The sequence below is a fragment of the Cydia amplana genome, chromosome 23 (assembly GCF_948474715.1).
Source record: "Cydia amplana chromosome 23, ilCydAmpl1.1, whole genome shotgun sequence".
Lineage (NCBI taxonomy): Eukaryota > Metazoa > Arthropoda > Insecta > Lepidoptera > Tortricidae > Cydia > Cydia amplana.
The window spans coordinates 1,232,933-2,250,109 of NC_086091.1; the positions used below are offsets into that span (position 1 = coordinate 1,232,933).

Below are 1,017,177 nucleotides of genomic sequence, written 5' to 3' on the forward strand. Positions count from 1 at the left end.
AAACGAGCCATATTACGAGACTATTAAAGTACGAAATGCTTTAGCGTAGTAAAATATTGTAAGTGATGTGATAATACAGAAGGAATCAGCGCCAGTCATATGTTATCGAGCTTTAGTTATTACAAATATGTATATAGCTTTTAGTTTTTGTTCTCTTTCTAACAAAATCCATAATTATATTGTCATACATATAATTTTGTTCTTCTATAACGTGTGTAGGTTGCCGTAACGTAAGTAAAGGAATTGGGTAAATGATTTGAGAGAATGGGATACCAACGACATATTATGTAGGTACCTATATACCTGATATACCTCTCGTTTTAATCTTATGTATGTACCTAACATGTATAACCAAAATTGTTTCTTATTGTTAACTAGAGACCCGCCCCGGCTTCGCACGGGTAAACAAATTATACATAAACTTTCCTCTTGAATAACCCTATCTATTAAAAAAAAGCGCATCAAAATCCGTTGCGTAGTATTAAAGATCTAAGCATACATACAGACAGACAGACAAGGAAGCGACTTTGTTTTATACTATGTCGTGATGTACTTTCCTTATTTGACGTTTTTTAATTGCTTATTGTTATTTATAGTATATTCCCTTTACTTAATCGCTAATTATCTACGATTTATTTAGTCTGTAAAATATTGTAATCAAATACTCAATGTAAATAAACAGATTTTATACGAATTTTGTTTTTTTTTTTCATTTACTGTTTTCATAACAACTTTGCTAATGGTAGAGTCTGGCTAATGAAAGTTGAGCCTGAGATAACACGGGAATTTCAATAAAAACCGCACCTGGCAATAAAATTACTATGAAATTAAATGGCAGCTTGAAACTGACAGCTTATTTGATAGGAAAAAAAGTTGCTATATAAAATTTTTTAAATAAATCTCAGGCTCAACTTTCATTAGCCAGACTTCTAGTTATGGTAAAGTGGGAAATAATTTCCCAGGCAGCAAGTAAGGGTTAACAGTTCTCTAGGTGAAATGCCGCCAACTTAGCCAATGCAATGTAAAATATACGTGATTTATCTTTTTAATGTATTTCTGTCAGGGAAAAGCAGGGAAAAAGTTGAAATTGAAAATGTGTATGCCAAGATTTTTATTTGTTTACAGGTTTTGACACATGATAGGTAGTAAAAAAAATCCTTACCTAATCTAAACAGTTTAAGCCCCCTCCACACTCGTGCGCGAATCGTGGCGCGAAGTCGCGATTCACGCATATAGTCTGTAGGGAGCTTTACATAATTGGCAAGACTTGTAGCTATAATACACTGCCGTACCGCACCGCAACCTTGGTGCGGTGCAGTAGTGATTACGGCTATTATAGTGACGCAACTTTTATGCTTTAATTTAATGTATTATTACATTTTAATACAGCTATCCAATATTTATAAATAATGTAAAAATACTGGATTAAATACCATAAAGTTATTAAAATATTATTTCAAACAAGCAGTATGCTGTATGGTCCTAGCCTAATCATAAGTATCGAATAGAAAAAAAAACTAAATTGACAATGACAATCTTGTGATTCATGTCAGCTCAGCTGAATTGTGTATTTTTATTTATTATCAGCATTTATGTGTTAGCTTTTCTAAAATTTCCGCGTTCTTTATATTACAATAAAGGCAACGCCTTATTTAATCTGTACAAAGTGTCATTTTTGATGTGGATACGAATGAGTATCTTTGTGTTGTTGTCGTGAAATCGTTCAACAATGTTTGGAAGACCCAGATGTAGGGAATATACGCCTCTAGCCACCCAGCAGTTACGACTTCGGAGTCTTATACAGGTATTTAAGTAGTTCATATTTACTTTTGAGGTTAAAAACTACTGAAAACACAAAATTTATCAACAAACTTCTACACAATTTGTCATCTTACGCATCGTTATTTTGAGCCTGCTAATTAAGGAAATTAGTTGAATTTTGTTCATAAAATGGATTAACTGTTTATCAAAAACGGTTTTAAATGTAATTTGGCTTAGTAACTACTCTTTTTTATAAACAGTAACCAAAAAATTCACTCAATAAATGATGAAACACTAGATTAGATAATAACAGATAATGCATATGAAATGCATTGTTATCATTGCCTTATTCTCTTTTAAGATGAGGTTAATATTATTATTCAAGTAAGTTTGAATGTAAGTGATATTGATATCATATTGCTGGGTTTAAATTCCGTTGATAAGTGCTAAAATTGTATCAAAACATGGCTTTCGCATTGTTTAAATTCAAAACACTTTAGCAGTATTGGTAGTTAATATACAATTAATGAAACCGTTGAGAAAATTATACAAGAATGTTTTAGAAATGCAACATGTAGAGAAAACAGATACACTCGACTCGGGGGTCCGCTCGCTTGGTCAATATGGTCATTAAAATTAATTAAATTGTTGCATTCCAGATTGTAGGCTACAACATCCGACCACCTGAAGGCTGTTTATATCAGTGCAGTTTCTACCTGACGCTTCATCATACTACCATGTCTGCACCATTCTACACCAGCGAGAGAATCTGCTCTCCGCATCCCAAGTGGAAAGAGATTGATTCAGGTAATAGATTCTTGGTGACAAACGCCACACTGCAGGCTAGCATGCACTGGGCCCAGGACAGAGCGGCCTCGAGAGCACTGGTGACGAGTGCCCAGAATCGTCCCTCAGCCATGAGGTTACGATAAGGAAGAGAGAATAAATTCTTGAAGGCTTTCTCTTCTGACTCCCATTGTCCTGGCTTCTTGCCACAGCTCATGAGAGCCTGGGGTCCGCTTAGCAACTAATCCCAAGAATAGTAAACTAACTATTACGGCTCAGCGACCCAAAGAGGATCTTGGCCTCCGAAACGAGAGCACACCACTTTGCCCGATCCTGCGCCGTTTCCTGCCAATTTTCGGCTTGAAGCTGACGCAGATCCGCTTCCACACTGTCTCCCCAGCAGTATCTGGGCCGACCTACTGGGCGGCCACCAGTCGGTCAAGAATAGTAAAAACAATTATAGTTATTTACGAAGAGAGTCTTTGTAATTGTTAACCTGACTACAGCTTTTTCGTAAAACGACTCTTCTTTCAATGTCAAACCAGATGCAGTCTATGTTATTCACGTTATCGTCATAAAAACAGAGTGATTGACACCTCATTCACCACACAACACAAACATACTGATATACACTCAGCAGCAGAAGTTGCTAAGCAGGCGAGGTGTTCAAAATGATCTTGACGCGACTTTATTATTAACCCTTTAACCGCCAGAGTTTGATATATAAGACATTACATATCCAGCTCATTTCGCCACAGTCTGATAAATAAGACAAAGATCTGATTTGGTTTTTACATCACATTTATAACTCCCGTAACTATGCCAACCTTACTCTGCGTGGTACAATTACTGTCGGTGGCGACACGAGCACGCTCGATCAAAAATTGCTGGCGGTTAAAAGGTTAAGAGGATAAGAGCGTGTTAGGGTTATTTTGAACACCTCGCCCGCTTAGCAACTTCTGCTGCTCACTGTACATGCATAGACAGTCTGGTAAACAAGTTTTTGCTTGTTTGCCGCCTTTGGTTGTCACACGCGCGTTGCCGACCACGAGTAACAATTAACAAACTAATACATGAGTCACCAATGTTGATAAACCCCATTCTATGAATATGGGTCAACTGATATACAAGTATGCAAATTATTTAACAGTTTTAGCTAATAATCAACTTTAATACTGTGGAATACAGTTCATTTTTGTATAAACGTTGGTATTGTTGTTTTATACGACAGTTAATAGGAGATTAAGTATTAATGAGGTCTTGTTTGGTGTCAATGTGTTAGAGATGTCTCTTTATATAATTATAGTCATTGACGGTTTTTTAGGGTTTCATAGCCAAATGGCAAAAAACGGAACCCTTATGGATTCGTCATGTCCGTCTGTCTGTCTGTCTGTCCGTCCGTATGTCACAGCCACTTTTTTCCGAAACTATAAGAACTATACTGTTGAAACTTGGTAAGTAGTGTATTCTGTGAACCGCATTAAGATTTTCACACAAAAATAGAAAAAAAAAACAATAAATTTTGGGGGTCCCCCATACTTAGATAGAACTGAAACTCAAAAAAATTTTTTTCATCAAACCCATACGTGTGCGGTGTCCATGGATAGGTCTTCAAAAATGATATTGAGGTTTCTAATATAATTTTTTTTCTAAACTGAATAGTTTGCGCGAGAGACACTTCCAAAGTGGTAAAATGTGTCTGTAACTTCTAAAATAAGAGAATGATAAAACTAAAAAAAATATATGATGTACATTACCATGCAAACTTCCACCGAAAATTGGTTTGAACGAGACCTAGTAAGTAGTTTTTTTTAATACGTCATAAATCGTAAACCGCAATTTACCTTTCTGTACAAATCTACGGAACCCTTCATGGGCGAGTCCGACTCGCACTTGGCCGCTTTTTTATCAGACATGAATAATGTTTGGTTGTTTGTCTGGAATTCTGGAATACAATGTTTTACCTGCACTGGCGGTATTTTAATCACACATATTGTAACTTGTAGGTTGTAAGGCAAGTTAATTAATATGAGCTCTTTTTTAACCGACGAAAAACACGGAGGAGGTTATCAAGTCGACGCTTATATATATATATTTTTTTTTATGTAAGATCACGCATAACTTTTTTTTCAATAAGGTGTATTGGGGTAATTTTCAAAATTACCCCAATACACCTTATTCAAGCCTTACGAGAGTTACGTGGCCCATGCCTTAGGAGGATAGACGTCAGATCCTCATTATTATCGGCGTCTGCGTCACCAACCACAATCGAAATATAAATTATACATTGCACGATAATAACAATGACATCATTTTATTTTGACTACTTATCTTCCCCCCGCGAATTCGTTTGAGAGAATGCCATTAAGTCCGTCTTAAAATAAAGTTTAAAACAGTTCTGTTAACTAAGTAACGAATCGGTATTTTTATTTCAGAAATTACTCATCACATGACGTCAACCAATGTAGTCATACGTATCTGGTGTCATATGCTCCCACCGAACAAAGATTACGAGGAAACAGACCGGCAAGACACCGTCATTCAGACCTGGGGCGTATACTTCACGGGTCTAAGGTATTTAGGGGCCAATCTAGCCTTAAACTTCACTTCAGATTGTTTCAAGAGCAATACCCTAGTCTTTCAAATGCATGGCGGGTACTTTTGCTCGTACAAAAGTCTCAAACTAGATATAATACCACCGGAGAACGAGATGGAACATAGTTCGCTATCATCAGATTCGTCCGGTAAGACTAAAACACTGGAATCTAGATTTATACAGAATCATAACGCGAAATCTAGATCGATATCACCGAGTAAATATTCTAGACGGACGGATAAAGAGTATTCGAAAAGCCACAGTCCGGTGGAAAGGGGATTTAAACAGAATTTTCCTACTATAAAAAACTCGGCGAGTTTAAATATAGGACAGAGTAGTAGAGATTTCAAAGAGAGAAGCGAGGAAAAGAAATTAGATCCGAGTTTAATATATGAGCATTCTCCGGAGACTCAAGATGTGAAAGAGTTTAGTAGTGATGTGAACTGTGATAATTTATCTAAGAACGTTTCGAAAGAAGATATATCAGAGAATAAAATAGATTTGAGTGAAACCGCTGAGAATTATGATCTAAGGAACGAATCGGATGTACCAAAGTATCGGTATCACGCTTTAAGCTTTTTGAAATCTGAAATCAGACCGAGTTATAATTCGGATAAGTTGCAGAAGTTGCATATATTGCAGTATTCGATTAAGAAAAAACAGGAAGCGGTGCAAGATATTAAAGAAAAAATATATAAAAATTCAGCGTTGACTAGTAGTTTAACCGATGAGTTTGGTGATGAAGTGAGGTTAAAAAGCAAGTCGCAGAGGAATTTGTTTTCTCCGGATGAGGATTTGGAGAAGATTGTGAAGAATGGTAAAGTTAAGGATGAGAAGCCGGTTTCTAATGGACCGAGGCTGGCTTTGAAGTTGAATGATCTCCTATCTTTTAAGGTTGGTATTTAATTTTTTGTGACATTAATTCTGGTGACCGAAGAGCTGGCGGCTACCTCGCACAACGTATCAGCATTGCGATACAGCGAGGAAATGTCGCCAGCATCCTTGGTACAATGCCTCAAGGGCCTATTTTAGATTTAAGCTAGTTTTTAATTTTTTTTAGTAATACACTGTATATATCTTGTTTTGTAAATAAAAAACCTTCTTTTAAAGTTATTTTTTGTTCCTGAGTTATGGGTGTTTTCTATGTATATAAGTATGTATTTATCTATATAAGTATATATATCGTCGCCTAGCAGCCATAGTACAAGCTTTGCTTAGTTTGGGGCTAGGTGGCTAGGCTTGAGCTTACAGTGGGACTTAGGGCCCGATTCGGATTTTGGACTAGATATATTACTATTAGATAATTATCTATTAGACATCGTCAAGATACGATAACGATATTTTTAAGATCTAGCCTGTCAAATTTGACATTTCCGCGATTATGGAGATACTCTTTAACGATAACAATGTCCAAAGCGTCTCGTTACATATTTTTAGATCTCAAAACGATTTTGAAACGATCTTAAAACGATAATTTTGACATAAAAGTGACATTGGTTGCCCGAATTGAGCCGCAAAAGATATCTAGTTGAAATCTAAACTAGTTGGTATCTAGTACATATCGAATCGTTCTCTTCTCTAGAACGGATCTTGTTTTCCGAATACCGCGGTTAGTCAATTTGTGTAAGATTGCCCCTATAATATTTATTATTTTATATATTTTTATTATATATTTCAGTCAAAACCATCGCCCTTCCAAAGGGCAGAGCATATAAGGCTAACCAAACAGATAGAAATATTGCGGTTCAAGCGGATATTACTGGCGGATGAGAGAGATAGCAAGCTGGCTAATATACGGAGGCTGAAAGAGACGCATGCTAAGTTATGCGAGGAAAATCAGGATTTAGGTGAGTAATTGAAGTAAAAATGGAAAAATAAATGTTTTCAGTCGATAGTCAATTGTTTGAGATGTTAATGCTGTTTAGGTAGAAGCGCTTTTAAACTTTCTTATCGACATTTTTGACTGAATTTTTTGTTACATTTGTGTCAAAAGTTTAACTTAAGGGGCTGCCCGAGGTTTTCATCGATTTTTGACAAGTTTTGAATCGTATCTCCTACTTTTGCACTACAGATAGAATTATAAGACAAACGGCTATCGGTTCTTAAATCTTTTATCTCCATTTTTGTCGACCGTATTTTGAAAGAAATGAATACTGATTTTTTTAATGATTTTTTTGAACATTGTCTAAGAATACTTTTTTCGTAACTAGATTGCTGTAAAGTAAAGGATCTTATATATACGAAATCTAAATATTTGTGTTCGTCTTTGACGTCTCGAAAAACGTGTGAAGGATTTTAATTATAAACTAATTAACACAAAAGCTATGGCCAGAAAACCTGTTTTGTGGCCTAAAATTATTCAACTTTGATGCCAAATATCTCGAAGACAATGAACTTAAAAGTAAAAATGGGATACTATACTGTTAATATGGTAAGCTACAAAAAACATTAGAAAACTAAGAGCTTCCAATCTAAGGTAATTTTCGTGGGGGAGCCCCTTAAAACTGAATGAGATAAGACATCTCGACCATCTCGTTCATTTTTTCATTCTTCTAAACAATTACTATACAAAAATCATATTTGAATTTTAATTTTTTCTTGTTCCAGGTCTAGAACTGATGCAGGGTTACCATAGCCTCTCCAGACGGACAGACAGACTGAAGGAGCAGAGACAATCAGCAGCGGCGCTGAGGGAGCTGGCCGCGCGCGCCCATAGAGAGTTGGCTGCGCATAGCGACTCGCTGTTGCTACAGTTGGCGCAGATATTCTACATAGAACAGGTAATGTTCCAGGTCTAGAACTGATGCAGGGTTACCACAGCCTCTCCCGACGGACGGACAGACTGAAAGAGCAGAGACAATCAGCAGCGGCGCTGAGGGAGCTGGCCGCGCGCGCCCATAGAGAGTTGGCTGCGCATAGCGACTCGCTGTTGCTACAGTTGGCGCAGATATTCTACATAGAACAGGTAATGTTCCAGGTCTAGAACTGATGCAGGGTTACCACAGCCTCTCCCGACGGACGGACAGACTGAAAGAGCAGAGACAATCAGCAGCGGCGCTGAGGGAGCTGGCCGCGCGCGCCCATAGAGAGTTGGCTGCGCATAGCGACTCGCTGTTGCTACAGTTGGCGCAGATATTCTACATAGAACAGGTAATGTTCCAGGTCTAGAACTGATGCAGGGTTACCACAGCCTCTCCCGACGGACGGACAGACTGAAAGAGCAGAGACAATCAGCAGCGGCGCTGAGGGAGCTGGCCGCGCGCGCCCATAGAGAGTTGGCTGCGCATAGCGACTCGCTGTTGCTACAGTTGGCGCAGATATTCTACATAGAACAGGTAATGTTCCAGGTCTAGAACTGATGCAGGGTTACCACAGCCTCTCCCGACGGACGGACAGACTGAAAGAGCAGAGACAATCAGCAGCGGCGCTGAGGGAGCTGGCCGCGCGCGCCCATAGAGAGTTGGCTGCGCATAGCGACTCGCTGTTGCTACAGTTGGCGCAGATATTCTACATAGAACAGGTAATGTTCCAGGTCTAGAACTGATGCAGGGTTACCACAGCCTCTCCCGACGGACGGACAGACTGAAAGAGCAGAGACAATCAGCAGCGGCGCTGAGGGAGCTGGCCGCGCGCGCCCATAGAGAGTTGGCTGCGCATAGCGACTCGCTGTTGCTACAGTTGGCGCAGATATTCTACATAGAACAGGTAATGTTCCAGGTCTAGAACTGATGCAGGGTTACCACAGCCTCTCCCGACGGACGGACAGACTGAAAGAGCAGAGACAATCAGCAGCGGCGCTGAGGGAGCTGGCCGCGCGCGCCCATAGAGAGTTGGCTGCGCATAGCGACTCGCTGTTGCTACAGTTGGCGCAGATATTCTACATAGAACAGGTAATGTTCCAGGTCTAGAACTGATGCAGGGTTACCACAGCCTCTCCCGACGGACGGACAGACTGAAAGAGCAGAGACAATCAGCAGCGGCGCTGAGGGAGCTGGCCGCGCGCGCCCATAGAGAGTTGGCTGCGCATAGCGACTCGCTGTTGCTACAGTTGGCGCAGATATTCTACATAGAACAGGTAATGTTCCAGGTCTAGAACTGATGCAGGGTTACCACAGCCTCTCCCGACAGACAGACAGACTGAAGGAGCAGAGACAATCAGCAGCGGCGCTGAGGGAGCTGGCCGCGCGCGCCCATAGAGAGTTGGCTGCGCATAGCGACTCGCTGTTGCTACAGTTGGCGCAGATATTCTACATAGAACAGGTAATGTTCCAGGTCTAGAACTGACGCAGGGTTACCACAGCCTCTCCCGATGGAAAGACAGACTGAAAGAGCAGCGACAATGCTACAGTTGGCGCAGATATTCTACATTGAGCAGGTAACTTATGGCTATATAAATGCATTGGGATAAAGCACAGACAATATAAAAAAAAAATAAACTAATGACTGGTGACGTAGAGCAGCGGTCGGCAACCTTTTAGCAGCCAAGGGCCACATAGTAGTTAACGAAGTTGACGCGGGCCGCACTTTGTTAATATTTATGACTTTATCAGACATTATCGTTTGTCAATATCACATACAAAGTAGCCAGGGAGGCTCGCGGGCCGCAAGTGACAGGTTCACGGGCCGCATGCGGCCCGCGGGCCGCAGGTTGCCGACCGCCGTAGAGAATGCCAATTGGCATTAAGTCCGCCATTTGTACATTGCTGTATATATTTTGTGCAATAAAGTTTAAATAAATATATAAATAAAATCACACAACATTTTGAGTTGTTTTCTTATGTTGGTTGGTAGAATGGACTTTTGTACTTTTGTGTTACATGATGATTAAAAATGATATATAATATTTAATATCGTTCTTTTGGATTTTATTTTATTTGATGTTTTACAGTTAGTGTAAAACCTCGCGTGGGCTTGGTGAAAATTTTTGCGTTTCACTCGGTGGGTAAATTTGAAACTGCAATGCACTTTTCGAACCACTCGCTACGCTCGTGATTTAATTTTGGGATCTTTCGTTTCCTCTAGTATTAATATTAGCACGAGCGATTAAACAACAACTTAGCACCTTTGTAAAACAAATAACTATTATTGTGTTACGCCAGGCGTGGCTCACTCCGCGATTTCGTCGCGTCGCTACAAGTACATGCGGCCCACACCAATTGTGGTGTCTAGCCATAGTGGTTGCCGCGCACCGCTACGGAACGGACGCGGTTATATCTGTCGTAACAGACGCGTTTTGTTAGAAAGTGAATCTTCTGTACCTAGTACTATGGGGCTGTTCATAAATTACGTCATCCATTTTTGACCCCTAAAATCATCCAAAAATCATGCTTCGAATGGCCCCGTTTCCTCCTACATCATGCTACCATCATCCGATGTCCAGACACCCCCCCCCCCCCCTAATTTGACATGACGTAATTGACCGAAGCGTAGCGAAGGTCTACGTTTTTGACTCGGGCATTTTGCTTTTGTATGTCCGGATGTTCTCCTCTACGGGTCGCAATTCTTAACCGATTTTCGTGAAATTTTGTGACCGACTTCTATGACTAAATGATTTTTTTTTGTCGATCCGGTTTTTGGAAATTTTTCAAAATGGCGGAGTCGTGATAGCTCCCGCCTAAACGAATAGTCGTATCGGTATCATAAGAGTTTTTTCTTTTTGAGATATGTTTATAGATTAAATGGCCAAAAATTCAGAAAATTTGTATCGCTGGTTTTGGCGGTATTTAGATATTTAGTTTTTACTTGAGAATGAGTAGCTAAATTTCGTCAGCTTTAGTAAGAACTATAATGGCGTATTTTGCAATCGTTCGCTTTTTTTGTTTGCATCGGGATGAAAAATTTCGTATTTTTTATTTATCAAGCGCGGCTTAAGCGTATTCGTTGAATTTTTGTTTGTAGCTTTATGTAGTTTTTAATTTTTTGTTTATATTACATGTACTATACCTATATTATAATAAATATTTTTGCCATACATTTATTCAGTTTTAAGCTCTGCTCGCGATGTCTACACTGTAGACACTACACTGTAGACTCTACAGCTCACAGAGCCACTAGTTTATGAATACTAAAGTTCTTTGCTTTATTTTCACTCTTTTCTTGATGTGAATTATTATGTTTTGTGTCAAAAATTGCTTTACTGTGTAATTAAGTTAGTTAGCTGTAGCCTTAGCATAGTTGTAGTTTTCGCTCCAATATGTTTTCATGATGTGCATACATGCTTTGGATGGCATTCCCAACCAGGGACCGATCAACCCTTTCCGCGAGAAAAGCCTTTCAATGGGCGTCCCTTACACACGGCTAACACATTATAAGACTCTCCATTTTGAAATGCAAGCCCATTCATTTGACTTACCCTTACCGAAAAGCTCAGCCAAAAATAAGGCTAGCCCTTTGCTATTGCTTACCGCTAGCCTATACGCCTTGCAATCCCTTAATAAGGGTTACCCTTATCATTAAGCGCTTTTTATAAAGCGCCCTTTAGTATTGTCGTAGTTTAGCCTTGCGTGAAAGAGACAGGATTAGTATATATCTACGCTAGTGTATGAAAAGGAAAGAAAATGGAATGGAATGATTGTATAGGTTATCGACGTGGTTTAAGGTTTAAGAAACAATTAATGCGAGAGTGAGTGATGTTAACTTGTAAAAGAATAAAAATACAACATCCTTACCTTTAGCTTGTTGCCGCATAATTTACATTGGCTTTTGTTCGTTTCCACATCTATCTGTATATATATAAACTAGCTGTTGCCCGCGACTTCGTACGCGTGGATTTGTATATTGGTGGTTATTTATATTCTACAGAGTAGCTTAGAACATTATGCAGCAAAAGGTAGCAGTAGGGACGGTTAATCATTTGTTAATTTAATTATTATACAACGCATTGAGATTTGTCTTTCACAACCTGGCTACGCAGTTTCAAGCCCCTAACCCAGCGGTCGGCAATATGCGGCTCGCGGGCCGCATGCGGCCCGTGAACCCGTCACTTGCGGCCCTCGAGCCTCCCTGGCTATTTTTAACCGACTTAAAAAAAAGGAGGTTCTCAGTTTGACCCGTATGTATGTATATGTATTTGTTCGCGATTATCTCGCGTTTGGCTGAACCGATTTTGATGCGGTTTTCAGAAAAGTTTTTCTTACGTTCTGGAGAAGGTTTTAGTATACCTAGATCCGAGCTGATGCTGAACCCTGGCTGTACCTAGTGGATCTCAGGTTTGGTGCAACATAGGCACACTCTGATTTGGTCATCCGACTCGTCTTGATGAGTACTTGGGAGAGCAGTACCCAAGATAGAGCTGTTGCTGTACCCTTGCTGTACCTAGTGAAACTCAGGTTTGTTGCAACATAGGCCCACGCTATGTTGGTCATCCGTCATATCTTGATGAGCACTTGGGAGAGCAGTACCCAAGATAGAGCTGGTGCTGAACCCTGGCTGTACCTAGTGGAACTGAGGTTTGGTGCAACATAGGCACACTCTGTTTTGGTCATCCGAATCGTCTTGATGAGTAGGTACTTGGGAGAGCAGTACCCAAGATAGAACTGATGCTTAACCCTGGATGTACCTAGTGGAACTCAGATTTGGTAAAACCTACTATTTTGGTATTAATTACTTTTTGGCAGAAATTTGGTTTACGACAGGATAGGGACTGGACACGTATAGGGGTGCCATATAAAAATTATTTTGTGCTTTTCAGTGGGTTGGTTTTTTGGTGGCTTTTTTTTAAGAAATTATATTACGTAATTTTGTTTTGGTTTTCTTTTTGTTTATTTTATTTACTTATTTTATTTTTTACTTTATAGTGACAAGTTTTTTTTTTTTTTTTTTTTATTGAAAATTTTACATAAAAATACAGCATTTTAGTACCTTAATCTAATGTTTCGCCAAACTGTGAGACAGTTTGTTGGCGGTGCGCTCTAGAGTAATCTTAAGCTAAATTAGGTACACTAATTATTAATAGTAACAAGTACTTCAGTTATTTTAGGTTTTGGGCTAAAATACTGGTTTGTTAGGCTCTCCTCTTAGTTTTAGTGTAATTCAGTAGGTATCTATTAAGTTCTTTTGTTTTAGTTTTCTTTTTGTTTATTTTTAATTTTTTATTCTTTTTTATTTATTTTATTTTTTACTTTTTAGTGATAGCTACTTCATTTACTTCAGGTTTTGGGCTAAAATAATAGTTTGTTAAGCTCTCCATTTAGTTTTGGGCTAGTAAGTAACTACCTACTAATGTTGGTGATGGCCTAACTCGATGATAATCGCGACAAAACACAATATGACATTTCTGTGCTAAACGATTTGTATGTACATATATTGCTCCCACTCCCACTGCCACTCCCACTTCCAGTCCCAGTCCCACTCCCATTCCCAGTCCCAGTCCGAGTCCGACTCCCACTCCCACTATTTTATCTAAATCGGTTTCAGCAACTTAAATTTGTTAGTAGGTATACAGATAGCATCGCCACCTACCGGGTCCGATTGGTTTATCAAACCTTCTCTAGACTGTAACAAACACTTTTCTGGAAACCGCAGGCGGTTTGAAAAAAGTTGATCGACCCACCTAGTGGAACTCTGCAACATAGGCACACGACGACAAGTCGGTTAACCAAAACAAAGTGTGCCTATGTTGCACCAAACCTGAGTTACACTAGGTATAGCCAGGGTTCAGCATCAGCTCTATCTTAGGTACTGCTCTCTCAAGTGCTCATCAAGATGTGACAGATGACCAAAATAGCGTGGGCCTATGTTGCACCAAACCTGAGTTCCACTAGGTACAGCTAGGGTTCAGCATCAGCTTTATCTTGGGTACTGCTCTCCCAAGTACTCATCAAGATGTGATGGATGACCAAAATAACGTGGGCCTATGTTGCATCAAACCTGAGTTCCACTAGGTACAGCCAGGGTTCAGCATCAGCTCTATCTTGGGTACTGCTCTCTCAAGTGCTCATCAAGATGTGACGGATGCCCAAAATAGCGTGGGCCTATGTTGCAACAAACCTGAGCTCCACTAGGTACAGCCAGGGTTCAGCATCAGCTTTATTTCGGGTACTGCTCTCCCAAGTGCTCATCAAGATGTGACGGATGACCAAAATAGCGTGGGCCTATGTTGCAACAAACCTGAGTTCCACTAGGTACAGCCAGGGTTCAGCATCAGCTTTATTTCGGGTACTGCTCTCCCAAGTGCTCATCAAGATATGACGGATGATCAAAATAGCGTTGGCCTATGTTGCACCAAACCTGAGTTCCACTAGGTACAGCCAGGGTTCAGCATCAGCTCTATCTTGGGTACTACTCTCCCAAGTGCTCATCAATATGTGACGAATGCCCAAAATAGCATGGGCCTACGTTGTACCAAACCTGAGTTCCACTAGGTACAGCCAGGGTTCAGCATCAGCTTTATTTTGGGTACTGCTCTCCCAAGTGCTCATCAAGATGTGACGGATGACCAAAATAGCTTGGGCCTATGTTGCACCAAACCTGAGTTCCACTAGGTACAGCCAGGGTTCAGCATCAGCTCTTTTTCGGGTACTGCTCTCCCAAGTGCTCATCAAGATGTGACGGATGACCAAAATAGCGTGGGCCTATGTTGCACCAAACCTGAGTTCCACTAGGTACAGCTAGGGTTCAGCATCAGCTTTATCTTGGGTACTGCTCTCCCAAGTACTCATCAAGATGTGACGGAAGACCAAAATAACGTGGGCCTATGTTGCATCAAACCTGAGTTCCACTAGGTACAGCCAGGGTTCAGCATCAGCTCTATCTCGGGTACTGCTCTCTCAAGTGCTCATCAAGATGTGACGGATGACCAAAATAGCGTGGGCCTATGTTGCAACAAACCTGAGTTCCACTAGGTACAGCCAGGGTTCAGCATCAGCTTTATTTCGGGTACTGCCCTCCCAAGTGCTCATCAAGATGTGACGGATGACTAAAATAGCGTGGGCCTATGTTGCAACAAACCTGAGTTCCACTAGGTACAGCCAGGGTTCAGCATCAGCTTTATTTCGGGTACTGCTCTCCCAAGTGCTCATCAAGATATGACGGATGATCAAAATAGCGTTGGCCTATGTTGCACCAAACGTGAGTTCCACTAGGTACAGCCAGGGTTCAGCATCAGCTCTATCTTGGGTACTGCTCTCCCAAGTGCTCATCAAGATGTGACGAATGCCCAAAATAGCGTGGGCCTACGTTGTACCAAACCTGAGTTCCACTAGGTACAGCCAGGGTTCAGCATCAGCTTTATCTTGGGTACTGCTCTCCCAAGTGCTCATCAAGATGTGACGGATGACCAAAATAGCTTGGGCCTATGTTGCACCAAACCTGAGTTCCACTAGGTACAGCCAGGGTACAGGATCAGCTCTATCTTGGGTACTGCTCTCCCAAGTGTTCATCAAGAGGTGACGGATGACCAAAATAGCGTGGGCCTATGTTGCGCCAAACCTGAGTTCCACTAGGTACATCCTGAGTTCCATTAGGTACATCCTGAGTTCCACTAGGTACATCCAGGGTTCAGCATCAGCTCTATCTTGGGTAGGTACTGCTCTCCCAAGTTCTCATCAAGGCGTGTCGGATGACCAAAACAGCCTGCCTATGTTGCACCAAACTTGAGTTCCACTAGGAACAGCCAGGGTTCAGCATCAGCTCAGATCTATGTATACTAAAACCTTCTCCAGAATGTAACGAACACTTTTCTGGAAACCGCATCAAAATCGGTTCAGCCAAACGCGAGATAATCGCGAACAAATAAATATACATACATACGGGTCAAACTGAGAACTTCCTTTTTTTTGAAAGCGGTTAATGAGTAGTTAGTAGGATTTATTAAATAGTGGTCTTGAAAATCTTCTGGGGGTTGAGAGGGATTATATCGAGAACAATTTTATTCAGTTTGTGGCTTGAAACATCGTAGCCAGGTTGTGAAAGACAAATCTCATGCGTTGAAGAATACCTAATTTACAAATGATTAACCGTCCTATCTTTTGTTTGCTGCATAATGTTCTTAGCTAATGTAGAATATATAACCACCAATATACAAATCCACGCGTAAGAAGTCGCCGGCAACAGCTAGTCATATATAAAATACCGGTGAACGGCGTCAACTTGCGGTTTTTTTTATTCTAAGTTTGATTCGTAATCAGTAGCAATAGGTATATTATTTGCAACGGAAGTTATTGATAATATCGGCACGTGTCTAAGACTAAAGCGCCGTGACGATGCGCTCGACCCGAGAAAAGCAACAACCAATCACAACTCTTTGCCATTGAAAATTGAACCGTATTTCAACAAGAGCGGCTTCGATCATTTATTTGGAACTCACATCAAACCGCCGTCGCCGACGATCGCTCGGATTCGAAGTAATGTGTGTTTTATGAACAAGGTAGACGGTTTAAATTAGCACGCTTATATGCTGAAAGGGCTTCCCTTATATAAGGGTATAAGGGTAGCCCTTATAAGCCATATGCGGAGCGGATGATAAGGGTTTTGTAAGGGTATTGGGCTACCGATTACTCAAATGGGCTAGCTTTATATAAGGGTTTTAAAGGCTTAATGAAAGGGTATCGTCTGGCAAAGGGTATGGTGAGTTAAGCCTTATGCAATACCCTTACAAAACCCTCTATAAGGGATAGCGGGCGGGTCCCTGTTCCCAACCAAAACCTGTACTGAAAATAATTATTTCATGTAACAAATGTTATCTGTTTTGTGTGCCTAATAAATAAAATAAAAAAATAAAATAAAATAGAATAGCCCCTATTATTATTCTGTGGTTACAGGTGGACCAGACAACGTGGAAAATCTGCGACGTTCCCCTCCCGGTCTGTTCCGACGGAGCCCGTCCCTCCGTCGCGGCGGACGCTGTGGCTGCCGGCTTCGCGGCACAGGCTGTTGTGCTGACGGCCGCCATCTTGAATTTACCGTTACGATATAAAATAACGCTGCTAGGCTCAGCTACTAAAATACTGGATATTACGCCTGATTTACCTGATCCTAAGTAAGTTATCTGTAGATTTAAGAAACTTTTTTAAATTTCGGCGATTTCACGGCTCAGGATATTGTGCTGACGGCCGCCATCTTGAATTTACTGTTACGATATAAAATAACGCTTCTGGGTTCAGCGACAAAGATATTGGACATTACTCCGGATTTACCTGATCCAAAATAAGTAAGCGTGGCTGGGTGAGTGACTGGGTGAGCGTCCACGTAAGTGACCGACCGCCCGAACGAGTGAGTGACCGCGTAAGTGACAGCACGAGTGAGTGACCAAGTCAGTGAGTGGTCGCTCGCCATTTAAGTGACCGAACGACCAAGAGAGTGAGTGACTGACTGAGTGACTCCCTGTTGTACCTCGACGTTCCTCGTGTGTTCCGACGGAGTTCGTCCCTCCGTCGCGGCGGACGCTGTGGCTGCCGGCTTCGCGGCACAGGCTGTTGTGCTGACGGCCGCCATCTTGAATTTACCGTTACGATATAAAATAACGCTGCTAGGCTCAGCTACTAAAATACTGGATATTACGCCTGATTTACCGGATCCTAAGTAAGTTATCTGTAGATTTAAGAAACTTTTTTAAATGTCGGCGATTTCACGGCTCAGGATATTGTGCTGACGGCCGCCATCTTGAATCTACCGTTACGACATGAGATTGTGTTGTTAGGATCGGTGACGAAGATATTGCATAATACGCCTGATTATGCCTCTTATCCGAAATTAAAGTGACTCAAAGATTACTCGAAGGTTAGCTGGAAGAGATCCCTTATAAGGATAAGTTTGCCTTTGTACCTCTATTTCTGTAAATTGTATGTACAAACCTGTGTTGTGTATGTGTACAATAAAGTGATTACTACTCCTACTAAAATGTTGCCAAATACCCCGATTCATAAACGTTTACTAAAGTTGACAAGCCGATAATAATCGTTCGTCCCTTTCCGACGTATTAGTATGATGGAAAGGGACAAACGATTATTATCGGCTTGCTAACTTTAGTAAACGTTTATGAGTAAGGGGGATAATGTATAATTGCTTTATTTCATTTCAGCATACCCTTATTCGCACGTGGCGGCGACGCGACGCTATTCCGCTACGGCATGTTTTTGCTAAACAAGTGCATAGCGCAATTATTATGGGCAAGAGGCCTCCCCGTCACCGACATGAGGCCTACGCTCGCTAATCTACAGAGACTGATGATTACACCTCATAATTCGTAAGTTTTCACACATTTTTTGTTCTTTTTAGGCCTCCCCATCACCAATATGAGGCCTACTCTCGCTAATCGACAGGCTGATGATTACACCAAATAATTCGTAAGTATGTTAGAGATATTTTCACATAATAAGCCATGTTTTTGCTAAACAAGTGCATAGCTCAACTATTATGGGCAAGAGGCCTCCCCGTCACCGACATGAGGCCTACGCTCGCTAATCTACAGAGACTGATGATTACACCTCATAATTCGTAAGTTTTCACACATTTTTTTGGTTTTTTAGGCCTCTCTATCACCAATATGAGGCCTACGCTCGCTAATCTACAGAGACTGATGATTGCACCAAATAATTCGTAAGTATTTTAGAGACATTTCACATTATACGCCATGTTTTTGCTAAAAAAGTGTACAGCGCAGCTATTATGGGCAAGAGGCCTCCCTGTCACCGACATGAGGCCTACGCTCGCTAATCTACAGAGACTGATGATTACACCACATAATTCGTAAGTATTTTAGAGACATTTCACATTATACGCCATGTTTTTGCTAAAAAAGTGTACAGCGCAGCTATTATGGGTGAGAGGCCTCCCCGTAACAGACATGAGGCCGACGCTCGCTAATCTACAGAGACTGATGATTACACCTCATAATTCGTAAGTTTTCACTCATGTTTTGGTTTTTTTGGCCTCCCTATCACCAATATGAGGCCTAAACTAGCTAATCTACAGAGACTGATAATTCGTAAGTATTTTAGACATATTTCACATTATACGCCATGTCTTTGCTAAAAAGTAACATATGTATGGACAAGAGGCCTCCCCGTCACCGATATGAGTCCTACGCTCACTAATCTACAGAGACTGATGATTACACCACATAATTCGTAAGTATTTGTTAGTCTTGTGGACTCATGAGGCCTCACAGTTACTAATACGAGTACAGTCAGCAGCAGAAGTTGCTAAGCGGGCGCGGTGTTCAAAATCACCTTGACGCGCTCTTATTCTCTTAACAATAAAGTCGCGTCAAGATCATTTTGAACACCTCGCCCGCTTAGCAACTATTGCTGCTGACTGTACATGATAACTCGACAAATGTCGTGTTTATCTGAATCTTGTGACGTCATAAGGCTTTAGCGTAGATAATTACGTTTAGAAACCATTTTTGGCGTATCATCATAAATTCTTTACAGTACATATGGTCCTATTTTCACGCACTAGTGAGTAAAATAGCACATTTCGTGCGAATGTCAAATTTTAAAGGGCCATATCTACTGTAAAACGTTGTACGATACACGTGCGAATAAGTAATTCGCAACTCGTGTCGATTTAAAACACTCCCTTCGGTCGTGTTTTAACTTATCGCTCGTTTCGAATTTCCTCTTTTTCGCACTTGTATCGTAATTCGTAAATAACTATTGTGTCCTACTCTTTTCGAGCACATAAATTCCGCTATAATATTACTATAACCTGTCTCTTTCCTTTCATAAGGTCTCTTTTCAACTACCTACTCTTTACACTCCCGTCATAGAGAAATATAGTAAGACAAGAGTGCTCACTCCATACATCAGTTTTGATACCAAAAAGACTATTAATTTCAGTAGACATTGCACCGGAAAGTCTTATGTTGTTGAGCATAAGACTTTCCGGTCGGCGCTACATCTATTGTCAAGTAGCAGTACTTATAGTTCCGCTACTCGATGCTAGATGTAGACTATGAAAATAATAGTCTTTTTGGTACTAAAACTGATGTATGGAGTGAGCAATCTATGTATTTTTTTCTCTATGCTCCCGTAGAACCATAGCTAAGCTAAAATAGCTAAGCTAGTTTCAACCTTATGTTATAGGAACGACACTGCAAAACTGTTTGGCACGTATCGCTGGTTGCCGGATAACCGGTGCTCGCACACGCAGAGTTTGAGAAGCCTTGTCGCGTCTGATAGAGGGAAATATAGACAGTTCAACAGGTTTAAGGTAAGTTGTGTTTATCTTGTTGTTCCAGGGATCGTCAAACTTTTCAGCAAAATATCTAACTGCAATGAAATCAACATCATTTTCAGGAATGACAGAAAATTTTCAGGTCGGAATATAGTTCGTCTAAGCTAACAAAGATGGTAGTAGCACTTTAATTAATCGTCATATATTCATAATAAAGGAGGATGGGCAGATTTGTATGGACACTGGGCCTATGAACCAATAAGAATAAGCGACATACCATTGGAAAGGTTTTTAACTTGTCAAATCTTTGTTTAAAAAAAAACAACGGGTTGCACTCCGGGAGTGCCGATAGAAGTGAAAACTGACTAGTCCAAAATGTCTGCAGCACTGTGTATAATTGACCCATCCTCCTTTCTATTGACAAACTTTAGTTCCGAAATTGCTGGTCAATGAGCTTGTTTAAAATTTGAATAGAAATTGTAAAGTTACCTTGCAGAGCTCGCATCTAAATATATTTGGTCATGATATTTTCCGAGATCCCCGAAATATATATACAAGAATTGCTCGTTTAAAGGTATAAAATATATTATCGTTTCTGATACATAACTGTGGTAACAGGATTCTGTCGACGGTCAGTCCCCACAGGCCGTGATGACGCTGAGTCGACACCGGCACTCCAGAAGTGTAGGAAGCTATAACGACGATCAGGTATTTATGAAACTAATCCATAATTACCTTATGCATTTTGTAAGGAATTTTCATTGTTAACCTTTTGACCGCTAACGGTAAAGACCTCAGAGCGAGCAGCTACAGCCCAATATAAACCTTCGTGCATTCCGATAAGGTTCAAGATGACGCGCACGATGTTCACTCTTGAATAGTCTTGATGTTTGAGCAAGGGATGCATTCTTGAATAGAATGACTTTAAATTTGAGTTTTTCTGAATATTTTTACTTTTAATATCCGATAAGAGCACACAACTATATTTTTAACACTTAAAATATGTACATATTTAAAATTAAAATTTAAAATAATGAAATAAATTTAAAATAATTAAAATTTGGTATTGTATGAAAAACTCAATTGTTTCAAAACGTGTTTACTGTTTACAACCGCCATGATTATGTACAGTCAGCAATACTATTAGCTTAGCACCTCTACATACAAACTTCTATGGCAGGGCAATGATTTATAACTCAAGATAGGTTATAGGCGTTCCAAAATTGAAGCGCTTAACTTGTGACAAATTGGACAAGTTGCCTTTAGACGCGGTTGGACAAGCGATAAATGTGCATGTGTTAACGAGCTCCCGCACACCGAAAGAGAAAGAGACGACCTTATGTTTAACAACGAGTGTGACAAAGATGGATGGAATGAGAAAATTAATCAAAAATAACAGATTTCTTCGTAGGCACAGATAAATATGGAAGTATTTTTTGTGCTCCTCAAGTATGAGTATAACCTATCTATGGTACCTATGTATGGTATGGTATGGTTATATAATATCATCATATGTACATCTACTACTACGCTTACGTACTAGACATATTCTTTTCATATATTTCTTCATATCGCACAGCCGCCGCCGTGAAAATGAAAAATTCACTTATTTATTTACATCAAAAACGCCCATAAAGTGCATGTTTTTAACTGCAGTGAACATTCATTGTAAAGCAAAACATTAATAATTATTATTTTCATTATACGATTTATTTATTTTTCACTTTCATAAATATAAATTAACATTATTTACTCACAAAATACTAATTTCATTCATAATTATTAACAAAGTTACATACGTGATTTGTAAGTGTTCATTTATTTTCTTGCACGTAAGTTTATTTTTATATTTCGTAGTTAGAAAAACATCGAATGCATGTTATTTTTCGTCTCGTTTTTTGATTGTAGAAAAAAAGAAAAACTAAATCTTAAACTGAATTGAAAATATGTGACGTTTTGAACCGAAAGGTACCACATTGTCGGTTGTCGATAAGGTTGGTTTCAAATTGAAGCTATATGGAAACAGCTCCTTGTTGACAATCGACAATAGGTACCCTTTTGGTTGAAAATAGCACACATTACGTAAGCTTAGAAAAGCTTTATAAACAATGATCGGAATAGGTAGTGCCATTTGGGGTGAACGACCTCAAACATTGTACTTAACATGGATAAGACTCGGGATTCCAAGACTCTTATTTTTAGGGTTCCGTACCTCAAAAGGAAAAAACGGAACCCTAATAGGATCACTCGTGCGTCTGTCTGTCCGTCCGTCTGTCACAGCCTATTTTCTCCGAAAATATTGGAGCAATTAAGTTGAAATTTGGCACACATATGTAAGTTTGTGACCCAAAGATGGACGTGTAACGTAAATAAATGAATTTTAAATATGGAGGCCATTTTTGGGGGCTAAATGAGAAAATTTAAAAATAAAAAATTCTAACTATATCGTGTTACATATCAAATGAAAGACCTCATTGTAAGGATTTCAAATATATTTATTTTATAATTTTAGAATTAATAGTTTAGTAGTTATTCAAGAAAATAGGCAAAAAATGACCATAACCCCCCTTATCTCCGATACTACTGGGTCTAAAATTTTGAAAAAAATACACAAAATAGTTCTTTACCTATAGATGACAGGACAACCTATTAGAAATGTGCAGTCCAGCGTGAGTCGGACTTAATGTACGGAACCCTTGGAACGCGAGTCCGACTCGCACTAGGCCGGTTTTTTTCACAAAAATATTTCTTGGCATGTCTTTAATTGAGGTAGGTAATATGATATCCCGGGGTGAAAAGGTATATCCATACTAAGCTTACGCACCGAAGTCCCGTGAAATGGCACTACCAATTCCGATCACTGTTTATAAAGCATGATTTTACTGAGAACATTTTTTAGCGTAAAAATCGAAAAAACATTGAACGTTATTAAGTTCAAAGGTATTTCATACCTCAGTTATCAGAGTTAAACATTTAAATAAGTAAAAAAAAAATCATTTCAATTTATTAAAATTATTTTTCACAAAAAAATTAATATCAAATTGTTTTTTTTTTTCTTATAGGAAGCACCCGCTTTAGACCAATCAACAACGTCCATAATGGGAAGCGAACCAAACATCTACAACACAAAACTATCCCACGTTGCCTCGGAACCACCAAAACTGATGAAAACCCACAACTCCGACTCCGAAATACAACGTCATACAACAGAAACCGAAAAAGTAATATTCACTTTAGGCGACGACTGTATCAATGACATTAAAACTGACAGACTTGTCAAACTATCAAGCAATAACGATGACAGTGACAATGTCAAAAAAATATGCTCAGAAATCAAAGATTACTGCGACAAAGATGAAGAAGGCCTAGATATAGTTAAACATCTTGAAGGTAATGTGAATATAGATATAGCTAAATATATGGAGGAGAAAAGAGTGAGTGTGGTGAGTGACAATTGTGACGTTTGTGACGTATCGTGTGCGAAAGTGACTGACGTCATTGTGATACCTAGTGCGGAAGCCATTTTGGATACGGGACAGGAAGCGGATGTAGAGTTGAAGGAGTGATTTGTTTTATAGATGGATTGTAATTGTGGTGGATATGGTGTAAATATAATTGAACATTTGTGACGTTCTTCGGGTAAAGGTACCTTATGTGGTGGTTGGCACTTACGCTATTAATTAATGACGCTCCAATACTAATTCGGTGCTACGTGACATAAGCTACCTTTTTCCGTGGAACGTCACATTTAATTACAAGGTGTTTTCTCATATGTGGTTCAAGCGGAGGCATGAACACAATAATATAATAATTATTTACGATGCAAGTGCGAAAAATAGGATATTCGCAACGAGTGGCGGAGTGTTTTAAATCGACAGTTGCAAATTACCTATTCGCACGTGTATCGTACAGTCAGCAGCAGAAGTTGCTAAGCGGGCGAGGTGTTTAAAATTACCCTGATGCGCTCTTATTCTCTTAACAATAAAGTCGCGTCAAGATCATTTTGAACACCTCGCCCGCTTAGCAACTTCTGCTGCTGACTGTACTACGTTTTACAGTACATATGGCCCTTTGAGTTTACGGCGTAGTTACGTAATGTGCTTATTATAGCACCTGGTGTCGTTATGTAGCTCCAGATGTACTGTAATAGTACATTATTGTCGAGGTTCGGAAGTAGCTACTTGCAGGCTGAGGATTCGTTTTAAACGGACGACCTTGGGAGTCCGTTTAATTGAATCCGAAGCCAGCAAGTAGCCTTCCAGCCGAGTCATATATAGTGCTTTTCTCAAAAATGGTGCAAGAAATAGAAATATTTTACAGAACTTACAGAAGCAACGTTCTAATTTTCCATTAATTTTCACAGAAAAAAGTACAACCATTAAAAAAATTAGCTTGCCGCCTTTAAAAAAAAAAGAAGTGTATTTTTCTGCTGAAAATACGCCAAACTATTTGAGACACCTAAATAGTCGCGGTACCAACATTAAGCCTGTAACAGAAACAGATATCTCTTTCTCGCTCTCACTTATGGGTGCGACGCTCCAAGGTCGCGGTGCGGTGCGATAGTCTGTTATAGGCTTTATAATAATAAGTACTGATCATCTGTTTGGCTGTTTAAGGGACCTATGCCTTCATTTGATATGGCCATTTGAAGTTTTAAAAAGTTTGGAACTCGTTAAATAATGGAATTTGTATGCGACATTGCAGTCCCGAAATCGAGACTGCAATGTTTTTAACTTTTTAATTTTTTGAATGACCATAAACTACGCACTTCGCGACCTATTTTTTAACCGGCAACGTCGACTTTGCCGTCCATTTTTGAGAAAAATATATTATAATTGTCTTTTGTTGAAACTGTAAATTTCGGCTAATAATTAAGCTGAAAATATCTCCACAGTTCAGTCAATGACAATACTATATTTTGATGTCGTGAAACTTACCTTAAAGTATGGTGATTATAGGAATTCTGTAAAATAAATACATAGAGTCTTATACGTCGTTAAAATCGTCTTACAATAAATAGAAAGAAACGTACAGAAAAGCTGGTTTATTTCCACACCGGTTATGATCGTAATAATAAAGTAAGAGATATATCGGGTACCTACTTGATACAGCAATACAAAATAAAACCAGTTTTGAACGATTGACGGTTAGTTTCACTAGTCTTATGTCATGATTAAGGTGCATGGAACTGTTTCGAAATATCGGGAGCTCGAAAACAATACAAAAGTTAATCACGGCTCATATCCCGGTCGATATAAGTCGAGTGAAAATAAAACCATGTTTTTTTTTCAAACGAAGCATTTCGGCATACGTTTTTTGGGTTAATGCCATCTTATTATGATAGTTACTATCTGTATCTATATCTATATACAGATAGTACAGTAGTCTATATCTATATCTGTATATAGACTACTGTAGTCTGTTTTATTTTTATCACACTCGCACGTTAAAACCAGTGTGCTATTGTGGACAAAATTTATGTTTTTTCTTTAGAAATAACACTGTAAATTAAATAATTGTTAACCTACCTGCAGTACCTAATATTTACTTTCATTTTCACAATATGTACTTACTTTTAAAATATCATATTTTCATATTTTGTGATCAAGTCTGTATGCAATATTGAAATAGAAAATATACCTATTGTTGATAAAAATAGCATAGGTAACATAATTATTTATTTGTTATAATAACTGCTTATCATATTATTACATAGCAAGGTTATTTTTAAAATTGTTACTTTCAACTGTGATTTTACGGTGATATTTGGATGGTCTTTATTATTTGTTCCTTTCTCGTGCTGTACATATAATAGTAGTTTATGTGACTGCTACATAATTTTGTATGAAAACGAGGAAGTCTAAAGGATTCATAATTTTTAAAAGTTGCTGAACAAATGTTGGTCGGTTTGAGGAGTACAGCCTACAGTTTAATTTATTGCTCCTGTTATAGGAAGCACCCTGTATAACATGGAAATTATCATTATAATAAAAATTAGCTTCAACTGTATGATAGTTGTAAAATATATTATTATGTATAGATTCCCCTCTTGCGTTAAACTATAATCTGCCATTTTGTTACATAAAATAAAGTATTTATTTATACCCTGTTTGAGTTATTTTATTTTATACATTTGCCTTTGAGCTTGAGGCTTAAAATATTAACTTTAATGTAGGCATATTGTAAATTAAAAATGTTAAAAATAATTTAAAATTGACATAGCCTACCATCTAATGAATGTTATTTATTATTAATGTTTGTTTATTACTAATTATATTTAAAGAATACTACAGAATATTTGGATATTCAGTATAAGAAGAAATATATTTACTTCCAAGTGTTTGGTTTTTTTTTAATATGTGTAAGATGTAGATTAAATATCACTTAAAAGCCTAAAAAGAGGTCAATAAAAAATCATAGAACATGACCCCTTTTCATTTGGTTTGCTGTGTAAAATTCGTTTGATTTAACTTTTACAATTTTAAATTACTATGAAGAAATGGTATCCTGAAGATGTTGATGTTAAAATAATATAGGCTACACAAAGTATATTCTGTAGGACGAAAATTGAATTAAGTATTCTTGTAATATCGACGAACATATGACGTATGGTGGTATGAATATTTTAATACTTACTTCTAGTATGTCCTTGACCGTCTGTTAGTGCCGTTAATTTCAGTTCAGAAATAGTTTGTAACGATTTATTCAAAGAAAAACTAGAGAACTCCCTGTACATTCTTATATACTAGCACCTTGTAGAACCTCAACTAGTCAAAGGCAACAACTTATCACATTAGTCTAAAATAGCGGTTCTCGAACTTTTTTGGCGACGGAACCCTTTTGGAAAGCAAAATTTTTGGCGGAGCCTCAAATTAAAAATGTTCGTTCGTCAAATTAACTGTGGACTGTGGACCAGAGATATAAGAGAGCTGGTTGTTGATTTGTTTTCCCTTATTCTCGCGTAGCCCCTGCCTGCAGATGCTTTGCGGGGCCCTACGGGTCCGCAGAGCATACTTTGAGAATGGCTGGTCAAAAAAATAATGATTTTGACGAGTATCGAAATTTTGTTTGAGTTTATATTTGAAATTAAAGGAACTTTAGTTTATACAGAAGACAAATTGTGCCTAACAATAAAAACTCAAGCTTTGATTGATGGCTCTAAATAGTCTCTCTCTAAAACGGACTTGCCTACCGAGGGTTCCGTACTTTTAAGTATTTTTTGTTATAGCGGCTACAGAAATACATCATCTTAGAAAATTTCAACTGTCTAGCTATCACGGTTCATGAGATACAGCCTGGTGACAGACAGACGGACAGTGGAGTCTTAGTAATAGGATCCCGTGATGATGAAGATGAGTTGGGCTCAGGTCACTTCAAAAATTAAACTATTGATATTGCTAAATGGTCACATGGTTACATCAATTCGGTACATAGAAATGACAGAAAGTCTCCCGGGATTATCTGAAGCCGATTGCGAAAACCTAATTAATTTAAACAGATTAATCCCCGGGAACTCTTTGCATTTGTTCAGTCAAAATAATAGTACCGGCCAACCACAGTCATTAGAGCTTTTACCAAGCACCCGCCCAAGCCAAACGTAACGTTAACAAATACTAAATACTGTTTTCAAGTAGCTCTATAGATACTGGTTGTCGAGCGCCCAGCGAATTTAAATTTAGAAACAGCCGTGCGTGTTTCTGTTCTAATTTCAAACGGTCCGGCGGCCGAGCAGGCCGGACTTTCGAAAATCGAATTCTTTTTTTATTTTTTCGATTGGAAAGGCCACTAGAACTTTAAAAAGTTGTGTTTGTATTGTGGACTGGTGAAGTGAAAATGTGTGACCATTGTGTACAACGCTAGAGGATAATAAGGATTTTTATGCGTGATTCACGCATGTGGTAAGTGTTTTAATCTTTTTCATATATTTTGTAATATTCCTCATAGTTTAATAGATGCATCAAAGACTACTCTGATTTTGGTTGTAACCTTGTTAAAATTATGATAGAGTTGATGCGGAATATAACTGTCCCGTTGACAATTAGTAGGTGTATGACAAATGTATGAATTTGCATCTTATTTGAGTCAAAGTATCGAAAGTGTTAAAGAAAAAAACACGGTTCGAATAAGTCTTTCTAGAATATACAAGGAATTTTTTTGTTTACGTACATTCAGTTATTGAATGACGGAAATAGAATAATGCTTTATTTGTTAGGTATATTTATTACGATTATATAACGTTCTAAACCCATTTGTTTCCAAGGTAATAATATAAATTCGCAATTGATACATGGTGCGTTTTGTGCCAAGTACAAATACTGGCTAGCTATAAAAAGGTCGGCTATATTCGTCAAACAGGGCTTTAGGCGCCAATTTCGAACATTCTTAGTATATTCACCCTATATGCATGCAATTGTATACCTTGTTCTTATGCTATAAGGTTCAAAGTAGAATGTATTTTCAAATCTACTTATGGCGGAATGCCTGTGGAATGTTCTAGTGTAAGTACTTATTTAAGAGCCATTAAAAGTGAAGTTACACTTAAGTGTGGGTCGTATTAATAGAAAGTCCTAAAGATTGATGGGATGAAGTTTCAGTCACAGCGTTAATCGAAGTTCGCAAATTGCGGGCATTTTTCTCTGTCACTCTAATTACGCCTTCTTTCGAGTAAAAGAAAGAGAAAGATCCCCGCAATTTGCGAAGTTCGGTTTTTGCAGTAGCCCCTCTGGCCACTGATATTCGTACGAATATTCGGAAATCGTGCTAATGTTTGACACAACGATTAGCAAATACGGAGCGCGAATGTTCAATTTAAAAATATTTATTTGCATAAATACTGGTACAAAACAGGTGGCATACAAAGTTTTCATTATCATTCCTTCATTATTATTTGTTTTGACAATTATATAGGAGGCATCGTGAAGTTTCGATGTTCGCGTCTTTTTATGTGTGTCAAATTGACAGAACATGGAAAACAAAAACATTCTGATCATCATTCGCGAGTTTAGTCAATCCTACACCTGTCTGGTTCGCGCATTTGCAGTAATCTCAATTACGGGCAATACAGTGTTTCTAATTATTTGGTTAGACTGTGTTAAATTTTAAAACAAGCCATAGAATATAGCAGAAGATCAAAAATCGTCTGTCTATCATATTCAGAAATGTAAAGAACACCGCTCGTAAGCGAAACTTTGGTGTCCAAAACGTTTGCGGCATTTCCGAGATAGACCTTTGCATCTATGGATGCTAGTCTCACATACCTTGCGAAAACGTATTCTCACTCCTTAAAAAAAGGGGGGGGGGGATACGGAACGGAACGGATTTGAGGTACGGAACCCTTCTTCTTCAACCTAGCGTTTTCCCGGCCTAGCGCCAGGGTCCGCTTTCCTGCTCAGTCTTCTCCACTTTGCCCGGTTTTCGGAATCCTCAGGTGTGAGATTGTTCTCTTGCATGTCCGCTGTCACGACGTCCAGCCAGCGCTTCTTAGGCGTACCGCGGATCTAGGACCTTGGACAGTGGACGGAATCCTAAAAACCCTAAGAAAAAAAAGGGTTTCCCCTGACATTTCAGGATTTTTGGTGATTTGTCAGGATTTCTGGGGGACTTAGCGATTGTAGGGTTTTGTAAAAAGCTCAACTAGCCACAAGAAACTAGCTAAAAATTTCGGATTTTAAAATCTTGGAAGTCTCAGTATTTTTAGGGTGTTGTGCAGACTTTTGTCGATGTTTTTTAAAACCCCCTTTTAAGCATTCCAAAATAAACAAGGTACATAAATAAAGCGCTTAGTATCGAAAGTAATCATAACAAAATAAAATCGTCGTCGCCTCATGGTCGTTAGTGTCATGCATGAATAACACAGGTCTAATATTAGACAAGTTACCGCAGGTGGCTCCAATACATATCTGCCGGGCTAGCTCATGATTGGTGCGACAGTATACCCATCTTTTTCTAACTATGTTAATAAAAGACGGACGGGTAGTCTATCTCGCCTTGCCGCGAGATACTGTCGCGCCAATCATGTGCTAGAGGACGAGCCTGCAGATAAATTTTAAACACCAAGAGCCATATAAAAACCGGCCAAGTGCGAGACGGACTCGCGTTCCAAGGGTTCCGTGCATTAAGTCCGACTCACGCTTGACTGCACATTTCTAATAAGTTTTCCTGTCATCTATAGTTAAATAACTATTTTTTGTATTTTTTTCAAAATTTTAGACCCAGTAGTTTCGGAAATAAATTTTACACCGAGTAGTTTCGAAGATAAATTTTAGACCCAGTAGTTTCGGAGATAAAGGGGGGGGGGGGGGGGCGGACAGACAGACAGGCAGACGCACGAGTGATCCTATAAGGGTTCCGTTTTTTCCTTTTGAGGTACGGAACCCTAAAAAGCGGTAAAATGTAAGAAAAACATCCACGTAACTAATTATAATGAAAATGAACATTACATGTTCATTAATACCACTTTGTATGCAGACTGTACTCGCAGTAACTTTCACACAATCGTATCTGGTACAAGTGTTAAAATATAAATATCGACTTTACTTTAAGCGCGTTAAGGTTGAAATTCAGACTGAACATTAAACAGGATGCGTTTTATAATGAATAAAGGCAAGCAATGGTAATGCAATTGTAGTAAGCTCGTATCTTATATGGTGGTGCTATTGGAAATATAATTTTAGTGCGTGTACTTTAAGTTCAAATTTGAATGCGATATTAATTCTTGTTTCTTTGCTTTTAGAATTACTTGTTTATGAGCTTTTTATTACTTTTAACCCTTTCGCTTTACATTTAAATTAGAAAGAAATTAAACATTATCAGCGTAAGTGGAGACTAGCAATGCGAGTAAAAGCCCTAACCCGGGATTAACCGGTTAAACCGTTAACCCAGTGTCAAATTGAACTGGTAACCATGGTAACTCCAGGTTTAACCGGTTAACCCCGGGTTAGTGAATGGTGCAAGTGGCCCTTAATCGTGTTACATATTCTTGTACCTACTTCAAGACGAGGTCTTTCGTTTAGTTCCTTCTATTTTGGTAGTCGATTGAATATGTAGGTTGTACAAAAATAATCGTCAAAAACCTAATTAGCATTACTAAAAAGAAAAACGTTTGAAAAACGATTAACTTGACTACGTTTTTTTTCCCTTACAAAATCTTTTAAAAGAATAGGCAATGTTACTCGCACCATAAAACAAATCGATTGACTCCACATTTGCCAAAATTGGCTTAGCAATTTTGATGCTACTACAGTAAACACACTATACGACAACGACATACGAAGCAATCAAACACACATACAGGATGGCCCAAAAACACGTTGACAAAAAACTACTTATAATTATTTTACTTAAACAAAACGTATTATTTTCCTTTAAACACCCTTCTCTTTGTAGATGGTTAAATACTAATATATTTTATGAAATCTAAAACGTTAAACTAAATTTACCTACAAAAAAAATATCTAGCGCAAAATTGGTCCCAAATCTCCTTTCAGTTGCTCCATATTAGAAACCACGACCTTATTTTATAAATATTTCAAGCTTTTAGAGTTATTTAATAAAACTCCCGGCCCTTTTGGGAATCCCTGGAATTCCGGGTATTTTTTACCCACTAGCAACCCTAAAGCACAAGATCATAGAAAACAAATAGATATGCCACTTTAGAATAAACAATTTGTCTCAAGTTGAAGCTACATGACAGCTATAAAGCCATTGAGTTTTACGTTTGGTACTAGTAGCTTATAATTATATTTTACAAATATATAAATAAATAAAAATACAACTGTACCTATATTTCTTAGGATATGGTACAAAGATGGTCAAATTACAATAAGTGCGTCATATTCTGTCTCTATCGGTGTAAGTTTACCTAAAAATAATAAAGTTTCTATACCTTCTTAATTATTGCTAACATATACATACTTACCTACTTTCTGGGAACAATTTTTTCTTAAGGGGCCCACTGATTAACAGACCGCCGGACGGTATCGGCCTGTCAGTTAGAACAAAAATTTGACAGTTCCGAACAACTGACAGGCCGATACCGTCCGGCGGACTGTTAATCAGTGGGCCCCTTAAATTAAACGCTAAAATAATCTCGATCTATATTTTAATGTGAATGACAAATGTAACTCCATCTGTCTCTGTTTCTCGGAACGGCGTTTTAATGTTAAGCCCTTCCTACACGGTCGCCGACAAGCCTTCTAACCGTCTGACCTTGGTCTGACCTTGGTCAGTTTTGGTCAAATTTTGTTGGAAACAACTGTCTACACGGTCCGTCCAGACCAAGGCCACGCGGTCTGAGGGGCTTGTCGGCGACCGTGTAGCAAGGGCTTTATTATTTCATTTAGTAAGGATTAATTTTGTATGAGAACTTCCTATGTTTGATATGTTTTGGTATTTTAGAGAAAGGTATTTAAAAAACGCTTACTTCTGCTGCCTCAAATTTTAAAAACATGCTTTAAAAATTTTTTTATTTATTTATTCATAACAAAGAAACATGTAGTAGTTAAAGTGTCATTCTATGGAACTTGCTAACTATGTAAACCAAGGTCACTAGTAGATTCATCATTTAGAGACAATTTCAATATGGCGGTTTGTTTACATAGTAAGATCCATAGAATGACACTTTAAGTAGCAATACTCATATAACTTTTCCTGGAAATAGGTATTAAGTATTGGTTTAAAAATCAATATTGTACACCACACCATAATTACATTTCAGAATACTTATATGACTTAAATACATTCCGATTTTGAGTCATCCCGTACTTGAGCTTTTTTATAAGAGAGCGTCATATCTGCTGCTTCACGTAATCCGTGCCTTTATAGCCTTGCAGTAGTTCCCCTTCAGTAGCCTGCGGCATTTCGAACCCTCATGACGTTCGCGCGTTCCATTTTCAAAAAACGTTCGAATTTTAAAATTAAACGAAATAATAACTGTATTTTCACCAATTGGGGAATTATTTAAGTGATTTTGTGAAGTGAAGTGATTTTTGGTTGTTGTGTGTGTTTTTTGTATATGGAATGTCAGAAAGGTTAGTTTTTGCGTGTTTGTTGTCAATTTATCATGTCATTTGGAAGTTTTTGTCTCATAAATTTTATGTGGGTGAATGTGTGCAGTTGGGTGGTACTAGATTTATTTGAGGTTAATATTTCTATGCATGTAAATGCATAGGTACAGTTAAATATTTTATTGTGCTTACTTAAATCTAAACACAGAACAAAGAAGATTTGCGAAGGCGAGCTTATATCTATAAGGGATTTCTTCTAGTTAACCCTTGAGCAATTTCGATGTTTCTTTATTGTTCGTAGCTTATTTGTGTTTCTAATTATTAAACGAAATAAATATAGTAACAATAAATATCTTGGATAAAACATTACGGTCCTTTTCGTGTGTTGTAAATAGAATGATTTATTCATATTGCTTGCTATTAAATTTTCCAGATACATAGCTTATTAAAATAATTAAAGTAAAGTAATTATTACTTAGGTTGTAACGTGTGGTACAAGAAACTATACAGGGTAAATATTTAATAGGTTCTAATTACCGTCATTATTGTAGGTGCCTGAATATTTTACACAAAAAGACGAAGCATTTTCTTTGTCAACAAATTGTGTTATTGTAATATTTAATATGAGAAAAATTAATACCTACATCACTTACCTACTTATAAAATAAACTCCGTTACATTCTTAAATCAAATAATAACAACGAAAAGAAGTTTGATCTTATTATGTGTTAACCATTTTTTTACTTGGTATAGTTTGTCAAAGGACTGTCTCATTTCAAACATAGACAGTGATAATCATACTATCTTTGTCTTACACTAGTACTAGCACCTAAAAGAAAAGGATGAGTATAGTTTTTTTGGTTCTTATTTACTGACAAATTGGTTTGACCAACTATATAACATTTATCACAATTTCTTTCCCCCGTAACCCGTAATGGTCTGAAACACAATCGCTTAATTGCATTGAAGTGTGTTCGTGTTACTAATAACAGTAATAACTTAGTGAAATAATTGCAATTACGTTGAACATGAGTTTTCCAAAGCTCACATTTGGTCACTATTACATATTCAGCTGTTTAAGTAGCCAAAAAATGCTTTCTTTGTCTTCAAAGAAAGCATTTTTTTGGTTCTTGCCTGCTAGTACAAAGAAAACATCGAAATCTGAGTTTTTTAGGGTTCCGTAGCCAAATGGCAAAAAACGGAACCCTTATAGATTCGTCATGTCTGTCTGTCCGTCTGTCCGTCTGTCCGTCTGTCCGTCTGTCTGTCCGTCCGTATGTCACAGCCACTTTTCTCCGAAACTATAAGAACTATACTGTTGAAACTTGGTAAGTAGATGTATTCTGTGAACCGCATTAAGATTTTCACACAAAAATAGAAAAAAAACAATAAATTTTTGGGGTTCCCCATACTTCGAACTGAAACTCAAAAAATTTTTTTTCATCAAACCCATACGTGTGGGGTATCTATGGATAGGTCTTCAAAAATGATATTGAGGTTCCTAATATCATTTTTTTCTAAACTGAATAGTTTGCGCGAGAGACGCTTCCAAAGTGGTAAAATATGTGTCCCCCCCCCTGTAACTTCTAAAATAAGAGAATGATAAAACTAAAAAAAATATATGATGTACATTACCATGTAAACTTCCACCGAAAATTGGTTTGAACGAGATCTAGTAAGTAGTTTTTTTTATACGTCATAAATCGCCTAAATACGGAACCCTTCATGGGCGAGTCCGACTCGCACTTGGCCGCTTTTTTATTTGTTCCTTATTTTCCTTAATTTTTCCATTACTGACCCCATTTTACTCACCCTGTATACTTAAATCGTTCACTATACATATTCAGCTGTTATAGACATGTAGGCATATAAACTAGTTAATATCTACAAAACTGAATGAAATACACAGGCAAACTTATCCCTAAAAGGGATCTCAATTAGTTAACGTTCTGCTTCTACTGTTTTCTCTCTTTATTCAAAAATAAACGGTAATCTATATTCAAATCAATATTAAAAGTAGAACTGCATTTTAAAATTTAAATTACAGTTTCATCTTAGTTTGTAAAATTCAATAAAAAAACCACTTTCTTATGGTGATGAAGTAAAGATAGACAGAATACATTCGATTATCCGAACAAAATGTAAGACTTATTTATTATACAACGATAAATTATATGTAAGGTTTAATTTGCCTTGCAAAAGTTACATACAAATAAATGCTTTCATTAAATAGCCTACTGCTACAGTGAAAAACATCACAATATGAGTTTTCAAATTTTTTGTACCTAATTTTTATAAAATTTTCCATTACTGATCCCATTTTACTCACCCTGTATACTTTGCTTTACTAACATCGACTTAAAATGCAAATGCAAGCGCAGGTGTCCACCAATCTCCTAAATCTCACTATATCGTTCGACCGATCTTTTTGGGCCATTCGGCTGGAGAGATACTCGCTATCCGTTGCTATAGCTAGCGCGCTCTATGGGGTATAGAGTGACCTACTTGTCGGGTTAAAAATAAAAAAAAGTTAAAAGCTATTAAAGAGTTTAGTGCCAGTTTTGCTGCGTGGAGTTTTTTTTTGTTGCAGTTTGCAATTTAAAATTGCAAATACTTCTGATTTTAAGTCGATTTATTTAATCTTTATTGTACAAAATACAACCATGTACAAATGACGGACTTAAGGGGATCCCCCACGCCAATGACCTTCAATCTGAATCCCTTAGTTTTCTAATGTTTTTTGTAGCTTATCAATCTTATCATATTAACAGCAACGGCTTTAAGCAGTATAGTATCCCATATTTACTTCAAAGTTCAGTCTTCGAGATATTTGGCATCAAAGTTGAAAAAATGTAGGCCAAAAAACTGGTTTTCTGGCCATACCTTTTGTGTTAATTAGTTTAAAATTATAAAATCCTCGATAAATTTAGAGACGCCATAGACGAACCCAAGCGCGAAGCGCTGGTGGCCTAGCGGTAAGAGCGTGCGACTTGCAATCCAGAGGTCGCGGGTTCGAACCCCGGCTCGTACCAATGAGTTTTTCGGAACTTATGTACGAAATATCATTTGATATTTACCAGTCGCTTTTCGGTGAAGGAAAACATCGTGAGGAAACCGGACTAGTCCCAATACGGGCCTAGTTTACCCTCTGGGTTGGAAGGTCAGATGGCAGTCGCTTTCGTAAAAACTAGTGCCCACGCCAATTACTGGGATTAGTTGCCAAGCGGACCCCAGGCTCCCATGAGCCGTGGCAAGATGCCGGGACAACGCGAGGAAGATGATGAGACGAACCCTAATATGTAGATTTAAGATCAACTAGATACGCAAAAACTGTTTTTTTAGACAATGTTTAAAAAAATCCCAAAAAATAAGCATTTATTTCATTCAAAACCCGGTCGACAAAAATGGAGATAAAAGACTGTAGAACTGATAGCCGTTTGCCTTATAATTCTATCTGTGGTGCAAAAGTAGGAGATACGATTCAAAACTTGTCAAAAATCGCTGATTAATGTTAAATGGCAGAACGTAGCCAACATTTTCTAATTTATCGAAAATGAGTCTATAAATCACTTTTCATGACAATACATACAATACAACATTGTTCAGATGTTTGTGAATACCCCGGCCGCCCTAATATATCTGATGGAGACTGTTCCAATTTGTTTTATCTATCAATCAATATTAACGAAAGCATGAATCCCAAAATAAACAAATTACTAACGTCGGGAACTTATCTACACTTAAGGGCATTGAAAACTGGCCCTTCCTTTGAACATTTTCTTACAAATTGTCCCGTTTTTCCTGGTGTTGGGTGTACATCCTTGAGTCAATATTTCGTCTAGACGACAGTGTGTTGGTGTTTATTGGAAGAAATGTAAATACATATATATAGTGTGTCAAAAGACTGTCTTATTTCAAACTTAGACAGTGAGAATCATACTATCTTTGTCTTACACTAGTACTAGCACCCAAAAGAAAAGGATGAGTATAATTTTTTTTGTTCCTAATTTACTGACAAATTGGTTTAACCATCTATAGGTAAGTATGTACTAGAAATTAGTAGAATTGTGTGAATTACCATACCTACGGAATAAGAGTTAAAAAAGCGGCCAAGTGCGAGTCGGACTCGCCCATGAAGGGTTCCGTATTTAGGCGATTTATGACGTATTAAAAAAAAACTACTTGCTAGATCTCGTTCAAACCAATTTTCGGTGGAAGTTTACATGGTAATGTACATCATATATTTTTTTTTAGTTTTATCATTCTCTTATTTTAGAAGTTACACACATTTTACCACTTTGGAAGTGTCTCTCGCGCAAACTATTCAGTTTAGAAAAAAATGATATTAGAAACCTCAATATCATTTTTGAAGACCTATCCATAGATACCCCACACGTATGGGTTTGATGAAAAAAAAATTTTGAGTTTCAGTTCGAAGTATGGGGAACCCCAAAAATTTATTGTTTTTTTTTCTATTTTTAACCGCCTTCAAAAAAAAGGAGGTTCTCAGTTTGACCCGTATGTATGTATGTATGTATATTTGTTCGCGATTATCTCGCGTTTGGCTGAACCGATTTTGATGCGGTTTTCAGAAAAGTGTTTCTTATATTCTGGAGAAGGTTTTAGTATACATGGATCTGAGCTGATGCTGAACCCTGGCTGTACCTAGTGGAACTCGGGTTTGGTGCAACATAGGCTCACGCTGTTTTGGTCATCCGACACGCCTTGATGAGCACTTGGGAGAGCAGTACCCAAGATAGAGCTGATGCTGAACCCTAGATGTACCTAGTGGAACACGGGATGTACCTAGTGGAACTCAGGTTTGGTGCAACATAGGCCCACGCTATTTTGGTCATGCGTCACATCTTGATGAGCCTTTGGGAGAGCAGTACCCAAGATAGAGCTGATGCTGAACCCTGGCTGTACCTAGTGGAACTCAGGTTTGGTGCAACATAGGCCAACGCTATTTTGGCCTTCCGTCACACCTTGATGAGCATTTGGGAGAGCAGTACCCAAGATAGAGCTGATGCTGAACCCTGGCTGTACCTAGTGGAACTCAGGTTTGGTGCAACATAGGCCCATGCTATTTTGGTCATCCTCCACATCTTGATGAGCACTTGGGAGAGCAGTACCCAAGATAGAGCTGATGCTGAACCCTGGCTGTACTTAGTGGAACTCAGGTTTGGTGCAACATAGGCCCACGCTATTTTGGTCATCTATCACATCATGATCAGCACTTGGGAGAGCAGTACCCAAGATAAAGCTGATGCTGAACCCTGGCTCTACCTAGTGGAACTCAGGTTTGGTGCAACATAGGCCAACGCTATTTTGGCCATCTGTCACATCTTGATGAGCACTTGGGAGAGCAGTACCCAAGATAGAGCTGATACTGAACCCTGGCTCTACCTAGTGGAACTCAGGTTTGGTGCAACATAGGCCAACGCTATTTTGGCCATCCGTCACATCTTGATGAGCACTTGGGAGAGCAGTACCCAAGATAGAGCTGATGCTGAACCCTGGCTGTAGGTACCTAATGGAACTCAGGGTTGGTGCAACATAGGCCCACGCTATTTAGGTCATCCGTCACATCTTGATGAGCACTCGGGAGAACAGTACCCGAAATAGAGCTGATGCTGAACCTTGGCTGTACCTAGTGGAACTCAGGTTTGGTGCAACATAGGCCCACGCAATTTTGGTCATCCGTCACATCTTGATGAGCACTTGGGAGAGCAGTACACAAGATAGAGCTAATGCTGAACCCTTGCTGTGCCTAGTGGAACTCAGGTTTGGTGCAACATAGGCCCACGCTATTTTGGTCATCTGTCACATCTTGATGAGTTTGATGTTTGTTCGTGATTATCACGCGTTTGGCTGAACCGATTTTGATGCGGTTTTCAGAAAAGTGTTTGTTACATTCCGGAGAAGGTTTTAGTGTACAGTACATGGATGGTTTGAAAAATCAATTGGACCCGGTAGGTGGCCATGCTATCGGTATACCTACCAACAAATTTATGTAGCTGAAACCGATTTAGATAAAATAGTGGGAGTGGGACTGGGAGTCGGACTCGGACTGGGACTGGGAATGGGAGTGGGCGTGGGAGCAATATACATACAAATCGTTTAGCACCAAAACGTCATATTATGTTGTGTCGCGATTATCATCGAGTTAGGCCATAACCAACATTAGTAGGTAGTTACTAGCCCAAAACTAAATGGAGAGCCTAACAAACTAGTATTTTAGCCCAAAACCTAACATAAATGAAGTACCTACCTATAGTACCTATCACTAAAAAGTAAAAAATAAAATAAAATAAATAAAAAATAATTAAAAAATTAAAATTAAACAAAAATAAAACCAAAATAAAATAACCTAATAATAATATCTTTTTTAAAAAAAGGGAACCGCCTTCAAAAAACCAACCCACTGAAAAGTACAAAATAATTTTTATATGGCACCCCTTTACGTGTCCAGTCCCTATCCCGTCGTAAAGCAAATTTTTGCCAAAAAGTAACGAATACCTAATAATAAGAAAATTAATAATCATCCGGGTAATTACTTAGTTTTTGAAGGCGGTGCCAAACCAACAAAAACAGTCTTTACTACCAATCAGAAATAAAATACGTGTACGTAGTACCTACAAGAACTAAATTAATGAGTAAACTAAGTATGTCTTCAAAAATTTTGGTTTGGCACCGACTTCAAAAACTAAGTAATTACCCGGATGATTATTAATTTTCTTATTATTAGGTATTCGTTACTTTTTGGCAAAAATTTGCTTTACGACGGGATAGGGACTGGACACGTAAAGGGGTGCCATATAAAAATTATTTTGTACTTTTCAGTGGGTTGGTTTTTTGAAGGCGGTTCCCTTTTTTTAAAAAAGATATTATTATTAAGTTATTTTATTTTGGTTTTATTTTTGTTTTTGTGTGAAAATCTTAATGCGGTTCACAGAATACATCTACTTACCAAGTTTCAACAGTATAGTTCTTATAGTTTCGGAGAAAAGTGGCTGTGACATACGGACGGACAGACAGACGGACAGACGGACAGACAGACAGACATGACGAATCTATAAGGGTTCCGTTTTTTGCCATTTGGCTACGGAACCCTAAAAATAACCGAAAATTTCCATTTAACGCATACACTGCCAAAGTTTTCGTAACGCTACGCTCGTAGCCGATCTCATCGTTTTCCCGCTTTGAAGAGAAAATTTACGAACAGACAACCCGCCCGGCACTCAATTATGTCATTCGGAATATTCAGATATCGTGCATTTCATTCGTTCTTGTCCGAAAATGTATTGGCGTGAACGAGAGGCACAAATATCATTCTGATGTCAGTGTATCTTACTTCATCATCATCATTAGCTGCCCACTGCTATGGGTCTCTATTGTTTCCCAAATAGTTTTAATCCATAATGTATTGTTTGCCCGCATTTTCGTCAGTCATAATTCATTTGGTTCAGAAACGCGTCCCTTTTCAGGATTGCCATAAAACAAACCTAACCTAACCTATCTATAGGATAACCTAACGAAAATCCTGAAATGTTAACGGTTTCAGTTTTATGACTAATGATAATATGACAAACAATACATTATGACTTAAAACTTGATGGGAAACAAAGGGACCCCGTATTAAACGTTACTTCATTTAAATGTATCGTTGTATACTGAAACCAAATAAATCACTTGTATACAAATTTCCAATAAATACCCATTTTTATTGCACCGTAGTGTACAATAAATTCAATTTCTCAACTGTTCTATTCCAGTACATAAATGCATGCAAAGTAACTATGGGCCCGATTCGGATTTTGTTAGACATCTGTTAGATATCTATTAGACATAACCAATATACGACAACGATATTTCTAAGATCTAGCCTGTCATATTTGACATTTCCGCGATTCTGGAGATAGTCTTGAACGATTTTCACAATACAAATACAAATACAAATAATTTATTGAGAAAAGTATAGTACAGTGGTTGCTCTTAAAGACTAATCATTTATAAAGACAAGTGATTTACAAATGCCTGAACTAGGATTCCCTGTGTTTCAGGCAGCAAAGGACAATATTAATTATTTATTACTTATTCACTTAATTATAAACTATAGGTATGGTACACAATATAAGTCTTATTACCTAAACAAAAAGTGGATTCTTAAGTTCCATTAAATATCAGAGTACAGTAGGTAATCATTTTACGACTATTAGTAGGTTATCTGTATCATCGTACGTCATCTTTTGAAGGGCGTTGCTATTAAGACGTGTCTTATTGGTGTTAAGTAAAATTGCTTGCTGGACATTTTTGGTCAGGTACAGCATACTATTTTCTGCATCAGCAGAATTATAAACGGGGCCAAAGTCAATATTGCGTAAATCATCTCCAAGTTTGTTTATATTTAAACAGCGACGAACATGATGTTTGCAGGTTTCCACATCGCATGCTTTAGACTCTGATACAGAGAAACTATCTAGGTCAGAAAATATGCTATTGTTCATAGGGAGTTAAACTAATGAAAGTGAATGAAGTGCTATAGAAATATGTGAAAAGTTAGCGCTCCTAGGCGCCTTCATAATCTATAGAGTTTAAATACCTTTTTTCGGCCATTTTTCTAGCTGGGCAGTCGGCTTCGCCTGTTTGGTGGTTGCATGGTTTCTTGTAGTACGAGCATGTTGCACATTTTGGTGCTTCGTCCTTTTTTGTGCATTCCTTAAATGAGTGACCCGCTTCGCCGCAGTGGCCGCAGATGTGAGTCTCCATTTTGCAGGTCTTCGCTGCATGATTGTAAAGCTGACATTTGAAACAGCGCGTCACAAAGGTGAAATCCCTAACAGGGCACGATGACCAAAATGTCTGAAACGTCTCGTTATGTATTTTTAGATCTCAAAACGATTTTAAAACGATCTTAATACGATAATTTAACGTAAAAGTGACATTGGTTGCCCGAATTAAGCTGCAAAAGATATCTAGTTGAAATCTAAACTACAAGGTATCTAGAACGGATCTTGTTTTCCGAATACCGCGGTGAAACTTGTATACAGATTTCCATGAAAATTACCCGCTTTTAATTGCACCGTAGTGTACAATAAATTCAATTTCCCAACTGTTCTATTCCAATTTCCAATACATAAATGCATTGCAGAGTAACTATATTTGACTTTCCACTCGATTCTCCCCGTAGCGCCGCGACGTGCTACGCTGTACACCGCTCGTAGCTCGTAGCACTTGAAGCCTTGGCTAAATCAAATGTAGAGGATTGAAAATATATCGCGGTATACAGTCACCATCAGATATATCGGAGCGCCCGAGGTGCTCAAAAATATCTGAACACGCACTCTAGCGCGTTGACAATAGAGGCGTGTTCAGATATTTGTGAGCGCGTTGGCCGCTCCGATATATCTGATGGCGACTGTACAATGTATTTTATACAACTGACAAATTTACAATCGGGCGGTGACTAAATTTATTTTCTTTACTAAGGGACCCTATTACTAAGACTCCGCCTCCGCTGTCCGTCTGTCCGTCCGTCTGTCTGTCACCAGGCTGTTTGTCATGGACCGTGATAGCTAGGCAGTTGAAATTTTCACAGATGATGTATTTTAGTTGCCGCTATAACAACAAATACTAAAAAGTACGGAACCCTCGACGGGCGAGTCCGACTCGCACTTGTCCGGTTTATTTATTTATGGTGTTGTTGTCCTCTCTCCATACTGCCAACAACTACCTACATTTTAAGGGGCCCACTGATTACCAGTCCGCCGGACGATATCGGCCTGTCAGTTAGAACAAAAAGTTGACAGTTCCGAACAACTGACAGGCCGATATCGTCCGGCGGACTGGTAATCAGTGGGCCCCTTTAAAACTCAAAAATGCGCATTTCCCCAGAGATAAGACCTAGCTAGATCGATTTTTCGCCCCGAAACCCCCCATATACCAAATTTCATCGAAATCGTTAGAGCCGTTTCCGAGATCCCCGAAATATATATATAAATAAATAAATATACAAGAATTGCTCGTTTAAAGGTATTAGATAGATTACCCTTATATATTCATTAGAACACCTACGTACACAAACATTACAAATATAACACAATATTCTCTTCAAAACGCCAGCTAACCTAAACATAATCGCAATGGCGACTGTACAATGTATTTTATACAACTGACAAATTTACAATCGGGCGGTGACTAAATTTATTTTCTTTACTAAGGGACCCTATTACTAAGACTCCGCCTCCGCTGTCCGTCTGTCCGTCCGTCTGTCTGTCACCAGGCTGTTTGTCATGGACCGTGATAGCTAGGCAGTTGAAATTTTCACAGATGATGTATTTTAGTTGCCGCTATAACAACAAATACTAAAAAGTACGGAACCCTCGACGGGCGAGTCCGACTCGCACTTGTCCGGTTTATTTATTTATGGTGTTGTTGTCCTCTCTCCATACTGCCAACAACTACCTACATTTTAAGGGGCCCACTGATTACCAGTCCGCCGGACGATATCGGCCTGTCAGTTAGAACAAAAAGTTGACAGTTCCGAACAACTGACAGGCCGATATCGTCCGGCGGACTGGTAATCAGTGGGCCCCTTTAAAACTCAAAAATGCGCATTTCCCCAGAGATAAGACCTAGCTAGATCGATTTTTCGCCCCGAAACCCCCCATATACCAAATTTCATCGAAATCGTTAGAGCCGTTTCCGAGATCCCCGAAATATATATATAAATAAATAAATATACAAGAATTGCTCGTTTAAAGGTATTAGATAGATTACCCTTATATATTCATTAGAACACCTACGTACACAAACATTACAAATATAACACAATATTCTCTTCAAAACGCCAGCTAACCTAAACATAATCGCAATTTTTAACTTTAAACTCTAGTAAATAAAGTACAAATTAGATTGTTACAGTACGTGCTATAGTTTATTAAACACCGAGGTAGATTTATAGGATCAACTGTAGTGCGTTGTCTGTAATATTAATAAACAGCAACATTCTTAACTGATCTGTAATGTACCTTAAGTCTTTGAAATAAGGCTTACCTACATAATGTCTGTGTAAAACTGTGTGGATGGTTGAACTTGCGCGTTAGTGAAAACTTGAAATTACACTATAATACGGCATACTGGATAAATACAGTAAGTAGGTTAAACTTTTATTATTATTATTATATTTTTTTGTACTGCAGACAATTGAAGTAGATATTTCTAAATTTTTACATGTGTCATCCCTATCAAGATTTGTAAAAAACGATATTATCTACCGCGAAATTATTTACGAAATTTACAATAAATAGCTACAACATATACCGTACAAGCTTTATTTAGGTCGATCTGTGTAAAAGAGCCCACTGATTACCAGTCCGCCGGACGATATTGGCCTGTCAGTTAGAACAAAAAGTTGACAGTTCCGAACAACTGACAGGCCGATACCGTCCGGCGGATTGTTAATCAGTGGGCCCCTTAAGATTGCCCCCAAATATTTATTATTCTTTTATTTCGCATTTCCGTAAGTGGGTGAAAAAGTTCAATTTTATCTAGCTGGCCTCAGTTCCCACGAGAAATATCTAATGAAACTGCTCGCTTAAAACTTATAACAGTTTAGGGGTTGTGTCTAGTTTTGTTTATTCGTAACTTAACGTCCGGTCCCAAGTCGAAATACTCGTATAAAATAGATAAAGCAACTTTATTGCCAGGTTTAAAATGTACTTTTTTGTAAGAATATGGAGCAATGGAGATTTATTTATATGACTAGAAATATGATTAATACCTATTATAAAGCGTATGCAGGGGATTAATTATATCGTATACCTTTAAACGAGCAATTCTTGTTTATTTATTTATATCTATATCGGTGATCTCGGAAACGGCTCTATTTCGATGAAATTTGGTATATGGGGGTTTTCGGGGGCGAAAAATCGATCTAGCAAGGTCTTATCTCTGGGAAAACGCACATTTTTGAGTTTTTATATGTTTTCCGAACAAAGCTTGGTCTCCCAGATATTAAAATTTAATGCAATGATTCGATTATGATCATTTTGTGAAATGCGCTGGCAATCGATATCTTTGTAACATTACCGACCGCGACGTGTTAAAAACGTTTAGTTTCGCAGCATATTAAAACAATCCTTACTTATACATATCTCGGCCGGAATAGGAATATTAGAAATTGCCAGCCTCGTATTTTAAAACGCCCTCGCTTTACTTGCCTGTTGTATCACACTCGGGGTACTAATTCCCTAGTACGTAATGAAGAAATCATTTTGGATGAAGATTTTCCTTTTAGGTACATGTATTTTCTACGTACACCTAACCAAGTAGCAAAGTAACTATCAACAACACTCGGCCATACCTTTCTGAAATTTTAATACCTCCTAGAGGCGTGTAGTTTAGGTACGCAATTAAATATCAATTATTAATGTGTTGTTCTAGAAATAGCGGCCATTATTCTTTTAAGGCCTGGCCAAACACACGGCGCGACGCAGCTAACAGGTTACCGACGTCAAACAGACTGCGTCCCGCCGGTATCACGCCCCGCGCCGCATCACCTGGGTCACATCAGTCGCATCGGACGTTAGGCAGCGAGCGGTGCGTAGTGCGAGCGCATGGCGCCGCGCCCCGCACCCGCGCGGCCGCGCCGCGTTCGCGCGCGCAATGAGGGCGTGTTGAGAGCGCGATCCGCGCGCGCCCTGTTTGAACAGGCATCACGCGGCGCTGTGTCACGCCGTGTGTTTGGCCAGGCCTTTACTGTGACGTGTTAATAGTTTGATCCGCGGTTTAATTGAATAACACGTGCGGTAACGTCTGTGTATTGCATTGCACTTGACTTCTTGCAGACTGAATCTTTGATTGGTTTAAAAACCTAATGAACAACTTCCAAAATATAACTTCCTACGCATACTTTTATTTTGCCGAATGACACTAACGGTAGTAACGGTTACCAACTTTGAGACAAAATGTTGTAACCGTGTGTTGTAAATGTACTAACAAGCGAATTTTAATTTTAATTATGTGATATGATATATGATGTCTATCCATATCTAATCCAGATCAAATGCATATCCTTTAATTAAAATTAGAATACGCCTGCAATTCACATGACAACCAGGAGGCTCCTGTAACTTTCGACATAGAGAAATATAGTAAGAGAGTGCTCCAGTTCAGTTTTGGTACCAAAAAGACTATTATTTTCATAGTCTACATCTAGCATCGAGTAGCGGAACTATCAGTACTGCTATTTGACAATAGATGTAGCGCCGACCGGAAAGTCTTATGCTCAACAACATACTCGTAGTCTTTTTGGTACCAAAACTGATACATGGAGTGAGCAATTATGTATTTTTTTTTCTATGCTTTCGATAAAAGACAGTTTTATTTTTCTGCGTGTGTAACACAAAGAGAAACTTACAGTTAAGTCTTATTTTACTGACTTAAGAATCTTAAAAGATTATAAACGAGCATTATAATCTTATCGCACCCAATTTTCCTCATCCAATTTACTTTTAATTTAATTCAAAAAAGAACTCTACCCTTCTACACTTAAGTGACCAAATCGCCTGTGCCACATTTCCTCAATTTGTAAACACTACCTGCTGTTGCAATTTAAGTCCTAAAAACATACGGTTAGAGTTGATTATTGCTTGTCGAGTAGAAAGTGATTCCCAAAGCTGTAAAGTTTCCGAGTTAATTTTCATAATATTAGAGAGACAATATTTAGGCTGTTTAGTGTTTGTATGGTGCCTTTGTGCTTTGAACAAAGACTTGTAGTTTCTGTTTTGTCTGTTGGGGCATAGAGAAAAAAATACATAGAGTGCTCACTCCATACATCAGTTTTAGTACCAAAAAGACTATTAGCATCTAGCATCGAGTAGCGGAACTATCAGTACTGCTACTTGACAATAGATGTAGCACCGACCGGAAAGTCTTATGCTGTTGAGATAAGACTTTCCGGTCGGTGCTACATCTATTGTCAAGTAGCAGTACTGATAGTTCCGCTACTCGATGCTAGATGTAGACACTGAAATTAATAGTCTGAACTGATGTATGGAGTGAGCACTCTTGTCTTACTATATTTCTCTATGGTTGGGGCCCTAGATTTGGAATCTACATATTAGGGCGCCTTACCATTGAGGCAGAGAAGAGGAGAAATGAGAGAAGACGTGCGGAAAATAAACAACTGACAGGCTGATATCGTCCGGCCACAGAATAAATAATATGGAGTACTAGGTACAGAAGACTCGCTCTCTAACAAAACGCGTCTGTTACGATCAGCACAGATATGGCCGCTACAGCGCCACGCCCGGCTTATGGCTTTCCCCAAAATTGGCGCCGAACGGATGTACTTTTAGCTACCTGTAGCAAAGCGACGAAATCGCGGAGTGAGCCACGCCTGGTCCGGCGAACTGGTAATCTGTAGGCCCCTTAACTAAACTAGGTAGATTATACTTATTTCCAAGTAAACATTTTTCGAAGTACCATCTTTGAAATTACTCGCTTTGTTGACTATAACTCGGGATGTATGAGATAGCTGCAAAGTATCGATAAACGATAAACGAGGGATACCTATAGTCGTAAACTTGATAGTTGAGCGGGATAGCGAATAACGATAGTTTGTCGGTAAGATAAAGATAAAATATAGTTTATTCAAGTAGGCATAATTGCAATGCGCTTATGAACGTCAAATAAAGCTACACCGGCTCCAACCCTACACCTCTGCCCCGAGAAGATTTAATTTATTTGTGGTCTTGCCAGCTAGGTAAAAACATACATATACAAGAGTTCAAAATGTATTTACTTATTAATAAGGCAGATACTCGTATTTTTAAATAATCGCAAAAGAATAGGGAGTATTACTGCAATGTTTTGCCGCCAGAGTGCAGTACTAGCGACTTAAGTATACCATAGTGTAACTTATATATACTGTGCCTTAAACTGTTTGTTGACAAGTTTTCACAGACAATCAAATATGACATTGATACATCAAGGCGGTTTGTTTACAAAACGCCTACCGGAAAACGCGAAATCGAAACTCGGCTATCTGCCTCTATCGCTCGAATGGGCAATAGTGATAGAGAGGTTAGATAACAAAATGTCGACTCTCTCGTTTGCGGTAGACCCTTAGATTGTGACTTATTGTGGGAGAGGTGCCAGAGTTTCGCGTAATATTTTCTTTTGTCTCTGAATGATGAATTTACTAGTGACTTTTGTTTACATAGTAAAAGGCGGTATCTTAATTTAGCGGTCTTCACATCACTACAATAACCGGGAATGCGACAATACTAGTAACATCAGCCATCTTAGATCGGTTTTGCGCCTAGACAGCGTCGCGTATTGCCTAAGATCTAAACTCTCATATTTTGTGATTCCCTAATAAATATTGTTTAAAATGGTGCCCTGGTGTTTTTACTCTTGCAATAGGTTAGCAAGTTTCATAGAATGACACTTTACCAAATCCCGTGCTGCTAACGCCAATAACTTCGTTTTTTGAAGTCGGTTAAAAATGGTCACAGGAAACGGAAAGGCTATATCGGAGCGGCGAAGGTGCATTTTAACGTCTTGATAATAATGAGTTTGTTCAGATATTTGCGAACACTTTGACCGCTCCGCTATAATTGATGGCGACTGTACTATAGGTAACACTGAAGATGATCTGAACTTGGCATTGAATGAAGTAAGCTCATAATTTGAATCCTATTCCACTATAATAAGGTTTACTTTCGGGCACATATCTAGGGTTACAAATCTAGGCGGGCGGGTGTGTAGGGTCCCTTGGGAAATTAAACATTTAGTTCGCAATTGTGATAGAGTGGATACTAAGAATTGAGAATAGGGTATAAATGGTTATTTGTTAGTTTACGAAATTGCTTCCTCTCTCTCATCTTAGCTTTTTTGAGAGAGAGAGATAGAAAAAGAAGCTTGCAAAGCATACAAAATTGTTTACAAGTAAAAGTGTCTGTAAGTAAAAAAAAAATTTCCCACTACACTACTACAATATATTATGTTCTTCAAAACTAATATTTTATGCATGCCACTGGATATTTTATCCTTTCACCCCTTTAGGAGTTCCAGAAAATCCGGAATTACCACAACACAAACTGTAAGGTCTGTGCGGAAAGAGAAGAGTCGTGGAATGTATGGGGCCCAATACATTCCACGACTCTTCTCTTTCCGAACACACTCTACTGTAAATCACTTAAGCCCTCGCTAAGTCGCTATTACACGGTCGCCGACAAGCCTTCTAACCGTCTGACCTTGGTCTGTCCTTGGTCAGTTTTGGTCAAATTTTGTTGGAAACAACTGTCTACACGGTCCGTCCAGACCAAGGCCACGCGGTCTGAGGGGCTTGTCGGCGACCGTGTAGCAAGGGCTTTACTTTTACGAACTCTTTTCTCGCTCCAACATTTGATTTTGAACTTTAAGGTTAACATTGCAGTGTCGCTTTTTCTTTAACAGTTTAGCCAGTCGACTAATTACTTTCACGAATTCCTATCTCGTTTACATGTTTCTTGAAAAGTGAACTTAAAGTTCTACTCAACACGGTTGATTTTACAATGAAACACATGTTCGGGCTACGGGGTTTAGGTAATCTGGTGTGATTGTCCCCTGTTTGGACGACTGCCAAATGACTACATACCATCGTCACTGTGAACTGCGATAACGGAATTTAAACCTTATTTAAAACACAATAAGATCTATTATCCATTCCAGATTGCTGTTATGTACCCATAACGTGTTCATGTACCTGATTCAAGTAAGAAAAGCTATAGTAGGAGATTATCGTTGTCAGATATATCGGAGCGGTCAAGCTATTCAAAAATACCTGAAAAAACAAAATTTATTTTTTGCCTGCCTTTCACATTGGTTCGTAAAGTCGGAATCACATAAATGTTGGGTTATTCCCACTAGTTACCACCAAGCACCAAGTTGTTACCAGTGGTAACTACTGGGAATTTTTTTCCCACCTTTTACCACTGGTAACTGCTGGGAAAAATAATTCCCAGTAGTTACCACCAACTCGGTTAGGTACTAGTTACCACTGGTAACAATTAACTTGGTGGTAATCTAGTGGGAATAACCCAAAAGGTTTTACTCGACCAATTCCGATTTCGACACATTGTATAAGTATTATAAAGGGGCCCACTGATTAACAGTCCGCCGGACGGTATCGGCCTGTCAGTTAGAACAAAAACTTGACAGCACCGAACAAATGACAGGCCGATATCGTCCGGCGAACTGATAATCAGTGGGCCCCTTTAGAATTTCGAGTTAGTAATCCCTCAGGGAACGGAGTGCTGCAACTGAGAGCTGCATGTGTAAGTACATGCCTTTACCCGGAAGCAATAGTGCATGCATAATGCATGCTACGTCGGAAACAAGGACTTAATGCGGAGGTGTACCAATTCAAACGCTCTTGGCGACTTGTAAATTCTGACGGACCATTATAAGAGCACTTGCTCTATTTGTTATAGGGCATTTGACTACTAGTCAAATCAGTTTCTGTTTTTGAACTGTCAAAACGATTTTGCTACTATGGAATTTATATAAAACACTAGCGTGTGACGTCACAATCAAATCGCCTACTCTTTATAGTTTTATATAAATTTTAAAATATAAATTGTGTCTAATAAATAGGGTAACGGCACCAGTGGCCAGCCAGGTCCCAGTAGTCAGCCTTTTGAGTCGTTTATTGGTCATAAATATCTGGTATATTCGTTTAAACGAATCGCGAGTACTCAAATAGAAGCTTTGATTCCTTATTGGTTAATACGTCACACGATAGGTGCGGTGAGGGAACGGGGGGAAGAAATATACTCGTTCATACAGGTGCTGTTTGTCGACGAGTGCAATAGTGTCATGTCCGCCATATTTTTTACTGCACGTGGTGTTCTCTTAACAGGCAAGAAAAACTATGTTTTAATGTTAAAAGTTATTGTTTTCGTTAATGATTGGTTTATTTATTAGTTTATCTATTAAATTGCATTATATTTGAATGAAAATATCAATATTTCACTTATAAATTGGGGGGGGGGGGAACACTTTTTTCCAAAGAATCCAGTGCCCAGCCCCCCACGACTGACCTTAGGGTTATTCGTTTATTTTATTATTTTCGAGCCAATGCGACCGTTAGAACCGTTAAATTTACATTTTCAAATTTAGTTAGGCATGCCCTAGTCAATTTAAAGTAAAACCCAGTAGTCAGCCGCATTTGAAATAACGTTTTAATGCGGCTGAGCACTGGGTTTCGCGGATCCAGTACTCAGCCATTGACCTTGCTTGGTACGTCGCCGCCAAAATGATGTCCACATTTTTAAACCCTATCTCATTCAAATAAGGTTCAAAAGTGTATACATATTTTTGACTTTAACTATACATAACTATCATTTTGCTTTTTCCTGGTCGGTATAACTATGACTTTGTTTATTAATGATAATTAGATCTGCATAGACTCGATTAATTATTTTTTACCGAATACCTACTAGGAACATAATTATATATTACTTGATTTACCTCGTTAATTTTTGACGGATTAATTATTAGAAAATAAATATTGTAATTCTTAGTTTGCAAGAATAGTGTTAGTTAATGACCTAAGGCCAACAAATTTCGTGTCATAAGAATTGTAGGTACCTATAAGATTTTTTTTATTAAATAAGTAAACAAGTAGGTAAGTAATGCATATATGCAAAAAAATATAAACTAAAATTAAAAACTACAACTAACTACAATAACGATAACAAAAATTATAAAAAAATATAGTTAAAATGGGACTGGGCTGGTCATGTCTGCCGAATGCCGGATGACTTGTGGGCCAAGTTAACCACAGAGTGGGAGCCCCACGAGTCTAACCGGGGAGCCGGCAGGCCTCGTCGGCGATGGCGGGATGGCCTGGACTCCTTCTTGAGAGGCTGGCCAGATGTAGCACTGAACAGGGACGACTGGAAGGAGAGGGGGGAGGCCTTTGCCCAGCAGTGGGACACAGTGGGCTCTGTATAATAATAATATAGTAAAAAAATATAACAAAAATTATAAAAAAATATTATTATAAGTAGTTCTCGAGATAATTAGAGACGTAACAGACAGACAGACCAAAAGGAAATCCTTTTCGGTACAGATACGGAAGCCTAAAAAAGACGTGCATAAAACTGCAGCTGGATGAGCACAGTAAATAAAATAAACCTAGGTCCTATTCCTAGTTTAATCCCAGTGTAGATTTAGCATAGATTTAGTCGTAAATAATTTAAAGAAAGTGTGCGAAGCGAGCGTGCCGTGCAAGCATTTTGTTGAAATTATACTTTATATGACTTGACGTATACAAAGAAATTTTGACCATATTAAATCCGTGCGTGCCATTGCAATTCCAATTTTATTTATTGATCTTAAGGTTCAAAATAAATATCAACGCTCTGTGACTTTTTATTTTTTCAGAACATCGCATCGCAATTCAGCTGTTAAATAGGGTTGGACATGATTAAAATTATGAGATACCCACCACATTGTAAATGCATTCTGTACAGTCTTTATGCCATAGTCATAAAGTCGTCTTTCGTTTGATTAGTGCTTAGATTTCTTGGTGCAACTGCCGCATTAACAATGCTTTCTACATATTCTTTTTTACATGGAGATAAAGTCGAAAATCGCTTGATTATTGACTAGTTTCCTTGGTTTTTATACGAGCTGCCTTGACCCGTGAAGTCGGTCAACAGGGTTGCCAAAAATCACTTTCAAAGCCATTTTTCGTTGGCACTAAACGGATTTTTTAATAGTTCCTGTCACTTTATTTCTTGGCTGGCTGAGCTATTATCACAATGTATGTTTGACTATACAGAGTGTTTAATAAAAAAAAATAAAAGTATTGTCTAGTGGTCTGGGGAGGATAATATATTTATTTTACATATGTGAATGAGAGGCTGACAGGAGGCGGGAACGGTTTGATTGATGAAGTCTTAATCGTGATGAATGAATGTCAAGAACTGAACGCTAAGCGATATCGGATGACTCGATGGAATTTCGACACGTTACGGAAAACAAAAGGCCTTATTGATTTAGCCTTTATACGGCCCACTGATGGGTACAGGCCTCCACTTATGATAAATAGATTTTATAGGTATGTTTTTTGAGTGATGGCAGGTGGACCGAAATGTTGACGGATTGGTGGCCGCTTACGGATGAAAGTGTGTCATAACCGCTACTAGGTGATAGATTAAGTTATTGCTGTCAGTGTATGTTGTAAATCGCTTTCTGTTTTTGTTCCACTAACACTTAGTTTTTAATCTTAATTGTTACTAACCATTATGGGTCATGCATTGTTGTCTTTTAAATAAATAAATTGAATTGGATTGAAAGAAGCGCCTGGCGTCCGTTGGCTCGTTGGATGACGTTTGATAAATCGCGGGGCACTTTTGGATGAGACTAGCCCAGGACCGGGACAAAAGGCGTACACGAAGAGAGGCCTATGCTCAGCAGTGGGCGACTGAAGGCTAAATGATGATGATGGTGATGATATGTATTTTATTTATTTAAACTTTATTGCACAATATGTATAACAAATAAAGTACAAATGGCTAACTTAATGCCTAGAGGCATTCTCTACCAGTTAACCATCAGGCTAAACAGTAACAGTAGTAGGTGCAGGTAACTTTAAACAAAAAATATACCTATACCGATAAATAATAATCTACCTATCTTTGCAGGTACATCTTTGTATTTTCAGGTCATTAATCTCATGTGAATAATAAGTGTTTTGGCCTGAAAAGCTGGGTTCTCAAAGTTCGCATATAAGGGATAAGGGTCGTTAATATTCAGTAGGATGAGTAAACGGTCTGTAGGTGTGAAATATTCCGTATGTATGTATCGTTATTATCATCAATAGCTTTTACCCAAGGATATTTAGAAGGTTAGCTGGAAGATATCCCTTATACAAGTTCACCTCTATTTTCGCAAATTTTATAAACCTGTGTTGTGTACAGTCGCCATCACATATATCGGAGCGGCCAAGGTGTTCACAATATCTGAACGCGCACTCTAACTAATTAACGGCGCGATTGGGAAAATGAATAAGAGATTCACTAGATATGAAATAGTAAAGATATGTGACGTTCCACGGCAAAAGGTACCATTGCCCCGGCTGAATATTGGAGCGGCGTTAATAATAGCGTAAGCCCCAGCCGCCATAAGGTACTTTTTGCCGTGGATCATCACATATCTTTACTATTTCATATCTAGGGAATCACTAATTCATTTCCCGAACCGCGCCGTAAGCCTCTAACGCCCTGACAATAGAGGCGTGTTCAGATATTTGTGAGCGCCTTATCCGCTCCGATATGTCTGATGGCGACTGTACAATAAGGTGATTACTACTAGTACCTACTCCTATTTATTTATTTTAACTTTATTGGACAATAGAAATAAATGTACAGAAGGCGAACTCAATGCATATATAAGGCAAAGCTGAATAGATTGAAGTCAGTGTTAATCATAATCAGTGTTATTCAGTCTTATTTCGATGTAAAGAAAATGAATCCAAGCAGCCAACACCTAGTTTTTACACGCAAGCCACACGGCATGTGTTCTGCTATAAGTACCTACTGCTAAAGGACTATGCGTCAAAATGGTCCCAATACCAACCGAGTTGAAAGTTAGGTCATTAGATAGGTATTTCTCTGTACTTCATTTCGTTCTATGGGCACCAAGCGGAATTCCATTGCAGAACTGAGATATTGGTATTTTAGTCAAAATATCATCACCCTTATTACCTAGGCAATATGAAGTACATAGAAATACCTATCTAATGACGTTACTTCTCATTTCTGTTGGCGTTGGGTCCAGGCTCCGTACAAAGTTGCCCATGGTCCTTTAAGACAGGGACCTACATAATGTATTAGGTGCGCATGCACTTGACAACTTGAAAAGATTAGATGTTAACATTCCGTACAGTCGACATCAAAAATATATTTTCAATTTTCGCACGCATATCTTGGACGTCTTTTACAATTACACGTATGTAAAACTTAGTTTTTAACGTAACGTAACTTTATAACGTCAAAAGCCCAGCTAAAGAGGGTGAACGGTGAAAGTATGGGAGAACTGTGAGAGGTACCCATTTCACAGGCAGAATCTAATTTATATACGAGCTGTGTACCACTTGATTGATCCCTGGCCAAACAATAATAGGCCCAGCCCTAGCGGAAGCCTGCTAGTATTATTTATGATCTAGGGCGTCTATACACGTCCTAAGCTCACAGTAGTTGCGCGCGCGCCGCCGTCACCGCACGGCGGCGCTCTGAAACCGTGTATTGTGAAAGAAAGAAGTATTCAAAATGTTAGGTGAGAATGCATGGCCTAATAATATCTTCTTCTTCCTCCTGCCCTTATCCCACGTTATGTGGGGTCGGCACAACATGTTTTTCTCTTCCATTCTCATATCCTCTTTCACACAATCCATCCATCGTTTTTTGGGTCTACCATCCGCTCTCTGTCCATCAACATTCATCCCTAACCTTTTGCCTATATGGCATTCATCCCTCCTCATTACATGCCCATACCATGCTAACCTACTACTCCTCATCTTCTCAGTTACCGGTGCTACTTACAAACTTCCCCTTATATACTCATTCTTAATCCGATCTTCTCGTCACTCCACACATCCATCTCAACATTCTCATTTCCACTGCGTACAATCTTCTTTCATCCGCATGGCCTAATAATATACCTTTGTGTAAGTGTTTACACACAATTTTGGGAACAAATCAAATTATTTTTATCAAAGATTTGGCGTGGCCTAGGAGTTCATGGGGTTAGACTCATCATCATTATCATATCAGCATTTTGTCGCCCACTGCTGAGCATAGGCCTCTCTTCTAGTACGCCACTTGTCCCGGTCCTGAGCTAATCTCATCCAGAAGTGACCCGCAATCTTCCGGTTGTCGTCCACCCAACGACCCAACGGACGGCAGGCGCTTCTTTCATCTGAAAGCGGCCACCATTCTGTTAACATTTTAGTCCATCTGCCATCACTCTTAGGCTGCGTTAGCTAAAAATGACGCGCCGGTTCGAATCCGGCCTGACCGCTCGAGGGCTCCGTCAGTTTTTCTTTAGTTATACTTATTTATTTAGTTAGGTATACTTTATTGCACAATATTATCGTTTTTCATTCCACGAAGCAGTTTGTTTGCGTTTGTCGCGATACAAACACGCGTTGACGGCGAGTTTCCAAAACTCGCGTCGACGACGGCGCGTTAAAAAGACGCGATGTGCATGTATGTGCAAGAGCCCAGAGCCCGTACCATGAGTCACTGACAGTGTCAAAACTGACATTTACGCTACCGAGAACGTAATTTACTTTCTATACATCTCGTTTGCACTAATATGCGAGTACGAGCGAGATGTATAGAAAGTAAATTACATTCTCGACGGCGTTTATGTCAGTGCCAAACTGATGGTAGCGTACAGGGGCCCGTTTCTCAAAAGCTTTTAACTTGTAATACAAGCGGATGTCACTTTTTGACAGCTTTTGTTAAAAAGGCACTTCCACTTGTATTACAAGTTACAAGCTTTTGAGAAACGGGCCCCATGACTCAAAAACATAGTCGAGTCTCAAAACTCAACGGACTCGAGTCTTAACCAACACTATCGAATGGCAACCATTCATATTTATTTATTTCAGGGGGCAATGAAGTGTGTCATTCAAACCAAGGGCATTTTCATAATTAAATCATGTCTTTTACAAGGCTCGCGTGACGACAAAGGAATTTGGGCTTAGCCTGTATTTGTACTCGTAGTGCAAATGGTTTTGTAATGCTAATAAGCTAAATAGTAGGCAGAAAACCAAACAATGGAATATTTTTTGAAAAAATAAAAAACAACGGGTTGCACTCAGGGAGTGCCGGCAGAAGTGAAAACTCAATGACTAGTGCAAAATGTATAATTGAGGTTCCATCTAGCGTTAGCGTTAATTACTCGAAACCCCTAAGCACATCACTACTCGAATTATATTAATACCGGTTAGAGCGAAACTCACTAGATGGCATTTAAATCAATAAAGAAAAACTCAATGGCATTACATGTAACAGTTTTTCATGTAATGTCATTGAGTTTTTCTTTATTGATTTAAATGCCATCTAAATGAGTGGCCATCTAAATCTTACGGTCACGTGATCGTCTTACGCTGTCTCGAGTTTAACATGTTTTCCCCACCTCAAAAAGTGCACAGCGCCGCTAAAGAAGTTTTCACTTCAAAAATCATAAGTGTTATTTTTAATTACGGTCAGTAATATTCTGAAAAAAGGTTTGTAGAAAAAAGATAACAAAATGGGGAAAAGTAATATAATTACAAACTATTCACAGTTCTTGCAAATGAAATTAAAATTATTGTTCTATCATGTGATTCGATTAGGTAAAAGCAAAACGCAAAATCGGTCATAGTGGAGTGTTTAGTAATTCTAAAATGCTACGTTTTTTCGAAGTACTTAACGAATTTTCGCGTAGAAATTATTCATCGTCATATTTCGTACTCACTTTTCTTTAGGTAGCAGCTTTTCATGTAGCATTTTTCACCGATAGCATTTTTTATGTAGGTAGCATTGACGTATATCTCAGGACTGGCCTTACGGGCAATAAGAATGGCGCATGAATGGGGCCAGTACAGCGGTGTGACACAACGCGATTGGTTAATGAGCTTGCATCACGCGCGCGATTGGTCGCAACTAGTTGCGTTAGACTGCACGATTTGCTAGAATTCGTGAGTGACACCGCTGATCTACTTAGTACCAATTTTAGTGCACGTAAGGCCCGTCCTGAGATATACGTCAATGGTAGGTAGCATTTTCTCCCAATCGAAAGCAACAACAACTCATACATGTTTGTATCTTTCCAGATATGGTGTGCGGGCGATGCTGCAGCATTTCTGACAGTTGAACGTGAATAAACAAAATGGCGGAGGCGGAGGGGGGAGCGAGTGAGCAGGATGATGTTTCATTCTTGCGTACGGTAAGTTTACAATTTTAATTTTTGGGGCAACCCAAAGTATGTCACCCTTTTCGTACCAAGTATGTCACTTTCGGTAGTAGCTACACAATTGCGGCGTTTGGGGTTGAAACGCTGGGGTCGTGGAGGCCTAGTACGCGTCGCCTCTATAAGCACCTTTTTGGACCCGGGTATGTCCCTAAACTACGTCCAAAAGAGAGGTATGGGCTGTGAATGTCATCTCGCGTTGTGTGATAGGGCATAGTACAGCCGGATGTTATTCCAGATCTATAGAGCAGTGCCCAACTGGGGAATTACATCCACATTACAGATTACACAAAACTGCAGCCAAGTAGGTAACACTGTTAGACATTGATATAGAATTTCTTTTATATTAAGTCAGTGCTGTTAGACCCTACTCATTGGCTACCCACTATTTCGCTCAACGGATCAGCATTGCTATCCAGCGGCGATATCATGGTCGCATTTTTATCACTTGTCATGTCATGCGTCACTTTCGCACTTACATACTTGTTAGAACGTGACAGGCATGATGACATTGATGACAGATGATAAAAAACCCACCATCCTATTAGCCCTACAGGAGGCAATGCGGCTAGCTTTCTGGACATCTTAATGAGCGACCACGACTTATGTCACGACTGTGTTTGCTTCTATAGAATGTTTACGTACGTAGACAAGATTATAATTATAAAGAACAATGAACTGTTGACAACGGATCTGTTGTCAGCTACTATATATAACCGGCTGGGGCTTGGCAGCCACACTGACATTTAGTTAAGAATGCTGCCACATATCCTCAGAAAATGTCAACTAACTATAGACGAACGACTTATACGAGCCTGAGCTCTGATTCCCTGATACTAAAGCCCCATTTAAGGGGCCCACTGATTAACAGTCCGCCGGACGGTATCGGCCTGTCAGTTAGAACAAAAACTTGACAGGTCCGAACAACTGACAGGCCGATACCGTCCGGCGGACTGTTAATCAGTGGGCCCCTTTAGACGGTTCGAGTACTTGTATGCATGGAGTACGATACATTGATAATTACAGAGTACAGTCAGCAGCAGAAGTTGCTAAGCGGGCGAGGTGTTCATAATTACCTTGACGCGCTCTTATTCTCTTAACAATAAAGTCGCGTCAAGGTTATTTTGAACACCTCGCCCGCTTAGCAACTATTGCTGCTGACTGTACCTACCTACAATGAATTCGGTCGACCGAATACCGCAATTTAACGAAAATCGCATGCAAGTTCTCGATCCGTCAAAATGGGGCTTAAAAATTGCAAACCGAGACCCTAAATCTACAACGAGGTATGATTTTCCTTAACAATACTGAAAAATTATGATAATACAATTTAAATACAAATGAGGTAGGAAGGGGAATCTGGAAAGGGCGGGGCAGCACGACATAGGGACATTAGGGACCTGATGAAATACCCAGATATTATATTCTCAGCTTTATTAAATAAAATAAATAAAATATTCAATGTTAAGCCTCGTGCTTTAAAGAAAAGTAGTCATAAAACCTTACTTGAATAAAAAAGAGTATCTAGGAAGAACCCATCAAAATAAGTTTTTTTTTATTGAACTGAATTTATGACCTGTAAATGGCATTTCACGGTACCTATATTTACGTACGTATCAACGTAAATCACTATAAAAAATTATAATTAACTGATAGAAAAAAACTTTCAAACAAGTACTCCCTTTGAAAATAACCACTATTCAATCAATTGATTCTAAACCTTACTCCGCTCTAAATAAGGTTTATTTTCAAAGGGATGCAAAGTTCAAGGCACCTCTTATTTGCAAGGCACACAAAAAGGAACTTGAGATTGAGCGCAATTCTATTTCACTTCAAAAGATGATTTTCTTCTATTCATAGGGTTGGCACCGTTATAGTTTTTTTTATTTACACAGATTTAAATCGTCATCTTTTTTTATATTCTCTAAAATTAGTAACAAAGCAAAAAACTAAGCCGAGATCACTGACAGGCGATTAAAGTCTTGTGACTTTAGGCCGAATAGGGATGATGACATTGATGACACATGTTGAATTTTACAACGAAATCTAGTAAAATAGATAGCAAACGAGCAATTTATCACAATTATGTGGATATTAAAATAAAATATTGAAAAATTACAAAAATACAGGACCTGAAAGTTTCAAAATTTAAGTTTTTTTTTAACTTCCAAAAACTATTGTATTGCAACTACTTATACCTACACATAAACGCAATATTTCACCGACAACTTTAATGCAATGGGTCCCATATAGACATTTGATCCTAAAAACAAACCCGATCGATTGATACCATAAATGAAAATTAGTCATGTAGCCTATTGTTCTTAAACTCAACTAGAGTTCAGTTTAAGAACAATTCGGACAATAAGGCAAAAAGGCCAATAAAAAGGCCTCGCATTCCATTCCATTTTGAATCTTTCTTTTGAAAAAAAAAAAATTGCATTTGTCTTGGCAAGTTTAGATATCTGGGCGGCTAGCGGCAAACTTTCAGGAATTGAAGAATATACTTTTTTTCTGAGTGTGACTTATAACCTATCCTGTGTACATATAAATAAATATAAAACAAGTAATTTTTTTATAGACATTTTTATAATGATATTATCGAAAACTTAATAAATTATCTACAGCTAAAACCTCCCTTTTGTCAATGTTATTCAATTTTAGCAATATTGACAAGGCCCAGAGTAAATTTTAAAGCCCGGGCTTACCTTAAAATTGATATAAAAAGTCGTCAGTGTCAACCCTGCCGGTATCCAATTACCGGTCCCATTCAGTTACTGGCCTCTTTCATTTTGCCGTTTAAACACAATAGCTCGGGCTAACCCTATTAAAACGATAGTTATAAACGAGTATTTCATTAGGTTAACGTTTTTTCACGTCACCAGCTCGTAAAGGCTCTCTTTATTCATCAAAAACTGATTAGAAAGTTGCATTTTATCCACAAGGGTGGCAAAGTAATTAGATGCTTTTGGGTTGTTACCCCATGTACGTTGGAAGTAGGTACATATTAAACTTTAAGTGATTATAATACTTAATAAAGTTAATTTGGATTTGTTTTGGAATGTTTTTAAAATTAGGTTTTTCTTAGCATTGGTATGGTGTAAAAATTTGTCTTCACTAGGTAGCAAAGTTAAACAAACTTCACAAGCACTCAAGGTTTCACTTTTCGTACCACTTGCTACGTTGGTGGTTCAAATTTGAAATCCTTCGCTTGCTCGAGGGGTTAAACAACAACTTTGCCCCCTTGTATAACAAGTAACTATTTCTCAACTAATAACCCTTTTCTTTGCAGGAAGACATGGTGTGCCTGTCGTGCACGGCTACAGGCGAGCGAGTGTGTCTGGCTGCCGAGGGTTTCGGCAACCGACACTGTTTCCTCGAGAACATCGCTGACAAGAACATACCGCCTGACTTGTCACAGTGTGTGTTCGTCATTGAACAGGTTTGTTAAACTAAAATGACAACCTGCGCTTAAAATGCCAGTAGTATGGATCCGCAAGACGTACGAGTAAGCTCTCCCATGGGCGTCGCTATCAAGAGGGACAGGGAACCCCCCTAGAAAACAAAATTTCTAACTAAATTGTATGAACTAGAAAATTATACTCATAAAAATTTTTGGGCGACGTATTTTTGGGCCATGCTGTATTTGTCTCAATGCATATTCAAGCAAACTAGAAAGTTACTGCTGAAGTATTCTTTGAAACTAAACGAAACTTTAGCAATTGCAACCTGCAACTTAAATTAATGTAAATGAAATGTTTAAGTCATAGAAGAAGTCGAGCTAAGTATGCAAGACTCCGACTTAGAACTTTAATTGTGCATTGCCAAAACAGTGGAAATTTTTGAAAGTCTGAAGTAATTTATTTAGTCGCCACAGTAGACTGAATGTTTTTTCATAGTTAGACAACAGACAGACACAATTGAGAAAGTTTCGCTCAGGACGACTTCGACATTTTCCTAAACTTGGCACTTTCCTATCTTGTCTCTTTTTTAACTTGCCATTTTCTTACCTGGTCTCTTTCCCAAACTTGTCTCTATCTTAACTGGTCTACCCTCTGGACGACACGCCATTTTCAAAGATTGACGCTTTCCTAACTCGTCTCTTTTTTAACTCGCCATTTTCTGATTTTATCTAAGGTATCGCATTGGAGCGAAAAAACTAGCAACTAAACAAAAAATACCTATAAAAACCTATACTTAATGCACCTGTGACTGAACACGAATGCATAAAGTTTGCTGTGCCTAAACTACATGCACCTGAGGACCAAACCTACTTTTTTTATTTTTTCAAGTTGGTCCAAGTGCGCCGAGATTTGGCATGGCGGGAGATAGAGGCCTCTAGGTACCTATGAAAAAAAAATTTTTTTTTTGGAAAAAAGCCAAGATGGCGGAAATAATGGCCATTAATTTTTATTTTGTATGGCAACTTTTAAACGGTGCGAGATGGGTGGGGGGATGCTCGGCCAAATGTCATAGAGGGCCTCGAGAGAAATGGGACTGCATTAAAAAAAAATCAAAATGGCCGACTTTTTTTTTTTCAAGTTAGGCCGAGCGCGCTGAGATTTAGCATGCGGCGAGCCTGGGGGCCCAAGATTACTATGTAAAAAAATTTTTTTGGTAAAGTTCAACATGGCGGCGGACACGGGCAAAAGTAAAATTTCCAAGTAGGTTAAGCGAGCCCGAAGGGCGAGCTTCAGGCTGGGAGGCCGAAGGTCGACCTCGGCGGAGGGCCGAAGGCCCGGAGCTTCACCCCGACTCCCAAGCGTGCAACCCCAAGTAATTTAAAGCGAGGCCGAAGGCCGAGCTGCGTGAATGCAGTTCTCCCAAGCGTTCTACCGAGACAACTGTCTTGATAACGAGCCGGTGGGCCGAAGGCCCGGCGGTGAAGCGTCGAGGCACGCGAAGGCCGAAAGCCGAGCTCCGCGTAGGGCCGAAGGCCCGAAGCGTCACCCGAGAGGGGGAAGTTGGAGCTTAAACACGACCCAATAGTAAAAGTGTCATAGACAAGCGAAATAGCGGGCCGTACGCCGAAGGCTGTAGGCCCGACGTGAGCTTGTCAAGACACTTTTACTATTGGGTCGTGTTTAAGCTCCAACTTCCCGCTCCCAAGCAAAACCAACCCTCCCCAAGTGTATTAATAAGCGAAGCGGTGGGCAAAGTGGCCAAGTTTGTTTAACCGCTCGTGCTAATATTGATACCCGAGCAAGCGAAAGATTCTAAAATTGAACCACGAGCGTAGCGATTGGTTCAAGAAGTGGAATCTTGAGCGTTGCGAGGGTGTCAAGGCACGAGGGTTAAATAAACTTGGCAACTGAAGTGCCAACTTTGCTGTTGGTGTGGTGAAAAGATTATTGTAGGGCTAAAACAGCCAAGTTATAAATGAGGCGAGTTAGGAAGGGGACATGTTTAAGAAAGAGACCAAGTAAGAAAATGGCAAATCAAAAAAGAGACGAGTTAGGAAAGAGACAAGTTTGGGAAAGAGACCAGGTAAGAAAATGGCAAGTTAAAAAGAGACGAGTTAGGAAAAAGACAAGTTTGGGAAAGAGACAAGGTAAGAAAATGGCAAGTTAAAAAAGAGACAAGATAGGAAAGTGCCAAGTTTAGGAAAATGTCGAAGTCGTCCTGAGCGGAAAGTTTGAATGGAGAAATGAACCTCTATTGTTGAATGTGACAGTCCCTAAGATGACAGTTCATTTCACTGTCTTAAACTAAAACTACAGTACTATGACATTCTCCATAACTTCCAAAAAATATGATTACTTTTTGTTTTTTTTTTCGTAATAATTATTATCATTCTACTTTTTTTTTTCATTCTAGGCGTTATCAGTACGAGCCCTACAGGAGTTGGTAACCGCTGCCGGCTCAGAAACCGTAAGTGTACCCTCTCTTTACCACCCTGTATGTACATTCGTCACAATTATATAAAAACCTGTGAAATAACTTGTTCCCCTCAAGTACTGTCCTTTAAATAATCTTCAAATAAACTAATTTGTCTTATGTTAAATTGTTTAACCTTAAAAAAAGATTTTAAATAGCAAATCTGTTGTATTGTTTAGCACATTTATAATATACAGGATGACATTTTATACAGTGCATAATTTTTAATTATTTTGGTCAACATTAAGAAAAGCTTCTTACACAAATCGACGCATACAATCTCCCAGTTTTACTGGTAAATATGGATTCTTAGACGACAATATAAATTAAATTCATAAATACAAAACTTTAATGACCTGTAAATATTTGTGTGCAGCGGAAAATTTAATAATGTATTTAGAACTTAGAACAATGCCACCCGAAGCTCAAAATTTATAAGATTTCTGCTTTTAGATAAGCTTTTTATTGACACTGAATATTTTAAATTTTATTCAAACCTCTCAAGTCTCTCAACACATGACACTCGTAGTATGTTTCTAACTAAGATAAAATATTTGATCATAATCATAATCAATTATTGCAACCATGGTATTACAAGATGTTCTTGTATTTTAGTCAGTACAAATATATTTTATTTTTTATAAAACATATTTGATTCTACGATCCTGACATACTTCTTTCGTTTCCGTTACTTTCATAACATTCCTCATACACGCTCGCCTATTTCCTCATGTCCTTTTTATGGAAATCCGTGGTCTCTGCCTACCCCTCCGGGAAATAGGCGTGATTACCTATATGTATGTATGTATATTTGATTCTCTTTTTTTCATAAATGTATGCACCGTAGAACATGTCACCCTGTATATTATTGTGTTTAACCTCCTGTGAATAATAATATTTTACGTATCGCCACCGTTTCGGTTGCAGGGCAAAGAAAACTTAGTGAGTACACCATTCGGTAAACTGCATGCCAAAAATTCAAAATTTCCAATTGGAATCTTGTAGAATTCTACTTTTCACCAATATGAAATTCTACATAACACTTCAAACTCTCGCCGTTTTGTACAGTCGCCATCAGATATATCGGAGCAGCCGAGCCGCTCACTAATATCTGAACACGCCTCTATTGTCAAGGCGATAGAGTGCGCGTTCAGATATTGCAAGCACTATGGCCGCGCCGATATATCTGATGCCGACTGTACACCAGGGATGTTGCGGATGCCGATTTTTTGACATCCGCGGATGCGGATGCGGATGCGGATTTTTAAAGGCTCACATCCGCGGATGCGGATGCGGATGTCAAGATAGTACCATAAAAAACGTCAGTTATTACATTTTAGTAAATTTTATTTCAAAAAACCGGCCAAGTGCGAGTCTGAGTCGCGTCCCAAGGGTTCCGTACATTAAGTCCCACTCACGCTTGACTGCTCATTTCTAATAGGTTTTTTTTTGGTTAACGACTAAATTACCTAGCAGTCTAGCACTTACGCCGATGCTAAGACGTTCCTGTACCGACCTGTTCCACATCCGCATCCGCATTAAATCCGCATCGATTTTATGCGGATGCGGATGCGGATGTTGAAAATAATGCGGAAGTTCCGCGGTTGCGGATGCGGATGCGGATATTCGCAACATCCCTGCTGTACACATATTTAATTACACAAACGGGTCTACCGCGATATAGTATCATTGTTTTTACCTTAATTTCCTTAAAGCAATTAAACTATCGCGGTAGACCCGTTTGTGTAATTAAATATGTATTCAATTATACTACATTCTATTAATATTCAAAACATTTTTTAAATTAATCTTTAAACGATTTGGATGAATCTTCTTTTTAAAATTTGCTTATGTCATTGCTAGTAGAACTCACTTCTTCATAACTAAGGCTGCTTTAACTGTCATTGGATACACCCACGCTAGTTTTATAGCAGTGTTATTTTTATTTTATAACTTTGTCTTCTAAAACTACCATAAAATGATACAAATCAAACTTATTCCCTCTATAGATTACTTTTTCTACAATTTCCATCTTCGAAATCCCATTTGTCCAACTTTTCTGTCCAAATTTCCATGTCTAATGATTCATTCTTATTAAAACTATAACATATCTGCTGTTTATTCAATTCTAACCTCATTCAAACAATCATCAATGTCCCTTTTAATCATTTATGTAGTGTTCACTTTTTAAACCTACTTATTTTAGTATTATTTAACTCTCACGTAACAATCGTTTATACATTTATAACCACGATTGTCACTTCTTATTATGTAGGTACAATCAAAAAATCAATTTCCGCTCCATTTCGTACCTTGTCACATTAATAACCAACATGCAAGTCGCTAGAGACCTCATACTATTGTCACTGGGACAAAGAACAAAATCGGTAGGAAATTAAATTCTTTGACTGTATTACTTGAATAAACTGTTGTAAGGTGGGGATTAAGACAAACAACTGCTTGCTATGATATTGGTATAATGCGCGTCAAATGATACATGTGTAGCCTTATATACTCTAACACTGTATAGGTATGTGTGGGTAAGGTATAGCGCACACTACACTGTTCCTTTTGTGTTGTTTATTGGTTTACATTTCCAACTAATATTTTTAATAATATTTTGTTTCATTTACGTATTCCGCCAACTTTCTACCTTACTTACTTTTCATTTGTAGTTTACATTTTTATTCTATTTACATCCTTAAATTTCACACAAACACACTTTTTTACCCGCTGTTTTAAATTATAATTTTATTCTTGTACTGATAAAAATTACATTCCTAACATGAATTTAACACCCTAAATAAAAGTAAAATAAATTTTAAATAAATATTGCTATTCGAAACAACATTTCTACAGAAAAGGACTTGTAATTAAAATTCAACTAACAATCTGAATATAATTAATACCTATTTTCGTGTATCCTTCGTTTCAGGGTAAAGGTACGGGTTCTGGACACAGAACGTTGCTTTACGGCAATGCTATTCTACTGAGGCATCTTAACAGTGACATGGTGAGCTTATTCCGTACAACTGTATCAATTTATACATATTTATGTTGTGTTCGTCTTTCGTGTGAGTGGTGATTTACTTTCTCAATCTTGCAAGATGTTTATAATTAACAATTAGTATTGAAAACAATAATTTTAACTGTCTACTTGTTTATTGCCAAATTTTGTATTTTTGCTATAAGCGTTAATAGTATGGATAATGGAAAACAATACGCTAAGAGAATTTGGCATCCAAAATAATATTCATAACGGAACCATTGTTGAAGATCATTTAGGTAATATATACTAGCGACCCGCCCCGGCTTCGCACGGGTTAACAAATTATACATAAACCTTCCTCTTGAATCACTCTATCTGTTAAAAAAACCGCATCAAAATCCGTTGCGAAGTTTTAAAGATCTAAGCATACATAGGGACAGAAAGCGGGAAGCGACTTTGTTTTATACTATGTAGTGAAGTGACGAAAGGTAAAACGCGATTTGATATCAATTTTGTTTAGGTATACAGAATTTTGACTCTTGGAGACCCTGTACATCTCTAAGGATAATTTGATTAACTATATTATTGTAATCTTTTAGTTATGACACTTAGAGACATTTACACCTCTAAATAATTTTAGATTATAGTTATTGTATCTTTGTTTTTTTTTTTCAATACTATTATTATATTTTTTATTTGTAATTCGACATTTAGAGACTTTATACATCTCTATGTAATACTTTAGTTTGATTTGATATTTGCGGCTTAGTTGTATTTTATGATTGTTGATGTGTTTTTTTGCTGTATGTAAATTCCATGTTGACGTGTAAAAGTGCCCTTGTGGCCTATTTGCTGAATAAATGTTGATGTTTGATGATGTTTGATGTTTACAGTACCTGGCATGTCTGTCAACATCGTCATCCCAAGACAAGCTGGCGTTTGATGTCGGTCTCCAAGAACACTCACAAGGCGAGGCCTGCTGGTGGACTTTACACCCGGCCAGCAAACAAAGGTAACATATAATAAATTGGTTGTAAAATATAGGTACCTACTCTGTTGCACTGAATAAAAAAAAAGTTTCGCGAGATTTTTATGTCAGCGAGTTAAATAAGTACTGACCTAAGGCAAGGTTAGAACAGCCGTCTTTCGGGTATTTTACCTTTTATTTTGCTTATTTTTATTTATTTTTGATAATGCTCTGGCAAATATACTGGCAAACAAACTAAAATAAACCCATTATGTATTATTAGGTAACATCAAAACGCGAGTTTTAGTGACCGCGCACATAATCTCATACTAGAGATTTTGCACACAAATGTATGTAGATTTAAGTACTTTTTTAGCGAAATAAATAGATTTAATTTTTTTTTTTGTAAAGTCTTCATTTTTCCCATTGTAAGTTCATGTTTGATGATGATCATGTCAAATACCGGATGAGCTCCTAATTATATACTAAATAGATCAGCCATAGTGTACCTACATACCTTTTAGTGTCGAATATTGCAAATTACAAAACCTAAATTACTAGAATCTCATCAGTCATCATCATCAACAGTCCCTTCCTTATGTCAACAAATATGCCTCATAATATCTTGAAAACTTTATCAAACTTTTATGCTAATACGCTCTTCTCGAAATTAAATGCGTTACCTACTTTAAGAGTCTGAGTCTTATTTCTCAAGAAATAAAGTTGATATTCCAAGTGAAGCTGTATGTCTCTTGTTTCCTTTTGTTTTTCTTGACATTCACTTATTTAAATACAGATCTGAAGGTGAGAAGGTGCGAGTGGGTGACGACCTTATACTCGTGTCCGTTGCTACGGAGAGATATTTGGTGAGTTTACAAACATGTTTAGACTAGTTATATACGGCGCGATTCGGGAAATGAATTAGTGATTCACTAGATATGAAATAGTAAAGATATGTGGCGTTCCACGGCAAAAGGTACCTTATGGCGGTTGGGGCTTACGCTATTATTACCGCCGCTCCAATATTCAGCATGGGGCAATGGTAACTTTTGCCGTGGAACGTCACATATCTTTACTATTTAATATCTAGTGAATCTCTTGTACATTTTCCGAATCGCGACAATAGTCACTTGGATCTTAGTCACCCTGTAGTATAGTTTGTAGCTTTCTAATAGACCCCGAAGGCTAATCCTATTGTCTATTGTTAAGAAAAACCGCTCGTGCCACGTGCCACAACCACCTGCATAAAAAATCGGTACTTCGGTTACTGAGTGCCGGCGAGTCGAACGCTACAGAACCAGTCTAAAATGTGTCATCGAGATGCGTAACAAAGGCGCGTTATCGGAGAGCGCACCTACACTGGTTTTTGAGCGTTGGACTAGCCCGCGCTCAGGTGCCAAATAGAATAATTAGGACCCTTTTTTGCAGGTAAGTAGCACGTGCGGTTTTACTGAACAATAGACAATAGGATTAGCCTTCGGGGTCTATTAGAAAGCTACAAACTATACTACATGCCGCGTAGCCAACGTACCAATCGCTTACGCTCCGTAGCGATCGAAACGCAACTGTCACTGTCGCACTAATATGTAAGAGTGATAGAGAGACACGAAGCGTTTCGTTGTCGAAGCGATAGCGATTGTCAGCTTGGCTAGGCCGGGTGTAGACCAAATGAAATCAATCTGATTTACACCATAAATCTATAATAATGTTTAGTAAATATAAAGCATTTTCTTGAGACCCGATATAAAAATGAATTCATGAATAGTAGCATACCTACTTTATTATATTTTGTTTTCAATTAAAGATTGGCCACATGTTTCATGAAAAATCGATCTAGTAGTTTGAAAATTATCAGCTCTTTTCCAAAATGATATAAGGCATTATTGGCATAAAATTGACGATGATATAGCGTAGGGGGTTTTTAATTTTTTTAATTCCATAATATCCATATAATATTATTGGCTCAGCTCAGCAATAATGAGATTCTCAGGACCGGGATAAGTGGCGTACTCGAGAGGCCTATGCTCAGCAGTGGGCGATAAAATACTGATATGATGATGATGATATTATTGTATTTATTTTCAGCACACTACAAAAGAGAACGAAGTAACCATCGTGAACGCTGATTTACACCATAAATTTATAATAATGTTTAGTAAAATATAGAGTATTTTCTTGAGAAACAATATAAAAATGAATTCATGAATAGTAGCATACCTACTTTATTATATTTTGTTTTCAATTAAAGATTGGCCACATGTTTCATGAAAAATCGATCTAGTAGTTTGAAAATTATCAGCTCTTTTCCAAAATGATATAAGGCATTATTTGCATAAAATAGATTTTCTTGGAATAAATATAGCGTAGGGGGTTTTTAATTTTTTTAATTCCATAATATCCATATATTATTATTATTGGCTCAGCTCAGCATTAATGAGATTCTCAGGACCGGGATAAGTGGCGTACTCGAGAGGCCTATGCTCAGCAGTGGGCGATAAAATACTGATATGATGATGATGATATTATTGTATTTATTTTCAGCACACTGGGCGATAAAATACTGATATGATGATGATGATATTATTGTATTTATTTTCAGCACACTACAAAAGAGAACGAAGTATCTATCGTAAACGCGTCATTTCACGTAACGCACTGGTCTGTACAGCCTTACGGCACCGGTATTTCGCGTATGAAATACGTGGGATACGTATTCGGGGGAGATGTACTGAGATTTTTCCATGGGGGTGACGAGTGCCTTACTATACCGAGTACTTGGAGTACGGATGGTGGACAAAAGTGAGTATTACATTCAGATGAGTCAGATATTTTCCTTTTAAATTAAGTCCGCTACTTATTCAGTGAGAAAGTAATAAAGTGAGAGAGATTTTGTTTCGATAAATAATAATATACGCAGGGCTTTAATAGTAGTTTATGCAACAGTGATATAATAAGGGTTCTTAAAATTCAAGGGTCGAAGTTACAAAACGAGACGTAGTCGAGTTTTGTAAAAAAAGACCCGAGAATTTTAAGAACCAATTATGAGCTGTTGCATACATTACTTTTTCTATGACAGCTGCAGCAAAAAAAAAAAAAAAAGAGTTATTATTAAAAAAAAAGAGTTATTATTAAAAAAAAAGAGTTATTATTTAAAAAAAATTGAGTTATTATTTAAAAAAAAAGAGTTATTATTGTAAATGAAAACATACCTCTTTCAATCAAGATGATCGGAACTTGTATCTTTAAAAAAAATAAAGCAGTTGTATTATACTCATAAGATGACTGCTAGCAGTCATCTTATGAGCCTATAGACAAAGCATTCAAATGACATTGCTTTAGATATCACTGTCAGTCATTTAATTGACACATTTAAGTCCTGGAGTAGAAAAATACCGTTAAAAGGTTGGTATCGTTATCACAAGGTGACAGATTTAACGTTAAGTTCTAACTAACGTTAAACCAGGTACCGTTAGTTATACTACTCTTTACCGGTAACAAAATGGTACGAGTAACGTTAGCAGCTGTCAATTTGAGCTAACGTTAAGTCAAAGGTATCGATACACCATTTTTAACGTTAGTAGGTAACGTTAACAGCAGCGTATTTACCGTTTGATTCACTGATAGATGCCATCATCGTTGACAATCGAGCGAATGTTCATTCACTCTCAATATACGTGCATGTTAACTAAAGACTATTTATTTTGTAACAGGATGACAGAAGCATAACTTGATTTATTTTTTCATGAGTTATTCAAATAAGTTACACATCATAACAGTATACACCACTACGGAACTACAAGTAAAATATGTAAAACAATATATGTAACAAAAACCTACATTTCAAACTGTCGAAGGTTATCAAGAAATTTTGATCATTCAGTTCCAGATTTATTTATATATTTTTATAAAAACGCTATAGATGAGACTGCTATAAGTAGTATATACGATATGGGGTTCTTCAAAAAAGGAGTGTACAGGTTTTTAAAAAAAAGGTCGGCAACGCGCATGTAACACCTCTGGAGTTGCAGGCGTCCATAGGCTACGGTGAATGCTTACCATCAGGCGGCCCGTATGCTTGTTTGCCACCTATGTGGTATAAAAAAAAAAATTAAAACAATTTAACAAGTATCATTATGGGCAGTTATTCCTAACAGACCATTAGTAGCTGGGATAGTTACAGCAATTTATTAATTATTACGTACATTATCCGTGTTCAAAATCTTTCAATTATAATTTTTTTCACTTCTAAAATATATATATATATCTTTGTTTACAGTATTGTGGTATACGAAGGTGGTTCAGTGATGTCTCAAGCCCGTTCGCTCTGGCGTCTCGAGCTAGCTCGAACCAAGTGGGCTGGTGGTTTCATTAACTGGCTCCATCCTATGCGCATACGACACATAACTACTGGCAGATACCTTGGAGTCAACGATCAGAACGAACTGTATCTTATACAAAGGTAATGTAAAAAAACCGGCCAAGTGCGAGTCGGGAGCGAGGGTTCCGCACCATCAACAAAAAATAGAGCAAAACCCCGCCCGACGTTGCTTAACTTTGGTCAAAAATCACGTTTGTTGTATGGGAGCCCCACTTAAATCTTTATTTTATTCTGTTTTTTGTATTTGTTGTTATAGCGGCAACAGAAATACATCATCTGTGAAAATTTCAACTGTCTAGCTATCACGTTTCGTGAGATACAGCCTGGTGACAGACGGACGGACGGATAGCGGAGTCTTAGTAATAGGGTCCCGTTTTTACCCTTTGGGTACGGAACCCTAAAAAACTTATATATTTACGCTGCACATCGCTGGTAGTAACTAACTTTACTGACGTAAGTGAGTGTTCGCCATTAGGACTAGGAATGGCAATGACCATGACACATAAATAAGGCCGTGAATTTTATAATTTACAATTAATATGAAGACGAAATATCTTGCCTTACCATGGACTTCTGCCACTGAATTTTAAATACGGAATTATATTGTGGGGAAATTTTCAGCTTTTCAAATAGATATTTTTAGTCCCTTAATAGTTCTATTTAAAAATATGGTAAACTAATTTTATTATAATATCAGTAGCATACTAACGTAAGAACAGTATAGTGCAGTGATTGACCTTTGCCAAACTATAATCTATAGTATAGTAGTAATTAGTGAATCTCTTCTTAATATTAATGTGATCGTTTCTTTCAATTTTGTAATTATTATTCGTTGTATTTATATTTATTTTGTATTTTGTATTTATTTTGTATCGTTTCTTTCAAATAGAGAATTTTATTATAATATCAGTAGCATACTAACGTAAGAACAGTGTAGTATGTATAGTGCAGTGATTGACCTTTGCCAAACTATAATCTATAGTATAGTAGTAATTAGTGAATCTCTTCTTAATATTAATGTGATCGTTTCTTTCAATTTTGTATTTATTATTCGTTGTATTTATATTTATTTTGTATCGTTTCTTTCAAACAGAGATGAAGCCACAACAGCCTCCTGTGCGTTCTACCTTCGGCAAGAGAAAGATGACCAGAAGGTTGTACTTGAAGACAAGGACCTGGAAGTCATTGGGTCGCCCATCATCAAGTATGGTGACTCTACTGTCATTGTACAGCACTCGGAGACCGGTCTATGGCTGTCTTATAAGGTAACATATTAATAGTTATTTGTACAACAAGAGATCAAAGTTTGATATTTCTTCGAGTGCTTATTTTGAGTCCCGTGCAAGCGAAAGATTCTATACTATCTAATTTAGAATCTTGAGCGTAGTAAGGGACTCAAAAGCGCACGAGATGTAAGTAACTTTGTTCTCGTGTAGTTCACAAAACTTTTCACCTCAGCAGTGAGAACATATTAGAGAACCCGAAAAATGTGTTCCTTCTTCATCACTTACCTATTCACTCATGTTTTCTTAAGATATACCAACAATTAAGTTTTCACCTCAGCAGCTCGAACAAGGGTACTTTGCTACTTAAAAACAGTGAGCAAAATCGCATTTAGCTCACTGAGTGAGCAAAATCGCATTTTGCACATTTTGTCTCACTCAGTGAGCAAAATGCGATTTTGCTCACTGTATTTAAGTAGCAAAGTACCCTTGTTCGAGCTGCTGAATATTTTTTTCAACCGAGACACGGCAAAGGGTGATTGGAAAGTAATAATAGAAAAGGTGGATCTGAACACATAAACATATGAAGTCTACGTTAAATTGTGAGTCAAACAAACTTATTTAAAAAATCGGTGAAAGTTGGACTTAAACTCCTTCATAAGACATTCCGAGTACCTACTTATATCCTAATGATCCTTTTATTACGGACTTTGGGTTATCAGTGGTAACTGGGAATTTTTTCCCACCTTTTACCACTGGTAACTACTGGGAATTTTTATTCCCAGTAGTTACCACCAAAATTTTGTTAGAGTTAAATACTAATAAAAACAGTATAAATAGTATAGTAATATAGTAGTAGTATAGTAATAGTGTAGTATAGTAGTAGTAGTAGTAGTAGTAGTAGTAGTAGTATAACTACATTAAAATCCAATATTTATTTTGCTATCTGACTTCACTCTTCCATTATCCATAATTTAAATACGACAATTCATAATAATCATTTCGTTTCAGTCCTATGAGACGAAGAAGAAAGGCGTCGGTAAAGTCGAAGAGAAACAAGCGATACTTCACGAAGAAGGAAAAATGGACGACGGTCTAGACTTCTCCAGGTCTCAAGAAGAAGAGTCGCGTACTGCTAGAGTTATTAGGAAGTGTTCCTCGCTCTTTACTAAGTTTATCACGTGAGTTTCGATCTTATTTCTATAGTGTTAAGGTGTAAAATGGAAAGATTTGATGAACAATGTATAAAGCAGGGAATCTTTCAATTTACCACGTGAATTTTGACCTTATTTCTATATTAATAAGACTGAGAATGAGTGGGCAAGATGGACGACGGTTTAGACTTCTCTAGATCTCAAGAAGAAGAGTCGCGTACTGCTAGGGTTATTAGGAAGTGTTCCTCGCTCTTTACTAAGTTTATCACGTGAGTTTCGATCTTATTTCTATAGTGTTAAGGTGTGGAATGGAAAGGTTTGATGAACTATCTATATAGCAGACAATCGTTCAATTTACCACGTGAATTTTGACCTTATTTCTATATTAATAAGACTGAGAATGAGTGGACAAGATGGACGATGGGTTAGACTTCTCTAGATCTCAAGAAGAAGAGTCGCGTACTGCTAGGGTTATTAGGAAGTGTTCCTCGCTCTTTACTAAGTTTATCACGTGAGTTTCGATCTTATTTCTATAGTGTTAAGGTGTGGAATGGAAAGGTTTGATGAACTATCTATATAGCAGACAATCGTTCAATTTACCACGTGAATTTTGACCTTATTTCTATATTAATAAGACTGAGAATGAGTGGACAAGATGGACGATGGGTTAGACTTCTCCAGGTCTCAAGAAGAAGAGTCGCGTACTGCTAGAGTTATTAGGAAGTGTTCCTCGCTCTTTACTAAGTTTATCACGTGAGTTTCGATCTTATTTCTATAGTGTTAAGGTGTAAAATGGAAAGATTTGATGAACAATGTATAAAGCAGGGAATCTTTCAATTTACCACGTGAATTTTGACCTTATTTCTATAATGATAGGACTGAGAATAGGTAGGAAAGATGGACGACGGTCTAGACTTTTCCAGGTCTCAAGAAGAAGAGTCGCGTACTGCTAGAGTTATTAGGAAGTGTTCCTCGCTCTTTACTAAGTTTATCACGTGAGTTTCGATCTTATTTCTATAGTGTTATGGTATAGGATGGAAAGGTTTGATGAACGACGTATAAAGCCGAGAATCGATCAATTTACCACGTGAATTTTGACCTTATTTCTATAATGATAGGACTGAGAATAGGTAGGAAAGATGGACGACGGTCTAGACTTCTCCAGGTCTCAAGAAGAAGAGTCGCGTACTGCTAGAGTTATTAGGAAGTGTTCCTCGCTCTTTACTAAGTTTATCACGTGAGTTTCAACCTTATTTCTATAGTGTTATGGTATAGGATAGAAAGGTTTGATGAACGACGTATAAAACAGAGAATCGTTCAATTTACCACGTGAATTTTGACCTTATTTCTATATTAATAAGACTGAGAATAAGTGGGCAAGATGGACGATGGTTTAGACTTCTCCAGATCTCAAGAAGAAGAGTCGCGTACTGCTAGAGTTATTAGGAAGTGTTCCTCGCTCTTTACTAAGTTTATCACGTGAGTTTCGATCTTATTTCTATAGTGTTATGGTATAGGATGGAAAGGTTTGACGAACGACGTATAAAGCCGAGAATCGATCAATTTACCACGTGAATTTTGACCTTATTTCTATAATGATAGGACTGAGAATAGGTAGGAAAAATGGACGACGGTCTAGACTACTCCAGGTCTCAAGAAGAAGAGTCGCGTACTGCTAGAGTTATTAGGAAGTGTTCCTCGCTCTTTACTAAGTTTATCACGTGAGTTTCGATCTTATTTCTATAGTGTTAAGGTGTAAAATGGAAAGATTTGATGAACAATGTATAAAGCAGGGAATCGTTCAATTTACCACGTGAATTTTGACCTTATTCCTATATTAATAAAACAGAGAATAGGTAGGCAATATCAAAAATAAAAAAACCGGTTTCCAGTGGGCTTGAAACTCTGCAAGAGAACCGGCGGCATTCGATGTTCTTCGCTTCGGTTAACCTCGGCGAGATGGTCATGTGTCTCGAGGATCTGATCAACTACTTCGCACAACCTGATGAGGAAATGGGTAAGTCACCATCCTGGTTTATTACTTTTAAAATTAAAATTGAAGTTTTAAAAATAGAAGTTGAGCGTCACAAGTTAGGGGTAACTTCTATTTTTAAACTTCACATTCACACATTCAAGATCTTTTGATTTGTCTTACTGTTCGCGAAATTTAAGAACGGAGATTATCAGTATCACAAATAAAATACAGCAAAAAAAAAAACTTGAACCAACCACTGATGTGATTTAGATATGAGCGCCGCGCCGGCGCGCCGCCGCCGCCGACAAAATTTTCGCGCCGCCGCCGCCGACACTGCGCTATCGGCGTGGCATCGGCGTGACCTTGGTAGTTACTACTACTTTCAGAATCAGATAATATATTTTTAATCGAGTTTAGATCATTAACGGCGCCACTTCGAATAGTTTGTAGGCATTCAAAGGGTATTTTAGGCCCATATAATTCAAAAATATCGAAGGCAAATGCAAACTTATCTGTGTATAGTTCGTTTTTTTAACATTAGAAATAAGGTAAACAATCTTGATGTGTCTTTTAATTGAAAAACACATTTTAAAAATAAGTTACGGCAAATATGTAACAATTATGAATCTAATACGATCATTTATATTCTTCTGCTTTCATAAGTAATAGTTTTTGATTTTTAAAAAGCGTTTTTCAATGAGCCAGAACGCTTATGGTGACGTCATATCGCGGGATTCGACAGGTTAAAAGACATGTCAAGATCGCTTACCTTCTTGCAAGTTCTTTCTAGTGCTAAAAAAAACGAACTATAGTAACCGCGCTACTAGTCTTGGGGAAACGAAATTATTTTATATACTTGCTTGTAATAAACATACTGATTTCCTTCCATTTTTATTGTGGAACGTTCCACATTACAATTTATAGATTGTATATATACACTAGACATGTCAATCACAATGAAAAAATTTACTGTGATCAACTCTGGCTAACGTGAGACTCGAAGCCACATCTTTGGATTACCGATCCAATGCATAATTAATTTTGCCAGCTAACCATCCGTCATTTACCGCGAATTTAACCATTGCAAGCATGGTTAAACGTCTTTAAAAGGTATAAAATGGGGTTCATTTTAAGATATTAAGCGTTTCCACGTCCAAATGTCCGGCCGTTGCCTTCGCACGGAAGGGCGTCGGAATCGGGTCTCAATTAAACTTGGCCACTGTTGAAATGTCAAGCTTTGGCCTTGCATCGCTCGCATGGAATTAAGCCGCTATCTGAACCTGCAAGTTTTGAACTCAACTTTCGGCCTGTTTTAAAACGCTTGAGCATTGGTCCTTATCCGATCTTAGCTCCATTTCAGCTCGGCCTTTGGCGTCGCCCGCAGGAAAGCTCCAGATCTTTAACACTATGGCTTCAGTCTTTATCGGCCTGCACACTCGCTCTGCTCTCTTGCAGCTCGGCCTCGCACAGAAGCGCGCTGCAATCGGCGCTCCAGGCGTTCAGCCGTCAGCCAAGCTTACACTTGTCGTTCGATTCTTAGCTGTATGCTTACCTACAGCTCATCCTTTGGCCTCGCATTGGGAGGCGTCGAAATCAAGTCTTCGGTGTTACATGGAGCTCGGCGTTGGGCCTTACTTTTTGACATAAATCGGTTTTGTTAGGTCGATATTGGTTAGACGGAGCTCGTTTTTTTTGGACTGTCGACAAGACGTTTCCCTGATACAGTCAATCCGCAATTTTTAACATAGCACAAAAGATAAGGGAGATGATTAAGACCGCCTCTGATGCCGCGCGATACCGCTTATCCACAGTTTATACGATATCAAATTTTTTCGTACCATTATTCAATAAATTATCCTTGAAAATAAAAAATGCATTTATTTCATAACTTTCTTACAGCAAAAACATGTTTTTTCGGTAAAATTTTTGTTTGAACTCTTTTTTCATTAATCGAAGGGGTTTCAAGGCCACGCCGCCGATTCGCCGCCGCCGCCGACCAATTTTGACCGGCGCGCCGCCGCCGGCTATATGCCTATCGGCGCTCATATCTAATGTGATTACAATGAAACGTTATGAAAAATTTCCATTACTGCCCCCGTAGACAACATCCAATCGCTAACGATACGTAGCGAACGAAAAGCAACTGTCACTGTCACACTCATATGGAAGAGTGGTAGAGAGACACAAAGCGATTCGATGGCGAAGCGATAGCGATTGTCACCTTGGCTAGGCCGCCTGCGGGCTCAGCACGGTTCCATTTTTATCGACTATCACTATTCAATTCAATTCAATTTTATTTATTCAGTAAAGATAACACGATCTTATATTTGTTAGTACATTCTTAAAAATAATGTTAGTACTTAAAAACTAAATTAGATTTTACATTTAAAATTATTTCATTAATTACACGACAACACACATGATCAGCTATCATCTTTAGGATGCTGTTCGGGCTGTCCCTCGTTCTGCTCAACAGAGACGCTGCTTTCTTGCGCAAAATTGCTGCAAATCCATCCGTCCGTGACTCCGCGAACATGTTTGCTGCAGAACTTGGGCAGGCCAATCAGCATCCTAAAGGCATTGTTGTACTGCACCCTAATAGCATTGTATGACTTTTGGGTATATCGGACCCAGCTGCCAGTGTAAAAAGACGAGCAGTATGTCTTGAATATAGTTATTTGTACAACAAGAGATCAAAGTTTGATATTTCTTCGAGTGCTTATTTTGAGTCCCGTGCAAGCGAAAGATCCTATACTAGATTCACGAGCGTAGCGAGAGAGGACTCAAAAGCGCACGAGATGTAAATAACTTTGATCTCGTGTAGTTCACAAAACTTTTCACCTCAGCAGTGAGAACATATTAGAGAACCCGAAAAATGTATTCCTTCTTCATCACTTACCTATTCACTCATGTTTTCTTAAGATATACCAACAATTAAGTTTTCACCTCAGCAGCTCGAACAAGGGTACTTTGCTACTTAAAAACAGTGAGCAAAATCGCATTTTGCTCACTGGATGAGCAAAATCGCATTTTGCTCATTTTGTCTCACTCAGTGAGCAAAATGCGATTTTGCTCACTGTTTTTAAGTAGCAAAGTACCCTTGTTCGAGCTGCTGAGGTGAAAAAGTAATTTTCACTGCATTTGAGCACTTAGCAAACCTGCGGGCGAGCATGTTCGCCCTCACACACAATGCTCTTCGCTCTCTTTCCATATCGGCATCGTCCTTCAGATCGTCAGTAACAACGTGCCCGAGATATTTGAAGCGAGTGACTCTCGCAAGGGCGATGCCGTTTAGTTGGACGGGAGGTATAATAGTGGGATACTTGTTTCCACTATGCCCGTCACTTTCGCACTTGTTAGAACGTGACAGGAATGGTGACAAACGATAAAAATGCGACCGTGCTACTAGGGCTGGTCTTATGATGAAGCGCTGAGGCTGACCTAGGATGGTTTTAAAACAACGTAACTTCATTTTATGATAATTTGATAAATGATAAAGATATTCTAACAATTAATTCACTATTTCCAGAACATGAAGAGAAGCAGAACAAGTTCCGTGCCCTCCGCAACCGTCAGGACCTGTTCCAAGAGGAGGGCATCCTCAACCTAATCCTCGAAGCCATCGACAAGATCAACGTCATCACGTCCCAAGGGTTCCTGGCCGGGTTCCTGGCTGGAGACGAGTCCGGGCAGAGCTGGGAGATGATCTCTGGATACCTGTACCAGTTGCTTGGTAAGTCTTAGCCATAGAACGTCATCACAAGGGTTCTTAACCGGGTTCCTGGCTGGAGACGAGTCCGGGCAGAGCTGGGAGATGATCTCTGGATACCTGTACCAGTTGCTTGGTAAGTCTTAGCCTTAGACAACGTCATCGCGTCACAAGGGTTCCTGGCCGGGTTCCTGGCTGGAGACTAGTCCGGGCAGAGCTGGGAGATGATCTCTGGATACCTGTACCAGTTGCTTGGTAAGTCTTAGCCTTAGACAACGTCATCGCGTCACAAGGGTTCCTGGCCGGGTTCCTGGCTGGAGACTAGTCCGGGCAGAGCTGGGAGATGATCTCTGGATACTTGTATCAGTTGCTTGGTAAGTCTCAGCCATAGACAACGTCATCACAAGGGTTCCTGGCTGGAGACGAGTCCGGGCAGAGCTGGGAGATGATCTCTGGATACCTGTACCAGTTGCTTGGTAAATCTTAGCCATAAACGTCATCACGTCACAAGGGTTCTTGGCCGGGTTCCTGGCTGGAGACGAGTCCGGGCAGAGCTGGGAGATGATCTCTGGATACCTGTACCAGTTGCTTGGTAAGTCTTAGCCTTAGACAACGTCATCACAGGGGTTCCTGGCCGGAGACGAGTTCGGACAGAGCTGGGAGATGATCTCTGGATACCTGTATCAGTTGCTTGGTAAGTCTTAGCCTTAGACAACGTCATCACAAGGGTTCTTGACCGGGTTCCTGGCTGGAGACGAGTCCGGGCAGAGCTGGGAGATGATCTCTGGATACCTGTATCAGTTGCTTGGTAAGTCTTAGCCATAGAACGTCATCACAAGGGTTCTTGTCCGGGTTCCTGGCTGGAGACGAGTCCGGGCAGAGCTGGGAGATGATCTCTGGATACCTGTACCAGTTGCTCGGTAAGTCTTAGCCATAGTATGCCAAAAAATGTATATATTCCAATTTGTTCAAAGAAAATTAATTTAAAATCAGTTTCTGTTTTTATTATTATTGTAATTTTACATTTAATTTCAGTACTGGTAGTAATTGCTCCTTAAATAAAAAAGTAAATACATCTTAGTAAATACATCTTATTAGAATATCTCTTTACATCATAACTTTTTCTAGCTATGTGCTCCTGGGTGCCAGGGTAATGCAATTAGTTGTAAGTTATAGGTAGGTACCTTTCTAAATTCTAACTCCTAATAATTCTAACTTACAATAAAACTTCAGTTTGAGTACTACATTATGGTGTTTATCTTGATATTTTTTGTGAATGTCTGCTGGTGTCTGATTTACAACTGAAGCAAAGTCATGGTTTTGTTTTGTATCAGAAGTAGGTATTTTTAACTACATTACTTAAACTTTGTACAACCGGTTTATAGTATTTCTAGCGTAACGAGCATTTGTGTGTATTGTACATTCTCGCTGTTTTCTTATCTTTGCTATTTTTAATCGTTATATAATGTAATTCAATGGATGACTGTTATTGGCCTTATTTTATGTAAGCATATGTCTTAGTTATATTTACGGCTGTTGTTGTCCTGAATACCAATAAAATAAAAAATAAATAAAATAAAAAAAGTCTCAGCCATAGACAATGTCATCATAAGGGTTCCTGGCTGTGAAGGAACGTTTTAACGGTGACAAACAGTTTGGTGCAACCCGCCTTAAGTTATTGATCTAATAAGCTTAAAAACAATTGAATTGATAGGAGTTTAAGCTGGGAAAGATGTTATTGTTTAAGGAAATGGAAGTGTCCTAATAATAAGAATTTCACAAATATAACCTCACTTTTTCTTTCACAGCCGCCATAATAAAGGGCAACCACACCAACTGCGCGCAGTTCGCCAACTCCAACCGCCTCAACTGGCTGTTCTCGCGGCTCGGCTCGCAAGCCTCGGGGGAGGGCACGGGCATGCTGGACGTGTTGCATTGCGTGCTGATCGACTCGCCTGAGGCGCTGAATATGATGAGAGTGAGTAATGGATGACGAATATTTTGATACAATTGTAGGATGTTGTTGATCTCAGTAGGGAAGCTTTGGGGGAAGGCACGGGCATGTTGGACGTGTTGCATTGCGTGCTGATCGACTCGCCTGAGGCGCTGAATATGATGAGAGTGAGTAATGGATGACGATCATTTTGATAAAGTCACTAAGGAGGAGTGATCGGAGTAGGTGGTGACTATGGCAAGCTTTATTAGGAGGAGGCCACCGAATGTTGAACGTATTACATTGCGTGCTGTTTGACTGACTTGAGGCACTGAATATTATGAGAGTAAGTAATGGACGAGAAACTTTTAATGTGTCATTTAAGAACAGAGCATCGGTGATATTGTTCACAAGCTTCGGGGGATGGCACGGGAATGATGGACGCATTACATTGCGTGCTGACTGAGTCGCCTGAGGCGCTCAATATGATGAGAGTGAGTAATGGATGACGAATATTTTGATACAATTGTAGGATGTTGTTGATCTCAGTAGGGAAGCTTTGGGGGAAGGCACGGGCATGTTGGACGTGTTGCATTGCGTGCTGATCGACTCGCCTGAGGCGCTGAATATGATGAGAGTGAGTAATGGATGACGATCATTTTGATAAAGTCACTAAGGAGGAGTGATCGGAGTAGGTGGTGACTATGGCAAGCTTTATTAGGAGGAGGCCACCGAATGTTGAACGTATTACATTGCGTGCTGTTTGACTGGCTTGAGGCACTGAATATTATGAGAGTAAGTAATGGACGAGAAACTTTTAATGTGTCATTTAAGAACAGAGCATCGGTGATATTGTTCACAAGCTTCGGGGGATGGCACGGGAATGATGGACGCATTACATTGCGTGCTGACTGAGTCGCCTGAGGCGCTCAATATGATGAGAGTGAGTAATGGATGACGAATATTTTGATACAATTGTAGGATGTTGTTGATCTCAGTAGGGAAGCTTTGGGGGAAGGCACGGGCATGTTGGACGTGTTGCATTGCGTGCTGATCGACTCGCCTGAGGCGCTGAATATGATGAGAGTGAGTAATGGATGACGATCATTTTGATAAAGTCACTAAGGAGGAGTGATCGGAGTAGGTGGTGACTATGGCAAGCTTTATTAGGAGGAGGCCACCGAATGTTGAACGTATTACATTGCGTGCTGTTTGACTGGCTTGAGGCACTGAATATTATGAGAGTAAGTAATGGACGAGAAACTTTTAATGTGTCATTTAAGAAGAGCATCGGTGATATTGTTCACAAGCTTCGGGGGATGGCACGGGAATGATGGACGCATTACATTGCGTGCTGACTGAGTCGCCTGAGGCGCTCAATATGATGAGAGTAGGGCTTGCAATTCGAATATTCGAATATTCGAATTTGTCGAATATTCGACCTGTTTTGATAATCGAATATTCGGCCGCTCAGGTTTCGAATATTCGAATATTTTTTATTACTATAAAAAATCTATGTCATCCGCTGTAGTTACAGTTTCAGTGTGTTTTACGGGTATTTACAGTGAATGAGGAACGGTAGGTACCCAAATACGAAGGAAATAATATTTTTACTGTATTCCTCTCAATAGACTTCGTGAATACAGTGAAACCTAACTCAATTTAAATGAAAACGAAATCAAAAAGTATGTTATTTTTACGGTGCGTAAGTTTTAAGTTAAAGGGTCATTCTGTTTATTCAGTACAAGCGTACGTTATGCGCGTTAAGCGAATTTTTGAAGTCTAAACCTTGCCACTTATCGCAATTCTCAAATTTAATCATACCAAACCTGCCCAACTTGGTAATCTAACAATGCACCTTTAGCTGACGAATAATCCACCCAGTACTCAACTAACTTTTTCCCTTAAATATTCCAATATTATATAATTAGCCGACCATTAGGAATAATAACTTGCCAAAACAAATAAAGTCAATAAAGATTCAAAATACAATGAAATTAAAGGCCTTTTTACAGGCCTCTGAGTGATTAAATCGGAAAATAATTACCTACTAAAAAAAATTCTTACATACCTAGGTGTTTGGATGGTTAAAGTTATATTATTTCACGCAACGACGCATTTATAATAAGTTTTATCTAGAAATATTAAATACGTCTAATTTTGGCGTTTTACTAGTTTTTATAAATGTGGGCATCTTATAAATAGTAGGATGATAAAATCTAGTCAATTAAGTGGATTTCTGCCAAATATCCTTAGTTTTAACAATATGTGAAAAAAGCTTTTGAATAAAACGATAATAAACCGATTTCTCGTTCCTTTTCTTATTTTTTATAATATTCGAATAATTATTCGAATATTCGAATACGTCGTCAGAAAAAGTCGAATATTCGAATATCTGAAAGTTTCGAATATTTGCAAGCCCTAGATGAGAGTGAGTAATGGATGACGAATATTTTGATACAATTGTAGGATGTTGTTGATCTCAGTAGGGAGGCTTCGGGGGAGGGAACTGGAATGTTGGACACGTTACATTGCGTGCTGATCGACTCGCCTGAGGCGCTGAATATGATGAGAGTGAGTAATGGACTTGAATATTTTCATTTGTCGTTTAATAACAGAGTATCGGAGTAGGAGGTATGGTTCGCAAGCTTCAAAAGAGGGTATAGGAATGTTGGACACATTACATTGCGTGCTGATCGACTCGCCTGAGGCGCTGAATATGATGAGAGTGAGTAATGGATGACGAATATTTTCATTTGTCGTTTAATAACAGTATCGGAGTAGGTGGTATGGTTCACAAGCTTCAAAAGAGGGTATAGGAATGTTGGACACGTTACATTGCGTGCTGATCGACTTGCCTGAGGCGCTGAATATGATGAGAGTGAGTATCGGAGTAGGTGATATGGTTCACAAGCTTTAGGAATAGGAATGAAGGACGTAATACATTACGTGCTTGTCGACTGTCCTGAGGTGCTCAATGTAATGAGAGTGAGTAATGGAACAAGAACTTTTAGAAATGTTTAATATGTACAGAATATCAGGGTACATTGTATAGCTCTCAAGTTTTAAGAGGGAGTACAGAAATTCTGAACGTACCAACAGCAACACTCTTATGTCCAGATGACATCACACATGATGATGTCACATTATTGATGATGGGAAGTTAACAGTGTGGGCGATGGTACTATACTCCAACTCCAGAATTAGAGAGCAAACTAGCGTTTGCGGATATTTATCCGTGAGATTACCAGATTACTAATTGATTATATGAAACGTATACTTTTTATTAATTGAAGTTTCAATTTTATGGCTCCATGATGCTTTGATTACGATATCATATTTTATATCTATCCATCTAATTCTGTATATTAGTTTACTATTATTTACCATAATTATTTACTCACCACATACTTTCTTATCCACAGGACGAACATATTAAAGTAATCATCTCCCTCCTCGAGAAACACGGTCGTGACCCAAAAGTCCTCGACGTACTGTGTTCCCTATGCGTCGGTAATGGCGTAGCCGTGCGTTCCTCGCAGAACAATATCTGCGATTATTTGCTGCCTGGGAAGAATTTACTGCTGCAAACTGCTCTAGTAGACCATGTGTCAAGGTTAGTAGACTTTATTTTAAGGGTATAAGGTTCAATTTTAATAGACTAGACGCAAGAAAGCAGTTAACTTAGACAAGGAAGCACGGTCGCGACCCAAAAGTCCTCGACGTACTGTGTTCCCTATGCGTCGGTAATGGCGTAGCCGTGCGTTCCTCACAGAACAATATCTGCGATTATCTGCTGCCCGGGAAGAATTTACTGCTGCAAACTGCTCTAGTAGACCATGTGTCAAGGTTAGTAGATTTTATTTTAAGGGTATAAGGTTCAATTTTAATAGATTAGACGCAAGAAAGCAGTTAACTTAAACGAGTTAGCACGGTCGTGACCCAAAAGTCCTCGACGTACTGTGTTCCCTATGCGTCGGTAATGGCGTAGCCGTACGTTCCTCGCAGAACAATATCTGCGATTATCTGCTGCCTGGGAAGAATTTACTGCTGCAAACTGCTCTAGTAGACCATGTGTCAAGGTTAGTGAACTTATTTTAAGGCAATAAGGTTCAATTTTTAATGATGTTAATAGATTAGACGCAAGAAAGCAGATAACTTAGACAAGTAAGCACGGTCGCGACCCAAAGTCCTCGACGTACTGTGTTCCCTATGCGTCGGCAATGGCGTAGCCGTACGTTCCTCGCAGAACAATATCTGCGATTATCTGCTGCCGGGGAAGAATTTACTGCTGCAAACTGCTCTAGTAGACCATGTGTCAAGGTTAGTAGACTTTATTTTAAGGGTATACGGTTCAATTTTAATAGATTAGACGCAAGAAAGTAGTTAATTTAAACGAGTTAGCACGGTCGTGACCCAAAACATCGCAGAACAATATCTGCGATTATCTGCTGCCGGGGAATAATTTACTGCTGCAAACTGCTCTAGTAGACCATGTGTCGAAGTGAGGACTTTATTATAAGGCAATAAGGTTCAGTTTTGAATAAGAAAAGGCTATAGAAGTCAGTTTTCTTTGCTACAGACAGCGTGGGTGGATCATGTGCCGATGTAAGGACTTTATGATAAAGTCATAAAGTTCAAAGTTGAATAACAGAGGGAGTGAATCGTCAAGGTCAGATTTATGAGTAAACTTTATGGTAATGAAGGTACAGTCAGCAGCAAAAGTTGCTAAGCGGGCGAGGTGTTCAAAATTACCTTGACACGCTCTTATTCTCTTAACAATAAAGTCGCGTCAAGATCATTTTGAGCACCTGGCCCGCTTAGCAACTTCTGCTGCTGACTGTACGTCAGGCTATCAAACTCGGGGGCACAATTATACTTATAGAGTTAATTTTACTTTGATGTTATAAGGCAGGTAATTGGTGCAAACGAGCTGATCTGATGATGGAGCCAAGATGTGACCAGTGCAATTTTTGAAGTGAAAACTTCTTTAGCGGCGCTGTGCACTTTTTGAGGTGGGGAAAAAATGTTAAACTCGAGACAGCGTAAGACGATCACGTGACCGTAAGATTTAGATGGCCACTCATTTAGATGGCATTTAAATCAATCAAGAAAAACTCAATGACATTACATGAAAAACTGTTACATGTATGTCATTGAGTTTTTCTTTATTGATTTAAATGCCATCTAGTGAGTTTCGCTCTAACTGGTATTAATATAACTCGAGTACTAACAGTGATGTGCTTAGGCGTTTCAAGTAATTAACGCTAACGCTAGATGGCGTTAACCTCAATTATACATAGTGCATTTTGCACTAGTCATTGAGCTTTCACTTCTGCCGGCACTCCCTGAGTGCAACCCGTTGTTTTTTTGATAGCTGTTAGTAAATCCGTAAAGTTTGAGCTTATATTACTTATTTGTTTTGACATTTCCATTATTAAATTTATTTTACGGTAGATGTCGCTATGAGCCTCCCTAGGGCTTATATATGGTGGAAATATTCGCTCAATTGGGTACGGTCTTGGTAGCTCAGATGGCAGAGCACTGTACTAGTGATCCAGTGGTCGTGGGTTCAAGTCCCACCCAAGACAGTGAATTTTTCCACTTTTAATTTATTTCGAAGCTTAATTTCCATTATTGTTTACAGTGTCCGTCCAAACATCTTCGTGGGCCGCGTGGAAGGTTCAGCCGTGTACCAGAAATGGTATTTCGAGGTCACCATGGACCACATTGAGAAGACTACGCATATGATGCCGCATTTGAGGATAGGATGGGCTAATACTGCTGGGTAAATAACTCTTAAATAGTTAGTGCCAGTTGCATCCGCACTTGACAAAGTGATCAAGGTCAGCCGGCGCGCCGCGGCGGTTTACTATGAAACTTTCCATACAATAAAGTTTTGCGAACTCTTTAACGATGACAAAAACCGGCCACGTGCGAGTCGGACTCGCGCACGGAGGGTTCCGCACCATCAACAAAAAATAGAGCAAAACAAGCAAAAAAACGGTCACCCATCCAAGTACTGACCCCGCCCGACGTTGCTTAACTTCGGTCAAAAATCACGTTTGTTGTATGGTAGCCCCACTTAAATCTTTATTTTATTCTGTTTTTAGTATTTGTTGTTATAGCGGCAGCAGAAATACATCATCTGTGAAAATTTCAACTGTCTAGCTATCACGGTTCGTGAGATACAGCCTGGTGACAGACGGACGGACGGACGGATGGACGGACGGACGGACAGCGGAGTCTTAGTTATTACTCTATTGAGTCCCGTTTTTACCCTTTGGGTACGGAACCCTAAAAAGCATGGTGTAACCGACCCTTAGACCAAGAAAAGACTGTAACGATTTCGATAGCACACGCAGTCAAACTTCTATGAAGTCATGACGCATAAATAACACTTGCACTGCGTGCGCTATCAAAATCGTTGTAGACTTTTCTTGGTCTAACTCTATTTCACTTAAGATAGCATTTTTTGACGACCGGTCTAGTCTAGTCGGTAGTGACCCTGCCTATGAAGCCGATGGTCCTGGGTTCGAATCCCTATGTGTGTGTTAAGCACAGATATTTGTTCCTGAGTCATGTTTGTGGGTGTTTTCTATGTATTTGTATATTTTATATCGTTCTCTGAGATTACAGATTATTTTCTCGGTAACGTTCGTCTTTATCATGCTACATATTTCTTGTACCGCGGTTGACTGAAGGAGTATGACAAATACGACCGTTTCCGAGAAAATACGATGGAAAACAATTATGCACTACATCTGTATTTCGTTGTACAGTCGCCGTCAGATATATCGGAGCGGCCGAGGTGCTCAAAATATCTGAACACGCACTCTAACGCCCTGACAATAGAGGCGTGTTCATATATTTGTGAGCGCCTTAGCCGCTCCGATATATCTGATGGCGACTGTACAGAAGTCTTCTTGAGCTTATTGTGTCAGTCAATTTGTAATTTTGTATGAGGGTGTCCTATAATATTTATATTATTTATTGACCGAAGACGTTTTGACTCGGGCATTTTGCTTTTGTATGTCCGGATGTTCTCCTCTACAGGTCACAATTCTCAACCGATTCTTGTGAAATTTTGTGACCAGATTCTATGAGTAAATAAAAATTTTTTGGCGATCCCGTTTTTGGAAATTTTCAAAAATGGAGGAGTTGTGATACCTCGCGCTTAAACAAATAGTCGTATCGATATCATGAAAGTATTTTCTTTTTGAGACATATTTACATAGTAAATGGCAAAAAATGCAGAAAAATTGTATTGCTGGTTTAGGCGGTATTTAGATATTTAGTTTGTACTCGAGAATGAGTAGCCGAATTTCGTCAGCTCAGCTAAGAACTATCACGGCGCATTTTGTAAACAATCGCTTTTTTTGTTTGCACACAGAAAGTCTGGGTTCGATCTCCAGTAAGACATAACTTTTTGTATTTTTTTTTTCACTTAAACTTCGTATTTTTTTTTTTAATAAATTAAAATCTTTGTATTGTTGATTGATCAAACCGCTATGTGGCGCTGTCGTCGTGCACGGTCCCAATAAGCTATGCTCGCGAGGTCTACAGCTCACAGAGCCACCTAAATTATATATTTAAACAACTATGTATTTTTCCAGCTACGTCCCCTACCCCGGTGGTGGGGAGAAATGGGGTTGCAACGGTGTCGGAGACGACCTGTATTCCTTCGGCTTCGATGGTGCCAACCTCTGGTCAGGAGGCCGCAAGACTCCAGTCAATAGGAACTATGCAGACGAGCCGTTTATTAGAAAAGGTACCTTATTGTCCTTGTCGCAAGGTTCAGTTTCCAATGGCGCTCATAATGAGTTGTGCTCATATGGTTGCGACGGAGCGCAAGATGTCTTTAAGAAAATGCTGCTGGGTCCGTCTAAAAAGGTACTTTATTGACTTTCCAAAAGGCTCACTTTCCAATACAGCTGGCGCGGCGCTCTGTAACACTTCGGTTTCACTAGAAAATGAAGCTTGTCTCCATTATTATAAGGTTTAGTTTCCAACATGAATGACCTAGAGGAAATAGGGTGGCAACGGTGTCGGAGACGACCTGTATTCCTTCGGCTTCGATGGTGCCAACCTCTGGTCAGGAGGCCGCAAGACTCCAGTCAATAGGAACTATGCAGACGAGCCGTTTATTAGAAAAGGTACCTTATTGTCCTTGTCGCAAGGTTCAGTTTCCAATGGCGTTCATAATGAGTTGTACTCATATGGTTGCGACGGAGCGCAAGATGTCTTTAAGAAAATGCTGCTGGGTCCGTCTAAAAAGGTACTTTATTGACTTTCCAAAAGGCTCACTTTCCAATACAGCTGTCGCGGCGCTCTGTAACAGTTCGGTTTCACTAGAAAATTAAGCTTGTCTCCATTATTATAAGGTTTAGTTTCCAAAATTACCTAGAGGAAATAGGGTGGCAACGGTGTCGGAGACGACCTGTATTCCTTCGGCTTCGATGGTGCCAACCTTAAGGCATTAAGTCCGCCATTTGTACAAATTTTATCGTGCAATAAAGTTTAAATAAATAAAACCTCTGGTCGAGAGGCCGCAAGACTCCAGTCAATAGGAACTATGCAGACGAGCCGTTTATTAGAAAAGGTACCTAATTGTACTTGTCACAAGGTTCAGTTTCCAATGGCGCTCATAATGACTTGTACTCATATGGTTGCGACGGAGCGCAAGATGTCTTTAAGAAAATGCTGCTGGGTCCGTCTAAAAAGGTACTTTATTGACTTTCCAAAAGGCTCACTTTCCAATAGAGCTGACGCGGCGCTCTGTAATAGTTCGGTTTCGCTAGAAAATGAAGCTTGTCTCCATTATTATAAGGTTTAGTTTCCAAAATTACCTAGAGGAAATAGGGTGGCAACGGTGTCGGAGACGACCTGTATTCCTTCGGCTTCGATGGTGCCAACCTTAAGGCATTAAGTCCGCCATTTGTACAAATTTTATCGTGCAATAAAGTTTAAATAAATAAAACCTCTGGTCGAGAGGCCGCAAGACTCCAGTCAATAGAAACTATGTAGACGAGCCGTTTATTAGAAAAGGTACCTTATTGTCCTTGTCGCAAGGTTCAGTTTCCAATGGCGCTCATAATGAGTTGTGCTTATATGGTTGCAACGGAGCGCAAAACGTCTAAGAAAGTGCTGCTTGGCACTTCAATATAAAAGGTACCTTATTTTCCTTGTCACAAGGTTCAGTTTCCAGTGACGTTGATAATGGCTTGTGCTCATATGGTTGCTACGGAGCGCGAAACGTCTTTCTGAAAATGCTGCTTGATTAATTATTTACAATAGGTACTATATTTACTTTCCTTCCAAAAAGGTACATTATCTCCACTATTTTTACTTACTTACTCCTCTGGGGCAGCGACCCAAAATGTGTCTTATTGTGCATTACTTTTAGGTTTAATTTTAACGCCAACGTTTTCAATCACTTAAGCTCGAAAGAGTTCATGTATGACTTACACGTATACTTCATTTTCTTTCATCTTAGCCTTACATAGTGCCGGGCCATGTTTCTATGACAAATGTTAACAAAAAAGTTTGTCGCCAAATCAGGCGTGTCTTACTCCGCGATTTCGTCGCTTTGCTACAGGTAGCTAAAAGTACATCCGTTCGGCCCCAATTTTGGGGAAAGCCATAAGCCGCACGTGGCGCTGTCGCCACCTAGCGGCCATATCTGTGCTGATCGTAAGAGACGCGTTTTGTTAGAGAGTGAGTCTTCTGTACTTAGTACTATTATTTATTCTGTGGCCAAATGCCTAACCACATGTCTGTTTCAGGTGACGTTATCGGCTGCGCGCTAGACCTGACCGTACCGATTATCAACTTTATGTTCAACGGCGTAAGGGTCACCGGGTCTTTCACTAACTTCAATCTGGAGGGCATGTTCTTCCCGGTTATCAGCTGTTCTAGTAAACTGAGGTAAGTTCGATTATCAACCTTATGTTCAACGGCGTAAGGGTCACCGGGTCCTTCACTAACTTCAATCTGGAGGGCATGTTCTTCCCGGTTATCAGCTGTTCTAGTAAACTGAGGTAAGTTCGATTATCAACTTTATGTTGAATGGCGTAAGGGTCACTGGCTAACGAACTTTGATCTGGAGGGCATGTTCTTCCCGGTTATCAGCTGTTCTAGTAAACTGAGGTAAGTTCTATTATCAACCTTATGTTCAACGGCGTAAGGGTCACCGGGTCCTTCACCAACTTCAATCTGGAGTGCATGTTCTTCCCGGTTATCAGCTGTTCTAGTAATCTGAGGTAAGTTCGATTATCAACTTTATGTTGAATGGCGTAAGGGTCACTGGCTAACGAACTTTGATCTGGAGGGCATGTTCTTCCCGGTTATCAGCTGTTCTAGTAAACTGAGGTAAGTTCTATTATCAACCTTATGTTCAACGGCGTAAGGGTCACCGGGTCTTTCACTAACTTCAATCTGGAGGGAATGTTCTTCCCGGTTATCAGCTGTTCTAGTAAACTGAGGTAAGTTCGATTATCGACCTTATGTTCAACGGCGTAAGGGTCACCGGGTCTTTCACTAACTTCAATCTGGAGGGCATGTTCTTCCCGGTTATCAGCTGTTCTAGTAAACTGAGGTAAGTTCGATTATCGACTTTATGTTGAATGGCGTAAGGGTCACTAGCTATCGAACTGTTATCTTATCTTTTTGGGGAGACACAGAGTCTAAAATAAAATAAAATAAATAAACAAAATAGTTCTTTACCTATAGATGACAGGCAAACCTATTCGAAATGTGCAGTCAAGCGTGAGTCGGACTTAATGTACGGAACCCTTGGAACGCGAGTCTCACTCGCACATAACCTGTTTTTAACCTTTTAACCGCCATAGAATACGTCATCGAGCGTGCTCGTGGCGCCGGGAGGTACGAAGTTACATGAAATTTTGTCTTATTTATCAGACAGCAGCGAAATGAGCCCGATTTTGTATGTCTTATATGCAGGGGTCGGACAAAAAGTGCGGATGACGTAAAAATGACGTAATCTTGCACACAGGATGATGTTTGAGTTTGTATTTAAACTTCCGTGTGACATGTAGTAACCAAGTAGTATTAATGAAGTAACAAAATAATCGTAAATAAATCCATGGAATTAATAGTACAGGTGGTAGGGTGATGTAGTGAATAAAATAAATTTCACGAAACTTGCCACAATATTCGAGTAAAGATGACATTTTAGAGCGTTTTCTTATACATTAGTAAATATAAATTTTAGCTAAATATAATCGTGAAGATACAATAGCTAAACAATAACGAAGTCAATTTATTGTTCATCTGATTGACAATGTGTCAGTCAAAAACGTACTTACTTATTTCAAGTGGCGATATCGTTTAATAAAGAGGTTGATAAATGATAAGTGATAATTGTTTATGAAAATCAAAAATACTATTTGAAATCATCCTATAAGTGGTTTGACGTCATCCGCACTTTTTGTCCGACCCCTGCTTATATGTATATCAGTCTGCGGCGATTAAAAGGTTAAGGATTGTATATATCATATCAATCAACTAAAGTTTGTTGTAATAAAATGGCGTGTATCTTTCCAGTTGCCGATTTCTCCTAGGAGGTGAGCACGGTCGTCTCCGCTACGCAGCACCCGAGGGTTACTCACCTCTAGTAGAATCCCTCAACCCTCAGCAAGTGTTGAGCCTCGAGCCATGCTTCTACTTCGGAAACTTGGCTAAACGTGCTTTGGCTGGACCACCGTTGTTACAAGATGATACGGCTTTCGTGCCTACACCAGTTGATACAACTCTGGTAAGTTACGCCATCTATTGACTGATGCATAAACTAATCTCACCTCTAGTAGAATCCCTCAACCCTCAGCAAGTGTTGAGCCTGGAGCCATGCTTCTACTTCGGAAACTTGGCTAAACGTGCTTTGGCTGGACCACCGTTGTTACAAGATGATACGGCTTTCGTGCCTACACCGGTTGATACAACTCTGGTAAGTTACGACATCTATTGACTGATGCATAAACTAATCTCACCTCTAGTAGAATCCCTCAACCCTCAGCAAGTGTTGAGCCTCGAGCCATGCTTCTACTTCGGAAACTTGGCTAAACGTGCTTTGGCTGGACCACCGTTGTTACAAGATGATACGGCTTTCGTGCCTACACCGGTTGATACAACTCTGGTAAGTTACGACATCTATTGACTGATGCATAAACTAATCTCACCTCTAGTATAATCCCTCAACCCTCAGCAAGTGTTGAGCCTGGAGCCATGCTTCTACTTCGGAAACTTGGCTAAACGTGCTTTGGCTGGACCACCGTTGTTACAAGATGATACGGCTTTCGTGCCTACTCCAGTTGATACAACTCTGGTAAGTTTTAACGCCATCTATTGACTGATGCATAAACTAATCTCACCTCTAGTAGAATCCCTCAACCCTCAGCAAGTGTTGAGCCTGGAGCCATGCTTCTACTTCGGAAACTTGGCTAAACGTGCTTTGGCTGGACCACCGTTGTTACAAGATGATACGGCTTTCGTACCTACACCGGTTGATACAACTCTGGTAAGTTACGACATCTATTGACTGACGCATAAACTAATCTCACCTCTAGTAGAATCCCTCAACCCTCAGCAAGTGTTGAGCCTGGAGCCATGCTTCTACTTCGGAAACTTGGCTAAACGTGCATTGGCAGGCCCACCTTTGTTACAAGATGATACGGCTTTCGTACCTACACCGGTTGATACAACTCTGGTAAGTTACGACATCTATTGACTGATGCATAAACTAATCTCAGCTCTAGTAGAATCCCTCAACCCTCAGCAAGTGTTGAGCCTGGAGGCTTGCTTCTACTTCGGAAACTTGGCCAAGCGTGCATTGGCAGGCCCACCTTTGTTACAAGATGATACGGCTTTTGTTCCTACTCCAGTTGATACAACTCTGGTAAGTTACGCCATCTATTGACTGATGCATAAACTAATCTCACCTCTAGTAGAATCCCTCAACCCTCAGTAAGTGTTGAGCCTGGAGCCATGCTTCTACTTCGGAAACTTGGCTAAACGTGCTTTGGCAGGCCCACCTTTGTTACAAGATGATACGGCTTTCGTACCTACACCGGTTGATACATCTCTGGTAAGTTACGCCATCTGTTGGCTGATGCATAAACTAATCTCACCTTTAGTAGAATCCCTCAACCCTCAGCAAGTGTTGAGCCTGGAGCCATGCTTCTACTTCGGAAACTTGGCTAAAAGTGCTTTGGCAGGCCCACCTTTGTTACAAGACGATGCGGCTTTTGTTCCTACTCCAGTTGATACAACTCTGGTAAGTTACGCCATCTATTGACTGATGCATAAACTAATCTCACCTCTAGTAGAATCCCTCAACCCTCAGTAAGTGTTGAGCCTGGAGCCATGCTTCTACTTCGGAAACTTGGCTAAAAGTGCTTTGGCAGGCCCACCTTTGTTACAAGATGATACGGCTTTCGTACCTACACCGGTTGATACATCTCTGGTAAGTTACGCCATCTGTTGGCTGATGCATAAACTAATCTCACCTTTAGTAGAATCCCTCAACCCTCAGCAAGTGTTGAGCCTGGAGCCATGCTTCTACTTCGGAAACTTGGCTAAAAGTGCTTTGGCAGGCCCACCTTTGTTACAAGATGATACGGCTTTCGTACCTACACCGGTTGATACATCTCTGGTAAGTTACGCCATCTGTTGGCTGATGCATAAACTAATCTCACCTCTAGTAGAATCCCTCAACCCTCAGCAAGTGTTGAGCCTCGAGCCATACTTCTACTTCGGAAACTTGGCTAAACGTGCTTTGGCTGGACCACCGTTGTTACAAGACGATACGGCTTTCGTGCCTACACCGGTTGATACAACTCTGGTAAGTTACGACATCTATTGACTGATGCATAAACTAATCTCACCTCTAGTACAAGTTTATGACAAAAAGTTTACTAGAGTAGTTACTAAGACATCTATTGTGTAGAAAGTTGGTCAGAATTCAATGTTTCTTTTGCAGATTACGCTGCCTTCGTACGTCGAGCAAATCAGGGATAAATTGGCTGAAAACATTCACGAAATGTGGGCCATGAATAAGGTAAGCTCTAATATGATTTGTCTACAATAGGGAATATTACGCGAAACTCTGCGTAGGGGGCGCCACTCCCACAATAAGTTACAATCTAAGGGACTACCGCAAACAAGAGAGTCGAAATTTTGTTATATATCCTATCTATCACTCTTGCATATTCGAGCGATAAAGAGGCAGTTAGTCGAGTTTCGATTTCGCTTTTCCCGGTAGGCCCTTTGTAAACAAACCGCCTTGGTGTATCAATGTCATATTTGATTGTCTGTGAAAACTTGTCAAAAAACAGTTTAAGGCACAGTATGTATAAGTTACTCTATGGTTTACGAAAGGGACTAGTGCTGCACTCTGGCGGCAGAACACTGCAGTAATACTCCCTATTGGAATGTATTTGGATGATTTGGATTTTTTGGGAAAACCTTGTAGATTAGGGCGGTCTGAAAAAGGGTTATGAGTGAATATTCATAAGTGATTTCTATGTGTGTAAGTCAAATACGGGCAATAAATTAAACCAGATATAGAATTTACCCGTCTTATCATTAATTAAGATGTTTTTTTAAGTTACACTTAATTATGACCCCGTGATTAATTTTTTCCACATGTACCGAGCAGCAATGTACTGTAAACATTAAGAAACAGAAGATGATAATGACATTACGAGATACGAGCTTTTCATAATAACTGCCAACAAGCGTTGACAGTTACTTTAAAAAGCTCGTATCCCGTAACGTGTGTGTGGTGTATTACATTGCGGGCCGAATTATTTTGTAGGGTTAAATTTTCAATGCATTTCTAAGTAAAATCTATCTCAATATACTTTTTAGGTCCTATGCTAACCACCGTTTAAATATTCGCCCGTATTGGATTTACACACTGTATTATAATGTATTCAGATCGAAGCCGGCTGGATGTATGGCGACCAACGCGAAGATCTTCACAAGATACATCCCTGCTTGGTTCCTTTTGAACGGCTACCGGCCGCTGAGAAGCGATACGACATACAACTCGCTGTACAGACGCTCAAGTGAGTTTCAACCTTAATTGTACTTACATAAAGTTTAAATTAAATTAATGTTTTAATGTTTATTTGGGCACAAACGGTACAATAATACCTGTAAGTATTATTGTACCGTATACAAGGTGTAATCTAAAACGTGATACAAGATAATCAAACCTGAATCTTTTCATGATTTTGAACAACTTTTACTATGGGCTCAACTTTGTAAATTAACAATAAAAAAAATCTTTGCCATACATTTTTGTCTACCTCTCCTTGACCATTTCTATGGAACAGCTCAATTTTTTTTTTATATTACAAAATTGACCCCATAGTAAAAGTTGTTCAAAATCATGAAAAGATTCAGGTTTGATTATCTTGTATCACGTTTTAGATTACACCCTGTATTAATATTATTCAATACATGAACCAATGAAGTTAAGATACCAGTATTACCAGTAAACAGTAATACGCAAAAGTGCGGGCTTAACCATCGACTACCCTGTAAGTATACTTGTTTTAGTGAGAGGCTGGGTCGCCATGTGATGTGACATACAATAGTTATTAGTACAACAAGAGATCAAAGTTTGATATTTCTTCGAGTGCTTATTTTGAGTCCCGCGCAAGCGAAAGATTCTATACTCGCTACGCTCGTGAATCTAATTTAGAATCTTGAGCGTAGTAAGGGATTCAAAAGCGCACGAGATGTAAATAACTTTGATCTCGTGTAGTTCACAAAACTTTTCACCTCAGCAGTGAGAACATATTAGAGAACCCGAAAAATGTATTCCTTCTTCATCGCTTACCTCTATTCACTCATGTTTTCTTAAGATATACCAACAATTAAATTTTCACCTCAGCAGCTCGCACAAGGGTACTTTGCTACTTAAAAACAGTGAGCAAAATCGTATTTTGCTCATTTTGTCTCACTCGTGTTTTTAAGTAGCAAAGTACCCTTGTTCGAGCTGCTGAGGTGAAAATGCTTTTGCCATTTTTGTTCTACTAGTTTTAATATAGTTATTAATCGTTTGTCGAAACAAGTGGCACTAAATTAAAACACGACCGAAGGGAGTGTTTTAAATCGACACGAGTTGCGAATTATCTATTCGCACGTGTATCGTACAACGTTTTACATTACATATGGCACTTTAAACTTTCGACATACGCACGGAAAGTGCTCTTTCCCGCACTAGTCCAGGAAAGTAGCACCATATGTACTGTAAATTCTTTTACTGACCTGGTGTCCTTTATACAGGACAATTTTGGCGCTGGGCTACTACATCAGCTTAGATAAGCCCCCAGCGCGCATCCGAAACGTCAGGCTGCCTAATGAACCTTTCATGCAGGTAATATTATTTTTTCATATTTTTTCCTAATGAAATGACCCATTCGGAAAATTGTCCTCATTATTAAGAGTTTATCTTTCATTTCGAGAACGAAAGATCTCATGTTTCTCAATAGAAAAAACATAAAATAAATCTATCACTCAGGGAGTGCCGGCAGAAGTGAAAACTCAATGACTAGTGCAAAATGCACTATGTATAATTGAGGTTAACGCCATCTAGCGTTAGCGTTAATTACTTGAGACCCCTAAGCACATCACTGTTAGTACTCGAGTTATATTAATACCAGTTAGAGCGAAACTCACTAGATGGCATTTAAACAATAAAGAATAACTCAATGACATTACATGTAACAGTTTTTCATGTAATGTCATTGAGTCTTTCTTTATTGATTTAAATGCCATCTAAATGAGTGGCCATCTAAATCTTACGGTCACGTGATCGTCTTACGCTGTCTCGAGTTTAACATTTTCTCCCCACCTCAAAAAGTGCACAGCGCCGCTAAAGAAGTTTTCACTTCAACAAGTAGCTTGGATATTTGGACAACTTTGATAATAGGCCTCAAAACTTGGCCTTTTAAGGGGCCTACTGATAAAGTTAAACGCAAAAGGTGACAGTTCCGAACAACTGACAGGCCGATATCATCCGGCGGACTGATAATCAGTGGGCCCCTTTAGCTACTTAAAGATTTTTAAAGGCCTGAATAATATTGTATTTTACTATTATATATGTATGAGTGTATGTTTGTCCATATGAATGACTGGTAGTTGCATCCATTGCATCGTTAATTAAGTTTAAATCTGAATAACTGACGCTTAAGCTTTGGTTTCCTCCGATAGCGGTGCCGTCATATAGCGGCCGTCTCCTTACAAATACTACGACATCCATATTTAGCCGTATTATTTAGTATGGAGACGGCCCCTATATGACGGCACCGCTATCCTAGGAAAACCGATCTTTAGGATAACATTTTAATGAATATGTAACAAACTACTCAAGTACATTTTTAAATAAGTAAATTTCCATAAAATGTAAATCCTTATCTTAGCTAAAGATAAAGAAATAATTTGAATTCAAATTTTATTTCCACAGTCAAACGGCTATAAACCAGCACCTCTAGACCTGAGCGCTGTCACCCTGACACCGAAGATGGACGAACTAGTCGACCAACTGGCCGAAAACACCCACAATCTTTGGGCCAGGGAGCGCATTCAGCAGGGGTGGACTTATGGTCTCAATGAGGTTGGTATCAGTCACCTTACGAAGATCGACGAACTGGTCGACCAACTGGCCGAAAACACCCACAATCTTTGGGCCAGGGAGCGCATTCAGCAGGGATGGACTTATGGTCTCAATGAGGTTAGTATCAGTCACACTTAGACTGAAGATCACTGGTCTGGTCGATCAAAGTTGGTCGACCAACTGGCCGAAAACACCCACAATCTTTGGGCCAGGGAGCGCATTCAGCAGGGGTGGACTTATGGTCTCAATGAGGTTAGTATCAGTCACCTTACGAAGATGGACGAACTGGTCGACCAACTGGCCGAGAACACCCACAATCTTTGGGCCAGGGAGCGCATTCAGCAGGGGTGGACTTATGGTCTCAATGAGGTTAGTATCAGTCACCTTACGAAGATGGACAAACTGGTCGACCAACTGGCCGAAAACACCCACAATCTTTGGGCCAGGGAGCGCATTCAGCAGGGGTGGACTTATGGTCTCAATGAGGTTAGTATCAGTCACCTTACGAAGATGGACGAACTGGTCGACCAACTGGCCGAAAACACCCACAATCTTTGGGCCAGGGAGCGCATTCAGCAGGGATGGACTTATGGTCTCAATGAGGTTAGTATCAGTCACACTTAGACTGAAGATCACTGGTCTGGTCGATCAAAGTTGGTCGACCAACTGGCCGAAAACACCCACAATCTTTGGGCCAGGGAGCGCATTCAGCAGGGGTGGACTTATGGTCTCAATGAGGTTAGTATCAGTCACCTTACGAAGATGGACGAACTGGTCGACCAACTGGCCGAGAACACCCACAATCTTTGGGCCAGGGAGCGCATTCAGCAGGGGTGGACTTATGGTCTCAATGAGGTTAGTATCAGTCACCTTACGAAGATGGACGAACTGGTCGACCAACTGGCCGAAAACACCCACAATCTTTGGGCCAGGGAGCGCATTCAGCAGGGGTGGACTTATGGTCTCAATGAGGTTAGTATCAGTCACCTTACGAAGATGGACGAACTGGTCGACCAACTGGCCGAGAACACCCACAATCTTTGGGCCAGGGAGCGCATCCAGCAGGGGTGGACTTATGGTCTCAATGAGGTTAGTATCAGTCACAATTAGACTGAAGATCACTGGTCTGGTCGATCAAAGTTGGTCGACCAACTGGCCGAGAACACCCACAATCTTTGGGCCAGGGAGCGCATCCAGCAGGGGTGGACTTATGGTCTCAATGAGGTTAGTATCAGTCACCTTACGAAGATGGACGAACTGGTCGACCAACTGGCCGAAAACACCCACAATCTTTGGGCCAGGGAGCGCACTCAGCAAGGGTGGACTTATGGTCTCAATGAGGTTAGTATCAGTCACACTTAGACTGAAGATCACTGGTCTGGTCGATCAAAGTTGGTCGATCAGCTGACCGAAAATATCCACAATCTTTGGGCCAGGGAGCGCATTCAGCAGGGGTGGACTTATGGTCTCAATGAGGTTAGTATCAGTCACCTTACGAAGATGGACGAACTGGTCGACCAACTGGCCGAAAACACCCACAATCTTTGGGCCAGGGAGCGCACTCAGCAAGGGTGGACTTATGGTCTCAACTTAAAACCTGATGTCGTTTATGAACAACATCTTTATGACAGAGATGTTTAATCATCATATTCTTCGCGTTGTCCCGGCATTTTGCAGCAACTTAAGCAGATGTTTAATAATTTTTACTTAATAATTTTGAACTATGTTTCTTTTATGTGTCTTTTCCAGTATTGTGAGTTAATCATACTCGACAAACAAGACTCGACCTTTTATAGTTTAAGTAAGCCTTTTTCATTAGAAAGTTTTTTTGATGTTAAAAAACATCTCTTTTTCAGTGAACGTATTAGTATTAGGCCTTAGGTTTTTCAAAACTCGAAAAAAATGAAATCGTTCAGATATAATTACACTCCTGCAAGAAGACTGAGGACTCTGAAGAGGCCGAAACGATCTTAAATTCGATGGCTGGGACAGTCACACTTAGTATCGACTGAGTACTACTAGGTGTGAGGGTCACAGCACATTGGGTTTGTAGATGTCAACTGTGGAAGAAAGAAGATTTTCCGAAGATTCATTTGTGTTATTTATTTTCTTTACATTTTTGTGAAAGTCTACATTTACATTGAAAATACTGACGTTTATAAATTATTTTTTATGTGTATGTTTAAAAATATTTAATTTGATTAATTTAATAGCCGTTTAAATTATTTTTACACTGTTTTCGATTATGGCTGAATCCGGGTGGGTCTGTGCCTTCGAATCCTAACCTGCGGGCTCAGCACGGTTCCATTTTTATCGACTATCACTATGCCCGTCACTTTCGCATTTACATACTTGTTAGAACGTGACAGTCATGGTGATAAACGATAAAAATGCGACCGTGCTACTAGGGCTGCCAAAACAAGACAATATGGCGGACGAATGTTTAAAATGTCATCGTATTTAAGAATGATTTCGCTTAATATTTAGTTTTTTCTTCGCAAGTGCGATGAAAAACATTGTGTGTAACTCCGGGGGTAAAAATATTGTTACTCGAGTCTTTAATTCACTCCAGCCTGCGGCTGTCGTGAATATATATAGACTCTAGTACAATATTTCACTTACCCCCCACGTTGCACAATGTACTATTACTTATTTAAGCCCTCGAGTAGCGGATGGGTTCTTTATAAAGCGCATCATAATTGGGTATTTGACTAATTACTAGTCAAATTAGTTTCTTTTTTCGAACTGTCAAAACGTTTTTGCTACCTTGGAATTTATATGAAACATTACATCGTAACGTCACGGTCAACTCACCAACTTTTTATAAAATAAAAATAAAATGCATTTATTTCAGACAAACATGGTCCATATTTTGTTAGTACATCTTATCAATTTAAAAACTTATAACTAAGGTTAACTTAAAAATAATCTATATTTCTATCCGATTTATTAAATAGAACTTGTCTTTAAAAATAACTGCTAACTATGTTTTTCTAATAATTATCTGGTGCTTTATTTCATGCATGATGTGAAATAATTTACTTTAAATGCAGTAAAATACCCTATTATATGCTCCGCAGGATCCCGACATGCACCGGTCTCCTCACTTGGTGCCGTATCCCAAAGTAGACGACGCCATCAAGAAGGCCAATCGTGACACCGCGTCAGAAACCGTCCGTACCCTGCTCGTGTATGGATACATGTTAGATCCGCCGACTGGTGAACAACACGAAGGTAACTAACAGTAATTTACATAAATACTATAAATAGAAAGACGGACATGGCGAAACTATGTGGGCTTAGAAGGCTGAATGCTACTTTGGGAAGTGGCAAAGAGAATAATTGAATTCTGATGTCCTTTATTACGGACATGACAAAAATTAACTGGTGCTTGGGTCAAAGAAGCATATTCTATGAATCAACATGAAGGTAAGACAAACTAACAGTAATTTACATAAATACTATAAATAGAAAGACAGACATGGCGAAACTATGTGGGCTTAGAAGGCTGAATGCTACTTTGGGAAGTGGCGAAGTGAATAATTGAATTCTGATGTCCTTTATAACGGACATGACAAAAATTAACTGGTACTTGCCGTCAAAGAAGCATATTCTATGAATCAACATGATGAAGGTAAGACAAACTAACAGTAATTTACATAAATACTATAAATAGAAAGACAGACATGGCGAAACTATGTGGGCTTAGAAGGCTGAATGCTACTTTGGGAAGTGGCGAAGTGAATAATTGAATTCTGATGTCCTTTATAACGGACATGACAAAAATTAACTGGTGCTTGCCGTCAAAGAAGCATATTCTATGAATCAACATGAAGGTAAGACAAACTAACAGTAATTTACATAAATACTATAAATAGAAAGACAGACATGGCGAAACTATGTGGGCTTAGAAGGCTGAATGCTACTTTGGGAAGTGGCGAAGAGAATAATAAAATTCTGATGTCCTTTATAACGGACATGACAAAAATTAACAGGTGCTTAGACAATTAATCAATGTGTTATTTGTGGTAACATTACTTGTTAATAAAATGTTGTTTGACGACCGGTCTGACCTAGTGGGTAGTGACCCTGCCTATGAAGCCGATGGTCCCGGGTTCGAATCCTGGTAAGGGCATTTATTTGTATGATGATACAGATATTTGTTCCTGAGTCATGGTTGTTTTCTATGTATTTAAGTATTTATATATATTATATATATCGATGTCTGAGTACCCACAACACAAGCCTTCTTGAGCTTACCGTGGGGCTTAGTCAATTTGTGTAAGAATGCCCCTATAATATTTATTTATTTATTTATTTAAAATAATAGTACTAGTTGAATTTAAACTGTTGTGAGACATACTAACGAACTTGAATGCTGAACGCTGCTCGCACTGTTAGTGCTTGAGAAAGGAGACCTAGGCTCTCCGAAACATGTCGCACGAGTGACTTAAAATAACGTTAAATAAGTGAGTCTAAACCATAAAATGATTCAGTACTAGTTGACTACATGACTACGGATCTCTAAGAATCTGCTCTTTGTACCGTATCCCAATGTTGACGACTGCATAAGAAAGGCCAATCGTGACACCGCGTCAGAAACCGTCCGTACCCTGCTCGTGTATGGATTCATGTTGAATCCACCGACTGGTGAACAACATGAAGGTATAGTTGGTTTTCTGGGCTCCTGATAAATACTAAAAAAACCGGACAAGTGCAAGTCGGACTCGCCCACCGAGGGTTCCGTACTTTTTAGTATTTGTTGTTATAGCGGCGACAGAAATACATCGTATGTCAAAATTTCAACTAGCTAGCTATCACGGTTCATGAGATACAGACCTCCACCCTGGTAACAGACAGACAGACAGACAGACAGAGGAGTCTTAGTAATAGGGTCCCGTTTTTACCCTTTGGGTACGGAACCCTAAAAACACGTTATGCTATTAAATTTTGGGCCAATAAGAGCATACTTTTCTTGTAGATATTATTTTCATATGTCCCATACAATGGACATATGAAAGATGAGTCAATAGTTTTTTTTATATTTTTATAATTTAATTTAATAGCTTTGCTGCTGGAGGCTTCGAAGCAGAAGCAAGCCGACTTCCGAACATACAGAGCCGAGAAAAACTACGCTGTCAGTTCCGGCAAGTGGTACTTCGAGTTCGAGATACTCACAGCTGGGCCCATGAGGGTGAGTGATTATAAAGCCCTTGTACCTATATTTAATCTCCTGAGACTAAATGTACATTATAATGTACATATTGGTGCAAGCTAATTTGAAGCTTTCATGAAACAAATAAAGTTGCATTTCTTTTGTTTCATTGCTTTTTAAAACAAACGAAATTCGCTCTTAGAATAAGGTTCAAATTAAAAATTAGTAAACTTTATATGGTGGGTCTTACGATAAATGACAATAAATAAACAAGCATTTATTATAACAATCATCATAGGATAAATGACAATGTATGACTATATTGAATCTCTCTCGTAGAATGATGGTCCCTATTACAGTACCTTGAATTCTCTTTTGGTTGGGCATAACTTAAAAAATAATTGAATAATTATATTTTTAATGTCTAAAAATACATTTTACGTGAAATCTACTCCACATTAAAATTAACTGTCATAAAGAGCATCATTCGACGACGATTTTTTTACATTTCTGTTGTGATGTTATTTGTAACCAACAATACTTTCAACTGTTAAATAGCGTTTTATTTTACAAGAACCTGTCTTACTCGTAACTATTTTTAAACAGGTTGGTTGGGCACACGCTGACATGGCTCCCGGTATGATGTTGGGTCAAGATGAGAACTCCTGGGCTTTCGACGGATACAATGTAAGTTTCAGATGTCCTTTATATGGTACATATCGATACGTTTACAAAATGGTGTAATGTTCGATATGTTAAATTTAGTAAGTCTTTGAAATATGCAAATTATTACTTAGAATATTTCGACAGGTACAGTGTACCGTATACATCCTTTATTTTCATTATGGTTTTAATTTGTTTTCAGAAATTTCCTTGGTATACATAAAAGTAAATTTTAGAGTATCCGTTTTTTTTCTCGAGAAATAAACAAATCAACAATAATTTTAATTAGGTATAGGTATTGCCATTTTAAAAAATGCCGTTATAATATGTCGACAGTAGTCCGTAATACCCAATGCCGATATTCCCAGTATACCTACGTCATCAATAATGTTTTAATTAAAAATCAATAGTCATGTAATGGTCAAAAACAGACACATAAAAATCACACATACCTTTCAAATGTAACAATGTTGATTGTCTAACGCAGTGCGTTAAAGTGCACGGCGGATCGAACGACAGTTTTGGACAGCAGTTCAAAGTTGGCGACATCGTTGGCTGCTTTCTTGATGTTCTCGACCAAACTATTAGTGAGTGGCTTATAGACGCCAGCGATGTTTCTCTGATATCATTTAATTTAAAACCATTTAAAAAAGAACATGGTAGTAGAATCAACATAAATCGTTTTTGGCAGGCCGAAGTTTATTGTCAAGAATAAAGTGCATTGAATTCAGATGTCCTTTATAAATGACATCGTAATCAAAATTAGTAGGGTTTGCCATCAGAGAAACATCTTTAATGAATAAATGTGTAACTTGTGGTAACAATACTTGTTAATAAAACCAAAATGTTACATCCCTCTTGTTTTATATGTATTTTGTGTTGTTTTCTATCCTATATGAATATTATTTATTTATCCGTATATACGTTAGTTGCTAAAATGGCAGTGTTGGTAATTATTTTGGTAAAACCTTTTAGAATAGATTGTATGTCAGTGGAATGAGAATTAAAGTTTATGTCCCTGGCTTAATAATTACCTTTTCCAATGTATCTGCAACAATTATCTGGGTGCAAAATCCACAGTCAAGGTCGCTATCATTAAATTAGAAATTTAGTCATAAAAATGTTAACACGTTTACAAATCGTTAGTTTAAATCATACATTTCGTTCATAAATTTGTTTTAATATAGACGAAGCGATAGGTTGATTTAGGTCCTCCCGTTCCCTATTTAGAAGTATAGCTGAAATATTGTTATAATGTTATTATTTTCTAAACCTACTTTTTTTGGTTAGGGCGACAAAAAACAAATTATAAACACCTTCCAACTTATACATACATGTTTAACTTGTGTCATATTTTGCCTGTGTATCAGAATGTAGGTGTTGTCAGATCTTAAGGGGCCCACTGATTACCAGTCCGCTGGACGATATGGGCCTGTCAGTTGTTCGGAACTGTCAAATATTTGTTCTAAAGCTTTGGTTTCCTCCGAATGCGGTGCCGTCATATAGCGGTCGTCTCCATACAAATACTACGACATCCATATTTACCCGTATTATTTAGTATGGAGACGGCCGCTATATGACGGCACCGCTATCCTAGGAAAACCGATCTTAACTGACAGGCGGATATCGTCCGGCGGACTGTTAATCAGTGGGTCTCTTTATGTGATGTTATTTGTTATTTCAAGGAGGAAAAAGTATACAGCGGTAGTACGGAATCGTTTGGCAAGCAATGGGCGGTGGGTGATGTGGTCGGCGTGTTCCTAGACCTGATCGATAAGACGATAAGTACGTTAAAGCCGTTAAAGTTGCGTTTCTGCGAAGTTGCTGCGAAAATTTTCTAGATGTTATTTCTAAACAACATTTTTTTTAAATATTATATTTATACGGTGATACGCAGTAATGTCTGTATATTTATGTCTTTAAACGATTTTATCCTATTTATAGGTAATAATTTCAGACTTCGTATTTTTTTTGGTATATTCATAAGTAAATGTATGCTAAATAACATTGTTTACCATACAAAGTTCTTTTATTTGCCTTGTCATAAAATCAATACAAATTGCCTAAATATTTTTCGTTCATTACATTTATTTTTATATTATTTCACATTTTTATATTATTAGAAAATTTTCACATCACCTTCGTAAACGCACTAGCTTGACACTCGCTTCCAAATTTAATTTCTAAATTCGCTTTTCTCGAATTAAAACCACCGCATTGCTTTGCTTACAATAACAGGATTTTTCACAAAATTACCAGTTGAGACCAAATGTATCCGTTTTGAATGACAAATCGCCAATGTTACGGTGTATTGTCAGGGGCCTATTCTCGAACGGTATTAGTCTAATATTATTAGTGTGTTGCCATGGTAACCCATACGACTTGACAGTTCGTGGACTAATCATATTAGGCCCCATTTAGACGGCGTGCGAACTCGTATACGATTTTACTTCCATTGCGGACCATGGAGGTTACGTCAATGCAGCCGACCTTGGAGGATATAATCAAACGGAGACGCCATGTCTGTAATTTTCTGTACAAAACAGTCTGCCGATTTTTGCGGGGGAGGGGAACGTCAAATGTATGCGTAACGTAAAAATAGCCATGTCAGATAAACGTCAGTCCATACATTGTGTATGACCGTTGGCCGCCTATTTTCGACAGAGGGGAAAGCCTGTTAATGGCTACTCCGTTTAGTTGTATCCTCCAAGCAGCCGACCGATCAAATGACGCCATGTAATGAAACTCGCATGCGAGTTCTCGCACCGTCTAAATGAGCCCTTAGTCTAATACCGTTCGAGAAATGAGCCCCTATGCATAGTCATGTAGAAATCACAGCACGAGTAGAGGTCATCACCAAAGCTCTTTTAAAACAGTGCTCAGTAGAAATAGAGTAGAAAAGAAATGTATATATTCATTACACCATTAGTAGTAGAAGTTGGAAACAGTCCTTTTAGGTAATTAACAGTATTTGGTAGTTTTAATATTAATTCGTTTCTCATGATCTGTTAAAATCGTCATCGGTTTGATAAATTTTACATTACTGTCCTGCGTAACGGCCCTTAACCAGTTAACATTGTAACTAATCATCTAATATCATAGTGTGCTAATCTAGTAATATTATTAATTCTATATCGCCCTGCTTGAGATTGTCACTAATTTATTAATTTTATTATTTAACTCGACACAGTGATGAAAATGCTCTTAGACTTTTTAAACAATTTTTGTTATGTTAACAGTTTAGTGTTTAGTAGGTAGTCAATTTAAACAGATTTCCATTTTAAAAATCATGTTGTATATTGATTCTGTAATTGGATATCGTATTTATTTTTGAATTATTCAACGAATAACTACAAAATAAATTCGCATTTATGAGATAATTGCAATGACATAGAATCCGTTGTGAATTATTGAATGATAAAAACTCAAAGAGTTAAAGCATTATTTCAACCTATCAATTCAAGATATCAAACTGCATATTTTTAAAAGTATTTTTTTTATATATTAGAAATAGGTAAGCATTTGACCACAATCTCACCTGATAAGTGCCGATGCAGTCTAGGATGGAACATGCTTCCCTAAAACATGTCTATTCACTCTCGATTTAAAAAAGATCCCAGTTATAGTGGATTGGGAATAGATTTCCAGGAAGTGAATTCCACTCCTTTCCTTCTGTGACTTGACTTAATTAATTAAACCAGGTTTTTCCCTCAATGGCGAGCTTTTAATGGACGCCCTGGGTGGTGAAACTACGTTCGCCGACGTGCAAGGCGACAACTTCGTGCCTGCTTGCACGCTCGGAGTGGGACAGAAAGCCAGGTATGCCTCGTAAAGATTAAATTATGAGACGTTTGCAGGCAAAAAGTACCACACTGCCAATTTTAATTAAAATGGAGATCCCGTGACACCAAGAAACTAAAAGAAAAAAACAACGGGTGGCACTCAGGGAGTGCCGGCAGAAGTGAAAACTCAATGACTAGTACAAAATGCACTATGTATAATTGAGGTTAACGCCATCTAGCGTTAGCGTTAATTACTTGAAACCCCTAAGCACATCACTGTTAGTGCTCGAGTTATATTAATACCAGTTAGAGCGAAACTCACTAGATGGCATTTAAATCTTACGGTCACGTTATCGTCTTACGCTGTCTCGAGTTTAACATTTTTTCCCCACCTCAAAAAGTGCACAGCGCCGCTAGAAGTTTTCACTTCAACAATTCAGTTTGAACCTCGTGCCGCCCAATGTACTTTAGGATGTACACTCAGTTTCGATGGAATGTCAACCTTAATTAAATACAAAGTAGGTAATAGCACTTCATTTGTCTCGTAAAAATTTCGAACAAATGAAATTCAACCTAATTGAAAATACAACAAGATTGTAAATTCCTTGGCTATAATTTTGTATGGTCGGCGGCATGAGGATAAAGGACATCAAGAAAAAACGATGTTTATTATTAACCAACAATTAATAAAATGAATTTAATTTTAATTCTATTAAAATCGAAAAATTTAGTTAATTTTCAACTTTGCAAATATGTATTCTGATAAGACATTGTATTAATTGATCTGCGTATTTAAGTGCGATGTTACTTAATAGTTACATGCTTTCAGGTTAACATACGGACAGGACGTAAACACTCTGAAGTTTTTCACCATGTGCGGTCTGCAAGAAGGCTACGAACCTTTCTGCGTGTAAGTAGATATATAAAAATATACAAAGAATAAATAAACAAACGTACAAAACTTACTATTTAAGTACAAAAAACATATAGATAAAAAATTTGGCCCAGTTCGCCGTAAAGACTTTCCGTAGGCTGTATTTCTTCGCTGTATGGCGATATGGAAATAAAATGAAAAATTTACACATCCAATGTGTTTGGGATATGCTTGTTCAGATCTATTCCAAATTCGATAGCTTAAGTAGTTCTCGAGATATTTAGCAATGTGACAGACAGACGGACGGACGGACGGACAGAGTCGCACCATAAGGGTTCCTTTTGTACCTTTTTGGTACGGAACCCTAATAATACACTGCGAAATAGTGGCCAGCCCTCTGGTCACCAGAAGCCTCTATTACACGCGCTGACAAGTCTTGATAGTTGTGTAGTAGACATGGGTAGTTCGCGAATGAAAGATTCAATTGAAGTACTTCACTTGATGTCACTCATTCATTCACTAGTTCAGTTCGGATTCATTTAGTTCTTTACTTCAGCAATTCAGCTTAGAGAGTAACAAGGACGCCATGTTAAACCTAAGATTCATAAATGAATTTTTTTGAGTGATTCATATTGAATGAAATTATCTATCAAATTCTTCACTCAGCTCAATATATCCGCAAATGAGAGAAATGAAACCAGTACTGTTGATATAGATGGATCTGTTGAGCTACTGAACTAAACTGAACTAGTGAACTAAAGGAGTGAAGTACTTCAGAGCGTACGAAAGATGCATATCAATCTTTTCTTTTTAGTGACACATTTTGCGCATGACTATTGTGTAGTTTTAATATCTAGTAGCATAGCCGAAGGTGGTTAAGAAAACAGCTTTTTATTCAGATGTTTTCGAGTACTCCTCAAATGTATTACTATTTGGTCTATTTGCTACTGTCTTAACCTCCTGAGTTCTAGAAACAATAGGTTCTTTTCAGAATTATGATGACCAAAAGTAAATCTTGAATTTGTACATAAGGGCTTATTTAGTCGGTGCGGGAACTGGCATGCGAGTTTCATTACGTTGCTGTATTGGATCGGTCGACCGAATTGGTTGTAACCTCAATAGTCCGCAATGTAACTAAAATCGCATGCGAGTTCGCGTGCCGTCTAAGGGCTCGAACTCGTATACGATTTAAGAGCCAACAGGAGTGGTCATTTCTCCATACAAACGTACTCGACTGTTTCCTCCGTGGGTTTTGAAGCTAGAGCAATGATTTTTTCAACACAGATTAATATTGTCAATATCTGTGTCGGACCGTTTTGCTTTTTTTGATATTTTTGTTTTTTAAGGCGCTAGAGCCCCTCAAAAATGGCCAAAATGGCCTAATTAACTATGCCGCAATGAGAGGCGTGGTATTCAAAACTGATATCAATTAGCCAAAAAAGCAAAACGGTCCGACACAGATAATTTCGTAGTCATTTAGATTTCCAAATTTGGTTACGATTGGTTAAGTTTTGGAGGAGGAAACAGTCGAGTACGAAACCTCGATTTTTGAGATTTTTACGCAGGATTTTTCGCCTTGCCCTTATCGCACTAGTTTTAGGAGCCGCTTCCGTTAGCGAGACGGGTATATTTACCTAAAATATTTAAATCTCAGCTCCTGTTTCGTCTTAAGTTACATTGCGGACCATTGAGGTTACATCAATTCAGCGCACCGATCAAATGACGCAAGGTAATGAAACTCGCATGCGAGTTTTCGCACCGTCTAAATGAGCCCTAAATCAGCCCTAATGTATAAAGCCTGAAGGTGAGGTTAAAATTATAACCGTCTATCTGTCTAACTAAAAACTATATCTGTCTAACTACAATTTTTATGCGTTTTACAGCAATATGAAGCGAGACGTGACCCACTGGTACACGAAGGACCAGCCCATTTTCGAAAATACCGACGAGATGATCGACACTAGAATCGACGTCACCAGAATACCCGCCGGCTCAGGTATATCCACCTAAGGACCAGCCATACAAACGAAACATCGAAAAATTGCCACTGAAATTTGAACCTAAACTGTAGGAAATAGAGTTGATTTTACTTTGTTTGAAAATTTAAAGAAACAAAGCAAAAGCTACTCTGTTCCAATTGAACATGGTTTAAATTACATCGAACTGAATAGGTACTATAGGTAGGACCTTGGGCCTTAGGAGGCTATTATTTTTATTCCAGTCTGTATCTCGATATATAGTTTGTCAAAGGACTGTGTCGTTTCAAAAATTACGTCATCTATTTTTGACGATTTTTGACCCCCCCCCCGCCTTAAAATCATCCAAAAATCATGCTTCGAATGACCCCGTTTCCTCCTACGTCATGCTACCATCACCCGATGTCCAGACCCCTCCCCCCCCAATTTGAAAGGACGTAATTTATGAATAGCCCCTTAAGCTTTGGATTCCTCCGAAAACGGTACCGTCATATTACGGCCGCTGTATAGCGTGGACTGACGTCACTAGAACGTTGTCTATGTAAACAAGATGGCGCGGTTTCCTAGACGGCGTTACGTTACGTTGATTGTCAACGTAACGTAAGATGACGGCCGTCATGACGGTGTCGATAGTTTCGTGAACGTTTTATTAGATAGCGGTGACGCCATTTTGAATAAATGACACGAGATTTGAATAAATGATTCCGTACTACGATTATTTTCCTCTTTAGAGTCGTAGCCATCTCCCCTGTTTCCAAATATTAGCAGTTGAATTTGAATAAAAATCTAGAATAATGTTGAAGAATTTTTTGTGTTTATAAAATAGAAACAAAAATAACTTTATTACAATCAAAAACTCATCATCATCATCTTCCTCGCGTTGTCCCGGCATTTTGCCACGGCTCATGGGAGCCTGGGGTCCGCTTGGCAACTAATCCCAGTAATTGGCGTGGGCACTAGTTTTTACGAAAGCGACTGCCATCTGACCTTCCAACCCAGAGGGTAAACTAGGCCCGTATTGGGATTAGTCCGGTTTCCTCACGATGTTTTCCTTCACCGAAAAGCGACTGGTAAATATCAAATGATATTTCGTACATAAGTTCCGAAAAACTCATTGGTACGAGCCGGGGTTCGAACCCGCGACCTCCGGATTGCAAGTCGCACGCTCTTACCGCTAGGCCACCAGCGCTTTTTTTGAATATTAAAGTAATTACTAGATACATACATACATACATATAATCACGACTTTTTCCCGGAGGGGTAGGCAGAGACCACGGATTTCCACTTGCTACGATCCTGATAGTAATTAGTAGGTAGTGGTAGCATAACATAAACAAGCAACAACGGTTGCACTCCGGGAGTGCCGATAGAAGTGAAAACTCACCTCACTATGTTACCGACGCCCGGTAACACGAGACCTACATACGTTTAGCGGAGGTATTCTATTTATTTATTATATATTATTATCATTCTCAAATAAGATCACACTTTTTCACTGACATGTTTATTTACATACTGCCATGACAACGTCAAATTATTTGAACATAAAGTCTATTTTTTTATTCGGTAGACTGAAATGACAGTTAATAGTATGAAATGACATTTCATGTTCATACTATTAACTGTCATTTCAGTCTATCGAATAAAAAAATAGACTTTAGGTAAAGAATCTTGAAAAGGAGTCCGCAACATAAATGTCAAATAACATTGAGTTTTTCTTTATTGATTTAAATGCCATTTAAATTATGAGTGGCCACCTTACGGGGCTTACGGTCACGTGATCGCCTTACGCTGTCTCGAGTTTATCATTTTTTCCCCACCTCAAAAAGTGCCCAGCGCCGCTAAAGAAGTTTTCACTTCAAAAATCATAATCATTGTTTCTTAAATTGAAAATGAAACTGTTAGTCTAAGTATATAATTAGTTAAATAGGTTAAGTGTATAAAACTGAGCGCATCTCGCCATCAAACGTAACAGTTTGGCGAGAATATAAATGTTTAGTAATTAAGATGTAAATTTAAATATATAAATAAATTAAATAAAAAATAAAAAATTCAATAAAATATTATGTCGCTTTTGTTTCCAGATACGCCGCCATGTTTGAAAATATCGCACAACACGTTTGAAACTATGGAGAAGGCTAACTGGGAGTTCTTGAGAATGTCGCTGCCTGTCATCTGTCATGCGCAATTTATCGAGTAGGTTCTGGTTCGATGTTATTTATAAACAACATGTCGCGACACGAGTAAATAATGTGTTGTGGCACTTGTGGTGTGAAATAATGGTTATTTGTTTTACCAGGGGGCAAAGTTGTTGTTTAACCGCTCGTTCTAATATTGATACCCGCGAGCGAAAGATTCCAAAATTAGCGAGTGGATCGAAAAATTGAATTTTGAGCGTTGCGATGGTTTCAAAGCACGAGGGTTAAACAAAATTTGCCCCCGAAGTGAAACACGAAAAATTTCACCACACCAACTCGAAGAAAATATTAACTGTAAGATATCAAACAAAATGAAACCAAACCAAATCCAAATTAATTTGATTAAATATTTATCATTCAAAAATCATCACTTAAAAATCAATTCTACCAGCAAACATAAGAAAACAACTCAAAATTTGCATTTGATTACTTCATGTGAATAAAATGCAACTTTGCTATCAGTTTTAGGGTTCCGTACCCAAAGGGCACACAGGTACTTACGGCACACAGGGACCCTATTACTAAGACTCCGCTGTCCGTCCGTCCGTCCGTCCGTCTGTCACCGCTGTATTTCACGAACCGTGATAGCTAGACAGTTGAAATTTTCACAGATGATGTATTTCTGTTGCCGCTATAACAACAAATACTAAAAACAGAATAAAATAAAGATTTAAGTGGGGCTCCCATACAACAAACGTGATTTTTGACCGAAGTTAAGCAACGTCGGGCGGGGTCAGTACTTGGATGGGTGACCGTTTTTTTGCTTGTTTTGCTCTATTTTTTGTTGATGGTGCGGAACCCTCCGTGCGCGAGTCCGACTCGCACGTGGCCGGTTTTTGAACAATCAAGAGAGTCTTTACCAGTTGGTGTGGTGAAAAATTTTTTTTTCTTTTATTTTACTGATGACAAAAATTATTGCAGCGAGCGCGAGAAAGCACGCCGCTGGATAGAGATCAAGGAGCGTCAGCAGATGCTGATGAAGGAAGCTGCCGAGGCGCAGATGCCGGCGCACATCGACCAGATCATGCGCAGCGGGTTCACTATGAACGACATCAAAGGTATGTTTAGTTACAAAAGTAACAATACAGCTCGTTTACAGTTACAAATGTTACAATACAGTTTGTTTACAGTTACAAATGTTACAATACAGCTCGTTTACAGTTACAAATGTTACAATACAGCTTGTTTCGAGTTACAAATGTTATAATACAGCTCGTTTTCAGTTACAAATGTTACAATACAGCTCGTTTACAGGTACAAATGTTATAATACAACTCGTTTACAGTTACAAATGTTACAATACAGCTCGTTTACAGTTACAAATGTTACAATACAGTTCGTTTACAGTTACAAATGAAACAATACAACTCGTTTACAGTTAATATGTTACAATACAGCTTGTTTCCAGTTACAAATGTTATAATACAGCTCGTTTACAGTTACAAATGTTACAATACAGCTCGTTTACAGTTACAAATGAAACAATACAACTCGTTTACAGTTCCAAATGTTACAATACAGCTCGTTTACAGTTACAAATGTTACAAAGGTATTATTACTATAATTAAAGTCGTAATACAACGAAAATTTTGAATTATAAACTGAAATAACTGATTAGAATTCCATTAATGCAGAAATAATCTAAGTGAATTGCCAGAAACAATCCAAAATTTGATGGAACTACTTTAGCAAATAAGGAAGTTACGTTCCGGTCAACCTTTGAACCGCTCTCTTGCAAAATTCTGATCTTGCATTTGCCTCAATATACTTAGGAGGTATCGTTATGTTCATAGGTATATTACGTATATGGTGGCACCTATACACTATATGTCACTGTAAAGTCTCTGCAAAGTTAGCTTGATCTTACTCTTTTTTGCAGTCTGAATACGATTCACAAATTCATATTAGAACAAATTAAATTATTTAAAGATTATTTATTTTTTTTATTTCAGTTTATTTCAGTTTATGATTCACAAATTATTCAATTTATTTATACTCTGGCACAGCTACTCTGTCAGTAGAAAAAGGCGAATTTAAAAGAAATAAACTCGAAGGGAAGACCTCCCATATAAAATTTGACTTTCGCGTCTTTTTCTACTGAAAAAGTGGGTGTGTTTGAGTATAGTAAACCTATCGATTAGTGCGAACTTTATAAAAAAAATGTAGCATATTCTTATTCAGTTGTCCTTAATCCTTTGTTTTTTATTTGCCAACACAAAATAATACCAGCGTTTTACCTACCAATAAAACGCTTATTAAACAACTTACTCATTCGAAGCCTAATAAATGAGAGTAGCAACACTGTTATCCGTGACTATATTGGTTGAAGTGCCGTTTTTCAGTACTGGTCACCCTACTTTCCCGCCATTTGTTTCCGTTTAAAACCCCACCATGGTAGCCATGATGGATTCTCGAGTTCAGATCGAGTTTCATTGCGTCTTATTTACGCCAGGCAGAGATAGAAATAGGCTTCGAATGAGTAAGTTGTTTAATAGGCGTTTTATTGGTAGGTAAAACGCTGGTATTAACCAACTGTACGTCATTCGAAGCCTAATAAATGAGACGTGTCTGTTATCGCCTGGTGGGGTTTGTTTATGATTTCTAGCCAATGTGATGAAAATGATTCTGAAGGTAACATCCCAAGTTATTCCTTGGGCCTATTGGTATCAATTGCATGAATGAAAAGCAAGATTGTATGAAATATGCAGTCTTCAGAATCATTGTTTCACTAAGTAAATAACTGGAAGTAAGTATCACTGACTGATATTGAACTGAAGAAACAAGTGTATAGTTATATACATAACTATACACTTACTCCCTATTATGATTTGTACAAAAGAAACCAAGCTAGGGAAAATCATGAGCTCTGAAGCTTAGCAAAAACGGCTTCTTAGCTTGGCTTCTAATTAGGGAAAGCTGGGAAAAGCACAACTTGTGAGAAATTAAATGCAGACATCAAGTACAATAATGGTATTTATTGTCATACATAACACCATAAAGTGCAGTTTTGCAAAAATTAAATAAAACATCAAGTTTTAGCTAGCACATCACATAATATCACATCCTTTTTATCATTATGAGAAAAACTTAACTGAAATAAATAAATCACTGCCAATAGTGCTAATATTAGACATACATATTTTAAACCAATCTATATATATAAATGCAAGTGTCCTGACTGACTGACTGACTGACTGACTGACTGACTGATTCATCAACGCAGAGCCGAAACTACAAAAGCTAGAAAGTTGAAATTTGCACACTAGGTTGCATTTGTAAAGTGTACAAGAGATAAGAAGCGATTTTGAAAAATTCAACCCCTAAGGGGGTTAAAAAGGGGATGAAAGGTTGTATGGGGTTCAAGTTTTAGTTTAAGCTAGGAATTTGAAACTTTGTGAAAATGTATTATATTGAAAAACAAGAAAACTAATTTCAGCGTTTTTGAAAATTCATCCCCCAAGGTGGTGAAAAAGGGGTTGAAAGTTTGTATGGAGATCAAATATTTTTGTGAGTGTGGGACTTGAAACTCTGTATATGGGTATATTATTATAAGACAGGAAAAGTAATTTCAGCGTTTTTGAAAATTCATCCCCTAACAGGGTTAAAAAGGGGTTGAAAGTTTGAATCCATTACAAATGCTTTGAAACTTCTTAGAAAGGCATAATAGCCGATTACAAAAAAAAGTAATTACGACGTTTTAGGAAATTCAACCCCTAAGGGGGTAAAAAAGGGGATGAAACTTTGTCTTGGGGTGCAAAATTTATTTTAAGCTAGGACCTTGAAACTTTGCAAAAAGGTATTAAATTAAAAAACAAGAAAACTAATTTCAGCGTTTTTAAAAATTCATCCCCCGAGGTGGTGAAAAAGGGGTTGAAAGTTTGTACGGAGATCAAATATTATTGAGAGTGCGGGACTTGAGTCTTTGTATAAAGCCATATTATTAAAACTCAAGAAAAGTAATTTCAGCGTTTTTAAAAATTCATCCCTTAAAAGGGTTAAAAAGGGGATGAAAGGTTGTATGGGGTTCAAGATTTATTTTAAGCTAGGAATTTGAAACTTTGTAAAAATGTATTATATTAAAAAATAAGAAAACTAATTTCAGAGTTTTCGAAAATTCATCCCCCAAGGTGGTGAAAAAGGGGTTGAAAGTTTGTATGGAGATCAAATATTTTTGTGAGTGTGTGGCTTTAAACTTTGTATATGGGTATATTATTATAAGACAGGAAAAGTAATTTCAGCGTTTTTAAAAATTCATCCCCTAACAGGGTTAAAAAGGGGTTGAAAGTTTGAATCCATTACAAATGCTTTGAAACTTTTTAGAAATGCATAATAGCCGATTGCAAAAAAAGGAATTGCGATGTTTTAGGAAATTCAACCCCTAAGAGGGTAAAAAAGGGGATGAAACATTGTCTTGGGGTGCAAAATTTATTTTAAGCTAGGACCTTGAAACTTCGCAAAAAGGTATTAAATTAAAAAACAACAAAACAAATTTCAGTGTTTTTAAAAATTCATCCCCCGAGGTGGTGAAAAAGGGGTTGAAAGTTTGTACGGAGATCAAATATTATTGAGAGTGCGGGACTTGAGTCTTTGTATAAAGCCATATTATTAAAACTCAAGAAAAGTAATTTCAGCGTTTTTAAAAATTCATCCCTTAAAAGGGTTAAAAAGGGGATGAAAGGTTGTATGGGGTTCAAGATTTATTTTAAGCTAGGAATTTGAAACTTTGTAAAAATGTATTATATTAAAAAATAAGAAAACTAATTTCAGAGTTTTCGAAAATTCATCCCCCAAGGTGGTGAAAAAGGGGTTGAAAGTTTGTATGGAGATCAAATATTTTTGTGAGTGTGTGGCTTTAAACTTTGTATATGGGTATATTATTATAAGACAGGAAAAGTAATTTCAGCGTTTTTAAAAATTCATCCCCTAACAGGGTTAAAAAGGGGTTGAAAGTTTGAATCCATTACAAATGCTTTGAAACTTTTTAGAAATGCATAATAGCCGATTGCAAAAAAAGGAATTGCGATGTTTTAGGAAATTCAACCCCTAAGAGGGTAAAAAAGGGGATGACACATTGTCTTGGGGTGCAAAATTTATTTTAAGCTAGGACCTTGAAACTTCGCAAAAAGGTATTAAATTAAAAAACAACAAAACAAATTTCAGTGTTTTTAAAAATTCATCCCCCGAGGTGGTGAAAAAGGGGTTGAAAGTTTGTACGGAGATCAAATATTTTTTAGAGTGCGGGTCTTGAATCTTTGTATAAAGCCATATTATTAATTCTCAAGAAAAGTAATTTCAGCGTGTTCAAAAATTCATCCCTTAAAAGGGTTAAAAAGGGGTTGAAAGATTGTATAGGGCTTAAATTTTATTTTAAGCTACGAATTTGTAACTTCGTAAAAAGATATTTCATTATAAGAGAAGAAAACTAATGTTAGCGTTTTTCAAAATTCAATATTTAAGGTGGTGAAAAAGGGGTTGAAAATTTGTATGGAGGTCAATATTTTTTGTAAGTACGGGACTTGAATCTTTGTATAATGACATATTATTAGAATACGAGAAAAGTAATTTCAGCGTTTTTAAAAATTCATACCCTATAAGGGTCGAAAAGGGGTTGAAAGTTTGTATAGGGTTCAAATTTTATTTAAAGCTAGGAACTTAAAACTTCGTAAAAAGGTATTTTATTAAAAAACAAAAAACTTATTCAGCGTTTTTAAAAATTCATCCCCCGAGGAGGTGAAAAAGGGGTTGAAAGTTTGTATGGAGATCAAATATTTTTAAGAGTGCGAGATTTAAATCTTTGTATAAAGCCATAGTATTAGAACAGAAGAAAACTTATTTCAGAGTTTTTCAAAATTCATCCCATAACAGGGTTAAAAAGGGGTTGAAAGATTGCATAGGTTATAATTTTATTTAAAGCTAGGAACTTGAAGCTTCGTAAAAAGGTATTTTATTAAGAGAAAAGAAAACTAATTTCAGAGTCTGATAATTCATCCCCCAAGGTGGTGAAGGGGGTCGAAAATTTGTATGGAACCCAAATATTTATTGGAGTGCGGGACTTGAATCGTTGTATAAAGGCATATTATTACAATACCAGAAAAGTAATTTCAGCGTTTTTAAAAATTCATCCCCTAAAAGTTTAAACAGGGGTTGAGAGTTGGTAGAGAGTTCAAATTTTATTTAAAGCTAGGAACTTCAAACTTCGTAAATAGGTAGTTAGGTAGTAGGTTTTATTAAATAGTGGACTTGAAAATCTTCTGGGGGTTGAGAGAGATTATATCGAGATTATCGAGAACAATTTTATTCAGTTAGGGGCTTGAAACTTCGTAGCCAGGTTGTGAAAGACAAATCTCATGCGTTGTATAATAATTAACAAATGATTAACCGTTCCTACTGCTATCTTTTGCTGCGTAATGTTCTAAGCTAATGTAGAATTTATAACCACCAATATACAAATCCACGCGTACGAAGTCGCGGGCAACAGCTAGTCTCCTTATATGTATAACAGTAATCATCAGCTATCTGTAAGGATAATCACATTATCCCTTTGTCCGGCCAACTCCTGCAGGTGTCCCGGCGGGAATATGAAAGTTTAATTAATCAATCAAAACCATAAATTGATAAACTCTAGCATCTCAAAATGGTAGTATGCTAGCTGAAGGATTATAAATAATATAGTAATAATGTACTTTATTTATTATTCGGCTCATTTTGATCAATTTATTATCACATTCTAGTTTCCTACAGTTATTTATAATCACTATTTGTTAGGGGTTAAATCTTTTGTCATTTAATAAGTTTGCTACAATAATAATACAGCAATCTAGAGATCATCTTAAGCTACAACACATTTCAGACTTGGTCGCTGTCTGTTTACACAAATGAAAAATGAACAGAAACATACAAGAACATCATTTTAAAAGTTTTCAAAACACTAAATGGTATTATAATCAAATACATCTACACAATGCTTAATTGTTTATTGTTGAGAAAAACTTAATGATATTTTCATTATAGGTAGGTATGTAAATGAGGTTATCTAGATTTCTAATCAGACATTTTAGCATAAAATTTATACTATTATATAGGCACAAACGAGGGCACCGCAGGTGTTTGGGGCAAATTTATGGGTTGGATTTCACGGCGGTAAAAGCGAGTAAATGTGTCCCGGCTACGCCAGTTACCTTGCGCCAAGATGTCGTCTACAGGTAGTTGCAGCACCCAGTTTTTGGATGCCACCGCAGGGCGAAGGCTCCCTGGGCTAGCTTTAATGCCCGCCTCGTTTAACGTCCGTTTCACCCACCCAGCAATTACTGTACGTGATGCGGGTTTTGGTGGTCCACAGCAAGTAAGAAATAAATTGTCTTTATTGCACACACTTCGCCGGTCTGCCGACAATGTAATGACCCGTTTCACCCAGTGAACTGGGTCAATAGTGATGTTGTTTTTATTGCGCAGTAGGCGCCAACCAGATTGCCTTTGCCTCTCATTGTCTGTCTTGGACCCAAACATTGGAAACAAGGACACAGAATCTTCTTCTATTACACACCGGTTTTGATTTATTGACAGCAATGTCAGGTCGTGAACCCTACGCCCTGAACATAGCAACAAGAGTGTTGCCGTTCTTTTGGAGCACTGAAATAAGTTATTCTCATCGCATTTATTATTTATGAGATAATTAGTCAAAATATCTGTATCCCAAATTGGTGGTTTACATGTTTCGCGTGGTTTTTGAATAGCTATTGATTTTAGAATTTTCTTTACCAAAATATTTGAGCTTAGTCTGTCTGATACATCGGGATTACATAAAGTAGCAATTGCCGATTTATAAACTAAAATAGTGCGATACGATAGCTTATCTTTTTGGTACAAATCAGAAAGAAATCTAGCTAATTGTGACCCACTAGGATCATAAGGAGACGATATATTATTAAATGAGCACCATTTTAACCATTTATTCCATGCATTTTTATAGGTTTTCAGAGATGATTCGCGCCAACCTGATTGTAACAGTAATTTCTGTTCTGGAGTCCAGTCTGTTAATTTACAAGTCCACCCCCACATCTCCAGACTTGAAGAGTCATTTCGTGGACTTTCTTGGGAGGTAGACCCGTAAGCGTATCCACTAGGACCCGGTGCAGGCGGTGTATTGTGAAAGGAGGGCTCAGGGATCTGTTCCGTATGTCTGGCTTCCAAAATACTTTCTCCCATTTGGGAGCTACAATCAGATAGGTCCCTTTGGCAGAATTCAGGTGAGAAAGTACTTTCGGAATTAGGAACGGCGGAGGAAAGACCCATGCTAGAGGGAAGTCCCAATTTCTGCTGAAGGCATCGTGAAAGAGTGCCTTCTGATCCAACATGTCCAGACTGACATACTGGGGTACTACATGAGCTGATTTCGATGCCATCAGATCGACAAGGGGCACTCCCCATTTTTGAAATATGACTTGGGTTACCTCGGGAAGAAGGTGCCATTCTGGATCGGCCCTGAGTCGAGATATATGGTCCGCTTCCCCATTGAATCTCCCTGGTATGTGGTGAGCCGTCAGGTGAATGTTGTACTGGTCCAACAGTTTGAACACTTTCCTGGTTATGCCCATCAAGCTGCTGGACTTCGTCCCGCCTTCCTTCCTCAAGTACGCTATTGTAGTCTTGTTGTCGCATTGTAACATCACAGACGAATCCTTTAGGTAAGGACCGCGTTCTCGCAAGACGTGGAGCACAGCGAGCATTTCCTTTTGGTTGGAGTGTAGGAGAGTCTCTTGCGGTGACCATCTGCCCGATAGTTGCCATTTGTCTAGCCGCGCTCCCCACGCCAAGCCTGATGCATCGGTCGCCAGAAAGTGTTCGATTGGCGGCTTGTGGAGGGCAGACGGCCAGTTGTGATGTCTCAGCCACCACTTTAACTCTTTTAGACTCTGCTTGGGGACCCAATAGCGGCGAGAGAAATTGTTGGCCGGCAAGCTCAAGGAGAATTGGATTAGCTCGCGATGGTTCAAGCGACCTCGTGGTACTACAAAACTTGCGAAGTTTATGCGACCTATGAGGCTTTGAATTTCTTTTAGTCGAACAGACTGTCGACATAGAACTTGAAGTATTTTCTCTTTCAATACCGTGCATTTCGCATCTGGGAGGCTTTTTATCCCGTGCCACGGGTCCCATGTGATCCCTAAAAATTCCAGACTTTTTTGTGGCGTCAGTATGGACTTCGCATAATTGATCTGCCATCCTAAGGTTTCTAGGAGGTGTACAGCCTCGATTGCTTGTACCGATAACGTCTGCTTGTCTTGGTGGGCTAACAAAAAATCGTCTAGGTATACTATTACCCTGAGACCTCTTTCCCTTAATTTTTGGGTGACCCAATTCGACAGGCTGGCGAATACCTTCGGTGCCGTGGCCAAGCCGAACGGTAATGACGTCATCTGATATACTTTGCCCTTGAACATTACTCGTAAGAACCTTCGATGTGACTCCGCGACAGGGAGATGAAAGTACGCGTTGGATAGGTCGATCTTTACTAACCAATCGTGCGGTTGAATAAAATCCGGTATTCGTTGGATATTTATTAGACGAAACTTGGACACAATCAGGTATTTGTTTAAATTGCGCAGATTGAAAATCGGACGCATTGTCCCGTCTGATTTGGGAGCCAAAAACATTGGAGATATATAACTTGGGGATGGCAACACCGGTTCCAGTGCCCCGATTTTTATTAATGATTTTACGGCTAACTTCATTTCGCATGAGAATTTTGTTTGATGTTTGTGATTGTTCTTTGGCCAACAAAGGGGAACTTTTTGTTTCAGAGGCAATCGATACCCTCGGATCATTTTTATTAAAGAGTCTGGCGCCTTCATTTGCTCCCAAACATGAATGAATTTTAGAAGGCGGCCCGCTATGAATGTCTGCGCGACAGAGTCAGAATCTTCGCTTGCCTCGAAACTTTTTGCTGTCTCGGCGGCCTCTATAGTTAGAATTTGGCACTTGTTCGTCATTTTTCGGGGTGTTACGATTCTTATTGAATTTTCTATTTTGTTTGCCATCTCGATTTTGCGAAAATCGTTGTGGCATATAGTAAGGCGCCTGTTGAGAAAGCGGATTCATCAAGTATCCTTGCGTAGGATATTGGTAGTATGGGAAACCATGCGCTGGTGGAGTTGGTAAGGGTTTGCCAAAATAGCCCGTATTAGGACCATTGTTTGAGCCCTGCGCGGGCTGTCTAGCACGAGATGGTCCGGCTTGCGCAGCCGGCCAGTTAGACTTTGATGTAGTTTGAGTTGGTAACGGCCAAAGGGTTTTCGCAACCCCGCCGTTCTTTTCTAGCTCAGCTGATAACAGCTGTTTATCAAACAACCCCTCGCAAGTTGGCGGAATCTTACGAAGACCCGCGCGAACGAATTTATCTTTAACGTATTTCAGAATACCGTCACGCCTCTGTTGGATTAAATCTGCTCTATGCCCACATGCCATTTGAAGAAGATCAACGGAAATTTTGTTAAAAGAACCATTGATAAAAATTTCATTAAGCTTTTCTCTTAAAACAGCTACAGTAACATCTTCATCTGATGCGGAAATCCACGTGAGTAAAGACTCTAACCCAGATTGCAACGATTCTTTTTGTTTGATTAAAGCCTGAGTAATGGCGGCAAAGCCCTTCTCAGTGACACTAAGCGAGATATTTCTGTCGTACGGTTTCAATTCATCGTTACATTCGGTATCGATGAAACCTGGGGTAGAGGAATAATTCTTCTGAACCTCCGCATATCGCACGTCAGCCCAATCGGATGCGCCAAAGTGCTGTACAGTATTTAAAAAATCTATATGACCTTGACATGACTTTGGAACAGCCGGTTCTTTTACAGTAGTATTAAACGGTAAATTAATGCTTAAATCTGCCGTTTCAGTTTTATCCGCGCCACGTGGTCCATTGTCAGGGCAAAGTTCACCGCTGACATTCAGACTGATATTGTCGTCGTCATCGTCCGAGCTAAGATTCGACGAGGGCACGGGCATGGGCGGTGGAGCATGTGGGTACACCATTGAGGATAAAAAGCGTTTTACATCACTCACCTCCTTCACAAGGTTATGAACCATGGTATTGCTATTTTCGTGACGTTTCCTTTTTACTTTTGAGGATTTGTGGGGCGCTCTCCGTTTCCTTTTTGAGGGCCCTGGTATTGGCGGATCCACAGGACCCACCGATTCCATGCTCGCTTCCGAGCTATCCGAAAATGAGGAGTTACTTTTGTCGTCACCCATAGTTCGTACTGAAAAACAAAACTAATTAAAATCTATCATACGAACGGTTACACCGTTTAAAATTTTTTCAATATATACCATAAATAGATATGAATAATTAAAAATTAGGCACTTATTTTTACCAGATCGCAGAAATATCGAGCGTGCTTTCTGGTAACAACCTTCTAGTCGGAAAACAAAATTGCCAATGAAACTCGATCTGAACTCGAGAATCCATCATGGCTACCATGGTGGGGTTTTAAACGGAAACAAATGGCGGGAAAGTAGGGTGACCAGTACTGAAAAACGGCACTTCAACCAATATAGTCACGGATAACAGTGTTGCTACTCTCATTTATTAGGCTTCGAATGACGTACAGTTGGTTAATATACAAAATCTCTTAATATATCTGAGCGTGTGTTTTACCCTGCCCTGCCGAACAACTGCACGCCTTTATTATTTGTCTGATAATTTGTTTATTTCACCCTACCCTATAATTTACCCTATTTTACCCCACCCAAGGTCTCCACTACGACGAAGCTGAAGAGCCCAAACTGAACCTGAAGCGGCTGCCTTCACGCCCTCCCCGCAAAGGCTCTGTCGGGAGAAACGTCACTATACAGAATTACAATTTACAGCCAGGTCTATAAAGAAAATAAAATCATTTCTGTCGTATAATCTTTCAAAGGTCTCATAGAACTGTAATGCCATACTTATTAATGTTACACAGACACTAACAGAACTGAAATATTCATTATGCAACTCCGCAGAGAACTATAATATTCATTACGTCACCCTAGGCTCGTAAGTGGGATTTTCTTTCCGCTACGCGAGAAGAAAATCTCACTTCCTGGCCAAGGCAAGACGTAAAACTTTAGACAAACCACGGGCGGTAATTCGTAAAGCCCCAGATCGCATATTTATGGCCCTCACCTTCGGTTCGGGCCACAAAGACTTGCGATCTGGAGCATTTATGAATTCACCTCCTCATACAGTCAGCAGCAATAGTTGCTAAGCGGGCGAGGTGTTCAAAATGATCTTGACGCGACTTTATTGTTAAGAGAATAAGAGCGCGTCAAGGTAATTTTGAACACTTCGCCCGCTTAGCAACTATTGCTGCTGACTGTACCTAGTATGTAATGTACTATTACACAACCGCCGAATGTTCTATAATATTGAAGTTACTGACACTGACCTGTAATCGCCATTCCATCGGCTTCAGTTGCTATCGATGGGAAAAAAATCTATGGCAAAATAATACTTGACTCGTCTAATTTTGCATCGGAAAAAAAACACATTTCATTTGCTATCAACAGAGGGCGGAATTGCTCATGGCAAAAATCAAACGTCAATAGAGTTGGAACGTTAAATTTATCGACTTTTTCAGCTATCGATAAGTTCAGTCACCTTTTACATTTCTGACTTTAACATAAACTTTTGATTAGCCAGTTGACTAGCTAGTTTTAATAATGGAGTACTAAGTTAAGTAGTTTTTAAAATTATCGTTTTATATTGTCTTTTATTTAAATATTATTCCGTAATGTTCATATGACGTCTATTATTGTTTGCTTATGGATTTGAGGTTTAGTTTTGTTAATCAATAAATAAAGATACGGTAAATATAATTTCAGTTTACTCGATAGTCGATAAAATTCCACGTTCCAACTCTATTGACGTTTGATTTTTGCCATGAGCAATTCCGCCCTCTGGGCCTATCAATCACGTTTAATGTAGCATTTTACGTATTGATTTTCAGACATTATACGAGTATGTGATTTAACCTAAAACATTTTTTTGATTTCTTCTCTTGTTTATTCATATCATAATTTTAATTTCTTTATTCAGTTCTTTAACATCATACATAAATTAAAAATCATACTATTTTTATTTGTTAAATACCACTAAATCGTTATTTATAACTGACATCTGGCGATTCATTCTTAAAAACTCTGCCTTAACTACCTTATCTTCTACCTTAACTTTCCACATATGTGACGTTCCACGGATAAAAGTACCCCTTGAGTGTCGGCGCTTACGCTATAATGACGCTCCAATACTAATCCGTACGCGACGTCAGAGCCAGTCACAATAAGGTACCTTCAACCGTGGAACGTCATATCCACGTAACTCCATTGCAATTTGCACCTTATACCCTGTTACTCAAGTCTCAGCAATTTGCACCTTATACCTTAGCACTCAAGTCTCATTCTTGTAGGTCAAGTGAACGGCATGCACCGTACCACGAGTGAAGCAGAAATGTCCAAGTACGAGTTGGGAGTACAAAGTGCGGCGGATGAGAAGAAAGATAAGAGGGGGCGGTCGCCTTTCAAGTTAGTATAGCTGTCTCATTTTTAGGGTTCCGTACCCAAAGGGTAAAAATTGGCCAAGAGCTGGTCGGGCCATGCTTAGTGTAGGGTTCTGCAGTTACCATTCTGTCCGAATATGCTAAACGGGGGCTATTAGTAAGTATCATTTATATTATAGACCAGGATCTCTAGAACTGTGCTGGAAGAGATCCCTTAACGGGATAAGTTCGCCTTTGTACACATTTACTGGATTATCTCTGTGTTATGTACTTGTTTTGTACAATAAAGTGTTTACTACTACTACTACTGTGTCGTACCTAAGCATAATTATTAGACCGCAATTTCACTTCTGATCCCTGTAAACTGCAACTTTCTAGCACTAACGATCACGGAGCAGTCTCGGACAGACAGACAGGCAGACGGACGGACATGGCGAAACTATAAGGGTTCCTAGTTGACTACGGAACCCTAATAAGAACCCTAATAACGTATATACACTACGACTCCGCTGTCCGTCCGTCTGTCCGTCTGTCTGTCACCAGGCTGTAACTCATGAACCGTGATAGCTAGACAATTGAAAATTTCACAGATGATTTATTTCTGTCGCCGCTATAACAACAAATACTAAAAACAAAATAAAATAAATATTTAAGCGGGGCTCTCATACAACAAACGTGATTTTTTTAACTGTTTTTTGCGTAATGGTACGGAACCCTTCGAGCGCGAGCCTGACTCGCGAGTTGAGTCACAAGCAAGAGAAAAAATGAAAACTATTTTTTCCAATTTAGAGATAAACTAAGGTGCTAATTGTAAGTGAAAAAAACTTTAGTCTGGTTTGACAAATACAACATTTTACCTCATTTTACCTCAATCCCCCAACCCCTGAACTAATACTACTCTACCACCTCACACACGACCCCCATCCCTCAACCCCTGGCACCTCAACCCTCTGACCCCTCAATCCCAACTTTTTTTTCAAGGTCAAGGTTACTCCAAGATAATATTTATTTTTGAACACCAAAGTATACACACAAATATTTCTGTACAACCAGGCGTGGCTCACTCCGCGATTTCGTCGCGTCGCTGCAAGTACCTACAAGTACATGCGGCCCACACCAATTTTGGTGTCTAGCCATAGTAGTTGCCGCGCACCGCTACGGAACGGACGCCTGCTCCCGCTTGCGCCACCTATCGGTCATATCTGTCCTAAAAACTCGTTTTGTTAGAGAGTGGATCTTCTGTACCTAGTACTATTATTTATTCTGTGGTACAACATAATGTGCTATTCATCATCATCATCATCATCATAACTTAAAAGCTTTGCTCTTGTCGGTGGAGTAATCGCCAATCATTCCTTTCTTGTGCCAGTCTTTTAATTTCCTCATACGATGTATCATTTTTTATTTGGCTAAGATAAGTTATTCTAGGTTTCCCTTCACAATGCTATTATGCAATGTGCTATTGTGAACTCTATTTCTTACATCTTAAGGTTCTTCAAAAGCAAGCGCGGCGAGAGCAGCGACCGCTCCAAATCCCGCAAGTCCAAGACACCAGACCCGTTCAGTGATGGCGAACTGTCGCCAGAACGCTCTGCTATGAGGCGACCTAACCCGCAGATCCGAGTGTCGCAGGTATGGACCTTAACTTGTGAGGGATAAGGTTGAGTTTTGAGTGGATAAGTTTGAACCCCTTGCAAGTTGGTAAAAACCTTGGTTGGTTGGTAAACCTGTAAAATATAGTTGAGTTTGGTTTGAATGGCAATTGTCTACTTTCCTACTAGTCAAATCAGCTTCTTTTTTAGAACTGTCAAAACGATTTGCTAATATGGAATTTATATGAAATCATGTGTAGTGACGTCACGGTCAACTCGCCTACTTTTTATATTTCAATCCGATTTATTAAATAGAAATTGTGTTTAAAAACAACTGTTATCTATGTTTTTCTCATAATTATCTGGTGTTTTATTTCGTGCTCAGTGAGAAATAATTTATTATAAGAAGAGGAAAGTACCCAATTGTTAGTTTAATACAGTTAAGACAGTTTTTTCGCCCATTGAACATTTTAACTTTGCTCATAAATAATTTCTGACGAATAAATAATTGTCTGACGAAAACATAATATATACATATACAACGTAAACCATGTTAACTGTTTTTTTAAACCTTGAAACCTATGAGTTTTTTTGTTGAGGTGGTGATTAAACTTTTGACACGAAGATTTTTAAATCGGCAGTGATTGATTTGTGCCTAATTAAATTTCACACTGGAAAAAAAAGGTGTCAGTTCAGGTACTACTTAATGAGGAAAGGAAATGCTATAATCTGGCAAACCATTGTGTCAGTAAAAAAAAGTGCTGAAAAACCTGAATTTTAAAAAGTTCCGGCGTCTTTTCACGACAAAAATATGATGTCAGCATATATTGTTTGTGTTTTCATATCTAATACCTTTAACGGATTTTTTTTTGTATATTTATACATTTCTGGGATCTCGGAAACGGCTCTAACGATTTCGGTGAAATTGGCTATATGTGGGTTTTCGGGGAAAAAATCGATCTAGTTAGGTCTCATCTCTGGGAAAACGCGCATTTTTGAGTTTTTATATGTTTTCCGAGCAAATCTCGGTCTCCCAGATATTAGATTTAAACGACAATGTGATTCAAGAGTTTAAGTGCCACCCTTTGACCCTGAGTTGTGTGTGTTTTTATTTAATTTTCTTTTATCCCCAAGGCGAATACAAGGTATGACGCTACCCTGGGCCGGCCAAGCAAGGCGAACTTGTTTGACAATGTGAGTTCCCTACGTGTGTTAACTGTACATACATACATACATATAATCAACCCTATTTCCCGGAGGGCTAGGCAGAGACCACGGATTTCCATTTGCTACGATCCTGACATACCTCTTTCGCTTTCATACATAGACTAGGAATCCTCTAGACGGAGTTTAGACCAATTATTTCATGAAACCGATGCTGCCAAAAATACTGGGGGGCGGGGGACGAGGCGAGCGAGTCCCGTGCCGTGATTGGTCCGTTCAAAGACACGGACGTCACACAAAGACACTTTGACTCGAAAATGGAGGAAAACTACCGTATATTTGTGGCAGAGGGGGTAGCGCTACTATGATCAGTCTGGGGATGTCTTGTCTGTGCTTTCATAACATTCATCATACACGCTCGCCGGTTTAGGGTGCTCTTGACCTGGCTTTTCTTCAGGATTTCCCCGATCTGACCAAAGAAAGTCCGCCGAAGTCAGCCCGTTCTAACTCCCTCTTCTACTAACACTGTGTCAACTGTGTGTGTTGTTAGGCTTAGCACGCACTGCGGTTTTTAGGGTTCCGTAGCCAAATGGCAAAAAACGGAACCCTTATAGATTCGTCATGTCTGTCTGTCTGTCCGTCTGTCCGTCTGTCCGTCTGTCCGTCTGTCCGTCCGTATGTCACAGCCACTTTTCTCCGAAACTATAAGAACTATACTGTTGAAACTTGGTAAGTAGATGTATTCTGTGAACCGCATTAAGATTTTCACACAAAAATAGAAAAAAAACAATAAATTTTTGGGGTTCCCCATACTTTGAACTGAAACTCAAAAATTTTTTTTTCATCAAACCCATACGTGTGGGGTATCTATGGATAGGTCTTCAAAAATGATATTGAGGTTTCTAATATCATTTTTTTCTAAACTGAATAGTTTGCGCGAGAGACACTTCCAAAGTGGTAAAATGTGTGTCCCCCCCCCTGTAACTTCTAAAATAAGAGAATGATAAAACTAAAAAAAATATATGATGTACATTACCATGTAAACTTCCACCGAAAATTGGTTTGAACGAGATCTAGTAAGTAGTTTTTTTTTTATACGTCATAAATCGCCTAAATACGGAACCCTTCATGGGCGAGTCCGACTCGCACTTGGCCGCTTTTTTAAACAGCGGTTCCGCTACCGCAAAAAATGTAACGTACGGCATTCTTTATAAGCGCACGCACGCAACTTGCTACATTTTGACCGCAACCGCAAGAAAAAAACCGCAGTGCGTGCTAAGCCTTAACTGTGTGAGGACTGACATTGGTGTCTCTCTTTTAATTAACAGCCTTTTTCACTTTCTTTACCTACAGTCAGCAGCAGAAGTTGCTAAGCGGGCCAGGTGTTCAGAATGACCTTGACGCGACTTTATTGTTAAGTGAATAAGAGCGTGTCAAGGTAATTTTGAACACCTCGCCCGCTTAGCAACTTCTGCTGCTGACTGTATATAAAGGGAATAGTTTCTTTAATCTGTGGAGCCTTTTCTTCACTTTTAAGTTCCGAAAAACTCATTGGTACGAGCCGGGGTTTGAACCCGCGACCTCCGGATTGCAAGTCGCACGCTCTTACTTCTTCAGCCCTAGTAGCACGGTCGCATTTTTATCGTTTATCACCATGCCTATCACGTTCTAACAAGTATGTAAGTGCTAAAGTGACGGGCATAGTGATAGTCGATAAAAATAGAACCGTGCTGAGCCCGCTGCTTACAAATCCTATATCATAAGAAAAGTTATTGATCGTAAAAGACATCTAAAAATTAAGAAACAGTAGTATCCCTCTCTATGAGAAAGATAGGTAGTCCTATCTCGCGGGCGAGATACTGTCGCGCCACTTCTGCGCTAGGCCTACTGATTGTCTAATGTTTTGGTAACCAGTGTTACCGCGTTTTGTCTAGACTAAAACAAGACATATCGACCGGGATATGAACCGTGATTACCTTTTGTATATAAGTCTAGTGAAACTAGGTTACCGTATAGATGGGCCAAAATAGCGACCGAATGGGCACCACAGATCACCCGAGGCAGAGGCAGACCAAAAATGAGATGGCGGAACGACCTGGCCTCATTCTGTGGCGACTGGCGGGAGCATGCACAAAGCCGTGACGAGTGACGATAGACAGGGGAGGCCTTTGCCCAGCAGTGGGACACAATATAGGCTATTTAAAAAAAAAAAAAAAAACATACAACCGAATTGATAACCTCCTCCTTTTAGATTTGGAAGTCGGTTAAAAAACAAGCAACAACGGTTGCACTCCGGGAGTGCCGATAGAAGTGAAAACTCACCTCACTATCTTACCGACGCCCGGTAACACGGTACATACGTTTAGCGGAGGTATTCTATTTATTTATTATTTATTATATATTATTATCATTCTCAAATAAGATCACACTTTTTCATTGACATGTTTATTTACATACTGCCATGACAACGTCAAATTATTTGAACATAGGTAAGGAGTCTTGAAAAGGAGTCCGCAACATAAATATGTCAAATAACATTGAGTTTTTCTTTATTGATTTAAATGGCATCTAAATTATGAGTGGTCATCTAAACCTTACGCCCCTTACGGTCACGTGATCGCCTTACGCTGTCTCGAGTTTATCATTTTTTCCCCACCTCAAAAAGTGCCCAGCGGGCTAAAGAAGTTTTCACTTCAAAAATCTAACCGTGAAACATTCAAAACTGTTGACTAAAACAACATGTTTTCCACAGACAAACCTCAACAATCTCCAATTGCCAACGCCCCAGCAAGGCCGAAAGGAAATGACCACCAGTACCCTTGCCGCAGCTCAGACGGAGATGGTTGGAAATGAAATCTTCGACGCAGAGTGTCTCAAGCTTATCAACGAGTACTTCTACGGAGTCAGGTAAAATATGATTTTATAGACAGGCCAATTTTTGAGTATACTGGTACTAGTGTGTAATAATATCTACCGCAAAAAGGAAGCAGAGATTGCTTCGGCCTTTGGGTCAAAAATGTTGGAGACTTTTGTGTTAGAGCGCGTCGTAATTCTCTTTCTTGACTTTATTAAGTATATATGTTGCAGTCAAAAACGTGAACTGGTCAAAAGAACTTTTAACCGACAAAAACAGGCAAAACTGCTTTTGACTGAGCATGTTGGTCAAAAGTAGTTTTACCTGAAAGTCATACCTATTTCTGGCAGCAGTTGCGTTTTTAGGGCGTAGCAAAAAAAAATAACCCTAACCTACCTATCTCTGGGAACAGTTTCGTTTTTAGGGCGTAGCAAAAAAAATAACCCTAACCTACCTATTTCTGGGAGCAGAGAATTTTACCCCAATGTACCAAATATTACCATACAAATCCTAAAAACTAGCCCAAAATTACATAAAAACAAATTTCTATGTAAAAATTGTCAAGTGCGAGTACTTTTGACTGATAGTAACAGTCACAATTACTACTAACCAATGATTTTCAGGTAAAACTACTTGCACCAAACTGTTTGTCATCGTTAAAGAGTTTGCTAAATTTTATTGTATGGAAAGTTTCATAGTAAACCGCCGCGGCGCGCCGGGTGACGTTGAACAGTCTGTCAAGTGTGGATGGTGCAACTGGCATTATGGCGTGTAAAAATTTACCTAATGTAAAAACTGCAATTTTACGCTCCTCCCCCTCTTAATAAACTACTTACTTTTTAGGGTTCCGTACCCAAAGGGTAAAAACGGGACCCTATTACTAAGACTCCGCTGTCCGTCCGTCCGTCCGTCCGTCCGTCTGTCACCAGGCTGTATCTCACGAACCGTGATAGCTAGACAGTTGAAATTTTCACAGATGATGTATTTCTGTTGCCGCTATAACAACAAATACTAAAAACAGAATAAAATAAAGATTTAAGTGGGGCTCCCATACAACAAACGCGATTTTTGACCGAAGACAACGTCGGGCGGGGTCAGTACTTGGATGGGTGACCGTTTTTTTGCTTGTTTCGCTTTTTTCTTTGTTGATGGTGCGGAACCCTCCGTGCGCGAGTCCGACTCGCACTTGGCCGGTTTTTTTTTTATCCTCTTGATATGTATTATGTTATTGTTATATGTTACAATAAAAACAATTTTTTTTCAGGGTATATCCAGGTCAGGATCCGACACATCTGTACGTCGGCTGGGTGACCACGCAATACCACCTCCATTCCCGGGACTTTAATCAGGGCAAGGTCATGAAGTCATCCGTCATCATCACTGATGACTACGACCGCGTTATTGAGAGGTACCTAAACCATTAGTTTTATTGTTAAGGGCCTACCTGCGGTTTTCATCGATTTTTGACAAGTTTTGAATCGTATCTCCTACTTTTGCACCACAGATAGAATTATAAGACAAACGGCTACCAGTTCTTCAATCTTTTATCTCCATTTTTAACCGCCTTCAACAAAAAAAGGAGGTTCTCAGTTTGACCCGTATGTATGTATGTATGTATGTATGTATATTTGTTCGCGATTATCTTGCGTTTGGCTGAACCGATTTTGATGCGGTTTTCAGAAAATTGTCACATTCTGCAGAAGGTTTTAGTGTACAGTACATGGATGGTTTGAAAAACCAATTGGACCCCGTAGGTGGCCATGCTATCCGTATACCTACCAACAAATTTAAGTTGCTGATACCGATTTAGATAAAATAGTGGGAGTGGGAGTGGGAGGCGGACTCGAACTGGGACTGGGAATGGGAGTGGGAGTGGGAGGAATATATGTACATACAAATCGTTTAGCACCAAAACGTCATATTATGTTGTGTCGCGATTATCGTCGAGTTAGGCCATCACCAACATTAGTAGGTAGTTACTAGCCCAATATTAAATGGAGAGCCTAACAAACTAGTATTTTAGCCCAAAACCTAAAATAAATGAAGTACCTACCTATCACTAAAAAGTAAAAAATAAAATAAAATAAATAAAAAAGAATTAAAAAATTAAAAATAAACCAAAATAAAATAACTTAATATAATATCTTTTAAAAAAAATCGAACCGCCTTCAAAAAACCAACCCACTGAAAAGTACAAAATAATTTTTATATGGCACCCCTTTACGTGTCCAGTCCCTATCCCGTCGTAAAGCAAATTTTTGCCAAAAAGTAATTAATACCTAATAATAAGAAAATTAATAATCATCCGGGTAATTACTTAGTTTTTGAAGGCGGTGCCAAACCAACAAAAACATTCTTTACTACCAATCAGAAAAAAAATACGAGTACGTAGTACCTACAAGAACTAAATTAATGACTTAATGAGTAAACTAAGTATGTCTTTAAGTATAATGCAAGTAAGTGCAGCGTTCTTCGTTGTCTAAAATATCGGTTCTCAATTTGGTTTGGCACCGACTTCAAAAACTAAGTAATTACCCGGATGATTATTAATTTTCTTATTATTAGGTATTAATTACTTTTTGGCCAAAATTTGCTTTACGACGGGATAGGTACTGGACACGTAAAGGGGTGCCATATAAAAATTATTTTGTACTTTTCAGTGGGTTGGTTTTTTGAAGGCGGTTCCCTTTTTTTTAAAAAGATATTATAAGTTATTTTATTTTGGTTTATTTTTAATTTTTTAATTCTTTTTTATTGTCAACCGGATTTTGAAAGAAATGAATGCTTATTTTTATCCATATTTTTCGTGGACCACCCTACTCCTTAGCCTTGTATGGCTGGGCCTCGTAAAAAATATATTGTGGAGCAGTTTGTTTAAAAACTTTGACGGAAACATTGTACAAATTAGAAACATAATGTCTTGCATTAAATTAATTGTGATCGACTTTCGGTAATATTATTAACTACTAACTTCATGTTTTTAGGGTTCCGTACCCAAAGGGTAAAAACGGGACCCTATTACTAAGACTCTGCTGTCCATCCGTCCGTCCGTCTGTCACCAGGCTGTATCTCACGAACCGTGATAGCTAGACAGTTGAAATTTTCACAGATGATGTATTTCTGTTGCCGCTATAACAACAAATACTAAAAACAGCATAAAATAAAGATTTAAGTGGGGCTCCCATACAACAAACGTGATTTTTGACCGAAGTTAAGCAACGTCGGGCGGGGTCAGTACTTGGATGGGTGACCGTTTATTTGCTTGTTTTAGTCTATTTTTTGTTGATGGTGCACTGGTCCGACTCGCACTTGGCCGGTTTTTTAATAAAACTCAATTGCCTTGGTAATAACTTGGTAATAAATACTGGTACCAAAAGCAACTTCATTTTATTTTCAGCGTGGAACGTCAGTCCTGCTACATGGTACGCGCAGATGAGCTCTACAACGAAGTGATGGCCGAGGCAGCCGGCGCGAAAGGTGCCTCGCAAGGCATGTTCATCGGTTGCTCCGTGGACACTTCAACTGGCATCGTGTCGTGGACTTGCGAAGGGAAAGATACTAGCTTCAAGTATAAGGTAATTAATACTCTTTAATGGCTTTTTGAATCTAGTTTATTAAGTCTGTAACAAAGTTATGGTCGAGGCAACATGAGCCAAAGGCGCCTCGCAAGGCATGTTCATCGGTTGCTCTGTGGACACTTCAACTGGCATCGTGTCGTGGATCTGTGAGGGGAAAGACACCAGCTTTAAATATAAGGCATTAGAAATAGAAATTGTTTATTCGTGGCAAAAAACAGATAAAAAGAGAAACAAAAAACAAACTTACACATAACATTACAACGCATAACACTCTTAATACTCTTTAGCTCTCTCTATCTGGTCTAACTCTATTAGTCTATAACAAAGTTATTATGGTCGAGGCAACATGAGCCAAAGTTGCCTCGCAAGGCACTTTCATCGGTTGCTCAGTAGACACTTCAACTGACATCGTGTCATGGACCTGTGAGAGGAAGGATACTAGCTTCAAGTATAAGGTAATTAATACTCTTTGACGGCTATTTCAATCTAGTCTAACTCTATAAGTCTATAACAAACTTATGGCCGAGGCAATATGAGCCAAAAGTGCCTCGCAAGGCATGTTCTTCAACTGGCATGGACCTGTGAGGGGAAAGATACTAGCTTCAAGTATAAGGTATTAATACTCTTTGACGGCTATTTTAATCTAGTCTAACTCTGAAACAATGTTATGGTCGAGGCAATATGAGCCAAAGGTGCCTCGCAAGGCATGTTCATCGGTTGCTCTGTGGACACTTCAACTGGCATCGTGTCGTGGACTTGCGAAGGAAAGGATACCAGCTTTAACCTTTTAACCGCCGCTATCTGATAAATAAGACAAAACTTCGTGTGACTTCGTACCCCCCGGCGACACGAGCACGCTCGATGACGTATTCTATGGCGGTTAAAAGGTTAAATATCAGAAGATTTATCGAACAGCGATAACTATCATATTACGAAAAATATGAGACATTGCCAAAATAACTTACCACCAATTGCCGAGTTCTCTGTTAACAATTTTACGGATTTTGTTGCTTGGATTGGTGCGGGAAGAAATGAATATTTACGACGAGATTATGGCCCAGGCGGCCATAGCAAAATATTGGCTATATTAAATATGTCAAAGTCAAAATATACTTTAATCATGTAGGCCTAGCAACAAGCACTTATGAATAGTCACTAGTTATTACATGTATATTATCGCGATCAGAGCAATTTATTCATATTCATATTTATTATTAATAATGTACCCATACATTACACGTCAAATATACAATCGGTGAAATAATAACTAAGCAAATTTACATAAAAATAATAATGATATGAAAATTATACACAAATGTGTTCAATAAAATTAATTATTGTAAGTACGCGAATTTCGTATGTAATAAAATTACTCGTGAAAATTATTCTATTTTACTGTGTTTTGTGATATTTCATTAATGTCGTAAAAGGCATTGTCAATTAGCCATTTTTTTAACTTATTATAAAATGAATTATCATTTGAAATACTGACTATTTCTTCAGGAATAGCATTATAGATTTTTGGGCCTATATAACATACGTCGTTTTGGTAGATTTGGTTAGTCTGAATCTGGATGTTTCAAGTATTGATGTTAATATTATTCCATATGTTCATTTATCATTGGTAAATACATATTATCATTGTCAACAGATGGAGCCAGAAATTAAGCTTTTCCCGGCCATCTTCGTAGAGGCTACTTCTAAAGAGATCCTCCAAATCGAGCTCGGTCGATCCTTGACCAGTTTGCCGCTCAGCGCCGCCGTGTTACCGACGAGCGACAAGCATGTGACACCCCAGTTCCCTCCGAGGCTGAAGATACAGTGCTTGAAGCCGCACCAGTGGGCGAGGGTAAGAAAGACTATTTACCATTGTTAGGGTTCCGTAGCCAAATGGCAAAAAACGGAACCCTTATAGATTCGTCATGTCTGTCTGTCTGTCTGTCTGTCTGTCCGTCTGTCGGTGTATGTCACAGTCACTTTTCTCCGAAACTATAAGAACTATACTGTTGAAACTTGGTAAGTAGATGTATTCTGTGAACCGCATTAAGATTTTCACACAAAAATAGAAAAAAAAACAATAAATTTTTGGGGTTCCCTATACTTAGAACTGAAACTCAAAAATTTTTTTTTCATCAAACCTATACGTGTGGGGTATCTATGGATAGGTCTTCAAAAATGATATTGAGGTTTCTAATATCATTTTTTTCTAAACTGAATAGTTTGCTCGAGAGACACTTCCAAAGTGGTAAAATGTGTGTCCCCCCCCCCCCTGTAACTTCTAAAATAACAAAATGATAAAACTAAAAAAAATATATGATGTACATTACCGTGTAAACTTCCACCGAAAATTGGTTTGAACGAGATCTAGTAAGTAGTTTTTTTTAATACGTCATAAATCGCCTAAATACGGAACCCTTCATGGGCGAGTCCGACTCGCACTTGGCCGCTTTTTTTAGATGGAGCCAGAAATCAACCTTTTCCGGTCTACTTAAAAACGATATTTCAAAAGGCTTTTTCTCTCCCATAAGAACTTTTATTGATGCCAATGATCAATTAAGTAATCTTGCAATCCGGAGGTCGCGGGTTCAAACCCCGGCTCGTACCAATGAGTTTTTCGGAACTTATGTACGAAATATCATTTGATATTTACCTGTCGCTTTTCGGTGAAGGAAAACATCGTGAGGAAACCGGACTAATCCCAATACGGGCCTAGTTTACCCTCTGGGTTAGAAGGTCAGATGGCAGTCGCTTTCGTAAAAACTAGTGCCCACGCCAATTACTGGGATTAGTTGCCAAGCGGACCCCAGGCTCCCATGAGTCGTGGCAAAATGCCGGGACAACGCGAGGAAGATGATGATCAATTAAGTAATGAGTCATATCAATCATCATCATCATCCTACTTGCATCAGTTTATCTCATTCTTTGAAAATGTTCTGTTTTAACCACATGCTGGTGGTAAAGAGACAGTTCACCCAAAAAGCTATAATGAATCTTGTTTAATGTACTTTTAAGTACTATCAGGCGTGGCTCACTCCGCGATTTCGTCGCTTTGCTACAGGTAGCTAAAAGTACATCCGTTCCACACCAATTTTGGTGGCTAGCCATAAGCCGCGCGTGGCGCTGTCGCCACCTAGCGGCCATATCTGTGCTGATCGTAACAGACGCGTTTTGTTAGAGAGTGAGTCTTCTGTACCTAGTACTATTATTTATTCTGTGTTACTATCTTTAATAATAGTATATCCCCAAGCCTAACAAAAGACCGGTATTTATAGGCCCATTTAATCCAAGGACTTATAATCATACCTCGCAACCGAGCTAGCAAATCTGTAGCAGTTGTACGTCAGGGTTATCACTACTACGCATAAACTAAAGTACAAAAAATATTTTTTCTTTGTTTTCAAACACACCAATATTTTCAAGCAATGAATATTCCATGTTAATATTTGAAAGAAATGCAAAAAACCGTAATTTTATAAATAAAATAACAGATACATTGAAACGCATCTAATATTGACATTGACCTGTTAATTTATATTATTTGACAGTAAATTAAACCGGGTTATATCGGAACTATCGGAAGAGGGTCAACAAGGTTCTCGATCAATTTTATTAATCTTACATACAATAAAGTTAAAGCAAAATGGTTCATCATAATCGCCAACCCTGACACAAAACTGTCATATGCTACGGTTTTGCTAGCTCCTTTGCGGGGTATGCTTATAATATAACATTTGTGTTTCGTTTTTCAGGTGCCCAACCAGTCATTACAAGTCCACGCACTTAAATTATCAGATATTCGTGGTTGGTCCATGCTATGCGAAGACGCTATATCTATGCTGGCATTACATATACCTGGTATGTATATTGATATAGTTATAATAACATGAAATCGGTCTAATTTTAAGTGGACAGAAGTATATTCGACCATGTCAATAAGACGTTTTTGTACTATATAATCATGTCAAATGATAATCGCCTAAAATTGAACTGAGTATAGTAGTTTATGTGACTGCTACATAATGAGAGGCATTAAAATACGAGTGTGGGTATAAGAAACGAACGTTAGTGAGTTTCTTAATAGGATCACACGAGTGTTTTAATGCTTAATTATGTACAGTTACATACACTACTTTATCTAAACACATACTTAAAACTAATTAAAAGATAAATTGTACGTCAAATGGCGGTGAATGAAAACTTTTTTCACGCATGCCACGCATCCATAGTTTTTTTTAAATTCCTAGACAAAAGAATGAAGTCCCTATTCTCATGTCACTCGAGATCAAATATCGTGCGGTTTATATTAAAAAAACATACTAAATTGACGTTTCGTATCGATAACTGTTTTAATATCTATGGATACTAGAATAGAGACCCACTTGAGTTTTGACTGCTGTTCCAAATTGAAACTCATAACGATACAAAAAAAATTATAACGTTATAACATTACAGTACAGATTTTCCTACTACCACAGATAAAAAAGTTCTCATAGTAAAATTGATTGTAATAAAGCTGGTCATTTCCTACGGTTTCTGAACGCATTATAGAACACTAATGACATGTGTGTAGATAAACTTGTTTTAAAATAATTTAAAAAATTACTTATTTTGTTTTCAGAGGAGGACCGCTGCATAGACATTCTGGAGTTGATTGAAATGGACAAACTCCTCAGTTTCCACTCGCACACCCTAACGTTGTATGCTGCCTTGTGCTATCAGAGCAATTACAGGTAAAGATAAGATAAGATAAAAGATAGTTTATTGTTTAGTTTACAATGCGCTTATGAACGTCAAATAAAGCTACACCGGCTCCAACCCTACACCTCTCCCCCGAGAGGATTTACATCCCCCCCTCCCCTCAATTGGAGGAGGGTATCCCAATATGGGACCGGCAACAAACTTGCGGGACACATCTTTTCAAATAATTACATCTTATAATTAACATGCATTACGAGTAAATAAGGAAACAATACAATTTAAATTACTATAGAATTCATGCAATTATACACATAAGGTGTAATAGAAATTTTATATGTACACTGTTTAAACCCCATCTGATAACTACTTTATTCTCCTGACGATTGAATATAAAAAACTGCTAGTGTAGTGAGTGTACTACTCCTTACCCACACACGTGTCTAGCTTAGGTATACTAAGTGTCCCAAAATTCAACGATAAGCTGGTACCAGAAGATGGACCTGCTCATGACTACTTGAGGAAAAAAAAAAGAAAAAAAAAATCTGAATTTATTATGGAATTACAAAAAAAAAAAACATCGACACCCCTAGTGGTATTTTTAACAACCATGTCTACAATTTTTAAATTTTTATTTTTTTCAATTTTTTTTTATTTTTCCTCGAGTAGTCATGAACAGGTCCATCTTCTGGCGCCAGCTTATCGTTGAATTTTGGGACACGTTGTATAATGGCTTGTTATTTAAGACAGAATAAACCGACATTCAGATAAACCAGTTCTCCTTTACGTCCCACCTCACATGGCGACCCCGCCAGTGCGGCCTTGTGCTGCACTGACAGCGCGCCAGACTGGCTGGTGTAAATTGAGCTCTGTTAAGTAGATAATAAGATTAATCTGTCAGCTCCCACGGCTCATATATGAACCAGAACGCTTATGGTGACGTCATATCGTGGGATTCAACAGGTTAATGTCAAAACTTGGTTGGGGTCTGTTTGCTACCTACATGTCACAGTTAAAGCGAATAAGCCTATAAATAATTAGGGGGATTCACACAAAATCATCTCCTCGAGGCAACTTCCGCGCGAGGCAGCTTAACTTGTGTAGATATGCCTCGCCGAGCCGCATGTTGCATTATTGATATTTTTTTTAGTGACGTCACAGTTGCAATGGCTAAATTCGCGTTGATTGACGGATGGTGAGCTGGCGCAATTGGTAACGCATTGGACCGGCAATCCAAGGTTGTGGGTTCGAGTCCCACGTTGGCCAGAGTTGACCATCGTTTATTTTTCACTGACATCTGACTGACATTTACAATTTATAGATTGTTGATGTATGTAATATTCAGTTATTTTATTCTGTTTATTTCAGGGCTGCCCATGCTCTTTGCCAGCACGTCGACCAGAAACAACTGCTGTACGCGATCCAGTCGCAATATATGTCTGGTCCGCTTCGGCAAGGGTTCTACGATCTACTCATAGCTTTGCATCTGGAATCACACGCCACCACCATGTGAGTGTCAGCCATTTCTAGAATCTCGTAGGCAAACTTGCAACAACTTTGCCCCCCTCCCCCTCCCCACCCCTCGGGGGGAGATAAATACCTAAACTGTTCCAGAAACGACATATCCTCCCTACTAACTTGCCACAGTCTAACAGTTTTTACCTACAAGATTTTATTTAACTTGCCCTGTTAGTATATTAGTGTGTCAATGTCAAATCTTGGAAGCTAAATTTGACCCACTTCCCGATTTCTGATTGAGCTGAAAATTTGCATAGGTAATACTTACATATGTAAATCGGATCACAATGCTGGTCGGATCTAATGATAGAGACAAGAGTTAAATAAAAGCTTGTAAAATATTAATCGAATTTAAACTGTTGTGAGACATACTAACATTGAATAACTTTACGGTTTAGACTCACTTGTTTTTAGTATAGTACGCGATACACGGCCGTCGTGAACGCCGCTCGCACTGTTAGCACTTGAGAAAGGAGACCTAGGCTCTCCGAAACATGTCGCGCGAGTGACTATAAACAAAACTAAACCGAAAAGTTATTCAATCTTGTAAAATATTTTTTTCACCTCAGCAGCTCGAACAAGGGTACTTTGCTACTTAAAAACAGTGAGCAAAATCGCATTTTGCTCACTGAGTGAGACAAAATGAGCAAAATGCGATTTTGCTCACTGTTTTTAAGTAGCAAAGTACCCTTGTTCGAGCTGCTGATGTGAAAACTTAATTGTTGGTATATCTTAAGAAAACATGAGTGAATAGGTAAGTGATGAAGAAGGAATACATTTTTCGGGTTCTCTAATATGTTCTCACTGCTGAGGTGAAAAGTTGTGTGAACTACACGAGATCATAGTTATTTGTACAACAAGAGATCAAAGTTTGATATTTCTTCGAGTGCTTATTTTGAGTCCCGTGCAAGCGAAAGATTCTATACTAGATTCAAGAGCGTAGCGAGTGAATCTAATTTAGAATCTTGAGCGTAGTAAGGGACTCAAAAGCGCACGAGATGTAAATAACTTTGATCTCGTGTAGTACACAACATTTTTCACCTCAGCAGTGAGAACATATTAGAGAACCCGAAAAATGTATTCCTTCTTCATCACTTACCTATTCACTCATGTTTTCTTAAGATATACCAACAATTAAATTTTCACCTCAGCAGCTCGAACAAGGGTACTTTGCTACTTAAAAACAGTGAGCAAAATCACATTTTGCGCACTGAGTGAGCAAAATCGCATTTTGCTCATTTTGTCTCACTCAGTGAGCAAAATGCGATTTTGCTCACTGTTTTTAAGTAGCAAAGTACCCTTGTTCGAGCTGCTGAGGTGAAAAAGTTATTTACATCTCGTGCGCTTTTGAGTCCCTTACTACGCTCAAGATTCTAAATTAGATTAGTGAATCTAATACGAGTGTAGCGAGTGCGCTACACTCGTGAATCTAGTATAGAATCTTTCGCTTGCACGGGACTCAAAATAAGCACTCGAAGAAATATCAAACTTTGATCTCTTGTTATGTTTGATGAGTTATTTAATACTGATTTAGTCTAGTTATAGTGTATAAGTTGTTCATAAATGCCATATTTGATCTCATTATGTATAACGTGAATATTGTCCTAAAATGTGTTATTAGTAAGTAAGTAATTTTGTCTAAAAACTAATATGATAATTGTTAGGTATATTATTTCCAAAATGTTACCTATTTTATTTTACTTCAAACACAATCTTGTATTGTTGATGAATAAATATGATATGATATGATATGATTGTTGTACAAATAACTATTTTGCAGGGAGACAATGAAGAATGAATTCGTGATCCCCCTCGGTCCAGAACTTAAGTCGTTATACGAAGACCCCGACATGCAGCACAGCCTCCGCTCTCTGCAGTGCGAGAGTGTGCGCCCGCAGATGAAGATGACTGACATTGCGTAAGTACCGATTATATGTGCCTTTCCATCACAGAAAAAAAAAAAAAAAAAAAAAAAAAAAAAAAAAAAAAGGCTATATTATTATATTATATATTATTATTTCCATGAGAGAAGGGTTCGTGCTTCATGTGCGATAAGGGATCAAGGTATGCATGAAGGTACTATCAGAATTTATGTAGGAATTTCAGACAAAAAGGACCTTTACGTCACCCTAGGCCCGTAAGTGGGATTTTCTCCCCGCTACGCGCCAAAAACTTCCAGGCCAAGGCAAGACGTAAAACTTTAGACAAACCACGGGCGATAATCAAATCAAATCAAATCAAATATCATTTATTATCAGGCAACTAAGGCCCATAGATACATACCTTACAAACTAACATACATACAATAATAAAAATCTTACAAGCTAAAAAATATTTTATTTCGGCGACGCGGTGGCGGTGGCGGATTGCATATTAATAAAACACAAACACCTGCGATCTACTACTACTGAAACATTAAAGCTAAATATCAGTTACGAAAGTCCATTACATAGCCAATTAGCCAGTAATATAACACTTGTAATATAACACTTTAACATAACATTTGTAATATATAACATTATATAACATATAACATTTGTAATATAACACTTTAACCTCCCGCATTTTGTACACATATTTAATTACACAAACGGGTCTACCGCGATATAGTTTCATTGTTTTTTACCTTATAAACTAATATAAACTAATTTCGGGTAGTTCAGTGTTGTTTTATTTATATCTCCGTTGACATTTGCTGGCACGTCAGTCTTTCCGTGACCACAGCTGGTGCAACTCAACTGAAACGTCGGAATTTAAGGTAAAAACAATAAAGCTACATCGCGGTAGACCCGTTTGTGTAATTAAATATGTAAGTAGGTATTTGTAGCCGAGTTGGATCTAAATTCAGTTTCCATAAAGGTGAGCCAAAGTTGCTTCTGAATGGGTAGACGTTGGCTACCGGGGAAAAATCAGACCAAAAATGATTTGGCTTGGACGCTTTATGCAATGTTCGAGGGGGAAAAGCGATAGTGCTCTTTTCTGGCAGTGGGGCACTAAGTGGAAATATCTTTGCCGTTTTGTTTAAATAATTGTAGCATCGTAGTAACACATATAACGTTTCATTTTTAGGGTTCCGTAGCCAAATGGCAAAAAACGGAACCCTTATAGATTCGTCATGTCTGTCTGTCTGTCTGTCCGTCTGTCCATCTGTCCGTCTGTCTGTCCGTCCGTATGTCACAGCCACTTTTCTCTGAAACTATAAGAACTATACTGTTGAAACTTGGTAAGTAGATGTATTCTGTGAACCGCATTAAGATTTTCACACAAAAATAGAAAAAAACAATACATTTTTGGGGTTCCCCATACTTCGAACTGAAACTCAAAAATTTTTTTTTTCATCAAACCCATACGTGTGGGGTATCTATGGATAGGTCTTCAAAAATGATATTGAGGTTTCTAATATTATTTTTTTCTAAACTGAATAGTTTTAGGCAAAGGCCTCTCCCCTTGATTTCCACGACTCCCGATTTGGTGTTTCCTCTGGCCAGTGGTTCAGGAAGCTGTCAAGGTCATTCCGCCATCTCCGTTTGGGCCTGCCCCGTCCACGTTTTACGAAACGTACACGTTTTATTTTACAGGGAAAACATCTCGGACATCAGCAACCTATACTCTCCGAACTTCCCCCTTGAAGTGGTTCGGGAATTTGTGATGCAAGCGCTCGCGGAGGCAGTGGAGACGAACCAAGTGCACAACCGGGACCCCGTCGGTGGTAGCAACGAGAATCTATTCCTGTAAGTATAGATTAGATCTTACAGTCACATAGTTAAGGCTCAAAATGCCTAAACAGAGGCAGTGGCGACGAACCAGGTGCACAACCGAGACCCCTGTTAGTATATATTAATTCTTACAGTCACATATTTAAGGCTCAAAATGCCTAAACAGAGGCAGTGGAGATGAACCAGGTGCACAACCGAGACCCCTGTTAGTATATATTAGTTCTTACAGTCACATATTTAAGGCTCAAAATGCCTAAACAGAGGCAGTGGCGACGAACCGGGTGCACAACCGAGACCCCTGTTAGTATATATTAGTTCTTACAGTCACATATTTAAGACTCAAAATGCCTAAACAGAGGCAGTGGCGACGAACCGGGTGCACAACCGAGACCCCTGTTAGTATATATTAGTTCTTACAGTCACATATTTAAGACTCAAAATGCCTAAACAGAGGCAGTGGCGACGAACCGGGTGCACAACCGAGACCCCTGTTAGTATATATTAGTTCTTACAGTCACATATTTAAGGCTCAAAATGCCTAAACAGAGGCAGTGGCGACGAACCGGGTGCACAACCGAGACCCCTGTTAGTATATATTAGTTCTTACAGTCACATATTTAAGACTCAAAATGCCTAAACAGAGGCAGTGGCGACGAACCGGGTGCACAACCGAGACCCCTGTTAGTATATATTAGTTCTTACAGTCACATATTTAAGACTCAAAATGCCTAAACAGAGGCAGTGGCGACGAACCGGGTGCACAACCGAGACCCCTGTTAGTATATATTAGTTCTTACAGTCACATATTTAAGACTCAAAATGCCTAAACAGAGGCAGTGGCGACGAACCGGGTGCACAACCGAGACCCCTGTTAGTATATATTAGTTCTTACAGTCACATATTTAAGACTCAAAATGCCTAAACAGAGGCAGTGGCGACGAACCGGGTGCACAACCGAGACCCCTGTTAGTATATATTAGTTCTTACAGTCACATATTTAAGACTCAAAATGCCTAAACAGAGGCAGTGGCGACGAACCGGGTGCACAACCGAGACCCCTGTTATCTTATCTTATCTTATTATTTTCGGGGGCCCTTACGGATACACTTCGACCCATAGGGATCTTTTGTGCAATTACCCCCTGGAGAAGATCCGTCAGCTACTCAAGAGCTTTTCCCACCATATCCATGTGTCGGATGATGGAGCTCATGGGTAGCGTTTTAAAGTCCTTTGGTTCCAGATATCCTGCTCCAAAGTCCTTCATTCTTTGTCTGGCTAGGGCGTGACATTCACACATTAAGTGTTTCACTGTCTCTTCCTCTTCGCCACACATACGACAATCGGTGTTGTCAGAATGTCCCATCTTGGTCAGAATTCCCTTGACCCCGTAATGACCAGTGAACACCCCCGTTATGATTTGGAGTTGTCTTTTGCTAAGTTTCCAAAGCTTTTTGCTCCAGCCGGAGTCTACTCCTTGCATGAAGAGCTTTGCATGCTTTAGACCCGTCAGACTGTTCCATTCTTCCTGATGTTTGGTCTTGGCATGGTCTTTAATAGCCGATGTGATGGTTCCCTGTGAGAGCCCCACGAATGGTTCCGGACCTATAAAGTTACTTTCAGATCCGGTTCTGGCAAGTTCATCTGCATTTTCATTGCCTATGAATCCCTCGTGCCCTGGGATCCATACCAGTTGCACTCTGTTTTGCCTTCCAAGCTGGTTCAGAGCTTGGACGCCATTATATACCAGTCTAGAGTCCACTCTGTGCGATTCAAGCGCTTTGAGTGCCGCCTGACTGTCGCTGAGTATATAGATATTCTTCCCTTGGGTTTGCCTAACTATATTCTCATGCACGCAGGCAATTATAGCGAAAGTCTCAGCTTGGAAGACAGTGGCGTAATTGCCCATGCTTATACTACTACTAAAGTCATTTGCATAAATGCCTGCTCCCGTACCAGATTCTGTCTTAGACCCATCTGTGTACCATATGATGTCGTTTTCATCAGGGATTGGTGGTTCAAGACCTTCGGTCCATTCTGCCCTTGTTGGAATTTTAACGTTAAAATTCTTATGGAATACAAACTTGGGTTGCATTTTATCGCAGCCCATGTTCGTAATCCTTTTCACGAAATTGTCGCATTCCATGTTTGTGTGCTTGGTCTTTGTCTTGCTATCGCTCCAGAGGCCTGTTAGGGCCAACCTGTGTAACGATTTCCGCGCCTCAGATTGTATCACTAGGTGTAACGGTGGAAGGTCTAGCAGTACCTCCATCGCCGCGGTTGGCGTCGTTCTAAACGCACCAGTAATAGCCATGCATGCCGTTCTTTGTATTTTCATAAGGGCATCCCTGCATGTTCTCTTTAGTGTCCTTGGCCACCATGCCAGGCATCCGTACAAGATGATTGGTCTTACCATCATGGTATAGATCCATCTTAGTACCTTGGGGTTTAGACCCCACGTTTTGCCATAAGCCGATCTACACATTCCAAACACTCTAAGTGCCTTGGTGATTGTGAGTTCGACATGCTTTCTCCAGTTCAGTTCTTTATCAAGTGGTACGCCTAGATATTTCACTTCATTGGACATTTCCAGGACCCTTCCATAAAGCTTCAGCTGCTTCATGCCATTAAGGGTCTTTTTCCTGGTAAACGGTATTACCACTGTTTTGCCTGGGTTTATGGAGAGTTGATGACAGTTGCACCATCTCTCCACTTGCTTCAGTGCTTTATTCATGATTTCCGATACTGTTCCCGGGAATTTTCCGTTTACAAGAATCACTAAATCATCTGCATACCCTACCGTATGTATTGGGCCTTTGTTTAGTTCTTCCAACAGTGAGTTAACTACCAGACTCCAGAGAGTTGGTGAGAGAACCCCACCCTGTGGGCAACCTTTCGTAGCCGTAGCTAGTATTTCGTCTCCCATAAGGGAGGATGTTATTAGTCGGCTATTTAGCATAGTACCAATCCATCTACAGATTGTCGGCTCTATGCCATGTTTAGATGCTGCAATACTGATTGCCTGATACGTGGTGCGGTCGAATGCCCCCTCCACGTCTAGAAAAGTAGCCAGACATAGTTCTTTGTTTTCTATCGCCTGTTCCGCTCTGGTTGTCACCAGGTGTAGTGCCGTTTCAGTCGATTTACCCGGCTGGTACGCACACTGCAATTGGTGCAGTGGATGCCTCTTAAGAGGACCATCCCTTATGTGTCTGTCTACCAGTTTCTCCAGTGTTTTGAGGAAAAACGATGACAGACTTATCGGCCTGTATGATTTGGCTTCTGTGTAATCTGCTTTGCCTGGTTTAGGCAAATACGTTACTTTTACCATCCTCCATACACGCGGCACGTGTCCGAAGGCTATACACGCTCTGTACAATCTACCTAAGTGCGGTATTAGTACATTGGCGCCCTCTTGTAGTAGTATGGGGTAGATTCCATCTGGCCCCGGGGCTTTGTATGGTTGAAATGTGGATAGTGCCCATTGTATCTTATCGTGATCTACTACCTTTTTAGACGTGTCCCAGTTGTACCTGGTTGTGCTAATGGATTGTTCCATTGCACTGTTTACTACATCGTCCGTTACGCTCTGATGTATTATCGAGCCTGGGAAGTGTGTGTTACACATAACTTTAAGGGTTTCGAGCCCCGTTTCAGTCATTCCTCCGTCACTTCTTCTAATGGAAGTAAGTGGGACTGACTTCGTTGTGGCTAGTGCCTTTGTGAGTCTCATGCCTTCCGGTATGGACCTGATTTGATCGCAATGGTTCATCCATGCTTTCCTTTTTGCTTTCCTCACGGCTTTGCTGTATTCCGTGAGTTTCTGCGCGTAATGCTCAAAGTCATTGGTCCTTTTAGCATCATTGAAGACAGCCCTGGTTTCCCTCCGGAGTTTAGCAATCTCCGGGTTTCACCAAGGCGCCTTCTTCGCCAGGATTTTCTTTTCCGGGCAGTTGTTTGACCAAGCTGTGCAGACAGCTTGTACTATTCTGTCTGTTTCAAGTTCTATGTCAATAATAGAGTTTAACTTGCCTTTAGGGTCTCCCAGTTCCACCTTCAGGTCGCTTTTGAACGCTAACCAGTTGGTGTTTCTGGGATTCCGTTTGCGTATAGTTCCTAATTCGATTTTAGTCTTATACCTGAAGCATATATATCTGTGGTCCGATAAAGAAATCTCCCCAGAGACATGCCATGAGCTGATCTTATTACTCGCGTTGTTGGACGCTAGCGTTATATCAATAACCTCACCCCGCCTCGCATTGACGAATGTCGGTTCATTGCCTTTATTTAATATTTGTAAAGAGGAGCTTACCAGAAAATCCAGTACCTTCTCCCCTCTTCTGTTGACACCTGAGCTCCCCCAGATGACGTGGTGTGCATTTGCGTCGCAGCCGATGACCAGGTCGGTGTTCACCTGGCTGCCGTAGATAGCAAGATCCCTCAGTTGCCCAGTGATTGGATCCGCTGCCTCGTAGGGAAGGTAGGCTGATGAGATGATTAGCGCCTTGCCCCCCCCCCCCTTGTTTTGGATCTTGACCGTGGTCAGATCCCTGGAACAGAAAGCATGTAGAAGCATAGCGTTAATGCCATTTTTAACATAGATACATGTCCTCATAGTACTCTCAGGACAAACATATAACAATGTCCCGCCAGTACCGTTTAAGCCTCTTATCTCGCCTTTGTAAATATATGGTTCTTGAATAAGAGCAATATCGAATTTATCGCTTTTTAGCTGCCTAGCCAGAAGGGCAGTGGCTGCTTTATTGTGCTGAAGATTTATCTGTACGCACCTTAAGCCCTCCATTGCGGCGTTTATTGTTTGGTGGTGCTGAGATCAGCAGCCACCTCCTGGACCGTGTCGTCGAAGGACATGGGTGACATGGTACTCTCCAGGTAGAGTTCCGCCAGACCACGCAGATCCTCTGAGCCCGCCATCGATGAAATCGGTGACGATGCTCGAGTCATGCACAGTCCGGCATGGTCCTCTCCCAGCTGCACCATGTCCCCCGCCTCCTCCGGCTGGTCCTCAGCCACCTCCACAGGTGCGTCACCGGCTGGTGGCGCCTCCCATCCCGGGGCCCCCCCTGTCGCCACAGCGACCGTAGCCTTCTGGGCTACCTCACCCCCCTCTCCCCCCACCCCACACGGCTCGACCTCAGCCCCCCCAGGCCCCTGCTCCCGCGCTTCCTCCAGAAGCTTGAAGTGGCTGGTGTCGAGCCCCGAGTGCAGAACGTAGCCGGCCTCCTTGATGACGGCGGCCGACACCCGGTCCATCAGTACGATTCGCCTAGTGCTCGGCCCCGACCCCATGGTGTCGACTACCTTCCACTCGCATGTGCGCAGCCTAGGGTTCCTCCTCTGCAGCACCCTGAGGGCCCTCGCGATGTCCTGACTGCCATCGACCACCGTTTTCCAGGCCATCTTGACCGGTTTCGGCAGATCTTTGGCACTCACGACCTTTAGGCGCAGCCCGGCAATCTCCCCACCTCCGATTACCGTGCTGAGCCATGCCGCGGATTCCCTCCCCTTGCAGGTGACGTTGAGCGCGCCCCCCACGAGGTTGCCGAGTGTGATGTCGGGCATAGGCTCTGCGGCCTCATCCAGAAATAGGAGCAGAGCTCCTACGATGGCCGGCATATGCTCCTGCATCACTTTCTCGGCAGGGAAGGCCACTGGGACGATGGCCATCTTCTCGCTCGCCGTGACTTCCGCGAACGATCCCCCCACCCTCGTTCTCTTGCAGTCACCAGCGAGCAGAGATGAGTCGCCACTGGCCCCCAGTGACCTCTTGTTCTGTGGCCTTCCCGCTCCACTTGTGGAGGGTCCAGCCACCGATTCCGCGTCCGTCTTTCCTCGCGCCTTCGCACGCCTCTTCTGCCTCCTGGACATAGCGGCTCCTCCACCCGACTGCACGTCCACGCCCGTAGGCATGGCCGTGCTGTCAGGGGCGCCCGGAGCAACGCCAGCAGGATTTGGAAGCGGTGCTCCCGTTCGCCTCTCGCAGTAGGCCATCGTTCCGCTGCCTACTCCTCCGGCACCTACGCTAGTCGGTCCCCCTAGGGAGACTTGCTGGGCGCATTCGCTTTTCGACCCTTGGGGAAAAGTTCGAGTGGTACCTTTGGAGTGGCCTGCACCACCATGGCCTCTGCCTTTCGCGCCGTGCGCGTCCTCCGTCCTCGCGGACCTCCACACCTTGCCACTACCTGCTCTCGCGTTCCTGTCAGGGACAGGCCCACGAACCGCTGGAGCAGCAACCTTTGCGCTATGCGCCTTTGCCTCATCCCGTACGGGTCCGGCTTTTCCTCCTTCCGTCGTTTTTGGTAATATGTCATCCATAAAACCACCAGTGAAAATTTCAGCAGCTTGGCTCCCCACCCTCCACGGAGCCTCACATTTGGGATGCTTTGACACATCAGGGATACCAAGCTGATATAGCGTCCCAAAGTGCGTTGCCCATGAATCCGCACGGTGCCAAAACCCTAGTCAGCTCCACAGCCGACATGGGAATCGTGCTCCGCCGATTACAGACCCCTACACCCCAGGACACTCGCCATGCGGCCATCTGACTGGACACAACAGCCGATTGATCTTGACTGGCTAAGTCTAGACCTCCCGTGTGAGATGAATCCAGAGCCAAAGGAACTTCTTCTAACGGGGATAACGACAGCAGACCCCCGCTTCGCGCCCGCTCCCAGGATCTCCTTCTCCACCCGTACGGGTCCCCGCGCACGGCACAAACACGCGGGTGGCATTCTACCGCTAATCATCCTTCTTTGTGGATGAGAAGCCCGCTGCGACATGCCACATCATCGCTTACGGCTGATTATACGGGATATGGATCGTTATTTGGGGCCACCAATCTTCCCGCCTCTGTATGCTCGCCTCCGTTAAAAGAAGACGGACCTACAGTGGCTTCTCGGTGTTGGCACACAAATACAGATCCATCTGAGGGATAGGGATAGGTTGGGATTGCGTAAAGGGTGTTCTTTGCACTGGTTCACTTACCTGGCCCGGTTGTAGATGTAGTCCTACGGATGACATCATCTACTTCCGAGCCTGGCGTTCGATCCGTTGCAAAACTCACCCTGAGATAGTTCAACTGGTTGTTTCCGTTCTGCCTGTTTCTACGGTAGAACCAGGCAGTTAACAGGCAGTAACCTCGGGAAGGAGCACAACCAGTTTTGCCTCGAGGTTCTCCGCAACTTGTGCTCCCCCCGAGACCGTTCACCATGCCAACTACCGGACAGGTAGCTACCATAGAGACAGACCCATCGCAAGCAGCGACCGGTCGCAAATTATTCCTTGCATATGGACCCGCCTCCGCCCAGACCCCTGTTAGTATATATTAGTTCTTACAGTCACATATTTAAGGCTCAAAATGCCTAAACAGCGGCAGTGGCGACGAACCAGGTGCACAAGCGAGACCCCGTCGGTGGGAGCAACGACAATCTCTTCTTGTAAGCCTAGGCAGTGTTTAGGCGTTTTTGTCCCCTGATTTCTTTAGACATGTTGTTTCCACATAGTGATGATATTTTTAGTTGTCCTTGTCTTCTATCACACGCCAGAAATATGAGGCACCGCAGGCCGAAATATAATTCTATTATAATATAATTCTCTGGCGAAAATGTACGGGAAGACCCGACCCCAGATAAACTGGGATTAGGGTAGGACATAAAAAAGGTATTATTAGCCTGATGAACATTTGTATTTCCGTGGCTTGACGTCCATGACGGTTCATAATACATAGCCGATCAACACTATACGAGTTATCACCCGGGACGCGTTTGGTCATGGAAGTCTGTCCGTGGCTAGCGGTCTATAACTTACGTATTATTTCCAGGCCTCTCATAAAGCTGGTGGACCGTCTGCTGCTGGTCGGCATGATGCGTGATGAGGACGTGGAGAAACTGCTCATCATGATCAACCCTGAGACTTGGGATCCCACTTTTGACAAAGGTAGGTTTATTAACTCACATTTATAGACGGTTCTAACGCGAAATTTATTTAATTACCTTTAGTTACCGACGCGTCGCGACGTTTCGACACAGGTTTCACTCTTTCGTCGTGTTAGAGCCGTCTATAAATGTTAGTTAATATGTGTTCAAAACGCGAAAGTTTTAAATATTATAATGGTAGGTTTGTCTTAAAGGTCTGAGGAGGAGGAAGGCCATACCTTCCATATTGGACTGTATTTAAAATAAATTATTTTACACCATGCAAGAAATCAAGCACTGGAAGATTAATAGAGAAACGTAGACAGCAGTTATTTTAAGACACAATTTTTATCTTAAAACCCGTATAAAACTATAAAAAGTTTATTTGATCGTGACGTCACATGCTAGTGTTTCATGTAAATTCCATAGTAGCAAATTGTTTTGACAGTTCGAAAAAAAAAACCGGTTTTACTAGTAGTCAAATACCCTGTCATGGGAAGAGAGTTTACAGTTTTTTTTTTTGAGTGACGTCACTATAGCAGAAACAAGTTACTGTTGGCACTGCACATTTGACGTTTCTCTGTCACTGCACTGCTATTATGACGTCATCGTCCCGTGCCTTTTGACGCGAACATTAACACACATCGTTGATTCAAATTATTGATTCAAGGATCGAGACTAGCCTAAGAAACAACGTGCCACCTTGTTTGACCGCAAAAATAGTTTTGTGGTCACTGAATTTCCAAACGTCTCTTTTTCATAACCTGTTACAGTATACAGTATAATGAACAACTGGTCTAGAATGACGTTTAAATTCAAAGCGAATAGGGAATATTACGCAAAACTCTGCAAAAAAATCGATCGACGCAAATTTTTGAGTTTTTTAGGGTTCGAGTGCGAGTCGGACTCGCGCACGGAGGGTTCCGCACCATCAACAAAAAATAGAGCAAAACAAGCAAAAAAACGGTCACCCATCCAAGTACTGACCCCGCCCGACGTTGCTTAACTTCGGTCAAAAATCACGTTTGTTGTATGGGAGCCCCACTTAAATCTTTATTTTATTCTGTTTTAGTAGGTATTTGTTGTTATAGCGGCAACAGAAATACATTATCTGTGAAAATTTCAACTGTCTAGCTATCACGGTTCGTGAGATACAGCCTGGTGACAGACGGACGGACGGACGGACGGACGGACGGACGGACGGACGGACGGACAGACGGACGGACGGACAGCGGAGTCTTAGTAATAGGGTCCCGTTTTTACCCTTTGGGTACGGAACCCTAAATAGGAAGCTAAATATTGAATATTTCACAGAAGGTAAAGATGAGCACCGCAAGGGCCTGCTCCACATGAAAATGGCCGAGGGGGCGAAGTTACAGATGTGCTATCTGCTCCAGCATTTGAACGATGTGCAACTGCGGCACAGGGTCGAAGCCATCATAGCGTTCGCGCATGATTTCGTTGGAGACTTGCAGACTGATCAGCTTAGGTATGTACTATGTCTTTTCACTTTCTCCTCTCATCTACTCAAAGGTTAACTGGAAGAGATCCCTCAAAGGGATAAGTTCGCCTTTGTACTTCTTACTAATTGTATGTTATTTTTAATATGTCTTTTTGTACAATAAAGAGTTTACTACTACTACTACTAATTCACGAAGGATCATCAACCTAGCTTTATTTGACGTTCATAAGCGCATTGTAATCATGCCTACTTGAATAAACTATATTTTATCTTTATCTTTAACAGTATCTTATCTATACTTGGTCAACCAGATCGTGACAGTAGAAAAAGGCGGCAAATTTGAAAAATGTAGGCGCGAAGGGATATCGTCCAATAGAAAATTTGAATTTCGCGCCTTTTTCTACTGACAAGTTTTGGTTGACCATCTATATCTATCTATGTATCTAATACCTTTAAACGAGCAATTCTTGTATATATATTTATTTATTTATATATATATTTCGCATATCTCAGAAACGGCTCTAACGATTTCGATGAAATTTGGTATATGGGGGTTTTCGGGGGCGAAAAATCGATCTAGCTAGGTCTTATCTCTGAGTAAACGCTAATTTTTGAGATTTTTTTATGTTTTCCGAGCAAAGCTCGGTCTCCCAGATATTTTAGTTATTATTCTTTCTCATTAAGAAATAACTTACACTGTCACTGTAAATACCCCCAGGTATTTATGTTTCACTAGCTTTTGCCCGCAGCTTCGCACGCGCAGGAGAGTTTTTTTTAATTGGACCCCCATTTCACCCCTTTAGGGGATGAATTTTGAAAAATCCTTTCTTAGTGGACCCCTAGACCTTATAAGGAACCTACTTGCCAAATTTGGACTTTCTAGTCCCAGCGGTTTGGGCTGTGCGTTGATTTAAGTCAGTCAGTCAGTCAGGTCTTTCACGTTTATATATAAGAGGGTTCAGTTTAAGGCATAATTATTTAGCAAAATAAACATACAGATAATACACCTAACAAGGCGGATGAGTCAAATTTGCATCCCTTGGATCTGTTGTACAGCCATTGTCCAGAACTGGGTATCCTTGGCTGATAACATAATGATGATAATGCATATTTGAACACCGATTAATCCTAATTATCTATAACAGTTTAAAGACCCATAACGCTAGTGGTCACCTAATAAATTATTCGTATTGTTAAATTTTAGGCGATACATCGAGATCAAGCAGTCAGACCTGCCGAGCGCTGTGGCAGCCAAGAAGACCAGGGAATTCCGGTGCCCACCTCGGGAACAGATGAACGCCATACTCAGTGAGTATAGTCACAAAACAGATACAGTACAGAAGTCAATCACATGTATGTACTTCACTTTTCATACCTACGCTCGGCGGTCGCTCTAGGGTTGTCAACTATGATTTATGCACAAAAAACTATCGTGGTAGTGGCACTCGTATCTAGTAGTGGCCGGGGCGGGGTGCTTACCTATACCTACCTACCTAACTTTTCTTTTTAACGTTAAAAGGAACCATCGAAATACAAGCAGATACCTACTTACCTTTCTGAAACCACTGGTAGCTTAAAAAACGACAATTCACTGTTTAATGTTGAATTTAAACAACCGTCCACTGAACAGTTATAATAACTTTTTTTTAGTTTCTCCATTATTGCACAAAAAAGTTCACAGACGCGTGTCTCAAGCGGATGGCACTCGCGCTCGGACTGGTCCCAACCGGTCCGAGATATCGTGTCCGTGAGCAGTGTCTATGTGTGCGTTGCTCGAGCGCACTTTGTATGTAGATTGATTTCTGTACTGTATCTGTTTTGTGGTATAGTTATTACAACAGTGAAAACGCATGGAGCTCTGTGCTTCTTGACGCGAAGTTTGAGTGGAAAGTATTTTCCGACTTAGGCTATAAGGTTTTAGTTCATTCACCATCATTAACTTAAGACTCTTAAGAGTTATTCTCTTGTCGGTGGAGTATCTTCCAGCTTTCCCTATCTTGCGCCAGCTCTTTGACTTTTTGATACGACACGACCCCTACTTTTTCTTTCACTTGTTCCAAAAAGCTGCGTCTGGGTTTTCCTCTACCCCGCTTGCGTCCTATCCGCCTCTCCATGATAGTTTTAAAAAAGTGGTCGTGTCGTATTAAGTGTCCACTCACTTTTCCGCGTCTCATCATCTTCCTCGCGTTGTCCCGGCATTTTGCCACGGCTCATGGGAGCCTGGGGTCCGCTTGGCAACTAATCCCAGTAATTGGCGTGGGCACTAGTTTTACGAAAGCGACTGCCATCTGACCTTCCAACCCAGAGGGTAAACTAGGCCCGTATTGGGATTAGTCCGGTTTCCTCACGATGTTTTCCTTCACCGAAAAGCGACTGGTAAATATCAAATGATATTTCGTACATAAGTTCCGAAAAACTCATTGGTACGAGCCGGGGTTCGAACCCGCGACCTCCGGATTGCAAGTCGCACGCTCTTACCGCTAGGCCACCAGCGCTTCTAACTAGCGCTTCTAGCGCTTTCACTTTTCCGCGTCTATTTGCAATAATGTTCCGAAGTATGAGTGAGAATCGTGTTAGTTTAAATCAATATAATGTTCAGGAAAACTCTCCTTTCATTCACTCTTCTTAGCATATCCTCATTCGTTATCCTGTCTCTACTTCCTTTCCTTCCATTCGATTCTTTAGTTTTTCAATAAACAAATGTAATTTTATTTCAACGTCAAGATTAAGTTTTCAGTGTCGGTAAACTGGCATATCCCCTATGCGCATTATCCTTATATTAGATACATTTAATATAATGCTGAATGCATAGATTAGATAGCGCAGAAAAGACATACATTACGTCAGAACGGCCGAGTGTTAGTCCTACATTCGGTCATCCTGCTTTAAGCGTGTCCTCAGTTCCACTTAATTACGTCCTTTCTTACATTTCTCAATCTAAACGAAGTATTTTTTTGCAGGTTTCAAGCACATGGATCTAGTAGAAGAAGCCGAGAAGGACAATATTCCTTGCGGCGAGGATCTGATCGCTCGTATGTCCGAGTTTCATGAAGGACTCATGTCGCATGTGTCTCTTTCTGCGTTGCAAGAACCTGAAGTGCCGGTGAGTTGCATAGATCTATATGTTTCTCTTTCTCCAGTCGTTTTCTAACGTCTGAGGATTGTAGTCATCACTAGCCAATCGTTGTCGATTTTTTTTTTAATTTGTGATAAACTTCAATTGCATAAAAAATATAATACGACAAAAGAAGATTTAAAACATATAGTTCACCACAAAATGAGCCCGCCTCATCGAATCATGTTTTATTTTAAACCTTGTCTACTTAAATCACTTTCTTTCTTCGTTCATAGGAATCAACTGAACCGGAGGTGAAACCCGGAACCATTGGGAAGATATACAACATTATTAACACAGTCAAAGAATTAGATGAAGAGCCAAAGGTAAGACACCATTTATTTTCTTAAGATTTTCATATTTTGTTATTTACTTTAGTCTATCCTCCTAAGGTCCGACGTCCTATGAAATTTAAACCATACTCAATTGGAATGGAGTTTTAATTGTTGTGTTTCGTGAAATTTTTAAACAAAACAAAATCAACTCTAGTCCCTGCATTATACGTTCAAATTTCAGTGGCAAATTTTGGATTTTTTATTTGTATGGCTGGGCCTTAGGAAGTTATTATAGCACGGGCAGGTTTCCGCAACTAGACGACTAGCGCCTATTTCGTGTGACGTTATTTACTTTAAACGGACTTCATCGTGTATACCTCTTGCGTTTCCACCAGAGATGTACAGTCAACTGCAGAGAGATGTGACCCCCCTACATAGAAATTTGTTTACAGGGGAGGAGGGATGTGTTTGTCACGAACCAATAGAAACACACTATACCTATCCCTACTCAGCGTACCTCAAGTGGAAACAGCGCAGCAGAGCGGGTTTTACATAGATATTTTTAGTGATTTTTTTTTGCAGCCCATAGAGGAACCTCCGCGAAAAACGCCCGAAGAGAAATTCCGCAAAGTGCTGATTCAAACCATCGTGTCGTGGGCCGAAGAGGCTCAGATCGAAACCCCCAAGCTGGTTCGAGAGATGTTCAGGTAAGAACTAAGAAAATTCTCATGTGTTTTATTAGTTTAACCTCATACTATCATGCCTATACAAAATCCTTACTAAGGAAATTTGAATCTAGCTGAGCCGTTTTTTATTTTGTTATCGAATTTTTTTCTAGTCATTCCGATAAAATTTCGACGACAAAATAAAAATTGGTTCAGCTATATTAAAAATAAAAATCAAAACCTTACTTCAAATAGCGTTAACAGATGAAATTGATCGAGAATTATACGGTTACAAAATGCATTATATTTTAAAAAGTTTGAAATGCCATTGAATAAGGTAATTTTACAAAAAAAAACGGCAATGGCATGAGTCCAGGGTAGTAAAAGAAAGGATGATATTATATCTTACTCTATTTTATCACCAGGTTTTAACTAGTTATCTAAATAATCCTTCGATCAACACGGGCTTCCAACACGTCGGAAGGGATAGGCCCAAGCGATATCTTGACATTCAAATCATTCTGCCATTTTTCGCGGGGGGGGGGACGTGCACACAGTCGCACTTCTCACATACTTACATACAAAATCCAATCTGTAATGACGACACAAATACATAGAAAATGACACCCTACACAGACAAATCTTGCACACCTCGATCTGTTTTTGTGTACGGACGAGTCACAAGTGTCACAACACGCACACTAACTTTTTAAAAAAGAATTTTATTGTTTTCTGAGAGATGAGAAGTCGGATTTGTCGCTCGACCGATCCGCAATTTGTACTGGGCGAGCAAAATCGATAAATCCAGCAATTACATGAGACTAAAATATAATAATTGTGTTTAAATGTAATTAAACGTATGACATGTAAAAAAAATATTACATGTGAAATGTAACACCTTCTTTTTGTAAATTTGATGTCCCCGACCTCTTTTTACAACAAGAAACCGAGCAATTAGGCATTTTTTCTGCTGCTGTTTTCACTCGCGCGTCTGGACTCGGTCTAGTTAAAAATCCGAGCGCAACTAGTTTTATTACCCGCGCTAGATCAGTTGATCTTGTACCTAGGCAGAGGGGAAATAGTGCGAATGCCGCATCCCTTCCGTGTTGATCGAAGAAATAATCATTTAAATTTATTTCAATTCATTTATAATTCATTCATTTAATATTTCAGTCTCTTGGTCCGTCAATACGACTCAGTCGGCGAGCTAATCCGTGCCCTAGAAAAGACGTACGTCATCAACGCGAAGACCAAACTAGACGTCGCTGAGATGTGGGTGGGGCTCAGCCAGATACGAGCTCTGCTGCCTGTGCAGATGAGTCAGGAGGAAGAGGAACTAATGAGGAAGCGATTGTGGTAAGTGCGAGGGACAATGGGGAATGCCGGTCGAAGTAGCAGATGGCGACAGTATAGCTTGCCCTGTCAATCCCTAGAATCGTGTAAAAATTTTGTTTTTTAATGGAAATTATGCCCTGGATGCCAGCCCTTTAAGCCAAATCTCATAGAAAAAGGGGCAAGGTACTTATTTATCAGAATCAGAATCATTTATTTTGCTAGAACATTACACAGATGGTACAATTTGTCATGTCAGTAGATGGGTTACATGAATGCATGTTCTGTCTCACTTGGCATGCAAAACTTATGATGGCGCCATTTATGCAAACCTTTGATAGTTACCAACCCCATTGAATTGAGAATGCGACATCTATTGTCAGAATGGGTAACTACTTATGGTTATAACCTTGAGCGCGCGTGTACACGGTGCCGCCTCCGCGCCGCCGCCGCACCTTCGCGCTATGTACACGAGACTCGTATAGCCCGTCAGACTGTTTCTATTTATGTAATTATAATTTTTTTTTTGATATACAGGAAATTGGTGAACAACCACACGTTCTTCCAGCATCCCGATTTAATTCGGTAAGTATATTCATAGCTTTTTTATGTTTAACAAGCCCGCCCCGGCATCGCACGGGTTAACAAATTATACACTTAATGCTTCCTCAAGAATCACTCTATTGATAGGTGAAAACCGCACGAAAATCCGTTCAGTAGTTTTTGAGTTTATCGCGAACATATAAACACAAACAGACAGACGGGGCGAGGGACTTTGTTTTATAAGGTGTAGTGATAAGTTATTCAATATTATTCTAGTAGATATTATGAATAAAGCATATTATCACGTCACGGTACCTTTTTAAAGACAGTATACATAACCCTTTTGATGTTTAGGGTGCTACGTGTCCACGAAAACGTGATGGCCGTCATGATGAACACACTCGGACGTCGCGCGCAAGCTCAATCCGATGCCGCGCCAGCTAACCCCCCTGCTGCTGAAGACAAGGAAAAGGTAGGTTATGTGGATCGCTAACCTCCTGAGACAACATTGCGTCGATGGTTATTGGTTATCTGCCATTGTTAAGATAATATTTCTAAACAAGTGTGAGTTCAAGTCTCACCCGAGACAGTAATTTTTCCACGTTTAAATTTATTCTAAGCTTAATATTTGTAAACACTGCTGCTGGGAAAACTACCACTTTCGCCTATAATTTCTACGCTCATTCCATACTCCGCTATGGCATACTACTTTGGGGTAATACTAGCACTGCCAATAACTTGTCTTTTTTACAAAAAAGTGCATGTTAGCAAATAGTAAACCGAAAAACAGTTGTCGGAAATATTTTAAAGAACTCTAGTTACCACGTCCTTTTACATTAAAATAGTTATTTGTACAACAAGAGATCAAAGTTAGATATTTCTTCGAGTGCTTATTTTGAGTCCCGTGCAAGCGAAAGATTCTATACTAGATAGAATCTAATTTAGAATCTTGAGCGTAGTAAGGGACTCAAAAGCGCACGAGATGTAAATAACTTTGATCTCGTGTAGTTCACAAAACTTTTCACCTCAGCAGTGAGAACATATTAGAGAACCCGAAAAATGTATTCCTTCTTCATCACTTACCTCTATTCACTCATGTTTTCTTAAGATATACCAACAATTAAATTTTCACCTCAGCAGCTCGAACAAGGGTACTTTGCTACTTAAAAACAGTGAGCAAAATCGCATTTTGCTCATTTTGTCTCACTCAGTGAGCAAAATGCGATTTTGCTCACTGTTTTTAAGTAGCAAAGTACCCTTGTTCGAGCTGCTGAGGTGAAAAAGCTTATTAGCTTTTTGCAATATTTTTACTGGTCTTGTAAAAAACATGGTGTTCCCCAGGACACATCACACGAGATGGTAGTAGCCTGCTGCCGTTTCCTCTGCTACTTCTGCCGCACCGGTCGCCAGAACCAGAAAGCTATGTTCGACCACTTCGACTTCCTACTAGAGAATTCCAACATTCTGCTCTCGAGACCTTCGCTACGAGGATCTACGCCGCTAGATGTCGCTTATTCAAGTTTAATGGAAAACACTGAACTTGCTTTGGCTTTGAGGTGAGACACGATATTTTACGTTTCTTTTTCTAATATCGACAGAGTAACATGGCAATGTTCGACCACTTCGAGAAGATGAGGAGTAGTAGGTTAGCGTGGTATGGGCATGTAATGAGGAGGATGAAACGGAACCCTTATAGGACCACTCGTGCGTTTGTCTGTCTGTCCGACCATTCCCCCACCCCCGTTCATCTCCAAAACTACTTACATCTTCCATTCATCTCCACAACATCCAAATTAAAATTTTGACAAAAATACACAAAATATTTCTTTACCTATATGTGACAGGAAAACCTATTAGAAATGCAGTCAAGCGTGAGTCGGACTTAATGTAGAGTCACCTGCAGTAATATGTTGCACAACGAAGGCCGCAAAAATATCTGACACGATCTTATTTGTAGGGCCATAAGAGCGTGTCACATATTTTTGCGGCCTTCGAAGAGTAACATATTATTGCAGGTGACTGTACGGGACCCTTGGAACACGAGTCCGATTCGCACTTGGCCGGTTTTCTTTAATTCTTCGTCCTAATAAAATAAAAAATAATAATTTGAGCCTATATGCGTCCCACTGCTGGGCACAGGCCTCCTAATCCAGGCTTCGTCCTAATTTTTTAAAAAGTATTTTTTTTTCCTTATTTTCTCGTAATGCATGTTAATTATAAGATGTAATTATTTTTGAAAAGATGTGTCCCGCCGAGTTTGTTGCCGGTCCCATAATGGGATACCCTCCTCCAATTGAGGGGGGATTTAAATCTCCTCGGGGCAGAGGTGTAGGGTTGGAGCCGGTGTAGCTTTATTTGACGTTCATAAGCGCATTGTAATTATGCCTACTTGAATAAACTATCTTTTATCTTTATCTTATCTTTATCTTTATCTAATAATTTATTTATTTTACCTCAGAGAGCACTATCTCGAGAAGATCGCCATCTACCTGTCCCGCTGCGGTCTTCAGAGCAACTCTGAGCTGGTCGAGAAAGGTTACCCAGACTTGGGTTGGGACCCGGTCGAGGGGGAACGGTACTTGGACTTCTTGAGGTTCTGTGTTTGGGTGAGTATGTTTCAACCATAGACTAGGAATCCTCTAGACGGAGTTTAGAGCAATAGGCTACATTCCTACTAGTCAAATCAGCTTCTTTTTTAGAACTGTCAAAACGATTTGCCAATATGGAATTTATATGAAAACGAATGTAGTGACGTCACGGTAAACTCGCCTACTTTTTATATTTCAATCCGATTTATTAAATACGAATTGTGTTTAAAAATAGCTGCTATGTTTTTCTAATAATTATCTGGTGCTTTATTTCGTGCACGGTTTGAAATAATTTATTTTAAGTACAGGAAACATCCCTATTACTTCATGAAACCGATGCTGCCAAAAATACGGGGGTGCGGGGGACGAGGTGAGCGAGTCCCGTGCCGTGATTGGTCCGTTCAAACACACGGACGTCACACAAAGACACTTTGACTCGAAAATGGAATAAAACTACCGTATATTTGTGGCAGAGGGGGTAGCGCTACTATGCTCAGTCTGGAGGATGTCTTGTCTGTGGTTTCAATACCCCGTATTACCAGACGAGATATAGCATAGATATATATGCACACGACAGTTCAGGTTATTTATATAGACTCGCATTGGGACTAAGTGGAAGATGAACGACACTTGAAGTTTCTGTACATTCTGAACTGAAACCTGAGTGAGCACCGTTACAACAAAAATACTGCCCGTTGAAGTCCACTATTTTCGCCAGAGCTCAGCAAAAATCTCCGTCAGTATGGCCCACAGAATAAATAATAGTACTAGGTACAGAAGGTTCACTCTGTAACAAAACGCGTCTATTACGACAGATATGACCGCTAGGTGGCGCAAGCGCGAGCAGGCGTCCGTTCCGTAGCGCGGCAACTACTATGGCTACACACCAAAATTGGTGTGGGCCACCTGTACTTGTAGCGACGCGACGAAATCGCGGAGTGAGCCACGCCTGCCCACATTAGCACTTTTCGATCGCCAGCCAGGGATAGAAATTACCATATGTTACGAATTATTTTATACTCGAAATGTAGGACTCAGTTGTGTTTTTAGGTTCCGACTTCGTATTATTAGATGGCCCAATTAGAAATGAAGTAATTAGCAAAGAACGAAAAAATACCGTTTCCGTTCCCATACAAAAAATACCGGTATCCGATCCCTATCGCCAGCATCTAGTCAACTCTATGACTGCTGCTTGACGTGACGTTGGCGTAACTGCGCAGCGATACCAGTTTCCATAGCGCTGACTAGACGCCGACGCTCAAAAGACTCTAGTAGTAGTAGTAAAATCACAAATCAAAAGACTCTAGTGTGTCGTGGCTAGGCTGTGGTGTAACTCGGCTTGTAACGGATGAAAACTTATTGATTTATTCAAGCAAAATTTTACCCGTTTTATATCAGTCAGTCTTTTAGAAAGTTTCTCAAGGTCAAATTGTAGAAGTTGGATATGAATTCCGGTCACAGGTAAACCATTACCATTTACTATTCTATAATAGCATTCTACCTAAATTATTACCTTTTACTGTTCTTACAGTCGATAAAAGGTTATCTCAAACCTAAATAGGAAATTCATAACAGCAACTTAAGGCCGTGCATCGAAAAATAACAGGATCTTAGAAAGGTGGCAGCGGCTAGCCCCGGAAACAAACACATCTGATTTTCGGATATTATGTTTATTGACTGTATTATGATAAGAGATTTCGTACTATAGTTTGTTTTTTTAGCATTAGAAAGAACTTGCAAGAAGGTAAGCGATCTTGACATGTCTTTTAATTGAAAAACGCTTTTTAAAAATCAAAAACTATTACTTATGAAAGCAGAAGGAATGATCGTATTAGATTCATAATTGTTACATATTTGCCGTAACTTATTTTTAAAATGTTTTTTTTTTCAATTAAAAGACACATCAAGATTGTTTACCTTATTTCTAATGCTAAAAAAACGAACTATAGTCGAAACACGAACTAACTTCTGTAACGTTAGATGGAGCTAAAAGGTCACACAAATTTCACGTGCGGCGCGAAGCGTTTCCATGTGCGTGTGTTAGCGGGGAGGGAAGAACTAGCGGGCGTGGTTTACGAAGCGCCAGACGCGGCTGCAGTAGGCCCTTAAGAGATTTCGTACTAGTCGAAACACGAACGTTACTTCTTTAACGTTAGATGGAGCTAAAAGGTCACACAAATTTCACGTGCGGCGCGAAGCGTTTCCATGTGTGCGTGTTAGCGGGGAGGGAAGAACTAGCGGGCGTGGTTTACGAAGCGCCAGACGCGGCTGCAGTAGGCCCTTAAGAGATTTCGTACTAGTCGAAACACGAACGTTACTTCTTTAACGTTAGATGGAGCTAAAAGGTCACACAAATTTCACGTGCGGCGCGAAGCGTTTCCATGTGTGCGTGTTAGCGGGGAGGGAAGAACTAGCGGGCGTGGTTTACGAAGCGCCAGACGCGGCTGCAGTAGGCCCTTAAGAGATTTCGTACTAGTCGAAACACGAACGTTACTTCTTTAACGTTAGATGGTGCTAAAAGGTCACACAAATTTCACGTGCGGCGCGAAGCGTTTCCATGTGCGTGTGTTAGCGGGGAGGGAAGAACTAGCGGGCGTGGTTTACGAAGCGCCAGACGCGGCTGCAGTAGGCCCTTAAGAGATTTCGTACTAGTCGAAACACGAACGTTACTTCTTTAACGTTAGATGGTGCTAAAAGGTCACACAAATTTCACGTGCGGCGCGAAGCGTTTCCATGTGTGCGTGTTAGCGGGGAGGGAAGAACTAGCGGGCGTGGTTTACGAAGCGCCAGACGCGGCTGCAGTAGGCCCTTAAGAGATTTCGTACTAGTCGAAACACGAACGTTACTTCTTTAACGTTAGATGGAGCTAAAAGGTCACACAAATTTCACGTGCGGCGCGAAGCGTTTCCATGTGTGCGTGTTAGCGGGGAGGGAAGAACTAGCGGGCGTGGTTTACGAAGCGCCAGACGCGGCTGCAGTAGGCCCTTAAGAGATTTCGTACTAGTCGAAACACGAACGTTACTTCTTTAACGTTAGATGGTGCTAAAAGGTCACACAAATTTCACGTGCGGCGCGAAGCGTTTCCATGTGCGTGTGTTAGCGGGGAGGGAAGAACTAGCGGGCGTGGTTTACGAAGCGCCAGACGCGGCTGCAGTTGGCCCACCTTTTAACCTTTTAACCGCCAGCAATTTTTGATCGAGCGTGCTCGTGTCGCCACCGACAGTAATTGTACCACGCAGTAAAGTTGGCATAGTTACGGGAGTTATAAATGTGCTGTAAAAACCAAATCAGCCAGCCTATTATGGATAGCTTTATCCATCTTTATCCACGTGATAAAATAATTGTCACTGTTTAACACCGTGGGAAAGAAAGTGACGGACACCGTTTTATCACGCTGTCACGTAGACAAGAACGACCATCATATCCGTACAGATCTTTGTCTTATTTATCAGACTGTGGCGAAATGAGCTGGATATGTAATGTCTTATATATCAGACTCTGGCGGTTAAAGGGTCAATGATAATCTTTCCTTTCAGGTGAACGGTGAAAGCGTAGAAGAAAACGCCAACCTAGTAATCCGTCTCCTCATTCGTCGGCCAGAATGCCTCGGCCCCGCGTTGCGAGGCGAAGGCGAAGGCTTACTGAAGGCGATCGTGGACGCTAATAAGATGAGCGAGAGGATAGCAGACAGACGGAAGCTGAGAGAGATGGAGCAGGAGGGAGATACTTCGGTAAGTGCTAGATTATACTCTAAGCACCACTTACACCATCCCGCTAACCCACGTTTAACCGGTTAAACCGTTAACCCTGTGTCTAATTGTACTGGTAACGATGGTAACTCCAGGTTTAACCGGATAACCCTGGGTTATTGGGATGGTGCAAGTGGCGCCAAGGGGAAAAGTGCAAAGAGTAGAATAGAACTATAAATCGTGAACTGTTGTTCATCACGGAAGGATTACCAACCAGAAGGCCTACCGCGAACCACGTTCGACGTGTTGCCTCTCTGTCGCACTTGTAAATTCGTACGTAAGTGTGACAGGGAGGCAACACGTCGAACGCGGTAGGCCCTCAGTTTTTGATGCGATTAACTCAGGACCGGGACAAGTGGCATACAGATGTAGTGCATTATTATTTTCCATCGTATTATCACGAAAACGTACAAACGTCTCGCTATTTCAGTCACGGTACAAAAACTACTGAGGTTGACTGGAGTAGCATGACAAATACGAACGTTTCCGATAAAATACGATGGCAAACAATTATGCACTACATCTGTACTCGAAGAGCCTAACGTCAGTGGGAGATAAAAGGGTGATTATGACGATGAAATATATATATATATATATATATTTCATTTTATACGGTATTAATCCTGTTGTATGTGTCCACAGTTTAGCCATCCGCTCCCAGAATCTGATGAAGACGAAGACTACATAGATACAGGCGCCGCCATCTTGAATTTCTACTGCACACTCGTAGATCTGCTGGGACGGTGTGCGCCGGATGCTGGAGTCATCGCCTTGGTAATTACCCTCAAAGATGATTAAAGTAACTTTCAACCGAAACCAAGGTCCAGCGAAGACTACTTAGATACCGGCGCCGCCATCTTGAATTTCTACTGCACGCTGGTCATAGAAGGTAGGATCCTATAGAAGTGGTATACGCGTGCCTCCGTGAGGGACAAAACATAGGCAATGCGACACTATGATTGGTCGAATTTATTTGTTGCCCACCATAATCCATACTAATTTATGGTGGGGAATAAAAAAAAGTGAGACTGTGACAAGGACAAACAATAATAGCGCTTTCGCTGCTACTCCTACTGGAAAATACATAAGACTATCTCGTTCGGTCATTTCCCCCACCCCCCATGCCAGATCCAGTTAAAATACTAGATTCATGACGCTGGTAGATCTTCTGGGAAGTTGTGCGTGATTTGAAAAATCACGGGTTAACAACACTACCTTTGAATTGTTCTAAAATCGCGTGTCATTTATATCTTATCTGTGGAACTGTTTTGTTTACATTTCATCGCTGTTGTACTGCTTTTGGTTCGTTTCCTAGGGATACCATACTTTAGTTTGCTTTACATTGCTACTGACATATCCTGCTTGACAGACTATTTGACGACCGGTCTGGCCTAGTGGGTAGTGACCCTGCCTGCTAAGCCGATGGTCCTGGGTTCGAATCCCGGTAAGGGCATTTATTTGTGTGATGAACACTAATATTTGTTCCTGAGTCATGGGTGTTTTCTATGTATATAAGTATGTATTTATCTATATAAGTATGTATATCGTCGCCTAGCACCCATAGTACAAGCTTTGCTTAGTTTGGGGCTAGGTTGATCTGTGTAACATGTCCCTCAATTTTTTTTTATTTTATTTTTTTTTATTATTATTATTTATTATAGATGATGATGATGTTCGCAGGGCAAAAACGAATCCCTTCGAGCTCGCGCCATTCTGCGGTCCCTGGTGCCTTTAGAAGACCTTCAGGGTGTGCTCAGTCTACGATTTACTTTGCACAACCCTGCTGCCGGCGAGGAGCGACCCAAGTCTGGTAAGGATAATTTAAATTTTGTTACAAGGGTGAATCAACTTTTTCTTGTCACTCGTTGCCATGGTTACGTTCTCCTGGGTCACTCTTTAAAACCCGATTTTTAGGCATTTAAATTCTTTATAGTATATATTTTTTTTCCTTATTTTCTCGTAATGCATGTTAATTATAAGATGTAATTATTTTTGAAAAGATGTGTCCCGCCGAGTTTGTTGCCGGTCCCATAATGGGATACCCTCCTCCAATTGAGGGGGGATTTAAATCTTCTCGGGGCAGAGGTGTAGGGTTGGAGCCGGTCTACCTAGCTTTATTTGACGTTCATAAGCGCATTGTAATTATGCCTACTTGAATAAACTATCTTTTATCTTTTATCTTTATCTTATCTTTAAACACGCTTTATTGTGATACTTATAAACCCTTTCCATTGAGGGTCATCTACTAAATGTGTCAGAAGAAGGTGGTGTACAATGTCTTCTAACAAACTATGCTACTATTGTCTCTTGGCTGACCGGACAGAATAACAACAAGAAATAGTTGATCCACCCACAAGCAGAAACGTCTGCAAACGATGATATTTAGCTTAGAATAAAAATGGAAAAATACTGTCTTGGGTGAGACTTGGCCTCTGGATCGATACTCCAGCGCTCTGCCATCCAAGCCACCAACACCTCATCCATAGCCAGCAAATCTTTCCACTATATGGGGCAAAGATACTTTGGATAGGATGGGTCTGGTAAGGATACTTTGTATTCTCGTCAGTTATCAATTTTGTCAATCATAATATGTGACGTTATCTATGAAAAGGGACCTTATTGTCGATGGCGCTTACGCCATTAATAACGATGCTCCAATATAAATACAATGCCGCGCGACGCTGTGCGGCGTAAGCGCCATCGACAATAAGGTCCCTTTTCATAGATAATGCCCCATATATCCTTATTTTAGGCAGTGGGGAGACGGAGACACTTCTTTCGGGCTTTCTCGGCTCCGTTCGGCTCAGCATTGCTCCGAGCAATTATTTGGGTTGACACAACTTGACTTCCCTTTGCGTGCACGACCACAGATAAGATAATGTCTTGAATTTTGACAACCCTAAATAGCCGAAAGGGATAGTGCCATACATTAGAAAGGGGCAGTATGATTCGTCTTTGAATCGTTGTCAAACTTCGGTTTTGTAGGAAGTGTCCTTTCTGTACGGTAGTACTATTATTTATTCTGTGTTTTAGGTATTGTGGCGCCACCTATTTAGGGTTTTTTGCCGGACACTTTTCATACACATCTTAGAGAACCTCACCTCTACTCTCCAAAACTAAAAGAGTCTTAACCAAACATAGAAATTATTGTCGAAAAATAAAGTGATTGACAAAATGAAATATCGACATGTCTGTTATCGATATTACCTTGACGTTATAGATATTTATTTACATTTTATAAGAAGATACAACACGCTCGATATCTTCTTCTTTTTTCATATATTGGTAGTTTTCTTTTCTTTTGGCACTGTATTACATTTGGCACAGTTTACGTTTTGATTTTTAAGTACTAAATATATCTAGTTAAAGAAATGATAATATGTACCGCTTTGTAATTGATTTGCATTTTTGAAATTTCTCGGCAACATACCTACAGCAAGTAGAAGTTATATCTTTTAAATATTAATAATCTATAACTTATCGATAACAGATTTATCGATGTTCAATTTTTTCAAACACTCGTTTTTGCCACAAAATCTTCTATGTCTGATCTTAAGAGCCAACAGGAGCTAAGATTTAAATATTTTAGGTAAATATACCCGTCTCGCTAACGGAAGCGGCTCCTAAAACTAGTGCGATAAGGACAAGGCGGAAAATCCTGCGTAAATTTATCAAAAATCCAGGTTTCGTACTCGACTGCTTCCTCCTCCAAAACTTAACCAATCGTAACCAAATTTTGAAATCTAAATGATTATGACATTATCTGTGTCGGACCGTTTTGCTTTTTTGACTAATTGATGTCAGTTTTGAATAGCACGCCTCTCATTGCGGCATAGTCAATAAGGCCATTTTGGCCATTTTTGAAGGGCCTTAAAAAACAAAAATATCAAAAAAAGCAAAACGGTCCGACACAGATATTGACAATATTAAACTGTGTTGAAAAAAATCATTGCTCTAGCTTCAAAACCCACGGAGGAAACAGTCGAGTACGTTTGTATGGAGAAATGACCACTCCTGTTGGCTCTTAACTTATCTTTCTTTCAGATATGCCATCGGGATTGATCCCCGGGCACAAGCAGAGCGTGGTGCTATTCCTCGAGCGAGTATACGGCATCGAGACGCAAGAACTGTTCTACCGGCTTCTGGAGGAGGCATTCCTTCCAGACTTGCGCGCGGCCACTATGCTGGATAGGGTAAATATACTTTCGTGGTTAAATGTGACGTTCCTAGCATAAAAGGTTCAGCTGAGCATGTAAAGAGTCCTTGCAGGGGTCTATATTGGGTCGCATAATAATTGATTGTCTGTAATGTTACGCATAAAACTCATTTCGCATAATTGTTATTGTGCTGAAACTATTAACATTTCTGAAAAATTATAAAATAAACCTAACCTAACCTACCCTGCTCTACGACGACTAGACCAAAGGTATGGTGCAATCTTTTCGAGCGATAGCGCCATACCTTTGGCCTACTGTCGAGTAGATGGCGTTAATTTTTGTCATTTAACAAATTGACACATAATCAGTGGAAGATAAGGATCAAAGTCAAATGGTAGGCCGGTTTTTCAGGCTTTAGGTTAGTTTTCGTTCATGTCGTCTCGGATATGGGTGAATATGGTATCGATGCATTCAGAGAAATGCCCTGAATACAAATATATGAGATGACAAGCGCAAAAGTGGTGGGGGTAGTTGCTGTGACGTCATAAAGTCGGCAGTACAAACTTTTTTTTAATTTTCGTTTAAACATACCATGTGGGGTACCAAATGAAAGGGCTTTGTGAGTAGATCACAAATATAATATATAACATATTGCAACATATTCAATACTTGGTCTAACAAACTATTAGAAAACGTTCAAAAATTTCACTATCCACAGACTTCGAACTGCTCTAAATTGAAAATGGCTGAATGGATTAGTCCAAAATACAAAAAAAGTGACTGTGTTTATCCTCTTTATAATGTTAAATAATTAACCAGATATATCGAAAAATAAGAAAAGTACATCAAGTTGAAAAAGTATAATTTTCTGTTACATTAAACTGCAAATATTTTTTTATATTTTTTTTATTACAAATTACAAACTATTATTAAAACAAACAAAAAAATCCGACGGTTTACATATATTTTTGAAATGGTCTTTTCACTAGCTTTCATTTGGTACCCATATTGCTAGAGTAAGAAAAAAAAACAATCCCCCAATGTGTGTAATGACCAACCTATCACACTTGTATCACAATGTACTATTATTACAGAACGACGGCTGCGAGTCAGACATGGCGCTGTCTATGAACCGTTACATCGGCAACTCGATATTGCCCCTACTCATCAAGCATGCTAACTTCTACAACGAGGCTGAGAACTACGCCAGCTTGCTTGATGCTACGCTACACACTGTATACAGGTATGTTCATCATAATGTCATTACCTGTGAGTTCCTATAATTGGCTTCCTGTATCTACTATAATCTTTATGTTAACCCTTAAATGCATGGTGTACGGTGCAGTGGACACAAAAAACATCTAATTTTATACATAATTAGAAAACCTATATATGTCTATTTATATATTATTTCAATAGTAAAACTAATCCGTTTTCCGATTTTTTATATAAATTGACGCAATATTTTAATTTATAAAAATTACATTCGTTTTAAGACGTAATCTCAGAAAATTTGAAAAAATCCAGAATTTGATGATTTTTAGTATGTGATTTTGGATGTTTTTTTTGGGGTTTGTAATTATTTTATATTTAAAAACTCTATCATAGGTGTATCACAAATAGTGTACCTTTCTGATGATAGTAGGATTTATCATATATATCTTACTGAAAATTATATATTTACATAAATATGATTTAGCCTATGCAACTTCTAACACTGATTTCGTAGTGAAAATCGATGTTATAATTTTTTTACCATTTTTCCCATAATCAGCAAACAATTACGTAACACATATATTAATTTCGGGCAAAAAGAAAAAAAACATGCATTTAAGGGTTAATATCACAGCTGTTGGATCTCCAAATAAAATTAATAAATAATCTACCTGGCACTGTCACGGGATTTTGCCACCGTCCCCTGGGGAGCCTATAGGGTCCGCTCAGCACAGGGTTCGAAGTTATCGAGATAATTATTATTATTATTATAATTATCCCAGGTATGGATGGTGCTGTATGTAGGTAATGTACTGTATTTACCTCAGGAAATCATACGATATAGTGTATTTCCAACGGTTCGCCTACACAAACATCACGCGGCACGACCGGCTCTGCTCGCAGTCTGACATCGACTGCCCCTAACTGTCAGTGACGTCATCATGACGTAAGCTCTCGAGACGTCTATACACTACAGGTGCTATATTTATTTTCTTTGAATTTTTTGATAGTAAAAAATAATTATTTTATATTTTAGGTTTTAAATAGGTTATTATCAAATCGATAATTATCAGTCATAAAAATCACGATAATTATCGCGATAATTACCATTGTTAATTATCCTTTCGAACCCTGGCTCAGCAACATAATTATAAGAATTGGCACATTCCTAACTTATACGAAAACGACGATCTGACCCAGAGGAGAAACTAGGCCTTATTGGAATAGTAAAATTTCCTTCATTTAAAAGTAATTGGTTAATATTAAATGTTCAAACATTTACGCTTAACTGGTAGAAATTATCAAGCGGTCTTATTATCTGTCTTAGCACAGAGAAATATAAGTTAGGAAGAGTGGTAACTCAACATATCAGTTTTCTTACCTTACGCCTGTTATTTCGTAGTCGACATCTAGCGTCAAGTAGCGGACATTATCAGTTCTGCTAGCTGACAATAGATGTCGCGGCAAACTAAAACTCTAAACAATTCTTAGCTAATATTATAACCGTTTATAATATTTGTTGTAAATTGTTTTAGCAGTACATTTTTCGTCAGTAGCGACATTTGTGACATCTGGTGTGAAGTAGCGGTACTGATAATTTCACTACTTGACATTAGATGTTGACTACGAAATAACTCGCGTTTTGGTAAGAAAACTGATGTAGGGTGTTACCACTCTTCCTAACTTATATTTATCTATGGTATTAGGATTAGGTACACTTGATTTTTAGGGTCTGTACCCAAAGGGTAAAAAACGGGAACCTATTACTAAGACTTCGCTGTCCGTCCGTCCGGCCGTCCGTCTGTCACCAGGCTGTATCTCATGAACCGCGAGAGCTAGACAGTTGAAATTTTCACAAATGATGTATCTCTGTTGCCGCTATAACAACAAATACTAAAAACAGAATAAAATAAAGATTTAAGACGATTGGAAGGCCCAATGCCCTTGAGCGTCAGGGCGGAGCTAAGCGCTCTGTACCCGCACCACCCGCTTACCCCGCTCGCTGCGATCGTACGTGAATTTTGTATCGCTGCACCGCCACGAGGTTCAAAGAATAAGATACAGCCCAGAGGCGTGCAGTTGGCGCTATACTCGTATACCTTTTGTTTGCAGCCGTGCGATTGCCAAGTCATTATATGTATTACAAATTAAAGATATATATTTGATACAGTTTTAACACCCCCTGGCACTGATTAAAATAACCGACATGGTTTCACATTACATCTCAAAACTTTTTTGTAGTAGAAGCGTTGCGAGACTTGCACCTTTTTACATGTAATTTTTTTGATGGGATCTCATCTCTTTTTGTAGACAGTCCTTCTTTTCGGGTACTCATACTATGTATACACATATCATAAAGAAACACATCTTCATTCATACTCACATCGTACATCGTAGTGTACCTTTACTTTACTACCTACTATTTGTAGGAACTGCAACAGTAACTTTGTAATAGCAAATATTTATATGGGATTACAAACTTACTTATGCAGTTCTTAGATCTTTAAAACGTGACTGATATTGCAATATTTTTAGGTTTTAAAATTAAATTTAAAAACTACTTATATTTAAAATTTGAAGCTTGTGGATATACTAGAAGTACCTTAGAATTATGATGATCGTAGGTGAGTGAGTGAGTGAGTGAGTGTGTCAGTGTCGAAAATAAGGAACTTTGACGTACAATAATTCTTAAACTACTAGTTCAAATTGAATGTTTTTTAAGAATATATCTTAAGCATGTTTAGCCCTATATATTACTGAAAATTCAGGGTTTTAGCTTCAGCCAGCACAAAATTACAGGACGTCGAAAATGGCCTGAATCGCTTCGAGAAAAGGATGGTACGGCCTCTTTTTTTGCTCGACTTGGCGGGATTTACTTAATTTACTTAATATACTAACATCATTTTAATGGGTAACAATCCTAAAAATGTAATGGTTTCTGAATCAAACTATATAGTATATACCTACAACATAAATAGCCAATGTTGATCAATTTTTTTTAGAAATTGAACTTTATTAATAACGTTAAATTTTAATGGCAATATGTCGGCGCATGTTCGAAAACATTTTTTATATATTTCAAATGAAGCTTTCTCAAACATAAGTGGAAATATTATCATTACGTTCGTAATAATAGGCTGCGAAACACCGTGTTGCGCGCGCTAAAGCGCGTCACAACCAAATCAACATTCTGCAGTTATTTAATCTTTGGTCACAATAACTCCAATTTTATTGCACCTCGGCTCAGAACAAGCATGCAGAATACAAGGAAGGCACGGAGCGACGAGCGACACAGCCTCCTCGTCTCAAAGCTAGCACACGACTGCCGGCCACGCCTTTTTCGAGCTACATACGCACAAAATGTTGAAAAATATTCGATTTCTTAAAAAAAAAATATTTATTAACATTATTCTACGTTGCATTTGTAGTATCTGTTAAAACAATTATTTTAGTTTAAAAAAAACTTTAATCGAATAAACCGTTTACTAGAAATAGGCAAAGTTAGTCGCAAAACGGCCTGTCGTAATGTTCCTTTTTTGGAAAAACTATAAGTCATAGGGAACAAGTCAAACGTTGGAAATGTTGTACATAAAACGTAAAATCATATATATTTTTTTCATATTTTTTTGTTGAATCGTTAAGAAGATATAGACTGTAGAATGTTAGAGTTATTGGCCAAAAACGGCGTCTAGCGCCTTAAGTGGGGCTCCCATACAACAAACGTGATTTTTGACCGAAGTTAAGCAACGTCGGGCGGGGTCAGTACTTGGATGGGTGACCGTTTTTTTGGTTGTTTTTTTTTTGCTTGTTTGCTCTATTTTTTGTTGATGGTGCGGAACCCTCCGTGCGCGAGTCCGACTCGCACTTGGCCGGTTTTTAATATAATCATACGTATTTTTCACAGGCTATCCAAGAACCGTATGCTGACTAAAGGTCAGCGTGAAGCGGTGTCTGACTTCTTAGTAGCATTAACTTCTGCCATGCAACCTTCTATGCTGCTCAAGCTACTGAGGAAACTCACAGTAGATGTGTCCCGTCTATCGGAGTATACTACTGTTGCTCTCAGGGTACGTATTATTATAATAAAGCTTTATTTGTCCATGCGAAAAATAAATACATTGCAATATACATTATAATGATTGTGTACATACATTTACTAAGTAGTTAATTTAACATAATTAGATGAATTAATTTAACAAAATAATTAGAACTGATTAAAATTTAAATCTAGATTCATTTTTGAATCCTCGAAAGGACCCTTTGGGTAAAAGCCTCCTCCAAGGTATGAAATGAAATGAAATGAAATGTTTATTTGCCAGAATACGTTACAATTAGGTCTTAATACAGTTTTAGCATCAGTATTCAGTCGACATAAAGCCAACATGCAAAATGCCACTTGTTTCTGTCTTTGGCTTTGTGAAGTCAACCTCGGCCTGCTATTTCCGGTATTTCGTCTGCCCATCTAGCGTGCGGGTGGCCTCTCGATCTTTTCCTGTCGGCCCAGGCCAGTCTACTGCTCTCTGAGTCCGTATTACGTTACTTCATAACTTATCTTGTGGAACTTATATCGACCGGGATATGAACCGGGATGACCTTTTGTATTGTTTTCGAGCTCCCGATATTTCGACGCAGTTACATGAATCTTGTTCACGGGTAACTGAAACTAACCGTGCATCTAAGGCAAGCGCCTGAAAAAATGTTTTGAATGCAGACCTACGTTAGTGACGCCATCTAGTAATAAATTTGCCAGTTTGGTGGAACACGATTTAGCATAGACTTAGTTGATCCTAGATGAATTAATCCCATCAAAAACATAAATGTGAAATGAGAGCCAAGTTCAATATTATGAATATTCGTCGTTGTTGACTTCGTCGGAAAAAGAATTGAGATCTGTATGGGTGCCAAGTTGTAGTTTGCTTGGGCTATAATTAAAGTTCAGGCTTTGTCTAATGTTTAATAGATTCTGAGTTACGCAGGGGTTAAAAGTGGCTCCCAATGGTTCGTGTAGTGTAATATAACACACGGCCGGTGCGTCGCCAGTTCTTTTTTCTTATGAACTTGGCTTGACACGCTGCCACGTGTCTAGATTATAATATTTCCTATCCACAGTTGCTGACACTCCACTACGAGCGCTGTGCCAAGTACTACGGCAGCTCTGGCTCCGGCGGCTCCTCAGACGAGGAGAAGCGGCTCACCATGATGCTGTTCAGCAACATCTTCGATTCCCTCAGCAAGATGGACTACGACCCTGAGCTGTTTGGGAAGGCGCTGCCTTGCCTCATCGCTATTGGTTAGTTTAGCGATAGATGGCGCTGTACCGCTGGCGGCGAATCCTACATCTCGCTAACGAAGTGTCGTCGTAGAATCCCTCAGCAAGATGGACTATGACCCTGAGCTGTTTGGGAAGGCGCTGCCTTGCGTCATCGCTATTGGTAACTTTCACGCTTTTAGTCGCTCAATTTGGCGCTAGATGGCGCTGTACCGCTGGCGACGAATCCTGCATCGCGCTAGCGAAGTGTCGTCGTAGAATCTATAAGTAAGTTAATGGGTATTTTGAGTAAGATGAGTCCCTAAGTGAATTCTGTTGCTTAATTCCTTTGTAATAAGGGTTTGAGTATAAAGTATGGTTCCTTGAGAGGCAAAGAAGCATATCAAGAGACAGGCTTTAGGGAGAAGTTCCTCACCATGATGCTGTTCAGCAACATCTTCGACTCCCTCAGCAAGATGGACTATGACCCTGAGCTGTTTGGGAAGGCGCTGCCATGCCTCATCGCTATTGGTAAGTTAACCGCATTTGGCGATAGATGGCGCTGTACCGCTGCCGACGAATCCTACATCGCGCTAACGAAGTGTCGTCGTAGAATCTATAAGAGACATGGCTCTGAGAAGTTCCTCACCATGATGTTGTTCAGCAACATCTTCGACTCCCTCAGCAAGATGGACTATGACCCTGAGCTGTTTGGGAAGGCGCTGCCTTGTCTCATCGCTATTGGTAAGTTAACCGCATTTGGCGATAGATGGCGCTGTACCGCTGCCGACGAATCCTACATCGCGCTAACGAAGTGTCGTCGTAGAATCTATGAGACATGGCTCTGAGAAGTTCCTCACCATGATGTTGTTCAGCAACATCTTCGACTCCCTCAGCAAGATGGACTATGACCCTGAGCTGTTTGGGAAGGCGCTGCCTTGTCTCATCGCTATTGGTAAGGCTTTTAGTCGCTCAATTTGACGCTAGATGGCGCTGTAAGACTGATACGCTTTTAGTCGCTCAATTTGACGCTAGATGGCGCTGTACCGCTGGCGACGAATCCTGCATCGCGCTAGCGAAGTGTCGTCGTAGAATCTATAAGTAAGTTAATGGGTATTTTGAGTAAGATGAGTCCCTAAGTGAATTCTGTTGCTTAATTCCTTTGTAATAAGGGTTTGAGTATAATGTATGGTTCCTTGAGAGGCAAAGAAGCATATCAAGAGACAGGCTTTAGGGAGAAGTTCCTCACCATGATGCTGTTCAGCAACATCTTCGACTCCCTCAGCAAGATGGACTATGACCCTGAGCTGTTTGGGAAGGCGCTGCCATGCCTCATCTCTATTGGTAAGTTAACCGCATTTGGCGATAGATGGCGCTGTACCGCTGGCGGCGAATCGTACAACACGCTAACGAAGTGTCGTCGTAGAATCTATAAGAGACATGGCTCTGAGAAGTTCCTCACCATGATGCTGTTCAGCAACATCTTCGATTCCCTCAGCAAGATGGACTATGACCCTGAGCTGTTTGGGAAGGCGCTGCCTTGCCTCATCGCTATTGGTAAGTTAACCGCATTTGGCGATAGATGGCGCTGTACCGCTGCCGACGAATCGTACATCGCGCTAGCGAAGTGTCGTCGTAGAATCTATAAGAGACATGGCTCTGAGAAGTTCCTCACCATGATGTTGTTCAGCAACATCTTCGACTCGCTCAGCAAGATGGACTATGACCCTGAGCTGTTTGGGAAGGCGCTGCCTTGCCTCATCGCTATTGGTAAGGCTTTTAGTCGCTCAATTTGACGCTAGATGGCGCTGTAAGACTGATACGCTTTTAGTCGCTCAATTTGACGCTAGATGGCGCTGTACCGCTGGCGGCGAATCGTACAACACGCTAACGAAGTGTCGTCGTAGAATCTATAAGAGAGATGGCTCTGAGAAGTTCATTAGCATGATGCTGTTCAGCAACATCTTCGACTCCCTCAGCAAGATGGACTACGACCCTGAGCTGTTTGGGAAGGCGCTGCCTTGCCTCATCGCTATTGGTAAGTTAACCGAATTTGTCGATAGATGGCGTTGTACCGCTGGCGACGAATCCTACATCGCGATAACGAAGTGTCGTCATAGAATAGAATAGAATGGTGCCTCTAAGTGAATTCTGTTGCTTAATGCCTTTGTAACAAGGGTTTGATTGAGTATAATGTATATGGCTCTGAGGAGAAGTTCCTTACCATGATGCTGTTCAACATTCCCTCAGCAAGGTGGACTACGACCCTGAGCTCTTTGGAAAGGCAGTGCCTTGCCTCATCGCTATAGGTGTGTTTACTGAATTTGACGCTAGATGGCGCTCTACCGTTCGTGGCAGATCTTGCATCGCGTTATATAGTATCGCGTAGAATCTACAAGTTGATTGGTTTTCGTACGTGATTAATAAGTCTCTGAAAGATTTGAAACGGAGAAAAGCGCCTTGCCGTGGTGCTGTTTAGCTACATTTTTGATTCCCTCAGCAAGATGGACTAGTGTAATACAAAATATTGGGAACGCGTTGCAACGTTTAATCGATACTGGCAAGCTTTCTGAATTAACCGCTAGATGGCGCTGTAAGTTGCTGTAAAATTCAGGTTTCAAATAAACAACGCCGCAAAATAACCAGAAAAAATCAACGGGAATTTAAAATAAACGTATATTTTGTACACATTTTTCAAGGTCAAGGTCACCTTACCTAAGCATATAGCTGGTCAACCAAATCTTGTCAGTAAAAAAAGGCGCGAAATTCAAATTTATGGGACGATATCCCTTCGCTCGTACATTTTTCAAATTTGCCGCCTTTTTCTACTGTCAAGATCTGGTTGACCAAGTATATATTTGGTTGCAGGTTGCGCTCTCCCGCCGGACTACTCTCTGGTCAAAAACTACGACGATGAGTTTTATGGCAAAGAACAGCAATCTACCGGTATGTATAATTTAAAAATCAACTTGATTGAAAAACTAATTACCAGTTCCTTGTATTTGCTTTAAAAACGGTCTTTTTAGGGTTCCGTTTGGGTACAAAGGGTAAAAAAAACCATACACTCCTTTTTTTGGGCAGTCGTCTAAAAACGGGACCCTATTACTAAGACTCCACTGTTCGTCTGTCTGTCTGTCACCAGGCTGTATCTCATCGTGATAGTCATCTGTACCCAACAAGCAAAATATAGTTTTATAATTATCCCAAGACCATCCTTTTATCAGAACTATAAGGGAATTATAAGCGGTTACAAGTCCGGAAAAGGGCCCACTTTATAAGTCTATTCGCACTTATAAGATATTTATAATGGTCCGTTGAAGTACCAATTACGCCAGTAGTACTCCTATAATAGAATTACGTTAATCCAAATAGTCCTGTAAAATCTACTTTAAGTTTTTTATAGTAGAAAGTGAGATTAATACGTTCTCAACAATGCTTTTATAACTCCAAGTATATTTGGCACTTATAAGATATTTATAATGGCCCGTTGAAATTCCAATTACGCCAATAGTACTCCTATAATAGAACTACCTTAATCTAAATACTCCTGTTAAACCTACTCTAAGTATGTTATAGTAAAAAGTGAGATTAATACGCTCTCAACAATGTTTTTATAATTCCATATCTGAATAGTCGTGGAACGGAATCGCTTGTTGCCAAACACTTGTTCACATATTGTGTTTTTTTTTTTGTAATTCAAGCAAATTATAAGGTAAGTAATGAATGTGAATTCTATTAATGTCTTGGTGAATTACTATTTCTAGCGTACTACATACGTAGGGGAACATGGATTTTCTGTGAAATCTATCACGTTTATGGTTAAAATTTTAACGCGCCTCTTGTATTTGGAATATTTACATATTAATATTTATCAATTTGTTTAGAAAATTGTACAGGTAGCTGCCATTTTCGCAGTAGGCATTTTGAATTGCGTTATAGGACTATAATAGGTGCACATGGTTTTATAACGGCATGTGGCAAAACCAAAGAACTCGCCATGTTCTTACCAAAGTAGGGTTAAGCAATGCAAAATTAAAATAAAAAACCCTCGACACAAAAACCTAACTATAAAAAGTAATAAAATAAAATTTCCCGGACTGATCCTTAATTAGTAGGTACCTAATATTTTGTGATTCTAAGCGTCGCCGCAAGGGTTCCGCTCGATTTTTAACCGACTTCCAAATCTCAAAAGGAGGAGGTTAATTGATAATTGTATGTTTTTTTATGTTTATTACTCGATATCTCCGTCATTACTGGACCGATTTTGAAAATTCTTTCTTTGTATGTATGCATACAGATTGGTCCCGTTTTTTTTCAAACCCAGTTATGATGATGGGCTACATGAGGAATCGAGGGAACCCCTCAAATCTTAAAGGCATATATATAGTGATTTTTGTGTTTTTGTCAACAAATCAAGCATATACCTCCAAAAAAGTGACCTATGATGAAGTGGAACTGCTGATGAAGATCAGAACGGAACTCTTCAACGACGCATAGTTCACGTTTGGCGATTTGTCCTCTTCGTTATGTTTGTTAAGCAAGTTAAATTTTTAAGACACATTTTTGTCAAGCTCGAGTTCTGATGATGGGATCCATAAGGAATCGAGGGAACTCCTCAAATCTTCCCGTCTTCCCTCAAAAGTCCCGTTGTGCAATTTAATAATGTTTAAAAATCGTGAAAGTTAAATACCAGACAGTAACCAGACATTAATTTATATGGCATTTCAAGCTACTTTGAGAAGTCGGTTTTCTTCTGTAAAAGATTATTTGTTTATATTTCGTGATTAGACTTAAATTTTATACTTATTTATTCAGGTATCAACGATCAAGATAAAGTATGGTTACGTTTATGGATAACGACCGATTCTTGACCAAAAATGATTATCGGTCTCTAAAGAACTTAAAATGGCCTTGGAAAAATACACACTTCTTGTTATCTAAAAGATGCCCCGGTTGTCGCATTGAAGTTTCTATCAACAACAGAGAGTTACATTTTATAACGAATCAAGACGACATCAGGTCACTGCTATGCCAAGATAAGATGTGGTGTGAAAACTGTTATATCTACGCGGTTTATGATCACTATCCAAGCGACGAATGTGAGATTTGTAACTTGTAACTCGATAATGTACCATGCACATTCTGAAAAATCATCTTGAAAAATTATTTTGAAAAATTCCCGTTCACGATGAGAGAGTAACAAAAGGATGTCTACTTCAAAACGTAGGATTAAAGGCAAAAAAACAAATAAGGATACCATTGCAGCATCAGCGGCTACAACGATTCAGCCACCTCCACCAGATAATGCACTTCCAGTAGTTCAACCCCAACCAGAAACTACATCCTCTGGCGCATTTGAAACTTCAGTTTAAATAATTCAGTCAATTATTAACTTATTTGAAAACTACGTCGATTTAACACATCGCATATTAAAAATTTATTTAGTTTTTAACGGTGTTACAGAACTGATACAGTTACTTTTATCTACTCACATAATCGTTAGTGAAATGTTCAGCATTATTATTTATTACAACCAATTTTACTATGAGAACTTTCTTATCTGTAATAAAAAAAATCTGTAGGTACTGTAATAACATTCAAGTACAGAAATCGATACTGTAATAACATTACTGTACAGGTTTTACCTACTACCACAGACAAGAAAGTTCTCATAGTAAAATTGGTTGTAAACTTCATCTTCATCATCATCATATCAGCCATAAGAAGTCAACTGCTGCCTCCCCCTTGGTTGTAATAATGCTGGCCATTTCCTACGGCTTCTGAACCCATCTATTAGAGTAGGTACTTATGATATGTTTCTAGATAAAGTAGTTTATGCAACTGTATATAATTAGGCCTTAAAACACTCGTGTGACCTGAAACACACTTGTGTTTTAAGACCCCTCATTACATAACAGTTGCATAAACGACTATTACTGAATATATTTAAATATGATAAGTAAATTAAAGTTCCTGTTATGATAATTATAAGGTAATAAAACTACCTCTTTTACTAAATTTGATTTGAGTACGTCTCCATTTTAATTATTTATATTAGTATGCTTACTATATTATTGAATTCAACTCTGTTATTGATTTGATTAATAAATAAAAAACTCAAAAGTAAATTTCCTTTATTTGTTTCCTTTATCCTATTTATAAAGTATGTAGTAATGGCACAAAATATAAATTTGTGTCTAACAAAACGCTGACGAGCTTACACTTAATGTTTGAAACTTTATACATATTTTTAGACTTATTAGGTTCCCTGCAATCACATTTACAAATATTTAAAAAAGATGAGCTTATGGGTTCCGCAAAGGCAATTTGAGTGTTTCCAATACGATAATCGTGTATTTCTACGTCTTGCTCTTGTCTCTCATTGTTTTTGAAATCTGCTGATATAAACTCCACCACATGATTTTCGTTGGTTAAAAATCATTTACCTTGCTCCTTTGCTAGAAGTCTAAAATTCAACCAGATTTGCCGCGCTTACTTTTCTTTATTGTCAAACATTTCTTGTTTTCTCTGAGCCTGTCAATATCCACTAAAGCCATTTCATTTATTCTTCTAGCTACTTGTTGAAGTGCTTTGTTTCCTTGTCTGACCATTTTTTTTATGCAGAAAAGTTTATTTTCAAAGGGGTACGCGTTAAAGCTTTGAAGGATTCCATATTTTTTCACCTCGTCAACCAAGAGCGAGAGATTGTGCACATTATTAGATAGTCTTTTCCATAAATACTTTTAAATCGTTCAATAAAATGTTGTAACATTCCTTCAATTCATTATCGTTTTCAACCTCGCTCAATGATTTTTCACTAGCACAACTTTCGGAGTCTGATTCCTTTTCGTCTAAATTAAATCTACTACTATTTTGTACAGAACCCTCGCCCATTTCGACGACTCGGACTTGGCCAGGTGCATTTATAAAATCTGTATTCAATGTTGTAAACATTGCCTGGTATATTTTTTTAACTTTTCTTTTATATGAACCACTTTTTTTAAACCGCTTCCACTTATTTAAATCCATTTTAAACGTGAATTACCTAATTGAAAAGAATAAACAACATGTCTCAAATAGCCATTATAATATCTCATAAAAGAATATGCAAAACCCTATTAAACACATTTTTGCCTATACTGGTTAAGGTCAAGCAAAAGTGGCCTTAAAAAAGTTTCGGCAGGGATCGTTTGGAATTAGTTGGACTATAATACTACTATAGCAAGCCACTATAAATGAGTTTGAGCTTATAAAGGCACATGACAAATATATATATAGAGGAAAAGTTAACATAATAAATGCAGTTAATAGACTAAAATGGTCATTATATCAAGTACTTAATTTTTGCATAATTCCAATGTGAGAGACACGTATCCACTTTTAGGCTAATGCAAAACCAAACAAAAACTGTAAATGACTTCAAGTAATTTAACTTTATATTTGCTTATAACGGACCGCAGATGTTCTCTTATAAGCGCTTATAAGTCTAAGTAACCGGAGTGATTACTCCTCAGTATATATACTCTTGATATTGGCTCTTACAGGAGTCATAAGATTATAACGGCCCGCAGATGTTCTCTTATAAGCGCTTATAAGTCTAAGTAACCGGAGTGATTACTCCTCAGTATATATACTCTTGATATTGGCTCTTACAGGAGTCATAAGATTATATCAGCCCGCAGATGTTCTCTTATAAGCGCTTATAAGTCTAAGTAACCGGAGAGATTACTCCTCAGTATATATACTCTTGATATTGGCTCTTACAGGAGTCATAAGATTATAACGGCCCGCAGATGTTCTCTTATAAGCGCTTATAAGTCTAAGTAACCGGAGTGATTACTCCTCAGTATATATACTCTTGATATTGGCTCTTACAGGAGTCATAATATTATATCAGCCCGCAGATGTTCTCTTATAAGCGCTTATAAGTCTAAGTAACCGGAGAGATTACTCCTCAGTATATATACTCTTGATATTGGCTCTTACAGGAGTCATAAGATTATAACAGCCCGCAGATGTTCTCTTATAAGCGCTTATAAGTCTAAGTAACCGGAGTGATTACTCCTCAGTATATATACTCTTGATATTGGCTCTTACAGGAGTCATAAGATTATAACAGCCCGTAGATGTTCTCTTATAAGCGCTTATAAGTCTAAGTAACCGGAGTGATTACTCCTCAGTATATATACTCTTGATATTGGCTCTTACAGGAGTCATAAGATTATAACAGTCCGCAGATGTTCTCTTATAAGCGCTTATAAGTCTAAGTAACCGGAGTGATTACTCCTCAGTATATATACTCTTGATATTGGCTCTTACAGGAGTCATAAGATTATAACGGCCCGCAGATGTTCTCTTATAAGCGCTTATAAGTCTAAGTAACCGGAGTGATTACTCCTAAGTGTAATCACTCTTAGTGTATGCTTTTATAAGATAAATTATGCCTATAATGGCCAGGAAATCTGTTCTTGTAAACGGTTACAAGGTGAAGTTATAGTAGTAAATGTGCTCAAGTTAAAACGGCATTTAATTATGCTCTAAAAAGCGCACTAGCCAATTTTGATGCTATAATTGGAGTTTTATAAATCCAAATAGCCTTATAAAGTATGCGTTCTGGGATCATTTTGCTTGTTGGGTATCTCAACTGTCTAGTTGACATTTTCACAGATGATGTATATCTAGCTGTTGCCGCTATAACAACAAAAATACTAAACACAAAATAAAATAAATATTTATATGTAAGTGAGGCTTCCATACAACAAACGTGATTTTTTGCCGTTTTTTGCGTTATGGTACGGAACATTTCGTGCGTGACTCGCACATGGCTGTTTTTTTTTTTAATTCCCAACGCTTTCTAAATCCTCCTCAATTCTAGATTCTGAAGTTTCTTAGCCTTGTAAGACCCAGGGCAATTTAAGCGCTTTTGGATTTGAACCCTTCTTTTATTTCTCTAAGAGTTCAAAAGTCTAATTTAATTTGTACTTGTACAAGTACGCGGGGCTTTATTCATATTCATATATTTATTCATAATAATTAGTATTACGGGTCACAATATTATTTAAAAGAAATTATTTACCAAATATGATTTGTAACATTTTACATAGTTAGTTAAATGAAATTAAAATAACATTAAATCTAAAGTTTAGGTACTATACTTTACGAGGATAGAAAGGCAAATTGGGGCATTATCTATGGAAAGTCGATGGCGCTTACGCCGCACAGCGTCGCGCGTCAAAATACAATGGTATTTATATCGGAGCATCGTTAATAATGGCGTAACCGCCATCGACAATAAGGTCCCTTTTCATAGATAACGTCACAATTTGAAATTCACGTTTTCTCCAGGCGGTCCAGACAACCCGCAGTACGACCCTCAGCCGATCAACACGTCGTCAGTCGCGCTCAACAACGATCTCAACACCATCGTCCAGAAATTCTCAGAGCATTATCACGATGCCTGGGCTTCCAGGTAATCTTTTATATTTTCTTATCTTATGGCATAGAGAAAAAAATACATAGATTGCTCACTCCATACATCAGTTTTGGTACCAAAAAGACTATTATTTTCAGTGTATGACTTCTACAAAATTAGTCTAAATCCCATTAACAATTATATGTCGGGAATCGTGGCCGTATCATACTATCAGGAGCGCATCAGGACCTTCAATCATGGATGACGAGCCCTCGTCAATGAAATACGTTATTCAACTCACAGTCTTTACTGGATAAGACTGATTACAAATCATAGCACACGTTACACTTCTTAATCAAAGCAAACCAGTGGATTAGACCCAGGAACCGCCACAGACGTCATCTTCTCCCGATCTTTCTCATCATGTTCTCCTCTGAAGATCGATTGACAGCATCACTTCAATTGTTCTGGCTTTCATTTGTTTTTGACAGCGCACTCTATGACGCCTTGGCGGAACTGCGCCAAACGACACTCAGGTGTACACCCTGGTTTGCTCTATTTGTCAAAGATTTCGTGATGAAACGCCTCTCAAAGGCGACAGATGGCACAATTCAGTCATTCTCCGACATATATATAAAAGCAGTGATAGAAAATTGAAGAACTACATTATTTTCACTTTGATTTAGATTGGAAACCACCAGCAAACGTCCACGCATATTTAATCAGGGTTCATGTTTGTTTACGGTGTGCGTTTTGTACAAATACAATCATCTTACTTAACAGGAAAATCGAAAACGGTTGGGTGTATGGAGAATCGTGGTCGGATAGCCAAAAGTCTCATCCTCGCCTCAAGCCATACAACATGCTAAATGACTACGTAAGTATTCTCTCTATATTCTAGATTTCTAGACTTACATAATTTGGTATTTGGGCATTTTCACTTAACTGTGCACTTTAAAGCGCGACTTAAGTCGTGTTTCAGTAACGTCTAACCGTTACATTCCTGACAAAATGTATGGGATCTGACGTTGACCGTCAGTTTTGTAACGATTGCTAACTGGCCGTTAAAGGTGCACAGTTAAAGTGGAGATGCCCATTTAACTAAAAGCGGCCAAGTGCGAGTCGGACTCGCCCATGAAGGGTTCCGTATTTAGGCGATTTAAGACGTATAAAAAAAAACTACTTACTAGATCTCGTTCAAACCAATTTTCGGTGGAAATTTACATGGTAATGTACATCATATATTTTTTTTTGTTTTATCATTCTCTTATTTTAGAAGTTACAGGGGGGGGGGGGGGGGACACACATTTTACCACTTTGGAAGTGTCTCTCGCGCAAACTATTCAGTTTAGAAAAAAATGATATTAGAAACCTCAATATCATTTTTGAAGACCTATCCATAGATACCCCACACGTATGGGTTTGATGAAAAAAAAATTTTTGAGTTTCAGTTCGAAGTATGGGGAACCCCAAAAATTTATTGTTTTTTTTCTATTTTTGTGTGAAAATCTTAATGCGGTTCACAGAATACATCTACTTACCAAGTTTCAACAGTATAGTTCTTATAGTTTCGGAGAAAAGTGGCTGTGACATACGGACGGACAGACAGACGGACAGACAGACAGACATGACGAATCTATAAGGGTTCCGTTTTTTGCCATTTGGCTACGGAACCCTAATAAAAACACCCTTTGAATCTCGAACGACCCCTTTAATTTTAAGGACATAACGAAATGATGACCCGATGTCCTAAAGGTAGAATATTATTGAATCGTGAATACTAATAAGAGACCTTTTTATAAAGGCAAAACATTTCAGGATCGAGAATGTCTGATTTTGCTTAAACAACTCGAACTTAATTTTGTCATCCTAGAAATAGGACATTAGGCATATGGGACTTGAACTGTACCACAGAATAAATAATAGTACTAGGTACAGAAGATTCACTCTCTAACAAAACGCGTCAATTATGACAAATATGACCGCTCCGTTCCATAGCGGTGCGCGGCAACTACTATGACTAGACACCAAAATTGGTGTGGGCCGCATGTACTTGTAGGTGTACTTAATAGCGACGCGACGAAACCGCGGAGTGAGCCACGCCTGTACAAAGTGTAGGGTGTCATTATAAACGAAAGAATTACATTTGTGTTGATTGAAATTTGATATGAATGATGACACACTTTGTCAAGCGCTGGTGGCCTAGCGGTAAGAGCGTGCGACTTGCAATCCGGAGGTCGCTGGTTCGAACCCCGGCTCGTACCAATGAGCTTTTCGGAACTTATGTACGAAATATCATTTGATATTTACCAGTCGCTTTTCGGTGAAGGAAAACATCGTGAGGAAACCGGACTAATCCCAATACGGGCCTATTTTACCCTCTGGGTTGGAAGGTCAGATGGCAGTCGATTTCGTAAAAACTAGTGCCCACGCCAATTACTGGGACTAGTTGCCAAGCGGACCCCAGGCCGTGAGCCGTGGCAAAATGCCGGGACAACGCGAGGAAGATGTTGATGATGACACACTTTGCAGAGTTAACTTAGTCCTAGTTCACCTTACCTAAACCTTTTGTTACAGGAGAAAGAGCGGTACAAGGAACCAGTCCGCGAGTCCCTAAAAGCGCTGCTAGCGATCGGCTGGTCAGTGGAACACTCCGAAGTGGACCTGCCCAGTACCAACCGGAGCTCTATGCGGCGACAGTCCAAGTCTGGTGGCGTAAGTATTTACCAAGGTCGCGTTACCACAGAAATACTGAAGATTCACTCTTGTTGCCGGCCCCACATTGGGATACCCTCCTCCAATAGGGAATATTAGGTACGCTGGTCTAACTTCTAAATACCTACTTGCGAGTAAATATAGCTGATCCATTTTACATAATCGTACTTGTTGTGCACCACGGTCTCGGTGCGAAAGAAAAATGTACATACCTACTTATTTGTATAATTCTAGAATATTTACTATTCAACCACCCTGCAATTGATGAAATTATGCTCGAAACGACTAGTATTGTTTACATATCTACCTGATTGCTGAGCCCATCAGGGTTTCATGTGTCATTTGTGTACCTACCTATACTCTTAAGTACTTGGAAAACCTGTAATGTACATGTGAATTGCAATAAATAAATACAAATACAAATATTACGCGAAAGTCTGCGTAAGGGGCGCCACTCCCTCAATAAGTGACAATCTAAAGGTCTACCGCAAAAGAGAGAGTCGAAATTTTGGTATCTAACCTCTCTGTCTCTTTTGCATATTCGAGCGGTAAAGATGCAGATAGCTGAGTTTCGATTTCGCGTTTCCCGGTAGGCCCTTTGTAAACAAACCGCCTTGATGTATCAATGTCATATTCGATTGTCTGTGAAATCTTGTCAAAAGACAGTTTAAGGTACAGTATGTATAAGTTACTCTATGGTATATGTACGTCGCTAGTACTGCACTCTGGCGGTAAAACATTGCAGTAATACTCCCTATTGAGGGGGGATTTAAATCTTCTCGAGGCAAAGGTGTACGGTTGGAGCCGGTGTAGCTTTATTTGACGTTCATAAGCGCATTGCAATATGCCTACTTGAATAAACTATCTTTTATCTCTAACAAAACGCGTCTACTACGACAGAAATGACCGCTAGGTGGCGCAAGCGCGAGCAGGCGTCCGTTCCGTAGCGCGGCAACTACTATGGCTAGACACCAAAATTGGTGTGGGCCGCATGTACTTGTAGCGACGCGACGAAATCGCAGAGTGGACCACGCCTGGCGTAACCACAAAATATATGTACCTACCATAAGCTATGTACGTAACTTTGTCGCGAATTACGATAAATCGCTCTATCATATCGTTATTAAGTCGCTAATCTCGTCTTTAATACGCATACCGAATACTATAAGGTTCCCAAATTATTATAAGTATGTACCATTGCCCACACTGTTAACTGTACATGTGTAATAATAAGGTCCACCGATGTCCAGTTAACCTATAGCCGCCCAGAGACCTATAAAAAGGTCTCCTGTTCCATTCTAATTTGAACTTTGTGTTGACAAAATAAAATTTCATTTTGCTTGGCAAGGTTTGACGTATAGGCTAGAGGTTATGAGTGTTGCCGTTTGTACTGTAATGAATAAATCTGCTTTATTTTGTTTAATTTTATTCACGCTGTCAGGAGGAGATGGATAAAAGCAAAGGAACGGTAATTCCACGTTATTTTTACTTTTAATCCAATAAGAAACTTCATCCCACTGCCCAATGTATTAAATTGAGAACATTTTTTTACCGGTTTTGGGATAACAGAAAGCAAAAAAAAAAGTTTTTTGTGGAGAATATTTTGCAAGACGACCATGAAATTTACGTAGCATTACAACTAAGTATCAATTTCATTTTATAAAACAGTTTTTTATAGCAGCAACATAATCGAACGAGCGAGCGAAGCGAAGCGAAGTTCTTACATACAACTTTGAACACGCGGCTGGCTAGCGGCACGTCCCGGCATTTCAATGTTTTTAAGCTGAACTGTCAGAAGATAGTTTGATACACAATAACTTAAGTAAATTTGTTCTAATTTAAATAAAATTGGGTAAACGTGTAGTCGAGGGCATTATATTTTAGTCATTAAATTATGAGCAGGCTCGATCAAGGGGTTATTGAGCTAGAAGAGCTTAGAAGGCCAAAAAGCTGTTTGTGAGGTGTCTTGCTATTCTGGTCATTTTATTTGCAAGAAAGTATGGTCGAGTTTGGTATCAAATGAAAGTGCTCGGCTTACACTTGTATAATATCGTTTTTAATTTTACCATTTTGAAATAATTAGCAAGAAGAAAATAAAATAAAATAAACATAATATAGGTATTTGACATTTGACAGGAAATATTTCGGCTTACCACAGATACAGTATCAGTCTTGCAATAAATCATACGCGGTTTTCGATCCTTTGACGACTGATATTTTTGCCGAACCGCGAGTTCTCAGTTCGGGGCGAACTACTAGTAAATTAATAATCGTGAAATTTATTCATGCTACCAAAAGGAGACTGATAAAGAAAAAATAACGGTACTATAGTTCGTTTTTTTAGCATTAGAAAGAAGGTAAGCGATCTTGACATGTCTTTTAATTGAAAAATGCTTTCTAAAAATCAGTAACTTATACTTATGAAAGCAGAAGAATATAAATGATCGTATTAGATTCATAATTGTTACATATTTGCCGTGACTTATTTTTAAAACATGTTTTTCAATTAAAAGACACATCAAGATTGTTTACCTTATTTCTAATGCTAAAAAAAACGAACTACTTATAGTCTTTTTCTTTTTATACTTAGTATAAGTACATAGTTGTTATAAATGTACCTATCGAAAAAGATATAATATGAATATTTATAATATTGTCTATTTCATGAATGCTGCTACTCGTAGGAAGAGACTAATAAAGAAAAAGAAACGGTATTTTTAATTTATGTTATTCTAAGAAGTATTATAAGTATATGTACCTATATTAAATGTAGTTTGCATGTTTGTTTACCCTTTATTGTACAATTAACTGTACATATTCCCTTTGTTTATAAATTACTATGTACCCTGTTTTATAAAAGTACAAATTATATTATACAAGTCATATTTTTTCAATTTAAAAAGGTGTCAAATTTGAAAATGTAAGCGCGATGGTCAGATGGTCACATCCATCACATATTTTTTAATTTCTCGCTTTTTTATTTTTGTATATCGTGAAGTCAATCGTGCTTGTCCTATCCAAGCTACCGTTATTACGCCACTTTCACAAATAAATAAATAATTAAAGAATAGTTTGCCAGACTATAAAAGTTTACAAATGTAAATTGGCAATCTTATTTGACACTTTTTTTGTTCAATTACGAGTGGGTTTTGACCAGTATCTCCGGTTTAGACTTACAAAATTGTAATTTTATAAAATTGGGCCCTGTTGTTGTAAATAAAACAAATTTGTTAAAATAAGTCACTACAGAGTACAGTCAGCAGCAGAAGTTGCTAAGCGGGCGAGGTGTCCAAAATTACCTTGACGCACTCTTATTCTCTTAACAATAAAGTCGCGTCAAGATCATTTTGAACACCTCGCCCGCTTAGCAACTATTGCTGCTGACTGTACTAAGTTTCATTGCGATTTTTAATATTCATACATACTCGTACCATCGCCCACACTGTTACAAGTAATTGACACTTCGTAAACCTTATTACAACCTTACTATAGTGGAATTATTCTTATTTGCGTCATTTGATACATCATGACTGACCTATATAGATATGTAACTAACCCAAATCGATTGTCACAGCAAGCGATTACGATTGGATGGCACCTAGACTGAGGTATCGAATTGTGACGTTTAATGAATTTTTATTTGAGATTTAAATAAAGCTAGAATTATATGGTTTATAAATAATAATAAGAAAATATAATAAGCTTAATAATGCTTTGTTATAAATATTTAATAACTATTGTAATATGAATGATATATAACAAAATTTACCTAAATTTAATAATGTTTAAAAATTTGACGTATAAAATGTATATTTTATGAATAAAACATTGAATTGAATTGAATTGTTGCGACCCAAAAAGGAAAAAATTATATCGATTTACTTAGATGACTACCGATTTAATACGGTGGTGTCCGGCCAACCCTAAATTTAAAAAAAAAGTCGTAGAACGTAAACGTTCGCAGTGCAATTGTCTTCCTTTGTAATTTCGATGTGCAAGATATTTTACGTTCTGTAGCTGTTGTCAGTGTCATACATATGTCAAATGACGCAAATACGAGTGCACAAAGTTTGAGAGTCAGAGTCAGAGTCATTTTCAATCCCATTTGGCGAACCATTAGTTAAGTGGCTATTGAAACCTGAGCTTTATTGCAAGGGTATAAGGTCCATAAACGGTCAATGAATTACTTTTGTGTCCTTGTAAGATATTATACCCTAAGCTTGGTGTGTCCCTGTGTTAACCCTAAATGTTGTTTTCATATCCCAGCCGCAGCGGCCGGCAGACATTGTGGTGAGTATACCCTCTTAACACTTTCACTGCCAGCGACTAAGCGGCTTCCCTGTTCGTAGGCACTTTTCGCTACAAAGCGGAAAAGACGTGTTATCGGCTACGAACATAGCGCGTAGCTCGCTCGGACAGAGAATGCTTTAACTGTTTATGTATAGTAACTAACTTGGCATGGATATATAAATATTGTATATTTCATCCCTTTTTTTCGACACGTGTAGATGATTAAATATCAAATATTTTGGTTGTTGTTTTTCTACAGCAAATATCATTATATATGTTGCCTAACAAATTATTTCAGTTTATAAATTGTGCAAAATATAAGGAGACTTTGTGTAGGCAAAATATGTATCTACTGACGCTACCACGGAGATGAAACCAGTCAAATTTAAGTGCCCAACTCTCGAAAATAGACGTAGGTACTAGAAGTATTTTGGCGATATAAAATTACATTGTCGTTACGACCTTTCAAAACTTCGCTACAAACCGAAAAAACTATGCTTTGGCTACGCCATAGCGGTACGAGCCTAGCTTAGCAGTAAGTTAACGATTACAATATATTTCAGACGGACTCGGCGACCCCATTCAACTACAACCCCCACCCCGTCGACATGACCAATTTGACTCTGTCGAGAGAAATGCAGAACATGGCTGAGAGGTTAGCTGACAACGCTCACGACATCTGGGCTAAGAAGAAGAAAGAAGAACTTACTACTAACGGAGGTAATACAATCAATCAATCAAAATATTTATTGTTGGTCATGAGTTACAGAGATGTTATTCTAATGTACAGCGGTCTTCATGTCCTGCCTCAGAGAGGCGTACAATACGAGTACATTTTAACCCGTTGATATAACTGCTGATGCTTTAGACGGAATGTTAGGAGCTGTTTTACAACAGCGTGTATGAACACGCTGTTGTAAAACAGCTCATGCAGCATGTACACACTCTATTATTACGTGAAATCGATCTTTAAATACACATTAATATTTATTGTGACGTAAAAAAATATGATTTATTTACATATATCCTTTAAAGATCGCCTGTCGATCGCTCTATCTGAAGGTTGTCTGGAAGAGATCGCAGTTTAGCGATAAGTCCGCCTGTTTTTACCTACCAATTTATATATTTTCTCAATTTCTGTATTTTTTTAGGCTTCTGTACCCAAAGGGTAAAAACGGGACTCTATTACTAAGACTTCGCTGTCCGTCTGTTTGTCTGTCTGTCCGTCTGTCTGTCTGTCCGTCTGTCTGTCTGTCCGTCTGTCTGTCTGTCACCAGGCCGTATCTCATGAACCGTGATGGCTAGGCAGTTGAAATTTTCACAGATGATGCATTTCTGTTGCCGTTATAACAACAAATACGAAAAATAGAATAAAATAAATATTTAAGTAGGGCTCGCATACAACAAACGTGATTTTTTTGCCGTTTTTTGCGTAATGGCACGGAACCATTCGTGCGCGAGTCCGACTCGCACTTGGCCGTTTTTTTATGCAGTGTACGCAATAAAGCATGTTTTTATTATTATCGCCAATCTAACAATACTTTTACTACCCACAGGCGGCATCCACCCTCAACTCGTCCCATACGATCTCCTCACCGACAAAGAAAAGAAGAAAGACCGAGAACGTTCCCAAGAATTCCTCAAATACCTCCAATACCAGGGCTACAAGCTACACCGACCCAGCAAGGCGCAGCAGAGCGACACGGAACAGACCACTACGGGCGTAGCAATAGAGCTCAGATTCGCTTACTCGCTGTTGGAGAAACTTATACAGTATATCGATAGGGCGACGATTAATATGAAGCTTTTGAAACCGTCGACCACGTTTAGTAGAAGGACCAGTTTTAAGACGAGTACGAGGGATATTAAGTTCTTTTCTAAGGTGAGTTTAAAATAGTATTTTATGCAACCGTTGTTTAAGAGAGGTCAAAAAAGGCGAGTGGCGTGAGTAACAATTTGAGGCGAAGCCGAAAATTGTTAATAAAGACGCCACGAGTATTTTTTGACTCAGTTAAACAACGTTGCATACAATACTTTTTCTACGACCAAGCACTTACTTTGAACTAAAATTGTAAATTTAACAAATATTTTTAATTCAAGAAGTAGCAAAAATTGAGGGTACGGGCGGGAAAAGAATGAATGAATGAATGAAATTAAAAAAAAACATGTCTATGGTTCACTTATTTGTCAGAGATGACATTTAAAATAAGGTTGGCAACACTGTATTTCATTCAATATTTTTTAAGTGTTCATTACATGAAGTATCGTAAAATCGCCAAAAAGATACTGCGTGTATGCACAAATTCTTTTTTGGGGAATAGACTAAAGACTTGTCTTGACAACTATAAGGTAGGGGGTTAAAGGTGTGTGCACGACCCTTTAAATGACAAATAAAAGTACGGGAGTAGAAAAAAGTAGAAAGAGTAGAATTGTCACATTGGCGTTTTATAATAATATGTTTACCCTTAAATCGACACAAACAGAACGTTGAGATTTTCAATCCCGGCTTAATGAATACCTAGTTGTAATTAAAACTGACAAGATTTATGATAGTAGTCTAATTATGGGTAAAATCATATTTAATTTACTAAGCCAGTAACTAAAGTGTCATGCAATAGAACTTGCTAACTATGTAAACAAACCGCCATACTAAAATTGACACTGAATGTCAATTTACTAGTAACTTTTGTTTGCATAGTTAGCAAGTTCTATTGAATGACACTTTAGATTTAAGTGTGTCATTAAAAAGGAGTTTACGAATATCGTTTTAGGTTTTGGTATGCTTTGTCTAGAATGCAATTAATGTTCTATGTAACACTGAAATTTTACACAATTCTTATGGAGTTATGGCACACTGTTCTAGTGTAGTTTTCTGTGCCTATCTTTACTAACTCTACTAATACAACTTTTAAAATAATTTTAATAAGAAGTTTAGAACTATATCTAGATAATTTTCAGTATGTATGATTGTGCACTTGTAGATTGTGATGTTTATATGTTTTCAATTCCTTCCAAGCATAACAAAACGGAGCATAAGTATTTCAAGAAGGTACAGTTGTGCCTTTAATCGTTTGGCATGATTCACACACTATCTTTACATACTTATCTGTTTACAGCATGTTTCTATCACTGTTACACTACGTTCCTACTCTACACGAACTTGTATGGTAATATTATTCAGATTTTTACTCAACAATCCAATCTCATTAAGATACGCACTTTTACCCCCAAATTAATAGCAAAAATCCTTTATCTTAACGCTTTCTCGGCTGTATCAATTTAAGTCAAGATATTCTTTCAAAAATAATATTATGTATTAAGCCATAATAGAAGCCATGTAGAAGCCATATATGGGAGTTATAAAATGCAACTCTATTAACACAAAATAAAGTTCAAAGTTAAACAAATAATTTTATATGACATGCACTAGAGAGAGGGAGAGGAGACGCATTTATACATGAATTCATACAGTTGTCATTATCGAAGTGTTTTAATTAAACATTCTAAATTTTCTTTATAAAACTTCCACATTGCAGCTGAAGTTAGACAATTTCAAACACATCAAAACAAAAATAGATAGAAATTAGACACCCGAATTTATTTTAACCTCAGTTCAACGTGACAGCAAACTTTTCTGTCCAGGTGGTCCTGCCCCTCATGGAGAAATACTTCTCAACACATCGCAACTACTTCATAGCTGTGGCAACTGCGACCAACAACATCGGTGCGGCCAGTTTGAAGGAGAAGGAAATGGTAGCAGCGCTGTTTTGTAAGCTAGCGAGCTTGCTACGTTCTAGGTAAGTATGAGAAATACTTCTCAACACATCGCAACTACTTCATAGCTGTGGCAACTGCGACCAACAACGTCGGTGCGGCCAGTTTGAAGGAGATGGTAGCAGCGCTGTTTTGTAAGCTAGCGAGCTTGCTACGTTCTAGGTAAGTATCAGAAATACTTCTCAACACATCGCAACTACTTCATAGCTGTGGCAACTGCGACCAACAACGTCGGTGCGGCCAGTTTGAAGGAGAAGGAGATGGTAGCAGCGCTGTTTTGTAAGCTAGCGAGCTTGCTACGTTCTAGGTAAGTATCAGAAATACTTCTCAACACATCGCAACTACTTCATAGCTCTGGTAACTGCGACCAACAACGTCGGTGCGGCCAGTTTGAAGGAGAAGGAGATGTAGCAGCGCTGTTTTGTAAGCTAGCGAGCTTGCTACGTTCTAGGTAAGTATCAGAAATACTTCTCAACACATCGCAACTACTTCATAGCTGTAGCAACTGCGACCAAAAACGTCGGTGCGGCCAGTTTGAAGGAGAAGATGGTAGCAGCGCTGTTTTGTAAGCTAGCGAGCTTGCTACGTTCTAGGTAAGTATCAGAAATATTTCTCAACACATCGCAACTACTTCATAGCTGTGGCAACTGCGACCAACAACGTCGGTGCTGCCAGTTTAAAGGAGAAGGAGATGGTAGCAGCGCTGTTTTGTAAGCTAGCCAGCTTGCTACGTTCTAGGTAAGTATCAGAAATACTTCTCAACACATCGCAACTACTTCATAGCTGTAGCAACTGCGACCAAAAACGTCGGTGCGGCCAGTTTGAAGGAGAAGGAGATGGTAGCAGCGCTGTTTTGTAAGCTAGCGAGCTTGCTACGTTCTAGGTAAGTATCAGAAATACTTCTCAACACATCGCAACTACTTCATAGCTGTGGCAACTGCGACCAACAACGTCGGTGCGGCCAGTTTGAAGGAGATGGTAGCAGCGCTGTTTTGTAAGCTAGCGAGCTTGCTACGTTCTAGGTAAGTATCAAAAATACTTCTAAACAAATGACTTTCAATCTAGCAGCCATAGTACAAGCTTTGCTTAGTTTGGGGTTAGGTGGATCTGTGTAAGATGTCCCCTAATATTTAGCAGTATTTATCTGATACTTTAGTTTGATTTGATATTTGCGGCTAAGTTGTATTTTATAATTGTTGATGTGTTTTTTTTTTGCTTGTATGTAAATTCCATGTTGACGTATAAAAGTGCCCTTGTGGCCTATTTGCTGAATAAATGTTGATGTTTGATGTGTGAATGATGTTTTTTTCCGGTGTTTAGACTAGCAGCATTCGGTCCAGACGTCAGGATCACCGTCCGCTGTCTCCAGGTCCTCGTGAAGGGTATCGACGCCAAATCCCTCGTCAAGAACTGCCCCGAATTCATCAGAACGTCCATGCTCACGTTCTTCAACAACGTGGCCGATGATTTGGGGCACACCATACTGAATTTACAGGATGTGAGTAACATTATTTTCATTTTCTCCCACAACAACACATACATGGGTGGATCAACTATTTCTTGTTGTTATTTTGTCCGGTCAGCCAAGAGACAATAGTTAGCATAGTTTATTAGGAAGACATTGTACACCACCTTCTTCTGACATGCTTGGTAGACGACCCTCAATGGAAAGGGTTTATAAGTATCACAAAAAAGCGTGTTTGGTGAATTTAAATGCCTAAAAATCAGCTTTGAAAGAGTGTCCCAGAAGAACGTAACCATGGCAACGAGTGACAAGAAAAAGTAGATTCACCCACGTACATCACTGGCCCAGTGATCCAAAAAGGATCTTGGCCTCTGACACAAGAGCGCCACTCTGCCCTATTCTGCGCCACTTCACGCCACTTGCGTATTCCGAGGGCGGACAGGTCCTTTTGGACATCGTCACTCCAGCGGTATCTGGGACGTCCGGCCAGTCTTTTGACAAAGTCTTTTTTATTATATTTTAAAAATACGAGTATACTATTTCCACGACGGGCTGTAATGAACACTAAGGTCACATTAAGAGACACTAATAGGAAAATCCTGCGTTCTTGATCAAATTAACACATACCAGTGAAAGATAAGGATCAAAGTCAAATGGCGTTCTAACCAGGGATCGGAACCAGTATTTTGCAAAAACTTAGAAATAACCATATTTTTCTAATTATTTTATACTCGAAATGTAGGACTCAGTTGTGTTGTTAGGTTACGACTTCGTATTATTAGATTGCCCAATTAGAAATGAAGTAATTAGCAAAGAACGAAAAAATACCGATTCCGTTCCTATACAAAAAATACCGGTATCCGGTCCCTGGTTCTAACGGTTCTAATCTTCTGTCGAAAGATAGCGTTAAATTTACTGTAGCTATATAATTTACCATTACAGTAACTCTCTATACACTCTTTTCTCTTTGATAGAAGTTTGCCGATTCAGATTGGGATGGATGCTTGTTTTTAGGGTTCCGTACCCAAAGGGTAAAAACGGGACCCTATTACTAAGACTTCGCTGTCCGTTCGTCCGTCCATCCGTCTGTCACCAGGCCATATCTCATGAACCGCGATAGCTAGACAGTTGAAATTTTCATAAATGATGTATCTCTGGACGACCGGTCTGGCCTAGTGGGTAGTGACCCTGTGAAGCCGCGGTCCTGGGTTCGAATCCCAGTAAGGGCATTTATTTGTGTGTTGAGCACAGATATTTGTTCCTGAGTCATGGTTGTTTTCTATGTATTTAAGTATTTGTATATTATATCTATCGTTGTCTGAGTACCCACAACACAAGCCTTATTGAGCTTACTGTGGGGCTTAGTCAATTTGTGTAAAAATGTCCTATAATATTTATTTATTTATTTATCTCTGTTCCGCTAGAACAACAAATACTAAAAATAAAATAAAATAAATATTTAAGGGGGGCTCCCATACAACGAACACGATTTTTTTGCTCTATTTTTTGTTGATGGTGCGGAACCCTCCGTGCGCGAGTCCGACTCGCACTTGGCCGGTTTTTTTGTTTATTTATTCAAAACGTTGATCTTATACAGGGAAAGTACGCGCACCTACGAGGTACGCATTTGAAGACTTCAACCTCACTGGGTTACATCAATGGTGTGATTCTTCCAGTGCTGACGGCCATGTTCGACCATCTCGCTAATTGCGAGTATGGCGCCGATTTGTTGTGTAAGTATCAAAATTACTAAAATTATTAAATCTTAGTACCAAGGCTCGGAACCGGTTTTTTCTTCATACAAAAAATACCGGTATTAATAACCTACGATCTTTTTCGTTATTGGGTTTATTATTTAATTTTTAATGGGACAATATAATAATACGAAGTTGTTACCTAAATACATGATTCACTGCTACGTAAATACCATAAAATAATTAAAAATATTGGGCTATTTTGGGTTTTACAAAAAAACCGGTTCCGAGCTCTGCTTAGTACTCCTATAGTAGTTAAATTTCCCAATCAAATGGTCTAAAACATGCATGTAAGTTTGGTTATGGCTTTGCTACCTGTAGGTATTTATTGCCAGACGCAAATTTCCGCCCTAAAAATATTCTTTTTTGAAGTGAAAACTTCTTTAGCGGCGCTGTGCACTTTTTGTGAGTGACCGTAAGACGTAAGACTGACACGTGACCTGATCGAAAAACTGTTACTTCAATATCATTAAGTTTTTCTTTATTGATTTAAATGCCATCTAGTGAGTTTTCCTCTAACTGGTATTAATATAACTCGAGTACCAACAGTGATGTGCTTCGGGGTTTCAAGTAATGCGACGAAATAACGTTAGATGGCGTTAATCTCAATTATACATAGTGCTGCAGACATTTTGCAATAGTGATTGAGTTTTCACTTCTGCCGGCACTCCCTGAGTGCAACCCTTTGTTTTTTTTTTGAAGTAATTGTTTACTTACGCATTTTATTGACAGTGGACGAGATACAAGTGGCATCGTACAAGATCCTCGGCTCCATGTACACTCTGGGCACCGACGCGACCCTGACGCACGACAGGAAATATCTCAAGACTGAAATAGAGAGACACAAACCCGCTTTGGTAAGTTATCTAACTACCCTAAGCCTTACAGAATTCAGAGCTCGGAACCGGTATTGAAATACCTGTTGATATCTTTCCAAACCGTTATTTTATTTCGTTCATTAAAAACCGGTTCATTTATTGACCTTCAACTAAAAACTTTCGTTCTCTCTCCTTAGCGGTAGCGGTTAAATTTAGCTACATACGTGGAAGACGAACGAATTTGGAATAAACCGGTTTTTCAATAGAACAGTGACGTTCTTTAACCGGTAACCCCAAACGGAAACGAAATCCTTTGAAAAATAAAACCGTTTCCGAGCCCTGATTATTAAATATTAAATAATTGACAATCACAACTCTCCAGCGTGTATTATTCCTAATAGACAGGCAAATTCTGAATATTTGAATTATGTGAGATAGGTATTTTTTCCGTATAATTAGTAAGTGTAATCTGCATATCTCAAGAATGAAGAGGAAAATAGCACTGTTATTTGTCTCCAGGGTTCCTGCCTAGGTGCCTTCAGTTCTACATTCCCGGTGGCGTTCTTGGAGCCTCACCTTAACAAACACAATCAGTTCTCGCTGCTCAACCGCATCGCAGACCACTCGCTCGAGGCGCAAGGTGAGATCTAGCATAACCTCTACGGGGGGAGGAAAGGGATTTGTTTCCCATAAAGTTTTAAGTAATGATATATTGTTTGTCATTTATCATAGTCATAAAACTGAAACCGTTAACTTTTCAGGATTTTTGTAAGGCTATCCTATAGATAGGTTAGGTTAGGTTTGTTTTATGGCAATCCTGAAAAGTGACGCGTTTCTGAACCAAATAAATTATGACAAACGAAAATGCGGGCAAACCCATTATGACTTAAAACTTTTTGGGAAACAATAGAGACCCAACCTCTACCCTAAGTACCCTGTAGAGTAGAATTTAGTGCTGGTATAATATATAATATATACCTAAAGACTCCAGTTTTGGAGTGTTTATGCTAGGTCTTTAATCAGTCTTTTAAAGTACATGTATATGTGTATGCCGGAACTTCTATCACGAGAAGTCAAACTCTACGGAAAAAGCTTCTCTTCTCTGAAAATGACGAATGTCCTATTCGTCATTTTCACACATGTCACCGTAAAATTGTAAACACTCGTCATATTATAATCTCGCTAGTTACATTATAAACTGACGGTAGGGAGATTATAATCTAACCTAACCTACGTTAGATTATAAACTAACGGGTTCACAATCTTACGGTGTCATATATACAAGATTACCCACATTAGCATGGATCATTCATACAAGATTTATCGACATTTTTTGATCCCACAGACATAATGGCCAAAATGGAGCAATTCATGCCCACATTAGAGACGATCCTCGGCGAGGTGGACCAATTCGTCGAGTCAGACAAGACCTACGTGGAGGCCCCTCATATCATCGACGTCGTGTTGCCGCTGTTATGCTCTTACTTGCCGTTCTGGTGGGCACAGGGGCCTGATAACGTCACTCCTACTCAAGGGTAAGTCTACTCTCGTCATTTCCCGGTTGTATCCTAATGGTGCCGGGATCAGCATCATCACACAGGACAGGCACTAGTTTCTAATTTCAGGTACTAAATTACCTCTTTATTGGAATCAATCATTCGTCTTTTTGAGATTAATCCGGTTTGTTCATTATAATATAAATAATACAGGCTGCGCCTAGTTTGGGGTCGATGGATATTAGCTTAGTTGTAAAATCTAATTTATGATAAGTTCAATCTGCTATGTCGTTTTGTAAAAATGTTGGTAAATAAACGATTTGTATTCGATTTGTATTTGTAATATTTCCTACAATAAGTAAGTTCTAAAAAGCTCATTGGTACGAGCCAGGATTCGAACTTAAGGCCCTCGGTTTGGACCAGTGTCGCTAGCCTTTGAATCATACTATAATATCCATATCTTTCTTAATCTAACTCAACAAAAAAAACAGGACGTTTTAACCTATTGTCATTAATATATGACATAAAAACAATCTCCACTCAGCTTGGTGTCAAGATATCTTTTGAATACCTCGATGCTGGTCGTCCGTGGAAACCCTTTCAAATTCAAGATTTAACTTTTTTTTTCAGCAACCACGTAACCATGGTAACAGCGGAGCATATGAACCAACTCCTCAAGAATGTGCTGAAACTTATCAAGAAGAACATTGGCAACGAGAACGCACCCTGGATGACTCGTATTGCTACTTACACGCAGCAAATTATTATCAATAGGTACGTACGCTTTTTAAAGCTTTTTAAGGCTTCAGAATAACTCGTTTTGATTAATTTCTTCAGAACTTATATTTTTTTGATTGAATTTCCTAAATGGTCTCATTTATTTATCATCCAGCATATTTATCTCAAGACGAGAAGAATTAAGTATTTTTTATATATTTATAATGGTGATTATTCAACTTCTTGCTGCTTACGGCCTCGTTGTGGCGAAATTCGAGTAATTTTTAGAGTTGAAACCGGTTTTCGCTATTTTTTAAATATTCTTTCACGTACTTCACATTTTTGTTTGTTCTTATTGTCAATTATTTGCAGTGCAAATAAATCTTGAAACGCGATCAACCTAAATTTGAAACCGGTTAACGTGAAAGGAAAAATAACCGGTTCCAACCAATGCTTTGAAGGAAAGATGTTCTTTGTAATTAATAATTTTCATTCAACAGTTCCGAGGAGTTGCTTCGTGACGTATTCCTTCCTCTAGCAGAGCGTGTCAGAAAGCGCACTGATACGATGTTCCATAAGGAAGAGAGCTTACGAGGATTTATCAAGGTGAAGTGTTTATGTAGTCGGTTAATAATACGTAAAGTAAGGTCAAGGTAGACATAAAAGTAGACATAAATGTATAATAATCCAATATTCTTATGGAATAATGACATCAATAAATTGCTCTGATAATTAGCTTAAGATAATTTATAAGTATGTTACGATTCATAAGTGCTTGTTGCTAGGCCTATATTTTGACTTTGACTTTGAAAGTGGTGGAATGTTCTCGATCCCAGCGCGCCCTCGCTAACGGCAAAGAGGGTGAAAGTCAGAGTGGGTTTAGTGGGTGGGGTCAAGCTCTCCCCCTTCCCCCCCCCCACCCACCAGGAGAAGGAAAAGGAGCGGCTAGTCTCACACACTCCTTACGAAAGGCCTTCCTGCGGCCGAGGAGACAGTGCGTCCCCACTCGTTTGTTGCCGGTCCCATATTGGGATACCCTCCTCCAATTGAGGGGGGATTTAAATCTTCTTGAGGCAAAGGTGTAGGGTTGGAGTCGTTATAGCTTTATTCGACGTTCATAAGCGCATTGTAACATGCCTACTCGAATAAACTATCTCAACTATTTCCGTCAAAAAAAAAAGGTAGACATATAAAGTATTTAACTCATTACCTTGGCCTTACTTTAGTTTTATTATGGCGATTTTCATATCAATCCAAAGATGACCAATGTATGTACACCTGAAAAGGTAAAGTCTCAATGTAACGAATGTGTAATTGTATTTTCGACCTACAATGTAACCTGATTCTTTTATATACAATAAAAACTTTGAAACTTTGACCCCCAAAACACATAGCAAAGTCTTAACAGATAAATCTACATAAACATTGAAATTCTATAGGTTAGCGTTATATTTTCTTAACTTTTATATAAATGTATTTATTTCAGTCTTCAACGGACGACACGTCACAAGTGGAGTCTCAGATCCAAGAAGACTGGCAGCTGTTAGTCCGTGACATCTACTCGTTCTATCCGCTGCTCATCAAATACGTGGATCTGCAGAGGAACCACTGGCTCAGAAACAATGTCAACGGTGAGTGACAGATTAGATATCTATAGATCTTTACTGACCAAAGCGAGATCTTAGAATCAACAATTGATCGGTTAAATCGACGAAGTGTAGTGAAGCAAGTTTCATGTTTGTGTCCCAAGTATTTCTTTCATGATTTCTATTTATATTACTGTATTGCAGGGAAGTGGTAGATTTTTTGAAATAGCATATTATGGCCACTTGTGCAAAAAAGGGATATTTTTATTTGTTTATTTTTAAATGACGGACATAATTGAAACAATAATTAACCCGGATCTTCAATAAGGCCGTATAAGGTCTGAGGAACAGCTTGTAGTCAAAAAGTCATTTTGGCGAACTCATATAGCCCAAATGAAGTAGTTAAATACAGTTTTCACCTCAGTAGCTCGAACAAGGGTACTTTGCTACTTAAAAACAGTGAGCAAAATCGCATTTTTTAAGTAGCAAAGTACCCTTGTTCGAGCTGCTGAGGTGAAAATTTAATTGTTGGTATATCTTAAGAAAACATGAATGAATAGAGGTAAGTGATGAAGAAGGAATACATTTTTCGGGTTCTCTAATATGTTCTCACTGCTGAGGTGAAAAATGTTGTGTACTACACGAGATCAAAGTTATTTACATCTCGTGCGCTTTTGAGTCCCTTACTACGCTCAAGATTCTAAATTAGATTCACTCGCTACGCTCGTGAATCTATTATAGAATCTTTCGCTTGCACGGGACTCAAAATAAGCACTCGAAGAAATATCAAACTTTGATCTCTTGTTGTACAAATAACTATTGTTCGATCGTTGATATTTCATTGACCATCAGTACGCTTTATTCCAACGAGATAGGGCTACCAGGCTAAGCGGTATATTACAATGTATTGCTGATTTTATTACTATTGAGTTTTAGAATGTTTACTAATGGTATCTTCATTTCTGTAAACAGAGGCTGAGGAGCTATACAACCACGTTGCAGAGATATTCAACATATGGTCCAAGAGTCAGTACTTCCTAAAGGAGGAACAGAACTTCATATCTGCCAACGAGATTGATAACATGGTAAGATATCCACTTATTTTATCAATAGATTGAATAAAGTACCTCTCGAAACACGTTATTTTTCTGAATGGGTTTATCTCAAACGCTCCGTTTATACAGTACCCGATTTGGTCTTGCATTCTCGTCAGATACCTACTTACGCCCAAAATATATCTACTTGATCTTATGCCGGTCATGCATTGGCTTATACAGTCACAAGATACATTGTTCCTCGCGTACAGACGCTGCATAAATCATCTGTCAAGATTTTAAAGGTCTCATGATAGAAATATGAACCCCTAACCAATAGACATTCGTTAGTAGAGTCAGGATTCTAAATTACGTTGCTGTTGTAAAGTTATCTGACCCATTTCTCTTAACACTGTAAAAAACCGGCCAAGTGCGAGTCGGACTCGCGCACGGAGGGTTCCGCACCATCAACAAAAAATAGAGCAATACATGCAAAAAAAACAAGCAAAAAAACGGTCAGCCATCCATGTACTGACCCCGCCCGACGTTGCTTAACTTCGGTCAAAAATCACGTTTGTTGTATGGGAGCCCCGCTTAAATCTTTATTTTATTCTGTTTTTAGTATTTGTTGTTATAGTGGCAACAGAAATACATAATCTGTGAAAATTTCAACTGTCTATCACGGTTCGTGAGATACAGCCTGGTGACAGACGGACTGACGGACGGACGGACGGACGGACGGACGGACGGACGGACAGCGGAGTCTTAGTAACCCGTTTTTACCCTCTGGGTACAGAACCCTAAAAACGAAAGACTAAAGAGTATACGTTAAGGCCTTAACCCGCTTTGGGAATTATCTATATCGGAATCCCTAAAATATTTTATCCTACTTTTGCATTCCCTAATATTGTTTGTCATAATGATCACTTGCATTTGCATTTTGCAGTCAGGGCAAGTGATTTTAGGACAAACGTTGTTAGGGATTGCGAGGGAGACCCCTTTGGGACACCGGCCACCGTGAGAACTATTATAGTCGTTTTCCTCAACCACAGTATGACGGCTATGCCCGATACTAAGACGTATGATATCCAGACGAATGCCATATACAATAATCAGCTTTCACTGACTTTTCTTTTTCCTTTCATAGGTGCTGATCATGCCTACGGCCAGTAGAAGGGTGACCACGGTTGTTGACGGGGCACCACAGGGCGGTGGAAAGGTAATTTTCTATCTTAATAAAAATAGGTTTTTTTATACCACATCGGTGGCAAACAAGCATACGGGCCGCCTGATGGTAAGCAGTCACCTATAGCCTATGGACGGTGAATAGGTAATGTAAAAATTCGTTGAGATACCAATTCTTTTCACTTACCCGTAAAACTACAGCAACAGCCTAGTAACCATATACTTTTTAATTATAGAAAAAGAAGAAACATCGCGATAAGAAACGAGACAAGGATAAGGAAGTACAGGCGTCCTTGATGGTTGCCTGTCTGAAACGTCTCCTGCCGGTCGGACTTAACCTATTCGCTGGACGAGAGCAAGAACTGGTTCAACACTGCAAGGATCGTTTCCTCAAGGTAAAAATCACTACATAGTATAAAACAAAGTCGCTTCCCGCTGTCTGTCTGCCCCTCTGTATGCTTAACCTCTCAACTTCCACGTGTGACGTCACCCATAAGCGTTCTGGCTCATATATGAGCCGTGGTATCTGACAAGTTAAATCTTTAAAACTAGGTACGCAACGAACTTTGATGCGGGTTTTTTAAATTGATAAGAGTGATTCAAGAGGAAGGTTTATGTATAATTTGTTAACCCGTGCAAAGCCGGGGCGGGTCGCTAGTGTTACATATAATAGAGATTCTGGCAACTGTCAGACTAGTAGCAAACAGGCGATTACTGGATGATTCTACGTTAAACGGGGGATTTAAATAGACCCGGGTATGCCCTTTAACAGACTATAAGAAAGGCAAACTACTGAACCATCGTCTCGCTCGAATAGAGCTGGCCTTCTGGAGAAGCATTTATATCTTGTAACACCTATACTTATCTAAGGACCGTACAATATCTATACGTGACTCCATAAGTCCATACTTTGATGATTGGTCTGGCCTAGTGGGTAGTGACCCTGCCTGTGAATCCGCAGTCCTGGGTTCGAATCCCGGTAAGGGCATTTATTTGTGTGATGAGCACAGATATTTGTTCCTGAGTCTTGGATGTTTTCTATGTATTTATGTATTTATATAGGTGTTATATATCGATGTCTGAGTACCCACAACACAAGCCTTCTTGAGCTTACTGTGGGACTTAGTCAATCTGTATAAGAATATCGTATAATATTGATTTATTAATTTATTATTATTTATTTATTTTATAGTTTGTTAATCGTACCTATACTTTCTTTACAGAAAATGTCTGAACAAGACGTGGCAGAGTTCGCAAAAATACAGCTCACCCTGCCTGACAAAATCGATCCTGCGGACGAGATGTCCTGGCAACACTACTTGTACAGGTAAATAGTGGTTTTGTTTAATAAAGCGGTTCCATAACCGGTTAAAAAAAGCTTTTCTGAATGTTTTGTAAAATATTGGTTAGTGAATTTGTTCTCGGTTTTCTAAAACCGGATAATTGACTGGTTGAGTTTTTTTCGGTAAAATAAAAAAAAATGCTTTTTGAAATATTTTAGCTAAATATTTATAAGGCAATGAGAAGCCTCTAGTTGAGGTACCATACATAAAGAATTTTTCAATGAAATAAGGTTGACCAATATGGTTAGTTTAGCGTGTTGCCGTTAGTATCTAAAATACCGGTTTAATGGTGTAAATGTTTCCACCATTTTTCTGCTCAATTCAACAGTCGACAGCTATTATTAAGTAACCGGTCTTTTATTTAATGTGTAGGTAAATAAACTGCCAATCAATTATTAAAACCGGTTTCCTAAAAATAACCGGTTTCCGATCCAAGGTTTGTACCATCCAAATTGAAAAATAGAATCTCAAATCCGTTATTTTCCTTTAGTTAGATTTGAATTGTATAAAATTGACGCACATAACTTACGTTTGCAGACGGCTTGATAAAGTCGGCCCCAAGTAAGACAGTATTATAGAATGTAGATTTATAGGTTACGTATTATTCATAAAACTTTACGGGCCTGATTCAGTTAAATTATGTTTTATCCCTTTCTTACAAATACATAAGTCAAAATGACAGATAAGGACGAACGATTATTAGCTAATTGAGGTTTGTAGCGCGTTTATGAATAAGGTGGGTAATAGTTAAAATTTAACTCCATTTAAACCTACGATATTTTCATGTTGTGGTTGTAGTTGTAAATTTCGTCGTATTAGTTGGTAGGTATTAGTTACATGTTGTGTCGTATTAGAGTAAATGTTGCTATGAGTATTTAGTTCAATTGCATTACGTTTGTGTCTATATAGCTTTAAATTAGGATTATATATGAATACTACGCGTAAATTAGAGCAATATAAAAGCAAATTTGACAGCTAAATAAGATGGCTCTGTAACTTATATGATAGATTACTAGCGTTTGCAAATTAATTTACTACTTTTCGGGGAGCCTACGTAGTGATCTACCTTAGCTGTCAAATATGTGGGTAGGATATTTTATTTCACTTCACGAGTCTTAATATTTCCGTGCTTCGAGCAACACCGGGAAGGGAGTCGGCATTCACACTATTTCCCCTCTGCCGAAGTACATGGCATGCGTGTTGTGACTTGTGACTCATCCTTACACAAAAAGAGATCTAGGTGTGCAAGATTTGTCATTGACGCGTGTCATTTTCTATGTAGGTATTTGTGCCTGTGCAGTGTGCACGTTTCCCCCGCAAGAAATAGCAGAACGATTTGTACAGTCAGCAGCAATAGTTGCTAAGCTGCCGAGGTGTTTAAAATTACCTTGACACGCTCTTATTCTCTTAACAATAAAGTCGCGTCAAGATAATTTTGAACACCTCGCCCGCTTAGCAACTATTGCTGCTGACTGTACGGTAAGATATCGCTTAGGCTCCTCCCTTCCGACGTGTCGGAAACCGGTGTTGCTCGAAATTTCCTTGTCTCTAGTAAAACAACTTTAATAAGATTAAATTCATATAGGTCATCATCTTCCTCGCGTTGTCCCGGCATTTTGCCACGGCTCATGGGAGCCTGGGGTCCGCTTGGCAACTAATAAATTGAAATTCATATCATAATGTTATTGACTTAGTGTAAGGCCTGAGTGGACGCTCTTGTTGTGCGTGCAGCGGGGCGGGGCGTGCGGCGTGCATGTTAAACAAATGCGCACGTATAGGAGCGGCCTTAGTGCACGCTGCTCACATCACGCGTGAGCCCACAGCCACGCTGCACGCGTCGCCGAGCGAGCGTCCACTCAGGCCTTAGTGTAAGGCCTGAGTGGACGCTCGAAGCGGAGCGTTACACTTGTGTTTTTTTTCTGTAGCAAACTAGGTTCGAAAAGCAAAGCGGCGGTGGCAGACAACACAGCGGAGACGAAAGCCAAGATCATTGATGACACTGTGGAAAGAATAGTCGCTATGAGCAAAGTACTTTTCGGATTGCATATGGTAAGTTATTATTTGTAAACCTACTCATTAACTAACCTAAAGCGACATCTAGCCTCCATAGACTAGGAATCCTCTAGACGGAGATTAGAGCAATTATTTCATGAAACCGTTGCTGCCAAAAATACTGGGGTGCGGGGGACGAGGTGAGCGAGTCCCGTGCCGTGATTGGTCCGGACAAAGACACGGACGTCACACAAAGACACTTTGACTCGAAAATGGAGTAAAAGTACCGTATATTTGTGGCAGAGGGGGTAGCGCTACTATGCTCAGTCTGGAGGATATCTTGTCTGTGCTAGCCTCGTACCGCGCACCATACAAAATTATAGCCATGGAAGTTTGAATCTTGTTGTATTTTCAATTGGCTTGAATTTCATTTGGTCTACTTTCTTATTAATTAAGGTTGACATTCCATCGCAACTGAGTGAATGTACATTGGGCGGCACGAGGCTAGAGTGAGTTTAGCGTAAAAAAAAACTTTGGAATAAAATCGTTATTAAAAATATGATTGTCTCATAAGAAGGCAATATTTTTTTACAAAATGTTTTTATGTAGGTATCTACTTATTTTTTTATATGGATGCTGATCCCAGTAAAACATTTAATTTCCTACCTGTTTTCTGATTCTATCTTTAGTAAATTTAGTTATTCTAAAACTGTTTCTATTTTCAGTTGTGCAATAAATATTTCTGTCTTAACAACTTGTTTGGTAGTAACACCAAAAGTACCTTTTTCTTTATTTTTCAATAAGTTCGGAATACTTATACATTTTTATTTTTCGTTTTTTTTTTACTATTTTTACTAAGAATTTGTTAATTTTATTTTATTTATTTATTTGTATCGATTACCCTCCCTAGATCGACCATCCTCAACAAATGAGTAAGAACGTATACCGCTCTGTGGTATCTATTCAGCGGAAGCGCGCCGTCATCGCTTGCTTCAGATGTCTTTCCTTACACTCTCTCACAAGGTCCTTATGTTTATAGTTTTAAGGGTGATTATTGTGTGGCGTTGCGTGAACTATGACTATAATACTCAGTTTGTTCTTAACAATGTGGAACGTTGAAATTTCTACCGTGTGCCTATAGCTTTAAGGATGATTATTATCTTATTAACTAGATTTATTGTTGTTTTTCGTTGTTGTGTTTTATTTTTCGTTGTCTTAGCCTTTAACTTAACCACTTAGCTTAGTGTTTACTGTTAGAGATTTTTATACACAAATCTGATTTAAAATAAGACAAAAAAATACATCTGCCATCTTGTTCCACTCAGATAAAAAAATGTATTCGGATTATAGTTTTCTATTAGCGATATAAGTCCCCACCCGAATTCAGCGGCGGTAGCAAGGTCGCATTTTTATCGCTTGTCCCCATGCCTGCCACGTTCTAACAAGTGTGTAAGTGCGAAAGTGACGGACATAGTGACAGGCGATAAAATTGAACAATGCTGCCCGCAGTTCCGTTATTTTTAGTAGGTAACCCAAAAACAATAGCCTAAAGGCCCAGCCATACAAACGAAACATCCAACATTTGAACCTAAATTGCAGGAAATAGAGTTGATTTTGCGTTGTTCGAAAATTGAACGGTACAAAGCAAAAGCGACTCTGTTCCAATTGAACATGGTTTAAATTACATCGAACTGAATAGGTACTGTAGGTAGGACCTTGGGCTTTAGGAGGATAGTTATCTTCGGGTTTTCTGCATGTATTTTACTAAATAACATCTCTAACAGCCCATGCTCTTGCACGCTGCCCGGACTAACAGGCTACCAAGCCGGCCCCCCGATGCGATAACTGGAAGAGATTGCTTTGTGCGGCAAGGAAGCGCGCCGCCGTCGCCTGTCTGCGGTCGCAGCATCTTTATAAGATGAGTCGGTGTGTTGGGTTTGATCTAATAATAACGTAATTCAACTTAAATAAACTTTTGAGGCTCTCTGAAATTCCTAAAACGGCTGATTCCGAACTCGAAAACTACTGAACTGATTTTCAATGATTATTGAGGAGGGTTAGGTGTACAATTTGTTAAGGTTTTGCGACCTGTTTGTTTTTAGACCTGTGCGAAGCCGGGGCGGGTCGCTAGTGTTTACTAAAGTTTATCTTTTATTTTGAACAGGCATCGAGCTTGCAATATATTCGCAAGAACCTACTACGAACTATGGTTGGAAGAAGAAAACATTGGACAAGAGGTCATGATAGAAGATTTGACGGTAAGTTTATTTGTGTATATAAATAGGTAGGTAATAATTTATCGTTCATGAATAAAATATTATATTTCGGAGTCCATTTAACCTTTTCGACGCCGTGTCAAACACAAAAGCTGTCACGCTGACGCCACGTCACCGAAGTGTCAAAACTGAAATTGAACTTTTTGCATATGCACGTAGGTCTATGTGGCTCTGTGGTCTGTGACCGATTAATCGGTCTTTGGCGTTGAACTTACGGTGCGGATATATCGGTCATTGGCGTCCAAAAGGTTAAAATAGGTACTCTTTTTACCTCTGACTTCGGCATAGTCAAAAGCATAAAAAAATGATAGACTTAGCTGTCGCATAATTAATGTAAAGCGCCATCTACTTCAGCCTTAAAAGTTGCAGCTACGATGTTTTACGCCAGATAAGAATATCCATGATTAACTTTGATTCACATCGCGAATTTTATCAATTAATTAAACTTTTATTGATAAAATGGAAGCATTTTACTTTGAATTAAATCTGAATCTTACGTCGCTTAAAATAGAGTGCACATTCCAGCAATCATTCGAAGACGCAGAACTGAAAAAGAGCGACGTGGTGGAAGAGGAAGGCAAACCGGACCCTCTCACTCAGCTGGTCACCACTTTCTGCAGAGGAGCTATGACTGAGAGATCCGGTGCTTTGCAGGTAAAGATTAAATGACTGTCATTATACATGGTCAAGCAGATCTTGTCAGTAGAAAAAGGCGGCAAATTTGAAAAAACCGGCCAAGTGCGAGTCGGACTCGCGCACGGAGGGTTCCGCACCATCAACAAAAAATAGAGCAAAACAAGCAAAAAACGGTCACCCATCCAAGTACTGACCCCGCCCGACGTCGCTTAACTTCGGTCAAAAATCACGTTTGTTGTATGGGAGCCCCACTTGAATCTGTATTTTATTCTGTTTTTAGTATTTGTTGTTATAGCGGCAACAGAAATACATCATCTGTGAAAATTTCAACTGTCTAGCTATCACGGTTCGTGAGATACAGCCTGGTGACAGACGGACGGACGGACGGACAGCGGAGTTCTAGTAATAGGGTCCCGTTTTTACCCTTTGGGTACGGAACCCTAAAAATGTAGGCGCGAAGGGGTATCGTTCCATAGAAAATTTGAATTTTGCGCCTTTTTTACTGACAAGATTTGCTTGACCAACTTTATTACAATAACTTGACAAAACAGTTTTCGTCAGCAGTTTCACTAAATCTAATGTCGCTTTCTGAGAGTAAATACGCGAGCTAGTTATGATAATAAATATTTAAATAGTCGTTTTGTATTTAATACAAGTAGGGCTGTAATATTTGAAGAGTTTCCTCAATTTATCCAGATCCCTTAACATACTTTTTTATCAAATAATCGGTCAAACCATATGCGGGAAATCGGGGAACACATAGTCAAGGAATTTGATTTCTGTTCCAATTTTCACAGTTGCAGTGATAATCTCTATGAATTCCGCTAGGGATCTCATATTAAATTTATCGTCAATGCGGCAAGGTATAGATCCCGTTATCTTGACGCACTGACATTGCTTTTTCCATTGGTCGATTAAAATAACATTCCCGCTCTACGGAAAAGCAATGTCAGTGCGACAAAATAGCGGGGTCTAGCAAGGTACGAAGTAGTACAAAATTCGTAGGGACATAGTATTAGGAAATGCTAAAACAGAAACAAAAATGCGGACAAATACTTTTAGGCACTTTAGAAAACTAAGCACCTATTGCCAAACTCTTGTATATTCGGAGCGTCTGAAAAACTTAAATACAATAAATAGTTTTTCGACCTTTTTCACATACAAATGTCGAATTTCCAGGAGGATCCCCTATACATGTCGTACGCGCACATAATTGCGAAGTCCTGCGGCGAGGAGGAAGAGGAGGGGGGTGGGGAAGAGGAGGAGGGGGGAGGGGAGGCGGAGGCGGCCGGGGAAGAGGAGAGCAAAGCCAGTATACATGTGAGTTTCATTTCATTTCATTTCATTTCATTTATTCAGTCACAATTTACATTGTATTAGAACAAATTAAATTATTTTCAGAAAATATTTTAACTTGTTTTTATTTCAAGTAGACACACTACTATAAATTATAAACTTTGAATAAATGTCATATACTAAGAAAAAGTGACCAAGGCCAAGGCACAAGGCACAAGGTTTATTCAAAGTTTATAATTTATAGTAGTGTGTCTACTTGAAATAAAAACAAATTAAAATATTTTCTGAAAATAATTTAATTTGTTCTAATACATCGATTGGCAGCGCCATCTCTCTCGCTAACTCGGTATCACCTGAGATGATCCAGTTAGAAAGGTCGAACCATACTGTTTTACCTTAGAGGTGGCCAGGGGGCGCCATAAGCCTTCAGTAAGAAGTGCATATACTTGGAAAAATTCGACCTATGCCGCTGTGGCCCGGTGGCCGAATGGCTCAGGCACCTGCCGCGATAGCAGAGGACGCTGGTTCGATTCCAGCCTGGGGCACTGGAGGCCTTGGTCACTTTTTCTTAGTATATGACATTTATTCAAAGTTTACAATTTACATTGTATATGAATATAAATTATAATTTAAATTAAAAATTTAAATAAAAAATAAATAAAAAATAAAAATAAAACTTAAATAATATCATGCAACTATAACAATTATTTACAAACTTAATAATATTTACAGATACAAATAGAGTAAAACTTTCATAAAATTCATCATCATCTTCATCTTCCTCGCGTTGTCCCGGCATTTTGCCACGGCTCATGGGAGCCTGGGGTCCGCTTGGCAACTAATCCCAGTAATTGGCGTGAGCACTAGTTTTTACGAAAGCGACTGCCATCTGACCTTCCAACCAAGAGGGTAGACTAGGCCCGTATTGGGATTAGTCCGGTTTCCTCACGATGTTTTCCTTCACCGAAAAGCGACTGGTAAATATCAAACGACGTAAAACTTTCGTAAAATTGTTAGCTTATATTATCATTATCTTCCTAGCATTGAACCGGCCGACAGATAAACATACATATTATATTACCTATATATAGAATAGTTCTTTAATTTTACGTTTAAATTAAACACGTTTTGATTGTCAAACTATAAAAAAAGTGCTGGCAGAACTTTGTATTAACACGTCATTAAAATACTTGATAGTGCCTACGCCAAGTTTGGGATAAAGCATATCCGTACCATTATTTATTTATTACGTAAAAATTGAACTGTATTATAAAATTTCAAGCTTACTACTATGGATGCTTTAATGGTATGTATTGAAATAATAGATTTGATCTCAAGAGCTATTGGCGTGGTTCAGTTGGACTAAGCTAGCGCTGCAAGGTATTTACAATGACAAAGTGTAGTAATGTCATCATTAATGTTAAATTTCTATGAAAATATCAGTTTTACACTGCCTCACTTCGTTCTGCTCAAATTGGTGCAGAGTTAGCTTAAACGGACTCTTAACACTTAACGTTATACAATTACACATGCGTTACGTCTATTATCCATAAGACTATAAGGGTCGGTTGCATCAAACCACAGAATAAATAATAGTACCAGGTACAGAAGACTCGCTCTCTAACAAAACGCGTCTGTTACGATCAGCACAGATATGGCCGCTAGGTGGCGACAGCGCCACGCGCGGCTTATGGCTAGCCACCAAAATTGGTGTGGAACGGATGTACTTTTAGCTACCTGTAGCAAAGCGACGAAATCGCGGAGTGAGCCACGCCTGACCAAACTGTTTGTCTTCGTTAAAGAGTTCGTTAAATGTTATTGTATTGAGAGTTTCATAGTAACGTTGATCATCAATCTGTCAAGTACAGATGGTGCATCTGGCATTTAGACTTATGTTTCGACATTAAACATTTCAGGAGCAAGAGATGGAAAAGCAGAAGCTCCTGTTCCACCAATCCCGTCTCGCTGACCGGGGTGTAGCCGAGATGGTGCTACTACACATCTCGGCCTCCAAGGGCATCCCCAGCGACATGGTGATGAAGACACTGCAACTGGGCATCTCTATACTGCGCGGAGGCAATATTGACATACAAATGGTAATTATTTGACTAAAGTATTAGCTTTAAAAACGATATCAAAGTAATAGCCGTCATTTTCCTGGCAAAAGAGGACATGGAAATGACGATCGTCATTTACCTGGCTACAAATGGCATGTAAATGACGGTCGTCATTTGTGTGGTTTTAAATAAAAGGTAGGTATGTAAACATTGAATACGTGCCAGATTCAAAAGGCATTGCTTGTAAAGACGTTACAATTTGGCACCTACTTTGTACAAGCTTTTTTTTTAATACCACATCGGTGGCAAACAAGCATACGGGCCGCCTGATGGTAAGCAGTCACCGTAGCCTATGGACGCCTGCAACTCCAGAGGTGTAACATGCGCGTTGCCGACCTTTTTACCCTCACCCACCCTCGTTGAGCTCTGGCAACCTTACTCACCAGCAGGAACACAACACAAGAGTAGGGTCTAGTGTTATTTGGCTGCGGTTTTCTGTAAGGTGGAGGTACTTCAGTTGGGCTTTGCTTTAGATCTGGAATAACATCCGCTGTGTTGTGCCCTACCACCAGTTTAAGGACATACCCGGGTCCTTATCTAATCTAATACCTTTAAACGAGCAATTCTTGTTTATTTATTTATTTATATATATATATATATATATATATCGGGGATCTCGAAAACGGCTCTAACGATTTCGATGAAATTTGCTATACGGGGGTTTTTGGGGGCGAAAAATCGATCTAGCTAGGTCTTATCTCTGGGAAAACGCGCATTTTCGAGTTTTTATATGTTTTCCGAGCCAAGCTCGGTCACCCAGATATTATTGGTAAAGAGAGCAAGAAGCATTAAGCTAAGAGTCATTCCCCTGTTTTGAAATTTTAGTAAAACTATCATATTACCGATCGTCTTCTACATGGCTTCAATCCTTAATGGGATAATAGTTTTTAAAAGGTTTTCTTTATTTGTTTCAGGGAATGCTGAACCACCTGAAAGACAAGAAAGACGTCGGTTTCTTCACATCTATCGCTGGTCTCATGAACTCTTGCTCCGTGCTGGATTTGGACGCTTTCGAGCGGAACACCAAGGCTGAAGGTACAGTATAATAATTAGTCAGTATTTTGGCTTTTGGGAAGACTGGAAAAATGCCTCCCCCACTTTTTCCAGTCTTTCCGATCCTTTGCAGTAACGTTTTCCCGATCCTGTGCAGTCTCTGGCTATTCTTTTAAAAAGGAGTCTAACTCGTCTCGTCATAAAAAGTAGTCTAACTCGTCATGCCATCGTCGACGTGGTCCAAATCCTCGTTTTGAGCCGGACTTGCCACTGTGGCGATCTTCCCCCACATCTCACTCGGCCTTCGGCAGACATGACCAGCCCAGTCCCACTTTAGCTTGGCCGCTTGGCCCTTTTTGTTCGGGAGCGCAGCGTGGTGTTCCGGATACGATCCATTAATTTCACACATAATATACTGCGCTCCATAGCTCGTTGGCAATTTAGATTATGCGGTTACGTGATATTGCGATTTAGATTATGTTAATTAAGAGCCCATCAACGTGCACACTAACGCCACTGCTAAATAATCGTGATTATTTAAATTTAACGAAAGATATTGAAAAAAGGAGGCCGCTACATACTGTATCTTATATTAAAGTAGCTTTTGAATACATCAAACTAATTTTTATGTTGCTGGATTCGTCGATCTGTGAACTCAAAACAAAAAAGGCCGTTTTATCTTTGGACGCATAGATTGACGAATCCAGCAACATAAAAACTAAGTTGATGTATTCAAAAGGTACTTTAATACAAGATACAGTACGTAGCGGCCCCCTTTTTAGGGTTCCGTAGTTTCAATATCTTTCGTTAAATTTAAATAATCACGATTATTTAGTAGTGGCGCTAGTGTGCACGTTGATAGGCTCTTAATATCATGTTTTGACAGGTCTCGGTGTGGGTCTGGAGGGCGCGGCCGGTGAAAAGAACATGCATGACGCCGAATTCACATGTGCGCTGTTCCGTTTCATACAACTGACATGTGAAGGACACAATTTGGGTAAGCTCATTATATTAATTACTAGCGACCCGCCCCGGCTTCGCACGGGTAAACAAATTATACATTAACCTTCCTCTTGAATCACTCTATCTATAAAAAAAAACCGCATCAAAATCCGTTGCGTAGTTTTAAAGATCTAAGCCAGCCATTCTCAAAGTGTGTTCCGCGGAACCCTAGGGTTCCGCGACACCCTTGCAGGGGTTCCGCAAGAATTTAGAATAATTTGGAATAATAAAATAAGCATAATTATTATGCTTATTAATAAAAAAATACACTTCTAAAAACTATTGTTTTATTGTAGGGTTCCATCAAGTATTTCGCTTTCCAAAAGGGTTCCGTCAAAAAAAAAAGATTGAGAACCGCTGATCTAAGCATACATAGGGACAGACAGCCGGAAGCGACTTTGTTTTATACTATGTAGTGATAACTGTGTTATATAGGGATAAAATCCCCGTATCCGTCTTCCTTGAATCTTAATGTTCTGTTTTACGAACTTCATAAGGCCTTAAAAGTCTTAATAGTAACTTGAACTAGAAATAGCGTAGCATCATAACCTACTGACTGCGCCAAATAAAATCAACGGCTACTAATTAGTCAAATAAAATATTGTATCGAGAATCGATAACTTTGTAATCGATTTCCAAAAAAAAAACAAAGGATTATTTTTAAAGTGCATTCACTTTTGTTAGAAAATAGCATAACAAATTATAATGTAAAACCGTCAACTGGGGTGACTAGGGATGGCTGGGGTGAATAGGGACGAAACTTAAATTGTGATTTATCTGAGAACTTCATAAACTATTCATACACAAATTGTATCATTCGATTAAAAATAATAGTACATTTTGTATGAAACAATTTGTATGGGTCGTTTTTTAAGAAATTGTCAAATAGATCACATTTTAAGTGTGGTCCCTATCCACCCCAGTCATCCCTATTCACCTCGGTTAACGGTAACTGTTTTTCGGTTCGTCTTAGACCTATAAATAAATAAAAATAAATAAATATTAATGGACTTTTTTTTTTACACAAATTGACTAAGCCCCACGGTAAGCTCAAGAAAGCTTGCGTTGTGGGTACTCAGACAACGATATATATAATATACAAATACTTAAATACATAGAAAACAACCATGACTCAGGAACAAATATCTGTGCTCATCACACAAATAAATGCCCTTACTGGGATTCGAACCCAGGACCGCGGCTTCACAGGCAGGGTCACTACCCACTAGGCCAGACCGGTCGTACTAATATTTATGTACATAGTGTTGTAATTATAATTGTATACTGTGTTGCACAGAATGGCAGAACTACCTGCGTACCCAGGCCGGTAACACGACTACGGTCAACGTAGTCATCTGCACCGTCGACTACCTGCTGCGACTACAGGAGTCCATCATGGACTTCTACTGGCATTATTCCAGCAAGGTACGTTTCTAACAATATCAGAAAATATTTTTATCCCATTACGTCGTAAACTGAAATTTTGGAAATGCTTTTAAACAGGTTTACCTACTTTGCTAATGTTTACTCTATTATGGCATACGGCACCGATATTTGGGGTAAATCCAGAACTAGAAATGTTTGAATAGCGGCAAAATTTTCTTGGAAAAACTTATAACTTAAGATATTTTCGACGTGTCATTAAGATTCTAGTCCAGATACTCCAGATTAACGGATTCGTTCTAATTTCGCTGGTTGACAAAAAGTTATTGAGATTCACACCGAACGAATTTTGAATTTAGTAGTTGTCATATATTATAATCAACATATTCCATAGCATTTTAAGATGGGTCTAAAGCTTTGGATTCCTCCGAAAACGGTGCCGTCATATTACGGCCGCTATATAGCGTGGACTGACGTCACTAGAACGTTGTCTATGTAAACAAGATGGCGCGGTTTCCTAGACGGCGTTACGTTACGTTGATTGTCAACGTAACGTAAGATGACGGCCGTCATGACCTTGTCGATAGCTTCGTGAACGTTTTATTAGATAGCGGTGACGCCATTTTGAATAAATGACACGAGATTTGAATAAATGATTACGTACTACGATTATTTTCCTCTTCTGATGATATTTCATCCTCCAAGTAAATTATACATGATCAAGCAAATCTTGTCAGTAGGAAAAGTCGCGAAATTCAAATTTTCTATGGGACGTTATCCCATCGCGCCTACGTTTTTCAAATTTGCCGCTTTGACCTTGGTGGATGACGGTGTGTTATGACGCCGTGGTACTTTCCACATGTCGTCACTGTAAAGACGGCCGTCTTTTGCTGCCGCTATATGACGGCACCGTTTTCGGAGGAATCCAAAGCTTTAGACAATTATTGATATAATCGAATTTAAACTGTTGTCAGACATACTGTCATTGAATAATTTTACGGTTTAGACTCACTTGTTTTAAGTCACTCGCGCGACATGCTTCGGAGAGCCTTGGTCTCCTTTCTCAAGCACCAACAGTGCGAGCGCGCGAGTGACTTAAAACGAGTCTAAACCGTAAAATTATTCATTTATTGATATATTTGCATATTTTGTTTTTAGTACTGATAATGATAAATTGATAATGATGTACAGGAGCTGATAGATCCAGCGGGTAAGGCGAACTTCTTCAAGGCCATCGGAGTAGCTTCCCAAGTGTTCAACACGCTCACTGAAGTAATTCAGGGGCCTTGTACGCAGAATCAGCAGGCTTTGGCGCATTCCAGGTACGTACACACACCAACACTACTAACTGTACATCGGTGTACCTTATTACAAAAGGCATAAGGTCCACTGATGTACAGTTAACAGTGTGGGCGATGGTACAGTCAGCTGCAATAGTTGCTAAGCGGGCGAGGTGTTCAAAATGATCTTGACCCGACTTTATTATTAAGAGAATAAGGGCGCGTCAAGGTGATTTTGAACACCTCGCCCGCTTAGCAACTTCTCCTGCTCACTACCATACCTGTACAAAATTAATTGTGTCTTAATTCAATTAAAAATTTAAAACTTCAAGGTGTATATTTAGTAACTCTGGGAGTTGAGGGGCTAACAAAAAAAAGCTACAACGGTTGCACTCCGGGAGTGCCGAAAGAAGTGAAAACTCACCTCACTATGTTACCGACGCCCGGTAACACGGTACATACCTATGATACACACGATAAATTATTTAAACATAGATAAAGAGTCTTGAAAAGGAGTCCGCAACATAAATGTCAAATAACATTGAGTTTTTCTTTATTGATTTAAATGCCATTTAAATTATGAGTACTTACGGGGCACGTGATCGCCTTATACTCCCCTTACGGTCATGTGATCGCCTTACGCTGCCTCGAGTTTATCATTTTTTCCCCACCTCAAAAAGTGCCCAGCGCCGCTTAAGAAGTTTTCACTTCAAAAAAAACCTAAATATTCTGACACAGGCACAGACAATCCAACCTCTAGACATAGCATAGTCGCGCTACCCCCTCTGCCACACATACGGTAGTTTTACTCCATCTTCGAGTCAATCCCGTGCCGTGATTGGTCCGTGTCTTTGAACGGACCAATCACGGCACGGGATTCGCTCACCTCGTCCCCCGCACCCCCGTATTTTTGGCAGCATCGGTTTCATGAAATAATTGGCCTAAGCTCAGTCTAGAGGTTGGATTGTCAGTGGACACAGGTCTCGATTATTATTATTATTATTTGTATCTCCGTTATAAAACTCTCGGGTCTTTCGAGCCCGGTCATTTATAAGGCGTGCGTGGGGATATAGATCCAACACGTAGAGGCCATTTGGAGAGATTTGATGTCATGTAGAACGCCTGCTGGAACCCATTCACGGGTACATCAATAGATACCCATGAACCGGTTTCAGCAGGCATTGGAAGCTATTGTCGAGAATATGGACAGAGTACTGGTCTATGTTTTAAGTTTGGGTGGAAAAAAGACTGGGCTATTGCTAAGAGTTCCGGACACCTGCCATAACATTGTGTTATACAGTGTTATCGAGGCAGGCGGTGACTCGCCACTCGCTAGATGGGCACCTGATGCGCCATATTATTATTATTATTATCGCGTTGCAAGGCGATGTATTATTCTATGCTTTTGTTTTTCAGATTGTGGGACGCCGTAGGTGGTTTCCTGTTCCTGTTCTCCCATATGCAAGACAAGTTGTCGAAGCACTCGTCCCAGGTGGATCTGCTGAAGGAACTGCTTAATCTGCAGAAGGACATGATCACCATGATGCTGTCTATGCTTGAAGGAAACGTTGTCAACGGTAAGTGTTTATCTCTATGGACTAAAAAAAAAAAAAATTTTAACTGTTTATTTGTACAATATTTTCGGAAACTTAACCTAATCTACACTATAATAGATTATTAGCTTATATTATAACTGTGGACTAAAAAAAAAATTAAACTGTTTATTATAAATAAGAATGTACAATATTTTCGGAAACTTAACCTAATCTACACTATAATAGATTATTAGCTAAGTGAGAGGTTTTCCATTAATTACATCAATGACGTTATTGTTACTATTTTTAATCTAATTTATATTTTTATAATTATATTTTGACTTACTACTTAGTCAGTTCAAGCAGTACTTTTTTAACATTAGTTTCAGCATATGAGGTTTATCTTCTAATTTATCTATTATATATCTAGGAAGACTATTTAGGATGTGTGGCAAATAACTCGACCACACTCTTTGCCCATAATAATTGTTACTACTTGGTATATTGAAATGTTTTTTTCACCTCAGCAGCTCGAACAAGGGTACTTTGCTACTTAAAAACAGTGAGCAAAATCGCATTTTGCTCACTGCGTAAGATAAAATGAGCAAAGTGCAATTTTGCTCACTCAGTGAGCAAAATGTGATTTTGCTCACTGTTTTTAAGTAGCAAAGTATACCCTTGTTCGAGCTGCTGAGGTGAAAATTTAATTGTTTGTATATCTTAAGAGGTAAGTGATGAAGAAGGAATACGTGTTTCGGGTTCTCTGATATGTTCTCACTGCTGAGGTGAAAAGTTTTGTGAACTGCACGAGATCAAAGTTATTTACATCTCGTGCGCTTTTGAGTCCCTTACTACGCTCAAGATTCTAAATTAGATTCACTCGCTACGCTCGTGAATCTAGTATAGAATCTTTCGCTTGCACGGGACTCAAAATAAGCACTCGAAGAAATATCAAACTTTGATCTCTTGTTGTACAAATAACTATTATTTATCAGTACTCTAAGGTTATTTTGCCTATCATACCTATTCAGACTTCCCAGTTTATGTCTATATTCTAATATTATCGCTAGCTTCACTTTATCATATACATTCATTACCTTACAATGCTGGAATAACTTTTCATAATTATTTTTATTTTTTTTGTTGTTTGTTTATGTTTACCTAGCTATTAGTTTTATGTTAAGTGTCTCGGTTTAAATGTAGTAGTTTTTAAGGTTTTTTTTTATTATTGTATTTTTTATTATGTTTATATTTATATTTGATTTTTATTGGTACAATGGATTTAAGTATTCTTACCTGTAGGCTATATATTCTTTGTAGGTGAGTTTTGTGGGTTCTACCATAACTAGATATCCCATAATTTATCACAGTCAGCCATAGCCATGTATATTAGACTCTTTTCACTAGTTTCCTTTTGTGCAAAATTTAAATAAATAAATAAACTACTTTCCTGCCAAATTTAATGAACATTGGTTAAAGATTACTGAAAATACCGACACACAACCATGGAATTTATATACTTGAAAGTTATTGTACCCCTAATAGACCTTAAGAGCTCACTTTATTCGGAAAATAAAATAAAATTATACAAACCACAGACAAGACATCCTCTAGACTGAGCATAGTAACGCTACCCCCTCTGCCACTATATACGGTAGTTTTACTCCATCTTCGAGTCAAAGTGTCAGAATCCCGTGCCGTGATTGGTCCGTGTCTTTGAACGGACCAATCACGGCACGGGACTCGCTCACCTCGTCCCCCGCACCCCAGTATTTTTGGCAGCATCGGTTTCATGAAATAATTGCTCTAAACTCCGTCTAGAGGATTCGTAGTCTATGATACAAACTATCTATTTACGCAGACTACGTTTCTAATAAATCAGTGTCAACAAAATTCTCCTGGATTCATTTTGTATCAAGCGCAGCGCAGCGCAAGGCGCATATTTGGTGTCAGTGGGTGTCTTGGTAACGTAGTTGGTTGCGGGCGAATTGGTAACCCGGATTTGCGAGTTCAAATGTCGCCCGAGACAGTGATTTAACCTTTTGGACGATTAATCAGTCACCGACCACAGAGCAACATAGACCTACGTGCATATACATAAAGTTCAATATCAGTTTTGACACTTCGGTGACGTGGCGTCTGAGTGACAGCTTTTGTGTTTGACACGGCGTCGAAAAGGTTAATAGTGTATTGGGACAAATATCTTTAGGAATTTCGTACATTAGACAATTTGATTTTCGATGTTCTGTCTTTAGGAATACTTACTACGTACTTAGGATTTTTGATTTTCGAAATTATGCTACATAACCAAAAAATCATATCCATTTTATTCCATCAAATCGATGATAGAATATAATGTGAGACAGACATATACAATGACAAGTCTGCACTGTTTTCGTGAATTGTCAAATCACTTCATACAATTTACCACAGACTTGTAATTGTCGCTCGCGCTTGACAGACAGCTGAAGTGTGCGAAAGGGAAGCCCTCGCGTATATGAACATCGCAGGAGTGCGAAAGAGTCAGACTACAAATGAGAAAACGTGACCATTTTGGAGTTTGACAACGGCCGCGGACGGCCAAGAGCGTATCACCGTAATTTTCAATTTGAAAAATATACACAAATTCGGAAGAAAACTATTTGATTAAGTAATACAATGAAGATAGTGTCTTGTAGTGTACCGGATTTCAGTGTCACGGGGCCAAATAAACCTAGCAAATATTCATTTCAGAGGAATTATGATATTCCGAGTGAAATTTTCTTGACGATATTTTGTCAAATTAACAGCATAAAAAGTGTAAGAAGCCGGTTTATACAGTTAATTATAAGTTTTTCTTCCTTTGTGTGCTAATATTTTATCATATTACTCAATAATTTAAGATATTTTGTGTAAAAACATAAACTGTTACTTTACGCTAGGGCTTGACAAAATGTTCAGATGACAGTATCGATGCCTCGTCGGTATATTAATAGCTATGTAATAATTTCTTCACAAGACATCATTAAGATATTAACCTTTATAACCGACTTCAAATAATAACGATTATAGCAATCTTTTTACACGACTGCCCAAAAAAAGGAGTGTATTGTTTTCAGCGTTCATGTTTGTGGGTATGTAAGTTTCTTTGTTCCACCCTAGCAGCTAAATGCCTGAACCGATTTAGATGTATGATGTATCATTAGAATCCTTACGTCATCCCGAGTGACATAGGCTATATGACGTCATTATAAAAACAATATGGCGGACTAAATACGCCATATTGCGAAACATTTATAAAAAAATATCTTGCAAACCCATCGAGTAGGGCATCAAAATGAAGCGCTTTGAAAGACGATCAATAATATATATACAATATGAGGGTTTAAGTCTAATTTCGAGAAAGTAAGAATTTACAAAATATGGTAAGAAAAGCTAATCTTATAAAACCAAATATTATCCTATTGTTGGGATATTCAAAGGAAGTGGCTTGACCGCTGATCATAAAAAAAATTATACATAGGTAGGTATTATATTAATCATATTTTACTTGTTTTGAAACCAAGCCAATATGTTCTAAATTGCGCTAAAGGAATAGAAAAGTGTAAAAGTTCTTTGTAGAGAGTCTGAGATTGTAGAGTCCGTCTTCAGATATAACTCTGCACCCACTTTGACGGAACAAGGTGTAAAAGTGTCAGACCGAAGGCCGAGCTCTACGTAGGGATGACGGCCCGGAGCGTACGGCAGATGGGCTCTTCCTGCAACTTCCCCGAGTATTCAAATTGCAAAGGTCGAAAGCCGAGCTCCACGTAGGGTTGAAGGCCCGGAGCATAAGACAGGCTCGGTGCGCGCTTCCAAATTTCCCAAGAATATTAATTACGAAGGCCGAGCTCCGCGTAGGGGGCAAAAACTGGGAGCTTGAGATAGATGGGCTCTTCCTGCAACTTACCAGAGTATTTTAATTACGAAGGCCGAAGGCCGAACTCCGCATATGGCCGACGGTCCGAAGCGTAAGGCAGGTGCGTGCTTCCTGTAACTTCCCCAAGTATCTTAATTGCGAAGGCCAAAGGCCGAGCTTCGCGTAGGGCCGAAGGCCCGGAGCGTAAGAAAGGTGCACGGTTTTTGCAGCTTCCCCAATAACTCAATTGCGAAGGCCGAAGGCCGAGCTTCGCGTAGGGCCGAAGGCCCAGAGCGTAAGCAAGGTGCACACTCTCTGTAGCTTCCCCAAGATTCCCAATCGCGAAGGCCGAAGGCCCAGCTTCGCGTAGGGCCGAAGGCCCGGAGCGTAAGAAAGGTGCATGGTTTTTGCAGCTTCCCCAAGTTCCTCAATTGCGAAGGCCGAAGGCCGAGCTTCACGTAGGGTCAAAGGCCCGGAGCGTAAGAAAGGTGCACGCTCTCTGTAGCTTCCCCAAGTATCTTAATTGCGAAGGCCGAAGGCCGAGTTTCGCGTAGGGCCGAAGACCCGGAGCGTAAGAAAGGTACATGCTTTATGTATTTTCCCCAAGTTTCTCAATCGCGAAGGCCGAAGGCCGAGCTTCGCGTAGGGCCGAAGGCCCGGAGCGTAAGAAAGGTACACGCTTTATGTAACTTCCCCAAGTGTCCCAATCGAGAAGGCCGAAGGCCGAGCTTCGCGTAGGGCCGAGGGCCCGGAGCGTAAGAAAGGTGCATGGTTTTTGCAGCTTCCCCAAGTTCCTTAATTGCGAAGGCTGAAGGCCGAGCTTCGCGTAGGGTCAAAGGCCCGGAGAGTAAGAAAGGTGCACGGTTTTTGCAGCTTTCCCAAGTATCTTAATTGCGAAGGCCGAAGGCCGAGCTTCGCGTAGGGTCAAAGGCCCGGAGAGTAAGAAATGTGCACGGTTTTTGCAGCTTTCCCAAGTATCTTAATTGCGAAGGCCGAAGGCCGAGCTTCGCGTAGGGCCGAAGACCCGGAGCGTAAGAAAGGTGCACGCTTTATGTAACTTCCCCAAGTTTCTCAATCGCGAAGGCCGAAGGCCGTGCTTCGCGTAGGGCCGAAGGCCCGGAGCGTAAGAAAGGTGCATGCTTTCTGCAGCTTCCCCAAGTACCTTAATTGCGACGGCCGAAGGCCGAGCTTCGCGTAGGGCCGAAGACCCGGAGCGTAAGAAAGGTGCACCCTTTATGTAACTTCCCCAAGTTTCTCAATCGCGAAGGCCGAAGGCCGAGCTTCGCGTAGGGCCGAAAGCCCGGAGCGTAAGAAAGGTGCATGCTTTCTGCAGCTTCCCCAAGTATCTTAATTGCGAAGGCCGAAGGCCGAGCTTCGCGTAGGGCCGAAGGCCCGGAGCTTAAGAAAGGTGCACGCTTTATGTAACTTCCCCAAGTTTCTCAATCGCGAAGGCCGAAGGCCGTGCTTCGCGTAGGGCCGAAGGCCCGGAGCGTAAGAAAGGTGCATGCTTTCTGCAGCTTCCCCAAGTACCTTAATTGCGACGGCCGAAGGCCGAGCTTCGCGTAGGGCCGAAGACCCGGAGCGTAAGAAAGGTGCACCCTTTATGTAACTTCCCCAAGTTTCTCAATCGCGAAGGCCGAAGGCCGAGCTTCGCGTAGGGCCGAAAGCCCGGAGCGTAAGAAAGGTGCATGCTTTCTGCAGCTTCCCCAAGTATCTTAATTGCGAAGGCCGAAGGCCGAGCTTCGCGTAGGGCCGAAGGCCCGGAGCGTAAGAAAGGTGCACGCATTCTGCAGCTTCCCCAAGTATCTTAATTGCGAAGGCCGAAAGCCAACTAATAGGAAATAATTATGTAGTTACAGAGATATTAAGCCATAGCACTTTTAAATATGTCTGGTTTTTGGGTCCGACCTATTTAGGTATTTAAGCACGTTTTATGCTAACATATCAAAGATCAACATGATGAAAGCTCCTTCAAGCAACTAAATTTCCTTAAATCATAAAAAATGTGGTTGGTTTGTATGGTCACTAAAATTTAAAAAATAAAATAAATTAATTAAAAATTAAAAAACACGACTGCAGTTTAAAATCGAACTGAAAAGCTAAAAATAATTTTTAGTTTTGTTAGGTACTCAACTTAATGAATGTAAAATAGAATATAAGTGTTCAGTCCGGGTCATAAACAGCAAACGGAAAAGTTTAGGCTCATTTAGGATCGTGACTGTACCTGTATATTTTATTTCGATTGCAGTCGGGGACCTGTGAATGGGAAAATTTCAATATATCAAGGTCCCCGACTGCAATAGAAATAAAATATGCAGGTACAGTCACGATCCTAAATGAGCCTAAACTTTTCCGTTTGCTGTTTATGACCCGGACTGAACACTTATATTCTATTTTACATTCATTAAGTTGAGTACCTAACAAAACTAAAAATTATTTTTAGCTTTTCAGTTCGATTTTAAACTGCAGTCGTGTTTTTTAATTTTTAATTAATTTATTTTATTGAAGGTGCACATGTTTAGCAGTAAATTTAAACTTCACTTTCCAACACAGTAAGAGTTAGACTAAGATAAGTCTGTAACGATTTTGATAGCACACGGAGTTCAAGTGTCATTTATACGTCATAATGTCGTAAATTTTAACGTTTGAAAAAAAAACCGGCCAAGTGCGAGTCGGACTAGCGTTTCAAGGGTTCCGTATATTAAGTCCGACTCACGCTTGACCACATTTCTGATAGGTTTTCGTGTCATAAAGAAAGATAGAAGATAGAAGATAGGTAAAGAACTATTTTGTGTATTTTTTTCAAAATTTTAGACCCAGTAGTTTCGAAGATAAGGGGGGGGGGGGGAATGGTCATTATTTGCCTATTTTCTTGAATAACTGCGAAACTATTAATCCTAAAATTATAAAAAAAATATATTTGAGATTCTTACAATGAGCTCTTTCATCAGATATGTAACACGATATAGTTTGAAAAAACTTTATTTTTTAATTTTCTCATTTACCTCCCAAAAATGGCCTCCATATTTAAAATTCATTTGTTTACGTTACACGTCCATCTTTGGGTCATAAACTTACATATGTGTGCAAATTTCAACTTAATTGGTCCAGTAGTTTCGGAGAAAATAGGCTGTGATAGACGGACGGACAGACAGATAGACAGACACACGAGTGATCCTATTAAGGTTCCGTTTTTTCCTTTTGAGGTACGGAACCCTAAAAACGGTAATTTACAAAGAAACAAACAAATTTACAAACTTACAACTAGGTAAATATAAAAATTAAGGGTAGGTATATAATTATATGCTATTAGGCCATAGGTACCCGGCTAAATGTACCTAGTACGCTGCTGGCGTTTCCTCTTTGCACCGCTAGCGAAATACGCTGGATAATACGTTTAAAATAACGCATTTGAAAAAGTTGTCGATAAAGCAATCAAACACCGACAGATTATTAATATGTTGTAACATGACATCACTATTTTTGATCTCACATAGACAATTTACGCACACACTTGCATTTCATTTTTGGTCGCACTTTTGAAGATTGACAGTTGTTCTTGTCTATTCTAATTCTATGCAATTTACGGCTCTATACCAAACATGTATGGTTCGTTTTTGAAAGCAACGAAAATATACCGCTCCCTTTTACTGATAGCATCGTAACACTTCGGAACGTGTCTCATACGGAGCCCGCGTAACATAGACTACCCCACATAGATTTCGCATTATTAAGCGTTTGCAAAGACTCGTGTCGTGATCATTCAGTCATCAAATACATAGGCGGTAATTTAATTGTTATACCATACTTACATCGTGGTTTATTATTGCGTATCACCGCTTAGTGACATATTGAGGAAAGAGATCCACAGCCCGATAAAACAAGGTTAATAAAAACCTTTATTTCTAAGCACTAAACTCTCGAATAATCTATACATATTTTTCCCAGGCACAATCGGAAAGCAGATGGTAGACACCCTCGTAGAAAGCGCGGGCAACGTGGAACTGATCCTGAAATACTTCGACATGTTCCTAAAACTTAAGGACCTGACCTCCAGCGCTAGTTTCCTGGAAATTGACGCCAACAACGACGGGTGGGTGCTGCCCAAGGACTTCAAGGAGAAGATGGAACAGCAGAAGAGTTATACCCCGTAAGTGATTTAGATCCTTTATTTTATCCTCGTGCCGCCCAATGTACATTAGGATGTACACTCAGATTCGATGGAATGTTGAACCTTAATTGAAAACAAAGTTAATTTAAACCTTAATTAAGAAGTATAAAATATGCTCAGATTAATGCTCATCCATTTTGCGATACAAAAAATATTCTAATAAAACCAGAAAACAGTTGTTGTTAGTTGTTAGGAACACGAGAGCATTGCAATATATATATTTATTTTTAATCTTTGTTCTTCTAACGACTGTATTTTTTTTATTGTGTGAATTATAGTTAACAGATGTTACATAGTTTTTATAGGTCACGACATAATTCAGCCGAATAACGGCATGCAAATATTACAGCCTTAAACACTAATTATCAAGCTTATAAATCATACCATCAAACTATCCATCAAGAATTTTCATTAGCATTTGGAAAGTTCACATAAAAGAACAAAAATGGCGAATAATATTAAATGAAGCAATGTCAAGGTTAAAAAATAAAATTAATAATATCAAACGGTTAATCAACTGTTACTTTTAGTACCTATATTGTATGTCCTAAGATACTGGAACAAGCTGTGGTTACCTATAATTGGACAAGCATCCACCCTTAATGTTATATAAGCTACAAATAATTTTCCATGATGTATTGTCTGTTGGTGATCCCAAAAAAAAAAAAAAAAAAAATACCATACCAATCAATTTTCACCTTTACAGCGAGGAGATAGAGTTCCTTCTCGCCTGTTGCGAGACGAATCACGACGGCAAGATGGACTACATAGGCTTCTGCGACCGTTTCCACGAACCAGCGAAGGAGATTGGCTTCAACTTGGCTATTCTGCTTACGAATCTGTCCGAACATATGCCTAATGAGCCTAGGTAAGTGCATTATAACAAACTAACAGTCTTTAACAAACTAAAAAAGTTCTTGGTTGAAAACTCATTTTACAATATAAAGGAGTATCTTAATTATAAGTCTTAATAATGTTAATTGCTAGTGTGTGCTAGTTTTATAAGTATTAGTTTTTAAGTCTTTATGTATATTGCTGTGCCCCAACGGGGTTTATGCTGGAACATGTAAATACTATAAAATCTTGTAAAACCCATAAAAGCAATGAATAAATTATGAATTATGAAGTATAAATCCAGTACTGTTATTTAGAAACTTACTAATGCGATATAGAACATAAATTAATCGCAAATGCGCTCTTAATCTATAAAATCTTACGCTCATAATTGAGTGCAATAATAGTAGTTTATGCAACAGTGATATAATAAGGGTTCTTAAAATTCAAGGGTCGAAGTTACAAAACGAGACGTAGTCCAGTTTTGTAAAAAAAGACCCGAGAATTTTAAGAACCAATTATGAGCTGTTGCATACATTACTTTTTCTATGACAGCTGCAGCAAAAAAAAAGAGTTATTATTAAAAAAAAGAGTTATTATTTAAAAAAAATTGAGTTATTATTAAAAAAAAAAGAGTTATTATTGTAAATGAAAACATACCTCTTTCAATCAAGATGATCGGAACTTGTATCTTTAAAAAAAATAAAGCAGTTGTATTATACTCATAAGATGACTGCTAGCAGTCAACTTATGAGCCTATAGACAAATCATTCAAATGACATTGCTTTAGATATCACTGTCAGTCATTTAATTGACACATTTAAGTGCTGGAGTAGAAAAACACTATAAGTAAATTTACTGCGACCGTTTTCATTAAATCGGCCAGTAAGGTAAGCTTTTACCTGCGTAATTTATTTTTAAACTTTTTTGATTAATCTATTCTTCAAGTAATAAAAAAAGTCTAGCATATCTTACCGTCACTTCATATAGTGATAAATAATGTTAGAAATGTTAACCTGGCGATTACCTGAGGCACCTGCCTACGTGGCAAACAAGATCGACTCAAGCATTTTCTCATACTTACCTATAATGATTAACCCTTTAAAGCGCAAAATATAGCCAAGGTCGCTCATTGTCGTATTAATTTAGGTTAGGAAAAAAGTGCGAAAATAGGGTTAAAAATTATGTTGTTTCTAACCTACATTTTATCGTAATATTAAGGGTTATATTCGCTGATTTAAACTTTCACTATTTTTACACATTATTAAATTGTACATCAACAACAATTTTAAATCTTAAAACTTAGATACGCGATTAAGTCCCGGTGTACAATTTAATAAAGGGTTAAATAGGGATGATGAAACATGTTGAATTTTATAACAAAATCTAGTTAAATAGATAGCAAACGAGCTATTTATCACAATAATGTGGATATTAAAACAAAATATTGAAAAATTACAAAAATACAGGACCTGAAAGTTTCAAAATTTAAGTTTTTTTTTAACTTCCAAAAACGATAAAAGTAAGGGTACCATTCGATTCCTTACATTTCATCCAAAAAAATATTGTATAGCAACTATATACATAAACGCAATATTTCACCGACAAAAACGCAATTTTCTTGTTTTGTCCATACTACAAGATGGGCTCCCAGAGAGCTTGACGTCACGGCCCTTTATCGTTTTGTATGAAGCGTTTCGCGAGTGAAGTGCGACTGTCGGACTTTGACTACAATTTCTGACTTTTGTGTTACTTTAATGCAATGGGTCCCATATAGACATCTGATCTTAAAAACAAACCCGATCGATTGATACCATAAATGAAAATTAGTCATGTAGCCTATTGTTGTCGAATACGCTATTATTTGGTTCCTCAGACTAGCCCGTTTCCTGGAGACGGCTGGTTCCGTGCTGAACTACTTCGAGCCTTTCCTGGGCCGTATCGAAATCATGGGCGGTTCCAAACGGATCGAGCGAGTCTACTTCGAAATCAAGGAGGAGAATATAGAGCAGTGGGAGAAACCGCAAATCAAGGTAATATCTGTTAGTCTGTTCAGAAAGCGCTGGTGGCCTAGCGGTAAGAGCGTGCGACTTGCAATCCGGAGGTCGCGGGTTCAAACCCCGGCTCGTACCAATGAGTTTTTCGGAACTTATGTACGAAATATCATTTGATATTTACCAGTCGCTTTTCGGTGAAGGAAAACATCGTGAGGAAACCGGACTAATCCCAATACGGGCCTAGTTTACCCTCTGGGTTGGAAGGTCAGATGGCAGTCGCTTTCGTAAAAACTAGTGCCTACGCCAATGGGGTTGGCAACTGTCAAAGGTTTGCATCATAGCTTGCCCCTTTTTCTATGAGATTTGGCTTAAAGGGCTGGCATCCAGGGCATTAAAAAAAAACAAAAAAAATACACAATTCTAGGGCGCCATCTGCTAAATACTTCGACCGGCCAACCGTATTCTTGGGATTAGTTGTCAAGCGGACCCCAGGCTCCCATGAGCCGTGGCAATGCCGGGATAACGCGAGACAGAAGAAGGAAATAGTTATTTGTTTTACAAGGGGGCAAAGTTGTTGTTTAACCGCTCGTGCTAATTCGTGGAAAACTTCTTCGGGTGTGTCTCGGTAGCTCGGTTGGCAGAGCATGGGCTAGTGATCCCATGTCGCGAGTTCGAATAAACCCTGGTTTTATGGCATATTCCTGAGTACGCAATAAAAGTCCGTAAGTGCAATTATTATATTAACAATGTGTCTTTGTTTCAGGAATCCAAACGCGCTTTCTTCTACAGCATAGTAACAGAGGGTGGCGATAAAGAAAAACTCGAAGCTTTCGTCAACTTCTGCGAGGACGCCATCTTTGAAATGACGCATGCGTCTGGTCTGATGGCCGCCTCGGAGGAGCAGGGCGGTGGACAGAAGAATAGGGAGGCTGCGTATATGTATCTGGGAGATGATGATGATGACAAGTGAGTGCTAATTGGGTGAATCAACTTTTACTTGTCACTGGTTGCCATGGTTACGGTCTCCTGGGTCACTCTTTAAAACCTCATTTTTATGCATTTAAATTCACCAAACACGCTTTTTTAGGGTTCCGTACCCAAAGGGTAAAAACGGGACCCTGTTACTAAGACTCCGCTGTCCGTCTGTCCGTCCGTCCGTTCGTCTGTCACCAGGCTGTATCTCACGAACCGTGATAGATAGATAGACAGTTGAAATTTTCAGAGATGATGTATTTCTGTTGCCGCTATAACAACAAATACTAAAAATAAAGATTTAAGTGGGGCTCCCATACAACAAACGTGAATTTTGACCGACGTTAAGCAACGTCGGGCGGGGTCAGTACTTGGATGGGTGACCGTTTTTTTGCTTGTTTTGCTCTATTTTTTGTTCATGGTGCGGAACCCTTTCCATTAAGGGTCGTCTACCAAGCGTGTCAGCAGAAGGTGGTGTACAATGTCTTCTAACAAACTATGCTACTATTGTCTCTTGGCTGACCGGACAGAATAACAACAAGAAATAGTTGATCCACCCATTTATAAGAAGTATTTATGTTGAAGAAGCAGCATATTTCAACACACATTTTCGCAAAATTAGTGTTTACGGGGACGAGCTGGCGTCAGGATGGCCGTGTCGGAGCTGCAGAATAGGGAATATTACGCGAAACTCTGCGTAGGGTGCGCCACTCCCACAGTCAGTCACAATCTAAGGGACTACCAAAAACGAGAGAGTCTAAATTTTCTTATCTAACCTCTCAGTCTTGCGTATTTGAAAGATAAAGAAGCAGATAGCTGTGTTTCCATTTTCGCGTTTCCCGGTAGGCACTTTCTAAACAAACCGTCTTGATGTATCAATGTCATAATTTATTGTCTGTGAAATCTTGACAAAAACAGTTTAAGGCACAGTATGTATAAGTTACTCTATGGTTTGCGATGGGTGCTAGACTAGAAAAAGGCGATATTTTGGAGAAGTTATTAGTGCATATGTGGACTGGTTGATATTAGGATAACCGTGTCCAAAAAGCAAAATAAAAGCCAAAGAGTATGAAAGCTGTGTTTCAGTTTTTTTAGAAACTAGCAAATTATACAGGGTGTTGCCTGTGATACGAGCAAAAAATTAAAACGTATATTATATTCCTAAAACTATTGAACTTTAATTAAACAACTTTTAAAAATTATGAATGCTTTAGACTTCCTCTTTTTCATACAAAATAAATATTGCCTTCAATGTACGCTGACATCAGTGTGTTTGACCAAGTTTGACGTTGCTTGTCACGCTTTAAACATAACAAAATTTGCAATACATTGCGTCTTAGAATAAACTTTAAAGTGTAACAAAAATCAAAACATAAGTTATTTTTAAAAGTTGCAGAACAAATGTTGGTCTGTTTGAGGAGTACAGCCTACAGTTTAATTTATTGCTCCTGTTACAGGAAATACCCTGTATATTTTGTAGTTTAACTTTATCAATTGAAATAAAAGAAGCGCTGGTGGCCTAGCGGTAAGAGCGTGCGACTTGCAATCCGGAGGTCGCGGGTTCGAACCCCGGCTCGTACCAATGAGTTTTTCGGACCAGTCGCTTTTCGGTGAAGGAAAACATCGTGAGGAAACCGGACTAATCCCAATACGGGCCTAGTTTACCCTCTGGGTTGGAAGGTCAGATGGCAGTCGCTTTCGTAAAAACTAGTGCCCACGCCAATTACTGGGATTCGTTGCCAAGCGGACCCCAGGCTCCCATGAGCCGTGGCAAAATGCCGGGACAACGCGAGGAAGATGATGATGAACTTTATTAATTGAAATGAAAGACCAATTTATAAATATCACTTTTTTTTTCAGCAAAGGCAAAGACCCGTTCCGCCGAGGTCTCCAATCCATAAAGGACGGTTTCGCCACAGCATTCTCGTCCCTATCTCCGGCGAACATAAAGTCTAAAATCGCAGACATGCAGCAGATGCCGCCGGCTGAACTGGCTGTCGGGTTCTTCAAGATGTTTTTCTACTTGTTCTATTACATGGGATATGCGTGCTTAGTGGTTATCAGGTAAATAAATAATAATAAATGCTTTATTTGGCAGGCAAGAAATCCCAAAAAACAATACAATACACATACTAAAAGGTGTAAAAGTAAACATAAAATCCAGTTAAGAAAATAATATAAATTTACATCCTAGTAAAACAATGAAATAAAACATTTAGAAACTTATGCACTAACCCATTCATAAACGCGCTACAAACCTCAATTAGCTAACAATCGTTTGTCCTTACTCCTTATCTGTCATTTTGACTTATGTAAAGTAAAAGTAAAGTAAAGTAAAGTAAAGTAAATCTTTATTTCAGTACATATTTGATATTGAGCATAAGTATTAAACAAAGAGGTTAAGCAAGTACTCGAATAACATAAACCAAGAACAAATTATACATGGTTCCTACACTAGGCAGTGCCTGTCCCGTAGGTAGCCGACACAGTTACGAGTATTCAAACGACATGTAGCGCGTAGTTAACACAATCAGGCTTAGATTATTGCAGGTCATACTTATTAAAACGAAACTTATTTAAAAAATTACAAATAATATTAATATAATCTATGAAGTTAAATATTTATTTACATTTTGAGCTTACTAAGGTGTAAGGTGTAAGGTGTAGCGAATGTATTTCTATGAAAGGGATAAAACATAATTTAACTAATTGTAAATCAGGCCCGTATAGTTTTATGAATCCTTAAGGGGGTTAAAGTTTTACTTTTTCCGAAATTGTTTTTTTTTGGGATTTTAAGTGCATTCTATGTTTGATTTAATATTTCCATGACCATTTTATGTGATGAGATCTCAATGTTTATATGTGGGGTGTTTTTAAATTAAAATGAAACCCAAACTTTTCAAATTTTATTAATGCGCGTTTGGCCATTTATGGTATTTTTATAATTTTCATTAACTTGTCACTGAATTCTTTTATAGTTTCCATATATATTTAAAATAAGTAATATTGATTGTATTGCATATTCTTATATTATCGATTACACAGTATATTAAAAATACAGTTGCTTATTTCGCAGGGACATGTCATTCTTTGCATTAAAAAATCATTGTACTGCGAAATAAGTACAATTTTTGTTCATTTAATATTATATTTTCCAAATCAATATCATCCTACCTATAACGATACATGTTTTGATATTTATAAATATATAAATATTATCATTTTGGTACAGGCAAAGAATTTAATTTCATATCCATTCTGTACTTTGTCACAATGACAATACTATGAGGTCTATATAATATTTAAAACCTTCGCGTTTTGAACACATATTAACTCACATCAAATATGGGTCGGGTAGTTGCACAAATCTCTGTTTTGACATTTTGCTGGGACATCAGTTGGCCGCGGCCATGACCAGTGAAACCTGTGTCGAAACGTTGTTGAATAAATTTCGCGTTAGACCCAATGATTTATAACCCAAGATAGGTTATAGGCGTTCCAGAATTGAAGCGCTTACCTTGTGACAAATTGGACAAGTTGCCTTTAGTCGCGGCTGGACAAGCGAGAAATGTACACGTGCTAACGAGCTCCCGCACACCGAAAGAGAAAGAGACGACCTTATGTTTAACAACGAGTGTGACAAAGATGGATTGAATGATAAAACTAATCAAAAATAACAGATTTCTTCGTAGGCACAGAAATAAATATGGAAGTATTTTTTGTGCTCCTCAAGTATGAGTATAACCTATCTATGTTATATTACATCATTGGTTAGACCCGTCTATAAATGTGAGTTAGTATGAGGTCTCTAGCGACTTTCATATTGATTGTCACTGTGACAAGATACGAAATGAGTCGGAAATTAAATTCTTTGACTGTACCTATATGTAAACAAACAAGGATTGAGATGTGTTTTTCAAATATATTTATGGACTGTCATGTTTTCACGCTACGTTTTGGTGCACAGTCATTGGTATGGCATTGTTACGTGTTTAGATGTACAATGTACATGTACATATTTGTAATGTCCATATTCTAGTTTATATATAGACTTCTTACTTAAAGCACTTTAATGCTTTGTCTTTCATCTTTCTTTTGAGGTTCAAATACTAGTTAGTTGATTTTTCAGTTTATTTGGTGAAGTTATAAGCATGTTTAAAGTAAGGGTCACCCAACACTAGCGTCTCCCGAGCGTCAGCGTCTAGTCAACTCTATGTCTGCTGCTCGACGCAACGTTGGCGCAACTGCGCAGCGACGTTATTTTCCATAGCGCTGACTAGACGCCGACGCTGAAAAGACGCTAGTGTGCGGGGGCCCTAAGATGACATATTTGGTGCTTTTTTAACGAATTATAGGTCGAGTAGATGACATATCCATGATTTTGGTCTTAAACTTCGTTTCTTTGTAACAAAATAGCTTATCGGTTCAAATCGAGTTGTATGGTTTTCTTTTTTCGTAACAACCAATTTAGAAAAATATTAGTATATTCAAGAATAGAATCAAAGGATTTAATTTAAGAATTTACATTTAATGTTGCTTTTTTAACCGACTTCCAAATCTAAAAGGATTATCAATTCGGTTGTATGTTTTTTTTATTTTTTTTATTTTTTTTATTTTTTTTATGTTTGTTACTCCATATCTCTGTCATTACTGGACCGATTTTGAAAATTATTTTTTTGATTGTATGTATATGCATACAGATTGGTCCCGTTTTTGTCAAAACCCAGTTCTGATGATGGGATCCATGAGGAATCGAGGGAACTCCTCAAATCTTAAAGGCACACATATAGTGATTTTTGTATTTTTATCAACAAATCAAGCATATACATTCAAAAAAGTGACATTTGATGAAGTGGAACTGCTGATGATGATCAGAACGGAACTCTTCAACGATGCATAGCACACGTCTGACGATTTGTCCTCTTCGTTATGTTTGTTAAGCAAGTTAAGTTTTTAAGCTACATTTTTGTCAAGCTCGAGTGCTGATGATGGGATCCATGAGGAATCGAGGGAACTCCTCAAATCTTAAAGGCATGCGTATAGAGATTTTTGTATTTTCATCAACAAATCAAGCATATACATAAAAAAAAGTGACATTTGATGAAGTGGAACTGCTGATGATGATCAGAACAGAACTCTTCAACGACGCATAGTTCACGTTTGGCGATTTGTCCTCTTCGTTATGTTTGTTAAGCAAGTTAAGTTTTTAAGCCACAATTTTGTCAAGCTCGAGTTCTGATGATGGGATCCACGAGGAATCGAGGGAACTCCTCCAATCTTAAAGGCATGCGTATAGAGATTTTTGTATTTTCATCAGAAAATCGAGCATTTTCATTAAAAACTGTCGCATTTGATGAAGTGGAACTGCTGATGATGATCATAACGGAACTCTTCAAAGACGCGTAGCTCGCATTTGGCGATTTGTCCTTTTCGTTATGTTTGTTAAGCAAGTTAGGTTTTTAGATACATTTATGTCAATCTCAAGTCCTGAACATGGTATCCATGAGGAATCGAGGGAACTTCTCAAATCTTAAAGGCATCCGTATAGAATTTTATATATTTTCATCAGAAAATCAAGCATTTACATTAAAAACTGTGGCATTTGTTGAAGTGGAATTGCTGATGATGATCAGAACAGAACTCCTCAACGACGCATAGTACACGTTTTGTGATTTTCAATTTCGATTTTGACTTGGATTGGGCCCCGGACTCCGGACTCGGACCCGTACTCGGACTCGGACCCAGACCCGGACCTTGACCCGGAAAACCACTATGTTACTAAACTAAATCAACCACTATGATTACCATAAAATGTATACATATTACCAAATAAAGTATAAGCACCGTTAAGTGGGTTAGGCTAGTAGTTAGAGAAGTCGGTTTTTTTCTATTAAAGATTATTCTCATTTTAATTAATCACGATAATTTATTTTAATATCACTTTTATTTTAAGTTTACCTATGCACGTTGACACCCTCGTTTTTGACTCGTATAATGTTTTTGTTTATTACATATACATAGTACATATAAAGAATACAGCTGTAGCTGTCAATGACAAATGTAGCTCTGATCGATGTATTTTCTGATCAGATACATAGTAATATAGATATTTTACATAAGTAGCTACTTTTCTTGTGTTTATATAGGGTGTAACAAGAATAGGTGGTGATTCGTTTAAGAGCTTGGTATTGGTAATAACTCATATATTATAGTATTCTGATTGGAAAAAAGTCGCAAAACAATTGTGACGTTCCACGGCAAAAGGTACCTTATGGCAGTTGGCGCTTACGTCGCATAGCACCGCAATAATAATAGCGCGCGGCGGCGGAGCGGCGTTAATAATAGCGTAAGCGCCAACGGCCATAAGGTACCTTTATCCGTGGGACGTCACAATTATTTTTCTAAAGTTTCTGCGTCGAACAGACTGTTCACCATCGATTATTACCTTTTCGCATTTCATCACAAAAGTACCTTTTTAGGGTTCCGTACCCAAAGGGTAAAAACGGGACCCTATTACTAAGACTTCGCTGTCCGTCCGTCCGTCCGTCCGTCTGTCACCAGGCTGTATCTCACGAACCGTGATAGCTAGACAGTTGAAATTTTCACAGATGATGTATTTCTGTTGCCGCTATAAAAACAAATACTAAAAATAGAATAAAATAAAGATTTAAGTGGGGCTCCCATACAACAAACGTGATTTTTGACCGAAGTTAAGCAACGTCGGGCGGGGTCAGTACTTGGATGGGTGACCGTTTTTTTGCTTGTTTTTTTTTTCTTGTTTTGCTCTATTTTTGTTGATGGTGCGGAACCCTCCGTGCGCGAGTCCGACTCGCACTTACCGGTTTTTTAAAAACAACTACAAAAAATCTCATCCGTTTTTACCCGCAGGTACATATTCGGCGTACTCCTCGGCCTAATGCGGGGTCCGCAGACGGAGGAGGTTCCCCCAGAGCCGACTGAGGAGGAGAAAATTGGTCAGTTGAGGCACAGGTTGCTCGCGCAGAGTCAAAGTAAGGGGAGCACAGTACGTACGGGTGGCTTTAGCTTGCGTTCGGTCACTGGGGAGGTTGGCGTAAGATGGGCTTTGGGGAAAAAAGGGATCTGAAAAATGTACGCTTTGGTAAAGGAAAAAAAAAAGATTTTGGAAATAAAACTGTAGAAAATGAACAATTTATATGCGCTAGAAGTGAAAATCTAAAAAAAAACATTAGACATGACACAGGACGTTATAATGGTTTAAAATAAAAAAAGTTGTAGAGATGTCTCGTAAGAAACATAAAGTAATATTACCGCTATGTAGGTTCTTGTTACAAAAAAAAAATTACTTTTGGGTAAAACCAAATTACTTTAGTAGACAATCATCGAATTTTAATTTTCCAAATCATATCATTTGAATCCGCGAACAGAATTTTGAATATGACTTTTTCTAAACCAGTTTTTATCCAAATTTAATTAATAATTAAAATACTATAATTATTTCATACCTAAATATCTAAGCATTTAACTGACAAATTAAGTACCAAGTTTTTAGTATTTTTTTAGGATTTCTTAGGATTTGTGGGAATATAAGATATGTACCTATAAATTATACAGTGATCGAACGTTTTCCAACAACGTACTAAATCGCCGAACGCAGATATAACAGTTTAACAAAATTGGTATTTCTTCTAAATTCTTAATAGAATAATAATTCGGCCTAATATTAATAACAAATAAATAATAATAATGTTTATATTTTTGTAACAATATAAATCTGCTTTTGAGCGTTAACAGGCAATTTTCGTATATTTTTTTGATGTTGTACACACTTGTTGTTGTTTATTTATTTTCTATGTTGGTATGAAGCTAATTGGAATAATTTTAATTTTAACTTACATTATTTCTTGGATTGAACTAAACTCAACGGCGAATAAAACTGAACATATTGGCAAACACTAAAGATTTTATCTCTGCTCTTTCTAATTTTTTGCATGAAAAAATATAAAAATAATAAAAAAAATTCAACAGTAAGACGCCCCCTTAAATAACCAATTCATGTATAGGTATCTAAGCAAAATTTTAATTTGATATGTAATAACGAGTCACAATATTAAACCAAAGAAAAAGAATTTCAGTTCAATGTACTTATTTCTTATTTTACAAGATTGGGAATACTTTTAGTAAAGTTACCTAACTAATGTTAGTAAATCTTTGAAGTTTTCACCCATAAGATGACTAAATTTTTGGTACTTGCACTAATAATATATTTGATTCGAAAGGAATTCAAGTTCTTTCTGGAGGAGACTTTTATTTGCACCCATTTAAAAAGGAGTTTTTGATTCGTGGTTTTTTAGTTTTACGCCAAAAAAGTCTCGATTTGAGAGTCTTTTAGGCGTAATTTCTCTTAAGTCTCAAGTTTTTCTGATTCACACCCATAATGCATATATTCATCAGTAAGACACTGGGTTCTGCCAACTCTAGGTACCTACATTTTGTCTCATACTCAATCACAGACATGTTGTTAACATCTTCTGCCGTACCAGGTCCATCAAGGATGCTACCAGCGTTGCCGGCGGCGGATGACACGGGCCAAATGCAGGTCTCTGCCTTCGGTCTGGATATTTCTAAAGAAGACAATGGCCAGTGAGTATCAATACTTTAACCTCTTTTTAGGGTTCCGTAGCCAAATGGCAAAAAACGGAACCCTTATAGATTCGTCATGTCTGTCTGTCTGTCCGTCCGTATGTCACAGCCACTTTTCTCCGAAACTATAAGAACTATACTGTTGAAACTTGGTAAGTAGATGTATTCTGTGAACCGCATTAAGATTTTCACACAAAAATAGAAAAAAAAAAAACAATCGAACTGAAACTCAAAAATTTTTTTTTCATCAAACCCATACGTGAGGGGTATCTATGGATAGGTCTTCAAAAATGATATTGAGGTTTCTAATATCATTTTTATCTAAACTGAATAGTTTGCGCGAGAGACACTTCCAAAGTGGTAAAATGTGTGTCCCCCCCCTGTAACTTCTAAAATAAGAGAATGATAAAACTAAAAAAAATATATGATGTACATTACCATGTAAACTTCCACCGAAAATTGGTTTGAACGAGATCTAGTAAGTAGTTTTTTTTAATACGTCATAAATCGCCTAAATACGGAACCCTTCATGGGCGAGTCCGACTCGCACTTGGCCGCTTTTTATATTTTACATATTGACATACCTTACCGTTTTCACTTACTTTTTACAAATGTGGGGACAAGCCTCGGTTGCACCTAAAAGGACAAGAAAAAAAAGAGGATTAATCATGTAAGCTACGTTGCCAGGAAAAGGGTTAAATTATAAACCGAAATAGATACTATAGTATAAGGTGCCTTATCAGCGCTATTTTGTGGTGTATCTTTATATTATTTTCATAATGTTTATATCTTGAATGTACTAAAATAACTATATTTTCTTCAGGATCCAAGTGAAACCGCACGAGTCCCCGACCACGTCCACGCCATCTTCCGGCGAGGAAGCGGAAGCTTCGCCCGACGAGTCAGTAGAGCACTCTGAGGAACAACAACCGCCATCTTTGATAGACCTCCTCGGGTAAATACGAATAAATAAAACGGACTACAATGATTTAATTCCAGATAGGTTATAGGCGTTCCATAGGGTATTTGACTACTAGTCAAATCGGTTCCTTTTTTCGAACTGTCAAAACGATTTTGATACTATGGAATTTGTATGAAACACTAGCATGTGACGTCACAATCAAATTACCTGCTCTTTATAGTTTTATACGGGTTTCAAAACGCAAATTGTGTCTACAAATAACTGCTTTCTACGTTTCTCCATTAATCTTCCGGTGCTTTATTTCATGCATGATGTCAAATAATTTATTTTAAATACAGTCAAATACCCTATTGTACAGCTGGTCTTTAGTCGCGTCTAGCCAAGCTATATAACTTTACTGTTACTGCCCATGCACCTACCAACGAGCAATGTAATTTAGTCATCTTCCTCGCGTTGTCACGGCATTTTGCCACGGCTCATGGGAGCCTGGGGTTCGCTTGGCAACTAATCCCAGGAATTAGCGTGGCCACTAGTTTTTACGAAAGCGACTGCCATCTGACCTTCCAACCCAGAGGGTAAACTAGGCCCTTATTGGGATTAGTCCGGTTTCCTCACGATGTTTTCCTTCACCGAAAAGCGACTGGTAAATATCAAATGATATTTCGTACATAAGTTCCGAAAAACTCATTGGTACGAGCCGGGGTTTGAACCCGCGACCTCCGGATTGCAAGTCGCACGCTCTTACCGCTAGGCCACCAGAGCAATGTAATTTAGTATTAACATTATTTTCATGTAACTTACATTTTTACCTTAAAATTGTAATATATCCTGGTCACGGCACCAACTTGTAACACACATACATAACTAACTCTGTTGGTGTGATATTAAGAATGTTTAATGTGATGTTTCAGTGGAGAACAAGCGAAGAAGCAAGCGCAAGAGCGATTGGAAGCTCAGGCAGTGCAGCAAGCTGCTATGTCCGCCATCGAAGCTGAGAGCAAAAAGGTATTATACAGTGTGTAAATCCAATACGGGCGAATATTTAAACGGTGGTTAGCATAAGACCTAAAAAGTATATTGAGATAGATTTTACTTAGAAATGCATTGAAAATTTTAACCATACATAATAATTCGGCCCGCAATGTAATACACCACACACGTTACGGGATACGAGCTTTTTAAAGTAACTGTCAACGCTTGTTGGCAGTTACTATGAAAAGCTCGTATCTCGTAATGTCATTATCATCTTCTGTTTCTTAATGTTTACAGTACATTGCTGCTCGGTACATGTGGAAAAAATTAATCATAATAAAGGGGTCATAATTAAGTGTAACTTAAAAAAACATCTTAATTAATGATAAGACGGGTAAACTCTATATCTGGTTTAATTTATTGCCTGTATTTGACTTACACACTGTATACGTACAAGCTTACAAAAACAAGTTAAAATCATTCTCAGATGATCATAGTAAGGGCTCATTTAGACGGTGCGAGAACTCGCATGCGAGTTTCATTACATTGCGTCATTTGATCGATCGGTTGAGTTGATGTAACCTCAATGGTCAGCAATGTAACTAAAATCGTATACGAGTTCGCGCGCCGTCTAAATGAGACCTAAAGCTGTCTCATATTTCACCAGCATCATTGGCGACGATAATTTTCTTTATATCATCGAGCGATCACCCTGACTTGTCAGTGTTGGTGAAAGGGCTCATGCTAACTAAGTAATGAAGTTCAAACAGTTGAACGAGTAAGGGCTGATTTAGACGGCGCGCGAACTCGTATACGATTTTAGTTATAGGTGAACCAGGATCTATTGAGGGTGCGCCATGTTGCGGAATTTCACTGGAACTATTTTTTTCATACTACACTGAATTGTCACCCTATACATGAGAATAACAGCGCCCTCTTGACAATTATCATATATTACTGGTCAGGCTATACATTGCGGACCATTGAGGTTACGTCAATTCAGCCGACCGATCAAATGAAGCAACGTAATGAAACTCGCATGCGAGTTGTCGCACCATCTAAATGAGCCCTAAAGTTACATATTATTAGTTTATGGTGCTTTAGCTTAATCTTAGAGTAGATTTTAGTGTAGTAACATTATAATTTGCTTTAATGCAGCCAGGATCTGAAAGAAAATATTTTCGTTCCAAGAAGGTAAAACAACTTTGGTGTCATTCATCAGCCTACTTTTAGAAGATTAAAATCCAGATGGCTTAAGCATTTGGCTCTGCTAACAATTAGAGCTGAAGTTTGGCATAGACTTTACAGTGACAAAGTGTGGAAATGTCACCATTAACGTCAAATTTCTGTAAAAATATGACGTTTTTAGGGTTCCGTAGCCAAATGGCAAAAAACGGAACCCTTATAGATTCGTCATGTCTGTCTGTCTGTCCGTCTGTCCGTCTGTCTGTCCGTCCGTATGTCACAGCCACTTTTCTCCGAAACTATCAGAACTATACTGTTGAAACTTGGTAAGTAGATGTATTCTGTGAACCGCATTAAGATTTTCACACAAAAATAAAAAAAAAACAATAAATTTTTGGGGTTCCCCATACTTCGAACTGAAACACAAAATTTTTTTTTTCATCAAACCCATACGTGTGGGGTATCTATGGATAGGTCTTCAAAAATGATATTGAGGTTTCTAATATCATTTTTTTCTAAACTGAATAGTTTGCGCGAGAGACACTTCCAAAGTGGTAAAATGTGTGTCCCCCCCCCTGTAACTTCTAAAATAAGAGAATGATAAAACTAAAAAAAATATATGATGTACATTACCAAGTAAACTTCCACCGAAAATTGGTTTGAACGAGATCTAGTAAGTAGTTTTTTTTTTATACGTCATAAATCGCCTAAATACGGAACCCTTCATGGGCGAGTCCGACTCGCACTTGGCCGCTTTTTATAATGTTATTTTCATACGTTGTTCTGTCAAAGCCATTGCATAGTTAGATAACACTGACTTTATTACACTTTAGCAAAACTATTTTTGATGATGATTTTTGACCAAATATCTTCTCGTTGGCAAATATTTTTTTAAATCTTATGCTACCCATACTTTTTTTTGTATATCAGCTTGCTACTGATAAACTTTCGGATCGTTGAATACATGTATATTTCCTAAATAGTCTATTACATTATTAGAAATCAATTAATTAAAAAAGCGGCCAAGTGCGAGTCGGACTCGCCCATGAAGGGTTCCGTATTTAGGCGATTAATGACGTATAAAAAAAAAACTACTTACTAGATCTCGTTCAAACCAATTTTCGGTGGAAGTTTACATGGTAATGTACATCATATATTTTTTTTAGTTTTATCATTCTCTTATTTTAGAAGTTACAGGGGGGGGGGACACACATTTTACCACTTTGGAAGTGTCTCTCGCGCAAACTATTCAGTTTAGAAAAAAATGATATTAGAAACCTCAATATCATTTTTGAAGACCTATCCATAGATACCCCACACGTATGGGTTTGATGAAAAAAAAAATTTTGAGTTTCAGTTCGAAGTATGGGGAACCCCAAAAATTTATTGTTTTTTTTCTATTTTTGTGTGAAAATCTTAATGCGGTTCACAGAATACATCTACTTACCAAGTTTCAACAGCATAGTTCTTATAGTTTCGGAGAAAAGTGGCTGTGACATACGGACAGACAGACGGACAGACGGACAGACGGACAGACAGACAGACAGACAGACAGACAGACATGACGAATCTATAAGGGTTCCGTTTTTTGCCATTTGGCTACGGAACCCTAAAAAGGACAATCGTATCAAACATCAGATTCCAAAAAACAGAAGTCACAATATACCTATATTTTACTACTGTATAACCTCTGTTTCTTCCAATAGGCAGTGCAAGCTCCGACCCAGTCAGCCGTGTCTCAAGTGGACATCTCCCAATACACCAAGCGAGCTGTTTCCTTCCTGGCTAGAAACTTCTACAACTTGAAGTACTGCGCGCTTATCCTGGCCTTCTGTATCAACTTCGTACTGCTCTTCTATAAGGTAAATTTTAACCCTTTAACCGCCGTAGTCTGATTCAGATCCCGTGCTCTTAAGAGTCCTAAGAGTTTCGCCCTTCAAGTCTACAAAAATAATACTTCTTTTTACAACCCAATCGTTAGAATGTGTCGTCAGTACAATGATTTAGTATCACAACATAGAGACATCGACATTTTCAACTCACGGCTAGCGGTTTTCAAGAGGCAAGTCGTTAAGGTTCTTGGCTATCATACTACATAACAACAATAGTAAGCAATTTAACATGTTAAGATCATTTATGTAATATTTTATAAATAAGTATGATTTTAAGATATTTTGCTTTTTTTTTATAATTTTAGGATAGTTTTTGCTCGTTATTATTTATTGTTCTTGCTGTGCTCATTTATTTTGGGTGGCATTTCTACATAAAACCTACCACTTTTATTGTAATCATGCATTTAATGTCGTCTGTATAGTGTGCATTATAAATAAAATAAAATATATAAGACATACAAAATCCCAATAAGGGCCTAGTTTACCCTCTGGGTTGGAAGGTCAGATGGCATTCGCTTTCGTAAAAACTAGTGCCCACGCCAATTCCTGGGATTAGTTGCCAAGTCGCTATTCTACTGAGAAAATACTAAATAGTTATTTGTACAACAAGAGATCAAAGTTTGATATTTCTTCGAGTGCTTATTTTGAGTCCCGTGCAAGCGAAAGATTCTATACTAGATTCACGAGCGTTTTGCTCACTGTTTTTAAGTAGCAAAGTACCCTTGTTCGAGCTGCTGAGGTGAAAAAACTATTTTATTGGTGTTCAGGTATCGACGCTGGAGGGTGAGGACGAAGGCTCGGGTCTCGGAGACATCGTCAGCGGTTCAGGGTCAGGGGCTGGTTCTGGCAGCGGAGATGGTAAGCTACTTAAGAGGGAAGAATAGCTTGGTACTTTTTAGGGTTCCGTACCCAAAGGGTAAAAACGGGACCCTATTACTAAGACTCCGCTGTCCGAACGTCCGTCTGTCACCAGGCTGTATCTCACGAACCGTGATAGCTAGACAGTTGAAATTTTCACAGATGATGTATTTCTGTTGCCGCTATAACAACAAATACTAAAAACAGAATAAAATGAAGATTTAAGTGGGGCTCCCATACAACAAACGTGATTTTTGACCGAAGTTAAGCAACGTCGGGCGGGGTCAGTACTTGGATGGGTGACCGTTTTTTTGCTTGTTTTGCTCTATTTTTGGTTGATGGTGCGGAACCCTCCGTGCGCGAGTCCGACTCGCATTTGGCCGGTTTTTTCTATGCAGCTCCATTTCGCTTCATTAGCGGCGCTGTGCACTTTTTGAGGTGGGGAAAAAAGTGAGTTTCCCTCTAACTGGTATTAATATTACTCGAGTACTAACAGTGATGTGCTTAGGGGTTTCAAGTAATGCGACGAAATAACGCTATAGATGGCGTTAACCTCAATTATACATAGTGCTGCAGACATTTTGCAATAGTGATTGAGTTTTCACTTCTGCCAGCACTCCCGGAGTGCAACCCGTTGTTTTATTATTGCAAATTTGGAAAAGAAGTAATAAATACCTATAAACTTATTTTTCATTGTGTCATTTAGAAGTGGAAAAACGTTTTCTATATTTGTATGGACTATCTATCTATAGTAATCCTTACATTAAAAAAACCGGCCAAGTGCGAGTCGGACTCGCGCACGGAGGGTTCCGCACCATCAACAAAACATAGAGCAAGAAAAAAAAAAAAAAAACGGTCACCCATCCAAGTACTGACCCCGCCCGACGTTGCTTAACTTCGGTCAAAAATCACGTTTGTTGTATGGGAGCCCCACTTAAATCTTTATTTTATTCGGTTTTTAGTATTTGTTGTTATAGCGGCAACAGAAATACATCATCTGTGAAAATTTCAACTGTCTAGCTATCACGGTTCGTGAGATACAGCCTGGTGACAGACGGACGGACGGACGGACAGCGGAGTCTTAGTAATAGGGTCCCGTTTTTACCCTTTGGGTACGGAACCCTAAAAAGTGGTCACGTTGTGTCCCTCTGTCCTAGTGGCGCCCGCTACGCAGAGTTTTGCATAATATACCCTATTGACACGTTTTCATTGTTTTTGTAACCCCCGAAGCAAAGAGAGGTGTCGTGTTATACCTTTGACGCCAATGTCTTTCGGTGGCATCGTAGCTCTCAAACGGAGTGACCGATTTCGATGCGTTTTTTTACGTGTTTTTACGTGTGTGTATTTGTTATTGCTAAACATTGGAATAATAGTTATTTGTACAACAAGAGATCAAAGTTTGATATTTCTTCGAGTGCTTATTTTGAGTCCCGTGCAAGCGAAAGATTCTATAATAGATTCACGAGCGTAGCGAGTGAATCTAATTTAGAATCTTGAGCGTAGTAAGGGACTCAAAAGCGCACGAGATGTAAATTACTTTGATCTCGTGTAGTTCACAACATTTATCACCTCAGCAGTGAGAACATATTAGAGAACCCGAAAAATGTATTCCTTCTTCATCACTTACCTCTATTCACTCATGTTTTCTATGTGCTCATTTTGTCCCACTCAGTGAGCAAAATGCGATTTTGCTCACTGTTTTTAAGTAGCAAAGTACCCTTGTTCGAGCTGCTGAGGTGAAAACATAATTCTTCCATTTATGGTGATTGAATTATAGGCATGAATTTGATAAAGGTAAATATTCATTATTGTAAATATTATTGTTCACAGGCAGTGGTGAATCAGGCGAAGACGAGGATCCGCTAGAAATAGTTCACATAGACGAGGATTTCTTCTATATGGAGCACGTAATAAAAGCGGCCGCAGTCTTACATTCTGTCGTCTCGTTAGCCATCCTCATCGGATATTACCATCTCAAGGTAATATACACTCTAGAGCAAAAACGGGTCTCTTTGTGGTGGAAATATCCACATGAAGGAACAAATTCTTACCAGCTTTCTGATGAAGTTTTTTTTTAATACCACATCGGCGGCAAACAAGCATACGGGCCGCCTGATGGTAGCCAGTCACCGTAGCCTATGGACGCCTGCAACTCCAGAGGTGTTACATGCGCGTTGCCGACCTTTTTAGAAACCTGTACACTCCTTTTTGAAGAACCCCATACCGTAGACCCTCGGGAAAACCTCGGAAGGGAGCTCATTCCACAGCCGGAGCGTCCGCGGGAGGAAATTCCTCTTAAACCGCACAGTACGCGACCATACCACACCACACCACACCCCTTGTGCCTATATTTATTTATTTATTTATTTAAACTTTATTGCACAAAATATATACAACAATGTACAAATGGCGGACTTAATGCCAAATGGCATTCTCTACCAGTCAACCATAGGGCCAAACAGAGATACCTTCAATTGGTGCAGAGAGAGAAAATATATTGAGTGAGTTAAAAAAAAGCAAACTATACTTATAAATTACATAAATAAATAAAATATGTATAAACTACCACATATTTATAAAATACATATAATAAATATAATAATGATGGATATTATTCGAACTCTTGCTTTAGCAAATGCTTACGTAACATCCGCTTGAAAGAAAACTTACTAGTAGCTTGTCTAATATTTAGAGGGAGTGAATTCCAAAGACGGCTAGCCTGTACGGATATGATGGTCGTTCTTGTCTACGTGACAGCGTGATAAAACGGTGTCCGTCACTTTCTTTCCCACGGTGTTAAACAGTGACAGTTATTTTATCACGTGGATAAAGATGGATAAAGCTATCCATAATAGGCTGGCTGGACGGCGAAAGAATGAGTCATGAAACCAGTACGGTGAGAAGGTATGGCCAGTTTGAGAATAAATAATCACATCTATATCACAGAGTAAATAATAGTACTAGGTTAGGGTGTTTCACTTTTGTATGGAGAAAAAAAAGTCGTGATATTTTTCCTGACTTTGCTCACCAATCGAGTCTCCCCACTCTAAAAACGATCTATTTCAATTTTCGTAATAATCGATTAACGTTTAAAGGTTGCACAAATTGAAAATGTGGAGGGAGAACCCCGTACATTGCGTGAAAATTAACTATTTTTTTTAATAACAAAATATAATGAACTGATACTAAAATCTAATGAAAAAACTGAATATTGCGTCTAAAACATGATAAAACCACTTTTCCTTTGGAAACAGGTGGAAAAACTGAAAAATCTTAATTAGAACATTTATCGAGTAACCAAAACCCATGTTAACTACTGATTTTAAAATTGATTTATATGTAGAAGGTTCAGTATCACACTACTCACCGCTTTGATGGTAGCCGCTTAAACCATTTTCTACCCTCCGATGTAGAGTCGTTGGTTATTTAAGAAAACTTTGTTGATGTTGTGCAACCTCTAAATATTCACCGATTTTAATTTTTATTGGTATATAATATTTTTTAATCAGGAAGAACCAGAATTCGAGCAAAGTCAGATGAAAATCGAAAATTCGGAAAAATGAAACACCCTATACTAGGTACAGAAGATTCACTCTGTAACAAAACGCGTCTATTACGACAGATATGACCGCTAGGTGGCGCAAGCGCGAGCAGGCATCCGCCCCGTAGCGGTGCGCGGCAACCACTATGGCTAGACACCACAATTGGTGTGGGCCGCATGTACTTGTAGCCAAAGAGTATTAAATCACTACGTTTTAAGAGTCGGCACTCTCGAACAAGCCTTAAACCGAATTAAGAACGTACATTGTGCCAACACACCAAATACATGTCAATACTGCCAACACAAAAAAAAACAACGCTAGGGCTCGACACTTCCGGTACCTACTGTTTATCGATATCGATAAATGTGCGATACGTGCTGTTGTACTGTACTACTGTAAAAGTAAATATTGAAAATCAGGTGGATTAATAAAATAAATGCAAAATATAAAATAATTTTATTTTACATAATAAAGATAAGATACAGATAGTTTTATATTTACGTATACGCATATTACAATACGCTTATGAACGTAACTAAAGCTACAATCTACTTTTAGAGCACTCGTGCAAACACTGAGTCTTGCCTGTGAAGGCTGTGAACTCCAACTTCCCACAAAGGGAAAAAGCTGTCAGGCTCATTCACTTGTAGATATTCAGAGGTTGGAGTTTCATATAGGTAAATATTCCAAATCCTCATTACCTGTTACCTTTACCCATAGTCGATATCTGAAATAAAGGGATTATCGATAAGTTGTTCGCACACTATTCGTGTCTTAGGTTACCTAGTTTTTACAAGAAGAATCTATTCACAGAATGTTTTCGTTTTAATCAAGGATGGTAAACGATAAAAACTACTCCAAACTAATTAAATTAGTATCTGGGAACGACTCAAAATGAAAATATCGCACAAAAACATCAGTTTACCGACCTGTTCGAATCAAGAGGAAATCTTGCTAAAAATATATCAGAAGTAAGTTTCCTTACACGCCTGACCCCACAAACTTCACATTTTCTTAAAGATTTGCCCCCCATTTAAATAAAAGCTAAAGTTATTTGGTCTAAACACAAAAATAAACACGTAACATAACCGCTTTCACCACAATTTAGAATGACGGTAGACGTTTTACCGATCATACCAACCTAAAGAAAAGTAGGTATAATACGTCTATGTTTGAAAGCAAGTATGGTATGTGTTACCAAAATGCAACAGCAGTCATTTTAATTCGATAAGATTATTTACTATGCCTCAAAGTTGGTAACAAGTACGTTCCTAAGTTATCATAGTATGGGGTGTCGATGGGCTGCTTGTAGCGACGAAATCGCGGAGTGAGCCACGCCTGCCTATGCTTAGACGATGATTTCTGAGTACATGTGATATTTAGTTTTTGACAAATGTATTCGTTGCCAGGTACCACTAGCCATCTTCAAACGCGAGAAAGAGATAGCGCGACGACTCGAATTCGACGGTCTCTACATCGCGGAGCAACCCGAAGACGATGATATTAAGAGCCATTGGGACAAGCTTGTCATCTCTGCCAAGTAAGTAACCTTCATTGTTACACAGAATAAATAATAGTACTAGGTACAGAAGACTCACTCTCTAACAAAACGCGTCTGTTACGATCAGCACAGATATGGCCGCTAGGTGGCGACAGCGCCACGCGCGGCTTATGGCTAGCCACCAAAATTGGTGTGGAACGGATGTACTTTTAGCTACCTGTAGCAAAGCGACGAAATCGCGGAGTGAGCCACGCCTGATTGTTATAAGATTAAGTACGGCCAATGTCACCAATGTGTATATTTTATAGGACAACACATTGTTATTAAAGATCAATTTTGGATAGGTACAGAATTCGTATGACTCGCTATCTAGTACATTCAGTGAATTTTTGAAGTGAAAACTTCTTTAGCGGCGCTGTGCACTTTTTGAGGTGGGGAAAAAAATGTTAAACTCGAGACAGCGTAAGACGATCACGTGACCGTAAGATTTAGATGGCATTTAAATCAATAAAGAAAAACTCAATGACATAACATGAAAAACTGTTACATGTAATGTCATTGAGTTTTTCTTTATTGATTTAAATGCCATCTAGTGAGTTTCGCTCTAACTGGTATTAATATAACTCGAGTACTAACAGTGATGTGCTTAGGGGTTTGCTTAGGGGTTTCATGTAATTAACGCTAACGCTAGATGGCGTTAACCTGAATTATACATAGTGCATTTTGCACTAGTCATTAAGTTTTCACTTCTGCCGGCACTCCCTGAGTGCAACCCGTTGTTTTTTTTTGTGCAAAGTTGTACTTTGTCAATATGAATCTTCTATAAGTATTGTAACTGTGACAAGATAATCAAGATATGTATGAACTGGCACAATAATCAAATTCCTTGTCTGTGTGTACAATCCGTATACATAGTAAACATACCTACATATTTACTTTAAATGTCTGTGGTATGCAGGGGCAAGGCAATATACGAAAACTTACTCTCTGTAGGTAAAACGCCGCGTGCTTCATCGCATCATTATTATAGTAAATGAAGCTATTTGTTATGGTACGCATTTTAGCATTGTTTGTTCTTATGACAACGATCGTCTTTTAAACTTATTAAAATTAGTTTTACAGTACATATGGCCCTATTTTCCCGCACTAGTGCGTAAAATAGCACTTTTCGTGTGTATGTCAAAAGTTTAAAGGGCCATATGTACTGTAAAACGTTGTACGATACACGTGCGAATAGGTAATTCGCAACTCGTGTCGATTTAAAACACTCCCGTATTTTAATTTATCGCCACTCGTTTCGAATTTCCTCTTTTCCGCACTTGTATCGTAAATAATCTAAACTATTCTTGTCTCTACTGCTAGATAATGCATTAATCCTTAAAAGGCATGACGTTCTCTTTTGCAGTTTTAATTTGTATAATAATTTTCAATAATTGATTTCAGATCGTTCCCCGTGAACTACTGGGACAAGTTCGTGAAGAAAAAAGTCCGTACGAAGTACTCCGAGACGTATGACTTTGACAGCATCTCGAACATGCTCGGTATGGAGAAGACTTCATTCGCCGCGCATGAAGAGACTGGCAATAAGGGCTTTTTCCAGTAGTAAGTGGCTTGTACACTTTCTAGACATAGTAAAGTTTTATTTAAGGCCTTAGATATACAGTAGGGACAAAGCTATTTGTTAGAATGTGATAACAATATTCATCTCTCATTCTGTAATATAGCTTTATCCCTACTTACGTAAGTAAAACTTACAAGTGTATCTTGGGCCTAACACTAGATTCTGCCTGCGACTTTGTCTCCATGATCTGGTAAACTACTTTGACAAGTTCTTCGTGAAGAAAAAAGTCCGCATGAAGTACTCCGAGACGTATGACTTTGACAGCATCTCGAACATGCTCGGTATGGAGAAGACTAGCAATAAGGGCTTCCAGTAGTAAGTGCTTTGAATATAGCCTCGTGCCGCCCAATGTACATTAGGATGTACACTCTGTTTCGATGGAATGTCAACCTTAATTAAAAACATAGTAGGTAGCATTTCATTTGTCTCGTAAAATTTTCGAACAAAATGACATTCAACCCAATTGAAAATGACATATTAAATATATGTATTCACCTCGCAAAAATATGCCTAAGGGTTAAAATATAAGATAAAGATAATTTATTCAAGTAGGCATATTACAAAGCGCTTATGAACGTCAAATAAAGCTACACCGGCTCCAACCCTACACCTCAATTAAAAGATGTAAATCCCCCCTTAATTGGGGGAGGGTATCCCAATATGGGACCGTCAACAAACCGGTTGATAAAAAAACCCTCCAATTTTAAAATGGCCACTTTATTCTTTATTCTTTTATTCTTTATTCTTTAAATAAATACAGGTATAAGTTTACAGCTCTAGATATGCTAAAACACTTATACTGTTAATACATAGTCATTATAACTATTACATATGTAGAGATTAAAAAAAGGCCTGAAACTATACTAATTTACATTGGTACTCGTAGAGTTAAAAAAAAACTACTTTGTAAATCCTGATACTATACTAAAATTAGTTAGGATGTTTTTAAACTCAACCTATGTAAATACATAGGTTGAGTTTAAAAACATCCTGATACTATGCACTTGACAACAAATCTGTAATAACATGCTTTTTACTCATTGAAAGAATTTTTAGACTATATGCCGCAGGTTTTATAGTATAATGTAGTATTTAAATATCGTGTATTACTTTTGCATGCTGCATGGTAGGTCATAAGAATCTAGTCATAGTTATAGGTAGTTATATGCGTTCACTGGTAGTAGGTATTCAATATTTCTATGCCTATTCAGGCAGGATGTGCTGTTCAAAAATTGTTTCTTTTTTTACATCTTTATTGTACCACATTCAAGAAATAAATGATTATGATTCTTCTTCCTCGCGTTGTCCCGGCATTTTAGCCACGGCTCATGGGAGCCTGGGGTCCGCTTGGCAACTAATCCCAGGAATTGGCGTAGGCACTAGTTTTTACGAAAGCGACTGCCATCTGACCTTCCAACCCAGAGGGTAAACTAGGCCTTATTGGGATTAGTCCGGTTTCCTCACGATGTTTTCCTTCACCGAAAAGCGACTGGTAAATATCAAATGATATTTCGTACATAAGTTCCGAAAAACTCATTGGTACGAGCCGGGGTTTGAACCCGCGACCTCCGGATTGCAAGTCGCACGCTCTTACCGCTAGACCACCAGCGCTTAAATAAATGATTATGATTATGATTATGAAAACATTTCAGCATCCTCAACCTGGACTGGCGCTACCAGCTATGGAAGGCGGGCGTCACGTTCACGGACAACTCCTTCCTGTACTCGCTCTGGTACTTCTGTTTCTCGGTGATGGGCAACTTCAACAACTTCTTCTTCGCCGCTCATCTACTAGATGTCGCTGTCGGCTTCAAGACGCTTAGGACCATCTTGCAGTCCGTCACACATAACGGGAAACAGGTAATCAACAACTTCTGCGCCGCTCATCTTCTAGATATTGCTGTCGGCTTCAAGACAGGACCATCTTGCAGTCCGTCACACATAACGGGAAACAGGTAATCGATAACTTATTCGCCGCTCATCTACTAGATGTTGCTGTGGGCTTTAAGACAGGACCATCTTGCAGTCTGTCACACATAACGGGAAACAGGTAATCGATAACTTATTCGCCGCTCATCTACTAGATGTTGCTGTCGGCTTCAAGACAGGACCATCTTGCAGTCTGTCACACATAACGGGAAACAGGTAATCGATAACTTCTTCGCCGCTCATCTTCTAGATATTGCTGTGGGCTTCAAGACAGGACCATCTTGCAGTCTGTCACACATAACGGGAAACAGGTAATCGATAACTTATTCGCCGCTCATCTACTAGATGTTGCTGTGGGCTTCAAGACAGGACCATCTTGCAGTCCGTCACACATAACGGGAAACAGGTAATCGATAACTTATTCGCCGCTCATCTACTAGATGTTGCTGTGGGCTTCAAGACAGGACCATCTTGCAGTCTGTCACACATAACGGGAAACAGGTGATCGATAACTTCTTCGCCGCTCATCTTCTAGATGCCACAGCATCTAGATGTTGCTGTGGGCTTCAAGACAGGACCATCTTGCAGTCTGTCACACATAACGGGAAACAGGTGATCAACAACTTCTTCGCCGCTCATCTTCTAGATGTCGCTGTCGGCTTCAAGACACTTAGGACCATCTTGCAGTCTGTCACACATAACGGGAAACAGGTAATCGATAACTTATTCGCCGCTCATCTTCTAGATGCCACAGCATCTAGATGTTGCTGTCGGCTTCAAGACGCTTAGGACCATCTTGCAGTCTGTCACACATAACGGGAAACAGGTAATCGATAACTTATTCGCCGCTCATCTACTAGATGTTGCTGTGGGCTTCAAGACAGGACCATCTTGCAGTCTGTCACACATAACGGGAAACAGGTAATCGATAACTTCTTCGCCGCTCATCTACTAGATGTTGCTGTGGGCTTCAAGACAGGACCATCTTGCAGTCCGTCACACATAACGGGAAACAGGTAATCAACAACTTCTGCGCCGCTCATCTTCTAGATGTTGCTGTCAGCTTCAAGACAGGACCATCTTGCAGTCTGTCACACATAACGGGAAACAGGTAATCGATAACTTATTCGCCGCTCATCTACTAGATGTTGCTGTGGGCTTCAAGACAGGACCATCTTGCAGTCTGTCACACATAACGGGAAACAGGTAATCGATAACTTCTTCGCCGCTCATCTACTAGATGTTGCTGTGGGCTTCAAGACAGGACCATCTTGCAGTCCGTCACACATAACGGGAAACAGGTAATCAACAACTTCTTCGCCGCTCATCTTCTAGATGTTGCTGTCAGCTTCAAGACAGGACCATCTTGCAGTCTGTCACACATAACGGGAAACAGGTAATCAATAACTTCTGCGCCGCTCATCTAGACGTCGCTGTCGGCTTCAAGACACTTAGGACCATCTTGCAGTCTGTCACACATAACGGGAAACAGGTAAACACACATTTATATACACATTTATTTTTATTTATAGGGCTGATTTAGACGGCGCGCGAACTCGCATGCGATTTTAGTTACATTACGGACTGTTGGTTACGTCTAATTCAACCGACCAATCAAAACCCGCAATGTAATGAAACTCGCATGCGAGTTCTCGCATCGTTTCGATTTCGAACGCGATTTGGCCATCAATGTAATGCCAAAATTAAGTAGTTCTAAGAAGAAATTGTAGTATCATTATTTATTTGTTGAATTAATTGTTGTAAATGTAAAAATGTGTAAATATTAGTATTTTAAGCTCATTATGTAAATATGTAGAAATCTTGACTTGTAAAACAACAAATTTTACCAATAAATAAATAAATCAATAAATCAAAAAAATGAACAATGAATAATTTTACGGTTTAGACTCACTTGTTTTAAGTCACTCGTGCGACATGTTTCGGAGAGCCTAGGTCTCCTTTCTCAAGCACTAACAGTGCGAGCAGCGTTCACGACGGCCGGCCGGGACGGGGGATTATTCAATGTTAGTATGTCTCACAACAGTCACAGAATAAATAATAGTACTAAGTACAGAAGACTCCCTCTCTAACAAAACGCGTCTGTTACGATCAGCACAGATATGGCCGCTAGGTGGCGACAGCGCCACGCGCGGCTTATGGCTTTCCCCAAAATTGGGGCCGAACGGTGTACTTTTAGCTACCTGTAGCAAAGCGACGAAATCGCGGAGTGAGACACGCCTGCAACAGTTTAAATTCGATCAATGAACAAAATCGAAATGGTGTCCATTTTTAGTGAGTTATTTGGAAACCACTCGCCTCTGCCCTGGCCTGTCCCTCTGGGATTAGTTGCATGAGCCGCTCTAACGATTTTGATGAAATTTGCTATAACCTCTAGCCGCCCATACGTCAAACCTTGCCAAGCAAAATGACATTTTATTTTGTCAACACAAAGTTCAAATTAGAACGGAACAGGAGACCTTTTTATAGGTCTCTGGGCGGCTAGAGGTTAAGGGGATTTTCGGGGGCGAAAAATCGATCAAGCTAGGTCTTATCCCTGGGAACACGCGCATTTTTGAGATTTATATGTTTTCCGAGCAAAGCTCATCAGTCTCCCAGATATTATTAAATGTATATTGTATTTGCTGCGATCTTGACATGGTCTTTAGGTATTGAAAAACACATTTGAAAAATAAGTCACAGCAAATAAGTAACAATTATAAAGCATATATGTAAGTTCATTTACATTCTTTAGGTTTCATATCATATATCCTATATTGTACGCCCTAGCAGGGTGTCATGCACCTACGAAGACTATTTAAATGTATGACCTATTGATGAGCATGAGAATAATGGATTATAATAATAATATAATAATATAATTAATAAGTTACTATTTATTTTAAATGCATTCTTCAATAAAATAAAAACACGTCAAGATCGTGTAGTCTTTTCTAATACTAAACAATAACAAGGAATAATATTCGTTTTTTTATTCTACATGCCATTATTTATCTCCCATAACAGTGTATACGTTTATTTCCAGTTGGTGTTGACCGTGATCCTGCTGACCATCATAGTGTACATATACACGGTGATCGCGTTCAACTTCTTCCGCAAGTTCTACGTTCAGGAAGAGGACGATGAAGTCAACAGGAACTGTCACGACATGCTGTCGGTAAGAACCAGGGATGTTGCGGATGCAGATTTTTTGACATCCGCGGATGCGGATGCGGATATTTAAAGGCTCACATCCGCGGATGCGGATGCGGGTGCGTATGTCAAGATTAGGTACTTAGAAAACGTCAAATATTAGATTTTTAGTATTTTTTTATTTAAAAAAAATGAAACGTTTAGTATTTGAGCAAGAATATAGGTGCGTTATATTTAATAAACAGTAACTTGGCCGTTTTTCCTTTTCTAATGACGAAATTACCTAGCACTTACGCCGCCGCTAAGACGTTCCTCTACCGACTTGTTCGACATCCGCATCCGCATAAGCTCCGCATCGATTTTATGCGGATGCGGATGTTGAAAATAATGCGGAACTTCCGCGGTTGCGGATGCGGATGCGGATGTTCGCAACATCCCTGGTAAGAACCTTTATTTAGGGGTCGCAGTTCCTAACCTTAGCTACCTAGTTATAAATAGCAGTTCGTTATAGTTACGTAGAAAGACTATCGTTTTTAGGGTTCCGTAGCCAAATGGCAAAAAACGGAACCCTTATAGATTCGTCATGTCTGTCTGTCTGTCTGTCTGTCTGTCTGTCCGTCTGTCCGTCTGTCTGTCCGTCCGTATGTCACAGCCACTTTTCTCCGAAACTATAAAAACTATACTGTTGAAACTTGGTAAGTAGATGTATTCTGTGAACCGCATTAAGATTTTCACACAAAAATAGAAAAAAAACAATAAATTTTTGGGGTTCCCCATACTTCAACTGAAACTCAAAATTTTTTTTTTCATCAAACCCATACGTGTGGGGTATCTATGGATAGGTCTTCAAAAATGATATTGAGGTTGCTAATATCATTTTTTTTCTAAACTGAATAGTTTGCGCGAGAGACACTTCCAAAGTGGTAAAATGTGTGTCCCCCCCCCCCCTAACTTCTAAAATAAGAGAATGATAAAACTAAAAAAAATATATGATGTACATTACCATGTAAACTTCCACCGAAAATTGGTTTGAACGAGATCTAGCAAGTAGTTTTTTTTAATACGTCATAAATCGCCTAAATACGGAACCCTTCATGGGCGAGTCCGACTCGCACGTGGCCGCTTTTTTGTAGTGTGTAATAGTACCTAAATGTGGAATTATATATCTAATACAAATAAAAACAATTCTTTTTTATTGCAGTAAAAGACAGGTTAAAATACAATTAAAAAGACATACATACAGTCAGTCATACTTACAAACTAACTACTAACTAAACATTGCTGCCGCTCCTAGACGCTTCCGGTGCAAAAGTGCCCATAATACTCGCGGCATTGCCGCGCTGGATGGCTATGCAGCAACGGACACCCTCAATGAGTCACTATCCAGCAGGGTGTCACTAACCATGCCCCGGATTCTGACTGCGATACAGGGGCCCCAATTTCACCACGGTGACAGGTGCGACAATTGTAAAACATCACTGTTGCTGACGTCACAGGCATCCATGGGCTACGGTTACCGCTTACCATCGGGCGGGCCGTATTCCTGTTTGCCACCATCAGTGTATTATTTAAAAAAAACTTTATTATATCGGAAAAAAACAGATATTTCTCTTACCAAGTTTCTGACAATTGTCACAAGAAACACGACAATTGTCACATAATTCCGACCAGGGATGTTGCGAATATCCGCATCCGCATCCGCAACCGCGGAACTTCCGCATGATTTTCAACATCCGCATCCGCATCCGCATCCGCATAAAATCGATGCGGATTTAATGCGGATGCGGATGTGGAACAGGTCGGTACAGGAACGTCTTAGCATTGGCGTAAGTGCTAGACTGCTAGGTAATTTAGTCATTAACCAAAAAAACCTATTAGAAATGAGCAGTCAAGCGTGAGTGGGACTTAATGTACGGAACCCTTGGAACGCGAGTTCGACTCGCACTTGGCCGGTTTTTTGAAATAAAAATTACTAAAATGTAATATTTGACGTTTTTTATGGTACTATCTTGACATCCGCATCCGCATCCGCATCCGCGGATGTGAGCCTTTAAAAATCCGCATCCGCATCCGCATCCGCGGATGTCAAAAAATTGGCATCCGCAACATCCCTGATTCCGACACAGAACTCATTTCCTGTCAAGAATTGCCGACAATTCTTTTAAATCTTGTGACAATTGTCAGAAACTTGGTAAGAGAATAGTCTGTTTTTTTCCCATATAATAAAGTTTTTTTTTTTAAATAATACACTGATGGTGGCAAACAGGAATACGGCCCGCCCGATGGTAAGCGGTAATCGTAGCCCATGGATGCCTGTGACGTCAGCAACAGTGATGTTTTACAATTGTCGCACCTGTCACCGTGGTGAAATTGGGGCCGAAGTCTTGCGCGTTCCGTGCCCACAGCATTCCCAATAAGCCCGTTCAGCGTGTATATTTTTTTACCTTTTGCCTTTATTTTAACCTTTTATAATAGATAATATATAGAATATAGATAGAAAATCAACTTCAACTTCAACTTCAACTTCAACATTTATTCAGCAAATAGGCCACAAGGGCACTTTTACACGTCAACATTGAATTTACATAAAAGCAAAATAATAATAATTATAATAATAATAATTTTTTCTTTGAATTATGATCTTATATCTTTAGTAGAATCATCATTTCTCATTTCAATAATATTGTTTAACATACTGCTTTACTTAAGAGCTAATCACAGTGTTATAAAGAAGCCTCAATCACGTCTTTAAATGTTGTAATAATAATTATACATCAACAATTATTAAATACAACTACAACTACCAAATCAAACTAACGTAATACAATTACATAGAGATGTATAAGGTCTCTTAATGTCGAATTACATAAAAAAACTATAATAATAATATTAAAATAAAAACAAAACAGATAGATACATGGAAAAAAAATCTAAACTTATTTAGAGGTGTAAATGTCTCTAAGTGTCAGAACTAAAAAATAACATAGTTTATCAAATTATCCTTAGAGATGTATAGGGTCTCCAAGAGTCACTCAAGCCAGCCAATCAGTGAAAGAATAAGGATCAAAGTCAAATGGCGTTCTAACAGTTTTAATCTTCTGTCGAAAGATGGCAGTAAATGTACTGTAGCTACAGAATTTAGGTAGCATGACAGTAACTCACACACACACACACACACACACACACACACACACACACACACACACACACACACACACACACACACTACACACTCTGTTCTCTTTGTCCCGGCATTTTTGCCACGGCTCATGGGAGCCTGGGGTCCGCTTGGCAACTAATCCCAGTAATTGGCGTGGGCACTAGTTTTTACGAAAGCGACTGGCATCTGACCTTCCAACCCAGACGGTAAACTGGGCTTTATTGGGATTAGTCCGGTTTCCTCACGATGTTTTCGTTCACCGAAAAGCGACTAGTGAATATCAAATGATTTCTCATAAGTTCCTCAACATACGAGCCGGGGTTCGAACCCGCGACCTCCGGATTGAAAGTCACACGCTCTTAACGCAAGGCCACCAAACAATATTGCATACACAAACATAGGGCATGGAAATAGTTATTTGTACAACAAGAGATCAAAGTTTGATATTTCTTCGAGTGCTTATTTTGAGTCCCGTGCAAGCGATAGATTCTATAGTTCACAAAACTTTTCACCTCAGCAGTGAGAACATATTAGAGAACCCGAAAAATGTATTCCTTCTTCATCACTTACCTCTATTCACTCATGTTTTCTTAGGATATACCAACAATTAAATTTTCACCTCAGCATCTCGAACAAGGGTACTTTGCTACTTAAAAACAGTGAGCAAAATCGAATTTTGCCCATTTTGTCTCACTCAGTGAGCAAAATGCGATTTTGCTCACTGTTTTTAAGTAGCAAAGTGCCATTGTCCGAGCTGCTGAGGTGAAAACAATATTGTTGTCTTATATTTATACACGTATGTGTTTGCAGTGCTTCGTATTCAACATCTATAAGGGCGTGCGAGCCGGCGGAGGCATCGGGGACGAGCTGGAGCCCCCGGATGGTGACGACTCCGAGGTGTGGCGCATCATCTTCGACGTGTCCTTTTTCTTCTTCATCATCATCATCCTGCTCGCCATCATTCAGGGTAAGCGGAAGAAGATAATACAGGGTGGCCAAATAAGAGGTATACCCCACCTCGCCTAGCACCCATAGTACAAGCTTTGCTTAGTTTGGGGCTAGGTTGATCTGTGTAAGATGTCCCCCAATATTTATTTATTTTATTTTTTTTATTTTATTTATACACTTTTTTTTTGGTATCATCTTGGGTCGTCCCATTCGTTTTTCGTCAAGTTCTTAAATTAGTCCTATTCTGCTTTCGTCACTCATTCTACATTCGTCACAGTCGTCGGTGGCTTTCAATGTAGAATGAGTGACGAAAGCAGAATAGGACTAATTTAAGAACTTGACGAAAAACGAATGGGACGACCCAAGATGATACCTTATTTTTGAAATTTTATTCTATAAAACATAAAAAATATTAAGTATTCCTTGTTAAATATAATATCAGTCAGCAATTACACATGGAAAATAATGTCAGACAAATGTCCACCTCTAGCAGCATGGCAGATGCGGACCCTTTTTCATCGCGTTTTTCATCACTTTTTCACACATTTCTGGCGTTATCTTTGCGACAGTGTTTCGAATATTTGGTTTTAATTGCTGAAGGTTCGTTGGCCTATTAGCATAGACACGTTTAGATAGCCCCACAGAAAAAAGTCAGGAGCTGTTAAATCAGGCGATCTTGGGGGCCAGTCAATGTCACCGTTTCTCGAAATTAATCGACCGGGAAACTGTATTTTTGATATTTCTGTTGTTTTTAATGATTAAAACACGTTGTTCCGTCGTAAAACGCTCCATAATAAATTTGCCGTATCTACACAAACTAATTTTCATGCAATAACTGTCATATTTACCGCCAAAATAAAATGGCGGCAAAAAAAAGTTGTATACCTCTAAGTTGGCCACCCTGTACATAGAAGAACAGGCAAAACGATCCCAGCATCTCCACCACTTAAACAACATTTGTTAGGCAATTCTAAAGGGTGTAGTGATATAAATATATGAAACTAATAATACTTTTTTGTCTACATATTTAAAAGAAGCCTTTATCAATGAGACATGTCGGCTCCGTTGGGCCTCTACATCAGGGATGTTGCGGATGCCGATTTTTTGACATCCGCGGATGCGGATGCGGATGCGGATTTATAAAGGCTCACATCCGCGGATGCGGATGTCAAGATAGGTACATAAAAAACGTCAAATATTACATTTTAGTAATTTTTATTTCAAAAAACCGGCCAAGTGCGAGTCGGACTCGCGTTCTAAGGGTTCCGTACATTAAGTCCCACTCACGCTTGACTGCTCATTTCTAATAGGTTATTTTGGTTAATGACTAAATTACCTAGCAGTCTAGCACTTACGCCGATGCTAAGACGTTCCTGTACCGACCTGTTCCACATCCGCATCCGCATTAAATCCGCATCGATTTTATGCGGATGCGGATGTTGAAAATAATGCGGAAGTTCCGCGGTTGCGGATGCGGATATTCGCAACATCCCTGCTCTACATTACAGAGTTATATTATAATAAGTTTTAGTAGATATCAAAAAAACTGTACACGAATTTCGCAGTTTTAGACAGGGGTTCAGTTACTGCATAACCCCTAGCTTCAAATAGTTGCGTCCTCTTGTCTCGAGTCCGGACACATTCCGTTAGGAAGTGATGTACATCCTCGACAGAGTCGCAGATATCGCAGTTGGGAGACTCTGCTTTCCTCATCAGATGAGCAAACATATTTAATGGAATGTGACCGGACCGAAGCTTGTTAGCACATACAATTTTCGCCCGGTTAAAACTAATTATACTTAAAATCGCGTCAAAATTAGTTTAATAACAGTATTGGCATATCAGTGTATTGTTGAATGTTCCTTGTTTTAAACAAGGCTCGGAATCGGTTTTTTCTTCATACAAAAAATACCGGTATTATTACGTTCTTTGGTTTATTATTTAATTTTTAATGGGACAATCTAATACGAAATTATAACCTAAATACATGATTCAGTCCTACGTAAAGAGCATAAAATAATGAAAAATATTGGGCTATTTTGGGTTTTACAAAAAAACCAGCCAAGTGCGAGTCGGACTCGCGCATGGAGGGTTCCGCACCATCAACGAAAAATAGAGCAAAACAAACAAAAAAACGGTCACCCACAAGTACTGACCCCGCCATAGGGTCCCGTTTTTACCCTTTGGGTACGGACTTTTAAAGTTAAGTCTTAACCAGTGGGGCACTCGGAAAGATTAGTTGATACCTGAACATCCTACTTGTTTCAGGTTTGATCATCGACGCCTTCGGTGAGCTCCGTGACCAGCTGGAGTCGGTGAAGGAAGACATGGAGTCCAACTGCTTCATATGCGGCATGGGCAAGGACTATCTAGATTTGGTAAGTTAGACCATAGAGAATTTTTTTTTTTTTTTTTTTGAAAATTTTACGTAAAAATACAGCATTTTAGTACCTTAATCTAATGTTTCGCCAAACTGTGAGACAGTTTGTTGGCGGTGCGCTCTAGAGTAATCCTAAGCTAAATTAGGTACACTAATACACATACACAACACATACATACATAGAGTGCTCACTCCAAAAAGTACCAAAAAGTCTATTAGCATCTAGCATCGAGTAGCGGAACTATCAGTACTGCTACTTGACAATAGATGTAGCACCGACCGGAAAGTCTTATGCTGTTGAGATAAGACTTTCCGGTCGGTGCTACATCTATTGTCAAGTAGCAGTACTGATAGTTCCGCTACTCGATGCTAGATGTAGACACTGAAATTAATAGTCTGAACTGATGTATGGAGTGAGCACTCTATGTATTTTTTTCCCTATGGTTAGACTTAGGGCTCATTTAGACGGTGCGCGAACTTGTATACGATTTTAGTTACATTGCGGACCATTGAGGTTACATCAATCCAGCCGACCGATCAAATGACGCAATGTAATGAAACTCGCATGCATCGGAATTTTCGCGGCAAAACAAAAGACTGTCGCAATCTTGCTAGAGTTAGAAACATTATTTTGTCGATATCGATAGTTGTGTAGGTGTGTTGTCTAATAGAAGAAAAAACGGTCCAACGAAACAGAAAAAAAATTAATAAGAAATTTTACGTGAGGTTTGTATAAAATTACCTTTACCTTCTTTCTAATGCTAAAAAAACGAACTATACAATGTTTTATTGTATTACAGGTACCGCACGGATTCGACACTCACGTGCAACGGGAGCACAATCTAGCCAACTACATGTTCTTCCTGATGCATCTCATCAACAAACCAGACACCGAATACACAGGTCAGTACATAAACAGTGCGATACATACAATACAGCTAGGGTTGCCAGATCGAAAGGCGCTATTATCGGGAAAAAATATCAATTTTTCGGGATTTTGGGCCTTAAGTCGGGAAAATGAACCATTCAAATTAAATTAATTGTATTAAAAACAACGATATTATACATTATTAGCACTACCTCAGCTGCTCTGCCCAATCTACGCGGGTCGCTGGCTCGCTCGACGACAGTTCAGAACTTGAAATTATTGTTTTATAACGTGATGCTGTTTTTCGGGACAATTTTCACTTTGGCGGGAATCGGGACACATGCTAAAAATCGGGAGAATCCCGCCGAATCCCGACCATCTGGCAACCCTACATACAGCTGATACAGCACCGCAAACAATGGCGCACCTGGGGGGCGATTTTTGAATTACGAGCGCTCGATTTCGTCACTCGAAAATCGGTGGAAAACGGCGAAATGCATATTTTTAAAACGCGAGCGATATAAATTGGGAATCTAGTGGTATAGACCACTCATTTTCAATTCCAATAATAGAATTTTAATGCCTAGTAGTGGAGATATTATTGAACGAAATACACGAAATCGAGCGGTCGAAACTCAAAAATCGGCCCCCTGTAGGGCTTATTTAGACGGCGCGCGAACGTATACGTATACAATCAAAATTGTCTTCGGTTACCGCAATAGTTGAGTAACTATACTATGAGCAGGGGTCGGACAAAAAGTGCAGATGACGTCAAACCACTTATAGGATGATTTCAAATAGTATTTTTGATTTTCATAAACAATTATCACTTATCATTTATCAACCTCTTTATTAAACGATATCGCCACTTGAAATGAGTAAGTACGTTTTTGACTGAAGTGTCAATCAGATGAACAATAAATTGACTTCGTTATTGTTTAGCTATTGTATCTTCACGATTATATTTAGCTCAAATTTAGCTATAAAAGTATAATAACATCAAATGATCTTTTTTTATTTTTACTAATCTTACCTACTGTTCCCACTTTTGACTATTAAACCTATTTATCTGAGGATCCCACAGACTTGTTCTAAGTGTTCTAACTAATTTCAAATAATTATACCTTATGGTAACAAGTTTCGTGAAATTTATTTTATTCACTACATCACCCTACCACCTGTATTATTAATTCCATGGATTTATTTACGATTATTTTGTTACTTCATTAATACTACTTTGTTACTACATGTCACACGGAAGTTTAAATACAAACTCAAACATCATCCTGTATGCAAGATTACGTCATTTTTACGTCATCCGCACTTTTTGTCCGACCCCTGACTATGAGTATGAAATAAAACTATTAAACTTGGAGGATACAACTAAACGGAGTAGCCATTAACAGGCTTTCCCCTCTGTCGAAAATAGGCGGCCAACGGTCATACACAATGTATGGACTGACGTTTATCTGACATGGCTATTTTTACGTTACGCATACATTTGACGTTCCCCTCCCCCGCAAAAATCGGCAGACTGTTTTGTACAGAAAATTACAGACATGGCGTCTCCGTTTGATTATATCCTCCAAGCTCACAAACTAATAGATATTAGAGTGATTCAAGAGGAAGGTTTATGTATAATTTGATAACTCGTGCGAAGCCGGGGCGGGTCGCTAGTTTTTATTATATTCCTAAAACTAATTACCAAAACGAAAACTAAGCCATTAGTTAAATTAAGAAAAGTAGATATTAATATTTCGAATTACTCAATGTATTATTAGTCAGGTAACATCAAAACGAGAGTTTAGTGACCGCGCACATAATCTAGATTTTGCACACATATGTATGTAAAGTACTTTTATTTAGCGAAATAAATACATAGATTTAATTTTTAGGGTTCCGTACCCAAAGGGTAAAAACGGGACCCTATTACTAAGACTCCGCTGTCCGTCCGTCCGTCTGTCACCAGGCTGTATCTCACGAACCGTGATAGCTAGACAGTTGAAATTTTCACAGATGATGTATTTCTGTTGCCGCTATAACAACAAATACTAAAAACAGAATAAAATAAAGATTCAAGTGGGGCTCCCATACAACAAACGTGATTTTTGACCGAAGTTAAGCAACGTCGGGCGCGGTCAGTACTTGGATGGGTGACCGTTTTTTTGCTTGTTTTGCTCTATTTTTTGTTGATGGTGCGGAACCCTCCGTGCGCGAGTCCGACTCGCACTTGGTCGGTTTTTTTTTATTGTATACAATCTGCCCCGCAGGTCAGGAGACGTACGTGTGGAACATGTACACGCAGCGCTGCTGGGACTTCTTCCCGGTCGGAGACTGCTTCAGGAAACAGAACGAGACCGAGATGACCGAGTGAATGATCCGTTCAAATACTCTTCACGATCCTAGCGACTAAAATATCCGGCTCGAAGGCCCATTTCATTTACAGTTTAAAAATACACCATCGCAAAATAGAATGAGACCGAGATGAGTGAATGATTCATTCAAATACTCTTCACGATCCTAGAGACTAAAATATCCGGCTCGAATGACCATTTTATTTACAGTTTAAAAATACACCATCGCAAAATAGTATGAGACCGAGATGAGTGAATGATTCATTCAAATACTCTTTACGATCCTAAAGACTAAAATATCCGGCTCGAATGACCATTTTATTTACAGTTTAAAAATACACCTTCACAAAATAGAATGAGACCGAGATGACCGAGTGAATGATCCATTCAAATACTCTTCACGATCCTAGAGACTAAAATATCCGGCTCGAAGGACCATTTTATTTACAGTTTAAAAATACACCTTCACAAAATAGAATGAGACCGAGTGAATGATTCATTCAAATACTCTTTACTATCCTAGAGACTAGAATATCCGGCTCGAAAGACCATTTTATTTACAGTTTAAAAACACCATCTACAAAATAGAATGAGACCGAGATGACCGAGTGAATGATCCATTCAAATGGGTACTCGATCCTGAATGATAAAATAAAATACAGCACACAGTCCTAGAGACTAAAATTTTATCTACAGTATAAAATACACCACAAAACAGAACGAGATGACCGAGTGAATGTATCATTCAAATACTCTTTATAATCCTAGATACTAAATTATCCGGCTCGGAAGACAATTTTCTCTTATGTATTATTATTATTTTCACAAAACTGAAGGAGTCCTCGCGACGACCGAGTGAATTGTAAAATGAAAATATTGTAAATACACTTTGTGATCGTAGGGACTAAAGTATCCGGCTCGAAGGACCATTTTTTCCTATATTGTCTGTGGCATTGAGTAATGAAAAATAGAGCATTATTGTTTATGTAATTTTAGTCTCTAGGATTTAAACAAATCTGCCGCCTTTGTACTAATAACTAAAAACCGGATATTCTTTTCAAAACCGGTTCACAATTTAATATTTGGCAATTTAATCATATCTTGGACGGCATATTTTTAAAAATAGGTATAAATTATATATAAATGTATAAAAATGGAAAACGCAAAATGAATGCGTCTACTAAATATATCAATTTAAGCTTTTGCTCAAAATTGACGCCAAAATGAACTTACGAGTAAATAAATTTCGTCTGTCTGCATTTCTTTACCCGACTAGCTTCAATATATCAAAATGTTCAAAGTCAATTACGTAGAAAATTAACTTTTAAAAAGAAATATCTAAATAGAGAAATATGTAATCAATCTAATGCACAAAGTTTATAAATCTAGTCGCTAATTTTGAAACAAAGCACAAGGATAAATTACCAAAAAAAAAAGGTGATGTTTTGGTTCATACCAAAGAGTTATAAAAATAATAGAAGTGGTATAAAAATTTAGAAAAATTCATGTGAATTTGACACTAGGTAACTCTGGTTGCCAAAAGATGACATTGTGTTACTAAAACATGAATCTAGTATTTTAACTGGATCTGGCATGAGGGGTGGGGGAAATGACCGAACGGGATAGTCTTATGTATCTTTCAGTAGGAGTAGCAGCGAAAGCACTATTATTGTTTGTCCTTGTCACAGTTTCATTTTTTTTTATTCCCCACCGTAAATTTAGTATGTATTATGGTGGGAAACAAATAAATTCGACCAATCATAGTGTCGCATTGCCTATGTTTTGTCCCTCACGGAGGCACGCGTATACCATTTCTATAGGATCCTACCTTCTATGTACTAAAACATAGCGCCATCTAGTTCGGCTGTCAAACTCAGTGGTTTTTCTATCCTTTTATTAACTCTTTGGTTCATCATACACTAGACCGGTTATCTACATATTTTTGTGCTTTTCTCTTAATAGTAATATTTGAAACGAAGTTCAAAATTTCCTCCATCTAATAGATAAATGAAAAATATGTTTATATCAAGTTTATCTAACTTCCATATATAATAATATTAAGGTGGCCTTTCCAAGTAATATTTTTTAAATATTTCGATATAGTTTATGTAAGATAATATAAAGTAACTGTTAATTAAATAAATATTAATTTATTGCCAGTGTTGTTTCATTTTCCATGCAGTCACGCTTTAGTACATTAAGTACGATACAAGTGCGAAAAGTAGGAAATTCGCAACGAGTGGCGATAAATTGAAACACGACCGAAGGGAGTGTTAAATCGACACGAGTTGCGAATTACCTATTCGCACGTGTATCGTACAACGTTTTACAGTACATATGTCACTTTAAACTTTTGACATACGCACGGAAAGTGCTATTTCCCGCACTAGTTCGGGAAAGTAGCACCATATGTACTGTAAATATTATTTTACGTATTGTAAAATAATAAAGGAAATGGATAAAAAAAAGTTAGCTTGGTTACCTAACATTTAATTAAAATTTTGTCCTTATAACTAACTCATAATTTAATACTCAAACAATCACACTTCTAACAATAGAGAGTGGAGTGAGAAACAAATATATTAATTTAAATAAGTTATTAACAAACCAAATAATTTACTAATAACAATAACATGATAATAAATTAATAATACTTTTAGGTCAAAATCTAGGCAGTTAATTTCAAGTATTATTTGCAAAACCAATTTCCTGCACTTTCTTATATCTATAATTATAACATCTCATTTAAAATATTGTTAACTGATTCTCACCGATCAGGGAGTTTCAGTCAAGATGACCATCGTACAGTCGCACATCGAAAACAGATGCTACGAAAGTCACGTGACTATTCCGTAATGATCGTCACCTTGGCTAGGCCCCCAGACTGATCAGATGCTGCAAGGGTGCAAATTACGGAAAACAGGTGTAAAAAAAACAGAAAAGTGCATTAATAAATTTTGACAAATCATTACGAAATAGCCTCGTGCTGCCCAATGTACATTAGGATGTACACTTCGTTTCGATGGAATGTCAACCTTAATTAAAAACAAATTAAGCAGCATACCATTTTTGTCTCGTAAAATTTTTGAAGAAATGAAATTCAACCCAATTGAAAATACAACAAGAATCAAACTTCCTTGGCTATAATTTTGTATGTTGGGCGGAACGAGGATAAAGGAATCTTAGTAATCATTGTGTATGGTTTAAATGAATGATTGGCACTGCAGCCGGTCCTTCAGTCGGAGCAGTCTCTTGTAAATACACAGCTTGTTCGAGGTGAAGGTCTTCTTCATCAAGTCCACATTGTCCTGAAATGATATCATTTCAGATGTAGTAGGTAATACTTTATTGTAGAATCTTAAATATAAATACAAACGAAATATGTAAAAAATAACTACAAAAACCCATCCCGGGCTGCCCCCGACGCAAAGGTGCCCATCACGCTCGCTGCGTTGCCGCGTTACAGCCTTTGCATCAGGAGATACCTGGAGCGGGGGTCAAGGCCCCTTTCAAACAGGCGACGACACAGCTCACGGAGGAAGGTCTTACCCTCAGTGCACCAGCATCCCATGTAGTAATTGATGTTGAGCATTCGTAATATCAACCTTATTGTCAAAGCAAGAAGAATTCAATTCTAATAGACGGTTGTTCAATTTAACGACATTTGTTTATTAGACAACTCTATACTTATTATCTGATAAAATATAATAGAAAAGAGATAGGATTTCTATTATTTTTAGATTCAAATGTGACATGTTGAATCAACACCAAACCACAGAATAAATAATAGTACTAAGTACAGAAGAAGCGCTGGTGGCCTAGTGGTAAGAGCGTGCGACTTGCAATCCGGAGGTCGCGGGTTCGAACCCTGGCTCGTACCAATGAGTTTTTCGGAACTTATGTACGAAATATCATTTGATATTTACCAGTTGCTTTTCGGTGAAGGAAAACATCATGAGGAAACCGGACTAATCCCGATACGGGCCTAGTTTACCCTCTGGGTTGGAAGGTCAGATGGCAGTCGCTTTCGTAAAACTAGTGCCCACGCCAATTACTGGGATTAGTTGCCAAGCGGACCCCAGGCTCCCATGAGCCGTGGCAAAATGCCAGGACAACGCGAGGAAGAGGACTAAGTACAGAAGACTCACTCTCTAACAAAACGCGTCTGTTACGATCAGCACAGATATGGCCGCTAGGTGGCGACAGCGCCACGCGCGGCTTATGGCTTTCCCCAAAATTAGGGCCGAACGGATGTACTTTTAGCTACCTGTAGCAAAGCGACGAAATCGCGGAGTGAGACACGCCTGACCAAACCTGAAGTTACATAACATACTTACATTAGGAAAGAAGTCATATTCAAATATGAATATCTCAAAAAACGTTGCAGCAACTATGACTGGTCCAGACTTCCTCTCGCAAACATCCAGTTGTACGGCATACTTCCCATCCGGCAATGCTCCGAGTCTCTCAAAAATTGGTGTAACCTTATACTTTTGACTTGACAGACGGTATAACAAAATTTCACTATTCCTTGTCCCAATCAAAACGATATCTCCGTAAAAGAATAATGCAGTTATCGGAGGAAACTCTATGTATAAATGCTTATATGTATCTGTTTCTATTTTGAATAAGATCCGTGAATAACAAACATAGTTTTTATCGTTGATAGCCATTATATGTTTAACCTGCTTTAGCCATTCTGGAGGTACAGCGATTGGTTTGACAGAATCTTGCTGTTCGTTTACAATGGTTACTATATTTCCACAATCAGTAAAGATGTATAAAACATTGTTGTTGTACTGTATAACTTTAATATCATAGTCGCAATGTAGAATCAATTTTGAAGATAGATTTTCGTGACTTAAATCACATTTGAAAATGTCTCGGTTATTAAAGAAGTACATAGCATTCTCGGCTAGAACGAAGTTATCAGCTTTAAAAAACGCCTCAGACATGAAGTTTGGATTAGGAACGGTTCTTTGTATTAAGAGTCCAGATTTTATCAAAATGGCAGAAGCACAATCATTATGCGCAACTTTAAAGCAGTTTTTCTCGGGTACTACAACAGGTATGTTTTTCATTGTATTCATATCGTAAAGAACAACTCCTCTCGCGTCTTTTAACGGTAATATTCCATTATCAATCTCCAATGCGTGACATTTATCGTGAAGAGAAAAATTATAAAACTCCCTCGTTTTATTCTCAATTTTCGAAATATTCGACCATGTTTTTAGGTTCTTGTAGATGTGGTACCAGCTCGTGTCTTTTCCGGACTTCCTTCTCGCAATAATAGACGAATGTTTGAATTCTTTTTTGCAACATTCTTGCCAAAGTAAGTCTGTGCCATCGATTATTTCTTTCCAATTTTTACTCACTCTTCGGCATATTCCAATCGTGCATCCATCAACTTTAGATAGTATTTCAAGGAAAGATTCTAACGGCAGATCATTTATGTGGATCATTTCTTATTTTTGTGGATATTTTTACTAAATTCTTTAACCAAATCTATGTCATGTTTTCACCACTGATACACTTTATTTGCCGATCAATTTCACTACTTTCTCTTTACAAAACTTTGGAAAACATATAATTCTAAGCACAGACACTAAATTTAAACATTATTAAGTCTAAAATGCAGAAAAATTGTATTGTTTACTTTTTTATCCGATCTAATCACTTGACTGACGTTCACGGACTCGTGATTTTGACATTCAGCTAGTTGGTTGGCAGCACCTAGGCCACTCAGCTATTTAAGACAAAGTTTTATACGTTGTTTATCGTCTGCTAAGGTGCAGTTTTTATAATAAATGTTATCAAAATGAATGCGTATCAAAGCATTGATTGTTATGGATTGTTAACTATTACTGAATAAATAAAAGCCATAATATATTTATAATATGGATACTGCACATTAGCGACTATATGGAGGGCGGCAGACGTCGTACTAGTTCTGGCAGTAACCAATAGATGGCGCTTTTTCATAGTGCTCTACCCAGTCATACTGGAATCTCCCTGAAAGGAAAGTATAGTATGACACAGGGATCGGATACCGGTATTTTTTGTATGGGAACGGAAACGGTATTTTTTCGTTCTTTGCTAATTACTTCATTTCTAATTGGGCAATCTAATAATACGAAGTCGGAACCTAAAAACACAACTGAGTCCTACATTTCGAGTATAAAATAATTCGAAAAATAGTTTTTGCAAAAACCCGGTTCCGGTCCCTGACAAGCCATTTCCGTCAGTAGAAAAAAGCGGCAAATTTTAAAAATGTAGCCGCGACAGGTTACCGTCCAATAGAAAATGTGAATTTCGCGGCTTTTTTTACTGACAAAGTTGTTTGACCGGCTATAATTAAGCTATTTAAGCTTACGACGTCTGGCGCAAATGGCGCAATGTAGTTTGTTGGCAACCTGTCATTTCGCTATGGGCAAAACATAGTCATCAAGGTTTTAAATTTTGGAAACATTCTTATCAATACCTAAGAAAGACCAATGATTCAACGAACTTCGTCCCACAAGGGTCACAAGTTCACTCTTAAAGGAAGTTCATAATTTCTCATTGTTCGTGTTTAATTTATTGCACATCCCTAGGTTAACTAATAGAAAAGCGTTCGTAACTTTACGGCAAAATAGTTCTTAACGTCTATCGAATTAGGTCAGTATTAGGACAAAGAACCCTTGACTCCCTTGTATCTCTTGTTTAGGGTAGGCCTTTGAGGTCAATGACCTTTGAGTCTATGATTAGCCAGTCATTTCATAGTGTCTACAATAAAATTAGGTACTAGAATTATGAAGTCTCGGCAACTAATTTGTCACAAGAAATAATGTGCGAGTTCGACCCTTGGCGCTTTCAGTTTTCTAATTTGCCACGTTTGTCCACTGACAAATTGATTTGCCAGGCTATACCAATTCCATTTGCTTATAAATTATAAATACAAAGCTCATATTTTTTTTTTATTAATGTATTAATCCATAAGTGTTTTCGTTTTACAATATATACGAGACGATTGCTCCTAAGCATATAACTCCACCGATCACGATGATGCAGATATTTCTAAATGAGCTCCACCTAAAAATAAAAACAATATTAAGGTCAATGTGGCTAATTCCGTCAAAGGGCCTATTCCGTCTACTAGCGTTTTTCTTGAACAACGAACGAAAATTGCTTTTAATTTCAACAAAAGCAGATGGTTTTCTTTCCTACGGTTGAAAATCAAAGAAATATACGCTCGTGGACGGAATAGTCCCTATGACGGAATTAACCACATTTACCTTAAAGCAAATAGATTACGTACCGTCAAGTGCGATACCTAACTGGGAACAGGAGGTAATATTAGACAAAGGAAATATTTCCCAATTATTTATAAACGTGGCTGACAGCAGTGCCACTTTTAAAGCCGTCGGATTTACCCTTCGAGCAACACCGGCTTCCGACACCTCGGAAGGATTTACCAGTCTTAGGGACAATTTTTCAACTAGTTAAATTAGTTCATAGAAAAAAAACCCTTACGGGCACACAATTTAAATGGTTACGGGAGATTTTAGAATAAATAAATGATACCAACGTCATTTTTAGACTCGTTGGCGGACTAAGAAAGGACACGCTTCGATAGTCTCTCCATGTGACCAGACTGTCTATAACTGCGGGGAAGATGAAACACACCCAACTGCAGATCACTGCGCCAAGCTAAAGATAAAAAGATATGATAATAAAGGAACACAACAAAATTCTGAACAGAGATTACTTTATTTACCCTGTGGTATGTAATAGTAGTTTGTGTCACAAGGAAGCAAAATGATATATTTACGGCGTGGGTGTACAGTCGCCATCAGATATATCGGAGCGGCCAAGGTGCTCACAAATAACTGAACAACAGCTCGCCCGCTTACCTACTTCTGCTGCTGACTGTACATTGAATCCTGTAGGGATAATGTGGCCGGCTCTTTATCATTTGTCACCAATGTCACCAAGGCTGTCACGTTCTAACAAATATGTAAGTGCGAAAGTGATGCATGGCATGACAGGTGACAAAATGCGACTATGATAGCTGGTCTGAGCGTACTTAGTGAGGGATTCGAGTGCTAGGTGATGGAAATAATTTTGCTCATCAATCATTTGGCATTAAAATATTGCAGAACAGAAAAGTGCCACTTTAATCCCTCCTAGCAGGAAAAAAAGGCATTTTCCGAATAGGTGATGTATTGTGAAAAAAAATGTAAGATAGACTTACAAAGCTCATCATGAGATTAATATTAGGACACGCCAACGATATACAAGAAATCAGAATCACATTTATGGCTTTGTAGAAGCATTCCCAGACTTCACGTTTACTGAAAAATATGGCAGGTATACCGTAAAATTGATTAATATTGTAGGTAAGGTCAAATGTGGAGAAAACCATCTATCGGGTAAGACCGTCTACAAGCTCTTTTGTCGCTTCTAACTCTTGTATTTGCAGGTACAAACACTCCACTTAGGCCCACTTGCACCAATTCACTAACCTGGGGTTAACCGGTTAAACCTGGAGTTACCATGGTTACCAGTACAATTTGACACTTGGTTAACGGTTTAATCGCTTAACCCCGGGTTTGTGGGATGGTGCAAGTGGGCCTTATAGAAGGTCGGTAGAGAAGGAGAAGCGATGCTCTTCCTTTCTGACTGTGTTTTAGCTTTTGTCTGACTGTCTTCCCAAACAACAATTTTAATAGCCGGTCTTCGCCACATTGACCTTAGTGTAAATTAAACGAAAACTACCAGTAGGTACATGTATGTACCCATGTATGTACCATCAGCCGCAAAAGTGCATGGCGACTTTATCAATTAATTCATTCACAATTTCGCATCTCACTGTTATGTAGGTACAAGATAAAGGTACTAAAAATTAAATGTCGATACCTTCTGTGTCTTTTCCCAATGTAATACCAGATTATTCTAAACGATAACCAGCAATGCAAAGCAAAGATGGCCGACATCATTATGGCTAGGATAAACTGCAACACCACTGTTGACCTGAAAACAAGTTATCTTAGAGTCCGATCACACTAAGATTTCATGACAAGGGCTACGAAAACCTGTGTGTGCTTTAAAGTTAAGATTTTTGTAAACTTAAATCAAAGAGAATTAAGAAGACATAGGGCGCATATTCTTTATAGTCAGGTTTTAATCTCACTTAAAAACTATTATCGTCACCGGTACCTTTAGTTACTCGTTAATAAACTAGATGGTGTTACTGAGCAGCACGAAGCTAGGCATTTTTAGTGCCATCTATTGCAAAGTCGGAGTATTTCTGAGTCAAATTATACTTGTGGGCGTAACATATGAGCATACATTTGTGTGTGTCGAGCTTGTCAAGATTTGAAATAAGATTTTCTTTGCTGAAATAGATGTCACATACCTACTAATGAATAAGTTTTTGGCAAAAATTTCATTTTTGGTACAAGCTTTTATCGCTGACTGTACTTTTCTTACGACAGACTACTAATACTCATCGAGACAATTCTAAAAACCCCTAACACAATTAGGTTGCGTTGTTTCATCACAGAGTCCCTATGGCCACCTCCTGTCTCCATCATCAGATCAGCTCGATGGTATCATAATATTGCATTGTCACCCGACTTACATGTGTATGCAAAATTTCAGCTCAATCTGAAACCGGGAAGTGGATCAAATTTAACTTGCAAGATTCCATTACATAGTTACATACAGGTCGACCTAATAAAAGCTTGTTAAAAAGTGAACAAGCCCTTCGGTGGCTGAGGCCGGAAGCGAACCAGCATCTTCTGTTTATGTGGCTAAAATGCCCTGAGCACTAGGTCACCGGAGGTCATGACACGTTTTCTTTAGTATTACTGAATCGCGATTAGAAAGGGATTGAGATAGCTGTCAATCCATATTGATTTTGACGTAAGTGTATGGAAATCTGTTTTTTCTAATCCCTTTCTGATCGCGGCATAATATATAATATATGATATCTGTGTGACTACTTAAAAAACAGAAATAAAAATATTTAATTAAATAATGCAATTTGTTACCTAGTAAGGTTGTAAAATGTTGGCTAAAGAAGATTGGAGTCTTACACAAAAAGCGGTAGATGTATGGTGATGGGAGTTTCACATTGTTCACCGTATCCCCAGTAGCCGAGCAAGCCAATGGCAGCAACCATCAACACCACCAGAGACATTCCTGGAAGGCATAACTTTATTTTATTATATGTTATGCAAGGTCGTTTTTGAAAGCTCCAAATTCACTCAATTTGGCAATCATTAATCGATCATTTTTGTATGGAAAATAATTTACCATTTTCAAAAAGGAAACTTAGGTACTTTTTTGAATATTTTTTTTTAGCTGCGAAAAGTTTTTACATTTTGGAAAACTTTTCGCATCCGCACATCTGTAGGACATTGCGAAGTAAACAGTTTTTGCCATTTTGGCTTCCCCTGGGGCATTCTACAAATAGGTCTACATGATCGGGGATGTGGCGCATACGTGCTGACGTATGCGCCACATCCCCGATCATGTAGACCTATTTGTTACCAACCTATTTGTTACCGTAATAACGTGCAGAAATCTCTATTATGTAGGTACCGTTAAATTTAAAGTTACCAAACGGTATCATGCCAAATACCGGCTTCATAGCTTTATCAGAAGTGTTAAAAATAGCGTTACGTACCCGACACTTTTCTGGAATGTGTTACTCACCAAACTGCGACACAGTAGCGAAGTGGTGCGGACTCCTCATGTTATTCTCCAGTGGTAGTGTTATGGTGACCCCCTGCACGCTGTATATGCAGGTGCCGAGGAAACGGAAGAACCCGTGGTAGTCCTTCCAGGCTGGTCTCTTCTTGAGTTCATCGATGGAGGCTAGGCTATAGATTGTTGTTGCACAGGCGATGAAAGCTGGGAAAAGGTTGGATACTGATATGGAAAGGAATAAAATCATATCTAAAGTCCACCTGACGCTAATTGGACCGACCAAGCGGTGGCAACGTATATGGTCGGGCCTTACCATGACGTAGCAAGCGGCGATCAAGCAAGAAGGAAAGTAAAAAATCCAGTTCAAGAGTCGCAATTAAAGTCTGTCAAGCCTATGTTAGTAGCAATGTAAAGCAAACTAATAAAGTATGGCATATGGCATCCCTAGGAAATGAACAAAACGCAGCAATGTACATCGAACAACGATGAAATGTAAACAAAACATTTCCACTGATAGGATATAAATGACACGCGATTTCCGAACAATTCAAACGTAGTGTTGCTGACCCGCGATTTTTCAATACCGCTGCCTTTTCCTACGGACAAGATTTGCTTGACCAAGTATATCACATTTAATTTTGTTCCCTACCTGCAACTGTTTCAAAGTGAAAAACGAATGGCATAATTTAATAAAGAAAATATAATGAATATTAGGTACTTGGGTTTTCAAAAAGGTCAATTTACTGTGCGCCTTAATAAAATGGATGTAAATTAAAATGGGAATGGTGTTCCATAAGATTGAGAGTCCTTATATACCATGAATCTAGTATAACTGGATTGGGCATGAGTGGTGGGGATAACTGACAGAACGGGATAGTCTTATGTATCTTTCAGTAGGAGTAAAAGCGAAAGCGCTATTATTGTTTATCCTTGTCACAGTCTCACATCTTGTTTTATTCCCCACCGTAAATTGACCACCGTGATTGGTCGAATTCATTTGCTGCCCACCATAACAAATAAATTCGACCAATCATAGCGTCGCAATGCGTCGCAATGCGTCGCAATGCGACGCTATGATTAGTCGAATTTATATGTTTTGTCCCTCACGGAGGCACGCGTAGACCACTTCTATAGGATGCTACCTTCTATGTTATATACCTACTGACAAACAAGCTTGCAGCCAGTGCTACCGGAGCCAAGTACTTCAAACTCCTGATCATACACAGCACTATGAGGGGAACCGTTATTATCAAGATGTATATGCGGATGCTAAAATTCTGGTTCTTCATTTCTGGGATGGCTCCTTCTAGACCCTGTAATTAGATAAAAGTAGAAATTTAAAGTGGAACTTGTCAATTTTTCAGCTGGCGTGATACCGCTCTGGCGGCGTAGCCAAGGTGACAATCGCTATCGCTTCGCCATCGAATTGCATCGACTTGCTGTTGCGTTTCGTTCGCTACGGAGCGTCAGCTTGGAATGTTGTCTACGGGGCCTGGACCGAGCAAAGTGCCGTGCTCTTGTGTTGGAGGCCAGTGGCGTAGCGTGAACTAATCTAGCCGTGGGCGAAATCGCATCTGCGAGGCCCTTTTCTTTCACTGTGCCCGAAGGGGCCTCTCGCGAGGCCCCTCTTGAGCGCAAGGCCGTGCTGGGCGAGGGCCCACTTCGCCCACGCCTATAGCTACGCCACTGTTGGAGGCCAAGACTCATTTTGGGTCATCGCGCCAGTCAAGTAAGTAAGTAAGTCAAGTATTCTGGAGATAATTTTTATCGGTTTAATGTTAGAGGTGTCGATTGATAGAGCCCTGCTGGGGATTCACAAAACGATTAACAAGACCAAGTGGGTAGTTCGAAAAACTCGTGTACTGCTAGAAGACGTTGATGTCAACTTTAGCCAGTCTTTTCCGAGAACACGGGGACAACGCTGTCCTCAAAACATTGTTAGTAGTTTTATATTGTACATTACATACCTAGGGAGGTGAATTCGTGAATGCTCCAGATCGCGGGTGTTTGTGTGATCTGGCGCTTTACGAATTACCGCCCGTGGTTTGTCTAAAGTTTTACGTCTTGCCTTGGCCAGGAAGTGAGATTTTCTCCTCGCGTAGCGTAAAATGATTAAGTTATACGAGATGAAGTTATTTTATAGTTTGACGCTAAATGAAAAACCCTGAAAAATAACTTCTCACCTGTTTCAGAGTTCGTGCAATAATCAACTCAAAAATGCAACACGTTCCGCACATTTCTATGAATAAGCACACATCCACCGTGTATCTGAAAATATGAATAGGTACAATCAGTGGTACAACATTACGCATTACGCAGCCACGATCCACATTCTATGCTTGTAGGACCTTGCACCATTCCACTAACCCGGGGTTAACCGGTTAAACCTGGAGTTACCATGGTTACCAGTACAATTTGACACTGGGTTAACGGTTTAACCGCTCAACCCCGGGTCAGTGGGATGGTGCAAGTGGGCGTTAATATGTTTATTCTCCGATAGAAAGTTGTAGTAGTAGTAGTAAACTCTTTATTGTACAAAAATACATATTAAAAATAACAATAACAAGGCGAACTTATCCCTATGAGGGATCTCTTCCAGTTAACCTTTGAGTAGATGAGAGGAGAAAGTAAAAAGAAGGTGACGAATGCAGCAAAATGTACAACAAGGTACCAAAAAGATAAAGGATATAAATACATACAACATTTATAGTTGTCTATTTGCATCACCATCTATTTGGTTCCCTCGATTTAAAGCTCTCAATGTATTTATCCTATTTGTTACCTGAAAGCTTTACCAAACTTCCTAAGTCCCTTAGAAGGGCCAGTAGCCACCGCAGCTTCCGCTAAATCCGGATATGAGAGACGAGAGACCCGTATCCTGGCGTACATTGTATGTACTGACCTTACCAGCATCTATTGACAAACGGAAATGCTGAGACTATATCGTTATTATCCACAACGACGGGACTTCAAATTAAGTTTTAAATCCCTAGTGCGAAAAACGTTCAAGTTAATAAACAAGACTTAGTGCGGGTGGTTCGTGAAACTCGCGCGCCTAGAAGATGTTGATGTCAACTTTAGCCAGTCTTCTCCGAGACTACGGGGACAACGCCGTCCTCGAAACGTCGGAGGTAAATATAAAAGTTAATTTTAAGCGACTAAGTCCCGACGTTGTGAATGAGAAACGTCGTAAAAGTCGCGATCAGTGTTTATTTATATCGGACCGGACAATGTGAAAATGCTTCAAGTCAAAACTATTGTTTATTAGAAAATAATAAGATTTTGAGTAAAGCTTTTTAAATAATAACTCAGCTAGTATAACCAATGATGATTGACTACGAATGGCAAGAAAAAGCCTCATCTGCGGAATAATGAAGTTGCTTACATCTTTGCAATAACCCAGTTTCATTGCCCACCCAAACTTTAATCCATAGACCGGTATACTGTTCACATTTTCTACAATAGTCCCAATGCCAGATGAGACCGGTTCATGGGTGTCTATTGCACCTGTGAACGGGTTCCAGCGGGCGTTCTACATGACATTAAAGCTCTCCAAAGGGCCTCTACGTGTTGGATCGATATCCCCACGCGAGCCTTTCAAAAGACCGGGATTTATAGGCCCGCCGTGAATTCCAAAAACAGTTACTTACTAACATGATATAAGTCACTAGTATCCCCATGACAATAGTGCAAGCAAATGAGGTCCATATCCCTCCATGCATGAAGGCCTCATGCATGCCGAGCATGCCAGCGCCCATGCAGCCTTTCACGAGGTGGGCAGTTGACTCCACGAGACTGGAAGAGACGAATCACAATATATCATCATCATCTTCCTCGCGTTGTCCCGGCATTTTTGCCACGGCTCATGGGAGCCTGGGGTCCGCTTGGCAGCTAATCCCAGTAATTGGCGTGGGCACTAGTTTTTACGAAAGCGACTGCCACCTGACCTTCCAACCCAGAGGGTAAACTAGGCCCGTATTGGGATTAGTCCGGTTTCCTCACGATGTTTTCCTTCACCGAAAAGCGACTGGTAAATATCAAATGATATTTCGTACATAAATTCCGAAAAACTCATTGGTACGAGCCGGGGTTCGAACCCGCGACCTCCGGATTGCAAGTCGCACGCTCTTACCGCTAGGCCACCAGCGCTTCTACGAATCACAATATATATCAACATCTATTTAATTGTATCGTGAATAATCAAGATCAAGTGCGGGGTAGTTCGCAAAACCCGCGCAGCAAGAAGATGTTGATAAAATTCCTCGCCAGTCTGCCTGTGACCACGAACGTAACGTCACGTTCGAAACGTCAAGCCATAAATAAACGTAAATCTTACTCGATTAAATCCCGTGTTAGTTATAAAAGTATGGATAATTATGATGATCGAATGAACTCGACTCTATTACCTTACAAATAAATACAATTTTATATACAAGAATTACTTAGCAGGATGTGGGTTCTGCCGCTCCCTGGTATAATCATACACAACAGGTCTGGTCCCAGGATACAAAGAGATTGAGGGTGGGCTGTCTCTCCTCGTGTTTTCTCTCGCCTCCTGTTCGTGGTACTGGCGTATTTCGTTTTCAAAATCGAGTGACTTGGCTGGCGTCTGAAAAAATGATTAGTTAGTAGAGTGGTGCTACTATTTTCCGAAAATCGTTTTTTCCTAGTTGTGATTTCTGCCATTCGCAAATTTAATTTCTCAATAGATTCCTTTCCCGATAGCATCTCTAACCAATTCGCATACTTTCCTATGCTATATATATATATATTTTTTTTCAATAGATTATTTCCCTAACAGGATTTCTAACCATTCGCATAATTTCCCGCTATATTTCATTTGTTTACAATCACTAAAGAGTGTCATTTGGCAGAGCCTAGTTAGGTATGACGACGAGCGAAGCGAGGAGGAGTGTGTTAGGTGAACTGCGACCAAAACAGTGCGTTGGGTCTTGGGTCTCCCACCAGTTCCTGTCAAAGGCATCAAGTTCATCTCGCCAACGCCGTCGAGGTTCCCCCAGTTTAATGTGGGACCCAATTGGTTGTTATTTTAGACCACAAATCAAGTTCTTAAGACAAATTTTAAGCATTATATTTATTTTATACCCTACAGTGTTACCTCGTCTGAAGTGTCTTGGCTCGAACCAGGGGTGACATCGCCAAAACGATGTGGCTGAAATATTCATAAACTAGATTTAGTTCGCCAACAAAGTGTTTTACAGTTTGGCGAAACTTTGTACTTTGTATTTTGTTAAATAAATAAAATAAAAAGTTTGATATGATATAGTGTTTTTTTCCAAAATACAGGTTACATAATATGTCAGGAGCTAGCCTTCACCTGTTGTCAACGAAACTTGAATATAAACCAACATTGCTGCACAAATTTGGACTTATTGCAATCCTTAAAGTCTAAACAATATCTTTATCTACATTAAAAAAAAAACCGGCCAAGTGCGAGTCGGACTCGCGCACGGTGGGTTCCGCACCATCAACAAAAAATAGAGCAAAACAAGCAAATAAACGGTCACCCATCCAAGTACTGACCCCGCCCGACGTTGCTTAACTTCGGTCAAAAATCACGTTTGTTGTATGGGAGCCCCACTTAAATGTTTATTTTATTCTGTTTTTAGTATTTGTTGTTATAGCGGCAACAGAAATACATCATCTGTGAAAATTTCAACTGTCTAGCTATCACGGTTCGTGAGATACAGCCTGGTGACAGACGGACGGACGGACAGCGGAGTCTTAGTAATAGGGTCCCGTTTTTACCCTTTGGGTACGGAACCCTAAAAATTATATTTCGCAAGAAGCAAATCAAAAATGAAATATATTATTAGCAAATCCGTCAAGTGGAGGAAAACTAGTGCATGGACGGAAACTAGCGCCATGACCCTATACGTTAAGTTATATACATAATATATATAAGTATCACTACACCTTATAAAACAAAATCCCCATGGCGTCTGTCTGTTTGTATGTATGTTCGCGATAAACTCAAAAACTACAGAACGGACGTTCATGCGGTTTTCACCTATGAATAGAGTGATTTTTGAGGAAGGTTTAGGTGTATAATTTGCTAAAAGGTTTTGTGTAACCCGTGCGAAGCCGGGGCGGCTCACTAGTATATACAATATTGACCACAAACTACAACTATACCCTACTTTCAATGGTTTAGTTTAGACTAATTTCAATATACGAGTAGGTCTGTGGTATATACGAATGTTTTATATATTTTGACTCGGGATAAATATATGTAAAATTACCTCTTTTCCGCTCATTCCCTTAAAATTATCAGCGATCTAGGGTCACTTGAAAAACGGAGGTCATCCCGATCAAAGGTCCGATAATCTTGTTCGAGAATCTTATTCCTTTGGACCCTCAAGCTCATATACCGTTAGAATACAAATTACCTACTTTTGGTTAATGTTTTATTATAATATGTTTTTTTTGTCTTAGCCTACTTGAGTTTGACAGAAATGTTGACAGTAAAGAGACAAAGACACGTTATTTCTAGAGATTACTTTTTGCCCATTGGAAATATAGGTATGACCATGAAGTTATAATGTTTTAAATTTTTATTCTCTAGGTCCGTGGGTATGACTTTTTATTCAAACCAAATTCAAACTCATTAAAGCACAGACAAGACATCCTCTAGACTGAGCATAGTAACGCGACCCCCTCTGCCACAAATATACGGTAGTTTTACTCCATCTTCGAGTCAAATGTCAGAATCCCGTCCCGTGATTGGTCCGTGTCTTTGAACGGATTCGCTCACCTCGTCCCCCGCACCCCAGTATTTTTGGCAGCATCGGTTTCATGAAATAATTGTTCTAAACTTCGTCTAGAGGATTCCTAGTCTATGCATTAAAGTTCTCATTTTACAAGCTCTTTAAACCTTTTACAAGTGATTTAAAAAGTTTTTAAGCTCTAATATAATATAAAAATATCTGGGTGACCGTGAAAACATATAAAAACTCGAAAATGCGCGTTTTCCCAGAGATAAGACCTAGCTAAATCGATTTCTCGCCCCCGAAAACCCCCATATAGTAAATTTAATCGAAATCGTTAGAGCCGTTTCCGAGATCCCCGAAATATATATATATATATATAAATAAATAAATATATAAATAAACAAGAATTGCTCGTTTAAAGGTATTAGATAGATAATAAAATAACCCTTGTAAAACACAGTACATCAACACACACCCTCTATTTAATTCATGAAGCTAAATGTAAATATCTGCATGTTAAAATTTTCCTTACCAAGAAACCAGTATTCACAGAAAGTGCATCTAATTAATTAAATGCATGCAAGCTCGCTTTTAATTAAATTTCGTAATAATAACCTATCAATGGAACCCGCTGCGTAATGAGGGAAATCTAGTGATGCAGTGTTACTGGTTTTGGTAATACCGGTTTTCACCGGTATAAAAGTTAGCCGAACGGCACTTAGAACCCTTGAGATCCTTGAACCACTCACTTTCACGTTCACGCAAGAACCTAGGCCCCTGGAACCATACATCATCGAACTGCAGAGGTGGAACTGAAGAGACATACCTCTTGTTTGGCTTAATATCTTTGTGCTCGCTCTGTATTCTGTCAGCAAGACGAGCAGAGAGCAAACAACCTTGAAGTTCCAATCGCGAACCGTTCGGCGAACTTTTATACCGGTTGCCTTGTGTGAAGACATGTAATATTAGTGCCTGCCCTCGACGTAGTCTGCGTCGGAGTATGATGATGATGATTGATAAAAACTATCCTATGTTCATCCTTAAATTATCTCCACACCAATTGTCAACCAAATCGGTTCAGCGATCTAAGCGTGAAGAGGTTACAAACAGACAGACAGAATAACTATCGCTTGGCCCGTATTAGCAGATGGATGGATAGGATATCCCTGTGGTCTTTGTCACGCGTTAAGTTACCTGTTGTCAAACTGTCTACTTACTGTTTATAATGACACTACCACACTTTGTTCTATCCAAATCGGTGTAAAGTTAGCTTAAACTAACTCTCACACTGATGGAATCCCGCTTTTACACAACTTGTTTGTATTTTAGAGTCATGTCATATATTTTCATGCTCTCCATTAAAAAAAATATTATTTATTACAGTTGATTGTACAACACTAGTGATGAGCAAAATCAGTCCCCTAAAAGGTCTTAAGCGTCATTTCCATTCATATATACATAGGACTTTTCTACCTGTTTACCGGCAAAATAGGTTTCCATTTAGCAACGGGGATCCCTTTGCGTCGGTTTGTTACTATTAAAATTGAGGTTTCGGCTTTCGTAATGCAATATTGCAGTACAGTTGAGTAGAGAATAACGTGTCTAAAATATCTGAGACTTTGTTAGTTTGTAGTTTCCTAATAATTGTTTTATATAAGGTTAGATGAAAAAAAAAGCGCTGGTGGCCTAGTAGTAAGAGCATGTGACTTTCAATTCGGAGGTCGCGGGTTCAAGCCCCGGCTCGTACCAATGAGTTTTTCGGAACTTATGTACGAAATATCATTTGACTTTACCAGTTGCTTTTCGGTGAAGGAAAACATCGTGAGGAAACCGGACTAATCCCAATAAGGCCTAGTTTCCCCCCTGGGTTGGAAGGTCTGATGGCAGTTGCATTCGTAAAAACTAGTGACTACGTCAATTTTGACGTTGACGTTGTCAAGCGGACCCCAGGCCAGGCTCCCATGAGCCGTGGCAAAATAAAGGTTCTTCAGACAAAGTTGCGGGCAGAGGCTATTATAGGTACCTAAATAAAAAAATAAATAAACAACATTATAAAGGCTGCTTGAAATTAAAAAAAAATATTAAATAATTAAATGATTTGATAAACTATGAAATAATTTATCAGTCTCGGCCAATTTTATTATGCATGACTTTATTTCTAACTATTAACATCAGTGCAAACAAATCCGTGATTACGTATGACTCCGTATTTCGTGAATGTAATTTTTTAACCATGTCCACCGTCAGTTAAGAGTGTTACTGTTATATTTTTTTAAGTCACCCAGAAAATCCCCCGTAAATAAGTGGGATTTTCTTCCCACTACGCCTTCTCTTCTCACCTTCGGTTCGGGCCACAAACATCTGCGATCGCCGATCTGGAGCATTTATGAATTCACCTCCCTAGGTATGTAATGTACTATTATGATATAGAAGGTAAACGAGCAGACAAATTGCCTGATGGTATGATTGGTAAGCAATAACTGTCACCCATGGACTCCCGCAACATTAGACGGGTTACAAGTACATTGCTGGCCTTTAAAATGAGATGGGTAAATGGGATGGGTTTTATTTTCTTGAAAGTTCTTTAAAACAACGGTAGGTTTCGGATCGGTAAAGCAGTGATATAATTTTAGTCAAAGAATTCGAAACAGATGGCGCTTCAATCTTTAAAAAATAACGTTTACAATTCGTCGGATTTCAGTTTTATAGAATATCGTGTTAAGGTTTAAAATTCGGAACCAAATTAACATCTGGTACATTTAGGTTCATTATCATCCGGTGGCGGTCCTTTCGTGCTAGAATCGCCACAATCGTCTTCATCGCATCGTGGCTCTTCCTCTTCGTCACACTCGTATTTCTTCTCACATTTCTTGTCACACTTCTTCTGTTCCTTACGCTTTGAGATCTCGGAGCACTCGTCCTTGCATTCGTCTCGGGCGCCGCAGCGGAGGCTGTTACGGAGGCTCAGGAGGGATTTGTAGACTGGGTTTCGTTTTTGAGGTTTTCGGGCGAGCTGGTAGCGGGGGCGGGAGCGGTAGACGGTCGGATTTTGGCGAGCTTTTGAGAGCTGTGGATAGATAATTATGGTTATAGAAGTGATTTAGTGGGTAATAATAATAATATAAAGGCATAATTATATAGAACGGATCAAATACACACTTTTAAGAGATGTGGATGAATAATTATGGTTATAGAAATGTTTTAGTGGGTAAATTATGAAGTCATAATTATATAAAACGCATCAAATACGATTTTTTTTCAATATTTTTTTATTTCACATTTTAAAAGCTTTATGTTTGTAGTTCTTAAACTACCGAATGGCACCTTTTTATACATGATCGACCGTTCATCATCTTCCTCGCGTTGTTCCGGCATTTTGCCACGGCTCATGGGAGCGTGGGGTCCGCTGGGTAACTAATCACAGGAATGGGCGTAGACACTAGTTTTAACGAAAGCGACTGCCATCTGGCCTTCCAACCCAGACGGTAAACTGGGCTTTATTGGGATTACTCTGGTTTCACGATGTTTTCCTTCACCGAAAAGCGGCTGGTAAATATTAAATGATATTTAGTACATAAATTCCGAAAAACTCATTGGTACGTGCCGGGGTTTGAACCCGCGACCTCCGGATTTCAAGTCGCATGCTCTTACCGCTATAGGCTACCAGCGCTTCGTTATTGTCTGGGTGTCTAGAGTATATACCTAGGAAGAGTAGGAAGACCTATGTCCTGTGTCCAATAACACTAGGTGACGAATTTAATCCTCAAACAAGATTGTATGATTAGTTTATGCAGGCACGAACGTGTCCAGTCGCCATCAGATATATCGAAGCGGCTAAGGCGCTCACAAATATCTGAACACGCCTCTATTGTCAGGGCGTTAGAGTGCGTGTTCAGATATTGTGAACACCTCGGCCGCTACGATATATCTGATGGCGACTGTCCATCACGTGGGAAGCTGACCCTGCATCTGAAGTTTAATCGGAGCCTACACAGCACACAGAATATACTCGGAGAATTCAATAAGTATTATACACTAAATTCTAATAGAGATAAAGTCTTTATTGTATTATACAAAAGGTTAATGGTATATAAAAAATCATACAAAAATAACTTAAATAAATCTAAATATTAAAATATTTTAATCAAAAAGACCTCCGCGAGTTGTACCGGGTGCAAAGGTGCCCATGACACTTGCCGCGTTGCCACGTTGGATAGCGATGGCCAGCCTTTGCACCAGGTACGAACCCGCGCGAGCATCAGAGGTCCTCTCCCTAATTCTACGTCCCACCTCCCTTATAAAAGTTATGGCGTCAGACCCCCAACACCCCGTTACCTCGAAGGCGAGTGGTACAAAATAATAATTCGCCTCAAGGTCGGAATATTTTATCCTCTTTCTTAACGCTGCCAGCTTTGCCGCAGCGCCTGCTGTCTGCACCGTCCGGTTAAGGTGTGAGGCGGCGAAAGTGCTGACGCACGTCGCGTCCCACAGTAGGCACTTTCCCTTCTGCCACGGCACCAAAGTTAAGCCGTCCGGCCGTTTGCCATCGGTGCGACAGAGGCCAGGTGGTTCCAGAACGCACGGTATATTCGCGGATATAAGGGCCCTCCGGACGATGTCGTTAAGCGCGTGGTGTCTGGGAAATCTCCCTGAACAGCGACAGCAGCTCAAAGCAATTCTAATTAACACTTTAGCGGCATTCGATGCCGTATGGCATCAAATTTTGCATGAAATAATAGTGTGCAATCATGGCGGTATAGACTAGAATTATAAATGGTTTTTTTTTTGGGTAGGTAAATAAAAATGCCGTCTTAGAGAAAAATTGTATCGATCCCAAAACTTTATATTTTGGATTAAGACTTAGTATTTAAGACAGACATAATTAATTTAATATTCGCTAAATCTAAGGAATTTTTATCTAGGTAAAGAATCGCAGTTGTGTTACCTACGAGTTTTACTAGCAGGCAGTAGCCATCCTTGCGGACGTATTCTTATTCTTGGGGTCCCGCTGTTTCCCATAAAGCTTTAAAGTCATAATGTATTATTTGTCATTATTATCATCATATCAGTCATAAAACTGTAACCGTTAATTTTTCAGGATTTTCATCAGGTTATCCTTAGGTTAGGTTAGGTTTGTTTTATGGCAATCCTGAAAAGTGACGCGTTTCTGAGCCAAATGAATCATGACTAACGAAAATGCGGGCAAACAATACATTCTTTTATGACTTAAAACTATTTGGGAAACAATAGAGACCTGACATACTGTTATTCTTATGTATACTGCGCCATTACTAGGAGGATCAAAGTGCTGTAACAGTTGAATCTGCTGATTGAAGATCCATAATTGGGAGGAAATGGATTCCCAAAGTGTCTGCTATTGATATCGATTCCCAAAGTTTCTGCTATTGATACCGCTTTGTACTTAGTTTTCGTACATACATACATACAATAATATATCCCGGGGTTGATTATACTTGAAATTACATGTGCCTTTTGAACGTCAAGGAAATTGACAATTTCAGAGTCACTAATTAATATAATTAATGGCATGAGTAACGGTAAGGTGAGGTGTTCAAAACGATCTTAACGCGACTTTATTGTTAAGAGAATAAGAGCGTGTCAAGGTAATTTTGAACACCTCGCCCGCTTAGCCACTTCTGCTGCTTAAGCACAGCGTATCATTTGAACATCTATTTGCCTTACTAGGACAACAGCAATTATTTGACTACGCTCTTTTGTAAGATGGAACTGGCGTCTTTAAGCCTTCCAAAAGCCCTTTTCTGCTACTCGAACATTTAAGAAAACGCTGGACACTCTACTGAATGTAGAAATATTTTAGAGAGCCAACAAAGGAATTTTACTACTTCTTCTTACCTGTGTCAGTGGGACACTATAACAGGCTATTAAAAAATACAGTTACATTACCTGCGTCAATATTATAGTCATCAGTGGACCAAAATGTTGACGGATTGGTGGCCGCTTACGGATGAAAGAAGCGCCTGGCGTCCGTTGGTTCGTTGGGTGGGTGACGTTCGAAAAATCGCGGGACACTTTTGGATGAGACTAGCCCAGGACCGGGACAAGTGGCGTACAAGAAGAGAGGCCTATGCTCAGCAGTGGGCGACCGAAGGCTAAAATGATGATGATGATGATGAGTCATCAGTGAGATTCTATTGCTTCCCCCACTCTGTCTGAACGTCAGTTCCACCAGGGCGTCCACGCTTGATGAAGACTCCTGCAGTGCTTGGCTGTTCACGACCAGGATCAGGGGGCTTCAACTCTTAGGACTAACTTGATTCAGAAGATGGACAATCAAGATCTATATCCAGTTAAGTTCATTACCTGTGTCAATACAGTCATCAAGGAAATCCCATTGCTTTCCCCACTCTGCCTGAACGTCAGTTCCACCGGCGCCTCCACGCTTGATGAAGACTCCTGCAGCGCTTGGCTGTTCACGACCAGGATCAGGGGGCTTCAACTCTTAGGAGTAACTTGATTGAGAAGATAGACGAACAAGATCTAAATCCAGTAACATTACCTGTGTCAATACAGTCATCAAGGAGATTCCATTGCCCTCTTCACTCTGCCTGTACGTCGGTTCCACCGGGGCCTCCACGCTTGATGAAGACTCTTGCAAGTCTTGCAGCGCTTGGCTGTTGATGACGAAGATCACGGGGCTTCAACTTTTAGGACTAACTTGATTGAGGAGATAGACGATCAAGATCTAAATCCAGTAACATTACCTGTGTCAATACAGTCATCAAGGAGATTCCATTGCTTTTCCTGCAGTGCTTGGCTGTTCACGACCAGGATCAGGGGGCTTCGACTCTTAGGACTAACTTGATTGAGAAGATAGACGATCAAGATCTATATCCAGTTAAGTTCATTACCTGTGTCAATACAGTCATCAGTCAGATTCCATTGCTTTCCCCACTCTGCCTGAACGTCGGTTCCACCGGGACCTCTACACTTGATGAAGACTCTTGCAGCGCTTGGCTGTTGACGACCAGGATCAGGGAGCTTCAACTCTTAGGACTAATTTGATTCAGAAGATAGACGATCAAGATCTAATTCCAGTAACGTTACCTGTGTCAATACAGTCATCAAAGAAATCCCATTGCTTTCCCCACTCTGTCTGAACGTCGGTTCCACCGGGACCTCCACGCTTGATGAAGACTCCTGCAGCGCTTGGCTGTTGACGACCAGGATCAGGGGGCTTCGACTCTTAGGACTAACTTGATTGAGGAGATAGACGATCAAGATCTAAATCCAGTAACATTACCTGTGTCAATACAGTCATCAGTGAGATTCCATTGCTTTCCCCACTCTGTCTGAACGTCGGTTCCACCGGGAGCTCCACGCTTGATGAAGACTCTTGCAGCGATTGGCTGTTCACGACTAGGATCAGGGGGCTTTAACTCCTAAGACTCTGAACTTGATTGAGAAAATAGACGATCAAGATCTAAATCCTGTAACATTACCTGTGTCAATACAGTCATCAGTGAGATTCCATTGCTTTCCCCACTCTGTCTGAACGTCGGTTCCACCGGGACCTCCACGCTTGATGAAGACTCCTGCAGCGCTTGGCTGTTCACGACCAGGATCAGGGGGCTTCGGCTCTTGGAGCGCTTGGCTTGGTCGAGGAGACGAGAGATGACTGAGGAGATTGAGGATTCGGAGGCGGCGAGGCCCTGGAATTATATTATGTAGATAGAATATGATTTATTTCAGTAGCTATACGAGTACGAAGGTCAAACTGAAAGTACACAGTTATACAACACAATACATATGTACATAGGTACATGCAGAGTCGAAAATAAAGAAAGGTAGCGCGGGTTACGATTTAAACACGATTTTTTTTGTTGTAATTATTCGCCCCGTCTGATGGTAAGCAGTCACCGTAGCCTATGTCGCCTGCAACTACAGATCGGTTAAAATTTTTTAAAAAGTCCTTAACAGAATCGCACATCGACATTCAAATAATAAATCATTATGTCAACCCAATCATTCAATTTTCCTTCAAAATCTTATACCTTTAAACGAGCAATTCTTTATTAATGAAAAACTTAATAACACTTAGAAAATAAAAACTTATAAATAAAAAATTTGGCCTAGGTCGTGGTCGCTCGGTAGGGTACCCAGAAGGCTGGCCGCATTGCCCCGCTGGATGGCAATGCTGATCCGCTGGGCAAAATATTGGCCAGCCCTCTGGTCGCCAGAAGCCTCTATAAGGCGCTTTGATAGCTCCTTATAGAGGCTACGCGCGCTAGGTCCCCACGGCCCCAGGGTTTCCACCCCAAACGCCGCAAATATGTAGCTACTACCTAGTGTCGCATATTTGCAATTCTTGTATATTTCTATATTTCGGTGATCTCGGAAATGGCTCTGATGATTTCGAAGATATTTATTGCTATATAGGGTTTTCGTGGGTAAAAATCGATGTAGCTGGGTCTTATCTCTGGGGAAACGCGCATTTTTGAGTTTTTATATGTTTTCCGAGCCAAGGGCGGTCTACCCGATATTATCTTTATAAAGAAACAAACTATCGCTCATAATACACCATTATATATTCCCCCAGATTTTACAATCTAAAACCGTCACTTGTTTTCTTTAGCCAGACAGGTTTAGTTCAAGACGGCAACGTATGGCCCCCTCGGGCGCTGTGAGGTACAGTTTCAGTATGTTAACAGTGTTAAATTATAAAATACTGAAAAATCTAAGCTCCGTGGGAATTTTCAGGGCTTTCAGGTTGGCTCTTGGGGAATGAATAGGAGATTGGTTGGAGTTAAAGTGGTTTGAATCCGATTTTTATTTTTTACCGGTTGAACAAGTTTTGTAATACTTGTTTTAATTCGAGGCTTAAAAAGGTTGAAAACAGAGTAAAATATAATTTTCGTCTGAAGTGAAAAGTTGGACACTGGTAGAATATTTTTGAACTGTTTTTTGTTAGATTTGAGTTTCAAAAAATATGCCTCCAATCACATTTGTATTAGAAATGACAATTAGTTTTTCCTTTCCAAAAAACTCCCGTGAATCAAAACACTAGCGGGTTTATGAGGGTACACCTGAAGCACAAAACGGGTTGCAAGTCCGTTGCCGGCTTTTAAAATGGGACACCGCGGGCAGTACATTCCACAGTTCTAGTTTACATGTTATTGGTGATTGGGATCAAAATAAAGTAAAGAAACTTACTATAAATAGAAGTAAACACGCAGCCTTAAACATTTTGGTATCAACTATGTGTAACCGTTAGACTACCTATAGTCGAAACCCCCGTACGAATGAAAATAATTATATTTGCACTTAATCTGATTATGTTGAATTAATTAAACTTTGTTTTGTTTTGGCGTGAGATTTTAATTTTGGATTTTATTGGTGTTTTTGTTATTTCCGTTTTAGTTTAGGTATATTTTAATTAAATTTGATTTTGGTATAAGTTTGTAACTAGAATTAAGTGCATTTATAAATGGGAATATAAATACAAAATTAACTCTGTCTGCCTGTTAGATAAAATTTCGTATTAAGATAGTTTAAGACCCGAAAATGGATATATTATAGTATAGTTTTTAGTCTGATCCAATTCGTCCTGTAATCCGATTCGCCTCGGTCTAACCTATTCTTAGTTTTTCTAGTTTGTAAAAAATAGAATGTATAGTTATATACATAGTTTCCTAGTTTGTTGTTGTAGTAAAAATAGAATGTATAATAGGTACATAATTGGTATTTGTAGATATAAGTATTACATATTTATAACAGTTTAATCCTCAAAATAATAAACAATCCGAACGGAAAACGCTCGTCGATTTGGGATTCAAAACAAACAATCTCATTTAAGTACATTAAACCGTTTATCCTCATTTTTGCATTGAGACCCGCTGGCGCGAGGCAAATCAAGTCACACGGCGCGGCTGCCGTGAAGCCCGTGAAGGGTTATTAATTAAGTAAAATTACAACCATTGCTATCATTATTCATGTTTTAACAATAGGTTGGTATACATTTTGTTTTTTGAGACAAGTCATAATATGTAATAAGTTAGAGGTTGCTGGGTCACTTTCAGGGTGGAAGTGAGATAATTTTCAACCTCTTAACCTCTTAAGGGATGATTTCGGGGATAATAACTACGTAAAATGTGCCTACTTTGCTCCTTGGTGAGTAACTATTGCTCCAATAAAAAAAAATACTTATCGTTTATTAGGTATATCCAGCCATGATATTTCTATATTATTATTTATATACTCAGATAAACGAAATTGTATATATTTAATTTGGCGCACAATGGGGTGATTTTGCACATCTAAGTGAACTACAGGTAGGAGCAAAAATACCCCCAACAATGAGTACCTATGTTATGCCCCGTATTCAAAGCTTCGTTTTATATAAAACAACATTTCATAAAGTTGATTTACCGATGAAATATGTCACATGAGATGTTCTTCTTCGTATTCAATTTGTCTGAATATTTAAATGAGGAACAGTTTAAAAAATATTCAAGATTTCCTTAAAGTGGAGCCAATTTTGGAGCAAAGTAGGACCTTTTTACTGTTCTTCCCCGGGACTCAAACTATCTCCAAAATCAGTATTTGTATTTGTATTTGTATTTATTTATTGCAATTCACATGTACATTACAGGTTTTCCAAGTACTTAAGAGTATAGGTAGGTACACAAATGACACATGAAACCCTGATGGGCACAGCAATCAGGTAGATATGTAAACAATACTAGTCGTTTCGAGCATAATTTCATCAATTGCAGGGTGGTTGAATAGTAAATATTCTAGTATTATACAAATAAGTAGGTATGTACATTTTTCTTTCTCAGTAACAGAGAGACAGACTGACAGTCAGTCAGACACACTTAAACATTAGTCCAGCAATGGACGAGAGTAGGCTGATGATGATGATGATTCTACTATTATATTATTCTGTGGTGCAGATACCAATCTTGTGTAAGCCTAGGTGCTCTATTCTAAGAATAAACTGACATGACTTAAAGTTTCAGATAGTCCCTTTCTTTCCCATTTGGATTAAACACTCTGTATAGTTTCATGTTGTTTTAGATAGCGTTGTATTACCGCAACATTACGTTGGTACAGATATCATAAGACTAAGGTAGACACGCCACTCGATTATTAATAACAAAATTACTACTTTGACGCTTGTCATAAAAGTTATATTCGTATGAAGATACAAGCAAATTCGTTTGAAAACAACACATTTAACAGATTTTATCAGTATCAGTTTGTCTCTTGCTAGTAACACTTAACCACACGCGATGTTAGCCGTTGATTTAACTAATCGATCAATTATTTCGAAAAGTTGAATTTCTTCAAATAAAAACCACAGTTTTACATATATACACTGCATAGACATTTTAAAGAAATCAAAAATGAACAAAAAGTTTCACGCACTTTGTATTGAAAAGGGAGTGTGCGAAAATTTTTGGTCGTTTATTGTAATTCAATAGAACTAACTCAAAACTTTCTATATTTTCACAAAAAGAAAATCGTAATTTTCCTGAACTGACCAATCACAATTTATAGCGGCATTAAGTCCAAAGCAGCTCTTTTTTTTATGTGCAATAAAGTAAAAAAAAAAAAAAAACGCGTGATCTCGACAGTGGCTTATCTGCTGTTACTAAAATAGATAATCCGTAGCTGTAAAGGCTTTTGTAGCAATAGCATATTATAGATACCCTAGGGAGCCATACTGGCAGTTTAATATGGTTAACGTAAGTTGTTTAAAAAGTTATAACGGGTTATTACACTCATAAAAAAGATAGCTGAGTTTAGCTATTAAATATTATTAAAACGGGTCACTCACGTATTTTGAAGTTGAAGATTCGGTCGTTTTGTTTCATAACGGGGAGCTTCAAGGAAATTTTGTTATTAATATTGGTCTAGCGATTTTCAGAATTAGCATTTTGTCCTTTACGATAATTTAACCAAAAAAGGTATCGATACCTAGCTATGTATGTTAATTTTCAGGTCAAACGAATAATCTTCTTCTTCCTCGCGTTATCCCGGCATTTTGCCACGGCTCATGGGAGCCTGGGGTCCGCTTTGACAATAAATCCCGAGAATGGGCGTAGGCACTAGTTTTTACGAAAGTGACTGCCATCTGACCTACCAACCCAGAGGGAAACTAGGCCTTATTGGGATTAGTCCGGTTTCCTCACGATGTTTTCCTTCACCGAAAACCGACTGGTAAATATCAAATGATATTTCGTACATAAGTTCTGAAAAACTCATTGGTACGAACCGGGGTTTGAACCCGCGACCTCCGGATTGAAAGTCACACGCTCTTACCGCTACGTACGGCACTAGCTCAAACGAATAATGTGAAGTGATTATAATTAGGCATGCAAGATTTGAACCGACCAAACATAGGTGAGGGTGGGGAGGGTCGATCCCTAGGGGACACTTGGTAAACTTCATTTTTAATCAAACCAAACGAGATACATTTTTTTGCACTGGTAACACTCATTCATTCGTTCCTAACTTCACGTTCTGTTATGGCACTGTATCGGAAAAGTCAGTGGTTCAAAAATGGCGGACGGTGAAAGATTTTCTGCGTACTATATTCAATTTTCGGTAAGCTTTAACTGGATTTATTTTATAATATGAGATGGAAATGATGTTAGTGAGTGTGCTTATTTTATTTGTTGTGTATTGAAGTGATGATTAACTTGGATTACATTGATATACGCGAACACACGTTTCGAGTACGGCACGTTTTATAATCTTACTATGTATGGGGAGACTTTGTCTTTTTCTTCAGGGGAGATATGATTCCGGGATCATGTCACCCCCAAAGCGATCAAGTATACATTGTAATAAATTTACTTACGAAATGATTCATAGAGCTATCATAAATATTTTCTTTTCTTTAGTAAATCATGCCGCAAAAATACGACCAGAGAAACACTGATTTAAACTTTCAAGGTTTTTGACTCATTATTGTTGTATAATTCAGTTTTTAATTATACAACCGACTCCGAACTCCGAAAACGGAATTATCCCCGTGGCCTTTGAAAAAACTAACTAAAGTTGACATCAACATTTTACGAACTACCCGCACTTGGTCTTGTTTATCAAGTTAAACGTTTTACACACAGGGGATGTTACTCGGTCGACAAACAACACTTATAACGATATTTGGTTTTCAACCGGCGATATTTGTTTTTATGGATGAAATGCTATTTCAATGGCTTTCCGACCTTATGTACTATAGAACCGACGGTCCATAGAAAGGATTTTAGGATTATGCAGCTCAAACACCGTCCTCGAAACGTGAGTAGTAAATTTATAAACTTATTTATTATAGTAAACAATAACGACCAGAGATGGGTAAAAAAATTAAAATTGCTGTAGGTATCTGAAGCTAAAATACCTTCATAATAACTTTAAAAAATTTAGCTGGTTACAAGAAATTTTATGTTAATAACTTAGATTTTTGTTTTTTTTTTTTTTTGGTTCAAAAATTGATTCCCTATTTTATGTTGTTTTATGGATAATACGATTACATTGTTTTTTAAAAGTATAAGATTATGGATTAATATGTGTTTGATATCTTCATATATTAATTTTCTGTAGATAAAGTGAATAAATTAATGTAGATACTACCCTCGAAATATGACATTGCCGCTTAAAATCTTTTTACCAAGTGTCCCCAAATCTGGAAGACTTGATCCCTTCGGCTTAGACATCTGATTACCGGAAATACAACTTCAAAGCATGGAAGATGCAATATATATATGTTTGCTGTGTATTTTACAAATTATAGATGCATTGCTAATAGCGATCCGAGTTATATAATCAATGAGAATCTGGTATGGGGAGACATGGTAAAAATCTGTTTACCATGTGTCCCAAGAACCAGGGTCGCTTGATCCCCCTAGGATCAAGGCTCCCGACCAGGGGTAAACAAGTCTCCCTTACATAGGGGACACATGGTAAAAGTCAACAGTATGGGTTTTTATTAAATAATGGTCTAATTTATTGAACAAATCTGTTCTAATTCAAACTATTAATGAAGAGATAAATTCTGAATCGTATGGTCTATAAAGTTTTTCAATACTACAAATAGTTAAGAAAATGTATGCTAAAAACAAAAGGGGTGATCAACCCTCCCCAGTTTCCCCTATTAATATTACAAACATTGCAAGTGAAATAAAAGCTTGTAAAAAGTAGAAATAGGTCATGAAATATATCCTTACCCCATTTATTTTACCGTAGATAAACAGCTAAACTCACAACTGAAGCGTTAATCAACTTTATTGCACTTGCAGCTCTGAAAATGCACCCCGACGCACTATTTCTACCCCCCCGGGGGTTATAAAGCTATGCAGTAAGCCATGCGTCTTTCCTGGAACATTACTCATATGTGACGTTATCTATGAAAAGGGACCTTGTTGTCGATGGCGCTTACGCCATTATTAATGATGCTCCGATATAAATACAATGCCGCGTGACGCTGTGCGGCGTAAGCGCCATCGACAATAAGGTCCCTTTTCATAGATAATGCCCCATATGTTGGCTTATTTAAGCGAAATATTCAAGAATGTTACGCCCATGGGTTTAATTTCTTGTCTGTGGAGGATAAATAAAGATCCTGACCAAGAAAATGTGACCAAATAAATATCATACACTAAAGAAAAAGTGACTTGGTCACATTTTCTTTAGTGTAAGATACTTATCTAATTCAGTTTATAAGTATACTAGCGACCCGCTCCGGCTTTGCACGGGTTAACAAATTATACATAAACCTTCCTCTTGAATCACTCTATCTATTAAAAAAAACGCATCAAAATCCGTTGCGTAGTTTTAAAGATCTAAGCATACATAGGGACAGGCAGACAGTGGGAAGCGACTTTGTTTTATACTATGTAGTGATAAACTGTGATAAAATCATGGTTGTCCACAGAAAGAGAGAGATTACGAAGAAGAAATTAAGGTAAGTAAATTTCTTTGTTTACATTACCTATTTGACTTTTCTATAGAACTCCACTCAGGGTAATTCGCCAGTAACTGGCCACCGGCCAATAACTGGCCACCCTAAACTAAAAATGATTCTATTCACCTATAAACAGAAATCATTTTAAGCAGCCTTCAATAACTAGCCACCTTATACTAAAATTAATTCTGTTTATAGGTGAATACAATCATATTTAGTTTAGGGTGGCCAGTTACTGGCAAATTACCCTACATTAGGTACTAGGTGAGTGTAGGTGCCCTGTTTATAATCTTATATCATGTTTTTTTCATTTTCACACTCAAAAGACACCTACTTAGCATATTCCTTGCATATTAATGGCAAAATATCCACACAACAAGAGTCTAAACCATATTTTAAACTAGTCAAAGACAATGTGGGAGTTATTAGCGAGCAGCGGTAGCGGAGATTCATTCGGAAACTAAGTTACAGTCTTGTGTGCGAGTTTACTCTTCGCCACGACAAATACTTAGGGAGTGGCCCATTTACAGAGGGCAGAAGCCCATATTTTCATCACGACAACATTATCATCTTCACCACTTAGATGGTTGGCAGTCCTCAACTGTGCGTTTCTCCAGAAACTTCCTGCCTCGCACAGCTAAACTGTGGAATGAAGTCGCCTGCGGTATTTCCGGATCGATACGACATTCAAACCTTCAAGAAAAGAACGTACTCCCATCTTAAATGCCGGCAGCGCACTTACAACCCCTCTGGTGTTGCGTGATCCGTCTGTGCGTTTGCCTTAAAAATAAATAAAAAAAGTTTAGATACACCACACACAAAGCATTAAAGTGAGGAGTGTTTGGGTGAATTGTTGTTTGGGTGAATAGAATAGGTGTTGGAGTTAATGGTACCTGTTCACAGGTAAATTTATTCGTAAACCAAGTTACAGGTTCGTGTGCGAGTTTACTGTTTCGCCGCGACAAATGCTTAGGGAGTGGCCCACCCACAGTGGTTATCATGCTTCTAGAATTCTCCTGGATTTTTGTACCCGCTCTTTGAGGGAGGACTGCCGCTTGGCAACCTTATCCCAAGAATGGACGCTGGCACAAGCTTTTATAAAAGCGAATGTCATCTAGCTTGACATCTTAAAATATATTAAAAACGGGTCACCTACGTATTTTAAGTCGAAAACCCGTTTTAAATATATTTAAAATGTCTGTGTCTCACGCATGAACCTATAATATTACGGACAGAATTTCGCTTACAACACAACTGTGATTCCAACATCCACCAGTTTCTAAGTATTTACGCGTGACACACACACATTGACAGCCCACATCCACCAGTTTGCCGTCAGACGAATCGAAACGTCATTGAAGTAAACATGTCGAAGAAAAATATAAAATATGCCGGCATGCGTAGCTAAATCCTGCTAGAATTGTACCGATCGAAAGAAAAAAGGTCACGGAATAACTTTTCATACTTAAGTTTATCAATTAGTACGTAAAATCACGATAATTTGTTGTTTATAAATTATCAAACTGCAAAACAGGAGTGTGACCAGTAACATGAATAGGGTAATTTCCCGAAAGTAGGGTAATTGATACCCTTCTTATTAAATCATTATGTATTAAGAGATCATTTAGGTAAATGGTTAAATTATTGATTATGCATTTCAAACTAGGTCGGTATGGTAATTTCCCGATACTAAGGAGCGATACTTAACGTTTGTTTGTTATGTATTATAATTTTTTTGTTGAAAACCAGATATGTTTCAAGTTAAATGTATAAATTAAAAAAAAACATGACGAACTGATTTCATTACGATGCTAAATATCATTAGGTATTGAAAATAATCTATGCACAAAGTAATTGTGCAATATTGCGCATTTTCAAGACCTATAAAATCAGATACGTACACACCTATTTTATTGTCTAACGTAAAACTGTCCTAATTTTTTTATTTGAAAACAAGGACGATGTTAAAAATAATTGTTTCACCATTAGGGGAGAATTTGTGTTACATGGTAACACTCGTCTACACGCACACATTCAAACCGTCCGCCATTGCAGTGTCACAGTTTGTCTTAGGTGACAGTCCGTCCGTAATATTCTAGGTTCATGGTCTCACGGAAGTTTTGTTACCTAGCTTTGACTTTGATTAATCCGATTAGGTATTTCACGATGTTTTCCTATTTTTGCTATTGATAGTCATGTCAGTATTCATATAATGTCACGGACTTTTACAAGTACAGTCGGTGCCCTAATATACATATAATAGACCTAGACACTTTGGCACTTACTGTACCTACCTAAATAAAGTGCCTGGTGTCCGTTGGCTCGTTGGGTGAACGATATTCGGAAGATTGCGGGCCACTTCTAGATGAGTTTGGCTCAGGACCGGGATAAGTCGCTTACTTGAAGAGGCGTATGCTCAGGAGTGGGCGATAAAAGACTGATATGATGATGATGTACCTAAATATATCAATTTTATAACATATCGCTCGCACAGCAGCCCCTCCCGCTCGCACGCTGTCACATAACGACTGCCGCATAATTGCAATAGAACTATAGTTAACAACTTATGCGAGTTATGGGCGTTAAGACCAACTGGCTCTGTCTTAAGGCGTTAACTATAGCCACTGCCATAGTTGGCTACAGCTATACATATATTTTTACAGTACATATGGTGCTAATTTACCGCCCTTGTGAGGTATAGTTAGCACTAGACGTGTGTCGTGTCTATGTCGAAAATTTAAAGGGGCATATGTACTGTAAAACATTGTGCGATACACGTGCGAATAGGCAATTCGCAAGTCGTGTCGATTTAACTGGTTAAACCCGGGTTAGTGAATGGTGCAAGAGAGGCCCTTAGAAAAATGGTCTTCCTTACTTACCTAACATAAAAATCAACAGTGCAAAGTTTTGTATTTAATTCATAAGATTCGCGTCGGTTTTCCCACAGTTCCTAATGCTACCAACATCTAGAATTCCCCTCTGTCTGTCTGTTCACTCGTCGCTCCGGAACCGCCACTGATACTTTATTCACGCCCCTACCTTGTTTTGCTGGGCTGTTTGCACACCCAATGTACAGTCCACTTCAAATACATGGTTTTATCAAGCCTTACTAGCTAGCTTTAACCAATCAGAGGTACAGAATTGGAATTTTAGATGTGCTACAACCGCGTACTGTATTTACTTTTCTTTAGGCTTCAAAGCATCTCATACCTATCAGGTACAAAATGTATAAAATTTATCTAAGTAGGTACATATACAGAGATATTTAGCGTTATGTATCCTAAATATCGCTGGGCGGACAGAGTGGAAGCAGATCTTCGTGAGCTCGGCGTTCGGCGAAAGCTGGCGTGATACCGCTCTGGACCGAGCAAAGTGGCGTGTTCTTGTGTTGGAGGCCAAGACTCATTTTGGGTCATCGCGCCACAGCCAAGTAAGTAAGTAAGGTACATATACAGCCCGATTTCTCGTGAACTTTTTTAAAATGTATTTATGTCAGTAGAAAATAAATAGATGAAATAGAAGAACTTTAATCTGAATTGATTACGCATTAATGCATTACCTATTTTTTATGTAGAATAGAATAGAATATTATAATTTTTCTCAAAAATGGACGGCAAAGTCGACGTTGCCGGTTAAATAAAAAATAGGTCGCGAAATGCGTAGTTTATGGTCATTCAAAAAATTAAAAAGTTAAAAACATTGCAGTCTCGATTTCGGGACTGCAATGTTGCATACAAATTCCATTATTTAACGAGTACCAAAGCATGTTGCTGGCAGCTTCCAGCGCTGGTCTTCCGATGTAGGTAAGGTACCTAGGTATAATAGACAAACGCACAACGCTGTTTCAATCTTTTTAAAACCTAATAGAATACTTAATTAATATGCCGAAACAAGTTCATTAATATAAAATAAGTACCTAATTTAGCTATAATAATTTCGTAGCCTAGATTTAAATATTTCTAGCTACGTAGCTGAATATTTTAACAATCCTGAAACAAGTACCTAGAAACAACTGTTATCATAGTTTCTATTGGCTGTAAAGTAATTGAAAGTTTTCAATGAATTTTAATGTGTTTGTTTTACAGTACCTAGTTAAATACCTAGTTTAAACACCAATTATGGAGTGAAAGGTTTCAAAATGAAGTTTTGCTAGAATTACTTACCTACTGATAATGATAATCTTTCAGTGATAAAGTATTGGAAAACTAAATTCGTTTTGTTTGTTTTCGAAAGAAAATTACTATTCTCAGCCATTTTGAAGTTATATGAGTGAGCGATTTTATAAGGTAATTTGAGTGTTGTATGGCAAATATAATATAATAATGGCAAATAAAATAAAATATATACGAGTACCTATATCCAGAATTATCAATAGGTAATAGGTAGGTATAGCCAAATATAGCTCAGGGTGCGTGGACAACATTCCAATCGTTGACGCTCCGTAGCGAACGTTAACGCAACTGTCACTGTCGTATTAATATTGTGATGTGCTGCCTGAGCAGGAGTCACATATCCTCTCGGCCTGAAGGGCTGGAGAGGTTTACCGAGCTAGTCTCAGATTTGGGAGAAAGGGGACTTACGGGTTATGAATACAAACACGGATAGTACACTAGTATAGACGGGGCTTTATGCCGTTTATTGTAAACACTTATTAACTACTCTTATCACTAACTAATCCCGATCGGTCGGGGACTCTACGGTAGCGGGTCGATACGCGGGTTCCCTAGGTAACACGGACGTAAGGGAATGATAGGGAAGATCGGGGACAGGAATTACGCCGGCCGGCGGTGTCCGCTACAGGCCTTGCGTATGGGATTCACTGGCGGGCGGTGACCGCTCCGGCCCGTGACGGGAATACCCTGGCAGGCGGATAGCCGCTCCAGCCCGGGTCAGGATACCACTGGCAGGCGGTGACCGCTCCAGCCCGTGGGGGAAGGGAAGAGCCTGGCCTAGGCGCACGTATGTCACCCCGGCCGCGACTGATGGGACTGTGCGCTGCGCGTGCTTATATAGCTCCGGTCGGTGTCCCCCTCCATTGCGCCTCGCGCGGGGCCGTCGTGTCGGTGTGGCCGGATTCCGCTCTGGGCGCGTCGCTGCGGTGACATGGCGCGCAGGTGACATGGCTATGTCACATACCCCTCCCTGGTTAGGAGATTTTTACCTGGGGAAAAATCACCGTAAAATTACTAACCTAAATAGAAATCTAGTATTATAATATATTTTTTTGTTAACCCATTTTATTTTACACTTCTTTTTTAGTTTTAATGTATATAATTTTTTTTTTCTCTCTTTTTTCTCAAATATATTTTCTGGTAATGGGTTTTAGTTTTATTTATTTATTTTTTTCTCTTCTTTTAAATTTCGTAAACTTTTTTGTTTTCTCTTATAAGTATATTTTTTTTAGTGTATAAATATATATATATATATATATATATTTTAAGAATGGAATAGGTAAGTATAGGTTTAATTAAAATATTTAGTTTTAAATTGTGCTTTATTTATCCTGCTCTACGGTTTTTTTTTATGTCGCCAATCGCTTGATAACGTGAGTCGTCTATTAGTACGAGTGGGTACTATGTTAGGTACTGGCTGTCTAGAATTTGGGATGCATTGGAGTGTCTGGAGTGGATTCTTGTCTTGTGAAGTACGTTGTTCTCTTCCTTTTAGCCAAGATGCGGGTTTGTTGTTTTCCTGCCTGGTTCCGCTCGTCTTCTGTTGCGTTGCTTTACGTTTTTGGCAGGCGTTACACTTTTTTACATATGTGTTTATGTCTCGTTGTATACCGGGCCAGTAGTAACGTTGCATTACTTTCTTAGTAGTTTTTGTCATCCCTAGGTGTCCTGCGCTCGGTGTGTCGTGATGCTGTTGCATTAATTGTAGCCTGTCGGATTCTGGTACACAGAACTTCCAGTCTGTTTCTGGATCTGTCTGGTTATTGTAACCTGAGTGAGTTATTTTTTTATATAACTGTCCCCCTTTTATGCGGTAATCTTGTGCTGTGTTTGGTTGACTTTGTACCAGGTCTAGTTTCCTGTCGTACCAGCCTTGCGTGCGTGGAGTAAATACCGGTTTCCTCGACGGTTCATCTGCTATCTGGTTGCAAGGGTTGCTCGATTTGTCTATTATGGTTTCCGGGCGCCTGTCCTTGACGTGTTGATTTCTAATTCGCTGTTGTTCCGGGTTTCTTGGGTAATATTTTTGGTTGATAGGTTCGTTGTGGTTTATCTTTATTTTATTTTTAACACATATGTACCCCTTGGGGCTGGTGTCACACTGTACGGATTTGTTATGCGGTTGTTTTTCTAACTGTGGTTTTCGGGCGTCTGTCAGAGTCTGCGGTGGTTTCCTTGAGCGGTCGGTTACTGTCTGGAGGTCCACATTACTCGTGTCTGGATGCGTTGACCCTTGGTCTGGAATTGTTATCTGCGTTTCGTCGCGGTGGTCGCTTTTGTCCTCCTGGGCGTCAGGCCACGTAATTTTCACGCCTATCCTTCTTAGTAAGTCCATGCCTAAGATGACGGTTGACGCCATGGGGAGTATGCGTACCCAATGCCACAACGTGACGTTGTTCATTGTTATTTTCACTAGTACAGCTGTCTTTACTGTTGTTTTCGTGCCATTTGGCAAAACTATTACTCGTTGTACATGTTGTTCGAGATTTCCTTTCGTTTTACAGACTCTGTATACTTCTTCGTTTATATACGTGTGAGTTGATCCTGTGTCTATAAGGCCTTCGTATGTGACCTCGTTAAATGTCACGTTGATAAAAGGTCTGGTGTCGCCTTGGTCCTCGTCGCCTGCCGCTCCTACTGGTTGTGAGCCACTGTTTCCCTTATTTCCCTTACAACAGTTCTTGCTCAAAATACCTAGTATGCCGCAAGTACTACAAAAAATGCGTTGTTGCGAACGGCACTGTGCTGCGTCATGACCAAACTTGCCACACGACCAGCAACATGTTTTCGGATTATATCTTGGGTGTATCTTTATCCCTTCGCTTGCGCATGGTCCCGGTTCGCTGTCCCGTTGTCCATACTGGCGATCTCGGATTTGTCTGTTTCGTTGTTGTGTCTGTGGCGTTCTGTCGCCTTGATCCTGCGGTGAGTTGTTCCATCTTGCTCTTTCTGTGGGTCCTTTTCCTGGAAATCCTCCACTGTACGCCGGTGTTAGTATGCTTTCATACTCTGCTGTTAGTTTTACTAGTTCGGTTAAGTCTTTGAAGTCGGTTTTCTTTATATAAAGTTTGTAGTTTTTTGCCATATTTTCGTGTATTCTATGTAGTTTCTCTTTTTCGGTTAGGTTATCGTATCTCCGCATCAGCGTTTGCAGGTCGGTTAGGTAGTCGACGAAGCTTTCCCGGAACATCTGTTTCCTTGCTACTATCCTGACGATGAGGTTCTCCTCGTAGTTGCTGGGGTAGTAATAAAGTTTAAAAAGACTCAGGAAACTGTCCCAGTCCTTGAATGATTTTACATTGTTCCTATGCCACGCTAGGGCCTTTCCCTGTAAGATACGCGGGAGCGCGGGTAATATATCTTCCTTCTCTATCCCGCTTGCTGCGATGAGCTCTTCTAGTCTTTCCAAGAACTCTTCGGCGTCGTCGTATCCCTTAAATGAGAGATTCCATTCCCGGATTAGCTTGGATAAGCGAATCGCGTCGACTTTTGTTTCGTCTTCTGACATCTTGGTCGGTCGTTTTTTCTCTGGAGTTCGAAATTCGTCTGTGGACTTTATGGACTCTACCAGCAGTTTCCTTATTTGGTTGGCTGTGAGGTCTGTTGTCGGAATGTTTCTATCTTTGGCTTGTTGTATTAATTCTGGCTTCTTCAAGTGGTATACCCAAGAAGTTGGCATTGATATAAGGTAGGCTACGCTGTTATCTTATCGCGATGCGTTGGGTCGGACTTTGCGGCGGTAATTTGTTGAATGTTGTGGTTTTAGTGACGCGATACGGTACTACGGAGTTATAACAATTTGATTGACGGGATACGGTACGGAGTTATAACGATTTGATTGACAGGATGCGGTACGGAGTTATAACGATTTGCTTGACAGGATACGGTACCGAGTTGTAACGATTTGATTGACAGGATGCGGTACGGAGTTATAACGATTTGCTTGACAGGATACGGTACGGAGTTATAATGATCTGATTGACAGGATACCGTACGGAGTTATAACGATTTGCTTGACAGGATACGGTACGGAGTTATAACGATTTGATTGACAGGATATGGTACGGAGTTATAACAATTTGATTGACAGGATACGGTACGGAGTTATAACGATTTGCTTGACAGGATACGGTACGGAGTTATAACGATTTGATTGACAGGATATGGTACGGAGTTATAACAATTTGCTTGACCGGACACAGTGATAGGTTCGCGGCGTTGCTTTGATTCTACACGGGCGGGTGGGACGCGTCGCGTATATTATTATTTACCTTTCTCCCGAGTCTATAAGACTCCTAATTGTGAGTTATTCGGTTGGGCGCCAAATGTGATGTGCTGCCTGAGCAGGAGTCACATATCCTCTCGGCCTGAAGGGCTGGAGAGGTTTACCGAGCTAGTCTCAGATTTGGGAGAAAGGGGACTTACGGGTTATGAATACAAACACGGATAGTACACTAGTATAGACGGGGCTTTATGCCGTTTATTGTAAACACTTATTAACTACTCTTATCACTAACTAATCCCGATCGGTCGGGGACTCTACGGTAGCGGGTCGATTCGCGGGTTCCCTAGGTAACACGGACGTAAGGGAATGATAGGGAAGATCGGGGACAGGAATTACGCCGGCCGGCGGTGTCCGCTACAGGCCTTGCGTATGGGATTCACTGGCGGGCGGTGACCGCTCCGGCCCGTGACGGGAATACCCTGGCAGGCGGATAGCCGCTCCAGCCCGGGTCAGGATACCACTGGCAGGCGGTGACCGCTCCAGCCCGTGGGGGAAGGGAAGAGCCTGGCCTAGGCGCACGTATGTCACCCCGGCCGCGACTGATGGGACTGTGCGCTGCGCGTGCTTATATAGCTCCGGTCGGTGTTCCCCTCCATTGCGCCTCGCGCGGGGCCGTCGTGTCGGTGTGGCCGGATTCCGCTCTGGGCGCGTCGCTGCGGTGACATGGCGCGCAGGTGACATGGCTATGTCACAATATAAAAGAGTGATAAAGAGATACAAAGTGTTTCGCAAGCGATTGTAACCTTGGCTAGACACCCAGGGATTCGACAAGATTTTGGACGCGTGCGTAGACTTATCACTATCGCACGGGACCAAAGTCTTGTCGAATCAAACACACACACACAAACAACAAAAACAACACACAACAACAACAGAAACAACACACAACAACAACAAATACAGGCGGCTCAATGTACGATATTCTTCGTGCTAGCGTCTTTACTTTAACCCTTCAAACTCTTTACGTAATAAACAAATCGTCGACTCAAACTTAAAGATACGTCAAATATTACGGCTAGATACGACATGGATTAGATATGTCAATGTCAACAGAGACGTTTTTGTTTAACTAACGTCACTTTTGACACTGACATATTCGACGCCTTGTCAAACACAAAAGCTGTCACGCTGACGCCACGTCACCTAAGTCTCAAAACTGTAATTGAACTTTATGCATATGCACGTAGGTCTATGTTGCTCTGTGGTCTGTGACCGATTAATCGGTCTTTGGCGTTGAACCTACGGTGCGGATATATCGGTCATTGGCGTCCAAAAGGTTAAACGTAATACTCCTCGCCCGTGGTCGGACCAACTGAGAGATTTACGACCAACCCGTATCGTAAAGAATTCAGCACGCACCCTTACCCTCAGTGGCTAATTATGAAAGGCTCTCAGATTTACGATTCAGGGATGTATTGTATACAGAGATAATTGTGAATAAAAAACCGGCCAAGTGCAAGTCGGACTCGCGCACGGAGGGTTCCGCACCATCAACAAAAAATAGAGCAAAACAAGCAAAAAAACGGTCACCCATCCAAGTACTGACCCGGCCCGACGTTGCTTAACTTCGGTCAAAAATCACGTTTGTTGTATGGGAGCCCCACTTAAATCTTTTATTTTATTCTGTTTTTAGTATTTGTTGTTATAGCGGCAACATAAATACATCATCTGTGAAAATTTCAACTGTCTAGCTATCACGGTTCGTGAGATACAGCCTGGTGACAGACGGACGGACGGACGGACGGACAGCGGAATCTTAGTAATAGGGTCCCGTTTTTACCCTTTGGGTACGGAACCCTAAAAAGTAGACTTAAAGGATTTATAATAACTTTTTAACTAGCTTTTGTCCGCTACTTAATTATTTTATAACACACATGTCTTGCTCCCCTCGAGACGGGATGCATAAAGGCATTTTCACCTCAGCAGCTCGAACAAGGGTACTTTGCTACTTAAAAACAGTGAGCAAAATCGCATTTTGCTCACTGAGTGACACAAGCAAAATGCGATTTTGCTCACTCAGTGAGCAAAATTCGATTTTGCTCATTGTTTTTAAGTAGCAAAGTACCCTTGTTCGAGATGCTGAGGTGAAAATAACTATTTCCTAACACACAAAATAAAGTGGATGAAATCAACTTGTATAGTCAAAAATGAGTTCTTCGTGTATATTTGGCAGCCATGTTATCCATAGATTGTGTAGTAGTCCTATCATATACTCAAATCATAGGTACATGTAGTGCTGCAGTAGCATTCTCGATTCGTTATCGCATCCATCTCGCTCGCTGCAAATTAAGCTGCAAGTGCAACAAGCAAGCGTATCTTGCATACACGTCACCCGCTCTGAGATAGCGGAGCGGTAGGTCATAAGCGGAGCGGAAACATTATACGGCGTTAGTGAGGCCTGAGTGGACGCTCGAAGCGGAGCGTTCGGCGGGGCGTGCAGCGCGTGGCGTCGGGCTCACAAGTAATTTGAGCAGCGTGCACTAAGGCCGCTCCTATACGCTTGCATTTGTTTAGCATGCACGCCGCAAGCCCCGCCCCGCTGTACGCCCAACTCGAGCGTCCACTCAGGCCTTACACTTATTCTTATAAACGCTATGGCATAACGACAGATAGGGATAAACGACGATCATCAACTGATTAAGCTAGCAGCCGTTTATGAATAACGCCATATGAGTATAACTTTTAGCTCAGTGTGGTACCGCCGAAGCGGATAATTCTGGCTTGCGGTTTGCTACACCGAGTAGAAAAGAATAGAATAGATTAGTTTTTTATTCGTAAACACACAGACAATACACATAATTACACAAAAAGAACATAGTGAAAATAAAGTAAATGGCCCCATCTCAGCATGTAGCTGGCGACTTCCAGCGCTGATCTTCTGATGAGACCGTCAAGTGAGAAATAATCACGGAAGGTAACAAGGTAGTAAAGCGCTGTACCTACTTATGTGTCGCGCCTGCATTACACCGCCATGGCCGCTGAAGTGGTGCAGTACGTACACCAGAAGACCGGTTACACGCAGAGGGTGTTCCAGCTTCGATCGTGCTACTACGTGCACTTCAACTCTTGTGGTGCGCGTGCCGCGACCGCTGCAGGGGACCATCGAGTGCGCCGACTTCTGGCCGAAGGGTGTCGTGTTTCGGAGGTTCCGGGGCAAATTGTCGAATCCGATAGAAAAGCTGACGATTCAAAGGAGCGGAGCTATTCCGTCTACTAGCGTTTTTCTTGAACAACGAACAAAATTGATGATTTCATCGACAAATCAGAGATTGCTTTTAGTTTCAGCGATCAAAGCAGATGGTTTTTTTCCTACGATTGAAAATCAAAGAAATATACTTACGCTCGTGGACGGAATAGCACCTATGACGGAATTAGCAACATTGACTTCACTACATTGTATAAAACAAACGCTTCCCGCTGTCTGTATGTCCCTATGTATGCTAAGATCTTTAAAACTAGGCAACGGATTTTGATGCGGTTTTTTTTTAATAAATAGAGTGATTAAAGAGGAAGGTTTATGTATAATTTGTTAACCCGTGCGAAGCCGAAGCGGGTCGCAGGTATGTAATAAACGTACGATTTATTTGAAACATCAAATCTTATGCCAGTATGTCCGCAATCTTAAGGCTTTCACGCTTACACACGCTTACACGAATGAAATTCAATTTCAGAGGCTCTAGCCCCATTCGGAAGCCTGTTATTTCAGTCATAGTTCATGTTGCAATTGAAATTGAAATTGTTAGTTATAGGTACTTTCAGTGCAGGTTACTTTTATATTAGCTTCGCATAGAGGGCATTAATAACTTGGTAACTGGGTACTGGGTAGGTTAGGTTAGCGTTTAGCAAAGATACATTGATTGAGTAAGATGCGTAAAATCTAAGACAATTTCGTGCTCCGAATTTGACAGGTAAAAGAGATGGCGCTGTACAACCCCATACATTTTCCGGTACTTAACTCTGATTGTCAAAAGTTAACGTTTGACAATTCAGTCACCGCAAAACATATGGCGTTGCACAGCGCTATCTGTTTTGGATGTCAAACTAAGGGGCACGTTTTTGCTTAGACTTTACCTCTTTATTACAATCAATTCTCTTTTGGTATAGGGTATTTTGAATAGAAAAAGTGCTTAAGAATAATGTATGTTCAGATTCCTCACCACCTAACAAAACCGGTGTTTGACAGCTGACAGCAAATCGTGATGTCCCTCATGAACGCATTAGTCTGTCTCTCTTTCTCGATCATTAATAGACTACCTATTGCATACTGTAAGTAATGACTGCTTAGAGCGGTCGTGAGCCGAGCGCACCCGAACAAATATCGCTGCCAATAGATGGTGCTAGTTGCGCTCTAAACCGCGCTAGAAAAGTTTTAACGCAGTTTCCAAATTCCTTAACCTAAATAAACACAGCAATTCTACAAGTCTAAAGTACCATTAGCAGTAATTTCGGATCTCTGTTGCTTTGTTTCACACCATCATTCATTCCGGTCCGTACCGTCCGATACATTCTCCAAGTAACATAAATTTAACTTAACACGTCCTGACCGCATACTGGAGACAGATGCAGTAGGCTCACTTCTGCTTCGGTGATTACAATTTCTGCTGCTCATAAGACCACCGTTTACACGGCATAATGTGTCGGGATAAGGCATAATGTATGATGAGGAAAAAAAGCACGTGCTTGGGTAAATAATAGACTTAAAAGTGCCATTACAGGGTTCATAGCTTGTTCACCATTCTAATGTAAGACCTTATATATTGTACCTATGAAAGCAATAAATTACTGAATGGATACAAAGACCTGTTTTAAGGGCATTTCATACGTTGTGTCGCAAATTGTAATTAGAAGATGTGGTGTGGGTGTGACATTGCTGCCGACTACCTACATTGCTACGGTAACAATGCAATGAAATGACCAGCAGCAACCTCGATTTTGACATTTGTGGCAGCAAACCGGGCAGCAATGTATGTATAATGCAGTCGGCAGGTAATACTGCTGTAGTTATGCTGCCGACTATGTTGCAGGAAAAGTCAGGCTCTTTTTTTAGACATTTTTGAAGCGCTTAAAATACACAGTCAGCAGCAGATGTTGCTAAACGGGCGTGGTGTTCAAAATTACCTTGCAGGCTCTTATTCTCTTAACAATAAAGTCGCGTCAAGATCATTTTGAACACCTCGCCCGCTTGGCAACTGCTGCTGCTGACTGTAAAAGCGTGAGCTGTGAAATTGCATGGAGAAAATATGAATGAATTCATTGATAAAGTCGCCATGCACTTTTGAGGCTGATGGTACAGTCGCCATCAGATATATCGAAGCGGCGAAGGCGCTTACAAATATCTGAACACGCCTCTATTGTAAGGGCGTTAGAGTGCGTGTTCAGATATTGTGAACACCTTGGCCGCTCCGATATATCTGATGGCGACTGTATCTAGGTGTAGAACTGAAAACCAAAGTGGACCTACTGCTGTTCTCTCCTGTACCGCCTAACTTACCGCCTGTAGAACTTTCGCTAACTTAATACTAAGTTCGTACATGTTTAATACAACCTGTTTTTATGTGTCGATAATACCCGACCCAGAAACGCTCGATGAATATCTAATCTTTATGAGAATGAAATTTCCCAGTTGGCACTTGATATTAGTGTTTTAGTGAAATCATATTATATTACTTAAAAAGGACTGTATGTAATTTCCGATAAGTTATGAAATTCCCATAGTTTTTCATAGCTCAGCGGCGGTAGCACGGTCGCGTTTTTATCGTTTGTCACCATGCCTGTCACGTTCTAACAAGTATGTAAGTGCGAAAGTGACGGGCTTACTAACAGGCGATAAAAATGGCCCCATGCTGCGTCCGCAGGTGAAGATCTAATTAATAAGCATATCTAGCAGGGATGTTGCGGATGCAGATTTTTTAACATCCGCGGATGCGGATATTTAAAGGCTTCACACCCGCAGATGCGGATGCGGATGTCATGATTAGGTACTTAGAAAACGTCAAATATTACATTTTTAGTATTTTTTTTAAATAAAAACGAAACGTTTACTATTTGAGCAAGAATATAGGTGCGTTATTATTTAATAAACAGTAACTTGGCCGACTTTTCTGGATTTAGACGATTTCGTTATAGGTAATGACGAAATTACCTAGCACTTACGCCGCCGCTAAGTCGTTCCTGTACCGACTTGTTCGACATCCGCATCCGCATAAGCTCCGCATCGATTTTATGCGGATGCGGATGCAGATGCGGATGTTGAAAATAATGCGGAAGTTCCGCGGTTGCGGATGCGGATGCGGATGTTCGCAACATCCCTGATATCTAGCACAGCGGATCAGCATTGCAATACAACGTGTCAATGCTGCCAGCCTTCTGGGTACGCTGCCAATAGGCAGCGATTTCAGGCAAATTTTTGAAGTGAAAACTTTTTTAGGTGGGGAAACTCGTAACAGGTGTCACGTGCCCGTAAGACGTAAGACGGACACGTGACCTGATCGAAAAACTGTTACTTCAATGTCGTTGAGTTTTTCTTTATTGATATAAATGCCATCTAGTGAGTTTCGATCTAACTGGTTTTAATATAACTAGAGTACTAACAGTGATGTGCTTAGGGGTTTCAAGTAATGCGAAGAAATAACGCTAGATGGCGTTAACCTCAATTATACATAGTGCTGCAGACATTTTGCAATAGTGATTGAGTTTTCACTTCTGCCGGCACTCCCTGAGTGCAACCCGTTGTATTTTTAATTTATAGTTTTAGGCTTAGTTTTTAATTTTAGTTATAATTTTTATTTTAAGGGTTTTTATTATTTGGTACATATTACTTGTTTTAATCTTTAATAAGTAAATAAGTTCGCAAAGCATAGGTACCTACTGTCATTTTAAAATGAGAGCGTAACTTCTAATGTATGGGAGCGCCTTTTTGGTCGTGAGTTCGTTCCACTACCACCAGTTTGGCACTAACATAAACGCCATCGAGAACGTATATGTCAGTTTTGACACTGCCAGTGACTCATGAGTCATGGTACGGGCTCTGTAATATTTAGGTAATATTATCTGCTAAATAAAAAGATGAAATGAAATGAATGTAAGTCACTATGTAAGTGCTTGAACATTATATGAAGTTTTCTTACCCCAGTACTCTAGATTTATAGTTCATAATTACATATTAGAAAGGATATTCAAAAGTACCTTTTATACGTTATAAAACCCCTTTTCATTAAAATAATATTTCTCTTCCAACGTTAGTCTTTAAACAAAATTAAGTCTAGCTTCAGTCGTACGTAATAAACCTTTTTTCATTAAAGCGACACGGTTTCCCTCTAAAGATATAATAAACCTTGCGTAGGTAGGTTGCGTACCTCTGCGTTAAAAAATTAACCAACTTCATGTGTTGGGTGTGTGAGGCGTGTTGAGTAGGGATGGGAAAATAATAAAATGGGAAAATGTCGATATTGAAAATGCTTGACTTAAATTTTGTTCGCGAAGAAGAAGAATTTGCAATAAACATTTCATTTAGTTTTGGCAATCTTATTAACGAGATTGCCAAAACTGAATGAAATGTTTATTGCAAATTCACAAAGTTGGTACGATGATAGAGTTAGACCAAGAAAAATCTGCAACGATTTTGATAGCATACAGCGCAGTGCAAGTGTTATTACGTCATAATTTCATAGAAATTTGACGTTGTAAATAACACTTGGACTGCGTGTGCTATCAAAATTGTTGTAGTAGTCAGACTTAGTCTAACTCTTAAGTTGGCTTGAAAATGTTATATATAAGATTAGGTGGGGTAACATATACTATGAGGTAAGTGAAAGACTTGTAGAGAAAATTCACTTTGTTTCTCTTCTACCCCGCCCAATGCACTGAACCCTATTGGACACTGCAATACTACCTACTAGTATTAGGGATAGGAGAATTTATGTTTGTTTAAATTTGTCTTCTAAGTATATTCGTTTATTCCTTTTCTGCTAAAAGGGAACGAATCCTAGTAAAAAAAAATAAGTGTATTTTTTTGCGAAATAAACAATACTACATCCATCCAAACGCGTACATAAACTTTCTAATTAATAATGTCAGTCAAGCACCTACCAACTTAGTTTTGAGAATTATGTGACTTGGATATGGCAATACACTATTCAGTTTTATTTATTCGGAAAGCAACATTATACACAAATGTAGTGACTGGTTCAGTAAATTATATATTTTTTTATCGATGTTTTCCTAATTTTCCCATCCCTATTTAGTTCATTGTAGGCACCTAATTACATTAGTCCCAGTCGGGCGCGAGTATTAAAAAAAAATACGATATTATAATGTACTTCTTTATACTGAACCCTTCTTTGGGGGTCTTGAGGACTAAGTAATTATCTTACGTAGACATTGTACAGTCAGCAGCAGAAGTTGCTAAGCGGGCGAGCTGTTCAAAATGATCTTGACGCGACTTTATTGTTAAGAGAATAAGAGCTCAATGTTATTTTGAACACCTCGCCCGCTCAGCAACTTCTGCTGCTGACTGTATGTGTGATGTGATACGAGTATATGGAGCCTTAGCTTTATAATTTGTCATTAACATGAATGAAAATTAGATTTAACGGTGCACATCCCTAAATGGAATTTGAGACGACAGTCGGTTGAGTCAACCTGGAGTTGGTTGAGACTTGAGTCCTTTGAGTCCTCTCCTTTAGACTCGGCTACGTTTTTCAGACTCGTATAATTAAGTCAAAACACGAGTTTTTTTTACATTGTTAGAAACCCGTCACATTTGTAGAGACGAGTCTTTTTGATACATCGCTCATTTTTTTTACAATAAACAACCAAATGTCAAGTTCACGGATTTGGTACACCATACAATATTGCTTATTTTCTTTACTGCTATTAGACTTAGTATTAGTATTTAGATACAATAATATATTCTACAAAATTGTTCACTAAGTCATTATTTGAAGCCTCGAGTCCTTTTGGGTTGCCCTTAAAAAAAGACTCAATAAGGACTCGGCTCGACACTTAAAAAAATCGGAAATTTATTGGCGAAGATTTTATTCACTATCCCAAAAAAATATGTAATTATGCACATATTTATTTAGTTTTAGACTCAATTTCAATCCTACAAATTAAATAAAGGAATATTTCTGATTTCACCAAGACTTCGATCCTTACGATAACACGGAACCCTATACGCACCGACACCCTCGAAGCATCTTATAGACTGAATTATTGAATCAAGTGGTCTGCACCGTGCGGAACACAAAAGGTTCCGTACAGGGGTTCTGTAGGGCGTAATTAGTAGCAAGTGCGATTGTAAGTGTGTAGGTATGTATTTTAGGCTATAAAGCACACGTTCACATATTCAGGTTACCCTTTTTGAATTTTTAATTAATTTGTTAGATCTTTTTAACAGTATAACACATTTTTACCAAAATGACTGCGTTCTGACCTTCCAACTTATCAGCGAAACGAGGTCTTACACTCAGTTGGCTCAGTGAACCAAATTAAGACTTGCTCTACAACACAAGGCAGCGCCATTTCTTCAGTCCTACGTTATCACTCGCCATTTGTTGCAAAAACTATCATCTCATTGGAATTATTAGTTCGGTTTCCTCTCGGCGTTTGCCTTTATCGAATCATCAAATTATTAACATTGCGAACAAACTCATTTAGTAGCCATTGACACATACTTATCTAAGGACGGGCCTTACGGACAATAAGAATGGGGCCAGTACAACGGTGTCACGCGCACGAATTCGAGTCTAATACCACAACGTGATTGGTTAATGAGTTCGTATCATGCGCGAGATTGGTCGCAACTAGTTGCATTAGACTGCACGATATTGGCTCAAATTCGTGAGTGACACCATTTTTAGTACCCGTAAAGCCCGTCCTTAGATATTATGTCAAGCTCTGCGCCTTAAATCTAAGTTACCATTGCTACCAGTGCTTATTTTATGGGAAGTAAATCTTAAACCGAATAAACATTTTTTCATTTTTATAATTTTGATTTTCATACGTAGGTACCTATGGCGTGCAAATGCTTAATACTAAAAGGTTTGATACAATGTCCAATGCATTTCTATCGCGGCGCGCCTTATCAGCTTATCACTTCCGTATGCACTCATTACGCTTATCTCAATCAATTTTATACCTTAACACACTGTCGTAAAGTCCATTTTATCGCGAAAGTGCACTGACCGCAACCTTAATATAGTTGTTACCTTCGTATGGTTTACAAACCAATATATATAGATCTCTGGGCTATAAAAAAACATTTATTTCAGACCTTAAGTCCATACACTTACAACTAAATAACTACAAACTAAATGTAACTTAAAAAACAAAGTTTTGTACGGAACAAAAGCTAAAAAAAAGCTATAAAGCTTTGGTGTCCTCCGATAGCGGTGCCGTCAATAGCGGCCGTCTCCATACAAATACTACAACATCCATATTTAGCCGTATTATTTAGTATGGAGACGGCCGCTATATGACGGCACCGCTATCCTAGGAAAAGCAAAAATCGAAGTGCGCAAATTAAGCGGGCAATTTTCTCTGTCACTCTTATAACGCCTTCATTGGAGTAAAAGAGAAAGATCCCCGCAATTTGCGAATTTCGGTTTTCGCGGCAGCCCCTCTGATTCCATGGGTATTTTTTTAATCGGTATAGCTTGCAGTCACCATCCAAGGTGCTCACAAATATCTGAGCACGCTTCTATTGTCAAAGCGTTAGAGTGCGTGTTCAGATATTTTGGCCGCTCCGATATATGTGATGGCGAGTGTACAGTCAGGTCTAGCGAGGACTTACTTATAATGGTTTGTTTTGAGGAGTTGCGCTTAAAGGTGAATAATACAGGTCACTCCTAAGGCCTCATAAAATTGAACTATAGGGGTCCATATATACTAGATGTTAAAGAAATTAGTTAAGACCAGTGTAAGATGAGCTCCGTTTACTACAGTTGCTTATATCGTTTTAGTTTAAGTGTCTTGATAAGGTTGGTAGTTAACGTAAACTTTCATTATATTAACTGTATATGAGTAGTGGGAAAGTTCAACTTATAGTAATTTGGGTAATATTTATAAGTACACGAAAAGTAACTACGAGATTTCATACTTGCCCGCCGCTTTATAGGGTTCCGTAGCCAAATGGCAAAAAAACGGAACCCTTATAGATTCGTCATGTCTGTCTGTCTGTCTGTCTGTCTGTCCGTCTGTCTGTCCGTCCGTATGTCACAGCCACTTTTCTCCGAAACTATAAGAACTATAGGTGAGGGTGGGGAGGGTCGATCCCTAGGGGACACTTGGTAAACTTCATTTTTAATCAAACCAAACGAGATACAATTTTTTGCGCTGGTAACACTCATTCATTCGTTCCTAACTTCACGTTCTGTCATGGCACTGTATCGGAAAAGTCAGTGGTTCAAAAATGGCGGACGGTGAAAGATTTTCTGCGTACTATATTCAATTTTCGGTAAGCTTTAACTGGATTTATTTTATAATATGAGATGGAAATGATGTTAGTGAGTGTGCTTATTTTATTTGTTGTTTATTGAAGTGATGATTAACTTGGATTACATTGATATACGCGAACACATGTTTCGAGTACGGCACGTTTTATAATCTTACTATGTATGGGGAGACTTTGTCTTTTTCTTCAGGGGAGATATGATTCCGGGATCATGTCACCCCCAAAGCGATCAAGTATACATTGTAATAAATTTACTTACAAAATGATTCATAGAGCTATCATAAATATTTTCTTTTCTTTAGTAAATCATGCCGCGAAAGTACGACCAGAGAAACACTGATTTAAACTTTCAAGGTTTTTGACTCATTATTGTTTATTAAAACGGAATTTAATGGCGTATAATTCAGTTTTTAATTATACAACCGACTCCGAAAACGGAATTATCCCCGTGGCCTTTGAAAAGACTGACTAAAGTTGACATCAACATTTTACGAACTACCCGTACTTGGTCTTTTTTATCAAGTTAAACGTTTTACACACAGGGGATGTTACTCGGTCGACAAAAAACACTTATAACGATATTTGGTTTTCAACCGGCGATATTTGTTTTTATGGATGAAATGCTATTTCAATGGCTTTCCGACTTTATGTACTATAGAACCGACGGTCCATAGAAAGGATTTTAGGATTATGCAGCTCAAACACCGTCCTCGAAACTTTTTACTGCTCAAATTTCTAAACTTATTTATTATAGTAAACAATAACGACCAGTGATGGGTAAAAAAATTAAAATTGCTGTAGGTATCTGACCCTAAAAATACCTTCATAAGAACTTTAAAAAAATTAGCTTGTTACAAGTAATTCTATGTTAATAACTTAGATTTTTGTTTTTTTTTTTTGGTACAAAAATTGATTCCCTATTTTATGTTGTTTTATGGATAATACGATTACATTGTTTTTAAAAAGTATAAGATTATGGATTAATATGTGTTTGATATCTTCATATATTAATTTTCTGTAGATAAAGTGAATAAATTAATGTAGATACTACCCTCGAAATATGACATTGCCACTTAAAATCTTTTTACCAAGTGTCCCCAAATCTGGAAGACTTGATCCCTTCGGCTTAGACATCTGATTACCGGAAATACAACTTCAAAGCATGGAAGATGCAATATATATATGTTTGCTGTGTATTTTACAAATTATAGATGCATTGCTAATAGCGATCCGAGTTATATAATCAATGAGAATCTGGTATGGGGAGACATGGTAAAAATATGTTTACCATGTGTCCCAACAACCAGGGTCACTTGATCCCCCTAGGATCAAGGCTCCCGACCAGGGGTAAACAAGTCTCCCTTACATAGGGGACACATGGTAAAAGTCAACAGTATGGGTTTTCATTTAATAATGATCTAATTTATTGCACAAATCTGTTCTAATTCAAACTATTAATGAAGAGATAAATTCTGAGTCGTATGGTCTATAAAGTTTTTCAATACTACAAATAGTTAAGAAAATGTATGCTAAAAACAAAAGGGGTGATCAACCCTCCCCAGTTTCCCCTACTGTTGAAACTTGGTAAGTAGATGTATTCTGTGAACCGCATTAAGATTTTCACACAAAAATAGAAAAAAAAACAATAAATTTTTGGGGTTCCCAATACTTCGAACTGAAACTCAAAAATATTTTTTTCATCAAACCCATACGTGTGGGGTATCTATGGATAGGTCTTCAAAAATGATATTGAGGTTTCTAACATCATTTTTTTCTAAACTGAATAGTTTGCGCGAGAGACACTTCCAAAGTGGTAAAATGTGTCCCCCCCCCCCCCCCCTGTAACTTCTAAAATAAGAGAATGATAAAACTAAAAAAAATATATGATGTACATTACCATGTAAACTTCCACCGAAAATTGGTTTGAACGAGATCTAGTAAGTAGTTTTTTTTTATACGTCATAAATCGCCTAAATACGGAACCCTTCATGGGCGAGTCCGACTCGCACTTGGCCGCTTTTTATAAGCCGGGTTTATAGTTTGTAGCTTTCTAGTAGAGCCCGAAGGCTTATCCTATTGTCTATTGTTCAGTAAAACCGCACGTGCTACTTACCTGCAAAAAAGGGTCCTTATTATTCTATTTGGCACCTGAGCGCGGGCTAGTCCAACGCTCAAAAAACCAGTGTAGGTGCGCTCTCCGATAACGCGCCTTTGTTACGCGTCTCGATGACACATTTTAGACTGGTTCTGTAGCGTTCGACTCGCCGGCACTCAGTAACCGAAGTACCGATTTTTTATGCAGGTGGTTGTGGCACGTAGCACGAGCGGTTTTACTTAACAATAGACAATAGGATTAGCCTTCGGGCTCTATTAGAAAGTTACAAACTATACCCTTATTGACCTTAGTGTCCTTAGTTCTAAATATATGTTAATTTTAATTGTAATCCATAAATAAAAACTGTCATAAAAACCTTACAGAACGTTGCAAATCCGCTTCACGTAACCATTGGAACAACGAACGAAATAATTTGAATTCCTCGCAGCTGTTGAGTTACAAGTCGACGATAATTCATCGTTGCGGGACAGGCCGGGAAAAGATATTCCCGGACTGTTAGAAATGTTAAATTATTAGCCAGTTTTAGTTAAAGTGGGTCACTAGAATGTTTAACCCTTAATTTTGTATTAAGTTACCTAGCTGAAAAAGTATTTGTACCCCTAGTGTACATTTCACTCGATAGCTTGACTTGACGTACGCGAACGCTCGTCACGCTATCGAATGAAATTATTTATTTATAGGGGTTCATACCTGAATTAATATAAATTTGTAAGAAGCCGCGAAGGATAATATGTAGGTACCTAAACAAAGCTCTCAATGCATTTATTTGGACGGCGTTATGGAATAAGCGATCAAACGACAATCAGTTGAAATCGAGAAAACGAGCTGGAAAGATTTGAATTGGTTCTTGTAAGTGGATTTTTAAAGTAAAAAGTTATGTTTTTTTTACTGTGAACCTGTAAAAGTATAAATTTTGTATATCAGAAAAAAAACACTATACCTACCTTTTAAAGTTTTGAAACTATTAGCGTTTTTCCGCTTAATTCTTTACTGCACTAAATCAACGATGACGGTAATTAGTTTCGTAGTAACGTACCTACTAACTATGCGGCATAGTGCGATTTGAGATCATGAAATTTTCATTATTAGCCTTTGCGTCTATTGCGGACGATTTATGGCCAACCGACCTTCAACAGAACCACTTCTTTTAACTTTTTCCCCAATTCATTAAAAAAGGAAATATCTACCAATAACTAACCGGGCAGACGTCTGGGGTGTAACGTATAAGGGCTATCAAGTGACATTTCAGAGGGTGAAGGGTCCATGTTGCAGGTCAAATGTGTTTTAAGTTATTACCGGTAATAGTTATAAGTATAGAATAGGCTAGATGACAAGTTTGTATTAATGGCATTTATGAGTTACTAGCGACCCGCCCCGGCTTTGCACGGGTTAACAAATTATTCACCTTCCTCAAGAATCACTCTTTCGATAAGTGAAAACCGCATTAAAATCCGGTAGTTTTTGAGTTTATCGCGAACATACAAACACACAAACAGACAGACGCGGCGGGGAACTTGCTTTTATAAGTATATAGTTATGATAAAGTTCTTGCTTTTATAAGTATATAGTTATGAATGTTATGATGTAAGAAATCGTATGGACCTTTTTTCCATTTTGGCAGAATTTGAAAATGATATTTTTGATAAATTTGATATTTGAAAATGAGGTTTTGTATTTTCTTTCATTTTCATATATTTTTATAAGTTTAAAATTTATTAAGATAAATTGCTCATTTTTTATCTGGTTTAACTCGATTTTATTATGAAATTAAATAGATGTCATAATTCCTATGAGCCCCGTCATGTAATATGTATGTATAGAAATAGAAATAGAAATAGAAATAGAAATAGAAATAGAAATAGAAATAGAAATAGAAAAACTTTATTTGGTGTAAAACATAAAACTTAACCTATAATACATCTTATTCTAATATATTTTAACACCAAAATGGATGCCACTCAGCATATGCCGATGTCTAAGACACTTAGCCATGGCGCTGGTTTTCAGGGCAACCAGGGAAAACACAATGAAAATAAAAATAAAATAAAACAAAACCAAGCTAACATGTGGGAGAAAGTGAGTTTAAACTATGAATATACAATAATACAGTACATAATCCGTGCTTTTAACAATTAGAGTAGGTTTGTACGCACTTGTTTGTGAATTTGAAATAAATGTAATTCAAGTGTTCATAGTATCTTTAAACAATTCCTGATTTTAAACTTGACCCGCCACAGTCATGCCTAATCTCTTTATTCACACCTACAACAAGCAAGAATCAACCTTAAATATATTGTACTAAGTGCTTTAACAACCGCATATTAATTTAAAGCCTAGGGTCGAGCCCTTCCTAAGTGTAATTTTGTAGACACTAGAAATACGTAAAAGGGTTATTAAGAAGTACTTTTTGATAAATTCAACGGTATTATTTTTAATCCTAATAAGGCCTCGTTTTCTAGTTAAAAGGTCAGTTCAGCAAAAACTAGTGTTTGCACCCGTTCTTGGGATTATGTTATCGAGCGATCGAGCGGAATTCACGCTCTCTTAGTAAACCCGGGACAACGCTAGGAAAATGATGATGATTATGATCTGAGATGTTTTATATGCACTTTTTATAAAATGTTTCAAGTCTTCGGGAATCCCCTACATGTAAAGTTTTTTGACCTACAAGTAATGTTTATCTTCATATAACAAAGTGACGTTTTGTTGGAAGAAAAGTCACTTTTAGCACTGACATACCCGATCCTTATCATACCTATCAAGTCCTTTTGACGTACTTATATCAAAATTCGAATCAGGCCGATAGTTTTAAATTGTTTGGTTCAGTCACTGACTTAATATAAAAGAAATAGACACACAAAGCAGAACAAAAACGTCAAGAAATGTGGATCCCAATGACGTTTCGCACCATTTGCATTGATGATAAAAACGCTTACGTAAATTTTGAGTCAAGATAAATGTTTCGTACAGAAAAGAGCTTAATGTCGTAAGCATTAAGTGTCAAATTTGCAAACATAAGTACCAACACTGTTAAAAAATTTAGTCCGATGGCACTAAACGTAACGTATTTACGTCAAACAACGTCAAACGAGAATAATGAACGAATGGCGTCACTTTGGTACACTTTAATATGTATTACTGTACAGGAAAATATTAAAATTGAAGTAATAAATAAAACAAATTTAATTTAATCGGGAGCTCAAATAAAATTAATTCGTGGTTCAAATTCAAACAAATTAAATTTTTAATTCGTAAGTATACGTCTTTAAATACTAATTTCCTTGAAATAAATTCTACTTATTAAATAACTGTGTATTTAAGATCAACATTTACTCATAGCACGGGTGCACGGGGACATTTAGATACTGATTGGATTTTTTTTATAAAGTCTACCTATACTTTATAAAAAAAAATCCTGTGGTTGTCACTGTGTTCCGACAGGTTTAGCATTTACAGTTAGTCGATATAAGCCCTTATTGGTGGTGTATATGTCGGAAACAGGGAAATGGGCCAAACACACAAGTGCCGTTTTGCCTTGTTTAAAACTGCATCACCCCTATCTCTTGCTATAATTAAATAGCAGTCCACTTTGCACGTCGCATAGGTTTTCTTGGAAATCTTCAATTTAAACATAATATTATTTCTTATGAATTCCATATAAAAATATAAAAAAATATTGACCTCACATCGACTCAATAGAATTTTGTTCCTTGACATCCCTTCTTTGGTACTAACAAATTAATTTATTCAAAACCATAAAATTACCACCAGATTACATAAATTATGTAATGCTATCCAAAGAACTAACCGAAAGAAATACATTCCATCCTTTTTCCTTGTTTTATCATTGTTATTTTTACATATTTTAACGGCACATTTCGTAATTGTTGACAACTTCACATTTGAGCGTTTCAAACAAGACTAAACGAAAAAGTAATGCATGATCTGTTTTGACATCACTTTTGTGGGGCCATTTTTGGCGGCTGATTGGGTATCCAGTTCTTTATACTATATCAATGGGTTCAGTTTAATAATAGGTATAGTTGGCCAAACCAAATTGGCAGTAAATACGAACAAACAAAACTATACTCATGCTTTTTGTTTTGGGGGCTAAAGTATTAGTGTAAGACAAAGCTAAAGTCAGACCGTGAAAAGTCTGCAGCGATTTAGATAGTCCACGCAGTGCAAGTGTCATTTTAAACGTCAAACTTCTATGAAATTATGACGTATAAATAACACTTACACTGCGTGCGCTATCAAATCCGCTGCAGACTTTTCTTGGTGCAACTATAGTATGATTCTCTCCGTCTATGTTTGAAATGAGACAGCCCTATTGACAAACTATATGTAATAATGCCTGCGTTACGAGTACAACAACGCTATGAAAAAAAAAGAAAATCCAAATTCATGAAAATTCACTATTTACTTTCCATAAAAGTACTTAGCCATACGCCGAAGTTAACGGAATTGAATAAAAACACCTTGTATCCGTTTGTAGTATCCATAGTACAGTCGCCATCAGACATATCGGAGCGGCTAAGGCGCTCACAAATATCTGAACACGCCTCTATTGTCAGGGCGTTAGAGCGTGTGTTCAGATATTGTGAACACCTCCGATATATATCATGGCAGCTGTAATTAAATCCTAAAGAATCTTTGATTATCCTTTACCTATAATATATGAAACACGTATGATTCGTAATAGCTCGTTATGGCGAATATTTAATAAGCTATACTCTCACGGTAGTTAATTAGTTATCCCTTATATGTGATTTCAGTTTTTACTTAATTACGCGGTTTAGTTTAGATTTAAAACCAGCACTGAAATCATCTAGAGGCTGATTCTGTTTTGAATGTGATATGGTTTTGATCATTTTGATTCAACTTAGGTTTAAAGTAGGTATAGTTTCAAATAAATCTGTAATATTTTACACTCTTAAGGGCTCATTTGGACGATGCGAGAACTCGCATGCGAGTTTCATTGAATTGGACGTAACCAACAGTCCGCAATGTAACTAAAATCGCATTCGAGTTCGCGCGCCGTCTAAATCAGCCTTTAAAGTGCATTCCCATTTGTTTTTAAACCGCCATGTTAATATTAGTGACCCTAAATGTTCATAATATTTAGCACAGTGTGGGAGTCGCTGATAAAAACTGTTAATACTTAATAGTATATTAGTTATTAAATAATAATAACCCGCCAGGCGGGTGCACTATCCGTAGTCTCTTTTCGCTACATACGGTTTTTCCCATGTTATCGTTCGCGTAGCGCGTAGCAAGCGTTGGCACCGATATATTATTTAATAACATAAATATTATATTAAATATATTATATATATATAATATATTTTAGTTATTACATATTTTTTACTTTACCTCACGTTGATTGGTGCTGGCGAATCAGGAGTTGATTTCACTCTCACGTATCGGAAACCACGACTCATTCAAGATGAAAACCACATCAAATTGTGAAAGCAGAATAGGACATAATCAGGTAGTTTAAATGCAGTACCAGTTTATATAATATATTATACCGTGAAACTATAGTTCAATTCCACAATTATGGTCCACAAGTTTCATACGTAATTAAGTATAAATTGAGGTGTACTTTTTGGATTTCTCCGAGTTTTTCTTCCATTTATAAACATGTATTTAGAAGACTGGTCTGGCCTAGTGGGTAGTGACCCTGCCTGTAAAGCCGCGGTCCTGGGTTCGAATCCCGGTAAGGGCATTTATTTGTGTGATGGGCACAGATATTTGTCCCTGAGTCATGGGTGTTTTCTATGTATTTATGTGTTTGTATATTATATATATCGTTGTCTGAGTACCCACAACACAAGCCTTCTTGAGCTACTGTGGGACTTAGTCAATCTGTGTAAGAATGCCCTATATTATTTATTTATTTTTCCATAGAACTATTAGCATTCAAAAAAAAAAAAAAAAAACTAATAGTCACACCTAAACGAACATAATAGAGTAACTTTTGGACCATCGTTAGGAACTTTTGGACTATAGTTGAGTGGTTTTATAGGGCACATATTTAACCGGTCAACAAATTAATCGAATTTGTGTAGTTTAAAAAACTGAAATGGGTACTAAAATTAATAGTTTGGCAACAAAAACGGAGCCTTAAAATATATCAATATGAGTTGTATTTTAATGCCGCTACAGCTTTCGATTATTTTTTGTCAGGTGCGTATTTTTGCAATGAGGTTAAAACTTAAAACCTATCTTTAAGAACTTTAGTGAATGATATTGTCTTCATCTCCGATTATTAAAATTAGGGTTTATTTAAAAAAAAAAGTCAAGCGGTGGTGGCCGAGTGGATATGACGCCCGACTTTCAATCCGGAGGTCGCGGGTTCAAATCCTGGCTCGTACCAATGAGTTTTTCGGAACTTATGTACGAAATATTATTTGATATTTACCACTAGCTTTTCGGTGAAGGACAACATCGTGAGGAAACCTGCATACATCTACGAAGAAATTCAAAGGTGTATGTGAAGTCCCCAATCCGCATTGGGCTAGCGTGGGGACTATAGCCCAAGCCCTCTCGCGCGTGAGAGGAGGCCTGTGCCCAGCAGTGGGACGTATAAAGGCTGAATTATTAAGTAAAAAAAATTGCATTTTCTAAATTTCTACCTACTGACTTTTTTTTTTTTTTTTACCCTAGAGTAGCGAACCGCGAGTGCTCGCGTGAGGAGTATTTCGCAGTCCAAACTTAAAATCTTTTTTTTTTGTAAAAGAAATAGGTCATTTTTAATAGCTCAGAGGAAGATTTTGTACTCCCAGTAAAATTGGCACTCTATATACCTATCCACCAAATTTTATCGAGTAGGTACTGTAAAAAAAACTACAAGTATAACTTGGCCCTAATAGCGCGAGCGCCCTAGCAGTGCTTGCAGCGCCATGGTTTTGTGCGTTATCCGCATTGCCTATTTCTGTCTCCTTTGCCGTATTTCAAGTTTTTTTGCACTTGCATGTGGACGTGTGGTTTCGAAATCATGAATGCAAAAAGACGTATGCAATTATGCATAGACATTATAATAGATGTATGTAATTATTTTAGGTATTTGTATTGTTACTTGGCATGTCCAAAATTGGTTAAATGGTACACTTAGCAACATTTATTTTAAGTTTAAGTACAATATTGTAATTATACTTGGTCAACCAGATCTTGACAGTAGAAAATGGCGGCAAATTTGAAAAATGTACGCGCGTAGGAATATCGTCCCGTAGAAAATTTGAATTTCGCGCCTTTTTCTACTGACAAGATTTGGTTGACCATCTTTATTGCAACTATTGCAAGAGAGTTTCACTACTTTTAAATAATTTAGTTTTCTTAAAAAAATATTACAGTTCCCTACATCGATTTAAAACTTTGTTTTTGCAAGGTCAACTGGAAGAGATTTCTTAAAGAAATAAGTTCGCCTTTGTACTAATAACGAATGTTATTTTTCCTGTTTTGTTTTTTGTACAATAAAGTGTTTTACCATTACAACTACTATTTTTAACACGTACTCTAAATGTACTAAATTAAATTAATCGAGCAAAATATCGATAAATATAAATATCAACAGGTTCGATTCCTAGAAGTCGATTTTTTGCTTATTTTTGTGTGTTCATCACAGGTATTTATTTTTTATTTGTTCCTAGGTTATGGATGTTTTATGTACCTATATGTATTTATTTTAAGTATTTATCCATAACTATGTATTTTATTTATCATTGTCTAGTATCCACAATATAAGCCTTGTTTCAATCTTACTGTGGTCGGTTTGTATAAGAGTGTCCCAAAATATTAAATATAATTACTTATTTATTTATTTACTTATTTATTTTGCCCAAAAACTCAGCCTCACTGTGCAAGTGTGCAGAGGGGGAACGCGGCCAGTGTCCTGGGAATTCTCTGTTTTAATAAAATTTATTTAGTTTAAAGATATTGAATGGGGGGTTAAATTAAGTAAGGCAATATTAAAACTGACAGTTTAACAAGTTCTTCAACTCGCACTCGGACAAAGTCGCAGGAATAGACTAGTTTTGTATAAAATTAAGAGTACAAAAATGGTTGCTTTCGTCGCCCGTAACTATACATTTTCTTGACCGTTGTTAGTCCCACATCATTAAATACTAGAATAACCTGTCATGCTTACAAAGCCCTAGGTCGTTCGCAATGCCTAGCCTACACGAGCTAACCAGTTTAGTCAGACCTCTATTAAGTTAAAGTAAGCTTATTGGAATCCGATATTGGATTGGCCCTCAATACCGGATTCCAATAAGCTAATACCGAAATACCGGAATGAATAACCGGTATTGACTGTTTTAAAGTTTTATGTTTATAATTATAATATTTTTTGTTTGGTGGAATTTGGTTTTTAATTGTTTTTTAATACCTAATCAGCTACAATGAAAAAAAAAAACGAGATTTCCATAAATATCGCAGTTTTACTTACCTTTTTTCTGTGTTTAGTAAGGATGTAGACCGAACGTTTAGTAATTTTTTGCATTTTTTTAGAACGTTTTTTCTGCGTAACCCGGATTTGACTCACGATTTTTTTTATCACTATACACATTTGAAAGGTAAAGTCATAACTTCATTACCTTGTTTAAAATACCGGAATCCCGATATTTCGATATGGCCCTCTTCAATTCCGGTATTTCCGAAAAATCGGTCCGATAATCCGGATATTTCGGGATTCCGGAATTCCGGTATTTAGGCACTAACTTGGAGCGTGTTTTTGTAGCAGAGGCGTAAAAAATTGGAAATACCGTAAATAAACCTCATACTTTCATAAAAAATCTGACGTTTGTGTGACGCCGTGACGCGTTCTTTTTTGTAATTGAAAAGTCTTTACTTAGATTAGTGCGACTATATGAGTTGTGAGACGAGGCGAAAGAGGCCTTTAAAAGAGGTTGGGAATAGCATGGCTCACAAAAACTAGATCGCGCCAAGGCCACGTATTGATGTCGGGTAGATTAATTACTTTTAGCTCGATACACGGCATTCTAGACATTCTAGGGTTTATTCGAGCCTAGACGCGTATTATAATAGTGTGCAGTGTCTAAAATAAGGTGCATAATATATACTACTTATCAAGCTTGCTCAAATCGATGAAAAACGGGGTTGACCTGTGTGGAAATTACATATTGATACATAATTTTTATTATTTGGAAAATATATTTTTATTTATTTATTTTTATTTTTATAAGGTACTTACCTAGATTATTTTTTACTTATGACAGGATTTAACCTCATAAGGCCCAACATACAAAATTTATTTTTATCTGAATTCATATTTCACAAAAAAATAAAAATAAACTGACATTCAATTAATCCAAATAAAAGCTTCTGGTTTTAAAAAGACGCAAAGCTCGTAAAATTTACAAAAATAGGTTTAAAAATACACAGTAACGTTTTAAGCAATATCTCTAAAATAAATTAAGCAATATGCAGCCGGCGATCATTTAAAAATATCCGCTATGCCACAGATTAACTACATGTTTGAAATAGAGTAATTCGCCAGTAACTGGCCACCTGTTAGTAACTGGCCACCCTCAACTAAAAATTAATTCTATTACCCTATAAACAGAAATCATTTTAGTATAAGGCGGCTAGTTATTGAAGGCTGGCCAGTTATTTAAATCTTATACTAAAATAAATTCTGTTTAGAGGTGAACAGAATTTATTTTTAGTTGAGGGTGGCCAGTTATTGGTCAGTGGCCAGTTATTGGGGAATTACCGTAGGTAAGAAAAAAAAATTACTTATTTATGCCACAAAGGTATAAACAATCGTTAAGCCTACATTAGGGTCTAACGCGAATCAAAATAACGATATCTGCCTCTTTATTACTCGATAATGCAAGAGGGATAGAGACTATAGAGAGGCAGATAACGATTTTTTAGTTTTTGATGTTGGCGATGGGCTCTCTGTATATTTTTTTCAAAGTGAGTATACTAAAGAGTTTTTTAATATTCCTGACAACATACCAAAAATAACTTATGTAATTTAGTTGGATAAAACTTTTACTTGGTCAGTTTTTAGCAAAGAAAACTAGTACCAGATATATGTTCAATATTGTTCATGACAAACATGTGATTTGCCTACTCAGAGGGCCTACCGCGAACCACGTTCGACGTGTTGCCTCTCTGTCGCACTTGTAAATTTGTACGTAAGTGTGACAGGGAGATAACACGTCGAACGTGGTTCGCGGTAGGCCCTCAGATATGAACACCATGACGTTTAGCTTGTGTTCTATCTCCTTTTTGGTCTTAGGAATAGATAGAGGATATACCCAAGTTTGAATCGATGCAAATAAATATTACTTACTTAAATAATGTGCAGACTCTACTACGCTAAGCTATTAGGCGACGAGATTACTTAGCTCGTTTGTAGTACTTACATACACAAATGTCGTATCTGTTCTAGCTATATAATCTGTAGCAACGCCGCGAAAATAATTGCAAGCGCGACAAACCGTCGTACAAATTCATTGCACTCATTTATTTACTCTGTGGCATGTGTCCCTTCCGTCTCTCTCTAACCTATGCACAAGTTATTGCTGTCTCGCTCTCCCAATGCAGAGGTTTCTAATAATAGGTAAAAGTAATGGAGGCGTTTTTTATACAAAATGGCCTGTCTGCAGCTTGTGTTTTGTAATTTATTTGAATTAATAAGCGAGTTTAAAGTGATTTTTTTTCTTTGTTAAAGTTTGTGAGTAGAAAAGGTTAAAAATATAATAGAAAAAAAAGTACCGGAAGTTTGTACAAATATAGTTTGTCGAAGGACTGTCTCATTTCAAACATAGACAAAATATTTAATTTTAATGATTTTGTTTTATTTTTTAATCCAGCTTTACGATTATAATAACTCGATTGTAGATCACTTAGATAACACTATCCTTTCGGTTCAGTCTCTAGAAATGTTCCACTCTGTATATTATGTAGAATTGTAGATACACCTATTATTAGCTAACGTCTGATACACCCTACATAAGTTCATAACCGTGTACCAACTAAGTTGTTATTATAAAGCTCTTGCAAGGAATATAAATTATTTCGCCGAGATCAAAGGAGTAAATTAACAGCGTAGATTAAAATTTGCTCAAAGTAATTACTTCTATGTACAGGCTTCAATAATATCTCACGCGAACGACCGCAAAAATATCTAACTCTATCTATTTATAAATAACTAGCGACCCGTCCCGCACGGGTTAACAAATTATACACAACCCTTTCTCTTGAATCACTCTATCTATTAAAAAAACCGCATCAAAATCCGTTGCGTAGTTTTAAAGATCTAAGCATACAAAAAGACAGACAGACAGACAGGGGGAAGCGACTTTGTTTTATACTATGTAGTGATAGGTTAAATAATGTCTAGAATTTTTTTTTGCGTAAGTTTTTTTTTTTCAGATCTACGCCAGTTTTTCGTAAATTTCAAATTGTTACGTGCGCAGTAGTGAGAAAAACCGTGAGCAATTTATTTTCTAAGCATGAGAAGATAGCAAATGACTCAACCTATCTGCCGTTTTAATTTGGCAAACGATGTACCAAACACCCTGTATCTATAGACAGGTACATATATATACTTGGTCAACCAGATCTTGACAGTAGAAAAAGGCGGCAAATTTGAAAAATGTAGGCGCGAAGGGATATAGTCCCATAGAAAATTTGAATTTCGCGCCTTTTTTACTGGCAAGATTTGGTTGACCAGCTATATGTATAATTAAATCACAAATTATTAAGTACTAGATTTTGTTGCTAGTTACAATTTAGCGGATAAGGTACTTTTTTATACGTTTGAATTAGTATTTTTTTTTTGTACAGCGAAAGCTTTAACCCTTAGAACGCTACGTCAACCATGTCGCAATGCAACTGAAATAATCATAGCCTTTTTTAACTGAACCTAAAAAAGATGAGGTTATTTTTTAGTTGTGATTGATTTTATTTCGCCATCCCAATCTGAAAAGTTTATCATCATAACAATTCACACATGTTTTTCAATACCTTTTAAAACCTCACACCAGCATTGGCATTAAGCGCAACAGTCAAAGCCCAATTTCACGCGCCGCCGAAATTAAAATTAAAAATAATTTATTCATAGAGCCCCGTCTGTAATATACTCTATGGCAAAGGGCGGGAAAATCTCCCGGCCTGCCAGTACCTAGCTACGCTTCGAACGCGGAGTACGTACGTGCGGAATTCAAATTTCGAACACGAATTCGAATCGCGTGAACTGTGTGTTTGACATTTTTTTTTTATTTGAACTGTTTTCGGCCAGTGTTGTGTTTTGGATTGCATGATTCGTTTTACGGTAAGTTTTTAATGTTTTTTTTTAGTTTTATATTAGATTAGTAATTTCGCAAGTGATGTTTATCGTGTGAGGGTTAATTTACGATGTGATAAATAAAGCACTTGACAGGTCTTTGGTGCAACATTGTAACAAAAGTGCATTACTAATATTAATATAATAATACAGGGCTTTTCAGTGCTTTTCAGGGCGTTTTCTGTTTCAAGCTTAGCTGCCGCATGTATTAAAGTTGGAAACAAAATGATTTTATTTTTGGATTTGAGTTCTATTTTATTTGATTTGATATTATGAACGCTTTCATTAGATGCAGTAAGTATGTAGTTTGTTGTAGTGTTTATGTTTACATTAATCGAAACTAAACTATAGATGGTCAACCAAATCTTGTCCGTAGAAAAAGGCGCGAAATTCAAATTTTCTATGGGACGATATCCCGTCGCGCCTACATTTTTCAAATTTGCCGCCTTTTTCTACTGACAAGATCTGGTTGACCAAGTATAATTATTATACTTCATTTATTTTTTGTTAAAGTATCAATTAGGTAATGTAGATATTATATTTTATTCCCGCAGTTTTTTCTTGTCTTCAAAAACAACGTTAATGGTTCTTTAATTATTATTTTTCCAAATGGCAGTTCAATTGTCCCAACTTGTCCAACAGATTTGTAATTTTAAAACATAATTTACAATTTTTATCCGAAAAAACAGACTGTAACAGAATTTTTGGACTATATATGTTGCAGTCAAAAATGTGAACTGGTCGAAAGAACTTTTAACCGACAAAAACAGGCAAAACTGCCTTTGACTGAGCATGTTGGTCAAAAGTAGTTTTACCTGAAAATCATACCTATTTCTGGCAGCAGTTACGTTTTTAGGGCGTAGCAAAAAAAAATAACCCTAACATACCTATCTCTGGGAACAGTTTCGTTTTTAAACAAATTTCTATGTAAAAATTGTCAAGTGCGAGTACTTTTGACTGATAGTAACAGTCACAATTAACTATTAACCAATGATTTTCAGGTAAAACTACTTTTGACCTACATGCTCAGTCAAAAGCAGTTTTGCCTGTTTTTGTCGGTTAAAAGTTCTTTTGACCAGTTCACACTTTTGACTGCGACATATATATATTGAGGCTCGAATTGAGGATTTCATTTATTCCGATCCGTTAAAGATTAAGCTAATAGATAGGCTTTTTGATAATTTAAAAGCCCCATGGCTACAGTACCAAAGGGGCAATTTATTTCCCGCGTTTTACCATCTCACAACTTTTTTTCAATAATAAATTAAAGACGGGATAGATAATTTTTGTCGCGTGACTAGAACTGATCTAGACCTAGCTTAGCCTGTTAGACTAGAATTGCTGTATGACTTGGGTGAGTGGCAGAACCGGTCACCGACTTAATATTATGGGGTCCTGTAAGTTTTTTTAAACTTTTTTTACAGGTTTTTTTTGATTGGGTCTACTGCTACGCTCGTACTGACATATTAGTGCGAGCGAGATGTATACAAATTACGTATACGTTGGCCTATATGTCGACGTGGTACGAGTACAGTTGACATGTCCACTGTGATTAACGTTTTACCAGAATGTTGACTTATAGATAATGCCTCAAAGCATTAAGTCCATTGTACGAAATTACGAATACAAAAACTTCGTACTAAGAGTTTATTTTAACCCGGTTTCTGCTACAATAATACTAACAAACCCAAAACAAACCACGCATCCTGTGCCCTAAACAAACACTAAAAAACTTAACCCTTCATAACGAATAGTAAAACTAATACCTTATTTAACCCCCCATTCACTACGGTAGGAGCCGATTCTGATGTGACAGTTTGTTGAAGTCTTGATCTTGTAAATACGTTGACTGACACGATTCGTAGTGCATCTCATGCTCACCAATCAACAAGAGCGATCGTCAAGGTTGTGTCAAAACAAGAACAAACATAAAAAATCGTAGACTATTTATTGCAAGCAATACCTAAGCGAATAAGCGATTTTTTGATAGGTAGGTACTTACATTTTGGAGCGTTTTCCAAAAAAAAAAACTGAAATTCTGATCAGGTTTTCAATATTTTTTTAGACAACGCTCTTTAGCTTTTAACACATTCATTGCCACCCAGCCAAACAAGATATCCGCGCCAGGCCACAACAATTTCTTCATATAAAGCTGTAGTACCTACCACGATCCCGACTATCGGGTCGTCCGGCCTGGGAACGAAATCATAAAGTACCCGATAGTCGGGTTTTCGCCACTTAATATGTTAATCGACCAATTGATTTGAATTCGTTGAAATTACGTTGCTAGCAGTATCTAAAATTGCATGCGATGTCTGCAGAGCCCTTTAACAAATGGTTACATCAGAATCAGCCCCCGGATCTCAAATCCTGACGCTAACCAATTTCGTAATTTTAGTCACAGTCCCGGTCGGACCCACAAAAACAAAATCAATGTTGTTACAATCACTATTAGTTTGCAGGCGAGAAATGCGCTCGAAAACCAGTAAAATACGACCTCCGTGTATATTTGTTATTGTCAAAAGAGAAGGGTACCTGGGCGTTTTTTTTGTTGTCCCTTACACTTTTTTTTTAAATTTGGGATTTTTTATGTTATTTCTACTCAGAATCACGAGCTCTTTCTATCCTAATAGGAAAAAAAAAGTGTCCCAAAATTTCCATACATTTTTCGATCTTTCATTTCGCGACCGCCATACAAAGTCTATGAAAAAAGGTGACGGAATGGAAATAAAAACCTTAGGACACTTTTTTTCTCCTATTAGGATAGAAAGAGCTCGTGATTCTGAGTAGACATAACATAAAAAATCCCAAATTTGAAAAAAAATGTGTAGGGGGCAAAAAAAAAAAACGCCCACCTATAGATTATGCAAAATAGATACCCGATAATATGAAAGTACCTTATATCAAAATGAAAGCATACATTTTTCACCATTAACCCCTCGTATGCTGCCTGTCAAATTTTGTTGACATTTACAACAATAGATTAAAATTCCCACGCACGTATCCGTGTCTAAGCATACGAGGGGTTAAGTATGACTCACGCTAGAACAGCCCGGGTCCGGGCCGAGGCAACTTCATTTTCTATGACAGGTGACCGGTGACGCTTTCTATAGTAAACGAAGTCTCGGATGCCTCGGCTCGGACCCGGACCCGGACCCGGACCGTTCTAAGGTGAGTCAACCTTCATGTGATAATTTTTCAAGATATAGTAGTATCTATTTTAGGGAAATTGAACCACTTTCAAACAGAACCACTTTTTCTGACTCTGTAATCGATCCAAATGATCATCTATCAGATCCATGTAGATATTTCAAGGTAAAAAAATGTATACATATGAACAGAGCTCGGCGGGGGTGAGCTGTTTTTTCCCTATAATATGACGTAAGACTTGTCAAATTATAAGGTAAATTGCTCACCCCCGCCGAGCTCTGCTTATGAACTTTAGTTATTAAAAATCTCAAGGTCACTCGGCTCACAATCTAGCAATCGTAATACATCCAGTAGCCAACACCTGTTGTAGGCCCCGTTCCCATGGTTCCACGAAACCCGTTCTTGGCGTAAAAAAAAAAACAAAAAACGTTCGCCGAGCGGCCGGGATTCTTATTTCGAAAACAGGTGTTTTTTAAAGTCGCCAGTGTTTTTGTTCGATTTATGGGTTTGAGGTTAAAAGTGGCCAGTGTTAAAGATTTGTGGGGTTATTTATGTTTATTATACTGGGTCAACCAAATCTTGTCAGTAAATAGGAACAAAAAAACTATACTCGTCCTTTTCTTTTGGGTGCTAGTACTAGTGTAAGACAAAGATAGTATGATTCTTTCTGTCTATGTTTGAAATCAAACAGAACTTTGACACACTATAGTGTTAATAACATTGTGAGAGTTGCCAAGCGGCACAGACAAGACATCTCTAGACTGAGCATAGTAACGCTACCCCCTCTGCCACTATATACGGTAGTTTTACTCCATCTTCGAGTTAAAGTGTCAGAATCCCGTGCCGTGATTGGTCCGTGTCTTTGAACGGACCAATCACGGCACGGGATTCGCTCACCTCGTCCCCCCGCACCCCCGTATTTTTGGCAGCATCGGTTTCAGGAAATAATTGCTCTAAACTCCGTCTAGAGGATTCCTAGTCTATGCCAAGCGGACCCCAGGCTCCCATGAGCCGTGGCAAAATGCCGGGACAACGCGAGGAAGATGAATAATATTGTGAGAGTGTAAATTCAGGGTTATTCGTGGGGGTAACAAGCATATTCCTTGTCGCTATATGATGTCACTGTACATATCAGGAAATGACAATGTCGCAAAACCGACCGTTACAATATAACTCATGTTTCAATCGATTCACATTTCACTTAGCAAGCATTCATTTTAGATCTGTTGTGTGAATGATGACATGTGTGAATGATACATGTGTGAATGATACATGTGCTTAAATGATTAAATGCAACCGCTTAAAAACAGAAAAATTTTAGAATGAAGTTAAAATAAATAGCACAAATGATTTATTTCTCATAAAACTAAGAAGTTATAATATTGACTAAGACTATAATCCTCCCGCTACTTCGCGTAGGAAGACTAGGAAGTTATTAAAAGCCTTCAAACTCTTAGGGATAAAATTTAAAAAAAAACTTACCGAACTTAACAGAAATACATCATCTGTGAAAATTTCAACTGCCTAGTTGAAATTTTCACAGATGATGTATTTCTGTTGCCGCTATAACAACAAATACTAAAAACAGAATAAAATAAATATTTAAGCGGGGCTCCCATAAAACAAACGTGTTTTTTTTTTTTTCGTTTTTTGCTTAATGGTACGGAGAACCCTTTGTGCGCGAGTCCGACTCGCACTTGACCGGTTTTTTAGTCCTCCACAATTCGACCGGCTTTACAATAGCCTCACCAACCTTAATTTGTAGTTTATCATAATATTATTATAGAATCATCTTCAAAAAGGTAGCGTATACCTCGAGGCAACGCTTACCAAAAATCTATTATCTACCTTACTTTCAAAATGTCGTATAGCTGAGAGAATGCTCACTTCATTTTAAGCTTTAATGTTAGGCAGTTAAGGTACATAATTGCTTGGAATATAAAATAGATTTGGGATAATTATTTTTAATAACTTACTTTGCTACTAACTATTATTTTGGAGCAGATTTATGATTTATGAAATATAATGTTATTAGGTTATTGTTTCCTGTTTTTGTAATAAATATAAATGATTTGTTCACTTTTCTTCTAATAAATGAAAGAAAGTTAACGATTTCCATTTGAAAAAAAAATATTGATATTAATAATTTTGATTACTTAGAAATACGTCCACGTTTAGTGAAATTGTAAGCACAGTCGCCTTCAGATATATCGGAGCGGCCGAGGTGCTCAAAAATATCTGAACTCGCACTTTTAACGTCTTGACAATAAAGTCGTGTTTAGATATTTATGAGCACCTCGGCCGCTTCGATATATCTGATGGCGACCACGAAGCGCTAGAATTTTAATTAATAAATGTAATTACATCGGTATTGATAATGTTTTGGTTCTTAAGAGTAAGATAAATAGGAAATCAATCAGTTTTATTTGCTTTTAATTATTGATAAGCGTTCAATCTTGTACAGTTGATATTGATTATTTAATTAAAATCATGATAATTGTTGTAACTGGGGGTCCCTTTGTTTCCCATAAAGTTTTAAGTCATACGGCGCGATTCGGAAAATGATTTAGAGATTCACTAGATAGGAAATAGTAAAGATATGTGACGTTCCACGGCAAAAGGTCCCATTGCCCCGGCTGAATATTGGAGCGGCGTTAATAATAGCGTAAGCGCCAGCCGCCATAAGGAATCTTTTGCCGTGGAACGTCACATATCTTTACTATTTCATATCTAGTGATTCTCTTATACATTTCCCGAATCGCGCCGATAATGTATTGTTTGTCATATTATCATTAGTCATAAAACTGAAACCGTTAACTTTTCAGGATTTTCGTAAGGTTATCCTATAGATAGGTTTGTTTTATGGCAATCCTGAAAAGTGACGCGTTTCTGAACGAATTATGACTAACGAAAAACCGGGCAAACAATACATTATGACTTTTTGGGAAACAATAGAGACCCTGTTGTAACTATTTAGGTTACAGTGAAGCCAAAAAATCTATACCTACAACACAAATATACATATGTACATGACACACGCTAGAGTTAGACCATGAAAAATCTACAACAATTTTAATAGCACACGCAGTGCGAGTGTTATTTATACGTATAAGTCATAATTTCATAGAAGTTTGACGCAAGCAGGCCTAGCAACAAGTCTTCAGATTAGCACACCTGGCCCGATTACCTGCTGACTATACATTGTATTTTATATTCTCAGAATTCACTATTAACTACCTTATGAGTCTAAAGACCACCTACGTTGACATTTGATAGTTGTTAATGCTTAGCAAGGTAATCATTTCACGCACAAAATAAGTTACCTAGGTCTTAGGTCATGAAATAACCTAGGTACCGTAAACTGGGGTGAAAAGGGATGGTTAAAATTTGATTAACACGAGAATTTCCTAATTACTACTCACAAACATGGTGTGATACCAAATCTATGATACTTACCTAATCGAATAAGAGATGGCTGACAATATCTTGAAAAATACCCAGAAAAATTGTATTTCTGGGTATTTTTGAAGATATTGTCAGCCATCTCTATTCACCCCGGTTTACGGTACTATACAAAGGGATGCATCTGTGATTCGAATCCGAACTAATATTGTAAAACCAAAATTTAACTAAGTAGCTGTTTGTCTGTCGAGCTTCGCGCTTAAACCACTGAACCGATTTAAATGAAATTTTGTGTGGAGATAGTTTGAGGCCCGTGGGAGGACATAGTGTAGTTTTTATCAATCATCATTTGTCATCATTTCACTCATTTACATATTATAATTATGCTTCAATCTACCTCTTCATTTTCCTTTTCTGTAATCAAGTAAAAAGTTAAATATTTATGCACGTTGTACCGTAAACACAATAGTAGTTTATGCAACAGTGATATAATAAGGGTTCTTAAAATTCAAGGGTCGAAGTTACAAAACGAGACGTAGTCGAGTTTTGTAAAAAAAGACCCGAGAATTTTAAGAACCAATTATGAGCTGTTGCATACATTACTTTTTCTATGACAGCTGCACCCGACACAAAACAGTTGAGACTAAGAAAATGGGTTACTTTGTATGAATTATTATGCACACAGCAAAAAAAAAATTATTGTAAATGAAAACACCTCTTTCAATCAAGATGATCGGAAGTTGAATCTTTAAAAAAAATAAAGCAGTTGTATTATACTCATAAGATGACTGCTAGCAGTCATCTTATGAGCCTATAGACAAATCATTCAAATGACATTGCTTTAGATATCACTGTCAGTCATTTAATTGACACATTTAAGTGCTGGAGTAGAAAAAGTAAATAAAATCTTCCTTTGTTTAACCCGTACCATATGAGTACAAAACTACATTTTAAACCGTAACCATACTATTTCCGAACACCAGATCATTTCAAGTAAACAGCTTATTCTCGAAGCATCTGTTTGTGCTTAGCACAGACATATATGTGTGTAGAGGACGCATGTGCGCTTCATTTTAAATGGCTGTCAAAACTAATTTCAGCACCAGATCAATGAGTTAAATAAAATAAAATAAAAATAATGACTCCACGGCCGATTCGGCCACGGCGACTGCTTCAACTCCGTTGCTGCCTCTGGTGTGCTCGCAAGTGGCTGACGTAGCCGATCTTGTTACAAAAAGTTCGCGAACATTGCGGGCATGCGAGCACACCATTTGTGTAATTATAATGTATTGCCGCAGGTGGTCTGGCTTTTATTTCGTCGCGCTTGGCATCCAGCTCCAAGCACCGTCGCGATTCATATTCAGTTACTTTGGCATTTATTGCAGACCGCCATTCCGCTCGTGTGGCTGCCTGCTGCTACCATCGCGCGGGCTCTATACGACACTTTTTCATGTGCCGCTTAAGCACATCTTTGTACCTGAGGAATTGGCCGCCCTGTTTCCGCCTGCCCTCCTCAAGCTCGGAATAAAAAATGCGCTTAGCCACACGCTGGTCAATCAATCAATCAATGAGTTACAGTTAATTTAGTCTGGGAGTAGCTGTTTGTAATTAAAGCAAATAGGTACCTATTAAAAGGCGGCATCGTCAAACAGCGGTCTTGACATCACTACGACAACCGGGAGAGCAACACTTTGACGTCTGTCATCTAGAGATCGGTTTTTTGCGCGTGATCGGCGTCGCGTATTACCTAAGTCCAAAACTCTGATTATTATTGTGATTCCCTAATAAATATTGTTTAAAATGGTGCTCTGGTGTTTTTACCCTTACAGCTTCAGAAGTGCGATAGTGATTCCCCGCCTACTACGATATAATTTGTCGAAATTGACATTACGAAATTTACCGCGCGTAGTCCTTCCTTGTTTCATTGTTCTGATCGTTAATCTGATTGTAATGAGTAAATGCACCAACACCACTCATCAGTTAGGGACTTAAATATACAAAGTCCAAGATTGGTGTCAAAATCATACCTACAAGAATAGCCTACAAAACTAACCTGTGCCGGCTATTGGCTGGCGTATCGTACCTTTGCCGTGTGTTTTGTGTTTGATTTCAGATACCTATTTCAGTTTATGTACATCAATGATCATGACTGTCAAAAATAAAACATATTGACAGTGTAATAAAGCTGCTGGCATGTATGTATTACAATATTCACAGCAGAAGATCACAAGACATAAGCAGCTGACAGATACCATTAGGTACAATTGAATTTTGATATTGGTATGAATGAAATAAATCCTTGGGATTATAGAGTAACTCAGGTAAAAGTTAACTCAGGTAAGAAGTCTGTCGATCCAACACCTAACAGTGCTCCGGGGCCATAGTGGTAAATATTCACTGCCTCACTTATATGTTGTGTTATTTTTGTAATCTATGTGCTTTCAGATACATAACATAATGTGATTAAGTATGTCTACATGACATATTAACAAAATGCTATGATCATTTTCTAAAGTTTGTGTCGTGGTGAAATTTACATTCAAGTAAAAAGCATACAAAACAAGTTTGGTAATGTAAACTTAGCCTTGATTGATACTATATGTATGTTGGTATTATGCTTTCATGATTAACAATGAGTGCTATTTAATACTTTATCCTTTCAGTCAAATTAAAATAGATTACAAGTTTTCTCAAACACTGGAATACTGGTTACAACGACAATGAGGAGAAATTACTTGTTGTCTCATATGTGTGTGTGTGTGGGTGATATTACACATGCTTATTGCAACTGAAATAATGCTTTGTTGGTATGTTTTTGGTCTGTGTAATTTCCAGAAATTTGACAGCAATGATTCTTGAATTGAACGACCATATCGTCGTTGAAGGTACTAGAGTGGCTATCGGGTCAGGCCTCTATAATGTGCCTGGATGGACATGGATAATATTTCAAAGTTAGTTGGTTATGGATGCCAGGTATATTATGTCCTAGTGCTCATAATTCATTATATGGAGAAAATATGTTGATAAGTGACTAATCTCCGATGTCATGGAAAATGAGGTATTTATTTAGAAATAAAATGCTTGTTCATGTTGTACATGTATACTAACGGTTAGTATGTGTTACATTGACTGTGGGTTGGTAAAGTGCGCTTTGTGAATAAGCGAAAGGTGACAGTTATTTGTAGCTGGTTAGTATTGTCTGTGACAAAAGTAGTCGCTCCATGTTTCCGGAGCCTCCTCGGACTGAATATTTTAAAAGACAGTTCATATCACATATAACCTCCTGCATCTTTGCAATTAACATTAAGCTGCAGACATACTGATAAATAAGGCAATAAATCATTTGAGATGTTGAGAAAATTTCTGTCTGTACATATTATTGATTGGTTCTATGTATGAAAAATCTTATGAATGTTTATACAAATTAATTGCATACAGCTTATAGTATGTTGTGGTTGTTGTTTTGTTCATTGGGATGTTGGTTAAAGTTTGCATTGCAAATATTTTTCACAAAATGTCATATTATAAAATGAACCAAAGACATATATTTAAACAGACTTACCAAACTAATGAAAGTTTTATTGGCATGACATTGTCAAGTGTTTGAGTTATTGACAATGATAATCATTTGTGTTCTAACAGTATGTTTCAGATGCATTTCATTATAACAAAACTTTATTACTGATGAAGTTTGATGAATTTCCAAGGTTAAAATCTTGTCAAAGAGATGGACATATTGAACAAGATATTTACTGAGCTGAGTATGACACTGGTAAAGCAGGTTGTTGCTAATGGTAAGCGAGGTAAATACTTTCAGGAGTCAATATGGATATTGACGGTCTACATGATACATGTCTTTTACATACAAGTGCGACTGGACTCTAAACGTTCCAGTCCGATAAGTGTTTTATGGGTGAATATTAAACGAAGGTAAATAGCTTGGTTAAAGCTTTCCAAATAACTATTTTAACCCATTCACTGCTAATGAACATTGACCGAAGAATATCATGTCACGAGCTACTGTTTGAAGTTATTGACGGTTTTCGTCTGAACTTGTAGTGTGTTATGGTACCGTTTGCATTAATAAACAGTACACTTTTATTACTTCTGGGTTTCATAAATCAGAAGTTATAAATAATAATATGTTTCACAAATTTTGTGGGTTCACTAAGTATGTATTTCATTGTTTTGAAAAATGCATAAATTGTGGTTTATTATGTTATGAACTCATTTATCTTACAATGTGTGCTTGCATGGCACATTTAACAAAATTATTTAGTTTTGTGCAGGTATAAGTTAACCTGGATGATGATGTGTTGAGTTATCTACTCATAAAATGCACATGCACAGCTGGAGAAAATCAACCATGTGTGTCTTGGGATTGGAAGCTTTATGGTTTAAGCATATGTGCCATGATTTGACTGATTGATCATTATCAATATACACTTCATGATGGTTGAAACATACAATTTGTGAAACCTCGATAAGGCGAACCTGGGTAAGAGAGGAACCTCGATAACATGAACTTCTGTTCAGGCTCTACTGTAGTTCAATGTTGGTATAGTAAGAGTGTTGCCTTTATTTAGGGGCACGGAAGAGTCAAGCCAAGTTGCACATGATCATTTACAATTGGTTGCATAGTAGCAACTGCTTATTATTTTATATTTTCCATGTTAAAGGCAAATGCTGTTATTTCAGGTACCGTTTTCAGATTAAGAACTGACTACGAGTATATTCTCAGATTAGGAACTGAGATATAATTTTATTAGACACTCGGATTGAGGACTGAGTGATTATTTTATTTATATTACTTACTCTCGAGTTTGGAATCGAGTTGTGATTTTGTTTTATCCCAGATTTAGAACTGGGTTACTGTTGTCATACTTATGTGTTTTGTTAACAGGTTTGCCGACTAAAATAAACACGTTGTGCTTGATAAATTTTATTAGACACTCGGATTGAGAACTGAGTGATTATTTTATTTATATTACTTACTCTCGAGTTTGGAATCGAGTTGTGATTTTGTTTATCCCAGATTTAGAACTGGGTTACTGTTGTCATACTTATGTTTTTTGTTAACAGGTTTGGCGACTAAAATAAACACGTTGTGCTTGATTAATTTTATTAGACACTCGGATTGAGAACTGAGTGATTATTTTATTTATATTACTTACTCTCGAGTTTGGAATCGAGTTGTGATTTTGTTTTATCCCAGATTTAGAACTGGGTTACTGTTGTCATACTTATGTGTTTTGTTAACGGGTTTGCCGACTAAAATAAACACATTGTGCTTGATTAATTTTATTAGACACTCGGATTGAGAACTGAGTGATTATTTTATTTATATTACTTACTCTCTTCAATGTCTGCTATAGAGCTTTAATTATTATGTGCTCTTTAAGAAGGGCTGTTACTTTAGTCTTGGCAAGGGATGCTATCCTTAATAGGCTACTTCCTGGCGCCGGTAATCGCAACAGAGGCTTTAAGGAGCGGCCTGTTGCTTGTCACTATCCTTGAGAGGGTGGTTGTTGCTGATATTTGCAGTGTAGGCTTTAAGAAGCGGACCATTGCATGTGATATAAGACTATCCTTCAGAGGACGGTTGTTACTGGTATTTGCAGTGTAGGCTTTAAGAGGCGGACCATTGCATGTGATATAAAACTATCCTTAAGAGGATGGTTGTTTACTGGTATTTGCAGTGTAGGCTTTAAGAAGCGGACCATTGCATGTGATATAAGACTATCCTTAAGAGGATGGTTGTTTACTGGTATTTGCAGTGTAGGCTTTAAGAGGCAGACCATTGCATTCCTTAAGAGGATGGTTGTTTACTGGTATTTGCAGTGTAGGCTTTAAGAGGCGGACCATTGCATGTCATATAAGACTATCTTTAAGAGGATGGTTGTTACTGGTATTTGCTGCAATGCAGGCCTTAAAAGGCGGACCGTTGCATGTGAGCTTAGATTATCCTTAATAGGCTAATTTTGTTACTGGTATATCTGCAGTGCAGGCCTTAAACGGCGGACCATTGCATGTGATATAAGACTATCCTTAAGAGGATGGTTGTTTACTGGTATTTGCAGTGTAGGCTTTAAGAGGCGGACCATTGCATGTCATATAAGACTATCTTTAAGAGGATGGTTGTTACTGGTGTTTGCAGTGTAGGCCTTAAGAGGCGGACCATTGCATGTGATATAAGACTTTCCTTAAGAGGATGGTTGTTACTGGTATTTGCAGTGTAGGCCTTAAGAGGTGGACCATTGCATGTGATATAAGACTATCCTTAAGAGGATGGTTGTTACTGGTATTTGCTGCAATGCAGGCCTTAAAAGGCGGACCGTTGCATGTGAGCTTAGATTATCCTTAATAGGCTAATTTTGTTACTGGTATATCTGCAGTGCAGGCCTTAAGAGGCGGACCATTGCATGTGATACAAGACTATCTTTAACAGGCTAGTTTGTTCCTGGTATCTGCAGTGCAGGCTTTAAGAGGCGGACCATTGCATGTGATATGATATTATCCTTAAGAGGGCCATTATTTCTACTACCGATGAATGTTTTATCTATATCGTATCGTACTATTTGTTGTTGACCTTGAGAGGTTGGCTTGAGACCTTGTTTACAAAAGGATATTTTAATGACCTTAAGACTGATGATCTCAAGGTTACCTTGAAAGGGTTGCTTGCACTTATACCTTCTAGGGATCGCTGGCGAAGTACCGGATCCAGTAGAGTTGGAGGGAGTGCCTGTTCGAAATACCCAGTTGGAGCGAGTGCGTGCACCGGGCTCCGTGACAACCTTATCGTGAAGGGCCGACTTCTACGGTCGTTGCGCCTACAAGGGCAGTGGTGTCCTAGCCTAGGCAGCTCCGCACATGCATGAGACGTGTGTCCCATGTTAGCCTCTCACGAGTTGTACGCATTTTTGTGCGTGCATGCGAGGGAGTCTTACATCCTACAACGGAGAAGCCAATTGTGAGTTTGTTCCAAGTCTTTGCTTTTAAAACGACACAAATAGTCATTGTTACGTTAAGCGGTCAGTACGAACGCACCGCTCAATGGAAGGTTTGGGCTAGCTGCATGGGTATACATGCTAGAAATTTATCAAAATCTAATAAATCCTTGAAAGTTATATGACGTTATTCACAAGAAAATAATTTATGTTAGATGGTGTTACAAAAAAGGAGGTGGTTTATCTACCTGCCGCTAGATGTCACGCTCATCGCAATATTTTATTATTTTGCATAATTAATTGGTATTTATATCCTCTTGGTGTCATATGCACGTGAATTAAGCCTTTTGTGTATTTCAAGCAAGTGCTGAGCAGACTTGCATATCCTAACACCTCTCATACCACGGATTATTTGGTACCTAGCCTGGTCATGCTTTCTTACATTTGGTTCAGTCGGCTTAAGCCCTTACTCCAATTCGACTGAAATAGAACTAAATATCTTGGTGTAAGTTGACAATAACGAAATAGACCGTTTCAACGGAACTCGAGTCGAATTATTCAAAAGGACCAAGGCTTGTATATCGGCTGAGCGTAAAAGGTGCTTGTTCAATTCGCAGAATATTGAACTGGTGGAGGCTACATCCACCTGGTGAAGACCCAGCTTGCTGCGACTGCGTTGGCTGTGGCAGACTTCAGTGGCTGCACTGATGACAGTGACCTGCGGGGCGCTGGTCGGGTCAGGTGATGGCCGAGCTAAAAGGCGGCATCGTCAAACAGCGGTCTTGACATCACTACGACAACCGGGAGAGCAACACTTTGACGTCTGTCATCTAGAGATCGGTTTTTTGCGCGTGATCGGCGTCGCGTATTACCTAAGTCCAAAACTCTGATTATTATTGTGATTCCCTAATAAATATTGTTTAAAATGGTGCTCTGGTGTTTTTACCCTTACACTATATTTTTAAATACAACGTAAATGATATGAAAGTATACATCGCTGACATATAAGTAATGGTTTTAATTATAAGATTGCTACTTAAATCTTGGTTAGGTTAGTAAACAGTAAGTAAGGTACCTTGTGCGAGTCGGACACGCGTTCCAAGGGTTCCGTACATTAGGTCCGATTCACGCTTGACTGCATGACTGCACATTTCTGATAGGTTTTCCTGCCATCTATAGGTAAAAAACTATTTTGTGTATTTATTTAAATATTTTAGACCCAGTAGTTTCGGAGATAAAGGGGGGCATGGTCGGACAGATATACAGACGCACGAGTGATCTTATAAGGGTTCCGTTTTTTCCTTTTCCAAATAGACATAACGCAAACGCGAACGCACGTCACGCTATCGAATGAAATTTACGCTAGGGGTGTTCAGAGCCCGTACCATGAGTCATTTGACAGTGTCAAAACTGACATAAACGCAATCGAGAACGTAATTTACTTTCTATACATCTCGCTTGCACTAATATGCGTGTACGAGCGAGATGCATAGAAAGTGAATTACGTTCTCGATGGCGTTTATGTCAGTGTCAAACTGGTGGTAGTGGTACAGTACTATAACTTCACCTAACTCAACTTATTTAGCTACAATGATTTACGTTTATCTCCTTCTGCGCTCGCAGCTCGTAAACTAAGAATCGAAGCTTCTTTGTATGAACGGAAGTTGATACGGCACCGTATACGAAAGAGGCGTATTTCAGCTTCAGAGGAGTAGTAGATACGATCTTTTAGGTTAAGTTTGTAGGGTAGAGGCAGAGACTGGTATGCAAATAGACTGCCGGATTACTGAAAGAAAGATACACATACAGTTCAAATATTAAATTGGCGCGACATTTTATACTGAACGCGGTATTTAGAATAATAGTATTACATCATCTGACAGTAGCGGTCGTATAATAGTACATTACGATACAAGTGCGACAAGTAGGAAAATCGCAACGAGTGTTTGAATTGAAACATGTTTGTAGGGTGTTTTTAGGGTTCCTTCCCCGAAGGGTAAAAAACGGGACCCTATTACTAAAACTTCGCTGTCCGTCCGTCCGTCTATCACGAGGCTGTATCGCATGAACCGCGATAGCTAGACAGTTGAAATTTTCACAAAAGATGTATCTCTGTTGCCGCTATAACAACAAATACTAAAAATAAAATAAAATAAATATTTAAGGGGGGTTCCCATACAACAAACACGATTTTTTTGCTCTATTTTTTGTTGATGGTGCGGAACCCTCCGTGCGCGAGTCCGACTTGCACTTGGCCGGTTTTTTAATAGACACGTGTATTTTACAACGTTTTACAGTACATAATTATGGCCCTTTACATTTTCGACATACGCACGCATAGTGCTAGTTACCGCAGTAGGGCGGTAAATTAGCACAATAGCCATAAGTACTGTAAAAAATATTATATAGCTACGTGAAAGTTTACGTCACTATTTTACGACAGCGCGATTGAGTATTTAGTAAGAAATATACATTTGGGTATAACCATGAATACCTAAATTACAGGCATCATTAAGGCAAGGTACCCACGTATCTAATGCTCAATGCAAGCAAAGGTCGACAGGCTATTGTCAGTCTTTACTATTAGCTGGTCTCTACTGTAGATAGTAAGGCTAACGTCTCTCCTTTATATTCTGTCTGGCTAGAAAACAAAGTTTATCTCTGTACAGTTTATTCATTCCAGGAATATATCTAAATCTAAACAAGTATTCGATATTGAACAAAGAGATGAGATTTTCTTTGATACAATATATAGCTTCTATCCTAGACTTTGGGCCCGATTCGGATTTTGTAATAGACATCTATTAGATATCTTTTAGACATCGCCAAGATCTAACCTGTCAAATTTGACATTTCCGCGATTCTGGAAATACTCTTGAACGATTTCCACAAGATATTACTTAGAGATTTAATTCACATCTAATAGATATCTAACACGATCTATCGTAAAAGTGACATTGGTTGCCCGAATTGCGCTGCAAAAGAGAACTAGTTTAAATCTAAACTATAACGTATCTAGAATGGATCTAGTACGTGTCGTCTCTTGAATATCTTGAAGTTCGAATACGGCAGTAACATAGACTTTGTCTGCGTAGAATTATGATTTTCGCGATAAAAACGATCTTATGTCGTTCCTAGGGACTTAAGCACCCCCCACACTAGCGTTTTGAGCGTCGGCGTCTAGTCAGCGCTTTGGAAAATGGCGTCAGGTTTAGTTTATGCCTGAAACCGTTTAGCTTCCATCGCGACTATAAACTTCAAAAGACAATCAATCACTGTGAACTGTCGCAGCACTAGTTTATCCCAAATGGGATCGGTTCAGATTTGAAATGTGTAGGTACACTTTTTAAACGAATGGTTATGATTTAAGCTTAGCGAAGCGAATGAAATGAATGGAATTACACACACAAGCTGTTTTAACCTATTAAAAAACTTCCAACAAAAAAAATGTTTAAATATTATATCATGCGGGTAAGTGTGGCATATGGATAAGTGTGGCTAGTTCAAATCGGGGCCTATTTCCACGTTGATTAATGTTTATCACGAGTTTCACAATATACTTACACTAATGAATGTGTAAACAGACCCAAAGTGACGGCCAGCCACACTTACCCTTGATCTTACCATGTTGTATTCTATTCAATTAAAAAAATCCCGCCGCGCGCAAAAATGCCGCTAGTATCTTTGGCACTTTTGGGCTGGGTGGGGGTCGGAATGGGGGTGATAAGTAGGTTAGTTTATTAATAGTGTGTGTTTTTTTTAAGGTAGTTTTAGTGTCTTTGTTTGTATTTTTTGTAATTGTATTATTGTATTTCTTAATTTATGAAATAATGTAATGTATTTGACATTTATAAAATAAAGTCTTAAATTTTATTAAGAAAATAAAAGGATGTTGTCTACATTCCGTATAAAATTTTCTTACACATACCTACTGTTTAAAGTAAGTAAATAATTAGCGGGGCATTATATCTTACAATAACTATAGGTATTGTTTATCAACTTATGATTAGTATCAATTACCTATTTTCTTAGATCAAATTTATGATAGTATCCAACATTTTCGGAATCAGTTCCAAGAAGGACATCGACTCAACATTCAAAATACTTCAAAGCTGTAACAGATAAAATAATTCCAAATTTTGGATGATCTTGTTTTGATTGTGTTCGAGCACATTCCTTTCCGATATCAGTAGAAATGATCTCCACTGGGGATTGAGGTAAAAACCAGTAGCGTTGGTGATGCGAGACGAGAAAAGAAAAATTGGTTTATTTATTGTTGAAGGGTTCCGTGATTTAAAAAACTAAGAACATTTAATATGCTCATGTTAAGTAGTCTCAGTATACTAATTAAAGTTACTAGCAGTTACTAGTTACTGTAGTTAGTCTTACCAAAGACATATGTAACTCCGTATAAGATGAATAAAGTCTAAGGAAAAAACGTGCCTCGGAAATCAAGAAAAAGTCATTCTCCGATAGATGGCGTACACACACAACTTTGGCCTATGCTCGGCTAGATAGCGTTGACACCGTTTCATATTTAACAATTTTAACACAGGTATCAGTGAAAGAACATGGGTCGAAATTATATAAAAATAATAAAATAATTTATACATATATATATTTATTTCTTTAGTTTTATACATTTTCAATTTTGAGTTTTAATCGCATGTCGATAGATGGCAGTAAATTTACTGTGACTACAAAATTTACTATGACAGGACTGCTCTATACTATCTATTCTCTTTGGTTTTAGTATATCAAGAATATAATTATATAAATGTCCCATTTATTTTTCATCTGTTTGTATCTCTAAATACGTGTTGTCGGTCTAAAAACACTCGTGGGAAGAAAAGGGGTGCAATGGATGCATACCATGTGATTGACATATGCATCTACCCTTTCTAATATATTGGTTTGTCGTTTTTTACCTTTTCTTTGGAGTAACGTTTTGGTTTTTAACAGTCTTGCGATGGGTAATAGTAATGTTTTTCGTGTTGCATGTGGGTAAGGTAAAGCACCTTAAGTAATGTCCATGTACATATGTATATTTTTTTAAATCAAATTTCTATTACACCTTATGTGTATAATTGCATGAATTCTATAGTAATTTAAATTGTATTTGTTTTCCCTTATTTTTTCGAAATGCATGTTAATTATAAGATGTAATTTTTTTTTAAAGATGTGTCCCGCCGAGTTTGTTGCCGGTCCTATATTGGGATACCCTCCTCCAATTGAGGGGGGATTTAAATCATCTCGGGGCAGAGGTGTAGGGTTGGAGCCGGTCTACCTAGCTTTGACGTTCATAAGCGCATTGTAATTATGCCTACTTGAATAAACTATCTTTTATCTTATCTTATCTTAATGAAATTAAAATTAGAATTTAGAAAATTATTATTATTAATTTAAATAAGTATTATTATTAGAATAACAAGAGTTGTTTTTACGAAATTAATGTTAGTTGGAGCATAATTTCTGAGTATATAACTAAAACTGGACGCGTAATTTTGGGCTGTATGCTGTGTCTAAATTATGACTGGTTTGGTTCGCCAATATTATTATTTTATGTTAATGGGCACATAAAAGATTCTAAAACTTTTGATTCAATGGATTTTAAACGTAATATTAATGTAAATATTTTTTTATAAACGTAATTAGTAAAGGCCTCGCAATCGTGGCTAGGACACTTTTTTATGATATAGGGGCAAAAGGGCAGACGGATCACTTGATCAAGGACACCCGCAACACCAGAGGGGTTGTAAGTGCGATGTTGGCCTTTACGATGGGAGTACTCTCTTCTCTCGAAGGTTTGAACGTTTAAAATACTTCAATGGTTCATCTTACGGAACCCTACTCGGCTCGAGGTAAAAATAAAAACCCAATCCCGTGATTATTGCGGTGGCTTCCTATCATAAACCCATCAGTAGGATACTTTTGTTCTTAGAAACTGGGGAAAAAATGGGTTTAATGTATTATAAGTCTTGGAAAATAAAATTAAACTAAATTGTTCCGATGATAGGTCCTTCTACAAATTCAATACCTATTATGAAGGTAATCACGGTCACAGAATAAATAATAGTACTTTAGGTACAGAAAATTCACTCTCTTACAAAACGCGTCTATTACGACAAATATGACCGCTAGGTGGCGCAAGCGCGAGCAGCGTCCGTTCCGTAGCGGTGCGCGGCAACTACTATGGCTAGACACCAAAATTGGTGTGGGCCGCATATACTTGTAGGTACTTGTGGCGACGCGGCGAAATCGCGGAGTGAGCCACGCCTGTCACGGTTCCTTTTAACTGACAAGAATAATATATAAAACCTATAGTTATTGAATACCAATACTCTTGCATAAATACCTAAAAGTAAACCCGATCCTACTGTCACTCGATACTGCGAGATAACTATGCACCTGGCTTTATGCTTATAATTGCTTTCAACTGTCAGCAGTGGTAGACAGTTCTTATGTTACATTGATAAATTCGCGTAAGTTTTTGCGTATTTAAAAACAAAGATAATATATAATATATTATAGGTATGTATAGCAAACTAAACAAAGTTACAAGTTAGTATATAACAATATAGCCAAAGGAGTATACCTACTAAATCAAACTATGACACATTAAAATTATATTTACTAGCTACTGCCTGCGGTTTTCACGGCAATTATTTTACCACAGATACCCTTCGTTTGACTGTGCCTCTTAGCTTCCAAAAAATTGTATGGAATTTATTTTGCGCTCCTAACTTTAATAAAATATCTAAGTTAAGAGACACAGCTAATAGTAAGCTACATGAAATTTTGAAAAAATATTTTCCTTAATGTAAGTATTCAGAGAGGAAAATCAGTCATCTATCCTCTAGTTAACTTGAAGACCTATTGTACAGTCACCTGCAATTGTTACACAACGAAGGCCACAAAAATATCTGACACGATCTCTGTAGAGCCACAAGAGCGTGTCACATATTTTAGCGGCCTTCGAAGACTAACATATTGCAGGCGACTGTACCAAGGCTTCACCAATACAAAACCCCTATAATAACGGATCAGATTGAACAGTGCTAACGTTCAAACTCAATTCGAAATCGATGGAATTAGAATTAGTTGCCAACTCCCATTCAGAGACAATAGCTCCTGTGGGATGATTGGCTTCAATCTTTAATGAGATGCAGTGATATAGAGGTATAGATAGAAACTGAGATAGACTTATAGTCAACAGCCAATCATATGGCTGTTGACTATAAGTGAAAAGTTAAGAATGAATAAAGTAAAATCCAAAACAAAACGTGCCTTAAGGTAACAATTTAAATAAATATCGCTATACGGTCCCGTACATAAGTAACTCTAGATTTCAACAGTTGTTGTAACTACCAAATAATATTGTACACTGTGATTTTCTGTATTGTAAAGGCGTTATAGTTTCCATATTAGTGAAGTGAGTCACTGAAAATCAAATGTCACTTACGACATTGTTAGTCCAAAAAATCATCTTCTTTTTCACATTGGATGTCGTAAAGGAATCTTTTTTTCTTGTAAGTAAGTGCTTTACAACACAGGAATTGTAAAGGCACATAAACCATAACATAAACAGTTTCATCCTCATGTCATAATGGGAAGTCAAGATAAACGATAAAAAATTCAACTGTTAACAAAATCGAAAGATGCTGATTTCAATGGTATACTTAGTGTACTTAGTACGTTACGACAAAATGTCCCTTACGACATTGAATTTATTTAATTTTGACAAGCAATCCTGTACATGTAGCTCTGTCCTAGATAGCAGTGATATCGCACCTATTGGTCGTAAATTACCCATTACAAAGAATGCACCTGCACACATTGCAGCAATCTAGGATCTAGGTCTACCTGACGTAAGACCTAGGTTTAGCGCTAATGGATACGAACGACTGTGTGGGCGTAAATGTGTTTACAGGATGCTTTATATCGTGTAAAGAACGGTTAAAGTAAACTTTAAAGTGATATAGGAGCAATCTTGGACGTAACTTTGCTATGTCGGTTTTATGGGCAAAGTTACATTCGGATTAAGGCCGTGCATCGAAAAATAACAGGATCTTAGAAACGTGGCAGTGGCTAGCCCCGGAAACAAACAGTAGTGATTTTCGGATATATGTTTCTTGACTATATGATAAGTGATTTCGTAGTAGTCGAAACACGAATGCTTAAAATTTTCTCGATAGAAAATAAATCCAAACTTACGTGTTCATTTTTCGGTTTTAGCTTCGTGCAACTAGAAAACACATCCATATCCAGCACAATCCACCTTACAGCAAAGGTTTTCATCTCGTCTTAACTTTCAAAGAACTAAATATTAACTTATTATCCTTTACCGATGGATTTATTATCGATTTTTGATTTTATGAATTCAACAGCAAACGCCCATTTTACGCAGTTCGGTTTCTCTTTCTGTCATGCGTCAAAGTCATAAATGCATCCTTTATGCCAGTAATGTTAGATGGCCGTCGTGCCTCAAAGAGGTAAGACCTATGTCACTTCGCGCAGCGCTCCGAATTACGTAAAATTTTAATATCCAATAAACGTTGAGTCGTAACTCCATTGAGTAGTAACGGAATCGGAGGTAAACCTATGATGGTGCCTTCTTACAGGCCTATACGTTACGCATGTGTGCGTGTTTGCTTAGCTACGTCATGCTACGTCGAAATCTATACTCTTTGTCAGTTACAACGGGTTAGGAAATTTCGACAGATATGGAAATGTATCGGTAGCTGTTTGGTATTTAGCCATCAGAATCTAACCGTAACTTTTTGCTTTATTTTTGTTTGAAAATAAAATATCTATAAGAATATATTTTTTGCTTTTTTCTATTGTAATGATAAAAATAAATCTAGTATTTTTCATGCTCAAATAATTTAAAATAATTGAATAAATATTAAAAACTAATAGATATTATTCGTTTTAATTATTATATTATTAAGTTTGAATAAAATATTTTATTTCAATAATACGAAAAGTTATTATATTTAAGTACCACTAAAAAAGGTCCCTACTTACAAAAACTCACTTGCACGGGCCGGGGTTCGAACCCGTGACCTCCGGTTTGAAAGTCGCACGCCACTACAATTTCACATAAGTAATTTACAATGACATGATACCGTGGAAAAAGTGAATATTACAATGTACTGTGTTACTATCATTTTATAGTTTATTTGGCTTGACAAGGAGGAATGAGAAAAACGTGCAGAGCGAGAGGATTAAATCTCTCTGTCCCTTTCTTAAAGTAGCCAATCCTAATTATGACATCTGTTTTGATATTAATTCTTTGAACATAATTTGTCGATGTTCTTTTTTATATCATCGAGAAAGATTTTTATTAAAAAAAATTGTTGAATTTATATGTTTTATTTATGTTTTTTTGGCATAAATTTCATTACTTTTGACAAATTTTGATTGTGATGACAAACGATTTGATGTGATGTGTGAAACGAACCATGTGATCAACGATTTATCTAATAAAACTTCATTTAGTCGAAAAAAATAGTTGGCTACTACCGGGTGGAAAAAAATTATGGGCCCTGGAGGGAAAGTGCCTTAAACCTTAAGTTTGCTCATTTTACTTAAATGAAACATTATTGTTTTTTAAAGAAACAACTGCATTCAAAGATTTTTGAAGTGAAAACTTCTTTAGCGGCGCTAGGCACTTTTTGAGGTGGGGAAAAAATGATAAACTCGAGACAGCGTAAGGCGATCATGTGACCGTAAGGTTTAGATGGCATTTAAATCAATAAAAACTCAATGACATTACATGAAAAAGGTTATAATCTTGTACGGGCTGAAATACGAGGATCTCACAGTATTATAACTTTATATCACTCAAATATAATTCAATAAAGCTACATCTTGATGAAATCGCTAATAAAAGTGAACTCTAGTACTGGTGAATAAAACTCAAAATATCATGACCAAATATATTTAGATGCGAGGTCTGCAAGGTAACTTTACAATTTCTATTCGAATTTTAAACAATTAACGCTATAAATTTGAATTTCGAATTTTAAACAAGCTCACTGACCAGCAATTTCGGAACCAAAAGTTTTCAATAGAAAGGAGGATGGGTCAATTATACATAGTACTGCAGACATTTTGGACTAGTCATTGAGTTTTCACTTCTGTCGGCACTCCAGGAATGCAACACGTTGTTTTTTTTTTAAATTCGCTTAGTCGCGCCCGGGAATCGAACCTACTTTTTCCACACTGTATAAAAGAACACAAATGCTTTTCTTCTGGTAACTTAAATGTTCTATCTATCTTGGTGATATGTCAATGCAATCAAATAATCTGAAAAAATAATAATAACCCAATTTATGAATTCCGTTCCTTCAGAAAAATGCGAAATGTACGTACAATTTTTAGGGATATCGTACTTTTCCCAGAGACAAATTTAGTTGGCTAAGACACATTTTCACTGATTTGGGGTCTGTACTAAAAATCTAACATAATATGATAAGGACTTAATCGTTTTAAGCTCAAGAGTGAGTTTTCCTAAAGCTTTTTCTAAAAATTATGTCTTTATTAACGTTAGGAGTGCACTGCAGCATGTCAAATGTATGCCAAAATGTCAAGGGAGAGAACAATAAATTAAGTTTAAATTCCACTTCCACTCATCAGCAAAGTGATATAAGTATATCAGCAGTTTAAAGTTATTTTATATTACAAAATTAGCGCATCAAAAAAATCAAAGTGCATAGAAAAAAAGTCTCCTGAGTCATAATAAAATTGATGTCTCTTGGGTCACCAGAAAAGTCACCAGGGAGAACGATGACCCAAATCAGATTTAAAATAAAATGTAAATTTTGTGTACTACCTACGAACATTTTTCAAAAAACTATGTTTTTATAACATATTAGACCCAGGATAGATCTAATACCTCTTTTTTAGGTTCACGATGCTGCGTTGTACCCTTGCCTTCGTTGCGATATGTTTGGTAAGTCAGGAGACTTAAAAAATGAGCCATGATTTTGGGACATATTAACAAATATTTTTTGAATATATATTAATTTTAGCGGACTTTAATAATTTACCAGTTAAATTAGATGTAAATACCTTTTTAGTTAATCGTTGATATGATATATTAGTAGCAGTAAAACACTTTATTGTACAAAAAGACACATAAAACATGAAAAAACACACATCCTTCGTATATGGTACAATATATTTTTCACACTTATAAGTAAAAACCAAAACCGATACGCGATTGGGAGACGCTCTTTTTGTATGGGATAAAAAAAAATCTCCTGGATCACCAAGAAAAATCGACATATTAAAATAATTCAGTTCGTTTTTAAGTTCTAGTCACATTGACTTTTTGGTTATTTGAGATAAACATGATTTGAAAAACATGATTTTCTATTTTGTTGCGATCGACCCGGGTAATAAAAATACGGCGAATTTGAACTTTTGTTTGTTGTCGTTGTAAAATGTATTAAAAAATAATGTAGGCACCCCTGACAATTGAAATTCAAAATTATCCAGAAAAAGCGGCCAAGTGCGAGTCGGACTCGCCCATGAAGGGTTCCGTATTTAGGGGATTTATGACGTATTAAAAAAAACTACTTACTAGATCTTGTTCAAACCAATTTTCGGTGGAAGTTTGCATGGTAATGTACATCATATATTTTTTTTAGTTTTATCATTCTCTTATTTTAGAAGTTACAGGGGGGGGGGACACACCCATTTTACCAATTTGGAAGTGTCTCTCGCGCAAACTATTCAGTTTAGAATAAAATGATGTTAGAAATCTCAATATCATTTTCAGTACGCGAACCTGGCAAGTAATTATTATTTTGTGCCCCTTGCGTTTGAGACTACTGGGTGCTGGGGGTCGGAGGCTATTGCCTTTATTAGGGAAGTGGGACGTCGTATTAGGGAGAGGGGGGCTGATGCCCGCGCGGGTTCATACCTGGTGCAAAGGTTGTCCATCGCCATTCAACGTGGTAACGCTGCTAGTGTGATGGGTACCTTTGCGCCGGGGACAACCCGCGGGGGACTTTTTGACTAGGCTTAAGCTAGTCTTAAGTTGTTACTGTTTTTTGTATTTGTATTTTGACTTTTATTGAATAAATATATCATTTTTGAAGACCTATCCATAGATACCCCACACGTATGGGTTTGATGAATTTGAGTTTCAGTTGTTCTAAGTATGGGGAACCCCCAAAAAAAATTTTTTTTTTTCTATTTTTGTGTGAAAATATAATGCGGTTCACAGAATACATCTACTTACCAAGTTTCAACAGTATAGTTCTTATAGTTTCGGAAAAAAGTGGCTGTGACATACGGACGGACAGACGGACAGACAGACAGACAGACATGACGAATCTATAAGGGTTCCGTTTTTTGCCGTTTGGCTACGGAACCCTAAAAATGAGTGTTTCAAAAAGGCACCCTGTATTCCTTACATACCTAAATAATCTCTTATTCAATAAAACATATAATTACTAAACACTGTGATTTATTTCAAATAAATTCAAATCGATCGGATAAAAGATATTAATACCTACCTATACAATGAATACGAGTACAGTCAGCTGCAATAATGTGTTACACACCGAAGGCCGTTTTGCGGTAGATCGTGTTAGATCTTATTTGTAGAGCCATAAGAGCGTGTCACATATTTTTGCGGCCGTCGAAGAGTAACATATTATTGCAGGTGACTGTACCTATGAAAAATTCGAGGGTTCAAAAGCATTTCAACCAAAGCATTTATAATAATAACGACTATGGACGCCTGCAACCCCAGGGGTATTGTAACCCCATAACAATAAGGTTGAAATTTGCATTTAGTGACCGAAAAGTCAGGTGAGCGTAATCAAGTAATCTGTTTTCATCATATTTTATGAAAAATAATCTCTTTTCTGTTCTTGTGCTATTTTCTTATTATCAATAGGTACTCTTAACTTATATGCTATCTACGCTGCTGCTTCTATGCTGTTAACATCTTCCAAAACAACAATAAATATGCAGGTTTATGAATTAATTATTTTATTGTTTGCTATTATGAACAAGTAACAACGCCATCTGTTTCAATTTTTTCCGAATTTAAGTTTCTGGCCGACCGCAGCGACCGCGTATAATGGTAGTTAACTTCTGTAACGTTAGATGGTGCTAAAAGGTAACACAAACTTCACGTGCGGCGCGAATCGTTTCCATGTGTGCGTGTTAGCGGGGAGGGAAGAACTAGCGGGCGTGGTTTACGAAGCGCCAGACGCGGCTGCAGTAGGCCCTTAAGGTACCGTTTGGATTAGGATTACACCAGCTTTGCTGTCGACTACATTGCTGCCGCAAATGTCAAAATCGACGTTGCTGCCTGGAGGTATAATAGTTGTCCTTTCCCGGGCCTCAAACTATCTCCATACCAAATTTCATCCTTATAATAAAACGTTTAATTATCAAAAATGTAAAATTATTAAAAAAAAAACAGAAATGAGCAACAACAAGAACATGGCGCTAGTGCAGGTAGGGTTGCCAGATGGTCGGGATTCGGCGGGATTCTCCCGATTTTTAGCATGTGTTCCCGATTCCCGACAAAGTGAAAATTGTCCCGAAAAACAGCATCACGTTATAAAACATTAATTTCAAGTTCTAAACTATCGTCGAGCGAACCAGCGACCCGCGTCGAGCCCGACAGCGCGCGCGGCGCGCGTGGCGAGATTGGGCAGAGCAGCTGACGTAGTGCCAATAATGTAATATATCGTTGTTTTTAATACAATTAATTTAATTTGAATCGTTCATTTTCCCGACTTAAGGCCCAAAATCCCGATTTTTTTTATTTTTTCCCGATAATAGCGCCTTTCGATCTGGCAACCCTAAGTGCAGGGTAGAGGTAGACGGGTTAGGTATGGCTGCACCGTCATTGAGACCGAAAAAATGTTGGATGGGTTTGAATTTGTGCCGTGTCCCACGGATACACATGCTGGTGGCTCGGATTATCGAAATCATAATTTTGGATAATTGTTTATTATTTCATATTTATTGGTTCAGCGGTTTAAGCGTGAAGAGGTACCTAATATTAGTAGTAGGTACTAGGTAGTAGAGGTAATATTAGTAGGGATATTGAATTTAAAGTTTTCTACGGCAATGTGGGTTAAGTTTTTAATTGTTTGGGTAATATTTGCTTGTAAACTGAATAAGTCATACTTTTTTTAAATCTAGGTATAGGTAATTAATTTCACAAGTAACTTGTACTTGTAATACAAGCGGATGTCACTTTTTGACAGCTTTTGTTAGAAAGGGACTTCCACTTGTATTACAAGTTACAAAAGCTTTTGAGAAACGGGCCCCAGGCCTTGGTCTTGAGCCCGATTCAGGTGGTTTTGAAATGGTTTTGATACACCTTGTCGATGGTCTCGGTGATTGGCGCGCATCTCACGCACGACTTTAACTTCATTTCGCATGCAACAATCAGCGTGAGCGATCTTCAAGGTCGTATCAAAACCGTAACAAGGCAAATCTCAGTCGGGCTCTTTTGTTGTATCCTGTATTTTTGTTTCCTCCGAAGGCCCAGCCATACAAACGAAATCTCCAAAAATTTGCCACTGAAATTTGAACCTAAACCGTAGGAAATTGAGTTGATTTTGCGTTGTTTGAAAATTGAACGAAACAAAGCAATAGCGACTATGTTCCAATTGAACATGGTTTAAATTACATCGAACTGAATAGGTACTATAGGTAGGACCTTAGGCCTTAGGAGGATATTATTAAACCTTTAATAAAGTATGATAAAAATGCTTATGCTTCATATACCTAAAGGTATTTTCTCTTCAATTCTCGGAATGCCTGCCGAGGATTACTGTCTTATATTACATCGTCAATATACATGACTTGCGTTGCGAAATATGCTCATGAGGCGTGTTGGGGTTATTCCGATAAAGTCCGACGAAGGAAATATTTTAGAACGGGGCACTCGCGTATTTTATGTCGAAGATTGCTTGACATGTTTCGCTAACGAGGAGCTTCAACAGGAGAACGCGTTGGTGGACGCGTTGTTGAGTGACCTGTTTTCATATATTTTGAAATGTCTGTTTTCGCGGCAGTTTTGTTATTCATGTTTTAGTGTACCGCACAAACTTTGTTCGCGGTACACTTATTTGGTCAGTTACGAGTAATATACTAGGTGTTACTAGAAAGTCCAGGATATGACCTTAAAAGGTGACGTCGTTATTGTGTGATTGTATACATATATTAAAAAATGTAATATAAAAGTATATATAGCAAATACAAATACAAATACAAATAACCCCTCCCGCCCCTGTAACGCATCGTAACGTTTTGTCTAACAAATCTATTGATGATGGCTGATTATTAATAAAATTTCAAAATCTCCGTACCAAATTTCATCTAAATCAGTTCAGTATTTTAAGTATGAAGAGGTAACAGACAGACAGGGTTACTTTCGCATTTATAATATTACACATTTAAAGTATTAGTAGGGATGGGGCATTAAAATTTATCTATTTTACTAATTACCGACGAATTAATAACTACTACATCAAAATAAACGTTCGCCTAAAGCTCTCATTAACCGTACAGTAATGGCAGTATTTTCTGGCCTAGTCCGTAAATATGCAGTACGGTCGAGAGCGAGTCGCCTAATTGGGTATATCGACAAACCTGTTGTCATTTGTATGTAATGTTAGGGTTTGAGTACAGTTTCGAATCGCTTGTGCTTATGAAAGGGAGAGTTATTATAGTAACTAGCGACCCCCCCGGCTTCGCACGGGTTAACAAATTATACATAAACCTTCCTCTTGATTCACTCTACCTATTAAAAAAAACCGCATTAAAATCCGTTGCGTAGTTTTAAAGATCTAAGCATACATAGGGCAGACAGCGGGAAGCGACTTTGTTTTATACTATGTAGTGATAGGGTAGTTGATAGCTTAGTCAATTCTATTTCTTTTTTCGAACTATCAAAACGATTACCCGCTATAGCATCTCTATGAAATACAGAACATTGACGATGACGTCACGGTCAAGTTACCTAACCTAAGGGCCTACCGCGAACCACGTTCGACGTGTTGCCTCCCTGTCACACTTACGTACGAATTTACAAGTGCGACGGAGAGACAACACTTCGAACGTGGTTCGCGGTAGGTCCTCTAGATCTTTCGGATTTATTAAATAGAAATTGTGTCTGAAAATAATTGTGGTCTAGGTTTCTCTAACTTATTTCTGGTGCTTTATTTCGTGCACGGTGTGAAATAATTTATTGTAAATTCAGGAAACATCCCTACTAATGGCGATATTCATCATAAATGCTACAAGCTTCAATTAGCTATATTGTTTGTCTAAATATTATGTCATTTTGGCTTGTGTATTTATAAGAAAGGGATTAAACATAAACTAATTGGCTTGTACAGTTTTGTGAATAAGGTGTACAACTGGAAAGTATTGAGGTTGGGGAGTCAAGAAAACATAAAATGACTATGAATTGAAGGAAATTTTGTGAAATGAAGTGAAATGAAGTAAAATATTTTCACATATTTTGCTATTAAATTACCTACTTGATGACGCAGTTCAGTTTTAATGTTTATATATGATACGATAATACCAGTATGGATACTATAGTATCCATACTGGTATTATCGTATCTATAGATAGATGAACAAGCCAATCTTTAGCCAATTTCACTTTGCCCATTTGAATTTAACAGCCCAATTGTTTAAGTCGAAATATATTATTACTATAACAGTCCTTCATAAGCGGCAGCGGACATAAATGTGACCAGACCATCTCTTTGCGGTTACTTCAAGTTTTTAACTATTTATAGGGCAGCCATCTTTCTATCGTAGCTGGTTTTGTAAGATAAGCCAGTATAATAATCTACTTACTACAAATAGTACAAGTACCGCCACAGTTAGGAAACTGATTATACGTAAACCCTATTTCAATGACGTAAAGTTCATAATTGATCCAACAGCTTTTAGTTTGTAATATAATCTTGTAAGGCCCACCATACAAAATTATACTATTCTTAATTTGAACCTTGTCGTAATACTTGTAGTACCTACATTGGGATCTGGTTTGTTTGAGAAAACAATTAAACAAAAGAAACGCTACTTTATTTTGTTTACGATAGGTTCTAATTTAAAACTGTGAGTGTACATTGTAATGCACATTGGGCCTTATGAAGATACGTATAGAATCAAGGACTATATACCCTACTGTCTCTATATTTGGACACAATAATGTTCATGAACACTTAACTTTGCTTATTGTCTTCTCAAAAGGCATGCATGTGACATATATTATAAGTTATAATATAATGTCGTGTTCGTAGAAATAGAAATGATATCATTATAAGACGTAAAAGGGAAAAGTGTCACGTCAAGTGTGTATGTCATGTGCCGTATGTTGATATGAATAAAAGGAAATAGGTATTTCTAAAAATACTACAGGCTGGTCCATAAATATGTGACCTACCAAAAACTTATTTATCCTATTTGAACAAATATACATAAAACCTTATTAAATTATACACCTAAACCTTCCTCAAGAATCACTGTGCCGATTGGTGAAAACCGCATAAAAATTAATTCAGTAGTTTTTGAGTTTATCGCGAACCAACACCAACAGACAGACGTGACGGGGGACTTTGTTTTATAAGGTGTATAGCATAGTTCGAAAATTTCTCTATATTTCGTCGGTACGAGTACGTACCCACGAAATATAGAGAAATTTTCGAACTATGCTTAACCTTTCATATTATGTTAAATCCGTTAAATACTTACTTTATTTTAACATTCATATATTGTGTGTGGTGGTCGAAAATCATGGGTTTAAGCCGGCTCGGTTGTGCTATATACAGCAGCAAAAATTGTTCTAGAAGAAAATGCAAAAAATGACTATAAATTCGGTCAGGGGACATACACAGACAAGAGGTTACACTACTAATTACTGTAAGTATTTTATAAACACTTGTACGAGTATAGAAGCTTGCAAGTCGATTTAAACCTTCTTCTAATAACCGTATCGATACCTACGAAACTTCATAAGAGCTTAACAATACAATAAATATTCTTGCTTTGTAGTGCTAACGCCAAGTTCCAGAACCTGATTCAGTGCTCACTGTCTTATTAACTATAATTTCAGCTTATTACCAATATTTTTCTCTTCAACCGAACGAGTTATTTGCGGATACCTGTCATTAACGCACTTAAAGCGAGTTGAGGAACTTTTCTACATTTTTTATTTGACATGTGTTTTTGCAGTTTTTTTTGCAAACTTGGAAAGGCTGGACTGATTGTCTGTTAGGTAACTCTCACGCGCTGTTAAAATATGTATTTATTTAAAGACAAAGGCATAGTAACTAGTCATTGGCCACAGCATCTTGACAGATGATTGTTGCAGCAACAGTTTATTAAGAAGAGGTCTGTGCGCCGTCGGAGATCGGAGGTGCGGCACACCACACCTTTTCCTATGGCTGTAAAGTCCAATCGCATCACGACACTTCCTGCCACAAAGATTGCAGGTGAAACGCAAATCCGTTGATGGTTCCTGTGAACTTGTGAAGCCCGAAGTCTTATAGTAACTAGTAGGCTACAAAAAAGTAACTAAGTTATAAATGCGATATAAATGCGACCGCGACCGGAAATAGTTTGAGGTCATAGAAAGGACATACATAAATGATAGTTTTTATTAATCATCATCATCGCATGTAGACGAAATGCGAGAATGAAAGATGCATTATGTGCCATTTATTATTTATTTTTAACTTTATAGCACGTAAAAAACGTACAAAATGCCAAACATCAAATAATAAAATAGTACCATTGACGTGGAACGAAAAATACATCCTAAAATTTCCTCAACTCAAGCTTATTTATCGTCTAAAATAAAATAAATTATTACCATTCGATTCTTCACTTATGATTGTTGCAATAAGTTCTGCAAATTATTTCGCGAACAACAATTTCCGATTAAATCCAAGTAATTCAAAACTAGTTATTTTCACAATTACTTTTATACACAAAACGTTTATTTGCAACTTAAAAAGAACTATAGGTCCATACAACATTTTTGAAGTACGAAACTATAGGCAGTGTGTGCTTTGTGTCATAACTTCTCATATATTTTTTCACGAACTTGGACTCATAGACAGTCACTTCTACATGCGATCATATTGCACTACACAATGACTTTAAAGCTCATAATACCCTACATATTTACTCGAACTTAAGACGTTTTGGATCGTAAGTTATCCGTTACTAATAAACTTTTAGTTTAATTGCCGAAAAATTGATTCAGAATGTTTAAGTTTACCATTTTGATACGGTATTTTGGGAAATTATCGCATTAAGACTGGTAAGTTTGATGTTTCAATATCTATTGGACCAATTTACTGAGGTCAATGTGGGTAATTCTATCATAGGGCCTATTCCGATACTTTACAAACATTAGGTACCTACTGTTAAAATGCTACACAACATACTGTTTTTGACAATAAAACCTTGAATCCTTTATCATAGGTAACTTATTATTTTATTATTCACAATAAAATAACTTTGAGGACATCAAAATATTATTGAACTTAGGTAAAGAAGTAATATTTTCTTACACTTGATTATCACTTTCCGTAATGTGCAAGTGTGAGAAAATTCTCAATCAAATGATTATTTTATTATTTTTATTTATTTATTCAGAGCCCACTGTGTCCCACTGCTGGGCAAAGGCCTCCTCCCTCTTCCTCCACTCGTCTCTATTTAGTGCAATATCTGGCCAGCCTCTCAAGAAGGAGTCCAAGTTATCTCGCCAGCGCCGACGAGGCCTGCCGGCTCCCCGGTTAGACTCGTGGGGCTCCCACTCTGTGGTTAACTTGGCCCACAAGTCGTCCGGCATTCGGCAGACACGACCAGCCCAGCCAATCAAATGAAGTGATCAAAATCTTAAATAATAGTAGTACATTTAAACACTATAATTATTAAATATAATATTACTTTAAAACTAACCTACACCATACCCAGTTAAATAATTAAGATAAAATCTTTGACCCAGTAATCCTTTTATTGTAAAACAAAAGAGTTATGTACCCATATCCAGTAGGTCACAAAATGGCGGATAATACTTATCTTGCATTTAAATCTTTAGTGCAGGAAGTTTTTTACAATGTTATCTTGTCTAAATGATGATAAATGTAATTAGAAAGTGAGAATAAAATGCACTTTTGCGCACAGTATGTTGGCCTTGTGATAGTTTTTCTTACGACTAATTTGTTATCATAAATAAAATAAAGTTTGCAGACAATTTTATCAGATCGACCTTGGGCCTATTGCATAATAAAATACAAGTTAATACTATTAGTGATTTTACATACAAAATCACTAATAGTCATCATCATTTTCCTCGCGTTGTTCCGGCATTTTTGCCACGACTCATCCTGGGAGCCTGGGGCCCGCTTGGCAACTATGTAATCCCAAGAATTGGCATAGGCACTAGTTTTTACGAAAGCGACTGCCATCTGACCTTCCAACCCAGAGGGTAGTAAACTAGGCCTTATTAGGATTTGTCCGGTTTCCTCACGATGTTTTCCTTCACCGAAAAGCGACTGGTAAATATCAAATGATAATTCGTACATAAGTTCTAGAAACTCATTGGTACGAGGTTTCAACCCGCGACCTCTGGATTGAAAGTCGCGCGCTCTTACCGCTAAGCCACCAGAGCTCTACTAATAGTATGAGCTTCCATTTTATTATGCAATAGGCCCCTAGTCGTACAGTCGCCATCAGATATATCGGAGCGGCTAAGGCGCTCACAAATATCTGAACACGCCTCTATTGTCAGGGCGTTAGAGCGCGTGTACAGATATTGTGAACACCTTGGTCGCTCCGATATATCTGATGGCGACTATACCACAGTAAACTATACCTCGCGCGTCCAATGATGATGTACGTCCCCTAAGCAACAATTTAGTAAAAAACTTTGTATAACTACCAAACAACCTCTGAATTAAACGGTAAGGATGTAGTTAGATTAGTTTAGTTTAAGTTTGAAAGTTGCGCTCGCTAGTTTAGCTCTAAAATCATGACGTTGCCGAAATGTTTCAAAACATGTGATTAGCTAAAGCTTTTGACCCGATTACAGTTGATTTGATCGTGATAATAGTCTTCTCTTCTTTCAAAGTTACCCTAGAATACTTGCGTAATATCAAAATTATGTCAACGCCTATTTAGTTGAAGTTGACAGACTCGCACACTGGCATTTTGAACTTGTTTTGAACTTTCCGCCATAGCATTGCATAAAGGCTTCCTACTAAGAAAATAAATAACATTTTTAAATATTATGCCTTAGATTTTAACACAGACAATCCAACCTCTAGACATAGCATAGTAGCGCTACCTCCTCTGCCACACATACGGTAGCGTTACTCCATCTTCGAGTCAAAGTGTCAGAATCCCGTGCCGTGATTGGTCCGTGTCTTTGAACGGACCAATCACGGCACGGGATTCGCTCACCTCGTCCCCCCGCACCCCCGTATTTTTGGCAGCATCGGTTTCATGAAAGAATCGGCCTAAGCTCAGTCTAGAGGTTGGATTGTCAGTGGATTTTAACCACAAAAACAAAAGAGGACTTGAAAATGTTATATTTTTAAGTGTATGGCACTGTGCGGCACAAGAATATTCACTACAAAAATATACATGTGACATTCCACGACGAAAGGTACCTTATGGCAGTCGGTGCTTACGCCGTTTATTATTAGCGGCGAATTAATATTAATGCGGTACTAGGTGACGTAAGCGCCGACCACCATAAGGTACCTATACATATGTGCCTTTATTCAATCATTTCTATCAGTGTGCAATCGCCCTAAACCTGGTACCTGCCAAGTTTCTAAACCCAAAGGAAATCAACTACTAATCAAGCTTCAACATACCTGTCCCCGACAAAAACTTGTATCTCCTTCCGTATGAACTACTTCTACGACCCTTACGTCACTGTGTTATCTATTAAATCACGGGTCTATCTAATTTGGTTCTGGTTTTCAAATAGTCCAGCATTACTTAAGCTGAGCGGCGGAGGAAAGTATTAGCAAAATCGGGTCAACTTAAAATGGTGACGCATGCCTTTCAAAATGTAAGGTCTATCAAAACTGGTCTGGTGAACTTTCTAGTATAAGTTGAGCTGTAGTATGGAGGAGAGTGTTAGGAGAGAAAGGTCAGGGGAAAATGGGGATTTTTTTCTAGGGGTCAATAAACTAGTGTGAGCGAGACGACCTTATCAATTATCGATGGAATATGGTGGAGCTTCTTGTGTTACAGGGTGTTTTAAGTTTGGTTAGTTATGTGTCAATGTGTGTTTTATTTCATTAGGTACCTACATAGCTTTTCGGATGTAAGATTATGATGTACATAGTCTATACAATAAGTATTTTGATATTTCTTTAATTTACATTGTCGCCTAAAAATCTCATTTGATATATTTTAAACGAGCAAAAACTCAAAACGGGATAGCAAATTATGAAATAACTGCTACCGACTTTGTAAGTATTATGGAATAAGGAATATTACGCGAAACTCTGCGTAGGGGGCGCCACTCCCACAATAAGTCACAATCTAAGGGTCCATCCCAAACGAGAGAATCGAAATTTTGTTATATAACCTATCACTCTTGCATATTCGAGCGATAAAGAGGCAGATAGCTGAGTATCGACTTCACGTTTCCCGGTAGGCCCTTTGTAAACAAACTGTATCAATGTCATATTTGATTGTCTGTGAAAACTTGTCAAAAAACAGTTTAAGGTACGATATGTACAGTCAGCAGCAGAAGTTGCTAAGCGGGCGAGGTGTTCAAAATTATCTTGACGCGACTTTATTGTTAAGAGAATAAGAGCGTGTCAAGGTAATTTTGAACACCTCGCCCGCTTAGCAACTTCTGCTGCTGATTGTGTAAGTTACTCTATGGTTTACTAAAGGCGCTAGTGCTGCACTCTGGCGGCAAAACATTACAGTAATAATCCCTATTAAATTAATCAGATTAATGTAATTTCGTCGATCCGGAGCACCCCGTGAACGCGCAGCGGTCCATATCCGCACACGCACCTGCCTCCAACCGCCAATCACGAGCTTCTATTTATTTATACTTTCTTTTTTTTTTATGGCGGCGCTACACTTTGTGATGTGATAAAATAATTAAGATAGGTCCAGCGAAATGATGATTTGAGATAAGAACCCGTACCATGAGTCACTGACAGTGTCAAAACTGACTTATACGCTATCGAGAACGTAATTTACTTTCTATACATCTCGTTCGCACTAATATGCGAGTACGAGCGAGATGTATAGAAAGTAAATTACGTTCTCGATAGCGTTTATGTCAGTGCCAAACTGATGGTAGCCGTAAAGTACAAAATAGGCATAATGTAGTTCGTTTTTTTAGCAGTAGAAAAAAGGTAAACAATCTTGACATGTCCTTTAATTGAAAAATGCTTTTTAAAAATCAGTAACTATTACTTATGAAAACAAATGATTGTAAATGATCGTATATGATTTATAATTGTCACATACTTGCCGTGACTTATTTTTCAAAAGTTTTTTTCAATAAAAAGACGTCAAGATCGCGTAGTTGTTACTAATGCTAAAAAAGTGAACTATCTAAAAAAAGTAAAAGGTAGGTACATAGTAGTACACACTGTAGGTACCTACAGTTTTTAGGGTCCCGTACCCAAAGGGTAAAAAACGGGACCCTATTACTAAGACTTCGCTGTCCGTCCGTCCGTCCGTCCGTCTGTCACCAGGCTGTATCTCATGAACCGCGATAGCTAGACAGCTGAAATTTTCACAAATCATGTATCTCTGTTGCCGCTATAACAACAAATAAGTACTAAAAATAAAATAAAATAAATATTTAAGGGGGGCTCCCATACAATAAACACGATTTTTTTGCTCTATTTTTTGTTGATAGTGCGAAACCCTCCGTGCGCGAGTCCGACTCGCACTTGGCCAGTTTTTATGACACGGATCGCCTGATGGTATTCAATTACCGTCGCCCATGGACACCTGCAACACTACAGGGGTAGCAAGTGCGTTGCCGGCATTTAAGATGGGAGTACGCTCTTTTCTTGAAGGTTTAAGGGTAGTGTCAATCCGGATCCGGAATTAAAGTTGGCGACATACAGTTTATTAGCTGCATTATCCACTTACCATCCTTTAAGCCATATTAAAAAACAAACCGAAGCTTTCAGAGTACTAATAATATTATGCTTAAGTTATGTATGTCTGCTATTTCCACTTTAATTCCAATCATTTTCAGCTACCTTAATGACCAATTAAGTCTGGTCTTTAACCACGGATAACTTATACAAGTTTAAAGGCCACGATATGCTGGTCCTTCCTACTCCAAGATCCAAATGAAATCACATTGGAATTTCAGTTCAAATCTCTAACACAAAGAGTCGTAAATACATTAAGATTTCATAACACTTATGACCTTTGGTAACGGAATAGAAATGCACTTCTAACTCTATGAATAGTTCGGGCAATTGAAATTAATATGGGCAAAGATGGTATGATGCACTTAGGAGATGTTGAAATCGATAATTTACTAAGGAGAAGAAATTTAGTGCTAGCGACGGAAATATAAATTATAGAAGGACCTCAGTACAGTCGCCATCATATATATCAGAGCGGCCAAGCCGCTCACAAATATCTGAACACGCCTCTAATATCAAGGCTTTAGACAAAAACACGAAGTACAATTTCAAGATATGGATTCTTGTGTGATACTATTACGCCACTTGAAACGAGAGAAGTTTATAAGAAAATTAGTGCTTGAAATAATGTTTTACTCGACTTGCCGTCTGTTGACTTTTCTCCCTTGTACTCTTACAAAATGAACGTTTAAATTTAGATTTTACTGACTTGCTTATAACACAGAATAACTATACATCGTTATTTGTACAACAAGAGAGCAAAGTTTGATATTTTTTTTGAGTGCTTATTTCTAATAATTATTATTTGTTGAAGGAAGTCCGAGCGTTTGTAAAGGCCCGAAGAACTCGTGAAAGTACCAAATTGTATTTATGGTACATATTAATTACAAACACAATGGAGAAAAAAAAGAAACTAAACGTTAAAATTAAAATTAAAATAAAACAAATCTTAAACAAAACTTATAAGTAAAAAATGCTCCCCAGGTCACCTTCATCATGCGATACGGTGCCCAGAAGGCTGGCAGCGTTTCCTTTTTGGATAGCCAGGCTTTGTTGAATGATTTTAAATTATCTATTATGTATTTAGTATAGTTTAAAAAGGAGTCGAGGGCTTCTTCTTTTTCCGTAAGCTTATGTATATTAAACGGTTTCCTTACAATTTTATAATTATAACGACATTCGGAAAATTGCGGGTCACTTCTGAATGAGATTAGCTCAGGACCGGGACAAGTGGCGTTCTAGAAAGAGAGGCCTAAGCTCAGCAGTGGGTGATTAAGCGCTGATATGATGATGATGAATTTTATATACCGCTCTTCCTCATATGGACCTTACTTATTCTGTGACCGAGGGCAGAAAGATGTCATTTTACTTGCTTTACACACTTTAATAATAGAACTGTATCCATTTATTTTCACCGTAGCTTTTGCTGCCTTTTTTCTCTAATTACCCCTTCCGAAGCAATATAAACTTTAACATCCTGCCAAAAAAGTTTATTTTCTTTTGTTAAACAATCCAGTTTTTGCGACAGTGGAATTTGAATTTTACGTAGCTTAATTTAAAGTTCTTTTTTGGTTGTAGTTTTCTTTGAGCATTTGGCAGAGATCCAGGATTCATTCACTTGCAATAATTCCATCAAAGGCTGAATTAGGAGATTATCTTTTCAATTTGATTCGTGCATTTAGTTTCACACTGCGCTAAATTGAGATAATTTTAAACTTACTAAACATATGATTACTTATGTCTCTTTTCCTCTTAATATTTAGGAAAGGAATGCAACATGGATATTTTAAGCAAGCGCTAAGTGCGTTTTGGCTATTAGCGTCATGAGTTGAATACATTTAGTTTTATGCCTTTTCTCTCTTGATAGCAAAGTAAAAAACAAAACAAGCACGATATTTAGAGCCCGTCGAAACTAACTCTGCACGTCATATTTTCACGTCATAAATTTGACTTTTATGGTAGCGCTTTCTATGCTACCAAGTCAGTGCAAAATTATATGTCTCGCGTCGAATGATGGTTCAAGTCACAGTTCAAGTCTTTGTCTTTGTCAACTTCAAGTCTTTGTGGTTGGGCTTAATTAAAAAAAAAAATCTAAGTAATACCACCTCAATGGTCCGCAATGTAACTAAAATCGCATGCGGGTTCGGGCGCCGTCTAAATGAGCCTTTTGCGTTTTTCTCGAACACCGAACAAAATTGATAATTTCATCGACAAATCAGCGATTGCTTTTAGTTTCAGCAATTAAAAGCAGATGGTTTTTTTCCTACGATTGAAAATCAAAGAAATATACGCTCGTGGATGGAATATACCCTATGACGGAATTAGCCACATAGACCGTACATAAACTTCTAAAAATTCTACATTTTTTTTTAAAAGTGATGCAAATATAATTTTGATGTCAGTGTACGTTCGAATAAAGGATGACTCACGCTAGACCGGTCCGAGCCCGGGCCGAGGCGTCAGACATGTCATTTTCTATGACGGCTAATCGGTGATCACGTGGTGCTTTCCATAGAAGCCGAAGCGCCGGAAGCTCCGGCCCGGCCGCGGCCCGGTCTAACGTGAGTCATCCTTTAGCCTGCTAGGTAGTCGCTAGCAGAAACCTATAAATTTTCTAATAAACTTGTACAATATTAAATATCACATCCGCCATAAACTCTTTAAGAGGATACGGGAGCTGAGATTTAAATATTTTAGGTGAACATGTGTCTCGCTAATGGAAGCGGCTCCTATAAAACTAGTGCGATAAGGACAAGGCGAAAAACCCTGCATAAAAATCTCAAAAAACGAGGTTTTGTACTCGACTATTTCCTCCCCCAAAACTTAACCAAATGTGACGAAATTTTGAGATCTAAATGGTAATGAAATTATCTTTGTCGGACCGTTTTGATTTTTTGTCTAATTGATATCACTTTTGAATACCACGCCTCTCAATGCGGCCTAGTCAATTAGACCATTTATGAAGGGTTCTAGCGCCTTAAAAAACAAAATATCAAAAAAAGCAAAACGGTTCGACACAGATATTGACAATATTAATCTGTGTTGAAAAAATCATTGCTCTGGCTTCAAAACCCACGGAGGAAACAGTCGAGTACGTTTGTATCGAGAAATGACCACTCCAGTTAGCTCTTAAAAGCAAACCCATTTGTGTTTATGAAGATAACAAAATAGTAATAAAATGTATTAAATAATTATTCTAGTAGTGTATCGTAAAGTAAGTCCAAGTTTCTTGCTGAATTATTTTTTAATGATCTTTTAAAGGAAGTCTAATTCATGTTTGATTTAATCTAGATTTTTTATGACGGTGGATTAAAACAAATTAGATAATACGTAATAGATATTTACGATACAAGTGCGAATTACTTATTCGCACGTGTATCGTACAACGTTTTACAGTACATATGGCCCATTAAATTTTCGACGTAGTTATACGTAATCAGTGCTCAAAAGATGATTTTATGTGAATAAAGAGTCTTTTATTCCAAACTCATACAATGCCATCTAAAATGGAAGAACTTTCTTAAGGATAATATTATAACTTAATACATAAGTAGGTACACAAAACTATTAGTGTATTCGCCATAAAAATCCTCGTAAAACTTTCATTATAAAGCGGAGTCGAGTGATATAAGATATATCTATTTAGCAGTTTACGGCGTTCTTATATTTTTACGGGCATTAAAATTTATTTATTACTTTCGGTAATCAATTTTATAAAATGTTTGTGCAAAATAACAGCTAGTTTTGTCAAAAAATATGAATAGAATTCCTGTAGAGAATTTGTTGAAGAAAATGATTGAAACAAATGCAAAATTTTTATTTTGTAGATAAATTAATTTGATATTTAAATTCCCTTTCCCTATTCTACCTTACTCTGTACCCTTTGTAGCTACCAAGTTAATCTTCAAGGACAAACTGCGTAGTAGACGAATGGACGAAATGCGATTTGGACGAACTGCGTATTGGACGTCCAGCTAACAAATCGTGTACCTATAGGTATGCATATTTTTATTTCTGCTTGTGTCAAGACGGAAATATAATCGTTTATGCGGAGGCACTCATTTAATTGAGATTGAGGACCATTTAGCGCAACCTCTCATTTTGTTCTCTTTGTTTTTAAGGTTATGTTATTGTGCTAATAAATGCTTTACTTTCTTTTCTTCTTCTTTCTTTCTTTCATAATATATAATCATTTATTTACAAACAAGATATATACAGTGTATTACTAAAAGAAATTAAAAACTAGCTTAAATCTAAAATAGGCCCTTGAGGCATTGTACCAAGGATGCTGGCGACATTTCCTCGCTGTATCGCAATGCTGATACGTTGTGCGAGGTAGCCGCCAGCTCTTCGGTCACCAGTTACGTCAACCAGACGCTTCGCGATTTCTGCGAACAACTTATGCGCGCTGGGACCCCATGGACCTAGAGTTTCAACTCCAAATGGTACAAAATGGTACTCTCTACCGAGGCTCTTATATTTGTTCCGTTTTAAAATTTCGGCGCTTTCCGCCGCCCCGCCCGCTTTTACATCTTTCTTTCTAATTTTAATACCATATTTATTGATTCACACAAATCGATTTTATTCCCTAACACATTTATTAGTAATAAACTCGCATATCCCTTAACCTGTTAATTGATGATTCGTATACCTTATTACCATGATATAAGGTTCACTGAAAGTTATTTAAGTTGTTAGTACAATCGCCATCAGATATATCGGAGCGGCCGAGGTGATCACAATATCTGAACACGCACTCTAACGCCCTGACAATAGGGGCGTGTACAGATATTTGAGAGCGCCTCGACCGCTCCGATATACCTGATGGCGACTGTACATACATCGGGCACGCATTTCCTCCGTATAGTAGGTAAATAAACTCATAAGCTAGTAACTGGTCTAGTAAATCGTGGACGGAGTAATCAAGAGCAAGCAGGAAGTGGTCCAAGTTATAGGAGAAATAACTTCTTAATTACTTATCGTTAAATCATAATTCCACTTTAAATGGTGCCGTTTACACCCAAAGGGGTGTCTTATTGTCGGTTGTCAATAAAGCGCTATTTCCATTACCTAAGCTTCAATTTGAAATCAATTTTGTCGAAGTTATCGAAAACCGACAATGTACCTTTTAGTTGAACATGGTGAGAATTAAATGGGCGTTTTATCCTTTTACTAAAAAAAAATCGTAAACAAAATGATAACGGACTGGTTTGCGTCGTTCTTAATCTGTGGGATTCACTGATATTGATCGCGGATATAACTGATGTTGCAGGAAATGTCTTAAGAGATATGGGTAAAAATTCAGGTCTAAAATAATGCTTAGTGCATAAAGATATTGAATTGTGGAAAATAACTGGAAAATATGAAAAGCTGTAGGTACCTATTCAAGAAATACAATGGGTGATTGTATCTTGGATTATACTGTCATAAAATCAAATAATGTACGCAATAACATAAATTATTTCCGTATTCAATATGCCAACGACTCTTTCTATCATTCGCAATTTTGTTATTTGACAGGAAATTTTGTACGTTCTAGATCATCTATGGTAAAGACTATTCACGCATTAGGTAATTATTTTGAAGGTAATGTTTTTTTAAATTTATTTTCATGAAGCTGTTTCACTATTGCATTATTTTTGCTTGTAAAAATAATACTTACTTTTATTATTTGCCATCTTATTAAAAGGTATCAATTTAATTAAAATTTGTTCAATAGAAAAGTCAAACTATAAATCCGCTCCGCTTTCATCCCTGACACCACAACGCAATCACAGCGTACATTCCGAAACAGCAGGTGTTATCGGTGTCTGGCCGCACAAACATACAACACCACCTTATCCCCTCAAAATAAGGTTCATTTTCCAACACTCGCCTACCGTCAACTTTGTACTTGCTGAAAATTATTGCCCTGTTTATATAAAAAAGCTTAAGCTATTGACAATTCCTTGGCGCTTACGCCGTTTTGAAACAGTTGGAGACCTAACGTGGGACTTTGATTTTTTTTTCCTTTTTTCGATTCATTTGTGATGTATTTTATGTTTTGATACGTATCGCGTATCTCTGGTATGTTATGCTTTCCTGTAACATCGTTAATTCGGTTCGGGGAAATGGCTTTAATACAGATCTATATGAAATCTATTAGATCTGTGAATGGGCAAGTATTAAATATACCGGTGTGATATATCTTAGCCATTTTAAACCAAAATAGATATAGTTAGTGGGGTAGTGTGACTAAAAACATAAACTAAAATATTTCTTAAAATAATATTTCATTTGTCCCCTAGTTGGTTAGCCATTTTATTTAAAATTATTTTAAACGGGGTTTCGGTTTATAAGTTTATTTAAAGTAGTGCACTTCACTTTTACTATATGATACTTATGGATATTTTGTGACAAACATTTCTACTCATAATAATAATCAGAATCTCGAGCTCATTTTGATCTTAATAGGAGAAAAAAAGTGTCCCAAGATTTTTAATTATTTCTATTACGTTATCATTCTTTGGGATCATCCATTAATTACGTCACACGAATTTCTAAGTTTTTTTACCCCTCCCCCCTCCTTGTCACACTTGGTCACATTTTGCAAACCCCTCCCCCCCTGGTGTGACGTCACATTTTAGGCAATTTTGTTTTCAACGAAATCGACAATATTCACTCGGCATTATTTTTTTAATAAAAAAATATTTTTGATATATAAATATTAGTAATTTTATAACACAACGAAAGTTACATCCAAAATCTCATTATTTAACAGTACAGCGAATAAAAAAATATAAATTAATTTTCGGTTACTGATGAAGTTTAAGTGACATCACAATGTTTGTGACTCCCCCCTCCCCCATGTCACAACATGTCACATTTTCTTGACCCTCCCCCTCCCCCTAAACGTGTGACGTAATTAATGGATGACCCCTTTGATGGTATAAAAGAATATACACTACATACAAAAAAAAGAATGGAAAAAACGAAAAATTCAAGGAAAATTTTGGAATTTTTTTTGGAGGAAGTAGAAGTAACATGAATATTCCCAAAATAGTACAAAGGCTATTTGTGCGTTAACATCGTACGCTTTTTTCTGAAGGTTTGAAGGTCGTATACCTACTTTGAAACTTCCATACTCACTACAATGTCTATGTAGAATTAGCTTTGACTCTAAACCTAGACATTTACAGCAGTTACCCGACCACTATAGTGCATCAGAGCCGGCTATTTACTTTGTAATTAGATGCGACCGCTGGTCTCAGAGGAAATTAGCCGATAAACGTCGGTTCTAACTGTCCAGGACCAGTTAGGTTCGGTTAGAATGAAGCTAGGCTTATAGTCCCAATGATGCTATGTCATTTATCTTTTTAGATAACATGTGTCCATATCTCTCTTTCTCTTGTGTCTAAACCGAACATTTTTATAAACTAATTTCGGGTAGGTAGTTCAGTGTTGTTTTTAGGGTCCCGTACCTCAAAAGGAAAAAACGGAACCCTAATAGGATCACTCGTCTGTCTGTCTGTCTGTCTGTCCGTCCGTCCGTCTGTCAGAGCCTATTTTCTCCGAAACTACTGGACCAATTAAGTTGAAAATTGGTACACATATGTAAGTTTGTGACCCAAAGATGGACGTGTAACGTAAATAAATGAATTTTAAATATGGAGGTGAGTTTTGGGGGGTAAATGAGAAAATTAAAAAATAAAGTTTTTCTAACTATAACGTGTTACATATCAAATGAAAGAACTCATTGTAAGAATCTCAAATGTATTTTTTTATAATTTTAGGATAAATAGTTTAGCGGTTATTCAAGAAAATAGGCAAAAAATGACCATACCCCCCCTTATCTCCGAAACTACTGGGGTAAAAAAATACACAAAATAGTTCTTTACCTATAGATGACAGGAAAACCTGTTAGAAATGTGCAGTCAAGCGTGAGTCGAACTTAATTACTTAGTCTTTGACCCTACCCCTACGGGTTTTTTTTAAATGTTTTCTACGAAACTACTGGACCAATTAAGGTGAAAATTGGTACACATATTATGCAAATTTGTGACTCAAAGACGGAAATGTAACGCAAACAAATGAATTTTAAACATGGGAGCCACTTTTGGGGGGTAAATGGGAAACTTAAAAAATAAAGTTTTTCAAACTATATCTTGTTACATATCAAATGAAAGAGCTCATTGTGAGTAACACAAATTTTTTTTGGTAATTTTAGGATAAATAGTTAGGACAAAAAACGAGGAAGCGTTTCGAGAAAAGGTAGGTAGTGCCCTTGCGCTTCGCTTTGCTTGTCTTGGCGGGGGCACTGCCGTGCCCCCATAATTCTTAATTCATAATTCGTTTATTGTCTGTAGAACATGGGTATATACAATGATGGAACATTAAAATATAGAATCACCATGGTCTTGCCATTAGGCGTACAAACAGTCAAACTTATAACTATAACTACTTATTACTACTTAATACATAAGTCATGCAGAATACAGTATTTTTAAGTACATTATTAGTTAACAAAAGGTAGTAGTATTCTATATACCTAATAATCAGAGATGTACAAAATGGTTTTAAAAAAGCATTTAAATACAAAATGCAAAATACTTTTCAGATTTACTATTTCAAATGCAAAATACCAAATAGTTTTGCGTTTTGTATTTCAAATGCTAAATGCAAAATAGGTATTTTCAAAATACTTTTTCAAAATAAAATACCTTTTGACCAAATCTCAGATATTTTTATTTATTTTAGGTATTTATCATGAGAATAGCCATAGAATAGATAATGTTCGTCGTTTTCGTTTGATATTGACACTAGTCAGACATAATAGCCGGTTTAAACTCTCGTGGCTCGCAAGCTCATCGAGCTAATATAATTTAAACACTAACGGCACGGCATAAGGTTTATAACCGAATGACAGGCCGAATGCGAGTGTGTCGCGGCGAGCCACGAGACGCGCCGCGAGCCGAGCCGCGAGTCTAAACGGCTATAAGGCGCGCACTCTGACCAAAGAAAAAAAACCGGCCAAGTGCGAGTCGGACTCGCGCACGGAGGGTTCCGCACCATCAACAAAAAATAGAACAAAACAAGCAAAAAAACGGTCACCCATCCAAGTACTGACCCCGCCCGACGTTGCTTAACTTCGGTCAAAAATCACGTTTGTTGTATGGGAGCCCCACTTAAATCTTTATTTTATTCTGTTTTTAGTATTTGTTATTATAGCGGCAACAGAAATACATCATCTGTGAAAATTTCAACTGTCTAGCTATCACGGTTCGTGAGATACAACCTGGTGACAGACGGACGGACGGACGGACGGACGGACGGCCGGACGGACGGACGGACGGACGGACGGACAGCGGAGTCTTAGTAATAGGGTCCCGTTTTTACCCTTTGGGTACGGAACCCTAAAAAGGGCGCGCATGGCTAGCAGACGCCCCTATCGGTCAAATTCGGCAATACAAGCGTCATTCGTTCATTTCATTTTGTTTGACTGGTAATGTTGGCTAAACTTAATCACAAAGTATTTTGCATTTTGAAATGAATATTAAAAATGCAAAATACATCTCGAAAAGTATTTCAAATAAAATACAAAATGTTTTTTACTAAAAGGCATTTAAATGCAAAATACAAAATAGGTATTTTGCATTTTGTATTTGCATTTTAAATAGAAGTATTTCAAATAAATCGCATCTCTGCTAATAATAACTTATCAAGATTAGACGTATTTCTAAATAAATTACATAATATTCTAACCAAAGTCTGTTACAAAAACAAAAAAGTAATCGTTTGCGGTGATTTTAATATAGACCTGTTACGAGATACGAGTACCCCAGATACGAGTATGTAGTGTATGGTATGGAGATGAACCTAACGTAGGGTTGCCATACGTCCCGGTACGCCGGGACATGTCCCGGTTTGAAGCATGGTGTCACGGCGTCCCGACCGATAAGAAAATTGTCCCGGTTTAAAAATCATAGTTATTTAGTAGGGGGCTGGACTTGGTAAATAATAATATACCTACATTTCTACGTTTCATATGGCCAAATTAAAAAAAAAATGTTTTATGGTACCTACTTTTAGCTATTTAATGTCCAATATCAGTTTCTCAGACACACAATCATTAGATGGTTATGTAAATTATGTTATTTTGTAGCTTTTAAAGTCTGTAATGTAGAGCTCGAATTTCAGGCTCCCGTGGGCCTAAAACCTCATCAATGGAACCTCGGCCCTCCGAGTAACTCTTGTCTTGACGATTGGTTCGTGTTAGAGCGCTGCTTTCTTACAGCTCGACCTTCGGCGTCGCTTAATTTTTAACAAATATAAACATTTGTTTCAGAAGCTTGGCATTTGCCTCGCATGAAAGCTCACCGCGCTGGTTATAAATACGCTTCGGGCTTATTAAGTAATGTGCCTTCAGCCTCACTTTTTACCTAAATTTTTTGGTTTGTCTTCCAAATCTCCTCTTCTTCAGCTTAGCCTTTGACCTCGCTGCGCCAAGCTCGGCCTGCGGTCTCGCTTTTTAATACAATGGACATTGGTTGGCGTCTATGCTCTAGCTGAGCTTATCCTGAAGCACGGCTTCGACCTCGCATGAAAGCTCGCCTCGCTAGGGAACAAAAAATCTCGCGCTCGCTGCGCTCGCGTTTTTTGCTTGTTGACCCTGAATCTATATGGTAACTTGACTGGTCAATGAATAGTCATTTAGACACATGGAAAATTTATCTCCGAAACTATTGTGCTAAAATATTGAAAAAAAAACACAAAATAATTCTTTACCTATCGATGACAGGAAAACCTATTAGAAATGTGCAGTCAAGCGTGAGTCGGACTTAATTACTTAGTTTTTGATGCTACCCCTACGGGTTTTTTATAGAAATTTCACTCACGTTTCACATGAAAAAATACATTGTTAAAAATTGTGTAATGTACGGAACCCTAGGAGCGCGAGTTCGACTCGCACTTGGCCGGTTTTATTTATATCTCCGTTGACATTTGCTGGGACGTCAGTCTTTCCGTGACCACAGCTTCTTCATCAATTTTATCAATAGGTATAACACTTTAAACTCTCGCGTTTTGTACACATATTTAATTACACAAACGGGTCTACCGCGATATAGTTTCATTCCGTGAGCACAGCTGGTGCAACTCAGCTGAAACGTCGGAATTTAAGGTAAAAACAATGAAACTATATCGCGGTAGACCCGTTTGTGTAATTAAATAAATGTCATCAATACTCCCTATTACTGCAATGTTTTGCCGCCAGAGTGCAGTACTAGCGACGTAAGTACGTATACCATAGAGTAACTTATACATACTGTACCTTAAACTGTTTTTTGTCAAGTTTTCACAGATATTCAAATCTGATATTGATACATCAAGGCGGGTTGTTTCCAAAGGGCCTACCGAGAAACGCGAAATCGAAACTCAGCTATCTGCCTCTTTATCGCTTGAATATTCAAGAGTGATAGAGAGGTTATATTATTATATTACACGACTCTCTCCTTTGCGGTAGACCCTTAGATTGTGACTTATATGTGGGAGTGGCGAAATATTGTTGTTTGCTTCTCAAATAGCTAATGTGCAGCAAGCGATACTCAGGTACTAGTTAATTTTAAACATAAGAAAACTAAGGGATTCAGATCGAAAAGGTCATTGGCGTGGCGGAGCCCCTTAAGTAACATCAATTTCAAGGACATTGGGTGTTGACACTGTTGACAGCCCATTAATATGAGTTTAAAAGCGGTTTTATGACATTTTTTCAACGATTTTAACAAGTCTTCAAAAGTTTCGGTTTCGGTTTCGGCCGAAACTAGAGCCAAAGCCGAACATTCGGTTTCGGTTTCGGCAAAAAAACATGTTTCGGTCGGACACTAATTTATTTGAGTGCGGCACGATTCAAATCGTTGTATATAGGCATATTATTAGGATACATGAAAAGTAATTTCAGCTTTTTTAAAAATTCATCCCCTAAAAGGTTTAAGAAGGGGTTGAAAGTTGGTAGAGAGATCAAATTTTATTTAAAGCTAGGAACTTCAAACTTCGTAAATAGGTAGTTAGGTAGTAGGTTTTACTAAATAGTGGACTTGAAAATATGCTTGAGGTTGAGAGGGATTATATCGAGAACAATTTTATTCAGTTAGGGGCTTGAAACTTCGTAGCCAGGTTGTGTATAATAATTAACAAATGATTAACAGTCCCTACTGCTATCTTTTGCTGCATAATGTTCTAAGCTAATGTAGAATATGTAACCACCAATATACAAATCCACGCGTACGAAGTCGCGGGCAACAGCTAGTGTGAATATAAACAGCAAGCGATACTCAGGTACTAGTTAATTTTAACTGCTCTATACGAAGAATCCGGGATTACGGCTACTCGGGCAGAGCTGCTCATAATTATTAGACTACATACGGACTACTAGGATGGCCAATATTTAATAAAACCGGACAAGTGCGCGTCGGGCTCGCCTACTGTGAGTTCCGTACTTTCTAGTATTTGTTGTTATAGCGGCAACAGAAATATATCATCTGTGAAAATTTCAACTGTCTAGCTATCACGGTTCATGAGATACAGCCTGGTGACAGACAGACAGACAGACAGGCAGTGGAGTCTTAGTAATAGGGTCCCGTTTTTACCCTTTGGGTACGGAACCCAAATAAAGTGTTTGGCTGTACTGATGAGCAATATCCACATTAAAAAATTACAGAAATTTTTCATATTCATTTTTGACGACTGGTCTGGCCTAGTGGGTAATGACCAGAGCTCGGCGGGGGTGAGCTATTTTCCTTATAATATGACGTAAGACATGGCAAATTATAAGGTAAATAGCTCACCACCGCCGAGCTCTGGTAATGACCCTGCCTATGAATCTTAATATCATTATTCAATCGATATCTACGTTAATATTATGCAATAATAACATTTTGACAGATAAGAAATTTGGCTCGTTGGGTGGATGACGTTCGAAACATCGCGGGGCATTTTTGTATGAGACTTGCCCAAGACCGGGATAAGTGGCGTACCGGGATAAGTGGAGCTCAGCAGTGGGCGACTGAAGGCTAAAATGATGATGATGAAGAAATTGATTATAAAACAGTTTATGTTTATGTTGAACGTAATTTATGGTTTTGAAATGCACCATAGCGGGTTTATGACATGTGTGTAGATAAACATACATAAGTTAACTATCCTTAGCAGCAGTGTGTGCTAATAGCCATCCTATTTCACATGTATTATCTCCGTCTAATCTGAAACTTCGGAAAGTTGCTCTAGCGCCATTTCCCTGTTTCAGCATTTTTCATTTTACCTGACGCTGCAGTTCCCTGTTTAAGGCTAATTTTATTAGTACCAGTGTTAAGTCACTGTGCATGTAAAGCTATTTAACGAGTTGGTACAATGAGCTGCAATATTGCATGGACACATTATGAATGAATCCATTTATAATTATCCTACCTATCCTTTGCCATAAATTTGTGTTTTGTACAATAAAGAGTTTATACATACATAAATTTTGCGGCTCGATGTATCTGAATAATTTTTTTGTTTTAATATCTACCAAGTTCACTTTTTAATAGAAGCTATTACCCGCGACTTTACCTTAAGGGATTGGGAGTAATGGGGGGCCTATACTGTCTCCATAACAAATTTCATATAAATCAGCTTAGCAATCTAAGAGTGAAGAAGTAAACAGAGATTTAGACAAAGGTTACTGTAGCATTTATTATATAAGAAGAGATTAGAAGGAAGGCATTGCCGCAGTTATTATCTTAGCATTAGAAGATATATTCTCTATTGTCTTAATATATTGAAACTTAGATATATAAATATGAGAAATAAGCATAAAACATTATCTTAAGGTTTATTTCATCTAACTTGAAGTAATAACCACCTAAATAACCTTAAGGAAGAATTACGTAAAGCTACATTGTACTACGGAAATACCTACTTAAACAAAGACGGAAGAGGAAAACTATACATTTATCTTTTCACCCCTTCTTACTACAGAAAAATCTGGGAAGAGGAAACGAAACGACATTAAGGAATTTCGATTCAGACTCCGCTTGAAAGCTCTACTACAAGTTTTCGATCTAGATCATAGTGAGATTTCTTTTATTTACTAAAATATTGGGCAAGTACTTTTAGAAAACTGTAAAAGGTTACATCAACCCTTTTGTTTTGTTTTTCTGCAACGCACACGTACAGCAAACCTACCATTACTGATGCTTCTTGTTCTTTATTTTATTTTTAGTTTGATATTGTTATTGTTTCTATTTTTGCCACAATGTGTATACACCGCCATTTATCCGCTTGCCACAATACTGTGGCAAGCGGATAAATGGTTTATCTATCTATCTATCTAAATTATAAATTGAAATCTTAAATAGCTTGATCCATATAGACCATAGTAGAGCTTCAGTTATACTTCCTTCCTCAGACCATAAAATGCTGCAGTGAATTCGCCGTCTTTTGCAATAGCTTCATATGATTTATTTTTACTCCACCGTATATAATACGGGTTAAGACATGTTTATACCCTTTAAAGCGTGCATTTTGAGCAAGTTTTCCCTTTTAAGTTTTCGAATATATCACTTTATGGACTTAAGTTCGGACAAATGTGAATGATATTGAAGTTTAGCGAAAAAGGTAATAAGAAAGTTTTAAATTAAATTTTCTTGGTAAAATATACACATTCCTTTTCACAGTGGAACTTTCACATACGGTGCTAGTAGAGATCAGGGATGTTGTGGATGCCGATTTTTTTACATCCACGGACGCGGATGCGGATGCGGATTTTTAAAGGCTTACATCCGCGGATGCGTATGCGGATGTCAAGATAGGTACATAAAAAACGTCAAATATTACATTTTAGTAATTTTTATTTCAAAAAACCGGCCAAGTGCGAGTCGGACTCGCGTTCCAAGGGTTCCGTACATTAAGTCCCACTCACGCTTGACTGCTAATTTCTAATAGTTTTTTTTGGCTACTGACTAAAATAACCTAGCATTTACGCCGATGCTAAGACGTTCCTGTACCGACCTGTTCCACATCCGCATCCGCATTAAATCCGCATCGATTTTATGCGGATGCAGATGTGGATGTTGAAAATAATGCGGAAGTTCCGCGGTTGCAGATGCGGATGCGGATATTCGCAACATCCCTGGTAGAGATGCATAAGAAGTAGGCTCAAGATGATTTTTATCTGCTGCTACTTTTTTGGGAGTTGCACATTGACCATTACTTTTACGGGAACTGAAATCCAACTTATTTGACAGTCTGTTTGTTTCAGCCCTAAGTATTTTCATGATGAATAAGGTTTTGACTTTCAAAATCAAATCTTTGATTTTGAAGATCCTTTATTAACAAAGAAACGTTATTACTTATTATCAATGAATTCATTTATAATTTCTCCATGCAATTTTGCAGCTGTACAATAATGGCGTATAGTTTCGCTGCTAATTTTCTTAAGTAGGAAGTAAATAGGAACGTAAAGTAATTATCTGTAGAAGAGGAGAATAGTAGATTAGTAAGAATTCTTAATAGTGAACAAAAAAAGTAAACGAAGGAAAATACTATTCTCTTTAATAATTAAACTAGGTAGTTACTTAGTGTAATTGTTAAATCTGAACCAAGTAAATTGTTCAACAAATCCTTTAGTTTCATTACTTTGCAAGTCACAAAGGATTTTCTACAAACCAGACCTGCAATTCACAAAAGTATCTACTTTGAGTTAATAATGGACCAATTTAACATAGGCTTCTGATGAAGTATCAAATTATAGTAGTAATAAGCTAAAATGTACTATAAAGAATAAGAGGCTGTTCTGTGCCCGTGAGCGTATATAATTTAATTTACCTCGTTATTAATTAAATTATACCTACAAAATACTCTCTCAAAACACCGCCGAATCCCCCAAGGCACCATCTCGACCCCGATCCTTTCAACAAAAGTGAAATAATATTGTTCTAACATTAACGTATTTTTGTTACAGATCCAAGAAACGTAATCCATGGCAACATATGGATACATTTGAAGTATGTCACGAAAAACATACACCTGCCACAGGAGTAACGGACATAATGATTGCAAAGAGATAGCGAACGATGAAACAATGAAAACAAGTGTCAGTGTAAAGTCACAGTGTAGAGTGACGAGTAGATGTGCCAATGCGTTGTTCCTGCTGTTGAGGATACAGAAGGTGACTGTGTTGCAGCAATGGACGATGTTCTGTTTGTTGTTTAGTTGTGTTTGTGCGAGGGAACAGAAGTTTGCTATTGAGCCTCAAGATCAGGTCAGTCATCATCATCTTCCTTGCGTTGTCCCGGCATTTTGCCACGGTTCATGGAAGCCTGGGGTCCGCTTGGCAACTAATCCCAAGAATTGGCGTAGGCACCTAGTTAGTCCGTAGCCAAATGGCAAAAAACGGAACCCTTATAGATTCGTCATGTCTGTCTGTCCGTCTGTCTGTCCGTCTGTCTGTCCGTCCGTATGTCACAGCCACTTTTCTCCGAAACTATAAGAACTATACTGTTGAAACTTGGTAAGTAGATGTATTCTGTGAACCGCATTAAGATTTTCACACAAAAATAGAAAAAAAAAACAATAAATTTTTGGGGTTTCCCATACTTTGAACTGAAACTCAAAATTTTTTTTTTCATCAAACCCATACGTGTGGGGTATCTATGGATAGGTCTTCAAAAATGATATTGAGGTTCCTAATATCATTTTTTTCTAAACTGAATAGTTTGCGCGAGAGACACTTCCAAAGTGGTAAAATGTGTGTCCCCCCCCCCCGTAACTTCTAAAATAAGAGAATGATAAAACTAAAAAAAATATATGATGTACATTACCATGTAAACTTCCACCGAAAATTGGTTTGAACGAGATCTAGTAAGTAGTTTTTTTTTTATACGTCATAAATCGCCTAAATACGGAACCCTTCATGGGCGAGTCCGACTCGCACTTGGCCGCTTTTTTACGAAAGCAACTGCCATCTGACCTTCCAACCCATAGGGTAAACTAGGTTAGATTAGTCCGGTTTCCTCACGATGTTTTCCTTCAACGAAAAGCGACTAGTAAATATCAAATGATATTTCGTACATAAGTTCCGGAAAACTCATTGGTACGAGCCGGGGTTTGAACCCGCGACCTTCGGATTGAAAGTCGCACGCTCTTACCGCTAGGCCACCAGCGCTTCAAGATCAGGTTAGTATTTAGACTTTAAGATAAACCATATCAGTTCTAAACTATAACAAAATGTTAAATCTGAATGGAGCTCCTATTCGTCTGAGCCACTATAAATTATAAACAGATTTGGATAAACGATTGCCATTCTTCGAAAATCTGTTTATCCGATATTCGTGTTTCGTAAATGCCCGAAATAGCTTACCGAATAACTCATATAAAATGTCGAATTTGATGATATTTTAATATATATTTGAAACAAATTAAATTCGTGGGAATGGACATTATTGTAAACATAATTTAGTAATAAGTACCGGGAAGTAAACAGGAAAGAAAAATGTTTGATAGATTTGGTTTGAACTGAAATTATGTAGAATATTCAAATATAATTCTAAGTTAAATACAAAAGGATTTTGATATTATTTTCGGCATAACGACTGAATAAGAAGTCTTGCGGGGTTTCATTTCCCAGATAATTCATTTTCCCGAGTGTCCCACTTTCGCAGAAAGTGTCTGTGCCACAAATTCGGCGAAACCTTAAAGTAGGTAATCATTGATGAAATTCGAAGAAGCACAGTGATTATTTTTGACAGAAAGCCTCACTATACACTAAAATAGACTAAAAATCGTCAGTACCATAAATTTACAATTTATTTTTTCTACTCCAGCACTTAAATGTGTCAATTAAATGACTGACAGTGATATCTAAAGCAATGTCATTTGAATGCTTTGTCTATAGGCTCATAAGATGACTGCTAGCAGTCATCTTATGAGTATAATACAACTGCTTTATTTTTTTTAAAGATACAAGTTCCGATCATCTTGATTGAAAGAGGTATGTTTTCATTTACAATAATAACTCTTTTTTTTTTTAAATAATAACTCTTTTTTTTTAATAATAACTCTTTTTTTTTAATAATAACTTTTTTTTTTTTTTGCTGCAGCTGTCATAGAAAAAGTAATGTATGCAACAGCTCATAATTGGTTCTTAAAATTCTCGGGTCTTTTTTTACAAAACTCGACTACGTCTCGTTTTGTAACTTCGACCCTTGAATTTTAAGAACCCTTATTATATCACTGTTGCATAAACTACTATATTCGTATCGCACATTTACAGACTCGTTTACTAATCAATTATTAGTAGATCGTGTCGCATGTACTTGTAGCGACGCGATGAAATCGCGGAGTGAGCCACGACTGATATAGATTTAGATTTTTTTCAAATTAATAAATAAATTTAATAACTTCATAATTATTTTCCCTATTTTCATTGGAGCCCTAAAATCTAAACCCAACCAACTCACGTATGTAATATTGGTATCCGGTTCATTTATGGCTTGCGAAAATATGACCACGTCTCCTATTACCGTTCGGAGCTCAAGTGGCTCCCCATACGTTTGCGACGCAATTCTCACATTCTTGCTCACCTGTACGGTATTCTCTTCAACCCCTCTACCCCTATCTACCTGAAGGAGCGATTCAAATACCTCTCTTCTTTAAGATGCTCCCAGAACTATCTGCTTGCCCAAATTTCTTCTTCTTCTAAATTCTATAACGATTCTTTTACCTTCCAAGCAATTCGGTTGTGGAATGCTCTGCCGTCTGAGCTAAGACATGCTAAATCGCTTCCCATTTTTAAGGCTCAACTCAAAACTCACTATCTGTCCCTTCCTCAAACTCGTTAATAATTACATTCTGTCTGTCTGTCTGATTCTGTGTTGTGTGATATATTTATGTATGTATGTATTTATTTATTTATGTATATATGTATTTATTTATTTATTTATATATTTATTTATTTATATATCGCATTAATGTATGTAATCATATTGTAATATATTTAGTTGTGCTGATTTTGTTTTTTTCCTGTTCTGGCTGTCCATTTATATTTGCTACCCTTATACATATTTCTTCCCGTCGAAAATGTCTACTACCTGAAGGTTGTCTGGAAGAGATCGCTTTTTAGCGATAAGACCGCCTGTTGTTGCTTAGTTTTATGTTAATTTGCTGTATTTAATCATGTTTTCATTGTGCACAATAAAGAATATTATTATTATTATTATTATTATTATTATTATTGTAAGGAATTTGCAAACATCCATTATACGGCCCGAATCCTTACCAATATATTATCAAGTAAACATGTAGTTGACAGCGTATCTTATCGATATAACGGCCTTAGCGGCCATATTAAAAATTCTTCCCTAGGGACGGAAAAGATTTTTGTAAATGAGAAAAGGATTTATGTAAAGTATTTGGCTTATGTATGTAATGTGAAGGGCTAGTTGCTTGTTCTGGGCTATTTGGTAGGAAAACGTTGGGTTTTGATAGTAAAATCAAGGAAAACTAGGAAAAGGTCTTATATTTTTATATGATTTTGGTACAATTAGTTATAAGTAGGTAATTTCAAATATTTGATATGATTAATGATTATAAAATGATGTGTGTTTTAAATGATCTGGGTACAGGCTAACGCGAAAAAACCACCTCCTTTTGGCTACTTAAGCATATTTTCCTGAAGATCTACTGACAGGACCTTCTAACATTCAAGAAAAGAGCATACTTTCTTCTGAAATACCGGCAACGTACTTACAACTCCTATGTTGCAAGTATCCATGGACGACGATAATTGCTTACCATTAGGCGATCTCTGAAAAAAATCTATTAATCTATTTTTTTACATTTTTTAAGCAGGTTTCCATTAAAAAACAATTTTCTCCTGTTTCTGTAAATAAATTTTCTACGAGTAGTAATAAAAATGCAATAATTCCACATTACGGAGCGCACGTTAAACAGCAATAGAAAATCAAAGAAATTAAACGAATGTGTTTTAAAATGCAATTTGTATTCGAGCTCCATCTCAAAGCGATCACGGTTAATGTTCATGGATAAAAGTTTATTCGCGGGATAAAAACTAATGAGACGAAAAATAAACAATGCACCCTGAATTCAGGGGACAGAGGCAGCCGCGGGCGGTCTACCCCAATACGCAAGGACTTTCGATAAAAGAATTAAAAAATCATTATTAAATAAATATAAATAAAATAAATAAATATTATAGGACACAGATTGACTAAGTCCCACAGTAAGCTCAAGAAGGCTTGTGTTGTGGTTACTTAGACAACGATATATATACCTAATATACAAATACATAAATACATAGAAAACACCCAAGACTAAGGAATAAATATCTGTGTCATCACACAAAAAATGCCCTTACCGGGATTCGAACCCAGGACTGCGGCTTCATAGGCAGTCACTAATAGCCACTAGGCCAGACCAGTCGTCAAAAAAAAAAAAACAATTTTACACAATTTTTGTCTGCCAAACTGAAGGACAGTTTGTTAGCAGAGGGACTCCCTTACAACAGAGATAAAACTCTTTTGATGATAGTTTTTTTGTAGTTTTACATGTACCTATGTAAAATGTATAATTATTGGTGCAATAAAGAATATTTACTTACTTACTTTTGAAAATTAATAATGTATAAATAAATTAATATTTGGGGACAAATTTACACAGATGGATCTTGAGGGAAATTCAAATTTATATTTTGTCATTAAAATGATGTCATAGATAAAAAACTAATTTTTTTTCGAGTCAAAAACTTTTATTTTCTACTTTATCATAATCAGAACACATTGTACAAAACCCCACTATTTATGTCTCACCTTTAATTTTAAATTATTTATACATATAGGTACTTACTAAAACTAACTGCCTGTTATGTCCTGGAAAAATATCTTTTTGATTGGAGTAAAACAGATATAGCGTCAGTCACAGGCATTGCTTTTTAACTTAAATAGTCTCCAAAATATTCAGTCTTTCACGTAAAAAGATTTTTTTGTCATTGAAATTATATTCTTTGCAATGAAGTAGGTAGCTTTTTCTGTCCTTATTAAAAAAATGTCTCACAAGCTTTTATTTTCCCAAAAATCTATTATTTCGCTCTTAAAAATGTATTTCGCAGCTTTTATTATTTTATTAATAATTAAATTCCTACAGTTATTAGTTGCAAGTAAAATTTAATTCATTTTCCGGCTTCCAATGAAGCTGAAAATTTGCATACTTACATATGTAAGTCGGGTGACAATGCAATATTATGGTACAATCGAGCTGATCTGATGATGGAGACCATATGAACTCTGTGATAAAACATGGCAACCTAATTGTGTTTGGGGTTTTTATGATTGTCTCGATGAGTATTAATTGGTTGCCTGTGGAAAGAAAAGTACAGTCAGCGATAAAAGCTTGTGCAGAAAATGAAATTATTGCCAAAAACTTATTTACAGAGCGCAGTCGCCGGATCAAGAGTGACGCTACCCTGTCGAGTGGTCAACAAAGTTGGGCAGTTGCAATGGACCAAAGATGACTTTGGACTTGGCACACATCGGCATCTCACCGGCTACGAGAGATACAGGATGGTTGGCAGCGATGAGGAAGGTACGTTTTATATCCATACCAATAATTTTAAAAGAAATAGAACAGCTAATAGCCGAGCCGAACATAATAGGTGAAACCAAAGCGCATCGTCTCCGTTGGCTTGGCTACCTCGAACGGATGGGTGAAGATCGGGCAGCCAAAAGGGCCTACTTGGGTCGACCAACTGGACGCCGTCATGTTGGTCGTCCTAAATATCGTTGGGCGGGCAGAGTGGAGGCAGATCTCCGTGAGCTCGGCGTCGGCGAAAGCTGGCGTGATACCGCTCTGGACCGAGCAAAGTGGCGTGCTCTTGTGTAGGAGGCCAAGATTCATTTTTTGTCATCGCGCCAGCCAAGTAAGTAAGTAATTTTAAAAGAAAAAGCGATGCTAGAAACGAAATTACATGGAGCAGCCTGTTTTTATAATCAGTCTATCTGATGGTAAAACATTAGACACACGCCATCATATTGAAATTGCCATTTTTGTTGCAGGTGACTACTCTTTGGACATCAGAGAGGTGACACTAGACGATGATGCCCTGTATCAGTGCCAAGTCAGTTCAGGACCTAGAGGTCAGTAAATTTTCTCTAGATTCTTCTTCTTCCTCGCGACATCCCGGCATTTTGCCACAGGGAGCCTGGGGTCTTGCTCTAGATGAACACTCTTCATTGCCTCCGTTGTGCACGGGTGCACGAAGCAGGTGCACGCCCTCGGGTACCATCGCGGGTAAAATCCCTCGCACGCGTGCGCGCCAGTTAGCGTCATACTATTTTTCAATAGGCCATTACTCGCTCCGTGCAAGGCAAGAACTAAACTATATTTGCAAGGGCAGACTCTGATAAAAACCTTAAAAGGAGTTAGCTGGGTGGAACAAAAACAGTAAATCTCTTCCAAACTATCACAAGCATGAACATGAGTTTAAATCAGATCAGATATCCACGCAAAACTTCTCATTTCAAGCCAAATGCAGGAAATTATTTGGCTATGATACACGCCATAGAGACCGTTTCAGATCAGCACAAAGGAGTTAATTAATACGAACCAGTCTTTGTTTCGCCTCGCTTCGGGCCGTGCGTTTGGCAGCATTGACGGGACCATACTAGCTATCAAAACTATGAGGACGAAAGCGGAATGCGAATTTTGCAGTGCGAAGATAAATTTAACTACATTTCAGGTTTGATTCTGCCAAAACCCTGTGCCTGTTGATCCCCGTTATAATTTTGACTAATTTGTCCACCAGCATCTTTATCTGGCAGCAAGATCTGATGAATAAATTTGTGCGTTACTGTATGTAAATCTGTAGCATTTCATGACTCTCCTTAATTATATATCTATCTAATACCTTTAAACGAGTAATTCTTGCTTACCTATTTATTTATTTATATGTTTATTTATATATATATTTCGGGGATCTCGGAAACGGCTCTAACGATTTCGATGAAATTTGCTATATGGGGGTTTTCGGGGGTAAAAAATCGATCTATATAGGTCTTATCTCTGGAAAACGCGCATTTTTGAGTTTTATAATTATGTTTTCCGAGCAAAGCTCGGTCTTCCAGATATTTAGTAATTATGTCGTTTATAAAAGTCTATGAAGACGAATCGAAAAAGTAGGTACTTATAATTATTTTAATCTGCTCGCTGATGGCTTAAATATTTTTTTATAAGGTTATAATTTCAAATCTCAGGGATAGTTTAGGAATAATAAGTAATCTTCTACTAACGTTTATCTTTTTGCTCCGTCATCTATATATATAAATGCAAGTGTCCTGACTGACTGACTGACTGACTGACTGACTGATTCATCAACGCAGAGCCGAAACTACAAAAGCTAGAAAGTTGAAATTTGCACACTAGGTTGAATTTATAAAGTGTACAAGAGATAAGAAGCGATTTTGAAAAATTCAACCCCTAAGGGGGTTAAAAAGGGGATGAAAGGTTGTATGGGGTGCAAGTTTTATTTTAAGCTAGGAATTTGAAACTTTGTAAAAATGTACTATATTAAAAAACAAGAAAACTAATTTCTGCGTTTTCGAAAATTCATCCCCCAAGGTGGTGGAAAAGGGGTTGAAAGTTTGTATGGAGATCAAATATTTTTGTGAGTGTTGGACTTGAAACTTTGTATATGGAGATATTATTATAAGACGGGAAAAGTAATTTCAGCGTTTTTGAAAATTCATCCCCTAACAGGGTTAAAAAGGGGTTGAAAATTTGAATCCATTACAAATGCTTTGAAACTTCTTAGAAAGGCATAATAGCCGATGACAAAAAAAAGTAATTGCGACGTTTTAGGTAATTCAACCCCTAAGGGGGTAAAAAAGGGGATGAAACTTTGTCCTGGGGTGCAAATTTTATTTTAAGCTAGGACCTTGAAACTTCGTAAAAAGGTATTAAATTAAAAAACAAGAAAACTAATTTAAGCGTTTTTAAAAATTCATCCCCCAAGGTGGTAAATAGGGGTTGAAAATTTGTACGGAGATCAAATATTTTTGAGAGTGCGGGACTTGAATCTTTGTATTTGGGGATATTATTAAAATACAGGAAAAGTAATTTCAGCGTTTTGTAAAATTCATCCCCTAACAGGGTTAAACAGGGGTTGAAAGTTTGAATCCATTACAAATGCTTTGAAACTTCTTAGAAAGGCATAATAGCCGATTACAAAAAAAAAGTAATTGCAACGTTTTTGGAAATTTAACCCCTAAGGGGGTTAAAAAGGGGATGAAAGTTCGTTATAGGGTGCAAATTTTATTTTAAGCTAGGAACTTGAAACTTTGCAAAAAGGTATTAAATAAAGATACAAGAAAACAAATTTCAGCGTTTTTAAAAAATCATCCCCCAAGGTGGTAAAACATGGGGTTGAAAATTTGTACGGATATCAAATATTTTTGAGAGTGCGGGACTTGAATCTTTGTATTTGATGATATTATTAGAAGACAAAACAAGTTATTTCAGTGTTTTGTAAAATTAATCCCCTAACAGGGTTAAAAAGGGGTTGAAAGTTTGAATCCGTTACAAATGCTTTGAAACTTCTTAGAAAGGCATAATAGCCGATTACAAAAAAAAGTAATTGTAACGTTTTTGGAAATTTAACCCCTAAGGGAGTTAAAAAGGGGATGAAAGTTCGTCATAGGGTGCAAATTTTATTTTAAGCTAGGAACTTGAAACTTTGCAAAAAGGTATTAAATTAAGATACAAGAAAACAAATTTCAGCGTTTTTAAAAAATCATCCCCCAATGTGGTAAAACATGGGGTTGAAAATTTGTACGGATATCAAATATTTTTGAGAGTGCGGGACTTGAATCTTTGTATTTGATGATATTATTAGAAGACAGGACAAGTTATTTCAGTGTTTTGTAAAATTAATCCCCTAACAGGGTTAAAAAGGGGTTGAAAGTTTGTATGGAGTTCAAATTTTATTTTAAGCTAGGAACTTGAAACTTCGTAAAAATATATGTTATTAAAATACAAGAAAACTAATTTCAGCGTTTTTGAATATTCATTCCCTAAAGTGGTGAAAAAGGGGTTGAAAGTTTGTAAGGATATCAAACATTTTTTCGAACGCAGGACTTGAATCTTTGTATTTGGGGATATTATTAAAATACAGGAAAAGTAATTTCAGCGTTTTGTTAAATTCATCCCCTAACAGGGTTAAACAGGGGTTGAAAGTTTGAATCCATTACAAATGCTTTGAAACTTCTTAGAAAGGCATAATAGCCGATTACAAAAAAAAGTAATTGCAACGTTTTTGGAAATTCAACCCCTAAGGGGGTTAAAAAGGGGATGAAAGTTCGTCTTAGGGTGCAAATTTTATTTTAAGCTAGGAACTTGAAACTTTGCAAAAAGGTATTAAATTAAGATACAAGAAAACGAATTTCAGCGTTTTTAAAAATTCATCCCCCAAGGTGGTAAAAGGAGGTGTGTGTGTGACGTTTGAAACGTAAACATTGTGTCGCTAACCTGAGTAATTAAATCAGCCAAAACACGGGAAATCCATCGGGAAAATATACATGAACTGCAACAGATTATCAACACTTCCACAATGCACGCGGGGAAAAGTTCGCGACAACTTCGGTGAGCTGTTTGTTGCTAAATTTACATGAAATCTGATACGGCCGGAAAGATCAACTAACGGTAAATACACCCACACAAAGACATTTTGAACTAACGAAATAGTTTTGAGTAAAATTATCAAAAACTAAAAGGTACAACAACCAGCTGATACACTGACATTACAGACTGGTTATCAATTGACGTCTGTCATCTATCACTTGTAAAGCGTGCGTTCAGAAACTTGCACAAATTCAAAATAGAAAAATACGTTCCTGTTTACGTGAAATCTTTACTACTGCAAAATGATATGTCTGATTTGCCACGACCCAATAAACAATCTTGAATTACTAGTATGCATAGCATGCAAGGAGCCGTACCACCACAGGTGCGTGCAAATGACGTCCGCTTATTACAAGGAACACACACATGAATTAAATCGCTGCTGGCGATGCCCCACTTGTAATAGTGGTATCACGCGCAGAAAAACAGACGACAGTACACCTGTACGTGCTCTAATGATGCCACGATTAAACGAGTTAAACGAAACCACAATGTCTGTAGATGAACTACTAAACCAGGAGGATAACGCTGTTCTAGATAGCAAGGATACTGAAAACTACAACACACCTGGAAGATTTTCTACTTTGACCCCTACCACATCAGAACCCCGGCCTATCACGATAGAAGAAATAAGTAAGCTACTAGATTCTAAATTAGAGAATAATAATGCGGCCATATTTAAAGAAATGAAAAGAACTTTACGCACAGAAATAACAAATATTGTACAAGAACTGAACCAGGAAACTTCAACCAAAATAAACCACTTGACTACGCACCAAGAAGATTTAAAATCGGAAATTAATAAAACAAATACAGTCATAAAAAATCTGCACAAAAAAAACCTAGAATTACAGTCCGAACTTAACGAATTAAAGAAACGTTTCCTAAACCCAGATAATAAAGCCACAAATGAGAGCACTAAAAAGATTGTATTATTTGGACTTGATGAATATCAATACGAAACTGAAGGAGACTTGTGCCATCGTATCGATAATTTATTCTATGATATCCTGAACATAAACATAAATGGATTTATAGAAGGAGTATCCCGCATAGGAAAAAGAGGATATCGACGCCCTTTGCAAATAGAAATGCTTAGTAAACGAATGACAACATATGTACTCGACAATGCCCACTGCTTCAAAAACACGGGATATGCCATCTCACCGTTCCTAGACGGAAAATCACTGGAACAAAGAAAAATTTTACAAAGTGAACTCGCCAAGGCTCGCCACGATGGACATCACGCAATAATCAGAAAAAACAGACTTTATATAAACGGCAAAGAATTCATCCCACTTCAGCAAAGTGTGAACCATACTGAACAACCCATCAACAGGACGATTAACAAACCCACTGGAAAAAAGCCTGACATGGATGTAGACAATGCAGCAAAACTTGAAGATAGTACTGCCGATAACAAACTACTGGAGGCAGAAAAAACCAAGAATGAAGAAGTACACCACACACCAGCTACCGCATGTGAACCGGAATCAGAAACCTCTAGCGCACCAAGACCATATAATACACCGGAGATACCGACAAATACCTTTCGAGACAAAATTTAATGCATTATATCAAAATATTCGAAGCATAAAAAATAAGACACATTTGATAGAAGCGGCTACAGAAGAAGACCAAAATATACATGCAATCTGCATAACGGAAACCTGGATGACAACTTCCAAACTCGATCTATTAAAAGTCGAAGGCTATACTCTAGCATCATCCTATTGTCGTCCTAATAAAGAAGGCGGAGGAGTTTGTATACTATTAAAGCAGGGAATTGAATATACGGAATGTAACGATATAACAGCTATGTCAGTAGAATATTTATTTGAAATCTGTAGTGTAGAAATTAGTAAATTAAATCTAATATTGATCAACTTGTACTGGCCGGATAGCAAAAGATTGCCTGACCTATTTTTTGAATTGTTAACAAAACTAATGCAATACGTACAACATAGATATAACAAAAAAGATATCATTATCGGTGGAGATTTTAATGTAAACATCTTACAAGAAACGAAATGCTCAATAACACTAATAAATTTAATGAAAACCTTCAACTTTCACCAAAGTGTCAAAGAACCCACCAGAATAACTAATACAAGCTCTACGTGTATTGATCTTATTTTCAAAAATTTTCACCGTGATAATTGTCAAATTCAAGTACGAGATTATGGGCTATCAGATCACAAAGGTATATTAATTAGCTCTCCATCGGTTGTTTTCGATACACCAGGTACTTGGAATATAACGAAAAGGTTGTATAATGATAAAAATTGCTCAAACTTTAAAACAGAATTAAATAAAATTAATTTTAAAAACATTATATCCTCAACAAAAACGGTAAATGAGAACTATAATCAATTCTACAACGTGATTAACAATACATTGAACCTATGTATACCTAAAATCAAAATTAAATTCAAAATTAAATCTAAAAAAAAGGCATGGTTGACCAAAGGTATTAGACAATCGTGCAAAAATAAAAGATTATTAAAGGTATTTATATCCCAAGCCAATAACGAAATTCTAAACCAACACTATAAGCAATATGAGAAAACATTAAAAAAAGCAGTGATAACGTCTAAAAGGCTATGCAATATAAAAAGGATCAAACAATCTGATAATATAATAAAATCAATGTGGTATGTAGTCAAAAGTGAAACCAATAAATTAAATAGGAAAAATCGAAATAATATCAAATTAAAAACTCTAAACACAGTTATTGATGATCCAAAAGCAATCGCTAACACGTTCAATAGCTTTTTCTTGTCAGTCGGAAATCAAACGTTACCCTCGACAGGCAGACCAGTAATATCGACAACTAAAAACTCAATGTACCTTCGACCAGTATCAGAACCCGAAGTTAAAAACATAATAAAAAACTTAAAAAACAAACGAAGCTATGGATACGATGAAATGCCGCCTTATTTAATTAGGCAATGTGCAGATATACTGTCAGGACCCTTAGCGCTTCTTATAAACCAATCATTCGCGGAAGGTACTGTTCCGGATGCGATAAAAATTTCAGTAATAAAACCCGTCCACAAAAAGGGCAATAAAACCGACTGTAATAATTATCGACCAATAGCGCTCTTATCGACCTTCTCAAAAATATTTGAAACCGCGATGTCAAGGCGACTCTACTCCTTTTGCGAAAAATTTCACATCTTTAATGACGCCCAATACGGCTTCCGAGAGAAGCGATCTACAACCCTAGCAGTGTACAAGTTTGTTCGAGAAGTACTAAATATAATTAATGAAAGAAAATACGCTATAGGCGTTTTACTAGATATGAGCAAGGCCTACGACCGAGTTAAGTATAACATATTATTAAAAAAACTAAAAGATATAGGCATAAGAGGAAATGCTCATGACTGGTTTTCTTCATACCTCTCAAACCGCGTACAGTACGTCGAAATAGAGCATCACAATTACAACACTGAAACAATAGACTATGTCCAATCACAAATAACAAAAGTAAACCAATCGATACCCCAGGGAAGCGTCCTTGGATGTATTTTATTTCTGATCTACATAAATGATTTACCCAAAATAATAAATAGCCCAAGTACCTTGTTCGCTGACGACATTTCTTTTGTAATATCTTGCGAAAACGAACAAAACTTGAACCGTGATTTAAACTCTACTTTAGAAGAAGTTGTAACCTGGCTTAGTGACCACAACTTACAAGTAAACTTCGAAAAAACGAAAATTATACAGTTTAAACCTTTTCAAAAACGAACATTAAACATTAGTTACTCTTACAACAATAATAAAATAGAATCAATTAATTCAACGGTATTTTTGGGTATTAACATTGACTCAGCCCTAAACTGGAAAGATCACATAAATAAAATAAGTAACAAATTAAGTAGCTTCATTTACGCATTATATCACCTAAAAATATGTACCGACATAAATATAGCCACCAATGCATACTACGCCTACGCTCACTCTTGGTTGCAATATGGAATTATACTTTGGGGAAATAGTCCAAGCGTGAACAATCTTTTCTTGCTACAAAAGCACTGTATTAGGATCCTTGTAAATATTCATCAACTGGAAAGCTGCAAACCTTATTTCATAAAGTTAAGAATCCTAACCTTAATCTCCATGTACATATTGGAAGTTTGTCTTTTCGTGAAGAATAATGGAAACCTCTTTCCTCAATACTCGCGACCGGCCCACCTAAGACCTAAAACTAGACTAGCCACACAAAACTCCACTCTACAGATGATCCATAAAGGCCCCTTTGGCATGGCCATAAAAATATATAATAAAATACCAAACGAAATCAAAGAAATAAGTACATATAATAACTTTAAGAATACATTAAAAACATACCTATTAAAAAAAGCGTACTACACATTAAATGATTTTTTTAACGAAAATATGGACGAATAACGTTAGGTACCGGCAGTACTGGCACGGATATAGTTGAAAGTTTCAGGAGAGACCATTATTATAAACCATACACTAGCTCTTAGGAATTGGCTTAAGCCTATGATGCATGTTATCTCATAAGTTAGTGTTAAGTATATTGCTATACCCTTACAGGGTTCATGTGGAACTGTACTAAGTAGTTTTTAAGATCTGTATACTAATATGAGTGCAATAAACAATTCTAATTCTAATTCTAATTCTAACATGGGATTGAAAATTTGTACGGATATCAAATATTTTTGAGAGTGCGGGACTTGAATCTTTGTATTTGGGGATATTATTAGAAGACAGGAAAAGTTATTTCAACGTTTTGTAAAATTCATCCCCTAACAGGGTTAAAAGGGGTTGAAAATTTGTATGCAGTTCAAATTTTATTTTAAGCGAGGAACTTGAAACTTCGTAAAAATATATGTTATTAAAATACAAGAAAACTAATTTCAGCGTTTTTGAATATTCATCCCCTAAAGTGGTGAAAAAGGGGTTGAAAGTTTGTAAGGATATCAAACATTTTTTCGAACGCGGGACTTGAATCTTTGTATTTGGGGATATTATTAAAATACAGGAAAAGTAATTTCAGCGTTTTGTAAAACTCATCCCCTAACAGGGTTAAACAGGGGTTGAAAGTTTGAATCCATTACAAATGCTTTGAAACTTTTTAGAAAGGCATAATAGCCGATTACAAAAAAAGTAATTGCAACGTTTTTGGAAATTCAACCCCTAAGGGGGTTAAAAAGGGGATGAAAGTTCGTCTTAGGGTGCAAATTTTATTTAAAGCTAGAAACTTGAAACTTCGTAAATAGGTAGTAGGTTTTATTAAATAGAGGACATGAAAATCTTCTAAGGGGGTTTAGAGGGATTACATCGAGGACAATTTTATTCAGTTAGGGGCTTGAAACTTCGTACCTAGGTTGTGAAAGAAAAGTCTCATGCGTTGTATAATATTAATAATTAAGAAATGATTAACCGTCCTACCGCAATCTCTTGCTGCATAATGTTCTAAGCTAATGTAGAATATATAACCACCAATATACAAATCCACGCGTACGAAGTCGCGGGCAACAGCTAGTTAAATAAATACGTAAAAGTCTCAATACGTCCCCATACGCGGATAAGAATTTCATAATCATAACTGTCTTATATAATATATCAGAATTCTACTATAAACCTTGTTATCGCAAAATCAACTTTACGCCTTATACTTAAGCTTAATAATTCCTTAGCATTTTACTCATCAGAAGGAGCTTTTTAACAAACAGGAGTGGACTTCGCTGGACCGTTTTAATTTGACCATATCATGAAACCGCTTCTGCATTTAAAATGCAACCTTATTCATCGGTAATAAGACTTGCAATTAATTTGAAATGGTATAATGATATCTTAACCATATTTATATAATCCGGTAGCATTCCATGTCTATTTAAACCGCAATATTATTCCCTACTGAGGGTCCTTCGGACAACCAGCGTATAGTGACAAGTCGTCCTTACATAAATTTATTTTCATATATTTCAAATTTCTTTCACAATACTAATTTATTATAAATTAAATATTCTTTTCCCTATAAAATACTTTAACCCCCATTATCATATTTATTAAAATTATTACGCTGTGAGATCAAGCACCATTTAAAAAAATATATCGTCATATCTCATTCAGCAGTATAGCTGTGTCTCTACTTACGTAAGTAAAACTTACTTGTGTACCTATCTTAGGGGGCCGTTTCTCAAAAGCTTGCAACTTGTAATACAAGCGGATGTCACTTTTTGACAGCTTTTGTTAGCAAGGGACTTCCACTTGTATTACAAGTTACAAGCTTTTGAGAAATGGAAGATACACTTGTAAGTTTTACTTACGTAATAATAGGGGCACAGCTATAGAATATAATATAATATAATATAATATAATATAATATAATATAATATAATATAATATAATATAATATAATATAATATAATATAATATAATATAATATAATAGAATAGCATAGAATCGATTTATTTGTATTAATTGTACATCGTCAGATTAAAAAAATATTTACTATTAGAAGAACATTATGTAATGACACTACAGAATTATAGATGAATATCGTTATCTCATTCTAACAAATAGCTTTGTCCGTACTTACGTAAGTGAAACTTACAAGTGTATTTAGGTAGTAGTTTTGTACTTTTGGGGGTGGTTTTCCTTGGTTTGGTTACGCGCGAGAATGAGAATATTAAATAAATACTTAAATAAAAAATATATATATATTTGGAATTTTAATTTGAAATTAATTGCATATTAGTCGAGTACTCCCTAAGCGTTGTGAATAGCACAAGTAAATATGGCGTGCACGATCGCTCATAATATTTCAGAGAACTCGGTGAGATACTGTCAACATTGTAAATTAAATTTTTAATTAAACTGTAAGATGTAGCGATTGCTTTTTTTACACTTTAGACGATGAAAGAGCAGAATTTAATGTTAGTAAATTGTTAATTAATTGTGTGGTTAAAAACATATGGGTAAAGCTTTACGGGTAATTATAGATAAAGTTTTAAAAGGTAGATGATTGCAAGATTCGTACAGAAACCCGCAAAATTACCTTTTTTGCGCTTAAATATGAATGATATAATAGACTAAAACTTTTAACCTCCACCGATGAAGAGCTGCCAGGCGTTGTATCCAGTAATAAAGGATAGTATAACCAACTAAGGGCGGTCAAGGTTAAAAATGGCGCTAGCGAACACCAACTGCACATTTGGATTGCACCATGCAATTTGGCTGTTAAAATGTTTAAGTAGCTAAGTTTTAGTTCAGCTCACGTTTAAGTAGCCTTACCACGGGTTTAACACTGACCTCACCCTGACATATCTCGATCAAATTGTTAATTGAAAGACAAATAAATCATAGATCAATTTCCAAACACTCCCAATTTTCACTTTTCCTATAATTGCATTGTTTAACCACAAAATCGTGCCCTTCAATTTTACCCTCTCTATCACAAAGTGACACATCACTCCAATATACAACCACAAAGTCCTACATCCATACAAAGCCTTCGCCACTTACAACCTTGTCCAACTAGATCTTTTGTTTTTGAATTGTGAAACTTCACGCCACCTTCACAACCAAAGAGTCCTATGTCCATACAAAGGCACAGACACTTGGAACCTTGTCGAAGTACGGTGATTTTGTATTGGGAAACCATTTAACGTCTTACAATCGTGAGTCATCGTTTGTCCCTACTATAGTAATTTGTATGTCTTTATTTAGTTAACACTTTCAATGCTCGTGGTTTTTGAGAGTAGGTATGTATGTACATTTCTTTGCCTTAACTTAAGAGGGAGCTAATAAACCAGAAAATTAAACGAAAAAAAACCTGCCAAGTGCGAGTCGGACGCGCGCACGGAGGGTTCCGCACTATCAACAAAAAAATAGAGCAAAACAAGCAAAAAACGGTCACCCATCCAAGTACTGACCCCGCCCGACGTTGCTTAACTTCGGTCAAAAATCACGTTTGTTGTATGGGAGCCCCACTTAAATCGTTATTTTATTCTGTTTTTAGTATTTGTTGTTATAGCGGTAACAGAAATACATCATCTCTGAAAATTTCAACTGTCTAGCTATCACGGTTCGTGAGATACAGCCTGGTGACAGACGGACGGACGGACGGACGGACGGACAGCGAAGTCTTAGTAATAGGGTCCCGTTTTTTACCCTTTGGGTACGGAACCCTAAAAATATACAATTCTTTGCCTTAACTTATTAAGAGGGAGCTAAACAACCAGAAAATTAGAAGGAAAAAAAAAATTTGTGACGGAAGATTTGGTCACCTCGCGGGTTTTTTTTTATCTCAATTACTATGAAAAACAATAAGCGCGAGACGGATTCATTGTGAGTTGTGTCAAATTAATATCATATAAATAACTAATGAAGTTTAGATAAAAAAAAAAAACAAATTAGCCTGTTATGCTAAGAAATTACTTAGAAAATGATGGGGTTAATATTCTTAGGGTGATGTTATCAATTATCATAGTGACCATATAAAACTCTAATTTAAATCATATTATCACTACTGTCTGTATGTATTTTTCACCTATCAATAGAGTGATTCTTGAGGAAGGTTTAGGTGTATAATTCGTTAAAGTTTACCCGTGCGAAGCCGGGCCGGGTCGCTAGTTCGATATATAACGCAATGAACGTGCTTAAATTATTAGAACTTAAATACAACATATGAAATCAAACTATTCCATATTTATCCTTACCACACGGTATTAAAGTCCTAAATGAAAATTCCGTTCCGGTTTGATGCTTTTTTGTTTTTCTTCAAACCATGTGTGCACTCTCTTGACAAAAATGTGTCAGTGAAGTGCTAATTTGAACTTTGTTAGGTACTTTTAAGGTTCATTGTCCTGTGAGTGGCATTTTTATCATCAAGGTTGACACAGATCATTTTACAGCTTCAAATGAGAGTGCTTGTGACAGCGGAATGATATATTGACGTTTTATTATGACGTTTTATATATCATTATCTATAATTGTATATGGTAACTATAATTGTAGTTGTTAAATAATTTACAGGTTACTTTCGGCAAAACAAAAATAATAAAAAGCAAGTGTTGGTGTTGTGTGTCCATGGGTAATCGCTAATCGCTTACCATCAGGTGATCCGTCTGCTCGTTTGCTTCCTATATCATTCGATTTAGCGAATGTGGGGTGGCCCTAACATTCGTTACAATCAATTGCATTCACACTGCTTGTGTCCCCTCTCTTGGACAAACACTTAATCTAAGTAAATAAAATACTCAATTTGTTCAAATTAAGTGAACACAAAATGTATCAACCCTAACGATCTCGATGAAGAATCCAATTGGCAACCCTATTCAATCAACACACATTGTCCCGTCATTTAGTACAATGTGTCGTAGGGTTGTCACAAAAAAGTACACAGATGTGCCACATGCGCTCTATATCCAAATATGTCTAAAATTCAGGCACCGAATGACGGCCCGATTCGAACTTTAAGATACGTCTAGATACGATATGCATTAGATATGTCAATGTAATAAGTGACGTCACTTCAAACAAAAAATATGGCTGTCTGTAAAGTCTGTAAAAATTTTTTGCGTGATAACGTAATAAGAAAACATTGATGAAAAATGGCATACTTTTATACGTTACCATGGAGATCTGTCCACAGCGTTACCATGGAGATCTGTCCACAGCGTTACCATGGAGATCTGTCCACTTTCGTGCATGCTACCGGTGTTCATCGATTTATAAGACGTTATCACGTCAAAAATGACTTTCACTTTATTTCGCGTGCAGCGTGCACCAATCGGCATGTGTCAGCATGTGTGTGCATGTGCATGTGTGTCAAGGTCGTATCAGTATGAGCTCAAAACCGTAACAAATTATTAAATCTGAATCGAGCTCCAGGGTTAAAACGAAACAGGAACTGAGATTTAAATATTTTAGGTAAATAAACCCGTCTCGCTAACGGAAGCGGCTCCTAAAACTAGTGCGATAAGGACAAGGCGAAAAAACCTGCGTAAAAATCTCAAAAATCGAGGTTTCGTACTCGACTGTTTCCTCCTCCAAATTTTAACCAATCGTAACCAAATTTGGAAATGGAAATGATTATGAAATTATCTGTGTTGGACCGTTTTGCTTTTTTGGCTAATTGATATCAGTTTTGAATACACGCCTCTCATTGCAGCATAGTAAATTAGGCAATTTTGGACATTTTTGAAGGGCTCTAGCGCCTTAAAAAACAAAAATATCAAGAAAAGCAAAACGGTCCGACACAGATATTGACAATATTAATCTGTGTTAAATAAATCATTGCTTTAGCTTCAAAACTCACGGAGGAAACAGTCGAGTACGTTTGTATGGAGAAATGACAATTCCTGTTGGTTCTTAAACAATCTCTGTTACTTTGCTTTATAAGATCTATTACGATAGGGCTTACTTAGGATCTTTTTAGCTTGGTTTCGTTAAAATAAGGGTTTTCTTGAGAATCCTTGAGTCTCAAGATTAAGCTGGACTTAGAATGAAGATTGTGTAGTGGAAAAAAACGGCCCAATACTGAGCACTTTTGTAGATACTCTTTGATAACACAGAGTTATTTAACTAAGGAAAAAATCTAATATTATTATGAAATATTTTTTGTTTGTGATTTTAAGTGGGTAGTCACACTACTCACACTACTATATAAATTACTAGCGACCCGCCCCGTCTTCGGACGGGTTAACAAATTATACATAAACCTTCCGCTTGAATCACTCTATGAAAAAACCGCATCAGAATCCGTTGCGTAGTTTTAAATATCTAAGCATACATACAGACAGACAGACAGGGAAGCGACTTTGTTTTATACTACATTTATATACAGGGTGCTTCCTGTAACAGGAGCAATAAATTAAACTAAAGGCTGTACTCCTCAAACTGACCAACATTTGATCAGCAACTTTTGAAAATAACTCATGTTTTGATTTTTCCCGAACTAGTGTGGGAAGGAGCACTTTCCGTGCGTATATCGAAATTTTAAAGTGCCATATGTACTGTAAAACGTGGTACGATACACGTGCGAATAGGTCATTCAAATTTCCTCTTTTCCGAACATGTATCATAAATAACTGTTTAAGTGTCACACCTGTACCTCCGTTTGAACTCATTTCACTTCAAAAGAGCTCAATTACCATAAGAAAGGCCACCCCTAGTAATCAACTCGTAATATTGTCCATGACCGATCCTTTCATCTTTTAAATAAACCTTATCCACAAACAAATAAAGTAGAAATTCATTTGAACAGACAGCTGTCAAAAGGTTAACTAGACGAGCAAATCTTCACCCCTCGAACGACCCCAAGTCAAAAATGAAATATGAAACCGCACCCTTCCCCTTCACTCCAATAGTATCACTTAAGGTCAGAAAGAAACGGAGTGAGGTTTCGAATTTCGTTGTCAGGTTGATGAAAATAGTGAAGCCACAGGATAATGAGAAGCCTTGGAATAACTCAGAGGGGAATCAGGACAGTATCGTTGTGAATTATGCAAAAAATATGACCGATGTAGATGTACTGGATGTGACAAAGATTTTTTTCCCACACCAACTCCTAAAAGCCTTCTTTATTCTCCAAAAACCGATGAGAAAAATGCATTTTCTCTACAAGAGCGGCAAAGTAATTAAATGCAAATTTTGAGGAGTTTCCTCACGTTGGCTGGTGTAGTTAATCGAGTTTTAAGTGATAATTTTGAATGATAAATACTTCCGTTCATTTGGATTTGATTTTGATTTATAATGTTTCACAGTTAATGTTTTCCTCCCGCTGGTGGGGTGAAAAATGTAGTGTTTCACTCGGTAGCAAAGTTTGTTTATTCGTCTTGTCTAGCCCTCGCAACTCTCAAGATTCCACTTTTCGAACATATTTTGGAATCCTTCGCTTGCTCTGGTGTCGATATTTGTTTCTTGCACAAGGAGTTAAACAAAAAAATAATTATCCAGCAAAAGACTAATTGATGGTGAAATGGGTTCGAAACGTAGAGATGTATTTTGTATTCAATATTTGCGATATAAATGTGTGTTGGACTAAATCCATGTTGGACGAAATACGTGTTGACGTAATACGCGTTGGACGAAATGCTGTTGGACGAAATGCATGTTGGACCAAATACGTGTTAGACGAAATGCGAATTGAAATATCATTTGGACGAACTGCGTATTGGACGTACAGCTAACAAATCTTCGTTTGCAATATTTTATTTCTATATCTTATTATCAGTATTAATTATTCAAAGTAATATTTAAGAAAAGTCAATTTAGCTCCATCCCCTTACCGGCCAAACTTTAAAACTCTGATTCTGAGATTCGAACATATCAAAAACGTCGCCCGAACTAAGATAAAACTTCCTCAGGTTTGCCACTTCCCCCCACTTTCATCCTTGTTTCACCCCTTGGATGTTTTCCCCCCGCAAATTGCCCCGATAAGAACGAAACTTATTACCGTATTTAATCTTGGGAAAGTTCGGAATTATGAATGCAGTTTGAAATTTCGAGGTAAGAAAGTTGGAGGCTGATTGTATTTCAATAATTTGATAAGGTATTGATATTATTCTGATACGAACTTGGGTCATGTCATTAGGTATCTCACGCGCAGCATTAAGTGCGAGCGAGATGTCTTATGTGAAGAGTCCAGTGGCCTTATTCGACGTGCTCATAGTTAAAATCCAGTGCAATCTTTTGGAGCGATGGCGCCATAACCTTTGGCCTACTGTTGAGTAGATGGCGATAATTTCAATATTTAACAAATGATCACATATCAATGAAAGAATAAGGGTCAAAGTCAAATGGCGTTCTAACAGTTTTAATCTTCTGTCGAAAGATGACAGTACATGTACTGGGGCTAGTGGCTACATAATTTACCATGACAGTATCTGTCATGACAGTAACTGTATTCACTCTATTCTCTTTCTGACTCTATCATGTGTTGACACATTGATGCCAAAACTTGGATGTGATATGTGATGTGTGGTTTATTAATGTCAAAACTTGATGAAAGTGGATTCGATCACTAGACTATTTTGCCTATGGGTTTGGACACCATATTGAATTTGGTAAGGACCAATCAGCGTTAAGAGCCCATCAACGTGCATACTAGCGCCACTGCTAAATAAGTCTCTATGTTGAAACTAGTTTCTATCTTGCTGGATTCGTCAATCTATGCGTCCAAAGTTAAAAGGGCTGTTTTTGTTTTGAGTTCATAGATTGACGAATCTTTGTCGATTTCTAACGTCTACGTAATTTACTTTCTGTACATCTCGCTCGCACTAATATACGAGTACGAGCGATATGCATAGAAAGTAAGTTACGTCCTCGATAGCGTTTATCTCAGTGCTAAACAGGTGGTTCCTTGTCGTAACCTCATGAGGTCAGCCATGGCTGAGGGACGTGACGATTGTGGGAACTTTTCACCTAGTGCTCTCCAGGCCGCTCTGTCCTGGGCCCAGTGCATGCTAGCCTGCAGTGTGGCGTTTGTCACTAATGTTATTCTCTCCGCCCAACGTGTGGACATACGTCCATCCCTACGCTTTGTTGCCATGCGGCCAGTCATAATGAGCTTTTCCAAGCTATCTGGCCCAGGTGGTAGCCACAAAGATCGTATCAAATTGTGGAGACAGAATTGGCCCCTAGGGTGTTTCGATTCGCCTTATCCAGGAAGATAATGGGTTATTTATCTAAGTTTTCGTTTGTCCTGAGGCTGTCTTCTTGTAGGAGTTAATTAAGTTTACGTGAAACAAAGTTATCTGTAAGACTGCATTTGTCGCGTCATTAAATTCAAAACAACTCGCCGTGACTCCCAAAAGTCAAGCTGAAGGTTTCTGGTTGGACTTTAAAATCTTCCTTGCGTTATTTCCGGCATTTTGCCACGGCTCGTGGGAGCCTGTGATTCACGTGGCAACTAATCCCAAGAATTGGCGTAGACACTAGTTTTGCGAAACTACTGAACTACGTCATACTCTTTGAGCACACTTTTGATATGGTGAAATCAATCAATGTGATGTTATTTTTTTTAATTTAGTTGATTTGAAAACAGATCTTTATATATAAATATTTAATTAAATATAAACATCGTGAGGAAACCGGACTAATCCCAATAAGGGCCTAGTTTACCCTCTGGGTTGGAAGGTCAGATGGCAGTCGCTTTCGTTAAAACTAGTGCCTACGCCAGTTTCTGGGATTAGTTGCCAAGCGGACCCCAGGCTCCCATGAGCCGTGTCAAAATGCCGGGACAACGCGAGGAAGATGATTAATTAAATATATAAATATTTTATTCATTTATTTAACAGCTGGTGAAACGGAGCAATTTACGTTGTCACAAAGCTCCACAACTTTTGTCTGGTCTCACTACACTAGTTAGAATTAGAAGCGGTGTTATTGTCGATGTTTTGTATTCCTACTTCTTTATTAGAAGCATAAAACATGATGAAATAACTAACCTATAAAACTAAATCTAAAAATAAATAAAACTAATCTTAAAATAAATAACTAAAAACTATTCCCCTGCGGCATGAAACTATTCCTACTTTAAATTGGTACATTCACTACTATTAGTATGTAGTACAGTATACTACTATTTTAGTAGTTGTCACAACACGACAGTTGTGTGTCGCACGCTTCGACTTTTGGTTGATATTATTTGCAAAATGTTGCATTTATTACCGCTTTTTGTCGCCGTGTTTGAGGGTTATGATGTAAGGATCATTTGACGTGATGTTTAGTTTAGTGTTTTGCAATTTTACCTTATGCTTAACATATCAGCTACCGATAATATATACAATAATACCAGGCTGTTTTTAATCTGGTTGAATAACAATGCCATCAAAGACACATTAAATTATAATATGTGTATATAGGTATAGATGTGTGGCAGTTGCAACAGTTTCCGCTACCCAAAGGTTGACTGAAAATATCGTTTGGTATCGATATGGCTGCCTTGTTCTACCCTTAAGATTTGTAAATTTTTTTTCGCGATTTCGAGGTTGGTCTCATAGTAAAAGTTGATCAGTATAATCCCAAAACCTCCCTGGCAACGGGAATTGGTTATTTTTTAACCGCCGTGTATAATAGTTTTTATCAATCATAATCATCATAAGACGCGTCGCTGTTCCCTCATCAACATCTTTGTTTTCTTCTTCTTCTTCTTATTTTATTTAATGGCGGTTGGCCCAGCCAAGTTGGCACAGCCAAATCTTCGTTTTAAATATTTTCATCGTTTAGACCACACGAGCACGAACAGAGCAGTGTAGTGGCGAACAATTTGTGGGTTTGTTTGCTTCGACCGCGACCCGCGTTCTTGCACTTTATTACTTTGACTTCATTTGGGAGAAGCCTAAACTAATGACTGCGTTAGTTGACTGACAAATGGCGTTCGTTGTAAGTATATTTAGCTTTTGTCTGACCGGAGTCCGAACATTTTATGTACAAACGGATAGTGACGTCAAAAGTGGCCGAATATAGGTATAGGTACCTTCCAGTTTCACACTGCACTAGCGCTGCTGCTGCAGTATTGCAGCGCAACATTACTGTCGACTGCATTGCTGCGAATGTCAAAAATCCGGGTAGCAACATAAAATTTGAACCTTGGAGAAGCCTAAACTAATGGCTGTGTTAGTTGACTAAGAAATGGCGTTCGTTGTAAGTATATTTAGATTTTGTCTGACCTAAATCATACGTAGGTCAGTAAATCTTACTATGCCTGGAAAAGGGTTAAATCAAATCAAATATCAGTTATATCATAGGCTCGATCTGATAAAAAAATCATAATGGCAGTTGCTTTCTTAAAAATAGTTCCTACACCGATTCTTGGGATTAGCCGCCAAGTGGACCTCGGGCACCCATGAGCCGTGGCAAAGAGCCGGATCAAATAAAAAAACCGGCCAAGTGCGTGTCGGACTCGCGTTCCAAGGGTTCCATACATTAAGTCCGACTCACGCTTGACTGCACATTTCTAATAGGTTTTCCTGTCATCTATAGGTAAAGAATTATTTTGTGTATTTTTTTCCAAATTTTAGACCCAGTATTTTCGGAGATAAAGGGGGGGAATGGTCGGACAGACAGACAGACGCACGAATGATCCTATAAGCCTTATAGGATCATTCGTGCGTCTGTCTTATAGTATAAGGGTTTCGTGTTTTCCTTTTGAGGTACGGAACCCTGATAAAAATTTGCCTTAAGATTGACTGCTAGTGGTAGAGAATGCTTTTGGCATTAATTCCACCTTTTGTACGATAAGTTTTTTTTGTGCAATAATGATTAAATAAATAAACGCTTGTTTCAATAGCTTGGACCAAACAAAAAGTCGAATTTAAAGTGTAGCACAAAAGTTGCGCTTTGTGAGAGTGTCAACTGTTCTGTTGTGGACGTTGTGGTAGCGTCTAGGTAGCTGCTAAAAGGCACGAAATTTGAAAGCGTCCATTTTCACAAGGTTTTGTTCTACTTTATAATGTTTGTATGCAAATCAAATATATAGATATCCATCAGGTAGATTTTTCGACTACTTACTTAGATTTCGCTTACTGGTGAAAGGGCGGTATGAATACAATATTTTATTAGCATCGAGCTGATCTGATGATGGAGGCTGGAGATAGAAACCTTATGATGAAATAACGCAACCACATTAATTTATAACTTTAAATCGGATTCGCCCGGAACTCTGGGTGGGATTACCATTGAAAAAAGTTCAATCAACAGTAAAAGTTTGTGATAGGAACTAAATTTCGCGCACTTCTGGTAAGCTTCTGTAGCTCAGTTGGTTAAGAGCGATGCACGGTTTGTAAAGGTCGCAGGTTCAAGTCCTGCCACACGTGGTGAATTTTCCAATTTTTCTTTTAATATCGCCCGATTGTAAGCCATTGCTTTCGCCCGTGGTCACATGCAACACCAGAGGTTATAAGTGCGTTGCCGGCCTTTAAGTTCTCGTATAAAACTGATTTATAATTATGCATTGGTTTCCGGGGTATTGTAATTGGAGGGTGAAATAAACAAAACTTTACGCGAGTTAAGCGTAAACTCTCAATAATGACATTCTAAAACAGTTGAAAAACCGTAGTTCGCTAGTTTTTGCAACTTGGACCATTCGAAAAGTCGAACTTTAAAAAACAAAAGGTGAAATAAATAAAACATTACGCGAGTTAAGCGTAAACTCTAAATAATGGCATTCTAAAACAGTCGAAAAACCGTAGTCCTAATCGCTAGTTTTTGCAACTTGGACCATCCGAAAAGTCGAACTGTAAAACCAAAAGTTGTGCTTCGCGATAATGTAAATTGTTCTGTTGTATGTAGCTGTCGCCAAAAGGCAGGGAATTTGCGAGTAAAGTATTTTTAGTTTAGTCTTGGTTTAAAACTTTAAATTAAGAAGCAATTGCTATAAATAAATACAATATAATACAATAAAAGTTAATTGTTTGTGTCATTCGTGTAATCGCAATATAATATATAACGAGTTGCTAAAGATCCTGCGACCTATAAATACGGTTACCACCAGTTTGGCACTGACATAAATGCTAGCGTGAACGAAACTTACTTTCTATGCATCTCGCTCGTACTGACATAGGTACATATTAATGCGAGCGAGATGTACAGAAAGTAAATTACATAGACGTTACCGTAGATCAGCGGCCGGCAACCTTTTAGCAGCCTAGGGCCACATAGTAGTTAACGAAGTTGACGCGGGCCGCACTTTGTTAATATTTATGACTTTATCAGACATTGTCGTTTGTCAATATTACATACAAAATAGCCAGGGAGGCTTGCGGGCCGCAAGTGACAGGTTCACGGGCCGCGGGTTGCCGACCGCTGCCGTAGTTATTATATGTACGCGTTGACACTGTCAGTGACCCATGGTACGGGCACTTATGCATTATTTTAGATTAATAATAATTATACTTACCGTTTTTCCAAATTAACCAATGTAAGGATGATAACTTGTTTTATGTATAGGATCTGTACAATCCATTTGCGTAAAAATGTTGACTCCCAAAAATGAGTTCATCATTGGGTGGATCAATTAGTTCTTGTTCAGCCAGAGAACAATAGTATTACAGTTTGTTAATAGAAGAGATCTTTAAAGTACCACAAAAATACATGTTTAGTATAATTATGTAGGTACCGTTAAACGCAAAAGTGGATACTCCTGGCAAAGAGAATAGATAGTATAGAGGAGCCCTGCCCTGTCATAGTAAATTTTATAGTCACAGTAAATTTACTGCCATCTATCGACACACGATTAAAACTCAAAATGAAAATGTATGAAAGTATTTAAAAAAATGTGTATACATATATGGATAAATGATTCTATTATTTTTATATCATTTCGCCCCATGTTCTTTCACTGATACCTAATGTGTTAAAATTGTTAAATTTGAAACGGTGTCAACGCTATCTAGCCGAGCATAGGCCAAAGGTGTGTGCGCCATCTATCAGAGAATGACTTTTTCTTGATTTCCGAGTCACGTTTTTAGGGTTCCGTACCCAAAGGGTAAAAACGGGACCCTATTACTAAGACTCCGCTGTCCGTCCGTCCGTCCGTCCGTCTGTCACCAGGCTGTATCTCACGAACCGTGGTAGCTAGACAGTTGAAATTTTCACAGATGATGTATTTCTGTTGCCGCTATAACAACAAACACTAAAAACAGAATAAAATAAAGATTTTAGTGGGGCTCCCATACAAAAAACGTGATTTTTGACCGAAGTTAAGCAACTTCGGACGGGGTCAGTACTTGGATGGGTGACCGTTTTTTTGCTTGTTTTGCTCTATTTTTTGTTGATGGTGCGGAACCCTCCGTGCGCGAGTCCGACTCGCACCTGGCCGGTTAGACTTTATTCATCTTAGACAAATGTATTTCCTATTGGCAACGAGTGACATGAAAAAGTTGATTCGTCTTCACAACGCTTATAATTTAGACCAAACAAAAAGACGAATTTAAACTGCAGGACGAAACTTTCGACAGTGTCAACTTGTCTGTAGCGGCGGCCGCTAAAAGGCACTGGATTTGTGAAACGTCTATTTTTAGACCTTTTTGTGTAGTTGGGAAAGCAAAGCTGTCAGTTCGTGCTGGTAAGTCGTTTGAGCTCTTTGATATCGTTCTTGTATACCACAGACAATCCAACCTCTAGACATAGCATATCGCGCTACCCCCTCTGCCACACATACGGTAGCGTTACTCCATCTTCGAGTCAATCCCGTGCCGTGATTGGTCCGTGTCTTTGAACGGACCAATCACGGCACGGGATTCGCTCACCTCGTCCCCCCACACCCCCGTATTTTTGGCAGCATCGGTTTCATGAAAGAATTGGCCTAAGCTCAGTCTAGAGGTTGGATTGTCAGTGTTGTATACTAACAAGAGTTATATACCTAAGATACAAGTAAATGTTTACTTAGTTTAGGTATTGTTATTAAATTTCCATTAGCGACAGAAAATACACATTTTGTTCGGTATTAAAGTTCTTAAGTTGACCTTTACTTATTTTAAGTGGAATCTATGAATGTACTAGTATTTAAGTATAAATTGTATAATTACCATTGTATCAATCAAATTAGCATAAGTTTTAAATGAATAAATATTATCTTATCTTATCTTATACATTTTAGTGAACGTTAATTCATTCGCGTCTTTCCTGCACACATCACAAAGTTAACTCATTCACTGCCCACATTTTCGTAGCACTATATTCGTATCCGATTCTATCGATTTCCCGCTTTGTAGAGGAAAGCGACTTCGAACAGAGCGCCCGCCGAGTGGGTTCCCGGTACAATGTGTTTATGGATGACTCACGTTAGACCGGGCCGTGTCCTGGCCGGAGCTTCTAGCGCTTTCTTTTCTGGCAGAAGACAAGTGATCACGTGATGTTTTCCATAGTAAACGAAGCTCCGGAAGCTCCGGCCCGGACACCCGTTCTAACGTGAGTCATCCTTAAGTGAATAAAAACTGAATTTATGCGCTGCAACATTACAGGCGTGACAAGAAACTATAATTTGAAAATTATAAATATAAATACATATACCTAAATATCAGGGGACATCTTACACAGATCAACCTAGCCCCAAACTAAGCAAAGCTTGTACTATGGGTGCTACTAGGCGACGATATACATACTTATATAGATAAATACATACTTATATACCTATGACACCGTAAGATTGTGAACCCGTTAGTTTATAATCTAACGTAGGTTAGGTTAGGTTAGATTATAATCTCCCTACCGTCAGTTTATAATGTAACTAGCGAGATTATAATATGACGAGTGTTTACAATTTTACGGTGACACCTACATAGAAAACACCCATGACTCAGGAACAATTATAATAGCGTACATTGAAGATAATATGTAATTTGTATGAAAAATAGGATCATAAGTTATTGAACACAAGTGTCACCGCTTGAGGAGTACAATCTATGTTTTATTTATTTGCTCGTGTTACAGTAAGAGACTAGAACGGCTGATAAATACCATTTTAATAGATTGCAGATTTTACCCCACTTCACTCGCACTGTCAGCAAAACACTATATTACTTTTTGCACCCGTCAGCAAAACACTATTTACCGTATTTACACAAACAATAACCTAAACTAGGAACAGCCAATCAGGCGAGCAAACTCTTGACAAAAAACAAGGGTAACTCATAAGTCGACTCACGTGCAAGAAATAACAGACTACCTCCCATAGATCTCGCATTCATCATCTGATAACAGCCAGCAGATAGGTACACGACGGAAAAGAGAGGAATATTCGTGAATAAAAACTAATATCCATACTTAACAGTCTTCTAGACTAAAGAGGCAAAAAATTGTGTTGTTATTATTTATAAGTACTTACTACAACAGTTTTTACACTTGAGTTTATTGTAACACAAATCAAGCGAGTATACTTGACAAAAAACAAGGGTAGCTCATAAGTCGACTCACGTGCAAGAAATAACTGAGATTACCTCCCATAGCTCTCTCACTAGAGCGTTCCGCCGAACATTTAGAATAGAATAATTTTATTCGTATTAGCAAACGAGACAACAGACATATTATAACAAAAACATACAAAGAATAAAGGGCCACGAAATGGCCTCATCTCAGTATGTTGCTGGTGATTTTCAGTATTTACTAACGTGTTTTTACCATCTTCAATATACACCTCTTGTTTTTTTTTAGCATTAGACAAAGACTATGCGTTTAACGAGTCTCTTTATTGAAAAACACTTTTGAAACATAATTAAGTCACAGCAAATATGTGACAATTACATGAACATGTTCATTTACAATCTTTTGGTTTCTTTTTTTTTAAAGCATTTTTCAATAATAACGCACGTCAAGATCTAGTAGGCTAAAGGGTAAAAACGAGGTATACGCATTATTTCAATTATTTGACACTAATTATCAGTAGCGCTCTCTATCATCAATAATGTAAATGTCAACACACAATGTTATTAAGCTAATGGTGATAAATATACGTAAACGCGAAAGTCTTAGTGTTCTATCTAGTGCAAGTGATCTGTAAAAATCTGGTCCAAGCTTATCTGATTATCAAGCGTCAGATTTTTATAGATTTATAGAGGTGACTTGCTGCTGACCTTATTGAAGATTTTTTGTAACTTTTTATTGGAGGTAAAAGAATCTAGAAAAATATCACATCGAAAATACCCAAAATCAGTAGCCTTACCACTAGTCACAGATATGAAACTGACATATTCGCTGGCGTGTGCGTAACTTACTTTCTATGTATCTCGCATTACCGTAAAATGGGGTGAGTAGGGGCAAAACTGACATACAAACCTCGATAACATATTATTTTTACATATGCAAACTGAATAGTGTATATAATAAGTGTTCCGGATGTTTGTATTTTAGTTTTTATTTTATTTTGGGTTGTTCCATTTCATAACTTTGACGATAAACAGGAAATCCCACCTCACACCGTAGTCCCTCGTAATTGGGGTGAGATGGGATTTCATACAAAGGTGATTTTGGAAGAATGATGGATCGATTTTTTTTATTATGAGTATTACTATAGTTCCATTTTAAATTCGAATACATTATTTTTGTAGCAGTTGCCTTAAAATCCCATCTCACCCCCCTTTCATCCCTTCTCTCCCCATTCATAACCCAAATCTCCCCGCGAACCCTACTCACCCCATTTCACGGTAAGTATTTATTTATTTAACCCTTATCTTGGCATTGTAACACCCGTGATACATGGAACTTTAAAAAATCTAGCAGTTTAACTTTATTAACAACGATATAATTAACACAATAAGTATGCCATAAATATGTCGAGCTACCCTCCTTTATTATAGAAAAAAATAATGGAGACAAGTGTCATTGTAAATTAATTAGTAATAATCAACATGGCACCGCGAAAACAACAAATTTCATTTCCTATTGGAAGTTTTGCACTTATTTCTTATATTAATATGTACGAGGGGTATTCAAAATATTCTCGGTATGAGAATGAAAACAAACAAGTACGAAAAGTTTGATATTTTTATTTTTCAATATACTCCCCCCCTATGTTCATACACTTAAAAGATCGATCAATTATTTTTATTAATCCTGCATAAAAATATTTTTTATCTTTGGTGTAAAAATGCTCCTCCACTGCCGCCTTCAATGCTTCATCATCGGAAAATTTATTTCCACGCAGATCCTTTTTAAGATTGGGGAACAAAAAGAAGTCGCTGGGGGCTAAGTCCGGACTATACGGTGGGTGAGTAACAGTTTCAAACCCACATTCAACAATAGCTGCCTTGGCAATATGAGCAGTATGGACGGGGGCGTTGTCATGCAGAAGCATAACACCTTTGGTTAACTTTCCTCGCCTCTTTTCTTTGATTGCATCCTTTAATTGACGTAGAATGTTTTTCTTTATAATCGATCTGTAATACTCCTTCACAATCCCAAAATATCGTGGCCATGATCTTGCCAGCTGAAGGGATGACCTTGAACTTCTTGGGATGAGCTGAACCCTTAATGTGCCACTGCATGGACTCTTGTTTACTCTCTGGGTCATAATGATGAACCCAGGTTTCATCTCCAGTAACTATTCTTTGCAGCACCTCATCAGGATTTTCACCGCACAGGTCAATAAAATCGGAACAACAAGCTACACGCATGCCTTTTTGAAGCCGAGTCAGCATTCGCGGAACCCATCTTGCACTTACTTTTGACATATTAAGATGGTCATGGATAATATCATGTATGGTACCAATAGAGAGATTGGTTACTTGTGCTATAGATTTTACCTTCACTCGACCATCTTCCAATATAAGTTTTTCCACTTTATCAATATTTTCTTGTGAAGTAGCTACTACAGGCCGGCCAGGTCTAGGGTCGTCTTCAACACTCTCCCTTCCACGTTTAAACTCGCTTGACCACTTTTGAATGGTAGATAAAGAAGGAGCAGACTCACGGTAAACACAATCCATTTCCTCTTTTATGGTTTTTTGATTTTTACCCTGTTTTGTCAAGAATTTTATCACGCATCGATGTTCTAATTTAGTTAACATTGTCAATTCCCACATGATGTTCATGTTTGTTCAGCAATTGCAGAAAAACAAAAGAACATCTCGCTTCGAATTATACTTTTTTTTAATGTCAATGAATAAACCTTAGCGGCCAGTAACGAAAGAAATTTTAGAAGAGGTTGTAAGATATCAATACCGAGAATATTTTGAACGCCCCTCGTATTTTCCCTTAATCTACATTTTGATGCATTAACTATCTGTTAGTGCATAAATATTTCCATTGCGGTCGAATTTTAAAACATTTAATACACAGAATCTTACATGAAACTGTTATGTATTATATTTGATACATTGCCAAGAACTCAGAAATATACATGTCAAAAGGAGTGTATTATATTGAATACATTGCTAAGTTGTTATCAAAATAGGTTTACATGTTTTTAAATATTTTTTTTATATTTGTAGCGTTACAAAACATGTTTCAAATATGTCATATTAGTTGTTGTATTATTTAGTTACTGAACTTTGATTTTATTAAAGTACTAGATGTGTTTTAACTGTATATTCGTACGCTGTAGCATTATTGCTACGCCGTAGCTCGTAGCGCGGAAAATTTTGTGTTTGCCCAAAAATGCCCCCTAAGTAAAAAAATGTTTATTTTAGCTTTTATTTATTTGTTTACTTTTCCTTTTTTACACAACTTCTTATTAACGACTTTTTTGAAACTTTACGGGATTAAATTTTTCTCTCATGTGATCAGGAATTCGTACTTAGATATATTTTTTTTTTACAGGTGTAATAGTTATCTGATGCTTTAGATTGCGTTTAATAAGCAATAAATGATGATTTCTGTTGCACTACATGTTTTATTTTTATTAAAATCCACATTTTTCTTTTAAAAAGTAGGTAACTGATTTGTCGAGGGATTGGCATTGTATCAAATATGATACATATGATTTTCCGAAACTGGGAAAACTTGGATTTTTTTCCCTATTTTTTTATAGTCTAGTATGCTCAATAGGTGACCAAAATCTAAAAAAAAATATTATATTTAAGATATTTTGATCCTTGCCAAGATAAGGGTTAAACAAATTAAAATCATACGTACTTTTGCTTATAATAGTGAATTAAACAAGAAAACCAGGTCTAAAGCTCCAGTGTATATATAATTCAAGTAAACTTTTGATTACCCAACAAGCATTTTGTTTAAATAATAAAGCTTTTATCCCCAATCTCTATTGAAAACTAACTTATCGAAAATAGAAACCCTAAAAGCTTAAACTTTTCATGAATTATCCTTTAGAAAATTTGGTCTAAAGGGCAAACCGCTAAAATCATCCTTTTATGTACCTACGCAAAACTAACTTAGCACTTAATTTCGTTTCCATGTTAAATTCGAACTAAAAGCGTGTCCAGTAAAATATTATAACTGGTATCTTAAATAGATTAGGGCATAGTGAATGTGCCAGTAGATCGGGTGTGAAAATTTGGGATTGTATTTTTAATCCATTTTGTTTATGTTTTTTTTTATCAAACTAATTAATTAAGATTACAAATAAAAATAAAAATTATAAATTTAAAAAGACAAAATGCTTCATGTCATTCCTGGTGCAAAGGTGCCCATGATGTTTTGATTATCATTGGCATAAATGTGTGACTGTCAGGGCGTGTGCGGTTACCCTGAGCAGACTGTCGATACAATCGCAATCAGAGACCTCTCCTTTTAAATTATGATTTTGAATAATACGGCTTATATAATTAGTACGGCTTATATTAATCTTGAACTCGTGTACGGGATATAATAATAACGTCCAATTAATATAATATCGGATCAATTTCTTAATCAGTCTTAGGGTGGAATCACATCTGTCAGCATCGAGCCGCATTTTATATATGAGAAATTGCTCGTTAGTATGAAGATGCGTACGCATGCTTTCAGCTTTCCGATGAGTACGCATCTTCATACTAACGAGCGATTTCTCATATATAAAATGCGGCTCGATGCTGACAGATGTGATTCCACCATTTCCACCCTTATGTTAATTGATCCCACTGTGTTACGTAAATTAACTCTTTTATTATAATATTTAGTATTCAAAATTATTGATTTTTTTTTTTTTTTTTTTTTTTTTTTTTTTTTTTTTTTTTTTTTTTTTTACTCTTTTATATATCGTTTATTTACAAACAAGATATATACAGTGTATTACTAAAAGAAATTAAAAACTAGCTTAAATCTAAAATAGGCCCTTGAGGCATTGTACCAAGGATGCTGGCGACATTTCCTCGCTGTATCGCAATGCTGATACGTTGTGCGAGGTAGCCGCCAGCTCTTCGGTCACCAGTTACGTCAACCAGACGCTTCGCGATTTCTGCGAACAACTTATGCGCGCTGGGACCCCATGGACCTAGAGTTTCAACTCCAAATGGTACAAAATGGTACTCTCTACCGAGGCTCTTATATTTGTTACGTTTTAAAATTTCGGCGCTTTCCGCCGCCCCGCCCGCTTTTACATTAGTCCAATTATTGAATAATAAATATTTAATAACATTCATTTGGAATTGATTTGGTTTGATTTTGTTTGATGTCTTACAGTTAATATTTTCTTCGGGTTTGTGTGGTGAAAATGTTGTGTTTTATAAGAGGGCAAAGTTGTTGTTTAGCCGCTCGTGCTAATATTGATACCCGAGCAAGCGAAAGATTTCAAAATTGTACGAAAGTGTTCGAAAAATGAAATCTTGATCGTTGCGAGGGTTTCAAAGCAAGAGGGTTAAACAAAAATGAAAATAACTATTATCGTGTCCTACTGTACACCATATCCTCTGTACCAAGGGTGCGAAACCCCAATATTTGGCCCAACTGTTACGGATTTAAGGCAACTTCCAAACTACACTTTACTGGCATATGCTCCAGGATTTACTGTCCTTTAGAGGGTTTAAATCGATTCGCAACTACCAGGCCTATTCGAAACTGCATATGACATTAAACCGATATTAAAATGATATGGTGCAAAAACATATATGTGGCCTAGCGGTAAGATCATGCGACTTGCAATCCGGAGGTCGCGGGTTCAAACACAATACTAAAATAACAATACTAAAAACAAAATAAAATAAATATTTAAATGGGGCTCCCATACAACAAACGTGATTTTTTGCCGTTTTTGCGTAATGGTACGAAACACTTCGTGCGCGAGTCCGACTCGAACTTGTCCGGTTTTTAAACTACCTATATCATGTGTAGATGTAGATTCGCCCGTATGTACGTTTAACCCAAACTTTATCTTAGGTTTTACCGAGCCCCGAAACCCTTTAAAAACTCCGTGAAACACTTCGCAAACATAATATTCCCACCCAAAGGCCAGAACATATCCGACAAACACAACTAACGCACTTCAAAGGAAAAATCAGAAAGCCGGTTGAACCCGCTGTTATTCTATAGAGTTGGAGAGCGCGGGCGAGTTAATATTTGAGTTGGTGAGTACCCGTACCATGAGTCACTGACAGTGTCAAAACTGTCGTCTACATAATTTACTTTCTATACTCGCTCGCACTAATATGCGAGTACGATACCAGCAAGATGCACAGAAAGTAAAGTTACGTTCTCGATAGCGTTTATGTCAGTGCCAAACTGGTGGTAGCCATACAGAACTAGTATTGATAGGAACTCGAGTCCTTTGAGTCTGAATTTAAAGAACTCAGCTCGTTTTTACGAGACTTTAAATCCCGAGTCGAGTCCTTTGTTGAGTATTTTTTATTTAAGAGCAACTCAAAAGGACCCGAGCCTCCGAATAAAGACTCCGTCAACAATTTATTAGGTTTTTTAACAGTAAATAAATGAGTCTTAATTGTTTAATTTATGTACCTAATCCATAAATTATACATGAAAACAATGCATTTCGAAATTGTTTGTAAAACACATGAGTTCATGAGTTCTCTAAAAAAGGACTCAAGTCTCTTCCAGAGGCTCGCGTTTCTATAAAGTAGAAAAGAACTCGAGTTTAGGCATAATTATAAGAGTTTGAAAACTGAGTCGAGTCTTGAAGCAGAGGACTCAAAGGACTAGCTAGTCCTAACCAACACTAGTCAGAACCAATGATATTATATAACCATAGATAGGTTATACGCATACTTGAGGGGCACAAAAAATACTTCCATATTTATTTCTGTGCCTACGAAGAAATCTGTTATTTTTGATTAATTTTCACATTGCATCCATCTTTGTCACACTCGTTGCTAAACATAAGCTCGTCTTTTTCTCTTTCGGTGTGCGGGAGCTCGTTAGCACGTGCACATTTTTCGCTTGTCTAGCCGCGACTAAAGGCAACTTGTCCAATTTGTCACAAGGTAAGCGCTTCAATTTTGGAACGCCTATAACCTATCTTGAGTTATAAATCATTGGTCAGAACTCAAAGTTATAAAATCAGCCTACCCCTCTCAACTCCCTAAATTTCCCCGTAAAATCAGAAATAAGCTGTTTTGACTTATTCACCGTGTGTTAGTGATGGTTATGTACTACATTTGTAAATCTTATACCTTTAAATGAGCAATTCTTGTATATTTATTTATTTATATAATATATGAATAAATAAATAAATAAATAAATATACAATATATATTTTGAGGATCTCGGAAATGGCTCTAACGGTTTCGATGAAATTTGCTATATGGGGGTTTTCGGGGGCGAAAAGTCGATGTAGCTAGGTCTTAGATCTCTGGGAAAACGCGCATTTTTGAGTTTTTATATGTTTTCCGAGCAAAGCTCGGTCTCCCAGATATTACACATTTAAAATGGAGTCACTCGCGCTTGCCTAACAGAGAATGCCGAGCATTAGGTACTCGCGTGAAATACGTTTAAAACGGACGGGTTAACTTTTACAGGCCGTCGGGAGTTATGAGTCATTTAGTTTTGCTTTTATGCAAAACTAGGGAAATGTATGGCCGCAGATCACTTGCTGCCTAGACGGAGTATAAAAACTTTTATTTCGGAACAAATAAACATAAATCACTACATAGTAGGTATAAAACAAAGTCGCTTTCCGCTGTCTGTCTGTCCCTATGTATGCTTAGATCGTTAAAAGTACGCAACGAATTTTCATGCGGTTTTTTTAATAGATAGAGTGATTCAAGAGGAAGGTTTATGTATAATTTGTAAACCCGTGCGAAGCCGGGGTGGGTTGCTAGTATTGTATAAATATTGTATTAAAACTTATAAACCAAACGTAACTTAATTAAAATATCCTAAATTAAAAACAATAAAACACCATATATTTGAAGACAATCTTACACATAAACCTCTAGTGTTTTCATTCGATTGCGTGACGTGACGTACGCGGCACGTTAACTCTCATTTTGTACGGGATTTTGAACAGCGCGCCAAGTGTGACATTTAGAAACTCAAAATCCCATACAAAATAACACTCGTCACAATGAAAATCAATATGAATGTAGCTTGGGACCTCATACTATATTGTCACTATGACAAGTTACAAAATGGTACTGAAAAATTCCTTGAACGTACCTCATATACGGAGTCTAAAGTCTAAAAATATTAATATTATCATAACTCATATAACTTTGCCTACAGTTAATGACGTACTGAAATATAAGCACCTATGAAATAAAATTAAAATGCATAGTCTTCATGTAAAATTCATGGGTTAGGTACATCATACAACAACGCTTATTTTCTTTACTGTATCTATATCTTATAGAGTGATTCAAGAGGAAGGTTTATGTATAATTTGATTAATTTGTTTACCCGTGCGAAGCCGGGGCAGGTCGCTAGTATATTATGAATGCGAAAGTGCGATTTACTTGAAATTTGGTATAGAGATAGTCTGAGGGTAGTTTTTATTCCAGAAATCACCCATTAAGGGGGTGAAAAGGTGGAAGTGTACGGGGAATCGATAAAAAGCAGATTGGATAAAAAAAAAATAAGCTACCCAAATTACTAACTGCACGCAGACGAAGACGCGGGCAAGGAGCTAGTTCTTTATAATTTTAACCCCTGATTGCTCATGTGTGTGCAGTTACAGATAATGGCTACTATATTTGAGGGGGGATTATAGGATTATAGAGGTTTACTGCAAAACTATAAGTTTAGGGGTAAGTGCTTTTGGTCCGCATTGTAAATAATATATTGACAGAAGCTTTGTTTATGGTAAAACTAGCTTCTACCTTCGGATTTGTTCACGTCGATATTGTCAAACATTGAACTATATTTTATATCGTCAAAATATATATTGAACCCTATTTTTGCCCCCTTTAAAAATTAATAGTTATTTATTTAGTTTTAATAAGGGGAAAGGTTGTTTAACCCTAGCGAGTGAAAGATTCCAAAATTGAAACACGATTCCAAAATTGAACGCGAGAGGTTCGAAAACTGAAATCGTGAGAGTTGCGAGGGTTTCAAGGCACTCAGGTGTTACAAATAATGCATTTCAACATTACAATATCTTAAACCTAATAGTTATAATACGAGTATTTAATACTAACTTTTGCCCGCGACTTCGTCTGCGTGGAGTTATTAATTTGGGTAGCTTATTTTTACCCAATCTGCTTTTTATCGATTCCCCATAAAAACATTTACCCCCTTTTCACCCCCTTAAAAGATGATGATTTCTGTGATAAATACTACCCTATATTTTTCCCCGGGAGTCAAACTATCTCCATACCGAACTAAATCGGTTCAGCGGTTTAAGCGTGAAGAGGTAACAGACAGATAGACAGACAGACACACTTTCGCATTTATAATATTAGTATGGAAGTATGGATTTAAGAGTTTATTAAGTACTTCCTTAGACTTAAATTATAAAACAAACAGCTTAAAAAACCCTTTTTCCTCGAACCGACACACACATTACTACTTATTATTCATACTTATTAAAGCTTATCACATTCCACTTTACGACATACCGTAAAACCTTTATTATTTCACAGTCTGGTAATAAATTAATTAAATACCCATTATTCCAATAAGCTGCTTTAAAATTCCCAATTTCCACCTCACGCAAATAAGGGTAAACAAAATCGGTTGAAATCGGGTAATTCCGGCGGACACCTGATTCGAACGCGATATAATAGGGAATATTACGCGAAAGTCTGCGTAGGGGGCGCCACTCCCACTATAAGCACAGAATAAATAATAGTACTAAGTACAGAAGACTCACTCTCTAACAAAACGCGTCTGTTACGATCAGCACAGATATGGCCGCTAGGTGGCGACAGCGCCACGCGCGGCTTATGCCTTTCCCCAAAATTGGGGCCGAACGGATGTACTTTTAGCTACCTGTAGAAAAGCGACGAAATCGCGGAGTGAGACACGCCTGCTATAAGTCACAATCTAAGGGTCTACCGCAAACGAGAGAGGCGAAATTTTGTTATCTAACCTTTCTATCACTCTTGCATATTCGAGCGATAAAGAGGCAGATAGATGAGTTTCTATTTCGCGTTTCCCGGTAGGCCTGTAGATAAACCGCCTTGATGTATCAATGACGTATTTGGTTGTCTGTGAAAACTTGTCAATAAACAGTTTAAGGTACAGTATGTATAAGTTAATTTATATACTTACGTCGTTAGTGCTGCACTCTGGCGGTAAAACATTGCAGTAATACTCCTGTGCATGCGCACTTGCGCAGTGTACTGATTTTACAATTTGTCATAACTGTTAGCGACCCGCTAGGCGGGTTTTCTGACCGTAGGCGCTGTTTGCTACAAACGGGAAAAACCGTGTTATCGGCTACGCGCGTAGCGCGTAGGTTACGCTGGCACTAAATGTCAGTCATATCGGATACGTCAAATATTAAACATTGAAACGATATGGATATTTCAGTGTCAAACAAGTGTCAAAAGTGACGTTTATTCAAACAAAAACGTCACTTTATTTTTTTATTTTTTTTTATACCACATAGGTGGCAAACAAGCATACGGGCCGCCTGATGGTAAGCAGCTACCTACGAGTAACGTCGAAAATTTTAAATTTCCTATTTTTGGCACTTCTATCGTAAATAACTATAAAAATCGGAATGTCGCTTGGACCAATTCGTATTAACGTCACTCGCATAACTATCTGTGGGATAAATGGATGGGAAATGCATTACGTTTTATTGTTATTCCGGTCTTAAAATAGTATGGAGAGTAATGGGGGTATGAAATTAAATTAAGTATAGGCATTGCCATTTGCAGTATGCGTATGGACAATTTAAATTTCCCGTTGCTAAAATAGTGTTAAGGTACCGTTCGAATTCAGACTATAAATGGGGCATTATCTATGAAAAGGGACCTTATTGTCGATGGCGCTTACGCCGCACAGTGTCGCGCGGAATTATTATTTATATCGGAACATCGCTAATAATGGCGTAAGCGCCATCGACAATAAGGTCTCTTTTCATAGATAACGTCACAAATATTCTGCGGCAGTATTTGAAATGTGGCTTACTATATCGGCATGGGACGGCAAAGGATCCTTCAGCACATTGATACCTGTCTTATGTACAATAAAGTGTTTACATACATACATACACATTGCCGAGGCATACTCAGGCATGCCGAGGCGTCCTCAGGCATACTTAGGTGTGTAATAAATACCAAGGTGTCTTTAACATGCCGAGGCATTCTTAGCATTTCTGGACACCTTGATATGCCTGAGAACGCCTGACTCGGCATTCTCAAGCACACCTCTGCATGCTTGAACACGCCTTGGCAATATGCCAAAGGATCTTTGCCGTGCCATGCTGATAGTTAGGCGCCAGGCCTAATATTAAATTTGACGTTATTTTTCACATTGTATGTACCTACACATTGTAACCAAAGTCGTGTTATTAATGTTATTATACAAGCATTAATTAAAAATATTTGTTCACAGGCGAACCACCAATCAGATCTCGATACGCGCGTCTAGTGGTCCTAGTACCACCGGAGCCACCGAGGATACTCCAAGGTTCTACGTTACTAGCGGTTGAAGACAGGGAGGTCAACTTGGAGTGTGTGTCGCCAGGCGGGAAGCCTGCTGCTGAGGTAAGTTTATAAATTCGGACATTAAAATAATAATCATTTATTTACAAACAAGATATATACTGGTATTACTAAAAGAAATTAAAAACTAGCTTTAATCTAAAATAGGACCTTGAGGCATTGTACCAAGGATGCTGGCGACATTTTCTCGCTGTATCGCAATGCTGATACGTTGTGCGAGGTAGCCGCCAGCTCTTCGGTCACCACTTACGTCAACCAGACGCTTCGCAATTTCTGCGAACAACTTATGCGCGCTGGGACCCCATGGACCTAGAAAATAAAATTATAAAATAACCTTCTAGAGACGAAGGGGGTCAAGTCAAAACGATAAAATTTTCTTTACGTTACGGCATGACGGGCTAGGTATCCCGGAGTCGTGAAATTTTAGAAAAAAGTTAATAATCATATTACCACACGATCTATGAATTACTTTGCATTCTGAATAAAATTGTAAAAAAAAATACTAATTTCAACTTTACTAGGTACATGAATAGATTATTTATTGAATTTGCTTGGTTGGATAATTTGCCATTTTCAAAAACACAAAAGTCTTATTAAAAATATAGCAGAAGATATTTTTGTTCAGGCTCAAATTATTTACTTTAATTTCTTTTTACCTCTAATTATGAGCACAAAAAGCTCTAATTATACCTATTTGTGTACGAATCATAACAGCGTTAATACCGTTAATGAGATGAAATAAATAACCTCTAGCCGCCCAGAGACCTATAAAAAGGTCTCCTGTTCCATTCTAATTTGAACTTTGTGTTGACAAAATAAAATTTCATTTTGCTTGGCAAGGTTTGACGTATGGGCAGCTAGAGGATATATTTATATTTGTAACATTTTTCTTAGATAACGTGGGTGGATCACGACGGGGGTGTGATGGTGCAGGGAGTGACGTATACTACCGAACAGATGGCAGATGGGAGCAGGCATGTAGCCAGGTTAGTGGTGTCATTAATTATTTAATTATTGTAAAAACGTGCTCTTGCGCCGGAGGCCAAGACTCACTTCGGGACGTCGCGTCGCGCCTTCAAAGTAAGTATAGCTGGTCAAGCAGATCTGCTCAGTAGAAAAGGCGGCAAATTTGAAAAATTTGGGCGCGAAGAGATATCGTCCCGCATAGAAAATTTGACTGACTTTTTTTACTGACAAGATTTGCTTGACCAGCTAAGTACAATCAGCGGTAGAAATAGCTAAAAAGAATAATACGTTCAGAATGATCTACACAGAACCTTATTCTCTTGACATTAGAGTCCGTATGTAGATCATTTTGAGCACTAGGCCCGCGTAGGTACCTACTTCTGCTGCTGACTGTAATAAGGCAAAAATAATAATTCCTTTCGGTATAATTGTCTCCATTGCGTATCAAAATCATTATTTTGGATGCGAAAAATTCGCGATCGTACCGCATTTTCATTGAAAGCAAGCTTCTCACCAAGTTTTGAATTCGAATAACAAATGTTATATACTTATAATTATATATGTCGGCGGCCGATTGTAAAATCAGGCAGATCGTAATGTTCCTGTGTAATGTTTCGACGGTTCAGGCGGAGTATGTCACTTTCTTAGGACGTCACATTCTGAGTTTGTCACTTTCTGACTTTGTCACTTTCTGAGATCGTCACATTCTGAGTTCGTCACTTTCTGACTTTGTCACTTTCTGAGATCGTCACTTTCTGAGTACGACACTTTCTGAGGACGTCACTTTCTGAGTACGTCACTTTCTCAGAACGCCACTTTCTGAGGACGTCACTTTCTGAGTTCGTCACTTTCTGAGTTCGTCACTTTTTTAGCATAGGTACGATTTAACAGTATAATATACCTGCACGAAAGATGTATACTGCCAGCAACCAGATTAGCTGTTCGACATACGGTCGCTTTTATATCCTACATAATCTCTGTTTGCCTTACGCCTGACTGGTAGAGAATTCCATTTGGCAAAACGTCCTATGTGTCGTGCAATAAAGTGAAAATAGAGAAATAAATAATAATAAAAAACAATTAATTATGTTTCAATCAGAGTATTTAATTCAGAATAAGTACTTAGAAACTACAAGCACCAAAACATTTAGCCACAGATTGGAGTTAGGCCGGCAACAGCTTCGATTCAATACACATAGATGTTTCGCACAGTAGGAACCATGATTTTATCATTCGCCGCTGTGATTAGCTCGTGAAGGTATCACGGCAAGCTCGCTGACACCAGTAGAAGGTCATTCCAACATATTTACATTTAAACGGACTGCCGCTCCTTTCGTGATAACATATTCTTCAGCATACCGCGTCTTCTGTCATGTCTCCATAAACTCAAACGTCTTTTTTCTGATAATAGTGTACATTTTGGATACCTATCTGCGTATAAAATCAGCATTGCAGTTTTGTTTCAGACAATATTTCTTCTCATGTCATCTGTGGAGAATAGGCGTCAGTGGATTTTTTCTTCAAAGCGTTGCCGAATTTAAGAATATATGTTCAGCCATCAATCACTTCTGCGTATGGAGTGATCCATACCCTCATAGTTCTCATGTTCTTTATTTGTTTGTTTTCTTCCTATATAGGTTACACGATGAATTTTTAAATTATTATTACATTATACTTTTAGCCTGACAATAAAAATCTAGCATGTCGCCGATTTGACATCGCTGATTTTTTTCTATTTAAAATGGGAAACTACAAAAAGGTTATATATAAGTAGTTTGTCAAAGGACAGTCTCATTTCAAACATAGACAGAGATAATCATACTATCTTTGTCTTACTCTAGTACTAGCACCCAAAATACAAATACAAATACAAATGCATTTATTTCATTACTTTTTACATCAGTTCTTAGGTATAATATAAGGGTAAAAGAAAAGGATGAGTATAGTTCCAACTATAATTAGATAATATGGTGCGCTAGCTTCGACCCGCGACTTCATCTGCGTGGAAATATGATGATGATAATAATTATGTCCTTCCCCGGGCCTCAAATCATATTCATGCCGAATTTGGCCTACCATTCGATAAGCATGCTATATACCTATACGATAAATTTAATCAAATTTCTTAGAATGTCATACATATATTCGATTCCAAGGGACACTTTTTAGTAACGAGAATAAGTTAAAAAGTAATTAAACCAAATCAACACATCCCATGCTATTACCACAGACCTGTCATTGTCGAGCTCGCGCTTGACAGACAGCTGAAGTGTGCGAAAGGGAAGCCATCACGTATATGAACATCGCATGAGTGCGAAAGAGTCAGACTACAAATGAGAAAACGTGACCATTTTTGAGTTTGACGACGGCCGCGGACGGCCAAGAGCGTATCACCGTAATTTTCAATTTGAAAAATATACACAAATTCGGAAGAAAACTATTTGATAAACTAATACAATGAAGATAGTGTCTTGTAGTGTACCGGATTTCAGTGTCACGGGGCCAAATAAACCTAGCAAATATTCATTTCAGAGGAATAATGATATTCCGAGCGAAATTTTCTTAACGATATTTTGTCAAATTAACAGCATAAAAAGTGTAAGAAGCCGGTTTATACAGTTGATTATAAGTTTTTCTTCCTTTGTGTGCTAATATTTTATCATATTACTCAATAATTTAAAATATTTTGTGTAAAAACATAAACTGTTACTTTACGCTAGGGCTTGACAAAATGTTCAGATGACAGTATCGATAACTTGTCGGTATATTAATAGCTACCTATGTAATCATTTCTTCACAAGACATAATTAAGATATTAACCTTTATAACCGACTTCAAATAATGATTGCTATACCTTTTTGAAGGTGCAGATGTTTAGCAGTAAATTTAAACTTCACTTTCCAACACAGTAAGAGTTAGACTAAGATAAGGCTGTAACGATTTTGATAGCACACGCAGTGCAGGTGTTATTTTATACATCATAATGTCGTAGAATTTTAACGTTTAAAATAACACATTTGAAAAAGTAGTCGATAAAGTAATCAAACACCGACAGATTATTAATATGTTATAACATGATATCACTATTTTTGATCTCACATAGACAATTTTCGCACACACTTGCATTTCATTTTTGGTCGCACTTTTGAAGATTGACAGTTGTTCTAGTCATATTAATTCTATGGCTATTACATAGAATGAATGACATTTTATAAATGGACGTCTAGAGCCAAACAAAAAAGTATGGCAGCAAAATACTTTTCCACGATGCTCCTGTTGATGGTAATAACGCTCACTTCAAAAAAAAAACATTCAAACCACTAACGACATACTGTTTTAAACACTAAGTATCAAAATTGCAAAAAGAACTGCGATACAGTAAAAACTTTTTATTCCAATGACTTTAATTGTAACATACCCAAATGACTTACGTCAAAAGTGAATAGCGAACGAATATGGAATGAATAGAGTCGCTATGGATTATGTTTCCATATTAATTATTAAGTACATATTTATTAGATGGTATTGTATGAAATCTAGAAGAGCACCAATTTACAATTAGCTTACGTTATTGATCTAATAAAACAAAAGGTAAAACTACGCTCAATTACCAGGAAAAGTTTGTGTAAAAAATTAAGCGATAATTCACCACGAGCTATCCCTAAAAGTAATTGGTTTTTCAGGTGTAAAAAGTGGTGGTGCTGTGTCTACGGAAAATAAAGAACTAAAATATGATTATTAGTCCTGCCAAATTGTTCTTGTGTTCATAATAATAAAGCTATATTGTTTCTAGACATTTAATAAATGGCGTCGCAGAAGAGGACATCGAAGAATTTTGGGAGGAATTGGTTGATTCAATAAATAAGTATTCGCAGTAGTGTCAATTATTATGTTTCTGTTTCTATCGATAATATGCATAATTGAGACATTGCAGTAACTTTTAATATTTTGGCCTGACGTTTCGAGTCTGCTTGTGACCTTAAACGTTACGTCACGTCACGCCAAATATTATTTAAAAGTAAGTGCACTCGTTTAAGTCGATCGACCAAATACCGGTGTCGAAAGGTGTCATTCATAAGAGAATTAAAAAAAAAAACATTGTTTGAATAAAATATAGTTTTATTCACTTCTCTATTCCAAAACATACAGAACACCATTTTGCTTAGTTCTTTCATTACTTCTACATACTTCACACAGTAGGTAGCATTTTTTACTAAAACTTTACTAATTCTCCAAGGCTAAAATTCTCATACATTTCACGACTCTTCTCTTTCCGTAGAGACTTTAGAGTTAGACCAAGATAAGTCTGATGGTAACCGTACTGTTCGGAAAGAGAAGAGTCGTGAATGTATTGGGCCCTATACAATATAGTCAATTCAATATACATTCCACGACTCTTCTCTTTCCGTACAGAGTCTATATAAGTTACGCTATGGTTTGAGCTGTATATTATACTACTCTTTGTGCTGTACTCTGGCGGCAGAACATTTCAGTAACTCACTATTTATATTTACATAAAATTATGTATGGATGTGATTTGAGGCCCGGGGAAGGACCTAATTATTGTTTATAAATCATCATCATCATCATTATATTTCCACGCAGATGAAGTCGCGGGTTGAAGCTAGCGCAACATATTATCTACAGTTCGTTAACTCTAATGACCTTCGGATTTTAGAAAGATACTTACATCGGGTATCGGCGGTAACACGCGAAGGTGATACTGCTGTTCTGCTTTCTTACTCACTCACTTTAAACTTACCGCAAAAAGTTAGGGATACCTATTGTCTCAACGTAAAATAAGCCCTAATTTAATGACGTTATGCTTAATATTTGGTTGATGACTATATTGCTATTTGAGTTTTTGTCATATTCTATATAAAATAGAATCAGAATTTGAAAGCAGAACGTCACACCGTCATTTACTACTTCTGGCTGAAATTATATAGAGTGGTAATAACAGTCACATTTTTTTTGTAGGTAAGTAAGTATATTTTATAGTTTGTGTTTTTAGGGTTCCGTACCCAAAGGGTAAAAACGGGACCCTATTACTAAGACTCCGCTGTCCGTCCGTCCGTCCGTCCGTCTGTCACCAGGCTGTATCTCACGAACCGTGATAGCTAGACAGTTGAAATTTTCACAGATGATGTATTTCTGTTGCCGCTATAACAACAAATACTAAAAACAGAATAAAATAAAGATTTGAGTGGGGCTCCCATACAACAAACGTGATTTTTGACCGAAGTTAAGCAACGTCGGGCGGGGTCAGTACTTGGATGGGTGACCGCTTTTTTGCTTGTTTTTTTTGCTTGTTTTGCTCTATTTATTGTTGATGGTGCGGAACCCTCCGTGCGCGAGTCCGACTCGCACTTGGCCGCTTTTGTTTATTTTATCTCTAGTTTTAATTCAAATTTACTTTAAATTAAAAGAATAAATTAAAACAATAATTTGTAAATATAGTAAATACTTAAAAGTCACATATTTTAATATGAATTTAAATATTTACTTACCAGTAGGTAACACACATAACTAGTAAGTTATGGTGGTATTAACTACTCTATACAAGGTGGTACAAACCACGATGTCCTAAAAAGATTCAGTACACTTTTTCGCTAGGATCAATGTTTTAAAATATATTAAAGTGGGAAAGTCACGTATAATTTATTCTAAGGTTGTTATTTTTTAGTTATTCGTAAATAACTCGTAAACGGTAGCCCACAGCAAAAAATTATCTTTTACGTAAATAATCTATTTGAGATTTCTTATAAAATAAATGCTACTTTTTTTCGCTAGGATCAACATTAAAAAATATATTTTCTATTTTCTATTACGCGATTACGTCCGATTTTACCCGAAAAACGAAGTTCATTCTGAGAGTTAACGGACTGTAAGTATAGTTGGTCAAACCAATTTGTCATTAAATAAGAACAATACAAAATATACTCATCCTTTTCTATTGGGTACTAGTACTAGAGTAAGACAAAGATAGTATGATTATCTCTGTCTATGTTTGAAATGAGACAGTCCTTTGACAAACTACTTATATATAACCTTTTTGTAGTTTCGCATTTTAAATAGAAAAAAAATCAGCGATGTCAAATCGGCGACATGCTAGATTTTTATTGTCAGGCTAAAAGTATAATGTAATAATAATTTAAAAATTCATCGTGTAACCTATATAGGAAGAAAACAAACAAATAAAGAACATGAGAACTATGAGAGTATGGATCACTCCATACGCAGAAGTGATTGATGGCTGAACATATATTCTGAAATTCGGCAACGCTTTGAAAAAAAAATCCATTGACGCCTATTCTCCACAGATGACATGAGAAGAAATATTGTCTGAAACAAAACTGCAATGCTGATTTTATACGCAGATAGGTATCCAAAATTAGACTATCATCAGAAAAAAAGACGTCTGAGTTTATGGAGACATGACAGAAGACGCGGTATGCTGAAGAATATGTTGTCACGAAAAGAGCGGCAGTCCGTTTAAATGTAAATATGTTGGAATGATCTTCTACTGGTGTCAGCGAGCTTGCCGTGATACCTTCACGAGCTAATCACAGCGGCGAATGATAAAATCATGGTTCCTACTGTGCGAAACATTTATGTGTATTGAATCGAAGCTATTGCCGGCCTAACTCCAATCTGTGGCTAAATGTTTTGGTGCTTGTAGTTTCTAAGTACTTATTCTGAATTAAATACTCTGATTGAAACATAATTAGATTGTTTTTTATTATTATTTATTTCTCTATTTTCACTTTATTGCACGACACATAGGACGTTTGGCCAAATGGAATTCTCTACCAGTCAGGCGTAAGGCAAACAGAGATTATGTAGGATATAAAAGCGACCGTATGTCGAACAGCTAATCTGGTTGCTGGCAGTATACATCTTTCGTGCAGGTATATTATACTGTTAAATCGTACCTATGCTAAAAAAGTGACGAACTCAGAAAGTGACGTCCTCAGAAAGTGGCGTTCTGAGAAAGTGACGTACTCAGAAAGTGACGTCCTCAGAAAGTGTCGTACTCAGAAAGTGACGATCTCAGAAAGTGACAAAGTCAGAAAGTGACGAACTCAGAATGTGACGATCTCAGAAAGTGACAAAGTCAGAAAGTGACAAACTCAGAATGTGACGTCCTAAGAAAGTGACATACTCCGCCTGAACCGTTTCGACGATAGTGACATTAACCTGTCGAATCCCACGATATGACGTCACCATAAGCGTTCTGGCTCATATATGAGCCGTGGGAGCTGACAGATTAAACCAATATATAGGTAGGATAAGTTCGTTAGGTTGCTTTAGATGCCCGAAGGGCAAACTGCCCAGAAATAGGAGCCCCGCGTAGCGGGGCTCCGTCGACTCAGGGAACGGGTCAAAGATTTTCACGTTTCACGATATGCCTAGAAATTTCACGATATGCCTGATCTTACGATCGGCCGCCGACATATATATATTAAATAATAAACTGATCGGCGATTGGCTCTAATCACACATGATGGAAAGTGAAGACAGAGCCTAAGATGGAGCTCACCGGTTCAGTAATAGCCTATTCACTCTAGCTTTAAATAGTTGGTAAGTTACAAAATTACCGGTCTAATTTACATGTTTACCCCAGGTCGGTGCTTCGCCTACGGCCGAGGAGGTTTCACCACAACCAGACATTCACGTGCCAAGCCCAGAACACAGCTGACAGAGCTTACAGGGCCGCTTCCATCAGGCTACAGGTTTGTAATTTATATATTTATGGAAAAAGCCGGACAAGTGCGAGTTGGACTCGCCCACCGCGGGATCCGTACTTTTTAGTATTTGTTGTTATAGCGGCAACAAAAATACGTCATCTGTGAAAATTTTAGCTATCACGGTTCATGAGATACAGCCTGCTTACACACAGACAGACGGACAGACTGACAGTGGAGTCTTAGCAATACGGTCCCGTTTTTACCCTTTGGGTACGGAACTCTAAAAAGGAAAAAAATAACGCTCAAACTCTCGAACTTTTGAAAAAAGACGATCATTATGCTGTTCTGTTCATAGATGCTTCCTATTGGACACAGACATTTTTTTTTAATATTGATTTTCTGGCGCAGACGGTACTCGGTAGGTTAACAAGAGTGAAGGATGACTCACGCTAGAACGGTCCGGGGCCGAACCGGGGCAACTAACACTTTTGTAAGCGGTGATCACGTGATGCTTTCTAAAGGAAAAGAAGTTTCGGATAACTCCGCCCGACCCGGACCGTTCTAACTTGATAATCCTTGAGGGAAGTAGCAAGCGTATAGCGACTTCTTGCTGCGAATCTCTCTCCTTCATACTCCGAATAAAGCCTGTAGAAATATATAACATATTTGTACATAGGTACGTATGTACCTACTATTCTATTCATGGGATATTCATGTTCTAAGAATGACCGTGCAAAGAGCAAACGATGAAAGAAAAAATAAACGTAAAGATAAAACAATATTATACTAACAAAACATAATTAAAGCAAGCCAAGCTAATTTTTTCGCAGCGATAAAGCTATTTTTAACGGAAGAAGTCATTTAGCCAACAGGATATGGCGCAAATTTCAGTTTGCCCCACTCTCCCCATTTTATATAAAAATTATGCAAGCAAGATTAGTGTTGGCAAAAATCGAGTCTAGAGAATTTAAATTAGTAGAACTTGACTCATAATATTATGTTACTGGGTGCTTAAAAGACTTGAAAGTGAGAGTCTTTTGAGTCGTAATTTAAATCCTTTTCTGGAATATTTAAAAGAATGTCTTGAAATGATAAAAATTCGTCGTTTATAAAAGTGATATGTGATAATACTCTTGTGTATTTCAACTTTAAAATTGCACTATCTTTACGTATGATTGTTTGATGATTGTTTTAAAGTGTTGCTATTCATATCCAAATCCAATTAAATTTTCGAACCACTCAATATAAAACTGTCGAATATTTTAAGAAGCGCGGTGGCCTAGCGGTAAGAGCGTCGAGAGATCGTTTTGTTTCGTCCTCTTGACCGAGGCGAGCTGTGATTGGTCAATTTCATTATAGTTGACTAAACCGTATGGAAATGAATATTATAGTTGAGTTGGGGTCCCATAGTGAAAAAAGTATGCCATATCACTTTGGTATACGAAATCCTTATTCAAGCATTGCAGTCGACGAGTAGAAAAAAATATATTACAAACTGATTTATCCATTATTTTAAACAAAATATCATGATAACTGATTAAGTATGGGCGGCAACAAGTCTCGAGTCTAACAAGTCTCGAGTCCATTAGAAAATAATTCGGATAGACTCGATCTTTCCCAACACTAGCAAGATACGAAAACGAGAAGTTAGGTCATAAAATCTAAAATAAACGCTGGGTTAATCTCCTTATCAAATTATCTCATTTTACAGAGCCGTTATGGAAATAAAGAGCCCGTGACGATGTAGGGGGGTCAGCCGGCGATTATTATTAGTACCTTATAACCTCCTAACTATAGTTATAGTCAAATACAGCAACTATGTATTTGACTATAGTTCACAAGACTCAAGTTCATAAGAAAATTAAGTATGTGCCAATGTTCCTTTTGGTTTACTCCGAGTTTTTTCTTCCATTTATAAATATACCTTGCCTTAGAACTACGAAAAATACAGTAATAGACACACCTGAACGAAAAAGATACCGTTAGTTTTGGACCACAGTTGGGAGCTTCGGACTAATATAGCTGGTCAACCAAATTTTGTCAGTAAAAAAAGGCGCGAAACTCAAATTTTCTATGGGACGATATCCCTTCGCACCTACATTTTTCAAATTTGCCGCCTTTTTCTACTGTCAAGATCTGGTTGACCAAGTATAATTGGGACGTTTTACAGTAGTTCCCTTGCAGATTGCGAAAACTTAAGGTACCGTTCGGTTTCAGACTGCACCGGTCAGCATTACTCGATTGTATCCTCAGATACAATCTACACTAGGTGAAATATACACTAGGGGTTCACTTCATTTGATAGCGTCGAGACGAGCGTTCGCGTTTGCGTTATGTCTATTTGTATGGGACTTTGAACAGCGCGCCAAAAGCGGGACGTTTTGGAAACTCAAAATTCCATACAAAATGACACTTACGCTAACGCTATCTAATGAAATTTACACTAGAGGTACTGCTTTCAAATAAACTTTACTTTATATCACAAGATTAAATTTATCTTAAAGTCGGCCTTTATTTGTAATTTACTATAACATCTGTTTATACTGGATATAATCTACGAGTATGTTAATTAAAAAACATGTGAGAATCTGGTTCGATGGTACAATCGCCATCAGATATATCGGTGCGCCCGAGACGGTCAAAAATAACTGAACACGCACTTTAGCGCCTTGACAACAGAGGCGTGTTCAGATATTTGTGAGCGGGTTGGCCGCTTTGATATATCTGATGGCGACGGTATTTGGAATTTACAGTTTATCGTTGGCTACATCGAAACAGAATTTGGATATAATCTCGTAGCATACAATAATAAAATGTAATCTACAAACGAACCGAACGATTATTAGTAGATAGTATAAATGTGCAGCCAAAAACATTGTAGGATTTTAAAGTATCCGCTTTTGATAAGGTGCAGAGGGGTAATTTCGACTGCGGGATAATTTCAACTAATCGAAATATCTTCCATGTTTAACAATATTAACTAGATTAAGTAAAATCATGTAATCATGTAAATATATGAAGCGCAACTAAATCCCACATGAGACATGACAATCGGAAAATCCACCGTGATCTGCTGATATACAGAATTTTTGCAACTTCGGCGTCACAAAATTAAAGCTTTTTATACTTCTCTTATTTTCACTTTTCCCCCGCGTCCACTTTAGCCTGACCTCCCCTGCCGCGACATCGTACCATTTAACCTTTGGATTAGGGGTAATTTAATACAGTTAGGGGGAGCTGGGTACAATTGTTACCCCGAAAAATGGCATCGTCGAGTTTCCACAGACGAGGAAAATTGTGGGTAGTTTTTTTGTTTTGCCCCGTTTTCTTTCGTTTATTGGGGCTTAAGGCTTTTAAGGATAAGTTATGGGCGTGCGTGTAAATTAAATATGCTCGCAATTATTGTGCGTAAAGATTTCTAAGAAAAAAAATTAGTGTGCTACGATTTTAGACGTAATACCACAGAATAAATAATAGTACTAAGTACAGAAGACTCACTCTCTAACAAAACGCGTCTGTTACGATCAGCACAGATATGGCTGCTAGGTGGCGACAGCGCCACGTGCGGCTTATGGCTTTCCCCAAAATTGGGGCCGAACTGATGTACTTTTAGCTACCTGTAGCAAAGCGACGAAATCGCGGAGTGAGACACGCCTAATAATACGCGTAATACAGGGTATTTCAGCCTTGCCCGGGTCGACGTCTTCGACCTGTCATATTCTATGAGGGCCAGGCCACATGTCAGCGGTGCGGCGCCGCCGCCGCCGCGCGGCGCGGCACCGCAGAAATCTGCGGCGCCGCAAACCGCTCTGCGGCGACGCCCGCCGCAACGCAAAATTTTGCGGTGCCGCGCTGCGGCGCCGCAAAGCGGTGAGTTTCGCCGCGCGCGGCGCCGCGCGCGGTGCCGCAAAGCGGTGAGTTTCGCCGCGCGCGGTGCCGCCGAGCGGCGTGCGGCGCCGCAGATTTCTGCGGTGCCGCGCCGGTATTTTCTTTTGAAATGATTTGCATCTTCATTCATTATACGAAGATATGGGTTCACCCAAAATTTTCTTTTCAATTGTTTTTTTATTTCTGCGCCTTCTTAATAGCGCTGGCAGTACACCGAAAAATTCAGTAAAATGCTGCAAATGATGTTAAAGGTATGAAAATCGGTACGATTGATCTTTAGGACATTTGAAACAATTTGACCCGAAGCACCATTAAATAAAAAAAAAACGAGATGAGTTATCTTTTTTTGTATGGAATTTAAAAAAACTGTTTTGAAACCTATCGTGTGTGGTATTAAACGAAAGGGCTTTCTGAGCCGATTCCAAAAATATCATATTATTACATTTCAGTCATTTTTTTTAATTATAATAAAAATAATTTTGTAAATTGGCAGCAATGCACTTAGTACTCATCTGTCAGAGATGACAATTAAAATTAGGTTGGCAACAATGTATTTCATACAATATTTTTTAAGTGGTGATTACACGAAGTATCGTAAAAGTATCAAAAGTAGCGTGTATGCACAAATACTTTTTTGGGGAATAGACTAAAGACTTGTCTTGACAACTATAACATAGGAGTTTAACGGTGTGTGTACGACCTTTTAAATGACAAATAAAGGTACGGGAGTAGAAAAAAATTAAAACAAATATACTAAATGTAAATATTTTCAAAATTGCTTTATTAGAATTAGATATGAGGATATTAGGTATAATTTGAGTTATATTTAACAAAAATAGTAGTTTATGTGACTGCTACATAATGAGAGGCATCAAAATACGAGTGTGGGTTTAAGAAACGAACGTTAGTGAGATCTACATACCGTAGGTAGAAGTCCACTAGATGACATGAAAAATATTTGTTAAATTTACAATTTTATTTCAAAGTAAGTGTTTGCTCGTAGAAAAAGTATTGTATGCAACGTTGTTTAACTAAGTCAAAAAATACTCGTGGCGTCTTTATTAACAATGTTCGGCTTCGCCTCAAATTGTTACTCACGCCACTCGCCTTTTTTGACCCCTCTTAAACAACGGTTGCATAAAATACTATTTATTATAATTGAAAAAAAAATGACTCAAATGTAATGATGTGATATATTTTTGGAATAGGCTCAGAAAGCCCTTTCGTTTAATACTACACACGATAGGTTTCTAAACATTTTTTTTTTAAATTTCATACAAAAAAAAGATGACGTCATAACTCCTCTCGTTTTTTTTTTTATTTGTTGGTGCTTCGGGTCAAATTGTTTCAAATGTCCTAAAGATCAATCGTACCGATTTTCATACCTTTAACACCATTTGCAGCGTTTTTTGGCGAACCGCTATCGCTATAACAACAGCAAGAGCAGAACACGTGTGAAGGGATCCATGTCTGATTAAACAACTGGTAGTCGAATTTTATTCTTTACTATGCAGCGTGGCATCGCACGCGGCGCCGCACGCCGCTTGGCGGCACCGCGCGCGGCGAAACTCACCGCTTTGCGGCACCGCGCGCGGCGAAACGCACCGCTTTGCGGCACCGCGCGCGGCGCCGCGCACCGCTTTGCGGCGCCGCAGCGCGGCACCGCAGAATTTTGCGTTGCGGCGGGCGTCGCCGCAGATTTCTGCGGTGCCGCGCCGCGCGGCGGCGGCGGCGCCGCACCGCTGACATGTGGCCGGGCCCTGACGGCTAATCGGTGATCACGTGGTGCTTTTCATAGAAAACGAAGCGCTGGAAGCTCCGACCCGGCCCCGTCCCGGTCTAGCGTGAGTCATCATTAAATGTTTTTTTGTTTCATTGTAACAGATGTACAGTCACCAGCAGAAGTTGCTAAGCGGGCGAGGTGTTCAAAATTACCTTGATACGCTCTTATTCTCTTAACAATAAAGTCGCGTCAAAATAATTTTGAACACCTCGCCCGCTTAGCAACTTCTGCTGCTGACTTTACAAAGCTTGACATAGCAGGTGGCAGTTTTTTAGTGCAGATACCATCTACTTGAGTGCAATTCATTTCCAGCCCACACAACTGCTAGAAACTCTTTTCTTTTGAAATAAACAAGTCACTAATCTGTTGCTAGCATCGTATTGTTCACCCGAGAAAGTTGCGTTTGAGAACGACGATAAATTGTCCTTTCTAACCTTTGTTGTGGAAATCTGTCTGTGTTTGTCAGAGAACTGAGTATGAAGGAGTTAAGTTAAAGTCGTAATAGCGAACGAATTTACAATATTTATTTGTTTTATAATGCAAAGTTGCTGTTTAACTCCTCGCGTTAATATTGATACCAGAGCAAGCGAAATATGTTGAAATTAAACCACAAGTGTAGCGAGATTTTTTGTGAGTACTATAAATATAATATTGTAGGTAGTTAGTGTTAGTGTCGATAAGTTATCACAAGCAATTCATTAGCCTCAATTTCTGGTTGCTTAAGATTTGCTTTAAGATTGTTAAATTTGCCGTCAATCCCTAACCAATCAAGTTTAAACATTTCTTCAACCTAAAACGTTACTTTTGACACTGACAAATCAGATCCACAACTGATTCAGATCTAATTATTAAAATCCGAATACGCGTATCAGTTTCGTTCTAAATTGGTTGGAAATTCTGAAAAACTTGGCACGATACAACGTTAAAACCCACTATAGCATATCACCATAGAGAAATATAGTAAGACATGAAAAATAGATGTAGCACCGACCGCAAAGTCTTAGGGCGATTGTGCACTACAATGAATTTTACTGTCCGGCAGTCCGAGTTTTTACGGTCCGATATGGCACGCCATTAAATGTATATAGTAGCTTGTGCACTAGACGTAATTTTACCGTCCGACATTTTACTTTTCCCCATTCCGGACAGTTTTTTCCGGTCCGAGATGACAGCTATGAAAAACGTGTTTATGCTTGTGCACTGCGTCTGGAATTAGTATTATTCATGACTTGGCCGGGCGGGGGCGGGCTACCTCTCTTTTAGTGCACAAGCCAATCATCCGCTTTTTTCATGCCACTGCGCCGCACCTGCGAGTAAAAAGACGGACAAGTGCACAAGCCAATCATCCGTATTTTCATGCCATATCGGACCATGAAAACTCGGACTGCCGGACAGTAAAATTCATTGTAGTGCACAATCGCCCTTATGTTGTTGAGCATTAGACTTTCCGGTCGGTGCTATATCTATTGTCAAGTAGCAGTACTGATAACTCCGCTACTAGTGTATCGAACTGATGTATCGAGTGAGCAATCTATGTATTTTTTTTCTATGATATCACCCAGCATTTAGTATTTTCTTGTCGCCCAAGAATTTCATTTTGCCATCGAATCGTTCACACGGCTTAATCCCTAACCAATGGAGCTTGCTGTCTAGACGAAGCCCCACTTGTAAGCTAAGCCGGGCCCTTGTTGACTAAACACGCAAGTTTTCAATATTGCAATGTATGTATTTTGCTTTGGCGGCAACAAGGCGTACGGCACGTTTGATAACCAGCACCATTGCTTGTTTTTACTATCTTTCTCTGAATTTTTCAATATTAACTCACTGTCTAAACCTTCCCTAAGCTTCTGCAATTAATTCAATACCAAAATGAACCAAATCGGTCCAGTCGTTTTCGAGTTTTAGCGAGACTAACGACAGCATTTCATACGCTTGTGACTTCTTTTCGAGTGGTTGTTGTAAATGTAAGTAAGCTGCGAATTTTCTTAGCTAATTTGGGTAGAAAATGGTATGACAAGATACAATTTTTTGTCTCCGGGTAACTTTTTAGGGTTCCGTACCTTAAAAGGAAAAAATGGAACCCTTATAGGATCACTCGTGCGTCTGTCTGTCTGTCCGACCCCCCCCTTTATCTCCGAAACTACTGGGTCTAAAATTTTGAGAAAAATACACATAATAGTTCTTTACCTATAGGGAAAACCTATTAGAATTGTGCAGTCAAGCGTGAGTCGGACTTAATGTAACCCTTGGAACGCGAGTCTGACTCGCACTTGGCCAGTTTTTTTTAACAAAACTACACAAACCCATAAAATAACACTCTACATCATCCCCTGTTTGTGGTAGTCGCGTAAAAATATTCAACCCGAAATCCCTTTTTAAAAAAAGAATGAAAAAGAAACACTTTAAAAACCTTACGAGTAAATAAACTGGAAGTTGCAGTTTGCCATTAGGTTATATTTCAATCGCGACTGCTGCTGCGTCGCTGCTGCAGCTGCACCAGCGGAAAACGGACGGTCGCTATCAATTTCCTTGATTCCATTGATGTCATTGCTTCCGATTAGGACGTTCAATCCGTCATTCATTCTTGGACATAGTAATTTATTGTAATGTATTTTTATATTAGTACTGTCTTTGTCTTTTGTACGTTTTTTTTATTATCAGATAATTAGTCGCTACTTTTGTACGTTATATATAAATTTTATTTTGTAATTATGTTAACTGTCGTGATTGTTTCACCGGATGGTCTCATCGGAAGATCAGCGCTGGAAGTCGCCAGCAACATGCTAAAGTGAGACCATTTCGTGGCACTTTATCCTTTTATGTTTCTCTGTTAAATAATTTTCTATTTTGTGTTTGTGCTCATGAATAAATTTCTATTTCTATTTCATTCTAGCACATTGATATAGTGACATCGCTCGTTTCTTGCTACTTCATCGTCGCAGCAAAGACGCTTCAATACTGTTGCAGAGACAATCGAAATGTGCTTTAATTATTGTGAGGACGCAGATGTTTGTTCCACTAGTGTTTATTGTTTTAAAAGTTCGCACTCTGACAGTGTTAGTGGAATGCAAAGTGTATTGTGGTTGGCTTCGATTTAAGAGACTTTAAGTTAAAATCAGATGGCTTTAAGGCAATTTAGTTAAGAGTTTCATTAAGATACTTTACAAAGTCTGGTTAGGGAAATGAAAATAATATATCTAAATTGAAAACAGATGATAATAGATAGTTACAAAATTACTTTCCTTGTAACTAAGCAATAATTTTTGTCCAGTTACAAAAAAACGGCCAAGTGCGAGTCGGACTCGCGTTCCAAGGGTTCCGTACATGAAGTCCGACTCACGCTTGACTGCAAATTTCTAATAGGTTTTCCGCTCATCTATAGGTAAAGAACTATTTTGTGTATTTAAAAAAAATGTAGACCCTGTAGTTTCGGAGATAAAGGGGGGGGGGATGGTCGGACAGACAGACAGACAGACGCACGAGTGATCCTATAAGGGTTCCGTTTTTTCCTTTTGAGGTACGGAACCCTAAAAAGTTCGAGTGAGTTTAAACTTAAGCTGAATAAATATTACCATTATTATAAATACAAATTGAAGGATTTAAGCCCCTTAAAAATATAGTTTCTCGATTTAGCAGGATTAGTGAGAATGTTAAGTGAATGTGGTTTAGGTTTAGGCAAGTTTACGGTTAGTTTTAAGCCTTTAATTGTATACGAGTCTGCAGACGGGGGGGTTAAGTGATTTGTTTTGGATTTTAGTTCATTTGAGTTTCATATGAATTATGGAATACCCGAATTTAAACTGCCTTGAGTCATACTAACATTAAACTAATTTTACGTTGAATGAGTGCAAAGTAAATCTGTCTGTCTGTTACTCTTCACGCTTGAACGTTGTGAACCGGTGAACAGAATTTGATAAATTTCTGAGTTCATATATGCTTTCCGGACAAACCTCGCAGATATTAAATGTGAAAGCATAATGTATGTAACTCTCTTATACTTTGGTACCTAACTCCGTTTTTCTCCAACTTATTTTGGTTTTATATAGATACGAATTATAACCATGTACCTACTTACCTGCGGACGACTTAAGGACGTTAGATCGAGCCGTGTCCGGACTGGAAATTTCTGAGCTTCGTTTTCTATGGAAAGCATCACGTGATCACTTGTCATCTGTCATAGAAAAGTAAGCGCCGGAAGCTCCGGCCCGGACACGGCGGACACGGCCCGGTCGGTCCGGTCTAATGTGAGTCATCATCATCATCTTCCTCGCGTTGTCCCGGCATTTTGCCACGGCTCATGGGAGCCTGGGGTCCGCTTGGCAACTAATCCCAGGAATTGGCGTGGGCACTAGTTTTTACGAAAGCGACTGCCATCTGACCTTCCAACCCAGAGGGTAAACTAGGCCCTTATTGGGATTAGTCCGGTTTCCTCACGATGTTTTCCTTCGCCGAAAAGCGAGTGGTAAATATCAAATGATATTTCGTACATAAGTTCCGAAAAACTCATTGGTACGAGCCGGGGTTCGAACCCGCGACCTCCGGATTGCAAGTCGCACGCTCTTACCGCTAGGCCACCAGCGCTTACGTGAGTCTAACGTGAGTCATCCTTACATTATTATCATGACATTCTAGTTTTCCCATGGATTCTTGGTAAAAGTACGTAAACGGCTATAATCATAACGTTTTCCGAACGTTTGGCCTCACAAAATACTGGGTAGAGGTGGTGAGAGGCAGGACTAATCCATCTTGGCCCGTGTTCCTCTCTGCACGCAGTAATGTTAAGGTAATAAATAGAGTCTGTGCGGAAAGAGAAGAGTCGTGGCAGAAACGGGAACTAACATTTTCAATTTTATATGGCAATCAAACCTTTGACACCTGTCTTGCAAAAAGTAAACAAACTTCTGTCATTGTATATTCTTATTAACAAAAACCACAAGTTTTATGTATAAAATATTTTCAAAACACAATAAAATCGTACATAAAACCACAAGGAAAATTATATTTAACATTGTTCGGTTTTGTCAGGGGGAAGAAAACGGCTAAAAGCCGACTATCGAGTTACAAAAAGTCGCGGAACGTGTTTCCGCTATTCACGGGTATTGATGTTGTATTTAATTTTAAATCATTACCTATTTAATAAGCCCCCTATGTACGAGGGGCGTTCAAAATATTCTCGGTATTGATATCTTACGACCTCTTCTAAAATTTCTTTCGTTACTGGCCGCTAAGGTTTATTCATTGACATTAAAAAAAAGTATAATTCGAACCGAGATAGTCTTTTGTTTTTCTGCAATTGCTGAACAAACATGAACATCATGTGCGAATTGACAATGTTAACTAAATTAGAACATCGATGCGTGATAAAATTCTTGACAAAACAGGGTAAAAATAAAAAAACCATAAAAGAGGAAATGGATTGTGTTTACCGTGAGTCTGCTCCTTCTTTATCTACCATTCAAAAGTGGTCAAGCGAGTTTAAACGCGGAAGGGAGAGTATTGAAGATGACCCTAGACCTGGCCGGCCTGTAGTAGCTACTTCACAAGAAAATATTGATAAAGTGGAAAAACTTATATTGGAAGATGGTCGAGTGAAGGTAAAATCTATAGCACAAGTAACCAATCTCTCTATTGGTACCGTACATGATATTATACATGACCATCTTAATATGTCAAAAGTAAGTGCAAGATGGGTTCCGCGAATGCTGACTCGGCTTCAAAAAGACATGCGTGTAGCTTGTTGTTCCGATTTTATTGACCTGTGCGGTGAAAATCCTGATGAGGTGCTGCAAAGAATAGTTACTGGAGATGAAACCTGGGTTCATCATTATGACCCAGAGAGTAAACAAGAGTCCATGCAGTGGCACATTAAGGGTTCAGCTCATCCCAAGAAGTTCAAGGTCATCCCTTCAGCTGGCAAGGTCATGGCCACGATATTTTGGGATTGTGAAGGAGTATTACTAATCGATTATAAAGAAAAAGGTGTAAATATCACAGGACAGTACTACGCTAACATTCTACGTCAATTAAAGGATGTAATTAAAGAAAAGAGGCGAGGAAAGTTAACCAAAGGTATTCTGCTTCTGCATGACAACGCCCCCGTCCATACTGCTCATATTGCCAAGGCAGCTATTGTTGAATGTGGGTTTAAAACTGTTACTCACCCACCGTATAGTCCGGACTTAGCCCCCAGCGACTTCTTTTTGCTCCCCAATCTTAAAAAGGATCTGCGTGGAAATAAATTTTCTGACGATGAAGCATTGAAGGCGGCAGTGGAGGAGCATTTTTACACGAAAGATAAAAAATATTTTTACGAGGGATTAAAAAAAAATAATTGATCGATCTTTTAAGTGTATGAACATAGGGGGGGAGTATATTGAAAAATAAAAATATCAAACTTTTCGTACTTGTTTGTTTTCATTCTCATACCGAGAATATTTCGAACACCCCTCGTAACTTGTCTCCGGTACATAATCGGTAAGTATATTCATTCAAAATATATTCATTTTCATAAATATACAGGTCATTCATGATCTTTAAAATAACTGACAAATAGTTTTGATACTTGCCATTTTATGCATATTTATATGTAGTGAATTATTTTTCAGGATTGAGTAAAAGTACCTACGGTATCTCGAATAAAAGTCCGCTAAATAGGTGATATGCAAGAATTTGTAATCTACGTGCCGGATTCAAGCACATCTAATTCAGATGAAGATAGTTCTATGAGTGTCCCTGGACTCCCTGGTTGTTCTGAAGCTAGCTCAAACATAAGTGACATTGAATATTTTAATTCAAACTTCGATTACAAAGAATAAAACTTTTTCTAATAAGTTATTTCTTTATTTGTTTTGTAAGTTCGTTTACAGGTTCTGTTAGTTACGAAATTATATTTCATATTTAGCAGTGACTTTTCGGCGAAGTAAAATATCGTGAGATGAGAGAACCGGACATATCCCAATAAGGCCTACACTTATGCACTATTTTTATATCCAAATAATAAAATTACAGTTCTATTGCCCAATTTCTACCCGATCTACCCGGTTTTGTATTAAAATAACTGTTGGACTGCACAGATTAGGCAGTACATAAATGAGACTATCTTGTTTGGTACTAAAATGACAGTTGTATTGGGCAGATTCTTAACTACTTTTAGCAGTTTTGTCAATCGCACTGTCACTTTTTAGTATCTGAGACTGAAAACAAGAGAGTGTTTAAAAAAAACTAGTGCCTGCGCTAAATCAGAGGATTGAGTTGACGAGCCGAAACCACCTCCAGGCTCCGTTTAGTAAGCCGTGGCAAAAAACCGGAACAAAAGGGATTCAAGTATCATGACCAATAATGTCGTACTATAATCACGTGACCAGTGTTGTCAGCATAGCAAAAACCATAAAATATCACTGGCGCGCCCTCAAATCCCACGACTCTTCTCTTTCCGCACAGACTCTAAGTACTAACATAGGATGTAAGTCTTTCTGATTAACTAACAAAATATAGATCTCATGGTCTGTAATAATTGTTTTTTTTTATAACCCACGCTTTTCCTTTTGTAGGATAAAAACAAAAGCAAGTGGGCGGAAATACCAGTAAACAAGCCTTTTAATGTTTTCATTTCTTTTAAAATACTCAAGTATTAATTTCTCAAATAATTACGTCAGATACCTGAAACCGTAATGCTTCTAAATTTAGATAATATCCTCCAATTTAAAATCCTCCTCCTCCTCCTCCTAAAAATAATATCTTCCAGAAATAAACAGGAATTTATTTTAAAGGACTTTGGGAATGAATTTCCGCGAAATTGTGAGATAACGTTTGCGATGGAGTCCGCCAGACAAATCAGAATTTGATAGAATATTATTGATTATTAATATGAAAACATCGCAAGGGAACCGAACTTAATATACCTACGTTTCAATTATTAGGCAATTCATTAACTCTTTCAATTCCACCCCCCTTTGCTCTTAAGGGTTGATTTCGGACATAAAAACTATCCCATGTCTATTCCCGGGACTCAAACAATTTCTATGCCAAATTTCAACTAAATCGGTTCAGCGGCTTAAGCGTGAAAAGGTAACAGACAGACAGACACACTTTCGCATTTATAATATTAGTATGGATTGGTTTAAATAAATAGTTTAGCAGTTATTCAAGAAAATAGGCAAAAAATTACCATTCCCCCTTTATCTCCGAAACTACTAAAATTTTGTCAAAATTTTTGAAAAAAAAAAATAAAAAAAAAAACTTATAAATATCTAAATTAATTAATAGACTAATCAAAAAGACCTCCGCGAGCTGTACCGGGTTGGTTTAAATTTCTATAATATTCAATATATCAGAATGCGCCCGTAACGGTTATGTGGCAGCTTCCGTTCAAAGAGCTCTTAATATTCATAACGTTCCCTTTCAGGGGAGAAAAGTGCCTGTAAGCCTGCCTGCCTGTAGCGTTGGCAAAATAAATACACGGTCTTCTCCCTGACATCATGAAATCGTCAAAAAGCAAACACATTTGCTTCTAAATCTATATGCGTGATTTATTGCTCGATATTTGCTGGCAGTTCAAAGATCAATGAAAATCTGTCTCACCAGTTGGTTAATGTGTGTGTGTGTGTGTGTGTGTGTGTGTGTGTGTGTGTGTGTGTGTGTGTGTGTGTGTGTGTGTGTGTGTGTGTATTACGGCTCAGCGACCCAAAGAGGATCTTGGCCTCCGAAACGAGAGCACACCACTTTTCCCGATCCTGCGCCGTTTCCTGCCAATTATCGGCTTTTGAAGCTGACGCAGATCCGGTTCCACACTGTCTCCCCAGCGGTATCTTGGCCGACCTACTGGGCGACCCAAAGAAGATAGAAAGAAGATATGTGACGTTATCTATGAAAAGGGACCTTATTGTCGATGGCGGTTACGCTATTATTAACGACGCTCCGATATAAATACAATGCGGCGCGACGCTGTGCGGCGTAAGCGCCATCGACAATAAGGTCCCTTTTCATAGATAATGCCCCATATAGATTAATACGACCTTAAATAAGAATATTATACTTGACACCTCTTTGCTATTTTATATTCTCTATTGAATGTTTACCATATGTTTACCGCAAAAAGTATAATAATTTATTGACTTTCTATGCAAACCGTACATAATGTCGAACCAATGACTTGTATTTCGGATTCAACCAAACAATTAGAACGTGATACACATTTTTAAATTGGAATAATTCACGTTGCTCGCGATTATTGGGGAAAGTAATCTTTGCAAAATGTCGGTCGGGTTTTAAAAATAATTTTGTATTTGTAAATGTGCTTGTATTTTTTTTGTTGAAAAATTGATAAAGCAATAAATAGGGAAGTAATATTTTGTTACAGATTGGCTACAGATTTTATTTCTATTTGTAGCCAAAGGAATCTGACTGATGAAAATTAAATTTTTTGCGATTCAGTATTTATGTATATTAGTAGATATTTTCAAACGGCGTTTTTTTTTAATCGTTGAATATTTCAATGTCTACGACTGTACGTATTTGGCACAAAGATTTAGGTACTTAATCGTTTAAAAAAAAATGGAGTGAAATTGAAATAAGTAATTGTATGGCGAATTACTACGGGCTGTTAAAAATTTACTCAGTTCTCATACTTTCTTACTTTTTTGCTTACTACTTTTACTTTCTTACGTACCGAAGCGAAGAAGTGGGCAAAGTTGTGTTAAACGGCAAAGTTTTATACTCTTACAGTATACATAGATATTAGTTACATGTTACTTATGCCATAGAGATATTTATCCACTTTGCACAAAAACTAGTGAAATTTAATGGTATCTCAAATCCATTGCATCTGCTGTTGTAACTCAATTTGCAAGTTTGCCGCAACAAAATCGGTTTAGTTTTAACTGGGAGGGTCCATGGAGCGGCGGGCCGGGAAACCGGGAACTATGTAACAAGATTAATATAGCGTAACTATTGGTACTCGACTAGAGAGCGCTGGTGGCCTAGCGGTAAGAGCGTGCGACTTTCAATCCGGAGGTCGCGGGTTCAAACCCCGGCTCGTACCAATGAGTTTTTCGGACTTATGTACGAAATATCATTTGATATTTGCCAGTTGCTTTTCGGTGAAGGAAAACATCGTGAGGAAACCGGACTAATCCCAATAAGGCCTAGTTTCCCCTCTGGGTTGGAAGGTCAGATGGCAGTCGCTTTCGTAAAAACTAGAGCCTACGTATTCTTGGGATTAGTTGTCAAGCGGACCCCAGGTTCCCATGGGCCGTGGCAAAATGCCGGGACAACGCGAGGAAGAATATTGGTAGTATTAACTCATAATTAGCTGGAACAAAATCTGTAGAACGACTGTTCGTTTTTTTTAAATGTATGAATGCAGTTTTTCTTTGTCGTTTTATTGGTGTAGAGAATTTGGTAATTAAAATCATTTATAATAGGGAGTTTTACTGCAATGTTTTGCCGCCAGAGTGCAGTACTAGCGACGTAATTGTACCATAGAGTAACTTATACATACTGTACTGTACCTTAAACTATTTTTTGACAAGTTTTCACAGACAATACAACATACAAGTTTTCAGAGGTTTTAATTATTTACTTGGGTAATAATTGAACCATAATTTGCTTTTCAGTACATGTGTTCGTTTGTCTGTCATTTTCATTTGTCTACTCTCAATTGCTCAAAGGTTGACTGGAAGAGATCCCTTATAGGGATAAGTTCGCCTTTGTACATTGTATACTTTCTTTTAATTGTATCTTAACCTGTCTTATGTACAATAAAGTGTTTACATACATACATACATACATACAATCAAATCTGACATCGATACATCAAGGCGGTTTGTTTATGTACCGGGAAACGCGAAATCGAAACTCAGCTCTCTGCCTCTTTATCGCTCGAATATGCAAGAGTGATAGAGAGGTTAGATAACATCGACTCTCTCGTTTGCGGTAGACCCTTAGCTTGTGACTTGTTGTGGGAGTGGCGCCACCTACGCAGAGTTTTGCGTAATATTCCGTATTGCCAAATCTTTGCCTCTTGATCACATCCTTTGATCACATCGGTGACATTCTATGACTCATTGACAAAAGACGGTGAAACGCGTATTTGTCAGTAAAATAAATTAGTACCACTGAATATCCACAACATGGCCAAACAAAATTTTGTCAGAGCATACATTTTACATCCTGCCCCATTTTTGGGTCAAACAGAATACTGTGTTCACGTCTTTCCTGTAGACATACACAAGAGTTAAGGGCTATAAAGGTTAATTTTCTTATTTAAGCCTTATCCACGTGAAAAGGTCCTCCTTTTATTTAGAGAACTATGATAAAATCATTACTTACATGCCCACAAGCTGTTGCCCACAGGATGGAAAAATGTACAGTTAGCGATAACACACTAGTTTTCTCTCCTGTGGGCAATAGTTAACAGCTTGTGGGCATGTAAGTAATGATTTTATCATAGTTCTCTAAATAAAAGGAGGACCTTTTCACGTGGATAAGGGTTAAATAAGAAAATTAACCTTTATAGCCCTTAACTCTTGTGTATGTCTACAGGAAAGACGTGAACACAGTATTCTGTTTGACCCTTTTATAAAACCACCTGTACCATATTGCTGTTGAGAGATACATTTTGTACAAATTACAATTTTCTCCGAAACTAGCTCCGAGAGTGTTCCTCGGCGTAGCTTAATCACGAAATATAATTCACAGAGTTTTAACTAAGTAAAGTTGAAAGTAGTTAGGGTAAAGTTAACTATAAGAGGCCCCCATATGAGGTTGCCTTTGTATCGTCTGTAGCACAGTTTCGACGGAAATATGGTACTATAATGAAAGGGAAGTTACCTACTACGAAACCTCGAATGGTTTTCACTTTAGGTATGAGTTCTGATATTTTTTTTATCTTTGAAATTAAAATAGATTTGTTTGGTTAGAACTCAATAAAATTTATCTTTGTTAAGTTACGAAACTCATCTACTAATAAGCACATCATTATTTATAATTATATACCTATGTTGTAATTAATTTACTTACATAAAAATTTAAGTACCTTAAATATTTTGTTGCAGGTCCAATATGCCCCAAAAGTGCGTGTTTTCATCAAATCCGGTGCAGCCACTGGCAGGATACAGAAAGGAGATACTTTAGCAGTCGGTGAGTTAGAACAAAATTTTTATGATAATATCTTAATCTTTTGATTTCCATTGTATATTTACTTATTGTAAGTTAAACCGTACAATATAGAAAACTATAAAAAATTGTTCAATATACTTTTAGAAAAATTTTAGTCAACTTGAGAGTTTTATTTTACTTATTTTCAGAAATATAAATGAGGCTTTCCTTTTTTTTTAATTTCTCTTGGAATTTAGTAGAAGTAACCTTAGATATTTAATAAGTACTCACTTATAAATGCGACTAATAAAGACTTTTATTTCAGGCTGCCAAGCTAATGCCAACCCTAACAACTTGACATACAGATGGTTTCTGAACAACGAGCAAATCGCTGGTGCAGTCAGAAATGAACTGGTAAGTAATATGTCTTAATTGTGTCTTGAGGATCTTACTAAAGTCACACGTGTAAAAACTTCGGCGTACACCAATTTTGGTGTCTAGCAGTAGTGGTTTCCGCGCACCGCTACGGAACGGACGCCTGCTCGCGCTTGCGCTTATATCTCTTGTAATTAATAGACACGTTTTGTCAGTCTCTAGAGTGAACCTTCTATACCTACTACTATTAGGTATTTATTCTGTGATATAGCCTAGCCTAGGTAACCTAGGAAAGAACTGTTTATAAACGTCTTTTATAACCCCGACCATTTTACTGCCACTAAGGTAAGTACTATGTAAATTTTGATTAAGAAAATATGCGTTCTAGACAGCTCAGAGCACATCTTGTGCTTAGCCAAAACACGTGCTCGTTTAAGGTGAAATGAAATATACTAATATATAAGATAATATAATAGAACTATCCTATGTCCTGCTTCGGGTCTCAAACTATCTCCATAACAAATTTAATCTAAATCGGTTTAGAGGTGTAAGTATGAAGAGGTAACAGACAGACAGACATACAGGCAGACAAGCAGTCACACAGACAAACAGAGATACAGACAGACAGACATACAGGCGGACAGAGTTACTTTAGCATTTATAATATTAGTTGGGCTGTTGAAATATACATGTTATTTTAATTTAAAATTTCACACGTCCATGTGCACTCTAATGTAATTCGCCAGAATAAAGTAATGAACCTGGTGCAATAAAAACACACTCCACTTAAATAAAAATGCACGTATCACACTAAAGGCATGGAGCTACAACTTTTGAAATTCCTTGGCACACCGAAAACCTGCAACGTGCATGTATGCAATATGCAAAAGTCACGACTCCTGTGGTGTTGCTGTCGCACTGGGTTCAAACGAGTCGAACAGCGATCATAGATATGTGTATTTAGGTCATCTAATGTCGGCTGATTCTCAATACCGGTATTGAAATCCGATATTGGCCCACAATACCGGAATTCCGGAATTAAGACCGGTATTGAAGTAGACCACTTTAAAATATTTTTTTAAGGTAAAATAAGTTAAATCATCAATGAAAATTGTTAGTTTTTTAATAGTATATTACGCCCCTTTTGCCCACTAATGGGTCATATTTAATCAGATTACTCTGACAAACAAAGATAAATAATGCAGTAGGTACGCAGTGAATATAGAATCCATGGTAGTTGTTTATTTACAAAAAAATAAATTATATATTTACAAAAATTGCAGTTTTCGTAGTAATTTCATTTCATTCTTTTTAATAAAATGAGACCAAAAAAATCGACAAAATTCCTCTTTTGAATCCCGGTATTATATTCGTAATGATCAGTCGGACATACATTCGGAATAATACATACCTACTAGTATTTCGAGATTCCAAAATTCCAATTCTTATTCTAATTTCGTTTTACTACTAAGTAGCGTAATATTACTGGTTAGATTTAAGCGTTGATCTCTCTGATACTAAGCTTTTAGAATACCGCCTACTGCAATGTCACGATATAAATATTTTTTGATATTAAAATTCTTGCCGCGCCGTGTCAGAGGAATTATTTTAACTATGCAAGGTTAGATTAAAATGGCTATTACAGAAAATTCAAAACAGGTCGGCTATGATTTAACTTTTAGATTAAAAATTGCTTTTATTTTGAATCAAAAACAGACATGGAACGTCTTAAACAAAATCTGCATCATGGGGTTGAAATGGTTACATGAGATTATTTAATATCCCGGAATCACGAAAACAAATTAGCTACCTATAGAAATTATTGACATTGTGACTAGTTGGAATGTAAGAAATAGCATTTTATTGGCAATTTTTACAGGCGTGTTCTATACTTTTAGGGCCAAGGCAATATAGCTTTACAATTTCTATTCGAATTTGAATTTCGAATTTTAAACAAGCTCATTGACCAGCAATTTCGGAACTAAAGTTTGTCAATAGAAAGGAGGATGGGTTAATTAACCCATGTATAATTATAGCACTAGCTGCAGACATTTTGGACTAGTCATTGAGTTTTCACTTCTATCGGCACTCCCGGAGTGCAACCCGTTGTTTTTATTTTTAAATTTATTATTAATGACGACAAATGTTTGTTCTGTAGATATATGTGTGTTATTCCGTTCCGTTTTATTTTGTGTACGCGTTAGTAGTCAGTGGCAACTTCATTGGTTCATGTATTGAATAATATTACTATCTGTAAGAATTATTGTACCGTTTGTGACCAAATACATATTAGAACATGTTATGATTTGTTTCAGATATTACCGAATATTTCGCGAAAATTCAACGAAGCGACGGTGAAATGCGAAGTACGTAACCCGGTCGGGAAGAGCGCAGACACGAAATCCTTAGAAGTTGCATGTAAGTACTTTAGCTGCCATGTTGTATTTCAGTTCTACATTTCCCGCTACCCAAAGGTCGTCTGGAGGAGATCGCTTTTTAGCAAGAAATATCTGGGAGACCGGGCTTTGCTCGCCAAACTTATAAAAACTCAAAAATGAGCGGTTCCCCAGAGATAAGACATAGCTAGATCGATTTTTCGCCCCCGAAACCCCCCATATAGCAATATTCATCGAAATCGTTAGAGCCGTTTCCGAGATCCCCGAAATATATAATTTTTTTTTTCTTTTTGCCTGCAGTCGTCATGGGAATGTAACGCTTAAGAACTTTTTTTATCAAAATAACAATTATTATAAATATATAGGTACATACAGTCAGCAGCAGAAGTTGCTAAGCGGGCGAGGTGTTCAAAATTACCTTGACACGGCTTTATTGTTAAGAGAATAGAGCGTGTCAAGGTAATTTTGAACACCTCGCCCGCTTAGCAACTTCTGCAGCTGACTGTACCGGTCTCACTCGTCTTATTCCTAGAAAAAATGGCTGCTTTCTTTCAAGTCCAAGATACATTACAATTGTAATAGTTTCAATGTTATTACAGTCACAAAGTAATTCCGTTAAGAAAACCATTCTACAATTACTTGTACAAAAAAACGTTTTCTTTATAGGACATTATACAATCAAACGGCTCTCAGAAGACTTTTTATAGCTATTCGTCACATGGCCACTTTTCTGAAATATGGCGATATTAAGATATAAGAGTCTGTTGAGCGTTGGCGTCTAGTTAGCGCTACGGAAAATGGCGTCGGTGCCTAGTTGCGCCAACATTGCGTCGAGCAGCAGCCATAGAATTGTCCAGAGGCTGATGCTCGGAAGACGCTAGTGCTGAGTGGCCCTAATAGGTAGAGGAATTGGTTCGGCCATACGCTTTACCTACGAACGTACAGTTAGCATCAAATAAATAGTGATGGAAGAAGTGGCCATTTCGCATATCGGAACACATCCGTATTTCTATAGTAACGAAGGTGTGTTTCGATATATTTGGCGACTTTGTACTTATTTATATTTTTATATTTGATGCTGACTGTATAGCCTACAATTTGCTTTTTCTACTAAAGCATTAGTAACAGAAGAAATCAATTGAGTTATCATGTCAACTTCGTAAAATTTCACGACTTGTTATAAAGTGAAGTGAAATACTGTACCAAAAACCGGCCAAGCGAGTCCGACTCGCGCATGGAGGGTTCCGCACCATCAACAAAAAATAGACCGAATCAAGCAAAAAAAACAAGCAAAAAAACGGCCACCCATCCAAATACTGACCCCGCCCGACGTTGCTTATAACTTCGGTCAAAAATCACGTTTGTTGTATGGGAGCCCCACTTAAATCTTTATTTTATTCTGTTTTTAGTATTTGTTGTTATAGCGGCAACAGAAATACATCATCTGTGAAAATTTCAGCTATCACGGTTCGTGAGATACAGCCTGGTGACAGACGGACGGACGGACGGACGGACAGCGGAGTCTTAGTAATAGGGTCCCGTTTTTACCCTTTGGGTACGGAACCCTAAAAACCTAAAGCATTTTCAAATAAAGCGAATCTACTTTACGAAATGGTTTAAGAAATTACGGTCTATTTAGTTTTAGTCCTTTCATTTATTATGTCTAGTTTTTCACTCAGATAAATTAGGTTCTCAGAAAATCCAATGTTATTTTATCGCTGTTAATGAGAAAGCTAAATTGCCCAGGATTTACTTAAATTTATTTTGAGACTTTTGTTTTAGGGCTTGGATCATTTATTTTATTTGATACTAGCAACCCGCCCCAGCTTTGCACGGGTTAACAAATTATACATAAACCTTCCTCTTGAATCGATGTATCTATTTTTTAAAATAACGCATCAAAATCCTTTGCCTAGTTTTAAAGATCTAAGCATACATAGGGACAGGCAGACAGCGGGAAGCGACTTTGTTTTATATAATACGACCCGCCCCGGCTTCGCACGGGTTAACAAATTATACGTAAACCTTCCTCTTGAATCATTCTATCTATTAAAAAAAAACCGCATCAAAAACCGTTGGGTAGTTTTAAAGATCTATATTAGCATACATAGGGATAGACAGACAGCGGGAAGTGGGAAGCGACTTTGTTTTATATAATACTATGTACTTAGTGATTATGTTCTAAGGCCAAAGTTGAGGCTGCAGAATATTTTTTTAATTATTATTTCACAGATCTATAATGTACAATCGGCCTGATTCGAACTTTAAAATACGTCAAAAATTTGCTAAGCATACGACATGGATCGGATATTTCAGTATCAAAACTGAGGTTCCTTCAAACAAAAACGTCAGTTTTGACACTGATATGATCAATATCGTATCTAAATATTTCTGTCAAAATTGTACTTTTTATTTTATTTATTCCTCGTGATTAAATAGTTCGATGATTAAATAGTTTTTTTGTTGATAATTTTTTGTATTTTTTTTTTTCAAAATTTCTGAGCCATAAGTACGTTTATTCTGTTTTAAGTTAGGCTCGCGAGGTCTACAGCTCACAGACCCACTAATCTGATCACAATCAGTATATGGGTAGAATCACAGTATCCGAATGCCGCATTTTATATTTTAGTAACCGTTGAAAGATGACTAGGAATTCCAGCTCTAATGTGACTTTTTATACAAAACGATCCTTAATAATATAAAACAGGCTTAATTACCCATTTTTAGCACCCTTACCCTAACCCATTACCCCATAAGTAAGGAATCGATAGTTTCTTACAGTAGCCCATGCAAAGGTCACACCGTTAATAATGCCTTGTAAAGTTCACGTGTTACGTTACTTGTTAATTATAGACTGTGGTCGATGCACAGTATATGTATGATGCAGTAACTTGGCTTATTTATTTTGGAATAATTTATTAAATTCAATATTTATAATTTAAAAAAATAAATGTTAACTACTAAAATGAAACAAAACTTAAACCAACTATGCAGTATGTCCCCCAGCCAGGTCTGCCCAAATTCTGCGAAAAGGTGCCCATAAAGCTGGCTATATTCTCGCGCTGAGTGATCCAGCCCCTAGGTTACTCGTCAACTCAAGGTGTCTTTTAGATTCACAATCATGAGTTACTTTCGACATTTTCTGCAAAAAAACCGTCTTGAAAACCAAAGTTGCTTAAATTTTAAGCTAATGAAAAAATCAAAAATATCAACGGGGTTTCTCTATTGATAAAACTCTCCTTGTTTTTCTACTCTCCTAAAATAATTTGATCTGTTCCCTAGATTCGTTCACAAGTCTAGCCCGTCAAGCAATAAAACAATAAGGAACTCAAATGGTTACAGACAATAATAATATTTCAGTTTATATAGATACAGTTAAAAAACTGTTTTACCTTAACTGTGTACTTACACTATCTCAAAACTAAAGGTCGTGTATCACTAGTAAACTCATTTTAACATACGACTTTTCAACTTAGCATGGTAGCATATCGGTTTAACGTAAAAACGACGTAAACGCCGTATATATCTAAGTTATTTAAGTCCTTATTAAAGTTAATTGGCAAATGGCTTACTATCACATACAAAATACTGCATCGTCTTGCAGTTTATATGTCGATCGTTATTAGGTACAGTTTATACCGGTAGTGTCATCATTATGAGCACAGTTTATTAATACCTATAAATTATGTTGAATACTAAAGACAAAGTATGTAGTACCATAGAGAAATATAATAAGACAAGAGTGCTCACTCCGTACATCAGTTAGACTATTAATTTCAGTGTCTACATCTAGCATCGAGTAGCGGAACTATCAGTACTGCTACTTGACAATAGATGTAGCACCGACCGGAAAGTCTTATCTCAACAGCATAAGACTTTCCGGTCGGTGCTACATCTATTGTCAAGTAGCAGTACTGATAGTTCCGCTACTCGATGCTAGATGCTAATAGTCTTTTTGGTACTAAAACTGATGTATGGAGTGAGCAATCTATGTATTTTTTTCTCTATGGTAGTACTAAGAACTTTAATGCATTTTGTTACGTTATTGAGTATAAAATATTTCATGGTAAATTGACTGTAAAGAGCGGTTGATAAACTATTTTATTTAAACTTCATTGCACATAAAAAAAGAGTACAACAGGCGGACTTAATGCCGCTATAGGCATTCTCTACCAGTCAACCATAGGGCAAAACAGAAAAGCGTCAAGGTGGGTGCAGTGAGAAATAAACAAAAAACTTAACTTTTTAGCGAAGTAAAATATGTAAACTATGTATTTATTGGCTCTAAAATCGAAACTCAAGGTTTGCCAGCGTGCGATGGAGCGTAGTATATTAGGTGTTCGCAGAACTGATCGGATCATAAACACGGAACTACGCTCCAGAACTAGAGTTGTAGATGTAGGCGTCAAGACCGCTAAGCTTAAGTGGGACTGGGCTGGACATGTCTGCCGCATGCACCCAGAAAGGTGGGCCAAAATGGTTACTGAGTGGGACCCACGGAACACAATAGACGGTGCAGGCCGGAGTTCAGGCAGACCGAAAAGGAGATGGCGGGACGACTTGGACGCATTCTACCCCAAATGGTGGGAAAATGCCGATGACAGGGTCGAGTGGAGAAAACGAGGGGAGGCCTTTGCCCAGCAGTGGGACACCAAAATAGGCTAGAGAAAAAAAAATGTATTTATTGGAATTTATTCCGCTTTGCAATGATTTCATTCGCCGAAAAGTGATAGCTATAATGAATATGAAGTGATATTACGTATTAAAGTAATATAATCTCATTTAATATAGGTGTATACAATACATGCGCTTCCTGACTTCAATTATATTAAGTCCATTAGTTATTACTGTTCCTCCCAGTATAAATATAAAAAAAAAACTTTAAAAATAAAGGACGACTCACGCTAGACCGGACCGGGCCGGGCCGGAGCTTCCGGCGCTGCGTTTTCTATGGAAAGCACCACGTGATCACCCGTCAGCCAAGAAAATGACATGTCGGACGCCTCGGCTCGGGCCCGGCCCGGTCTAGCGTGAGTCATCCTTAAGTGTAAGGCCTGAGTGGACGCTCGAATTGGGCGTGCAGCGGGGCGGGGCTTGCGGCGTGCATGTTAATCAAATGCAAGCGTATAGGAGCGGCCTTAGTGCACGCTGCTCACATCACGCGTGAGCCCGACGCCACGCTGCACGCCCCGCCGAACGCTCCGCTTCGAGCGTCCACTCAGGCCTTACACTAAGACTACAACTGCAGAACTATAACTGCAGTTAAGGAAGTAAAGTGTAATGATAATAACAACAGTTAGTCACGGAACAATCGTGTCGGAGCTAAATTGCAACAGCTAACGACTGGACTTTAGTTTTTCGCTTCGTTTTAGCATTTGTATCATTACTGTAAATTGGCAACAGATAATTTGACACAGAATAAGGGCGCGCGAAGTCGCATGCGATTTTAGTTACATTGCGGACCATTGAGGTGACAACAATTCAGCCGACCGATCAAATGACGCAATGTAATGAAACTAGCATGCGACCGTCTAAAGGCCTGTGCACACCGGCTTGCGTGTGCGTGACGTGCACGTGCGCGTGCACTAAAATGTTGGAGCCGCACACGCACACGTCACGCAAGCGGTGTGCCGTCTCTCATAAGGATCTGTATACTACTACGCTGCACACGCACACGTCACGCAAGCGGTGTACCGTCTCTCATAAGGATTTGTATACTACAACGCTGCACGCGCACGTGCACGTCACGCACACGCAGACGGTGTGCACAGGCCTTAAATGAGCCCTTATAAACTGTCGTAAATCATACTCCCTTATACACTCTCTTTGTCAACCTTCTTCTTTCACTCATCTTTTCCGTAACACAAATATACTTATTTCAATGAAATCTAAATCTATTATTTTCAACAGACGGCCCCACATTCCGCCAAAGACCAAGAAACGTGGAGGCAGAAGCGGGATCCTCAGCCACTTTAACTTGCCTCGTCGACGGTTATCCGACTCCGAAGATAGAGTGGGTTGTGTACAGAGGAGAACATGTTACGGTGAGTAGAATTCCAGCAAAAACATTTTACTCTCACTGCCTATCAGATCCCGTTAGGAGATCTGTCAATGATTGATGGTTAAAAATGGATGGTCGGACTCGCGTTCCAAGGGCTTGACTGCACGTTTCTAATAGGTTCTGTCATCAATAGGTTAAGAACTAGTTTGTGTATTTTTTCAAAATTTTAGACCCAGTAGTTTCGGAGATAAAGAGGGTGGGGGGTCGGGCAGACAGACAGACGCACGAGAGATCCTATAAGGGTTTCATTTTGTTCCTTTTGAGGTACGGAACCTTACAAACGATCTCCATTAGGGTTAGGAAAATGGAATACTGGGCTATTATTATTGTAAGAAACTTCTTAAAATACGATTTAAACCACCATTACAACAAATCTTATATTTAAGAAAAGTTAATATCCATAATAATTATATTTTCCTTGACTACGTAACAAAACGAGGGCTTTAATCTCCAGTATTCTTGCAAAGCGGGTAAATCTTCTAATCTCACATTCACAGTGAACGTGGCTCAGCAAGCCAACCATTATTTGGGTCAATCAACTATTTCTTATTGTTATTCTGTCCCATCAGCGAGGAGACAATAGTAGCATAGATTTGTTAGAAGAACTGCTGTACCATGTTCTACTAACATGCTCAGTAGATGTCCCATTATGGAAAGGTCTTATAACTACCATAAAATGCAAGTTTGGTTCATTAAAATACGAAAAACCTAGAATTTTAAGAGTGACTCAGGAGACCGTAACCATAGCAACGTGTGACAAGAAAAAGTTGATTAACCCATTTACTTAAATCGGACTTAATAGCGTAATTAAGCTTTAAAACTGACTCCGACGTTTCGAAGACGACATTGTCCTCGTGGTCTCGGCGAAAAGCTCGCTAATGTTGACAATTCAGGTATTTTTTGCATGGGAACGAAAACGGTATTTTTTCGTTCTTTGTTAATTATTTCATTTATAATTGGGCAATCTAATAATACGAAGTCGTTACCTATAAACACATCTGAGTTCTACATTTCGTGTATTAAAAAAATCAAAAAAAGAAGTTTTTGCAAAAAACCGGTTCCGATCCCTAGTTGACATTAACATCCTCTAGCCGCACGAGTTTTCGAACTGTGTCTTGTTTATCCACTTGAACACAACACTACAGTAGTGTTGGGAATATGCAAACACTACAGTAGTGTTGTGTTTAAGAGGATAAACAAGACACCGTTCGAAAACTCACGCGACTAGAGGATGTTAATGTCAACTAGGGATCGCAACCGGTTTTCTACAAAAACTTCGAAATAACTATTGTCCAGTTTTTAAATCATGATTGATTATACGCGATTAAGTCTCGGTTAATTTACTTAATGTGGCTACAATAAAGAGTTTTGCTGATTTCAAGTATTGTTACAGATCGCGGGTAAATCTTCTAATCTCACTGTCACAGTGAATGCCGCTACAGCAGGCCAGTATTGGTGTAAGGCCAGTACGGAAGGGTATCAGCCGATTGAAGCTCCGGCTATGATTTATGTTAGAGGTAAGATGTGTTTTTGGTTGACTAGCCCTTAGGCTTCTGCCTAGTGGATATGATATGATATGATATGATTTATTTATCTCACAATATACAATTTCACTTAAAATTACACATGGTAGATTGTCAGGGATTTATATTGTGATTGTCAGTTTTTTTTACATTACGAAATAATTGAATAAGTATGAAGAATAAGTCACAATCAAAATTTCATTCAAAATTTAGGTATTAAATTACAAATCGTATGTCAGTAGTATCACAATAAATTAAAAACAAATATTTAAAAAATAATTAAGGTCACAATGAGAGGATCGTCATTAAAGTAATAAATAATAAATTATAATAAACCTTACAATTCAGATGTCAACAATCTAAGTAAATCTAATTAGTGATTTCATAAAACTCTTTTACAGAATACAGTGGTTTATCCAATAAAAAGTTTCTCAAACGGCTCTTAAATATTTTGTCAGAGGGCTCGTCTTTCAAGTCTTGGGGTAGTCGCTCGTAATAAGTAGGGCCGATGACACGCGGGTTTTTCCCTGCAAGTGCCATGCGACGCGGGACAGTTCTAAGGCGCCCTGTTGAGCGAATCACCTTGCCAGAGACGTTTACTTTAGAAAATGACGATAAGTTATTTCTGACAAACATCAAAACCTCAAACATATGTAGTGAGTAGTGCGTCAATATTCGGTAGTCTACGAAAATACCCCTACACGAATGTCTTGTTTTAACGCCAGCCATGGCGCGCAGGGCACGCTTTTGTAGTATTAAGACTCGATTCGCATCCGTCGAGCTACCCCACATTATAGAACCGTAAGACATTCGCGAATGAAATATGGCAAAGTAAACCGATTTTAATGCAATTTGCGATATAAGAGGTTTCAATTTTCTTAATACATAGACGGCACTACTCAGCTTATCACATAATTTGTCAACATGGCACTTCCAGTTCAGGTTCGCGTCCATCATAAAACCAAGAAACCTGCACTCGGTACATAGCGGCATCGGGACGTCAGATATACATGGTGGTAGTGAGACGTGTCGTCCTGAAAAAACCATAACGTTGGACTTGCTTACATTCAGCAGCAGCCCGTTAACTGTAAACCACCGCTGCAGCTGTCTGCAAGTGTCATTGATTTTTTCACCCAGCTGCTCATAGGTTTGCGCGCTTACTATTACGGTGGTGTCGTCCGCGAACAGCACTGGCAATCCTGTTGTGATAACGGATGGAAGGTCGTTGACAAATGTCAAAAATAAGGTATTTCCTAGTGCCGAACCTTGAGGAATGCCTAAGTGTATGAATCCAGTGTCAGATGTTAGTGTGCCACTGCTATTTATAGACAACTTTACCACTTGCCTCCGGTCTGATAAAAATGATTTGAACAATCGGTAAGCTGCATCTGTGACACCGTAACTACAGAGTTTGTTTAATAATAAATTATGGTCAATAACGTCAAAAGCCTTTGATAGATCACACATAATACCCGCCACCTTATACCTATCATCCAAAGCTGTTACGATTTGGTCATAGAACTTGTGTGCGGCTGTAGTTGTAGACAACTTTTTTCTATAGGCAAACTGGTTTTCCGTGAGCAAATCGTTTTCCTCAAGATGAGTCATTAAGCTAGATGATAGGATTGATTCTACAATTTTAGAGATGGTGGGTACTATGGTGATGGGTCTGTAGTTCGTCACGTCACTCTTGTCCCCTTTGCCTTTATAAACCGGACACACCCTCGTACTTTTAAGCACTTGCGGGTATACACCGGTTTCGAACATTTTACTAACCAGTACAATCAAAATGTCAGAAACGACCGGCCAGACACATAGGATTATGTCTAGCGATATATCATATGTGTCTACGGTTTTACGCGTTTTCAACATTGATTGCACTGTTCTGTACAGTAAGTCACGCGTTATTGTAGGAAGACAGTAAGCGGGCACGGACGAGCCACTGAGGTGTTGACTGAGGTATTGCGAGGACTGGTGTTCGTTTATTTGTATACGGTATTTATTTGCGGAATTGATGAAATGCATATTAAAAACATTCGGAATTTCGTTACTAGGTACTTTGTCATTTGTCGTTGGATCATTTAGACAAGTAATACTTGATCTAGTTTTTAGGCCAACTTCATCGTTTACAATCCTCCAAATTTCCCTACTTGGACTTTTGCTGTGTTTCAGCTTGTTCTCTATATGGACTCTTCGAGCAGTCAATGTCGTTGAATTTATAAGTTTTGAATAATGTTCTATACAGTCTGATATAATAGGATTGTCAGGATATTGTCTTCTTATTTCTACAAGGTCTTTATATTTATTTATATACTCGGAAAGTTCGTCAGTCAGCCAAGGCGTGCATTTATTTCGATTAACTTTTAATTTCTTAAACGGGAAACGTAAATTTATGTAATATGTCAAAATGTTAAATAATTTTTCAAATTTCAATTGTATGTCATAAGTCGCATCATAAATAAAATCAAAATCATAACTCAAAATGTCAATATAAAATAATTGAATAGATTCCTTATTAAATAACCGGCGCTCAACAAACTGTTTCTTGTTGTTTTTTGCTTTCCTGTGTTCCATTGTGAAAACATACTTTTGGCCGTTATGGTCGCTAATAGCAGTGTCCACTGGCGACACAGTGAGGTGGTTTCGGGCATGGTTGGCATGGATAATTGTAACAGTTTGTTTTAGTTTAAGATAAAGGTAAAGTAAAAAAGTAAAGAATAGACCATTCAGTTGGGGTTGGCGTTGGCGCCCAACCCTTTCTTTTCCTACTCTTTTCTGTGCCGACTGGCTCTCGCAGTCCTTTTCTTGTTTTATCCCTATATGATTTAATTTCTGGGTATGTCAGCTAGTGGATACTTTGGTTTATCTGTCATGACAAAGGAAAATAGATGTAAAAAGTATCAGATTAAGAGAACAATCCACAGATTTAGCATGACTTTTGTCTTTTAAGCATCTGTATCTTATATCTGTAAGTTAAGGATGGCAGCTCAAACGCTCAAACTTTTACAGGTTGAATGTTGAACACAATTTGACAACTTGTTAAGGAAAGTGCGGTCTATCGCCAAAATTGGTGACACGAACTTAGTTTTAGCGGAATCTCTTCGAGCTTCGATTTAACCCTTATTGAACACGAATTCCGTCAAAGACGGCATTTAATCTTATTTAAACATAAATAAGCAATACAAATTTGTGCCTTGACTTGTCAACAATTTCAACATAATTCACATCGCATCTCTCTCTGCGAATATAAAATAACGAGCGTAATTTATTGCGAGTGACAACTGAGATAATTGTGTTATATTCAAACGCCGCTTCCAACACCAAAATTGGACAAATACGAGTACCTATATTTGAAAATGTTTATTTTCTCTTATCTAGTACCTAGTTTGTTTGATGCCTTAAAATAAAAAATAATTACCCAAACTTTTTCTGTAATCAAATACCTATTCGTAACTTGGAGGTGGTTAGACCTGGAATATTTATTCTTTTTCTACTTTAGGATACATTTCAGCTGATAAAAGACACAATACATTTTTAACCTAAACTTATTACGCCAGCTTCGAACTATTAATGATGCAAAACATGTTCAAAACGTAGCAGCCTTAACTACAAAGGCGTCTGCCAAATGCAACATGCAAAACCTTAATAGCTTGTCTAACCTATCCCACTTCTGAACTCGCATACATCGACCGATCAATTTGCCATAATTTAGTATTCCGTGCGAGGCGTATGCGTTAGTATGCATGAAGTTTGAGTCTTGCCAACACTTGGAAAACTTCGAGAAAAGTTCGTCATGCTAGTTTTAATATTAAAGTGTTAAGAGTGTTTTTTAAGTAAATTTTTGAAGGCGTGTTGGTATTAAAAAAATATTATGATTTATGAGCTATTATTGCAAAATTTCGATTAGATAAAACTTTGAGACGACGCATTTGTTTATAATAATTTTGTTAATACTGAGTTTAAAATATATCGCCCTAATTAGCATCCGACAAAGAAGAACGTTACAACAATTTGTAAATATCCTCTTCTATTACTTCTCATCCCTCAATATTTCTGTTCTGGCGTATTTTTAGTACGAGTTTATACTCATCCTACTGTTATTTCAACAACTCCCTTTTTCAAAGGTCCGCCGAAAATAATGTCAAACCAAACACAATACGGCGTAGAGGGAGACAGCGTGAGGATAGAGTGTATATCCTTCTCTGTCCCGAAGCCTGATTACGTGCTCTGGTCATTCGGAGGGAACGAGATCAACTCATTCTATAACCAGGTAAGCGGAATTTAAAGTTTTAGGGACTGTTACGGGGTTTTGATTGGAGGCAGTTTATGCAAGTAGTTTGTATGCAAAAGGGAAATATGCTTTTTGAGTTTATGCTAAGCTTTATTTTAATATACCTACCTGATGTACGGCCATAGCTGAGGCTTAGAGAAAGTTCAAAAACATAAGTTACAGTTTAAGTACGTATATCAAATGACACGAAATTTTGTGAATTTTTGAACGGCAATTAGCCTTTGCAGAACGTCCTGGATTAGAATGTCGAGAAGATATTTTTTGTATGTTCATCACAATTTTTTTAAACTTTTTTAATGTGTATATCATCGCCTATTACAAGCTTTGATTAGTTAGAGGCTAGGTCAATCTGTGTATGGTCCCCAAATATCATCATAAATTTTTAATTTTTTAATTAAATTAATTAATTTCTCACCGTCCAAAGTTTCCAATTAGAGTCAGTGCGGAAAGAGAAGAGTCGTGGAATGTATGGGGCCCAATATACTTATTCTACGACTCTTTCCGAACGGACTGTAATAATATTTACTGTTTCAGGAGTATGCATTTTTAGAAGAAACCTTAACAGACGGGAAGACGAAGTCAACTCTAATAATAAGAGAGAGCGACGCAAGACATTTTGGTACATACAACTGTAGTGTCTCCAATTTATACGGCTCGGATAGTATTGAAATACGACTCATACCTGACAGTAAGTATTAAGAAAAAAAAAAGCTTTATTTTTGACTCATGTAGTCGACGAGCACTGTACATCACCTTGGTTTGTGAAAATCAGATCAGATTGTCCGTGCTTTACGTTTTGATTACCATTATATAACTACACTGAAAAGCCATAAAAACGCGCAAAAAGTATGAAAAAGCCATGAAATTTTGTTAAAAAAAAAAACAGAAAATTTCGTTGTTCCTGGATTTTAGATCTGAATCCAGATCCGCAAAATTACGATGAAGCAAATATCCCGATAGCAAATAATTTCTGAAAACCTAGGTATTTTAATTGTGCTATCAAGCCACTGTTTATAACTTAGTTCGTCGAACGAAAAATTACTTTTACAGTACATATGGTGCTACTTTCCCGCACTAGTGCGTAAATAAGCACTTTTCGTTGCTATGTCAAATATTTAAAGGGGCATAAGTATTGTAAAACTCCCTTCGGTCGTGTTTTAATATATCGCCACTCGTTTTGAATTTCCTCTTTTCCGCACTTGTATCGTAAATAACTATTTTCTCCATGCATAAATGATCCCAAAAATCTATTTGGAGTATTCTCTAGGTACTTTATCTGATAACTGGTTTTTCCTCTTTAATTTTTTTTTCAGAATCCCTCCCCCTAATCCTTATAATAAGCAGCGGATCCTCAGCCATCATAGTTATCCTGATAATCATGCTGATCGTCATGCTATGTCACCGCAAGAGAGACCTGGACAAGAAGCCAGACATCACTAACATCAAAGCTAGTGGCGACCCGTTTAAGGACAGCGATAGGAGTTCTAATATCAGTGATCTGAAGATGGAGTTGAGACAGGTTGAGGGGAGCTGTGAAATGGTAAGTATGGGTTATTCATAAATATCTGTTAGATTTAACAAGCTTTTAGTAATCGTTTGTCCTTGTCAGTTGGACAAGGTTATTGAGAAAGAGAAAACAATTAAAAGGGGTTTGCAAAATTTTATGAAGCGGCATGAAATATCTTTTTATTAATCATTAAAAACTATTGTCAAATTATTTACTAAACCAACATAATAATAACAGCATAGGTACCTTCAGATCCACAGCGCAGGCTTCGTCATCATACAAAAAGCTCATCCACCTCAGGTTTCGTCAAAATAAAATGCATTTTTTCACATATGTCATCCGCAACACGCATCGCATTTTATGAATAAGAAAATAGGGCAACTGGCGGTGACAAGCAAGAAGCGATACATACTTATTCCGTTGGCTCAGCAATCCAAAATGAGACGGCTTTACGAGACTGCGCAACAGTTTTCAGTCCCGTGCTACTTATCGCCAATTTGTTGACTGAAAAGTTCACGCAGATTCGCTCCCACCATGTCGCTACGCCACGATGACGCTGATGATGAGGCACTCCTCAAACATACAAAGCACTCGCCCAAAAAAATCCTCTCATCTCTATGATTGCTATGACTCTATGAGAGGTTTTTTTGGGTGAGTGTTTTCTTTATTTGTAACTCCATTTTGGATTTTACGGTCCTATATATCCCGGTCTTTTGATAGGCTTGCGTGGGGATATAGATCCTTTATTATTATAGACGTCCAAGGAAAAATTAACGTTGAATTTTTTTACAGGACGCATCAAACGGATCTGACACAGAGTTCCATTCAAACCTCCAGCTGACAACGAACCTGGGTCTACCATTAGCCGGCCCAGTGTCTATACCAGATCCTGGCATTGACAATGAGTTGATGAAGTACCAGCGATACAGCGGGGACTTCAATCAAGCCATCAGCCATTTGAATTTTAAGGTAAGATTTAAAAGAGCATCTCATATATATTATTATATATTTATTTATTATTATTTTATTACTCAAATAAGTGACACAGCATTACAGTAAAACCAATACACTGTGAAACTACAAAACAATAAAAACAAATCATAACAGCGTGGCTCCGTTGCGTCGTCTGACTTGGTGTAGGGTTCGGCAGGTTGCCCCGGAACCGTCGAAACACCACACCCTTCAGCCAGAAGTCCGCGCTTGCGATGGTGTCCTTATATCATAGTCCTTATCTTAGAGCTGGTTACATCCTAAAATACCTAAACCTGGCATACGCTTTTGGAATACTGATCCCAAAAATTGGCACAGACATTGGGTTTTACGAAAAAGATTGCCATCTGACCTTCTCTCCCAAAGTGGAAGAGGCCTAATCGGGATTATTTCGATGATGGACTCCTTCACCAAAAGTCATAAGTTCCAAGATATTCATTGGTAGTACTCTCAACTGTCTGCTATTATTTTATCCTCTTTCCCTAGCATCCTTGAATCTACCTCCTAGTGAAATCCCTAATCGCAGTCATTAATTTTGATTTATCTTCCAGGGTGGACAGAGTAATGGCTATGTACCTTACGTAGACTATTCAAGAGACTACGCCCCCCCACAGCCTGACAGTCTGACAGGATCGTTCTCTAGAAGTACAGAATACCCAGCCCAGTGCGGGTCTTTGAACAGGCAAGCTAGCTGCGGAAGGCTGGGGGGGCTGGTTGGACCCGATGGTAAGTTTTACTTAACTTCTCAAACTGCTATTATCAGTATGATATCAGATAAAACGACCTTGATATTTTGAATTATAAATCTAATTTTGATCATTTTTGCTGATCCAGTCGGTGGAAAGTGTGTGTTTTACTATCTAAATTGAAGTAGTTTTTGAGTAGGTGGAACTCTAAAAACCTATTTAATATAAATACGTGTTTAAAATCTCCTTACTTCATAGGATCAGTGACCGAAAAGAAAAGGATCTTGGCCTGTGACATAATAGAACACCACTCTAATTCTGCGCCACTTCACGCCAGTTGGATATTTACTACACGTCTAAGTGTAAGGCCTGAGTGGACGCTCGAAGTGGAGCGTTCGGCGGGGCGTGCAGCGTGGCTGTGGGCTCACGCGTGATGTGAGCAGCGTGCACTAAGGCCGCTCCTATACGTGCGCATTTGTTTAACATGCACGCCGCACGCCCCGCCCCGCTGCACGCCCAACAAGAGCGTCCACTCAGCCCTTACACTTATAGAGCTTCGTCACTCTAGCAGTATCTGGGACGCCTGAACGAACGATATCACCATATAATGCTCTTCTCGTTGCTCGAACCTCTCCAAAATCTGCTTAAATATATTTAAATTTAAAAGACATTTTGTCAACAGTCATCCCGATGGCTAACCATGGAGCTTTAAGCGGCGGCGTGGACGTGAGATACGCCGCGACATACGGCAATCCGTATTTAAGAGGGAGCGGACCCATTTGTAAGTATACATTCAGAAAACTTAGCAAGTTTGTGTTTATAGATGGTCAAGCAGATCTTGTCAGTAGAAAAAGGCGGCAAATTTGAAAAATGTAGGGGCGAAGGGAAATCGTCCCATAGAAAATTTGAATTTCGCGCCTTTTTCTACTGACAACATTTGCTTGACCATCTATATTTATTTAATGTTTATTGCACAAAAGAAAAACTTATCGTACAAAAGGCATTCTCTACCAGTAAGTGTGTTAAATTGTGTCTCTTTCTAACAAGGACATACAAAAATTACTGAGATACAGGTACAAATTATTATCTTGGTATACTTACATGTTTTATTTGACAGACATTCTTGAATAACGCTATAAGACACCAAGAAACTCAGTACCTATTATTAGATATTTGAATTAAAATAATCGATACAGGTAAAATAAACAAAAAATAAGTCCCACTTTACTATGCTGCAGCCAAAATGTTACAATGTTACGAAGTGTAAAAAATAAAATAAAAAACCCTTAGTGGTATGACGTACCTGGGGCCCGTTTCTCAAAAGCTTATAACTTGTAATACAAGCGGATGTCACTTTTTGACAGCTTTTGTTAGAAAGGGACTTCCACTTGTATTACAAGTTACAAGCTTTTGAGAAACGGGCCCCATTAGCAATTATTTCCTTCAGCATACGTCCCGCAAGTGAACACAGCCAATCCGGCCGCAACCCCCGCACCGCCGCCATACTACTCTGTTAGGAATAATCTACCCCTACCCGGTAAGTTATTTTTTTAGGGTTCCGTACCCAAAGGGTAAAAACGGGACCCTAAGTATTACTAAGACTCCACTGTACATCTGCCTGGCTGTCTGTCACCTGGCTGTATCTCATAAACCGTGATAGCTAGACAATGAAATTTTACTAAAAACAAAATAAAATAAATATATAAGTGGGGCTCCCATACAACAAACGTGATTTTTATGCCGTTTTTTGAGTAATGGTATCCTTATGGTATTTTTAAGTACCTACCTTAGGCTTGTATCTATTGAGAAACACTGGTTGCTTTATCACTGACAGTTGAGTGCATCCCTATATTTTACTTGTCAACATTTATGTTTTGAAGATCCATTGACGAAATTTTTACAAGAGCCAATATTTTTGACGAAATTTTTGACGAAGAATACTCTTTTAAAAAATGCTGTATAGGTACTGTACAAAAATCTTCTTTTTTAAGTAATTTTTTGCAGCTTGTTGTCAATCCTATACAATTGTCCACAAAAGTACTTACACATATTGTGTATTTTTGAAACAATTAATCTTTTTAAGATTCTAATAAGCTTAGAATAAATTTAAAAGTGGAAAAAATACTGTCTTGGGTGAGACTTAACTCACGGCGTCTGGATACGTGGTTCAAGTCTCACCCGAGACAGTAACTTTTCCACTGTTAAATTTATTCTAAGCTTAATAGCATCGGTCGCAAACGTTTCTGCTTGTTAAAAATTAAAATAATATTCTAATGTTTTAATTTCTAAAACCGTCCAAGTACTCATAGGTTTTTAGTTAATCTTCCCATTTCTGCTAAGTTATAGTAACAACCCCGTACCGCTGGGACTAATTCACCCCAGGTAACTTTCCAACTATTTTATTGGGGTCAATTGGGGTACCTTGAGCTTAAATGGTGTCCTGGGCTCAAATGATGTATGTTACTAGCCGTCGGTAATCTCGGGGCTATGTGGTGGCAATTTGAGTTTGAAAAAATAGGTACAGATAATTTCAAGGACTCTGTTGTCGATATTTTGCAGCGAGAGTTTTAATGTTTATTATTTTATTTATTTATTAATATTAAATTGTAAAAATGGCGGACTGAATGCCTTAGGCAAGGCAATGTTGTTTGGAAAAAGATTGTCCAATAAACACGTTCAACTATACGATATTTGACAATGCAATATCGAGCTGATCTGATGATGGAGATGGGAAGTGGACATAGGAACTCTGTGTTACAACAACGTAAGTATTGTCACGATGAGTACAGTCAGCAGCAGAAGCTACTAAGCGGGCGAGGTGTTCAAAAAGATCTTGACGCGACTTTATTGTTAAGAATAAGAGCGTGTCAAGGTAATTTAATAAGGACTGTAGTCATTTATCAGGAGTTGATTGATGAAGGAATAGTACAATTAGCGATAAAAGCTTGAATGAAAAGTGTTTTTTTTTATGATAATACTTATAATGGTCTCCATTCACCAAAAAAACAAAACCAGACAAATGGAATTAGGGTTTTTAAGAACAGGGCCCGTACCTAGCCAAGATAACAATAATTTTTTGACAAACTTAGAAATTACACATCAACAATTAAATTTTTGCCAAAACTTATTTAAAATGGTAAGAACCGATATTTCTACTGTTTATTTCAACAACATTTTCTTTTGCAGCAACATCAGGGACATCGCCATCATCATCATCATCGTCGAAGCCCTTGACGAGTCCTATAGCATCATCATCATCTGCCAATAGCTCGGCACAGCCCCAAGTAAGTCTTAGCTTACAGCCATATTCGAACTTTAAGATACGTCAAATATTAGATATAGGAACGATATGAATCGGATATGTCAGCGTCAAACAAGTGTAAAAAGTGACGTTTTTTGTTTGAAGTAACGTCCTCATTAAGCGCCACTTGCACCACCCCACTGACCCGGGGTTAATCGGTTAAAACGTTAACCCAGTGTCAAATTGTATTGGTAACCATGGCACCGCCAGGTTTAACGGTTAACCCCGGGTTAGTGAATGGTGCAAGTGGTCCTCGTAAGCGAATGTCTCCATTTTAATTTGGATAAAAATGCCTTCCGATTGAAATTATAATAAAATCCTTGGTACCCCGGACTGTTGCTAAATAAAGTATCTAGACTTAAAAAAACAATTATAATTTAAGGAAAAACTGTAGCCCTCGCTAATTTGCTTAAAAGAAGGTTGAAACAAACCAGTGAAGGAAAATAAGAATTAACGCTATTAAAAATACTTTTATAAAGAAATTAACTTCAAAGGCGACATGAAAGGATACTGAAAATGTTTCCGCGTTTTTCCTCTTTTTCTTTGTGATTTTAATTCCGATTAACCCCGGTAGACCTGAGTGGACGGTAGAGTTGGGCGTGCAGCGGGGCGGGGTGTGCGGAGTGCATGTTAAACAAATGCAAATGTATAGGAGCGGCCTTAGTGCACGCCGCTCAAATCACTTGTGAGCCCGGCGCCACGCTGCACGCCCCGCCGAACGCTCCGCTTCGAGCGTCCACTCAGGCCTTACACTTATGAAAAACTTTCGAACGCTCGCAACTACGGTACATTCATTACGGTTCCATTTTACTGTAAAGTGTCATTCAATAGAACTTGCTAACTATGTAAACAAAAGTTTCTAGTAAATTGACATTCAGTGTCAATTTTACTATGGCGGTTTGTTTACATAGTTAGCAAGTTTTATTGAATAACACTTTAGCCTCACACTATTTTGAATCCCCTGCATTCATGTTTATCCCTACCTTTCTATAATTCTCATTAGTATGTCCTAGAGCCCATTTCTGTAAAGCTTTTAAATTGCTAATTATAAGCAGAATAGCAATAAGTTACAAGTAGTAGTATTTGGCTTGTAATAGTCGCCAAAGACTTACGGACGTGATATCACAACTGTTGTATGTGATGATTATGTACGACGTACGTTGTACAATTGTATGCAAAATATTACTACAAGTAAAATGATTTTCAGTTAGTTTAGGCTAAATAAAATAAAAACCTTTTAAAATCGCCTGAAACTTACGGCCTGATTCATTTCGCGGTTGCATTTAATTAAAAAATACTAACTGTGTGCGTAGTTCCCTTCATCTAGTGGGAAGTGATCTGGGGTGGATTGTAACTGTACCCTTTTATAATTTATGTGGTAAGGCAAGGACCTCTACGCTATTATCTCTCTTAATTGTAAAAAGAATAAGGCATACTTTGATGTGACGTTGAATTTTATTTTGTTTTGCAAATAAATATTTAATTTATTAATATTTTTAATTTATTATTAATACTTATAATTACTGTTCCGGAAAATACTTTAATGCATGACCCGAGATACCATACACCTACCAAATATATCATCACCATTTGAATCTGATTTTTCAATGTCAGCAGCGACATTTGTCGACTAAAAACGTCACTTTTGACACTGAAAGATCAGATCCATATCTAATCTAGATCCAATTCTTAACCTATTATTAAAATCAGAATGTGCCTGTGGGCTTAAACCCGCACGATGGAAAGTCTCACGCTCTTAGTGTAAGGCCTGAGTGGACGCTCGAAGCGGAGCGTTCGGCGGGGCGTGCAGCGTGGCGTCGGGGTCACGCGTGATTTGAGCAGCGTGCGCTAAGGCCGCTCCTATAGGCCTGCATTTGTTTATCATGCACGCCGCACGCCCCGCCCCGCTGCACGCCCAACTCTAGCGTCCACTCGGGCCTTACACTTAGCGCTAGGCTATCAACGGTTCGGCCTTCACTATTTTCACTTTTTTTTTGCAGGTGCCACGGGTGTCACCTCAGACGGGCTTGTACATCTTGCCACCGACGAGCCAAGGGAACTTCCAGTCTAATCAAATAACTGCCAAAGGTAAAAATAGTTATTTGTTATACAAGGGTGCAAAGTTGTATTTTACCCGCGAGTGTTTCAACAAGCGAGAAGTAATAGTTATTTTCGATACAAGTGCGAAAAAGAGGAAATTCGAAACGAGTGGCGATAAATTAAAACACGACCGAAGGGAGTGTTTTAAATCGACACGAGTTGCGAATTACCTAATCGCACGTGTATCGAACAACGTTTTACAGTACATATGGCACTTTAAAGTTTCGACATACGCACGAAAAGTGCTATTTTACGCACTAGTGCGGAAAAGTAGCCCCATATGTACTGTAAAATACATTTGCACCCGTGTGTAACATTAAACTTTTCACCTGACTATAGCGAGGAAAGTGCAACATATTCAATTCAATCGTAGGTATATTTCAATAGTTACACACTCTTAACGTTCAGGTCACGACTTCTATTTAACCCTGTATATTGTAAGATAACATTTTTATCATCACAATATCAGTAATAAAAAAATCCGAATAGCATTTTATTATAAAAAGATTAGGTAAAGTTTTGACGAGACAGCAATAAAGCATTTTGTGGATATTTAATATCATTAAAATTTAATGCCTAATAGAATAAACTTGTTATTATAAAACTTATTCGTCTGGGATTAGTAAAGGGATATTAAGATTAAGTTAGTGCACAGATGTTATTTTGCGTAAATTCGTCACATCAATATTTTTATTCTACAATTTTAATTTAAAGGCGAGGATTAAGTATTTTAGTTACCTAAGTCGAAGTGTTTAATATTATCTTATTCTTTTTGTGTCGTCCCTACGAACAACGAACTTCAGAACATTTCATGTTTTTTAATCTCTTAATTTTACTTTTTTTACAGGTAATGGCCAAGGAACAGGAACCCACGTTTAGGAAGCTGTTAAAAAGTAGTTAGGTTATTAAAATATAAAAAATAATACTTGTGTATAGAACACTCACTCCGTACATTCTGTTGAAATTAATATCTTCTTTGTATGCCGCTTTGGTCGGTGTAAACCGTCAGGGTTGTCACTAAAGTGGTTTTTAAGACTTGATTAGTTTTAAGTGAAATTGTTTGAGTCAATCTCAGTAAAATTATGACATCATTGTACTTAATAAAATAAAATAATATTAATCTAAATTTTGTGAAAAAAAAAACTAGTAAGATATGAAAATTGTTAAACTTCTGGCCTTTTTACTTTGTAGTTATCATATTATGGCAAAGCCAAAGAAGGCTTATGTTTTATACAATAAAAAAATGATTGTGAAGTTTTGAAAGAATTAGAAATAATACTGTTAAATAAAAAAAATCGTAATTAGACAGTTTTAGTCGAATACCAGAGTATCGTAAAAATCTATGAATTTTTCTACTATTGATAATTTAAACGGCTTTATTATATCAAATCGAAATTTTATAAGCCTAAAATTAAAAGCTTTAAGTGTCAATGTCAAAGAAAATTAGTTAAGTAAAGTAAATAAGTTTATATAATTTTAATGTTTTCATACAATGACTATTTTATACTTTAGTAGATAATAAAAGTACTATTATTGAAGTTTCAATATTAAGTGAAGGCCAGCGATAATCATTTTATGTAAATAAAATAAAAACTTAATTTTACTTTATAGGGCATATCTGTATTAAAGGGTACCTAAATGTAACTGTTCTTTAAAAATAATAAGTCCAGCATATTAACGATTGGTAAAAAAAAATATTCGCAGAACTATGATCTTTTAACATTCTTAAAGAGACAAAATGTAACCTAGTTGTTGTACATTTTCATTAGGTACTTCTTTTTTTCCTCTCCTTCTTTTATTTTTGATATTTTTTTTGGTAAATCTAACTTTTCCGACGTATAAAATATTTCGGAAATGGGCAAAGGGTTAAGAAAAAATAATTATGCCATGCCAATATTTACTACACAATAATTAACTTTTTTTAAGCGATGTCTAAACAAGTCAATACTGTAACTAAACAAGTAAAGTGTGTTACTTAAAATCAGTAAGTACTTAATACCAATTGTGTCATAAATGCTGTATTGTCCTCTAACGCAAATTTCTCACTGAGACTGAATTTACTGTAAAATATATCTGTAACTGTAAAATAATTATGTCTACTAGTTTCATTCATAAAACAGTAATTTCCGCCCGCTTGTGATTTTATGGAATAATATTGATCAATAATATTGGATAAAAAATTACGTAAACGACATCGAACATTAGTGACGTTTACGTCAACAGTTCTTTGCATGTACAGTTGACGTCAAATATATGTTTACATTTTTCGCCTTATTACAAAGGCGGGTGCAAAAGGCAAAAGTAACATAATCTTTGACGTCGACTGTACACTAATCATATTATTATATCATTCCTTTAGCCTAATGGTCAATTTTCAACTGTCTATTACTATTTAGTCTATAATTTGAGATGTTACAAAATGGACACTGGCGCTTGCAACATTAAATTACAAATAAAAGTCCCATGATACAGGCTCAGCCTAGTTTGGGGATTATTCGACACCTCTTGTGCATGTACTGTATTCCTAATTATTATCAATAAATGTATTGTTATTCTTATTCTTAATTAACAATTTCTGCCTTAAATATGTTACATTTACAACAACAAAACACTTAAAAGAACAAAAAATGAACATTAATCGTTAAAAAAAACAAGTGCAGTGATATACACGCATCAGCTTTCAGCTGCTAGTGTATTAAACAATATAATAATAATAATAATAATTGAATAATGTATTTTGTATTGTTTTTGTATTTTATTTTTATATCCATATTATAAAATAACCTAGCCTAAGAGTTCAAATAAATAAAGAGAATAATAATAACATCTTGAGAGACTCTCGCTAGGTGGTTGGATCAAGGGCCAGATGCAGAAGGCGGTGATCTTGGACACGGCGCGGATAGTCCGCCGGTTCCTCTCTCTGCGGCCCTGACCACCGGTAGCTTGGGCCCTGCCCCGCTGCCGGCGGCATCCTAGGTTAGGTTTTTATAATGTGTTTATATGTATTTTTTATTGTTTTGTAAGTGTTTTTATATTTTACTTTTATATCCATATTATAAATAACCTAATCTGAGAAATTAAATGAATAAAGGAATAATAATTTTTGAACAAAACATTTACTGTCAGCAAATTGAAGATTGATTCCAATGGAACAATCTGTTACGGGTTTCACCTGGTTTTGACATGACCTTGACGATCGTCTTGCTGATTGGCGCGCATCTCACGCACGACCTTCACTTCATTTCACATGCTCCAATCAGCGTGAGTGATCTTCAAGGTCATACTATCAAAACCAAAAATACTATCAAAATCATAACATAATTATATTATTTTTAAATCTTGAGGTGTTTTGTTTTAACTATTTTTTTTATTGGTAAAAGGTAAGCAAACAATCTCACTGATGGTAAGTGCCGATGCAGTCTAGGATGAGATGGCAGCATATTTTCAGCCACGTCAAATAGGTTTTGGCACTCCTTTAGGTTGCGAGGCGGCAATCCATGCGACTAGGCATTTTGCTGAGTCCCGTGAGAACAGCGATACCGTTATATTGAAGCTTGACGTCAAGAACGCATTTAATTCGGTAGAAAGGGATATAATTTTGGAACAGGTAAAGACATGTGTTCCAACTTTGTATCCCTTTCTTTTCCAATGTTATTCCTCTCCGAGTAACCTGTTCTTTGGTGACAGCACGATCTCTTCACAGGTTGGTGCTCAACAAGGAGATCCGTTGGGTCCTCTGGTATTTTGTCTTGCGATACAGAATTGTATAACGACTTTGCAGTCACCATTGAATGTGTGGTACTTGGATGATGGCACTATTGGAGGAAGCCCTAATGTAGTTCTGGATGATGTGAGTAGGCTCTTACCGGCTTTGCAATCAATTGGGCTGGAGGTAAATTCCACAAAATGTCAGCTGTATCCATGTGGTACCTCAGCATTAGATTCCGTGCCTAACTTCCAGTCGGTTTTTCCAGGTCTCCGGCTGCTGAACAAAACTTCATTTTCCTTATTAGGAGCACCCATTTTTCCAGAGGGGGTGAGCTCGGCGGTTCAGGCCAAGACTCAGGCGCTGGAGTCTGCTTTTGTACATTTCAAACACTTGTCGGCGCATGTTTCACTCATTCTTCTACGAAACTGCTTTGCAATGCCTCGTGTGACGTATATCTTGAGAACTGCACCGATATGGAGGTTTGATCAAGATGTACAGGTGTTTGATCGTGTACTTCGTCAGGGCTTAGAGGGTGTTTTGAATGTCAGCTTCGATGAACCACAGTGGCGCCAGGCATCACTTCCTGTTCGGTATGGGGGTCTGGGGGTACGTTGCATGCGTGACGTCGGTTTGGTGGCTTTCCTAGCATCATCTCATGCGGCATCAGGTCTTGCCACTAGAATTCTTTCCTTCAATGGTGGCAATATCTGTATTACATTTCTTCAGGAGGCTCTTTCCGAGTGGTCGTGCCGCTTTGCAGGAGTTGAACGACCAGAAAACCCCTCTTCACAAAGACTTTGGGATGATATTTTGTGCCGTGAGTGGCATAAGGGCCTGTTGGAGAGTGCTGTGGGGAAGGACGTTGCCAGGCTAAAGGCTGTTAGGGAACCTGAGTCCGGGGCATGGTTGCATGCCTTGCCGACACCACACTTGGGAACCTTACTTGATAATGACACGTTACGGATGGCGGTAGCACTGAGAATCGGGGGCAAGGTGTGCGAGCCACATCAGTGTAAGTGCGGGGTAATGGTGGAGACGGATGGACACCACGGGCTAAGCTGCTTACGGTGTGTGGGTAGGATACCTAGGCACTGTGCCATCAATGAGTTAATAAGGCGAGCTTTGGTGTCGGCGAACGTCCCATGTATCATGGAGCCCCAGGGCCTAAGTCGTTTGGACGGTAAGAGACCGGATGGTCTTACACTTGTTCCTTGGGCGAAGGGCCGCAGCTTGCTTTGGGATGCCACGTGTGTGAGTACTTTTGCACCCACTCATCTCGCGCGCACGGTGAACAAGGCAGGTGCAGCGGCTGAAAGTGCTGCTAGGTTGAAGCACAGCAAGTACGCGAACCTTGAACAAGTGTACGACTTCGTCCCGGTTGCCGTCGAGACGGCGGGGCCTTGGTGTGCCGAGGCCAAAGCCTTTATTAAGGATATAGGGCGACGTTTAACGGATAGGGGCTGTGACCCTCGCTCTGGTTCTTTCCTTGTCCAACATATATCACTGGCCATTCAGCGGGGTAATGCGGCCAGTATTTTTGGCACATTTGATCCGGGAGACAATCAGAGTGAGGGGTGATATTTTATTTGTTAAGTTACTTTTACTCATTCTTAGGTTTATTTTAGTTTATAATTTGTATGTTTAATCAGTTAACTACCTATATTTTTGAAGTGTAAATTAAATGTATTTCAGTCTAGGATGGATAATTAACCTTTTCCACGCCGTGTCAAACACAAAAGCTGTCACTCAGACGCCACATTATTAAAGTGTCAAAACTGAAGTTGAACTTTATTCATATGTACGTAGGTCGATGTTGCTCTGTGGTCTGTGACCGATTAATCGGTCTTTGGCGTTGAACCTACGGTGCGTATATCGGTCATTGGCGTCCAAAAGGTTAAAGGATTAATGTTGAAAAACGGTATAAGCGCCAAAGGTCCCTTTTGTTGTAGATCTCATTTAACTATTTTAAAGCATAGTATTGAAAAGTGTGCTAGGTAAAAGTTTTTACAAATATGTTGATTGTGCTATAAAAATAAAATATAAGCAATTTTTATATAACTACTTGTTTTATTTTGGACATACCTCTTACGTCGGCAGCTGCCGCAGTATTGCTGCAGACTGCATTACTACCGCAAATATAGAAATCGATGTTGTCCCAGCGGCGGTAGCACGGTCGCAATTTAACGCTTGTCACGTTCTAACAAGTATGTAAGTGCGAAAGTGACGGGCATAGTGACAGGCGAGAAAAATGAAACTATGCTGCGCCCGCCGGATTTTAGCATGGCCTGTCTGAGGCTTAGTCTGAATCTGAACGGTACCTTAAACAGATAAAATTATCGTTATACAACGAAATCATTTACTACGAGCGCTTTGGAGCTAAATAAAAACCTCAAATGTGTATTTTTCTTTTCAATTCGTCTTTAAACTTTTTAAACCATGTTTATTTTACATCCCCATTTCGCTAAAACCGAGCTCGATATCAATTTACTTTTTACCCGCAAGCACTAGCAAACAGAATTTCAAATAAAGCAATTACGAAACCGAATATGACAAAACGGACGCATCTAAATTTACATGCGGAAAACGCAAATATTTTATATGGCACAAATAGGTTGGTGTAGGGTTATCAATTTTTTTTGAAGTGAAAACTTGTTTAGCGGCGCTGTGCACTTTTTGTGATGGGGAAAAAATGTTAAACTCGCGACAGGTCACGTGACCGTAAGACGGACACGTGACCTGATCGAAAAACTGTTACAATGTCATTGAGTTTTCACTTCTGCCGGCACTCCCGGAGTGCAACCCGTTGTTTTTTTTTATAACTTGCCAAGACGCAAACGAATTAAGGCTCTCTCTATCACTCTTCCAGTGTGACATACTCTATTATTTAGTGCGACAGAGACATTAGAGTTTCGTTCACTACGGAGCTGAGCGATTGGCATTTTGGATACGCACCATCTTTAGTGTAAGGCCTGAGTGGACGCTCGAAGCGGAGCGTTCGGCGGGGCGTGCAGCGAGGTGTCGGGCTCAGAAGTGATTTGAGCAGCGTGCACCTTAGCCGCTCCTATACGTAGCATTTGTTTAACATGCACGGCGCACGCCTCGCCCCGCTGCACGCCCAACTCGAGCGTCTACTCAGGCCTTACCCTTAGAGTTTCGTTCACTACAGAGCTGAGCGATTGGCATTTTGGATACGCAACATCTTTAGGATGACTTTGATTTTGTTATGCCTGAGCATCATCATCTTCCAGTGTTATGCCACGCCTTTTGGCTGGGGCTTCGTTTAGCAACTAATCCCCATTGAGTTATTAGTACTAAAGAAAAGCCATACCAATTAATGAAATTGTCGCAATCGCAATCTGTACCTAACGACCGAAAGCGCCGTAAAACCCATGGCGCTTACGCATTTAGGTCGCGAGACTCGCGCTCCGCTTCTATGGTTTGTTGTCAAAACGACATCAACTCATGGCGCAAAATAACTGGTTCTCTGTGCCGGTTCTGCGAGTATACGTTAAGGGGCCCACTGATTAACAGTCCGCCGGACGATATCAGCCTGTCAGTTAGAACAAAAAGTTGACAGTTCCGAACAACTGACAGGCCGATATCGTCCGGCGGACTGGTAATCAGTGGGCCCCTATAGTAATAATAGTTCAATGTTAATCCCAAGAATTGGCTAAGGCGCTAATTTTTACGAAATCGATTTTCATCTGACCTTCCAACCCAAAGGAAACTACGCCTTATTAGGATTAATCTAGTTTACTCACGATCTTTCCTTCACCGAAACGCGATTGGTATCAAATAATATTTCAAATATTTTTTTTTTCAAATTCAGTCATTTCTAGCTAATCAATCAATTAATTTAACGCCCTGTCGAAAAGACTGTTCGACCTCACTGGTGACCGAAGAGCTGGCAGCTTTCTTGCGCAGCGTATTAGCCTCGCAATACAGCGGGGCAATGCTGCCAGCGTCCTCGGCACCATGCCAAAGGGGCCCAATTTAGTTTTATTTAGATAGTTTATTCGAATTTAAACTGTTATGAGACATACTAACATTGAATAATTTTACGGTTAAGACTCACTTGTCGCGCGAGTGACTTGAAACCAAGTGAGTGTAAACCGTAAAATTATTCCAAGTTAGTTTCTTATTATTTTTAATGTACAATTACACCAAAAGTATTGATTTAATAACAATAATTATTAGCTTAGGTACTGTATTGTCTTTTCAGAGTAATTTATTAAGCTAAATTTAGACGTCAAAAAATTATTATCTTTCTGTATTGTATTTTCAGAGTAATTTATTAAGCTAAATTTAGACATGTCTAAAATCCGCTTTAATGGTACAAATCCTAACTTATCAGAAAAGGTCCCGCTGTCTGGCAACCCTGTTCGCGTGGGCTCTAAAAAATGGTCCCAGCTATTAATCAAATTGAAACATTTTTAAAACAAGCACGAGTTTGTGATATTTTTTTACATGCTCATAATTTGCACGTGGTGCTGCGAATTTAACAAATTCAATTTTATTAACGTTGAAAAGCCATACTTCCATACTAATATTATAAATGCGAAAGTGTGTCTGTCTGTCACCTCTTCACACTTAAACCGCTGAACGGATGTAGTTTAAATTTAAGAGATTTAAAACCACATAGGGTAATTCGCCAGTAACTGGCCACCGGCCAGTAACTGGCCACTCTAAACTAAAAATTATTATATTCACCTATAAACAGACTTCATTTTAGTCTCAGCAGCCTTCAATAACTAGCCACCTTCTTCATTTTGTTTATAGGTGAATAAAATCATTTTTAGTTTAGGTGGCCAGTTACTAACAGGTGGCCTGTTACTGGCGAATTACCCTATGTCTCAACACTCTCAACAGTAATATACATCCATGGGACACTCACGATACAAAAGTGCCCATTCTCCTTTGGCATAGAGATAGTTTGAGTCACGGAGGACATAGGATAGTTTTTATGTCGGAAATCATAATAAAGAAGGTGACAAGGGGGGTGGAAAAGAGAACATTAATGTATTGCCTGTTAATTGGTGTAAGTAAGCAATTAAGCATATTATGCTCAAAATTATTGCCATTAGATTTTATCCAGGCACTGCAGGTAGGTACTTTAACTGCTCGTACTAATTCAACACAGACGAAGATGCGGGCAAAAGCTAGTAACAAATAAAATAAAAATTTCAATGCTCAATTTTGTTGCAAAATGGCAAAATGATTTCGATCATCATTGAAAAGATTGCGGGCCTGTGTGTGTAAGTATATTTATACGCTGTATACTTACCGAAAACTATAATTAAATCAGCGAAGCCGTTTTGGATATGAATGGCGATATTTTCATCAGAACCCCAAGTGTACGTTTCATTCGAAAGCAATTTTTGCATGGGATTTTGAAAACGCGCCACGCGGGACGTTTTGGAAACTCAAAATCCCATACAACATGACACTTAACGAAAACCGTGTAAGTCACGTCACGCTATCGTATGAAATTTACACTATTAATTTTACAGTATAAAAACTCGATAATTGCATGTAACTGAACTACGCTCCAATCATTTTTTAAACGCCTATTTATGTCAAAAAGACAAAGCCTTTTCTGAAACACGACGTGCCGACGACTCCGAAACGTAACAACCACCAAAGACTGCCATGACATCGTGTTGCGTTCCGTTTCACGGAGGTTTCTATGGCCATTGTGATCTCGAGTACACTCGACTGTTATTCTACGTCGTACGGAGCGTGTCAGTTTTAATGAACCAGTATAAATATAACTAATTTAAAAGAAAAAAAAACAACAAAAAAATTAAAAACAAAGCAAATAAATTGAGATTCTTCTCCTTTTTAGGGTTCCGGACCCAAAAGGTAAAAACGGGACCCTATTAGTAAGACTTCGCTGTCCGTCTGTCTGTCACCAGGCTGTATCTCATGAACCGTGATAGCTAGACCGTTGAAATTTTCACAGGATGATGTATTTCTGTAGCCGCTATAACAACAAATATTAAAAAACAGAATAATAAAAATATTTAAGTGGAGCTCCCATACAACAAACGTGATTTTTTTTGCCGTTTTTTGCGTACCTAATCGTTTACCTAACTTGGCCGGTTTTTAAAGCATAACATAAAATGTAATTGTTTTTATTTCAGTATTTCTTTGGTGGCATTGTAACTTTAAAATTGTATTTTGATATGGGTGTACAATTGTACGTACGTGTTGCCTGAATTAAAACTTTTTATTTTATTATACTTACGTAATGTGCTGTTGTTAACAAAACATTATAAACGTTAATAAATTATGCCATGGACGTGTAAAACTGCAGAATAATATTGTGTTGATCAATCACGAGGGTAAAAAATCGATAATTTCACCTCGAACCTCCATAAATGCAAACGAATGAATAATATTAGTGACGTGCGGGTATCGACAAACTCCACCATCTTCATTGGGAAGCAATCTATCGATATTGTTTACTTTCTATCACCGGTAGGGGCTGGGCCTTTGTGGCTCTAACGAGAATGGTACAGTTTATGTATGCAGTTTTTTAACCGATTCGTTGCGTGTTCTATTTTTGAAATCTTTTGGCTGTGGCGGCGACCTATTAATTCATGACACGACAGGCGTGCCTTGCGCCATAGAATATGATGGCACGCCTATCGTGTCATACGCCACACGTTTGACACGCCTGTCGTGCCATTCGCACCGAAACGGTTAACAGGCGTCGATTTTAAGCGTCACATGAACCTAGCTGCCACCATTAGTGAAAGCCCCACTCTCAATTTAAAACATTCTGAAATGGCATAAATATTTGACATCAAATATCAACGTCTGGTAGTTTTCGTTTCTAGAAATTGTTCTAGATCTGGGGGCACGGCAGTGCCCCCGCCAAGTCGAGCGCGAAGCAAACACTGCTGTACCATCCTTTACTGGAACCATTTCGCCGCATTTTCAGGCCCCTATTTGAGAACCTCTGGATAAGACCAGAACGCAGAAATTTTCGTCATCCAGTAAGCTATAATCACATACTTAAAATCCAAAATTTCAAGTCTGTAGGTCATTTAGTTCCGAAGTTAAGCGAAAGCAAAGTTTCGCATTTATGACACTCACTCACTCACTCATGATCATCAGAATAGAACTAGTACTTCCCATAAACTCAGAGAGCTGAAATTTGGTACAGAGTTAGGGTTTAATGGCCACATAAAGGGAAAACCTAAAAATATTGCAATATCAGTCACGTTTTAAAGATCTAAGAACTGCACAAGTAAGTTTGTAATCCCATATAAATATATGATATTACAAAGTTACTGTTGCAGTTCCTACAAATAGTAGGTAAAGTAAAGGTACACTACGATGTACGATGTGAGTATGAATGAAGATATGTTTAGTTATGATATGTGTATACATAGTATGGGTATGAGTACCCGAAAAGAAGGACTGCCTACAAAAAGAGTTGAGATCCCATCAAAAACATTAATGTAAAAAGGCGCAAGTCTCGCAACGCTTTTACTACAAAAAAGTTTTGAGATGTAATGTGAAACCAAGTCGGTTATTTTAATCAGTGCCAGGGGGTGTTAAAACCGTATCAATAAGATATCTTTAATTTGTAATACATATAATGACTTGGCAATCGCACATAATGCTTTACTCATACCGTACTCGTAAATATGTGTAATGCTCAAACTGCAATTAGCGCTAGCGTTATGTTCAATTAGAATTATTTTTAATAGGTGACGATGATCCTTTCGTCATTATGCAGCCGTGCGATGGCCAAGTCATTATACGTATTACAAATTAAAGATATCTTATTGATACGGTTTTGACACCCCCTGGCACTGATTAAAATAACCGACTTGGTTTCACATTACATCTCAAAACTTTTTTGTAGTAAAAGCGTTGCGAGACTTGCGCCTTTTTACATTAATGTTTTTGATGGGATATAAGTTACCGGCGGGCCATTGGTGAAAGGACCGCGCTGTATAGAAAGCTATTGTATATAGGGTTTGCAGAAGGAACGAAGTTTTTTCTTTGTGACTGTCTGAGCGAAGGCAATACAATATAATACTTTTTATTGCACACCTCACATAGTTTACAATAAATGTACAGTAACATAAACAAAGTCAATTTGATAGAGGTAACAACCAGCGGTCATATCGCTTAAGAGCGATCTCTTCCATTCAACCTTTGGGTATCTGATTATACGTATGTGACGGTCTTCCCAACCAAAAATTTTACATGCCGGTCTTCGTCACATGACCTTAGGTATACATAACTTCATTGAACTAGTACCTACGAGTAGGTATTTCAATGTACTGTAATTAATTAAACTGTGAGGCGGACTTAGTGCAGCTCAGAGCTATCGCCGCGGGCAGCCGTGAATAGCCGTCTTATCCTACGGGATATTCTAGTCTTAGGGCTTAAATGGTTTTGTGCACTATATTGCCTATGGAGAATATTCACTGTTTTTGTTTTCCAGCACTTCAAGTACTAGACGGCAAATGACTCGAAGTGGTGCCACATAAGCGCTCCTATACAAAGTTAGTATGGGAGCACGACCTATTTTTCTGCTACGAGTACTTACGGTCTGATTCTATTTTTATTAATAAAGGTCAAATGTAGATTTTCGTCGTATCGTATCGATTCGAGATCTATTTTTTGACGATTATTAAAATTTGAATCAGCTGACAGATCCGATCCATAATATATAGTAGGTACCGTAAAACGGGGTGAGTAGGTTTCGCGGGGAGAGGTGGGTTATGAATGGGGAGAGAAGGTTTGAGAAGGGGGTGAGAAGGGATTTTAAGGCTACTGCTACAAAAATAATGTATTCCAATTTAAAATGGAGCTATAGTAATACGCATAATAAAAAAAAAACGATCCAACAATCTTCCAAAATCACTTTGGTATGAAAACCCCTCTCACTCCAAATACGAGGCACTACGGGGTGAGGTGGGTTTTCCTCTTTATCGTCAAAATTATGAAATGGAACTACCCAAAATAAAATAAAAACTAAAATACAAACGTCCGGAACACTTATTATATACACCATTCAGTTTTCATATGTAAAAATAAAATGTTATCGAGGTTTGAATTTTAGTTTTGACCCTACTCACCCCATTTTACGGTATCGAGATCACATTTTTGACGCTTAAGTATTAAAATTTGAATCAGGTCGTTATCCGGCACATCTATGCAATAAAGTTGCAATTATCAAACTACCCTCCAAAATCAGAGTTCAGTAATTAAACCATTCCGGGCCCATTAAGTAATTCAACATTAACGCACCGGAAGCGCTGACGCCGCCATTTCCAAATGCGGAAGTGGCGAGCACTTCCGGCTGCCGGAAATGCAGCGTTTGCACTTTGTCGATTATGAAATTGATTGGTTTATTGGAATGGTTTAAAATTGTAAGTTATTTTAATGTATAATATCTGGGAGACCGGAAAACATACAAAAACTCAAAAATGCGCGTTTTCCCAGAGATAAAACCTAGCTACATCGATTTTTTGCCCCCGAAAACCCCCATATAGCATATTTCATTGAAATCATTAGAGCCGTTCCCGAGATCCCCGAAATATATAAATAAATATACAAGATAAATAAATAAATATACAAGAATTGCTCGTTTAATGTTGAGATAAGATTTAACGTATAACGAGTTTTAAATTATTTAGACCGAAAGTTTAAGGAACATTATTTCAGTATTTCAGTGTTTTCGGGAAGTTTTTCAGTATGACCTACTCGTACATATAAAATGGTATGATCAGACATAACAAAATCATTCAAATCAGGGGAGTTGAAACTCTAGGTCCATGGGGTCCCAGCGCGCATAAGTTATTCGCAGAAATCGCGAAGCGTCTGGTTGACGTAACTGGTGATCGAAGAGCTGGCGGCTACCTCGCACAACGTATCAGCATTGCGATACAGCGAGGAAATGTCGCCAGCATCCTTGGTACAATGCCTCAAGGGCCTATTTTAGATTTAAGCTAGTTTTTAATTTCTTTTAGTAATACACTGTATATATCTTGTGGGGAGTTAAATTAGTACCTATGTAGGTAACTAGCTAATATACACACAGCTGCAAAAATGTATACCCATAGTAAAATGAACAGTAGTGCATCTGCGGTTGGAAATGGACTGTCACCTTAAGTAAATAATAAAGCGCGACGCATCCAAATGGTGCAGTGTTCGGGGCAATCGTAAACAATGTCGTGCCTTCTCACGGGGATACATGGACTAAGGCACAAGAGAGAGCGAGAGGAATAGATAATTTCAACTTTCCCCTGATGGTTCGACTGATTGGCTGAAGACATGGGAGACTTTTGCTCAGCATTTGGACATAATATAGGATTACAAGCTGTGAAAAATACATTTGACAATAATAAAAAATACTCAAAGATAATATATATAGTTTGTCATTTCAAACATAGACAGAGAGAATCATATTATTTTTGTCTTACACGAGTACTAGCACCCAAAAGAAATACCTTAAATCCAAAAGTCGCGGGTTCAAACCCCGCCGGCTCTTACCTATAGATAGGTGTTTTTCGGAACTATAGTACGAAATATCATTTGATATTTACTAGCTGCTTTTCGGTGAAGGAAAACATCGTGAGGAAACCGGACTAATCCCAGGGCCTAGTTTACCCTCTGGGTTGAAAGGTTAGATGTGCGCTTTCGTAAATACTAGTGTTCACGCCAATTCCTGGGATTAGTTGCCAAGCGGGCCCCAGGCTCCCATGAGCCGTGGCAAAATGCCGGGATAACGCGAGGAAGATGATGATGATGTATGTAGAACTTGAATAAATATTTAATAGCCTTAACAACACTTAATATTAACTGATCTGGTAGTTCAGAGTACCTTTGCTACTTGTAGACCGACTTGAGCAACGTTTAGTCTAGAAAAGGCTAAGTGAGGTGTATTCAAATGGTAGAGTGTTCAAGGAAGGCAATCGTAAACAATGTCACCCTTCTCACGGGAATAGATGGACCAAGACACAAGAGAGAGCGAGATGTAAAATACTCAATGATCTGTTGCAGTGGACCTGAAGGCTCGTGTTTCGGAGCTTCCGGAGCAAGCTGTCGAATCCGATACAAGACCAGGGGCCCGTTTCTCAAAAGCTTGTTACTTATATAATCTTATATAATACAAGCGGATGCATGTCACTTTTTGACAGCTTTTGTTAGAAAGGGACTTCCGCTACAAGTTTACAAGATACAAGCTTTTGAGAAACGGGCGCCAGACGATTATTGGAGCCACGCCGTTTTGTCGCCTAAATAGTTACTTTTAAGTTTATAAAATGCATAAATATGTTAGTTTATAAGGTATATTTAGTAATACGAGACTTGTTAAAAATAATAAAAATGTTACTTTATCTGAGCTATCCTACGCAATGTGAACTTGTGCTGTTTAAAAAATTACAAAATTTCGAAATCTGAACATGGGAAATTTTCGGGAGCATCTCATGATTTCATATAGGAATCTAAATTTCCTATTTATCAAATGAAAGTTGTCTTTGTTTCCTGTGTGTATTATTAGAAATTTCTTAGAACAAATGACGACTTTTTCAAAACTTTCCATTGTAGGACATTTTCATTTCTTCGGATATTACCTACTGACACACAAACGGGACAGAAAATCGCTACCTCCTATCCCTTGTTACAGAGCGACAAACAAGACATTGTCGGGTTCCAATTACGCCCTTGCCTTTGTTTGACATCATAAACAGTCGATGCTTTTCAATACCTGCTCCAATGCTTTTCAATACCCGCTCCAATGCTTTTCAATACCTGCTCCAATGCTTTTTGTGCACTATTAAGGTAACATTCAGATTGCGACTACAGCACAGCATTGGAGCAGCGTAAAATAGGCTATGTCACTATCAATTTCCTTAAAGAATAAAAAGAAAATGGGACAACCTTACACAAATCTCTCTGTTCTCTTCTGTTCTCGCTGTTGTTGTCAGTACATGTTCGTACATGTTTTGTGAACGTCACGAATAAAAATCTTTTATCTTTTTATCTTATCTTATCAAATCGACCTAGCCCCACAGAAGGCTTATGTTGTGGGTACGATATAATATAGATAGATAAATCAGTGAATAACACAGTAATAAATGTGTGTGTGTGTATGTGTGTGTGACAGAGAGAGAGAGATAGAGAGAGAGAGAGAGAGAGAGAGAGAAGAGATGCGACAATCGCAAATAACTTCACAAAAGCTCAGTACAACTTCATTATATTGCTTACGTCTGCTTCTGATTATATTACTTAATAATGAAACTATTCTCCATTCCATACATACAAATAGATACAGATTTGATTGAAATATGCACACTAGTTATGCATATCACCATCTAATAATACTACACTAAATCACAATGACAACAGGTTACTTTCTATCAAAATTTGTATTAATATCACCCGTTTTGATTGCATTTGATTGTAGATTGGCCGTCATCATCCAATATTGCGGGGTTTCATAATTAATACAGTATATCAAGCGCTTCCCTGAATAGGGGTTGGAATAGATTAGAATACAGAGAAGGCGGTCGGGAATAAACGTTGAAATTACTTGGTTAAAAAATAGACTTAAGGATGACTCGCGTTAGACCGGGCCGTGTCCGGGCCGGAGCTTCCGGCGCTTCGTTTTCTATGGAAATCATCAGGTGATCACCTGTCATCTGTAATAGAAAAGTAAGCACCGGAAGCTCCGGCCCCGACACGGACCGGTTGGCCCGGTTTAACGTGAGTCATCCTTTAATGTTGGGCAAGTCCACCATGACTCGGTTTAATACCACGGGAAAGATTCAACTTACTTCATTAATTAACTGGCCAATTGTCTACCTTATTCTGACGACATAGGGACTAGAGTCAGCCGTTTAACTGGTGCCTACCTGGTAACTACGAGTATAGTAACTAAGAAGCTATAGGGTACTAAACAAAAACGTAAGCAGACACGTGTCCTTAGTTATGATTAAAGAAATGTATGGTTGTATTTGTGCTGATGATCGCAATTCAAATGTTTTGCTAATCCAGCCCCTAAAGATCAATTAGGATTATAGTACGATTTTATCTGCCCTATGTTCATACATGTTAAAGTTCACAAATTTACCATATTTTTCCTCTTTGGTTATCTCTTTAGGTAGGTTAATTGTAAAGTCGTATGGTTGTCATATGAGGGCTCTTACTGCTAATTTGCAAGTTACTACTTGGTAGGGCTGATCTGTCTTTATGACGCAGGTTCATGTGAGTAATAACAGAAAATATGTCAGCGGTTTCTGGCAAAGTGGTTGCGCTGTAGTAAGCTGTGTTCCACAGGCGGACAGGCATTGTTATCATGACAATGCTTTGGTAAGCGGGAATCCTAACACAACGCAGCACTAAGTCTTAATAACGTGGTCTGTATTTCATCTCCGTTCCAGAACGGAGTATGAAGATGTTTTTCACTTCTCATGCTTCTAAAGATATTCGTCGTTGATTGTAGTGTACAAAACTCAGCATTTCAGACACAATTTTTGATTTGATTTTACGAACCGTAAAATGGGGTGAGTAGGGTTCGCGGGGAAAGTTGGGTTATGAGTTATGAATGGGGAGAGAAGGGGTGAAAGGGGGGGTGAGATGGGATTTTAAGGCTACGGCTACAAAAATAATGTATTCCAATTGAAAATGGAGCTATAGTAATACTCATAATAATAAAAAATCGATCCAACAATCTTCCAAAATCGCCTTTGTATGAAATCCCACCTCACCCCAATTACGAGGGACTACGGGGTGAGGTGGGATTTCTTGTTTATCGTCAAAGTTATGAAAAGGAACTACCCAAAAAAAAAAACTAAAATACAAACGTCCGGAACACTTATTATATACACCATTCAGTTTGCATATGTTATTGAGGTTTGAATGTCAGTTTTGCCCCTACTCACCGCATTTTACGGAACCTTACTAACCTAATTTTATTCGAATGCAATCTGTAACGCACATAATTATAATAAATGAATCAGTATAGGTTAATTTATATGTTTATTTTCACCTTCCAAACTCCGCAGGCCCAAATATTTATCGTGGAACATTTTAACCGGCACATTAGCGGTTTCATTAACAAGCCCATGTGTTATCCGCTGTTTTTATGGCCCAACATTCGCCAAATTACTAATTTGGCTATTGCGTTTTTGCTCAATGTGTCTGTAATTTCAGCAAATTTTGTTTTTTTGGGTGTACTATTAATTGATTTTTACTGCATGTTCACCTTTTTTGGGTTCCGTACCTGAAAAGGAAAAACCCTAAGTAATAGGATCACTCGTCTGTCTGTCTGTCCGTCCGTCTGTCACAGCCTATTTTCTCCGAAACTACTGGACCAATTAAGTTGAAATTTGGCACACATATGTAAGTTTATGACCCAAAGATGGACGTGTAACGTAAATAAATGAATTTTAAATATGGAGGCCATTTTTGAGGTAAATGAGAAAATTAATTGTCTCAATTTCAAAATGACCATGTTTGTACCCATTTAAAATAACTTTTTTACGAATAGAGATTCAACAGCAGGGTCGAAAACCTACCAACCTACATAACAAGATTCTTTTAGTTTACGAAGACACGTTCTAACAATCTATTCCACTTGTATTAATCATCCTTATTCATTAAATTAGGAAAACCTATGTTAAATTTAACTTTTTAAAATTATAAATCATAAATCATTTATTTTTCGTGATAAACTAGTTAAACATACAAAAGTAACATGATAAAGGTTAGAAATTCATAATTACATATTGTTTACCACGAAATGGGCTCGCCTCAGCATAATGCTGACCCGAGAGTCGGCGCTGATCTTCCGGCGAGTCCATTTATTAGGTATTTAGGTATTGTTTCTTGAGGAATGCCAAACATTTAAGGGTCGCTACAGACGGACTGCAATCCGTTGCAACTTGTATGAGAACTGCACGCAGATGTTGCAGTTGGCGTGCAGTCGGCGTGCAGTTCCCATACAAATTGCAGTCAGGTTGCAGTCCGTCTGATCGGCCCTAAGTGGTGGTGATAGAAATCATTGTCGCATAGAGCGATGGCGGAAAGAAGTGGCAGGGACCTTGTTCGATTTTTTTTGACTCTTTGTCAGTGTAGATATTTTACATCGCTGTCTTCATTATCAGTCGCAGTTTGGAATACCACACTTTGGATTTCTCCTTAGTGTAAGGCCTGAGTGGACGCTCGAGTTGGGCGTGCAGCGGGGCGGGGCGTGCGGCGTGCATGTCAAACAAATGCAAGCGTATAGGAGCGGCCTTAGTGCACGCTGCTCAAATCACTTGTGAGCCCGACGCCACGCTGCACGCACGCCGAACGCTCCGCTCCGAGCGTCCACTCAGGCCTTACACTTATACCGCGCAAAGGCGGCATAGCATATATTACCCTAAATTACGTCCAGTACACATTACACAATCCAAATTCAAACGACTACCAATAAAATCGACACCGATTCAGTCTCCATTAATCCAATGTAAATCGTAATAAACTACTAAACTTTAATCGTAAATTAAGCGTTGTCCGAATCGTAAATTAAGTCGTAAAATCGATTAGGCAAAGAGGCTGGTTCAAAATGGTGGACGGTTTTACAGATTAAATTTGATGTAGGTATGTTTAGTCTATAAAGTATATGTAATATGAGCCTTCTTGCATGATTCAAATTTAAAATAAATAAATAAATAAATATTTAAAATACATAAAGAAGTATACAGGAGCAAATACCTAGGGACTCCGTGCACACTAAAAGAGGCATTTAGCAACCTGAAAACACTGCTAGGTTTCATAGAGGAGCTGGGGTGGTTATAGAGTAGCTACCTCGTTTCACGCAAAACAGGCACAATGGTTGTCGATTTGCGGAAAATGCCCAGAAGCACTAACTATATATTGAAAATCAAGTTCAATAAATAGGTGACTCTGGGCCTACGTTCAAATGAAGCACGGTTCTAAGCGATAGGCTTAAATTTTACGGAAAACGTTTTAAATTTCAGTAGGAAACAGCCCCATTTATGGCTAAAAAAGAGATAATTTCTGGCTTTGGCCACAGGTATTTGTAAACATACACTTTATATGTATATTTTTAATGATATACGAGGTAAACGAGTAGATGATTCGCCTGATGGTAAAGAATTAACTTTGCCCATAATCACATGCAACACCAGAGGGGTTGCAAGTACGTTGCCGGCCTTTATCTTTGGAGTAGAGTACACCGTACTAGCATTAGTAGGCGCTCTTTTCTGGAAGCTGGTATCAGTGTAGATATATTATGATGCATGTTATCTCATAAGTTAGTGTTAAGTATATTGCTATACCCTTACAGGGTTCATGTGGAACTGTACTAAGTAGTTTTTAAGATCTGTATACTAATATGAGTGCAATAAACAATTCTGATTCTGATTCTGATTCTGATATATTTGGCCCTGTAATTTATTCAGTAAAGGTAACTCTTTATTTAATGTCCACAAAAGAAAGAGACACCTATAGGATTCCATTATTTCCGCGTGAACGTGCTACATTAGCTAGACATTGCAGACGGGCGTAGTCGTTGAATAAACACAAACAAAGTTGATTACACCAGCCTTTGGGACGGTGTTATGCAGTAGTACACCATCTTAAAATAAAGATTAAATCAAGAAGCATTCGATATGTACAACGGTTAACAAATAAAGGTCCTGTTATACAGGGTGACATTTAAGTCGTGATCAGTAATATGTTTTTCTAACTCCATAAACAACGAGCAATTTAATGCCCACTCTTACTAAAATCAGACAAGATTTTTTTTATTTTTTGTCATTTATTTTACTTTTACAAGTGGCAATGTGGTATTTAAACTGCTTTGTAAGACATTTCAAATGAAAAATTAGGTAAATTTTATTTCTAACTGGGACAAATGACAAAATTGATGTCAATGACAGTTCCGATTCAAAGAGGCGATTCAATTTACTAATTTAAATATCTTAATAAGCCGTTGTAATGTCCTAAATCCACTTATAAAAGTAAAATAAATGACAAAAATAAACATAAAAAAAATCTTGTCTGATTTTAGTAAGAGTAGGGGCATTAAATTGCTCGTTGTTTATGGAGTTAGAAAAACATATTCCTGATCACCACTTAAATGTCACCCTGTATAAAAAAAGAAGTATTCGGGCGACGTTAGGATGTCAACAGCATCTGGATTTGTGTTGCGGCGTCGTTGATTCCCTTGATACAATCAGTGACATTACTGCCTCGGTTATGACGTTAATTCCGTCCCTCAATTTTATCAAGGTAATTTTTCCATCCAAGTTTTAAGGTAAAACTTTGCATAATTCCAAAAAATAAATAGTGTTTGATTTATTCTCCAAATGCCAACCATACAAATATACCGGTTGAATTTGAAATCAACGGTGAAGGAAATATGCAACCATTTTGTTTTGAAATCGAACGAAACAAAAGAGATGCACCAATGGAAAATAGTTTAGATTAGGTACAAGGACCTTACGTGGCTATTAAACTTTTTATTTGCCTTACTTGCCTAGTTCTAATATACTTATACGTAAAAACGTACTTAAATTCACTATGCTTAAGACTTTTTGGACACACCATAATGTCAATGTATATGTCCATTGCATGTTCAGATCAAAACCTTATTCAATCTGAATAATAAAACCAAATGACGTTGGCATCAACTTTGAAGACAACATTTTTACTGATTAATAATAAGAATTACTCGTATGTGGCTTACTGCATAATATCCAACGTGCGATTTATCCGTCCCCCGGACCACAGACGCATCGGAACAATACATATTAATTGCATTAAACCAACACGTGCTCACGTGCGCTTTGTGCAAACATTTATGGTGTGTAGCTCTTAGTATTTACAGGTAAAAATACTTGTATGTCCAAACGGATCATTGTACTACTTAACTGGTATCAAAATCAAATCCAAATCCAAAAAATAAATTCAAATATTGGTGCTAATTAATACAGTAACATTGGGTCTGGAAATATTAAAACAATCCCTGCATTCAAATGTTGCAAATGCAAGCAAATGCTTTTTACAAATGTTTAAGTAGGTATATTTAAAAATAAATTAAACAAAATTTCTAAATTCTTTCCATAAAAGTCAGGGTTTGTTGTGGGGTTTTTTGATGATTATGAGTATAATAATTTCTAAGAAGAATTTAAATCAGTAAATACATTTTCAAAGTTCTCTCCTCTCATTAAGCAAATTATAATGACACCCGAACCTTAATTCAATTTTAGCAAATATTTGTAAAAGAATATAATGTAAATTAATTACGTTACTGTATAAGTTATATAACAGGTTTATACGTGAAAAAAAAAGATAATTTTTAAATTATATTTACTCATTATTTATATATCATTGAAATATCTTGCATAATGCAATCCAACGTGCCCGGACCACAGACGCATCGGCACGATAAATATTAATTGCATTAAACCAACACGTACCCACTTGCGCTTTGTGCAACTAATAAACGCCGTACGTGATACGTTTGTCTACTGAGTAAGTACTCTGTTGTCATACGTTGTGTGAGCAAGACAGCGATATATATGTAGGTATATAGCATGTCTTTCGCACACCGCTGCGGCTTACGGGTCCATAGGAATCACTGTGATAACCGAGTTACAGTTGGTCAAACCACTGGTCAAACCAATTTGTCAGTAAATAGGAACAAAACTATACTCATCCTTTTCTTTTGGGTGTTAGTACTAGTGTAAGACAAAGATAGTATGATTGTCTCTGTCTATGTTTGAAATAAGACAGGCCTTTTGAAAAAAAAAATGAAAATGAAAATGAAAATATTTATTTCAGACACCAGGTATCCATATTTTTGTCTACAAAACTATATTAGTAGGTAACAAAGAAAAGAAAAGAAAAATAAAATAAAAATAAAAAAACTATAAACTATAAAAATAAACGTTAGTAAAATATATAATGCTCATTGGATCTTACATGTATTGAGATCCAGTGAGTTATAAGAGGGCTATCGACCCTTTCCGCAATCACCTTCAGGAGTGTGTTGGTGCTGCCCCGCACGCGTTGCCACAGGGACGCTACCCTCTTACGGAGCACTGCGTGGAAGCCGTCTGTGCCCCACTCGGCGAACATTCCTGACGCGCTGCATCGCCAGGGCAGCCCCAACAAACCCCTGAAGGCGTTGTTGTACTGGACACGCAGAGCACTAAAGGTTTTTTTGGTGTAGTTGCTCCACAGGTTGCACGTGTACAGGTTTTGGCAGTACGTTTTAAATAGAGTAATTTTGACCTCGCGGGAACAGCGTGCAAACCTGCGTGACAACATGTTACCCCTAACCGATAGTGCTCTGCGTTCCCTTTCTATGTCTTCATCATCTTTGAGAGTGTATGTGACCCAATGGCCCAAATATTTAAATTTTGTAACAGTCTGAAGAGGAGAACCGTCTAGACTAATAGGTGGTATGGGATATGTTTTCGTACCAGACTTAAAGACTAAGATCTCACTCTTCTTGACATTATATTTGAGCCCGTGGGCCACAACATATCTCTCACATATACCTAGCATGATTTTTAATGCGTTTATTGAGGGGCTCAGCAGCACCATATCGTCGGCATAGCTAATATTATTAACAAAACAGCCGTCCACCGAACAACCTACACCGGCGCTGCTGAGCTCCTCAATCAACCCATTAACATAAAGATTAAAAAGTGTGGGTGACGTTAACCCTCCCTGTCTCACACCACACTTCATTTTATAAGGGTCTGAGTATCCCCCAGCCCATCTCACAATATTTATTTGATGATCATACCAATACTCAAACATGTTTGTTACTTCAACTGGTAAACTAGTCCCATTCCGTAACTTACGCCATAACAGCTTGTAAGATACTAGGTCAAATGCCTTCGACAAGTCCAGAAAACATGCAAAAACTGGCGTGTTCCGCTTAGTGTAATATTGAACAGTATGCTTAAGACATAGTATAGCCGATTCAGTTGAAAGTCCGGGTCGAAAACCGAACTGGGCGTCATGTAGGTTGATATGTCTATTCAGATATGTGTTAATAATAATAAATAATAAAATTGTTTATTTCAGGCCAGTTTGCCCATAGATTTTAGTTACATATTTACAGACTTACATTACTAGTGTTAGTAGATCTTAACCTAGGTCTCACAGTTTCAAAAAAAAAAAAAAAAAAACATCATTTGGGGTCTTGGTACACAGGACGATGAGCAGACGCCCAGTGACTATAAAACGGACAGTCCCATCTCTCAGCTATATCTACCAGCAAGCTGTTGGTGCTACCCCGCAGGCGATACATTTGAGAGGCGATTCTTTTCCTCATTATGGCATGAAAATCGTCCAGTCGTGCTTGCGCAAACATGCCTGACGCACTGCAAAAGCGTGGTAGCCCCAACAGCATCCTGAAGCCGTTATTGAACTGGACACGCAGAGCACTGTAAGCGCGCTTCGTATAATTGATCCACAGGCTGCACGTGTAGAATGATTGGCAATACGACATGAACAATGTTTTCTTGACCTCCACTGTACAACGCGCAAACCTGCGAATCAACATATTAGCTCTTACTGCCAGTGCCCTGCGTTCCCTTTCAATATCCGCATCGTCCTTTAGAGTCTCGGTAATTACATGTCCCAGGTATTTAAAACTGGACACTCTGTTCAAGGCAACACCGCCGAGTGTCACCGGCTCAACTATTGGTAGGGTCTTATTACCAGCTCGAAAGATGAGTATCTCGCTTTTTTTAATATTATAGATGAGCCCGTGAGACTCCGCATACGTGTCACACACCTTCAACAATTTATTCATAGCACTGATCGACGGGCTCAACAGCACCATGTCGTCGGCGTAACTTATGTTGTTTATCATTTTGCCACCGATCGAACAGCCAACCATAGTGCTGCTGAGCTCGACAATCAGCTGATTAACATAAATGTTGAACAGTAGTGGAGATGTAAGTCCCCCTTGCCTGACTCCGCATTGAGCTCTATAACCTTCCGAGACCGACATCCCCCACCTCACAAAGTTATACTGATTGTTGTACCAATATTTTAACAGCCTTATCAGTTCTTGAGGAAGACCCGCCTTCTGCAACTTCTCCCATAGTTTTTCATACGACACTAGGTCGAATGCTTTCGAAAGATCGAGAAAAGCAGCGCACACGGGGGTCTTCCTGTCAGTGTAGTACCTGACGGTGTGCTTCAGAACCAAAATAGCACTCTCAGTAGACAGACCCGCACGAAAACCAAATTGTCTATCATCTAACACTGCATGTCTACTGAGGTGACGTTCAAGCACACCGTCAAGAACCTTCGCTGCAATTGTGGCCAAAGAGATTGGCCTATAATTGTTAATGTCAGACACATCGCCGGTTCTATTTTTTATTATCGGTACAACAACCGTTTTCAAAAACTCGTCTGGCAAGTAGGAGTGTCTCAAACCAAGGGTAAAAAGCATAGCCAACAGCCGATGGATGTGGTGGCCAGCGTGTTGCAGGTGCTCGATACTTAACCCGTCGTGCCCTGGAGATTTTCCCCGAGTCATTTTATTAATTACAGAGGCAACATCCTTAGCTGTAATAAGAACAGGGTGACTCGCAACGTCGGCAGCAGCATCAAGACCCTGCACATCGCTGGTCAGTCTCGGCTTTATCCTAAAATGATTTTGAAACATGTTGGCTATGTCTTTATGGTTATCACAGCCACCCACGCACACCGGGAGACTCGCCTTAGGCTTCAACTTGTTCGTTTCTTTCCAAAATGTTTTGAAATTCTTTTCTTTATGAGAATTAACGAGTTTGTCCATTCTTGTTTGTTCCTCGTTATTCTGTTGGAACTTAAGTTTACTCTTAAAACATTTCTTAGTTCTAACCATTTCGTCGTATAGCGGACCAGAGCTTGGCCTACCATAACTTACCCAATTGAGAAAGCTTCGACGAGCCTCCGAGTGCACGCCCCTGATGTGTTCATTCCAGCCAGCTTTATTCCTACCACGAACACGTCTCACAGCGTCACGGCCATCACTAGCAGCCTCGGACAGGGACATAATTATTTTTGTATACAGAGAATCTATCACTTGCCTATGGTCAGGATTGTCACACATTTTATCATAACAGCTACTAAGCTCCTGAGGAAAATCTATTTGTCTAAGTGAGCTTTGACATAATTCCATATATTTATCTATCTCAATAGAATTTCTATTTCCCCATATAACATTGTTTTGTACAAGATATGACATTAATTTCCTAGGTCTAATTATATCTAGGTTACATTGTAGCTCCATTGGAAAATGATCTGACCAAAAGATGTCGTGGTGAATTTTTACGTTTTCTACCAACTTGCTAGCGGATTCAGTAACTAGGCAATGGTCGAGCCACCGACTACAACCATGGGCCTCACTTATAAAAGTATAAGTATCAGAGGTTTCCCCGAAAAACTGCATATCAATACACGACCACTTTTGATCAGTACAAAAGCTCAACATATCGTTACCAAATAACGCGCCAGGATGAGCGTTTAGATCCCCCATAATAAACACTGGCCCCACATCACTCTGCTCAACAATAGCCGCAATTTCGCTCAAACAGTCGCTAAACTCTAAACGATTGTCTATAGAATCTGTAGGCATATAAACACAAAATATCAACACAGGACTATCATGCACAACTACTTTTATAGCAGTAATTCGTTCACTATTACAAGTTATCACAGATACTTGACGAAAAACACTTTTACGCCACAATATGGCCACTCCCCCGAAGGGCCTACCTCGAAAAATGCCGGCCGCAGAGTCAACCGCTGACTTCCCCGTAAATCCAAAGTCGGAATCAATATTTCCTAGAATTTCTAAGTCGTGCGGCATAAGCCATGTCTAATGTTAAGCACACTGTCCAATACCTTCGCCAGTATGGTTGCCAACGAGATTGGTCTATAGTTGGACTTGTCGGAGGCATCACCCGTCCTATTTTTTATAATGGGCACCACAATGGTCTTCATGAGGTCTTCAGGCAAATAGTTATGGCGAATACAAAATGTGTAGAACATCGCAAGAACCCTGGGGAGATGAGCACCCGCATGTTGCAGATGCTCGATGCTAAGACCATCGTGTCCGGGTGACTTACCTCTCGTCATTTGCCGTACAACCTTGGATATTTCCGCTGGTGTAATTGTGATTAAGGTACCCTCCACACGAGTCCCAGCACCGAGCACCGGCAGCTGTCCATCCACCTTCAGAGGTTCCACTTTGAACTGATTCTTAAAGAGGTTTGCGATATCACTCGGCTCACTAACATTGTCAACACTTACTGGAAGGCTCACTTTAGGGTTCATCCTGTTTGTCGATTTCCAAAACTGAACAAAGTTTTTAGACTTATGATGTGAGGCAATAATGTCCATCTTAATCTGGTCTTTCTTATTTTGACAAAACTTAAGTTTAGCCTTGAAATGTTTTCTAGAACGGCACATCTCTTCATATAGTCGGCCTGACTTAGGCTTACCGAACCTGCACCATTCCTGAAAACATACTCTCGCCGTCTGGTGAGCCTCCCTGACGTGTTTATTCCAGCCCGTGATACGACCTGCTCTGTGATGTCTTTTATGATAACTGGCAACTGAGGCCTCTTTAAGTATCACTATAATAGACTTATACATGTTATTTATGATTATCCTGTGATCAGCATTATTACAAACATTATCACAACATTGCTCTAGTTCGTTAGGAAAATCAATATCTTTTAGTTTACCGTTACAAATGTTTCGATACTCGTTTATCTGAGGCAGCTCCCTTTCACCCCATATTATACCCTTCAGATTATCATTTCCCAGATTTCCCGTTTGAATATTATTTTTACCTATATTTCTACTTAAATTACAAACTAGTTCCAAAGGGAAGTGATCTGACCAAAACACGTCATAGTGTATCTTGACGTCAGTAACTGTTAGTCTGGCCGCATCAGTAGTTACACAGTGGTCAAGCCACCTCGAACACCCGTGACTATCGCTGACATAAGTATACGAGAGTGTTTTGACACACTATACTTGAGGATTTGATATAAGCAGCATGAAGTGCCTGATTCAGCTTTAACCATAATGTTTCGGTTTTAACTCGATATTCCGGAATGGTACGGAACCCTTCGTGCGCGAGGCCGACTCGCACTTGGCCGGTTTTTATTAATCTATTAAGAAGTTTTTACGCCTTAATCTAGGTCAAAACCAACAAATCTCCCCTTAGCACGTCATAAAGACGCCATAATTCCCAAACACTAATTGGTGTGAAATGTCGCCGAGGAAATCCGACTGAGTGACTTTCCTTGTAATTGTGACGCGTTGAGTGAACGCACTATTGCGTGTGGTTTTAGTGTGTGGGACAAGGGTTGAGAGCATAGCGTGGCGATAAGCGATAGCGGATACAAAGAGCGAGAGAAAGCGGGTGTAAGCTGCGATTGTAGTTCTGACGCGTTGAGTGAACGCTTTATTGGGTGTGGGATAGGTAAGAGAAGATATCGTGGAGATTAGCGGTAGCGGATATCGGAGGCCTTTGTTGATCAAACAAAAAAAAAAACTACAATATTTGAGTCTCGATTGGCGTTTGTCAGTTACAGTTGCCATTCAAACGTCACCTTACGATTGTTTTCCATTGTGCGCGTTGCGCCGGACTGCTTTGCGTCCTTGTCACGTTTTCACACCTAGGACACTACGTAACTCAATCGTAAGAATAACACCAAAGGTAATGCAAATCGCTTGTAACTAAACAACCCTGAGTGTAAGGCCTGAGTGGACACTCGAAGCGGAGCGTTCGGCGGGGCGTGCAGCGTGGCGTCGGGCTCACAAGTGATTTGAGCAACGTGCACTAAGGCCGCTCCTATACGCTTACATTTGTTTAACATGCACGCCGCGCGCCCCGCCCCGCTGCACGCCCAACTCGAGCGTCCACTCAGGCCTTACACTAACTTGTACCACACAATTACTGTTATCAATCTATACAAGTTTGTCTAAAATTCGGCCGAAAATCACGAAATGCCTCGATAAAACCGTTATTATAGTTCATAGACTTTCGTTCAAAAAACTGCTGGAATTGTTTTCTGATAAATACTTTGACCTTGGATTTACGTTCAGTACCGGATTATTGTAGGCACAGAATAAGTAATAGTATTATCATACAGAACGGCCACGCACCGCCCCGCCCCGACTCGCATTACCTCGCCCCGCGACATGAATCTGGCGGACTTCTGGCGTACTCTCAGTAAAGCGACTTACCCACACATACACAATGACGCGTGTACAGACGTGCCGTGCACACATATAAAAGCAAATAATTTTTGATGTATGGCGTGTCCGCCCTGTGCTGTAGGTACGTTAAAATTATCATAAGCGTTTTGGCTCATATATGAGCCGTGGGAGCTGACAGATTAATGTAAGTAACCCACTACAAATCTTGAGCGAAACCCAACGTCATCTAAAAGCTGTCTGAAAATAATCCGTCACAAAATCTGAACCTTGCAGGCCCTTTCTTATAATCAGCATAAACCAGTGTAAGGGTGAGCTTAAGGCTGATATAAAGTACTTCCTTTGAGAGATCTTTTAGTATTGGTTTTATCCTCTAGCCGCCCATACGTCAAACCTTGCCAAGCAAAATGAAATTTTATTTTGTCAACACAAAGTTCAAATTAGAATGGAACAGGAGACCTTTTTATAGGTCTCGGGGCGGCTAGAGGTTATGAGAATCTGGAAAATCTCTGGAGGTCGGATTGTTATTGCCAACCGAGAGCGGGTAAGATTGGTATTCTACCTGTCTAATTTCTTGGTCCGATGTCATTGCGTCTCACAATAACACAACGAAGATTTTTATTTGAGTCGTCGAGTTCCAGACCTGGGGCCTTACCATGATGTCCTTATTGCGGGGTCGTATCTCGTCGCATAATAATTGATTGTCCTAATGTAATGTTACCCATAAAACTCTTTTCGCATAATTTTTCTCCAACTGAAACAGAAAGTATTTTCGAAAATATTTTGCATAGGTTGTGTAGAACAGGGTAGGTTAGGTTAGGTTTATTTTATAATTTTTAAGATATGTTAATAGTTTTAGCACAATAACAATTATGCGAAATGAGTTTTATGCGTAACATTACATTATGATAATCAATTATTATGCGACCCAATATGGTCAATGGACCCTTCACATCATCATGGTAAGGCCCTGCACAGCGGCTACAATAGGCTTACAGAGCCACTAAAATTTATACGAATTAATATGTGGCCTAATATTGCCATAGAACGAGACGCGCGGAGGAAAGAGTGGGAGGCCTTTGCCCAGCAGTGGGACTCAGCAGGCTTACAAATAAATAAAATAAGAGTAAATAATATGTGTCAACATAGACTGGTTTTGAGAAAAACCACGTCAGAATAAGAACACGGTAAAGGTCTGAAGGTCTGATAGCCCACCTGCTCGTAAAAAATAATTGAATCGTCGGCGCTATTGGTGGAGCTATATAATTATATTGATATGATACAGATATATGTCTTGTTAGGTTTATTTTTAGTTTATCTCAAGGTTTGCTTTGGGAGAAGTCAAATTATTCCGATTTAGAAATGTGAATATTATTAAAACGATCGATGTGTGCGAACGACCGATGTGTGTCAGTTGTTCCGAACTGTCAACTTTTTGTTCTAACTGAATGTCTATTTTTTTGGGCGTTCGTTTGCTTTTTAGATTTTTTGTTATTGTAAGACTTAGGATTAGGAGGGATGAAAAACATCCAAACAGAAAATTGTAAACACTCGTCAGTTCAACATCTCGCTAGTTAAAATATAAACTGACAGTAGGGAGATTATAAACTAACCTAACCTAACCTACGTTACATTATAAACTAACGGGTTCACAATCTTTACGGTGTCATATACAACTGCTCATAAATATTTTCCATACTATCATCCAGAGAGGAAAATTGCGTCTACCTTTGTATGGAAAAGCAGTCCACTATCATTTTATCTCCCTGCTCACCTTAATGTACTTCGCAAAGTACTCAACTCTGTTCTTTTGCTTGACCGTTTAATAATTCCCCGGTAAAGAAAGTCGCGAACTGTTTTTAATTACCAAGTGAGCGAAAAGTAAAGGTAACATTCGGATGATGACTTTTCTTCCAACAAAGGTTACCGGGAGAGACCATCCCAAAATTATATGAACGGTTTTTTTCTATGAAATAATAGTACATTAAGATACAAGTGCGAAAAATAGGAAATTCGCAAAGAGAGGCGATAAATTAAAACACGAACGAAGGGAGTATTTTAAATCGACACGAGTTGCGAATTACATATTAGCACATGTATCGTACATGGTTTCACTTTGAATTTTCGATATACCTAGTTACGCAATGTGATAATTACCGCACTAGTGCAGTAAAGTAGCTCCATATATGTAAAGAATTTTGCAAGACTGCAACAATATGACTGCTGCAACGTTAACCCGGGCAATTTAGTGTTCGTTAGCAATTTCCTTTATAAAATGAGTGGGAAACAAACCGCATTACTGCTGCGAAGGTGACGTTCAGATGTCAACTGCATTAAGGTGACAGTCCATTTCCAACCGCAGCTGCACTACTGTTCATTTTACTATGGAAATTGACAGTAACAGCGACGCGTTCAGTACCAGTTAGTAGTGCAGCTGCGGTCAGAAATGGAATGTTACCCTTACTGTTCCGGCGTCATCGTTTCCGTTGCTGTATCTGTCAATTTCCTTGATAAAATGAGTGACGTTCGCCGCAGCATTACTGCCGGGACTATGACGTTCCATCCATCACTCATTTTATCAAGAAAATTGACAGATATATCGGTGGCAACAATGAAGCCGCAACAATTAAGGATGACTCGCGTTAGACCGGGCCGGGCCCGGGCCGATGCGTCCGACATGTCTTATTCAATGACGGCCGATCGGTGATCACGTGGTGCTTTCTGAAAACGAAGCGCCGGTGCCCGGCCCAGTTTACTTCTGAACCTTAACCATTTTCTGCTGCTGCAACGATACCCCATCAACTAAAGTTGCAATCTAATTGTAACCTTAAGGTACACTTTCAATTTGAAAGTTTAAAAAAAACCGCCGCCGCCTAGGGTGCAAAGCTCGTTTCTTGGGGGAAATTAATGTTTGTTTTGTGAAATTAAAAACGGCGGCGTGTGCGTACGGAGTTGTGTAACGCCGTATTCTGGAATTACAAACATAATAAATTACAATTTATGATGTATTAAATGTATTAAAAACGGGTCACTCACGTATTTAACCCCGTGTACTTGTACAAGTACAAATTTAATTCGAGTTTTGAACTCGTATAGAAATAAAAGAAAGTTACAAATTCAAAAGCGCCAATTGCTCTGGGTCTTACGAGGCTGAGTCGAAGAACGCTCGACGGCATGTAGCGGCGTAGAGTGCGCCGGTCCGCCAACGCAAGCTCCTGACGATACTCCTCGGTACGGACTGAACAATGTCGAGCGTTCTTCGACTTAAAATATCTGAGTGACCCGTTTATGTCTGTGTCTCGGAAGTTTTGTTATTACAATTTGTATTTTAGGGTACCAAAAGCTTTTTTTATGTGTCACCTTCGGTCACCAGTAACGTCAACCAGACCCTTCGCGATTTCTGCAAACTTGTGCGCGCTGGGACCCCGAGGGCCTAGAGTTTCAACTCCAAAAATATATATTGAAATAGATGTCATAATAAAGAATACTACTTTTTTTTTATTTAAAGAAAAATGACCAAGCCAAGAGGTCGAGGCTGATGGATTCGAAGTTCGAACTGGTGTCTTCAGTTTTCCTGTCTAGGCCACCCGGTCATGGCGGCAACCCTATATCCAATATTTGAAAGACTTTTGAGACATTTTTGAGCTCTAGTTTTTTTTGATATTTACCTACTCCAAAGAGACAGCTAAAATTACATTGAAACAATATTATATTGTAAAATATTTTCTTTGTCGTTGCCTACGTTTCACATTTAACTTAATAAAATTCCCAAGACTATTCTCAAGTAAATATTTGACGTAAATACGTTTTTTCAACGTCCTATTATTGTCACATTGCCGTCATATTGTGACTTTAGACGCTGAATAAGTTATATAATAGGAGGCAAACGAGTAGGCAAATAGCACGATTGTAAGCAATTATCGTCGCGCATGGACACCCGCAACAATAGAGGGATTACAAGAACGTTGCCGGCATTTTAGATGGGAGTAATGTCAAGGCGGAAACAGTGGCTCAGCTCGAACAGTGGCTCAATCGCCCAAATATCGCCTCTCTCTCGTGTTGAAATTATAGTTGGTCAAACCAATTTGTCAGTCAGTAAGAACCAGGAAAACTATACTCATCCTTTTCTTTTGGGTGCTAGTACTAGTGTAAGACAAAGATAGTATGATTCTCTCTGTATATGTTTGAAATTAGACAGTCTTTTGATAAACTATAGGTTGAGTGAGCCACTGTACACGGCCTTTTTCTCCCGGGCCACTGTTCCCTCCTTGTCCCTACGCTCGTTTTTTATTTATTACTTATTTGACGTATCCGCTCTGTGCGTCAGAATAAGGCTCCCAGGTTAAGATGAAGGATTCTTGTTTATATTTCAGGATTGAATCTTAAACGGTTTTCTGGGAAATAAACTGATTGTTATTTTATGAAATAACCGTTATTTATTAGCTGGGAAATTGGCTTCATAAGTTATTTGTACTTTACAAAGTGCATAGGTAGTTAATTAAATTTACAGTATGTACCGCACTAGTGCGATAATTAGCACATTACGTAACTATTTTTTTTAACAATTTTTAACAAGCAGAAACGTCTGCGAACGATGCTATTAAGCTTAGAATAAATCCAGAGGCTTAAGTCTCACCCAAAACAGTATTTTTCCACTTTAAAATTTACGTAACTATGTCGAAAATTTAAGGGCCATATGATTAACGAGTACCTATTCCATTGGTTTGTATACCCTTAACTTGCTGCTGGAAGAGCGGGGCCTCCTGTCACAAGTACTTATTGACATACTCACTAGGAGGTCCCAACCCTTTCTCAATTTGTTACACAATAATGACTGTGACCAATAAACGATTTTTTATTTTTTTCATTTTCATGATTAAGGGAATGTACACTAACACAATGGACATGGTCTGAAAATAAATATATTGAATTGAATTGAAAAACAACCTTTTAATAATTCCCAACCGTGTCTTGAGCATTGTCCTTACTTCCATGAGTTCCAAGGAAACACCCGAAGCCTTTTTGATGTAAAACTTCTGAAAGCCTCGATAAATTACCTTTGGGAAGTTTGTTTTCTTATTCGGATCAGCCCGATTCTGTACTAACGTTTTGACGTAGTTTTGACATACCTGGGCCATTTTATATTTTTTGTCGGTTTTATTTTTTCTCAGCTTTTGATAAAAATTGGTAGGTTTGAAAATCTCCTTATTCTGGTCGGTATAAATACGAAATCAAAATTGGGGACAAAAAAATTTATAAAAATCCCATTGAGTTTCGGAAAATTTCATACGTTTTCTGTAACCCAGTGGAAGATTTTGTAGGATTTTGTGTTTAGTGAAACTACGCTTATGTTGTACAGAATAAGGAACTCTATCTATCCACCAAATTTCATAAAAATCAGAGAAAAATGAAAAAAAAAACGACAACTAAATAAAAAAAAAACAACCTAAATAAATAAATATTTGGAGACAATCTTATACAGATCGACCTAGCCTAAGCATTATAGCTTGTAGTTACTATAGTGTCCGCTGGCAGTTAATGTTAAGCGCGCACTTATCAGCGTGAGGCGTAAGCGAGCGTCAAGGTCGTATCATAACAAGGTTATTAACATCAAAACCGTATCAAACAGCGAAATCAGAACCGGCCTCTCGGTCTAACTTAGGTAATTGCAAGTCCAAATTTCCCTTTTGACAACTTAATGTACTTACCTTAAATCTGGCTTTTAAAAATTTAGAAGAGTTCTCAGGAGAGTTAGATCATTTTATGGGTTAATTTTTTTATTGTCCATCTGGAAATTGCGTGCTTAGAATTTTTAGTTTATTGTAAAAACTGCTTTATTACACGAAATCAGGCGTGGTTACTACAAGTACATGTGGCCCACACCAATTTTGGTGTCTAACTATAGTAGTTGCTGCGCACCGCTACGGAAAGGACGCCTGCTCGCGCTTGCGCCACCTAGCGGTCATATCTGTCGTAATAGACGCGTTTTGATAGAGAGTGAACCTTCTGTACCTAGTACTATTATTGACCGAAGCGTAGCGAAGGTCTACGTTTTGACCCGGGCATTTTGCTTTTGTATGTCCGGATGTTCTGCTCTACAGGTCACAATAATTCTCAACCGATTCTTGTGAAATTTTGTGACCAGATTCTATGAGTAAATAAAAAAATTTTGTCGATCCCGTTTTTGGAAATTTTCAAAAATGGAGGAGTTGTGATACCTCGCGCTTAAAAAAATAGTCGTATCGATATCATAAGAGTATTTTCTTTTTGAGACATATTTACATAGTAAATGGCAAAAAACGCAGAAAAATTGTATTGCTGGTTTAGGCGGTATGTAGATATTTAGTTTGTACTCGAGAATGAGTAGCCGAATTTCGTCAGCTTAGCTAAGAACTATCATGGCGCATTTTGTAAACAATCTCTTTTTTGTTTGCACACGGAAAGTCTGGGTTCGATCCCCAGTAAGACATAACTTTTTGAATTTTTTTTTTACTTAAACTTCGTATTTTTTTTAATAAATTAAAATCTTTGTATTGTTGATTGATCAAACCGCTGTGTGGCGCTGTCATCGTGCACGGTCCCAATAAGCTATGCTCGCGAGGTCTACAGCTCACAGAGCCACTAGTTATACCATATCGGTGGCAAACCAGCATACGGTCCGCCTGATGGTACGCAGTCACCGTAGCCTATGGACGCTTGCAACTACAGAGGTGACAAAAACACAAAAAAAATATTTAATGAAATAATGTGATTTGTTTCATAGGTCTGAATAAATGTTATACTTGACATTTTACAGGCCCACTTTAGCTCACTCATACAACCTAACGACCTAATAATACAGGGTAATTTTTGGACCGTTAGCCATATTGTGCGAGGTTATTAGGTAGGCCATACTGAACAACTGTTTCCATGGGACCAACTCCGAAATCACAAAAATTTTTTTGACCGTTTCATACATTTTGGTCGAGTGGATGTCGACGTTTTCTATGGGAAGCCCAAACTTTTTTGGGATTTCGGGGTTGGTCCCATAGAAAAAGTTGTTCAGTATGACCTACCTAATCACCTCGCACAATATGGCTAACGGTCCAGAAATGACCCTGTATATTAATACGATGCTTCAACCAAGAACCCCAATTTAATTGAAAATACAACAAAAGACTTAATCGCTAAGCAGATTCCCCGATTGTCACCAAAGAATCCGAATTCCTCTTTTACATTTCACACCAAAAACATCTACACAACATTCGCCTTAATACTATTACATAAAGTGCATAATTGTGAATATATTTTTGAACAGTTTTACGAGGCAATTATCATAGAGATTTATTATACGGGCGGTAAAGATGGTGGATCTGATCCTGGGGGTTATCTTATCTTATTGTGGTCCAAATGGATATAAAGCGGTTCAATTATCGTTGCCAATTTTCGTGACCTATTTTTATGCCTTTATAATTATTTTGATATGATTTAAAAAAGTCTTAGATATTCTTATTCCTATAAAATATAATGAAATACCTTTTTACGTTTAGGCGATCCCAGGTTTGATTTCCTTTTGCAAAATTTAGATGTAACTTTTGACGTAAATAGTTTTTTTTTATAATATTTGCCCCGTTTTTCCTCTTCATCGTGCCCTACTTATTTTCTATATTATTCTTCTTTCATCCATTTTTAGGGTTCCGTACTCAAAGGGTAAAAACAGGATCATATTACTAAGAATCCACTGGCTGTCTGTCGGTCTATCACCAGGCTGTATCTCATGAACCGTGACAGCCGCCATAACAACAAATACTAAAAAGTACGGAACCCTCGGTGGGCGAGTCCGACTCGCACTTGTCCGGTTTTTTCCACGTTTTAACTCTTATAATAGTTAATACAGTACAACGCCCACGAAATGATAAATAAATTCACATTTTCAAAATTATGTTTTTAAAGGAACAAAAATAATTAATTAAATCTGTGAGCAAGAGTAAATATTTGCTTGTAACATTTAGTGGTAATTATGAATAATGTATGTAGACAAATATTTATCGTTGTTTATTAATTCATACTTAATTAGCGTGTTCTTTGTTTATTTTTGTTTTATTAAAATTGTTTTCAGCTAAATGTTTTGCAAGAATAAAGGTGCGACCACACCGCTGCTTAAAAAACGGTGACGGTAAGGAATCGCAGTGCCGCATCGTATTTTTTTGCGTGCCACCCACACCTCTGCTCAAAGTACGTTGAGGGTGACGTGCCGTAAAGGTTAATGGCGTTATTCATAAACGGTTGCTAACTTAATCAGTTGATGATCGTCGTTTGTCTCTATCTGTCGTTATGCCATAGAGAGGGACAAACGACGATGATCAGCTGATTAACTTAGCAGACGTTTATGAATAACGCCGTACGATTTACTAGGAAGACATGTGTCGAAATCGTGAAATTTACGACGCGTCACTGCGATTCCGTGTTGTAAGCAGCGTTGTGGAGATCGTGCGATAACAACGGTGCGTTACCGTTCCGTGCCGCCACCGTTTTTTAAGCAGCGGTGTGGCCGCACCTTTATACGGGCTTAGTTTTAGCATTGAAAATAAGTTGTTATTTATAGATTGTTTGTGAAAACAATATTATAAATACTTTAACATGATATCCTAACGATCATAATGAACTTGAAAACTATGTACCTACATGAGCGAAATCAACAAAATAAGCTATTAAATACGATATACTTTTGCTATTTCAGGAGGAAGAATAAAGTAATATAGAGTCATCAAATCTTACGTAATAAGTTACCTAAGCCTAAAGGATGACGCACGCTAGAACGGTCCGGGTTCGGGCCGAGGCTACCTACACTTCGTTTTCTATGACGGGCGATGGTGACCATCACGTGATGCTTTCTATACTGCTGAAGTGTCATTATTCAGAGTTTCAGCGTAAGTCATCTGTTAAGGCGGGATTCCACCAGCGTGCGGCACTGTGGTGCGGCACAAGCAGATTCAGTACAAAAATGAATAAGTACCAAAATATTACTTTGCCAATCCGCGAAAAGATGACGTGCTATTCAATCAGTGCTAACCTGTTACACTTACTTGCGTATTTTTTACATGCAATTAATGTTCCCACCCTCCCAATAATAAATACGCAAATAAATATAACAAACCACCACCATCATCTTCCTCGCGTTTTCCCGACATTTTGCCACGGCTCACGGGAGCCTGGGGTCCGCTAAGCAACTAATCCCAGTAATTGGCGTGGGCACTAGTTTTTACGAAAGCGACTGCCATCTGACCCAGAGGGTAAACTAGGCCCGTATTGGGATTAGTCCGGTTTCCTCACGATGTTTTCCTTCATCGAAAAGTGACTGGTAAATATCAAATGATATTTCGTACATAAGTTCCGAAAAACTCTTTGGTACGAGCCGAGATTCGAACCCGCGACCTCCGGATTGCAAGTCGTACGCTCTTACCGCTATCCAACAAACCACCACCAAAAGAACAATACTCGGCACGTGTTTCGCCTCTCCACGAGGCATACTCAGGAGATGTTGACGCTCTGACGCTAAGCAACGGAATCACAAACACAAAGAGGATTTCCGCATAGTAACGCCTGATTCTATTTATTGATTCAATACAAAAAACCGGCCAAGTGCGAGTCGGACTCGCGCACGGAGGGTTCTGCACCATCAACAAAAAATAGAGCGAAACAAACAAAAAAACGTCACCCATCCAAGTACTCACCCCGCCCGACGTTGCTTAACTTCGGTCAAAAATCACGTTTGTTGTATGGGAGCCCCACTTAAATCTTTATTTTATTCTGTTATAGAGAGATGTTATTCTGAGATAGTATTTGTTGTTATAGCGGCAACAGAAATACATCATCTGTGAAAATTTCAACTGTCTAGCTATCACGGTTCGTGAGATACAGCCTGGTGACAGACGGACGGACGGACGGACGGACAGCGGAGTCATAGTAATAGGGCCCCGTTTTTACCCTTTGGGTACGGAACCCTAAAAATGCTCGTGCCGCACAGGCCGCGTAGCCAACATGCCAATCACTTACGTTCCGTAGCGATCGAAACGCAACCGTCACTGTTGCACTAATATCTAAGAGTGATAGAGAGAGACAAAGCGTTTCGTTGTCGAAGCGACAGCGATTGTCACCTTGTCTAGACCGGTAGTGCCGCTGCTGGAATCCCGGCTTTAAACGTGTGTGCTATAAGTACATATATGTGACGTTATCCATGAAAAGGGACCTTATTGTCGATGGCAAATACAATGCCGCGCGACGCTGTGCGGCGTAAGCGCCATCGACAATAAGGTTCCTTTTCATTGATATATGTAATAGCCCCCGCCCCGAATGGAGCTACCACACCCCGCGGCATAATTACTTCAGATTGACAGAATCTTAGTTTGTTTAGCATCGTGAAGCCGGACAGTACAAAACAGGGATGTTGCGGATGCAGATTTTTTGACATCCGCGGATGCGGATATTTAAAGGCTCACATCCGCGGATGCGGATGCGGATGCGGATGCGGATGTCAAGATTAGGTACTTAGAAAACGTCAAATATTACATTTTTCGTATTTTTTTATTTAAAAAAAACGAAACGTTTAGTATTTGAGCAAGAATATAGGTGCGTTATATTTAATAAACAGTAACTTGGCCGACTTTTCTGGATCTAGATTCTAGACGATTTCGTTATAGGTAATGACGAAATTACCTAGCACTTACGCCGCCGCTAAGACGTTCCTGTACCGACTTGTTCGACATCCGCATCCGCATAAGCTCCGCATCGATTTTATGCGGATGCGGATGCAGATGCGGATGTTGAAAATAATGCGGAAGTTCCGCGGTTGCGGATGCGGATGCGGATGTTCGCAACATCCCTGGTACAAAATATCGGTGTTAGGTCAAAATATTTTCAACTGACTCCCTTAAGGAATTTACACACACATTCATGGGTATACAATTTATACAAACATGTCTTGGGCTCATCTAGACACACGGCGATATTCATTATCGTCTGCTAAGTTAATCAGCTGATGATCGTCGTTTGTCCCTCTCTATGGCATAACGACAGATAGGGACAAACGACGATCATCAACTGATTAAGTTAGCAGCCGTTTATGAATACCCAAACAATATCTGTATTTAAAATCGTGTCCAAATCTTTGCTATAAATATGTGTAGGTACGTAATGAGCGCTCTAACTTGAAGTAACCTAGAACCCCGTCATTCTTATTTTAAAAGAAAACCAATGAAATGTTATGATTTTCTAGACATCGCATTTAAATTATATCGAAACGGGAAAACAAAAACAAATTTAATAAAAATAATTCTTGGAATAGACTAAACAGTAAAACTAATAGGGCATAATAATTCACAAGTTAACCGTTTTATATTCGGTAGGGGCGATATTTCAATAATGAACTGGGATTTTGGTAGAAATTCGTTGCCGAGTGACTGTAAGATAGAAATCAGGTGAACCAGTGTACGAAAATGGACATAATTTATACGTCACATCAGACTAAAGGATTCACGTTAGAACGATCCGGGTCCGGGCCGAGGAAACCGACACTTCGTTTTCTATGACACGTTCTGTTGATCACGTGATCCTTTGTATAGAAAACGAAGTGTCGGATACCTGGACCGGACCTGGGCCGTTCTAACGTGAGTCATCCTTAAACGTAACATTCGTATTCAGACTGCAGCAGTAAGGCGTGTCGCAACGCAAAGAAATGCGGCGCGACATTGCAACCGACTGAAAATCCGGGCAGCAACGTCAATTTTGACATTTTCGGCAGTAGTACAGTCGGCAGTAATGTTGCGCTGCAATACTGCTGGAGTAATGCTGGTGCAGTTTGACCCGCAGGTCACCTTTATTGTCTGAGTGTTCAATGTAAACCCGTAATCTGTAAGCGGTCGGAATAGCGTCCCCGAAAGGGATTCTCGAATACCGGAAAATTTTGCTTGTTATTAAAATTAGGATATTTTTTCAATTTTTTATTTCACCCCTCAAAAGTAGGCTTAGTAATAAGATTCGGCGTATCTTATCTATATTAGGGGAGTAATGGAATGTGATTTGCTGAGATTGTACGTTCAGCGTTTTATGTGATTGTGAGGTTTAAAAAATATTGATTTAAATAAGGTAAACGTACTGGTGCTCGACGCGGTCCCGGTACATGTCATCTTGAAACTTAAGTCATTGTCAATAGAGGTGACAGCAGGGTGCCATCTATTGGGCATTAGAATGTCGAGCACTAGTACGTTTACCTTAAATTTAACTAATGTTTAGCCGCCGCCATACGAAGTTGCCCTCTCATTTTATAGCGACACTAGCTTCTGGCCGCGACTTTGTCTACATGGGATAATAATGATGACGATGATTAATGATTGATAGACACAATAACAATACCAAAATAAAAATAAAGTAAAGAACAAGAAGCATCAATAAATTGGTATTAAACTTAAACAGTAGCCTAATATATGCAAAAAATTATAAACTACAACTAACTACAATAACAATAACTAAAATTATAAAAAAAAACTGGCCCCAGCTCCGTGCCTTGGGGCAGGATGCCAAGAAGGCTGGCGGCAGTGCCGCGCTGGACGGCAATGCCAATGCGTTGCGCCAGGTAGGAAATCAATTAAATTATTTAGTGAAATAAAATAAATAATAAAAATAAATAAATAAATATTATAGGACAGGTATTACACAAATTGACTAAGCCCCACGGTAAGCTCAAGAAAGCTTGTGTTGTGGGTACTCAGACAACGATATATATAATATACAAATACTTAAATACATAGAAAACAACCATGACTCAGGAACAAATATCTGTGCTCATCGCACAAATAAATGCCCTTACTGGGATTCGAACCCAGGACCGCGGCTTCACAGGCAGGGTCACTACCCACTAGGCCAGACCGGTCGTCAACCGGTAATATTTTTTTACTTTCCCTACGTTTTTCCTAACTTTTTCCCTGACCCAAATATCTTTTCCTATTCATAAAACACCATCTCCCTTTACTGGTGAAATGAAGTGCAGCCCATAGGTTCCTCTCCGGCGCAGACGAGGGTGCTCAGGGCATCTTCGTCAAGAACTTTCAAGGGCTTCATTGTTCCCGCCATAATAGGAAGTCGCCATTTTGTTGCGGGGGCGCGCAGTAGACAGTAAGAAAACAGTAGCCTTCTGAGACCAAGAAGCATTTGTTTTGTTTTTTAGTTTGGAACCCTTAGTTACTCAATGAAACTTCAAAATATTTTTTGGAATATGTACAAAAAATTATACGCAGGGTCTTAGGAGGGTACAAGAATACAAAGGGAACTAATCAAATTAATTTGTTAAATATTTGATTTGTATTTTTTCAGGACACTTACCTATAAATCACAAACTGAAATAAATATTATATACTATAGAAAAAGCGACCAATTCATATTATAAAAATGATTATTATAAATGCGAAAGTGTGTGTCTATCTGTCTGTCTGTGTGTGTTACCTCTTCACGCTTAAACCGCTTAACCGATTTAGTTGAAATTTGGCATAGAGATAGTTTCAGTCCCGGGGAAGGATAAATGACAGTTTTTATGTCGAAAATCACCTCTATTAGGCTGTAAAGGGGGGTGAAATTTAGATAATTAATAGTGTCTGATAATTGATGTAAACAATTAAGCTTTATGCTCAAATTGAATGATATCTATTGCACTTTATCCAGGCGCTATCCTTACTCTCTACTCTACCTACTGCTACTAAATCCACGCAGACGAAGTCGCGGCCAAAAGCTACTACCTAATAAGCTGCACAATTCCTAGTTATAACATATCTAGGGGCGTAGTGCGTAAAGAGCAATGACTGAATGAATGAATGAATGAGGTATACTACTGTTTGAACCAGTCCAACTGTGCACTTATGAAAACGTGTTTTTTCACCGTAATACGGTTTTTACGAGCTAGTTTGGCGATCTTGTGCCTGATACAAGGTTCAGCCATTACGGAGAATGTGTAGCTCTTTGTGAGGTTTAAATGAGATGATGCCTTTAGCGGTGGCATATTAAATAGATCATTTTAAGTGTAAAAATGTTCTAGAAATTTCAAGTTAAGACCTGGATATCTTATTTGACCTGTGAAATTAGACGTGAAAAGTGGAGGTAGTTCTGCGTAGGCAATCTTGAAATTTTACCATTCTGAATGTAATTTTGTTACGAACCGGACTGGTATACGCAAAGTATTATTACAAAATTAACCTCGAAATAAATGTTATTTTAAATTAACCGCATAAAACAGTGAATTTATAAATGAAAGAGAGATAAATAATATTAATATTAATACAAACTAAAAATATAAAAAATAACTACTTACTAAAACCCGTCCCGAGCTGTCCCTGACGCAAAGGTGCCCATCACACTCGCCGCGTTGCCGCGTTGTATTGCGATGGACAGCCTTTGCATCAGGAAAAACCCGGAGCGGGGGTCAAGGCCCCTTTCATTCAGGCGACGACCCAGCTCGCGAAGGAAGGTCTTACCCTCAGCGCACCAGCAACCTGAAGTCTCCACAGCAAGGGGGACGAATAGATACCAGAACATTTATAAATACATTTAGCTTTTGCGACAAATCCGGTAGTTCTGGTTTTTTGCAGACTAATTTATGATGTTGGCCCTATTAATAATCCAAGTTTGTGACCTCGAGCGCCAAACGCAACTTTGTCAAAATTAAAAAAAAACTAGTGCTGGAAAGAGCACATTCCGTGTATATGTCGAAAATTTAAAGAGTGAGTAAAACGTTGTATAGTACAACGTACACGTGGGAATAGGTAATTCGCAACTCGTGTCGATTTAAAACACTACCTTCGATCGTGTTTTATGGCTCCTCTACACGATGGGCCAACGCCGGCCACTCCAAGGGACGCAGCCATGCGATAGAATGAGATAGCAATATCACTTGCTCCCTCTAACGTATAAATGCGTCCCTTGGAGTGGCCGGCGTTGGTCCATCGTGTAGAGGAGCCATTAATTCATCAGCACTCGTTGCCTATTTCCTACTTTCCGCACTTGTACCGTAAATAACTATTCCTTCTTCAATGAAATAAAATAAATGTCGTTTTAAATCCGGAGTACATTTCTGATTGTAGTACAGATTTAATTTCGCACATGTCACTCCCCCATCCGTCTCGGTTGTCGGAGTAGTGATTTATACTCGCCGTCACTGGTAATACGATACCTGTTATTTGCATACCTTTGTTTTCTTTAAATAAACCCCGGTAACCACGGGTTACATTGATCATCGATGTTTATACTATAAAGAATTGGTTTATGAACACTTTCATCATAATATCCTGTTAAATGAAATAAAAAAACCGGCCAAGTGCGAGTCGGACTCGCGCACGGACGGTTCCGCACCATCAACAACGACAACAACAACAAAAAAGCAAAACAAGCAAAAAATAAAACAAGCAAAAACGGTCACCCATCCAAGTATTGACCCCGCCCGACGTTGCTTAACTTCGGTCAAAAATCACGTTTGTTATTGTATGGGAGCCCGACTTAAATCTTTATTTTATTCTGTTTTTAGTATTTGTTGTTATAGCGGCAACAGAAATACATCATCTGTGAAAATTTCAACTGTCTAGCTATCACGGTTCGTGAGATACAGCCTGGTGACAGACGGACGGACGGACGGACGGACGGACAGCGGAGTCTTAGTAATAGGGTCCCGTTTTTACCCTTTGGGTACGGAACCCTAAAAACAACGGGTTGCACTCCGGGAGTGCCGGCAGAAGTGAAAACTCAATGACATTGTAACATTTTTTCGAACAGGTCACGTGGACCGTCTTACGAATTTTCAATCTGTCGAATCTGTCGGTCACGTGACCTGTCGCGAGTTTAACATTTTTTCCCCACCTCAAAAAGTGCACAGCGCCGCTAAAGAAGTTTTCACTTCAAAAAGGTTAAGGTTTAATGATGTGGTTAAGGTTGTCAACCGCATCATAAAATTTTTAAGCTTACGTTCAAAAATGGTTACAGTTTAATTAGGAGAGCGTGCAGGTTTTATGATGAAAAGTTTCAATATGTGGATATTTTTCATGAAACACTATTAACTTCAAACGATCTTTAAAATGTATTCGACATATATTATAATTGTTATTACATAACTGCAAGTTTTCAGGCACAATTTATTAACACACCGTTTAAATAGGTATGTTATTATCGATTCATATAGATATTATAGATAATTCATAATTCGTATATAGGTACTTTTATATTTTAATGTTTTAATTGTATACGTTTACATAATTCAATTAAGGAAACTATAAGTCTACTATCTAATGTGACAATACGAGATTGTTTGTTTCTAAATATATAAAATAAAAACAAGCAACAACGGTTGCACTCCGGGAGTGCCGATAGAAGTGAAAACTCACCTCACTATGTTACCGACGCCCGGTAACACGATAGGTACATACCTTGAAATGGAGTCCGCAAAATAAATGTCAAATAACATTGAGTTTCTCTTTATTAATTTAAATGCCATCTAAATTATGAGTGGCCATCTAAACCTTTCGCCCCTTACGGTCACGTGATCGTCTTACGCTGTCTCGAGTTTATCATTTTTTCCCCACCTCAAAAAGTGCCCAGCGCCGCTAAAGAAGTTTTCACTTCAATAAATAAATAAAAATCAACTGCCTATTTCTCAAAAATCGCAGTTTAAGAAAACATTTTGCGTTTATATTCGTGTGTAGGTACCGCGTGGGAAGAACGCCGAGTATTAGGTATTAGAAAATAACACAATTAATAGTTATTTTTAGAATTTGCTGTGTAACCTCTATAAGCTCTCGGATTGTGACCAAAAATAGCTTAAATTGATGTGTGTAAGTTTTGGTTACCTAGTCTATTTTAGTCACTTAAGGCTAAACACACAAGATAACGCAATAAGCCTCCGAATGCGCCCTACGTAATACACGTGTACGAAACAACAGTTGTAATCTATGTAATGATGTGACAGATGTCACATCGCTTTCTAAGCCCGTAACACATTTAAGTCATGAATATAATTATTAGAGACTTTGCTCGGAAAACATTTATAAAAACTCAAAAACGCGCGTTTTGCCAGAGATAAGACCTATCGATTTTTCGTCCCCGAAAACCCCCATATAGCAAATTTCATCGAAATCGTTACAGCCGTTTCCGAGATCCCCGAATTATAATATGGTATATAAATCTCTATTAGAGATAAGCTCGCCTTTGTACATAAACTTACATATTGACTCTGTTGTTTCTGTTTTTTGTAAACTTGTTTATGTGTAATAAAGTGACATACATACATACATAAATGATATACAAGAATTGCTCGTTTAAAACCTGTCAATAGAGATAATAATTATAACTGCCATATATCGTCAGGTGGCAAGCAAAACTCACTAATTACTAAAAAATATTTAAACAAAAATCTGCCTTCTTTAGTACTAAATATGGTTCACTATGGCTATGAACTTGTAGTGGTAATTAGTGAGTTTTGCTTGTCACCTCACGATATGTCTTTGAATTCCCTAAAGGGTTAGTCCCTATTATTTTAATAACAGCATAATTTATATAATTCGTTAAGACCCCGGAATACCTACATCTGTCATACCTAACCTAAATACCTTAAAATCCTACTCAATTTAGAGAAAAGCGCTAATTTGCGAACAGTACATTTCCTTTATTATCTGAGATCTGAGTTAGGTACCTTTATCAGGTATCCCCTGAGGCTACCGGGCCACCACTTAGCAGTACCATAGAGAAATATAGTAAGACAAGAGTGCTCACTCCATACATCAGTTCAGACTATTAATTTCAGTGTCTACATATTCTAGCATCGAGTAGCGGAACTATCAGTACTGCTACTTGACAATAGATTGTACCACCGACCGGAAAGTCTTAACTCAACAGCATAAGACTTTCCGGTCGGTGCTACATCTATTGTCAAGTAGCAGTACTGATAGTTCCGCTACTCGATGCTAGATGCTAATAGTCTTTTTGGTACTAAAACTGATGTATGGAGTGAGCACTCTATGTATTTTTTTCTCTATGGCAATACAGCGGACAGAAGACAGTAGGTATCTAAATCAATTTATCTCGAATTACAGAGTCTTCGTGCACTGTTTTAAATCTGTAGTTTATTGTAATTTAATTCAATTTAGACCGTAATAACACATATAAACTACAAAGAGTAGGTAATTTGATTGTGACGTCACATGGTAGTGTTTCATATAAATTCCATAGTAACAAAATCGTTTTGACAGTTCGTAAAAATAAACTGATTTTACTAAATATGTAGTCAAATACCCTATTCCGGGCAATTTACATGTATACCTCTTGGAACAATTATGACATACTGTACGAGTGTTTCCCGGCCTTGGCCAGCAAAGGATAAGTTGCGGCGCGCCCCGGGACTCGTAACCTACAGTAAGGCCAGTTGTTTGATTTCCGTATTTTTACTGCTTTTATTCCAACTTGCAAGTTTCTCAGGTAACTTCCATTCGATTCAGGTCATTGCGCTTTGGAATTTAGATTGAATTTGAATAATATATCATCACGTCCAGGCCGCTTGTGTATACAAGTATGGTCAAGGTATTGATTTCTGTACAGTCCTGCAATTACATGTTACACAGAGAAGGCCGCAAAAATATCTGACACAATCTTATTTGTAGAGCCATAATAGCGCGTCACATATTTTTGCGGCCTTCGAACTCTTCGAAGAGTAACATATTATTATTATTGACATATCATTTTCTATGACGGCTGATATGGTGATCAAATGGAAAGTACCATAGAAAACGAAGCGCCGGAAGTTCCGGCCCAGCCCCGGCCCGGTCTACCGTGAGTCATCCTTAATGGTAATTTTTACAAATATAATTTCCAATCCCACAAACTCTTCACACCTGGCCACCCCATATCGCTCAATATCTGACCAATCATCTTTTATGTATACCGTCAACGCCATCTTTTACCCAGCATCGTAAACTATTATCTGTATATAACATAAACCTTATCATCAAAGTCGTAAGGCTCACCTATGATCAATTAAGATTACCGACCGTCGTTCCATCCTCAACTCTATAACTTGATATAACATAAACCTTATTATCAAGGGAGTAAAGTCTAACAAAGGTGAGTTAAGATTATCCCTGTTAGCACAATGCCGACAACGTGAGGAAAATAAAAATGGCGGTTACCATAGATAACGCACGTTCACTGAATTTAAGTGTAGCATTAACTGTGCAATTTTATTGTGAGTTAAGATGACACGGAGTCGAGAAAATCGCGATTCTAGGGCGTTTTATGGGTTCAAACGTTTTTCAAAATGGTGGTCAGGTTGGAAATAGTTATAAAGTAAAGTAAAGTAATAGTAGTTTATGCAACAGTGATATAATAAGGGTTCTTAAAATTCAAGGGTCGAAGTTACAAAACGAGACGTAGTCGAGTTTTGTAAAAAAAGACCCGAGAATTTTAAGAACCAATTATGAGCTGTTGCATACATTACTTTTTCTATGACAGCTGCAGCAAAAAAAAAAAAAAAAAAAAAAAAAAAAAAAAAAAAAAAAAAAAAAAAAAAAAAAGTTATTATTAAAAAAAAGAGTTATTATTAAAAAAAAGAGTTATTATTAAAAAAAAAGAGTTATTATTTAAAAAAAATTGAGTTATTATTAAAAAAAAAAAAGAGTTATTATTAAAAAAAAAAAAAGAGTTATTATTGTAAATGAAAACATACCTCTTTCAATCAAGATGATCGGAACTTGTATCTTTAAAAAAAATAAAGCAGTTGTATTATACTCATAAGATGACTGCTAGCAGTCATCTTATGAGCCTATAGACAAAGCATTCAAATGACATTGCTTTAGATATCACTGTCAGTCATTTAATTGACACATTTAAGTGCTGGAGTAGAAAAAGTATTTATTAATTGTAAACTGTGTACATAAGATGTCATAAACATGAGATATCGAATCAACAGTTGCCCATTTCGAGCATACAATATGATCTTAAAACTACTAACTATACTAGCTTACTGACTAACTTATACTTAACAAACTGGTGATTCCAGAAAAAACTCATTTAGGTTGTAAAATACATTTTCAATTAACCAGTTTTTTAATTTTAATTTAAAGCGATTCCCCTCCATCATTTTTATTTCAACTGGCAACTTTATTTTCGATACAAGTGCGAAGAAGAGGAAATTCGAAACGAGTGGCGATAAATTAAAACACGACCGAAGGGAGTGTTTTCGGGAGTGTTTTAAATCGACACGAGTTGCGAATTACCTATTCGCACGTGTATTGTACAACGTTTTACAGTACATAAATATGGCCCTTTAAATTTTCGACATAGGCACGTATTGTGGTACCTAATTACCGCACTAGGGCGGTCAAGTAACACCATACCTTATGTACTTAACTGTAAAAGTTAGTTTTATCTTGTTTGTATGGATGTATATGGGGCATTATCTATGAAAAGGGACCTTATTGTCGATGGCGCTTACGCCGCACAGCGTCGCGCGGCATTGTATTTATATCGGAGCATCGTTAATAATGGCGTAACCGCCATCGACAATAAGGTCACTTTTTATAGATAACGTCACATATAACTTATGACGTTATTCATAAACGCATATTAACAAGCTTCTATAAGCTAATAAAAGTTTGTCTGTCATATTGACTTAGTTTATGTACCTATCTATTTATAAGATTAATTAATTAATCGAGACATGAAATCTGAGTTGGTTAGTGTGTGTGCTATATATTCAATTTCATCTTTTCTTTCCAAATTTTATGACACAATGAGATTTCTGTTTTTTTAACGCCTACCTAACCTTTAGATTCAGATTGCAATCGATAAAGCGTTACGGCATTGCAAAATGTACGATTTAACTGTCAATCGCGAGACGTGACGTTGTTTAACGTCCCAATCGCGACAGCATTGCGACAACGATAATAACGCAAATTGGGTACTTTCCTCTACTTAAAACAAATTATTTCACACCGTGCCCCAAATAATTATTAGAAAAACATAGGTAGCAATTATTTTTAAACACAATTTTTATTTAATAAATGGGATAGAAGTATAAAAAGTAGGTGAGTTGACTGTGACGTCACTACACATGTTTTCATATAAATACATATTAGCAAATCGTTTTGACAGTTCTAAAAAAGAAGCTGATTTGACTAGTAGGAAAGTAGCTAATTATCAAGGAAATTAAATATTATTTTATAAATTAAATCGTTAACACTGGCAGTAGGTACAAATCAAATATATCGGAGCGGCCAAGGTGTTCACAATATCTGAACGCGCACTCCAACGCCTTGACAATAGTGGCGTGTTCAGATATTTGTGAGCGTCTTGACCGCTCCGATATATCTGATGGCGACTGTACACCCCGTGAAAAAACTAACGCACTAAAAATCTTCCTTTTTAGGGTTCCGTACCCAAAGGGTAAAAACGGGAAAACTAAACGGGAATAACTAAGACTCCGCTGTCCGTCCGTCCGTCCGTCCGTCCGTCCTTCCGTCTGTCACCAGGCTGTATCTCACGAACCGTGATAGCTAGACAGTTGAAATTTTCACAGATGATGTATTTCTGTTGGCGCTATAACAACAAATACTAAAAACAGAATAAAATAAAGATTTAAGTGGGGCTCCCATACAACAAACGTGATTTTTGACCGAAGTTAAGCAATGTCGGGCGGGGTCAGTACTTGGATGGGTGACCGTTTTTTTGCTTGTTTTGCTGTATTTTTTGTTGATGGTGCGGAACCCTCCGTGCGCGAGTCCGACTCGCACTTGGCCGCTTTTTAAACTAAACCACTTAACAAAACCTTCATAATCCAAACTTTCCCCATAACAACAGAATCTAGGTCACTATTTGTAAGAACCACTCTCATTTAATCAAAATGACATACTATCCATCAACTTAAAGAACCTCCCCTTAATTCATTATACCCTCAATGCTTGTAAAAAGATGTAATTTTTCAAACACGATAATAGGGGCTGAAAAATATTTTTCGGGAATAGACAATGGGTCCGTTTTATCGAGAATGAAACCGTTTAAAATGGTCGTGAAAAGATTTGGAAACAATCGGCAATAGAGTAATTTGAGAGGTGTTTTTTTGTTTGGTAGGTACATTGTTTTTGCGCGTTGAATGTTTTTGAGTGTTTTGTTCCTATACAATAAATATATTAAAAATATATTCATGTCGTGTTTTATAATATTTTAATTTCTCATGCTCTGAAAGAGATACATTGTTGTTCTAAAAAGTTTGCCGAAAATGATGCGTTTCCGTACTAGAGCATGTTCCTGTCCAAGTACGATTTTTTTATTGCGACAAGGAGTTGAAATTTCCATTCTAATAAATTTAATTCCCCATTCCATAAATAACGACACTTTTACCTAAATTGCTAGTTGAAAGTAAGAAATACCATAAAAAGTTATACTTAGTCATGTTTTAAAAAATACAAATGCATTTTACTGTCCTCTTAATCGAAATGAAAAGTAGGTATGAAAAGACTCGGGTGAAAGGCATAATTTCATCTCTTGTTTAAAATCAAACTGTAGTCATGTTATGAATTTATTAGAAAACAATTTTGATACGCCTCGCAGATTTGCTAAAACCCACTTAATTTCTAATCGCATTGTATAGAAAATCGTGAAAATATAACAAGCGCTAAGGCGATTCGTCTCGATCGTGATAAACAGTGTAAACCCCTTATAATTAATGAACCGACAATCCTTTCTACATCGGACCTTAATGAAGTCGCTGTGGGAAACATACGGGGGGATATTACAGCGAGCAGAACGAATAACGATACGATACGTGTTCGCATCGCGACAGAAGCGCGACCGTATCGCGTTTGCATCGCGACAGAAGCGCGACGGTATCGCGTTTGCATCGCGACTGAATCGTGTTATGTGGGCGAGGGCACACAGCTAGCGACCGCGTCGCGTCTGTATCGCTACTAACGCGCGACAGCATCGCTATACTGCATCGCTACAAAAAGTCGCTGTGGGCGAGGGACGTATACCATACCTACTAATGTATTAATCTTAGATGAACTCAACATCACAACCAGGCTTTTTACCATCTGCTTACGCAATGTGCTTGTGTACGCAGGATTCTAATAATACTGCCTAGCCCGAAAGATACTATATATTATTTCACTTGAAGAAGCCACCTTTTCACGTGATATTCACAGAGTTGGCCGCAAATAAAAACTTATAACTCGATGACACCGCTGACAACTTCATTAACTGTTTTCACGTGTCAGTGATAAATATCAGCAGAACGATATGACTATGTCGGCGGCTGATCGTAATATCCGCTCGATTGTAAAGTTGTTGTGTAATGTTTTAATAGTAGTCACATTAAACGAATAGGTAGGTAGGATAGGATTGTTAGATTACTTCTTATAGGGCAAACTGTTCTCTGAATAGACGGAGCCCCACGTAGCGGAACGAAACAACGATATTCACGTTTCACGATATGCCTAGGAATTTTGTGATCTGGCGGATATTACGATCAGCCACCGACATCTTCTTCCTCGCATTTTGCTACGGCTCATGGGAGCCTGAGGTCCACTTGTCTTATCCCATGACTTTGTGTAGGTACTAGTTTGACCATGTTACCTTCCAACCCAGAGGGTAAACTAAACCATATTGGGATTAGTCCGGTTTCCCGTTTCGTTTCGATTCAGTTTTTGGAAACTTTTCAAGTTTAAAGCTATACCTAGATAGGGTAAAGGCACCAGTAGTCAGCCCTTATAACTACTTTTTTAAGTTTGAACGTTCGGCATTTCTACAGGATTAGTCGGACAATTAAACAAATGACATGGTTAGATCAATTGTTTATCATAGTTTTAAAACAAAATATTAAAAAAAATAACAATCCTCTTTATAATATCTCTAATTAAGTTTAAACAAAAAGTGGCACTTTTCTCCAGTAGTCAGCCTCCAAAATCCAGTAAGCAGCCTCTGTGTACCCAGTACTCAGCCTATATAAACTATTCATAATAATTAGATTAAAATCACTAATATTTATATCAAAATCAACGATATTATAATATATATTTTTTTATAATTTTTGTTATCGTTATTGTAGTTAGTTGTATTTTGTAATTTTAGTTTATATTTTTTTTGCATATATGTATTACTTACCTACTTGTTTACTTATTTAATAAAAAAAATCTTATAGGTGCATACAATTCTTATGACACGAAATTTGTTGGCCATAGGTACTTAATTAATTAACATTATTCTTGCAAACTAAGAATCGCAATATTTATTTTCTAATAATTAATCCGTCAAAAATTAACGAGGTAAATCAGGTAATATATAATTTTGTTCCTAGTAGGTATTCGGTAAAAAATAATTAATCGAGTCTATGCAGATCTAACCTATCATTAATAAACAAAGTCATATACCGACCAGGAAAAAGCAAAATGATAGTTATGTATAGTTAACGTCAAAAATATGTATACACTTTTGAATCTTATTTCAATGAGATAGTGTTTAAAAATGTGGACATATTTTTGGCGGACACGTACCAAGCAAGGTCAATGGCTGAGTACTGGATCCGCGAAACCCAGTGCTCAGCCGCATTAAAACGTTATTTCAAATGCGGCTGACTACTGGATTTTACTTTAAATTGACTAGGGCATGCCTAACTAAATTTGAAAATGTAAATTTAACGGTCCTAACGGTCGCATTGGCTCGAAAATAATAAAATAAACGAATAACCCAAAGGTCAGCCGTGGGGGGCTGGGCACTGGATTCTTTGGAAAAAAGTGTTATCCAGTGGCCAGCCCCCTCAATTTATAAGTAAAATATTGATATTTTCATTCAAATATAATGCAATTTAATAGATAAACTAATAAATAAACCAATCATTAACAAAAACAATAACTTTTAACATTAAAACATAGTTTTTCTTGCCTGTTAAGAGAACACCACGTGCAGTAAAAAATATGGCGGACATGACACTATTGCACTCGTGGACAAACAGCACCTGTATGAACGAGTATATTTCTTCCCCCCGTTCCCTCACCGCACCTGTCGTGTGACGTATTAACCAATAAGGAATCATAGCTCCTATTTGAGTACTCGCGATTCGTTTAAACGAATATACCAGATATTTATGACCAATAAACGACTCAAAAGGCTGACCACTGGTACCTGGCTGGCCACTGGTGCCGTTACCCTACTAGTTATTTTCCGAATAACAGAAGTTCCCCGTATTACCGTCCCCTGAGTCACCGGCATCGGATCCCGCCACTCTCGGGATTGATTTACGCAGTCTAATTATCGCGGGAGATTGAAAGTAATTTAGTGAGATGTCGAACGCTGTCCGAGAATCGTTACACGCGCACTTTTGAGTCGATTGTTCGAAATTTATAATATTTGAAATTTGGAACACGAAAACAGATCACTGTTATTAAAATGTTAATTTATCCTTTGACCAGTTTTCGTCACAACTGGATTTTCTTCCCCTTAGATGCCCTTAGGAGTTGAATTTCAAGTTAAAGTTGTTCGGGTAATTTGGGCCAACCTGTTTAATGTTGTTTTTTGTGTCTGTTTGTTGTTGTGTTGTTGTTTAATGTTGTTTGGTTGTCTGGAAGAAATCGCACTTTAGCGATAAGGCCGCCTGTTGTTACCACTGTATTCATGTATTATGTGTGTCTCTCTGTAAATGTTTATTGAGGTTGTGCAATAAAGAGGATTTGTATTGTACTGTATTGTTGTTGTATTGTTGTTGCATCACACCTGCTAGTACAAGTTTATAGCAATATTCAGATTTCACAACTTACTCGTACTCATTGGTGTGCACATTACCTGGCCTTTTTAGGGTTCCGTAGCCAAATGGCAAAAAACGGAACCCTTATAGATTCGTCATGTCTGTCTGTCTGTCTGTCCGTCTGTCTGTCCGTCCGTATGTCACAGCCACTTTTCTCCGAAACTATAAGAACTATAGTGTTGAAACTTGGTAAGTAGATGTATTCTGTGAACCGCATTAAGATTTTCACACAAAAATAGAAAAAAACAATAAATTTTTGGGGTCCCCATACTTCGAACTGAAACTCAAAAATTTTTTTTTCATCAAACCCATACGTGTGGGGTATCTATGGATAGGTCTTCAAAAATGATATTGAGGTTTCTAATATCATTTTTTTCTAAACTGAAGAGTTTGCGCGAGAGACACTTCCAAAGTGGTAAAATGTGTGTCCCCCCCCCCCTGTAACTTCTAAAATAAGAGAATGATAAAACTAAAAAAATATATGATGTACAGTAAAACTTCCACCGAAAATTGGTTTGAACGAGATCTAGTAAGTAGTTTTTTTTTATACGTCATAAATCGCCTAAATACGGAACCCTTCATGGGCGAGTCCGACTCGCACTTGGCCGGTTTTTTCCTTAAACTTATTAAATTAAAGTGCCCCATTGTTTTAAATTAAGCCATTGGGAATTGTACCACCGCGCCGCCGCTGATACACACATATCCAAAAACCAGACTGAGGTGATTTCCCCACACTGCACTTTGTAGTTTAGCTCCTAGTCGAATTAACAAGTCGCAAAGTTGTGAGCAGTTTATATCACTAAGTTACTTAAGGGGATACATCCAAACTGAGCTGTTTTGCTAAGTGTGACTGAACCTGCTAAACGGTACCTAAACTCGCATACAAAGTAATACCGTTAAAACACCCAAATATAGTCCAGTGTGGCTACCACCAGTTTGGCACTGACATAAACGCTATCGAGGACGTAACTTACTTTCTATGCGTCTCGCTCGTACTCGCGTATTAGTGCGAGCGAGATGTATAGAAAGTAAATTACGAAGACTTTAGCGTACCTATATGTCAGATTTGACACTGTCGGTAACTCATGGTACGGGGCATGCTACGGGTACAGAACCTCCCAACTATGGCCAAAACTAACACAAATATCTTCAGGTGTGAATATTATTTGAATATCGCAGTTCTAAGAAAAATCATTTTCACAAAACGAAGAAAAAACTCAACAGGGTCAAAATTCCTGCACTCTATCACGCTTCTATTTTTGTCTTTTATCAAAAAAAAATTGAGTGCTAATGCATGTATTTCTAGCTGAAAATTATACTTAATTATCTTGAGAAAAATTAAAAACTCAATTTCACCCTATACAAAAAGCTCCACTCCGCCATATTTTTTGGGGACAAAAAATAAGACAACGAAAAGAATCTTAACCCACCAAAAAGAACATGGGTATTGATGAATTATGCGTTGAACTTTTGAACCATAATTTTAGTACAACTAAAGTCGTTTATACAAGCTTATAGACACATATACTTACCACAGGTATATAGTCTGTGCGGAAAGAGAAGAGTCGTAGAATGTATTGGATCCCATAATTTTTACGACTCATCTCTTTCCGAACAGACTCTACTACAGTTTTAAGGTAAAATAGGTCCAGAATAAGCGAATATTGATAACTAACTTGGCACCTTTCTAAGACGATAAAAAATTATAGCGTATAGCCTAGAAGCTATATATCACCTAAAAGTATAGCGTGGAATTCAGTGAGGGGATTGCACTGTGCGATGTATCCCCTTAACACAAGCAACCATATTAGAAACTTAGATGTTGATAAAATTCAATTACTGCACTTCAGGTATTACGAACAAGTTTCGCAGTAAGGAAACTTTGGCTTTTTAGAGATAATAGGATTAGAGCGTAGATACTGTAGCCAAGAATCACCCTGTATGCAAATTTAATTTTGGCCGTCTGAAAAGTTTATTTAAAAGTACCGTTCGAGTTCAGACTACGCCATCATTACTGCAGTATTGCGGCGCGACATTACTGTTGACTGCATTTCTGACTCAAATGTCATAAATCTGGGCGGCAGCATCGATTTTGACATTGCGGCAGTAATGTCTGTATGTCTGTCAGTCTGTTACCTCTTCACGCTTAAACGGCTGAACCGATTTAGTTGAAATTTGGCATACAGATAGTTTGAATCCCGGGGAAGGATAAAGGATAGTTTTTATGTCAGAAATCATTCTTGAAGAGAGTGCATAGGTGGACGGAATTAATGAATTGCCTAATAATTGAAGTAAGCAATGCGCAAATTGAATGATTGCTATTAACATTATCCAGGCGCTATACTTACTTTAGCTGCTGCTAATTCCACGCAGAAGTCGCAAGCAAAAGCTAATATGAAATAAAGTAACGTCACGCTGCAATACTGTTGTGAAAACGAGAAACATTCCTACTTTTATGACTCGAAATGTTATTAAAATCATTGCGGAAGTTGAAAATCATGTCTTTCCACCCCGTTTCACGGAATATATCTTCTCGGTGTAACCTCAATGTGCCCCGTAATAAAAGCGGGGCGCATCGCGAGGAATGGATTAAACGTGTTGCGCCCTTACACGCTCACTCTAAATTTTACTTAGTCTATTTAATGGCCCACGAAGATACCACGATACTGGAATAGGCCTAATTTAAATCAAATTTTGATTCACTCGTAGTAAATTCTTAGAATCCTTTCTTTTCATTTTAGACTAGCTTTTGCTCGGAACTTCGTCTCCGTGAAGTAATGATGATGATTAGAACTATCCTGTATCCTTCCCCGGGCCTAAAATGATTTCCTCACCACATCAGATCAGATCAGCCGTTTAAGCATGAAGAGTTAACAGACAGAGTCATTTAAATTTCGCATTTAATCTTAGTACCTACGTAAAGATTCACAGTCATGTTTTATTCCTATTCTACTAAATTTCGTAAATTTCATTCGATGGCGTGACGTAATGTCTATGACGACGTAACGACGTAATTTTCCATAGCGCTGACTGAACGCCGATTCCCAAAAGACGCTAGTGTGGGGTGGCCTTAAATGATTGTCATCTTGGCTACGGCTCCTGGCTAACGCTCCGTAGCGAACGAAACGCAACTGTCACTGTCACACTAATATGGAAGAGTGATAAAGAGACACAAAGCGATTCGATGGCGAAGCGATAGCGATCGTCACCTTGGCTAGGCCGCCAGGTCTTTATCACTACACCTTATAGGTAAAACAAAGTCCCCGCCGCGTCTGTCTGTTTGTGTAATGGTTACGCTATCACAGAAACACCTTATTAGGGTAACATTCCATTTCTGATCGCAGCTGCACTACTGGTACTGAACGCGTCGGTGTTACTGTCAATTTCCATAGTAAAATGAACAGTAGTGCCGCTGCGGTTGGAAATGGACTGTCACCTTTAAACGTAGCACAATTGTATTACAGAGAAAATTACAGGAATAGGTTTTGTTAAGACGAGGGTGTTTTGTAGACTGCTATAGCAACGTATTCAAATTGTTCTATTTACATTGACAAGGTTCTAAAACCAAATATAAAATTACGAACATAAAAAAACACTGTATATAAACCTCTTTACAAGAGCAGAATACGTCACAGTTTGTGTGTTTATATGTTCACGATAAACTCAAAAACTACTAAACGGATTTTCATGCGGTTTTCTCCTATCGATAGAGTGATTCTTAAGGAAGGTTTGTGTATAATTTGTTAACCCGTGCAAAGCCGGGCGGGCTAGTTGACAATATAAAACCGTCATAAGACTTGTGGGACTCCTATTTAGGATTAAATAAATAATTAATCTCATATAGCTAAAACGTATTAATATTTATTCTGACATAACAAGAATATCTTATATTAGACAATTAAATTGACACCTAGGCATATCATTGACTTAGCGGCCTGCTTTCGCAGGCGGAGGTAAGCCAACCGAAAAAGGTTCGCTACAGACTCTTCTAGGTCTCCAGCTAAATCTATATCCTTGGATACGTCTAATGACACGGCTCTGTTTGTTGTTTCATGTTGAAAATATCTCACGAATCAGAGTTGTACTACCGTGTTAGGGCGGGATTTCTTTACATCAATCCTTGTTTCAATGTATGTGGAAAAATTGTGTATAAAGGCACACCAGCTGATTAAGTACTTACATCAGTCTGCCGGACGGCATCAGGCTGTTAGTTAGAACAAAAACCGGCCAAGTGCGAGTCGGACTCGCGCACGGAGGGTTCCGCACCATCAACAAAAAATAGAGCAAAACAAGAAAAAAACGGTCACCCATCCAAGTACTGACCCCGCCAGACGTTGCTTAACTTCGGTCAAAAATCACGTTTGTTGTATGGGAGCCCCACTTAAATCTTTATTTTATTCTGTTTTTAGTATTTGTTGTTATAGCGGCAACACAAATACATCATCTGTGAAAATTTCAACTGTCTAGCTATCACGGTTCGTGAGATACAGCCTGGTGACAGACGGACGGACAGCAGAGTCTTAGTAATAGGGACCCGTTTTTACCCTTTGGGTACGGAACCCTAAAAAACAACGGGTTGCACTCAGGGAGTGCCGGCAGAAGTGAAAATTCAATCACTAGGTATTGGAAAATGTCTGCAGCACTATGTATAATTGAGGTTAACGCCATCTAGCGTTATTTCGTCGCATTACTTGAAACCCCTAAGCACATCACTGTTGGTACTCGAGTTATATATTAATACCAGTTAGAGGGAAACTCACTAGATGGCATTTAAATTTAAATCAATAAAGAAAAACTCAATGACATTGAAGTAACAGTTTTTCGATCAGGTCACGTGTCCGTCTTACTTCTTACGGTCACGTGACACCTGTTACGCGTTTAACATTTCCCCATCACAAAAAGTGCACAGCGCCGCTAAAGAAGTTTTCACTTCAAAAAGTTGACAGTTCCGAACAACTGACAGGCTGATATCGTCCGATCCGAGGGACTGATAATCAGTGGCCCCTTAAAACGTTAGACAGCCTAACGTCATCATCAATACTCTTTTGTATGTTTTTGGCACAAATCTCCTCAAATTATACGACAGGATTTGAGCCACAGTGCCACCAGTAACCTAAATGTGGTATTGCAATTGCGACTGCAGCAGCGTTACTGCTGCGGCGCGGCGCGGCGGGCCCACAGCGTTCGTGTTCGCAACGAGATCGCCCACGTAGGACACTTCTATAGGTATCAAAGGATTGATTCACCCCGCGCCGCATCGCTTCGCTTCGCGTTCGCGTGTTGTTCGCCTACGTAGTACGCTGCAACTTTAGCAAAGCTTGTACTAAAACTAGGCGACTATAGGATAGCTAAATACATATTTAAGTATTGTACAGCCACACGCTAAGGCCGAGTACCTGGATTACTAAATGGACTGAATCGTTATGGAATCAACTGGTACTCAGGCGTTGCATGTGCCTGCACAGACTGCATAAAATAAGGTGGGAGGCGATAGCAAGGGATCCTATTGGCCTAATTCCCTACTTCCCTAGCCCTAACTTATTCTATGACAAGGATGTCTGTACCGGGAGACCTATCGGTAACAGACGGATTCCCTACGGGGGGGGATCAAGGTGGTTTGGATGGATACTTGCTGCCGATCGCCCAGGCTCAAGCGACCGATTAAGGCTGAAGGAGTCTTATGCCACAGCAAGGGTTCCTGTAAAAAGGTGGTGGATGGGAGCCTCTACTCTCAGAGTGTCGCCCTGAGCAAGCAGAGGTTTTTTGGGTATAGAGGTAGTGAAACACCAACGGACAATTGGTATCTGATTTATTTACAATTTGCATTTCTTTATATACACAACTTTACCTATAGCACACATATGTAAATCTTATTTGTATTACATCCGTGTAAAGTGCAACTAAGACAATATGTTTTTGCTGGTTTATGCCCTAGATTGATCTGCGTGGATCAGCGCGATGCGCTGACGCAATCTGTTGCTTAAACAAGTATATACATAATAAACATTTGATTTTGATTGATTGAATTTGATTCCCTTGTATTTAGTCAATATTCACGACATATTTAGAGTCTCAGGTGAGACATCACCGACATCTCATCCATAATTACTCTAAAACGTCATACGGCCAGAACCCGCACCATGAGTCACTGACAGTGTCAAAACTGACATACTTATACGCTATCGAGAATGTAATTTACTTCTATACATCTGGCTCGCACTAATATGCGAGTACGAGTAAAGGTGACAGTCCATTTCCAACGACAGCTGCACTACTGTTGTTTTTACTATGGAAATTGACAGTAACAGCGACGCGTTCAGTACCAGTAGTGCAGCTGTGGTCAGAAATGGAATGTTACCCTAAGATGTATAGAACGTAAATTACGTTCTCGATAGCGTATATGTCAGTGCCAAACTGATGGTAGCCGTACTAGTCTATTTCTGAGGCCTAGCTTATCTTTTATTAGGCAATCAGACATAACGCCTAGGCTAGACTCAGGGTTGAAGCGAGCCGTTCCCGAGTGTGCTGTAATTGGACTAGGTAGCGCTTAGCTAGGGTTGTCACTAGTCAGTTTTCTTTTTTGAAATTTAGATTTTATTTCCAGATTTGTATAGCACTAGCGACCCGCCCCGGCTTTGCACGGGTTAACAAATTATACATAACCCTTCCTCTTGAATCACTCTATCTATTACAAAAACCCGCATCAAAATCCGTTGCTTTGTTTTTAAAGATCTAAGCATACATAGGGACAGACAGACAGCGAGAAGCGACTTTGTTTTATACTATGTAGTGACATAATAGGATTCCGCGCAATGATCTCGCTCAGCTAAATGATAATATAGGTATTTTGTGTCTAGAATCACAGAATCTTTGTTTAATTTTAAAGTTAATTACTATGTGACTAGAGTAACTTTCATTCGATAGCGTGACGTGACGTACGCGTTTGCATTTTGTGTCATTTTCTATGGGATTTTGAGTTTCCAAAACGTCCCGCTTGGCGCGCTGTTCAAATTCCCATACAAAAATAGACATAACGCAAACACGAACGCTTGTCACGCTATCGAATGAACACTAGGGGTTCTGAGTCGAAACCAAATCTCGAAAAGCATTACCCCATCTTCGTTAGTCCAGTAAAGTGCTTATATAACATAATTGCAACAGATTTAAGGAGGGAATGATACAACGCGAAGGGGTGATAATACGATGCCTGCTAGGGTTGACAACTCAAAAATACTTGTTAGATCGAATAATTTAAATCATCACACCGTAGTGGTAATCCCTTACCAAAAACTAACATAATTTTCAGCGGAAAAAAGGTTATGGTCACCAATACTTTTTATCAACTAAAATAAAATTATATATTATCAAACTTCTTGCGCTTCTATATCAAATTAATTACTTGTGATCAACTTCATGATTGATTCGTGTTACCAGATTAAAGATTGAATATTCTACTATAATTGTATCTCAAAAGAATTAGCAATGGTAGTCTATATAACACTTTAAACTCTCGCGTTTTGTACACATATTTAATTACACAAACGGGTCTAACGCGATATAATTTCATTGTTTTTACCTTTAATTCCGACTTTTCAGCTGAGTTGCACCAGCTGTGGTCACGGAAAGACTGACGTCTCAACAAATGTCAACGGAGATATTAATAAAACACCACTCAACTACCCGAAATTAGTTAATAAAAATGTTCGGGGTAGACAAAGAAATTGCAGCTACCCGTCAAAGTTTAATGTTTATTGTCCACGGCACGACACACAACACTCACAGTATCCGCACACTGGTCCGAAGATATATCCGCTGGTTTCAACATTTGAATCACTGGTCCCCAAGTAGACGATAATTTGTACCCGTCCTCTCGATTGAAATTTTTAGGGTGTTTTTTAATTTCAATCGTCGTCGGATCGTGAGAGAGGCGATTGAAATTAAAAAACACCCTAAAAATTTCAATCGAGAGGACGGGTACAAATTATCGTCTACTTGGGGACCAGTGATTCAAATGTTGAAACCAGCGGATATATCTTCGGACCAGTGTGCGGATACTGTGAGTGTTGTGTGTCGTGCCGTGGACAATAAACATTAAACTTTGACGGAAGCTGCAATTTCTTTGTCTACCCCGAACATTTTTATTAACTAATTTCGGGTAGTTTAGTGGTGTTTTATTAATATCTCCGTTGACATTTGTTGAGACGTCAGTCTTTCCGTGACCACAGCTGGTGCAACTCAGCTGAAAAGTCGGAATTAAAGGTAAAAACAATGAAATTATATCGCGTTAGACCCGTTTGTGTAATTAAATAATGGTAGTCTAGTTTAAAAAAATATAACATTGTAAAGGAAAGTAGCGAAATTTTCTTTTCACCCCGCGATTTCTGATGGGCCCGTTTTACGGTAACATAATTTTCAGCGGAAAAAAGGTTACCAATACTTTTTATCAGCTAAAATAACATTATATAGGTACATGTATATCAAACTTCTTGCGCGGTATATTAAGAGGGCATCGTCCGTCCAGTAGCTCCAAACCTATCCGTTTATATATAATCCAGTATATAAATGTTGTAGTCCTACTGATTTTATTCAGAAATTACGTTATTAACTAGTTTGAGGATGTGGTGTAATTATTGCCGTTAAATCAATTTTCACGACCACAAATATTAAATAAAGAATACAAAAAAAACTTTTCTCAAGCCTAATTAGGGTTCCGTAGCCAAATGGCAAAAAACGGAACCCTTATAGATTCGTCATGTCTGTCTGTCCGTCTGTCTGTCCGTCCGTATGTCACAGCCACTTTTCTCCGAAACTATAAGAACTATACTGTTGCAACTTGGTAAGTAGATGTATTCTGTGAACCGCATTAAGATTTTCACACAAAAATAGAAAAAAAACAATAAATTTTTGGGGTTCCCCATACTTCGAACTGAAACTCAAAAATTTTTTTTTCATCAAACCCATACGTGTGGGATATCTATGGATAGGTCTTCAAAAATGATATTGAGGTTTCTAATATCATTTTTTTCTAAACTGAATAGTTTGCGCGAGAGACACTTCCAAAGTGGTAAAATGTGTGTCCCCCCCCCGTAACTTCTAAAATAAGAGAATGATAAAACTAAAAAAAATATATGATGTACATTACCATGTAAACTTCCACCGAAAATTGGTTTGAACGAGATCTAGTAAGTAGTTTTTTTTATACGTCTTAAATCGCCTAAATACGGAACCCTTCATGGGCGAGTCCGACTCGCACTTGGCCGCTTTTTTTTATTTCCCACTGCTGGGCAAAGGCCTCCCCTTTTTTCCGCCAACCATCACGGGTGAACCCGTAAACGTGTTGAAATTAAAAAAAAATTATACCTTAATTTCGTCACGAGTGACAACCCTACCGCTGAAACTGAGCGTCTCACACGAGGCATTAATTTGCATTATACTCCACAGTGCATAACCCTATAAAACGCGGCATAATAGACTTTATGCAATAAAGGCAAATTTCCCTCGAATCGTTGCGCTCTCTTCAGGTTAATTTTAACGAAACAATTAACATAGCGCACGGGATTTTGAACCTTATGGGTTAGGTACGGGTTATTAAATTATACTTGACACTTATCTTGAGTTATATATCATGGGTAGAGGTAGATTTGCAGTAAGTAATCATAATTTTAATCATTACTTTTTATGGGCTTTTTGCTTACGACGATAGCAAACAAGCGTATTGCCCGTATGAAGATAAACGGACACCGCAGCCAACGGACGCCTATAATGGGGTTGACCGGTCGAAGTATTTAGCAGATGGCGCCATCATAGCTTACCCTGTCAATCTCTAGAATTTTTGTTTTTTAATGCCCTGGATGTCAGCCCTTTAAGCCAAATCTCATAGAAAAAGGGGCAACCTATGATGGCGCCATCTATGCAAACCTTAGACAGTTGCCAACCCCATTATAGTGGCAAATTATTATCTTATTATAATAATTATTTATCTTGATATAAGTAATTACTGTAATTAGGTACCTTTTTAAAGTTTCCCACAGGAATGCAGTAATTATAGCGTCGTCACACGCACGTTGCTGATCCTTCAGGAAACAATAATTCACAATCAATAACTCTTTACTAATAAACATGTAGGTACGTACATGTAAGTAATTGTATATACATTTCGAACGCCATTATAACAATCAAATCAATTCAACCCTTCAAATCCATTATTGTAAGTCCAATAAAGGCCCATTCAGACTTACTTGCTCTTTGTTGACTGAGTAATGATGTACTAAATAGCTAACGTAACCCACAGACATGTATAAAGTAAAGACTGATAGTTTGTATAATTATAATGCTGTGCATTATTTTTCCTGTTGCCGTAAAGATACCGTTCGGAACAGACTGCACCAGCGTCACTACTGCAGTTGCAGTAAAGGATGACTCACGTTAGACTGGGATTTGTCCGGGCCGGAGCTTCGTTTTCTATGGAAAGCATCACCTGATCACCTGTCATCTGTCATAGAAAAGTACCTAAGCCCCGGAAGCTCCGGCCCGGACGCGGCCCGGTCTAACGTGAGTCATCCTTAATGCTGTCAAATGCATTAAGGTGACAGTCCATTTCCAACCGCAGCTGCACTACTGTTCATTTTACTATGGAAATTGACAGTAACAGCGACGCGTTCAGTACACTGGTACTGTGCTGTGTATTGGTGGTACAGTGCAGCTGCGGTCAGAAATGGAATGTTACCCTTACTGTCCGAAACGTCAAATGTAAATGTATTGATATAATTACATATTGTAAGTTTGTCGTGTAATATCCTTTTTAAGATGTATTGTTAATGCCGTCAACAGCATTGCTGCAGCAGTATCGCAGCGCGAATATTGAATTTACCACTTATATAAGGTTTACGAGGACCATCATAAACAAATCCAACCTCGCCCCATAGTAAGCTCTATAACGCTTGTATTGCCCACAATACATTACAATACATTATATTACCCATAATATATAGTCGATAATATACTTAAATGGAAACATCCATAACACAGGACAAAATGTCTTTGATGAACACACAAATAAATGCCCTTACCAGGATTTGAACCCCAGACCTTCAGCTTCGTAGGCAGGGGTCCGACTAGACCAGGATGCCGTTGTCACTTCAAAATTCTACAAAAGCGGAGCAAAATATATGGATCTGAGTCAATAATTACACGACTATGAATAGAATTGACCAGTCTTAAGCATTAACTGGTCTCTGTATATAAAATAACGGGTCTGTGTGAATGTCTTTTTGCATTGTACTACGCGTGTATGGGGATCATTATGTCGATAACAGTAGAGTGATGTATGTTTGTATGTAAGTAGGTAGGTGTACGTATGTTTGTTTTTGTGTCAATTCACATGAGTTCAATATTTAATTGTTTTATGATTAGGCGCGCTGTCAAGACGATCGGATCTGTAGGTATGGGAGTGAATTAAAAGGTTAAAATCAATACAAAAAAGGAATATAAAACCAAAATAAAGCAATTTACTTGGTATCATTAACTATTAATAAAAAAAAATTAAAATCCCCTTTCGCAATTATGCCAACTAACATCGTTTTGGAAAAAAGCTAAAAGGTACTCTTCAAACTGCTGAATCTATTATTACCAAAGATTAACATCTTACCGAACTTATCTTAAGAACCGATGCAAGAAATCTCGGGTGTTAAGTAAAACACCGCATCGAAATCGATCCATCCGTTTGAGAGCTACAATGTTACAGACAGACATTTGCGTCAAACGTATTGCGTTTGCGTTCTTGTTTTGCGTGGGGGGTAAAATTTAACATTATTGTCGAATCTCGCCACCCGACTTTGACCAAGTACACTAGATATACCTAGATTTAAGTTTTTTTTGGAAGTGTAGCTCTATTAGTGGGTTTACAAGGTTCTTTTTTAAGGTACGGAATCCTAAAAACGCCGAATTGAGCGTCAGTGTGAACTAATTCACGTTATTACACCCACCCCTCGAAACTGAAGAAACGTTAAAGATAAGCCTGCAAGCTTGACCCAGAACCGGCCAATTTTCTCGTCGCTCGGTGGAAAACAATTTTCTAATTGGAAAACTACGTTATTGAAACGCGAGTTAAAAAGGTTCAAGGTTTATTTAGCCATTTTTTTTTACCGGTCAAGCGCGAGTTGGTGTTGAGTAAGTTACTTTTTGGATTTAAGATAATATTTTGCATTAAAACAGCAATAGCAAAATATTGTTCACACCTCGATAAAGATATTAAAGTTAGTTTTGAACTATAGTCCATAGTTGGAAACTTTTGGACTATTTATAGTTGGGTGGTTCTACGGGATTGAACTATTATTACTACGTATAGAACCGGCGTACAGAACCAGTATTGTCCGCCATGAGTTGATGTTGTTTTGACAACAAACCATAGAAGCGGAGCGCTGCGTGAGTCTCACGACCTAAACGCGTAAGCGCCATGAATTTTACGGTGCTTACGACATTTTGTTCGCGTGGTACAGGTTGCGATTGCGACCATTTCATAGTTTGGTATGGCTTATCTATAGTAATATATCTCAATGTTCTACGGTAAAGTGTCATTCTATGGAACTTGCTAATAACTATGTAAACAAACCGCCATATTGAAACTGTCAAAAAATCTTATACCTTTAAACGAGCAATTCTTGTTTATTTATTTATTTATATACCTATATATCTTTTGGGGATCTCGAAAACGGCTGTAACGATTTCGATGAAATTAGCTATCGCCCCCCATGGTTTTCGGGGGCGAAAAATCGATCTAGCTAGGTCTTATCTCTGGAAAAACGCAAATTTTTGAGTTTTTATATGTTTTCTTAGCAAAGCTCGCGGGCTCCGAGATGTTATGAATTTACTAGTGACTTTTGTTTACATAGTTAGAAAGTTCCATAGAATGACACTTTAGTATCTAAAGTGGCCTACACTACAGCAGTTTAAACCGTTTATAGTATTTCACCGCTTGTACAGTTCGCTCTGAATTATTGAGCTGATCGCGCGTCGCGCCGCCGTAAATAACACGATGTTAACAACCACCTAGGGGGCGTTTCAACTCAACCCGATTTTAGAAGCATTTAGGGCACATAAAAGTAAGTGAGTGAATGACTGAGTGAGCGAGTGAGTGACCGAATGACGGACTGAGTGAGTGAGAGTGAGATTTGTAGTATTTCTCCACGGTATCTGCAATTGGCTACATTCCTACTAGTCAAATCAGCGTCTTTTTTAGAACTGTCAAAACGATTTTCTAATATGGAATTTATATGAAAACGTGTGTAGTGACGCCACGGTCAACTCACCTACTTTTTATGTTTCAATCCAATTTATTAAATAGAAATTAGTACCTATTTAAAAATAACTGCTATCTATATTTTTCTAATAATTATCTGGTGCTTTATTTCGTGCACGGTGTGAAATAATTTATTTTTAGAAGAGGAAAGTACCCAATTGTATCGCTCTTTGAATTATTGAACTGATCGCGCCTCGTGCCGCCGTAAATAACACGCTATTAACAACCACCTAGGGGGCGTTTCAACTCAACCCGATTTTAGAAGCATTTAAGGCACATACAAGTGAGTGAATGACTGAGTGAGTGACCAGGTGAGTAGGCGAGTAAGTGAGCGAATGACGGACTGAGTGAGTGACCGAGTGAGTGAGTGAGATTTGTAGTATTTCTCCACGGTATCTGCAATTGGCTACTTTCCTACTAGTCAAATCAGCGTCTTTTTTAGAACTGTCAAAACGATTTTCTAATATGGAATTTATATGAAAACGTGTGTAGTGATGTCACGGTCAACTCGCCTACTTTTTATGTTTCAATCCAATTTATTAAATAGAAATAGTATTTAAAAATAACTGCTATCTATATTTTTCTAATAATTATCTGGTGCTTTATTTCGTGCACGGTGCGAAATAATTTATAATTTATTTTAAGAGAGGCGCCTCGACTCAACCCTATTTTACAAGGATTAAGGCACAGAAAAGTAAGCGAGTGAATGACTGAGTGACCAGGTGGGTGAGCGAGTAAGTGACCAAATGACGGATGAGTGAGTGACTGAGTGAGCGAAATGACATTTGTAGTCTTTCTCCACGGTATCTGCAATTGTAACGCTCTTTGAATTATTGAGCTAATGCTGTTAATAACGGCCTATCCTAATAATTCAATTCAATTTAATAAAATATCAAGATTCTAGACGAAACCGGAAATACCTAAATAAATCGAACAAAGTCGATTGTCCAAATTTCGATTATTGCTGCAATGTACCGATTCCCGCCATTATGGCTACATTGCTATTGGATAAATTATTACTGGGGAATATGGCCGAATTCTGTTGTTTGCGTGATTTGTTGGAATAGTGCGAAAGGTTATTGCAATTGGTAATGTAATTATTGCAGTTATATTGCATTAAAACATTAAAACAGTTAAATTTGATTTAATATTTACCAACAACAATTAATGGAAGGAATGGAAATATTTTAAGTTTTGTCTTAGTTAAGCAAGTTTAAGTTTTGTCCGAAGCGGTGACTTTTTTCATGTTTTCTTTAATATAAAAAATTGTAATACCTGCAATTTTCTGTATAGTTTTTTCCTTTACCAAAATAAGCCATATTCAAATAGAAGTCAGTTTTAATAGAAAAAATACGAACAACAGAGTGAATAGGTACACTGAAATGCTTATTTACAACCTAGCCAACACTATTGAAAACAACGTTTGTAAATGTTCATTTCAGATCAAAATTGTCATTCACTCACCCATTCATTCACTCGGAAAGTTATATGCAGTCCGCGTTCTTCATAATGTGACAATGCATATTGTGCTGTCCAGTGGAAACTTGTCCTGAAATAATGTTACATCTCATTTAGATTTCACTGAAATTGCAACCTTATAGCTATAACTGTAAAGTTTATTTTTGTATATAAAGAGATGGCAGATACGACGTTTTTAAGATGGAAAATTGGTATTCAATACTCTGCTTATTGTCATCATTGGCATAGTAAAGTTATAACAGTATTGATTGTTGCTGATTTGTTGAGGTTTTGAACTGTTAAGCGGTTTACGTTGGCACGAAACGTCGATTGGACAAATGACTATTGTGGAATACAATTTTGAACCAAGACTTTTATTTAGTTGAAAAAAAAATCCCGTACGTACGTAAAAATACATAATACCTACCTAATATTAATAAAGGTACGAGTATTAATAATAGTTTTTTGTTTTACAAGGGGGTAAAGTTGTTGTTTAACCTCACGTGCTAATATTGAGACCCGCGCAAGTAAAAGATTCCAAAATTGTTTTTGGACAATCAAAAGAGCCTTTTAGCAGCTGTCACTTTTTGACAGCTTTTGTTAGGAAGGGACTTCCACTTGTATTACAAGTTACAAGCTTTTCATGAACGGGCCCTGGTGTGGTGAATTTTTTTTTGTAGCATTAGCATCTGTCCGTCAGCGGACTATGTCACCATTTATTTATCTTTTTAATGATATTCAAGGCAAATGAGCAAACGAATCGCATGATAGTAAGCAATGACCGTCGTCCATGGACAACTGCAACACCAGAGGGGTTGCGAGTGCGTTGCCAGCCTTTAACCTCGTGCCGCCCACCATACAAAATTATAGCCAAGGAAGTTTTTAATCTTGTTGTATTTTATTCAACTAACTAAAACTAACTATTACGGCTCAGCGACCCAAAGAGGATCTTGGCCCCCGAAAAGAGAGCACACCATTTTTAGGGTTCCGTACCCAAAGGGTAAAAACGGGACCCTATTACTAAGACTCCGCTGTCCGTCCGTCCGTCCGTCCGTCTGTCCGTCTGTCACCAGGCTGTATCTCACGAACCGTGATAGCTAGACAGTTGAAATTTTCACAGATGATGTATTTCTGTTGCCGCTATAACAACAAATACTAAAAACAGAATAAAATAAAGATTTAAGTGGGGCTTCCATACAACAAACGTGATTTTTGACCGAAGTTAAGCAACGTCGGGCGGGGTCAGTATTTGGATGGGTGACCGTTTTTTTTCTTGTTTTTTTGCTTGTTTTGCTCTATTTTTTGTTGATGGTGCGGAACCCTCCGTGCGTGAGTCCGACTCGCACTTGGCCGGTTTTTCCCGATCCTGCGCCGTTTTATTCAATTCGGTTGAATTTCGTATCGCTCCGGAAATACCACGGACGATAGTTCATTCCACAGCTTAGCTTTTCCATGCAGAAAGTTTCTAGAAACTTAATATTTAAAAACAAGCGACAACAACGGTTGCACTCCGGGAGTGCCGATAGAAGTGAAAACTCACCTCACTATGTTACCGACGCCCGGTAACACGATACATACGTTTAGCGGGGGTATTCTATTTATTTATTATATATTATTATCATTCTCAAATAAGATCACACTTTTTCATTGACATGTTTATTTACATACTGCCATGACAACGTCAAATTATTTGAACATAGGTAAAGAGTCTTGAAAAGGAGTCCGCAACATAAATGTCAAATAACATTGCACAAAATCTCTGTTTTGACATTTTGCTGGGACATCAGTTAGCCGCGACCATGTCCAGTGAAACCTGTGTCGAAACGTCGGTATATAAAGGTAATTGAATAAATTTCGCGTTAGACCCGTCTATAAATGTGAGTAAATATGTGTTCAAAACGCGAAAGTTTTAAATATTATAAATAACATTGAGTTTTTCTTTATTGATTTAAATGCCATTTAAATTATGAGTGGCCACCTTACGGGGCTTACGGTCACGTGATCGCCTTACGCCCCTTACGGTCACGTGATCGCCTTACGCTGTCCCGAGTTTATCATTTTTTCCCCACCTCAAAAAGTGCCCAGCGCCGCTAAAGAAGTTTTCACTTCAAAAAATAAATGACACTGCTAACTTTTTCCTGTGACATTTGTTTCGAACAATCGGTGCAAGTCGAGCGCTATTTACAGTAGCCTAGGCAAAACAATACACCGTCACTCGAAATAATTAGTATTTTACTGTAACTGATATCGATTTGATATTCTGTAGTTTACGAAGGTACAGTCAGCAGCAGAAATTGCTAAGCGGGCGAGGTGTTCAAAATGATCTTGACGCGAATTTATTGTTAAGAGAATAAGAGCGTCAAGGTAATTTTGAACACCTCGCTCGCTTAGTAACTTCTGCTGCTGACTGTACAATGAGAATACCTACATATGTATATTACAACACCTCAACTACAATATGGAACATAGTAAGACTACGCGTCACTATCAACATCATAGCACAGTTTTTCGGGGGCAAAAACATACTAGTCAAGTGCTAGTGATTAATTAGTGGTAGTGTTTAATATCGATTCAAGTGTTATTAAGTCAAGTTGTTTAATTTTAAGATTTTCTAAGTGTTTTTCTATTTTATTTGTAATATTGTAATAAATGAGTGTTATTGAAAATTGTAAAGGTGAAGACCTTTGTGTGCAATACAAAATTGATCCATTAAGGACGTTAATTCAATTTTAATTTTTAACAAGCAGAAACGTCTGCGTACGATGCTATTAAGCTTAGAATAAATTTAAAAGTGAAAATTTACTGTCTTGGTTGAGACTTGAACTCACGGCCTCTGGATCGACGCTCCAGCGCTCTGCCATCTGAGCCACCAAGACCTCATCCATTGCCAGCAAATCTTTCCACCAAAGTGAGACAGTAATTTTTCCACTTTTAAATTGACGTTAATACAATATTCTCTAGCTTGATATAAATATTATAATCACAGAATAGTGCTATAAATATGTTATAGTCGATATATCATCTTGGCCATTGTCCGTATATGTCTGCCAACGCAAGCTGGTTAGAATCTACTGAATTATTGAACTATAACTGCTGATTAGCTATGGACAGAAGGGACATAATATTTCGTGAATAGTGGTACCAGTGTGGCCACCACCAGTTTGGCACTGACATAAACGCTATCGAGAACATAACTTGCTTTCTATGCATCTCGCTCGTACTCGCATATTAGTGCGAGCGAGATGTATAGAAAGTAAATTACGTACACGTTAGCGTATATGTAAGTTTTGACACTGTCAGTGACTCATGGTACGGGCTCAGAACCCCTAGTGAAAATTTCTTTCGATAGCGTGACGACGTTCGCTTTTGCGTTATGTCTATTTTTGTATAGGATTTTGAACAGCGCGCCAAGCGAGAAGTTTTAGAAACTCAAAATCCCATACAAAATGACACTTAACGCAAACGCGTACGTCACGTCACGCTATAGAATAAAATGTACACTAGGGGTACTGCAGGCGTATTATGGATGGCATTATCCAAATGATAATATAACTGTCACTTTTGAACACCGCGGGTTAGAAAGTGACGGACACCGTTTTATCACGCTGTCACGTAGACAAGAATGACCATCATATCTGTACTGGACGACAGACACTACGAAGGTCACGTGACTATTTCCAATCATTAATTTTCATGAATCTAGCATGCAGCATGGGGGGAAATGACCGAACGGGATAGTCTTATGTATCTTTCAGTAGGAGTAGCAGCGAAAGCGCTATTATTGTTTGTCCTTGTCACAGTTTCACATTTTTTTTAATTCCCCACCATAAATTAGTATGGATTATGGTGGGCAACAAATAAATTCGACCAATCATAGTGTCGCATTGCCTATGTTTTGTCCCGCATGGACGCACGCGTATATCACATTTATAAGTGTAAGGCCTGAGTGGACGCTCGGAGCGGAGCGTTCGGCGGGGCGTGCAGCGTGGCTGTGGGCTCACGCGTGATGTGAGCAGCGTGCACTAAGGCCGCTCCTATACGCTTGCATTTGTTTAACATGCACGCCGCACGCCCCCCGCTGCACGCCCAACATGAGCGTCCACTCAGGCCTTACACTTAGGATCCTACCATCTGTGATTATTTAAGTAGCGATTGTCATTTTCTGCCATTTTGGCAAGCCCGCCTTGGTAACAAAGTTGGCTAGTCTGTTCCACAATACTCTTGAATATTATTGAGTTGAACGCATGTTGAGTGAGGTGTGAATAATATATTAGATTGGCCTTCTAGCGCCATTTAATATTTTATTACCGAGAAAATTATAACTTATGTCATGGGGTTGGGTTACCTATGTAGAGTTTACATTCATCATCATCATATCAGCCTTTTATCGCCCACTGCTGAGCATAGGCCTCTCTTCCAGTACGCCACTTATCCCGGTCCTGAGCCAATCTCACCCAGAGGTGACCCGCAATCTTCCGAATATCGTCCACTTATTTTTACATTATACTCAAAGATCTAAAATTGCCGGCAAAAATATAAAAGCGACTAAACTCGAAATGATGTCATGTCTTGTTGGAGGTATTGAATTCAGAAATAATGTGATTGTCAAAATTAATTTTCGTTTTATACTTAGAGTTTAAGCCTACATAAATAAATAAACGAGACTGATTAGATATCATAGTTTTTTATTAATTTGTATACCTATAGTAGAGTCACTGTGTACTGTTAGAGTCCCTGTGTACTACAGGGTAGAGTCACAGTACCCCAGTACCGGTACACAGTGACTCATTTCCCTTTTTTTTAAACCTAGACTAGCTTCTTTATAACTGTATTAATTGAAAGACTGATAATGCAGGGGGACATATGAATAACCAAAGTATGTTGAATTTAAATTTCAGGTGAGTATAATAAACTTTTCTTTATAATTTGGATGGCCGAAAAAATCCTAGTCACTATTGCCGACCCGACCCTATTCCAAGATTTTTTTTTTTATACCACATAGGTGGCAAACAAGCATACGGGCCGCCTGATGGTAAGCAGTCACCGTAGCCTATGGACGCCTGCAACTCCAGAGGTGTTACATGCGCGTTGCCGACCTTTTTTTAAAAACCTGTACACTCCTTTTTTGAAGAACCCCATATCGTAGACCCTCGGGAAAACCTCGGAAGGGAGCTCATTCCACAGCCGGAGCGTCCGCGGGAGGAAATTCCTCTTAAACCGCAAGATACTCGTATAACCATCGATACCACATCTTCTCCTGAAAGCCTACCGCGAACCACTTTCGACGTGTTGCCTCTCTATCGCACTTGTAAATTCGTATATAAGTGTGACAGGGAAGCAACACGTCGAACGTGGCTCGCGGTAGGCCCTCTGAATACAGCTTTTTGTATTTTCCATTCCGCTTTTCTTGGAAACATTCGTATTTGTCATGCTACTTCAGTCAACAGTACTTTTTGTACCGACACTGACTGAAATAGCATTACACATTCTTTTTCGTGAAAATCCGATGGAAAAAAATTATGCACTACATCTGTGGCTTCCCTGGACATTTTAATTAATTTCTTTAATTTACAGTAACCATGAATCAAAAGGTAAATTACTAAAGAAGAAAACTCTCTTCCAATCAACTCAAAGTTTAACCTTAGATTTGCCTAACACGGCCAAAGTTACCCAAACTTTTTGATCAATTCGCCCCCGGTATGAAAAGTGGCAAGAGGCAAGAATGAGGAATCGCCCTCACGTCCCGCTTTCGTATCGGCTCATTATCCGGTATAATTAATTGGAGTTGAACAAAGTTGCGGTACCGCAATTTTGGGTACCGGGACTTTTGGTGGCTGGATGTGCTTCTCGAAAGTGTAAAGGTTTTTATTCCGTAAAAAAGTTTTGTAAATAGATATTAACTTACATATAAAGACGGGTCTATTTGACGGGGGTTAGTAAATAGGTTGGTAGGTAACAATATAATGTGTCAGTCAACTATAGAGTGTGTTCGGAAAGAGATGTATTGGGCCCCATACATTCCACGGCTCTTCTCTTTCCGCACAGACTCTAACAGCAAAAACTACAGATAAAATATAGTCAAAACGTTAAAACATGCAAAAAATTAACTTCACTACATAGTATAAAATAAAGTCGCTTCCCGCTGTCTGTCTGTCCTTATGTATGCTTAACCTTTAAAACTACGCAACGGATTTTGATGAGATTTGTTTAAAATAGATAGAGTGAGTCAAGAGGAAGTTTTATGTATAATTTGTTAACCCGTGCGAAGCAGGGGCGGGTCGCTAGTTTTAATTAAAAGAAAGATTTTATTTTGTCGTTTAATATAGGTCGATCAATTTTTACCAGCAAGAAAAAATTGATTGACGTAACTGGTGACCGAAGAGCTGGCGGCTACCTCGTACAACTTATCAGCATTGCGATACAGCGAGGAAATGTCGCCAGCATCCTTGGTACAATGCCTTAAGGGCCTATATTAGATTTAAGGTAGTTTTTAATTTATTTTAGTAATACCACTGTATATATCTTGTCTACCGACAATATATATTATTATCTCAACATTAATTTCTATTTCTTCGTAAAAACGTAGGTATTGGCCCGTCTGAATCGATAGAGAAACTCCCCAAAAGTTTTTGTTGAATCGGGAAAGGTTAAAGATAAAAACATACGCCTTTGTCAAATGCACACACAAAAAACACCCTTAAAATCTAATCCAGGCTGGTTTTTGGGACGAAAATCGCTTGGCAAACGTAACCCTTTGAGGGGAATTGGTTTACTAGTTATCTAGTTTCCAGGGACTTCTTTGTTAGTGAAAAGGTATACCAATGATTTATTATACTCAAGATATGTATAGGCGTTCCAAAATTGAAGCGCTTACCTTGTGACAAATTGTACAAGTTCCTTTAGTCGCAACTGGGGAAGCGAGAAATGTGCACGTGCTATCAAGCTACCGTTCACCGAAAGAGAAATGTAGACCTAATAGCAGTGCCTTTTGATTCTGGACTTTTCGACAGCCATATTCGAAAGTGACGTTTCTTCAAAGAAATACGTCACTTTTGAAACTTGTTTGACACTGACATATCCGATCCATATCGTTTCAATATCTTATATTTGACGTATCTTAAAGTTTGAATATGGCTGCATAAGTCGCACAATTTTTCGTCGCACGCTTTTAACATACTTATATGTTCATTTTTAGTTGTCTTTCGCCTTTTAGTACCTATTTGTTTCTCTCTCATTATCTCAAAGGTTTGCTGGAAGAGATCTCTATTATGGATAAGTTCGCCTTTGTACACTTTCATCGTTTACTCTGTTGTTTCTGTTTTGTGTTAACTTGTTTATCTATCTATCTAATACCTTTAAAAGAGCAATTCTTGTATATTTATGTATACATATTATTTATTTATATATATATTGGGAATCTCGGAAACGGCTCTAACGATTTCGATAAAATTTGCTATATGAGGGTTTTGGGGAGCGAAAAATAGATCTAGCTAGGTCTTATGTCTGGGAAAACGCGCATTTTTGAGTTTTTATATGTTTTCCGAGCAAAGCTCGGTCACCCTGATACTTTAAATTGTGAAATAAAGTGACATACATACATACACTCATTATCCTTACACATGATTAAAATTATCATTAAATCCAAGTATATTATCATAATTTTATTATAAGCTCCCACATTCGGCATAATCTCTCAAAGTATCAAAACTTAATCCTGAGTGACAGAAACTTTATATTGTAATTTACTAATCCCATACTTACGTAGCTTTAATTACAACATTTCCAACATTTACGAAAGACATTGATTTAACAAAGTTATAACTTATATAATCACAAGTCTTTACATTTCCTGGCATAAATAATTTTAAAAGGCAAATTAGACAATGAAACATTGGCAAAGTAAGGCAGGGGAATAAATTAGAAAACTTGGTGTGAACGCGTAAACATCAAAAAGTTTGGTGTCACGATGGAAACGATACGATTGTAGCCAGTATTTTGACTTTCTTTGAGCTGCTCGACCGCTAAATACAACCGATCTGGCCTAACGGGTAGGGTAACCCTGCCTATGATAAAGCCGACGATGGTTGTGGGTTCAAATCCTGTTAAGGGCATTAATTTGTGTGATGAGGTTAGTTAAATTATGCTTTATTCCTTTCTTACAAATACATAAGTCAAAATGACAGATAAAGACAAACTGTTCATAGCTAATTCAGGCCAGTAATGCGTTTATGAATAACACTATTAGTTAATTTCGATACTGCTCTAGGCAACGCCGCAGCAGTACCTAACGTTTCACCAGTAATGCTGCTGCAGTCATCTTCAGAATATTACCGCTTAAAAAGTTAAAACGATCATGAGCCAAGCGAATAGATTTAGTTTATTACACTCTGGCTAATCTAATGGAAGCACTGAGGAAGGTTTTCTACTTATTACAACATTTATAGTTTTGGTACATATATACTCGTAGCTCGCGCATACGGAATTAAAACTTAGACTCAAAAGACCATAGGCAATTCAAGCGTTTTTTGGCGGCGATTTTTGGTTTTGATTTTTACAGCAACAAAAGTATGTTTACAGTCAGCGTTATCGAATGACTAAGGGCTCATTTAGACGGTGCGAGAACTCGCATGCGACTTTCATTACATTGCGTCATATGATCGGTCGGCTGAATTGATGTAACCTCAATGGTTTGCAATGTAACTAAAATCGTAAATCGTAAATGAGCCTTAAGCGTTTTTTTTTAGCAGACAATATTCTATATTTATTAATTTAACTGTTACAAAAGCGTGTTCAGGCCCGGTGTGGCTCGGTTACAGGGTTCAGAATTACGACTCTTTGATGTCGAGTAGCCGTTTGTAATTTATAATAACTTTTGTTTTTAAAACTGAGCCTCATTTCCACTTTTGAGTTACTCATTTCAAGTTTAAGGTAAGGGGCTGATTAATGATTATGTTACAATCGAGAGAACTGAGCGAGACCTTTTAATAAACACGAGGCGGGTAGTTCTTATTGTTTTGCTGGCCTAGGCCGGCAAACTTATATGTCTGGCGCAATATAAGTAAACTTCTCCACGCATGATTTAAAATATTAGTAATATCTCGTAAAAAAAATAGGTACATGATTTTTGAGATAGTTAAAAGTTTCTTCTTACATATTTTTTAGTTCATAAGCCAATCAATACTCGACGAGTAATTTCCTCGTAAATAATATATAAATACTATAATTTTAACTATAGAATCCTAAGAAATCTGGCCAGCAAAGTTTTTGATTAACAAATTTCTTTTGAAATTCCTGTTTTCGAGGTTCTACTAAAACATTTATAACTGCAGCATTATTGTTTGAATGCCTCAAGCAAATATTTTCTCTGTCTAACCAAAACCATAAATCCGAAATCCTATCTGCATTAAACTTGTCACGTTACAATATATTACTGTCACGACTAGTGATGTGCCGTGCCGGTACTGGGAATTTCACTCGAGCTAGTAATTTGACGGTAACTTTCCAGGTACCTATACAAAAAATTGGCCAAGTGCGAGTCAGACTCGCGTTCCAAGAGTTCCGTACATTAAGTCCGACTTACGCTTGACTGCACATTTCTAATAGGTATTCCTGTTATCTATAGGTAAAGAACTATTTTGTGTTAATTTTTTTCAAAATTTTAGACCTTTAGTTTTGGAGATATAGTACTAGATCTAAGATCCCGTTTTCTAAGGGGACCTTGCATTTTGGAGACAAAGCAAACCGCTTGGAACAGGTGTTCCTGGGGGTGATCTGAGCTAATTTCGCCCGGTTGCCGAGAGGTCCCCCCCAGCAGGTGGGCAGGGGAGGGGGGGGAAAAGTGCCTCCGGCGCGCCTCACTCTAAATTTTATATCTGCATACATCTAGCAACTATATCAAGTTTGGTGTCTTTTTCGTATAATTTGAGGATGGAGAATTCATTTCTGTGACTAAACTTTCACTCACCCATACAAAAAAATCGAGAAATTCAAAATTCAAAAAAAATCTTTACACTTTTTTTTTTGAAAATCCTCTACATAATTAAAACTATGAGGATCTGCTCTAAAAAAAAAATACATGTGAATAGCCCAGTTATTCTACTATATAGAATAATAAACTTATCAACCATTTTTAACTAATAATTGTATTTAAAAAAATGTTTTGTGTCGCACGGCGGACCGTGCTGAAGTAGGTATACCTACACGCATTTAGTTTAGACACGCATTTACTTCAAAACATTATTCAGCATAACGCAAGTAGGTACAGAAAGTAAATATTTAAAACAATAAAGGAATTTACAATAAGTACGATATAACTGAATATTGGATTATCCTATGCAGAATGAGTTGTCTACCTACTGGATAGTTTCACGACAGATCAATTTTTTATTTAGTTATTGTGACCTTTTATCTTCTACGTCTTTTGAGATACTTATCTATGTATACATAAAAATTATACTAAATTTGCGTGTAGTGTAGGTATCTAAACGGAGGTGAATGCGGTGCAGTGCAGCGGCGCTCGCGCTCAGGGACCGTTGGTATTAGTTCCCAACATCTTTATTTAACTTCCGTTAACTTGAATCTTTTCCGCCGTCTCACTATCTGAAGGTTGTCTGGAAGAGATCGCTATTTAGCGATGAGTCCGCCTGTTGTTACCTACATTTTTGTACCTGTTCATACTTTTGTAACATTTCTTTTGTAGTGTGCAATAAAGCATTTTATTATTATTCACTTTATTTATCTTTCATCTTAAGTTAGGTTTTTTATAATATGAATATAAAAGTAAAATATAAAAACACTTACAAAACAATAAAAAATACATATAAACACATTATAAAAAACCTAACCTAGGGTGCCGCCAGCAGCGGGGCAAGGCCCAAGCTGCCGGTGGTCAGGGCCGCAGAGAGAGGAACTGGCGGACTATCTGCGCCGTTTCCAAGATCACCGCCTTCTGCATCTGGCGCCTTCTGGCCCTTGATCCAACCACCTAGCGAGAGTCTCTCAAGATGTTGGTCGAGACTCTTCGCTATTAGACCGTTCACTGAAACGACTATCGGGACAATTATCGTCGAATCAACATCCCACATGGCGGTTATCTCGTGAGCCAAGTACTTACTGGACTTGTCCTTCTCGACCTTCACGAGATTCTCATCATGGGGGATGGTGATGTCAACGAGCACGGCCCGACATTGCGATCGATCTATTATCACAATGTCAGGCTTAAGTACTCGCCGTTAGCAAGATGAGAACAACCGGAAATGATATGCCTGAGTGACTCTCCGGGACGGCGGCATGCCCCACAAATGTCGACCGTACCGTCCTTCAGGATATATTTCCGATAGTTGTTCGTCATCATTACTTCGTCCGCAATTGCACAGGCAAAACCCTCGTTTTCTCCGAAGAGGTCCCCGAATCGTAACCAGTTCACCGACCCGAGCAGGTCCACATCGGGTCCCGTGAGGGCCTTGTAGAACCGCCCGTGTAGCACCTTACTCTCCCATGCCGCCTTGCGATCCGCAGTACTTAGTACCACAGGTTTGCGCCAGTTCTCGTTTGCCCAGGAGAGCGGGGTGAGCTTCCTGTCTACTGCCACCACAACACGATGCATCCCACACTCGTTGTTAAGGAAATAATTCCTGAGATTGTACACCTGGCGGTTGTGGAGATCCTTGGCGTTTAGGAAGCCTCGGCCTCCACACTTCCGTGGGATGTACAATCTCATAACTGACGAGCGTGGGTGTAGCATGCGATGCATGGTGAGCAGTGATCGGACCCTCCGATCTAGGGCGTCCAGTTCGGTCTGAGTCCACCTTAGTATGCCAAAGGAGTATGTGAGTAGGGGCATTACCCAGGCGTTGAAGGCGCGCACTTTGTTGCCTCCTGACAAAAAACTGTTAAGGACTTTTGTGAGCCGACTGAAAAAGCGCTCCTTCACCGACCGTCTAATACCCTCGTCCTCAATACCCAACGACTGTGACATACCAAGGTATTTATAGGTTTCTGATTCAGAGATAGATCTGAAAGCCATTGTCTCAGAGAGTTGTAAATTTGTTGAATTTACAACCCTCCCCCGCTCTACATGTATAACCGCACATTTATCGACACCAAACTCCATGTTGATGGCACTACTGAAGACTTCGGTAGTTTTCAGTAGGTTCAACAAGTCTTGGCTATTTTGTGCAAATAATTTGAGGTCATCCATGTACAAAAGGTGAGAAATGACTTCACCCTCTCTCCGAAGCCGGCAACCTAGTCCCAAATCTTTCAGCAGGGTGAGGTTCATGAGGAGATTCAGAGCTAGGCAGAACCACAGGGGACTCAGACTATCACCCTGAAAGATTCCTCGCTCAATCCTTATAAAATCCTGCGGGCCAGAGCGGTCATCCCCGCCTCCTGGTTGACGAAGGACTGTGGTCCACTGCCTCATACACGCGCTTAGGAAGGCTCTCAAAGCTGCATCAACTTTATACAGCTCTAAGTCCCTCCCCAGCCATGAATGAGGCACCGAATCATAGGCCTTCTTATAGTCAATCCAAGCGGCTGAGAGGGCCCCCTTGTTCCGCCGGATTTGTTGGCATATGGTCATGTCTATGAGGAGGAGCTCTTTAGTACCACGGGACCCAACCCTACATCCATTTTGAGCGGAAGCCAAAATATTGTTTGCGACAATGTGCGCATTGATTTTTGCTCTCAAAATGGATGTAAGGAGCTTGTAGAGTGTAGGCAAGCATGTGATGGGTCTGTAGTTTTTTGCTTCCGTGGTACTACCGGACTTGAAGAGCAGGAAGGTGACACCAGTTGTTAAGGAAGGTGGGAGAGAACCAAGCTCGAGGGCTTGTTGGAATTGTGCTGCCACTTATTATTATTATTTATATATTTCATTTATATTTGCATATATATCACGTCCAGAAGTAATATATTAATGTAATCTACAAAAAGAAGCATAATAACTTATAAGAAACCATCAAAACATACTTAAAAATCCTAAAAGCTGCATACTGCTCTTACAATGCAGGTACGCCGCGCGACATAAATATTTTTTTTTACAGAGTTATAAAAGAAAAATGATTGAGAAGTTTACTATTCTATATATAAGGATAACTAGGCTATTGACAGGTATTTTTTTTGTAGAGCAAATCCTCGTAGTTTTAATTTTGTAGAGGATTTTCAAAAAAAAAAGTGTAAAGTTTTTTTTTTGAATTTTGAATTTCTCGATTTTTTTGTATGGGTGAGTGAAAGTTTAGTCACAGAAATGAATTCTCCATCCTCGAATTATACGAAAAAGACACCAAACTTGATATAGTTGCTAGATGTATGCAGATATAAAATTTAGAGTGATGCGCGCCGGAGGCACTTTTGCCCCCCCTCCCCTGCCCACCTGCTGGGGGGGACCTCTCGGCAACCGGGGTAAATCAGCTCAGATCACCCCCAGGAACACCTGTTCCAAGCGGTTTGCTTTGTCTCCAAAATGCAAGGTGGTGGACCTTAGATCTCTTGCTAATAATCGGGGGAATTCTTAACGAATTCACAAAGGTCACGTTATATGTATTGTGTTCCTGTAATTTGTAATAATGTATGTACCTACTTATGTTTTTATTATTATCTCTTGTGTGTCAAATTCTATACTGTCGAATTAGGATACCTAGCCTGTAACGATGGTTGTGTGTATGTAATAAATAAATAAATAAATAAAGTGTGTCAAGCGACATAGAACTAACTCAACAAAATTCTAGTTTAGAAGTCTTGATTTGGTAATTGTTTTAGGAAAATATTCCCGGTAATTAATTCGGGAATACTTCCGAAAACAGAAAATAGCACATCACTAGTCACATTCCGACTATCCCTTTACAATGAAGTCCCGATTGACCGTTAATGACAGAATGTCACGCGAGACAATCATGACGAAACAGTTATCAAGATTATGAATAGAATATTAATTAAAAGTTGGTTTATTAGGCTTTTGTCTGTGGTTAATAATTAACGGGAATAAAACATTAGTTATGTTTGCTACTATGAAATCTATGTGCCAGTTAGGTGTCATTCTGAATCCCTAACAACGTATGTCCTAAAGTCACTTGCCCTAACTGGTTTGTCCTAATGGGCACATGCCCTAACGATCAATTGTCATAACGATTATTTTCCATAATGTAAGGTTCTGAATGGTTAGGTTTTAGCAGGCAGGCAGGTAGGAATGGTAGGTAGCAGCAAGGCCAGAAATGTGGGTTAAGTTAGGCTTAGAACTGCGACCCTCGCAAAAAAGAAAATTAGCTTAATAACATTATGATAAGCAATCAATAATTAGGGAAACCAAAATTAGGGTTTTTAGTGCTAGGACAACTGATCATTATGACAAACAACATTAGGGAATGCAAAGATAGGAGAAAAGACTTTAGGGATTCAGATATAGATCCGTGTCAGTTTCTTCATGGACAGTAAGGGTTTAAAAAGTATAACTAGGTACCTATTCATTAATTTTACAAAATGTAATGTTGAATAATAGTTATTTACGATACAAGTGCGGAAAGTAGGAAATTCGCAAAAAGTGGCGATAAATTAAAACACGACCGAAGGGAGTGTTTTAATTCGACATGAGTGTCGAGTATCGTACGTTTTACAGTACATATGGCCCCTTAAACTTTTGACATATTTGCACGGAAAGTGCTCATTGCTGCACTAGTGGGTTTATGAAACGAACGATGTGAGTTTCATAAAAGGATCACATTTACCTACAGTATTTTAATGCCTAATAATGTACTAGTTGTACATATACCCACTGTTTTATCGACACAGATTCTGTATTGTAAAACCGGGCAAGTGCGATTCGGACTCGCGGACGGACGGTTCCGCACCATCACCAAAAAATAGAGCAAAAAAATCGTGTTTGTTGTATGGGAGCCCCCCTTAAATTATTATTTTATTTTATTTTTAGTATTTGTTGTTATAGCGGCAAAAGAGATACATCATTTGTGAAATTTTCAACTGTCTAGCTATCGCGGTTCATGAGATACAGCCTGGTGACAGACAGACGGACGGACAGCGAAGTCTTAGTAATAGGGTCCCATTTTTTACCCTTTGGGTACGGAACCCTAAATATCGTCTATTCCACATCACTCCATCAGAGTAAATGCGCCAATCCACTTAACTACAAATAAATCCTTATCCGAAAAAAAAATACTAATTAGTACCCTGTTAACACATTAACAGGGAAATAAAGCTATACATCGTTAACGGGCCCTTAAGGACCGTATGTGGCCACATATTTGAAAACCTCTTATCTCACACACATTTTCTATACAAGATACGCCGCTGCCAAAGTAACTTTATCAAACAATTTTACTTTAAGAAGGTCGTATGTCAAGCGTTTTTTATATGGGATATAAGTCTTTTTGTAAGTTTGTAGTCAGTAAGGACCCATAAATGGACGAGTAATGTGTTGTTAGGAGTGTTTCGAAGTAATTAGGGTGATGAAAAATTATGGGTGTAGGCGTAGGTGCTTGATTTGTGGGTCAGTTATTGGAGTTTGTTTTAAGGGAAAAGTAATGTTTTTTTTTACAATACTGCGTAGGGTAATGTTGCTTCTCCATTGAGACGAAACAGGAGCTGAGATTTAAATATTTTAGGTAAATATACCCGTCTCGCTAACGCAAGCGGCTCCTAAAACTAATGCGATAAGGACAAGGCGAAAAATCCTGCGTAAAAATATCAAAAATCGAGGTTTCGTACTCGACTGTTTCCTCCTCCAAAACTTAACCAATTGTAACCAAATTTGTAAATCTAAATGATTATAAAATTGTCTGTGTCGGACCGTTTTGCTTTTTTGGCTAATTGATATCAGTGTTGAATACCACGCCTCTAATTGCGGAAAAGTCAATTAGGCCATTTTGGCCATCTTTGAAGGGTTCTAGTGCCTTAAAAAACAAAAATATCAAAAAAAGCAAAACGGTCCGACACAGATATTGACAATATTAATCTGTGTTGAAAAAATCATTGCTCTAGCTTCAAAACCCACGGAGGAAACAGTCGAGTACGTTTGTATGGAGAAATGACCACTCCTGTTGGCTCTTAAGGCGGAGCGGAGCATAGTGGAGATATGGGGGAATCAACCAATAGTATTGTAAACTCCGCTCCACACACAGGTGAAGAGAGAGAGAGAGAGAGAGAGAGAGAGAGAGAGAGAGAGAGAGAGAGAGAGAGAGAGAGAGAAAGAGAGAGAGACATGAGAAGGGTCAAACAATTAATAAAAATAACCCACCCTGAATGGTACCCAGCTCAAAGGTCCCTATTATTCACGCTCGGTTTCCCTACTGAATTGCAATGAAGACCTGTACCTGTACCATGAGTCACTGACAGTGTCAAAACTGACATATACGCTAACGTCTACGTAATTTACTTTGTATACATCTCGCTCGCACTAATATGCGAGTACGAGCCAGATTCATAGAAATAAGTTACGTTCTCGCTAGCGTTTATGTCAGTACGAAACTGGTGGTAGCCACATTGCTGAGAGAGCCAACAGGAGCTAAGATTTAAATATTTTAGGTAAATATACCCGTCTCGCTAACGGAAGCGGCTCCTAAAACTAGTGCGATAAGGACAAGGCGAAAAATCCTGCGTAAAAATCTCAAAAATCGAGGTTTCGTACTCGACTGTTTCCTCCTCCAAAACTTAACCAATCGTAACCAAATTTGGAAATCTAAATGATTATGACATTATCTGTGTCGGACCGTTTTTCTTTTTTAACTAATTGATGTCAGTTTTGAATAGAACGCCTCTCATTGCGGCATAGTCAATTAGGCCATTTTGGCCATTTATGAAGGGCTCTAGCGCCTTAAAAAACAAAAATATCAAAAAAAGCAAAACGGTCCGACACAGATATTGACAATATTAATCTGTGTTGAAAAAATCATTGCTCTAGCTTTAAAACCCACGGAGGAAACAGTCGAGTACGTTTGTATGGAGAAATGACCACTCCTGTTGGCTCTTAATGTATACTATTATTAGTTACTTATATATTATGACTTCATTAATTATAGTACCTACCTACAATCTTTCACTGCGCAATAAAAAAATAGCGTCATTGTTTGACAAAAAACATTTAAACAGTAACCACTTCACATTTAAAGTGCATCTTAAACCAACTTCTCTTCAAATTTACCTTTCATTTCTATAAATACTTTCCAGTTTACGTAAAAATGCAAAACATTGTTTGTAAGCAATAACTTAAGTTATATAAAACTAGTATGTCGAGTCGTAAAACGACCCAAATCTTGACTCCTACGCAGATTTACAAGGCTTTATGGTCACGGCGCGCTAGATTAGCGTGGATACGCGTGAACTTTGTGACCTTAATGGAAATAATATGTATGTTTACCTACTGATATGTGTAAAATTAAATTTCCGCTACCCAAAGGTTGACTGGAAGAGATCGCTTTTTAGCGATAAGATCGGCGGTAGACTACCGTGTAATGCTATTTTATTTTGTATTGTTTTCTTCTATTGAAATGTGTACAACAAAACAATGACGCGTACAAAATATCTAACAATTTTATATCTAGAGCCATAAAAACGTGTCTTATATTTTTTCTTACAATGTATATTCCATAGTGAATTTCCCACCGAGTTACGAAAACTGTAACTTCGTAAAAAGATAATTAGGTATCATCAAAAAATGTAAAAGTTATGTACCTATAGGTATAGTATACTTTTCCGTTTATCGATGACATTTATTTATATTTTATTTTATTCGGGCAAGTTGTGATTACGTATTTATTCTACCCAGAATGGGCTTTTGAAATCAGCTAAATTTAAGAAAATATACTGACACCAAAATAAAAATCGGCCATTTATTTTATGATTTTATTTTATTTTATTTATTGAGAAACAAACGGTCATATACAAATGTGTACCTACATAAATATTTTACTAACCTAACCTGACCTAATCTAACCCATAAAAGACCTACAGTTTCCTTAAGTTTTAACTGTGCTAAATACTATATATTATTATATAAGTACCTACACATACATTTTCACTACGAGTATAAATTTAACAAAAAAGAAAAGTTACACATGACTGTCATAAACTTAAATCTGAATTTTAATGTAATCTAAAGGTTTAGAATTATGAAATAAAAGCAACAGTCGCATCCACAGTCACCTTTCGCCCGAGGTTAGCGACTAGCGGCGCCAACTATCTTGCGCAAGAGTTTCCAAATTTGAATTATTGAATACTTCGCGCCTCGATTAGGCCGCGCGCTATTGTTCTTTGTCTGTGGTCTCCTTAATTTGAAGGATTAATGCATTTGAAATTGGAACGTTTTACGTATTTCGTAAACTTAATTGGTGGTCTGATGGATATTTTGTTTGTGTTTTAAGCTACTCCTAAAACGATTGTGACACTGATATTGTTTTTTTTTTCTTTCGGCCCCAGGGAAATCCTAGGGATAACAGTATTTCGAAAACAATGCCGAAATAGTATTTTAATTCAAGAAGTAGCAAAAATTTAGGGTACGGGCGGAAAAAGAATGAATTAAATTAAAAAAAACATGTCTATGGTTTACTTATTTGTCAGAGATGACTTTTAAAATAAGGTTGGCAACACTGTATTTCATTCAATATTTTTTAAGTGGTCATTACACGAAGTATCGAAAAATCGCCGAAAAGATACTGCGTGTATGCACAAATGCTTTTTTGGGGAATAGACTAAAGGCTTGTCTTGACAACTATAAGGTAGGGTTTTAAAGGTGTGTGCACGACCCTTTAAACGACAAATAAAAGTACGGAAGTAGAAAAAATTGCATTTTGCGAAGACAAGTGTGGCTACCACCGGTTTTGCACTGACATGAACGCTAGCTAGCGTAGAAGGTATTTTTAACCACAAGTTTTACTGATCAGTATAATAACAGCTAGTTTTATCCATAAGCAATTTGCAAATACTTCGAAACAATGTTGTGTAGTTTTATTAATTCAAGTAAATGTTAATTGAATTTAGTAGTTTCGTTAAAATACCTGTAGGTATAATCACTAATTGAGCGGTTTAAATTGATACTTAAATATAAAATACTAGGTTATGCCTGCAGCTTTGTCTGCAAAAACATTACTAGACGCTCTAATGAGCTGTAGACCTCGCGGTAAGATTTATAAGCTTATAGTACATGTAAAAACAAAAATAGTTATTTGTTTTACAAGGAGGCAAAGTTGTTGTTTAACCGCTCGTGCTAATATTGATACCCGAGCTAGCGATTCTAAAATTGCATTGAATTGTTCGAAAAATGGAATCTTGAGCGTTGCGAGGATTTTAAAGAACGAGCGGGACCCTTCGTGCGTGAGTCTGACTCGCACTTGGCCGCTTTTTTTTCCTTTTTGGGTACGGAACCCTATAAACTACTACCGGAGCAAATTATACCTACATAACAATGACGCAAGGAACTCGGCAGGATTAATTTTCATTAATTACATAAAAGCTTAAAAGCGATTTAGACTCTCGCGCGAGCCACGAGACGAGCCGTGAGCCGAGCCACGAGACGAGAGTGTAAGCGGTGGGCTTGCGGCTCGTCTCGTGGCTCGTAAGCTCGTCGAGCTAATATAATTTAAACACTAACGGTACGACATAACGCAGGGTTGGGCAAAATACTGGCTTCCACGTATTTGAAATACAAATTACAAAATACATTTTTAAAAGTATTTGAAATACAAAATACAAACTACTTTGGTGACGGGTATTTGAAATACAAAATACAAAGTACAGTGTTTAAAATAATGTATTTCAATTACAAAATATACCTTTATTTATTTTTTTGTTTAGCATTTACTTTTAACGTTAACGAATATCCTTTCATATAAACTTATAGGGTCATTGCGCTAGTTTTCGTCCAGCTCTAGTTTACGTCCACTTGACGAAATTTGAATATATACCTACATTCCTGCACAAATTTGGACTGATTTCAATCCTTATGTCTAAGGCGTCTAAGCAATATATCTGTCTACATATAACAATGATATTTCGCAAAAAGGAAGCGCTGGTGGCCTAGTGGTAAGAGCGTGCGACTTGCAATCCGGAGGTCGCGAGTTCGAACCCCGGCTCGAACCAATGAGTTTTTGGGAACTATGTACGAAATATCATTTGATATTTACCAGTCGCTTTTCGGTGAAGGAAAACATCGTGAGGAAACCGGACTAATTCCAATTACGGCCCTAGTTTACCCTCTGGGTTGGAAGGTCAGATGGCAGTCGCTATCGTAAAAACTAGTGCCAACGCCAATTACTGGGATTAGTTTCCAAGCGGACCCCAGGCTCCCATGAGCCGTGGCAAAATGCCGGGACAACGCGAGGAAGATGAAGATTTCGCAAAAAGTAGTAAATTAAAAATGAAATATATATTTGATAATCCGTCAAGTCGTCGAAAACTAGTGCATGGACGGAAACTACTGCAATGACCCTATCCCCTAGATTTAAACGAAAAGTTCCACGCAGAAGTTGACCTAATATAGATCCAGTATCCAGCCAATGAAAATTGTATCTCGGCTGGATCGGAGGTTCGCGGTCGGCTCACAGCTTGTGCGAGAGATTAGACATTTTAGGATTATAGAATTTAATAAAATGTATTTATAGAAATGTATTTTGAAGCTTGAAGTATTTGAAATACAAAATACTAAATACATGTGAGTGCAGTATTTGAAATAACAAATACAAAATACTTTTGAGGTAGTATTTGAAATACAAATACAAAATACTAATTTGTATTTCAAATACGTATTTCAAATACATGTAATTGAAATACTGCCCAACCCTGGACATAAGGTTCATAACCGAATGACAAGCCGAACGCGAGTGTAAACGGTGGACTCGCGTCTCGTGGCGCGGCTCGCGGCTCGTCTCGTGGCTCGCGCGAGAGTTTAAACCGGCTATTACATAAAGGTAAGATAGAAAACATATTAAACTTTACCTGTACCTACATGAAAAAAGATGTACAGTGAGCAGCACAACACAAGTTTGCTAAGCGGGCCAGGTGTCCAAAATGATCTTGACGCATCTTATATAAGAGTATACGAGCGTGTCAAGGTAATTTTGAACACCTCGCCCGCTTAGCAACTTCTGCTGCTGACTGTACTAGGCATAGGTACCCCTTTCATCAAAAAACTTGTTCTAACACAATGTAAAAGTGTACGAGTATGAATAAAATATAAATCACTACGACTTTGCTTTCATCCCATAACAAAATAGAAAAGCTACCGATGTCACCAAAAACACTCTTAAGGAACACCAAACAGTGTCAAACTACATTATTAACTTTATAAATGTCGTAACATACTTCAAAAAACTAGTAACTTAAGCCCTTTTTAAAATAAGTTGGTCAAAAACAAGAATCCATTCATTTTACAACCAAAGGTCGTATCTTACTACAGAAATAGAACAGACATACGACGTTTCAAAAATGATTCGATCTAAAACAAGACCCGCCTCTAACTGATTTATGTGGCCCCGAAATCATCGTAAGGACCACCGCTATTTGTCAAGCGCCATCTGGTGGCTAGAGGTGTTACTAGGGAAAATCACAGTAGCTATAGATGTGTTAAAGCAGTGGTTTAACTTTTTAGCGGATCCCTTTGTTTGACATAATGATTGAATTATGACATAAATCATAATGTAATGATTGTCAGATTATCATTAGTCATAATTCGGAAAGCGTTAACTTTTCAGGATTTTCGTGAGGTTATCCTATAGATAGGTTAGGTTAGGTTAGGCTTGTTTTATGGCAATCCTGAAAAGTTACGCGGTTCTGAGAAAAACCAAATTATGACTAACGAAAATGCGAACAAACAGCACATTATGATTTACCTCCTACGTTTCGAGGACGGCGTAGTCCCCGTGGTCTCGGAGAAGAATTAATAAATAAATAAATGAGACCACGGGGACAACGCCGTCCTCGAAACGTCAGACGTATATTAGAGCGAGATGTGTAGAAAGTAAGTTACGCAGACGTTAGCGAATATGTCAGTTCGACACTGCTAACGGCCTGGCCACGACATCGCGCGGCGGCGGTAGCGGCGAGCAGCGGCCATAGGTTGGACCGAGACACAGCGATCCGACCTTTCGTTCCCACCTATGGCCGCCGCTCGCTCGCCGCTGCCGCCGCCGCGCGATGTCGTGGCCGGCGCGTAAGGCAGTCGTGGTAATGCTACTGCTTATACATGTTCTGTGGTACACGTCGGCTTTTCGCGATGGTGTTACTAGTTATGAGTGTGAACGGTGCGTTGGTTTTTATTGAATGTACCTGTAGGTACCTAAGTTGTGAGGAAAAAATGTGTGAAATATAAGTTATGAGATTTGGAAGTTTCGGGTTCGGATTCGAGTTTAGGAATCTGAATGGTGTCTTTTTATTACGATCTATGTTTATGTCAGTAAATTTTTATGATGGGCAACTTTTATTTATGTATCTATGAGAAACTTGGAGTAGGTATTCCATAAATTAATAATGGTAACCTAGGGCCGTCTAGTCGAACCTTAGTTTGTACCATGAATATTTATTTAAGTTCAAATTTCCAACATATTTTACATTTAACGCATTTTTTTAATTTTTATTTAGTTTAACAGTTAGCAGTTAGCAGTACCTATCTAAACTAAACGTCATTTTTTGGATTAGTGCATTTCCACTAGAAGATTAAGTAGTTCAGTTTTGTGCCCTCTACAGTCTAGTCTAGTGTACCTATGTAATAAAAAATATTTGTTTAAATTTGAACTTTATACTACATGTCAATTGTCAATAGAGTTGAATATTATAAGTATTATAACTGTCATTAGACTATATAGACTATAGCCCCCTTATTCATAAAACTTTACGGGCCTGACATAGTTAAATTAGTTTTATCCCTTTCTTACAAATACATAAGTCGAAATGACATATAAGGACAAACGATTATTAGCTAATTGAGGTTTGTAGCGCGTTTATGAATAAGATATTTATTTTAGTTAGGTGTTGAATTAAAACTATCAAAATCATCTAAATCCAGTAGGAAGACAACAAAAAGCACTTGCCTAACTTATCCACCATTCTAACACTAAACTTCACTTAATTTATGTTCCAAAATTATCCCAAAGACCAATTTGTCAAGCGCCATCTGGCGGTGTTGCTAAGAAATTGTGTTACAAGGATTCTACCGAGGCTGACAAAAAAGATATAGATACGTATAGATAGATACTTAGATAGATAGACAGAATACTCTTTATTGGCACACCTCAGTAAAAAGAGTATATAGCCATAGAAGTTGCCGCGCAGCGCCACGGAAAGGACGCCTGCTCTCACTTGCGCCATCTAGCGGTCATATCTATCTTAATAGACGCATTTTGTTAGAGAGTGGACCTTTTGTAGCTAGTACTATTATTTATTCTGTGTCCATTCGAACCTATTTTTCGATGTAATCAAATAATTATGACTGCAATGCACAAATAAACATCGCACCAATTATATCTGCGGTCAGATTTAACCTAAATGTAATTTGTAATATCCAATATCGTTTTAATTGAATCCCTTTAATGGCTTTCCTGTGTCGAATAATTAAACTTTTGCTGTGACCAAATTGATTTTATATTGTGTAGATAATTGCAGTTTTGTAGTTAGTAAGTAAAGTTCAACTGCTATTGTGTCATTGTTAAATATGAGTACCTGTAATTATAATAAGTAGGTAGATACAATAGTATATTATGATACAATTGCGAAATATAGGAAATTCACAATGAATGGCCATAAATTAAATATAAAAGATAGTTTATTCAAGTAGGCATATATAACAATGCGCCTAGGAACGTCAAGTAAAGCACGACTGAAGAGAGTTCAAATGTTGTCGAAAAATTTAGTTTAGAAACCCACTGCGAAGCGCTTTGCTTCCTCTTTCCTTATGCGCACTGCCAAGGAATGGAATTCCTTGCCGGCGTCTATATTTCCGAGCTCATATAACCCGGCAACCTTCAAATCAAGGGTGAACAGGCACCTTCTGGGCAGACTCGCTCCATCGTAGGCCACGTCTTCGCCCCGGCTAGTCTGTGGCCATGAGTAAGCCCATTTTTAATAAAAAAAAAAAAAAAAAAAAAAAAACTGTCATTTGTGAAAATTTCAACTGTCTAGCTATCGCGATTCATAAGATACAGCGTGGTGAGAGACGGACGGACGGACGGACGGGCGGTTAGCGAAGTCTTAGTAATAGGGTCCCGTTTTTTACCATTTGGGGTACGGAACCCTAAAAAACACAATCTTTTGATATTTTACGAAATAAAACGCAGCAACAAAGCCCGGCAGCATTGACCTAAATCCCATAAAAAAAACATTTAATTTTAATGATTGCATTCGGAAGTTTGGCATAAATTTCTCTTTCAACCTTAAACAAGATAAATTACCGAATGATAAACGTGTAGACAGCACAATAAAGAGACCACCCTAATGATATCCGACGCGACAAAGAAAATTGTCGTTTCACGGCCCATTCTATAGAAAAATGCAATGAATTTGTATACATTGACGTGTTAAAAAGAACGCTAATAGGTATAGAGTTAACTTTAGCATCGTTGTATATTGTTTCTGAAAGAAAATCAGAACGGGAAAAAATAAGACAAAAGAAAGAACTCCGCTCTATTAATGGGGAATGGTCACGCAATGCCACGTTTTTAACAAACTTATTTTTACCGCCAATTCCGTCACTATCATTACACTTTTACTTTATTCCAACGACTCACGTTCTAAATTCGAATGAACCTATTTTACGTCGTTTTTTCAGCTGCATAACTAATTTGTTTTCTACCGTTCCGAATAGATATGTGTTAATTAAAAATGAACTTTATGTTTGCGTCATAGAGTTAAGATTAGGTTGTGTTGCACGGAAAGGACTCCATTTTGTATGCCTATCTACTGGACATAAATAAATAGGTACATTTAATTACAGGGTTTAGAACAGGTGAAGCGAAGTGTCAGTCTGCCTGAATTAAGCGGGAATATAATTCAGTTTCTAGTATTTTCAGGTAAAACTTTAGTTTGTCTGAAATAGATGATTTAGATACGTAATTTGAAAGAGAATTGTTTTTTTTTAAGTATAAAAACGCGATTAAGCGGTGGTGACCTATCGGTAAGAGCGTGCGACTTGCAATCCGGAGGTCGCGGGTTCAAACCCCGGCTCGTACCAATGAGTTTGCGGTACTTATGTAGGTACGAAATATCATTTGATTTACCAGGCGCTTTTCGGTGAAAGAAAACATCGTGAAGAAACCGGACTAATCACAATAAGGCCTAGTTTACCCTCTAGGTTGGAAGGTCAGATGGCAGTCGCTTTAGTAAATGCTAGTGCCTTCGCCAATTCTTGGGATTAGTGGTCAAGCGGACCCCAGGCTCCCATGAGACGTGGCAAAATGCCGGGACAACGCGGGGAAGAAGAAGTAGAAAGACGAAAATTTTTACAATATTTTAGTGTTTTTATGCATTTGCAATAGGGTTGCTGACACATGTTGAATTTGTGTACCTATTTATTTGAAACTCGTTGGAAGTCGTGAAAGATGTAAATACGAGAAGGCGGAAAAACTCGTGAAAAATCGCGTATAAAAGCAAAAAAGGTTTATTTATGGCATCTCCTGGTTTCTTTACTACTTGGTTTAAATTTTTTTTTTTACCGTTTAACCTAGTACCTACGGAACCTTAAATTAAATCAATTGTAGTGGAAAATTACCACCTAAAACAAATCGATTGAAAGCGTGCCTCTGAAACTCACGAATCTAAAGTCTAAACAAGCCTTTTAAAGGACATATTATACACCCGATCCCACTTCTGATACCGACCTTGAGACGTTGTAATTAGATTCATATTCGTTTAAAAAACTACTAGCCTTTTAGAAGACATATTACAAGCTTGATCCCACTTCTGATATCGACCTTGAGACGTTGTAATAAGGTTCTTTTTTGTGTGAAGTGCAATGAAGGCTAGACAGTACATGTACTGACAGACTTCAAAGCTAGCTCCATTAGCATATTAAAATGGTAAGAAACCCCGGACAGGGACGTAGCATGGTGACTTGTTTGACGCGTAATTGACCGAAGCGATAGCAAAGGTCTCCGTTTGACATAGGGTAATTCGCCAGTAACTGGCCACCGGCCAATAACTGGCCACCTTAAACTAAACATAAATTCTATTCACCTATAAACAGAATCCATTTTAGTAGTATAAGGTTTCAATAACTGGCCAGCCTTCAATAACTATTAGCCACCTTATACTAAACTGAATTCTGTTTATAGGTGAATATAATTATTTTTTTGTTTAGGGTGGCCAGTCACTACCAGCGGGCTCAGCACGGTTCCATTTTTTATCCACTATCACTAAGCCCGTCACTTTCGCACTTACATACTTGTTAGAACGTGACAGGCATGGTGATAAATGATAAAAATGCGACCGTGCTACTAGGGCAGGTGACCAGTTACTGGCGAATTACCCTACTAACTATGTTGGTACGGGTTAAATCTTGCAAGTTAAATTTTACCCAAATCCCGGTTTTTGATGAAGCTGAAAATTTGCATACATTTATGCAAATCGGATGAAGTTTTTTTTTGTGTCATAGATAATTTTATCCTGAGTATTCTTAGCCATGTTTCATGAAAATCTGTTCAGCCGTTTGAACATTATCAGCTCTTATATTTAATCTTATAGTAGGGTTTTTTTATTTTATTTTGGTTATTTTCATTTATTATGCTAGCCCTGCGAAGTTAACACGCCCCTAGTACTACGACTTGCTAGAGTACATGCTTGAGTTTTCGTGCACTCGCTGCACCCCCGTGCATAACGATATTAGTACAGTTCCGGTCAATGACCTTACGAGTTGATGTTAGTGTGAAATGTCATACAACTTCGGTTCAGTGTGTCATGGTCTACTTGTAGTTATTGAGTGTCCCACATCAGTATGTGTAAATGTAAATGCTACGTCACGCGTACAGTTAAACGATTACCAAAACGGTGAAATTTCAGAAAGGTCAACTTTTGTATGAAAATCAACATGTGCAATATCCTGAATGAAAAATGTCTTTAATTCCTGTGATATTTTCCTTATATTTCAGAGAATTTTTCGAATTATCTAGAAACTTTCCGCAACTGTGTAGTCATATGTAGTCTGACTGAAACGGTAACCGATTTATTATAGACGTAGGTGAAGAAAAAAATACTTAAAAGTCGTGCAAGTGGTAAAAAAAACCGGACAAGTGCGAGTCGGACTCTTCCACCGAGGGTGTTACTTTTTAGTACATATTTGTTGTTATAGCGGTAACAGAAATATGTACAGTATCATCTGTGAAAATTTAAACTGTCTATCACGGTTCTGAGATACCGCCTGTTGACAGACAGACGGACGGATAGACGGACAGAGGAGTTTTAGTAATAGTAATAGAGGGTGTTTACCCTTTGGATACGGAACCCTTTACGTATCAAATACTTGTACTAATTTATGTATGGGAGTTACCTCCCATAGATAAATTACATAGTTCGGTACTAATTTTCGTTGCAAAAAATTATTAGAGAAAGAAAATGGGAGCGGTTTTTTGACAGCTAGGTTTGTGTGATTATAACCGACATCCAAAAAGGAGTATCCGGAAAAAAAACTTTAAAATACTTTGGAACTATCATATTTCAATGCTTAATTTTACAATCGGCCAGTACATAGTACACAAATAATACATCATTATCGAAATGAGTACCGGCTCACTGTCTCCACTTACAATATTGCTCTCCAAATATGTCATATTGAAATTTGAATTCCATTTCATTATGACAAAGTGTAGTAAGTAAGGTGTATTCGGATAATTCCGGAAATCGGGTAATCCCGAAAATCATTGTTAAATCACTCATATTCCGTTGTAGTAAGAGTTAGTTTTCGGATTATCCGCCACTATTCGTCATTCGGAAATACCCGAATACACCTTATTGATTTCTACATTTATAGTTAAATAGTCATTCCAGTTTCCGTTTTAATAGGGGCCAAAGTAGTTGTTTAACTTTTCGTGCTAATATATCCGAACAAGTAAAAGATAACAAAATTTAAATTTAAATTCATAAAGTGGTATTCTGAGCATCGCGAGGCATGATATTACATACTTGCAGAAGTACCTAGGCAAATTGTCATTTTGTACTCTAGAAAAGTTGTCTATAAATTCATTATAAATAGACATACAGAAATTTCTGCCACGCGCGGCTTATGGCTAGCCACCAAAATTGGTGTGGAACGGATGTACTTTTAGCTACCTGTAGATTAAACCGCGGAGTGAGCCACGCCTGACAAGATTGATGATGACATCCAACTATCCCAAGTTCATTTCGCGCACAAATCAGCATGAGCGATCGTCAATGCCGTATTACTTATAAGTCTTATAACAAAATTAGACCTGGTTTAGATACGACTCTGTACTCAGAGCGGTGGAACATAAAGGCTGAGATTATTTTTCTTATTATAAAATATTTAAAATAAATAATATATTTATTTTAAGAAAACAACACTTATCGGGTTTTGTTTCAACCCATCCACGTCCGTAGCGACAAAATATGCAATATTCTAGATTGTCAATTCCCTTGCCCTGCGAGATAAATCGAATTTTATACTTACTCGCCTTTGGCATGCGGATGTATTGGGTTTGAAATAAAGTGGGAGTTAGGAATTTTATATTTCGAAGGAAAACAAGACATTAGGTTATAAAGAAAATTACTAGTGTCCGACCGAAACATTTTTTTTGCCGAAACCGAAACCGAAGGTTCGGCATTGGCTCTAGTTTCGGCCGAAACCGAAACTTTTGCAGATTTATTAAAATCGTTGAATAAATTTCATTAAACCGCTTTTATACACATATTAAGACTGCGTCGACCGTCCAGTGGCGCCATCATTAGGGGAATTGTGTTTTCTAATAAAGCAATTAATTTCTGTATACATAAATATTGTTAATTGTCCTACTTGCTCCCCAACTGTTGGTCTTTGTCACATAGTTTTGTTTCATTCATAGTACGAAGTACTATTTCGTATGTTTCGGCCCAGCCGAAAGGTTCGGCCTTTTTTTAGCCGAAACCGAAACTACGGCCGAAACATGATTTTATGGCCGAAACTGGCTGAAACCGAAACCGAAACCGAACCTTCGGTCGGACACTAAAAATTACTTGATGATTTATCTTGCTAAAGTGAAATGAAGTTCACTTCTATTTTAACCTGATTGCGGAAAAGGTTTAATTAGATTGTGTCACAAGAGTGCAAAATGACAATTTACGGCGAGGGCGTACATTGAATCCTAAACGAAGCGAAGGATTCTATAATATAATCCCGAGAATAGCGAGGGATTTTAAAGTAGAATCTGAGCGTAGTGAATGTCAGACCCAAGATGGAAATAATTTCAATTTCAAGATAGAACAAAAAACTATTGCTTTGATCCCTCCTAGCAGGGAAAAAAGTGCTACTTTGGTCCCTTCTAGCAGGGAAGAAAAAGATATTTTTCGAATTGGTGATTTGAAATGGTTATATTCACCACACTCAGGCTCTGTTTATTCTTCAAAAACTGGTGGAAAAATTGCAAGTTATCCACAAGAGTGGCAAAGTAATAGGATGTAAAATTTTGAGTTGTTATATGGTGTTGTTGACTGACAGAAATTACTTTTAAGTAACATGTATAGATGGTCAAACCAATTTGTCAGTAAATAAGAACCAAAAAAACTATACTCATCCTTTTCTTTTCGGTGCTAGAACTAGTGTAAGACAAAGATAGTATGATTATATCCTTCTATGTTTGAAATGAGACAGTCCTTTGACAAACTATAGTTTTGAATCATAAATATTTAATGTAAGGGTAAAAACACCAGAGCACCATTTTAAACAATATTTATTAGGGAATCACAATAATAATCAGAGTTTTGGACTTAGGTAATACGCGACGCCGATCACGCGCAAAAAAAACCGATCTCTAGATGACAGACGTCATAGTGTTGCTCTATCCCCGGTTCTCGTAGTGATGTCAAGACCGCTGTTTGACGATGCCGCCTTTTAGCTCGGCCATCGCCTGACCCGACCAGCGCCCCGCAGGTCACTGTCATCAGTGCAGCCACTGAAGTCTGCCACAGCCAACGCAGTCGCAGCAAGCTGGGTCTTCACCAGGTGGATGTAGCCTCCACCAGTTCAATATTCTGCCAATTGAACAAGCACCTTTTACGCTCAGCCGATATACAAGCCTTGGTCCTTTTGAGTAATTCGACTCGAGTTCCGTTGAAACGGTCTATTTCGTTATTGTCAACTTACACCAAGATATTTAGTTCTATTTCAGTCGAATTGGAGTAAGGGCTTAAGCCGACTGAACCAAATGTAAGAAAGCATGACCAGGCTAGGTACCAAATAATCCGTGGTATGAGAGGTGTTAGGATATGCAAGTCTGCTCAGCACTTGCTTGAAATACACAAAAGGCTTAATTCACGTGCATATGACACCAAGAGGATATAAATACCAATTAATTAATTATGCAAAATAATAAAATATTGCGATGAGCGTGACATCTAGCGGCAGGTAGATAAACCACCCCCTTTTTTTGTAACACCATCTAACATAAATTATTTTCTTGTGAATAACGTCATATAACTTTGAAGGATTTATTAGATTTTGATAAATTTCTAGCATGTATACCCATGCAGCTAACCCAAACCTTCCATTGAGCGGTGCGTTCATACTGACCGCTTAACGTAACAATGACTATTTGTGTCGTTTTAAAAGCAAAGACTTGGAACAAACTCACAATTGGCTTCTCCGTTGTAGGATGTAAGACTCCCTCGCATGCACGCACAAAAATGCGTACAACTCGTGAGAGGCTAACATAGGACACGTCTCATGCATGTGCGGAGCTGCCTAGGCTAGGACACCACTGCCCTTGTAGGCGCAACGACCGTAGAAGTCGGCCCTTCACGATAAGGTTGTCACGGAGCCCGGTGCACGCACTCGCTCCAACTGGGTATTTCGAACAGGCACTCCCTCCAACTCTACTGGATCCGGTACTTCGCCAGCGATCCCTAGAAGGTATAAGTGCAAGCAACCCTTTCAAGGTAACCTTGAGATCATCAGTCTTAAGGTCATTAAAATATCCTTTTGTAAACAAGGTCTCAAGCCAACCTCTCAAGGTCAACAACAAATAGTACGATACGATATAGATAAAACATTCATCGGTAGTAGAAATAATGGTCCTCTTAAGGATAATATCATATCACATGCAATGGTCCGCCTCTTAAAGCCTGCACTGCAGATACCAGGAACAAACTAGCCTGTTAAAGATAGTCTTGTATCACATGCAATGGTCCGCCTCTTAAGGCCTGCACTGCAGATATACCAGTAACAAAATTAGCCTATTAAGGATAATCTAAGCTCACATGCAACGGTCTGCCTTTCAAGGCCTGCATTGCAGCAAATACCAGTAACAACCATCCTCTTAAGGATAGTCTTATATCACATGCAATGGTCCACCTCTTAAGGCCTACACTGCAAATACCAGTAACAACCATCCTCTTAAGGAAAGTCTTATATCACATGCAATGGTCCGCCTCTTAAGGCCTACACTGCAAACACCAGTAACAACCATCCTCTTAAAGATAGTCTTATATGACATGCAATGGTCCGCCTCTTAAAGCCTACACTGCAAATACCAGTAAACAACCATCCTCTTAAGGATAATCTTATATCACATGCAATGGTCCGCCGTTTAAAGCCTACACTGCAAATACCAGTAAACAACCATCCTCTTAAGGATAGTCTTATATCACATGCAATGGTCCGCTTCTTAAAGCCTACACTGCAAATACCAGTAAACAACCATCCTCTTAAGGATAGTCTTATATCACATGCAATGGTCCACCTCTTAAAGCCTACACTGCAAATACCAGTAACAACCATCCTCCCAAGGATAGTCTATATCACATGCAATGGTCCGCCTCTTAAAGCCTACACTGCAAATACCAGTAAACAACCATCCTCTTAAGGATAGTCTTATATCACATGCAATGGTCCGCTTCTTAAAGCCTACACTGCAAATACCAGTAACAACCATCCTCTTAAGGAAAGTCTTATATCACATGCAATGGTCCGCCTCTTAAGGCCTACACTGCAAATACCAGTAACAACCGTCCTCTGAAGGATAGTCTTATATCACATGCAATGGTCCGCCTCTTAAGGCCTACACTGCAAATATCAGCAACAACCACCCTCTCAAGGATAGTGACAAGCAACAGGCCGCTCCTTAAAGCCTCTGTTGCGATTACCGGCGCCAGGAAGTAGCCTATTAAGGATAGCATCCCTTGCCAAGACTAAAGTAACAGCCCTTCTTAAAGAGCACATAATAATTAAAGCTCTATAGCAGACATTGAAGAGAGTAAGTAATATAAATAAAATAATCACTCAGTTCTCAATCCGAGTATCTAATAAAATTAATCAAGCACAATGTGTTTATTTTAGTCGCCAAACCTGTTAACAAAACACATAAGTATGACAACAGTAACCCAGTTCTAAATCTGGGATAAAACAAAATCACAACTCGATTCCAAACTCGAGAGTAAGTAATATAAATAAAATAATCACTCAGTTCTCAATCCGAGTGTCTCATAAAATTATATCTCAGTTCCTAATCTGAGAATATACTCGTAGTCAGTTCTTAATCTGAAAACGGTACCTGAAATAACAGCATTTGCCCTTAACATGGGAAATATAAAATAATAAGCAGTTGCTATGCAACCAATTGTAAATGATCATGTGCAACTTGGCTTGCCTCTTCCGTGCCCCTAAATAAAGGCAACACTCTTACTATACCAACATTGAACTACAGTAGAGCCTGAACAGAAGTTCATGTTATCGAGGTTCCTCTCTTACCCAGGTTCGCCTTATCGAGGTTTCACAAATTGTATTTTTCAACCATCATGAAGTGTATATTGATAATGACCAATCAGTCAAATCATGGCACATATGCTTAAACCATAAAGCTTCCAATCCCAAGACACACATGGTTGATTTTCTCCAGCTGTGCATGTGCATTTTATGTGTAGATAACTCAACACATCATCATCCAGGTTAACTTATACCTGCACAAAACTAAATAATTTTGTTAAATGCCATGCAAGCACACATTGTAAGATAAATGAGTTCATAACATAATAAACCACAATTTATGCATTTTTCAAAACAATGAAATACATACTTAGTGAACCCACAAAATTTGTGAAACATATTATTATTTATAACTTCTGATTTATGAAACCCAGAAGTAATAAAAGTGTACTGTTTATTAATGCAAACGGTACCATAACACACTACAAGTTCAGACGAAAACCGTCAATAACTTCAAACAGTAGCTCATGACATGATATTAAGTTAACACCTGTAATACCATGGATTGCGATTAAATGATTATGATTATGATTATGATTATTCTTCGGTCAATGTTCATTAGCAGTGAATGGGTTAAAATAGTTATTTGGAAAGCTTTAACCAAGCTATTTACCTTCGTTTAATATTCACCCATAAAACACTTATCGGACTGGAACGTTTAGAGTCCAGTCGCACTTGTATGTAAAAGACATGTATCATGTAGACCGTCAATATCCATATTGACTCCTGAAAGTATTTACCTCGCTTACCATTAGCAACAACCTGCTTTACCAGTGTCATACTCAGCTCAGTAAGTATCTAGTTCAATATGTCCATCTCTTTGACAAGATTAAACCTTGGAAACACCTATAATCATACTTCATCGGTGCAAGTATTATAAAATTATGGTCAAAACTTCACCAGCAATAAAGTTTTGTTATAAGGAAATGCATCTGAAACATACTGTTAGAACACAAATCATTATCATTGTCAATAACTCAAACACTTGACAATGTCATGCCAATAACTTTCATTAGTTTGGTAAGTCTGTTTAAATATATGTCTTTGGTTCATTTTATAACATGACATTTTGTGAAAAATATTTGCAATGCAAACTTTAACCAACATCCCAATGAACAAAACAACAACCACAACATACTATAAGCTGTATGCAATTAATTTGTATAAACATTCATAAGATTTTTCATACATAGAACCAATCAATAATATGTACAGACAGAAATTTTCTCAACATCTCAAATGATTTACTGCCTTATTTATCAGTATGTCTGCAGCTTAGTGTTAATTGCAAAGATGCAGGAGGTTATATGTGAAATGAACTGGCTTTTAAAATATTCAGTCCGAGGAGGCTCCGGATACATGGAGTGACTACATTTGTCACAGACACTACTAATCAGCTTGAAATAAATGTCACCTTTCGCTTATTCACAAACCGCATTTTACTAACCACACACAGTCAATGTAACACGTACTGACCGTTAGTATACATGTAGAACATGAACAAACATTTTATTTCTAAATAAATACCTCATTTTTCATGACATCGGAGTATAGCCACTTATCAACATATTTTCTCCATATATGAATTATGAGCACTAGGACATAATATACCTGGCATCCATAACCAATTAACAAATATTACCCATGTCCATTTGGGTCCATTATAGAGGCCTGACCCGATAGTCACTCTAGTGCGTTCAACAACGGTATGGTCGTTCAACTCAAGAATCATTGCTGTCAAATTTCTGGAAATTACACAAACCAAAAACACACCAACAAAGCATTATTTCAGTTGCAATAAGCATGTGTAATATCACACACACACACACACACACATATGAAACAACAAGTAATTTCTCCTCATTGTCGTTGTAACCAATATTCCAGTGTTTTTGAAAACTTGTAATCTATTTTAATTTGACTGAAAGGATAAAGTATTAAATAGCACTCATTGTTAATCATGAAAGCATAATACCAACATACATATAGTATCAATCAAGGCTAAGTTTACATTACCAAACTTGTTCTGTATGCTTTTTACTTGAATGTAAATTTCACCACGACACAAACTTTAGAAAATGATCATAGCATTTTGTTAATATGTCATGTAGACATACTTAATCACATTATGTTATGTATCTGAAAGCACATAGATTACAAAAATAACACAACATATAAGTGAGGCAGTGAATATTTACCACTATGGCCCCGGAGCACTGTTAGGTGTTGGATCGACAGACTTCTTACCTGAGTTAACTTTTACCTGAGTTACTCTATAATCCCAAGGATTTATTTCATTCATACCAATATCAAAATTCAATTGTACCTAATGGTATCTGTCAGCTTATGTCTTGTGATCTTCTGCTGTGAATATTGTAATACATACATGCCAGCAGCTTTATTACACTGTCAATATGTTTTATTTTTGACAGTCATGATCATTGATGTACAGAAACTGAAATAGGTATCTGAAATCAAACACAAAACACACGGCAAAGGTACGATACGCCAGCCAATAGCCGGCACAGGTTAGTTTTGTAGGCTATTCTTGTAGGTATGATTTTGACACCTATCTTGGACTTTGTATATTTAAGTCCCTAACTGATGAGTGGTGTTGGTGCATTTACTCATTACAATCAGATTAACGATCAGAACAATGAAACAAGGAAGGACTACGCGCGGTAAATTTCGTAATGTCAATTTCGACAAATTATATCGTAGTAGGCGGGAATCACTATCGCACTTCTGAAGCTGTAAGGGTAAAAACACCAGAGCACCATTTTAAACAATATTTATTAGGGAATCACAATAATAATCAGAGTTTTGGACTTAGGTAATACGCGACGCCGATCACGCGCAAAAAAAACCGATCTCTAGATGACAGACGTCATAGTGTTGCTCTATCCCCGGTTCTCGTAGTGATGTCAAGACCGCTGTTTGACGATGCCGCCTTTTATTAATAACGTTCATTTAGGCTTGATTTCTTATGTTTTGTTAGCGTCGCGGTGGTAAAAAATGTTGTGTTTCACTCGGTAGCAAAGATTTTGCAACCCTCGCAATGCTCTAGATTCCACTTTTCCAACCATTCGATACGCTCGTGGTTAAATTATGTCTTCTTTTGAATCTTGTATTTATTTGTTTATGTCCTTTTTCTACATTATAAAACTTGACTCCACGAACTCGTTAGACTTGTCTATGAATACATTTGTAAATAAAAATTGCAAAAGACTAGCATTTAGTGTTAAATGCCCTGCCCGCTGACATTTTAGAAAGTAAAGGTTACGTCCTTATACTCCTTATACGGCAAAACGGCGGTATTTACTGCATCCAACCGTATTATGAAATGGCTCAGAAGTGGCATTCATGTTTTAAAAAATGTTTTTACTGTACGTAATATGGTGCTACTTTCCCGAACTAGTGCGGGAAAGAGCACTTTCCGTGCGTATGTCGAAAGTTTAAAGTGCCATATGTATTGTAAAACGTTGTACAATACACGTGCGAATAGGTAATTCGCAACTCGTGTCGATTTAAAGCACTCCCTTCGGTCGTGTTTTACTTTTCCGCACTTGTATCGTAAATAACTATTTTAAAAAGTTCTATCCAACGACATCTTTCACAGAGATTGAATAAAAAAAGCCAGTAGTTTTTATTTTACCACATTATCGGAGTTTTTAGTTGAATGCGGAACCTTAAAAAAACCGGCCAAGTGCGAGTCGGACTCGCGCACGGCGGGTTCCGCACCATCAACAAAAAATAGAGCAAAACAAGCAAAAAAACGGTCACCCATCCAAGTACTGACCCCGCCCGACGTTGCTTAACTTCGGTCAAAAATCACGTTTGTTGTATGGGAGCCCCACTTAAATCTTTATTTTATTCTGTTTTTAGGGTTCCGTAGCCAAATGGCAAAAAACGGAACCCTTATAGATTCGTCATGTCCGTCTGTCTGTCCGTCTGTCCGTCTGTCTGTCCGTCCGTATGTCACAGCCACTTTTTTCCGAAACTATAAGAACTATACTGTTGAAACTTGGTAAGTAGATGTATTCAGGGATCGGAACCGGTTTTTTGCAAAAACTTTGAAGAACCATATTTTTGTGTTTGACTCAGTTGTGTTTTTAGGTTACGACTTCGTATTATTAGATTGCCCAATTAGAAATGAAGTAATTAGCAAAGAACGAAAAAATACCGTTTCCGTTCCCATACAAAAAATACCGGTATCCGATCCCTGGATGTATTCTTTGAACCGCATTAAGATTTTCACACAAAAATAGAAAAAAAAACAATAAATTTTGGGGGTTCCCCATACTGTGAACTGAAACTCAAAATTTTTTTTTGTGGGGTGTATTAAAAAAAACTTTTTTTTAATACGTCATAAATCCCCTGAATACGGAACCCTTCATGGGCGAGTCCGACTCGTACTTGGCCGCTTTTTTTAGTATTATAGCGGCAACAGAAATACATCATCTGTGAAAATTTCAACTGTCTAGCTATCACGGTTCGTGAGATACAGCCTGGTGACAGACGGACGGACGGACGGACGGACAGCGGCGTCTTAGTAATAGGGTCCCGTTTTTACCCTTTGGGTACGGAACCCTAAAAAACGATCCTATACGGCTACCATCAGTTTGGCACTGACATAAACACCGTTGAGAACGTAATTTACTTTCTATACATCTCGCTCGTCCTCGCATATTTGTGTAAACGAGATGTATAGAAAGTAAATTACGTTCTCGATAGCGTAAATGGCAGTTTTGACACTGTCAGTGACTCATGGTACGGGCTCTTGATACACCAATAAAACACACGGAACTCTAAAAACTGACAAACGACATCCCTATTTGTATCAATAACGCCCATCTTTTCCCAAGCCTCGTGTGACGCAGTAAGCCGCGTCACAACTTGGTGACGGTTTGATCCGCCTCACAGACGTTTGCAACATTTGTGACGTTTAGTTTTCGTGACGGTTCGGTTTAGTTTGGCAGGTTCGGGGGGGGATGGAAAGATGTAATTGTTTTAGGCAACCTTAGGAAAACGAGGTTATGACATAAGTTCGGGTGTATTTTGGAAAAAGTTACCTCTTTTAGAATATGTAAATAAAGGTAATTCAATAAATTTCGCAATAGACCCGTCTATAAATGTGAGTTAATAGGGTTAACTGATGATTTGGCTGGGACATCAGTAAGCCGCGACCGCGACCAGTGAAACCTGTCTCGAAACGTCGGTAAATAAAGGTAATAAAATAAATTTCGCGAGAGACCCGTCTATAAATTATGTGAGGTAATGTGTTCAAAACGCGAAAGTCTTAAGTAATAGGGTTGTTTCACACAGGTAGGTATATATATTTAAATGAAATTGTTAATCAGTCGACCTTCTTGACATTTGCCGACAGGAATGCTGTCAGCAGCATTGGCACTATAGCAACGTGACATTACTGCTGACTGCATTGCTGCCGCAAACGTCAAAAAAGTCAAAATCGACTTTGCTACCCGCGTTTTTTTTTAGATTTGCGACATTACTGCCGAACATTAATACGTACTATAATTTATTTTATTGAATCTGTAACACCTACTGACATGACAGATTTATTTATTTCCGCTACCTAAAGGTTGTCTTGAAGACATCGCTTTTTAGCGATAAGACCTGTTGTGTAACCCCTTCTTTTCTGTATTATTTGTATTGTTTTCTGTAATGAGGTGTGCAATAATAGTTATTTAATTTTACGATGCAAGTGCGAAAAGAGGAAATTCAAAACGAGTGGCGATAAATTATTAAATCAACACGAATTGCGAATTACCTATTCGCACGAGTATCGTACAACGTTTTACAGTACATAATATGGCACTTTAAACTTTCGACATTCGCACGGAAAGTGCTATTTCCCGCACTAGTTCGGGAAAGTAGCACCATATGTACTGTAAACAGTATTTGTACTGTATTTGTATTGTGTAATGGGGCAAGTTATTTTGAATTAGGCACTTATTTAACGCGTGTTTTGTCTGTGTCATGCCAGATAAAATATCTAAATTAAGCCAAACTATGTTAGCCTAATATAATGTCATAACTTAAATCCTAGACCTAGACCTAGTCTAATTAACCCTAAAAAGCTGCATAGACTGTGCGCGTCCAGCGGAAAATTAACACTTTAGCGCCGGACCAAATGATCCGTCGATTACCTCCAGTAGACTTCGCGTTTCTGTAAGAGGCTGTTGGTAGAGATTATCGGTTACATTTCAAAATAGCGAAGTCGTCTCGTCTGGTTCATGTTACTTAAATTGATAGCTTATCTTTGACGACCGGTCTGGCCTAGTGGGTAGTGACCCTGCCTGCTAAGTCGATGGTCCTGGGTTCGAATCCCCGGTAAGGGCATTTATTTGTGTGCTGAACACTAATATTTGTTCCGGAGTCATGGATGTTTTCTATGTATATAAATATGTATTTATCTATATAAGTATGTATATCGTCGCCTAGTAGCACCCATGTACAAGCTTTGCTTAGATTGGGGCTAGGTTGATCTGTGTAAGATGTCCCCCAATATTTATTTATTATTTATTTTATTTATCATGCAGTGAACTAGAGTCTGTTCATCGAAACGGATTCTAACGTTACATGGTGACGTCACGATGTATTGCCATGAGAAGCGTTTCGTCAGTAAAGTGCGGGTGCCAGACTTTGACCATCATTTGTGACTTTTGTATTGCTTTAAGACTATGGGTCCCATGCAGACATTTGATTCTCAAAACAAACCTGATCGACTGATACCATTCATAAAAAAATGTTATATCCTATTCTTGCCAAGTAACCTACACTTGAGCAAGAACATTCGATCGCTACAAGTTCGGTTTACTGCGATTGTTCACGAGTCATTTTATGCTCTATCTAGTGTTACGTAGTCTGTGAAATGACCAAGTGCAATTACGGGCTCTGATAAATACGGCGGCAGTCGCAGGGTTACTCCGAGTCTAATTAAATAGTGCTGGTATTGAATAACACTTCATTTCTTAAAGTTATTATGCATACTAATATTATAAATGTGAAAGTGTGTCTGTCTGTCTGTCTGTCTGTCTAAGTATCTGTTTGTCTGTCTGTCTGTCCGACCGTCCGTCCGTCCGTCCGTCCGTCCGTCTGTCTGTCTGTCTGTCTGTTACCTCTTCACGCTTTAACCGCTGAACCGATTTAGTTGAAATTTGGTATAGAGATAGTTTGAGTCCCGGGGAAGGACATAGGGTAGTTTTTATCCCAGAAGTCATCCTTTAAGGGGTCGAAAAGGGGGGTGGAAGTTTGTACGGGGAATCGATGGAAAGCAGATTGGATCAAAAATAAGCTACCCAAATTACTAACAGCACGCGGACGAAGTCGCGGGCAAAAGCTAGTATTTTATATATTACAGGCAATTTTAATGGGACGTTTTGAATAACATTTCATTACAAACAGTTATTATATTACAAGCAATTATAATGAGACGGTTTTTTTATTGTTATGGCATGATTTTAGAATAAATTGGAAGCAGATTCGAAGTTGATGTCGATTTCATCTCATTTTGATGTTATTCGTACTTGCTCATTGCTCGTTCAGTCGCCATCAGATATATCTGAGCTGCCGAGGTTCTCAAAAATATCTGAACACGCCTCCAGAGTGCATTTATGAGCACCTTGGCCGCTCAACGCAACAAAAACGTCACTTTTGCCACTTGTTTGACACTGACATAATCCAATCCATATCGTTTCGATATCTAATATTTGACGTATCTTAAAGTTCGAATATGGCTGCTACTCTATTTACCTATGTTGGTATTGGTAGCCACCATATACAACATACCTGAACTACTTTATGAAATATTTGCGAAATGTAACACCTGGGAGCTTCTTCAATCAGTCAAAGCCTGACGTATTTGGAACGCTTTAAGGTGACAGTCCATTTCCAACCGCAGCTGCACTACTGTTCATTTTATTATGGAAATTGACAGTAACAGCAACGCGTTCAGTACCAGTAGTGCAGCTGCGGTCAGAAATGGAATGTTACCCTTAAGGTGGCATTCGGGTGTCAACTGCAGCTTACCGTTGCGACATTACTGCGGCGGCGTTGATATTGCCGCTGTATCTGTCAATTTCCTCGATAAACCTTTAAAAAAAAATCAGGTACCGTTAAATAATTTAATTTCCGACCCATTTCTTAGTTCTTACTTTGTCAAAGTGATAATTAACATGAAAGTTGCTAGAAAACTCATACTATTGTCACTGTGACAAGGTAATAAGTGGGTCGGAATTAAGATTATTCCACTGTACGTACACTCGTACAGCACCCGTATCAAAGTCGCAGCAGTAATGCCGCTACAAATGACATGTAACAATTGTTATCAGTAAATTTTCATATCATTTAATTTTTTTGAAGTGAAAACTTCTTTAGCGGCGCTGTGCACTTTTTGTGATGGGGGAAAAATGTTAAACTCGCGACAGGTCACGTGACCGTAAGATTCGTAAGACGTAAGACGGACACGTGACCTGATCGAAAAACTGTTACAATGTCATTGAGTTTTCACTTCTGCCGACACTCCCGGAGTGCAACCCGTTGTTTTTTCATTTCATTTCAAGAGTAATGCATTTGCATTATCACTTTAAAATTGAATTTCGAATTACCCTTACAAAGTCTTTAAAAAGCTCTTTTGTCACACGCGCCCACGCCTACGTACTTTTTAAAGGTGAACTTGGGCGTACCTAATTATCGCAGATACAAAAACTCCCACACACGTAAGTATCAATTTCTTTGTCGTATTGAAGCTTCCTAGATTTAATGAGTGTGAGTTTGAAACAATGCGCCAATCAGAGACCAGGAAATGGTAAAGATTGGCACTCATAAACATAATTGAATATCGCCGGAAATATTTCCATCCGTATCATTGCGAGGACCATTATCCATGTTTATTATGTCTAACTAGCCAAATCATTAAGTACAAAATCAGGTTTCTGAAACGAGTATCATGATCATACTTTGGATAGTAATGTCAAATTTGGCTCTATAAAGGATGATGTTCCGCTCCCATACAAGTTTGGCCCAACACTCGCTAAACATGGGTGTATATAATTAGGCTCTAAACATGAAATGAAAGTCCCGACACTTATTAGAAATTCACGGACACTTCACAGAACATTATAAAAGAGGAATTGATCCACGATTTTGAGGTAAGGAATTCTGACTTGTATTAACTATATAATGGGTATGATCGTACGGGCCATGTTAAATATTATTATGCCTTATTATAAAGAATAAGGTGCATTGTTCATTTGTTCAAGAATGTCATTAGTTTTTTTTTAATGGTATGAGGGTAGCCAACGTCAAGTAAATTGTAAAAGGGAAGGAAAGTAAACGCGGAACAAGGATTAACATGGTTTCAAATCATAATGACAATTGTGACAGAAGCGGTAGAAGGATGCATGGTATGATTTATTTTCTCTCAGAAAAAATATCGCGTTTAATTGAAAGTATTTGCGACCAAAGACTATATTTTATGAATAACGAAACGGACTGGAAGCGAAAGAATGCAATGGATGTATTTTTAGGGTTCCGTACCCAAAGGGTAAAAACGGGACCCTATTACTAAGACTCCGCTGTCCGTCCGTCCGTCCGTCCGTCTGTCACCAGGCTGTATCTCACGAACCGTGATAGCTAGACAGTTGAAATTTTCACAGATGATGTATTTCTGTTGCCGCTATAACAACAAATACTAAAAACATAATAAAATAAATATTTAAGTGGGGCTCCCATACAACAAACATGATCTTTGACCGAAGTTAAGCAACGTCGGGCGGGGTCAGTACTTGGATGGGTGACCGTTTTTTTGCTTGTTTTTTTTTGCTTATTTTGCTCTATTTTTTTGTTGGTGGTGGAGTCCGACTCGCACTTGGTCGGTTTTTTTATGTAATGGCGACAATGGCGTAGTTTGATGTGTTGATTTGGTTTAATTACTACTTTACTTATTTTCGGTACTAAGAAGTGTCTGTTGCAATCTAATATATGTATGAGGTTGTAAAAAAAATGATTACATTTATCGTATATATAGCATGCTTATCGAATCGTAGGCCAAATTCGGCATGATCCTTTGCAAACATCCTAATGCCGCTGTACACTATAATTATATCGATCTAGAAGACTCTTCACAACATTTATGAGATTCTCGAGTTTACCGTGATTGACAGTCTGTGTTGTTTACTAGTCTCTGTTCATAATTATTGAAACTAAAACTTAAAAGGGCATATGTGCTTGGATTTTTATATGTTCTTATGCCTTTATTAAATAAGTAAGTAATTACATAGTTGTTAATGACAGGTAATGTGACAATTATGTGGTAAGTGAGAAAGCTAGTGCATTCTTTTTTTTAAATCTTGAGATCTTTTTTATACTTTGTAAGTATACAATTTTTATATATGGACAAATGAATACAGTACAGAGGAAATTTGTGTGAATATTATGTTCCGATTTTGACACTGACATATCTAAATTATCTAATCCATATCGTATCTAGACGTAATATTTGACGTACCTATCTTAAAAGTTCGAATAGGGAGTATTACTGAAATGTTTTGCCGCCAGAGTGCAGCACTAGCGACGTAAGTATACCATAGAGTAACTTAAGTATACATACTGTACCTTAAACTGTTTTTTGAGAAGTTTTCACAGACAGCTTAGTCAAATATGTCATTGATGCATCAAGGTGGTTTGTTTACAAAGGGCCTACCGGGAAACGCGAAATCGAAACTCAGCTATCTAAGTGATAGAGACGTTAGATAACAAAATTTCGACTCTCTCGACCGCAAACGATCGTTTGCGGTAGACCCTTAGGGTCTCCCCATACTTATCGACGCGGATTCGGCGAAAGCCGATAGTAAACAGCATAAACAGGTAAGGTTCGGTTCGGCTCCGTTCGGCCGTCGACGGCCGACGCGTCGGCGTCTTTTTCGCTCTTATTGCGTGGACATAAAGTTTCATTTCTATTGGCATTGCCGATTCCGCGTCGATAAGTTTGGGAAGACCCTTACGCTACGGCTTACGTAGGCGAACAACGCGCGAACGCGGCGCGGCGCGGTGGGGCGGCGGCGCGGCGGCGGCGCGGCGCGGCGCGGCGCGGCGCGGCGAGGATGAAACAAACCGTTGATACGTATAGGTATGTCCTACTCGTACGTGAGCGATTTAGACGCGAAGCGGCGCGGCGGCCGCGCCGCGTTCGCGCGTTGTTCGCCTACGTAAGACGTAGCGTTAGATTATGACTTATTGTGGGAGTGGCGCCACCTGCGCAGAGTTTCGCGTAATATTCCCTATTGGGCTAAAATATAATCTTGTTAGGCATTGATTGATTTAAATAAAGAACTCCAATTTCCAAACTCCAATAAAAATATGACAAATGCAAAATTTCGTACAAGATTAACAAAAGAAAATCTTCTAATCCATTAAACGCGGGCTTTTTCCATTTAATAAAGCGGCTTACTGAAAGCTTAAAAACATCAATTTTTCACGTTATTATACAGAGTGATTTTACTTTTTAAGCGATCGGAAAGATCTGGGCCAATTATGGAAATGGGGCAATTGTTCGCGGGTTTTCGGTAATCTTGTTCCGCTTTTATTGGGATTTTCTTTCGTTTGTAAAAGATCTTGCGGAAAGATAGTTGATCATGATGAAAAGCAAATAAATGAAACAATTTCAGAAGTCCTTAAACGTTAAAGATACATTATGCAAAAGCCGATGTGTGTAATTACCATTGCACACATGTTTCATACCAAGTTTTTCAACATACTTGCGAGGGAAAAAACTAAACTTGATCAATTTTAATTGTTAAAACAGTTGAAGGGTACACGGAAAGAACATGTCTAGTCACTTTTTTCGGAAAATGAGATTATTGTCTCAAAACGAAGAGTTCTTAATGAACTATTAGTTATATCTTTTGCTACCACTGTATATTAAATGTAGGTAACACAACTTTTTTATTAGTTCAATAAAGCCTGCTCACGGAATTACCATACGTTTTGACATTGTTCCAAATTTTAAAACCGCGATTACTCAAAATGTTACTGAAGTGACTATTAGACATGTTCTTTCCGTGCACCCTTCAGTTAGTGAATTTCCAAAATCTGTCATACTGATCTAATCTACAAAAGGAAAAGTGTCCAAAGACTCCAATGTTTGGATGGAACCAGTGTCTTCTGCATTCGCCTCAGTTTCCAGTTTCCTAAAAAAAATCAAAATCTCAACCCCATCATTCCACCCCGACCCCCAGAAATAGTGTTACGCGTATAAATCACTACATAAAATATACTCCCCCGTGTGTTATTACATCAAATACCTTCCATGAATAGCAAATAGGGAAAATGGATACCCTTAGCGTCCCCAATTGTGCCTCTTCAGTGTCAAATGTCGCTTACGAGACGTGTAGTTTCGGAAATAGTTTTGTCTTTTTACAAGCTTTTATGTAGTGTAATCAAATCTTGCAAGTTAAATTTGATCCACTTCCCGGTTTCCGATTGAGCTGTAATTTTGCATACACATGTAAGTCGGGTGACAATGCAATATTATGGTACCATCGAGCTGATCCGATGATGGAGACAGAAGGTGGCCATAGGAACTCTGTGATGAAACAACGCAACCTAATTGAGTTAGGGGTTTTTAGAATTGTCTCGATGAGTATTAGTTGTCTGTCGTAAGAAAAGTACAGTCAGCGATAAAAACTTGTACCAAAAATGAAATGTTTGCCAAAAACTTTTACGATTTTGTTGAAGCGCTAGTGACTCGTATTCGTGCCTGTATAAACTAATCATACAATCTTGTTTGAGGATTAAATTCGTCGCCTAGTGTTATTGGACACAGGACATAGGTCTTCCTAGGTATATCCTCTAGACACCCAGACAATAACGAAGCGCTGGTGGCCTCGCGGTAAGAGCTTTCAATCCGGAGGTCGCGGGTTCAAACCCCGGCTCGTACCAATGAGTTTTTCGGAATGTACGAAATATTATTTTGATATTTACCAGCTGCTTTTCGGTGAAGGAAAACATCGTGAGGAGACCGGACTAATCCCAATAAGGCCTAATTTCGCCTCTGGGTTGGAGGGTCAGATGGCAATCGCTTTCGTAAAAACTAGTGCCTACGTCAATTCTTGGGATTAGTTGTCAAGCGGACCCCAGGCTCTCATGAGCCGTGGCAAAATGCCGGGACAACGCGAGGAAGAAGAAGGAGACGATTTTGTTAGTTTAGCCGTAGAGTTAGGTAGGTAGTCCAAGATAAGTGTGCAATGATTTTGATAGCAAACTCAGTGCTAGTGTTATTTTAAACGTCAAACTTCTATGAATTAGGGTATTTTCCTGTATTGAAAATAAATTATGTCACACCATGCATGAAATAAAGCACCAGATAATTATTAGAAAAATAAAATAAATAAATAATAAATAAATATTGGGGGACATCTTACACAGATCAACCTAGCCCCAAACTAAGCAAAGCTTCTACTATGGGTGCTAGGCGACGATATACATACTTATATACATATATACATAGAAAACATCCATGACTCCGGAACAAATATTAGTGTTTATCACACAAATAAATGCCCTTACCGGGATTCGAACCCAGGACCATCGGCTTAGCAGGCAGGGTCACTACCCACTAGGCCAGACCGGTCGTCAAAACATAGATATCAGTTATTTTTAAGCACAAGTTGTATTTAATTAATCGGATAGAAATATAAATAAGTGTACCGCGAACAAAGTTTGTGCGGTACACTAAAAGTAGGTGAGTTAACCGTGACGTCGCGATGTAATGTTTCATATAAATTCCATATTAGCAAATCGTTTTGACAGTCATAAAAAAACAACGGGTTGCACTCTGGGAGTGCCGACAGAAGTGAAAACTCAATGACTAGTCCAAAATGTCTGCAGCGAATGAATCTAGTATTAAACTGGAGTGGTGGGGATAACTGACAGAACGGGATAGTCTTATGTATCACTTTTTATCATTCTCCAATAAGATCACACTTTTTCATTGACATGTTTATTTACATACTGCCATGACGACGTCAAATCATTTGAACATAGGTAAAGAATCTTGAAAAGGAGTCCGCAACATAAATGTCAAATAACATTGAGTTTTTCTTTATTGATTTAAATGCCATTTAAATTATGAGTGGCCACCTTACGGGGCTTAGGGTCACGTGATCGCCTTACGCCTCTTACGGTCACGTGATCGCCATACGCTGTCTCGAGTTTATCATTTTTTCTCCACCTCAAAAAGTGCCGAGCGCCGCTAAAGAAGTTTTCACTTCAAAAAAAAACTGATTTGACTAGTAGGAAAATACCCTATTATGACGATGATGGGCTTCACCAAGACTACAATTTTATTTTGCGTTAGTTCTTAATGCTAATTAGCACGAATAACATTTCGCGACCCAAAAACCTAAAACGGAACAGCAATAACGGCCGAAACGTACACAGTCTCGAAGTTGCTCATCTCAAATAATATGAATCTACAATTAAAATGAAGGCTGCGTCTCCACATAGATGGGCGAGCGGAAGAAGGTTCACTTTAACGCCTGTGGATCAGCAGTACAGCAATGTAGGGCGAATTGTCATTGTCAGGGTGACATTTACCACAGTCTTCTAGGGGACCAAGGGGTCCCTCTGTTATAAAAGCTACCCCGTGGTGAGGGGAAGTCCTTAATGCCTCCATTAATTGCTAACCCCGATCTGGATAGCCTCAAACCAAGCTGACAATCGTCACTTGACAATGACAATTGTCATCTGACAATGAAAATTGTCACCTGACAAGAGAGCATGGCCACACTGGCGATTTGAGAGTGAGTTGAAAGCGAGGCGAGCGTGCAACGACTCCGCTCCCATTTCAGTATGACAGTACGCAGCGATATCGTTGCGCACTCACGGCGAACTCGTTGCGCGCTCGCCTCGCTTTCAACTCGCTCGCAAATCGCCAGTGTGGCTGCGCTGTGACAATTAATTGTCAGTGTGGTTTCGTGGTCCCTCTCTTCTAAGCTACCCCGTGGTGGGGAGAAGTCCTTAATGCCTCCTTTCATTGCTAACCCCGATCTGGATAACCTCAAGGTAAGCTGACAATTGTCACCTGACAGTGACAATTGTCACTTGAGAATGACAATTGTCACCTGAAAATGACAATTGACAGAATGGTTATTGGTTTCAGGTGGTCCCTCTGTTCTAAGCTACCCCGTGGTGGGGGAAGTCCTTAATGCCTCGATTCATTGCTAACCCCGACCTGGATAACCTCAGGGTGAGCTTGTCAATTGTCACTTGACAATGACAATTGTCATCGTGGTTTCAGGTGGTCCCTCTGTTCTAAGTTACCCCCGTGGTGGGGGAAGTGCTTAATGCCTCCATTCATTGCTAACCCCGACCTGGATAACCTCAGGGTGAGCTTGAGAATTGTGACCTGACAATGACAAGTGTCACCTGACAATGAGAATTGTCAGTGTGGTTTCGTGGTCCCTCTGTTCTAAGCTACACCGTGGTGGGGGGAAGTCCTTAATGCCTCCATTCATTGCTAACCCCGATCTGGATAACCTCAAGGTAAGCTGATAATTGTTACCTGACAATGAGAATTGTCAGTGTGGTTTCGTGGTCCCTCTGTTCTAAGTTACCCCCGTGGTGGGGGGAAGTCCTTAATGCCTCCATTCATTGCTAACCCCGATCTGGATAACCTCAAGGTAAGCTGACAATTGTCACCTGACAATGAGAATTGTCATCGTGGTTTCAGGTGGTCCTTCTGTTCTAAGTTACCCCCGTGGTGGGGGGAAGTCCTTAATGCCTCCATTCATTGCTAACCCCGATCTGGATAACCCGGTATTTGAAATTTAAATCGGCTTTCAGTTAAATTGCCGGTTGAAAACGCGGGCAATGATTTCAAAATCATTGCCCACTTGTCCCATTTTCAACCTTAAAATTATAGTGATAAAGTTAGTTTTCGAATGGTAATTTGGACCGTTAAAGTGTCTATGGATGGCGAACGATTCTGGTATTTATTCGGAATTTGTATTCTGATACGTATTGTTTTGAAGATTTAAGCAATGTTCTGTATTGATTAAACAATTTGGATTTGTTATGTTAACTAAATGGGGCTTGGTTGAGAATAATATGAGGTATCTATACACGGTGGTCCAAACCTTGACGTCCAAAAAATTTTGTTAGATTTCTCACGTCGTGGGCTATCAAAATATACCCCATGGTATGTTAGTAGATTTTTCGTAGTTTTCGAGTATGATTTTTTTTATCTTTTAACTTTTGTTTTGAAATTCCGCGGTTCCCATACAGGGTGGCTAAAAACTAACTGCATTTCCGTTGCCAGGGAGGTTTTGGGATATACTGAGCAACTGTTACTATGGGGACCAACCCCGAAATCGCGAAAAAAAATTTGGCGATTTCATGCATTTTGGCTGGTCCATTTTCTAATGGGAGGGTATTTTTTTTTTCGCGATTTCGGTATGGTCACATAGTAAAAGTTGCTCAGTATAATCCCAAAACCTCCCTGACAACGGGAATGCAGTTATTTTTTAGCCACCCTGTATGGGAACCCCGGAATTTCATAACAAAAGTTGAAAGTTAAAAAAATCATAACTTGAAAACTACGAAATATCGGCTAACATATATGGGGTATATTCAGATAGGCCAAGACGTGAGGAATCAAAAAAAAATTTTGGACGTCAAGGTATGGACCACCCTGTATATTTATTTGTATACTTGATGGCTTGTGTAGGTGTAAAATTCTTTGAACTTATCTTCCTTACTTTACATTTGAATATGTATCTTATACCTTTAAACGAGCAATTCTTGTATATTTATAGGTATATATATTTATTTTTTATATATATATTTCGGGGATCTCGGAAACGGCTCTAACGATTTCGATGAAATTTGCTATATGGGGATTGTCGGGGGCGAAAAATCGATCTAGATAGATAGATAATTTCTTTATTCATTCCCACAACATAGACGGAATTGAAAAAGTACAGGATAAGAACATGCAAAACAACTTAATTACTACTAAAAACTATTACATTAAAAATTTTTGAAGCCATGTGTCGTGGCACAGAAAAGGCGCTGGCTCAGCATTGTGATGCGGCAAGCCACATCGCTGGTATTCTGCCAGTACCTTACATACAAATATGCAACGCTTATTTTAAAAAACAGTTGGTGCAAGAAATATAAGAAAAAAACTACTGTGCAATTTGTGTGTGACGTGTACATTATTGTGTGAATGTAGGTATATGTGTGTGTGTGTGTATTTTTGGACATTTGGTAACGTCTTATCTAGCTAGGTCTTATCTCTGGGAAAACGCGCATTTTTGAGTTTTTATATGTTTTCCGAGCAAAGCTCGGTCACCCAGATATTAACCTTTTAACCGCCAGCAATTTTTGATCGAGCGTGCTCGTGTCGCCATCGACAGTAATTGTACCACGCAGAGTAAGGTTGGCATAGTTACGGGAGTTATAAAATCAGATCTTTGTCTTATTTATCAGACTGTGGCGAAATGAGCTGGATACCTATGTAATGTCTTATATATCAGACTCTGGCGGTTAAAGGTTTAATGTATAAAAACTGGTAATTCTTAGCTGCCATTACGTTTGTTACTCTCCCGAGAGATGGGGTTGGCATTAAAAACTTTGTAACATGACAGCGGGCGTGAAACGCCATTTACGGTCCGCGGGGGACTTGGTGGGAACTTACGCATGCCTCTCGGCCTATTTCGAGCATTTTCATATTAAGATACTATTAGCGACCCGCCCCGGCATTGCACGAGTTATAAATTATACATGAACCTTCCTCTTGAATCACTCTATCTATTAAAAAACTGCATCAAAATCCGTTGCGTAGGTTTAAAGATCTAAGCATACATAGGGACAGACAGCGGGAAGCTACTTTGTTTTATAAGTACCTAACTACTATGTAGTGATACCAGTGTACTGTACACCGATTTATACCGTGTAATCCAACTTCGAACAAAAAAAACCGGCCAAGTGCGAGTCAGACTCGCGCACGAAGGGTTCCGTACGATTACGTAAAAAAAATGGCGTTGTTGTATGGGAGCCCCACTTAAATATTCATTTTTTTTGTTTTTAGTATTTGTTGTTATAGCGGCAACAGAAATACATCATCTATCGGTTCATGAGCTGTATCTCTACTGCGATTTCGGGTTTGGTTCCATAGTAAAACTTGTTCATTATAATCCCAAAACCTCCCTGGCAACCAGAATGCAGTAATTTTTTAGGGTTCCGTACCCAAAGGGTAAAAACGGTACCCTATTACTAAGACTCCGCTGTCCGTCCTCCGTCCGTCCGTGCGTCCGTCTGTCACCAGGCTGTATCTCACGAACCGTGATAGCTAGACAGTTGAAATTTTCACAGATGATGTATTTCTGTTGCCGCTATAACAAAAAATACTAAAAACAGAATAAAATAAAGATTTAAGCGGAGCTCCCATACAACAAACGTGATTTTTGACCGGGACCGATTACTTGGATGGGTGACCGTGTTTTTGCTTGTTTTGTTCTATTTTTTGTTGATGGTGCGGAACCCTCCGTGCGCGAGTCCGACTCGCACTTGGCCGGTTTTTTTAGACACCGTGTATATCGTCTGCCAAAATATCTCAAAACATCGCGTTACCTCTGCATACATGGGTTGGAGGCTCGGTCCGTGATTCCTCGTTGCGGAGAAATTGTGTAGTTGACATAGTGTCGGAACAGAGCTACGAATTTGTATGATTCCATATACATATGTATATTTTCTAAATCAAATTTCTATTACACCTTATGTGTATAATTGTATGAATTCTATAGTGATTTAAATTGTATTTTTTTTCCTTATTTTCTCGTAATGCATGTTAATTATAAGATGTAGTAATTATTTTTGAAAAGATGTGTCCCGCCGAGTTTGTTGCCGGTCCCATAATGGGATACCCTCCTCCAATTGAGGGGGGATTTAAATCTTCTCGGGGCAGAGGTGTAGGGTTGGAGCCGGTCTACCTAGCTTTATTTGACGTTCATAAGCGCATTGTAATTATGCCTACTTGAATAAACTATCTTTTATCTTATCTTATCTTACAGAGAAATATGTGGAGTCGTCTTTAACATAAAAAAAGTTTTAAATATTTCAAAATATTGCGTTACCTCTGCAGACATGGGTTGGAGGCTCGGTTCGTGATTACTGGTTGCGGAGAATTTGTGTAGTTGACATAGTGTCGGAATAGAGAAATATACGGAGTCGTCATTAACATAAAAAAGTTTTTAACTGTCTCAAAATATTGCGTTACCTCTGCAGACATGGGTTGGAGGCTCGGTTCGTGATTACTGGTTGCGGAGAATTTGTGTAGTTGACATAGTGTCGGAATAGAGAAATATACGGAGTCGTCATTAACATAAAAAAGTTTTTAACTGTCTCAAAATATCCCATTATGCAGACATAGGTTGCAATCGGCTTGGTTCGTGATTAGGTACTCGTTACAGAGAGTATGTGTAGTGGACATAGATAGATAGATAATCTATTTATTTGTTTGCCATAATACACACAAGATATTCAAAATACAAAAATGACATACAAAAAATAATCCAGAGAAAAATGGAAAATTACAAAGTCAAATAAAATAATAGTCACACACATAAGATAGAGAAAATATCACTTACGATCGTTACTTTTTTTGAATGCTAGAAAACAAAATTTTGCTTTAAGGTTTTTTTTTTTCAATCTAGCCAAAAATAAAAGTCATGAAAAGAATTAGTGGCATTTTTATAAAACTTTGTACCTACATAATTTAAAGTGAATTAGGTAATAAATGTAAATTGACGTCATATACTAAATGAAAAATGACATACCTACCTAGTCTTCAAGTGACCAAAACTATTTTTTTATCAAGCAGTTACTTTATTTTTTACAAAATTAAAGAACAAGTGAATAAATAAAACATTTTTAAAGTCTTGCGACTCCACCCCACTAGAAACGCTCTCTCAAATCCCATCCCGCAGTGCACTCGTTTGCATACGTTTAGTTAATTGTTACTTACGTAGCTTCTGACGCTGAAACAACGAATAGCTTTAACATGCATTTAGACGTGTTTTACGAACGTAATGTCGCTTAAATTTGCTACTTTTTTAGGGTTCCCTCACAGTTCCGTCATGTCCGTCAGTCCGTCCATTCGTCTGTTGGTCCGTATGTCCCAGCTTCATGGCGTGGCTTAAAAACTGAGAGGGTAATGCCAAAACTCGGAAAATTGAAAGAACAGCATTTGTAAGCATCGCAGTAGGGCTATGATGGCCGGCTCTTTATCATTTGTCACCATGGCTGTCACGTTCTAACAAATATGTAAGTGCGAAAGTGACGCATAGCATGACAGGTGATAAAAATACGAGCATGATAGCTGGTCTGAAAAGAAAGAACTTTATAGAGACCATCAGTTGACGCAAGAGGATAGTACGGTTCATATTCTGGTTTCCCTACAGAGTTTACAATTATTCTTAGTCTATTTTTATAAATTTTATGACACCAATAACCGTTCTATAACAACAAAGTAAGTTCTAGCACAATAAAAACCTACTTATTTCTTTTATCATTTTATCTAGAAAATTGAATAACCCTTAATTTGGCAGGGACTTAGATAACATAAAGTTGAATATTGTGCTATATATATTGGATCAGGGGTGATTTGAGAGCTACAAAAAAATAAAAATAAAAATTTTGGTATTGTAGTTTTGGAAAAAAAACGTGTCCGTCACAACGGACACTGCCAAAAATTGGGAAGAACATCGATGAAATCATATGTCCGCTGAGGCGGACATTGCCAAATTCATGTGAAGTAAAACAAAACAATAGTTATAAACATGCATTTATTATAAAATATACTTATACAATTATTTCAGGTGGAAATTTAACTGACAATTTCTGGGCTTCTTTCCGGTTACAAAACAAAGCCTTACGTTACACTTCATGCAGTATACTACCGTTTTTTTATTGCAGTACATGCACCGGCCTTCAGTTTTTGTGCTCATAAAGTGCCCAACGTTATCGTAACGCACTGAATCGACTGGTCGAGCAGTAAGTGGTCTTTTAACGCTGCACTCTTCACTTTTGTTCCTATTGACCGCCCTATTAGACTTTGTCAATGCAGCAAATAACTCATGACGAAACATTTTCAATGGTTTTGCTTGCACTTTTTTTAAGTCGCAGTGTTTCCTGTACAACAACCACCCGTTGTTGATACATATATCAATGAGTTGGGAAAATATACTTAAGTACCATCTTCGGCTTTTAAATGGAATCCTATACAGTGAGATCAACATGTCAGATAAGTCAACGCCACCCATGGTCTTATTATATACTTTTACCATGTTGGGGCAATCGACATCAACCTTGGCTTTGGCAATTTTACAGTACCGTTTTATTTTTTGCACTGGTTCAGAGTCGACATAGGAACTTATAAACGTCACACTTTTATTGTCGTTCCATCGTAAAACTGCCAATTTGTTGGAATTGCAGACTACTTGAGAGAAACTACCACGTGGTTTCTTTTTCAGCAGTTTTTCAGTAACCAGTTTTTCGTCAGCTCCTCTCAATCGGTTACGTCGAATGGTCCCAAGTGAAAAAATGCCATATTTTTCACGTAAGATGTAGACAAGCTCAGGTGATGAAAAGAAGTTGTCAAAACATACAGTAGATGGCCTTCTTTTTATCGATTGACAGAGAGCCAGTACAATTTGTGCACCGAACCCCAATGTCGCTTCATCGTCGGCAAATTTGTGAAACCGAAATGTGTCTTCGCCCCCGTACAGTATGAAATCGTAAATCATTCCACTTGGACCAGCTCGCACGTAGTTTTTAAAGCCCCACTTATTAGGCTTGTCCTTCATATACTGGCGACGTTTCCCAGCTTTAGTCCCTTTATACGGAATCATCTGTTCGTCTATGCTAAAACTTCTTTCTGTTTCCTCGGCCAAGCAGTTTTTCTTTATTTTTTCAACTACGGGTCGCACTTTATAGTATCTATCAGAATTTTCAAAATTTATGTCAGCAAAATGTAAATAACGACGTATTTGTTGGTATCTTTTCAGGCTCATGAGGTCTGCTATTGGAGCATATCTAAATTGCTTTGACCAGTAGTCGAGATAAGACGGCATCACAACTATACCCATCATTATTTTGATTGCCAAGAAGTCGCGAAACTCGTCAACAGACAAATCAATGGACTTTCCCGACTTCTGCACAGAATACATGTTGGTTTCGCTGACAATGTCCAAGAAAATATCTTCTGAAAAGAATTTCATGAAATAGTCTAACACTGTCTCATTCAAACCAATATCTACGTACTCGTCATTTTCATTTGTTGTTTCTATTTCAGCTCTATGTTGGAAAAATGCTCGCCGCCATGTGTAATTTAATGAAAACTTCTTGACTACTTTACGTCTTTTGCTAACGACCTGAGGACGCCTAGAACGGGTTTTTCGTGAAGTGTTTGGTGTTGGCAAAGATGGAATTGATGAGATAGATGGAACATTTGCATAGTTTTCTTCGTCTATGACTTCTTGCATAATGGGTGTTAGAGGAACATCCATTTCTTGTATTGAGTGCAATTCTGGGTGGTGGTTTGGTATTGCTTGCTCATATTCGGAACTAGTTGATATATTGAGACGTTCTAAAGAAGATGCCAAAGAAGGTGCTGGTGATGAAGCATTTGAACTTGTGGCACTACTTTCATGCAATTCGTTTTCATCAGCTGAACGTTCACTTGTCTCAGACTCGGCGTATTCTTTAGGTATTAATGCCAAAATTTTAGCTGCACGGCCCGACACCACACGCTGTTAGTAAGCAAACAAAAAATTGTAAGCAACAAGCAAACACACACGCCACAAACAAAAAAAATGTTAAAAAACTATCCCTTACAACATTGGCATAGTCCGCCATGGCGGACAAATGAAACTTTAGTTAGTATATTGTGAACTTGGCATAGTCCGCCATGGCGGACAAATGAAACTTTAGTTAGTATATTGTGAACTTGGCATAGTCCGGTGCGGCGGACAAGATGTTTAGACAGTGATTAAAAGTAGTTAAAGTAACAAAATGCAACTAAATTATACCCACACACAACAATCATATAATACAGTGTATGATTTGAGCACTAGAAACACAGGTTACGAGAAAAAAACAGAAGAAAAACGCATAAATACCTTATTGAAAACAGTTGACGTCCGACGCGGAGCCATCTTGTGGAGCTACTGTCAAATTAGTGTTGCCAGTCGTCTAGTTATATTTTCTACCAAATATTAAATTAGTTAGGCTAATACTTGCCATATACGAATCGAAATAAAAATCTACCTATGAAGTGGTATAATTTTTATCATCAGTTGTCCGTTCCACCGGACAAAATCAAATTAAGGGATAATTGCATATGTAGCAAGGAAGCATCAATGTTAAAATATATCGCTTCGAGATGCGAAAGAAATCGTTACCTTTGCGGGTTTTCTAAAAAGGTGTTAACATTAATAATGTATTTGAAACTCTTTTACTTTGCCGCCTTTTAAAATGTTGCTTTAAATTTTACAATAATGGTTCCGTTCTCACCAATGTTTAGTTTATTTACTTTCGTTTTGAAGTTTTAATGAATAACGTTATATGAATAAATAATTTCTTAGTCTGAAATCCAACAACTAGTATGCTAAGTGTAAGGCCTGAGTGGACACTCGAAGCGGAGCGTTCGGCGGGGCGTGCAGCGTGGCGTCGGGCTCACAAGTAATTTGAGCAGCGTGTACTAAGGCCGCTCCTATACGCTTGCATTTGTTTAACATGCACGCCGCACGCCCCGCCCCGCTGCACGCCCAACTCGAGCGTCCACTCAGGCCTTACACTAAGAATAGTTATTCACTTATATCGGTTTTGACTTTATTGAAAACATCGTGAGGAAACCGGACTAATCAAAAAAAGGTCTAGTTTATCCCCTGGGTTGGAAAGTCAGATGGCAGCCGCTTTCGTAAAATCTAGTGTTACGCCACCTCTTGGAATTAGTTGCCAAGTGGACCTAGGCTCCAATAAAATGCCGGGACAACGCGAGGAAGATGATGATGATCGGTTTTGACTTCATTTTTTTCGGTGTACAGTGTTATTCATAAAGTATTAAAGAATAGGCCAAAGGTATGGTGTCATATTTTCGAGCGATGGCGCCATACCTTTGGCCTATTCTCGTCTAGACAGCGACACTTTTTAATATTCAACAAATTTAAGACATATCGGCGAAAGAATAAGGATCAAAGTCAAATGGCGTTCTAAATGTTTTAATCATATGTCGAAGGATGGCAGTAAGTTTACTGTGACTACAAAAATTACTATGGCAATAACTCTCTATACACTAATATCTGGGAGACCAAGCTTTGCTCGGAAAACATATAAAACTCAAAAATGCGCGTTTTCCCAGAGATACGACCTAGCAAGATCGATTTATCGATCGTTTCCGAGATCTATATGTATAAATAAATATATATATAAATAAATAAACAAGAATTGCTCGTTTAAAGGTATTAGATAGATAGATACGAAGATTAGATAGACAGATTCTCTTTTTCTTTAAGAAAGAAAACACGCTCTTTGGTTATAGGTACACATAGGAAAATATACAGAAATGTCACACAATAAATACCAACAGAAAACAACAAGTATTTTTCTGTTTATAACTAGGGAACTCTAAGCACAAAATCGACTTTGCTAATGAGCATTGCGAAAAAAAGTAGACTGAAAAGCTCAACTTTTTGTGTCTTGTTTTTACCATTTTCTTAGAAGTTGTTTTATTTATTTATAATCGTGCGCTGACAAAGACACAATAAATATAGATTTGTTTAATCTTTAGTAGGTAAATATTTGTTAAATTAACTTGATATCTTTTATCTATTAAATATATTCTTTATCAGATATTTTATTTACACTAAATGGTACTTATTTATTAAAAACATATTTAATTATATTAACAAAAGGTCGCAAAAAATTGAAGACTCTTATTCATTTTAAATTTCGCTCTCGTTTAAACATAATATCATAACAGCAACAAGTTTTTGTTAAACTAAAGGTGACAGTCCATTTCCAACCGCAGCTGCACTGCTGTTCATTTTACTATGGAAATTGACAGTAACAGCGACGCGTTCAGTACCAGTAGTGCAGCTGAGCTGCGGTCAGAAATGGAATTATGTTACCCTTAAGATTCCAAGCTAAAAACCAACGATTATGCTAAAAACACAACCAACAGCGTTTATTTCTAAAAAAAAACTACACTGGTAAAAGCCTTTTATTCATATTCATATTCATATTCATATTCATATTCGTATATTCATAATAATTCATTTTAAAAGATTAAATCAAAAAAAATTAAATCATATTAAAAGACACATAGCTTTTTTCTAAAAAAGCACGCCATAAAGCTATTGTTCTATCATCGCCTCTCAACTTACGAGCTCTCGAGGACTCTTCGTCGCCTTCGTCCATTTTATCCATTTAAAAACGGCGTATATAATTGAAAAATACATGTCACTTACGCCCTTTTACATTGAGTTGTCACTTACGTTCTTTTACATTGAGTCGTTCATCCATTAGAAAACAGCGTAAATCATTGAGAAATACATGTCACTTACGCCGTTTTACGTTGAGTTGTTCATTTTAGAACAATATCGGTTAAGCGTCAGATGAACCTAACTACCACCATACTATATTACGCTCTCATTTTAAAACGACATTTAGACCCCTATAGTGTAAATCTCATTCGATAGCCTGACATGCGTTCGCGCGCAAGTCTCATTTTGTATGGGATTTTAAACAGCGCGCCAAGCGGGACGTTTTGGAAACTCAAATCTCATACAAAATGACACTTAACCATTGACTTATATCTCAGGACTGGCCCTACGTGCATTAAAAATGGTCCTAATTCAGCGGTGTCACTCACGAATTCGAGCCAGTCGTGCAGTCTAACGCAACTAGTTGCGACCAATCGCACGGCCGCGCGCGCGTGATGCGAACTCATCAACCAATCGCGTTGTAGCAGTGTCACACCGCTGTACTGGCCCCATTCATGCCCCATTCTTACGGGGACCACTGATTAACAGTCCGCCGGACGATATCGGCCTGTCAGTTAGAACAAAAAGTTGACAGTTCCGAACAACTGACAGGCCGATATCAAATCCCATACAAAATGACAATGCAAACGCGTACGTCAAGTCACGCTATCGAATGTAATTTACACTAGACTAGGGGCACTGAATTAACATGAAATTTGACTAGAACAGAAATCATTTCATTGTAAAAAACGCTGTACTTACATGCAAGTAGTAAAAGATACAGGTAAAAAGATGAAAAGCAAACACAGAACAAGTTAGAATGGCGATGCGAGCAGGGTACGTGTCCCCGCCGGTTTTGAGCAAACGCTCGCATGCTACTCGCCCGCGCTGACCGAAAAACGAAGTAAACATGCCTTTTGCGCCACAATAACCTTCAGATTAAGAAGCCAGACATCAAATCTGTCTAAAGGAGGCGTATCCATTCACCACGCACACAAGTTTTTACTACCGTTGCGCGAGTGTTAGTAAATGTGGAGAGGAACGAGCGGCGACACCGGTTCCGATACTAACTGCGCGCGATAGCCATTCTAACCTCTTTAATATGTTCTGTGAAAGCAAAAAATACATTAAAACATAACATAACAAAACAACACATTAACTACACAACTACATAAATGCACAATATATAATCGTACCTCCGAGTACTATACAAATAAGGAAGGTCCCTCAAATTCCCCATTGTGACCCCATGGAAGCTAAGAAAGGGCAGGGGTGGTAAACCCTGGCTTACATTATATTAAAACTGGAAAGTTAACGTGTTAATCTCGTTAGTAAAGGGACAGCTCTGGGTTTAGTCTGTTGTGAACTTATTCCAATTGGTGAGGTTATTTTTTTAAACCTCACAATTGAGATATACTTCACTTTAACATACAACCCCATACATACATACAATTTGTATTTGTATTAAAATAGTTTTATTGGAGGTCTATAATATTTTTAACCTTTTAACCGCCGTAGACTGATATATAAGACATACAAAATCGGGCTCATTTGGCCGCTGTCTGATAAATAAGACAAAACTTCGTGTGACTTCGTACCCCCCGGCGACACGAGCACGCTCGATGACGTATTCTATGGCGGTTAAAAGGTTAATATATGTGTATCAAAATAAGGTCCTACGTTTTGAAGCCGTTGCGTTGTATATTAATATCTATAAGTATCTCAACGAGAGATTAACGTTTTAATATAATATTTGTACTTATTATTTAATCCTGCGTCAGATTATGGGGCCTTACATCTTAGAATTTCCTAAGTGTTTTTTTTTGACAAAATATCAAAAAAATATAATAATGATAATCGTAATACCTACTTCAATTGACTTAATGTTTCAATATTTTTTTTTTCAATAACCGTTTTTATTAGTGAAATACTTTAAAAATATTACAATAACATATTATTAAAGTATAATATGTTATTGTAATATTACACAAATACTAAATATTTAATTTCACAAACTCTTTTGACAAAATAATATTACCAAAACGGAAGCAACCCTAAACCTAAGAAAGCCGAGTAATGCAGTATTAAGCTTGCAAACTAACACGTTTAGGAGATACGCAGCAGTAGACAAACAACTTACTGAGCCGATTATGCTGACAAAACATGTCTTAAATGATATAAGTGTCTTAGTTTGTTGGGTATTTTAGGATGTTTGTATGTTTATGTATGTCAGTTTGAGTTCAGATTTTATTTGATAAATGTTTTATCTTCTACCATATTTTAATATAAGGTGCAGGGGGACAATATAGACTACGGGGTAATTTAAATTAATATAATTATCTTCCATGTTTTACATTATTAACTAGAGTGCCATATATGTCCAGAGTCCAGTGTATGAATCTAGTTAATAATGTAAAACATGGAAGATATTTCGATTAGTTTAAATTATCCCGCAGTCTAAATTGCCCCCCTGCAACTTAATATAAAATAAAAGAAATAAATCGAAAAATCTGCCGACCTTATTGTACATTTCAAACTACCTTCCAGTTCACTAAACCTAAAATTTAAACGGGCCGGTTATCAGTGAATTTTTGCTCATTGCGATGCGGCAGGTAAAGTCAGAAGTTCGGAATCGGACCATGGGTATTTCAAGCACGTAGGGAACCACTTTATGCTGGAGGTAACCAGGCTTTAATGATTGTGTTCCAGATTTTAGAATATAGCTCGTAATATTATAAATAAACTGAAATAGTGAAAGTAGAAACTAGAAATGAATGTGATCACTTAAAAATTAAATGAGTCGGGACTCGTGGGCGTATCATACTATCAGGAGTACATCAGGACCTTCAATCGTGGATGACGAGGACTTCAATGAAATACCTTATTCAACTCACAGTCTTTACTGGACAAGACTGATTACAAATCATAGCACACGTTACACTTCTTATCCAAAGCAAACCAAAGTTGTAGCTTATAGTAGTGTCGATTTGGTTATCTTGACTAATTTATTTTATTTTGGTTATATTTTTTTAAATGTAAGTATTTGACTAAGAAAGATGGCTGGATGTCTTGACAGCAGACATGGATGAAGAACAATCTCGCATTTTTGAGTTTTTATATGTTTTCTCAGCAAAGCTCGGTCTCTCAGATATTGTAATATAAATAATTGACTATTGATACTCGTACTTGCCTCCAGCAAATGCGCCACATATTTGCTTCAGATTGCGCGCCTAATTAGCACAACTCATGCAAGGCTCACATAAAGCGTGCAATCTAAAACAAACAAGCATTCACCTTATTATTAAGACTGTGCCTTGATTTGTTTAAACCACACTACCACGCCCACAAATAATAGGTTATTAGCTTATGCTGCCGTGCAAGAAATAAATGTAATGCTCTTTATGATTAGACTCTGAATAAATCACTAAAAATAAGAAAATTTGACTTCGATAAATTCTGTTTTTTTTTTAATATATCAAAATATTATCATGTTTTTAACTTGGACTATTATTTTACTTTTATTATATAGGGTAAAAAGCACCTAACTTTGTTTTTATCTATAGAAAATTTTAAATCATTTGTATTATGGCTTCCACAAAATACTAATAAAATATATACGTCAAACAATCGGAAAATTATTTTTGTCTTTATTCGTACAGTTGAATAGTTAGGTCGCTTAAAACATACAAGCGCTTATAAAAGCTGTAGGTATTTTTCAATGTGCTGGACGTAAATTTAAAAATTGCCATTTAGTGCTTAAAATCGTCCTCTGATTCGCCATATCACAAGCTCCGCTAAGGCAAGTTGAACCGAACCAGAGGGGCTACCGCAAAAACCGAATTTCCCAAATTGCAGGCATTTTTCTCCGTCACTCTAATTACGCCTTCATTGGAGTAAAAGAGAAAGATCCTCGCAACTTGCGAAATTTGGTTTTCGCGGTAGCCCCACAGCGAAAGTTTTCGTCCAGCTGTGGTTAATGTTTTTGGGTTTAATTGTCGGTTCGAATGTAAGTTTGTTTGTATTTGTCATGTTTGATTGGAGTTTGATGAGGGAATGCTGTAATTAAAGTTACAGTTGTTTATTCGTTTAGCTAACAAAGTGTGGGAGCAATTACAAGGACGGAACGTGTTTTATAATTTCTGACTTTTCACAGACATATTTTGTTGAATCATTTTATTTTGTTTTATGCATTGCTGTTGTCTAACTAAATCGCAGAAATAAACAGCTAAATATATATTAATTGATAGTATTTGTCGAAGACGTTAGTGGGTTTCTTCATCTCTCTCTATAATTTATTAATACCTATCTAACTAAGAACTAAATCCTAACTAAATAAAAAGACAAATTACTTAATAAGAATAATAAGCTAAACACGTATTTTAGACGCCTAGAGGCCTATAAAAAGAGGCCCTTACTATTTTGAATATTTATCACAACCAAAATTTTATTTGTCTTGGCAAGTTTGACGTATGTAGTTATCCTATTTTTTAAAACCCAGGATGATTTTTTTATGATTTAGAATACTTAAGATTAGATTAAAGAATATGGCTCCTACCAGTTATTTGTGGGTAACCGTTTTTATTTAAACATGAAAAATATTCCGCGTTTTCCTAAAGAAAAAAGACGTCAATATATTCTTAAGCACACTGTACTTATGTGTGAAGAACACATAATTTGTTACCGCTTTTATAACTCAGAATATATTTTCCGGAAATTTGTGTTTTACATTATAATTTTCTCCTTCCTTGAAGAACAAAGCTTTTTCATTTTGACTTTGATGTGATGAATTGTGAGAATATATCAAAGAGTATACTTAAGGTATAATTTTTTCGTTCTCTTTTGCATTAACATAATTTATGTGTTAAATATTTCTGTGAAGGAAAATATTGAGAAGAACTTCAAACAAATTAAAAAGTTGGATATGAAACCCGCATTGGTCTTGCGCATGAGTGGCCTGTGATGTATATAGGCTAAAATTGTTGTTGAATTAAATTGTTGTTGAAAATGCGGCATTGGAATGTAATAAGAACAACAACATATTTACAGAAGTTTGGAATGGCATGGAGACAGTTGAAAAAGATTTCAAACGAAAGGAAATTTCATTCCTGAATTCAGCCCTGGAGACCAAAACATAAAAGTTTGTATGAGAAGATTATAAATTTCTTACGGATGAAATCACAGAAAAAAAACAAGCAATTCAAAAAGTGGATATTATTACGGAAATGCTTAAAATATGTCACCTGTCATCACTATCTATTGCAAAGTAAATGTCCTCTTGTATTTATTACAAAGATAAAATATTTCAAAAAATATTGGTTACATCTCGCATAAACCGGTCCAAGTGAATTTTTCCGTCGATTGGCAAATTAGAGCGGGTGGGCGATATCGTAACCGATTCCGCTTCATCCCGGCTGCGTCTGGCTAGTTCTTCCATCTCTTTCTGCCCAAGTCATAAGAGACGTGCGATTAATATCACTACAGCTAACAGGGATGATGTTAAATGTTTTTTCTACTCCAGCACTTAAATGTGTCAATTAAATGACTGACAGTGATATCTAAAGCAATGTCATTTGAATGATTTGTCTATAGGCTCATAAGATGACTGCTAGCAGTCATCTTATGAGTATAATACAACTGCTTTATTTTTTTTAAAGATACAAGTTCCGATCATCTTGATTGAAAGAGGTATGTTTTCATTTACAATAATAACTCTTTTTTTTTTAAATAATAACTCAATTTTTTTTAAATAATAACTCTTTTTTTTAAATAATAACTCTTTTTTTTTGCTGCAGCTGTCATAGAAAAAGTAATGTATGCAACAGCTCATAATTGGTTCTTAAAATTGTCGGGTCTTTTTTTACAAAACTCGACTACGTCTCGTTTTGTAACTTCGACCCTTGAATTTTAAGAACCATTATTATATCACTGTTGCATAAACTACTATTATTTTACGAAAATCTATATAGATAGAAAATGAGGAATTTAATATAAGAACAAAAAAAAATACAAGACCTTTCAAAATTTAGACTTTTTTAACTTCTAACACAATATTTTATCGTCAAAATCGCAATTTTTTTCTTGTTTTCAAGACGGTTTCAATGTGATAGTGTCGTCATAATGACGTATCGTTTAAGCGCGGCAGAACGCGTAGGCGCCATGAATTTCACGGCGCTTACGACGTTTTGTTCGCGTGGTACAGGTTGTGATTGCGATAATTTCATTGTTTGGTATGGCTCCTCTATAGTAATCATAACTCAATGTTAACTCACATAGACGGGTCTATCGCGAAATTTATTTTATTACCTTTATTTACCGACGTTTGGACACAGGTTTGAAAATGTGATGTCTACTCCAAACTTTTTCATACACTTTTCGTCGGGTAGTTGCACAAATCTCTGTTTTGACATTTTGCTGGGACATCAGTTAGCCGCGACCACGACCAGTGAAACCTGTGTCGAAACGTCGGTAAATAAAGGTAATAAAATAAATTTCGCGATAGACCCATCTATGAATGTGAGTTAATAATTAATTATGTGTTCAAAACGCGATAGTTTTAAATATTATCTTCTTCTTTCTCTTTGCCTTATTCCCATTATTTGGGGTCGGCTCTCCTCGTTCTCATGCGCCAGGACCGTCTGTCCTGAGTTTTCTTTGGGGTAAGTTGGGCTCGTTCCAAGTCGCGGGTCACTGTAGACCACCACGTGGCTTTAGGTCTTCCTCGCTTCCCTGTTCGGCAATGCCAGGGCTTGCCGGACTACGTGGTCTTCGGGGCGTCTCATCACGTGGCCATACCAGCGAAGCCTACTTTCCGTGACTTTGTTTGTGATGGGTGCAACTTTGTAACTACCTCTGATGTATTCATTTTTCACTTTATCGAGTCTTGTTACTCCTGCCGCCTACCTCAACATCTTCATCTCTGCCACGTGTAATTTTTGTTCGTGCGCCTTTTTGATCGCCCAGCATTCAGCACCGTTAGGGTTTGCAATCCGGATCCGAAATGTATGCAATTATCCGGATCTGGATCCGGATCCGCGGATCTTCCCATACATTTCGGATCCGTCGTGCAAACCCTAAGCACCGTACATCATTGCCGGTCTCACGGCTGTCTTGTAAACTTGTATCGCATTGATTGGCATTCTTGTATCGCAAAGAACACCAGTGAGGGCTCTCCATCTTTGCCAGCCGGCGTTGACTCTGTGAGTGACGTCGGATTCAATGGCACCATCGGCAGTCAGCATCGTTCCGAGATATTTGAATTGGGATACCTTTGGAAGTTGATCTCCTTGAATATAGATGCTGTTGGAGATGGTGGTATCACTACTAAAATTGCATTCTAAATGCTCGGTCTTACTTCTGCTGATGCGAAGTCCATTTCTTTCCAGGGCCTGCCTCCATTGTTCTAGGGTCGTTTGCAGTTGTTGTGCACTTTTGTCAATGAGTACGATGTCATCCGCGTATAAAATACACCATGGCAAGGGAGTTTGGATATCTTTGGTGAGATAGTCCATTACTAAGTTAAACAGTAATGGGCTTAACGCTGAACCTTGATGTACGCCAACATTTACTTCAAACGTCTTGCTCATTCCGGCCAGACTTCTCATGTTCGCGCTACACCTATGGTACCTGTCCTGGACTAAAGCAACATATGTTTCTTGTATACCTTGCGCTCTCATCGCTTGCCATACCAGATTTCGTGGTACCCGGTCAAACGCCTTCTCAAGGTCTATGAAGACGAGGTGCAAGTCTTCCCGGCTGGCCCGATGCTTTTCTATGACGATTCGTACTGCTTGTATAGCGTCGATAGTGGATTTGGATGGTGTGAAACCGTACTGGTTTCCAGAGATAACAACGTGATTTAAGAAACGGTTATGTAATATCTTTTCCCATATTTTGAGAGTGTGAGAAGTGAGTTTTATACCCCTATAATTCCCACAGACGCTGACGTCACCCTTGTTCTTAAAAAATGGAACGATAGAACTTTGTCGCCATTGATCTGGGATCTTATTTGAGCTCAGGACCGCGTTAAATAGTTTGGTGAGCCATTCAAGCCCTATGGGTCCTGTTTGTTTCCATATGTCAGATGGTATTTCGTCTGGCCCAGCAGCTCTGTGGTTCTTCATTTTCGAGACAGCAAGTTTAACTTCTGAAATACATTTTTATAATATTGGTCCCGCAGAAGGTTTTATTAAGGGCAGTGGTTGGCTTGGGAATTCTTCGTTAAGTAGCCTTTCATAGTATTGACGCTATCTCTGGCTTATGTCTTTATTATTTGTTAGAAGCAGACTGCTTTCATCACGGATGTATTTGTTGACTTTGATATCCAATGTGGACTTATGACGCTGCTTTGCGATTTTGAAGATTTCTGAGTCATTCTTAGCATCTTCCAGTCTGCTATAAAAACATTCCTGAGATTGGGCTCTAGTTTGGGCTACCTTCCGCTTCGCTTCTTGTTTGGCCTTTTTGTACTCGATGCGGTCCTCCTCTAGTTGAGTGGTCTGCCATAATTTGAATAGGGTTCTTTTGGCAGCTATAGATAGTTTTAAATATTATAATAATTCAAAGATCCGAAATCTTGTATCTTGTGCCGATGCTAGTTTCTTATGAAGCCAATGAGTCGGTCTCCCCGTGTCTCGAGTAGATTATAAACTAGTCTATTAAATCTGTTCTGTTCACGGGACATTTAATTTTGTGCTTCTTATTTCTGCTACAGGTTTTCTTAAGTAGGCTCTAGATATGGCATATACCGTAATATAACTAGCAAAAACGTTTCCAACGTCACGGCATCACACACACACACACACACACACACACACTGTAGTTTTATTATTTACATTCACCTACGTATACAAAAGACATAAAAGAGCTGGCATACTCAAGACTCGAACCCTTAAGACTCTCGAGGCTTATCGCCTCAAAGGGGGCAAAGAAAACAAATAAATACAATTCTCAAATATAGTCGAGTCTTCAAGACTTACGAGTCTTGAGGGCTCGAGTCTTTAAGCCTAAAAATAAGCGTTATTCACAACACTGGCCGAAAGCCGTAGGCCTGACGTGAGCTTATCGACCCACTAGGGGTTTTGTACTAATCGTCACAAGTCAATTTTGTTAAGCGCGTTAACCTATTGATAGTTACAATATCTTTGCGTATACGGGAGGTTTTGTCTCTAATAAGACACCTCAAAAGTTAATAAATACTTGTTATCTAGCCTATTTCCATACACGTTTAGAATTATACCTAACCTCCTTAGCCTGTGCTCTTAGCCACGTAGATGCATATGCTAAGCATATTATAATCACTCAGAATTGCCCGCCTTACGCTCCGAGAGCGTAAAATGTAAATTAATAATTCCTCTGTAGCATCCATGTTTCAGGGTTGTCACTAACTATTTTATTTAAATATTCGAGATTTTCTGTCAACTGACATAAGAAAGATCGGGGTTGTTAATTTTAGTTGATTATGTATTGTAGTATATGCAATGCGTTTTTGTATGTCAATTTAATAGGCACGTTTGTATGAACGAACTTAGTTTTACGTTGTAAGTTTCTTTTTAGGGTTCCGTACCTCAACAGGAAAAAACGGAACCCTAATAGGATCACTCGTCTGTCTGTCTGTCCGTCTGTCACAGCCTATTTTTTCCGAAACTACTGGACCAATTAAGTTGAAATTTGGCACACATATGTAAGTTTGTGATCCAAAGATGGACGTATAACGTAAATAAATGAATTTTAAATATGGAGGCCATTTTTGGGGTGTAAATGAGAAGATCAAAAAATAAAGTTTTTCAAACTATATCGTGTTATATATCAAATGAAAGAGCTCATTGTAAGAATCTTAAATATATTTTTTTTATAATTTTAGGATAAATAGTTTAGAAGTTATTCAAGACAATAGGCAAAAAATTACCATTCCTATATATATTAGGAATAAATAGGATTAATCTCAATTTTCCAAGTTATTTTTTAACCTTCTTCGTTGTGTTACTAATCTTTCTTTGTAGTAGATAGATATCCTGCTAACTTGCTATATTGTACATAGATTAAAATATATGGCAAAAAAAAAAACACTCCCCCTGTTGTCACAGTCACCCTAGTAACCATCTAAAATAAGAGCAGAGCCTTTGTAGAACGGTTCAGAGTCTAATTAAACTGCAGAGAATCAACAAGTAACCGAAAAGTTAGACACAACGTTAATAACAACGAAATAAAAATACTTTACTGAGCTGAGGAAAAATTAAAATTCCACTCTCCGTACGAAATTTGGGTAAAATATACGGGGAAAGCTGTTTGACCTGAGAACGTAGAATTAGGCCGCTCGCCCACTGCGACTTTTTGTAGCGATGCAGTAGCGATGCTGTCGCGCGTTCGCATAGGTACCGTCGCGATGCGGTCGCTGTGTGCCCTCTCCCACATAACACGATTCAGTCGCGATGCAAACACGATACCAGCGCGATGCTAACGCGATACCGCGCTTCGCTCGCGATGCAAACGCGATTCAGCAAAGCTATGTATGTCGTCCGACACGGTCGCGCGTTTGCATCGATACAGTCGCGATGCTGTAGCGCGTTAAGGGGCCCACCACTGATCACCAGTCCGCCGGACGATATCGGTCTGTCAGTTGTTCGGAGCTGTCATTTTTTTGTTCTAACTGACAGGCTGATATCGTCTGGCGGACTGTTAATCAGTGAGCCCCTTTAGTAGCGTGTTGGCATCGCTTCTTCGCGCGTTGCAAGCGTTAGTCGCATTTTGCAATGCGCTACAGAAGCGATCGATGCCACGTTTACGAAACGCGCGACAGCATCGCTACAAAAAGTCGTCGTGGGCGAGCGGCCTTATGTACAAAGACTCCGCTTCACAAAGCTTTTCCCGTCACATTTTCAATATTTTATAGTTCATCTTCCTCGCGTTCCTCTAAGCGCTGGTGGCCTAGCGGTAAGAGCGTGCGACTTGCAATCCGGAGGTCGCTGGGAACCCCGGCTCGTACCAATGAATTTTTCGGAACTTATGTACGAAATATCATTTGATATTTACCAGTCGCTTTTCGGCGAAGGAAAACATCGTGAGGAAACTGGACTAATCTTAATAAGGCCTAGTTTCCCCTCTGGGTTGGAAGGTCAGATGGCAGTCGCTTTCGTAAAAAGTAGTGGCCTTAGTAAATTGGTACTTTCACTCAATTCATAGAAGATGACATACCTACAAATAGATATTCATTTTAGAATAATCGGTTGGAGAATGTTTCTGACAAGCCGTGATAAGGGTTCAATTATAATATTATACATTAATTTAAACAATGTTATTAAATATTGCATCCAAATAAAACCGTAACTTAAGGAATAAAGTAAAAAAAAATACAAACACATTTACCCCATTGACATCCCATCAAAGCCTTTAAACAGCATCAAATCCTGGCTTTTAAAAACGCAGTTCAATCTTCAAAGGAAAATCGTCCTTAGCATACCTACGCTTTAAAGTTTAAAGTATATTATCCCGTAAAGGGTTAGGAACGGATTAATTCTGGGGGGGTAACGCGCCCAATTTCCGGGCTGTCATGCCGCCCTTCATTAACCGAGCAATTTATTGTTCAGGTAACGTTAAAGGGTGAAATAGTAGAAATATTGTAGTAGGAAAGTACCCGGCCTAGCCAAGGTGACAATCGCTAGCGAAACGTTTTGTGTCTCTCTATCACTCTTCCATAGGTATTAGTGCGACAGTGACAGTTGCGTTTCGATCGCTATAGTATCGCTACGGAGCGTAAGCGATAGGCACGTTGGCTACACGGCCAGTACGGCTACCATCAGTTTGGTACTGACATAAACGCTATCGAGAACGTAACTTACTTTCTATGCATCTCTCATACTACTATGCACTAATATGCGTAGTGCGAGCGACATGTTATAGCAAGTGAATTACGTAGACGTTAGAGTATAGTTTTGACACTGTCAGTGACTCATGGTACGGGTACTTAACCCTTAGTGTAAACTTCATTCGATAGCGTGGCGAGCGTTCGCGTTTCCCGTTAAGTTCAATGTGGCAAATTCCGTCATAGGGGCTACTCTGTCCACGGGCGTATATTTCTTGAATGAACGTTTATTCACAAGAACATATGGTACAGTACAGTGGATGTTATAAATTTACAATGTTGGCCCTTAATATGTTCTGCCATAAGGCATATGAAAATTGTTTTTCCATGATATGACAAGCCATGTATGTGAACATTAATTGCGTGCATGCAATATCTTAAGTACTAAGCATATTATGCTAATGTAACCCTTAAGGGGACGGTATATGAGGTTTTCAATTTAGAGCTCACTTTGTGCAATCAATTTGTTCAAGAAATGTTTAATAACTGCATTAAATTATACGTAAATTTATTCGCGAAGAAGCCGTGTACCGGCTCTTCACGCCATAATATTTTTTATTTGCTGTAATTCTCTACAAATCGACACTAAAAGTATCCAAAAATCAAAATATGGAGTTCCGTTTGAGCAACACGCATTACAGTTTTGTCTTTGACAGTAATTGAGTTGTTGTGTGATTTTGAAAGCTAGATAACTAAACTAGCAAATTATTATCTACTTATATTTTTACTCACAAATACAACACAGAAATTCAATCCCTAATATAAACTTTCGTACAATTTCCATACATTGACGACATCACTCAAAATTCTTCTTCGAATCAGATGGCCGTTGGCCTTGCATGGAAGCAGACGTGTACGTCGTCGTAGCTCGTTTTTGACATTATTATAGACATTTCTGGACATTTCATCATATACGCATACGAAAATGTATACCAGTAGATAAATTGTATTTAAAAAAATAGGGTAAATAAATATAATTAAAATTTGATTTGTTGTTAATTACAGGTCGTAACGATCGAAAACAGCAGTAAACTATCCTGAAACAATACGATTAAAATCGAATTTAAGTAACGTGTTCCTTCAAAACCCGCTTAAAATGAAAAAAGTTTAAAGACTCGTTTTACTGATTGGGATTGATTTTCATTACGCTGGTATCAATTTTGCGTCATTAAAAAAAATGTATATGACTTCTGTACGTCAATGACTTTTGATGTCAATTGTAATCTTGTATTTACGTTAGAGAATTATATACTTATTCATTTAAATATTACTTACCTATTAATACGAAGCGTAATTCGTTTAATACCTAAAGGCTTACAGTGTCTACACCTACTTTGTTGCCGTTCGTTCCGTCTATATGTATGCGATTACGTGCTGTTCTGATAATCTTCAAGAATCAAGAACAACGGCAAGACCAGCATTTAGTACTACCTAGTTTTTGCGGATTTGGAGACCGAGATGAAGCTTACAGGCCAATACCGCAGCGGCCTGGTTATTGTTATGTGTACCTATATATCGAGTATTATATAAATTTACTATAAAAAAACAATGTTTTATTTCAATGACATTATGTGCGTAGGTATGTAGGTATGTTTCGGTGATTATACGAATTTTGTCCACACAATAATTATTGTGCAAAGCAGAGACATGCTTTCTTTACGGTATAAGCGGTATGGTACCGTTATTATTTATCAATACCGGTTCGTTTTGAAGTTAAAACTATACCGGTTGAAATATAAAGTACGGTACCGGTATAAAATTACAGCAGGGACAACCATTTTTATAGGTGTACAGTCAGCTGCAGAGAAAAGGTACTACCCCTGTAAAGATGATTGTATGCAGGGGTGGTATATACCTTTCCTCTGCAGCTGGCTGTACCATAACATATCTCAGAATTGTATTACGTATACAAAAAATAGTTCAACGCCAAAAGATTAATGGAATACCTCTGTCCTATAGGTGAGTTGGTCTTAAACAAAACATATGCAATAAAAATGTGTAACTGTGGAACCCATAGTGAGTCCTACTCGTAGGTACATGATCGGTTTTTATATTATGTACCTATAAGATATTTTCTACTTTATACTTTATAAGTGTACCGACATAATATTTACTTATAAGCAGTTGTCACGTAAAATATTTGCAAAATTTTTTGGAAGTATGTGTCACATCATCACCAGGCACTAGTTTTTATGAAAGCGACTGCCATCTGATCTTCCAACCCACAGAGGGTAAACTAGGCTCTTATTAGGATTAGTCCGGTTTTCTCACGATGTTTTCGTTCACCGAAAAGCGACTGATAAATATCAAATGATATTTCGTACATAAGTTCCGAAAAACTCATTCGCGATCTCCGAATTGCAATTCGCACGCTCTTACCGCTAGGCTACCAGTGGTTCCTAGGCCTCCAGCGATTTTTTTGAAGTATGTATAGCACAAAAAATTATTTAAAAATGTAACATTTAAGGTAGGTACATTGTAATTAAAATAAGGTACAAACATTATTGGAGGAGACTTGGAGGAAGTGTCATAGGGATCTACATTCGATGCGTGAAAAACAAGTTCTTTTGTCTAATTATAATCGATCGGCAATCACGCGAGCGCATAAATCGAAAAATCTTTTTTTTTCACTCCCTAAAACTCCCTTAACCTAATAACAGTAAAACAAAAAATAAAAGATACAGGGTTACCAACCAGCCAAAGAATTATAAGTAGATATATGCACTTATCCCAACGCACCTAACGTTCTACTCTGCACGGAGTTCATTGCCGCTCCTACCGCCGTAAGTAACTATCAACACCTACATTATATTTTTTATTTTCATTTTATTAATTTAATAGCGAAACAAAAGGCATACCACATAAAAGTAAATCGGTAAAGATATTAGGGATACATTAGCCAACACTGTTTCCATATATTTTTAGTGTTGAGTCGCTCACTCGTGAGGCACCTCATTTGTACCACTCATTTTGTTAATTTGTTGCAGTACTTCGTACCGCAAAAATGTCTTACTTCACTCCTCTATTCATTTTAATCATTTACTCGCATCACAAACATCTCTTGCCACACAAATCATTAGCACACTTCAAATTTCAAAAAACTCTTATCCGTTCAAATTCACTCGCGAGTCTCGCTACCCTCAAAACTCATACACTCCTCACAACTCGCAACAGAGTCCCTCCCTGGATCGCGCGAGGCGCTAGGTGCTCGCCTGCTCGCTGACACTCAAAACTCAAATGTCTCAAATGAAGAAACGAGTAGGTAATGATCCACACTGTCAACTGCCGAACTACAAACCTTATTGCAACGACAAAAGGTCCACCGAGAAATGCGTTGAGTTTGTACCACTCACCGCCTCTCTGTGACATGAACCCCTCAAAAATCCTTTCAAAATGAAACAATGAATTAGAAATACCCAAAGAGGGAGTGAGACCGACACGCGACGTACTTCAATATCGCTTCGCGTCACCACCGAAAATACGTTAACAATTAAACAGTCTTGAAAGACAACAAGCGTAAGGGCTGCAAGCTTTCATACATCTTAAAAAAATTGTCACTGTTGGAATTAATGGAATAGTTGACGCTGAAAATATGCTAATACCTCACCTCATTTGAAGTAAGACATTGTAACACCTCATTTTAGAAAATGAGGTACTCATACAAACTCATTTTAAATTGATGTCCTACCCATCGCTATATATTTTCAAATTTTATTTTGTCCGCCTTATTGAAATTTTGTACCCTGCCGGAACTTTATTTATTTAAATTCTCATTGAATTGATTTTGCGCCTTATGAAAAGTCGTATAGAGTAGTAAATAAAATTTTACATCTGACTTAATGACATCTGGTTTTATTCGGTTTAACTTTAGAAAACGCGTATCTCGACAAAGCCATAATGTAGAAAATTGTCAACAACCAAATGAATTATTAGAATTTAAATACGTCACGTGTGACATGAACAGACAAGGAAAGCAAGATTAAATGTATTGTTTCTCTTTCTTCTTTCAATGGAACGCTTTTCCTAAAAGGAGGCCACTAAACTCAAAACGCTATCTTAAAAAAAACTTGATGGGTCAATGACCTGTCCCAGTAAAGTGAGGTAGTGTGCGTGAAGTGAGCTTGTGTGTGAAATGGGGTAAATTGACAGAATCTGAAAATTTACCCACCTCTACCGTCGCCTTAATATCTAATAGTATAATAGTATCTAATGTTGCAAGCCATGCATGTTATTATTACATTAAATTTCAAATTACAAATTACAATTGTCGAATGTCAACGGTTCTATATAGGTATAAAATTATATGGGTAATTACTGGAACTTATAACTAAAATATTCGTCAAGCGTGTAGAAGCATGCGTTACATAAAATGTTTTTGAATGTATTTTTAAACTCGACGTCTGGAAGTGTCTTAATAGATGCGGGAATATTATTGAAAATTTTTATACACATATAATATGCACTTTTTTGTCTTATTTTTAACTTGCATGGAGGTAGCGTCATTTGATATTGCCTGAGTGATCTATTTGTCAAGTTGTTAAATAATGGAAAAAGTTCTAAATTCTGTTTTACAAATACCGCTGCCTCATATATATACAGACATGGGAGTGTTAGCAGTTTAAGCTCAGTAAAAATTAATTAAAAATTAAAAAACACGACTGCAGTTTAAAAGCGAACTGAAAAGCTAGAAATAATTTTTAGTTATGTTAGGTACTCAACTTAATGAATGTAAAATAGAATATAAGTGTTCAGTCAGGGTCATAAACAGCAATCGGAAAAGTTTAGGCTCATTTAGGATCGTGACTGTACCTGCATATTTTATTTCGATTGCAGTCGGGGACCTGTGAATGGGAAAATATCAATATATCAAGGTCCCGGACTGCAATCGAAATAAAATATGTAGGTACAGTCACGATCCTAAATGAGCCTAAACTTTTCCGATTGCTGTTTATGACCCTGACTGAACACTTATATTCTATTTTACATTTACAAATACATCTAAAAATTATTTCTAGCTTTTCAGTTCGCTTTTAAACTGCAGTCGTGTTTTTTAATTTTTAATTAATTTATTTTATTTATTAATTAATTTATTTTATTTTATACATTTTAGTGACCATTTAAACCAACCACATTTTTTATGATTTAAGACAATTTAGTTGCTTCAAGGAGATTTTATCACGTTGATCTTTGATATGTTAGCATAAAACGTGCTTAAAAACCTAACTAGGTCTGACCCAAAAACCAAACGTATTGAAAAGTGCTTATATGGCTTAATATCTCTGCAACTACATAATTATTTCCTATTAGTTGGCTTTCGGCCTTCGCAATTAAGATACTTGGGGAAGCTGCAGAAAGCGTGCATCTTTCTTACGCTCCGGGCCTTCGGCCCTACGCGAAGCTCGGCCTTCGACCTTCACAAATAAAAAACTTGGGGAAGCTGCAGAATGCGTGCACCTTTCTTACGCTTCGGGCCTTCCGCCCTACGCGAAGCTCGGCCTTCGGCCTTCGCAATTAAGATACTTGGGGAAGCTAAAGAAAGCATGCACCTTTCTTACGCTCCAGGCCTTCGGCCCTACGCGAAGCTCGGCCTTCGGCCTTCGGAATTAAGATACTTGGGGAAGCTGCAGAAAGCGTGCACCTTTCTTACGCTCCGGGCCTTCGGCCCTACGCGAAGCTCGGCCTTCGGCTTTCGTAATTAAGAAACTTGAGGAAGCTTCAGAGAGCGTGCACCATTCTTACGCTCCGGGTCTTCGGTCCTACGCGAAGCTCGGCCTTCGGTCTTCGCAATTAAGATACTTGGGGAAGCTGCAGAAAGCGTGCACATTTCTTACGCTCCGGGCCTTCGGCCCTACGCGAAGCTCGGCCTTCGGCCTTCGCAATTAGGATACTTGGGGAAGTTACAGGAAGCACGTTTGCACGCTGCCTTACGCTTCGGACCGTCGGCCCTATGCGGAGTTCGGCCTTCGTAATTAAAATACTCGGGGAAGTTGCAGGAAGAGCCCATCTGTCTTAAGTTTTACTTACGTACGTACTACGTACGGACACAGCTATAGGTACTACAGAATGAGAGATGAATATCATTATCTCATTCTAACAAATAGCTTTGTCCCTGCTTACGTAAGTAAAACTTACAAGTGTATCTCGGGCTTTATATAAAAAATACGTATAAAAATTTACGGTTATAATGATATATAAGTATGACACTTTCACACTTTGTTACGTCGGTGCAGAGTTGTATCTGAAGACGGACTCTACAATATCAGACTCTCTACAAAGAACTTATTTACACTTTTCTATTCCCTTAGCGCAATTTAGAACATATTGGCTTGGTTTCAAAACAAGTAAAATATGATTAATATAATACCTATGTATAATATTTTTTTTTATGATCAGCGGTCAAACCACTTCCTTTTAATATCCCAACAATAGGATAATATTTGGGTTTATGAGATTAGCTTTTCTTAATATATTTTGTAAATTCTTACTTTCTTAAAATTAGACTTACACCCTCATATTGTATATATATTATTGATCGTCTTTCAAAGCGCTTCATTTTGATGCCCTACTCGATGGGTTTGCAAGATATTTTTTTCTTAAGGTTGCGTAATATGGCGTATTAAGTCCGCCATATTGATTTTGTAATGACGTCACATAGCCTATGTCACCCGGGATGACGTAAGGATTCTAATGATATATCATACATCTAAATCGGTTAAGGCATTCTGAAGTTATCGTGGAATAAAGAAACTCACATACATATATACATACAAACATGAACGCTGAAAAGAATACACTCTTTTTTTTTGGGCAGTCGTGTAAAAATAGATCGGCATGGATCTCTTTGTTTTTTGCCATATATCGTTCGTATGCATTTTTTTGAGCTATAAATGCTCAATCTACTTCCACCGAGTTCCCCCATAGGAGGACACCGTATCTTAATACGGACTCGATATAGGCATGGTATGTTATGAGGGCCGTTTTTTGCGAAACTGTTTCCTTAAGTCGCCATAGTACAAAAATAAATTTGTTGACTTTTTTGCATACATTATCCACATGTTTTTTCCAATTACAGTGCGTATCTAGTGTGATGCCTAAGAAAATAGACTCCTCAACTTCTTCTATTTCAACATTGTCGTGTAAAACTTTTATTTGCTGTGGCTGTGCCTTGTATGACCTAAACTGTATAAATTTCGTTTTGTTGAGATTAATTGATAGGTTATTATCTTTAAGCCAAGTAATTACATCATTTAACGCCTTATTTACATTATGCTCGTATGTGTTTGTATCGGTACCCTTAACGATTATTGTGGTATCATCAGCAAATAAAATAGAGGTATGTTGCGTTGATTCAGGTAAGTCATTGACGTAAATAACAAATAGTAACGGGCCTAAGATACTGCCTTGTGGCACTCCGTATCTTTACTTTTCAATCGTAGGAAAAGAAAACATAAAAGCAGATGTTTGCTGAGACTAAAAGCAATCGCTGCTTTGTTGATGAAATTATCAATTTCGTTCGTTGTTCGAGAAAAGCGCTAGTAAACGGAATAGTCCCTATGACGGAATTAGCCACATTAACCTTATGTCTATTTTTGTATGGGATTTGTAACAGCGCCAGCGCGCCAAGCGGGACGTTTTGGAAACTTAAAATCTCAAAAATGACACATAGCGCAAACGCGTACGTCACGTCACGCTATCGAATGAAACACTAGGGGCACAGATTTATTAAACTATGTAGTACATACTAGTAGTTCAAATGAACTAAAAGATGGAGCGGTTAAGGTACAATTCGGATTCAGACTGCAGAAGCATTACAGATGCAGTATTACAGCGTGATAATACTGACTGTAGTGCTGCCGTAAATGTCAACAATTCGGGCAGCAACACTGCTTTTACAATTTTAGCAGTAAAGCAGTTGATCGTAAAATACCTGATCATCATTTAAAAGTTAATTTTACCAGCCAACACGAGGAAACAACTTAAAATTTGCATCAAATTCCTTTGTCACTCTTGTGGATAAAATTAATCTTTCTCATCAGTTTTTTGGAGAATAAAGAGAACATTTACGAGTTAAGGACGACTCGTAATAAAGAGACTCATGCTAGAACGGTCCGGGTATGGGCCGAGATGTTCAACTCTTCAGTTTTCTATAGAAAACATTAAGTGATCATTACCATCTGTGATTGAAAACGAAGTGTTGGAAGGTTTGGTCCGGACGCGGAGCGTTCTAGCTGTTAGTCATAAGATAAGTGGTGAAAGATGTTTTACTGTTCTCATATTACTGTGGCGAAGGTGAGAATTTCGCCGTAGAATCCAGTGATTATGCTATTTACGGGTGAAATATAAGCTTACGGGCCTATTGTTTCGTGATTTGAGAACGTGGGATTGAGTGAAACAATCGGTTTAGGCGGAGTATGTCACTTTCTTAGAACGTCACTTTCGACAGGTCACGTTCTGAGGACGTCTCTGAGGACGCCACATTCTGAGTTTGTCACTTTCTGAGGTCGTCACTTTCTGATTACCTACGTCACTTTCTGAGAACGCCACTTTCTGAGGACGTCACATTCGGAGTACGTACGCGTCACTTTCTGAGTACGTCACTTTTTTAGCATCCATGTGCAACGTGCGCCTGCACGAACAATGGATACAAGCAATCGTATTAGCTGTACGGCATACGGCCGCTTTTATGTATGACATGCATCAGAATGTTTTTTTTTTATATTTGCAGTATTGCTTTTGTAATCTGAATCCGAACGTCAATGACAGTTTACCGTTATCGTCTATAGACTCATATTTCCCTTCAATGGCCACTGAAAAAAACATCCTGTATGTCATACATAAAAGCTGCCGTATGTCCTACATCTAATTGATTGCTGGTATCCATTGTTCGTGCAGGCGCACGTTGCACGTGCATGCTAAAAAATTGACGATCTCAGAAAGTGACAAACACAGAATGTGACGTCCTCAGAATGTGACCTAACTCGAAAGTGACCTCCTAAGAAAGTGACATACTCCGCCTAAACCAAACAATCGGGTTATTGTGTGAAGTGGACCTAATCCTTAGGTATAGGTATGTTAATGTACTAAAAAGAGGGCAGTACAAAATTCTAAAAATAGGTAGCCTAATTTAAATTTTTTACAAGCAGAAACGCCTCCGAATGATGCTATTAAACTTAGAATAAATTTAAAAGTGGAAAAATTACTGTCTTGGGTGTGACTTGAACTCACAGCGTCTGGATCGATACTCCAGCGCTCTGCCATCTGAACAACCAAGACCTCATCCATCGCCAACAAATCTTATATCAGCCTATATGGGTCAAGGGGACCCTAGCGACATCTACCGTCAGAGCGTTACAAAAAAGTAGCCTAGTTTCTTATAAGAAATAAAAATGAATGATCTAAGTAACTCTAATCTGAGTGCTTGTAAATGGAGACCTGGGTTCTCCTAGACATGTAGTAAATAGATTGTTAACCTAGGGATGAAAGGCACCTATTTCAGAGTACCTAGATATTTTGGCGCTCGAACGAAAACGCCAATTTATTCGAGTCAAAATGGGAGACATTCACTTTAGAGCCCGTACCATGAGTCACTGACAGTGTCAAACAAAACTGACATATACGCTATCGAGAACGTAATTTACTTTCTATACATCTCGTTCGCACTAATATGCGAGTACGACCGAGATGTAAGTATAGAAAGTAAATTACGTTCTCGATGGCGTTTATGTCAGTGCCAAAATGATGGTAGCCGTATAAAGTTACACGACACTAATTTTCATTTCGAATACGAGGAAAGTGAAATACATGTGTATTTTACAAAACATGAATAAATATAAACTTTTGTCGTATTTATTCAGGGAACCCAAGTGACCTTTATTCAACGCAAAATATCACTTTTAAGATTGACAGATCGTATCCACAACAAAACCAGTATTTGTCAAGGCTATTGTTTTCTATGTATTTTTTAAACCTTCACAGTACTTATAATTTATTGTATAAATCCCGGATTGGAATCCCTTACCTGATATTTTCCTATTTTTAGGGTTCCGTAGCCAAATGGCAAAAAACGGAACCCTTATAGATTCGTCATGTCTGTCTGTCTGTCTGTCCGTCTGTCCGTCTGTCTGTCCGTCCGTATGTCACAGCCACTTTTCTCCGAAACTATAAGAACTATACTGTTGAAACTTGGTAAGTAGATGTATTCTGTTAACCGCATTAAGATTTTCACACAAAAATAAAAAAAAGACAATAAATTTTTGGGGTTCCCCATACTTCGAACTGAAACTCAAAAATTTTTTTTTCATCAAACCCATACGTGTGGGGTATTTATGGATAGGTCTTCAAAAATGATATTGAGGTTTCTAATATCATTTTTTTCTAAACTGAATAGTTTGCGCGAGAGACACTTCCAAAGTGGTAAAATGTGTGTCCCCCCCCCTGTAACTTCTAAAATAAGAGAATGATAAAACTAAAAAAAATATATGATGTACATTACCATGTAAACTTCCACCGAAAATTGGTTTGAACGAGATCTAGTAAGTAGTTTTTTTTAATACGTCATAAATCGCCTAAATACGGAACCCTTCATGGGCGAGTCCGACTCGCACTTGGCCGCTTTTTTAAATATAAACCAGCCTGTAGGGCTAAGATGGCCGGCTCTTTATCATTTGTCACCATGGCTGTCACGTTCTAACAAATATGTAAGTGCGAAAGTGACGCATGGCATGACAGGTGATAAAAATGCGACCATGATATCAGGTCAGGATATGGACCGTAATTACCAATTAATTAATATTGGGAGCTAAAAAACAATACAAAATGTAGGTAATCAATCCCGGTCTATATAAGTCTGAATGATTCAAAACTGTTATCGTCAAAACTGTTTCAATAACCCACGTCCAAAGCTATTAAAAATAAAATCACCCACAATCAGCCTGATATCGAAACTTTGGAAGTACATTAGGCACTTATTAATATTAACTAGCTATACAAAACAATCGTTAGGGATGTAATACACGGAGTAATATTCCAACGCGGAACGCAGCGACTCATACACGCGCACGCGTGCATATTTTTTATACCAGTGGCAAAATGTAAAAATAAAACGATAATTACTAAGCTAAATAGCTATCTGATTGATTTGAAATTGTGACTTCACCACACTAGCTCGTAAAGGCACACTTTGTTCTTCAAAAATGGACGAAAAAATTGCATTTTATCTACGAGAGTGGCAAAGTAATTTGATGCAAATTTTGAGTTTCCTCGTGTTGGCTATAAGTATAACGGAATTTTGGATCGTAATTATTTAACCCGTGACCCGTTTTTAAATGTAATGTCTGTGTCTCACGGAAGTTTTGTTATTAAAATATTTAATACCTTTCATTTGTATTTGTAATGTTTTACAGTAAGTATTTTGTTTATGAAGTTAATATATGTCGCATAAGTAAACAATATTATGACAAACTAAATTTAAATCAAATGTCGGTGCGTGGGGTAACATATCTCAGTGTTACCCTCTTGTATGTGGTTTCGAGTCACTCGAACCGACCTCTACCTGATTTATGCTCTAAATACATTATAATTGGGTCTATTTCACGTAAACCACTGTTTACGAGACTTTCAGTTAGTTACAATTTATTGATAGGATACAGTTTGGGTAAGTTAGAATAGATTTGTCCATGAGGAGAATTCGAACTTAAATTTTTTGTCAAAATGATGCCATTCGCGTGTGTATTTCGAACGTTTGTACATGTATTGCCGCGAGTGATAATGATAAGAAATTTACCTACATCATTTAGATATAATTTTGACATCAAAATGTAAGTCCGAATTGGCCTCCGTATGTTTAGTATTACGTAGTAAATAGAAAGAGGGGCATTTAGATTTATATTTGAGTGCCATATTGTACCTACCTATACTTTTATTAAATTTATGTTTAATTGAATAACAGGCGAGTTAGGGAACAAATCAAATTATATTATTAACAGGAGGCTAATCCAAAATTGTGGTGTTTCTGTTTATATTGAATTTTTACACGTTTTTAATCGGCTGTATGTATTTCTAAGGGCAGAAACCCTAATGTAAATTTCATTCGATAGCGTGACATCCGTTCGCATTTTCGTTATGTCTATTTTTGTATGGGATTTTTAACAGCACGCCTATCGAGAATAGAATAGAATAGAATAGAATTTCTTTATTTGCCAGAATACGTATGGTACAAGATGACAACAGTTTTACATGTAAGTATCAGTATTCAGTCGAAGACACGACATGCAAATAATTGACAAATAATAATTTTAACATAAAATAAAAGCACAATATTGAAAAAACTTAGATACAAAAATAAAAACAGTGGGTAATTTTTTTATAGTTAAAAAAAAGTCATCCACTTGTATCAAATTGAATAGGTATTAAATAAATAAAAAATGTCAAATTAAATAGTAAAATCGTTACAAGTTACATAATGGTCGTCGTGTACATAATTTATTTAAAAGTCATTGGGAATATAAATGAATAGTAAGATGTCAAGAAATAAACATAATCTCTGCTACTTAAAATATTATTCTATTTGATTTAACAATTTCTGCTCTAAAAATTCCCTTACACTATAAAAGCAATTTTCAGACAGCCATTTTGTAATCTTATTGCTAAATTGGTTACAATCAATTTGCTTTAGCTCATCGGGAAGACTATTGAATACAACTATTCACATATTGTAAGCATTTCTGTGGTATACAGTAGAATGTGAAGGAGGCTGATATAATAGGTTCCTGTATTGCGCTCTCAGATTCCCGGCAAATACATCAATTCTCTTTTTAAAGAGTTCAGGGTGCTTTTTCACAAACAGACATGCTTTTTTGATGTACATGCAAGGTAAAGGCAAAACACTAAATTCCTTAAACAGTGGTTTACAGCTGTCCGTGAACCAAGCGTTGGCTATCGCACGAATGCACTTTTTCTGCCGAATGAACGCTCTTTCTTTCGAGACTTTTTGGAAACTCAAAATCCCTTATAAAATGACACTTAACGCAAACGCGTAGGTACGTCACGTCACGATAACGAATGAAATTTACACTAGGGGTGTCATTTTTTCCGTGACCACAGCTGGTGCAACTCAGTTGAAACGTCGGAATTTAAGGTAAAAACAATGAAACTATATCGCGGTAGACCCGTTTGTATAATTAAATATAGGGGTGAATACCTCTGAAAGATATACAACTTACACGCCATTAGAGTTTATCTCACGCGTGCCACAATCAGCCGTTTAACTGTATGATTTAATTAACGCAGCCGATTTCACAGGTTTACGTTCGTGTTAAGCCGTTTATGATATTAGTTGGCAGTTAAAATTAATTGGTTAGTTAATGTTTTGTTGTGACAATTTTATTGGTAGTTGGTAGTTCGGTTTCATCGTGATAATATTAGGTAAACAGAATTAGGTACATGAAGTAAACTGGTACTAGATTAAATGTTTTTGTAAATAATTATTAATGTAAACCTAGTAAAAAATCAAAATCACAAAAACAGAACTAATTATAGTACTTACCTACCTGCTGATGGGCGCGTCTTTAAGAGCCCATCAACGTGCACACTAGCGCCACTGCTAAATAATCGTGATTATTTAAATTTAACGACATATATTTAAAAAAACCGGCCAAGTGCGAGTCGGACTCGCGCACGGAGGGTTCCGCACCATCAACAAAAAATAGAGCAAAACAAGCAAAAAAACGGTCACCCATCTAAGTACTGACCCCGCCCGACGTTGCTTAACTTCGGTCAAAAATCACGTTTGTTGTATGGGAGCCCCACTTAAACCTTTATTTTATTCTGTTTTTAGTATTTGTTGTTATAGCGGCAACAGAAATACATCATCTGTGAAAATTTCAACTGTCTAGCTATCACGGTTCGTGAGATACAGCCTGGTGACAGACGGACGGACGGACGGACGGACGGACGGACGGACGGACAGCGGAGTCTTAGTAATAGGGTCCCGTTTTTACCCTTTGGGTACGGAACCCTAAAAAGGGGGCCGGTACGTACTGTATCTTGTATTAAAGTACCTTTTGAATACTTACATCAAACTAGTTTCTATGTTGCTGGATTCGTCAATCTATAAACTCAAAACAAAAACGACCGATTTAACTTTGGACGCATAGATTGACGAATCCAGCAACATAGAAACTAGTTTGATGTACCTATTCAAAAGGTACTTTAATACAAGATACAGTACGTAGCGGCCCCTTTTTAGGGTTCCGTAGCCAAATGGCAAAAAACGGAACCCTTATAGATTCGTCATGTCTGTCTGTCCGTCTGTCTGTCCGTCCGTATGTCACAGCCACTTTTCTCCGAAACTATAAGAACTATACTGTTGAAACTTGGTAAGTAGATGTATTCTGTGAACCGCATTAAGATTTTCACACAAAAATAGAAAAAAAACAATAAATTTTTGGGGTTCCCCATACTTCGAACTGAAACTCAAAAAATTTTTTTTCATCAAACCCATACGTGTGGGGTATCTGTGGATAGGTCTTCAAAAATGATATTGAGGTTTCTAATATCATTTTTTTCTAAACTGAATAGTTTGCGCGAGAGACACTTCCAAAGTGGTAAAATGTGTGTCCCCCCCCCTGTAACTTCTAAAATAAGAGAATGATAAAACTAAAAAAAATATATGATGTAGATTACCATGTAAACTTCTACCGAAAATTGGTTTGAACGAGATCTAGTAAGTAGTTTTTTTTTATACGTCATAAATCGCCTAAATACGGAACCCTTCATGGGCGAGTCCGACTCGCACTTGGCCGCTTTTTTTTAAATATATGCCGATCTTAAATAATCACGATTATTTAACAGTGGCACTAGTGTGCACGTTGATGGGCTCTTAACAATATCAAAGATAATGTATTAAAGTTTTAATACTTAAGCAATAATAACGTATTATGTTCTCGGAATATTAATTTTTGGGATTAATGTGTGGGTTGATATCCGTTAGACGCCTTCATTTATCGTTTACCCATGTAAAGAAATACCTTTTATTATTACTAGACTAATTTAGTCTTCGTTGTATTAATTTAACGAGGGTGGCCATAATTTATTTGGTTTATTAGAATTACAATGACTTGGTGAATCAACTTTTTCTTGTCACTCGTTGCCATGGTTACGTTCTTCTGGGTCACACTTTGAAACCAGATTTTTAGGCATTTAAATTCACCAAACACGCTTTTTTGTGCTATATAAACCCTTTCCATTGAGGGTCGTCACCAAGCGAGTCAGAAGAAGGGGTGTACAATGTCTTCTAACAGACTATGCTACTATTGTCTCTTGGCTGACCGGACAGAATAGCAACAAGAAATAGTTGATCCACCCAAGTATGTAATGATTTTGTTCCCTGTACCTACCTTCACATTATCTTTGTATAGTAGGGTCAAGTCGGGAACAGTGGCTCTGATTTTTTCGGACTCGCAAATTGTAAAGAGACACAAATTGTAACAAGCGAGAATTTAGCAAACTAAAAATAAAAACATTACTACTTTATATTTACCTACAAGATCATCCAAAAATAATACGCTACAAACATTTTTTAGGCATATTTTTACAAAATGTCATTAATATTTAAAATTCCAATAATTTAACAAAAACACAACGTTAATTATTTTCCTCTAGCTTTGATAAATAAAAGCAAACTGAATAGTGAAAAATTCACAACTTTATTTAGAGAGTGAAATTTAATATTTGTATTATCAATCTCAATTACCTTTGTTAACCGCACTAAACAAAATATACAGGGTGGAATATTTCTAGAGACTGAGCTGAAAGGATATTAGGTATCGAATTATTACTAATCGTAAAGCCGGATTAAAAAGTAAAATAAAATCATTAAAATGAAATATAAGTCATATCAGTAACAACCCTACAAAGATATTTACATTTTAAATTGACACGTGTCATGTCATTCAATAGGATCTACTTGCTAGGGTTGAACATACAGATTTTACCACTAATGTTTAATAAACTGTATCTCAAAAACGGTAAGAAATATTAACGTGATTAATAAGTGCTAAATAAAGCACGAAGGTTAAACAATTCCAGTTTGTTTGCGTTATAGTCCTTCGTTCTGTTCCACCCGATATACTCTGTATATAATTTACCATGTGTACAAACAACTTGATTGTCATTACACCCCGACACCCTTTACACATATTATATAACAGTTTGATCTAAACAGGAAGCCAATTTCAAGTTAATCGAATCTTTGAGAGAGGCAGTGACAGGCCCTGTCAAAGTCAAAACTATATTAAACTGTCAAAATGACGGAACAAAGGGATATATTATATTTCTGTTAAATCTGATTATTAGTGACGATAAATAAGGTCGAGAACGTAGTGTACTTACTAGGAGCCTAAATTAAAAGGGGTCTCTTCACTCTCGATTTAAAAAGATCCAAGTTTTATGGCTTGATTCGAACTTTAGTAGAGGTCAAATATTAGGTCTTATATTTTCACTACATAGTATAAAACAAAGTTGCTTCCCGCTGTCTATGTATGCTTAGATCTTTAAAACTACGCAACGGATTTTAATGCTGTTTTTTTAATAAATAGAGTGATTCAAGAGGACGGTTCATGTATAATTTGTTAACCCGTGCGAAGCCGGGGCGGGTCGCTAGTTAGGTAATATATTTGAAGTATATTATTAAAGTTCGAATCAGGCCGATAGCTTCAAGTAGGAACTAGAAGTATCATTCGACTAAAATAATGGGAATACAATTGCACAACCTCAAAAAACATTTAGATACCTACTTATTTACTCATTTATTTATTTATAATATTATTATAATTTTGTCTGATCTAAAACAATTCATTCAAAATTAATCTATCTAAAAAGTTTAAATAAAATAATACGTAGTAATAATAAAAATCCATATCCATTTCCCGGCCTAGTCCTTTACAGTCTAGTTTACGTCCGACCCTTCCGGCGAATGTGTTTGCGAACTTCTGAGCCTCGCATAAATAGCTGCTAATACCCTTTCTAATAGGGACAGAATTAAGCTATTGTTCTACCTAGGGTTTGCAATCCGGATCCGGAATGTATGAAATTATCCGGATCTGGATCCGGATCCGCGGATCTTCCCATATTTCGGATCCGTCGTGCAAACCCTAGTTCTAAGGGGCCCACTGATTAACAGTCCGCCGGACGGTATCCGCCTGTCAGTTAGAACAAAAAGTTGACAGTTCCGAACAACTGAAATTTGTAAATTGGTCCTAATTGGTATTCAAAAAGTAAAAAAAATTCTTTGCGGAATAAATAGAATTAAAAACATACTATGTTTTTAGTAAAAAAAAATACGAATACCTACCTATTTATTCCGCATTATTTATTATTATTTTTTAAATTTTATTTTAACTTTCGCAAAACTAGGACTCATTTTCTTATTCCATGTTATAATGCTATTATTATAATGGAAGAAATCCCGGAGAATTCGTGTCAAGTCCACCATTTTTTGTGTTTTTAATAAATAATAAGATAACCGGTAACATGGTTGCTCAATAACCGTACGGCATTGTGACGACAACTTCATGAAGAACAGGCGTCATTAACGGCACAACAGGGTGTTCCAAACGGGAAACGGACACAGTGGTTTACAGAACAGTATTCTCTTCAAGGAATAGAGGGAAGGTTAAAGAAAAATGGCTCGACGAAATCGTGGCTACAGCCGGGCAAGACTGGTCACAGAAGGCAAATGACAGGCAAATCTGGCTGAATCCGGAGGAGGCCTTCACCCGAAGAGGGGTCTCAACAAAATAATAATACTTTCATAAACTTTTTTTAATGCTGTTTTAATTTTTTTATGTAATATTGTAGAGAATTAATACATGCTTTTTATTTTATTTTATTTATTCTCTTCAAGACAAGTAGGTTAATAATATATGTATATACAGACATAAAACATAAATAAATAATAAGATAACCGGTTAACATGGTTGCTCAATAACCGCACGGCATTGTGACGACAACTTCACGAGGAACAGGCGTCATTAACGGCACAACAGAGTCACAAACGTGAACAGTATCAACATTTCTGATGATACGTAATATTAAATTTAAACTAAAATCCCGATGTTACAATTACTTTCCAGCACTCACTATCTTGAGTGTTAGTTTCAATTGTTTTGTTTAATGAACAATAGGTTTAGTTTTTTATTTTTGCTTACAAGATGTCTGAAACAATGAGCGCCTCTCGCCATCAAACGTACGTTTTGGCGAGGATTTCTGTAAACTGTTTAATTATAAGTTGTTTTTATGAATAATAAATAATACATATTTTGATTTGTGTTATTAAAGTAGTCGCACCATTATTATGTCTCCACTGGGGGGCTTCGTCACTATCTTTAGTATATGGTATATATTTGATTATATTTCAGTTTGTAAGCATACTGTTATAAGCCTACTGTGCCCCGCCTCCCCTTGAGCTCACTTCCTTCCGCGACCAAGTTACAATTGCTCTCGGTCTCCTTATTAATATACGTCATTAACTACAGAGTTTCGTCGCCACCTGGATTTTTGAGTGGGAGGTAAAGGAAGCAGCGGGGTTTATGTTAAAAGCATAGACTAGGAATCCTCTAGACGGAGTTTAGAGCAATTATTTCATGAAACCGATGCTGCCAAAAATACTAGGGTGCGGCGGACGAGGTGAGCGAGTCCCTTGCCGTGATTGGTCCGTTCAAAGACACAGACGTCACACAAAGACACTTTGACTCGAAGATGGAGTAAAACTACCGTATATTTGTGGCAGAGGGGGTAGCGTTACTATGCTCAGTCTAGAGGATGTCTAGTATGTGTGTCAAAGGTAACTATGGATTGATATGGACATTTTAAAGTTGGCCAAGACCATAAAGAAATATAGTAAGAATAGAGTGTTCACTCCATGCATCAGTTTTGGTACCAAAAAGACAATTATTTTACTATTATTTACTAGACGCAAAATTTTAATAGGTATTTTTATTTTTTTAGCTGTAAATAGTTATCTTCGTTGTAGTTAATTTTAGTATTATATCCATTTTATAACACTTATTATACAATAAATGAGTTCATTAAAAAAAAGTTAAATTTCTTTAACCAAAAATGTTAAATGAAACTGAACAGTTGTCAACAGTTAAGAACATTGAGAGACACTTTAAGTGGAAATTTTGCATGAAAATTGTCTCATGAAAGTTTCCAGAAATTTTCGGAAATTTTGAGATTGTTCAGCAACTCTCAATGCATCAGCATTGCGATCCAGCGACGCAATACCGCCAGCATCCTAGGTACAATGCCTATCTAGACACGCGGTAGCGTGTCCAGCCAAGTTCAAAGAAAAAGGAACTGGCGACGCAGCAACCGTGTGTAATATTACACGAACCATTTCGAGCTACTATTGACCCCTTCACAACTTGAAACCTACTTAACCTACACACATGAAATTTGGCACATGTATTTAAGTCCCTTAGCTTGTACAAAATACAAAATTTCATAAACATAGCTCAAACAGTTATTGATAAATTAACGTTTAAAAACCGGCATTTTTGTGACTGACTGACATATAGATCAAAAACCTAACCCACTTCCAGATGACCTAGAAACTTGAAATTTGGCATAAAGGTAGACTATTAGGTTTATATAGAGGAAAAAATCTGAAAACTGGAAATTATTGATATTTCGATGGAAAACAAAATTATTAATACTTATAGACCAAAACCTAACCCACTTCTAGATGACTTAGAAACTTGATATTTGGCATCAAGGTAGACTATTAGGTGCATATAGAGGGAAAAATCTGAAAACTGGAATTTATTGATATTTCGGTGGACAAGAAAATAATTAATACTTATAGACCAAAAACCTAACCTACTTCTAGATGACTTAGAAACTTGATATTTGGCATCAAGGTAGACTATTAGGTGCATATAGAGGAAAAAATCTGAAAACTGGAAATTATTGATATTTCGATGGAAAAAAAATAATTAATACTTATAGACCAAAAACCTAACCCACTTCTAGATGACTTAGACACTTGATATTTGGCATGAAGGTAGACTATTATTAATTAGGTGCATATAGAGGGAAAAATCTAAAAACTGAAACTTTTTGACAATTAACCGCGCGTTAGCGAGGGTTTCCTTTTCAGCTTAGGCAAACTGCTTTCATGATGAATACTATAGTAATTTCTGTACAAAAAGTAATGATATCCCAACAAAAACATAAATGTGAAATGAAAGCCAAGTTCAATAGGTATTAAAAATATGTGTCGTTGTTGACTCGCCGACAAAAGAATTGAGATCTATATGGGTGCCAAGTTCTGTGCTGTGTAGAAAATCCTGAAATTATAAAGGATTTGTCTTGGCTAGTTTTTAAAAACAAACCAAATTTTTGAAAAATAACATAGTTAAATATATATTACCTATATGCCTATACGTAAAAACTAGCCAAGACAAATCCTTTATAATTTCAGGATTTTCTACACAGCACAGAACTTGGCATCCATATAGATCTCAATTCTTTTGTCGGCGAGTCAACAACGACACATATTTTTAATACCTATTGAACTTGGCTTTCATTTCACATTTATGTTTTTGTTGGGATTTTAGATTTCAGCTAGTTTTTAAATTAATTTAGTACAGTAATACCACTGTATATATGTTTTATAATCAAATGTATTTTACTCATGAATAAATTATTTGAATTTCTCTTAAATATAAAGTTTATATTATTAACATCTCGTAGCCATCTTACGGATCATTTTCAGCGGATCTGCATCCAGCAGCCAAACCAGATTTCCCAGACGTACAGACTGATTTGCATAAAATGTTTGCGCTCTTTTTCATTTTTGTTTCAGACAACCAGACCAATTTCTGGTTTGTGAATTTTAACACGGTTGATGAAAAGAGTTTTGAAAAATATTTACCGTGCAGAGTTTTGAAAACTTTGCACTTATGTACAAAAATTTCAGGATGAAATGACTACTATAAGGCCCACTTGCACCATCCCACTAACCCGGGGTTAAGTGGTTAAACCGTTAACCTAGTGTCAAATTGTACTGGTAATCATGGTAATCTATCTAATCTAATAATAATATAATTTATATTAATACCTTTAAACTGAGCAATTCTTGTATATTTATTTATTTATTTATATATATATATATATATAAATAAATAAATAAATATATATATATATATAAATAAATAAATAAATATACAAGAATTGCTCAGTTTAAAGGTATTAATATAAATTATATTATTATTAGATTAGATAGATTACCATGATTACCAGTACAATTTGACACTAGGTTAACGGTTTAACCACTTAACCCCGGGTATATATATATAAACGCGCATTTTCGAGTTTTTATATGTTTTCCGAGCAAAGCTCGGTTTCCCAGATATTAAATTATTAAATTGAAATCATCAGAACCGGGAACAAATTTGGCCCCCAACTGTAAATGCCTATCCATTGTTTTGTTATCTTCTAATGAGGATTGCGGGGAAATATAATTCGATGGTGAGGGTCTCATCAGGGTCTTCGATAATGTGTTACACGGATGTACAAGTGGAATAATTAAATCTGAAATAGCTATTGTTTCGTCGAATTTAAACTGTTGTGAGACATATAGTTTGTCAAAGGACTGTCTTATTTCAAACATAGACAGAGAGAATCATACTAGCTTTATCTTACACTAGTACTAGCACCCAAAAGAAAAGGATGAGTATAGTTTTTTTTTGTACTTATTTACTGCCAATTTGGTTTGACTAGCTATACTAAAGGGGCCCACAGATTACCAGTTCGTTGGACGATATAAGCCTGTCAGTTGTTCGGAGCTGTCAAATTTTGCTTTTAACTGACAGGCCGATATCCTCCGGCGAACTAATAATCAGTGGGTCCCTTTACATTAAAATAATTTTACGGTTTAGACTCACGCACTTATTTTTAGTTTCTCGCGCGACATGTTTCGGAGAGCCTAGGTCTCTCCTAGTTTTATTTTTGTTTTATTTTTTTGCATCTCCTAAATAGTTTGAGGTCAGTTATTAGCCTTATGAACTTCAATTATTTTTCAAAAGTGAGTGTTGTCTAGCATGGGTTGGAATCCACACCAGATACCATGGTCGCATTTTTATCACCTGTCATGCTATGCGTCACTTTCGCACTTACATATTTGTTAGAACGTGACAGCCATGGTGACAAATGATAAAGAGCCGGCCATCTTAGCCCTACAGGCTGGTTTATATTTAAAAAAAAATAGGAAAATATCAGGTAAGGGATTCCAATCCGGGATTTATACAATAAATTATAAGTACTGTGAAGGTTTAAAAAATACATAGAAAACAATAGCCTTGACAAATATCTGTTTTCATCACACAAATAAATGCCCTTACCGGGATCGAACACGGGACCATCGGCTTCATAGGCAGGGTACTAGTCAGACCGGTCTGACATACATCTGCGAAAAATAAAGTCACTTCCAGAAACTATACCTCCCTGCACACTAGGTGTGACAATAGTGTGCATAAAATCGGAACGTGCTCCGATAACAAATACAATGACGTAATACTATTATCGCGAGGACAGTGAAAAGGGTACGCCTAATAGTTGGTAAACGGTTATTAATTGATACAATAATGGCGGAGGTGGAGGTGGGATGGGTGGAGGGGTTAGGTTATGAAATATAAGTGTAAGTATAAAGAAGTGTATTAGAAACTAACTTAAAATGATTGAAATGAAATTTTCCTTGAGTTGGATATTAATGAAAACTCGTATAATCCAATAATCTGTCCACGACATTTAAAAAATCGCTTACTTATATATAATTTACTAATTACCTACTTATTACTTTTATATTATTTTATGTTATATGTTTTAAACAAACTATTTGCTCTGTGATAGATTTAAAATATAATTATTATACAAATATTAAATTGGAAATGTGATTTTATGGTAACTTCAGAGACATTACTGGTAACGGTAGACGTGAAATCTGTCGGTATAAAAGTTGATTCACCCAAATATTTCCAGCGTCGAATTCCCTTTCCCTACATTCTTAGTCAAAAACAATTCTTTCTCATACACACTAATAAATTATTCACATATTTAGATACCTATTATAGTTGTTAAAATGTACAAAAGATGTTCTGTAAATTAATTATATTATTTGAAAAAATAAATTGTTTTGATTTCCACTAAATATGTTTATACATTATCATGCCACTCACTGTTCGTTGATTTGTTAATTTGATATTAGTAATACATTTATAATTTATTATAAATGTGGATCGAGTTCAGTGCTAATCCAAATTACAATTTGCAATTTACTGGTGACTTCCGTGAGTCAGGTGTTACGTTGTGTCAGTCAATGTATTTAATTAAATAATATATGAGTCAGTGTATTGAGTCACATCCAAACGTTATATGGTAACACAAGACTTTTAAGTATATAATTGACATTATTGAGATGGTAGAATTAATATTGAACATAACATTTCAAATTCTGATAAGAAAAATTGGTTACGACGTTCTAAGTTGTTGTATAAATCAAACTCTGGACTTTATATTTGTAACCGGTCATAAAAATTCGTGCAATATACAATAAAATATGATTTAAGTAATACATTTTTATAGTTTATATAAACGTAACGTTTCAATATTGATATTATTTTAAGAATTATGCGTGAAAGCAAAAATGTCTTTAAAACTTATACATATTGGAGTTTTCGTTATTCTCGTACTCATGTCCGTAAGTGTTTAGGTACTTTATTTTATAAATGTATAGGTCCCCTAAAAGTTCGTTAGTCCAAAAGATAAAAAAGGTACTTTTGAGATACTTGGATAGCATAAAATAACAACTTATTTTTTAAGGTAGTCCACAATATCGAGATTGAGTCAAATGAATCAATTTTTTCTGAGATTTCAAGAAACATATCGTTCGTGAATAATCTACTACAAGATTTGATGAAAAAGTACGAACTACTTAAACATTTAACTCACACAGAGACAGATGAAATCAGCCACAACCCGAATAAGGAGTTAAATGAATTCATCAAAATGGAGTCACATTTTAAAATCAGAGCAAAAGATAAGATAAAAGAGCCAGAGACTCTTAGTGCAACTGAATCTTATACAGATAAATCAACTGAAGACAATGTCAGTGGGATACATAAGAAAAAAACCCTAAAAGGAAAGAAAATTAATCATCCAGGAGATACTAAGGGCCAGTTAGGATACCCTCTCAAATTAGTAGGTAAAACTTTATTCTTTAGTGATGAGTCATCTGAAAAGAATACGAATGAGACACATTACAAAAGGACGCCAAAGGAAAAAAAAGTTTTTGGTACAAAGGACAGTGTTTCATCAGATTCGCAAGAAGATACATTTTTAACAAAAAAATCTCAAAGTTCAACAGCACAAAGGAAAATTAAATTAAAAGAAAACATTAAGCACAAAAAGATAACAACTCCAAAAGATTATAAATATTTAGATGACGAAATACTAAAAGATAATCAAAAAGAAAGTGAAGATACGGGAAATGTAAAAAAAGTGTTAGTGATCCATTTAGATAGTAATAAGTCTCCTAATGTGAATCAACTACGAACATCTAATCCAAATGAAGTGAAAATTCCGTCAGAAAAAAATAAGGTACCTATAAAGTTTATTATATTTTTCCCTTAATGGAATTATATTAATATTAAAAATGTATTTGTAACTATAATTTTTACAGTTAGAATCAATACTCTCATGAATGCTGTTTTAACAAGTCGTCTGGATCATTTGAACTGAAACATTTATAACAATATTTTTGAAAATTATTAGGTTATTCACAGTGAATGCATTTATTTGTAACTGCTAGTTTATAAACATTAAAAGACCAATGTTTATGTTTTTAGCAACGAACAACGGAGTCAACAACTCATATGTTAAAATTGGATAACACAGACGACTCCAATTCAGATTTAGAAGATCACAAAGCGATGCAAGAAGTAATTTCGAGAGCGCATACACTACGAGAAGCCCTCGGTGATGCTTGCATCCTACTTGTCATTAAGAAATGTAAAAAAGTAATTAATTTGAATTCATAATTATTTTAATTTGAAGTTTACAGGCAGAGGCGGTTTGAGTAAAAGCACATAGTATTAAGTAAACCTAATTATTTCTCTATGTTAATAGGTACCGTTCCTAGACTATTCTTTATAAAATAGTGCCTATATTCAGCGGTGCTATCATAATATGTACTACATTCTTAATCTACGACGATTCAACATTAACTAGATAATATTTTGCTGACTGGTACCGATATATAATATTCCTTTAGCTTCTCTGCTGAACATAACAATAATTGTAAAGCGTCTTGACTCTCAGGTCAATTCGGACGTGCACCTGACATCCAAACGGTAATTGAGGCATATTGCATATCAGTTAGCTGTTGGCGCGATCATTTCGCTCGGACTTGTCCGTACATGTATTAGTAGAATAAAAGCTAGCTGAAATGATTTCAATATTAATCCAATACGGTTTTGATGTCAGGTGAATATTTTAAATATTGAAATGTGACCGGGGGCCCGTTTCTCAAAAGCTTGTAACTTGTAATACAAACTGATGTCACTGTTTGACAACTCTTGTTAGAAAGGGACTTCCACTTGTATTACAAGTTACAAATTTTTGAGAAACGGGCCCCAGGAATATGAAATTGCTTTTTTTTTAAGTTAACTAAAACTATATAGGTACTAAGCTCGTCTTACCGAATACAATTTACCGAAAACCCGACTTTTATACATTCTGAGTAAGAAGAATAAATAAAAAGTTATAAGCTATGGTGTAATGTATAAATGATACATATAGTTTATAATTTACAGGCATTAAAAAATGTCCTAAAAGATATCTGCAAGAAGGATAGAAAATGCGCAAGTAATTTCAATAATGATTTTACTGAAAACGGCATTGCTGCTTGTGACGAGGAATTTAATAAACCCAACGGAAAACCAAGTCAAAATGTTCGCCATGATAAGTATTTTAGAGATTATGATAATGACGATTCAGAAAATGATGATCACGGTCAAGATGACTATGAGGAACTAACTGGAGGTATTTATTTACATGATTGTTGATTAAATATTATAGATGTTATGCTACATCCTTGCATAAATCTACTTAGCCCCACAGCAAGCTCAAAAACTTGTGTTGTGGGGACTTAGACAACGATTACATTACATATATTTAGTTACATAAATGATATATACAGTGGTACCTACTTAACTAAATTAATAACTAGCTAGATGTTATATAGGCCTTTGAGGCATTGTACCAAGGACGCTGGCGGCATTTCCTCGTTGTATCGCAACGCTGATACGTTGTGCAAGGAAGCCGCCAGCTCTTCGGTCACCAGTTACGTCAACATATTATATATTTCTTTCATTTACAGCCAAATTCGTTGACTACACACGGCAAGGGTTGTTAGACATGACATGTCTACAAGCTATAAGCGATGTTAAAAAGGTATTAATATCTTAAGTGTTGATAGTAAAATATTTTTAGTTACTATTCATAAGCAATTGACGTAGGTAAGCTATTATATTTCTGCTACCGCTATCAATATATTCGCCTTTTTATATATAATCTGATCCAGTTCCATTTCTATTTGACTTTTGTGTTCATTTAGTTTCTTTTTTATTGGAGGTGACACACAACATTTTATAATATTTTTTATCCATTTTATTGTATTATAATCAGTACGTATTTAGCAAAATACTCAGACAATTTTAAATAAAAATGTTTTCTTTATTATGAATTTGTTTCTGGTGTAGCCTATTGGTTAACTGGTAGAGAATGCCTTGTGGCATTAAGTCTGCTTTTTGTACTGTTATGTATTGGGAAATGAAGATGAAATAAATATAAATATTTTTTAGCCCAAAATGGCAGAAAGGACAAACCTCACCAACATTGACGCTAAAACCCACGACGTCCATATACTACGTGGTAAACTCGAAAACGCTTGCCGAAAGACATCCTTCGATAAATGCAATAAAGCTTGTAAATCGGCAAGGGACAAAACTTGCAAAAAACACGAATGTGTTAGCGCGAAAAAGAAGGCTTTAGGTAAAAGTTGTAAAAAGCGATGTATGGAAAGCTACGGATATCAGGAAAAAAGTTCCAGTGAGAGTGACTCAGACGAAGACTCGGATGAAGGTTCAAACAGTGATGAAAGTATTTAAAATAATTATACGAGTAAATTTATTTGAATTTTTTCATCGGATCTGTTTTAAGTAGGCACCCTGATCTGACAAAGTTAAAGTTGTAGTCTTAATCCGAATAGTACCTTTAGAAGAGTAGGTATATATAGACAACATTTTGATTTGACCTCTATTTACATTCTGCAAAACTATTAGCTTAGCACCCTTGCATACATTTTTATATGCAGGGGTGCGAAGGTGCGATGCTAATGGTTTTGCTAACTTTACATACTCCCTTTGGCGGTCTAAATTATTTATGTCAACCCTAAAGGAGCTGTATTTTTAACTACAAAACTTATCGACAGTGCCATTACCGTTCGGCAGTCACGAAATTCCTGCATCCGGAATATCCGGAAATAGTTCCGCTAAATTATTCCAAGCTGACTGTGGAATCGGTAAGAATAGACTTTGTCGTGGTTTCGGAAGTTGGGTTTAAACTTGAATGTGTTAAGTAATATCATAGTGAAACAAGACCTAATTTAAACGAATTATACCGCGTAATGTATTTTAAATACATCCCGAAGTTTCGAAGTCTTTGCAGCGATTGTATCTAGTCCACGGGAAAGCGGGAGAACGACATGGTGATATATAGTTTGTCAAAGTCATTTCAAACATAGACAGAGAAAATCATACTCTTCGTCTTACACTAGTACTAGCACCCAAAAGAAAAGGATGAGTATAGTTTTCCTGGTTGTTACTGACTGACAAATTGATTTGACCAACTAAAATAAATTTCGCGCTCCGTAGCGAACGAAATGCAACTGTCACTGTCACACTAATATGAAAGAGTGATAGAGAGAAACAAAGCGATTCGATGGCGAAGCGCAAGCGATTGTCACCTTGGCTAGACCGCCTGCTCTGTAGAAGATAAAGTCAGTTCGAACATCAAACAACAACATTTATTCAGCAAATACGAGTAGGACACAAGGGCACTTTTACACGTCAACTGAACTTGAACTGATATCAGAATGATTTTGAATCATGTTTAGTTATCGTCAATGATCGGAATAGGTAGTGCCATTTGGGGTGAATGACCTCAAACATTGTACTTAACATGGATAAGACTCGGGATTCCAAGACTTATTTTTTCACGAAAATATTTCTTGGCATGACTTTAATAGGCTAGATGACAAATTTTCATTTATGGTATTGTTTATTGTTTATAATTTAAAAAAAATTGTAACTACAGCGTTCGCCAATACATTACAGTCTTAAATACGATATAAGTATAAATCAATCAGGTTTGTTTTTAGGATCAAATGTCTATATGGGACCAATACAAAAATCAGAAATTATAGTCAAAGTCCGACAGTCGTACTTCACTCGCGAACCGCCCCTAACAAATAGCTATGTGAACGTGACGTCAAGGTCACTGACATTGCATCTTGAAGTATGAAGAAAACAAGAAAATTGCATTTTTGTCGGTGAAATATTGCGTTTATGTATATAGTTGGTGTACAATCTTTTTTTGGATAAAATATAAGGAATCGAATGGTACTTATTTCGTTTTTGAAAGTAAAAAAAAAACTTAAATTTTGAAACTTTCAGGTGCTGTATTTTCGTATTATTTCCATATTTTTTTTAATATCCACAATATTGTGATAAATTGCTCATTTGCTCTCTATTTTACTAGATTTTGTTATAAAATTCAACATGTGTCATCATCCCTATTGAAGTAGGTAATATGAAAACCCGGGGTGAAAAGATATATCCATACTAAGCTTACGCACTGAAGTCCCGTAAAATGGCACTACCAATTCCGATCACTGGTTATCGTGCAATTCGCTCGTAATCTGCTCGTAATGTTCCACATGTATTGACGCGGGCGAGACACAAACTAAATAAAATTACTCAAATATCTGATGTCAGTGTAGGTTCGAATTAGCTAATACACGGTGGCTAAAAAATAACTGCATTCCGTTGCCAGAGGGAGGTTTTGGGATTATACTGAGCAACTTTTACTATGGTACCAACCCCGAAATCGCAAAAAAACCCTCCCGTAGAAAATGGACCAGTCAAAATGTATAAAACAGCCAACTTTTTTTTTGCGAATTCAGGTTTGGTCCCATAGTAAAAATTGTTCAGTATACTCCCAAAACCTCCCTGGCAACGGGAATGCAGTTATTGTTTAGCCACCCTATACAGGGTCATTTTTGGACGGTTAGCCATATTGTGCGAGGTGATTAGGTAGGTCATACTGAACAACTTTTTCTATGGGACCAACCCCAAAAAAAAGTTGGCCTTCCCAATAGAAAACGTCGACATCCACTCGACCAAAATGTATGAAACGGCCAAAAAAATGTTTGTGATTTTGGAGTTGGTCCCATAGAAAAAGTTGTTCCGTATAGCCTTCCTAATCACCTCGCACAATATGGCTAACGGTCCAAAAATGACCCTGTATATTATAAGGATTCCCAATAAACATTGAATAATACCAACAGCTTGCTCAAACAGTCTCTCCATATCAATCCACAAATAACTCCCCTGGTTCGTATTTTGTTTTTTTCCTCAAAACCAAATCCTCGAAATGACTGGGGCTATAAGGGCCTCAATGGTACTTGAGTAATACCTTACGTGACTATAGCTTTTTGACTAAGGGCAATGTGGGGAAATGGAATTATCGATAAACAATTTAATGGAGGGTTGTGGGTATGGGTTAACGATTATAGTCTTGTTTTAAATTGTTTATTGATGTAATGTTGTCGTGTTGTGTGAATGGTGAATTTTTAATAATCAAACTGAGCGTGGAAAAGCGAAACGGGAATACAATAAACTGGGAGGAATAAAAGGTCTAAGAAACGTTTAATAAAAAGATAACGTTAGGGATAGTACTTTGAATTAACATTAACATTATATTTTCTTTTGATAAACTTCAACATCATAACATAAAAAATCTCAAACTCAGTCTCAAAGGATCGACTCCTTTGAGATTTCTTCTGTTTATATTATTTTGTCTTCAGCGTGTTTAGAACATACGGCCAAAAGTGACGCGTTTGTTTGAAGAAACGTCACTTTTGATATTTGTTTGACACTGACATATCCATTCCATATCGTTTCAATCTCTAGTATTTGACGTATCTTAAAGTTCGAATATGGCCGATAGTCTCTGCCATTTTCTTATGATAAAGGAGGCAAGCAAGCAGACGCATCGCCTGATCGTAATCAAACTACCGTCGCGTAGCCCATGGACACCTGCAACCATAGGGTTTGCAAGTACGTTGCCGGACTTTAAGATTCAGTACGCTCTTTTCTTGAAGGTTTGAAGGTCGTTTCGCTCCGGGAACACCGTGGGCGTCAGTTCATTTCACAGTTTCGCTTTGGTCTATATTTTCAGCGGTGATTGATTAAATAACCTTCTATTCTAACTAGAAACTTTTGGATAGCAAGTACGTTGCCGGCCTTTAATATGATGGGAGTACGCTCTTTTCTTGAAGGTCGTTTAGCTTTGCAAATACTGTAGGCGTCAATTTATTTCAAAGTTTCTTGGTCTCCTTCAGCAGTGTTCATTAAAGCCAATTCAACTCCAACTAGAAACTTTTGTATAGCACAATATTTTAGTCAGTTTCGCACTGCACCACTAATATTCGCACCCTACTACTAATCATCATCATATCAGCCTTTTATCGCCCACTGCTGAGCATAGGCCTCTCTTCGTGTACGCAACTTATCCCGGTCCTGAGCCAATCTCATCCAGAAGTGACCCGCAATCTTCTGTCCCTACTACTAATACCGATACCTAACTATTCAAACTATCGATAGCAGTACATCTCTATCATGTTTAGCACACAGGCTATGCCGTAGGTCTATAAAATCAGAGCTAAGTCTTTGATTTGAGTGCGGGCACGTGACTTATTTGCGGCGCAACCGGGCTTACGAGGGGCGTTCAAAATATTCTCGGTATTGATATCTTACGACCTCTTCTAAAATTTCTTTCGTTACTGGCCGCTAAGGTTTATTCATTGACATTAAAAAAAAGTATAATTCGAACCGAGATAGTCTTTTGTTTTTCTGCAATTGCTGAACAAACATGAACATCCTGTGCGAATTGACAATGTTAACTAAATTAGAACATCGATGCGTGATAAAATTCTTGACAAAACAGGGTAAAAATCAAAAAACCATAAAAGAGGAAATGGATTGTGTTTACCGTGAGTCTGCTCCTTCTTTATCTACCATTCAAAAGTGGTCAAGCGAGTTTAAACGCGGAAGGGAGAGTATTGAAGATGACCCTAGACCTGGCCGGCCTGTAGTAGCTACTTCACAAGAAAATATTGATAAAGTGGAAAAACTTATATTGGAAGATGGTCGAGTGAAGGTAAAATCTATAGCACAAGTAACCAATCTCTCTATTGGTACCGTACATGATATTATACATGACCATCTTAATATGTCAAAAGTAAGTGCAAGATGGGTTCCGCGAATGCTGACTCGGCTTCAAAAAGACATGCGTGTAGCTTGTTGTTCCGATTTTATTGACCTGTGCGGTGAAAATCCTGATGAGGTGCTGCAAAGAATAGTTACTGGAGATGAAACCTGGGTTCATCATTATGACCCAGAGAGTAAACAAGAGTCCATGCAGTGGCACATTAAGGGTTCAGCTCATCCCAAGAAGTTGAAGGTCATCCCTTCAGCTGGCAAGGTCATGGCCACGATATTTTGGGATTGTGAAGGAGTATTACTAATCGATTATAAAGAAAAAGGTGTAAATATCACAGGACAGTACTACGCTAACATTCTACGTCAATTAAAGGATGTAATTAAAGAAAAGAGGCGAGGAAAGTTAACCAAAGGTATTCTGCTTCTGCATGACAACGCCCCCGTCCATACTGCTCATATTGCCAAGGCAGCTATTGTTGAACGTGGGTTTAAAACTGTTACTCACCCACCGTATAGTCCGGACTTAGCCCCCAGCGACTTCTTTTTGCTCCCCAATCTTAAAAAGGATCTGCGTGGAAATAAATTTTCTGACGATGAAGCATTGAAGGCGGCAGTGGAGGAGCATTTTTACACGAAAGATAAAAAATATTTTTACGAGGGATTAAAAAAAATAATTGATCGATCTTTTAAGTGTATGAACATAGGGGGGGAGTATATTGAAAAATAAAAATATCAAACTTTTCGTACTTGTTTGTTTTCATTCTCATACCGAGAATATTTTGAATACCCCTCGTACCTCTGAATCTGGATAATTTATACTATTGCTTTGTATTTTGTGTAGAAACAACTATAATATTTTAGAAATCGGCACTTGAGTCTTAAAGTAAGGGGCATTCTACGAGAATGTCGCTTACGTGACTATATTCTTTTAATTAAATACCTCTAAAAATACCGAGAAAATTAAGGTCTGCCCGTAGATAATGCTTTATAAGGGAACTATGTTATGAATTCAGTGATAACTGATGACCCTGTGAAATGTCATACTAATATTTACATATTAAAACAGCGATTAAATAAAAAATGATCATAAGTCTAAACCTAAATTAGCCTGAGGCATTGTTCCCAGGACACTGGCCGCGTTCGCCCTCTGCACAGCTAGGCTGAGTTTTTGCACAAAAAATGCGCCAGCTCGTAGGTCGCCAGACACCCAGACTAGTTTGGTAGAAATTTCTTTATTTCTTCCCTATGAAATAACGTATCTACAACACATAACGTGTACACATACAACCACGGAAGAAAGAATGAGCGCGCCGCACTATAAGCACTCATCTATATATATAAATGCAAGTGTCCTGACTGACTGACTGACTGACTGACTGACTGACTGACTGACTGATTCATCAACGCAGAGCCGAAACTACAAAAGCTAGAAAGTTGAAATTTGCACACTAGGTTGCATTTATAAAGTGTACAAGAGATAAGAAGCGATTTTGAAAAATTCAACCCCTAAAGGGGTTAAAAAGGGGATGAAAAGTTGTATGGGGTACAAGTTTTATTTTAAGCTAGGAATTTAAAACTTTGTAAAAATGTATTATATTAAAAAACAAGAAAACTAATTTCAGCGTTTTTGAAAATTCATCCCCCAAGGTGGTGAAAAAGGGGTTGAAAGTTTGTATGGAGATCAAATATTTTTGTGAGTGTGGGACTTGAAACTTTGTATATGGGGATATTATTATAAGACAAGAAAAGTAATTTCAGCGTTTTTGAAAATTCATCCCCTAACAGGGTTAAAAAGGGGTTGAAAGATTGAATCCATTACAAATGCTTTGAAACTTCTTAGAAAGGCATAATAGCCGATTACAAAATAAAGTAATTGCGACGTTTGTGGAAATTCAACCCCTAAGGGGGTTAAAAAGGGGATGAAAGTTCGTCTTGGGGTGCAAATTTCATTTTAAGCTAGGAACTTGAAACTTTGCAAATAGATATTAAATTTAAATACAAGAAAACTAATTTCAGCGTTTTAGAAAATTCATCCCCTAAGGTGGTGAAAAAAGGGTTGAAAGTTTGTATGGATATCAAACATTTTTTCGAGCGCGGGACTTGAATCTTTGTATTTGGGGATATTATTAAAAGACAAGAAAAGTAATTTCAGCCTTTTGTAAAATTCATCCCCTAGCAGGGTTAAAAAGAGGTTGAAAGTTTGTATGTGGTTCAAATTTTATTTTAAGCTAGGTACTTGAAAGTTCGTAAAAAGATATATTATTAAAATACAAGAAAACTAATTTCAGCGTTTTTGAAAATTCATCCCCTAAGGTGGTGAAAAAAGGGTTAAAAGTTTGTATGGAAATCAAACATTTTTTCGAGCGCGGGACTGGAATCTTTGTATTTGGGGATATTATTAAAAGACAGGAAAAGTAATTTCAGCGTTTTGTAAAATTCATCCCCTAACAGGGTTAAAAAGAGGTTGAAAGTTTGTATGTGGTTCAAATTTTATTTTAAGCTAGGTACTTGAAAGTTTGTAAAAAGATATATTATTAAAATGCAAGAAAACTAATTTCAGAGTTTTTGAAAATTCATCCCCTAAGGTCGTGAAAAAAGGGTGAAAGTTTGTATGGATATCAAACATTTTTTCGAGCGCGGGACTGGAATCTTTGTATTTGGGGATATTATGTAATTTCAGCGTTTTGTAAAATTCATCCCCTAACAGGGTTAAAAAGGGGTTGAAAGTTTGAATCCATTACAAATGCTTTGAAACTTCTTAGAAAGGCATAATAGCCGATGACAAAAAAAAGTAATGACGTTTTAGGAAATTCATCCCCTAAGGGGGTTAAAAAAGGGGATGAAAGTTTGTCTTGGGGTGCAAATTTTATTTTAAGCTAGGACCTTGAAACTTCACAAAAAGGTATTAAATTAAAAAACAAGAAAATCAATTTCAGCGTTTTTAAAAATTCATCCCCCGAGGTGGTGAAAAAGGGGTTGAAAGTTTGTACGGAGATCAAATATTTATGAGAGTGCGGGACTTGAATCTTTGTATAAAGCGATATTATTAGAACTCAAGAAAAGTAAATTCAGCGTTTCTAAAAATTCATCCCTTAAAAGAGTTAAAAAGGGGTTAATAGATTGTATTAGGGTTTAAATTTTATTTTAAGCTACGAATTTGTAACTTCGTAAAAAGTTATTTCATTAAAAGAGAAGAAAATTAATTCCAGCGTTTTCCAAAATTCATCCTTTAAGGTGGTGAAAACGGGGTTGAAAATTTATATGGAGGTTAAATATTTTTTTAAGTGCGGGATTTGTATCTATGTATAATAACATATTATTAGAATACGAGAAAAGTAATTTCAGCATTTTTAAAAATTCATCCCCTAAAAGGTTTCAAAAGGGGTTGAAAGTGTGTGTTAAAATTTTATTAAAAGCTAGGAACTTGAAACTTCGTAAAAAGGTTTTTTATTAAAAAACAAGATAACACATTTCAGTGTTTTTAAAAATTCATCCCCCGAGGTTGTGAAAAAGGGGTTCAAAGTTTGTATGGAGATCAAATATTTTTGAGAGTGTGGGACCTGAATCTTTGTGTAAATCTATATTATTAGAACACAAGAAAAGTAATTTCAGCGTTTTTAAAAATTCATCCCTTAAAAGGGTTAAAAATGAGTTGAAAGTTTGTATAGGGTTCAAATTTTATTTAAAGCTAGGAACTTGAAACTTCGTCAAAAGGTATTTTATTATAAGAAAATAAAACTAATTTCAGAGTTTTTGATAATTCATCCCACAAGGTGGAGAAAAAGGGGTTGAAAATTTGTATGGAGGTCAAACATTTATTTGAGTGCGCGACTTGAATCGTTGTATAAAGGCAAGAAACAAGAAAAGTCATTTCAGCGTTTTTAAAAATTCATCCCCTAAAAAGGTTTGAAGTTGGTAGAGGGTTCAAATTTTATTTAAAGCGGAACTTCAAACTTCGTAAATAGGTAGTAGGTTTTATTAAATACAGACTGGACTTGAAAATCTTCTGGGGGTTGAGAGGGATTATATCGAGAACAATTTTATTCAGTTTGGGGCTTTAAACTTTGTAGCCAGGTTGTGAAAGACAAATCTCATGTATAATAATTAACAAATGATTAACCGTCCCTACTGCTATCTTTTGCTGCATAATGTTCTAAGCTAATGTAGAATATATAACCACCAATATACATCCACACGCGTACGAAGTCGCTGGCAACAGCTAGTATACCTATATCGCCATCAAAAATTCAAACACACACTTCTAACCCCTACCACCGTGTCAATAGAGTCGAACTTGTAATGTTTACAGATCTATTTGGTGACTGTAGTGCCCAATGAACCCGTTTTGAGTGCTCGAGAGTGCTCAGGGTGGAGTGGCAACACATGACCAATTAGTATGTTTTGGCTTTGGGTCTTCTGTAGATACTTATAGGAGAATATAACGAGGGAAATAGTCTGAAATAATTTAATAAAAATATTGGAATTATCGACTGAACAATAGCGTGTTTTGGTTTTGGGTATTTGTTGTACAGTCGCCATCAGATATATCGAAGCGGCTAAGGCGCTCACAAATATCTGAACACGCCTCTATTGTCAGGGCGTTAGAGCGTGTGTTCAGATATTGTGAACACCTTGGCCGTTCCGATATATCTGATGGCGACTGTACAATAACTATGTAGGTAGAGGATAATTATAAGGATTCAGGTAATGCAAATGATATCTTGATGAGTTTTTAGTCTGGTTTTTGTTAGAACGTAACAAACTCACGCAAAGAGGATTCCAATTATGTACCTATAGTTTGTCAAAGGACTGTCTCTTTTCAAATATAGACAGAGAGAATCATACTATCTTTGTCTTGCACTAGTACTAGCACACAAAAGAAAAGGATGAGTATAGTTTTTTTGTTCTTATTTACTGACAATTTGGTTTGACCAACTATACATTATCTATCAATATAAACTATCAACTATCATTGATATAAACTACAATATTTATTCAATTCCTTTATGTTAACATTACAGTCACACGTGTTAGGTATAGTTACGACTTACACGTGTTAACCAAGGAGTAATGATACCGCAAACATAACTTGGTAAATGTTACATACCTAAGTAATTACTTAATGGTAGAACTCGTGTCACTTGTGTAAGTTGTAAGTAAACTCGGCAGCCTAGCCAAGCTGACAATCGCTATCGCTTCGACAGCGTAACGCTTTGTGTCTCTCTATCACTCTTCCATATTAGTGCGACAGTGACAGTTGCATTTCGATCGCTACGGAGCGTTAGCGATTGGCACGTTGGCTACGCGCCTGCTACAGCTGAAGAAGTACGGAATGCAGGTGAATCTTTGTTCCTCCAACTGTATGTGTAAGTGTAAGGCCTGAGTGGACGCTCGGAGCGGAGCGTTCGGCGGGGCGTGCAGCGTGGCGTCGGGCTCACAAGTGATTTGAGCAGCGTGCACTAAGGCCGCTCCTTAAGGCCTGAGTGGACGCTCGAAGCGGAGCGTTCGGCGGGGCGTGCAGCGTGGCGTCGGGCTCACAAGTGATTTGAGCAGCGTGCACTAAGGCCGCTCATTAAGGCCTGAGTGGACGCTCGAAGCGGAGCGTTCGGCGTGGCGAGCAGCGTGGCGTCGGGCTCACAAGTAATTTGAGCAGCGTCCAACAGTCCAAAAATAAACGTAATATCAATAACTAGTCATAATTATAGTTAATATTATATTATAGCAGATTAAATCCTACTTTTGACTTGAAATATCTTCTTTTTGTCATTTTTTCAACAAATTAACATACTTATGTCAAAAAATACTGATCCTATAAGTATGGGTGTGCTCTCATTCGATTCAGCGCAACAAATTACACAAAAATGACACCTCACTTGCCTAAATAGTATGTGAAATGTGATTGTTTTTAAATGAAACCCCTGCACATAGCTCCCGAAAAGGGGTTAGGACGCCTAAATGTTGATAGGACTCGGTAGATCCTCATTTCTAGTGCCAAGATAAAGTTCATAAACAAAGCTTCATGGATGTACATATTTTTAAAAAGAAAGAAGCCAATCGTTTGCTTCGTAAAGAGCTTTTTCTTAATCAGGATCTTTCTATGTTTTATATAGCCTTCATTTTATTAATTCTCCGAAGTCAGAAAGTCTTTTGTTCGCCCACACTGTTAACTGACAGTTCATAACCCTTATTACAAACGGCGTAAGGTCCACAGATAGACAGTTAAGAGTGTTGCTCTTTGTATAATGATAGTAGCATCAAGTATACATGGTCATTCGACTGTTTGCCATATTGTGCGAGGTGATTAGGTAGGTCATACTGAACAACTTTTTCTATGGGACCAACTCCGATATCACAAATTTTTTTGGCCGTTTCATACATTTTGGTCGAGTGGATGTCGACGTTTTCTGTGGGAAGGCCAAATTTTTTGGATTTCGGGGTTTGTGCCATAGAAAAAGTTGTTCAGTATAACCTACCTAATCACCTCGCATAATATGGCTAACGGTCCAAAAATGACCCTGTATTCATTTGTTTAGACAAAGCATATCATTTAAAACCTTCGTTTAAACAGAGCCCTCTGATTAGGGTTCTTCGTCGAAAGGATAATTGATGGGGCAGTAATGAGCCGGGAGTCGAACCGGCGACCTTACCGTATTATCAGAGGATCGGGGTATGGGTAAAATTAAGGTTTTTGCTGACTTGTAAGAATAGGCTGTCGGGAGTTAGGTTAGATTGCTACCTTGTTATTTTACTGAGGTAGCGGTATCTTGAAGAAGGTATAGATAGGTTTGTACTTTTTCACCACAGCAGCTCGGAAAGGCTTAAGTACTTTGCACTTAAAAAACTGATAGCAAAGTTGCATTTTATTCACATTTGAGGCAAAGTTATCAAATGCAAATTTTGAGTTGTTTTCTTATGTTTGCTGATAGAATTGACTTTTAAATGATGATTTTGGATGATAAATATTCAATAACATTCATTTGGATTTGATTTGGTTTGATTTTGTTTGATAGGTATTTTACATTTAATATTTGCTACGGGTTGGTGTGGTGAAAAATTTTGTGTTTCACTCGGGGGCAAATTTTATTTAACCCTCGTGCCTTGAAACCCTCGCAAACTTCAGCGTCCATAGGCTAGATGACAAATTTTCATTTATGGTATCAATCAATCAGGTTTGTTTTTTTTAGGATCAAATGTCTATATGGGATCCATTGCATTAAAGCAATACAAAAGTCAGAAATGATAGTCAAAGTCCGACAGTCGTACTTCACTCGCGAAACACCCCGAACAAAACGCTATGTGAACGTGACGTCAAGGTCACTGAGAGTGCATCTTGAAGTATGAACAAAACAAGAAAATTGCATTTTTGTCGGTGAAATATTGCGTTTAAGTATGTATATAATTCCAATACAATATTTTTTTGGATAAAATGTGAGGAATCGAATGGTATCCTTACTTATATCATTTTTGAAAATTAAAAAAAAAACTTTAATTTTGAAACTTTCAGGTGCGGTATTTTTGTACCTATTATTTCCATATATTTTTTATATCTACAATATTGTGATAAATTGCTTATTTGCTATCTATTTTACTAGATTTTGTTATAAAATTCAACGTGTGTCATCATTCCTATTACACGTACTTATATCACTTTCAATCTGTTTTAACAGTTTTTGCTAATTACGTTACATTTCACATTAAAGACAATGCTGTTAGTCGAGCATCGATTCGAGAACTGAATCACAGATTATATAATAGTTCTTACGAACAGATACTTATCTCTCAAAGGAAACGCAAATACCTACCGTTTTGATACCTACACAAAAATACAATGGAGTGACCTTCAACGCGCCGCTCCTCGCACTGCGCGCGCCGGCTCAACGCTAGGGTTGCCGACACTTAGAAATTATAAATAAAATACCTACTTAAACAGCGGAGTGTAATAACATAAAATCTAATGCTAAAATGATGTATTTTATCATTAATTTACAATTGTTTTAGACAAAAATGTAATGCATGTTTTTTTCCCTCTCTAAGAGTACTTTCCGCTGTAAAGATAAGAACGTACTGTCGTTAAAATAAACTTTACCTACCAACAAGAACTTAAAAGTTTGCTGCCTAATATTTCAACTATGTATAGGTAAACCAGAACTTTGGGAGTATTGTCAAGAGGGCGCTCGTTTTGAATTTTATATAGCAACAATTTGTATAGTGGGGACAATGGAAATTGGCAGATGATTTTTGTTTTATTCCGACAACTTTAATAAGTGCGAAGTTTGATGTTTGGATATTTCTTCGGTTTTTACGCTTAAATGGCTGACTCGATTTAGATAAAATGAATAGCGTAAAGTCAATAAGTAACGCAAGTGTTATAAGTAAGAATTTATATAGATAATTTTTCTTTTTTTGTTTTCTTTTTTTTAGGTTTGGTCGTTTAATTACGCCCTTCGCTAGCAATCCGTGATACCGATGCATGCGATACACCTAATACACAAATCAAATTATTACAAGACCTCAACCAAATCGTGACGACCTGACTATAGTGACATTTGTCCATAAGTTTGAAACTTACCCGTCAATTCAGATGCTAATTTCGTTATGTTTTCTAATGGAAGAAATTTCTCTCCCGCTAGTTTTTTTTTCAATAAATAACTATATACACTATTTACAACTTTTTTCTCTGTAAAATCTAAAACTTTCGGCATGATTATTGCAGTCTAATAATAATTCACACGATGTTCACACGAAACTAGACAAAGCAATGTTTACATTGTCAATATTGACAACTATCATAGATGGTAGATGTTGTCTATTGTTAAAATTGTTGCCATTGCTAGAAATTAGTACCAACAAATTTTCGTAACATAGAGCACCCTCAACAGATCCTGGTTCACCTATACACAAATTTAAACATAATTTCATTTTTATTTAAATATTATACTTCAAAATATTATCTTAAATTTATGAGATTACGTCACTGACTGGTAGTTGACTTGTAACGAATGCCTCAAGGCATTAAGTCCGCCATTTTGTACAATGTCATATCGTGCAAAAAAAAAGATATAACTAGGTAAGAACTAGCATAGAGAAATATAGTAAGACAATAAGAGTGCTCACTCCATACATCAGTTAGACTATTAATTTCAGTGTCTACATCTAGCATCGAGTAGCGGAACTATCAGTACTACTACTTGACAATAGATGCTAATAGTCTTTTTGGTACTAAATCTGATGTATGGAGTGAGCAATCTATGTATTTTTTTCTCTATGGTACTAGATACAAACCAAAAATGCTAGCCATTTTAAATTAACAAAGGTTATTTCGTGTACAGTCGTTCAAAGTTTCGTCTTCTTATGAACAAAGGAACAAAACTTTGAATGTTTCAGCATTATCAAAGAATTTCCCACCTGTACATACGAGTATTTTCTTCCAAACTCCGTATATTGCATACGTGTAACTCAGCAAAATTTCAAACTCGGGCAGAAGTTCGCAAAAACACTCAAATTACATTAGCGTGCTGGAATACGAGTCAGATAAATAGGTATGGGTATATGCGGTAAGCTAGAAAAATGTACGGAATACACGTCACCGATATCGAGTATTGTGGAGCAGAGTTATCGATATCGATACTTTATCACTTTTCTGCCATAAAGTACAACATTTGATACAACAGTATACATACGTAGGTATTACAAGTATTAAGTACTTCAGTACCTACTTTAATTTCGGAATGGCAATGTATTTTTATTGTGTAATTTTCTTGACATTTCCTTCTATTTTATTGACTCCTTTTAATTCATTTCTTATTGTAATTTTGCATGTTTAACATAAAATGTAGATAATTATTGACGATGCAAAAGCGATCCAACTGATCCCAGTTTAATAAATTGATTTTTATCTTTATCTTATCTTTTAAGAGAACTTTAATTTCACAATCCCAAAAACATTAACTTGAAGAACATTTTAATTGCATTTAAAGGTTACACTTGAAATAATAAGTGAGTACGAAGAAAACACTAAAACTATCGTCAGGTAATGAAGTAACTAAAAGCTTGTTAATTAAGCTAACACAGATAAAACTACATAGAGTGATTCACTTTTTAACACTTTCCGGTAAAATCCAGATTGCATGTTTTAAAAGCATGAAAACCCCAACTTACAATGAATTACTGCAAACTAGTTCAAACCAAACTTTATAAAGGCATTCAAATTACATTAAATACGATGCTTCCCGAGGGTTCCGTCAGAACTAGAAGTATTTAAAAGCACGAAATGGAAACATGCCTGCCCCCATTCACTGCCACTACGTGGCTAGTGTCCTCGCGCAGTGTTGGCCGAAATGTTGATGCAATTGACCATTTTTTAGTTTTTACCATGAACCAATAAATTTAACCGTAAACTGTAAGCGTTCGGTACGGTTTACGGTTCAACTTGTAATGGTTGATGGTCTTCTTCTTCTTCTTCTTCCGGCCTTATCCCACTTTTATTTGGGATCGGCTCTCCTAATCGATTTTCTCCAAATTTTGGTGTCTAGCCATAGTAGTTGTCGCGCACCGCTACGGAACTGATGCCTGCTCGCGCTTGCGCCACCTAGCGGTCATATCTGTTGTAATAGACGCGTTTTGTTAGAGAGTGAATCTTCTGTACCTAGTACTATTATTTATTCTGTGCTAGAAGTAGAAGTGGAGGCCATGGCCGAAATCGGTCGGAAGGTCATCATCATCATTATTTAAATTGTTGAACTTTATTCTTTCATTTAGGTATATTTTTCCTTATTTTGAAAAGTAGAGGTTTCAAAACTGAAACGAAAGGTTTGGAATCGAACCAGCGGCGGCGTACATTCGCGGTACAGTCAGCGTCAAATACTTTGTAGCAAAGTGGCCAAATAGTTTACTACTAGTACTATTTGGCTACTTTGGTTGCTACCAAGTATTTGACGCTGACGTACTACTAGACCACTCGGCAACCGGGGTCGCGGCTGCATGGCTCGATTTTTCACAAGTAGGTAGGTAAATATATGCAATCTCTTATGGCACACAATTACAATTAAAATATTTTAATAAAATAATTGGATTTCTAGAAGTTTAAGTTGAGGTATCCTATGCTTTTTCAAAAACTACTTTTCGGAGAATACATCGCAAATTACTATCATATATCAGATAATTATTTTCCTATACATATAACCTACTCTTAGATAATTAATACTGATAGCTGTATATCTATTGAGGAAAATAATTACTCGTAACGGAATGAGATTCCACTTAAAGAATAATAATTTACTTTCCTTATAGTATATGGAAACGAAATTCCATTTCTATTGGGTTATATTTATTTACTAATCTGGCTATCATATAAATTTCTTCCTTAAGGAAAACATAATAATATTATTATAATAATTTAATATGTTATCATAATTTCCTAATATTTTTGTTAAAATTTTAGTTTAAATTTATTTAACACTAAAATGTTTAAACTTTTTTCGGGATACCTCTACTAACGAAACAACTTTTTTTTTATAATTCTAAAATATTCTGTACGAAATGTTGCAATAAAATTTAACTCGTTTATTTTATTTTATTTGTTTTTAGTATATTTGAGCTTGCTGGAAGACAGTCAGACAAATTAAATAGGGTTCAAATCTGGACTCTACGGGTACAGAACCCTAAAACAAGACTGAATTAATCGTTGTAAAGTTAGGTATTTTTATCACTTTGCCTGTAACAATATCTTTGTCTTTATTCGTTGGCCTATTTAGCTTTATTTCGTTTTTCAACGTTTTATCGATAAGTCTTTCCCATCCCTACTCTCTAGAACAAAACAGACTAATTTTATTGGTCGGATTTAGGGACTACGGATACACAGATATAGAACGCGCGCACTTATGTGTGCAGTAAAATTTTTACTGACTATTGCCAGAGTAGGTTTATAAACAGTAGTCTAACTTGGAACAAAGTTACGTCTGTGGTTACGTGCGCAAAAAAGTGATGATACAAAGCTAGCACTGTTAGTAGCTTGGTACCACTTACAAGGTTAGCGTGTTTTATTTGAAATGTTTTAATTTGTGGGCAGTTGTGTAAAAGTCTGTGAAAAACCTACTGTGTTCTTGTGTGGTGTCGGCATTTAGGCAAACATCAAAGGCACGTTACTTTTTACACTAGGGTTAAGGTTAAGTTATGTATTAATAGCGAATGTAAGGTACTTAGCTTATAATTTTTAACAAGCAGGAACGTCTGCGAACGATGCTATTAAGCTTAGAATGTATTTAAAAGTGGAAAAATTTCTGTCTTGGGTGAGACTTGAACTCACGGCCTCTTGAGTTCAAGTTGGGTGAGTTCAAGTCTCACCCAAGATAGTAATTTTTCCACTTTGAAATTTACTTAGTTTTTGCCAACCCCTATTTCTTTTATTAGCAACATTGGTAACAGAGTTTAGCTATATGAAAACCTGACATGAATTTCTAAATACTCAAGATATACTACTATCATGATTCCTACACTGTGCTGTAGGAAACTACAATGTTTTATTCGTAGCTTACTAAGTGGGGGTGGGAGTTGACGTGTTCCAACACGTGCAACAAGCTTTAGAGTGCATATGAAGATTGTGGAACTGTAGTAAATGCAACTCGTGAACATCCCTACTAATATTATTAACTAGCGATCCGCCCCGGCTTCGCACGGGTTAACAAATTTTACCTTCCTCTTGAATCACTATCTATTTAAAAGAACCGCATCAAAATCCGTTGCGTAGTTTTAAAGATCTAAGCATACATAGGGACAGACAGACAGCGGGAAGCGACTTTGTTTTATACTATGTAGTGATGAGAAAGTAACTGTCTGTCTGTTACCTCTTCACGCTTTTATCTTCTCCCAAATATTTATTGGTTTCTGCATGCCCGTCCAGTTTTGATACGCCAATCTATACATGTTATAAAACAAATTCCCCCGCCGCGACTGTCTGTCTGTCTATATAAACTCGACAACTACTGAACGGATTTTCATACGGCAGAGGCAGGTGCGAAGCCGGGGCGGGTCGCTAGTCTTAACTAAAGGGGATAAAACTAGAGATGCAACGGATAGTTGTTTGGCCGGATACCGGATACCGGATATCCGGCCTGGACACCGGCCGAATATTCGGTATCTGGCCGCCGGATATTCGGCCGGGGGAACTGTACCTATATTTTGAGTTTTGCAGGTGCGCGTCGTGCAGGTTTCGACCTGTTTCGTAGTGAACGTTCGCGCGGACACATTTCTGGGATCGTAACGAGTTTTATCATGTCATTACGTAGTAAGTTCGTTTATAGTTACAATACAAGTGCGCGCGCGTATTTTTGTGTAAACAAATAAGTGTATTGTGTGACATTGGTTACGTATTCATTTCTATCTACTGTGTCGTTAGCATTATGACCATGACTGTTTTTTAGATACCATTTTTTACTCCAAAATGTGTTAATTTTCCTATCTGGTATCCGGCCGGATACTAGGTCACTATCCGGTATCCGGCCGGATACTAAATTAACGGCCGGATAGGCCGGATACCGGATAGTAACCCGATATCCGGTGCATCTCTAGATAAAACGTTTGTAGTTTTTGTACCTTTATAGGTGCCTAGGTAATTAATTGAAAATAAGAGCACTCTTCACTAAGGCCTGAGTGGACGCTCAAAGCGGAGCGTTCGGCGGGGCGTGCAGCGTGGCGTCGGGCTCACAAGTGATTTGAGCAGCGTGCACTAAGGCCGCTCCTATACGCTTGCATTTGTTTAACATGCACGCCGCACTCCTCGCCCCGCTGCACGCCCAACTCGAGCGTCCACTCAGGCCTTACACTTTATGTGTTTAGGTAGGTATTAGTTAAGTAACAACCTTTTTTCGTTGCAAATCGGCTACAAACTCAAATAATCAAGCCACCAGACAGCAAAGTCACGTTCCTAAGTAGATCATCAATCAAAGCCTTCAATATTTCAAATTATTTTCACCTATCGATACCATTATAAGTTTTTTAATATCCTTTACATTAATCCTTCCCACCCGTAAAAAACCAATAAGACTTAAGCTTTTCATATTACTTAGGCACTTATGATCTTTTTAAATTGCAATGGGTAATATTGAAGAAAGGCAGAAGATAGTATGTGCTCAAGTGATTTAAAGAGTAGGGAATAATAAAGATAGCATTAGGGCTCATTTAGGGCTTATTTAGACGATGCGAGTTTCATTACATTGCGGGTTTTGATCGGTCGGTTGAATTGGACGTAACCAACAGTCCGCAATGTAACTAAAATCGCACACGATTTCGCGCGTCGTCTAAATCAGCCCTTAGACGGCGCGCGAACTCGTATACGATTTTAGTTACATTGCGGACCTTTGAGTTTACATCAATTCAGAGGACCGATCAAACGACGCAATGTAATGAAACTCGCATGCGAGTTCTCGCACCATCTAAATGAGCCCTTGGCTGCGTTGGGACCAATGATAGACTAATGGAAAACGTAGGTGTTGTGGCCATACATAGAAGGTAGCATCCTATAGAAGTGGTCTAAGCGTGCCTCAGTGAGGGACAAAACATATAAATTCGACCAATCATAGCGTCGCATTATGGTGGGCAACAAATGAATTCGACCAATCACGGTGGTCAATTTACGGTGGGGAATAAAACAAGATGTGAGACTGTGACAAGGACAAACAATAATAGCGCTTTCGCTGCTACTCCTACTGAAAGATACATAAGACTATCCCGTTCTGTCAGTTATCCCCACCACTCATGCCCAATCCAGTTATACTAGATTCATGTGGCCATACCATAGAAATGTATCATTGCCATTGAACTATAATTATTACGTATAGAACCGGCACAGAGAATTAGTAGGTATTTGATGATGAGCAGATTTCTAAAATGTTTCCAACTTTTTGGAAACTTATCACAACTTACGAGCACACATCTGTTTGTACCCCTAGTGTACATTTCATTCGTTAGCGTGACGTGACGTACGCGTTTGCGTTAAGTGTCATTTTGTATGGGATTTTGAGTTTTCGAAACGTTCCACTTGGCGCGTTCAAAATCCCATGCAAACATGGACATAACGCAAACGCGAACGCTCGTCACGCTATCGAATGAAATTTACACTAGGGGTAGATACTGTACCGGAAATTGTTTAATAGGATATTTATATCTTGGAGTGATTTTAATCTATAAAATATGTTTAAAATTGAAATAATTTCTATATTGTACATAAATTATGTTTTTTGCATTCCTGTTGGTCAAATACAGCAAAACCATTTGTTGTATGTTCGTCTCAATGAAGCTATGTTATTATTTTGTTAATTTTTGTGCTAATAAATATGACTTACTTACTTGTAAGATTACCATCACTGTATTATGTACTACCTATATTTGAAAATAAAATGATAAAACATTTTCAATTTGAATTTGAATTAATTAGGATTACGGTTGGCAGTTTTTAAAATAAACTCGTCTCTCGCTCACCAGTTAACACGTTTCAGTAAAGAAAGTTATTGACGGCGCGGAATCATTTTTTACGGAACGGATGACGCTGCATAATGAAAACGTTTAGACGACGCCATTATTCATTGGTGCGTCAATGTTCATTGGTGACGTTGTCATAGGGTATTAGTACCTAAATACAAAGTTACTGGAACCTACAGGTCAATTCGAGTTTTAGTTATTCGATATGTTTAAAAGTCATTATTTTTTGTCTTTCTTGCGCTATATAATTAAAAACAATAACGTTAAAAGTGCTGTGTCAATATCAAGCACAGCTGGCGACGGTTCCATGGCTACACAACTGAGAGTTTGTGCAGGTGTACCGCTGCCGTGTGTGTGCTACACCCAGCTAGGGTTTACCTGTGCAGTTTAACTGTACAAGTAAAACTGCGCAGTTTTACTTGTACAGGCGTACCAGTGTGTATGGCCAGCTTTAAACATTCTACTTTTCATTTCGAAAACAAGGAAAGTAAATTAAAAAAATACATTTTTTTTTTAAATATGACTTAAATATATTTTTTTACAGCATTTCTTGAGACTCTGGGCCCGATTCGGATTTTGAAATAGACATCTGTTAGACATCGCCAAGATACGATAACGATATGTTTAAGATCTAACCTGTCAAATTTGACATTTGCGCGATGCTGGAGATGCTCTTGAACGATTTCCACAAGATATGGCTTAGAGATCCAATTCACATCTAATAGATATCTAACTCTATCTAACGTAAAAGTGACATTGGTTGCCCGAATTGCGCTCCAAAAGAGAACTAGTTGAAATCTAAACTATAACGTATCTAGAATGTATCTAGTACGTGTCGTCTCTTGTGAATATCTTGAAGTTCGAATACGGCAGCCACTTTCAAATAACCATTTAGGTAAAAGTATTGTTATTTATGGAATGGGGAGTTAAAAATCAGAATAGAAATGTTTAACAAATTCATTTAAAACCAAATTTTTCAATTAGGTACTTATTCTAAAAAAATGAAAAAACTTCACAAAGGTGTGCACTTTCTGCACACCTTTTAGAACAACAACGACCTTTCAGAGCATGAGAAATGAAAATATTATAAACGCTCATTTTTCTTCGTCCACATAAACACATAAAACGTCAACCTGAATATTTTAGTTAGTTTAGACTTGTGCCCTTCTGCCCGCGCCCTGAAGGTCATCGGTTGTCCTCAATGTCCTCATCCTATTTCTGAAGGTCATTTGTCAAGTGTCAAGGATCAGGGATGTACGAAAGGGTTACGAAGTTGCTTGTGTTGTATCTATAGGGAATATCCACGGCTTTTTAAAGTAATAGCAATAGCACAGAACAAGTTAGAATGGCGATGCGAGCAGGGTACGTGTCGCCGCCGGTTTTGAGCAAACGCTCGCATGCTACTCGCCCGCGCTGACCGAAAAACGAAGTAAACATGCCTTTTGCGCCACAATAACCTTCAGATTAAGAAGCCAGACATCAAATCTGTCTAAAGGAGGCCTATCCATTCACCACGCACACAAGTTTTTACTACCGTTGTGCGAGTGTTAGTAAATGTGGAGAGGAACGAGCGGCGACACCAGTTCCGATACTAACTGCGCGCGATAGCCATTCTAACCTCTTTAATATGTTCTGTGGTAATAAGGAAAATCCTAGTGTACCTAGTGAAATAGACATTTGGCTCGCTATCCATAGCTACGATCTACGAAACGTTTTTGACGATACAATTATTACCGTTTTTCTGCGCTTTCAAATTAAGGAAAAAACGGAACCCTTATAGGATCACTCGTGCGTTTGCCCGTCTGTCTGTCCGACCATATCCCCCCCCTCCCCGTCTTTATCTCCGAAACTACTGGGTCTGGTCTGAAATTTTGAAAATGTTATTTAAGTGCCTATAGATGACAGGAAAACCTATTAGAAATGTGCATTCAAGCGTGAATTGGACTGAATTAGGGAATTCCCGGTTCTCGCCATACAAACTCAGTACCGGGAGCAATCCCTAGACTGAATGTACCCTTGAAAAGCGAGTCCGACTCGCACTTGGCCGGTTTTTGTATTTACTTGTAACCCTGTGTGTATGTAAATATGTAGTAGTGAAACCGCGCCTACAAAGCAAGAGGTTTCGGGTTCGAAACCCGGGCAGGGTATCACGAATATTTTGTTCCCGAGTTATTATGAATATGTATGTATACTGTATCTATATCACAGAATAAGTAATAGTATTATCATACAGAACGGCCACGCACCGCCCCGCCCCGACTCGCATTACCTCGCCCCGCGACTGGCCGCGACATGAATCTGGCGGACTTCTGGCGTCCTCTCAGTAAAGCGATTTACCCACACATACACAATGACGCGTGTACAGACTTTTGATATATGGCGTGTCCGCCCTGTGTCTATATGTAGGTAAGTATATCGTCATCTAAGTAATTCCCATAATACTAGCTTTACTTATTTTGGGGCCCAATTTGTGTAAGATTCTCTCTTCCAAGCTGTATATCTCACAAGGTGATGGGGTCAGCTTTCCGTGTCTTTCGCTTCCACTTCGCGCTATCCTCGACGTCGCTTTAAGATACTTTGCACTCAATCATACATTTTAGCACTACGTCTTTCCATCTTGTTTAAACTTAGTAATGTGCCCAAATATTTTATATTTTATTTATATTTCCATGAATTTGAATATTTCCGGAATTTTAAACGCCGCGGAATTTAAAAAAAAATAATTTTATATGACCGCGGAACATCACTATTTGAGAGCTAAGCGCAATGCAAACTTTAGGGTAGAGTTGAAGGAGCAGAATTAAAAAGTTAGAAGATATCGAAGCCTTTTTGTTAATTTAGGATTTAAAACTTTTTGCAATTAGGGCAGTAGGGATTTTTAACAAGTCTTACTTTATTAGCGCTTTGCAATACAAATCTCTTTTGTAGAAAATGCCGAAATAAAAATCTCTTCATCATCATATTTAAAAATTTCGCGTATATTAACTCACATTTATAGACTGGTCTATCGTGAAGTTAGCCACGATCACGACCACGACCAGTGAAACCTGTGTCGAAACGTCGGTAAATAAAGGTCATAAAATAAATTTCGCGATAGACCCGTCTATAACCCAGTCATGAACCCAAAGGGGAAACTAGGCCTTGTTGGAATTAGGGCTTATTTAGACGATGCGAGAACTCTCATGCGAGTTTCATTACATTGTGTGTTTTGATCGGTCGGTTGAATTGGACGTAACCAACAGTCCGCAATGTAACTGAAATCGCATGCTAGTTCGCGCGCCATCTAAATCAGCCCTTAGTCCGGTTTCCTCGCGATGTTTTCCTTCACCGAAAAGCGACTGGCAAATATCAAATGATATTTCGTACATTAGTTCCGAAAAACTCATTGGTGCGAGCCGGGGTTTGAACCCGCGACCTCCCGATTGAAAGTCGCACGCTCTTACCGTTAGGCCACCAACGCCACAGAATAAGTATTATCATACAGAACGGCCACGCCCCGCCCCGCCCCGACTCGCATTACCTCGCCCCGCGACTGGCCGCCCGCGACATGAATTTGGCGGACTTCTGGCGTGCTCTCAATAAAGCGACTTACCCACACATACACAATGACGCGTGTACAGACGTGCCGCGCACACATATAAACGCAAATGATTTTTGATGTATAGCGTGTCCGCCCTGTGCCAGCGCTTAAAAATAGATACCTATGTGTTAATTCAAACAAAAAAATGAAATCGGAAGTTATTAACACATCCAACGCTTTGTTTTTGATACTCCGTGTAAAAACGTCATACATGACGTAAAATGACGCACTATTCTCACCAAAGGAGCTTTAAATTTGGCACGTTACCATCAAGAAACCCTTTCTGTGTCGCGGGACTTTTTGACTTCTTGACAAATTATATGTTTCATCTTTATGTGTGTTAATATGAGTGACGCAGTTGTGACAAATTGCCTGTCAGATTAAAGTTGAGGTGGCATTTGTTTTCTTAAATTACCTGGCTTCATTACTTAACTCTACAATGGGTTTTTTTTTTCATTTATTAAAGTTCTAAACAATTAAATGAATCGCAGAGTTTCATGACTTCTTAACTGCTAAGCCAAAAATGGCTTGTTTACAGCTAGAGTTCGGACTAAAATGCACTAAGTACATAGGTACGTTATAAAATTGTACACGAGTTACATTCATCATCTTCCTCGCGTTGTCCCGGCATTTTTGCCACGGCTCATGGGAGCCTGGGGTCCGCTTGGCAACTAATCCCAGTAATTGGCGTGGGCACTAGTTTTTACGAAAGCGACTGCCATCTGACCTTCCAACCCAGAGGGTAAACTAGGCCCGTTTTGGGATTAGTCCGGTTTCCTCACGATGTTTTCCTTCACCGAAAAGCGTCTGGTAAATATCAAATGATATTTCGTACATAAGTTCCAAAAAACTCATTGGTACAAGCCACGGGGTTCGGACCCGCGACCTCCGGATTGCAAGTCGCACGCTCTTACCGCTAGGCCACCAGCGCTTGTGTTACTTACGTGTTACATTAAAGTTACGTTTTATAAAATATATTCATAATTACTAGATGATAACAGGTTAACAGGTTAACAGGTTAACAGTTAACATTCCATTTGCAACAGCATTGCTGTAAACTCGATTGCTGCAAGAATTGTCTTTACCTATTGTCCGTTATCTTGGATCACTAATAGGTTGTTGTGAACAATTTCATTTTTGATATAAGTTTTTTTTTATCACTGAATGTACTTTAGTTTCAACAGGGAACTAACTGCCGTATTCGAACTTCAAGATATTCACAAGAGACGACACGTACTAGATCCATTCTAGATACGTTATAGTTTAGATTTCAACTAGTTCTCTTTTGCAGCGCAATTCGGGCAACCAATAATGTAGCACCAGATGTACTGTAAACGCTTTTAAAAATCATCCGTGAAAATGCGATACGCAACAACTAAGAATAAGAATTTTCACCTTAGCAGCTCGAACAAGACACTGAGTGAGACAAAATGAGCAAAATGCGATTTTGCTCACTGTTTTTAAGTAGCAAAGTACCCTTGTTCGAGCTGCTGAGGTGAAAACTTAATTGTTGGTATATCTTAAGAAAACATGAGTGAATAGAGGTAAGTGATGAAGAAGGATTTTTCGGGTTCTCTAATATGTTCTCACTGCTGAGGTGAAAAGTTTTGTGAACTACACGAGATCAAAGTTATTTACATCTCGTGCGCTTTTGGGTCCCTTACTACGCTCAAGATTCTAAATTAGTATAGAATCTTTCGCTTGCACGGGACGGGACTCAAAATAAGCACTCGAAGAAATATCAAACTTTGATCTCTTGTTGTACAAATAACTATTGTTTATTGTTTACCTTTTCAAACAAGATGTTAAAATGATACATATTTAGTCACAATGGCTACCCTTTCCGGGTATACAATATTTGTATCATATTATAGACCTTACTTAACTCTAAGCAGTCGTTGAAGTGACACCAATTTACCACTTTTCCATTTCCACCACATCCCTAAAAGGTCCCCATTAGCAAAAACGTACGTTCCAAGACACTTCCATATTATTAGCCCATTGTTATTGTTTTATTAACTCAGTAAACAGGGCACGTACATAAAATTTATATGTGCACGTGTACAATTATGCAAATCTGCGGACGTGAGGACCCTTTCATATTTTAATCGGGCGTTCGCAACTACTGGGTGTCTCCTTCCGAAACTTTGTGTATCTTTAAATTAATATTATAGGATAATCTTAAGCAAATGGACTAGACTTGTACAGTGCGATTAAGAGAGAGCTAAACGGCTACTTTTCTATGAAAATGTAGTCCCTATTTTCCGCTCTGGATGTTGACATTATGGAAAATATTATTTTAAACAATTTGATATGTTTTAACCATTAGGGGTCCCTTTAATTTATCCTATCCTAACTCACATAAAGAAAAAATCTAAAAGTTATCTAATTGTTATACATATATATGTAGATTAATACTAATATACCTAGTTTTATTTCAGAGTAAGTATCAATTTCGTACCATCAGGTGTATTATGGATGTCTTTATTCTTTATTTACGCGACAAAAAAGTGTCACTATTAAAATAGACAGATACGTCCATCATATTATTATCCTTACATAGGAAAATCACAAGTAACTCGCGAAGCTGTCACCCCCTACAGCTTGATCCCAATATTTGTGAAACATAACCCCGTGATCGAATGCAGCTCACACTTGCGAGATTGCTGAACCCTTCCCCTAGGCCCTTATGGGCCAAGTAATAAGATTTCAGAGACTATGAAAGTTAAAAGTAGTTTATGTGACTGCTACATAATGAAACACATTAAAATATGAGTGTGATAGGTTTCTTTTTATACCATGTTGGCGGCAAACAAGCATACGGCCATAAGCATACACTCCCTGACTCGAATTAAATTTTGCACCCAAAATTCCGATGTCTACTTAGGAGGAGGGAACCAACTTATTTTAAGTTGGTAATGATAACCTCTATAAAATATGCTGCTGGAAATATACTCCAAATTTTTATTTCGCTACCTCGTATCGTTTAGACTTCAGCATAAATAAATAGCCCCAATATTTTCACCGAAAACTTTGTCGAGTACCCACCAGTCATGAGTCCAAGCCACAGATCTACAGATGTAGTGAATAATCCTTTACAGTACATAATGGTGCTACTTTACCGCCCTAGTGCAGTACTAGTACAATACCTGCCTATATCGAAAATTTTAAGAGCCATATATGTAGGTACCTACTGTAAAACGTTGTACAATACAGAAGCGAAAAAGTAATTCGCAACTCGTTGCGATTACGCAGGAACCTCTGCGAACGATTCTATTTAACAACACAAACAAAACACAGTGTCACAGACACATACCTACACACATATCAGTATGTGTGTGTGGACAGTAGGTATATGTATACTCCAAGATATATTCACCCACCATATCTGCTGAATACCTAACCTTACATTTTGCTAAGACGCTCAAAAGTGGTCACGTTTTTTTCATTTCTAGTCTGCTCTTTCGCACTCATGAAATGTTCATAATACGTGATCGCTTCCCCTTTGCACACTTAAAAAAATTAAGCGTATTTAACCGTCATTCTAGATCTGTGGTCAAAGCATTGACACCGGATATATGTGTTAGATTTAGATTAAAGACCGCACCGCTTAGGGCTGGCTATTGGTGGCCATTCCAGTAATGACAGACCTGACTTTGGCGGTAATTAATGACAGGAATTATGGATATCGGATATTTTTAGGGATTTTTGATAGGTACACGGTTTTTATTGGTTTTTAATCTCGGACGTCCATCAGTGCCAAGGTTTTTTTGAAATTAGAGGCAAAACATTTGAAGTATTTTTAATGCTGCTGAGCTCAATAAGATCCTTATTTTCAATTGAATATACAAACGATTTTTTTCCTTTTTGTTAAAATTTACATATCAAATCTCCAAAAAAAGCGTCTAAATCGATAATAAATATGAACTATATAGGGTCGTGGGGTAAAAATAAGACGAAATTTTTAATAAGTACTCAAAAACTAATCATATTTCATTCCTATTCCATAAAAAAAAGTCTCCACACAAGGCTTCTTTTTAAATGGAATAGGAATGAAGTAAAATATTTTTTTTGAGTGTTAAAAACTGTCTTATTTTTACCCGTGTCTGATATTTACCCCATCTGACCTTAGGCTATTTTATTAAAAGTTGTTATCTACCATGCTACGCGAAGAGCCCTAAGCTGACATTTTTAAAAACATCAACCATAACATCCCGTAACACATGAAAGTAAATTTCATCAACGACCCATAAGGGACGTCATAATGCATCAAAACAATTTTAATCTATTTGGGGAGTTCATGTTAAATTATGTCCGACGCGGGACGGCTCGTAATGGGGATAAAGTTGAAATAAAAACGGCGGTTTTGTGTTTTAATGGTATAAGATAACATAACATAAAATTAAATATTATTTCTTGCATAGAAATCTCAACAATATAGGTAAACAAGGATTGAAGCCGGGATTTGAACCCGCGACTGCCGGATTGCAAGTCGCACGCTCTTACCGCTAGGCACAGAATAAGTAATAGTATTATCATACAGAACGGACACGCACCGCCCCGCCCGATTCGGATTACCTCGCCCGCGACAAGCCGCGACATGAATGTGTGCGTAAGTCGCTCTACTGAGATTCCGTCAGGATTCCGTCAGAAACTCAATGACGCGTGTACAGACGTGCCGCGCACACTTATAAACGCAAATCATTTTTGATGTATGGCGTGTCCGCCCTGTGCGCTAGGCCACCAGCGCTTTTTCAAATTGACAGTGCGCCCGCATAATATGAGTGGGTGAATACTAAGAGTACAAGTGCGAAAATTATTAAATTCGCAACGAGTCGCGATTAATTAATTCAAACACGACCGAAGGAAGCGAATTACCTTTTCGCACGTGTATTGTATACCTAACGTTTTACAGTACATATGGCCCTTACAATTTCTGACATAGGCACGTATTGTGGTAATTACCGCACTAGGGCGGTAAAGTAGCACCATATGTGCTGTACAAAAGTATTTGGCCCAGAAGCTATCACCGATACATCAGCTGTCACTGGAACAATGCAAGGTCGTGAGTGCATGCACTAGTGCAAGTATTCAGGCCTCGTTGCCATGCATGTGGTAAAACTATTATTAATTATGAAGGTGGTATGGTGACTTTGCCGTGTGGTGGCCGGCTTTAGAATAGCGCCAACCCTCACATAGGATAAGGGTGTCGTACGAGGCGACTAAGTCCACAAACGAAGCAAGGTATTTCGTTACAGGGGAGATGGTCCTCTTAGCATTGGTTTGTAATCCATCTAGGAGAAGGATACTCCAAAATAAAACCCGGAATGGAGTTTCCGTAAGGCGCGAGTAGGGTCCAACCTGAAATAAGCGGAAGATTCCTGCAGCCGACCTGCCTCCACACGTATTGGCTCGCCTTTCCTGTGGGATAAGACAGTGAAGCCGAGAGGGTAATGCAGGTGCTGGGCATCTCTGCATTTCCTTAATTCCGTCCCAGGCGGTGTGATAGGATATTTCTCCGGTTTTACACCATAAATCGTCTGCAATAGACGCTAAGGCCAATGATGGTGACTTCTATAATTATGTACCGTAAAACCACTAAAATACTACAAGTAGGTATGGTTCACCAGTGTAGCTACCACCAGTTTGGCACTGACATAAACGCCATCGAGAACGTAATTTACTTTCTATGCATCTCGCTCTTACTCGCATATTAGTTAGCGAGATGTATATAAAGTAAATTACGTTCTCGATAGCGTATATGTCAGTTTTGACACTGTCAGTGACTCATGGTACGGGCTAAGGTACCTTTACGTGGACCGTCACATATATTTTTTACTGATATATAAGAAGCTTAAGTTATCATAACTAATTAACATCACTGCGTTCACCGTATAAGCAGATCGACACTTAGATTTGTATCGGAATGCTGAGCAAGTGAGCATTGATTTAAATCGCAGATTGACTTTGAGATTAGAGGTTTGTCGCTTGTCAAACTTGAATTAATCTCGTGGCGTTATTACCTTTGTACTTATCAGAGTTATCAGTACACTAGCGACCCACCCCGGCTTCGCACGGGTTAGCCTTTACAATTATACACCTAAACTGGATACGTCAGTAGCAATGTAAAGCAAACTAAAGTATGGTATCCCTAGGAAATGAACAAAAAGCAGCACTGATGAAATGTAAACAAAACAGTTCCACAGATAAGATATAAATGACACGCAATTTTAGAACAATATATACGTAGTGTTGCTAACTCGCGATTTTTTAAATTTGCCGCCTTTTTCTACTGACAAGATTTGCTTGACCAAGTAAATGATGATGATGATGTATAAACTGCCGCATCCATATTTAGCAATTACATCTTATTTCTTTGCACCCGTGAGAGAAGCACGGACGGGGTTTATGCAAAAAGAACAATGCATACAATCGTAGCATTCCTAGCATTAAGATAGGCGAGCGCGAACAATATTTTATTGAGTGTGGCTCCGTCTTGTATTAGATTAACTATTTTCAATGCAATTGAGATGAGAAGTCGGTGCCAAGCCAAATAGTTACATACAATACTCAATAACACCTCCAAGCAACTAATTTGCAGCTTAATTTGTTTTGTTATCAAACCGCACCAGGGTTAGCGTTTGGTTCGGCAGTGTGTTGACGCTTTTAAGATTTAACTTGGCACCGACTTTTTACATATCAGTTTCGCTCGCATATAAAGGTACTTAATATTTTAATTTTATCTTTTTTGAAAACCTTGAAAGACGCAGCCGTCCCCTGACAGGCCTAAAAAGTTTCACCATTCTGATGTGAAACAAAAAAGCGGCCAAGTGCGAGTCGGACTCGCCCATGAAGGGTTCCGTATTTAGGCGATTTATGAGGTATTAAAAAAAAACTACTCACTAGATCTCGTTCAAACCAATTTTCGGTGGAAGTTTACATGGTAATGTACATCATATATTTTTTTAGTTTTATCATTCTCTTATTTTAGAAGTTACAGGGGGGGGGACACACATTTTACCACTTTGGAAGTGTCTCGCGCAAACTATTCAGTTTAGAAAAAAATGATATTAGAAACCTCAATATCATTTTTGAAGACCTATCCATAGATACCCCACACGTATGGGTTTGATGAAAAAAAAAATTTTTGAGTTTCAGTTCGAAGGATGGGGAACCCCAAAAATTTATTGTTTTTTTTCTATTTTTGTGTGAAAATCTTAATGCGGTTCACAGAATACATCTACTTACCAAGTTTCAACAGTATAGTTCTTATAGTTTCGGAGAAAAGTGGCTGTGACATACGGACGGACAGACAGACGGACAGACAGACAGACAGACAGACAGACATGACGAATCTATAAGGGTTCCGTTTTTTGCCATTTGGCTACGGAACCCTAAAAACAGGCGGATTTCCTGCTTTTTTTGAAATCGGTTAAAAGTCGAGTTCATTGTAGCGTGTGAAAGTGTCCTTACAAACCTCAAATTACCATGGAAATATGATCACGTCAAAGTCGATTCTCAAACGGTTTTTTACTAGGTAGATATTAATTCTGTTTTTACGGAACCCTAACTAACAAGTACAGTTAGTCACCCGGAATGCTCGCGTGTTCGCGAACATTAGGAACGATCTAATTGGGATACGGTTACGGTGCGGTGTAATTGATGTCAGTTTATAGTTTTAGAGACGGACCACGCTAACTTTGCATGCCATTTGCAATGACGAAGTGTGGCAATGTCATTAGTAATGTCAAATTTATATGAAACTATGGTATAATGACACTACTTCACTTTGTTTCATTCAAGTAAAATTGGTGCAAAGTTAACTTTAGATGGACCACACTTAATTTTTATTTAATTTTTAATGAATGAACTTACAAACTTAAAAACCTGTAAATAAATAAAATAAATCCTAAAAGGTTTTTTAAAATAAAAATACTTCAAACCAAATTGACTGTGAAAATGAAAGTGCCATATGATTATGAAAAAACAGAAAAGTTCGATGTAAGTACATAATATGTATACAGTAGGTACCTACTTTATATCGCTAAAATACAACATGGCAGTTTACCTAGATTTCAATTCATTGAAAATTGAAATTAATACAGAGTGACATAAATTTGGGGACAAAATGTTCTGAAGCGGTGGTGACACTGGTGACCGAGTGGATATGACGTCCGACTTTCAATCCGGAGGTCGCGGGTTAAAATCCTGGCTCGTACCAATGAGTTTTTCGGAACTTATGTACGAAATATCATTTGATATTTACCATTAGCTTTTTGGTGAAGGAAAACATCGTAAGGAAACCTGCATACATCTGCGAAGAAATTTAAAAGGTGTATGTGAAGTCCCCAATCCGCATTGGGTTAGCGTGGGGACTATAGCCGAAACCCCCTCGCGCATGAGAGGAGGCCTGTACCCAGCTGTGGGACGTATATAGTAGGGTGGTCCAAAAAATTCATTTTGATATTTTTTAATGGGCCATGCCTTCATTTTATTACATATGGCTATAGTATTACTGATGCGAAAAATCAGCTTCCTAAGTCTACTCTAAGAGGGTGCTCACGAAGTGTCAGTTTTCAATTTTTTTGTTGAAATACCCTCTTGCGAGTTCAATTGTTACAGTTACGGGAAACGTGTTAGAGGTCATTCTTAACGTATAAAACTTACCTAAAGTGCTTTTACAGGTGTTCATATTACTTCTATACTGTAAATGTGTAGTGAAACAGAGTTCTAGAGTACAGAAATTGTTTGAAAATGGCTTCTTCTTCCCGACATAGTAACGACATTTTTTTAATTGGTTTTCGAGAATTGGAACCCATCACTAAGCTGATTCAGCTTCCGACCCTACGACAAGTACTCCAACGTTTTCACAAGTACTTAAAAGATGAAAAAAACGTAAGACGATCAGTTCATTTAGTTTTGCAAGAATTGATGGAGGTCTGGGCACGGGCTGCAATTCCGACTAAAAATCGAAAACACTGCGTTGAAAAATTGGAATTAATTCATAAGAAATGGCTCCTTTTGAATAAAAACAAGTCTAGATCATCTCAATCACAAACGGACCGAGAAAACTTGTTTATTACCGAACTGGTTACAAAGGGCTTGATGCAGAACCTGATCTAGAAAAATTTGCTCAAAATACCAATAATGTTCTAGTGAAATCGTTAGCCGCCGAAAGACCTGTTAGAGACGATTACTTCGAGCTTATTGAACTCACCATGGTCGTCCTTAATAAAGTACCCGATGAAATACATTGGCGATCCCCTGGGCCGATACATCATGCACGTTGGATGGCGAAGTTGCTTTATACCTACAAGATTTATTTGTTCAGAGACCAGAAAGTGCTTAAGCTGACTAAAAGAGAAGAAAAGGCCGTTTTACGGTTTACCAAATTCGGTGCGCTGATTTATGCTGCAGCATGGGTTGAAGCTCCTTCAGCATCCGAAGCAGCAGGCAATGATCTACAGTTGTGGAAAAACATCTTAGCCTATGAATCTGTCGATTTAGATATTGCTAGAGCTGCAAGAACGGTCTTGGAAAGGCATTTGTGGTACTTGTCCGACGAACTAGTAGGCCTTGCTTTATTTTCCGACAAAGTGCCGTCTGTCGAGAAAGAAGCATTAGTGGAAGGGATGAAAATTGAAGCTGGTCCTCGAATGGTGAAAGGGAACGCCTCTATTTTAAGTAGTGAAGCCACCCTTGCAGCTTTTGCATCAAAAAGAACCTTACACTGTGCATGCTCGACATTAAGGAATCCTTTCTGCAATTGCCTATAGAAACTTGGCACGATAATTGCGACTACGTGGAAGGCAAAAAGAGAGTACACGGCTTGCGGGTCGTAAATGATACTGCTGAAAGGGGTGTGAAATTATTTGAAGAATTCAATAGACTTCTTACCAACGATGAAGAGGAAAAACAAATTATTTTACAAATAGTGGAACACAACCGGAAGAGTATACCGACGGAACCAAACAAAATGTCACTAATTAATGCAATTAAAAATAATTATAAGTAACCTTAGAACTATATATTTGTATAATGCTTACTTTGTAGTGATTTTTATTAAAAAGTACTATACAAAAAAAGGATAATACTGTTTTTGTTAACATTTTACTAGTTGTCGAATGGTTTTAAATTTTCGACAATTGTTGCGATACTTCATATGCGATGAGCACCCTGTTTTCATAGCTATATGTTTCTGAAAATTTGCACACATAGTATTGTCGATACCTATAACAAAATTAGGGGGTGGCCCGAACCCTAAGTAGAGTTTCAATTTTTCCCATACAAACGTGGACCACCCTAGTATATAGGCTGAATTATTATTTATTATTATTATAATGTTCTCACTAATAAAATAAATGATAAATCCAGAAAATAAGTACCTATAGTACGGCTCTTGTGAGGTGAACTTTTCGCTTCAAACCGTAATCTTTCAAACAAAGGCCATTGTCTCTATTATCGCAAAAGCGCTTGCTCCCGACTTGGCACGTGCCAGTACAACATTCATATTGAAAAACAACCGGTATCGTCATAGTATTAAGGTTCAAATTTAATGTCACTGATATTCTATATATTACGTTTTGGTAGTGTAGGACGATAGACCGCCCCGAAGCGATACGGCACTCATATTATTTTGATACTTAGTGTGGTGTTAAAAATGAAACACGGTTATTTATGATAAAGCGTTGTATATTTGTTATATAACAAAATAAATGTAAATTTAAGATTAATAAGTTTAACATAGGTATAATCAAAAATTTTCCGTGTAAGTATATAAACAGTTATACGTACTACTAGATTAAATCGTGTCATAAAAAATCAGATATAATCAATTTCTTTCTTATATTATAACCGACCTTTCTTCTGACCCGTTTGACACGTGACGTTTTGTTAGAAAAGCTGTACGCTTCAAAGCTCCGCGTTTGCCTTATCAGTGTTTTTATTGTTACTATGCGTCGGCATCACATCAGAGGTGCTAATTTCACAGTATCGTTATTTTAAAGATAAGAAAAAATAACAATGCTTGCAGCTGCACCTTTGTAAATTATTACATTTACCACCGCAAGCTAATAATTTAAATAAAACAATATAATAAATAACCGCGTTTCATTTTTAACACCACACTAAGTATCAAAATAATATGAGCGCCGTATCGCTTCGGGGCGGTTTATCGTCCTACACTACCAAAACGTAATATCTAGAATATCAGTGACATTAAATTTGAACCTTAATACTATGACGATACCGGTTGTTTTTCAATATGAATGTTGTACTGGCACGTGCCAAGTCGGGAGCAAGCGCTTTTGCGATAATAGAGACAATGGCCTTTGTTTGAAAGATTACCGTTTGAAGCGAAAAGTTCACCTCAGAAGAGCCGTACTATACCTACTTTCAATTATGACAATGTGTTAGTGTAGAATAGGCGATATGTACAAGTATGAAACATTTAGCTAACTACAATCTAAGTACTTTAGAAACAACATTTTAGAAGCCACATAAACATTTATTTAAATACAGCTACGTTGCAATCTACGGAAGCAAAGACCTATAATCTTGATTTACAAAAACTACCTATATTCTAAAAGACATATAATTGTAAGAAAATAATATAAGTTACATCATTTGTATACTAAAGAAAAGAACACGTGCCACATACACTAATGTCTTTATAACATCACACTACAAAAAGATTGTTTCTACATTTGCCTACAAACAAAAATATATCATTAGCGCATCACAACTTTATAACATGCAGTTACAAAATTTTTACTTTACGCTCTGTAGTTTAAACTTTCATTTTAATATCGTATAAAATACATTGAAACATTGTATTTCAGACCGTACTACATTGTGATAAAGTCTATGATTACTTTTGTTAAACTTTATTACATACATCAAAAGGGTAATTTGGATGTTCAACTGCACGAAATAAGTTTGTGGTAATTTAAATACCACATCAAACAAAAGTATTCATTACAATAGAATGTTGACAAAAAATATACACCTGTCACGCCGCTAGCGACTTCTTAAGTGATGAGCTTGACGGTTGCTTCAAAATATATGTTTATTTTAAATGTGTTTGAGAAGATTATTCGCTAATAATAAATATTAGATACCTAGAGTATTAAAGGTGTTATTAAAGTAACGCGTAGTTAACAAAATGCGGGAACATTTAAAAATGTATACTTAATAAAATAAAATTCTGGCAAAAATCACAAAACAAGTATAAAATACAAAAGTTATACACTTTTCATTTGGCAAAGTTAATTTGTCATAGGTAATCTAATAGAGTAATGCAGAAATGATAATAAAACATAGAACATAATAATTAAAGATTAAAATATTTTTATTTTATATATCATTTTCACCTATGTTATTACATACATGATTATTAATACTTTTTGTCTACGTATTTGTCATAATTAAACCGAATGGCAAAAACTTTTTATAATATCTAAATAAATATAAGTACGATTTAGTTTCGACACAATCTCATTTTCACCCTGTATACACAAACCCTCAAGCTACTGTTAGATTACCACGCCCATTCACAAATAATCTAACACGAATAAATTATTCTAAATATACTTATTCACAGTCTGACAGCTATACATATAATAAACACGTATTCTTACACTGTTATCAAAAACTTATTAATCATTACAAAGAAAGGTGTACAGTCCGCAGCAAATATATGTTAGTCTGTAAGGTATTTGTAATATAGGCCTTGTTGCCTGATGTTGACGGACCATAAGAAATCCAACTCTGTTCAAAATAGTTTTTAGGGTTCCGTACCCAAAGGGTAAAAAACGGGACCCTATTACTAAGACTTCGCTGTCCGTCCGTCTGTCACCAGGCTGTATCTCATGAACCGCGATAGCTAGACAGTTGAAATTTTCACAAATGATGTATTTCTGTTGCCGCTATAACAACAAATACTCAAAACAGAATAAAATAAAGATTTAAGGCCCACTTGCACCATGCCACTAACCCGGCGTTAACCGGTTAAACCGTTAACTCCGTGTCAATTTGTACTGGTAACCATGGTAACTCCAGGTTTAGTTAACCCCGGGTTAGTAGGATGGTGCAAGTGGCGCTTAGTGGGGCTCCCATACAACAAACGTGATTTTTGACCGAAGTTAAGCAACGTCGGGCGGGGTCAGTACTTGGATGGGTGACCGTTTTTTTGTTTTGCTCTATTTTTTGTTGATGGTGCGGAACCCTCCGTGCACGAGTCCGACTCGCACTTGGCCGGTATTTTCAAATAAATGAATAAAAGGCAACGAAGCAGTCATCGCCGCCCATGGACTTGAGCAACATCATGCAGAGGAGCCACTTATGCATTCCAACTTTTGAGGACCCTAAATACCTGCTTCTTGAAGAACCCCATATCTTATGTGTGTGTGGAGTATCCACCTAAGGCCCACCATACAAAAAAACAACGGGTTGCACTCCGGGAGTGCTGGCAGAAGTGAAAACTCAATGACTAGTGCAAAATGTCTGCAGCACTATGTATAATTGAGGTTAACGACATCTAGCGTTATTTCGTCGCATTACTTGAAACCCCTAAGCACATCACTGTTAGTACTCGAGTTAAATTAGTACCAGTTAGAGGGAAACTCACTAGATGGCATTTAAATCAATAAAGAAAAACTCAATGACATTGTAACAGTTTTTCGATCAGGTTATGTGTCCGTCTTACGTCTTACGAATCTTACCTCTCGCGAGTTTAACATTTTTTCCCCATCACAAAAAGTGCACAGCGCCGGTAAAGAAGTTATCACTTCAAAAATATTTGTATAAATTTCCTTTTGTTTCGAAATTGAAAGAAACATAAGATGTTGTGCAACTCTGTTCTAAATGGTTTTTATTATTATTTTACAAGCTTTTATTTAACTTGCAATGTACCTATGTAGTTTGTACGGGTCAAATTTTGCAAGTTAAATTAGACCCACTTCCCGACATCCAATAAGCTGAAAATTTGCATACATAATTGTAGGTACCTATAAGTCTGGTGACAATGCAATATTATGGTACCATCAAGCTGATCTTATGATGGAGACAGGAGGTGGCCATAGGAACTCTGTGATAAAACAAGGCAAGCTAATGTCAATTTGTGTTTGGGTTTTTTATAATTGTCTCGATGAGTATTAGTTGCCTGTGGAAAGAAAAGTACAGTCATCGATAAAGCTTGTATCAAAAATTGCTCAGCTACAATGTTAATATCTAGAGGATGAAATGGAAACTACGTTTGTATGGAAAATCTGTCCCCACTCTACTGTCAAAATACTGCCAAAACATAGTCCAGCTGTTTATTAGCTACCTCTAATAGCTGTCTACCGCGTTAACGCTGAAGCTGAATTAATAACATTTGACGAAGTTCCAGTTAATATAGCGCACTTCGTGTGGTTGTGCCTTAATAATGTCTTTCGCGTAAACGACGAAGTTTTGTCAGTTTCAAATATTTACCAACCCGCTAGAGGGCGTGTGTTACACCGTTGTTATCATAATCATATTAGCTGATGTCTATGAAAATACAGCCGCGCTAAGTATAAGAACAGTAAGTCTTTTTGAAATCTCTTTCAATTGTAGAACATATCGTACAAGTAGGTAGATACAAGATATACAGTTGCATGACATTTCAAAATGAGTTACTGTTCTCATGCTTAGTGAGGCAGAATAAAGCTCCGGAAATAAGGAATTATAAAAATTGCGACGAAGACGAAAAAATATTTATTAAATACCTAGTAGGTACTTCCTGTGTGAGTGTCGGCCATTTTAGTTAGCGCGCCCCGGGCTAGTCCAACTGCAACTTCAAGCTTACTCCTACACACGCCTGTAATCACGTTCTAATTTTATCTAAAAAAGTAAGAAATAACAGAAACAATAGTCTGACAGTGTGAGTGTCAGCCATTTTAGTTAGCGCGCTCCTGGCTAGTCTAACAGCAACTTCAACCTTACTCATACACACGCCTGTAATCACGCTCTAGTTTATTGTAAAAAGTAAGAAATAGTAATAGTCTGACATTGTGAGTGTCAGCCATTTTAGTTAGCGCGCCCCGGGCAACCTGCACAACCTTACTGCTGCTACACACGCCTGTAATCACGCTCTAATTTTATGCTTTGTTGTTCGGTTGACTACCAAAGTGTTTTAAAGCAGTACTCAAATTGTCACTGCAAGACTTGCAGTCACAGTCCACTGCTGCGACGTGAACAGATCTAATTTTATAACCTGTTATTAAAATCAGAATACGCCTGCTAGTTTCGGACAAATTTTTGTACAAATCTAATATGGTGTATTATCGCCTATCTATCGCCTTTTGAAAAACACACATGAATCCGCGCCGCAAAATCAGATAAAACACAAACAAAGATAAGATACGATCGTCACGATTCTCACATTGTTAGAACGGTGAAAACGGTGTGAGTGAGAGTTTGAACAGAACTGTATCGACATAATCGCGGCGGCATCGGTATTGATAGTTGGGTTGTGGTTACACTGGGCTTTTGCTACCAGGGGCCCGTTTCTCAAAAGCGTGTAACTTGTAATACAAGTGGAAGTCCCTTTCTAACAAAAGCTGTCAAAAAGTGACATCCGCTTGTATTACAAGTTACAAGATTTTGAGAAACGGGTCCCTGATGTTTTTTTTAATGGGGCGATATTATTCTTAATATTTCTTACCATATCTCGGGACCATGGGGTCCCGGACCTTTGAGAGGCGTGCGTGAGGCCGAAGCTAACATCACAGAGGCCCTTTAAGACAAGTTTGATGACATGTAGAACGCCTGCTGGAATAATGTTCATATTCATTGTTGTCGATTTTTTTTCGTTACATTTAGAGAGATTGAGAGTATTTTTTTATTTTAGTTTATTTGGCTCGTTTGAAAAGTCCATTCTGGGTGATTATAAATACGACATCCCAATTTACGTTATAAAAATGTGTGTAATATTCCGTCCTACAATACCATACATTTTCGTAACTTTATATTGAACTTATTATGTACCGTAAAATGGGGTGAGTAGGGTTCGCGGGGAGAGTTGGGTTATGAACGGGGAGAGAAGGGATGAAAGGGGGGTGAGATGAGATTTTAAGGCTACTGCTACAATAATAATGTATTAAAATTTCAAATGGAGCTATAGTAAAGGTGACAGTCCATTTCCAACCGCAGCTGCACTACGGTTCATTTTACTATGGACATTGACAGTAACAGCGACGCGTTCAGTACCAGTAGTGCAGCTGCGGTCAGAAATGGAATGTTACTCTAATACTCATAATAAAAAAATCGATCCAACAATCTTCCAAAATCAACTTTGGGATTTCCTGTTTATCGTCAAAGTTCTGAAATGGAACTAATACCCACAATAAAATACAAACGTCCGAAACACTTATTATATACACTATTCAGTTTGCATAATGTACGGTAGGTACAGAATAGGGAACTCTAACGTACGATATAGCAACCAAATTTTACCGAAATCTGCACAAAAAAATATCGATCACAATATAAAAATCAGCCCTCCTCAATAATTCGCATTGGTAAAACATTAAATTATATTTCGACCAATAAACAGTTTTTTCCTTTATTGAAAGTGACAGACGTTTTTCCTTCATAATTAAGTATAAAAAGTTTTTTGCAACTCTATCGCTCTTTTTGTTCAAAAGAAATCTTAGCTCAGTATGCCCCAAGTATACTTACAGGCCAATTCGAACGTACAGTGATATCATACATGATATTCGAATCAAGTTATTTAGTTATCTTGCGTCTCTCCCGCGCCAATAGGGAATATTACCTACGCGAAACTCTGCGTAGGTGCTACTTCCACAATCAGTCACAATCTAAGGGTCTATCGCAAACGAGAGCGTAGAAATTTTGTTATCTAACCTCTCTATCACTCTTGCATATTCGAGCAATAAAGAGGCAGATAGCTGAGTTTCGATTTCGCGTTTCCCGGTAGGCCCTTTGTAAACAAACCGCCTTCATGTATCAATGTCATATTTTATTGTATGTGAAAACTTGTCAAAAAACAGTTTAAGGCACAGTATGTATAAGTTACTCTATGGTTTACGAAAGGCGTTCCGAGGTTTTCCCGAGGGTCTACAGTATGGGGTTCTTCAAAAAAGGAGTGTACAGGTTTTAAAAAGGTCGGCAACGCGCATGTAACACCTCTGGAGTTGCAGGCGTCCATAGGCTACGGTGACTGCTTACCATCAGGCGGCCCGTATGCTTGTTTGCCACCGATGTGGTATATGAAAAAAAACATGATTCAAATATCATTCTGATGTCAGTGTGCTTTCGAATCGGCCTGTGAATCATTAGCCTGTCTACGGGCCACGCCCTCAGTGGCGGTCCTAATATAAATAAATACGCGGTGTTATTATACTTATTATACGTGTTCATTTTATATCGTTATATCGCTCCGCCTTGCGATTTGTCATTGTTTTTTGGGACTTTTTTGTGAAGAAATCCCAACTATATATGTCGCAGGGAAATGATCAAAACAGAGATTTGAACAAATCTCTAAGGGATATGATCAAATCACGCAGGATGTTAAAATGGCGAATCCATATCATCATTTCCCTAGAAAAAATCAGTCATTTGACCAAATCACTGACTCTGTTTAGTGAAAAGACAAAATCGGCCAATAAACGCGAAACGCTTTTTCATTTCACTAGATTTGTTTAGGAATTTGACAAAATCCCTAACCACGACAGTAAGTTGACGAAACGAACTTAAAAAGTCAACTAGTTTTATCATTTCGCTAAACAGGTTTAGTGAAATGATAAAGTCTCAACTGGAAGATGGTATAATTATGGTGATTTGATTAAATCTCTGAACGGTTTAGTGAAATGACGAAATCAAGTACAGAATACAACAGTTTACTCTACAGTATTAAATCGCTTAACTCTCTGACTAGATTAAGTGAAATGGTAAAATAAAATGTCGATAGTACTGTAGGTATCAAAGTTAAACCAGCTATTTTAATCGAATACAAGAATAGGTGGTTGTAAACTGAAACATAATAATTAATTATTAAGAGGGATTGTCTTTTTAATTATTATAATTATACCATACTTTCTTACTACAATAGACTATGGTAAAGTTACCTTCTGATGGTAAAGTTGCCACTTGCCAGTTTTGACGGTAATGAAAAACGAAGCTACAAGTGCGTAAACGTAATTTTAAATGAGTACTTTCCTCTACTTCAAATTAATTATTTCACAGCGTGCACGAAATAAAACACCAGATAATTATTAGAAAAACATAGACAGATTTTAAACATAATTTCTATTTAATAAATCGGATTGAAATGTAAACAGTATGTGAGTTGACCGTGACGTCACTATACTAGGTTTTCATATAAATTCCATATTAGGAAATCGTTTTGACAGTTCTAAAACAGTAGCTGATTTGACTAGTAGGAAAGTAGCCAATTATTTGTTAAAACATGTGTAGATTTGTGGCATCTTGAGTTACACATGACATTATTTTTTTTACAGGCACGTCTATTTGTATTGTTTTACAGGAACACTTCTTGAACCCCTGACCTCCAAATACAGATAATTTAGCTGCAATTTCACGTAGACTGTACTTCGTAGAGGGAACTGCTGCAGTAAATGACGTTGTGAGTGGCTGAAGTGGGTTTCTAGGCAGCCAGTCTTTTATGATGCCGTCAGATGTACCGATTTTATACAGATTATTTTTAATATTTAAATCAATCCCCAGTAGATTACTTCCATCTAATGGACCTCTGTCTACCTTAGGGACGTCCACCAACACGCTTGATTTGATTAGCAACTCTTTGAATTTGTGCAGAGAAGTCTCTTTCATTTTTTTCAGGCGATATTTTCAAAAGTTTTTACTTAATCTAGTCAGAGATTTGATAAAATCGCTTGACTGTAGAAAGTAAACTGTTGTATTCTATACTTGCTTTCGTCATTTCACTAAACCGTTCAGAGATTTAATCAAATCACCATAATTATACCATCTTCCAGTTGAGACTTTATCATTTCACTAAACCTGTTTAGCGAAATGATAAAACTAGTTGACTTTTTAAGTTCGTTTCGTCAACTTACTGTCGTGGTTAGGGATTTTGTCAAATTCCTAAACAAATCTAGTGAAATGAAAAAGCGTGTCGCGTTTATTGGCCGATTTTGTCTTTTCACTAAACAGAGTCAGTGATTTGGTCAAATGACTGAATTTTTCTAGGGAAATGATGATATGGATTCGCCATTTTAACATCCTGCGTGATTTGATCATATCCCTTAGAGATTTGTTCAAATCTCTGTTTTGATCATTTCCCTGCGACATATATAAATGTTTGTCTCAGGGATCGGATACCGGTATTGTATGGGAACGAAAACGGTATTTTTTCGTTCTTTGTTAATTATTTCATTTCTAATTGGGCAATCTAATAATACGAAGTTCATAAAAGAAATTAAGCCCTACAGTTCGAGTGTAAAATAATTCGAAATATGATGATTATTTCGAAGTTAAACTGTTGTGAGACATACTAACACTAATATTGAATAATTTTACGGTTTACGCGGTCTATACGCGATACACGGCCGTCGTGAACGCTGCTCGCACTGTTACTTAGTGCTTGAGAAATGAGACCTAGGCTCTCCGAAACATGTCGCGCGAGTGACTTAAAACAAGTGGGTCTAAACCGTAAAATTATTCAATATTTCGAAGTTTTCGCGAAAAACCGGTTCCGATCCCTGCTTGTCTGTCTGTTACCTACCCCTTCACCCTTTACTGACCTACTTAAGTAGATAAAATTTGGTACTGATAATACGTGTTACTATATAATTTTTTACTTGGAAATATTCTTCGTCTGGCAATTTGTAATTTTTTTTGGGTCTTTTTATTAAGAAATAGTAGCGGAATAGTAGGAAACTATTCCGCTCTGGACCGAGCAAAGTGGCGTGCTCTTGTGTTGGAGGCCAAGACTCATTTTGGGTCATCGCGCCAGCAAAGTAAGTAAGTAAATAAGATCCGTTCTAGACTAGAGAACGATACGATATGTAGGTAGATATGTTGTAGTTTAGATTTCATTTAGTTCTCTTCTGCAGCTCAATTGGGGCAACAAATGTTACTTTTACGTTAAAATATCGTAATAATATCTTGTGGAAATCGTTCAAGAGTATCTCCAGAATCGCGCAAATGTCAAATTTGACAGGCTAGACCTTAAAAATATCGATGTCGTATCTTGGTGATGTCTAATAGATGTCTAGTTCAAAATCCGAATCGGGCCCTAAGTAAGTATTACTATAGGTACTACGATTAATTATAAATTAGAAGAGGGTTTAGTCTTCACGCTAGCTTAATTCAAATTCACAAAGAAGTTTCAATTTCCCTCAAGATGTTTTCCTTCGCCAAACAACAAGCAAATAATTATTAGACGATATTTCATAGCTACATAAGTTCAAGGTACTCATTAAGTCATTAGCATGAAATGATTCGTAAAAGTACCTATCCCTAAATGCACTTGAGCAATAGCAATATAAAATACAAGACGAATGCATACATGTCTTCAACCTTTTAATACTCGTCCCACACACACCTACATGCATCACTATCACTACATATATCACTACATAGTATAAAACAAAGTCGCTTCCCGCTGTCTGTCTGTTCAAGGGATTTTGATGCGGTTTTTTTAAATAGAGTGACTCAAGAGGAAGGTTTTTGTATAATTTGTTATCCCGTCCGAAGCCGGGGCGGGTCGCTAGTTCAAAATAAAAAGTATAGTTTTTTGACGACCGGTCTGGCCTAGTGGGTAGTGACCCTGCCTGTGAAGCCGCGGTCCTAGGTTCGAATCCCAGTAAGGGCATTTATTTGTGTGATGAGCACAGATATTTGTTCCTGAGTCATGGTTGTTTTCTATGTATTTAAGTATTTGTATATTATATATATCGTTGTCTGAGTACCCACAACACAAGCTTTCTTGAGCTTACCGTGGGGCTTAGTCAATTTGTGTAATAATGTCCTATAATATTTATTTTTATTTATTTATTTTTTATTTATAGCACGAGCATCATTAGTTTTCCGCCATTTTGTTTTGTGCCAATTAGTGAAAACATAAGTTGCCTGGATTTTACCTGATTATACGTTTTTTTTTTCAAATAATCGAATTTGTCTCAATTACAATCCTTTAGAAAGTTTAGAACAACTTGATCTGACTGTAATTATTTAATATCATTTAAAAGGGACGGTGGCAGCATAATTCTGCCTACTTTCACGGTTATACTAGCCAAAATGGAAATCGACTGGCATTGGCTGTCACAGTACAATGAATAACAGTAGGATTAGTATTGTAGCAATTTATTAATGAGTTGTTGTTTGAAGAAAGGTCAAAATCTTATGCGCATTTCAATGCTCAGGGACCTTTTTTGTAGATGGATTGTTATCTATAATCACTATTCACTTCTCTTCTCTTTCAAGCAAACGTTAGATTATTTACATTTCAGAACCTTAAGCGTAAAGACATGGCATATTTAATTACTAGTATAGTACAAAGCAAAGCAAAGTAGTATAATAAATATATACCTACTATAAGTAGGCCCTAGGTTCTACTTATAGTACTTCTTCAGTTCAATGAAATTTAAATCATATCCAATTGGAACAGAGTCGCTTTTGCTTTGTTTCGTTCAATTTTCAAACAACACAAAATCAACTCTATTTTCATTTGTATGGCTGGCCCTTAGGAGGATATGGCAATCGTCAACTATCATCTTAATTACAGGGCGAACACGCCATACATCAAAAATGATATGCGTTTATATGTGTGCGCGGCACGTCTGATGTATACGCGTCATTGTGTATGTGTGCGTAAGTCGCTCTACTGAGAGCATGCCAGAAGTCCGTCAGATTCATGTCGCGGCCAGTCGCGGGGCGAGGTAATCCGAGTCGGGGCGGGGCGGTGCGTGGCCGTTCTGTATGATAATTCTTATTCTGTGATCTTAATAACTGAGATATAAAAAGCACACTTAAAAATCTATCTTTTCTGTTCTTTCTACACTCTGCGCTAACATATTGTAATTAATTCAATAGCTCGGGGCCCACAGTCGAAAATGTACATCGTTTTAATTGTTCTCTCCACGGGATTCATTGTTCTCATACACTCTTTGATAATTGTCCGGTAAATCTGATATCCTACAATAGTATAATAGTATTTTATACAATCGTGATATAATGGAGAGCTTTTCAGTCGAGTACCGTGTTTAGGCAACGAAGCTTGCTGAGTTGCCTAAGTAAAGGTACGAGATTGAAAATATTGATTATATCACTATTGTATACAATACTTTTTCTACGAGTCAACAAAAAAAAAATACTTAAAACTAGTAGAAGAATCATATATGTAGGTAAAAAAACCAAAAGTAGGTATACAGCTAAGATGCGCGAGCAGCCGCGATACCTTCATACTCGTACGCGACCCGGCCCCGCGCCCCGCGCCCCCGGCAGGTTGGTCAACGACACCTTCTCGTAACTCATGAGGCCCTGGTACTTGCTCCGCGCTTTCGATTGGTCAATTTCATTATAGTTGACTAAACTGTATCGAAATGAATAGTTGACTAAACGGTATCGAAATGAATATTATAGTTGACTAAACCGTATTGAAATAAATATTATAGTTGAGTTGGGGTCCCATAGTGAAAAAAGTATGCGATTTCACTTTGGTATACGAAGTCTTAATTCAAGCATTGCAGTCGACGAGTAGAAAAACTTTATTTTATTGTATCTTTATTGAATTAAGTACGTGCAAAAGACGAGTTCCAGAAGAATTCTGTGGTGAGAGCCGGGTGTCTAAAATAAAAGAAAATGTTTGGATTTCTATTGTCAAATTATTATTTCATTGTATGCATTAATTTAGTATGTCCGTCGCAATCCAACGCGGCAATGCAGCGAGTGTGATGGGCACCTTTCCGTCGGGGGCAGCCCGGGACGGGTTTTGTTGTTATTTTTTACATATTTAGTTTATATTTATATTTAAGTTTCTAAATAATAAATTACAAGCACCCTTCACACACATACACGGTTGAAATTCGAGTCTTCTAAAGAAAATATCTTAAAAAGACTTATTAATCCTATCTACTCGTGTATGGAAGACAGTGGGTTAAGACCTTTATATAAGACCTATGCTTTTGTGTTTTAGAGGTATAGGTACAGTAATCTTCAGTTCTTTTCGAAAGCTATACAGGGTGATTCAGGAGTCGTGCGCAGGATCAAGCCTACGCATACATGTTATAAACAACTGTTTCATACCACTATGTGTGAGATTAACTTTAATTTATTTTACACTGTTTAAAAAAAAAGTTAAAAATTTATTTACGACATTTATGGTCACCCTCTTTCTTTTATCCATAACAAGTGCCAGATTGAATGTCATCGGAGTCTGGTTACTTTTGAAAAATCGTATCTCACTAAGGTGTGACATTTTATTTTCCTCATACTCAAAGTGCTGTCATAACGGTTAAAAAGGTTTTATCTTTGTTAATTAAATGTTGTAGGGTATCCATGATTGTAGATAATTAAATTTGTCCTTACCAAAAAGTATAACACCAGAAAAAAAGCGTGATTGTTTTACTTAATTATTATGGTGAACGATTCTTTTACATTTACTGATTGTGTAGGCTTAGTTCTGCTCACGTCTCATGAATCACCCTGTAGATATCGTCAATAGTCTGAAAATTTTAAAAGCCAGTAGGAACCGAGTTCATTGAACGCCACTAATCTAGGTGTATTGGCGCCATTTATATGTTATTAAACAGTACCGTAATGATTTAAATTACTAAGCGCTCAATGATTACCTATTACAAATAATTACAGGCCTTTCGCCGCCAAAAAAAAACAATTATTTATATTGCTTACCATTATTAGAGCATAGCGTACGTTGGGATTAAGTAATGATAAATACCACTGATTATGGGTGAGGCCTTATTAATGCTATGAGCGATTTTGAATTATACTTAAGGGCTCATTTAGACGGTGCGCGAACTCGCATTCGAGCTTAGTTACATTGCGGACTTTTGGTTACGTCCAATTCAACCGACCGATCAAAACCCGCAATGTAATGAAACTCGTATGCGAATATCGATATCGGGACGAGAAGGTTGACCAATCTTCGCTTCGCCGACGGTATAGTTGTTTTTCCTAAAGCCCATCTGAGTTAGGTACGTCATATATTACAAAACACAATGTATATTACCGCTGTTAATATCCGTTTAACTGGACTATACACTCTTAATTACCCGCGACCGCTTATGAAACCGCTCTCGCTACCTCCCGTCACAGCACACCCGACGCGATCGCTTACACACAACACAATATATTACCACCGCTAATGTGCGTTAAACTGGACCAAGTACTCTTAATTATCTCGGGAGATCGTCATTTTTATTGCTTAGTAATGGACCTGCTGTTCTCAGGGATTATGTAGAGATTTTAGATGTTTTAAATTTAAGTATGTGTTAAAATGGATTGTCTAAACGTGTTAAACAGAATAATTACAATCATTAACCTACTTGCTATTTTGTATATTACTTATCGTATACTAGCGACCCGCCCCGGCTTTGCACGGGTTAACAAATTATACATCTCACCTCTTGAATCACTCCAATCTCTCTCTCACTATCCCTGTCGAATCCCACAATATGACGTCACCCATAAGCGTTCTGGCTCATATGAGCCACTGGGAGCTGACAGATTAAAAAAAACCGCATCAAAATCCGTTGCGTAGTTTTAAAGATCTAAGCATACATAGGGACAGACAGAGAGCGGGAAGCGACTTTGTTTTATACTACGTAGTGATTGCTCCACCGGCAAGAACCTAGCTTGTAAGTAGATATCTTGCAATTTAGGGGAAAAATAAAATGACAGATTTGGAGTAATCACTAGTATACCTATACAGGGTGTTGCCTGTAACACGAGCAAATAATTAAAACATATATTATACCTACTCCTCAAACTATAAAACTTTTGTCAAACAACTTTTAAAAATTATGAATCCTTTAGGCTTCCTCTTTTTCATACAAAATAAATATTGCCTTCAATGTACGCTGTCATCAGTGTGTTTAACGTTGCTTTTGTCACGCTTTAAACATAACAAAATTGCATCTTAGAATAAACTTTAAATGTAATAAAAATCAAAACATACGTTATTTTTAAAAGTTGCTGAACAAATGTTGGTCAGTTTGAGGAGTACAGCCTACAGTTTAATTGATTGCTCCTGTTACAGGAAATACCCTGTATAACATCGATAGTTGAGTTTGTCGATATACGTATCCCTTATGTATCATTCCAATGGCTCGGGCACGTCCGGATGGAAGATCGCGCAGTCTGGAGGGCGTACTCTGGAGTACCAAGTGGCGGAAGGCCGTCTAGACGCCCTAGGTACCGCTGGAGAGACGAAGTGCAGAAATACCTTAGCGAACTCGGCGCCGTCGACTGGACAGAAACGGCTTTGGACAGAGTAGCATGGCGGTCTTTGGTGTCGGAGGCCAAGATCCACTTCAGGTCGTTGCGCCACAGCAGTAAGTTATATATCATTAAATTTTGTCACCTAAAATCCGATGTCTGATGATGATGAGGGTACCTATAATACCTAAAGGCATTAGACATGCCAGATAGACACTAACTAGTGTACAACAGATGTGAAAGTTAACTAAAGTTTCGTGTCGCGACCGCAGAGTCGTCGAAAAAAGACGATTTGTCAAACTGGTCCAACAAGTTGTCTGCTACCCGACCGCAGAACATGGAGGCATGAATACCATAAAATCTACTTGGATGTGGTATTAAAGGGGTCCCTTTGTTTCCCATAAAGTTTTAAGTCATAATGGTATTGTTTGTCATAATTATTCTCTTTATTTATTTTTGGTCTTAAGTTAGGTTATTTTATAATATGGATATAAAAATAAAATACAAAAACACTTACAAAAACAATACAAAATACTTATAAACATATCATAATTATTATCATTAGTCCTCAAACTGAAACCGTTAACTTTCAGGATTTTCGTAAGATTATCCTATAGATAGGTTAGGTTAGGTTTGTTTTATGACAATCCTGAAAAGTGACGCGTTTCTGAAACAAATTATGACTAACGAAAATGCGGGCAAACCATTATGACTTAAAACTTTTTGGGAAAAAATAGAGACGCAGTATAAAGGTATCGTTCGGATTCAAACTGCATTAACGTTAGTTTTACAGTCGCGAGTGTCGCGACATTGCTTTCGGCTGCTGTTATGCCTGCCTTTTCGCCGAAGTTTTATTTATAAGTCCGATTTGGTACTTTGCACCGTTGCCATCCAACTTTGGAGATACATATTTACTTTGGCAATTATCATTCGGCAAAACAAATAAAGTTTTACTTGGCAGAATTAGATATTGTTCAGTAGGTAGATTATTATTATGAGCTCCAACATTTAGAATACATTTCATTCGCCCAATCATACAATGGCTAAATATAACAATAGGAGTCGTAGTGGTCGCCATGGCCGAAATCGGCCGGAAGGATCACTCAATCACTCATAACAATAACTGGGACTGAAGCCGAAGAGACGGAAAACCACGAGCCAGATGGTCGGACGACATTAGAAAGACGGCAGGGCCGACCTGGCATAGAACCGCGTACAGAACAACATGGAAATCCATGAAAGAGGCATATGTTCAGCAGTGGACGCAAATATGCTGAGAAGAGAAGAGGAAGAGAATATCTTTATTTAACAATAAACGAAATTTAACAGAGGAACATTGCAGTGCACCCCGCCTGTATCGCGGGGGTCAAGGTCAGCACTAGTAAGAAATATTTATAAATATAACAACAGCTAGTCATTTAACAGATTCGAGATAGGTATGACGACAAGCGAAGCGAGGAGGAGTGTGTTAAGTTAGGTTGGTCATCAGAGGTTAAAAAACAGACAGAATACGTGCCATATCCAAAGGCGCATATTATACGATCCATGTATTGATGGTATCACAGTACATAGTCCGTTACCGAGTATTAGGCCGCTGATCGATCTAGTCTACACGCGGCTTAAGGGGAAGACAGGCCAGGACTAATAGGTATTTGGAGTTTACCAATACTATATGTATTTTTATTTTATTTTTATTTTATTACCAAAATGTTGTTCTTAGCCATGGCGCTGGTTTTCAGTTTTTTAATTAAGAGTACTTGGTCCAGTTATATGAGGAGGTCCGGATAAGAGTAAGTACTCTTAAAGTCCAGTTAAACGGATACTAACAGCGGTCATATACATTGTGTGTTTTGTGGGTCTCTATTGTTTCCCAAATAGTTTTAAGCAATAATGTATTGTTTGCCCGAATTTTCGTTAGTCATAATTCATTTGGTTCAGAACCGCGTCACTTTTCAGGATTGCCCTAAAACAAACCTAACCTAACCTATCTACAGGATAACCTAACGAAAATACTGAAATGTTTACGGTTTCAGTTTTATGACTAATGATAATATGACAAACAATACATTATGACTTATAACTTTATGGGAAACAACGGGACCCCCTGCTGCGTCATTTGAAGTAAGGTTTCAACGATTGCATACCTACAGCCTGTATTTTTTATATCACCACATGGTTCATGGTTGTTAGTCTCTACTAGGCCTCTGCCTAGATTAATTGTTTTCATAGTTTTACTAAAACAATATGCTACGACTTTTATTTTACCCGTTATGAAATATGGCCAGGACGAGTACCTATCAGATATCCTTGTATCCGAAGTACAAAATTAATTAATAAACATTTTTTTTAATCAAAACAATCGACTACCGTAGGCTCAAAGAGCGTAAGGGACAAAATGGCGAAAATGAATTATGAACGCAGTTACACTTTGTAACTGCGTTCATAACTCATTTTTGCCATTTTGTCCCTTACGCCCTTTGAGCCTACGGTAATCGAATGATATACAATTTTTCATCACGTGATAATGAAAAGTCACATCCTACTATGACAAGATCACCAAAAAGAAGGTTTGTCTATTTTATTTTTTTGTAATTAATGAGTTTTGGTTTTTACCTCACAATTTTGTCTTAATTAGTTTCCAGCTTTATGAAGGCTTCGCCTTAACGATTTCCAAAACAGTCGCTTAATCCGCTTAAGAAAGCATAAGAAGAAACAATTAACAGTGATCAGATCGCTCGGAGCTTTGTCAGACGTTTGAGAGTATCTTTACACCATTTTAGAAGCATTGATCTAATCTGTATCATATAACAAAAAAAATAGAAGAAACCGCCCACCGAGGGTTCCGTACTTTGTATTTATTGTTATAGCGGCAACAGAAATACATCATCTGTGAAAATTTCCACTGTCTAATAGCTATCACAGTGACAGTGACAGACAGACAGACAGACGGACGGACAGAGGAGTCTTAGTAATAGGGTCCCGTTTTTACCCTTTGGGTACGGAACCCTAAAACAGTTAACATGTGCTGGGCGAAATTGAACCTTACATCAATGGTGTAAAGCGTATGTCGTAATTTTACTTACTTTATCTAAGGTCACTTCCTGTCTAATTCTAGCTGTGACCATTTAGGGTATCTATGGAGTTTAACGAAAACCGGATTCTGGGTAAAATAGATACCGTGTACCGTAAAATGGGCAATGCAGTCGGCCGTAATGTCGCGCTGCAATACCGCAGCAGTAATGCTGGTGAAGTTTACGCTACCATGGCAGGTGGACTAAAATTTTAACAGCATGGTGGCCGCTTTCTGATGAAAGAAGCGCCTGGCGTCCGTTGGCTCGTTGGGTGGACGACATCAGAAAAATTGCGGGTCACTTCTGGATGAGATTAGCTCAGGAGCGGGACAAGTGGCGTACTAGAAGAGAGGCCTATGCTCAGCAGTGGGCGATAAAGGGCTGATATTATGATGATGATGATGAGTCTACGCTACTATAAAGCAAGTTGTTGTACACAGACTGTAGACGAGGATTTTAATATTTCATTCAACAAATTTCGACGTAAAATATGTAGATAGATCGATGGAATTCGGTTGCCAAATTCCTAATTTGTTTTCTGAATGACTAAAGATTTCTTAGTTTTTAGGGTTCCGTAGCCAAATGGCAAAAAACGGAACCCTTATAGATTCGTCATGTCTGTCTGTCTGTCTGTCTGTCCGTCTGTCTGTCCGTCTGTCTGTCCGTCCGTATGTCACAGCCACTTTTCTCCGAAACTATAAGAACTATACTGTTGAAACTTGGTAAGTAGATGTATTCTGTGAACCGCATTAAGATTTTCACACAAAAATAGAAAAAAAAAACAATAAATTTTTGGGGTTCCCCATACTTCGAACTGAAACTCAAAAAATTTTTTTTCATCAAACCCATACGTGTGGGGTATCTATGGATAGGTCTTCAAAAATGATATTGAGGTTTCTAATATCATTTTTTTCTAAACTGAATAGTTTGCGCGAGAGACACTTCCAAAGTGGTAAAATGTGTGTCCCCCCCCCTGTAACTTCTAAAATAAGAGAATGATAAAACTAAAAAAAATATATGATGTACATTACCATGTAAACTTCCATCGAAAATTGGTTTGAACGAGATCTAGTAAGTAGTTTTTTTTTATACGTCATAAATCGCCTAAATACGGAACCCTTCATGGGCGAGTCAGACTCGCACTTGGCCGCTTTTTTTATGTTGTCAAGGTGATCCTCCTTCCTCCCCTTCCCCTTTACTATCTTTTTCCTTCCAATATTAGTTGATAGCTAACGGGGTGGACTGTGTGATGAGATGATGTAAACTTGTAGATATTATAATTAATTTATTAAAAACAGCACAAGCTATATTCAGAGTAAGGCGGTGACAGGCAGATTGACATAGAAAAAAAAACAAGAATTCAAAAACGTAGAGAAGTATATAGTTTTAAAGGCATAAAGGACGCACGCCAGCCAGTTGTCAACATTAGTTGCTTTGTTATTGTCCTCTTATTTTTAAAGTTTGTACAAAATGACAACATAATTAACTAAATTACAATCTTAAAATCTGTTCACACTTGACCCATTTTAAACTAGCACAATAAAATGCCTGGACCCTCTACATATCGCCCGGATCACAACCCACATCCTAAATCAGCAGTCTTACGATACAGCCAAGAAATTAACTTACCGCTTTATTACTCTGGCATTCACTAAGCATTATAAAACAAACCAGATTAAAGTGACCCTTAGCTTATTTGAAACTATAGGGTCAGGCGGGGTAAATACAAAACACGGGTAAAAATAAGATAAGTTTTTAACACTCAAAAACTTATTCTATTTCATTCATCAAAAAAGATGTCAACACAAAAGGCTTCTTTTGAAATGGAATGGAATGAAATAGAATATTCTTTTGGGTGTTAAAAATTTAGTTTTAGTATTACCCGTAAAAGTACTTAGGTTACCTATAGGTATCCTGTAGAATCAGAGGTCAGATAATACTGGTCGACGATTGGTCACTAAGTTTTACTTTTTATCACCATGTTTGGAAGAACCATGAATTTGTCCACATTTTAGCTCGTATTTTTACTTAATAAAAACGTTTCAGTCTTAATTGGTATGTTTAATTAAATCTCGTTAAGGTTTTGTTTAATTTATCAACGGAAACGTGAACAAGTAGAGGGAACCTGAATTTTAGTAATTAAAATACCTGACACTAATTAGAATTTCAAACAAAAGCATTTGTAGTTTTCTTTTATTGAGGTGTGCAGTAAATACTGATCTTGGTATTTAAGAGCCCATCAACGTGCACACTAGCGCTACGGCTAAATAATCCTGATTATTTCAATTTAACGAAGGATATTTAAAAAAAGGGGGCCCCTACGTACTGTCTCTTGTATTTAAGTACCTTTTGAATACATCAAAGTAGTTTCTATGTCGCTGGTTTCGTCAATCTATAAACTCAAAACAAAAACGGCTTTTTTAACTTTGGACGCATAGATTGACGAATCCTGCAACATAGAAAGTAGTTTGATATATTCAAAAGGTACTTTAATACAAGATACAGTACGTAGCGGCCCCCTTTTTTAAATATATTTCGTTAAATTTAAATAATCACGATTATTTAGCAGTGGCGCTAATGTGCACGTTGATGGGCTCTGTATATTAAAATTCGCGTATTAGTCTTTGTATATGTTTTTCATATTTTGTTTTGTCTGTTTTATGTAACCCTGTGTATGTGATATAAAGTGACATAATTACATAGGTACCTACATATGTTCAAGAACCGTATGTTACGACCGCCATTGCAGATCACAAAATCAATAATATGCCATCTCGACTGATACTAGAAATTAGGTAAAATAAAATTCCTTTCAAACTCAAAAAAACTTTCTTTACCCAAACTGTATTTTTTCCCACCTTTTCTGACCCACAAAACACACATACGAATATCATTGTTATTCCCCTGGATCACACCCCACAGTACGTGATTGTATTACTAAATAATAATTATTTACTTTTAGAAGGTGCGCGTGAAATATTTCGCTGCTTATTTCTTTAACTTAAAATTAAGTATTTCTTCTTAGATGTTTATAGGATTTTGGAACTTAAAGGTTTAGTAGTTAGGAGTATTATGGCATGTACAGTAAAAGATACTTGGGTTAGTTTAGATGTGGGTGTAGATTGTTGCGTGGAAGGTTGTAGGGTCTTCTATTATTTTGTACTAGCGACCCGCCCCGGCTTCGCACGGGTTAACAAATTATACATAAACCTTCCTCTTGAATCACTCTATCTATTAAAAAAACCGCATCAAAATCCGTTGCGTAGTTTTAAAGATCTAAGCATACAGACAGACAGACAGACAGACAGACAGTGAAGCGACTTTGTTTTATACTATGTAGTGAAGACGTGGTTGTGTTTTATTTGCTTGTATGTCTGTTCGTTTACATATGCACACATCTATAAACAAGAAGTGTGTATAGTAAGTGAAGCTATATAGTTGTGAGTGAGTGATTTGTGCGGGTGATTTTGTGCTCAAAACATATTTTATATTATACAGGGTGTTGCCTGTAACACGAGCAAATAATTAAAACATTTATATTATACTCCTCAAACTTTTTTTTTAACGTTATGTTCACTTTTATTGTAAAACTATAAAACTCCTCAAACTATAAAACTTTTGTTTAACAACTTTTAAAAATTACGAATCCTTTAGACTTCCTTTTTTCATACTAAATAAATATTGCTTTCAATGTACGCTGACATCAGTGTATTTGACGTTGCTTGTCACGCTTTAATCATAACAAAATTTGCAATATATTGCGTCTTGGAATAAACTTTAAAGTGTAATAAAAATAAAAATATAAGTTATTTTTAAAAGTTGCTGAACAAATGTTGGTCAGCTAGAGGAATACAGCCTACAGTTTATTTTATTGCTCCTGTTACAGGAAACACCCTGTATATTATCTGTCATTTTCCAATAACTCTTACTTCAGAAAGCGTTGTAGGTTCAAAAGTTTTTCGTTACGAATATTTTTACAACATTTCTACCCAGAATTTCTACTCCAATTCAGAAGAAAAAAAGCGGCCAAGTGCGAGTCGGACTCGCCCATTAAGGATTCCGTATTTAGGCGATTTATGACGTATAAAAAAAACTACTTACTAGATCTCGTTCAAACCAATTTTCGGTGGAAGTTTACATGGTAATGTACATCATATATTTTTTTTAGTTTTATCATTCTCTTATTTTAGAAGTTACAGGGGGGGGGGGACACACATTTTACCACTTTGGAAGTGTCTCTCGCGCAAACTATTCAGTTTAGAAAAAAATGATAGAAGAATACATCTACTTACCAAGTTTCAACAGTATATAGTTCTTATAGTTTCGGAGAAAAGTGGCTGTGACATAGGGACGGACAGACAGACGGACAGACAGACAGACAGACAGACATGACGAATCTATAAGGGTTCCGTTTTTTGCCATTTGGCTACGGAACCCTAAAAAAGTATCCTAATTTTTGCAAATCTACTGAGGTAACGTATCTAAACCGCTTTGTGCGTAGATCGCTTTTTAGCGATAAGACCGCCTTTTGTTGCTTAGCTCGTTGTGTTAATTATAATGTATTTAATATTATTTTAATTGAATATTGTAATCATTTATTTTCAATAAACATACAACAGCATTAACCTATAAAACTTAAAAACTGAATGTAAAAATAAGTAGGTAAAACTAATTTTAAAATAAATAACTAAAAACTACTACTATACTACTAAACGTAATGGAAAGTCAAAAATGGTACTCACAATTGGGACAACTTTTTTCCTGGTAAAATGAATAACATACTCGTACATAATGCCGAGCGGGACATGTTGCTAGGCAGAGTGATGGCATGTGGACCAAAATGTTGACGGATTGATGGTCGCTTTCGGATGAAAGAAGCGCCGGGCGTCCGTTGGATCGTTGGGTGGCTGACATTCGAATAATCGCTGGGCACTTTTGGATTAGACTAGCCCAGGACCGGGACAAGTGGCGTACACAAAGAGAGGCCTATGCTCAGCAGTGGGCGACTGAAGCCTAAAATGATGATGATGAATACCAAGTAGAAAAAACTTTAATCTCTCAAAGTCTTAAAGAACGAATGTAAACTAAAGATCTAAACGACCTCAATAATGCCACGAAAAATATTCCTTGCATCTTCCTCGCGTTGTCCCGGCATTTTGCCACGGCTCATGGGAGCCTGGGGTCCGCTTGGCAACTAATCCCAGGAATTGGCGTGGGCACTAGCCGCACTAGTTTTCACGAAAGCGACTGCCATCTTCCAACCCAGAGGGTAAACTAGGCCCTTATTGGGATTAGTCCGGTTTCCTCACAATGTTTTCCTTCACCGTAAAGCGACTGGTAAATATAAAATGATATTTCGTACATAAGTTACAAAAAACGCATTGGTACGAGCCGGGGTTTGAACCCGCGACCTCCGGATTGCAAGTCGCACGCTCTTACCGCTAGGCCACCAGCGCATCACGAAAAATATTCCTTGCAAATTATGGAATTGGAAGTATTAAACGTGTGTTGATGTGTGCAATCTGGTTCACGTATTTATATAGATACATCGTAACGCCGCGGATGTTTTCATTATCTACCTGCTCCCATAAAATTATACAAAAGTGCCACCGCTAGCAATCTCAGGGTTGTCAAAACTCGCAGATAATGTAAACAAAACGTCCCTGACATAAAAAGTTGCCGTTTTTGCGACTGTTTGGCAACTTTACTAGATTTATTAAGTCCCTAGGGATTCGTTTGTTTTTTCTTTAGCTGGTTATGCTGGATGGTTTGAATTTATTATTTATGTGACAGGTAGGTAATAAGTGTCATTGTTAGCTGGGGAGTTTCCAAATTTAAATTATGTGCATGATTTATCGTTTTTAGCCTAGTCGGTGACCTTAGGGTCCAATTTAAGGTCATGTGGGGTAAGAGAAACATTTATGTACTTTATTTGTGTAAGGTGGTTCCATAATCATTATACGTACATTAGGTACTATTGATCAATTATGGTAAACATACACTTTTGTCGATTTTTCGATTGAAAAAATATGTTGTACCTGTTTTTTATTTTAAATAACAAACATAATTACGATCACAACAGGCGTAAAAAATTGCCATACTTTTTTGCTCCTGCCATTCCGTTACGTAGTAAATATACGGAAAACGGTAACGCAAGGGAAAACTTGAACCTACAACCTATACGGCTACCATCAGTTTCTCACTGACATAAACGCCATCGAGAACGTAATTTACTTTCTATACATCTCGCTCGTACTCGCATATTAGTGCAAACGAGATGTATAGAAAGTAAATTACGTTCTCGACGGCGTTTATGTCAATGCCAAACTGATGGTAGCCGTACTATACTTAAAAATCGCACATCTAAGCCACTTAGCTACAGGTAGCATAACAATGACGTCATATCAAGATCAAAAGAGTAACAAAGTAACCGAATATAAAAAGAATAACTGGACCGGCCTGGAAACCTTTCATTACGTGCCGCTTATTTTTTACTGATACCCGATACTGGACTCTGTGTTTTTAAGCTCAGCAACTATGGAGAAGACTTTTTAGTGTAAGGCCTGAGTGGACGCTCGAGCTGGGCGTAGGGCTTGCATTCCGGAATTCCGGAATCTCGGACAAATTTTCCGATATTACAATTCCGGAATTGAGATCACTGAATATCGAAAATTCCGGAATTGGATTTAAGTACTTTTATTATATTTTAATACGTTAACGTAACCATATTTTATTTACTTTTGATACTTGCTTAAGCAAATCCATATATTTACTTGCCCAATCCTACCAACGCAACGCGAAACTTTTGATTTAAAATTTATAAACAGTTGCATATTTTATTCTCAATTCAGAAAGAAGTTTCCTCGATGGAATTTTCGGATCCTGTAGAAGCTTATATTCTGAATTAGGAATTCAGGAACTAGTAAGGAAAAAAACCAAACTTAAATAATCGTAATCTCAATAAGGCTTGCGTTTTTGGCTCTAGTCTGCAATCCATAAAGGTAATATGTACCTATAGCTGAATACCTACTTTAATGCATAGAAAACAACCTTTACTCAGAAACAAATAATCGTCATAACACAATAAATGACCTTACCGAGATCGGAACCCCAGAACCTTCATCTTCGTAAACAGGGCCACTTCCTACCTACCTACTAGGCTACGAAGCCGTTATATTTAGACATTATATAAAATTGGGCATGTAAACGATTTCTAGCATCCGTAGTTTCCCCAAATAAATACACCGTATCATTGAAGTGAATAAAAGTGACCATAGTAATAAGGTGCAAAGACGGCACTACTAAATTTATTGATATTTTTCGATTAATATTACTTCAGATTAAATTCCTCTAAAACAATACTTTCTTTAATAAACGTAAAGTATCAGTATTTCATATTTTTTGTTGTTTTTGATTAAAAAATCTAATAAAAATATGATAAACCCTAATTCCGGAACCAGTTCCGGAATTCCGGAATTGGGACCCAATATCGAAAATCAGTTCCGGAATTGGAAACCGTCCGATATTGCAAGCCCTAGTTGGGCGTGCAGCGGGGCGGGGCGTGCGGCGTGCATGTTAAACAAATGCAAGCGTATAGGAGTGGCCTTAGTTCACGCTACTCACATCACTTGTGATTGGAAGGTCAGATGGCAGTCGCTTTCGTAAAAACTAGTGCCCACGCCAATTCCTATTAGTTGCTAAACGGACGTCAGACTCCCATGAGCCGTGGCAAAATGCCGGGACAACGCGAGGAAGATGATGATGTCATAAGAGCACGATAAAGTCTTTCTCCATACTACAATAGCTCGAACCTAAACGGAAGCCCGCACAATCGGCCCGTACCCGACAATCACCGACACACATACACATACTTCACACACACTAATATATATACACATCCTTCATTAGAAATAGAAAACTTCAATATTATTGCGTATATCGCTTTCGCAGCGTACTACGAAGGCGAACAACAGCCGAACGCGAAGCGAGACGATGCGGCGGCGCGGTGAATCAATCCTTTGATACCTATAGAAGTGTCCTACGTGAGCGATCTCGTTGCGAAACCGCCGTGGGCCCGCCGCGCCGCGCCGCTTCGCTTCGCGTTCGCGAGTTGTTCGCTTACGTAATTCAGCGTGTCTGGGGGCCGATTTTGAATTTATCAATAAGGAATATTACGCGAAACTCTGCGAGTCACAATCTAAGGGTCTACCGCAAACGAGCGGTTCGAAATTTTGTTTTCTAACCTCTCTATCACTCTTGCATATTCGAGCAATAAAGAGGCGCTGAGTTTCGATTTCGCGTTTCCTGGTAGGCCACCTTAAACAAACCGCCTTGATGTATCAATTGATTTGACTGTCTGTGACAACTTGTCAAAAAACAGTTTAAGGTACAGTGTGTATAAGTTACTCTATGGTATACTTACGTTGCTAGTGCTGCACTCTGGCGGCAAAACATTGCAGTAATACTCCCTATTTGTTCATGATGTCATTATAGGCATCTCATGCGCATCAACAATTGAAATCGTAATGCCACACAGACCAATGACTATGATCATAGAGATATGTTGTTGAGCATAAGACTTTCCGGTCGGTGCTACGTCTATTGTCAAGTAGCATTACTGATAGTTCCGCTACTCGATTCTAGATATAGACACTGAAATTAATAGTCTTTTTGGTACCAAAACTGATGTATGGAGTGAGCAATCTATGTATTTTTTTCTCTTTATGACCATGTCTCTAGCAAAATCGCGTCTGTTTTGCCTACCTCATGCCGTTATAAGCCCAAAATCAAAATTAATTCTAAACTTCTCGAAACTTCGACATCCCTTACCCCGTTAACTTCAAAAAACCTTAATCACCGAAAAACACAAATTTCAACTTTTCAAACTACCCTCGACCACAGATCGCTTACCGACTTCTGAATAGATGGATTTAAGAGTCGCAGTCAACACTTTGGGACTCTCATACTAATTTTGTTTAATGGCGCTGAATCCAGTGGAGTTAGGTAGGGATAGGCTAAACTTCTACTATACATGTGAATTACAAAAATAGCAGTGATAAGACCTCTAGCCGTCGCGTCCCTCTGATTAATACCTACTTAGGCAACGGAAAGTTATACAAGAGTAGCAATAGCTCCCATATACCTATTTAAAGATATAATTTTTGTATTTTTTGAATCCTGTGTGCGAAAAAGTTAAACGGGGCTCTATTCTGTTTGCCCTCCATAAATTAAGTTTCGATGAAATTAAATATATTCATATATTTAATCTTCTTATTATGCAGAGTCTAAAACATGTAATCTGTACACTCAACAAACGTCTCCGAATTCGAGTTTACGCAAAGGAACTTTAATTGGAGTTCTTTTAGACTTTGCTGACTGTACTTAAATAAAAGTTAATATTATATTAACCTGAGCGTACAGGCCTCTTTGGTCTGCAAAATGAAATGTTATTTTAACGAATTTCTAACGAGAATGTGCTAGTAGGCAATTTATAAGTTTTATCCGACTACGGTCGAAAGGGGGGTTATGTTTTATAATGAAGATATATTAATGATTGTGTTTTGTGTATTTGAGGCCGATTCAGATTAAACATCTTGTAACGGTTTTAGTCATATTTTGATACGACCTAAATCGGTCACACTGATTGGTGTAGTGAAATGTGCGCCAATAACCAAGACGATTGTCAAGATCGTATCAAAATGGTACTAATTGTCAAATTTGAATCGGGCTTACCTTACTAATAATGCGATTCTTTTAATATTACCAAAATTTTACCGATTTTTAAAATGACAGCGTTCCATGGTTTGGCTTAAAAATAACTTACTAGGTACTTACCATTTACTTGGCTGACGCGATGACCCAAAATGAGTCTTGGCCTCCAACACAAGAGCACGCCACTTTGCTCGGTCCAGAGCGGTGTCACGGCAGCTTTCGCCGACGCCGAGCTCATGGAGATCTGCCTCCACTCTGTCCGCCCAACGATATTTAGGATGACCAACAGGACGGGGTCCCGTTGGTCGACCCAAGTAGGCCCTTTTGGCCCGATCTTCACCCATCCTTTCGAGGTGGCCAAGCCAAGAGACGAAATAAACTTAAACTTATCTTTATTTTTAACAAGAATTAAAAGTATATCTTTACTAAGCGACTCTAATGGGTCGAAGTGTATCCGCAAGGGTCCCCGAATAACATTAAAGATAAGTGACACTAATGAAATTCAACACTAAATTGGAATTTTAAAAAATCAAATCGGAATTCAATCCATATGAGCTTCATACACGGTACAATTCACGTCATTCCACTCTCAGGTGAATTTAATTCCACACATAGTTGCAAAATCGATAGTAGTGCGGCGAATATGCACATCGACATCGTTATCGACAACTATAATGTGAGCGCCGCACCTGCGGTCTGTAGTAGGACGGGAGCTAGTCGATAGAAATGTCGATAAAATATTGCAATTCACATCAAACTGCTGTAGCACGGTACAGTGAATCTGCTAATTTACCGACTCGTTATCGACAACTCTAATGTGAGCGCCGCACCTGCGGTCTGTAGTAGCGTGGGAGCCGGTCGATGGAAATGTCGATAAAATATTGCAATTTACATCAAACTGCTGTAGCACTGAATGTGAGCTGTGTGTGTGAACTGTAATGTGAGCGCCGCACCTGCGGTCTGTAGTAGGGCGGGAGCTAGTCGATAGAAATGTCGATAAAATATTGTAATTTACAGTCTACGTTCTAATTTATTTATTTATTTATCTAATACAATTATGTTTACACGGCATTACAGTAAAAATACCAATGCGCCGAGAAACGCTTACAAAATATTTCATTACAAGAAAAATATAACACAAGGTAGGTACAAGATTAATAGTTCCATATTGCCGCCTCAAGTTGTAGATTCAGCAATTTACCGTCTAATTCATAATACAGCAAATATTTATTAGATTTTGTTTCTTTCTATCATAAATGTTGAAATAATAGGTTGAGACAGTCGTTAATTCACCGTTTATTTAACAGACAATTATTAATAATACAACAGCAGAAGAATAATGAAACAAATACAAAAGCATAAATTATTATTATGCTGCGAATAATCGCACTGTAGGTGATAAAAACACTCTATTACCATAAAACATGATGTTGTATATATCTATTGTCACTTATACTTTTAATGACTTAATTTTAAAGGTGCCATGTACGGGATAGTGGTAAGCGCTTAGACGTCTTTTTTCTTTCAATCTCATCTTCTTACATTTAAGTTAATTCAGGTCCGTTGTAACAAAATTAATAACTATAATCTATAACGTTTTTGACACTGTATTTTCAATATTAAATGTAACTTTTCTGACTATTTGTGCCAAAATAAAGAGAGAAAAAAAGATACTGCACCGCCAATAACTTAGAAAAACAGATGCTTTGTCCGAAGGTTAAAGCATAAAGAATTAAGTCTGCCTTTTGTACGATTTTGTTTTAATTGAAAATAAAGTGTAATTAATAAAATTATAAAAATATCGATAAATTCGTGTCCCAGCCCTATCAGCCATGCCATAAGCATTGCGCCTAATCGTGCCGTGCGTGCCTTGCAAGCTTGCGAAGATGTCACAAAATGGAGCTCGTTCCCGTCAGCCTATACCGCGTTAACATTCCGTTAACCGTCTCTGTCGCACTTGTATATTCGAGCGATAGAGAGAGAGAGAGAAATTTTGATTTTCGTTTTTCTCGGTAGTGTTTCAGAACGCCGCCTCAGCTTGTAGATTTAGCAATTTCATTTCGCTCTTTTTTAACGGCGGCAGTTTTTTTTTGATCGGGTTTTTTACTTCTTCTTTTTAAAAATGTCTTCCATCAAATTAATGGTTATTTCGTAGGTTTCTTACCACCAGCTACATTCTGTAACTATAACAACATAATAATATAAAATATAATATATATAGCTGGTCAAGCAGATCTTGTCAGTAGAAAAAGGCGGCAAATTTGAAAAATGTAGGCGCGAAATGTAGGCGTCCCATAATTTTTTTTTTATTTCGCGCCTTTTTTTACTGACAAGATTTGCTTGACCAGCTATATATATTATATTTTATATTATTATGTTGTTATAGTTACAGAATGTACTTGTCACATACAGGGTGTTTCCTGTAACAGGAGTAATACAACAGTAGGCTATACTCCTCAAACTGACCAACATATGTTCAGCAACTTTTAAAAATAACTTATGTTTTGATTTTTATTACACTTTAAAGTTTATTCTAAGACGCAATGTATTGCAAATGTTGTTATGTTTAAAGCGTGACAAGCAACGTCAAATACACTGATGTCTGCGTACATTGAAGGCAATAATTATTTTGTATGAAAAAGACGAAGTCTTAAGGATTCGTAATTTTTAAAAGTTTTTTAACAAAAGTTTCATAGTTTCAGGAGTATACTATGTGTTTTGATTATTTGCTCCTGTTACAGGCAATACCCTGTGTGTGTGTAATACTCTTTTGATCAAAATAGGAAGAAAAAGATCTGAAATATTTATACATTTCTGGCTTCCAATTACTTCACCCTCATACACGGCCCAATTCGAACAATGTTTATAAGACGTCACCGCGATGCGATACCGATCTACCAGTGTCAAATCAAGACTGACATTTTTCCAACCACACACGTCACAGACTTGTAACAAAGTGAGTAAGTGACATTACAAACGTCAGTAATTTGTCGTTAACGGCGACCCTTCCATTGCAAAGTTAGCTTGGTCCGAGCCTAATAAAGAAAACACCAGAAAAATAACTACAAAATCTTGAAAAGCAGACATTCCACAAAGCAAACGGAGCAGCGAACAGGGTGACAACGCACGCAAACCGGAAGGGGATAATTTACCAAATTGCGCGCATACGCCCGCCATCTGTTGGAGCGTTCTCGACACTTGCCGAGGCTGAGGCAAACCTATGCCCTTAGGGCCACTTGCACCATTCCACTAACCCGGAGTTAACCGGTTAAACCGTTAACACAGCGTCATATTGTACTGGTAACCATGGTAACTCTTAAGTTTAACCGGTTAACCCCGAGTTAGTGGAATGGTGCAAGTGGCGCTTAGTGTCGAATAACGGTCCCTATGAATTAAGTTGAGCTTCATTTAATCTAGTGGCTCTGTGGGATGTAGACCTCGCGATATTCATAGCTTTTTTTTAATAGCCTATATTGTGTCACACTGCTGGGCAAAGGCCTCCCCTTTTTTTCGCCAGTCGCCACAGAATGAGTCCAGCGTCCCAGTGGTGGGCACCCCAGATCACGAGGAAGAGGCAGACCAAAAATGCCGAAACCTGGATTCATAATATTAAAAAATCTAAAACTAAAAACTACTCACAGCGAACTTACATTGGTCTAAAGTGTCAAGTGTCAGGATCCTATTGGCATTTAAGTAATTTAATGCCAATATCCACCATTTCGAACACATTCCAAAAACGTAACTACAAAAATACCAAATCTGCTCACTAAATCAGACTTTTAAAATTTTAGAGGTAGCTAAGTAAATTCTTTTTTTTACTGGTTTTGATACCTTGTTGATCGTCTTGTTGATTGGCGCGCACACGCATGACTTTCACTTCATTTTGCACGCACCCGTCAGCATGAGTGATCTTCAAGGTCGTATCAAAACATAATAAAAACCGTATCAACTTGTTAAATATGAATCGGCCATATTTTCGGCCTGATCTTTAATAGTCGCTTGCTTGGGCTATGCAATGCAATGCGAGCAATGGGAATTACATACCTTGGACTCTAGCCTTTTTAGCCGAAGGTTACGCAAATGACGTGTGGTCACCCTAATTGAGGGAAGTATGACATTAAATTGCGTGAGGTTTTATTTATATTAAATGTAGAGACGGAGGTTTTTTGGGTGCCGTTATTTTTGAGATTTTTTGGTTTATTGTTGTTTTTTTTTTACAAAAATGAATTGAGTGAGCCAATATGATTTATTGTTTACCAAAATATAAAAAAAAAACACATCAAAACGTAAAACTACAGAATGGATGACAACAGTAGACAACAGGCGGGTTTATCACTAAGAATCTCTTCCAAACAACCTTAAACGCCTTATTGAGTGAGTGTAGGGTGTATAGCAAAAATATATCATGAACCTTATTTGTTATTTACGTAAGCAATTAACATCCACGAATAATTATAATGAGTTTGTGTACCTTAATATGGAGATAAATACTTTGTTTCCATATTCAGAAACAAAAACTCATTATAAAATGTAAAAAAAATGTGCCAGTGTTTTAAATAAAAAATAGCCGAAAAAGTAACGTTTGTAAAACATTTACCTTTGGTAGTTTAATTTAATAGAGATTTCATCAATCCACCTAACAATTATGTGTGACGTTCCACGGGAAAAGGTACCTTATAATAATAATAATAATAATAAAAAAAAAACCGCTCTGACAATGACAGACGTCTCGTAAATTTTATTTGCTATAATTATATTTTTATACGTTTTTATTGTTAAAACTATTGTGTATTTTGCCATCAAATGAACCTTTGACCTGGCTAAATATGTGAAAACATAAAATATCCACTATAAATACGTGTGACTCAAATTATATTCACACGCCACGGACATGACATTTGTTTGACAAAACGGTCAACACAATATTACAGCAAACGGTAAAAAACGTATGAAACAATGATTACGAGGAGTCAAAGACGTGCAGCGGAGTCAACCAACAACGCACGCCCACCACCCCCGCCCGCCTCGTCCAGTTCCTCGTCCACACCATCGTCAGGCGACGAGTTCGCAACGGCGCCTGACACAGACGGGTCCAGTGATGAGAGCGAGCCGCCGCCGCCGCCGCCACGACCACCTGCGCGACGAGGGCGGCCACCGCTGCCGGCACGCTTGGGGCCTGCGGGACATCCTGCCCCGCCCACGGCTCCCGCTGCCGGTGGTATAGTGCGACGCATGCGATGGACTCGAGAAATGAACGAGAATGTCATGCGCGCCTATTATGGGGCTACAGAGGGGGGAACACAGCTATCCGCCTATCGTTCAAGAATACTGCCTCTGTTTCAGGCTCTTGAACCTACCATCACCGTGTCGGAGCAGCGATTATCGGATCAGGTGCGCGTCATTCAGAGGCTAAAGCGCCTGGATGACGCGACACTTGATCGGCTTCGCCAGGAGGCTCTCTCTGCTCGCGCGGACTCCACCTCGGTGCGAGATCTGCCCGCCATGTCGCCGGATCCGGTGCCCGCACCCGACCTGGCACCGGGGGCGCCACGGGTTGATTTTTGCACCGATGAGGGGGATTTTGCGAGTCAGAATGTGAGTACAACTGCTAATGAGCAACTGAGGAGGACTTTGGAAGAGGCGATTACGCAGTATCGTGCCACAACCAACTCTAGGCCCCGATTACCACGTCTGCCTATGAATAGACGCAATCTAGCGCTAATGGGAGCCCTAAACGCTTTACTAGAGCCACATTTACGGACTAGTAAAGATTTAGATGATACGCACTCAATCATGTACTGCGGAGCCATCGCGGCGTGCCGTGTTGCTCGAGTCAAGTTTCCGGACGCTGAACGTGCACCTAGGACCGTCGGAGGTGTCCCTGCATGGCAAGCGCGGATTGAGCGACGTATCAGCTCGTTTAGGACTCTCATCGCAAAGCTGATCTGCTTCAGGGGGGGCAACAATCGCCCCCGAGTAATGCGCTTTGTGAACCAGGCGTTCGTGGGGACGGATATCAGGCCCCGCGACTACATGGCCAATGTCACAGAGCGCATCGACTTTCTAAAGCAGAAAGTCTATGCATGGGCAAACCGTATTCGCCGCTACAGAGAGCGTGTGGATCGATTCCAGCAGAATCGCCGTTTTCAAAGTGACCAAAGGAAGGTATACCGAAAGTGGGAGGAAACCAAACTTCGTGCGTCCGACACGCAGCCACCGGATGCTACTGCCATGACTGACTTCTGGCGTAGCATCTGGTCGGTGCCTGTCGGACACACCGAGGGGGGTTGGATGAGTGTTGTCGAGCGTGAGTGCGAGTCCATCGAATCCATGGGGGCAGTCACCATCAGCCCCGATGACGTGAGTTGTACCATCCGCACGGCCCAGAACTGGAAAAGTCCTGGGCCGGATGGATTGCACAACTTCTGGCTAAAGTGGTTCCGATGCTCGCACTCGCGCTTGGCAGCACAATTTCAACAAGCCCTCGAGCTTGGTTCTCTCCCACCTTCCTTAACAACTGGTGTCACCTTCCTGCTCTATAAGTCCGGTAGTACCACGGAAGCGAAGAACTACAGACCCATCACATGCTTACCTACACTATACAAGCTCCTTACATCCATTTTGAGAGCAAAAATCAACGCGCACATTGTCGCAAACAATATTCTGGCTTCCGCTCAAAATGGATGTAGGGTTGGGTCCCGTGGTACTAAAGAGCTCCTCCTCATAGACATGACCATCTGCCAACAAGTCCGGCGGAACAGGGGTGCCCTCTCAGTCGCTTGGATTGACTATAAGAAGGCCTATGATTCGGTGCCTCATTCATGGCTGGGGAGGGTCTTAGAGCTTTATAAAGTTGATGCAGCTTTGAGAGCCTTCCTAAGCGCGTGTATGAGGCAGTGGACCACAGTCCTTCGTCAACCAGGAGGCGGAGATGACCGCCCTGGCCCGCAGGATTTTATAAGGATTGAGCGAGGAATCTTTCAGGGCGACAGTCTGAGTCCCCTGTGGTTCTGCCTAGCTTTGAATCCCCTCAGCACCCTGCTGAAGGATTTGGGACTAGGTTGCCGGCTCCGGAGTGGGGGTGAAGTCATTTCTCACCTTCTGTACATGGATGACCTCAAATTATTTGCACCAAATAGCCGAGACTTGTTGGAGCTACTGAAAACCACCGACGTCTTCAGTAGTGCCATCAACATGGAGTTTGGTGTCGATAAATGTGCGGTTATGCATGTACAGCGGGGCAGGGTTGTAAATTCAACAAATTTACAACCTTCTGAGACAATGTCTTTCAGATTTATCTCTGAGTCAGAAACCTATAAATACCTTGGTATGTCACAGTCGTTGGGTATTGAGGACGAGGGTATTAGACGGTCGGTGAAGGAGCGCTTTTTCAGTCGGCTCACAAAAGTCCTTAACAGTCTTTTGTCAGGAGGCAACAAAGTGCGCGCCTTCAACGCCTGGGTAATGCCCCTGCTCATATACTCCTTTGGCATACTAAGGTGGACTCAGACCGAGCTGGATGCCCTGGATCGGAGGGTCCGATCACTGCTCACCGCGCATCGCATGCTACACCCACGCTCGTCAGTTATGAGATTGTACATCCCACGGAAATGTGGAGGCCGAGGCTTCCTAAACGCCAAGGATCTCCACAACCGCGAGGTGTACAATCTCAGGAATTATTTCCTTAACAACGACTGTGGGATGCATCGTGATGTGGTGGCAGTAGACAGGAACCTCACGCCGCTCTCCTTGGCAAACGAGAACTGGCGCAAACCTGTGGTACTAAGTACTGCGGATCGCAAGGCGGCATGGGAGAGTAAGGTGCTACACGGGCGGTTCTACAAGGCCCTCACGGGACCCGATGTGGACCTGCTCGCGTCGGTGAACTGGTTACGATTCGGGGACCTCTTCGGAGAAACCGAGGGTTTTGCCTGTGCAATTGCGGACGAAGTAATGATGACGAACAACTATCGGAAATATATCCTGAAGGACGGTACGGTCGACATTTGTCGGGCATGCCGTCGTCCCGGAGAGTCACTCAGGCATATCATTTCCGGTTGTTCTCATCTTGCGAACGGCGAGTACTTGCACAGACATAATCTCGTAGCCAGGATTATACACCAGCAGCTTGCTCTTCTATACGGCCTTGTGAACCGCGAAGTACCGTACTACAAGTATTCACCTGCGCCAGTTCTCGAGAATGGTCGTGCCACGCTCTATTGGGATCGATCTGTCATCACTGACAGGACTATTGTAGCCAATAAGCCTGACATTGTGATAATAGATCGATCGCAACGCCGGGCCGTGCTCGTTGACATCACCATCCCCCATGATGAGAATCTCGTGAGAGCCGAGAAGGACAAGTCCAGCAAGTACCTAGACTTGGCTCACGAGATAACCGCCATGTGGGATGTTGATTCGACGATCATTGTCCCGATAGTCGTTTCAGTGAACGGTCTAATAGCGAAGAGTCTCGACCAACATCTTGAGAGACTCTCGCTAGGTGGTTGGATCAAGGGTCAGATGCAGAAGGCGGTGATCTTGGACACGGCGCGGATAGTCCGCCGGTTCCTCTCTCTGCAGCCCTGACCACCGGCAGCTTGGGCCTTGCCCCGCTGCTGGCGGCACCCTAGGTTAGGTTTTTTATAATATGTTTATAAGTATTTTGTATTGTTTTTGTAAGTGTTTTTGTATTTTATTTTTATATCCATATTATAAAATAACCTAACTTAAGACCAAAAATAAATAAAGAGAATAATAATAATATTCTTTATTTCAGACCAGGTCCATAATTATACATTTAAATTAAATTTAAATTAAATTAAATTAAATTATAGCGGCTGGCGCTTACGTCGCATAGCACCACAATAGTATTGGAGCGGCGTCTTTAATAGCGTAAGGGTTATAGTAAAAAAAAAATTGAACTGAGCTAGTTCACTTACCTGTACTATAGTTCGTTTTTTTTAGCATTAGAAATAAGGTAAACAATCTTGACGTGTCTTTTTATTGAAAAACACGTTTTAAAAATAAATAATGGCAAATATGTAACAATTATGAATCTAATACGATTATTTATATTCTTCTGCTTTCATAAGTAATAGTTACTGATTTTTAAAAAGCGTTTTTCAATTAAAAGACATGTTAAGATCGCTTACCGTCTTTCTAATACTAAAAAAAAACAAACTATAACAATGGCATTGTTTTATTAAAATGCTATTATCTGCTTTTGTTCTCGTAGGCGCCAACCAGTTTACTTACAAAAATAAGTTAGAAGTACATTGCATGTACCTATATCGAATTTTTAACCTTATTCCGTGTTGAATAGGAAGGCCTTAGCGGCTCGCCTTATAGACGCCACAAGGGACAAGAGGGCTGGCCAATATTTTGCTCAACGCATTAGCATTGCGATTCAACGTGGCAATGCGGCCAGCCTTCTAGGCACGCTGCCCATCGGCAGTGACTTGGAGGCCGTTTTTTATTTATAAGGCGTTTATTTTAAGTTTATTTATAGATAGTTTATATTATTATTTTATTTAATGTTCCATGAGTATTTGTGTGTCTTAAGTAATAAATTTTATGTTAAAATGGTCTAAAAAGATAATATCATTCAATCTTTTGTAAAGTCATATCCACCTTAGCCACGACAGGGAAGTAGTCTGGTGCGAAATGCAAAAAAAGTTATGTTAGCCATTATTTAGTTAGTGTATTTTGTAGTCTATTGTTTAAAGAAATAGAGTCGTTAATCTATACTAACATTTCAAGGCGGTTATAATCTGCTTTTACTACGAGGTAGTTATCCTAATTTGTGGTTTAACACTCAATGGTATTGTATTCTTGAGACTTTGAGTAAACTAGCTCAGTTCAAAAGATTTACACTATACCCGCTGTAAGGTAAACCTTTACCCGTGGTACGTCACATTTTTTCTCGGCTATAAAAAAGTCCTCATAAGTAGGCATAAATGGCCATAATACCAATACAGACAGACAGACGAATTGTATCAAAATGTGAACAAAACGTATGGTAGTCTCAAAACAATACTTTCAATTTCACTTGTCTCAACAATAGTATAATACAATCAATCACAGAAAATAAGCAACTATTAATTAAAGTAACTATCAAATAACGCCATACAATAAGCGATCGATATTAAAATCGTTACATCTTCGAAACAATATCGGGAATCATTAAAAAAATGAATGAAATAAGATCGATTCGATTTAATGATTCAAATGGGATGATCATTAATCAAGTTATTAATGAGATCATTCATATGGCACAAAAGTAGAAAGATCATTGTTCTGACAATAATAGATAAGTTTTTATTATGAAATAAAACACTATATATAGATATATTAGGTTTAGCACAAGTATAAAAAATTTAAAATCGGCCAAGTGCGAGTCGGACTCGCGCACGAAGGGTTCCGTCCGTCCGTTCACGCAAAAAACGGCAAAAAAATCACATTGTATGGGAACCTCACTTAAATATTTATTTTATTATATTTTTAGTATTTGTTATTATAGCGGCAACAGAAATACAAAAATTATAAATGCCCTTACCGGGATTCACAGGACCGCGGCTTCACAGGCAGGGTCACTACCCACTAGGCCAGACCAGTCGTTTAAATACTTAAGTATAAATTGAAATGTTCTAATATTCCCAGGCTAGTGTTTGCCTTAGTAAACGGGCTGGTCACGGCCGTTCGACACCACTAGGGCTGTCCAGAAATATATTTTCCAATTAACTAATTTTAGTAATCAGCATTTGTGACACTAGAACACGGCAAAATTGTACTTACTTACATGCTTGCTATTTACTATAGGTATTAACGGCCCGATTCGAACTTTAAGATACGTCAATTATTAGATCTAGAAACGATATGTAGGTATTGGATATGTCAGTGTCAAAAGTGACGTATCTTCAAACAAAAACGACACCTACCTACCTATTCTACCTATTCCATATCGTTTCTAGATCTATTAATTGACGTATCTTAAAGTTCGAATCGAGCAGTAACTTGAATAAAAGCAAGGTGGAAAGCAGCCATTACATTTGACATTGACAACTTTTACTGAAGGATAACTTACACTAGAACGGTCCGGGACCGAGCCAAAGCCGACATTTCAGTTTTCTATAGAAAGCATTAAACTTGTGAACTGCCCTCGTCTTTAAAAATTTTTTCATGCTATTTTACATGTGTTTGTAATGTCATTTATTTATCATTACATTTGTTTTATTTGCCCAGTTTTGTACCAAATCGTTATAACTTATTGTTAGCTAATATAGTCAGTCGCTAACCCTATACCATAGAAGGGACATCGAAGGTTAGACAGTTACCATTAAATGGTAAAACAATATCGACTGATATATTCAAACTTGTCTAGCCTCCTAAGGCCCAAGGTCCTACCCATAGTACTTATTAACTTTCTTATTCAGACCCAGCTCCTACAACAATTGTGTACCTAGTCATAGCGTACCACGGTCCTACCAGTAGGACTTAATAGAAAACCCATTTCAAATTTTGCGCTTATCGAAATTGGCGTGTACGAACTTCTAAAGGACTGTTTTGTCTGTGAGCCCTTTAACAAGTTCGTAAAAAAAAATCAAAGTGCTGTACAAGGTGCTGTATAAGTACAATAACATTTAAAAAAGTATTTTAAATACTTGGGTCTGAATGAGTATAAAACAATAGTACTACTGGTAGGACTACGGGCCGTACTGACTACATACTCAATTTTTCGTTGGGCCTTAGGAGGCTAGATGGTTTCAATTACCACAGTTTATAAAGGGGCCCACTGATTACCAGAAAACCAGCTCTTTGATTTTAACTCGATTGTCCAAAAGCAAGTTTGAAAGACGTTTGTTGGGACGTCAGTCTTTCCGTGACCACAGCTGGTGCAACTCAGCTGAAACGTCGGAATTAAAGGTAAAAACAATGAAATTATATCGCGGTAGACCCGTTTGTGTAATTAAATAAGTTTGAAAGATTCATTATATAGGGTTATATTTGGACCGAGGTGATTAGGTAGATCATACTTAACATTTTTTTCTATGAGACCAACCCCGAAATCCCAACTAGGGTTTGCACGACGGATCCGTAATGTATGGGAAGATCCGCGGATCCGTATCCAGATCCGGATCATTTCATACATTTCGGATCCGGATTGCAAACCCTAATCCCAACAGAAAATTTGGCCTTCCCAATCTTCCCATAGAAAACGTCGACATCCACTCGACCAAAATGTATGAAACGGCCAAAAAAATGTTTGTGATTTCGTAGTTGGTCCCATAGAAAAAGTTGTTCAGTATGGCCTACCTAATCATCTCGCACACCTCGCACTATGACTAACGGTCCAAATATAACCCTGTATTTGTAACCCCGATACAGAATGGGGTTAATAAAATTGAAGTTAACGGCTTACAAATGGAAACCTAATACGTAATTGGCCTTCAGACGAATACAGTCGTCGACAATTTGAAATGTTTTTTTTTTCATTTGAAGCGATTATTTCCAAAAATTTGACTTTCTGATTGGTCTTTCCTATTTCATTGATTTGTACAAATTCAAAGTATCTTTATACAGGGTAATTTAGGGGTCGCAGAGCAAGAGAACAAGACATCATACAGAATTCAATAACGATGTTGTTAATTATCTTTTATGATAATGTGGACCATTTACAGAGTCAGAAAAAGTGGTTCCGGATCACGACCCAGAAATCACCCTGTATAGGAATAGTTAATTAATAATTCGATGCAGACGAAGTCGCGGGCAAAAGCTAGTCAAAAATATTACTCATAATGGATACATACATATACAGATTTACGACATTTTAATTCTACCACAGACTAATAGAAATAGAAACCTCAAATACCGCGTCTGGTTCATTGACCTACCTGCAGTGCGGAAGCCAGACTGTCAACTGTTTTGCGAAAAACATTACTCGCTGGTGGGAAATTGGTACAAATGATACTAGGAATGGGGATGTAATTAAGTGAGGGGGGGATGAAAAGGAAATATGAATCAAATTAATTTAGTAGAACAATCTTAAATAGTTCTAGTAATTGGTATAAATATAATTTAATTTGCATAATACTTATAGTGTGTCAAAGGACCGTCTCATTTCAAACATAGACAGAGAGAATCATACTATCTTTGTCTTACACTAGTACTAGTACCCAAAAGAAAAGGATGAGTATAGTTTTTTTTGTTCCTATTTATTGACAAATTGGTTTGACCAACTATATTTAATACTTTTTAGGGTTCCGTACCCAAAGGGTAAAAACGGGACCCTATTACTAAGACTCCGCTGTCCGTCCGTCCGTCCCTCCGTCTGTCTATCACCAGGCTGTATCTCACGAACCGTGATAGCTAGACAGTTGAAATTTTCACAGATGATGTATTTCTGTTGCCGCTATAACAACAAATACTAAAAACAGAATAAAATAAAGATTTCAGTGGGGCTCCCATACGACAAACGTGATTTTTGATTTTTGACCGAAGTTAAGCAACGTCGGGCGGGGTCAGTACTTGGATGGGTGACCGTTTTTTTGCTTATTTTGCTCTATTTTTTGTTGATGGTGCGGAACCCTCCGTGCGCGAGTCCGACTCGCACTTGGCCGGTATTTTTTAAATATTTCATGATCGAAAATGACAATCGCGATCGTAACGTTTTGCTTAACGCATAAGAGTTGCCATCCATCGTGGCAATGCGGCCAGTCTGTGGTACAGTCACCTGCAATAATATGTTACTCTTCGAAGGCCGCAAAAATATGTGACACGCTCTTTAAGGCTCTACAAATACGATCGTGTCAGATATTTTTGCGGCCTTCGTTGTGTAATACATTATTGCAGGTGACTGTACCGTGAAATGGGGTTACATTGATCAATTTCAAAATTAATATGCATTTATCTCCCGGAATATGGAATCTAAAAATAATAATTAAAAAGCCCTTGTGGAGCTTACTTTTACTAACTATTAAGTAATATATTATGTGCTAATTTTAATAGTGTTCATAGTAACTAATATAAATAACTGAACTTCTTATGTCAAATCAACAACTAATAGATATAGTGTGTCAAAGGTCTGTTTGATTTCAAACATAGACAGAGAGAATCATACTATCTTTGTCTTACACTAGTACTAGCACTCAAAAGAAAAGGATGAGTATAGCTTTTTTTGTTCCTATTTACTGACAAGATTTGGTTGACCCAGTATAACATTGAGTGTTATCTTGTAAAATTATTCGCCACTACAATTTAATTTTAACCCAGATTTTATAAATGGTGAAGTGTTAAATAAAACGAATGAAAATAGTAGTTTATGCAACAGTGATATAATAAGGGTTCTTAAAATTCAAGGGTCGAAGTTACAAAACGAGACGTAGTCGAGTTTTGTAAAAAAAGACCCGAGAATTTTAAGAACCAATTATGAGCTGTTGCATACATTACTTTTTCTATGACAGCTGCAGCAAAAAAAAAAAAAAAAAAAAAAAAAAAAAAAAAAAAAAAAAAAAAAAAAGTTATTATTAAAAAAAAAGAGATTATTAAAAAAAGAGTTATTATAAAAAAAAAGAGTTGTTATTTAAAAAAAAATGAGTTATTATTTAAAAAAAAAGAGTTATTATTTAAAAAAAAAAAGAGTTATTATTGTAAATGAAAACATACCTCTTTCAATCAAGATGATCGGAACTTGTATCTTTAAAAAAAATAAAGCAGTTGTATTATACTCATAAGATGACTGCTAGCAGTCATCTTATGAGCCTATAGACAAAGCATTCAAATGACATTGCTTTAGATATCACTGTCAGTCATTTAATTGACACATTTGAGTGCTGGAGTAGAAAATAGTAGTTTATGCAACAGTGATATAATAAGGGTTCTTAAAATTCAAGGGTCGAAGTTACAAAACGAGACGTAGTCGAGTTTTGTAAAAAAAGACCCGAGAATTTTAAGAACCAATTATGAGCTGTGGCATACATTACTTTTTCTATGACAGCTGCAGCAAAAAAAAAAAAAAAAAAAAAAAAAAAAAAAAAAAAAAAAAAAAAAAAAAAAAATTATTAAAAAAAAAGAGTTATTATTAAAAAAAAAAGAGTTATTATTAAAAAAAAAGAGTTATTATTAAAAAAAAAGAGTTATTATTAAAAAAAAGAGTTATTATTTAAAAAAAATTGAGTTATTATTTAAAAAAAAAAAAAGAGTTATTATTGTAAATGAAAACATACCTCTTTCAATCAAGATGATCGGAACTTGTATCTTTAAAAAAAATAAAGCAGTTGTATTATACTCATAAGATGACTGCTAGCAGTCATCTTATGAGCCTATAGACAAATCATTCAAATGACATTGCTTTAGATATCACTGTCAGTCATTTAATTGACACATTTAAGTGCTGGAGTAGAAAAAAGAACATTAAAGCACTCATATTTATTATAAATATCAAGTTATTTACGATTAATGAAACAGAATGACTTGCGAACACCACATGTTATTATCGCACAACTCAATCCCATTCTGTAATTATAATGAATGAATTTGCCAGCTTTTACAAAGTATCATTATTTTCCTTTTTTCATGATGTCAGTGTTGTTATCAGCGTAGTGAGTTACATGTTTTGTATGGATTAAAATTCGATAGCGTGGCGTGACTGTGTCATTTTGTATGGGATTTTGAGTTTCCAATACGTCCCGCTTTAAAATTCTGTTCAAAATCTCATACAAAACTGAGCATTTTACCGTACGCTGTTCAAAATCTCATACAAAACTGAGCATTTTACCGTACGCTGTTCAAAATCTCATACAAAACTGAGCATCTTACCGTACTGCATGTCACCGTATAAGTTATACCTGCCGGCCTAGCCAAGCTGACAATCGCTATCGCTTCGCTATCGAATCGCTTTGTGTCTCTCTATCACTCTTCCATATTAGTGCGACAGTGACAGTTGCGTTTGCGTTTCGCAATATAACACTTTAAACTCTCGCGTTTTGTATAGTTTGTAGCTTTCTAATAGACCCCGAAGGCTAATCCTATTGTCTATTGTTCAGTAAAACCGCACGTGCTACTTACCTGCAAAAAAGGGTCCTAATTATTCTATTTGGCACCTGAGCGCGGGCTAGTCCAACGCTCAAAAAACCAGTGTAGGTGCGCTCTCCGATAACGCGCCTTTGTTACGCATCTCGATGACACATTTTAGACTGGTTCTGTAGCGTTCGACTCGCCGGCACTCGGTAACCGAAGTACCGATTTTTTATGCAGGTGGTTGTGGCACGTAGCACGAGCGGTTTTTAGCTACAAACTATACACAGTTGCGTTTCGATCGCTACGGAGCATAAGCGATTGGCATGTTGGCTACGCGGCCTGTACAGTAAGTACTTAACGCAATCTATATTTAATATAAATGGAAACGATTATGATTAATTACACAACATTAATCAAAGATGTAAAAACGGGGATCATACCATCCGGTGGTTAGAGCAACCGGATATCATAAATTAATTTTCTATTCGCAAAGCACTTTATAAAAACCAGTTTAGCTAGAGCTCTATTACATTAACAACTCGGTGGCAGCATGGTTGCATTTTTATCGCCTGTCACTATGCCTGTCACTTTCGCACTTACATACTTGTTACAACGTGAAAGGCATGGTGACAGGCGATAATAAAATAAATTAATTAAAAATTAAAAAACACGACTGCAGTTTAAAAGCGAACTGAAAAGCTAGAAATAATTTTTAGTTATGTTAGGTACTCAACTTAATGAATGTAAAATAGAATATAAGTGTTCAGTCAGGGTCATAAACAGCAATCGGAAAAGTTTAGGCTCATTTAGGATCGTGACTGTACCTGCATATTTTATTTCGATTGCAGTCGGGGACCTGTGAATGGGAAAATTTCAATATATCAAGGTCCCCGACTGCAATCGAAATAAAATATGCAGGTACAGTCACGATCCTAAAGAGCCTAAACTTTTCCGATTGCTGTTTATGACCCTGACTGAACACTTATATTCTATTTTACATTCATTAAGTTGAGTACCTAACATAACTAAAAATTATTTCTAGCTTTTCAGTTCGCTTTTAAACTGCAGTCGTGTTTTTTAATTTTTAATTAATTTATTTTATTTTATACATTTTAGTGACCATTTAAACCAACCACATTTTTTATGATTTAAGACAATTTAGTTGCTTCAAGGAGATTTTATCACGTTGATCTTTGATATGTTAGCATAAAAGGTGCTTAAAAACCTAACTAGGTCTGACCCAAAAACCAAACGTATTGAAAAGTGCTATATGGCTTAATATCTCTGCAACTACATAATTATTTCCTATTAGTTGGCTTTCGGCCTTCGCAATTAAGATACTTGGGGAAGCTGCAGAAAGATGCACGCTTTCTTACGCTCCGGGCCTTCGGCCCTACGCGAAGCTCGGCCTTCGCCCTTCGCAATTAAGATACTTGGGCAAGCTGCAGAAAGCGTGCACCTTCCTTACGCCCCGGGCCTTCGGCTCTACGCGAAGCTCGGCCTTCGGCCTTCGCAATTATGAAATTTGGGGAAGCTGCAGAAAGCGTGCACCTTTCTTACGCTCCGGGCCTTCGGCCCTACGCGAAGCTCGGCCTTCGGCTTCCGTAATTAAGAAACTTGAGGAAGCTGCAGAGAGCGTGCACCTTTCTTACGGTCCGGGCCTTCGGCCCTGCGCGAAGCTCGGCCTTCGGCATTCGCAATTAAGATACTTGGGTAACCTGCAGAAAACGTGCACCTTTCATACGCTCCGGGCCTTCGGCCCTACGCGAAGCTCGGCCTTCGGCCTTCACAAATAAAAAACTTGGGGAAGCTGCAGAATGCGTGCACCTTTCTTACGCTACGGGCCTTCCGCCCTACGCGAAGCTCGGCCTTCGGCCTTCGCAATTAAGATACTTGGGGAAGCTAAAGAAAGCATGCACCTTTCTTACGCTCCAGGCCTTCGGCCCTACGCGAATCTCGGCCTTCGGAATTAAGATACTTGGGGAAGCTGCAGAAAGCGTGCATCTTTCTTACGCTCCGGGCCTTCGGCCCTACGCGAAGCTCGGCCTTCGGCTTTCGTAATTAAGAAATTTGAGGAAGCTTCAGAGAGCGTGCACCTTTCTTACGGTCCGGGCCTTCGGCCCTACGCGAAGCTCGGCCTTCGGCCTTCGCAATTAAGATACTTGGGGAAGCTGCAGAAAGCGTGCACATTTCTTACGCTCCGGGCCTTCGGCCCTACGCGAAGCTCGGCCTTCGGCCTTCGCAATTATGATACTTGGGGAAGTTACAGGAAGCACGCACCTGCCTTACGCTTCGGACCGTCGGCCCTATGCGGAGTTCGGCCTTCGTAATTAAAATACTCGGGGAAGTTGCAGGAAGAGCCCATCTGTCTTAAGTTTTACTTACGTACGTACTACATACGGACACAGCTATAGGTACTACAGAATGAGAGATGAATATCATTATCTCATTCTAACAAATAGCTTTGTCCCTACTTACGTAAGTAAAACTTACAAGTGTATCTCGGGCTTTATATAAAAAATACGTATAAAAATGTACGGTTATAATGACACTTTCACACTTTATTCTGTCGGTGCAGAGTTGTATCTGAAGACGGACTCTACAATCTCAGACTCTCTACAAAGAACTTATTTACACTTTTCTATTCCCTTAGCGCAATTTAGAACATATTGGCTTGGTTTCAAAACATGTAAAATATGATTAATATAATACCTATGTATAATTTTTTTTTTTATGATCAGCGGTCAAACCACTTCCTTTTAATATCCCAACAATAGAATAATATTTTATGAGATTAGCCTTTCTTAATATATTTTGTAAATTCTTACTTTCTTAAAATTGGACTTAAACCCTCATATTGTATATATATTATTGATCGTCTTTCAAAGCGCTTCATTTTGATGCCCTACTCGATGGGTTTGCAAGATATTTTTTTCTTAAGGTTGCGTAATATGGCGTATTAAGTCCGCCATATTGATTTTGTAATGACGTCACATAGCCTATGTCACCCGGGATGACGTAAGGATTCTAATGATATATCATACATCTAAATCGGTTAAGGCATTCTGAAGTTATCGTGGAATAAAGAAACTCACATACATATATACATACAAACATGAACGTTGAAAACAATACACTCTTTTTTTTGGGCAGTCGTGTAAAAATGCGACCGTGCTACCGCCGCAGTATATTTAAATTTTTTAACAAAAAACGGAGCAAAGCAATTTTACTTATTCGCGAAAACTTTTCAAATTGAAGATTATTTCTACACACAATCATGTGTTAATTTTTTTTGTGTATGACCACAGAATAAATAATAGTTCTAGGTACAAAAGACTCACTCTCTTACAAAACGCGTCTATTACGACAGATATGACCGCTAGGTGGTGCAAGCGCGAGCAGGCGTCCGTTCCGTAGCGGTGCGCAGGAACCACTATGGCTAGACACCAAAATTGGTGTGGGCCGCACGTACTTGTAGGTACTTGTAGCGACGCGACGAAATCGCAGAGTGAGCCACGCCTGGTATGATAATATCTATTTCAGTTCATAATTTATACAGAGTCTAAGTCCACTCCGGCCAATACATACTAATTACTAACAGTAAATATACATACTAACATAAATACTAGTTTAGTTAAAGGCCTACCTAATTTGTAAAATTTGACGATCTGAATATACTGGTTGTGAGTTATAGTTTTGTGAATTGCTGTACAATATGAGATGCGTTTATGTTTTGCCGCAATATGATATGTTGGCGTGTGAGCGTCTTCAAACCAGCTATAATGTCTGTATCTCAAAATAAAGAAAAATCTTAATTCAATAACAATAATAAATAAATCACAAATAGAGAGAGACCATTTTAAAAACAGTGTCAAACAGTTTCAATTTTGTGCATTAGAATTTACCTAAGGGAGGGAAGGCTAAAGCGGGAACACTAACGGAAAAAGGCTATTTTTTTTCATATTGACCGAGTGAAAGTTGCGACCTGTAGAGGAGAGCATCTGGACATACGAAAGCATTTTTAGCTGAAACGGAGACCTATGCTAACGCTCGGTCAGTGAAATAATTATAATTTGTAACAAAAACATCCTGAAACACCTACGTTTGAAAATGGACACCTTTCTAATACATTAGTGCGCAAACAAACCAAAAATCCCAAATTGCACCTCCTATCACGTACAAACATCGTAATTTTTACAAATGACCCCGATTCGACATTTATGGACGCATTAAGCAATACTCATACCACACGGCAGCCATTTTGAACACGACTTGAATTCCAAAATGGCGGCTTTGCGATGACAGCGTTTCATTTGTTTTAATTTGCGCTAATACGTGTTTTGCGTTTAGGGCGCGCTAAGGGGAGAAGTTTGGGCGGTTTAATTTCTTATGTCTTGGCAATTGTAACTTTTGGGTTCAGGTATTATTTTCATTACGATGATAATGGGGGTTAGGGGTAATTAGAATTGTAAGTAGTCTGTGTCAGAAGCAATAATTTCGAACGAGTTTTTTCAAGAGTTAATTAAGTACTAGTTTTATTTGGGAAATAAAATATTTTTCTTGCTATTCATAAACATGTAAAAATGTTAACGATAAAAAATAAATTCAAACAAGGGACCATTTTTCGTGAAAATCGACTTAATTTCAACGTAATTTTGATACTTTAACAATCTACAACATTTTCTGAAACTGTTCTTATACATTATTTTGTATAATTTTAATTTAAGAAGACGAGAAGTCGTGCTAATATAAACCAATACTTGTTATTTAGATATTACGTAACAAAAGGTATACAATTTCAACGACTAATCTATCAATTTTACATTTTGGCTCTAAAATCGTTAACGGGCTCTTAATAACTAGATAAGTATGGGACACATTTTTGTGTAAGGGCATACATATTTTTACACTTGACTGTACATCATTTCTGCAATTCTTAACTCGTTCACTCATTCAGTGTTAAAAGATCAACTTGCAAATCAGTTCGTAAATTCAATACGATTCGCTAAGTGGATAATTTGGGACGTCAGTCATCGTTGCAGTCATTAAAGATTTGGTTGTCTGACTAAACAATTAGGCGGGTTTCGGCTCGAGTGTCAGTCTTCTCAGGATAAAAGTAAGTAGTAAGTTTTTGTACCTTTTGTAAAGTTCCTGGTAGGTAAAGACGAGGATAATTAACGTTTATTTCTGCTCTATGTATCGAGTACTACGTATATGTAGGGGAAACTGGGGAGGGTAGATCACCCCTTTTGTTTTTAGCATACATTTTCTTAACTATTTGTAGTATTGAAAAACTTTATAGACCATACGACTCAGAATTTATCTCTTCATTAATAGTTTGAATTAGAACAGATTTGTGCAATAAATTAGATCATTATTTAATGAAAACCCATACTGTTGACTTTTACCATGTGTCCCCTATGTAAGGGAGACTTGTTTACCCCTGGTCGGGAGCCTTGATCCTAGGGGGATCAAGTGACCCTGGTTCTTGGGACACATGGTAAACATATTTTTACCATGTCTCCCCATACCAGATTCTCATTGATTATATAACTCGGATCGCTATTAGCAATGCATCTATAATTTGTAAAATACACAGCAAACATATATATATTGCATCTTCCATGCTTTGAAGTTGTATTTCCGGTAATCAGATGTCCAAGCCGAAGGGATCAAGTCTTCCAGATTTGGGGACACTTGGTAAAAAGATTTTAAGTGGCAATGTCATATTTCGAGGGTAGTATCTACATTAATTTATTCACTTTATCTACATAAAATTAATATATGAAGATATCAAACACATATTAATCCATAATCTTATACTTTTAAAAAACAGTGTAATCGTATTATCCATAAAACAACATAAAATAGGGAATCAATTTTTGTACCAAAAAAAAGTTAAAAAAAAAACAAAAATCTAAGTTATTAACATAAAATTTCTTGTAACAAGCTAATTTTTTTAAAGTTCTTATGAAGGTATTTTTAGCGTCAGATACCTACAGCAATTTTAATTTTTTTACCCATCACTGGTCGTTATTGTTTACTATAATAAATAAGTTTAGAAATTTACTGCTCACGTTTCGAGGACGGTGTTTGAGCTGCATAATCCTAAAATCCTTTCTATGGACCGTCGGTTCTATAGTACATAAGGTCGGAAAGCCATTGAAATAGCATTTCATCCATAAAAACAAATATCGCCGGTTGAAAACCAAATATCGTTATAAGTGTTTTTGTCGACCGAGTAACATCCCCTGTGTGTAAAACGTTTAACTTGATAAAAAAGACCAAGTACGGGTAGTTCGTAAAATGTTGATGTCAACTTTAGTCAGTTTTTTCAAAGGCCACGGGGATAATTCCGTTTTCGGAGTCGGTTGTGTGATGAATCAAAGTCCTTGGTACAATCATTTACTTTTAATTTACTCCGACTAGTTACTTCTACGTACACTCTTAAACAATCTTAAGTTCACAAGCAGCAACCTTCGTGCTAAATTTAGTGTTACTCGTTCCAGCGCCGAGCGAGAATGAGCCTTCCACCCCATGGTACATTATATTTATACTCTTTTATCATTACAATCTGCGGGTAGGAGAGAAGGGTCATTTTCGCGACGACCGACAGATTAATTAACAAATATTCGGGTATACACAGATCATATTTTTAATCACTACCTACTGAATACCATTATTTTAACTCGAAATCTTATGAAATATCACACTCGGCCATCCGACTGCGTGCTACCTCCGGTGCACGATCAACAATAATATCACACTCGGCCGTGTTGCCTAAATGCCTTTACAGTCCTATTTATCGCTTATTAATCGCTTTATTATTACTTACTTAATTTTACTACTTAATTTTACAGTGCATTGGTGTTAGGCTGTAATGCTGTAAAATTTGTTTTCAATAAATATCAAATATCAAATTTATTTTCGTTGTAGTCAGTTTATAGAATACTAATACTCTTCATTGTATACCTCATTAGCATTTATACTAAAAAGCATGTAAAGGTTCACGAAATACATGTACTTTATGAATATAATGTTTTTTGGGGAAGCTAATACGTCATTACATTAACAACTTAATCAGGCTTGTAATTAACAGTTGCAATGGGTGTACGATTACAATACTAGGCTACAAACTTGATGACAACTTCCACTCGTAAGATCCCTCTTGACCGTCGCCTTGACTCCCGCGGTCCTTCGTACGGGTCAACTGAGAGAGGCCACCGTCGTCTGCGCCCGCTGTTGTGACGACATCTGTCTTCAGGCACCTCACGCTCGACTGTCGCAGTGTACCACGTCATCTGTCCACCGTCGCTGACCTCATTTTTTCCTGTAATTAAATTTCAGTGCGCTGTATGATTGTTTGTTAAAATTTATTTTCACCCTACACAGCATGCTTTTTCCTGTTTAAATTCTACGAACTCTCTAAACTGTCCAAACTCTCTTTATTAAACTCTTTAAACTCATTGAACAGACTCGTTAGTCTCATTGGACAGACTCGTTAGACTCATTGGACAGACTCGTTAGACTCATTGGACAGACTCGTTAGACTCATTGGACAGACTCGTTAGACTCATTGGACAGACTCGTTAGACTCATTGGACAGACTCGTTAGACTCATTGGACAGACTCGTTCGACTCATTGGACAGACTCGTTAGACTCATTGGACAGACTCGTTAGACTCATTGGACAGACTCGTTAGACTCATTGGACAGACTCGTTAGACTCATTGGACAGACTCGTTAGACTCATTGGACAGACTCGTTAGACTCATTGGACAGACTCGTTAGACTCATTGGACAGACTCGTTAGACTCATTGGACAGACTCGCTAGACTCATTGAACAGACTCGTTAGACTCATTGAACAGACTCGTTAGACTCATTGAACAGACTCGTTAGACTCATTGAACAGACTCGTTAGACTACTCGGACTACTCAGACTACTCAGATCCATCAGACTACTCAGATCTATGGACTCAGGCAGCATACCTGCATATCTGCATTCATAACAGCACATCTACATGGCTGTAGACTATGAATGTAACAGCACATCTACATGGCTGTAGACTTTCTGGCAGCACACTACATGGCCGCACTCTTTAAAACCTTTAAACTCAACTCAAAACTCTTTAAACTTTAAAACCTTTAAACTCAACTCAAAACCCTTTAAACTTTAAAACCTTTAAACTCAACTCAAAACTCTTTAAACTTTAAAACCTTTAAACTCAACTCAAAACTCTTTAAACTTTAAAACCTTTAAACTCAACTCAAAACTCTTTAAACTTTAAAATCATTAAATTAAACTGAACTTTAAAATCATTAAACTCAAATCTTTAAACTCAAAACTCTTTAAAACCATTAAACTAATCTTTAAACTCAATACTTTAAAATCATTAAACTAATCTTTAAACTCAACTCTTTAAACTTTAAATCTTTAACTCAACTCTTTAAACTTTACAGGTAAACTTTAAAATCTTTAACTGAACTCTTTAAACTTTAAAATCTTTAACTCAACTCTGTAAACTTTAAAATCTTTAACTGAACTCTTTAAACTTTAAAATCTTTAACTCAACTCTTTAAACTTTAAAATCTTTAACTCAACTCTTTAAACTTTAAAATCTTTAACTCAACTCTTTAAACTTTAAAATCTTTAACTCAACTCTTTAAACTTTAAAATCTTTAACTCAACTCTTTAAACTTTAAAATCTTTAACTCAACTCTTTAAACTTTAAAATCTTTAACTCAACTCTTTAAACTTTAAAATCTTTAACTCAACTCTTTAAACTTTAAAATCTTTAACTCAACTCTTTAAACTTTAAAATCTTTAACTCAACTCTTTAAACTTTAAAATCTTTAACTCAACTCTTTAAACTTTAAAATCTTTAACTCATCTCTTTAAACTTTAAAATCTTTAACTCAACTCTTAACCCAACTCTGCAGCACACCTACATGTCCGCACTTATAAGCAGCACACCTACATGTCCGCACTCATAAGCAGCACACCTACATGTCCGCACTCATAAGCAGCACACCTACATGTCCGCACTCATAAGCAGCACACCTACATGTCCGCACTCATAAGCAGCACACCTACATGGATAACTGGCCATTAGATTTGGTTAAGTACACCACCTACATGGTGACTAACTTCACTATTACCCACCTACATACATAGGGAACTAGACGTTAGATCTGGTTATAGTACACCACCTACATGGTGACTAACTTCACTATTACCCACCTACATACATAGGTAACTAGACATTAGATTTGGTTATAGTACACCACCTACATGGTGACTAACTTCACTATTACCCACCTACATACATAGGTAACTAGACATTGGATCTGGTTATAGTACACCACCTACATGGTGACTAACTTCACTATTACCCACCTACATACATAGGTAACTAGACATTAGATCTGGTTATAGTACACCACCTACATGGTGACTAAATTCATTATTACCCACCTACATACATAGGTAACTAGACATTAGATCTGGTTAAGTACATCACCTACATGGTGCACATACATAACAGCCAATTCAACATTGAAATTTTAAATTTTAATTGTTGCTATCCAACCACCTACATGCCACTCATACATACTAATGACAACGTGTGATTAAGCCCTTGGGAGCTGACAGGTTAATAGAGTCCTTTTATTCATTTCGGGAACTAATCATGACTTTACTATTAGATCATTTAGCTCATACTATGTAATAGATCAAGTTCAGTATTCGAAACTCAAGTATAGGATGTAGGTACACGTGTTAGCAACACTAGCAATGTTTAAAAAAAAACACAAATGAAATGTGGGTAAGGAATTATTTTGAATAAAAAAAATATAACAGGCGGGTATTCTGGACAGGCAAGATGATCGAGGTGTAACGGCTGGTTCTTTGTTAAAATAATATACGTTTAATTAATTGGAAAAGCAAAATACATTGATTTACAAATCAAAGGCTGTATATATTTCTGGAAGCAGATGACCTTCTAATACACGTAAACACTTAATTTAACGACAGTACGTATTTTAACTAAATCTAACAACCGAGCACGTTTATACTTAAAAACATACTACTACACTGTACAGCCTAATCGTAAGTATTCTAATTCTAAGACAACTTGTAACCACGGCCTAAAAATAACATGACTCTTGTAAAAAAAATAAGGTTTTCAACTCGCTCAATGCCTGTATCGATTTTGATTAGTAGCAGATTTATAAATTACGTAACACGTCTGCATTTGTTACTTCAACTTAACCATGATCGCGTATCTACATATTCTCAATCAGGCTTTAAGATTATAAGCATTATTACAACTTAAAACTTACTACCACAACGTCCGAGTATATAAAACATGTATATGTATACTAGGTACTCACACGTTCTAGTCCTTTTATGGGCGCCGTTGACCACCACTTCGGACTTGTGATGAATCAAAGTCCTTGGTACAATCATTTACTTTTAATTTACTCCGACTAGTTACTTCTACGTACACTCTTAAACAATCTTAAGTTCACAAGCAGCAACCTTCGTGCTAAATTTAGTGTTACTCGTTCCAGCGCCGAGCGAGAATGAGCCTTCCACCCCATGGTACATTATATTTATACTCTTTTATCATTACAATCTGCGGGTAGGAGAGAAGGGTCATTTTCGCGACGACCGACAGATTAATTAACAAATATTCGGGTATACACAGATCATATTTTTAATCACTACCTACTGAATACCATTATTTTAACTCGAAATCTTATGAAATATCACAGTTGTATAATTAAAAACTGAATTATACGCCATTAAATTCCGTTTTAATAAACAATAATGAGTCAAAAACCTTGAAAGTTTAAATCAGTGTTTCTCTGGTCGTACTTTCGCGGCATGATTTACTAAAGAAAAGAAAATATTTATGATAGCTCTATGAATCATTTTGTAAGTAAATTTATTACAATGTATACTTGATCGCTTTGGGGGTGACATGATCCCGGAATCATATCTCCCCTGAAGAAAAAGACAGTCTCCCCATACATAGTAAGATTATAAAACGTGCCGTACTAGAAACATGTGTTCGCGTATATCAATGTAATCCAAGTTAATCATCACTTCAATAAACAACAAATAAAATAAGCACACTCACTAACATCATTTCCAACTCATATTATAAAATAAATCCATTTAAAGCTTACTGAAAATTTAATATAGTACGCAGAAAATCTTTCACCGTCCGCCATTTTTGAACCACTGACTTTTCCGATACAGTGCCCTGACAGAACGTGAAGTTAGGAACGAATGAATGAGTGTTACTAGCGCAAAAAATTGTATCTCGTTTGGTTTGATTAAAAATGAAGTTTACCAAGTGCCCCCTAGGGATCGACCCTCCCCACCCTCACCTATATGTATGTGTGGGTGTGCTGTAGCACAACCGAGGCCCTAGTACACATTTTTGAAGTGAAAACTTTTTTAGCGGCGCTGTGCACTTTTTGTGATGGGGAAAAAATGTTAAACTCGCGACAGATCACGTGACCGTAAGACGGACACGTGACCTGATCGAAAGTTACAATGTCATTGAGTTTTTCCTTCTTGATTTAAATGCCATCTAGTAAGTTTCCCTCTAACTGGTATTAATATAACTCGAGTACTAACATTGATGTGCTTAGGGGTTTCAAGTAATGCGACGAAATAACGCTAGATGGCGTTAACCTCAATTATACATAGTGCAGCAGACATTTTGCAATAGTGATTGAGTTTTCAATTCTGCCGGCACTCCCTGAGTGCAACCCGTTGTTTTTAGGGTTCCGTAGCCAAATGCCAGCCACTTTTTTCCGAAACTATAAGAACTATACTGTTGAAACTTGGTAAGTAGATGTATTCTGTTAACCGCATTAAGATTTTCACACAAAAATAGAAATAAAACAATAAATTTTGGGGGTTCCCCATACTTAAAACTGAAACTCAAAAAATTTTTTTCATATGGATAGGTCTTCAAAAATGATATTTAGGTTTCTAATATCATTTTTTTCTAAACTGAATAGTTTGCGCGAGAGACACTTCCAAAGTGGTAAAATGTGTGTGTCCCCCCCCCCGTAACTTCTAAAATAAGAGAATGATAAAACTAAAAAAAATATATGATGTACATTACCATGCAACCTTCCACCGAAAATTGGTTTGAACGAGATCTAGTAAGTAGTTTTTTTTTAATACGTCATAAATCCCCTAAATACGGAACCCTTCATGGGCGAGTCCGACTCGCACTTGGCCGCTTTTTTTGTCTAGTTAGGCTATTAAGTGTCCCACTGCTGGACAAAGGCCTCTTCTCGTTTCCTCCACTCAACCCTGTCGTTTGCTCTCTCCGGCCAAAGTTGTCCCGCCATCTCCTTTTCGGTCCGCATAAAGAGCATAAGGACCTTTTAGGCAAAGAAAGCCACAAATGATCTCAAAGACAAACTAGCTGCCGTATTAGAACTTCAAGATATTCACAAGAGACGACACGTACTAAATCCATTCTAGATACGTTATAGTTTAGATATCAACTAGTTCTCTTTTGCAGCGCAATTCGGGCAACCAATGTCACTTTTACGTTGGATAGAGTTAGATATCTATTAGATGTGAATTGGATCTCTAAGTCATATCCTGTGGAAATCGTTCAAGAGTATCTCCAGAATCGCGCAAATGTCAAATTTGACAGGTTAGATCTTAAACATATCGTTATCGTATCTTGGTGATGTCTAAAAGATATCTAATAGATGTCTATTTCAAAATCCGAATGGGGCCCTAGATCTATCTCTAATCTTACACGGTAAACACTAAATACCTAGGTAAGGTAGGTACTATTAATAATTCTGAGGATGTAATGTGATACTACATTTCCATCGCATTGTTTTGCTCCACAATAAACAGAAGACGATCTCTCAAGTTACGGCACAGATTAAATAATACAACAGATACTGCACTGCAATAATGGAGTAGAATTGGACCAAGTTAACTCTGCGTGACATTTGCTTTTGCTATGACAAAGTGTAAATAAATAAATATTTAGGACATTCTTACACAGATTGACTAAGTCCCACAGTAAGCTCAAGAAGACTTGTGTTGTGGGTACTCAAACAACGATATACCTATATAATATATGAATACATAAATACATAGAAAACACCCAAGACTCGGGAACAAATATCTGTGCTTATCACACAAATAAATGCCCTTACCGGTATTCGAACCCAGGGCCGCGGCTTCACAGGCAATGTCATCATTAATGTGAAATTTCTATGAAAATATGACCTTATACTCCCACTTATATTCAAATCGGTGCTAAACCAATAAAGTTTCGAGTAGAAATTAGTAAAAAATAAACTATAGTTGGTCAATTGAACTAATTTGTCAGTAAATAAGAACAAAAAAAACTATACCCATCCTTTTCTTTCTTCCTTTCTAGTGCTAGTGTAAGACAAAGGTAGTATGATTCAAACATAGACAGAGCTGTCTATGTTTGAAATGAGACAGTCCTTTAACAAACTTTAATAAACTTTAGTGGATTTACCTATTATTAGGTATATTGATATTTCTAGAATGTTTTTCGTAGACGGCGTATCTGTGTACGATTCTGTAATCTATGGTTACGTCTCGTTTTGCAGGAATCCGAGTTTAAAACTGATTTGCAGTGGCTTCTTTCTCAAGAACTGAGAATAACTCTGATTTTCTCTGGTTTCTATTATTGTAAATACTTTTTAATTTCAATAAGTTCTTTACACAAAGCGTAAACATTAATAAAACTGGCCAAGTGCGAGTAAGCCTCGCGCACGAAGGGTTCCGTACCATTACGCAAAAAATATTTTGTCAAAAGTTTCATATTTCATACTAGCTTTTATCGCTGACTGTACTTTTCAACAGTCAACTAGTATTCATCGAGACAATTCTAACAAACCCAAACACAATTAGGTTGCGTTGTTTTATCACAGAGTTCCTATGGCCACCTCCTGTCTCCATCATCAGATCAGCTCGATGGTACCATAATATTGCATTGTCACCCAACTTAGATACATAATATATGCTATGTTTCAGCTAAATAAAATAATGGGAAGTGGGTCTAATTTAGGTTACAAGATTTGATCCGAACATACATATATATGTACATACATACATACATACCAAAATTGCAAGTTGAGCAATAGCTTGTAAAAACTAGAAGAGATAACCAAGTATTTAAAGTAATAATCAAATATTACGCTATTTAAAATAGTAAGTAAGTTAATTTGAAAGGAATGTAAGTAAAAAATCCGTAAATGCAGTGCTTCATAACCCATCCCACTCTAACGTATGCACGTTTTATCTTCCGTCTCTTCCTAGCGCCACGCGTAAGGTTATTTTGCAATCATCTTGAAACCAGCTTTGAGTATAGTTTAGTCATTCTAAAAGATCCTAACTATCTATATTATGTGTCGTTTTCTATAAAAAGGAGCCCTCGTTTTATAATAAGTGTAAATTAAATACTTACTTAATAAATATGTGTAATGTGTGTGTATTATGAAATAAATGTTAAGTATAAATAGTTGTTATTCATGAATACTTATTTAAATACATTTTACATGTTAAGCTACAAAGACATAAATTAAAAAATAATTAGGTCACAAGAGACGGTATTATCAGTAAAAAGCTATCTCATGATCATCATCGCGTTGTCCCGGCATTTTGCCACGGCTCATGGGAGCCTGGGGTCCGCTTGGCAACTAATCCCAGTAATTGGCGTGGGCACTAGGTTTTACGAAAGCGACTGCCATCTGACCTTCCAACCCAGAGGGTAAACTAGGTCCGTATTGGTATTAGTCCGGTTTCCTCTCGATGTTTTCCTTCACCGAAAAGCGACTGGTAAAGCGCTTCAAAAAGCTATCTCATGATGAGCACAATTTTTTTTTTCCTGAGCCATGGGTGTTTTCTATGTATTTAAGTATTTATGTATAATATATATCGTTGTCTGAGTACCCACAACACAAGATTTCTTGAACTTATTGTGGGGCTTAGTCAATTTGTGTAAGAATGTCCACTATTTATTATTATTATTTACCTGTCTGAAATATCGATAATTTACACTTTTACGGTATAAGTGCATAACACACATAGACGGTAGGATCCTATAGAAGTGGTATACGCGTGCTTCCATGAGGGACAAAAGATAGGTACGCAATGCGACACTATGATTGGTCGAATTTATTTCTTGCCCACCATAATCCATACTAATTTACGGTGGGGAATAAAAAAAATTGTGAGACTGTGACAAGGACAAACAATAATAGCGCTTTCGCTCGCTGCTACTCCTACTGAGTCTATCCCGTTCGGTCATTTCCCCCTACCCCTCATTCCAGGTCCAGTTAAAATACTAGGTTCATGATAACACATGAGTCCTTTTCTCTGACACTGACACAATACACACGCCGTTTCTCATTCGAACCAGTAGATACCGGTTTCTAGTTTATAAATAAATCGGTTTTCTTATTTTACTATCGGGGCGCTGACGATTTCATGACTATATTTGCAAGTCTGGTTAAGTGCATATTAAATTAATATGATGTTGATGCGTTTGCGATGTTAAGGTGTGTTAGGTTATTATAGGGTATGATAAAGTTGTGTGGTGGGGGGACTTAAAGCGATGGCAATATAGCATCTTACCTTATTATACCTTAACGAGCAATAACGAACGATCTAACGATTTCGATGAAATTTGCTATTTATATGGGTTTTCGGGGGTGAAAAATCGATATAGCTAATAGGTCTTATCTCTAGGAAAACGCGCATTTTTGAGTTTTTATATGTTTTCCAAGCATGGCATATAGCTATGTGGCGAATTTTAGTGGGTACAAAATATTATAATATGCCAGGCAGACATAGCAGGCTTAAATATAACAATTAAATTAGGATAAGTCGGATTCAGAATACATCGGCAGCATTTCTGCATGACATTGCTGCAAATGTCAAACATCTGGGTAGCAACATCGAGTTTGATATTTCTAGTCAAATTTTATAATTGATTTAATGAACATTTTGACGTTTCCTGAAGCAATGCAGCCGGTAATGTGATGCCGCAAATCTCTGTCTGTCTAAATCCAAACGGTATCTAAAAAACAGTTTGGCTACCACCAGTTTGGCACTGACATATTCGCTATCGTGTACATAACTTACATTCTACGCATCTCGCTCGTACTCGCATATTAGTGGGAGCCAGCTGTACTTATAGAAATTAAGTTACGCAGACGTTAGCGAATATGTCAGTCATTGACTTATATCCCAAGAATGGCCTTACGTGCACTAAAAATGGTAATAGTTCAGCGATATCACTCACGAATTCGAGCCAATCGTGTAGTCTAACGCAACTAGTTGCGACCAATCGCGCGCGTGACGCGAACTCAACAACCAATCGCGTTGTAGCGGTGTCACACCGCTGTACTGGCCCTATTCATGGCCCATTCTTATTGCCCGTAAGGCTAGTCTTGAGATATTATATACGTCAATGATGTCAGTTCGATACTGCTAAGGCAGTCGTGGTACGACTACAGTTCATATTAGTCACGTATATTTTTTAGAATTCACCCTAATATAGTTATGTTAAGTATAAACTACTTAGTTATTATAATAAAATTTAAAACTAAACTATGTTTGTTTGTAATGTTATTTAACTGTTAATAACAAGAACATTCCACTGTATCCCAACATAGGAAAACTCAAATCGAATCAAACACACTCAAATAAATCGGGTAAACTTTGTATAGAAATTCAATATTAAATTAAACCGTTTATTTGCTTTAACTATATACCTAAATGTTGAACGGGTATACCAAGAACGTTATAGAAGAAATTTTCTTTGTACAATTTTAATCTTTAGATATAAAAGTAAAATATAAAAACACATAAAAAGCAATATACCTATAAAATAAAGCCAATATGGCTAAGCATGGCTGACCAGTACTCGTACCACGAGTCACTGACAGTGTCAATGTATTATATAGTTGGTCAAACCAAATTGTCAGTAAATAAGAACAAAAAAAAACAATACTCATCCTTTTCTTTTGGGAGCTAGTACTAGTGTAAGACAAAGATACTATGATTCTCTCTGTCTATGTTTGAAATGAGACAGTCCTTTGACAAGCTATATTTGACAGCAATATCCGACACTAAAAATGCAATTTCCTTTCACGCTAACGATGCTAAAGATCTTTTCTCTTTTTCATACATTAAAAGTATCAACTAAAAAGCACTTTCTGAATTTATATTCATGAACAAATCCCAAGTTAACGAGCTGTGCCCTGTTTATCAAAAGCTTGTAACTTGTAATACAAGCGGAATTCACTTTTTGACAGCATTTGTTAGAAAGGGACTTTCACTTGTATTACAAGTAACAAGCTTTAGATAAACAGGGCACTGATCGCAAAAAGAAATAGCAAAATAAACCTGTCTATTCTTATTGTTTTTATTTTTATCTAGAAACATCATAAGGAACACCCCAGTACTTATTACAGTTCCTTGTACTACACAAAATCACGTAGAGTAAAAAATTTCTTTACAAAAATTAAGGAAAACTTGCAGTTTGAAAAACAACGAACGTTAAATTTTTAGTCTGTGGTCAACGAGGAAAGGAAAAATTCTATATGTGTACTGCGTTCACGAATAGTATGCCGACAGTACCTCGTTTTTGAGGCTCTGCAGTGAAGAGAGAGCGGGAAAGCCTAATTACGTACGGGTGGGAGGGAGTGGGACGTAGATATTATTGCACCGGTAGTGAGGAGTGAAAGAGATCAATAATGAGAGGCACGACGAGTTGAAAAGGGATTTCAGATTAAGGTCGTTGTCGAGGCAAAGAGTAGAGGCGTCGGAAAATTGTAGATGCGACGGTGTATTAGAAGTTTTGGAGAGAATATGGACGTGCATTTGTGAGGCAAATTAGTTAAACTTCCTTGATAGATTGTCGAGTTTTGAAAATTTTATTAATTATAAAGTAACGATGACTTAACAATACATACAACTATTGCAGAATTGTTTCAGTAAGAAATAAAATATTTTTATAATTTATGTTTTTTATATTTTAACGAATAACCTTTAAGGAGAATTTTAAAGCGTTTAGGACGAGTAGCATTTGTATTTGATTCGTAAGATGTTGTGGCTACCAACCAGTTTGGCACTGACATAAACGCTATCGAGAATGTAGGTAACTTACTTTCCCTGCATCTCGCTCGTACTCGCATATTAGTGCGAGGGAGATGTATAGAAAGTTAATTACATAGACGTTAGCGTATGTCACTTTTAACACTCAGTGACTCATTGTAAGTACCTTAACTATCGCCCTTGAAATAAGAAATATTAAAATCTGACATAACTCATAAGACTGAATCTAATAGTAGCTTAACGAATGAATCACGCTCAACAATTCGTTTTATGAATTAATATATTTTAATAAAAATTAAACTATTAGCCTATCCTTGCAAACATGCACTGACATAAGAATGATATTTAAATCATAAACGTCTTTTTATTTATTTCTTTATTTATGCACGTAAATCGCTCACACTTGTCCGTACATGTATTGGCACTAATACTAAATAATATGACTGAAATATCATTCTGATGTCATTGTACGAATTAGCCCGCAAAGCACTGTCCCCTCTCACCTAACCTACTCTTTGCCCCGTAGCCTGGCCAAAGCGCTCAGCGCTACAACCACGCTCAGTCTTTCCCCGGGCGCTCCGCACGCCGCTACGCCGCCGCCCCTCCCCGCGCCCGTACGCGCCATTCCGAATTCGAATTTCGAAAAAAAAAAAAAAAAAATTCGAACGCGACCGTGTTTTGTTCTGTGCTGGTGATTTTTGTTAGTGATTGATGATGGATTAGCGAGTGTATTGGAGACGTGATTTAAAAAAAGGTTTGTGATAACGTTTTTTTTTTATGTGGCGTTAATTTGGAGCGGCATATTAATAATGACGATTTGCGGTGATGTATGGATTGTGTTTTTTGATCGCGGATTAAATTTAATTTGAGAACGGTTTAGTTTGTTCGTTATTTTATATACTTAAATATGATTTTTAATGTTATCTGTCAATGGATTTTTAAAACCTAATAATACATTTATTTTGTTAAAAATTAAAAAAAAATGGTTTACGGGTAAACCGGTTTTTCCTGTATAAAAAACCGGATTTAAAATAAAATAAAATTCGTTTCATGCGAAAAAATCTAAATTCATTTACTGCCTACGCAAAATTTTACCTCCGAATGTAACATACAACTGGTTAACTCAAAGAGATCTTTTAAAGGGATAAGTCCGTTTTTGTAGCTACATTATGTACTATTCAGGTTTTGTTATGTTTTTATTTTGTAAAATAAAGAATGAGTACCTACATATAAACATGTTATAATATGTCTGAATTATAAGCAGACCCGATGTGTGCTCTGTCTGAAAATCCGAATTTTAGGTAGCAACATTTTATGACAAGTAAGGAGTTCCTATAAATAAAGGCTATTATCGATGATTTTCCAATATGTTAACGATCGCTCCAAGTTTTGTTTTGAAAATTGAAATTTGTGATGAACATTCTCGAGTAGGTAATACCTGTAGGTATCTGTATCTAGTACTAGGTTTCGTTGCTAGAATTTGTACCTAATGCAAATAAATTAGAGCAAATAGCGGCTGACCCAAGTTACGATTACCTAAATATTGTAACCTGGCAAACAAGAATAGAACAAAGTGAGAGAGTGTCGTTATTTATAAACGTCTTATTTTCACATAAATTTAACATGAGTGATGACATTGCCACACTTTGTAATTGAAAATGTCATGTAGAGTTATCTCGGTCTGACTCAAGTCTTTTCTCAATCTGAAAATACTAATTCATAAGGATCTTATTACTTCTAAATATATTGTTTTGTGTCAACATAAAATCTGATTGTTTTTGTACGACACTCGTTACAAATTAAAAGTAAACTATCAATATATTGTTTATTTCAACAATGTAATACATTTCTAATTTGGCCTCCTTAACTTGTCACAATTAAAATTATAGACACAATATATAAATAAGCGATCCTATAAGTAAGGGTTCGGTTTTTTCGTTTTGATGTACGGAACCCTAAAAACAAGGTTTGATTCTCATGAAATAAAATACACTGTGACACTTCAACTCATTTTGAATTCTCATGAACACAGAATCTGTCAACTTTGTATTAAATTCTCCGTTTAAATGGCTTAATTTAAGTTAGTACTGAATTGTCATTGTACATTATAATTATGTAAATCCACTGAAACAAGGTTGTTCGATAATATTCTCGTTTTCAATAATTAATTTATCAATTCGACATACGGTTATGCCTTTAATTGGTTGTCGTTCAATAAGAACTATTGTGTTTACTAACCTATTTAGATTTAAACCAATATCTTACCTACCTATACCTTTAAACGAGCAAATAATTCTTGTTTGTTTATTTATTTATTTATATGTATATATATTTCGGGGATCTCGGAAACGGCTCAAACGATTTTGATGAAATTTGCTATATGGGGGTTTTAGGGGGCAAAAAATCGATCTAGCTAGGTCTTATCTCTGGTAAAACGCGCATTTTTGAGTTTTTGTATGTTTTCCGAGCAAAGCTCGGTCGCCCAGATATTTATATTGATTTGAGTTAGGTAAAGTCACCTCCAATAATATGTTACTCTTCGAAGGCCGCAAAAATACGTGACACGCTCTTATGCCTCTACAAATAAGATCGTGTCAGATAATTTTGCGGCCTTCGTTGTGTAAAGTATTATTGCAGGTGACTGTACAGTAGAAATACCATGATTAAAGTCCTTATATACTATATCTACTAATTTTATAAAGTAAATGCGAAAGTAAAGTTTCTGTCGGTCTTCCTGTATGTTACCTCTTCACGCAATCTACTGAACCGATTTAGATAAAAATTTGGTTTGGAGATAGTTTTTATCAATCATTATCATTATACCACGCATCGCCATACCTTCATACCAAGGCAGGTAGTGAATTATAATGCATAAAACCCATTATAAATCTAGTTTCTGCAAAAAATCTTCTAAAATTAAGCGAATTCGAGAAAATTCTATAAAGGTCTCTTAAAAAAATTGATTTTCCCTCAATTTTACAAAAATATAATTATGATATATTTCTCTTGCTAAGTTTCTGACAATTGTCACAAGATTTAAAAGATTTTTCGGCAAATCTTGACAGAAAGTGAGTTCTGTGTCGGAATTTCGTGACAATTGTCGTGTTTCTTGTGACAGTTGTCATAAACTTCGCAAGAGAAATGTCTGTTTTCAACAGCGAACTTCGAAGGAAAATATACTCCAGAATCTTCTAAAAACCCTTCATTCCTCACACTAGAGGCGCGAAAACCTCCTCAACACACCTATTAGTCATTTGTCAGTCGCAATACCGAGATAATTTCTTACATGACTGGCACGTTAGCCCGTTTGTATAAATGTTAACGAATATGTTTGTGCGCACGAGGAAAATGGTTTTTCTTTATTTGTTTAGGTGCGAAAGTAGAGGTATAGCTAGATGTAAAGGTTTGGCGGAGATTCTGATTTTTTCTTTCTACGACCTTCTAATATGAGGAAAATGTTTACTCCAATTTAGGATACATAAATATGTTTTTGTGTAGAATTTAATATGCTTTAATGTTGCCTAACACCATATTTTCATAGATAACGTAGATTCAGAGTAAAACGCAAATTTCTCCAGTATGGTACACATTTTCCAAAATGGCTGCGATTCCTCGAGGTCCCCAAATATCAAATAGTGTGGACATGAAAAAGAGACCTTTAATTAACATACGTAGCTAACAGAATTCTCCTAGAGATTTCGAGGTTAGACCTAACCCGATTGTGCTATTTATAAAGTAGCCTATAATATCAGGAAGATAGTATACTGATATAGTCATGTAGGAAGCAAATATTAGTGACCAACTGCCGTATTCGAACTTCAAGATATTCACAAGAGACGACACGTACTAGATCCATTCTAGATACGTTATAGTTTAGATTTCATCTAGTTCTCTTTTGCAGCTCAATTCGGGCAACCAATGTCACTTTTACGTTAGATAGTGTTAGTCATCTATTAGATGTGAATTGGATCTCTAAGTCATATCGTGTGGAAATCGTTCAAGAGTATCTCCAGAACCGCAGAAATGTCAAATTTGACAGATTAGATCTTAAACATATCGTTATCGTATCTTGGTGACGTCTAAAAGATATCTAGTAGATGTCTATTTGAAAATCCGAATCGGGCCCCAAGCCTTGTGATAGCTGAGGCTGAAATCGAACAGGCGAATTTTTAGCTTACGCGGCTAACGCCCACAGACCAATAAATAAGCCAAGATTGTAAGTATGGGAGCGGCTTTTGGCCCCGGTATCGTGTGACTATTATTGTTGGTCAAACCAATATGTCAGTTAGTAAGAACTAGGAAAACTATACTCATCCTTTTCTTTTGGGTGCTAGTACTAGTGTAAAAGATAGTATGATTCTCTCTGTCTATGTTTGAAATGAGACAGTCCATTGACAAACTATAATTCCCAAAACTACGAGGGCTGTCGGAGATCTCCGGCCAGATAAATGACAGTGACAGGCGCGTCGCCATGGAATCTGTCATCTGTCAGATGTCACTGATATGAGAGAAGTGACAAATTAAAGAGGCGTAAACTCTCTCGCTATTTGTGAGATTTAGATACAATCGGTGAGTGTATTAAATCATGAGAAAGTCTATTTAAGCTGACGGGTTTAATGAAACTTACAAATGCGATTCGGACTCGCTCACTGAGGGTTCCGTACAAATTAAAGTACTTGTTGCTAGGTCTACCTACATGATTAACGACCTTACCCCCTGCCTTTAGAGGATATAACCAAACGGAGTAGCCATTAACAGGCGTTCCCCTTTGTCGAAAATAGGCGGCCAATGGTCATACACAATGTATCCGGACTGACGTTTATCTGACATGGTTATTTTTCCGTTACGTATACATTTGACATGTCCCTCCCCCGCAAAAATCGGCAGACTGTTTTGTACAGAAATTTACAGACAAGGCATCTCCGTTTGGTTATATCCTCTAAGTTCCACACAATCCTATTGCTCTGTTGCCTCAGAGTTAGGCCCGAAATATACTTGTTTTACTTACGTAAGTAGGAACAAAGCTATGTGTTAGAATGAGATAACGATATTCATCTCTCATTCTATAGTATAGCTGTGTTTTGGGCCTTACGTAAAGGTTCAGAAAACATCCTACATAAGCTAAGATTCAAGTCTTTGTGTTATTTCCTTACGTTTATTTGCTAAGTATGTTCTCGAGTACACAAAGCTGTATATCAAATAAAGCCATACAATCCTCAAACTCAGCAACAAGAAAATAATTCCCAAACTTTCAGAGGAAATTCCTTCCAAGTCAATGCTTATTTTCAGTAACAAGGAACGTGGGAGGAATAAAAAACGTATAATTTACGCCTACGTTCTTTTGTTTGTGAATAACTATAAGTAGCTTTAAGCTGGAGATATGTAAAGTTATGGTACCTATTATTTTGACGACCAGCCAGCCTATTATGGATAGCTTTATCCATCTTTATCCACGTGATAAAATAACTGTCACTGTTTAACACCGTGGGAAAGAAAGTGACGGACACCGTTTTATCACGCTGTCACGTAGACAAGAACGACCATCATATCCGTACAGTCTGGCCTAGTGGGTAGTGAACCTGCCTGTGAAGCCGATGGTCCTGGGTTCGAATCCCGGTAAGGGCATTAATTTGTGTGATGAGCACAGCTATTTGTTCCTAAGTCATGGGTGTTTTCTATGTATATAAGTATGTATTTATCTATATAAGTATGTATTTATCTATATAAGTATGTATATCGTCGCCTAGCACCCATAGTACGAGCTTTGCTTAGTTTGTGGCTAGGTTGATCTGTTAAGATGTCCCCTGATATTTATTTATTTATTTATTTATTATTATTGGGGTGGTACTGGGCCTTCGAGTGCCGCATCGACCAAGCATTGATCTATTGTGACGGACCTTTTAAAGTTCTTTACTAATACCCGTTGCAACCAGAAAATTACAGATTCTTTGGGCCGTAATGTTCTGTACCTCATAGGGTTGCAATACATGCCGCCCTAAGTAGGTACTTCTTTTTGACATTAGTGGTCCACAGGAACAGAGAATGTGCATTGCAGTCTCCTCTCCTCTGACTCCTGGCAGAACTTTCAGCTTCATCGGAAACCGGGAAGTGGGTCAAATTCAACTTGCAAGATTTGACCCGTACAAACATACACACATAGGTACATACAATGCAAGTTAAGCAAATGCTTGTAAAAAATAAATCCGCATTTCAGTGTGGGTCAGTTTTTCTACAAAGTCACAAGCAGAGGCTTAAAATATGTAAGTATACAAAACTTTTATGTATCAAGTTATACACGCGATTTTTCGAACCGTCAGACCTTTGGGTCTAAAGGGTTCTAACGAAAATAAACAAAGGTAGCACCTGTTGGACGGACACAAAAACCGGTCCAAGTTTTGATATCATGCAGCGGTACTATGGGAACTCGATAGTAATTGTTGTTACCTCTATTTGTTTATGAATGAATGAATGACCGAATGAAATCTTTATTTAGTATACTAGTGGCCCATAGATAAATACCTTAAAACTAGCATACAGTCATATTATAAAAATATAACTAAACACTATAAATCACATTATGATTGCGATGCATTACTCAACCCCGCAGTGTCAGGTTTATGTTAAATTACTGTACATTTATTGTAAACGACGAGTTTGGTGAGGTGTGCAATAAAGAGTATTGTATTGTAATTGATGCACTAAGCGACACTTGCACCATCCCACTAACCCGGGGTTAAGCGGTTAAACCGTTAACCTAGTGTCAAATTGTATTGGTAATTGGTAATCAGAAAGATTGGTCAATTAAAAATGAACTTTATTTAAATCTAATTGAATAACATTGTGTATAATTTGCTACCATAATACATTTGTTTTATGAAATAACAAATTAATCAAAATTTACTTAACCCTTAATTAAGTTAATCTGGACATAGATAACGTTTCATAGGAATCATAGGTTTTTATAATATACATGTATTTTCTACCCAAAATCTACGTTAACTAAGCGTCAAAAAAGGTTTGAATCTATCACAGTGTCGATTTATAACACTTCTACTTGAAAAAAAGAATGAAAATAATGAATGAATGAAATAAGAATGAATTTATATTTGTGTAAGTATAGCGTATCATAGTAGTCTCGACTTGTCTGTTTTCATATCCACTATTTACAATCCTGCACTAAACAAACTGTCTCTGTTTAGCCCAATGGTTGACTGGTAGAGAATGCCTCTAGGCGTTAAGTCCGCCATTTGTACTCTTTTTGTGTAAATTTGTGCAATAAAGTTTAAATTAATAAAATAAATAAGTGAGAATGGAGTGAGTTCCCGTGGTAGCACCGCATCTCAATTAAGGTGAACTTTCAGTGAGAATCCCTTAAGTGGTAAGCTGATTGCTCTCGGTTGCGATCTAAGTGTATTTTATAGTGAGTAATAGAGTTATTTCAATAGTTTGTATACGTTTTATATTGAAAATGGCTCCTGGTTTTATACAGGGTAAAATATACAGGGTACTTTTAGTTAAAGTAATTGCAAGTACGAAATAGAGCCAGTGCAAGTTTTGTATTATAAAACTTTTACTTGCTCTAATTTCTTTGTACTTATTGCAATTTCTAGCAACGAAAACTAGTACCAGGGTGCGTAGCCAACGTGCAATGATGAAGATAAAGATAAAAAGATAAAAGATAAAAAACAGTTTATTGCCACAACTAGAAATCTTACATTCTTACAACTATAAATCTTACAATCAGAATAAACACCTTAAACATAGTAGGTAGGAACTAACATTAATTTAAATTTCATATTGTTATAGGCAATGGGTACCAGTCTCAGCCCGTGCTAGATATGTGGCATGCATATATCCAGCGCTGATTTTCAGCCTGGTCCCTTTCTATATATATATATATATATATATATATATATATATATATATTATATATATATATATATATATATATGTATATATAGATATACGTATAACATATATATATATTTTCTTTCCGGTCGGTCTGTTTCACTACGGCTAACTAAGAATAGGTTGCAAGATGTGTGCGACTGTATACAAATATATATAAATTGTTTGTGTGTGAGTGTACGTGTAGGTATGTAATTAATTAAACTTTGATTTAGATTATTGATTTTATTTTATTGATTTTATTCTTGATTTTATTTGATTTCCTATGAACGCTCCGTATCGAACGAAACGCAACTGTCACTGTCGCACTAGTGGGGAAGAGTTAAAAGAGATGACTACGATACGCTACGGAGCGTTAATAATAGGCACGTTGGCTACACGCCCAGACATATAATATGGTCTAGTCAAAGTTCCCACTTTGTCGCTTACCATAAAAACGAGATTTGCTTGTATTTCTATACGAATAATCTGTCAAAGCGTCCTTATTGCAAGCGACGAAGCGGGACTTTTTGATTAGAAACGACACATACCTATTTAATAGGGTATTTGACTGTATTTAAAATAAATTCTTTTACGCCATGCATGAAATAAAGCACCATTAGATTAATAGAGAAACGTAGACAGCAGTTAAACTATAAAGAGTAGGTTATTTGATCGTGACGTCACATGCTAGTGTTTCATATAAATTCCATAGTAGCAAAATCTTTGACAGTTCGAAATAATAAACTGATTTGACTAGTAGTCAAATCCCCTAAATACCGTATTAAGTCACTTGAATATTTATTTATTTAATCATTATTGCACAAAAGAAAAGAGAAATGTACAAAAGGCGGACTTAATACAATGCATTCTCTACCAGTCCTGACAGCTTTTATGTTTGACACGGCGTGGAAAAGGTTAAGCGTCCCTGTTAATACATAAGGCTGTTAACACTTTTATTAGCCCTCAATCAGGAAGTTGCGTGTTCACAGCCATAAACATGTACACATTTTTTCACTGGAGCAATGTGGAAATGTGTGTACAATTTAATGACCGATACAAATGCTATTGTTTGAAAACAATGTTATCAGATGTAGTAAAACTATAGCGTGGATTAGTATGAAATAAGATGTAATCAAATGGAGTATGTTAGATTTGATAAATTGTTTATTATTTCTTTAATAAACTTTATTATTGAGTCATAAAAAGACAATCTAAATTTCTTTAATTGAATGGATCTGACGTTCGACTTTCAATACGGAGGTCGCAGGTTCAAGTCCCGGTTCATACAGTCACCTGCAATAGTATATTATATAACGAAAGCCCAAAAACATCTGACACGATCTTATTTGTAGAGCCATAAGAGCATGTCACATATTTTTGCGGCCTTCGAAGATTCAGTTTTTCGGAACCCCGAACACCGCCTACGGCGAATACCGAAGTTCGCAAATTTTGGGTAAGTATCTTTATTTTTTACTAAAATTAAGGCGTAATTAGAGTGACTGAGATAGTTGCTCGAAATTTACGAACTTCGTTTTTCGCGGTTATAGCTCTGATGTATATTATGATAAAATAACGAATACGCGCGATTGGTCGCAACTAGTTGCGTTAAGGTGCGGCCTTAGTGCACGCTGCTCAAATCACTTGTGAGCCCGACGCCACGCTGCACGCCCCGCCGAACGCTCCGCTTCGTGCGTCCACTCAGGCCTTACACTTAGACTGTACGATTGGCTCGAATTTGTGAGGCACACCGCTGAACTAGCACCATTCTTAGTGCCCGTAAGGCCCGTCCTTAAATATATGTCAGTTCTTTTACCTGTACATAACATAATAATATAATTATATGCAACTGTACCTATACAGGGTGTTTTGTTCATCGTTTGCCAATTTAAAATGGCAGATACGTTGAATATTATATAATTTGCTATCTTTTCAGGTCTAGAAAAAAAAGATTGTGCAGGTTTTTTGCCAGCTCTACGCCAGTTTTCGTAAATTAAAAATTGTTACTTGCGCAGTAGTGAGAAAAACCTTAGGCAATTTTTTTTCTAGGTATGAGAAGATAGCAAATGACTCAACCTGTCTGCAGTTTTAATTTGGCAAACGATGAACTAAGCAACCTGTATATTTATGCGCTTAATACGCAGTTACTTAACATTATCAAGTCACGTAGTGTCATGTCATCATTTAGCAGTACTGTAACAATACGAGTATGGTGTTACATTACCTTCTTAAGAACTCTGTGGGATAGTTATTGCCTTTTTAGATAAACAAATAAGTAAAGTTAACCTACATACAGTCATAATAGGGTATTTGACTACTAGTCAAATTTGTTTCTTTTTTGGAAATGTCAAAACGATTTTGCTACTATGGAATTTATATGAAACACTGGCATGTGACGTCACAATCAAATTACCTACTCTTTATAGTTTTATACGGGTTTTAAAATAGAAATTGTGTCTGAATAACTGCTGTCTACGTTTGTCTCTTTTGGTGCTTTATTCCATGCATGGTGTAAAATAATTTATTTTAAATACAGTCAAATACCCTATTTTGTTCGAAAACGCCGCCAAATAGCCGCTCTTATACAATCGAAATTACGTTTTCATTTACATTCAAACGGCTTAATTTATATGAAACTTGGCATGAACCTCGAGTCCCAAATCTTCCAACCCAGAGGGGAAACTAGGCCATATTGGGATAAGTCCGGTTAAGCGACTGGTAAATATTAAATGATATTTCGTTCATAAGTTCCGAAAAACTCATTGGTACGAGCCGAGATTTGAAACTTTGAACCCGCATTGAAAGTTGCACGCTCTTGCCGCTAGGCCACCACAGCGCTCCGACTCAAAAAGTAAAACCGCAAGGATAATCAAAATTCTTGCGCGTCTAACAGGTACGCCCACAGTTTGGGTACCTCAAAATCCATGGCAGAAATCTGCCAGCTCTAAATAAATTCACATCACGGCGCCGACCCCGACTCTAGGGCATGAGCGATGCCGGAGATAACAGCCTACGCACTGTTTGAATGAGCGAGCGTTTATGTGGCGTCGGTTCGAAGGGGCATAGCTGTGGTTTGATATACATCAAATTGTGTCAAATTATTTTGTTAAGAATCAAAAGCGAGGATTATGCTTGTATGACAAGGCGATTTCGCGCGGGTCGTCCTTTTTTGTCTTAAACTTTTGAATAAAATAAAAAACTTGTTCTTAGAGGAGCCCTAAAATATTTGAAAAAAAAAGACATAAACATAGATGAAGCTGTTCGTTGTCTGTATTTTTACTACATGTAATACATTATGTCGCTCCAACTACAATCGAACGATCAAATCGAAATGATTGGTTCCACCAATATAGGTATAGAATTATTGTACGATAAGGACAAAACAAATACATCTTTTAAAAGATGAATGAGAAGAATTATAATACCTAAGTTAAGAGCGCATCCACTTGCATATATTATTACTGCCCAGTTAAGAAAATCTTAAGAACTTTGTTATACATTTTGTGTCGTATTCGACATTATCTGAGACTACTTCTTTGCAATTTGACAGTCATCATAGATATTTTAACCGACGAGATGTAAAAAAAATAATTAAGCAGCGGGCTGCAAAAACAACACAGTATTTTTTAAACAATTAAGAAAGAACTTAGTAGAAAAATGTTACTAACATATAGAAGAGTATTGTAGTGACAAAGATGTTTAGTGTGCACAAGTTTTGTTTATATTGTTTTATTGTTATTTATTATGTACTGTAATTAGGATAATTTAGTATTTAAATTCTAGATAATAAGTTTTCTGCTATGATCCATCCGGGTTTCATAATATGACGTGTATATTTTTGCATAAGTACTTATTTCATTTAGAAATGAAAACGCGCGTTCCTACCAAGAGCGAATAGTCTACCATCTCTGCATTCTCGAGTGGCGTGGGCGGACGAGATGTTTTCACTTCTCCGACCGTTGTATCGCAACATTCGTCGAAAAAAGGTCACAGTAGGTACAATCGCCATCAGATATATCGGAGCGGCCAAGGTGTTCACAAAATCTGAACACGCACTCTAACGCCTTGACAATAGAGGCGTGTTCAGATATTTGTGAGCGCCTTGACCGCTCCGATGTATCTGATGGCGACGGTACCTATCGGTTTGGGTTTCTAATGTTACTATGTGTTATAATGGCATTGTGGGGCTACTGTATAACAGCAGCGCCGTATTAGGAATTCCGCTATGCTTTGTCCAACTTTTTTCGATTTTTTGATAAATAATTATTTACTTTATTTATTTGTTTAAAATGCGTGACAACTTTGGGAACAAATCTACCTAATTATTTTGTTAACTATTTTGATTTGTGTTTCTTTAAGTAGTCACACTACTATATATACAGGGTGCTTCCTGTAACAGGAGCAATAAATTAAACCGTAGGCTGTACTCCTCAAACTGACAACCAACATTTGTTTAGCAACTTTTGAAAATAACTCGTGTTTTGAATTTTATTGCACTTTAAAGTTTATTCTAAGACGCAATGTATTGCACATTTTGTTATGTTTAAAGCGTGACAAGCAACGTCAATCAAACACACTGATGTCAGCGTACATTGAAGGCAATATTTATTTTGTATGAATAAGAGGAAGTCTAAAGGATTCATAATTTTTAAAAGTTTCTGAACATATGTTGGTCAGTTTGAGGAGTACAGCCTTGAGTTTAATTTATTGCTCCTGTTACAGGAAGCACCCTGTATATTATAAACTGAAATAGATGTCATATATTAAAGAAAAATAAGTGACGAAGCCCTCCAGTGGTGAAGGCCGCATTCGAACCGGCGTCTTTAGCACTGCGGGCTAACGCCTTGAACCCCTTGGCCACCCCGCCACGGTGGAACCCGTCCCAATTTCTCGACTATATGCCATCTTACTAAACTAGCTACTTAATTTTATTTCCAAATAATACACGTGTCACGTTCATAATAGTTAATTCGCATAAAATTTAATGTCATAGTTTGTGTTCGCATAATGGTTTTTGCTATAATCATAATTTCTTATAATATTCAATAGTTATGAATAACTTGTCTGAACACTCAGGAATTTTAACAAGCACTAGGTAGTGTCACAGTATAAAGACGAAACAGTATCATACCTTTCAACATTTCGGAATTAACTTAAATAATTTTGTTGTTTAAATAAAGACACGGTCGCTCATAAGGTACTTGAGCCAAAGATGGACCATCGTTGCATTCAGTTTTGTCAATGGTACAAGCTAAAAAAAATTGGAACCCATTCACACCTGATAAAAGTATGATATTTTAAAGATAGACAAACTTAAGAACCGGATCATCTTAGGACGCGTCTTACTAAGAGATTAGAGGTCCTACTAATTGTTTCGACAAAAAATATTCTTTGGGAAGGAAGTGCAAGACAGAGGTCTTGTGTCTTGTGTTACTCAATTTATCAATTGTGATGGGGATGCAACTGAAGCTTATTGTAACTATAAAACTACCCGTAATTCCTTCAGCGGCATTTATGTTTTCTAATTTTAATTTGATCTGATTCTCACATTTCTGACATAGTGACTAAAAACATCACATTTGCCAATATGTAAATATCAAAACGATAAACTACTAGTACCTACCGTTCCTTATGTCATGTACTTTTAGCTACAGAGATAACTAACCCCCGCGTAGAAGTTTGTCTGCAGGGTCAATAGTCTCTGCAGCTGACTGTACTCCTGTGGTATACCTTTGAAGATAGACTACTTAAAATAATTCTACTTTGGCATTAGGGAGGTTCGCGTAGGCGTCAAATAATCGTGAATCATTTCCTGTTTAAATAAAAGATACAAAAATCGCAGTTATGTGGTTCTGGTTTTTGTTATGTTGTTAGGTCCTTTTAGTATTTGCAAACTTTGTAGGTACCTAATCTAACAACCTAAGCTAGCTATTTTCAAGCTATTTTCAATAAAATATTATTTGTGTAGGACCACGCATAGATTATTAAAAAAAAAATCGTTCCATCTCTTGTTTGAATTAGATTAATAATCCAGTAATTAAGCTTCTTTCCGTTTAAATTTTAGGATAAGAAGATACTTTTGTATAAAATAATCTTTAAATAAGCACGTCACTTTTCTTACTTTGAATAAGTAAACAATAAACATTTTAGAGGCAACAAGCGATACCTAATATATGTATGTACCTATTAAATAAGATTACCTAAAATGAGAGAGGTTCACAAAAAAATAAGGTAAACAAAAACAACCCAATTCTCGACACAACCCGTGCTTACAATAATCTCAATAGCAAAAGAGGAAAACAAAATGTCAATTATTGAATCAGGGTGTCAAACATTGCGACGTTTACCTCGACAAAATGCTTTTATGTTTTATAAAAACTGACAACTGTATGCATGTCACATTTCATATCCTTGTTTAATATTCCCCTTTCATCTGACACACGTCACATTCATTTTTCAGTACATTTCCTATTTGCCTCTAAATCTCTGGGGTGCACTTTACCCCCTCTCCCCCTTGAGGTGCTACGGTGTGAAGAAAAATGGGTTTATATTTTACTGAATGATATGTGGTAACTAAAATGTGTCTTTTTTAGAAAATCTATTTTAAATTACACGACGTATTGAATTGACAGTCTGCCGTATTCGAACTTCAAGATATTCACAAGAGACGACACGTACTAGATCCATTCTAGATACGTTATAGTTTAGATTTCAACTAGTTCTCTTTTGCAGCGCAATTCGGGCAACCAATGTCACTTTTACGATAGATCGTGTTAGATATCTATTAGATGTGAATTAGATCTCTAAGTAATATCTTGTGGAAATCGTTCAAGAGTATCTTCAGAATCGCGGAAATGTCAAATTTGACAGGTTAGATCTTAAAGATATCGTTATCGTAACTTGGCGATGTCTAATAGATGTCTATTACAAAATCCGAATCGGGTCCAGTGTTTCAGAGATGTGTAAATATATTTTTCGGTACATTGGTTTGTAAAGATGTTTTCGACTGTACCTAAGTAGGTACAGTATAAATAAACTAACAGCCTACATTTACTAACCTACTAACGTTTTTGTTTGAAGAAACGTCACTCTTGACACTTGTTTGACACTGACATATCCGATCCATATCGTTTCCATATCTATTATTTGACGTATCTTAAAGTTCGAATATGGCCGTAAAACTATGAAGACTAAAAATTCATTTCGTCAATAAAAATCACATTTCTTGTTTTGCGTAACAATATGAAATAAAAATTTATTATCCCCTTTCTAACTTTGGCATAGTAACAAAGAAAAAATCCTTGTTACGACACATTGACTTAGCGAAAAGGTAAAGTATTTACCAACACGTACAGAAATATTATTTCCAGGCCTAGGTCTACAATACAATGTGATTTTCCTTTTCAGTACTAAGTAAATAACGCTTTTCCAACATGTCAATCTCAAACCTTTTCTTTTTATTTGTTAGGTACTTTTATGTGTTACCTATTTAATATTTACTGTTAGGGTTAAATATATTTTTCTACTCCAGCACTTAAATGTGTCAATTAAATGACTGACAGTGATATCTAAAGCAATGTCATTTGAATGATTTGTCTATAGGCTCATAAGATGACTGCTAGCAGTCATCTTATGAGTATAATACAACTGCTTTATTTTTTTTAAAGATACAAGTTCCGATCATCTTGATTGAAAGAGGTATGTTTTCATTTACAATAATAACTCTTTTTTTTTTTAATAATAACTCAATTTTTTTTAAATAATAACTCTTTTTTTTTAATAATAACTCTTTTTTTTTAATAATAACTCTTTTTTTTAATAATAACTCTTTTTTTTTTTTTTTGCTGCAGCTGTCATAGAAAAAGTAATGTATGCAACAGCTCATAATTGGTTCTTAAAATTCTCGGGTCTTTTTTTACAAAACTCGACTACGTCTCGTTTTGTAACTTCGACCCTTGAATTTTAAGAACCCTTATTATATCACTGTTGCATAAACTACTATTAAGTATGTAAGTCAGGGATCGGATACCGGTATTTTTTGTATGGGAACGGAAACGGTATTTTTTCGTTCTTTGCTAATTACTTTATTTCTAATTGGGCAATCTAATAATACGAAGTCGGAACCTAAAAACACAACTGAGTCCTACATTTCGAGTATAAAATAATTCGAAAAATATGGTTATTTCTAAGTTTTTGCAAAAAACCGGTTCCGATCCCTGATGTAAGTACCTGTTTGGTTTACTAACGTAAAATAACATTTTTGTATTATCCCCCTGGAGCGCCCCAGAATTACCGTAGTATGGAATTCCTATACTAGTTACTAGCACACGTGTCTTGTTAGGGCGCTCCACGGGTTATTTATATTAATTTTAACGGGAAGATTTCACACCAATGAAAATGACAGAAAATTCTCAAGTTTTCACATTTACTGCTAAAGAACGTGACAGAGTAAGAAAGTAGATTTGAACTTATAAATCGATGACAATTTCATTTCGTTTTACCTCTTCAGTTCCTGCAGTTTTCTGTAGGTACATTTAATAAGTATCGGTATCGATCGGTTAGAACGAGATGAACTGCCCAATAACATGTCAATAACAGATTTTAATATCCAAATGACGCCTTTCTCTATCATCTTGATAAGTATTGGAAACATTGAAACTACACAACGTTTCATTTCACATAATTTAATGTAGACCATAACGCATAACCCAAATGAACCGTAACCGAAAATCACTTACGTAGTTTTTACCGCAAATTACAATCGGATTGTGGCAGGCCAATCAAATTTCAACTTTATTATCGAAGCATAGAATCGAACGTAACTGTATTTATGTCATAGTATTTTTAAAATCTAGTCTAATTTTAATTTTGTTCCATAAATCTTAAAACGTATGATTGAATTTTGAGTGCACATTTCTTGAGTTGTGTCTTTGTCTTTGTAGAAAGTTATTCTTGTATGTAATACACAGACATAATAATTTCGACTGGTAGACTGGAGAAAAGGTAATTTGCACTTGTATCGTAATGTACTAACTAATTATACCACATGGTATTGTAAGAATTATTTATTTAGCATGAACCATGAATTTAATCTACTAATATCTGTCGTTACAAATTAAAACCATCAGTAATGAAAAACCACACCTACGTTTTTACAATCCGTGCGTAAAGTTTATGGAACGTAAAAACAGTCATTAGGCTAAAAAGACATTTTTATTTATCGCGTTTCGCCCACGCAATACTGTGGGGTCAAATTACTGTTTAAGATAATTTATTATTGTCAAGAAATGTCACAAAGTAAATGGAATTGGGTTATTTTACCGTTATTGAGAGATCTTACTACTATGTGACATTCGATAACTTGTTACTTAACTGAGCCCGTGCCATGAGTCACTGACAGTGTCAAAACCGACATACATATACGCTATCGAGAACGTAATTTACTTTGTATACATCTCCCTCGCACTAATATGCGAGTACTAGTGAGATGCATAGAAAGTAAATTAGCTTTAGCATGGTTCGCAGACGTTTTTGCTTGTTAAAAATTAAAATTAATATCGTAACTGGCAGGGCTTGTTAACGTTACCAATTCACATTATAAAGTAACGTTACTTAACGTTAAAATCATAAAAATACCTTATTACCGGTAGTAAATGGTAACGATACTTGATAACTTAACATTATTATAACGTTAGCTAGTTCACGTTAATTTTACCGGTAATTTTACTTTTTATTGCAGGGCTTGTTAACGTTACCCAATTCACATTATAAACTAACGTTACCAAACTAACGTTAACACTATCATTCTTTAAGCTGATATTTGCTTGTAATTTCATACACAATTTTAAGGCCAGTAGACCTTATTGACCATAAATACGGCAGGGCTTCTGTCAAATTGAAATATAATCAGTCAAAATACATTAAAGATAATTATGTACGTTAGTAAAACTCAACTTTAATTCTAGTAGTTAGAGTTCATAGTCTTTTGTCATTATTCTTTATGTTTATCAAATGAAAGAGGTGGTATTCTACTTGTTTAAGATCTTTGTCCAATATGCATTGCGTCTCACTCTCTCATTAAGCAAAATGTGAGACGCAAATACACATTGGACCGAGATTGGACAGATAGAATACCACCCGGCTGTGTTGGAATATATTTGCCAAAATAAGAAGGTTGCAAAACGTCATAAATTACTTTGTTAAATATGATGGTATAGCTAATTCGTTACTTGGTCGGTTTATATTAGGTACAGGCGTCTTTGATATAATATACGTCAAGATTATATAGGTTGGATAATGTCTTGATTTATTTTGTGAAATATGGCGGTGTTGCTGAAATGTAATTTAGTCGGATTATATTCAATGAGACACCTATTTATTGATGTTACTGCTTGCTTGTAAAAATGATTCAATTAAATTCGATTAAAGATAATTATGTAGGTACGTTAGTAAAACTAAACTTTAATTCTAGTAGTTAGAGTTCATAGTCTTATGTCATTATTCTTTATGTTAATCTAGAATGGTGAAACTTAAATTCTTATTTGAGACATTATTACATGCAATGTGAAATAATAATAATGTCCTAATGTGATAGGTTGTTCGGCGTGTGATTCTGAAGAGGAACGAAATTTTTATTAATTTTTGCGCTACGACGCACGGTTTAGGAGATCCAGCCCTATAAAGATTTTTCTTTCCTTTTTTTTCTTCTATTTATTAGTTTTTTTCTTTTCTTGTGTTTTTTAAATGTTATTAAGGGGTTTCCTAAAGGGGAACGAAAGTTTGATTACTTTTGCGCTACAACGTACGGTTTAGGACACTTTAAGAGATACAGCATTATAAAGTTTTTTTTCTTCTTTTTTTATATTAATTAGGGGTTTTGTACAGAGGAACGAACATTTTATTATTTTTGCGCAACGACGCACGGTTTAGAAGATACAGCCCTATAAATATTTTTCTTTCTTTTTTTATCTTTTTTTGTGTTTTTTAAATATGACTTAGAGGAGTTTCATAAAGGGGAATGAATATTTGATTATTTTTGCGCTACGACGTACGGTTTAGGATATATACTGGGTCAACCAAATCTTGTCAGTAAATAGGAACAAAAATAACTATACTCATCCTTTTCTTTTGGGTGCTAGTACTAGTGTAAGATAAAGATAGTATGATTCTCTCTGTCTATGTTTGAAATCAAACAGACCTTTGACACACTATACAGCCCTATAAAGATGAAAAAAAAAGAAATCATACCATAAACCAAATACTGCCTATATATTTTTTAAAGTGGTAACACACCATCGCACCGCACCGCGACCCTAGACCGTCGCACCCATAAGTGAGAGCGAGAAAGAGAAACAGATATCTCTTTCTCGATCTCACCCATGGGTGCGACGCTCCGAGGCCGCGGCGCGGTGCGACAGTGTGTTATCACTTTAATGGCTGAATGCCACGAAGGTGTGTCACAAATATCTGTGAAATGGAAATTAAAAAAAGCAGCCAAGTGCGAGTCGGACTCGCCCATGAAGGGTTCCGTAGCAGCAAGTAACATAATAAAATTGCGGTTTACGATTTATGACGTATTAAAAAATACTACTTACTAGATCTCGTTCAAACCAATTTTCGGTGGAAGTTTGCATGGTAATGTAATTTTTTTTAGTTTTAACATTCTTTTATTTTAGAAGTTACAGGGGGGAGGGGGGACACACATTTTACCACTTTGGAAGTGTCTCTCGCGCAAACTATTCAGTTTAGAAAAAAATGATATTAGAAACCTCATTATCATTTTTGAAAACCTATCCATAGATACCGCACACGTACATGGGTTTGATGAAAAAGTAATTTTTGAGTGCAGTTCTAAGACTTCTAAGTATGGGGAACCCCCAAAATTTATTGTTTTTTTTTTTCTATTTTTGTGTGAAAATCTTAATGCGGTTCTCAGAATACATCTACTTACCAAGTTTCAACAGTATAGTTCTTATAGTTTCGGAAAAAAGTGGCTGTGACGTACGGACGGACAGACAGACATGACGAATCCATAAGGGTTCCGTTTTTTGCCATTTGGCTACGGAACCCTAAAAACGAATAAAAAGAAGAAAAAGAGAGAAAAATCTTTATAGGGCTGCATCTCCTAAACAGTGCTTCGTAGCGCAAAAATAATAAAATTTTCGTTCATCTTCAGAACCACACACACTGAACAACCTATCGTATCACTCCCTGAAACGTATAAAACGACATCCATGACGACTTTTATGACATACTGCATGGTCGCCATCTTGGATTCCAAAATGGTCATTTTCGAAATCTGCACACCTGATTCAAATAAGGTGCATCTATATCTATTAAGCCAATGATTTATAACTCAAGATAGGTTATAGGCATTCCAAAATTGAAGCGCTTACCTTGTGACAAATTGGACAAGTTGCCTTTAGTCGCGACTGGACAAGCGAGAAATGTGCACGTGCTAACGCGCTCCCGCACACCGAAATAGAAAGAGACGAGCTTATGTTTAACAACGAGTATGACAAAGATGGATGGAATGAGAAAATTAATCAAAAATAACAGATTTCTTCGTAGGCTCAGAAATAAATATGGAAGTATTTTTTGTGCTCCTCAAGTATGAGTATAACCTATCTATGGTTATATAATATCATTGTATTAAGCCAACATCAACAACATATCTACTATCGAAATGTACTTTTGATAGTAGTAGTACGAAATGTAATCTGAAAGGAATCAAGTAATGCATTCCTGTAATGAGGAATCGACATTTATTCCAATTACTAGTAATTGTAATATTAGAAAAGGTGATTCCTGATTCCTTAATTGGAAGTGTAAGTACTTAGTAATTCGGTATTGTTAGATTACAAAGTAATCTGGGAATCGGTAATCAGATTACAAAGTAATTTCGAGTAATCGTGGAACCAGGAGTCAATTTAAGAAATGCCCATCTCTGCTTGAGAGTGAATGAACATTCGCTCGATTGTCAACGATGATGGCATCTATCAGTGAATCAAACGGTAAATAAGCAGCTGTTAACGTTACCTACTAACGTTAAAAATGGTGTATCGATACCTTTGACTTAACGTTAGCTCAAATTGACAACTGCTAACGTTACCATTTTGTTACCGGTAAAGAGTAGTATAACTAACGGTACCTGGTCTAACGTTAGTTAGAACTTAACGTTAGATCTGTCACCTTGTGGTAACGATACCAACTTTTTAACGGTATTTAAAGCCCTGGTAACTGGTAAATTTTCAATATGACTTGGAACTCCGGTAGCTGTTCAAGAAGTGTAACGCTCTTACGGTAGATGTCGCTAGGGTCCCCTTGACCCATATGTGTATGGTGAAAAGATTTGCTGGCTATGGATGAGGTCTTGGTGGCTCAGATGTGGCAGGGCGCTGGAGTATCGATCCAGAGGCCTTGAATTCAAGTCTCACCCAAGACAGTATTTTTTCCACTTTTAAATTTATTCTAAGCTTAATATCATCGTTCGCAGACCTTTCTGCTTGTTAAAAATTTAAGTAAATTACGTTCTCGATAGCGTTTATGTCAGTGCCAAACTGGTGGTAGCCACACAGTACGGCTACCACGAGGTTTGACAGTGACATAAGCTAGCGTTACTTACATTCTATGCATCTTGCTCGTACTCGCACATTAGTGCGAGCGAGATGTATAGAAAGTAAGTTACGCAGACGTTAGCGAATATGTCAGTTTGACACTGCTAAGGTCGTGGCAAGGCTACAGGGCGAATACACCATAGTCCGGTGTGGCTACCACCAGTTTGGTACTGACATAAACGCCATCGAGAACGTAATTTAAGTACTTTCTATGCATCTCACGCGTACTCGCATATTAGTACGAACGAGAAACTAAATAGTAAATCACATGTTCTCGATAGCGTATAATATGTCGGTTTTGACACTTTCAGTGACTCATGGTACGGGCTCTACTAATATTTTCTGTTTAATACATATTCTCCCGACAATGGCCGAACCCAAATATTTCTACTTTTTTATGTAAAACCTTATTATTCCAAACCTACCAAACAACCATTAGTAACCAGTATATTTAGAACTTCGATTCCATTGAATCCTTATACATATCTAGCTCATAATTAAAATGGATGTGTTCTGCTATGGGAACTTGGCAAAGTCTGTTTAAAGCTCTTGAGCCAACCCTTACTTTTGATCGGGATAAAGACCTAACACAATATGTAATAAAAAAAATAGGTATAGTTATACGTTTCCGACATTTATGAAATAGGGTTCGGAATCCGAGAATACAGTAAATGTGTACAGAGGCGGACTTATACCCTTAAGAGATCTCTTCCAGCTAAAAGTAACTGAGAGAGATACATACGAAATGGTAGTCAAACTAATTCTGGACATGACGGCAAGACTTTAAAAAGCGGCCAAGTGCGAGTCGGACTCGCCCATGAAGGGTTCCGTATTTAGGCGATTTATGACGTATAAAAAAAAACTACTTACTAGATCTCGTTCAAACTTTTTTCGGTGGAAGTTTACATGGTAATGTACATCATATATTTTTTTTAGTTTTATCATTCTCTTATTTTAGAAGTTACAGGGGGGGGACACACATTTTACCACTTTGGAAGTGTCTCTCGCGCAAACTATTCAGTTTAGAAAAAAATGATATTAGAAACCTCATTATCATTTTTGAAGACCTATCCATAGATACCCCACACGTATGGGTTTGATGAAAAAAAAATTTTTGAGTTTCAGTTCGAAGTATGGGGAACCCCAAAAATGTATTGTTTTTTTTCTATTTTTGTGTGAAAATCTTAATGCGGTTCACAGAATACATCTACTTACCAAGTTTCAACAGTATAGTTCTTATAGTTTCGGAGAAAAGTGGCTGTGACATACGGACGGACAGACAGACGGACAGACGGACAGACAGACAGACAGACAGACAGACAGACATGACGAATCTATAAGGGTTCCGTTTTTTGCCATTTGGCTACGGAACCCTAAAAAGTAGCTAACCCCAGGCGTGGCTCACTCCGCGATTTCGTCGCTTTGCTACAGGTAGCTAAAAGTGCATCCATTCCACACCAATTTTGGTGGCTAGCCATAAGCCGCGCGTGGCGCTGTCGCCACCTAGCGGCCATATCTGTGCTGATCGTAACAGACGCGTTTTGTTAGAGAGTGAGTCTCCTGTACCTTAGTACCATTATTTATTCTGTGCTAACCCTTAGAATCATAACTGAATACGATACGATACGGTATTCATTGTTTTGTCAAGAGTCGTGAGTTCGAGTCTCGTCCAAGACAGTGAATCCACTCATAATTTATTTCTAAGCTTTCAAGCACATAAAAAATAATTAATTTTAACAAGATTTTCTAACTAAAACTATATATTTTTCTTTGTTACAGATCACAAAGGTAAGCAGAGTGCGTCAGCGATATAAGTATTTGGCAAGTACCTACCTTGCAATACTTCATTCATTATTCACGTGGAGAGTAGGTATTAGGGTTTGCAATCCGGATCCGAAATGTATGAAATTATGCGGATCTGGATCCGGATCCGCGGATATTCCCATACATTTCGGATCCATCGTGCAAACCCTAGTAGGTATCAATTAATATTTACGACACCTACGTAAGACCATGTTGTATTTTAAATCAATATATCATTATGACACCTACATAAAAAAAGAAAAAATATTAATTCCCAATACGTGGTTGGAATCACTTATATTTTTCGTACGACCGCTTCAAATACCGGTCTTACAAAAATAAACTTTAAAGTATTTTGAACCCGAGCCCATACTGCAGCTGTCGAGACCTGTCATGGCGTCCTGGCAAGAACATTGTATGTCAATTTGTGTTTTATTTGCGGGTTTCGGTTCTGTATTCAAACGTATATTTTAAAGCAAGGCGCATACAGAAATTATAAATAACTTTTTACCTCAGCAGCTCAAACAAGGGTACTTTGCTACTTAAAAACAGTGAGCAAAATCGCATTTTGCTCACTGAGTGAGGCAAAATGAGCAAAATGCGATTTTGCTCACTGTTTTTAAGTAGCAAAGTAGGGTTCGAGCCAGGGATGTTGCGGATGCCTATTTTTTGACATCCGCGGACGCGGATGCGGATTTTAAAAGGCTCACATCCGCGGATGCGGATGCGGATGCGGATGTCAAGATAGATACATAAAAAACGTCAAATATTACATTTTAGTAATTTTTATTTCAAAAAACCGGCCAAGTGCGAGTCGGACTCGCGTTCCAAGGGTTCCGTACATTAAGTCCCACTCACGCTTGACTGCTAATTTCTAATAGGTTTTTTTGGCTAATGACTGAATTACCTAGCAGTCTAACACTTACGCCGATGCTAAGACGTTCCTGTACCGAGCTATTCCACATCCGCATCCGCATTAAATCCGCATCGATTTTATGCGGATGCGGATGCGGATGTTGAAAATAATGCGGAAGTTCCGCGGTTGCGGATGCGGATGCGGATATTCGCAACATCCCTGCTTCGAGCTGCTGAGGTGAAAACTTAATTGTTGGTATATTTTAAGAAAACATCAGTGAATAGAGGTAAGTGATGAAGAAGGAATACATTTTTCGGGTTCTCTAATATGTTCTCACTGCTGAGGTGAAAAGTTTTGTGAACTACACGAGATCAAAGTTATTTACATCTCGTGCGCTTTTGAGTCCCTTACTACGCTCATGATTCTAAATTAGATTCACTCGCTACGCTCGTGAATCTAGTATAGAATCTTTCGCTTGCACGGGACTCAAAATAAGCACTCGAAGAAATATCAAACTTTGATCTCTTGTTGTACAAATAACTATTGTTTTGTAGTGTAAAGCCTGACCGGAATATATGATCATGCGCCATGTTGCGGAATTTCGCTGGAACTAATTTTTGAAATTTTTTAAACATGAGAATCACAGCGCCCTCTTCACAATGATCATACATTACTGCTCACAGGCTTTATAAGTATCTCCTATAATTTTCTTTAAAAAGCTAATGTTTTTAATGGTTTTCCTTTTTTCTGTGAAAATTAGAACGTTGCTTCTGTAAAATATTTATATTTCTTGCACAATTTTTGAGAAAAGCACTATATAATTTTATTATGACTCGGCTGGAAGGCTACTTGCTGGCTTCGGATTCAATTAAACGGACTCCAAAGGTCGTCCGTTTAAAACGAATCCTCAGCCAGCAAGTAGCTACTTCCGAGCCTCGACAATAATGTACTATTATTACACAGTAACTGTTACAATTATTCACTTTTATGTTCAATGATACTTGTGTGGGCTAAAATTACTAATGACTACTTTCTAAACCACAATGTTAAATAATAAAATTGAATTTTATGACGATTCCTTAATGGATAAAACTTTCATTTGGTCTCGTATTTGATGAGGTAAAGCATAGTAAAATAAAATTAGTTAAAATTTCTGAAACTTCCTTTTGGTTAAGTAAGTTAAAAGTCTCTTATAGGAAAACCCGCATGAGAAACAAAATATAGTTTGTCAAACGACTGTCTTATTTCAAACATAGACAGAAAGTACCATATTATCTTTGTCTTACACTAAGTACCTACTAGCACCCAAAAGAAAAGGATGAGTAGAGTTTTTTTGGTTCTTATTTACTGACAAATTGGTTTGACCAACTATAAATACATTTTCATTCATAATGTAGCCATGCAATATTGCAGCTCTCTGTACCTGGATGGTCGATAATTATCTTGAAAATAAACTTAAAGAAATACGTTTCACTGAGGGAGTTTTGAAAATTCAACCCCCAGTGAGGAAAATGGGGTTGAAATTATACAGTTTTTGTTACGATACGTCAATTAATAGATCTAGAAAAGATATGGATTAGATATATTATGTCAGTGTCAAATGTGACATTTCTTCAACAAAAACGTCACTTTTGACACTGACATATCTAATATATATATTATAGGTTAGAATCGGGCCGCAAGTCGCGGGTGAAATATGTTCTTAATAAAGTTACGTAAGATAAACAAAAACACGGGTGTCCATGGACGACGGTAATCGCTTACCATCAAGTCTGCTCGTATGCGTCCGTTATCATAAAAAACACAACAAAACTGCTATTGACCTATTAATTTTTAATACGGAACATCGAAAAAATTAATATCTATACATGAATTCACAATTATTCTATCAAACTTCGCCGGAGATCAATTTTAAGAAACAAATTTATGGAATCTTAAATGAAGTATCAGGTTCAAAATCATCTCAAAAGAATAAAGGCGTATGAGTCAATGAAGTTTATACAAGATTGTAACCTTTTAGGTTGGATTCGAAATGCGGAGAGTTGATTTCAAGGAAATATCGAAGTTACGCCTAATTTCAGTGAATTGAAAGTGATTTTAAGTGTTTAAGCAATAACCTTTTCATCTTTTGAAATTCGTAATTTGTAATTTAATAAAATTAATTTCGTAATTTTTGTAAATTGTTATTCATTGTTAACTAATTAAATTTAAGCAATGTTATAGATATAAAAAAGTAAATATTCTGTCAGTAACACATTTACAAAATTACTGAAAATACAACACTATAATAATATAAAACATCGATAATATCTTAAGAGAATTAGAATTAGACTAGGAAAAGTATGCAATGATTTCGATAGCACACGCAGTGCAAGAGTTATTTTAAACGTCAAACTTCTATGAAATTATGACGTATAAATAACAATTGCACTGCGTGTGCTATCAAAATCGTTACAGACTTTTCTTGGTCTAACTTTAGACAAATAAAACCTTGAAAGAATAATATATTATTTCCGATTTAATATTGAAAGTTCAAGCACCGAATGTATAAAAGTGCATTAAATCAAAACGGATTTGACCATAAAACTGCTTCAAGCGTATATCGTCGTATTACGGTCCAAACTGATTTGTTACTGTCATAATTTTTAACCCACGATTTTTAGCAATTTCTGTTTATAACTTTTTACAACCTTCTTTTGGAGAGGTTAGCCTTATTACAAAAATAACAAAAGCTTGTGGGCGAGACAGTACTTTTGCAATCGAAAACACACCTGGCCATATTCTTATTGGTAATAAAGCTATTTTGTCTATTTATTCATAAATAATTGCATTAATTTACATAAAACATATATACAGTGGTACTACTAAACTAAATTATTTACTAGCTTAAACCTAAGGATGCTGGCGGCATTTCCTCGCTGCATCGCAATGCTGATATGTTGTGCGAGGTAGCCGCCAGCTCTTCGGTCGCCAGGTACGTCAACCAGACGCTTCGCGATTTCTGCAAAAAATAAAGCTTATAAGAGAATCAAAACTTCAGTCTAACAAGTCTTAATAGTCAACTGTATTTTATTGTATACGACGCGATTATTTATCTTATTTTTCTTTTACTGATTATTTTACTGTAAGCACTACTCATTACCTAACCGTTAAATCGACGGAAAACATGTTGTGTCGTGAGTTCAAATCTCCTCGGCGCTCAACAGTATCAATGATTCTGGTTAAGAAAAATACAAAAAGAAGGTCAAAAATCATGTCTATTTTGGACGTAGACGATTTAAGGGTCAAGATGATTCTACTTGTAAACGATAAGAATTTTATGCAATTTCATCCTTAAAGATTTTTTTAACTTTACAACCTTTATAAAATGTCATGCATGTTTTTTCTTGTTTCTTTCTTCTGAAACCTATAATTTTTCGAGTCCAAAACTTTCGTAAGCGATTATTATTATTTGGAGTCTGTCGTGTCCCACTGCTGGGCAAAGGCCTCCCCCCAATTTCTCCACAAATCTCTGTCTAGTGCTGTGTCTGGCAACTCCTTTAAAAAGGAGTCCAGTTCATCCCGCCATCGCCGGCAGGGTCTGCCTGATCCCCGGTTTGAGTTTTCGGGCTCCCACTCTGACGTAATTTTGCCCCACAACCCACTCGTAAGCGTAAGACAAATCAAACTTAGGCCACAAACCTACGCTAAGACCTTGACACGCAACAAGCACTTAATTTGACAAGATTCCCGTATACCTCTCGTAAATAATTTTTATCATTCTTGTACTCCCAAAAAGTCCAGTGAAATCGTTATTCATTTATATAGCCAATAACTGTCAAAGTTCTCCTTAAAACTATCTGTAGTGGAATCTTTTTTATTACGGTTTTCGGTTGGAGAATCTGGGGTATAAATTTCATTGTACGATAAGGTTCCATTTGATTCAATTATTTGAACTCGAGATTTTACATTCGGTTGTGTTTCTGTTTGACACTTTTAGTAATCTTTGTACTAAACGATCTTGATTTTATGACTGAAGCAGCTTTTATATGTACAGACATATATTATATTCTGTCTCAGATAGGATTTACTACATATAACTGTTTTAGTTTTTTAGACACAGCAAAATATTCAAAATATATTTTATGACCAGGCTAGTACTTATTCGCTCCAAGCGGCGCCTCAGTCATGCGCCGTCCTAGTGAGTGTGGGTCATATTGCTTATTTGACAGATGGCAGCTGCCAAATAGAATGAAAATATCGTCCAACAAAAGTTCATATTTTCACCATGTCGTGCGCTGGCATCGCTTCTATTTCTCTTACCACCAACTAGCCAATAGCTTTCCATATATTTTCAGTGAAACGCTAGAGGTAGGTAAATATTTAATAGTATATCGTGAAGTTCCAAGAAACTCATTGATCCGAGCCATATTTCGTCCAATTTGAAAGTCGGCCTGCCCCACTACATATCAAATTGCGGTAAATTACACAGTACGTAAAATTACAGTAGGTACACCTGAAAAGTAAATTACGAGTAGCCACCTTTCACTTTTTAGCCAACCAGTAATTTGTAAAAAGATTTTTAACCTCACCTGCCAAAACATTTTTAAAAGAACTTCCGAATTCTGCCCGAATGTTCTCATTTACGGATACTGTTGTTCTTTGTTAAGAACATTGGGCAGGACGAGGTTAATTGACTCCAAAATTTCGATGGAAGAGGTTCTTTATTAGTCGGAATCTCTGATTTGAGTGTCTTCTTCAAGTTTTCAAAGACTAGCTTACTTACTTGGCTGGCGCGATGACCTAAAAAGAGTTTTGGCCTTCAACACAAGAGCGCCACTTTGCTCGGTTCAGAGCGGTATCACGCCGGCTTTCGCCAACTCCGAGCTCACGGAGATCTGCCTCCGCTCTATCGGCCTATCTAGATTGATTTCGAAAATTCCTCTTTGTTTGAATGTGGGTCCCATTGTCATCGATTTAGGATCTTATGATGGGATTTGGAGAAATGGAGGAAACTCTTTAATCATTATAGGCACTCCTGTAGAGATTTCTGTATTTTTTGATATTTGAAAGCATAATTTGGTAAAATGGAGCTGCTGACGTCGACCATATAGTTTCCCATAAAGTTTCAAGTCATAATGTATTATTTGTCATATTATCATTAGTCATCAAACTGAAAACGTTAACTTTTCAGGATTTTCGCAAGGTTATCCTATAGATAGGTTAGGTTTTAGGTTAGGTTTGTTTTATGGCAATCCTGAAAAGTGACTCGTTTATGAACCAAAAAATTATGACTAACGAAAATGCGGGCTAACAATACATTATAACTTAAAACTTTTTGGGAAACAACAGAGAGCCAATTACGGCACTTTAAACTGTTTTGTAAAGTTCTTTTTTTTCGCTAAAAGTTATTTAAGATTTGTTGCAAAATGTTCTAAGTAAACTTTTGGTTTAGGTGAAAAGTTAAATTCGCTCCCCGCCTTCAGGCAAAAAGTTATTCCAAGTGGGACTTTGCATAGCCGTTTGTGGAAATAGTGTTTTTAGGGCCGGAAAAAAGGTAGGTTAGAATAAGTTTAGCATAATGAAGGTAAAAAGTTGCGAATGTACCGATGTAATCGGGGAAAATACTGGGCGGCCAGAAATGTTTCTAATACCTGTTAGAGAAAAATATACTAGGTATCAGGACTTTAAAATATATATTGTAAATAAGATATATACAGTGGTATTACTAAAAGAAAATAAAAACTATCTTAAGAGCCAACAGGAGCTAAGATTTAAATATTTTAGGTAAATATACCCGTCTCCCTAACGGAAGCGGCTCCTAAAACTAGTGCGATAAGGACAAGGCGAAAAATCCTGCGTAAAAATATCAAAAATCAAGGTTTCGTACTCGACTGTTTCCTCCTCCAAAACTTAACCAATCGTAACCAAATTTGGAAATCTAAATGATTATGACATTATCTGTGTCGGACCGTTTTGCTTTTTTGACTAATTGATGTCAGTTTTGAATAGCACGCCTCTCATTGCGGCATAGCCAATTAGGCCATTTTGGCCATTTTTGAAGGGCTCTAGCGCCTTAAAAAACAAAAATATCAAAAAAAGCAAAACGGTCCGACACAGATATTGACAATATTAATCTGTGTTGAAAAAATCATTGCTCTAGCTTTAAAACCCACGGAGGAAACAGTCGAGTACGTTTGTATGGAGAAATGACTACTCCTGTTGGCTCTTAAATCTAAAATAGGCCTTTGAGGCATTGTACCAAGGATGCTGGCGGCATTTCCTCGCTGTATCGCAATGCTGATACGTTGTGCGAGGTAGCCGCCAGCTCTTCGGTCACCAGTTACGTCAACCAGACGCTTCGCGATTTCTGCGAAAAAAGCAGCTTACTTGTTTGCTTTCTTGCTTCCTTTCTATATATGTATTCGCCATAGAAACTAAACTTTTTAGAAGCACAGTGTAAAAAAAAAACAAAAATCATAATGTCAGGTAAATAGGGCCTTAACTTACTTCTTAAAATTATTGTTTATCTTAATAATGAACCATTACCTACACCTTCTTCTTCCGTCCCTGTCACAGACCTCGAATCCGCTCGCGCTTGACAGACAGCTTAAGTGTGCGAAAGGGAAGCCATCACGTATATGAACATCCCATGAGTGCGAAAGAGTCGGACTACCAATGACAAAACGTAACCACTTTTGAGTTTGACGACGGCCGCTGACGGCCAAGAGCGTATCACGGTAATTTTCAAATTGAAAAATATACACGGATTAGGACGAAAAGTATTAAATAAAGTAATTCAGTGAAGATGGTGTCTTGTAGTGTGCTGGGTTGCAGTGTCACAGGGCCAAATAATCCAAGCAAATACTCATTTCAGAGGATTTATGATATTCCGAGCGAAATTTTCATAACGATATTTTGTCAAATTAGCAGCGTAAAAAGTGTAAGAAGCCGGTTTATACAGTTCATTATAAGTTTTTCTTCCTTTGTGTGCTAATATTTTATCATATTAGGCTATAGTTTAAAATATTTTGTGTAAAAACATAATCTGTTACTTTACGCTAGGGCTTGACAAAATGTTCATATGACGGTATCGATAACTTGTCGGTATATCAATAGCTATGTAATTATTTCTTCACAAGACATCATTAAGATATTAGCTTTTATAACCGACTTGAAATAATAACGAATGTTATACCTTTTTGAAGGTGCTCATGTTTAGAAATAAAATTAAACTACACTTTCCAACACAGTAAGAGTTACATTAAGATAAATCTGCAAGGATTTTGATAGCACACGCAGTGCAAGTGTTATTTATACGAGGGGTGTTCAAAATATTCTCGATATGAGAATGAAAACAAACAAGTACGAAAAGTTTGATATTTTTATTTTTCAATATACTCCCCCCCTATGTTCATACACTTAAAAGATCGATCAATTATTTTTTTTAATCCCTCGTAAAAATATTTTTTATCTTTCGTGTAAAAATGCTCCTCCACTGCCGCCTTCAATGCTTCATCGTCAGAAAATTTATTTCCACGCAGATCCTTTTTAAGATTGGGGAGCAAAAAGAAGTCGCTGGGGGCTAAGTCCGGACTATACGGTGGGTGAGTAACAGTTTTAAACCCACGTTCAACAATAGCTGCCTTGGCAATATGAGCAGTATGGACGGGGGCGTTGTCATGCAGAAGCAGAATACCTTTGGTTAACTTTCCTCGCCTCTTTTCTTTAATTACATCCTTTAATTGACGTAGAATGTTAGCGTAGTACTGTCCTGTGATATTTACACCTTTTTCTTTATAATCGATTAGTAATACTCCTTCACAATCCCAAAATATCGTGGCCATGACCTTGCCAGCTGAAGGGATGACCTTCAACTTCTTGGGATGAGCTGAACCCTTAATGTGCCACTGCATGGACTCTTGTTTACTCTCTGGGTCATAATGATGAACCCAGGTTTCATCTCCAGTAACTATTCTTTGCAGCACCTCATCAGGATTTTCACCGCACAGGTCAATAAAATCGGAACAACAAGCTACACGCATGTCTTTTTGAAGCCGAGTCAGCATTCGCGGAACCCATCTTGCACTTACTTTTGACATATTAAGATGGTCATGTATAATATCATGTACGGTACCAATAGAGAGATTGGTTACTTGTGCTACAGATTTTACCTTCACTCGACCATCTTCCAATATAAGTTTTTCCACTTTATCAATATTTTCTTGTGAAGTAGCTACTACAGGCCGGCCAGGTCTAGGGTCATCTTCAATACTCTCCCTTCCGCGTTTAAACTCGCTTGACCACTTTTGAATGGTAGATAAAGAAGGAGCAGACTCACGGTAAACACAATCCATTTCCTCTTTTATGGTTTTTTGATTTTTACCCTGTTTTGTCAAGAATTTTATCACGCATCGATGTTCTAATTTAGTTAACATTGTCAATTCGCACAGGATGTTCATGTTTGTTCAGCAATTGCAGAAAAACAAAAGACTATCCCGGTTCGAATTATACTTTTTTTTAATGTCAATGAATAAACCTTAGCGGCCAGTAACGAAAGAAATTTTAGAAGAGGTCGTAAGATATCAATACCGAGAATATTTTGAACGCCCCTCGTACGTCTTAATGTCGTAGAATTTTTACGTTTAAAATAACACATTTGAAAAAGTAGTCGATAAAGCAATCAAACATCGACAGATTATTAATATGTTGTAACTTGACATCACTATTTTTGATCTCACATAGACAATTTACGCACACACTTGCATTTCATTTTTGGTCACACTTTTGAAGATTGACAGTTGTTCTTGTTCATCTAATTCTATGGTCCCTGTATACTTATTAAATTGAAACTTAACCCGCTATATTGAGTAGAAGAATAGATAAAAAGCGGCCAAGTGCGAGTCGGACTCGCCCATGAAGGGTTCCGTATTTTATAGGGGATATATGACGTATTACAAAAAAACTACTTACTAGATCTCGTTCAAACCAATTTTCGGTGGAAGTTTGAATGTACATCATATATTTTTTTTAGTTTTATCATTCTCTTATTTTAGAAGTTACAGGGGGGGGGGGGGTGGGCACACATTTTACCACTTTGGAAGTGTCTCTCGCGCAAACTATTCAGTTTAGAAAAAAATGACATTAGAAATCTCAATATCATTTTTGAAGACCTATCCATAGATACACACGTATGGGTTTGATGAAAAAATTTTTTTTGCGTTTCAGTTGTATGGAGAACCCCCAAAATTTATTGTTTTTTTTCTATTTTTGTGTGAAAATCTTAATGCGGTTCACAGAATACATCTACTTACCAAGTTTCAACAGTATAGTTCTTATAGTTTCGGAAATAAGTGGCTGTGACATACGGACGGTCAGACGGACAGACGGACAGACAGACAGACAGACAGACATGACGAATCCATAAGGGTTCCGTTTTTTGCCATTTGGCTACGGAACCCTAAAAAATACATAGATATCTCACTCCATACATCAGTTTTGATACCAAAAAGACTATTAATTTCAGTGTCTACATCTATAGGTAGCATCGAGTAGCGGAACTATCAGTACTGCTACATCTATTGTCAAGTAGCAGTACTGATAGTTCAGCTACTCGATACTAGATGCTAATAGTCTTTTTGGTATCTAAACTGATGTATGGAGTGAGCACTCTTGTCTTATTATATATCTCTATGGTAGAAGTCAATAACTTCTCTGGTACCCTCGGCATTCTTAGAGCAGAACACATACACAACTTTGGCTAGGTACAGTCTGCAGAAAAAGCACTCTTATTCTCTTAACAATAAAGTCGCATCAAGAACATTTTGAATACCTCGCCCGCTTAGCAACTATTGCTGTTGACTGTACCTAAACATGATTTATGTACGTTCATACTAGATTGTATTTGTATTTGTATGGCTTGGATACGGTGACGAATATCATCTCAATCATAGAGAAAAAAATACATAGAGTGCTCACTCCATACATCAGTTCAGACTATTAATTTCAGTGACTACATCTAGCATTGAGTAGCGGAACTATCAGTACTGCTACTTGACAATAGATGTAGCACCGACCGGAAAGTCTTATCTCAACAGCATAAGACTTTCCGGTCGGTGCTACATCTATTGTCAAGTAACAGATGCTAGATGCTAATAGTCTTTTTGGTACTAAAACTGATGTATGGAGTGAGCACTCTATGTATTTTTTTCTCTATGTCTCAATACAAAATTGTTTGGAGATGACAGCAGTTAGGTAGTATCCACGCTCTGTGAAAAAATACAAATGTAATGATTTTATTCAATTTTCTCACAATACGTCCTCATTTTAGGGTTTGGCTCTAAACTTTTTAGCAAACTCATCCTAAAAATGGTCTCGGCTCTATTTTTGATTTCGCAAAACGTAGCGTAAACTAGTAGATAACTGACTAGCGTCTATGTTTAAAAAACAGTAGCCGACGCCATCAACATGATGAGTTTAACGCACCCAAGCGAAACTGGTACCCAATGAACTGACAACTTGAAATAAATGAAACATTGCAAGTAATCATTTAATATGCAAAAAAGATGCAATCTAAACTCAACCTTACATGTCCAATCTAAGGAAGAAATCAGCTTGAAGCGCTAACTAGACTTACGCTCTTTTTATTATAAAGTATTCTAAGACGGCCACGCGAACGCTTCTCCAACACACGCTTCTAAATTAGACTTTACGACTTTGGATGTAAGTCATAAATTCCTTTGCACTAACGACGGACTTTACGACGGTTTAAAATAACGTATTTCAAGCCACGCGTAATGTACTTGGCTTGCAACTGGTTTGCAAAGTCCAGTTTTTCCTCTGAAGATATTTTTGTCCGTATGCATTTTTACGGCCAATAAAGGTATTTTAAGTTTGTTTTTGACAGACTGTTGAATTCAATTCGAGAGGCCAATTCACACTTACATTTTGACACCAAAAAATGTTTAATGAATTTATTCAGCAAAATTCATTAATACCTACAATACAATACAATACAAATATTCTTTATTGCTCATAAATATGACAAAGAACATGATATACAAATTAAGCATAACTTAAACTATGGTACAGACAACAAACAGGATATGGTATGGTGGATGGTAGGGATAGTTAATAATACAGTCCTTAAAATAATATTTAACTTATAAATATCTAAATGAATGAATAGACTACAAATAAACTAATCAAAAAGACCGCCGCGAGGTGTACCGGGTGCAAAGGACCCATCACATCAAAATGATAATTATCCTTTTGTCATAATTTGTATAAGTCACGCAAAATACGAGTAGGTGGGCGTTTTTTTTTTGTTGTCCCCTACACATTTTTTTCTGGGATTTTTTATGTTATTTCTACTCAGAATCACGAGCTCTTTCTATCCTAATAGGAGAAAAAAAGTGTCCGAAGGTTTCTATTTCCATTACGTTACCATTTTTCATAGACTTTCATAGATCGAAAAATTTATGGAAATTTTGGGACAAGGTGCATGGTCGAGTTGCGGTTGCCCCCCCCGAACTACAATACAATACAATCATCATTCGCCTGTGCGTCTCGATGAAGCGCGAATAATCTGAATGACCTAATTTAGAGATCATTTTGATGTCAAAACAGAGGTAATGTTGAATTGGCCTCCCTTTCTTTGTGGCATTAAAATTTATAGCATTTAAATCAGAATCGTGAGAGCTTCGAGCCTAAAAATTGTTTTTTTCCCATTTATTGGTTTAAAAGTGATCTTATGCTGATTATATCATTATAATAAAATGTATTATTGAACAATATTCATTGACTTCGAGATGCTTCGGTGGTTTTTTTTTTAAATAAAATATTACGAATACAATAAGCACTTATGTGAAATATGAATTTCAATGGTTTGATTATTATTTTAATACTTAAAAATATTAATAAGTACTATCTTTTATAAATAATAAAGTACATAATATATTACGTTAAAAAAACCGAATGTATAAATAACTAGTTTCTGTTTTCGACTTTGTCGACGTGGAATGTCTTCATACCAAATTTCATCTAAATCGGTCCAGTAGTTTAAGCGTGAAGCGGTAACAGATAGACACAAACATACACTGTCTGTCTGTTAAGTACCACATCACGTAACTCTGTGAGATTAGGTACTTTTGCATTTACCTATAAATTATTAGGGATAATATTAAAATTAAAATAATGTTTCTCATAAATGGAAATATAATATACCTACATAGGCAATTTACACTTTAATTAAGTAGCTATCTCATAACATCATATTGTTTCAATCTTTTATGACATCCATAAACTTGTACCTATGCTTCATAGGTACCTACTTGTATACTGTAAGAATTATTTAAACGAAATTAAACTTTAATACTATCACTATAAGAGTTAGGGTATTAAGTAAACTGCTACTATAACTTTATAGAAAACGGCCGCCTTTCGTCACAAGAATTAAATTCAAAAGGTCGTATATCCCATACATCACCCAGCCTATACGACCTGCTTAAAAGAGCTTAAATCCTATACAAATTTCTGTCACTTACGACCTTTCGTACTAAGAAGGTTAATACTTGAACTAACCGGTCAAGCTTCCGGTTGAGCACCTGTCGGTCGACTCCTTTATTTTTAATAGAACTTTCAAAACGATAAGGTTCTACGTCCCATAGGAGCCGTACTCTTTTAGAACCTTTTACAAGTAATTGCGACGCATGGTAATGTTGGAGAGAAGAATAGCGTAAGATTGTATGAAATGTATTTGTTTATCTGCGTTTTGGATGTAAATTATACTTAGTCTGTGGTCGCTTTAAAGAGGATACTGTGGGAATATGAACAGTTAAAGTAATGAGATGAAATATATAGAAATACTTACATTTTTCAAGCAGATGTGCATTGTAAATGCTTTGCTATGAATTAAACATTTATTTAATGGTGTGTCGATATAATTTTATTGATCGTTGAGGATAAACTTATTGCTTACCTCTTCCTGCCATTTTCAACGGAACTATAGTTGGTCAAACCAATTTGTCAGTAAATAAGAACAAAAAAAACTATACTCATCCTTTTCTTTTGGGTGCTAGTACTAGTGTAAGACAAAGATAGTATGTCTCTCTGTCTATGTTTGAAATGAGACAGTCCTTTGACTGCATAATTAAGGGGTATTACTGCAATGTTCTGCCGCCAGAGTGCAGCACTAGCACTAGCACCCATCACAAACATAGAGTAACTTATACATACTGTGCCTTAAACTGATTGGTCAAGTTTTCACAGACAATCAAATATTACATTGATACATCGAGGCGGTTTGTTTACAAAGGGCCGGGAAACACGAAAATCGAAATTCCTGCCTCTTTATCGCTCGAATATGAAAGAGTGATAGGGAGGTTACATAACAAAATTTCTCTCGTTTGCGGTAGACCCTTAGATTGTGATGGATTGTGGAAGTGGCGCCCTCTAGGCAGAGTTTCGCGTAATATTCCCTATTAAAATGTTCTTTATAAAAAAAGTTCCGAATTCAAAAATTAACCAATTATCCGGGAACAGCACCCTTACCACGAGTCACTGTCAGTATCAACCTTGACATATTCGATAGTAAGTTACGTTTTCGATAGCGTTTAAGTATGTCAGTGCCAAACTTCAGGTTCACGTTCAGGTCAATTTTGCTGAAAATATCCTAAGTTTTATAACTTCTTTCAGGAAATGGCTATAGTGAAATATAGCATGTTTCATCTCATCCCGTCTCGTTTTAATAGTAGCGTTCTCCAGAGAGCCACATCTTGATGGGATGGCTAGGGCTGTCACTAAAAAATATCAGTTTAAAAATATATACATGTTTTCATATTAACACACATTTATAGACGGGTCTATCGCGAAATTTATTTTATTACCTTTATTTACACAGGTTTCACTGTTCGTGGTCGCGGCTAACTGATGCCCTAGCAAAATGTCAAAACCCGATACGATAGATCCGATGGGGTCGATGCGATAGACCCGTCTATTAATGTGAGTTAATATTGTATTTAAAACGCGAAAGTTTTAATTTATTTTCCCTATTGACGCTTTAGGATGAATTGTCGACTCAATATTGAATTTAAAGTTTTAAAGGATGACTCTGTCCGGTCCGGATCTAGATCGAGGCTTTCGACATTTCGCTGTCTATGTCATTTCACAGATCTATGTTTTATCCAGCTACCTTTTCACAAACTGATAGCTCGGTAGGCCTTACTTTTAAAAAATAATGATTAAACAAAAATGAATAACGTCAAAATCGATTTCTAACATTTAATACAGTCATATCAAACTTCATAAAGACACATGAATTTAGATTTTAACTGACATAGTTTTAATAGAAAATATATTTATTAATCACATGAATAGTTGTTTATATTTTATTTGCTATTAGAATCAAATCGAATTCCGGTTTTTCGTGAATTTTGTAGTCGAGTAAAAAGTAAAAATATAAAACAACGTTTTCTGAAAAGGAAATATCTTTAAAAACAGTAACGAGTATGTACCTACTACTGACTAATACATACTAAAAATAAATTACATTCTTATATACTTAAGCACTTCATAAAATGTAGGAATGCAAGTTTTTTTTCAACTGCCAACCCTAACAACTCTTGTAGATCTATTTTTTCTTTCCTCCGCAAAGCTATTAAGTCAAAACGCCTTATCTTAAGCCGGGAACCTTTTTCTGAATTACGATTCCGTTTTTTTACACCCTATGTCTTGTGGCGATAGATTGTGGAGACAAAATGGTGTAATCGATTCGATAAAAAAGTACGCTGAGGTTTTTAACCTACTTCCTTAACGCAAAATCATTATAATTTATCTTTGTCTATGTTTCTTAGTAAACTACAAAAAAGTGAGTGAAAAACCAAGTCTATACATATATGTATACAGAATTGCATCTCGTTTTGATTAGCAAAGAAGAGAGTATCAGGCGTATTCTGATTTTAATAACAGGTTATGAATTAGATCTGGATTAGCTATGGATCTGATCTGCCAGTTTCTAAAGTGACGTTTTTGGGTGGCGGGGTGGCCTAAGGGTTCAAGGCTTTAGCCCGCGCGGATTGCTATATAGTCTGTCAATTCGGATATGTCAGTAGTAATGTAAAGCAAACTAAAGTATGGTATCCCTAGGAAACGAACAAAAAGCAGCAATGTACAACGATGAAAATGTAAAGAAAACAGTTCCACAGATAAGATATAAATGACACGCGATTTTCGAACAATTCAAACGTAGTGTTGCTAAGCCGCGATTTTTCATGCCGCCTTTTTCTACTGACAAGATTTACTTGACCAAACTAAGTAGGTATAAAGACGCCGGTTCGAATCCGGCCTTCACCACTGGAGGGCTTCGTCACTTTTTATTCAATATACGACATCTATTTCAGTTTATAAATTACGTACTCTGATTTCTTTTGATATTTATCATACGCTTTTTGGTTAATGCATGAGCCGAAACGCTCGGAAGAAAAATACATTATTTAAACTCTTCTTTAAAAGCTGTAAAAATAAATATGACTGATATTTAATCATACATTTTTAATAGATTACTATTATCTTTTAATTATTACGACGTAGTACGACGTAATGTAGTTAATAAAGTAAGTTAAGTAACGGCTTTGAGGTCGTTAGGTAAGTCAGGTCCCGTCATATGCACTAAACGTTAGTTTAGCGGTTAAACTGGGTATTTGAGCGCTTTGTAATTTAGTCTTGGTATCATAGATAAATACTAAGACGCGTAAAGTTTTGATAGCTAAAGTAAATAAATGGCGTTGTAGATAGTTTTTTTTATGTGTACTTAGGGTAGTTTATGTGACTATTACATAATAAAGGCATTAAAATACGAGCATGAGTTTATGATAAGAGCTGAAAGCGTGTTTCATCAAAACATCACACGGGTGTTTTAATGCACAATTATGCACAGGTTACATATTATAAGTGCACTGCTTTAACTATACACTTACGAGTATTATAAGCTGTCAATTATGTGTTCAGGAACCGCATGTGATGACCGCCATTGTGAGTTTTCCGAGAAAATCGAAATTTTAATATCATATATCGATATCGATGTTCTTAATATTAGGAAAAAAATACATTTTCAAAGATAAGATATGTAAAAAACTTTGCGATTTTTGATGTATACTTATCATCAGTGATCGGAATTGGTAGTGCCATTTCACGGGACTTCGGTGCGTAAGCTTAGTATGGATATACCTTTTCACCCCGGGATTTCATATTACCTACTTCAATTAGCTTCATGCATGTTTTTTTTAAAATAATTATTTAAATCGTTTTAACACCGGAAAAAATTAAAATCTATATATATAAACGTGAAAGACCTGACTGACTGACTTAAATCAACGCACAGCCCAAACCGCTGGGACTAGAAAGTCCAAATTTGGCAAGTAGGTTCCTTATAAGGTCTAGTGGTCCACTAAGAAAGGATTTTTCAAAATTCATCCCCTAAAGGGGTGAAATGGGGGTCCAAAGTTTGTATGGGGAAAATATACTAATCCACGGGTACGAAGTCGCGGGCAACAGCTAGTACTTTTATAAACCTTCCCATTATTTTATATTTAAAATGTTTAATATTTTTGAGCGGTTGAAATGCTCACAATTTTTGGCGCGAATTCGACGCGCGTGATGACGTCACGCGGCTCTTTTTCATGCAACTGACGTATGCCGTTTGCTACTCAGATAATAATGCCATCCCTTTCACTCTTGGTTGGTCTTAACAATTTGTTGAAACGAGTGACGTCACGTGACGTTTCGACCAATGGCGTTGCGTTTCGCTCACTAGCTTCACGCGGGCAAAGTTTTGTACTTTTTATTTATTATTTTAGGCAATTAAATGATAATTTAATAACGTAAATGCATTTGTAACATGATATAACGGTAAAAAAAAATTCGTTTAAATATAAACTTCATGCATGAGGCCTATTAAAGACATGCCAAGAAATATTTTTGGAATCCCGAGTCTTATCCATGTTAATTACAATGTTTGAGGTCATTCACCCCAAATGGCACTACCTATTCCGATCATTGCTTATCATATAGGATTTATGATATAATAGCGACGCCCCGGCTTTGCACGGGTAGTTCAAGTAATTTACACAAAAGCTTTACAAATTATACACCTAAACCTTCCTCAAGAATCACTCTATTGATAGGTGAAAACCACGTGAAAATCCGTTTAGTAATTTTTGAGTTTATCATGAACATAATACAGACAGACGCGGCGGGGACTTTGTTTATTGATGTGTGTAGATAATAGAAGATTTCGATATGCGTTACCTACAGTAGCTTCATTACGCAAACATCCATGTAGGTAGCCGTTCAGTGTACCAATCATTCACAACAAATGACTATCATCTCACATGTCACAGACTAGAGAAATTCCTCGTTGATAACTTCGACACCGCCGATAACTTACGCGGCATGTATCCAACTTAATTAGCATATTGATTTAAGAAGTGCTTTACTAGAAAAAAGTAGTATGTGGCTTAGGAATAGGATTAAATTATGATATTGCTACATAAGTAGACGAGATACTTTAATTTAGAGCGTTGCTTTAAATATATTAATTTGTCAATGATTTTTAATGGAAGAAGGTATTAAAATTCATAGAAATATAAACTACTTTATACGTTTTTATTTTAAGACGTTTACATATATATAGATCGCTCCCCGCTGCGTTGCTCAAAACATATCAATCTGTCTGAGTGATGGATGAATAATGTTTTAGTGATAATTACATAAATAATCGATTAAGGTATAAGTACGTTTGTTTTTCTTATACATATATGTATAATGAAATTGTGTATAAGATCTTGGAATATGGTTAGGTTTTAAATATTGTTCATGGACTTTCTCCGCCCGGACATTATAAAGCATTTTGCTTATGTTATTAGATTTAGAAAATTATTATTTTTCTTCCCAAATTTTATACCTATAGAAATATTTTTTGACATTTATAGTTGAAATGATTATTCTGCACGACTAGCATATTTTCTCAAAAGTCGCGGCAAAAGAGACATAAGTAAACTATAAGAAAGACCCCACTAGCGTCTCCAGAGCGTTGGCGTCTAGTCAACTCTATGGCTGCTGCTCGACGCAACGTTGGCGCAACTGCGCAGCGACGCCATGTACCATATTATATCGATGACTAGACGCCGATGCTAAAAAGACGCTAGTGTGGGGTCAAAGGGTTCCTAGTTAGCTAAGTAACCCTAAATATTTTAAGCAAACTCAAAAACCATGGTGTGTCGAATCAAAATGCTTCACATTAACTAAAATAGGTTTAGTAAAATATCCCACTAAAGTAACAAAAACTTTTTAACCCGTCAAAGTTACGGTCATCACCAATTTCGTATAAAATATAAACTGTTTATTTAGATGACTTGCACTCTGATTCAATCAACTTTAAAATCAATTAATCAATCGACCATAGTAATTAGTGTTAGCTCGGTACCATGTTTCCGCTCAATATTTAATAAACTGGGTGGATCAACTATTTCTTGTTGTTATTTTGTCCGGTCAGCCAAGAGACAATAGTAGCATAGTTTGTTAGAAGACATTGTACACCACCTTCCGACACGCTTGGTAGACGACCCGACCTTCAATGGAAAGGGTTTATAAGTATCACAAAAAAGCGTGTGTGGTGAATTTAAATGCTTAAAAATCAGGTTTTAACCCTTAAAACGTTTATGTCCCTTTTTTGGTACATGCGCTAAATGCGGCGCCAAGTTTAAACACTATGTGCGGGCTAGAAAAGGAAGTACGTTGAAGAAAGTGCAAGAATTTTACTTTTTTTTTCTAGTTTATGGCAATATCAGGCAACATTCGGTTTATGCGCAAGCGGCAATTGAAATATGAAATTTGCTGAATTTGCGACGGAGTGTGTTCCTGACGTCATAGAATATAAAGTAATAAGCTAAAGTGCTTTCTTTGTGTTGATATTATTACTAGGGGAGTTAAACATTGTTATTATATATAAAGTTCATTAAATCATAGATTAATTATAAGTCAAAAATCGTGAAATAAATCTTGTCCCATTTTTGTGACATTGTCGATAATACTGGCAACCAAGTATCATGCATGCACGTCCTAAAAAACGGACCGTGCCGCCTTGTGCGCAGACACGATTGTGACAGAAAACGGACATTGCCATACTTTGGTTCTATATATTTTTTTCATTTATTGTCATTTTATAGGCTGACGTTGCGTTGGGATTGTGTGATACATAACTATATGTATACATTTTATTGTATTTTAGTTTCAGGTGGTTCCACCATCTGACTCAGAGGAGTGAGATAATAAAAAAACGACGATGACGAAATTTTACTACTAGAGACAGCTTGTACGTACCTTGCCCTAATCCGACTCTCTTTCAGCCAAGTCAGTTTCTCCTGAGATGTCAGATATGATGGACAAAATATAGATCGGTTCATTTACGAAGACACGTACTATTAGTCTTATTGCCATGCCATTAAAGTTTAGTGCACCACATCGTGAATCTGTACTTAAAGATGATTTCGAAGTCAAACGTCCTTGTGTAAAAACCTTGTTAATAATATAATGACTCGACCTGAACACGACCTGTCCGCTAGTACTGCATCTACAAAACTTAATTCCACGTCAGCAAACGCATAATTCGCTTCAGTATCCAAATGATTGGCACGTCTTGAAATGTGCTACGGTTAAAACCTATTTCAAGTCGATGAAGAAGATGTTACTATTCCTGAGGCCTGTAAAATGTAATCCCTTCAAAATTCAGGAGAGTAAATACCTAAATTTGAATCGAGTTGTATGTGGGGCAGACGTAGTAAAGGATGGGAAGGAGACGAAAGCATTTATACTTGGGTACAGGAACATATATATAGTTGTTGTCAAGGACCGCCAACCAAAGTCTGCAGTCTGGGAGAATGACAAGCATTAGCCTCTGATTCTTGCCAAGGAGGAGCGATATAATCCCAGAATGTTTCGAGATGCCATTGGGACTGAAAACATCTAAACTTTAACAGGAACGACAGCTTTTCTCTACCACCAGCTTAGGTTCCAGATAGTCCGTGTGATAAGGAAACAAGCTAGATATAGAACTGTGAGATCATAGTGTTAAATGGTTTGATCATTTTAGTATAGCAATGTTACTTAAAATAATTGTAATTTGTAACTAAGTTTATGAGCCTATTTTGCATGTATAAGTAGCCTTGAAATTTATAGTTTTGGTTTAATATTTCGGTATGTGGGTCATTCTATACATTAACACTGGAAGTAAATATAGTATTATTATGTTTCACATTTTTTTTCTATTTGATATTAAAATTAAACGTTTTTCAAAACATTTACTAGTGTGTTATTTGAAGAATTTACAATTTTCTTGCCGTGTAATACTTTATTCATTTTAATTATTTGAAACTGTATGACAGCGTTGTCCGTTTTTTAGGACACCCTTGGGAGCAATCAATCTATAAGGTTCATGGCAATGTCCGTTTTAACGGACGTCCTAAAAACCCTACTTTCAGAATTTTTTAATTTTTTTTTCGCAAATTATAGTACTTTTTAACTCATTACTATCCCTAAAAACATTCCATGATATAGGTGGATACATTATTTCATGTCTTGCCGTGTTAAGGGTTAAAGAGTGACCCAGGAGAACGTAACCATAGCAACGAGTAACAAGAAAAAGTTGATTCACCTAACTAATAGACCGTGGGCACCGTGGCGCAAAAACCGAAATGTGAAGGGTTTAAGAGTCGCACGAACCTATTATATCCTCCTAAAACCCAAGATCCTACCTATAGTACTTCTTCAGTTCGATGAAATTTAAACCATATGCAATTGGAACAGAGTTGAATTTCATTTGTTTCGTTTAATTTTCAAACAAATAAAAACAACTCTATTCCCTGCACTACAGGTTCAAATTTCAGTGGCAAATTTAGGGTTTTTCATTTGTATGGATGGGCTGTATGGAGGATATACCCTTACCACTGACATAATCGATAGCGAATGCAATAACTCAAACGCAGTGCATCTCGTTTGCACCAATGTCAGTACGAGGGAGATGCAATGTGAGTTGGTTTACGCATTCACTACAGACGCAGCGAATATGTCAGTGTCAATCTCGTGGTAAAGATACAAAGTATACAAACCGAAGTTATAGTTAGTTTAGTTATAAAACAAAATTCTGTAACAATAGGAAATTTGACGTGAACATTTATAGGATTAAACGAACTTACCTGAAGTGAAGTTCAATCCTGATTATATGAAGTATTTATTTCTGGATAATTAACAATGTAGTACATCTCGCTCGCTTGCCAATGTACGCGAATTTAGAGCCGCCATAAAAGAAAAAATCACCAACTGTCACGATGACACTTCATATAGTTTAGAGTATTCATACACTAATTGGGAAGTAACCATGGATCCATGGTTACTCGAGGAGGGTGGGGATATCCCTTATCCAGAAATAAATACTTCATATAATCAGGATTGAACTTCACTTCAGGTAAGTTCGTTTAATCCTATAATTATATTCGTATTTATTTCTGGATAATTAACAATGTAGATGTTTAGAGAAGAGAATTAAATAATTTGTAAAAACCAAATATCTCAAAAATCTACCCAAAAACAAGCACTTGTCTTTATATATCTATATATCTATAATGGATACCTATCTCTATATATCATCAAAGGTAAACTAAACATAAGTTGCTATGAGACATCTTAAAGTAGATCAATGTTAAAATAAAAATTCTCCTTCCTATGACATGGGAATTATCAACAATAAAATTAGAGTCTGCTATTTTAATAGGTAAATACTTTGAGAATCAAAGATTTACTGTATACAAAATTTTGAACATGTAAATATATCTAATAAATAAGTATCTAACAAAAGTAGCAGACTAGTTATCTGAAGCATCCCTCCATTATATTAAAACATTAAATTCACTGGTGAGACCTGCCCTTATGATCTTTACCTTATCCAATGTGAGACATGATAATTGTCATATGTAAAGAAAATATAGAAATATTATTACCCCCTCTTTTAGTACTAAATAGCATCTAAGTAATGTATGATATATAAATATAAAGCCTCCATAAAAGAAAGAAGACATGTGAATGGCTACTAAAATACCTTGTACTTTCTTGTTACTTGTCTAAGATACGTAAGACAAGGTTTTAAGACATTATGATGCCATATTTTTCTCTTATATTGTATTCGTTTATTCCAATAAATACATAATTTCATTTTATTAAAATTGTGTCAATAGTCATAGGTTCTGGGCATCACCCAGTAAGTAAAATCTTGACACTATTAATTTTTCTTAGCTAAGGTCTTCAAAGAGTTTTGCTATTCTAAGTAAACATAAAAATAAATGTACTAGCTATTTGTTGAAACATGAAGTAACTACCCCTGTAATCTTAGTTTCAAATTCTCAAGTTGATTTATTATTCGTGTCATACACCCTTAAATATACTCGCATTGCTTCTCATGCATGCAATTAAGCGTAATTGATTGCATGTCCATATTCTAATCCGAATAAACTCTTCTTTCCCCGTTTGGAGAATCTTGAGACATGTTTGGAGCTGTTTAAACTAAATATAGTAAATTTGTTACTACATGGTGACTTAACACCAGATAGTTTACGTTAGAAGGGATTAAGTACCCTTATTTAAAATATTGTTAAGTACTTAACTAAGCTAAGTAAGTATTCACTTGCTTACTTGCTAATTATGCTAAACGGGGTATTACCAATTATATAGCCTACACTTAAAATACGATAAATTGCTTTCCTAGCTACAACAAGTTTCACTTTGTATTATATTTTAATAATTTATTTCCTCATCATCATCATCCTATCAGCCAGAGGACGTCCACTGCTGGACATGGGCATAGGGAATATTTTATTTAAGTACTTATTATAAATATCTACAGGTACTTATATAAAAAGATGATCCTGTTGGGTAACATTCTTTCAATTATTTGTTCTAGTATTTCTCACCACTACAGAATCTAAGAAAATAAGCAGTTTAAACCAAAACAACATGTAATTAGGTAAAATAATGTAAAACATTTATTTAGGGACTGTGTGAATTATAAAACCACACATATGTATGTGGATCGGTCTGTGACGTTTCGTGTATTATCCCATAATAAAAACCGCAAATCACTTGTAAGTGACATATGTTCGTACTTCGTATGTTGTACATATGCATACACCTCGAGAATTCTAAATAGGTACTAAGAAAAACAGAAAATGACTATTTATATAACATAGTCATGAGTTATTATGGATCGACAGTTTGTCTATAATGCTCTGTTAAGTGCCCAAAAATATCTTCATAGATCAGCTTGAACAGTCGTAAGACTGCTGAGAGGTGTAACTATCTATCCACTTTCTGTTGGATCTTTCTGATCATATGCGTACAGAGAGTATAAAGAAAAGCATATAAATGCAACAAAATGATCTGTTGTACATTTTATTATACTTTTGAAATTGTTTCAATTCACTACTGATTATTTATACATTTATAATTGATTAATTAGATCATTAGAGATAAAAGAAAAATATCTATTGCTCATTATGGCATAAAATGGGCATAAAGCATAATTTTACTTTCGGAATCCAATCCTTCTTTCATTTCAGCTCTACTATTGATAATTGTCTCCGATGGACCTGACCCATTATCATTAGCCCCCCAACCGTTCAAAGTAAATTTACAGTACCAAGAGGTATCAAACATTCTAACACAAATATAAATAAATACGTAAGTAATTATATTATCTTCATTTTATGTTCTGGGCTTAATTTGGCTAAGCCCGTTACTGTTTTAAAAAGTCAAGGATTCTGCTATAGAGATTTGTTACTACACTACTGTTCAAAAGTTGGGAAATGTAATATAGCTATTACATACTTACCTATAAACCTAACTAATTATCTACCTACCTACCTACTTATATTATATTACATACCAACCTAACCATTTCTCTTTCTTATCACAAATGTATTCAAGTCTGCCATTTAATGGGCATAAACTTGTGCTAAACTGAACCCTATCATTTTGTAAAAGGGTTCCAAAAAATAAATAAATGTTACCACTGGCTTATAAAGGTCTGAAAGTTTGATAAATAAATGAGTTTGAAGCGTTGGGCTATAATTTAATTGATATTAAATATCCATCCAATGGCTGACTGATTAAGATTTCATATGTAGGTATAGTTTCGGTATTGTATCCTTGTTCACCTACAGTCTTGTATTTTATACAACATACTTCTCATTATCTTACATTTGAAAGTAATAATAAACTCACTTAATTCAGTATATAATATCTTTATATATCTTTTGAACATTTTCACCGAAGGCAATTGGGCTTCAAGAACTTAAAATTCCCATGCTCAACTGACTGAGCTATCCGGGGACATTTCATAATTTTGTTCACACTATAATTGTGACATTTTGGCTAAAATAAATTAGTAGCCCTTGAAGGGTTATGTTATGATGTTATGATATTAGAATTTTTTAGTAAACTTGTATGGCAATTTACCAAACTGCCTGAAAAGGGAACAAGTTATCCATATTCACACAATATGATATATTATTATGAAACACGCTCAAGCTATAGTAAACTTGTAAGAGTGAAAAAAGTATAAGCCATTAACCCCAGGATATGACCTTCACAATAAGGCAGTGGTTTGGATCTAGTCCTTATAAAGGCTGTTAAATAGCATTCTTTTGTACACTAGTATGTGTGTGCTGAACACTGCCACGGCACTTATTTATTTTATTATATTAGTGCAGGTTACAGAAGTTTTGATTAGCAAAGAAATAATAAAAATGGTAGGCCATTCTTAAGCCTTAAAAGGGTTCAGCATATATTATAAATGCTTAGCATATACATTAATCCAGAGGCATTATTCCAACAGCATCCAGAATATTGTTATTATTTGTAAACAGTAAGTAGATGCTTAATTAGCATACAATTTGTTTAATGCCGCTAGCGGGCTTGCTAATGACAGAATATCATCTATATCAGAATATGCTTGTAAATGATACCGGATCACATCCATGAGTGTGACGAAATTCATGCACTGAATTTCAAGTGCTAATGTCATTATAAGAAATTATTAGGTAATACAAAACAATTCACAAATGTAACGCTGCAAGTGTGATTGGGGCCTTTGGACCCGGCATGGCTCAGAACAGGTTTTAGTTCTTAAGTTTTGTATGTACGTATTTATATTATTGAAATAAAAAAACTTTTCCCATTCACAAATTATCATCCCACGGATGAGGTGTTTCTTCACATTTAATCCATTTTATTATTGAATAGTGATACTCGTGCTCGTCCCACGGACGAAGGGCTCCTTGCTATGCAATAAGCATTATATTATAGTCAAAGTGAGTTGAAAAAGATCTGACCTTCGTTCCACGAACAAAGCACAATGTTGCCACGCAACATGTGGATATTTTCAAGCCAACATTTCAAACAATGTCCCACGGACCTAAGTCTATGTTCTCTATAGAACGAAGCACAAAATGTCGCTACGCGATATGTGAATATCTTTAAGTCAACACCTCCAACAATGTCCCACGGACATAGACAAGCTCGTCACACGAGAATGTATAAAAACTTTGTATAGGTACTCTATAATAAAGTGAGGTTAAGTATGTAAATATCTTTAAGCCAACACCTCGAACAATGTCCCACGGACATAGACAAACTCGTCACACGAGAATGTATAAAAACTTTGTATAGGTACTCTATAATAAAGTGAGGTTAAGTACATGACTTGTATCAGAAGTCCAAGTTTCCCCACGGGAGCACTCTTAGCACCTTCTAGCTGCAAGAATTTAGAAAATGAAAACTACTTTTGTTTACTAGCTGACAAATGCTGTCCGTAAAGATGTACAAGGCTGTACAATGTACTTACCACAGTCCGTGGTACTTACGTTGCGATATTTACAAATTTCATTTTCCATGTACACATTGCACTGTATATAGACCTTTTAGGTATAACTGCATGGGAAAAACTAGTAATTACTCGATAAAACTTAATTTTTAATAACTATGCGACAGATGCGTTACGGCGCGCGCAAAATATATGAAGTGTCATCGTGACAGTTGGTGATTTTTTCTTTTATGGCGGCTCTAAATTCGCGTACATTGGCAAGCGAGCGAGATGTACTACATTGTTAATTATCCAGAAATAAATACGAATATAATTAAGGAACACTCTGCCGTATTCGAACTTCAAGATATTCACAAGAGACGACACGTAACTACTAGATCTATTCTAGATACGTTATAGTTTCGATTTCAACTAGTTCTCTTTTGCAGCGCAATTCGGGCAATCAATGTCACTTTTACGTTAGATAGAATTAGATATCTAATAGATGTGAATTGGATCTCTAAGCCATATCTTGTGGAAATCGTTCAAGAGTATCTTCAGAATCGCGCAAATGTCAAATTTGACAGGTTAGATCTTAAACATATCGTTATCGTATCTTGGTGATGTCTAAAAGATATCTTATAGATGTCTATTTCAAAATCCGAATCGGGCCCATAGTGTATCTATGTTTGATACTAGTTTTCGTTGTTAGTAAATTGTGATACACAAAAATTAGAGCTAGTATAGAATTTCTGCATACAAACCTGAGTAATACGATTTGAAACCGTTGAAATGTTCTCAATAATATTATACTGATGTAATTTTTATTTCTGAGTATTTTTGTTTGAGTAGAGTTGCGAAAAGGTCACATAAATTAATATCGATAATCAAAATCGCCTATTAGACGAACACATGTCATAAATTCAGCGCCACACAAGCTTCAAAATACTATATGTCAATTCTATCGACTTTTTAAATACTTAAATTAATATTCAGATATATTCTAAACTGACAACATATCATTACCAGCTTTAATATTCACACTTCTTTCCCACATGTTAAAACAACTATATTAAAATATAGCTATAAAGTATTATTAATACTTAAAGGAGTGTAAACATCTAAACGACTGGCGCTTTACGGAGATATGACTGCATCTCATTCTAGATGAGTTGATCTATGCTGGCTTGATTTTTATAAGTCATAGGCTATGGCGTTTTTATAAGATACAATAGGATTTTTGACTGTATTAAAAAAAAGACTTTTATATGGTATAAAAGAGGTTAAATAAAGCACCAGAAGTTTAATAGATTAACGTAGACAGCAGTTATTTTCTAGACATTTTCACTTTTAAAACGCGTATAAAACTATAAAGAGTAGGCGATTTGATTGTGACATGCTAGTGTTTCATATAAATTCCGTAGTTGCAAAATCGTTTTGACAGTTCGAAAAAATTAAGTGTTTTGACTAGTAGTCAAATACGTAGTTGGGTATAAAACAATCATCATAATCAATATCATCACCATTCCACAGTAATAGACAAGATGGATTGCTGAAACGCTGGTCTACTACTGGTTAGGAAATTCTCATATACTTCGTACATTGGTATTTCTTAGCAAATATATGTGTATCTCGTCGCATAATAATTGATTGTCCTAATGTAATGTTACGCATAAAACTGTTTTCGCATAATTTTTCTCCAGCTGAAACAGAAAGTATTTTCAAAAATATTTTGCATAGGTTGTGTAGAACATGGTAGGTTAGGTTAGGTTTCTTTTATTATTTTTCAGAAATGATAATAGTTTCAGCACAATAACAATTATGCGAAATGAGTATTATGCGTAACATTACATTAGGACATTCAATTCAATGCGACCCAATATAGACCCCCTTAAAATGAAGTGATAGCAAACCGCATAATTAAAGCAAGTAATAATACATTTTAACTATTGCTTTCTATGAAACTTGAAACAAAATATGATAACTGTACATATCTTTATCTTATTATTTATATGTTTTTCATTAAATCGCTTCCACCTATGAATCCGCTCCGCCCCCTCCTCCGCCTTACGCACGCACGAACGACTCTTTCGGGTAATCGAGCCAACACAGCTGATTTATTTCCATTAGTTCCACTTCATCCGCCATATTTATTTTATTTTGATACGATACGGATCCGATACGGTACCGTATCGATATGTCGATCAGGCTGTTACCGTCTGGGGTTTTTTATTTTGATCGGCACGGGATATCGATAAAATGTTGCGTCGGTTATTTTTATTTTGATAGGTATCGATGTCGATAAAGTAGTCGTAAAATGGGCGAAGCGTTTTGTAATCGTTTCGATGTGAATCGTGGTTGTTGAACAGAAAGCAAATTGACATAGTGTGTTAATTAAGATGGTATTTATTTAATAATTAACTGTCGGTGATGGAATGATAATTAAAGCTCGGTTCTCGAATTAAAACCTTTAAGATAAGGAGTATGGCATTATTTAAACATTTATACGTATGAAAAAATGGATTTTTTTTCGTTCGTGTGATTTTTCTAAGTGAAATCAATATTTTGACATAATGGAAACTATCTGAACTTGCATAAAAAATGTTTTGTTACAAGTTTAAAGTAAAAGTTATGATTATTTAAACAATAAAATATACAAGACCGATCAAAATGGGAAATTAGTAACTATTCCCAACTAGGAAACAAATCAAAATATTTTAAGAAATATTTTTTGACTTGGTTTGGTTGTTTTTTTATGGACTTAGTCACTTTTTCTTTACTGTATGTTCTCTATTTCAGTTTATTACATTACTAACTAGGTATTTGTAAAAAAGCATTATAAACGCAATGATTTATAACTCAAGATAGGTTATTATAGGCGCTCCAAAATTGAAGCGCTTACCTTGTGACAAATTGTACAAATTGCCTTTAGTCGCGGCTGGACAAGCGAGAAATGTGCACGTGCTAACGAGCAGCACACCGAAAGAGAAAGGGACAACGAGTGTGCCAAAGATGGATGGAATGAGAAACTTAATCAAAAACAACAGATTCCTTCGTAGGCACAGAAATAAATATGGAAGTATTTTTGTGCTCCTCAAAGTTACCTATATAATATCACTGTTTAAACGGAATTTCCCGCGTTTGTTCGTCAATGAAGAATCAACGGTACATTGACCTCACATTATTATAAGATGCGTCGTTGATCTAGTAATGACGTTTTGCGCAGCGGGAGACAACTCATTAGTGCTATAGATGTCATTCGCTGTTACAATTATAAGACGGTTTAGGTTTTTTTTATGCCTTGAGCGAAAAGTTAAAAATATATTACTTCTAGACAAAACGTGCGATGATAATAAAAATAAATTGGATGTTTTTATTAGTAACTAGCGACCCGCCCCGGCTTTGCACGGGTTAACAAATTATACATAAACCCTCTCTTCCTCCTTCCTCCTCTTTCCTCTTGAATTCACTTTATCTATTTAAAAAAATCGCATCAAAATCCGTTGCGTAGTTTTAAAGATCTAAGCATATATAGGGACAGACAGACAGCGGGAAGCGACTTTGTTTTTTTACTGTGTAGTGATTACGTTTGTGGGTCATAACCGTGATCCTTATTAAAAACAACAGGTGTAAATGTGTATGATTACTCTCAACACACCTGTTATTTCCTACCTTCCTTTAAAGTAAATAATGGCTTCCAAAAAATTCTCATAGTTACTTTAAACTTAACGTACAGAGTAAATAAACCATACTTATACAAATTATAAGTAAAATTAAACAAATTATAAGTATAACATGAGCAACATATCATTATAATCATACATAATCAGAAAATCTTAACCACCGAGTGTAATATCACATAAAAAGGAACCTAAACCGATTGGCGCTTACGCCATTATTAACGATTCTCCAATATAAATTTGCTGTTCTTTGAGGTAAGGGCCATTTATTTAGGTCCCTTTTGTTTAAACCAAATGTTACTTAAGTCATTTTATAAGTAAGAAAGTAAAGTTGGTTTATTCTAAAAATGACTTAACTGACAATAATTTATTTAACATTTACATCCTTTTTAAAGTTACAGGCAACGAAAGTTCGAAAAACAATATGGTTTGTAACCCCAATTTCGTAATTAACTACAATTTTCATAGCAATCATCTCGTTTGCGTGTTGGACTTACTGCACCCAGGAAACGGCAACTAGTCAACTGTTCTCACGGACTAATATCTTCTAGCGATCGCCGGATGTGAAGGAACGCTAAGTGGCTTTGACTGGGGTAAAGTGGCGTCATTGACTGGGCTAATCGTGTGACTTAACACCAGATACCTGGATAGTTATAGACCTAGAAGAATGTGGTGTGACCAATCAGAGATTCTCACGTTTAAAATAAATATAATAATAATATAATATTTAAGATATTTAAGATCTAATCTGTCAAATTTGACATTTCTGCGATTCTGGAGATACTCTTGAACGATTTCCACACGATATGACTTAGAGATCTAATTCACATCTATTAGATATCTAACTCTATCTAACGTAAAAGTGACATTGGTTGCCCGAATTGCGCTGCAAAGGAGAACTAGTTGAAATCTAAACTATAACGTATCTAGAATAGATCTAGTACGTGTCGTCTCTTGTGAATATCTTGAAGTTCGAATACGGTAGTATCTGTCTAAAATAGGCGGCCAATAGTCATACACAATGACGTTTATCTTACATGGCTATTTTTGCGTTACGTATACATTTGACGTACCCCTCCCCGCAAAAATGGGCAGACTGTTTTGTACAGAAAATTACAGACAAGGCGTCTCCGTTTGGTTATATCATCCAAGACGAATAAGGATCAAAGTCAAATGGCGTTCTAACAGTTTTAATCTTCTGTTGAAAGATGGCAGTATTTACTGTGGCTACATAATTTACTTTGACAATCCGCCTCTATTTCAAATTCTCTTTGTTATTGCATTCAAATTTCCACAGGAAACATATGTCAAATTATATCTATGTACCAAACTGAAGAACCCATTTGACGAGTGTCTTTAAAAACCATAGATTTATTATTTTTAAAGATGAAGCCTAAGCCACCTGTCACCGTAGCCTCACAAACACAGACACATTTTATGTACGATTTACAATGAGGAACCAAAGGCCTGTGGCCACGTCGATAAAGGGATATCGATAAACTATACGACCTTTTTACAATTTAAATTTTATTTGAAACGATTTAAACTACCTAAAATGAACAGATAACCATTATAACTTAACTCTATATTACAGTGTGTTAATTCAAAACGGGCGATAAATTAAACCAGATATAGAATTTATCCTTGTAAACATTAATTTAGAAGTTTTTTTAAAGTTATTCTTAATTATGACCCCGTTATAATTATTTGAATTATTGTCTAAAGGAGGTCACATATATAAAAGTTACATTAAAACCAAATAAAATATGTTTTTCGCAATAATTGAGTTTATTATTATTTTATAAAATATTAATTATCCATTAGCATTTCCAGGGTGTTTATTTTTAGTGAAGATATCGAAGCTTCAATTAATCGCTATTCCGTTCCGCTGTGTAGAGAGTATCGATATATTATAACATGATTAAAATCGATAAGTCTACATCCCTAAAAACGTGCAATAAACCCACACATACACATTTTAACGCACACATACAAAGCTTGCCCACCACCAAAATGGCTACGGTTTGACGGATAAATTTTGTACTGAGAAATGACAACGTTGGGGCCTTGTTAAAAACAATGCAAAAACAACAATTGTCACGTCAATTCTTAAAATAGTTTGTCGACCGCCCGCTCTGTATGTCCAATCCAAACTTTTTATATATTTTTTTGAACCTCAATCCTTCTGGGAACGGATGTAAAAGGCATCCGTTTAATCGCTTCAACTTTCGTTGCAATTAAAGTCTTATTTCGCGGCAGTAAGGTTTTAAATTACTTGTAAACGCTGGTGGTCCGCGAGGTAAAACACCTGTCGAATCATTTTAAGCTATTCAAACCTTATTGTTGAAAGAATAAAGTTGATTTTGGATTGAAGTAAATTGGGTGTATAAACGGGTTTGATAATGCAGTTTTTTGAAATTGAATCTTTTATAGAATTTATTGTCCGTATGGGAGAGGATATAGATTGATCTTAATACCGGACAAATGTATAAAGAGTTTAATTAAGAGAACTAAGATTTTATTATCTATAAAAGATTATTTATGCCTAATTATTTTTCTAGTGACCACCGTGTCATCGCTACCTAATTAAAAATAAAGTTGGTCCCAAACTTGATTTCAACATCTTTAATAAAAAAAAGTATAATGGGTAATTGATGATCATCAGACATAGAAGTTTTTGTGGCAAAGACGAGTGTTAGAGAAAATGAAACATCGATAAATCTGTTATAGATAAGCCATAGATTAATATTTAAAAGATGTAACTTAATCTTGCTGTAGGTAAGTATGCAAATCAATTGTGAAGCGGTAATACACTTCATTATTAAATATATTAGTACTAAAAAATTAAAACGTTAAATAGTATACACTGCCAAAAGAATAGAAAACTACCAAAATATCAAAAGAGAATAAGATATCGAACGTGTTGTGTATTTCGCGGTAGCTATTTTCTTATAAAATGTAATAATCAGGTCTCTATTGTTTCCCAAATAGTTTTAAGCCATAATGTATTGTTTGCCCGCATTTTCGTTAGTCATAATCTCATAATTGATTTGGTTCAGAAACGCGTCACTTTTCAGGGTTGCCATAAAACAAACCTAACCTAACCTAGGATTTTCGTTAGGTTATCCTATAGATTACTATAGGATAACCTAACGAAAATCCTGAAATGTTAACGGTTTCAGTTTTATGACTAATGATAATATGACAAACAATACATTATGACTTAAAACTTTATGGGAAACAACGGGACCCCGTAATAATCATATTTTTTTGGGACAGAAAACAAGACTACGATAAGAATTTTGACCCTGAAATAACATGAAGTTTGATATGATGTACCTAGGTATATAGTTTCCGTTGCTATTTAGAATTGTAACACAAAGAAATTAGAGCGAATGTAAATTTTACATCCAAAAACCTTTTTTTTTTTTTTAATAAGAGCGGGACCTCTATTATATGGAATGAAGCAGCTTTTTAACGGCGTATTCGTGAGACTAAAACGCGTTTAAAACTAAAGCCTGATTTATGCCATGCTCAACTTAAACCACCAACTAACGTCGATATACTAAGCAATATTAATTACTAAAAGCACCGTCCATTATTTAGTTCCCTCGATACCGCGATAATTTATCCGAATTTGTATGGAGTAAACTGAAAGCGTTTGATAGAAATTAATCGTCAGCTCGAAGAGCGTATTTTTAACACGAAACGGGATTCTTTATTTAGTGCTTTGCACGGGATATGGATGATGCCACATGTTGAATTTTATAACAAAATCTAGTTAAATAGATAGCAAATGAACAACTTATCACAATAATGTGGATATTAAAATAATATATAGAAAATACAAAAATACAAGACCTGAAAGTTTCAAAATTTAAGTTTTTTCTTATGTAAGGATACCATTCGATTCCTTACATTTTAACCAAAAAAAGATTATAAAGCAACTATATACATAAACGCAATATTTCACCGTCTAAAATGCAAATTTCTTGTTTTGGGCATAAATCAAGATGGGCTCTCAGTGACATTGACGTCACGTTCCCATATAAATTTGTTAGGAGCGTTTCGCGAGTGAAGTACGACTGTCGGACTTTGACTATCATTTCTGACGTTTGTATTGCTTTTAATGAAGTGGGTTCCATATAGTTGATCCCAAAAACAAACCTGATCGATTGATACCATTAATAATTATTTGTCTTGTAGCCTATTATAAAGTTTTAGGTTTACAACTGGTTTTGGTGGTGATGGTTCTACTCGTAAATACCTATTACTTTAATTTTAGATTTTGGGATTTTTGCATTATTTTTGTAGCTTTTTTTGAACATGAAAAAAAAGTGTCGCTAAAATTTGGTATTTTTTTTCCTTGTTCGTGGAAATTTAACGTGTGTGTATACTGTGTGTGTATGTGTAACTTGTAGTACAATTTCGAAAGTAATATTTTTCAGCAATGTGAGCTATATGTAGAAACTTAAGACTTTATCCTAATTTGGTCACAAATACTCTACCACCAGACAAACCAGACAGGAACCGTCTTAAAATTATCCACGTTTAATCGTCTCTGTGAGTCATTTAGACAACTTACAAGGGGGTAGGTTAAAAATATACTTGACTTCACAACGGCTCAAAACCAGCATAACTTTGACCTCTCGTCAGGACTAATTCTTAGAGATCTGTAGGTCAGGTTATACTGGGTATTATTAGTAGATACATTTTAGACTAAGAGCTAGTGCTAGAAAATGGTCAACGGTTTCAAGAACGAAAATATTTTGTTTCCTTTTTTGTATTTTATGCTTTTTATTAATGATTGTATTGCTGTTGATAACTCAAATAACAAAAAAATAACAGTTTTTTTTTCTAGCTAGTATGTTTAACTTATTCTCGTTCTTCGGTGGTCAGAGTGCAATTCAGCCATCCAAGCCAGCAATCCTTATCAGTGAGAGAAATGGAAATGTCAAAGTACCTACTTGAAATTATATTAAAAGTGCCGAAATTATCTATTTAGCGACATCATGTCTTTTATTTAAATTATGGCAACCACTACGAGTATGAATAACATTTGATTTCTGATATGTTAACATAGTAGAGTTAAAATTGCTATTTTTAAATCTTTTTTAATTTAGGGGACCAAGTCTCCTCTAGAACTATGTCTCCCCAGTCTCCGCTACAGTTCCGTTGATCTTAAAATCGTTTACCATTTTCCGGACCTAGCTCTTCGTCTAATTCAGGAATAGGGTGGTCGGATACATGCAGTCGTTCTTTGGCAGTTGGGCAGGCGTTGTCTGAGTTTGGATTTAAAAAGTTTCAGTTTGAATTTGGAAGTGTTTTTGTGTTCTGTTTTGTTGTTGTTGTGTTGTGACAGAGGTGAGATTTTTATTTGAATCGGAACCTAATTTTACTTTTGCATTAGGAAAAGTTTTAGTGTTTCGTACATAACTTTATTCACGGAACACTTATGGGATCACTTTGGTCTTGAAAATCAGTTTTTATTTTCTTTGTGATATAAAATACCCTATTCTTAGATTTATTCTAGAGAGATTCTGCCTAGAGTTCCCTATTCTGCATAATATAAGCGCATTTACATATATTTTCGGTGCTAAAACATCTTCCTCTGATTTGCGAAAAAGATAGTTATTTGTACAACAAGAGATCAAAGTTTGATATTTCTTCGAGTGCTTATTTTGAGTCCCGTGCAAGCGAAAGATTCTATAGTATCTAATCTAATTTAGAATCTTGAGCGTAGTAAGGGACTCAAAAGCGCACGAGATGTAAATAACTTTGATCTCGTGTAGTTCATAAAACTTTTCACCTCAGCAGTAAGAACATTTAGACAACCCGAAAAATGTAATCCTTCTTCATCACTTACCTATTTAGTCATGTTTCTTAAGATATACTAACAATTAAGTATAATTACCGCAATCAAACACAAAAACAAACAAACAAACGTAGTAAATTTCAGTAAAATAGGTAATATATGAAAACAACGACCATCAATTGATTGACATTTGAATCGGCAACTTTTTTTTTGAAAAAAAAAAAACATTGTAAGATACGGTCCGAATTACAGATACTTACTATTTGTAAACTATTGTAGAGATTCTTAAAAGTATAATTATTTATTTTACGTGATATACTGTGTATTTTTTGAGTTCATTATTTTAATCGTACAATAAATTACGTAAAATATAGTGTTTTTATCAGTTTTTATCAAATCTGAAACTTTATTTTCATTAATTACATATTAAGAATTCATACTTGTATGTGTTTTGGAACGATGCGTTCTGACGGTTTTCGGGGGTCTATTATAAACCGTCAATATACCGTTGAATGTCGTTTGAAAATTTTTTTGTCTCTTTCTTTTTGCTAACGACGTGAAAGGGACAGAGATAATAAAATCCAAGTATTTCGAACTTGTATTAGACCCCGCATGTTGAAATGACATTTGAATATTAAGGTCACTTGAATGTCATTTTGTCTCACTCAGTGAGCAAAATGCGATTTTGCTCACTGTTTTTAAGTAGCAAAGTACCCTTGTTCGAGCTGCTGAGGTGAAAAAGTTATTTTCATAACTCAACGGCAAATTTTAAACTTTATTTGTTTCGGGAAGTTTTGATTAACTGCAGCATCCGTTCAGTTGTTCTCCAAAAGCTTGTAACTTTTAATACAAGCGGATGTCACTTTTTGACAGCTTTTGTTAGAAAGGGACTTCCACTTGTATTACAAGTTACAAGCTTTTAAGAAATGGGCCCCAAGTCGTCCCGCCATCTCCTGTTAGGCCGACCATGCTGTAACTATTGTCAAGCAATTCAAGATTTCTTAACGAAATCTCGTCTGACATTTTACATTTGACTCCGTTATCATCAAAGTAATTCTGTTAATTAACTTATCTTTAATGCGTTGCCTTTGGACCCTCAATTTGCTTATCGGTCGTAAAATTAAATGTTATTTAGGTAGTAGATAATGCCAAAACCTTAGGCGACGGCGCTTTGAGGTTATATTACTATGACTATCTTAGTTCGTTTTATTTAATTTTCTACATTCCGAACTTCTAGTTTTATCTATGATTTGGGTATTTAAAAAGATAGGCATCAACTATGTCTAGCTCTGAAGTGTAAGTTTTGATTTAAAATATTTTCATTTTTACATATTTTTTACAAAAGTCCGTCTTAACTTCTACTCCGACTTGAAAAGAACAAAGTGTTCTAAATGTCATATGTTCATATAAATTTAACATTAATTATGACATTTCCTCACTTTGTAGTTAATTGCAAATGCCATGCAGAGTAGTTTGATCTGAATCTACTTAATTTCGACTTAGAAAAAGCTATCGCGAAAAAAAAGTGTTATAAAATCTTTACAGTCAAGTTTAAAGATATGGGTGCGTACAACTTACTCAAAAATATCTATATGTATCAGTGGCGGCGCGTCAAACATATCCATAGGCAAGCCGGGGCTAATTTGGCTTACATATTTCCTTTTCAACTCTGCTCAAACGTCCAAAAACAGGCAAGCCGGTGGGAGTCGGCTTTCATGGACGCGCCGCCACTGATATGTATAGTTCTTAATTCGCTGACATAAGAGCTATGCGACTTTTTGAGTATGATGAGTGCACCCATTTTTTTACACTTGACTGTAAGTACTTATTAGTCGATCCTGTTTTGAAAAGACCTCAAGCAGTGGATCTCTTCATAGCGTTTGACCAACTCACACGTGTCCCAACCCAAGCACGTTTTCCATTTAAATTGGATTTTGAAGTTTTAGAAATGCTTGTCCCGATTTTAGAAATGACCTTTCCGTCTCAAAACAAAGAATATCTTTAATTACGACTTTTCAATGTTTTCCTCCTTTGTCTCAATATTTCAATAGCAATCAAACTTCCTGCAAAATGTTTAGAGATGTAATGCATAATTGAAATTGAATTGAAATTGAAATTGTTTTCCATCGTATTGTCTCGGAAAAGTTCGTATTTGTCATGCTTTTCACTTTTTGTACCTAGACTGACTGAAATAGCAAGACCCGTTCGTACGTTTCCATGAAAATATGATGGAAAATTATTATTAAGTTTCATTATTACAATCATAATGTTCTGTATAACCTCAAAATTAATCCCGTAAACCGATTTTGGCAGTAACACGATGTAATAAGATGTAATCTGTTTGTTTCTCAGATAATTTGTGGTGGTTGTAAGCAGAAGGTACATTCAGGCCTGTTCGAGTTTTAGTTATTAGATCGGTTTCCAATATGATACTGATCTGTCAGTGTCAAAAGTATGGTACCGTATCACAAAAAGGCGTAGTTTCATATAAAATACACTTATTATTTTAAACTATAAACGTACGTATCATTACAAAATTAGCCCTAAATTAGTTACCAACCTCACATAGCTTTAAATTATCTTCAGCCACTCTTTATCTCAAAGGAATACGGTCGAAATTACGCACTAATAAAGATAATTAAAGAATTTATGTCGATATCAGTCTGCTCTATAAAACTAATTACGTATCCATGGGAACAAACGTAACATATAATTTTCGAGATAGCGTAACTACATACTAGTTTTAATACCGTTTACGACATTATAAAAGTAGAGTTATGAAGCACATGATTTGTTACAAAAGGGCGTAAGCACATAGGTTAATTGTGGCAGTTACGTCTTTATAAAATATAAATGTGAACTAGAACTACTGGTCGAGTAACTACTAGTTTGTGTATGCACTGGAATTTAGTTCGTTTTTTTCTGTTCGATAATAAATAATGTTTATGTGTTAGTTAAATTGTGTGGTTGGACATGGATGCTTAATTGTATATTTTTGGTTTGATACGGTATGGTATTGTGGTATTTGTGGTGTTATAGATCGGCTTTTTGACAAAGGGTATTAAATGGTCATTGACCGATTTTTGGAAAAAAAGTGTGTAAGATTTTAACATAAAAAAAATTGTTCACTTTTGCTATAACAAACTTTTTCTATAATTTAGGAATTTTTATATATTAAGTATGTATTTTTGATGTTCGAGTAATAAAAATACATACTTAATATAATACTTTATAAAGGTACTTACGGGCTACCACGTTACGGGCTAACAACATTTTATCATTATTTTTGCATACTTACACAAATATCTGCACAATAATATAAAACTTATTTTTAGGAAATAGTTCATAATACAATTTTTTTTACAATTTATAATTGAATTTGTTACAATATGTAGGTACTTTCATCTATTAGTTCAAATTATTCTACTATTTCTAACTTCTAAGTACATAGGACCCTACTCCTAATTTCACACCTTTTCGCTCATGTTTCTTTCCCCATACTCCCAAGGGCGTCGTATCGGCGACTTAGGGCGAGTTAAAACGCTTTAGCCTCATTTCTCTGGCTTGCCAAAACAACCAGGGTAATGAGAACTCTAGTTCAATACAAAATGTACGGAATACGAGACTAGGCTGAGCCTGGAATTAAAACTGCGCTGCGCCTAAGCGTTGGAAAGACATTTATCACTGTAACTTTGCATAATTTATTTGCAGGTGATAAATAAAAATGCGAAGACGAATGGCTCTTATGTGTTTGTATGGTACATGGGGTCAGAGTAAGGGTTAAATTATGTATGTAAGTGATTTAAATATCAGCTTATAGGTGGTTTTCATTTGACATATAGCTTTGACAAGTTACGTCTCTGAATTTCTTTGCTAATAAAAATATTTTGCAGAAATCCAGGTATTAAATTATATACCTATTGCCCAATATAGAACCAGTTTTAAGATGAATTAAATTTCTGTTATGATTTTTGTTTTCAATATAAGTTTAAAGAATACATATTAGGCAAGTCATCTATGTGAATCATAAATGAATAAGCTTTTTTGTGAATTTGTGAAAAAGTAGACAGTTAAAGGACAAACAAATTTGCTTTCAAATGATTTTATACTTACAAAAAAAGTAGAATGCGATATTCATTCTTTTTTTTTTAACTAAACGGAAAAAAACTATGGCAATCTTATGCATATTTGTGATTAAATCGGAAAGGCGAAGTTTTAAACTTTTGCGTACCTAGTTTTTGTTTATCGAGTTTGCAAAGAAATATGAATCATAGTTCAACATAGTTTCGCAAAATATTGGTTTGCAGCCGGACTTTAAAATTTAATGTTAGTTTTTAGTTTACTGACTTTTGCGCAGAACTAAAGTTAAATATGGGAAATGTTTAAGCTAAAATAAATTAAAGGCGTTCATATTTTATTTTAGTGATATTATTTGTGCCTGAAAGTGAATATTTTAAGTTTCAAAATATATTAAATTTGTTTTAGTTAGTAAATAAATATGCAATATTTAGTATAAACATTATAGTGGGTATTTTCTAGGCATTAATTAATAAAAACTCCGTTATTATTACCAATTCAAGAATTTAGGAGTATGAACTTGTTTATAAGAACCCTTTAAATACAAGAATAGCTTTTTATATAAACTTGAGTAAACTCAGGTTTAAATAAATCCTCCCTTATCTTAAACACGTCAAAATATAGGTATCATATTCTCAACGTCACACCAAATAAATCAATATTCATATCATGTCAACACCCATTCTATTTACGTCACTAACGTAACCCTTTTTTGTTTCAGATTCAAAAAAACAATTGAACGAGCGATACATCATCCTAAAAACAAAATGGCCGCCAAGCAGCACGCGTCGATAAAAATAGGAACGGACAGGGGAAGTTAAAGCTTCCGTTTTAAAATGTGAATTTCAAAAATAGAATACCGGATCCTTATGCTAACGGACTAGTGACGATTCTTGAAATGTCTAAGTGTAAATATAGAGTGGAAGTGGGGGTGAAACCTTTGTTCTTGTTGTTGCGGACTCAAAGTGTGTTTTGTTTTAGTTTTTTTCTAGTGTTTAACTTTGGTGTATGTGGTGGTTATCATGAACAGAAGTTTGCTATGGAGCCGCAGGATCAGGTAATTTTAATCTTATTTATAGTTTCCTTTAAAAAAAATTTTGTGCATGACCTTCCAGCGTATAAAAGAAATGCTTTAAATGTAGCCCCGAGTACTAAAATCTCCGTTCTCTGAGAACAACACATTTATAATGATTACTAATTAGTACATTTATCTATTGAATGCTCCAATTAGGTACTCCATTTAATGTATTTAGATGTCACTAAAAATATATTTTAGAAGGTAATCCCAACATTATGTAGAGAATATTAGATACTAAATAACCTGATGACCTGTCTGAACTAATCAGTAGTGACCCTGTTCATGAAGCCGATGATCTTAGGTTCAAATTCCGGTAAGAGCATTTATTTGTGCGATGAGCACGGATATTTAATTTTGTTCCTGAGTTATGGATATTTTTCCATGTATGAGTAATATTGTCGTTGTCTATTAGTCCGACATCCGTTAGGGCATGGCAAATAAAGAAGATTAGTCCTTACGTGATTTTTTTATTAATTTCAAAGAGTATTAAAAATCTAAACCACCGAGGCTTATTTCCGAGCGTCGAGCGTGAGGTCTTGCCGGCGTCTATATTTCCGAGCTCATATAACGCGGCAACCTTCAAATCAAGGGTGAACAGGCACCTTCTGGGCGGGCTCGCTCCATCGTAGGCCACGTCTTCGCCTCGGCTAGTCTGTGGCCATGAGTAAGCCCATTTAAAATAAAACAAAAAAAAATTACTAACATTGATTTCTTTTAAAAATAGCCCCCGTCAGTCACGAGCTACAATTAAAGACCCACTAAATATTACTGTCACTGTTTATAATCCCGCCCGTAATCAGAAGCAATTTTAAAACGAGCCAGGCCGCAAAGAAAGGCATTACCATATCAAAGATAATCCCCGCCATGACAGTATAATTAGGAGCCGGGAACGATGTAGTTTTCCGGCTTAGACGGAAATGGCGTGGAGCGGGAATGACGTGAAAACTACTACTATTTTTCTTTTATTCTATTTAAAAATAAATAAAGTTGGTCAGGACAAATTTATTGCAAACAAAATAAAAAAACTGAAACAGATGTTATTGTACGATTGCGTGAGACCGATTCGCACTTGGCCGGTTTTTTTGTATAATTAAGCAATATTTGTTAATCATTGAATTAAGATGTAAAAAAAAAGTACGGTCGTCAATAAAACCTTTTAACAAAACTTAACTGACCACGAGAACTTATTATCACCCCCAAAAAAACTTTGATACACAGTATTTACATAACTTATTAACGTTTAATTGATACTCGTATTTTATCTTATTATGAAATTGAATGATTACTCATCATCATCTTCCTCGCGTTGTCCCGGCATTTTGCCACGGCTCATGGTAGCCTGGGGTCCGCTTGGCAACTAATCCCAGTAATTGGCGTGGGCACTAGTTTTTACAAAAGCGACTGCCATCTGTCCTTCCGACCCAGAGGGTAAACTAGGCTCGTATTGCGATTAGTCCGGTTTCCTCACGATGTTTTCCTTTACCGAAAAGCGACTGGTAAATATCAAATGATATTTCGTACATAAGTTCCGAAAAACTCATTGGTACCTACGAGCCGGGGTTTGAACACGCGACCTCCGGATTGCAAGTCGCACGCTCTTACCGCTAGGCTACCAGCGCTTTTTTTAAATTGAATGATTACTCAAACTACCTACTTAAAGTTTAGACTTACAATATTTTCTTTTCTCTAGCTGTCTTAAATTTTTCTTAATTCTGTAGAAATCTGGAAACTATAATACTAAACCTATTTTTATGTTTATTTGTATGTGTCAATACGAGTAGGCGTAGGTTTTATAGATGGCTTTATCAACGTAAGTACTACTTTTCAACAACACGCAATTGAAAGATTTTACACACCATCATTATCACGCTGTCACAGAATAAATAATAGTACTAAGTACAGAAGACTCACTCTCTAACAAAACGCGTCTGTTACGATCAGCACAGATATGGCCGCTAGGTGGCGACAGCGTCACGCACTGCTTATGGCTTTTCCCCAAAATTGGGGCCGAACGGATGTACTTTTAGCTACCTGTAGCAAAGCGACGAAATCGCGGAGTGAGACGCCTGACGCTGTCAAGTAGACAAATAAGGCCATTATATCCGCACTGAGGATAATACCCACACTATGCAAATATATTTAGCTCCATTGTAAATTACAAATTTATCAACCATAATCAATGAACAAAACCAAAGTCAATAACCCCAAAATATTTCCATAAAACACCATTGTAGTAATTTATGAATACTTGATAAAAGTCGACTCCGACCACAAATAACCGATAGAAGGGCGATAAAAAGGTCAAAAGAAACTATTGTCTGACACCTTATTGTTGTAAAACCAGTTTGTTCCAGATAAAAATCATAAAAAAAACTTTATTTTAGCGGTCTTTCTTCAGAAACTAAACAAGTTTTTGTCAAAAATTTCATTTTTGGTACAAGCTTTTATCGCTGCCTGTACTTTTCTTTCCACAGGCAACTAATACTCATCGAGACAATTCTAAAAACCCCAAACATAATTAGGTTGCCTTTGCCTGCCAGGGTTCCTATGGCCACCTCCTGTCTCCATCATCAGATCAGCTCGATAGTACCATAATATTGCATTTATGCAAATTTTCAGTTTCATTGGAAGTCGGGAAGTGGGTCTTTAACTTGCAAGATTTGACCCGTATAAACATACTACATTGCAAGTTAAATAAAAGCTGGTAAAAATAACTACTATTAACCAATATAAAATAGACATATTAACATATCAGACTATTCTAAACCTCATTGTGATACTTAGTGATAAGTAACCCGTTTACTATTCCATTAAATCCCATTAAACGTAACATGTGTTCCCAGTGTTCCACATAACAAACGGATTTACCGTGTTCCGTAATTTAAACGTGTACTATAATGTTGTAAACCGAAAAGCATTATACCATTGCCGAGTCACATGGAGTTACGCCTTAATGCCCTTATAAGGCAGAATTTAGGGGATGCGAACGCAAAACGGATCCGGATCATAAACTAAGCTGAATCTATATTGTTTCTGTACTTTTTGTTTCTAATTTACTTGTTGTTAGTTTTTTTTTTTTTCAAATAGATAATATTAATTTTATAAAGTAGAGACTAATCAAGTTTTTATCTTCAATAATTTTTAATTAATTATTGGTCTTTAGCTCTATTTCACCAACAATTAAGTAACGATTGTGTATTGCTTATTTATTAACACTCCAACTAAGTATATTATAAAATGTAGTTAGCTTTTTTTTTATAATATGTTTCATTATTTACAATCAATAATACTTACGGTTTTGTGCAAGGTCCAGGCAATTTCTACAAAAATAATCCAAGTCAGGCAGCATATCGTTTAGGTTCATTTCTAATGAGTACTATCATTTTGATTATAAGAAAATATACCCGAGGTTTCCGCTCTGGCAAAGATTTCGTGTGTTATAAAATAGTTTCCAAAATATACTTAAATTAAGAACAGGTAGTAATGTACTTAAAAATGTTCAAGTAGTTCATGTTTTTACAGTCTTTAGGTATCTATACCTATTTTTGGGCTAGCTTTTTACATTTTCACACCCTAAACCTTGAGGTATGATATTGAGTTACTGATGTAATGCATAATTATTTTCCTTCGTATTTTCACGGAAACTTACGAACTTGTGCTATTTCAGCCAGTCTCGGTACAAAAAGTACTGAGGTTGACTGAAGTAGCATGACAAATACTAACGTTTCCGAGAAAATACGACGGAAAACAATTATGCACTACATCTGTAGTAAGCATGAATTCACCTGATCCTGATACGGACGGGTGACGTTTTGTCCTAACTTACTCCTGTTATTCACTATGGCTAGAAACATCCAACACGAGTACAATTTATTTTAAGATTAGTTTTATTTATTTTTAGATTTAGTTTTGTAGGTTAGTTATTTAATTATGTTTTGTTTCTAGGTATCTATTGTATGTTAAGTTTGTATGCACTAATAAATATATTTAAGAGAACGTGAGAACTTCTGTTCCAAAAATATACAGTGCCAGCCACTTGAATAGCCTCACTCACCAAAATTAATATTTCTCATAGTAATATAAAAAGGAGATATATATTAAACATTAAATATGAAATAAAACAAGAAGCCTTGTAATAGTAAATAAAATATTTATTGTTATCTAATCAAAGTTTTGAGAAATAACGTCAAACAAATAATTGGCCCTTCCACTTGAATAGCCTCACATGCTAAAATATACTGTTTAGTTATTAAAATTCTTTCGTTTAATATTTTGTATACCTTCCATTAGACCTTATTAATTCGAAAATACGATTAGGTAGTGATTCATATAAAGAATGTATGTAATTAACGTCCACAGAATCCCAAACAGTGTAAATAGCTTGGATCAGTTCTTTTTTATTACTAAACTGTCTTCCGTCGTAATAAACTTGCCGAGACAGCCAACCCCAGGCATTTTCCATGATGTTCAGATCAGGGGACAAGGATGGCCAATCTAGAACTTCAATCTAGTTTTCTTCAAACCACTTTGTAACTATGGCTGACGTGTGTATGGGAGTATTATCATGCTGAAAAAACATTTTTTTTCTACCTATTACTTTTCTGATCTTACTTTTTGTTTCTTTTAATAAATTTAAATACTTTTCAGCATTTAGTCTTCCGTCTACCACAATTAAATCAACAGTACCATAGTAAGAAATTGCTCCCCAAACCATCACCGATCCGAGAGTTGAATGATGACGTGATAGTACTTTCGGTTCTTTCCTTAGGTCATGAAAATAATATTTAAATCCATCTGAACCATCTAGATTAAACTTTTTCTCATCACTAAAAATCACATTTCGCCACTCGGTTTTCCAGCACATGTACTTTTTAGCAAAAGACAGTCGACCCGCCACATGTTGTTCGCGCAAAGGAGGTTTACTCATGATTTTTTTTCGTTTGAGGTGGGATGATGTTTTAATAATCCGTCGAACTGTAGAGAGAGATGCTCTAGTATTTATTTCACTAGCTATTTGCCTGGCGGTCTTGGTGGAATTTGAAGCAGAGCGTAAAATAAGTCGACGTTCACGATCCGTAGTGGCAATTTTTGTGCGTCCTTTATACTGGTGGCCGTAATTTTCCTTATTTTTAACATAATTATTAATAACTTTAGGGCTGCGACCTATTTTTTTTAGCTATCTCACGATGGGATAATTTTAGAGTTAAATAAAAATTAACCTTTTCAATTTCTAAACTTATAAGTTTTTTACCACGTCCCATAGTCACAAAAACACTGTGTTTATCGCGTTGCTGCAGGTACTTAATAGAATGCCATCTGTATTATCTAATTATAATAAAATAAATTTGAAAGCGAAACTTAAATGCACGGTTTGGACGATTATGTTACACTGAGGCTATTCATGTGGACGGCCCGTATTCGCTCTTGCGTCCACGACGTTTCGCGCGCAGACAAGTTCGGACTTGTTAATGTGTCGTTCGATAAACGCCAGGGCGTACAATTCAAATTTAAGATATATTGATAAAAATTATCACGTATAATTATAATACTCACAATATATAGGTGAGGCTATTTAAGTGGTTGGCACTGTAATGTTACTCGCACACAATTAAGGTCTTCTAATTGAACAGGAAAATAAAGTATCTTGTTTTGTAAAATTATGATCTGATTAAAATTTAACATACCTATCTGCTATCTGTATCCTTCGTCTGCTAAAAAGTAATGAAGTAAACAAAATAGAAGCTCCCGGTTTCGAGTCCCGGTATGTTCATTTATATGTTGGATAAAAGATTATTCGTATAATTTTGGATGTTAGTATAGCCAAAAGGATCCATTCTTGTAAAATCTTCATTTAAATTTTATAAATAGATTGTATGGATTGAATACTTCTTTCTAAATTACCTAATGTATTCATTTATATCATTAGTACTCGTACGTACTTATCTATTTATACATTGCATGTTAAATCGTCGTCTAGTACCTACAAGTCAAGCTTTATCGAGCTAACTATGGAACTAGGTCAAATTGTGTATTTATTTAATTTGTTTCAATTCATTTCTTTACAAAACAAATAGAGACAGAAGCAAAGAGAGGCAGAGGTGTAGGGTTGGAGTTGGAGCCGGTGTAGCTTTATTTGACGTTCATAAGCGCATTGTAATATGCCTACTTGAGTAATTAACTATGTTTATCTTATCCAATCTTATCTTTATCTTTTTTCTACAGACGGCTGTCGTTGGATCAAGAGTGACGCTCCCCTGCAGAGTAGAGAGGAAATCCGGCCAACTCCAATGGACGAAGGATGACTTCGGCCTGGGCCTCCACCGCGACTTAAGCGGATACGACCGGTACAAGATGATCGGGAGTGATGAAGAAGGTACGGTATTTAGACCTAAGGGTAAATCATTGAATTCATAATGTCCATAAGGCTGGTTTTAGTGTCACGCGGACCGTCCGTGCGGATCGGTCCGCACCGTCAAATTGTATGAGAAAGCTGTCGACGTGGACGGTCGTCCGCGCGGCCCGTCAGCTTTACTCTAAAGGGGCCCACTGGTTACCAGTCCGCCGGATGATATCGGCCTGTCAGTTGTTCGGATCTGTCAGCTTTTTGTTCTAACTGACAGGCCGATATCGTCCGGCGGACTGTTAATCAGTGGGCTCCTTTAAACGCTCCCTGAACTTAATACATATTGGTCCGGTGCGGAGCGATCCGCACGGACGGTCCGCGTGACACAAAAACCAGCTTAAAGGTACCCTTCGGATTCTGTTACACCTGCCAGGCTAGCACATGATTGGCGCGACAGTGTCTCGCGGCGAGATAGACTACCCGTCTATCTCGCCGCGAGATACTGTCGCGCCAATCATGTGCTAGGCTTACAGCTGAGCTGGAGGTTTTGACGTTCGCTGCGATAGCTAAGTCGGTTCAAATCTACTCTCGGACACTCTTTAGCTGATGGTATCTCTTCCACTTTATAATTGGGTTTATTATTTCAACTTACAGGGGTGGGGGGGGGGGACACATTTACCACTTTGGAAGTGTCTCTCGCGCAAAATATTCAGTTTAGAAAAAAATGATATTGGAAACCTCAATATCATTTTTGAAGACTTATCCATAGATACCCCACACGTATGGGTTTGATGAAAAAAATTTTTTTGAGTTTCAGTTCTAAGTATGGGGTCTTTAGAAATAATAACAATAACAATATCTTTATTTAACAATAAAAGTTTAACAGGTACATTGCAGTGAACCCCGCACTAGGCATGGCCTGTATCCTGTATAAAATCAAATGTGAACAATTATTGTGATAAATCAAAAAAAGTAACCTAAATGGTTCCAAATAAGTTGTTACCTGTGTCATACCTAAATACAATCTAAATACTGGCCTTGTATCCATATTATGAACTAAGCCACCCTTTATTGAAACAAAAAGCTACCTTTATTATCACAGCTAATAACATAAAGCCGGTGTATACGCGTAAACGTGCGGTCATTAGGAATAGGGTTGTTACACTCGCAGAATTCAGAATGCCACTGACTGTGGTTTTGGTGAGTAGCCAAAAATTCATAGCGATAATTTGTAAAATCCAATTAAATATTAGGTATGTTGGGAATTTCAATATGAATACTACAGCAAACTATTGAAATGGCAAATAAAATTGGTATTCCTAAGGTAAAACTTATAATCTTAGCTTTAAACGAGCAATCCTTGTATATTTCGGGGAACTCGGAAATTTGCTACATCGGGGTTTTCGGGGGCGAAAAGTCGATCTAGCTAGGTCTTCTTCCAGGGAAAACACGCATTTTTGGGTTTTTATATGTTTTCCTAGCAAAGCTCGGTCTCCCAAATAATTATAATTTAAAAGAAGTAAAATGTAGCAGGTTATGCATAAATAAGTACGAGTAATTAACTTAAGTTTTAGGGTGACAGTCCATTTCCAACCGCAGCTGCACTACTGTTCATTTTACTATGGAAATTGACAGTAACAGCGACGCGTTCAGTACCAGTAGGTAGTGCAGCTGCGGTCAGAAATGGAATGTTACCCTTATGCAAATATACTATCTCTACTAAAAAATACTATTCGCAATATTTGCAGTCGCAGATACGAATTGCATAAATCTTTCACATCAGAACTCCTAGTGTGAATTTAATTCTATAGCGTGACGGACATACGCATTACCATAATTTTGTATGGGATTTTGAACAGCGCGCCAAGCGGGGTGTTTTGGAAACTCAAAATCCCATACAAAATGAGACACGCAAACGCGTACGTCACGTCACGCTATCAAATGAAATTTACAATGGGGGTATAGTGATTATATCTTTCACATCACTATTTACAAATGAATGTTTACCCACAGGGGATTACTCATTGGACATAAGAGACGTGACTCTGGACGACGATGCGAGGTACCAGTGCCAAGTCAGCTCGGGCTCTAAAGGTAAGCGTTTTTTCATGGTCTAATAAAACATGGTCTTCTCTTCCCAGAGTGTCACTTGCCTACGTCACAATAACATTGCCACTTTATTTCAACATAACATGTTACATGGGTACATTATATCTATGGTTAATAAGTTAAAATATTTCTTTATAATTTTCATTTATTTGTATTTTATCTTAAATTTTACAAAAACACGTCATTTTTAATTATTCGTTAGCAATATCTTCCGATTCACGAAAGAAATTTCAGACGTTCGGGTAATTCTGTTTACACTACTGGCAACACACGATAGCGCTGTCACATTTGACAATCCGCCATTTTGTCCCTTACCGTCATCCTTGTCGAACGCGTGTTAATTGTTATTTCCTTCTCGCTCAGTGTCAGCAGTCGCAGTGTTTTCCAAACTTTTCACGTCGTAAGCTTGGTAATTAATGTTTTGTTACGAAAATGGTTGGCTGTTCTATTCGGTACTGTAAGAGTAGGGGTGAAAAGGGCAGTATATATTTGTTTTATTTTACTATGTTTCTACATGAATAACTTAAAATTAATGCCGTTAAAATAATTTTCACCGTTGGTTAAAATTCTCCCACATTTTAAAGTTTGAGAACCTGTAAACAGCATGATGACGTAGGCAAGTGACAGTTAGGTCATTCGCGAATCTCGGAAGAGAGTACCAGGCGGAGTATATTATTATACCATGCGTTTTTTAAAGGTTTTTTGACGACTAGTCTGGCCTAGTGGGTAGTGACCCTGCCTGTGAAGCCGCGGTCCTGGGTTCGAATCCCGGTAAGGGCATTTATTTGTGTGATGAGCACAGATATTTGTTCCTGAGTCTTGGGTGTTTTCTATGTAGGTATTTATATATTTGTATATTATATAATATATATCGTTGTCTGAGTACCCAGAACACAAGTCTTCTTGAGCTTACTATGGGACTTAGTCAATCTGTGTAAGAATGTCCTATAATAGTAGTAGTAGTAAACTCTTTACCTATTGTACAAAAAGACATATTAAAAATTAACACACAATTATGTAGTAAGAAGTACAAAGGCGAACTTATCCCTTTGAGGGATCTCTTCTAGTTAACCTTTGAGTAGATGAGAGGAGAAAATGAAAAGAGGGTGACAAATACAATATTTATTAATATATATTTATTTATATTTTAATAAATTGTGGCTTGCTATCACAGAAGGGTCCTTATGCTTCACGTGACATAAGGTCCTTTCCATCTAAATACAAACAGAAATTCTGATAAAAAAAGGGTCCTTCTCTAATGGACAGCCACAATTTATGATTTACAGACTGTCTTTTAACCTCGTAGGACCCTCGTATGAGAATTTTGATTATGGAAATATTGAATTTTTAATAGTTCAAAATCGAATTGAATTTGTACTTGTATAAGTACGCGTGGGCTTATGAGGTTAAAATAATTTATAGTATTTATAAATTTATATTCCTTATTTAAGTACCTACTATGGTCTCAAAAAGTAGTGTGGCAATTAGTGTTGTGAATAACGCTGATTTCGAGGCTTAAAGACCGAACCCTTAAGACTCTCGAGGCTTAACGCCTCAAAGGCGGCAAAGAGGATTTCTTACATTCATACGTGTAAAATAAATAAATACAATTCTCAAATATAGTCGAGTCTTCAGGATTTACCAGTCTTGAGGGCTCGAGTCTTTAAGGCTAAAAATAAGCGGTATTCACAATTTGCTTTTAAATGATGGTCAGTTGTAATATGAAAATAAGTTTATTTAGTACCTAATGTAAAAAAAAGTTACTACTACCTTTAAAAATGCAGGATACAGAACAACAGTTTTGAATCAATAAATATTTCCACTTCGACCAAAATTAAAAAAAAAGATAAATAAAATTATAGTCCTGTAAAAACAAGACCGAAATCAGAAATAAGTCAAATAAGTTGCGAACATAATTATTCCGCGTTACTGAAGCGAAAGACAAATTATTGACGTCTGTCATTCCCTCCCGGTCGAAACACTGACATATCACCAATTATCCCAGTCTTATTTCAAAAGGACGTAAGTGTAATTAGGTCCCTTAGCAGTTAAGCTAGTCTTGAATCCAATCTTACTTTATCGCCATATTTGATCCTCACCCCAAGGATTTGCTTCCGATTGCTGAGCGCGATGCAATATATTATGTACCAGTATAAGTCATTGGATTCTAACTATTGGGCAAAATTTAATCACAGGAAGTATAATTATGATAAATACCGAAAATCTTTATGTACCTACACTTTGTGTAAAATTTGTCTTCGTCTCCAATATAATACTAAAATATACCTACGCACTTACAGAAAAAATTTGGAGCGATCACTAGTATTATGGAAAGATATCGATGGTTAAGTTTATCGATATAGGAACTCCCTACCTGTCATTAAAGGTTGCCTCCTAAAATCCTAGGTGTCGATTAAGACAACTATTATAAGCCTGACATTGAGGCTTATAATAGTCGTCTTAGTCGATACCTAGGTAAGCTAGAGCAACAACAACAGAGCAGTTAATTACAGGCTCTGGATAAAATGAGATAAGGATTTTTTCCTCCTTTTTGTAATATCGCGTTCAATGGTTATACGGATTTGTTTATGTGGCGTTATTCTGTGAAATTGCAATTTGTTTTGATATTTATTTCGTTATGTATTATAACCTCGCAAGGCCCACTGTACAAAATTTTCCCCTTAACCTTGTTTTATAGTAAAATGAATACGCTACTTTATTTTGTTAAGGAATTTAAGGAAAGGTTCTAATAAGATTGAAACTGAGTGTACATTGTACCTATTGTTCATTATAATCCACATTGGGCCTTAAAAAAAAAAGATACATAAAAAAAAGTCTTGAACGAGATTTTATAGCTTGACAGTTTGTAAATCAGGATTTGTGGTTAAACAAAACTGATCGTCTTTATGAAATTTTGTTGAAGTAGGTCTACATCACATTATTTTAAACTGGCTTTTGCCCGCGTACTCTACATATCAATATCTTCCAAACAACATAATATAATTATCTTCATACCAAATATCATCAAAATCGGTTCAGCGGTTATTGATTCCCCATACAAATTCCCACCCTTCTTTTCACCCCCTTAACGGATGATTTCTGGGATAAAAACTACCCTATGTCCTTTCTCGGGACTCAAACTATCTCTATACTTAACAAATTTCATTTAAATCGGTTCAGCGGTTTTAGCGTGAAGAGTTAACAGACAGACACAATAATTGACCGAAGCGTAGCGAAGGTCTACGTTTTGACTCGGGCATTTTGCTTTTGTATGTCCGGATGTTCTCCTCTACAGGTCGCAATTCTTAACCGATTTTCGTGAAATTTTGTGACCGAATTCTATGACTAAATAAAAAATTTTTGTCGATCCGGTTTTTGGAAATTTTTCAAAATGGCGGAGTCGTGATAGCTCCCGCCTAAACAAATAGTCGTATCGGTATCGTAAGACTTTTTTCTTTTTGAGATATGGTTATAGATTAAATTTCCAAAAATTCAGAAAATTTGTATCGCTGGTTTTGGCGGTATTTAGATATTTAGTTTTTACTTGAGAATGAGTAGCTAAATTTCATCAGCTTTAGTAAGAACTATAATGGCGTATTTTGCAAACGTTCGCTTTTTTTGTTTGCATCGGCAGGTCCCTGGTTCCATCCCCAGTAATTGTATACTGCTACATAACTTTTTGTATTTTTTTATACTTACATTTCGTATAGTTGTTTTTTATATTATTTTTTTATTTTGTAAAAATTAAAAATTTCGTATTTTTTATTTATCAAGCGCGGGTTAAGCGCATTCGTTTAATTTTTGTTCGTAGCTTTATGTAGTTTTTAATTTTTTGTTTATATTACATGTACTATACCTATATTTTAATAAATATTTTTGCCATACATTTATTCAGTTTTAAGCTCTGCTCGCGAGGTCTACAGCTCACAGAGCCACTAGTATTAGTATGGATGGTAAATTTTCATAAAGACGACCAGTTTTAAAACGTCTATTAAACTGGAAGTTATCTTTAGTTTTATTAAAACAAATATTAGGTGTTAAGCCTTACACGGTCCTTATATAGATCTTGTCTACCCTACCCTTTGAAACCATATATTCAATACCAATTGAGCTGTCGTCGGCTTTGACAGGAGAACCGTTTGCGTAATTGGGACCATTCAATAGGGATGATGACCCATGTTGAATTTTATAACAAAATCTAGTAAAATAGAAAGCAAACGAGCAATTTATCACAATAATGTGGATATTAAAATAAAATATGGATATCTTACAAAAATACAGGACCTGAAAGTTTCAAAATTTAAGTTTTTTTTAACTTCTAAAAACGATAAAAGTAAGGATACTATTCGATTCCTTACATTGTATCCAAAATAATATTGTACAGCAACTATATACATAAACGCAATATTTCACCGACAAAACCGCAATTTTCTTGTTTTGTCCATACTACAAGATGGGTTCTCAGAGACCTTGACGTCACGTTCACTTATCGTTTTGTTAAGGGCGTTTCGCGAGTGAAGTGCGACTGTCGGCCTTTGACTACAATTTCTGACTTTTGTGTTACTTTAATGCAGCGGTCGGCAACCTTTTAGCAGCCAAGGGCCACATAGTAGTTTACGAAGTTGACGCGGGCCGCACGTGAAATTTGATAGAAAAAAAATTGAGAGAGGCTATGTCAGGGACACAGCCGCAATGGTTTACGTGAAAGGGTGTGGATGTCTAATGCAAAAGCCGAAGGCCGAGCTCCGCGTAGGGCCGAAGGCCCGAAGCGTCCAGGATGTCAGTGCTTAAATCGTAGTAGTAGTCGCTCGGTAGGGTGCCCAAAATGCCATCTTTATCAGAGTAGGCTTAACCTTTAAAATCGTATCAAAAACGCGAGCGTAGCGAGCGCGAAAATTTTTTGATAGAAAAAAAATTTAGAGGCTATGTCAGGGACACAGTCGCAATGGTTTACGTGAAATTTTGGTGTGGATATCTAATGCGAAAGCCGAAGGCCGAGCTCCATGTACGGCCGAAGGCCCGAAGCGTCCAGGCTGTCAGTGCTTAAACACAGAACAATAGTATAAGTGTCTAAATACGACGGCTGAAGGCCGAGCTTCGCGTAGGGTCGAAGGACCGAAGCGTCCAGGATGTCAGTGCTTAATCACAGAACAATGGTATCAGTGGCTAAATGCGAAGGCCGAAGGCCGAGTTCCGCGTAGGGCCGAAGACCCGAAGCGTCCAGGATGTCAGTGCTTAAGTCGTAGTAGTAGTCGCTCGGTAGGGTGCCCAGAAGTGGCACCTTTATCAAATTAGGCTTAACCTTTAAAATCGTATTAAAAACGCGAGCGTAGCGAGCGCGAAATTTTTATGATAGAAAATAATTTAGAGAGGCTAGGGACACAGCCGCAATGGTTTACGTGAAATTTTGGTATAGATATCTAATGTTAAAGCCGAAGGCCGAGCTCCATGTAGGGCCGAAGGCCCGAAGTATCCAGGCTGTCAGTGCTTACAGTGCGAAAATGCGAAGGCCGAAGGCCGAGCTTCGCGTAAGGTCGAAGGACCGAAGCATCCAGGATGTCTGTGCCTAATCACAGAACAATCATATCAGTGTCTAAATTCGAAGGCCGAAGGCCGAGCTCCGCATAGGGTCGAAGGCCCGAAGCGTCCAGGATGTCAGTGCTTAAACACAGAACAATAGTATGTGTCTAAATGCGAAGGCCGAAGGCGGAGCTTCGCGTAGGGCCGAAGGCCCGAAGCGTCCGGGGTGTTAGTGCTTAATCACAGAACAATAGTATAAGTGTCTAAGTGCGAAGGCCGAAGGCCGTGCTCCGCGTGGGACCGAAGAACCGAAGCGTCCAGGCTGTCCGTGCTTAAACACAAATTAAATGTAGGTTAATGTGTGTGCTGGGAGTCCTAAAGCGCTCAATGAGTTTAGGAACTCCAGAGGGTATGTTGTGACGTTGCCTTCATCCAAGACAGTGTTAATGGATTTAGATATATACTGCCTGTTCACCTTCGATTTCCGTCAATATCCGCGCATGTGTAGGTAAGTACAGACGTACTTCAGTTCAGACGTCGTTTGTCAATATTACATACAAAATAGCCAGGGAGGCTCGCGGGCCGCAAGCTACAGGTTCACGGGCCGCATGCGGCCCGCGGGCCGCCGGTTGCCGACCGCTGCTTTAATGCAATGGGTCCCATATTTATTTGACATGTATTCCGTTATTTATTTATTCTGAAATTTCTGAACTTATCTTATAAATTGTTAGTGTTAATAGTTTGTATTGTTTTTTGATTATCATTATTGACATTTTATAATTATACGTGCATGCTACATTATTTGACGACCATAATGTAAATTCATATAGATTAGCGCAAGAATAATTTATACTGTAATTTATCATTATGAAATAAATAAACTAAACTATAGACATTTGATCCTAAAAACAAACCCGATCGATTGATACCATAAATGAAAATTAGTCATGTAGCCTATTGCATATCCTATTTTATAGGTACAAACAGACCTTATGCCTTTAGTAATATGGTTTACGAACTGTCAGTTAACAGTGTGGGCGATGGTACTAGGTGAAAACACATTGTATATAGTCATTCTTGTATTGTGACAGGCGTGTCTCACTCCGAGATTTCGTCGCTTTGCTACAGAGGGCCTACCGCGAACACTAAGGCAACACGTCGAACGTGGTTCGCGGTAGCCCCTCAGGTAGCTAAAAGTACATCCGTTCGGCCCCAATTTTGGGGAAAGCCATAAGCCGCGCGTGGCGCTGTCGCCACCTAGCGGCCATATCTGTGCTGATCGTAACAGACGCGTTTTTTAGAGAGTGAGTCTTCTGTACTTATTTAGTACTATTATTTATTCTGTGATTGTGTTTACAAGAGGGATTCAAAAGGCATAAAAAAATGTTATCAAAAAAACCGGCCAAGTGCGAGTCGGACTCGCGCACGGAGGGTTCCGCACCATCAACAAAAAATAGAGCAAAACAAGCAAAAAAACCGGCCAAGTGCGAGTCGGACTCGCGCACGGAGGGTTCCGCACTATCAACAAAAAATAGAGCAAAACAAGCAAAAAAAACCAGCCAAGTGCGAGTCGGACTCGCGCACGGAGGGTTCCGCACCATCAACAAAAAAATAGAGCAAACCAAGCAAAAAAACGGTCACCCATCCAAGTACTGACCCTGCCCGACGTTGCTTAACTTCGGTCAAAAATCACGTTTGTTGTATGGGAGCCCCACTTAAATCTTTATTTTATTCTGTTTTTAGTATTTGTTGTTATAGCGGCAACAGAAATACATCATCTGTGAAAATTTCAACTGTCTAGCTATCACGGTTCATGAGATACAGCCTGGTGACAGACGGACGGACGGACGGACGGACGGACGGACAGCGGAGTCTTAGTAATAGGGTCCCGTTTTTACCCTTTGGGTACGGAACCCTAAAAAACAAGCAGAACAACGGTCACCCATCCAAGTACTGACCCCGCCTATTTTATTCTGTTTTTAGTATTTGTTGTTATAGCGGCAACAGAAATACATCATCTGTGAAAATTTCAACTGTCTAGCTATCACGGTTCGTGTGATACAGCCTGGTGACAGACGGATGGATGGACGGACGGACGTCGTTTTTACCCTTTGGATACGGAACCCTAAAAAGTAGTAAGATCCCAGGAACGGATTCAGAAAAAATATGTCATTGATTGTGCAAAGGGATTGATGTTGTCACAAAGACATAACACAATCCAGACATTTCAGCTATATTGTCCTTTAGCGATAAGGTAAAGATAGTAACCCGAATTTCAGAGTTCTAATTTCTTAGAATTGAACATTTTTGATTATCTTTACGTACGTAGTAAGAAGTAAGTAGGTACTTAAGAGCAAAATTAAAAAAAAAATGTACCTAATGATAACTTTTTATTACACTACCAAGAGGCAGCTTCTGATATCAAAATAAATTCAAAACCATATCAAATTGTTTGATTAGAATTGATCTAACAAATTAAAAAAAATACTTATTGGGTCGTACTTATTGGTATGATAAAATCTACAGAAATCTGTTTTATCTAAAAGGAAAACGGTGTAGGTAAATAAGGGTTTATTATATTTTTTGTTCAATTCAAAATTAAGCAACAAAATTACATAATCAAGCAATGTTTACAATCTCAACGCATCAATTTCCTGTTCAAAAACAATTTTTTATTCATCTTTAAACGAAACGAAATTATACGGAAATACGCAGCCGTTTAAATATTTACTCAACATAATGGGCCCCGAAAAATACGCTTACAAAATGGCTGATCGCATTTTTAAGTAGGGAATTAAATGATTATCTGCGGAAGAAATTTGAGCATAAAGCTCTTTAAATCGAGGTTATTTTTGTATTGTTTTAATGATGCTCAATTTCTGATGTATTTTGGATACGTTTACTGTTCTCAGATATAAATATGAAGTCCCGTTGTTTCCCGTAAAGTTTTAAGTCCGATGTAATGTTCATGTTAATGTATCATTAGTCATAAAACTGAAACCGTTAACATTTCAGGATTTTCGTAAGGATATCCTATAGATAGGTTAGGTTAGGTTAGGTTTGTTTTATGGCAATCCTGAAAAGTGACGCGTTTCTGAACCAAATGAATTATGACTAACGAAAATTCGGGCAAACAATACATTATGGATTAAAACTATTTGGGAAACAATAGAGAGCCGATAAATATACCTATAGCTAATGAGGTTTAAATCCATATATAGTAGGTAGTTTAAGTTTATATAACTGCTACATAATGAAAAGCATTAAAATACGAGTTCAGATTTATGAAACGGGTTGAAAGCTCATTCCATAAAAACATCACACAAGTGTTTTAATGCCTAATTTTGTATAGTTATATATATAATATATTTATATATTATCTACACACATATTGTAAGTTCTCTATAATATGTTCAGGAACCTTATGTTGCCATTCTAGAAATGAAGTCAAGTCAAATTCCTTTGTTTTTCAGAGGTGTTCGGAAATTTAAAGTCAATATTAAATCGATAACAATGTTATTATTACGCAATAATAACATTCTAACAGAGACAATTAGAGGGTTTAACGATAATTATGGTGTAGACAAAGTATAAGTATTTAGATGTATTTCGAAGCTCACTGGAGACAAAACAACTTGATACAATTCTAATTACAAAGTACTCTTAACCCAACTGTTGTAGATCTACCAACTAATTGAAACTTGAAGATTTTAGACACAATTACGAAGACTAAGACTCGTACCTACTTTACATTTCAAATACATTTTAGCATTGTGCAAAGAGCAACAATTATTCAATAAGATACTGTTAAAGATACCAACTTGTAACTAGTACGCCGAAACTGTAGCACGTCTCAAGTTTAGAGTTCAGTGCTTTGATGCTTCAAAGCTTGTATGTAACGAGTTGTCTGGGCACTTTGAATATAATAATCTGCTGCATGGTGGAAAAATTATGAGGGTGATGATTTTCTTAAGGGTCCCACTGATTAACAGTCCACCGGACGATATCGGCCTGTCAATTAGAACAAAAACTTGACAGTTCCGAACAACTGACAGGCTGATATCGTCCGGCGAACTGGTAATCTGTGGGCCCCTTTAGATATTTTACTGAAACGCAGTGAATATGTGCATGAATTTATATTACAAGCCGGACGTGCTATAGTATGGAAATCGTTTAAGGTTTATGTGGACACGATATCCGTAAAATGTGTAAGTAAGTTCCTGAGAGCGGTCAGTTGAAAATGTTTGCGTTACCATGGCAACAACTATATACGGAAAAGTAGTTATTTACCGAAACTAACAAGTAGACCAGGCAGAATATACCGGTATTTGAAACTTTTCGTCATCTGGTTGCCGATCTATCTGAGATTCGGTCTGAGAGAGGTCTGAGATCTAGAAAGTAAATCTGCCACCGCGGGGTGTGGTGATTACATTTGGGTTGTAGAGTATTGTGCGTAGTGATGAATATTTTTTTAATGGTCGTTTCTCCCCCTTAATGTCAAAAATATTGTAGGTATTCAAAATAAATTCTTTATTCCTTTTTCACATACTATTTATGACTAGGTATATTGTCCCAATGTCCTTAAGTTTACTACAATCACGATTCAGGATATTGCCTTGTTCAATCATAATATTTCCAAGCAAGCGGCTAAGCTAAACGATTCTGTGCACGACGTAAAAACCTATACAACTTAAAAATAAATACTTCCTACACAACTTACACAATGCACAATTGTTTCTGTTCCTAAGCCCCGCCTCGCGAAATTGTGTTTGCCTTTAATAAATTAAAAATCTTTCTGTTCACGAGGCCTCGAGCCATCTTTTTCCCCCTTTTGCCCTTTTTCCTATCTGGAGTTTTCTTGTGTTTTAATTTGTTTAAAATATTTTCATTAGGATTTTCCGTTTCATTTATCTTGGTCTCTTTCATCTCGTAATTAATTGAAGCTGATCGTTTTAGGATTTACTTTTACGTGCGTTTGATGTTCAATTTTTTCTGTTCATTTTGTGAATCAATCATAAAAAAAAAACAGATACATACCTATGAAGAAGTTCATTTCTTGTACTTTTGAATAACAGGAATAGATGAAAACATTATTGGTGTTATTCATAAACGGCTGCTAACTTAATCAGTTGATGATCATCGTTTTTTCCGTATCTATCGCCATGCCATAGAGACGGACAGACGACGATCATCAGCTGATTAACTTAGAAGACGTTAATGAATAACGCCGTCTATCTCCAAAGAAATAAACATGATAAATTTAATAACGTTATTAATTACTCGTTCTTCCAAAAATTAAGTTCGCTCGATATAAAATAAAAAACTTAATTTAACGATATTATATTTTGTATTTTCAAGTTTTACCAACATATATTTATCATTTTATTATGTATTTAAAAATATGTTAACAGACATATACCTAAAATCGCCACCCTCTTTGAAATTCTCAGACATCAAATACGCGAAATCTAACAATCCCAGTCACAAATTTAAGACGATCCTGATAACTCAAACATCATTAATCCGAATCGCTATTCAAGCTTGGCATTACAATTGTTCGCTACCCTGACCCATTCAACTAAATTAATTAGGCTAGATATCGTGACATTTATGCGAATTCTTAATAAGCAGTCTTAGAAATTTTACAGCTCTTCGATCCTTTTGGCCCCTCCCGAGCCCTATTCAGATGCAAAGGGCCTGAGAAATTAATTTACATAGCCCTTTGTGCGTACTGTAACTGGTACCTTTTGATAAATTCTCCTATTCGAAATGTCTCTGTTAGAAATTTCTTATCGCTACTTGGGGCTCTTATGGCCCATTCAGCTTTTGTTTCAGGGTTTAGGGTTAACTTTGTGTTTCTTAAGTAATCGAGGGTACCGCGTACATTTTCTTTGATCGTTATCCCTTAGCCGTTAAGTAAATTTGATCTTGTTTTAAGTAAAACGGTTGAATATTCCCGGCGAATTTGAGTTTAAGAGATACGGGGATTATGGGAGCAACGAAAGAAGTTTCCTAAGTAGCTTTTCGATTTTGCCTTTTGACTTTTCAAGCGTTATCGCGAACGTACTTAGTTACCCAATTTATTGAATATTCCTGTATAAGAAATACTTAAAATCAATGATAGGCCTAAACCGAAACAACCAGATATATTTATTGGCTTTGTTTATTTTTATTATGCGTACAAAGAAATTTCAGGAAGTGTTCTTTATACTGTATAAAGAAAACTTCTTGTCATTTGTAACGCTGCGAAAACAGCATAGGTACATAACTATAAGAAAGGAAAACCAAAATTTTAAGAGCTGAAATCTTCAACTAAGCCATATACACTGGTTTTGTATCACGTTTAATAATCTACCAAGTACGACATTATCTAAGAATTTATTAATGCAGCAAAAATAAACACAGCAACTAAAAATAATGCATACTTACAAAGAATCTAAATCAGAATAAGAAAGAGAACGTCTTAAAGAAAATGAACAATTTACATGAGGCTAATAGAAGAACTTTGTTTTTATCAACCAGGCACAACGGACAACTGGCTTGCGGCAAAATTGTACAACTTTGCACTATTTAACTTGCAAACTTTGTTTGAGACAGAAAGTTCCATGGGAAACTATCTGGAGGAACCGACTTTCATTGTCTTTATACCTCATTCTCTTTGGATTATTGAATTGTGTTCAAATCCCAAGTTGCCGGGACAACCCAAATATAGCGTTGACTTATTGAATTAAAATACGTTTATTAGACAAGGAAGTTTAACAAAGGACCTGTTTCTTCCTGTATTGGGTTTTGATTAAAATACAAAAGTTTAATTAGAATTGGAGTTCATGCTTGCTTAATTTGCGCAAATAAAGTGGCGCAGTTCTTTTCTTCTGTAGGAAAGAGAGATGCAATACAAATATTTAGGCAAAATAAGTGGAGTAAAAGAATGTAATAAGAATAAGGCGCATGCAACAGCGTCCCTTTGGTTCCCACAAAGTTTTAAGTCATAATGTATTGTTTGTCATATTATTATTAATCCTAAAAGTGAAACCGTTAACTTTTCAGGATTTTCGTAAGGTTATTAAGGTTTCGTAAGGGTTTCGTATGGTAGACAGAATAGGTTAGGTTTGTTTTATGGCAATCCTGAAAAGTGAAGCGTTTCTGAATCAAATAAAATATGAGATATGAAAAAATACACAAAATAGTTCTTTATCTATAGACGACAGGAAAACCTATTAGAAATGTGCAGTCAAGAGTGAGTCGGACTAAATGTACGGAACCCTTGGAACGCAAGTCCGATTCGCACGTGGCCGGGTTTTTTTTAAATTGTAACTACTTCTGTATACATTTGCGTGTACATTTTATTGAGTATGTTTGAGTACCTATCAAATTTATTTCAGCAATCAGTTTCAGTAGTCACAAAGCACTTTATTAACCAAAAAATTGCATACCATCAGATCCATAGCGCAGGCATCGTCACATTACAGAAAGCTCATCTCCTCTTTAGGTTTCGTCAATACAGAATGTTCATTTACATACTTTAGTTACTTTAACATGAAGTTTCATGACCTACATGAAAAAAAAAACAAGATACTTAGCTAATTCCAAAAGTTGAAGAACAAATGTAATTTCGTTTGGCGATTAGAATCGATCTTTCTATTTATAGCCCTAAGGTCAGAGTCACTCTGTATGTTAATGAGAATTTTCTAGCTGGATTAACAACGGTAATATACCTACCTTTTATCGATGCTTCTTGTTCTTTATTTTATTTTTAGTTTGATATTGGTATAGTTTCTATTTTCTTGTCAATATGTGTATATTATGGCAAGCGAATAAATGGTTTGTCAATCTATCTAATATGTACGTATAGATTTTTGAAGAAATTGAACATGTATCCACAAAGTTTCAAAATTTTGAACATGTCTTCAAAAGTTTTCTCTATATTAGAAATACGGTCAAATACCTACATTTTAAACTAGGCTATGAAAACAGAGTAAAATAAATACAAACAGATTCATTTAATGAATTAATGTTCCCAAATACTACGATAAAACAAACGACCAAACCACTATAAATTAATTTACCGAAACCCATTTTTAGCCGCCATATTATCAAATAATTACTCTGACCACCATTTAAAGACAACCCTGAATTAGGTTACAAAATACAACTACACTTACATAAATGAGAGCAATTTAAAAAAGGTCGTAATTAATAGCCTAACAACTTTGAAAATCCACCTTAAGCTTTCAATGTTAAGGTTGATTTTTGATGTAGTAAAGACCTGGATATATACGCTTGTTGAAATCACTGCTCAAATTAAAATGGTTTGTACAGGGGAGCCGGCTATTAGGTCACGGTACGCCCGCCTGACTGTCCTTGTACCGCCCGAACCGCCGAGGATCCTGCAAGGCAACTTCTACTCTACGACAGAAGACAGAAACATCATTTTGGAATGCGAGTCCGTCGGGGGAAAACCCCCAGCTGAGGTGAGTGAAAAATTCTGGATTGGCTTACGTTGATGACATTTTTGTTGGTACTGAATGAAATTCCGGGCGATTCTTTCGGTGAAATTGGGTTTCTAGGGAATGTATGCCGATATTTAGGTTTATATTCGGCTTTTAGCAAGCAACAGATGAAGGTTTGGATGAAAATATGCAAAGGCTTTTATAGAACGCGAAAATTAAAATGGTCATTGGAACTCGATTTTCGGGTCGGGTTGCCATTGTATAGGAAATATAGAGTTGTTAATATGAAAAAATACGACTAGTAGTAGAAATTGCTATATTTTTTATTTTAGACAAAAAACGTGATTTTGTTAATTCACTGGAGGGATTCCCTACTTGTGATTTTTTCAATATGGCTATATTATAATAATGTATGACTGTTATTTAGAGACTTTCTTGAAATATAATTTGTGTCTTATTAAAAGAATACCTTCCAACGTATCTAAGTGCGTCAAAATCACAGAAATACAATGAGTGAGCAGATAATAAAGAAAATTTGACACGTAAAATGTAAAATGGTCTTATCACACAGTTAATCCATTTAAACGGTGTTAACTATATATGAAAATTGAAATTGGTTTTTACTTTTAATATTCTAAATAGGCTGTTGAAAATATGGAATCTACTAAAATATTCAGAAGCGAAGAAAAAAATAAAATTTCAAATTTTCTTAACAATGTAACTAAAATATATTTCGGTAATACATTAACTACTTTAATATTCATATTTGATAGCACATTACCATTCCCAGTACTAAAACATGAATAATACATAGTATTCCAATTTATTAACGCCAATCCTATTAACATAGTAATCAATAATACAGCAAACTAAACAAAATTAGCTAATGATCAGAGCGCTCCGACTCCTAGTTCCATTAAACTAATTACATTACAAGAAACACGGATTAACTATACGCTCTACTTTGCTTAGAACCGTTAACGTTTCTTCAGATTATACAATCACTTTAACTTCATTTGTATTAACAAAAACGGCGTTTTAATGACTTTGAACAATAAAAAATTGTCTTAGTGGTCCCAAAGAAAGACTGGCTAAATTTAATTAACTATCAACATTGCTAACTTACATGCGCTAGTAACGTCCAGGGGCCCGTTTCTCAAAAGCTTGTTGGTAACTTGTAATACAAGTGGAAGTCCCTTTCTAACAATGCTGTCAAAAAGTGACATCCGCTTGTATTACAAGTTACCTACAAGCTTTTAAGAAACGGGCCCCAGTTCTAGTAAATAATAATGCGTATAAAACCTGTACTTTCAAGTCAGTTTTTCACTTTAACTTCATTTTTATAAGCCAATTCGTTAAAAGGAAACTTTTCTAAACCTCCAATCTCTTTTTCTTTATCATCTTATTCTTTATATTAGCTTTGATTTGATTCGACCGTAAAAGCAACATTGTTTCCACATGCCAATTCCCCTTTTAAAAGTTCGTCATTCCAACCCTCAGTCAATTCTACTTCACCGTTATAAATCTTTGTACACGTCCCAAAGGTCCTCTAAGCTACGCTACATCGTTTTCAATTTTAAGTCCTAATTGTATGACGTCTCATGGGTCGTATACCTATCCACTTAACCGGATTAAATAAATAGAATATGTCGACACCAGCAACGTAAATTGGACGTTTGTGTAAACAGGCAGTATTTCTTTGAAGTATAGCTTATCTCCCATAGGCAAATATGTCAGGGTATTTTGCGAGGAATCTTTATTCCATGATTACATTTCCATGTTAAGCCTGGTCAAATTCAGCGTGTTTTCTCTTTAAAATTGTTTTTTTAGGCATCTCGTGGGTATCGGTTACAAATGTGAGGAGAATTTAACTTTTATGCTTGGCAAATTTGTCCCGTGTTTTGGTTTTCGAAATTTTGTCTCCGTATCAATACTTTTAAGTCTATTATTGATTTCTTTTAAAGCTTGTTTGTAATTTAAATTAGAATGTTTTTTCCCATTTTTTGTCTTACCACTTACATATTGGGTCCTTTCAATTTAAATGTGAATTTAAAATGGAACGAAATATTTGTTTCGGGTTTAAAACAAAATACTCTATTTCGAATACTGATTGATATCAATTTCACGGTAAAACGCCTCTGTTAGGAGGTTCGATTGCATATTCGCAGTAAAATCGAATTGCAGTCCATTTTTTATGGCACGAAAGGTTATCGCAGCCTAAGGATGCCTGTAATTCCAGCATAATTTAGGATTACTAAAATTTTGCGCAATTATTAAATATCTCGAACAATTGAATAAGTTTTCAAATTTGTTTTGGGGCTGTATAGAACTCTAGCTTTGTTTCTGTCTAGATTTCTCGTTATTCTTAATGATACCCGACTTAAACTCAAAGGGAAAGTAAGCATTAATCATTTTAATATTACCTTTTTAGATCTACAAGACTTAGTAATTATATTTCAGTCATCTAAATACGTAAACATCTTTTTCAGTACCTAGTTTGTAGTTAATTAAGTAGCTTTAAGGTTGACTCGCTTCAGTTTTCTAAAGAAAGCATCACGTGATCACCGATCACTTGTCATAGAAAAGGAATTGGCGGGACTTCGGCCCGGACCCGGACCGTTCTAGCGTGTGTTATCATTTATGCGCCGTTCCTGTGGACCCTTAAAGACGTGATCAAACCTTTTACTTTCTCTTTTTAGGGTTCCGTAGCCAAATGGCAAAAAACGGAACCCTTATAGATTCGTCATGTCTGTCTGTCTGTCTGTCCGTCTGTCTGTCCGTCCGTATGTCACAGCTACTTTTCTCCGAAACTATAAGAAACATACTGTTGAAACTTGGTAAGTAGATGTATTCTGTGAACCGCATTAAGATTTTCACACAAAAATAGCAAAAAAACAATAAATTTTTGGGGTTCCCCATACTTCGAACTGAAACTCAAAAAATTTTTTTTTATCAAACCCACACGTGTGGGGTATCTATGGATAGGTCTTCAAAAATGATATTGAGGTTTCTACTATCATTTTTTTCTAAACTGAATAGTTTGCGCGAGAGACACTTCCAAAGTGGTAAAATGTGTGTCCCCCCCCCCCTGTAACTTCTAAAATAAGAGAATGATAAAACTAAAAAAAATATATGATGTAGATTACCATGTAAACTTCCACAGAAAATTGGTTTGAGCGAGATCTAGTAAGTAGTTTTTTTTTTATACGTCATAAATCGCCTAAATACGGAACCCTTCATGGGCGAGTCCGACTCGCACTTGGCCGCTTTTTTTTTACAAAAAAGCCCATTTTTTTGGCACAAAATACTAGCGACGTTATTTATAATCATAAACGTCTGCTAAGTTAATCAGCTGATGATCGTCGTTTCTCCCTCTCTATGGCATAACGACAGATATTAGGGACAAACGACAATCATCAACTGATTAATTTAGCAGCCGTTTATGAATAACGCCATAGAAATGAAAGCAGGCGTCCCGCAAGGCAGCGTTTTAGGACCACTCTTATTTCTCATTTATATAAATGATTTCCCATTAGCTATCGAGGAACAAAATAGCTCATGTGTTTACAGATAACCTGGGTGGACAGCAATGCCGGCGTGTTGACACAAGGCGTAACATACACTGTGGAGCCTTTGTCGGATGGTCAACGCTTCACGGCTAGGTGAGTTACAAGCAAGACGTAGGACGTTGTGTTGGACAAATAGAGAGCTGAGAAACAGTGGAACCTCGATAATGCGAAATACTTTTTAACAATAAAAAGGGTTATTCACTCCGGTTCAAAGCTTAAAAGTCTTAAAACCTCCTTAAAAGTAATATTCCAATTGTGAAAGTATTGCGCTTCATTGTAGATAACACTGTCGCTTATAAATTAATTAGCCGTGGTTGTCTCATTGTTGTCGCTATTGGAACGTTTTTCATTAGTTTGGTCTCCCTGTAACTCGCAATTACATAATTTAAACGAACCCAACCCTTAAGATGATAAATAACCTATAATACTCTTTTAGTTGAAACCTTTCATAAGACGAAAAAATGTTAACACGAAATATTTCGGAGTTTCCCTCGAGATTCCTGTTATCGAGGTTCCATTGAATCAATACCAAAGGGGATCTTAAACCATTTGACATTCAAACACAACTCAGAGAAACATATTAGGAATTGAGCTACTAAAACCTAGACAGGCAAATACCAAAAGGGGTCTATACTAGAAATACGAACATAGATACAGCAAAAGGGTCGTAAGTTCGTGAATAATTTGCAATACAAACTGAGCAATACAAATTTCTGTTGACTGCTTCTACATGAAGGCCGATTCTGTCTGCGTATAGTTTTCAATTTAAACTTAAAATAAATTTAAAAGTGGAAAAATTACTGTCTTGAACTCACGGCCTCTGGATCGATACTCCAGCGCTCTGCCATCTGAGCCACCAAGAACTTATCCATAGCCAGCAAATCTTTCCACCATATGGGTTACTAGCATCGTTATACGTCGTTCACAGACGTTTCTGCTTGTTAAAACTTAAAATTAGTTTTCATTTTGATTTGATACGACCATTAAACACCAATCATATTCAAGGTTTTGTTCGGATTCAGACTGTACCAGCATTATTGCTGCAGTAATTGATGTTTGTGCCCGGATTTTTGACATTTGCGGCAGTAATGCACTGCAATACTTCTGCAGTAATGCCTTACCTTAAACTGCAGGAAAAGTCAAAATTAATATAAATGTTTTGATAAAAAAAAGTTTTTATGCTGCCCGATGGAAGTATCAAAAGAGATGTTGCTGCTCGGTTATTTGACATTTGCAGCAGCAATGCAGTCGGCAGTAATATCACGCTGCAATACTGCTGCAGTAATACTAGTGTAGCTTGAATCCAAACGGTATCTTTAGCGGCTCACAGTATTGGTTCTGACAAAATGTAACCAAGAACCGTCTCTTTAGGCATTTTGCTTGCACTTTTTGGTGACTCGAGACTCCAAGAGCCGATTGCATAATAACTTGTAACTAATAATATAGCGAGTCTCTTTCTAATCAAAGGAATTGGTAAGAGACTTCCGCTCATATTATTAGTTACAAGTTATTGTGCAATCGGCCCCAGGTCGTATCAAAATGAGATGAAAACCAAATCAAAATTCTAAAACAGAATCAGTCTTGAAGGTCCATGTTTAATTTGGATTGTGGAGTATTATTGCGTCCACCTAAATGAGAACCGTTGTATAATTTCTAGGTAAGTTTATTAAATTTTGGAAAGTTAATTTTGTTAAAGAATAATATAAAAGTATCAAATATGTTTTTTCACTACTGAGTCTCTGAATTCAATCTAATTATATCAAAATACCTACCACAATATAATTACTATTTAATAAATAAAAATTTGGAAAACAAACTGAAGTAATTTACAATTATCAAAGTGTAAGTGTGTAGTCACTGTGTACAATATGTACTTGTTTACTATTAAATGAGTTGAACAAACCTTGAATAATCTAACGAATTTCTATTGTCAAATACCTGTAACGATTTGTCAAAAAGACTAATTTCAATCAAATGAGGAATTTAATTAAACTAAAATGCAAAGTACCGTCTTCATTGGCGCTAAGCTCTGCACCCTGACTGAATTTGATCAAAATAGAATCTAGTTAATGCAAATTTTGCACCCGAACGTTCCTTCAATATCTTTAATAGTAGCTGTAGAAATACCTACTTACTGAATAAACGTATTATACACTTAAAGGGAATTAAACGTAACAACTTGGGTAGGTAGGTACTTTTTAATCAAAACATAAACATGGTGTAATTTTAACAGCGTATTCCTGACCATATTAAGAGACAAAAATCTCCTATAAACTTTTTTTGAAATTCGCCTAGTTTCAGAGTTAATACCAATATAAAAAACAAGTTTTTATTGTTACATAGTGCAAACGCCTTTTTTATTGCGATGTTGCTACTATGGGAGATAGTCTAAATATCCTTGTTGATAGATGTCAAAATATTAACACTTTGCAAAAACCACGTTATACGAAAAAAAAGTAAAAATTCATTTTAAGTAACAAATTTATCAATAACATTTACTTATTATTACATAAAAAAAACAACAAAAAAATGTTTTTGTTTGGCGAAATTGACCTGAATTCTTTGTTTTGACCTCAGAAATGCGCAGTTAAAATCTCTCGCTTTCCAAATTAAATAAAACCAAATAAATACAATCTACAAAAGTGAAAACTTCAATATTAAAGTGTATTTCATCTATTAAAACTTATATGTCAATATAAGAAACAACATCACTTACATCGTGGATTGAATTAATAACAGAATTGTCAAGATAATATCAAAGTGAGCTTTTAATAGAAGCAAAATGCAAAGCACGTTTATCAAAATACGATCTAAATTAATGCAGATTTTGCACCCGGATTCATAATACACCTTCATTATGGCGAAAGCTCTTTGCATCAAACACAACATCATAAAATATCGCTTTAAGATATATTGATGCGGAATTAAATGGTTCCTGCATTTTTAAACAACTATTTGTTTACGAAATCGTGGTTTGCTCCTGTGTTTTATTTTGTTTTTAATAACACCACGGGAGATATTGAAATTATTAATTTAATATTCATAAATATTTACCACGAATGTTTATCTTTTGTACCCTAATAGGTATATTTAGTAATCACACCAATAAGTACTAAACTAATTTAAATTTTGTCTTTCCATATAAAAATTGATAATGTATTCTCACCTTAAATAAAAGCTGCGATACTTTGCAAAATATAAGCAACTGGTCGTTATAAACACAAAATCACACAATAATTATTATTTTTTCGTAAAATTTTGACACTCGGCTTGGCTATTTCAAGGTAAACCCGTAAAGCAGGTAAAATTAGCCTGGATAATCTCTTCTGTCGTTAAAATGTCACGCAAAAGTTGAAGGTGACCTACTTTTGAATATTTCATCTTTTTACCGACAGTAAGCAATAATGGTCAGCCGGACTACAGACTCCCTCTCTTTTAAATGATTTACCTACGTAATTTTTAAATTTTATTTGCCTAAAAGAGTGTCCCACTGCTGGGCAAAGGCCTCTCTTTCCCGCCGATTTTCTTATCCGATGCACACTCCCATCTACCATGTGTCAAGGTCGTCCCGCCATCTCCCTTTTGGTATTCCTCTCTCATGAAAATGCACCTATATAATATGTTCTTCTCTTCTTTCTCTTTGCCTTATTTCCATTTGGGGTCGGCTCTCCTCGTTCTCTTGCGCCAGGACCGTCTATACTAAGTTGTCTTTGGGGTAAGTTGGACTCGTTCCAAGTAGCTGGTCACTGTAGATCACCAAGTGGCTTTAGGTCTTGCTTGTCTGCTCGTTTCTCTGTTCAGCAATGCCATGGCTTGTACGTGGTCCGGGGCATCTCATCACGTGGCTATACCAGCGAAGCCTACTTTCCGTGACTTTGGTTGTGATGGGTGCAACTCTGTACTCGTATGTTATCAAATAATAATATGACACCATTTGTTCCCAGATCAATAATAAAGATGTCCCCGAAACAGGAACACCATAACCAAACGTTCACCTGTCAGGCGCAGAACACCGCAGACCGGGCTTACAGAGCCGCTAGCATTCAAATTGAGGTAAGGATATTTTTCTATTGATTCCTCGTATAAGCTGTTAAAAACTTTCACATCCTTAGGAGTTGATTTTCACGCTTAGTGCTTTTACAGCATTTCACGAATGAGCTATTTTATTTAAAGCTGTAATCAATTTTTGTTTTCAAATTTGGTATTTTTTTATGTTATTCTTGCTCAGAATCAGAAGTTCTTTCGATCCTAATAGGAAAAAAGTTTTGGATCAGTAGAGACGATGTAGACGTTGCTCTAGTCAAAGATTCTTAAAAATAATTGTAATAAACTCACCATCTACTTGGGAAATAGACGTCTACTAAATTCTGAATACACAATTCACGAAGACTTAAATTAATAACTTTAATTAATGCACACAAGGTGTTGTCTCAGATCCTAAATTGTGTAGAGGATTTTGCAGCACAAATACCTTACAAAGTCTATAATTGTATACAGGATTTTGTAGTACAAATACCTGACAAAGCCTATTTTCATCGCTTTCAAACTAGGTTGCTCCCACGTTCATTTTCATACTGCATTGGATTATTTGTATGGTTGTTTAACGGTAGCTGTTTATTTAACAGCTTGAGCAGAATAGATGCACGATGATGTTGGTTTTCTCATGAACTGGCATCATTTCATTTCGTAGGTACCTACCGATTTTTGTGACTCGATTTTGTATAAAAAGTTTATTTTATAAAAACATATTTTTTATGTGTTTGTTGAAATTTTTATCGCGATAAGAAGTAAGTAGGTACCTACTTGAAGGTTTCAAAGTACCAACTTTCATACTTTTCATACTTTTGTAAGAACAAAAGTATATTCAAAAGGCTTGTTAAAAGTTAACTTACTTAAAGAAGATCTTAGTAATATTGTCAAAGGCAAGGCCTGAATTATTTATGTTAATAAATATTCAGATTTCTCTTCAAAGATTAATTCAAATCTTTAGGCCCTAAAATGTAAACTAAGTTGAGTAAAAGGCACACATTATTTCATGAATCTTTGATTCTAAATCAGCTTTATGAAATGAATCCTTATCTTTTTAAGAATTGAGTTATCTTAGCTTCGGAAGAATAGGGAGATGTTTCGAAAAACTTATGTTTTAATATTCTCAAAGAAATCTTTGAATCCATTTGTACTTACGTTTAGGGTTTGCACGACGGACGGATCCAAAATGTATGGGAGTATCCGCGGATCCGGATCCAGATCCGGACAATTTCATACATTTTGGATCCGGATTGCAAACCCTGCTTACGTTTCTTCAATAACAGCTAAAATCTCATCCATAATAAACTTTACGTCATATTTTTATTAAAAAATGTACTTATGATGATGAGTTTAATCCACAAATAAGTAAGTATCAATACCCGTATTATCTATTGGTGTTATTTAAGTTTTTTTTTTCACTTTATAAAGGATTGCACCATTCAAATAATATGACGCCTTTATGAAGATTTTAGAGTTAATTTTTGGTTAAAGTCAGAAGCTTTTGGACTCTAATTAGGTGTTTATGGTATTTATATTTTATTACGATTCTGACTTGGGTATTTAATATTTTATTAACAAATTAGTTTCTGCTGCTAATGAGAAAACAGCAATTAATTCCATTAAAAGCATCCTACAAGCTGTAAATAGCTTACAAAACAACTTCTTCACTTAACCCTACGTTAATCCCAACATGCTTGAGTTAATGCTAAATACAAACACAAAAGTTGTTCACAATATTAATGTACCTACCTACCTACCTACTTTAAGCTGGTAATATTTTGTAAACGGAAGCACAAAATCAAAACAGAGAAAATCAAATAAATACAATCCCATAATTAAATAATTTATCACCACAACAACTCATTAATACATTATTCAAAACGGATGAGAAAATTTCATTTGATTCACAAGAGTGTCAAAGTAATTTTAATGCACATTTTGAGTTGTTGCCTCATGTTAGCCAGTGAAATTGATTGATCATTTTGAATCATAAATATTTAATAGATTTTATTTGGATTCTAATGTTATTTCTAACGTTATTCAGCTAATATTTTCCTGGCGTTGTTGTGGTGTAAAATATTGTGTTCAACTCGGTAGCAAAGTACGTTTAACCCTCGTGGTTTGAAACCCTTGAACCCTCAAGGTTCCACTTTCCACAGTCTTGATAGCCATTAATAACTTTGAAATTTTTAAAAAGTAGAAACGTCTGCGGACGATGCTATTAAGCTTAGAATACCTTTAAAAGTAGAAAAATTACCGCCTTGGATTCCTTAGACCCATATGGTGGAAAGATTGGCTGGCTATCGATGATCTTGGTGGCTCAGTCGGCAGAGCGCTGGAGCGCTAATCTAAGCTAAAAGAGTATTGTTTTCCAAAAATCTACCTCACTCTTCTATGAGTCTAAGCAGAAAGACAGAAGTTACAACATTAATGTACTTTACACTGTTCCGGGAAAAAGCACAGAGAACAGTAAACAGGGAATGTTTTGCCGCTACTCCGTATTCCACCCTCGTTCTGCCCTTTCTTGCCCGCTTTTTTTCCGCCCGACACAAAGCGGAGCTATGAAAAATGTAACAGAACAGTGTTGGTAGAAATCGGAGCGATATACATATAATAACAATTGTTACGATAGTAAAGTTGCTTATCTGCTTTTTGAAATCGAAAAGACAAAAAATATCGGATTATTTTTGAATTCTTGTAGTTTAGTGCGCGAATTAGTGGGTGATTATTTTTTTGCCAACACTTGAATACTTTACTTTACTGATAGTAACACAATTTCAAGAGTAATGATTTAACGAATGATGTAACAGAAACGATTTAGTTGAAGTTTGAGTTAGCTTCAATATTGTTTAATCAAATTGGGGACTTACTCAAAAGCAATTATAAAACTGTACACAATACCTACACCGTGGTTTAATGAGATCCTACACATGGATTTCGAACGTATCACTTTATTATCCGATATAAACATCATTAAAAAAAATGTTTTTTTTTTTTAAAGGGACCGGAAATCCTTACACACATGTCCTGATTTTGTTGATATGTGTTTTTGCCGAGCAAAAGTTTGTTTACAGGATACATTTGGTTTACGACATACAGTTGTGAAAGCAGATGGGTTTACAAATGTAAATAAACATTCAAGTTAAACAACTGTTGAAGTACGTTGAATCCCTTTATTTGCAAACACAAAATTGAAGCGTATGATTTGAAAGGAAAAAGTAGTGCATATTAATGCTTGTGTTAGTATGAAAACTGTTTAACTGTAACCACTTGCGATTGAAAATACTAATTTTGAAATAACAATGAAAGAAAAGCAAATTGAAAGGAATATTTAGCGAATAGATATTCAAAAAGCATTAGGAAGTAAATGTATTCCTGTAATCATTAAATATTTAAACTCCAATATTAAATTTGCCTGCTCCAAAATTCTTGCTTCCCGGGCAAGGCAATCGTAAGACACCCCGATACTGAGGTCTTATAAAATATTGAGATAGAATTCGACATGAACCCCAGGTCAACGAGGATGAACTTTAATCCAAGAAGATAGAATACAAAATCGATTGCACGAATGACGGCAATGAATGATAAAGAATGGAAAGATGTAAGAGAAGGGCGTAAGGTTGATTTTACAACGTATTTTTCTGTAGTTTGGAGGACTGTAAACATACTCGTTGAATTTGCTGCATATGATGAAAATTTCTTTGCCTTTTTTTACTTCCTATGAAAAAATGGGCTTATGAGATGAAATGTTCAGGTTTATTTGTTTGTTTGCTTCTGATATGTAGTTTATAATAAAGGAAATTGAAATTTACTTAGGATCGGTGTGCAAATATTAGATTTGTGAAGGTTGTGATTTGTAATATTCTTCAACACTTTTGTAAAGTATATTTCGACTAGTGAGATGTTTTGTTCAAGGATATTACTGAGTGATATTAGAAATGTTGTTTTTCGTTATTTTTTTAAAATATTTAGTGTAATTTATTTCAAAGGATTTATTATCAAGATGCCCTAGGCTCAAGGAACTGAGTTCTATAAAAGTTGCAGCGCTTTTATAGATCACAATACAGTTGCCAACAATTTAATTAGCAATTTTAACGACTTTCTTACAACATAGGTCTAAAATGAACTTTAAAAAATTATAATACATTTTGCACAAAAAAAAATTCAAAAACATGGTAGCGGTCCAAACACGCACATCCATCTCGCTCACGCTTACGCTCAGTGAGAGTGAAAGAACACGAATCTACGAACTATTAGTACATTGGCCAATTGTCAACTTTTAAGGTTTGAAATCATTATCAATCAACATTTATGATTATGACGAGTATGATTAATTGATTAACTTTTCCCATAAATAACAGACTTCTTACTTATATAGCAATTTCGAAAATGGAACGGCAACAGAAATAGGTACATCATCTGTGAAAATTTCAACTGTCTATCTATTACGGTACATGATGGATGAGATACAACCTGGTGACAGACAGACAGGTAGACAGACGGACAGTGGAGTCTTATAGAGTCCCGTTTGTACCCTTTGGGTATGGAACCCTATAAAACAGTATTGGGCTAATTTATTCAAAATTGCACTTTACATTATTCCTAACTCTGTAAAAAGCCTTGTCTGTTTTGCTTGTACGCGCCCTTATGTTTGCAAAGGGACGTATGATTTATGCTTCAATAAAATAGAGTGTTGGCAATAAATTTCACTTGAGTTGTCAATGCAGAGTACTTTTATTATCAATATCTTTATGTTTCATGGGTGGTCATAGCAAAAAGCACATTAGGTTTTAAATATTAAATATTATATTTATAGCTACAGTAGCTTTCTTTTGACTCATTATTTTAATATTTCAAATGTGGCTTGTTATTGTTTATCCAATTAAGAAGCTTGCCCGAGTCTTGGTACTTTTAAAATTTTATCATTAATAACTGCTTTATACCTACATGGACATGATCATCCGATAAGCATTACTTTTTTTTGTCTGCGACTTTGTAGTCGACTTTCGATTTTATAAATTTATAAATTACTTATTACAAAAATACGACTCACTTTTTTTCTATATAATGGCATATCTACCACCTAATCTATGTTCATCATTACATTTTTGCAAACATGATTAAAATTTACTTCAAATCGAGCAATGTGTTGGCCGCTGTCATATTATTGCAAATAAACTTATCTTATATACCTACAAGGCTTTTGTTTAAACAAAAACCATCGACAAAGCCATTCCAATGAGTATTCTAATGTCATTGTCACATTTTTAATCGAAACCACACGTCATAAAATAACATTATTGACAAACAGAGCGTGACATAAAACGTAATAGCGTCAGCGGCGTGATAAAAATTATTGTCACCCAAAAGACTGTTAAGCGGAAATTACTATTCCATACACGGATGTAGAGGGGATTGGATATAAACTTGGATGGGGGATAAAATATAAATGAGGGATAAAATATACCTCTATATATACCTTTTACTCATCATCATCTTCCTCGCGTTGTTCCGGCATTTTGCCACGGCTCATGGGAGCCTGGGGTCCGCTTGGCAACTAATCCCAGTAATTGGCGTGGGCACTAGTTTTTACGAAAGCGACTGCCATCTGACCTTCCAACCCAGAGGGTAAACTAGGCCCGTATTGGGATTAGTCCGGTTTCCTCACGATGTTTTCCTTCACCGAAAAGCGACTGGTAAATATCAAATGATATTTCGTACATAAGTTCCGAAAAACTCATTGGTACGAGCCGGGGTTCGAACCCGCGACCTCCGGATTGCAAGTCGCACGCTCTTACCGCTAGGCCACCAGCGCTTTTCTATATATACCTTTTACTATATACCTTTTACTATTTGTCTATATTAATATTATTATGTGCCCGCGACTTTATCTGTCCTTCCTCGGGCTTCAAACTGTCTCCATACCAAATTTCATTTAAATCGGTTCAGTGGTTTAAGTATGAAGAGATAACAAACAGACGCACAAACAGACAGACAGACGGACCTAAAGATAGACAGACATACGGACCTAAAGACAGACAGACAGACAGACAGATAGACAGAGAGAGAGCGAGAGAGAGAGAGAGAGAGAGAGATATTATCATCTACAAAAGTTGTTGTAATTAAATTATTTCAAGGTGAATAAGATCGAAATTTATTTCATAAAATTGTAGTATACTGTACCTAATTGTAGTTTGAAGAAAATTGATTTAAGTAGGGTTTTCTTAATGTAACTATATTCATCGAAATTAGAAATATACTTAACAATTATTATAAGTAATCCATTTTGCACGTTTTCGGAAAAAATGGATTACACCTTTATAACACCTTTTTTTTTAACCTTTGTAACCCTTTTAGGTTAAGTGCATAACTTGTTTTTAAAACATAACTTTCTCACAAACTAAACTACTAAATGGCTTGCTAAAAACTTCACAATCACCAAAGACACTTTCATAAAGCCAGAAAGTGCACTTTGCACCAAAACGTCATGTGCAAGTTTAAAATGTCTTCGTTTGTGAAGTTTTGAACAGACTAGTTTATTCAGACATTGAATCCAGTTGGGCAAAGTGTTGCTAGTTTTGTGACGTCATGGGGGAGACGAAATTTAGCAAAAGTTTATTATATGCTAATAAGTAGTAACTAGTAATAGTAAATATTATAATCCACATAATCGTAAATTGCTCGGCGGATCAGCATTGCCATCCAGCGGGGCAATGCGGCCAGCCTCCTAGGTAGGTACCCTACCGAGCGACTACGACTTAGGCCAATTTATTTATTTATAAGATTTTACACTTTATTAGACATAACGAGAACATGACTCAGTGGAAATATAAAATAGCATATGGTCGAACTTATTGTTATTTTGTAAAAATACGCTGAAAAACACGATGAAAAAACGTTTTTTTACAAAATTGCATTACTTAATTATAAAACTACAATCATTAAAATAAAAAGTATTGTCTTAAAAATATGCTCCTTTAACTTTGATACACAAACACAAACGTTTGTTAAAATTATCTACAAAATTCCGAAGTAAAAGACAAGTCAACGTATTTTGGACTAGTATGTAATGAGCATAGTTTTCCAGAGTATTAAGACCAAAGTTGTATTTTGCTCACTACTTTTTATATGGAGGTTCCTAGCTTGATATCTGAGCCGTATCCAGTAATCCTATTCATTTGGGTCGTTACCAAAAAAAGGCCCAGTATCTTTATCATGTATTTTTCGGGCCCCGTAAAATAACACCCCTTTTTACTGGCAACCCAATTACTTTTTATGATCAGATGGCCAGCGATATTACTGACCATTGGGTCATACCGTTGTGACCGTATTTTTATCTGTTTTTATATAAAACGTCTTAATAGAGAATATAAAAAAAGATATTGTATTTGAGTTGTGTTTTTATTGGATTTTCCTTTGTTGTAATAATAAGGTTGTATCTATAACTTTCAAGGAAATTATTGACTCTATTATGTCACGTAAAAATAGATACTTAAATAGTATACAATTTCAGGCACATGCCTTTTATAAAAATAACACATTAACTTAATTTTATTGTAGCTCTGTACTTATGGTAAATTACAAAATATATTGCTTATGGAAAACAAATTTGTAATAAGTAAAAGATATTATTATTTTTAAATTTTATGATGTAATGTGACAGGTAATATTATTAACGTATTATTAAAAAAAATATTAAATATATTATAGTTATTTAATAAATATAAATTATAAATTGTTGTAGGTATCATACCTATATCCAGTTAAAACTTCTTTTTTTTCTTGACATTCATAAAGTGTTCTATATCTATAATTATTTACTTTCAAGAAAAACATTTTGAGTTTTGTCTTTTATTAATTGGATATTTTTTGTCAACAGGTAAAATACGCCCCAAAAGTGCAGATAAGAATAAAATCAGGAGCCAAAAGGATACCTGAAGGAAATGACGTAATAGTTGGTAAGTATTTACCTAAAATGGTTTTATATATTTTTACCTACTCCCGTACTTTTATTTGTCATTTAAAGGGTCGTGCACACACCTTTAAAACCCTATCTTATAGTTGTCAAGACAAGTCTTTAGTCTATGCCCCAAAGAAGAATTTGTGCATACACGCAGTATCTTTTTGGCGATTTTACGATACTTCGTGTAATGACCACTTAAAAAATATTGAATGATATACAGTGTTGCCAACCTTATTTTAAATGTCATCTCTGACCAATAAGTGAAGCATAGACATTTTTTTTTATTTCATTTATTCATTCATTCTTTTCCCGCCCGTACCCTCCATTTTTGCTACTTCTTGAATTAAAAATATTTGTTAAATTTACAATTTTATTTCAAAGTAAGTGCTTGGTCGTAGAAAAAGTATTGTATGCAACGTTGCTTAACTGAGTCAAAAAAATACTCGTGGCGTCTTTATTAACAATTTTCGGCTTCGCCTCAAATTGTTACTCACGCCACTCGCCTTTTTTGACCTCTCTTAAACAACGGTTGCATAAAATACAATTTCTTTATTACCTATTTGTTACTTAATCATGCTTAAAACAAAATATTCATTTTATTGTAAACACATTTATATTTAATATAATTTATTCAATTTAAGTGACAAGTGTGTGACAATAAAAGTGACATAATTATTCGAGAGAATAAAAAGTCTGTCAAGCCGTTTCCGTCAGTAAAAAAAACGGCATAAAAATATGTAGGCGTGAAATATCGACCCATACAAAATTTTAATTTCACGCCTTTTTCTACTGACAAGCTTTATATATGTACAAATTTTATGCTGCCTGGGGAGCTACCGCGAAAACCAAAGGCAAATTTCGGTAATTTTTCTCTGTCACTCTAATTACGCCTTCATTGCAGTAAAAGAGAAAGATCCCCGCAATTTGCAAAATTCGGTTTTCGCGGTAGCCTCTCTACTATTGTGTACAAAGTAAACGATTATTCTAAGCTACTTTCTAATGTACTCACGTGCCCGTAACAGTTGTGCTCTTAAAGGTTATTTATACTCCAAAATAAACAAAAAAGACTTCACGATTAACTGCAAAAAAATACCCTAATGCTTTGCGTTAAGATCTCTTTTCTTCTGTATTGTGACTTGTGACACTTCTAGTAAAGTAATTTCTCCAAGAAAAAAGTTTCCTCGCATTATTTAAGCGCTCAACCCTTTCTAGAACGATATCTTATTTAGTTCAAAGACTGAAAAGTTGTCATTTAAATGCTAATTAGTAAACGACACCGTAATTTAAAGGTTAAGTGTTTCTTGTTAATAAATGCTACATCGTAGACGGTAGGTACGGTATAATTTCATAATTAGAGTGAGCTATCATAATGTCTGCGACAACCTTTATATTTGTGATTTGTGTCTGGAACTTTTCATTACAATTGCGTGCAAAATAATGTTCACCACACCAGCTCTAAAAGGCTCTGTTTATTCTTTAAAAACTGACGGGAAAGTTGCATTTTATACACAAGAGGGTAAATGTAAGATAAGTTGTTTCCCCATGTTAGCTGATAAAAATGAGTCTTTTCGTTAAGGTATCTAACAAAATAATGTAACTGTAATGTAATGTAACTGTTAAAAATAAAAATGTATCGTTTTGTTATTTCTTTTATTTCTGTCTAAATAACTGTATTATTTTAGGCCATCAGATACATCGGAGCGGTCAAGCTGGTCTAAAATATTTGAAAGAACAACCTTTAATGTCGATATTTGTGAACACCTTGGTCGTTATATATAACTAGGGTTTGCACAACGGATCTGAAATGTATGCAAAGATCCGCGGATCCGGATTCAGATCCGGATAATTTCATACATTTCGGATCCGGATTGCAAACCCTATATATAACTGATAGCAACTGTACATTAAATTTGTTATTTAATCTGCTATATTTATTGTTCTAGTGTGCCAAGCAGAAGCGAATCCCACGAATTTAACCTACAAGTGGTATATGGACGAACATCTAATCATAGGAAACTATACAAAGGAATTGGTAAGCGATTTCACTACATAGTATAAAACAAAGTCGCTTCCCGCTGTCTGTCTGTCCCTATGTATGCGTAGATCTTTAAAACTACGCAACGGATTTTGATGCGGGTTTTCACTTTCAGTGTAAGTGTAAGGCCTGAGTGGACGCTCGAAGCGGAGCGTTCGGCGGGGCGTGCAGCGTGGCGTCGGGCTCACAAGTAATTTGAGCAGCGTGCACTAAGGCCGCTCCTATACGCTTGCATTTGTTTAACATGCACGCCGCACGCCTTGCCCCGCTGCACGCCCAACTCGAGCGTCCACTCACGCTAGTCACGCTGCTCAAATTACTCCTGACCCCGACGCGACGCCACGCTGCACGCCCCGCCGAACGCTCCGCTTCGAGCGTCTACTCAGGCCTTACACTTATTAGCAATGTGAGAAATAACTGTGGTTCAGTTCAGTCAGTCAGCCACAGACATATTAAATATATGGATCACTCACGTGTATTCAGTCGAAGAATATGCTCAACATGTTCCGCTTTATAACGAGAAGCTTCAACGGGAGCACGCGTTGGCACGCAGACTGTCACGGAGAGTTGCAGCTCGCAATCAATGTATTTTTATTGAAGAAAGTTTTTATTTCACGTGATTTGACAAGTTTTTCTATTTATTAAATAAAATAAATAAAAAATAATTAAAAAATTAAAAATAAACAAAAATAAAACCAAAATAAAATAACTTAATATAATATCTTTTTTAAAAAAAGGGAACCGCCTTCAAAAATCCAACCCACTGAAAAGTACAAAATAATTTTTATATGGCACCCCTTTACGTGTCCAGTCCCTACTATCCCACGGCGTAAAGCAATTTTTTGCCAAAAAGTAATTAATACCTAATAATAAGAAAATTAATAATCATCCGGGTAATTACTTAGTTTTTGAAGTCGGTGCCAAACCAACATTTTTGAGAACCGATATTTTAGACAACGAAGACGTACTTACTTGCATTATAAAGACATACTTAGTTTACTCATTAATTTAGTTCTTGTAGGTACTACGTACTCGTATTGTTTTTCTGATTGGTAGTAAAGACTGTTTTTGTTGGTTTGGCACCGCCTTCAAAAACTAAGTAATTACCCGAATGATTATTAATTTTCTTATTATTAGGTATTAATTACTTTTTGGCAAAAAATTGCTTTACGCCGTGGGATAGTAGGGACTGGACACGTAAAGGGGTGCCATATAAAAATTATTTTGTACTTTTCAGTGGGTTGGATTTTTGAAGGCGGTTCCCTTTTTTTAAAAAAGATATTATATTAAGTTATTTTATTTTGGTTTTATTTTTGTTTATTTTTAATTTTTTAATTATTTTTTATTTATTTTATTTTATTTTTTACTTTTTAGTGATAGGTAGATACTTCATTTATTTTAGGTTTTGGGCTAAAATACTAGTTTGTTAGGCTCTCCATTTAGTCTACTAATGTTGGTGATGGCCTAACTCGATGATAATCACGACACAACATAATATGACGTTTTGGTGCTAAACGATTTGTATGTATATTGCTCCAACTTCCACTCCCATTCCCATTCCCAGTCCCAGTCCGAGTCCGACTCCCACTCCCACTATTTTATTTAAATCACTATTTTATCTAATTTTAGCAACATAAATTTGTTGGTAGGTATAGCGATAGCATGGCCACCTACCGGGTCCAATTGGTTTTTCAAACCATCCATGTACTGTACACTAAAACCTTCTCCAGAATGTAACAAACACTTTTCTGAAAACCGCATCAAAATCTGTTCAGCCAAACGCGAGATAATCACGAACAAACATACACACATAATTACGTACATACATACGGATCAAACTGAGAACGTCCTTTTTTTAAAGGCAGTTAGAAAAAAGTTCATCGACCCACCTAGTGGACCCACATAGGCACACGACGACAAGTCGGTTAACCAAAACAAAGTGTGCCTATGTTGCACCAAACCTAAGTTCCACTAGGTACAGCCAGGGTTCAGCATCAGCTCTATCTTGGGTACTGCTCTCCCAAGTGCTCATCAAGATGTGACAGATTACCAAAATAGCGTGGGCCTATGTTGCACCAAACCTGAGTTCCACTAGGTGCAGCAAGGGTTCAGCATCAGCTCTATCTTGGGTACTGCTCTTCCAAGTGCTCATCAAGATGTGACGGATGACCAAAATAGAGTGGGCCTATGTTGCACCAAACCTGAGTTCCACTAGGTACAGCCAGGGTTCAGCATCAGCTCTATCTTGGGTACTGCTCTCCCAAGTGCTCATCAAGATGTGACAGATGGCCAAAATAGCGTTGGCCTACGTTGCACCAAACCTGAGTTCCACTAGGTGCAGCAAGGGTTCAGCATCAGCTCTATCTTGGGTACTGCTCTTCCAAGTGCTCATCAAGATGTGACGGATGACCAAAATAGCGTGGGCCTATGTTGCACCAAACCTGAGTTCCACTAGGTACAGCCAGGGTTCAGCATCAGCTCTATCTTGGGTACTGCTCTCCCAAGTGCTCATCAAGATGTGACGGATGGCCAAAATAGCGTTGGCCTACGTTGCACCAAACCTGAGTTCCACTAGGTACAGCCAGGGTTCAGCATCAGCTCAATCTTGGGTACTGCTCTCCCAAGTGCTGATCATGATGTGATGGATGACCAAAATAGCGTGGGCCTATGTTGCACCAAACCTGAGTTCCACTAAGTACAGCCAGGGTTCAGCATCAGCTCTATCTTGGGTACTGTTTTCCCAAGTGCTCATCAAGATGTGACGGATGACCAAAATAGCGTGGGCCTATGTTGCACCAAACTTGAGTTCCACTAGGTACAGCCAGGGTGAAACCTGCCAGCCAGGGTGGTTTGGTGCATCAGCTCTATCTTGGGTACTGCTCTCCCAAGTGCTCATCAAGATGTGACGGATGGCCAAAATAGCGTCGGCCTATGTTGCACCAAACCTGAGTTCCACTAGGTACAGCCAGGGTTCAGCATCAGCTCTATCTTGGGTACTGCTCTCCCAAGTGCTCATCAAGATGAGACGGATGACCAAAACAGCGTGGGCCTATGTTGCACCAAACTTGAGTTCCACTAGGTACATCCAGAGTTCCACTAGGTACATCCAGGGTTCAGCATCAGCTCTATCTTGGGTACTGCTCTCCCAAGTGCTCATCAAGGCGTGTCGGATGACCAAAACAGCGTGAGCCTATGTTGCACCAAACCTGAGTTCCACTAGGTACAGCCAGGGTTCAGCATCAGCTCAGATCTATGTATACTAAAACCTTCTCCAGAATGTAAGAAACACTTTTCTGAAAACCGCATCAAAATCGGTTCAGCTAAACGCGAGATAATCGCGAACAAATATACATACATACATAAATACATACATACACACATACATACATACATACGGGTCAAACTGAGAACCTCCTTTTTTTTTGAAGGCGGTTAAAAATAAAGTGTGTTCAATGTTCATTGTAGGTACCTATGCATTTTTCAATGAAAGTTAATTTTACTTACAGTTTTTCTCTATAAAAAAAAATATCACCCTAACTCTCTCCCTTTGGAGTCAAAGAAACATTTTAAAAATAGACGTCACGACGAGACGAGATTTTAAAAATAGAGGTAAAAAGGGTAAAAAAAGAAAGGTGCCCCTCAGCTGTGTGGTCATGCGTCAAAGATGGATTACAACATATTATATGTATGAATGAATGGGGGGTCGGTAAGGGTCGCAAATTGTCGAAATGGTAGAGAAATTGACAAAGGTGTGTTCAGGTAGAAATATTTGTGTAAGGATGGGTTTTATGTCTCTTTTACAGGGTGGCCCAAAAATGCGTCGTCATTTTTTTTACAGCGGCATATTTTTCGTAATTGATAAAACGTTTGCGTGTGTATCAGTGCTAAAGGAGACCATTTTGAATAATACATACGTTTTGCTTTAGTTAAAATATCTGGGAGACCGAGCTTTGCTCGGTAAACATATAAAAACGCAAAAATGAGCATTTTACCATAAACAAGACCTAGTTAGATCGATTTTTTGCCCCCGAATTTTGGTATATGGGGGTTCCCCATATACCAAATTTCATCGAAATCGTTAGAGCCGTTTCTGAGATCGCCGATATATATAAATAGATAAACAAACAAGAATTGCTCGTTTAAAGGTATAAGATAATTGTAATTTCAATTTTTATTGACTGATGAAAAATAAACTTAGAAATAAATTTAAAGTGAGAATTTCACTGTCTTGGGTGGGACTCGAACCCACGACCACTGGATAGGTACTTAATAGCAGCGTTCGCAGACGTTTCTGCTTGATACAAAATTAAGTTAGATGAAAAATATTTTCAAAATTGTTTGTCGATGCATTTATGGGACACCTTGTAGGTACTTCAGGTACTTCACTGCATAATATAAAACAAAGTCGCTTCCCGCTGTCTGTATGTCCCTATGTATGCTTAGATCTTTAAAACTACGCAACGGATTTTGATGTGGTTTTTTTAATAGAGTGATCCAAGAGGAAGGTTTATGTATAATTTGTTAACCCGTGCGAAGCCGGAGCGGGTCGATAGTAATATAATGTTTTGTTTTGACATTACTACAACTAGGGTTTGCAATCCGGATCCGAAATGTATGAAATTATCCGGATCTGGATCCGGATCCACGGATCTTCCCATACATTTCGGATCCGTCGTGCAAACCCTAACTACAACGAATAAATATTAGTTCAAACTAGACAACCATACTTCATATATATTTTTGTTACAGAAAATCGAAAACATAACAAGAAAATATAACGACATTGTGATCAAATGTGAAGTTTTCAACGAAGTTGGCAAGAGCGAAGACTCCAGAACGTTAGAAGTTACATGTAAGTTTTTAATGGTATTAATGAATATAAATAAACGTACGACCTTCGATAATAGCATTACCTATTTTTCAAGGTGAATACATACTGAGCAACTTTTACTATAGCCCCAATCCTGAGATCGCCAAAACATACGTACACTGACATCAAACCCATATTAAAATGATATTGGAATCATTTCAGAACCCCTAGTGAAAATTTGGCGTGGCCTGCGTTCGTGTTTGCGTTACGTCTATTTTTGTATGGGATTATGAACAGCGCGCCAAGCGGGATGTTTTGGAAACTCAAAATCCCATAGAAAATGACACTTAACGCAAACGCGTACGTCACGTCACGCCATCGAATGTTTACACTAGTGAGCTCTCATTTGCGCGGGCGTCTCGCTCGCAATAATGGCGATGGCGGGAGTGACAAAAAAAAATTATATAGGTACTCGTATTTGGACCTACATAACAAAGTACAACAGTTTATTACCTTTTCACAAAATTACGTGTAAATTGTGAAACTACCAACGCTTCCCAGAATATTATGACGTCAATTAGTGGGTGTACAGAATACGCACCTTATCGTGACGTCAAATCAAAACAGTAAACGCAGATATGGAAATAACTTCCAACATTCGTGCATTTAAAGTAGGTATGACTCACGTTTATTACTGCAATAAAACTTATCTCTCGTTCTGGCAAATTTATAAGTTCAAAAACGAAAAACTGTTCGCAGGGCCGCATTGCACGCATCGGACGCATCGCACGCAACGGATTTTAGTATTCTTTATATAGAAAGTCACACAAGTGCGTCCACTGATCCGTTGCGTGCGATGCGTCCTATGCGTGCGATGCGTCCGATGCGTGCGATGAGGCCCTGTGGACGTCTACCTTAATGGTGAAAGTCTTGGGATATTTAATTTGCTCGGTTTTCAATTTTAAACAAATAATTATCATAATATTATTTTGCTTCAGTAAAATGAAGTAATATATTTTACAAACATGCCACCTCGGCGTCGGTTTTCGTGTCACCACTATTATGTTATTTAGGTCAGTCAACATTTTGTTGTTTTTATTCCGTTTCGCTTTCGTGACCAGGGTGACAGCATTGAAACAACATATTTGTTGTTTATTACCGTGAAATGGATTGTAAATTTGACTACTGTGAATCATGAATAAAACAAACAACAAATTAGAATTCAAATTATCAATTTTAAATAGTACCTACCTGGACAAAATATAAGAATTCTAGGATATTATTTCAATAGTTGCCTGATTTTCAATAAACAATTATTTAATGAGTATATATTATCAAATTTTATGACGATATTGGAGGCAAAAGATTTATGAAATTGTTTAAAGACTATAGATATATTTGAGATTTGAATTGACATTATCAGCCTTTTCTTCGTAAGTGATCCGCATCCGCATTGAGCTCTGCATCGATTTTATGCGGATGCAGATGCAGATGCAGATGCGGATGCCGCTTATTTCAGGTTGGACCATACTCGCGCCTTACGGAAACTCCATTCCGGGTTTTATTTGGAGTATCCTTCTCCTAGATGGATCGCAAACCAATGCTAAGAGGACGACCATCTCCCCTGTAACGAAATACCTTCTTGCTTCGTTTGTGGACTTAGTCGCCTCGTACGACACCCTTATCCTATGTGAGGGTTGGCGCTATTCTAAAGCCGGCCACCACACGGCTAAAAACTTTCATTAACAATGTGTTTATTCCCTCAGACGCGCCAACCTTTAGGACTCATCCCAAAGACGTGGAAGCTGAAATCGGGAAGACTGTCACGTTGACATGTGACGTTGACAGCTACCCGGCGCCTGAGATACGCTGGTTGCATCAAGAAGAAGATCAGAACATTGTGAGTATCTATGATTTTATGTCTCACAATGAACTAGAATAAATATAGCTAATGACTGACTAGAGCTCAATGCATACGCATGTTGACAATGTCAAATATTATAAGAGGGTTGAAATCGAAAAGGCAGTGATGTAGATAGCTAGTAGGCTACCTGGCGCCTAATATACGGTGGTTGGTTACATCAGGAGGAAGATAAGAATATTCTATCTGTCTTTTTATATCACGCAATGAAATAGAATAAAATATAGCAGGCTAATGACTGACTAGAGCTCAATGACCCAAATGTACACATGTTGACAATGTCAAATATTGTATGAGGGTTGAATCTGGAAAAGCAGTAATGTTGATAGCTAGTAGGCTACATGGCGCCTAAGATACGGTGGCTGGGTCAGGAGAAAGATCAGAATATTGTATCTGTCTTTTTATATCACACAATGAACTTAATATTATTTTGACTTGTGTTTTGTTGTGGGTCAGAAAACTATTTACTTACCAGACGTATGTTGATAGACGTATGACGTATGTTGATAGATTTAATGTAGCTTTATTACTAAGGATAGTTAGTAATAGTTCTAATTTAGGTAGTTCAGAAAATTCTTGCCTTATAAGTAGGTATGCCAGTTATGTTTATATTTGTATACTGCTTTTATGTTTTCAGATTGTTGCAATAAAATTATTATATAGGTATATTCAGGTTAATATGATTATTTGCCCAAAACTCTCAGGCATTCGTGATTAAAATTTATCGGGTTAAATAATGAAATTCCTACATCGAATGCTTTATATATTACAACAATAAAACAGCGTTTATTACATTTCCGTTCGTTGTAATTTCAATCTTAATGCTATTTGATAAAGTTCAATTTGGCATAAACAATTACTTTTAGATACCTACATCAATGTTTATTTGGTAAAAGTGGCTAAAACCAATAAACTGACCACATTTAATACAAATACCGGTTAAAAGCTTTTCACCACTGAATAATACAAAACTATTGAGGTTTTCAACCAGTGCATATATTCCTAACATTTATTTTGTTAGTGATATTGAAACTATATTTACTTGCTCAACGCTATATTTAAATAAGGCTACATTAGAATATGGAATAAAATACAATACCGATTTTAGGTTATTGCATTTTGGTTTTATCTTCTGCCAAAGTATTTTCAAAGAAACTTCGAGATTCATCCTAATGTTCTCAATTGGTACACGGAAATATAATATATGTCTAGTCACTCTGACAATATTTTGGCTGTCAATGTGACAGTGCGAGCGGGACCGCAGTAAAATTAAGTGCATGCGACAGAGATAGAAACAGGCGGGGGCAATGTACAAAATTCTTCGTGTTAAGTTTCTCTTCTTTAGGTGTGTGTTAAGACTGAAACAATAATATTAAATTTAAATTATTTATTTACAAACAAGTTATATACCTACAGTGGTATTACTAAAATAAATTTAAAAAAAATTAGCTTAAATCTAAAATACCTTGAGGCATTGTACCAAGGATGCTGGCGACATTTCCTCGCTGTATCGTAATGCTGATACGTTGTGCGACGTAGCCGCCAGCTCTTCGGTCACCAGTTACGTCAACCAGACGCTTCGCGATTTCTGCGAAAAACGTATGCGCGCTGGGACCCCATGGACCTAGAGTTTCAAAATAATTATGTATGATGAGAATTTACACGCAAAGACACGAATATGACATGAAATATAATGAGAATGATATTACAAAAGGTTAGCTGCTAATGGAACTCGTTTGACAATAACACTAAGATTTCACGACTCACAATTTGCTCGAAATTTCTATTAAGTACATTTTTATTCGTAATTTGGAATAATTTATACGGAATAGGTAGGTGAGGGTGGGGAGGGTCGATCCCTAGGGGACACTTGGTAAACTTCATTTTTAATCAAACCAATCGAGATACAATTTTTTGCGCTGGTAACACTCATTCATTCGTTCCTAACTTCACGTTCTGTCATGGCACTGTATCGGAAAAGTCAGTGGTTCAAAAATGGCGGACGGTGAAAGATTTTCTGCGTACTATATTCAATTTTCGGTAAGCTTTAACTGGATTTATTTTATAATATGAGATGGAAATGATGTTAGTGAGTGTGCTTATTTTATTTGTTGTTTATTGAAGTGATGATTAACTTGGATTACATTGATATACGCGAACACATGTTTCGAGTACGGCACGTTTTATAATCTTACTATGTATGGGGAGACTTTGTCTTTTTCTTCAGGGGAGATATGATTCCGGGATCATGTCACCCCCAAAGCGATCAAGTATACATTGTAATAAATTTACTTACAAAATGATTCATAGAGCTATCATACCTAAATATATTCTTTTCTTTAGTAAATCATGCCGCGAAAGTACGACCAGAGAAACACTGATTTAAACTTTCAAGGTTTTTGACTCATTATTGTTTATTAAAACGGAATTTAATGGCGTATAATTCAGTTTTTAATTATACAACCGACTCCGAAAACGGAATTATCCCCGTGGCCTTTGAAAAGACTGACTAAAGTTGACATCAACATTTTACGAACTACCCGTACTTGGTCTTTTTTATCAAGTTAAACGTTTTACACACAGGGGATGTTACTCGGTCGACAAAAAACACTTATAACGATATTTGGTTTTCAACCGGCGATATTTGTTTTTATGGATGAAATGCTATTTCAATGGCTTTCCGACCTTATGTACTATAGAACCGACGGTCCATAGAAAGGATTTTAGGATTATGCAGCTCAAACACCGTCCTCGAAACGTGAGCAGTAAATTTCTAAACTTATTTATTATAGTAAACAATAACGATCAGTGATGGGTAAAAAAATTAAAATTGCTGTAGGTATCTGACGCTAAAATACCTTTATAAGAACTTTAAAAAAATTAGCTTGTTACAAGAAATTTTATGTTAATAACTTATAATTTTGTTTTTTTTTTGGTACAAAAATTGATTCCCTATTTTATGTTGTTTTATGGATAATACGATTACATTGTTTTTTAAAAGTATAAGATTATGGATTAATATGTGTTTGATATCTTCATATATTAATTTTCTGTAGATAAAGTGAATAAATTAATGTAGATACTACCCTCGAAATATGACATTGCCACTTAAAATCTTTTTACCAAGTGTCCCCAGATCTGGAAGACTTGATCCCTTCGGCTTAGACATCTGATTACCGGAAATACAACTTCAAAGCATGGAAGATGCAATATATATATGTTTGCTGTGTATTTTACAAATTATAGATGCATTGCTAATAGCGATCCGAGTTATATAATCAATGAGAATCTGGTATGGGGAGACATGGTAAAAATATGTTTACCATGTGTCCCAAGAACCAGGGTCACTTGATCCCCCTAGGATCAAGGCTCCCGACCAGGGGTAAACAAGTCTCCCTTACATAGGGGACACATGGTAAAAGTCAACAGTATGGGTTTTTATTAAATAATGATCTAATTTATTGCACAAATCTGTTCTAATTCAAACTATTAATGAAGAGATAAATTCTGAGTCGTATGGTCTATAAAGTTTTTCAATACTACAAATAGTTAAGAAAATGTATGCTAAAAACAAAAGGAGTGATCAACCCTCCCCAGTTTCCCCTAATGTTACGTTTAAGTTAATTTGATGGTTATAGGTTTTAGAGTGTTTTACTCTTGTTTATTGTTTTTATTTCTGTTGTTTTTTTTTTAATGTTCAGACAAGGTTCAGACGAAGAAAGTAGGTTTACCTTCATATTTACACGTACATAAATAATTGGTATAAATTATTATGATCAATTCTCTTGGCAAGTAAGCGAATTCATACATAAAAAAATCGTTTTCTGAGTAACTGTTTTTAAAAGGCAGCATTCTTAATTAAATTCGCGAGATTAATGTTTTGATATTTAATTATATGACGGAGGCATGAGCGATGGCGGGTGGGCGTAGTACCTCGATGTATTACTTCACAGCTAAAATAGTATGGTCCGATCTCTAACACGGTCCGATCAACTCTGCCGGCGGAGCCAAACCGCTCCCGCCTCGAAGTCAAGTTGGTGAACTTGCCCGACCAGTCTACCAACATAACAAAAAAAATGCCACACCTCGTACGGTTCACCCAAGTTAAACTACTTGACGTTCCAAAGCCTTCTACCTGTCATCTAAGTTCAACAATACGCCAAAAGATGTAGAACTCTATTATTCCGTTACAACCAAGTAATACGTAGCCAAACATTGCTAATCGATTTTATACAGGCGTCTAAAACTATGAACTGTAACGCTGCAATACATCCTTCTGGAGTCACGCTGCGACATATATGTGTTGCACAGTTCTTTAACTATTTTTTGTTATTAATAATATTAATGAATTTATTAAGTAAAATATTATATTTCGGAGGTATGTTAAATTACAGATACAAAAAATATTCAAGCTTCCCTGGATAAACCATGCCTGATACCAGCACAGATAATCATCTATTCTCAAGTATGTCAGATTGCAGATAAATAAGATCTGATGCATCTGAGCTTTTGTCAAAATGTATACTGTACAATATAATATTCAAGTCAAGTTCGCAACATTTCGTAATCGAGAACCGAGTGAGAACTAAGCAGTGTTTTCAAAAGGGCTTATTTCATATAGTTTTCATAGAGATATAAGCTGTTTTGAAATAGACTCCTCAAGTCATAACGACACCCACGCTCACAATAAACATATCCTATAATATCAAAAAGGTGACAAACACTCACAAAAGGTACAATACTCGCATTATTCCGTCCTCGGGAAATAAGGGATCTTGATAAACGTTCGTTCTTGAATACGTTCAAGATAAGTTTATGTGGGATGTAAGAGTAATTGTTGTATTGATATATTTTAGATTTAAGCTAGTTATTAATTTAGTTTAGTATACCACTGTATAATATATCTTTTATTGTAAGACATCTTATTAATTAGGTACCTATATTTCAAATGACATTCGGAATTAAATACATTTAATGCCAGGCTCTTAACAATTATGATGATGAAATACATTTCATCATCATAATTGTTAAGAGCCTGGCTCTTGTCGGTGGAGTAACCGCCATTCCGTTCTTCTGTCTGCCACTGTTTTGAGCTCCTGATACGTCACTAGAGTCACTTCGTTGATTTTTTCTTTGGCCTGGTCCAAAAACGCACGTCTCGGTCTTCCTCTGCCTTCTACCAATAAAATTATTTACCAATCTAAAAAAAATAGATGTTTCGATATGTAAAAATATTTGTTTAACTAAGTACCTATTTGGAGGGTAGTAGACAATTTTGTCTTGATGTTTTATCCGCTTCGCTTGGACACATGCGGAAATAATTATTTTAAGTATACTGAAATTTTTACAATAATACCGGGGTCGTAGTAGAAATTACGAAGTGGATTTTGCCTTGAAGTACTAATGGAGGATACTTTAAAAAAGCCAAGATCGTATGTGAAGCTATTATTCAAATAAGTATACCTATACCATAATTTATAAGCTACTATTATTCTATTATATCCAATTTCGGGACCACATGTTCAATAAACTTCAAAAGACATCCAATAAATATTTCATGGACCCATAAGCGAGTTATTTAAGGATGATTAAATTCAAGATTTATTTGAAAAAGCGTTAGTTTGGATCAAATTTTATTACCAACGGAATAAATTTTCCACATATTGAATGCTGCTGAATAATACATTTTATAGTGTTTATTTCAAAAGAGAAAAATATTTGAGTGGTAGTAAAAATAGATCGCGCGCGTTGTTCCATAATTTAAAGTTCTAAAGTTACAATTATATTACGATTATACTCGTCAATAATGTAACGTAGAATGACACAATTGTAACATTGTAGAATATAATAATATACGAGGGGCGTTCAAAATATTCTCGGTATTGATATCTTACGACCTCTTCTAAAATTTCTTTCGTTACTGGCCGCTAAGGTTTATTCATTGACATAAAAAAAAAGTATAATTCGAACCGAGATAGTCTTTTGTTTTTCTGCAATTGCTGAACAAACATGAACATCATGTGCGAATTGACAATGTTAACTAAATTAGAACATCGATGCGTGATAAAATTCTTGACAAAACAGGGTAAAAATCAAAAAACCATAAAAGAGGAAATGGATTGTGTTTACCGTGAGTCTGCTCCTTCTTTATCTACCATTCAAAAGTGGTCAAGCGAGTTTAAACGCGGAAGGGAGAGTATTGAAGATGACCCTAGACCTGGCCGGCCTGTAGTAGCTACTTCACAAGAAAATATTGATAAAGTGGAAAAACTTATATTGGAAGATGGTCGAGTGAAGGTAAAATCTATAGCACAAGTAACCAATCTCTCTATTGGTACCGTACATGATATTATACATGACCATCTTAATATGTCAAAAGTAAGTGCAAGATGGGTTCCGCGAATGCTGACTCGGCTTCAAAAAGACATGCGTGTAGCTTGTTGTTCCGATTTTATTGACCTGTGCGGTGAAAATCCTGATGAGGTGCTGCAAAGAATAGTTACTGGAGATGAAACCTGGGTTCATCATTATGACCCAGAGAGTAAACAAGAGTCCATGCAGTGGCACATTAAGGGTTCAGCTCATCCCAAGAAGTTCAAGGTCATCCCTTCAGCTGGCAAGGTCATGGCCACGATATTTTGGGATTGTGAAGGAGTATTACTAATCGATTATAAAGAAAAAGGTGTAAATATCACAGGACAGTACTACGCTAACATTTTACGTCAATTAAAGGATGTAATTAAAGAAAAGAGGCGAGGAAAGATAACCAAAGGTATTCTGCTTCTGCATGACAACGCCCCCGTCCATACTGCTCATATTGCCAAGGCAGCTATTGTTGAATGTGGGTTTAAAACTGTTACTCACCCACCGTATAGTCCGGACTTAGCCCCCAGCGACTTCTTTTTGCTCCCCAATCTTAAAAAGGATCTGCGTGGAAATAAATTTTCTGACGATGAAGCATTGAAGGCGGCAGTGGAGGAGCATTTTTACACGAAAAATAAAAAATATTTTTACGAGGGATTAAAAAAAATAATTGATCGATCTTTTAAGTGGATGAACATAGGGGGGGAGTATATTGAAAAATAAAAATATCAAACTTTTCGTACTTGTTTGTTTTCATTCTCATACCGAGAATATTTTGAACACCCCTCGTACGTTAGGAATAAGCTCTTCTATTAACAAACATTAATTTAAACTATCTTCTTTGTTGCAGCGAGTCGGCAGAACAGCCAACCTGACCCTAACACTGGACACACACACAGCCGGGAAATACATTTGTATAGCCAATGTACCTGGCTATCCTGAGATCGAGACGTCTGGATCCATATTTATTAAAGGTAAGTTTATTTCTTTTTTTCACAGAAATATCTTTAATCGTCCCTTAAAAAAATACAAAAAAATTTTGATCTGCTTGCACCGCAGAATGCTGTTTTGCTGTGCATTTCGTTTTTAGGTTAGGTTAGTATTTTTTTCTGATCTTTTAAATAGGGTACCTGTTTTAAAATCTTTACGAACGATATAAACGTATTGAAGACAGTTAACTCATTAGGCATTAATTGGATGTGATTAACATTTTTGTCGTTTTTATAGGTCCACCAAAAATCCTCTCCAACTACACTCAGTTCGGATCCCAAGGAGACAGCGTGAAAATAGAATGTGCAGCGTTCGCTGTCCCTCGCATCGAGACCATTGTCTGGACCTTTGATGGGAAAGAGATAGATTCTATTCATGACCAGGTAAAAAAATAATAATTCAGTAACTTAAAATGACATTTCAATATCCGTGCTGAGGTACCAGTTTTAAGTATTCAGGATACATGTATCCGCTCTTTTACTTAGGGTTAACAATTCTAAATCTAACATGACTAAAACTAAGTAGTCAATAAAACTAAGTTTAAGGTTAAAGCAACCCATATCAAATTATAAATATTTGTAAATACAGAATCAGTCTCCTGTTATTTCCACGTATCCATTTTGCGTAGGAGTTGATGTAGGCTCTGGATTATAATTATTAAGGGCAGATAAAAGTTTATTAATAGAAATGACAATATTGATGACTCTTTGATTCGATATTGTATTATTATTCATTTTCTTGAGTTTGATCCAAAAATCTATAGGCATTATTCTAACCATATTAATATATATATATTGTCAACAGGATTACGCATTTCTCGAAGACGCGCAGCCAGGCGGTGTCATAAACTCGACTCTGATCATACGAGAAAGCCAATCCAAACACTTTGGGACATATCGATGTAATGTGTCCAACGAGTATGGGAGCGATGCAATGGATATCATATTGAAGCCTAATAGTAAGTTATTACAAGATTTAGTAGTTTTTGTGACACAAATCTCCCTTAAAATTTTGCTGTATTCCCTTATTTCATAGTAATTCCATAAAAAAATAAACCATGGATATCTCTATAACCATGGGGGTTGGACTGGGGGGTAGCGCTCCCCCCCCCCCCCCTCTCCCATCCCCACCCCCATAATCGACAGTCCATAACGTAAAGATTTACCAAAGTATTGGTGACCATACTGAAAGCAAATAATTTAGAGCAATTAATTGTTTATAGCGTTAATAAAGTAGATAACATTTGTTGCAGAAACGTTTCCACTGCTAATAATTCTGTTCGGGGTGACATCAGGAACTATAATGGTGGCAGCATTGATAATGCTAGTAATATTATGCCAAAGGAAGCAGAGGAAGCATAAGCAGACGCAAGTTACAGGTACTTACAATAATATTTAAAATGTTATTGTTTTTTTTTCAACTATAATTAATTATACGGAGTAATTACTGAGGATATAGTTACATTATATTGTTAAATATCGTTTAGAAAATAACGTTATAGGTACTGTGTAATAGACTGTCGTAAAATGTGGTATTGTTTATAGTTTGTCAAAGGACTGTCTCATTTATAACATAGACAGAGAGAATCATACTACCTTTGTCTTACACTAGTACTAGCACCCAAAATAAAAGGATGAGTATAGTTTTCCTGGTTCTTACTGACTGACAAATTAGTTTGACCAACTATAAATCATAATATCTTCAGAGGATATGCTTTATCTTTTTAACTAATTTATATATGCGTAATTGAACTAAGCTAAATTGATAATTATATTAACTATTTAATTTACATTGACATTCGTTATTCAAATAATTCATTCGCAAAATACGAAATCGAATTATCTATTTACCAGCAACAATTCAATATTTCGTTACAAAAATAGCTACAAGTTTCGTTCCATTTAATTTGGTTACAAACTAAGTTTTTCGACGTCTCATCAATTTTATTTATCCCGAGACATTTGTCAGGTATATTTTATAAAGGCTACGGAATAAAGTTTTCGGGACTTCATCAATTTGTGTTGTTTCAGAAAAACCCGATGTGACAGTGACAGCGGAAGAACTCTATAAAGAAAACGACAGAAACTCCAATATCAGCGATCTCAAACTTGAACTCCGACAAGCTAACGGAAGTTGTGAAGTTGTAAGTATTGATAAGTTACTTCGGAAATTGGAATCATTTTGATTGCTAATCCTATTGTTTAGCTAGCCATCGCTTCAATTGAACCAGTTTAAGAAATGCGTAAATCCCTTGCGCCAGAATTATACTGGTGTGCCTCAAGGCACTGTTCTAGGTAGCGATATGTATAACCAGTTTAAGAAATGCGTAAATCCCTTGCGCCAGAATCATACTGGTGTGCCAGAAGGCACTCTTCTAGGTAGCGATATGTATAATTATTATAATACATAGTCAAGTTGTTTGTTGGGGTGTTACTTCCCACTGTCTTTCAAAATCTATAAATAGTACTTCCAGGTTAGTTTAAAAGTTGTAAGTTTGTTTCATACTGCTATTAAGTAGTGATTTTAGTATTATAGAGAAGTTATTGTTAGGTACTCTTACTAAGTTTTACACTCTCCACGGATTGGAACTTATCAAGCCTTTAAATTTTCTTTCTTTCTGATTATTTTCTCATAACGGAAATTTAAATGATCTTTGATGTTTTTTTTTGCTTAAATCTAAAAGATTATTAGATATTTATTAAACATACCGGTAATATTCGGGCACAAAGGTGTTCTCGGTAAATATTGTCGGTCAAAAAGTCCAAATAGTGAACTAAAAGTTTGTCCTCCTGAGACACAGGAGCAGCAAAGATATTTGGCATTTTGGAATTTAGAACCTCTAAGGTAAACGTACTGGTGCTCGACGCGGTCCCAGTACATGTCATCTTGAAACTTAAGTCATTGTCAATGGAGGTGACAGCAGGGTGTCATCTATTGCGCATTAGTATGTCGAGCACTAGTGCGTTTACCTTACCTACTCCAAAGAAGTTTAAAATATATTGTGGAATATGTACGCGTTTAGGAGGCTATATGAAACCTAAACCATTTAAAAACCAATATCACTATAGCTATTATTCGTATTGTTATGCTTTTCCGGCGTAAATGCAGCTAAAATACCAAACAAGAGTCCACGTTGCCATTAGCATAAGTCTATTTAGCAAAGTTCAACATTTGCAGTGAAACTATTTTGAAGCATTCTGATTGGCTAATTGGCCAAGCGGAGTTGAGATTCAAAAGTTTGAATGCAATTGTAAGCTAGAGGGTAGTTTGATAAGTTTATTTGGATCTTAGCGAGTTTATGAACTATGAGAAGAGTTTTTTTTTAAAGAGGTACTAGTTAATTGGAAGATTAAAAAAAAATGACGACTACAAATAAAGGATTCCTTATAGTTGCATGACAATTGACCAAACTAGCCGAAATACAAAAACATTTAACAAAACTATTACAAATGAAATTATATCCTTTAAATTAGCGATGATATTTTATTTGATTTTGGCCTGTAACTACAACCTACATTAATCACTGTCCAGCAAAGTAAAAATATATTTTCGTTAACTCATAAAGTTAATACCATATTTAACAAAATGATGTAACAACGCTTAAACCATTAGCTTTAATAGGGCAATAACGAACAAAACACAATTTTATTGCCCTAAAGTACTTTTTAACTCTTATTAAGACAATGTTACCTTTTTGAGCTCCTAATTCGTTCATTGTTATCAATTAAGAGAGTTTATTACATTTTAGTCTAGTAGATGCTTATCTAAAATATACTTATTGTTAGCTGACATGGAACTCTTGGGTAGCATGAACAAAATCACGTAAAAACACGATATTTGAATAATTAAATTGCCTTTGACAGGGGACAATAGTGGCTTTTAAAAATAATTGATTTAACGGAATTTACCGAACGCTTGGAAACAAAAAAGTGATTGGAGTTTTTTTGTACACAAAATATTCGTCAGTTTTGTTGGTGAATGTTTTAAATGACAACACTTCGGTCAAATTCAAATAAGCATTTTAAGCGTTTAATAAAGTTTTAGGTAGTGGGTTGACTGGGAAATCGTAATTGCTACTAGACTATTTGCATGCCTACTAGAAGCGGTATTTAATATGTAAAATTTGTAAAGCTTTTGGTTCATAAAATATGCCTATTTCCCGGAGGGGTAGGGAGATACCGCGGATTTCCACTTGCTACGATCCTGACATACCTCTTTCGCTTCCGTTACTTTCATAACATTCCTCATACGCGCTCGCCGGTTTAGGGTGCTTCTGACCTGGCCTTTCTTCAGGATTTCCCCGATCTGAACAGAGAAAGTCCGCCGAGGTCTGCCCCTTCCAACTCCCTCTTCTACTTCTCCCTTATACACTCTCTTTGTCAGCCTTCTTTCACTCATTCATTATAAATATTATAAGACATAATTAACACTCATATTATTCCACAGGACTACCCCAACACAGGCTCAGACAGCACGCTATGCTCCAACGCCAAGCTTGGCAGTGGCATACCACTGGCCGGCTCTGTGCCTCTAAACTCTATAAGTCAGAATAACTACCAGCCTTATAGATATAGTAATGACTATACCGACCCAGCGTATGCGGATTGTTACAAGGTGAGATTTTTGGATGAATCTTACGTATTGTTTCGAAGGCCCTTGCGATACACTTCGGCCCATCGGGACCTTTTGTGTAATCGCCCCTTGAAGAGCTACCTTGTGCCTACTTAGACCCAGATAGTCTGCTCCAAAATCCTTCAATCTCTTTCTGCCGATGGCGTGACATTCAAACATTACATGAATTTAATTTTTAAAATGGTATTTTCCCTTATATTTTAGATTACAGGTTAAATTTTATTACTTTTCCTTAACTATTCAAAAGAAAAGAATTTGTCGAAAGAAATAATAATAGGTATCATTTGAAAAAAAAAAAAACTACAGTGTTATATTTCCCTAAAGTTAGATGCCTTAGCACGGTTAACTCGTATAGTGTACATAATAACGTGAAAAAGCAACAATTTAAGACAAGCAAGCCAATTCAAACTGACATTTAGATGTCAAAATTTTGTCTTTTCTTATAATTCACACGAGTATTGAGTTTGTACTTGTTCGTACGTGCATTGGCAATGACAATGATACCAAAATGTAAGTTCGCATTGGTCTTCTGACTAATGTCATAAAACAACATAAGTAATATGAAAATAAAGAACATATGCAAAATTTTCAGTGCAGTAAGTAGAGTTGTCTGTAAATGTTTTATTGAGGTTTTTCAATAAAAAGGATTTGTATTGTGTATTGTATTGCATTGTATTGTTGTATAATGTTGATATATTATGAAAAACTACCACCTTACAAAGACTAAACTTATTAGACTGAAGTTGTTTTTAACCACCTACGGGCCCTTGAATCACTCCGTCACCGCCCAATACGGGCATGTTTTGGCGAGAGTCAGCGGTTAGGCATAATTTCACTTACTTGTAACTTTTGAAGTATAACAGCTACATACTTGAAACTTCACACACACAATAAGTATAATATGTTTAATCAATAAATAATCACTATTTTTTCTGCTATCAAGCAATATATCAGTCACTAAGAAATTGAAGATTTTTAAGTTACTATTCGAGGATTTCACAAGTTTAAGTTTAAGAACATTAGTTTATAGTATACTTAACACAAATAAACACTTAAATAACGATAATTATGAAAATAATGCATAAATATCAATCACTTAAAACGTTGCATAAAAACAATTTGCCACTTATGGAAAATAGTGATGTGCGTCTATCGACACATTTGTCGATATATCGATAACCTAGTACATGTAAAACTTATGATTTTGGTGAAATTATTATTAGGTAGGTACAATAGTACCTAATAATGATTTCATAACATGTTAAATTTCAATATTTGAACCAAAAACTGTAAAAAAACACAAAAAATAACACTCCAAACACTGCCACGCCGTACTCTCATATCGACAACAAGTCCATGAAATTTAAAACAACACTATTGTCCGCCATATTGAGTCCAATTTTTAGCACCTCTGCAGTACGGGTGTCAACCCCAGTTGCCAGCAAAAAAAGCGGTAATTTTAAAATTATGTTTAAGTATGTCAGAGCCATCTACCGAAATATTATGATATTTTTTTATTTGTATCTACAGTGTGTAAATCCAATACGGGCGAATATTTAAACGGTGGTTAGCATAGGACCTAAATAGTATATTGAGATAGATTTTACTTAGAAATGCATTGAAAATTTTAACCATACAAAATAATTCGGCCCGCAATGTAATACACCACACACGTTACGGGATACGAGCTTTTTAAAGTAACTGTCAACGCTTGTTGGCAGTTACTATGAAAAGCTCGTATCTCGTAATGTCATTATCATCTTCTGTTTCTTAATGTTTACAGTACATTGCTGCTCGGTACATGTGGAAAAAATTAATCACGGGGTCATAATTAAGTGAAACTTAAAAAAAACATCTTAATTAATGATAAGACGGGTAAATTCTATATCTGGTTTAATTTATTGCCCGTATTTGACTTACACATTGTATACTAATCCCAGTGCATAATGTGACCGCTATTAACAAGTCACAAGGTCTCGTTTTGATTAAAAAAAATTTGATTAACACGACCATTACTTCGATCAATTATAGTTGACACCCGTACTGCAGCGGTGTTGCCTTACTGGCAACTCTGGTTGACACCCGTAGGTAAAGGGTTAATTTAACTGTAGCATGCACAAACCATAAAGTAAAATAAATACTGATTAAAACAACAAATCCAGTGCAAGAAAAATACCCTCTTATGAAAAAAATAAGACAAAGGAATCAATTTCTAAAACATCTCAATCAATTTAAGCTCTCAGTGTAAAAAGAGAATTTTCCGGTCATTATTCTTCTAAAATTACAATTCTGTTTTACGAGGAAAACTGTATGCTTTTCAATTTTGAAATCAATTGCAATTTGGGGGGTCAATTATTTGATTGCTGTTTTGAACTTTGAGAGTTTCTTTAAAGTTACAAGAATACATTTCCTTGTTTTTACATTAGCTTTTGTTTACAGAAACATGGTTTTGATTTAAAATAGATATTATCGGATCTTATTTGAACTTATACATCATCATCTTCCTCGCGTTGTCCCGGCATTTTGCCACGGCTCGTGGGAGCCTGGGGTCCGCTTGGCAACTAATCCCAGTAATTGGCGTGGGCACTAGTTTTTACGAAAGCGACTGCCATCTGACCTTTCAACCCAGAGGGTAAAACTAGGCCCGTATTGGGATTAGTCCGGTTTCCTCACGATGTTTTCCTTCACCGAAAAGCGACTGGTAAATATCAAATGATATTTCGTACATAAGTTCCGAAAAACTCAATGGTACGAGCCGGGGTTCGAACCCGCGACCTCCGGATTGCAAGTCGGACGCTCTTACCGCTAGGCCACCAGCGCTTCTTATTTGAACTTGAATGAGTAATGTTAATAAAAATCTTTTGATGAAATAATATTTTCTTCGACGTATTTTATAGTTCGTTTTTTTAGCATTCGAAAGAAAGTAAGCGATCATGACATGTCTTTTAATTAAAACTCACCATTGAAAAATAAGTCACAGCAAATATGTTAGAATTACAAATCATAATTACGATCTTTTACATTCTTTTCCATAAGTAATATTTAAACTATTTTTTTAAAGCGTTATTCAATATTTTTAAATAAAAAGACACGTCAAGATTGTTTACCTTCTTTCTAATGCAAAAAAATACGTTAGTTTTTTAAACGTTTGGTTTTATAATATCGAAATTATGCCGAAAACTTTGTATTCACTCTATTTTGATTCGAAATGTCCGTTGAACGAAAGGTACTGTCAGGGATAAAAGCTCGTATCAATTTTTTTTAACAAAAAATATTTTCTTTTTTTTACAAGCTTTTATTTATTTTTTACTTTCACCTGTCCCGTTGTCTGTCAGTCTGTAATCAAATCTTGCAAGTTAAATTTGATCCACTTCCCGGTTTCCGATTGAGCTGAAATTTTGCATACACATGTAAGTCGCGTGACAATGCAATATTATGGTACCATGGAGCTGATCTGATGATGGAGACAGGAGGTAGTCTTAGGAACTCTGTGATAAAACAACGGAACCTAATTGTGTTTTGGGTTTTTAGAATTGTCTTGATGAGTATTAGTTGTCTGTGGAAGAAAAAGTACAGTCAGCGATAAAAGCTTGTACCAAAAATGAAATTTTTGCTAAAAACTTGTTTTGTCCGCAGGTAAACGGCTACCAGACCTACGTGCATTACGGCCACGATTACACCCCCGGGTCCCTGCGAGTACAGTCACCCACGCTCAGCGCCGACAAATTAACTCCTAACAGGTAACAATCATAGATTATCCCCTACTAGATACCGCAGTTAAAGTAAGCACGCTAAGCACGAAGAATCTTGTACATTTGCCCACCTGTTGCTACCTCTATCGCATGCGCTGATTATAATACCGCTAGCACAGATATATCAGCAATAAGAATTGTATTGAGAGCAAAGAGAAATAGGGCCGGTTTTGTCCGGCCGACTCTAATTAATACGTTAAAAAAAACAGTGGCATTGAGATCATGGGCAAAGGTAGGAACAGGCGGGATAATTGTACGACATTTTTCGTACTTAGCGTCTTTGGTTTATCATAAAATGGTCCTACTTGGCTCTAAAATTCTAAATTAAGTAAATTTTCAAAATTGCATTATGCCCACGCCCAGCGCGGACATATTAACTCCTAACAGGTAAGGCACAGTCACAGATTATCTGCTATCAAACACCGCAGTTGGGCGAATCCAATTTCTAATTTAAATTTTTAACAAGCAGAAACGTCTGCGAACGATGCTATTAAGCTTAGAATAAATTTAAAAGTGAAAAAAATTACTGTACGGGTGATACTTGAAATCCTGGATCGATGCTCCAGCGCTATGTTTGGAGTAGCGCGCTGGAGTATCGTTCCAGAGGCCGTGAGTTCAAGTCTCACCCAAGACAGTAACTTTCCACTTTTAAATGAATCCAATTTCTGACCGACACTTTTCACGTCTCTGGCGTTACCAAAAAGTTGACCAAGAAATTACGTTTCTAATTTTAAATCTAGTGAACAGATTGGGGAGAATCACCCACTTTGTAGATCCTAATAAGAGAAGAAAGTATATTCCATTGCGTTACCATTTTTATTTGAATTTGTATGACGGTAACGGAAGAAATGTAAAATATATGAAAATTTTGTTACTATTTTTGTTTCCTATTAGGATCGACAGAGCTTACGATTTTGAATAGAAATAACATAAAAATTCCCTCATTTCAAAAATAAAGTGTAGTATTTGTACAACTTATAAAAAGCGGCCAAGTGCGAGTCGGACTCGCCCATGAAGGGTTCCGTATTTAGGCGATTTATGACGTATTAAAAAAAAACTACTTGCTAGATCTCGTCCAAACCAATTTTCGGTGGAAGTTTACATGGTAATGTACATCATATATTTTTTTTAGTTTTATCATTCTCTTATTTTAGAAGTTAGGGGGGAGACGACACATATTTTACCACTTTGGAAGTGTCTCTCGCGAAAACTATTCAGTTTAGAAAAAAATGATATTAGGAACCTCAATATCATTTTTGAAGACCTATCCATAGATACCCCACACGTATGGGTTTGATGAAAAAAAAAATTTTGAGTTTCAGTTCGAAGTATGGGGAACCCCAAAAATTTATTGTTTTTTTTCTATTTTTGTGTAAAAATCTTAATGCGGTTCACAGAATACATCTACTTACCAAGTTTCAACAGTATAGTTCTTATAGTTTCGGAGAAAAGTGGCTGTGACATACGGACGGACAGACAGACGGACAGACAGACAGACAGACAGACAGACATGACGAATCTATAAGGGTTCCGTTTTTTGCCATTTGGCTACGGAACCCTAATAAAACCAGGTTTCCTTACATACTGTTCCATCTAATGATCAAGTTGTGATGAAGTATATACCACCTAGTGATAAAGTTGTGACCAGTATTTTCCCTTTTAAGTTATAAGAATTATGAATTCATTAACAATAGCTTTGTTATGTCGTTTCGTGTTAGTAGCATTAAATGCAGCATCTAGTGGTGAATTGTGATCTACGTCCAGTTTATTTGGCTCATTTGAGTAATGTGACACCATTACTTCCCGTCAGGCGTACAGTTTTGATGAATTGTGTCTGTCAATTGCGAGCAAATTTATTTTAGTGCCTCTGATGTCCAATTTGTGAGTTATTCGAATTAAAAATGAATGAATTAGTCCCGAAAGGATGTTATGTTTGGAGTAACGTATGTTTATGTTGTTATATTTATGTTAGTTTCCAACATATACATGTCGCAGTCCATTGGTTAAATTAGTAAGTTAATTAGACGCCTAGGCCGTTCATTAAATGCCGCCATCTAATGAAATTGCTGAAAAACAACCAGCCAAGTCATTGAGCGCTACGTTTAACTAGATGGCTGAACGAAGTGTAGTCCTTTTGTTAAATTGGACATTGATGAATTTATTATAATAATATGTAATGTTTGTTTAGGTTAAGTTATTAATTTCTTTATTTATTTAATTTTAAATTTATTTTTAATTTTTAGTTAAATTTGAATCACTTGGCTGAGTGGATCAGACATTTTTAAACGTCACTAGATTCTAGTTCAATTACGGCGGTGCCCAGCCCATTTTTACTAATACATGCAATCTTTGACTAGGTGTCTTTGACTACCTCTAAGTGTAAGGCCTGAGTGGACGCTCGAAGCGAGGAGTACGAATCCTTTACGGCAGCGGTCGGCAACCTTTTAGCAGCCAAGGGCCACATAGTAGTTAACGAAGTTGACGCGGGCCGTACTTTGTTAATATTTATGACTTTATCAGACGTTGTCGTTTGTCAATATTACATACAAAATAGCCAGGGAGGCTCGCGGGCCGCAAGGGACAGGTTCACGGGCCGCATGCGGCCCGCGGGCCGCGGGTTGCCGACCGCTGCTTTACGGGATTGCATATCGAGATATGTGATTTCGATTCGAATTGTATGGGGGCGGCTTTTTGGCGGTGTGACTCTTAATAATCATAATTGTGACGTTATCTATGAATAGGGACCTTATTTTCTATGGCGCTTACGCCATTATTGACGATAATCCGATATAAATACAATGCCGCGCGAGGCTGTGCGGCGTAAGCGCCATCGGCAATAAGGTCCCTTTTCATAGATAATGCCCTATATTTTTGTCTTATTGTCGTAGATCTGTCAATGGGAGTCTTCCAAGGAGCGTGGATACGTCTTCAACAGTCCAATTCAACCCTGGGAATGGGTCGCAGAACAATTCGCTGCAACGCAAAAGGCAGGATAGCAGCAACGCGTTGAATAACCTTGGGTTGCCGACCACTGAAGGTAAGATTATTTTTCTAGATTACATTATAAGCTTGTGTTATACAAAGAAGCTTTAATACGACACAAATTCCTAGTTAATTAACCCTGGAAGCCTGGAAGGGGCTAAATATTATAAATGGGCTTACTAATGGCCACAGACTAGCCGAGGCGAAGACGTGGCCTACGATGGAGCGAGGCTGCCCAGAAGGAGCCTGTTCACCCTTGATTTGAAGGTTGCCGGGTTATATGAGCTCGGAAATATAGACGCCGGCAAGGAATTCCATTCCTTGGCAGTGCGCATAAGAAACGAGGAAGCAAAGCGGTTCGTGCGAATTTCACACACGAGCTCTTAAAGACTTTGTTTTTCTTCATAAACTAATGATAAAATCATACTTTATAAATTAAATAATGGCCTTGAATAATACATACCTATTTAAAAGAGTTCATTTCAAGGAATGTGGTTCAAGATACGCATTTTTCAAGCTGATTCAAGAGCGAACAATTTCGTAGAAATCGTTTTTATCGCTTAGCTCATCCGAAGTTTAGTTTTTAAATTCACATTAGACTGATCCTGATTTATGGCGTCATTATAATATTCGAGGCTTACAACGTATTTGGATATGTAAATAATTAAATAACAAATTAATACGTGCTATTATCATTAAAATGAGGTGTTATATTTATATTTTAGAATCGGTCCTGTTTTAGGAATGCCTTATTTTTAGGGTTCCGTACCCAAAGGGTAAAAACGGGACCCTATTACTAAGACTCCGCTGTCCGTCCGTCCGTCCGTCCGTCCGTCTATCACCAGGCTGTATCTCACGAACCGTGATTGCTAGCTATAGTTGAAATTTTCACAGATGATGTATTTCTGTTGCCGCTATAACAACAAATACTAAAAACAGAATAAAATAAAGATTTAATTGGGGCTCCCATACAACAAACGTGATTTTTGACCGAAGTTAAGCAACGTCGGGCGGGGTCAGTACTTGGATGGGTGACCGTTTTTTTGCTTGTTTTGCTCTATTTTTTGTTGATGGTGCGGAACCCTCCGTGCGCGAGTCCGACTCGCACTTGGCCGGTTTATTTTTTATTCGATACTAAAGGTGATAAATTATAAAATAATGAACAGGTGTCAATAGAGGAGGAGATAACGGGATTTTAATTGGTGTGGTTCGTCTTTGTACCTAATTAAAAACTATCTCTGGCTAATTAGTATGTACGTAATTAAAATGAAAAAGCGGCCAAGTGCGAGTCGGACTCGCGTTCTAAGGGTTCCGTCCATTAAGTCCAACTCCCGCTTGACTGCACATTTGCACGGACCTATGTGCATTTTTTGTCAGACATATCCTAAGAACTAAATATGTTAATTTTATCACAATTATAATAACTCTACTGGCGAAAGTGTTCCCAACATCTTTATTTATATGAATTTAAAAGTGGAAAAATTACTCTCTTGGGTGAGACTTGAACTCACGGCGTCTGGAGTTCAAGTGTCACCCAAGACAGTATTTTTTCCAATTTTTAATTTATTCTGAGCATAATAGCATCGGTCGCAGACATTTCTGCTTCTTAAAAAAATAATTAAATTGTATGTGTATATATATCAAGTCCAGAAGTAATTTATTAATGTTATCTACAACCAGAGCCCGTACCATGAGTCACTGACAGTGTCAAAACTGACATATACGCTATCCAGAACGTAATTTACTTTCTATAATACATCTCGTTCGCACTAATATGCGAGTACGAGCGAGATGCATAGAAAGTAAATTACGTTCTCGATGGCGTTTATGTCAGTGCCAAACTGATGGTAGCCGTACAGAAGCATAACAACTTAACAGAAATCATCTAAACATACTTATAAATCCTAAAAGCTGCTTACCGCTCTTACAATGCAGGTACGCCGTGAGACACAAAACATTTTTTAAGAGGGTTATTTAAGAGGGTTATAAAAGAAAAATGTTTGATAAGTTTACTATTATATATAGTAGGATAACTGGGTTATTCACAGGTATTTTTTTTTCTAGAGCAAATCCCCATACTTTTAATTCTGTAGAGGAGTTTCGTAAAAAAAAGTGTAAAGATTTTTTGTGAATTATGAATTTCTCGTATTTTTTTGTATGGGTGAGTGAAAATTTAGTCACAGAAATGAATTCCTTATCCTCGAATTACACGAAAAAGACACCAAACTTGATATAGTTGCTAGATGTATGCAGATATAAAATATAGAGTGAGGCGCGCCGGAGGCATTTCCCCCCATTTTTGAGTTACTCACAATGAGCTCTTTCATTTGAATTGTAACAAGATATAGTTTGAAAATATTATTTATTAAGTTTCCCATTTACACCCCAAAAGTGGCTCCCATGTTTAAAATTCATTTGTTTGAGTTACATGGCCGTCTTTGAGTCACAAACTTGCATATGTGTACCAATTTTCACCAGTAGTTTCGGAGAAAACATAAAAAAAAACCCGTAGGGGTAGGGTCAAAGACTAAGTAATTAAGTACGACTCACGCTTGACTGCACATTTCTAATAGGATTTCCTGACATCTATAGGTAAAGAACTATTTTGTGTATTTTTTTCAAAATTTTAGACCCAGTAGTTTCGGAGATAAGGGGGGGGGAATGGTCATTTTTTGCCTATTTTCTTGAATAACCGCTAAACTATTTATTTTAAAATTATAAAAAAAATATATTTGAGATTCTTACAATGAGCCCTTTCATTTGATATGTAACACGATATAGTTAGAAAAACTTTATTTTTTAATTTTCTCATTTACCCCCAAAAATGGCCTCCATATTTAAAATTCATTTATTTACGTTACACGTCCATCTTTGGGTCACAAACTTACATATGTGTACCAAATTTCAACTTAATTGGTCCAGTAGTTTCGGAGAAAATAGGCTGTGACAGACGGACGGACGGACAGACAGACAGACAGACAGACGAGTGATCCTATTAGGGTTCCGTTTTTTCCTTTTGAGGTACGGAACCCTAAAAAATGTCTACTTTTTCATTTTGTGACATAATTACAACTCGAATAGGTATTTTGTTGAAGCAAAAACCATATAAATGTCTATAGTTTTTTTTGACTAGCTCTTATTTAGTTTAAAAATATTTTTTTAATATTAATTAAATTTTTTACTAATTTAATACTAATTAAGTTTTTATTTAATGACTCATTTTCGTGTAATATTTTAAAGTAAATATCTAATTTTGAATCCAAAATAATTAAAAAGATACAAGTACAAAAAGCTCATTCGATATTTTAACCGAAATGCCCTAAAATATAATGTCATAACTAAATGATATTGAAAACAAGATTAAATTAAATTTTTGCAGACTATTTGTTTACAAAGAGCTCGTTCCAGTCCCTGGTGAAATCAATTTAACTGTTATTAGTTTATGGAAACACTGTTTTGTGTTCTTAATTGCTAAAAATTTGTATTTACTTTTCGTGTAACTAGCATTTTAATTTATTTTCAATTAAGAATAACATTGTGAATAAACGTTTTTGGAATAAAAACGCTGCCCTGAATGTAAAAGTTACTTCAAATTACTGTAAAGCTATTAATAAGAGCTTACTTCAAATTTTGGAGAGAACTCTAAAGCCATGTTAAAAAAAACGATAAAGTAGTCAAAACCATGTAATACACCGAGTCAACTTGTATTTAGATGTAAAGAGTGCAGTTTTTTTTGTCTCGTCCATAATAGTTTAGACGTTTAATCAATAGCCATACCCATGGTATATTAAAAAAATACGTCTGTCGAAACTAAACATTATCCAATGTGCGGCGACAAAAAGAAATTGTTTGAAACATTTTCCTTTTAGAGATACTGATGTACTATACTACTAACTGAGGATGTAGATACATTTAATGAAATGTATTAAGTCATCTTTATTTTAACCGATATCGATTGGTTTCACTAAACATGATACAAATATATAAAAAACAACGTATTCTATGATACACTATGGTCTATGAATCTTTTGTAAAACACGAAATGACCAATGATTTTTAATAAAAAATACACCTTGTTCTCTCTAGTGTTTGTATTTTGTTTGTATTCTGTGATACACCATAAATCGTCTGTAATACACGAAATGAATAACCAATGACGATTAATTATCTTGTTCCCTAGTGACTCGGGTACCAAACGGCGTCATTTGTATTGTTTTTATTCTGTACTATATACACGAAATGAATGACCAATGATAATTAACAAAAACTTGTCTTTTTCCCTAGTGAGTCGGGTACCAAACGGCATCATCCAAGGCGTTGACGTCCGCTACGCCGCTACGTACGGCAACCCCCACCTACGATCAGGGGCTTTAGGCTTCACTGTCAACACGGCGAAGCCTGCGTCCACTCCCGCGCCGCCGCCTTACTCGTCTGTGCGAAGTTCCGTCGTGATGCCGTCAGGTAAGGTTTTCAAACCCATAGGCATTCGTGAAAAATCGTAATGTCTAAATTCTGATATCTGGTCACTAATATTCGTATATATGTTTTTTTTATAGGTTTGTAATAATTTTTTTAATATATATTTTTTCTGTTATTCTTATAAAATCCATTTGTTGTAGGTACTTCGTCACATTCGATCACATCGCCGACGAGTTTAGCGTCGCCACAGTGCGCAACTAGCCCCATAACCACTTCTACAATGTCTACGGACAGCACGCAACCGGCGGTGAGTTTATGGTTTTAGACTAACATTGTAGGTACTTCTACTTCGTCACATTCGATCACATCGCTGACGAGTTTAGCGTCGCCACAGTGCGCAACTAGCCCCATAACTACTTCTACAATGTCTACGGACAGCACGCAACGAGCGGTGAGTTTATGGTTTTAGACTAACATTGTAGATACTTCGTCACATTCGATCACATCGCCGACGAGTTTAGCGTCGCCACAGTGCGCAACTAGCCCCATAACCACTTCTACAATGTCTACGGACAGCACGCAGCCAGCGGTGAGTTTATGGTGTTAGACTATCATTGTAGGTACTTCGTCGCATTCGATCACATCTCCGACGAGTTTAGCGTCGCCACAGTGCGCAACTAGCCCCATAACCACTTCTACAATGTCTACGGCGAGCACGCAGCCAGCGGTGAGTTTATGGTTTTAGACTAACATTGTAGATACTTCGTCACATTCGATCACATCTCCAACGAGTTTAGCATCGCCACAGTGCGCATCTAGCCCCATAACCACTTCTACAATGTCTACGGACAGAACGCAACCAGCGGTGAGTTTATTGGATTTAGACTAACATTGTATTGTGAGGTAATTGAAACGACTTGTTACGGTTAAAACTTTTATTGGAATCATACTCGTATAATTATATAAGGGTTAAGGTCAAGTCAACAGATCAAATAGAAGTAACATAATAGAGAGTACACAAGGTAAATTACAGCCGTATTCGAAAAATAAGATCATACGTCAAATATTAGATATTGAAACGATATGGATCGGATATGTCAGTATCAAACAAGTGTCAACAGTGACGTTTTTGTTTAAAGAAACGTCACTCTATTTCGTTTCAATATCTAATATTTGACGTATCTTATTGTTCGAATACGGATGTTATACGGTTTGACTCGCGTATTTTTAGTTGTTACGTACGAACCTCCAAAATTATAATATGTATTAGAAAGATGATTCATGAACTTATCCTAATTTCTGTTTCATTTTCTCCTTAGATCGGGGTTGCAACGTCGTCGGCGACACCCCAGTCACCCAGCGCTCACTACATACTAGCGCCATCGAATAGGACAATTAGCAACGCTGTTACTGTTACTAAGAAAGGTAAGTTCAACATTATTTAGCAAGATCCCACACTGGCGTCTCTAAAGCGTCGGCGTCTAGTCAACTTTATGGTTGCTGGTACCTATGTAACTGCGCAACGACACCATTTTCCATAGCGCTGACTAGACGACGGCGCTCAAAACATGCTCTCTGGGCTCTCTTTTAACAGTACTTTTTAGGTGTTTTAGCTTTTCAAAACGAAGACAAATTCTTCAATTTGGTACTTTTTTCCTACTGTGGTGCAATTTTGACGCAAAAGACGTTTGGTTTGTTTTGACTTTTCAAATCTTTCTTCTTTTTCTTTGCTCCATCCCATGCTTTGACTTATCAAATACAAAATAAAAATATGGAAGTTACCATTTATTAAAAGATTTGACTTCATATTTTGGTTAATTAATTTTATATTTTATTCGCATATTTGGCGTTATTTAACTTTAAATTTACGCAGAGTTTTTTAGTTTAGAGTATCCTCTTCATCTGATGATCCATTTCAGTTTCGTATCTTTTTATGAACCTAAATCTAAAAAAAAAGAAAAGAAAAAAAAAAGTTATTTTAAGATGTACCTACAAATATCACAGATCATTAATATAAGTAATAATGTTATCATTAGTATCTTTTTCAGGTAATGGCCTCCAATCTCCATTAGCGACACACGTGTAATAAAAGAAAGTTTAAAAGACATTTACCAAAATAACTAAGAAAGTAGTGACAGTGAAAACTATGAACAATAAAATATCTAAAATTCTGGTCATTAATATCTAATCAACTTACTTTATTTGACTATAATTGTGGTCAGATATTAATCACTAGATTTTACAATTATATTAATGACAATGATGTTGTTTTTGTTAAAAATCTAGTGTCAAAGTTTGGTTTAAAAATGTTACAAAAATCAGTTCGAAAACTGTATAATATTATACTTTTACTTCGTCAATTTTCAAGAACACTCAAAGTGACTTTCAAAAGTGCGTGTGTTATTTAATAAGATTTAAAAAGTTTTGTAAAAAGTCAATTCCAAATATCCGACTGAGATTCTTGTTGCTATTTGTAATTATATTTCGGAATAGATATAGATATATGTAACTAATTATGTATAGTTTGATGTATCATGCAAAATTAGGTTTTTCTTGATTGTTTCAAATATGTTTATCGTAACTGTTATAAAATAGAAGTGTCATTAAAATCACGTTGTTCTGTTTTCTAAAAGAAAAATACACAATTTAGTTTTGTTTTTCTTAGACGACAGAATCAACAACTTTTTATTCTGTTTGTAAATACCTATTACATAATTTCAGTCTTGTAACCTCTTATGCAGTGGTTTTACAATTTCACAAGGATATCATTTTCATCTCTTCAATTTCATATTTGTCATAAAACCACATACAATTATAAGCACGTATTGGTGCGCCCATCACTATGTTCCCTAATAATTGTAATAATGCAAATAAAAAATGTTACGTATTATAAGTTTGCTGTAAAATTGTAAAACTCCTTGTTTAAGTATAAGCTGAGATAATTTTGTAAATGCAGTGATGTGGCTGATTTTTTCACCATGTTTTTACATTTGTAAGTGAGTGTGGCCTATGTATCATAACTGCTAAAAGTTACATTTTATACTTACCAGCTTTCGAATTTCCACCTAATTATAAACGTAAGCTTTAATATATCTACGAAAATGTGCCATTTCCATATCTCATACACATATCTTTATATTAAATTATTAGGGCAAATTGATCAGAAATAATAGCACAGTTCTTCCATTTTGTTTTATAGTGCAATGTCAATTAAAAGTGTTTTTCTTCAAAGTTTAATAAATTATTTCGAATTATTATTTTAATAGTAAAATATTTCTTCGACATATAGTATATTTACCGCTTATAATATGCTCAATCTTTACAAATGGATTTTATTTCAAATTTTAATCTAAGACTGATTAGACTAACCTTCACATTGCCTATATTAATTTGTCGAAAAGTTTAATTAGTTACCTGGCAACATTCTATTTGGCCCTGAGATAGTGTTGCTACAAGCAGCTTACATAATATGGTAATTATTCGCCTACGTCACGTTTAGTCAAGTCAGTGCCTAAAGTGTCATTCTATGGAACTTGCTAACTATGTAAACAAAAGTTACTAGTAAATTGACATTCAGAGACAAATTTAATATGGCGGTTTGTTTACATAGTTAGCAAGTTCCAGGTACGATCTCACCGACAAATTTAGAAATATTTTTATTGCAATCCTTAGTCTTTTTAATGATGTAAAATGTTTTATTGTATTCAAAGTATTTTTTCTTGCGTCTTTGACAGTTGCGTTTGGATAGTTTGTAGTAAAATCGTTTGTGATTGCTTCTTGTATACATTGGTGACATTCAACGACTTTTAACGTCTTTTGTCAAAGAGTCCTTGCCAGTAAAATAAATTTCAACATATCTAAGGCCAAATACAGTCTTATCAGGGTACAAATACAATAGTAAAATCGCTGTTTTCAGCTATAAATTACACAATAACATTACTTGCCTCTTGAATAACGTACGTGATTATCAAACTGTCAATTAAAATAATAACAAACTTTTCGGCGATACCCCCTCTCTACATTAAGGAACATTATTCACTCCTAATGACTAGAACTTTTCAATGTCAAGTTCCATTTGATCTAATTGCGACCTTGAGTGTATCGATTACTTGTGAAATACTTCTGTAGTCGTGTTTCATTTTGTTGTCTAAGTCGTAAATAATTGACGTCTGTTGCTATAATGTTGCTATAAATGTTTTTTCACTAAAATTTAAACTATCGTGATTCATATTAATGTTACATTAATTTTACGGTACGGTACGATATATAAGTATATTTGCGTTCGTGACACAATAAAAAATGCATGTAAATCTCTAAATATCAATTTGATGATTTATAAATACAAACATTATTTTTGTTGAAAAATACAGTGAAAAAGCTATAAATAAATAAATAGGTACCATGATATCGTGTCCAAAACTAGGGGGCTAACTCAAATTGGTAAAAAGCCTACAGCGATTTTACTTTTCGTATTATAATATTCATATTTCCTTGTAGAAAACATTATTTTGGTGTCCCTTCACCATAATTTATCATGGCCTAGAGGATATATATTAGCAAATCTACCGTTACTCATGTCATCCGTCTTTTAGTATTAAAAATATGACTCGATATTTTTCTGTTATAACGTAGGCTGACTTACTCTAGAACGACACAGGTCTGGGCCGAGGCGTCCTATAGTATACGTAGGGTTTGCACGACGGATCCGAAATGTATGGGAAGATCCGCGGATCCGGATCCAGATCCGGATAATTTCATACATTCCGGATCCGGATTGCAAACCCTAAGTATACGTTATCTATGATGGGTAATCTGTGATCACGTGATGCTTTGTATAGAAAACGAAGTATTGGAAGCCTAGGCCTAGACTCGGACCGTTCTAGCATGAGTCATTCTTAAATATATATACCATAGCACGATTAGTAAAGTTGAAATTAATGTTAACACTAAATTTGGATGAAATAGCAAGTTGCGAAAATAGTGATCATAGAAAAAAATAATATGAAAATATCGAGTACCTTACCCACTAGCTAGACTGTAGATAAACTACATTTTTAAAAACTGCTTACATATCAAGAAAGCTACGTAAATTTTATATGTAAGCAGAATTATGAATTTAAAAATATTCTCCTATTATAATTAACATGTTAAAAAGCCTGTTTCACATATACAAATCATCAATGTTTTCATAGCTTCCAAAAACTATTATTTTGTAAATCCCGGAATCGCGGGATTTAGTTCTAAAATCCCGGGTTTTTGAAAAAAAGTCCCGGGTTTTTTTTACAAGTCTGGCTGTTGACAGCCCTATCCACCGATGATATATCGACGATGTACCTAGTGACGTAAAAGACAAGATGGATGGTCGACACTTGATATATGCCACTTACAAAATTAGATGCGTTCAGAAAATTTGTATATGTGAGGCGCGGCTGTGCCAGGGACGAGTTAATAATAAAGACTATTAATCTACCTATACAAAGTCGCGTTCCTTAGGAATAAATTTTCTTGTAAACGATGTCGATTTAGCAAAGTTTCATTAAGAACAGCGTTTTCTTACGTTATAGCACCATTTTACTGACTTTTCTTGTTGTTTTCTATAGATGGTGCTATAATATACAGGGTAATTTTGTTATGTACTATACGCACTTGGAGCGGTAAATATGTAGGTAGATTATACTGGTCAACTTTTACTGGTCAACTTACCGAAAACGAATAAAAACTTCTGTCTCATACATTTCGGCGAATCATAATTATATGTGAATGTTTTATATGGAATAGGTAGCAGATTTTGTTCGGGATTGGTCCCATAGTAGAAGTAAAGTCCTCAGAGTATAGTCAGACATAACAAAATCATCGTGTCTAGGTTATATGGTACTGAGTCTTCACCAAATATGACGCCTTATCATAACAATGCTTATGGAAATTAACAGTCTTTATTAATACTGTCTCTGTCTGTACGCTAGAAATGTAATTATTTTTTCTGTGATACATAGATTAAAGTGTTTTGTGTAAATATGCTATAACGAGTGAAATTGTTAAGAATTGTAATTATTTGGAAATGTAAGGCTTTCAAATTTGTGAACTAGTATAGTGACGTTTCGAGTGGGTAGATGGCGTTGTGCGCAAAAACTTGTAAACTAGTGAAATGTACAAATTACTTTTCTAAATAAAACGAAACTTTGGCCTACCTATGTATATTGAAGTTTTTTTCACTCTCCACCTTTTACTCAAGTACAGGGGTCACCAAATGGCGGACCGCGGTCCGCATCCGGACCGCCGACCTAATTTTTTTCTTATTTTATTAAACTCAAGGAGTGACCGCGATGGTCATTTTATTATAACTGGACCCCTGAAGAAACTAATTGGTTACCTTTACTCTAGTAAATGTTGCGTTCTAAAATATTATACCTAAGAAAAAAAGAATTTTCAGTACCTACACCAACGCCACGAAAATAATATATTTACTGTGAAACATTATAAATCAAATCGAAATGAACGCTATTAGAATTAACGTTATTTTTATTCAAAATCATCACAAAAATAAATTCTACCAGCTGTCATTCACCAATGTTTCTCCATTTGTACCCACCATGTGACCGCCATACATGAGTCGGGGACAGATGGGAATGATTGATATGATACCTATTCCCATATTATACACCAAGCGAAGTTAATGGGAATACCCTAAGACGAGGAAAAATCTCAAAATTTGCAAGAAATTACTTTGCCACTTACATAACCCCTTACTGCATACGCTGCCAAATATAGCGGATATAATATTCAACTCTATTCACAACTAATTAATTACGTTACCTATGAAATTTTGTGGGAATTGTATGGGATTTTGAACAGCGCGCCATGCGAAACGTTTTACAAACCGTCGGTGCGAATAAAAAAATCGCCATGTATTTTTTAGCTACCTACTTTAGGAGACAAAAAAAACTGTTTATTTTCCTGTTTGTAATATATTTGTTGAACCTGTATTTTTTTTCTGGTAGATCAATAGTTTTTACATGATACTTATGCAGAAAATAAACAGTTTTTTTCGTAAATTTTTACAATATGAATTATTTTAACCAGAATTTTGCTACATAGCGACTTAAATTTGGTTCACTTAAAATCGTCATGTGTAAAGTTTACACATAGCGATTTGTTGCTATTGTTGCCAAAGTAACGTAGCACGAGAAATGATACATAGCGGATTTTAGGGTCAATAAATCGCCATGTGCAACATTATCGCCATCACCCTCGACGGAAAACAAGGCATTTGATTTCGTTATGTGCAATAACAATCACATAGCTATTTTTTTGTACAAGTTGTACATGTTAGTTATTTTCAAAACGAATATAGATATAAAATACAATATTGATATCGATCGACGGGAAATTGAAAAAGAAATTAAAATATGCCAAAATCAAAAAATCGTAAAAAAACAGCGATTTTTTTATTCGCACCGACGAAACTCAAAATTCCATGCAAAATGACAGGGTTAATGCAAACGCGTACGTCACGTCACGCTATGGAATGAAATTTAAGGATGACTCACGCTAGACCGGGCCGGGCCGGGCCGGACCTTCCGGCGCTTCGTTTTCTATGGAAAGTACCACGTGATCACCGATCAGCCGTCATAGAAAATGACATGTCGGACACGTCGGTCCGGACACGTCCCGGTCTAGCGTGAGTCATCCTTTATGGTTCCTCTACACGATGGGCCAGCACCGGCCACTCCAAGGGACGCATTTATGCGTTAGAGGGAGCAAGTGATATTGCTATCTCATTCTACCGCATGGCTGCGTCCCTTGGACTGGCCGGCGCTGGCCCATCGTGTAGAGGAGCCATTACACTAGGGGTAAGTACAAGTATAAAACATACTTTCATAAAGGAATATTACCTTAGCTGAGTTATTTCTTCTACGCATAAAGAGATTTTACTGTTCCGCGGATATAAGGCAATTGTGATTCATCTGTAATACGGACAGCCACATAAATGTTTATCGTTGTGTGGGGCCACAGATATAGCGATTTTGGGTGTGTTCCCATATTTTGTCCCCGCCGGGCAGATGGGAAAAAGATATTCTGTCACTTGTAAAGCCGGTAAAGTTAGCTTCGTCTGCGAGCGTCATTTTTTATTAATAAAAAAAATTCACAGCATTACAGCGAACTAATAGACTGTAAAATTAGTAATAGACAGTATTTATACAAACTAGGTACATGATACAGTGTAAGGAGAGAACAAACAGTATAAATGTAAGAATGAAAAAAAAAATAGTGGTTGACCACGAAGTTTTACATGCCCCGTCGAGAGTAAGTAATCTGTGATAAAACGAAAGCCAGCTGCTGTACTTTAAGGACCTCAATGGTAATTTTGAGTTGTTTTATTGAGATTTAATAGTAGCATAAAATACGGGTCTGTATTGTTTCGCAAATAGTTTTAAGTTTTTAAGTATTGTTTGCCCGCATTTTCGTAAGTCATAATTCATTTGGTTCAGATACGCGTGACTTTTCAGGATTGCCATAAAACAATCCTAAACTAACCTAACCATAACCTTACCAAAATCCTGAAAAGTTAACGGTTCCAGTTTTATGACTAAATTATAATATGACAAACAATACATTAAGACTTAAAACTTTGTGGGAAACATAAAATACACCAAATTCTTTATATACCTAGCCTTTTAGTTTATAATATTTATGTTATTACTAATTAAAATAAATGGACAAACTGTATTCAAGTTTGCAGTTTAATTAAAAAACAATCAGTTTAATGTTGTTTCAATTTGTTCGACATTAAAGGCTTGTGTTTAAAATGTCATTAACTCAGACCAATCGTAATCGTGTAGCAATAATAATAAAATCGTGGAAATACATCAAGTACGTAGGCGTTTTTTTTTTGTTGTCCCCTGCACTTTTTTTTTCAAATTTGGGATTTTTTATGTTATTTCTACTCAGAATCACGAGCTCTTTCTATCCTAATAGGAGAAAAAAAGTGTCCCAAAATTTCCATCCATTTTTCGATCTTTCCATTCCGCGACCGCCATACAAAGTCTATGAAAAATAGTGACGTAATGGGAATAAAAACCTTAGCACACTTTTTTTCACCTATTAGGATAGAAAGAGCTCGTGATTCTGAGTAGAAATAACATAAAAATTTCAAAATTTGAAAAAAAGTGTAGGGGACAACAAAAAAAAACGCCCACTGTATATTGACAACTATTTGGAACCATTTGAGGTGATGGGTTTTTCGAATGCCTTCTGTCAAATAAGTACAAGGTTAGTGGTTCTGAATATTTTAATACTTATAAAAGTCGAAGTTAATTTGCTTTTACGGTCGAAACCTATTTACAAATCGACAGGGAACATGAATTTAGTCAGTTTAAAAAAATATTAATTAAAAACTGATAACTTCCCGCCATACAAGTTTGTATTTTTGTATCATTGCTGGAAATGTAATTTTGATAGCTGTATTCCACTCTTTTGCAAGAGCACGAATAGGGAATATTACGCGAAACTCTGCGTAGGGGGCGCTACCACCATCCATCATAATCTGAGGGTCTACCGCGAAATAAGAAAATCAAAATTTCGTTATGTAACGTCTGCATATTGGAGCGATAAAGAGGCAGATAATTAAATTTAGATTTTCGCATTTCCCCGTAGACCCTTTGTAAGGGTAACATTCCATTTCTGACCGCAGCTGTACTACTGGTACTGAACGCATCGCTGTTACTGTCAATTTCCATAGTAAAATGAACAGTAGTGCAGCTGCGGTTAGAAATGGACTGCAACATTAAGCAAACCGCCTTGAATCAATGTCATTTATTTTATCTTTGAAAACTTGTCAAAAAACAGTTTAAGGCACAGTATGTACAAGTTACTCTATGGTTCAGGAAAGGCGCTAGTGCTGCACTTTGGCGGCAGAACATTGCAGTATAGGTGAACCAGGATCTATTGAGGGTGCGCCATGTTGCGGAATTTCACTGGAACTAATTTTTTCATACTACACTGAATTGTCACCCTATACATGAGAATAACAGCGCCCTCTTGACAATTATCATATATTACTGGTCAGGCTATAATACCCCCCTATTGTCACAGCACACAGGCACAGAATAAGTAATAGTACTACCGTACAGACACTTCCTACAAAACCGAAGTTTGACAGCAATTCAGGGTCGAATCATGATATCCCTTCCTAACTTAATACACTATCCCTTTCGGCTATTTAGGGTTGTCAAAATTCAAGTAATTATCGTATCTGTGGTCGTACACGCAAAGGGAATCTCTATTTTCGTGGCCCCACGAAGGGATTAGACTAGGGCCGCACGCGCCTCGGTTATTGGTTATTGCTGTAACTATTGTTACGTTGCCAGTTTTTTACGTCTGCATTGGAATTATTTTACCGCGGTACCTACACCGCGAAGGAAAAAGTAAAATCTTGTTTGTGTTCAGAAACTTTCAAGTTTTTCAGAAGAAAAGTAATTGAAATATATATAATTCGTTTAATATAAACTATATTAAACGAATTATATCTCGTATAACGAATTTAAAATACACCTCGACGTTTCGAATGTCTTACAGCGTTCGTGGTCAGCGGCGGTGGGAGTCTCCCGTATTATTATTTTGATATGACCTTGAATATTGCTCACGCTGATTGGTGCATGCGAAATAAGGTGAAAGTCATGCGTGAGATGCACGTCAATAATTCATCAAGACGATTGCCAAGTATAAAAACCAATTCAAAAATTGTTACATCTGAAACACGGCCCAATTAGAACTTTAGGATACGTCAAAATTCAAATTACGTCTAGAAACGATCATCACTTTTGACACTGACATATCCGATCCTGAGTCACTGAGTCAGTGAGTGTGAGTGAGTGAGTGAGTGAGTGTGAGTGAGTGAGTGAGTGAGTGTGAAAGTGAGTAAGTGAGTGTATGTGAGTGATATCGTTGTTTCAAGAAACGTCACTTTTGACACTGACATATCTAATCCATATCGTATCTAGACGTAATATTTAACGTAGGTAGTTCGAGTTCGAATCAGGCCGACAGGTTCCTGTATATTTAGATTAGATCCGGGAAGTGTGTAAGTAGGTACACCTACAAACAAACATTTCCTATTTCCAGGCAATCTTGCTTTGTCTTAGGTACAACCAGCAGCAGAAGTTGCTAAGCGGGTGAGGTGTTCAAAATGATCTTAACGCGACTTTAATATAGTTAAGAGACAAAGAGCTTAATAGCAACTTTTGCTGCTGACTGTACAACGGTTATCGAGGGGCTGCTAGTAATAAATACATTTATTTACGATTAAGATAAGTAAGGATAAGATTTATAGTTTTATCAGTTTGGTGACTAAATGATTATTTTTTTGGTGACTGCTCAATAATTTCGGTTGTTAAAAATACCTTATACTTAATGTCAAACATATTAAAGACGATATCTATAACTATTATAAAGCAAAATAAGATAAATTTTCTGAATCAAAAATATACTAGTATCTGAGGACTCTACACACTCTAGCACCTACACACACTAGCAATAGAGACGTGTGTAGATATTTGTGAGCGCCTCGGCCGCTCCGATATATCTGATGGCGTCTGTATTACCAGTTACTCACGTATCGTTCAGGAAATGTTTGTGTACAGTCAGAGATTTCCAATTTCCTTGCAATCTTGCTTCGTCTTACGACGGATATTGAGCTGTGTAATGGGTAGTTTTAAGACCGAATGAGAGAAACATTAACTTTTATGTGTGGTTTATAATGAACTAGCGACCCGCCCCGTCTTCGCACGGATTAACAAATTATACATAAACCTTTCTCTTGAATCACTGTATCTATTTAAGAAAACCGCATCAAAATCTGTTGCGTAGTTTTAAAGATCTAAGCATGCATGTAGTGATCAAAAATTTAAAAAAATGACAGACGCAAAAAGACAATATTGGTGATTTTTTCCACTAAGCGCCTCTAACCCGAGGTTAGCCGGTTAAACTGTTAAACCAGTGTCAAATTTGTACTGGTAACCATGGTAACTCCAGGTTTAACCGGTTAACCCCGGGTTAGTAGGATGGTGCAAGTGGCCCTAGGTAATAGACGTTGCATGTTAAGAAAAAAATAGACAAAAAGTTACCCATATACTACATAATATTTTTCAGCATAAAATGAGCAAAAAATAATTATATTTTTCATTTCTCATGCTCAGAAAGAGGGTCATTGTTGTTCTAAAAAGTGAGCAGAAAGTGATACGTTTCTGCACTAGAGCATTTAACTTTCCAAGTACCTACGATTTTTTTTAAAGATAAACAATTGAAATTTGATTTTAACAGGATTTGTTATACAATTTCCATTCTGATTTTTAACTCCCCATTCCATAAAAAACGTTTCTTTTACCTGTATTGTTAATTGAAAGTACCCTCGAAAAACATTATACGAATAATACTCAGTCATGTTTTTAAAATCATGTATGCATTTTACTTTCCTCGTATTCTAAATGAAAAGTACAGTGTTTAACTCGGGTGAAAGGCATCATTTCAGTCTCAGACTATTGGCGCTCTCACTGCGTTCGAGCACCAAACTACCTCGGCAGAAATGAGTGCCTTTCACCCCTTGGTTAACAATCTACTATTTTAAATTGGATAAATAATATTAGCAATAAAATTTCACTTAAAACTATACAGATAAAATCCCTTTTTCTCACTTTAGCCCAACTTTTCAAAGGTCACACACGCTCCCGATTGCCAAATGGCCCGTTTTACGGCGCCCTCGTTTGACAGAATGGCGCCGTTTTCACTATATTTTCTCCCCTTATCATTTCATAAAAAAAGAATGTTTCCTTCAATTACTAAGGGAAATGTGGGTGATTCAACAAATGAGTATAGTTAATGTTCGCTTTGTCAGAAGTTACTATTAGGGTGAGTTTGAGGGGAAAGTCGTAGTTTTTCCTGTTTAATACTTTGTTACACATACTTTAGGAGTTTCTGTCGTTCGACATAAATACTAGAGTACACTTTAGGATTACGTTGAGTAGTTATACAACAGCATAGGATAAGATAAGATAAGATAGTTTATTCAAGTAGGCATAATTACAATGCGCTTATGAACGTCAAATAAAGTTACACCGGCTCCAACCCTACACCTCTGCCCCGAGAAGATTTAAATCCCCCCTCGGGACGGGACGGGACGGGACACATCTTTTCAAAAAAATTACATAGGGTAATTAATAGGTAATGTTATTTTAAAAATCGTAAAGGTACAGTCACCCCACGGGATTGCTACGCCATTTAGGGTCCTAGCTAAATTGGTTGACTTATACTTACGCTATGGAATGTCCAATTTAGCTAGAACCCTAAATGATGTAAAATAACGCGGAGCGTGATTTTACCTATATGATTTCAACGATAACGTCCGCAACTGTCAGCGTATTATTTTTTAATCTAGATATTTCAGAAAACCAGAAATAAAATACTAGCGAAGATAATTTTGAAAAACTTGTAAAAAAAAGGTTTTTTTTTTATACTAGCCTATATGAGTGTCCCACTGCTGGGCCGATGTCTCCATCCTTTCCCGCTACATGGTCTTATCCAATGTACACTCCCACCAAAAAAAAAAGTACGGTTAACCGGGGTGACTTTGAAATGCAGGGGCGACTTCCAAATTTCAGTTTTTCAGCCGTAACATATTTTTATTCGGAATTTTTAGTAGTAGGTAAACAAGAATGTGTAATAATCTAACTTGTTACACGAACAGTTTCTTTATATGCTGATTTAGTGGCCGTTTTAAAACTATCAAAGTATCCCCAAAATTTCCTAAAGTCACCCCGTTTTACGGTAATGAAAAAATATATATTAAAAAATAGTGAAATCATAAAATAACTTGATGTAAGCAAAATAAGTAACGTTTTATATAACGAATAAAAACTACATTAAACTTATATCCCATTTTAAAAACTCGTAACTTAGATAATACCAAAATTTTAAAACTAAACAACTATTACGAGACACATAACTTTTACTGTCTTGTAATAGTTTTTCTTGTTGTGACACTGAAATGTTTATTTTAAACCATACGTGCTGGGAATAGAATAGAAAATTGCTTGCACTGGTAATATACAGGGTCGTGAGTCGTGCAATTTTGATGATTTGTTGTTTAGACCGACTGTTGTAAAAAGTATTTTTTATCACTCACTCAAGTATCAATAAAACATTGCAATGTCTTATTTCTTTAGGGTTTCGTGTGTCGAAAGAAAAATGAATCGGTTGAATGATGAATGAGTATTTAAAGATGGTTATCTAGTATATAATATATATAAAGATTTACATATATATACAAAGATAGACAAAAAAAAGATAGACACAGTTCTAAAGTAACCAAAACACAACCCTTATTTACTTGAGGTTACCCTGATACTTTGTCAATTTGAGTAGTAATTTCCTTTTATACTTTATTAAAATGTATTTAAAAAAAAACATGCAAGTAGATACCTACTTTTGACACATAACCTCATCCTTAACTTTTGATGCTCTATGAGCTAAAATTTGCAAAAAAAATGTTGTAGTAGTAAATGGGTAACATACTATTTTTATTGTTTAAATATAATAGACAAAAAACACATTTCGCATCAGCTTGTAAAAATAATAATATATATATACTTTTGGTTTCTAGACTACTTTATCGAGCCCATTTCTTAGGCAATTTTATTTTACGTTAAAATATACGCAGATCTAGAAAGACGTGCGTGAATTTATCGCAGCCTGCTCCATTACCGAATTAGATATAAACGACTTAGTATCACTCACTGCGCTTGAGCTTCTATTTTAGCTTATTGCTCGTTTTGAAATAAAAAGTAATTTGTGTAGGGTTCACTTAGTTTATTAGGCAGACGGTATCACCTTTATTGATGTGGAAATGAATAACGTGGTTTAGACTCACTTGTTTTAAGTCACTCGCGCGACATGTTTCGGAGAGCCTAGGTCTCCTTTCTCAAGCACTAACAGTGCGAGCAGCGTTCATGACGGCCGTGTATCGCGTGTTAAATTCGATTATTGATGTGCTATATAATAAGGGTAAACATTCAAAAACATACATTACATTGCGTTATTTGATCGGTCGGCTGTATTTATGTAACCTCAATGGTCCGCAATGTAACTAAAATCCGTCTCAATGAGCCCTTACCGGGATTCGAACCCGGGACCATCGGCTTTATATGTAGACGAAATATTTGAGACTTCGACTATTGAACTAACAAGAACATTTCATAAACAAAATGTAAATACCTTCCAATGCAATAAAACTTGCAAACTAATAACAAGACCGCAACTTGAACCGAATCGAAATCGCGGCCGATTCCAACCCTGTAGTAAAAGGCTTAAGTCTTTCATTTTCAGTGTAAAGCCAAGCCTTTCGGGTAAGAAGCCTAAGTTCCGGGGTAAGTGATTCTAAGCCTAACTTTTAAAGTTAGCTCGTTATGAATGGCTCGATATTTTACGTGTGAAGTCGATAAGTTGGTAATAGGGTTTCATTTGGATATAGGTTTGGGGAAATTGTTGGTTGTTTGAGAGAGTAATAATCTATATATATAAATGCAAGTGTCCTGACTGACTGACTGACTGACTGACTGACTGACTGATTCATCAACGCAGAGCCGAAACTACAAAAGCTAGAAAGTTGAAATTTGGACACGAGGTTGCATTTGTAAAGTGTACAAGAGATAAGAAGCGATTTTGAAAAATTCAACCCCTAAGGGGGTTAAAAAGGGGATGAAAGGTTGTATGGGGTTCAAGTTTTAGTTTAAGCTAGGAATTTGAAACTTTGTTAAAATATATTATATTAAAAAACAAGAAAACTAATTTCAGCGTTTTCGAAAATTCATCCCCCAAGGTGGTGAAAAAGGGGTTGAAAGTTTGTATGGAGATCAAATATTTTTGTGAGTGTGGGACTTGAAACTTTGTATATGGGTATATTATTATAAGACAGGAAAAGTAATTTCAGCGTTTTTGAAAATTCATCCCCTAACAGGGTTAAAAAGGGGTTGAAAGTTTGAATCCATTACAAATGCGTTGAAACTTCTTAGAAAGGCATAATAGCCGATTACAAAACAAAGTAATTGCGACGTTTTAGGAAATTCAACTCCTAAGGGGGTAAAAAAGGGGATGAAACTTTGTCTTGGGGTGCAAATTTTATTTTAAGCTAGGACCTTGAAACTTTGCATAAAGGTATTAAATTAAAAAACAAGAAAACTAATTTCAGCGTTTTTAAAAATTCATCCCCCGAGGTGGTGAAAAAGGGGTTGAAAGTTTGTACGGAGATCAAATATTATTGAGGGTGCGGGACTTGAGTCTTTGTATAAAGCCATATTATTAGAACTCAAGAAAAGTAATTTCAGCGTTTTTAAAATTCATCCCTTAAAAGGGTTAAAAAGGGGATGAAAGGTTGTATGGGGTTCAAGATTTATTTTAAGCTAGGAATTTGAAACTTTGTGAAAATATATTATATAAAAAAATAAGAAAACTAATTTCAGTGTTTTCGAAAATTCATCCCCCAAGGTGGTGAAAAAGGGGTTGAATGTTTGTACGGAGATCAAATATTTTTGTGAGTGTGGGACTTGAAACTTTGCATATGGGTATATTATTATAAGACAGGAAAAGTAATTTCAGCGTTTTTGAAACTTAATCCCCTAACAGGGTTAAAAAGGGGTTGAAAGTTTGAATCCATTACAAATGCTTTGAAACTTCTTAGAAAGGCATAATAGCCGATTACAAAATAAAGTAATTGCGACGTTTTAGGAAATTCAACCCCTAAGGGGGTAAAAAAGGGGATGATCTTTGTCTTGGGGTGCAAATTTTATTTTAAGCTAGGACCTTGAAACTTTTCAAAAAGGTATTAAATTAAAAAACAAGAAAACTAATTTCAGCGTTTTTAAAAATTCATTCGCCGAGGTGGTGAAAAAGGGGTTGAAAGTTTGTACGGAGATCAAATATTATTGAGAGTTGAGTCTTTGTATAAAGCCATATTATTAGAACTCAAGAAAAGTAATTTCAGCGTTTTCAAAGATTCATCCCTTAAAATGGTTAAAAAGGGGTTAAAAGATTGTATAGGGTTTAAACTTTATTTTAAGCTACGAATTTGTAACTTCGTAAAAAGTTATTTCATTAAAAGAGAAGAAAACTATTGCCAGCGTTTTTCAAAATTCAACATTTAAGGTGGTGAAAAGGGGGTTGAAAATTTGTATGGAGGTCAACATTTTTTGTAAGTACAGGACTTGAATCTTTGTATAATGACATATTATTAGAATACGAGAAAAGTAATTTCAGCGTTTTTAAAAATTCATCCCCTATAAACCCTTTTCAACCCCTTTTGGACCACCAAAAGGGGTTGAAAGTTAGTATAGGGTTCAAATTTTATTTAAACCTAGGAACTTGAAACTTCGTAAAAAGTTATTTTATTAAAAAAAACAAAAAACCTATTCAGCGTTTTTAAAAATTCATCCTCCGAGGAGGTGAAAAAGGGGTTGAAAGTTTGTATGGAGATCAAATATTTTTGAGAGTGCGGGACTTAAATCTTTGTATAAAGCCATATTATTAGAACACAAGAAAACTAATTTCAGCGTTTTTAAAAATTCATCCCATAACAGGGTTAAAAAGGGGTTGAAAGATTGTATAGGTTATAATTTTATTTAAAGCTAGGAACTTGAAGTTTCGTAAAAAAATATTTTATTAAGAGAAAAGAAAACTAATTTCAGAGTCTTTGATAATTCATCCCCCAAGGTGGTGAAGGGGGTCGAAAATTTGTATGGAACCCAAATATTTACTTGAGTGCGGGACTTGAATCGTTGTATAAAGGCATATTATTACAATACAAGAAAAGTAATTTCAGCTTTTTTAAAAATTCATCCCCTAAAAGTTTAAACAGGGGTTGAGAGTTGGTAGAGGGTTCAAATTTTATTTAAAGCTAGGAACTTCAAACTTCGTAAATAGGTAGTTAGGTAGTAGGTTTTATTAAATAGTGGACTTGAAAATCTTCTGGGGGTTGAGAGAGAGATTATATCGAGAACAATTTTATTCAGTTAGGGGCTTGAAACTTCGTAGCCAGGTTGTGAAAGACAAATCTCATGCGTTGTATAATAATTAACAAATGATTAACCGTCCCTACTGCTATCTTTTGCTGCATAATGTTTTAAGCTAATGTAGAATTTATAACCACCAATAAGTACGTAACAATAAGTACGTGTAAGTACGTAAGAAGCAATCTAAGCTCTTATAAAACCCGTGAGCAGCAGTCGGGTAGAAGCACGCGCGGTGGAAGTCTCATTCTGGTACCGGGCCATACTACCGCTAAAGCTAAGAAATCCCTTGGTGTTTTAGGCGTCAGACTGTTCAACACGTTACCTGCTGAAATCAGAGATGTCCTTAGTGATGTCACATTTACTAGAAAGATTAAAAAAATGTTATTGGAGATGGCCTGCTACACGATCGACGAATTCTTCGACAGGGTGTCATTGATCCATACACACAATGTGAAAGTCTAAATCACTGTTTCGATGGGACCATGATGGGACATTACTTTCACTGTAAATGTTATTTTTAATTTAGATATTTTAATATGGATTATTAGAAAGCCTTAATGTAACTATTTAAAATTATTTAACGAAACATGGATTTATTTTAGTTTTAAGTTTATAATTATGATCGACACGACATATGTATTTCTGTTCTGCTTTTATTTGTTGTTAAGTATGTTTACATTTAGTGAAATGTAATTTTATTTTATGTACTTACTCCTAACATGTAATTAACGTTATCAATAAAATATGAATATGAATATGATTATGAATATACAAATCCACGCGTACGAAGTCGCGGGCAACAGCTAGTATCTATATATATAAATGCACGTGTCCTGACTGATTGACTGACTGACTGACTGACTGACTGACTCATCAACGCAGAGCCGAAACTACAAACGCTAGAAAGTTGAAATTTGGACACTAGGTTGCATTTATAAAATGTATAAGAGCTAAGAAGCGATTTTGAGAAATTCAACCCCTAAGGGGGTTAAAAAGGGGATGAAAGGTTGTATGGGGTGCAAGTTTTATTTTAAGCTAGGAATTTGAAACTTTGTAAAAATGTACTATATTAAAGAACAAGAAAACTAATTTCTGCGTTTTCGAAAATTCATCCCCCAAGGTGGTGAAAAAGGGGTTGAAAGTTTGTATGGAGATCAAATATTTTTGTGAGTGTTGGACTTGAAACTTTGTATATGGGGATATTATTATAAGACGGGAAAAGTAATTTCAGCGTTTTTGAAAATTCATCCCCTAACAGGGTTAAAAAGGGGTTGAAAGTTTGAACCCATTACAAATGCTTTGAAACTTCTTAGAAAGACATAATAGCCGAAGACAAAAAAAAAAGGAATTGCGACGTTTTAGGTAATACAACCCCTAAGGGGGTAAAAAAGGGGATGAAACTTTGTCCTGGGGTGCAAATTTTATTTTAAGCTAGGACCTTGAAATTTCGTAAAAAGGTATTAAATTAAAAAACAAGAAAACTAATTTCTGCGTTTTCGAAAATTCATCCCCCAAGGTGGTGAAAAAGGGGTTGAAAGTTTGTATGGAGATCAAATATTTTTGTGAGTGTTGGACTTGAAACTTTGTATATGGGGATATTATTATAAGACGGGAAAAGTAATTTCAGCGTTTTTGAAAATTCATCCCCTAACAGGGTTAAAAAGGGGTTGAAAGTTTGAACCCATTACAAATGCTTTGAAACTTCTTAGAAAGACATAATAGCCGATGACAAAAAACAGGAATTGCGACGTTTTAGGTAATTCAACCCCTAAGGGGGTAAAAAAGGAGATGAAACTTTGTCCTGGGTGCAAATTTTATTTTAAGCTAGGACCTTAAAACTTCGTAAAAAGGTAATTAATTAAATAAAAAGCAAGAAAACTAATTTCAGCGTTTTTAAAACTTCTTCCCCCGAGGTGGTAAAAACGGGGTTGAAAGTTTGTACGGAGATCAAAAATTTTTGAGAGTACGGGACTTGAATCTTTGTATTTGGGGATATTATTAGAAGACAGGAAAAGTTATTTCAGCGTTTTGTAAAATTCATCCCCTAACAGGGTTAAAAGGGGGATGAAAGTTTGTATGGAGTTCAAATTTTATTTTAAGTTAGGAACTTGAAACTTTGTAAAAATATATGTTATTAAAATACAAGAAAACTAATTTCAGCGTTTTTGAATTATCATCCCCTAAGGTGGTAAAAAGGGGGTTGAAAGTTTGTATGGATATCAAACATTTTTTCGAACGCGGGACTTGAATCTTTGTATTTCGGGATATTATTAAAATACAGGAAAAATAATTTCAGCGTTTTGTAAGATTCATCCCCCAACAGGATTAAAAAGGGGTTGAAAGTTTTAATCCATTACAAATGTTTTGAAACTTCTTAGAAATGCATAATAGCCGATTACAAGAAAGTAATTGCTATTTTTTGGAAATTCAACCCCTAAGGGGGATAAAAAGAGGATGAAAGTTCGTCTTAGGGTGCAAATTTTATTTTAAACTAGGAACTTGAAACTTTGCAAAAAGGTATTAAATTAAGATACAAGAAAACTAATTTCAGCGTTTTTGAAAATTCATCCCCTAAGGTGGTGAAAAAGGGGTTGGAAGTTTGTATGGATATCAAACATTTTTTCGAACGCTCGACTTGAATCTTTCTATTTGGGGATATTATTAGAAGACAGGAAAAGTTATTTTAGCGTTTTGTAAAATTAATCCCCTAACAGGGTTAAAACAGGGGGTTGAAAGTTTGTATAGGGTTCAAATTTTATTTAAAGCTACAAACTTGAAACTTTGTAAAAATGTATTTTATCAAAAGAGAAGAAAACTAATTTCAGAGATTTTGATAATTCATCCCCCGAGGTGGTGAAAAAGGGGTTGAAAATTTGTTTGGAGGCCAAACATTTTTTTGAGTGCGGGACTTGAATCGTTGTATAAAGGCATATTATTAGAATACAAGAAAAATAATTTCACCTTTTAAAAAATCATCCCCTAAAATGATTAAAAAGGGGTAGAAAGTTTGTATAGGGTTCAAATTTTATTTAAAGCTAGGAACTTCAAACTTCGTAAATAGGTAGTTAGGTAGTATGTTTTATTAAATAGAGGACATGAAAATCTTCTAAGGGGGTTTAGAGGGATTATATCGAGGACAATTTTATTCAGTTAGGGGCTTGAAACTTCGTAGGTTGTGAAAGACAAAGTCTCATGCGTTGTATAATATTAATAATTAACAAATGATTAACCGTCCTACCGCAATCACTTGCTGCACAATGTTCTAAGCTAATGTAGAAATATATAACCACCAATATACAAATCCACGCGTACGAAGTCGCGGGCAACAGCTAGTACCTATATATTAATTAATACTCAGCGGAAATGTATATCGAAGAATGCTGATATAAATAATGAACGGAAGAATGATTCTCAGTTAAAATCTAAACTTTGCCATCTATACCTACATAATGTGAAAATGGAAATATCGCGTAAAGCGATGGCAGAAAAAAGCGGCAGGGATTAATTGAAACAGTTTGTCGTGGCACTCCCCATTAGACATGCGATATAAAATGCAGAGCGAGGCTAGATTTTTATGCAGCGCCAAGGAGTCAAGCTGGTCTGAAATACATACGCTAGCTGCCAACAATTCGAGTAGCTCTCGGTTGTTTTGTTATACTTGAATACTTGACTTACTTGGCTGGCGCGATGAGCTAAAATGAGTCTTGGCCTCCAACACAAGAGCACGCCACTTTGCTCGGTCCAGAGCGGTATCACGCCAGCTTTCGCCGACGCCAAGCTCACGGAGATCTGCATCCACTCTGTCCGCCCAACGATATTTAGGATGACCAACAGGACGGCGTCCAGTTGGTCGACCCAAGGCCCTTTTGGCTGCCCGATCGTCACCCAAAATCCGAGGTGGCCAAGCTAGCGGAGACGATGCGCTTTTGTTTTATATATTATGAATACTTGACACATTAAACTATTCTGAGGTATTTTTTAACATGCCATTCAAATGAAATAGAATTGTCTAAGTAAGAAAGTCCTTCAAAACACAACCGAGCTCTTAGTACGCCGGAAGCTAAAAAACTTCTTAAGCCTTTTTAGCAAATTATTTAATGAGATTACGCGTGTCAGAAGACTTAAAGTGTTTAAACAATTTCAACATTAATTTGATCCTCAAGTTGACGTTACCAATAAAAGCTAAGGTAAAAACTTCTTTAATTATCATTATGGTATGGAATCATGCTAATTGTATAATTTGTGAAGGTTCCAAGTTTTTAATTAAATAATTTGTTAATTACTTTTGGGGAAAAGGTGCTGTGAGGGGAATACAGAATTTGGGTTTTAGTAGCGTGTGCTATTGTTTAATTTTTAAATATCTGGGTGACCGAGCTTCGCTCGGAAAACATATAATAACTCGGAAATGCGCGTTTTCCCAGAGATAATACCTAGCTAGATCGATTTTTCGCCCCCGAAAACCCCCATATAGCAAATATCATCGAAATCGTTAGAGCCGTTTCCGAGATCCCCGAAATATATATAAATAAATAAACAAGAATTGCTCGTTTAAAGGTATTAGATTTATTCAGCATTTATTGTGAGATATAAGTTTATATATCACTTCCAATAATACTCTTTATACAACTCATCTTCCTCGCGTTGTCCCGGCATTTTTGCCACGGCTCATGGAAGCCTGGGGGCCGGTTGGCAACTAATCCCAGGAATTGGCGTGGTCACTAGTTTTTACGAAAGCGACTGCCATCTGCCCTTCCAACCCAGAGGGTAAACTAGGCCTTATTAGTATTAGTCCGGTTTCCTGAAGGTACATCGTGGTTTTCCTTCACCGAAAAACTCATTGGTACCTACGAGCCGGGATTTGAACCCCCGACCTCCGGATTGCAAGGCGCACGCTCTTACCGCTAGGCCACCAGCGCTTAATTAATACAACTACAGGTAAGTAATTTCCAAAGTTACACAATTTATTCTAAGCCATTCATGACAACTGAGAATAAATTGACACCTTTGTCACAAACTTTAAAGCCATCAAAATTAGCAATTTCGAACCGAAAAAGGAAAGTTTCTTCCCAACTCCCGCACTTAGCACGTGAGGCTGATTCTGGTTTAATAATTTGATATGGATTTCATGTCGTTTGAGTTTGAGTATCATCAAATCTCACGCGCACTAACGAAAGCAGGCAAAGTAAGACGACTATTGAGTGTATTTCGTTAGCAGCATTAGGCTGGATGTCAAGTTTTAATACAAATATGTACAAAAAATACAAGTACAAATTCATTTAATTCATTTCCTTTTTTACAGCTGTTCTTAGTTGTAATATAGTCAGGTTAGGTATTTAGCCCATCTTTATACTTGAGTATGAAATGTCTTTTATGGGGCGTATTACATTAAAGCTACTTATACAAAAATCGGAAAATGATAGTAAAAGGTTGACAATTAAGCACGCTCGAAACGTCCCTCATTAAACGGTACTTGAGGTCACGATCCAATTTTAACCCTATTTTATAATTATTTTAGAGTTAAAATAAAAGAAAATTTTGAATGTCTTGTATTTTTTATAATTTTCATTTTTTGTGTCCAGTATCTTGTGATAAATTACTAATTATAGGTATATTTAACAAGATTTTGCTATAAAATATTACAATTCAGCGTGAGGTCCATTTCGTATCAAAACCTTATTATTTTCAAAGCTTATCTTTTTTAAATATTTTGTTTTTCTATAAAATTTATCGCGGATGGAGTATCGAGACAAACCTTACTGGTTTAACGATACTTTTGTAATTAAGTTTAGATATTGTGTTGTAATTACCTGAATAAAATAAAATAAAATTAATAATCATAATTTAAAATCAGAATCGGCCTCCGTATTAACATAAAGAGCACGATAAATCAAATATTTCTCTTCACAAAGACAAACGCGCTCAGCCTTAACGAGTTAAACTCGGAAAGAAATTCCTAAATTCACAAGTCAATTGACTTTGCAAAAATCAGGGAATTTGTTCTCGCTGGGGATGATTAAAAAGTTAAAATCATAATAAAAACTTAGATAATGGTAAAAAAAAACCTTTTCAACGACGGATTTTCCCGAAATGCAGTTATACTTATAACACATAATGCAACTTGTACCACCATTGAAGATCACATTAACTACGTTTAACAAAAGAATACCGATTAACTAGGAAAAAAAAACCGGCCAAGTGCGAGTCGGACTCGCGCACGGAGGGTTCCGCACCATCAACAAAAAATAGAGCAAAACAAGCAAAAAAACGGTCACCCATCCAAGTACTGACCCCGCCCGACATTGCTTAACTTCGGTCAAAAATCACGTTTGTTGTATGGGAGCCCCACTTAAATCTTTATTTTATTCTGTTTTTAGTATTTGTTGTTATAGCGGCAACAGAAATACATCATCTGTGAAAATTTCAACTGTCTAGCTATCACGGTTCGTGAGATACAGCCTGGTGACAGACGGACGGACGGACGGACGTACGGACGGACGGACGGACAGCGGAGTCTTAGTAATAGGGTCCCGTTTTTACCCTTTGGGTACGGAACCCTAAAAAAGGAAAATAATTACTGGTCAAACAAATTAGTCAGTCTAAAAAGGCGCCAAATTCAAATTTTCTATGGGATGATAACTCTTCGCGCTTTAAGTTGGCCGCTCTTTAGAGTATTAATACAAACGTGTTATTATATTGAAATATTTTAAAATTTTAGCTATAGCTGGTCAACCAAACCTTGTCAGTAAAATAAGGCGCGAAATTCAAATTTTCTATGAGACGATATCCCTTCGCGCCTACATTTTTCAAATTTGCCGCCTTTTTCTACTGACAAGATCTGCTTGACCAGCTATAAATTGCTTATTACCAGCCTAAATTACGTTTTTTAAATTCTATGCAGAACAGCCACTTTCCGCCCAGCCGCATTACCGTCATGCACGTTTAAAAAAAACTTGCCACAGACAACAGAATGCAAATGCATTTCGCATCTGGCTGCCAAGAAAACGCCAACGAAATGCCAAATTTAAGAAAAAGAGTAGCTATTTAAATTTCGAATTCGGCACGTCAGTGGACGCTCGACTCTCCCACTGTTAGCACGTCTTAATGAAGTTTTAAATGTATTTTACAACACCTCGTATCTCGTTAAGTAGTTTTGTTGTAAAATCAATCTTATGACTAAAGGTTTAAAACAGAAGAAAACGTTAAGGTAATAATGAGTTTCTTAAAGTTACAGCGCGATTTAGCAGATGGCACCGGAGAGTAACGAATTTAAATTACTTTTTTCTTTCAAGATCTTATTTCAGTTCCTGAATTAAGATAAAGAATTTTTGTGCTTTGACTTACTTCATAGTTGTAATTAAAGATTTCGTTAAGATATCTTTTGTTTAGCATTTTTCAGGCCTTCATTATTCATTGCTTAGGCAGTAAAAAACCGGCCAAGTGCGAGTCGGACTCGCGCACGGAGGGTTCCGCACCATCAACAAAAAATAGAGCAAAACAAGCAAAAAAACGGTCACCCATCCAAGTACTGACCCCGCCCGACGTTGCATAACTTCGGTCAAAAATCACGTTTGTTGTATGGGAGCCCCACTTAAATCTTTATTTTATTCTGTTTTTAGTATTTGTTGTTATAGCGGCAACAGAAATACATCATCTGTGAAAATTTCAATTGTCTAGCTATCACGATTCGTGAGATACAGCCTGGTGACAGACGGACGGACGGACGGACGGACGGACGGACGGACAGCGGAGTCTTAGTAATAGGGTCCCGTTTTTACCCTTTGGGTACGGAACCCTAAAAATGGCCCTGACTTTTGTTTGAAACGTTAAAGGACTTCTTCTTTCCTTAGAATTTACTTAATTTTGAGAGTAATTGTTTTAGCTTCAACTTAGTTAAATTTAAATTCATTGCTTTAAAAGCAATACGTAAATTAGGTAGGTGCCATCGCCCACACTGTTAACTGACATTCGTAAACCTTATTACAAAAGGCATAAGGGCCACTGTTGGACAGTTAAGAGTGTTGTAGTTTGTAATTTTGAATCGAGAAACATCGATCATCGATTTTAGAAAAAATAGAGCATTGATTTTTGAATGCAAGCATAATGATATGGATATTAGTGTGGAAATAAAGATAACTATAAATTAAAAGTTTAAATAAATGGTGATGACTATTCGCTATATTTTTATTTAAAATAGTTGTTAATTTCAATTTATTTGTTCAATCCGTTTTTATATTATGATTTTGATTCGCAACCGTACTGAAGTAAAATCTAAGCTATGTATTTTCCTATAGTACCTACTTATATAATATATAAGAGGACCTTTCTACACTTGCTGAGATTCGACGTCGGGGACATGAATTTATATCGGTTATAGACCTTTGTGGGTCTTGTTTATCTGAATCTTGATGGCGGGTTAGAATAAGGTCTTTCGAGAAATAGTTTCTGGGAGGGCTGATTTAGATGCTGATTTTGGAAGTGAGAAAGAAAATAGCAGGTATTCACGCAGTTACAGGCAAAAAAGTTTTTCATGTTTGAAAAAAATCAGAACAAGAAAAATATCTTATACGTATACGTACAATAATTATAATATCGTGAATATCTTCGATCTTTTCATTAGCCCCTGGCTACTATATAGATTAAGGACTCATTTAGACGGTGCGAGAACTCGCATGCGAGTTTCATTACATTGCGTCATTTGATCGGTCGGCTGAATTGATGTAACCTCAATGGTCCGCAATGTAACTAAAATCGTATACTCGCGCGCCGTCTAAATGAGCCCTAAAACTGTCTTGAGTAATAAGAGGAGAGCTGTGCCCAACATTGGGACCAGGGATGTTGCGGATGCCGATTTTTTGACATCCGCGGATGCGGATGCGGATGCGGATTTTTAAAGGCTCACATCCGCGGATGCGGATGCGGATGCGGATGTCAAGATAGTACCATAAAAAACGTCAAATCTTACATTTTAGTAATTTTTATTTCAATAAACCGGCCAAGTGAGAGTCGGACTTGCGTTCCAAGTGTTCCGTACATTAAGTCCCACTCACGCTTGACTGCTCATTTCTAATAGGTTTTTTTGGTTAATAACTAAATTACCTAGCAGTCTAGCACTTACGCCGATGCTAAGACGTTCCTGTACCGACCTGTTCCACATCCGCATCCGCATTAAATCCGCATCGATTTTATGCGGATGCGGATGCGGATGCGGATGTTGAAAATAATGCGGAAGTTCCGCGGTTGCGGATGCGGATGCGGATGTTCGCAACATCCCTGATTGGGACGTATAAAAGCTGGTGACGAACAAACGGCACCTCTGGCGCCCACTCTCCAATATTCAGATATTGGCACTAGGAGCCAAAATTTATTTAAAGCCGTTAAAGTCTAAATAAACTAAACCGCATTGCAAAGTTCGGTATTACAAACATTGTATACCTACTTTGAACCTTATTACAAATGTTTTAAGGTAGTATTTTCTTTGATAGCCTTTAACCCCTGGGATGGCAATATGGCAGGGTCTGAATGGTACGGCTAAATAGACCTTTTACTGTGGCAAAGATCCGGATAGGGTGGGGCTTCATTTTAAGCGTTCAGCGGAGGCGAAGGCATTCCGATATAAAAATGGCTTTGCGCGCCTTACATATGATTCATCCGACGTCCCTAGCGACACTTGTCGTGAGACAATGGTCCCTAGTCTATCCGTGGCTTATATGTAGTTACCTATTGTGCAAGCTGCAAGGGTTATATTATCGTACCCTTTGAGCAACTTGCGCGGTGCGTGTTGTGCACAGTACACAATAAATAGATCGAGGTGTGCAAGATTTGTCTTTGACGTGTGTCATTTTTTATGTATTTGTATCGTCATTACAGATTGAATTTTGTATGTAGTGAGTGAGAAGTGCGACTGTGTGCACGATTCACCCCGAAAAAAATGGCAGAACGATTTATAAGGTAAGATATCGCTTGGGCTCCTCCCTTCCGACGTGTCGGAAGCCGGCGTTGCTCGAAGATCGTATCCGCCAGTCGCTACAAATCGCGACCAACCTTAAGGTAAATGTACATTGCGGTCGACGAGCCTCAGTCTAAGGATTTTAATATTCTGTCAAGACAATAGGGTCATTCTCTCATTTCGTGCAAATCGGTGAGATTCTCTCGATTTGTAATTTTTGTTTTAAATGGTAAACTTTTGAGTTTCGTCAATTTGTGGATTCATTTATTAACATTTTTCTGCTAAAGGCACCTTTGTAACGTTATTACTTTTCATTTAATAAGGCTACTGGTAATGAACTACGCGCTGGTAATGAATTCGGCCGAGATGGTAATTTTATCAGTGGACGGTAATGAAACAAACTTATGAAATCGAACATATTCTATGTATATAAGTATGTATTTATCTATATACGTATGTATATCGTCGCCTAACACCCATAGTACAAGCTTTGCTTAGTTTGGGGCTAGGTTGATCTGTGTAAGATGTCCCCCAATATTTATTTATTTATTTATTATTTATATTTCAAGAAAATTAACACCAATTAAAATCAACAATATTAAAAACATGTGTCTTAAGCACTGCGGAGATGATCAAACCGACTTAGGTTTAAAGAACTTTATTTCTCAAAGAAATTTACATTTCGCTTAATGAGAAAAATTACATAAAATACAAGTATTTATCTTGAATTACAAGAGCATTACTTGACATACACTTGGAGTTGACAATCTCAACTTATAATGTTCAAGCTAGATGGTACATTCACCATTTACTTATCATCATTATAAGTCGAGATTGTTAACCCCAAGTGTTTGTTAAGTCGGTTTGATCATCTGCGCACCATATCACATTAAACATAGTTTTCAAATTTTCAAAAATTAGCATAGACAAAATATATTTAAATCATTCGCGTTTTGTACCTATGTAATTTTTTTTTTATCGTTTTAACCCTATAGTGTGGGGTGTCGTCGGATAGGTCTTTAAAAATAAATAGGAGTTTGCAAACAACATTTTTTGATAAAGTCAATCAATTCGGAAATAATAATTTAGAAAGAATAAAAAACGGTTATTCCTTCTAACTTTTGAAAAATCGATCCAAAAAATATGGAAAAAAATCATAAAAATAGTGCTTAATAAACTCATTCAAACAAAATTAAAGCGAACTTGATAAGTTAAGCCGTTTATGAGTTATCGCTAAAAGTCTTCCCCTCTTATTTTATTTAAAAGCCTGGCAAACCTTATTTGTGACCGGATTTTCGCAAGCAACCCTATAACCACATAATAGTGACCGGAAAAAGATAGGCAACCTAGTTGATTTATATTGTACAAGTTGTATACTTTCCATTGGAACTTATTTCATTTGTCAGACAGATCGGTGAAATTTAAAGAAAAAATTTTTTTTTTCAAAAAATAATTAAACATAGTTTTGACCATATTTCTTTAAGCAACCCTATTTATTTATGTTCAGGAATATATTTTCTTTCATAATATGTAAGTTTCATCCGTCAGACATATCGGTGAAGGTCGACCATCTTAGACTACAAAGGCTCCCCGGTTGGGCTCCCCTATTATCATATACAGTTTTAAATGTTTATAACAACGTAATATTTATAATAACTAAGCCTCTTTCCATTAAATGCACTGCCTCGAATATATTATCATTACCTTCTTAAGTCATTCATTACCTTTCCCAGTAAAATTAGAAGGAAAAGAAGTGAATGAAACCGATATGAATGAAGTTTTGGAAGTTTTTGTCGCCTACATCAGTTGGCATCAGACCTTAATTTTGCAGAATAAACCATCTGAAAGGGGACACTAAAACACTTCATTACGTATAATTATAATAATGTACACTTGCTACTTACTGTATAAATCACGCGATGGCGATGAAGACTAACGAGAACCACACTCCTTCCCGACCCGAGAGATCGTATATATTTTCGCTAACAGCGGCACACGGGCGTCCGCTACGAGATCACGCGGCCAACTGACTGACGAACAATGTGTTGCATCGGCGGTAGGCGCTATATACCCTCGCTATATAGCAAAATATAGCTAATCTATTTCTCGCGTCGGTAATGAAGAAATTACTTGAACCATACACTTATAAGGCTGTATAGTTTTTATTATTTATTTCTAGCTTCTAATATTATACGATTTAAAACATAACTAAATAAGTCATTTATTGAACAAACAACGAATTTTCTATTTGTAGTATCTTAAGGTTAAAATGTAGGTCAAAGTTATATCTTCACGCGTTACATGTAGAGATGAATGAAAAATTTGGGTGTTAATTGTACATATAAAGAAAATACGTATCTTTTTAGAATTGTTCATTGGAGAGACATATACTTTAGGCCCTATGTTACAACCTTGCATTAACAGATATTTGAAAACGCCACCACATTTTTGGTAAATTTCCGAAAACACCGATTTGCACGAAATGCGAGAACGACCCAATAGTACCCTCGCTTGTGTATGCATTTTTCTTGCAATCACAGATTTCTTATCTGCAAATGAATAAATATTGTTAAATACATAATTATAAATACCTATTTATAAATTAAAAACACACACACACACACAACACACAGCAATAGTAACATAATATATTTAAGTACAACTAGTGACTCTGTGCCTTCTGTGAGATGTAGACCTCGCGATAAGCTTAAAAATTTAAAATAGTTCGTTGAGTCATTATCACAGCGAACTCACAATGGACTTAAGAAGTATATATTCTGCTGGCGCTTAAGTCTTTTATACCATTTTCCACCATTTTAAGTTTTTCCAAAAAAAACGACAGAAACGACACGACGAAACGACAGAAAATATTTCTAACTACCGAACCTGCTCACAACATTTCACGAGAAAACGGTAGAGAAATGCGACCTGCAGACGAGAACATCCGGGCATACAAAAGCATTTTTGTCCAAGCTGAAACGGAGTCCTTAGCTTAACGCTCGGCCAATAAACTTACTATAATTAAATAAGAAATAGGAATTTATTGCCACACGAAAAATACGTTTAGTAAAAAATACAACAAACTATTAGTGTAAGGCCTGAGTGGACGCTCATGTTGGGCGTGCAGCGGGGCGGGGCGTGCGGCGTGCATGTTAAACAAAACAAATGCAAGCGTATAGGAGCGGCCTTAGTAAGTGCACGCTGCTCAAATCACTTGTGATGTGAGCCCAACGCCACGCTGCACGCCCCGCCGAACGCTCCGCTCGGAGCGTCCACTCAGGCCTTACACTTAGCCTACCTACCTACTTGCAATACTATACATTTCAGAATTTTGAATTTAAATTAAGTACATGTCTTCTAGATAAACAACATTTTAGATGTCGATCTAAAAACAGTTCGAAGCTTTTTATTACTTCCGAAGTATTTAAAGTTTACGAGTTTCCTGTTTTAATTGATATATACTAAAAAGTAAAAACCACTCAAACTGCGAGGATCTTTAATGCGTCTAAAAGCTGTTTCAACAATATGGTAATTCTAGCTTTGTGGTCAGCAGCAGAAGTTGCTAAGCGGGCGAGGTGTTCAGAATTACCTTGACACGCTCTTATTCTCTTAACAATAAAGTCGCGTCAAGATCATTTTGAACACCTCGCCCGCTTAGCAACTTCTGCTGCTGACTGTAGGTTGGTACTTAGATAGACATTCTGGAACGATCTAATTATACAAATGGTACACATTATGAAATTATACCTAGTTAGCTTTCCGTTTCTTACAAGCTTTTATTTAGTTTCACATGTCCCGTTGTCTGTCTGTGTGTCTGTAATCAAATCTTGCACTTAGGGTTTGCAAGACGGATCCGAAATGTATGGGAATATCCGCGGATCATAATCCAGATCCGGATAATTTCATACTTTTCGGATCCGACGTGAAAACCCTCCTTGCACGTTCGAGACCCACTTTTCGGTTTCCAATGAAGCTGAAAATTTGCACACATATGTAAATTGGGTGACAATGCAATAATAATATGGTACACATATAAACGCTTTCGTAATTTTCGTTCGCTGTGATAATGACTCAACGAACTATTTTAAATTTTTAAGCTTATCGCGAGGTCTACATCTCACAGAAGGCACAGAGTCACTAGTTGTACTTAAATATATTATGTTACTATTGCTGTGTGTTGTGTGTGTGTGTGTGTTTTTAATTTATAAATAGGTATTTATAATTATGTATTTAACAATATTTATTCATTTGCAGATAAGAAATCTGTGATTGCAAGAAAAATGCATACACAAGCGAGGGTACTATTGGGTCGTTCTCGCATTTCGTGCAAATCGGTGTTTTCGGAAATTTACCAAAAATGTGGTGGCGTTTTCAAATATCTGTTAATGCAAGGTTGTAACATAGGGCCTAAAGTATATGTCTCTCCAATGAACAATTCTAAAAAGATACGTATTTTCTTTATATGTACAATTAACACCCAAATTTTTCATTCATCTCTACATGTAACGCGTGAAGATATAACTTTGACCTACATTTTAACCTTAAGATACTACAAATAGAAAATTCGTTGTTTGTTCAATAAATGACTTATTTAGTTATGTTTTAAATCGTATAATATTAGAAGCTAGAAATAAATAATAAAAACTATACAGCCTTATAAGTGTATGGTTCAAGTAATTTCTTCATTACCGACGCGAGAAATAGATTAGCTATATTTTGCTATATAGCGAGGGTATATAGCGCCTACCGCCGATGCAACACATTGTTCGTCAGTCAGTTGGCCGCGTGATCTCGTAGCGGACGCCCGTGTGCCGCTGTTAGCGAAAATATATACGATCTCTCGGGTCGGGAAGGAGTGTGGTTCTCGTTAGTCTTCATCGCCATCGCGTGATTTATACAGTAAGTAGCAAGTGTACATTATTATAATTATACGTAATGAAGTGTTTTAGTGTCCCCTTTCAGATGGTTTATTCTGCAAAATTAAGGTCTGATGCCAACTGATGTAGGCGACAAAAACTTCCAAAACTTCATTCATATCGGTTTCATTCACTTCTTTTCCTTCTAATTTTACTGGGAAAGGTAATGAATGACTTAAGAAGGTAATGATAATATATTCGAGGCAGTGCATTTAATGGAAAGAGGCTTAGTTATTATAAATATTACGTTGTTATAAACATTTAAAACTGTATATGATAATAGGGGAGCCCAACCGGGGAGCCTTTGTAGTCTAAGATGGTCGACCTTCACCGATATGTCTGACGGATGAAACTTACATATTATGAAAGAAAATATATTCCTGAACATAAATAAATAGGGTTGCTTAAAGAAATATGGTCAAAACTATGTTTAATTATTTTTTGAAAAAAAAAATTTTTTCTTTAAATTTCACCGATCTGTCTGACAAATGAAATAAGTTCCAATGGAAAGTATACAACTTGTACAATATAAATCAACTAGGTTGCCTATCTTTTTCCGGTCACTATTATGTGGTTATAGGGTTGCTTGCGAAAATCCGGTCACAAATAAGGTTTGCCAGGCTTTTAAATAAAATAAGAAGGGAAGACTTTTAGCGATAACTCATAAACGGCTTAACTTATCAAGTTCGCTTTAATTTTGTTTGAATGAGTTTATTAAGCACTATTTTTATGATTTTTTTCCATATTTTTTGGATCGATTTTTCAAAAGTTAGAAGGAATAACCGTTTTTTATTCTTTCTAAATTATTATTTCCGAATTGATTGACTTTATCAAAAAATGTTGTTTGCAAACTCCTATTTATTTTTAAAGACCTATCCGACGACACCCCACACTATAGGGTTAAAACGATAAAAAAAAAATTACATAGGTACAAAACGCGAATGATTTAAATATATTTTGTCTATGCTAATTTTTGAAAATTTGAAAACTATGTTTAATGTGATATGGTGCGCAGATGATCAAACCGACTTAACAAACACTTGGGGTTAACAATCTCGACTTATAATGATGATAAGTAAATGGTGAATGTACCATCTAGCTTGAACATTATAAGTTGAGATTGTCAACTCCAAGTGTATGTCAAGTAATGCTCTTGTAATTCAAGATAAATACTTGTATTTTATGTAATTTTTCTCATTAAGCGAAATGTAAATTTCTTTGAGAAATAAAGTTCTTTAAACCTAAGTCGGTTTGATCATCTCCGCAGTGCTTAAGACACATGTTTTTAATATTGTTGATTTTAATTGGTGTTAATTTTCTTGAAATATAAATAATAAATAAATAAATAAATATTGGGGGACATCTTACACAGATCAACCTAGCCCCAAACTAAGCAAAGCTTGTACTATGGGTGTTAGGCGACGATATACATACGTATATAGATAAATACATACTTATATACATAGAATATGTTCGATTTCATAAGTTTGTTTCATTACCGTCCACTGATAAAATTACCATCTCGGCCGAATTCATTACCAGCGCGTAGTTCATTACCAGTAGCCTTATTAAATGAAAAGTAATAACGTTACAAAGGTGCCTTTAGCAGAAAAATGTTAATAAATGAATCCACAAATTGACGAAACTCAAAAGTTTACCATTTAAAACAAAAATTACAAATCGAGAGAATCTCACCGATTTGCACGAAATGAGAGAATGACCCTATTGTCTTGACAGAATATTAAAATCCTTAGACTGAGGCTCGTCGACCGCAATGTACATTTACCTTAAGGTTGGTCGCGATTTGTAGCGACTGGCGGATACGATCTTCGAGCAACGCCGGCTTCCGACACGTCGGAAGGGAGGAGCCCAAGCGATATCTTACCTTATAAATCGTTCTGCCATTTTTTTCGGGGTGAATCGTGCACACAGTCGCACTTCTCACTCACTACATACAAAATTCAATCTGTAATGACGATACAAATACATAAAAAATGACACACGTCAAAGACAAATCTTGCACACCTCGATCTATTTATTGTGTACTGTGCACAACACGCACCGCGCAAGTTGCTCAAAGGGTACGATAATATAACCCTTGCAGCTTGCACAATAGGTAACTACATATAAGCCACGGATAGACTAGGGACCATTGTCTCACGACAAGTGTCGCTAGGGACGTCGGATGAATCATATGTAAGGCGCGCAAAGCCATTTTTATATCGGAATGCCTTCGCCTCCGCTGAACGCTTAAAATGAAGCCCCACCCTATCCGGATCTTTGCCACAGTAAAAGGTCTATTTAGCCGTACCATTCAGACCCTGCCATATTGCCATCCCAGGGGTTAAAGGCTATCAAAGAAAATACTACCTTAAAACATTTGTAATAAGGTTCAAAGTAGGTATACAATGTTTGTAATACCGAACTTTGCAATGCGGTTTAGTTTATTTAGACTTTAACGGCTTTAAATAAATTTTGGCTCCTAGTGCCAATATCTGAATATTGGAGAGTGGGCGCCAGAGGTGCCGTTTGTTCGTCACCAGCTTTTATACGTCCCAATCAGGGATGTTGCGAACATCCGCATCCGCATCCGCAACCGCGGAACTTCCGCATTATTTTCAACATCCGCATCCGCATCCGCATCCGCATAAAATCGATGCGGATTTAATGCGGATGCGGATGTGGAACAGGTCGGTACAGGAACGTCTTAGCATCGGCGTAAGTGCTAGACTGCTAGGTAATTTAGTTATTAACCAAAAAAACCTATTAGAAATGAGCAGTCAAGCGTGAGTGGGACTTAATGTACGGAACACTTGGAACGCAAGTCCGACTCTCACTTGGCCGGTTTATTGAAATAAAAATTACTAAAATGTAAGATTTGACGTTTTTTATGGTACTATCTTGACATCCGCATCCGCATCCGCATCCGCGGATGTGAGCCTTTAAAAATCCGCATCCGCATCCGCATCCGCGGATGTCAAAAAATCGGCATCCGCAACATCCCTGGTCCCAATGTTGGGCACAGCTCTCCTCTTATTACTCAAGACAGTTTTAGGGCTCATTTAGACGGCGCGCGAGTATACGATTTTAGTTACATTGCGGACCATTGAGGTTACATCAATTCAGCCGACCGATCAAATGACGCAATGTAATGAAACTCGCATGCGAGTTCTCGCACCGTCTAAATGAGTCCTTAATCTATATAGTAGCCAGGGGCTAATGAAAAGATCGAAGATATTCACGATATTATAATTATTGTACGTATACGTATAAGATATTTTTCTTGTTCTGATTTTTTTCAAACATGAAAAACTTTTTTGCCTGTAACTGCGTGAATACCTGCTATTTTCTTTCTCACTTCCAAAATCAGCATCTAAATCAGCCCTCCCAGAAACTATTTCTCGAAAGACCTTATTCTAACCCGCCATCAAGATTCAGATAAACAAGACCCACAAAGGTCTATAACCGATATAAATTCATGTCCCCGACGTCGAATCTCAGCAAGTGTAGAAAGGTCCTCTTATATATTATATAAGTAGGTACTATAGGAAAATACATAGCTTAGATTTTACTTCAGTACGGTTGCGAATCAAAATCATAATATAAAAACGGATTGAACAAATAAATTGAAATTAACAACTATTTTAAATAAAAATATAGCGAATAGTCATCACCATTTATTTAAACTTTTAATTTATAGTTATCTTTATTTCCACACTAATATCCATATCATTATGCTTGCATTCAAAAATCAATGCTCTATTTTTTCTAAAATCGATGATCGATGTTTCTCGATTCAAAATTACAAACTACAACACTCTTAACTGTCCAACAGTGGCCCTTATGCCTTTTGTAATAAGGTTTACGAATGTCAGTTAACAGTGTGGGCGATGGCACCTACCTAATTTACGTATTGCTTTTAAAGCAATGAATTTAAATTTAACTAAGTTGAAGCTAAAACAATTACTCTCAAAATTAAGTAAATTCTAAGGAAAGAAGAAGTCCTTTAACGTTTCAAACAAAAGTCAGGGCCATTTTTAGGGTTCCGTACCCAAAGGGTAAAAACGGGACCCTATTACTAAGACTCCGCTGTCCGTCCGTCCGTCCGTCCGTCCGTCCGTCCGTCTGTCACCAGGCTGTATCTCACGAATCGTGATAGCTAGACAATTGAAATTTTCACAGATGATGTATTTCTGTTGCCGCTATAACAACACTTCCAATAATACTCTTTATACAACTCATCTTCCTCGCGTTGTTCCGGCATTTTTGCCACGGCTCATGGAAGCCTGGGGGCCGGTTGGCAACTAATCCCAGGAATTGGCGTGGTCACTAGTTTTTACGAAAGCGACTGCCATCTGCCCTTCCAACCCAGAGGGTAAACTAGGCCTTATTAGTATTAGTCCGGTTTCCTGAAGGTACATCGTGGTTTTCCTTCACCGAAAAACTCATTGGTACCTACGAGCCGGGATTTGAACCCCCGACCTCCGGATTGCAAGGCGCACGCTCTTACCGCTAGGCCACCAGCGCTTAATTAATACAACTACAGGTAAGTAATTTCCAAAGTTACACAATTTATTCTAAGCCATTCATGACAACTGAGAATAAATTGACACCTTTGTCACAAACTTTAAAGCCATCAAAATTAGCAATTTCGAACCGAAAAAGGAAAGTTTCTTCCCAACTCCCGCACTTAGCACGTGAGGCTGATTCTGGTTTAATAATTTGATATGGATTTCATGTCGTTTGAGTTTGAGTATCATCAAATCTCACGCGCACTAACGAAAGCAGGCAAAGTAAGACGACTATTGAGTGTATTTCGTTAGCAGCATTAGGCTGGATGTCAAGTTTTAATACAAATATGTACAAAAAATACAAGTACAAATTCATTTAATTCATTTCCTTTTTTACAGCTGTTCTTAGTTGTAATATAGTCAGGTTAGGTATTTAGCCCATCTTTATACTTGAGTATGAAATGTCTTTTATGGGGCGTATTACATTAAAGCTACTTATACAAAAATCGGAAAATGATAGTAAAAGGTTGACAATTAAGCACGCTCGAAACGTCCCTCATTAAACGGTACTTGAGGTCACGATCCAATTTTAACCCTATTTTATAATTATTTTAGAGTTAAAATAAAAGAAAATTTTGAATGTCTTGTATTTTTTATAATTTTCATTTTTTGTGTCCAGTATCTTGTGATAAATTACTAATTATAGGTATATTTAACAAGATTTTGCTATAAAATATTACAATTCAGCGTGAGGTCCATTTCGTATCAAAACCTTATTATTTTCAAAGCTTATCTTTTTTAAATATTTTGTTTTTCTATAAAATTTATCGCGGATGGAGTATCGAGACAAACCTTACTGGTTTAACGATACTTTTGTAATTAAGTTTAGATATTGTGTTGTAATTACCTGAATAAAATAAAATAAAATTAATAATCATAATTTAAAATCAGAATCGGCCTCCGTATTAACATAAAGAGCACGATAAATCAAATATTTCTCTTCACAAAGACAAACGCGCTCAGCCTTAACGAGTTAAACTCGGAAAGAAATTCCTAAATTCACAAGTCAATTGACTTTGCAAAAATCAGGGAATTTGTTCTCGCTGGGGATGATTAAAAAGTTAAAATCATAATAAAAACTTAGATAATGGTAAAAAAAAACCTTTTCAACGACGGATTTTCCCGAAATGCAGTTATACTTATAACACATAATGCAACTTGTACCACCATTGAAGATCACATTAACTACGTTTAACAAAAGAATACCGATTAACTAGGAAAAAAAAACCGGCCAAGTGCGAGTCGGACTCGCGCACGGAGGGTTCCGCACCATCAACAAAAAATAGAGCAAAACAAGCAAAAAAAGGCGCCAAATTCAAATTTTCTATGGGATGATAACTCTTCGCGCTTTAAGTTGGCCGCTCTTTAGAGTATTAATACAAACGTGTTATTATATTGAAATATTTTAAAATTTTAGCTATAGCTGGTCAACCAAACCTTGTCAGTAAAATAAGGCGCGAAATTCAAATTTTCTATGAGACGATATCCCTTCGCGCCTACATTTTTCAAATTTGCCGCCTTTTTCTACTGACAAGATCTGCTTGACCAGCTATAAATTGCTTATTACCAGCCTAAATTACGTTTTTTAAATTCTATGCAGAACAGCCACTTTCCGCCCAGCCGCATTACCGTCATGCACGTTTAAAAAAAACTTGCCACAGACAACAGAATGCAAATGCATTTCGCATCTGGCTGCCAAGAAAACGCCAACGAAATGCCAAATTTAAGAAAAAGAGTAGCTATTTAAATTTCGAATTCGGCACGTCAGTGGACGCTCGACTCTCCCACTGTTAGCACGTCTTAATGAAGTTTTAAATGTATTTTACAACACCTCGTATCTCGTTAAGTAGTTTTGTTGTAAAATCAATCTTATGACTAAAGGTTTAAAACAGAAGAAAACGTTAAGGTAATAATGAGTTTCTTAAAGTTACAGCGCGATTTAGCAGATGGCACCGGAGAGTAACGAATTTAAATTACTTTTTTCTTTCAAGATCTTATTTCAGTTCCTGAATTAAGATAAAGAATTTTTGTGCTTTGACTTACTTCATAGTTGTAATTAAAGATTTCGTTAAGATATCTTTTGTTTAGCATTTTTCAGGCCTTCATTATTCATTGCTTAGGCAGTAAAAAACCGGCCAAGTGCGAGTCGGACTCGCGCACGGAGGGTTCCGCACCATCAACAAAAAATAGAGCAAAACAAGCAAAAAAACGGTCACCCATCCAAGTACTGACCCCGCCCGACGTTGCATAACTTCGGTCAAAAATCACGTTTGTTGTATGGGAGCCCCACTTAAATCTTTATTTTATTCTGTTTTTAGTATTTGTTGTTATAGCGGCAACAGAAATACATCATCTGTGAAAATTTCAATTGTCTAGCTATCACGATTCGTGAGATACAGCCTGGTGACAGACGGACGGACGGACGGACGGACGGACGGACGGACAGCGGAGTCTTAGTAATAGGGTCCCGTTTTTACCCTTTGGGTACGGAACCCTAAAAATGGCCCTGACTTTTGTTTGAAACGTTAAAGGACTTCTTCTTTCCTTAGAATTTACTTAATTTTGAGAGTAATTGTTTTAGCTTCAACTTAGTTAAATTTAAATTCATTGCTTTAAAAGCAATACGTAAATTAGGTAGGTGCCATCGCCCACACTGTTAACTGACATTCGTAAACCTTATTACAAAAGGCATAAGGGCCACTGTTGGACAGTTAAGAGTGTTGTAGTTTGTAATTTTGAATCGAGAAACATCGATCATCGATTTTAGAAAAAATAGAGCATTGATTTTTGAATGCAAGCATAATGATATGGATATTAGTGTGGAAATAAAGATAACTATAAATTAAAAGTTTAAATAAATGGTGATGACTATTCGCTATATTTTTATTTAAAATAGTTGTTAATTTCAATTTATTTGTTCAATCCGTTTTTATATTATGATTTTGATTCGCAACCGTACTGAAGTAAAATCTAAGCTATGTATTTTCCTATAGTACCTACTTATATAATATATAAGAGGACCTTTCTACACTTGCTGAGATTCGACGTCGGGGACATGAATTTATATCGGTTATAGACCTTTGTGGGTCTTGTTTATCTGAATCTTGATGGCGGGTTAGAATAAGGTCTTTCGAGAAATAGTTTCTGGGAGGGCTGATTTAGATGCTGATTTTGGAAGTGAGAAAGAAAATAGCAGGTATTCACGCAGTTACAGGCAAAAAAGTTTTTCATGTTTGAAAAAAATCAGAACAAGAAAAATATCTTATACGTATACGTACAATAATTATAATATCGTGAATATCTTCGATCTTTTCATTAGCCCCTGGCTACTATATAGATTAAGGACTCATTTAGACGGTGCGAGAACTCGCATGCGAGTTTCATTACATTGCGTCATTTGATCGGTCGGCTGAATTGATGTAACCTCAATGGTCCGCAATGTAACTAAAATCGTATACTCGCGCGCCGTCTAAATGAGCCCTAAAACTGTCTTGAGTAATAAGAGGAGAGCTGTGCCCAACATTGGGACCAGGGATGTTGCGGATGCCGATTTTTTGACATCCGCGGATGCGGATGCGGATGCGGATTTTTAAAGGCTCACATCCGCGGATGCGGATGCGGATGCGGATGTCAAGATAGTACCATAAAAAACGTCAAATCTTACATTTTAGTAATTTTTATTTCAATAAACCGGCCAAGTGAGAGTCGGACTTGCGTTCCAAGTGTTCCGTACATTAAGTCCCACTCACGCTTGACTGCTCATTTCTAATAGGTTTTTTTGGTTAATAACTAAATTACCTAGCAGTCTAGCACTTACGCCGATGCTAAGACGTTCCTGTACCGACCTGTTCCACATCCGCATCCGCATTAAATCCGCATCGATTTTATGCGGATGCGGATGCGGATGCGGATGTTGAAAATAATGCGGAAGTTCCGCGGTTGCGGATGCGGATGCGGATGTTCGCAACATCCCTGATTGGGACGTATAAAAGCTGGTGACGAACAAACGGCACCTCTGGCGCCCACTCTCCAATATTCAGATATTGGCACTAGGAGCCAAAATTTATTTAAAGCCGTTAAAGTCTAAATAAACTAAACCGCATTGCAAAGTTCGGTATTACAAACATTGTATACCTACTTTGAACCTTATTACAAATGTTTTAAGGTAGTATTTTCTTTGATAGCCTTTAACCCCTGGGATGGCAATATGGCAGGGTCTGAATGGTACGGCTAAATAGACCTTTTACTGTGGCAAAGATCCGGATAGGGTGGGGCTTCATTTTAAGCGTTCAGCGGAGGCGAAGGCATTCCGATATAAAAATGGCTTTGCGCGCCTTACATATGATTCATCCGACGTCCCTAGCGACACTTGTCGTGAGACAATGGTCCCTAGTCTATCCGTGGCTTATATGTAGTTACCTATTGTGCAAGCTGCAAGGGTTATATTATCGTACCCTTTGAGCAACTTGCGCGGTGCGTGTTGTGCACAGTACACAATAAATAGATCGAGGTGTGCAAGATTTGTCTTTGACGTGTGTCATTTTTTATGTATTTGTATCGTCATTACAGATTGAATTTTGTATGTAGTGAGTGAGAAGTGCGACTGTGTGCACGATTCACCCCGAAAAAAATGGCAGAACGATTTATAAGGTAAGATATCGCTTGGGCTCCTCCCTTCCGACGTGTCGGAAGCCGGCGTTGCTCGAAGATCGTATCCGCCAGTCGCTACAAATCGCGACCAACCTTAAGGTAAATGTACATTGCGGTCGACGAGCCTCAGTCTAAGGATTTTAATATTCTGTCAAGACAATAGGGTCATTCTCTCATTTCGTGCAAATCGGTGAGATTCTCTCGATTTGTAATTTTTGTTTTAAATGGTAAACTTTTGAGTTTCGTCAATTTGTGGATTCATTTATTAACATTTTTCTGCTAAAGGCACCTTTGTAACGTTATTACTTTTCATTTAATAAGGCTACTGGTAATGAACTACGCGCTGGTAATGAATTCGGCCGAGATGGTAATTTTATCAGTGGACGGTAATGAAACAAACTTATGAAATCGAACATATTCTATGTATATAAGTATGTATTTATCTATATACGTATGTATATCGTCGCCTAACACCCATAGTACAAGCTTTGCTTAGTTTGGGGCTAGGTTGATCTGTGTAAGATGTCCCCCAATATTTATTTATTTATTTATTATTTATATTTCAAGAAAATTAACACCAATTAAAATCAACAATATTAAAAACATGTGTCTTAAGCACTGCGGAGATGATCAAACCGACTTAGGTTTAAAGAACTTTATTTCTCAAAGAAATTTACATTTCGCTTAATGAGAAAAATTACATAAAATACAAGTATTTATCTTGAATTACAAGAGCATTACTTGACATACACTTGGAGTTGACAATCTCAACTTATAATGTTCAAGCTAGATGGTACATTCACCATTTACTTATCATCATTATAAGTCGAGATTGTTAACCCCAAGTGTTTGTTAAGTCGGTTTGATCATCTGCGCACCATATCACATTAAACATAGTTTTCAAATTTTCAAAAATTAGCATAGACAAAATATATTTAAATCATTCGCGTTTTGTACCTATGTAATTTTTTTTTTATCGTTTTAACCCTATAGTGTGGGGTGTCGTCGGATAGGTCTTTAAAAATAAATAGGAGTTTGCAAACAACATTTTTTGATAAAGTCAATCAATTCGGAAATAATAATTTAGAAAGAATAAAAAACGGTTATTCCTTCTAACTTTTGAAAAATCGATCCAAAAAATATGGAAAAAAATCATAAAAATAGTGCTTAATAAACTCATTCAAACAAAATTAAAGCGAACTTGATAAGTTAAGCCGTTTATGAGTTATCGCTAAAAGTCTTCCCTTCTTATTTTATTTAAAAGCCTGGCAAACCTTATTTGTGACCGGATTTTCGCAAGCAACCCTATAACCACATAATAGTGACCGGAAAAAGATAGGCAACCTAGTTGATTTATATTGTACAAGTTGTATACTTTCCATTGGAACTTATTTCATTTGTCAGACAGATCGGTGAAATTTAAAGAAAAAATTTTTTTTTTCAAAAAATAATTAAACATAGTTTTGACCATATTTCTTTAAGCAACCCTATTTATTTATGTTCAGGAATATATTTTCTTTCATAATATGTAAGTTTCATCCGTCAGACATATCGGTGAAGGTCGACCATCTTAGACTACAAAGGCTCCCCGGTTGGGCTCCCCTATTATCATATACAGTTTTAAATGTTTATAACAACGTAATATTTATAATAACTAAGCCTCTTTCCATTAAATGCACTGCCTCGAATATATTATCATTACCTTCTTAAGTCATTCATTACCTTTCCCAGTAAAATTAGAAGGAAAAGAAGTGAATGAAACCGATATGAATGAAGTTTTGGAAGTTTTTGTCGCCTACATCAGTTGGCATCAGACCTTAATTTTGCAGAATAAACCATCTGAAAGGGGACACTAAAACACTTCATTACGTATAATTATAATAATGTACACTTGCTACTTACTGTATAAATCACGCGATGGCGATGAAGACTAACGAGAACCACACTCCTTCCCGACCCGAGAGATCGTATATATTTTCGCTAACAGCGGCACACGGGCGTCCGCTACGAGATCACGCGGCCAACTGACTGACGAACAATGTGTTGCATCGGCGGTAGGCGCTATATACCCTCGCTATATAGCAAAATATAGCTAATCTATTTCTCGCGTCGGTAATGAAGAAATTACTTGAACCATACACTTATAAGGCTGTATAGTTTTTATTATTTATTTCTAGCTTCTAATATTATACGATTTAAAACATAACTAAATAAGTCATTTATTGAACAAACAACGAATTTTCTATTTGTAGTATCTTAAGGTTAAAATGTAGGTCAAAGTTATATCTTCACGCGTTACATGTAGAGATGAATGAAAAATTTGGGTGTTAATTGTACATATAAAGAAAATACGTATCTTTTTAGAATTGTTCATTGGAGAGACATATACTTTAGGCCCTATGTTACAACCTTGCATTAACAGATATTTGAAAACGCCACCACATTTTTGGTAAATTTCCGAAAACACCGATTTGCACGAAATGCGAGAACGACCCAATAGTACCCTCGCTTGTGTATGCATTTTTCTTGCAATCACAGATTTCTTATCTGCAAATGAATAAATATTGTTAAATACATAATTATAAATACCTATTTATAAATTAAAAACACACACACACACACAACACACAGCAATAGTAACATAATATATTTAAGTACAACTAGTGACTCTGTGCCTTCTGTGAGATGTAGACCTCGCGATAAGCTTAAAAATTTAAAATAGTTCGTTGAGTCATTATCACAGCGAACTCACAATGGACTTAAGAAGTATATATTCTGCTGGCGCTTAAGTCTTTTATACCATTTTCCACCATTTTAAGTTTTTCCAAAAAAAACGACAGAAACGACACGACGAAACGACAGAAAATATTTCTAACTACCGAACCTGCTCACAACATTTCACGAGAAAACGGTAGAGAAATGCGACCTGCAGACGAGAACATCCGGGCATACAAAAGCATTTTTGTCCAAGCTGAAACGGAGTCCTTAGCTTAACGCTCGGCCAATAAACTTACTATAATTAAATAAGAAATAGGAATTTATTGCCACACGAAAAATACGTTTAGTAAAAAATACAACAAACTATTAGTGTAAGGCCTGAGTGGACGCTCATGTTGGGCGTGCAGCGGGGCGGGGCGTGCGGCGTGCATGTTAAACAAAACAAATGCAAGCGTATAGGAGCGGCCTTAGTAAGTGCACGCTGCTCAAATCACTTGTGATGTGAGCCCAACGCCACGCTGCACGCCCCGCCGAACGCTCCGCTCGGAGCGTCCACTCAGGCCTTACACTTAGCCTACCTACCTACTTGCAATACTATACATTTCAGAATTTTGAATTTAAATTAAGTACATGTCTTCTAGATAAACAACATTTTAGATGTCGATCTAAAAACAGTTCGAAGCTTTTTATTACTTCCGAAGTATTTAAAGTTTACGAGTTTCCTGTTTTAATTGATATATACTAAAAAGTAAAAACCACTCAAACTGCGAGGATCTTTAATGCGTCTAAAAGCTGTTTCAACAATATGGTAATTCTAGCTTTGTGGTCAGCAGCAGAAGTTGCTAAGCGGGCGAGGTGTTCAGAATTACCTTGACACGCTCTTATTCTCTTAACAATAAAGTCGCGTCAAGATCATTTTGAACACCTCGCCCGCTTAGCAACTTCTGCTGCTGACTGTAGGTTGGTACTTAGATAGACATTCTGGAACGATCTAATTATACAAATGGTACACATTATGAAATTATACCTAGTTAGCTTTCCGTTTCTTACAAGCTTTTATTTAGTTTCACATGTCCCGTTGTCTGTCTGTGTGTCTGTAATCAAATCTTGCACTTAGGGTTTGCAAGACGGATCCGAAATGTATGGGAATATCCGCGGATCATAATCCAGATCCGGATAATTTCATACTTTTCGGATCCGACGTGAAAACCCTCCTTGCACGTTCGAGACCCACTTTTCGGTTTCCAATGAAGCTGAAAATTTGCACACATATGTAAATTGGGTGACAATGCAATAATAATATGGTACACATATAAACGCTTTCGTCACACTTGCTCGAAAAAGATCTTATTTCTTGCAGGTGCACTGAAGGACAAAGGCCAATATTGTTCCCGCGGGAGTTATAGAGATGTGGTGCTGGAGAAAGATGCCCCGTAACCCCTGGACAGCATTTCGGACTAGTACGTCTCCATATTGCGAGAACTCAAGATCAAGTCGCGGCTGTCATCTGAATGTCTTAAATGAACGCAGTCCTTGAATACTTATTTTTATTTTTGTTTTTATTATAAATGGGCTTACTCATGGCCACAAACTAGCCAAGGCAAAGACGTGCCTACGATGGAGCGAGCCTGCCCAGAAGGTGCCTGTTCACCCTTGATTTGAAGGTTGCCGGGTTATAATGAGCTCGGAAATATAGACGCCGGCAAGGAATTCCATTCCTTGGCAGTGCGCATAAGAAACGAGGAAGCAAAGCGCTTCGTGCGAATTGGTGGAATATCTACTCCGGACATATAGCAAGGAAAGACGGTGGCAACCTCGAAAAGCTTTTTGTGACCGGCAAAGTGGTGGGAAAAGGCCTAGACGTGGACGTAGTCCAATACGTTGTCTGACCAGATTCGCACCGCTCTTGACTCCACAGTTCTTATGGCTCTCCACGCCGCCAATGACAGCAGCAGATGGAGGAAGAGCATAAGAAAGTGATGCAAAAGGGAGGTCACGACCCTCAATATTGAGGAATACGACGCAAGGAGGGGAGGACACATATAAGATTCATTTGAAATTGCGATCATCATAGACATCATTTGTTCAGTGGAGTATCCGATCGATCTGCAAGGAAATACAAATTACCTACCACAAACTGCCACATACTAAATAAAACTAATATAGATGGTCAAGCAAATCTTGTCAGTAGAAAAAGGCGCGAAATTCAAATTTTCTATGGGATGATATCCCTTCCCGCCGCCGCCTTTTTCTACTGACAAGATCTGCTTGACCATCTATAACCAATTTGAATACTATGTACAGCATATCATAGTAATACAGTCTACAGGACATAACTAAAAGCTAAGCTTTTATTTGCAAACACAATAATCCCAAGCGACGCATTGTCAAAAACGTCACGTAGACGCTTTACGGCGCTCCATATTGACGTAAAAACGTAAAAAGTTTACGCGACAGAGCGGCGATAGTGTTGGGACGCCCAGACAACATTAGCGGTACCGTGGCCACCCCAGTCGGGAATATTACCGATAGTTACCGTCACATAGATTACTTGGCACATACCTAGTTTTATTTTGCTTATTTTTCGCTTTATGAACTAAATGGTAAATGGTGGCCACATTTTTCCTTTTAGGTAATAAAGAAAATAATAAAGACTGTCATATGACCTTCAAATCCAGAAGGGGCTAGTTCCCCTTCTGCAGTCGTTTTTTTAAACTAATGCCTACGTCTATTCCTGGCATTAGTTGCAGAGCGAACACCAGACTCTCATCAGCCATGGCAAAAAATGCTGGGATAACGCTAGGAAGATACTTACTTAATTAGCTTATTGTAGTTCTAGTGAAAGTCATTTCCCAATATACCTAGTAGTTGACGTCCTATATTTCCTATATTTTCGGAAAGTTCTATAATCCTGATAATTCTACCGGGAATCTGGATACTGAATCCATGTATTTTGCGCGAACGAATAATATCAATCAAATCTTTTATTTCAGGCAATGATACCCATACATAAAAACATAAAAAAAAAAATACGAAAGTCACATTAACATTAAAATAATACATATCAACAAATTTAAAAAGTACAATTACATTAAAATAAATTAAAATTAAAATTACAAATAACTATTTACATTAAATCATACACCGTGCCTCTAGAACCCATATGTAGGTCATTCCAGTGCCTCCAGAGTGAACCAGCAGGATCCCCAGGAATGAGCTGAAGCAGACTGTTGGAACTGTCACGCACCCGGCGCATGAGGGAGGCAGTGCGTTTACGGATTATCGCAATGAACGCGTCCACTCTAGCCTCCGCAAACATCCCCGAGGCGCTACAGTAACGTGGCAGTCCCATCAGCATGCGGAAACCATTATTGTATTGGACACGCAGGGCATTGAGGGTCTTTTTTGTGTAATTTGTCCATAGGCTGCACGCGTAAAAGGACTGGCAAAAAGCCTTAAAAAGGGTCTTTTTGACATCCCTGTCACACCGCGCAAACCTACGTGACAGCATGTTACACCTTATTGACAATGCCCTGCGCTCCCTTTCTATGTCAGCATCATCCTGGAGGTCCTCGGTGACCCAGTGCCCGAGGTACTTGAAACGTGAAACTCTGTTTAGAGGAACACCACATAAATATACAGCAGGAACTGACGCATACTTCTTTTTGCCTGCATTGAAGACGAGTAGTTCGCTCTTCTTGGTGTTGTACATCAAGCCATGGGCCACCGCATACTCCTCACAGATCTTTAACAGCTTGACAAGAGCACTGATCGCCGGGCACAGCAGCACCATATCATCTGCATAGCTGATATTGTTAACAATGGTACCGCCAATTGAGCATCCAATACCCGTGCTGCTGAGCCTAGCGATCAACTCATCCATGTACAGGTTAAACAACCTGGGTGAGCTGAGACCACCTTGTCTCACACCACACGTCAACCTGTACACGTCTGAAAACGCTCCCGCCCATCTGACCTGGTTGGTTTGATTCCCGTACCAATAGCGGAAGAGGTTAACCACCCCCCTCGGAGTACTCGTACAGCTTTCAAGTTTGTCCCATAAAATGTCATAGGAGACCATATCAAAAGCTTTTGACAGATCCAAAAAACAGGCAAATATAGGCGTTTTATCATCGTTATAGTACTGGACGGTATGCTTAAAACACAGAATCGCACTCTCCGTCGATACATTAGGTTTAAAGCCAAACTGTGCATCATGCGATTGGACGTGTTTTGACAACAGGCTATCAAGCAGTCCGTCCAGTACTTTAGCGGACACCGTTGCTAGAGATATTGGCCTGTAGTTGGATCCATCAGAAGCATCTCCAGTTTTATTTTTGGCAATAGGCACCACAATAGTCCTCATAAGATCATCGGGAAGGCAACAATGGCTCATGCATAGGTTGAAGAACATTTTGAGTACCCGTGGTAGGTGATCACCTGCATGCTGCAGATGCTCAATGCTGAGACCGTCGTGTCCCGGTGACTTCCCTCTCGTCATCGAATGTATCACACGTTTAACCTCTTTAAAAGTGAACTGGACAGGCACCTCATTCGAAATAACCTCAGCATCGAGCACCCGCGACACATCTCCCAGTGGACTTTGAACCCTAAACCGGTCCATAAACGAGTTGGCTATAAGCACCGGTTCGCAAACACCATCCACACTTGCAGGCAGACCGAATTTAGGACCTATTTTACCTGTGCACTTCCAGAAACTGTTGAAGTCTTTGGCTTTATGGTTAGTGGCCAAGATGTCCATTTTAATCTGATCTTGGTTATTTTGACACCACTTAAGCTTGTGCTTGAACAGCCTCCGAGAAGCGCACATGTCCTGAAAAAGAGGTCCCGAGGATGGTTTTCCACACACAACCCATTGCTGAAATTTGTGTAAAAATAATATGCCAGCAAATCCGTTGCGCTTACGATGTTACTGTCGTTACCTGTATGGTTATATTCAAGAACTTAATATTGCTTGGGAAAATTAAGTACTGGAAATATGGGATTTTCCCAGTAATTTACAAATGTTAATATTCTCGGATAACTGGAAAAATATTACAACTGGCGTAAACTTAGTGTCAGTATCCAAGAATCATTTTGGGTAACTGTGAAATGAAGTTCCCGTATTCCCGGGAAGTATTCCCATCAAGTATTCCCGGGAAGGGGAATAACCATGTGGCACATCACTTGGACAGATAAAAAACAACACGCGGCCACAATTTTGTGTGACTGATGATACGGCGATTGAGGGTTAGGTTAGGTTAGCGGAAAGATACTCGGAGGGGCAAAAAGAGACGTATACCAAATATGTATGTATATCGGAAGAAACAGAGTGAGGTAATTTTATGCAAACGGGAAATTGTTTAGGCTACGAACTTAATTTTTATTAATCACGTTAATATTTCTAACAGTTTTTAAGATAAGTAGTACAGTTTGTTAAACATTAGTGCAAAAATCTGTATATTTCAACCCTAGCAAGTAGTCCCGATTAATGATATGACATGTATTAATTTAAAATGTCTATAACTTTATAGGGTTGTCACCATAGACAAGACATCCTCCAGACTGATCATAGTAGCGCTACCCCCTCTGCCACAAATATACGATATTTTTACTCCATTTTCGAGTCAAAGTGTCTTTGTGTGACGTCCGTGTCTTTGAACTCACCAATCACGGCACGGGACTCGCTCACCTCGTCCCCCACATCCCAGTATTTTTGGCAGCATCGGTTTCATGAAATAATTGCTCTAAACTCCGTCTAGAGGATTCCTATAGTCTATTATAGTTGTCACTGATATACAAATAAGTATTTCATTTTAATGATTTTGTTTTACTTTTTAATCCAGCAGAAGATAATAACTAGATTGTAGATCACTTAGATAACACCATCCTTTCAGCTCAGTCTCTAGATATGTTCAAACCTGTATAACCAATAAAAGATATCGTTATACTTTCACTTTTAATTCTTTCGTTGGAATTACTAACAACGACGATTTGTCTCAAGAACTTATTACCTCAAGAATGGTGAAAATATTTTTTGTACAATAAGCTATAGCAAGTTTTATAAGTGTCTACATCCTTCACCACATTTGAGGCGGTACCACGGTCACATTTTTATCGCTTGTCACCATGCCTGTCACGTCCTAACAAGTATGTAAGTGCGAAAGTGACGGGCATAGTGACAGGCGATAAAAATGGAACCATGCTGCGCCCGCAGGCCAAACCAAAATAATACCTACAAAAAATCCATCATAAAACCGCAAAAATTCGTTAGCATGCAAAAATTTCATTTCCCTACAACGTTGTATACCTTCTGAGCAATGCACGCAAGATTTCCAATCTGAGCATTCCTTCATCCTTGTACGAATACTGCATGCATATTCTCGGCACCAATATTCACAAAATATCATCTTAATAGTAAACTCGCTAGAATAGTTAGACCTCTAAGGGCCACTTGCACCGTCCCACTAGCCCGGGGTTAACTGGTTAAACCTGGAGTTACCATGGTTACCAGTACAATTTGACACTGGGTTAACGGTTTAACGGGTTAGCCCCGGGTTAGTGGGATGGCGCAAGTGGCGCTAAGTATTTTCTTCTAGTGCCTATCCGGGTAACAAATTACTAAACTATCAAAGGCAGCGTGTTCGTATTAAGGCCGTCCGGATTAAAGGGATCACCGGATAAGGGAGGTTCCGAATCGAGGCTCTACGACAAGTACACCGTCGCTTATTATTACCCACAGGACAGGAACATACTTGTGAGTAAACAAGATGCTTGTATGCATTGCTTAGTTTGGGACTAGATCCTGTCCTTTTTCATTTATTTATTTCTATTCCATCTTTTAACTTGACATGTTCGTATGTAACTAACTTTTTTTTCAAATCTTGCAAATCATTTTTCAAACACTTCCTGATATCCGATAAAGCTGAAAATTTTCATACATATGTCTTTCATACACCCGACTTGATCTGATGATGGAGACAGGAGGTGGCCAATTGGCCATATTGATAAAACAACGCAACCTAACTGTGTTTTGGGTTTTCAGAATTGTCTCGATGAGTATTAATTGTCTGTGGAAAGAAAAGTAGTACGTGGTAATTATATCTTATACGTTACAAGAGATCTTACTTAAACTGGTTTATCTGAGATGATTGATTTCGGTTTTGAGTAGCTCCTATATGCGAAATCGTTACGTCTATGTAATGCATATAATATACGTGGCTGTAGCAGTCAATATTGGAGTGTGAATCGGTATGAGGTTACGTAGAATAATATGAGTATTGATATGAGTATGGAGTGTATTTAGGAGTTAGAATTTAGACATAACGACATGCGGCTACAATTTTCTTATAATATTTCTGGCTGAATGCATTGACACTTAGATTTATGCTGGAATTATTTATGATAACACCTATATTTTAATGTACGTACATTCATAGCTAACAAAAGTTTGAAGTTAATAATATTCAAAATTTTCTCGAATTTTTTAGGAGACCATCATCAGATTCTGAGGTGATAACCTATAGTGAAGAATTATATATTTACTCATCTACTCCTCTGGAGTAGGGACCCAAAGTGTCTCTTGGCCTCCAAAACGATTGCTCGCCACTGATCCTAGTCCTGTGCAGCTAAGCATGTATTCAAAGCAAATAAATAATATCCTTATCTGTTAAGATATTCTCAAGATATCTTGGAACAACCATAAAAGACACAAAAACGCGACAAATTGAGTTAGGTACTTTTTTGAAGTCGGTTAAGAAACAGTGTCAAATATCTACTTAGAACAGTACGGCTACCATCAGTTTGGCACTGACATAAACGCCATCGAGAACGTAATTTACTTTCTATATATCTCGCTCGTACTCACATATTAGTGCAAACGAGATGTATAGAAAGTAAATTACGTTCTCGATAGCGTATGTCAGTTTTGACACTGTCAGTGACTCATGGTACGGGCTCAGGCATGGCTCGGACATCTCGGGTGACGTCTCGCCCGAAACAGTAAAATTATCCACTTTTCATTTATTTCTAAATTAGTGGTATCGTTTGTAAACGTTTACACAATTTCACACTTGTCGTACGTACCTAGATACCTACTAGTAGTTTATGACTGCTACATAATGAGAGGCATTAAAATACGAGTGTGGGTTTAAGAAACGAACGTCAGTGAGTTTCTTAAAAGGATCACACGAGTGTTTTAATGCCTAATTATGTACAGTTACATACACTATTACTTTATCTAAACACATACTTAAAACTAACTAAAAGATAAACTGTACGTCAAATGGCGGTGAATGAAAACTTTTTTCACGCATGTCACACATCCGTAGTTTTTTTAATTCCTAGACAAAAGAATGAAGTCCCTATTCTCATGTCACTCGAAATCAAATATCGTGCGGTTTATATTTAAAAAAAACATACAAAAATTGACGTTTCGTATCGATAACTGTTTTAATATCTATGGATACTAGAATAGAGACCCACTTGAGTTTTGACTGCTGTTCCAAATTTAAACTCATAACCTTGCAAAAATCTATAACGTTACCTATGTACTCGTACATTAAAGTACAAATTTTCCTACTACCACAGATAAGAAAGTTCTCATAGTAAAATTGGTTGTAATAAAGCTTGTCATTTCCTATGGTTTCTGAACGCATTATAGAGCACTAATGACATGTGTGTAGATAAAAAGTATTTCCATACTTTAGCGAGTAGTAGGTACTGTCAAGAGCGCCTAGATGCCTAGTAAACAATCTCAGTGCATTCCACTAGGACTTACAAATAGGAAGTGATCTAGGTGAGTTCGCAGCTCAGCCGTAAGTCCCCTGGATAACCGGCGCCCAAACTTGACGGGAACCTAAATCCTCACTGGTCTAAAGCTACAGGTGGCTGGGATTGCAACTTTGAAAATAAGACAATAATTTCCATTGCATTATTCTAAAGATGGCCGCTTTTAAAGTAAAAGTAACTTCCGAACGTCAACCGCGGCTGCATTACAGATGTAGTGCATAATTATTTTTCATCGTATTTTCACGGAAACGTACGAACGTGACTTTCTATTTCAGTCTCGGTACAAAAAGTACTGAGGTTGACTAAAGTAGCATGACAAATGCGAACGTTCCCGAGAAAATACGATGGAAAATAATTATGCACTACATCTGTATGTACGATTTTCTCCGACCAGCTGGAGTTTGGCCGCGCCGGAGCTGCTTTTTGCAATGTGTGTGTGTGTGTGTGTGTGTGTGTGTGTGTGTGTGTGTGTGTGTGTGTGTTGTGTGTGTGTGTGTGTGTGAATTTTACATTATGTGTGACAGATGCGTTGGAGTCAGCCCGGAGCCGTCCGCGTCCGCGAGGAGTCGACCGGCTTGCGGCTATACTCCGACGCCGCCCGGGCGGTGGAAACCGCACGCATTCTGCCGCGATCATGACGCTCATTCCCTCAAAAATTTAACAAGGAAATTGACAGATACAGCGACGGTAAAGGGCCGGAGCTTCCAGCGGTTAGTTTTCTATGGACGTCGGACGCCTCGGCCCGGGCCCGGTCTGGTCTAGAGTGAGTCATCCTTGACAACGACGCAATAGTAACGCAGCTGCGATTGACATCCGAACGCTAAAGATTCAAGAAGTGAAATAAAATTGATTTATGAACGAAATTGTAAACAACGTTTAATAAAATTTAAGTGTAATGTAACTTAGGGTTAATTTCGTGAAAGCTGTAATTTTCCAACACGGACATAAAACTAAACTTTATCTATCTCGTTGGTTTTCCTTTGAAAACGTGTGACCTAAGCAAAGTCCTCTAATTATAATAGCGTAAACTAATCAAGCAAAAACTATATCCTCGGGTGACGGGTCTGGGGTAGCGGTGCCTATTGTAAGGTTGCTGGTTTGGTGAAGGAGAGAGCGTTTTAAATAGATAAATAATAAATAAATATTGTAGGACATTCTTACACAGATTGACTAAGTCCCACAGTAAGCTCAAGAAGGTTTGTGTTGTGGGTACTCAGACAACGATATATTATTATATAATAATACTTACACAAATATATAAATACATAGAAAACACCCAAGACACGGGAACAAAAATCTGTGCTCATCACACAAATAAATGTCCTTACCGAGTTTCGAACCCAGGACCGCAGCTTCACAGGCAGGGTGGCTTCACTAGGCCGTTTTGCAATGTTATCGTACCTAACTATGCTGCCTCACTACGCAAACAGCTGTAATACTCAATCAGAAGACCAAAACAAGACCCGAAACCATAAAAAAACCGGATAAGTGCGAGTCGAAATCGCCCACCGAGAGTTCCGTGCTTTTTAGTATTTGTCATCATTAAGTTGTAATATAACAACTTAAGTGTCATAAAAACTAAGCGAAAAAAAGAACGGTTTTTTTCTAAGTTTAAGGACATGAAGATCTGTAAAAATATGCATTAATAACCCTGTTATATACTCCTCAATTCTGAATTAACTTGGTTTCACTCGCATGCTTCAAATAAAAGTTTAAAAATTACCTTGTTTTTTTTTTACATTATTGTGAATAAATCTGAAACAAAAGTTTATCAAAGGCTGTGATATTAGGCATACAGTGTTCTTAGGTCCACCCACTACTCCACCTAAAAGTATAAACAAATCCCTCGTGGAGAGCCAGTCTTATTAGCTTAGCCTGCTAGACCCTTTATATGGAATAAATAAGTATGTTTTTCTTAAAATAAAACAACATAAAAGGTCTGTATACTATGTTTGTGTGCCATGCTAAAATAAAATGAAACTCTAATTTATAATTTATTTATAAACATCAAATTACAGTGATTGCCTTAAAGACTAGAAACTCTGCTTCCTAAATAGGTATAACCTGTACTTTAGGGTAAACAGCGCTCCTCCCCAGAATATTAGTTGTAGGAGATGTTTATATTTTATACAATTTTTATACAAAAAAGAGAAAAAGACAATTGAGAATCATTTTAAATCATTAATACAGAACTCTGTAGGTTATTTTCGCTTTCCGCTCCCGCTCGCTTATGCCCCGCGTCCACACCCGAGCCGAGAACGCTCTTGCGGTTTGTTAATCTTTTAATGGAATTAACCCTCTCAGCGGCGTTACTGGCAAACTGACGCGGACTTTCACATCTACATTAACAAGTAGATTGTACAGTAACAAATACTAATAGGGAATAAAACCGTGCGAGTCGGACTCGCGCACGATGTGTTCCGTAACATTACCTACCTAAAAAACCGGCCAAGTGCGAGTCGCACTCGCGTTTCAAGGGTTCCGTACAATAACCAATTTTTATTACCAATGCATATGTATAGGTAAAGAACTATTTTGTGTATTTTTTTTCAAAATTTTAGACCCAGTAGTTTTGGAGATAAAAGGGGGGGGGGGGGGAATGGTTAGACAGATAGACGCACGAGTGATCCTATAAGTACCTCAAATGGAAAAACGGAACCCTTAAAACGGCAAAAAAATCATGTTTGTTGTATGGGAGCCCTACTTAAATATTTATTGCATTCTGTTTTTAGTTATTTCTTAAATAGGTACATCAACTGTGAAAATTTCAACTGTCTAGCAATCACGGTTCATGAGTTACAGCCTGGTGACAGACAGACCGACAGACAGACGGCCAGACAGACAGACGGACAGCGAAGTCTTAGTAGGTAATAGGGTCCCGTTTTTATTACCTTTTGGGTACGGAACCCTATAGAGGAAAATAACATAAAAGTTTCATGTAGTTTAAACATGTCGTTTTAGAATGAGAGGGTAACTTCGATAGTATGGTAGCTGTTTTTAGGGTTCCGTAGCCAAATGGCAAAAAACGGAACCCTTATGGATTCGTCATGTCTGTCTGTCTGTCTGTCTGTCCGTGTCCGCCTGTCTGTCCGTCCGAATGTCACAGCCACTTTTTTCCGAAACTAGAAGAACTATACTCATCGATATTAAACTAAATCGTGAGACATACAAGTGAGTGAAACCGTTGTCGTATAAACAGTTTAAGAACTATACTGTTGAAACTTGGTAAGTAGATGTATTCTCTGAACCGCATTAAGATTTTCACACAAAAATAGAAAAAAAAACCAATAAATTTTGGGGGTTCCCCATACTTAGAACTGAAACTCAAAATATTTTTTTCATCAAACCCATACGCGTGGGGTATCTATGGATAGGTCTTAAAAAATGATATTGAGGTTTCTAATATCATTTTTTTTCTAAACTGAATAGTTTGCGCGAGAGACACTTCCAAAGTGGTAAAATGTGTCCCCCCCCTGTAACTTCTAAAATAAGAGAATGATAAAACAAAAAAAAATATATGATGTATATTACCACTGCAAACTTTCACCGAAAATTGGGTTGAACGAGATTTAGTAAGTTGTTTTTTTAAAACGTCATAAATCCCCTAAATACGGAACCCTTCATGGGCGAGTCCGACTCGCCCTTGGCCGCTTTTTATTTTGAGGGAAGGTTCGTGAGACTCTAAAACTTGTCACACCAGAGCCACTATCAAAATGTAATATTTAAAATTTTCGCGTTTTGAACACACATTAACTCACATTTATAGACGGGTCTATCGCGAAATTTATTTAATTACCTTTATTTACCGACGTTTCGACACAGGTTTCACTGGTCGTGGTCGCGGCTAATTAAATAAATTTCGCGATAGACCTGTCTATAAATGTGAGTTACTATCTAAATGGTTTTGATATTTACATTAAATCCATAGCCTTTAGGTTGCAGATTCCGTTGCCATGGCTACCTTTGAGCTTAATATCCACTTACTGAGATGAATTAAATATGTACCTACTACCAACTATCACTTAATTCATCCTAATGGGTTTAGGTTTCTGATTATTATAATGTAATTTAAACCCTTTTAGAGTGACCGGTGTACCTAGTAATAAATAATATGTAATTATGTATGTATATTACTTTATTGTACAGTCGCCATCAAATATGTGAGAGCCCGAGGCGCTCACAAATATCTGAACACGCCTCTATTGCCAAGGCGTTAGAGTGCGTGTTCGGATATTTTTGAGCACCTTGGCCGCTCTGATATATCTCATGGCGACTGTACATAGAAATAAAAACAAGATAAACATAGTTACAGAGTGAATTAAATACAACAAAGGAGAACTTATCTCTGTATGGGATCTCTTCCAGAGAAAAAAATAAGGACGCTACGACGAAAAATTTCGTGACTCGCTCCCTATCTCTATCGCACGCACGTAATGTATGTTACTGTCTCAAACAAGATACTTAACTGATATTATTCAAATATCAGATTGATGTCAGATGCATGTTCGAATTGGCCTTTTCAGAGGACAAACTAACCAGTATTTCTGTCCTATTAAGATCTCATAATTCTAATTATTTCCTCTAAAGTGATTTAGATTAAAATAACTCTCAACTAAATTTCTACAAAACCAATTTTAGGTGGCCTCTACTTCATTTTAAACGCACTTTAATCCCAGACCAATTTTAACTGGTCTTTGTGAAATAAGCGTTTGTTATATAGGGTGCATAATTACTCGACTCTTGTTACTTAATTATTGTAGAAGGAGGTTTTTAGCGCTGGCCGATTTACGTTTTAATGCTAAAAGATGTTAATGGGTGCTGCTATATCTATATATATTCTTTAATTAGGGTTTTGTCGCGATAAACAGGGTAACTGGGATAATTTCGGATAAGTTGTACAGCTTAAAGGTACCGGGCTGAAACTACCATTACTGGTGCAGTAATAGGGCCTGACATTGCTGCAGCAAATGTCACACATCTGTGATAAAAAAAATCTCAAAAGGACTTGACTCTCCTATTGTATATAAATATTTTAACTAATAATATGTTTTTGCCAAAAAAAACATTTTTCGTCCAAGCTTTTATCGCTAACTGTACTTTTTTTTCCACAGGCAACTAATACTCATCGAAATACAATTATAAAAACATTAAAAACCCCAAACTCAATTAGGTTAATGCCTTGTTTTATCACAGAATTCCTATCTCCACCTCTTGTCTCCATCATCAGATCAGCTCGATGGTACCGTAATATTGCATTGTCACCAGACCCACATATGTATGCAAATTTTCAGCTTCATTGGAGGTCAGGAAGTGGGTCAAAATTAACTTGCAGGATTTGACTCGTACAAACATACTTACATAGGTATAGGTACCTACATTGCAAGTTAAATAAAAGCTTGTAAAAACATCAGCAACGGCTGTTCTCACTTTAAAATTCCGCTCGTCCAAAACAATTTCCCATAATAATGATATTCCCTTGATAACATTGACAACATTTAAAAATTAATTTAAAATTTGAGTGACGTCTTGAAAATGATTATAAAAACGCACCCTAAGTTTTTTCACCCTATAAGGAGATTTATTTTGTGTCCCTCTTGATTGACGTTAATTATAAAAGGGGGACTTGATAAATCTCATTTTATTCCGCCAATCAAATTGCATAAATAAGAATTAACTTTGGTGAAAGGAAAGTTACTTCAATATTCTTCTACTGCCATCATCGTGAAATTTAATATTCCTCATCAAAAAACCATTCCAGCAACCAAACCAGCAAACTTAAACTACAAAAGTTTAAAGTTGGCTGAATTAAATAGAAAAAAAAAAACACGAAACCTTTTCAAAAAATTCACATAGGTAAGTCCTACTTACAAATTTATGAAATTCACATATTAAATAGTCGGTGATGTAGCCAAAGGTAACGCGCAAAATTTTTCGGAATCATTGAGACAAAAAGCAAAAACCCGTTGCGATGGCCATTTCTTCTGTCCCCCCCCCCCTAACAGTCACAGTCACTCCGGTTCATTGCTTTGAAATACACGCATTATATGGTTACTGCTGTAATTGTATAAGCTACGTACAAACAGCAATACTCTTAACTGTCCATCAGTGGACCTTATGCCTTTTGTAATAAGGTTTATGAACCGTTTAACCGATGGTACTAAACAAACGAAACACATACCAGCAAATGTAAATTTGCATACCACTAAAACGCAAGACAGAACGCCAGTCAAGGCAGGTAACACAAAACAATTCCCAAAGAGCTACGCTAACGGTTCAGAATAATATCCGCACATATATTATTTGGCAGCGACTGCATTCTTGCTGACTGCGCTGACGTGACAGCCATGCAGATCACCCGTGTGCAAACTAGGATACTAGAAATATTTTGATATTAACTTTTTCCGAAACCTTTTTACTTTTTAGAACAGCTAATAGCCGAGCCGAACATAATAGGTGAAACCAAAGCGCATCGTCTCCGTTGGCTTGGCCACCTCGAAAGGATGAAGATTGGGCAGCCAAAAGGGCCGACTTGGGTCGACCAACTGGACGCCGTCCTGTTGGCCATCCTAGGTAAATATCGTTGGGCGGACAGAGTGGAGCCAGATCTCCGTGAGCTCGACGTCGGCGAAAGCTGGCGTGATACCGCTCTGGACCGAGTAAAGTGGCGTGCTCTTGTGTTGGAGGCCAAGACTCATTTTGGGTCATCGTGCCAGCCAAGTAAGTAGTATTTTCTTTACGTATAGTTGGTGAAAAGAGAAGAACCATTACTTTAACAATATTTAGAAGAGGAAATATTCAGGGAACACACACGCCACTGCGATTTAATCAAAAATATCATAGAAGGGAAGTTGGAAGTAAAGAGGAAGAAGGGGAGAAAACTCTGCTAGCTGAACCTACTCCACCAAAGCAGTAATGTCGCAGCTGCAGTTACCACCCGAACGTCACCTTGAAGCTGCTACAATTGTGATGCGAATATCACCTTGACAGTGAAATTTCCCGCGGCAAAATAAATTAACACACTGTTACGATTTGAATATCACCTTTACTTTAGGATGGCAACTGCATCCGCATTACTGCTGCGGCCTTGACGTGGACGCTGTAGGTAGCTGTCAATTTGCTTGATAAAAGCACTGACGTTTGCGGCCCGCATTTCTACCGCAGTTATGACGTTCAAAGCATCAACGCCACAGCAGTATCTAAAATACAGCTGTAGTTACAATCAGAACGTCACCTTTGTATGTGATTTTCAAGGCTCGGAAAAACGCCCGTCATTTTGAAAACAAATCATAATTTAGGATCCATTTACGAGTCGAAAATGTTCGTTTACGGTCTACGGATGTCATTCCATATTTAATCGTTGACATTGGTATAAAGAAGTCTGTGTTGCACGGAACAGGGAGTTTTCAAAATGGCGGGCGTTTTACGAGCCTTGGCGATTTTACCAATTGCCAAGTAGCTAAGTGCGAACGGTTTGAACCGGAAGTGCAGTTTGATAACGTTCCCGTTCGCCAAATTACAAGTCGCCGGAGATGCCTTTGGTCGGGAATTCGCGATATCCTGAAAACCACAAAAGAATAGATTTTATCCACGGGCACGTATTTTCATAAAATGCTTTGGAATTGTTACAAACTTATATGAAAGATAGGAAAATGTTACCTGAAAGACTACCTTTAATCAAATTATCTATATACCCAATGTATTTATATATATGTAAGTACTTATAAATGCGTGTGTGACTGAATAACACAGAGCCGAAGCCAAAAAAGTTAGAAAGTTGATTTAGACTAATGGATTCATCTACGTTGTGTATAAGAAATAAGAAGCGATTTTGAGAAATTCAACCCTTAAAAGGGTTGAAAGGGAGATGAAACTTTGTATGGGGTTCAAGATTTATTTTAAGTGACTTGAAACTTCGTTAATATGTATTTTAATGAAACACAATAAGCAAGTCTAAGGTGCAAGTTTTATTTTAAGCTTGGACATTAAAACTTCGTAAAAATATATTTTAAATATTAGAAAACATTATTTCAGCATTTTTGAAAACTCATCCCTCAAGGAGGTTACCTAGGGATGAAAAGTTTGTATCGGATACGATTATTTTTAGAGCGAGGAACTTGAAACTTCGTAGAGAGACACAATATGAGAAATCAAGAAAAGCTATTTCAGCGTTTATGAAAATTAATTTCCTAAGAAGTTAAGGGGTTGAAATTTTGTATCTGTACGGCTACGGCTACAGTTTTGCACTGACATAAACGCCATCGAAAACGTAATTTACTTTCTATGCATCTCACTCGTACTCGCATATTAGTGCGAACCGAACGAGATGTATAGAAAGTAAATTACATTCTCGATAGCGTATATGTCAGTTTTGACACTGTCAGTTACTCATGGTACGGGCTCTGGTACGAATGATTTATTGAGTGTGGGACTTGAAAGTTTTTAAAAAAGACATTGTTCAATGTTCAATGTACAGTCAGTTAAACTATTAGCTTAGCACCCCTGCAGACATATTTCTAGGTAAGGGCACAGAATAAATAATAGTACTAAGTACAGAAGACTCACTCTCTAACAAAACGCGTCTGTTACGATCTCCACAGATATGGCCGCTAGGTGGCGACAGCGCCACGCGCGGCTTATGGCTTTCCCCAAAATTGGGGCGGAACGGATGTACTTTTAGCTACCTGTAGCAAAGCAACGAAATCGCGGACTGAGCCACGCCTGGTACCCTTACCAGTTGCTAAGTTAAGTCATTTTTTCCGTCGTATGTGACATTTATTTCAGTTTAGATGTTGCTTAGGCCCACTCGCACCATTCCACAAACCCGTGGTTAACCGGACCTGAAGTTACTATGGTTACCAGTACAATTTGACACTGGGTTGAATTTTAACGGTTTAACCGGTTAACCCTGGGTTAGTGGGAAAGTGCAAATGGCGCTTATTGCACCCTAAACACTGCAAAGTCCATAGACAACGTACTTCTCAGTGTAAGGCCTGAGTGGACGCTCGAAGCGGAGCGTTCGGCGGGGCGTGCAGCGTGGCGTCGAGCTCCCAAGGGATGTGAGCAGCGTGCACTAAGGCCGCTCCTATACGCTTGCATTTGTTTAACATGCATGCCGCACGCGCCGCCCCGCTGCACGCCCAACTCGAGCGCCCACTCAGGCCTTACACTCACAAATCCACGTCACATAATGGCCGTTAGCTAGTTTGATCAGAACAAAGCGCACACATACCCATAAATCGAGCGAAATCATCCTGTGTTTATTTCTATGTAAATTTCCCCTTTGTTATCTCCTCTGCACAATGATTTCACCACTCCAAACGAATTTCAACTTTATTTCGTAGTAATAAAGCTTGAAATTTAAGTGGGGACGTGGGCGATATTTCATGAAAATATGTTTTGTTTGCTGCGCGAACTTTTTTGAAAAATTGGAATGTATTAAAAAATTGGATGAGAGCGTTATCAATTTGGGTTAATATCTGGTGTTTTTTTGCAGTCATTTTTTTTCTGTAATTTGCTTATCGGCTACATTCAGGCCAATTCACCGTACACCACAGACAAGACATCCTCCAGACTGAGCATAGTAGCGTTACCCCCTCTGCCACAAATATACGGTAGTTTTACTCCATTTTCGAGTCAAAGTGTCTTTGTGTGACGTCCGTGTCTTTGAACGGACCAATCACGGCACGGGACTCGCTCACCTCGTCCCCCGCACCAGTATTTTTGGCAGCATCGGTTTCATGAAATAATTGCTCTAAACTCCGTCTAGAGGATTCGTAGTATATGCCGTACACTGAATGATGTCAATCAGTAACCAACCATGCCTTTCGATCTTACTTGTCCATAATTATGTTAGCGCGAGCGGGACGCAGGATAGTTAAATTACATTATTCAGAGCATACTGAGGGCCTACCGCGAGCCACCTTCGACGTATTACCTCTCTGTCGCACTTGTAAATTTGTACGTAAGTGTAAGTGTGGCAACACGTCAAAAGTGGTTCGCGATAGGCCCTCTGATGACAGTGTACGTTTGAATTGGCCGGATCGTATCTAGTAGAATGGTAAAGCCGGGTAAAAAGGTATGTAGCGTAAACTCTTCATAGATTGTATAACTGAGAAATCATGATTATTGTTTCATTTTTAATCGCAAAATATTTTAAAACCCCTCTTTTTAGGGTTCCGTAGCCAAATGGAAAAAAACGGAACCCTTATGGATTCTTCATGTCTGTCTGTCTGTCTGTCTGTCCGTCCGTATGTCACAACCACTTTTTTCCGAAACTCTTAGAACTAATACTGTTGAAACTTGGTAAGTCGATGTATTCTGTAAACCGCATTAAGATTTAGACAAAAAAAAAATTTTTTTCATCAGACTCATACGTGTGGCCCTATGGATAGGTCTTCAAAAATGATATTGAGGTTTCTAATATCATTTTTTTCTAAACTGCCGCGAGAGACACTTCCAAAGTGGTAAAATATGTGCCCCCCCCCCCCCTGTAACTTCTAAAATAAGAGAATGATAAAACTAAAAAAATATATGATGTACATTACCATGCAAACATCCACGGAAAATTGGTTTGAACGAGATCTAGTAAGTAGTTTTTTTTAATACGTCATAAGTCCCCTAAATACGGAACCCTTCATGGGCGAGTCCGACTCGCACTTGGCCGCTTTATTTTCCTCTAAAGTCGTTTTCACACAGTCCGATCCCATATCGGACGTCGGATACGACTACAAAGAAGCTAGTATTTTCTCTAAAGGGGCCCACTGATTAACAGTCCGCCGTACGTTATCGGCCCGTCAGTTGTTCGGAACTGTCAACTTTTTGATCTAACTGACAGGCCGATACCGTCCGGCGGACTGTTAATCAGTGGGCGTCTTAATAGTTTTTATTATACTGCCAAAACTAGAAATATGGCTCTCAATAGAATAATAAACAACGATTGTCAAACCCCGAACTATCTAAAGTACCATTAAAAACACCAGAACCAAGATACAGAGGCGTATAAATCAGTTTTTTACGTGTCTCTAAGACCCCTTTGCTTTCCGATTTAAAAAAGTCAAATTCTCTTTACAACCCATACTCACTTACGCTCTTTTACTTTTGAACAGTGTTACACCTTTTCTAATCGCTCAATCAAACGTGAACCTTGTTGCTTTATTATTTAGATTGAAAATCATTTGATACCGGTTTGAAAATAGCGGTGTAGTGGGATTTCGGCAAAACTCTTTTGATGACACAAATAATAATGGCGATTTCGTCTTAAGTGATTGTGACTGGAAATATTACAGGTTTTTAGGGTTCCGTAGCCAAATGGCAAAAAACGGAACCCTTATGGATTCGTCATGTCTGTCTGTCTGTCTGTCTGTCCGTCCGTATGTCCACTTTTTTCCGAAACTATAAAAACTATACTGTTGAAACTTGGTAAGTAGATGTATTCTGCGAACCGCATTAAGATTCTCACACAAAAATAGAAATAATAAAATAATTTTTGGGGGTTCCCCATACTTAGAACAGAAACTCAATTTTTGTTTTTCTTCAAACCCATACGTATGGGGTATCTATGGATAGGTCTTCAAAAATGATAAGCGGCCAAGTGCGAGTCGGACTCGCCCATGAAGGGTTCCGTATTTAGGGGATTTATGACGTATTAAAAAAAAACTACTTACTAGATCTCGTTCAAACCAATTTTCGGTGGAAGTTTGCATGGTAATGTACATCATATATTTTTTTTAGTTTTATCATTCTCTTATTTTAGAAGTTACGGGGGGGGGGGACACATATTTTACCACTTTGGAAGTGTCTCTCGCGCAAACTCTTCAGTTTAGAAAAAAATGATATTAGAAACCTCGAATTTAAACTGTTGCTACCATTGCTAACATTGAATAATTTTACGGTTTAGACTCACTTATTTTAAGTCACTCGCGCGACATGTTTCGGAGAGCCTAGGTCTCCTTTCTCAAGCACTAACAGTGCGAGCAGCGTTCACGACGGCCGTGTATCGCGTACTAACATGTCGCGCGAGTGACTTAAAATAAGTGAGTCTAAACCGTAACATTATTCAATATTAGAAACCTCAATATCATTTTTGAAGACCTATCCATGGAAACCCCACACGTCTGGGTTGGATGAAAAAAAAATTTTTGAGTTTCAGTTCTAAGTATGGGGAACCCCCAAAATGTATTGTTTTTTTTTATTTTCTTAATGCGGTTCGCAGAATACATCTACTTACCAAGTTTCAACAGTATAGTTCTTATAGTTTGGAAAAAAGTGGCTGTGACATACGGACGGACAGACAGACAGACATGACGAATCCATAAGGGTTCCGTTTTTTGCCATTTGGCTACGGAACCCTAAAAATATGTTATTTAAAAATAGAAAAGTGTAAATGATAAATTACATTATAAGCACAATAGCAACAAATCGTTTTCAAAATTACAATTGTAACCAAACCCAATTTTGTATATAATAATCCACTCAAACGCAAAAGAAGGTAACTCTATTTTCACTTTTTTCTATCACTAACGTTTTTCACATAACGGGGGATCTAGGGATCGAATCAAAATATTTTTTTTAAATAATAAGTAAGTGTTTTTAAGTAGTCACACCAAAATATATAAATTATAAATTGAAATAGATATCATATCATAAAGAAAAAAAAATGACAAAAAGAATAAGAAGTCTAGTGAAGTCTATTTCATGTTTTCGCTTCTTTCTTGCCTAGGCATTAAGTTTTAATTTCTCAAAATCTTCTTAAAATTAACCAAAACCAATATGGCCCCCAAACTCAAAGAACGTCTAATACTCTTTTTTCAGGACATTCCAGCCATTTTTGGTCCAGATTGACACGAGCCAAACACGCGCCTTTAATCTCGGCAATAAATTTCTTTTATCTCCCGCCCCGGGCCGCAAGACGTTTTCTTACGGGAATTCTTTCGGAAAAGGCCGGTATAGCGATTAACTCGGTTGTAATGAAAAAAAGCTTTTTTGCCGACCGGGTGAGAATTTTCTTTGCTGTTTGAGTAGACAAAGCAATATGAGGTTTCGAAAATCGATGAGTGACACTTTTTTTTTGTTTTTATGGTCATTTATTATAAATACTATTGTTTCGGTTTCAAAATTATTTAATACTTGTCCAAGTTTCCCTTGCATTCCGCCTTCATATTATAAGGTAGTTATTCTTCCTGCGGCGGTAGCACGGTCGCATTTTTATCGCTTGTCACCATGCCTGTTCTGTGTTCTAAAAAGTATGTAAGTGCGAAAAGGACGGGCATAGTGACAGGCGATAAAAATGGAACCATGATGTGCCCGCTCACTCATAAACTGTCAAGGTTTCGATAAGTATCGAGATTAACAGGAAACACTCAGTTTTATCGCATCATCTTTTAATCGAGACACATCTGGTTAGCGAGAATGTGTCGAGCTTGTAATGCAATTTAAAATTAACCGTTAATTTCGTAATATGGAAAGAAGGGGATTTATAACATGTTTATAAAAGAAAAAATATCATGAATGATTCACAAAATCAGTAACATGTACAGTCAGCAACAAATAGCATCTATGCAAGAGTGATATAGAGGTTAGATAACAACATTTCGACTCTCTCGTATGCGGAAAACCCTTAGTGGACGCTCGAAGCGGAGCGTTCGGCGGGCCGTGCAGCGTGGCGTCGAGCTCCCAAGGGATTTGAGCAGCGTGCACTAAGGCCGCTCCTATACGTTTGCATTTGTTTAACATGCACGCCGCACGCCCCACCCCGCTGCACGCCCAACTCGACAGATTGTGACTGATTGTTCCCTATTATTGAAAATTCATTTTGGCACATTGCTAGTAGCAGACTCCTACAAATATACTATAATTATAATTTTAATTCCATCACCTGTATACAGGAAAGCTGACCCAATTCAATATGCCATCAATTTATTTCCGAATAAAAAATGGAAAATTGTTATCATTCTCCCGATTTTTATGCATATAAAGTATGTTTCATTTAAATTGGAAACTCGTCAAGGGATATCTGGTTCACAATTTTATTTCACTGCACTTATAGCTCGTGCTTAGTTTATTTTGACCTCTGTACGAATAGTAACTAAATGTAATCAGGGGTCAGCTTTTAACTGGTTATAATCGAAGTGGTTAAAAAGCTTTGTAAATAGTCCCACCAGAGTGACATCCCTTTGAGGCACAAATTTTAATTAAAATGTTTTTACTGAACACACTTTTTTTTTTAAGTTTTGGGTTATGCGGTTTTGGTATGGGGATTGTCAGTGACACTTTTGAAGTACAGTTAGTTATTTAAATAAAATAAATAAATACATAAAAATAAATAAATAAATATTATAGGACATTCTATAAGCTCAAGAAGGCTTGCGTTGCCGGTACTCAGACAACGATATATATGATTTATATACAAATACATAGGGGAAACTGGGGAGGGTTGATCACCCCTTTTGTTTTTAGCATACATTTTCTTAACTATTTGTAGTATTGAAAAACTTTATAGACCATACGATTCAGAATTTATCTCTTCATTAATAGTTTGAATTAGAACAGATTTGTGCAATAAATTAGATCATTATTTAATGAAAACCCATACTGTTGACTTTTACCATGTGTCCCCTATGTAAGGGAGACTTGTTTACCCCTGGTCGGGAGCCTTGATCCTAGGGGGATCAAGTGACCCTGGTTCTTGGGACACATGGTAAACAGATTTTTACCATGTCTCCCCATACCAGATTCTCATTGATTATATAACTAGGATCGCTATTAGCAATGCATCTATAATTTGTAAAATACACAGCAAACATATTTAAATTGCATCTTCCATGCTTTGAAGTTGTATTTCCGGTAATCAGATGTCTAAGCCGAAGGGATCAAGTCTTCCAGATTTGGGGACACTTGGTAAAAAGATTTTAGGCGGCAATGTCATATTTCGAGGGTAGTATCTACATTAATTTATTCACTTTATCTACAGAAAATTAATATATGAAGATATCCAACACATATTAATCCATAATCTTATACTTTAAAAAAACAATGTAATCGTATTATCCATAAAACAACATAAAATAGGGAATCAATTTTTGAACAAAAAAAAATTAAAAAAAAAACAAAAATCTAAGTTATTAACATAACATTTCTTATAACAAGCTAAATTTTTTAAAGTTATTATGAAGGTATTTTTTAGCGTCAGATACCTACAGCAATTTTAAATTTTTTACCTATCTCTGGTCGTTATTGTTTACTATAATAAATAATTTTAGAAATTTACTGCTCACGTTTCGAGGACGGTGTTTGAGCTGCATAATCCTAAAATCCTTTCTATGGACCGTCGGTTCTATAGTACATAAGGTCGGAAAGCCATTGAAATATCATTTCATCCATAAAAACAAATATCGCCGGTTGAAAACCAAATATCGTTATAAGTGTTGTTTGTCGACCGAGTAACATCCCCTGTGTGTAAAACGTTTAACTTGATAAACAAGACCAATGGCGGCAATGGTTGATGGCGGGTAGTTCGTAAAATGTTGATGTCAACTTTAGTTAGTCTTTTCAAAGGCCACGGGGATAATTCTGTTTTCGGAGTTCGGAGTCGGTTGTATAATTAAAAACTGAATTATACGCCATTAAATCCCGTTTTAATAAACAATAATGAGTCAAAAACCTTGAAAGTTTAAATCAGTGTTTCTCTGGTCGTACTTTTGCGGCATGATTTACTAAAGAAAAGAAAATATTTATGATAGCTCTATGAATCATTTTGTAAGTAAATTTATTACAATGTATATACTTGATCGCTTTGGGGGTGACATGATCCCGGAATCATATCTCCCCTGAAGAAAAAGACAAACTCTCCCCATACATAGTAAGATTATAAAACGTGCCGTACTCGAAACGTGTGTTCGCGTATATCAATGTAATCCAAGTTAATCATCACTTCAATAAACAACAAATAAAATTAGCACACTCACTAACATCATTTCCATCTCATATTATAAAATAAATCCAGTTAAAGCTTACCGAAAATGTAATATAGTACGCAGAAAATCTTTCACCGTCCGCCATTTATGAACCACTGACTTTTCCGATACAGTGCCATGACAGAACGTGAAGTTAGGAACGAATGAATGAGTGTTACCAGTGCAAAAAAATGTATCTCGTTTGGTTTGATTAAAAATGAAGTTTACCAAGTGTCCCCTAGGGATCGACCCTCCCCACCCTCACCTACATACAAAGAAAACATCCAAGACTCAGGAAGAAATATCTGTGCTCATCAAACAAATAAATTCCCTTACCGGGATTCGAACCCAGGACCGCGGCTTCACAGGCAGGGTTACCCACTAGGCCAGACCAGTCGTCTTCAAGTCGTTTATGTTTTCATTTTAGCGTTTCGGCTTGTATCCTAGTGAACTTTGGCGACTTAATCCTAAGAATTGGCACAGGAGCTAGTTTTTACGAAAGTGACTGCCTGATCTTCAAAATCTGAGGAAAAACTAGAGATTGCTGGTAAATATCTATTCAAACACAAACTTGTCGCGTTTGCCCCATCTCCCCTATCACATTCTCAAACCAGAGATAACCAACCCGAAACAGAATTAACACGTCGAAACCTCAAACCACAGACAAGACATACTCCAAACTGAGCATAGTAGCGCTACCCCCTCTGCCACAAATATACGGTAGTTTTACTCCATTTTCGAGTCAAAGTGTCTTTGTGTGACGTCCGTGTCTTTGAACGGACTAATCACGGCACGGTACCCGCTCACCTCGTCCCCCGCACCCCAGTATTTTTGGCAGCATCGGTTTCATGAAATAATTGCTCTAAACTCCGTCTAGAGTATTCCTAGTCTATGCCTCAAACCAATAGATAAGCGATCGTCAACCATTTGTCGCCGCTAATAATACTTCAGCTCGGACATTGACGAATGAACCGAACGTTGCCAGATGTCAGTAAGTCGGGGCAATATTTTCTTTCGCCAGGGGTAGACAACTGGCGTGACGAAGCTCGATTTTTATATACTTGAGGGAATTATCGGTCGGTGATGGGTTAAGCTGGCAATTACAGTGGAGAGCTCTGAAGGTTTATTTTCTATAGACACGTTCTAGTTAGGTATTTATTTTAGCCTATGAGACTTCACTTTTATATATGTATACCTTAATTAGAAAACAATTTCCTTTACCAAGGTACTAAGGGCCCGATTCGGATTTTGAACTAGACATCTATTAGATGTCTATTAGACATCACCAAGATACGATAACGATATTTTTAAGATCTAGCCTGTCAAATTTGACATGCCCGCGATTCTGGAGATACTCTTGAACGATTTCACTTCACTTCACTTCACTCTTTTGTCTATGGCTACCGCGCAGTTAAGCACAATTCTGCCAAAATCGAGTAACGAGCTTCGCACGGCTGACAAGAGGGTAGGTTACAAGAGTACCGAAAGACAACATGAAACTGGGTAATACCTGGAACAAAATACGACATACACAATTTAACATTTACCACCACCAATTTAGAACCAATTTGTCGGAACGTTGAAATACATAGATATGTTTCATATGTACATATATATCTCTAACTTGGACATTTATAGATTTATGTTGTTTTTAGCCATGAATTTGCTTACGACGCACATAAGTTTTTTATTATTAGTTAGATATAGAAGGGAAGCCATGTTAGTAGGCAACGGCACATTAAGTTTCGGTAGATTAGAATATAGATTTGGGGGGGTTTGTTGTTAAGCGGACAATTAAAGAAAATATGGTCGATATTACCAACCTCGTTACCACAATCGCACATGGGAGAATCTTTCTTTTTAAATTCATATAACTGCTCGGACGAACAGACGCGACCTAACCTGAGTCTAATGATAATACTAGTGTGTCTTTTGGAAAGAGATCTATTTTTGAAGAACCATGGACGGGATGGGATAGATGGTTGAATTTCTGAAAAGAAGCATTTCTTAGCCCGGGACCAGCGGAGGGACCACTTTTTCCTCGTGTAGTTAAAAGGGATACTCAGAACATCCGGTGGGTATATTTTGAAGAAGGAGTCATCGCCATCAAGGACAGCCTCTTTGGCTGCTTTGTCCGCCCTCTCATTACCTACTATTCCCGAGTGGCTAGGGATCCAAACAAAAACTACTTCCAATCCCGCTGAATGGCATTTATACGTAAAATTTTTTAGTTGGCAAATAAGGTAGTTGCATGCAAATTTATTAAAAGGGCGAAGCGAAATGGATTGGAGCGCACTGAGGCAGTCTGAGAAAATAGCAGATTTGGGAAGCTTATGTGTAAGGATGTATTCTAGGGCTTTTAAGAGGGCCAAGCATTCACCGGAAAATACAGATGCTTCGGGAGGAAGTTTAAATTTTACCATGATGTGAGAATTTGCAAGAAGGAAGGCCGCTCCCACGCAGCCCTGGTCCGTTAATTTAGAAGCATCAGTGAAGAAGAGCCGGTAAGCTGGGAAGCGAGTGTGAACAAATTTAGAAAAAATGGAATTAGCCGATGTAGATCCTTTCTCGATGCCAATATTGGTTATCACTGTGGGAGAATGAGTGAGAGCTTCGAAAGGAACGGTGTACATAGGGATAGAAGAAGATTTCATAATGGGAGGTCTGAGGGCAGTTAGTCTCTCCAGGCTGCGAACTAAGTTAGGCTTTTCTTTATTGTGCCAGTATGCTTTACTAGTACAGTATAATGACAGGATATTATTACGATATTTTAACGTAAAAGTGACATTTGTTGCCCGAATTGAGCTTCAAAAGAGAACTAGTTGAAATCTAAACTACAACGTATCTAGTACATATCGTATCGTTCTCTAGTCTAGAACGGATCTTGTTTTCCGAATACCGCGGTAAATCTACCGTTTGAATTAACAAAGTGTGAAAATCAAGTGTTATCCATCCTAGTAAGTTTTTATACCTACATATTTTAATTTTGAACCATAAATTGGAATGGATTACTTTTTTTTAAGGGATGAAACAAACGATAGGTATCTTACTTAATTGGTACATAAAGGTTCTAATAAAATCACGACTAAAATACATATTTTTCATAAAAAGTTGACGCTTTTAGCTGGAACCTCCACACTCTTGTACTGCAAACTCTGTAATCCGATTCTGATTAAAGAATTAGTTACGGTTTTGATCTTATTCTGATAGAACCTTGAATATCGCTCAGGCTGATTGTTGCATGTGACATGAAGTGAAAGTCTTGCGTGAAATGCACGACATACGATCGTCAAGGTCGTATCGAAACCTTAACAAGTTTTTTAATCTGAATCGGGCTCCCGTTCAAATTTAATGCAGTCCGTCTGTATTAATTTTTCAAATGATAATACTAAACGAATTTATTTATAGTGATTTACAAGTGTGAAGCGTAAAATTATTAGTTAATGTTTTAGATTTAAGATAATTTCATCCTTTAATTTAAACACATGTTTTATTTCAAGCCGTTACAAATCAATTTCGAGATATATTGAAAATAAATTTACTTGCCTACTTTATCTACATATATAGTTGGTCAAACCAATTTGTCAGTCAGTAATAACAAGGAAAACTATACTCATCCTTTTCTTTTGGGTGCTAGTACTAGTAGACAACGATAGTATGATTCTCTCTGTCTATGTTTGAAATGAGACAGTCCTTTGACAAACTATAGAACATATACCTATATAGACATGATTAAAATATGTTACTGTGATTGAAGAAATAAGGTATTTGTACATTTAAATGAATAATAGTTAATAGTTTTATATAGAAAAAAAAAAACAGTTTTTATTATCACATTTTAACAAATATATACTTTAAAGTGTAAAAAAATATTTTTTGTCTACTAATTATCATGTTGAATTTTTTTTAAATCATAAATCATAATGTAAGTTATTCAATCTTGTTTCACGCGCGTGAATGCGATATGCCTATATTTATTTATTTTACTGGAAGGGTAATCAATACGATTTTGCGACATTTGTCATTTTTAGGTTATAAAATTTATGACCCTGTATATCCATATTTACCTGTCAGCGTACCCTTCCAGTTTGAAAAATACTATAGGTATTATACAAGATTTTTTCAGTTTACGAAGACACATTCTAACAGATAACTAGTAAAGAATGCCTTCTTCCATACCAGTATTATGAAATATTCATAAAAAAATATACCAACACAATTTTAAAAGTCCTTTACCCTATTTATTGCATTGAATCGATTTATTATAAAACAGAGAAGTGGTGGAAATATAATGTAGTCGTAGACATAGTTATCAGGGCGTAACAATGGTAAGCGATTATTCTATTGTATTTTTCAACACACTTGCTCGTAATGTGGAACTTTTTGAACCGCTTTTAGGCTCATAATCTTAGATACCCGCGTGCTTTATTTATCGAACTAGTGCGGTAATGTATTTAGACATAAAAAACTTTAACTTACTGTTATATCAAGTGTGTTGAAAAACGTCGTATGAAACACGTGTGCTTTGGTCATTACACACACCTTCATCTTGAATCACTCCATTAAAAAAAGATCTTTAAAACTACGCATCAAAATCCGTTGCGTAGTTTTAAAGATCTAAGCATACATACAGACAGCGGGAAGCGACTTTGTTTTATATCTACGTAGTGATAAATGATTTTTATTTAAATTGTGTGCTTTTTTTCAGCTCTTACGACTAGTATTTTTATTATTCCTAAGCTTCATCATTGGCTGCTATGCCTTTGACGATGAAAAACAGTAAGTACCATCCAGTGAATGATGATAATATGCCCGACCTTAATTCAGCTTTAAGGTTTTATAGCCCACTGCTGAGTATATAGGCATCTCTTCGAAATTTTTGTGGTGCGCTCTTATAATTAGTACATTATGATACAAGTGTGTCACGTTGACCTTAATACACGTGGTGATATTTTGTTTGTAATATCGATACGAGTAGGTACATTACGATACAAGTGCGGAAAACATGAAATACGCAACGAGCGGAGATAAATTAAAACACGACCGAAGGGAGTCAGGCGTGACTCGGACTTAGGTAATGTACGGAACCCTTGGAACGCGAGTCCGACTCGCACTTGGCCGGTTTTGTTTAAACCTATAACTCGAATCCTTAAGTTATTTTGTGTATCTGTTAAATAATGATAATTCGCTTATCGCAAGAACTCTAATGTTCCGCGTCTAAAGGGGCCCACTGATTAACAGTCCGCCGGAAGGTATCGGCCTGTCAGTTAGAACAAAAAGTTGACAGTTCCGAACAACTGACAGGCCGATACCGTCCGGCGGACTGTTAATCAGTGGGCCCCTTAAGAAAAGTAATTTAAAAAATACGATTTTATTTTACAGTTTCGATCGTGAATTAGATGCAGTTGCTGACGATAGTGACTATATGAACATGCCTTTAAGTGAAGATGTACATTCGCGTAAAGTAAGTAAAATATCAGCCGGCCTAACCAAGATGACAATCGCTATCGCTTCGACAACGAAACGCTTTGTGTGAAAAAGCGAAAGTGTGTGAAAGAGTGATAGAGATCACTCTTCCATATTAGTGCGAGAGGCAGTTGCGTTTCGATCGCTACGGAGCGTTAGCGATTGGCAGGTTGGCTACGCGGCCAGTTCGGATCAAACCAAGCTAAGGCTGCGTTTCCACCAGAGATGTGCGAAGATGCGTAGCGTGGGATGTCCAGAGTTAGTTTAGCTACGTTATATTTTTAATCACCAGTTTGGCACTGACATAAACGCTATCGAGACCGTAACTTACTTTCTATGCGTCTCGCTCGTACTTAAGAGTTTAAAGTTTAGTGTTCTAATATATTTTGTATTGTTTTCAGGGCAAAAAAATCCCAACCGAGGTCTTGGCTTCTATTCTTGGTAATGGCTAGTTGTCAATGTTAATTATCAAATAAATATCTCAACATCGTGATTTTTTTTATTATTTTAATATCACCCACCAAGTAAAACATTACCTAACGTAATGTAAATACAAAGTTTCAGAGCAATATAGCTAGTCGTTTTAAAATGTGAGCTTAACCACAGAATAAAATAACAGTAGGGTAATTCTTATTCTTATCCTTTTTTGGTGTTACATGTAAGAATAGCATATATTTTTAAGAAAATAAGTAAACTCTATATCAATATACTTAGCAATTTACGTCTAGTTTTAGGTCAACCTAAATGTATTGTCCTAAGAGTATTAACATATTTAAAAAAATTACAAGTGGGAATTTTTTTTTTTTAAGTATGAAGTGATTTTGCAATAATTTATATCAAATATAAAAAACTACACTTCATATAATTTTTAACAACATACATTTTGTGATCAGGATTCGTGTCACCGCTGCGTGTGGTAATAGAGTTAGACCAAGAAAAGTCTGCAGCGATTTTGATAGCCCACGCAGTGCAAGTGTTATTTATACGTCATAATTTCATAGAAGTTTGACGTTTAAAATGACACGTGCACTGCGTGGGCTATCAAATCCGCTGCAGACTTTTCTTGGTCTGACTCTATAAACATGCGGTACTCGGTAGAAAATTATCTTTACTACTGGCAGCCTTATTAAAGTTTTTTAGAACAGAAACACTTCGTGGATGTCACTTTTTGACAGCTTTTGTTAGAAAGGGACTTGTATTACTAATTACAATCTTTTGAGAAACAAACCCCTGCTAGACACCAAAATTGGTGTGAGCCGCATAATCATAATCATTTAATCGCAATCCATGGTATTACAGGTGTTAACTTAGATTAGGTACAGCATGGACCCTACAAGGGCGTGGCAACATAATAATATTATATATAGGTATATAGGGAAATTATAGTATTATGTAAATAAGGGCTTATCTTGTCCAAAAACCAGCAATATAATTATGTGTAATAATAATATAATATCTGGGAACCCGATCTTTGTTCGGAAAACATATAAAAAAACTCAAAATGCGCGTTTTCCCAGAGATAAAACCTAGCTAGATCGATTTTTCGCCCCCGAAAACCCCAATATAGCAAATTTCATCGAAATCGTTAGAGCCGTTCCCGAGATCCCCGAAATATATATAGATAATAATAAATAAATATACAAGAATTGCTCGTTTAAAGGTAATATATATCATGGTATAGTTCATCATACAAGCACACACACAACACACACATACACAACACACTTACGTAATTATCTTAGCAGTAGGTATAATAAATTATAGTAATAGTGAATATAAATGTATAAACAGATGAGTAGGTATATAGTTGATACTGGTTTTAAGTGCAATGTCATATTTCTATCATCCTTATTAAACTATAAAAATTGTTGCCATAAATGTTGCATTGTATAGGTACGTATAGTACATATGTAAGCGATCTGAACCTTAGGTATAATATTTTTAACATGTGTATACTTCACAACCAACCTGCATTGCTAGAAGTAGCGGTGGTTTATTCCCTGATCCCTATAAGACAGGTTTACCTAGTTTAGGGCTCAGGACACTATTCCTAGGCTGTCTAACAATAGAATACTTACTCCTAAAAATGTAATACCCTTCCACTATGTAATAAGCTGCATTTTTGATGCCTAAATAAATCATTTTCATTTTCATTTTCATTAAACTAATTAATGTTGACGCTCCGTGATTGTTACGCCATTTAGGGTTCTAGCTAAATTGGACGTCATAGCGTAAGTATGAATCAACCAATTTAGCTGGGACCCTAAATGGCTTAACAATCGCGGAGCGATGATGGTACTTGTAGCGACGCGACGAAAAGCCTCGCCTGACTTACGAGTAACTACGTTTGTATGGAGAACCGAGCTTGCTGCGGACTAAAATGTGACATCATATATATTATACAGGCATAAATAAAGGCAAATAAAGTCAGCGAAAGGTAATGAGACTACAAAAGATTTTTGAAAATGGGAAGTGATTTATCACATCTAATGTCTAATGGCAAAGCATTTTCCACAACCGAACAGCACGAAAAGTAAAAGAGTTGATATAAAATTTTGATGAAGAAGATGGTGGAGCAAGGAGATGTTTCTCCGCACACCGGACAGAAGAAGGATATAGCTGAAACGCTGTTTAGAGGGGTTGAAGAGAATATTATATAGAAGAACAAGAATATGAGAGTTGCGGCGATGGCGAATAGGGAGCCACTTGAGCTGAGTGCGAAATTCAGAGACGTGGTCATATTTGCGTAAGCCAAATATGAACCTTATATAGGCGTTTTGAAGGCGCTCAAGTTTATTTAGCTGGTCCTCTGTAAGATCAAGATATGCCCCTATTTCACCACGGCGACAGGTGCGGAAATTCGACAAATGTCACTGTTGCTGACGTCACAGGCATCCATGGGCTACGGTTACCACTTAGCATCGGGCGGGCCGTATTCCTGTTTGCCACCATCATTGTATTATTAAAAAAACTTTATTATATCGGTAAAAAACAGGTATTTCTCCTTCCAAGTTTGTGATGATGATGATGACAATTGTCAAACGATTTAATAGAACTTTCGGTATATCTTGACAGAAAATGAGTTCTGTGTCGGAATTTTGTGACAATTGTCGTGTTTCTAGTGACAATTGTCATTAGCTTCGCAAAATAAGTACTTATTTATTGGCGATATAATGGTTTTTTTTTTTATTAATATGTTGTTGGCAAACAAGCACACCGCCCGTCCGATGGTAAGCGGTTACCGTAGTCTATGGAGGTCTGTGACGTCAGTAACAGTGATGTCGACAGTTGTCGCACCTGTCACCGTGGTGAAATATGGCTTAATTGGATTATGCTGATATCTGCATAATCCAATAAAGGGACATCAAGAGATTGAGCAAGCGCAATTCTGGTAGCGAGCGGCAACAAGTTACGAAGCCTGCGAAGTGACCCCAGAGAAGCAAACATCTTCCTACCGATCTCACTTATCTGTGGTACCCAAGACAGTGTGCGATCTAATATGACTTCAAGATTTTTTACCTGGCTCGAGAATGGTACCGGGACACCATCAAAGACTATGAAAGGTAAGTTAGGAAACTCAATCCGAGAAACGAGTTGAGAGCTGTCTAAAATTAAAGCTTGCGATTTAGACGGATTAAGGATGACTCACGTTAGACAGGGCCGACCGGGCCGTGTCCGGGCCGGAGCTTCCAGAACTTACTTTTCTATGACAGATCATAGATTATCACGTGATTCTTTCCATAGAAAACGAAGCTCCGGAAGCTCCGGCCCGGACACGGCCTGGTCTAACCTGAGTCATCCTTTACCCTTCAGCCCATAGCGTTTGCTCCAACTGGAAATGTGATCCAAGTCCCGATTTATGGAGCTGATACCCTGTGGCAGATCCTTCATAACACTGAGAGTAGATTTGGAGGTCATCGGCATAGAGGTGGTAAGAAGAAGTAATATTAGTAGTGAGTGAGTAAATGAAGATGGAAAATAATAGAGGAGACAGCACACTGCCCTGCGGAACGCCAGGGTGCTGGAAGAAGAAATGGAAGAGTCTACCTTTACTCGCTGCCGACGATATTCCAAATAACTGCGGAAATAGCCAATTGCCACGGGAGATATGTCATCAGCGCGTATTAAACTAAGTAAAACATCGAAATCAAAGGCAAATAGTATGCCTTTGATGTTAGTTATGTCAAAGGCATTGCTGAAGTCTAACAGCATCCGTCTGTATTCATTTTTCAAATGATAACACTAAACTAAATGAACAATACTGATAAACTACCTACATGCGTAACAAATTTATTACCTACTATTAGTTAAATGTTTTATTTTAAGATTATTTCATCAAATACTTACATGTTTTAATTCAATCCATTGCAAATCAATTACGAGGTTATTATTGAAATTAAATTTAGGTACTTGCCTACTTTATCTACATTTATAGACATGTTTAATTTATGTTACTGTGATTGAATAAATAAGGTGTTTGCGCGTTTAATGGAAAAATAATAAAAAACTGTTTTTATTCACCGTCACACATTATTTAATAAATATATATAGGGCAATTCGCCAGTAACTGGCCACCTTTTAGTAACTGGACACCCTAAACTAAAAATGAATTCGCTTCACCTTAAAAACAGAATTTATTTTAGTATAAGGTGGCTAGTTATTGAAGGCTGGCCAGTTATTGAAACCTTATACTAAAATGAATTCTGTTTATAGGAGAATATAATTAATTTATAGTTTAGGGTGGCCAGTAATTAGCCAGTGGCCAGTTACTGGCGAATTACCCTACTTAATAGCATTAAAAATAATTATATCAGCTAATTAACTTTCTTGTTTAGGTAGATATTAATTATTTAAATTCTAATCTAATGCAGATGTTACAATAAATGGTTTCAGAGAAAGAAAAGCATTAATTTTATTTCGATTACAATATTATGTTCCAATTTATCTAATATCGTTTCAAATAATTTTTAAATATTAGCTAAAAGATTATATTTTTAATTTTTATGTGTTATAATCATATTTAAAATACTCAAACGGTACATGCACAATTCAGTTTCTACTTAGTCTGGTTAACTGATAGAAAATGCCTTCCGGTATTAAGTCTGTCATTTGAACTTTTGTATATTATAAATTAAAATAAAATAAAAAGTATTAAATTGAAAAAGTTAATCATCCTGTTAAGTTTGTAGTAAGTATATTGCATTAAATTAGTTACATGTACGAGTATCATTTTATAGCAAATTGCATAGAAACAATTCATTATAAAAACAGAACGGATTAAAATTTAACGTATTCGGAGTCATACTTCCAAGGCGTAACAATGGTAAGCAATTATTTTATTGTAAATTATATTGGCTATTTTATATAAAATAAAATTGTACGGTATCCTTTTTTAAATTTAGATTTTTTATGCTATTCCTACTTGTGATACACTAGCAATATCGATGTCAATAGGAAAAAAAAGCGGCCAAGTGCGAGTCGGACTCGCCCATGAAGGGTTCCGTATTTAGGCGATTTATGACGTATTAAAAAAAAACTACTTACTAGATCTCGTTCAAACCAATTTTCGGTGGAAGTTTACACGGTAATGTACATCATATATTTTTTTTAGTTTTATCATTCTGTTATTTTAGAAGTTACAGGGGGGGGGGGACACATTTTACCACTTTGGAAGTGTCTCTCGCGCAAACTATTCAGTTTAGAAAAAAAATGATATTAGAAACCTCAATATCATTTTTGAAGACCTATCCATAGATACCCCACACGTATAGGTTTGATGAAAAAAAAAATTTGAGTTTCAGTTCTAAGTATAGGGAACCCCAAAAATTTATTGTTTTTTTTCTATTTTTGTGTGAAAATCTTAATGCGGTTCACAGAATACATCTACTTACCAAGTTTCAACAGTATAGTTCTTATAGTTTCGGAGAAAAGTGACTGTGACATACACGGACAGACGGACAGACAGCCAGACAGACAGACATGACGAATCTATAAGGGTTCCGTTTTTTGCCATTTGGCTACGGAACCCTAAAAAGTGTTCCAAGATTTTTATTTCCATTGCATTAACATTTTTCTTAGACTACCTATATGTATACATTCTATTTTCTATTGGAAGGGAAGAAACGAAATTAGAATGGAAATTTTTGGACCCCTTTTTCTCCTCGAAAGAATGAGCTCGTGATTCTGAGTAAGATTAACATAAAATTTCCCAAGCTTGAAAAAATGTGTACTGTACAGCAGCAGAAGTTGCTAAGCGGCCCAGGTGTTCAAAATGATCTTGACGCGACTTTATTGTTAGGAGAATAAGAGCGTGGCAAGGTAATTTTGAACACCTCGCCCGCTTAGAAACGTCTGCTGCTGACTGTACACAACTTTAAATAAAATAAATGAAATTTAAAATTACCCTATTAAGGATGACTCACGCTAGACCGGGCCGCGGCCGGGTAGGAGCTACGAAAACGAAACGCCGTGTTTTCTATGGAAAGCACCACGTGATCACCGATCAGCCGTCATAGAAAATGACATGTCTGACTCGGCTCGGGCTCGGGCCCGGCCCGGTCTAGCGCGAGTCATCTTTTAGAAGAAAGTGTTTTTTTCTTAATATGCTTTTTTATTATTTATTTATTTATTTAACCTTTATTGCACAATACAAGAAAGTACAAATGGCGGACTTAGTGCCATAAGGCATTCTCTACCAGTCAACCATTCTGCCCTCCTAAGGTAAAAGGCCGTATTTTCAAAGAACACTATATGAAAATACGGCCTTTTACCTTAGGATGGCAGTATTGGGCCAAACAGAAACTTACAATTGGCGCGGAAAAGAAAATCAGTACAACGAGATAAAAGTCGCATTTTTCTTAATTTTTCAGCTCTCCCGAGTAGTAGTCCTATTGTTCCTAAGCTTCATGGCAATCAATGCATTTAACGAAGAAAGTCGTATGAAACTTCGTCCGTCGCCAATCCTTGATATGCGCAGTGCTAGTTCACTCTCAAGATTCGATGACGATGCTGTTGGGTAAGTTTTTGGCACAGACAAGACATCCTCCAGACTGAGCATAGAGCGCTACCCCCTCTGCCAGTGCCGTGTGGTGCCGGCATCAGAAAAGAATAGCACCACCCCATCTCGTCCCGTGGGTGTCGTATAAGGCGACTGAGGGAAAACTGGCGACAGATATGCATATGAGCAAGGCTCGCCCGTATCCTTAGCGGGGTCCTTGCTCACAAGAGCTGTGCGCGCGCCACATCGAAAAAAAAAACCCTCTGCCACAAATATACGGTAGTTTTACTCCATTTTCGAGTCAAATTGTCTTTGTGTGACGTCCGTGTCTTTGAACGGACCAATCACGGCACGGGACTCGCTCACCTCGTCCCCCGCACCCCAGTATTTTTGGCAGCATCGGTTTCATGAAATAATTTCTCTAAACTCCGTCTAGAGGATTCCTAGTCTATGGTTTTTGGTAACGCTCTTATAACCTCCTAAGGCCCAAGGTCGGACCAACCTATTCAGGTCGATGTAATTTAAAACATGTTCAATTGGAACACAGTCGATTTTGCTTTGTTTCGTTCAGTTTTAAATCGACGCAAAAGCAACTCTATTTCCTACAATTTAGGTTCAAATTTCAGTGGCAAATTTTGGATGTTTCGTTTGTATGGCTGGCCTTAGGAGGATAAAAACTCTGATTTCAAACAGGAACTCTTTACTATTTTTTTAAAAGAAAGATGAAAGAAAGTAAATACATTCATTTAACGCCACAACATAGATTTCTTCTTCCTGAGTTATTTGTACAATTTGCCACGGCTCATGGGAGCCTGGGGTCCGCTTGGCAACTAATCCCATGACTTGGCGTAAGCAATAGTTTTTAAGAAAGCGACTGCCATCTGACCTTCCATCCCAGAGGGTAAACTAGACCTTATTAGGATTAGTCCGGTTTCCTCACGATGTTTTCCTTCACCGAAAAGCGACTGGTAAATTATCGAATTATATTTCGTACATAAGTTCCGAAAATCTCATTGGTACGAGTCGGGATATAGAAATCATACCAGGGGCCAGTTTCTCAAAAGCTTGTAACTTGTAATACAAGCGGATGTCATTTGACAGCATTTGTTAGAAAGGGACTTCCACTTGTATTACAAGTTACAAGCTTTTGAGAAACGGGCCCCAGATAGTTAAATTATAATTTGTTTAATTTCTGTCCCGTTTCTAAGACAAAAAGTGGCCAAGTGCGAGTCGGACTCGCCCATGAAAGGTTCCGTATTTAGGGGATTTATGACGTATTAAAAAAAAACTGCTTACTAGATCTCGTTCAAACCAATTTTCGGTGGAAGTTTGAATGGTAATGTACATCATATATTTTTTTTAGTTTTATCATTCTCTTATTCTAGAAGTTACAGGGGGGGGGGACACACATTTTACCACTTTGGAAGTGTCTCTCGCGCAAACTATTCAGTTTAGAAAAAAATGATATTAGAAACCTCAATATCATTTTTGAAAACCTATCAATAGATACCCCACACGTATGGGTTTGATGAAAAAAAATTTTTTGAGTTTCAGTTCTAAGTAATGGGCAACCCCCAAAATGTATTGTTTTTTTTTTCTATTTATGTGTGAAAATCTTAATGCGGTTCACAGAATACGTCTACTTACCAAGTTTCAACAGTATAGTTCTTATAGTTTCGGAAAAAAGTGGCTGTGACATACGGACGGACAGACAGACAGACAGACAGACATGACGAATCCATAAGGGTTCCGTTTTTTGCCATTTGGCTACGGAACCCTAAAAAGGTACTTATTTAAAAAATTACAAACTTTTTACAGTTGGGATTCTGAATCTGATAGAATGGATGTTGACCGCAGTGACTTAGATTCGGCGCTTGACGATGAAACCTTACGCGTAAGTAATAATCACTGAAAATTCAGGGTTCTAGCTTCAGCCAGCACAAAATTACAGGACGTCGATAATGGCCTGAATCGCTTCGAGAAAAGGATGGTACGGCCGTACCTCTTTGTTTTGCTCGACTTGGCGGGGGCACTGCCGTGCCCCCAGATATTAGATACGAGCATGAAAAACTAGCTACAGGACGCTAAGTACCTTAAAGAGAAGTACCTTATGTGTATAAATGTGTAGGTATAGTTGCATGAATTCTATATTAATTTAAATTGTATTTTGTATGTGTATGTGGTATTAAAATAGAACTTATCTATGAAATATAAAATTAAATAGAAAATGTGGCCCCTTTGACATGGTTCCGATGATGCTGGCAGGAATATTTAGTTACTTACGAATTTAGTTATTATTTTTTCGACCGGAAAGCATTAATTTTTGTCCCACTGCGCTTAAAGGGACCCACTGATTAACAGTCCGCCGGACGGTATCGGCCTGTCAGTTGTTCGGAACTGTCAAATTTTTGTTCTAACTGATAGGCCGATACTATCCGGCAGACTGTTAATCAGTGGGCCCCTTAACCTCTAGCCGCTCATACGTCAAACCTTGCCAAGCAAAATGAAATTTTATTTTGTCAACACAAAGTTCAAATTAGAATGGAACAGGAGACCTTTTTATAGGTCTCTGGGTGGATAGAGGTTAACAAAGTTGCCGCTTTCCGGCTCCGTTGAACAGAAAAAAATATACACATCTCGGCAATTCAATAAGAAAACCCCAGATCGCATCTTTGTCGGCCGAGGAGGCAATTCCTACATTACTGCCCTACATATACAGTGTGTGGCCTGTAACACGGGCGAAAAATTAAAACGTAGATTCTACTCCTCAAACTAGACAATGTTTGTTCAGCGACTTTTAAAAATAACTTGCGGTTCGGATTTTAAAACACTTTAAAATTTATTCGAACACGCAATGTATTACGAAATTGATTATGCCTGTACGGTGACAAGACTGACAGGCAATGTCAATTAGACGGAATTTAAAGTACATTGAAAATATTATTTAGTTTGTTTGAAAAAGGGACAATCTTAAGACTACATAATTTCAAAAAGTTGTTGAACAAAAGTTTTATTGTTTGAGGAGTAGAATCTACGTTTTAATTATTTGCCCGTGTTACAGGCCACACACTGTATATAGTCATAATTTTATAATTAATTATATTCTATGTTGTTTTCAGCAACATTCCTGGGCTGGCTGGAATCATGGCTAAATAATTGAATGATTGATGATCAATAAATAACCTACTTGGTGATGTTTTGTTTATTTTTTAACTTTACCTCCAAGTACTGTTATCTACAGAGAACTGACCCCCCTACATAGAAATTTGTTAACAAGTAAGGGTGGGGGGAGCAACTATCTCTGCAGCTGGCTACATTATATGTACTTAAAACCCTTTAAGTATAAGACTTTCGATGTTCGCAAATTGCAGGCATCTTTCTCTGTCAAGTAGATACCAATACATAGAATAGATACAAGTACCAAAGTCCCCCTAAGGGTAACATTCCATTTCTGACCGCAGCTGCACTACTGGTACTGAACGCGTCGCTGTTACTGTCAATTTCCATAGTAAAATGAACAGTAGTGCAGCTGCGGTTGGAAATGGACTGTCACCTTAAGTAATAGTCTTGCTAATTGTATGTTATCAGTAATTGTTTCTGAGTGGTTCCGGTTAGCTAATTTGCTTCAACATTCATTATCTAATAGAATTTTCGTACAATTATGACTCACATACCTTAAAAGTTATGTTATTTTTATTTTATTTATTTGAAAAATGTTTACATGACCTTACAGACAGATCCAATGCGCCATGAAACTTAACATTAACATATACCAAGCAGGTACATATAACTATTACGAACTTGGAGGATACAACTAAACGGAGTAGCGATTAACAGGCTTTCCCCTCTGTCGAAAATAGGCGGCCAACGGTCATACACAATGTATGGACTGACGTTTATCTGACATGGCTATTTTTACGTTACGCATACATTTGACGTTCCCCTCCCCCGCAAAAATCGGCAGACTGTTTTGTACAGAAAATTACAGACATGGCGTCTCCGTTTGATTATATCCTCCAAGATTACGAATAACAATCAGGTACAAACAAACAATTACAAATAACACAAGTTATACCTACCTATAAAATTAACTTATAAATTAATAGGAAATAATACGCGAAACTCTTCGTAGGGGGCGCTACTTCCACAATCAGTCTTTGTAAACAAACCGCCTTGATGTATCAATGTTATATTTTATTGTCTTGTCACTGAAAACTTGTCAAAAAACAGTTTAAGGCACAGTATGTATAAGTCAACTTACTTATATACTCTATGGTTTACGATGGGTGCTAGTGTTGCACTCTGGCGGCAGAACATTGCAGTGATACCCCCCATTATTAACACTGATATTCTGCTAAGTAATGCAGTGCTATTTCCTAATAGTGAGTAAGATTGGCATAAATTACAATGTTTTATGTATAAAGTGAAAGAACCAGACAGACAGCGTAATGTAGGTCACGCATACCTTGCTTAATTTTATTAGAACAAAACGTGTGGGTCTCGTCTCTAAGGGCAAAATGGAGACACACGAATTGTTTGAATATACAGCAATCTTAAAGTCTTCATGTCTTTTTCAAATGTAAAAAAAAAACTTTTCATTTTATTTTTACCAAAATTTATTGAATTTAAATTTGTGTAGGCTTAAACTGTGCCTAAACTTTAAATATTTCTTTATTGAAAACGGAAATAACAATATATGAGGCCTTAAAAAATTAACAAAAACTGGCTTAACAGTAGTAACCGAAAAATTATTCATATAAATCAACAGCTCTGACTCACCTTATAGCAGAATATGGCTATGTAGTTTGAATTTTACGATATGGCCTTTTAACTCTGTGATATTTTTATATTATTTAGACTCAAAAATTTCCCGTTATAGCTCATGGCGAATAACACCATTAGTTAAATCATGATATAAGCTTTAAGGAAAACAAAAACTCAAGAACAATATAAAATATTCGCAATGCTTTCCTTCCGTATATTTCAGTCATAATACTTTTGAGCAAAGCTAGGAACTCACAGAGAATAACAAATTATAAGAGTAATGAAAAGAGCACTTTATGCCAACACGTAGAAGATAGAATAAATTACGTAGACATATAATTTAAAATATACATACTTACTTTACTTTTAGTAAAACATAATATTATATTATATAGGTACTAAAACTGCCATCAAAATAGAATACACAGACATCACTACATATTACAAAATGAAGTCCCCCGTCGCGTCAGTCTGTCTGTATGTATGTTTGCATAAACTCAAAAACTACTGAGCGGATGCGGTTTTCGCCTATCATATAGTCATCCATATAAATGATGAAAGAATTATGTAACATGTTTACTTCAAGTAAGTACCTACCCCTAGTGTAAATTTAAATTACGCGTTTGCGTTGTCATTTTGTATGGGATTTTCAGTTTACAAAACGTCCCGCTTGGCGCGCTGTTCAAAATCCCATACAAAAATAGACATAACGTAAACGCGAACGCTCGTCACGCTATCGAATGAAATTTACATTAGGGGTTATATATATATTTATTATATAGCTTTTATTTACTTTCACCTGTCCCGTTGTCTGTCTGTAATCAAATCTTGCAAGTTAAATTTGATCCACTTCCCGGTTTCTGATTGAGCTGAAATTTTGCATACACATGTAAGTCGGGTGACAATGCAATATTATGGTACCATCGAGCTGATCTGATGATGGAGACAGGAGGTGGCCATAGGAACTCTGTGATGAAACAACGCAACCTAATTGTGTTAGGGGTTTTTAGAATTGTCTCGATGAGTATTAGTTGTCTGTTGTAAGAAAAGTACAGTCAGCGATAAAAGCTTGTACCAAAAATGATTTTTTTGCCAAAACCTTATATATGAATGTAACCACGAATTATGTGTTTTTAAATAAATTATGTTTATGTTTATGTTTTTTGGCTCGTTATAAACACACGTGTTTTTTGATTGTGGTGTGAAAAAACTGTAATTTCCTAATACGTGTTATTTTATGACCCGAAGCGAATTACGGAATAAATAGCAACCAAGGAAATTGGGGCGATGAAAAGATTTCCTAGTTATATGCCTTAGGGTAATGATGGTTGTTTGGATTAATTCACACTTGCTCATTTTATTATCACAAAAATCACTTTTATTACATGTGATTTAAGTGCTTGAAGACTCTTGTTTAAGGACATAAGTTTTATACTTTATTTGGGAAACCTCGGTATTCCTCCAGATTTTTATGTATTGAACAGATTTTTTTCTATCTCTTATGTTAAAGGATTTAGAGAAATTTCGTAAAATCATCTAAGAACCCATTTGTATTGTTTCATTTGTTTAGTTTTAAATTGTAAAACTGCATTTAAATTATAAAATGAGAGCATTCAATATGAGTACACTTGATTTATTTATGAAATAATTACAACCAAACCTTAAACGTAATAAGTAGGTACCTAATGTTTATTTTATTTAAGGAATATATCAAGCTAAGCGCTATTAGGTATATGTATCTGGTATTTATGTGAGCTATACACAAAAATACCAGATATACCTAATAGCGCTTAACTCGATGCGAAGATATAACTGGCCAAGCAGATTTTGTCAGTAGAAAAAGGCGCCAAATTTGAAAAATGTAGGCGCGAAGGGATACCATTCCATAGAAAATTTGAATTTCGCGCCTTTTTTTACTGACAAGATTTGTTGACTAGGTATAACTCCTCAATCATCATTTAGTTTTTGATATTAGATCCTTCATTATTTCAGAGAACTTAAAAGTGATTATTTACTTTATACAAGCCCACGGGGACATAAAAAGTATTTTTTTTAATTAATCCCGAATTCGAAATAACCCCAAAGCACCTAACCTTAATAATTGATGGTGGGGCGACGCCAGGAAAATGGTTTTTCGGCCCGTTGTAATTTTTACCTGAAAACGCTTTTCTTCTGCGAACTTCCTTTATTCGATTCTTTTTTCGAAACATCTGTTAATCTTTGATTTAGCGTAAGCTCTTTTGAAATTAGATAATGTTTTTTAAGAGATTTGTAACGTTGGATAAAATTTTCTTTAAAGTATTAATATAATAGGTAAGAATGTCGGTTAGTAAGTTATCGTAAACTACCTTTTGATATTTTTTCTTTGTGGCGCAAAAAAGGATAGCTATTTACTTATAATATTTAAAAAACCGGCCAAGTGCGAGTCGGACTCGCGCACGAAGGGTTTCGTACCATTACGCAAAAAACGGCAAAAAAATCACGTATTTAGTATTTTTTTGTTATACTGTCTAGCTATCACGGTTCATGAGTTACAGCATGGTGACATAAACTGACAGACAGACAGACAGACAGACAGACAGACAGACGGACCGACAAACAGACGGACAGCGGAGTCTTAGTAGGTAATAGGGTCAAGTTTTTACCCTTTGAGTGCGGAACCCTAAAAAGAACTTTTTCCCAAATATTTCAAGATGAAGGAATATTCACATCATTACCTACCAAACAACAACAAGTTATAAGCATAACCCCCTTAGTTCAACTATATGGCGTGGCTCACTCCGCGATTTCGTCGCGTCGCTACAAGTACATGCGGCCCACACCAATTTTGGTGTCTAGCCGCAACTACTTACTATAGTTGCCGCGCACCACTACGGAACGGACGCCTGCTCGCACTTGCGCCACCTAGCGGTCTATCTGATATCTGTCGCGTTTTGTTAGAGAGTGAATCTCCTGTACCTAGTAGGTACTATTATTTATTCTGTGCATGGTTCTACCAATATCACTTAACTCCACAATTGATTGATCTTAGTCAGCTTGGATCATAGTCATCCAATTTCATTCAAAACGACCTAACTACCAATAAAACCAAAGACGCTTAAAACCTTTCTACAAACACACATAACTTTAATAGAAATGACGCATGATACTATTATACTAAAGGCACTTACGGCCTTTCAAAAGTAACATTCGTACCTTAAAAATGTCGTATATTATTGTAAAGTTAGAGGCAGTTACGACGTTTCTTGAATTGGCGCGTAAACCGTATAGAGTGTTATTAATATTCATAAGAATGAAACATTTAGTTGAGTGCTGATTCAGATAGTCGATATATATGTTTTCACTGGGGTATGCTTAGTAAGTATTAATTTCGGAAATAGCTACTTACATAGTCATTCTACTTACTTTAGTCTTTAGTATAAATCAGGCACCTACCGACCGTACCATGAGTTTTACGCGGCAACTCTACAATGGGCTAGATGATTAATTTTAATTATGATATCAATCAATCAGGTTTGTTTTTTAGGATCAAATGTCTATATGGGACCCATTGCATTAAAGCAATACAAAAGTCAGAAATGATAGTCAAAGTCCGACAGTCGTACTTCACTCGCGAAACGCCCTTAAGAAATCGCTATGTGAACGTGACGTCAAGGTCACTGAGAGCGCATCTTGAAGTATGAACAAAACAATAGAATTACATTTTTGTTGGTGAAATATTGCGTTTATGTGTATAGTTGCTATACAATCTTTTTTTGGATAAAATGTGAGGAATCGAATGGTATCCTTACTTATATCGTTTTTAAAAGTTAAAAAAAACCTTACATTTTGAAACTTTCAGGTGCTGTATTTTTGTATTATTTGCATTTTTTTTAAATAGCTACAATATTGTGATAAATTGCTCATTGGCTATCTATTTTACTAGATTTTGTTATAAAATTCAACATGTGTCATCATCCCTATTAAGAAGTGTATTTATTTAGGTCTAAATACTTTTCAGTGTTCATAAACCTCAAACTATCGAAAGATTTTTTTTAATTCGTATTAAAACGATTTCATTTCCATAACAAGCCAGAAATGAATAGTTTTCGCTTGAGCGGCCAAACCGTTTATTTCCTACGACAATGGGGTGCTCTCATGTGCGAATGTGTTCGATAAGGTAATCAACACTCATTATTGATGGAAATGAAGTGTTTACTGGAGCACATTGGAGTTTTTGGGATTCCGTACGCGCACTGAAATAAAAAAAATTCTACTCGTCGACTGCAATGCTTGAATTAAGACTTCGTATACCAAAGTGAAATCGCATACTTTTTTCACTATGGCACCTCAACTCAACTATAATATTCATTTCGATACAGTTTAGTCAACTAAAATATTCATTTCGATACAGTTTAGTCAACTATAATTAAATTGACCAATCGAAAGCGCGGAGCAAGTGGGCGTTTTTTTTTTTGTTGTCCCCTACACTTTTTTTTTAATTTGTGAATTTATATGTTATTTCTACTCAGAATCACGAGCTCTTTCTATCCTAATAGGAGAAAAAAAGTGTCCCAAGGTTTATTCCCCATTCAGTTGCCATTTTTTCATAGACTTTGTATGGCGGTTTCGGAATGGAAAGATCGAAAAATGTATGGAAATCTTGGGACACATTTTTTCTCTTATTAGGATCAAGAGCTCATGATTCTGAGTAGAAATAACATATAAAATCCCAATTTTGAAAAAAAAAAGTGTAAGGGACAACTTTCAATAAAATGGCCCTATTACACGAAGGCAAGTAAATCCTAAATTTCGACCTAACCTAAATGTAGTTACGTTCGAAATAAGGCAGAAGTTGTTTTTTCTTTTTTTCCCTCACACGTGTGATGAAAAAATATTGTGTGTGCCACGGGCGGTACAGGAATTACGAACTCGTCTTAGTTAAGCCCCCATCTTCGGCTTCGTGCTTCAATTCAAACTCCGTAAGCTATTGTTTATAATGTACCTACTACCTATTGATAAGATAAGATAAATTGAAAGGTTTTTATTCGTGACGATCACAAAACATGTACGGACATGTACAGACAACAACAGCAAGAACAGAAGAGAACAATAAGTGTGCATCACGAAATGGACCCAACTCAGCATAATGCTAGTATAAAGCCAGCGCTGGTCTTCCGTAGGGCCCATTCGGTGATGCCACGACAGATAACATAACACATAATTATTGCATAACAGTATCCAAATATTTTGTTATTACTAAGTACTTTATTTACACGAATTGGGACTTGCGAATTATGTCTTACATCGGTCAATAGGTAGGTTTGTCAACAAAATAAGTCTTAGAATATTGTATTGATCGAAATTTATTTCTTTATTTGCGGGCGAGAAGGGATAACTACCTATCAGTGACATGTGTCTAATGTCAGTCCGACCGTATTTAAAAGTCAGAAATGTACCTACTAACAGTAGGTATAACTATTCCGTCACTGCATTTACCTCACTCTACTTTGAGATGCACTATGAACTTTTATTAAAAGTAAAAAACCTAACCATTTCTTTTCAAAGTTTTACTAGAAAAATCTCAGCTAAGACTTCTTATTTAAGTTATTTTCAACACTACAGCGGGCTTGAGATCCTTCATTAAGGATTTAACTGTCTTAGTATCTTATTTTAACGCGAATATAATCGCTTATTCCAAGTTGGAAGTGTTTTTGCTGTTGTTTGAAAGTGACAATGGATTAAGTCGTGTCAGGCAGGACAAAGTTATAGTACAGAATAAAAACAAATATGTACGACGCGATTCAGGAAATTATTTAGAGATTCACTAGATATGAAATAGTAAAGATATGTGACGTTCCACGGCAAAAGGTACCATTGCCCCGGCTGAATATTGGAGCGGCGTTAATAATAGCGTAAGCGCCAGCCGCCATATGGTACCTTTTGCCGTGGAACGTCATATATCTTTACTAAGTATTTCACATCTAGTGAATCTCTAATTCATTTCCCGAATCGCGCCGATAGTCAATAATAGAAAATAATCATAAAGTTGATGAAACTTAAAGCTTCGTTAAAATTGACCAATAAAAGTTCGATTTACAGTAACCACATTTTACTTATGTATGACCTATTCCTTTATTTCAGTGCTATTGTATCCACAAATCGTAATTACCCGAGAAAGTTCCCCAACGCTGATTTCTCGAGGGACGGCCGCGGTCCGACGGTAAATTCTTAATAAACGAATAAAATCGAAGCGCACAAACGCCTGAATTATACAAGCTAGGTAAGGCTAGGTAAGTGTACGGCCTGAGTGGCCGCTCGAAGCGGAACGTTCGGCGGGGCGTGCAGCGTGGCGTCAGGCTCACACGTGATTTGAGCAGCGTGCACTAAGGCCGCTCCTATACGTTTGCATTTGTTTAACATGCACGCCGCACGCCCCGCCCTGCTGCACGCCCAACTCTAGCGTCCACTCAGGCCTTACACTAAGGTTGCTTTGTTTTTAACCTACTTCTTTCTTCTTCCTCGCGTTATCCCGGCATTTTGCCACGGCTCATGGGAGCCTGGGGTCCGCTTTGCAACTAATCCCAAGAATTGACGTAGGCTCTAGTTTTTACGAAAGCGACTGTCACCTGACCTTCCAACCCAGAGGAGTAACATACTTCGATAAAAAAAAATTAGTTAACGACTATAACTATAGTTCGTTTTTAATTTTAGCATTACAAAGAACTTGCAAGAAGATAAGCGATCTTGACATGTCTTTTAATTGAAAAAAGCTTTTTAAAAATCAAAAACGATTACCTACTTATGAAAGCAGAAGCATATAAATGATCGTATTAGATTCATAATTGTTACATATTTGCCGTAACTTATTTTTAAAATGTGTTTTTCCATTAAAAGACACATCAAGATTGTGTACCTTATTTCTAATGCTAAAAAACGAACAATATATCTAAGTCTTCTCCATCGTTACCATCAAGACAACTAATAGGGTATTTGACTACTAGTCAAATCAGTTTCTTTTTTCGAACTGTCAAAACGATTTGCTACTATGGAATTTATATGAAACGCTAGCATGAGACGTCACGATCAAATTACCTACTCTTTAAAATAGAAATTGTATCTAAAAATAACAACTGCTGTCTACGTTTCTCTATTAATCTACTGCAGGTGCTTTATTTCATGCACCGTGTAAAATAATTTATTTTAAATACAGTCGAAAAGGTACCCTATTTAATGTATAACTACTGAGTAATATCCGTTAAAAAATGGCTGCAAAAAAGCAATAAGCCTTTGGTTGAGTGGCATCATAAGCTGTGCACAATTTGTATGAAGCGATTTATCGGGCAATCTATTTCGATTGGCCTGCCAATGCAACAATTTTTATTTCGGAAAGAGATGCGTTTTACTATTACATACAGTCACTTTCGGTGACTGCTTAGCATCAGACCGTATGATTGTTTGCCACCGATGTGGTAAAAAACAAGCAACAACGGTTGCACTCCGGGAGTGCCGATAGAAGTGAAAACTCACCTCACTATATTACCGACGCCCGGTAACACGATACATACGTTTAGCGGAGGTATTCTACATATTTGTTTATTATATATTATTATCATTCACAAATAAGATCACACTTTTTCATTGACATGTTTATTTACATACTGCCATGACAACGTCAAATTATTTGAACATAGGTAAAGAGTCTTGAAAAGGAGTCCGCAACATAAATGTCAAATAACATTGAGTTTTTCTTTATTGATTTAAATGCCATTTAAATTATGAGCGGCCACCTTACGGGGCTTACGGTCACGTGATAGCCTTACGCCCCTTACGGTCACGTGATCGCCTTACGCTGTCTCGAGTTTATCATTTTTTTCCCACCTCAAAAAGTGCCCAGCGCCGCTAAAGAAGTTTTCACTTCAAAAAGACGACGCGACTTTATTGTTATGAGACTAAGAGCGTGTCAAGATAATTTTGAACGCGCCTTCTTAGCAACTTCTGCTGCTGACTGTACCTATTTGTTGAAAAACTAAACATACCTACTATTAGCAATAACTTACCTACTAAAGTGTCAGTCTATGGAACTTGCTAACTATGTAAACACACCGCCATATTGAAATTGTCCCTGAACGATGAATTTACTAGTGACTTTTGTTTACATAGTTAGCATGTTCCATAGAATGACACTATAGGTTACACGTCTTAAGAATGACTCACGTTAAACCGGGCCGTGTCCGGGCTGGAGGTTCCGGCGCTTACTTTTCTATGACAGATGATCACGTGATGCTTTCCATAGAAAACGAAGCCCCGGAAGCTCCGGCCCGGACACGGCCTGGTCTAACGTGAATCAACCTTTAGACTTAAAGCATAAAGACTAAACATACCCTTGACAACTTACCACTAAAGTCAACCCTCCACTACCTCCAGACCAATAACTTTAAGGCCCAGAGGTACTTAAGGCGAACCCTAACGCCGCAAACGGACTTAAGGTACAATATTCGCGAATTCAAATCCGCAGTCGGGCCCTCGCGGGCAGTTAACGGGTTGACTTGCAATAGTTCTGTTTTACTGGCGTGGGTGGTGCAAGAGTTAGGAGAAAGAGTTTACGAAATAGGTATTTAATTAAATGTGGCTTTCCAACAGAAAAAGTCCTTATGCTCGATGTACATGTACAAATATATACGTGAAACTTTTATGTTATAATATTTTTTGGCCTGCCAATTTGGAAATACATGATATTTGAATCATGTTATATATTTATCGTGCATCTCGCCTGCACCAATACGACAAGTACGAGGTACGAGCGAAATGCACGATAGCTAAATGACAACATCAGTTAGATGACATACTGGTGTCAGTGTACGATCGAATTGGCTGTTAAGCATTACTGTTTACTTCGGTATTGTGTTATTTGGGCATTGTGGTATTTCGGCATGTCGTACTTACCGTAGCATCAAAACCACAAAACCAATTATGGTGCCTAAATAAAGTGTTAATCGATTTGTTTTTATAATACAGATAACATAGGCTTTGTTTACAAAATATTACAATTGGGTTTGAATTTAAGAGGTACGAAGATAGTTCGAGTTCTTAATAATTTTAGCCACCTTTTTAGGGTTCCGTAGCCAAATGGCAAAAAACGGAACCCTTATAGATTCGTCATGTCTGTCCGTCTGTCCGTCTGTCCGTCTGTCCGTCTGTCCGTCCGTATGTCACAGCCACTTTTCTCCGAAACTATAAGAACTATACTGTTGAAACTTGGTAAGTAGATGTATTCTGTGAACCGCATTAAGATTTTCACACAAAAATAGAAAAAAAACAATAAATTTTTGGGGTTCCCCATACTTCGAACTGAAACTCAAAAATTTTTTTTTCATCAAACCCATACGTGTGGGGTATCTATGAATAGGTCTTCAAAAATGATATTGAGGTTTCTAATATCATTTTTTTCTAAGCTGAATAGTTTGCGCGAGAGACACTTCCAAAGTGGTAAAATGTGTGTCCCCCCCCCCTGTAACTTCTAAAATAAGAGAATGATAAAACTAAAAAAAATATATGATGTACATTACCATGTAAACTTCCACCGAAAATTGGTTTGAACGAGATCTAGTAAGTAGTTTTTTTTTTATACGTCATAAATCGCCTAAATACGGAACCCTTCATGGGCGAGTCCGACTCGCACTTGGCCGCTTTTTATCATATTGAATTGAATGCGCTCGATTTGTGTTCATTGTGCGTTTCGCACTTAGCGAAAAGTGATTTCCGCTGTAATGTTTTGACTTGGACCACAAACTGTAAGATAATGTTAAACTGAACATAGCAAACTGTTTCGCATACAGATAAGTTCCAACAGATAAGATATTATTTATTGAGTAACTGTGTACAAAGATGTTGACAAAACCCACAGTTTATCCATCACGGACGTACAATATAATATTTAACGACTAACCTATAACTAAATAATAAAATTAATACATGCATACACTCATACTTTTATAACTAACACCTGACTTAATCGCGTAATGGCTCCTCTACACGATGGGCCAGCGCCGGCCACTCCAAGGGACGCAGCCATGCGGTAGAATGAGATAGCAATATCACTTTCTCCCTCTAACGCATAAATGCGTCCCTTGGAGTGGCCGGCGTTGGCCCATCGTGTAGAGGCGCCATAAGACTTACGTTTATTTATGGCCTGACGTTTCGAACGTGACGTTACGTTCGTGGTCACAAGTAGACTGGCGAGGAATTGTATCAACATCTTCTTGCTGCACGGGTTTTGCGAGCTACCCGCACTTGGTCTTGATTTTTCACTTGTACGCTAGGGTTGTCACTTTGCCTACACACAACACTCACAACATCCGATGGTAACAGATGGGATGTTTTTTCACCCTTACATTTGCTAATCACTGGATGCCACGAAGACGAAATTCGCTCTCCCTCATTCTGATTGAAATTTCGATACAAATCAATGCATACACTATTATCATAATCGTCAAATTCTTTCATGCTGTAGAAGACTGTACTAAGAAACCATTTTTTTAATGGTTTTAATTTTTTTACTTTCGTCAGAGTTTCTTTTAACAGGCAACTTGTTAAAAACTTTTATTGCTTCAATGTAGGCACTTTATCCATAAAACATCCTGTATATATTTAATTCTTGTTTGTTAAGCAAGAGTTAATACAAAAATAAATGGACTTAATGCCCCAAAGTATTTTCTAGCAGCTGTTTTTAAAGGTCATCGGACATACGATAGGTATACAGGATTTTGACTCTTGGAGATCCTATACATCTCTAAGGATAATTTGATTAACTATATTATTGTAATCTTTTAGTTATGACACTTAGAGACATTTACACCTCTAAATAATTTTAGATTATAGTTTTTGTATTATTGTTTGTTTTTTCAATACTTATATTTACGTTTACTTATATTTTTTTTTGTAATTCGACATTTAGAGACTTTATACATCTCTATGTAATACCTTAGTTTGATTTTATATTTGCGGCTTAGTTGTATTTTATAATTGTTGATTTGTTTTTTTTTTGCTGTATGTAAATTCCATGTTGACGAAAGTGCCCTTATGGCCTATTTGCTGAATAAATGTTGATTTTTGATATCGTATCGGACAATGTGAAAACGCTCTTAGTGGTAGACATAGTACAACTGTCTTAAATCTAAAACTTTATTCCTTTAACAGGAATGAGAAACCGTAGCCCAGGGATGATTATTTAATCCTGTCGCAATCTCTATGCAAGACAATATGGAAACCTCAAAGGATTCGTTCGCTTTTCAGAAATTGCCTTACTTCGTGAATGTCTTCGGATTAAGATGCGAGAAAAATCGGATATGGCATATTTTTCTATCCTCGGATTAGTTAGTGTATTCAAACTTCCTGGGTCGTACAGCAAACTGTGAAATGAACTGTCGCCCGCGGTATTTCGGGACCATATGACCATCAAACTTTAAAGAAAGAAGCAGACTAAAAACAAAAGGTTACTTGTATTTATATTTTTAAGCAAAGTAGACTGAATGACTACATAGGTACAAATTATACAAAACTGAATGAATATATACTACAAAAAATTACTACATACTACAAGCTTTTAAATTAAAGAACTTTTTTTAGATAAGAAATTTGTAGTATCACTTGCAGACATATGTATCTCGGTTTTTATCATGGGGTCCTAGGCGTCCTAGCCAACATGACAATCGTTTGCAGAAAACTAAACGAAACGCCATTGTCTCTCTATCACTCCTGTGCGGTAGAGACAGATAGCGTTTCGTTTTGTTTCTCTGCGATCGATTATCATCTTGGCTAGGCATCAAACCTTTATACTAGGTACGTCGGTGGCAATCAAACATATGGCCCGCCTGATGGTAAGCAGTCTCCGTAGCCTATGGACGCACATGTGCATGGCTGAACCTAACACTCCGCAGTCCGCACCCTAGATGAGCTGTGGCAACCTTACTCACAGGCAGGAACACAACACGAATTCCCAGTCACGGTTTTTGATTAAGAGGCCGGTATCGATTTTAGTCGCAAAAATGTAAAATTGATAGATTTAGTCGATGAAATTGTACCCCTTTTGTTACGTAATAGAAATAACAAGTACTGATATCTATTAGCACGTCTTCTTATCTTGCACTTTTACAGATCATTTATTTGAAAACAGACTCACTAAATTAGTTTTTTTTTGTGATGGACGTTTAGGTAAAAGCGCGTAAAGCACTGATTTTGTCGATCTTATTTGTAAATTTCGTAAAGTTTGGACTGCTAAAAATGGTCATTTTGTATTACACATATCCTGTACTCCATTTTAACAGAATAGGTACATTTTTATTATACATATGATATTGAACAAGAGTAAATGAAAGTTAGACGAAATCAATTTTTACCAGAAATTACTTCAAAACAAGTGACAATTTTTCGTGAAACTCGACTTAATTTCAACGTAATTTTGATACTTAAACAATCTACAACATTTCTTGAAACCTGTACAATATTTATATCTAAAATTACAAATTAAAATTATAAATTTAAAAAAAAGACAACGCTTCAAGTCGTTCCCGGCGCAAAGGTGCCCATGATGCTCGCAGCATTGCCACGCTGGATCACCAGGGACAGCCTTTGCACGAGGAACGACTCGGAGCGGGGGCCTTCCCCTTTCTGTCTGAGTCGACGTCCTAAGTCGCGTGTGAAGCGTTTCGCGTCGGCTCCCCAGCAACCCGCCGTTTCAACTGCGAAAGGGACGATTATGTAGGCAGGGGAGAGGGGATCATATTTACGACGCTTCACATCCGCTTGTGTTTCCGCTGCCGCTCCGGCCACGCGTGAGGTACGGCTGACATGGGAGGCGGCGAAGGTGCTGACGCACGTAGCGTCCCATACCAAACACCGCCCCCTTTCCCAAGGTACCAAAGTCAGGCCATCAGGCCGTTTACCGTCGGTACGACTAAGACCTGGTGGCTCAAGTACCGATGGCACACCAGCTGATCTAAGGGCCCGCTGGATCGTATCGTTTAGGGCATGGTGGCGCGGATGCCTACCTGCACATCGGCGACAACTCAGTGCGTGATGACCGTCAGCACCCACCATGGAACCGCAGATGCATAAATGTGGTTGGCATACATCGCAGCCCAGGCGGAGAGCAACGGCCACGCGCAACGAGTTGCCGTCGAGTAAGGTACCCAATTGGGGCGAAGGCAATGCGTGGAGCCATGCCCCTGATTCTGGTTGTGATACTGCCAGAAGCCTCGCACGGTCTACACCCGCGGCACTCTCAATAAGGTTGTCAATCGAGGCTTTAGAGCGGGTGTCGTCCCACGCACGCTGTATTTTGGGATTCTCTGGCACAGTCGCTCCCTGGTTGATGCACAACCATTCCCTTAAGGCGTCAGCCACAAAGGGAATGCACACCCTGTCGCCATTTTTAGGTAAAATACGAGCAACGAGGTCTGCCACCCCATGGGCCGACGCCAAAAAGGCCGGTAAACTCACATCTTGAATACGACGCACACCAAGGCCACCGTGACGGACTGGAAGAGCTGCTTGTGTCCACTGGTTATCGTTCATCGAGATGTTTACGATGGACTCAATTGTTAACTTTATAGTGGCATCGAAGCAACTGATGTCGTCGGGAAATAACCAAACCGGGGCCGTACGCATAAGATAGGTTACTTTAGGCACGGCGAAACATTTTTGTAAAAGGACCAAAGCTACATGCGGATTAATATCCTTGAGGCGTTCGCCGGCAAGCAGGAGGAGCTCTTTGCGCGATAGTAGAGCCTCGGGAACTGCAGATGGAAATATAGGGGCTCCTTGCCTGGGCTTAAGTTCCGTAAGCCCAGGCAATATCGATGAGAAGGAGGGAAGGAAAGAAGATGACTCCAACCCGCAAGCGAAAAACTCGCATTTGGACGCATTAACTTCTAAACCCAAATCATTAAGGCGCGAAAGCAAAATAAGCAAGTCTCGCTTTACCTCTTCTGGTTTACCTCCAATGGTCCCATCATCGAGGTACCAGATATTGAGTGGGGACTTAAGTTCAGCGATTGCTTTTTGTATTGAGAGGCTAAACGTGAGGGGGCCCAACGGATCTCCTTGTTGAGCACCCACTTGAGACATAATGCGACTGGAACCATAGAAGAGGTTGGAAGGAAGGTGATAGACCTGATAGAGGAAGGGGTAGAGAATTGGAATATTCTCCCTTACCTCGTTTAATAAGGCGTCCCTTTCAACCGAGTTGAAGGCGTTTTTTAAGTCCAGTTTGACTATCACACTACCTGCATTTTCTGGATCTAAAGCAAAACTACGCACTGCATGTATCGCCGCTTCGCAACCCAACGGTGTCCCGAAACCTACCTGAACTGGCTGAAGGTAGGAAGCCATCTGCTCTCTTACCGCGCGGCACCCAAGTTTAGCGACGAGTCGGCGAAAAGTACTCCCTACTGCTATTGGACGCACCCCTCCCTCCTTCTTCTTTAACGCGCAAAGAGTTGCCCCATACAAATAAGGACAAACTTCGGCATGTAACTTTCCGCTAAGTAAAAAATTACAAAGTTTGGTTAAGGACTCCATCAGACGTACACCGCTGTCTCCGGCCGAGCCAGATGTCAGCTCCTTCAACAGGTCTTATACATCATTTTGTATAATTTACCACTATAATTTTTTGATGATTTTTTAAAAACTGTCCCTTTTCGTCATATATTGCCGGTGACGCACGCTCGGGACCTCATTATTAAAAGGCAAGATGAGAAGACGTGCTAATAGAAACCAATACTTGTTATTTAGATATTACGTAACAAAAGGTGTACAATTTCAACGACTAAATCTATCAAATTTACATTTCGGCTCTAAAATCGTACATTAAGAAGGCTCTTAAGAAGTACTTTTTTTTTTCTACAACAGAAGGCACATCAAATATTCGTGCTCCGTCTTATCGCATTACGGTGCAGTCCTTTGTGCATTATTGTCGCAAACCCTGCGCTGCTTCCTTGTTTAAGCGACATGTAACAAAGGAAAAGTATGTAACTATGTATACTCTACTATACATAGTATACATGTAACAGAAGATGTAATATGTAGAAGTACAAACAAAAGTAATGGATAAATAGTCAGTACTTTTCACAACACACAATCATAAAATAAATAATATTAGGCACTAGGTACGAGGGGTGTTCAAAATATTCTCGGTATGAGAATGAAAACAAACAAGTACGAAAAGTTTGATATTTTTATTTTTCAATATACTCCCCCCCTATGTTCATACACTTAAAAGATCGATCAATTTTTTTTTTAATCCCTCGTAAAAATATTTTTTATCTTTCGTGTAAAAATGCTCCTCCACTGCCGCCTTCAATGCTTCATCGTCAGAAAATTTATTTCCACGCAGATCCTTTTTAAGATTGGGGAGCAAAAAGAAGTCGCTGGGGGCTAAGTCCGGACTATACGGTGGGTGAGTAACAGTTTTAAACCCACATTCAACAATAGCTGCCTTGGCAATATGAGCAGTATGGACGGGGGCGTTGTCATGCAGAAGCAGAATACCTTTGGTTAACTTTCCTCGCCTCTTTTCTTTAATTACATCCTTTAATTGACGTAGAATGTTAGCGTAGTACTGTCCTGTGATATTTACACCTTTTTCTTTATAATCGATTAGTAATACTCCTTCACAATCCCAAAATATCGTGGCCATGACCTTGCCAGCTGAAGGGATGACCTTGAACTTCTTGGGATGAGCTGAACCCTTAATGTGCCACTGCATGGACTCTTGTTTACTCTCTGGGTCATAATGATGAACCCAGGTTTCATCTCCAGTAACTATTCTTTGCAGCACCTCATCAGGATTTTCACCGCACAGGTCAATAAAATCGGAACAACAAGCTACACGCATGTCTTTTTGAAGCCGAGTCAGCATTCGCGGAACCCATCTTGCACTTACTTTTGAAATATTAAGATGGTCATGTATAATATCATGTACGGTACCAATAGAGAGATTGGTTACTTGTGCTATAGATTTTACCTTCACTCGACCATCTTCCAATATAAGTTTTTCCACTTTATCAATATTTTCTTGTGAAGTAGCTACTACAGGCCGGCCAGGTCTAGGGTCATCTTCAATACTCTCCCTTCCGCGTTTAAACTCGCTTGACCACTTTTGAATGGTAGATAAAGAAGGAGCAGACTCACGGTAAACACAATCCATTTCCTCTTTTATGGTTTTTTGATTTTTACCCTGTTTTGTCAAGAATTTTATCACGCATCGATGTTCTAATTTAGTTAACATTGTCAATTCGCACATGATGTTCATGTTTGTTCAGCAATTGCAGAAAAACAAAAGACTATCTCGGTTCGAATTATACTTTTTTTTAATGTCAATGAATAAACCTTAGCGGCCAGTAACGAAAGAAATTTTAGAAGAGGTCGTAAGATATCAATACCGAGAATATTTTGAACGCCCCTCGTACCTACAGAAGGTACACTCTCTAACAAAACACGTATATTACTGTACTATACATGGAACAGAAGATGTAATATGTAGAAGTACAAATAATAGTACCAGATAAATAGTCAGTACTTATCACAACACATAATCATAGAATAAATAATATTAGGCACTAGGTACCTACAGAAGGTTCACTCTCTAACAAAACGCGTCTATTACTGTACTATACATGGAACAGAAGATGTAATATGTAGAAGTACAAATAACAGTACCAGATAAATAGTCAGTACCTTTCACAACACATAATCATAGAATAAATAATATTAGGCACTAGGTACCTACAGAAGGTTCACTCTCTAACAAAACGCGTCTATTACTGTACTATACATGGAACGGAAGATGTAATATGTAGAAGTACAAATAACAGTACCGGATAAATAGTCAGTACTTTTCACAACACACAATCATATAATAAATAATATTAGGTACTAGGTACCTACAGAAGGTTCACTCTCTAACAAAACGCGTCTATTACTGTACTATACATGGAACAGAAGATGTAATATGTAGAAGTACAAATAACAGTACCGGATAAATAGTCAGTACTTTTCACAACACACAATCATAGAATAAATAATATTAGGTACTAGGTACCTACAGAAGGTTCACTCTCTAACAAAACGCGTCTATTACTGTATTATACATGGAACAGAAGATGTAATATGTAGAAGTACAAATAACAGTAATGGGTAACAGTAGTCAGAACTTTACACTTCACAAAATGAATGAGTGTATATGTCGCAGGCAAATTGTAAGAATCCGCCATTTAAAACGTAGGTAGGTTAGGTTCGTTAGGTAGCTTCAGATGCCCGAAAGGTAAACCCCCCAGAAAAAGGAGCCCCGCGAAGCGGGGCTTCGTCTAGTTAATTTGTGATGATGTTTTTTGAAAAGAAACAGTACGGTTGGACCATCCAAGAACTGTAGATTTGATGGACACCCCAGCGTTTTCATAGTTTTGATGTGCAGCGCCACGCGTGGTAAATTAAAGAACTAATTCTACAAAAATGCCTTTGTAACAACGCCGAAGCCGTTTGTAAATTGACGATGCCGTTTGTAAACGGCGGATTCTTACAAAATGCCTGCGACATAATTACAGAACGGACACGTAAAGGTGACAGTCCATTTCCAACCGCAGCTGCACTACTGTTCATTTTACTATGGAAATTGACAGTAACAGCGACGCGTTCAGTACCAGTAGTGCAGCTGCGGTCAGAAATGGAATGTTACCCTAACGCATTCGGCAGTAATATCGCGCTGGAATACAGCGGCAGTAGGTAATGCTGGTTCAGTCTGAATCCGAACATCACCTTTATAATATTTTTAGCGATTTAATTCGACTGAAACTTGTCCAATATTCTGAATATTCGTAAAGAACCACTATGTTATCCGCCTCGGGACCAGGTGTATTACGGAAAGTAATAAATATTATGTGTGTGCTACAGGTTGCTCTTTTTGGATTATATTATTTGATTTTTAACAAGCTTTTATTAGGTCGACCTGTATGTAACTATGTAATGGAATCTAAGGTAACTAATTTAACCATCATCCAAGAATCGTAGCGTCATGAAAATTGGCAGCTGTATGTAGTTCTGATGACAATAGAATAATTATGGTACTGTCGAACGATCTGATGATGGAGACAGGAGGTGGCTATAGGAACTCTGTGATGAAACAACGCAACCTAATTGTGTTAGGGGTTTTTAGAATAGTCTCGATGAGTATTAGTTGTCTGTCGTAAGAAAAGTACAGTCAGCGATAAAAGCTTGTACCAAAAATATTTTTTACGCCAAAAACTTATTATTAAGGTTGCCTGTACGGTTTTAGATAATAATATAATAGAAAAAATATACCTATCATGTTTTATATTCCTTAAATTAGGACGGTGGTAGTTTTTGAATATAGATGTATAACTATAAAACACTACCATCGGTTCTAACCTAAGAAGTTGTAAGGTTATGTTATATTATTCACAAAATATCTTCTTCTACTGTTTTAATTACGACACAAATAACTATAATGTAATAAGTATTTTATTTTATTTTCATTTATACTTTAATAAAAATACAATATAAACATTACATTACTTTAAACGGCTGTCAAAAACAAGTTTCAAGTTTATTTGATTATATTTAAAAATAAACTACTGTCATTCTTCGACCAATTTAAATAAAAACTCTTATTTCAGCATATCGCAATATAATTTAAGATTTCGAGGTTATTGTCTAGTAAAATGTTTTAACCCTTCATTCATAAACATGAGGCGTCTATCGTGCGGCTCTCGTAAACTAAAACCTTGTATGTGACATGGAATTTTTATTTGGGAAAACTGTAATTAAAACATGAAAGTTTGGTTGATATCTGGTTTAATTTTCGATTGAAAAAAATTCTCATGACGTGCTATAAATAATAATAAATATTGAAGGACATTCTTACACAGATTTACTAAGTCCCACAGTAAGTTCAAGAAGGCTTGTATTGTGTGTACCCAGACAATGATATCTGTGCAAAAACAAATATCTGTGCTCATCACACAAATGCCCTTACCGGGATTCGAACCCAGGACCATCGGCCTCATATACAGGGTGCTTCCAGGTAACAGGAGCAATAAATTAAACTAAAGGCTGTACTCCTCAAACTGACCAACATTTGTTCAGCAACTTTTAAAAATTATGAATCCTTTAGACTTCCTCTTTTTCATACAAAATAAATATTGCCTTCAATGTACGCTGACATCCGTTTGTTTGACGTTGCTTGTCACGCTTTGAACATAACAAAATTTGCAATACATTGCGTCTTAGAATAAACTTTAAAGTGTTATAAAAATCAAAACATGAGTTATTTTAAAAAGTTGCTGAACAAATGTTGGTCAGTTTGAGGAGTACAGCCTACAGTTTAATTTATTGCTCCTGTTACAGGCAGCACCCTGTATTAGGCCAGACCGGTCGTCAAAGTTGTGCAGAGTATGATCCGCAGACAATCTTGCAGTGATGCGCAATAGCTGTGATGCAAGAGGCCAATTTGAACACACATGATGTCAAAATGATGTCATTTGTTATCATTCGCGCTAGCATTTCACTCGTACTTGTTCGTTTGTATTGGTGCGAGTGAGAGGCACGGGCAATTAAAATATAAACAATGCCGGTTTTCCCCCTTTCACCTTACGCTTGGAAGACATAACCCTTCTCTCAGCAGGCGGGTAAAAACTGCACGTGAGGGGTCATTCTCGTTTTTCAGCTTTAGGCAAGTACTAGGTTTTAATTCACGACAATGGCGAGTCCAGCTCGTAAAGTTTAGCATAAAATAACCTATTTCAGTGGGACTATTTCGCGTTTTTATTTTCAAAACAATAAAATAAATTTGTTTGGAGGTTGTAAAGCGTTTATTTTTTGCAGTTAGCTGCGGTGCGGGTTTTTGTATGATTATTACGATTGTAAATCCGTAATGCGCAAAATAAGTTCAGATTAAGTACTGGGAAATTGGTAAACATAATAATAATATTGTAAAGTCGAATATAAAATATATTATATTGATTGTCGTCGTATCATTTAAGATACCTACCTATTTAACAAAACAACAACAAATCCGCAAAGCAAAATGTTATACAACAGAAGATAATAATCCATTACCTAGCAATTTAAAAAAAAAATATTAATATATCAAATCGGGTCGCTCACATTTTTAAGACAAAAATTGCTCGACATGTTCAAGTTCGACATGGGTCTTCAGACCGCCAACGCGTGCTTTCGTAAAATATCCTCGATACGGAGCGAATCAATGTATGTCGAGCAATCTTCGACTTAAACACACGAGAGTGACCCGTTCTAATATATTTAATAAATCTGTCTCTCGGTGAATTATTTATTTATTTATTTAAACTTTATTTCACAATACACACAAATAATGTACAAATGGCGGACTTAATGCCTAATGGCATTCTCTACCAGTCAACCATCGGGCCAAACAGAGACATGTAAAATTGGTGCAAGGAGAAAAAGGAATTTACTTATTAGAACTTAGTAAACAACTAAACAATTAATAATTCTGATAAAGTACATGTATAATACACAAATAAAAATACTAGAATATATATAATTAATATACTTACTACTACATATTTCATACATACTCATAATATATAATATAATGATGAACGCTACTCGAACTCTTGTTTCAGCAGATACTTATGTAGCAACCGCTTGAAAGCTAACTTGCTAATTATTGTTATTGAAATAAAAAAAATACTGGCACAATTTAACATCAACCTGTATTTGACGGCGGGAAGAAAGCACATCTAGTAATCAAGTTTACCCGACTCACACTCATACAATGTCGTAAGCAACTACATATGAACATATACATACATATATATAAATAACCTTGGGAACGCTCATGATATTGATTTGTCGGCTTATTGCTGATAAATATTTTTTTACTGTTATCCTCATAAGTCCCAATGTGCATTACAATGTACATTCTATTTAAGCCTTTCATAAACCAAACAAAGTGGCATATCTTTTGTTTCGATGCTTTTATAAACAAAATACATTCATCTCAACAACTTATTATACGACAAGGTCCAAATTATAAGTAAATCATATCTATTTCTTTATTTATAAAATCCACATATCGGTCGGACAAATTGTAGCAAGTGAACTGTATAATTAGCATCTTGTTGATAAAAACCAAGACTAGTGCATGATAATATCCGAAAAAAGATAGACATAGATATAATGATAAACAATTTCATAAAGACAAAATAACTGTTAAAATAATTAGTGGACGACCTTATATTCAAATTACAAAACTTAATAAATATTAATACCTACATCGGCCAATTTGTATACAATTTTTCCACAGGCAGCTTGAATTCGGAGCACGCACGCTATCCCACATACGCTCCAAAGATTTAATCAACCAGTTAGACATCTAATAAGGGAACAAAGCTTACGAAATAACAGCCCAGAATAATACGAAACCGCGCACAAATACGAAAATGTAACATCTACAATATCGGTTACGACGTTTTACTTTAGAATCGCTTGGGAATTCTTTGAGATTTGCTACAGAACTGCTCTAAGCGTGTATTCGGTTGCGTCGGTGTGAACATCAAATGTTATGCCATATGTTACCGTATGACATCTCGCGTGATAGCCTTTGATGTGTTAATATCATGTCGGAGTTTTCCTTCGGTAAATATACTGAAAAGGCTTTTCGATAATCTTTCTGTTGCGTTTAACATGTTTTTGGGTAGATGAGAAATTTTCTGGATATGAGAGTAGAAATTGAAATACAGGCTTTGTTATACTTTTCCTTATTCAATGCTGGTAAATAGCTTACTACATATATTTTATCATGTTTTAAGTATTCATTATACCTAAGTACTACCGTTTCTGATACAATTTGTAAGGGGTGAGTTCCAATATTCAGGCCTAAAGCCCGACTCAGATTTAACATATTGTTACAATTTTGATTATGACCTTGAATATCACTCACGTTGATTACTGCATGCGAAATAGAGTTAAATTCTTCCACTAGATTCACGCCAATCATCAAGACAATCATCGTTGTAGAATTTGGGTCCAGTGTAACTTCTCTTACAAGTTAAGTACGACTTCTTAAAAATATATGTATGTATGTCTATTTCTACAAATATTTTCAGTAACACCTCTCAACTGTCGTTGCAGGCGTCCGTAGGTTACGGAGACTGCTTGTTTGCCACCGACGTAGTATTAAAAAAGAAGTTCATCAATATAGCTTCGTATTTGGTTGACTGGCAGAGAATGCCTTGAGGCCTAAAGTGTGCTTTTTGGTGTATCATGTATTGTGCAATAAAGATTAAGTGAATAAAAGACCTATGTATGTTAATTAAATTCAGTAAACTTGTTAGAAACACTAATTAAAGGCACAGTAGACACAACCACTTTAAATAAGTTAGCGAGCTAAGTTTATCTAGTCTTAGCTAGACTAACATTTAAATGTACCTATATGTAAATTACTCTAGTACGTATCACATAGGGGTATGTGCCCCTTAAAGCTGGCCATTAGTCGACTGTAACGAAATGTGGAATTCCTATAATAATAATAATAATAATCTCGTGAAAGCCGAGAAGGACAAGTCCAGTAAGTACCTAGACTTGGCTCACGAGATAACCGCCATGTGGGATGTTGATTCGACGATCATTGTCCCGATAGTTGTTTCAGCGAACGGTCTAATAGCGAAGAGTCTCGACCAACATCTTGAGAGACTCTCGCTAGGTGGTTGGATCAAGGGCCAGATGCAGAAGGCGGTGATCTTGGACACGGCGCGGATAGTCCGCCGGTTCCTCTCTCTGCGGCCCTGACCACCGGCAGCTTGGGCCTTGCCCCGCTGCTGGCGGCACCCTAGGTTAGGTTTTTTATAATGTGTTTATATGTATTTTTTATTGTTTTGTAAGTGTTTTTATATTTTACTTTTATATTCATATTATAAATCACCTAGCCTAGAGAGTTCAAGTAAATAAAGATAATAATAATAATAGCCTCCAATGCCTGCTGAAACCGGTTTATGGGTATCTATTTATGTACCCATGAATGGGTTCCAGCAGGCGTTCTACATGACATCAAAGCTCTCCAAACGGCCTCTACGTGTTGGATCTATATCCCCACGCACGCCTTATAAATGACCGGGCTTAAAAACCCGAGAGTTTGTAACGGAGATACAAATAATAATAATAATAAAATCATTTATTTCAGGCAAAGCCCATAAAAGTGTTAGTGTATATTTACAATTAAAGCATAACTTAAGACTATTGTTAATAAATAATACAGAGTCACAAAACACAGACAAACCCGATGAGCACACATTCACTAATACTGTCAATAAAATATTAAAACTACAATGGTACAATAAAATTCAGAAATAGGTAAAAAATAAAATTACATAATTGAAATATTAATTACAGAAATAAATAAAAACATTAATATAATAAAAATAAATGTAAAAAATCGATCGATAATAAAAAATCAATTATAATAAAAAACATGTCATCAATTAAAATTTAAATATTACCAATTAAAATTTACCAATGTCGAGTGAAGGCCGATCCATCTTTTCAGCATGGGTGAATCCCACCTGTCGACGAACACCTTTAGAAGGCTGCTAGGGCTCCCCCGCATCCTTTCTAACAAAGAGGCGCAGCGCTTCCTCATGATCGCATGAAAGCCATCAATTCCCGCCTCCGTAAACATGCCCGAAGCACTGCACCTCCGATGAAGCCCCAGCAACGCTCTAAATGCATTATTATATTGCACACGGAGTGCGCTATACGTCCTCTGCGTAAAATTGACCCAGAGATTGCAGGTGTAAAAGCACTGGCAGTATGCCCTAAATAGCGTTAGTTTTACTTTTCTAGTACAGCTTGCAAATCTCCGAGCCAACATATTGCAGCGAACAGACAGCGCCCTCCTCTCCCTTTCTATGTCCATATTGTCAGAGAGGTCTTCAGTGACCCAGTGGCCCAGATACTTAAAATGCTTAACTCGGTTTAAATGGGTACCACACAGAGCAATTGGTGGCACAACCTCGTACGTCTTAGCACCAGCCTTGAAGATTAGGAATTCACTCTTCTTAGCATTGTATCTGAGCCCATGGTCCACTGCATACCTCTCACAGACACAGAGCAAGTTTTGCAATGCGCCGAGAGATGGCGTGAGCAGCACCATGTCGTCTGCATAGCTGATGTTGTTTATACAAACTCCATCAACCGAACAACCGACGTTGGTGCCGCTCAACTTCTGGATCAAACCGTTGATGTACAGGTTGAAAAGCCGGGGAGACGTAAGCCCCCCCTGTCTCACCCCGCATTCCAACCTGTACTCCTCCGAAAGAACACCCGCCCATCTCACACAGTTTCTCTGGTTATGGTACCAATATTTAAGAAGAGAGGTTACCTCTGTCGGCAGGCCTGCTACTTCCTCAACCTTGCTCTACAGGACCTTATACGAGACGAGGTCGAAGGCCTTAGATAGGTCCAGGAAACATGCAAAGACTGGCGTTTTTCTAGACGTATAATACTGGACGGTCCGCTTGAGACAGAGGATAGCACTCTCAGTTGAGAGGCCAGGCCTGAAGCCGAATTGCGCATCATGTAGACTTAGGTGCTTGTCCAGCTGCTGAACGGGTAGCTAGACTCGTCGTAGATTAGTCGAGGAACCCATAGATTATAGAATAATATTTATTTTTCGCTGGATGCTGACGGTATTTGTCAATCGGATGTAAATTTGTCAAATTAGCTATTTGTTAAACACACGTGCGAGTGCGGATTACGGGTGGTAAAAATTATAACTGCATGCTGATAAGCAATAATGTGTCAACCCACAAAAACTTAAAAAATGAGATTTTAATGCCATATTGTAGCTGGTCCGCTCGACTTCATTTTGCAATAATGACCTTAGTGATTTGAAATTTATAAATATTCTAAAAGAAGGAAAAAAGGTTAACACAAATCCTTTAACATTTGCATTAATGCGTTTAGTGCCTTAACTTATTGCAGCAATGGCCAGAACGCGTACTAAAATGTAAATAATGTCTTAAGAGAGGTTAACTCATTATTGCGGAAATCACATTCCATTAGTTTTGTTTTAACAGAAGCGCTATGAAGGTAAATGTTGCTAAAATGGTGTTTATAATAAGTAATTTTACGAATTTAGTGCACAGATATGTTAATTGTTGCGGTTTTAAAGAGATAATTACTAATGCTGATCGAAATAAGGTATTTATAAGGCGTAATCACATTAGTTTTTAAGGGTTTTATTTTTGATGAAAGTTCACCTAATTAAACTAAATAAAACGGGAAAGTGCTGTAGTTTTTCTAAGCAATTCATTTAAAATGCTAAATTCAACAATTTGAATGTATGTGCATTCGTAAAATAATGTTATTTTTATAATTATAATGATATTAAATAACTTGTTACACTAGAATCAATCGAAAAAAATATCAAATCAATATAATGCATTGAGGCTTGATTGATTAATGCAAAACAAAATTTATAGAATTTTGGTATTTAACCACGACAAGTTATGTGCTATAACATGTTGATTATAAGTTCAAAGGCAGTTTCACACAATTAGCAAAACTGTGTTAAGTATAATGACACGTTCTTGAGAAAATTTGACGTCATGATGCAATTCGCAATAAACAAAAAGGGGATTATTGCGACAAATTTAAATTTATTACGAAAATTATAAGTATAAATCGCTAGTATTAATCGTATTTAAACTGACAAATACAACACTTTAATCAAAATCTTTAATTTTTAGAAAAAAGACTCAAAAACCGCGAAAAAATCTTTAGACGCCATTTTCTCAAAATGGTGCTTATGTGGGTAAACACATTATTGCTTATCAGCATCCAACTTTTAAACGTTATTTAGATGGCTACAAAAGTAGTTTTCTTAAAATGTCTGCTCATCAAAATAATTCACCGGGTATTTAAAATCTAATTTGGATATCCTTTTTTAATTGACAAGTCTATTTTAACTGACATGTACCATGTAAGTAGGTAACTTCATACTTCCACATTGAATTTTCTGGTTTAATTCAAGTTAAAATGCTAAAAGTTAGGTTCCGGGACCTGTCCCGACCGTAATTTTTTACTGGTTTGATAGTGCATTTAGTCTTCTTGCATTTAATTAATTTAATTAATTACGCGTATGTATAGCTGTTTACGTCTAGTTTTAGAGAAAATAAATAGAGAGATACCCAAAACCATATCAATACATGTTATAAAACAAAGTCCCCTGCCGCGTCTGTCTGTCTGTATGTTCGCGATAAACTCAAAAACGACTGTACGGATTTTCATGCGGTTTTCACCTATTAATTAAAAATACTGTGGAAGGGCTTTTTTCGACTTTTTCTGTAGCCCCGACCAAAATAAACAATCGACCCGATTCGAACTTTAAGATACGTAAAATATTATACGTTACGATTAATACGATATGGATAAGAGCCCGTACCATGAGTCACTGACAGTGTCAAAACTGACATACAGTACGCTATCGAGAACGTAATTTACTTTCTATACATCTCGTTCGCACTAATATGCGAGTACGAGCGAGATGTATAGAAAGTAAATTACGTTCTCGATGGCCTTTATGTCAGTGCCAAACACAAAAACAGTTATGTATGTATGTATGTATGTATGTATGTATGTATGTATGTATGTATGTATGTATGTACGTATGTATGTATGTATGTAAACACTTTGTACATTGTACATTGCACATTGTAGTTGCGTGCGAAGCTGTGATTCATACTCAACTGCACAAATCATCAAAATACAAAGCTCTGTCCTCGTATTAAAACTAGTCAAAGCGTCTATTTTAAACTTCGAAGATCGATTCAATCTACATACCCGCATATGACTCAAAAACAAAAGTTACGTTCAAACAGCGCGATCGGTTCCGCGCGGAGAGCAAAATAAATATTCCTCCGAGTCCGAGCAAATTGCAACGAGCCGATGGTGCTCAGCGTCATAACGCGGAGTTTCACGAGTGACGCTGTGTGATGATGTTCTGTAATCGATTAGTTTCCTCTAATTTACCTGACATTTCCAAGCCATATTCGATTTTGATACAAGCCAATTCGAACGTACGCTGATATCAGAATAATATCTAACTGATGTCATTCAGTTATCATGCATTTCGTTCGTACTTGTCCGTGCATGTACTTATTGGCGCGGTAGAGACGCACGTTAGCTAAATAGCATGATTCAAATATAATTTTTATGGCAGTGTACGTTCTAAATGGCCTAAAAGACTCGTCCTTGTATTCAGACAAACCACCAAAGAGACTGTTGTAAACTTCGAAGATTGATTCAAATTGCAAACGAGCCGATGGTGCTCAGCGTCATAACGCGGAGTTTCACGAGTGACGCTTTGTGATGTTCGGTAATCGATTAGTTTCCTCTAATTTACCTGACCTTTCCAAGCCATATTCTATTTTGATACAAGCCAATTCGAACGTACGCTGATACAGAATAATATCTAACTGATGTTATTCAGTTATCATGCATTTTGTTCCTACTTGTCCATGCATGTACTTATTGGCGCGGTAGAGACGCACGATAACTAAATAGCATGATTCAAATATCATTTTTATGGCAGTGGCCATTTAGAAGACTAAATGGCCTAAAAGACTCGTCCTTTTATTCAGACAAACCACCAAAGAGACTGTTGTAAACTTCGAAGATCGATTCAAATTGCAAACGAGCCGATGGTGCTCAGCGTCATAACGCGGAGTTTCACGAGTTGTGATGTTCGGTAATCGATTACTTACTTACCTCTAATCACAGGGCGGACACGCCATACTTCAAAAATCATTTGCGTTTATTTGTGTGTACGGCACGTCTGTACACGCGTCATTGTGTATGTGTGGGTAAGTCGCTTTACTGAGAGCACGCCAGAAGTCCGCCAGATTCATGTCGCGGGATGGTCGCGGGGCGAGGTAATGCGAGTCGGGGCGGGGCGGTGCGTGGCCGTTCTGTATGATAATACTATTACTTATTCTGTGCTCTAATTTACCAGATGTACTAGTTACTGATCCCCAATTTTAATTTAATAACTTTAATCTAATGGCGGGCGGGTCACGTCTGCCGCATGCATCCAGATAGGGCTAGTATAGCCACCAAGTGGATACCGCAAAAAAGCGCGGACGTGGCAGGCCCAGACAATGGCGGGACGACTTAGACGCCTTCATCAGTAACTGGCCGGAAAAAGCACAACAACGGGAGTTGTGGAGATCAAGGGAAGAGGTCTCTGCCCAGCAGTGGGACACTAAAACGGGCTATTAATAAAAAACTTTAATCTACTCTCTCTTGATCATCAGTGAAAATAACCAAAAAGTTGTGTTTTACAAAGCCTTTTTTCTGAAAAAGTAAATCTACTCAGCCTCACCTTCTGAAAACCCATTACCTACTTATAATTTAAGACCCCCTATTAACTGTGTTCTATCGTCCATGTTTTATGACGTCATTTACGCCAAACTATGCATAATTTCTATTATCGCAATGCAATTCATGAATAAATTAGTTTTGACGATATATGCGGCAATACTGGACGACGTTCTGGTATCCATAATATCTACACAGTTGGCAATTAATCTAAAAGGGGATACCGAGGTGAGTTAAAACAGAGGTAAGTTGAAACAACGTCAATTATGCGGTGTTCATAATCGTTTTGAGGCGAGAACGCATATTGAAGCACCAGCGGACGGTTGGATGCAGATAATAAATTATTAAAAGCTTGAAGACCGGAAAATGTTTATCGGGCTTTTGACATTTTTTTGTTACTTAACATCACGTTCATTTAACGTTACGTTTTGTATTAACTGTATTAAGTCGTTTAAAATCATCACTTCGATTGTATGACAGCGGCTAAGTTTTTGTGACTCTTAATCTCATCAACCTAGCTCACTTACTAACCTAGACCTTTTCACTATACCTACCCCAGAAATTATAATTTATTAAAGTGTTTTAAAACACATCGCAAACATCGTCACAACCGCAGTGTGTTACAGAAATTAAAATTAAAAATGCATTACACCGCACTGGGGCGTTTTAATCATACCTTTCCTAGTATAATCGCGTATTCACTGTTTTCATTTACTACGTACTAAAGGTACCGTTCGGATACAGACTGCTCCTAAACACTGACCTTCGTTAGACCTTATATCTTTGAAATAAGGTATATGAATAATCAGCAAACGAGTAACTACATGTTTGGACAGGAAAGAGCATGGTTAGTTGTACAAACACCTACAAACATTACTTTGGTGAGGAGCTATAGAAAGGAGGCGGCAATCAGGGATCGGATACTTACCGGTATTTTTTGCATGGGAACGAAAACGGTATTTTTTCGTTCTTAGCTAATTATTTAATTTCTAATTGGGAAATCTAATAATACGATGTCGTTACCTAAACACACAACTTCGAGTATAAAATAATTCTAAAAATATGGTTATTTCGAAGTTTTTGCAAAGAACCGGGTTCGATCCCTCGGCGGCATGATAATATTTTAAGATAACTCCTTTGTACAGTCAGCAGTGGCGAGTGGCTTTGGTAATTTGCTAAGTGGGCGAGGTGTTCAAAATGATCTAGACGCGACTTCATTATTAGTAGAATAAGAGCGTGTCAAGTTAATTTTGAACACTTAGCAACTTCTGCTGCTGACTATATATAGAACACTTTGCAAGAAAATGTAAGGTCAAAGACTTATATTTTGAGATTAACATGCCTCTTTGAGGTCAAATTGTGGTTACGTAAAAGCTTTTAGGTACCTACACAAACCATACGTACCTACATATCTCAATACAATCAACTTCCTTCCTTAATTTTCCAGCTGGATCGAATTAATTAGTTTAATTTAGTTATTTTATGTTTTTTTTTAATATTATTAGAAATGTTTTTTTGTATTGTAGTGAAACTAGTTTCAATTACCTCATCCATCTTTCATGGCTCACGGTCCCGTGACCTTCTCCGCCTTAAATATGTATGTTCGCCCAAAAAGCCCAGATAGCAATGAATTAATTATTTCACATTATTATGTGTACGAAAAATGGTGAATATTTGCTTGTTTTCGACGTAGATTTAGGTCATATTTGTAAGTAATAACAAACGTATTTGACCAATTAAAATGCTGGTTGTCCTATGATTAGAGATGACAGAAGAGTCGACTTGTTGTTTACCTTTTTTTGGGTAATATTATTTAAAGAGTGTGTAATTAAATTTGTTTATGTAAATGGTTTGATAGTATTGTCCTTCAAACTCCTTATTGTCTCCTCTATGCTGTTTAATTCAAAATAACGAATAGCATAGTGTGATGGGCACCTTTGTGCCCCGCCAGGCATGACTCACTCCGCGATTTCCGCATGTACCTACAAGTACATGCGGCCCACACCAATTTTGGTGTCTATTAGCCATAGTAGTTGCCGCGCACCGCTACGGAACGGACGCCTGCTCGCACTTGCGCCACCTAGCGGTCATATCTATCATAGTATCATAGTAGACGCGTTTTGTTAGAGTGAATCTTGTGTACCTAATAGTACTATTATTTATTGTTTAAATAAACTTAATATCTTGTTTATATATATTTTTAGTAGTTTGATTTTACCTAATTAATTAATCCTACAAAAGCCACTGAAACAAACATAATTAAACACACAACAAAGTTTTCCACGAAAAGCATTGAACAGTGAACGAGCTAGTTTCTGCTAAAACGTTGTTATTTATCCAAATGCTAGACGAGAAACAAAACAAAGGTTCTTGTACACGCCACAAGGGCGGAAAATACACTATTATCTATTTCCAAGCGCGTACACTGCTAACCATTTTTTAAATACCACTTCGGTGGCAAACAAGTTACGGCCTGATGGTAAACTGTCTCCGTAGTCTATGGACGCCAGCAACTATAAAAGTTTTACATGCGCGTTGCCGACCCTTTAAAAACCTGTATAGGTACGGAGTGAGGAAAAAAAAGACAAATAGTTAGGTATTTTGTCGCTACAAATTGTAGGTAATACAAATATATTAGTAGGTACGAGAAGAAATTTTACATACAAAATTTCTACTCGCATTATTTTCTATGTACATTTTTGTTAACATAAACTATCACCAGACATAGATTTGTGCTTATTAAAAGCATCCGTGTCGTAATGTAGCACCAGAGGTACTATAATAATACATTACGATACAAATGCGAAAAGTGCGAATTACCTTTTTTCACGTGTATTGTACTATTTGTACAACGTTTGACAGTACAATATATTATGGCCCTTTAAATTTTCGACGTATAGTTACGCAATGTGCTTTATCAATAGCACCGGTGTCGTAATGTACAGTACAATACAATACATGTATACAAATACTCTTTATTGCATACCTCATTATAGGAAACAATAATAATCATTCATCATATCAGCCCTTTATCGCCCACTGCTGAGCATAGGCCTCTCTTCTAGTACGCCACCTTGTCCCGGTCCTGAGCTAATCTCATCCAGAAGTGACCCGCAATCTTCCGGATGTATAATGTATAGCACCAAACAATAATAATGTATAGCACCAGATGTACTGTAAAAGGTGTTATTTCCATCAAATCTGTTATATTTCGACAACCCCGCAGCGTACACGGCCTTCACAGGGTTTGTGGAAATCAATTATCTTCGGACGCGCTCTGTGCGCTCCGCTCTGCTTTTTAGAAAGGATTAGCCTGTACTGTTCCAAAGTTTTAGCTGGTTGGCTACGGTTATTGATAAACCGTCTATGGGGAGAGTTTGGCTCTACATATAATTTGGTTTCAGATAAGAGGGATATGCTGAGTGGGGGGCCCTTTTTTAGCGCCCAATGTTTTTTTTTAAGTCTGTATGTCTTTTTTTCTATATGTAATACTAGCGAGGTGCCCCGGCTTCGCACGGGTTAACAAATTATACATAAACCTTCCTCTTGAATCACTCTATCTATTAAAAAAACAGCATCAAAATCCGTTGCGGAGTTTTAAATATCTAAGCATACATAGGGACAGACAGACAGCGGGAAGCGACTTTGTTTTATGCTACCTATGTAGTGATGATGCTGTGGTGTTAAATAAATGTATTTTCTTTCTTTCTTTCTGTATTTCAAGGAACATAGGGTAAATTTTAATAACAAACCTCCCGTGATACACAGACATAATAATATTAACTATATTAAAACGGGTCACTAATTTAAAGTATTATAAAGTCAAAGATTGCTTAATTCATTCATTACTGATGCAGTAACGCGGCGCGAAACATGACTAATACATTGACTATGACTGCATTGCGGCAAATGTTGAAAATCCGAGCAGCAACATTGATTTTGACATTTGTAGCAGCAATGCAGTCGGCAATATTGTCAAAGAGTCATTAAATAAAGTCAAATGTTTCTCCAAATACTCGTAACTTGGAAGTACCGTATTCGTGCGTACAAAATGACTTCTTGTGTGTGTCTTCACACTTTTTTCTATGATGTTTCTATCTTGACCGCAGTAATGACGTCTTCTTAATTCAATTGAGGATACCGATGTTATAACTCTTTTACGTTGGTACGGCTAGGGGAAAGTGTAATCCGCGTGTTGTCGCACAGTTGTTATTGCTCATTTTACAAGCTTTTACTTAACTTGCATTGTATTATCTGTACGGTTACCATCAGTTTGTCACTGACATAAACGCCGTCGAGAACGTAATTTACTTTCTATACATCTCGCTCGCACTCGCATATTAGTGCAAACGGGATGTATAGAAAGTAAATTACGTTCTCGACGGCGTTTATGTCAGTGACAAACTGATGGTAACCGTACTGTTATTATGTTGTTTGTACGGGTCAAATCTTGCAAGTTAAATTTGACACACTTCCCGGTTTCCGATGAAGCTGAAAATTTGCATACGTATGTAAGTCAGGTGACAATGCAATAGTATGGTACCATCGAGCTGATCTGATGATGGAGACAGGAGGTGGCCGTAGGAACTCTGTGATAAAGCAACGCAACCTAATTGTGTTTGGGGTTCGAATTTAAACTGTTGTGAGACATACTATTAACGCGTACTGCGGGACGCCGCTTCGCGCGCTGCGCGCGCGCTGAGAAAACCGGTTGGGGGAGGTCTTCCGCTGTCATTGTAGGCGGGCATAGTGGTGTGTTTGGGCTTTGGTCACCTAACACTTGTAGCGATACACAGCACGAACTTACAATGTCCACTACACTGTACAGTACAGTGTACTTACACCGCCGTCGTGAACGCTGCTCGCACTGTTAGTGCTTGAGAAAAGAGACCTAGGCTCTCCGAAACATGTCGCGCGAGTGACTTAAAACAAGTGAGTCTAAACCGTAAAATTATTCAGTGTTTGAGGTTCTTAGAATGGTCTCGATAAGTATTAGTTGTATGTGGAAAGAAAAGTACAGTCAGCGCTAAAAGCTTGTACCAAACATGTAATTAAAACTTATTTAATTGTGACATAGAGATCATGTAGGTACTTACTGTATTAAATAATTTTAATTTGATTAAGTAGGTAGTTAGTGTTGAAATCGTCTCCGCGTGTGACCAGAAGTGTAGTCAGAAGAACATCAGATTGACTTTTTATAATACAATTAGCTTCTCCATACAAAGGTAGTCTCTATTGTCCTCCGTCCGTCCGTCTGTCTGTCTGTCTGTCTGTCCATCTATCTGTCTGTCTATCTATCTGTCTGTCTGTCTGTCTGTCTGTCTGTCAGTCTGTCTGTCTGTTACCTTTGTCTTTAAAACTTCTAGGCCTGACTTTCGTCGACCCGTACATCGTCATCAAAGCGGCCGACCACCGCATCAAACCAGTAATAACAGGTAATAGTCGGAAGCTAACCACAGATTTACTTTTTCTACGCCGTTATTATGTAATACAATTAAGTTTTTGTTTTTAATTTAGTTTTTAAGTTCATTTCGCATTTGTTATCGGTACTTGTAAAATTGTGTGGAATGTAGGCACATCCTGTTGAGGGTTTTAATAGATTTCAATATAATTAGGGTTATTTTTTATTTTATTTATTTGGCTCACAAAACAAGTTACAGACATTTACAGGAATTACATTAATAAGCTTATAGTTTAGATCGGGATTATAACTCCAAACATGTGTGCACAGAAGGATAGGAACATACAGTTAAAATATAACGCTAGAGGGATGAGATGTCAACAATAATTATAAGATTTAAGAGTTATCTACTAATTAAACTAGGTCTAAAAACTAAACAAAACTAATTAAACTAGATCTAAAACTAAACAAGATAAAATATTTAAAATAAACTAACAACTAAGAATAGAAAGCGTATTTGGAAAATGATAAGTGCGAACGCAGCTTATGTACAGAGAGTCTTAAGTATTTTTAACCGACTTCCAAATCTAAAAGGAGGAGGTTATCAATTCGGTTGTGTTTTTTTTTTTTTTTTTTTTTTTTTTTTTTTTTTTTTTTATGTTTGTTACTCCATATCTCCGTCATTACTGGACCGATTTTGAAAATTATTTTTTTGATTGTATGTATATGCATACAGATTGGTCCCGTTTTTGTCAAAACCCAGTTCTGATGATGGGATCCATGAGGAATCGAGAGAACTCCTCAAATCTTAAAGGCACACATATAGTGATTTTTGTATTTTTATCAACAAATCAAGCATATACATTCAAAAAAGTGACATTTGATGAAGTGGAACTGCTGATGATGATCAGAACGGAACTCTTCAACGATGCATAGCACACGTCTGACGATTTGTCCTCTTCGTTATGTTTGTTAAGCAAGTTAAGTTTTTAAGCTACATTTTTGTCAAGCTCGAGTGCTGATGATGGGATCCATGAGGAATCGAGGGAACTCCTCAAATCTTAAAGGCATGCGTATAGAGATTTTTGTATTTTCATCAACAAATCAAGCATATACATAAAAAAAAGTGACATTTGATGAAGTGGAACTGCTGATGATGATCAGAACAGAACTCTTCAACGACGCATAGTTCACGTTTGGCGATTTGTCCTCTTCGTTATGTTTGTTAAGCAAGTTCAGTTTTTAAGCCACAATTTTGTCAAGCTCGAGTTCTGATGATGGGATCCACGAGGAATCGAGGGAACTCCTCCAATCTTAAAGGCATGCGTATAGAGATTTTTGTATTTTCATCAGAAAATCGAGCATTTTCATTAAAAACTGTCGCATTTGATGAAGTGGAACTGCTGATGATGATCATAACGGAACTCTTCAACGACGCATAGCTCGCATTTGGCGATTTGTCCTTTTCGTTATGTTTGTTAAGCAAGTTAGGTTTTTAGGCACATTTATGTCAATCTCAAGTCCTGAACATGGTATCCATGAGGAATCGAGGGAACTTCTCAAATCTTAAAGGCATCCGTATAGAATTTTATATATTTTCATCAGAAAATCAAGCATTTACATTAAAAACTGTGGCATTTGATGAAGTGGAACTGCTGATGATGATCAGAACAGAACTCCTCAACGACGCATAGTACACGTTTTGTGATTTTCAATTTCGATTTTGACTTGGATTGGGCCCCGAACTCCGGACTCGGACCCGTACTCGGACTCGGACCCAGACCCGGACCTTGACCCGGAAAACCACTATGATACCTAAACTAAATCAACCACTATGATTACCATAAAATGTATACATATTACCAAATAAAGTATAAGCACCGTTAAGTGGGTTAGGCTAGTAGTTAGAGAAGTCGGTTTTTTTCTATTAAAGATTATATTTTTAAAAGTGGATAAGCTGCGTTCGAATATGTCTACGGAAGGATTCTCGGCCGCGGTTTCGTTATATAGTCGACACATTCTAGTCACTGGAATATGAGGTGTTGTTTTTGTAAATCTGTAGTTGAAATATTTTGAGTGAGGGGTTGCGAGTTTTGTAACGTGTGATAAAATTGAGAAGAGAAAGAAGGGAGGGGCAGTCTATTTGGGAGTGTATAATTTTGTAAAGTATTAGTAGTTCGCTGCATTTCCTACGACTTGTAAGCGATGGCATATTAAAGTGCTTGAGCCTGCTGGCATAAGATCTGAGACTGCGACCAAGCTGGAGCCTGTAGCTAAGGATATTAAGAAATTGCTTTTGCACTTTTTCTATGTTGTCAATGTGACTATTATAGTAAGGTGCCCATATTACAGATCCGTACTCTAATGTGCTTCTGACCAAGGAACAGTATAAATATTTTATGACATATAAGTTTTTGAAGTCCTTGGTAAGGCGAGATATAAATCCATTTAGCTTGAGACCTTTGGAGATTAAGTTTTCATAATGAGTATGAAACGTTAATTTGTCATCAAAATAGATACCAAGGTCCCGAATTACAGATGTGCGATTAAGCGTGAAATTACTTAAAGAATAGTTGAAAAGTAACTTTTGCTTAGATGTCGAGAAAGAAATAACATAACATTTATCTATATTCAGGAACATGCGTTCCGCACCCAAAGGGTAAAAAATGGGACCCTATTACTAAGACTTCGCTGTCCGTCCGTCCGTCCGTCCGTCTGTCACCAGGCTGTATCTCATGAACCGCGATAGCTAGACAGTTGAAATTTTCACAAATGATGTATCTCTGATGCCGCTATAACAACAAATACTAAAAATAAAATAAAATAAATACTTAAGGGGGGGCTCCCATACAACAAACACGATTTTTTTGCTATATTTTTTGTTGATGGTGCAGAACCCTCCATGCGCGAGTCCGACTCGCACTTGGCCGGTTTTTTTTTTAATGCAAGGCTTATTGTCAGGTGAGTTGTGTGTTACGTGTCACACGAATCTGCCGAAAAGCCGCTCCCATACCCTCAAGCCGCCCAGAGACCTATAAAAAGGTCTCCTGTTCCATTCTCATTTGAACTTTGTGTTGACAAAATAAAATTTCAGTTTGCTTGGCAAGGTTTGACGTATACAGGCGGCTAGAGGTTATAATAGAAGTTTGGAAATGAGAGCGTTACTTCGATAGTGGTGGTTAGGTTCGGACTCTTTTATTTCATCACTATAGCGACCCGCTCCGGTTCCGCGCGGGTTAACAAATTATATATAACCTCTTGAATCATTCTATTTATTTAAAAAGCGTGGAAATGCTGCGAGCATCATGGGCACCTTCTCATCGGGGACGGCGGGGAGCGGTTAGTTAGTGTAAATTTATAGTTTTTCGTTTTTAGTTGTAATTTTTAATTGTCATACTATATTTATAAAAATCAAATATTTGAACAATAACGCAATATTGCTAAACCTACCTATTTCACTAAAAACGTATATATATATTTCCATCAAATCGCTAAAAGCTATTCCACAAAACCCATTCCAAGGAAAACGGATTCATTCTGACAGGATATACAGCCATAAATAAAAACCTATCAGTTACACAAAACTTCGAAACGAATTCCAAATATGAATCCCGATCGCTTTTCAAATCTAACTGTCGAGTTTTTTTTTTTAATTACTGCCAATACTCTACAGGCAAAGGAAAGCATTTGGGTCAAAGCAATTAAGGTTAGGCCGTTTTATTTGGTGCCAGTGCCAAAATTTGAAAAAAGAACTTGAATGGCCGCCAACGGGCCTCTGTGCGTATAGAGATAGGCCTACAGTAGGATCGAAAAATGAAGGTCCTCTTCAAATTGCACATTCATTAATGCATTAATTACATTATTCAATAACAATATTATATTGTATTTCAAAAAACTTAAATTTTGGCACATTCATCCAGAAAATATAACAAAATAAACATCATAACCTCCAATTCAAAATCCAGTTTTATGTATCTGGAGGTCTATTCAGAAATTACAACTTATTGTTGTTTCTGGTTGATAAGTAAAATGTCACTTTGGCAGCTAACTAATCATACTCATTACAAAGTAATAACAAGAAATCACTATCATTCTGAATTCAGACGTCCTGTTCTCTAAAAGATGTTGTTTATCCTAGTATCTGGTAGTTTAGTTTCATTCTTTCTTTTAAAATTATGGCTTCAGTCCACTCCAGTGGGATCATTTCGCCAGTGTCAATGTATTATTAGGAGCTTTAATTACGACTAAAATTGTACAAGACAGGTACGGTGATTTTATTAGCTCTTGTAAAGTGATAGCTGGACTTTACAAGTAGCACGTGGACTACCGGCCGTTGACTCCAAAATGGTGGTTAAAGTCGTAAAAGTGAAACGTCGGAAAAAAGGTAAAATAATGACATTTGATCACGTTAAACCCGTTAATGAAATTAATTACATTTATGCTTGTTCATGATAGTATTATCTTACGGTTTTGCCACACTAAGCTCTATGACAGGTTACACTTATCAAGCCAGGTTCACATTTGTCTGTCGTGTTGTGTTGTGATGCATCAGAACGATATCGGTTTCATACATTTAATATGGTTGCGTTCACATTTCTCTGATGCCGTGTGTTGTGACGGCTTGTGTTGTGTCGCATCACAAGCGATCCCGGTCCGCGTCAGGACGGGTGAGGTGCGGGGGCGGTGCAGCGACACGACACAGCGCATCAGACTAATGTGCACGCGCCAGTGTTGTGTTGTGACGCGTCAGAGCCGCTTAAGTATGGACGAGGAGCTGCTGATTGAATGAGAGCCAAGACGGAACTGATAAAAAATGCGTCATAACACGTCATATAGATGTGAACAGTATGCCATCACGACAGAGAGCATCACAACACAACACGACAGACAAATGTGAACCCGGCTTTAGCGAGATGCATTTCAAAAATTAAATTAAATTCACTATGAGAAGATGCAAAACAAAACTAGGAAAATGTATTGTAAATGAGCCTACTGTTATGAAGTACATTAGACACAACAGTGTTAGATTAACTGATGTTAAAAGTCAGCAAACCCTGGCTGCAGGCCAGTTCGTTTAGCCTGACTGATTTACTGACCCTAGTGTGAATCCAAGCAGGACAATATACAGGGTGCCCATTAATTAATGGATAACCTTCTAACCACCGACAGGGCACCTTAGGCTGGTCCAGAAAATGCACTTATAGGTCTAGTAAAAGTTTCGTGGTTTTCGATCTCGATTATCTAATCGCACTTTTCTAAATTTGAAGTATTAAAAAAGACAGAAAAGTTCGATTATCTCGAAAACCACGAAACTTTTACTAGACCTATAAGAGCATTTTCTGGACCAGCCTAAGGTGCCCTGTTGGTGGTTAGATGGTTATCCATTAATTACTGGGCACCCTGTATAGGGGAAATACAAATAAAAGATACTCATCACCACAGACAACACATCCTCCAGACTGAGCATAATGGCGCTACCCCCTCTGCCACAAATATACGGTAGTTTTACTCCATTTTCGAGTCAAAATGTCTTTGTGTGACGTCCGTGTCTTTGAACGTACCAATCACGGCACGGGACTCGCTCACCTCGTCCCCCGCACCCCAGTATTTTTGGCAGCATCGGTTTCATGAAATAATTGCACTAAACTCCGTCTGGAGGATTCCTAGTCTAATATGCTCATCACCAACCGTTAAATTAAAACTTCAGCAGTCATTAATGGGTCAGTTGGACCCAGGGGCCCTCGATATAACCTCTACCTTGTTCATTTAAGTATCGGGCGAGGATGCCGTTCTTGGTCCGCGTTCAGAGTTCTGCATTCTATGCAATCTAGGTAGCTTCTCACTATAAGTGTAAGGCCTGAGTGGACGCCCGAAGCGGAGCGTTCGGCGGGGCGTGCAGCGAGGCGTCGGGCTCACGCGTGATGTGAGCAGCGTGCACCGTGCACTAAGGCCGCTCCTATACGTTTGCATTTGTTTGACATGCACGCCGCGCGTCCCGCCCCGCTGCACGCCCAACTCGAGCGTCCACTCAGGCCTTACACTTACGCACACAGGGAGGCGTCCAGACCGCGGCGGTCAAACGGAACGCCGGCGGTCAAGAGATCTATTCCCGAGAGAAGTATTCACGGTACTTAGGCCCCCAGGTTATAAAAGTGCCGATATCTCAAAAAAACCGGCCAAGTGCGAGTCGGAGTCGCGCACGGAGGGTTCCGCACCATCAACAAAAAATATAGCAAAGCAAGCAAAAAAATGGTCACCCATCCAAGTACTGATCCCGCCCGACGTTGCTTAACTTCGGTCAAAAATCACGTTTGTTGTATGGGAGCCCCACTTAAATCTTTATTTTATTCTGTTTTTAGTATTTGTTGTTATAGCGGCAACAGAAATACATCATCTGTGATCATTTCAACTGTCTAGCTATCACGGTTCGTGAGATACAGCCTGGTGACAGACGGACGGACGGACGAACGGACGGACGGACGGACAGCGGAGTCTTAGTAATAGGGTCCCGTTTTTACCCTTTGGGTACGGAACCCTAAAAACTCAGAGATTTTCATTAAGGGTGAATTCGCTTAATCTTGAAGCTCATCAGATGTTCTATGAGCCTTTTAAGTCTCGGCGTTGGTTTTAGGGACACCCGATATATATAGGTTTCCTCACAATGTTTTCCTATACAGAAGATCAAATGTCAAAACAATCCTAATGTTAATACACACAGGCGTTAATACGCCTGAAAATTATAATAAGTAGTATGAATACTAAAACTATCACATTGAATCCCGAGACGTAGACGTTGAATAGTTTTGCCAATTAAGCGCTTACTCAAGTGAGATAAGCTTACTGTTTTGCGCTTAGGGGAGAGCAGGGCAATTGCGTACATTATTTTGTAATTTAATTTAATTTATAAAACTTTACAAACCTCAATTTGTTAAATTATGTTTTATATTTTTCTCACAAATACATAAGTCAACACGATAGATTAAGACAAAAGTTTAATAGCTAAGTGAGTCTTGTAGCGCGTTTATGATTATCACCATTAAGTAGGCAGTAGGTAACTAATAATTTTCACTTTGCACAATATTTTACTCGTCTCTCTTTAACCCTGTGGTTGACTAAGATAATGTCATTTGCCAATGAAGTCCGCTATTTGTACAATAAATTTCTCCGCTATTTATAAGACTAACTAGAATCTTGAATTTACTATTTAATGAACTGTTCATAACTGCCCGACTCTCCCCTTCGTTAAGCTTTCGGCAATAATTTCACTTTACATAAAGCTCGGCTTAACTATTAAGATAGTGAGATTACTCGTAACTGCCACCAGAGCAATTTCAGGCTTTTCAGCTTGACTTTATTTATTTGTAACCGCCGTCACAAAAAATAGGGGTGTTAGTATACTTATTATATATAAACTTGTCCGTCTGTCTGTGGCATCGTAGCTCTGCAACGTACTAACCGATTTAGATGCGATTTTTAGGGTTCCGTATCTTAAAAGAAAAAAACTGAATCACGGATCACTCGTGCGTCTGTCTGGCTGTCCGACCATTCTCCCCTTTATCTCCGAAACGACTGGATCTAAAATGTTGAAAAAAGTACACAAGTACACAAGTAGTAAGTAGTAGTGGTGTCTCTATGTATAGATGACAGGAAAACCTATTACAAATGAGCGATCAAGCGTGAGTCTGACTTAATTTACGGAACCCTTGGAACGCGAGGCCGAATCGCACTTGGCCGGTTTTTTTTACGTAAATATGTTATTTAGAGGCTGTAAATGTTTACATACATCCTTAAAAAAGTAATTAACTTTGAAACTTAATTTATATTTTGTAACCATATTTTACAATTTATTTTTAACTCTTTTTTTAAAACAACTTGGCATATAAAAGTGTCTTTGTATATTTGCTCAAATAAATTTTTGAGTTTCAGCCATATTCGAACTTTAATATACGTCAAATATTAGATATCCAAACGATATATATTGGATATGTCAGTGTCAAACAAGTGTCAAAAGTGACGTTTCTTCAAACAAAAACACTTTTGACACTTGTTTGACACAGACATATTTTGGTGATGTCTAATAGATACCTACCTACCTAATAGATAATTATCTAGTTCAAAATCCGAATCGGGTCCTTTGAGTTTGAAACAATACGGTCAGATTTCCCGAATGCCATTATGATTTGTCCCATTACTAGCAATTAATAAATAATTGGTAAATGGCTTACCGCTACAACAAAGGGGTAAGGCGACGGCTTGGGGCAAAGATGTACGGAAACTAGAACAGCCATCCTAGCCAAGGTGACAATCGCTATCACTACGACAACGAAACGCTTTGTGGCCTGGGGCACAGAATATATGATAATATACCTAACTAGGTATTAGGTTCCGTAGTACAGAAGATTCACTCTCTAACAAAACGCTATTTTTTGCGTAATGGTACGGAACCCTTCGTGCGCGAGTCCGACTCGCACTTGGCCGGTTTATTAGGGTATATTAAAGCCTCTTCCAGTGAAATTAACTCCTCAATGCTTTAATAATTCCCTTTGTAGCGGATGGCTATCGTTGGTACGGGACCCGTAATTGGGAACGAGCGAGACGCACTACACTGGCGGAAAGAAAGGGAGAATCGAGGTCAGTTTCTTGGGATTAACGAAGATTGGGCTATTGTAATTGTTTTGTGCGTTTTGTAATTTTCGGGGGTAGTTTTGAGCCCGAAAGGTAACCGATGAAATTGATATGTATGGAGTTTCAGTCCGGTTATATTGCTATTATGTATATCCATACTATTATAAATGCGAAAGTGTGTCTGTCTGTCTGTCTGTTTGTTACCTCTTCACGCTTAAACCGCTGAACCGATTAATTTGAAATTTGGTATGGAGATAGTTTGAGGCCTGGGGAAGGACATAGGGTAGTTTTTATCCCAGAAATCATCCTTTAAGGGGGTGAAAAGGGAGGTGGAAGTTTGTACGGCGAATCAATAAAAAGCAGATTGGATCAAAAATAGGCTACCCAAATTACTAACTCCACGCGGACGAAGTTGCGGGCAAAAGCTAGTAGATTATAAACATAATGCAAAAGGCATTTATTGGCAAATGTCTGGGAATTTCAGATCCTTAGATTCCTAACGATCGGACCAATTCGAACAATATGCTTATAAGGATATCACAGCGATATGATAAAGATCTGTCAATGTCAAAAGTGACGTTATTGGTTGAAGAAAAGTCACTTTTGACACTGACAGATAGTTATCGTATCGCAGTGATCTCTTAGAAGCATTGTTCGAATACAGCCTCAGTCAAAGCGTTTTTATACTCACTATACTGCACTGTATAAGTTGGTACCTAATTGAGGACTTGACTTCATAATCATCAGAAATTCTATTCGACCTTATAAGGAGCTATAAAAAAATCTTAACAGCGCGAAGTAGCCAACAGAACAACGCCATCTACAATGAAATTGGCCAAATTAACAAAACATTTAAAAGCGTTACAAATTACTTACAAAAGTGAGCTTAACCAAAATACGAATAAAAGTATCCATAGCCGGCCAATTAACGAATTTGATTTAATTATGAAAATTGGAGCGAAAAAGACTGAGGCCTTTATGTTTTTAAAGTAAAAATACGGCTTCGGACTGTCTGCAATGTGAGTGTACACAGTGGGTTGACTAAGTTGGTACCGTAAAATGGGGTGAGTAGGGGCAAAACCGACATTCAAACCTCGATAACATTTTATTTTTACATATGCAAACTGAATGGTGTATAAATAATAAGTGTTCCGGACGTTTGTATTTTAGTTTTTATTCTATTTTGGGTACTTCCATATCATAACTTTGACGATAAACAGGAAATCCCACCTCACCCCGTAGTCCCTCGTAATTGGGGTGAGATGGAATTTCATACAAAGGTGATTTTGGAACATTGTTGGATCGATTTTTTTTCTTATGAGTACTACTATAGCTCCATTTTAAATTGGAATACATTATTTTTGTAGCAGTAGCCTTAAAATCCCATCTCACCCCCCTTTCATCCCTTCTCTCCCCAGTCATAACCTAACACTCCCCGCGAACCCTACTCACCCCATTTTACGGTATTGCGTAAATAATAGGGTTGTTGACATATGTTGACTACTAACTAAATCTAGTTAAATAGATAGAAAATAAGAAATTTATCACAACACATTGGAAACTTTTAAAATATATGGGAATAATAAAAAAATACAAGACCTTAAAATTACTAAAAAATGAATTTCTAAATAGGAAAAAAAGAATGCTGCCATTCGATTCCTTACAACTCGGAGGTTCTTCGACGAACGGCATGTTTGGTATGGAATGTCTGCTCATAAAAGGTCAATTGCGTTGGTGTGGGCACCTTGTACGTATGGCATCATCGAGACTGCCCAAAGCAGTATTTTACTCTGAGCTAGCCACAGGTAAACGCAAGGCGGGTGGGCAGTACCTACGCTACAGGGATGTCTTGAAACGCCACCTTTTGGCCACCGGCATATCATGCGAGTCGTGGGAGGAGCTTGCAACACGGAGATCGGACTGGCGAACTGCTGTCAATACGGGTCTTGATATCTTCGAACACACCCGACTTGAAGATCTTGACGTCAAACGCCAGCTCCGAAAAACTCGGCCCAAGCCCTCCTACAATTACACATACAACGCATCTGGGCAGCTCTACTGTGCTTTATGTTGTCGCACTTTCAAAACCAAATTTGGTTTTGCGAGCCACGCTCGCACTCATGCACGTAATAGTTAAGACCCTTTTTTTTTGTTCTATTTGTCAGGATGTCGCCGTCGACGGATACGTCTAGAAGGACATCATTAAAAAAAATATTGTATAGCTATTATATGATATGAACCCAAATACATATAATACTCGTAGAAACGTTCGTACTTGTCATGCTACTTACTAAAGTAGACTACTACCTCAGTACTTTTTGTACCGAGACTGACTGAAATAGCAAATACACGTTCGTACGTTTCCGTGAAAATACGATGGAAATAGTATTAGTTTGTGTTACAACTGTTACAAGGAATAAAAATGATATATAATGATATAATCTGTTATTGTATTTTTCTTTGTAGTGCAATAAAGTGTATTTACTTACTTTTTTTTTTAATAAATAAATATTAGAGGACATTTTACACAAATTGACTAAGCCCCACGGTAAGCTCTAGGCTTGTGTTGTGGGTACTCAGCCAACGATATATATAATATACAAATACTTAAATACATAGAAAACAACCATGACTCAGGAACAAATATCTGTGCTCATCGCACAAATAAATGCCCTTACTGGGATTCGAACCCAGGACCGCGGCTTCACAGGCAGGGTCACTACCCACTAGGCCAGACCGGTCGTCAACTCGTTAAGGTCGTTACTTACTTACTTATATTCCCTCAAGGGCATATATTGAATCCTGAATGAAGCGATGGATTGTACAATAGAATCCCGAACGTAGTGAGTGAGTTCAAGTGTTAACGCTCTAGACAAAATAAATTTGATACCGTGTGACACATACTGCTTTTCACATCAACTATGAGGAAAATAAAAAAATCTTAGATACAACAGTGTTGACACAATCTGACGCTTAAACAGATTATTTAAGCTAAAAAAAAATGTGTAAAAAAATTTAAAAATAGTGTGCTAGAACAGAAAAGTGTTAATTTGATCCCTCCAAGCAGGGAGGAAAAGTGCCACTTTGATCCTAGCAGGGAAGAAAAAGCTCTTTTCCGAATAGGAGGTGTGAAAACAAAGATGCACTACATCTGTACGAGCACGGTCTGCGAAATAATTGCGCGAATCTGCACACCGGATGTAATTAGCCGAGACAGGATAAACTTTCCCGCTTTTTTAGGGTTCCGTGTCCCGCTTTTTATAGAGTACGGCGGACTTTTGTTTTAGTATTTTAGGGTTCTCTTTTGGAATACATTTCCATTATATTTCCATACATTCCAGTTGGCGTGCAGTCGGCGTGCAGTTCCCATACAAATTGCAGTCGGGTTGCAGACCGTCTGTATTGGCGTTTAGGTGTGGTCTTGCCCTAACATTGTAGGCAGGCACGGAGACGTGAGTTAAATTACTTTAGTGTTTATATTCGATAGATGGAACCCTTTCTACCACTTAACATTTTAGGGTTCCGTACAAAGTGTAAAAACGGGACCCTATTACTAAGACTCCGCTGTCCGTCTGTCTGTTTGTCACCAGGCCTCGTGAACCGTGATAGCTAGACAGTTGAAATTTTTACAGATGTACTTCTGTTGCCGCTATAAAAACAAATACTAAAAACAGAATAAAATAAATATTTAAGTGGGGCTCCGATACAACAAACGTGATTTTTTTGCCGTTTTTTGCTCGATATTACGGAATGGTACGGACGGAACCCGTCGTGCGCGAGTCCGACTCGCACTTGGCCGATTTATTGTTAGTATTCCATAGACGGAACCCTTTCTACCACTTAACCTTTTCACTTCGACATGCTACTCAATTTTTAAACACCCAAACGGATTGCAAGTCTTTGACATACTGAATAAGATACACTAGCACGTGAATTTCGACCTAACCTGTATGTAATTAAGAATGATTATTGATTGAATTATAAATGTGATGGAGATTTAATGTACTGCGTTTGATCGGCCATTTGCAGTATCAGATTTTGGACTAATTGGTTAAGGTAATGTATTATTGGAACTGATACAGTAGCTATACGTGTATATACTTATACTATGTGTATAAGTTAGGTACATAACCATACCAAGGTAGGTACATATTACCTACATTCACACCATCACACCTGACTACCTCAACCAATCACCAAACTATTTTATTTTTTTCCTCCAAATCTTTGAGACGGACGAATCCTCAATTTTGCTCAAATATTATTGGAACTAAAGGCCATTGTTGGAAAAAATTAAAGCTCTCTATCTCATTCGTTAAAAAAACAAATATCATTTGTAACACTGTATATTCTATATAATACCAGTTATGGCACAAACACCTTTTTTTTTAAATATGTATTGGCGTCTTTATCTACGTCATATCCAAAATTCATCCGCTTAGCAAGGGTGGAACTCTGTGATATAAATGTAAATGTACCATTTAGTACCTACTTTTACTATGTAACGCAGGGCCTTGCCTAGGGCTATCTTAATCCCCTAGGTTTTGGGGGTATGGCACAAGTCTTACCGTGCAGTAAGTAGGTATTCAGTGCTTTTTACAGCAAAAACCACCGTAGTTATAAACTTATAAAATACTACCAAAAATGGGGGGTAAAAATAAGACAGTAGGTCCGTACCTACTGTCTTATTTTTAACCCAACATTTACAGAATCATAAAATATGGGTAA

At 37.6% G+C, this 1,017,177-nt stretch overlaps 9 protein-coding genes, 2 long non-coding RNA genes and 2 other non-coding genes across 13 annotated transcripts; 7 read left to right on the top strand and 6 right to left on the bottom strand.

The window, feature by feature from the left end:
• The first annotated feature begins 1,513 nt into the window (after positions 1 to 1,513).
• On the top strand, positions 1,514 to 23,844 carry LOC134658861 (uncharacterized). Its single transcript, XM_063514532.1, has 10 exons — positions 1,514 to 1,804; positions 2,421 to 2,568; positions 4,983 to 6,037; positions 6,822 to 6,990; positions 7,751 to 7,923; positions 16,903 to 17,120; positions 18,162 to 18,326; positions 20,170 to 20,296; positions 20,879 to 20,968; positions 23,323 to 23,844. The coding sequence occupies exons 1-10, from the start codon at positions 1,730 to 1,732 to the stop codon at positions 23,824 to 23,826; spliced, it is 2,724 nt and encodes a 907-aa protein (XP_063370602.1). The 5' UTR covers positions 1,514 to 1,729; the 3' UTR covers positions 23,827 to 23,844.
• Positions 23,845 to 27,953: 4,109 nt separating this feature from the next.
• Positions 27,954 to 273,647, top strand: LOC134658853 (ryanodine receptor). Its single transcript, XM_063514524.1, has 114 exons — positions 27,954 to 28,158; positions 58,148 to 58,260; positions 61,577 to 61,726; positions 64,102 to 64,155; positions 65,089 to 65,103; positions 67,097 to 67,174; positions 68,044 to 68,162; positions 68,914 to 68,983; positions 70,717 to 70,916; positions 72,394 to 72,576; positions 73,589 to 73,760; positions 74,730 to 74,899; positions 76,765 to 76,889; positions 80,377 to 80,580; positions 82,365 to 82,534; positions 85,915 to 86,105; positions 88,137 to 88,277; positions 90,106 to 90,260; positions 92,275 to 92,416; positions 94,055 to 94,265; positions 96,486 to 96,563; positions 97,445 to 97,575; positions 98,804 to 98,894; positions 99,984 to 100,133; positions 103,214 to 103,367; positions 105,200 to 105,327; positions 105,895 to 105,975; positions 107,637 to 107,736; positions 109,653 to 109,770; positions 110,563 to 110,643; positions 112,491 to 112,603; positions 114,668 to 114,779; positions 115,703 to 115,839; positions 126,537 to 126,656; positions 128,230 to 128,344; positions 129,810 to 129,951; positions 131,046 to 131,105; positions 133,828 to 133,982; positions 135,194 to 135,337; positions 137,327 to 137,504; positions 139,159 to 139,356; positions 141,257 to 141,362; positions 142,126 to 142,237; positions 143,571 to 143,711; positions 145,501 to 145,638; positions 147,299 to 147,451; positions 155,274 to 155,389; positions 156,682 to 156,856; positions 158,034 to 158,137; positions 159,790 to 159,932; positions 160,181 to 160,270; positions 160,802 to 160,926; positions 162,058 to 162,240; positions 162,754 to 162,801; positions 163,114 to 163,231; positions 164,101 to 164,315; positions 165,218 to 165,365; positions 168,884 to 169,078; positions 169,739 to 169,870; positions 170,777 to 170,906; positions 173,141 to 173,289; positions 174,348 to 174,496; positions 178,373 to 178,535; positions 179,578 to 179,758; positions 182,585 to 182,662; positions 189,062 to 189,185; positions 189,912 to 190,005; positions 191,706 to 191,843; positions 196,697 to 196,853; positions 197,690 to 198,015; positions 199,776 to 199,930; positions 201,228 to 201,405; positions 202,970 to 203,105; positions 203,859 to 203,983; positions 204,464 to 204,584; positions 205,290 to 205,479; positions 206,071 to 206,214; positions 206,658 to 206,763; positions 207,644 to 207,788; positions 208,716 to 208,828; positions 209,925 to 209,996; positions 210,199 to 210,357; positions 211,186 to 211,289; positions 213,231 to 213,354; positions 214,208 to 214,320; positions 215,462 to 215,555; positions 216,099 to 216,227; positions 217,389 to 217,529; positions 219,422 to 219,601; positions 220,537 to 220,657; positions 221,502 to 221,612; positions 222,915 to 223,042; positions 224,192 to 224,322; positions 225,697 to 225,857; positions 233,641 to 233,842; positions 234,570 to 234,731; positions 236,574 to 236,730; positions 237,458 to 237,660; positions 239,527 to 239,730; positions 244,555 to 244,676; positions 246,189 to 246,288; positions 247,112 to 247,243; positions 248,122 to 248,215; positions 251,074 to 251,229; positions 252,027 to 252,117; positions 253,948 to 254,096; positions 257,069 to 257,199; positions 258,604 to 258,762; positions 260,434 to 260,641; positions 263,754 to 263,885; positions 267,831 to 267,987; positions 270,237 to 270,346; positions 271,149 to 271,251; positions 273,487 to 273,647. Exons 2-114 carry the CDS (start codon positions 58,204 to 58,206, stop codon positions 273,588 to 273,590), a joined length of 15,381 nt encoding a protein of 5,126 aa, XP_063370594.1. The 5' UTR covers positions 27,954 to 28,158; positions 58,148 to 58,203; the 3' UTR covers positions 273,591 to 273,647.
• On the top strand, positions 143,397 to 143,468 carry Trnaa-ggc (transfer RNA alanine (anticodon GGC)). Its single transcript has one exon. It is a non-coding gene; the product is annotated as a tRNA-Ala (tRNA).
• Positions 273,648 to 276,765: 3,118 nt separating the features above from the next.
• On the bottom strand, positions 276,766 to 279,265 carry LOC134658766 (uncharacterized). The gene is made up of 2 exons (XM_063514406.1): positions 277,908 to 279,265; positions 276,766 to 276,878 (listed from the first exon to the last, which is right to left on the bottom strand). The coding sequence occupies exons 1-2, from the start codon at positions 279,030 to 279,032 to the stop codon at positions 276,774 to 276,776; spliced, it is 1,230 nt and encodes a 409-aa protein (XP_063370476.1). The 5' UTR covers positions 279,033 to 279,265; the 3' UTR covers positions 276,766 to 276,773.
• A 1,275-nt stretch (positions 279,266 to 280,540) lies between these two features.
• Positions 280,541 to 291,820, bottom strand: LOC134658617 (proton-coupled amino acid transporter-like protein pathetic). Its single transcript, XM_063514269.1, has 13 exons — positions 291,746 to 291,820; positions 289,385 to 289,438; positions 288,708 to 288,874; positions 287,916 to 288,060; positions 287,048 to 287,178; positions 286,449 to 286,533; positions 285,428 to 285,578; positions 284,272 to 284,469; positions 283,650 to 283,755; positions 282,469 to 282,582; positions 281,804 to 281,903; positions 281,138 to 281,259; positions 280,541 to 280,641 (listed from the first exon to the last, which is right to left on the bottom strand). The coding sequence occupies exons 1-13, from the start codon at positions 291,818 to 291,820 to the stop codon at positions 280,560 to 280,562; spliced, it is 1,530 nt and encodes a 509-aa protein (XP_063370339.1). The 3' UTR covers positions 280,541 to 280,559.
• Positions 291,821 to 293,739: 1,919 nt separating this feature from the next.
• On the bottom strand, positions 293,740 to 300,307 carry LOC134658618 (uncharacterized). Its single transcript, XM_063514270.1, has 4 exons — positions 300,189 to 300,307; positions 298,478 to 298,687; positions 298,083 to 298,259; positions 293,740 to 294,063 (listed from the first exon to the last, which is right to left on the bottom strand). The coding sequence occupies exons 1-4, from the start codon at positions 300,219 to 300,221 to the stop codon at positions 293,740 to 293,742; spliced, it is 744 nt and encodes a 247-aa protein (XP_063370340.1). The 5' UTR covers positions 300,222 to 300,307.
• A 39,692-nt stretch (positions 300,308 to 339,999) lies between these two features.
• Positions 340,000 to 487,284, top strand: LOC134658796 (irregular chiasm C-roughest protein-like). The gene is made up of 22 exons (XM_063514449.1): positions 340,000 to 340,287; positions 393,947 to 394,246; positions 399,432 to 399,582; positions 400,053 to 400,133; positions 435,985 to 436,136; positions 436,989 to 437,080; positions 444,688 to 444,796; positions 462,476 to 462,560; positions 462,844 to 462,932; positions 465,209 to 465,311; positions 471,200 to 471,333; positions 472,744 to 472,867; positions 476,998 to 477,143; positions 477,699 to 477,852; positions 478,478 to 478,704; positions 479,464 to 479,640; positions 480,213 to 480,387; positions 481,030 to 481,128; positions 481,795 to 481,884; positions 483,534 to 483,631; positions 485,649 to 485,736; positions 486,596 to 487,284. The coding sequence occupies exons 2-22, from the start codon at positions 393,992 to 393,994 to the stop codon at positions 486,625 to 486,627; spliced, it is 2,661 nt and encodes an 886-aa protein (XP_063370519.1). The 5' UTR covers positions 340,000 to 340,287; positions 393,947 to 393,991; the 3' UTR covers positions 486,628 to 487,284.
• LOC134658889 (uncharacterized) lies at positions 365,899 to 948,664 on the top strand. Its single transcript, XR_010097766.1, has 3 exons — positions 365,899 to 365,958; positions 683,101 to 683,382; positions 948,463 to 948,664. It is a non-coding gene; the product is annotated as an uncharacterized LOC134658889 (long non-coding RNA).
• On the bottom strand, positions 549,647 to 947,252 carry LOC134658875 (uncharacterized). Its single transcript, XR_010097752.1, has 3 exons — positions 947,176 to 947,252; positions 742,414 to 742,674; positions 549,647 to 549,683 (listed from the first exon to the last, which is right to left on the bottom strand). It is a non-coding gene; the product is annotated as an uncharacterized LOC134658875 (long non-coding RNA).
• Trnad-guc (transfer RNA aspartic acid (anticodon GUC)) lies at positions 558,038 to 558,110 on the bottom strand. The gene has a single exon. It is a non-coding gene; the product is annotated as a tRNA-Asp (tRNA).
• LOC134658756 (piggyBac transposable element-derived protein 2-like) lies at positions 609,025 to 621,299 on the bottom strand. Its single transcript, XM_063514399.1, has 2 exons — positions 620,964 to 621,299; positions 609,025 to 610,965 (listed from the first exon to the last, which is right to left on the bottom strand). Exons 1-2 carry the CDS (start codon positions 621,297 to 621,299, stop codon positions 609,025 to 609,027), a joined length of 2,277 nt encoding a protein of 758 aa, XP_063370469.1.
• LOC134658591 (SWI/SNF-related matrix-associated actin-dependent regulator of chromatin subfamily A containing DEAD/H box 1-like) lies at positions 649,225 to 652,784 on the top strand. The gene is made up of 6 exons (XM_063514244.1): positions 649,225 to 649,313; positions 649,436 to 650,212; positions 650,461 to 650,631; positions 651,427 to 651,655; positions 651,993 to 652,066; positions 652,477 to 652,784. The coding sequence occupies exons 1-6, from the start codon at positions 649,260 to 649,262 to the stop codon at positions 652,780 to 652,782; spliced, it is 1,611 nt and encodes a 536-aa protein (XP_063370314.1). The 5' UTR covers positions 649,225 to 649,259; the 3' UTR covers positions 652,783 to 652,784.
• LOC134658795 (irregular chiasm C-roughest protein) lies at positions 812,857 to 885,375 on the top strand. Its single transcript, XM_063514448.1, has 22 exons — positions 812,857 to 813,281; positions 819,525 to 819,675; positions 821,659 to 821,739; positions 835,594 to 835,745; positions 839,295 to 839,386; positions 843,238 to 843,346; positions 851,202 to 851,280; positions 853,229 to 853,317; positions 858,070 to 858,172; positions 859,897 to 860,030; positions 867,265 to 867,388; positions 867,642 to 867,787; positions 868,209 to 868,362; positions 868,657 to 868,782; positions 869,435 to 869,547; positions 871,851 to 872,018; positions 875,673 to 875,776; positions 878,677 to 878,825; positions 883,055 to 883,231; positions 883,390 to 883,496; positions 884,509 to 884,614; positions 885,238 to 885,375. The coding sequence occupies exons 1-22, from the start codon at positions 813,123 to 813,125 to the stop codon at positions 885,273 to 885,275; spliced, it is 2,661 nt and encodes an 886-aa protein (XP_063370518.1). The 5' UTR covers positions 812,857 to 813,122; the 3' UTR covers positions 885,276 to 885,375.
• Positions 948,665 to 1,017,177: the final 68,513 nt, after the last annotated feature.

Bases quoted from the DNA above. Each gene is read 5' to 3' on its own strand.
- LOC134658795 (XM_063514448.1), top strand. From the start codon at position 813,123: ATGTCTAAGTGTAAATATAGAGTGGAAGTGGGGGTGAAACCTTTGTTC. The intron at 853,318-858,069 runs GTAAGCGATTTC...TTTTTGTTACAG, and splicing joins GAAACTATACAAAGGAATTG to AAAATCGAAAACATAACAAG. The intron at 875,777-878,676 runs GTAACAATCATA...TTATTGTCGTAG, and splicing joins GACAAATTAACTCCTAACAG to ATCTGTCAATGGGAGTCTTC.
- LOC134658618 (XM_063514270.1), bottom strand. From the start codon at position 300,221: ATGTTTAAGGCTGCGTGTTTACTTCTATTTATA. The intron at 298,688-300,188 runs GTAAGTTTCTTT...ATATAATTCCAG, and splicing joins CGTGTTTACTTCTATTTATA to GGCCTCGCCGCCTCCGAATC. The intron at 298,260-298,477 runs GTAATGTTACAG...TACTGGATTTAG, and splicing joins TGATGACTGTATTGACACAG to ATCTTGATCGTCTATCTCCT.
- LOC134658861 (XM_063514532.1), top strand. From the start codon at position 1,730: ATGTTTGGAAGACCCAGATGTAGGGAATATACGCCTCTAGCCACCCAG. The intron at 6,991-7,750 runs GTGAGTAATTGA...TTCTTGTTCCAG, and splicing joins CGAGGAAAATCAGGATTTAG to GTCTAGAACTGATGCAGGGT. The intron at 20,297-20,878 runs GTAAGTTGTGTT...CTGTGGTAACAG, and splicing joins GACAGTTCAACAGGTTTAAG to GATTCTGTCGACGGTCAGTC.
- LOC134658591 (XM_063514244.1), top strand. From the start codon at position 649,260: ATGTCTTTAAAACTTATACATATTGGAGTTTTCGTTATTCTCGTACTC. The intron at 650,213-650,460 runs GTACCTATAAAG...TTATGTTTTTAG, and splicing joins TTCCGTCAGAAAAAAATAAG to CAACGAACAACGGAGTCAAC. The intron at 651,656-651,992 runs GTATTTATTTAC...TTTCATTTACAG, and splicing joins CTATGAGGAACTAACTGGAG to CCAAATTCGTTGACTACACA.
- LOC134658617 (XM_063514269.1), bottom strand. From the start codon at position 291,820: ATGTCTCTTCAGTTCCACCTCTGCAGTTCGATGATGTATGGTTCCAGG. The intron at 287,179-287,915 runs GTAAGTAACTGT...GTTTGTCAATAG, and splicing joins TAGTGACTTATATCATGTTA to ATGCTGGTAAGGTCAGTACA. The intron at 283,756-284,271 runs GTGAGTAACACA...TATGCCTTCCAG, and splicing joins CGCTACTGTGTCGCAGTTTG to GAATGTCTCTGGTGGTGTTG.
- LOC134658853 (XM_063514524.1), top strand. From the start codon at position 58,204: ATGGCGGAGGCGGAGGGGGGAGCGAGTGAGCAGGATGATGTTTCATTC. The intron at 94,266-96,485 runs GTAAGTTACGCC...TTTCTTTTGCAG, and splicing joins CACCAGTTGATACAACTCTG to ATTACGCTGCCTTCGTACGT. The intron at 254,097-257,068 runs GTAATATACACT...ATTCGTTGCCAG, and splicing joins TCGGATATTACCATCTCAAG to GTACCACTAGCCATCTTCAA.
- LOC134658766 (XM_063514406.1), bottom strand. From the start codon at position 279,032: ATGATCCACATAAATGATCTGCCGTTAGAATCTTTCCTTGAAATACTA. The intron at 276,879-277,907 runs GTAAGTATGTTA...ATATCATTTCAG, and splicing joins AATATGACTTCTTTCCTAAT to GACAATGTGGACTTGATGAA.
- LOC134658756 (XM_063514399.1), bottom strand. From the start codon at position 621,299: ATGAGAAGTCTGGCCGGAATGAGCAAGACGTTTGAAGTAAATGTTGGC. The intron at 610,966-620,963 runs GTATCCCAATTC...GCTTACTAACAG, and splicing joins AAGGAGATCAACTTCCAAAG to CGTGTGGTGTCGGGCCGTGC.
- LOC134658796 (XM_063514449.1), top strand. From the start codon at position 393,992: ATGTCACGAAAAACATACACCTGCCACAGGAGTAACGGACATAATGAT. The intron at 444,797-462,475 runs GTTTGTAATTTA...ATTTTGTTGCAG, and splicing joins CCGCTTCCATCAGGCTACAG to GTCCAATATGCCCCAAAAGT. The intron at 462,933-465,208 runs GTAAGTAATATG...GATTTGTTTCAG, and splicing joins GTGCAGTCAGAAATGAACTG to ATATTACCGAATATTTCGCG.